This window comes from Lissotriton vulgaris, chromosome 9, assembly GCF_964263255.1.
Source record: "Lissotriton vulgaris chromosome 9, aLisVul1.2, whole genome shotgun sequence".
Classification (NCBI taxonomy): Eukaryota; Metazoa; Chordata; class Amphibia; order Caudata; family Salamandridae; genus Lissotriton; species Lissotriton vulgaris.
The window spans coordinates 1,243,781,671-1,244,935,103 of NC_141697.1; the positions used below are offsets into that span (position 1 = coordinate 1,243,781,671).

The 1,153,433-nt window shown below is 47.2% G+C and overlaps 4 protein-coding genes and 2 non-coding genes across 7 annotated transcripts; 2 read left to right on the top strand and 4 right to left on the bottom strand.

Annotated features, from left to right (window-relative positions):
• Positions 1–5,785: 5,785 nt before the first annotated feature.
• On the bottom strand, positions 5,786–6,715 carry LOC147693177 (olfactory receptor 5V1-like). Its single transcript, XM_086939581.1, has one exon. The coding sequence runs from the start codon at positions 6,713–6,715 to the stop codon at positions 5,786–5,788; it is 930 nt and encodes a 309-aa protein (XP_086795707.1).
• Positions 6,716–29,964: 23,249 nt separating this feature from the next.
• On the bottom strand, positions 29,965–30,071 carry LOC147693178 (U6 spliceosomal RNA). The gene has a single exon (XR_015300199.1). It is a non-coding gene; the product is annotated as a U6 spliceosomal RNA (small nuclear RNA).
• Positions 30,072–89,439: 59,368 nt separating this feature from the next.
• Positions 89,440–798,067, top strand: LOC147693179 (uncharacterized). Its single transcript, XM_086939582.1, is given in 45 exon segments — positions 89,440–89,558; positions 111,168–111,294; positions 121,537–121,647; positions 127,286–127,411; positions 127,697–127,792; positions 219,840–219,950; positions 235,251–235,376; positions 235,673–235,768; positions 249,790–249,900; positions 265,984–266,109; positions 266,395–266,493; positions 326,707–326,778; positions 334,111–334,859; positions 358,629–358,897; positions 359,966–360,161; positions 404,512–404,649; positions 425,376–425,502; positions 443,644–443,736; positions 448,855–448,941; positions 457,138–457,212; positions 464,590–464,697; positions 465,308–465,409; positions 513,154–513,919; positions 562,741–562,756; positions 572,976–573,102; positions 595,202–595,312; positions 601,341–601,457; positions 604,720–604,806; positions 636,875–636,985; positions 645,897–645,995; positions 652,437–653,118; positions 674,537–676,244; positions 676,407–677,048; positions 677,250–678,029; positions 679,525–680,276; positions 714,108–714,123; positions 748,065–748,191; positions 753,397–753,507; positions 774,243–774,359; positions 783,358–783,435; positions 789,958–790,041; positions 794,333–794,443; positions 795,215–795,316; positions 797,192–797,842; positions 797,845–798,067. Coding segments are annotated over 45 exon segments (10,653 nt in total). The 5' UTR covers positions 89,440–89,543; the 3' UTR covers positions 797,943–798,067.
• A 100,037-nt stretch (positions 798,068–898,104) lies between these two features.
• On the top strand, positions 898,105–899,034 carry LOC147693180 (olfactory receptor 1E16-like). Its single transcript, XM_086939583.1, has one exon. The coding sequence runs from the start codon at positions 898,105–898,107 to the stop codon at positions 899,032–899,034; it is 930 nt and encodes a 309-aa protein (XP_086795709.1).
• Positions 899,035–963,790: 64,756 nt separating this feature from the next.
• On the bottom strand, positions 963,791–1,096,195 carry LOC147693181 (uncharacterized). 2 transcript variants are annotated; one of them, XM_086939423.1, is made up of 6 exons: positions 1,095,995–1,096,195; positions 1,070,491–1,070,617; positions 1,062,691–1,062,801; positions 1,057,798–1,057,869; positions 995,160–995,255; positions 963,791–964,580 (listed from the first exon to the last, which is right to left on the bottom strand). In XM_086939423.1, exons 1-6 carry the CDS (start codon positions 1,096,037–1,096,039, stop codon positions 963,865–963,867), a joined length of 1,167 nt encoding a protein of 388 aa, XP_086795549.1. In that variant the 5' UTR covers positions 1,096,040–1,096,195; the 3' UTR covers positions 963,791–963,864. The 2 variants fall into 2 exon arrangements, with proteins under 2 accessions (XP_086795549.1, XP_086795550.1); XM_086939424.1 differs by having other exon boundaries at positions 1,057,798–1,057,866; positions 1,095,995–1,096,187.
• Positions 1,012,603–1,012,684, bottom strand: TRNAL-CAA (transfer RNA leucine (anticodon CAA)). Its single transcript has one exon. It is a non-coding gene; the product is annotated as a tRNA-Leu (tRNA).
• Positions 1,096,196–1,153,433: the final 57,238 nt, after the last annotated feature.

Consider the following 1,153,433-nt stretch of genomic DNA (forward strand, 5'->3'; position numbering starts at 1 on the left):
CCCTCGACTCCTCACAGTCCGGCTTCCGAGCCAAGCACAGCACTGAAACCGCCCTCATCGCAGTAACAGACGACATTCGAACTCTACTGGACAATGGAGACACAGTCGCCCTCATCCTCCTCGACCTCTCCGCAGCCTTCGACACGGTCTGTCATAGCACCCTTTTACAACGCCTCAGAAACGTCGGAATCCAAGGAAAAGCACTGGAATGGATCACCTCGTTCCTCACCGGAAGAACCCAGAGAGTCCGCCTTCCACCATTCAAGTCAGAGGCCACTGAAGTCATCTGCGGCGTACCACAAGGATCTTCCCTCAACCCCACCCTCTTCAACGTATACATGAGCCCCCTCGCGGCCATCGCACGCCAACATAACCTCAACATCATCTCCTACGCTGATGACACTCAACTGATCCTCTCACTCACCAAAGACCCTAACACCGCCAAAACCAACCTGCATGAAGGAATGAAAGAAGTAGCCGAATGGATGAAGCACAGCCGTCTGAAACTGAACTCAGACAAAACAGAAGTCCTCATCCTAGGCACCTCCCCCTCCGCCTGGGATGACTCTTGGTGGCCAGAGGCCCTTGGAAAAACACCCATCCCGACGGACCACGCACGGAACCTGGGCGTCATCCTGGATTCCTCACTCTCGATGAACAGACAAGTCAACGCCGTCTCTTCATCTTGCTTCAACATTCTTCGCATGCTCAAAAAAACATTTCGTTGGATCCCCACCGAAACTAGAAAAACAGTCACCCACGCTCTGGTCACGAGCCGTCTGGACTACGGAAACACCCTCTACGCGGGTACCACCGCAAAACTCCAGAAAAAACTCCAACGCATCCAGAACGCTTCAGCCAGGCTAATACTAGACATCCCGCGTAAAGATCACATCTCTGGACACCTGAAAAACCTCCACTGGCTCCCCGTCAATAAAAGGATTACTTTCCGGCTCCTAACCCACGCACACAAAGCGCTCTACGAAATAGGACCCGAATGCCTCAACACAAGACTGTCCTTCTACACCCCCTCCCGCCAGCTACGATCCGCCAACCAAGCCCTTGCCACTGTACCTCGCATCAACAAAACCACCATGGGAGGTAGATCCTTCTCCTACCTGGCAGCTAAAACCTGGAACTCACTTCCCACTCACCTTCGCCTTACTCAGAACCACCTAGCATTCAGAAAGCAACTTAAAACGTGGATATTTGACAAGTAATTCCCCACCCTTCTCCAAGCGCCTTGAGACCCTTTGGGTATGTAGCGCGCTATATAAATTTATTGACTTGACTTGACTTGACATGAACCGCATGACGGCAGCCATGGCAGGTGTGGGGGAGGGGATGGCCCGCATGACGGCAGCCATGGAGGCCAACACAGCTGCCATGATATCACAGCGCAACACGGCCCGCCGCCGCCACCGGCAGCTACTGATGCGGCTGACGGCTTACACTCGGTCGAACTCTGTGATCGGTAATGCCACGTCGCAGCTATCACGCCGGTCCCTGGCGCAGCAGCAGCAGCTCATTCAATGCTGCGAGTATGTGGCCAGGGTATTAGAGCACCTCACCACTGCCGTGATGGCACTTCATCCCGCTCTACCTGCCACTGTTGGGGGGGACGATGCCAGCGAGGGCACCTCAAGTGTGAGCAGCCACTCTGCCTCACACGTAGGGTCGTTGAGACGTAGCACCAGGCCCACTGCAGGGTCACGTGCGGTGGCTGAGGAGGAGCCGGAGGCGCACCTGACTTACATGTACTTGTACAGGCACAGGCTGAACATAAGCCTGCCCTGTGTATTGGACGCAGCAGTATGGGGCAATACTGTTTGCAATGGAAGGATGGCAACATGCACAATTATTGTGAATCAAACAATAATATTTAATATAGCATCACACATTGGCGTTCTGTCATTATTTCATTTTGCATGCAATTGTGATTTGTTGGGTGAGGGGAAAGGGTGCACTAGAAACTGTTCATTGTGATCTGGTTGCGGCGTCTGTGGCCTTCAGCTGGGTTCTCCCCACGTGCATGGCGTGCATGTGCAGGTGGCCGGTCGTCCCCTTCCGATTCACTGCCAGAGACGTCGACAGGTATCCGGCGCTTGGTAGCAATGTTGTGTAGTATTGCACACACAGCCACAATGCGGCAGCACACATCAGGACTGTAGTACATGGCCACACCTGTCTTGTGAAGTATGCGGAATCTGCTCTTCAGTAGCCCAAAAGTTCTCTCAATGTAATTCCTTGTGCGTATGTGTGATACGTTGTAACACCGTTGCTGTGGTGTAGCAGGGTTGAGGTATGGGGTGAGGAGGTATTCACGCAGGGCGTAGCCACTGTCACCTGAATGAGAGGAGCAGAGGGTGAGTGCCTGTGCAGCGCTGCTACTTCATCGCAGTGTGACATTGTGGGCAAAGTGTACTTACCAAGTAGGTTTCCTTCCCCGAAGTCTCCCCTGGCCAGTCGTGTGTGGAGGCCGCTGTGCCGGAATAGGAATGAGTCATGTGTACTCCCCGGGTACTGTGCCACTATGTCCGTGATGTATGTCTTAGCATTGCAGACCATCTGGATGTTGAGGGAGTGGTAGGACTTGTGATTGCGGTACATGTACTCCGTTGCAGCTGGTGGGCAGATGTGGATGTGGGTACAGTCAATGCATCCTATCATGTGTGGGAAATGCGCAACATTGTAGAATTGAAGCTTGGTCTCATCCAATTCCTGTTGGCTTGTTGGAAATTTGATGTGGTGGTGTAGCTGGGTCAGCATTGCGTCAAGGAAACTCCCTAGGCAGCGGGACATGGTGGGCTGGGATATCCCCCCAGCAGCCGCAACTATCCCCTGGAAGCTCCCGGAGGCCAGGAGGTGCAGGCTACACAATACCTGGACATGTGTTGGCACGGCATTGGTCCGTCTTGTTGGGTGCTGCATCAGGGGGTCAAGGTCCTGAATTAGCTTGATGATCATTGCCCCATTCAGGCGGTACTTTGCGTAAATTTGCTCTCTGGTTTGGCGCAGCAGGGTGACCCGCTGGCGGAATATCCTGGCCTGGATTCTGCGTCTCCTCCGTGCTTCTCGCTGTAGCCTTCGCCGCCTGACCACCATGTACATTCCTGGCATTGTGACACTCCTTATGCTGATGCTACTTCTCCTTAAGTGTGTTTGGTCAGGCCAGCACCAGTTGCTGATTGGCCAACGGTTTTTCAAATTTTTTTTTACTATGGGTTTGATGGTTACCACCTGCTTTGGGTTGTCCTTAAATTGCGCCTCGCAAAATGCGATTTTGTTTTTTTTCGCTAATTGCGATTTTTCATGAATCCCGATTGCGAGGAAATTGCGATTTCGCTATTATTTTCGCAGAATCCATGATTTCTCGCTATTTCCGATTCGCAACTGGTCTACTGCCGGGAATCTGCGAATATTTTAGCGATTTCGCAAATCTGTGTTAGCGAATTTGCAATGTTCGTGGTGAATACCGATTATGAGAATTGCGCCCGCGATAGCATTTTCGCAGCTATTGCGAGCGCAATTTAGCTTCATGAATCAGGCTGTATGTCTCTCTGTCTCTGTCTCTCTCTCTTCTCTCTCTTTCTCTCTCTCTCTCTCTCTCTCTCTCTCTCTCTCTCTCTCTCTCTCTCTCTCTCTCTGTCTCTCTCTCTCTCTGTCTCTGTCTCTGCCTCTCTCTCTCTCACTCTCTTTCTCTCTCTGGGAAAAGCAGGACTATTATGTTCACGTGGGCGGGTTCACCCAAAGTGAACACCGTTGGGAGGGGTGTTCGAATTCTGTCCCCTACTCATTCGGTCACGATGGTACGGACCGTGACGAGTAGGAGAAAATAATAAATATGCGGTGGCAGGTGTAGTGCCCTAGAATCAGTTAGCATTCTAGTGCTAACTCTGTATCTACACTTAACACCCACCCACCACTGATGTCACTGGTCGGGTGACACAGCCTAAATAAAAGAGGCAGAGCCCACGTGCTCTGGGCCAGTTACACCATACCTCCAGTGTGTCCTGTGTCTGCGTGTCACTGAGTGCAAGCCTGAGGGCCTAGGGCCCATCCAAAGACCCCACAGCAGGGAGAGCCGGTTTCACATGTAGGAAATATCACGTTGTAGCCTCCATTTATTTAGCAAGCACGAGGCCTGTTTCACATGTTCACCATTTGTTCCAGCCAACACCACAAACTTCAGAGGGGAAGGGGTGCAAACGCAAGAACTGCTCTGTTTTTAGTTCAAATGTAAACTTGCTGCGGTGGAGCAGTTTACTATTAGGGGCAAATTTTCTAAGACTTTCTGCTGTGTTTGCACCAAAAGAGAGACACAAACACAGCCAAAGTGTAGTTTTGGGAATTACTTGCATGCGCAAATGCTGGTTTGTAGTGGAAAGTACTCTAAAAGTAACGCAAAGTTGCAATTTGTGTTACTTTGTGCCCCTGTGTGTCAGGCATGCTATATTGTTTGCGTTGCATCTTCTTTTTCTAGGATATTCCACCTCCTGAGGGCAATGATAGCAGGTCTAAGGATTTATATTTCTGGGGTCACTGCTGCACGTACTGTAGTTTTTAAACAAAGCTCAAGCCACGATAGAGTCAGGGACTGCAACACCTACGTGTGGGCCCAATGTTATTTATTTTTGTAGCGTAAACACTATATTAATGACTTGGGACATTTCTCAGCCCAGAAGGTTGAAGGGCCTTCTAGTTGCATGTATTCTTATTTTTACTGCCCTCCAATTCCCACATGTAAATAAAACATGTTAGGGCATATTAGCAACAAATAGCGATAATTATCACTAAATGTGCTTAGCGCATTTTTTTTTATCGCCGACTATCGACGGATATTATCGCAGAGATAACATGCTATTAGCAACGTTTATCTCTAATGCGATAAAATATCCGGCGATAGCGGCTCAATGCGTCTATATCGCTGGAAATCCAGCGATATTCAGGCATTAACGCCAATGGGGACTTAACCTGAATATCCACCTCCCATTGGATATACAGGTTAAGTCATGGTCTGAGCAGGCGTTAGGTTCTAGCTTAGCGCGATTTTTTTATCGTTCGCCTGCCTTGCTAATAGGCGATAGCTGTGTTAGCGACTTCTTTCAGTCACTAACAGGTTGAGTACGCCCACTTTGCATGTCATTAGCGATAAATATCACTGACATGCAAAGCGGGCCCCAAACCTGTAGCTATCGCCTACAAGCTGTCGCTAACTGCTGTTAGTGACATCTTGCTAATAGGGTGATAAAAATATTGCTGCTTTAGCGGGAAAAAGTCCTGCTAAAGCGGCGATATCGCCCTTGATAATATGCCCCGTTATTCTTAAGATAAAGCTCTGGGCATAGAGTGTATTTACTACTGTTAGTATCTATCTGGCTCCTGAACCCTCTCCCACCTCCTTCAGGACACCTTGACTGTTTGACTTTGCTAACCCTAGACAGTCAAAGTCCATAGTGAACAACTTGGTTGTCTGATTGACACACACTATTGTTTGTTGTCCGTTGAGACCCGACGTAAGCGGAAGTAGCCACTAGGATACTACAGATTAACAGCGGGTGCTCCAGGAAGCTCAGAAAGGCCTCACTTCTGGGCCACCCCTACCCTCTCCCCGAAGAGCCTTCTTCAGGGCCACCCCTACCCTCTCCCCGAAGAGCCTGCTTCGGGGCCACCCCTACCCTCTCCCCGAAGAGCCTTCTTCAGGGCCACCCCTACCCTCTCCCCAAAGAGCCTTCTTCAGGGCCACACCTACCCTCTCCCCGAAGAGCCTTCTTCAGGGCCACCCCTACCCTCTCCCCTGGAGAGCCTTCTTCAGGGCCCCTTTCACCTCCTTGTTTCTCAGACAGTAGATCATGGGGTTCAGCATGGGGGTGGCGATGGTGTACATGACGGAAATTATGCTGTCTTTAGTCAGAGAGTAGCTAGACATAGGCCGGAAGTACATGAAGATGATGGTGCCGTAGAAGAGGACAACGACAGTGAGGTGTGACGAGCAGGTGGAGAAAGCCCTCAGCTTGCCTTGTGTGGAGCGGATGCTCATGACACTGCTGATGATCCGGGAGTAGGAATACAGAGTGATGAGAAAGCAGCCAAACCCAACAGCCCCACCGGACACAAAGGCAAACACCAGATTAATGGAGGTGTCCGTGCAGGAGAGCGCAAAGAGCGGAGGAAGGTCGCAGAAGAAGTGTGTGAGGACATTGGGGCCACAGAAGGATAGCCTGAAGGTGCAAAGCGTGTGGACGAAGGAGTAGAGGAAGCCCCCCACCCACGAGCCGCTGGCCAGTCGTAGGCAGGATCTCTTGCTCATTATGTTGGCGTAGTGGAGAGGGCTGCATATAGCAACGTAGCGGTCATAGGCCATGACAGCCAGGAGGAAGCTCTCTGTGCAGCCCAAGGAGATGAAGAAGGAGAGCTGGGCGATGCAGCCTTGGAACGAGATGGCCTTCCGCTGCGCCAGGAAGTCAACCAGCATCTTGGGGAGGGTGACTGAGGAGTAGCAGAGGTCCAGGAAGGAGAGGTTGCCCAGGAAGAAATACATGGGTGTGTGCAGTCGGGGATCCAGCCTTGTAATGGTGACAATGAGAAGGTTCCCACTCAAGGTGGTGAGGTAGACAGCCAGGAAGAGGGCGAACAAGCAACGCTGGACGGCAGGGTTGTTGGAAAAACCCAGGAGGATGAATTCAGTCACAGATGTCTGGTTCTTCATGGTCATTGCTTCACGTTCAGTATCTGGAAATGGAGAGAGGAAATTAGCCATATTATAGTGTCTGAGCTAACCCCATGGTAAAAGCAAACTCCTAGACATACCTGTTCTGTACTAACCCCGGGTGGATGCAAACTCATAACAACATCTGGTCTGAGTTAACCCCAGGTGTAAGCAGACACACCTGGTCTGAGCAAACCCCTCGGGTAAACAAACTCACAGAAACACCTGTTCTGAGCTAACCCCTGGTGGATGCAAGCTCATAACAACACCTGGTCGATTACGATGTAGGGTGTTTACATACTGGTATAGACGACCGGCTTGTCGGATATGGGATGGTAGATAGGTCGTATTTCTAAAATGCACAAAAAGTATCAAAAGTTAGGCGGTGGTATAATGTTAGCTTAGAATGCGCAAGTCACGTAAGGTTGGTCGTTCAAAGGTCTTACCGTGAACGGTGAAGATACGGGTGCTGGTATCCGAACCCAATGTAAGCAGCGTTGGAATGTTAGGAATCGGGTAGTCTCTTGTTTATGATCATGCCTTGTGATCACATGACTGGGAAGTAGGATAAAAGGTGGTCCTACCTTTAGCTCGATGCTTGATATCTGCCAGTGTTTGGATTTCTACCCTGGTTGTTGGCTGTATTTTTGCTGCTGGATCGAGTTCTTCCCTGCTGTTGGATTCCCTCATTCCCTTGGGCAGTGTCCCTCCCCCTTCTCACAGGCTCGTGAGAAGGCTTGCCGTTTTTCCCTTCTTTGATCCTTTCATCCCCTGTCTTAGTTAGAAGGGTGTCCTGGGTTCCCCTTCCGTCCCGTTTTGTTTACATTTTTATTTGCCTTCTTGGTATTCTTTTTGTACGTGTGTACGGGGGCCCCCGCTCACACGAGCGTTGCACTGTGTCATTTCTCTCGTCAGAGAAAGCAACGCGGAGTTTTAACGGAGCGCCGGCTTTCCCAGCGCGTCTTCGCTGGTGCCGCTCTCCGCTTCGTTTTTAGCGGAAGTGACGTTTTGGGTCACTCCGCGAAGGCAGCGCTGCGTTTAGATTAGACTCGGCGTGAGTTGCAATTGGGTCCGCTATTTTTTGTAGAAGAAACAAAGGGGTTTTTTAGGCGGTGTCCTTTTTTCCCCTTCTTGGCCATTATCCTTTTTGTTTGTTTTTCTTTGGCCTAGCGACGACAGCGTCCTCTCCTCCCCTGCAAGTTACATTACAATTATTGCAGGACCTGGAGTGCTGTGCCTATTTAACTCCTATTCTTTACGAAGCAAAGCCTGCACAGTAAAGCGGTAAGAGGGGATTGTGTGTAATCCAAGGCATGATCATGGAGGGTTGGTGAATTATCTGCCAGCAGTGATATATGAAGGGATTGTTTTGTTTTTCCTATTACAGTTTGGTGCAGAAGCGTAAAGCAGGAGGGAGCTGTCTTCTTTTCGTCGCCAAGGGTGGAAGACTTGGTGTCTTTTCAACATTACCACCCTCTTTTCGGGTCTCCTGGTGCCAACATAGTGTTTTGACCTGTGGGGGTCCACGGGGCTGGTAAAGGGGATTGGTGCATGCTACGTCCCTGCAGTGCTTGGGCCAGTGGGAATCTAACAGAATATCAAGCCCCCGTTATAATAGCACTGCCCGGACTAGCATGGATGACGATGGGAATGCCATGGGAGGGGGTACGGGTACTCCTACTATGCAGGATATTATGGGAGCGGTACATACACTCCAGGCTCAGATGCAAAAGCTGCAGCAGGAGAACATAGGGCTAAAGCAGGAACTGGTGGCCGTTAGAGCAAGGGAACAGGTCTCTAGCAGGGGAACGGCTCCGGTGTTACAACCAGCTACCTTTCAATATACAGGTGGGGCCAGAGCAAGTACGGCTAGTAGTAGCAACCCCATAGCAGTAACAGTGACGACTCCCGTGGCAGTTCCTTTGGCCCCGCCTGAGAGATTTTCAGGAGAACCTGATAAGTTTGGCACTTTTATGAACCAGTGTCAGCTGCACTTTATGTGCAGGACTAACGCCTTCCCCGATGACTCGGCTAAGATCGTTTTTATCCTGTCATACCTGGCTGGCAACGCGGCTCAATGGGCAATTCCTCTGGTAGAAAGCAATGATCGTGTGCTATATAATTATCAGGCATTTAAGGATTTAATGCGGGGTCTGTTTGCAAAGCATGCATTCATGCAGGCCAGCGATGCTGAGCTGTTAAAGCTGCGGCAGGGCAGGCAGGACTTATTGTCTTATATTGCCAACTTTAATCGATTGGTAGCCGAGACGCATTGGCCCATAGAGAAAAGAACATCTCTGTTTTATCAGGGTCTTTGTGAGGAGTTGAAAGATATCGTGTCACAAGTGGTTGATCCGCGTGAGGATTGCGCAGCATTTATTGATTTAGTAGTGAAATTGAATCACAGGGTAACGGAAAGACGTGGAGAACGTAACAGGATTCTGCCACCCCGTAGTAGTTATGTGAAACCAGAGGCGAAGGCGACGGGGGAGAGTAGATCAGCCCCTGAACCAATGGAAATTGGTGGAGTGCGGGGACCCCTGACGTCAGAGGAAAAGAAAAGAAGAAGAGAGTTAAATCTGTGTCTGTATTGTGGACAGGGGGGCCACTTCGCACGTGATTGCCCAGTGAAACCCTCAGGGGTAGGGTTCGGTAAGAAGGTGGCGTGCATATATGTGGACCAAGGCTCAGGTGTGGACGGAATAGAGCAGTTTGAGGTGGTAGGGGCCCTGGATCAAGCTTCAAGGCATTTTGTGATTAGTGCCCATTTGCTGCTTCCAACACAGACACGCATTCCGGTGTCAGTATTGTTAGATTCCGGGGCGACCGGAAACTTTATAGACATCTCGATGGCTGAAAAGTTGATGGTTCCTTGTCGCCTGAAGGAACAGCCTGAGCCAGTAAGGGCGATAGATGGGACAGAATTGACATCTGGGTGTATTACGAAACAGACCGTTCCACTTGGTTTGTTGTGTGAGATCGGACATGTGGAAAGTGTGGTATTTGATTTGATCGATGCCCCTTCATTTGGTTTGGTATTAGGGGTCCCGTGGCTGCAAAAGCATAACCCGAAGATTGATTGGGTTCAGAGATTGGTTACGTTGGACTCAGTACATTGCCTAAGGAATTGTTATGTGGTGGCAGCGGAACAGATCAATCCCTTGTCTTGTGCCCTGATTGAAAAGAGCGTTGTTCCTCCTCAGTATTCATCTTATGAGGAGGTGTTTGACAAAGTGTGTGCTCAAGGTCTTCCTCCGCATAGGTCATATGACTGCAAGATCGATTTAATACCCGGAGCACCGTTGCCATGCAGTCGGGTTTATGCGTTGTCTGAGCCTGAGGAGGCCCATTTGAAAACTTATATAGATGAAATGTTGCTCTTGGGTTATATTCGTCATTCTTCCTCGCCAGTGTCATCGGCTATATTTTTCATCCCGAAGAAAGAAGGCTCCTTGAGGGCATGTGTGGACTACAGAACGTTGAACTCGGCCACTGTCAAAAACCGGTACCCTCTTCCCCTCATCTCCGTATTGCTGGATCAGCTCCGCAAGGCGAAGGTGTTCACCAAGTTAGACTTGCGGGGCGCATACCATCTTATAAGGGTTCGGCCAGGAGATGAGTGGAAGACGGCGTTTAAAACAAAGTACGGCTTGTTTGAATATACGGTTATTCCGTTTGGGTTGTGCAATGCGCCAGCGGCGTTTCAGTTTTTTATTAACGAAGTCCTAGGCCAGTATTTGGATCAGACAGTTATTGTCTATTTGGATGATATCCTAATATAATCAGAGAAGGAGATTGATCATACCAGGCATGTGAAGCAGGTTTTGCAGTCATTAAAGGAACATCATTTATACGCTAAGTTGGAGAAGTGCCAGTTTGGGACCCCTGAGGTGGAGTTTTTAGGGTTTGTGATCTCTGCTGCAGGTATCCGAATGGACCCGAAAAAGATTCAGGCTATAGAGACATGGCCAGTACCGACAAATGTGAAGCAGATACAGGTGCTTTTGGGTTTCGCCAATTTCTACCGGCGATTTATACTGCATTTTTCTGACATTGTGGCCCCAATGACTCGCCTTTTGAGGAAGGGTGTTCTTTTTGATTGGACAGATGAGACTCAGGATGCCTTTCGTACGTTGTTAAGACAGTTTGTTACTGCACCGGTATTGGTGCATCCTGATCCTGCCCTGCCATACTTTGTGGAAACTGACGCATCCTTGTGTGCTGTGGGTGGGGTTTTATCCCAGCGAGATGAGGCCACAGGCCATATGCATCCAATTGCGTTCTTTTCTAAGACCTTATTGCCAGCCGAACGCAATTATACTGTGGCAGAACGCGAGCTGCTGGTGGTCAAACTAGCGTTTGAGGAATGGCGCCATTATTTATGGGGGGCCAGACATGTTATTACGATCTACACCGATCATAAAAACCTGGAATTCTTTCGTTCTGCTAGGGCATTGACTCCTCGTCAGATGAGATGGGTCTTATTCTTCAATGAATACGACTTCGTCATAACATACAGGCCTGCAGCCCAACAAGTGAAATCTGATGCCCTTTCCAGAATACACGTGGCGGGAAAGGAAGATGGCTCCGAGAAGGAGAGCAGGGCAATGATAGCCGAGGAAAGAATAATAGGAGCTCTGGTAGTGGAAGAATTTCCTGCTCTGGTGAAGGAACGTTTGAGCCAAGTAGATCTGGCACCTTGGTTGTCTCTACCCCTGGTATCGATGAAGGATGGACTTTTGTACCATGAAAGCAGGTTGTTTATACCCCCGGTGTTGAGGGATGAGGTGCTGGAATGGTGTCACTCCTCTGCCTTGACAGCTCATCCGGGAATAAGGAAGACTAAGGAAATATGTATGAGGTGGTTTTGGTGGGAGTCATTGATTAAGGATGTTCAAGGATTTGTGGGTGCTTGCGCTGTGTGTGCGATCAGCAAGCCCTCGCATTGTAAACCATCGGGTCTCTTACAGCCTTTGGAGGTACCCCCTTGTCCATGGCATACATTAAGCATGGATTTTGTAACTGATCTACCTTTGGCAGCAGGGTGCACCACCATTCTGGTGGTGGTAGACTTATTCACCAAAATGGCCCACTTTATACCGCTACCTAAACTCCCAACTGCGAAGGAGATGGCGGTGGTGTTTATGTCTTCGGTGGTGCGTTTACATGGATTGCCAGTGGTGGTTGTATCCGACAGGGGGGCGCAGTTTGTATCCCATTTTTGGACTGAGTTGTGTCAAGTGCTTAAAACCGAGATACGTTTATCTTCGGCTTACCACCCTCAGTCCGATGGTCAGACCGAGCGCACCAATCAGACGATGGAACAATATCTACGTTGTCTGATTGTGTCCTTATCCTGTGATTGGGTGACGGCTCTGCCCATTGCGGAATTCGCTTACAACAACAGTGTGCATTCCGCCTTGGGCATGACACCCTTTTACTGTTCTTTTGGGTACCATCCTAGAGCTGTAGCTATACAGCCCACGGGTCGCGTGCCAGCCATAGATGACGTGTGCAAGCGGTTGAGAGACATATGGAAGTTGGCCAAAGATAGTCTTCTTGTAGCGAAGACGGCGATGAAAGTCCAGGCGGATAAGCATCGTGTCGATGCTCCAGCTTATAGGACAGGGGACCAAGTGTGGCTGGCTTCACGCAACCTGAAGTTACAAGGTCCTCGCAAACTGCAGCCCAGATTCGTGGGCCCTTTTTCCATTTTACAGGTCATTAATCCTGTGGCGATGAAGCTTAGTTTACCCCCAGAATATGGAGTACACCCCGTGTTTCATACATCTTTACTGAAACCCTATGTGCCCTCTGCACAGGCGATACCACCGCCACCTCCTGTTATGGTGGATGGGCAGGAGGAATTTGAGGTGCAGGCTATCCTAGATTCGAAGCGGGTTAGGGGGCGCCTATTATACCTGGTGGACTGGAAAGGGTATACTAAAGAGGACAGGACATGGGAACCAGCCGGGGGGGTGCATGCTCCACGATTGGTCCGAATGTTCCACAGGCAACACCCCTCGAAACCCCGCCCTGTGGGGAGGATCATTGGGGGGGGGGGGTACTGTTAGGAATCGGGTAGTCCCTTATTTATGATCATGCCTTGTGATCACATGACTGGGAAGTAGGATAAAAGGTGGTCCTACCTTTAGCTCGATGCTTGATATCTGCCAGTGTTTGGATTTCTACCCTGGTTGTTGGCTGTCGTTTTGCTGCTGGATCGAGTTCTTCCCTGCTGTTTGAATCCCTCATTCCCTTGGGCAGTGTCCCTCCCCCTTCTCACGGGCTCGTGAGAAGGCTTGCCGTTTTTCCCTTCTTTGATCCTTTCATCCCCTGTCTTAGTTAGAAGGGTGTCCTGGGTTCCCCTTCCGTCCCGTTTTGTTTACATTTTTATCTGCCTTCTTGTTATTCTTTTTGTACGTGTGTACGGGGGCCCCCGCTCACACGAGCGTTGCACTGTGTCATTTCTCTCGTCAGAGAAAGCAACGCGGAGTTTTAACGGAGCGCCGGCTTTCCCAGCACGTCTTCGCTGGTGCCGCTCTCCGCTTCGTTTTTAGCGGAAGTGACGTTTTGGGTCACTCCGCGAAGGCAGCGCTGCGTTTAGATTAGACTCGGCGTGAGTTGCAATTGGGTCCGCTATTTTTTGTAGAAGAAACGAAGGTTTTTTTTAGGCGGTGTCCTTTTTTCCCCTTCTTGGCCATTATCCTTTTTGTTTGTTTTTCTTTGGCCTAGCGACGACAGCGTCCTCTCCTCCCCTGCAAGTTACATTACAATTATTGCAGGACCTGGAGTGCTGTGCCTATTTAACTCCTATTCTTTACGAAGCAAAGCCTGCACAGTAAAGCGGTAAGAGGGGATTGTGTGTAATCCAAGGCATGATCATGGAGGGTTGGTGAATTATCTGCCAGCAGTGATATATGAAGGGATTGTTTTGTTTTTCCTATTACAGTTTGGTGCAGAAGCGTAAAGCAGGAGGGAGCTGTCTTCTTTTCGTCGCCAAGGGTGGAAGACTTGGTGTCTTTTCAACATTACCGCCCTCTTTTCGGGTCTCCTGGTGCCCACATAGTGTTTTTACCTGTGGGGGTCCACGGGGCTGGTAAAGGGGATTGGTGCATGCTACGTCCCTGCAGTGCTTGGGCCAGTGGGAATCTAACATGGAAGACGCGGGTGCAAGGCGACTCGCGGAACTGCCGGATTTAACCTGGAAGTTCCGTTTGTCAATCATGGAAGTAAATGACGGACGTGTCGTGAAAGTATAATACCAACTTAAAATGGCGGATTCAAAGTAAGGGTCAGATACAAGGCGACTCGCTGAACTGCCGAAATTAACCCGGAAGTTCCGTTTGTCAGTCATGAATGTGAACGACGGATATGTAGTGAACGTATAATGCCATCATAAGATGGTAAACTCAAAATGAGGGTCATATGCGAATAGCGGGCCACATGTTTAAAAGGTGTGATAATTACAAAATCTCGGATCCGGGTCAAATAATTTGTACCGGAAAAGTATAAGTAACAATGTCAGGACAGTATAGGGTACAATTATCTACCCTCAAAGGCAATAGTCAATTCTTAGAAAAATATACAGATGGTGTAAAAATACGGTAATTTGAAAAGCAGCGACTCATGATGATCAATACATCCTATTAAACATCAGTTAAATGAAACAATTTAGATCCATACGGTCGTTAAGACCTTTTGGTTGGCAAGTGTTCAAATATGAAATCCAAAACACTTCTGTCCGCAAAAGGTGTTGGGAATTGTCTCGGCCTGGTAATATTGGAACAGTTTCCAGAATCAGAAAACGAAGTTGACTGGGAGTGTGGTTATTGTTATTAAAGTGATTTGCTAATGGTGATTTAAGGTTCTTTGTACGTATACTGCTCTTATGTTCAATTATACGCGTCTTGATTTTACGTTCCGTTTTTCCAACGTACGCAAGTCCACAACGACATTTGATCAAATATATGACATTTCGACTGTCGCATGTAGCACTTACACGCAAAGGGATGGTGGTGCCTTTACTAGGATGTTTCATTTCTTTGCCCTTGATTATGGCATTACTGTTTCCACAGTTTAGACAGGGGATGGTCCCCTTAAAAAGTTCTTGTCTGCCTGGTGTCTTTTTGTTACGGGTCCACAAATGATAAAATTACATATACTGTACTGAGAAGGGATATAAGACACTCTAAATGAGAGATAAAAATGCTCAATTTAAAATGCCTATTCCAAATATGTTTGCTTCATACCATTTGATGGTTTGATGATTGTATTACAGTTGTGTTTTTTTCCTCAACAGAATACTATGCCCCTGAAGAAGGGCACATTGCCCGAAATGCATTGGGAGTTCGATTGTTTATTTTGTTAAAAGGATTATAACATTGAAGAAAATATGATTTATTGACACAAGGAAATTTCTTGAATAAAACTTCATTGAAATGATTTGAAAATTTAAGGAAATATTTTTTTGGAGTGCTCTATGAGGACGTCGTTCCCTGTTGGAATAGCGCTATCATATTCTGTATTTGACTCCCACGACCCAGAAGGGAGATCTCATTCAGCACCAACACAAACTCAACTACTAGTACCAACCTCACATAAACTCGAGTGCGAGAATTCTGTCAATACAAAGTGTTCAAAACAGAAATCTTACCATTTGGTCCGCAAAATCTGTTCTCCCCTAAGCAGTGGTGGCCTGAAGATGCTGAAGCTCCCCCAAATACCATCCCTTCTGCCCGCAATCTGGGTGTTAAGTTTGATGATGCATTATCATTCAAGCAACAAGCCATTGGGGTGGCCAGTACATGCGTCTATATCATCAGAATGCTTAGAAAATTCTTCAACCTCCTCCCACTGTCAACTAGGAAAACGGTAGCGGTGGCACTCATTACATCAAGACTGGACTACTGCAACAGCCTGTATGCGGGAGCCAATAAGTCCGTGCTCCACAGGCTGCAGATGGTCCAGCATGCCAAAGCCCGCCTGGTCCTGGGTTGGTCCAGGAAATCATCTGCTTCAGCCGCACTACATGCCCTCCACTGGCTTCCCATTCATAAACGTATCCTTTTTAAAATCTTGATCATTACTTTCAGAGCCTATCACGCACAAGGACCCAGGTATCTCTCAAAAAATTTCAAACGCCACCTCCCCATCCGGAGTCTGAGATCCTCTGACCTGAATCTGCTAGTTGTCCCAAAATTCAGACTGGCCACCAAAGGTGGAAAATCCATTGCGGTGCTGGTTCCAGAGCATGGAACAAATTGCCTCCTTCGCTCCGGCAAATTTCATCAGAATCTCTTTTCAGGAAAGCCTTGAAGACCTGGGTCTTCACGCTTACCGATGCTGCCTGTAGAGCTTTAGTGTAGGGGATTTGTCCCTGGGAATTGCTCCAGCTAACCACCTTTTCCACTCTGGGTTGGTATCAAGCGCCAAGATGCTCCTTGGAGTGATAGAATGCGCTACAGAAGAGCTATTTTACATTACATTACATTACATTACATAACCATACCTGGCCTGAGCTAACCTTTGGGGTAAACAAACTCACAGACACACCTGGTCTGAGCTAACACCTGGTGGAAACAAACTCACAAACACACCTGGTCTGAGCTAACACCAGGTGGATGCAAACTCTAATCACACCTGGTGCATCATGAAGCCAAAGGGGCAAACAGCATGACGCAGGTGAGTGTAGTTTCAGAGCGAGGGCCCTTTGCATCTTTTATTTACTGACGACGTCACGGGCCAACACGCGTTTCACACAGGCTGTAGGGGCCGATATTCAATACAATGAGGGGGAGATTTACTAAGATTTTATGCTGTGTTTGCATCACAAAAGTGGTGACATAAATTGCCACAATTTTTTATCCGATTTACTTTCTAAACTTGTTTAGCACCGGAAATAATGTGAAAGTAACAACAAGCATCATTACTGACTGTCGAGGGCGTGTCCCAGGGGTGGTGCATGGGCAGTTCCATTCAACCACCAAAGGTTTCTGACGCTAAACCCTGTTTGCTAAATAAAGAAGACGGGTTTAGAGTCAGAAAACTGCGCCCTTTCGAAGTAGGTGCAAGGAAGAAGAAATGCTTTCATTTCGCCTTCCATCTCCGACGTTGTACGTGAGCTGCACTTTACAGCGCGCATGCAAAGAGGGAAAAGGGTTGAAGTTAGTCTAAGCATAGTATTTAGTACTGGAAGGTTGTCTTTTGAGTACAAACCTATGCTACACTCACAGAGACACCCTTGCACCATGGCACAAAGTTGTCTTCGTGGCTCGCAGCAGCTGATTTCAGCGCCGGTGCCAGGGAAAGGAGAGAGACACATTTCTGTAAATATGGGGCTCTCCTCCTTTCTCCTTTTCACGCAGCGCAGCGTTTGCATCTGCTACACTGCGCTGCGTGAATGTTGAATCAGACCCTAAGTGTCTGTGGAGGCACAGAAACTACAGGCCACGTTTACAAGGAGTTTACGCAACGCAGCAAGTGAAGCTTGTGCGCTGTGTTGCATGAATGGGAGCGAGAACAGCGCCATGTCTTCAAAGAAATGGCTCAGTTCTGCTCTCTTTCTGCACGGGTGCACTTGTGTTAGCCTTGCGCCAACGCAGGCACCCGTGTGCCATAGTGCAAGGGTGTCTGCGTTAAGGTCAGGATTTGCTTTTGTGGACGGAAGGAGAGCTTTCCTGCAAAAAACTATCTTTTGAGGCTGTTACTTTTTTGCATGTGCACTAAAACATGCAGTACACACGCAAAGAGGAGATAACGAGGAGAAATCAAGGGGCATATCATCAAGGGCCTTATCTCCACTTTTTACGCTTTAAAAGCCAGAAAAGCGGAGATAATGTTTTCGCCCTATCACCAAGAGGGTGCTAACATGCATAATCGCATGTTAGCACCCTTTTCCCCTACGCCTCCCTTTGCATCTCTAATGAGATGCAAAGTGGGCGTTCCTTCCCCAAATAACTGGAGAAATGTCGCTAAGCAACATTTCTCCAATTATCAATAGGCACGCTAACAAGCATAGCAATAAGAAAAGTAGAGCTAACCGCGGTTATCGCTACTTTCCTTACGCCTCCTTTTAGCTTGACTTAGCCAAGATACCCAATGGAAGGTGGATTTCATGGTTAAGTATGCCCTTCCCTATCAGCAACGTAGCGCCAAACGATGTGCAATTATTGCTGTAATCACAGCGATAATTGCACATTTGGCAGCTAACTCGTTGTTTTTATAGCTTTGGAGATAAGCGTTGCTGATAGTGCACTATCTCCGCGATAAAAAAAAGCGATAGCCGGCGATAATTATCCTAGCACTAAGTGCGCTTAGCGATAATTGTCACAGGTTGTTGCTGATATGCCCCGAAGATATTTCTCCTCACTACGCCAGCGTCCTAGAGGTGCACCACTCTGATGAGAACTCGTGTCTACAAGAATTAGTAGAGATGGCTTTACATCAGAATCCATGGCTGGATGCGCAGGTACGCCCATGCACCATCCATGGAACACCTACCCGAAGTGAAGCAATTCAAAGCATTGCAATGCGCTGCTTCATTGAACACCCATGGAACACCTACCAGAAGTAAAGTAATTCAAGGCGGTGCAATGCGCTGCGTCATCAACCACCCATGGAACACCTACCAGAAGTAAAGTAATTCAAGGCGGTGCAATGCGCTGCGTCATCAACCACCCATGGAACACCTACCAGAAGTAAAGTAATTCAAGGCGGTGCAATGCGCTGCGTCATTAACCACCCATGGAACACCTACCAGAAGTAAAGTAATTCAAGGCGGTGCAATGCGCTGCGTCATCAACCACCCATGGAACACCTACCAGAAGTAAAGTAATTCAAGGAGGTACAATGCGCTGCGTCATCAACCACCCATGGAACACCTACCAGAAGTAAAGTAATTCAAGGCGGTGCAATGCGCTGCATCATTGAACACCCATGGAACACCTACCAGAAGTAAAGTAATTCAAGGCGGTGCAATGCGCTGCGTCATCAACCACCCATGGAACACCTACCAGAAGTAAAGTAATTCAAGGAGGTACAATGCGCTGCATCATTGACCACCCATGGAACACCTACCAGAAGTAAAGTAATTCAAGGCGGTGCAATGCGCTGCGTCATTGAACACCCATGGAACACCTACCAGAAGTAACGCCATTCAAGGCGGTGAAATGCGATGCGTCATCGTCCACCCATGGAACACTTACCAGAAGTGAAGCCATTCAAGGAGGTGCAATGCGCTGCGTCATTGACCACCCATGGAACACCTACCAGACGTGAAGTAATTCAAGGCGGTGCAATGCGCTGCGTCATTGACCACCCATGGAACACCTACCAGAAGTAAAGTAATTCAAGGCGGTGCAATGCGCTGCATCATCGACCACCCATGGAACACCTACCAGAAGGAAAGCAATTCAAGGCAGTGCAATGCGCAGCATCATTGACCACCCATGGAACACCTACCAGAAGTGAAGTCATTCAAGGCGGTGTAATGCGCTGCGTCATTGACCACACATGGAACTCCTACCAGAAGTAAAGTAATTCAAGGTGGTGCAATGCGCTGCGTCATTGAACACCCATGGAACACCTACCAGAAGTAAAGTAATTCAAGGTGGTGCAATGCACTGCGTCATTGAACACCCATGGAACACCTACCAGAAGTAAAGTAATTCAAGGCGGTGCAATGCGCGGCGTCATTGAACACCCATGGAACACCTACCAGAAGTAACGCCATTCAAGGTGGTGAAATGCGATGCGTCATCGTCCACCCAAGGAACACTTACCAGAAGTGAAGACATTCAAGGAGGTGCAATGCGCTGCGTCATTGACCACCCATGGAACACCTACCAGAAGTAAAGTAATTCGAGGCGGTGCAATGCGCTGCGTCATTGACCACCCATGGAACACCTACCAGAAGGAAAGTTATTCAAGGCGGTGCAATGCACTGCATCATCGACCACCCATGGAACACCTACCAGAAGGAAAGCAATTCAAGGCGGTGCAATGTGCTGCATCATTGACCACCCATGGAACACCTACCAGAAGTGAAGTCATTCAAGGCGGTGTAATGCGCTGCGTCATTGACCACCCATGAAACACCTACCAGAAGTGAAGTAATTCAAGGCGGTGCAATGTGTAGCGTCATCGACCACCCATGGAACATCTACCAGAAGTGAAGTAATTCAAGGAGGTGCAATGCGCTGCGTCATTGACCACCCATGAAACACCTACCAGAAGTGAAGTAATTCAAGGCGGTGCAATGTGCTGCGTCATTGACCACCCATGGAACACCTACCAGAAGTGAAGCCATTCAAGGCGGTGGAATGCACTGAATCATCGACCACCCATGGAACACCTACCAGAAGGAAAGCAATGCAAGGCGGTGCAATGTGCTGCGTCATTAACCACCAATGGAACACCTACCAGAAGTGAAGCCATTCAAGGTGGTGCAATGCGCTGCGTCATTGACCACCCATGAAAAACCTACCCGAAGTGAAGCAATTCAAGGCGATGCAATGCACTGCATCATTGACCACCCATGGAACACCTACCAGAAGTGAAGCAATTCAAGGCAGTGCAATGCGCTGTGTCATTGACCACCCATGGAAGACCTACCAGAAGTAAAGTAATTCAAGGCGGTGCAATGCGCTGCGTCATTGAACACCCATGGAACACCTACCAGAAGTAAAGTAATTCAAGGCGGTGCAATGCGCTGCGTCATTGAACACCCATGGAACACTTACCAGAAGTGAAGCCATTCAAGGTGGTGCAATGCGCTGCGTCATTGACCACCCATGGAACACCTACCAGAAGTGAAGCCATTCAAGGTGGTGCAATGCGCTGCGTCATTGACCACCCATGGAACACCTACCAGAAGTGAAGCCATTCAAGGTGGTGCAATGCGCTGCGTCATGGACCACCCATGGAACACCTACTATAAGTGAAGCAATTCAAAGCGGTGCAATGCGCTGTGTCATTGACCACCCATGGAACTCCTACAGAAGTGAAGCCATTCAAGGCGGTGCAATGCGCTGCTTCATTGACCACCCATGGAACACCTACTAGAAGCAAAGTAATTCAAGGCGGTGCAATGCCCTGTGTCATTGACCACCCATGGAACACCGACCAGAAGTGAAGCAATTCAAGGCGGTGCAATGCACTGCGTCATTGACCACCCATGGAACACCTACCAGAAGTAAAGTAATTCAAAGCGGTGCAATGCGCTGTGTCATTGACCACCCATGGAACACCTACCAGAAGTGAAGCAATTCAAGGCGGTGCAATGCGCTGCGTCATTTACCACCAATGGAACACCTACCAGAAGTAAAGTAATTCAAGGCGGTGCAATGTGCTGCGTCATAGACCACCCATGGAACACCTACCAGAAGTGAAGCCAATCAAGGCAGTGCAATGCGCTGCGTCATTGACCACCCATGGATCACCTACTCGAAGTGAAGCAATTCAAGACGGTGCAATGTGCTGCGTCACCGACCACCCATGGAACATCTACCAGAAGTGAAGCAATTCAAGGCGGTGCAATGCGCTGCGTCATTGACCACCCATGGAACACCTACAAGAAGTGAAGCAATTCAATGTGGTGCAATGAGCTGCGTCATCGACCACCCATGGAACACCTACCAGAAGTAAAGTAATTCAAGGTGGCGCAATGCGCTGTGTCATTGACCACCAATGGAACACCTGCCAGAAGTTAATTAATTCAAGGCGGTGCAATGCGCTGCGTCATTGACAACCTATGGAACACCTACCAGAAGTGAATTAATTCAAAGCGGTGCAATGCGCTGCGTCATTGACCACCCTTGGAACACCTACCAGAAGTGAAGTAACTCAAGGCGGTACAATGTGCTGCGTCATTGACCACCCATGGAACACACACCAGAAGTGAAGCCATTCAAGGCGGTGCAATGCGCTGCGTCATTAATCACCAATGGAACACCTACCAGAGATGAAGCCATTCAAGGCGGTGCAATGCGCTGTGTTATTGACCACCCATGGAACACCTACCCGAAGTGAAACAATTCAAGGCGGTGCAATGCGCTGCATCATCGACCACCCATGGAACACCTACCAGAAGTGAAGTAATTCAAGGCGGTGCAATGCGCTGCATCATTGACCACCACAGCATAGTACCCTTCTGTACCTTGCAGACTCTGGATTGCCCTGTAACTCCTCCACAGCTCTGGGGGTTGCCACCGACGCACCCAGGGCCCCCCACCAAAGCCAAAATTCCTACCTACATCTGGTCGTCTGCAAGGCCTCCCCAAGGTCCAGCAGAAATAATTCCATGCCTACCCCTGAGAGGTTAACCCCGTCCGCCTCCCAGTATCCAGTGGACTTGGCATGAAGTAAACCATGTCTGATGAAGCCAAATCCCCTTTGCACTGTGAATATATGCATGGCGCTGTTCACCCTTCTACGTGCGATCTCCATGGCATTGTCTGAGCTGGCCCCCTGCCAAACTGCGCGAGACAAAAGTTCCGACCATCACAGCTCGCATGCCCCCACCTAAGTGCTCAAATGACACTTGGTGTCCCTCATCACTTGCAGCAGTCCTCTCCTTCCCAGTGTAGTTAGGTGATTCCCTCCCAGATGTATGACCAGAATGTGGGGTGGCGCGCTCCCCCTCCCAAGTCTCTGCTGTAGCTTCCTCATCAGCTGGTTCCAGCGCATAGCCGGGTAACCTAGCCACGTTATGTGAGAAGTTGGCCTGATATATGATGTTTCCAATTCTGGAACCACCTTGTATCAGTCCAAACAATCCCTTATGGTGTCTGGTTGTAAGTCAACCTTACAGATAAGCTATCCTAAGGGTAGCATGGACTAAGCAGCCTTAAAGGCTTAACTCAAGAGGTCGTGATAAGCGAGCTGTTTTACCAATCACAATCCTGTAATACCAAATGAAAGGACACCACACAAGTATATATTATAAAAATATATGTATTTATTTCGAAATTAATCCCCAGTACTCTTTATGAGCAAAGGGGCACAAGCATTAAATCAAAAGCACAGTATAACATACATAGTTTCACAATTATGGATGAGGGCGGGTGGCCACTCAAACCATATATTAAAAAAGTGGTATAAGAGATACCAATAAGCATGGGCGAATTTTGCGAATCTCGCGTTCGCGAATTTTGTGGATTTGCGAACTCGCAATCCGCAAAATCCGCAAATTCCCGCGAATTTGCGGATTTTTTTTTTTGTGTTCTCCCGTGTTTCTGCCAGTTTGCGAGGGTTTTTACAATTTCGCAATTTGCGAACTTACCTGTCGGGTCGCAAGTTTTGCGAACTTGTTGTTTCTACGTGTCCAGCCTGTTTGGGACACTCTTCTTCATCACTGCCACTCTCTGTCACCACTGCCACTCTCTGACTACTCATGCCACCCTCTGGCCCACCCATGCCACCCTCTGTTTCATCACCACACCCTCTGGTTGTCCAGTGTACATTATTTTCGGCAAAGCAAAGCACACCTTCCCTGCCTCAAGTGACCTGAATTAATTTGGGGCTGATTAATGTGTCACAGAATATTTTTTTAGCTGGCACCTGCTTCCTTAGTGCGCCCTGATTAGTGATCTTTTGCACTTGCTAAGTGCTTTCATTGTTGCAAAATTAGTTACAACACCTGCCCTGCCCCAACTGACAATAATGAATTAGGGGCTGATTAATGGATTTTAACTTCCAGCCTGGCTCCTGCTTGTCTCCCTTAGCTGTAATTCAGGACCTTTGTGGCATATGTGTAACTATTCTGAGGTTCAGAGCAGGGTCACATAATAGTTGCAACTGGCAACTGAACTCTGGAGGGGCCCCTCAGGAAGCACTACAGGAAATGGCTACTAATGATGAGCCTGAACTTTTGAACCTGGTAAGTAGTTTCAGTTTTGCTAAGATCGTATTTCTGCAATTTAGCACTTATTCGCGGGGCGCGAAGTTGTACTGGGAAGCCGCGAACTCACGCGAACAGTGCGAACAGTGCGAGCAGTGCGAGCAAAATCCGCTGCTCGCGGATTTGCGTATTTTGCGGGAGATTCGCGAATCTCGCGGATTGCGAATTTCCCGAAAATCCGCAAAATCCGCGAGCGAAACGGATTTTCCGCCCATGCTTAGATACCAATCGAACAGTGGTTAGGCCTAGGGCCTAGGGAATCGCTGGGAGCAGTCGGGACAAGCAATGCTGAAGTTGGGAAAAGCCCGCGGGATTCGGGTGCAGCACGTAAATTGCGGCTTGCACCAATGCAAAGTCAATGGTGCGTAAAAGTTACACAAATAGAGTTTAAGGATACTTCCGCTGAACCTAGAAGAACCAAACTTTAGACACAGACCCTAGAGGTGTGTACCTGTGTGGGAACACCGGCGTTGAAATGTTACCTCACCCACAGGAAGCGGGTGCGTAGGGTCGAAGTGGCGTCGGGTTTTGACACGCAGGCTCTTGGTGCTTGGAGCTGAAGATGCTGCAGGCGATGTGATGGAGAAGTGTCCGATCTGATCCAAGGGTGGATCAGAGTAGAAAAGTACCTGAAAGCAGAGGGGACAGAGTCTAGGTCACTCAGCAGTGACCAGGGTGGAACCAGGACGGAACCAGGCAATGTCGGGCGCAATCAGGTGGTTGTCGAGGAGCTTCTCTCTGCTGTCACGTGGGCTCTGGGGCATCTGCGACATCCAGGAGCGGGTCACCATCTGTCCCACGCAGGCTCTCACCGTTGGCGTAGTCGGCTTCAAGATTGGCGTAAACAACACTTGGCAAGAGCAGTCCACGCGGGACCGGAAGATTGCTTCTCACTCGGACCAGGAGGGACAGAGCGGTGGCTCCTTTTCAGAGGCCCTGGTGCAAGTCTGGAGCAACCAGAGTCGCAAGTCGGTTTTAGGTTTTCATTGGCACAGGGGCCACAAGCCAGCTGGCAAGTGACCGGGCCAACGCGTCGAGCCAAAGCAAGCAGAAGGGCCCCACACAGCACTCGTCGAGAGTAGAGGGGTGAGCTTCGGTGCAAGAGTGGCTCAGGGTTGGGGCTTCTCAAACCCCGGTGTACAGCTTTGAGGGTCACTTGTGGGCTGCACGGTCAGCGTCTCGTGGTCTTTTCAAGATGGCGTGCCCCACGCTTCCGGTCACCTCCACGGGTCTCAGCTCTGCAGGGACTGTGGATCGGGCTGTAACAAGGCAGACAAGCTTGATCTCGTTGATCTCTGTTGCTCGAGTTCCGGCGGGAACTGCAACAAAGCAGATGTTGAGGTGCTGGATGGTGCCTGTTTGCACAGGGTGGTCACTCCTTGACCACAAGGGAGATTCTTCAGTCTTCTATGTTGAAAAGGATGTCAAAGGGTCCAGAGTTTTGTTTCAAATGTTTCATCAGGATAATCTGAGTGCGTTGGCACTGCTCCCATTCTTATACCAATCTAGGGGGCTGGATTACCTGCTAGTTCCCCTCCTATGGGTGGGACCCAGGAAGGGGGTGGATACACCCCTTTCCTTTGATCCAGGCCGTGCTGGGACTGGGGCTGGTGTGCCCCAGAACCGGTTTGGCCGGATTATGCAAGGGGCAGCCTTGTGCTCCCCAGGCAGTGTCTGGTTTCTTTCAAACCTCCCTGCTACAATCCACTATCTCCTGTCTGGGGTGGTGTAACACCGCCCTGCAACAGGAAACCCTTTGTCCAGGCCTCCTCTGCTGAGTTTCGGTCAGCAGCAGGAGGTCAGACTTGTGTCTGTGGCAGAATCATCCATTTTGTGGATCTGAGGCTCTTTTAAAAGTCAACCGCGTTTCAGTAAAGTAACATGTCTTCTCCCTCTAGAGGGGTGGAATGCTATCCCCATTGACAGAACTGTCGAGGGGATAGTATTCCAATTTGTATGACACCTTACACGACATGTTTTGATAAAGCCAAACCAAAGTTGCTATATAACCGCGAGGATTATAAGGCACTTAATAGTATATGGTATGGCATTATCCCGGATCAGCTTAGGGAGTTGTTCCCGACAGCTGCAGACAGGCTCAGCTCATGCCAGAGCTCCATCTCACATTAAATCACGCACTCTGCCTCCAGGATTGATAAGGCCCTCCATAGGAGTGGCTCACAGGTTTATATGTGTCCAGATATAGGGTTAGATATAGGTATACTATATCTAAGCAAGGGGTGATTACACCCACTTGCCCCAGCTGAGTGATCAGCCAGTTGTGTCAATTTAAGAACCAGCCAGGGGTGGCAAAAGCTATGCTTCAGCCCCTGGTAGGCCTTGGTGACACCTATGCCCTGAGCACCTATAGTGCATGGTACAGGGGCTGACAAGGAGTCCATTTCCAATTGTGGTATGTACCTATAGCACATGTATTACGAATTTAGAGAGAGAACAGCAGGCTGGGGGTCTGATTAGCAGGCCCAAAGCCTCAGTAAGTCGAAAACCAGTGAAGCAAAAAGCAAAAATTGGGGCGACCATAGGATAGCAGACCCTACTCTCCTACACGTTATCTCGGTGGTGGAGAATCCACGCCTCCATTCTTTGTTTTCTGTCCACCGTGCCACTCTGACAATGCTTGACTGGCCCATTACCGTGGTAAATAAAGAGATGTTGTTTTGATAACCATGTTTATTGCCACATATACACACTATAAGTCTACATATGCACCACACACCACATCACAGCAATGGTATGTGGCCTTCAGGCCCAAAACTGTGTTCTCTTATATACAAATTGACTGTTGGACCCACGTGCTAGCAACCCTCTTCTCGTTAAGGCCTGATATATCGCTTATGGCACTCTGACTCCCAGCGCCCCACCTGTTTTATTTGCTCTGGCGACATCCCTGATAGGAAAGCTGTGGTCGCTGCCCCGATCCTGAATGAATGACTGCTGAATCTCTTACCCACCCCTGTCTGTCCGGACAATTTTAAACACACCTGCATGATGTGCTCGACTTGGAACTTTGTGACTGGGGACTTGTCCTCGTGCACCAGGAGGTACCCCGCCGTAGCAGGGCGGAGGCCCAAATGAGCCTGTACCAATACCTTAGGACAATACCTGGCATCCCCCAGCCCCTGTAGCAAGACCACTGTGCATTCACCTGCCTGATCTGTTTTGGACTGTCTAACCACTATTCTGAGGCAGGACGTGCTGATGGTAATATCCTTGAAATTCAAAGCCACCCCTGAGGTGTCCAGTTTTGATCGTGCCACTAGCTCCCCAATCCTAAAGGCCCCGAAAAAGGCCAGCGCGAAACAAGCCGAGAACAGTGTTGCCTCATACACTGAGCGGGTGGCCCTGGGCATGTTGTCCAGCATTCCCTGAAGGATCGTGTAACTGATGAGGGTCCTTTTGTCCTGTGCTCGAGACTCACTCCTAGCCCAGCCCTTGAGAGCCGCCCTGATTACAAAGGATCTGGTCGGGTCTTCCTGTACTCTGAACCCGGCATGGTGGCTGATTGCCGACAGGTGTGCCCAAGATCCAAGGGTGAGATTTCCCACCATCCTTGGCCCACAGGATGAACTTTTGCACTCTGAGATCCAGAGAAGACCCCTCGTCCTCCCATGCTCCCATTGTTGAACAAAATTTTTCTACACAGGTCCTGTATCGCTTCATCGTTCTTGGTGCCAGAGACAGCTCCCCCAAACTCCTCATCCGCCGTCCACTTCAGAAGATGCCATAAGTGTGGTGGGAAATGGGTCATCTCCTCTCTGGCTCTCGGCCACGCCTCCCGGAACCGGTGCCACTGAAAATGAGAGAGAGCATCAGCCACAACATTCTGAACACCCTGGATGTGACGAGCCCTGCATTCCACATTATTAAAAAAGGATGCCCTCACCAGCTCTCCCAACAGACACAACACTAGGGGGCAACTTGCTGAGTGAGAATTGATCGCTTGCACCACTGCTAAGTTGTCTGAGCAGAACAGAACCGTCCTTGCTGCCAACACCCCGGGCCAAAGGTGGAGAGCTATTACTATGAGGAAAAGTTCCAACACCATGATTTTTGAAGTGATCTTTTTCTTCTGCCAAGTGTTAGGCCACTTCTCGGCACACCACTCCCTGTCCAAGATCACCCTGAACCCTTCCCTTCCAGACGCATCGGTGAACAGTGAAAGTTCTGCGTTGTTAGCCCAGGGCGCGCGCCAGATGACAGACCCATTAAAGTTGTCCAAAAAGTCTGCCCACATTAACAAGTCCTCTCTCATGCCTCTTCTCAGTTTCACCATGTGGTGCTTTTTCCTGACTGACGCTGTAGCTCTGGCCAGCCTGCGCACAAAGACCCTCCCCGTGGGAATTACCTTACCAGCAAAGTTGAGTTTGCCCAGGAGGCTCTGAATGAAAGCCAGTGTGGCCTTGTCCTTCCCTACGGCTACCCGAATCTGTAGTCCCAGGTATCGGACTTTGTCTGCCGGCAACCTGGATTCCGCCAACACAGTGTCCAGTTCAATTCCTAGGAAAGTGAGCACCTGTGCAGGACCTTCTGTTTTCCCCGGTGCTAGTGGTGCCCCCAGATGATTCGCAAGGGACTTAAAGTCAGCGAGTGCCTCCATGCATTCCTGCGTGCCCTCCCGCCCAATGAACAGGAAATCATCCAAGTAGTGGGACACCCCTTCCACCCCAAAGGTGTCCTGTAACGCCCATTGCAAGAAGGAACTGAATGCCTCAAAGAAAGCACAGGAAACTGCGCACCCCATGGACATGCATTTGTCAAAATAGTACCAGCCATCTAGCCTTAAACCTAGCAGGTGTTGGCTGCTGGGGTGCACTGTAGCAAGCGAAACGCCAATTCAGTGTCCGTCTTAGCTAACCGTGCCCCCTTGCCCGCCCTCATGACTAAGTCCAGAGCCCCATCTATAGTACAATATGACACTGAGCTCGTTCCCTCCTGCAGGCCATCGTTGACAGAGTCTCCCCGGGTAAGATAGGTGATGGATAAGTCTGTATGACCCAGGCTCCTTCATAGGTACCAACCCCAGCGGGGAAACGACAAAGTTGTCCAGTGGTGGCTCCCTGAAGGGCCCTGCCACCCTCCCTAGCTCCAGTTCCTTCCCAACGTTTGCCTGCACTATTGCTGGTAGATCCCTGGCTGACTTCAGGTTGTCCGCCTCCTTACAAGATAGGGGCCCACGAAAGGGATCACAAAACCTTCTGAAAACCCTCCCAGCAGTAGTGCCCCCATCTACCTTATTGGGGTACCGTCGGCGGAGGGGGAGGATGTTGGTCAAGTTGATGGGTGACGGTGCTTTTAGGGAGTGGAGGTCCGTAAGGCAGTAATCGAGGGGGGTTCGCTGAGCTTTGTATGAAATCCAAGAGCCGTTGGGACGCAGAGGGGAGGGTCATCACTAGTCAGTGTCAGTCTATCTACATGTGTCAGTGCTGCCTCAGTTGTCCTGTTTACCGCTTGCTGCCTGCGTCTTGTCTTGTTTGGACTGACAAGAGGATGCAGGGTGACGTCCCATGCACTTGCTGCAGGCATGCTGAAACCTACATTTGATCCCCCAAGAACATGACCCTGCATTGTATAGGTTGCATGTTCCCAGAGATGCCCTCTTATAGCCCCCTCTGTGTCCTCTCCTACGCGCCCCACGAAAGGACTGCTTGAAACCCTTCGCGTTTGACTGTGAGGTCTCATCCCTGCCCTAGATTGCAGTACTGTACCTCTGAATGTACTTTGTTTTCTCTTGTACCTGCACCCATGTCCTTATTTCCTCTTGAATGCACCGTATTTTGTTTGCTCACATTTGTCACTTTACCTTATGTAACGGAACGTTTGCTTTTGTAACATGTTCACTTGTAATGAGCTAAGGAAGACCCGATGTCGAATCTCGCGACCCCCGCTGTAAACAAACACACGTGGCCTCTAACCCGCCCACGCACACCGTGGCCCTGCCCCCCACCGCTGCAGCACCGACGGGCCCGGAGGGAGGCGACGCGCTGTAACAGCCGCAACGCCCGGAGTGTAAGCATGTAAGATGAAGGCGTGGGGGGGGGCCTGTTTGTAAGGGCTCCGCAATGTGCAATGCCCCATGCGATCGTCCGCCGCGGGCGGGAAAGGAGCGACCACACACCAAGAATACCGCCGCCGCACCCCGCACCTCACTCCCCGGGCGCCCCAAGAGCATCACAGGGTCCCGGAGGTGGAGGAAAGTTTGTCACTGTACTGGGCCGTTGAGTTAACTGCCCACCCTGTCCTTCGCAGGACGTTATCAAAAAGGTGGGGGGAGCGCCTCTTTGCTGCCCCCTCCCCATCCAGGCTCCGGTTCCGGGACATGCGACCCGCCCGCCCCCCTCATTTAGAATGGCCCTCGAATTTACGTGTCATCCATGAGCAGTGGCCCTGCTAATCTTATCTTTTTCATTCCCAAACTTAACTATTTAAGGCACCAAGGGGATTCGAACCTGTGATTCTCGGTTTACGAGACCAATGCCTCACCTCTTGACAACCCGTGCCGCCGTTAACTTGGCATTAGTCTCATCCCCACACTTCCCATTCCAATATGGTGCCCATACTCTGGGACCCGGACCAGAACTAGTCACTTCCTGGAAACAGTAAGCGTCGGCACCGTACTTAAGGCAACGGCTGACTGTGAAGATTGCCGAACCCGGGGCAGTCTGCAGTGACTCTGGAGTTGAGCTAACTTCTGTGGACCCGCTGGCCTGACCATCTTAAACCCGCTCCGTTAACGAAGAAGATGGTAAAGAACATGGGGGTTTGGTTCGACACTGGCCTTACCTCCGAGAAACAGACCAGAGCTGTTGCTGCTGTGTGCTTTGGGCTTCTGCAAGGTTTAAGACATTTGCTTGGCTTTTTCCCTCCCGGAGTGCGCCAAACCATCCTGCAAGCCTCCTTTCTTGCGAGGCTTGATTATTGCAACGCTTTGTATCTGGGCGCCAATAAAGCAACTATTAAACGCCTCCAGAGGGTCCAGAATGCGGCAGCACGCATGCCAGTAGCGCTTCCTAGATGGCAGTCGGTTGCTCATGTGCTCCCTAAGTTGCACTAGCAGCCCATTGAAGCCCACAATCACTTTAAGATGCTGTGCATCGTGCACAAAATCCAGATGCTCCAAGCACCTATCGGGCTCTCTGGTTTATTGAAGCACTATATGCCCGGGCGTGCTCTGAGATCCGCCAACTGCGGGCTGGTCTGTGTCCCTCGAGTAAGAAAAGCTAGGGCGGGGGGGCGCTCGTTTGGCCTATTGGCGGCCAAACTTTGGAACTCCCTCCCAGCGAATATCCGAGTCATATCCAATCTTTTGACGTTTCGGAAGTCTGTTAAGACATGGTTGTTCCCTACCGTCTAACAAAGGACGCTTGTTGTAGCCGCCCGCTCCTCTCTGGTCTCTGGTTTGCGCTGGGAAGCCTCGTTGCTGTGGCAGCCATGCACATTATAAATCCTGTATAAATAAATAAATACATGTATCAACTCAGTCCGACGTATTCCGACTTTGTTACCGATGCCAGCATCCAGATGCTGACCTCCACCTGGTCTTTTTTCCTCTCCAAGAAATACAAAAATCAAGTGGATTCTAGAGGATTATACCTGTCCTGTACAGAAACATTTTTGGTAAGCGTGAACATGTCGCACCCTCTCAGGCCTCACCACCGACCTTGAGCCTGTATTAGAATGCATGCACACTTCCCCACCGTGACCCCTCTGAGCCCCGCACATTACAAATCCCCGTGCAACCCGCCCACACTAATCCACCCACCCCCCCTCCCAGAACACCCTTGGCAGCGCATCCCGCATACCTTCATATATGTAAGGTTGCCTGCCCGCATAGCTCACGGATCTCTAGACCATGACAAAGTTCACAGTTCACAAGATACCAATCACTGTCCGTTTTTTATCCTGAGCGTCAATTTGTCAATTAGCCACAGTGCCTCTCTATTTCCTACCAACCCAACCGTGGGCCATATTGTCAAGAAAGAGCGATACATTATCGCCGCTTTTATCGGCAGGAAACTGCCGGTAAAGTGGTGATAATGGGCTTGATAGTATGCCCTTGTGAATTCCCATAGCAGCCCTGGTTCTGGTGTTAACCTGGGCTTCTAAAGGAATTCACAAGGGCATATTATCAAGCCCATTATCACCACTTTACCGGCAGTTTCCTGCCGATGAAAGCGGCGATAATGTATAGCCCTTTCTTGATAATATGGCCCCCTCTTCTTGGAACTTGAACATGGGACCTGATTATTCACCTCTCCATGTAATTACATTTTACTCTACCTTCATGCCAACACTTGGTTATATCAATATGCGCACTGCTTGATAATGGGACTTGACTAATGACTTCTATCTTTGAAACACATTATATGTTATGGTTTTTCTCTCCTATATAAACTCTTTGTTCTATACACCTTTTCATTCTTGTATCTGGCCTTTTCTTCTTTACCACTCTTTCTTCATCACAACATTCATTCAATATTGCGTGTGCACTCTCTGACTGTTTTAAAACATATATGAACCCTCTATATATTACCTAATGATGACAAATATTTATCGATGTCTTATCTTCACACAACACCTCTCTGCCCCTCGTTATACAACATATGGAATGTATAATTATTCGCAATATGATTACAAATGTATAACCATGCCATAATCTCACATCATTCTTTTACAAATGTATACGCCATAATCTCTTGTCGTTGCTTTACGAATGTATTTGTCGATAACATTGCACTGTTCCATTCCCCCCGCCCTTCGCCCCATTGTTCCTTTCCTTAATTCTGGCCTTTTTCCCTCATTTTTGTTCCTCATTTCATTGTCTTTTCTCCTCATTCTTTGTCTTTTTCTTTCTAACCTTCCCTCCTACATGATTATCCTAATCCCTTCTTTCCGAACATGTCGCCAACTTCTTCTCTTGACTTTCTTTTTGTCCTTTGTCCTTCCTAAATTATGTATGGAATACATGCACCTTGACTTTTTTAAATGTACATTGATGCCACATTTTCATATAATTGCCGTTCATATGTGCTTGAGAACCTGTTGGTGCCCGGTGCACAGCACATTTTCGGTTATCTTTGTATGTTTTGTTTTTTGTTATTTGTTGTGGGTTCCTTTGTTCATTTTAACGTTGATGTGTACAGCCCTGAGGAAGCCCCAGGCCAGATGGCCATGTAAAGGGGACGCAACACGTGTTTGCTGTTGCTCCTCTTTTGCGATTTGACTCTTAGCCCTTGGAGCAAGTCACAAACACATACACATAAAAATCACCAAGGGGTATATGTATGATAGTTTGGTTTTGCGATTCTCTAATAGTGAATTTTAGAGTATCGCTATTTGAGAATCGCAAAATGAGATGTATGTAGGATTTGCAAAAAGATTTGCGAATCCTACATATTCCTTAATTGGGAATCGCAAGACATTCTCAATTTGCGATTAGCAATTAGGGAATTGCTAATTGAGAATGCAATTTCAAGGTTGCAAGGGTGTCAAAAGGATACCCTGTGGCACCCCTTAAATAAGCATGGGTGCACATGTGGCGCACATACATGCCCTTAGGGCATGTATGTCCGCCACATTGCACTTTGAAAAATGCAAATAAATGCATTTTTCAAAGTAATCACAAATTACCACCAACTTGAAGTTGGTGGTAATTTGCGATTTCTTAAGGCCAAATTGTACTTTTTCTGTGTTTCCTACATTGCATTTAAGGAATTGCAATTTGCGATTCCTTAAATGCAATCGCTAAATAGGGAATTGCAAATTCCTTATTTTGCAAGGCAGTTTTTCATTAATACATACCACTAAGCCTAATTGCGATCGCAAATGCTGAACTTCTGCGAAATTCGGCGTTTACAATCGTAATTTAGAATGATACATAGGGCCCTTACTCTTATACCTCATTTGGCTATTCAGAACATCTGAGTGCAGAGTTACTCCAAAGTGTAGACTGACACCTCTCCACCCCCTGGACAAGAGGATGAGGCAAACGAAAAAAAAAATAGTAAGTCCAGCACTACGCATGGCCAACCACTGGTTCTGCAACCGCCTCCCATTGAAATAGTTACAAACTTATAATAAAACCCCATAGGAAATGGTATTAAAATGAGTGTCATTATTTAAAATAGGTAAACAGATGCATAAATATAATTTAACGTTAAAAATAATGTTTAAATATTATACATATTTTAAATGTATTTATAACATATTTTAATAACCTTTTTTGCATTTAAAGTTAATGTAGTAATATATTTATTATCGTTTATTAAATTATAATTTGATTATTATTAGTTCATTCTGTACATCGCTTTTAATAATTATTCATTTATGGTAAAAATAAAGTACCTTAGGTGGGAATTTATTTATTTTTATTAAACTTATTTTTATTGCCTTTTCTTACCACACTGCAAATCATTGTATGAATAAACTGGAACAACATAGTCTGACAAAGTTCAAGCACACCATGTGACGCTGGTACGGTTCCAAAATAGTGCATATGAGAGTCCATATTCCCTTCAGCCAACCCCTGCCCCCCCACCCTCAAGTTCGTGGGGAATTTTTTTTTTATTTAAACTTCAGAAAAATAATTTTAATTTAATATATTTACATTAATTAAATATGTATTTCAGAATTAAGCTAATGATGTTGTAGCATGTTTTTTTATTAAGTACTGCTGTTAAAATAAAGATATCAAATACATTTACAGTGATATTTATTATAAAAATAATGGGCCATATTATCAAGAACGGCAATAAGATTATCGCCGCTTTAGCGGCAGGAAACTGCCGCTAAGGCAGCGATAAGGGGCTTGATATTATGTCCTTGTGAATTCCCATAAAAGCCCATGTTCTGGTGTGAAAATGGGCTTCTATGGAATTCTCTAGGGCATATTATCCGCGGCAGTTTCCTGCTGCTATAGCGGCGATAATCTTATCGCCGTTCTTGATAATATGGCCCGAGGTTTATGTTTTTTCGAGTTTGATAAACTTTTAAAATTTTCCCCATATTTTACCTTTGGAGATCTCCACCCTAACGGCTGAATCTCACTATGATAAAGTACATAGAAAACTACAAAAATGTAATAAACCTTCGATTTTGGCCATCGGTTTGTAATCCCTGTTCCTGCGACAAGCTTGAAGTTGTTGTGATGCGTTTCCTTATTGTGGCATTGGCTGAATGTTCCTACTATGAGCACCCACTCGCGACCCTGCGCCAGTAATATATTGTATGAAAATTCAGAAAGCTACACATATATTAAGAAAAATTCAAAACTGACCCCCATGAGCAAATACATTTAAGTGGAAATTAATAAACACATTTCGAAATGTATACAGAAATGAGGGAGCATGCACTCCCCTACACCTGACCAGGGCAGCAAAGAAGAGGCGAAATGATGTCAGACCAGGTGACCTGACTCAGGATTGGTGGAACGTGCATGACGTCACAAGGACACAAACACTAGACAGGTTCCGTTCCTGCCATTCTGCAAGGAACCTCGGACGCATCGCCGTCAGTGGATTGAAACGCGAATCTTGCCAGTTACGACAACCCGGGACCATTGTGTCTCTTCCAAATGGAAACTCCCTTGTATTACTTAGGCTATTCTTCCCTCATATACAGTCTATAAGCTCCGCCCCATCACCGGTCATCCATACCTCCAACTGCTCGCAAATTGAGGTTTTACACATCTGCCCTCGAGGCATTTTTTTGTTCTAAATACCAGGCAAACCTATTGTTTTAGTCCTGATGATGATCCCTAACAATTATGAGCTTGGGATCGAAACGCCGTCGACATATTGATTAGTGCCATTCGTTTCTATTGTACACATGATTCATGTGGTCACTATGTGGGTTAGCGTGCTTCACTGTATGGCCAAATCAAGCTCCCACTGCTCAAACTATTGCCTGTGTCCTTTTGTTTTGCATGCGTAAATGTTTACCCTTCCTTTTGTTTTCTTCCGGGTGCAGGATTGTGTCCCGTTATATTGCTCTTTTCTGTAATGTAACAAAATTACTTTTATTCTAAAAAATTGTAATTCTTTGTCTGGCTGGGCATCGAAATACTATAGTACCCATTAAAGTCCATACTGCATTTCTTCGTGTTTGTAAATGTTATGCTAAGGACCATTGTTCCAAAAAATAATCGATTCCCGGGGCCCTTAGTTACTCTTTGGGTTCCCTTGTTTGTTTAAAATAGATCTTCGAGCAGTAGCAAAGAGCGTGCTACTTACCCGTGAGGGTCTCAAGGCAATAAGGGGAGGGGGTCTCCCCTCATTGCCTTGAGACCCTCACGGGTAAGTCGTCCGCTCTGCAAGTACGCTGATTGATTGATTGATTGGTGCCCCATAGTTTTAATGGTAGAAGCTGCTACTCCACCTTAGATTATATTCTCATATCGAATAACCATGCTCATAGACTCAATTCGTTTCATGCGGACGATAAGCCACTAAGCGATCACTTTCCATTATGTCTCTCAGTTTTAATACCGTCTAGTAAGTTGCATAGTCAAGATATAACAGACCAGGTCTTATCTGACATCGCAATCAATAAGATAAATGACTATAGCTTACGCTGGTCGATGGCGGATCCTGCAGTGATCGCCGATAAGTGATAGAAAAGTGAAGGCCAGCTACTGACACCTGTCTGAGTAAGGTGGCTACTCCAGTTAATATCCTTTCCTCCTTTCATTTAATTTCAGAGGCCATATGAGAATCGTTATCTGTTTTACGAAAGAATTAAAGAAACCCTTGAGGCTGGTTCGACTCAAAGTGCTCCCGGGCCTATTCTAATTTAAAAAGGGAATTACACAAGGTTCCTCAAAATGTTGAAAATATAAGAAATATATTATATATATATATTAAAATATAAAAAGGGGAATATAGAGTGGACTTAAGGAAATAAAAGACACAATAAGAAATGAAGCCTGGGAATCTCTTCATGAAGCATCTATAAGGGGGGATAGTTTGGCTTTTGGGAGAACAGTAAAAGCACCTCACCTGAATTCCAGGGAATTCAAGGGCCGTCAGTGGAAGATGCTATATCCGAGAAGCAGTGGATCGACTTCTTCTCGGGGGTGTACCATGTAGATGGAAATTCTGTCATCCCCACCGGGAGTGCTCTCAGGGAAACCATCAATAACCCTGAGGCCTAGTATTCTGATCTTCAGTTAGACTGTTTTGAGGTGACACGCGCACTTTCTGCGAGTTCTGGGGGGAAGGCCCCAGGACCGAATGGGGTCCCCATACATTATTTAAATTTAATATTGAAATATGGGGGCCCATTAGTACTCAGGATTTAATGGCTAGCTGTTTCGCCCCCTTTCCAACAACTTGGGTAGAATCCACCATAGTTCCAATTTTTAAAAAGGGGGCCGTCAGGACCCGAAGTGTTATAGGCCAATCTCTTTACTAGATGCCTTGACTAAAGTGGCTGGACGCACAATATTGGAACATCTAAATGATTGGGGAGAGGAAAACAATGTTCTGTTCGACATACAATATGGTTTCCGGGCAGGACTATTGACAGTGGAACAGTGTCTTAATTTAGCTATTTTAGTTGGTAAATACACACAAGTGAAGAAAGGCAGGCTGTTTTTAGCTTTTGTTGTTCTTACTGCCGCCTTTGACTCTGTGAGACACGAGGGGCTGTCGGCTATCCTTGAGAAAATAGGGATAGATTGTGATGCCAAGGCGCGAGTACGCTTTGGCTTGGGTAGAGAACGCACGGCCTCATTTTCCATTAGGAAGGGGGTCAGGCAAGGTTGTGTCCTGGCCCCCTTTCTTTTTAACCTTTACATTAAAGGTTTATGTGAGGCACTACTTAAGGATAACCAAGACTTCCCACAAATAGCTGCGCGTCCCTTTCCTGCACTCCTCGATGAGGTTTTAATGTCCCAGACCCAAATAGGCCTACAACGAGTTTTAGACAGTTTCACTATGTTTATGGGCCACCTGGACCTTAAGGTGAATAGTTCAAAAACCCACATAAGGAGGTGTGGAACAGGGAGAAAAAAGTGTAGGGATATATTTTTAGAGGGTCAGAAAATAGAGCTCACTTAGGGCCAGATGTAGGTAAATGCATGTTTACGATTCCTTAATAGCGTTTTTAGGGAATCGCTATTAAGGAATCGCAAAAAGCCATGTAGGTAGGAATCGCAATATTTTTAGCAATTCCTAAATATTCCTTAATTGTGAATCGCAAATTACGATTCGAAATTAAGGAATACCTTCCCATTCATTCCTATGGGCCAAGAGGCCCATAGGAATGAATAGGAATTGCTCCCGCAATTTGCGAGTCACCAAGAGGAACTCACTAATTGTGGGAGGAATTTCAAGGGTGCCAGGGTTCCAAAAGGACACCCTGTTGCACCCCTGAAATGTGCATGTGTGCACATATGGAGCACATACATGCCCTAAGCAAAAAAGTGATTTTTTTAAAGGAAATCACTAATTACCACCAACTTGAAGTTGGTGGTAATTAGCGATTCCTTAATGCTAAAGCGCACTTTCTTTTGTGCTACTTACATTGCATTTAAGGAATCGCAATTTGCCTGTCCTTGGATCGCCCGTAAGTTAACCCATGTTGGCATAATTTTGTATGGAAATAAATCTGCTTCAATTTTCTCCACGAAAAAAGGTGTCTTGTCTGTTTATTTCATCAGGAGATTGCTGTATGTGTGATGGAGAGTGTGTTGGTACAGATATGGGCTGGACAGATGGGACAGCGATGGGAGGGGTAGGTGGGATGATGGGAGGGGTGGCTGTAACAGCAGTTGGAGGGGTGTGTGGTACAGTGGTGGGTGAGTAATACAGATATGGGCAGGTCAGGTGATACAGCAATGGGGGCGGGTGGTACTTCAAAGGGAGAGGCCACGTGGGGCAATGGGAGGAGTGGTTGGTACAGAAATGGTGGGGTAGTGGTACAGCGATGAGAGTGGTGAGTAGTACAGCAATGTAAGGGGCTGGGTGGTACAGTGATGGGAGGAGGCAGGTGGTACAATGTAAGGGTGTGGGTGGTACAGCAATGTGAGGAGGAAGGTGGTACAGTGATGGGAGGGCCCAGGTGGTGCAATGGGAGGGGTTGGGTGGTATAGCGATACAGTTGCCTTTTACCTTTTCCTCCCACTCCCTGCAGTGTGAACCTGTGCTCTGCCAATTGCACTCTCGCCACTGTAGTTGTTCACCTCTCTCATCTTTGGGTGGTGATGCCCCGGCTGGTCTTGTAGCTCCTGGAGGTGTGTCTAGCTCCACTGACCCTCCCACCCAAACACATCGGGATCTGGTTTGCCTTCTCCACACTGCTGAGCAGCGCACTGCTGGGCCTTGCCAACCACTGCCCGCCTTATTTCCATACTCATGCGCCGTGCCTGCAGGACTTGACTAGGCTCCACCTGCCCCTGTTCATTCTTGGCCTCCCTGTGGATGGTCATCTCGTCGGTTCCAGCCCTTTACAGCTGTCTGGAATCTGCTGTCACTAGTGGTCCTGTGTGTGAATCCCTGCAGGGTCACCACTAGGTTTCATCATTCTGAGGTCTGTTGCTTGAGCATAACATAACTGGGTCATAGTAACACATGTTCTTCATAGCGCTTTGAGGGGCATATTTACAGGCCCCTATTGCCACCAAAATTCACTTTCAGTAACGTTGTGATGGCGATATGGACTTTGGCTTATTTACAAGGCAGCATTAACCACTTAACGTGGCTTAACACTGCCTTGAAGATAAGGGTCCCTTTCACGCAATGCTTAGCGTGAAAGGGGAGGGCAGTGGGTGCTGCGGTGGGCTTTCCACCGCTACACCCATTGATTGTTCAGAAAAGGGGGTGGTGATGAACAGAGTGTCTGAATTAAGCAGACCACTCTTACCCAGTCCAAAGATCAGGGCTTGATCCATCACCGTTATTTATCTCACTGCCCCATCCCAGCTCAGAACCTGGCTATATGCAAATCAGTCTGTCCCTGGCCCAGTGCAACATGGGAACAGGGCAGACTAAACTACCAAGCCAATTCTTCACCAGAAAGGAGACAAGCTACCGGGGACCCCCCGGTAGCTTGTTTCCTTCCCAGTATAAGAATTGGCTTGGTAGTTTGGTCTGCCCTGTTCCCATGATGCACTGGGCCAGGGTCAGACTAATTTGCATATAGCCAAGTTCTGAGCTGGGATGAGCTGAAAAACGGTGATGGATCAAGCCCTGATCTTTAGACTGGGTAATAGTGGTCTTCTTAATTCAGACACTCTGTTCATCACCACCCCCTTTCCTGAATCATTTTTGTCCACCATAAGCGTGGAAGGGTATACTAAGATGTGAGTCCCTAGCTCATTGCACCATCAGGATTCAAGCAAGCCGGGCCGAAGACGGCTGAAATGCCAGAAACCGGTCCCCGGTAGCTTGTTTCCTTCCCAGTATAAGAATTGGCTTGGTAGTTTGGTCTGCCCTGTTCCCATGATGCACTGGGCCAGGGTCAGACTAATTTGCATATAGCCAAGTTCTGAGCTGGGATGGTGCAGTGAGCTGAATAACGGTGATGGATCAAGCCCTGATCTTTAGACTGGGTAATAGTGGTCTGCTTAATTCAGACACTCTGTTCATCACCACCCCCTTTCCTGAATCATTTTTGTCCACCATAAGCGTGGAAGGGTGTACTCAGATGTGAGTCCCTAGCTCATTGCACCATCAGGATTCAAGCAAGCCGGGCCGAAGACGGCTGAAATGCCAGAAACCGGTCCCCGGTAGCTTGTTTCCTTCCCAGTATAAGAATTGGCTTGGTAGTTTGGTCTGCCCTGTTCCCATGATGCACTGGGCCAGGGTCAGACTAATTTGCATATAGCCAAGTTCTGAGCTGGGATGGTGCAGTGAGCTGAATAACGGTGATGGATCAAGCCCTGATATTTAGACTGGGTAATAGTGGTCTGCTTAATTCAGACACTCTGTTCATCACCACCCAATTTCCTGAATCATTTTTGTCCACCATAAGCGTGGAAGGGTATACTCAGATGTGAGTCCCTAGCTCATTGCACCATCAGGATTCAAGCAAGCCGGGCCGAAGACGGCTGAAATGCCAGAAACCGGTCCCCGGTAGCTTGTTTCCTTCCCAGTATAAGAATTGGCTTGGTAGTTTGGTCTGCCCTGTTCCCATGATGCACTGGGCCAGGGTCAGACTAATTTGCATATAGCCAAGTTCTGAGCTGGGATGGTGCAGTGAGCTGAATAACGGTGATGGATCAAGCCCTGATCTTTAGACTGGGTAATAGTGGTCTTCTTAATTCAGACACTCTGTTCATCACCACCCCCTTTCCTGAATCATTTTTGTCCACCATAAGCGTGGAAGGGTATACTCAGATGTGAGTCCCTAGCTCATTGCACCATCAGGATTCAATCAAGCCGGGCCGAAGACGGCTGAAATGCCAGAAACCGGTCCCCGGTAGCTTGTTTCCTTCCCAGTATAAGAATTGGCTTGGTAGTTTGGTCTGTCCTGTTCCCATGATGCACTGGGCCAGGGTCAGACTAATTTGCATATAGCCAAGTTCTGAGCTGGGATGGTGCAGTGAGCTGAATAACGGTGATGGATCAAGCCCTGATCTTTAGACTGGGTAATAGTGGTCTACTTAATTCAGACACTCTGTTCATCACCACCCCCTTTCCTGAATCATTTTTGTCCACCATAAGCGTGGAAGGGTATACTCAGATGTGAGTCCCTAGCTCATTGCACCATCAGGATTCAAGCAAGCCGGGCCGAAGACGGCTGAAATGCCAGAAACCGGTCCCCGGTAGCTTGTTTCCTTCCCAGTATAAGAATTGGCTTGGTAGTTTGGTCTGCCCTGTTCCCATGATGCACTGGGCCAGGGTCAGACTAATTTGCATATAGCCAAGTTCTGAGCTGGGATGGTGCAGTGAGCTGAATAACGGTGATCGATCAAGCCCTGATCTTTAGACTGGGTAATAGTTGTCTGCTTAATTCAGACACTCTGTTCATCACCACCCCCTTTCCTGAATCACACCCATTGATTGTGGCGTTGCCCCCTTTTTACAAGGGCAGTATAAATAGGAGGCAGCGCAAACATTGGGGGTCGCTAGAGTGCGCCAACCAAGATGGCCGCACTTGCGGCTCGGGGCAAATCCATCTAATATCCTCCTCATCGTATGCCCCTCTAAACTGCACACTTAACTATAGGGGAGGCGGAATCCCTGTGCCACTATCCAGGGCGCAAATCCATACTGGAGCAGAAACGAGGCCCCTGGAGAAGACCTCGGTGAGATCCGGCCTGCTCAGTTTAAGATGGCTACAAAAAACAATTTGATGGACAGAATGTAGATCAATGTCTTACATTCACCCCAGTACAAGGATCTGGGCCTAAATCCATTGTTTTTTGCACTCCACACCACCCTGGGTCAGATAATGGCTTTATGCAAATCAGCTCTGGCCCTGTGCCCCATGGGAACAGTCCAGTCCGAACTACAACAGCCATATCTTTCCCAGACCGGAATCAAGCATCCGAGGACCGGACCGGTTTCGAGGTAACACCTCTCATCAGCCCGGCTAGCTTGACTCCAGTGGTGTGAAGGCTCTGGGACCCACGTCTGAGCTACCCCAGTACACTCAGGGAGAAAATTACAAAAAACAATTTGATGGACAGAATGTAGATCAATGTCTTACATTCACCCCAGTACAAGGATCTGGGCCTAAATCCATCGTTTTTTGCACTCCACACCACCCTGGGTCAGATAATGGCTTTATGCAAATCAGCTCTGGCCCTGTGCCCCATGGGAACAGTCCAGTCCGAACTACAACAGCCATATCTTTCCCAGACCGGAATCAAGCATCCGAGGACCGGACCGGTTTCGAGGTAACACCTCTCATCAGCCCGGCTAGCTTGACTCCAGTGGTGTGGAGGCTCTGGGACCCACGTCTGAGCTACCCCAGTACACTCAGGGAGAAAATTACAAAATACAATTTGATGGACAGAATATAGATCAATGTCTTACATTCACCCCAGTACAAGGATCTGGCCCTAAATCCATCGTTTTTTGCACTCCACACCACCCTGGGTCAGATAATGGCTTTATGCAAATCAGCTCTGGCCCTGTGCCCCATGGGAACAGTCCAGTCCGAACTACAACAGCCATATCTTTCCCAGACCGGAATCAAGCATCCGAGGACCGGACCGGTTTCGAGGTAACACCTCTCATCAGCCCGGCTAGCTTGACTCCAGTGGTGTGGAGGCTCTGGGACCCACGTCTGAGATACCCCAGTACACTCAGGGAGAAAATTACAAAAAACAATTTGATGGACAGAATGCAGATCAATGTCTTACATTCACCCCAGTACAAGGATCTGGGCCTAAATCCATCGTTTTTTGCACTCCACACCACCCTGGGTCAGATAATGGCTTTATGCAAATCAGCTCTGGCCCTGTGCCCCATGGGAACAGTCCAGTCCGAACTACAACAGCCATATCTTTCCCAGACCGGAATCAAGCATCCGAGGACCGCCGCCTCTGAGCCCACTGGCGCTGTGCCGAAAACCTGCTGCCTGCTGTACCTGCCTGGTGCCCTGGTTTCCTGCCTTAGCGTAGCCTGCCCTGAGGGCCCCACAGCGGTGGATGCTGAGCTTGTCCCTGCCTAAGTGCGAGCTGGGGTCGGTGCAAGACCTCGCTCCGCCATTGGCCCGCAGGGCCCAGAGGTGCCGACTGCCGTCTCCGCTCGGTGCTGTGACCATTGAGGAGTGAGCAGGGGCCTGGTCTGGGCTACCTTGGCTGCAAGGACGTGCGCCTGAGAATCTGGGCGCTCTGGGCTGCGCTGCTGGGAGACGGATTGCTTGGGCATCTGGCGGCATGCTGACCATCGTGAGGCTCGCTCCCCCCTCCACTACACACCTCTGCTGCCTGCTCTGGTCGCTCCGGGCGGCCCTAATGCTGCACTTCCTGGAACCTGAGGCGGTGAGCGCACACCTACGCTCCCCGCGGCCTGCGCCCTCTTCGCCCGCGCTATCCACCCGGTCTCTGCTAGCCACCACGGCCTCTTGGGCCTACCGAGATCCTGCATAGCTGTGTCCCCGGGGTCTGATTGGGGGGCCCGGCCTGTTCTGCCCTTACATCGCTTTCCTCTCTGTGCTGGGGAAGGGGAGAGGCCCATCTCCTGTACCTGCTCCTGAAGGCGGGGTGTCCCCTCACTAGCCGGAGGCTTCACTGACTACCCTGCTTGGTTGCATCTTGGCGCTCTTGGGGGGCTGAACCGCCACCAATGCTACTGACTGGTTATTGCTGACGGTCAACCCTGCACTGCGGTGGCTAGTTGGACCCTGTCACCTCTTTGCTGACCCGACGATTGGTGGCGCCCCCTCCCAGGAGCCGGCCTTCCTCCTTGGCTAGTACCGTGTTGCGGCTGCGTATTTTCCCGCTGTGATGGGGCGCATCCCCTGCCACTCCAAGCATTGGCCTCTCCATCCGCCCTTGCCCTAACTGCTGCCTTGGACTGGGCGCGGAGCAAAGGAACTCCTGGCTCTGGGCCTCTCTCGTCCCGCGTGGCACCCTCCTCATCTGACTGGCAGCCTGCGGCCGCCTGCGGGATCCCTGGTGTCCCCTACTCCATGCAGATGCACTGCTGGGCCCCCAGGACACGCTGGAAAGACTTCAGACATCGTCTAGCACGCACTCACTTTAGGAGGCCCATGGCTACCCGGTCGATACGTGGCATTAATATTCCATAAAATTACCCGCCGCCTGCTTCCTGCTGGGCCGAAGAGTCACCATGGGGAGGATTCATGGCAAACATCCCGAACTTAATTTCGAGGCCCGGAAGTCCACGAGAACACAGGCTGAAATGGAGGGCGAAGAGGCCGGCACCCCTGACCAACCCATGTCCACTGACAACCTGAAGGCCCTTCTCCTAGCCATACAATCCAGCCTGTCCTCTATAGAAGCCACAATGGACACCATGAATGCCCATAGAGACACTCTTACGCATAACAGCGACCAACACGGGGAGCGCATCAAGGAAATGGAGCAACGTGTATCTGACCTGGAGGACACTTCTACCACGACTGAGAAAAAAACATTGGACATGGAGAAAGACCTAAAGCGTATAGCTACAAAAAATGAGGACTTTGAATCGTGCTCAAGACGCAACAATCTGCGAATCCTAAGGGTGCCGGAGTTCACTGCCACGTGCAGGATGGAGGGGTATGTGGAGCGCATGCTCACTACCGCCTTTGGAAGAGAAGCATTTTGTTCGGTACTCATTATTGAGAGAGTGTATCGCTCACTGGCCCCTCGCCCTGTACCCGGCGGCTCTTTTTGCATCATCATTGCGCAGCTTCTTCACTATAGCGATCGCCACACCGCCCTGCAACTCACTAGGGACCACAAGTAGGTGTTCTTTGACAGCCTGGAGGTCTCATTATACCCAGACTTCACTATGGCTTTCCAGGAAGGGTGCATGAAGTTCCTTCCAGTGAAAAATAAACTCCAACAAATAAACATTGAATACAACATGCTTTTTACTGCACGCCTCAAAGTTATTCACCAAGGGAAACACTTTTTTACTACTTTTCAGCACGTCTACGACTTTATTAAAACCTTACCGAGGGACTCCGCAGGCTGAGCCTCTTTCTCCACCCGATCCCTTGATGGGGGTGAGGGGGGACACGTCGGATATAGAGTGATAGCTCTGCCCCTCCCTGAGGCATTTGCGTCTCTCTCTGTCTGGTTACTCCTGCGGCCTCGGCCCACTCCTGACCTATAGCCCGGAACATTGCGCCATGCATCATGGACTGATATATGGCCCCCTGTGGGGGGGTGATTTTAATGTTACCCTTGATCCGCCACTAGACCGCTCATAACCGCAGCCCCACCACTACTCCAACACGCACCACTCCCTTAACCACATCCTTAAAGACCACTGCCTTGTCGACGCCTGGCACGCCCTTCACCCACATGATAGAGAAGGCTCCTATTTCTCTACTGCCCACACCTCCTGGTCGTGAATAGATGGCTGGCTTCTCACTAGAGGGCTAACCCCATGGCTGTTGCGTGCTTCACACCTCTCTCGCACAGACTCTGACCACTCACCAGTGCTCATCACCCTTACACCCCCTCACGAAGCATCGCCTTTCCTGTCGTGGTGCTTGCCCCCGCAGACCATGTTAGACCCTGTCTTCAAGGCTGAACTTGAACAAGAGATCACTGGCTTCGTCCCCCATAATGATAACTCAGTCACGCAATACTCCATGGTCTGGGAGGCCTTTATGGTCACCGTGCGCGTACTCTGCAGCGCTAAAAGCGGAGGGGTCCAGAATGACATCCGCGCTACACTCCGCAAGTTAGAACTAGAACTCAAACAAAACAAGCATTGGAAATGCAATAGGTCTCGCATTAGGAAAGTTTGAGCAATTGGTATTGTAAATGACACTTTTTTTATTTATGTGTTGGTTTTGAAAATAGCAAAATTAATAGCTTTGTCAGTTACAATGTCAATAGTTTTAACTTTTGCAAATGTGACACCTATAGCATTTGTAATGCAATGTGTGTTGTCTTTACGTGACTTAGATGTATTGATATTGCAAATAACAATGGCTTTTCATTTTGTAAATAATTAATACTTAAATAAAATTTATTGGAATAAATCCTCCCTATGGTCTCAAGCGTGGTGGCCCACATCTCTCGGCGAATGCCCTCGACCTGTCGAGAAGGTCAAGAACCTTGGGATCATGATCGACGCGGATCTATCAGGAAAATCCCAAGTTAACAAGATCATTGGAAAATGCATCGGCACATTAAGAATTCTCAGAAAAATCATTGACCTGATACCGATCAAAGCCAGGAAAACCATTGTGCATGCTCTTATTACACCGCACCTGGACTACGGGAATGCCCTCCTTCTAGGCATCAACCAAAAACATCTTCACCAGCTGCAATGTGTACAAAATGCAGCAGCCCGTTTGGTATTGGGCCTTCCCAAAAGAACTTCTGCCAAAACTGCATTATCCAAACTGCACTGGCTCCCCGTAAAGGAGAGAATAAAATTCAAGAGCCTCTGCTATGCCCATAGGATAGCCCACAACAAGGGTCCCACCTACTTAAGGAGCCTCATGACCATACACCGCCCTACCCGACACCTGAGGTCCTCAGGAATGTCCCTTTTTAAACTCCCCCGCATCCACAGAGCAAAAATCGGTGGTCGCTCCTTTCGTTATCTAGGAGTGAAACACTGGAACGCTCTTCCTACTCATTTAAGAATGGAACCATCGGAAACTCTATTCAGAGCTAATTTGAAAACCCACCTGTTCCCTCAATAACTCCGCCTCGCTTTCTCCCTTTGACTTGATTCTCGGTTGAGATTCTTCAGCAATTAGCGCGGGGATACACAGTCGTGCAGCCATGCGCTCAATAAATGTTTTATTATTATTATTATTATTATTATAATGGCAATAGCTTAAACGTTTGTAAATTAATTTTGTGAAGATTATGTTCAGTGTATTTTATTGTGACTAAAATCCAAGAACATTGCATTTGCACCTGGTGGTGGGTGTGGTGGATGTGGTGGTGGATGTCATGGTGGATGTGGAGGTGATGGTGGATGTGGTGGATGTGGTGGTGGATGCGGTGGATGTGGTGGTGGATGTGGTGGTGGATGTGGTGGATGCGGTGGATGTGGTGGATGTGGTGGTGGATGTCATGGTGGATGTGGAGGTGATGGTGGATGTGGTGGATGTGGTGGTGGATGCGGTGGTGGTGGTGGATGCGGTGGATGTGGTGGTGGATGTGGTGGTGCATGTGGTGGTGCATGTGGTGGATGTGGTGGTGGATGTGGAGGTGATGGTAGATGTGGTGGATGTGGTGGTGGATGCGGTGGTGGTTGTGGTGGTGGATGTGGTGGTGGATGTGGTGGATGTGGTGGATGTGGGTGTGGTGGATGTGGGTGTGGTGGATGTGGTGGTGGATGTGGTGGTGGATGTGGTGGTGGTGGGTGTGGTGATTGTGGCGGTGGATGTGGCGGTGGATGTCATGGTGGATGTGGAGGTGATGGTGGATGTGGTGGTGGTGGTGGATGTGGTGGTGGATGTGGTGGTGGATGCGGTGGTGGATGCGGTGGATGTGGTGGCGGTGGATGTGGTGGTGGATGCAGTGGTGGTGGTGGATGCGGTGGTGGTGGTGGTGGATGGGGTGGTGGATGTGGCGGTGGATGTCATGGTGGATGTGGAGGTGATGGTGGATGTGGTGTTGGATGTGGTGGTGATGTTGGATGTGGTGGATGTGGTTGTGGTGGATGCGGTGGTGGTGGTGGTGGATGCGGTGGATGTGGTGGTGGATGTGGTGTTGATGGTGGATGTGGTGGTGTTCAGTGGGAATTTGCCGGACAATTTACATTAAGATGTTTTATACTTCATGGACATTTTCAGGGTTGTCTTTGCTTTGTTGTGAAAACTAAAGGGCAGACCGAAACGAAGATCTGAAACCATCTACCCTTGAACAACCAACATAGTACCATGGCACTCGTGTACTGCAATGCTTGCACCAAAATCTGCACAGAATGATCAATGCAAACACATTTGCACCGATTGCTGCAGAAGCCCGTTTTGTGCAGCCATCCATCTGTGAAAATATTATATTTGCACTTAGAAGGTCGCTGCAAAAAAAGCTCATGCAAAATTCACTGCACTTGTACAAAGTTTGCATAGTCTGGCCACACCCAGAAGTTTTTCGTTGTCCAGGCTGCAGTTACACGTGTGCTTACAAGCATCTTTTTGAGCGTGTACGTGTGTGTTTGAGAGAGAAAAACAGAGCGAGAGAGAGAGAGGGGCATAATATGAGAAAGAGAAAGAGTAAAAGAAGGGGAACAGCAGAGAGAGTAATGAAAGCTGAGAGCAAAAAATGTGCATGCAAAAGGGAGAACGAGAGTGCCACGGAGGCTAAGAGTAAATGTGTGTGTGTTTGAGCGTGCAAGTGAGAGAATACAAGGGACGAGTGATAGCTATGAAAAGCAGATAGAGCGTGCACTTGGGAGAATTAAAAAAAAAAGGATGCGGAAAGAGTGAATGAAAGAGAAAGAGTTAAAGAAGGGAACAGCAGAGAGTGTCGTGGAAGCTGACAGCAAAAAATGTGCGTGCAAAAGGGAGGACGAGAGTGCCACGGAGGCTAAGAGTAAATGTGTGTGTTTGAGGTACAAAGTTTACATAGTCTAGCCACACTCTGATGTTTTTCGTTGTCCGGGCTGCAGTTAGACGTGTGCTTACAAGCATCTTTCTGAGCGTGTATGTGTTTGAGAGAGAAAAACAGAGCGAGAGAGAGAGGGGCAAAATAGGAGAGAGAAACTGAGACAGCCGTGGAGACAGATAGGCTGCGGAAAGAGTGAATGAAAGAGAAAGCGTAAAAGAAGGAGAGCAGCAGAGAGTGTCATGAAAGCTAAGAGTAAATGTGTGTGTGTTTGAGAGTGCGAGAGAGAATACAAGAGACGAGTGAAATGTGCGTGCAAAAGGGACAAAGTGAAATTGCTGTGGGGAGGGGGAGGAGAAATGCGGGGGCCTTTGAAGTGAAGCTTCACTTGTGTGTGAGAGGTGTGGGAGGAGTGCGGCTCGGCTGAGCCAGAGCGCACGCTGGGGGAAGCTTTTGGGGAGGAGCTGCTGGGGAACAAATGGCAGATGGCTGGCGATTTGATGCTGTGCACGAGCATTTCACGGGCACAGCACCAAATCGACAGCTAGTTAAACCTCTGTTTAAGCCCCTTTATATCGAGCTCCCGCTCTCAATGCGCATGCGCATTGAGATAGGTCGCTCGACCTAAAAAAGCACAAATACAGACTGCACCCACTCCGGAGTTGAAGGTGCGCCTGAAAGACCTACGCACTGACTATCGGATACAGTCGAGAGGGAATGTAGGTTTAGAGGGAAAGATCACCAAGCTCGCCAATATGGGGAAGGGGAAAGATCTGGTAAAGAGCTCGCGTCTCTGGTCCGCCCACCTAGATTCTCCAACACCGTCCTTGAAATCGTGGATGAGGATGGTCAGCTGCACAGAAATACACCAGATATAGTTGCCGTCTTTCAGCGCTTCTACAAAACCCTGTACACTTCACATAGGATGCAACTCATAGATTTCCACTCCTTTCTTTGACGACACTGCTATAGCTTGGCTGGGGGACTCCTAGGGGGAATTTCTCCTCGCACATTAGGAGGATGAGGAGATCATAACCGCCATAATGCAACTACACTCTGGCAAGGCCAGGGGGCAGACGGCCTGCTGGTAGAATTCTATAAAACATACCGTGATATACGGATGTACCTTGTTACAACGCATGCTTTTACCTCGCATGCCTTTACAACGCAGGTTTTTCAACGCAAGTCGTTACAACGACTTGCGTTGGGGTGTGCTGGATAGTGAATAGTTTAATTTACTATTCCAACTCCAGTCCCCGTGGATAGTAGGGAAGGTGTTGGATAGTAAATTAAACTATTACCTATCCTAGAGCACCCCCCAGCGCAAGTCGTTGTAATGACTTGCGTTGAAAAACCTGCGTTGTACAGGTACTGCGTGGTAAAAGTTGTGTTGTGAAGGATGTTTCCTGTGATGTACTCATCCCTGTGTTGCTGCATGTCTTTGAGGAGGCCCGCAAAACTGGTATTTTGTCCTAAACAATGCGAGAACCGCTGATAATATCCCTGCTGAAGCCAGGTAACCCAACTACACAATGCAACTCATATACGCCCCTCTCCCTAATAATAAATGTTGATGCTAAAATCTTAGCAAAACTGATTGCGAATCGCATTAGCCCCTCATGACAGTCCTGGTCCTCCCTGACCAGGCGGGGTTTGTACCCAGCAGAGGGACATCCCGCAGCTTGCGCACCCTGTTTGCAGTCCACCAAGACATTGACCCTGACACGAACGCAGCGGCCGTCTTTCTCGACGCCACCAAGGCGTTCGATTCGCCTAGAATGGGATTACGTTGCTTTTGTTCTGCAACATATGGGATTCCCGCTCCTTTTTTAACTTGGATTAACTGATTATATACTGGCTCCTGATCCTCCCCTTTCACAATAGCCAGAGGCACTAGACAGGGTTGCCCTCTCTCACCCCTCCCTTTAGCCCTGGACATTGAACCCCTTGCTGCCAAAGTCCGACAGCATTTCCGGGACCATACCCTCATATATCCAGTGAGACAAATACCAATCTCCTTACACGTTGACGACTTCACCCTCTACCTTCCTAACCCTGAAAAAAGCCTCAACCCCTTCCTCAGACTGCTCATTCTCCTTGGTCACCTCTTTGGGTCAACATAAACTGGGGAAAGTCTCAAATCTTCCCCCTCACTAATGCCACTAAGCAGTTTACCCCCTCACATGGGGCCTCATTTATGAAAAGTGACGCATCGCTGCGTGTAAACAGTGATGCGTCACTTTTCACTGCGCACTCCTTGCGACACCAATGATGCGTCATATTTAATGTATGACGCATCATGTTGCAAGGACTTACAGATACGTCAGTATTACTGACGCATCTGTAAGCGCAAAAGTGACGCATTGCTGGAGAGTGTCACAAAAGTGACGCAACTCCAGCAATGCGTGCTTTCACATGGGGAAAGCCCCATGTGAAAGGGCTTGCGTCAGTCTTACGCCTGCTGTGAGGCAGGCGCAAGATTTTGACGCAACAGCCTCCTAAAAGTGACGCAGTGAAATCTCATAGATTTCACTGCGTCACTATTACACTATTACGAGGCTTTTTGCAGGGGAACGCCCCCTCTGCATACATTATACCTGACGCAGGTATAATGTTGCGCAGGGGTGTCAAAAGTGACGCATCTACCTAGATGCGTCACTTTTTAAATATGGCGCAACAAGGCGCATTTTGTACGCCGCTGGTGCGTCACAAAAAGTGACGCACCGGCGGCGCAAAATTGACGCAAGGCCTCATAAATAAGGGCCATGGTGCGCAGATACAATCACATACCTCGGCAGAGTCGCCACTTCAATGCGGGTGATTTGATGACAGCCAAGTACGGGAGAACGCTCGATCTCCTAACTGAGAAAATCACCAGACGGATTGCCTTCCCGCTCTCCCAGCTGGGAGGACCGGCCTCATTAAATGGGGATATACCCAAATCGCTTCATCTTTTCATTAATATTCCCTATGCCCCCCGCCGACACTTCTTTAAAGCCCTGAACCCTGCTGCCCCGTCACGGCAGACTTGACCTCCCCGTCACTCGGGGCTGGGGCTGCCGCCAGCTCCTCCGGTAACTTCCCATTCCCCCCCCCCCCCCCCCCCCCCCCCCCCCCCCCGTGAAGCGTTTCTTCCATGTGAGGCTACGACAGGATGTGAAGCCCTTACCCCGGGCTTCCCACAGGAACCTCCGATCACGTCTCCCTTACAGGCCCTCCTGCAACAAACTACCCCTAGACATGTAGTGTCGCTGCTTTACCGTCCTACTCAAAAGGACCGCACGTATGACCCCCCACAGCCAGGACACCTCTCCTCACGCACAGCTCCCTCTCGTACAGACACCTCTCCTCACGCACAACCCCCTCTCGTACAGACACCTCTGGCCACGCACAGCCCCCTCTCTTACAGACACCTCTCCTCACGCACAGCCCCCTCTCGTACAGACACCTCTCCTCACGCACAACCCCCTCTCGTACAGACACCTCTGGCCACGCACAGCCCCCTCTCTTACAGACACCTCTCCCCATGCACAGCCCCCTCTCTTACAGACACCTCTCCCCATGCACAGCCCCCTCTCTTACAGACACCTCTGGCCACGCACAGCCCCCTCTCTTCCAGACACCTCTCCTCACCAACAACCCCCTCTCGTACAGACACCTCTGGTCATGCTCAGCCCCCTCTCTTACAGACACCTCTCCCCATGCACAGCCCCCTCTCTTACAGACACCTCTGGCCACGCACAGCCCCCTCTCTTCCAGACACCTCTCCTCACGCACAACCCCCTCTCGTACAGACACCTCTGGTCATGCTCAGCCCCCTCTCTTACAGACACCTCTCCTCACGCACAACCCCCTCTCTTACAGACACCTCTCCTCGTGCACAGCCCCCTCTCTTACAGACACCTCTCCTCATGCACAGCCCCCTCTCTTACAGACACCTCTCCCCATGCACAGCCCCCTCTCCTACAGACACCTCTGGCCATGCACAGCCCCCTCTCTTACAGACACCTCTGGTCACGCACAGCCCCCTCTCGTACAGACACCTCTCCTCACGCACAACCCCCTCTCGTACAGACACCTCTGGTCATGCTCAGCCCCCTCTCTTACAGACACCTCTCCCCATGCACAGCCCCCTCTCTTACAGACACCTCTCCCCATGCACAGCCCCCTCTCTTACAGACACCTCTGGTCATGCACAGCCCCCTCTCGTACAGACACCTCTGGTCATGCTCAGCCCCCTCTCTTACAGACACCTCTCCTCATGCACAGCCCCCTCTCTTACAGACACCTCTCCCCATGCACAGCCCCCTCTCTTACAGACACCTCTGGTCATGCACAGCCCCCTCTCGTACAGACACCTCTGGTCATGCTCAGCCCCCTCTCTTACAGACACCTCTCCCCATGCACAGCCCCCTCTCTTACAGACACCTCTGGCCATGCACAACCCCCTCTCTTACAGACACCTCTCCCCATGCACAGCCCCCTCTCTTACAGACACCTCTGGTCATGCACAGCCCCCTCTCTTACAGACACCTCTCCTCATGCACAGCCCCCTCTCTTACAGACACCTCTCCCCATGCACAGTCCCCTCTCTTACAGACACCTCTCCTCATGCACAGCCCCCTCTCTTACAAACCCCTCTCCTCATGCACAGCCCCCTCTCTTACAGACACCTCTTGTCATGCACAGCCCCCTCTCTTACAGACACCTCTCCTCATGCACAGCCCCCTCTCTTACAGACACCTCTCCTCATGCACTGACCCCTCTCTTACAGACAGCTCTCCTCATGCACAGCCCCCTCTCTTACAGACACCTCTCCTCATGCACAGCCCCCTCTCTTACAGACACCTCTGGTCCTGCACAGCCCCCTCTCTTAGAGACACCTCTCCTCATGCACAGCCCCCTCTCCTACAGACACCTCTGGTCACGCACAGAACCCTCTCCTACAGACACCTCTGGCCATGCAAAGCCCCCTCTCTTACAGACACCTCTGGTCACACACAGCCCCCTCTCTTACAGACACCTCTGGTCATGCACAGACCCCCCTCTTACAGACACCTCTGGTCACGCACAGCCCCCTCTCGTACAGACACCTCTGGTCACGTACAGACCCCCCCTCTTACAGACACCTCTGGTCACGCACAGCCCCCTCTCTTACAGACGCCTCTCCTCATGCACAGCCCCCTCTCTTACAGACACCTCTGGTCACGCACAGCCCCCTCTCTTATAGACACCTCTACTCATGCACAGCCCCTTCTCTTACAGACACCTCTGGCCACGCACAGCCCCCTCTCTTACAGACACCTCTGGCCATGCGCAGCCCCCTCTCTTCCAGACACCTCTCCCCATGCACAGCCCCCTCTCTTACAGACACCTCTGGTCATGCACAGCCCCCTCTCTTACAGACACCTCTCCTCATGCACAGCCCCATCTCTTACAGACACCTCTGGCCATGCACAGACCCCTCTCTTACAGACACCTCTCCTCATGCTCAGCCCCCTCTCTTACAGACACCTCTGGTCACGCACAGCCCCCTCTCTTACAGACACCTCTCCTCATGCACAGCCCCTCTCTTACAGACACCTCTGCTCATGCACAGCCCCCTCTCTTACAGACACCTCTGGCCATGCACAGACCCCTCTCTTACAGACATCTCTGGCCACGCACAGCCCCCTCTCTTACAGACACCTCTGGCCATGCACAGACCCCTCTCTTACAGACACCTCTCCTCATGCACAGCCCCCTCTCTTACAGACACCTCTCCTCATGCTCAGCCCCTTCTCTTACAGACACCTCTCCTCATGCACAGCCCCCTCTCTTACAGACACCTCTCCTCGTGCACAGCCCCCTCTCTTACAGACACCTCTCCCCATGCACAGCCCCCTCTCCTACAGACACCTCTGGCCATGCACAGCCCCCTCTCTTACAGACACCTCTGGTCACGCACAGCCCCCTCTCGTACAGACACCTCTCCTCACGCACAACCCCCTCTCGTACAGACACCTCTGGTCATGCTCAGCCCCCTCTCTTACAGACACCTCTCCCCATGCACAGCCCCCTCTCTTACAGACACCTCTCCCCATGCACAGCCCCCTCTCTTACAGACACCTCTGGTCATGCACAGCCCCCTCTCGTACAGACACCTCTGGTCATGCTCAGCCCCCTCTCTTACAGACACCTCTCCTCATGCACAGCCCCCTCTCTTACAGACACCTCTCCCCATGCACAGCCCCCTCTCTTACAGACACCTCTGGTCATGCACAGCCCCCTCTCGTACAGACACCTCTGGTCATGCTCAGCCCCCTCTCTTACAGACACCTCTCCCCATGCACAGCCCCCTCTCTTACAGACACCTCTGGCCATGCACAACCCCCTCTCTTACAGACACCTCTCCCCATGCACAGCCCCCTCTCTTACAGACACCTCTGGTCATGCACAGCCCCCTCTCTTACAGACACCTCTCCTCATGCACAGCCCCCTCTCTTACAGACACCTCTCCCCATGCACAGTCCCCTCTCTTACAGACACCTCTCCTCATGCACAGCCCCCTCTCTTACAAACCCCTCTCCTCATGCACAGCCCCCTCTCTTACAGACACCTCTTGTCATGCACAGCCCCCTCTCTTACAGACACCTCTCCTCATGCACAGCCCCCTCTCTTACAGACACCTCTCCTCATGCACTGACCCCTCTCTTACAGACAGCTCTCCTCATGCACAGCCCCCTCTCTTACAGACACCTCTCCTCATGCACAGCCCCCTCTCTTACAGACACCTCTGGTCCTGCACAGCCCCCTCTCTTAGAGACACCTCTCCTCATGCACAGCCCCCTCTCCTACAGACACCTCTGGTCACGCACAGAACCCTCTCCTACAGACACCTCTGGCCATGCAAAGCCCCCTCTCTTACAGACACCTCTGGTCACACACAGCCCCCTCTCTTACAGACACCTCTGGTCATGCACAGACCCCCCTCTTACAGACACCTCTGGTCACGCACAGCCCCCTCTCGTACAGACACCTCTGGTCACGTACAGACCCCCCCTCTTACAGACACCTCTGGTCACGCACAGCCCCCTCTCTTACAGACGCCTCTCCTCATGCACAGCCCCCTCTCTTACAGACACCTCTGGTCACGCACAGCCCCCTCTCTTATAGACACCTCTACTCATGCACAGCCCCTTCTCTTACAGACACCTCTGGCCACGCACAGCCCCCTCTCTTACAGACACCTCTGGCCATGCGCAGCTCCCTCTCTTCCAGACACCTCTCCCCATGCACAGCCCCCTCTCTTACAGACACCTCTGGTCATGCACAGCCCCCTCTCTTACAGACACCTCTCCTCATGCACAGCCCCATCTCTTACAGACACCTCTGGCCATGCACAGACCCCTCTCTTACAGACACCTCTCCTCATGCTCAGCCCCCTCTCTTACAGACACCTCTGGTCACGCACAGCCCCCTCTCTTACAGACACCTCTCCTCATGCACAGCCCCTCTCTTACAGACACCTCTGCTCATGCACAGCCCCCTCTCTTACAGACACCTCTGGCCATGCACAGACCCCTCTCTTACAGACATCTCTGGCCACGCACAGCCCCCTCTCTTACAGACACCTCTGGCCATGCACAGACCCCTCTCTTACAGACACCTCTCCTCATGCACAGCCCCCTCTCTTACAGACACCTCTCCTCATGCTCAGCCCCTTCTCTTACAGACACCTCTCCTCATGCACAGCCCCCTCTCTTACAGACACCTCTCCTCGTGCACAGCCCCCTCTCTTACAGACACCTCTCCTCATGCACAGCCCCCTCTCTTACAGACACCTCTCCTCATGCACAGCCCCCTCTCTTACAGACACCTCTCCTCATGCACAGCCCCCTCTCTTACAGACACCTCTGGCCATGCACAGCTCCCTCTCTTCCAGACACCTCTCCCCATGCACAGCCCCCTCTCTTACAGACACCTCTGGTCATGCACAGCCCCCTCTCTTACAGACACCTCTCCTCATGCACAGCCCCCTCTCTTACAGACACCTCTCCTCATGCACAGCCCCCTCTCTTACAGACGCCTCCCCTCATGCACAGCCCCCTCTCTTACAGACACCTCTGCTCATGCACAGCCCCCTCTCTTACAGACACCTCTGGTCATGCACAGACCCCTCTCTTACAGACACCTCTCCTCATGCTCAGCCCCCTCTCTTACAGACACCTCTGGTCATGCACAGCCCCCTCTCTTACAGACACCTCTGGTCATGCACAGACCCCTCTCCTACAGACACCTCTGGTCATGCACAGCCCCTCTCTTACAGACACCTCTCCTCATGCACAGCCCCCTCTCTTACAGACACCTCTGGTCATGCACAGACCCCTCTCCTACAGACACTTCTGGTCCTGCACAGCCCCCTATCTTACAGACACCTCTCCCCATTCACACCCCCTCTCTTACAGACACCTCTCCTCATGCACAGCCCCCTCTCTTACAGACACCTCTCCTCATGCACAGCCCCCTCTCTTACAGACACCTCTGGCCATGCACAGACCCCTCTCTTACAGACACCTCTCCTCATGCTCAGCCCCCTCTCTTACAGACACCTCTGGTCATGCACAGCCCCCTCTCTTACAGACACCTCTGGTCATGCACAGACCCCGCTCCTACAGACACCTCTGGTCATGCACAGCCCCCTCTCTTACAGACACCTCTGGTCATGCACAGCCCCCTCTCGTACAGACACCTCTGGTCATGCTCAGCCCCCTCTCTTACAGACACCTCTCCCCATGCACAGCCCCCTCTCTTACAGACACCTCTGGCCATGCACAACCCCCTCTCTTACAGACACCTCTCCCCATGCACAGCCCCCTCTCTTACAGACACCTCTGGTCATGCACAGCCCCCTCTCTTACAGACACCTCTCCTCATGCACAGCCCCCTCTCTTACAGACACCTCTCCCCATGCACAGTCCCCTCTCTTACAGACACCTCTCCTCATGCACAGCCCCCTCTCTTACAAACCCCTCTCCTCATGCACAGCCCCCTCTCTTACAGACACCTCTTGTCATGCACAGCCCCCTCTCTTACAGACACCTCTCCTCATGCACAGCCCCCTCTCTTACAGACACCTCTCCTCATGCACTGACCCCTCTCTTACAGACAGCTCTCCTCATGCACAGCCCCCTCTCTTACAGACACCTCTCCTCATGCACAGCCCCCTCTCTTACAGACACCTCTGGTCCTGCACAGCCCCCTCTCTTAGAGACACCTCTCCTCATGCACAGCCCCCTCTCCTACAGACACCTCTGGTCACGCACAGACCCCTCTCCTACAGACACCTCTGGCCATGCAAAGCCCCCTCTCTTACAGACACCTCTGGTCACGCACACCCCCCTCTCGTACAGACACCTCTGGTCACGCACAGACCCCCCTCTTACAGACACCTCTGGTCACACACAGCCCCCTCTCTTACAGACACCTCTGGTCATGCACAGACCCCCCTCTTACAGACACCTCTGGTCACGCACAGCCCCCTCTCGTACAGACACCTCTGGTCACGTACAGACCCCCCCTCTTACAGACACCTCTGGTCACGCACAGCCCCCTCTCTTACAGACGCCTCTCCTCATGCACAGCCCCCTCTCTTACAGACACCTCTGGTCACGCACAGCCCCCTCTCTTATAGACACCTCTCCTCATGCACAGCCCCTTCTCTTACAGACACCTCTGGCCACGCACAGCCCCCTCTCTTACAGACACCTCTGGCCATGCGCAGCCCCCTCTCTTCCAGACACCTCTCCCCATGCACAGCCCCCTCTCTTACAGACACCTCTGGTCATGCACAGCCCCCTCTCTTACAGACACCTCTCCTCATGCACAGCCCCCTCTCTTACAGACACCTCTGGCCATGCACAGACCCCTCTCTTACAGACACCTCTCCTCATGCTCAGCCCCCTCTCTTACAGACACCTCTGGTCACGCACAGCCCCCTCTCTTACAGACACCTCTCCTCATGCACAGCCCCTCTCTTACAGACACCTCTGCTCATGCACAGCCCCCTCTCTTACAGACACCTCTGGCCATGCACAGACCCCTCTCTTACAGACGCCTCTGGCCACGCACAGCCCCCTCTCTTACAGACACCTCTGGCCATGCACAGACCCCTCTCTTACAGACACCTCTCCTCATGCACAGCCCCCTCTCTTACAGACACCTCTCCTCATGCTCAGCCCCTTCTCTTACAGACACCTCTCCTCATGCACAGCCCCCTCTCTTACAGACACCTCTCCTCGTGCACAGCCCCCTCTCTTACAGACACCTCTCCTCATGCACAGCCCCCTCTCTTACAGACACCTCTCCTCATGCACAGCCCCCTCTCTTACAGACACCTCTCCTCATGCACAGCCCCCTCTCTTACAGACACCTCTGGCCATGCACAGCTCCCTCTCTTCCAGACACCTCTCCCCATGCACAGCCCCCTCTCTTACAGACACCTCTGGTCATGCACAGCCCCCTCTCTTACAGACACCTCTCCTCATGCACAGCCCCCTCTCTTACAGACACCTCTCCTCATGCACAGCCCCCTCTCTTACAGACGCCTCCCCTCATGCACAGCCCCCTCTCTTACAGACACCTCTGCTCATGCACAGCCCCCTCTCTTACAGACACCTCTGGTCATGCACAGACCCCTCTCTTACAGACACCTCTCCTCATGCTCAGCCCCCTCTCTTACAGACACCTCTGGTCATGCACAGCCCCCTCTCTTACAGACACCTCTGGTCATGCACAGACCCCTCTCCTACAGACACCTCTGGTCATGCACAGCCCCTCTCTTACAGACACCTCTCCTCATGCACAGCCCCCTCTCTTACAGACACCTCTGGTCATGCACAGACCCCTCTCCTACAGACACTTCTGGTCCTGCACAGCCCCCTATCTTACAGACACCTCTCCCCATTCACACCCCCTCTCTTACAGACACCTCTCCTCATGCACAGCCCCCTCTCTTACAGACACCTCTCCTCATGCACAGCCCCCTCTCTTACAGACACCTCTGGCCATGCACAGACCCCTCTCTTACAGACACCTCTCCTCATGCTCAGCCCCCTCTCTTACAGACACCTCTGGTCATGCACAGCCCCCTCTCTTACAGACACCTCTGGTCATGCACAGACCCCGCTCCTACAGACACCTCTGGTCATGCACAGCCCCCTCTCTTACAGACACCTCTGGTCATGCACAGCCCCCTCTCTTACAGACACCTCTCCTCATGCACAGCCCCCTCTCTTACAGACACCTCTCCTCATGCTCAGCCCCCTCTCTTACAGACACCTCTCCTCATGCACAGCCCCCTCTCTTACAGACACCTCTGGTCATGCACAGCCCCCTCTCTTACAGACACCTCTCCTCATGCACAGCCCCCTCTCTTACAGACACCTCTCCTCTTTAGGGACCCCTCAGGCACACGTTGAACCCTCGATGTGCACAGACCTCACCTCACATGAAGTGTCTGCCTTCAGGGCCCACATGTGATTTTCAAGCTGCGGACGTACCTGTTAGAAAAGGAGAACTTGTGCAGATGTTCCTGCCAGGTGTGCTGGCCGCACAGGCCTCTGGGAAGGGCTGGCTGCAGACGTGGACAGATGTATTCTTGTGGCTTCAGGGTGCTGGTCCCGATGACCCCTTATATAATGGTGCTTTATTCCCGAGGCCCCCCCTGCTGCATCTGGGCCCCCCCTAAGGAGTCCACACTGATTGGTCACCAGGGGATGTTACCCTTCCTGGCACTGCAGGCAAGTCCTGTGCGGCCCTGCACTAATGAGTGAGCCCCAGTGTGCGGCGCTGCACCTGCTGTCACTCTGGAGGGGGGGGGGGGTGAGTGGCATGGATGTGTGTGGGTATGTATGTGTGTTTGTATAGATGTATGTATGTGTGTGTATGTATGTATAGATGTATGCATGTGTGTATGTATGTAAATATAGATGTATGTATGTGCTTAAGTATGTATATATAGATGTATGTATGTGCATAAGTATGTATATATAGATGTATGTATGTGTATATAAATTCACAAAAAAAACATAGGTTTCAGGGACGTTATAGTTAGTTGAACAGTTGACTCATATAAAACCAGAGAAATTTGCCTGTTATAGTTAGTTGAGCTAACTATAACTCGCGTGCCCGCAATGCACTGGTGATGGCGGCACATATTACATCACTCATGGCATAAACTAAAATATTTTAAACATTTATATATTTCTAACTGTAATAAACTTATTTATGATAAATATATTTTCTCAAAATCGCGTCGGGTGTGGCCTCCTTGCACGCTCGGTGCGCGATTGCCATGTGACCTTAAAAAAAAGCATTTGATTGCTTCATAACATTTCCCAATGACAGCCGGTGAGTAGTGGGGCCTGAGTGCGCAGGTGCGAACAAGCAAAGTTGCCCCGCGTAATGATGTGATCTCTGACCTTATTCAGTCACATCTGTCTCATTTTAAAGACCTGCTGGACCGTAGTGTAGGCCTGAGCCAGCGGGCAGCGCTGCCCTACAGACACCTGTTGAGCACAGTGCTGCAGGAGGGGTGGGGTGCATCAGCCAGAGTACGCAGGTACGAACAAGCGAAGTTGCTGTGCGTAATGATGTGATCTCTGACCTCATTCAGTCACATGTTTGTCTCATTTTAAGGACCTGCTGGACCGTACTGTAGGCCTGAACCAGCAGGCAGCGCTGCCCTACAGACACGTGGCATTGGCTTTTAGGGCACTGTAGTGAGCTCAATACTAAGTGTACATGCACACAGGCTTCCACCACTGCATTACACGCGAACATTATGCTTCTAGCATGCGCTCTGTTCCTTTGTATGTGAACGTTGGTATAACATATTATTATTTACCCTTGTGCATTCTCGTGCACTCCAACTCCTCTTTGAACCATGATTACCACTAACTGTTGGTAGATCGTACTTCAAAAACGAAGGATGCACTCAACTGGTGTTTTCTATTAAGCTTGAAATAAACCTTCATTTACCTCCACACGTTTCCACCATTAAATTATTTCTCCCTTTTCAGACACTGAATTAATTGACCCAAAATGGGGGTAGTGGGTGCTCAACTCGTAATGTTGCCCTGGGCATTCTGAGGCCTTCCATCATGGAATCAAGACACCGTCCCCGATCGGAAACCTGCTCTGCCACCCTAACAATAGTAACCCGGACTCGGAGCTTGCACCGGCATATCGTTGGACACACCGATGGTGGCAGGTGAGCAGTGAAGCCTCGGTGCGCAGGACCTACAATTGAGCACAGTGCGGAGGAAAGAGCTGTGGTTCAGCACCCTGGGTTCACAGGTGGAGGCATGCGATGTTCCTATAGCTAATAATGTAATCTCTGGCCTCATTCATATATTTCATTTTAAGGACTTGCTGGACCACACTCTTTCTCGCGGACCCCAGCGTCCTAGATAAAAGGTTGGCTTGAGGTGAACACTTAGGGCTGGGTGCAGTAGGCCGATGCTCTGTCTCCTCCTCCCTCTGTTCTTTTGACTCTCCCTCCCCTTCTCCCTCCCACCCACTCCCTCTCCCTCTCATTCTCACTATCTTCCTTTCATTCGGACTACCTTTCTTTTCCTCTTACACATGGCACACATACTTATGTTTCATTTTTGTCTTGCAGGTTTTGTACGCTGCTTCCAGAGGAGTCCCACCCACGTATTTCATGTTATACTGTTGTTTGTTCTAATAAACTTGCGTTTCCATTTATTTCTGTTGTTTTAATAAATGTTATTTTTTTCACCAATTAATAAGTGAGTGTATAGGTCTTCTTTTTCTGAGAACACTTGCCTGTAGTTTATTGTGAAATCGTCTGTTTATAGGAGGTTATGAGGGAAAACATTTGTAATTTTGAGGTGCACCTACCAAAAATAATCCAACTCACTATTACACAATGAAGCCTGGGTACTTCTACAACTGCAAGGGTTCTATGAGTGTATCACTTTATAACCCCATGAGAACTGCCCGTGTGATTAGAGAACCAATAAGGCACTTCCTAGGACCACCGAGGCTTCAGGGACTGCCAAGGCCCACCCTGCATATTTAAGTAAAGCCCCGGAGGGTGGCAATCCATCTTCGGTCATCTTCGGTCACCTCTCCCCGGGCTGGTCACCTGTCTGGTGGCCACCATCTTTCGGTCCCCCGCCGAGTCCAGCTAGCAAAGTGAGAAATCTAGGCGTCATCTTCGATGCTGGCCTCAATTTTATGGCACATGCGAATAAAACTGCGGCTTCAGCTCATATGAAATTGAGAATGATTAGGAAAATACTACCTTTCCTACCGAACACGGCCGGGAAAACACTGGTCAGCTCACTAGTCCTGTCCTCCTTGGACTATTGTAACGCTCTATTCTTAAATGCCCAAGTCCGAGTGACAAATAAGATGCAGTCAATCCAAAATGCAGCCGCACGAATGCTGGCTGGGATCCCCAAGTTCGCACCAGTTACAAACATCATTAGGGATCTCCATTGGCTCCCGATACGCAGCCGTATCAAATTCAAATCGCTGTGTATTGTTTACAAGTCACTCAATAATCAAGGTCCCCACTTTCTCAAACAGAATCTTCTCCATCATGTCCCAACCCGATCTCTTCGTTCCTCTATTCAGAACTTTTTGGCTGTGCCTTGCACTAGAACAGTCACCTGGGGCGACAGGCGTTTCCTGGTTGCCGCCCCTAGACTCTGGAACACCCTTCCTGCACATATCCGAGCAAGTCCCTCCCTGTTCACATTCCGTAAACAGCTAAAGACGTGGTTATTTGACCAATAGCCTTGTATATCTTCTTTACCCCAGTTGCTGATCCATCCCTTAACTAGCGCCGAGACGCCCACGGGTATTCGCCGCGCTCTACAAATGTCAATAAATAAATAAATAAATAAATAAATCCCCAGACTTCAGTTGGGCTGGAAGCCCCTCGAACAATTAGTAAACAATACCCGGGAAGGTGGCGATCCTCTAGGCTGCGAAACGTCTCTGTGCCCTACTGCGCCTAATTTACATGTGACATTAAGATCCCCAGTCCTACAGAGACCCCGCAATATAATATAATAGGATTGGCCCTGGAACATTACCCACCAGGGGCCTCATTTAAATGAACGGGTGAGGCCGCTTTTTTTTTCCCCTCCATTTTTACTATCCGGATCCGCTCTATCAAAGCGATACAAGGTTTTCCTCCTCTCGCTTCAACTAACCAAACAAGGATTTGCTATCACAGGGTGGAAGCCATACACGCCACCTCTAATAGCAAACACAAATGTCCCGCGGATGCACACCCCGGGACATTGTATGAGCTGCGCCTGGGAGGTGGCGCTGCCTAGGACCATGATACATGTGTTAGTATAAACGCATACTAACACTACTTACACACGTGTAGTACAGCGACCAGAGTGTAGTGAAGAGGCAGAGAAAGCCCAAAATCTAAAAATATAAATCCTACCAGAGGTCGGATGACACAGTTCAATGAGCCGACGACCCTGGGATAAGTAAAATCAGCTACAACAAGAGAACGGGTCTTCAGCATAACACAAGCAACTTTGAAATATTGGTGAGTGCTAACTTCTTTTTACCTTCTCTCGCTCGTCACCAAATTTATGGAGTGAAGAGGCAGACAGCAATGGATCTGCTAAGTAGAGTTATTGCAGGAAAAAAAGATACCTTAAACACCCACCAACAGGAGCAGACAGCAAGGCAACCGTCTTCTCCAGCACCGTGTACAAACTCTCCAAGGTTCCCCCCATGACAGCCGTACATCCCAACATTACATACTGACATTCTACTATGACTTACATTGGAATACTACACAGAGCACATGACTTTCCAGCAATGACCTCATGGTTTCATCCAGGAGTCTTCAGACCCATAGGGGTAAGTACTTCGCTTTCCACTCCCAGTATTATATAAACGCAAACTAACACTACTTCCAGGTATACTACAGCGGGTAGTATCCTACAGCGCCCAGAGCCCATCACTTTACAGCAATCAGCTCGGTTTGATCCCCAAGCCTTCACACCGGTAGGCGTGAGTACTTCGCTTCCCGCTTCCGGTATAGTATAAACCCACGGTAGGAGTCAGTAGTTCGCTTCCCACTCCCTGTATGGTATAAACACCTACTAACACTACTTGCACACGTATACTACAGCGCCCATAGCACATTCCTTTACAGCAGAGGTCTTCAAACTTTTGGATGCCGAGACCCCCCTGTAAACATTTTCAAGCGTAAGGACCCCCTCCTGACAAAAATTTCTAAACGTCTAGGTTATGAGGATGGTGAGGACCAAATTATGCGACAGGCTTGACTAAATTGTGTGAGTAGAAAATGTAAATAATGTTCTGTGATGCTGCGTATTTTGGGGTAGCATTGCTTTATTTAGAATTTTTTTAAACACAGTAATACTGAGGAAAGATTTCACCCCACCAGTACCAGTTTATAACCAAAATACAGCAATTAACATCAGAAAGATGTCTAGTCAACCTCTGTGAAGGGCCTCCCAATCCACAGGGATACGCGCTGCCGCATTAGAAGCTCACCTGACCATGGCCGGGAGCAGCAAGGGTGCATTCAAACCGTGGCGGTCTTGTGCAGAGTTAAGCAGTTTACCCATGCCCCTTTCCTCTCACCCCCTTCCTTCCACTTCCTTCCATCCCTCTCTTCTCTCCACTCCCGGCCCCGGATCCCTCTCTCACATTGCAGTCAGATGGTTATTAGCCCCAGGACACCTTTTGGTAACAGTAGCGCACTACAATGTAAATAATAAGCAGAAGCAGGGTATCCACTAGACCCGAAATTCGGGGGGGGGGGGGCTTAACACTCCCAGCCAGGGCTTGTCCAAGCACTGTTAGCATACGGTGCAACAGTCTTTCCACCTTCTCCATGAATTCCCTCACTACCACTCACCAACAATACACCTCATCTCTCTATAGCACCTGTCTGACAAACATTTCATTTTTTTATAGCGCTACTCATAGTTTACTCGCACTCAGTTCTGTGATGTGCATGGTACATCTTCTTTGTACCAGGCACTTTAACCTTCTGCACTGTGTGGGTGACAAGAGTGCCCATGTGACTGCACGGTGAGCAATGCAACAGTGTGAGAGTAGGGTAAAAGGAGTGACTGCAGGGTGAGTGGGGTGACCATATGAATTTGGGTTCAGCGGTAAGTGCAGAGTGGGACAAATTAGTGCATGGTTAGTGATGGCCTTGTTTGAGTTAGCTACAGATTGAGCAGTAAGGGGGGGACAGGTGAGTGAAGTGTCACATGAGTGCAGGGTAAGAAGTGTGCTCGTGTGACTGCAGGGTGAGGTACAGAGTGAACAATGCAAGCGAATTTTTAGTGCAGTGATCACTGTGAGAGCAGGGTGAGCGGGTGATTGGTGTGAGTGCATGGTGATTGGTGTGAGTGCAGGGTGAGCGAGTGAATAATGTGAGTGCATTGTGATCAGTGTGAGTGTATTGTGATCGCTGGGAGTGCAGGGTGAACGTGAAAGTGAAGGCGAGAATGGAAGTGAGTAGTCTAAAAGCAGGGTGCATTCCCAGAAACTTGAAGCGTAGGGTTTCAGATATAAGTTAAACTATTGCTATAATGGCATTAATCAGGGTTCGAGGGTGGAGGAAATAAAGAATGTGCTGATCCTGCAACAAACTTCCAGTCTAATGATTAGGGTTACCAGCTCATTATTTTGATGGCCCAGAAGTAAACAGTCACCTACAGCTGTATTTTTTTCACTTATCTGTGAATACTTAGAACAGCAAATATAAATAGAAAGCACTTTTAATTGTGTTCTAGGGATGCCTCAATGATCCATGACTAATAATTAAAGAGAATAAAGACAGAAAAGTCACATAACTAATTAATACATACTTTTTTATTTATAACTCAATTTAGTGTCAAGAGAAGGTCTCTGCAGGATCTTTAAACAACACATAGCAGGGATGTTTCTTTTGGCAACCCAACTTTATATTTCTTTTCATTAAATGCATTCTCACACTACAGCAGTAAGTGTAAAAATACAAATGTAAGGAATAGGCAGAGTGGGGGACCAGGGGGATCACATTTAATGAGTGTCTGCCGTCTTAAAAGCGATCATGATATAACTTAATTCCCAATGCAGGTGAGGCACTTTTTAGCTCTCAGATAACAGCGGTCGCTGCACAGCTGGAGTCAATGTGTGCCACTCATTTATTAACACTTCGCCCCCACGCATGCAGGCTGTGGATGGCTCCAATGCAGGATTCAATCAACAAGCATTAGTGGTACATAAACAGACTGTGATATCACTTCCTGAGTTTCCACTCATAGATCATGTGCACTTTTGTTTCACCCCAAACTCGATCTTCATTTAGAATGCAGAAATACATGCAGTCATTTCTTCTTTAAAAAACTATCCCCCGAAATCGCATTTCTTTGTCTGCTCCTAGCCATCCCCTCACCACCACTTCCTGCTGGTCAATTTAACTCCATCTCCCCTAAAGCATAGTTTAATGTGAGCGTATTTAGCTTCGGCGCCTCGCTATGCCTTCCCCACCCATCACTGCTTGTAAGGTGGCTGTTCTGTGTTTAAAAAAAAGAAAGGCGCTGCTCTTCAAACGCTTCAGCAGGTCTTTAAAGACCATTAGCATATTTACATGCCTTTGTTAACTGATTACCAAAGCTTCGTTTTTTTATGGTTCCAGTACCCCCTGGGCCCTGGAACCATAAAAAAACTAACCTTTGGTAATCAGTTAACAAAGGCATGTAAATATGCTAATGGTCTTTAAAGACCTGTGAAAAACTCGGGATGGAGATAAGACTCCAGACACTGCCCAGCCGAGGCCCCAGGAGCGCGAGCTGCACTGCAGCAGCCCGGGCTGAGACACAGGATGGGGGAGGAGGGGGGCTGAAGCCCTGGAGGCCAGGGCAGAAGTGACACTGTGAAGGCGCGACCCCCTTTGCATCACTCCACGGCCCCCCTGGGGGTCGCGCCCCACAGTTTGAAGACCCCTGCTTTACAGCAATCACCTCGGTTTGATCCCCAAGTCTTCATACCAGTAGGCGTGAGTACTTTGTTTCCCGCTTCCGGTATAGTATAAACGCACGATAGCGGTCAGTACTTCGCTTCCCACTCCCTGTATAGTATAAACACCTGCTAACACTACTTGCACATGTATGCTACAAATACCAGAACACATCACTTTACAGCAATGAGCTCACGGTTTAGGCTCTTGGTTTCATACCTGAGTATAGCAGTATCTTATCTCAGCACCATGTCACTCTGAGCAACACCGCACTTTCAGACTAATAGGAGTGACTACTTAGCTTCGCACTCCCCCACAGAGGTTACAGTGCTCCTACCCTCCTTTCCTACTTTTTTTGGCCTTTTTTTCCCCTTACTCGCTTCAACGGAATGACAAAATGGCAGCCAACACTTCCTAGTTGCAACCACTCGCAGAGCTCGCAACCAATAAGCAGCAAGCTCGTGCTCGTAACGCCTCCGCCAATCAGATGGCAGAATTCCCAAATATCGATATCTGTAAATTTCAATATTTCTCCAAAACTACTGATCGGATTTACACCGAATAAACAAAAGTGTGCTTTGCAGACCAAGACCCTTCTCCTTGCCAAATTTGGGGTAATTCCGTTCACCCGTTCGACCTGTAGCCTTGTCTAAAGTTTCCTATGGAAATTACCATGGAGAAAACATGTTTTGGGACCCCCCTTTTATCTCGGCCCCCCCTAAACCAATCACCCCCAAACTTTCAACATAGGAGCTGATATGAACAAAGAATTTGTTTTGAAAATGTCATGAAGATTCATCGAACGACGCCAAAGTTATAAGCAACACAAAAAATGCTCTTCCTATGGAAACTAGGTCCTAACTATAACTACCTACTGGAGACCGCCACTAGGTAATATAGATGATTGTGTTTGTGCGTATGCATATATGTGTTTATGCATGTAAAGATGTATGTATGTGCATATGGATTTATGCCTGTCTGTAATTATGTATGTATAGATATATGCATGAATGTATCTATGTATGTATTTATAGATGTATGTATTTGTGTATGTATCTATGTATGCATGTATGTATGTAGGCATGTTTGTATAGATGTATGTATTTGTGTTTGTGTATGTATCTATAAATGCATGTATGTATGTAGGCATGTTTGTATAGATGTATGTATGGGTGTATGTATGTTTGTGTGCATGCATGTCTGTATGCATGCATTCATACATGTCCGAACGTGAGTAGGTCACTTACACATCACAAAAGTAAATGTAAAGCAAATGAGCGCTGCCCAACAGAAAGTAGGAATTGGAATTTACACACACACACACCACACACAAAACATACACACACAGATACACAAAATCTCTCTTTTCTTTACCTCTCTCTCTCGCTCCCTGTCTCTGTGTCTCTGTCTGTCTCTCTCCCCCTCCTCTCTCTTGTTCTCTCTCTCTCTCTCTCTCTCTCTCTCTCTCTCTCTCTCTCTCTCTCTCTCTTTCTCTCTCTTTCTTCCTCTCTTTCCCTCTGTCTGCCTTTCTCTCTCTCTCAGTCTCTCTCTCTCTTTCACTCTCTCTCGCTGTCCCTCTCTCCCATCCTTTCTCTCTAGGTAAGCATGTCTGGTGTTCTGACATTATCCAGCAGACATACTTACTTACTGTACACAGAGATACAGCGGTATCATGCTAAAAACAGAAGACATGCTTACCGTACACAGAGATACATTCATGTCATGTTGAGAACACAGGACATGCTTACTGTACACAGAGATACGGAGGGCTGGTAGAAATGGGGTTTCTGGTTGATTAGGGTATGCCCCTAAGCCCAGCAGAACCCACCACTCTGGTCAGGGTAATACAGGGGCATATCAACAAGGCACCGCAATAAAATTATTGCCGCTTTAGCGTCCGTTTTCGTGGGTAAAGCGGCGATAATTTTATCGCACTATTAGCAAGGTCACGTGAATCCTTGCCTCAGCGCCCTTTCCCTTAATGCCCAGCTTTGCATCTCTAATGAGATGGAAAGTGGGCGTTCCTGACCAAAATAACGTGAGAAATGTCGCTAACCAACATTTCTCCAAATAACAAGCTGCACGCTAACCTGCATAGCGATAAGAAAAGTAGCGCTAACCGCGCTTAACACTACTTTCCTTATGCCTGCTTGCAATCTTACTTAGCCATTGTATCCAATGGGAGGTGGATATTATGGCTAAGTCTGCCCTGCCCTATCAACAAGCTATCGCCAAACGTTGTGCCATTATCGCTGGATTTACTGCAATAATCGCACATTTGGTAGCTTGCTCATGGAATTTATCGCTTTGGAGATGTGTTGCTGATAGCACGCTATCTCAGCGATAAAATCCAGCCAAAGCCGTTGATAAGTATCCTCGCACTAAGCGCTCTTTGCGATAATTATCGCCAGCCCTTGCTGATATGCCCCTAAGTTACGCACCAAAGATAACTTCTATTGACCTTCTGCTCGCTTGGCATTCAGCAGGCAGGCTTATCATCAGAGGCAATGTGTAAAGTGTTTACTCAACACACACACACCAGAAAAGATACTCTACACCATATTATATAAAAATAGACTGTATTGTATATTAAATATAGAACAGAAATAACATAAATCCTGAATACTGTGTATACTGTGTAACTCCTGAAATAGTACTTGTTATTCTGACAATGCAAGGCATAAAAAAACACAACATCACACAAAAAGAACGGGTTCGCTATAAGGCACACACCTGCATCTAGATTTCAGGTGAATGTACCTGGAGAGTTTACTGCCTCGGAAACCCTCAGGTTTTGAAAACTAAACCTCACGCACCTACCTAGTAGGCGACGTGCTTAGTCATAGGTTTCCCACCCTGGTCATCGAAAGTTTCCTGGGTGTTCTGCGACGCCTGATTACAGCAGAGCCGGTTGTTTTTGGGTGAGATTGTGATTGTGAGTGAGAAGTGCTCAAGTGAGATGTGCTTTTTAAATTGGCTCAAATACTCATTGTTTATTTAAACCTCAATTTTTGGTGAGAATATTTGTCAATGTTAGAAAGGTGGCGGATATATGAAGGATATTATTTTGAACCTCCTTATCCTGTGAATGGTCTACATATTTCAGCCATGTTCAAATGTGACCCCTTGGGGTCAAGCGGCTTTCGTCAGGGCCAATAGAAGCATGCATGCCCACTAAGACATGCAGCTGTTGTGTGGATTGTACTTACAACCCACTAGAAAACCTTCCAATAATGGACGGAATGCTGAACAAATCAAACATTTGACCCCAGCTACATATCTTGGATTTAATCCATTGTTTTTTTGCAAGCCACATCATTCCAGTTGCATATGGCTGGGTCTAAACTGGGGTGGCATGGTGATCAAAAGAACAATTGATTTAATCTAGATGTCTTGACTGGGGGTGAATGTTTGATTTGTTCAGCATTCCTTCCATCATTTGTGCGACTTTCGCTTTCTCGCCCTAAGTGTGCCGGGTAAGCCCAGACGTGGGTCCAGGGCTCACTGAGCCACTGGTTCCAAGCTAGCCTGGCTGATGATGGGTGATACCCCAAAGTGGTCCCAGGATGCTTACTTCCGGTCCAGGGAAGACATGGCTTGGCAGTTCAGGCTAGACTGTTCCCATGAGGCACAGGGTCAAAACTGATTTGCATATAGCTCTGTCTAAGCTGGGTAGCATGGTGAGCAAAAGGACATTGGATTTAACCCATATCTCTTTACGATGGGTGAATGATTTGTTCTGCATTCCATCCATCATTTGTGTGTCTTTTACTAGCTGAAACAAGCATATTTAGGAACCACACCATAGGGCACAGAGGCCCCTGTGTGCCTACTACACATATTATGGTGTCCTCCTTGAGTCCTCAAGCAGTTCTGCTTTCAGTTACGGCTCTGCACCTTCCGGGGGGGGGGGGTCATCTCCAGAGGTTTCATGTAAGAAAGTGCCACTTTTTAAATGGTTAGCCTTCACTTTTTGCCTGGTGTACGATGTGATTTTGAATTGAAAGTGCACCGGGCCTCTGCTAACCAGGTTCCCAGTGCAGATCTCTTTCCTAAAACTGTACCACGACTGACGCAACTTCAGCAACCCCTGTATGTCCCTAGTAAATAGCACCCCTGGTACTTAGGGCACTGGTACTAAAGAATGTCAATATGGCCACCCCAAAGACCCCTCACCAAGACAATGCAAACTGCCATGAAAGGCTGAGGGCCTCATTTACGAGACATGGCGCATCGCTGCGTGAAAGCAGCGATGCCCCACTTCTCAGTGCGTACTCCTTGCGACACCAATGATGCGTCATATTTATAATATGATGCATAATGCCGCAAGGAAGAACAGATACGTCAGTAAAACTGATGTATCTGCCAGCCCAAAAAGTGGCGCATTTCTGGAGTTGTGACGGAAGCCTGACGCAACTCCAGCAATGTTCCTTTCACATGGGGCCAGCCCCATGTGAAAGGGCCTGCGTCAGTCTTACACCTGCCGTGAGGCAGGCGTAATGTTTTGACGCATTGGCGTCCTAGAAGTGGCACAGCAAAATCGCATAGATTTCACTGCACCACTCCTACGACCCTTTCTTGCGTCAGAACGCCCCCCTGCATACATTATACCTGGCGCAGGTATAAGTGGTGCAGGGGTTTACAAAGTGACGCATCTACCTAGATGCATCACTTCGTAAATATGGCGCAACAAGGCACATTTTTTACACCACTGGTGCGTCACAAAAAGGTCACGCAACGGCGGCGTAAAAGTGACGCAGGGGCTCATAAATAAACCCCCTGTGTCTTGGTGCAGGGAATGTTTAGAGTTGACATGGCACACAGCCCTGTGTGTCATACCTCCATATACTGCATGAGGTAAAGGTGAGTCACCCCTACAGCAGGTCTTATAGCCCTAAGACATGGTGCACTATATCCCATGTGTGGCCATATCTGCGCTAGCAGAAATGACCCTGCAACCCCTGAGTGATTCTTGGATATTGTAAGTGCACAGGGAAGTCACAGAGAGTGCATGGGCCGGATACTTGTCATTACCACTTTCCCAGCTCCATGATGGATTCTCTGTACCCTAAGATGCTTGGCACTAAACATCTCATCTTAATAAACCGTCACTGATGCCAGTGTTGGGTTTATTTACAGATGCGCGCAAGAGACCCTTTAGAGGGTCCCCTGAAAACCTACCAAGCACTGGTGTGGTCTCTGACCAGTCTTACCCAGCCTGACACCAGCAGACATGTTTCTGAACCCATGGGGTGAGGGCCAGCGCTCTCAAAGACCCGGAATCAAGCCGGCTCTGGACAAAGGTGCTTCACACCTCCTCCAGGACAGGCAGGCCTTCCAAGGCTGAAAGCTTCAGATGTGATGTCACCTTCGAAATGTGACCCAGGCATCTCCAAATTGTGTAAGATGCCAACCCCCCTGTCCTGCTCCGCATTTGGTGGGAGGACAGATGAACAGATGGGAACATTCGTTAAATTAGGATGTGTGTCCTCATTCAGCTAGCACCTCCCCTAAGGTGGGGCAGGTGATGTGGAGCCCATGTTTTATTTCTCTCCATTTTATCAGGGCCAGGGTAGTGCCCCTTCCCACAGGAAGGGGTCTCTTAGAGGGTGTAGACACATTAAAGGTATGGAGCCCATTGGCTACTATCCATCACCCCCTACAATGCCCCCAAATTTAGTATTTAGCTGCCATCCGGGGGCCTTGAACCTCAGATTTGATGGACACAGACAGAAAAAGGACAAAAATTCCCATAAAAATGTTCGCCTATGATGGCGAAATGTGGAGCCCATCGCAACCCAAGGGCTGTCGATACCAGTGACCATCGTGCGAGAAAACATTATTTTCCAATGAGAATCTGATAAGGTTCAAAATCAATTGTGTGAACTCGTACAGTGCTGCATCCCTCACGGATGGAGTGGACGCAAGGCTCTTCTCAAGTGGGATGCACGGGTAGAGCGAGGTTACATCTAGAGTAACGAAACTACGGTCTTCTGTCCACTCAATGTCTTCAAGTTTATTGAGTAAATCTCTAGTGCTCCACATGAATGATGGGAGACTGTACTCACATGGCTGGAGAAAAATGTCTATGGGCCCGATTCACAGAACTAACTTAAGACAAAATCCTAAACTTACTACTTTTGGTATTCACAGAAGTTAGGATTTTGTCTTAAGTTTTTCTTAAGACAAACTTCAGACTTAAGACAAACTTAAGACAAAATCCTAACTTCTGTGAATACCAAAAGTAGTAAGTTTAGGATTTTGGCTTAAGTTAGTTCTGTGAATTGGGCCCTATGTATCTGAGACCCGCTCTGTTGGAGACCCAATCCCTGAAACGATGAGTTTACCCAGGGGAAAGCCCCGGTGTATGTCCATTTGGAAGTATCTAATACACTGTGCCTTGGTGTTAGGTTGTGCATGCAGTTGTATTCTATGTCAGCGATCAGGCCGAGCTCTCACCAATAAGCTACTCTGAGCCCAATCTTCCTTGTCACATCCATGAGTGCCTACCCAGGTAGTTTGACAATGGCCCAGTTGCATAGAATTCTCTGTCAATCTCATTTGTGTAGTCCTGGTCCCACATGTAGGAGAGTAGGGTCTGCTATCCTATGGTCCCCCCAAATTTTTGCTTTTTGCTTCACTGGTTTATGACTTAATGTGGCTGTGGGCCTACTAATCAGACCCACAGCCTGCTGTTCTCTCTCTAAATTAATCCCAATGCACTCAAGGTGCATTACGAATTGGATACTGGTTCACCTTATAGGCCCCTGTAACAGTGTACCATAGGTACCCAGGGCATAGGTGCATCCAAGGCCTACCAGGGGCTGCAGCATGTATTGTGCCACCCCTGGCCTGGCCTCCATATTTGACACAACTGGCTGACATAGTATACCTATATCTAACCTAACTGGACACATAGTAACCTATAAGTCACTCCTATGGCAGGCCTTAACAATCCTGGAGGCAGAGTGCTTGGTTTTATGTGAGATGGTGCTCTAGCATGAGCTGAGCCTGTCTGCAACTGTCGGGAACAACTCCCTTAGCTGTTCCGGGATATTGCCATACCATATACTCTTAAGTGCATTATAATCCTCGCGGTTATATGCTAACTTTGATTTGGCTTTATCAAAACATGTCGAGTAAGGTGTCATACGATTTGGAATACTATCCCCTCGACAGTCCTGTCGACATATACTCTTAAGTGCATTATAATCCTCGCGGTTATATGCTAACTTTGATTTGGCTTTATCAAAACATGTCGAGTAAGGTGTCATACGATTTGGAATACTATCCCCTCGACAGTCCTGTCGACGGGGATAGCATTCCACCCTTCTAGAGGGACACGACATGTACATAACCTGAACCCCGGTTAAAGTTAACCCGAGCCTCAGCATCACAAAATGGATGCTGCCACCACAGACACAAGTCTGACCTCCTGCTGCTGGGAGTCCTTCCAGCGAGGGAGGCTTGGACAAAGGGTTTCCTGCCTTGGGAGCTGCGAGCACCACCCCAGACAGGATTTTGTGTATTGGGTAGGACAGGGCTGAAAGGAATGAGACATGTCTGGGGCACACAAGGTGTCCCTGTGCATAAGCCAGTCCAAACCGGTCCTGGGACTTTCCAGCCCCAGTCCTGGCGAGGAGCTGGACAAAGGAAAGGGGGTGTAACCGCCCCCCTTCCTGGTTCCACCCAGAGGAGGGACCTAGCAGGTGATCCACCCCTCAGATTGGGAATAAGAGTGGGAGCAGTGCCATTGCACAGCAGATCATCCTGAAATCAACTTTAAACTAAGAAAATGCCGGACTTCGACATTCTGCTGCACAGAAGACTGAAGAGTATCTCTCTTGTGGCCAAGGAGTGGCCACCCTGTGAACACAGGCACCATCCAGCACCTCGATGTCTGCTTTGCCGCCGCCTCCTGCCGGAGCCCGAGCCCAGAGCCTGACTCCTAAACTTCTCACAGCCCAATCCACAGTCTCTGCAAAGAAGGGACCCGTTGAGGCACCGAGAGACGTGGGACCGGACATCTCAAAAGACCCCCAAGAAGCTGACTGCGCAGCATCCGAGGCACCCTCGATGCTGTGCTTTAGGATTTGAGAAGCCCCACAACTAAGCAGCCCCTGCACCGAAGATCAGCCCCCCAGCATCTCCACGATCTGCGTGGGGCCCTTTTGCATTGTGCCACTCGACGCGCCATCCCGGCCACTTGCCACGTGGTCAGCGGCCATCTTGGCGACAAAACCTACAATTTACACTGCGGGTCTGGTTGCTCCAGACTTGCCCTCGCTCCTGTAAAAAGGAGCACCCGCTCTGACCTTGCTGGTCCGAGTGATAAGCTTTTCCCACTTCCTGCATGGCTTGCATTAGCCAAGGCCTGTTTGCTCCAATCAAGTTGCAGACACCGCCATCAGCTAGAACCTTTGTGGGACAGCTTGTGATCGACTACTGGACGTCCTCGACCTCTTCGTGTCCACGTGGCTGCAGAGAGAAGCTACACCTCATCACCTATTTGCACCTAACATCGCCTGGTTCCAATTTGGTTCCACAGTAGTCACTGGCTAGTGACTTTGAACATTGTCCCCACTGCTTTCAGGTCTTCACCACTTCAGATCCGCCCTTGGATCCACAGGAACTCTTCACATCGAGCCGCCTGCAGCATCTTCAGCTCCTAGCACCATCGACCTGCGTGACGAAACCCGACACTACTTCGCACCTGTGCACCCGCTTCCTGTGGGTGAGGTAACTCAGCAACGCCAGTGTTCCAACACTGGTATACACCTCTAGTGTCTGTGTATAAAGTTTCATCCTTCTAAGTCACTCAGAAGGTTCCTTAAACACTAACTTTGTAACTTTTACGCACTATTGACATTACATTGGTGAATGTGTGCACTTTAAACGCTGCACCCGAGTCCCGCGGGCCTTTCCCGACTTAGTCACTGCTATTCCCAATCAGCTCCAGTGATTCCCAAGGCCCTAGGCCTACTTCCTTTCCGATTGGTGGTTCTTATACCACTATTTTAGTATATGGTTTAGGTGGCCCCTAGGGCTCATCCATATTGTGCAACTTTTGTGTATTTTAACTGTCTTTTGTTTTAACGCTTGTGCTTCTGTGCTCATAAAGAGTATAGGGGATATTTGTAGTTAATAAATATATATATGTTTTCAATATATATATCTGTGTGGTGTCCTTTCATATGGTATTCAAGGGGATTGTGTATGGTAAAACAGCTTGCTTCACATGCCTTACTGAGTTTAGCCTAAGACTGCTTTGTCCACGCTACCTCTAGGCTAGCTGGTCTATAAGGTTGACTTACAACCAATCATCACAAGGGTTGCTTGGCATGGTACAAGGTGATCACTAGAACTAGTGAGCATCATATACCAGGCCAACTTCTCACATTGGTGAGCAGCGGTTGGGATTTGAGATTGCTGTTGTTTTACCATTACAATCTTTGAGATTATCATTTGAAAGATCATACAGGTACCTGCTAGGTACATATTAAAACAAGACTAGTATACTTAAGTTCTACTAAACTTAGTTGTTGTAGAGGATAGGGAGTAGCACATCCTGACTACAACTACTAGATAGGTTTAGTAGGTAAACACCAGTGTAGGTAGATTGCAACACATCCACCCACACTAGAGCAATGTCTGGAGCAGAGGGGTCCACTGGAATTACTCCTGTTGAGAGTGACCCTCCAAGGGCACCATCCAAATTTGCTATGCTTAATTTTAAGGAATTGAGGCAGCTTTGTGCCTCAAGAGGTCTTAAGACGGGTCCAACCCCTACTACAGACCACCTTAGAGAGCTTTTAGACCAGTCTGAAGCTCTAAAGACCTCTAAAGCAGACCCCAGAGGGAATGCTGATGGAGGCTCTCCCACTGAAGATGACAATACTGACACCCCTGTCCCTGTAGTCCAGATAGATGAGGATGACCAAGTCACTGGAGGTACTCAGCCTGATGAGGAGGAGGAAGAAGAGGAGACAGAAGGGGAGAGTAGTGATTCTGATGATGGTAGACTTGGTCAGGTGCCAGCCAACAGGATCAGCCAGGCTAACTTAAGTGTATTTGGGACTGAGTCAGGGATAAACCCACTCAGACCCCCAAGTGGACTTAACCAGGAGCCCAGGAGGAGGAGGAATCACTCAGGTGAATCCAATACCTCCCAAGCTTCTAGAGGCTCTCATGGTCGCTCCAGAAGGGGGGTGACTAGCCATCAGAGAAGGGAATGAGGCCAAAATGAGAGAGGCTGAGCTTAGGATCCAGAAGAGGGAACTAGAGGTTGCCCTGGCCCAAGAGAAACTTGCTAGAGCAAGACAGCCTAGAGAGAGTGGGGTAGTACCCACTGGTGGCAGCATTATCCCTAAGGATAAAGACAGGTCTTTTGATAGCAGAAACCTGAGTAAGATTGTGCCCCCCTACAAAGCTGGGGATGACATCCACAAATGGATGACTGCACTTGAGAGCCTGCAAGGTACAGCAGATCCCTTAGGAGCAGTGGACAGCAATCTTGTGGCTCTCCTTTGAAGGTAGAGGCCGAGACAGACTCCTCACAGTTAGTGATGGGGATTCTAGAAACTACCTGGTCCTGAAGAGTGCTCTGATTGATGGGTTAGGCTTAACCACTGAACAGTACAGGTTAATGTTCAGAGACACCCAGAAGACACAGACTCAGGACTGGTCTGAATTTGTTGAAAGTGCCACTAAGGCTCTGGAGGGATGGTTGCTGGGAAGTAAGGTTACAGACTATACAGGATTTTATAATTTGATTATGAGAGAACAAATCTTAAATAATTGTCAGAACCAGCAGTTGCATCAACACCTGATTGACTCAGATCTGACCTCTCCCCAAGAATTGGGAAAGAAGGCAGAAAAATGGGTTAGAACCATGGTTAAGCAAAAGAACCAGAACCAGGACCAGGGTGGTGACCAGAAGAAAACAGACCAGAAGGGTGGGCAGCAGAAAGCTAAAGACCAGAAGTCTTCAACAGGGCCCCAAACTAATACTAAGGGTGGTCCCAAACTTCCAAGAAGAAGAAGAAAGAAGGTCAAAGAAAACTCTGGTGTAGTACATGTAAACACACCTCTCACTGGACAAGTGAGTATAAAATGTAAATGTAAATGTGTTTCGATTTATATAGCGCACTTTAACCCAGGGGCCTCAAGGCGCTTGCTTAGGGAACCCGTCCTGGTATTCCGCTGTGAGATACCCCGGCCGGGTATCCACAAGGTGAAAGCCAGGCATCCCGCCGCGAGGGGCCATAGTGGAGATTAAGCAAGCTATTGCCCAGAGTCGCAGAGTGTGACCCCGTGAGTCGAGTAGGCACCAGAGCGAGAATTGTCGACTCCGTGGAATTTTTGAGCCCGAGACGGGGAATCGAACCCTGGTCCACGGCCGATCTCAGCTTCTGGGTCTGCCGCCTCTAACCACTGAGCCACGCTTCTCCACTAAAAAGGGTGGAGCCCCCAGCACTGCAGCCCCTAAGGCACCTGCACCCACTAGTACAGTTAGCAGTGTTGGTCCACAAACCAAGGTGGTAGTGGGTATCACTTTGGGAACTGAGGGAGATTCTGGCCTAGCCAGAACCCCTACACAGGCTGTTCTGATTTGTGAGGGGGACATAGATTTGGCCCCTACTATAAGTCCCAGTAATCTGGGCAAGTACAGGCAGACGCCTTTGATTAATGACAAAGTGGCTCAAGCATACAGGGACACATGTGCCAGTGTCACTATGGTGACACCTAGCTTTGTGGACCCTGGTCAATACATATCAGGTGATAATTACCTGGTGACCAATGCCAGCAATGTCACCACTACACATAGTGTGGCAATTGTTAATTTCTCTTGGGGAGGGGTAACTGGCCTAAAAAGAGTTGTGGTTAGTGCTGATCTCCCTGTTGAATGTTTGTTGGGCAATGACCTGGAGAGCTCTCTATGGTCAGAAGTTGAGCACAGGACTCATGCAGAGATGTTAGAGATATCATCACATGTCCTTGCTGTGACCAGGTCACAGGCCAAAAAGTGCCTCTCTGAACCTCAGGTCTTGGATCCTGGAACAATGGACCAGGCACCTTCCAAGAAGAAGAACAGGAGGGTAAAGGCTGTGCCTTCCCAACTGCCTACAAGTGAGGATCAGCCTTCACAGGAAGCTGATCTTGAGACCCCTGAAGGAACTGTCCCTGAAGAACTTGAACCTGATCAGGTTGATTTTCTGGGGACAGGGGGACCTTCTAGGGCAGACTTGGGGCAGGCTCAGTTAACCTGTCCTTCCCTTGAACCCCTTAGACAGCAGGCTGCTGCTGAGGCTGCTGGAAATGCTCGAGGTACCCATAAAGTATATTGGGATGATGGGCTCCTTTATTTAGAGGGTAGAGACCCCAAGCCTGATACAGCCAGGAGGTTGGTTATACCTCTTCAATATAGGGGCTTCCTTCTTACCTTGGCCCATGATATTCCTTTAGCAGGACACTTAGGCCAGAACAAGACTAGGGACAGGCGTGTCCCTCACTTTCACTGGCCTCACATGTCTGAAGACACCAAGGAGTTTTGTCGCTCCTGTGTAACCTGTCAAGCCAGTGGTAAGACAGGTGGCACAACAAAGGCCCCCTTGATACTACTACCTGTGGTGGGGGTTCCCTTTGAAAGAGTGGGGATTGATATTGTAGGTCCAATGGATCCCCTACAGCATCTGGGCACAGATTTATCCTGGTGGTGGTGGACCATGCCACTAGGTACCCAGAGGCAATTCCCCTTAGGACCACAACAGCTCCTGTTGTGGCCAAGGCCCTACTTGGAGTTTTATCCAGAGTGGGGTTTCCTAAGGAGGTAGTATCTGATATATATGCCAACTTCATGTCAGGATACTTGACAGCTATGTGGAAGGAATGTGGTGTAAACTACAAGTTCACCACTCCTTATCATCCACAGTGTAATGGGCTTGTTGAAAGGTTTAACAAGACCCTAAAGGGTATGATCAAAGGATTACCAGAAAAGCTCAGGCGGAGATGGGACATCCTTCTACCATGCCTTTGTTTGCTTGCAGATAGGTCCCTCAAAAGGGGGTTGGCTTCAGCCCCTTTATTTTGGTGTTTGGGCACCCTGTAGGAGGACCCCTATGTCTGGTGAAGGAAGGATGGGAGTTACCTCTCAAAAAGCCTAAACAAGACCTAGTGGACTATGTACTTGGTCTCCGCTCCAGGATGGCTGAGTATATGGAAAAGGCATCTAAAAACCTGGAGCCTAGCCAAGAATTACAGAAAGCTTGGCATGACCAAAAGGTTGTCCTGACCGAGTATCAGCCTGGACAGAAGGTATGGGTGTTGGAGCCAGTGGCCCCAGCAGCACTCCAAGACAAATGGTCTGGACCCCATACAATTGTTGAGAAAAAGGGGAGGTTACCTATTAGGTGGACCTAGGAACTCCCAGGAGCCCCCACAGGGTGCTCCATGTCAACAGACTGAAGGCATATGTTGACAGGGCAGACATCGGCTTGCTCATGGCTACAGATGAGGGGCAGGAGGAAGAGAGTGGCCCTCTCCCAGACCTGTTAACTCAGAACCCTGAGGATGGATCAGTTGATGGTGTGGCCTTAGATGGCAGCATCACTGACCATCAGCAACATAACTGTAGACAAGTTTTGCAGTCATACAGACATATGTTCTCATTGACACCCAGTCAGACTAACTGGTGTACCCATGTGGTGGACACTGGTGACAGTCTTCCTGTAAAAAGCAAGATTTACAGGCAACCTGACCATGTCAGGGACTGTATAAAGATTGAGGTGCAAAAGATGCTGGAATTAGGTGTTATTGAGCCTTCAGAGAGCCCCTGGGCTAGCCCAGTGGTTCTTGTCCCCAAACCTCACACCAAAGATGGCAAGAGAGAGATGAGGTTCTGTGTGGATTACAGAGGACTCAGTGTTGTCACTAGGACAGATGCACACCCTATTCCAAGGGCAGATGAGCTCATTGACAAGTTGGCTTCTGCCAAATATTTGAGCACATTTGATTTGACAGCTGGCTACTGGCAAATCAGGTTAGCTGAGGAGTCTAAAGCCAAGACAGCATTTCCTACCCCAGGAGGACATTACCAATTTGTGGTGATGCCCTTTGGTTTGAAAAATGCACCTGCCACCTTCCAAAGGTTGGTGAATGAAGTCCTTACTGGGTTGGATGACTTTTGCGCAGCATATCTTGATGATATTGCTGTCTTCAGCTCCACCTGGGAGGATCACCTGGTCCACCCGAAGGAAGTGCTAGAGGCTCTGCAAAAGGCAGGCCTCACTATCAAGGCCACCAAGTGCCAGTTAGGGCAGAGTAAGGTTGTGTACTTGGGCCACCTTGTAGGTGGAGGCCAAGTTCAACCACTGGAGAGTAAGATCCAGACCATAAAGGACTGGTCCCCTCCAACTACCCAGACTCAGGTCAGAGCTTTCTTGGGCCTGACTGGGTACTACAGGAAGTTTGTTAAGAACTATGGATCCATTGTGACTCCTCTTAATGATCTGACTTCCAAGAAGATGCCCAAAAAGGTTCAGTGGAGAGTAAACTGTCAAAAGGCATTTGATGACCTGAAGAAGGCCATGTGCTCTGCACCTATCCTGAAGAGTCCTGACTACTCAAGAGAGTTCATTGTCCAAACAGATGCTTCTGAGTTGGGAGTGGGATCTGTGCTTTCACAACTTAATGTAGATGGTCAAGACCAGCCCATTGCTTTTATTAGCAGAAGGCTGACCCCCAGGGAGAAACGTTGGTCAGCTATTGAGAGGGAGGCCTTTGCTGTGGTGTGGGCCCTGAAGAAGTTGAGACCATACTTATTTGGCACTCACTTCAAGATTCAGACCGACCATAAGCCCCTCTTATGGCTTAATCAGATGAAGGGTGAAAACCCCAAACTACTCAGGTGGTCCATTTCCCTACAGGGGATGGACTTTACAGTGGATCACCGCCCAGGGACTGACCATGGCAACGCAGATGGTCTCTCCAGGTACTTCCTCTTAGAACATGAAGACACAACTGGTCAAGGTTAGTCTAATGTCCCTGCGTTTTTGGGGGGGGGGGTTGTGTAGGAGAGTAGGGTCTGCTATCCTATGGTCACCCCATTTCTTTTTCTTTTTGCTTCACTGGTTTATGACTTAATGTGGCTGTGGGCCTGCTAATCAGACCCACAGCCTGCTGTTCTCTCTCTAAATTAATGCCAATGCACTCTAGGTGCATTACGAATTGGATACTGGTTCACCTTATAGGCCCCTGTAACAGTGTACCATAGGTACCCAGGGCATAGGTGCATCCAAGGCCTACCAGGGGCTGCAGCATGTATTGTGTCACCCCTGGCCTGGCCTCCATATTTGACACAACTGGCTGATCACTCAGCTGGGGTAAGTTGGTGTAATCACCTCTTGCTTAGATATTGTATACCTATATCTAACTTAACTGGACACATAGTAACCTATAAGTCCCTCCTATGGTAGGCCTTAACAATCCTGGAGGCAGAGTGCTTGGTTTTATGTGAGATGGTGCTCTAGCATGAGCTGAGCCTGTCTGCAGCTGTCGGGAACAACTCCCTTAGCTGTTCCGGGATATTGCCATACCATATACTCTTAAGTGCATTATAATCCTCACGGTTATATGCTAACTTTGGTTTGGCTTTATCAAAACATGTCGAGTAAGGTGTCATACGATTTGGAATACTATCCCCTCGACAGTCCTGTCGACGGGGATAGCATTCCAGCTGAATAGAACAGAAAAACCCTGCCAAAGTAGATAGCTAGGTCCCTGGGAGGGGATCCTAAAAATAATGGGGGTGGTGACAAACAAGCTACATATCAGAGACAATAATACATCACATGGATTCAGTACATCTTTGTTATGAAAAATAGAATTTATTTATTAATAAATCAGTGGCTCAAACATGAGTCCATGTGCAAAATTCAAGGCAAATGTGAGGAGATAAATAAAACATTAAATATAAAACAGGTCAAAATTGATCTCCACAGAGAACAATCCAAGGTTCATGTCCCACACGCTTCCACAAACATTCATTCAACAGACACTCACTTTCACGCTATCTCACTGTGATCAAGCACTCATACATATTAGTTCATCGGGGTATGCATGGGCCTGCAGAGAAAGAATGTGTAGACTGCTAGGACTGGGGTAACATGGAGGCAAAGCACTAAGAGTAGAACGTTTTTGCTACAACTACATTAGAGGCCATCCATGTAGATCACGCCAACGCACGTTTCGATGCGGGCCTATTTAGGCTGCATCTTCATCAGGGCGACGTGGACCAGGGGGTGGGAACATGTACACTGTAAATAAGAAAGGAGTTTTAGTTGCAATCAGGTCTTACTAGTAGGTACATCTTAGATAATATTATCCTTCAATTTTTAGGGATACATTTAACAACTAACACATAATAACGGAACATTTTTCAATATAAAGACATAGATAAAGACTCCAGATACAAATAGTATAAAAACTAGTTCAAGGACATTCATATGTTAAAATACATTAAGTGTGTGTTTATGCTCTGAATATGAGGTCACTCTCAGTTTAGGGGTTCTTCCTCAATGAGAAGAGCACATGGGGCAGCACAAGGATGGGCCCCAACATATATATACTGTATAGACAGGGGACCAGTGTATTAGCAAACATACAATCAGGCACAGCAAGAGACAGTTCAGACTTTGTGGGAAAAAGGATATAAGTGCCTAGATTCGAGACCCCGCTTCGGGTCAGAGAATCAGGGCAGTGAGGGTATAAGAGGGTTGTCCAGATATCAAAGATAAGGCTGGTTGCTAGGGGCAGGTGACGCCCACGAGGGCATAAACATCTCAGATAGGGATGGCGGTGGCTAAAGAGAAAATGAGAAAACTTAGAGAGGACTTACCTCAATACACGAAGGTGGAAATTTAAGATGTGATGGGCTTCAAATACGTCACGCAATGCTCTCTGTGTAGAAGAATGGAGCATTCCCAAAGGGTGTCCCGATCAGGATATGAGAAGGGGTTCCAGGGTTTTCTATAGATGGGGATACAATATATAAAGTGAGGACACAGAGGTGGACCTCAGAGAGTTTTTGCGATTAGGTCAGGGGGAGGGGGGGGCCGGAAGGGGAAAAAACCACAGGTAGGGTAGGTGGGTTTACGTAGTAAGATATAGAATATCCTGGCGATGTTTTTCTTCTTTTGGGTAAGTAGTAGACTGGATCACATAGGTTTTAAAACAATGGGAGGGTGGAGAAACCCTTAGGCGGAAAAAGCACCTGGTAATGCAGATAATTTATTTATTTATTTATTTATTTATTTATTTATTTATTTTTGATATTTGTAAAGCGCATCGTTTACCCGTAGGCGTCTTGGCGCTAATAAACCATTTATCTGTGATTGACAACATAGGAGTATGATACTCATTGGGCAAATAGCCAGGTCTTTAAGAGCTTGCGGAATTGGAGAAGAGAGGGGCTGGCCCTGATGTTCGGGGGAAGCGTGTTCCAAAGCCTTGGGGCGGCCACTAGAAAGCGCCGGTCGCCCCAGGTGACAGTTTTCGTACGGGGAATGACCAGTTGGTTGAGGGTGGCTGATCGTAGAGCTCTATTCGGTTTGTAGATAATTATTTGTAGATAATGAAGAAAAAAAGAAGAACAGTTCAGTAGTGTAAAATATATATCAGGTCAGTGATAAGTGTGGAAATAGACAGGGCAGGTAACAAATTTACCTAAAGAAATCACCCCCTTAACTGAAGGGTCCCACTAAAGTAGGGACAGGTCCTTCGAAATATCAGACGGGAGAGGCATCAAATATATAATTAATTCGATATCAGGCCCCGATTAGACGAGAAGGTAAGCTCAGTCTTAGGGTAGCCGAAGGTGAAGGTGCACCCTGTCAAGATTGGAGAGATATGCGGATATTAGGCAAGCAGAGGGGATCGGTCAGATCACAGGTTAAAAAGACAAGCAGATAATCAGCATGTATGGAGGGCCAGTCAAGTCACAGGGGATATCATTCCACCCTTCTAGAGGGACACGGCATGTACATAACCTGAACCCAGGTTAAAGTTAACCAGAGCCTCAGCATTACAAAATGGATGCTGCCACCACAGACACAAGTCTGACCTCCTGCTGCTGGGAGTCCTTCCAGCGAGGGAGGCTTGGACAAAGGGTTTCCTGCCTTGGGAGGTGCGAGCACCACCCCAGACAGGATTTTGTGTATTGGGTAGGACAGGGCTGAATAGAATCAGACATGCCCGGGCACACAAGGTGTCCTCGTGCATAAGCCAGTCCAAACCGGTCCTGGTACTTTCCAGCCCCAGTCCTGGCGAGGAGCTGGACAAAGGAAAGGGGGTGTAACCGCCCCCCTTCCTGGTCCCACCCAGAGGAGGGACCTAGCCAGGTGATCCACCCCTCCGATTGGGAATAAGAGTGGGAGCAGTGCCAATGCACATCAGATCTTCCTGAAATCAACTTTAAACTAAGAAGACGACGGACTTCGACATTCTGCTGCACAGAAGACTGAAGAGCATCTCCCTTGTGGCCAAGGAGTGGCCACCCTGTGAACACAGGCACCATCCAGCACATCAACGTCTGCTTTGCCGCCGCCTCCTGCCAGAGCCTAACACCAGAGCCTGACGAGACCCAGACTCCCAGACTTCTCACAGCCCGATCCACAGTCCCTGCAACGAAGGGACCCATGGAGGCACCGAGAGACGTGGGACCGGACATCTCGAAAGACCCCCAAGAAGCTGACTGCGCAACACCCGAGGCACCCTCGACGTGTGCTTTGGGGTTTGAGAAGCCCCACAACCGAGCAGCCCTGGCACTGAAGATCAGCCCCCCAGCATCTCCACGATCTGTGTAGGGCCCTTTTGCATCGTGCCACTCGACGCGCCATCCCGGCCACTTGCCACGTGATCAGCGGCCATCTTGGCGACAAAACCTACAATTTACACTGCGGGTCTGGTTGCTCCAGACTTGCCCTCGCTCCTGTAAAAAGGAGCACCCGCTCTGACCTTGCTGGTCCGAGTGATAAGCTTTTCCCACTTCCTGCGTGGCTTGCATTAGCCAAGGCCTGTTTGCTCCAATCAAGTTGCAGACACCGCCATCAGCTAGAACCTTTGTGGTCCAGCTTGTGATTGACTCCTGGACATCCTCGACCTCTTCGTGTCCACGTGGCTGCAGAGAGAATCTACACCTCATCACCTGTTTGCACCCGACATCGCCTGGTTCCAATCTGGTTCCACAGTAGTCACTGGCTAGTGACTTTGAACATTGTCCCCTCTGCTTTCAGTTCTTCACCACTTCAGATCCACCCTTGAATCCACCGGAACTCTTCACATCGAGCCGCCTGCAGCATCTTCAGCTCCAAGCACCATCGACCTGCGTGACGAAACCCGACACTACTTCGCACCTGTGCACCCGCTTCGTGTGGGTGAGGTAACTCAGCTACGCCGGTGTTCCCACACTGGTATACACCTCTAGTGTCTGTGTCTAAAGTTTCATCCTTCTAGGTCACTCAGAAGGTTCCTTAAACACTAACTTTGTAACTTTTACGCACCATTGACATTGCATTGGTGAATGCGTGCACTTTAAACGCTGCACCCGAGTCCCGCGGGCCTTTCCCGACTTAGTCACTGCTAGTCTCGATCAGCTCCAGCGATTCCCAAGGCCCTAGGCCTACTTCCTTTTCAATTGGTGGTTCTTATACCACTATTTTAGTATATGGTTTAGGTGGCCCCTAGGGCTCATCCATATTGTGCAACTTTTGTGTATTTTAACTGTGTTTTGTTTTAACGCTTGTGCTTCTGTGCTCATAAAGAGTATAGGGGATATTTGTAGTTAATAAATATATATATATTTTCAATATATATCTGTGTGGTGTCCATTCATATGGTATTCAAGGGGGTTGTGTATGGTAATACAGCTGGCTTCACATGCCTTTCAGTGTTTAGCCTAAGACTGCTTTGTCCACGGTACCCCTAGGATAGCTGGTCTATAAGGTTGACTTACAACCAATCATCATAAGGGTTGCTTGGCATGGTACAAAGTGATCACTAGAACTAGTGAGCATCATATACCAGGTCAACTTCTCACACCACATAATAATAATGTTGCCCCTATATAAGCCTCTGTAGGACGCTGACTCCCTATATATTGCCCTAAAATGAGGTCCACTGCGCCGAGAGTCCAGCGAGGCCCAGCTTGCTTTACAGAGGCAAAAGCAGGTAATACTAGCGCTCTATGTGTGGTAGTGCGGGCGAGCACTCAGGCTTATCAGAGGCCAGTGCTAAGCATTTGTTGTACTCACAGAGTCAATAATTGAGACACACACTCAAGAATAAATTCAGGACCAATTTGCAAAAAGAATATTGATTTTTATATATTTTCAGACCAAGAACTTTGTTCCACCGTAAGTACTTTTAAGGTATGAATTTTTCAAGTTTCAAGTCTGTGTAATGATTTCACTCCCTCATTCCTCTGTTTATGGAACTCACCCCCTCATTCCTCTGTGTAGGGATCTCACTCCTCGTTCCTCTGTAGGGATCTCACTCCCTCATTCCTCTGTACGGATCTCACTCCCTCTCCTCTGTGTAGGGATCTCACTCCCTCGTTCCTCTGTAGGGATCTCACTCCCTCATTCCTCTGTAGGGATCTCACTCCCTCATTCCTCTGTGTAGGGATCTCACTCCCTCGTTCCTCCGTGTAGGGATCTCACTCCCTCGTTCCTCTGTGTAGGGATCTGACTCCCTCGTTTCTCTGTGTACGGATCTCACTCTCTCGTTCCTCTGTAGGGATCTCACTCCCTCGTTCCTCGGTGTACGGATCTCACTCCCTCATTCCTCTGTGAAGAGATCTCACTCCCTCATTCCTCTGTATAGGGATCTCACTCCCTCGTTCCTCTGTGTACGGATCTCACTATCTCGTTCCTCTGTGTACCGATCTCACTCCCTCATTCCTCCGTGTAGGGATCTCACTCCCTCGTTCCTCTGTGTATGGATCTCACTCCCTCGTTCCTCTGTGTAGTGATCTCACTCCCTCATTCCTCTGTGTAGGGATCTCACTCCCTCGTTTCTCTGTGTACGGATCTCACTCTCTCGTTCCTCTGTAGGGATCTCACTCCCTCGTTCCTCGGTGTACGGATCTCACTCCCTCATTCCTCTGTGAAGAGATCTCACTCCCTCATTCCTCTGTATAGGGATCTCACTCCCTCGTTCCTCTGTGTACGGATCTCACTATCTCGTTCCTCTGTGTACCGATCTCACTCCCTCATTCCTCCGTGTAGGGATCTCACTCCCTCGTTCCTCTGTGTATGGATCTCACTCCCTCGTTCCTCTGTGTAGTGATCTCACTCCCTCATTCCTCTGTGTAGGGATCTCACTCCCTCGTTTCTCTGTGTACGGATCTCACTATCTCGTTCCTCTGTAGGGATCTCACTCCCTCGTTCCTCTGTGTAGGGATCTCACTCCCTCATTCCTCTGTAGGGATCTCACTCCCTCGTTCCTCTGTATGGATCTCAGTCCCTCGTTCCTCCGTCCTCGGGAAGTGTCTGACTCTCGGCGCATGTGCACAGCGCACGGACCCGTGATCTTGGTGCCCGGATACGATGCTGTTGGTGCTTCGGGGGCTCCTCTGCTCCGGTCCTTGCACAGACTGAGCCCCCCCCCCCCCCCCTTTAATTTGCATCTTTGAATAAGACCTCCGGACAGGAGCCTGCCCAGGATCCCCCTCCCTCGAAACGGGATGCAGAATGCAGAGGTGAGCCCCCCCACCCCCTCCTCCCCCCATGTCATTCATTGCTGTGTTGCTTGGATAGCGCTTCGATTATATCAAAGTCTTTTCGGGGCGCCCTATGTGGTGGGAGAGCCCCCCCCCCCCCCCCCCCCCCCGGTCTATGAGGGTCCTGGACTCACCCTGTCGGGTCTGTACACCCCCCACCACCCTCCCTGTCTCTTGTCTGAAGTGAGCAGTCAGTCAGTGCTCGCTGGTTTAGGGGTCTCTGGGGGGGGGGGGGTGAAGTGGGGGTGAGGGGGTAGATAGGAGAGGTGAGAAGTAGAGAAGGGCGGGGTTGATTCAGGGGCATTCAGTCTCTCGCTGTCTTCATTCACCCGAGGCAGGTGCAGATGTGTTGGGGGGGCGGAGTGTGGGGGCGGGGCAGATTCCTCCCCAGGATGCACGTGGGCTCCTAGTATGAGTCCGTGTGTGGGCTTCTAGGATCACTAGGTGGGCTTGTATGGTGGGCGTGAAGGGTGACCTCGTGGTGGCTTTGAAGGATCACCTGGTGAGGTAGACGGGTCAGCTGGTCAGATACGTCATTGACTTGTAGGGTCACCTGCTAGTAGAGTTGGGTCAATTGCCTGTGTTCACATCTGGTTGGCTTGCAGCTTCTCATGGTGCACGTCTCGCGTCACCGGGTGGGACTGCGGTTGGACAGTTTGGAGATGCAGCTGTTCCCTGGTGGCCTCAGGTGGGCTGAAGGTGAGTCTCTGCAGGATGGACTCACCTCACCATGTAGGCACATCTGGTTGACTTGCAGCTTCTCATGGTGCATGTCTCGCGTCACCGGGTGGGACTGCGGTTGGACAGTTTGGAGATGCAGCTGTTCCCTGGTGGCCTCAGGTGGGCTGTGAAGGTGAGTCTCTGCAGGGTGGACTCACCTCACCCTGGTGACTGTCTGGCCAGGATGGCCAAACTAGACCCCTCACAGCAGCAAGGAGCGTCTGCGTGTGGTGGTGATGCAACTCAGGACAACACCTCCACATCTGTGCTGTGAGCAACGGGCAGCAGCGGCTGGAGCATATGAGGATCGGTGGCCACTGACTCCTTGCCATTCACAGTAACAAGGGTTGCAGGACTATATGTCCTTCATAGAGCTGGTGGCCAGTGGGCTACCTGTTAGTCATTGTGAATGTGGCCGCTGTACTCCCAGTTGTTCAAAGGGGTGAGGCCACTAGACTGTGTCATTTAAGGGGACAGTCACCCCATAATCCAAGTCATTTAAAGACACGGTGGCCACCGGATCCCACAACAATCAAAAGGATGGTGGCCACCAGATTCCACATCAATCAAAGAGATGGCGGCCACCGGATTCCACGTCAATCAAAGGGATGGTGGCCACCGGATTCCACGTCAATCGAAGGGATGGTGGCCACAGGATTCCATGTCAATCGAAGGGATGGTGGCCACCAGATTCCACGTCAATCAAAGGGATGGTGGCCACCGGATCCCACAACAATCAAAAGGATGGTGGCCACCAGATTCCACGTCAATCAAGGGGATGGTGGCCACCGGATTCCACGTCAATCGAAGGGATGGTGGCCACAGGATTCCATGTCAATCGAAGGGATGGTGGCCACCAGATTCCACGTCAATCAAAGGGATGGTGGCCACTGGATCCCACAACAATCAAAAGGATGGTGGCCACCAGATTCCACGTCAATCAAGGGGATGGTGGCCACCGGATTCCACGTCAATCGAAGGGATGGTGGCCACAGGATTCCATGTCAATCGAAGGGATGGTGGCCACCAGATTCCACGTCAATCAAAGGGATGGTGGCCACCGGATCCCACAACAATCAAAAGTATGGTGGCCACCAGATTCCACGTCAATCAAGGGGATGGTGGCCACCGGATTCCACGTCAATCGAAGGGATGGTGGCCACAGGATTCCATGTCAATCGAAGGGATGGTGGCCACCAGATTCCACGTCAATCAAAGGGATGGTGGCCACTGGATCCCACAACAATCAAAAGGATGGTGACCACCGGATTCCACGTCAATCGAAGGGATAATGATCACTGGACTCCTTGTGTTTTTTTTCTTTACAGGCGTTATGATGTCCCATTGGGGACGACACGCGTAGGCTGTTCGATCGATTGATTGTCTTGTTTGTTTTGTTTGAGAAGCATTTGGAAAAACAAGAAACATTTGCTAATAGAGGCCTGGAAAAGGAAGCTTGCATTGGGATTGGATCCTTATTGGTCTACAATGATTAATTGCTGTTGATTGATGTTATAAATGAATGCGCTGCTTCTTTGAAACAATATTTCATAAAGTAGAAACCCCTGACTACAGGACTTTAGATTTTACTTGGACTAAACTCTGCTACAGAAACCAAGTATCCTTCGACTATCCTAACTTTACTACTCCTAAACTGAGAAAAATCCTAGCTTTTAGACTTTTGGGAATTCACAGAAGGCATTTACGAGTCCTAAAGTTAGGACTCCTAACTTCTGTGAATACCGAAATTGTAGTAAGTTTAGGATTTTGTCTTCAGTTAGTTCTGTGAATCGGGCCCAAAGTGTAGAGTGTTTTGCTTGGACCGACCATCACAGGGACATGGCCTCATGTCCAGTGGGCGTACCTTCATATTAGGGAAGGCAACCAAATAAAGAACTGTACCTGCTCGTAATCTGATCAGGGCAGACGTGTTAAATAAGCGGCTAAGAGATGCATTCATGTTTGAAAGCCAAGGAATATAAGAAACGTTATCCAAGGTAAGACAGTCTAAAGTAATCGATTTCGTAAAACTTGTTTCCTCTTTAGACCATATGGAAAGCCATAGTAATAAAGGTTTTTAATAAAACCAGTTCCTCCCAATCCTGCAAATCAATCTCTTTATGAGCGATCAGGGATGACGCCAAAATAGGTCGACTTAACAGACGTTTTAGAAAATTGTTTTCCTCTACCTGAAGGGGGTTACTAGGGGTATAACCCCACAGTCCCTCCCAAAAAGTAATATCAGACACCCCTCTAGCCTTTTATATATCGACCATTTCCTTAACAGGTCGGCTACACAATTTATGGTAAAACCCCAAAATCCCACGACAGTTTCTGCTCATCTTGGATCTGGCTCTTAGGACCTGCGGGGACCAGGCTCCGTTGCTCGAGAATAAAATCCCCTGGTAGCAGAAGGAATCCCCACTAAGGAGTGTCTGCATTTTTGTGCTTTTTTCCTTCATGCCATTGTATAGGTTGTGGTTTTGTTAATCACCATTTTCTTGGCCGAAAGTCCACACATGCATTCATCAGCTTCTGCAGGCCATTGGGTGTCCTAGAGAATAAAACTGCAAAAAACACAGTTGATGGACAGAATGTAGAACAATGTCTTACATTCACCCCAGTACAAGGATCTGGGCCTAAATCCATCGGTTTTTTGCACTCCACACCACCCTGGGTTAGACACTGGCTATATGCAAATCAGCTCTGACCCTGTGCCTCATGGGAACAGTCCGATCCGAACTACCAAGCCATGTCTTTCCCAGACCGGAATCAAGCATCCAAGGACCGGTTTCTGGCTATCAGCCTTCATCAGCCTGGATAGCTTGACTCCAGTGGTGTGAAGCGCCTGGGACTCACGTCTGAGTATACCTAGCACACTCGGGGTGAAAATTGCAAAAAACACAGTTGATGGACAGAATGTAGAACAATGTCTTACATTCACCCCAGTACAAGGATCTGGGCCTAAATCCATCGTTTTTTTGCACTCCACACCACCCTGGGTTAGACACTGGCTATATGCAAATGTCGATTCTCCAATTAACATGAAGAGAGAATCTTGATTTCATTAAAGACATACGAAGGCTAACATTATGCAAATACTTTTATTTGCTGCCCCAACATGCAGCCCTTTAAAGAATATTACTACATCACAATAAAATAGAACGTTAACACATGACAACCAGGATGAACAGGCTCCTATCTTCCTCGTGGGCTGCGATGACACAGGAGTACAGTGAAGATTTCATCGAAACAATTATTCCTTAAGATTGTTATCTGAGAAGGAACAAAAAAATATCATATAGTGAAAGAGGTAAAAATCATGTTTTCAGATATAACAAGAAAACATTTTACATTAATCAACCCAAACCTCTCAGGGAGAGGAGGGTGGGATAATGTTAGCCTCCGTATGTCTTTAATGAAATCAAGATTCTCTCTTCATGTTAATTGGAGAATCGACATTTCATTACAAGACCGGAGGCTACCATTATGCATGTTTAAAGCCATGCAAAGCTGCACCGCTAACATGTTCTATTGGTCTCAAGTAGAACTTCGAGAAGGTACTTGCATTAGACCAATCTGCAGCTTTAAGTATTTCGGGCAGAGAACCTCCAGCCCAAAAGACTTTGCTAGCCATTGCACCTCTAGAAGAGTGAGCACCAAACCTAGATAGATCTACACCTGCTTCATGCATAATCAGGCGTATCCACCTTGCTAAGGTTGCTGATGATACTGGCCTAAAAGGTCTAACAAAAGATAAAAGAAGTTGATTACATCCAGGAGGTCTAGAAACTGAAATCTTATTTTCATAACACTTCATGCAATTAACAACACATAATTTTTCACATTCATGAAAGAAGGGATAGAAGATAGATTCTGACATCGTTTTCGTTCTTTTCCAAATATCGAAATGAACACCTTCAGAAGAATAAAATCTGTAGGAAAGATCAAGAGCTTTAATATCAGACACCCTCCTGAAGGATATTAAACACAATAGGGTTGCTAATTTCATTGAAATTCTCTTAAGAGAAAGTAACTGATTAACAGGCCAGGACATGAAAAGGTTAAAAATCAGATTAACATCCCAAAGAGATTCATAGCGAGCTCTAGGAGGTCTCCTAAGTCTAATGCCCTTCATGACCCTTTTGATTAGTGGATTACTACCGATAGCAAGGTTATTAATCAAACAATGACCTGAAGAGATAGCTGACCTGTAACAATTGATGGTTCTAAAAGAAAGACCTGACTCAAAAAGATGAGCGAGGTAATTAGCTACATATTGCAAAGGACATTGAACGGGATCCAGATCCCTTTCAAGGCACCAACCAGACCATTTGTTCCATATTCCTCTGTATCTCTTTCTGGTCCCAGGGGCCCATGATTCTTCCAGTAAGCTTTTAGCTTCTCCCGAAAGTTCAGAATATCTCCCTGAATCCCTGATATCCTCCAAACAAGAAGGTTCATTTTCCCCTCCAAGACTAAAGGATGTTCTTCTCCGTCTGGGCCTTGTAGAAGACCCGGACAACAAGGGATTAACCATGGGAAGTCTATCGCCAGTTCCATTACACTGGGGAACCATACTTGGGATTTCCAAAAAGGAGTCACCAGAATTATATTGCATGATTCGAGTCTCACTTTCCACAACAATCTCTGAATCATTGAGAAGGGAGGGAAGGCGTAACAGCCCTTCGTCCCTTCCCAAGGTTGGAGAAAGGCATCTACTCCTGACGCGTTCGGGTCTGGCCTCCAGCTGAAGTATTTCTGAACTTGGTTCGTTAACCGGCTGGCAAATAAATCTAATAGGATTGGGCCCCAAACTTCTTGAATTAGATGAAAGAATCTGGGATTCAGCATCCAATCGTTGGAATCGTGAAGGAAACGTGAATTCCAGTCTGCTCTCAGATTCAAGGAACCGGGAATGAAATCTGCTCTGAGGGTGATTTTGTGCTCCCAACAGAAATACCAAATTTTCTTTGCGATATCCGAGAGATTTTTGGATTTCGCGCCACCCAAACGATTTATGTAAGAGACGGCTGAAAAATTGTCCAAACGGATTAAAGTATTGGAGTTCTTCAGAAGTTCTTTGAAACTCATAAGGGCATTTAAAGCTGCCAACATTTCTAAAGAGTTTATGTGGAGGGATTGTTCTGAAAAAGATCATCTCCCACCGGTTTCTAAGTTGTTCAGACGAGCACCCCAACCACGGTTGCTCGCGTCTGATTCTAGGGTAAAATCTGGTACGTTTCCAAATATAGCTTTTCCATTCCAAGCTTGGAGGTTGTTTAACCACCAACGCAGGTCTTCCCGAGCATCCTCCGAAAGGGGAAGGGAATCTTCGTACCAGAGACCCTTCCTCAAGCCTTGAGCTTTCAATCTCTGCAAGCCCCTGTAATGAAGTGGGCCCGGAGAAATTGCTTGTATAGAAGACGAAAGGAGACCCAAAACCCTCGCTAGATCTTTCAGGCGGATAATATCTTTTGAAAGAACATAGGAGACGTGTTTCCTGATCTTGGTAACCTTCTGATGGGGGAGGATCAGGTTGGATAGAATAGTATTGACTTTGAAACCCAAGAATTCTATTTCTTGAGTTGGGGTTAAAATAGATTTTTCCAGATTTATGATAAAACCCAAGTCTCGAAGGAGGGTCATAGTGATATCTAAATGTTTTAAAATTTCTGTCTTGTCCTGAGACATGATGAGGATATCGTCTAAATAGATTATAAGACGAATCCCCCTTTCCCTTAGGTAACTGACCACCGGACGAAGAACCTTGGTGAAGCACCAAGGGGCAGAAGATAGACCGAAGGGGAGGCATTGGAACTGATAGAGAGTTCCTTTCCAAGTAAATCGGAGATATCTGCGACACTCTTCGTGCATGGGAATGGTGAAATAGGTATCTTTTAGATCCAATTTCACTTGCCAGTCTTTGGTCTGAAGAATGTCCCTCAAAAGATGGATACCTTCCATCTTGAAATGTCTGTAGATTAGAAAATTGTTTACATTTTTTAAATTTATAACAGGTCGCCAACCCTTGTCTTTCTTTTTGACTAGAAAGATAGAACTTAGAAAGCTTTTTGTTAACTCTGACAGTGGAATTTTTACAATAGCCCCTTTCTCTAACATTTGGGAGATCTCTGTCTCTATTAACTTCGAATTTTCCTCGTCTAAAACAAGTTCTCTGGGAGCTCTTTCCTGAAAGGGTCTTTCCCAAAATTCTATTTTGAATCCCACAACAGTTTCTAAAACCCATGGATCTTGAGTGACTCGAAGCCAATTCTTTTCGAAGTGTCTCAATCTTCCTGCCACTTGTAAGGGGATAGAAGGGGTTGTGCTTACCGTAGTTTCCTTGATTGGATGATCGAGGTCTGCCGCCACGGGATCTAGAGCCTCTTCCTCTTTGTGGATAGAAATTTGAGTTTCCACGGAAGCTTCTATAAGGGCGATAGCCTCTGTTGTCTTGATAAAATTGGGACCGAAATGAGGAGCGGCTGGCAGATTGTCCCCTTCTGTCAGCCCTTCCAAAAAGTGATCGAGTGCCGAAGACTCTACGCATATTTGATTGTGCCCTACTAAAGGCATTGAAAGTGGAGACATACTTCCCAAGTGTCTTAACGAAGTTATCTCCGAATAGGAGGCCTTTGGTGTTGGACATATCTTCACTGGCCGAGAGGTCAGCCAGTTTCGGGTTCATTCTAAGAAGAACAGCCTTTCTACGTTCGGAGATTAGATTTGCGTTAGCATTGCCAATAAGGCAAATAGCACGTTGTGACCATCCTCGATGTATTTCAATGTCTACAGGTGAGTCATTAGCTTTGGCTTCCTCAGTGATATCCAAAATTTTTGAAAGTGGACCCATTACATCCAGAAGCTTATCTTGTGCTTGTTTTAGGCACCTTTCGATTTCTTTTCTGGGATCCCTTCCTGATTTGAACAGAAAGGTGATTAGGTCAGGATCAAGGTTAGGAGTATTACAAATCTTGTCCTCGGAGGAGGGACGAGGGCATTCATTCCTTAAAAGATTGCGAGTATTAATATCAAGGGGTTTTCTAACCCACTATGATAGGTATTTGGCAACCTGATCCATAGGCCACCATTCAGTGCTATGGGGGTGGCGGATTGTATTGGGATTAAACATTTCCCTACCAAATGGGTCTTTGACTGAGGTGGAAGTAGAGGGAGTTTGTAGATCTTCATCAATATCCTCAAATGAATCTTGAGGGTCAAAAATAAATTCGTCAGAATTATCATAGTCTGTTGATTGAGTTTCGCAATAATCATCAAAATCATTTGTCCCGTAGAGGGTACCGCCTTCTATTGTGCCGCTAGGGACACCTCTTCTCCCTGCCTCAAGTAATCGAGGTCTGTCTATTGTGTCGCAAGGGGCACCAATCAATTTTGTGGCGCAAGGGCCACCATTCTCGTTTGTATTGTTGGTTTCAATACAATAATTTTTCTTTTGGAGTTTTTTTCCCTTTTTCTGCCCTGCAGAAGTTGAAGGAGATTCCCCATCCGAGAGCGAGAAGTAATTCTCTTCTGTAGGTGAAACTCTCTTCCTTTTTGCGAGAGCAGCGTCAACAGCTTCCATGATAGAGGATCTAAATTCCTCTCTAAGGAGGTCTTTAATATTTTCAAGTAAAGGTTCCTTAGGGGGAACATTTGTAACATTGATGCTGTCATCCATAATAATAATACTAGAAAGGGAATATTTTAGGCAGAATGGGTGTTAAATAAACCTTTCAAGGGTTAATTAAATGGGGAAATATCCTTTGTTGAGGATTTAATAAAAGGTATTCTTACGAGGGTGAATTCACTTATCTCAAAGAAAGTATTCTGCCGATTCTGCTGGGGCCAGTAGGTGGCGATCTTTGTTTAGTTTGGTTTCATCTATTAAAGTTGCGTTTTCGAAATAATTCAGATTCCAGCCTCGTCCTCTCCGTCTCCGTTACGCTCCTGAAAGGAAGGTAACCATGGAGAACAGGAGCGTCAGTAACGACACTGGGTCGCGCATAGAGGCGCGAGCGTGTCTCTCATTTGCTAACGCGTCTCCCAGCTATGTTGTTAGGGGGCGCGTGAGGCTCTTCAACGTAGGATTGCTCTCTGTCATCGCGTCTCCGCGTCTCCCAGCTAGTTGCTAGGGGACGCGTGAGGTTTCGAGGAAACAAAGGACATTGCGTAAGGGTAGAGCTTTCCTCGCGTCTCTACGTTACTAAGAGACGCGGGAAGTCAAAAAAAATATATATCGGCGATTCTGTTTCTTTGTTCAAAACCTCTATTTTCCCCTTTTTTTTTTTTTTTTTTAAACAAGGAGTGCGTGTTAAATCATTAGGGTTTTGTTAAATTTCAGACAAACATTTTTTATTTGCAGAGAAGCAATCTGATACTTACCATGAAATATTAACATATTACCAGGGACTACAAATTTAAATCGATTAATAAAAGGAAGACAGAGGTGATGAAGGCTAATCCCGACCATAAATTGGACTGGGAAATATTAGAATGAACTTGTTTAAAACGACATTAATACATTAATACCTACTCTTTAGACAACTGAAGAAATAAGTTAACTAGATAATCAATACTAGCAGGTATTATATAATTATTCAACTAATATTCAAGTAAAATACATTAAGACATCTATAATTAAGTCAAGATGGCATGCTAGAGAAGTTGTACTTATCTGTGTCAGAGCAGCGAACAAAATAGGAAGATAGGAGCCTGTTCATCCTGGTTGTCATGTGTTAACGTTCTATTTTATTGTGATGTAGTAATATTCTTTAAAGGGCTGCATGTTGGGGCAGCAAATAAAAGTATTTGCATAATGGTAGCCTCCGGTCTTGTAATGAAATCAGCTCTGACCCTGTGCCTCATGGGAACAGTCCGATCCGAACTACCAAGCCATGTCTTTCCCAGACCGGAATCAAGCATCCAAGGACCGGTTTCTGGCTATCAGCCTTCATCAGCCTGGATAGCTTGACTCCAGTGGTGTGGAGCGCCTGGGACTCACGTCTGAGTATACCTAGCACACTCGGGGTGAAAATTGCAAAAAACACAGTTGATGGACATAATGTAGAACAATGTCATACATTCACCCCAGTACAAGGATCTGGGCCTAAATCCATCGTTTTTTTGCACTCCACACCACCCTGGGTTAGACACTGGCTATATGCAAATCAGCTCTGACCCTGTGCCTCATGGGAACAGTCCAGTCCGAACTACCAAGCCATGTCTTTCCCAGACCGGAATCAAGCATCCAAGGAGCGGTTTCTGGCTATCAGCCTTCATCAGCCTGGATAGCTTGACTCCAGTGGTGTGGAGAGGCTGGGACTCACGTCTGAGCATCCCCAGCACACTCAGGGTGAAAATTGCAAAAAACACAGTTGATGGACATAATGTAGAACAATGTCATACATTCACCCCAGTACAAGGATCTGGGCCTAAATCCATCGTTTTTTTGCACTCCACACCACCCCGGGTTAGACACTGGCTATATGCAAATCAGCTCTGACCCTGTGCCTCATGGGAACAGTCCAGTCCGAAATACCAAGCCATGTCTTTCCCAGACCGGAATCAAGCATCCAAGGACCGGTTTCTGGCTATAAGCCTTCTTCAGCCTGGATAGCTTGACTCCAGTGGTGTGGAGCGCCTGGGACTCACGTCTGAGTATACCCAGCACACTCGGGGTGAAAATTGCAAAAAACACAGTTGATGGACAGAATGTAGAACAATGTCATACATTCACCCCAGTACAAGGATCTGGGCCTAAATCCATCGTTTTTCTGCACTCCACACCACCCTGGGTTAGACACTGGCTATATGCAAATCAGCTCTGACCCTGTGCCTCATGGGAACAGTCCAGTCCGAACTACCAAGCCATGTCTTTCCCAGACCGGAATCAAGCATCCAAGAACCGGTTTCTGGCTATCAGCCTTCATCAGCCTGGATAGATTGACTCCAGTGGTGTGGAGAGCCTGGGACTCACGTCTGAGTATACCCAGCACACTCGGGGTGAAAATTGCAAAAAACACAGTTGATGGACAGAATGTAGAACAATGTCATACATTCACCCCAGTACAAGGATCTGGGCCTAAATCCATCGTTTTTTTGCACTCCACACCACCCTGGGTTAGACACTGGCTATATGCAAATCAGCTCTGACCCTGTGCCTCATGGGAACAGTCCAGTCCGAACTACCAAGCCATGTCTTTCCCAGACCGGAATCAAGCATCCAAGGACCGGTTTCTGGCTATCAGCCTTCATCAGCCTGGATAGCTTGACTCCAGTGGTGTGGAGAGCCTGGGACTCACGTCTGAGTATACCCAGCACACTCAGGGTGAAAATTGCAAAAAACACAGTTGATGGACAGAATGTAGAACAATGTCATACATTCACCCCAGTATAAGGATCTGGGCCTAAATCCATCGTTTTTTGCACTCCACACCACCCTGGGCTAGACACTGGCTATATGCAAATCAGCTCTGACCCTGTGCCTCATGGGAACAGTCCAGTCCGAACTACCAAGCCATGTCTTTCCCAGACCGGAATCAAGCATCCAAGGACCGGTTTCTGGCTATCAGCCTTCATCAGCCTGGATAGCTTGACTCCAGTGGTGTGGAGAGCCTGGGACTCACGTCTGAGTATACCCAGCACACTCGGGGTGATAATTGCCCTGACACTGGAGTCAAGCTATCCGGGCTGATGAAGGCTGATAGCCAGATACCGGTCCTTGGATGCTTGATTCCGGTCTGGGAAAGACATGGCTTGGTAGTTCGGACTGGACTGTTCCCATGAGGCACAGGGTCAGAGCTGATTTGCATATAGCCAGTGTCTAACCCAGGGTGGTGTGGAGTGCAAAAAAACGATGGATTTAGGCCCAGATCCTTGTACTGGGGTGAATGTATGACATTGTTCTACATTCTGTCCATCAACTGTGTTTTTTGCAATTTTCACCCTGAGTGTGCTGGGTATACTCAGACGTGAGTCCCAGGCTCTCCACACCACTGGAGTCAAGCTATCCGGGCTGATGAAGGCTGATAGCCAGAAACCGGTCCTTGGATGCTTGATTCCGGTCTGGGAAAGACATGGCTTGGTAGTTCAGACTGGACTGTTCCCATGAGGCACAGGGTCAGAGCTGATTTGCATATAGCCAGTGTCTAACCCAGGGTGGTGTGGAGTGCAAAAAAACGATGGATTCAGGCCCAGATCCTTGTACTGGGGTGAATGTATGACATTGTTCTACATTCTGTCCATCAACTGTGTTTTTTGCAATTTTCACCATGAGTGTGCTGGGTATACTCAGACGTGAGTCCCAGGCTCTCCACACCACTGGAATCAAGCTATTCGGGCTGATGAAGGCTGATAGCCAGAAACCGGTCCTTGGATGCTTGATTCCGGTCTGGGAAAGACATGGCTTGGTAGTTCGGACTGGACTGTTCCCATGAGGCACAGGGTCAGAGCTGATTTGCATATAGCCAGTGTCTAACCCAGGGTGGTGTGGAGTGCAAATAAACGATGGATGTAGGCCCAGATCCTTGTACTGGGGTGAATGTATGACATTGTTCTACATTCTGTCCATCAACTGTGTTTTTTGCAATTTTCACCCTGAGTGTGCTGGATATACTCAGACGTGAGTCCCAGGCTCTCCACACCACTGGAGTCAAGCTATCCGGGCTGATGAAGGCTGATAGCCAGAAACCGGTCCTTGGATGCTTGATTCCGGTCTGGGAAAGACATGGCTTGGTAGTTCGGACTGGACTGTTCACATGAGGCACAGGGTCAGAGCTGATTTTGTTGCGTGCTTATCTAGGATCCTGATCGATACTGTGACCTTATGCCCCTATTCGGCTATAAATCCATTTATTCCCTATATTGGCATAACCGTTCAAGTGCGATATTCAGAAAGTCATCTCTGGCCTCACACGAACAGAGCCACATTCCAGAATAGTTCTCTGCCACTTCCTTTGCAACCAATTAGTGCAATGACAGAGCAGAAGTCACTATCTGATATTCCTAGATTAACACTCCGAGTTCTTCAACAAGATAAAAACTCAGCAAACCTGGAAATCCCCGCTTGCTGTGTTTTGATTAGTAATGGAACTCTAATGAGCAACTGATAGCTATCACTTCCTAGTGACATCTTTAATTGACGTCTTATGTCCAGCAAACTTACTTCAAACCAGGCACCTGTCAGATATAAATATTACTTAAGCAATTGCTGGTGTCCCCATTCCCGTTGTTAGCTGAAGCTAGCACCCTGTTGCTGCAGCCTGCTGCCCGTCGCCTGAAGCTGCTGATACCATTATCACTGCTAAAGCGCGAACGATGGTGTGGTGAAACTAGGAGCTGAACAGCCGTCCCTCTGCGAAGAAGCCCAGCAGATGCCAGCTGCCCGCGGACGCTGTCCCCCTCCTTCTCCTCGACGCGCTGAAGAGAGACGCTGTCTTTCTCCTGCAGAGAAATCCAGCTCCAGCGTTTCTAGTCTGCCCTCGCGGGTGACTGGGATACCGAGTTCCCCCTGAAGGAGATACCAGACCTCCATCATTCTATTCAGAGGTATGGTGTTGACTAAACCCTTAGAAGAGAATTCTTGAAGCAAACCTTGGCAAAACCAACTTAACTTAAAGCTACTTACTTACTCCCCTCCCACGTATTAGGCTTAGGTCAGGTACACTGGGGTAGGCGTAGTTAGGAGCACCAGTTGAGTATTTTAGCCTAATGTATATATGAATGTATATATGTTTTATTACTTTTAAACCATTGTATGGCTAAGAAACCATATCAATGCTTTTACAGTATTATCTTGCAATACTTCTCTTACTGTACGTACTTTTCATAATAACAAGTCTTGCAATTGTGGCAATACATTTCTCTTGTACGAGAAGAAAGACTGTTCAATAAATGTTAACCCTTTATTGACAAACGCCCGTCTCTCTATTCTCTACATATTGTGAAAGTAAACTGCACTAACCTGATTGAGTAAAATAACTGTCTATTGTTTCACACAACCCTAGAGATCGACTCTTGATCTGAGGAGCAAAGTTGTCATGTTGCATGGTTGTTGGAAAACTGAATCCCTTCTTGTCTGTGCCAGGGAAGCTGATCACTTCATATTCAGTCAATAAAGTTTCCAGTGACCTCTGAGCTAGTTGGTAACAAACCCAATTAAGTTTAGCATAGTCAGTAGAGGCCTGGAAGATCCGCACTTCTACGTCGATACTACTGTTTATGTTATTCCAATGCGCAGGGCCTAGTGGGAAACTAGGAACTACACTACAATTTGCATATAGCCAGTGTCTAACCCAGGGTGGTGTGGAGTGCAAAAAAACGATGGATTTAGGCCCAGATCCTTGTACTGGGGTGAATGTATGACATTGTTCTACACTCTGTCCATCAACAGTGTTTTTTGCAATTTTCACCCTGAGTGTGCTGGGTATACTCAGACGTGAGTCCCAGGCTCTCCACACCACTGGAGTCAAGCTATCCGGGCTGATGAAGGCTGATAGCCAGAAACCGGTCCTTGGATGCTTGATTCCGGTCTGGGAAAGACATGGCTTGGTAGTTCGGACTGGACTGTTCACATGAGGCACAGGGTCAGAGCTGATTGCATATAGCCAGTGTCTAACCCAGGGTGGTGTGGAGTGCAAAAAAACGATGGATTTAGGCCCAGATCCTTGTACTGGGGTGAATGTATGACATTGTTCTACATTCTGTCCATCAACTGTGTTTTTTGCAATTTTCACCCTGAGTGTGCTGGGTATACTCAGACGTGAGTCCCAGGCTCTCCACACCACTGGAGTCAAGCTATCCGGGCTGATGAAGGCTGATAGCCAGAAACCAGTCCTTTGATGCTTGATTCCGGTCTGGGAAAGACATGGCTTGGTAGTTCGGACTGGACTGTTCCCATGAGGCACAGGGTCAGAGCTGATTTGCATATAGCCAGTGTCTAACCCAGGGTGGTGTGGAGTGCAAAAAAACGATGGATTTAGGCCCAGATCCTTGTACTGGGGTGAATGTATGACATTGTTCTACATTCTGTCCATCAACTGTGTTTTTTGCAATTTTCACCCTGAGTGTGCTGGGTATACTCAGACGTGAGTCCCAGGCTCTCCACATCACTGGAGTCAAGCTATCCGGGCTGATGAAGGCTGATAGCCAGAAACCCGTCCTTGGATGCTTGATTCCGGTCTGGGAAAGACATGGCTTGGTAGTTCGGACTGGACTGTTCCCATGAGGCACAGGGTCAGAGCTGATTTGCATATAGCCAGTGTCTAACCCAGGGTGGTGTGGAGTGCAAAAAAACGATGGATTTAGGCCCAGATCCTTGTACTGGGGTGAATGTATGACATTGTTCTACATTCTGTCCATCAACTCTGTTTTTTGCAATTTTCACCCTGAGTGTGCTGGGTATACTCAGACGTGAGTCCCAGGCTCTCCACACCACTGGAGTCAAGCTATCCGGGCTGATGAAGGCTGATAGCCAGAAACCGGTCCTTGGATGCTTGATTCCAGTCTGGGAAAGACATGGCTTGGTAGTTCGGACTGGACTGTTCCCATGAGGCACAGGGTCAGAGCTGATTTGCATATAGCCAGTGTCTAACCCAGGGTGGTGTGGAGTGCAAAAAAAGATGGATTTAGGCCCAGATCCTTGTACTGGGGTGAATGTATGACATTGTTCTACATTCTGTCCATCAACTCTGTTTTTTGCTAGAGAATAAAACAGCATTGGTGTGTAACGGCACAGGAACGGGGCGTCAGGCGACGCTGGGCACATCAGCCTGCAGAGCATCGTCGACCCCATTAAAAAAGAGCGAAAACAAAAGGGGAGCCAGCACACAGCCCTGTCTAACTCCCCTCCGTACCCTAAAGGGGGAGAACATTCACCACAAGAACCACATCCAACCTTAGATGGTAAGTTCCATCCAGGTGTGCGAGGAAGCAAATGACCTCCCCCGGGCACCAAGGGAAGCTGACAGAGAATAGAATGGTCACCAGGTCAAACTGACAGCTAAAATCAGCAAAGCATAGGTAAAGGGACCCTGGTTTAGCCCTATTAGACCCTCCGATCAGCAACTCCAGGCTCACACAGTGCTTGGCCGCTCCCAGGCCCTTCCTGGATCCAAACAGTGCTTCTGATAAGATAAAGTTATCCTGTAATCTGATTAGTAATATCTTACTCACCAGATGTACGGATGAGTCTAGCAGGGAAATGAGGCGATAACATTTGGGATCTGACTTATCTCCCTTCTAGAACAAGCATTGAAAATGCAACAGGTCCCGCCTTTGATTTCGTTAAAGCCATTTGCTTTGGTAATGATATTGTACAGCAAAGCAAATGGCTTTAACTTAATAAAAGGTGAGACCTGTTACATTTCAATGCTTGTTATCTCTTCTCACTGAAACAGCCCATGTTCACAGGCACAATATTCCCCTTCAAAGCAGCCCCATGGCCATCTCTACACACCCACTACAGCTGGAGAAACACACGCGCACTCAAACAATATTTACAACAAATCAATGGGCAACCGTGAGCTAAATCTACGAAAAAATCTGTGAACGCTCAATAACTGTGGTGTAACATAAGTGTAATTATACATAAACGGTTACTGAATCCAGTGTGGACGTGTACTTTACATTCAGAGCAGCCGAGGGGAAGTGTCAAAACCTGTTCAAAACGCCGAATAAAAAAGTAATCCATCAAGTTTTGTGAGGCAGTGGGTGCTGCAGCCCTCTCCCCTTCCGCGGCCGGAACGAGCTCCTGTCTGTACATTCTCCCCAAGCTGAGGAGCTCCAGACCTGCAAAGGCTCTGCAGACACAAGAGCAGCTCTCTGCCTGGGGAGTATCCGCCCACCATCCCCTGCAGAGCGACTGCACTCACTGTAGTGACGTAGAGTCAGCAGTCTAGTGTTGCAGTATGGTGTAACCCACACTGAACACCCACCCACCACAGGCATCATCAGTCAGATGACCCTGCTAATAAAAAGGGCTGAGCGCACGTGCTCAGGGCCAGTTAACGAACTATCATCCCTGTGTCTGCGTCACCTCATTTACATTAGTATGTGGGCCTAGGGCCCAAACACCACACTCACCAACCGAACACACTGAAAGAACCCCTCTCAGACCTGGGAAGAAGCATTACCACACACAAAAACAACACCCACTCCTGCAGACCTGCAGAACCCCTGGGAGACCGCCTAGAGAGAGACACCCACAATCAGGGGCACCCATTCTTGCATCTGCAAAGTTCCTATCCCAATACACCTAGGGAATACCCACTCACACCGACAGAGCCCCTAACAGACACCTGCAGATCATCCACCCTCACACACCCCGAGTCACACTCTCCTCACCTCACAAATCTGCAATGCCCCATCCTCCCGTACATGCAGAGCATCATGGGAGCCACGTAAGCTGCATCCCTGCAGACACGAAGGGCACCCACCCTCACACATGCCATTGGCGCCCACTCTTAGGCCCAAGGAGAGACCACTTACTCAACCCCTCCCAGACCACGCCCTCCCAAACACCTGCAAAGCAACCAGAGACACACAGAAATTACACTCACACACTACAGGGACCACCCTCCTCCCACCTTTCCATAACTGCAAAGCACCCCTGGGTCACAAGACCAGCACCCTGACATCCCCGCAGAGACCCACCCCTCGCCCCAACGTCCAGGCACCCAGGCAATCCGGACACTCGCAGGGGCACTCTGGAAAAGGCAGGCTCACACTATATCGTGTCCCCAGGCACCTGTGCAGTGCACGACACACACCTGCAGGATGGATACATTCCTGTTTGCTTCAGTCGAAGCCCTGCACAAAAAGCTCTTGTACATGGCATAGGTTCACACTTCGATGGTGGAGTTGGACAGGAAGTCACTTGCCTGTGCATTGTAGTCACACACTGCAAATCACACTACTGAAGAAATAATGACACCATCAGGGTGCATCACGTACCTGCATAACCAGGTCAAAAAACAGCACTCCATCACTCACACCGACACAGCCATCACACACACACCTGTAAAGTTTGGTGGCACACCAGTGCAGTGTAGCCACATGTCTTCAATAATCTGACAGTGAAATCTCACACCTACTACCTAAACACTTCTGTACGCCTGTGCAATAATAACACACATGCGCAGTACAAGTAGTCTTGTCTCCGGGGGAGTCTCCTAGGCACCTGGCTGCCAATACAATATGCTGCAACAGTTATAGACCCAGCCAAAGTACTCCTGCAAAACGTGGTGGGCAGTCTACGCGTGAGCCCCTCCCTCTCATCACCTACCCACACAGTAGAGCTTCTTGTAAAGGTGTCCTTTGCGCTCCTGCTCCGACAGCCTGTTCAGCCAACATGCCTGCCAAGTATTACTCATCAGGCGTGACGCTAACGCATTTCAGTATGGTGTTCCCGCATCACCGCACTGAAATGCATTGTCATGCATGTTGCCACTGACCTCATAGCTGCCCACTTAACGCCAGGTGCTAGTGCGCGCTTGCTCTGAAAGCCATGTGTGCGCCCCGGCCGCAGCAGACTTCACTCAACGACGGCAGCAGCAGCTCAACAGTTAAAGAGCGGCTCTGCCTGTCTCAGACTCAGTGCTTGCTACAATGTTACGAACAAACTGCCCTGCTGCCTGAAATTCCGGCCTCACGTCCACCTGGAACAGGAAGTGAGGTCGGTGAGCAGAAGCGGTTGCCGGGGACTCAACTGGAGCAGTTGCAGCAGCTGTGTCGTCCGGTCCGCGCGGCGTCCCTTCTGAGACTGTCTGAGTCGAGTGTGCTCCTGCCTGCGCAGGAGGGGCAATAATTTATATTAAAGCCCGGCCTTGTTGTTGGACCGGCGGGACGTCGGCACAGCATGATCGACCTCACCTCACTCAGGGTCAGTCAGCACAGCTGTGACGCAGGCCAGTGAGTCCTGAGTCGCCCACACTGGCCGGTAATGTGTCAGTGATTTCTGAAATAATACAGCCTGCAGTGTGGCTGGGCTGTCTGTGTGTGCTTGCTTCAGTCAGCCTCGCCTGCCTGACTCGATTCCAACCCACCGTGCCGTGGTGCCTGCATGATAATTTGCCACCCATGGTCCTTTTGTCATAGAGCGCCAAGGGGAGCCAACACACTTACAGAGACAGCCATCTGGACTGGCCACGCTTGCCACCAGGCAGGCAGCGTCCTTATCGCTGTCATTAAATATGAGGCAGGGCGTGACACGCCACATACTCCAGGCATGGCGAGGGGAGCTGGCTGTGTCCTTTATGAGTTTTAAAATGTCATTCTCTCTCAGAGCCATTTGCATCTTGCTAAGAAGGCGAAAAGGAGTGCGCGGAGGTGCGGGCCAGGGGCCGTATGTTGCTCTGACACAAAGCCTGTTGCCAGCAGAATGGGCCAGTTGCCCCCTGTGACCTCCCATTGTGGCTGCTCGGGGGCAGCACAGTACGGCCATTCATGGCTCTCATTCCACGGCGTGTCGGGCTGCAGCTGGAGAGCGTGCTGTGGGACAACACTGATGCGGCCCTGTCTACCGCCGAAGCGGCGGCCAGCCCTGATGCATTCTGGGGCCGTGGTGAGCAGCCAGACTGTGTGAATCCTTGGCACGGGGCGTGTCCTGAACTTGGCCCTGTCTGTGCTCGGATTGCTCGCCTCAGACATGCAGGGGTCATGCCTCACTCATCTTATCTGGCCTGGCAGTGACATTGCATGCTTACTTAACCCCCGCCACCCCTTTAAAGTGTGACACGACGCCAAAGTACAGGCGATTGCTTAAATACCAAGCTGTAAAATTCCTTTATTAACGTTGATTATTGCACTGTGTAGGGGCCGCCCTGATTCACAAAGTTTTTTTTCACACAAGTAAGCATGTCTTGTTCGGAGTAGGTCACATGTGGGTCGGTAGGAAGTACGACTATCACATAAAAACTCTGTGAATCCGGCATCAGAATTCAAGAGTACACCGGGTCGAACTGAAAACCTAAAATCAGGCCTAGTAAAAAAAAAAGCACTTGCCTTGACACAGAGTTTTCTCTTTTTCTGCCGTCCCACTTGGACGGCCTGGCTAGGTTTGTTATCTTTATGGGGCCTTGTGTTTGGCCCCCCCATAAAGATAACAAACCTTTTGCAGCAGAAGGAAGTCAAGGCAGTCTGTCCAAGTGGGACGGACGAAAAAGAGTGAGACGTACGTCACCACAAGCTCTTTCCCAATGGCTGGCCACGGTTTAGCATAAATGGTGACGCCAGCCAATGGGAAAGAGGGGCGGGGCGTAAAGACCTCTAGTGAAAGCCCCTCAAAGTCATAAGATCTCGCCAGCGAGACTGCGCATGCGCAGTCATTGCAGGCAAAACCTAAAAAGGGCACAAATATGAGACAGCCCAGGAGGGAGGAATCGTACACTCACCAACCGCGTTAAACAAAACGCCTGTGTCAGAATGGGGCCCCATAGGTCCCTGGCTGCTTTACAAGTTGTCAACTGGTACCCCATCTGGGCCTGGTGCCTTCCCAGCTGCGCTATGATGTAGGTAATTGCCATATTCTGAAAGATGCCCCACATTGTGTTCATTGGTTCCTCTGGAACTGGACATGAGTTTCAAGCGAGTGAAAGTGATATGTAAGTTAGTTAGCCATAGTATTCTCCAATAAATGAGGGAAACTACTGAAATCTGTGTCAAACACATCCTGGTGGGTTTCTATAAATGTCTGTGATATTTATAAGTTTGCTATTGGAAAATGTTGGGTCCCTGGAGGAGTGGGGCTTCTCCTCCTACACAAACAACGCACAATTAGTAATGACCCAACTGAAAATTCAGTGCCTCTTAGGAATACCTGATTGCACTTAAAATACCTTAAATACATATCCTCTTAAGTGTTCAGTGGAACATTGATTATTAATTTCTCTGCATCGGTCTGCGATGTGGTCACCCAGGCCAGACCGCATGACCGGCATTCCGAAACTTTCAGAGTGGGTAGTGACCTTATATCACAAATGAATCCTGAGTGGTTGAGCTTCAGTTTGGCCGCCATGATGTTGTTACTTGATGGCAGAAGAAGGCTTAGTTAAGTGCTAGCAGGATCACATTGACAGTGGAGTTCACATGTATTTTCTTATCTTCACATTAGCCTACTGGCACTCACTGTATATATTACACATCTTGTGGCCTTACATTTTGCCTTAAAAATAAATAAATATTAATTGTGGTTAACTGTGTGCCAGTTAATGTATATGCTACAAGGGATTTATTTTTGTAGTATTATAGCTCAGTTGGGAGTCGTATTATTAGTATCTAACTCCAGTGTACCAATAAAGTATCACAAAATGTCAAAAATAGAAATTAATCTATGGAAGGAAAACGACATCATCTCCTTCTATGCTGCTTGTGCACAGGCACACAACCATTACCAATTAATTTCTTTTGGTTGTTGTTATTAACTGATTGGAGTTGATGTCCAAGTTGTGAACTGATGTGGTGAAGTTATATATACCCCTGTTCACTTCTTGTTTGCTTTTTATGTATGTCTCCCCATACTCTGAATTGCAATTTACTTTATTGAATTTATATAAAAATTTCTTTGAATAACATACTCTATATTTTCTCCGTGTTTCCTTTTCCTTCCATAGATTAATTTCTATTTTTGACATTTTGTGATACTTTATTGGTACACTGGAGTTAGATACTAATAATACGACTCCCAACTGAGCTATAATACTACAAAAATAAATCCCTTGTAGCATTTCTTTGACCTGAAAGAATCATTGCCCAAGCCTACACGGGTCTATTGGGTTTCCCCTGGTACAATCAAGTTAATGTATATAGCAGTAGTCTGCAACCTGTATAGAGAGACACCATTGTCTTTGTGTTGAACCTTTTCTCTGGCAGGTTCCAGTTGCCTTCCATGATGCGTCCGCCTGCTTCTCCGAAGAGGAATGGAAGCTCCTGCAGGACTGGCAGAAGGAACTGTGCAGGAACGTGATGAAGGAAATTCACCAGGCCTTGATCTCACTGGGTAAGGTTACTCCCTTGACGTATGCCTCAGGGTTTGAACTCTAGGAGGGTAGGTGGTTAGATTGCTGTTTCAGGAGACCAGGCTGTGCTTTTGATCTTCTGCTTTCGCAGAACCCTAAAATGAGCCGGTGAGTCCATTCACAGAGCACCTTACGACAAGCTTCCTCTCAGTGCTAAAACCATATTGTAGTTGTATCGATATTGTTTCGATCTTACAGATTCATTCTCCGAACACTTCTGATGTTAATGTGTGTGTATGGATCTAGAGCCCAACTTTAGAGGGTGTGTGGGAAATATGGAGGTGTGTTGTGTAAGAGCAGGGCGGATTCGAGAGGTTCATACAGCTCCGCGACTTGATGTCTGTGGATATATAGGATAAAGGAGCAGTGAATCTATGGACGTGTCTCGTATTAACTGTCCTAGTGGACCAAACAAAAGGCTGTACGGTGTAAAATATGAAATACAGACTAATCTTCCACCCAAATATCAATCAGATATTGTAGGGAATTGCACAAAAATGGTGTAAGAGGAAAGGCACTGGATTGGATCCGGTCCTTCCTGACAAACCGAACCTTCCAGATTACATCTTCACGAGCCGTTTCGGACACCCTGCCTGCATCCCATGGAGTGCCCCAAGGGTCTATTCTATTCTTAGCCCTCTGTTCTTTAATTTATATCTCAAACTCCTGGCCGACCTTGTTGAACAATCGGGTCTCACTCTTATGAACTATGCCGACGACTCCCAAATCATCTTTTCCATATCCGAATCTTGTCCTCACTCCCCTTCGTTACTCAAAGAAGGACTCCTAAACATCCTGCACTGGATGACAAAAAAACAGTTAAAACTAAACGGCGACAAGACGGAGATACTGGTCCTGGGAAAAGATCAAGATCTGTGGAATCCCGGTCACTGGCCTGACCAGATGGGCGCCCTTCCTACTCCGGTGACCCACACTCGAAATTTGGGCTTCATTCTGGACAATTCCCTATCCATGAACCAACAGGCCAGTAAAGTAACTGGCCTATGCCTCACCATAGTTAAATGGTTGAGGAAGATCCTCTGGATGCTGCCTTTGTCCACGCAAAAGACCGTAGTCAATGCCCTCATTACATCAAGGCTTGACTACGGCAACATTCTGTACTTGGGCGCAAACAAATCTGTAGTCGGCCGACTGCAGGTGGTGCAAAACGCAGCAGTTCGGCTTCTATGCAATATTCCCAAAAACTCCGGAGTCTCGAACCATCGTCGGAAACTCCATTGGCTCAGGATTGAAAACAGAATCCTCTTTAAAGCCCTGAACTATATGTTCAGAATTAAAGCAGGTACAGCACCTAAATATCTTCAAACCCTCGCCTACCTCTACACTCCCAAGCAAAACCTTCGGTCGCAGACGGCAGCCTTTTTCTGCGTTCCGAGATTCAAACGGGCGAAAACAGGTGGCAGATCCTTTGCCCATCTGGGACCCTCCCTTTGGAACACGCTCCCTCCCTTCATCCGGAAGGAAGAAAATTACATCAGGTTCAGAAAGCTTGTTAAGACCTAGCTATTTGAACAATAATACTCAACAGCCATTTCTTCTGTCCTCAAACTAGCTGTGTCTAGGCGCCGGGAAACCCTTTTTGGGTAGCTGTTGCGCCCTATAAATTGAAAAAATAAAATAAATAAATAAATAGGGTGAAGGATGTGAGAAAAGGCTCAATGGATTGCAGAATTTGTTGGGCAACATATACAAAGGAATATCACGTGTGCCCAATATCCTCCTATATCTCTTCATAAGTTAAAATATTTTAGAATTATGTTTGACTTACTGATGTTTGAATGATGTTATTGGGAGGAACAGCCACTAATTAAGTACAAAGGGCCCGATTCACAGAACTAACAAGACAAAATCCTAAACTTACTACTTTTGGTATTCACAGAAGTTATGATTTTGTCTTAAGTTTGTCTTAAGTTTGTCTTAGGACAGACTTAAGACAGACTTAAGTTAGGATTTTGTCTTAAGTTTGTCTTAAGACAGACTTAAGTTAGGATTTTGTCTTAAAACAGACTTAAGACAAACTTAAGACTAAATCCTAACTTAAGTCTGTCTTAAGTCTGTTTAAGACAAACTTAAGACAAAATCCTAACTTCTATGAATATCAAAAGTAGTAAGTTTTGGATTTTGTCTTAAGTTAGTTCTGTGAATCGGCCCCAAAGTCTTCACTGCGATCGAAGCTGAAGAGTAATCACTACTCAAGTCCCATTAAGAAAAAATACCATCTAATGTTGACTGAAAATCCCTCCTTGAACCAGACCTAGGAAGGGACCAAAAGAAGCATTTGCAATGCAATAGGTCTCGCATTCACTCAAGTTTGAGCTATTGGCATTGTAAATGACAATACCTTTTATTTATGTTTTGGGTTTTAAAACATAAATAAAAGGCAATGTCATTTAAAATACTAATAGCTTAAACTCTCGCAAATGCGAGACATATTGCATTGCACTAAAGGGCCTTCTTGACCGTTTGTTAGATTGTAAGTATCAGAGGATGAGACTGGCTTGCGACGTCTTCAAAGTAGTGATAAATAGTGAAGTCAAGATGTGTATGTGTTGTAAATTACACAGATACAAAGTGTGAAGTTAGAGTTACATATAATCCGAGCTATAAACACTAACAAGGCGCTCCAACATATTTCAGTCTGTAATTATACTGTCACGACTCAGGAGGAAGACCGGGAGGGGGGGCTATTTCCTGCCCTCTCTGTGATTTGAGTGTGCAGTGTGGCATTGCGTAATGTCATTGCAATTCTTGACGTAATAAAAACACTCCAGCTGTAGTAGAGCCCTGGATTCACCTCTTGGTTCACGGCAGGCTGTGCTCTATGGCAGGCATGGAGGGAGGGAGGGAGGGAGGGATGGTCTCGGCTGCAGCTCCGGCCTCGTACAGTGCCCCTCATATTACTAGTGAGCGAGAGGCGCTGAGGTGGTGATATTTTTTTGATAGTGGTGGTATTGGTATTGGTTGTGGTGGTGGTATTGGTGGTTGTTGTATTGGTGGTTGTTGTATTGGTGGTAAGGGTGGTGCTGGTATTGGTGGTGGTGGTGGCATTGGTGGCCTTGGTATTGGAGGTGGCGGTATTGGTGGTGATATTGGTATTAGTGGTGGTGGTACTGGTATTGGTGGTGGTATTGATACTGATGGTGGTTGTATTGGAACTGATGGTGGTGGTATTGGTGGTGGTATTTATTAGTGGTGGTGTTGCTGGTGGTATTGGTGGTGGTGGTGGTGGTATTAGTGGTGGTATTTTGGTGGTGGTACTAGTGGTGGTGGTATTGGTGGTGGTGGTATTGGTGTTGGTGTTATTGGTGGTGGTGGTAATAACTGTGGTATTGGTGGTGGTATTGGTGGTATTAGTGGTGGTGGTTGTGGTATTAGTGGTATTGATTGTGGTGGTATTGGTATTGGTGGTGGTGGTATTGGTAGTTGTATTGGTGGTGACATTGCTGGTGGTATTGGTGGTGGTGGTATTGGTGGTGGTGGTATTGGTGGTGATGGTGGTATTGGTGGTGGAGGTGGTATTGGTAGTGGTATTGGTGGTGGTGTTATTGGTGGTATTTGTGCTATTAGTGGTGGTGGTGGTATTGGTAGTGTTGGTGGTTGTGATATTGGTGGTGGTGGTATTGGTGGTGGTGGCATTGGTGGCATTGGTATTGGAGGTGTTGGTATTGGTGGTGATATTGGTATTGGTGGTGGTGGTACTGGTATTGGTGGTGGTGGTGTTGGTGGTGGTATTGGTGGTGGTATTGGTGGTGGTATTGGTACTGATGGTGGTGGTATTGGAACTGATGGTGGTGGTATTGGTGGTGGTATTTATTACTGATGGTGTTGGTGGTGGTATTAGTAGTGGTGGTACTAGTGGTGGTGGTATTGGTGTTGGTGTTATTCGTGGTGGTGGTAATAACTGTGGTATTGGTGGTGGTATTGGTATTGGTGGTGGTGGTGGTATTAGTGGTGGTGGTATTGGTAGTGGTATTGGTGGTGGCCTTGCTGGTGGTATTGGCGGTGGTGGTGGTATTGGCGGTGGGGATATTGTTGTTGGAGGTTGTATTGGTAGCAGTAGTGGTGGTGGTGTTATTGGTGGTATTGGTGCTATTGGTGGTGGTGCTATTGGTGGTGTTGGTGGTTGTGATATTTGTGGTGGTGGTGGTGGTGGTGGTGGTATTGGTGGTGGTTGTGTTATTTGTGGTGGTGGTATTGATATTGGTGTTGGTGTTGGTATCAGTGCTGGCATTGGTGTGCTGGTGGTCTTGGTGGTATTGGTGGTGGTGTATGTAGTATTGGTGGTGGTGGTGGTGGCGGTCATTGATGTTGGTGGTGGTTTTATTGGTGGTGGTGGTAGTATTGGTGGTGGTATGGATGGTGTTGGTGGTATTGTGGTGGTAGTATTGGTGGTGGTGGTATTGGTGGTGGTGGTATTGGTGGTGGTATTGATATTGGCGTTGGTGGTGGTGTTGGTATCGGTGGTGGTGTTGGTGGTATTGGTGGTGGTGGTGGAGGTGGCGGTCATTGATGTGATGGTGGTATTGGTGGTGGTGGTGGTATTGGTGGTGGTGATAGTATTGGTGGTGGTGGTATTGGTGGGGGTAGTATTGCTTGTATTGGTGGTGGTGGTGGTATTGGTGGTGGTGGTATTGGTGGTGGTAGTATTGGTGGTGGTGGTATTGGTGGTGGTGGTATTGGTGGTGGTAGTGGTGGTGGTATTGGTGGTGGTATTGGTGGTGGTAGTGGTAGTGGTGGTGGTGGTATTGCTGGTGGTGGTGAAATTGAAGGTTAGGGGTTTTGGTATATAGGAAGTGATGGTGCACAGCAAATTTACGTCAGTATATGTGGGTTTTAATAGTGCGTATGGTGCTACCTAGGAAGAGGAGACCCTTGTAACCCCTAATGTGTGTAGGGAAACCCTAAAACTAACAAGAATAGCTAAATCCTGTGCACACATACATAAATTCAATAGGAAATACAAATATCATTTGAAGCAATTTGTACAGAATTCTTAGGTGATGTCATAGTTTCTTTATTCTGATGGAAAACGCAACCAAGTTGTCGAAAGGCTGTAATGTCCCTATGCTAGTAATAATTCCAACCCGGTAGGGCACAAGTTAAAATCTACAGTTAAATCCAAGGTGATAAGAAGTAAGACGTCTGCGAAGTGGAGCCGTAATGTTGCGTGATCGGAATGCCGGTTATAATTCCAAACCGGCAGAAATCGATCTGGGTCAAAGTGTGCAAGTCCAAAGTCTTGTGAGTATCTGAAGTAAGTTAGAAACAGAACCAAACGCCAGTAGAATGCACGTGTTATTCAATACAGTATCCCAATAATCTGTGTGTGAGGAAGTTTCATCTATTCGTTAGATGGAGACCATGGAGGGAACCAGCCACGCCAGGACGTCCGCATTTTCTCTGCATCCAAACGGATATGGTGAACACTCACACATGTTCTACCTTTAATATACTGAAACAGGACAAATAGGTGAAACTTCCTCACACACAGATTATTGGTGGAGGTGGTGGTGGAGGTATTGCTGGTGTTGATGGTGTTGGTGGTGGTATTGGTATTGGCGGTGGTGGTGGTGGTGGTATTGGTGGTGGAATTGGTGGAGGTGGTAGTCTTGGTGGAGGTATTGATGGTGGTGGTATTGATAGTGGTATTGATGGTGGTGGTGTTGGTGGTACCTTTGGTGGTGGTGATGGTATTGGTGGTGGTAGTATTGGCGGCATTGGTGGTAGTATTGGTGGAGGTGATGGTGTTGGTGTTGTTGTTATTAATAAAACAGGCTTATGAAAACAACCTGTCAGGTGGCTTTAGTGCAGATGTTATGTAACACAGATGTGTTGTTGTCATTAGCACAGGATTATGTGCTACCTGGAATTCACATGATTTAAATCCCTTATCATTTCTAAATCCATTTTACTTGAAGGATTGAAACAGACACAAGATAATGCCGGGTTAAAGTGATTGAAAGCAGGCACCCGAGTTACGGGGGCGGCCGTGCTCCTTAAAAAAACACAAGCAGTTTCAGCTGAAGCAGCACATGTCCGGCCTGCAGTAAGAGAAACTCAATAAAGTAAATAGTGCTTACAGACTAAATAACAGGTTCTGTGTAACAACTGAAGTAAAGAGGCCAGTAGCCATGGGAGGTTACAAATGGAGACAAGGCCGTACTGAGGAGTGACTAACAATCCTATTAACAAATCAGAAGACAGCATTTACAAAAAACAATGACACAAGCCAATGAAAAATATGGGAGAAGAGTGGGAGCAGCTTCTCTCCCATACTCTACTACAGCAGTCTCGCAGAGCGAGCAGCGCATGCGCGCTGCCGCTAGGCTCGACCTTAAAAGGGAAGGAGAGGACTTCTCTTACATTTCAATATCTTTAATATTCTACAAATACATTTGATGCTTTAAATGATGTTCCTTCAGATGCAGTTTATTAACCTTTCCAGTTATTCTTCACATTTTTTTTTTTGAAGTGTGACAAAAACATTTTTACAGTTGTTTGCCGAAGAAGAAACGAGGGAGAAGAACATGTTGTTTGTACAAAAAAACATTCACTGTTATAAAGTCTTTAAGAGCGGCGGTGAGGGCAACGGAAATATTCATCCTTTCATTGTAACTCTAAGGAAGTGTCTGCGGATTGACTGCAGAGGGCATTGTGGGAGTTGTCCATGTGCCTGACCTCAACATGACTGATTGGCATAGTGAACAGGCACTATGCTGTTTGCGCGCATTTGATACAAGGAGTACCTGTCAGCTCATATCGGTAGCAAAGACTACAGAAAACGCAAGAAAATTAATTGTCGTTTGCAAAGGGTGCAGTTTTCAGGGCAATAATGATGCACTGCGAATTTCCAAGCACAAAATGTTTCTGCACCACCTGCCGGGACACGAGGGCCTAGACATGACCTGTTACACAGACGACTTATAATGAAATGTTGTGGTTTGTGACTATAAATGCTTGTGTTTTACTTCTACTATCCGAGCCCTCAGCACCCAACTGAGGCTCCTGTGCACGTTAAATGCATTTTCTTCATCTCACTCAGGTGGTTGTGACTGAGTTTGATTTTGGGTCTCAGAGGTTTTTCCGTTTCTACAAGTGTATCAATGGAACTATGCAACACATGGATCAGTGACCCCAGAGATTATAGGCATTAAGGGCCACAGACAGCATGAACTTCAGTGTCTCTGTGACCAAGCCAGTATATGCAGCAGTTGGCCCGAGGCTTGTGTGTTTTGCTGTTCACCCTAAGTTGGCCGGGTATGCCCAGAAGTGGGTCCCTTGCTCACTACGCCACCGGAGTCAAGCTATTCTGGCTGAAGACGGCTGATAGCCAGAAACCGGTCCTAGGATGCTTGATTCCGGTCCAGGAAAGACATGGCTTGCCAGTTCGGGCTGTACTGTTCCCATGAGGCACAGGGTCAAGACTGATTTGCATATGGCCATGTCTAAACTGGGGTGGCTTGGTGAGCAAAATAACGATGGATTAAACCCAGATCTGTGACTGGGGGTGAATGTTTTGCCTTTGTGCAGCATTCCGTCCATCATCTTGTGTGTTTTGCTGTTCACCCTATGTGGGAAGGGTATGCCCAGACGTGGGTCCCATGCTCACTAAGCCACTGGAGTCAAGCTATCCTGGCTGAAGATGGCTGATAGCCAGAAACCAGTCCTAGGATGCTTGATTCCGGTCCAGGAAAGACATGGCTTGGCAGATCGGGCTGGACTGATTTGCATATGGCCATGTCTGAACTGGGGTGGCTTGGTGAGCAAAATAATGATGGATTAAACCCAGATCTGTGACTGGGGGTTAATGTTTTGCCATTGTGCAACATTCCGTCCATCATCTTGTGTGTTTTGGGACAGATATGCAGAACTGGCCCCAGGCACTACATGTGTCTATGACTCCAGGCATATTTACAAGGGCTTTATCTCCGCTTTTCTGGCTTAAAAAGCCAAAAAAGTGGAGATAAAACTATCAACCCATTTACAAGGGGGTGCTAACATGCCTAATCGCATGTTTGTACCCTTTTTCCCAACACCTCCCTTTGCATCTCTAATGAGATGCAAAGTGGGCGTCACTGGGCGTACCCAAGATGAACAACCTTGCAAATATCGCTGATGTTCACATCACAATATTTACAAGGCTGCCCCAGCTTTTTAGCACACGTTAGTTTTTGGAGAAAACAGCTGTTTTCTCCCAAAACGGAATTCTGCTTAAATGCAGACTTGCCTATCCCTAACATTGGGGTGGATTACGCTGATACGAGGGTCGTACAGCAAGGTTATCGCCGTTTTGCAGGGAACATCGCTGGAAAGCCAGCAATGTTCCCTGCAAAAGGGCGATAGGCTCGCTATCTCTGGAGTTTTTATCGCCCTGGAGAAACGCGTTGTTAATGATGCGCTACCAGGATGATAAATTCCAGAGATAGCCTGCGATAATATATTTATCGCTAAGCACGGTCAGCGATAATTATCACTGGCCGTTGATAATATGCCCTTTCATTTGCCACAGACAATAACATGTATCGGTAATCTAGCCTGTTATATGTGTCTCTGCACCTTACTAGCGGTGTACAGGCTGTGATATTCATTAATACGCCAAGCTGTAGAGAGCATCATTGGCACCAAATAGTACATACATCACTGGCCAGAGACAACAATACATTTCATTGCCCCAGGCCATTAACGGATAAATGGAATGGGATAGTCCATAGCACCAGTGGTCTCAGAAACTTAAGAACATCAGTGACCGCGGAGGGTATGAGCACCAGTACTCCCCAAGTAGTAATTAGAAGCAATGGCCTTAGGCAGTAACGCATATCAGAGGCCACAGAAAGTACACACACCAATGGCCCCGATCCTCGTGAATATCAGTAGCTACAGACAGTGTGAGCGTCAGTATTTTCAAACCGTTGCCATCCGTAACCCCCAGGCAGGACATACACCAATGGCCCCAGAAAGTTTAAAATATCAGTGTGAACGGCAGTAGGTCCTGACAGTGAAAAGGTCAGTTGCCGCACCTAGTATGCCCATCAATGGCCCCTGGCAGAACATAGAAATATAGCCCCAGGCTCTGGAAGTTAGTGTTGTAGATTGTGTATACATTAATAATGATTAATGGACTTGTGAAGTGGGCACAGGGTGTCCTGGTGCTATACAGGACTTACGTACGTCAGTGGCATGAGGGAGGCAGTACGTCCAGCAGTGACCCCAGGCAGAAAGAAGCACAATGGCCCCATGCAGTAATGAGCAATAGTGGCCCCATGCAGTAATGAGCATTAGTTGCCCCATGCAGTAATGAGCATTAGTGGCCCCATGCAGTAAGGAGCATTAGTGGCCCCATGCTATAATGAGCAATAGTGGCCCCATGCAGTAATGAGCATTAGTGGCCCCATGCAGTAATGAGCATTAGTGGCCCCATGCAGTAATGAGCATTAGTGGCACTGTGTAGTAATGAGCTACAGCCACTGAATACATGACCAGCTTCAGGCCATACATGCTTTAGGCCTTGCATCCATCAGTGTCCCCAGGCAGTAAATATGCCAGCCACTTAAGGCAGTACCTACAACAAGGGTTCAGGCACTACATGCACCAGTGTGCTAAGGCATTAGAGACTGTTAGGGGTCACATGCAGTTCGTCTCATGCAGTAACAATCCTCATTGGCCATGCATTACATATCTCAGTGGGCTCCAGTTACCTAGTACTGTTCTATTTTTTAATCCATTCCTTAATTGTTGCACTGCCAGTCACTGTTTATAAGAAGCACTCTGTACACTGAATGCTCAGCTTCACACTACATAAAACTGCAAATAATTTCAAGTGCATGCCCCATGATTCCAACCTGCACATTCAGCAATAGGACTGGGAAGTAGGCCATTAATGGCCCTAGTAGTTGGAAGCCGTGCATACTCCACTGTCCCTAGACCGTACCCAGAATTTGCAGCCCCGTCCACCAGTGACCCTATATATTCAGTATCTCCCACAATAACAGGTTTCAGGTCCCTAGACCAAGGAACTGCATAGGTCATGGAGGTCATTGATGGTGTAGCATGCTGCCTCAAGTTGACACTTCTAGCCTTTCTTTCAGGTGTCTAAAGGCGTTTGCCTCAGTTCAGCTCTGTCAAGCCACGCCTTGCCCATTGATAGTTTACAGAATTTCACAAAGTCTACCAGCATGAATTTATTTGTTTGCGTTTGCTAACAGGTCCTCTCATTGCTACCACTGTCTCTTCATTAAGAGCAAAAGACAGAGATGAGGTGTGCCACATGGAGAACCAGGACTGTGGGAGCAAGCACAGGATAAACCAGCCACCAGGTGAGTAGGACATGAATTAACTGTGACCTATCCATAGCGCTTCGTCTGACGCCATCCGTCCTTCCGCCCACCCTTCCATGACAAACTCCTGAACTTTCCACAGAGCAGAATACTTCTCCATCTGTCTTACCCACTCTGCTGTATAAAAGTATACATTCTTACAGTCATGACATCCCCAGAGGTAAAAGCCACTTCACATCCCGCTTTGCCTCCTGTTTTGCACAGCCACCCTTATGTTTGTGGACTGATACTGCTGACTTATGAACTCTGCACACTGTGGCAATGCTGTCCAGTCCCTAGCATAAGTGTTGTTACCCCTAAAAACATGGCATGACAAAACATGTATCTGGGGTTATCCGAATATCTGCTTAATCGGCTGCAGGTTGTCCAGAACGCGGCAGCCAGAGCTATTCTTATGGTAAATCCCAGAGTGCACATGTCGCCCCTCCTGAAGGCCCGGCACTGGCTCCCTGTTAGAAAGAGGATCCCGTTTAAGGCTTTAGTGCTTACCTATCGAGCGTCCCATGGTACGGGTGCCCTTTATCTGAGAAGGAGTATCTAACGCTACCAGCCTCTACGGGTCTTAACCCCTTCGCCGCGGGGCTAATTCCCCTGCTACGCAGGGGGAGGAGGGCCGCGTGCTGCGGTGCTTGAGACGAGCTCAGCTCGTCATGACTCCGCCCAGTAGAATGGAATGCACAGCACCGCAGGGGAATTATCCCCGCGTGGGCGTTTCGCGGAGGTCATGACAAGCTCAGCTCAGCGAACCGTGCCTCATGACAAGCTGAGCTCGTCATGACTCCGCCCGTTAGAATGGAACGCCCAGCACCGCAGGGGAATTATCCCTGCGTGGGCGTTCCGCGGAGGTCATGACAAGCTCAGCTCAGTGAACCGTGCCTCATGACAAGCTGAGCTCGTCATGACTCCGCCCGTTAGAATTGGAACGCCCAGCACCGCAGGGGAATTATCCCCGCGTGGGCGTTTCGCGGAGGTCATGACAAGCTCAGCTCAGCGAACCGTGCCTCATGACAAGCTGAGCTCGTCATGACTCCGCCCGTTAGAATTGGAACACCCAGCACCGCAGGGGAATTATCCCCGCGTGGGCGTTTCGCGGAGGTCATGACAAGCTCAGCTCAGCGAACCGTGCCTCATGACAAGCTGAGCTCGTCATGACTCCGCCCGTTAGAATGGAACGCCCAGCACCGCAGGGGAATTATCCCCGCGTGGGCGTTCCGCGGAGGTCATGACAAGCTCAGCTTAGCGAACCGTGCCTCATGACAATCTGAGCTCGTCATGACTCCACCCGTTAGAATGGAACGCCCAGCACAGCAGGGGAATTATCCCCGCGTGGGCGTTCCGCGGAGGTCATGACGAGCTGAGCTCGTCATCAGCACAACGCAACCGTGCCTCATGACAAGCTGAGCTCGTCATGAGCATGTCAGAGGTTAAGGTCCTCAGGACAGTCCCTCATGTTCATTCCCAAGTTTGCCCGCTCTCGGATAGGGGGACGTTCCTTTCATGTTTTAGCAGCACGCCTCTGGAACAATTTGCCTTTGCTGCTTTTTAGGAGACAACTAAAACCATGGCTGTTTCAGCAATAGCACTCTGGTTGGTGGAGTGAAGCTTTCTGTTACAGTTTTGGTGGTTTAGCGCCGGGACACTCTATGTGAGTAGCTGTGTGCTTTATAAATACCCATTTTCATTTCATTTAATTTCATCCTGCTCATTTTCTTTCAAGGTAGTTGAGATATAGTATTGACATGAATATTATTTTTGTAGGAGAAAACTCACTCTACACTACAAAGCTTGAAATTAAGATGCTAGCCCTACGTGCCCAGCAGTCATTGTTCTATTCCCATGTAGCGACGATAGGTTTACAAGGGGTTTATGATCGGTCAAGATAGTAAACTATATCCCCTTCCAAAACATGTTCTGATCCACACACTGCAATTCTCTCCTTTGAAAAAGAACCTCCTGTTTTGCACGATCACCCCTATGTTTGTGGACTGACACACTGTGGCAATGCTGTCCCGCCCCTAGCATAAGTGTGGTTACCCCTAAAACATGGCATGACAAAACAAACTCCGAATTGGCATCATTCATTTTCCTGTATGGCCATAATATTTACTGCAGAAAAATACCCCAGTAGCCCAGCGAGTTAAATGTCAGCTGTGGACGGCTGCGCGTGTGGTGCCATCCACTGGGCTGACAAGGAAAGCATGACGTGTAGCCCGACGGCCACACTTTTAAAGCTTGCATGCAAACCTGCCTAAGGAGGGGCTCGTAGCCCACAGGGCAGCCGTCCTCTTCAGCCTGAACGGGTTCCTTTGCTGGGGTCTCTCCCCAGCATCTTCAGGCATAACCCCCCCTCAGGGGTGGAGGGGTCATTCTCAAGCCTGGGGATTCTGAATCTCCTAAGCCTGGCTGGTGGCTTGGGTGTGGCGCAGGGGTGCTGTCACTGCACTGCCATCTTGGACACAAGAGACATAAGCATTTTTAATTCGAAGTCTATACAGTTAAAGCACTCGTCACCTATATTTTATTATGCTTTTATCACATAACATAACATGCATATTTGTAAAGCGCATGTTCGCGCGGGAGCTTCTTGGCGCTAAATAACAGATGTTTATGTTACCCAACTCAAAGGTACTCCTTTTATCAACCTCAGAAGGATGAAAGGCTGAGTGGACCCGCCAGGAATAGAGCCTTTGACCTTGAGGTCAAGCGCAGGCCCCTACTCTGGACGCATTAGTCCAATTCGGTTGTTGAGGTTTTGGGGTCCGGTGTTGTTGAAGGCTTTGTAGGAATGTGTGGGCAGCTTGAAGGATATTCTTCTTTCGACGGGGAGTCAGTGGGGGTCGCGGAGGTGTTGGGTGATGTGGTCGTGTCGTAGAATGTTGAGGATAAGTCTTGTTGCGTTGTTCCGACAGTCTGGAGTTTGCTGAGGAGTTTTGTGTTGATTCTGGCATAGAGAGTGTTTCCGTAGTACAGTCTGCTGGTGACGAGTGCGTGGGTGATGGTTTTCCTGGAGTCGGGGGATCCACTTGAACGTCTTGCGAAGTATACAGAGGGTGTTGAAGCATGCGGAGGATGCGCCGTTGATCTGACGATTCATGGTGAGTGAAGAGTTGAGTATGATGCTGAGGTTGTGTGCGAAGTCCGCTGGGGTGGGTGGGTTTACGAGGGCAGGGGGCCACCAGGTGTTGTCCCATGCGAAGGGGGTGAAGCAGAGGATGAGGATTTCTGTTTTCTCATGTTGAGCTTCACGCAGCTGTTGCTCATCCAGGTGGCAACGGCTTTCATCCCTTCTTGGAAATTGCGCCTGTGATGTCGGGTACCTTGGTGAGGGAGAGGATGAGCTGGGTGTCATCAGCGTAGGAGACAATGTTGAGTCTGTGGTGTCTGACGATGTTGGGCCATGTAGACGCTGAAGAGTGAGGGCCTTAGGGAGGATCCTTAGGGTACTCCACATCTGATCTCTGTCGGATCTGAGGGGAAGGGCGGGAGCGTTATTCTCTGTATTCTGCCTGAGAGGAAAGATTGTATCCAGTCTAAGGCTATTTCTCGGATGCTGGCATCGTGGAACCTGGTGGCTAGTGTGCGGTGGGAGACGGTGTTGAAAGCTGCTAATTGGTCCAGAAAGATGAGGGCTGCCGTGTGGCCTTCTTCGAGGATGGCGCGGATATCGTCGGTGGCGGCGAGGAGGGCAGTCTTGGTGCTGTGGTTGCTGCGGAATACAGATTGGGAGGTGTCCAGGATAATGTTGCTTTCTATGAATGAGCTAGCTGGGTGTTTACGGCCTTTTTGATGACTTTGGTGGCGAAAGTGAGCAGAGAGATGGGCCTGAAGTTCTTGAGATCCATCAGGTCTGTGGACGTCCTCTTTAGGAGGGGGTTGACATCGACATGTTTCCAGTCATCGGGGAATGTGGCGGTCTTAAGGTAGCAGTTGATAGTTCAGCGTAGCTCGGGTTCGATGGCATTGGTTGCCCTGTGGAAGATATGCGGCGGGCAGGGGTCAGTAGGTGCTCCGGAGTGGATGCTCTTCACGGTCTTTAAGGTGTCTTCTGTCGTGAGAGGGCTCCAGGTGAGAAGGGTCTGTTGGATGGCATCGTTGGGGTGGGGGTAGAGGCAATGTCGTGGTCGTCGAAGTTGTAGTAGAGCGTCTTGATCTTGAGGTGAAAGAAGGAGCTGAGCTTATTGCAGAGGTCTTGGGAGGGATGGACGTTGGTTGTTTCGCTGTTGTGTTTGGCAAATTTCTGTATGGTGGTTCCTTGGAGTTGTGGGCATTGGAGAGGATTCTGTCTTGGATGAAGTTATTCTTTGCTGTTTTGATGAGTTGGTGGTGTTCTGTGATGACTGCTTAGGAGGCAGAGTGTGCTTCTGTGGTTTTGCTGTTTCTCCACTTCTTCCCTAGTCAATGGCAGAGCGCTTGGATTCGCAGAGATCCGTTGTGAACCAGTTGGCATTCTTGTTGTGTCATCTTGTGGTGTTCTGGAGGGGGGCGAGGGTGTTGGAGCAGTTGGTTATCAATTGGGGGAGGTTGCTTGTCGCTGTGTTGGCATCCGTCATAGTAAGGGGAGAAGTGCAGGTGAGTGCGGAGGTGAGGTGTTCTTCGGAGACTTTATTGCAGCTTCTGCGTGGGTGGAGGGACATGCACTTGTGTGCAGTGGGGTGGTTGGGCGGTCTTTCCTTAGGATCTTGTATCCGTCGGGGATGGCGGTTGTGATGTCGGGTGCTGAGCTGGCGTTGGTCCAGGCCTCTGTGAGGAAGGCGATGTCAGGTGTGTGAGTGTTGAGGAGGTCCCTGATTTTTGTATGTCTGTGCAGGAAGCATTCGTTGAGGAGGATGCAGCTCAGTGGCTTGTGTGCGGTGGTGTCTGGTGTGTTGGGGGTAGCTGCCTGGGTCCAGAGATGGGTGAAGGTGCAACAGCAATGTTGGCTGGAGATTGGGCCTTGGGTGTTGCTCGGCTTCACAGCTGGCAGTTGTTGTTGCGTCCGGGGTTGAGTGCATGGAGCGTGCTGGGGTCATGGCGGTGAGGGGGTCGGGGACCAGGGTCCCTGGCGCTGATCATGGATGGGCTTAGATGGGTTTGCCTTTAGCTGCACACTGCCACCATTAAGTAAGGATCAGGGAGGGTGAACAGCTAGGAGGCAGGTGGCAGGAACGGGAACAACACTCTGTGGAGAGGGGCCGCGGGGGCAACAGAGGCAGGGAACTCATGAGGGAAAAGGAGGCAAAGGAAAGGAAAGAGGCACTGAAAAGGAAAGCGGAGGGGAGAAAGGCAAATAGAAACAGAGGCAAGCAGAAAAAAGGCAAGGCAAAAAGAAGAAAGGCAACCAGAAAAAAAGATGACACTCATAGAGCGGCCTAGCAGAAGAGCAAGCTCTTTCACTAGTCACCAGGGATGAGGTGCAGGCTGGAGCCTGTGGGTGGAGGAGGGCCATGAACACCTACCTGGCAAGAAGCTCGAGCAGCGTTAAGGGCGGTCCCACAACGGGGGAGCTGCGTGGGGAGAGCAGTTGCTCTGACCAGGAGGTTCCTTCATTTGTGTAAACGCAAAGTGACTGTATTTATGTGTTGCATCAACATTACAATATTTTACTGCGCTGATACATGACTTTGGACTTGCTCCACAGATTTGCCACTTTTGGAAGCTGATAATTGTTCATGGAAAGGAGAGCCTCAGAAAGAAGAGCCCGTTTCCATTTCCATTGATTATCTTGGTGCAGAATTTAGGGATTGCGACGCTGAGCCAGACCACGGTAACGTGCTTATATTTCTGACTTCTAATCATTACTAGAGTGTCCTAGAGCTATGAGGTGTGAAGAGTCTCTTTATTTACTCGCTCATCCCCAAGACAATCCTCTGTTTGTCACAAAGAGGGCATAATATCTTCCCTGTGTCATTGTCAGTTCATGAAAATCCATTATTCTCAAGCACAACCCTGATTTCTAAACCAGGATGCTCTCTGTTCATGAATGTGCAATTCTACAATACATTTTTAAGTCTGTTGCTGTCTTATACTTTACTGCTTTTTTAAATCGCAGGATATGAAGTTGTTTCATATTGCGTAAAAGAAGAGGAGGACTTAGGCGGGAAGAATCCGGGCAGTCGCAGAATAAAACGCACCAGGAGTCCTATGAGTGAGTAGATAAAGCTTCACCTTAACCCCTTGCATGCTGATGACGGCCCCCGTCCGTCATGCATCACGGTGGGCGTGTGCAATGACGGCTGGGGGCCGTCATAAACCCACCCACTCTTTAGAAGTGCCGCACAGGCGCAGAATCGCGGCCGCACGCAAGGAGTTAAAGCACGAGAGTGTGTTGTTACAAGACCCCACTGCACACACCAGCATTGCAAGTGTCACTTTATTGCACTGGTAAGTAATTCCACTTTAAATGAAATTCCATTCCAGACCTTTCCTAAAGAAACTAAAACCCTTGGGTACTTCATCCACCCAGCTCACATGTTAGCATGATAACACCACACCCAACATTACCACTTCCATGTGTGCAGCATTTTGTGGGTGCACTGTTACCACTCCGTTCTGAGTTCCACACTGCAGATTAAGAGAGAAGCTGTCACATTGCATGTCTTCCCCTGTTCTTTGCTTCAAGAAGCAGATTGTGCAATGTGTGTGGGAGGTCCATCACAAAATGGAGTCCCTAGTCAGACATAAAGTCCCGTTTGTGTCCAAATCAGAATTAGTGTAGGGAGCAGAAGGAAGCCCTTAGTCATAACATAATATTATTATATGCCACAATGTTGGTAAAATACCACGCGCCTCAGTTATGAGGCCCCTTGCGCCATCGGAAAGTCATGTTTTGTGACGTTCCGTGGCGCAGAAGCCTGCGTGAAATTTATCAGGCAGCACTAAGCCACTTTTTTTGTCTTAAGGCTGCCAGTTATTACTGTTTGAAGTGGTGCAGACATTCTTTACACGTCGCCTCTAAGGTAAGCCTCACTGCTTTTGTGACACTCTACCAGAGGGTAAGCATAGGTTGATTTGGGATTTCTTGTGACTTAACCCTGACAAGAATTGTGGCTGCTGCTTGAGCAGGGCTTCACCCCTTCAGCCAGTACCCCAATTCCAACATCAGTGATAAAAGAACCGAGGTATAAAACACATGGACCCCAGAAAAAATGTGGAAGCTAGATTACAACAGTAACTAGTGTCCAGTATATGCAGTAAATAAATACAAGCACAAAATACAGTTACAGTAAGATACAGATGAATGCAATAAAGCCCTTAACCTGATGTAGGACAACAGTCAAATGGCCAGTGTTAACACAATAGAGTCCAGAGTTATGACTGGTGATCGTTTTGGAGCAAACTCCCATTTGTTCCCAAAACAGGATAACAAGTCAGTTTCATATTGTGCACAACGTGGGGGTTTGTTTCTGCGGTTTGTCTTGGGTAAAACCAGCCGTAAACTGCGGAAGAAAACTGAACAAAAGCATCTCCAATAAGATGCAAAGTGGGCGTTACTGTGCGTACCCCAGATGGACTACCTTGCAAATATTGCTGATGGTTACATCGCGATATTTACAAGCCAGCCCTCATGATTTTAGCACACATTAGATTTTGGCGAAAACTACAGTTTTCTCCAAAATCTAACGTCTTCTAAAATCCTGACTTAGCCTTCCCTACATAGGGGGTGGATTATGCTAATACAACCCTGTGGGTCATATCAGCAAGGTTATCGCCGTTTTGCAGGGATCATCGTTGAAAAACCAGCGATGTTCCCTGCAAAAGGGCGATAACCTTGCTATGTCTGGAATTTTTTCACCCTGGAGAAACGCGTTGTTAATAACGCGCTACCAGGGCGATAAATTCCAGAGATAGCCTGCGATAATATTATTGCATTATTGCAAGAATATTATTGCATTATTGCATTATGATTATTATCGCTAAGCATGGCCATCGATAATTATCGCTGGCCGTTGATAATATGCCCCTCTGTTCTATTGGAAATTAGTGGTTGCAGAATATGCATCCGATTTTGCAGCCCCTCGCCAGCTGTCCGTAATAAGTGAAATAATTTCTAGTGTGACCTCTGCACTGTTGAAAAGACCACGGTTGTAATGCCTGTAGTGCTAACGAGGATATGACTAGATGAGCTTAGAAAGATCTAGGCATGACCTCATCTGTGGGAATGATCGGAGGAATGAAGGAGGAGAGGCGATTGGCATTATTTACAGAGTCATTTAAATGTACTCATGCGCCTCTTACCCTTCCAGACTGCGAAATCTTACCCCTACTTTTACCTTCTCTGGTGCCCTAATTTACAGGCCAACAGGCCCACCTGCTGAATTTCTTTACGCACTCCCTGATGCAATTGCCTGACTGGCAGTGAATAAAGCTAACTTCACTCTTTTGGGAGATTTTAATGTCCATTTTGAAAATTTAGATAACCATGCAGCCTCTTACAGGACTGATCTCTAGAGCGGCACAAAGAGTTGACGCCCCACCCATGAGAAAGGACATTGAATTGACCCGGTCTTTAGTAATTCCCTGAATTTGCAGGTTAGGTTATGTTAGGTCTGCTAGCTATATGGCCAGATCATATTCTGATACCAATCACTCTACAAGGTCACGCAATCAATAACTTGCCAATACAGACTATGAGGACAGATCACAGTTGGAATAAATTACATTTTGAAGAGTGGAAAATTATCCTCAGTAACTCCAGACCTGAACTAGGTGATAGCATCTTCACTGCAATTCAAAAACGTACTGATTGGATTTAAAAACTCTTTGGAAAAGACCATTCCATTTAAAATACACAAAAGTGCATGACAGGACAGCCAATCTCCATAGTTTACTTCCCACATACTGAAAAAGTAAGAGATTGGAGAGCAGATGGAGAAAGCGGGAGTATAAAAAAGCGATAACAACGACCATTCTGAGATTAGAAATGCCCAAGCCTTCGATTACGCGTCCAAGATAGACAGGTGTTTTAATTTAGCAAGAGGAATCTTTAAAATAGTTAATTCACCCAGCAAAGACCGGCTAACATGCTACCTGAACCTAAGGTGAAACGTTGCCATGATCAAGCCAAACTCTTTTTAAAAGAAGGTCACTGACATTTACTTATCATTTTCTGATTAGGCCTGGACTCCAGAACATACTTTTTCCCCTCGGCAACCTGGGAGTCCCAGGGTGTATCTTCTGGCCTTCCCCCTATCAGTACAGAAGATCTAGCCGCACTATTTAGTTCGGTCAAATCTGGCTCCCCACTGGATCCCGCTCCCCCTTACATTATGGAACAGGGGGCAGAGCGTATCTCGCCAGTTTTGCCGGAACTGCTCAATCTTTAGAAAAATAAAGTAAATATTTATAAATTATTTGACACCTAAATGACAAAAATAGAATCAGTACAACTTGAGATATGCAATTAAAAAAATTTCAGGTATTTAAACACCTAAAAAGCACCACTCGCAGTTTCCTGGTTGTGCAAGACCAGGTGAAAGTCACGCTGACTGCGATGGAGCCTGGGTGGGAGACAGGGACATGGGTAGTCCCGCTGAGCATTCCGCCTAAGATAAGCACAATTAGTGTCTTGTGTATCCATGCTAATCAACAAACAACTTAACGGCCTCAATGCACCACAAAATATTGGATTTATTGTTGAGTGGGCATAGCTTGTTCATTCCAGAGGGTTGAGGGTAGGCAGTCAGTTCTTGGGGTTTCGTAAGTTCCTCATGGTAAAGCTTCCAGCAAAAGCCTCCAAGAGGTTGTGCAATCTAACTTGTTGTTTTCCTTAAGCCTGTTCCTTTCTTTTATTTTTGTGGGCCTGGTATTAGCCAAGATGTTTTGTTTTATAATCACGCCCTAAAAATGCACTGAAAAAAACAAAGGTTAAAGTGAAGTTATAGTAAGGAATTGGTATTATATTTTACTTTACTTTTTGTAAAACTTAGAAATACACTGAAAAAGCAAAGGTTAAAGTGATGTTACAGTTAGATGAATGTTTCAGTGTCAACATAACGTTTTGAAATGAAAAAACACAGAAATTCACCAGTTATAGTTAGCAGAACCAAAAGATGGGTGCACTACTTATTACATCACTTTAACCATTGTTTTTTTCAGTGAATGTCAGCCAACTTCAATCTCTGGCGTACCTCTCTGTGAGTGATGGACTCTACTCTTCCATAATTTACTACACACAAAAAAGTGCCCTTTGTAGTGTTTTAGTTAAAACATTCACAGACCCAAAAGTTGGGTGCCAAAGCCTGACATATTGGCTCCATTTACTTCTAGTCTTTGCCTTGTTTCATTTTGTTTTATTTTTGTATTTCCTTTTTCAGGCACTGTGTTGCCACAGTACAAGCAAAGAGTTACAAGAAAGGTCGTAGATACGGTCCAGAATCTTGAGCCAGGTAAGGCAGTCCAAGCAAAAATGAAATATTTTGCTCAATGCCTAAACTCATCAGAAAGCATGTGAAGCAGGACGAGGGTTCTATAAACATTCGGCTTAAAACCAGCCACTGCCAAGTTCTGGACATAGTGAGGTTTTGCCTTTTCTTGGTCTGTGGTGGTGACCAGCCTTCAGGAATACCTGAACTGCCACAATCAGGATGGGTGAATGGGCGTTCTGCTGGTATTCTGTGAATGTCTAAACCTGACCCCATGTGATCCTGTACATTAGTGGCCTTAGGTATCAAATTCAAAATGTTTTGTGTACTTTGGGTTTCAGTGATTCATTGGATGAACCGAAACAACTGTGTTTTTCACAATTTACTAATTTGTTTTGTGAGACCTGTGCTCTATAGCCAGTCCTGTACATTTTCATTTTAGCTTAGACGTTTATTTTTTTTTCTTTAATGATAGCTGCAGTGTTGTTTGTATTAAACTCCAATTTATTGTTTTCTGTAGATCTGTTGATGCTGTAACATTCTCATTATTATACTGTTTAGTAACATTCTTACTGCACTTTGTTCTTTTCTATTCTGCATTAACAGATGATCAAAGGATGACCAGAAAAAAGAAAGATGAAGACGCTATAAAATATCCTGCAAAAAGGTTGCCACAGAAAGCGGTTTCAGAGAGAATCAATATGATGGTTTTTCCGAGCTGTGATAAGGAAGAACAACTTAGAAATCTTATATGGGAAGAAACCTATCCGGAAAGCATCGAAGAGTCAACTTCTTATTGTGAAAGTAGTCTCAACTATCCAGGGCATGTCAATATAAACCAAAGAACAGGGGGATCAGACCCAGGAACAGGCAGATCAGAGCAAGGTACAGGCGGATCAGAGCAAGGCACAGGCGGATCAGAGCAATATATTAACTACAACAGCAATCTGCGGAACTCACCCTTGTGTAAAGATCTAGAAATCATTGAGCAAGATCAGAAAATATACATGTCTTCTACTAATAAAAATTACTGTGTGAAGGGGGACTATACAAGACATTTAAAAGCACATTCAAGAGAGAGGCCGTATGCATGTACTGAATGTAAGAAAAGATTTTTTCAGAAAACTCATCTTATTGTACACTGTCGAATACACTCAGGTGAAAAGCCATACATGTGCACCTTCTGTCACAAAAGATTTAATCGGAAAGATTATTTGAACGAACACATACGAATTCACACAGGGGAGAGACCCTATAAATGTACAGAATGTGAAAAAAGCTTCATACAAAAAAGTCATCTAGTTTATCATCAAAGAAAGCATACTGGAAGCTTTAAAAACAGCATCTTAAGAGACTGACCTACCAAAATAAAATAAAACTGAGAAGAACAGACCAAACAGACAGTAGAAATTGAAGAACCAGTATGGAAATCTCGTTTTAACGAACATTTTCCAGTAAGTGATTTTAAAAAGAAAAGTTTGTACTTGAATGAAATATTAAACCTGTAAACATAAGATAATTCACGAAATGGTGTATCATATTTATAAACAACAAACATCTGAAGACAAGCCATGCTTACTTGTCATTTGACTGTGCTTAACAAAGGTGGCAACATAAGAGGAGATATTAGAACATAGTCTGCTGGGAATACCCTGAGTATGTTCTGCTGAAAGAATGTGGTAAACTGTGGATACTAATGTAAATAACAAGGACCCCCTGTTAGGAAAATCAATTCGAGGTACAGGGAAATGAACAGTGTAAACAATATAGCATATTCATAACATGTATCAAGGGAGAAATCGTAAGAAAGACACCAAGCTAAGTAATTAGAAAATTAGGTTACATTTAATATATTAATAAATCAAAACAGTTAAAAACAATTCATAAAAATACATAATCTAAATCTGTTATACAAACAACAAATCTAACCAATTAATGTCCAATACATAAAAAGCCACAGAATCAATGTCTGTGGTATACCATCTAAAAAGGCCAGTAAAGACTTATTTTGAAATCCATATTTTAGATGGTATACCACGGACATTGATTCACAAAAGAAGACAAACAAATACTCTTCAAATACAATGTCTTGTGGTACTGATATTACTGTGGCTCCTGAAGAAGGCGTTCCGAAAAACGCCGAAACGCGCGTCGAACAGTATAACATTGTTTGCCACTAATAGAAGCTATGTTGGATGCTTCTTTTTTTATGTATTGTACATTAATTGGTTAGATTTGTTGTTTATATAACAGATTTAGATTATGTATTTTTATGAATTGTTTTTAACTGTTTTGATTTATTAATATATTAAATGTATATTAAATGTAACCTAATTTTCTAATTACTTAGCTTGGTGTCTTTCTTACGATTTCTCCCTTGAAACATGTTATTAATATGCTATATTCTTTACACTGTAAGCTGTGGATACAACGGTTTTACATGTTCTATTTTCTTTAGGGTGGCCACCTTTCCCAGGGGAAAATACCGGCAATTTATTCATGTTTAAGTAGACTGATGTATATAATTGTTTGTATTCTTTTTTAGGTTTCACCTGCAGTGCGCTTGCGAAATCTATTATATATTTTTTTAAATCTTATAGAGGGCTTAGAACCCACCCATTACTTACCTTTACTTACCGTTGGTTGGCTCCCACATTGGTCCTCAACGCTTTACTTACCATTGGCTGGGTCTCACGTGTGCCCTGAATGCTTTACTAACCATTGGCTGGCTTCCACGTGGGTCCTCGATGCTTTACTTACCATTGGTTGGCTCCAACATCACTTTATGTCCCGTTGGCTGGCTCCCATTTGAGTCCTTGGCGCTTTACTTACCATTGGCTGGCTCTCACGTGGGTCCTCCACGCTTTACTTACCATTGACTGTCTCCCATGTGGGTCCTTGATGCTTTACTTACCATTGGCTGGCTCTCACGTGGGTCCTCAATGCTTTACTTACCATTGACTGGCTCCCATGTGGGTCCTTGATGCTTTACTTACCATTGGCTGGCTCTCACTTGAGTCCTCAATGCTTTACTTACCACTGGCTGGCTCCCACGTGGGTCCTCGACGCTTTACTTACCATTGGCTGGCTCCCTCGTGGGTCCTCCATGCTTTACTTACCATTGGCTGACTCCCTCGTGGGTCCTCCATGCTTTACTTACCATTGGCTGACTCCCTCGTGGGTCCTCCATGCTTTACTTACCATTGGCTGGCTCCCTCGTGGGTCCTCCATGCTTTACTTACCATTGGCTGGCTCCCTCATGGGTCCTCCATGCTTTACTTACCATTGGTTGGCTGCCATGTGGGTCCTCGATGTTTTACTTACCATTGGCTGGCTCCCTCGTGGGTCCTCCGCGCTTTACTTACCAATGGCTGTCACGTCACGTCACTCTTGTTTCCTTCCTGGTTAGCGCTTCTGTTGTATCCTGTATTCATTACCAAAACTCTGTATCTAGGGGATGATACAATGCTCTGTAACACGTGCATCATCCGTGAAAAGTTATTACTGGAATTGCTTGGGTGGACAGTTGGAAGCCCTAGCTGGATTAACGCAGACACTGTGGTTGGGGTTTCGTGGCACCGTCTTACTTAAAGAAGATCCATACAATAATACTTTATCGTGTGTCCTTCCTCAACTTAACAGCCTACCCCTCGCCTCCGTTATCGTACCGTGGAGCCTTGACAAAATACTGCTTCTGGTGGCCAGTGTCCCTCCGCTGTATACATGCTTCTGGAGGTACTTTTTCAAATCAATCTTTTCCCCACTTTTCGAGGCGCTGTCAATCAAACAGCAATCGTGACAGCTGTTTTTTCTTCCAGTGCAGCTCTGATCATAACAGTGCTGAAATGTTAACGTAACCACAGAAACAGCCTTTCATGCTCATGTTTTCTGTTTTCTTGGAAACCGCTGCTCTGTGCTTTTTTTTTTTTTACAGTCCTGAACGTGCCACAGTTAAGAGGTTCTTTGCTGCGGCAAAGACGTGAGCGCTTAGATGAAGTCAGGCAGCGAGGTATTTGAGGCAGAGAACAAACATCGCCAGAGCAGTTCCTTCCTGGACCCATCAGCACCTCTACACCAGATAATGCTTCAAACCACCTATTCATAAAACATCTACGTGTTTAGGGCCCCACACAAACTGAGCACTGGAAATGCACATAGTGCTTTGTTTTTATTTACTTTACACCATCTTTAAAAAAAAACATTAACAAAGAGAAATAACTTGTTAATGTTTTTTTAATGTTTTATGTGTACTTTCAATGTGTCTCCATGAGGTTCTTCTTAGTTGTCAGCTATTTTCGTTGCCTCTTTTTCCCCCACCCCGATGTTTGTGTGTCTGTGCAACATTTAAAAAAAGAACATTGACAAACCCAATAGGTTTTGCATAGGAGAAACCTATTGGCTTTGCCACAGAGGCGGTTCTACCATGGGGGCGTTTGGGCGCCGCCCCCCCCAGCTTTCTCGCTGTGCGAGAAGAAGGCAGAAACAAATGGTAGTTATTTATTTATTTTTTGTTCAAATCTGTTTTTATTGTGAACACAGCGATAAGCCTACAACCCCTTATCGGGGCCGGCCGCGCAGAGAAAAGCCAGTAGGTATAATTAACCAGGGGAGGTGGAATCATTAACACAGCGCCCTGCCTACAACCCCCGGAGGGGGCCGGCCGCGTGGCTTAGGGGAGAATATAGCAAGAGGCGGCCATATGCTGGCAATGGGTCGTTGTGCGGGGGAGGCGTGTATGGGAAGGAGTGCAGTGGTGTCACATTTTCAAAGGCCCAACAGGGACCAAACTGCCCCAAAGAGGGGCGGAAGCCAGAGTGGCAAGCAGGAAAGAAGAAAAAGTCGGAAGAGGAGTGAGCAGTGGTGAGGTGGAGAGGGGTCAGGGAGGTGTGTCTGCGGTCGCCTATAGGAGATATAAAACGCAAACCAGCACTGGGGGAAGCGACTAAGAGCCTAGTCTGCTCGGGTCAGCAGGGATGAGGGCGTCCTCGAACAATTGCAGAGCGCGAAGCCTGGGAGGCATGTGGCGGGCATAGCTGATGGAGCACAGGTGACGCACGAGAGGTTCCCACACTGCCTTGAAGCGTACCCCCCTCGATTGTATCCGCGCCCTGAGCAGCTCCATGGTCAGGACCTGCCAGAGGCGCACGAACCAGGATGCTATCGGCGGCGCCTCAGCCCGCTTCCAGTACAGAGCAATGAGTTGCTTGGCAGCGCCTAACATGTGAAGGGTGAGGATCCAGTCGCTGCGCGTGAGGGCTCTAAGTGTGGGGGGTCGAATGCCCAGCAGGAGTGTGCAAACCTCTTCAGGGAGGGGAAAACCCAACACCTTCTTAATGTGACTAAGGACCTCCTTCCAAAAGACAGCCAGGATAGGGCACGACCACCAGATGTGTACGAAGTCACCAGTCGCAGTGCCACACCTCCAGCACAGCGGCGAGGAAGTGGGGAACATTTTGCTGAGTCTCAGGGGGGTGTAGTACCATTGCGTTAGCATCTTGTACGCGTTTTCCCTCTGCGGGATGCTGCAGTAGGATTTGGGGATGTCATTCCAGAGCCGAGTCCATTGAGATGGCGTGATATCAGTGCCAGTCGCCGTCTGCCACTGCCTCTGGTAGGGATGCGCGGGCGGAGTGGTGGGGTGTTGCAGGATGTTGTAAATTTGGGAGATAAGTCGTTTCAGTCCCCCGAGGGAGCGTGCCAACTTCTCAAATGGAGTATATGCCCTGGTAGCAGCCTGATACATGACGTCTCCCGAGATCCAGTGGCGCAGCTGCGCATACTGTAAGCTGGCGGTTAAAGGGAGGCTAAATTCTTCCCTGCAGTCCAGCCATGATTTAGGCGACCCACCAAGAAAGAGATCTCCTGCAACCCTGCAGTCTCCTTGTGTCCAGCTCTCGAAAGCTCGGGTCCGGGCAGCAGGGGGAAAGTGCGGGTTACCTGCAATGGGGGTGTGTGGAGAGGGGAACGTGGTTAGACCCTTGGACACTGCCACTCTGTCCCACACTTCAAGAACCGTCCTCGTGGGGACTGCCATATATGCGCTTCTGGAACGCGCCACCCGCGGTAACCAAGGCAGGTCCCATATGGTGCGCCCCGTGACCACTCGGTCCATGTGGGACCAGTGCTTGTCGCTTTCGCGTGCACCCCATTCTATCACGAACCGGAGGTGCGCCGCCCAATAGTAGTGGAGGAGATTCGGGCAGGCGAGACCACCCCTGTCTCTCGGTTCCATGAGGACTTTCTGCGAGAACCGGGGTCGCTTGCCCCCCCATATGAAGGACGTGAGGTCGCGTTGGAGGTTCCTGATGCAGTGGATCGGGATCGGGGTGGGGAGGCACTGGAAAACATAGAGAATGCGGGGGAGGACCGACATCTTGACCGCATTGAGCCGCCCCAACCAGGAAATCATCAAGGGTTTCCATTTCCGCAGGTCTGCCAGGACTTCCTTGCGGCAAGAGGCCCAGTTCCTGGAGGACCACGAGTCGAGGTGGGGTGTGAGGTCCAGACCCAGGTATTTAATGTGGTCATCCGCCCAACGGTAGGGCGTGACCCCCTTCAGGAAGGAGACCTCCTCCTCGGGGATGGTGAGGTTAAGCGCCCAAGATTTGGTGTGGTTAATTTTAAGGCCGGACGCCTGCTCAAACAGTGAGAGGGCTTTGTGCACCGCTGGGAGGGAGACCCGAGGGTTCGTAAGAGTAAGAATCAGATCGTCCGCGAACAGCGCTACCTTGTTAGTGCGTCCCCCGTGGGGGATACCGTGAATGTCAGGGGCGTGCCTAATCAGCTCCGCCAGCGGCTCGACCGCTAGGGCGAGCAGGAGCGTCGAGAGCGGGCATCCCTGCCTCGTGCCCCTGTGAATCGAAAGCGGCAATGTCAGTTGGCCGTTGACCCGAATTCTGGCCTGTGGCCCGAGGTAAGGAGCCATGCACCTGGAGATCATGTTAGGGCCAAGACCTAGTTATTGAGAACCGCCCGTAGGAAGGTCCAGTCGACCCGGTCGAAGGCCTTTTCTGCGTCCAGCGAGAGGAGGCAGGCCGGGATTTTCCAATGGTGCACCTTTCCCACTAAGTGCGCCAGCCTGCGGACATTGTCGGCTCCCTGGCGATCCCGTATAAAAGCCACCTGGTCCGGGTTCACCAATCCCGGCATGTGTGGGTCCAGCCGTTTGGCCAGGATCTTAGTGTAGATCTTGAGATCGGTGTTAAGGAGGGCGATGGGGCGATAGGAGGCACATAGGTCGGGATCCTTCCCAGGCTTGGGGATCAGGGCAATTTCCGCCAGGCCCATATCGGGGGACGGGCCAGTGGCGTCAGAGAATGTAAATGTAAATGTAAATGTGTTTCGATTTATATAGCGCAACACTTTAACCCAGGGGTCTCAAGGCGCTTGCTTAGGGAACCCGTCCTGGTATTCCCCTGTGAGATACCCCGGCCGGGTATCCACAAGGTGAAAGCCAGGCATCCCGCCGCGAGGGGCCGTAGTGGAGATTAAGCAAGCTATTGCCCAGAGTCGCAGAGTGTGACCCCGTGAGTCGAGTAGGCACCGGAGCGAGAATTGTCGACTCCGTGGAATTTTGAGCCCAAGACCCGCCGAGGCGGGGGATCGAACCCTGGTCCACGGCCGATCTCAGCTTCCGGGTCTGCCGCCTCTAACCAAGGAGCTGTAGAGCCGCAGCAGATGCGGGCCGAGCTGGGTCAGGAACAGGCGATAGAAGGCCAACGGCAGGCCGTCCGGCCCCGGGGTTTTCCCCACGGGGAGGTCTTTGACAGCTTCCGTTATTTCCTCCTCCAGCAGGGGACCCTCTAGCGTGGCTGCACACGCCGGGGATAGTGGAGACCCCTCAAAATCCACGAGCACGGCCTCCCGTGCCTCCGCAGAGGTGGGCTCCTCAGCATACAGAGAGGAGTAGTAATCGACAAATGCAGCCTGCTTGGCCTTCTCAGAGGTGGCACAGGTGCCATCCTGCCGCTTGACATTGGCGATGTGGGCCCTAGCGGCACGTGCCCGCAGCCTGCCGGCCAGTAGGCGACCAACCTTGTCCCCTCCCTCGTAATATCGTTGCTTGAGCGCTAGCAGGGAGTGCTCCGCCTTGTTGGTGCGCAGGGTGCGGAGTTGCCCCCTGAGATTGGCGAGAGTTCTCTTTGACGCCCGCGAAGGGGAGTCCCGGTCCCGGGCCTCTGCCAGTTTGATCTCAGCAGCCAGGTTGGTTTCCATCTTGAACGCTTCCTTCCTCCGCGCCACCGCCAGGGAGGTGATGTGGCCCCGAATGGTGGCCTTGAAGGCATCCCAGACCGTGTGAAAGGGCAGGTCAGGGGTGTTGTTAACGGCGAAATACGAGTCTATGGCGTCACGGATGCTGGCGACGTCATCCGGGTCCCGAAGGACCCTCGGCGGGAGCACCCATCTGCGTTCACGAGTGGCACGGGCCAGGGGATCCTGCAGCAAAAGCTCCACGTGAGCGTGGTCCGACAGGGAAATGTCGGATATAGCGGCAGCTAAGGAGTCTCGGGCCAATTCAAGGGAGGTGAAGAGATAGTCGATCCGGGAGTATGTCCGATGGGAGTGTGAATAGAAGGAGTAGTCTCGGGCACCCGGGTTGTGGTAGCGCCACACGTCCACGAGTCCCAGGTCGGTAGTAGTTATTTATTTATAACTACCATTTGTTTCTGCCTGACCTTCTCGCGCGGCGAGAAAGCAGTCAGCAGATTAGAACTTCTTCGTTATTCCTCGAGTTGAGCCTCAGGGTAGGGGGGAGTGGCTTGGGGGAGTGGCTTGCCCACTGTTGTGAATACGGACTGTTTGGACTGCCTGAGAGGCTGTCCAAACAGACAGTATTAGCAACAGTGGGCAAGCCGCTCCCGCAAGCCTCCTCCCACTCTCTGTTCTGCAGGATGCAGACTAGGAGGAATGACGTATTTAGGGCAACCGGCCGAACCAATCAGCGCCGGCTGCCATGGAGGGGAGGGAGGCTGCCTGCAGCCTTCAGTGACGAGAGCCCACAGGAGCGGGAGGGGTGACCAGGGAAACGATGCTGAGACTCAAAGGTAGGAGAAAGTATGATTTCTAATGACTGCAGCAGTTTATTTTAACGGTTGATTGGTGCGGATCTGTTTTTTTTTTGTCGTTCTGTCTCTTTACCCCATTTCAACAGTTTGCAAAGAAGTAGAAAAATGATCTAATTATGCTGCAAAGGTGCTGCTGCCTCGCTTAACGCGAAACATTTTACCAAATGCAAACACATTATAATTCAATAGAACTCCTTTACCGCGTTTTATTAGCGTCGCGCTTACCGGTGGAGAAGCCTTACTCTTTCTCTGAAACAGTAGATGGACTTTAAAAAAAAATTTAAATATCGGCCTGCGAGCAACTACCCAGATGCATGGTGGCGCTGTTAATTACGTATTTAAAAAACAAGCGTTTTCTGTGCGCCGGGGTTTGTAACAGGGATACGTTGCCCGGTGCTTTTAAGGCAGTAAGGCGCGCGAGGGTGCTGGTGGCGGCTAATGGTGTCAGTCCTGTCTCCAGTCCATTTCGCAGTCGCACTTTGTTAATGACTCTTAACATAACACGTGCGCATTGTTAATGGGCCACCTGAGGGGTACCCGGCACTGGAGAGCGACACACCACAAGTGTACATGGTCAGGGCATGTGCGTACATGTCAGAGGGAGCCCATGGAATGAGACCCGGGGGTACTCTGCACACTAAGGGACTAAGGCACACAGGTTCAGTAAACCGTGCGTCCTCAGGGACAGAGGCACGAGCCTCTCGGCTATTTCAGGGGCCAAGAAACAATAGCCCCTGAGTTTCTCAGGCGGAGGAGGCAGGGGGGTGTGGGAGGCTTCAGTGCTCTGACGCTCTCAGGGACCGAGGCAGAGGGACACTTTGCAAAGCCGGGAACTGAGAGATCCGTGGTGTGCACTCTCAGGGGCTGGGACATCGGAGTTAGTAACTTCCATCCTCAAGGGCTGAAACTGGGGGACTTTACACTCTTGGGGTGAGACCTGGAGGCACTCGGCGCTCGCAGGGGCTGAGAATGTGCGCTCTCGTCGACCGAGGTACGGATCTCTGCAATCTCAGGGACTGAGAGACAGGGGCCAACACACTCATTACTGACACGGGACCCCCAGAAGGGACTGTCCCGCGAGGCCTCGGTGCACTTTCCATATTCAGACCTGCGAGTGCTGCGCAGCCGTTTATTAGGAGATGTGCAGACTGGTGCATTTATAGGGCTTTGGGAATGGGAGAGTGAAAGGATCTATGCAAATGGAAGACCGGAAGATAGTCTGTGGGGATGGGACAAAAGCAGTGATAGTGACTGTGGTGACACAGTGAGTGCGTCGAAGATGGAGCAATAGAGACTTTAAGGATGGAGAGAGAGAAAGGGTATGTGAGGAAGAGAAGTGGAGGAAGGGACTGTGAGGCTGGGAAAGGTTGCGACACGAGGGTGGGAGAGAGCAGAGAGAGCTGTGGTGTTTTGAGAGTAGGTGAGTAAAAGGGGGTGAACTTGAGGAATAGATTTAGACGACCAGAAGTCACTAAAAGTTTGACTTAGCATAGTAAATGAGCACCACACAATATTAAACAAAAACACTGCAGCAGTAGAGCATGTGTGCAGTAACTTGTGTAACTGGTGCAGTGCTACCAGTGTCCATGAGTATGAGAGGTTTCATTTTACGCCCTACTACTTTCAAAGTTCACCAGCCGCCACTGTTTGCCAATGCTTGTTAACATAGCTTTTTCTCGGTTAGTGCTGTTGAACAAGAGTAAGACATGGCATGGTATTATATGGGTTAAAGTAGCACGCGCTGTGGCATGGACTTGTTTGGGCCGAAAGTAACACGCCTGGGGTAAGACTTTGTTAAGACGTGTAGTGGAATAAAAAATGTGTTAGCATTGGTGCCAAGAATTTTCAATTCTATTAAGGACACGGAGGCGAGGATTATGCTTTCCCTTACTTTACTGAAAATGTACAGCAGCCAATAAAAATGTTTTTAACATATAAATAATAACTACATTTCCCAAATGCCATGGTACTGCATCAATAGCCATAGAGACTAGCCCTATAAATGACACTCTTCCTACGAACACTTCCTCTTTCGTTGGCCAACGAGCATTGTCCATGAGTTAATTGTCATTGTCCAAGAAAAATAGAACTTGTCAAAAACAGCAAATAGTAATGTGGTAGACTCAAATGCAGACTCGGCAGGTGATGACTTTACAACACACCTTCCAAGAAGACCAACTTGGTCGTTTATTCGCCTTTCTGTTCTGAACCTGAAATAGAAACCGTACTCGTAATACCTGTGATAAACAATCATCTCGGGTGGGAAAAAACATGACAGTTATCAACAAGAAATGTACCTTTGGTGGGGTAATCCTCGCCTCCTTGTCCTTAATAGAATTGAAAATTCTTGGCGTGAATGCTAGCATATTTGTTATTCTATTACAGGACCGGAGGCTTCGAATTATGCTAGTTTAACGCTTATCTAGAACAACAGAAGCTACATCGCCCACAGAATTATAATAAAATGGTTTAAATGTAGAGCTAGACGACCAATCAGCTGCTCTCTTTATATCTTGTATACTGGTACCTAACATAAAGGATTTTGAAGTCACGGCGCCTCTTACGGTTTGCGCTTCAAACATTTAAGCGTCAATGCCTGCCTCTGTCATGACATATCTGAGCCACCTGGCAGTAGTAGCAGAGGTAACAGGCTTAAAAGGTTTTTGTAAAGCAATTAACAATCTTGAACAACTAACCGGTCGGGTACATTCCTAATAAGTTTACAGACATTTTACTACGCACAATTTATCATTCATTGGAAAAGAATTGTAATCAATAGACCGCGAAAAGGTCTTTGTCCGTGCAGAAATGACAAATGACCCCCCCCCCGGAGAGAATATTCCACGATCTAAATCCAAGACTCTAACACCAGAGACACGTCAGCATGCAGCTAAACAAAGAAGCATAGCTAGTTTAGCAGACAGTTGTTTCCTGGAGAGAAAATAATTTCTAGGTCAATTATCGAATACATTTAGAACCTTAGACACATCCCATAAAGAAGAATACTTAGCCTTAGGTGGGTTCGCCACGCATATTCCTATTAAAAGTTTACAAACCACCAGATGCATACCTACCGGCCTCTCGTCTTATCTGCGCATGTCCAGCTGAGATGGCGGCTCCGAAGTTGTTAACCGATCTATATGACAAGCCATCTGCAGCTTTCTTGGATATATTATTCACAATTTGTGGGAGGTCTGTCTCCACGGGATCCACATGCTTCTACAAGCACTAACCCAACCATGCTCGCCATGCTGAACAATATCGTTTTCTAGTAGAGGGAGCCAGGCCTGTTGGATGAAGCTTGACGCCTCTTTCAAAATTCCTGGCAACGACCCCTATTGCCGGAAAGCCTCCAGGCCATAAGGGACAGCTGCCCCGAGAGAACCAGAGAGTGCAATTCTCCCTGAGGGCCCTGGAGCACCCTCTGGGACCACAAAGAAGGTCTAGAGGGAAGTCACACATCAGTTCCAGTCGGGCCGGAAACCAGGGTTGGGCCTTCCATATTAGTACAATCTCCGCTCTCTGCAGAACAATTTGGTTCGCTACTCTGTGAATTAACACAAATGGAGGAAAGGCATAATTGAGTGTCTTCGACCAATCCTGCGTGAAGGCATCCATGGCTTTCACCAGAGGATCTTGTCTCCAACTGAAAAATGTCTCCAATTGGCGATTTAGCCTTGAGGCAAAGAGGTCTATGTGGTAAGGGCCCCAAATTGTTTGAGTCATTTGGAAGAGAGACGGATGGAGCATGCAGTGACTGTAATCCTTCAAGTGACGGGAGTTCCAATCCACTATTGTGTTGCCTCGCCCCGGAAGGTATTCCGCTATCACCGTTATTTGGTGAGCCAGGCAGTAATGCCTAAAGTCCTTGGCGATCTCCGCCAACATTGGGGATCTTGTCCCCCCAAGCTTGTTTATATATCTCACCGCAGAGATGTTTTCCATCCTCAGGAGGATGCAATAAGATACCTTCCTGGGCGAGAGAGTGTGAATCACTAATGATGCCGCCAGGACCTAGAGACAGATGATGTGTAACAATAACTCCTGGAGAGACAATCTGCCCCCTGAGGCAATCTCCCCACATTGTGCTCCCCAACCCGACCGTCTGGCATCGGATTCTATGACTACCGCCAGGAGAACCAAGAACTGCCTGGCCGTTCCTCGCATCCACGTGGGCTAGCCACCATTTGATTTCTTCTTGGACCCCGTCTATGAGTGGAACAAAGTCAATTGCTTCCTTCTTGAAAAGCATTAATAAACACAGGAAAGGCATGATTATTAGGCCTGGACAAAGCACTATGCTACACTCGCGTAGTGTGCGAAGTTTTCGCAACTTCGCACTACGCGAACTGCACGTAGCACAGTGTGAACACACGTAGCATAGCGTAGCATAGTGCAGCGGTCATTGTTTACTTGCTCGCGGTCCTGAACGTTAAGTTGGCGACTGCGAGCAAGTAAAATGACATCCTGGCGAGACTTTTTCCTCGTTCGCGATCAGCAACATCAAGTTGCCGATCGCGAGCGGGGAAAATAAACCTCCCTGCGAGATTCTCAACCCGGGGAGGTCTGGTTTCTCATTGTGATGAGAAACTACCAGTCCGCATTGAGAAAGCTGCTGCTCGAGGAAAATCCTCCTCGAGCGGCAGAAAACTACAGCTTGCACTGTGCAAGATGCAGTTTACAATGATTGCACAGTGCCAGATGCTTGTCCGCACTGTGCAATCATTGAAAACGGCATCTTGCACAGTGCGAACATGCTACTACGCAGTTCGCGTAGTGCTACGCGTAGTGCAAAGTGCACTTTGTGTAGCTTCGCGAAGCGCTACTTCGCAAACTACGCCCAGCCCTAATGATTATATGAAAAAGCATGAGACAGGTAAAGGATTTTGAAAAACAAAGTTGATACTAATCAACGTATTCTTCATTAAACCGTTTTTAGGTCTCGGCGTCAACGCGCGGAAGCGCGTCTCCGCCGAGATCTTTTGTCAGCGACTATCATTCCCAGGAGACAGTCCTGGCCACGCGCATCCTTCCAGGCGATTTGTAACTGGAACGCGCGCTGTGGCCAGGCGCTGTCTCCTGGGAAGCGCAAGCACCACACACGCATGCGCATACACACACACACGCGCCCATGCACGCACGCACATACATACATACAGAGACACCACCCCTGACTCATACACACACGCGCGCACACACACAAGTGCACCGAGGCCCCCCCTCCCCCTCCCCCTCCCCCGCCGTCACCGTCGCACACATACATAAACACACACACACGAGCATACACACACACAAGTGCACCAATCGCGCTCCAGCCTTTTGGAACTTACCTTACCTCAGCACGCGGCGCCCAACCTCCTGCTGGCGCGGCCCCGGGGCTCTACACCGCTCACAGGAGCCCCGGGCCGCGAGACGCTACGACTCCGCCTGCCTCCTCTTCCGGTGTGAACGTGGCCCCGCCCCCGTCACAGGCGACCGTGCCTGACTTCCGGGGCGGCCGCGAGTTCAATGAAATCGTGAGGGGTGACATTAACTGATGCGCCATCTTCCAACTCGGACACTCTATGCTCCGCCTCTCTAAAACGTTCCTGTGCTGGTCGAGTTTCGCCACCACCAACTCTAGCCTGCTGTTCATGGCGTCCATTTTAGTGTTGATTGAGGAAAGGCTTTGCCGCATCCCTACAAGAAGCTCTTTCCACCCCTCATCTCTTGTCTCCGGCGGGTCCTCATCTACACGTTCCCTCGAGCTGGAGCTGGGCGTTTTGCAGGTGTCAAACGATAATTTTGCTTGTTTAGGTTCCGTTCTTCCCATGGCTGTGTGGTAGTGGCGCCTTTTGTGACGTGTGAATCAGTGGTGTCTGTGGTCAGGGATTTGCACAGGTTTTCCAAAGCCTGCGCTCTCAAACGCCTTGCAGAACAACCAGTAGTTTATGTCCAGCAAACGTCCCCAGGGGGGGGGGGTGCTACCAGCTGCAGGACCCTTCGCGTAGCTATCTCTCCAGCAATTAACCGTGTTGTTCATACACGGACAGGAATGTGGGGGCCTGTATCCCCAACAGAGGAGTTTGCGTCTCTTACAGTTGTGAGATTGCTGTTGGTGTCCTATGCGGACACGAGGACGTAATTTGAGGCACACCACTAAGTAGTCTCTGTCGCCAATAGGGAGCCACTGCCCTTCGCGCTGTCCGCTTCACTCGTGGCACTATGCCGCCCGTGGTAGTGGCTCTAGTGGCAACTAACATACAACTCCCTTGCCGGTAATTGGAACAGATAGGAAAGCTGCGCTGCTGATGTCCGGTCCCAGGGGCCTGTAGCAGGTCCTTATTTCGTGCCACCACTCGCCATGCCCAACCCACTCGCGGTAGCTTGCCTCGCTTTATGGCTCTCTCCACACGCCTAGCGGCCGCCACTTCTCACCTCCTTTGCAGAGTAGGCCTCAGCTAGCTTCATGCTCCATCTACCAGTTCGGGCCGAATTTGCAATCGGCACCCTGGGCAGTTCTTTCAGGGCTTGCGGGTAGGTCTCTGTGCCCCACGGGGGCGTGGGGGGGAGAAACACCAACCTCAGCGAGCAGCTCCGACTTCACCCGATGGGCACACCAGGCCGCAGGTTGCCTCGTGGCACGGCCTACACCTCCTCGGGCTCGCGTGATGTTCCCAGGCGGGCGCTCCAGTCAATCCTCCCCTCACCTCGCCACCAGACTCCGCTGTTCGTCGCTTCCCTCCGCTATCTTTGATCGGCGTCAATGTCGGGGGACAGATGCAGCCCAGTATCCTGCTTCGATCGGTGATGTCGGGGGTCCAAGTTTTGCTGCCGGGATGGGGTTTATGATGCGTGTTTCTCGGAGTACAGCGGGAGCCTCACTACAGTGCGGCCATCACCTAGCGCCCCTCACTTCACGGAAGGTTGAAAGATGACACTTAGTATCACCGGTTCGTGCAACAGAAAGAGAAAAGACCATAGAAATCACTTAATTCGGTAGGTGAAAGTGATACACACCATGCCGATTTATCAGCCAACAGTGTCTATAAGTTTACGCTGTGTGCTGTCTGAGAGGGAGTACAAACTTCCACAGAGACCAAGCAGAGTGGTGAGTGCAGAGTGGTGAGTGGTGCAGAGTGGTGAGTGGTGCAGAGTGGTGAGTGCAGAGTGGTGAGTGCAGAGTGGTGAGTGCAGAGTGGTGAGTGCAGAGTGGTGAGTGCAGAGTGGTGAGTGCAGAGTGGTGAGGGCAGAGTGGTGAGGGCAGAGTGGTGAGGGCAGAGTGGTGGTGAGTGCAGAGTGGTGGTGAGTGCAGAGTGGTGGTGAGTGCAGAGTGGTGGTGAGTGCAGAGTGGTGGTGAGTGCAGAGTGGTGGTGAGGGCAGAGTGGTGAGGGCAGAGTGGTGAGGGCAGAGTGGTGAGTGCAGAGTGGTGGTGAGTGCAGAGTGGTGAGTGCAGAGTGGTGAGTGGTGAGTGCAGAGTGGTGGTGAGTGCAGAGTGGTGGTGAGTGCAGAGTGGTGGTGAGTGCAGAGTGGTGGTGAGGGCAGGGTGGTGAGGGCAGAGTGGTGAGGGCAGAGTGGTGAGGGCAGAGTGGTGAGTGCAGAGTGGTGGTGAGTGCAGAGTGGTGGTGAGGGCAGAGTGGTGGTGAGGGCAGAGTGGTGGTGAGTGCAGAGTGGTGAGTGCAGAGTGGTGAGTGCAGAGTGGTGGTGAGTGCAGAGTGGTGGTGAGTGCAGAGTGGTGGTGAGTGCAGAGTGGTGGTGAGTGCAGAGTGGTGGTGAGTGCAGAGTGGTGGTGAGTGCAGAGTGGTGAGTGCAGAGTGGTGGTGAGTGCAGAGTGGTGGTGAGGGCAAAGTGGTGGTGAGGGCAGAGTGGTGGTGAGGGCAGAGTGGTGAGGGCAGAGTGGTGAGGGCAGAGTGGTGAGGGCAGAGTGGTGAGGGCAGAGTGGTGAGGGCAGAGTGGTGAGGGCAGAGTGGTGGTGAGTGCAGAGTGGTGGTGAGTGCAGAGTGGTGGTGAGTGCAGAGTGGTGGTGAGTGCAGAGTGGTGAGTGGTGAGTGCAGAGTGGTGAGTGGTGAGTGCAGAGTGGTGGTGAGTGCAGAGTGGTGGTGAGTGCAGAGTGGTGAGTGCAGAGTGGTGAGGGCAGAGTTTTATTTTTGATTTAAAGAAAAAAAATGTCATGAGCAATGCCAATAGCTCTACCTTTAATGATGCCGAGACCATTGCATTGCAAATGCTTGTTTATAATGTATTGGGTACTCTTTTAACTATATAATTTGATATTTTAACAGTTTTTCTTTTATGATTTTCTGTACAAAAAATCGAATAAAGCTGGATTGATTTGATTTAATTTGAGTGAACTTGGTCTGAGTAAGAAAGACCCTTTTGCAGGTGTTGGATTTTCAGACGTTGAAAGGCCCGGTAATGTAACAGCCCCAGAAAGATTGCTTGTATGGAAGAGGCAAGAAGGCCTGTAGGGACATGACCTGTTTGGCTATAGTCATCTTCAATTCCTTCTTCAGATCTCTCAATTTGATGTTGGGCAACTGGGGGTGAGCTGTTGGAGAATTGATTAGAAAACCTAAGAACTCCAGTGATTGTGCTGGGACCAGAACAGATTTTGTCGTGTTTATCACAAAACCCAGATTCTCTAATAGGTACATTGTCATCTGCAGATGTTGGACTGCTAGGGAGACGGAGGGAGCCATTATCAGTATATCGTCCAGATAAATTATTAGATGAATATCCTGCTTCCGGAGATGTGCAGTCAACACCAAGGAGCCGACGAAAGACCGAAAGGCGGGCCCAAATATGCCAGCCATCTGCTTCGCCATTGGAACTGCAAGAAACGCCGGTGAGGGGGTAAGATAGGAACCGTTAGGTAGGCGTCCTTGAGATCTAGACAAACCATCCAGTCCTCTTGCCTCAAAATGTCTGCTAGAAGATGCATCATCTCCATTTTGAAATGCCTGTACCAGAAGAACTGGTAGAAATCTTCCAGGTTATAGAACTAGTCTGCGCCTCCCGCCTTTCTTCTGAACTAGGAAGACGTTGATGCAGAAAACCTCGGGTTTGTCGTCGCAATAAGCTATTGTGCATTTCTCCAGAAAATCTCCTATTTCTTGATACATAAAAATGTTGTCTTGTTGAAAAAAAGATAAAGGAGATGAGTAGGATTTTGCATAGGGGTTTGAAAGAAATCTGCAAAACCCTGTACCGTTTGCAAAACCCAAGCACCCTGAGTAATGACTGACCAATTGTCCCGGAAATGATGAATGCGACCCCCCCAAAGGACATAGAAATAGAGTTATTATTCTTACCTGATGTAACCTGGGGTTGGACGTTTCCCCTTTGTCCTCCACGGTGGTATCGGTGATGACTAAATCGTCTTGTGGGGTAGAACGTTCCGCCTCTGGTGCTGTCTTGGTACTCTCCTCTATCCCGACCTTATCCTCCTCTGGGAATGCCCTGATGGTATTGGTGGCCTGGCGAGCGGCCTCTGACTCGCTGGCCAGGCCAAAAAGGCCAGCTAGGAAGACCTTCTTAATGTTTGATTGGGCCTTGTCCATTGAGGTGAGGGTCCCGAAGTACTTGGAGATATCCTTGACAAACCTATCGCCCAAAAGTAGCCCCTCGGCCATGGGACCTGCCTCCGTAGAAGCCAGTTTGGTAAGGTTGTTGTCCATCCTCATGAGAAGGGTTTTCCTGTGCTCCGTAGAAATGCCACAGTATGCGTTTCCCAGGAAACAAATGGCGCTCTGTGTCCATCCTGTGAGGACATCTGGGTCTATCGGGGCACCTGTGTCTTTGGCTACTAAGGCCATTTCCAAGATCTTAGCTAAGGGGCCAGTGACGTCCATGAGCTTATCCTGGCAACCGTGCCACGCACGGTCAATGCCCTTTTTGGGGTCCTTTGTGAATTTTTTCAAAAAGGTTAACATGTTGGGGTCGATGTCAGGGTTGTCTGCCACCTTATCGGGACGTCCGCACGAGGACATTCAGACCTCAATCTATTACGCACCTCCTTGTCAAAATTCCTCCACAGATTTTGATGTAAGTAATCCGCTACCTCTGGTGGTGGAGCCCAGTCTGAGGATCTCGGGTGGACAATGTCCTGCGGGTTAAAATTGAAGGGGTTGTGGCTTGGAAAAATTAAGGAGTCAGCGGATTTAAGTGCGCCCTCTCAGCTTTCTTCTTCTTAGGGGATGCGGCATGCCCCGTAGAGTCTGTGTCGGTGTCCTGAGGTTTATTATATGATGATGGGATCGGGTCTGGATTTACAGAGTACTGATGGTCCCCAGAAGAAGATAGGGGTAACTTAGCCAGAGCTTGCACGTGCGGCCAGTTCGAGGACTTGGCTTTAGCTGCAACTTTTCCCCTTGAGGTGGCCGTGGCTGGCCCTACCGTCTCTTGGGGATGCATGCCTTTTGCAAAGCTTTCAAGTTACGCCGTGATGGGCTTGAGGGCAGCTGCTAGAGCTTTACTGACCGTCTGGGGAACCTCCTCCTCTACCGCCTGACGGATTGCTGAACTGATGCGTCCAAGGCACCAGCAAGATTGTCTTCGAGGAGAAGACCTTGCTTTTCTTGTAGTATCTGTATTTATCCTCCTCAAAATAGGCCCTGTCTTCCATTGCTTATTACATTTCAGAGATCTAGACAATTTTTTAGCCAAATCAAAAAATTCCAAAGGAAATTAGTTAAAAAGGAGCAACCCTTTGTGCCAAATTGATTTAACTGCTCCTCAGCCCCGCTGTAGTCACTATTGTTGCAGTTCACCAGAGGGCCTGAGGGAGCCAACCTTATATTCAGCCTGCATCCGGCTTGAGCCTTCCTTATTCTGCAGCCCAGGAAAGGCGCCTGTGCACACAGAGGCAACTGCAAACCGAGCTGTGTGCAATTCGGCTCTTGAAATTGGTGCGGAACAGGAGGAATTGTTTGCCCAAAAGTAGCCCAATCGTGCTACGCGACGTCCGGCTCCAATGCAAATTGCGGGCCCGATGAGGGCAGGTGCCGCAGACAGCAACACTGATGTGCGGTTGACTGGGGGACCAGCGCACAAGGAGTTAGGCACTCTGGTGGGGCGAGACGCGAGCGGACACCACCCAGTCGTGCTCGCCACCTGTAGGAGAGTAGGGTCTGCTATCCTAGGGTCACCCCAAATTTTTGCTTTTTGCTTCACTGGTTTTCGACTTAATGTGGCTGTGGGCCTGCTAATCAGACCCACAGCCTGCTGTTCTCTCTCTAAATTCACATACATGTACCATAGGTACATAACCCAATTGGAACTGGCCACCTTGTCAGCCCCTGTACTATGCACTATAGGTGCTCAGGACATAGGTGCCAACAAGGCCTACCAGGGGCTGCAGCATATCTTTTGCCACTCCTGGCTGGTACTTAAATCGACACAACTGGCTGATCACTCAGCTGGGGTAAGGTGGTGTAATCACCCCTTGCTTAGATATAGTATACCTATATCTAAACCTATATCTGGACACATATATACCTATAAGTCACTCCTATGGCAGGCCTTAACAATCCTGGAGGCAGAGTGCTTGGTTTTATGTGAGATGGTGCTCTAGCATGAGCTGAGCCTGTCTGCAGCTGTCGGGACCAATCCCCAAAGCTGTTCCGGGATAATGCCATACCATATACTCTTAAGTGCATTATAATCCATCGCGGTTATGTGCTAACTTTAGTTTGGCTTTATCAAAACATGTCGTGTTTGGTGTCATACGTTTTGGAATACTACCCCCCTCGCCAGTCCTGGTAACGGGGGTAGCATTCCACCCTTCTAGAGGGAGAAGACATGTTACTTTACTAAAACGCGGTTAATCCTAACCAGAGCCTCAGCATCACAAAATGGATGCTGCTGCCACAGACTTCCTGCTGCTGACCGAAACTTGGCAGAGGAGGCCTGGACAAAGGGTTTCCTGTCGAGGGGAGGTGTCACACCACCCCAGACAGGAGATAGTGGATTGTAGCAGGGAGGTTTGAAAGAAACTAGACACTGCCTGGAGAGCACAAGGCTTCCCCTTGCATAATCAGGTCAAACCGGTTCTGGGGCACACCAGCCCCAGTCCCAGCGCGACCCTGGACAAAGGAAAAGGGGTGTAACCACCCCCTTCCTGGGTCCCACCCATAGGAGGGACCTAGCAGGTAATCCAGCCCACCAGATTGTTATAAGAGTGGGAGCAGTGCCAACGCACATCAGATTATCCTGACTGAAACTTATGAAACGAAACTCTGGACCCTTCGACATCCTACTCGACATAGAAGACTGAAGAATCTCCCTTGTGGTCAAGGAGTGACCACCCTGTGCAAACAGGCACCATCCAGCACCTCGACGTTTGCTTTGTTGCAGTTCCCGCCAGAACTCGAGCGACAGAGATCGACAAGACCCAGCGTGCCTGCCTTCTAACAGCCCGATCCACAGTCCCTTCAGGGCTGAGACCCATGGAGGCGACCTGAAGCGTGGGGCCGGCCATCTTGGAAAGACCACGAGGCGCTGACCGTGCAGCTTCCGAGGCTCCCTCGAAGCTGTGCATTGGGGTTTGAGAAGCCCCAGCCCTGAGCTGCTTTTGCACCGAAGCTCATCCCTCTACACTCACCAAGTGCTGCGTGGGGCCCTTCTGCATCTTTTGGCTCAACGCGTTGGTCCGGTCGCTTGCCCGTTGGCTTGCGGCCCCTGTACCAACGAACCTTCAAATTTGACCTGCCAGTCCAGTTGCTCTGGACTGGCCCTCGCTCCCCTGAAAAGGAGCACCCGCTCTGACCTTGCTGGTCTGAGTAAGAAGCGATCTTCGAATCCTGAGTGGGTTGCGCTTGCCAAGGTTTTTTTGCTCCAATCCAGAAGCCGACACTGCCGACAGCGATAGCCTTCGTGGGACAGCTGGTGATCCACTCCTGGACATCCTTGGTGCCCCAGAGTCCACGTGGCAGCGGAGACAAGCTTCTCGACATCCACCTGATTGCGCCCGACATTGCCTGGTTCCTTCCTGGTTCCACCCTGGTCACTGCTGAGTGACCCAGACTCTGTACCCTCTGCTTTCAGGTACTCTACATCTTCGAACCACCCTTGGATCACACCGGACACTTCTCTTCTTGACGCCTGCAGCATCTTCATCTTCAGGCACCATCAACCTGCGTGACAAAACCCGACACTACTTTGCACCCGTGCACCCGCTTCCTGTGGGTGAGGTAACTCAGCAACGCCGGTGCTCCTGTACTGGTACATACCTCTAGTGTCTAGGTCTAAAGTTTTGTCCTGCTAGGTCAGTCGGAAGACTCTTAAAACAGTAACTCAATAACTTTTATGCACCATTGACTTTGCATTGGTGCATGTGTGTGCTTTAAGCACTGCACCCGATTCCCGCGGGCTTTTCCCAACTTCAGCATTGCTAGTCCCGATTGGTCCCAGCGATTCCCCAGGCCCTAGGCTTGACCACTGTTCGATTAGTGATACTTAAACCACTTTTTTAATATATGGTTCGCGTGGCCCCCCGGCCTCATCCATAATTGTGCAACTTTTATATGTTTAACTGTCTTTTGTTTAAATGCTTGTGCCTCTACACTCATAAAGAGTACAGAGGATTATTTTAGTAATAAATACATATATTTTTATAATATATAACTTGTGTGGTGTTGTACCGACCGGATTTTCCGCCTAGATGGGATCGGCTCCTAGGAGCCCCTCTAATCCAGCCGGAACGTAATCACCTCCTTCCTTAGAACGTATTTACAATGGGTATGGATACATGAATGTACATTTCGTACCTAAGGATGGGGAAATAGCAATAAACATGCATAGGTTTTCTACCATATCCTATTCATATCAGCTAGTCTCGCGGCCACTTAGACCCAGACTAATCTACCCTGGGGCAGATATAACACACAATCCGGCGTGTCTACACACGGGCCTGCAGTCCCAATGCTCTCATTAACACACGGTTCACAATCCGGCGAACCTACGCACCGTATCCCTCCGGTGCTCTCATTCACACACGGTTCACAATCCGGCGAACCTATGCACCGTATCCCTCCCGTGCTCTCATTAACGCCGTATACCAATGACGACCACTTTCCTATGGACACTTATCGGAGCAATCTCTCATTTGTCTACTTGGGATAAAACTATGATAATAGGAATTAGTATGATTTTCCGAATTATAATATGTACCTTCTGCTCCTGGCATCAAAGGTCCCCTCGCTTCCTATTTGTTTGGTCACTCCTTACCTGATCGGGATTTCACATCCGTTCATGCAAACAATGCTCAACTAGAAGAATAAGTTACCATGATTGAACAAGAATACAAGACACATGTCGGTTCACTGAGAACTGGGGTATTTATTTGTAATAAACATAAACACAATACTATGCAATGTATATTCTGCAAGGAAAAAAGTAAAGGTTAGAGTGCGCGCTTATTAAGGAAAGGGCGGAGGTCACCTGGTTAATATGAAGTCGGGGCTCGGCAGTCATCTAGGTTCCCTTCTTGTCTTGTCTCGGAATCACACCTCAGCCGTCACAGGTACACGTCTGCACCGCTAGGCTCAATCTCCTCTGCTTCCCTCCAAGTCACTGGAACCTTGCTCGTTATTAGCTACCGTCTCTCTCTCTCTCTGTCTCTGTGCGCTCCGCGCTATTTCTCCTTCAGTCTTTCTCAGAGAGTCTCGGTTTTAGAATCTTTCTCGGACTTCAAAGATGGCGACTGTCCGCCTCAGAAATAATTAATAGCAGAGATGCTAACGGCTAGCTGCCGCCTACGAACTAACTGACTCATTGCCTAACACTTTCGCTAATATCAAAGCCTGTCCCTTCATAGAAAGTTACGGCCAGAAACCTGCCGCCCACCAAATTCTTGTACCTCCCCGTACCAAGGACACGTTCCCAGCCGGCCGGCCTGAAGTTGTGTCTTCGGAGTGGAGAAAAATACAGTCTTTCGATAAGGGCCAGCCTGAACCGGTTCTCTCCAAGCGAACAACACCTTGAAACTAAAACATCACACTTGACCTAGAAAGCCTCTCAAGCTACCGGGCAGAGGGCAAGATGGAGTCTGTCCCGTTTAAGGCCTACAAGGCCCAAAATACGCATAACTCCATGGAAAATATCCTAACACTCTTGCAAAAGGATGGATCATCATTAATACTTATATATCTATCCCCTAGCTTAAGTTTATAAGCCCTGATCAAAAGAAAAGGGTACGAAAATACACTACTGTGCCTCATGAAGAGGTCCTACTTATAGTCCTAATCCCTATACTGCAAGGGTAGTAGACTGGAGTCATTCTCCATCATTCTCCCTCTAAAAAGGGCCGGAAAAAGTCGGTCATTACACTTCACCCTTGACTCCAGTCTATTAATCATATTCTATATAGAACTAACATCAGTAGAAGAATAATAAGAAACAAAATTAACTGATCTATGTCTCTTGCCAAATCTACAATATTGGAGTAAAGAAGGAATGCACTGAATAAAGCAGCAAATAGCTATCAAAACACAAATAGAAACAATAACACCCCCTAAAATCTGTCGTAAAGAATGCAAGTCAGGTAACCAATTAAAGAGCCAGTCGAACCAGCCCTGATCAATATGTTGTCTAACTTCTGCAGTCAAGTCGTGGAGTTTGTCAATATGGGCTTGGATTGATTTAGAGTGGTCGGATAAATTGAAACAGCAAAGACCTTCAAAGTCAGAACACTCATGTCCATGTTTTAACAGAAGATAATCAATCGCTGCGCGGTTTTGCAAAATAGCTCGACGTTCACCCTGGGCATCTAATAACAGGTCAGATAATACAGTAGAAGTCTGATTAATGGATTTAACCATCCAGCAGGCCATCTTGCCAATCGTTTTAGCATTATAAACTGCAAACGCCGGGACACCAATAATAGAAAAAGCTAAACCAAGGTATTCTGATTTAGAATAAAGGTGTACAGAGGAATCACAGTCTTCATGTAATGACATAGAGTCTCGTACCATACGGGAATGGGAACCAGGGTGTGAGGAAAACATCAATAAACTTAATCTGGTAATAGCACATGGACCTCCAGAAATATTAGCGGGAATATAGGGCCAGGAGGAGTTCCCGCACGAGAACAGCCACCCAGAGGGCAGCAACATTGCACGGTAATAACTAGGAGCAACTAATAGACGTTTACATGTCATATTGTTTTTGACGGAAACACATGAATTCGGAAGTCTTTGTAAACACAGCAATCGTTGATGAGCTGAAAAAGAAGTGGCAGCCTGCAGTTTTAATTTAATACATTCTGTAATGGCCTTGGGATCACATGTTAAAATGAAGCATAAATCACCCTGCGTAATATTATAGGTCGTGATTTGGGAATGAATAGGGGGATCAGAGTCAGGAATGATAGTACATAAAGGGCAAAATTCATGGGCCGCAAAATCGCCCAGAATAATATTGGGTCGGGCACTTGAGATATTGAAAATATGTCGCAAAGTTTCAGTGGATGCAGGGACAGCAACCAAGCAGGTCGCCAAGATATCAGTCACAGACCTCATGGGAGTGAGGCAGAAATGTGGAGATTTAGTTACTCTTTTCACCAGGGTTATCCAGAAGTTGGACGAAGAATCCCACGCAGCGAAGGAACGCGGAACTCGGGTTCTCCAATCAACCGAAGTCGGTGGGTTCTCTCCTCTCCCGGCGTAGCAGACCAAAAGGAGTCCAACGCCGGCACATCCTGCAGCAGCAGTCCAGAGAATGATCTGAAAGAATACAAACACAGGCCTTAATCATTCTCGTAAGTAACATTTATCAGCTGGGACAGCTTCCCAGCTATCTTTCCCTGGCCTCATCACCAGAACGGTGTTGTCATGACCGGTCGCAATAATATCAGCCTGTTCAGGGGGATGTTTAGGCGATTGCACCCATATTTTAGCTCCAGGAAGGTCAGATGACCCGAAGCCTTTTTATCCTCGCACAGTTAGCAAAGTCGGGGCAGTGCCTTTCTGAATCTCACCACTGAAGATAGGCATAATCAGCAACTGGGCAACACGGTCAGACTTTTTGATCGGTAAATCAATCTCACTGCTATTAAGCAAGAGAACTTTAATCTCTCCCTGATAATCGCTGTCAATTACTCCTCCGAGTACTTGAATACCTTTCAAGGCAAGGCCTGATCTAGGGGCAATCAGTCCAAAGCTACCGGCAGGTATACAGACACCAACGCCGGTTTCAACAATGATTCGATCTCTTCCTTTCAAATTTGCATGATTTAAAGCATGCAGGTCCAAGCCTGCGGAACCTGGGGTCGCTCTGCATGGAGCCAAAGCTCCGGGGGTAATTTCCCAGTACATAACAGTATTGGACGTAGAATTGGGCTTTGCATCAACATTTGGAGGAAACAAACGCATTAAAGGAGATTCAGCATGTAACAAAGGGCGATTATTTAATATCAATAATGCCTGAAACAAAAAGTCTCTCCAGTTTTTGTAATGTTCATCAGTCAATTTACGCAATTGTTCTTTTAGCAAACCATTCATCCTCTCAATCAGTCCCGAAGCCTGTGGATAATATGGAATGTGAAACACCCATTCGATGTTATTTTCCACACAGAATTCCTGCACCAATCTTCCACGAAAATGGGATGCATTATCAGATTGAATTTGGAATGGAACACCATAATACAAAATAAGCAATTCCAGAGTCTTAATGGTATTCACTTGGGTAGCTTGCTTGCAAGGGAAAGCGACCAATAGGCCACTATAAGTATCAACAGCTGTACAAACATACTGGCAGTTTTTGCTCATAGGGAGCGGGCCAATATAATCAATCTGCCAAATTTGAGCGGGCAATTTTCCTCGATGTAAATGGCCTCGAACAACATGAGGCACTTTTATCTTTCTAGAATGCTGACAAATGGGACAATGCAGAATTACATCTTTAATCAAATTTAAAGGAATATGAATTCCTCGGTCGGCAGCCCACCTGCTAGTGGCTTTCTCTCCAAAAGGTCCCGCTTTCTGGTGGGCCCATTTCGCCAATCCCGCCAAATCAGAATCTTGCATGTCCACCACTGCCTCAGCAATTTTAGATTTTTCATCTGCAATGTTATGAAAGAATTTGTCAAGGGAGTCTATCGGGGTGTGAGCATCCACGTGAAAGATTGTCACAGTACTCTGTGGGAGCAACTCCCAAATTTCTTGCCATAGTTCTTTTCCCCACAGTTCTTTTGAATGCAACTCCCAATTATGAGAATGCCATGTTGGTAACCATACCGCCAGTCCATTAGCAGTGGACCAGGAATCAGTGAAAATATGACATGTGCCAGGTAGTTCTTGTTTCAAAACTTGGTAAACTGCATACAATTCAGCATATTGACTACTTTTTCCATCACCAGTTGTACTCAATAATTTCTGCATAATCGGGTTATAGGACACTGCTTTCCAATGCCGTTTCTCACCAATGAACCTCGCTGAACCATCCGTAAACCACACATGTTTTCTATCCTCCGCGGACAGATCATCAAATGATTTACCCCATTTGACAGGAGATTCCTGTACTACAGGCACAGAACAATCACTTCCAGTCTCATTCGATGGCGCCTGCGCCACTCGCTCATGCAACACTGCCACACCTTTCGGACCCACACGTGCCCTGTCCTGAATGTACCATTTCCATTTAATCACACTCGCCTCTTGAGCATGTCCAATCCGATGGGATTTTGGCAAACCCAAAACCCACTGCATAATAGGAATCTCAGGTCTCAAAATCACAGCACGACCTAGGGTCAATTGCTCGGTATCCACCAGAGCCCAATAACATGCAAGTAATTGTTTTTCAAAAGGTGTATAACGCTCACCAGCCTCAGGTAACTTTTTAGTCCAAAAACCTAATGGTACTTTTTGTCTGCCCTGCTTTTGCCATAGACTCCAATTGGCATACGGACCTTCCACAGACACATTCAAATCCACATCGCCCTCGCCCACAGGCCACAAATCCAGGGCGTACTGAATCGCTTCTTTCGCCAAATTAAAAGCATTCTGTTGTGGTTCACCCCATTCAAACGCATTCTTTTTACGAGTGACTCGATATAACGGAGCCAAAATCTGACTCAAATGGGGAATATGCTGACGCCAAAAACCAAACAAGCCAATGAAACTCTGAGCCTCTTTTCTATTCCTTGGAACTGAAAAATCTAAAATTTTCCGCTTTACCTGTGGGATCACTTCTCTGTGACCTTCATGCCAATTTATGCCTAAAAATTTAACATTTTGGGATGGGCCTTGTAATTTATCAGGATTGATTTCCCAACCTTTTGCTCGTAAACAATCAAGGATCTGGTCTAAATGGGACTGGACCTGATCTTGCGTCTCACCTTGAATCAAAATGTCATCAATATAATGACACACCTGTATTTGTGGATTTACGGGCACCTCAGACAAATGCTCCGCCACCAGCCGGTGACAGATCGTAGGACTATGTACGTAACCTTGAGGAAGACTCCTAAACGTCATTTGACGTCCATTGCAGGTAAAACTGAATTGTTCCTGACACTCGGGGGCAATTGGAATCGAAAAGAAAGCGTTAGCAATATCAATGGACGCATACCATGTACCTGGATGCTTCTGAATTCTCTGAATCAAAGTAACAATGTCTGGCACTGCAACAGCTAAACGAGGTGTGTGTTTGTTCAATTCTCGATAATCAACAGTCATGCGCCAAGAATTATCACTTTTGCGCACGGGCCAAACGGGATTATTCCAAGCAGACGTGACCGGAGTTATAACTCCTGCGTCAACCAAATCCTGAATCGTGGCACTAATTTCTTCATGACCACCTGGAATACGATATTGTTTCTGAGAAACCACTTTTGTAGCTTGAGGAATTTTAATGGGGGGCATCCGTAAACGGCCAACCCGTACGGGTCTGGTCGAAATGTAATGTTTGGTTCCAAATTGATAACAACCATCATCCAAATGCAAAGTCATTCCTTTCAGAATATCAATTCCAATTATATACTCCAAAAGTGGTACGACTAACACAGAATATTCTTTACGGGGAATCCTACCAATTTTCATCTCAAGTGTAGTTTGCACTGCGGGGGTCTCTTTTCCACCTAAACCAGTAATTGTGAAGAATTGTCCTTTAAATTTCTTTGATTTACCATGAATTAAAGTGGCCTCCGCTCCTGTATCTACTAATGCTCGGGCCCTTTGGATATTACGATGTTTCCAAAAAATCTCAATATCTACATAGGGTCTGTTGTCTCTGTGAGCCCACCTGTGTACTGGAGCTTGACCTATTTCCTAGTCATTTTTACTGCGTTCTGTCAACCAAGACAAATCAGGATAAAGGCTCTCAGGTTTCTTGGGTATCAAAATGTCTTGTTAATATCCATCTCCATTACGAAATGGATTTTTGTCATTTTCATAGTACTGTGAATTACGATCAGAAAGCCTGTGACGATCCTCCCTTCTCCTCAGCTCAGGGGAATAATCTCTCTCATCTCTATTTCGGTTGGAAGCACGATCATCTCTCCCCCTTTCTTTTTCCCCCTCTCTCCCTCTCACATTGTCACGATGAGGGGACACATCACGTTCATAACGCCGATCACCACGGCGATCAGAATCCACACGACGCCTCTCATCACCACTGTCATCAGAACCACGGTCACAATCATTCTTCCGCACACGACGGGCACCCTCCTTCTGATCCAAACCACGCTTACGAAATATCTCCCACAAGCGATTATTAGGTTCGCCATCAATGTCCTCCCTTTTCACACCATCAGCCAAAAGTGCAAGAAACATATCGCGTCTAGAGAATTTATAATCCCCAGCAGTACGACCCTCAGGTCGAGATTGTCTCTCAGGTTTAAACCATTCACCTAACTCACCAAGCTGACGAACAGATTCAAGCACCGTAGACAAAGGATTGCCAGTTTGATTAATCAACAAAGTCATCATAACCTGCCTATAAGCAACAGGCGAAGAACGGATAATGCGATTACGCACAGAAGATGTTAAAAAGACCATCCAACAGTCTGTCAGAAGTACTGAGAAAAATCGCAGTCTTCATCACTTCCTCTTTCAAACGTTGCGACGCATCGCGCAAAGTGTACCACGGCTTGTCATTGACAGGCCAATCAGATTCAGTAGGGTATTTATGGTTACAGCCGTCAGTCGCAAGCTGGAGCAGACTAATCTGGCCAGCACCATTATAATTTCGAAAATGATCTTGTACAGTAGAATCGGAACTCAAAGAGCAAAACCGTAAACAATCAACAGCATCAAGCATAATACCGGCAGTGCCCAGTTCATAAAGGCGCACCATCCACGTAAGCAGAGCCTCACCGGGCCGTTGACGAAATCGTTGTAAAATGTCACTAACCTCCTGTTGAGTAAAATCCTCAATACAATCCAAAGCAATACCAGCTGGATTACCAGGTGCTTGTTGTAATTAGCGACGAAATACAGGATGAGCAGAAACCTCCGGAAGAGCTTCCGAAGAAGCCCGAGTCTTAGATTTAGAAGAACAATCAGGGCAAGACACATCACCAGAATGGGAAGAGCGACCACGGTCGCCAGGAACAATATCCTTGTCACAAGAAGCAGAGTTACAATCACGTCCAGAGCGAGAAGACTTGCGCTTGTCACCCTCCTCAGCCGAGGAGTCAGAAGCATTCGAATCCCAGATATTACCATCCCACTCGTCAGGGTTCCAATCCAGTCCGGCTTTCGCCACGACCAGACGCACTTTCCGTGTAGACACACGACCACGACGGTGTTTGTATTTATATCTCGCAATGCGAACAGCAGCCCTTTCGGCTATAGTTTGATAAGTCTCAAGTTTGTCGGCAAGCAATTTATTCTGACAGCGCAAAAGAGTATGCGCATTTTGTAGTTCAACACACTGTCCTTCCATATCCGCAAACTGCTTTCGCAACTGAACAAACCTCTCATGAAGAATTCTGTATGCATTGAGCACAATCCAACCTCTGCGTCCCAAAATAGGAAGCTCATCACCCTTCACTACTGGCGCTTTCTGCAAGCATGAAACCACATCAGCAGGCTCCGCCTGCTCCAAACAAGAAGACCAATTTTCACTCAAACCAGTAGAATCGGCCCACTCACGGGCCAAGGCCTCGTAAGGCGTTGACTCCCAGCCGGGAATCTAAATAGGCAATTTGAAAACAGATGTCGATTTTTTCGCAAACATGTCGACACACAAAAAATATATACACAATTATAAACAAAAATTATACGTACGAGCCGAGCGCAAACCAACAAGATTAAAACAATACAGCGCACACAGGCTTCGTAAACAGTTCGTGACGCCAGATGTACCGACCGGATTTTCCGCCTAGATGGGATCAGCTCCTAGGAGCCCCTCTAATCCAGCCGGAACGTAATCACCTCCTTCCTTAGAACGTATTTACAATGGGTATGGATACATGTATGTACATTTCGTACCTAAGGATGGGGAAATAGCAATAAACATGCATAGGTTTTCTACCATATCCTATTCATATCAGCTAGTCTCGCGGCCACTTAGACCCAGACTAATCTACCCGGGGCAGATATGACACACAATCCGGCGTGTCTACACACGGGCCTGCAGTCCCAATGCTCTCATTAACACACGGTTCACAATCCGGCGAACCTATGCACCGTATCCCTCCGGTGCTCTCATTAACGCCGTATACCAACGACGACCACTTTCCTATGGACACTTATGGGAGCAATCTCTCATTTGTCTACTTGGGATAAAACTATGATAATAGGAATTAGTATGATTTTCCGAATTATAATATGTACCTTCTGCTCCTGGCATCAAAGGTCCCCTCGCTTCCTATTTGTTTGGTCACTCCTTACCTGATCGGGATTTCACATCCGTTCATGCAAACAATGCTCAACTAGAAGAATAAGTTACCATGATTGAACAAGAATACAAGGCACATGTCGGTTCACTAAGAACTGGGGTATTTATTTGCAATAAACATAAACACAATACTATGCAATGTATATTCTGCAAGGAAAAAAGTAAAGGTTAGAGTGCGCGCTTATTAAGGAAAGGGCGGAGGTCACCTGGTTAATATGAAGTCGGGGCTCGGCAGTCATCTAGGTTCCCTTCTTGTCTCTGTGTCTTGGCTCGTCTCGGAATCACACCTCAGCCGTCACAGGTACACGTCTGCACCGCTAGGCTCAATCTCCTCTGCTTCCCTCCAAGTCACTGGAACCTTGCTTGTTATTAGCTACTGTCTCTCTCTCTCTCTCTACATTTGGCGACAGGATTTGAACCCGAAGGACGCTACAGCACTTTTCCTAAATTTCTGGAATGTACCTGGCGGCCTGTTCGTGGATTTCCTCCTGGATTATGGTTTTGTTTGGGTGTTGCTGGATTCCTCATTATATATCGACGTGTTCGGCTCTGTACTAACTTCAGTTCTACAACAGATGTGCCTTTCCTCTATTGGGCTATTTTGGGCTGATCCGTGCACCCCACGCACATGCATGGTCATGTGTGCGTTATCACCTGGTTGCTAAGCAACAGGAGTTGTTTTCAACGTGGCAACCCAGCAGCCAGCCGTCTGAAGTCACTGCGTTTCAGGCATTTGAAGTGGATCTTTTCCAGCAGGTTTCCGCCAGCTAAGGTCACATGTGCAGCGTCAAAAGCTACTGAAATAAGGTTCATTTTAACCAGCAAGGTTAGCGGTGAATATATTTATCATAAGTAGGTACAGGAACACAGCTAAACCATCTCTGGTGAGATTTGATTTTTTTTTTATATAAGCCCCTGCATTTTTGTGGCTTTGAATATCTATCATAAAAATATGTCAGTACCTGTCGGTGACCGGCACACCTTTCCTGAAGTACTTTCAGCCTTTGTGGTCCATCTTGGTACTGTGAGCACTTGTGCCATAATTTCAGTGCATTGGTGTATTTTGGTTTGTGTATCAATAAAGTTTTGCGTCATTTTATCAATGGCATCCACCACTTTTGCGCAAATTTCACCTTTGCAGCAACTACCTGGCAAACCGCCGGTCAAATGGGTAGTATGGTTGCTCAGCTTTAAGAACTACTTGGTGGCAGTAGGTGCAGATGAATTTGAACCAAAACGCAAGGGTGCAATATTATTTGGAAAAACCAAAGGAAATGATGGATCAGTTGACTGGGGGTGAGTGCTTGTATTGTCAACGCTCCGTCCATCATTTCCTTTGGTTTTTCTTTGTTCACCATAAGTTGGCAGGGCATGCTCAGACATGAGTCCCTTGCTCACTTTCCCACTGGATTCAAGCAAGCCGGGCTGAAGACGGCTGAAATGCCAGAAACCGGTCCTCTGTAGTTTGTTTCCGGTCCAGGGAAGGCATGGCTTGGCAGTTTGGGCTGGACTGTTCCCATGAGGCACAGGGTCAGACTGATTTGCATATGGCCATGTCTGAACTGGGGTGGCAGAGTGGGCTAAAGAACGGTGATGGATTAAACCCAGATCAGTTGACTGAGGGGTGAGTGCTTGTATTGTCAACGCTCCGTCCATCATTTCCTTTGGTTTTTCTTTGTTCACCATAAGTTGGCAGGGTATGCTCAGACATGAGTCCCTTGCTCACTTTGCCACTGGATTCAAGCAAGCTGGGCTGAAGACGGCTGAAATGCCAGAAACCGGTCCTCTGTAGCTTGTTTCCGGTCCAGGGAAGGCATGGCTTGGCAGTTCAGGCTGGACTGTTCCCATGAGGCACAGGGTCAGACTGATTTGCATATGGCCATGTCTGAACTGAGGTGGAAGAGTGGGCTAAAGAACGGTGATGGATTAAACCCAGATCAGTTGACTGGGGGTGAGTGCTTGAATTGTCAACGCTCCGTCCATCATTTCCTTTGGTTTTTCTTTGTTCGCCATAAGTTGGCAGGGTATGCTCAGACGTGAGTCCCTTGCTCACTTTGCCACTGGATTCAAGCAAGCCGGGCTGAAGACAGCTGAACTGCCAGAAACCGGTCTTCGGTAGCTTGTTTCCGGTCCAGGGAAACATGGCTTGGCAGTTCGGGCTGGACTGTTCCCATGAGGCACAGGGTCAGACTGATTTGCATATAGCCATGTCTGAACTGGGGTGGCAGAGTGGGCTAAAGAACGGTGACGGATTAAACCCAGATCAGTTGACTGGGGGTGAGTGCTTGTATTGTCAACGCTCCGTCCATCATTTCCTTTGGTTTTTCTTTGCAATATTATTTAGTCATTTGGGTCAGGAGAGTCAGGACATTTTTGACAATCTGCCCAGGATTGTAGCCCCATCTGCTGATGGCTGGAGACTGGGATAAATTTGCTGAAGCACTGGCCTGCTTAAAAGGAAGTTTTCAGAGTCACAAAGTATTCTAATTGAAAGATTGTACTTTTTAAAGAAAAAAAGGTCAATGGATGAATCTGGTGAAGACTACATTCCTGCGTGGCGTTCTTTGGCTGCAACTTGTGGTATTGGTGCACCACTTGACACATATTTACGTGATCAATTTGTTCACAGTTGTTATTGTAAGAAAACACAAGAAAGACTCTTGTCCTGCAGAGACCCTTCATTGACTGAAGTTTTGGATTTAGCAAATACCGTAGAACTGTGGTAAATAAAATTACCGGGACTATTTTTCTATACATTAAATGACAATAAGGATAGCTCAATGAAATTGAAAGGCAGAGTCCGTGGTATCTGAGTCATATGGGCTTTAATTAAGTGAACTCGAGTCACTGAGAATCGGGTTCCATCACCACTAAGGTTCAGGAAGGGATATCTAACGTTTTATTAACATCACACATTATATATAGTAAAACTGTACAATTGCAATGAATACAGTAGGCGTAACAAGTGAAGAGAGATAGATAAGAAAACATGGGCGTAAAAGAAGGTGTGTAAGGAGGCGTACACGTAGGCGTGCACTAGATGAGTCACAGAAGTGTCATAAGTGGATGGATGCAAAAAGAAAGTTTGCAGGGTCAGCAAAACCTTTACTATACATGCGCGCGCAACTGACGTGGTATTGACGTGTAACTGGAGAGAGCTGGGGGCTTGACTTTAGCACTAGTAGAGGAGTCTGGTGTCTGGGATGTCAGAACGACCTGCACCTATAGAATATCTGGTATCTTGTGTTTGGAGGATGTATTGTCTGAAGTAAAAGGTCTCTCGGGCAGAGGCCGTTCATTACTGAAATGCTGGTGCGTGCATATGGTTCTTCATGCAATGTACGGGGGCCATGGGCCTACCATGGCAACAGGTTCAGTAAATCACTTGCAAGGAGACAGAAAGGCTGGGCCCTTTGCTCTGCAGGCGGGAATATGTTTACCTATTTCACTAGACTGGAATGTGTTTTTGCGGAGGCTGAACAGATAACTGTAGGCAAAATACCGTCTTGGCAGGCAGGCCAGGCCGAGCCGGGCACCGCTCGGCTGGGCAGGAAGTAAGGTAGAGGTCAGGGATGCATACCTAAACTGCAGCTTTCTGAGACAGAAGAGGCTCGGAGCCTCAATTCAGGGACTGGCTCGGCTGAGCCAGAAAAACATGGAAAACGTGTGCTTTGCGATATTTAAAAGTGCACCATGTAAATGCATTGGAAACGTAGGCCTTAATGCGGAATCGATACTTTATACATGGAGGGCCCACTAACTGACATGCTAACATTAGACGGAAATGCAGAGGCATTATCATGACAGACACGGGAAGGGAATTACATAACATACATGGGGCACGAGTGCATGGATAGGGTGCGAGTGGGGGGTCACACTGACTACCTAAAAAATTCTATTTCCTCATTCCCTCCTTGGCCCCTACTGCGCCCTTTAGGATATATCTATTTTCATGAGACCATCTATTTGTTCGTATAACATCATTTGCTCGTCTTTTTTCATTCGGGCACGGGAACGTGAACGTGGATGGGGAATGCAAGCAGTGGCGCACAAGCCGCAAATCGCTGGCCCACATTGCAGACAGAGACAACAACTAAATAATATGAGCAGTATTATTCCTAGGAATGACAGTACTTTCCATCCCCAGGCTGATATCACACTCCAGAGCCAACCGGACCAAGTCCAGGTGCCAGGATTCTGGTGTATTTGATGAGCTATTTTATGGAGCCTTGTTATTGCTGCATACACTGATGGTGCGTTATTTGGAATAAACACACAACAACTGGATCCGATCACTCTACAAGCCCCGCCCCTATCTGCCAGGATGACGTCAAGGACAAGGTGGTTTTGAAGAACAACAAGTCTCATAGCAGACTGCTCTTCTGTCAGGTTACCTAAGGCAGATGTAGTTTCGTTCGCTACTGCTTCAAGAGTTCTTGTTAATCTACGTATTAATTTACTATTTTGAATGGGACCTATGAAGAAGAAGAATCCTTTATTGAAATCTGTATATTGCTCCAATGTTGTTTCAGTCTGATCGACAATTGGGGACTCGATCTCCCTCTTATGTCTTACGTGTACGAGATGGGGATCTCGATGATAATTGGATGGGGCTAGAAAAACTGGTGGCAATAGGAATGCGATATAACATGTTCCACCCCAATCTAATGGCAGACGTACATAAGCTGTCTGACCACAAATAAAATAAGAATGGCGGGAAGCTTTGAAAGAGAACTTTCCTTTATCACTGAATTCGACCACAGTATTACAGTCACTGTGTCCCAGATGCACTGAACCATTCTTTCTAACGCATAATTCACCTTTCACTGGTAAAACTGTTATAAACGGTAAGTCCGAATTAGTCTAGGACTGAACGTTCAGAATCATGAGGTTAAGGGTAAAATTTCCTAATCCATACACTTCATTTTCTAGATCGGTTCCTGTCCTTTGGGGAAGACCGTCTTTGTCTGGGAAACATACTTTATTCATGACTGTATTCAGGTTCCCCCATATCCAATTGCCCTGGGAAATTGCGGACTTACAGCCTGATTCATGTACGGGCCGTTTTGCGTGGCCCTAATAGCGAATCATAGCGACTCGCTATTGAGGACACGCAAAACGGCATTCATGTAGGAATTGCTAAATCAATAGCGATTCCTACATGTTCTCTATTTGCGAGTAGCAATTTGCTACTCGCAAAAAAAGGAATTTCTCCCCATTCATTCCTATGGGCCAAAAGGCCCATAGGAATGAATGGGGAGTATCCCTTATTTGCGAGTAGCAATTTGCTACTCGCAAATCAGATAGCGATTTTAAGGGTGCCAGGGGTGTCCAAAGGACACCCTGTAGCACCCCTAGAATGCACATTTGAACAGGTGTTGCGCACACACATGTCCAAAGGACATGTGTGTGTGCAACATGCAACTTAGAAAAATGCTTTTAAAAGCATTTTTCTATGTTTTTGCTATTTACCGAGAGGTCTGACCTCTCGGTAAATAGCGGCAAGAAATTGCGAATTCGCAAATTTAAATTTGATGTTGAATTGCATTTAAGGAATCTCTAATAGAGATTCCTTAAATGTCATTCCTCGCACATTTGCGACATCGCAATTAGCGATTTTTGCATTTGGGATGCTGAATCCCAAATGCAAAAATCGCTCTCGCAAAGGGCCGGATTCTCAGAATCCGGCCCTTTGCGAGCGCAAAAAAGCTTTATGAATCAGGCTGTTACTGTCTAATGAGGACATTAAAGTAAACCATGCCCCGCACGAACCATTGTGTGAAAACGGATAAGGAAAGAGGGGCAGAGCTCCCTTCATTTTCTGGTAAGGTGGGAGTCGGCCACATACCCAGCAATTCGTGACATTGCTGGTCTGATGAGAATGGTGTAACATATGGATAAAAGTGTTGTTGCGCAGTGCTAGTCGATAGGATAATTCGTGAGGTGGCAGGTCACTGAAAGTGTGCTCTACAGTGTCATTGAATGAGGAATGTACATGTGAACCAAGAGGAGGAAAGAAAACATGTAGTGTCAAGCTCATACATATAATCGATATACTCAGAAAAAACATAACAATCAAAGTGATAACACATCTGCTGTGTAGGTTTTTGCAATATTTGTCTCTCTTTTCATTTCGCCTATCTCTCTGACTATTTGGGTCTATCTCATACATGTCAGGAACCTGTCTAACCGCTTCACCCGAGGGGGACTTAAACAATTAAACGCTGCCTGACTTACTAGACCGAAGTTTGGCTTTATACTCCTGCTGCGGAGTTTTCTCTAACAGAGGGAGTTTAGTGTCATTATCAGAAAAGTTCTCAGAAACCTTCGGAAAACAGTCTTTGGAATCTTAGCCAAGTCCGTGGAAGCGTTTGACGTGATGGGCATGTATCCAGCCCTTACGTCCTTCCACCTTTATTGCTGTCCTCGTTGTTGGCAGAACAAGTTTCGGTGTCTTCCAACGCGGCTCCAGGGGGCTTGATCTGTCGAAATTTCTTACACATACGACGTCGCCAGGGACAATGGAGTGGTCCTTAACCTGGGTGTTGTCTGGAAAGGCGGCGGCAACCTGCGAACGACAAGAGAGTAGTGCAGACATCAAGGAAGCCAGGTAATCTGTCAGCATATTACTGTCAACGTCGGTTATTTTCCTAGGCATAGGTGTACCCCAAATATTCGGGGGTCTACCGAAGACAACCTCATAAGGAGATAGTCCGGTTCTGGAATGAGCTACCATACGCATATAAAAGAGGGCAACCGGCAAGGCTACCATCCAATCTACGCCTTTTTCTGCACAGATCTTTGCTAGTCGTGTTTTCAGAGTCTGATTGTGACGCTCTACGAGGCCAGCTGCCTCTGGATGTCGTACGCAATGGAATTTCCACTGGTACCCTAACAGGAGAGATACCTGTTTCATGAGTTCAGAAGAGAATTGCTGTCCATTATCTGAGTACACGACACGGGGCAAGCCGTATCGCGGGAAGAATTCACGGACCAACTGTTTGGCAGTGGTCACGGCAGTGTAATCTGGGACTGGGTACGCTTCTGTCCATCTGGATAGGGCACATACAACTACGAGGACATACTTGAATCCTCGACATCGGTCCATCTGGATATAATCCATCTGGAGGACTTCAAAAGGGTGGTCAGGAGGATGAAATCCACCTTGTTCCACGGGAATGCCTTTGCCTGGATTGAACTGACAACAGATCATACAGGTACGTACTTTCTGTTTTGCTGCTGCACGTAAATGTTTGTTGGACCAAATGTTCTGTATGCTGTCTAACATGGCTTTTTCTCCTAAGTGTGCTGGACTATGTGCTGTATTAATGATAACTTGAACCATAGAGTCGGGGAGAAACCATGTGGCTTTCCCCTTTGTCATCCATCCCTGATCTGTCTGGACCCCTCCTTGTTCAGTCCATTTCTTGATTTCGTCCGGAGTGGCCTGAGTCTGTATGTCGAGTACATCTTGTGTGGGATCCCTGACTGTCATGCAAGTCGTCAGTGGAGTTACTACAGTCTTCGTCGTGTCAGCTGGAATGTCTGTATGAGTCTGAGCTGTAAGCTTGGCTGTTCGATCTGCCAGGTCGTTACCCTGGGAAATGGTGTCAGTAACTTTTGTATGTGCTTTGCATTTCATAATGGCAATAGCTGTTGGCAAGTGTATTGCATCTAACAGAGCTTGAATGAGGGGACCATGCTGTATCTTGGCTCCATGAGAAGTCAAAAAACCTCTCTCTTGCCAGAGGACACCGAAGTCGTGAACGACTCAGAATGCGTACTGTGATTTACAGTGAAGAACGCAGCTTCGGAATCAATGGCAGTCAATAAAGAAGAAATGTCTGGGACCACTGGGTACTGGGGTATTATGCATTTGTTTAATTCTCGAAGGTCAATCACCAGTCTGTAGACCGGTGGTGCATTCGGGTCAGTTCGTTTAAGAATCGGAATGATAGGAGAATTACATACATTGGAGTCAGTTTCTACAACCACTCCTTGTGCAATCAGGTCGTCAATAATTTTCAGTAAGGCTACTACAGCCTCAGGTGGTAACTTGTATTGTCGGATTCGGGGCAGTAAAACTCCTTGTTTGAGAGTAACACGGTATGGTGTAATGTGCATGCAACCTACATCAGTCGGACCGTGCGCCCATAAATGCTGTGGTACATTCTGTAATCTTGGATCAAAATCTCTCAACACATAATGTCCTTTAAAATCACGTAAAAACAATCTCACTCCTTCCGGAGAACAACATATTACCGCTCCTAGTTCTTTCAACGTTTTTATACCAAGCAAGTTTTCTGGACATGATTTCGTAAGTAACAAGTCTGTGGTACGGGACAATGGACCAACTTCTAGGGAAACTGGTTTTGACACTTCGTTAACAATAGGCTTTCCTGAAAATTCCAGGGAAATATTTCGTGAGCCTGAGAGGGGTGCCCCTGGAACCTCGTCATGACTGATGGTAGTTGTGCTCGCCCCTGTGTCAATCAAAAATTTTCTGTCTTTCCCTAATACCTGATTATGTACATAGGGACCCTCTTGATCTACAGGAACCTCGATAAGGGGCAAGCCAACCTCCCTCTCTAGGCTGTTTCATGAATACTGTTGGTAATCCGGGTAATCTGACTGAGCATACTGGCACATTTGCTGTGTAACTTGTTGTGTGGCAGCTATGGGCTGGGGTACGGCTACTGTCTGTTGGGCGTTCTGAGGAGGTTGCGTGTTCTGCGGAAATATGTTCCTGTCTAGGAGGACGCGGCCTTTCTTTCGTCTTGCCTGTAGCTATATTGTGTTTCAGGACGGTACATTCATTTATATAGTGACCTGGCTGTTTACAATAGTTGCATGTCCCTTTTACAGGTGGCGCGCCTTTTTTCTGACCATCAGCTGCCGGAACAGTCTGGGCAACTAATACTTTCATTTTCGTGTCTTTCATGCGTCTCTTTTCGTGTTCCTGCTCCTCTCTAATTCGGTTCTGGTGATACTGTAACATTTGTAACATTTGGGAAGGGGTATTAGCTTGCCAGGTACTCTCAACTTTTAGTACTCTATTTTTAACTTGCGGTAAAGAATTCTCTACTAATTTGGTCACAAACAGATGTGGATACGATTCACTACTTGTTTTTAGGCCGCTATTTATAATGAAACATTTTTCGAATCTAGAATAGAAATCGCTAGTGTCTTCATCTTGCTTCTGTTTGCAGGCAGAAATAGCATCCCAATCTTCCTTTTTAGTTGTCAATAACCTCGGCAAGACCTGTATTAATAATTCTGGTAATGCTTTAGCTTTACTCCCGAGGCCAGTACCAGGGGTTCGTGTGTTTTCCTCTTCTTCTAGTTCTGTCCAACGAATCTTTTTCTCTCCCACTTCCCATTCTTTTTCTTTAAGTTTTTCGTAAATACCTGCAGGCAACAGGACTTTTAACATTTTAAGTATATCAGCATATGTATACTCTCCCATGCGGAGCATGTCCTTTAATTCACGGTGGAACCCTGCTGGATCTTTATCATGACAGGGCACTAATTTCTTCATTTCCAATAATTCCATTTTCGTCAAGGGTGTGTAAACGAATACTCGATGAAGTGTACCTCCATTATCTCTAACGGGATGAACCTCTCGTAATGGATTCTGTCTGTCTATGTAAAAAGTCTTCCTTTCTTGGTGTGGAACAGGAACGAAATGTGGAGTCAGGAAAGTCCTGTATTTGTGTCGCTGTTCTAGAATGACATTAATTAAATCGGTACCTAGGCCTCTCCATCTTCCTAAGAGTAACTCGTCTAATATATTATATAGGGGTCCTGGATCAGAATGCTGACTTTCGTACAATGTAATGAGATGTTGAATCATGTACATACCAGCTAATCGCTGTTCTTCCGGAGGAAGATTCAAAAATGTTTGCGCTACTACGTCATCTTTATACACGCTAGTATTGCCAGCCCATTGTACTGCTGACCGAGCTAGTTCCTGTTCATGCATGGTACTAAGTTCACTATAACCTACTCGTTGTTTCAGTACTTTGTCAGTGGCTTGGAATAGATGTTCAAGAGAACATTGTTCTGGTTTGGGAGAAAGAAAACGTTTCTTACCCTCTGGGCGTATAGGTCTGTCGAAGGGTCTCGCCCTACCTACGTAATTCATTTTATCCGGGTTCTCGATTTCTATATCATCGTCTTCTGAGACTTCATCATCCACTTTCTCGGCTTCTCTCTCTGCCCTTTCCCTCTCGTGTATGTTGAGGATTTCTTTACGAATCTTTCTGTACATAGCTTCTATACAATTCTGTCTACTATGTTTACCATCAGCTATATTGTCACTCCATTTTATCAGGACTTTCTTCTCGTCTTTATTTTTGCCAGGCTGGTCTTGTTCCCTTATCAAACAATTTATCAAAAACTGTAAGATCATATGTTGGATCTCCACTTTCCTGTGTGCCATGGCCTCGTGAATACTTTCTGGTCTCTCCCCCGTTCTAATAAAGTGATATATGTTGTCTAAATGTTCCTTCATGTCTGGTAGAATAGTCAAATAATTTGTAACACGTCGTACACGTAATGAATATACAATCATTTGATCTTCGCCTGGTACTGGATCATATATGCAATCAGTAAGGTACTGTCTAAGGGCTGCGTATGTAGCCACTTTTGGCGTGCGCTGTAATGCTAGTTCTCTTAGTGATGTTCGTTTTACTTGAGGCGGGGTGAGGGGGGGTCCTCCCGCTGCTCCTAAATTGTGATCGCCTAGACTTGCGTCGACCATTACTGGCTGTGCTGTCGCTGGTAGTGTAGCTACTGGTAACGTTGTTACTGGTATGGTAGGTTGATCCTGAACTACAGGTGCTGGGAGAAAAGGATTGGGAGGGGGATTGGTAACAGGAGGAACGATGGGGGAAGACTTATTATTAACAGGGTGCTGAGGAGGAGGATTAGTAGGTGGTACACGTACATTTACATACTCTGGAGCAGCGTCATCTAAATAGGAAGAAAGGAAAATGTCTGCTGCGGTCTGTTTATGACGGAGTTTAGTTGGAACCAGTGGGGGCGGTAAATTACTGGGTACTTCCGGGGTCGCCTTGGGTAGGCCCTCGGCGAGAAGGGGGTACATACCTTTAATAAGGGCATTTCTTTGTCGGTCTAATTGTTCTGCTCTAACTCGTTCACCTTCTTCTTGTAATTCCTTTTCTTGGGCTTTCTCTGATGATTCTCTATTTTTCTCTGCTTTCCTGAATTCTTTCTCTGTTCTTCTATGCGCTTCTTTACGCCACAATTCTATGGCATCTTTCTGGGATTGTCTGGCTTTCTTTTTCCACAGTGCTTCTTCTACTCTCATGATGCAATCAGCATCCCATGTCCCTGAGACAGGCCATCTATATTTCTCTTCCAGATCTTTGGTGTAGTCAACCCATAAATCTAAGTACAGTATGGCATCTAAGCCATGTTTATGGTACATAAAATGTCCGGGAGTATCCCTAGGCGGGACGGGAACTGCCTCCTCGAGTATCCCTTTCCTGGTTCCTATCTGACGTAATTTCGAAAACAGCGGCATATTTGAACTTACTTGAAGGTGAACACAATAAACACAGTAATAAATTGCAAACAATCATTCATACCACGGCATTAAACACATTAAAACATTTCGGACAGATACTACCTGGTACATAGAATAACACAATTCTGAAAATCTCGAAATACAACACTAGAATACTGGATTACTGGATGCACTGCTAAAACAGTACAGACATACCGGTCCCATAAAGAGACACGTCATACCGTATCCACCTAGGTGAACACGTCTGGACCGGGTCTGTGTACCCAGACCCGTCTGGACCGGGCACAAATAAATGAACCCGTCTATATGCGTTCCCAACAACGGTACTCACCGGGAAGCAGAACTGAAGGCCTCGGAAACTCGATACTGGACTGGACTGCTACGGCATCGGACTGCTACTGCTACTACTACGCATGCGCCTTGGAACAGGTGGGCCTCCGGATACCTCGGACCTTGCTCTCTCGGCTTGGGCTCTGGTCGGGACTCTCCGCATTCCTCACCGCCTCGTCTGGATGCCTGGTCGCAGTCTCCGTCTCCTCCGTGGGCCTGAGGGAGTTAGCAGGAAAACCCGCAAGTGTGCACAGAAAGGGGTCCGTCACGGCTGTAGAAGGGGTCAGGGGCCTGCGTTACATCGCCGGCGCATGGGGAAGGGGAGGGGTCCCTATTCGGGCACCAGATTATGTGGTAAATAAAATTACCGGGACTATTTTTCTATACATTAAATGACAATAAGGATAGCTCAATGAAAATGAAAGGCAGAGTCCGTGGTATCTGAGTCATACGGGCTTTAATTAAGTGAACTCGAGTCACTGAGAATGGGGTTCCATCACCACTAAGGTTCAGGAAGGGATATCTAACGTTTTATTAACATCACACATTATATATAGTAAAACTGTACAATTGCAATGAATACAGTAGGCGTAACAAGTGAAGAGAGAGAGATAAGAAAACATGGGCGTAAAAGAAGGCGTGTAAGGAGGCGTACACGTAGGCGTGCACTAGATGAGTCACAGAAGTGTCATAAGTGGGTGGATGCAAAAAGAAAGTTTGCAGGGTCAGCAAAACCTTTACCATACATGCGCGCGCAACTGACGTGGTATTGACGTGTAACTGGAGAGAGCTGGGGGCTTGACTTTAGCACTAGTAGAGGAGTCTGGTGTCTGGGATGTCAGAACGACCTGCACCTATAGCATATCTGATATCTTGTGTTTGGAGGATGTATTGTCTGAAGTAAAAGGTCTCTCGGGCAGAGGCCGTTCATTACTGAAATGCTGGTGCGTGCATATGGTTCTTCATGCAATGTACGGGGGCCATGGGCCTACCATGGCAACAGGTTCAGTAAATCACTTGCAAGGAGACAGAAAGGCAGGGCCCTTTGCTCTGCAGGCGGGAATATGTTTACCTATTTCACTAGACTGGAATGTGTTTTTGCGGAGGCTGAACAGATAACTGTAGGCAAAATACCGTCTTGGCAGGCAGGCCAGGCCGAGCCGGGCACCGCTCGGCTGGGCAGGAAGTAAGGTAGAGGTCAGGGATGCATACCTAAACTGCAGCTTTCTGAGACAGAAGAGGCTCGGAGCCTCAATTCAGGGACTGGCTCGACTGGGCCAGAAAAACATGGAAAACGTGTGCTTTGCGATATTTAAAAGTGCACCATGTAAATGCATTGGAAACGTAGGCCTTAATGCGGAATCGATACTTTATACATGGAGGGCCCACTAACTGACATGCTAACATTAGACGGAAATGCAGAGGCATTATCATGACAGACACAGGAAGGGAATTACATAACATACATGGGGCACGAGTGCATGGATAGGGTGCGAGTGGGGGGTCACACTGACTACCTAAAAAATTCTATTTCCTCAGAACGTGCCATGGTTTCTACACGGTTGATTTCTCAAGTAGTACCTGGTTCTTCAGTAGGTGAGGATGTGGTGGAGGATTCATTACATGTTGATCTTGTTTGTGTTAAGGGCAAGAGTGATAAGGTTGTAATGGCTAAGAATAGTCAGATTTGTTACAGGTGCGGATCGAGATCTCATCTGGGTAACTTTCCACGGTGTCCTGCTTTAGGCAAGAAAAGCCCCAAATGCAAGAAAGTGGGGCACTTTTTCAGTGTTTTTAGAATGGGTAAACATGCTATGGGGTCCACAGTATTGAAGTTGTGGAGAAGCATGTTCCTTTAAATTTAGCAGACATTGTGCTTAGTTTGGAGATTGAGTCTGATAGTGAAGTTAAAATCAAGGAAGCAGTGTGCCAGGTGAGGTGGGGAATGTACTCACAGTTAGCATGATGTGCGATTCTGACGCCCCCCATCACAATAATTTCAGACACACTATTTAAAAATCACTGGAGATCCACTGTAACACTGTTACCTCCTGATGTTCACCCCAAGCCTTATGGTGAGCAAGATATAGAGATGTTGGTATATTTTGAGCAAATGATTACGTGCTTGGGTAAGAGTGTTTGCACTAAAGTATATGTTGAAATCAAAGGGAGACATTTTTTGGTGGCGTGATTTGGCCAAACTTGGCATCATTCTTGTACCTGGTGCTGATCCGCCAATTAGACTGGCCGCAGTGTTTGTGTCACATGTCCAAGTTAATGAGCATCCCACTGTGGAGCATTTTCTCATGTTATATCCTGAAATATTTAACAACAGCATTGGCTGCATAAAAAAACGATATTCATTCTATAAAGTTTTAAAAAAAGCTTTGCCAGTTGCTCACAGGGTGTATCCAGTTCCTCTGAGTATAAGAAGGAAATTGAAGAATTTGCTTGGTCAGCTGGTTAAAGATGGCATCATCACGGAGGCTGACTCATCTGAATGGGTTAGCCCCATTGTGATTGTCCGAAAAAGGGATGAAGGCATTAGGCTCTGTGCTGACTTGCGCAGTTTAAACAAAAATATTATAAGGGAATGTCACCCCCTTCCCAGGGTTCAGGATCTCCTAGCCAACATAGGTGGAGCCAAGTGTTTTTACCTTCTGGATTTAAGATCTGCTTACCACCAGATTCCTTTAGCCGAGTTATTACAGGAGCTAACTACATTTGTTACACTGGTTGGCGCTTATAAATTTGCTAGGCTTTCATTTGGATTGGCCTCAGCAGGCAGCGTGTTCCAGAGGTTGATGGACACTATTTTAGATGGTATTTTTGTGGGTTCAAGCATTCCAGGATAATGGCCTCGTTTTTGCAGAAACTCGGGATGAGCATGATAGAGTGTGGCATGAAGTTTTGAGAAGATTGAAGAATTTTTTAATTTCCCTCAGCGAGAATAAGTGTAAATTGAATGTTACAAATTTTGATTATTTGGGTCATAACATCAGTCCAAAAGGTAGTTCTCCTAAATTCTCTTTAATCAAGGCCATTCAGGAAGCTGAACCTTCTCGTGATAAGGATACCCTTAGTTCTTTCCTGGGTCTGAGTGGGTATTACTCACGTTTTGTTAAAGGGTATTCTCATGCTGTTCAACCCATGAGGAATTTGTTAAAGAAATGTTTGAAGTTTATTTGGACTGATGATGTGAATGAAAGATCTTATAATTTCAGCTCCAGCCCTTTCAGCGTTCATGCCCGTCCGCAGAATGGTGATGTTACATTCTGTCATAGTTTCATTTATGTATTAGCCTTGTAAGACTGTTCCTTTAATAGCATGAGACATGTTATGTTTCTGATTACATTCCAAGTTCTGAACAGAGCTTTCCTCATGTAGCATTCTGTATCTTATGTCAGTTGAATCCTGATCTAGCTGTACAAGGATCTTATGCTGTGCTGTCAAATAAACTTCTTAAAACTCAACCTTTTCTCTGGATTACTACAAAATTTGGCGACGAGGACAACCTTACTCCAGCCATCTACAGCACAGGAGCGGAGTTTTGGACCCAATTTACTTATTTTTTACTTTTCTGGATTATTTTCAACTTCTCACTTTTTTTCCCCTCAATTTCATTTGGAAAAAAATTTTCTACATCATTTCCTTGTGAAGGATATTGTTCTTTGGAAACTGTTCTGTGCAATTTAAGAAATTTATCTTCATTTTTCCAGCGTTTCTACAGCAAGCATTTTTCAAGTTACTGTTGCCCAGTTACCTGCCTGTGGCTTAGTCTCTCCTCGAGCTTTGCTTCTCGAGCACACTCGGATTGACGTCATCTGTGTGCCGGTTTGACCTTATGCTTCATTGATTTCCGAAGCCTCCGTGTTTATTTGATTTACATCGACTTACAGTATCTGAATTGTGGAATTTTAATGCCTGCCTGCCTTTGAGACCGTCTCCGTGTGCAATCACCCCTTTGTTTTACCTATTTTCTTTCCCTTTCCCCGCGTTACACGAACGCGTTCTTTTTCAAACAAGGCTTCTCATTGGGGTTGATGACGCTGACGTGAGCACGTTCAGCCTATCATTTGCTTCAGGCCACTTACTCACCGGCAGCGTTGCTACGCGACCTCAGGTCTTGTAAACATTTACCCGCATCGGATCATTATCAACACGAAGCCTGCATTGCTACGCGACTTCAGATTTGGTAAACATTCACCGGCATCGGATCATTTTTCAACACGAAGCCTGCATTACTTTCATATTTACTCGCGTTTTATCCACATAAATGAAAAACTACAAGATGTATGTCATGTTACTAGTTTTCAAGAATCTGATATTTTAGCTGAAAGTTTCAATGGGGACAAAATTGATGTTGAAGGTTATTTCAAAGTTCCTTTAAGTTTTAAGGGAAGATCTGCCTATATTAAGTTGTATATTGCTGTTAAAGGCGTCAATGTTCTGGGTTGGCATGACCAATGGGAACTTGGCATCACCTTAAATCCACGTGCTAAAGATCCCATTTCTCTCTGTAGTGAGCAAGATATGTTAAATGCCATTTGTACTACTGAAGTTAAAAAAAATGATATTTCTTTCTTGACCAACAAATTTGATAAAGTTTTCTGTGACCAGTTGGGAAAATTTAAAAATTTTGCACATAAGATTGTGTTGAAGGAAGGCGCACTCCCAGTTAAACAGAAACTAAGAGGAGTTCCTCTCAATGTTAGAGAAGAGTTAAAGGAAATGTTGAACGATTTACTTAAGGATAACATTATTGAACCCATTGAGTCATCAGAATGGGTTTCGCCCATAGTCTTAGTAAGGAAACCTGATCAAAAATTGAGAGTCTGCATTGATTTGAGGGCACTTAATTCAAACATTGTTATAGATTGTCACCCTCTTCCAAATATCAATGAACTTGTTTCCCTTTTTGATGGTGCGCAGAATTTCTCCACATTAGATCTGAGATCTGCGTACCATCAAATTGAGCTCACTGAGGAATCTAAAAAATATACAGCGTTCATCACTCCTATGGGTCTTTTTCAATATAAAAGAATGCCTTTTGGTTTGGCATCTGCTGCCTCTGTTTTCCAACAGGTTATGTTCCAAATTTTTAGAGATCTTGATTCTTTTGTTAAATGTTTTCAAGACGACATTTTGATATGTTCTAAAGATGAGTTGGAGCATGTCACACACTTAAATGAAGTGTGTACTAGGCTGGAAAGGTCTGGTTTTACCCTCAAGGCACACAAATGTAAATTATTTTGCAAGTCTGTGGAATATTTGGTCCATACTTTGTCAGGGGAAGGTTTAATTCCCAAAAAATCCAATGTGGATGCCATTTTCAAAGCTCCTTCTCCAAGTAATAAAGAATAACTACTGTCATTCTCGGGCATGTGCGAGTATTACAGTAAATTTGTTGTGAATTTTGCCACCAAAATGGAACCATTAAGGAGACTACTAAGACAAAGTAATGAGTTTATTTGGGAAGAGGAGCAGGAAAAAGCTTTCACGGACATTAAGAATGATATTGTAAACTCGCCAACTCTGAAACCTTTTAGAATGGGTAAAAAATGTATTATCACCACTGATGCAAGTCTGTATGGTCTTGGATGTGTGTTGTCCCCGACTGATGGTGTCATGGAATGGAATGTTTCTTTTTCTTCCAGGACCTTGAGTGAGACAGAGCGCATGTATGCAGTCATTGAACGTGAATTGCTTTCTTGCGTTTGGGCTATTGAGCACTTTAGAATTTATATATGGGGAAGTAAATTTGTGTTGAGAACAGATCATAAGCCACTGGTGCATGTTTTATCGGTTGGTGGAGGTTGGAACTCCACGGCAAGGATTGCACGTCTTGCATCAAAATTACAGGAATACAACTTCACAGTGGAATATATTCCCGGGAAGAAAAATGTCACTGCTGACTTCTTGTCACGTTTACCTTGTGAGAGTACAGTTGACAAAATTAATTGTTTCAAGGAGGTTGATTTTGTGTTGGGTTTGTCAGATTTGGTTTCTCCTATGTACCAGGACATTACTGAGCAAGGATGGTTGAAATGTCAAGAAGAGGACGAAAAGTTGGTTTTGTTGAGGAAATATCTTCTTGAAGGTTGGCCTAATAAAACCAGTGTGAGAGATGATTTAATTCCATTTTATAATGTGGTAGATAAGTTATAGTGTGAGGGGGATTTGTTTTTCAAATCTGGTAAATGCATTCCACCGGTCGGAATATAAGAACTTATTCTTAAATTAGCTCACAAGACCCATCCTGGAATTTCAGCCATGAAGCGCTTAATAAGGTTAGATTTTTGGTGGCCAGGGATGGACAGGTTTGTTGACCGCACAGTTAGGGAGTGTAATGAGTGTTGTTCCAATGACAAAATGCTTAAAGTGTAGGTTCCACCGCTCAAAGCTGTGCAATGGCCAGAATTACCTTGGAATAAAATTGCGTTTGATATTTCAGGCCCTTTCAATATTTTACCGGAAGCCTCTCGTTTTGCGTTAGTCATGATAGATTATCATTCTAAGTGGCCAGAGGTAAAGTTTGTATCTAAAGTTACCTCTGAAGTAGTTATTTCCTTTTTCAAAGAGGTTTTTGCGAGAGAGGGATCTCCCTCTATTCTAGTATCTGACAATGGTGTGCAATTAGTTTCTTCCGAGATGCAAACATTTTTAAAGGGTTGTAATGTCAAACATATTCGGACATCTCTTTATGAACCACATGAGAACGGACAGGTTGAGCGCTTTAACCGGGTATTGAAGGGTTTTGTTGCAGATGCAGTTAAGGAGAAAAGTAATTGGTTAAGTGTGCTTAGAGAGAAGTTGTGGACTTATCGCATAACTCCTCATACTACCACGGAGGTTAGTCCTTTCAAACTACTTAAAGGTAGAGATCCTGCCTCAGCTATTTGCCCTTGGTGGTTTAAGGAGAAATGCAAAAATGTGGCAAAAGATGAAGTGGATATTGGAAGAGTTGCCAACAGGGTTAGTAGCAAGCAAAGCAAGTCAGCCTTGTGGTATAATAGAAGATGGAAAACCAAAGAGCATAATTTTGTGGTTGGTGATTGGGTCAGGATTTTAAAACCTTCCATGATCAGCAAGGGCATGAGTAAGTATGGCAGGCCTATGCAAGTGAAAAAGGTTTTCAGTAATTCTGTTATTACTCAGGATGGCAAAGTTTGGAATGTGAGTAAAGTTGCAAAATGCCCAATGCAAAATGTTGTACAATTTCAGCCTCATTTTGATTTAGATAAAGCTAAAACAGATAATAATTCTTTCCCTGATTCAGTGGCTTCAAGAATCAAAGATGATACACGAATCAGGAGAAGACCAATCTCCTTACAAGATTTTGTTTAAATTTCTTTTGTGTGTCTTTTCCCTTTAATGGGGGGGATGTGTTACATTCTGTCATAGTTTCATTGTATTAGCCTTGTAAGACTGTTCCTTTAATAGCATGAGACATGTTATGTTTCTGATTACATTCCAAGTTCTGAACAGAGCTTTCCTCATGTAGCATTCTGTATCTTGTCAGTTGAATCCTGATCTAGCTGTACAAGGATCTTATGCTGTGCTGTCAAATAAACTTCTTAAAACTCAACCTTTTCTCTGGATTACTACAGGTGATCACGGTATATGCCAGTCAAGTTGTATTGAGTGCTGTTTTGGCACAATTTAAGAAGGATGATTTCACACAAGGGGGCTTAGGGAGATTTAAGGATCAGCGTAGACTACCTCCCCACTCTTAAATAATATCAGAAGAAAAAGCCACGGGTCCAGGAGAATACTAAGAGGTCAAAGTTCTAACGTTGCCCACTAAACCAAACTGATGGGGGAATCCCTTATAGGACGGTTCCCCTCACACACCAAATGGTGTCATGCTTCATCATAGGGTAGCCTCCTTGCGTAAGGACCTAGTCTTTACGCAGGCTACAACCCCCTCTCTACGAGGAAGGAGCTCAGGGATGTTTTTAGTTATGGTAAGGCGGGTGTACCAAAACCCTATGTGAGTGTGGTGTGGTAAAGAAATGCAGTGCTAGTGTAAGTGTGGTTAAAACTGGCTACGGGGTTAGCATAGCAACAAATGTATTCTGCTACCCAGTGTCAGGATTAAAAAACAAATAGCTCTGTCACGCAGATATTGCTATTAGGAGTGTCTGTGTTAGTAAGAGACCAACATGTTTTGGGCTGCAGCCCTATTTAAGTGTTACGGCCTTCTTCAGGGTCAATTATTAAGCTACTGCAATGAAAGGTGAAGTGTGTTGCCTACACACTTGTGAATAAAACGATGTGCAATAAAAATGTTTATACTGAACCAGTTGAGTATCTTGTTCAGTATTTCTTTTCCATAACCACTGTTGGTTATAGAGTTCTTGACATCAGTCTTGGCATATTAGCCGAACGGTACGTACGACCAACTGCATATGTACAGTGTGTGGTCCGTCAAGGCGTCCGTCCAAGGAGCTGGAGCAATTTTAGAAGGGACAAGAATATACGATTGCTTTTGCTTTGTATGCTCTCAGTTATGCGGGGTCCAGCTATAGTACTATTGAGTGTGGAGAGCTTGCATTATCTTGGGCTGTTAGAGATTCAAAAAATGTATTTGGGGATGTCACTTTGATATGTGTTCAGATAATAAGCCCTTTTGCATCTTTTTAATGGTAATGGCACTGAAAGAGCCCCGCCTCGCCTGGTTAGGTTGCTTTCCAAGTCACAGGAGTATGATTTTTCAATTAAATATATTTCTGGGAGGGGGGGATGTATGAGCAGATTGCCTGTTCAGGCTTCCTGTTCAGGAGGATGTTGTGTCTGATGCTGGAGGGCAAGAATGTGTTGTAGCACTTGTGGATGATATTTTAGAAGGTAACTGGTGTTTTTATCACAAAGTATGGGTTGAAGCTGCACAAAAGGATTCTGTTTTGGGCTATGGTTAATTCTTTTTTGGTTAATGGTTGGCGGAAAGAAAGGAATGTGGAGGTGGCTTGGAGACCATTGTGCAAATTTCGGATGAGTTGAGTGTTGTGGGCGGTGTGGTATTACGAGCTGATCGGTGTGTGCCTCCTGTATCTTTAACAGAGGGATTTATTTAAGTGGCGCATGGTGGTCATTTAGGTGTCAGCAGTACGTGTAAAGCTTTTAAATTTGTATATGGAGGCTCAAGTGTCTATATTTGTTGAAGCTTGGACTATTTGTTTAATGTCAGATAAGCACTGGAATGTACATGAACACCTCTTGAACCTGTGCCTTTTCAAGCTGAGCCTTGGCAGAAGGTTGCATTAGACAAGTAGTGTGGCTCACTGGTTAGAGGCGGCAGACCCGAGAGCAGAGGACGGCCCGGGACCAGGGTTCGATTCCCGGCGCGGCAGGTTTCTGGACCAGGGTCAGCGGACTCGATAATTCTCTCGCCTCGGTGCCCACTCTGATCAGCGATCACACTCGTCAACTCTGGGCATTAGCTTGCCTCATCTTCCCTAACGGCCCCACCAGACCGCCGGGATGCCTGGTCTCACCCTGGAGATACCCATTAAGGGACCATCTCTCAGGGAAGCCAGGAAGGGTTTCGCAGCGGTCGAAGCGCCTTGGGACCCTACGGGTAAGTAGTGCGCTATATAAATGCCTATACATACATACATACATACATACTTTGCTGGGCCTTTTAAACTACTCCCGTCTGCTCGGAGGTACATGATAGTTTTGGTAGACTATTTTTCTAAATGGGTTTACCTGGAGTTCACGGCTCATCCTAACACTGAAGCAGTTGTACCCTTTTTAAGTCGCATTTTTTCAACGTAAGGGGCTCCTATGGAACTGGTGACAGACAATGGGACACATTTTGTGTCACAAAAAATGAAGTCCTTTATTTCAGAGCATCAAGGCTGCCCTATATTCCCTAACATTGAAGGTCTGGTGGAACGCATGAACAGATTCCTTACAGAGGGTCTTCAAACAGCATTAGTAAAGGTGTGGATGCAAAGTTCTTCCTGGAGAGGAAACTTTGGTTGTATTCAATAGCACCACATTCCACCGCGGGCGTTTGTCCTTATGCGCAGCTGCGGAAGACACTTCCAACATGTGAGTTCTGTTGTGGAGGTCAAGGATGGTGCTTGGGTGCTAGTTGAAGGGCCTTCCAGAGTGCAGAAGGGTGAATCCACGTCATCTAGACTTGGAGGGTGAATCCACGTCACATATGCCTGACGTGTCCAAGGGGTCGGTGCTATTACAGGAAGAAGAGTGGCGGAGAAAGAGATGTGGTTAAGATTTCGAGAGCTCAAGCTATGCAGATCTAGAAGGTGAAAGATACACAGGGGTGTCCAGGGTGTGATGTTGTGGGAGAGTGCACTGGCAGCAGGTGTGAGGGTATTAGTGTACTGGCAGCAGGTGTGAGGGTATTAGTTGGGTCAGGTGTGAGGGTATTAGCGCCGCCAGGAATGCTGCACTACTCCCCTTCCCCGCCCGGTAACGCCCTCCACTTCCCTCCCTCGGGCCCAGCAGAACCACTTCCTCTCTTCAACTCCCCTTTCTCCCAACACCCCTCACCTTTCCTGATGCCCGTTCCCTCGCAGCCACCTCTCCTAGCTGACAGGTCCTCCACAACCACCTCACCTCTCTTCCTCCCAAACCTCCTACATTCTCATGACGCCACACAGGCCTCCCCTCTCATTCTACCCAACTGCCGAGTTCCACACACCTCTCCCCCGAAATTTGTCCTTAATTCCTCTCCCTCTTGCAACACCAACATTGACAACTCTCCCTTAACCTCCGTTTCACTAACTCCCGCTCTCACCCACTACCCTTCCCCACTTATGAACCCCACACCCAAAATTACCTCCTTTCCTGCCACCTCTCCCTGCCTGCCACCACCCACTTCACCCCCCCTTGTTTCAATTGAGCCACCCAACCTTCCCCAACCCAACCTTCCGTGCTCTGCCCCATTCTCACTGGAAAACACACTAGGCTCTCTTATCACCTCCATCTCCCAGCTTACAGCTGCCATTTCACTTTTATGCTCTAAGATTGTCACCCCTTCTTGCACCGCTACTCCTTCCCAACCTCCCACGAGATGCACCTCGCCCCCTCACCCCAGTACAGCCAAGCTTAACCTATCATCGGGAAACTCTGTTAACTCACTCAAGCCCTTGAGCGCCACCCCTCCTCAACTGACATACCCTAGCAACCCCACTATCTACGCCATTCCGATCATCACCTCTGTCAGAACAAAGCATCCACCTAAACCCCCCCGAGCACCCCTTCATAAGTACAATATCCCGATCACCCTTCAGAGCCCTAGTGCCCCCGTCACCAAAACAGTCTTGACAGAGCTGCGCTGCATGCTTCACAACTGCAGATCTGCAGTAAAACACAAACTTGAAATCTCCGATACCATCACCCTTCATAATATTGACATGCTCTTCCTCACAGAGACCTGGTTCAAAGATACATCTCACTCTATATTTGATCTCCTATTACCCACAGGCTACTCTTTACTTAGGAATGACAGAACTGACAACACGGGGGGAGGTGTTGCAGTCATCTTTAGAAACACCCTCCAACTCAAGGCCTCTCCTAACAGCTCCTCCAAAACCTTTGAATGCCTTTCTCTTGAGCTTCAATTGCAACACCGTTCACCCCTCAGATTCCATGTCATTTACCGCCCGCCTCGTAGTGGCCCTTCGTTTATGGATGAACTCACCGACTTCATCAGCGACCAATACTCGCGAAGTGACAATCAGACCTTCGTGGGTGACTTCAATCTCCACTGGGGAGTACCGCAAGACTCCTCTGCGAACTCACTGGCCACTTTCCTATCTACTAACGATCTTATCCAACACTGCACAGAATCAACCCATTCTAAGGGTGCAATCCTGGACCTTGTTATATCTAAAGCAGGCATGCTTTCTACCACTACCCCAATTCATGTAGATTGGTCTGACCACCTCCTCATCCCATTCTCTCTTCAACTTTCACACTCTATAACTCTTGGCCAACCCAAGAGGGCCATCTCATGGTTCCGGGATGCAAAAAATATTGATGTCGGTCCCCTCTGTGAATCAGCTTTGCTATCCCTTCCAAGGCTCGACCCGAACCTAGATGTTGACAAACTCACCTCTCAAAGCCTCACAGTTCTTGCAGCTGAAATTGATAAAGTCGCTCCACTCAAAAGCAAAAGGTTAAGGCCCACTCCCTCAGCACCTTGGTTCAACAAATCCCTTTATGAGGAAAGGAAGCAGGTAAGATCCCTGGAGAAACAATGGAGGCAAGTGCCCTCCTCCGACAATCTGGCCAAGCTTCGCTCAGCAAGATCCAAGTACCACAAGCACATCTTCCTTGGGAAAGCGACACACTTCAAAACCCTCCTTGATTCCGCCAAAAATAGACCCAAAAAACTATTTGATCTCATCAAAATGCCTAACTGCTCTCCCCAACCTCCAAGGTGGATGATTCTACAGAGAGAGCAGCGGATTTTGCTATTTTCTTTGATGAAAAAGTGAAATCACTTGTGGATCAGGTCGCTCATCCTACCCCTCCAGAGGAGCGCAAATCCTTAGCCATTTGGCAGAGCTTTGACCCTATATCTGAAGATGCCCTTCTCAAGTGCATACGAGAAACGAAGCCATCCAACCATTCTCTTGACCCTATCCCCAGTGCCATTGCCTTTGACTTCTATACCCATTCCCTCTCCTATTGGACCACTCTGATCAACCTCTCCCTCTGGCAAGGCTCCCTTCCTGCCTCCTTCAAAACTGGGCAGGTCACCCCTCTTCTGAAAAAACCCACTGCTGATGCGAATGACCTCAACAACTTCCGCCCCATCACTAACCTTCCCTTTCTGGCGAAGATCACAGAAAGATGTGTAGCAAAACAACTCTCCTGTCATATCAAGGACAATGACCTTCTAGACCACTGTCAGTCCGGCTTCATCCAAAACTGCAGCACTGAAACAGCCCTACTGCAAGTGGTTGATGACGCGTTGAGGATACTCGATTCAGGGGGGTCCTGTCTGCTAATTCTCCTTGACCTTTCCGCAGCCTTTGACACTGTCAATCACAATACCCTCCTCAATATTCTTCAACAGAGAATGGGCATGGAGGGCACTGTGCTTAAATGGTTTGCATCCTTCCTTTCTGGCAGATCCCAAATGATCAAAATAGCGAACAGTCTTTCACCTCCTGTGGCGGTAGGTCAAGGTGTTCCCCAAGGCTCGATACTTGCTCCCACACTGTTCAATCTCTATTTAGAACCACTGGGAAATCTCCTAAGTAAATCCGGGATTCACTATCATCTTTATGCTGACGACACTCAACTCTACCTCAAGATTGCCTCTACTCATGATCTTTCCATCATAAGCTCCACTCTCGACTCCATTCAAAACTGGATGTCAACTCATCAACTGATTCTGAATCCCTCCAAAACTGAATTCCTCCTCTTCTCCTCCTCACTCTCTCCTCCCCCGGTTCAATCATGGATGGATCAGATGAATCTACTAAACAATAAACCCATCATTGTCGACAGCGCCAAATCCCTTGGTGTCATACTAGACAAAAAACTTAATCTAATTCCCCACATCAATTCCATTGCGAAATCAGCTCGATACCAACTGCGCCTTCTTTGGGGAATCCGTCGCTTCTTCGCGGAGCGGGACCTTATAACCCTGGTGCAAGCACTGGTCCTCTCCAGACTCGACTACTGCAATTCTCTTCTTACTGGCCTCCCCAAATCCCACGTGTCCCCACTTAAGTCTGTTTTCCACTCAGCAACTCGTTTCATTTATGGGGCCAAAAGAAGCGATCACATCACACCGATGTTATCTACCCTCCGCTGGCTTCCCTTGGAGGCTAGAGCTATCTACAAGACCGCTTGTATCACCCACAAAGCCCTGCACTCCTCTTCTCCCCGCTACCTGGCGAATAAACTGAAACTCTCTGGAGGCTCTAGACCTTCACGCAATGCCGAGAATCTACTGCTGGAACCTCCCACTTTCAAGAAGGAAAGAACGATGGCCCAATCATTTTCAGGCAACGCAGTGAGAATCTGGAACTCATTGCCGCCTCAGCTCCGGACCACAGCCTCCTCCCAGGCCTTTAAAAGGGACCTCAAAGCTCTCCTCCTCCAGAGACACCTCCAAAAGTAACTCTCTTCTGTCTGTAGGAAGATCTCCCACTACTGATAATTTCTACTTCTCATGTCCATGGAAGTGCCTTCCCAGTGTGTTCTTGCGGTTAGAGTGTTTGCCTTTTATTGCAGTATTATCCATGTACTTGTGTTTGGTACCCTCTTGCAACTTGCACTCACCACTTTGCCCCTGTAACACACGGTTTGCTTCCTCTCACAGGTTTTTTACCTTTGATTCTTGCACAAGTGCCACTTTTGCCTACGTAATCGGTTGTTCTTGTGCTTGAGTGTGTAACATATACTGCAGTATTATACCACAAATTATACTCTGTTTTCTCTTGTAGCCTGCACACTTGTCACTTTTCCCTCCGGAGCACTTTTTACTACCTCATGTATTTTTGGTAGCCCACATTTTTACTACCTCATGTATTTTGTTTGCTCACAAGTGTCACAATTACCTTGTCTACCTCATGTATTTTTGGTTTCTCACAATTTTTACTACCTCATGTATTCTTGGTTGCTCACAATTATCACTTTACCGTATGTAACATAACGAATGCCTCTGCAATCTGTTGCTCGTGTAACGTTCTCAGTTTGTATCTTTTCTGTTCCTATTGTGAAGCGCTCTGACACCTTCGGGTAAAGTCCGCGCTATATAAAATTGCATAAATAAAATAAAATAAATAAATAACTGGCAGCAGGTGTGAGGGTATTAGTGTACTGGCAGCAGGTGTGAGGGTATTAGTGCACTGACAGCAGGTTTGAGGGTACTAGTTGGGTCAGGTGTGAGGGTATTAGTGGGGTCAGGTGTGAGGGTATTAGTTGGGTCAGGTGTGAGGGTATTAGTGTACTGGCAGCAGGTGTGAGGGTATTAGTGGGGTCAGGTGTGAGGGTATTAGTTGGGTCAGGTGTGAGGGTATTAGTGCACTGGCAGCAGGTGTGAGGGTATTAGTAGGGTCAGATGTGAGGGTATTAGTGGGGTCAGGTGTGAGGGTATTAGTTGGGTCAGGTGTGAGGGTATTAGTGTACTGGCAGCAGGTGTGAGGGTATTAGTTGGGTCAGGTGTGAGGGTATTAGTTGGGTCAGGTGTGAGGGTATTAGTGCACTGGCAGCAGGTGTGAGGGTATTAGTTGGGTTAGCTCCTCCAGTGACTTCAAGTATTGATGCTGATGCACGCGGAGGTGCTGGGCATGGGTGCGCGTGCACATCCTATGCTGCTGTTTCGAGCATGCGCATTGCCCTGCCACGCATAAATCACATGGGCATGCGCAGTGTGCTGACACGGGCTGTTGACTACTGTCAGCTGCGTAGTGTGTTGTAGTCTCGCATCTGGTATACTGCGCACGCGCAATGTGCTGACACCTCCTAATGGTATTACGGCATGCGCAGTGTGCTGATAGGATCACTGGTGCACTGCACATGCTCCCTGTGCCGACACATATTCCGAGCGTGCGCAGTGTGCTGATAGGGTCATGGCGGGCATCATGCGCAGAGCGCACACATACTATCCGGTCTTCTGCGCATGCGTACTTCTTCTCGTCCACAGCAGGGCTCTGTCCTAGGGTTCACCCGTGGCTCTCTCTCGGGTCCGCCGCCGCCTCCTCCCGCCCCTCGCCGGACGCGCTCGGTCACCGCCGGACACCACTGGGAAGAGGCCGCAGCGGAGCGGGGGTCATGTCCCGGCGGGGCCCGGACGAGGTGAGTGAGTGAGTTCCACCCTGAGTGAGTGCCGCCCTGTGAGTGAGTGAGGGCCACCCTGAGTGAGTGCCGCCCTGTGAGTGAGTGAGGGAGTGAGTGCCACCCTGAGTGAGTGCCGCCCTGTGAGTGAGTGAGAGAGTTAGTGCCACCCTGAGAGTGAGGGAGTGAGTGCCACCCTGTGAGTGAGTGAGGGAGTGAGTGCCACCCTGAGTGAGTGCCGCCCTGTGAGTGAGTGAGAGAGTGAGTGCCACCCTGAGTGAGTGAGTGCCGCCCTGTGAGTGAGAGAGTGAGTGCCACCCTGAGTGAGTGCTGCCCTGTGAGTGAGTGAGTGCCACCCTGAGTAAGTGCCGCCCTGTGAGGGAGGGAGTGCCACCCTGAGTGAGTGCTGCCCTGTGAGTGAGTGAGGGAGTGAGTGCCACCCTGAGTGAGTGAGTGCCGCCCTGTGAGTGAGTGCCACCCTGTGAGTGAGTGAGGGCCACCCTGTGAGTGAGTGAGTGCCACCCTGTGAGTGAGTGAGTGAGTGAGGGAGTGAGTGCCACCCTGAGTGAGTGTCGCCCTGTGAGTGAGAGAGTGAGTGCCACCCTGAGTGAGTGCCACCCTGTGAGTGAGTGAGTGCCACCCTGAGTAAGTGCCGCCCTGTGAGGGAGGGAGCGCCACCCTGAGTGAGTCCCGCCCTGTGAGTGAGTGAGTGCCACCCTGAGTGAGTGAGTGCCACCCTGTGAGTGAGTGCCACTCTGAGTGAGTGCCACCCTGTGAGTGAGTGAGTGAGGGAGTGAGTGCCACCCTGAGTGAGTGCCGCCCTGTGAGTGAGTGAGAGTGAGTGCCACCCTGAGTGAGTGCCGCCCTGTGAGTGAGAGAGTGAGTGCCACCCTGAGTGAGTGCCGCCCTGTGAGTGAGTGAGTGCCACCATGAGTAAGTGCTGCCCTGTGAGGGAGGGAGTGCCACCCTGAGTGAGTGCCGCCCTGTGAGTGAGGGGGTGAGTGCCACCCTGAGTGAGTGAGTGCCACCCTGTGAGTGAGTGAGTGCCACCCTGAGTGAGTGCCGCCCTGTGAGTGAGCGAGGGAGTGAGTGCCACCCTGAGTGAGTGCCACCCTGAGTGAGTGCCGCCCTGTGAGTGAGTGAGAGAGTGAGTGCCACCCTGAGTGAGTGAGTGCCGCCCTGTGAGTGAGTGAGAGAGTGAGTGCCACCCTGAGTGAGTGCCACCCTGAGTGAGTGCTGCCCTGTGAGTGAGGGAGGGAGTGCCACCCTGAGTGAGTGAGTGCCGCCCTGTGAGTGAGTGAGGGCCACCCTGAGTGAGTGCCACCCTGTGAGTGAGAGAGTGAGTGACACCCTGAGTGAGTGTTGCCCTGTGAGTGCCACCCTGTAAGTTAGTGAGTGCCACTCTGTGAGTGAGTGAGTGCCGCCCTGTGAGTGAGTGCCGCCCTGTGAGTGAGTGCCGCCCTGTGGGTAAGTGAGTGCCGCCCTGTGGGTGGGTGAGTGCCGCCCTGTGGGTGAGTGAGTGCCGCCCTGTGGGTGAGTGAGTGCCGTCCTGTGGGTGAGTGAGTGCCGCCCTGTGGGTGAGTGAGTGCCGCCCTGTGGGTGAGTGAATGCCGCCCTGTGGGTGAGTGAGTGCTGCCCTGTGGGTAAGTGAGTGCCGCCCTTTGGGTGAGTGAGTGCCGCCCTTTGGGTGAGTGAGTGCCGCCATGTGGGTAAGTGAGTGCCGCCCTGTGGGTGGGTGAGTGCCGCCCTGTGGGTGAGTGAGTGCCGCCCTGTGGGTGAGTGAGTGCCGCCCTGTGGGTGAGTGAGTGCCGCCCTGTGGGTAAGTGAGTGCCGCCCTGTGGGTAAGTGAGTGCCGCACTGTGGGTGAGTGAATGCTGCCCTCTGTGTCTGCAGGTGGTGGGTGAGTGAGTGCCGCCCTGTGAGTGAGTGCCGCCCTGTGAGTGAGTGAGTGCCGCCCTGTGAGTGAGTGAGTGCCGCCCTGTGAGTGAGTGAGTGCCGCCCTGTGAGTGAGTGAGTGTTGCCCTGTGGGTGAGTGAGTGTTGCCCTGTGGGTGAGTGAGTGCCGCCCTGTGGGTGAGTGAGTGCCGCCCTGTGGGTGAGTGAGTGCCGCCCTGTGGGTGAGTGAGTGCTGCCCTGTGAGTGAGTGCTGCCCTGTGAGTGAGTGCCACCCTGTGAGTGAGTCCCACCCTGTGAGTGCCACCATGTGAGTGAGTGCCGCCCTGTGAGTGCCGCCCAGTGGGTGGGTGAGTGCTGCCCTGTGAGTGAGTGCTGCCCTGTGAGTGAGTGCCACCCTGTGAGTGAGTCCCACCCTGTGAGTGCCACCATGTGAGTGAGTGCCGCCCTGTGAGTGCCGCCCAGTGGGTGAGTGAGTGCTGCCCTGTGTGTCTGCAGGTGGTGGGTGAGTGAGTGCCGCCTTGTGAGTGAGTGCCGCCCTGTGTCTGCTGGTGGTGGGTGAGTGAGTGCCGCCCTGTGAGTGAGTGCCGCCCTGTGAGTGAGTGAGTGCCTCCATGTGAGTGACTGCCGCCCTGTGTGTCTGCAGGCAGAGGGTGAGTGAGTGCCGCCGTGTGAGTGAGTGCTGCCCTGTGAGTGAGTGCCTCCATGTGAGTGAGTGCCGCCCTGTGTATCTGCAGGCAGTGAGTGAGTGCTGCCCTGTGAGTGAGTGCTGCCCTGTGAGTGAGTGCCGCCCTGTGAGTGAGTGCTATCCTGAGTGCCACCCTGTGAGTGACTGAATGCCACCCTATGAGTGAGTGCCGCCCTGTGTGTGTACAGGCGGTGGGTGAGTGGATGCCGCCCTGTGAGTGCCGCCTGGTGAGTGAGTGCCACCCTGTGAGTGAGTGCCATCCTGTGTGTCTGCAGGCAGTGAGTGCCGCCCTGTGAGTGCTGCTCTGTGAGTGAGTGCCACCCTGTGAGTGAGTGCCGCCCAGTGTGTCTGCAGTGAGTGAGTGCCGCCCTGTGAGTGAGTGCCGCCCTGTGAGGGGGTGGTGTCCTGTGAGTGAGTGCCACGCTGAGTGCCTCCCTGTGTGTGTACAGGCAGTGGGGTAGTGGGTTCTGCCCTGTGAGTGAGTGCCGCCCTGTGTATCTGCAGGCAGTGAGTCAGTGCCCCCCTTTGAATGAGTGAGTGCCACCCTGTGAGTGCCGCCCTGTGTGTGTACAGGCGGTGGGTGAGTGAGTGCCGCCCTGTGAGTGAGTACCGCCCTGTGAGTGCCATCCTGTGAGTGAGTGCCGCCCTATGTGTCTGCAGGCACTGAGTGAGTGCCACCCTGTGATTGCCACTCTGTGAGTGCCACCCTGTGAGTGACCCTGTGTGTCTGCAGTTAGTGCCGCCCTGTGAGTGAGTGAGTGCTGCCCTGTGAGTGAGTGCTGCCCTGTGAGTGAGTGAGTGCCGCCCTGTGAGTGAGTGAGTGCCGCCCTGTGTATCTGCAGGCTGTGAGTGAGTGCTGCCTTGTGAGTGCCATCCTGTGAGTGAGTGCCGCCCTGTGTGTCGGCAGGCACTGAGTGAGTGCCGCCCTGTGAGCATCGCCCTGTGACTGCCGCTCTGTGAGTGCCACCCTGTGAATGATTTCTGCCCTGTGTGTCTGCAGGCTGTGAGTGAGTGCCGCCCTGTGAGTGAGTGCCGCCCTGTGAGTGCCACCCTGTGAGTGCCACCCTGTGAGTTCCACCCTGTATGTCTACAGGCGGTGGATGCCACCCTGTGAGTAAGTGCGGCCCGGTGTGTGTGTGTGCAGGCTGTGAGTGGGTGCCGCCCTGTGAGTGGATGCCGACCTGTTAGTGGGTGCCACCATGTGAGCAAGTGCCATTGTGTGAGTGCCATCCTGTGAGTGAGTGCCACCCTGTGAGTGAGTGCCGTCCTGTGTGTGTGCAGGCGGTGGGTGAGTGAGTGCTGCCCTGTGTGTGAGTGAGTGCCACCCTGTGTGTGAGTGAGTGCCACCCTGTGAGCGAGTGCTGCCCTGTATGTCTGAAGACGGTGGCCGCCCTGTGTGTCTGCAGGCGGTGGGTGAGAGAGTGCCATTCTGTGTGTCTGCAGGTGGTGGGTGAGTGAGTGCCGCCCTGTGTGTGAGTGCCATTCTGTGTGTGAGTGAGTGCCACCCTGTGAGAGAGTGCCGCCCTGTGTGTCTGCAGGCAGTGAGTGAGTGAGTGCTGCTCTGTATGTCTGAAGGCGGTGGTCGCCCTGTGTGTCTGCAGGCGGTGGGTGAGAGAGTGCCGCTCTGTGTGTCTGCAGGCAATGGGTGGGTGGGTGAGTGAGTGCCTCCCTGTGTGCAGGCAGTGGGTGAGTGCCACCCTGTGTGTGAGTGAGTGCCACCCTGTGAGCGAGTGCTGTCCTGTATGTCTGAAGGCGGTGGCCGCCCTGTGTGTCTGCAGGCGGTGGGTGAGAGAGTGCCGCTCTGTGTGTCTGCAGGCAATGGGTGGGTGGGTGAGTGAGTGCCTCCCTGTGTGCAGGCAGTGGGTGAGTGCCACCCTATCTGTCTGGAGGCGGTGGGTGGATAAGTGAGCGCCACCCTGTGTGTCTCAGGATATTGTAAATTCATTAGATAAAATACCATTCACCATTACTGCCGCTATTGGTTTACATTACTGCCGCTATTGGTTTAATATACATTTTTTGTACTGCCTGGATATACCCATCCTTGATTCCGACCCTGGACATGACAGGTAGTCGGATTTCCATCAACTGCCAAGATAGGCCAGTGTCATCATTTGGACATCCTTATACCAACTCCCCTGTTGATCCCAGACAAGAAAGAGGTATGGAGAAAGGGAACCATATAGGTGCAAATAACAGAAGTGTATGGCTCATTGATGGAAAGTGCAGTTCAAAGTGAGTGAAAGTTAGAAGGAATATGTAAGAGAAAAATATCTTTTAGTCTTATATCTCTTGCAATGCCATTAAAAAAATGTGAAAGTGGCTTTTAACAAATTGGCCACTTATGTTTCAAACCCTCCCACCCATGCACGGTTTAAAGACCCTCTGGTTAACTTTAATGGCACCCACGTTGTGCTATATGATTTCAGGGCAAAGGGCAGTGCACTAGGGAACAGATGCATCCATTAAATACAAGGTGTATGACCTTAAAGATAACATTAATAAATTCAGTAAAAAGCAAAAAAAAACAAATAGGCCACTTAACAGATAGCGGTCAACTAGTTTCAGCCAATGGAGCCTTACGCCCAGGCTTTCTTCAGGACCTACAAATGTAATGCTACTGCATATTCCTTCTTTAGTGTGAGTGTATATATACTCATTCGGAAACAAAGTTACCCCATTACCAGCAGGGTGCTCTTCACTCCTGCCAAGTATGAGGTCTAGGCCTCGCCTCACCTGGTTACTACTAAGGGATAGGAGACCCCGCCCTCTCCGTCGGTGCCTCGGGCTTTCCCTGAGAACGTGGGAGGTGACATTTTTTACATTTGATTAAATGTTTAAAGATTGTTGTTCCTCTTCATTCTCATTTTTCTCTTTTTTGACCACCAGATTTTTTATGATTAGATACAAGTGAATTGGGGATTGAATCTGTTTGATTGTTCGTTAAACTGTCCCTTGGACCCTCCTCCTGGTGTTTTTTTTTCGCTTAGCCCATATATATTGCCACGAGACCCTATCAAAGGCCTTCTCTGCATCCAGTAGGACCAGTGCCATAGGGTCTCCTGTAACATCCATACTGTCAAATAACGTGATCACTCTCTGGATACGATTGATAGTGGATCTCCCTGGCACAAAACCATGTTGGCATTTGGCAATTACTTTATAAATGATGGGTGCAATTCTATTAACCAGGACTTTCGAGTAAATCTTTGAGTCGGGGTTTATAAGAGTGTTAGGTAGATATGAGCCTAATTGTTCAGGAGGCTTGTTCTTTTATGGAAAAATAACTATTTTGGCGCAAGACCAAGAGCTTGGAGGCTGGCCACCCTTAAAAAATATGTATAATGAGGTCTTTAAAAATACTTCTGATTTGCTCTATAAAGGTGACATAAAATTCAGATGGGGTACAATCCATTCCGGTTGCTTTCCCTATTGCCAAACTTTTGATTGTCGTTATTAGTTCTTCCACGTTAAGTACATTCTCTAAGATTGCCTGATCTTCAGAATCACATTTTTCATTTACTACATTATCTAGATACCCTGCAATGTCTAATTGGCTACCTCCTACCTCTACAGTATATAAGATCCGATAAAATCCCCAATAAGCATCTCTTATAAGTTCAGGGTCAGTTATTTGACCTAACTGAGGATCACATATCTCTCGTCTCAGATTTGAAGAGGGCTGTTGCCTTGTACATACAGCAAGTTGGTGGCTGATTTGTTCATTTACCTCATAAGCCATTTCCTTTTGTGATAAAGCTTTTTTAATGGCTTTATCAGTAAAAGTGTTGGTAATTGCTGCCTTAGCGATTGCAACCTGACTGTGTTTTTGGCACTTCCTCTGCCCCGTTATCTGCTGTTGTCGCCCTTACCAATTTCTCTTCAGCCAGCCTTAGATTCTCATGAAGTACCTTCAAAGATTCCCTAGCCAGTTTTTTGGCATTTAATGAGAATCGTAGTGTTTCCTCACAAACTCCCGCTTTCAGGGCATCCCACACTACTTCAAATGACGTGCTCCCTAGATTGTCTGCAAAAAAGTTTGGGATCCACTCTCTCATGTGTGCACAATATTCATTATCTAAAAGATTTCCGTAACTGCCCAGCGACCAAATTTGTCTGCTTTAGATCGATTAAACACAGGCCCACTTCCTTTGGCTAGAATAGCTACCCCTAGTACCCTGTGTCGTTGCACATATCAACTTAAACCCAAGTGTTTTTAAAATGTGTGTTTGTGAACCCTCTATGTGTGTTTCTTGCAAGCAGACAATATTAGCGCCCAATGCTTGTAGACCTACCGCTACTTTTTGCCTCTTTTTTTATATCATTTAGACCGCAAATATTCATGGACATAACCCTTAACACTCCCATAGGGTTAAATTGTGCGTTCCAGATAACCCTCCATGCTCAATGCTTGGCGCAACCCATTCATCCCCAAATAGCCTGATATTATCAACATACCAGTTTAAACCAGAATAGTTTCTCCTATCCTTTTTGAATACCTGTCTGACACCCTTCCCCCCTCCCTCTCCCATCTCTCCACCAAATTTAGAGGTCACCTGGCCTAACTAAGGCTAGGGGTTTGTCATCCGAAGCAGCAGAGCCCCGCGCACCCGCCAGATCTTCCCCTTCCAATGTAACCACTTCTGTGTCTAACAAAAAAACAAACATATTTAACCGAGAGGAACAAAGATAACAAAAATTATTGAGATCCGTATCTGTGACAGTGCAGCTACACAATTCTCCTAGTCAGGCCAGGATGCAGAACATTATGAACATTGTGTTATTGCTACCACTACTTATTTCCGGTAACTTCCTCTAAGTATACTTTGGCCTCAATCTCTGAAACAAAACTGTGTGTGGTCCCCTTATATACAATCTTTAGTCTAGCAGGGTTCAGAAGGTACACATCAGCTCCAAGTTTTTGAAAAGGGGCAAAGAGCTGCCTTAATCTCCATCTGCGTTCGACTGTGGCATGTGCAAAGTCAGGTCTAGTGAAAAGGTTATTCCGTCAGAAGACTGTTTATTTATAGTTCTAGCCAAATCAGAAAGAGTTTGATGGAAGAGAAAATTTGCAAAGAACAAAAGAATGGCGCGGAGGTGTTGCTGCATTGATGAAGGACAGTTAGCCCAGGACAACGGGAATCTGTGCACTCGCTGAACTCCTTTATCCCAGTCCCAGGAGTGTAATTCTGGAAAAGCCCCTTTGAGAAGTGTGATCATAAAGCTTCTGGGGTCATCCCTTTCCATACCTTCCGAGATCTCTATATGGATCCCGGAAGCTGACCATAAAAGTGCACATAAAATACAAACCAGCACAAGTTGTTAAAACAATAAATTATCATTAGACATTTAAAAAGAGAATTAAACTATGAGTTATCAATAAAGAAGAACAGTAACATTTCATAATTACTAACAATTAAGTTGAAAATGTTTGTCTCCTACGCCACATGCTAAATAGGTATCGAGATACAGCAAACACAATGGGGGGATGAGTATCGTAAGTCAATATTCTACAAGCCTGGGGGAAATGCAGAAATTTGAGATTCTTACACATTGGGATCTGCCTACAATTTCTAATTGCGGAATAAGCTGGACAAAAAAACAAAACATATGGTACATTTTCAATTTTGTAGTCACAGGCAGGGCAAACTACAATGCTGGTTTTGGTCCATTTGGTTGTAAATGACCTAATGGGTAAAGTGCCATGCCTTAACTGGAGACACAACTTTCTGGCAAGAGGGGGTTCAATTACATCCATGAATTCCTCGATTTTAGAGTCCTATTTAACTAAGAGGAACTCAGACGTTAGCCTGTCCATCGTTGCAGAGCTCAGAAGTGTTCGTGATTTTTGCATACGTATCAGAGCACGAAGTTCTCGTTTTGGTATCCCGGGCAAAAGGTCTCTGGTTTTCCCCACAAGTCCGGGAGACCCAGCCGGAGACTATCTGCCCTAATATGCTCAAACCACGGTATCTTTTTGCTTTTCAAAGAAGTCCAGATCTCAGTTAGTTCTGTTCTGTATGCGGCCAATTCTAGCACTGACCACAGCCTCTTCCAGTACATAGTTGGTCTTGCACTCACAATTTCCTCTATTGGCTCCATCCCAAGGTCCATTCTTAGGGGGATCAAGGGTGTACTAGCAGGTAATCCAACTAGGTTTCTCATAAAAATTTCTTCCACCCTTGAGATGGTCGATATTTTTTGTAGGTCCCCAAAGCTCCGCCCCATAGATTACTGCAGTTCTAGCCTGGCGACAGTATATTTCCAAAGCCAGAGACACCGGCTTAAATGTTGACCTTTTGACTACTTTACTAATTCCCCCCGCAAGCTGTGATAGTTTTAGTTCAGATTTGGCAATCTGTGTGTTCCACTCAAAGTTCTCTGTAAGGGTAAGACCCAAGTAGACAAATGTCTCAACCCCCTCAAGGGGAATACTGTGTTGAATTAAGGTGTTTTTGGAAGTAAGGAATGAATTGTCATACGTCAATGGTACCGTTTGGAGAGGTGATAGAGCGATCCCTCCTGTAGGGCTTAGGCGTACCATAGCGATGAATGGCCATGAGGGGCACTGTGGTATTGTTAACCAGGCCCAATATGGGAAAGCGCCAGGATACCCTTTGGGTGACAGTGTTTTGCGCTATACAAAACTGGAATACATACATACATACATTCCATTCCTATTAACCCATGGGAAACCACCATGATTGATATTATGGGGCCAGTTGGTCCCAAGTGTAAATATATCCTTCCTGGATGAAGTTTTCACCGAAGATGGTTTACCTGTGCGCATCATCACTGGTAATGGAGTGCAATTTTTGTCAAATAAGGCAAAGAATTCTTTTCAAAGAATAGGGATTATTCATTGCACAACTTCTTTGTAATCGTAGTGGAAATTATGTTATTCAATAGGGTGCTCAAAGGCAGTATACAAATTGCAGGTGTGGAAAGTGTTGAAGGCTGTGTGGAAGTATAGGATTACTACCAATGACATGACGGATTGTTCTCCATTTGAGATTATGAGAGGCAGACTAGCTTGGACCAAAATAAATTCCTCTTTGTTAGTAGAGTCCGCAGACAAATGTATAAATAAGAATACGATAAAAGAGAGAATAAAGAGAACTCATATAATCAACAAGTGTAGATTTGATCTGAAGAAAGGGTCAAGAAGAGATCCTGTAGTTCGTAGTGGTATGCTGGTAAAGGTGAAAACAAGCATTTACAATGCAATGGTCTCGGCATTATTAAAGGTAGAGCTATTGGCATTGCTCATAACATTTTTTTTTAAAAATCATAAATAAATGGCATTGTCATTTACATTGCCAATAGCTTAATCGTTTGCATATGCCAGACCTATTGCATTAGCACACACACACAGGGGGCATGGGCAGGAGAGCTAGCACAACGAACGAGGGGGCAGGGTAGCAAGCACAGCGAAGGGGTAGGGGAGCAGGCACAGTGAGGGGGCAGTGGTAGGAGAGAAAGCCCAAGCAACGAGGGGCAGGGGCAGGAGAGCAAGCACAAGCAACAAGGGGGAAGGGGCAGGAGAGCAAGCACAACGAACGAGGGGGCAGGGGCAGGAGAGCAAGCACAGCCAGGGGGCAGGAGAGCAAGCACAGCCAGGGGGCAGGAGAGCAAGCACAGCCAGGGGGCAGGAAAGCAAGCACAGCCAGGGGGCAGGAAAGCAAGCACAGCCAGGGGGCAGAAGCTAAAAACTGTGTACGCTAGACAAATAACATAAGGGAACACTTTTTATCAGACAGCAAGTTAGTATCAACCCAGTTCAATTTCCATTGCAGCGCTCCCCGTGACTCAAGTCATGAGAAGCGTATCGTTTTTTTTTTATGGGGGGGGGGGGGGGGGGGGGGGTTGACCTCTCCTGAACCTGTCCAGATGATGCTGTAATTGCCCCTGATAAACACCAGGATGAGAAGCTTTGAGTGAACGCAAACTCTCTTCTCTGGAAAAAGAACACAGCGCAGGGCTGGGGGAGGAGTGGGCTTACAATGCTGTGCGATAAACCGACTCTGAACTGCATAAACAAATACAGTGTTTTAAAGGCAGCTGCTGCATGGGAGAGCACGGTCTGGGGCTGCACCAGGCCTCGCCTCGGCCCCCGTGGACCGATCCTCCTTGCCTGCAGAAGGGAAGAAACGGAAAGTCATTTGGCTAAAAGCAGCAGTAATAACCACATGACTCCAAGGAAAGGGAAAGGCCGCAGCCCAACAATGCACAGCCTTTTCTGGACATATTTTATTTACTGGCAGAGAAAGGAGTAACCAGGCCCCGCCCTTCAAACAGAAAACGAACTTGCCCCTATCGGCGAGGTGTGTTCAATTTAACAGGAAACTGGCGTCACCCTATGTTAGGATCATTTGCGTGCAGCACCCCGGCAAGAGCTGCATTCAGACAGACTAGATTTACCCTGTTGCGCTACATAATCACGGTATACCATTTATTTATATACACGTGCATCCTGTTTTTAAACAACTAAAAAACACACACAGCAGCCAAATAGCTGAATGTAAATGGTATCAAATTCCCTAGGTCCATGTGTGAGTAGGCCTGCCAATCCTAGTTTTCCGCTTTCCATTCCTGGACTTAGACGAAACAGGACTGCAAGACATGCCCTGCTCACACGAGGGTGTTAAGTTTTAACCAGGTAGACCCTTAAAACTACCCGACCTGGGTCATATCAGAGGTACGTTAAAGAGATGGTCGATGTAGTGACTATATGTTAATACTAATCTTGACAGTAGACCATAAAATAATTCAAATTAATTGCATCAAAATCATGAATTTAATTCATTCAATCAAATCATTAGTGCATGCTCTTACATTTCAGAGTATTCATATAACTACGTGCGATTTCTGCATAGTTTCATTATGTACAGTATAATACAGTGCTCTCAGTGCAGGAAGAGAGAAAGGTTTGAAGGGAATTGGTGGTGGTTGGGTCAGTGAGGGACAGGGTAAAGGTGATGTGATATAAACACAATTCAATTATGTACAGCGGAACCTTTACAGCCTAGTTTTAGGTCTATAGTTCCCTTTCCAATGCTTTACACATAGGGCAAAATTGATTGTTTTCTTCCAATCCTATGGTGTATGCTGGTGATTGTGTGGCGTGAATGTTTCGCTCACACGAGGGCCAGGGGAACTGGAGAGCTCGGAGGTAAGGCCATGAGTGCGCGCCCCTCGGGAGGCAAGCGCTTCAAAGGATGCCTTCTAGTCGCGTCACGCCCACCACAGAATAAAGCAGATATGGCGGGTTTCTTCGAGAGCAGTGGAGTGCTCGATGGAGGCAAGGCGCCCTTATCAGGGCGGCGCAGAGGCCGGGGGAGTCACATCCGCACAGGCCTCGCCCTGCCGCCGTACATGCTAGCCCCTGACAAGGGGGGCATGCTTCTTCAAGGCTGTAAGGCGGCCTGTGAAGAAGTACTACAGAGCTCTCGCCATGCAGCGTTCTTGTCACCAGACTGTACGCATGTCCGCCAACAGACATGCATACAGCCCTCTCCGTGCAGCCATCTCTACAAACAGCTGCACAGCCCTGCGAGAAGCTTGCACTGGTGTACACAGCACATAAACACCGGGCATTGCAAAACACAGCTCTTTCCGTGCAGACAACCTTACACAGCCCTAGGAACATTCTACAAACGGTGCACAGCTCTCACCGCACTACCATCCATGCACGCAGAGACAGGGCCACTCGGCCTGCACCCACTCTCCACACAGACCCAGACAGTGAGGAGAGCAGACCCTCCCGTCACCGGCGCGCACTGGGGGCATCTTACTGACCAGGCATAGTCCCTGGGGCAGGGCAGCAAGCACGAACAAACACTCACCTGAGAATGACTTCTTCCGGCGACGGTCGGGCTGAAATGGCTTCAGCAAAGCGCCGAGATTTTCCGATTCGGGGCGTGGTTTTCGTTCTCTCCTCTTCCCATTGGCTGGAAGGTAAAATTCCAGCCAATGGGAAGAGGAGAGAACGAAAACAAGAAAGAAGAGAAAAAACACGCCCCCGAATCTGGAAAAGACGGGGCTTGAACCGAGTGACGCCCCTCTCCTCCAATGGCTGGCCTCCGTTTAGGAAGCCAGCCAATGGAGAAGAGGGGCGGGTTCAAGCCCCCTACTAAGAAACATTAAATCTCAGAGCTCTGCCCACACTGCTAAGCAGTGCGACGCAGTCCTCGACCTAAAAACGTGGCGAATGAGTATGGGGGACAGTCAGTACATGGGACCTTTTGCTGTGAAGGACGGCTTAAAGAATTCGGTGAGACTCTTAAATGGCAAAGTGTGGAATCTTAGCAGAATTGCTGGTCTTAAACGGGAAAAAGAATTGTGTGAGAAAGAATGTACTAAACTTGATCATAGTTTTGATGATGGTGGAAGTGTTTTGGATGATCTGATGCGAAAAGAACAATTGGGGGACAGAATGCAGAACAATGTCATACATTCACCCTAGTACAGGGATCTGGGCCTGAATCCATCGTTTTTTTGCTCACCATGCCATTCCAGTTTGGACACAGCCATATGCAAATCAGTCTTGACTCCGTGCCCAATGGGAACAGTCCAGCCCGAACTGCCAGACCAGGTCCTATCTGGACTGGAATCAAGCATCCTAGCCCTCATCAGCCAGAATAGCTTGACCTCAGTGGCATGGAAAGCACAGGCTTGGCAGTTCGGGCTGGACTGTTCACACAAGAACAGGGTCAAGACTTATTTGCTTATGGCTGGGTCCAAATTGGGGTGGTGTGGTGAGCAAAAGAATGATGAATTAAACCCGGATCCGTGTAACTGGAGGTTAATGTTTGCATTGTCCAGCATTCCGCCCATCAATTATTTCTTTAGCATATGTCGCCCTTGGATGATCTGATGGCACCTGGACAAGCAAAGTGTCATGACACAAGTATCCGAAAGTAATGCAGAAAATACTTTGCCACGTTGTGGTGATGATCATGGTGTTCACAATCCTTGAGCAAGGTTATGCCCAATATTGTGGCGAACAAACACTCGCAAGAGACTGGGGTGGATGTCAAATTTTGTTGCTCGTATTAGGAATATGTTGTATATCTAATTCATATTCCGTTTTGTTTTTATTTATTTATTTTTTCCATTTTTTTTTTCATTTTCCTATGTCCTTTTTTTTCATTTTGTTTTGTTAAAGGGGGAAGATTGTTGTGTAGGTATATGTATTCTTGTTCCCGGCACAGACTGCTTATTCTATTGTAGAATGATTAAGTCTATGCCGTGATGTTGGGAGTTGCAGTTGATGGGCAGCTACCGATGTAACCAGTGATGCCTTTCTTTCTGGATTAAAGCTGTTTACACTCTTCCAGCTTCCTGTGTTTACTTAACAGGGAATATCTGCAGTTACATAACTCCTGTGAGATCCTGTCATTCCAGGACTATCTGGAGCTATATCCCTCTGCAATACTCAGACAGAGTGGGACTATCTGGAGTTACATAGTACTTGTGGTACCCAGCGGAACTATCTATTGTTGATTACCACCTGTGATACCTAGCCATGCCAGACTATTTGCAGCTGTCTCTCCTCTGGGATGCCATGTCTTGCAAGGACTATCTGGAGTTGCACACCGCCTGCGATACCTTGCCATACCGTAGCTATCTTGTGTTGATTACCCCCTGTGAAACAGCGATGCCAACTGTATTTGGAATTGGATGCTGTGTACAATAATCAGCCATGCTGGGCCTGTCTGGTTCTAGGTACTGCCTCCCATTACCAGCCACATTGGAAAGAACAAGAGTTGGATTACTGTACCTGGCGTTGTCTAGTCTGTCTGCAGTTAGGTTATCCCCTTACATACCCAACCATGCCAGGTCAGTCTGGAGTTAGATACCACTTGTGATACCCAGTACTTTCTGGACTACGCTGGGAGTATGCCTGCCGTGCTTAGACTGTCTAGAGTTCTCTTCCACCAGATGCAGCTCTCTGAGACGCCACTGCTGGAAACTGTTCGGCTTTCAGTTCAGCTGCTTCGCAAGCTACGCTCAATTGTCTGGAATACTCTCTGGATCCAACTCGGAGCCACCTCCATGGGCACTGAATTGCGACGCAACCTAATAGAAAGACCTGGCCTATTACCAAGCCCCCCTCCGCCCTTCAGTACATATGTGTCTCCTGTAAATCATTTGTGCTTAAATGGACTGTTTTGTTTTGTTTCAAGTGTTGTCTCACTTTCCCTCTGTCTCATTTCTCCTATTATCATATTTCACTATCAGTGGTGGGTTTTTTGTTAGGACTCCAGGGCTTCTCCCCCCTTGTTATACCAAGAGTGAATAATAATCCTTTATTCACTGTTGATATAATGGAGAAAATAATGCCCAGCCGCATCGTGAGTCAGCAAATGAAAATGTCTGATATCATGAAGGCGCCTGCACCATTTATTAGAGATTATCCAGGGCAGGTGAACCCCTCCGACATGGCCTGGGCCCTGGCACTCCGCGGTGCCTCCCAATCTGTGACGTGGCAAAGTGTCACAGCTAAAAGTAGCTACAGGCACTGCAGGCTTGAGGTCTGCTGTGCCTGTGGCTACACATTAGCCAGCCAGTCGCCCCACCCTTTCCCAACTCTGGAAAGGGTGGGGTGAATGAGCCAACGCTAAAACCTTGAATCTGCGACTACGCAGGTTTGAGGTTGTAGTTTCAAGCACCCGAATCAAAAGGAAGCAGAAGGTGTCCAAACAGGATCTGCACAGGCACATATATGGGTGAGTAAAAATGCTTTTAAATTGTGTGCGTGGACCCGTGAGTCCCTGTGTGGGCATGTCTGTGTGTATGTGTGAGTGTCAGTGAAGGAGGGATTCAAAGTGAGTGATAATTAGTGATGAGAAGAGTGAGTGCAATTTAGAAGGAGTATGAAGGAGAATAACAGTGAGTGCACTGAGTGTTACCATATGTGAGATTGAGTGAGTCAAGTCTGAGTGAGTCTTAGTGACTCAGAAAAAGTGAGAGAGTGAGTCGGTGTGAGAATGAGTGAGACTGTTTGATCAGACTGAGTGAGAATGATGGAGTCTGAGGAGTCAGAGTGAGATTGAGTCCGATTGAATGTGAACGAGGGAGTCCGAGTGATATTGAGTGAATCAGAGTGAGTATGGCTGAATGAGAATGAGTGAGATTGAGAATGGCTGAGACGGACTGTGAAAGAGTGAAACTGAGTCAGAGCAAGATTGAGTGAGTCAGAATGAGTGGGGCTCTGAGAGTAACTGAGAATGTGTGAGGCGTTGAAGGTCTTAGTGCGAATGAGTGAAACTGCAAGAGTCGCAAGGCTGATGAGGAGTAGGTAAACGTGGGTGCTAGAGCGAATGAAAGCAGATCTATGAGACAGAGTGAGAATGAGTGAGTGATTAAGGCTGAGCAAGTGAACTTACTCCCCCACCCTCCAAGACAGCGCAGAGCAGAACCTTCCGAAAAGAGATTGCTGCCTGTAATGCTCCATTACATGCAGTCAGTGGCCGATCAGCATGTCCAGTACAGTAAATGCATGATGGTGAAATGGTACTAATGCGAGTAAAGTAAAAACTAGGAAACCACTATTCCTAATGTATGAAACTCATTGAGTTTTATTTAGTGATTCCTAGAGCATAGCAAATAGACCTACCTCGTGAATATTAATGAGGTAGGTTGCATTTTGTGACCCACTATGATTCGCTGCCATCACAGGGATGGTGGCCTGCTTGCTTCAGCAGACCACCATGTCATGCTTTAAAATTAGCAATCTTTTTTTTTTCTTTTTCTAAACGCAACCCGTTTTCCTTGAAGGAAAGTGAAATGTATTTAAGAAGAAAAAATGAAACATTTAACTTTCGTTTTTTAAAAGAAGGCAGTGATCCTTTGTAAGGAATCCCTTAGGGACCCCTTCAGATTTGTGAATGGGTTACCACCGACTTTGAGTTGGCAGTTAAGTGTGAATGACCTGAGGCTGCATTTCAGTCCCAAAAGATTTGTAAATACCAATTGAATCAGTATTTGGAAGGGGCGCCCCTTTCAAATACAAATTCGCAAACCTAAACTACAATTCGGTAATGGGTTACCAAATGGCAGTTTGGGGTTTGTACATTTGGAAATGCCTTTTTGTGTTCACAAACGGCCTGATTCTGTGAATCGGACTGTTTGCGACCTCAAGAAGGCTTCGTACAACTAGCCCTATATTCAAAAAGTCATGAAATCTAGTCTGTTCTTCTATGTAATTGTCATATTCTGAGACGTGCCCCACATTGTGTTCATTGGTTCGCCTAGAACTGGACATTAGTTTCAAGCGAGTGAAGGTGAAATGTAAGTTAGTTATCCTAGTTTCCTCCAAAAAATGAGGGAAGCCACTGAAATCTGACTCAAATATATCCTGGTTCGTTTCAATAAATGTCTGTAATATTTGTACGTTTGCTATTGGAAAATGTTGTGATCGCTTATTTATTTATTTAAACAGTTGTATATAGCGCTTGCAAGACCCGAGGGTATCAGAGCGCTTTACAGAGGGAAAAGATCAAATAATATAATAATAAATTAAAACATAAAGGAAAGGTAAGACATGAGAACGAAAAGCAAGGTTCGATAAATAAAAATCAAAGATGTAGGAGGTAACAATAAGAACCAGATTGGGCATTGGATGACAGAGTAAGTGGGCAAGGCCAGAGTAGATGGGAGGGGGAAATAGGGGTCATGTGGGGATTAGGGAGAGAGAAAGGAGAGAAGAGAACATGAAGAGGAGTGAGGTGAGAACAGGAGAACTAGAGGAAGGAGAAAAGAGGTAGATGTGGGGAGCTAAGCGGGGTGGCCGGTCAGGTAAGAAGCGGAGAGGTAAAACAGTGACAAAAGAGCCAGGTAAGGAAACACCTGGGAGGTAAACAGGATTAAGGACCCCAATATTTGAGGAGAAGGTGCTGTTTGAGGTCTTTTTTAAAGCTGAAGTATGAGGGGTTGCAACGTAAATCTTTGGGGAGAGAGTTCCAAATGTTGGGAGAGTTACAGGAGAAAGAGCGCGCTTGAGTTGATTTCTTTTTAACCAAGGGAGGGACCAGCATTGGAGCTTCTCAATTCTCTGGAGCAGCCAGCTTTGTGGAGTTTTTGGGAGAGATACTGTGGGGTTTGAGGATGTAAGGCTTTGTGGGTAATGCAGGCGTTCTTGTAGATGGATCTGCCATCCAGGGGAAGCCATTGGAGATCTTTGAGGATGGGAGAGATATGATCCCGCCTCTTAGTATCAGAGATAAGCCTGGCTGAAAGGTTAAGGACTGACTTGATTGGGGCTAGGTGAACTTTAGTTGGGCCTAAGAGCAAAGCATTGCCGTAGTCGAGTCTGGAGAGTACTAATGATTGGACGACAGATTTGAAGTCAGCAGGGATGAAGGGTTTGATTTTTTTGAGGTGGAGAAGTGATAAGAGAGCTCCTTTGGCAGCGTTTTTTATGTGAGGGGAAAGGCTGATGTTTTGGTCGATGCTAGTTCCAAGAGATTTGACTGAGCTAGAGAAGGAGAGGGAGCAGTGGAGAGCATTAAGGTCAGATAGGCCAGTGTTGAATGGGGAGCCGGTTATTTTTGGGGGCAAAGAGAATTACTTCAGTTTTTTTAGGGTTGAGTTTCAGGTGGTTGTGATGGAACCATTGTTGAATCTTAGTTAGTGTGTCATTGAGGTGTAGAATGTCTGCTTGGGATTTCATTTTACAGTAAAGTTGTGTATCATCTGCATAGAGGTGGTAGTTGATGCCTGCTTTCTTAAGAATGAGGGTGAGGGGCTGCATTAATAGGTTAAATAGAGAGGGAGAGAGAATAGACCCCTGGGGAACACCCAGGGAGACCGGCATAGGTTTAGAGAGGCAACTGCTGATTTTGATTTGTTGGGATCTGTGCTGGAAGAAGGAAGTGAACCATTCGAGAACGGGGCCATTGAGGCCAAACCGAACTTTGAGAGTATCGAGAAGGGTAGAGTGGTTGACAGTATCGAAGGCAGCAGAAAGGTCAAGAAGGATGAGCAGGGAAGCCTCACCCTTGTCAAGGGATTGATGGATGTCATCAACGATGTTGAGCATTGCAGTTTCAGTGCTGCAACCCTTTCTGAAACCGGATTGCAATACATCCAGAAGGGAGAAAGAGTGAATGTGTTTGTCAAGTTGGTGTAGGACGCATTTATCAAGGGCTTTAGAGAGAAGAGGAAGATTAGAGATAGGGTGAAAGTTGTTTAGGTCGTTAGGGTCCGCTGAGGCATTTTTAAGGATGGGTGAGATTTGGCCCAACTGGAGGGAAACTGGGACACAACCCGTAGACAGGGAGACGTTGATGATTGTAGTTCAATAAGGCGTGATGATATGCTTTAGATCTTGAACCATATTGGCGGGAGTGGGTAAAGGGTATGAGAGGAGGGTTTGAGCTTGGAGATGATGTTGAGAACTTCTTGCTCTGTAACTGGGCTAAAAGGAAGCCAGGAAGCATTGTTTTTAGTTTGAGCGCTAGGGGGGCCAAGATCCTGGGGGGTGACCGTGAACGGGAGATGGGCAGGATCAGAAGGGTTGAGAGGATCAGAGGGGGTGAAGGAGAGAAAGGTGTTAAGGGAGGAAGGACGAGGAGGGGTGAGACACATTGCGGGGGGAGTGGGAGCAAAGGATGCGTCAATCTTTGCAATTTTTTCAGAGAAAAAATTTGCAATTACTTCGCAATTTTCGGAGGTGGCGGTCAACTTGGGGCTGGCAGAAGCGGATTGCTTTTTGATAATGTTGAATAATTCCCTGGATCTATTCTTGGCTCGGCATTAAACCAGGATTTGGAAGGGATGTTTTTTAGAGGTTTAAGTTTAGCTGGTGCAATTTGGTCAAGGATTTCGGTGATTGTTTTGTTGTAGTGTTCCATAAAATCGTTGGCATTTTGTGAGGGAGGAGGGAGTTGAAGTTTGGCTTTGAGTTTAGACTCAAGTACGCCTGGGGGAATAAGGTGGAGGTTTCTGGTTAATTTCTGAAGTTTAAGGTTTGTGGGGGGAGGGGGAGGAGTGAATCTGTTGATCGTGAAGAGGATGAGGTGATGGCTTGACCAGTCAATGGGGACAATGTGCGAGAGGGATGCTAAATCTTTGCTAGTGATGATGGCATCTAACGGGGATCCTTTGTCGTGAGTAGGAGAATGGCAAAGTTGGATCGAGTCGGTAACGTCAAGAAGGTCATTGAGGGTTGAAACCGAGGGGTCGGTTTTATTATTCCAGTGAATGTTGAAGTCACCGAGGAAAATGTTATTGGGGTAGGAAATCGAGGCTAGGGAAAGTAGTTCAGACAGTTCATCTACAATCGATATAGGGTCACCAGGGGGATGATAGATATTGTGTAGCCGGATAGGGGGGGCCCCATGAACAATAAGTTCGGCTACCAGGTATTCAAAGGTGGTTTGGTCGGAGTTCATGACAAGTGTGAGAGGGAGGTCATCCGTATAAATTATGGCTAGACCCCCCCCCCACCCCCCGATTTTCACAGGCCTATCTTTTCTGAGGATAGAATAACCAGGGGGGGAGAGCATGTCGAGTATAGATGAGGAGTGAGCCTTGAGCCAGGTTTCCTTAAGAAATGCGATGTCAATGGATTCACTGAGGGTAGTCTCCGAGATTTCAGTTGCATGACGTGCTGCCGATAGACAGTTGATGAGCATGCAGTTAAGGGGTTTGGGGTTGATGGAAGGAGTAGTATCAGAGTAGATAGTGGTGCGTTGCGGGAGAGGCCTAGGCAAACGAGGGGAGATGGAGGTGCGGCTGATTACCAGTATCACAGGAATAGAGGAGTGAGGAATATCTTTGTCCGCGGTAGCAGGAGATAGTGGGGGGGACATGGGTGAGCCAGCGGCGGAAGGAATGAGGTTTAACCCAGGGGACGCCAAAGAGGAGGGAAGAGGAATGTGAGAATCAACGGTCAGAGGGTAGGGGGGTAGGCATTCTTACGGACCCCTAGGTCCAGAGAAGCAGGGTTGGACGAGGTAAGAGGAGGGATGGGAAGGCAGTTACGGGGGAGTCCCTCATAGAGGGAGTCAGGAGGACTTAAGTGTTCAGCGGAACATTGATTTTTAACAGCTCGGAATAGGTCTGTGATGCAGTTACCCAGGCCAGACCGCATGACCGGCATTCCGAAACTTTCAGACTGGATAAGGACCGCATATCGCACATTAATCCTGATGGTTGAGCTTCATTCACGCCCTTACAATGATTCCAGATTTTCGTTGCCATGATATTGTTACTTAATGGCAGAAGAATACTTAGCAAATTATCACGCAGGATCACATTAACGGTTTAGGGAACATGCCTTTTCTTAACTTCATATTAGCCTCCATGGCACACACTGTATGTATTACACCATTGTCTTTGTGTTGAACCTTTTCTCTGGCAGGTTCCAGCTGCCTTCCACGATGCATCCGCCTGCTTCTCCGAAGAGGAGTGGAAGCTCCTGCAGGACTGGCAGAAGGAACTGTACAGGAACGTGATGAAGGAAATTCACCAGGCCTTGATGTCACTTGGTAAGGTTACTCCCTTGACTTATGGCTCAGGCTTTAAACTCTAGGAGGGTAGGTGGTTAGATTGCTGTTTCAGGAGACCAGGCAGTGCTTTTGATCTTCTGCTGTCGCAGTACCCTAAAGTGAGCCGGTGAGTCCATTCAAAGAGCACCTTACGGCAAGCTTCCTCTCAGTGCTAAAACCATATTGTAGTTGTATCGATATTGTTTTGATCTTACAAATTAATTCTCCCAACAATATTGATGTTTTTTCCAGTTTATCAAAGAAATGTTTATTTAGACCAGTAATACTCCAAGCACGGCCTGGGGCGAGTATGCGGCCCCTCTGACCACTACATGCTGCCCCCAGGGTTTTACTCAACTCAGCACCAACATTAAAAAAAGCTAAATAAGCAGCCAGTAATTATTTAAAGGTTAATTGCAGTTAAAGAAAAGAAGTAACTAGGGTGTACTGCACCCCTTAACTTTAGGAACACTTTCATTTTAAAGACAGCAAACTTGTAAAAATATGATTAGTCTCTTCAAAATTCAAAAAGTGTAGTTCATTCACCTGCAGAACCATTTTACCTGAGTTAATCAGATTATAACAGTGCATTCAGAAGTACTTTTTTTAAAGTGATAGTTTTCAAACATGAATTTAGAAACTTTCATGCTCCCTCCCCCTCCCCTAACCGTGACAACAATGCCATTAGTGAAGACATCCTAGCACAGGAGAAGGTTTTGTACAGCATGCATCCTGAGGTCATATTTTTTAGATCATCTTATATGTCATAATGAAGAAAAACGAGGAAAATTGAAATAAAACCGTTGCCCAGGATCACACAATTTGGTCAAGTGGTTTTCTGGTTCCACATTGTGCAGTTCAGCTCAGCTACTAGATGTACATGCTTCGCTTTCCCTAGACTCACTTTATGCCCCCAACCACCCCCAATACAACCCTGCTTGCATCAGTACCGCCCTCTGTCACACCAAAGACCAAACCTTTTGGCCCCCGGAAAAATGTTTGCAAGTACCCATGATTTAGTAAATACAATGTATCCCGAGCAAATTCAAACAGTGTACAGAACTATCAAATAAAGCATCATATTCCAAAATCGGTGTCAATCTTCTTCTTTAATATTCATCGTAGCATCTCTTTCACTGCTAGCCAACACGTGTTTCGTCTAATTATAGCAGTTTGTGCATTTAGACTTCATCAGGGCTAGAATGTGTAATAAAAGCAACAATTACAAACTAAATATTTCATATACCACATACTCAGAAAGTAATTCAGAGAAGACAAGATTGTTCTCAACCTCATAGAAAGCATTTCACCACAAATGACAGGAGCATCACATTTTCAATTGCACCTGTGTGTTAAAATAGTGGATTCGATCAACACACTCAAGTGGATACAACCTGTTCAAGTAACCAAAAAATTCACCGAAAGTGTATTTTTTTGTGTTATTCACAGAGAACGAGAAGTGCAAAGATAGATTCAATAGAACCCACAAAAAATCAAAATTAAGCAAAGAAATAAGTATAAAGTGAAAATTACCGTAATAGTAACGTGTCAAACTTAGCGCCTCAAAACCCTGAGTAAAAATCAACAGAGACCAAGGAATTATTGGTACAAATTGACGCTCACCAGCACTTATATTCCCGAGACTGGCAACACCACTGACTCTCTGTTCCAAGTGGCGCAATAATTTAGCTAAATTACAATACCTATTTATCGACAACACTAATAATGTTGTTTAGTAAACGATATGAGGGCTTTGTACTGCGGGAAACCTTATTTGAGACGTTTTCCGTAGTAAACTTGTATATGTTCTGCTGGACTCGAGATCAGGCTGAATAGGGCAATCACACTATTAGTGTTGTCGATAAATAGGTATCGTAATGTAATTTTTGGTTGAGGATTTAATATTCATGTTTTGATTTTACATATTGTGACAAGACTTTGCCCTGACGAGGGTTTCGTTTTTTCAGTAAATAAAGGTGCTACTTCTTCGTGGAACTGATCGATAACTTCCAATTTAGTGAGTATTGGATTCACGTTTTGGTTGTCTTTATCTAGTCTGATGAGGTAGATGTTCTGAAACTTTAATGTTGTTTGATGGTCAAATTGGATATCCTATGGTAATTAGGTGTTTTGACTGTTTTATTATACAGCTAAATTATTGCGCCACTTGGAACAGAGAGTCAGTGGTGTTGCCAGTCTCGGGAATATAAGTGCTGGTGAGCGTCAATTTGTACCAATAATTCCTTGGTCTCTGTTGATTTTTACTGAGGGTTTTGAGGCACTAAGTTTGACACGTTACTATTGCGGTAATTTTCACTTTATATTTATTTCTTTTCTTAATTTGGATTTTTTTGTGGGTTCTTTTGAATCTATCTTTGCACTTCTCGTTCTCTGTGAATAACACAAAAAAATACACTTTCTGTGAATTTTTTGGTTACTTGAACAGGTTGTATCCACTTGAGTGTGTTGATCGAATCCACTATTTTAACACACAGGTGCAATTGAAAATGTGATGCTCCTGTCATTTGTGGTGAAATGCTTTCTATGAGGTTGAGAACAATCTTGTCTTCTCTGAATTACTTTCTGAGTATGTCGTATATGAAATATTTGGTTTGTAATTGTTGCTTTTATTACACATTCTAGCCCTGATGAAGTCTAAATGCACAAACTGCTATAATTAGACGAAACACGTGTTGGCTAGCAGTGAAAGAGATGCTACGATGAATATTAAAGAAGAAGATTGACACCGATTTTGGAATATGATGCTTTATTTGATAGTTGTTCTGTACACTGTTTGAATTTGCTCGGGATACATTGTATTTATGCTGTTAATGTAGTTTTACTACATTATTTATGACGATAGACGTCCGGTTGTTCCCTGGTAGCAATCCTAATAAGTTTTATTCATTACTGTTGACAATAGAGCGCGAGCATATAACCTTCTATCTATCTGCTTTCATTGTACCCATGATTAAACCTCAAGTTCTTGAGCACATATCATATATAAATCAAGCACCATTTTTATAAGTACATTCACTTAAGTGATCTACATAAAATTATGAAATAAACATTACATTAAATAAAATCATATAAAAGCCAAAGTACCTTTAAAATACACCCATTCTGTGTGTCGTAATCATTACCATGATATAGAAATAATACCTGTAATCATAAAGTGCCTAAAAATCCCTTATCTATACACACATAAAAAGTTTTTGGACTGCCATCATAAGCCTTCCAATAGCACAAGCTATATCCAAGAAACGCATCCCGATGAAAAATTCCACAGCTTGTACACAGTTTTAATACCATATTTTTAAAAATGTAGGTGTAAAAAAATATTTTCCGTTCAGTCAGAACCTTTAAACCGTCCAATAATATGTGCAATTCCCCCCAGATTCAATCATGGCCGCTTTTATCTTATCATTGGTGTAGCAGGGGTAAATTCCGACCCTTAACCTTAACAATTCAAGCCAACGGTTGGGTAACACATCCATATACGAGAACCATTGAGTTAAACATGAAATAAACAGTTTTTTTCCCCTTGATGTACTGTCGATCGTAGTCTCGGGACAGTTCCTTGACTGATTCCCTGAGCTTACTCCTGGCATTCTCCATTTGTAAATTCTGCAACCACAACTTGACTCTCATATCCCTACAGGTTTTTTCGAAAAAACTCCCACCCCCCCTTTGCCCACTTCAATTCTCTTTGCTGTATTTAATTTCTACACCATTGGGATACCCTTTGCTACTCCCCAGTGCTCATGCACTGCTAGAATTTTGTTCCATGATACCATGTCAGTCTCCATTCTTAAGGTGTGGATCATAGAAGACCTGAGTAAGAACAAATCGTTGTTTTCAGACATTTCCCCGCATTGGCGTCCCACCCAATTTTACTTCATATACTTTACTACATATATATAACAGACATTTATTCAGCACATAACTGGGTAAAAGTTCAGTGCTAGAACCATTATGCAAAGCAAGATAGGACAAATGTAGGTGAAAGGTAGTTTTGCTACTTAGGCCTAGGTTGGGGTACATAACAAGGTTCTTTGTCATCCCCAGATGATGTTTAAGTAATGTCTAGAGATCAGCAAGCAAGATAATGTAAAGTCTCCTCGGCTCTGGGCTCTGCAGCCAGTGCAGATTAGCCTGGTCATCCTCGGAGCACACCACATCCAGGAATGCCTCAATAGTGTCCACCTTGGTGAAGACCTGCTCGTCCTCACATCTTTTCATCTTCAATCTGGCTGGGTGCCACAAGGATGCCTCGCGGTGGAGTGCCAAAACTGACTTCATAATCTGCTGCAGTTTTTTTTGTCCATTTGGGTTAGTTAGATTATGGTTCCGAAGCAGAGGACTTTTACTCTGCTCAGTGAGCACATTCAACCCTAGCTTGCAGTTTTCAACATGGCCTTCCTCTTGCTGGAGTCTCCCAGATTTCTGTTACATTTCCTTCCAGCTCTGTATTTGCTTTCGAACTCTGGGTCGGCAGTCAGTAGACTATATGTACTTGAACCCGAACAGGAGGTTGAGGGGTTAGAATGTCCAAGCCAATGAATTACTGGACTACAACCCGAAGGAAGGGTCCCTCTTTCGATTCTGGCACCTGGGCTATTATTCAGGATGGTTGTTATTGGTTATCTTCATGGTCTGTTTTAGAACCCTTAGTGTTTAGGATTAAACTAAGTGCCACTTGCTTCTGTCTCCTGGGCCTTTTAGCAGCTGCTCTGCTATTGTATTTATAATTTCAATAAAACTCATTTGGATGAATTCCACAAGCTTCTGGATTTGAATGATGAACAACTTTTATGTAGCGCACGGCTACTCGTAGGGTGTCCTGGCACTTGACAGAAAAGAACAGGCGGAAGAGTGGATGGACGGTCGGGTGCAGAACATTCTGTTAAAGTTTGAATAAGTAGGTCCTCAGGTATTTTTTAAAAGATGCTTCATATGTGATGGATCGCAGGTGGATCAGCATGTGGTTCCACAATTTTGCAGCCATGACCATGAAGGAGGAGCCCCCTCTGCGTCTTTTTCTAAAACAGGGACTGATACCAAGTGAGCATTGCTAGAGAGCAACGTCCTTTCAGGACAGTACTTGCTAATTCTATCCTTCAAATAACTGGGTGAGGTATTGTGAAGGGCTTGATAAGTCATTGTAAGTGCTTTGAACATGAAACGCTTACGGACCGGGGCTCATTAGAGTGTCTCACGAAAAAACAGAAACAGGGAAATGTTTGAGTAGCTTTTAGAGGAGACGGACTGCCATGTCCTGTTGACTTTGAAGTAGATAGTCCGGGATTCCCAGATACAGAACATTGACCGAGTCCAACCATGACAGGATCAGGGCCTTGGCCACTGTAACATGTGCCTCATGTGGAAGGAAGTTCAGAAATTTCCTGAGCAGTCTTAAGATCCAGATGCTGAACTTTACTACTGCTGCAGTTTCATCTTTGAAAGAAAGTTGGGTGTCAAACAGAATGCCCATATTTCTTGCCAGCTCCGTTGGGGAGGCGGAGGGGAGTTACTGCTGGGCCAGGCTTCTGTCCACCCTGGAAGGAGGTCCGACCCAAACATCAGATCTCAGTTTTGTCAGGGTTGCATTGCAGCTGGTTCTTCCGCAGCCAGCACATTTGCGCCTGCATGCAGGGTGAAAACCTATGTATGGCCATGACTGAATCTCCTTCGTATGTGAGCATCATTGGCACCAAATAGTACATATATCACTGGCCAGAGACAATGATACATTTCATTACCCCAGGCCATTAACGGATAAATGGAATGGGATAGTCCATAGAACCAGTGGTCCCAGAAACTTATGAACATCAGTGACGCGGACGGTATGAGCACCAGTACTCCCCAAGTAGTAATTAGAAGCAATGGCCTCAGGCAGTAACTCACATCAGAGGCCACAGAAAGTACACACACCAATGGCCCCCGATCGTCATGAATATCAGTAGCTACAGACAGTGTGAGCGTCAGTATTTTCAAACCGTTGCCATCCGTAACCCCCAGGCAGGACATACACCAATGGCCCCAGAAAGTTTAAAATATCAGTGTGAACGGCAGTAGGTCCTGACAGTGAAAAGTTCAGTTGCCGCACCTAGTATGCCCATCAATGGCCCCTGGCAGAACATAAAAATGTAGCCCAAGGCTCTGGAAGTTAGTGTTGTAGATTGTGTATACATTAATAATGATTAATGGACTTGTGAAGTGGGCACGGGGTGTCCTGGTGCTATACAGGACTTACATACGTGAGTGGCATGAGGGAGGCAGCACGTACAGCAATGACCCCAGTAAGAAAGAAGCACAATGGCCCCATGCAGTAATGAGCATTAGTGGCCCCATGCAGTAATGAGCAATAGTGGCCCCATGCAGTAATGAGCATTAGTGGCCCCATGCAGTAATGAGCATTAGTGGCACTATGTAGTAATGAGCTACAGCCACTGAATACATCCCCAGCTCCAGGCCATACATGCTTTAGGCCTTGCATCCATCAGTGTCCCCAGGCAGTAAATATGCCTGCCACTTCAGGCAGTACCTACAACAAGGCTTCAGGCACTACATGCACCAGTGGGGCCCAGGAAACTCAAACACCAGTGTTCTAACGCATTAGAGACTGTTAGGGGTCACATGCAGTTCGTCTCATGCAGTAGCAATCCTCATTGGTCATGCATTACATATCTCAGTGGGCTCCAGTTACCTAGTACTGTTCTATTTTTTAATCCATTCCTTAATTGTTGCACTGCCAGTCACTGTTTATAAGAAGCGCTCTGTACACTGAATGCTCAGCTTCACACTACATCAAACTGCAAATAATTTCAAGTGCATGCCCCATGATTCCAACCTGCACATTCAGCAATAGGACTGGGAAGTAAGTCATTAATGGCCCTAGTAGTTGGAAGCCATGCATACTCCACTGCCCCTCGACCGTACCCAGAATTTGCAGCCCTGTCCACCAGTGACCCTATATATTCAGTATCTCCCACAATAACAGGTTTCAGGTCCCTAGAGCAAGGAACTGCATAGGTCATGGAGGTCATTGATGGTGTAACATGCTGCCTCAAGTTGACACTTCTAGTCTTTCTTTCAGGTGTCTAAAGGCGTTTGCCTCAGTTCTGCTCTGTCAAGCCACGCCTTGCCCATTGATAGTTTACAGAATTTCACAAAGTCTACGAGCATGAATTTCTTTGTTTACGTTTGCTAACAGGTCCTCTCATTGCTACCACTGTCTCTTCATTAAGAGCAAAAGACAGAGATGAGGTGTGCCACATGGAGAACCAGGACTGTGGGAGCAAGCACAGGATAAACCAGCCACCAGGTGAGTAGGACATGAATTAACTGTGACCTATCCATAGCGCTTGAACATAACTTTATCCCAGGCAGTGCTTGTGTGCACACATTCACACACAGCGTCAATTCCGATCTCGTTCGGAAGGGCTCTGGATTGGATTTGGAATTGTCTGAACCGATCCGGAGCCCTTGTTCCTGACCGATTTGTTCCCAGTTCTGAACGACCAAGTACGATGTCTGGAAAGCCTTTCCGCTGACCGAATCAGTTCTGGAGGGGATATGGAGAGATTGAGCCCTCCGGAGCAGAATCGTACAGCTCTTTGGAGTAGGTTTTCCAAGCAAGCAAGTACGATGAAAGATTAGGACAGCTGTTACGGTTAGTTTGCCCTGATCGAAAAGGCTTCTGGAATCGGTCTTTGGGGGCCCGTAACAGGCCCCCTTCACTCGGGGCCCTTTAAATCAGGCCTGTGGGGGTACCCATGGGTCCCCCCTTTCAGGTCATGCACAGTCTGGCAGGTACCAAGTGGTTCCCCACCACAGGGTGCACTATTTTCCCCAACCGCCCCTTTCTTTAATGGGAGCCTGTGTATGCCTTCGGTACACAGGCTCCCATTGAAGTCAATGGGAGTCTGACGGGTTTGTATCCTGAATCATTCACATGCATCATACTTGTTTGGGCGGACTCCCCTGACCCGAGTCATCCGGAAAGCGCTCCAGACACGAGTCGTTCGGTTTGCTTTCCGTACGAAATCCGAATCGGCCCCACAGTCTTAAAAAGAGTCACAAAGGTACTTAAATTAAAATACACAAAAACTGATGTGCTCGGGTGTGTGGCCAGCTACCAGGGAAGATCACCGCTTTCTGAAGCGGCTCCCATAGCTAGCCACACTAAACCCCAAACACCAGTTCAAACATCCATCTGCCGACAGCGCCGGACATGACCACCGTGTCCTGCGCCCAGCGGGGATACCGCTGTTGTATTTCTGGGCCCCTGTAATACTCCTGCAGGGAGTTTTGCAGTGTGGCCTGTGCAATGGATTGAAGCAGCAGCCTGGCGTACAGTGGTGCGGCGGAGGCAGTGCACAGTGACAGCATGCTGCAGTGAAGACCATCGAGCCGCCGCCTGTTTGGATGTGACTGCTGAGTTGCCGGTGCACAGTGGTGTGGTGGACTGCTGAAGCCTCAGCCTAAGGGCTGCTGGTGCCCCAGGTGAGCGGACCACACTGAGATTTATTGGGGCTTGCCCGCCTGCCTCTGGGCCTGGAGAGGAGCCTGAAAGTGGTAAAGCCTTGCGCTCCTGATCCCAGTGGTGGTGATTCTTGCACCCAAATATGCAGTTGATAGCCTGTGCCTGCTAGGGGGCGAGCCCACGTGTGACGAGAGACAGGCCCTGGAGCGACCCTATGGACTTGGGTGGCCGTCGTTGCGCTTGTTGACTGGTTTTTGTGTTGGCCCCGGGGAATGAGGAACTTTAAGCACACTGTTGACTGTTTTGTTGGCGAACCAAGAGGAACTCACTCCTTACAGCACACCACACCTCGAAGCTGCAATGCACTGTCTGCCCCCTCCTGTCTGTGCATAGCACTACCAGTGACATTGCTATAATTGCCTGACCTCTCAAAGACTGCCCTAATTGACTGATGAAAGTACAAATGGGATACAATTGCCCAGAGTACTAGCACCTACCTGGTTTCTGTACGTTTTGCCTGTGTATGCCTTCGGTACACAGGCTCCCATTGAAGTCAATGGGAGTCTGACGGGTTTGTATCCTGAATCATTCACATGCATCATACTTGTTTGGGCGGACTCCCCTGACCCGAGTCGTCCGGAAAGCGCTCCAGACACGAGTCGTTCGGTTTGCTTTCCGTACGAAATCCGAATCGGCCCCACTGTCTTAAAAAGAGACACAAATGTACTTAAATTAAAATACACAAAAACTGATGTGCTCGGGTGTGTGGCCAGCTACCAGGGAAGATCACTGCTTTCTGAAGCGGCTCCCATAGCTAGCCACACTAAAACCCAAACACCAGTTCAAACATCCATCTGCCGACAGCGCCGGACATGACCACCGTGTCCTGCGCCCAGCGGGGTTACCGCTGTTGTATTTCTGGGCCCCTGTAATACTCCTGCAGGGAGTTTTGCAGTGTGGCCTGTGCAATGGATTGAAGCAGCAGCCTGGCGTACAGTGGTGCGGCGGAGGCAGTGCACAGTGACAGCATGCTGCAGTGAAGACCATCGAGCCGCCGCCTGTTTGGATGTGACTGCTGAGTTGCCGGTGCACAGTGGTGTGGTGGACTGCTGAAGCCTCAGCCTAAGGGCTGCTGGTGCCCCAGGTGAGCGGACCACACTGAGATTTATTGGGGCTTGCCCGCCTGCCTCTGGGCCTGGAGAGGAGCCTGAAAGTGGTAAAGCCTTGCGCTCCTGATCCCAGTGGCGGTGATTCTTGCACCCAAATATGCAGTTGATAGCCTGTGCCTGCTGGGGGGCGAGCCCACGTGTGACGAGAGACAGGCCCTGGAGCGACCCTATGGACTTGGGTGGCCGCCGTTGCGCTTGTTGACTGGTTTTTGTGTTGGCCCCGGGGAATGAGGAACTTTAAGCACACTGTTGACTGTTTTGTTGGCGAACCAAGAGGAACTCACTCCTTACAGCACACCACACCTCGAAGCTGCAATGCACTGTCTGCCCCCTCCTGTCTGTGCATAGCACTACCAGTGACATTGCTATAATTGCCTGACCTCTCAAAGACTGCCCTAATTGACTGATGAAAGTACAAATGGGATACAATTGCCCAGAGTACTAGCACCTACCTGGTTTCTGTACGTTTTGCTGACTATCCTACACAGCAATTGGGATATAGTTGGCGTTTGGCAAACGCTGTTATTGTGGCGCCCACGCAGTGGCCCGGCTGACCCGGTAGGGCTTCCCCCTGAATCCTAAGATGCACTGAAGGAGTAAGAGCCCCTCCTCTGGACTGATCACCACCGAGGGGGTGTAAATCCTGAAGCACACAACTACCACTGACTTCATCTCTTGTGGGTACAGGGTGGAGGAGGAAAACCCGATAACACCGCTTGAGGCTTATCAGTTGCTTCTTGGCAAGCGGCAGTGAGTACCAAGCCAGCCCCCTCCCATTCTTCTTCCACCATATTGCAATAGGTGCAAAAAGGAGCAATGGAGGATGGGTCCCCAGTGATGACAGATGGTAGAGGGGCTAATGCAGTACACCAAACTAAATTGAACAAGTTTACCCTAACTAAGAAGGCCACTAGTAAATTACCGTTAGAGGACCAGCAGCCGACTATGGCGCAGCCTTCCAACACTACAGAGGTCCCGCACTAAGGGGTATTATGGCAGCGACACAGGGGTATAGCACTTCCCTGGAAGTGAAAATAATGCAGTGTCCATCAAAATCACCCTGATGAGGGCGGATCTCTGCAACATGGGAGCGCAAGTCAAAAACACCGAGGACTTAGTTGTAACTCTTCAGGCGGAGACGAAGTTGTTAAAAACTCGAGTGATGGAATTGTGGGCTTCTACGACCTCCTTGGAACCCCACCTGGAAGACTATGAGGGCTGGTCCAGAAGGAACAACGCCCGCATATTAGTGGTTCCAGAACATTCGGAAGGCCTGGCAGTCGGACTGTTTCTAGAAGATCTTATACTCAATCTATTTCTCAGTTGAATGTGACCACAGAGTCCCCGGCACTCTGCCAAAACCAGGTGCGCCTCCGAGCCCAATCATAATGTGCTTTTTTAAGGATGTATGACGTTACAATGCATGCTTTTACCACGCATGCTGTTACAATGCCAGTTTTACAACGCAAACCTTTACAACGCATAGCGCTTTGGGATGCTGGATAGTGAATAGTTTAATTTACTATTCCAACTCCAGTCCCCGTGGACACTAGGGAAGGTGTTGGATAGTAAATTAAATCTATTCCCTATCCTTGAGCCCCCCCAGCGCAATGCGTTGTAATGGTTTTCGTTGTAAAACCCGCGTTGTAATAGCACTGCGTTGTAAAAGGTTTGTTGTAAAGGATGTTTCCCCTTTTTTAACTACCTGGACAGGGACGTCATCTTGCAGAATGCTTGTAGTGCTCCACCAGTCAAGTGTGACAATAACAGTAGAACATTCTTTCACTCTCAAAGTCGACCGACAATGTCAGTCCTTTTTCTAATGGTTGGACGGCTGGAGGAGGGTCGAAGGATCGGGACCAAGAGGGCAGACAGGGAGGCAATGATCAGATGCTGAGCCTGTCCATCAGACACATGATCCGCAGGTTTTGAAAACTTGTGACATCCCTGCGAACGCCTGTGGTTGGTGTCGAGATCGAGATGGCTCTGATCCTTCTTGTCTCCTGAGGAAGTGCTCTGAACTCGGAAACATGTGACATCCCTGCGAGCGCCTGTGGTTGGTATCTAGATGGCTCTGATCCTTCATGTCTCCTGAGGAAGTGCGCTGAACTCGGAAACATTTGACATCCCTGCGAGCGTCTGTAGTTGGTGTCGAGATGAAAATGTGTCTGATCCTTCATGTCTCCTGAGGAAGTCCGCTGAACTCTGAAACATGTGACATCCCCGCGAGCGCCTGTGGTTGGTATCTAGATGGCTCTGATTCTTCATGTCTCCTGAGGAAGTGCACTGAACTCGGAAACATGTGACATCCCCGGGAGCGCCTGTGGTTGGTGTTGGGATAGAGATGGCTCTGATCCTTCTTGTCTGTGAGGAAGTCCGCTGAACTCTGAAACATGTGACATCCCTGCGAGCGCCTGTGGTTGGTGTCGGGATAGAGATGGCTCTGATCCATGTCTCCTGAGGAAGTCCGCTGAGCTCTGCTGTTGAGACACTCTCGTCAGCAGTAACATTGCTAACTGTGATTAAGTGGGAAGTGACTGCGAAGGTTTGGGAGAAACCACAGTACCCTGAACTTTGTCAAATGTTTGGGGGTGACAGGCCCTCTGCAAGGTTGGGGGGGGGCGGTTAGTCTAAGTCCACCATGCAGGGAGGCACGTAGGAGGGGTTTGTGCTGGGGTTTCAGTTATGATGTTTCTTGCTGTTTTGTTGTTGTTTTTTTAACTTTGGTGAGTCCTTTCCTTCATGCAGCAGCGAGCAAGACCAGATGCTTCTTCATTTTCACCATAGCTTTCTCCTATCGCGGCCACTGCCGGATTCACTCCAAACATATGCTCCTCTTTAGGAACTGTGGTAAACTCTCTGCGTCTTCTGCTCCGAGCTGGGTCCCTTTGTACAGTGGGTGGGAGGCTGACCTCTGGTGCCGTCAATGCCTCTGGGGTATTTAAGCTCCATGGCCAAGACATTGGTGTCCCCTGCTTTTAAGATCCTTCCCTGAAATGTCAGTGAACTGGGGGACAAAATCAGACTGGATATAATTCTACAATACCTCAAGAGACACACATCTGAGATAGTTCTTCTTCAGGAGACGCACTTACAAGGTAATACCTGCTACGCATTAGACAGAGGCGGTTAAAAAATGGTCGCCCATGCAGGATCGACAAAGGAGTGCCTTTTCAGATATTAGTGTGTTTCGTCACACGCTTCTAGAGGGTGGGTTCCCACTGGGAGGTGACATTAATGCTGTTTAGGATGAGGAGGCTGACAGCTGGCCCTCTTGCCTGTCAACATCACAACGTGGGCCTCAGGTGGAATTCATGGGGGTGCATGGGCTGGTCGACGTGTAACGAGCCTTTAATCCCATGGCACAACAATAAACATTCCACTGGGGAGCCCATGGAAGTCTTTCGCATATTGACTACATACCAACCTCAGCTCGTCAACTCCCCTGTTTTAGAGATTTCTCCTGTGGCCAGTGGTATCGCCGATCACTCCCCAGTCTGCGCCTCCTACGGACTGACATATGGTGGCGGTATTTGTAGAGTAGGCTTAACCCCTGGTACCTCGAATCCGGGCGAGTCTTTGCAAGACTACGGAGAATTATTTTATGCAGAACGAAGGCTCACTGACTTACGTCTGTGGGAGACTTTTAAAATGGTTATAAGTGGTCAGGGTATAGCCTTGATTGCTGTATATAAAAAAGTGAAGAGCGCTAGAGTAGAGAAGATCGAGCGAGAGATCCATGAGATAGTCGCAGCTTGTAGAGGGCGCCTGCTGGGACCTCATTCACAACTTGTTCGTGAAACAGAGGGAATACAGGGAGGTGGCGACGGATGCAGCCAGGACCTTCTTTCGGGTACTCAACATCGCCTCTATGAGGGTGATCGGGCTGGGAAGTTTCTAGCTTGGCTGGGCAGGAGGGAGTCTAGGTCCAGATGGGTTCTTGAAATTCTAAATGAAGCCGAAGAACACGTTAGGGACTGACAGCTTGTGGCTGTAGTTTTTGTGGACTACTTTACCCGCGTCTATACTTCGGCTAACACGCCCAAACTTGAGGAATCATGGGAACTTCTAGCTGATATCCAAATGCCTGATCTAACACAGTCAGACAATGAATTCAAGAGTTGGGACCTGGCAGAGGCTGAGGTGGTGAAGGCCACCGGCGCTCTAACCTCTTGTAAAGCGGTGAGTCCCAACGGTATCCCCATAGAGGTGTGCAAACTTGCAGCTCCAGAACTGGCGCCCGCCTCCTATGCATGTTCTTGGAAAGCCATGAGGCTGGTTTGCTGTCGAGAGATCAAAGAGTGGCTACTGTAGTAGAGATCCACAAGGACGGCAGGAAGCCAGGGAAATGTGCCTCATACAGGCCCATTTAGTTACTGAATGCGGAAGTTAAAATACTCCCAAAACTCCTGATCAAACATTTGATTCAGGTGAATCGACCGCTGGTTCACCTGGATCAGTCTGGCATTATTCCAGGCAGGACTACGGTGCCTAACCTGTGTCTTTTGCATGGGGTCTTGGGCTGCGCGGACCGGATCTGGGAAGATGCCATTATACTGTCCCTGGGAGCGCATATGGCTTTCGACACAGGAGAGTGGCCCTTTATTTATGCCGTGTTGGAGAGGCTTGGGTGTTTGACCCTTCTTTCCGGTCCTGGATTTGGCTCTTATACTCCGATCTGCTCGCTAAGGTGGTGGTCATTGGGGGCATTTGTGCCCTGTTTTCATTGAGACTGGGTATGAGGGAGGGCTGTCCTTTTTCCCCCTTAATATTTGCCCTCTTGTGTTAGAACCATTGGCGGCCTGGGTGAGGACTGACTCAATCAATATCAACCAGTCGATCAATTTATTCGGAGACAATTAACCATCTAAAAAGCAATATGTAATACAGTAAAGATGTATAAAAGCATGGAAGATACCATTCATAAGACCAACTCAGAACGTCTGCCTAATTATTCAATAACAACTCAGAAATAAGAAAAAGTTTAAGATCAAAATGGAAGTGCCACAATATATCAATGATAAAAAGACGGGTGTGCAGCAGTTAATTGTTAAAATAAACAATAAAATGCAATCACATATGGTTAGATTGTTTCCCCACATTCTCGAGAGTTCCTATAACATAATTGGATGAAATTCAGCAAAATTAGAGCGGGATGGAGGACAAACCCTCATGTTGGGTCCGGCAATCGCTCCCCATCTACCCTAGTGAATATGCTTATGTCTTATCAATTATAAGAATATAGAAGTACAGTAGATGGTATGTACTTAAAACACATATCATTGCCCATCTTGTTACCATAAAAAATACCAAGTTTGCACACTATATATCGTTGCTGCGGGAGAACTAAAGAAATCTTTCTATCATAAGGCAGCCCACAAGAAAGATGTCAGCAAAAATCCAAGGAGGGCAGGGATTGGAGGTATAAGTACGCAGGTCGAGATTGTGTGAAGTGTGCACGTCTTATAATCGGTATGATGTAGCTCTTCCTCTGGTGATTGTAAAACTTGCTGAATAACACTACATGCATTGTATTCTGGGCCATCACGTCACTGAAGGGGACAATTATTTATTTATATTTATTTATTTATAAAAACATTTGTAAAGCGCGAAACGAAGGCCCGTGGGCATCTCGGCGCTAAGTAGCTGCAATGCTTAACCAACAAGGGGACTGAGAGTTCACTGATTAACAGCCAGGTTTTCAGGTTTTTGCGGAAAGACCAGAGGGAGGTGCTGGTCTTGATTGAGTGGGGCAGTGTGTTCCATAATTTTGGAGCGGCCACAAGGAATCTTCTGTCGCCCCAATTGACAGATTTAGTTCGGGGGATCACTAGTTCCAATGAACTGGCGGAGCGCAGTGTTCTGGACGGGCAGTAGGGGGTTAGGTTCTGAGTGAAGAAGACTGGTCTGGCGTTGTGTAAAGCTTTGTATACCAAGCACAGGGACTTGAACTTAATCCTCTTCTTCACCGGGAGCCAGTGAAGCTGTCTTATGGTGGGTGAAACCGGTTGGAATTTGGGGATTCGCCCTAGGAGCCTGGCGGCCGCGTTCTGGATAGCCTGCATTTTCGATAATACTCTCTCCTGGGCACCTAGAAACAGCGCGTTACAATAATCTAGGGTAGAGAGCACTAGGGAGCTTACCAAAGTTTTAGCGGTGTATTCCGGTAGAAAGGGCAGGATTTTTTTGATAAGCCTTAGTTTATGAAAGGCTGATGAGGATATTTGGTTGGCATGTGGTAGGAAGTTCAGACGGTTGTCGAACATGACTCCCAGGTTCCTCACCTTGTCAACTGGGTCTGGGGGGTGGCCCATGGATGAAGGCCACCAAAGGGGGGACCACTCCGAGGAGAGATTGCCAAAAATTACAACCTCCGATTTGTCGGAATTTAACTTCAAACAATTGTGTGACATCCGTTCCCTATTGCCGACATGCCCTGGTTGAACAAGATGGCTTTCTGAGGCCCATCATTTTTGACGGCAAGGACCAATTGGGTGTCATCAGCGTATGACGTGAGGCTCATCCCGTGTGCCCTGATGACATTGGCAAGGTCCGACACATAAATGTTAAATAGTGTCGGACTAAGGGATGAGCCTTGGGGGACTCCACATGGTAGTGACAGGGGGGGGGGAATTCAAAAGGTCCTACAGTGACGACCTGGGTTCTGTTAGCCAGGAAGGAGGCAAGAAGATTTTTAGCATTGCCTTGAATGCCTATGCTCTCGACACGGTCGACCAAGGTGGTATGGTCGACCGTGTCGAAGGCCGCCGATAGATCCAGTAATATCAGGACAGCGGTGCCTCCCGCATCCCGGATGGATCTGATGTCGTCCGCCGCTTTGACTAAGGCCGTCTCAGTTCCGTGGAAACGACGGAAGCCAAACTGCGATTCATCAAGGCATTTGTTTTCCTCGATAAAGGAAGAGAGTTGGGCATTCAAGATTTTCTCCACTATCTTCGCTAATAGTGGGAGACTGGCGATAGGACGGTAGCTTTTGGGTTCTTCTTTGTCAAGGGTGGGTTTTTTGAGAAGCGGCTTTATTAGAGTTTTCTTCAGTGTCTCGGGATAGATACCAGTGCTAAACATGGAATTGCAAATATTGGTTATAGTCGGTAGGACTGCATCCATGATTGGTCGCAGGACCTTCAGGGGACAAGGGTCAAGGGCCGAGCCGGATTTAATGGAGGATACAATGTTTAGCACCTGCGGACATGTCACCTCTCTGAACTGAGGGAGGATAGGTCCTTCAAGTTGAGTTGATGGCCTGTGGGGGAGGGTTACGTTATTGGAGAAAACCCGGTAAATATCGTCAACTTTACTGAAGAAGAACTTTGACAAAGCGTCACAGAGAGTTTGGGACGGGGGAGGTGTGAGGTTAACTGAGAGACTTGCTAGTTGTTTAGTGGTCTCATATAGGGATTTATTCGAGTTTTGTGCGCTTTCTATTTTGTTGCAGTAGCACTTTTTTTTTGCATCAAAAATAAGTTGTTTGTATTTTGCTACAGACTCCTTGTATAGGAGTTTGGCCTCGGGAGAGTAGTCCTTCCGCCAGTGTCTCTCTCTATTTCGACACTGTTGCTTTTGTGTACGCAGTTCCTCCGTGTACCACGGGGCCGAAGGGGTAGATCGGTTGCGTGACCGTTGTTTAACTGGGGCCAATTCTTTTGCTGCCGAGCTTACCCAGTTGTAAAATTGGGCAGTGGTTTTGTTAGGATCGGGAGATAGCGTGGGGAGGGTGTCATTAAGCAAGGTTTCCAACCTACCTACATCTGTCATCCCATGCCAGGTAGGGATGACGGGGATTGGGGTTGGGTTTGTTGACCAGGAGGTCGTCCACTTGTAACGATGCCAAGATGAGATGGTGATCCGACCAAATCAAGGGGAGTATTTTAGTGAGTTGGAGGCCCGTGGCGTTAGAAAAAATGCCGTCTAACGTGTGGCCTCCTTCGTGCGTAGGGGAATGAACCAGGGGAAGTAGGCCAAAGGTGGACATGTCTGCTAAGATTGTAGCCGTATCGGGATTGTCGGGCACATCAAAATGAAAATTAAAATCGCCTAGGATGGTAAAGGAGTTGTCCAGCGCGGATGTTTCCAAAAAAGACCTGTGAGCCCCCAGGAAATCGCTCCTGGGCCCCGGGGGTCGATAAAGGAGGATCCCTTTAAAGGTGTAAGAAGGGGACAGTTTGATAGCAAATTCTAAGGCTTCACAGGAAGTCTGCGGAATCATCGTGTACCTTACGGTATAAGTGTCTCGAGCAATAATGGCGATACCACCTTCTTTTTTTTTGGTTTGCCTATCCAGTCTGTAGGTGGTAAATCCTGCAGGAACGGCTATGACTAGATCCGGATCGGACGCTTGGCCCATCCATGTTTCTGTCATGAACATGATATCTATTTTATGGTCCTGGATTAGGTCATGGATGTCTTGGCTGTGTTTGCAAAGCGAGCGGACATTCGTAAGCGCTATGGTGTGAGATTCCGTAGGATAGTGCTTGGCACCCGGGAGTGATTTACGGGTGGACGGTAACATGGCGTGACAGCCTGGGCATTTTGCGGCTAGGTTTATAGACAGAGAGTCAGGGTGAGATATTAGACATGATTGACTGGTGATGGGGCGAAGAAGCTGTAGCTGGGCGGCCGAGTAACGGATAAGTGGGGAAGGAAGGGGCAGACCAGGGGGGGTGGCCCTAGGCCCGGGCCAGGCGGGACGGGCGCAGACGGGCTTGCCTTTGGCGCGCCTTCGGCGCGCCGCCTGCGCGGCCGGGCGAACCTGTTGTTAATATGCATAGTAGGGCGGGGCGGGAGGAGGGTGGGAGGGGCGCAGAGCAGACCGGCCAGCCTTCCCAACTAAAGATGGCGCCCAAAGTGATGCTGCTAGCTTCCCAGCGCCTCAAACAGCGTCGCTGTGGGAAGATAAGGTACCAGAGCCTCGGCAAATTAATCTCGCCTTGAGGTGGGGGGGCGGGACTGTAAAATAGCACCTATTAAAATATAGTACAGATTTTAAAAAACGAATTTAGTAAATCAATCGTTTTTTTTCACAACAGCAAAAAATAACAGAGCAAACCTCCGGCTTCTGCCTCAGAGGGAAAACATTGACAGATTCTGGGGGAGTGAAGGTAACGCCTTTAAATACCCTGGGAGGGCGGGAGGGGCGCAGAGCAAACCGGCCAGCCTTCCCAACTAAAGATGGCGCCCAAAGTGATGCTGCTAGCTTCCCAGCGCCTCAAACAGCGTCGCTGTGGGAAGATAAGGTACCAGAGCCATGGCGAATTAATCTCGCCTTGAGGTGGGGGGTGGGACTGTAAAATAGCACCTATTAAAATATAGTACAGATTTTAAAAAACGAATTTAGTAAATCAATCGTTTTTTTTCACAACAGCAAAAAATAACAGAGCAAACCTCCGGCTTCCGCCTCAGAGGGAAAACATTGACAGATTCTGGGGGAGTGAAGGTAACGCCTTTAAATACCCTGGGAGGGCGGGAGGGGCGCAGAGCAAACCGGCCAGCCTTCCCAACTAAAGATGGCGCCCAAAGTGATGCTGCTAGCTTCCCAGCGCCTCAAACAGCGTCGCTGTGGGAAGATAAGGTACCAGAGCCTTGGCGAATTAATCTCGCCTTGAGGTGGGGGGGGCGGGACTGTAAAATAGCACCTATTAAAATATAGTACAGATTTTAAAAAACGAATTTAGTAAATCAATCGTTTCTTTTCACAACAGCAAAAAATAACAGAGCAAACCTCCGGCATCCGCCGGAGGTTTGGTTAAGTCGTTCATTTTTGGGAAGCTGACCAATCAGTGAAAGGCGCCCAGTCTTAGAAGGGTCAAGACAAACCTATGTCTTGCATTTAAAACTGCTTTAAGATAAGTTTGCATTTCAAAAGTGGTTAAAACGATTTGATTTTTCAAAACATTGGGTTTAAAAATGTCAATTGTAAGTCTAAGATTGTCAGATGTGTCATCACTTTATTTTTTAAGAAATCTCTACTAATAAGATCTAGTGTTTCAGGCTTCTGGAAATACTCAGGGTGTCCCAGATCATTACAGAAGCTTAATACGCTGGTATTATCTCGATTTGAGACCATCCCTGATTATAACATGATTTACGTCAGTATATTCTGAGGTCTATCCTTTGCACCGGAGCAGGGTGGGCTGTAGCATAATCAGGCCTGTGATAAACGGAGCTCCACATTCGGCATGGCATACGTATCCTGGAGCGCTTTTGGGAGTGGCAAGAAGGTACCTGAAAAACCCATTTTCAACTAGTTGTACGTCACTGCATTTCTTGTATCCCCCCACTCCCGCCCCGTAAAGTGCAACACTAAGACATTTAGCTTTATAAATGGACATCATCAACTCTAGTGGATTAGACCCCAGTAGTCTGGCGAAGCCTGGGAGTGCCATAAAGGCTGCACTAAATTGCAGTTTCCTATTGGAAGTGGCCGTATTCCATATGTAGCCTTTAACAAATAAAATCCCCAAATAGGAAAAAGTATTAGTGAAGCCTATAGTTGTACCATCTATTTTTAGATCTCTGCAGTTAGCAGTGTTCCTCCCGCATTCCAGGTTTTTGATTGGTTCACTAAAGCCCAAGGTCCTGCATGTATTCCACAAAGTTTGTAATTAGGGACTGAAGAGCAAGTGGAGTATGTGCCAAAAGGACATCATCGTTGGTGTAAAGAAGAGCAGGTATTGGGCGAGTCACTACTTGCGGAAGATCTTTGGACGGTGCAGCAAGTACTGCGCCCACACTGCTTATGTATAGAGAGAACAGAAAGGGTGCTAGGACACAGCCCTGTATCACCCCCTCTCCACCCTAAATGCTTCAGTGCATCCGCCTCTAGTACCCTATCTGACCCTGGCTTTGCATCCTGAGTATAAGTCCCTCAGAAAGCTAATAATCGATGTGTCTTCCGCAGCTCCTTCATAATTGACCACAGTTTAGCATGTATAACGCAGTCAAAAGCCGAGGAAAGGTCAACAAAGGCTAAGTACATCTATCCCTCTATGATTTTAACGTACTTCCCAAGTAGCATGCTTAAATTGAGAATTAGTTCTACTGTTCCCACCCCGGAACGAAATGCATATTGTAGAGCTGAAAGGATATTATGTGTGTCTGCCCAATCTTCTAATCTGTTCAAAATGATGTGACCTGCAATCTTCACCAGGGAATCAAGTAGAGAAATCGGCCTATAACATGACGGGTTCAATCGATCTCCCTTTTTGTAAATAGGCCCAATAATTGATTTGGACCATGATGATAAAAACCCAGCTATATAGCATGCCCTGAGTACTAAAGTCAATAAGGGCCCCTTCGTACAGGTTTACAGGAATTGAGTCTGAGCCTGAGGCTTTAGCACCTTTCCAGCCAATATTGCATCATTAACTTCTTCCAAATTAACGGGGACCGTGGTGGTAATCTGTGGAGTATCTGCTAGAATCGTTTGACTCTGTCCTTGCTCTGGTGCAGGCGCCACATTAGGTAGAGAATAAATGCCAGTAAAGTGCTTTATCCAGTCGTCTTCCAAGATGGCCATCTCAATCCTGGGAGCCTCGTCTGCTATCAATGGTGCGGAGTTAATTACTCTCCAGAAAGATCTATTATCCTTACTTGCACACACTTCTGATAGAGATTATCAAGCCATCTCCTTTAACAGTGTCTTCCTCAAGTTTTCCTCCTTATAATCTATTCTACAAGTCTGGATCTCAAGGTCGCATCTGGGGGATTTGTGTAGAGCCTCCTTTAGCCGTTTATGGGCCCTAGTGCATGTCGTATTAAACCAACCCTTTTTCTCCTGTCTTGCTTTTTTATTTACGACTGAAAGGTTCTCATTCACCCCCTGTGTAATTGACAAAAAGGCTTTGCTAATGGCATTGGGCGCTATTGAGCCATCTAGGCAGGTCTTGAAAGCCTCTCTTTAGCTATCTATCAGTTGCTTAAGGAACCCTCCCGGAACAATCTGTTTCCATCGTAGGGTATTCCCTTTAAAATTTGCTAGCTCAATTTCCTCTACTTGTGAGATAATACTATTGGGCTCCTGCTTAAAAAATTGAGTTGACAATAATTCAATGCTCAAGGGAAAATGATCACTTAGTGAAATCAAATGAGCTAGAAAGTTAAATGTCCGAGCAGCTCGTCTATTAGGTAATAAAATTTGGTTAATAATGCTATGTGCCTTTCTCTCATTAAAAAAACACTTACCTAGGTCGTAAGGGGAGGAGATCTTATTTGCAAATGCCAAGTCAAATTTAAATAATAATTCATGTATCTTATCCCCATAAGCGTTATGATTAAAATGGGTTTGATCAACTCTCCTTCAGCTGTCTAACCACATATGTTTCTAGACTGTACATTACACAAACGTAAATTATAATCTCCTCCTCATAAAATAATGGTATACTTACTATTATTTGTATAAATATACTCCAAGTCATTGTTCAATTTCTATAGTGTATCTATGATGACTTGTGTGGGGATTATTATTATAAAAATTAATTAAAGCTAACCTGGCAGAACCAGACGAATCACATAATATTAATTGATAATAAGGATTCTGTGTTGCCAAAGAGATGTAAGTACATTGTAGGCTATTAGATGCATATGTGAACAGCTGTTTTTTCAACTGAGGTCCAAAATTTGCTCTACATACAATTCATCCATATGTATACGCCTTCGCGATTCCTTAATTTATGTAAACACATAAAAATATTTTTCAATTTTTAAAAAACAGTCTGAGAGCAGGGAATCATCTAGACCGGAAACTCACATCAATCTCTGTGACTTTGTGTCTGTCACTGAGATGAAAACATTGTAATGCCAGAATCAGAAGGGTTGAAGAGCTTTGGATGGCATTGCAATAAGCATCGCTTGTAAAGAACTACTTTTGTTCCAAAAGTGAATGTATTTATGTGTTGTATAAACATTAGAATAATTAACTGTATAAAAACATGACATTGGATTTCCTCCACAGATTTGCCACTTTTCGAAGCTGATAATTATTCATGGAAAGGAGAGCCTCAGAAAGAAGAGCCCGTTTCCATTTCCATTGATTATCTTGGTGCAGAATTGAGGGATTGCGACGCTGAGCAAGACCACGGTAACATGCTTATATTTCTGACTTATAATCATTACTAGAGTGTCCTAGGGCTGTGAGGTGTAAAGAGTCTCTTTATTCACTCGCTCATCCCCAAGACAATCCTCTGTTTGTCACAAAGAGGGCATAATATCTTCCCTGTGTCATTGTTAGCACGTTACAATTACATGAAAAACCTTTATTCTCAAGCACAACCCTGATTTCCAAACCAGGATGCTCTCTGTTCATGAATGTGCATTTCAGCAATACATTTTTAAGTCTGTTGCTATCTTATACTTTACTGCTTTTTTAAATCTCAGGATATGAAGTTGTTGCATTTCGCGTAAAAGAGGAGGAGGCCCTAGGCGGGAAGAATCCGAGCAGTCGCAGAATAAAACGCACCAGGAGTCCTATGAGTGAGTAGATAAAGCTTCACCTTAAAGCACGAGAGTGTGTTGTTACAAGACCCCACTGCACACACCAGCATTGCAAGTGTCACTTTATTGCAGTGGTAAGTAATTCCGCTTTAAATGAAATTCCATTCCAGACCTTTCCTAAAAAAACTAAAACCCTTGGGTACTTCATCCACCCAGCTCACATGTTAGCATGATAACACCACACCCAACATTACCACTTCCATGTGTGCAGTATTTTCTGGGTGCACTGTTACCACACCGTTCTGAGTTCCACACTGCAGAATAAGAGAGAAGCTGTCACATTGCATGTCTTCCTCTGTTCTTTGTCACAAAATGCAGAATGTGTAATGCGTATATAACGTGCTTAGGCAGCACAAGATATCGGTGCTTAAACCCTCAGATGAAGAGCACAAAACCTGCCCAAGTGGAGCAAGCCAAGCTTTCGACAGGGCAGTTCTTGAATAAGTGCTGCCTTGAGTGGGCCCACTGCCAAAATTATGGTGCATTAAAACCAACGCAGTGCTGACGACGATGCTGTTCACTATGTGAGCGAGAGAACTTCCTGAAATCCACAGAGGGTTTTGAGCTCCAATTCTGATGTCCACCTCTGCACAAGAGCTGTGAAAGGGGTCATTAAGCGCAGTCTTCAAGGCCTGTACACCCCTCTGCAACCCGTGTTGCAAGAGAGTATAACTGTAGCTCTGTAACCACAGACGGCAGATTGCTTGTGCATGTTGTTTTGGGCTCAAAAGTGATATACGCAAAGGCTATAGTTAATTTTACTCTGGAAGTGAACCTTAAGTGAATGGAAGTCTCTGCAGGTAAAAAAGATCCGATGACTGTTATGCAGGGGCTCGTCCTGTCATGAATCTTTTAGAATATTTACTTGAATTACCCAACCAACATCAAATTTGATCTGTTTCGAGAAATGCTTACTTTTGGGATATGTTTGCATAAAAGATCTCTGAGTTGGTTTGGTGATTTTATTATCACACTTATCACAAAGGACACCGCATGCCAGAAATACATCCCCGGAAGCCACAAAGGAGAAGGTACTTCTCCTACATGATTCCAGCCAACAATAAAATCCACCACTATGGCCACCCCACTCTGGGATTCAGTGCGCCTCGGACTGTTGGCAAAACAGCTGGGGTTTGACAAATGGGACCTCATCGGTCTCTCTAGAGTTGGAGACTTATGGGTGGGAGGGAAGATTATACCCTTTTCAGACCTTCAAAGAGACTATGAACTCGACCCAGCGGAGACATTTCGCTATATTCAGATACGAAACGCACTGCAAAGAGCCATTCCTGGCGGCACAGAGCTTCCGGCGTCCGCCCCTTTAGTGGATAGGCTTTTAGATGACTAATTGAAGGAAAGGGCAATATCACTGAAACACAGGAAAATACTAAACAATTCACCTGACACCCTGGTGATAAAAATACGTGCTAAATGGGTGGCCGACCTAAGTGACATAAGTGAAGAGGAATGGCTGGAAGCACTTGCATCCCTTCGAGAGGTGGCCATACGCTCCCGATTTAGACTAGTACAATTAAAGATCTTGCATAGGACATACTATACAAGCATGACACTAGCTAAGGTGGACATAATTGACTCACCACAGTGCCCCAGGAAGTGTGGTCAAGTGGGTACATTTTTGCATCTGTGGTGGGACTGCCCAGCGATACGGGAATATTGGAACAAAATTATTTCACAAATGCTGACACTGTGCTGGAGTGAAGTTGTGGCCTCTCCCCAATGGTGCCTTTTAAATATCTGAGAAATATATGACCTAACGGCAGGTGAAAGAATCTAGGCTCACTAGGTTAATGGAATAAAACGTAACATCGCAAGGAAATGGAGGGCGGAGGCGGGACCTACATATCGAGACTTGGAGGCAGATATGGACTGGTGTATGCAAGCTGAAAGGGTGGTCGACGAAGGAAGAGGTTGCCCACACAAGTGGTCAGAGGTCTGGGGAGATGGAAGAGAAGCAGAGGGATGATCTGCCTGCCTGTTAATGGAGTTTCCCCAACCGGGGGGTAGGGGCAATAGGGACAAAGGAATGTTAGATATGCACTTGATAAATGTGGCAATAAGCAAGAAGGGATGGGGGGCAAAACGTACAATATGGTAAAGATAATAGACGCCTGTCGTGATATATGTAAAAATTTAAAGTGTGCACTTGCACCGGTTTAAGTGTCGATTATGGTACTTGGTTTGCTGCCAATTTTCAATAAAATTATTTATTATTAAAATAAATCCACAAGGTAAACCATATACCTTCTATTTCCCTCACAGTAGACACAGGTCATGCGTAGGTCTTTCTGAACTCAAAGTTCAAAGTTCAAAATCAGCTTTATTCGACTTTTTTTGCAAAATCATAAAAGCACAAATATCACAACATATTAAATAGAACATTTAAAAAGTTTAAAAAAGACAATCGCCATATATTTACACAGTATATTTACACATTAAAAAACGATTGTGTCCAGCAACTGTCGAAACTTTCCTGTTAATTCATACAGGGCAAATCGAACGATACCCATACTACACATAGCTATCGCCATACGTTTTCAAAGGCTAAGGTTGAACCATGAGAAAACAGTTAATTTAATTTACTGAAAAAAAATTTCAATGAGAATTTCTTCATTAAAAACAAAAAGGTAAAAAGCAACAATTTACATACATTGTGGCGTACATTACCCCAATCCTAAAGTGTTCCTGAGATCAATCAAGTTTCTCAGGTAAGAGGAAAACGCTTTTACCACTAATGCTGTTTCAAGCTGCTTCAATTTAAGATAAGCTACTCTGGAACTCCTTATTCCCCATTTTTTAAGCATAGGCTTAAAGAACCTCTTCCTAGTGGTCACATAGTGTTTACAAAAAAGGATAGAGTGAATGTTAGATTGGACGGATGTGTCATCACATGAGCACTTACGTAACAGTTTTGACCAATCATTACAATTAGGAAAGGTTATAAAGCGATAAAATGTATCTGCCCGGAACCTCGTCAACAGCATTCTCGTGTAAGGACTAGCTTCCATCAGAAGGTATGGTTGTATGCCTACGCACTGATTTAGATTCTGATTTTCCAGGACTGTATGTTTGTCCTTTTCTACCAACCACCTTTTGTGGTAAAAAAACTCCAGAATACATTTTTTAAGTGTGCGTTTTGATACCTTTTCCAAACAACTAGGGTTATCGTAATATTCTTTATGCCCTATGTCAGAGGCAATGGTTGTAATAAAATTTAACCACTTAATGTTAGCAGCCCCATCTAGCGTCAGACACTCCATAACAATGTCTCTGTTTAGGGACGTTTCTGGGGTAGCCCAAATTTTGTGCCATAAGAGCAGAGGTAATGAATTAATCGTGTCCTCTACAAACGGTATCCCCAGTTCGCTGTGAATGAAAAAAGTAGACATGGATTTGGGGGCAGCCAGTAAATAACGAATAGAATAGTTTTCGGCTCATTGGATCTGATCAGCATTAACAATCCCCCAAATCCCAGCACCATAGGTACCAGTAGGGATACATTTCGCTTTATAAATTTGGATTAATTAATTCCTTCACTGGACACCCACCCAATTTCCTCGAAGTTTATCAAGGCACCATTCGCCCTGCTAATGGCCAGTTTTCTGGCGAAGACTGCCTCTTTCCAACTCCCCCTACTGTCAAAAGTGACTCCTAAATAGCAAAAGCTATCCGTATTTTTGATTTTGTCTCTCCCCAGATGGATTGCCTTGCTGTGTTTTCTGGAATTACTACATGTCGTAGAATAGGTTTTAGAGACATTAATCAGTAACCCACGGGCCTTCATGTATTCGGAGAATTCAGCTACAGCCCTTTGTAGGCCGATGACGGTACGAGACATTATTGCTGCGTCATCAGCGTACAAAAGGATAGGGATGGGTGTTCCTCCAACAGCGGGGTAATCAAACTGAAAGTTTCTAAGGTGTTGTCCCATGCTGTTGATGTATAGGGTGAAAAGAAAAGGTGCTAAAATGCACCCTTGATGCACACCACTTTTGATATTAAATTTCTCAGAGCAACCCCCCCCCCCTCTCCCATAGCATACCCTAGCCCCGCTTCCCTGTATAATTCTCTAATAAATGAAAGAAGCTGATGGTCTATACCCATATCTCTAAGCGTCTTCCATAGTGTGGAATGATCCACACAGTCAAACGCAGAGCTGAGGTCTCTAAATGTGATGAATAGACTTTCCTTCTTAGCTTGAGTATATTTTGCAGTCAACAACGCCAAATTTAGACCCTGTTCTATTGTACCCTTTCCACTGCGGAAACCGTATTGGAGATTTGTGATAATATTATTATCCTCTACCCAGACTTGGAGTCTATTCAGAATGATTCTACCCGCTACCTTCATCAAGGCATCCAAAAGGGATATAGGACGTTAGCAGACCGGATTGTTCCTATCCCCCTTTTTGAAGATGGGTACAACCACCGCTTCCGGCCAGGTAGAGATAAAACCTGCCGCGTTTGCACAATTTAGAACATTAGTTAATATGGGCGACCATAAAGATAGTTCCAAACAAAGGGTTGACCCAAAGGTACTGGGACCTGGGTATTAAGTAGTACAGAGAATGGGGTCCCAGACTAATTAGAACTTATATGCACAGAAGAGTTTATAAACTTTAGATACATATTACTCGTACCCTGAGTTGAAAGAGAAATGTTGTTTAATCACATCCTCTTAGTCTTACATTTCATGTACAATGAATAATCCACAATTATATTAGTGCCCATAAGAAAGAAAAGGGGGGGGGGGAAGGTTTGTGAGGGTAAGGTAGTGAGTGGACAGTTATAAAAGTTGCATGTGATATAACAGCAATCCGTAAGTTTAAATCACATAGGTGCTGTAATTAGTCACCCAATACATAAGTACAAACACATTCCATCCTATCCCAATTTTGTTACACAGTAGTTATACATCGTTGTAAGCTGGGTAGGGCGTAGGTATAACAGTCGACGTTTCGACCCCTGTTGTGTGTAGGTTGTTTGTACCTTACAGTGGGGTCTTCATCAGGACGTGAAGTGAGGGGGGGCACCAAAGGGGGAGTTTTGAAAGGGCCGGCGGGCTCCTCTTGAGGGTGAGCGTGGGATAATACCTATTCACTGTCCGTCAGTGGCAGTGTATGAAGGGTCAAACTCAGTGATCCCCGCTGGGTTGCCGATTCACGTGTCAATCGCACAGGAGAAGAATCATCCAGCGGCTAGGTCGGGAAAACATCCGTGGCCCAAACGAGGTAGCGTTTAGTTCAGCTTTATACAAGTCAATAGGGACGCCGTCCGGGCCCGGTGCTTTGCCAGAGGCACTATCCTGAATAGCCTTAGTAACCTCAGCATGCTCAAAGTTGACCCCCAGCGGGAAGGGATTTAATGACTCCTGGATATCCAGGGCATTCTCGTTCTCAAGAGCGGTCGAAATGTTTTTATATAGGCTAGTGAAATGGGCAACCCAGATATCCCCAGGTATAGCTACATCAATAATGTCTGTTTCCCTAACTGACAGAAAAGGGGCGTTACCGCTCTCCAGAAAGCTATATTATCTTTTTTTAAACAAGTATCATGGAGATTCTGACAGATTTCAGCTTTTAGCTCTTTTTTCCTTCTCGCTCTTTCAGCCCTGTACAATTTCCGAGTCTGTCTTACCAATGACATTGTTCTGGGGATTTCGTGTAAATCCCTTTTCAAATTCTGGTGCGCCTTAGTACAATTTTTGTCGAACCAACTCTTCGCTTTGTCGGTACGACTTTTGAAGTATCTAGTCAGCATTTTGTTAATTTCAGATGTAATTTTCCGAAGGCCTCAAGGACTTGTTCATTAGTTATAGACAGTGAAAGGCAAATTTTAAGCTGGTCGTAGGTTTTAATAACAGTTTGTGCAAAAAGTTTTTGTATCTACTTTTGCCCAGTTAATACGATAGCCGTTAGTACTAGCCAGATTTATTGAGGTGTTATGAATTACATCCAGGGTCGGCTCTCTTCCCTTTTATGCCAGACAGAAAGAGATAGGGTAGTGATCGCTGTGGACAGCATCTAGTGTTTCCCATGACAACACTAGGGACCGATATCTAGAGGATAGAAGGGTAAAGTCAATTAGAGAGTTGACCCCTCTCCCATTAAATGCTGGTTTAAAAGGCGCCGGTGGCAAACAATTTTCATTGATGTAGCCCAGATCAAACTCGTGTGTCAGGGAATTCAACAAATCCCCTAACCTAGAATGACTAAAATGGGTTGGTATGTCTTCCCTGTCCTCGGCCAGATGACAAGTGCCTGTAACATAACTGGTACAGAGACAACAGTTGAAATCACCAACCCATAAAAGGGCCAAATCCCCGTCACCATTCTTTTCTAGGTCCCGTAAACATTTTCTGAGACTCAAAGTACGCTCTTCCCATTGCGACACATGGGCGTTGTTATAAAAATGTATAATAGCAATGTTCTTAACACCCATCCATCTGACTATCACAATCTGGTAGCACTCTGCGAGATAAACTAAGTCGTTTTAATCCCTGATGCGATTGAAATATAGGTGCATAGGCCCCCTTTATTTCTACAATGGGTTTAATTTTGGCAGGGGTATTATAGGTTTGGTATCCAAGTAAATGAATATCATGGGCCGACCAGGTTTCCTGGAAACACAAAATATTGTGATTATTTATAATCTCACACCAATCTGAGCGATCCACCTTATCTTTAAGACCTGCCATATTCCAGGAAATGATCAGCTGGCCCTTTTCGGTGTTCCTAGCAATATAATCTATCTGACCCTCCCTTGCACAATTCTTCAATTCACCTTTTCCTCTGCCTGTTATGTCATTGATAGGGCCTAACTGTATATCATGCTCCTTCTCGTGCTCTTTAGTTGAGGTTGTAAGTCAATCGACCCCCTCTAAACCAGAAAGAGGGGCAAAGCGATTTGAGGTTACAATATTTAACCTGGGGGCCACTAAGTTCCTAGTGTATGGGTATCTTAGTCTTAAAGGCTTTTCTACTTTGGACCTTGGGTAAAAATAGCTGAGGTCTCGGGTGGATATTCCACCCTCATAGCCATCCGGGTACCAATCTCTTATATAGTTTCTCGCCCTGTAGTCCTTGAAGTTAATAATAATGATGTCCCCATGTAGATCCTTATGTCTTGGTGCCACCCAACCACATCTTCTGACATGAAGAATTTCGCCATTTATGTTACGAGGTAATGACCTATTTACTTGTAACCAATGCACTACCTTGTTCTTAAGATTCCGGTAGGCTTCAAATCTCCCCTCAGTTAACTCGGGGACTCCAGTCAGGACGATGACATATGGTACTGCTTCTGGTGGTAAGTCTTTGCAGTGTGGTTGTCCCTTTGAATTTAAGTCCTGGTGTAATCTTCCTATTCCTGGCCCTTGTTCATGCATGTGATTATTACTACCTTGTGATTTATCTCTTCCTTCCCTGTGTTTTGTTGGTTCGGGTGTTACCTTTGTAGTCTCTTTTACAGGGATTCTACCAAGTGCGAAGGGCAATTTTTCCGCGATGTTTGCAGATTTGGTTAACTTCTGTACATTTAGTGGACGGGTGGGGTAATGTCCGGCCTTTTTACTGACAGTTCCTTAATTAGGTTTGTATTGGTAATACCAATTTCTTGAATAGACCCCAATTGCTCCGCCATTCTTCTTACCCTCTCTATGAGTGGTAGCAGTAAGGATTTGACCAATTGCTCTATATTGGACATAAGTTCATGATGTACATTTACTGATGAGTTGTCTTTATCAGTTATATTCCTTGTGGGGCCAATATTTTCATTAGGACTTCTAGTTAATTTGGGAGTTTTTGCTCGGGTAGTTTTTTGATTCTTTCTGCCACGTTTCCTTTTAGTAGGGGGGGCAGGGGCAGATATTTTTACCTTGGGCTTCTTTTTAAGGGACTTACTAGGTGTCACTAAGATTTGCTCTTCCATAGAGGTATCCGTTTGAGATTCTGTGGTGATGTTTATATGGATTGTTTCCCTACTTTGCACTTGTGACTCTGTAAGATCTTGTAACTGTGGGGGAATACCAATATCACTTGAGCGATTAGTTCCAAGGGCATGATTCGATGGAGTGGTTACTAGCTGTATATGGCCAAGTGATGAACGTTTCTTTAGCAGTTCAGAGGACAAACGTCGCTCAGTGAACTCAATTTCGCGTTCTAAGACTGAGGCGCCCTACTGATGATATGGTCTAATGTCTCACTCACTGACCCTCCTGCCATGGATATTCTTCCTGTTTTTAACCAAGTGTCCATATTAGATGTTTTAGCTATATCTAACAATATATCGCAAAAATACTAAGTCCTACTTTCTAATCAGACAGCACACTGATAGGTACACAAGCTTGCTCAAGGATACGGTCTAGTGACAATAGATTGAAAACACCAAATAAAAGAGGGGTGGCCAAGCCTCGGCCAGCCCCGGACGGCCACAGCCGGCCCGCCCTTTGCCCGGGCTTCGCACGGCTCGTCCCGCGCGCGTCCCGCGGTGCACGGTAATGCTGCTGCCTTTAAACACCCGTGGAGGGCGTGGCGGGGAGGTGTCTCCCAGCCCAGGTGGCTTGTGGGCTGTGAAGTTCTGCCTCCCTCTCGGCCGCTGTTGTCCCCACCAACGAGTGTTTCCCGCGAAGCGGGAAATGCGAGAAGTAAATCAAAGTTCCTGCAGGGAGCGAGTTCTTCCTCCAGATCGTGGCCCCGGGTGAAGTCCAAAGGTAATCCGCTTTTCGCTGTGACTCTTTCCCACGGTGCGCGGTAATGTTGCTGCCTTTAAACACCTGTAGAGGGCGTGGCGGGGAGGTGTCTCCCAGCACAGGTGGCTTATGGGCTGTGAAGTTCTGCCTCCCTCTCGGCCGCTGTTGCCCCCACCAACGAGCGTTTCCCGCAAGCGGGAAACATGAGAAGTAAATCAAAATTCCTGCAGGGAGCGAGTTCTTTCTCCAGATCGTGGCCCCCGGTGAAGTCCAAAGGTAATCCGCTTTTCGCTGTGACTATTTCCCTTTCTGAAATCATCTAGTGGTATCTTCATTAGCCCTACAGGCATTAAAACCATGGTCTTTTCAACAGTGCAGAGGTCACACTAGAAATGATTTCACTTCTTACAGCCTGCTCACAAGGGGCTGCAAAAATCGGATGCATATTTTGCAACCACTAATTTCCATTCAAACAGAGTTCGCCAATGGTTAGGTGCGCAGTGTGTACCTAGTTATAAGTTTGTGATGATATTGTGCATCATTCAATCAAATAGAGGGTGCCCAAAGTGACCGTTTGTACAGTTTTCTCCAGCAGTTTATGGCAAGGTTTACCCAAGACAAGTTGCAAAAGCAAACACCCACGCTGTGCACAGTATGCACCTGACTTGTTATCCTGTTTTGGGACCAAATGGGAGTTTGCTCCAAAACGGATCACCAGTCCCGAAGACCTCTGGACTCCGTTTGTTAACACTGGCCATGTGACTGCTCCCCTACATAAGGATCACATTTTATTGCATTCATCTGTGGAAATCTAGTAATGTTTCCTACCATAGCTGTATTCAGTGCTTGCATTAAGTACATGTGCTCTAAAAGCATTGTTTCAAGGGTGGTTCACCACATCTCTATCGCGGGTAAGCTTGAGAGGGACTGTGGCATCCAGAATATCAGTGACTTAAGCAAATGCAATCGCATCATTCGATTGCAATTCAAGATGAAGGAACAAATGCATACATTTCTTGTACACTATCTATATCATTAAAAGCTGTGGGATACTGTGATCACCCCTGGGGGTGTTTTAGGAAACAGCAGTCTAGAGAAATAACTGAACGTTAGAAGTGAGTAAGCATTGTATTTACAAAGAAAAACCAAGACAGAACTACAAGTTCTTATCTTTCTATTTTATTGTTGAGAATACATTGTAAATTCTTTGAAAAATCGTAACCTCTGAACATCAGGCCTTTATTCCAGTTGGAGTACGATACACCACACAGGCTTATAAGCAGCCCCTTTGCATACAGCCCGGCAGGTGAGACTCACCATGGCTGTTGCCCAGCTCAGCACAGAAAAGACATCTGTGTTTGCAGGATTCCCCATGGAAGGGTGTGAATTCATTTAAGTGTTCATCAAGACTTGTAAGTTTTATTCATTTATATTGGAGGCTGTTGGTTACACTCGGCTGCATCTAGCTTCCACATCTTTTCTGATGGGTCAATAGAACAAAGGTGAGTTTCTTCAGTTGCCACAGCATCTGCCGAGGACATATTCGAAATCAGTGAGCCTGTTGTAGAGCCGTTGTCTGTTCCAACAGGAGCTGAAGCATCCATTGAAGGCTTTAGGAATGCCGTCATCAACATTGGTATACACTGAGGACACTGATACACGTGGGGTCCAGTTCGTACGTCTATGTCCCATGGCGCAATCGTTGGAAGGGTCAGACACATGTCCAATATGCATTCGTATTCACAGAATAGGCAGTGGATCATAGGCAAGATGCAGTCTACCAGACTGGTCTGAACGATAGAACCAATGCTCGCTTAGCTCCAGATGCAGAGGTGTGCCCAGTTGGAGTACCGTGCATTCACGGCAACCTCGCACCAGCAGTGCTTTTTCCATCTCTCTAAGAACTGGGCCGTCCATTGCGAAGCAGGAAAATTAAAACCAGGATACCCCCTATAAGTAGTAGGACCTGCAGAATCCCTCCAAAAACGCTTCACAATATAGAGTGTATGAATGCTGGAATGACTCCGAAGATCGTCTGAAAGGTGCTCAAAAGTCCAGAACTTAATAGTTTAAATAGGTACACAATCCCCCTCGTATCAGACATGCTAAAGATACAATGAACCATTTACCTGAAATAGAGTGGGAGGTTAGTTCAGACTAGTGACTATCTCAGATGATGACCTTGCAACCAGGAGATCAAAAGTCTTTTGGGCTGAGGTTAAGGCCACATCCTTCTGTAAAAGCATGGCTTTCAGTCTGCTCAGAGGATCAAACCGTATAAAGGAAATATTCAATGAAGGACATAGCGTTCCCTTCTTTAACTGTGTGGGTCGGTGGAAACAATACTTGCATACAACAAGTAACTCTGGAGCCTACAGTGACCAGATATGCGATGCTCGGAAGCATCCCACAACAACCATGATTATTCAGCATCAAGTAACTCCCATTCAAGAGCATATTGAACACCGGATGAATCACGGCAGCTGGGGAACCCTTCAAATGACAGGACAAGCTAGCTACCAAAGCATTACAGGCTCTGTGAAGCGAAATGTCTTTGCAAACATGAGATCTACTAAGGCACTTTCACAGTTTTAACCACTGAGAAAAATGTCAGTGTCCCCATTCCTGCATCTAAACCTGTACAGTAATTCCCAGCACTCGTATATGTATCCTGCTCCCAGAGCTTCATACCTGCCTACCTGGTGATACTGTAGACAGTATTGAAAGTGGGAAGTCGTGATTGGCAGTGTAATATAGCCATGGATTAACCATTCCATGGAATGTGATTCAGCCACGGTGAAAGGTAATTGGTCCAATTTTTCAATGTGCAACATAGTATATTTTACATCTCTTCATGCTATTACCATCTGTCTGTCCGTTATATTGTATACAGAAAACAGTTGTACTGTTGATGTAATGCAGGGCACGTGGCCAGAACGCAATTATTGTAGCGTCCAGCTCAATAATAGAATGGATCGCAATTGCTGTAAAATAGACAAATCTTGTTCCATTATTGTAGGAAGCTGGCTCTGTATACTATACCAAAGTGAGGTGTAGTGTGTACAGAGTCCAGTGGAACCCCAAAGGTGGGCAGAGGTAAAGTTAGATAGAACCTTACTCTCTAATAGTGGTAGTGTGGGCGAGCAGTAAGGCAGTATCAGAGGGCAGTGTTAAGCATTTCTTGTACACACTCAGTAAGCAAATGAATTCACACACTCAAAGACTGAAATTCAGACCAATTGTTTTGCATACAAATATTCTTTTAGTTATTTTATTTCCTAGAACTAAGCACGCCTATCACAGGTAAGTGATAAATACTTTGCAGTAAATATACAGTTGTAATGCACTTTGTTTTGACTTACAGTATTGTTTCAGAGAAATGCAATGCTTTTGGAAATACAGTACATATTCTTTGCATGGGCTTTTTAGAAAAATTACAGGTAAGTTAAATTTGAGATTACTTTTCTTACACAGTGTAGTATACCTGGATGCTATACTGGGACATTTCCTGTAAACAGGTAAGTAAAATCGTTTTTATTAGTCAGTACAATTTTAAAGAATTTCTTTAGGTTTTTCAACTCCACACTTAGAAAATTATATTTGAAAAACAGTCAATGTTATCCTATAGAGGAAAATAATGTTAACGGTTCAAAGGAAGTACTTTGTTGTGGGGGTTTTATTCTGGGTTTATACTCGAGGGGCACCCCAAGGTCAGGGATACACTCTTGTTGCACACTCAGCGGCACTAGGGCAGCCGGGTGCAGAGTGCTGAGGCCCAGCGGGGGACAGGGAGTCTCCGGTTGGTGGCTGCTGATGAGCAAAGCTCCTGGACTTAAGCTCAGGGCAAATGAGGAAACAAAGTAGTACAAAATATGCACCCTCATCTGCACTGGGGCTGCTGGTTGCAGAGTGCTGTTTTGGCATCGGAAGCCCTGTAGCTTTTAATAGGGACTCTCCGGTTTTCAAACATACTGCAGGCTGGGTCACGTAGGTCTTCTGGATGCGACCACCACTTCGAGAGGTAAGATGGGATGTTAGGAGTTGGCTAGGCACCGTCTGTTGGGCCACCCAAGTACGTGGGGCGTTGGGTGCAGGGGTGCGTTTTAGGGTTGGATCTTCTTATCAGCTCCTGGCCGTGGTTAGGGGGACCTTCCGGATTTAGGCTACAGGCGTTGCCTGGAGGCTTGAGGCAGGTCAGGGATCGCTGGATCTCGGGTCAGGGTCGCCGGGGAGACCTCCTCGTGGTGTTTGGCCTTTCGAGCTCGGGCCGTGGACTGCGGGTGCAGAGGGGGGCGGATTTGCGGTTTCCGGCCGGAGCCAGAGGTTGGAGATGAACAAATACTGTGTTCACAGGAGACACAGTCTTTGTAGTTGAAGGCATGCAGGTCCTGCAGGGATTTCGAAGTTGCTGGCTGCAGGACACACCGGGATTTTGCTGGAGCAGGTTTGAGGTTGAGACAGGCCGGTAAGGCTGGGGCCAAGTCGGTGGGCGTCTTCCTCTTGTTAGCTTCGGCACGGGTGTTCATTCTTTCTTCTTCTTTTCTTGTAGTTGGTTCTTGTCTGAGTTCTTGGTTCAGGGCTGCCCCGTAAATACTGTATTTTTGGGATGTTTTAGGGGTCTTGAGGTAAGTAGCCAATAGGCTACTGGCCTTAGAGTGACTACAACCTTGGTGTGCTCATCCCACGTGGGGGTGTGTGAGCACAATCCCTAATCCCAGCACCATGTAATCTTAATGGCAGCACTGCACTTACAAGAATGGACTTAGACACTGTAGGGGTACAGGGCTCATGCACCTGTACCCTCACCACAGGTATAGTGCACCCAGCTAGAGGGGTAACTGATGTATGCCAGGGAAGTGGTTTGTGGGCATGGCCAACAGGGATGTGTGCCATGTCGACTCTTCACTTTGTTCTGCACCAAGACACGCAGCATGCAAAGGCAGTGTGTGAGTGTCAGGGTACAGAACCTCTAAGGGTGGCACAATAAGTGCTACTAGGGGCTGGCCTGTATCCAGAGAGTGCCAATTGGGTGTACACGGTACAGGTTAGGGGAAAGAACACAGGCTCTGGCAACCTGATTGGCAGGGACCCAGGGCACATCAAGTCAAAGTGCATCAGAAATCTGGCAAAAAGTGTGTGTGGGGGGGGTACTGCAACAGAAACCCAGCTTCTCACAACATTTGCCTCAGTTCATATCTGTCAAGCCACGTCTTGCCCAGTGAAAAAACCCTGATGGTTCACAGAATTTCACAAAGTCTATGAACATGAATTTCTTTGTTTAATTTTGGTAACAGGTCCTCTCATTGCTACCACTGTCTCTTCATTAAGAGCAAACAACAGAGATGAGGTGTGCCACATGGAGAACCAGGACTGTGAGAGCAAGCACAGGATGAATCAGCTATCAAGTGAGTAAAACATTAATTAACTGTGACCTATCCATAGCGCTTGAATATAAGTTTATCCCAGGCAGTGCTTGTGTGTATAGACTCATACACAGTCTCATACACAGTCTTAAAAAGAGTCACAAAGGTACTTAAATCTAAATACACAAAGATGGATGTGCTCTGGGGTGTGGCCAGCTGCCAGGGAATATGGCTGCTTTTTGAAGCGGCTCCCATAGACAGCCACACTAATCCCCAAACATCAGTTCAAAAATCCATCTGCGATGGCGCTGGACATGACCACTGTGTCCTGTACCCAGAGGGGATACTGCTGTTGTGTTTCTGGGCCCCTCCTTTTGCCATTACTCAGGCAATACATCAGGGACTCAAGTCAATCTGAGTCGATATCAATGGCCATGAGGTCATCGAGCTGTTGCTGTAACATCATTCTAATGTTCTCTGTTTTTCGTGATGCAGGCTTCGGGACACACATAGCGGCACAAAGACCACAAATTGCAGGCCCAGACTGCACACAAAGGCAACAAGAAAAGATCATAGCTAAGACCATTCCAAGGAAAGTTTGTATCTTCCATCCCCATGTGGACTGTAGTCCCCAAAACCATCCCATCACAGACCAATCTCCCGTGTCCTGATGTATAGACTCGAAGATGGTATGTAACTTAGAGATAGCTTGGTATACTGTAGGGGCATTATCAGGAATGTAAACACAGCAACTAGACCCGATCAATTTACAGACTCCACCCCTATCTGCAAGGATAATGTCTAAAACTATCCGATGTTGTAAAGTCATAAGATGATCCGCCTGAAGCTCGGCTGTCACATTACTCAAGCTCCGGAAGTTTCATTTATGGTAGCCTCAACAACACTAGCTAGGTGTCTGATGTCTCGGCTATTGGCCATTGGGCCCCCGAAAGGAAGCAACCCTTTTATAAAGTCATCTGCCTCCTGTCCTGCTGTGTCCTTCTGGTCAAAGTCTCCCCTACCATGCCTCTTTTTGTAATGACTTGAAGGAGTGGTATATGTTGGGGGAAGAAGAAAAGCCACATAACATGTTCCCGAGAAGTAAGTAGGAAGCCATGTATAAGCTCTATCATGACAGATGAAATATGTGCCTTGTGATGGCACTAACGGTGAGCGAATCTGAGGTGTATAGACATAGGTATGAGAACAAATACTCCTTTCTGGCTTATTCTTGACATTCTGACCATTAATTTGTAAGCAAAAATTACCTCGATGAGGTACAGACCAGATTGGCGGAGAGCTCCTTAGTTTAGCCTTTTCTGTAAGGCTGGTAACATACCGTGTTATGTTCCATCCATCATATGCTCTCTTCTCATCTACAGGAATCTTGCTAATCTGAGCAATCTTAGCCATAGTCACAATTCCCTTAATCAAAGTACTATGACTAAAGTCTGCTCCACCACCATATGGACTGCCAGGAGGATATCGCAGCTGATTTTGGTAAAAATTAGAAAACATAGCCAGATAAGCCCAGGCGGAACCTTCATAGGAGAATGGAAAAACCAAAATATGGCATGACTCTCTCTGTATTATGAGGCATGAGCCCACAAACCCAACGATCAGTAGTATTCATTACTAATTGGTGTTGGTGTAATAACTGAATGAACGAATTGTTGAAGTATTCGGTCCTCCTAATCTGTTCATGTGCTGAAAGTGTATAGAACCGGTGTGGGGAGGCAGTAGCAGAAAAAGATACTGGGTCAGAGGTAGAAACAGGTAATGACTGTAGGACATAAACAATCCAACTTCCACACGCTAATAGAGTTCATAAGCATATCAAAATACATAAGGTTATTCCACATGGACTAATCATCAGTTTCTTAAATCACTGTTTCATATTTACAGTCTGATCATTAATTTCCACTTTAGCATCCATTGCTCTAAAGGCGATGCTCACGATAATCTTCCTAGATCACTTAGCTGTTGTTGTTAGCCATCCTATGACACTGCAAGTCCTGTGGAACCTAGGTCACTACTCAGGTCAAAGCTTAAGACTCCTACCGTACCCTGCAACTTGATGGATAGTGGAAGAAAAGACATAAACAAAATGTCTTTTCAAAAACAAAAAGATATAACCAGAAAAATCGCAAAAATTCAATTGTTCTTGACCATTCTCGGTCACAAGTTATATCGAGTCTTATTGGGGATCGTCTGGTCCTTAAACAAAGTTTCTGGATTAACAGTGTTCAAACGCAGATGTGTTGGGACGGCCTCCTGTAACACGTCGTCGTCTTCTTTCTCAGGGTTCGTGTGGTCCAGGCGTGCACTACTAAATGGTACAAATCTAGGCACTGTTTCACTTTCGTTGTCCACTATACCTTCACGAACCCATTGATCAAAAGGCAAGGGCAGGGGTATCTTTTTACAGTGCACGCCATTAACCCAGTTCTTTTTCCCAACAACCTTTACTGCCGTCCGTGTAGTTAGTAGCACTTGACGTGGCGGGCCCCAACGAGGTTCCAGATTCCGCTTCCGCTGAAAATTCTTTACGGCGATCCAGTCGCCAGGTTGGATGGAATGACCTGGGTCTGCGGAGGCCTCGGGCAAAGCGTTTTGAACCTGTTTGTGAAGAACACGTAATTTAGTGGTGAGGTCATGCAAGTATTCAATCAGCATTGGGTATGGAATATCAGAATACTTTTTAGGTCGAGGCACTCCCCAGACATTTGCTGGTCGCCCAAAGACGACTTCATACAGACTTAGACCTAAACGGGAATGAGAAGTAGTTCTTATAGACAGGAGTGCTAATGGTAAGGCATCAGGCCAGGCGAGACCTTGAGCTTGAGAGTACCATTATAACACTACCAATCCTGCTGCCTGAGGGTGGTTTGCCATATGGAATTTCTGTTTGATACCAAGATCTGCACATACTTTCTGCATGATCTCGCCCACAAATTCACTCCCATTGTCAGACCAGACAATGCGCGGCAAACCAAACCTCGGGGAAAAACTCCTTTAAAAGAACTTTAGCAGTAGATAGGGCAGTATTGTCCTTTACGGGGTAAGCCTCTATCCATCTGGAGAAGGCACAAACCACCACCAGAACATACTTGATGTTATTGCAACGATCCATATGAATGTAATCGATTTGCAATACCTCAAAAGGATACGTAGGGGGAACAAAATGACCTGCTGGAGTCGGGGTTCCCTTTCCTGGATTATGCATTAGAAAAACAATGCAGTGCTTCACTATGCTTTCTGCACATTTCGGAATTCCTTCATCCTGCCATACTGGAGCCAAGATTTTACAAATGCCCTTCGCACTAATATGGGCTGGACCATGCGCCATAGTAACTACAGGGAGTACATAGGCGTCTGGTAACAGCCATCGTTGATGCTCTGACAATTCCGTCCAACACCCAGTCGCGTCCAACGTTCCCGTACTTTCTCTCCACTTACTCAACTCTTTCTCAGTAGCCTCTTCTTGAATCATTCTTACACTTTCTATTGTGTCCTCACACATTCCTCCTTCTCTGATCCATCTTGCAGGGCCCACAACGTATATTCGACTCGTAACATTTCTCACTGTTTCTTTTGCTACCTCGTCTGCAAAAGCATTCCCACGACCCACATCATCGGTAATCGTTTTGTGAGCGCTGCACTTGATTATTACTTTTTGTTTAGGCAAAGCAAGTGAATCAAGAAGATCAGTCACCAACTGGCCATGCTGTATTTTAGTCCCATGGGAAGTAAAGAATCCTCTTTCCTTCCACAAGTGACCGAAACTATGAGCTACACCAAAAGCATATTGGCTATCGGTGTAGACGTTTGACGTTTACTCTCCTTCCTTTCGCCAAAATACATGCTCTCGTTAAAGCAATTAACTCAGCTGCTTGGGCTGAATTCTGTGCAATACGTGCTGTCTCCACTACAGTATGCAAAGTAGTAACAGCATAAGCTGCAGTTGTCTCTCCATTTGGAAGTTGAAACAAGATCCATCCACCCATAGGATCCCGTCCGGATCCACAAGTGGTGTATCTTTTAGATCTATTCTGCCTTTCGTTTCCTCCTCTGTTTGAAGAAAGCAATCATGCTGTTCCTGAATGCCTTTCTCATCCGGTATGGGCAGCAATGTCGCTGGGTTCAGAGTATTACACCGCTTGATATGTATATGACTAGCCAGAAGCGTTAGCTCATATCCAGACAATCGAGCACTCGTAAGGTGTTGTGTCTTAGTCCTATTCAAAAGAGAACCTACTTTATGTGGTACCATAACAACAAGGGTGTTGTCCAATACCAATCCAGCAGACTGACGAATAGAAATTGCTGCCGCTGCTGTAGCTCTGAGACAACTAGGCAATGCCTTGGCTACTGGATCCAACGTAGCCGAAAAATAGGCACATGGCCGTTGTTTGTCTCCAAATTGTTGTGTTAAAACTGACAATGCACAACCTTCTCTTTCATGCACATAGAGTGTAAAAGGCTTACTGTCATCCGGAGTACCTAACACAGGTGCAGAACACAAAGCATTTCGTAAATCAGAAAAACTCTTTTGGCATTCATCGGTCCAAGGGAGAGGTTGTGGCGTATCTTTCAACGTAAGCGCCAGCAAAGGCTTAGCTAACAAAGAAAAATTTGGAATCCATTGCCTACAATATGAGGTAATACCCAAAAAGGCATGTACCTCTCTCTGTGTGGTTGGCTCAGACATTTGTGCAATCGCTTGAATTTGTTCTGGGGTCAATCGTCTTCCCTCCTTCGACAAGAGATGACCTAAGTAGGTAACCTCTTGGCGACAATATTGCAACTTAGAAGGGGACACTTTATGATGTAAATCAGACAAATGACGCAACATAGAAACCGTCTCATCCTTACAAACATCCTCTGAATCAGCAGCAATCAGCAAATTGTCAACGTATTGTATCAAAGTAGCACCTGAAGGCAAATTGAACGTGTCAAGCTGAGATTTCAAAGCTTGACTGTAGATAGAGGGACTTTCACAATAACCTTGAGGAGCACGCTTGAACCGGAAACTTCGGCCTCCAAGAGAGAAGCCAAAAATATCTCTACTTTCCTCAGCAATAGGTATACTAAAGAAAGCATTCTTTAGATCGATAACAGAAAACCATGCCGCCGAGGCGGGTATCCTAGTGAGCAAAGCAGTGATATCTGGGACAACAGGAAACTGGGGGACAACAATCTTGTTGACCTCTCGAAGATCAATCACAAAACGATACACAGGTGGTTGAGAAGGATCGCTGCATTTAAGAACGGGGAGAACAGGACTGTTACAAACATTGCCTCTCGTTTCTTCAACCACGCCCTTCTGAACCAGATCATAGATAATAGCCATCAAGGCTCGCTCACCATCATTCGAAATCTTGTATTGCGAAATACGTGGCAGTTTAACATTAGGCATGATAGTAACCATATAAGGAGGAATCTGTAACAAACCAACATCGTTCGGACCTGTAGCCCAAAGCGTAGCAGGAAGAGACTGCAACTCGGGTGGAAAACTATCCTTCGATAGATATATGGGAGAAACCAATTTCTTACCCAAAGTAAGACGCACACCAGAGGGGCAACAGTACAACGTTGCATGAAGACGCTTCAACAGATCTAGACTCAACAAATTCTCTCCGCAACCAGTCGTTAAAATAAGTGGAGCTTCCAGATCGTAAGGACCAATCGAAAGAGGCAAAGGACAAGAAACTGGGTTAGCAACTGGGGCGCCAGAAAATCCTACAGAAACGTTCATTAAGCCAGACAAATGTGCCCCAGGGAGTTTTGAATGGATCATAGAACTTCTCATTGCACCAGTATCCAAAAGAAATGGCTCTGCAACACCCAAAGCAACTACCTCAACATAAGGTCCATTCTGATCCACTGGAACTGATACGACTCCCTTACTTTGTCAATGGCTGTCCTAACTGGAATGAAAATCCTGAACCTCACCCTCCACACAATAATCATCATTGTAATATTGCGCAGACTGAGCATTCTGCTGATCAAAATAATTCGACGAGTTCTGAGGGGGAGAGGAACGCTGCACCTGAGGCAACGCACCTCGCCTTCTACCCCTAGGTGCCGATTGAAAACCACCACGGCCTCGCTGTCCTTGAAATCCACCATTACGCTGCAATAAAACCGGACAACTATTCTTAAAATGGCCTTCTTCTTTACAATAGGCACACTGATTAGGACCCAGAAAAGGTCGCAGAACAAAAGGCTCATTTTTCTGCAGCAACCTTTGAGACTGAATAGGTTGCTGAAACTGACGCTGACCGGAACGAGGAGGATAAGCCTGCTGAAGAAGAACTTTCGTTTTTAAATCCTTCGTCTTCTTCTCAGCCTTATCTTTTTCCTCCTTGTCCCTATTCTCATAATATTGAGCAGTAGCCAATATTTAAGCAGATGAAGAAGTGTGGCTCACTGGTTAGAGCAGGCAGACCCTGAAGCAGAGGTCAGACCCGGGACCAGGGTTCGATTCCCGACGCGGCAGGGTGTTGAGCTCAAATGTCCACGGACTCGATAATTCTCGCTTCGGTGCCTGACCTAATCATGGGTTCACACTATGCAACTCTGGGCATTAAGCTTGCTTAATCTCCACAACGGCCCCCCTGCGGCGGGATGCCTGGCTTTCACCTTGGGGATGCCCTGTAGGGGCTATCTCACAGGGAAAAACCAGGACGGGTTCCCAAGGCAAGCGCGGAGATACCCCTTCGGGGGTCGATTCTGGCGCTATATAAGAAATGCAATAATAATAACAATAATAACAGCCCAAGAACTTTCAGAATCTTTTAACTTATGAGACAATTCAGGAAGCAAACTGAAAACAAATTTGTCCACAAATAATCGCTGTCCCCCTTCAGTACTCAAGTCCTGACCACTATGGTCAATAAACGTCTCTTCAAACCGATTAAAGAAATCGGAAACACTCTCATCCTTCTTCTGTTTGCACGCAGCCAACTTATCCCAGTTAACGCGCAAGGCAGGCATCATCGTCTTCATTAAAGTTACAAATCTACCAGGCAACTGTGTAATCAAATCATCTGGCTTAGCACCACCCACTTGCGCTGTATCTGCGGCAACTATATCAGCCCAAGTACCACCTAAAGCTTGGTCGTGGTCCTCTCTACGAATCCGAGCCCACAATGCTTGTGGAACTACAGCCAAATTCATAATACATGCATCAACAGTCTGGGACAACTCTTTATAATAACCAGCAGGATTTTTACGAGGGTCCGGCAAAGACTGCCTAAGTGCTAAAACTTCAGCTCGCTTCCAAGGAACATGTACCCATACACGCTGAAAATGAGCAGGGACAGTTTGAGCAGCACCTACTTGCGGATCTGCTTCCTTCCATACTGGAGGAACCTCTCTCATAGGATAATTCTTCGTTTTCTGTCTAACTGCAGGATCAGGTTCAGGAATAGTCCGCGAAGAATATAAAGACCTAAAAGTAACAAGTGTCTGTTTGGCATCCAGAACATCAGGACCCACTATAAGTCCCTTATCGAACTTATCCTGTATCTCCAACAGACCCTGAGGAGTTAGATCCAATTCCATATCCTCCCATCCTTTAACAAGTGCGTCACACATAACATTAAAAACATATCTTTGTGTAGGCGCATTCCATTGAAGAAAGGTACTCAATATATCGGGTACACTATATAATGGACCATTCATCATACACCTATGAGCAAGGGAGTCAAATACAACCCGTTCCTCGGAATCTGGGAGTTGACTACGGGATTGCCTTCAAGAAAAAGCAGTAGTTCTATTAAATGAACCAAAGAGGGGGGAGAAAAGACCAGAAACAGTATCAACTAACCTATTACGAATCGGAGAAGAAGTAGGGAGTACAACTGGAAATGAAGTATTAAGCAAAGGCAGAGAAGGGCTACCTGTTACAAGAGATACAAAAGGCAAAGGAGACTGAGGTACAGAGGTCTGTAGCAAAGGTTGTGCTGGTGGTATTACTGGAAGCGCCAAGGGTGCAGGAGCCATAGCTCCTGGCTGAACACAGGTTGCTGCGCAGGTGGCAATAATACAGGTGCATTAGCCCCTGGCGCATTAGGCGGAGGCAATTTCAACAAATGAGACATTAAGGGATCTTCATCAAGATCTTTACGTTGTGGGGGTAACACAGGATAGCACCTATCTATTGCCATCCGATGCTGTCTATCGGAGACCTCAATCGCTCGATCAGTCTCATTGTCTTTGAATTGCTGGGCAGCCTGTATAACCGTCATATCTTTCATTTTCCTATCTCTTTTTGCTTGTTTAATTTCTCTCTGTTTGGATTCCTTACGCCAAAGGCGGAAAGAGTCAAACATTGCCGGCCGGGCTTTTCTTTTAAACAAAATTGACTCCAAATTATCTAATATGTCCGGCTCAAAGCTACCATTTTGTGGCCACCGTAAGACACCATCTTTCTTTGTGTATCGGATCCATGCATCGTTAAAGGCAATAGGACCAACACCATGCTTGGAATAGATCTCATAAGTGGGAGTTCCGACCGAAGGAATCGGACATGACTCTTCAAGCCGGGAATCCCTAGAACAGCAAAAACAACAGAGTTTCCTAAATCTGCTCAGACCAGGCATTTTAGGCACACTGATCCCTTTACTAACTTCGAGGAGTGAAAGCAAAGAACACAGTACATAAGTACTCACCCCTCGGCTTCGACTATTGCAACAGGCGAATAACAAAAATCAAAAACAAAACAAAGAAGTGGGCGCCACCCACGAATACTTAACTAGATGGTCTTCTCACGCCAACGGAGGTCCGTCTAACGTCTCACGATACCAATCATCAACAGCGGGTCCAAGGCAGGGCGGTAGTCAGGGCAGCAGTCATCAGCAGCCGTCGGAAAGGAGTAGCAGCGCTACAAAAGACCTTCGGTCCACTTCGACATACAGGAGTCGCTTGGTGTGGCTCGCGAATCCTCCGAAATGTTCTTGCGGGGCTTCTTACAACCCTCGGGCTGAACCGCTACCACTGAAACCGCCCCACGTGGGGCGCCAGTTGGAGAACCGGGCCTTATGGGCCAGGCGGCGCAGGGCACGCCTAAATCACTGGATTCACTTGCCTTGTTACTAACAGAGACACGAGACACTCCGTTGAGCGTGGAAGCCAGGTTTATTAGCTGCAGCTAAGCACAGTTGTCCTAAAAGTTACACATGGAGTGAGTTCTAAGGAGACTGCCACTTCAATCCGCGGCGTACAATCTCTTATACAACACACAAAACGAACCAATGAGAAAAGTTGGAAAACAAGCTATCAGGTGTCTCAATATATGCCTCCTTCTCGGACCCCGTGTGCCACCCCTCCCAACAAATTAATCAGTGATGGTGTTCACAATCCCCTCTCACAGGTGGCAGGACATGCTTGTGTATCTCAAAAGATAGTTGTGTAATAGGAGCTTACAAGAAGAGAATAGCGAAGGCCAGTCGGATAAGATAGTGTAAGGGAAGAATAGGAGAGGGCAAATAGTCGGCTGAGACAGGGATCAATCGAACCAGACATGGATTAGCGAACTCGGCCAGACCCTGACATCGGGTTTCATGAACAAGGACAATAGAGTTACTTTTTAACTGAAAGGACACGTAGCAGCTGGAAAAGCAAAAGCACATCGTTCGCTGTGCTGCCTGAGTGAGGGCAACACAAAATGGCGACAAGACACAAAATGGCGGCTAGATACGGGATGAAATCTGAAAATCGCAGAACCTCACGGTGAGTACCAACGATAAGGGCGGAACACTACAATATGGGAGCCCAAATCAAAGAGACCGAGGACTCCATTGTCACTCTTCACGGGGAGACGAAAATGCTGAAAACTCGAGTGGCGGAATTGTGAGCTTCTACGGGCTCCTTGAAAGCCCGCCTGGAAGTCTACGAGGGCTGGTCCAGAAGGATCAACGTCCGCATAACAGGGGTTCCAAAACATTCGGATGGCCCAGCAGTCGACCTGTTTGTAGAAGATCTTCTACTCAAGCAACTTTCAGCCCCGTGGCCTCTCAAAGTATTTCTCAGTTGAATGTGCCAACACAGTTCCCAGCACTCCGGCAAAACCAGGTGCGCCCCCGTGCCTGATCATAGCACGCATCTTTAACTACCGGGACAGGGATGTCATCTTGCAGACTGCTCGTAGTGCTCCACCAGTCAAGTGTAACAATAAAACTAGAGCATTCGTTTCGGATTTCACTCTCAAAGTCGAGCGACCGTTCAGTCCTTTCTCGAATGGTTGGATGGCTGGAGGAGGGTCGGAGGATCTGGACCATGAGGGCAGACAGGGAGGTGATGATCAGATGCTGAGCCTATCCATCAGACACATGATCCGCAGGTTTAGAAACGTGTTCCATCCCTGCGAACACCTATGGTTGGTGTCGAGATAGATATGGCTCTGATCCTTCATGTTTGCTGAGGAAGTCCACTGAACTCTGCTGTTGGGACACTCCGAGCATTGATCTCGTCAGAGGTAACATTGCTAACTGTGATTAATTTGGAAGTGACTGTGTGAAAGTTTGACGGAAACCACAGTCTCCCGAAGTTTGTCAAGTGTTTGAGGGCGACAGGCGCTCTGCACAGTTGGGGTTGTGGGGCGGTTAGTCTAAGTCCACCATGCAGGGAGGCAGGTAGAAGGAGTTTGTGCTGGGGTTTTAGTTATGATGTTTCTTCTTGTTTTTTGTTTTTTTAATTTTGGTGAGTCCTTTGCTTCATGTAGCAGTGAACAAGATCAGATGCTTCTTCATTTTCACCATTGTTGTCTCCTATCGCGGGCACTGCCGGATGCACCCCAAACATATGCTCCCATCTAGGAACTGTGGTAAACTGTCTGCATCTTCTGCTCCGAGCTGGGTCCCTTTGTACAGTGGGTAGGAGGCTGACCTCTGAGGCCTTCAACTCCTCTGGGGTATTTAAGCCCCATGGCCAAGACATTGGTATTCCCTGCCTTTAAGATCCTTTCCTGAAACGTCAGTGGACTGGGGGACAAAATCAAACTGGATATAATGCTGCAGTACCTCAAGAGACACTCATCGGACATACTTCTCATTCAGGAGACGCACAAGGTAATACCTGCTACGCATTAGACAGAGGCGGTTACAGAATGGTCGTCCATGCAGTATAGACAAATGAGTGCCTTTTCAGATATTAGTGTGCTTCGGCACAAGCTTCCCGAGGGTGAGTTCCCTTTGGGAGGTGACTTAAATGCTGTTCAGGATGAGGAGGTGTAATAAGGATGTCCAGGAGTCTTCAAAAATTTAAGAGTTGCTTTATTTTCTATTTCAAGAGCACCCACAGCCAGACGCTCACGCCGCATACCAGGATCTCTGACAACTGAATAACGTTGTCAGAATCCTGGCATGCATCAGAACATAGAACATATGTTGAAAGGATACATGACATGTAACAAGCATCCTCGAGCCAAAATTCAAGTGCGAGGATGCAAATGATGTGGAACACTACAGGAGGCTGACAGCTGGCCCTCTTGCCTGTCAACATCACAACGTAGGCCTCACGTGGTATTCATGGGGGCTCATGGACTGGTCAACGTGCAGCGGGCCTTTAATCCTACGGCACAGCAATAAACATTCCACTGGGGAGCCCATGGGAGTCTTTCGCATATTGACTACATACTAACCTCAGCTCGTCAACTCCCCTGTTTTAGAGATTTCTCACGTGGCAAGGGGTATCGCCGATCACTCCCCAGTCTGCGCCTCCTATGGACTGACATATGGTGGTGGTATTTGTAGAGTTTAACCCCTGGTACCTCGAATCCGGGCGAGTTTTTGCAAGACTACGGAGAATTATTTTAAGCAGAACGAAGGCTCAGTGACTTGCGTCTGTGGGAGGCTTTTAAAATGGTTATAAGTGGTCAGGGTATAGCCTTGATTGCTGGATATAAAAAAGTGAAGAGCGCTAGTCTAGAGAAGATCGAGTGAGAGTTCCATGAGTTAGTCGCAGCTTGTAGAGGGCGCCTGCTGGGACCTCATTCACAACTTGTCCGTGAAACAGAGGGAATGCAGGGAGGTGGCGACGGATGCAGCCAGGACCTTCTTTCGGGTACTCAACATCACCTCTATGAGGGTGATTGGGCTGGGAAGTTTCTAGTTTGGCTGGACAGGAGGTAGTCTAGGTTCATTTGGGTTCTTGAAATCCTAAATGAAGCCGGAGAACACGTCAGGGACTGAAAGCCTGTGACCTTCGTTTTTGTGGACTATTTTACCAGTGTCTGTACTTCGGCTAACACGCCCACACTTGAGAAATCGTGGGAGCTTTTAGCTGATATCCAAATTGCCTGGTCTAACTCAGTAAGACAGGGAATTCAGGGGTCGGGACTTGTCAGAGGAGGAGGTGGCGAAGGCCACAGGCGCTCTAATCTCTTGTAAAGCGGTGAGTCCCAACGGTATTCCCATAGAACTCTGCAAACTTGCAGCCCCAGAACTGGTGCACCGCCTCCGACGCATGTTCTTGCAAAGTCAAGAAGCTGGTGTGCTGTCGAGAGATCAAAGAGTGGCTACTATAGTAGTGATCTGATAAGGACGGCACGACGCCAGGGAAATGTGCCTCATACAGGCCCATTTAGTTACTGAATGCGGAAGTTAAAATACTCTAAAAACTCCTTTGATTCAGGTGATTTGACCACTGGTTCACCCAGATCAGTCGAACATTAAGCCGTGCAGGAGTATGGTGCCTAACCTGTGTCTATTGCATGAGGTCTTGGGCTGCGCGGACCGGATCTAGGAAGATGCCATCATAATGTCCCTGGATGCGCATATGGCTTTCGACACAGTAGAGTTGCCCTTTATTTATGACGTGTTGGAGAGGCTTGGGTTTGGCCCTTGTTTCCTGTCCTGGATTTGGCTCTTATACTCCAATCCACTCGCCCATGTGGGGGTGAATCGGGCCACTTCTGCCCAGTTTTCATTGTGACGGGGAACGATGCAGGGCTATCCTCTTTCCCCCTCAATCTTCGCCCATATGTGTTAAAGCCACTGGCAGCCTGGGCGAGCGCCGACTCTATGATCAGGAGGCTGAGATGGACTGCGGAGTGAGATGATAGAAGCTCCCTCTACATGGATGATATTCTGCTATGTGTTGCTGATCACACGGATTCACTCAAAAGAATTATGTAAGTGTTCACATTATACTGAAGGTACTCTGGCTATACTATCGATTGGAATAAATCACTAATATTTGTACATAGCAGAGCAACTACAGTGTTGCCGACTGATTGTGATGCCCAGTAGTAACCAATGTTTTTCGATACTTGGGAATTTTTATCACGTGTGATCAGAGGGGCTTTTACGCACACAATCTAGAGGCACCGTTGGCTAGACTGAGAGTGGATGTCCGGCACTGGAGGGCGTTGCCTCTGTCTCTTTTGGTGAGGGCTGCCCTCTTCAAGATGATGGCCCTGCTCCAATTCCTGTATACGCTCCATACCACGCCATATCCTATTCCTGCAACCTATTTCCAGGCCATAGAGCGTAAAGTGTGTACCCTTTTTTGAGATGGGTTCCCGAACTTGTTGCCCTGCAGAAACTGACTCGGAGTTGGTATGATGGTGGTATAGCCCTTCTCGACATAGTATTACTGGGCGGCTGAACTGACGGCTGGGTCCATCTCCCGGAGGGGGAGCCGGATTATAGGATGAACCAGGGCAGTATGAGACCTGGTGGTCATCTTAGAACCATCTATGGAGGTTCATAGCCCTACAGCATCTACAAAAGTTCTCTAGCGCAGCTCACTTCAAGGTATAAGGTAGAGGGACAAAATCATGCAGGTCACCCCCTTGTGAGTAAAGGCAAAGTTAGGCACCTCGGCAACCTAAGGAGCGTTCAACAAATGAGACTTGATTGATCTGTCAAAGTTGGGTGATCTTTGGAGGCAGGGGGATGTGCTTCCTTTCTCGGAGTTACAAAGGGAGTTCAAGCTGTCTCCCACCGATACCTTCCGCTATTTACAGATCAGACTCTGCCTTCAGAAGGCAATTCCTAGTGGTACAGACCACCCAGAGTCCTCTCCACTTGAGTATCTGTTGTTAGATGAGTACATACTGAGACTCACCTATTGTAAGTAAAGCAATAACTCCCCTGATCCTCTGACCAAGCTGCTGATTACAGCATCAGACACTGACCACCGCCATTGTGGTTATTGTGACTTGGGTTGGCAGGGAGTGTCATTTGCAAGCCTGGGGATTCTGAATCTCCTGTACAGTGCAGCCTGGCTGGTGGCTTGGAGCGGTGCAGGGGTGCTGTCACTGCACTACTATCTTGGACAGGAGGGACATAAGCATTTTTAATTCGAAGTCTATACAGTTTAAGCAGACGTCACCAAGATTTTATTATGTTTTAAATCACATGTTTTTTTGTCTTTTTATTCTGGTTTATATTTAAATACATTATTTAGCTCTTCATATGTGTATCCCCAGGGACCATGACAACTGTAAGTGCTGCCCACACAATATGTTACCACTGGATATCTTTTATTGTTTTTAGATAGTGTTTCTGAAGCAGTGCAGTTCAAGAGTAAAACAAGCACTCTCCCATTTACTGTTAACTATTAACCATTTGATCTTTACATTTATAAACTTTCCATTTAATAATTCACACTGATTATGGCTGTTGTTTTCTAACTGAAGTACAATGTTTTGCTCTACATACGTATCTAATGTATATGGTCAAATCCAGGATTGATCCCTACATTGTTTACATTCTATTGCCATTTTTACATGTTTTTTTCTTATACCACTTTTTAGAAACCTTTTAAAAAATATTGATATGTGTTTAAACTGTTGAATATACATGGTTCAAATAACATCATTATGTATTTAATGTTGAACACTTTTTAAGGTTATTTATTAATACATTATCAATTGTAACTACTCCTTTTGATTACAAATGTATTTCTGGCAAGCAATAACAAAAAAAGATGGTAATTTTTCTTTTTCTCCAATGGGAGAAAATGGAGATGTGACCCATGTATTGAAAACCTACGAATGTTTCTTCTAGTTCTATTGCACATCATTAATCATGTGTCAAAGTGTAGCACATTAAATGGTCTATGGACACTTACAGCGTTGTCATGTGATCAAGGTCCGCTGAGGACTGAAACGCGTAATGGCCGACATTAAAATGCAACTTTAAGCATGCAATTACGGGTCCGTGTCTGCTTTGCTGAAAAGACCTCAGTGGGAGGCGAGAAGCAGCCTTTTTGATATATATATATATATATATATCTCAAATGAGATTTGCTCCGCAAATGAAGACACCCACGTAGCGGTAGTTTCCTCCTTTTATTGCAGGGCAGCTACAACAGACATGAATTCTCCTTCAAGCTGAAGATGAAAATCCATAGTGGGTGCCACTCTCAAGTCCCCTCACATAGCATTACCCTTCAGGTCGCTCTCCAGGTAAACCCAGGCCTGTTGCATTTTTCGTGCTGTTCTGCAAGGCCCGCTGCTCCGTCAAGCGTGTCTCAACTAGAACACACGGACCCGCCTCACAACGGTGGGGTGGTCTTCGTAATTGCGACATGCTTGACGGAGCAGCAGGCCTTGCAGGAACAGAATGGCCCAATGGGGCGGGACTCATTCCTTTACAACACCTGAAAAGGGTGTGGCTGCTCTCTTCCCACTTTGCATGCCAGGCCATGACTAAGGGAAACCTCTCCTGAAACGCGTAGGCGATTGGTGTTTTATTTGAACTCAGCTTCAAGGAGAATTCATGTCGCTCCTTTACATGATGGTTATGTCCTTATATCTGAGCGCCAGGATACCCGTAGGGTGGCAGTCTGCGCTATAGAAGAATGCTTACAATACAATATATGCCTTCGCAATTCCTTAATTTATGTAAACACAGAAAAAAAAATTTCAATTCTTAAAAAACTGTCTTGGGAGCAGCGGTCCTCCAGAACGGAACTCGCATCAATCTCTGTGACACTGAGATGAAAACATTGTAATGCCAGAATGAAAAGGGTTGAAAATCTTCGGGTGGCATTGCAACAAGCATCTCTTGTAAAAAGCTACTTTTGTTCCAAAAGGGAATATATTTATGTGTTGTATAAAAATGTGAATAATTAACTGTATAAAAACATGACATTGGATTTCCTCCACAGATTTGCCACTTTTCGAAGCTGATAATTATTCATGGAAAGGAGAGCCTCAGAAAGAAGAGCCCGTTTCCATTTCCATTGATTATCTTGGTGCAGAATTGAGGGATTGCGACGCTGAGCAAGACCACGGTAACATGCTTATATTTCTGACTTATAATCATTACTAGAGTGTCCTAGAGCTGTGAGGTGTAAAGAGTCTCTTTATTCACTCGCTCATCCCCAAGACAATCCTCTGTTTGTCACAAAGAGAGCATAATATCTTCCCAGTGTCATTGTCAGTTCATGAAAATCCATTATTCTCAAGCACAACCCTGATTTCCAAACCAGGATGCTCTCTGTTCATGAATGTGCATTTCAGCAATACATTTTTAAGTTTGTTGCTGTCTTATACTTCACCGCTTTTTTAAATCTCAGGATATGAAGTTGTTTCATTTCGCGTAAAAGAAGAGGAGGAGGCCCTAGGCGGAAGGAATCCGAGCAGTCGCAGAATAAAACGCACCAGGAGTCCTATGAGTGAGTAGATAATGCTACACCTTAAAGTACAAGAGTGTGTTGTTACAAGACCCCACTGCACACACCAGCATTGCAAGTGTCACTTTAATGCACTGGTAAGTAATTCCACTTTAAATGAAATTCCATTCCAGACCTTTCATAAAGAAACTAAAACCCTTGGGTACTTCATCCACCCAGCTCACATGTTAGCATGATAACACCACAAACAGCAAATACCACTTCCATGTGTGCAGTATTTTCTGGGTGCACTGTTACCACACCGTTCTGAGTTCCACACTGCAGAATAAGAGAGAAGCTGTCACATTGCATGTCTTCCCCTGTTCTTTGCTTCAAGAAGCAGATTGTGCAATGTGTGTGGGAGGTCCATCATAAAATGGAGCCGGAGTCAGACATAAAGTCCCGTTTGTGTCCAAATCAGAATTTTTTGTAGGGAGCAGAAGGAAGCCCTTAGTCATAACATAATATTACTATATGCCACAATGTTGGTAAAATACCAAAGTTTTACAAATAAAATCTCATTGCTCCCAACATAGTTGCTTCTGAACTCCTAAAAGGATACATATATTAAAAAGGTATTAAAGTGAACTCGGGACGTAACCTATAGGAGCTCTAAATGTGGTTGGTCACAGTAAAGCAAAGGTTTTAGTACAAAACCCCACGGTACACAACTATTTGGTGGTTACTTTAATTTCTAGCATCTAGGCCTGCTGCTCCTGCTATCTGCAGTCCCATATTCTCTGGCAAAACTGAAGTATTTCTAGTTATTTATCTGTGTTCGATTCAATTCACTTTGAAGAGCTTGGCTACCCAGTGGGCCCCCCAGCGCTACATGACCAACCGGCACTAATCCATCCCTAAATCTGAGTACTTAAATCCCATTGGGTCAGCCTCGATTGACAAACAACCAAGCCTTTATCATCTTCCTGACAGTTGGTTAGTTATCGGTAGGGACTGCCATAGCTTAGGAACCAGATAAGAAAAGAGCGGTCTCCACACCCCACAGATTTTTGAAATATTCATTAGTCTGGAGCTTTCAGACCTCAAGGCCCCCCCAGCAGTGTAAGGCTGAAATAGGGATTATAACAGCTGAGAGCTTCTTTTGTAAAATTCCCTCTGAAAGATGCAAAGGGGCTTAAATTGTACCTTTTGTTCTATCGGAAGTCAATGTCACCCTTCCAGCGAGCTCCATACTGGCTGATGTCTAGGAATGTTCAGTAGAAGGCGATCCGCTGCATTTTGTACTACCTGTAGCCTCGTGACTGCATAGCAAGGGGAACCTAGGTAGAGATAGTTACCATAGTCAAGGCGTGACATCACCAGAACCTGTACGAAAAACCTTGTAGATGGAAGAGAAAGAAGATATAGAATTTTCCTAAGCATTCCGAGTAATTGAGTTTCCCAGCTTGAGTTTTCATGGTGAGTGCGTTGTCTAGCCACCTAAGTATTTTATAGGTTTTTTGGGGCTAAGAGAATTTCCAAAGGAATCAGGCTAGCCAAACAAAGGCTGGTTGTTGAAGTTATCACCCACCATAATGATTTCAGTTTTGTCACCATCTAGTTTAAGACGACTTAGCCATCTATTCTGCCACTTCCGTCATGCAGGGGGCTAGTTGTTATACTTTTGAGCAGTTATCTGGAAAAATGTAGAAACCTATCTGAGTATCATCTGCATATGTGACTATTGAAAGAGTAAATGCTTGTACAATCTTCGCCAGGTGCGCATATGAAGATTGAAAAGATTTGCGCTCAATGACGAGTCCTGAGGGACTCCACATTTCAAGGGACATATATTCAAGTAGTATGTTTTGTCTAGTACTTGAAAACTCCTACTACCACCAGTAGTGCTGTTTCTGTGATATATGGTGGTTTAAAACCAGGTTGTGTGAGGTGGAGGGTCTCATTGGGTTCTAGAAATAGCAAAAGATGTTGGTTCACATGCTTCTCCAGTAACCTCCCAACTCCTGATAGTAGGGAAATAGGTCAGTAGTTTTCAGAAAGCAGCGGATCTAAGGTAGTTTTTTTAGCACAGGTTTTACCATTGCATGTTTCCAAGGGGAGGGACGACCCCGTTCTTTAAAAAAAGATTGAGCTGCTCTCGGAAAATTGGAGAGATACACTCTGCCCCCTGTTCCATAATGTAAGGCAGGCGGGATCCAGTGGTGAGCTGGATTTGGCCAAACTAAATAGTGCGGCTAGATCTTCTGTACTTATAGGGGTACGCCAAAAGATGCGCCCCTGGACTCCCAGGTTGCTAGGGGGAACTATTATGTTCTGGAGTCCAGGTCTAATAAAAAATTATAAGTAAATGTCAGTGACCTTCTTTTAAAGAGTTTGGCTAGATCATTGCAACACTCCACCATAGGTTCAGGTGGTTCAGGTAGCATGCTGGCAGGTCTTTGCTGGTTGAATGACTTAACTATTTGAAAGATTTCTCTGGCTGAATTAAAACCCTTGTCTATTATGGACGCATAATAGAAGGCTTGGGCCTTTCTAATCTCAGAATGGTAGCTTTTTTATCACTTTTTTGTACTCCTGCTTACTCTTGGAGTCATAAGACTTTCTCCATTTCCTCTAATATTTTACATTCTTTTTTTGGCAACAGTAGGTGGGAATTTAACCATGGAAACTGTCTGTCCTGTCAGGCACTTTTGTATATTTCAAATTGAATAGTGTGGTTTAAAGAGTTTTTAATCCAGTCGGTAACTTTTTATGTTACAGGGCTCGAAAAATCCATTCGCAATATCAAGCCAGATTTAATCAGGAAGAGCTATTTTTAGGGCCTACGCGCCTGTTCTGACGAATTGACAACATGTGTTCTGCTTGCTCACAAAGTGAATGAGCAATAAAGATGCCTATAAATCTTGTTACCTTATCACATTTCTCTGCTTTCACAGACAGAGGTCAAAAGTCAGTTTGTCTTCCTACATTTACTGTTCTATCTGTGACTAAAGTTTGAGGATTTTGTAAAGTAAACTGTGTAACATTAAGGATAAAACCAGTTACTCCAGTAATGGAACTTTCATAGATTCCCATAGCTCGTATCTTTCACCGTCGTCGGAATGGGAGCCTCTGTAAAATAGAAAATACCGTAGCAGTAGGTACAAAAGAAAAAAAAAAGGCCTAGGCCTCATCTCATTTTGTAGCATTTCCACTTCTTTTTGTAAAAGAGACCAACATAATACAACAACCAATCAGATTAGCCTCACCCAATAGAACCTTCCTGAGAGAGCCTCAGAGCCTGAGATTTTCTAGCACACGTTGTGCAAGGGAGTCTCCACTGAGCTCTGCTCAGATTTCTCTTAAAATTCTGTGTTTCATCTGTTTCATAAAAGAGGCTTTATGTGGAGGACAAACATAAAGACTGTGTTTATTGTTTGTACCCTGACCACAAGGCCACTGAATGCAAGATCTGTCTCACCTTCTCTTCAAAGACCTTGAGAGAACGTGAGGAGCGTTTACTCACCTGGTTGCAAAAGTTAAAGTCACGGAAAGACCCAGTATCTTGTGACAGTGATGATGCCTCTGCGACATCTTCGAGAAGATCTCAAAAAAGAGGTAGGTCTTCACCTTCAACTTCTGCTGACCCCCCCCTGCCAAAGCCTAACAAAAGACCTCAGATAGGTCTGACCGGCGCAGTCCAATCAAATCTCACTGAGGTCTAAAGGAGAGGGAAGGACTAGTTTCTGAGGCACATTCTATTAAGAAGGTCACCTCCACCCTCTGAGAAGCCAAAACTCTTTAAAAAAACAGCTTCTGTCCTGTCTGAGGGGAAATCTGACCAGAAAATCTGTCCGTCGACGATGACAACATCAGGTACGTCGAAGACAGCGTCAAAGATTCAACTGACGATGATTTCAGCTCCGTCGACAGGCTCGTCGGCGAGAGCTTCGTCGTCTCCAGTACCTTTGTCGACGACGACTTCGTCGACGCTGCATATATGGACCAACAGCAATATCTGCCGCAAACTAGATCTCAGGAACAGTCGCAGCAGGGCATGGTGGCCATGCCGTCTTCACTTATTGCTGATCTGCAATTCATGTTGTTGGATTATAGGAAAAGATTTCAATCTCAATCCTCCGGCCAACTGTCAGTGCAAGTGTCCCCACCTCCAACTCAATCTTCTGATCCTGTTTCTCCTCCGCTTCCACAAGCTCCGATACCGGAGCCAACGGAACTTCAACAAAATTTAGTCACAGTGCAAGATGACTCATCGTATGATGAACAGGGCACAGTCTCAGTCCCAGATCCAATAGGGAATGGGATGCCTACGTTATTCCGGATCCCTCTTCTCCATCTCCGGATCCAGTGGATTCTTCTCCAGCAGATATCAGAGGCTTCCACAATTTAATGGAAAGAGCTTCCAAACGTTTCGATCTTCCCATACCATCAGTACAGTCAGAATGTTTTCTTTATGATTTTAAAGAGCCTTATAAAAAGTCTGTCCATTCTATCCCAATTGTGGGCCATGTCTGGAATGAGGGGATAAAGGTAATGAAGTCTCCAGCTACCGTCATGCCTGTTCTTCCTCGACTGGAGAAAAAAACTAAGCTCCAGAGGATAGCCCTGCGTGTCTGGTTAGCCAACCGAAACAGGACTCTGTAATTTCTCAAGCGGCCCAAAGGAAGTCAAAGAATCCCTCGGCGCCCATTACCACACCACCGGATAAGCCGAGACAACATGGGGTGCCTCCTTTGCACATGGTGGAGGGTTAATAATTACACGGGGCTCCAGGGGGACAGGGTTTTCCGGGGTGATAACCAGGGGTGGGATTCCCACTGCTTGAGCGGCTGTCGGATCCAGCCCAAGTTCCCTCTCTGCATTTTCAATTTCAGTTGTCAACAACCCCACCGCAGAGGTTAGATAGGAAATGATAGACGTTGATTTCCTAGGGACTTTGGCCTTTACCCCCCCTGGTCTTGTGAGGTATGTAGTTTCCGCTTACCCATGGTGGAGTTCACATTAAAGAGGGGTGGCCCGGCCTCTTCTGGCCCCTGACTGCCACAGACGACCCGCCCTTTGCCCGGGCTTAGCCCTGCACACATCCGCGCGCGTCCCGCAGGACGGAAGTGACGATTTACTTTTACCAAGCTGTGGGCGGAAAGGGAGGGCTGCGGCATCACACTTTGCCCCCAATGGCTCCTGAGGCCTGTAGTCCGGCTTGCTGCTCGCCCCTGCACCCGGCGCTGCGTCTCCCGCGGAGCGGGAGGCGCGAGGTCTCTTTTAGCCGGTGCGGGCGGAAAGAGAGGGCTGCGGCGTCACACTTTGCCCCCAATGACTCCTGGGGCCTGTAGTCCGGCTTGCTGCTCGCCCCTGCATCCGGCGATACTTCATCTGGGACTTAAACCCAACAAGGACAAGTCAGTCCTCTGTCCTTCCAGGTCGGCCAAGTTTCCGCGGGCTATTTTGGACACAGCTTGTTGCAAAGCTTTTCCATCAGAAGAAAGACAGCAAAGACTGATTACCTCCGCCCGTCGATTGCAAACAAGATGGTCTCTGTCTATTTGCCTATACAAATCTCTTCTAGGATCAATCTCATCTTGCATTCCCTTAATTCCGCATTGCAGGCTTCGCATGCGCCCGCTCCAAGAGCAATTGGACTTGCAGTGGCGCCAAGCAGAAGGCTCTTTCGACGGCAAAGTAATCATCACTCCTCTTATGAAAGAGGCGGCCAGCTGGTGGATGATCAAAGACAATATCTCGAGTCTCACCTTCACAGTTACTCCAGCTGCTTTGATTCTTACCACGGACGCCTCTCTGGAAGGCTGGGGTGCGGTCTTGCAAGACCTTCAAGTGAGTGGCCGCTGGGTGCCCGAACAACGTCTTCTCCACATCAACCTGCTAGAGCTCAAAGCGATTCATCTAGCTTTACAGGCTTTCCTTCAGAGGATTCGAAAATCCACCATCCTGGTCCGTACAGACAACAAGACGGCGATGCATTATGTGAACAAGCAGGGTGGAACAAGGTCTCCTCTGCTGTCCAAGGAAGCACAAGAGATTTGGGAGTGGATTATCCATCAGCAAATTTAACTTTCGGCTGAACGTCTTCCGAGTGCCCTCAACAAGACAGCGGATATGCTGAGTCGTCTCAAATCTGTGAGCTACGAGTGGGAGTTGGACCAGCTCACTCTGGAAAGAGTTTTCAATCTTTGGGGCAGAATGTCCTAAGACCTGTTTGCCACTCCAGAGAACAGAACATGCTGGTTCTACGCAAGCAGGGACCGCCATCAGGGATCATTGGGGAATGCGCTTTTGATGGCCTGGTCAGGCGCCTTTGTTTACGCCTTTCCTCCAATTCCGCTAATCCCACGACTGCTCAGGAAGCTCAAAGCAGAACCCTGCAGAATGATTCTAGTGGCACCGGTGTGGCCTGCCAGTTTAGAGCTTCTCCTGCTCTCCCAGGATCATCCAATTCATCTGCGTCCAATTCTCTCTCTAGTAACGATGTCCCAGCCAATTCACAGGGCGGACCTTAAATTTCTCTCATGGAAGGTGGCCCTTCTTCTCGCTTTACCATCAGCCAGGAGGGTCGGTGAACTTCAGGCACTCACTATTAAGGATCCGTTCTTGCAGTTCAAAAAAGACACTCTCATCCTGAGGACAAATCCAAAATTGATCCCAAAGGTTCCTTCGTATTTTCATTTGAATAAACCAGTCATTCTGAAATCTTTTTTTCCTCGACCGACAACTCCAGCGGAGAGGGCTCTACATTCTTTGGATGTGCAACGGTGTTTAAAATTTTATATCCAACGCACCAAGGACTTCAGGAGATCTATTCAGCTATTTGTCGGTTTCAGAGCACCTCGCAGAGGTTTTCCTCTTTCAAAACAAGGGGTTGCACAATGGATTGCCAGCGCGATCCACTACTGTCACCAAGCGGCTGGTAAGCCCCTAGAAGGACGGGTCCGGGTGCACTCGACAAGATCAGTTTCATCTTCAGCTGCTCTTTTCGCTGGAGTGCCGATCAAAGACATTTGCAGGGCAGCTACATGGAGCAGTGCCCATACTTTCACGAGACATTACTGCTTGGACTCTTTCACGCGGGGCGATGCTGCTGTGGGACAGGCAGCCGTAAGGAATATCTTCCGGTGAGTGGTGACCTTTCCATTCTAACCCTCCTTACTGTTATTGGTTCGCACGTTTTGTATCTGATGATGTTTACTGACTGATGTTTGGTAACTTTCATTTCTCATGCGGATATAGACCCACGGTTTTACAATGTATTATTACACAAAATGTGTGCTTTTTTCGTAACTGCTAGCTATTCTGATACAAGCTATGGGGATCTATGAAAGTTCGAGTAAGAAAACAAGTTACTTACCTGTAACTTTGGTTCTCCAGTATTGGTAACTTTCATAGATTCCCATGCGCCCACCCTCATCCCCTGTGAAAGCTCAGCCTTCAGCTTATTCAGTTCTACTTTTCCACAATGGCTACGACAATCTGAGGCTCTGAGGTTCTCTCAGGAAGGTTCTATGGGGTGAGGCTAATCTGATTGGTTGTTGTATTATGTTGGTCTCTTTTACAAAAAGAGGTGGATATGCTACAAAATGATATGAGGCCTAGGCCTTTTTTTCTCTTTTGTACCTACTGCTATGGTATTTTTTATTTTACCGAAGCTCCCATTCCGACGACGGGGAAAGATACAAGCCATGGGAATCTATGAAATTTACCAATACTGGAGAACCAAAGTTACAGGTCAGTAACTTGTTTTCTTATTGGGTCAGGTACATTAGTTAGGTCGAGTAGTGTATTGAAGTTACTAGATCTGCAGGTCTAGTAACATTTTTATGAATTTCGAGCCCTGAGATGCTATCACCTAGTTCAGGTCGGGAGTTACTGAGGATAATTGTTCACGCCTCGAGATTTAATTCATTCCGACTGCGATCTGTCCCCGTAGTCTGTATTGGCCAGTTATCATTGTGTGACCTAGTATAGGGATTGGTATCAGATTATGATCTGACCATTTAATTAACAGTGGTTTAAGCATCTGCAAATTCAAGGAATGAGTAAGACCGAGACAATAAGATGTCCTTTCTCATGGGTGTGTGAGGTGAGTACGGCTAGGAGCAAAAGAGCACGGATCACTCTGAAATCAATTGAATGTAAACAAGGATCTTTCAAACTTACTTGCAGTGTTCGCAATTGTTCTGGTGAGTAGGACACCATGGTTTGGTGAAAACGACCAGGGTCCATTTTGGTAGGCTTGCCTTTGGCACACCAGTGTCTGTGGTCTTCATTTATGGAGGGCCAAGAAAACAACTAGAGCGCCCACCAAGATGGCATTTCTAGTTGTATCAAAGGAAGAAATAAGGTGCAGAGTGCAAATACAAATTGAAAGAGCTCCCTCATTTTCACTCTGCAGCCTCCCCCGCCTAAAATTCTCAATCGAAAAATGCACCCGTAAAAACACCAAATTCGGCTGCCGCAACACAGATCAATAAAAGGGTATGCGTTAGTTAGAGGGCACTTTTATAGCACTACATGTTATTTTAAACTGTTCCTAAACGCTTCTGAAAATACCAAATGGCTGTAGAACTATCAGATAGATAGTGGCATGGGAGTAATACAGCAAGGGACAACAGGAGAAGGAAAGGGCTTCACTAGATCTGTAAGAGCTCTCAGATATCTGCCTGTATAGGAAAAAGTAGTTTTGAATCTTCCTGCAGAGTTGGATATTAGAGGCTTCTTGAAATGTTTGAAGTCTCAGATGGTGCAGCTGGACCCTGAATCAGCATCCCCAGCTCCAACTTTAATCCTTCCACAGCATCTTGAGGAGGAGCATGCAGGTCACTTTTCTAGCATATAACGTGCTTAGCCAGCAGAAGATGTCCGTTCTAAACCCTTGGTTGAAGAGCACAAAACCTGCCCTAGTGGAGCAGGTCAGGCTTTCGACAGGCCAATTCTTGAACAAGTGCTGCCTTGAGTGAGTCCACAGCCAAAAGTAGGGTCCATTAAAACCTGCGCTGACGATGATGCTGTTCACTATGTGAGCGAGAGAACTTCCTGAAATCCAGAGGGTTTTGAGCTCCAATTCTGCTGTCCGCTTCTGCACAAGAGCTGTGAAAGGGGTCATTAAGCGCAGTCTTCAAAGCCTGTACACCCCTCTGCAACCCGTGTTGCAAGAGAGTATAACTGTAGCTCTCTAACCACAGAAGGCAGATTGCATGTGCATGTTGTTTTGGGCTCAAAAGTGATATACGCAAAGGCTATAGTTAATTTTACTCTGGAAGTGAACCTTAAGTGAATGGAAGTTTTGTCCTGACTCTCTTAGAATATTTACTTGAATTACTCACCCAACATCATCTTTCACCTGTTTTGAGAAATGCTATTTTTTAGATCTTTGTGCATGAAGGATCTCTGAGCTGGTTTGGCGATTTTATTATCACACATATCACAATCAGACACCGCATGCCCGAAATACATTCTCGGAAGCGACAAAAGAGAAGGTGCTTCCAATGATAAAATCCACAAGGTCAACAAATATACCTTCTATTTCCCTTGCAGTAGACACAGGTCATGTGTAGATCTTTCTGAACTCATCTAGTCATATCCTCATCAGCCCTACAGGCATTACAACCATGGTCTTTTCAACAGTGCAGAGGTCACACTAGAAAGTATTTCACTTCTCACAGCATGCTCACAAGGGGCTGCAAAAATCGGATGCATATTTTGCAACCACTAATTTCCATTCGAACAGAGTTCGCTAATTGTTAGGTGCGCAGTGTGTACCTAGTTATAAGTTTGTGATGATATTGTGCATCATTCAATCAAATAGAGGGTGCCCAAACTGACCTTTTGTACAGTTTTCTCCAGCAGTTTATGGCAGGTTTTACTCAAGACAAATTGCAAAAGCAAACACTCACGCTGTGCACAATATGCAACTGACTTGTTATCCTGTTTTGGGAACAAATGGGAGTTTGCTCCAAAACGGATCACCAGTCCAGAAGACCTCTGGACTCTGTGTGTTAGCACTGTCCATGTGACTGCTCCCCTACATAAGGATCACGTTTTATTGCATTCATCTGTGGAAATCTAGTAATGTTTCCTACCATAGCTGTATTCAGTGCGTGCATGAAGTACATGTGCTCTAAAGGCATTGTTTCAAGGGTGGTTCACCACATCTCTATCGAGGGCTAAGCTTGAGAGGGACTGTGGCATCCAGAATATCAGTGACTTAAACAAATGCAATCGCATCATTCGACTGCAATTCAAGATGAAGGAACAAATGCACACATTTCTTGTACACAATCTATATCATTAAATGCTGTGGGATACTGTGATCACCTCTCCCGGGGGTATTTCAGGAAACAGCAGTCTAGAGAACCTTCATGTCAACAAGGTTGTCTCCTCTGCTTTCTTTACTTTAAAGAAAATCAAGAAACTGCTGCCTTACCTCCCCACCTCAGCTGGGAAAACCCTAGTCACCACCTTGGTATTTTCCAAAATTGATCATGGAAATGCCCTTTTTCTCAACACCCAGAAACTTGTGCTGTCAAAGCTACAGTCTATACAGAATGCGGCCGCCAGAATTCTCTTAAACATTCCTCGCCGCCAGCCTACTACCCTCGCCATTCGCCAGCTTCATTGGCTCAGAGTAGAGAGCCGAATTAAATTCAAGGCCCTCTGCATTGCCTACAAGGCAGTGCATGGCATTGGACCCAAGTTTCTGACCGAGGCATTTCAGTTGTACACTCCCAAAACACTACTGAGATCTGCTAATACCTGCCTCCTATCTGTACCTCGCACCAGAACGGCAACCTGGGGAGACAGACGCTTCTTAGTGGCTGCACCAAAACTTTGGAACCTTCTGCCACAAAATATCAAAAATGCCCCCAACCTGATGAGCTTCCGGAAGCTCTTAAAGTGTATGTACTACTAGTGGTTGCCAGTAGACCTAGTTAGGACCATGTTTCTATAGTAAAAATGTTTTTTTACTTGCTTATCTCTTTGGCGCCATTTGACAAATCTTCCCGAAAGTTTTCCAAAAAAGTGCCCCGGTAATTCTTGTTGCACATGGAAAGTTTCAAGGCGATCCGTCAAGCGGGATCCGAGAAAAACAGAGGAGTCAAAAAAAGGGGTTTTCCAATGTTAATTACCCTAGAAATTGTAGTCGCAACTGCAGTTTAACCGCTGGACGGAATTACACCAAATTTGGCAGAAAAATAGCTCTTGGTACAAAAAGAACCCTTTTGATATCTGGTGTAAATCCGTTCAGTAGTTTCGGAGAGACAAAAAAAATGTTTTTAAATGTGTGTATATATCTATATATCTATGTATATATATATATTACCTACTGGCGGTCGCCAGTAGGTAGTTATAGTTAGGATTTTTTTTCAATGCAAAATCTCAAAATTCTATTTGGAATAACTTTGGCGCCGGTTGACAAATCTGCCTGAAAACTTCCTCAAATTTGCCTCGCGGAGCTCCGGTCCCTCCTTGAAAGTTTCGGGGGGGATCCGTCAAGCGGGGGCCGAGATAAAAGGGGGGTCCCAAAACGTGTTTTCCCCATGTTAATTTCCATAGGGCGGTCGAACTCACTTTTAGCCCGAACGGCTGAATGGATTTGCACCAAACTTGGCAAAATTGTAGGGACTGGTAGCCCGATGTGCCTTTGCTATGTCTCAAGATATGTGCTCCAGTGGATTTTGAGTAATTTAGGTTCAAAAAAATATATATATCTATGGCAGCGCTCCGGTATGCGCACTGGGGGCGTGCTACGCGACTTGCGCATGGAAAGCTGATTGGCTCACGGGTGTCTGTAAACATTCGAAACAGTCCGGAGCGGCCGCCATCTTGTGTCTCGGTAGGATCGAGACACAAGAGGTAGCCAAAACAAAGGGGGAAATGACCATAAGGGGGCAGGGTAGACCCCCCCTGACCCCCTAGGTTTGATGCGGGGGCTATAAAAGGACCCCGCGGGGGGAGCGCCCGGTACGCGCACCGGGGAGCGGACCGGGGAGCGTACCGGGGAGCGTACCATGTGGAAAAAAGAATGACAGGTTTTTTTTTTTAAATGAAGCCTTTTTTTTATAAATTGGAGGTAGTTCTGAAAAGAACGTTTTTTTTTTCTTCTTTTTGTTGTTTTATATTTTTTGTAATGTTTTTTGAACATTTTGTACTTTTTTTGGCTTTTCAAAACAGTTTTATTTTTTTTTGTATTTTTTTAGGGGAAGAAACAAAAAAAAGGGAATTGAAACTGGCTCAACTGGAGCAAAAAAGAAAAAAAGAAAAAAATTACTTCTTTTTGGGGCACTTGTGATTGTCACCTGCAAGGACGATGAGCTTTACGCTCTTTTCACCATAGGCGATAAGCTTGCCACATGCAGTACAAGTGATTTTAAAATCAGCAAATCGTTGCTGAATACAAGGCATCATCTCTGATGTTTCTGGTCCCGATGAAGTGGGTTCGTTTGTTTGGGAGGTTGTCCTTGATGACTGGGGGAGGTTACTGGCCAGTTCCCTGAGCTCTGCACGAGAATAGTTGTTAGGGTGCTTCCGGATCATATGTCGAATCATGGTATTGTTACCAAAGGAATACTTTTTGTTTGGGTTTCCCCTTGAGAGTTGTTCCTTACAGATTAGGCAAGTTACCTTGGCTGCATTCACTTTTTTCTTGCCCTCTGGGAGTGAAAAAAACTCCCATACAATGTGTGACTTGGGCTTGTCGGGGGTATTTTGTTCAGGCAGCCATCTTCTCCCATCCTCCTCTTCCTCTTCCTCCTCCTCCTCTTCTTGACCACCAATGTACTGTTGTGGTGGTCCTCTTGGTGGTGGTGGTGGTGCAGATGCTCCAGCTGATGCAGCTACAGTAGCCATTAGAAAGTACAAAATAGTTCTCTCTCTATTACTGAAACAGGTCTTCCTCAGTCAAAGGACAAAGTCAGAATAAGGAAAAAAGGTGGGGTCTTTCATCATTTGGAGAAAAAAAAAGGCCTGAACCAATGAGAAGTGTTATTTTCAGGTCACAAGACCAGGGATTTCATCATTATGAAAGTAAAACTGTTCTGCACCAATTAAAAGTGTTATTTTCAGGTCACATGACCAGGGATTTCATCATTATGAAAGTAAAACTGTTCTGCACCAATTAAAAGTGTTATTTTCAGGTCACATGACCGACGCGCTTACGCGATGGGCCTCCGAGCGCGCCCTGGGTCGCGTCGCGTAAGCGCGTCGGAAGTTTACTTTGCCCGATCGTATTCGCTCGAGTGCTTCTGGGTGCGCTTACGCCGTGCGTATCACGCGGACGTGGCTACGCGATACGTCACAATCATGTTTTCGTTCGCGACATTGGCGCTAACGAGACGCTCACCGGTTCGCGCACCGGGGCGCTTCAAACGACTACGCTCTCCGGGGCGCTCACCGGGGCGCGCCACGGGAGTGCTCCAGGGTCAAAAAAAAATAATTGTTTAAAATACAAATAAAATATAGGATTCATTAATTTAAAAAAATATTACATTTCATAGCTATAGACATTTGCTATTAACCAAATTTTGAACTTCAAAGAAGAAAACATAGGTTTGGGACCTTATATATAGTTAGGAATTAGCATTTAAAAAACCTATGAAATTCACTGAAAAAACCATAGGTTTCACACCAGTTATAGTTAGGAATTAGCATATAAAAAACCTATTAAATTCACTGAAAAAAACATAGGTTTCACACCAGTTATAGTTAGCTGCAAATTTTACTGACATAAAACCATTGAAATTCCACGTTATAGTTAGTTGGACTCACTATAACTTGCGCGTGTAATGCACTGCTGATGACGTCACATATTACATCACTCATGACATGGTCAGTGACATCACTCATGACACCATCTTTGTGACAGAGTGACAGACCTCCTTTCAGTGTAATGTAACCCTTGAAACACATATTCAAAAATAGAAATTAACATTTTCAAAAAAATTGAGATATCCATACCAGTTATAACAACCAATTCAGTAATACCACCATCTATATACAAATCCACTCATTCACCAACAGTTCTATATAGTCACTCCTACATATACTCACTCATCATATGTAGTGATACACCAATACATCCTGTTACACACCGACAGTCATCCAAAAGTTACTCACACACATACTCACACATGCAAATAAACTATTGAACATCCATTTATTTGCATTTACAACTATACACACACTACCACCTTACTTCTAAGGAAACTTACACATACTTACTCTCTTAAACAATCACTTATAGAAACACATACTTATTTAAACAGGAACTCTTACAATCTCACATATACTCACTTATAAACATCAATACTCACATATACTAGATTAAAACATATGTTGTTACTGATAATGACACTAGTGAGACAGTCATTCACTCACTAACACACACATATACACACTCATCCACCCATATAGTCCTGCACATATGCTGTCTTCAAAACATATACAAACAGTGAGTCAGTCATTGATGCATCTATGTGCAAAGTAATACCCCCACCAAACCATACAGACACTCATACTGATACTAAAAAAAAATCTAATAACCCATATACACACACATGTAGCTACTCACCAACCCATGTAGCCATTTATACACAACGTGAAACACTGATCCATATATTTAAATATTTTAACATTACTCGCTAATATATGTATTCACTAAGATACACTTAATATGCCAGTTAACCAATCAATTATCGGGACGCGGATCATCGCTGCGACTGGCCCGAACCACAGCAGAGGAGTCCCAGCGGTGTCGGAGGGCTGAGAGAGGCTCGGGACGTTGGTAGTTGCTACCCTGAAACCTTAACAGCCGGCACGGGACCAAAGCAGGACGAACACCGGACCCCTCCCCCCACTCCTGGTCAGAAGCAGATGCTGGCTGCTACTCCGGGACCGAAGGGGGTCGAGGCAACGACAACGGACCCCCTCCCATCGGCAGCAGAGGATGCTGGTTGCAGCACCGGGACCAGCGCGGGACGAGGCCACGACAACGGAAGCCCCCCCCCCTCCTCCCGCCCGCTCCGCAGCAGAGGAATCCTAGCGGACAGTCGGCACCGAGACCAAAGCGGGACGAACACCGGACCCCTCCCCCACTCACGATCAGTAACAGATGCTGATTGCTACCCCGGGACCGAAGGGGGTCGAGGCAACGACAAGGGAACCCCCCTCCTCCTCCTCCCGCCCGCTCCGCAGCAGAGGAATCTTAGCGGATTGGAGGGCGGAGAGGGGCTTGGGAATGCTGGTTGCTGCACCGGGAGCCCTACAGACCTCGCGGAGGAGGTCACGGGCGGCTGAGGACGCCCCACCCGCCTCCCTCCCTCCTATTCCGATGCAGACACAGGGGTGTCACTATCTCTCGCAGCGGACCCGCGAGAGCTAATCAACATAATTATCTCAAATAAGGTTTTTACATCAATTGGCCTGTACTCATTTTAAAACCCCATTGTTCAAAATGGCGGGGGTCTAAAAACTAAGGCAATAAATCACCTCCTGTGCCTCCAGATGCCCACGAGGCTCCTTCAAGATAAGACTCCCTCACAGCAATTTAGAAACTGGGCTAGCATGAAAGTGAAACTGCCCTCCCTGCTCACAAAGCAACTACAATAAACAGAGGACTACTGTCTCTCTTCTCCCCTATGTGGCGGCCATTTTTGTCCAGCCTCTCTCTCGGGTGGCCATCATGGACTAGTCATTGTCGCTGGGCTATTCAATCATTCTCACTATCTGAACTGACACTAAGAACTCACCACTTTAGACTAAGTTCAACTACCGTATTTTGGTACACACCTATCTGTATCATGTAACCGATTATTTGCATTTGTATTCTGTTCTTATATTTTATCAGAACTATACTTCCAATTGTATTCTGCACTACTTTGCACAGTTCTGCAACCTGCACCCATTTTTCACTTTTCTCTCCTGTAATTCACCGACTGCTACCTCATATATTTTGGTCGCTCACTAGTCTCCCTAGGGTCACTTTTGATCCATGTAACTTGTTGTTTGCAATGGTATCTTGCATACAACACATTTATGCAACCTGCACCCACGTCACTTTTCTCTCCTGTAATGCACCGATTGCTACTGTCAAACTCCACGCTGCAGGATCCGGTTGTTGCACATATAACTCCACCTCCCGACCTCACCAACACGCTGGCACTAACAACACAGCGTGTTCGAGGGATCGGGCGAGGGAAAAAAGAAACAGAAAAAGGAGGGGACGGAAGGGGACAGCAGGGAAGGGATGGCTGAAAGACAAGAAAACAAGCATACAAGTTATAAATGGTCACAGGGAAAACCTACTCTCGTTTCATTCTCTCTAAGTGTATTAAGGGATTCACCTTTCCTGAAGAAGTGCACTCCACCTCCTCCCTGTATATCGAATGTGAATAACTGCACCGCTAGTCCCTATGGAACATAAACACCAGTTACTCTCAGATAACCCAGAGAACAGATGTTCAATTCTCTCTAGTGGATTTGCACGTACCCCGCCTTGTGATAGTTCAGTACTCAAAATTAAACGTGTATATTTCCACCAACCAACGTGAATCCAAATCAAAAAAGTCAGTCTCTTAAAAGACAAGTTCTTCCTTCAGGAATGTACAAGTATAAACCTTAATGGATACGGCAAGACGTAGCTTCCTACTACAGTCTTCCGCTCTCAAACCAACAATCACCGTGTCCTCAATGAAGAATGCTCCAAACACGGCAAGGTGTAGGATTCCCCCACTACCTTCCGCTTTGGCAATTGACCCTGTAGACACTAGTGTCTTTCTTCGTAGCGGCAGTGAGCAGAAGGCTTGCCCCACTACACTCCGCTCTCCTTTTATATCACCACACGAAATCCTTTGCAGTACACAGCCATTTTTCACTTGCACTTTAGGAAGAATTATTCATTACAATTCCAACAACGCGTTAAATGTCATGCGTTGCTGAAGAACTCGCAGTACTTGTGCCGATCTGTCACAGTCCGCTCTTCCTCCGTTAAACTTTCCTCTCCTTCCTGCCACGGTATGTGGCAGACAACAGGAACGCCAGGGGAAAAAACGAACAGGATGCACAACCCACGCTCTACTCGGAAAGCTCCGAGTTAATCCAAACTACTGAGCGCGTTTCCTCTTTCACTCGCGCAGGAAGCGTTATGAAAGGGACAAAACCTCTCTCTGTAGAACCCAGGGAGAAGACAAGCAACAGCACACAACTAAGGGAACCAAAAGCACTGCCGTTAACAAAATCACGAACAGTGTAGAAAGGGGCCCACCCAGCCTTTATAGGACCACGCCCCCCTCTAAGGACTTCTGGGAGTTGTAGTCCCTATAGTTTAGGTAGGCGCCATGGCAGATCCTGACAGTATGTCCCCGTCCCTAGCGCCTTCTAGGGCCAGGTTTAGCAGGGAACCTCCTGTGGAAAGAACGCACCGCAGCAGGAGCATGCACATCAGAACTGAGCTCCCAGGAATCATCTTCTGCGGTATACCCCTTCCATGACACCAGGTATTTAAGAACACCCCTGCACCACTTGGAGTCCCTAATGCTCCTCACCTCGTATTCCATTCCCCCGTCACATAACACCGGCGGAGGGGCCGCTCTGCGAGATGTAAGCGCAGGCTTCAGCAACTGTACATGAAACACTGGGTGTATGCGCAATGATCCTGGCAGTTTCAGTTTGTATGTTACGGGATTCACCTGTTTCACAATGGGATAAGGGCCGATGTACCTTGGATGGAACACACTGCGCAACTTAAACTTAATGTTCTTTGTGGACAACCAGACCTTATCGCCCACCACATACTGACGACTCTCTATCCTGCGGCGATCCTCCCACTTCTTGTACACCTCCTTTGCCTTGTTCAAATGCACCTGCACCCCCTTATGTACCTTCCTCAACAGCAAGACCCTTTCTTTAACAGAAGGCTGGTCGTGGAGATCAGCGGGTATGTCAACCGGTAAGGTATTAGCATCAAAACCAAAATTAGCTTTGAAGGGTGACATCCCCGTAGAACTATGCCAAGCATTATTGTAGGCCAGTTCCGCCATCCACAAAAGATCTACCCAGGATTCATGAGCTTCTTTAGAGAAGCATCTCAAGTATTTCTTTAAGGTCTGGTTCAGACGTTCTGTTTGCCCGTCTGTTTGGGGGTGGAAGCTGGTAGACAGATTGGACTCAATATTCAAGGCGCGACACCACATGCGCCAGAACCGTGCAATAAACTGCGGCCCTCTATCTGACACAATCACCCTTGGAATACCGTGCAAACGGACAACATTGCTGGCTAACAGTTGTGCCGTTTGACTGGCATTTGGAAGAGTTTTACAAGGGATAAAATGTCCCATTTTGGTGAGACTATCTACAACTACCAAAACGGCTGAAAAACCCTTATCCAACGGAAGACCAGACACAAAATCCAGACTAATCTGCTGCCAAGGTTGACTGGGTGTAGGCATGGGAATCAGTTTCCCCGCTTTCTTAGTGGTTATTCCCTTGGCTCTAGCTCAAACATCACAACGAGCCACCCACATAGTAACATCCTTAATCAGGGTAGCCCACCAGAAATGCCTTTGGATGGTATCGAGGGTTTTACGAATACCAGGTTGTCCCACTAGCTCTCACTCATGACACCAGCAAAAAGCCTTTTTCTGCAAAGGTATTGAGGGCAAGAACAACTTTTCCTGAAAGAAGGGCAACCCGTCTCTCACCTTCCTCTCCACTACGCCATGAGCCCATGACCCCCAGCCTCCAGGATACTGATGACTTCTCACGTCATCCAAAAAGGTCTCTGCTCTCACCACACATAAAACTTTCCCTGTAGGAATGATGGCCTGTTTCTCTTCCACACATTCCGCTGGCATGGTTTGTCTAGATTTCTATTTTCAGACCCCGGGCGGAAAGTGACCACAAAGTTATACTCTGCAAAAAAGAGCATCCATCTCATTTGCCTTTGTGTTAAATGTCAGGCAGATGACATAAATTGCAAGTTTCTATGGTCAGTGTATACTGTGATGGTATGAAGAGCCCCCCATAGATATTGCCTCCATTCTTGAAAAGCCCTCTTTATAGACAGCAATTCTTTTTCTGCTATCGTATAATTGAGTTCAGCCGAACTCAATTTCTTTGACAGAAAGGCCACTGGGTGCAACTGCCCTGTACCTACATCTCTCTGAGATAACACCGCCCCGATAGCTTCATCCGAAGCATCAGCCTCTACCACAAAGGGATTGTATTGTAGCATATTGTAGCATACTTGTATAGCGCAACCTGTCACCACCAAGGGCATCCTGGCGCTTTTGACCCATGATCCAGCGAAAAGAGTAGCTCAACCTATCCTGGGAAAAAGGTGAGTTTTCAAAGCCTTTCTAAAGGCTAAAAGATCTTCAAGGCTTCTCAAGGATATTGGCAGAGAGTTCCAGAGTTTGGCCGCCGCTACTCTGAATGAGCGTCCGCCCATCCTCATTCTCTGGAAGCGCGGAACTACCAGTAGCCTGGACGACGAAGAGCGTAAAGCTCGAGATGGACAATACCAGGCAAACATTCGCCGCAAAGGAATTGGGCCCAGGCCATGAATAGCCCTGAACACGATACACGCTGCTTTGTAGCGCACCCGCAGATGGACCGGCAGCCAATGAAGTTCTCGCAGCGCTGCCGTGGAAGAACTATGGTAGGGGCGAGAGAGGGCAAGTTTGGCAGCGATGTTCTGCACCCTTTGCAGTTTGCCCAGAAGTGTTACCGGGGCCTCCAGAAGCAGTGCGTTACAATAGTCAAGTCGACTTAGGATGGTACAACGCACTACTTCTGGTCTGGCTGGCTCAGGGAGGAGGGGTAGAACCTTACGCAGCATACGGATCAGCATCATACAGGTGGAGGTGGTCTTATTTACATGTAGATCCAGCTGCAGGTTAGGCCCAAAAATAACGCCCAGATTGCGCGCCGATTGTGCGGCTGACACCGTCTCTGAAAAGGACGAAGGCCAAAAGTCAGCAGGAAGATCTCGAGGAACTCGATCGGTGGAGCAGTGCAAGACCTCTGTCTTGGTTCCGTTGAACTGTAGCGAGTTCAAACGGAGCCATTCCGCTGTCGCCTGCATGCACCGGTGAAAAGTCTCCAATGTGACTGCATCCTGTCCCTCCAGGGAAAAGACCAGCTGGGTATCATCCGCATAATTAAATGCGGAGATACCAAAGGATTTAATGAGCTGGACTAGAGGGCAGTGGTAGATATTAAAGAGTATGGGGCTGATGGCTGAGCCCTGGGGTACACCTTGTCCCACTCTCCGCTCCTCTGACCTGAAGGGGGGTAGCGAAACCCGTTGCTGACGGCAGTCCAAGTAGGAGATTAACCAATCCCTAGCCCTGTCTTTGACCCCGCATTCTTCCAGCTTAGAGATCAAGGTGGGATGGCTGACCGTGTCGAACGCGGCCGACATGTCGAGCAGCACCAAAAATGCTGCCCGCCCACTGTCGACTCGCGCCCGCAGATTGTCTAGCACGGTCACCAGCGCCGATTCCGTCCCATGCGCTGGGCGAAAGCCAAATTGCATCTCATCCAACCAGGTGTTCCCTTCTAAAAAGCCGGACAGAGTGCGGGTGACCAGTTTCTCCATGATTTTAACCGGAAAAGGGATGTTCTAGATTGGGATGGGACAGCACAGGAGCAGTAGTGAATGAAGACTTATGGGTTTGGAAAGCTTCCCCTGCTGCAGAGGTCCACTCAAAAGGCACTCCCTTCCTCAAAAGCCTTGTAATAGGCACAGCCAGTAATGAGAAATGCCAAATAAAGCGACGATAGTAATTCGCGAAACCCAGAAAACTCTGGACCTCTCTCACGTTTTTCGGAACTGGCCAGTTTCGCACAGCCTCCACCTTGCGCTCAGACATTTGCAACCCCAAAGGACTGATCATCACCCCCAGGAATTCTACACTGTACACTCCAAACTCGCATTTACTGAGTTTCACGAAGAGACTATGTTCTCTCAGCTTAGCCAGTACCTTGCATACCTGCTCCACATGACTGTCTTCCTCCATTGAGTACACCAAGATGTCATCGATGTAAACGACTACGAACAAGTCGATAAACTCCTTCAGAACATCATTGATCAGGAACTGAAAAGCCGCAGGGGCATTACACAGCCCAAACGGCATGACCAGATATTCGTATAGGCCATACCACAACTTGAATGCCGTCTTCCACTCATCCCCCTCACGAACCCTGACCAAGTGATAGGCACCCCGCAAGTCCAAGCGAGTATAGATCACAGCCTCCCTCACTTGATCAATCAAAACGGTAATGAGGGGGAGAGGGTATCGGTTGCGGATGGTGTTTCTATTCAAGACGCGGTAGTCTACACATGCCCTCAAATCACCATTGGCTTTTGCTATAAGGAAAAGGGGAGAGGCTGCAGGGGACCGTGAAGGTCTTATAAATCCTATGCTCTCATAATGATCAATGTACTCCTTTAAGTGAGCGGTTTCAGGGACAGACAAAGCATATACTCGACATGTAGGAATCACTGCCCCATCAACCAAATCAATTCGACAGTCATATGCCCTATGTGGCGGTAACTTCTCCGCTCTGCTTTCACTAAAGACATCCTGAAAGGCTTCGTAGTGTTTCGGAAGCTCCACCTCCTTCTCGGCGGCGGTAGCCACCATAAACTGTAAGGCTAGCACTGCTACCGGGGAAGACACATAAGGCACCAGATGTTCCTTGCAAAACCCTGAAGAGAAATGCACTGTGCGTGATTTCCAGTCGATGGACGGGTTATGGAAGGTGAACCAAGGCATCCCCAAAATAATCTTACTTGTATATCGACTTATCTGATTGTATACGTTTCCTCTTTGTATATCTCTATATTGTTGACGCACCTGTCTGACTTTGCGCACACACTGTACCTACACCACCTCAACTATCCCTACTCTTATACTACTGATGCTCCTGTGTGACTATACACCCTGCACTCACCAACCTCAACTATGCCTACCTTTCTGCTATCTCCAAAAGCATTTTAAGCACGCTTAAACAAGTATATGCTCCTTATTTTTGTACTTTTATATTATTGGCGAAACTGTTTGACTATGCACCTTGTACCGACACTACCTCACATGTGACCTACCTCATGTATTTTTGACCTACCTATGTAACTATGCACCTTGTACCTAACTACCTAAACTATTACATTCTATTACTCTATTACCCCCTTGTCCTGTAAAGCGCTCTGATATCTGCAAAGATCTTGTTCGCGCTATATAAAACTTTCAAAATAAATAAATAAATAAAATAAATTTTTTAAAAAACGTTCATTAAAACATTTATTCAAACATTTATTCTTCCATCGACCTTTACATATACATATATAAAAAATATTTATTTTTCAGAAAGATACACATTCACTGGATGGTGTCATCAGTGATGTCATGAGTGATGTCACTGACCATGTCATGAGTGATGTAATATGTGACGTCATCAGCAGTGCATTACACGCGCAAGTTATAGTGAGTCCAACTAACTATAAGGTGGAATTTCAATGGTTTTATGTCAGTAAAATTTGCAGCTAACTATAGCTGGTGTGAAACCTATGGTTTTTTCAGTGAATATATATATATATATATATATATATTCACTTAAAAACCCATAGGTTTCAGGCCTTATATAGTTAGGAATTAGCATTTAAAAAACCATTGAAATTGCTCCTATATAGTTAGTTGTACTAACTATATTTCGCGCACCCGCAATCCACTGCTGATGATGTCACAAATTACATCATTCATGACATGGCAACCAGAGTCCTAGGCTTCGGTACCACGGAGCAGACGTCTGAGTTTTGAACCCAGGTAGGCGTTTGGAAACAGCAGTGGGAAGTGTGCGCGACTTTGGGGAGGATATTTAATTCCCTTCACCCAGTCAGTCGTTTTGAAAGTGCACTATTAACATTTGCCATATACTATAGCGCATCGCAATATGTCCGCCGACAGAATGCGTAGCCGAGCTGAGGCAGCTTATTCCATGTTTTTGGATTCCCCGGCCGGGGGATCATCGAGCACCACACCCTCTAACCAGGAAACCGGCAATAACACCACCAAACCCTTGTTTAAAAAACTGGAGCGCACTACGGAACAATCAAAGTGGTGGGAACATCGGTCTCTTTCCCGTTACTTAGAGGTGGGGCATGTCCCGAAAGGATTGAGGATTACTATTGCGCCCAGCTATGAAAATCCGGATCCAGCTATGTTAACAGAGTGGGCTGAGGCAAACCTTAATTCCTCGAGAAAACTTTTGCACATTTTAGTGAAATACGCTGATAGCGATCGTATCAAACTACAAAAAGAAATCGACATCCTGGAAGAAGAAATTTCCAAAATAGAAGTCACTGATCAAATTACAAAAATGAGAACAGACATGATGAAACGTTTGACTAAAGAGGAGGAAGTCATCAAAAAAGAAAGGCTTTCAAGTTTGAACGAGATCGAGTTGATTATTTAAATGGCCAAGTGTTTACATTTGCTCGCAGACATCAGGCGGTCAAAGCGAAGGCACGTATAAATAAAACAAATCAACAGGCAAGTGGTCATACGTTATTACCAGCAACTTCATTTTCAAGCTTGAGCTCTGCTGTAGAGAGTGACCCAGAGTCAGACCCCACTCGTGATGCCAACTTGGGGTTTACAAAACTTTCCCTGGCCCAAGAAGTCGACTGTTTATGCCAGGACCGACGCGAGACACTAAGGTCGCACAAGACCTATGGGACAAAAAACAGCAGTCAAACCACAAACGCTGGCAACACAGGAAATGCCGTGCCCGGAACCTCAAGCGGCAACAATCCAACAAAGAGAGGCCATTGGAAACATTACCAGAAGAAAACAAAGAAAACAAACCCAAATCCGTGAACAATCTTTCTAACTTGAAGCTGACAACTGCGGAGACAGCTGTGCTAAATCTGGGACTCTCATATTGTCCACCGTGCAACATAAATTATGCTGACACACGCATGGATGTCTATAGATTTACCCTCAAGTTGAAACTTAAAAAGTTTTTCGAACAACATCCTAAGAAAAAACACTACCTCTGAGAAGGCACCAAGTCCTAACATGACCATTAGCCAAAGTCAGGCCACTTTTGAAACTATTTGGGAATTACAGAACGAGGATATTAGAGATGATGCAAAGGGAACACCACACACCTCCAACGTGCAACAGATTACACCATTCAATGCAAAATCAACCAGTCATGGTTCACGATAATTTGGTCACCTTTCAGGAAATTGTGGTACAAGACATTAAAAAAACTCTATACTGCCACCAATAAGAAAAAGTTTTATATATCTAAACAAAATAGGTGTTACGAACAACTAACTATGAAATTACAAAAAGATCATAATATTATCGTGAAACAAGCTGACAAGGGCGGCAATGTGGTTCTTTGGCCGAAAGATATGTATTTAAAGGAGGCGGAATCACAGCTGAATGACACCACCTGTTATCGAAGGAGTAACAATCTGGTTGTAAAAGCCATGTGGGTGGACCTATACCACAAATTGCAGGCCTGGAGAAGTGCAGTACTCCTTACACATGAGGAGTTCTGCTATTTGAAAAAAGAACATCCAGTCATTCCCTCGTTTTATTTAATCCCAAAAATTCACAAAAACATTGATACACCACCAGGCCGACCTATCATTTCGGCTATTGACAGCTCCTTGGAACATGTTTCCAAGTATGTAGACTTTTTTCTTCAAGGTCATGCTAAGTCTCTCAATTCCTATGTTAAAAACTCATATGATTTCCTCAGCAAAATTGAGCATTTTGTTTGGGAGGAAGACATGATTTTAATGACTTTGGATGTTTCATCCTTATATACTTCGATAATACATTGCGATGGTCTCAAGGCATTGGAACACTACCTGAATAAATGTCCTCCTTACTCGACGGCACATAACAAAATTTTATTGGACATGACCAAAATGTGCCTCGAACAAAACTTTTTCATCTTCAATGGCGTTATTTATCATCAGGTCAGAGGTGTGGCGATGGGGGCCTGTTTCTCACCTAGCTACGCGTGTTTACACGTTGGGCTATGGGAGGAACAGGTCCTAGTCGGCCAACACCACCATTTTATTTCCAAAAATATTGCATTGTACCTACGTTACATTGACAATGTATTTCTTGTTTGGAAGGGCAGTGCTTACAGTGCCAGAGCCTTTGTTGAAATGATCAATGTGAATACCATCAACTTGAATTTCACCTCAAACATGAGTTCCATCTCTATATGTTTTATGGATGTTGAGGTTTTTGTAGATGGCAATACTTTGGGTACTAGACTGTACAGGAAGGCCAGTGCTGGCAATACTATACTACATTAAAACAGTCAGCACCCGGCCTATTTGATTCGGAGCATTCCCTTTGGGGAAATGCTCCGGATCAAAATAATCTGTTCCAATGCCAGTCTCATAAAAGCAATCCAGCGTTCAAATTCGGTTAGCAGACAAGAAGCCTTAGTTCCAAAGGATAGAACCATTCTTGGAGATAACCAATTGGCAGTTGGGGCCCATACAGCTTCCCCACGAGTCATTCTGACTTATAATCGACAACATGGGGATCTTAGAAAAATTCTATATAAAAACTGGAATTTGGTACAAAGTGACCCTGTCATCGGGCATAAAGTGAGCAACAAACCGGTGCTCACTTTCCGCAAATCCCCCTCCATGTCCAAAGCATTGGTTAGTAACACCTTAGAACCGAGGGCTTCCAACACTTGGATGGCACTCAAGAAGGGCTTCAAGACTTGTCCGCAATGCAAAGCCTGCCGTTTCGGCAACAATAGGACATATTTCAAAAGCCCTTTTCGTGAAGATCCCACTGCTATTTCCAAGTGGCTAACCTGCAAAACCGAATTCGTCATTTATGTGTTGGAGTGTCCGTGTGGGCTGCAATACGTGGGCAGCACTAAACTGCCCGCCCACAAGCGGATACTCCAACACATACGTCTGATTTCGGGACACGATCAAAACTATCCGGTTGCCAGGCACTTTCAAGTCAAACATCAAGGCATACCTGATCAGCTCCAGTATTTTCTAATTGATTCAGTGGAGGCTTCGAGAAGAGGAAGAGACCGTGAGGCCAAACTCCGTCTTCTTGAAACCAGATATATACTGGAGCTCAATACAAAGAATCCAAATGAATTAAATGACAGGGAAGACCTTTACACCTGCATTTAGAATCTAACTGTATGCCCATAAGACCTGTCTGGATAGTATAGAACTCTACCCTAGTTACAGTCATTTCTTTTGTATTCAATACTTTGATAGAGAGGTGGCTCTTCTGTATCTTTTTTAAACCAATTTTTAATCCTTTTATTTATTGAATATTAGGAATCAGTTGTTTTATCTAAGAACTTTGCACTTTATATTGATAGTTTGCACAATCACTACTTTGCACTAGAGATGCTTTAGCAGGCACTGTTAAGGTGACAGGCCCACTTGGGCTCTATTTAGATTGTTGTTTGAATGATCCAAACAAATTGACAAGAATGTAGCATTTTTGATATTCATTTATCAACTTTTCACACCTAAACGCTGTTTCTCTGGGTATATGTATATAAAACTGTTTTTTCACAACAACAGAATTCATATATGATACATGTGTATATCCCGTTGATTTCCTCACATAGACACATTTGGTTGTCATGTTCAGTTAGGTATATCAACTTTATATTTTTATATTGTATAAATTTATATGTATCATGTGTATATGGTTTGAGGATATGATCCATAGTCTTAAATACTATCTACACTGACAAACAGTTTTTATTTTTTATTTCTAGGATGTGTCTAGTAAGGAGGTAACGGCGTTATGTTGCATAGTATTTTTACCTTGTCTATGAATTAACATGTTGCACTGTCACTTTAAATGGTCCGCGCTATGGCGAGCAGTTTGTCATGTGATCAAGCCTCCTTGGAGGCGAAACGCGTCATGGCCGCAGCGCTGGCATCAATTGAATAAATCACACTTGCACCAGCAATCTTTGGGTCGACTCTTCGGCACTTTGTGATTTGGCAGTTCATTTTCTGTGGCGTGTGATGAGCTTCATAAATAAATATATATATATATATATCCCTCCAAGAAGCAATCAGAGAGGTTAACAGCAAGCAGACACGTTTATTTGGAACCAAACAGTGGCTGCGAAGGCATTTCAGCCTACAGACTTCTTCAGCGCCCTGCACTGCGTTGAGTACTGTATCTTGTTAACCCAATCCTGCTGCTTTAGATGTGCATGCGTGCCCTGAATGCTCCTCCCCAACTCAAAACAATATACTACAGCACACCTGTTGCTCGTTGCGCAAATATCCCAACTACAACTCCCAGAGTACACCATGACTGTGTCTCCAGGTTGGTGGCATGGGGAGCAGAAAAACACATTGGTGTGGGCCAGCTGATACTCCGCAGGTAGGTGATACAGGGGTCCCCAAAGTAGTTTCCAAAAATCCATGGCCGCCCCACTGAGTCCCCTCAGACTGCTGCTACCAAAAGTGAAAAAGGACCGCAGTAAAGTAGGGGCCGTCATTACAATAATAAAACACCCTAATGGAGGTAAAATACCTCAGTTCTTCAGTCCTTGGTTTTTCACGGATGGGGGTCTCCGGACTTCTCGGTACCCCGAGTCACAAACGCTGTCAAACAACGTGGTGCCCTTATGTAGTCCGGGTCACTTATGCCGCAGGGCCATCTGTTCTGCGCCCCTGGCTGACGCAGCAAAATATGTCGTCACATCACTCCAAGAAGCAATCAGAGGTTAGAGGGGGTTAACAGCAAGGAGACACGTTTATTTGGAACCAAACAGTGGCGGCAAAGGCATTTCAGCCTACAGCCTTCTTCAGCGCCCTGCACTGCGTGGAGTCCTGTATCTTGTTGACCCAATCCTGCTGCTTTAGATGTGCATGCGTGCCCTGAATGCTCCTCTCCAACTCAAAAAATATACTACAGCACACCTGTTGCTCGTTGCGAAAATATCCCAACTACAACTCCCAGAGTACACCATGACTGTGTCTCCAGGTTGGTGGCATGGGGAGCAGAAAAACACATTGGTGTGGGCCAGCTGAAACTCCGCAGGTAGGTGATACAGGGGTCCCCAAAGTCGTTTCCAAAAATCCACGGCTGCCCCACTGAGTCCCCTCAGACTGCTGCTACCAAAAGTGAAAAAGGACCGCAGTAAAGTAGGGGCCGTCATTACAATAATAAAACACCCTAATGGAGGTTAAATATATATATATATATATATATATATATAGATGTTCCAGGCATGTGAGTTGTAGATCATATGCTTTGCATACTCCTGCCATCTAGTGTTGGGTCCAGATGTTTGCAAGTTGTTTTTCTTCGAAGAAGTCTTTCCAGTCAGAAGGTAAGGTGACTCCTTTCGGTGATAGTGCGCATGGGCATCAACTCCATTGTTAGTTTTTTTCTGCCATTGTGTTCAGAGGTGTATTGCTGCGCTCCGGTTGGAAAGCATTTCTTTGGGATTCTCTTGCGTCGGTCCACTTCGAAATCGATAGAATGGACTCCATTCAAATTCTGCCCTCTGTGCCACGCCAAGTATCGACGCATAGACTCTCAGGAAGTCTGCAACTTATGCTGGTCTCCAGAGCAAAATGAACAGGACTTCGACGCGTGCAGTTCGTTCTGATCGAAGAAAACGCTCCGTGATCATCGGGCTCGATGTCATGAGATTCAAAGTCAAAACGTTGGAATACATGCCAGACATCTTCTGCAAAGAAGATGTGCACGAATTCGATGTTCAGGGGTCGAGGAAGAACAATAGGAATTGTCTACATTACGGAATCGGACTCTGAGATGGAAGAAGACTTGCCAGAAGGTCAACGTCCCATGAGGACTGGGCGCCCCTTGACCCAAACTACAGTTCAGCTGAAACAAAAGGTCCCACCCGCCTTTGGGCCATGGTCAGCACCGAGAAGATGTTTCAGAAGCCCGCCCTCCGGCTTTGCACCGAAACATGGCACTAAGCCTTCCGGCTCGGGATCTAGTCGGCCAAAGTCTGGCACTGAGCCAAAAGCTTCTGGCTCGAAGCCAAAGAATGCGTCGGAGCTGAAAATATTGACACCAAAAATTCAAATCTCCTTCGACACCGAAAACTTCCGTACCGGAAACGGATTCCACCTCGGCACCGAAATCCTCGGTGCCGAAACCTAAAACTGGTCCTGCGAAGCTGCAGGACCAGATTTTTTGCACCCCAACACCGAAATCGGACCCAAAACAGTAGGAACTTTATATAAACCCAGATACAGGAAGTGTTCTTACTAAACCACATTCAAAAAGCAAGCCTGAGTTAGAGGACATTCTTTACTATATTCCTTTGAAGAGGAAGAATGTAGGTACTAACCCCTCCCCTCCTCTTCCTCTACCGCGTTCCCCTACACCAACTTCTCCACCATTGCAGCATTTGCTGATTACACCAACTAACTCTCCACCACCACCTCCTAATGATGATGGAGATGGGAGGGACAATATTTTACCAATTATCCCCTGGAATGATTATAACACAGATTCACCTACATATAACGACCCAAATCTTTACTCTGCAAAGCCTTCTCCTCCTGACAACAATGTAGGATATTCAGGATTACTTGCTAGAGCTGCGGAATATCATGGGGTACAGTTACACAAGGAATCTCTAGAGGAAGATTTCACATTTGAAACGCTCAGTAGCACATCATTGAATGGGTGAAAGCTATCGATGCCCTGAACGGAAATCCCTGACTAATTCGGTAAAATCACTTGGAATCACCCTTGACCACAAACTATCAATGACGAACCACATCAAGAACTCTGCTAAGAGCGCCTTCCTCAATCTGAAGCTCCTCAATCAAATCAAACGGCACATTCCGCAGAGAGATCTCAAACAAGCCACCCAATCACTGGTGCTGTCCAGACTGGACTATGGGATAACAACCCTCTCCGGCACAGCTTTCTCTCACCTAGCGCCACTCAAAACTACCCTCAATGCAGCTGCCAGAATGGTCTCCGGTGCAAAGAAATTCGACCACATATCTCCCGCACCCAGAGATCTAAAATGGCTACCAGTGGAAATGCGCGCTAGCTTCAGAACGGCCTGCCTTACACAAAAAGCCTTGCACACAGGGAAACCAGAATACTTAGCCTCTAAGCTCAAGAAAGCTGGTCAATCCAGAAGTCTCAGAAGTTCAAACTCCCTCCTACTCATCCCCCTGAAAACCCGGAAACAAAAAACTGCAGCCCGCTCTTTTTGCAGGCAACGCTCCTAACATTTGGAACTCCATTGTCGTGGACATCAGAACTACCCCTTCCTTTCCAGAATTCAGGAACCGACTAAAAATCCTCTACCTCAACTGTGCATTCCCGAACTCAATTACGTAACCAACACGCCTCTGCCTGGCAGCGACCTGTCATCACGTACCCACTCCCTCACACGTCCCCTCTCTCTAACCCGCAACTCGGGCTCTTCATCACTAAGAAAGAAGTCCAATAATAACTTTGACTATACATCAAGAGTACTATGAATCGAAAACGCCTCCGGACCGCTCTACCTCAACAGCAAACCCTGAACCTCTGACTACCTCAAAGTCGCCCCTCAGGCGCCAGACAATTTTTAATCTTTAAGCATGTATGAATCTATTTTTGCTTTATTGTTCTAGACCTGTCTTCTCCACATCCACTGTAAAGCGCTCCGATACCCTTGGGTCTGGCCAGCGTTATAGAAAACTTCTAAAATAAATGAGACTTGCTGATAATATCTTTAAAGATCCAGTGCGGCTCACATTCTCAGCCCCAGAATTGATTAAAAAAAATATAAGCCTGCTCCCTCAGATCCAGTCTTTATTAAACGCAGTCGCCACTAGACTCTTTGGTGGTCTCTAATGTCCGTAAACGGGCCAATTCACAGACTACAGGGGAGCTCTCCCTCCAGACAAAGAGTCAAAACTATTAGACGCCTCCAGTGAAAGAGTAGCCGCCCAAGCAGCAAATCATTGGTGCATTGCCAATACCGAGGTCTTGCTAGCCAGGTATGATAAGGCACACTGGGACGAAATAGAGCAATTGCTGAAGCACCTCCGAGATGAATACAAATCAAAAGCCAATGATTTAGTCTAGGAAGAACTCGTATCCAATTCCTCAACTAGCTGCGCTTTAGATGCTGCAGACACTGCAGCTAGAGCAATCAACACTAGTCTATTATTAAGGAGACATGCATGGTTAAGGATTTCAGGTTTCAAACCCGAAGTCCAACAATCTATTTTAAATACTCCCTTTGACAAGGAACATCTCTTCGGGCCCGAAGTTGATAAATCATTAGAAAAAATTAAAAATACACAGAATTAGCTAAGTCTTTGAGAGCTCTGCAGTCTCCTTCTAATCGGGGGTCCTTTTGTCGCTCCTTCTACCGTGGAGGGTCAAAAACCATGTCCTCAGACAATACTACCAGCTCCTACAAAGGCAAGAATCACTCGTCTACAAGGGGATTCTTTAGATGAGGATACAGAGGCAACAGCAGCATAGGTCGAGGCAGGGGCTCCACAACATGTAGTTCCCCCAACAAACAGTGACTTGCCTACACTTCCCCTCGAACATTTAACACCTGTCGGGGGGACATCTTTTATAATTCCTCCCCATTTGGCAATCTATCACCACAGGCAGATGGGTGTTGGGAATTATTCAACATGGTTATTGCCTGGAGCTTACCAACAATCCTCCCAACATTCCACCACGTTCTCACAAAATGTCACCAGAACATTTACATCTACTTCAGCGAGAGGTCCAATCGCTCCTGTCCAAAGGAGCCATAGAACCTGTGCCATTACAACATTGAGGAACAGATGTGTACTCCCTGTACTTTCTCATCCCCAAAAAGGACGGCTCCATGAGACCTATTCTAGACCTCAGAGAACTAATCCTCTACATACTTTCAGAGCATTTCCACATGGTAACACTTCAAAAAGTGCTCCCACTTCTACAACAGGGCGATTTTATGTCGACTTAAAAGACGCATATTTCCACATTCCAATTCACCCTGCTCCTCGCTAATACCTCAGATTCATCATAGCGGGTCAACATTACCAATTTGAAGTACTACTGGTTAGGGTCACCACAGCTCCCAGGGTGTTTACCAAATGTCTGGCAGTAGTCGCAGCACATCTGAGAAGACAACACATCCATGTCTTCCCATACCTGGACGACTGGCTCGTCAAAGCCAGCACTTACCACAAGTGTCTCCAACACACTCAAACCACTGTTCACTTACTTCACCAGCTAAGATTTTCAGTGAACGCTTTGAAGTCTCATCTACAGCCTTCCAACACACAGATTTACTTGGGAGCCACAATAGATGCTCCGAAAGCTGTAGCCTCTCCCAATACATCCAGGATTCACAGTATTCAGTCCCTTCTCACTCAATTTCAGCCCAAGCAATCATCACCAGCAAAAGTAGTCATGCAATTGCTAGGCTTGCATTATAATTGTTCCCCACGTAAGACTTCACATGTGTCCCCTTCAAGAATGCTTAGCAAGTCAGTGGAACCAGTCGCAGTGGACCAATCTAGTGTTGGTAGAAGGCCGCATCCATCGCTCTCTGCAGTGGTAGAACCCATAAAATGTATCCAAAGGGCGGCCCTTTCTCGCCCTTGTTCCATAGACAGTGCTGACAGCAGACGCATCACTCACTGGTTGGGGCGCTCACCTGCAGACTCGCACAATCCAAGGATTGTGGAGTCTAAAGTACAAGAGCTCCATATAAATCACCCAGAGCTACTAGCAGTGTTTATAGCGCTCAAAGCCTTCCAAACTCACCTAATTGGCAAACCTGTCCTAGTCCACACAGACAACATGACAGCCATGTATTATATACAAACACAGGGGGGAAGGACACTCTCTCCAACTGTCACACCTAGCACAGGCCATTTGGAAATGGGTCATACATCACAAAATGTACCTCCTAGCAGAGCATCTTCCAGGAGTAAACAATCAGATTACAGACCTTCTCAGCAGACAGAGATAGCAAATCCACGAGTGGGAACTTCATCCGCAGATTCTTCTTCCCTACTTTCAGGAATGGGGATTTCCTCACATAGACCTGTTTGCCACAGCTCAAAACGCAAAATGCCCATTGCCTCCAGGATCCCAGACCTGCTATTTAAAGGCACTGCCCTATGGATGAACTGCTCAGGGATATTTGCCTACGCTTTTCTGCTTTGCCCACTCATTCCGCTGGTAGTTCGGAAGCTCAGGCAATTATCCCTCAAACTCATTCTCATAGCTCCCACATGGGCACGTCTACCTTGGTTCACCACCCTGTTAGAGCTCTCAACTGTTCCACACCAAAAGCTACATCTCAACTCCAGTCTCCTCACGCAGAGCCAGGGAGAAATCAGGCATCCAAATCCCAAGGCCCTCAACCTAGCGACTTAGCTCCTGAAGTCATAGAGTTGTATTACTTACATTTGCCACCAGACTGTATGAATAGCCTAAAAGATGCTAGGAAGCCTACTACTAGGGTGGGTTATGCAGCGAAGTGGAAACAATTTGCTATATACTGTAACAATAACCATATCAATCCCCTGGATGCTTCAGTGCAAAACATCATCTGTTATCTCTTACACTTAGAGCAATCTGGATTAGCCTGTACACCCATTCGATTTATTCTGGCAGCAGTAGCTGCATATTTACAAAACAGACAACACTTATCTCTATTCAGAGTACCAATGATTAAAGCCTTTATGGAAGGACTAAAAAGAGTAATACCACCAAGAGCTCCACCTGCACCAGTTTGGAACTTGAACATAGACCTTACGAGGTTAATGGGTCCACCCTTTGAACCAATGCACAAGAGTCAACTACAAGTTCTCTCATGGAAAGTGCTTTTCTTATTGCAATTACTTCCTTAAGGAGAGTTGGTGAACTCCAGGCACTAACTATGCAAGAGCCTTTCTTTCAACTTCACAAAGACAAAGTGGTTCTTCGAACCAATCCCAAATTTCTTTCTAAAGTGGTTTCTGCTTTTCACATCAATCAATCCGTTGAGTTACCCGTATTCTTTACTCAACCTGATTCTGTAGCAGAACGGGCTCTAAACACACTAGATGCTAGAAGAGCTCTACTAGATTATATAGAAAGAACAAAAGATTTTCATTAAGTCAAAACAGCTCTTTGTTGCTTTTTCACAACCACACAAAGGCAATCCAATATCTAAATCAGGCATTACAAGATGGATCTCAAAATGTATCCAAACATGTTATGTGAAAGCGAAAAGAACATTGACACTACCCCCTAGAGCGCATTCCACCCACAAAATAGGGGCTACTATGGCCTTCTTAGGGAATATTTCCCTTGCTGACATCTGTAAGTCAGCAACATGGTCTACACCACACACATTCACTAAATACTATTGTGTAGATGTGTTAGCGAGTGAACAAGCTAATGTAGGCCAGTCAGTACTTAAAACACTTTTTTAAAACAACTAGAACAGCTACAGGTTAGCCACCGCTTTGGGAGTATACTGCTGTATAGTCTATGCAAAGCATATGATCTACAGCTCATGTGCCTTGAATTGATAATGTTACTTACTAACATAAGCATCTGTTCTTGGCATGTAGAGCTGTAGATTCACATTTGCTCACCCGCCTCCCGGGTACCTATACCTGTTGCAGTTTTCTTACTTTATATACATACGCATGGACATCTATTCTACTTTTACTAACTCCATTCCACCCTCTGCGGGAAAACATCTTACAATGGAGTCAATGCCCATGCGCACTATCACCGAAAGGAGGAGTCACCTTACACATCCGGACCCAACACTAGATGCCAGGAGTATTAAAAGCATGTGAATCTACAGCTCTACATGCCAAGAACAGGTGCTTACTGGGTAAGTAACATTATATATATTATCATGATATGTCATCCTGACATGAACTCAAGCTTTCCCCTCCAGTGGGTTGATTTTCTCAGTTTCATGAGACTGTCTCTTGAAAAAGTCTATTTGCCCCGTTATATCGCCCGGTGTTTCACTATATACTTCTTGTCATTGTTACCCTCTTTGTGATGGTTCGTTCTTCTTCAATTTCTTTTGATTTCTCATTCTTTTCTTCCCTCCTTCTATATATAGTCAACCCCCAACCAAGTTCATCGAAGCCGCCAGGTTGCTCTCCCCCCACTCCAGTAGCATGGCCGGGTCCGGTTTGTCAAAGCTGGGCGCTAGCAAGATGCGCAGCCCACGAGGGACGCGGCCCACCTCTTCATATTTACTGAGGGATTTATGCTCCCACCATTTGGTGCATTCTGACTTGCGAAGTTTTTCTAGTTCTTTAAACAACTGCTGCAAGTTTCTTTGTTGTGTGGTGTTGATATCACTATGTGATGGTGATCTGTCCACACGGTTAGTAGTCCCGATGAACATGGTGGATGCGGCTTCTTCCCGCAACTTATCGATTTCGTCATTATTCATGATGGCTTTGTGAGTTTGAAGTTTTAGGCAGATAACTTATAGCGTGTAGTGTCTGCCCCAATGCAATGTCGCTGCTGATTAACTACGCCGCCGTGATGTGGTGTGCATTTCACTCACCGCTCGTGTGTGGCAGAAGCTGCTCCCTGCTTCGCGTCCTCCGACCCAAATCAGTGAGATTTTTCCCGCCATCAACACTCACGAATGAAGTAACTGCAAACACGGGGACATCCGCTGTAATTCCCAAAAGAGATCCAAGCCAGGTGATTTGTAAAGCGGATGTCAGCTTTAGGCGAAGGGGTCCGTTACGGAAGCAAATCCTCTTCCGGAAACAAATGAGAGCACAGATTTCCCTCTCTCCAGATCTGCGTACGCGGTCAAAGCCTCCACGCCAACCACAGGAAGGAAAAACGGACCACCAATTCAGCAAGCATATTTTGTTTATTTCAGTTCACAAGCCATTTTCAGCGACGCGTTTCGAGCACGAGTGCCCTTGTTCACGCTGCAGTGAAAGAATAAAGCAATCACAAGCCATTTTTAAATGCAGTGCACCTGTGTGTGTTACCACCCCCTGGTGGTGACATCCCATATCACGTGAGTGATAATAGTGAAGAAAGACTATCGCTGTAAAATACATTTGTTCTGGGCACACTTAAAGAGGCTAATATATATATATATACACTACTATTATAAAGTAAGAACTGGGAACCTTTGAGGCGGGTAAACTCGGGAACCACAGCGCCAATCCAAACACCCAATACATCATTGGAATTGGCAGGGTCTGCAGAGTGACATAGTGTCACGGTTTGCGGCATTGCCGCGGCCGGCCATTTCCGCATACACACACGGGCGGCCGGAATACTCACTTCCGGTCGGAAGTAGAGTACCCGGTCTAGTCCCGGGCAGCAGAGCACAGAAGCACTTCCGGGGGAAAACGCTTAAACATCGCGTTTCCCGCCGGCTTGGTGCTTCGGATTCCGGATTACTTGCTGGGAATCACGCTGCCGAGACCTGCCTTCCAGAGACAAGCCGCGCTGGAGCGCTGCTCGGCTGTTACATCAGCCCCTCGTCGGAGTGATTCCCTTCACTCGTCTTGGACCTAGGAGGCAACCCGCGCTGGAGCGCAACCCTGCCTCACATCTGCGTCACTCAGACGCGTGTTCATTCCTTCTCCTGGGGGTTCCAGGAACGTGCCAGTTTATCAGTTTTCATTAACCATTATCGCGCAGGAGCGCCTAGAGGGTGTTAAAAGGACCTAAGTTGCTTTTTGAAGTTTGTACTAAGGTGTTCCACCGCGCAGGAGCGCCAAAGGGATACCACTCGTGGAGTGACTGGTGCCCAGTTACTGCTACTTGCGCAGGAGCGCACTCTTTTGTTTTAGCTTGGGAGAACGCGCAGGAGCGCATTATTTTAGTTTTGGACTTAACTGCAACTCGCAGGAGCGCGTTACCGTCGCTATTCACTTCCGGAGCTGCTCTCATCTGGGGTCTTTCATTCCGGAAGCATTGGTGTGTTCTCAGAGGGTGACAAGGTCTGTGTGTGTATGTGGGGGGTGGTTCCTTTCCGGGTCTGACTCTGTTTCTGAACTATCTCTTTTGGTTTCCAGTTGACACCCGGACGCCCCCGCCAGCTCCACACTATCCACTACCCCTACACCCTGGCTCCCATCCCTGCGTCCATCTCATCCCTGTTGGGTATCGCTTTCCACGAGGGTCAGGTGGGTACAGGGACGGGTGCTCTTGTCGTCTCTGCGGAATTGCGTCACAAGCCAAGGTAAGACTTGTGGGGCACCTGACAGAATCCGAAGCCCATGGTACTCATTCCGCCCAGACGACATGGACGACCCGGAGGTCACTCTGCAGGATATCGCAGTCATGCTGGCTGCCATGCAGACAGAGAACCTTGCCTTGCGCCATGACATAACGGCCCTACAGGGTCAAATGGCAGCCGGGGTCACCAGTCCTTGGGGTACTACTCCCAGCACTAGGGTTAGACAAGACGGCCTGTTGAGACCTCCAACGTTCACCTTTGGGGGGCCCTCTGCCGCCACCAACCAAGACACAGCCATCCAGGTCGTCACTCCCCATCCTGTGCAGTTGGCCCCTCCCGAACGTTTCTATGGTGAAAGCACGAAGTACGGAATATTTATTCATCAATGCCAACTGCATTTCATGGCAAGGATCGCGGCCTTTCCGGATGACGCTTCCAAGGTCGCCTACATACTATCTTACATGGGTGGAGATGCCGCTCAGTGGTCCATTTCCTTGGTCGAGAACGACGATCCCATGCTTAACCACCTACCGACGTTCAAGGAAGCCATGCGGTGTATGTTCGCTCGCCATACCTTCGTGCAGGCCGCAGACAACGAGCTGCTCAGCCTTAAACAAGGCAACCAGATTTGCTCCATTACATCACCATGTTCAACAGGCTTGTCATCGAGGCCCACTGGCCTGAGGATAAGAAGGTATCTGTGTTCTATCGGGGTTTACGGGATGACCTGAAGGACCTTATCTCGCAATATCCCAATCCGCCCGAGGCTATAGGCCCGTTCATTGACATGGTGGTAAAAATGAACTTCCGTCTACAAGAAAGAAAGACCGACAGGGGAAAAGGCAACGACAACCGTCTCTTGCCTATCGGGGACAAGGGCGCCGAGAAAGCCAAAGAGGACTCCAATCCCCAGGGAGAGACGTCTGAGCCCATGCAGATCGGAGGCTTGAGAGGACCCTTGACCAGTCAAGAAAGGGAAAAAAGGAGGAAGCAGAACCAGTGCCTATATTGCGGCAAAAGCGGACACTTTGTGCGGTAATGCCCCGCTAAGCCCTCTAAACCACGAGGCAGAAGGCCTTACGCATTGCCCATCAGCAAGGGAGACAAGACGGGAAACGAGACAACCCAGTAGACATGGGGATCCGTCCTCTGGGTTCTTCGTCTTGTACATCAGCGATCCCTGTGGTATACGACGGAAGTCATCACGTCGGCATGGACGTATCCTTACGGAATCTGGCAGGCAGAACCTGGGTGGTGACCGCCATGTTGGATTCAGGGGCGACGGGCTGTTTCATAGACACCGCATTTTCCAGTGCCTTGGGCATCGACACAGTAACGAAGGCCCAACCAGAACCCGTCAAGGCTGTTGATGGAACAGACCTAACTTCCGGCCCTATCAGACACCGAACAGAGAACATGACGATGACCTTCTCAAACAACCACACCGAGACCATCAGTTTCGACGTTATCGACGCCCCTCAATTTAAGGTGATCTTGGGTTTGCCGTGGTTGGTGAAGCACAATCCCCGCATAGATTGGGTGACCAGAACCATCCACCTTGAGTCGGGACACTGCTGCAGCACTTGTTATGCTAAGGACGACCTGCCAGGCCCTCGTTTCATACAGGCACACTCGTTGCCTGTAGTCGGTATGGGAATGGTTACCCAAGGAACCATACCGAAAGAATATCTGGACCTAGCGGGAGTGTTCGACAAGAAAGGTGCCAACACTCTTCTGCCGCACCGGGCGTTCGACTGCCGCATTGACCTGATTCCCGGCTCCACGTTGCCATGCAGCAGGATCTATTCGCTCACGGAAAAGGAAAACATCCACCTTCGCTCGTATCTGGACGAATACCTGGACAACGGGTTTATTCGTCACTCCAGATCACCGGTTTCCTCTCCTCTTTTCTTCGTGTCAAAGAAGGAAGGGGATCTGAGGACCTGCATAGACTTTCGCGCCATGAACACCATCACCATAAAAAATCGGTACCCGCTTCCGTCGATCCCAAATCTCTTGGACCAGGTCAAGAACGCCTCCATCTACACAAAACTGGACCTACGGGGTGCTTACCACCTTGTTAGAGTCCGGAAGGGTGACGAATGGAAGACCGCCTTCCGGACGAAGTTCGGCCTATTCGAATACCAGGTCATGCCTTTCGGACTCTGCAATGCCCCCGCCGCGTTCCAGTTCTTCATCGATGAAGTGTTGAGAGACTTCATCGACATCTTTTGTATCGTCTACATAGACGACATCCTGATCTACTCTCAGACCACCAGTGAGCACGTTCAACACGTACATTCCGTCCTGCAACAGTTGGAAAAACACCGCCTGTACGTGAAGCTGGAGAAGAGCGTTTTTCACGTCACATCTGTTGAGTTCCTGGGGCACATCATCACTCCGGCGGGCATACAAATGGACAACAAAAAAGTAGAAGCCATCCTGTCTTGGCCTACCCCGGAGTCCGTGAAGGGGGTCCAGAGGTTCCTCGGTTTTTCCAACTATTACCGACGTTTCATCACCGGATTCTCAGAGATGGTGGCCCCCATCACGCGCTTATTGCGCAAGGGGGTACGTTTTGGTTGGGACCAAAAAGCAGACGACGCCTTCCAAGAGCTAAAGAGACGGTTTACCGTAGCCCCAGTCCTGGTGCACCCCGACACCGAGCAACCCTTCATAGTAGAGGCAGACGCCTCTAGGGACGCCATAGGCGGAGTGCTCTCACAACGAAACATCGATACAGGACAACTGCATCATGTGGCTTTTTACTCCAAGAAACTCCAACCCGCTGAACGCAACTACACCATGTCTGATCGAGAACTCCTAGCCATCAAGACCGCGTTTGAGGAATGGCGTCACTTCCTGAAAGACTCAAAACACAAGGTGACCATCTACACAGACCACAGAAACTTGCAGTTCCTACGATCAGCACGTGCCCTCACGGCCCGACAGCTCCGATGGACCCTATTCTTCAACGAGTACGACTTCGTGATCACGTTCCGGCCAGGAAAAGACAACGCCAAGGCTGATGCGCTGTCGCGGCTGGCTGAATCCGATGAAGACGCCGAAGACCACGAGCCAGTCTCCATCTTACCGGAAAAACACTTCCAGGGCATAGTCGCTACTATGGTTTCCGTTGGCCAGGCAGAACCAGACAGGAAACGGTCCGATCCCGTTGTCCCGACAGGGGACGAAGAAGACGGGTCAAGCGGGAGCGGTTCACGGCACTTAGGAACCCAAACACATCTTCCAGGGGTACCCGAACAGAAGAAGGCCCTTTACTCGTGTCACGATCATGTCCTCTCCAGCCATCCTGGTTACCATAAAACGCTCGATCTCATGCGAAGGCTGTTTTGGTGGCCTACGATGGTGGCCGATACCAAGAAACACGTGACGAACTGCGCTGTTTGCCTACTCGGCAAGAACAGATCTGAACCATCAGTTGGCCTTTTGCAGTCCATTCCGGTTCCTCCTTTTCCATGGCATACCATCTCCATGGATTTCGTGGTTGAGCTCCCGCTCACCAAGACCGGTCACACCACAGTTCTCACTATAGTGGACCACCTCACCAAGATGGCTCATTTCGTTCCCTTAACGAAACTGCCCGCGGCGGCTGAACTGGCCTTGATCTTCGTACAGGAAGTGGTTCGCCTCCACGGCATCCCTTCTGTGGTCATAACGGATCGGGGGTCGCAATTTTTGTCCCGTTTCTGGAAGGAGGTATGCAGGATACTCGAGATGGACGTGCGCCTCTCCTCAGCGTACCACCCCCAGACCGATGGTCAAGCTGAACGAACAAACCACACCATGGAACAGTACCTCCGCTGTCGGTTGCTTACGGTCGAGAAAGAATGGTCCGAAGTACTATGGATGGCGGAGTATGCGTACAACAACAGCAAGCATTCGGCCATCAGCATGTCCCCCTTCTTTTGCCTCCATGGACGTCATCCCCGCACTTCAGTGTTGGAGGGGCCTCCGGATAGCCACCTGCCCACTGTGCGATCCTATCATGAGACACTACGCGACATCTGGCAACAGGCACGGTTCGAGCTGGCCAAGGCGAAGGACACCTACAAGGAGCATGCTGATGCTCACAGACCAAAGGAACCCGCTTATCGCAGGGGTGATGTAAATGTAAATGTACAGGAATTTATATAGCGCAAATCACCGAGCGGTTTCTAAGCGCTTGCTTAGGGAACCCGTCCTGGTATTCCCCTGTGAGATAACCCCGGCAGGGTATCCACAAGGTGAAAGCCAGGCATCCCGCCACGAGGGGCCATTGTAGAGATTAAGCAAGCTATTGCCCAGAGTTGCAGAGTGTGAACCCGTGAATCGAATAGGCACCGGCGCTGCTGTTACGTCAGCCACTCGTCGGAGTGATTCCCTTCACTCGTCTTGGACCTAGGAGGCAACCCGCGCTGGAGCGCAACCCTGCCTCACATCTGCGTCACTCAGACGCGTGTTCATTCCTTCTCCTGGGGGTTCCAGGAACGTGCCAGTTTATCAGTTTTCATTAACCCTTATCGCGCAGGAGCGCCTAGAGGGTGTTAAAAGGACCTAAGTTGCTTTTTGAAGTTTGTACTAAGGTGTTCCACCGCGCAGGAGCGCCAAAGGGATACCACTGGTGGAGTGACTGGTGCCCAGTTACTGCTACTTGCGCAGGAGCGCACTCTTTTGTTTTAGCTTGGGTGAACGCGCAGGAGCGCATTATTTTAGTTTTGGACTTAACTGCAACTCGCAGGAGCGCGTTACCGTCGCTATTCACTTCCGGAGCTGCTCTCATCTGGGGTCTTTCATTCCGGAAGCATTGGTGAGTTCTCAGAGGGTGACAAGGTCTGTGTGTGTATGTGGGGGGTGGTTCCTTTCCGGGTCTGACTCTGTTTCTGAACTATCTCTTTTGGTTTCCAGTTGACACCCGGACGCCCCCGCCAGCTCCACACTATCCACTACCCCTACACCCTGGCTCCCATCCCTGCGTCCATCTCATCCCTGTTGGGTATCGCTTTCCACGAGGGTCAGGTGGGTACAGGGACGGGTGCTCTTGTCGTCTCTGCGGAATTGCGTCACAAGCCAAGGTAAGACTTGTGGGGCACCTGACACATAGGCTATATAACCCCCAAAAATATACGTTCTTTAAAAAATATACCTAACTAAAAAAATAGTCCCTTGGAAGTAGCGCCGGCCGTGTGCACGAACGTGCTGACATCATCAAGAGCGCGAGGAGTACAGCCGTGGGTGGAAAAGTAAAGACGGCGTTCGGCGGGAGGAGCACGGAAGAGAGGTAAGGGACTTCCTGGAGCACGGAAAGGAGCAGACAATTTGTGACGGGTGTCAGTATTGCAGGGGGCCCTGAAGCAGCCTTTACGTCGGGGCAGCCTTTTGCTATCGAAAAACGTCGGGACGGGCTACAAATAAATGAATAAACAGGCAAAAAGAAGGCCCCTCGACAACTCAGAAAAATAAATAAAACAGGCCTGTGGTTACTCGGAATCGGTAAAAGTGTGCAGGAATCCAGGGACTGAGGCCCGGATTAACCCTCCTCCCCCCGGAGCTACGGAGACTCAAAGCAAGATGCAGACTTCAAAAGAATGGACAATATAATGAGTCGTATGCATCTAAACGAGTGAAAACTCCCGTTATCTTTTCATCATTGACTCGTGAGAAACGAAGAACCGATCAGTGTCAGTGCAAGGAAATCCACCAGCCCTAAGAGATGAACCACAAATGCGTTTTGAGAGCGATCGCAAGCAATAAACTGTCCTGGTTACAGAGGAGATCTGAGAAGGTAGCAAGGAACTCAACCTTCATGTTGCATCAGAAATAAATTGGCTTGCAGAAAAGCCCTCGTTGGCATGTTAAAGCAAATCAAAACAAATTCAAAATCTTCCGTTTTGTAGGCAAACAGCATAACAATACACATGTTTGGATCTGTGTGGATAAGTATAGTACCCTCTGCAATGAAGAGAAAAACGCAGCAAAGAACAGTACTAATACTATATAGTCAAAGTCCTAAATGACGTTTTTCCATGCCTCTGTCAAGTTCCATCCAACCATACATGTTTATGTAAGTTGCTGTACTGTGTGTTCTGTGTGAAAGAGCCTTTGCATTTCAGTTGCCTTTGCTGCCTCTGAAGCCCCCTTCACTTGCAGGGCATCTCCCTGTCACATCACTTGTGATGCTGTAATTGACAACAGAGCATAGCATTGTGCCATTGTACCCAGAGAGAACATCTCTGACAACATCCTGTTAAATTGTTCACTTTTCACGGCGTGTGTCAATGTGTTTGATCCCATAACAGGTAAGCACTGCAGCACTTACAGATGGACATGATACTTGGCCCCCGATACTGTGCTGTCTGAGCGAGGCTTGTAGTGGAGATGGCTTGGACAGTGTTGCTGCACTGCCTATACCTCCCTCCTGTCTATCGAGTGACGGGGCTGGCTGAAGGGCTGGGGGGTGGGGAGCATCTTAAAATGTAGCACCACATGAAATTGAGAGTTTCTATTTAGACATTTTATATACAGAGCTGTCTGCAAGAAAAGAAGCCATCTTTCAAATTTGCAGTGGAATCCGAACAATTCATGTATGACGGAAATTAATAATTTGCTACATCATGTGATCCCAAACGCTTAACCTACATTTTAAAATGAGTATGAGGAAATCTTATACCGGCTTCTGCCATAGAACAAACCATACGGGAGGAAAACGTGCGCACAATTTAATATTCACTCGCTATTATCAGGGCTAAATTTCAGAACAGCGAGGCCTGTCAACATAAGCAGCTGTGCGAGTCACTCGCATGAACGGGCCAATTTACAAACAGCTAAGGCATGCTTGGTAATTCATACAATCTAAGAAGTAGAGGCGCGGTTAAGGGACACATGACAACGCAAAACTTATCCGCTTCGTTTCCGTGGTAAACAAAGCATTTACAATTCAATTGGTCATTTAAAATGGCAATGCCTTTTATAAAAAAAAAGTATATTCATTTAGAATTCAATTAATCCAAACTAATATAATAAATAGAGAGCCTAAACCTTTGAGGCGGGTAATCTCAGGAACCACAGCACCAATCACAACACCCAATACAGAGTTGGAAAGGGCAGTTGCATCAGAAGGACATAGGCTATGCAGACGCCCACCATATACATTTAAAAGGTAAAAGAACCATGCCAGCAAAGTAGTCCCTTGTGGGCGTGTCTGCATTGTGCTGTGGCCGTGTGCTGGGGGAGTGACAAACGCTGGGGGCGTGTGGTACGTTCCGCCCTTCATGCCATGTCTCATATAGTGTGCTAATCCCACCCTGCTCCCTTTAAATACCCTACATCCCATAATCATAACCCACCCGTACTCCTTAAAATACCCCAACACCCTTAAACACTAACCCATCTTAACCCTATAAATGTACCCTGTACCCCAAAACCCAAACCTATCCCTAAACCATAAAAATAACCCGTACCCCAAAACCCAAACCTAGCCCTGAACCCTATAAATAGCCCTGTACCTCAAAACCCAAACCTACCCCTGAACCCTAAAAATACCCCTGTACCCCAAAACCCAAACCTAGCCCTGAACCCTAAAAATACCACTGTAGCCCAAAACACAAACCTACCCCTGAACCCTAAAATACCCCTATACCCCAAAACCCAAACCTACCCCTGTACCCCCAAACCTAGCCCTGAACCCTAAAAATACCCCTGTACCCCACAACTAGCCCAGAACCCTTAAAATACCCCTGAACCCCAAAACCCAAACTTATCCCTGAACCCTAAAATACCCCTATACCCCAAAGCCCAAACCTAGCCCTGAACCCTAAAAATACCCCTGTACCCCAAAACCCATACCTATCCCCAAACCCTAAAACTACCACTGTACCCCATAACCCAAAACTACATCTGAAACCTTAAAAGACCCAAACACCCCAAAACATATACCTCAGTACCCCAAAACATATACCCCTATACCCATACTTACCTTATCCAAACATTAAAAAAAACATGCTTTTACCATTCATGCATTTACAACGAATTACGTTGTAAATGTATGCGTGGTAAAAGCATATAAAATGTAATGCCATGCGTTATAATGCCATTGCGGAGTCATGGTACTTTCGTAATGAAAGTATGCAGAGTGATGGTATGCGGAAAGAAAGTTGAGGAATAATGGGTGTTTACCCTCCCCCGGTAAGTACATTGGTGGCACGGCGGCCCACATCTCTAGCAACATACTTATATTTTTTCACCACCCATTTGAAAAATGCACAGGTCTCTCTCATTGATAGCCAGCACCGACATACACTTTTAGACATACCTCCCGCCACGAATTCTAGAATTGCGAACGTTCGAGCTGGGGAGCTATGTTCGAATCTCGGCATCAGCTCAACATCCTATGATTCCAGGCAAATAGCTTTGTCTCCCCGTGCCTACCACAAATTAATGTGTTCTTCTGTAATGTAAATTGTGCTCATTCCATGTTCTCGGGTTCGCGCTATATAATATTGCAAGAAAAAAAAATAGTAGGGAAACTCGAGTTCACACACTACTGAACACGCACTCTTAAGTGCATCAGCAGTGCACTGTGAATCGGAGCGTATCACAGGCCTGTCACAGATAAGAAATGCTATCAAAACGAAATCCTACAAAACAATATACTACTGGCCGACAGCAATTCATACCCGGACAACGTCAGGACGGGCTGCTAGTATATATATATATATATATATATATATATATATATTTGTTACATGTTTTGTAGGTTAATATGCACCTTACTGGTTACTTGCTCCCTAACATATGGAAGCATTTGAAGCCAAATAAATTGCTTCGATTAAGGATTCCTGTGTGATGTTCTTCTGTTGTTCCTGGTGATGGAGTGGTAATAGCAAGGCTCTCTTCAGAAGCTTTCTTGAAAAAAATAAAAAGATATATATATTTCACCAATGATGTCCTGTACGAAGGGTGCTCTTTTCACAGCTGGTGCGCGTGACAGGGCTGGACAAGCCTTGTATAAAATCTTTCACCAAGTTTCAATAACACGCAGCACTCTCCCAGTTTGGCAGAATAACAATTTATTCAACCGTAAGCTGAGCCATTTTCCTCCTTCACCAACGCGTTTCATCCTGCTCGGTTTTTGTACTGTGATCAAGCCCAGCAGGGTGAAACGTGTTGGTGAAGGAGGAAAATGGCTCAGCTAAAGGTTGAATAAATCGTAATTCTGCCAAACTGGGAGAGTGCTGCGCGTTATTGAAACTTGGTGAAAGATATATATTCCATCCAACCCACCTCATGCCAACACAAGAAGAAGCACTGGGCCAGGGACGGACTGATTTGCATATAGCCAGGTTCTGAGCTGGGATGGGGCAGTGAGATAAATAACGGTGATGGATCAAGCCCTGATCTTTGGACTGGGTAAGAGTGGTCTGTTTAACTCAGACACTCTGTTCATCACCACCACCTTTTTGTAAATCGTTTTTGGCCACTATAGGTGTGGCAGGGTATACTCAGACATGAGTCCCTTTCTCACTGCTCCATCAGGATTCAAGCAAGCCGGGCCGAAGAAGGCTGAAATGCCAGAAACCGGTCCCCGGTAGCTTGTCTCCTTTCTGGTGAAGAATTGGCTTGGTAGTTTAGTCTGCCCTGTTCCCATGATGCACTGGGCCAGGGACAGACTGATTTGCATATAGCCAGGTTCTGAGCTGGGATGGGGCAGTGAGATAAATAACGGTGATGGATCAAGCCCTGATCTTTGGACTGGGTAAGAGTGGTCTGTTTAACTCAGACACTCAGTTCATCACCACCCCCTTTTCTAAAACACAAGAAGAAGGGCATGCACACTAGGTGAGTAAAATCCGAAGCAAATCTTTAATGCCATGGGTCTCCACAGCTTCGACTAGGCGAGATACGCGTTACGGCAGGAACAATACAATCAGCCATGTATAAAGCCAAATAAAGAACAAGAGAAGATGCCTTGTTATGCAAAGAATCAAGCAAAAGCAGAAAAAAGACACAAAATAACAAGTGTAGGATAGTGACAACATGTAGCAACCAACAGAATAAATTAAGAAGAATGCTATGTAAACACTGGCATCTGATCAAGAATGATTCATTGGTAATTTGGTACAAAGAAGACCCCAGATAACGTTCAGTCGTGCCAAATCTCTCATGCAATCTCTTGTAAGAAATACATTATCTTCAAGTAAATCAAAAACAAGTGTATCAATGTGGCTCAAGCAGGGTGACGGTTTCATAAAATGTACAAAATGTAAGACATGTTCCCACTGGCTACATTTGAACAAAAACCTCTAACACAAACATAGAACTATAACACAGTCATTTGTACTGATAAAAAAAGATTTTTAATTTGTTTTGATAAAAAGAGATTTAGACACATATACCTTGTATACAGATAATTTATATAGTTAAAAGTTTTTACTGATAAACAGAAATAAAACATATGTTCTTAAAATAATTAGAGGACAGCATTGTTATCCTGTTAGTGTTGGGTCGGCTGTAGTCAACGCGTTTCGACACACTATGGTGTCTTCATCAGGACCATATATTTTTCAGCCAATTATTTCAAAAAAGGATGAGCCCTAACTTTTCCTTAAATTCTATAGCTTCTAGGCTTGCTGATAGGAACCAGTCAGTGTCAGTATTGTCACACCTGGATCGGCTTTTAAGCCTTCGTGAAAAAGTTCGAAGAGTGAGGCACCTTTCGGTTTGTGAAATCTTAATATGTGGATTTCACTGCTCTCATCTCACTCTTTATCTCCTCATGTTTCTTCAGATTTATATTCTATTTAAAAGGGACCGGTCTCAGAACGTTTTAGATTCCATGGCGGTAATTAACGCGGCGTCTTTCTGTGATTGACAGGGGAAACACAGATGCTGTTTAGAGCGCGGTGATTGTGGCGAGGGTTTTCCTTATTTTCCTCCTAATATGTTTGTTATGGCAGACGATTTCGAGAGAGATGCTTTACTTGTTCCGTTTCTACTTGCAAATCACTGGATACGTAAATGGTTGAAGCGGCGTGCTCACAGCAAAGATAGGAGGGTTCTGAACAGCCTCTTCTGTTTCCGAGGTTCTTCCGCGTGTCTGCTGGTTTAAAACGTTTTAGCTTATAGCTCTAATTTGTCCACTAGAGAAAAGAAAATCAAGGGCCAATTCTCCTGTAAGACAGATTTTGCTGTCTACGTGCTTCAGTGCCCTTGTGGCCTGAGTTACGTGGGCAGCACAATCCTACCTGTTCATAGAAGAGTGTGCAACATCTGAGGGCAATAAAAAATGGTGACAAAACATATCCTGTAGCGCGACATTTTGACAAACACCACGGCAGAAATACACAAGGACTGACATATTTTGTAATTGCTGCTGTCCCACTGAATTCACGAGGTGGCAATCGTGAAAGAAATTTGAGACAATTGGAATCATGTTTTAACATTGAGCTGAATACAAAATTTCCAAATGGTCTCAATATGGAAGAAGATTTCCATACTGATTTATAATGCAATACCTTATTATATTTAAGCAGCTTCCCAGTATATTCTCTGTTTTTAACTTTTAACTAGTGTGTTTGTAGTTGGATATATAATGTTTTTATGTATGGGACACATGCACTTTAAGGAAAACAGAAAGCTAATGACGAATTTGGTTCTTCGTAAGCCCAATGGGGCAGGATCCCTGAAGCATAGCTTTGAAATTGGTAAAGAGGTTGTATGTTTGTTGCGTATTCTATATTCTATATATATGATTAAAATGCCAATGATTTGGTTATAGCAAGATGGTAGTTTTTGACCAAAGGCTATTTACAACTCCCCTTTGTAACGCCCACTTGGGCATAATTCGGGGTACTGTGCAATTTCACTTTAGAACCGCACCATAATATGGTTAACGTAATTTCAGAAACTGCGAAGAAGGGTGATAATCAATTCAGTAACTTCTTCTGAGGTATTTTTTTAATGTACTAATATACGCTATTTCAGCGACATTGCACTGTTAAATGCACAGAATTATGGCTGGTTAATTGTTTTTACATCTTGCGGTCGTCATGAATTTTATGATAAAACTACAAGTCTGTTTTTAGTATCACTTGATGAGTAGTTCACATGTGACACAAAATAGTGGTGATTTAAACAATGTTGAAAACTTTATTTCTTTGTTGCTGAACAAGCCTGCGGCGCAGGTGAAACCCGTACAGCCGCAACCGTCAAATAAAATAATTTCCACAGGAGACATGCGTCGCCATCCTTGTTTTATGAGGAATTGTTAAAAAAATATATATATATATATTTATATATATATATATATATATATATATATCAAAGTCCACAAGTAGCCATTACGAGGTGCACTCACTGTCAGCGTTTGTAGGGTCAGGGAAGGTCGCAGGCACAGCCAGCGTCTGCAGCGACCTGACGCGTTTCGGGCTCCGCCCTTCCTCAAAGGTTTTGCTGCTACACAGGAAGTACCAACACACAGTCTTTCACAGTATATCCCCTTTAATCAATTAGTGCAATCCAACTAAGGTGAATATAAACACACTGCATCATGGGACTGGAAGTCCTGTAAAATAACGCCCATGTGGGCTGCTGGCAATACTATGTAAATCATTAAAATTCATCCATCGTGGTTGTGCCGCTGACTTTCCCCCATTCAGCCGCTCGCCTGTTTGTCCCGCTGCTCTATCCAGGAGGACGGCTGCGGAGCCGCTTACATTAGCGGCGGTGCTCCTCACGACCGGGCCGGCCGTTCTACATCAAAGTCCACAAGTTGTCATTACGAGGTGCACTCACTGTCGGCGTTTGTAGGGTCAGGGAAGGTCGCAGGCACAGCCAGCGTCTGCAGCGACCTGACGCGTTTCGGGCTCTGCCCTTCCTCAACGGTTTTGCTGCTACACAGGAAGTACCAACACACAGTCTTTCACAGTATATCCCCTTTAACCACATGGCTGCTGGCAGTTTTCCCGTCCTGTGCTGAAAAATTCGGGATGTCAGTTATTCATGACGAGCTCAGCTCGTCATCAGCACACGACACCCGTGGGTGAAGACGAGCTGAGCTCGTCATCAGCATCGAAAGGGTTAATCAATTAGTGCAATCCAACTCAGGTGAGTATAAACACACTGCATCATGGGACTGGAAGTCCTGTAAAATAACACCCATGTGGGCTGCTGGCAATACTATGTAAATTATTAAAATTCATCCATCGTGGTTGTGCCGCTGACTTTCCCCCATTCAGCCGCTCGCCTGTTTGTCCCGCTGCTCTATCCAGGAGGACGGCTGCGGAGCCGCTTACATTGGCGGCGGTGCTCCTCACGACCGGGCCGGCCGTTCTACATCAAAGTCCACAAGTTGCCATTACGAGGTGCACTCACTGTCGGCGTTTGTAGGGTCAGGGAAGGTCGCAGGCACAGCCAGCGTCTGCAGCGACCTGACACGTTTCGGGCTCCGCCCTTCCTCAAAGGTTTTGCTGCTACACAGGAAGTACCAACACACAGTCTTTCACAGTATATCCCCTTTAATCAATTAGTGCAATCCAACTCAGGTGAGTATAAACACACTGCATCATGGGACTGGAAGTCCTGTAAAATAACGCCCATGTGGGCTGCTGGCAATACTATGTAAATTATTAAAATTCATCCATCGTGGTTGTGCCGCTGACTTTCCCCCATTCAGCCGCTCGCCTGTTTGTCCCGCTGCTCTATCCAGGAGGACGGCTGCGGAGCCGCTTACAATGGCGGCGGTGCTCCTCACGACCGGGCCCAATCCCATGATGCAGTGTGTTTATACTCACCTGAGTTGGATTGCACTAATTGATTAAAGGGGATATACTGTGAAAGACTATGTGTTGGTACTTCCTGTGTAGCAACAAAACCTTTGAGGAAGGGCGGAGCCCGAAACGCTGCAGACGCTGGCTGTGCCTGCGACCTTCCCTGACCCTACAAACGCCGACAGTGAGTGCACCTCGTAATGGCAACTTGTGGACTTTGATGTAGAACGGCCGGCCCGGTCGTGAGGAGCACCGACGCCAATGTAAGCGGCTCCGCAGCCGTCTTCCTGGATAGAGCAGCGGGACAAACAGGCGAGCGGCTGAATGGGGGAAAGTCAGCGGCACAACCACGATGGATGAATTTTAATAATTTACATAGTATTGCCAGCAGCCCACATGGGCGTTATTTTACAGGACTTCCAGTCCCATGATGCAGTGTGTTTATACTCACCTGAGTTGGATTGCACTAATTGATTAAAGGGGATATACTGTGAAAGACTGTGTGTTGGTACTGCCTGTGTAGCAGCAAAACCTTTGAGGAAGGGCGGAGCCCGAAATGCGTCAGGTCGCTGCAGACGCTGGCTGTGCCTGCGACCTTCCCTGACCCTACAAACGCCGACAGTGAGTGCACCTCGTAATGGCAACTTGTGGACTTTTATATATATATATATATATATATCAACAGCCGAAACGCGTCTCATTGTTTTGCTGCTGGGTGTGGAGTGACCAAAGAACCATTAAATCAGCCAATTTTACATCCTCGTGTGCGTGTTCCCTTTTCTGTGAGGAGTTGGGACGTTGTTTGGATATATATATATATATATATATATATATATATATATATAAAATCTCAAAACCTGGTCGGGTCCTTCCGGTGTCAGGTGGTGCGTCGGCCGGCGGAGCCCAAAGCCTGTTCGTAAGTATCAACACAATCCAAAAGGTAATGACGTACTCTCAGAAGTCAGGTCAGATGCTGAACAACAAGTATTTTATTCTTTAAACCGCTACGCCTTTCGACACCAACATGTGTCTTGATCATACGAATTAACAGTTCTACAAGGACGTGCATAAATAAACAATAAACATGGAAGAGGCACACATTGTAACCCACATCTGACGTCATGTTTGGCAGCCATATCGGAATGGGTAAATGCGCTTAAAAAGCATGTGAAACCCAATGTTTTACGATCGGCAGAAAATTATGAGCAAAACATCCTTGACATGTGTAAAAATAATAATAATAATTAATACCTAACACATTATTGTCAAAGATAATTATGCTGGATGATATAGCATGTACTTAAATGAAGAAACATACATTCTCAGTTTCTAAGCGGTCCAGTGCCTTGTACAGAATTACGTTACAGATCACAATGAGAAATCAGTATGTGACCGACGTGCAGAAATAACGACAACCATGCGCTCCATGTTAAGCTTCGCCAGCCGTCTGTAAAGTAATACACCTCCATGGCCCGTGCCAAAACTCCTGAAGTGAAATATTATGGCGATCTAGTGCCCCCGCAGTAAGGTCTTAGCCTAAACATGCAATTATGTAAAGTATTAAATAATTTTAAAAAATCTGAAATTTCAATCCCACTGCAAAACTTAAGTATATACAGTTGGGTAGGCGAGATACCTCGTCAAAAATAACATTTGTAGAACGCCAGTGCTAATGAGACCAACCACGGAAATTGCTACTAGGCGGACTAGTGCCTATGAATTCATCATTGAGTAAATCTAACTGTGGTTGCAGGAAGACAGAAAGATGGGCAAAATAAAGAAGCCAGTGGCGGTACGAATAAGCCTCTACTTCCTCAAAAAACAGAAGTGTCCACAACACAAAACTCTCTCATAATGAAACCTAAAGTGCTCAAGTGTGATTAAAACTCTCTTACCTCAATAGAAGTGCAGAAATGGTCCTGATGAAGAAAAGGGTAGAGAACCCGTGCTTTGCCTGCAAAAGTGAAGGGTCCCTTTCTTTGCTCCTGTGAAAAAAAAACAGAAAAGAGACACAATTAAAAACAATATACATTGAAACTAATTCTCAGATATACTAAAGAAACAATTCTAAGAAGTATATCATCACAGTCAAATAAAATGGAAGAAAAAATGCAAGAAAATACTTTAGTCTTCATGTAAATGAGTGGCTAATTCCTCATCCAGGTTATGCCCTCCTAGGAATCTATTTTCAAGTTCAATAATCCATTTGGACTCCTTTTTCCTAAGGGCTAGTTCCCTGTTGCCTCCCCTCTTGCCCAGATGTACCTGCTCAATGGCAAAAAATCTTAAAAGGGAGTTATTGGATTGATGTTTCTCTTGAAAGTGTCGGGCGATCGGATTAGGACAACATTGGTAATAGCTCACAAATGTTCCTGGATATGTTTCTTAACCATGCATGTAGTGCTCCCAATGTACCTAAGTCAACACGGACACTCAAGAACATATATGGCATAGTTGGTACTACATGTAAGGAACTTCAGAATGGTTTGCTGTGTCTCAACCCAGGTATCTCAAATTCCTTCACCATATGGCTTGATCTGCATGCTCTGCAGTGTTCACACGGGTAAAAACCTTTGAGGTTGTGTATATTCTTGTTCCGGGTTTCTGTGATATCCCCTCTCACCAGGATATCCCTGAGGCTTTTGCCCCTTCTGTATGTTATAAGGGTATACACCTGTTACAACGCATTTTTTACAACGCAATACTGTTACAACGCATCTATTACAACGCAGATACTGTTACAACTCATGTTTTTACAACGCATTTTTTTACAACGCAGGTACCTTTACAACGCATACCATTACAACGTAAGTATTGGTAAGTATATATTTATATTTTAAATGTTATCTGTTTGGGGTAAAGGGGTATTTTTAGGGTTTAGGGTCAGTTTTGGGTTTTAGGGTAAAGGGGTATTTTTAGGGTTCAGGGTCAGTTTTACGTTTTTGGGTAAAGGGGTATTTTTAGGGTTCTGGGTCAGTTTTCAGTTTTTGGGTAAAGGGGTATTTTTAGGGATCAGGGTCAGTTTTTAGTTTTTGGGTAAAGGGGTATTTTTAGGGTTCAGGGTCAGTTTTCAGTTTTTGGGTAAAGGGGTATTTTTAGGGTTTAGGGTCAGTTTTTAGTTTTTGGGTAAAGGGGTATTTTTAGGGTTTAGGGTCAGTTTTTAGTTTTTGGGTAAAGGGGTATTTTTAGGGGTCAGGGTCAGTTTTCAGTTTTTGGGTAAAGGGGTATTTTTAGGGTTAAGGGTCAGTTTTTAGTTTTTGGGTAAAGGGGTTTTTTAGGGTTCAGGGTCAGTTTTCAGTTTTTGGGTAAAGGGGTATTTTTAGGGTTCAGGGTCACTTTTTAGTTTTTGGGGTACAGGGGTACAGGGTAAAAATAAATTAAAATTAATTTTAAAATAAAATAATTAATTGAAATTAAATTAAATTAAATTACATTAAATTATTTTTGGGGTTGAGGGTCAGTTTTGAGTTTTTGGGGTACAGGGGTACAGGGTAAAAATAAAGTAAAATTAATTTTAAATTATTATAATATTTAATTAAATTAATTAATTGAAATTAAATTAAATTACTTTAATTTATTTTTGGGGTTGAGGGTCAGTTTTGAGTTTTTGGGGGTACAGGGGTACAGGGTAAAAATAAAGTAAATTTAATTTTAAATTAAATTAATTGATTGAAATTAAATTAAATTACATTAAATTATATTTTTGAAAATTAATTTACGATTATAATATTAATATTAATATATACTTACCAATACTTACGTTGTAATGGTCTGCGTTGTAAAGGTACCTGCGTTGTAAAAAAATGCGTTGTAAATACATGAGTTGTAACAGTATTCGCGTTGTAAAAGATGCGTTGTAACGGTATGCGTTGTTACAGTCCGCGTTGTAACATCATATATCCATAAGGGTATACACCTGTTACAACGCATCATATATCCTGTTATAAGTGGTCTATCATTTATACTTGGACCTATGATATTGTCCAATTTCAGGATCTTCCAATTCTCTGCTAGAACTTTGTGAACCCTTTTGGAATCATGGTTGAATGTGGTGATAACCCTAGACTCCATCTCATCCTTGTCATCTTTTTTAATGTACTCTAATGTACGGGAACTGGTAGTTTCTTTAACCTTATCCAAAGCTTTTTCCAATACCCACTCAGGATACCCCCGCTCTCTGAATCTGGCTAGCATCCTTTCTTGCTCTAGATTGTACATTTCATCAGTACTACAGTTTCTTTGTGCCCTCAGTAGCTCTCCAAAGGGAATGCTCCACTTGAGTGCTTCTGGATGAGCACTGAGGGCATGAAGGAGGCTGTTCCCTGCAGTTTCTTTCCTGTGAAGACTTGATACAAGAGTACTCTCCTGCCCTGTAATGATAGTATCAAGGAATTCTATCCTTTCCCTGCTCAATCTGGATGTCAATCTAATATTGTATGGGTTGATGTTTAATTTCATAATGAAATTGATTACTTCACTTTCAGTGCCCCCCCATACAATGAAAAGATTGTCGATGTACCTCATCCATACTTTCACTTGATCAAAATCAGATTGAAGAATTTCCTCCTTCCAAATATCTTCCTCCCACTTACCCAGAAAGAGGTTTGCAAAGCTCGGCGCAAAGCACGAACCCATCGCGGTGCCCCACACCTGCTTATAGAGATCCCCTTCGAACATGAAGATGTTGTTAGTGAGACATATCCTCATCATCTCAATAAGCATGTAAGTGTGTTCCAGGTAACCTATGTCCCTCCTCTCAAGGAATGTAAACAAGCCTCCATACCCTGGTCGTGGTCATTGATGTTTTATAAAAAACTCACGTCCAGGGTAATCAATATGAACCCATCTTCCCACTCGATGCCGTCTATTCTATTAAGGAAATCCTTAATATCCTTTATATAGGATGGTAAATAGGCCACATATTCTCTAAGAAAATGGTCTATATATTTCGATATGTTCTCATTCACACTCCCAAGTGATGACACAATGGGTCTCTCCGGAGGTCTTGTGGGGTCTTTGTGTATTTTAGGAAGTAGGTACAATATGGGTCATTTGGGATAATCTTTTTTGAGAAAGCAGTATTCTTGCCAGGTAATGAGCCCTGCCCCCTGCCAATAGGACAATTTATCCCAAGTACTGGTTATACTCAAGTTGTACTCGGTGGTGTTACTTCTGCAGTAAAAATTAACATCACTCAGTTGTTTCTGAGCTTCCTCAATGTACATTTCTCTACCCCATAAAACAATATTGCCCCCTTTATCAGAAGGTCTTATTACAATGTTTTTGTCCTCAGCCAGTGAAAGAATAAGGCCCCTTTGTTTTTTCGACAAATTGAACCTCACATTGTTACATCTTCCTGTTCTATGTTTATGCTTGGTAAGTTCTTTTGTTACCACCTCATGAAATGTATCTATAGAATCATATGTATTTCCATTTCAGTTAAAGATCTTGATGAAAGATTGATAATAGTTCTGTTTACCATTGTTCTATCCATTGTTCCTTGGCTTTCCTGTAGCCCCCTCGTCTGGTTCCCACTGGCTCTCTGCTTGTTACTCCTTTGTTTGAGTTTGTCGTTTTTGTTTGGAGCGCCCTTGCCTCTTCCTCTTCCTCATCCCTGACCTTGTCCTCGACCCCTCTTTGACGTTGACGGTGCTGATGTTGATTTCTCTGCTTGTCGCCGTGTCCTCAGCACCCAAAATTTGTCTAAAAAAGTCGCTGGTTTGGTTGTTATTTAAACATCTGAGGAAGTACTGGCTGTTTGGACTGAGATGCCTGCGTCCGAGTCACTTGCTGGTAAAGTATCTGGCAGTTCCTCGGAAATTAAGGATCAATCCGGTCTCACATCTTGGATAGTTTGTTATTTATACAAATGGTCATATTTCTGACTGTATGTTAAAATACGGCCACTCTCTTAATCAATGCAGTCCCTATGTTTTTTCCTCTGTTTACAAAATTTGATATCATCCTCATATTTCTTGAGTCCTCCCTTTTAATTCATCCTTAAATCTTTTGATGTTGTCTTGTTCAGAACTTGTTTTTAAATCATCCTCAATCTCCTCAAGTTCTTTGATGATTCTCTCCCTGTCTTCCCATGCATACTTGATAAGTATGCATAACATGTTCTTAGAGCTTGATGCTGCATTAGCCGCCCATTCTTCTAGCATGTTTGGGTTAGGGGATTCGTATGATCGTGTGATGTAAATCCTTAATCCACGTGGCACCATGCCTTTGTCTACATAATCTTGGAGGCAGTTAGCCTCCCACCATATGGACGATTCGTGTTTCTTCAATTTCTCAGTTTGGTATTGAGAACACTCCCCTCTGGTTTGTCTGCAACTGGTCCTGTAGTTCCACCTTTACCCGGTGCTCGAGCAAAGAGTGCCTGCGCCTCCTTTCGTCTTACACCTTCGTCTTCCATTGTATTAAAACTGTGTATGGAATGTTTTGTGTTTTGTGCACTGTGGGTATGCACGTCTCGGTAGATAGGGAAATATGCAGTATTAATCCCTCCGCTTCTCTTCTCATACTCGTGTTGGCGTCTGACCTCCCCGCCTAAGAGTAGGCGGTTCCTGATGCCACTTGTACTATTCAAAAGTTCGTGGGGTACCGACAGATACGTAAAGTTCAAAATGCAACGGCTCTTGCTTACAAGATTCAAAATCTCGTATCTGTCTCCCTGCTTCAGCCTGTATACAAGCAAGTAAATACCCGACCCCCGGATTCCCAGCACCAGTAATTGATTTTCCAGGATTTTGGAGGCCAATTTGTAAAGAACGGAAGGACTTGCGGCATGAGACAGTGTTTTAATTTAGCGCCATGACAGTAGGAACAAATGGTATGTGCTGTCTGACTACCATTTGAGATATCTGTGGAGAAATGACAATGTTTTTTAAATTTTTTGTTCTAAAGATTGGGGTGCACATAGCTGTGAACTTTGAGGTTTCTATTACGCACTGTCTATTTTGTTGGGCACTTGGAAGCACAGGGTAAGTAGAGATGAATAGGCACAACAGTAACACCGATAAATACAACCAGCACTTTAGTGGGCAATTTACGAGGACTATCTATTTTTAAATGTATACAGTCCCATGAATAGTTAACAGAAACTTGAGACTTTTCAAATAAGATATTGCACAGAATAAATATTTTTATAATAGTCTGGGCAGCTCTTGGAGGCAAGAAAGAAGCTTTCTCAAATTGTACTTATAAACTTTAGTGTTTTTAACTGAGCACGGGCGAAATTGAAATGGCTTTATTTATCGGTTCTTACAATGGTGTATGCTCTGATTTGGGAACATTGTACTAACAACAATGAGCCTAAATAGACACTTTTTACCCACATTTTTTAAAACTTTTCGCATCATCCTTGTGTACTGCCCAGTTGTTTGCAAAAGTTGGGGTTTTACTGTGAAGACCCGACACTGGTCTTGGGTATTTAACCAGAGGTCTTTTTAGTTTAAAACATCGAATTGTGCAGTCACGGGTTGTATTGCATTTATTTGATGCAGTAGTTGTGGAATGACATTATTTCAGGGTTTGTATGGACAATGTAAATATTTTGTATTGAAACATAAGATAGCTGCATCTGTAGGGCTCTTCTGTGTCTATGCATCATGTGCATTTTTGCACTTTATAAATGGTTAGCTCAGTACGGCGCACATTATGTATGAGAAAGGCCAGTGCCTCGGCCGAAGCGGGTCACATTGGCAGATTTACTGAAATAAACGGAGTGGATTAACAATTGGTATCCTGTGCTGTGTGGGTGCCTGTTTTTATTTTATGATCAGGCTATGGATGGAATAGATAGATAGATAGACTTGGAACCACTGAGGATCCGACAGTCCCCATGTTGAAATGTGATTTGCTGCCAACACTTTAACCAGGAAGTGTTGGCAGCCATATTGAATCTCGGCTTCAGCCAAGGCCTACAAAAAACTTTTAAAAAAACATTAGAGGGCAGAGTAGGAATACACTGGCCCCCTAACCCCGACTGGGAGAAAAGTCTTTTTTTTTCCTTTTAGCTTTTGCAGCGAAAATGTGACAGAGCCGCATACCCGTTAGGGGCCCCAAACCCCGGGTGGGACCCGGCTTTTTCAAAAGATTTAATTAGGGGAGTGTGACCGAGGACTATCTATGGCTCCAGAAGGGGGGCTGCATGGCCCCCCTCCTTTTCTCTGTATAGGGCCTGCTGCAGGAAGGTGGTGGTCCCCGTGGGAGAGGACGGCCCCAGAGGGGTGCATCGCTGCTCTCCTCCCAATATTTTAAAAGACTATGGTCCCAGCAAGGTTGTGGTCGTCTGGGCTGGGTCCCTGAGGTCCCCCAATTCAAATAATTTTTGCCGCTTGAGAGGGTGGTGCCTGGGGCCATGGGGTCTGAGAGACCTCTCCCTAATTACATTGTGGCATGTGAACCAAGTAGGTTGTGGTCCCCTGGGCCTTTGGGGGGGGGGTCAGAGAGGTTCCCCTGTTTATAAAGAAATAAGCCCTGGGGAGGTGGTGGTCCCCGGGGCAATAAAAAGCCCTTGGGGCGGGGGCAAGGGCTATTGCCCCTGGAGGCGGGGGCAAGTGCTACCTCCCTTATCAGAATGCCCCCAGGACCTATCCCACCTGGGGGCTGATATCTAATGAAGCGCTGTGGCTTTTTTGGGCCAGCAGGGTCCTTACTGGACCCTCCCCCAAGAGTCCTAGGGGTTCAGGGTATTTGTGCACTGTCCCTGTATTTTTTTTTCTTTACGTTCAGCGCGAGATCTGGAGGGGTCACAGAGCTTTCACTTCCCTTTATATACAAATTTTGATTTCGGTTAATATCTCTGAACTGATTTATACCGAATCACTAAAAGGCACTTCCCTGAACTGACATCTGCCATTCTGCCAAATGTGGTGTAATTCCATTCAGCAGTTCAGGCTGTTGATGTGTTTAAAGGTGCTATGGGAATTAACATGGGAAACACACCCACCCCACTTTTCAGCTCTTTTCATCCACTGGCCTGCCAATATGTTGTCCACATTTTTGTTCCGCTCACCACAGCATAGCACACCGGGTCAGCCACTTCAGTCATTGACTCACCTCTCTGTGAGTGATGGACTCTACTCTTGCATAATATACTACACCCCAAAAAGTTACCTTGTACAGTAACATTCACAGACCCAACAGTTGGCTACCAAAGCCTGACATATTGTATCCATTTACTTCTAGTCTTTTCCTTGTTTCATTTTGATTTATTTTTTTCTTTCCTTTTCAGGCACTGTGTTGCCACATTACAAGCAAGGAGTTACAAGAAAGGTCATAGATACGGTCCAGAATTTTGAGCCAGGTAAGGCAGTCCAAGCAAAAATGCAATATTTTGCTCAATGCCTAAACTCATCAGAAAACATGTCAAGCAGGGTTCTGTAAACATTCGGCTTAAAACCAGCCATTGCCAAGATGACTCAAAAAAAATTATGGTTTTGGGGCGTGGCCAAGATCGCGGGCTGAGAGGTCGCACTTGCCGAGAGCTCCCGGACCCCTGAATTCCTGCACCGCTTGTAACCGCTGATTCCCCCCCGGATCACGCGGCGACTGAGCCTGGTGCCCACGGTGGAGGTGTGGAGCGACTGCTGAGCCCGGTTTGCGCCGTCGGGGGTGAGATTCTGACCGGTGAAGCCCGGGTTGAGGTCCGCTAGATGGCCCGTGCGCGAGCCGGAAGCCGCGAGTCTCCCGACCCTCGGAGCATGACGGTGCGCTCGACCTCCTGTGTGTGAAGCCCGCAGCGGTGCATGAGCTGTCGGAGTGGGGGTCGGCAGCGGCTTCGCGAACGGCTCGGAGTTGTCCGACGGCGGTTGTAAGGAGCGGAGCTGAGCGGAGGTGAAGAGCGGAGGCGGAGTCGGCATCGCCCCACTACGCCGGCCCGTGGATTGAGGGGGCTCGCTTGGAGAGGCCGCTCCGGCCAGTTGTCTGTGTGGAGCAGTGAAACGGGGCTCCCGGGGCGGATCTCCCCCTGAAGCGGCGGGCCCCGGCGACCATCGCACCGTGAGTTTGCCCACCGGCCGGATTTTTGGATCCCGGATCAGAGACTGAGAGGGGTCCTCCATCTTGGGCGTTGGCCCCTCGATATTACAGAGCGGCCATTTTGTGGACTCCGGCCGGGCAGCTCGGCCTTCCTGGTGCTCTTTGTGTGGCGCTGCCCCCGGCTGGTGTATAGCTGCTTTCTTTGCTGGACAGTAAGCCTCAACGTCCTTTACTCAGCTGAAATGTCGAATGCTAGAGGACAGAGACGGGGCGATCGGACCTTGCCGGACATGCTGGGACGCGGCGCCCTACGCAGCGGAGGAACCCAACCCACCACGACCTCCCCAGCCCCGACCAGGGGTGCAGATGGTGGAGAACCCCCAGTGACGAGATCATTTCTCGAGTCGCTCTTTAGCTCCCTTCGGGAGGACTTTCAAACGCTCAAGCGTGAGGTGGCCGGGGAGGTCCGTGAAGTAAGGAGAGAGATGGACTCCCTGGGGGAACGTGTGAACACAGTGGAGGAAGCGGGCCACTCCAGGGATGAGGAGATCACCCATCTGCAGCAGGAGGTCCTGCGACTGCGGGAACAACAGATTGAGTTACAGGCCCACGCCGAGGACCTTGAAAATCGGTCCAGGCGGAATAACATACGGGTCCGCGGTGTGCCGTCCGGCGAGGAGGGTGAAGACGTGACTGCATACCTGGTGGCCCTCTTTCGTGCGATCCTGGGAGAGTCGGAGGACTTTCGGATCCGCATAGACTGAGCACATCGGGTGGGTCGCCCCCGCAGAGCTACGGCGCCCGCCCCGGACATTCTGGCCTTCCTCCCAGATTTTCCCCTGAAGGAGCGGATCCTCCGAGAAGCACGAGGGCAGCAATCTTTCCGATTCCGGGACCACCCTGTGACCCTGTTTCAGGACTTATCCACAGTCACGCTGCAGAAGAGGAAATCATTCAAGATCGCTACTGACTTCCTTCGGGAGCAAGGGACACAGTACTCTTGGGGGCACCCTTTCCGCCTGATATTCAGATGGAACGGTGTTTTGCATCAGCTCCGGTCCCTCCAGGATGTCTGCGCGGTGCTGGGCCTCACAGCGTCAGATACGGATACCCCGGCTCCGCGGCGGAGGCGAAGCACTCGTGACGGATGGCAGCAAGCTGGAGGGGGGGCCTCTCCTCCGTCGGAGCGTCCGGGCTCGCCCACGATCCGGGCGGACATGGCGGCCGCCATCCAGGAGGCCTCCAGAGTGGCGGCGAATGGCGAAGTGGCCCTGACGGCCTGAACTCACTCCGGGGGAGTCTACTCTAGCTTATTCCTTTTGCAGGTGCGGGGATCCGGGGGATGGGCTGGGAGGAATGGCGAGTGCTGGAGGTGGTGGCTGGACGTCCACTAGACTGATTTACCACGGCCTTGCCCGTTACGGGCCGGACTGGGACAATGTCTTTTTTGAAAAGTTTGAGAAGCGGGGAGTGGGGATGGGACAGGCGGGCAGATGTTTTGATTCTGGGGCCTAGGGGGGGGGGGCTAGTTGCGGGGGGTGGTGTAGATTTGGTTGTGTGGGGGCAGGGGGGGCTTTTCTAGTTGTGGGGTGTTGGGGTTCGGGGACTGTACTGTGCCAGTGGACGGTTCAAAGTTGCTCTGTTTTGAGGCTTCGAGTGGTGCCTTCTGTGTTTGCTTGCGGGGATTTGCTTCTTGATATGTGCTCCATTGATTCCCCTCCTTGATGGCTCTTAAGGTGCTTACTCTCAATGTGAAAGGGCTGAATAATCCGGTTAAGAGGCGGGCGGTGTTATCCTTGTTGGAAAACTCACAGGCGGATATCTGCCTGTTGCAGGAGACCCATTTGCTAGCTAAGGACTGCTCGAGGATGCGTACCCCTAAGTTCCCCACGCAGCTGTTCTCCTCTAGCGCCTCCAAGCCGGCAGGGGTGGCGATCTTGTTCTCTAGGGGGTTCAGGGGAGAGGTCGTGTGCAAGGTAGCAGAACAGAAAGGGAGACTTCTAGTATACCAGATCAAGATGGGGGTTTAGCACTGACTGTTGGCACCATCTACTGCCCCAATGATCATCAGGACCAATTCTTGCACAGGGCTTTGGAGGACGTGGCATCCACCTCTGATAGGCACATAGTGTTGGGGGGTGATTTGAACCTGGTTTTCGATGCGGCAATGGACAGGTCTGTGCAGCGGCTCCACCAGTTGGGTGAGCATTCGAGCTCGACTCGAACTCGACTTGAGGAGCTGGACTTGCATGACATGTGGCGCCACCTCCACCCCACCACCCGCGCATACTCCTACTTCTCACATGCTCATAGATCTTATGCGCGATTAGATCATCTCCTTGTGTCGGGCCCAATGCTCCTTTTGGCTTCGAGTGTAGACATGGGGGTCCTCTCTCTTTCCGACCACGCTCCGGTGGAGGGCGCTTTCACTCTGCCGCCGGTGGTTCGGCCGAGAGGGGTCTGGCGGCTCCGAGACACGCTATTGCACAGGCGGTCGGTGGTGGATCAGATCCGGGCGGCCATTTTGGATTTTCAGACCGTGAATGATAATGGGGATACTTCTCGTGCGACACAGTGGGCAGCCCTGAAGGCGGTGCTCCGAGGCGAATTTATAGCGATTTCCTCAGCCGAGAATAGGGACCGACAGCTCAAGAGAGATGAGCTCACCCAGCAGGTGAGGGAGCTGGAGCAGGTTCATCATAGGACAGGGGCCCCCAGGGTCTGGAGGCAGTTGAAGGCGGCACGGAAACTCCTGGCGGCCCTTGATACGGACCGGGCGGAGTATGCGATGCTTCGCCTGAAACACAAATATTACACAGGGGGCGATCGGTGTGGACGGCTTCTGGCTAACAAACTTAGGGTGCAACACCAGCAGCACCGAGTGAAGGAACTAGTGGACCCGACCGGAGGTAGGGTCACGGCTGATGAGCAAATAGCAGACGTCTTTCGCAGCTTTTATGCTGACCTCTACACCGGGGAGGCCCCTTCGGCCCAGGCTGAGGTGGACTATCTGGACTCGGTCCCGCTCCCGTCGTTGACACTGGATCAGGCTCAGTATCTGGAGCGTGACATCCGTATCGAGGAGGTGATCACGGCGATATCCCGGCTCAAATTGGGCAAGGCCCCGGGTCCGGATGGCTTTATCCCTCTGTTTTATAAAACCTTCTGTCAGGAACTGGCGCCTCTACTGACCCGCCTTTTCAACTCCTTTGCAGAGCCGGGAGCCATCCCCTCCGAATTTCTCCAGGCCACGGTTTCCGTGATTCCGAAGCCGGGTAAGGACAGGACCGCCTGTGGGTCCTACCGTCCCATCTCGCTGCTGAACACAGATTTGAAAGTGTTCACCAGTATATTAGCTGCACGTCTGGCGTTGCACCTCCCGGGCATGGTGGACTCGGACCAAGCGGGCTTCGTGCCCGGTAGGCAAACAGTAGATAACACAAAGAGGGTGACACACATCCTCGAGAAGGCTTCCAGGATCCCTGGGGAGAGGATGTTCCTGTCCATAGACGCGGAGAAGGCTTTCGACAGGGTGCACTGGCCCTACCTAGAGAAGGTCCTGGGCAAATTTGGGATTGGGGAGAAGTTCCGTCATCTGATCTTCAATTGTTACCGGTTCCCCTCTGCGGTGGTCCGGGTGAACGGAGGCAGCTCTCGACCCTTTCCCATTGAACGGGGTACGAGACAGGGGTGCCCACTCTCCCCTTTGCTCTTTGCCCTATACATGGAGCCATTTGCCCAGAGGGTTAGGCAGAACCCCGACATTGTCGGTGTCAAGATGGGTGAATTCCATCATGCGATCAGCCTCACAGCGGATGATGTCATTCTGACGCTAGATGACCCGCGGAGATCGCTGCCGGCCTGCGTAGAGGAACTGAACTTATTCGCCGACGTGGCGGGCTTCAAGGTGAACCTGGGGAAGTCAGCCGCCCTTGACATCTCGCTTACTCACGCCACTAGAGCGGAACTACAGAGGCTTTACCCTCTGAGCTGGTCCAGGGACCGGATCCCGTACTTGGGGATCCTGTTGGCGCCCTCCCTCCCGGAGATGGTCACGGCCAATTACGCGGCTTTGGGCGCGAAAATCAGGGACGAATTAGGCCGGTGGGATAAGGGTACGCTGTCGTTACTGGGTAGGGTGGCCGCGGTGAAGATGACCCTCCTGCCTCAGGTGCTTTACCTCTTCAGAGCGTTGCCGCTCCAGCCCCCCGCGGGGTGGCTTGCGGAGACACAGACTGCCATTGCGCGGTTCGTATGGCAGGGCCGCAGGCCGAGGATCAAGAGAAGCATCGCTATGCTGTCACCGGAATCCGGGGGGCTGGGGATACCGGACTTGCGGAAATATTTCCAGGCCGCTCAGCTCCGCTATCTAGTTGAATGGAGCCGGTGGGAGTCTGATAAGCACTGGCTGTTCCAGGACCAGGCGGTGGCGGGTAGGACGCTGCAGGAAGTACCATTCTTGAAGCGGGCCCATCGACCCCCCAACCTCTATGCGTCTCTGGTAACGCGGGTCCCGCTCCGGACGTGGGACTCGGTGGCTGCCAGATGCGAGCTTACCACCTTCCCCTCTCCCTTTACGCCGCTCATTGGCAACCCGGACTTCGGCCCCGGGATGGAGCAGGGTGCTTATGAGCGCTGGCGGGTGGCCCGCTGCTGCACTTTGTATCACTTGTACTGCCCTGAGGGAGTTGTCCCCTTCCTGGACTTGAGGAGGGATTATGGCCTCCCGGAAACGGAGCGCATGCGATACATACAGGCGCGTCACTGGGCATTACAACCGCAAGTGCGCGACGCGGCACACCGGGAAATCACGGCGTATGTGCGCTGGTTAATTACTCGCACGTCGGACGCTAAACTGATCTCAGACTTGTATAAAATGCTGCAGCCCCCCTCCTTTCATATTCACAACCCCGGTCGGGAACGGTGGGAGCGGGAACTCGGGCGCGTGTTGAGCCATAAGGAATGGGAACACATCTCCTTCCGCGCACGTCACTCGGCCTATCACACGGGTCTCACGGAGACCTTCACTAAAATCTCGACCTACTGGTACCGCACTCCGGAGAAACTGCACGAGATGGACAGGACAATACCAGGGACGTGCTGGCGCAACTGTGGCAATACTGGTACACTAACACACATACTGTGGGAATGTCCCCTGCTGGCTCCTTATTGGGAAGAGGTCTTGGGCGAGGTGGACAAATGCTTTGGGATAGAACTGCCGAGATTCCCTGCCTATGTTCTGCTAGGGTTGCCGAATGGGCTGATGTATCCCCTTAGGTCTAAGAGAGGTAGACAGATCGCGATTGCTCTGGGGTCAGCGGTGCAGAATATTCTCATACACTGGCGCACTACCACACTTCCCTCTGTAGTTGGTTGGCTGCACAGATTATGGCATGTCCTTGGAATGGAGAAGATGTCCTTAGTAGCCCTGGGGGATACTGATACCTTTGAGGAACTGTGGGAGCCCTTTCACAGCCTGTTATGTTCCGAGTTTCAGGAGATCACCTGCCCTAGATACCTTAGGTTGTTAAGGCTGACGCCGCCACCGAACCCGCCTGCTTGACCGGGTGGGGTCGGTACTGTATAGCGGGGATTATTGGAGAGTTGCATGTAGCGGAGACTGTAGACATTGGCACAGTACAGGGGGTGGGTTGGGGTATGGTAGTTGGGGGTTCTGTTTGGTTAGGTAGGTTTTTGGAGCGGGGATGCTTCTCCACCCTTCACCCCTTTTTCTTTTCCCCTTTCCCCCTCCCCCTTTCCCTTTTTTCTTTCGCTCTCTCTTTGTCCCCCCCCCTCCTGATTTTCTCTCTTCCCCCCCATCCCGTCCCTCCCTCCCTTTCTCCCCCCCCCCCTCCCCCTCGTTATTTGTACGTGACCACAGGTGCGAAAGCTATGCTCCCGAGTCGGGTGGAGCCTCTTGCAAAGTTGTAACTGCATTGTTGTACTTGCTGTATAATGCGCATTGATTGTGCGGTTCCTGTGGTTTACCTGTTCCTTGCCCCTTTGTGTCCTACCCCACCCTGCTTCAATAAAATACTTTAAACCCAAACAAATTATGGTTTTTAAGTCTCATACAAAGCAAGGTTGTGCCTTTTCTTGGTCTGTGGTGGTGCCCAGCCTTCAGGAATCCCTGAACTGTCACAATCAGGATGGGTGAATGGGCGTTCTGCTGGTATTCTGTGGATGTCTAAACCTGACCCCATGTGATCCTGCACATTAGCGGCCTAAGGTATCAAGCTAGAAATGTTTTGTGTACTTTGGGTTCCAGTGATTCATTGGATGAACCAAAATATTGTTTTTTTCATGATTTATTCATTTGTTTTGTGAGACCTTTGCTCTAAAGCTACTCCTGTACAATGTTATTTTAGCTTAGAGGTGAATTTTGTTTGTTATTTTCTATAACGATCAATCAATCAAACAGCATTTGTAAAGCGCACACTGTCACCTCTAGGGGTTTCTGGGATACCTGTGGTGCTGTTTGTATTAAACTCTGTTTTATTGTTACCTGTAGATCTGTTGGTGCTGCAACATTCTCATTCATCTACTGTTTAGTAAATATCTTACTGCGCTGTTATTTTTACCCTGCATCTTTTGAAAATGTGCGCTATAGTGTTTTCTTGAGTTCAATTCTAAAGACTAACTCATTCCAATTTAACAGATGATCAAAGGACGACCAGAAAAAAGAAAGACGAAGACGCTTTAAAATATCCTACAAAAAGACGGCCTCATAAAGTGGTTTCAGAGAGAATCAATATGATGGGTTTTCCGAGCTGTGATAAGGAAGCACAACTTAGAAATCTTATATGGGAAGAAACCTATCCGGAAAGCATCGAAGAGAAAACTTCTCACTGTGAAAGTAGTCTCAGCTATCCAGGGCATGTCAATGTACACCAAGGAACAGGGGGATCAGACCCAGGAACAGGCAGATCAGAGCAAGGCACAGGCGGATCAGAGCAAGGCACGGGCGGATCAGAGCAATATATTAACTGCAACAGCAATCTGCGTAACTCACCCTTGTGTAAAGATCTAGAAATCACTGAGCAAGATCAGAAAACATACATGTCTTCTACTGATAAAAATTCCCATGTGAAGGGAGATTTTAAAAAACAATTAAAAGCACATTCAAGAGAAAGACGTTTTGCATGTCCTGAATGTAAGAAAAGATTTTTTCAGAAAACCCGTCTTATCGTACACTGTCGAGTACACTCGGGTGAAAAGCCCTATGTGTGCACCTTCTGTCACAAAAGATTTAATCGGAAAGATTATTTGAGCGAACACATAAGAATTCACACGGGGGAGAGACCCTATAAATGTACAGAATGTGAAAAAAGCTTCATACAAAAAAGTCATCTTGTTTATCATCAAAGAAAACATACTGAAAGCTTTAAAAACAGCATCTTAAGAGACTGACCTACCAAAATAAAATAAAAGGGAGAAGAACAGACCAAACAGACATTAGAAATTGAAGAACCTGTATGGAAATCTCATTTTAACTGACATTTTCAAGCGAGTGATTGTAAAAAGAAAATTTGGTACTTAAATGAAACTTCTAAGCATAAAATAGTTCACTGCTAAACCTGCAGCTCTTGCTGTGGCTCCCCCTTACTTGTTGCTTCTGACCTCCTGCTTTTGGACTTTGTGCTGGATTTTGCTTTTGCTGGCTTTAGGACTCTGGGCACTTTACTACTGCTGACCAGTGCTAAAGTGTAAGTGCCCTGTGTCTAAACTGTATTGGAAATTGGTTTTCCCATGATTGGCATATTTTGTTTACTTGTAAGCCCCCAGTAAAGTGCTCTGTGTGTGCCCATGATCTTTAAATTAAGTTCTACTAGTAGGCCTGCAGCACTGATTGTGCTACCCTCATAAGTAGCCTTGCAAACCTGTCTCCTGCCTGCCACCGCACTGTCTGTGCAGTTTTAAATTGCCCTTTTGACCTGGCAAGTGCACACACTGCCAGGCTCAAACCTTCTCTTTTATTACATTTAAGTCACCCTAAGGTAGGCCCAAGGCAGCCCCGTGGGCAGGATGCTAAATTTGTTTTTCACTACTGCAAGGCATATTCCACCCGCAGGGTAAGATGGGGATTGTGTTGAAATATCTTTTAAGTGTAATTTCCTGTTGGGAGAAGATAGAAATTTGGAGTTTGGTATCTCTGGACTCACAATTTAAAAATACATCTTTGGTGAAGTTGATTTTTAAATTGTAGGTCTGAAAATGCCACTTCCATTCAGGGCCTCTGCCTGTCTGAATACACATCTGGGTCAGGGTGACAAGTTGGGCTCTTGTGCATTCACTCTGGACAGTTGCACGAAGGGAGCGGAGGTGTCCCCTGGATATCCTGGTGGCCCATCACCAGGCTGATGGCACTTCCTGGGTTAGAGTGGTGGGAGTAGTTGGCACTGACACCTGAATAGAGCTGCGCCTGTCCTCACACTCTGTAGTTTCTGGAGTCAGGGAAGGGCAGGGTCTTGTGCACTACAAAGACTTTCCTTAGAAGTGTGCCTACTTCAAAGGCTGAAATGGGTGTACGTATTGGACCACTGACACCATGTACTCAGGACACATCTGGCCTGCTGGTTTCTGCTTCTGTCCTCGGAGTGAAAGGACTGGACTTTGCTTTCTATATCCTCCTTCCCAAGGTTCTCCAAGAGCTTGATTTGAGCTTGCTCCCTGTTGGAAGTTTCCGGGCCATCAAAGACTTCACCTTCAATCACCTGGACTCTGCTGGTGTGAGTCCTACTCTGCCAAGTGGTGCCAAATCCAGTTCCTGGGTCCTTGGAAGGGAGTTCTGGTGAAACAAAGGAGAAAATCCACTCATTGACTCTAAGCGTCATTCAGAACCAGCCATCATCTCAAAACTCAACGCATTACCATTGCCTGCTACGGTGCCTTGTCCTTGCTCAACGCAACTTGCAATGCAGGCCTCCACTTTTCATCGCAGCACCTCCAAGAACTGCACCTGCATGAATTGGAGAATCAACGCATCGCGGCTTGACTTTCGACACATCATTGACGCGCATCCCTGGGCTCCAGTTTCTTTATCGACACCCACCACAGTAAGGAACCAAGGTATCATGCCCTCAAACGACGCATCACCTCTCCAGCATAGCAGTAACGAACCGAAGCATCACCTGCTTTTTCGACTCTTCACCTCCCCTGCAACACCCATAGTCTTTGAGTTTTGACACATCTAAGGTACTTTGCCCTGGTTAAGTACAACCATTAATTTCTGAGAACTAAACTTTATTTAAATTTTAAAAGTTCATATCTTGACATGTGTATGTTGGATTTTTGTCACTTAGGTCTTGTTTTAAATAGATAAATAATGATTATTTTTCTAAACTGGTGTGAAGCCCTTTTGTGTGTGGAGGGTCTCTCTCTCTTCCTCTCCCTCTTCTGTGTCAAGCTACCAAGGAGGTGATCAGAGGTCATCCTAGGTGTGTACCTTACTCATCCTGACTAGAGTGAGGGGGTGGCTGTAGATTACATGGAGGAACAAAGCCTGCATGGGGATTTTGTGGAAAATCTGGATCTGCCTAAGGTGGGAACACCCTCCAGGGCAAGCAACAGTGTTTCCTCTAAAGGTCAGTCACCAGAGGAGTTGTAAGGCAGGTGGAAAGAAAGAATTTCAAGTTGGAACTTGCCAAACTCAGAAGGGAAGCGGAGAAGAATTAATTGGCCATGGAGTAGAAACTAATTATTTTTAGCTCAAGAGCTGAGCTTGAAGCAGCAGGATTTTAAGACCAAGTTCAGCACAGATGGTCGCAGCATTTCTTTGGTGCACTCAGAAGGAAAGGTACACATACCCAAGGATGTGGTGACGGATTTTGTGGTAGGAGATGATATTGATTAGTGGTTTGAAGGCTATGAAGTAGCTTTAAGGATGCACAGGGTCCCTGAGAAAGATTGGGGAGCAGGTCTGTGGCGGCACATCACAGTGTAGGGGAGAGACCCCTTGTTGGCACTATCACCAGAAGACCAAATGAGGGACCCCACCATGAAGGAAGCCCTAGTTAGGAGGTATGGTCTCACACCAGAGAATTACAGGGTGAAGTTCAGCGAGGGTACTAAACTTGGTTCTCAAACTTGAGTTGTGTATGTTGATTCCTACTGCAGAGCACTGAATGGTTGGGTGAGGGGCAGTGAGGTAACAGACTGTCAGAGGCTGTACAATTTGATTGCATGTGAGCACTTATCTAGTCATTGTTTCCAGAGATGCACCAGCACTTGATTGAGAGTAAGCTAAATGGTCCTAGGAAGCTTGTCAGAACGCAGACCGCTGGCTCAGCACCAGGGTACGAAAGAAGTTATTTATGGGAGAATAACAAATGGTGGGCAGGATCCCCAAGGAGGGGGCAGATAAAAACAAAAGTAAGGAGTTCTCTCAAGGCCCCAAAATTAGTTCCAAGGGTAAGGGTTCCCAACAAACTGCAGAATAGAAGTGGTTCCCACCAGGAAAGCCTAGGGGTAAGGGACCCCTGAAGTGCTTTGAGTGTAATCAGGATGGGCACTTCAAGGGCAGTCCCAAGCGGGCACAGGCCTCCACCGGTGGGCTGTCACTGGGGATGGCGAGTGTAACACTTGGGAAGGAGTTGGTCCCAGTTGGGGAGCCATCTGAGATGACCCTAGTTTTCTTTGGTGACAGCAAGATGGTCTAGAAACCCCCCATGCCCAACAAGACTAGGAAGTATAGGCAGTAGTTGACCATCAGTGGGAGAAGGGTGGAGGCTCTGAGAGACACTGGAGCCAATATGACAACTGTCCACTGTCATCTGGTGTCTGAAGAGCAGGTAATTCCTAATGTGGTCCACCACGTTGTTGCTGTAGACAACAGCGAGCGTAGTTTCTGGTGGCTCAGGTTCCCTTTGAGTGCGTGGGGGGGGGGGTCTCGAGTTCCTTGAGGGTAGCTGTGAGTCCATTCATGCCTGTTGACTGTCTTCTGGGCAACGACCTGGAGCATACTGCCTGGAAGGAGGTGGAGCTCAAGTCACATTTGGAGATGTTGGGTCTGCCTGAGTGGGCGTGCGTGACCACATGGTCAGTGGCAGCCTGGGAGGGTGATCAGAAGGACCTTGAGCCTGAAAGAGGTTGTCCGGTACCTGCCAGGAAGAGAAGGGGCACGGAAACCCACTCCTGAAATTTCCACGATCTGGGAGGAGGCTGATCCTGAGGGGGATGCTCCGGAACCTACGGGGGAAGAGGTGGCTGAAATGGGGGACCTGCTTGAGCTAATCCATTGGCAGCAGGAAGGGGGCCCCACCAAGGAGAAATCCTGTGCAGCACAGGACAGACCGAGACCCAGGCAGCTGGTAACACCTCTGGATCTCACCTGACCTGTTTGGATAATGGCCTCCTATATAGCAAGCCTAATGTTGCTGAGCCTAGGGCAGCCCGTGTGTTGGTGGTACCTCGGTGCTTCAGAGCCTTCCGACTGGGCTGGCTCATGATGTGCCATTGGCAGATCATTAGAGGCAGGACAGGAACTTTTACAGGCTTATCCCCCACTTTTACTGGCCCCAAATGTGGATGCATTCAGATTCTCACTGCAGCTCCTGCTCTCACCAATCAGGTGAGCGACAAGACTTAGGGGGAGATGCAAGGACCACAGCAACTGTTCCCTGTCTTAGGCACCCCTTTCAAGCGGGTGGGCATTGGCATTGCTGGGACTCTGAACCCCAAGACAGCCATGGGTTCATTCTTGTCTTGGTGGACCATGCCACTGAAACACAAGTCTGTCCCTCTGAGGACTGTGTCTGCACCCACTGTGGCCAGGGCACTGATGGGATCTTTATTTGTGTGGGGTTCCCCAAAGAGGTGGTATCCGACTGGGGTACCAACTTCTTGTCTCTGTGCATAAAGGCCATGTGGAAGGCATGTGGTGTTACCTACAAGTTCACCACCCCCAAAGCAATGAGTTGGTTGAACGGTCCAACAGTACCCTGAAAGGTATGATTATGCGTCTTTCAGAACTCATGAGACGTAAGTGGGATGTCCTCTTACCATGCCTTCTATTCGCCTATAGGGAGGTATTACCACAGACTGGGGTAGGCTTCGGCCATTTTGAACCTCTGTATGGGCACCCTGTGAGGGGACCTCTCAGTCTGGTCAAGAAGGGATGGGAACAAACTTCTAGGAAGCCACCCTAAGATGTATTAAGTTACCTGCTGGCCTTCCAGGACGAGAGAGAGAAGAAAAAACACTTTACACATTGCCTCTGTGATAAGCCTGACTGCTCTGCCAAGCTATCAAGGGGGTGAGCAGGGGTTATCTTAGGTGTGTAATCTACTCATCCTGACTAGAGTAAGGGCCCTTACTCGGACAGGGTGCATACCACTGGCAACTAGAGGCCCGAATTCTAACAACTGTATACTAAATCGTTTACCATTACCTTATTTATAAACAACAGACATCTGCAGACAAGCGATGGTTATTTGCCATTTGACTGTCCTTAACAAAGGTGGCACCATAAGAGGAGACCTTAGAACACAGTTTGCTTGGTATGTTCTGCTGAGAGAATGTGGTCAGCTGCGGCCTATGACGTTTTTAAATGATCTATGTTACTTAGGCTTGACACCGTCGCCAGGGACAATACCGGGCATCTACTCATGTTTTATCACCCTACAAAGTCCTAGGCATAATTCTTTAGTAGAACTTTATATAAAACTGTCTGTATTCATTTTTAGGTTTCTTAAACACATTGATGGCCACATTTATTGTATTAAAAAAAATCTTTAAAAGGGTTTAGAACATGTCCTTTACTTACCATTGGCTGGCTCCTGCATCATTGTATTTACCTTTTGCTAGCTCCCATGTAGAACATAGAAACCGTCTCAGGGGTCTCCCTGATAAACCTTCAACAAAGAAGAGATTGGCACAGAACTGTAATATAAAATTCATATTTTAATAACCTCAGATGAGGTAGACTACGTCACACAGAACCCTCAGGAAACTGTATGAGGCAGTCTAAGGAGTACAGAAAACAGGGACCTTATATATGCTTAGGTTACATTAGTCAGCATAAAGCCAAGTGGAGGTCCTGGCATGTACCAGCATTCAAAATGACTAATATGGGCATGCAAGATCTGCTTGCTCAACAAAGTGGGAGGAGAGTCATTTCTCCTTGCATCAGCAAGAATAGCCTGACCGTTCTTAGGAGCAGGTGCATTCTGCTAGCTAGGCCCCTCTGAGCATGTGCAAGGCTCTGGAAGAGAGAAACAGCACATGGCGAGCACATGGCTACCTAAAATGGCTGCCAAGTACAAAATGGCTTTCAGCTCATGCTAACAAATCCCTGCAATCTTTAACATCCATGTGGGTCTACGTTGCTGCAATTGCCGTAGGCTGGCTCCTACATCACTCTTGTCTCCTTGCTGGTCAGCACCTCCTTCTCGCCTCTGATATCAGGCCATGGACAAAGTACTGCTTCTAATGGCCAGTGTCCTTTCAGTGGCTACATGCTTCTGGAGGTACTTTTTTAAAATTAATCCCTTCCCCCCCTTGGTGAGGCACTCTCAATCAAACAGTAATAATGCCGGCTGTTTTTTCTTCCAGTGCAGCTTCAATCATAACAGTGCTGCAATTCCGACGCAACTACACAACCAGGCTGTTCGAGGCATATGAGCTGTAGATTGTATAGTTGTGCATTAATCGCCATCTGATGTTGGGCTCGGATGTTTTCACTTTGTTTTTGTCCTGAAAGAAGTCTTCGTAGTCACAAGGTAGGTGACTCCTCCTTAGGATGATAGTGTGCTTGGGCATCGACTCCATCTTCAGATAGCTTTTTTCCTCCATTGGGTTCCGATGTGTATTGCTGCGCTCTGGTTCGGGATCGTATTCGAACCTTTCGACGCACAATCATTCTCCTCGACTGTATTGTTTCGATCACGGTTTTCCCCTTCGACGCGCATCGTTAAAATGCAGCAACTTCGATCGAGAGCTTCGACACGGGCCGCAAGGCCTACACGTGCCGACCACGCTAGAAGTCGATGGAACGGACTCCATTAAAAAAATTCCCCGGGTGTGGCGCTAAATTTCCACACACAGACCTACTCAAGGTTTGTAATCTGTGCCTATCCCCGGAGCACAAAGAAAGCAGCTGCGAAGCCTGACGATCATTCCAACTGAAGAAAGCGATTTGTGACCACCGGGCTCGACGTCACAAGATGAGACGCGGCACTAGCCCAATGCCAGACATCTTCGGAGAACAGAGTGACGCTCATCAGCACACCGCCGATCAAGAGGAAAAAATCTCTGTGTCTGAAGTTGATGACTCCGACATGGATGAAGACTCTCGCATCACTCCAGGTCAACAAACTGTGAGTAACAAGCTCCAAGACACTGAAAAAACCATAAAGGCTCCGGTACTACTTTCACCCCCGGGCCTAGAGAAAGACCTAAAACATGGTTCAGATGCCCCGCCCTCCAGCCCGGCTATGAAACCGAAAGACAAAGCCTCCGTCTTGGGATCAAGCCATCCCCACAGTACCGACACTCCATCTCCTGCACCAAAAACCAAATCCAAGCATGGAACCGACGCCCTGATACTGGCACTGAATTCATCTTCAGCACCAAAAGACTCCGTCCCGAAACCTCATAAACCAAAGATTTCAGAACCAGCAATAACTAAGCCCAAATCTTCGGAGCATAGACCCAAAGATAAGCCTTCAGATTCAAAAGTTAAAGACAAACCTTCAGAACCGAAAGTTCCAAAAGAAAACCTTCTGCGCATAAACAACATGCAGCAAAGGATTCGGAACCGAAAAAACAGACTACCCATAAAATACCCTCTGAAACACCCAAAGAGAAGGAGTTACCATCTAAAGAACTCCCTGTACAAGAACCAATAGATCCCAAGCAAAAGAAACTGCCTATTGATTCAACAACTGGACATCTTGTAGCAACCCCTCCTAAGAAATGAAAACAGGACATTTCAGAGGAACACCCTATTCCTCCCAAAAAGAGGAAGGGCTTGGGTACTAACCCCTCTCCCCCTCACATACCTCCCTCTCCTCCACCTATTGATCCTAACTTACTAATATCTCCAGATAACTCACCATCACCACATTTCTCCCCTGACCCACAGGGGGACAATGACACAGATGACGATACTAATACGGATGGAGACCGGGACGAGGATGGGGATAATGACCATCACACCATACCACAAGACCCAGATCCATGGGACTAAAAGACCCAGACAATACTAATGATCCGGACCTATATCCCTCCAGACCATCACCACCCGATGATAATATAGGATTTGCACCGCTTATCAAAAGGGCTGCTCTGTATCATGGGGTAGAATTACACACTGACCCACTAGAGGAGGATTTCCTCATGGAAACTTTCGCTCTATCCCAGAAATCAACTCATACATTGCCAATGTTAAAAGGCACGCTAAAGCATACTGATGAAGTATTGAAGGACCCAGTTAGAGCATGAATCCTCACCCCAAGAGTCGATAAAAAATATAAAGCTGCTCCTACAGACCCAGTTTATATTAGAGGTCAAGTCCCCCTGGACTCCCTTGTTGTATCTAATGCCCGCAAGCGAGCCAGTTCACAAGCCGCAGGCGACACCCCTCCTCCTGATTAGAAGTCAAAGCTCATAGACGCGTTAGACAAACAAATTGCGTCACAAACAGCTAATAGATGGCGTTTTGCCAATGATCGAGCCCTCCTGGCCCGATATGACAGAGCGCATTATGATGAACTGGAAAAGCTAATGCAGCATTTACCAGATCGATACAAGGGTAAAGCCAACGACCTCATTGAAGAGGGTAAATTAATTACAAACATCTCTATAAAATGTGCACTTGATGCCGCTGACACAGAATCCCGTGGCATTAACACCAGCATCTTGCTACGCCGCCATGCTTGGCTTCGAATCTCAGGATTCAAATAAGAAGTACAATCAGCGATACCAAACCAACCCTTTGACCAACAACATCTTTTTGGACCAAATGTAGGCTCTTCATTAGAAAGTAGAAAGATACAGAAACTGCCAAATCTATGGGAGCCCTACAACTACCCTCCAACAGAGGCTCCTCTCGTCGTCCCTTTTATAGGGGGGCCTCCAAAACAATTTCATCAAAGAATAGCTCCTCTACTTACAGAAAACAAATCCAACCTTCCTCCTCCCCGGGGTTCTATCATGGAGGATATAGAGGAAACAACAATAGGGGAAGAGGCAAAAATAATTCCACCGTCACTTCCCCTGCAAACTAGCAGTGACTTCCCTCCGCTTCCCCCTGACCATTCCACTCCTGTCGGGGGACGCCTATCAAAGTTCCTACATGTCTGGAATTTCATTACAACAGACAAGTGGCGAAGACAAATTATCCAGTATCGTAAATTGCCTGGAACTCACTGGTACTCCATCAAACATTCCTCCCAGAGAACACCCAATGTCCTCAGAACATCTCACTCTTCTCAAACAAGAGGTTCTTCCCCTGTTACAAAAACATGCAATAGAACCAGTCCCTTTGCCTCATTAAGACACAGGAGTGTATTCACTATACTTGCTAATACCAAAAAAGGATGTCTCTCTCAGACCAATACTGGACCTCAGGCCATTAAATCTATACATTCAGTCAGATCATTTTCATATGGTCACTCTCCAACAGGTACTCCCACTACTCCAACAAGGCAACTTTCTATCCACTCTACATTTAAAGGACACCTACTTTTACATTCCCATTCACCCCACTGACTGGAAATATCTTAGGTTTGTGATAAACGGACAACACTACCAATTCAAAGTCCTTCCATTCGGAGTAACCACAGCACCCAGACTCTTCACCAAGTGCCTCGCAGTAGTGGCATTTTTTTTAAGAAGACAACATATTCACATTTTTCCTTATCTGGACGACTGGCTCATAAAAGCCAAGTCAACACACACACAAAACGATACACTTGCTGCACGATTTGGTATTCACAGTCAACCTCTCCAACCTCTCCAAATCCCATCTCCAACCGCCACAACACAATAATATCTAGGAGCTACAGTAAACACTTCAAAAGCTCTAGCATATCCCAAGCCAGTCAGAATAAGCACCATGCAAGCCCTCATATCAAAATGTATGCCTCAACACTCATTACCAGCTCAAATGTTCATGCAGTTAATCGGGATGATGGCTTTGTGCATTCTGATAGTCCCTTACGCAAGACTCGAGATGTGTCCCTTACGGGAGTGTTTGGCACGTCAGTGGAACAAGGCTCAAGGTCAGCTAAAAGATCTGGTGTTGGTGGACAGCTGCACACATCGCTCTCTGCAGTGGTGGAAGACTCAAAACCTTTCCAGAGAGCAATCGTTCCTCGACCCGTTTCCACAGATAGTGCTCACAACAGATGCATCGTTCACCGGCTTGGAAGCTTATCTTCAAAATCATACTATTCAGGGCATATGGAACGCTCAACAAAACCAATTCCACATAAATTATCTGGAATTGCTAGCGATCTTCCTAGCACTAAAATCAATTCAACTCCACCTAGCAGGCAAAGCTGTTCTGATCTGTACAGACAACATGACAGCAATGTATTTCATACAAAAACTGGGGAGCCCTGCAGCTTTCACACCTGGCTCAAATCATATGGAGGTTGGCCATTCCGCAAAACATATAACTCCTTGCAGAACACCTCCCAGGAGTGCACAATCAGATTGCAGATCTGCTCACTCGTCAAAAACAGCAGATCCATGAATGGGAACTTCATCTTTAAGTTCTGCTTCCATTCTTTCAAATGTGGGGCTACCCAGAAGTAGACCTGTTTGCCACACATCAAAACGCAAAATGCCCAAGCTTCGCATCCAGGTATCCACACCCATTGTCCAAAGGCTATGTCCTATGGATGAACTAGTCCGACAAATTTGCTTACTCTTTTCCACCTCTCCCACTCATTCCGCTAGTGGTTCGGAAGCTCAAACAGCATTCTCTCAAAATTATCCTGGTGGCACCAACATAGGCCCGACAACCATGGTTCACAACCCTCTTGGAACTATCAGTAGTTCCTCATCAAAATGACCCCCTCGCAACCCTGGTATTCGCCCCAATTACGCATACTTAAGCTTGCTTGTAAGAAATTGGAGCGAGTGTGGCGGGCGGCCTATTGCCCACTAGCCAAGGTAGCTTACCGCCCGGCACAGCTGGAGTACTATGCCAGTATTAAACTGGCCAAATCTGAATACTTTGTCAGAAGAATTGAGAAGGCCAATAATAAGTCGCGAAATTTTTTCCATTGTCACGTGGAAGACACCTTGTTTGCGATTAAGTCTTTGAGATCCGGTGCCCCTGGCGATACATGCCCAGCCCGGGTGTTGGCTGCAGTGGCAGAATCAGTGACAATAGAGGTTTCGCAGATAATGGGCCTATCCTTTAAAACATCTAAGGTTCCCGAGGAATGGAAACAGGCAAAGCTTCTTCCCTTGCTGAAGAAGACGGGTGCTGATCCTGCTGTGCCGGGCAACTATAGACCTATTTCCCTGCTTCCAGCCATAGCGAAAATAGGAGAGAAACTTGCTTTTCGTCAGCTGAATGCCTTTGTGAATCTTCTGAGTCTCTCCACCCTGCCCAGTCCGGCTTTCGTGCAGCACATAGCACGAAGTCAGCTTTGGTGGAGATCACAGAGGCTATTAGGGAGTGTTTGGACAGTGGCGGCAGAGCGGTTCTAATTTTATTGGACCTCTCTGCCGCGTTTGACACTGTCCTGCACTCTCTCCTCCTGACTCGATTGGCTGAGATTGGTGTGCTGGGCTCAGCACTAGAATGGGTGAAATCTTTTTTGTCCGATAGGTCCCAGCAGGTTTGGATCCCACCTTTTTGTTCCTCGGCCAAGCCTCTTACTACCGGGGTACCCCAGGGGTCCACATTGAGCCCCTTGCTTTTTAATGTGTATCTTACCCCGCTTATAGTGATGGCTGAACAAATGGGGGCCAAAATTATAGCGTATGCAGATGATACGCAACTTTTATTTACATGGCCTGATACAGCACTTGACACTGAGGTCATTTGTTCCTGTCTTTCTTCGGTCTTTAATTGGTTAGCAGCGGCTCAGCTGAAATGCAACGAAGACAAAACAGAAACTTTGTTGTATGGACAATTTCCGCCTAATTTTAGAGAACTCTTGTGGCCTCCGGATTTTCCCCAGCCAAGCTCAGTTACCATCCCTGCAAGGAACTTGGGAGGTTTGGGGAGGATCTGAGGTTTGAGGCACACATAAAGAAACTTACAGGGGTGTGCTTCGGATCTCTCAAGGCTATGAGAAAGTTCTTTCCATATCTCCCATCTTCGGCAAGTGAGTCGGTCGCAAGGGCTTTAATACTATCACGGCTCGACTATGCCAACTCTCTTCTTCGTGGAACCCCAGCCTTCCTAGTCGCCAGATTACAGATCATCCAAAATGCGACGGCGAGACTTCTCTGCAATGTGCCCAGTAGAGAGAGTGTACGAATCCATCTGTAAGAACTACATTGGCTACCAGTAACTCAAAGGGTTACTTTTAAAATCCTAACACTAGCATTTAAAGCAGTCAATGATCTTGGGCCTTCGTATCTGAAGTAAAGATTCAGCCGCTACACCCCCACTCGATCTCTACGCTTAGCTGATTGTAATTTACTGAGTGTACCCCGCTTTCGGCGAGTGCGCCTTGGAGGCCAGTCAATTGCTGTCCTTGCGGCTTCGGCCTGGAAAACTCTGCCTTTGTTCTTAAGATCAATTCAGAATTTTGTACCTTTTAAGAAGGCACTGAAAACGCATCTTTTTAGGTTTGCTTATTAGACTTTTTAAATTTCTTCTGTTTTTTTCGGCCACCTGCTAGTTTTTTTCCTTTTGCGCCAGGATACTCTGGTAGTAACAGAGCGCGTTATAAAACAGCTAAAATAAATAAAAGCTACGCCTTTCACCCAACCGTCTCACTCAGAGCCATGGAGAGATAAGGCATCCAGACCCCAGTCAACTCAACCTTGCGATCTGGCTCCTGAAGTCTTATAGTTCGGTTACCTCAATCTCCCGCCAGACTACATGAACATCATTAAACAGGCTAGACGCCCTACCACTAAAGCTTGCTATGCCGCTAAGTGGAAAAGAGTTGTAATTTACTGTACAAATAACAAATTCAATGCACTAGATGCTTCTATTCAAAACATCTGCATCTATAACAGTGTAACCTTGCATATACATCCATAAGACTACATCTCGCTGCAACAGCAGCCTATCTCCAAAACAGACACCATTTGTCTTGCTTTAGAGTACCAGCTATCAAAGCATTTATGGTAGGACTCAAAAGAATAATCCCACCTACAGTTCCATCCTCATCAATATGGAACTTACCAGACTCATGAGCCCCCCATTTGAACCTCTGCATAAATGCACATTACAATTTCTCACCTGGAAAGTAGCTTTCCTGGTGGCAATAACCTCTCTCAGAAGAGTCAGTGAACTCCAGGCGTTAACCATAGAAGAACCATTTCTGCAAATTCATCATAACAAAGGGGTTCTTAGAACGAACGCAAAATGTCTACCTAAAGTAGTGTCTGCTTTCCAACGTAACCAGTCTGTAGAGCTCCCAGTATTTTCCCCGCTACCAGACTCAGTAGCAAAACGAGCTCTTCACACACTAGACGTAAAAAGAGAAATACTTTACTACATTGAAAGAACAAAATCCTTTAGAAAGACGAAACAACTTTTTGTAGCTTTCTCCCCACCTCATAAAGGAAACCCTATCTCAAAAACAGGGATTTAAGATGGCTTGTTAAATGCTAAACACATATTAAACATTTCCCTAGAGCTCACTCCACATGTAAACTAGGGGCATCTATGGCCTTATTAGGGAACATTCCTCTAGATGACATCTGCAAAGCAGCAACTTGGTCTACACCACACACGTTCACAAAGCACTATTGCGTAGACGTGCAAGCAAAGCAACAAGTTAGTGTGGGCCAGGCTGTATTAAGAACACTTTTTCAAACCACTGCAACAGATACAGGTAGCCACTGCTAAGGAGGTAACTGCTGTATAGTCTATGCACAAGTATACAATCTACAGCTCATATGCCTCGAACGGAAAATGCTACTTTCCAGTATGCATCTGTTCTTGGCATGTAGAGCTGTAGATTCGTATACGCCCACCCGCCTCCCCGGATACCTCCATCTGTTCCAGTACTATCTTACTTAGATACATTACACATGGACATCCTCTGCTATTTCTTACTAATTCCATCACAACCCTCCATGGCAAAGCAATCTGAAGATGGAGTTGATGCCCATGCGCATTATCATCCTAAGGAGGAGTCACCTACCTCGTGGCTGCAAAGACTTCTTCCAGGACAAATACAAAGTGCAAACATCCGAGCCCAACACCAGATGGTGATCTGTGCACAAGTAAACAAATCTACAGCTCTACGTGCTAAGGACAGATGCATACTGGTAAGTAGCATTTTCCTTAATGCTCATGTTCTCTGGTTTTTAGGAAACAGCAGCTCAGTGCTTTTTTTGTAATACAGTTCTAACATGCAACAGATATTCCAGTAAAGACAAAGACACAAGCGCTGAGATGACGTCAGATAATGTATGTGAGGCAGAGAACAAACATGTCACCAGAGCAGTTGCTTCTTGGACCCATCAGCACCTCTACACCAGATAATGCAGCAGAATAACTTATTTATAAAATATGTATGTGTTCAGAGCCCCCCACAAACTGAGCCCTGGAAAATGCTCATAGTGCTTTGTTTTTATTTATGATAAGTCATCTTTAAAAAAAACATTAACAAAGGTAAATAACTTGTGCAGAGCTACTTGGCTTTGTTCATGTTTAAAGAAAATGTTTTATGTGTACTTTCAATGTTTCCCTGTGTTTTCCCTATTAGTTGTGAGCTATTTTTGTTGCTGCTTCTTTCCCCCTCCCTAATTACTTATGTGTTGCTGTGCAACATGTAAAAAAACATAAACAAACCAAATAGATTATGCATAGCAAAGCCTATTGGCTTTGGCAATGCTTGCAACGTGGCTGTTGGACTTGGCATCTTTTGGCACGACTTTCCCAGTCTTTTTGCTTCTGACCTCGTGATTTGGACTGTGTGCTGCAGTTCGTTTTTGCTGATTTTAGGACTCTGGGGACTTTACCACTGCTGAACAGTGTTAAAGTGCAAGTGCTCCCTGTATAAATTGTATTAGGGATTGGTTTATCCATGATCGGCATATTTGATTTACTAGTACATCCCTAGTAAAGTGCGCTAGGTGTGCCCAGGGCCTGAAATCAAATTCTACTAGTGGGCCTGCAGCACTGATTGTGCCACCCACATGAGTAGCACTGCAAACCTGTCTCAGATTTGCCACTGCAGTGTCTGTGTGTGCAGTTTTGAACTGCCATTTCAAACTGGCAAGTGCATCCAGTTGCCAAGCCCAACCCTCCCCTTTTACTATTTGTAAGACATCCCTAAAGTAGGCCCAAGGCAGTCTCCTGGGCAGGGTACAGTCCATTTAAACGGTAGGCTATGTACTGGTGGGTTTTACACGTCCTAATAGTGAAATACTGTTAATGTCTTGTTTCCCTATTGCAAGAACTACCTCTCCCACAGGGTAATATGGGGATTGCCTTTAAATATCTTTTAAGCGTAAGTTCCCATTGGGAACTGATAAAAATTTGGAGTTTGGTGTCTCTGAACTCACAATTTAAAAGTATGTCTTTTGGTGAAGTTGATTTTTAAATTGTGTGTTTGAAAATGTCACTTTTAAGAAAGTGGACATTATCATGCCTAACCATTCTGTGCCTCTGCCGGCCTGTAGAATCCACGTCTGGGTAAGGATGGCAGTTGGGCTCTTGTGCATTCACTCTAGACAGTCACACAAAGGATGATGGGCCTTCGTGAGCTGAAGTGGTAGGAGTTGTCACTGACACCTGAATAGGGCTGTGCCAGTCCTCACACTGGAGAACAGGCCTTATGGGCCTGGCGGCGCAGGGCACGCTTTAATCCCCGAGTTCACCTGCCTTGTATAAAACAGAGACACGAGACACTCTGTTGAGCGTGGAAGCCAGGATTATTAGCTGCAGCTAAGCACAGTTATCCCAGAAGTTACACACGAGGTGGGTTCTAAGGAGACTGCCACTTCAATCCGTGGTGCACAGTCTTTTATAGCAACATATATACAGCATCTTACTCCTTACACATACAAAACGAACCAATGAGAAAAGTTGGAAAACAAGCTATCAGGTGTCTCAAATACGCCCCTCTCTCAGACCCCGTGTGCTACCCCTCCCAACAAATTAATCAGTGATGGTGTCAACAATCCCTTCTTGCAGGTGGCGGACGTATTTGTGTGCCTCAAAGGATAGTTGTGTAATAGGAGAATACAAGGAGAGAATAGCGAAGGTCAGTCGGATAAGATAGTACAAGGAAAGCAATAGGAGAAGGCAAATAGTCGGCCGAGACAGGGATCAATCGAGCCAGACATGGATTAACGAACTCAGTCAGGCCCTGACATCGGGTTTCGTGAACAAGGGCAATAGAGTTACTTTTTAACCTAAAGGACATGTAGCAGCTGGAAAAGCAAAAACACATTGTTCGCCGTGCTGCCTGAGTGAGGGCAACACAAAATGGCGGCAAGACACAAAATGGCGGCTAGATACGGGACGAAGTCAGAAATCGTAGAACCTCAGACCCTCCTTTTGCCATTACTCAGGTAAAACACCAAGGACTCAAGTTAATCTTAGTCGATGTCAATGGCCATGAGGTCATCGAACTGTTGCTGTAGCATCATTCTAATATTCTCTGTTTTCTGTGACACAGGCTTCGGGACACACATAGTGGCGCAAAGACCACAGATGGCAGGTCCACACTGTACACAGAGACAACAAGAGAAAATTATGGCCAAAATCATTCCAAGGAAAGTTCGTATCTTCCATCCCCATGTGGACAGTAGTACCCAAAACCATCCCATCACAGACCAATCTCCCGTGTCCTGATGTATAGACTCAGAGATGATATGTAACTTGGAGATAGCTTGGTATACTGTAGAGGCATTATCAGGAATGTAAACATAGCAACTAGACCCGATCAATTTACAGACTCCTCCACAATCTGCAAGGATAATATCGAAAACTATCCGATTTTGCAACGTCATAAGACGATCTGCCTGAAGTTCGGCTGTCAGATTACTCAAGGCTCCAGAAGTTGCATTTATGGTAGCCTCAACAACGCGAACTAATTGTCTGATGTCTCTGCTATTGGCCATTGGGCCCCAGAAAGGAAGCAACCCTTTAATAAAGTCACCTCCCTCCTGTCCTGCTGTGTCTTTCGAATCAATGACTCCCCTGGCATATCTTTTCCTAAAATGACCTGAAGGAGCAGTATATGTTGGAGGAATAAGAAAAGTCACATAACAGGTTCCTGAGAAATAAGTAGGAAGCCATGTATAGGCTCTATCATGACAGATAAAATATGTGCCTTGTGATGGCACTAGTGGTGAGGGAATCTGAGGTGTATAGACATAAGTATGAGAGCAGACACTCTTTTCCTGTTGATTTTTAACATTCTGGCCATTAATTTGAAAGCAGAAATTTCCTCGATGAGGTACAGAACAGATTGGCGGGGAGCTCCTTCGCTTAGCCTTATTGGTGAGGCTAATAACATAACGGGTTATATTCCAGGCATCATGTGCTCTTTTCTCATCTACGGGAATCCTACTAATCTGAGCAATTTTAGCCATAGCCACTATTCCCTTAATCAAGGAACTGTGACTGAAGTCTGCTCCACCACCATATGGACTACCAGGAAGATACCGTAGCTGATTCTGATAAATGTTAGAGAACAAAGCCAAATATGCCCAAGCGGAACCTTCATAGGAGAATGGAAAGACTAAATATGGCATACCTCTCTCTGTATTATGAGGCATGAGCCCACAGACACAACAATTAGTCGTATTCATCACCAGTTGGTGCTGATGCAATAACTGAATAAATTAATTATTGAAATATTTGGTTCTCCTAGTCTGTTCGTGTTCTGAGAGTGTATAAAACCGATGTGGAGAGGCAGTAGTAAGGAGAGATAAAGAGACAGAGGTTGGGACAGGTGATGGCTGTATAGCATAAACAACCCAATTTATACACGCTAATAAAGTACATAAACATATCAGAATACATAAGGTTATGCCACATGGACTAACCATCAATTTCTTGAATTTACTTTTCATGTTTACAGTCTGATCATTAATTTCCACTTTAACACCCATACTCTAAAGCGTTGCTCACAGCAATCTTCCTAGATCACTTAGCTGTGGTTGTTAGCCGTCCTATGACACTGCAAGTCCTGCAGACCTATGTCACTACTCAGGTCACAGCTTAAGACTCCTACTGTGACCCTTTAACTTGATGGATAGTGGAGGAAAAAAATTAATGTCTTTAAAAAAAGTATAATCAGGGGGGCGTGGCTAAGATGGCGGCCTGAGCGGACGTGCCTGGCGAGGCTCCCCGGCCCTGAACCCCGTATCGCCATTTAATAGCAAGCATTAACCCCTAAAATTCTTCGAGACCACGACCGGAGGTGCAGTACTGGCTCCGGTGCTCCCAGATCGCCGCTCTATGCGACACCGCCAGCGGAAGCTGTGAACGTTTGGCAGGGGCCCTCGCCGGCGGGAAGCGGAGTAATGGCGGCTGCTGAGGCCTGGCTTCTGGAGTGATTCCGGCGCCCCCTGGTCCCGGGCGGCAAGAACAGCAGGTTTCCTGATGGGGCCGAGAGCGCCGAACACATGCAGCAGCGACGGGGATGACAACTGGGCAGCTAAGCCTTCCGACGACCGAGGGGCGGCCCGAGCGGACTGCGGCGACGTCTGGTGGCAGTCGGGCGGGCTGCTGCGGCAATCGAGCCCCCGGCTCTGGGCCTGGTCTGCGTGAGGGCGGTGACCGGGCTCCAGCTCAAGAGCCTGGTGACACTGAGAGCTCATCTGTCGAGGGCCGGGGCGCCGGACCTGGTGAGCGGCGGTGAGCCCCCGGCGCCTGGAGAACCGGCGCGAGGACAGTGGAGGAAATGGAGGACCGGTGCCTTGGCCGTGAGGAGCCCCTGGGGCTGGCCGGAGATATGATATGATATAAAGGCTTTTATAACGCGCTCTATTACTAAGATAGTATCCTGGCGCGGTGCGCTCCGGCTGCTCCGTGCGAGGGGTGAGACTGTTGCCGTCCTGCACCTGGGGGCACTGGCCGGCCCACTGGACTCCTGCCGCGACTGGCCCCTCGACGCTCGGCTGCTGCACCTAAGGGCTCTGCGTACACGCTGTGCCCACAGTCCGCTCCCTGGACCCCACGCACGCCCTAATGGGCAAGCCACTTGAACCCTTTACATGCAGGGCACGTGGGCATAACAGTCACTCTTCTTCTGTGCCCCTCTGAGGAGAATACTGCTGCCCAGTGGCTCTCGCCACCCTGCACCCTCGACCAGACAGAGCTACGAGGTCTTTGGCCCATACCGTAGGATTACGGCGAATCTAGACCTGCGCTGACCGACTCCAGACCCTACCGGGCTGACAAAAGCGCGTGCTGACACCCCGGCGACCTTGCTGCGCTGTCCTCCGGACCCCCGATTGGGCTCCCATGCCTGACGGTCCTTGTCCCCGGTTCTGCGGAGGCGCTACCTACGGCCTCGTGGGAGAACCCCTGGGCACTCATCGGCTCTTGCGCACCGCCATCATGGCCAACACCTCCAGCCAAGATGACGAAACGGCTCCCATCACAAGGGCCTTCCTTGCCTCCCTCTTTAACACTTTGAGGGACGATTTCCAGACCCTGAAGCAGGAATTAGCGGGAGAACAGTGGGAACTGCGCCAGACATAGATGGTCTGGGGGAACACGTGGCGGCGGTGGTGGATGCGGACCAGACTCGCAGCATGGAGGTGGATAGGCTGCAGCAGGAGATAATCCGTCTTCAGGATCAACAAGTGGACTTACAGGCGCACTCGGAAGATCACGAGAACCGTTCCCAGAGAAACAACATACGGGTCCGGGGGGTTCCGTTGAAATCAGAGGGGAACAGCATCGTCACCTATCTACAGGAGCTATTCTGCGAGAAATCGGCGAGTTCGACATCCGTATTGACCGCGCGCACAGGGTCGGACCGGCGCGCCGCGCACAGGCCCCCCGCCGGACATACTGGCATTCCTCCCCGACTTCCCTCTGAAGGAACGCATCTTGAGGGAGGCCCGCTCGAAACAACCGATCACCTTCTGGGGAGATCCTGTGGCCCTCTTCCAGGGAATGTCTGACATAATATCGACAGACAGAATATCGAACTACAAAAATATCGGAACAAAAATATCGACATCAAAAATATCGGAATCCTATCTTCATAAAGGTAAGTACAAAAATATCGGAAAAAAAATATCGTAGTACAAAAATATCGGAATTAAAAATATCGTTTTTTTGAATGTATTAATAATAATGTAAAAATTTTAAAATACATATAATTTTACAAATATTAAATAAAAATATTTAAAAAAATTAAAACTAATACATATACATTTAAAATAAATAAAACACTTAATAATTTAATGTAATTTTATTTTTTTTAATGTTATTTAATTGATTTAATGTAATATTTTTTTGTTTTTACCCTGTACACCTGTACCCCAAAAACCCCAAACTGACCCCGAACCCTAAAAATATCCCTGTACCCCAAAAACCCAAAACTGACCCTGAACCCTAAAAAGTACCCCTTTACCCAAAAACTGAAAACTAAAAATACCCCTTTACCCAAAAAATGAAAACTGACCCTGAACCCTAAAAATACCCCTTTACCCATGAACTGAAAACTGACCCTTATCCCTAAAAATACCCCTTTACCCAAAAACTGAAAACTGACCCTGAACCCTAAAAATACCCCTTTACCCAAAAACTGAAAACTGACCCTGAACCCTAAAAATACCCCTTTACCCAAGAACTGAAAACTGACCCTGAACCCTAAACATATCCCTTTACCCAAAAACTGAAAACTGACCCTGAACCCTAAAAATACCCCTTTACCCAAAAACTGAAAACTGACCCTGAACCCTAAAAATACTCCTTTACCCAAAATTAATTAATATTATTTAATTACCAATTAATTATTAATTAACAATCACAATAAAGTACATATATTAGCACATTAGCTGTAATTAATTTAATTTAATTTAATAATTAATATTATTTTTCCCAATTAATTAATTAAGAATAACAAAAAATTATATATAAAAAATTACTATAATTAATGTAATTAACTAATTAATATGAATTAATTACCAACTAATTAATACTTAAAAATATGTACAAAATTATATTAATTAATGAACTAATTAATATAAATTAATTACCAATTAATTATTAATTAAAATATGTACAAACATATATTAATTAATTAATTATTATTAAATTACTGCCCACCCTATTCCCCTATAAACCCATAACCCGCTACAGAACATATTTATCAATTAATCAATTAATTAAAATTAATAAAAAATTATTTCTCAATTAATTAATAATTCCTACTAATTAATAATTAATTTAACATAATTAAATTACTTCCCACCCTATTCCCCTATAAACCCACAACCCGCTACAGTAGTAAAAGACAATATTTAATTAAATTACATTAAAAATAAATAATAGCACATAATAAATACAATATAATATACACTAAATTTATTGAAAAATTGATATTAGTAACATCGAAGTTATTTATTTCGATATTATTGACATCGATATTTAAAACTTCGATATTACTGATATCATACTAATATCGATATTAAGACTGTCGATATTACTTACCTTCGATATTTTGTCCCATCGATATTTAAACTTCGATATTATTGTATATCGATATTTAAAACTCGATATTTTGTCTGTGTACCCTTCCAGGATCTCTCCGCCATCACCCTGTAGAAGCGAAAAGCCTTCAGGGTAGCTATGGACTTCTTGAGAGACAAGCGAGTGCCATACACGTGGGGTCACCCGTTTCGCCTCATTTTCAAATGGAAAGGAACACTGCATCAGCTCAGATCGCTCCGAGACACGTGTGCGGTGCTGGACATTGACCTCCCGGAGGAAGCTGGTTCGAGGGGGACCTCTCCACATCGATCGCCGGATGGGACCACGAGTCGCCCTAAGGACGGCTGGCAGACTGTGCGACAAAGGCGATCTTCTAGGCCTCTTCCGAAGCCTGACCCCCTCATGGCTGCTCAGGAACGAGAGGCATCTGTGCAGGAGGTGGCAGACAACACGGCAGCCAAGCAGTAAGATGTTTCTGTTAAGGGGTTTGCTGTCATGTTACAGCTCCGTTTGGGGGGGGGGCGGGGGGCCGCTGAGTCGGCCGCTGCCATGTTCACCTCCACTTGGACACTCTACGGACCCAGACTCTGTCCTGATAGGCCCGAGACTATGAAAGGAGTTTGTTTTTCACACTCTACCACTGGCCCAGCCGAACTGATGACTGGACCTGGGACAATGTTCACTAGTTGGTTGCTCGCAGTTGGGGTTGGGAGGGGAAGGGGGGGGTGGGGAGAGAACGATGGGAGTTGGGGAGGGGCGTTGGAGTTGGGGGGGTACGGGGGAAGAAGGGGGGGGGTCGCCTTGTCCACAGAATTTTGAGTCCACCCTTGAGTCGCTCTGGCCAGCGCGCGCAGAACACAGCGCGATACGGCCGCCTGCAGCACGCCTCACTACTGCATGTCGAGTGCGGCACGCAGCCCGCCCGACTGACCGGTTAGAATGACACGCTCTTTGACTGCCCTCTCTCTCAACGTGAGAGGGCTCAACAACCCTATTAAGCGCAAGGCGGTCCTGTCCCTCCTAGAGCACTCGAAGGCTGACATCTGCCTCCTGCAGGAAACACACCTGTTACCCAAAGATCAACACAGACTCAACTCCCGATCCTTCCCATGGCAGTTTTTCTCGTCCGCAAACAAAAAGGTAGCCGGGGTGGCAATCCTAGTGGCCAAATCCTTTGAGGGGCAGGTCCTACAGAAAGAGGCTGAGATTAAGGGTTGGTTGCTGGTCCATCGGTTCTTAGTGGCGGGACAGACACTATTAGTGGGTACCATATATGCCCCCAACGAAGGCCAAGAGAACTTTTTGCATACTGCCCTAGAAGCTGCCACCGCCACCACGCATCCACATCTACTGCTCGGGAGTGACCTTAACCTAGTATTTCACAACATCGCGGACCGCTCCGGCCAGCGGTCTGGTCAGGTGGGGGCGCTCTCAGTGGCAGGGCGCGCTCACCTCTCAGACCTGGATCTGACCGACCTGTGGAGGCACTCACAGCCACAAGACACGGCATACACTTACTACTCCGCAGCTCACAAAACATATGCAAGACTTGATTACCTCCTGTGCTCCTCCCAACTGGTGCTGCAGGCACAAGATGTAGAGATTATCCCGGCCTCACTGTCCGATCACTCACCAGTGGTGGCGTCCTTTCTTATCCCGGCCTCACCCGGCCCACAGCGGCACTGGCGACTGCGAGATGGCCTTCTGCAGAATTCGACCACACTGGAACGGATTAAAACGGCGATGGCCCAGTTCCTCACTCACAACGCCAATGATGATACCACCAAAGCCGCCCAGTGGATAGCCCTTAAAGCGGTCCTCCGCGGTGAATTTATCTCCGTAGCCACGGCTAATAATAGGGAGCGCGCACAGAAGAGAGCCGAACTCACCCAACGGGTGGCGGAACTGGAACTGATGCACCAACGCACAGGGGCGGCCCGGGCGGGCCTCAGCTGTGCGCAGAGCGAAAAATGTTGGCGGCTTTAGACCAGGATGTGGCAGAATATGCCGCCATGCGCCACAGGCACGCATACTATACCGGGGGAGAACGCTGCGGGAAATTGTTAGCGAGCAGATTGCAGGAGCAGCGACAGAGGCAGCATGTCCGAACCCTCCAGCCTAACCACGGTGCCCCAATCACGGAGGACGTGGCCACTGCCCCGCCCTTTAGAGACTATTACACTAAATTATACGCGGCGGACCACCTCGACCTGCAGAACGGCCATGATTATCTGCAGGGAGCGACCCTACCATCCCTGAATGAAGCACAAAAGACGTTCCTCGACCGACCCATTGGTCTGGAAGGGGTAATTTCGGCGATTGCCCGCCTCAAGTTGGGGAAGTCGCCAGGCCCAGACGCATACACAGCGGCCTTTTATAAAACATTCTGCCCACAGGTGGCCCCGCTGCTGAGGGACCTCTTTAACACCTTCGACCAGCCTGGTGCCATCCCCCCGGATCTGCTAGAAGCAGCAATCTCGGTGATTCCCAAGCCCGGACGAGACCCCACCAGATGTGGCTCCTACAGGCCAATATCCCTGTTGAACCTCGACCTGAAGCTGTACATGGGCATCCTTGCTGGTAGACTGGCACCTTACATGCAGCAACTGGTGGAGCCCGACCAGGCGGGCTTCATCCCGCAACGGCAGTCCAGCGACAACACCAGGCGAGTCCTCCATCTTATAAAGGCTGGGTCACGGACGAGGCCGGGCTGCATGCTCCTCACTATTGATGCAGAGAAGGCATTCGATAGGGTGCACTGGCCATACCTAGATTTGGTGCTGCAGCGGTTCGGGATGGGAGAAACCCTCCGCAACCGTATATTTAACTGTTATCGCCAACCAAACGCAGCGGTCCGGGTTAATGGTCACACCTCTCCATGATTCCCAATCGGAAGGGGGACCAGACAGGGGTGCCCGCTTTCACCCCTCCTGTTCGCGCTCTATATGGAGCCGTTGGCACAACATGTTAGGCAACACCATCTCATCACAGGCATCCATTTCGGCGGGGACACACACACGATCAGTCTCTATGCCGACGACATATTACTTTCCCTGAACAATCCGCTACAATCCCTCCGAGCGCTCTTTATTGAGCTCCACATCTTTGCGTTAGCATCAGGTTTCAAGATAAATGTGGAGAAATCAGAGGCACTGAATATATCGCTGTCGCCAGACGTGTTGGCGGACGCCAAAGCTGAGTTTGACCTGCAGTGGTCGACATCTACCATTCCCTATCTGGGGGTCTTGTTGGCCCCAACGGTGCAAGCCACGGTTGATGCCAATTATGCTAGACTTAGCTCCCGTCTCCGCGACGATCTCAGGAGATGGAAACATCTCACCCTGTCATGGCTGGGTCGTATAGCGGCCGTCAAAATGACCTTGCTGCCACAGGCCCTTTATGTGTTTCAGACCCTCCCTCTCCGTCCTCCGGCAGGATGGCTCCAGAAGACACAATCAGACCTAGCGCGCTTTGTCTGGAACGGTCGCCTCCCACGATTTAAACATACGATCGCTATCGTCCCCCCCCCCGAACATGGCGGGGTAGGAGTGCTTGACCTCACTCTATACTTTCAGGCGACCCAGCTTCGCACTCTGGTGGAGTGGCACCAACTGGAATCTAGCAAACACTGGCTTTTTCAAGACCAGGCGGTGGCTGGTCGGACGCTCCAGGGTGTCCCGTTCTTGCCACGCTGCCATAGACCTCCCAACCTCTACGCCTTGCTAATCACCAGCACAGTTCTGAATGTGTGGGACAAGGTGGCCGTTAAGCAGGAGCTCACTTCCTTCCCCTCCCCGATGACGCCGCTCTTCGACAACCCCGACTTCTCCCCCGGCCTTGACCCCGGGGAGTTTGTGAAGTGGAGGACTACACTATGCAGGGATCTGGGACATATGTTTGACCTTGACGGCATTCTTCCCTTTCAGAAGGTGAGCGAGGACTACGGCATACCGGAAACGGATCGCTTGCCCTATCTGCAGGTTCGCCACTGGGTTTTACAACCGTCGGTCAGGCCCGGAGCACAGCGTTTTCTCACCCCGTACGAGAAGTGGCTACTGACACGCACTTCTGATAAAAAACTGATCTCAGATCTGTATCAACACTTACTCCTCACCAACATACACACATACAACGCAGGGAGGTTCAGGTGGGAGAGAGACCTGGGGAGACAACTCACATGCAAGGAATGGGAGGGGGTTTACTACAGAGCCAGACATTCAGCCTACCACACGGGCCTCACCGAAACTATGACCAAGGTGGCCACCTACTGGTACCACACACCTGAACGCTTACATCGATGGGACCCACGAGTTAGCGACCGCTGTTGGAGGGGGTGTGGGGAGCTTGGAACACTGGAGCACTTACTTTGGAGTTGCGACAGTCTACAGCCCTATTGGACCTCAATCCTAGATTTGATAGATGCACACTTAGATACTCAACCCCCCAGGTTCCCTGCTTATGTCCTGCTTGGCCTTCCTAATGCCTTGATGTACCCCTTGAAATCCAGGAGATGGAGACTTATTGCGATCGCACTAGGGGCAGCTGTGCAAAACATTGTAGCGCATTGGAGAGCTACTCAGCCTCCCTTACAAATAGGGTGGCTGCATAGACTATGGGTGGTCCTAGGGTTGGAGAAATTGTCACTGGCAAAGGCAGGGAAGGGAGAAGAATTTGCAGCACTTTAACGGCCATTCCTGACCCTGCTGACGGGAGAATTCCGTGAACTGAGCTGCCCCCGATACCTACGATTGCTGCGCCTCGCAGATACCCCGCTTACGGAACTTAAAGCGCAGCCACGTAAACGCAAGACTCCGGGCGGCCCTGCAACCTATGGAACCTACTAGTGAGGTGATGCCTTATAGGCTATTTCTTTGCTCCGTGAACAAGGAGGGGGGTGGTTGTGGGAGGAGGGTGGGGGGCAGAGGTTGGTCTTTCTTCTTTCTTTCCTTTCTTTTTTCCTCTTGTCGCATAACCACTACAGCATGCACCTGTTTTTTAGCCCTTAAGACGCGACTGGCCCGGATGGGTTGTAGGCGGCTTGCTGTGTTAACGCTCGCATTTGGAGCTTCTTTTAGCCGTGTTTACACTGTTGAATTGTTCTCAACCGCTTTGTGCCGCTGCAGGCACCGGTTGCTGTGCTTGATGAAATGTTTTCCTTTGCTGCTCAATAAAAAAGATTTAATACTAAAAAAGTATAATCAGAAAAATAGGAAAAAGAAAAGTTCAATTGTCTTTAATTACTCTTGGCTGTAAATTACATCGTCTGGTCCTTAAACAAAGCTTCTGGATTCGCTGTGTTCAAACGCAAATGTAATGGCACGGCTTCTTGTAACACGTCGTCGTCTTCTTTCTCAGAGTTCGTTTGTTCTAGGCGTGCACTTCTGAACGGTACAAATCTAGGTACTCTTTCACTTTCGCTATCACCTATGCCCTTACGAATCCATTGGTCAAAAGGTAAAGACATGGGTACCCTCTTACAGTGCACGCCATGGATCCAGTTTTTCTTTCCAACGACTTTTACTGCCGTACGTGTTGTCAGCAAAACTTGTCGCGGTGGTCCCCAACGAGGTTCCAGATTATTTTTCCGCTGAAAGTTTTTCACGCAGACCCAATCGCCAAGTTGGATGGAGTGACCTGGATCTGCGGAGGCCTCTGGCAAAGCGTTTTGAACCTGTTGATGAAGAACACGTAATTTAGTGGTGAGGTCATGCAAATAGTCAATCAGCATTGGGTATAGAATGTCAGAGTACTTCTTAGGTCGAGGGACTCCCCAGACATTTGCTGGGCGTCCAAAAACGACCTCATACGGACTAAGACCTAAACGAGAATGCACAGTATTTCTCGTGGACAGAAGTGCCAATGGTAGGGCGTCAGGCCAAGCGAGACCTGTGCTCGCCTGAATATTTGCCAATTTAAGCTTGAGAGTGCCATTATAGCATTCTACCAATCCTGCTGACTGAGGGTGGTTTGCCGCATGGAATTTCTGCCTAATACCGAGACCTGTACACACTTTCTGCATAATTCGGTCTACAAATTCACTCCCATTGTCAGACCAGACAATGCGCAGCAAACCAAATCTCGGGAAAAACTCCTTCAAAAGGACTTTGGCAGTAGACAAAGCAGTATTGTCCTTTAGGGGTAGGCCTCTATCCATCTGAAAAAGGCACATACCACCACCAGAACATACTTGAGGTTATTACAACGATCCATATGGATATAATCGATTTGTAATACCTCGAAAGGATATGTAGGAGGAGCAAAATGACCCGCTGGAGTTGGGGTTCCCTTTCCTGGATTATGCATTAAACAAACAATGCAAAGCTTCACCACATTTTCTGCACATTTTGGGATTCCTTCGTTCTGCCATACTGGAGCCAAAACCTTACATATGCCTTTTGCACTGATGTGGGCTGGACCATGCGCCATAGTAACTACAGGTAGTACATAGGCGTCTGGTAACAGCCATGGCTGATGTTCTGACAATTCCGTCCAACACCCAGTCGTGTCCAACATTCCCGTACTTTCTCTCCACTTACTCAGTTCTTTCTCAATAGCCTCTTCTTGAATCATTCTCACACTTTCTATTGTGTCCTCACACATTCCTCCTTCTCTGACCCATCTTGCCGGGCCCGCAACACACATGTGACTTGTAGCATCTCTCGCTGTCTCCTTTGCTACTTCATCTGCAAAAACATTCCCGCGACCCACATCATCAGTAATCTTTTTATGAGCACTACACTTGAATATTGCTATTTGTGTAGGCAAAGCAAGTGATTCGAGAAGGTCAGTCACCAACTGACCATGCTGTATTTTAGTCCCATGGGAAGTAAAGAATCCTCTTTCCTTCCACAAGCGACCGAAACTATGAGCCACACCGAAAGCATATTGGCTATCAGTGTAAACGTTCACTCTTTTTCCCTTTGCCAACACACATGCTCTCGTCAAGGCAATTAATTCAGCTGCTTGGGCTGAATTCTGTGTAATGCGTGCTGTCTCTACTACCGTATGCAAGGTAGTAACAGCATAAGCTGCAGTCGTCTCGCCATTTGGAAGCTTGAAGCAAGACCCATCCACCCACAGGATCCCATCCGGGTCCACAAGTGGTGTGTCTTTTAGATCTATTCTGCCTTTCGTTTCCTCCTCAACAATCATGCTGTTCTTGAATACCTTTCTCATCCGGGATGGGTAATAATGTTGCTGGGTTCAAAGTATTACACTGCTTGATGTGTATATGGCTAGCCAAGAGCGTCAGCTCATATCCAGACAATCGAGCACTCGTGAGGTGTTGTGTTTTTGTCCTATTCAAAAGAGTATCTACTGTATGTGGTACCATAACAACAAGAGTGTTATCCAATACCAATCCAGCAGATTGGCAAATAGAAATCGCTGCTGCCGCTGTAGCTCTGAGACAACTAGGCAATGCCTTGGCTACTGGATCCAACGTAGCCGAAAAATAGGCACATGGCCGTTGTTTGTCTCCAAATTGCTGTGTTAAAATTGACAACGCGCAACCTTCTCTTTCATGAACGTAAAGTGTGAAAGGCTAACTGTAATCTGGAGTACCTAACACAGGTGCAGAACACAAAGCAGTACGTAAATCAGAAAAACTCTTTTGGCATTCGTCAGTCCAAGGGAGAGGTTGTGGCGTATCTTTCAACGTAAGTGCCAACAAAGGTTTAGCCAGCAAAGAAAAATTCGGGATCCATTGTCTACAATAAGAGGTAATGCCCAGAAAGGCACGTACCTCCCTTTGTGTGGATGGCTCAGACATTTGTGCAATCACTTGAATTCGTTCTGTGGTCAACCGTCTTCCCTCCTTCGACAAGAGATGACCTAAATAGGTAACCTCTTGGCAGCAATATTGCAACTTAGAGGGGGACACCTTGTGATGCAGATCAGACAAATGACGCAACAAAGAAACAGTCTCATCCTTTTAGACATCCTCCAAATCAGCAGCAATCAACAAATCGTCAACGTATTGAATCAAAGTGGCACCTGGAGGTAAAATGAAAGCATCAAGCTGAGATTTCAAAGCCTGACTGTAAATGGAGGGACTTTCGCAATAACCTTGAGGAGCACGCTTGAACCGGAAACTTCGGCCTCCGAGAGAGAAGCCAAAAATATCCCTACTTTCCTCAGCAATAGGAATACTGAAGAAAGCATTCTTTAGATCAATAACAGAAAACCATGCAGCTGAGGCAGGTATCATAGTAAGCAAAGCAGTGATATCTGGGACAACAGGAAACTGGGGGACAACAATCTTGTTGACCTCCCGAAGATCAATCACAAAGCGATACACAGGAGGCTGAGAAGGATCGCTGCGTTTAAGAACAGGCAGAACAGGACTGTTACAAACATTGCCTCTCGATTCTTCGACCACACCCTTCTGAACCAGATCATAAATAATAGCCAACAAAGCTCGTTCACCATCATTAGAAATCTTGTACTGTGGAATATGTGGCAACTTCGCATCAGTCTTAATGGTAACCACATAAGGAGGAATCTGCAAAAAAACAACATCATTCGGACCTGTAGCCCAAAGTGTAGCAGGAAGAGATTGCAACTCAAGCGGAAATGTATCTTTCGATAGGTATGTAGGAGAAACCAATTTCTCAACCAAAGTAAGATGCACACCAGAGAGGGAACAATTCCAAATCGTAAGGACCAATCGAAAGAGGCAAAGGACAAGAAACTGGGTTAGCAACTGGGGCGCCAGAAAATCCTACAGAAACGTTTGTTAAGCCAGACAAAGGTGCCCCAGGGAGTTTTGAATGAATCAAAGAACTTCTCATTGCACCAGTATCCAAAAGAAATGGCTCTGCAACACCCAAAGCAATTACCTCAACATAAGGTCCATTCTGATCCACTGGAACTGATACGACTCCCTTACTTTGTCCATAGCTGTCCTAACTAGAATGAAAATCCTGAACCTCACTCTTAACACAATATTCGTCATTGTAATATTGCGCAGACTGAGTATTCTGCTGATCAAAATAATTCAAAGAATTCTGAGGGGGAAAAGAATGCTGTCCCTGAGGCAACGCACCTCGCCCTCTACCCCTAGGTGCTGATTGAAAACCACCACGGCCTCGCGGCCCTTGAAATCCACCATTACGCTGCAATAAAACCGGACAGCTATTCTTAAAATGGCCTTCCTCTTTACAATAGGCACACTGATTAGGACCAAGCAAAGGTCGTGCAGCAAAAGGGTCAGGTTTCTGTAACAACCTCTGAAGCTGAGGAGTTTGCTGAAACTGACGCTGGCCAGAGCGAGGGGGATAAGCCTGTTGAAGAAGAACCTTCATTTTTAATTCCTTAGTATTCTTCTCCATCTTATCTTTCTCTTCCTTGTCCCTATTCTCATAATACTGAGCAGTGACTAATATTTGGGCAGACGAAGATACGGCCCAAGAGCTTTCAGAATCTTTCAACTTATGGGATAATTCAGGAAGCAAATTAAATACAAATTTATCCACAAATAATCGCTGTCCACCTTCAGTACTCATATCCTGACTGCTATGATCAATAAATGTCTCTTCAAACCGAGTAAAGAAATCAGAGACACTCTCATCTTTCTTCTGTTGACACGCAGCTAACTTAACCCAGTTAACGCGTAAGGCAGGCATCATCATCTTCATTAAAGCGATGATTCTACCAGGCAACTGCGTAATCAAATCATCTAGCTTAGCACCACCCACTTGTGCTGCATCCGCGGCAACTATATCGCCCAACTACCTCCTAAAGCTTGATCGTGGTCCTCTCTACGAATCCGAGCCCACAACGCTTGTGGAACAACATTCCCCATTAGCATATCGATATCGGCCAAATTCATAATACACACATCAACAGTCTGGGACAGCTCTTTATAGTGTCCCGCTGGGTTTTTACGAGGGTCCGGCAAAGACTGTTTAAGTGCTAAAACTTCAGCTCGTTTCCAAGGGACATGTACCCATATACGCTGGAAATGAGCAGGGACACCTGGAACATTGTTTCCCGGTAGAACCGCGTCCCTCCATACTGGAGGGACTTCTCTCATAGGATAATTCTTCGTTCTCTGTCTAACTGCAGGATCAGGTTCAGAAATAGTCTGGGAAGAATATAAGGACCTAAAAGTAACAAGTGTCTTTAAAGCACCCTCAACTTCAGGACCCACAATAAGTCCTTTATCAAACCTATCCAATAGACCCTGAGGAGTTAAATCCAACTCCATATCCTCCCATCCTTTAACAAGTGCGTCACACATGACATTAAAAACGTATCTTTGCGTAGGCGCATTCCACTGGAGAAAGGTACTCAGTATATCCGATACACTATACAGTGGGCCATTCATCATCCATTTATGAGCGAGAGAGTCAAATACAATTCGTTCCTCAGAATCTGGAATTTGACTACGGGATTGCCTCCGAGAAAAAGCAGGAGTCCTATTAAACGACACAAAGAGGGGGGAGAAAAGACCAGAGACAGTATCAACTAACCGAGTACGAATCGGAGAAGAACTAGAGAGTAAAACGGGAGACGCAGTATTAAGCAAAGGAAGAGAAGGACTAGCCATTGCAAGAGAAACTGAAGGTGAAGGTGACTGAGTTACAGAAGTTGGTGGTAAAGGACGTGCAGGCGGCAATGCAGGAAAAGGCAATTACGGAGGAGCCGGGGCTCCTGGCTGAACAGCAGGTTGCTGCACAGTTGGCAATAATACGGGTGCATTAGCACCTGGCGCATAAGGCGGAGGTAATTTCAGTAAATGGGACATTAAGGGATCTTCATCAAGATCCTTACGCCGTGTAGAAGTAGGCAACACGGGATAGCACCTATCAATTGCCATTCGATGTTGTCTATCTGAGACCTCAATCGCTCGATCAATCTCATCATCGATGAACTGCTGAGCAGCCTGCATGACGTCATAGCTTTTATTTTCTTATCCCTTTTTGCTTGTTTAATTTCTCTCTGTTTGGCTTCCTTACACCAAAGGCGGAAAGAGTCAAACATTGCCGGCCGGGCTTTTCTCCTAAACAGAATTGCTTCCAAATTATCTAATATATCGGGCTCAAAGCTACCATTTTGTGGCCACCGTAAAACACCATCTTTCTTCGTGTATCGGATCCATTTCTCATTAAAGGCAATGGGGCCAACACCATGCTTGGAATAGAGCTCATAAGTGGGAGTTCCAACCGCAGGAATCGGACATGAATCCTCGAGCCGGGAATCCCTAGTACAGCAAAAGCAAAAAATCTCCCTAAATCCGCTCAGACCAGGCATTTTAAGCACCGATCCGTTTACTAACTTCAAGGAGGAAAGCAAAGAACACAGTACAAATGTACTCACCCCTCGGCTTCGGCTATTGCAACAGTCGAATAACCAAAGTCAAAAACAAAACAAAGTAGTGGGCGCTACCCACGAATACTTAACTAAATGGTCTTCTCACGCCAACAGAGGTCCGTCTAACGTCTCGCGATACCAGTCATCACCAAAGGGTCCAAGGCAGGGCGATAGTCAGAGCAGCAGTCATCAGCAGCTGTCGGAAAGGAGTAGCCGCGCTGCAAAAAACCTTCGGTCCACTTCGACATACAGGGGTCGCTTGACGTGGCTCGCTAATCCTCTAGAATTTTCTTGCGGGGCTTCTCACGACCCTCGGGCTGAACCGCTACCACTGAAACCGCCCCACGTTGGGCGCCAGTTGGAGAACCGGGCCTTATGGGCCTGGCGGCGCAGGGCACGCCTTAATCCCCGAGTTCACCTGCCTTGTATAAAACAGAGACACGAGACACTCCGTTGAGCGTGGAAGCCAGGTTTATTAGCTGCAGCTAAGCACAGCTATCCCAGAAGTTACACACGAGGTGGGTTCTAAGGAGACTGCCACTTCAATCCGTGGCGCACAGTCTTTTATAGCAACATATTTACAGCATCTTACTCCTTACACATACAAAACGAACCAATGAGAAAAGTTGGAAAACAAGCTATCGGGTGTCTCAAATACGCCCCTCTCTCAGACCCCGTGTGCTACCCCTCCCAACAAATTAATCAGTGATGGAGTCAACAATCCCTTCTTGCAGGTGGCAGGACGTATTTGTGTGCCTCAAAGGATAGTTGTGTAATAGGAGAATACAAGGAGAGAATAGCGAAGGCCAGTCGGATAAGATAGTACAAGGAAAGCAATAGGAGAAGGCAAATAGTCAGCTGAGACAGGGATCAATCGAGCCAGACATGGATTAACAAACTCAGTCAGGCCCTGACATCGGGTTTCGTGAACAAGGGCAATAGAGTTACTTTTTAACCAAAAGGACACGTAGCAGCTGGAAAAGCAAAAACACATCGTTCGCCGTGCTGCCTGAGTGAGGGCAACACAAAATGGCGGCAAGACACAAAATGGCGGCTAGATATGGGGCGAAGTCAGAAATCGTAGAACCTCAACACAAAGCTGTCTCTATCCCCCTGTAGTGTGTCTGGTGTTCAGTGAAAGGCTGTGTCATTTGCACTACACAGACTACCCTTTGAAGTTTGCCCACTTCAAAGGCAGAAAGGGGTATAAATATTGGACCTCTGACACTCTCAAATCAGAACACTTCTGGACTGAGGACATTCTGCCAGGAAGACGATCTGGATGCTGTAGGAGGGACTGATACTCTGTCTGTTGCTTTGTTTTGGTGCCCTGCTTCTTGCGTTCAGAGAGTGAAAGGACTCAACTTTGCTTTCTGTATCCTGCTTCCAAGGTTTTCCAAGGGCTTGTGTATGCTTGCCTCCTGTTAAGAGGGGATGTATGTCGTTACAACGCATACTTTTACTCCGCATACCATTACAACGCGGTATTTACAACGCATACCGCTACAACGCATAGCGCTTTGGGGTGCTGGATAGTGGTAAGTATAATTTACTATTCTAACTCCAGTCCCCGTGGACCCTAGGGAAGGTGTTGGATAGTAAATTAAACTTACCTCTTATCCTAGAGCGCCCCCCAGCGCAATGCGTTGTAACGGTATGCGTTGTAATGCCTGCGTTGTAGTGGTAGTGCGGAGTAAAAATTGCGTTGTAACAGGTGCATACCGTTAAGAAGTCATGGGCCATCAAAGACTTTACCTATGAGTCCCTGGACTCTTCTGCTGAGAGTCCTGACTTGCTAAGTGGTGCCAAATTTAGTCCCTGGGCCTTTGGAAGTGTAATCTGGTGAACTGAAGGAGAAAATCCATGCATCGAGTCCCAGTCTCTGTTTTAATCGATGCATGGCTTCGAACTTTGATGCATTGTTGCTGCCCGCACCCAAGTGTGGTTCCTGTTTGGTGCATCGACCATGGCTTTCACTGCAGTCCCCAGGTTTCCGTTGTAGCACATCAGAAGAACTGTTGCATCGTGAGTTTCGAGCACTCGCGTCACCAAAGTCTGTGACGTACTGCTTCAACTCCAATGCAGCACCTGCCTCATCCCTGTGGTATTGATGCAGTGCTTCTGGATTTTCGGCGCATTGACCATGGGCACTGTTTTTTCTCATCAACGTTGCCCAGCAGTAAGGAACCGAGGCCACGTGTCTAGAGGTCGATGCAACAACCTCCCCTTATAGTAAGAAACCGATGCATCACCTCCCAGCATAGTAAGGAGTTGACACATCACCTCCACTGAAAGTAAGGAACAAATGGATCACCTCCTCTGCATAGCAGTAAGGACCTGATCCATCACCTCCCATGGCTGTAAGGAACCAACGCATGATCTCCTCTGGGAGTAAGAAACGGCGCATTGCTTTGCTATTCCGGCACCTCATGTCCCCAGTGCCTGCTTTGTCTTTGAATTTTGACGGATCCAATATACTCGGTGCCACAAAAGAAACACATACTTAGATATCTATGGACTGAACGTATTTAACATTTCAAAAGTGATATCTTTACTTTTTTTATGTTGGATTTTTGTAGTTTTGGTCTTGTTGTATCCAGATAAATGTTGCCTATTTTTCTAAACTGGTGTGGACTTATTTTGTGGTGTTTTTAATGTGTGTACATACCAAGCTTTACACATTGCCTCTGAAATAAGCCTGACTGCTCGTTCCACGCTACCAAGTAGGAGGGTTATCTTATCTGTGTGACTCCCTTACCCTGACAAGAGTGAGGGTCCCTACTTGGAGAGGGCGCAATCCACTGTCAACTAGAGACCCCATTTCTACCAATTGCCTTTCAGTCTTTGTTTAATGATCAGTCGTGGTTCCTTAGGGCAGCTGTAGAACACGGTAAAGTGTTTTCTTACATTTACTCTTTAAAATATGTGCTGATAAGCAAAACATTTTTTAGGTGATTTGTTTTTAGGTCGAGCCTAGCGCAGCGGTGCTCTAGGAAAACAACCTCTTGGAATCACTCGTCTTTTCACACAATTGTGCGTGTATTTTTTTTGGTTTTTTTTTTTAACCATTTTTAGGTTTCGCCTGAGCCAGCGTATGTGCTGCTCTGCGAGACATTTAGTTAGTGGGTTTTTGAAGTGCTACCAGAGGCTTTTCCTGGCCTCAAGCTTGCGGTTACGCGCGTGTGCACGCTCGCAGCCGCCATCTGTCTTTCCTCAGTCACGCCTCATAAAGCCTTACAGTGCTCTCCCAAGCGCCTTGCTTTGTCCTCTCCCCCCCACAGAGCACGTCCCTGCGCTCACGTTCGCGGACACTCGCCCGCTCACTTTTATTTTCTTCTAGCGGCCTCGTCAGTTTCATTTTATTCCATACCGTCAGTTTCATTTTATTCCGTACCGTCAGTTTCATTTTCTTCCATGCTATTTGCCGTGCTTTCTCACGAGCGCGGCTGCTCTCTTTTATTTTCTTCGCGCAGCCGCGTCAATTTCATTTTCTTCTGTGCCATCAGTTTCATTTTCTTCTGTGCTATCTGCCGTACTTTCTCACGATTTTCCTGTACCACAAGAGAGATTAAATGTAAGCGAAGCACTGTGTAAAGTGAAGAACCTAAATAAAATGGCATTCCACACACTGTGTATCATTTCCTTTGGTTTGTTCTCAAGCAATAATAATATTCAGTATGTTGAGGTAAACATGTTATCTGGGGAAACGTGTCATTTTTACATTATACTTAGGGCTCCCGGTTTTCCGTTTCAACAGATTTTTACATATAAATACAGACGGAAAACAATGTTTCCTTTGTCTGTATTTATATGTAAAAACGGCAAAATACTAGTAAATTTTGCCGGGCTGCCCTGCTTCATCCCAGAGTTGAATTCAGTATCTGTTTGTCAAGTGTATTTCTGGGGCCTCAGGGGGCAGATTAATGGCGCGCAATGGCATTAGGCTCAAAGAGTGCCAGCCCCCCCCCCCCTCCCCCTCGTGTGTGTCAGCCCGGCTGAGGCAGTTTTCCTGGGCACACACACAGCAGCACCCGAGTACTCCACAGGTCTTTAACACCTTAGCTGCGTGTAAACATCCCTCCCCAGTGCTGCGCTGTCCATTGGAACCAGTGCTGAATGGACGTCCAATGGTTGTGCGCAGCACTGGGGAGGTAGCGCTGCTGACGACCATTGGCCGTCAGCAGCACTTAAGGGGTTAAAAGCCCATTTATTTGCTAACGAGGCTTTGTTGTGTTTTCTCACCCCTTCGTTTCTGCATCTCCGCTCTGCATATTGCCAGGAGAATCAGCCCCCCCAGTAGCTCCCACCCCGAAATTTGACTCTAGTTGAGCCTCTGTGTCGGGTAGTATGTGTCCGCGCTGCTTAGATTTGAAAGCGTTATCAGAAGCTTGGCACTGTTTGGCGATCATAGTCATCATTTTCAAAGGTGTTACAGATAAGTGAATAGAACTTAGGCTATAGACATTTGACATTAGCATAGGCACGCGACACAGAAGAAGGTCAGGAAAACACGCAACTCTGTAAACTGCACTAGATGTTAAAATCGGGTAGCACTCTTAAACTAGTGAGGCGCGGTTATGTAATAGTAAATAATCGAAGGCTCATTCAAAATCGAAAAGTTGGATAAACGTATAGAACACTTAACTAATGATAAAGAAACAGATTAATTGAATTATAAAATGCATTTTACACATTTTAAATGCAATACAACATTAGTACAAAACGTAACCTTAGTCTACCAAAACGTGTACAATAGGTTTAAAATAGCATCCTAATGTACACATTTTATTTTTCTCACGACTGTAAAGACACGCGTATTCAGTAGTGAAACATTCGGTTTCGATATGGCACACTGCTGGGTAGACATAAATCGAGTCGTAGAAGCCATACACCGGTAGAGAAGTTTACATGGTTCTGCCACTGCTGGGTTAACCCGATAAAGCAAGTTGTGCGCAAACTGCGTCCAGGCTGAGATGAGGCAGTGCCGGGCACCAGTAGCTGCTTCGAGATCGCCAGGCGAAAGGTGACCTGCGCACAGCTACGACGAGAGCTACATGGACGTCGGGAAGGAGATCTTGTGAAGGTAGTGAAGTTACGGAAGACTTGCTCAGGTACAGCTCGGCTGATCGTGTCGGGTTGCGTGAGCAGATGTATGAGCGCTAGTAGTTGCACGAGTTTCCACCAGGAGCCATAATCTCAGCTGCATCCTCCTTGAGCTGCCCTGTACCTCAGATGAAAGTAGTAGGAGCTCTTGCATAGGCATGCTCCTAGACAATGCATCAGGCACGAACACTAGCAAATTCAGTCCGCAGGCACCCACAGCCTCCACACCCTAAGGCACCCTGTACCCCCCATTACCATTGGAGTAGTGGTGACAATCAATCAATCAATCAATCACGGCATTTTGATAGCGCGCTACTCACCCGGAGGGTCTCATGGCGCTTGGGGGGGGGTCCGCTACTGCTCGAACAGCCAGGTCTTGAGTTGTTTCCTGAAGGAGAGGTGGTCTTGGGTCAGGCGGAGGTGGATGGGGAGGGAGTTCCACGTCTTGACCGCCAGGTAGGAGAAGGATATTCCTCCCGCTGTGGCTCTTCGGATGCGGGGAACGGCGGCGAGGGCGTGGCTGGGGGGTTGGGGTGTAGAAGGTCAGGCGGTCGTTGAGGTATCTGGGGCCTTGGTTGTGGAGAGATTTGTGTGCGTGGGTGAGGAGTCGGAACGTGATTCTCTTGTTAACGGGGAGCCAGTGCAGGTCTCTCAGGTGTCGGGAGATGTGACTGTGTCGGGGGATGACCAGGATGAGTCGTGCTGAGGCGTTCTGAATGCACTGGAGTCTTTTCTGAAGTTTGGCTGTGGTTCCGGCGTAGAGGGAGTTCCCGTAGTCCAGTCGGCTGGTGACGCGTGCCTGGGTGACCGTCTTCCTGGTTTCGGTGGGGATACACCGAAAGATCTTCCGTAGCATGCGTAGGATGTTGAAGCATGACGAGGAGACGGCGTTGACTTGTTTGGTCATCGAGAGGGAGGAGTCCAGGATGAAGCCCCGGTTGCGTGCGTGGTCTGTTGGTTTGGGTGCGCTGCCCAGGGCAGGGGGCCACCGGAGTCGTCCCAGGTGGAGGGTGATGATCCCAGGATGAGGACTTCCGTCTTCTTTGAGTTCAGTTTCAGGCTGCTGTTCATCATCGACTCGGCTACGTCTTTCATCCCTTCGTGTAGGTTGGTTCTGGCGGTTGCTGGGTCGTTGGTGAGGGAGAGGATCAGCTGGGTGCCGTCGGCGTAGGAGATGTTGAGGTTGTGTTGGCGTGTGATGGCCGCGAGGGGGCTCATGTAGATGTTGAACAGCGTGGGGCTGAGTGATGATCCCTGTGGTACGCCGCAGATGACTTTGGTGGCCTCTGATCTGAACGGGGGGAGGCAGACTCTCTGGGTTCTTCCGGCAAGGAAGGAGATGATCCATTCCATTGCCTTTTCCTGGATTCCGATGTTGCTGAGGCGCTGCATTAGGGTGCGGTGGCAGACCGTGTCGAACGCCGCCGAGAGGTCCAGGAGGATGAGTGCCGCTGTTTCCCTGTTGTCGAGCAGGGCTCTGATGTCGTCTGTGGCTGCGATGAGGGCGGTCTTGGTGCTGTGGTTGGCTCTGAAACCTGATTGTGAGTGGTCGAGGGATCCATTTGTCTCGAGGAAGGCGGCCAGCTGTCTGTTGACGGTCTTCTTGATGACTTTGGCAGGAAAAGGAAAGAGCGAGATGGGGCGGTAGTTTTTGAGGTCGGTAGGGTCCGCTGATGGTTTCTTCAGTAGGGCACTGAGTTCGGCGTGCTTCCAGCTCTCTGGGAAGGTGGCGGTGTTGAAGGAGGTGTTGATGATGTCCCGGAGATGGGGTGCGATGATGGTGTCGGCCTTGTTGAAGACGTGGTGAGGGCAGGGGTTGGTCGGTAATCCGGAGTGGATGGAGTTCATTGTGCGGATGGTGTCTTCAGTGTTGATCGGGGTCCAGGCGCGGAGGGTGGTGGCGGGGGGCGTTGGTGTGGTCCTAGGGTGCGTCGGCTGTGTGCTGAAACTGTTGTGTATATCTGCGATCTTGCTGTGGAAGAACGAGGCAAGCGAGTTGCAGAGGGCTTGCGATGGGGTGATGTCGTTGTTTCCGGCGCTAGGGTTCGAGAGCTCTTTGACGATGTTGAAGAGTTCCTTGCTGTTGTGGGCGTTGTCGTCTAGTCGTCTAGTCGTTCCTTGAATGCGGTTTTCTTGGTGGTATGGATCAGCTGGTGGTGTCTTCGAGTGGCGAGCTTGAGGGTGGTCATGTTGTCCGGTGTCTGGTCCCTGCGCCAAGCTTTCTCGAGGGCTCAGCAGTTCTTCTTAGAGCTCTTGAGTTCGTTGGTGAACCAGGATGCTTTCTTGTTGCCGGGTCTGACGGGGGGTCTTCAGTGGAGCGAGGCCGTCTGCGCAGTTGCTGATCCACCTTGCGAGGTTGTTGGCGGCTTGGTTGGGGTTCGCTGACCTGGCGGGAGGGTTCTGGCTCAGGGATGTGGCGAGCTGGTCGGTTGTGATCTTGTTCCTGCTTCTGCGGGGAACCTGTTGTGGGTGGTGGTGGAGCGTGGTCCTTCTGAAGCTGATGTGGACGCAGCTGTGGTCTGTCCAATGGAGTCCAGTGGCGGGCTGAAGGAGATGTCCTTGCTGGAGGAGAAGACGGGGTCAAGCGTGTGGCCGGCGTAGTGGGTGGGGTTGGTCACCAGTTGCTTGAGTCCAAGGTTGGCAAGGTTGTCCAGCAGGGTGGTGGTGTTGCGGTCGTTGTTGTTCTCTAGGTGGAAGTTGAGGTCCCCAAGGAGGATGTAGTCGGCGGAGGGGAGGGTGTGCGGGCTGATGAAGTCGGCGATGTCCTCGCTGAATTGTGTGCGTGGTCCCGGGTGTCTGTAGATGAGGGTGCCTCTGAGGGTGGTCTTGGGGCCGGTGTGTATCTAGAAGTGCAGGTGTTCGGCGGCTGTGAAGGTGTCGTCGGGGTTGGTCGTGATACGGATGGTGTTCTTGTGGACGATGGTGATGCCTCCTCCGGTCTGGTTGGCGCAGTCCCTCCGAGTGATCTTGTATCTGTCCGGGATAGCGATGGCGATGTCTGGTGCCGAGGAGGCGTTCATCCAGGTTTCTGTGAGGAAGGCGACGTCTGGGGATGTGGAGTCGAGGAGGTTCCAGAGTTCGATGGCGTATCTGTGGACGGAGCGGGTGTTGAGCAGGATGCACTTGAGGTGGTTGCTGCTGGTGCTCGGCTTGGCGGGTGCGGTGCAGGTCCGGATGCAGGAGAACTTGCAGGATTGGCAGGTGAAGGGTCCATAGGTGCGTCCTGGGTTGGCTCGGTGGCAGCCGGGGGTCTGGCCGGTGTTGAGTGTGTTGAGGGTGGCTGCGTTGAAGTTCCGGCGGGTGTGCTGGCATCTGCGGGGGCCAGGGGTTCTGGCACTTCGGCGCACATTCGGCGCGCACGCTGCGCGTACACATGCCCTCTGCCAGAAATGGAGAGTGGGGGTGGCGGGCGAGGAAGGAGCAGCTGGGAGGCGGGAGAGGGGTGGCGAGTGGGGGGGAGTGTGCGGAGATGCTGGAGGGAGCGGGGGTGGGGCCGCGGGGAGCAGCGGCAGGGAGCGGGTGGGACAGGGAACACGACGGACAGAGAAGATTTCACCACTTGGAGGCATCCTGCTCAGTGGACCCATCCTGCCAAAATGGGACAGCTGTAGGACCCATGGCCACCCACCCTGCCTGACGTCCAGCGGCCACCCTGCTCGTATTTGCAGAGATGGAGGTGGCAGCGGAGACTTGGCTGGGACCTTCCCTCCAAGACCATCTTATCCTTTTCCTTTGTTGTTTTGTTATGTATGTTCTCATTTGATTTAGCTCTCTCATGCCTGTTGTTTGTCGTCTGTTAATGTTTTGCCATTTTGACTGTTTCAGTCTTCTATCTGTATGTAAAAGAGAAGCTGTAGGGCTCTCTTCAATGTCTGCACTCCTTCACCCTCAACCCCCACATTATTTTGGGAAGTAGATGTAGAGGTAATACCGTTTATGAGACATTCTCCATGTGTGTCTCGGTATGGGGCTGTGTATTGTGGCAAAGGGCAAAGTCTCCCATGGGTCTTGCGTTGCTGGTCTTCTGAAGAATCCTTTCTAAATATAAAAATGGCTGCCCACGTGCAGCTCTCATTTAAGGTGTGTGTGTGTGTGTGCAGTTGATTATACCTATGTGCCTGGCTGTGGGGAGAGATGTATTTCACTTACCACATCAGCTATTAAAATCAGTACTGAGGACGTTTTAGCCGACCTGCCAGCACACTGCTGCTCCTCCTCTCTTTCCTCACTATTATCATGGGGTAGGGTAGCCTTGATGGATAGCGCAAGCATGCAATGATCCCTGGAGCAGGTAGACCAGATTAGTTGTGGACGAGCGGTTTCAGTTCCATTTCTCCGCAGGAATCTTGGAATGCATTTCTTTTGAAATTCAAATAGTGTTAGTTGCATAGTTATTCAAACTATTATAAGTATATTCAAATATTTATTTTACTCTGATGCCTATTGCTCCTATTCTATATGTCCTGGGTGTCAGTTGTAGAAATTCCAAAAGCGCAACACTCAAATTGCACTGGAAGCCAGTAAAAAGCGATTTGTGAGTTTAATTTGCCCATCTTGATTCAGATTGTGGTTGGTGGAACTTTCCCAAAGAGGGCACATATGTATACAGAAATGGTGCTGCTTAGAGGAAATTGCTGTACTTGTCAGTTTTTGTGTAGGAGGGAGATCGAGTACAGTTGAAACTGCATATACATATTTAGCTCCCTACCCATTCAGGAGCAAAGAACCCGAGTAGGCAGACAGCAGGCACACCATACCTTTAAATAACAAAGTAAAGTGTGCCAAGGCCCCACCCACCCTTCTCTACCCAAATAACTGAATAACATATCCACTACTAACACTACTTAATATTTTACTATACTAATGTTCAACACTAATCCTTTATGGGTTCCAGAGTGGCGTGCTACATGCCAGAAAAGCGTTTCAACATCCATCAGTGGGAACAAGTGCTATATGAATGCAAACCTTTCTTCCCCCTTTTATCCCTTAGCTATCCTTCTCTCTCCAAATAACTGACTCATATCCACAACTGAAATTACTTTAATATTTCACCATGTTAATTCACCACTAATCCTTTATGAGCTTCTGCGGCCTGCTGGCTTGTGGTGTCCCTTTTGCATTGTGATCAGGCCCAAGATACCTCAACAGCCGCCTCAACTTCTACACTCCCACACGCCAGCTTCGATCGACCAGCCACGCCCTCGTCGCCGTCCTCCGCATCCGAAGAGCCACCACAGGAGGAAGGTCCTTCTCCTTTCTGGCCGCCAAGACTTGGAACTCCCTTCCGACCCACCTCTGCCTGGCCCAAGACCACCTCGCCTTCAGGAAGCAGCTCAAGACCTGGCTGTTCGAGCAGTAGCGGACCCCCCCCCCCCCCAAGTGCCTGGAGACCCTCCGGGTGAGTAGTGCGCTCTATAAATGCATTGATTGATTGATTGTTGAGTTTGTTGCCATTTAGTTTGTTATTTCCTCGGCTCTTGTGTCTGTGTACAAGCAGTTGCACATGTGTTTTTGGGGACTGAAATAAATGTGGAAAAATACTAGCTGTAGCGTCATCTTTTGCTTGTGGCAAAAATAAATGCGGATAAATACAGAAAAAAAGCCCAAAAAATAAATATGGATAAATAAAGACGGAAATGGCAAAAAAATAAATGCCATAAAACCGGGAGCCCTAATTATACTGTTGAGTATTTCGTGCCATCGCTATTCCTTGTAACTGAAGATCAACTCCGATAAGCATGCCAAAAATGGCCCCAATAAAGTGATTTAATGGCCGAAACATACCAATTAGTGAAAAATGTCACAAACACATTTGGAAAGTTACAATTTCTATTTAACGTTCCACACAGTCGACATCTATTCTGCAAAGGAAGACTGCAAGCATGGGGTCTAAATGTTTGATAATCCAAAACACATGGATTCTTTCAATTAAACCTTTGCACACTTATCAACGGGCAGGTTAGAGAGGGGGCAAAAAATATTACGTTCTCATTTTAAACGTTCGGGGGCAGCTGGTGCGAATCTTATACCTGTACCAGTCTTACCCATGTCATCATTTTAAAGGTTATGTCACTTTCTCTAGTTCTTGACATTCTAATGATTGTAAAAAGGGATGCTAGCTAGGTGGTGGTCCACGGCAATTTCAACAGGGTTCAAACCACACCTTGCTTTCAGAGTCCATTTACATCACAGAGGAAATATTAGAATACTTCACTAATGTCAACTTTGAAACACTGCATTAAGGTGGGAGCCAGGGGTTTTGCTGCTGGAACACAGTGCATGCATCCGACTCACAGTTTAACACCCTCTGCCTTAGAATTATGAGAGAAATGGTTTATAAATGCGAGAAGTAACAAATAACCTTAATTCGAAATAAAGTATACCTGAAAACAGACTATGTACCAATGTGGTTCATATAAGCAATGCACAACATTAAATAAATGCTTACCACCCTCCACCCCCAAATAAAAATCAGCAACATTTTTAAATTGAGACGTTATGGTAATGCTTTTTGCTTTTAAGAAATGCTGCTCGGGCCCCCTTTCGACAATGAATTACAAAAAGCAGGCCTTCACGTGCACGCTTCCAGTCTGAGTCACAGAGGTCTCACACAGGCCTTATTTAGAGAGAAAATGCATTGTTATAGGTTCAGTGGCATGTTTAAACTTTTGCGAGAATGACCGTTCACATGTGATCACAAATGGTTTGGAGTGTGAATCAGACACTAATTCTTAATATGAGGGAGTGCCCTTTACTGAGACTACGGAATCCTCTAGTGCCCACCTTCAGAGGCCTTTTATTTTGGCACATAATACTGCACTTGGGATGTACAACTACTGCAGGGGAGGTATTTACCAGGCATTAGCATTCCCTCCTCGGTACCAGTTGCACAACTGCAAAACACTGTGTATTATCTGCGTACATATGTAATATGTGTGCGTGGGGCTGTGTGTATGTGTGCGTGCGTGCGTGCGTGTGTGTGCTTGCGTGCATGCGTGCGTGTGTGTGCTTGCGTGCATGCGTGCGTATGTGTGTGTGCGTATGTGTATGGGGGCGCCACTGCAACAATTAGCATCACCACAGCATCAGTCTGCACCACCACAGCAACACTCAGGGCCACCACAGCATCAATCAGGGGCAGCACAGCATCACTCGATGCCACCACTGCATAACTAGGGGCCAGCACAGCATCACTCAACAACACCACAGCATCACTCAGTGCTTTTTACACTTTTTAATTACAACTTCTCAGCATGCTGCACAGCAGAAAGACTTCTCTACAGCACAGCTTAGAAACACTGGCAAACTCAATAGCTCTACCTAAACACTTATAAGGCACCCACAATGCATGGCCAATAGGTCTTGTCTTTAGGACATTATAAGTGTTTAGTTATCCTGCACAATATCCTTCATTAAACAACATCAAATGTTGCATGGCTAATTACTTATAAGGTCCCAAAAGCGAGGCCTATTGGCTAAGACAGCATACGTGCGAAGACAGCATGCAATTGGGCAAAGGCAGGTGCGTGTCCCACCATTCCCAGGAAATGTATCCGCCCACGGCCTACGGCTTGCGATTACGTGCCGCGGCGCGCAGTGTGCCATCTAGTTCAGGTCAGATTTCAAAGGTTGTTTTTCGTTTAGCCTTCGCGCTGCCGCACATGCTTTAAGTTACATGCGCGGTCCGCTTTCACTTTCAGGATCGAGCTTGTTATGAGCTCGGAATCTCTTCATATGTCATTATACCATACCACTTTAGCCCACTGATTACTTTGCTCAGTACCTTAGTGGGGCAATATTTAAACACATGCTACTCTTAGTTGGGCCGTTCAGCATAGAACACAAATGGATTGCTAATTAATTTGATTAGGGCTCGTTCGGTTGTGAGCTGAGGAGGAGAGTCACTTCTCGGTGCCCCGTTCACTCCAGCGCACGGCCATCATATTAGGAGGGTGCTTACTAATGAGCTCGCGGCTTTTCAGCTTAGCAGGCCAGGAGCCGAGGTTCACTTTACACCTTTGTACAATTTGGAATAAAACGTTAGCTTGCAAGCACTTTTTTGTGTGTTTGGGGGACACTGGAATGATTACTCTAATGAATCCGTGGGAGAGTGCCCAAGTGGGGCTAAGAACAACCCCTAATCGTCGCGAACCAGGGAACAGCACTGTTGACGTGCCGTAGGGATGTGGCTTCACAGGGTGGTATACACAAAGGAATCTCTACCCACTGAGTTTGGCTGTTTGTGTCAGTCACGTGCTGGCTGCCACGACACAACTGCTGGCACTGGGCAACAGGCGTCTTATAGACTCCGGTCTGTGACACTGCTAGCGGTGCAGGGCTTGGCCCTCCCCAGGGTAACAGAGGGAGCCGTTGAAGGACCCTTAGGCCTGCATATTCTGCGCTTTGCCTCAGCCATTGCAGCCGGCCCCCTGGTAACCATCACCTGTATGACGCCGTGTGGGTCTGCGGAGGGGTTCACTTAAAGCATGTTGTTTAATGATCAGTCGTGGTTCCTTAGGGCAGCTGTAGAACACGGTAAAGTGTTTTCTTACATTTATTCTTTAAAATATGTGCTGATAAGCAAAGAATTTTTTTAGGTGATTTGTTTTTAGGTCGAGCCTAGCGCAGCGGTGCTCTAGGAAAACAACCTCTTGGAATCACTCGTCTTTTCACACAATTGTGCGTGTGTTTTTTTGGGGGTTTTTTTTAACCATTTTTAGGTTTCGCCTGAGCCAGCGTATGTGCTGCTCTGCGAGACATTTAGTTAGTGGGTTTTTAAAGTGCTACCAGAGGCTTTTCCTGGCCTCAAGCTTGCGGTTACGCGCGTGTGCACGCTCGCAGCCGCCATCTGTCTTTCCTCAGTCACGCCTCATAAAGCCTTATAGCGCTCTCCCAAGCGCCTCGCTTTGTCCTCTCCCCCCCACAGAGCGCGTCCCTGCGCTCACGTTCGCGGACACTCGCCCGCTCACTTTTATTTTCTTCTAGCGGCCTCGTCAGTTTCATTTTATTCCATACCGTCAGTTTCATTTTATTCCGTACCGTCAGTTTCATTTTCTTCCATGCTATTTGCCGTGCTTTCTCACGAGCGCGGCTGCTCTCTTTTATTTTCTTCGCGCAGCCGCGTCAATTTCATTTTCTTCTGTGCCATCAGTTTAATTTTCTTCTGTGCTATCTGCCGTACTTTCTCACAATTTCTTTTCATGAATCCCTCCTGTACCACAAGAGAGATTAAATGTAAGCAAAGCACTGTGTAAAGTGAAGAACCTAAATAAAATGGCATTCCACACACTGTGTATCATTTCCTTTGGTTTGTTCTCAAGCAATAATAATATTCAGTATGTTGAGGTAAACATGTTATCTGGGGAAACGTGTCATTTTTACATTATACTTAGGGCTCCCGGTTTTCCGTTTCAACAGATTTTTACATATAAATACAGACGGAAAACAATGTTTCCTTTGTCTGTATTTATATGTAAAAACGGCAAAATACTAGTAAATTTTGCCGGGCTGCCCTGCTTCATCCCAGAGTTGAATTCAGTATCTGTTTGTCAAGTGTATTTCTGGGGCCTCAGGGGGCAGATTAATGGCGCGCAATGCCATTAGGCTCAAAGAGTGCCAGCCCCCCCCTCCCCCTCGTGTGTGTCAGCCCGGCTGAGGCAGTTTTCCTGGGCACACACACAGCAGCACCCGAGTACTCCACAGGTCTTTAACACCTTAGCTGCGTGTAAACATCCCTCCCCAGTGCTGCGCTGTCCATTGGAACCAGTGCTAAATGGACGTCCAATGGTCGTGCGCAGCACTGGGGAGGTAGCGCTGCTGACGACCATTGGCCGTCAGCAGCACTTAAGGGGTTAAAAGACCATTTATTTGCTAACGAGGCTTTGTTGTGTTTTCTCACCTCTTCGTTTCTGCATCTCCGCTCTGCATATTGCCAGGAGAATCAGCCCCCCCAGTAGCTCCCACCCCGAAATTTGACTCTAGTTGAGCCTCTGTGTCGGGTAGTATGTGTCCGCGCTGCTTAGATTTGAAAGCGTTATCAGAAGCTTGGCACTGTTTGGCGATCATAGTCATCATTTTCAAAGGTGTTACAGATAAGTGAATAGAACTTAGGCTATAGACATTTGACATTAGCATAGGCACGCGACACAGAAGAAGGTCAGGAAAACACGCAACTCTGTAAACTGCACTAGATGTTAAAATCGGGTAGCACTCTTAAACTAGTGAGGCGCGGTTATGTAATAGTAAATAATCGAAGGCTCATTCAAAATCGAAAAGTTGGATAAACGTATAGAACACTTAACTAATGATAAAGAAACAGATTAATTGAATTATAAAATGCATTTTACACATTTTAAATGCAATACAACATTATTACAAAACGTAACCTTAGTCTACCAAAACGTGTACAATAGGTTTAAAATAGCATCCTAATGTACACATTTTATTTTTCTCACGACTGTAAAGACACGCGTATTCAGTAGTGAAACATTCGGTTTCGATATGGCACACTGCTGGGTAGACATAAATCGAGTCGTAGAAGCCATACACCGGTAGAGAAGTTTACATGGTTCTGCCACTGCTGGGTTAACCCGATAAAGCAAGTTGTGCGCAAACTGCGTCCAGGCTGAGATGAAGCAGTGCCGGGCACCAGTAGCTGCTTCGAGATCGCCAGGCGAAAGGTGACCTGCGCACAGCTACGACGAGAGCTACGTGGACGTCGGGAAGGAGATCTTGTGAAGGTAGTGAAGTTACGGAAGACTTGCTCAGGTACAGCTCGGCTGATCGTGTCGGGTTGCGTGAGCAGATGTATGAGCACTAGTAGTTGCACGAGTTTCCATCAGGAGCCATAATCTCAGCTGCATCCTCCTTGAGCTGCCCTGTACCTCAGATGAAAGTAGTAGGAGCTCTTGCATAGGCATGCTCCTAGACAATGCATCAGGCGCGAACACTAGCAAATTCAGTCCGCAGGCACCCACAGCCTCCACACCCTAAGGCACCCTGTACCCCCCATTACCATTGGAGTAGTGGTGACAATCAATCAATCAATCAATCACGGCATTTGTATAGCGCGCTACTCACCCGGAGGGTCTCAAGGCGCTTGGGGGGGGTCCGCTACTGCTCGAACAGCCAGGTCTTGAGTTGCTTCCTGAAGGAGAGGTGGTCTTGGGTCAGGCGGAGGTGGATGGGGAGGGAGTTCCACGTCTTGACCGCCAGGTAGGAGAAGGATATTCCTCCCGCTGTGGCTCTTCGGATGCGGGGAACGGCGGCGAGGGCGTGGCTGGTCGATCGTAGCTGGCGGGTTGGGGTGTAGAAGGTCAGGCGGTCGTTGAGGTATCTGGGGCCTTGGTTGTGGAGAGATTTGTGTGCGTAGGTGAGGAGTCGGAACGTTATTCTCTTGTTAACAGGGAGCCACTCCAGGTCTCTCAGGTGTCGGGAGATGTGACTGTGTCGGGGGATGTCCAGGATGAGTCGTGCTGAGGCGTTCTGAATGCACTGGAGTCTTTTCTGAAGTTTGGCTGTGGTTCCGGCGTAGAGGGAGTTCCCGTAGTCCAGTCGGCTGGTGACGCGTGCCTGGGTGACCGTCTTCCTGGTTTCGGTGGGGATACACCGAAAGATCTTCCGTAGCATGCGTAGGATGTTGAAGCATGACGAGGAGACGGCGTTGACTTGTCTGGTCATCGAGAGGGAGGAGTCCAGGATGAAGCCCCGGTTGCGTGCGTGGTCTGTTGGTTTGGGTGCGCTGCCCAGGGCAGGGGGCCACCGGAGTCGTCCCAGGTGGAGGGTGATGATCCCAGGATGAGGACTTCCGTCTTCTTTGAGTTCAGTTTCAGGCTGCTGTTCATCATCGACTCGGCTATGTCTTTCATCCCTTCGTGTAGGTTGGTTCTGGCGGTTGCTGGGTCGTTGGTGAGGGAGAGGATCAGCTGGGTGCCGTCGGCGTAGGAGATGTTGAGGTTGTGTTGGCGTGCGATGGCCGCGAGGGGGCTCATGCAGATGTTGAACAGCGTGGGGCTGAGTGATGATCCCTGTGGTACGCCGCAGATGACTTTGGTGGCCTCTGATCTGAACGGGGGGAGGCAGACTCTCTGGGTTCTTCCGGCAAGGAAGGAGATGATCCATTCCATTGCCTTTTCCTGGATTCCGATGTTGCTGAGGCGCTGCATTAGGGTGCGGTGGCAGACCGTGTCGAACGCCGCCAAGAGGTCCAGGAGGATGAGTGCCGCTGTTTCCCCGTTGTCGAGCAGGGCTCTGATGTCGTCTGTGGCTGCGATGAGGGCGGTCTTGGTGCTGTGGTTGGCTCTGAAACCTGATTGTGAGTGGTCGAGGGATCCATTTGTCTCGAGGAAGGCGGCCAGCTGTCTGTTGACGGTCTTCTTGATGACTTTGGCAGGAAAAGGAAAGAGCGAGATGGGGCGGTAGTTTTTGAGGTCGGTAGGGTCCGCTGATGGTTTCTTCAGTAGGGCACTGAGTTCGGCGTGCTTCCAGCTCTCTGGGAAGGTGGCGGTGTTGAAGGAGGTGTTGATGATGTCCCGGAGATGGGGTGCGATGATGGTGTCGGCCTTGTTGAAGACGTGGTGAGGGCAGGGGTTGGTCGGTAATCCGGAGTGGATGGAGTTCATTGTGCGGATGGTGTCTTCAGTGTTGATCGGGGTCCAGGCGCGGAGGGTGGTGGCGGGGGGCGTTGGTGTGGTCCTAGGGTGCGTCGGCTGTGTGCTGAAACTGTTGTGTATATCTGCGATCTTGCTGCGGAAGAACGAGGCAAGCGAATTGCAGAGGGCTTGCGATGGGGTGATGTCGTTGTTTCCGGCGCTAGGGTTCGAGAGCTCTTTGACGATGTTGAAGAGTTCCTTGCTGTTGTGGGCGTTGTCGTCTAGTCGTCTAGTCGTTCCTTGAATGCGGTTTTCTTGGTGGTATGGATCAGCTGGTGGTGTCTTCGAGTGGCGAGCTTGAGGGTGGTCATGTTGTCCGGTGTCTGGTCTCTGCGCCAAGCTTTCTCGAGGGCTCGGCAGTTCTTCTTAGAGCTCTTGAGTTCGTTGGTGAACCAGGATGCTTTCTTGTTGCCGGGTCTGACGGGGGGGGTCTTCAGTGGAGCGAGGCCGTCTGCGCAGTTGCTGATCCACCTTGCGAGGTTGTTGGCGGCTTGGTTGGGGTTCGCTGACCTGGCGGGAGGGTTCTGGCTCAGGGATGTGGCGAGCTGGTCGGTTGTGATCTTGTTCCTGCTTCTGCGGGGAACCTGTTGTGGGTGGTGGTGGAGCGTGGTCCTTCTGAAGCTGATGTGGACGCAGCTGTGGTCTGTCCAATGGAGTCCAGTGGCGGGCTGAAGGAGATGTCCTTGCTGGAGGAGAAGACGGGGTCAAGCGTGTGGCCGGCGTAGTGGGTGGGGTTGGTCACCAGTTGCTTGAGTCCAAGGTTGGCAAGGTTGTCCAGCAGGGTGGTGGTGTTGCGGTCGTTGTTGTTCTCTAGGTGGAAGTTGAGGTCCCCAAGGAGGATGTAGTCGGCGGAGGGGAGGGCGTGCGGGCTGATGAAGTCGGCGATGTCCTCGCTGAATTGTGTGCGTGGTCCCGGGTGTCTGTAGATGAGGGTGCCTCTGAGGGTGGTCTTGGGGCCGGTGTGTATCTAGAAGTGCAGGTGTTCGGCGGCTGTGAAGGTGTCGTCGGGGTTGGTCGTGATACGGATGGTGTTCTTGTGGACGATGGTGATGCCTCCTCCGGTCTGGTTGGCGCAGTCCCTCCGAGTGATCTTGTATCTGTCCGGGATAGCGATGGCGATGTCTGGTGCCGAGGAGGCGTTCATCCAGGTTTCTGTGAGGAAGGCGACGTCTGGGGATGTGGAGTCGAGGAGGTTCCAGAGTTCGATGGCGTGTCTGTGGACGGAGCGGGTGTTGAGCAGGATGCACTTGAGGTGGTTGCTGCTGGTGCTCGGCTTGGCGGGTGCGGTGCAGGTCCGGATGCAGGAGAACTTGCAGGATTGGCAGGTGAAGGGTCCATAGGTGCGTCCTGGGTTGGCTCGGTGGCAGCCGGGGGTCTGGCCGGTGTTGGGTGTGTTGAGGGTGGCTGCGTTGAAGTTCCGGCGGGTGTGCTGGCATCTGCGGGGGCCAGGGGTTCTGGCGCTTCGGCGCACATTCGGCGCGCACGCTGCGCGTACACATGCCCTCTGCCAGAAATGGAGAGTGGGGGTGGCGGGCGAGGAAGGAGTAGCTGGGAGGCGGGAGAGGGGTGGCGAGTGGGGGGGAGCGTGCGGAGATGCTGGAGGGAGCGGGGGTGGGGTCGCGGGGAGCAGCGGCAGGGAGCGGGTGGGACAGGGAACACGACGGACAGAGAAGATTTCACCACTTGGAGGCATCCTGCTCAGTGGACCCATCCTGCCAAAATGGGACAGCTGTAGGACCCATGGCCACCCACCCTACCTGACGTCCAGCGGCAGAGATGGAGGTGGCAGCGGAGACTTGGCTGGGACCTTCCCTCCAAGACCATCTTATCCTTTTCCTTTGTTGTTTTGTTATGTATGTTCTCATTTGATTTAGCTCTCTCATGCCTGTTGTTTGTCGTCTGTTAATGTTTTGCCATTTTGACTGTTTCAGTCTTCTATCTGTATGTAAAAGAGAAGCTGTAGGGCTCTCTTCAATGTCTGCACTCCTTCACCCTCAACCCCCACATTATTTTGGGAAGTAGATGTAGAGGTAATACCGTTTATGAGACATTCTCCATGTGTGTCTCGGTATGGGGCTGTGTATTGTGGCAAAGGGCAAAGTCTCCCATGGGTCTTGCGTTGCTGGTCTTCTGAAGAATCCCTTCTAAATATAAAAATGGCTGCCCACGTGCAGCTCTCATTTAAGGTGTGTGTGTGTGTGTGCAGTTGATTATACCTATGTGCCTGGCTGTGGGGAGAGATGTATTTCACTTACCACATCAGCTATTAAAATCAGTACTGAGGACGTTTTAGCCGACCTGCCAGCACACTGCTGCTCCTCCTCTCTTTCCTCACTATTATCATGGGGTAGGGTAGCCGTGATGGATAGCGCAAGCATGCAATGATCCCTGGAGCAGGTAGACCAGATTAGTTGTGGACGAGCGGTTTCAGTTCCATTTCTCCGCAGGAATCTTGGAATGCATTTCTTTTGAAATTCAAATAGTGTTAGTTGCATAGTTATTCAAACTATTATAAGTATATTCAAATATTTATTTTACTCTGATGCCTATTGCTCCTATTCTAGATGTCCTGGGTGTCAGTTGTAGAAATTCCAAAAGCGCAACACTCAAATTGCACTGGAAGCCAGTAAAAAGCGATTTGTGAGTTTAATTTGCCCATCTTGATTCAGATTGTGGTTGGTGGAACTTTCCCAAAGAGGGCACATATGTATACAGAAATGGTGCTGCTTAGAGGAAATTGCTGTACTTGTCAGTTTTTGTGTAGGAGGGAGATCGAGTACAGTTGAAACTGCATATACATATTTAGCTCCCAACCCATTCAGGAGCAAAGAACCCGAGTAGGCAGACAGCAGGCACACCATACCTTTAAATAACAAAGTAAAGTGTGCCAAGGCCCCACCCACCCTTCTCTACCCAAATAACTGAATAACATATCCACTACTAACACTACTTAATATTTTACTATACTAATGTTCAACACTAATCCTTTATGGGTTCCAGAGTGGCGTGCTACATGCCAGAAAAGCGTTTCAACATCCATCAGTGGGAACAAGTGCTATATGAATGCAAACCTTTCTTCCCCCTTTTATCCCTTAGCTATCCTTCTCTCTCCAAATAACTGACTCATATCCACAACTGAAATTACTTTAATATTTCACCATGTTAATTCACCACTAATCCTTTATGAGCTTCTGCGGCCTGCTGGCTTGTGGTGTCCCTTTTGCATTGTGATCAGGCCCAAGATACCTCAACAGCCGCCTCAACTTCTACACTCCCACACGCCAGCTTCGATCGACCAGCCACACCCTCGCCGCCGTCCCCCGCATCCGAAGAGCCACCACAGGAGGAAGGTCCTTCTCCTATCTGGCCGCCAAGACTTGGAACTCCCTTCCGACCCACCTCTGCCTGGCCCAAGACCACCTCGCCTTCAGGAAGCAGCTCAAGACCTGGCTGTTCGAGCAGTAGCGGACCCCCCCCCCCCCCCCCAAGCGCCTGGAGACCCTCCGGGTGAGTAGTGCGCTCTATAAATGCATTGATTGATTGATTGTTGAGTTTGTTGCCATTTAGTTTGTTATTTCCTCGGCTCTTGTGTCTGTGTACAAGCAGTTGCACATGTGTTTTTGGGGACTGAAATAAATGTGGAAAAATACTAGCTGTAGCGTCATCTTTTGCTTGTGGCAAAAATAAATGCAGATAAATACAGAAAAAAAGCCCAAAAAATAAATATGGATAAATAAAGACGGAAATGGCAAAAAAATAAATGCCATAAAACCTGGAGCCCTAATTATACTGTTGAGTATTTCGTGCCATCGCTATTCCTTGTAACTGAAGATCAACTCCGATAAGCATGCCAAAAATGGCCCCAATAAAGTGATTTAATGGCCGAAACATACCAATTAGTGAAAAATGTCACAAACACATTTGGAAAGTTACAATTTCTATTTAACGTTCCACACAGTCGACATCTATTCTGCAAAGGAAGACTGCAAGCATGGGGTCTAAATGTTTGATAATCCAAAACACATGGATTCTTTCAATTAAACCTTTGCACACTTATCAACGGGCAGGTTAGAGAGGGGGCAAAAAATATTACGTTCTCATTTTAAACGTTCGGGGGCAGCTGGTGCGAATCTTATACCTGTACCAGTCTTACCCATGTCATCATTTTAAAGGTTATGTCACTTTCTCTAGTTCTTGACATTCTAATGATTGTAAAAAGGGATGCTAGCTAGGTGGTGGTCCACGGCAATTTCAACAGGGTTCAAACCACACCTTGCTTTCAGAGTCCATTTACATCACAGAGGAAATATTAGAATACTTCACTAATGTCAACTTTGAAACACTGCATTAAGGTGGGAGCCAGGGGTTTTGCTGCTGGAACACAGTGCATGCATCCGACTCACAGTTTAACACCCTCTGCCTTAGAATTATGAGAGAAATGGTTTATAAATGCGAGAAGTAACAAATAACCTTAATTCGAAATAAAGTATACCTGAAAACAGACTATGGCTACTTCTAAAGTACCAATGTGGTTCATATAAGCAATGCACAACATTAAATAAATGCTTACCACCCTCCACCCCCAAATAAAAATCAGCAACATTTTTAAATTGAGACGTTATGGTAATGCTTTTTGCTTTTAAGAAATGCTGCTCGGGCCCCCTTTCGACAATGAATTACAAAAAGCAGGCCTTCACGTGCACGCTTCCAGTCTGAGTCACAGAGGTCTCACACAGGCCTTATTTAGAGAGAAAATGCATTGTTATAGGTTCAGTGGCATGTTTAAACTTTTGCGAGAATGACCGTTCACATGTGATCACAAATGGTTTGGAGTGTGAATCAGACACTAATTCTTAATATGAGGGAGTGCCCTTTACTGAGACTACGGAATCCTCTAGTGCCCACCTTCAGAGGCCTTTTATTTTGGCACATAATACTGCACTTGGGATGTACAACTACTGCAGGGGAGGTATTTACCAGGCATTAGCATTCCCTCCTCGGTACCAGTTGCACAACTGCAAAACACTGTGTATTATCTGCGTACATATGTAATATGTGTGCGTGGGGCTGTGTGTATGTGTGCGTGCGTGCGTGCATGTGTGTGCTTGCGTGCATGCGTGCGTGTGTGTGCTTGCGTGCATGCGTGCGTATGTGTGTGTGCGTATGTGTATGGGGGCGCCACTGCAACAATTAGCATCACCACAGCATCAGTATGCACCACCACAGCAACACTCAGGGCCACCACAGCATCAATCAGGGGCAGCACAGCATCACTCGATGCCACCACTGCATAACTAGGGGCCAGCACAGCATCACTCAACAACACCACAGCATCACTCAGTGCTTTTTACACTTTTTAATTACAACTTCTCAGCATGCTGCACAGCAGAAAGACTTCTCTACAGCACAGCTTAGAAACACTGGCAAACTCAATAGCTCTACCTAAACACTTATAAGGCACCCACAATGCATGGCCAATAGGTCTTGTCTTTAGGACATTATAAGTGTTTAGTTATCCTGCACAATATCCTTCATTAAACAACATCAAATGTTGCATGGCTAATTACTTATAAGGTCCCAAAAGCGAGGCCTATTGGCTAAGACAGCATACGTGCGAAGACAGCATGCAATTGGGCAAAGGCAGGTGCGTGTCCCACCATTCCCAGGAAATGTATCCGCCCACGGCCTACGGCTTGCGATTACGTGCCGCGGCGCGCAGTGTGCCATCTAGTTCAGGTCAGATTTCAAAGGTTGTTTTTCGTTTAGCCTTCGCGCTGCCGCACATGCTTTAAGTTACATGCGCGGTCCGCTTTCACTTTCAGGATCGAGCTTGTTATGAGCTCGGAATCTCTTCATATGTCATTATACCATACCACTTTAGCCCACTGATTACTTTGCTCAGTACCTTAGTGGGGCAATATTTAAACACATGCTACTCTTAGTTGGGCCGTTCAGCATAGAACACAAATGGATTGCTAATTAATTTGATTAGGGCTCGTTCGGTTGTGAGCTGAGGAGGAGAGTCACTTCTCGGTGCCCCGTTCACTCCAGCGCACGGCCATCATATTAGGAGGGTGCTTACTAATGAGCTCGCGGCTTTTCAGCTTAGCAGGCCAGGAGCCGAGGTTCACTTTACACCTTTGTACAATTTGGAATAAAACGTTAGCTTGCAAGCACTTTTTTGTGTGTTTGGGGGACACTGGAATGATTACTCTAATGAATCCGTGGGAGAGTGCCCAAGTGGGGCTAAGAACAACCCCTAATCGTCGCGAACCAGGGAACAGCACTGTTGACGTGCCGTAGGGATGTGGCTTCACAGGGTGGTATACACAAAGGAATCTCTACCCACTGAGTTTGGCTGTTTGTGTCAGTCACGTGCTGGCTGCCACGACACAACTGCTGGCACTGGGCAACAGGCGTCTTATAGACTCCGGTCTGTGACACTGCTAGCGGTGCAGGGCTTGGCCCTCCCCAGGGTAACAGAGGGAGCCGTTGAAGGACCCTTAGGCCTGCATATTCTGCGCTTTGCCTCAGCCATTGCAGCCGGCCCCCTGGTAACCATCACCTGTATGACGCCGTGTGGGTCTGCGGAGGGGTTCACTTAAAGCATGTTGTTTAATGATCAGTCGTGGTTCCTTAGGGCAGCTGTAGAACACGGTAAAGTGTTTTCTTACATTTATTCTTTAAAATATGTGCTGATAAGCAAAGAATTTTTTTAGGTGATTTGTTTTTAGGTCGAGCCTAGCGCAGCGGTGCTCTAGGAAAACAACCTCTTGGAATCACTCGTCTTTTCACACAATTGTGCGTGTGTTTTTTTGGGGGGTTTTTTTAACCATTTTTAGGTTTCGCCTGAGCCAGCGTATGTGCTGCTCTGCAAGACATTTAGTTAGTGAGTTTTTAAAGTGCTACCAGAGGCTTTTCCTGGCCTCAAGCTTGCGGTTACGCGCGTGTGCACGCTCGCAGCCGCCATCTGTCTTTCCTCAGTCACGCCTCATAAAGCCTTATAGCGCTCTCCCAAGCGCCTCGCTTTGTCCTCTCCCCCCCACAGAGCGCGTCCCTGCGCTCACGTTCGCGGACACTCGCCCGCTCACTTTTATTTTCTTCTAGCGGCCTCGTCAGTTTCATTTTATTCCATACCGTCAGTTTCATTTTATTCCGTACCGTCAGTTTCATTTTCTTCCATGCTATTTGCCGTGCTTTCTCACGAGCGCGGCTGCTCTCTTTTATTTTCTTCGCGCAGCCGCGTCAATTTCATTTTCTTCTGTGCCATCAGTTTCATTTTCTTCTGTGCTACCTGCCGTACTTTCTCACGATTTCTTTTCATGAATCCCTCCTGTACCACAAGAGAGATTAAATGTAAGCAAAGCACTGTGTAAAGTGAAGAACCTAAATAAAATGGCATTCCACACACTGTGTATCATTTCCTTTGGTTTGTTCTCAAGCAATAATAATATTCAGTATGTTGAGGTAAACATGTTATCTGGGGAAACGTGTCATTTTTACATTATACTTAGGGCTCCCGGTTTTCCGTTTCAACAGATTTTTACATATAAATACAGACGGAAAACAATGTTTCCTTTGTCTGTATTTATATGTAAAAACGGCAAAATACTAGTAAATTTTGCCGGGCTGCCCTGCTTCATCCCAGAGTTGAATTCAGTATCTGTTTGTCAAGTGTATTTCTGGGGCCTCAGGGGGCAGATTAATGGCGCGCAATGCCATTAGGCTCAAAGAGTGCCAGCCCCCCCCTCCCCCTCGTGTGTGTCAGCCCGGCTGAGGCAGTTTTCCTGGGCACACACACAGCAGCACCCGAGTACTCCACAGGTCTTTAACACCTTAGCTGCGTGTAAACATCCCTCCCCAGTGCTGCGCTGTCCATTGGAACCAGTGCTAAATGGACGTCCAATGGTCGTGCGCAGCACTGGGGAGGTAGCGCTGCTGACGACCATTGGCCGTCAGCAGCACTTAAGGGGTTAAAAGACCATTTATTTGCTAACGAGGCTTTGTTGTGTTTTCTCACCCCTTCGTTTCTGCATCTCCGCTCTGCATATTGCCAGGAGAATCAGCCCCCCCAGTAGCTCCCACCCCGAAATTTGACTCTAGTTGAGCCTCTGTGTCGGGTAGTATGTGTCCGCGCTGCTTAGATTTGAAAGCGTTATCAGAAGCTTGGCACTGTTTGGCGATCATAGTCATCATTTTCAAAGGTGTTACAGATAAGTGAATAGAACTTAGGCTATAGACATTTGACATTAGCATAGGCACGCGACACAGAAGAAGGTCAGGAAAACACGCAACTCTGTAAACTGCACTAGATGTTAAAATCGGGTAGCACTCTTAAACTAGTGAGGCGCGGTTATGTAATAGTAAATAATCGAAGGCTCATTCAAAATCGAAAAGTTGGATAAACGTATAGAACACTTAACTAATGATAAAGAAACAGATTAATTGAATTATAAAATGCATTTTACACATTTTAAATGCAATACAACATTAGTACAAAACGTAACCTTAGTCTACCAAAACGTGTACAATAGGTTTAAAATAGCATCCTAATGTACACATTTTATTTTTCTCACGACTGTAAAGACACGCGTATTCAGTAGTGAAACATTCGGTTTCGATATGGCACACTGCTGGGTAGACATAAATCGAGTCGTAGAAGCCATACACCGGTAGAGAAGTTTACATGGTTCTGCCACTGCTGGGTTAACCCGATAAAGCAAGTTGTGCGCAAACTGCGTCCAGGCTGAGATGAGGCAGTGCCGGGCACCAGTAGCTGCTTCGAGATCGCGAGGCGAAAGGTGACCTGCGCACAGCTACGACGAGAGCTACGTGGACGTCGGGAAGGAGATCTTGTGAAGGTAGTGAAGTTACGGAAGACTTGCTCAGGTACAGCTCGGCTGATCGTGTCGGGTTGCGTGAGCAGATGTATGAGCACTAGTAGTTGCACGAGTTTCCATCAGGAGCCATATTCTCAGCTGCATCCTCCTTGAGCTGCCCTGTACCTCAGATGAAAGTAGTAGGAGCTCTTGCATAGGCATGCTCCTAGACAATGCATCAGGCGCGAACACTAGCAAATTCAGTCCGCAGGCACCCACAGCCTCCACACCCTAAGGCACCCTGTACCCCCCATTACCATTGGAGTAGTGGTGACAATCAATCAATCAATCAATCACGGCATTTGTATAGCGCGCTACTCACCCGGAGGGTCTCAAGGCGCTTGGAGGGGGTACGCTACTGCTCGAACAGCCAGGTCTTGAGTTGCTTCCTGAAGGAGAGGTGGTCTTGGGTCAGGCGGAGGTGGATGGGGAGGGAGTTCCACGTCTTGACCGCCAGGTAGGAGAAGGATATTCCTCCCGCTGTGGCTCTTCGGATGCGGGGAACGGCGGCGAGGGCGTGGCTGGTCGATCGTAGCTGGCAGGTTGGGGTGTAGAAGGTCAGGCGGTCGTTGAGGTATCTGGGGCCTTGGTTGTGGAGAGATTTGTGTGCGTAGGTGAGGAGTCGGAACGTTATTCTCTTGTTAACAGGGAGCCACTCCAGGTCTCTCAGGTGTCGGGAGATGTGACTGTGTCGGGGGATGTCCAGGATGAGTCGTGCTGAGGCGTTCTGAATGCACTGGAGTCTTTTCTGAAGTTTGGCTGTGGTTCCGGCGTAGAGGGAGTTCCCGTAGTCCAGTCGGCTGGTGACGCGTGCCTGGGTGACCGTCTTCCTGGTTTCGGTGGGGATACACCGAAAGATCTTCCGTAGCATGCGTAGGATGTTGAAGCATGACGAGGAGACGGCGTTGACTTGTCTGGTCATCGAGAGGGAGGAGTCCAGGATGAAGCCCCGGTTGCGTGCGTGGTCTGTTGGTTTGGGTGCGCTGCCCAGGGCAGGGGGCCACCGGAGTCGTCCCAGGTGGAGGGTGATGATCCCAGGATGAGGACTTCCGTCTTCTTTGAGTTCAGTTTCAGGCTGCTGTTCATCATCGACTCGGCTATGTCTTTCATCCCTTCGTGTAGGTTGGTTCTGGCGGTTGCTGGGTCGTTGGTGAGGGAGAGGATCAGCTGGGTGCCGTCGGCGTAGGAGATGTTGAGGTTGTGTTGGCGTGCGATGGCCGCGAGGGGGCTCATGTAGATGTTGAACAGCGTGGGGCTGAGTGATGATCCCTGTGGTACGCCGCAGATGACTTTGGTGGCCTCTGATCTGAACGGGGGGAGGCAGACTCTCTGGGTTCTTCCGGCAAGGAAGGAGATGATCCATTCCATTGCCTTTTCCTGGATTCCGATGTTGCTGAGGCGCTGCATTAGGGTGCGGTGGCAGACCGTGTCGAACGCCGCCAAGAGGTCCAGGAGGATGAGTGCCGCTGTTTCCCCGTTGTCGAGCAGGGCTCTGATGTCGTCTGTGGCTGCGATGAGGGCGGTCTTGGTGCTGTGGTTGGCTCTGAAACCTGATTGTGAGTGGTCGAGGGATCCATTTGTCTCGAGGAAGGCGGCCAGCTGTCTGTTGACGGTCTTCTTGATGACTTTGGCAGGAAAAGGAAGGAGCGAGATGGGGCGGTCGTTTTTGAGGTCGGTGGGGTCCGCTGATGGTTTCTTCAGTAGGGCACTGAGTTCGGCGTGCTTCCAGCTCTCTGGGAAGGTGGCGGTGTCGAAGGAGGTGTTGATGATGTCCCGGAGATGGGGTGCGATGATGGTGTCGGCCTTGTTGAAGACGTGGTGAGGGCAGGGGTTGGTCGGTGATCCGGAGTGGATGGAGTTCATTGTGCGGATGGTGTCTTCAGTGTTGATCGGGGTCCAGGCGCGGAGGGTGGTGGCGGGGGGCGTTGGTGTGGTCCTAGGGTGCGTCGGCTGTGTGCTGAAACTGTTGTGTATATCTGCGATCTTGCTGTAGAAGAACGAGGCAAGTGAGTTGCAGAGGGCTTGCGATGGGGTGATGTCGTTGTTTCCGGCGCTAGGGTTCGAGAGCTCTTTGACGATGTTGAAGAGTTCCTTGCTGTTGTGGGCGTTGTCGTCTAGTCGTCTAGTCGTTCCTTGAATGCGGTTTTCTTGGTGGTATGGATCAGGTGGTGGTGTCTTCGAGTGGCGAGCTTGAGGGTGGTCATGTTGTCTGGTGTCTGGTCTCTGCGCCAAGCTTTCTCGAGGGCTCGGCAGTTCTTCTTAGAGCTCTTGAGTTCGTTGGTGAACCAGGATGCTTTCTTGTTGCCGGGTCTGACGGGGGGGGTCTTCAGTGGAGCGAGGCCGTCTGCGCAGTTGCTGATCCACCTTGCGAGGTTGTTGGTGGCTTGGTTGGGGTTCGCTGACCTGGCGGGAGGGTTCTGGCTCAGGGATGTGGCGAGCTGGTCGGTTGTGATCTTGTTCCTGCTTCTGCGGGGAACCTGTTGTGGGTGGTGGTGGAGCGTGGTCCTTCTGAAGCTGATGTGGACGCAGCTGTGGTCTGTCCAATGGAGTCCAGTGGCGGGCTGAAGGAGATGTCCTTGCTGGAGGAGAAGACGGGGTCAAGCGTGTGGCCGGCGTAGTGGGTGGGGATGGTCACCAGTTGCTTGAGTCCAAGGTTGGCAAGGTTGTCCAGCAGGGTGGTGGTGTTGCGGTCGTTGTTGTTCTCTAGGTGGAAGTTGAGGTCCCCAAGGAGGATGTAGTCGGCGGAGGGGAGGGCGTGCGGGCTGATGAAGTCGGCGATGTCCTCGCTGAATTGTGTGCGTGGTCCCGGGTGTCTGTAGATGAGGGTGCCTCTGAGGGTGGTCTTGGGGCCGGTGTGTATCTAGAAGTGCAGGTGTTCGGCGGCTGTGAAGATGTCGTCGGGGTTGGTCGTGATACGGATGGTGTTCTTGTGGACGATGGTGATGCCTCCTCCGGTCTGGTTGGCGCAGTCCCTCCGAGTGATCTTGTATCTGTCCGGGATAGCGATGGCGATGTCTGGTGCCGAGGAGGCGTTCATCCAGGTTTCTGTGAGGAAGGCGACGTCTGGGGATGTGGAGTCGAGGAGGTTCCAGAGTTCGATGGCGTGTCTGTGGACGGAGCGGGTGTTGAGCAGGATGCACTTGAGGTGGTTGCTGCTGGTGCTCGGCTTGGCGGGTGCGGTGCAGGTCCGGATGCAGGAGAGCTTGCAGGATTGGCAGGTGAAGGGTCCATAGGTGCGTCCTGGGTTGGCTCGGTGGCAGCCGGGGGTCTGGACGGTGTTGAGTGCATTGAGGGTAGCTGCGTTGAAGTTCCGGCGGGTGTGCTGGCATCTGCGGGGGCCAGGGGTTCTGGCGCTTCGGCGCACATTCGGCGCGCACGCTGCGCGTACGCATGCCCTCTGCCAGTAATGGAGAGTGGGGGTGGCGGGCGAGGAAGGAGCAGCTGGGAGGCGGGAGAGGGGTGGCGAGTGGGGGGGAGCGTGCGGAGATGCTGGAGGGAGCAGGGGTGGGGCCGCGGGGAGCAGCGGCAGGGAGTGGGTGGGACAGGGAACACGACGGACAGAGAAGATTTCACCACTTGGAGGCATCCTGCTCAGTGGACCCATCCTGCCAAAATGGGACAGCTGTAGGACCCATGGCCACCCACCCTGCCTGACGTCCAGCGGCCACCCTGCTCGTATTTGCAGAGATGGAGGAACAGCGGAGACTTGGCTGGGACCTTCCCTCCAAGACCATCTTATCCTTTTCCTTTGTTGTTTTGTTATGTATGTTCTCATTTGATTTAGCTCTCTCATGCCTGTTGTTTGTCGTCTGTTAATGTTTTGCCATTTTGACTGTTTCAGTCTTCTATCTGTATGTAAAAGAGAAGCTGTAGGGCTCTCTTCAATGTCTGCACTCCTTCACCCTCAACCCCCACATTATTTTGGGAAGTAGTTGTAGAGGTAATACCGTTTATGAGACATTCTCCATGTGTGTCTCGGTATGGGGCTGTGTATTGTGGCAAAGGGCAAAGTCTCCCATGGGTCTTGGGTTGCTGGTCTTCTGAAGAATCCCTTCTAAATATAAAAATGGCTGCCCACGTGCAGCTCTCATTTAAGGTGTGTGTGTGTGTGTGCAGTTGATTATACCTATGGGCCTGGCTGTGGGGAGAGATGTATTTCACTTACCACATCAGCTATTAAAATCAGTACTGAGGACGTTTTAGCCGACCTGCCAGCACACTGCTGCTCCTCCTCTCTTTCCTCACTATTATCATGGGGTAGGGTAGCCGTGATGGATAGCGCAAGCATGCAATGATCCCTGGAGCAGGTAGACCAGATTAGTTGTGGACGAGCGGTTTCAGTTCCATTTCTCCGCAGGAATCTTGGAATGCATTTCTTTTGAAATTCAAATTGTGTTAGTTGCATAGTTATTCAAACTATTATAAGTATATTCAAATATTTATTTTACTCTGATGCCTATTGCTCCTATTCTAGATGTCCTGGGTGTCAGTTGTAGAAATTCCAAAAGCGCAACACTCAAATTGCACTGGAAGCCAGTAAAAAGCGATTTGTGAGTTTAATTTGCCCATCTTGATTCAGATTGTGGTTGGTGGAACTTTCCCAAAGAGGGCACATATGTATACAGAAATGGTGCTGCTTAGAGGAAATTGCTGTACTTGTCAGTTTTTGTGTAGGAGGGAGATCGAGTACAGTTGAAACTGCATATACATATTTAGCTCCCAACCCATTCAGGAGCAAAGAACCCGAGTAGGCAGACAGCAGGCACACCATACCTTTAAATAACAAAGTAAAGTGTGCCAAGGCCCCACCCACCCTTCTCTACCCAAATAACTGAATAACATATCCACTACTAACACTACTTAATATTTTACTATACTAATGTTCAACACTAATCCTTTATGGGTTCCAGAGTGGCGTGCTACATGCCAGAAAAGCGCTTCAACATCCATCAGTGGGAACAAGTGCTATATGAATGCAAACCTTTCTTCCCCCTTTTATCCCTTAGCTATCCTTCTCTCTCCAAATAACTGACTCATATCCACAACTGAAATTACTTTAATATTTCACCATGTTAATTCACCACTAATCCTTTATGAGCTTCTGCGGCCTGCTGGCTTGTGGTGTCCCTTTTGCATTGTGATCAGGCCCAAGATACCTCAACAGGCGCCTCAACTTCTACACTCCCACACGCCAGCTTCGATCGACCAGCCACGCCCTCGCCGCCGTCCCCCGCATCCGAAGAGCCACCACAGGAGGAAGGTCCTTCTCCAATCTGGCCGCCAAGACTTGGAACTCCCTTCCGACCCACCTCCGCCTGGCCCAAGACCACCTCGCCTTCAGGAAGCAGCTCAAGACCTGGCTGTTCAAACAGTAGCGGACCCCCCCCCCCCAAGCGCCTGGAGACCCTCCGGGTGAGTAGTGCGCTCTATAAATGCATTGATTGATTGATTGTTGAGTTTGTTGCCATTTAGTTTGTTATTTCCTCGGCTCTTGTGTCTGTGTACAAGCAGTTGCACATGTGTTTTTGGGGACTGAAATAAATGTGGAAAAATACTAGCTGTAGCGTCATCTTTTGCTTGTGGCAAAAATAAATGCGGATAAATACAGAAAAAAAGCCCAAAAAATAAATATGGATAAATAAAGACGGAAATGGCAAAAAAATAAATGCCATAAAACCGGGAGCCCTAATTATACTGTTGAGTATTTCGTGCCATCACTATTCCTTGTAACTGAAGATCAACTCAGATAAGCATGCCAAAAATGGCCCCAATAAAGTGATTTTACAGGCCGAAACATACCAATTAGTGAAAAATGTCACAAACACATTTGGAAAGTTACAATTTCTATTTAACGTTCCACACAGTCGACATCTATTCTGCAAAGGAAGACTGCAAGCATGGGGTCTAAATGTTTGATAATCCAAAACACATGGATTCTTTCAATTAAACCTTTGCACACTTATCAACGGGCAGGTTAGAGAGGGGGCAAAAAATATTACGTTCTCATTTTAAACGTTCGGGGGCAGCTGGTGCGAATCTTATACCTGTACCAGTCTTACCCATGTCATCATTTTAAAGGTTATGTCACTTTCTCTAGTTCTTGACAGTCTAATTATTGTAAAAAGGGATGCTAGCTAGGTGGTGGTCCATGGCAATTTCAACAGGGTTCAAACCACACCTTGCTTTCAGAGTCCATTTACATCACAGAGGAAATATTAGAATACTTCACTAATGTCAACTTTGAAACACTGCATTAAGGTGGGAGCCAGGGGTTTTGCTGCTGGAACACAGTGCATGCATCCGACTCACAGTTTAACACCCTCTGCCTTAGAATTATGAGAGAAATGGTTTATAAATGCGAGAAGTAACAAATAACCTTAATTCGAAATAAAGTATACCTGAAAACAGACTATGGCTACTTCTAAAGTACCAATGTGGTTCATATAAGCAATGCACAACATTGAATAAATGCTTAGCACCCTCCACCCCCAAATAAAAATCAGCAACATTTTTAAATTGAGACGTTATGGTAATGCTTTTTGCTTTTAAGAAATGCTGCTCGGGCCCCCTTTCGACAATGAATTACAAAAAGCAGGCCTTCACGTGCACGCTTCCAGTCTGAGTCACAGAGGTCTCACACAGGCCTTATTTAGAGAGAAAATGCATTGTTATAGGTTCAGTGGCATGTTTAAACTTTTGCGAGAATGACCGTTCACATGTGATCACAAATGGTTTGGAGTGTGAATCAGACACTAATTCTTAATATGAGAGAGTGCCCTTTACTGAGACTACGGAATCCTCTAGTGCCCACCTTCAGAGGCCTTTTATTTTGGCACATAATACTGCACTTGGGTTGTACAACTACTGCAGGGGAGGTATTTACCAGGCATTAGCATTCCCTCCTCGGTACCAGTTGCACAACTGCAAAACACTGTGTATTATCTGCGTACATATGTAATATGTGTGCGTGGGGCTGTGTGTATGTGTGCGTGCGTGTGTGTGCTTGCGTGCATGCGTGCTTGCGTGCATGCGTGCGTATGTGTGTGTGCGTATGTGTATGGGGGCGCCACTGCAACAATTAGCATCACCACAGCATCAGTCTGCACCACCACAGCAACACTCAGGGCCACCACAGCATCAATCAGGGGCAGCACAGCATCACTCGATGCCACCACTGCATAACTAGGGGCCAGCACAGCATAACTCAGTGCTTTTTACACTTTTTAATTACAACTTCTCAGCATGCTGCACAGCAGAAAGACTTCTCTACAGCACAGCTTAGAAACACTGGCAAACTCAATAGCTCTACCTAAACACTTATAAGGCACCCACAATGCATGGCCAATAGGTCTTGTCTTTAGGACATTATAAGTGTTTAGTTATCCTGCACAATATCCTTCATTAAACAACATCAAATGTTGCATGGCTAATTACTTATAAGGTCCCAAAAGCGAGGCCTATTGGCTATGCCAATGCTTGTCCCTTTTGGGCTTTACGTGCGAAGACAGCACGCAATTGGGCAAAGGCAGGTGCGTGTCCCACCTTTCCCAGGAAATGTATCCGCCCACGGCCTACGGCTTGCGATTACGTGCCGCGGCGCGCAGTGTGCGATCTAGTTCAGGTCAGATTTCAAAGGTTGTTTTTCGTTTAGCCTTCGCGCTGCCGCACATGCTTTAAGTTACATGCGCGGTCCGCTTTCACTTTCAGGATCGAGCTTGTTATGAGCTCGGAATCTCTTCATATGTCATTATACCATACCATTTTAGCCCACTGATTACTTTGCTCAGTACCTTAGTGGGGCAATATTTAAACACCTGCTACTCTTAGTTGGGCCGTTCAGCATAGAACACAAATGGATTGCTAATTAATTTGATTAGGGCTCGTTCGGTTGTGAGCTGAGTAGGAGAGTCACTTCTCGGTGCCCCGTTCACTCCAGCGCACGGCCATCATATTAGGAGGGTGCTTACTAATGAGCTTGCGGCTTTTCAGCTTAGCAGGCCAGGAGCCGAGGTTCACTTTACACCTTTGTACAATTTGGGATAAAACGTTAGCTTGCAAGCACTTTTTTGTGTGTTTGGGGGACACTGGAAGGATTACTCTAATGAACCCGTGGGAGAGTGCCCAAGTGGGGCTAAGAACAACCCCTAATCGTCGCGAACCAGGGAACAGCACTGTTGACGTGCCATAGGGATGTGGCTTCACAGGGTGGTATACACAAAGGAATCTCTACCCACTGAGTTTGGCTGTTTGTGTCAGTCACGTGCTGGCTGCCACGACACAACTGCTGGCACTGGGCAACAGGCGTCTTATAGACTCCGGTCTGTGACGCTGCTAGCGGTGCAGGGCTTGGCCCTCCCCAGGGTAACAGAGGGAGCCGTTGAAGGACCCTTAGGCCTGCATATTCTGCGCTTTGCCTCAGCCATTGCAGCCGGCCCCCTGGTAACCATCACCTGTATGACGCCGTGTGGGTCTGCGGAGGGGTTCACTTAAAGCATGTGTGTGAACAGGGCTATATTACACTACTAATAGCGCTGTGACAGAAGACGGTCGGTCTTCGCTGAATGGGTGTACTAAAGACTCGTCTGCCCTTGGTCGGGCCATATATATCAGGGTTCACGAGGGAGCATGTATCAAGGTACTAACTGCGCACGCTCCAGAAGGCAGGCTTCATTGGAGGGAATGATTTACGCTATTTATGATGGCATGCTTTGCAGCATCCAGTTGTGCATCCTTCACAAGGGCATTTATTGAAGAAGGCAGGTCACCCATCCAGAACTAAGCAAGCCATGTGTGTTTGAAGTCAAGAAGTGTGTGCCTCACATTGCTCTTCTCAATCTCCTTCCTTGTGTCTCACGCTGCTCTTATCACTCTCTTTCCTTGTGCCTCATGCTGCGATTATCCTCACTCTCTGTCCTTCTACCTCACGCCGCTCTTCTCCTCACTCTACGGCCTTGCGTCCCACACTAGTGTTCCTCTCACTCTCCATCCTTGTGCCTCAATCTGCTCTTCCCCTCACTCTCCGTCCTTGCGCCTCATGCTGCTCGTCTCACTCCTTTTCTTTTGCTTCGTGCTGCTCTTCTCCTGACTTACCTTCTTTGTGACTCACGCTGCCCTTCTCCTCACTCTCCTTCCTTCTGCCTCACATTGCATTTCTTCTCAATCTACGTCCTTGTGTCCCAAGCTGCTCTTCTCCTCACTCTACGGCCTTGCGTCCCGCACTAGTGTTCCCCTCACTCTCCGTCCTTGTGCCTCAATCTGCTCTTCCCCTCATTCTCCGTCCTTGTGCCTCACGCTGCTCTTCTCTTCACTAACTAATATGGTTGTTTAGTTGTACATAATGCTTTCTTGGTCATATATACGGTAACAAGAATGCTTCTGACACTTCTTTAGTGTAACTTTTCAGCATGCCGCAGACTTCTGTACAGCACAGCTTAAAGACATAGGCAATATCTCTGGCTAAACACTTCTAAGGTGCCAAAGGCGAGACCTATTGGCTATGCAAATGCTTGTTTTAATGGTGGACAATAAATAATCAGGCATGGTATGATGATGAACAGTGGAATCACAATAGTCTACACTGACTACGTGCCCTGTTCTGTTAAATACAATGAAGACAGTTTTACGGTGGTGTTTCTCTGCTTCCGGGTGTTTTCCTTTCTGATCTTCTCAGAACGCCCAGACCCTCTTCCGGTAGCGGACGCAGCATCTGAGCATGCGCGTACCCAGTTCTTGCTATAATATTGCTGTTTCGAGCGTGCGCAGTGCGCTGAGACTTCCTGGGCATGCGCAATGAGATGACACTTCTCCCCTCTGTTCAGAGCTTGCATAATGTAATATTAAGTTGATCTCCAGCGTCTTACGCACGCGCATTGAGCCCACACTATCCTCCTGCTGACGTCCGGGGTGACTTGAGGAGTTTGGCACCAGCGCAGTCTGCTGCAGCTCCTCATGTCGGTGCCGCAATGACCATGCGCAATGTGCTATCCCAGGGAGGGCTAGTGTGCTGCGCATGCGTAGTGTTCTCATTTTCACGTGTTGTTCCGAGCGTACGCAGTGCGCAGGCTCTTATACCGCGGATGTTACGCATGCGTAGTGTGCTGACAAGGGCATTATGCCGGTGTTCCGGCATTGCGCAGTATGTTTTCGGCTCATGCCTGGAGTGCTGCGCACGCGTAGTGTACTGATAAGACTCGCACCAAGGTGTTCCGGCCTTGCGCAGTGTGCTGATTGCGTCATCGCTGGTATCCCGCGCATGCGCAGTGATCTGCACCTGGTTTCAGGTCTTCTGCGCATGCGCACTGTTCCTCGTCCACACCAGGGCTCTGTTCTAGGGTTCACCCGTGGCTCTCTCTAGGGTCCGCAGACGCCTCCTCCCCCCCCCCTCGCCGGCCCCGCTCGGTCACCGCCGGACACCACTGGGAAGAGGCCGCAGCGGAGCGGGGGTCATGTCCCGGCGGGGCCCGGACGAGGTGAGTGAGGGAGTGAGTGAGTGAGTGAGTCCCGTCCTGTGAGGGAGTGAGTGCCACCCTGAGTGAGTTAGTGCCGCCCTGTGAGGGAGTGTGGGAGTGAGTGAGTGCCACCCTGAGTGAGTGCCACCCTGAGTGAGTAAGTGCCGCCCTGTGAGTGAGTGCCACCCTGAGTGAGTGCCGCCCTGTGACTGAGTGAGTGCCGCCCTGTGAGTGAGTGCCGCCCTGTGAGTGAGTGAGTGCAGCCCTGTGAGTGAGTGCCGCCCTGTGAGTGAGTACCGCCCTGTGAGTGAGTGTAGAGTTGTGCTCTAGTCTTCGCGCATTGCGTCGTGACGCAACACGCAAAGACGCCCAGTCTGAGCGAGTGCGCATGCACGCAGAGGGAGACCACGCGTCGGAGCAGAGAGGACGCTCGGCGCTCTCCTGCGATCGAATATATTTAATAAAGCGACCTTCCCCTAAGCTCCTGAGTCTGCCTCCTCATTACTGCATGAAAACAGTACCATTATAGTGGTGACGAGGAGTGGGATTGCCCACAAGAAAAAATAAAGAAAGAACGGAGGAGCAGCACCAACAGGAGGGGAACACACCCCACATGAGCACACCTTGACAGGGGACGACGCAGGAAGATACAACGTCCATGAGGTCAAGGGAAGATCACGGGGAGAGCGCGGCAGAAGCGCAGAGAGGCGGAGAGCACCTACCGCATGCAGCAGTGTCAGAAGGCGGGAACCAAAGGGGTGAAGCACAGAGCAGATCGATAAAACCCCACAGAGGCCCTGGCGGAACTGGAAGACTGCAGAGAAGGGGGTGCAGGAGAACCCAGACCGAACCCGTTGCAAGGTGGGAACGCAAACGCGCCCGGCAGCCCCAGAAACCAGGGAGCAGAACCGGAAGAACAGGCCAGAATGAGCACGCAGACGTCGTCACTCACTGCGCCAGTCCCGTTCTTGCCCAAAAGAGGTGAACCCCAGATGAAGTGGGAAGACTGGAGGGAGTATTTCAAAAATTATCTTGAGGCCCCCGAAGATGAAAACGGGGAACCCTTCCCCAGTGCGAGGAGAAGAAGGATACTCTTGCACAATCTGGGCCCGGAGGGAATAAGAGTCTTCACAAACTTAGTGCTCACGACCAGACCACAAGCGGATGCTGACGTCTTCAAGCATGCCTTAGAAGATCTAGACAATCACCACCGCCCAGCAGTATGTGTCTCCATCGACCGCTACAATTTCCAGCAAAGGCAGCAAGAAGCAGGAGAATCCATTGATGATTATGTCGCTGCTCTACCCCGGTTAGCGATAACATGTAATTATGGGGCCCTGCATGACGAATTTATAAAAGACCAAATTGTCATGCACACCACCAACAAGACTGCAAGATAAACTATGGGCGCACGGAGAAGCGTCGCTGAAAGAAGTTATAGCCATGGTAAAGAAAGCGGAATTGTCGAAACGATGTGCCGAAGCAGCGAAAAGGGATTCCACCCTGAAGACCATGGTGAACAGGGTAGAAGATTTGGAACCTTCAGCAAGAAATAGAACGGCACCTGGAGAAAGTAAAGGGACTAACAGATGGGCAGAAAGAACTGGACAGACAAGGAAACAACCCATGGAAAGCAGGTCCACGTGCTACAGGTGCAGAAGCCTGAACCACACAGGCCAGGACAAACGCTGCCCGGCGTTCAGGGCGAAATGTATGTTCTGTGGCCTACTGGGCCACTATGAAAAAGTGTGTCGCAGGAAAATGAAGAGACCAGTAGTGAAGTATGTAACATTAGACCACACAGAAGGAGCAGAGGTCAAGCTGGATGACGATGACCATGTGTTGTGTATAGAGGAGCAGGTGCTGGGAATAGGGAGCAAGCGTTCCTGCAAACCTCAATGCGACATGGTAATAGGAGGTGTGAAAATCAAGATTGTGACAGACTCGGGGTCCCCGTTCCCCGTAATCCAAAGCTCTGTATGGGAGTAGGAGTTCGAGCCCAGGCTTGAACCACCAGACATACGGCCGGTGACATACTTGAACACACCCATCCCCATGGTAGGGTACGGGACTCTTAAAATTTGAATTCAGAGGAAGGACAGCAGAGTGCAAGCTGTATGTGGCAGAAAAAGGTCCATCGGTCTTAGGTTGGATGGATCAAGGTGACTTGGGGATAAAACTGGACCCGGGAGGAGACATTCAAGTATTGATGACAACCCCTGAGAGTTGGCCGGACCTGGAGAAATTAAAAAGGGACTTCCCGAAGGTGTTCGGAGGGAAGGTCAGCAAGCTAGAAAAGTTTACGCACACAATTCTGCTCAAGGAGAATTCCAACCCAGTGTCCCACAAAGCTAGAAATGTACTCCTAGCAGTGAAGGAGGCAGTACAACAAGAATTGCGTAGACTGGAAGAACAAGGAATAATCGAACCCATAGACAGTTCAGAGTGGCTGGCGCCCTTGGTTGTGGCAAGAAAACCAAATGGCAAGGTGCGTCTGTGCGTGGACCTCTGGGAACTTAATAAGTGCCCGAGCGTGGAAAAATTCCCGTTATGCTGGTCAAAGCGAGGGGAGTAAAGTGGTTCTCCACTATCGACCTTACGTCTGCCTATCACCAAATAGACCTACACCCCACAAGCCGGAAGCTCTCATCCTTCATAACGCCCTTTGGATGCTATCAATTTCGCAGGATGCCTTTTGGTCTTGCTTCAGCTGCAGCTGTGTTCCAAAAGCTAATGCATCACCTATTCAAGGACATTGAAGGCATCCAATACTTTCAGGATGATATTTTGGTAATGGGGAAAGACCGGAAGGACCATGACAGGAAATTGGACAAGGTGCTGGGTGTACTACAAGAAACAGGCCTGACAGCAGAATGGGAGAAATGTTGACTGGGAATGACATCAGTCACTTACCTTGGACACGAAATAGGAGAACACGGAATTACGCCAAAAAAAGAGAATGTAAAGGCAATCTGTGAGGCCAGGGCGCCAGACAGAAAAGAGGAGGTGAGAGCCTTCCTGGGGATGCCCGAGTATTATAGCAAGTTTGTCCAGCACTTCGCTACTAAAACACATCACCTGAGGCAGCTGATAAGAGACAAGACCGTGTTCAAGTGGAATGAGGAAGCGCAGAAAGACTTTGAAGAGTTGAAAAGGAACATGAGTCAAGCGGTGCCTTTACATGGATATGACCCCGTGGGACAGACCATACTGACGACAGATGGCAGTGAGAAGGGACTGGGAGCAGTCCTTGCGCAGGAGAGAGCAGACGGAACCGTGGAGACCCTCAGCTTTGCTTCAAGGTCTCTTATCACCCACAGAACAGAAATTTAGTGTGATTGAGAAAGAAATGCTAGCAGTGGTATGGGCCATGGGGAAGTTCCGGCAGTTCCTGTGGGGCATGAGATTTCGACTGCAGACAGACCACAAACCGCTAGTCAAAGTGCTAACCTCGAATGGACATGCGACCGCCACGCATTGCCTAGATGTCGTTGAAGCTACTGGAGCACCGGTATGACGTGGAGTATATACCGCGGACACACAACAAGGTGGCATACTACCTGAGTAGAGCCTCAGCCATGGAAGAAGCCCCAAACCTCTCCTCTGAGGATGAAGAAATGATGGCGATAACAGAGGATCCAGAAAGAGTAATCAGTAAACAAGAATGGGTCCTAGCATATGATGAGGATGAAGAGATCTGTGAGGTCAAAGAACACATAATCAAGGGCTGGCCCGAAAAGAAGAGAGTGAAGGAGGAACTCCGGAAATTCTATGAAGTCCGCGAGGAACTGTCTGTGAGTGACTCGGGCATCTTTCTATACCGAGGGGACAAAGTGGTGCCTCCTACGAGATTGATCCAGTTCCTGTTGACACAGTTACATGAAGGGCATCTCAGGATTGTCAAAGCCAAAATGAGAGTGAAGCAAATGTACTGGTGGCCTGGACTAGACATACAAGTGGAAAGGCATGTGAGAGACTGTGGCCAGTGCCAAGGAGCTGACAAAATACTGAAACCGCTAAGGCCAGCCATAGGGAAATTTGACCAGCCACGCGACCCCTGGGAAGATGTCTTGGTCGACATTTTAGGACCTGTTCTGGACAACCAAGGAGTGCCGAAGTATGTATGTGTCTTGGTGGACAAATACTCAAAGTGGCCGGAAATTCATATCCAAGAAGAAATGGACTCCGAAACTGTGATAAAGTTCCTCACGTCGGTTTTTCCTGAGAGCAGGGACCCCAAGGACAATCCTGAGCGACAATGGCCCGCAATTTACCTCTGAAAAATGGTGCAAGTATGCAGAAAGGAATGGGATCAAAACCAAACACACTTCCATACACCACCCCTCGAGCAACGGACAGGTGCAAAGATTCAATGGGGTCATCATGGGGTCCATCCAAGCTTCCATCATGAAAGGCAAGAATTGGGAAAAAGAGATACTGAAGATGATATGGGCCTACCAAATTACCCCCACCTCCACCGTGTACAGCCCATTCCAAATCCTGAGAGGCAGACACCCCTTCACTAAGGACAATGTGGTCCGGAGAGAAAAGACCATCACCAGCAAATGGTCTCCTGCAGTAGTACAACATAACTTAGATAGAGCTCAGAAAGTATATACCGACCATTATAACCGGAGAAGAAATGTGCAAGAGACTGCACTTGGAGAAGTGTGGCTCAGTGGTTAGAGGCGGCAGACCCGGAGGCTGAAAGCGGCCGTGGACCAGGGTTCGATTCCCGACGCGGCAGGGTCTCGGGCTCAAAAATTCCACGGACTCGATAATTCTCGCGCCGGTGCCTACTCAACTCACGGGGTCACACTCTGCGACTCTGGGCAATAGCTTGCTTAATCTCCACTACGGCCCCTTGCGGCGGGATGCCTGGCTTTCACCTTGTGGATACCCTGCCGGGGTATCTCACAAGGGAATACCAGGACGGGTTCCCTAAGCAAGCGCCCTGAGACCTTCGGGTGATTTGTGCGCTATATAAGTCAAATTACATTACATTTTTTACACTTGGAAGAGGGGAGTGGGTGAGAGTCAAACTGGCAGTGTTGAAAAGGAAGGGAGAAAGCAAATACAGCCCGCCTCTGCAAGTAGAAGAAGTATATGATAGAGCGGCGTTACTCAGCGATGGGAACGTGTGGTCCCAAGACCGTATGGCTAAAATCAACAATATCCTACAGTGGCCTGCAGAGGAAGAGAGAGCCCTACAAGATCAAGAGCCAAGAGACCGAGAAGGAGGTACACCAGCTGGGGAAGAGCGCCAGACGGAAGAATCTTGGGAGGACATGGAACACCCAGAAGGGCCCGTTGGAGAGGAAACACAGGGAGAAAGGTGTACACCAAAAAGAGCAGAGCAGAGTCAGCAGAGAGACAAGACTGTAAGCCCTGCAGAGAACTGCTCCAGAGAAGCCTCCACGCCGGTAAGACGCATCCGCACTGTTAGAGTGGTGGTCAGACCCAATCATTTCAGAGACTTTGAACTAGGGGGATGTTCAACCCCTGAGGACTTAGAGGACTCTTTTGTGTAAGTGTAAAAAGGGGAGATATGTAGAGTTGCGCTCTAGTCTTCGCGCGTTGCGTCGTGACACAACACGCAAAGACGCCCAGTCTGAGCGAGTGCGCATGCACGCAGAGGGAGACTGCGCGTCGGAGCAGAGAGGACGCTCGGTGTTTTCCCGCGATCGAATATATTTAATAAAGCGACCTTAACCTAAGCTCCTGAGTCTGCCTCCTCATTACTGCATGAAAACAGTACCATTATAGTGAGTGACACCCTGTGAGTGAGTGAGTGACGCCCTGTGAGTGAGTGAGTGCCGCCCTGTGAGTGAGTGTCGCCCTGTGAGTGAGTGGCGCCCTGTGAGTGAGTGAGTGCCGCCCTGTGAGTGAGTGACACCCTGTGAGTGAGTGCCGCCCCCTGTGAGTGAGTGCCGCCCCCTGTGAGTGAGTGCCGCCCCCTGTGAGTGAGTGCCGCCCCCTGTGAGTGAGTGCCGCCCTGTGAGTGAGTGCCACCCTGTGAGTGAGTGACACCCTGTGAGTGAGTGACACCCTGTGAGTGAGTGACACCCTGTGAGTGAGTGAGTGAGTGACACCCTAAGAATGAGTGCTGCCCCCCTGTGTATGAGTGAGTGCCACCTTGTGAGTGAGTGAGTGCCGCCCTGTGAGTGAGTGAGTGTCGCCCTGTGAGTGAGTGCCGCCCTGTGAGTGAGTGAGTGAGTGCCACCTTGTGAGTGAGTGAGTGCCGCCCTGTGAGTGAGTGAGTGCCGCCCTGTGAGTGAGTGAGTGCCACCCTGTGAGTGAGTGAGTGCTACCCTGTGAGTGAGTGCCGCCCTGTGAGTGAGAGACACCCTGTGAGTGAGTGAGTGAGTGCCGCCCTGTGAGTGAGTGCCGCCCTGTGAGTGAGTGCCGCTGAGTGAGTGAGTGCCGCCGAGTGAGTGCCGCCCTGTGAGTGAGTGAATGCCGCCCTGTGAGTGAGTGAATGCCGCCCTGTGAGTGAGTGAATGCCGCCCTGTGAGTGCCACCCTGTGAGTGAGTGCCGCCTACTGTGAGTGAGTGCCGCCCCCTGTGAGTGAGTGCCGCCCCCTGTGAGTGAGTGCCGCCCCCTGTGAGTGAGTGCCGCCCCCTGTGAGTGAGTGCCGCCCCCTGTGAGTGAGTGCTGCCCCCTGTGAGTGAGTGCCGGCCCCTGTGAGTGAGTGACACCCTGTGAGTGAGTGTCGCCCCCTGTTAGTGAGTGCCCCCTGTGAGTGAGTGAGTGCCGCCCTGTGGGTGAGTGCCCCCCTGTGAGTGAGTGAGTGCCGCCCTGTGAGTGAGTGAACCAATAGCGACCAGATGACTGGGTGACAGTTGCGCTGGGTTGCAGCCAATTTTATCAAACAATAATTTCAAAGGAGCTCAAAGGATAAGATGATGGTCATCTACCATCAACGAGACAGCATGTAAAAAGTTCTCTACTTTCTAAACAATTGCACAATTCTATCCTGAGCTTGATTCCAGAGTTCTATAAGTCCTTATAAAATCAAAGCAGAAAAGGAGATCTTCTTATGTCCATCATTTATTCATCTCAATATGTATCCAAACTTGATCCTAGCCAACACGTGTTTCATCTTTAAAGGTGTCAACCTCAGACTTCGTCAGGGCTAGAATATCATAAAACAAACAATCATTACATATGCACCTTTACACAGGTTTGAATTTCAATAAAAATACAAGTGAGCAATCCACCAAATCCAAACCTGACACCCTCATGAATATGAATATGCAGGTGAAACACCACACACAGGCAAGGAGTGAGTCAATGTCTAATAAAAACAAAATAAGGTGACACAAGCATTAGAAAAACAAGAAACCATCATCCAAGTGCAGTAGAGATATCACCACCAACCATAAAACACAAGTGAAGAAAAGTTCAAAGTGAAGGGAAAGTAAAATTTACAGACTCCTAAAGTTCAAATAATTTACACAAACTCGGTCAGGGTTCACGTTCAAGGCTAACCAATCTATTATCAAAAGGCTAGCAACACCACTAATGTATAGGGCATGCAAGGTATTCCTCGATGCGGTAGCAAATAAGGGACTACCAGAGAAAGGGACTCACATTGATATTTTGAACTCTTATTCTACCAATAGGACAAGGCGTTGTGTGTGATCAAACACAAGTATATCCAATCATCTCATGTCTAAAAAGGAAAATAACAGTCTAACTAACCATATCTCCTATCAGGGATACAAGATTATCTCAAACAGTGTCAATGTTCTGTAATCATTCACTTGTATGAGTCTTAATAGTAGGGAAAGAGTATGTAGTCTCTCACAGTATTCTTCGGTAACCAAGTTATTCAGTAACAGCCTATTGAGGGTAAAAACGAATAACATATATATGTATATGTAAAAACATAACTAATCCCATATTAAGTCACTTCATAATCATAAATACGATCACCATTAGCTAAAAACCGAGTCTAAACTCCATCCTCTTTAAATACTCAGCCGCCCCAAAAATATATATAGAGCGCGACAGGTCTAGCACTAAAAATGATTAATTATTATAGTGAGTTAAGAACGCCGTCTCAGAATGCCTACACGTATCATTTAAAAGTAACAAAACATTTACCGTCATTACTTTGGTTAACATAATCATATATTATTTCTCTAGAGGTCAATTCATTGTTATAAATTGCACCTATGTCCCGTGTACAGTTCGAAATGATTTTTTATATATAAACGCTGGTGCAATATCACCAGTAACGGAGAGTTTAGATTGGGCTAATCCTTACTGCTCACCTCTATCCATAGTAGCGTCCATTCGTGTAGAAAAGCGGCGTTTAGCAAACGCGCCATCTTGTTTCTGAACTTATATACCACTTATGTTGCACTACTTAGAAAGAGGACTAACGCCTCAAGATCGCAACTTCCGCCATATTAAGACGGGTTCAAATTATTCAAATCCCATAAAAGTATTCACCATATAAAAAGGTACCGATTCATTTTACCGTTATTACATATATTAATATAATAGTGTATTTATTTCTCTACTGTCAATTCACTATTATAACTTGCACCTGTGTTCCGTATAACGTTAACAAAAAATTCTGTTTAATTAGAAAAGCTGGCGCAATATCACCAATATCTGGAAGACTAGATTAGGCCAATCCTTAGAGCTCACCTCTATCCTCAATATCATCCATTCGTTTAAAAGAACGGCGTCTTACAATTCCGCCATCTTGTTTCCGAACTCATATAGTCTATGTTCTATATCACTCAGCTAGAAGACCAGCGGCTCAAGAAATCAACACCCGCCATATTAAGACGGGTTCGAATAAATCAAGTTCCATAATTGTGTTCACTATATAAAGTCCTATATTGTGAACGAACTAAGGCATGAGTTCGTATACCAAGCTCTATTTCAAGGAAGGTACCAGATTGAATTTCAAACCAAAAGAAAAAGGAGAAGTAAGAGAAAATAGAAATACACAAAAAAGTTTTTTTAAAGTCATGCAATTTAAACTATGGATCACATCACAGGCATCGTGTCTCCTTTGAATTTGGTTCACGAATGGACGCTACTATGGATAGAGGTGAGCAGTAAGGATTAGCCCAATCTAAACTCTCCGTTACTGGTGATATTGCACCAGCGTTTATATATAAAAAATCATCTCGAACTGTACACGGGACATAGGTGCAATTTATAACAATGAATTGACCTGTAGAGAAATAAATATATGATTATGTTAACCAAAGTAATGACGGTAAATGATTTGTTACTTTTAAATGATACGTGTAGGCATTCTGAGACGGCGTTCTTAACTCACTATAATAATTAATCATTTTTAGTGCTAGACCTGTCGCGCTCTATATATATTTTTGGGGCGGCTGAGTATTTAAAGAGGATGGAGTTTAGACTCCGGTTTTAGCTAATGGTGATCGTATTTATGATTATGAAGTGACTTAATATTGGATTAGTTATGTTTTTACATATACATATATATGTTATTCGTTTTTACCCTCAATAGGCTGTTACTGAATAACTTTGTTACCGAAGATTACTGTGAGAGACTACATACTCTTTCCCTACTATTCAGACTCATACAAGTGAATGATTACAGAACATTGACACTGTTTGAGATAATCTTTTATCCCTGATAGGAGATATGGTTAGTTAGACTGTTATTTTCCTTTTTAGACATGAGATGATTGGATATACTTGTGTTTGATCACACACAACACCTTGTCCTATTGGTAGAATAAGAGTTCAATAATATCAATAGGTGAGTCCCTTTCTCTGGTAGTCCCTTCTTCGCTACCGCATCGTGGAATAGCTTGCATGCCCTATACATTAGTGGTGTTGCTAGCCTTTTGATAATAGATTGGTTAGCCTTGAACGTGAACCCTCAGTTTGTGTAAATTATTTGAACTTTAGGAGCCTGTAAATTTTACTTTCCCTTCACTTTGAACGTTTCTTCACTTGTGTTTTATGGTTGGTGGTGATATCTCTACTTCACTTGAATGATGGTTTCTTGTTTTTCTAATGCTTTTGTCACCTTATTTTGTTTTTAATAGACATTGACTCATTCCTTGCCTGTGTGTGGTGTTTCACCTTCATATTCATGAGGGTGTCAGGTTTGGATTTGGTTGATTGCTCACTTGTATTTTTATTTAAATTCAAACCTATGTAAAGGTGCATATGTAATGATTGTTTGTTTTATGATATTCTAGCCCTGATGAAGTCTGAGGTTGACACCTTTAAAGACGAAACTCTTGTTGGCAAGGATCAAGTTTGGATACATATTGAGATGAATAAATGATGGACATAAGAAGATCTCCTTTTCTGCTTTGATTTTATAAGGACTTATAATACTCTGGAATCAAGCTCAGGATATTTTTGTGCACCTGTGAGTGAGTGCCGCCCTGTGAGCGAGTGAGTGCCGCCCTGTGAGCGAGTGAGTGCCGCCCTGTGAGCGCCGCCCTGTGAGTGAGTGAGTGCCGCCCTGAGTGAGTGCCGCCCTGTGAGTGAGTGCCACCCTCAGTGAGTGAGTGTGAGTGCCGCCCTGAGTGAGTGCCACCCTGTGAGTGAGTGCTACCCTGTGAGTAAGTGAGTGCCGCCATGTGTGCTGCCCTGTGAGTGAGTGAATGCTGCCCTGTGAGTGAGTGAGTGCTGCCCTGTGAGTGAGTGAGTGCTGCCCTGTGAGTGAGTGAGTGCCGCCCTGTGAGTGAGTGAGTGAATGCCACCCTGTGAGTTAGTGCCGCCCTGTGAGTGAGTGCCGCCCTGTGAGTGAGTGCCATCCTGTGAGTGAGTACCGCCCTGTGAGTGAGTGAGTGCCGCCGAGTGAGTGAGTGAGTTCCTCCCTGTGTGTGTGCAGGAGGTGAGTGAGTGCCACCCTGAGTGTGTGCAGGTGGTGAGTGAGCACCGCCTTCTGTGTCTGCAGGCGGTGGGTGGGTGAGTGCTGCCCTGTGTGTCTGCAGGCGGTGGGCGGGTGAGTGCTGCCCTGTGTCTGCAGGCGATGTGTGAGTGAGTGCCTCCCTGTGTGTGTGCAGGCTTTGAGTGAGTGCCGCCCTGAGTGTCTGCAGGTGGTGGGTGAATGAGTGCCTCCCTGTGTATGTGCAGGCGGTGAGTGAGTGCTGCCCTGTGGGTCTGCAGGCGGTGGGCGGGTGAGTGCCTCCCTGTGTGCAGGTAGTGAGTGAGTGCCGCCCTGAGTGTCTGCAGGCGGTGGGTGAGTGAGTGAGTGCTGCCCTGTGTGTCTGCAGGCGAGTGCTGCCCTGTGTGTCTGCAGGCGGTGGGCAGGTGAGTGCTGCCCTGTGTGTCTGCAGGCGGTGGGCGGGTGAGTGCTGCCCTGTGTCTGCAGGTGGTGGATGAGAGAGTGCCTCCCTGTGTGTGTGCAGGCGGTGAGTGAGTGCCGCCCTGAGGGTCTGCAGGCGGGTGAGTGCTGCCCTGTGTCTGCAGGAGGTGGGTGAGTGAGTGCCGCCCTGAGTGTCTGTAGGTGGTGGGTGAGTGAGTGCTGCCCTGTGTGTCTGCAGGCGGTGGGCAGGTGAGTGCTGCCTGTGTGTCTGCAGGCGGTGGGCGGGTGAGTGCTGCCCTCTGTGTCTGCAGGCGTGGGCGGGTGAGTGCTGCCCTGTGTGTGTGTGCAGGCGGTGGGCGAGTGATTGCTGTCCTGTGTCTGCAGGCGTTGGGCGGGTGAGTGCTGCCCTGTGTGTCTGCAGGCAGTGGGTGGGTGAGCCGCTGCCCTTGTTGGCCCCCTCACCCCACCTGCTCCTCTCCTTTCGGCAGGTGATTGCACCACAAGCTTCTTTACTGATTTGTGCATTTTTACCCAAGGTTCCAGAGGGCCTTACAGTGCATGGCATGTTGTTATAAGGGTGGTTGCAGAGGGGTTAAGATGACCAAATGTGGCTACATAGGGCTGAGGATGACTGCGTGGAAAATCATTACAGAAAAACAAAGAAAACAAGAAGTATACGCAGCAGAGAAAAGGGTGTAAGAGCTCGACGAAATGTTCGTACTTGGGTTCTGTGCCAGGGGGTGACTGAACGTATCCTCCATGGAGGGGTTAGCTGCAGTGTCTTAGCTAAAGTAATGTTGAAGTAGGAGGGCTTCCAGGTCCGTCCTGTTAGAACACATTCTTTCTTAAATATTGCCATCTCTTTATGCTGAAGCTTAAAGCTTTTTCTAATATCCACTACTCTGACCGCACTAGACTACTCACCTATATTAGACTTTCTTAGATGATGGGAATACATTCTGCAGCACACATGGAATGAGGAAAACGCCTCTTAGGTGTGTTTTTGTGCCAGAAAGTGCCCCTTCCTGCCTAGAAACAGCCATGCATGCAATGGAGGCATCCTCGCACCATGGTGCAAGTGTGTCTACGTTGGTGCTAGCCTGCCGAAATGGCACCAGCTCAGAGAGAAAGGATAGGAACGCACCATATTGCTGAAATGTGTTGCATTCCTGCCCTTTCACTTTGGCGTAGGGCGCAGCGCTGCCCTACGCCAGAGTCCCATAAATGAGGCCCCTAGTTTGCTCTCTAGGGGCTGGGTTATGGAAGTCAAGGTATGGGGGAGTGGAGTTTGATGGGTGGGCAGGAAGATGAGTGGTGTGCAGTGTTGGTGTGAGGAAGGAGATTACACTGTGTGAGAGAGGAGAATGCGTCGCAGTCTAATCTAGTAAACTGAGGTGATCTGTCATGTGACGTCAATAAGGGGGTCTTAGTAGTGGACGTTGAAGGAAATGTAAATGGATGGGAGTTGCTGTGCACTGATGTAATGTGGGTAGAAGTAGTAAACTAAGCAATACAAGGGGACTTATAAAGTGAGTGAATGAGGGGGATTTCTGCATAGTCGAGGCTAGGTAGCTTGAGGTGAGGGTGATTGTTCTGGTGTGCGGATTCAATAACAGATGCAGGGGTGTGGTTGTACAGGTGGGAATTCGGTATGGAAGGAGGGTTCTTGTGTAGTAGATCAAGGGGTGGGAAGGATGCAAGTTGGTATGAGCAGGGATCATCAGATGGTGGGGTGTAATGTGAAGGATTGTAGCAGGAGTGGGTAAGGGGGTGATGGTGTTGAAGGTACCAATTGATCTGTGTAGGTGTTTGTAATGTGGGAAGAGAGCAGAGTGTTGTAGGGTGGTTGTCATTGTGAAGGGGAAATGCTCTGTCTTTGTGTGTGTGTAAGGGGAGAGGAGTGGAGTGGACATGGGATGTTGCGGTATTATGAGATTGGTTGGTCTGTGTGTGATCTGGTAGGAGGGTGATGTGTCAGGGGGGTCTGGTTGGGGGGAGGTTTGCAGTTTCAGTGATATTCTGGAATGGTAGATGGGAGGGGGGATCAGTGCCAGCTAATCATGACGAGGAGTTGAGTGGTTGTGCATTTTTGGGGAAGAAAGAGGAAGTAGAGAACTAGAAGTATGTTTGGGAGAATGCAGTAGATGTTAGGAGGTATGCTTGAGAGGGTGTGAGCACCCTGTTGAGGATCGGTCTTTAAACCCTGTGTGGGGTTTAGTAGGGGGTTTTAAAATGTGAGTTGAGTTGAGTGTGGGGATCGAGTAATTTGTTAGGGGGAGAGGACGCAGAAGCTCACGATAAGACAGTGAGCATGACTGGGAATATATGGTCAAATAATGTAAGGCGTCCATCTGTGGGCTGGATCAGCATTGTACCATTATTGGAGCGGATTATGGCAATTGATCCACTAAATAGTGATGAGGGAGACATTTGAGGGTTGCAGCCATGAGGGTTATTAGTTGATGATGTAACATTGAGGTTAGTGTAGGAAATGTTGGTCTGAGACAGTCTTACAAGTAAAGATGAGGCATGTTTTAAGCTTTCCATATCAGCCACTAATGTATTGATCAGTGACGCATGTGTCTCGTAATTCTTTGCGTGTTATGTTTCAATCTTTCTACCATTTTTTTAGGAGATTCTGAGGATGTATAATCTTACATGACTTGAAACCATCTTGATAGATATTGTGAGTGATTTGGTGGTGGATTGGAGTGGCCGAAGGGGGAGTGACTCTGGGTCATGGAACGGTGAGGAGTGACAAGAGATTGCAGATTTGCATCAGCCCAGGGCTTGCTGCCATATTCGATAGGCCATTCAAGTTGTGGTTTGCACCGTCTGATGCGTGTAATGTAGTAATAAGTAGCATAGAAGGAAAGTAATTAAAAGTTTGTTTCAGAATTGAAGTGGATTTATATCTCGGTGGTGGTTCTGAACCAGGCTCTACGTGGAGGCTTCGCCTCCCTAAGTAGGAGAAGTTTTTCACCTTAAGTGCAGCTGTGTGCCTCATCATATAACACATTGCTGACAACATGAATCAGAACACTCAAAACCTCACAGTTCAGAGCACCAGCTTCCTTCAGAAGTGCACATTGTATATTAGGAACACCACCGGTTTCGGTGGGACTTGAAGACGATTCTTTGTACTGTACATTTATAATAATCTTTAGGTATTGAATTGATTTCTAGGCTTAGCAACAACACTGGTCAACCAAGACTGTATTATTCTGAAATATTCTGGTGTCTTAAGCAAATGCAAAAGAGTGTCTCTTCCAATTTATGACTGCCTACACCCAACATAAGGACACACTAAACCGTCTACCTGTCTACCTTAAAGAGCTTAGTATGATAATATATCAGCTCACGGTATAGGCTGGTTTCTACATTTATATTTAACAAAACTTTGGAGCACATCTGTGATGTATTTCTGTGAACTTTTATGGTTATTATCAACTGAAATAATGTGAACATACTGACTTACTACTGCCATCACATCAGACTCAGAAAGACTGGCAACGGTTGCAGGAAGTGATTGGAATAGGCTTTTTTCTTCTGTTTTTAGGCGCAAGCGTTGTCTCCTGGCCTGTACTGTTTAAAACATGACTGCCATTGTTGTCATGAGCGCGCCTCGGACCCCTCCCATGTTAGGCCAAGAAAGAATACCAACCGAGACAGCCCTGCTCGCCCCCTTAGTAGCTTGACACGAGCAGCCAGGCTTATCTCCAAGGCACAAGTGTTCAGTATGTGTAACTTCACCCACAGCAATTCTAAAGATGTCACCATAATTGGAAAAACACACACACACACACACACACACGCACACACACACACACACACCTTTTTTTTTCGTTCTTCAGGTGGGTTGGGCGGTTCTAATCCTCAACCACCGCTTCTAACCAACAGTTAGGCTGACTTTTAACCGTCCTCAACAGGTTAGGTACGTCGTATCACTAGATTCACACATGTTGCAAAATACAAGGAATACTGCCCTACTTAACAATGGGTTCCTGTACAGTACCACAGTGAAACAATGCAATATGTAGCGTCAAGATCATGTACTCAGTCAACACAAGATAATGCATCTCGGTTCGCTACCGGCATGCCCTGCTCAAGGAAGGAATATAACAATGCGTCACGCTGCAATTACGTACAGTACGATAGGAAAACAATGCAATGCGTATCACCACCAGCAAGCCCTGTGCACGGAAGGTATTAGGTAATGCGTCACATTGCAATTAAGTACGTGAAGTAAACAATCAATGCAGTGCGCTACACTATGATCCGGTATCCTGCAAGAGAAACATAACTTAGTACGTAGCGCACTAACCCCTGAGTTTAAGCACCTCTAGAGTCAGACGTTGTTCAATAGTTTGATAGTTCGTTAGCAAATATGCAAAGTGTTACACAACTGTTTTTAGAAGTGTGCAACTGGTTGCCCCCAACACGGATCAATGATGACACCCAAGTTCCACTCCGGACCCTGGTCCCTGTACTGCCCCGTCCGGGACCAGCACGGACCGAGATCTCGACTTGAGCAACACGGGCACACAGCTGCCAGCAGCGAGAGGCCGAGAGAGTGTCCCTTCGGGCCAGCACCCCGCCCCAAGCAACGATCCACTTTACCTGGTGGGGTGCGACCCCACTCTCCTCTCCTGCCGCAGTGTCTGTGCCTGACTCCAGAACCTTGTCACCACGGGCAAGGCGCGCTTGGTCTGATAGTTCAGCTCCTACGGGGATGCCGGTCCGGACCGCCAACGTTCAGCACGGTCCGGACCGCCAACGTTCAGCACAACCTCCTTCCACGAAGCCTTCCACACGACTCTGGTGCTACCTCATGTTGCCTTTGAGGGCCCGATCACTTGGTCCTCCTCCCCAGCGCTGTTGGGACTTCTTCGCTCCCTGGTGCTCACCGCTCCCCGGTACTCCTCACCAGCACCTTCGATGGCACCTTCGACACGCAACCCCGGCGCGTCCGAGACTCCCTTTTTTTTGTCTTCCGGCGCTCTAAACTAACGCCTGGGTCGCACCACAACACGCACACTGCGCGTCACCACACACCGATCCGCGTGTCGGACACTCACTCCTCCTTAGTGCCCACAATGTCCCGGTACTCTCCGCCAGTGCCTGGACTGCACTGGGACATGCACCCCCTGTGCGTCCCGAATCTCGGCTCTCTTCCATGATGCCCACACTCCACAGGCGCTCCAACACCTGCAGCCGCACCAAGACACACTCTCTGCACGTCAGAGTCTTGATTCGCTCCGGGTGCCCACGATCACCTTAGGCACCCCTTCGGAGGTCTCAGGATGCCACGACACGGTCCCACCACCACGCCACTTGAGACTTCCTGGAAACTTTTATGTTCCTGTGTTTCCGGACAAGGAGCCAGCTCACCTCGGGCCTGTGAGGTACAGGATGCAGCACACAGCAAAGTCCTGCTCAGGAAGACGGGAGACACGACCCACTGCAGCTCCCCTTAAGTCTCTCCTCGGTCAAGAGCTACAAACTGCCCACAAGCCCCAGATCACGAAGCAAGGGTCATGTGTCTCCCACAGCCTATTCAGCAACACTTCCTGAGGCAGAGGCTTTCTTCCCGTTCGCGGACAGGTCAAAGCCGCCAGAGGCTCGACCAGTCCACAGCGTCTTCAAAGCGCTCCCAGCACTTCTCTGAACGATACCGAGACCGTTCTCTGCGACATCATCAACATGACCAAAACCCAACCAAAGCCTTTCTCACCTCTCCCAGATCCAGGCAGGCAATTCACATTCTGCTGAGACACACAATACATTTTAAAGCACAAACTCTGTTATTTTCTCAAACAGCGGCTTCTGGACACACATCGACAAAACCATCTACCCAAAAAGGTGATTTATGACGCTGTGAGTTCAGACATTCCAAACTTCTCTGCTCTGTTCCATTTCCAATCCATGGGAAACTAGGCTAACAACACCACACCCAACCTTCCCCATTCTGTCTTATGGGCAGGATGGCTTTTCACCAGGGAAAATGAAATAGAGCATTTTCCACTGTCAGGGCCTAGCACCCACACTGGCACAGGTCCTGCCTTTTACCTACACTGCACCCTGCCTAGGGGTTACCCAGGACGTCCTACATGGGTGCCACATGTGTATGCAAAAGGGAAAGTAAGGCCTGACAAGTGGTAGCACTTGTCAGGACAACATGCTAATTTAGCATCATGCACACAGGCCCTACACTGAAGACCTGTGTTCCCCCTCTGCGCATTTCTTTAGTACTAGCCCTGGCACACACAGTGCTCATCACTTAGGGATCTTGCTAGTATAGCAAGCATACCAATCAGAGACAACCAAACACCATTAAAATTTATAAACGCAACATCTGTACTTTCACACTTATTAGCAGTGGCAAGTACCTACAGCAGGAGACAAAGGCAACAAATCAGTGGTAATCACGCCAAGCTATGCCAGGTCTAACAGATGTGGTTTGGAAGAATGCCACGGAACGTTCCTAGGCCTTTTGAATTGTGACATTCTCATATGATTCGTGAGGGGTGGGGAGACAAAAGCCCTCTTTAAAAGAGAATATCAGCTCCTCCTCTTTCCTTGCTTCATTCTTCCCTTGGTTGTGTGCTGCAGAGTGTAGTAGAAAGGTATGGACAACCCCTTTACAATTTGGCCCTCCTTTTTCATTCCCTGACAGGAAGCGCTCCGTCCCTCCCACCTTCCTGACAGATGTGCAGCTGCAAAGAGGTGTGGTTGTGAAATAGGACTCAATGTGCATTAAAAAAAAAAAAAGAATTTACCCTAAAAAGAGATGGGGGTTGCAGGATGGATTATAAACTGACATCTTCCTGTACTACGTGGGGCCCAAGGGAGAATGGACCTACCTGGCACTGACGTAAGCCCCCCATTTACCCTAACTCCTAGTTTTCTGCGTGGTTGCCCCATCAGGACCCCAGAGCCCTGCTCGATCCACTGTGCCATCAAAGACCATAACCCCATAGACCATGCTGAAATGAACCCAGAGGTAGCAGAGATTTTGCTAAACTGATTTTTGTCTGCGAGCACACGGAAGGTCACTGCAGCCTTGAACCGCAAACTGCAGTGGTTCTTATTTTCACACTGGAACTTTAAGCACTCCCCGCCAGTTGGCCTAGATGTGCAGGCACTTGGTGACAAATATATTCTCTCAGTTCTTGTGCCTGAGGTGCCCCTCTGTCTCCTTAGATCACTACTGCTATGTCTTGGCTCTTCTGCCCCATTTTGGATAGTGTTATTATGAGGCTTATGGTTGTTGAGAGGTCAAAGAAAAGTGCAGAGGCCTCCGCCTCATGGAGTGGACCCCAGTGGCATCAGGTCTCAAGAAGATGAGCATCTGCTCTTGTTCCAGGTGATAGAAATGGTGGACAGATGATTTCACAGACTCGGGAGTATGCAGACGCCGCATAGATTGCGGAAGACTGCAGGCAGTGGCAAGGTTTGTTTGCCAGGAATCTGCCCTCAGCCCCTCAACCAGTTCCCACAGTAAGATATAGGAGATCCTGCAGGACCAGAGAGAACAAAGCCAAGAGAAATAGAGCACAGTGAAGGGGCGGTAGGAGACATCTCCACGACTACGGCACGCTTACAAAGGACCAGAGAGAGCAAGGCCAAGAGAAATAGAGCAAAGAGAAGGGGCGGTAGGAGACATCTCCACGACTACGGCACGCTTACAAAGGACCAGAGAGAGCAAAGCCAAGAGAAATAGAGCAAAGAGAAGGGGCTGTAGGAGACATCTCCACGACTACGGCATGCTTATAAAGGACCAGAGAGAGCAAGGCCAAGAGAAATAGAGCAAAGAGAAGGGGCGGTAGGAGACATCTCCACGACTACGGCACGCTTACAAAGGACCAGAGAGAGCAAAGCCAAGAGAAATAGAGCAAAGTGAAGGGGCGGTAGGAGACATCTCCACGACTACGGCACGCTTACAAAGGACCAGAGAGAGCAAGGCCAAGAGAAATAGAGCAAAGAGAAGGGGCGGTAGAGACATCTCCACGACTACGGCACGCTTACAAAGGACCAGAGAGAGCAAAGCCAAGAGAAATAGAGCAAAGAGAAGGGGCTGTAGGAGACATCTCCACGACTACGGCACGCTTACAAGGGACCAGAGAGCAAGGCCAAGAGAAATAGAGCAAAGAGAAGGGGCTGTAGGAGACATCTCCACGACTACTGCACGCTTACAAAGGACCAGAGAGAGCAAGGCCAAGAGAAATAGAGCAAAGAGAAGGGGCGGTAGGAGACATCTCCACGACTACGGCACGCTTACAAAGAACCAGAGAGAGCAAGGCCAAGAGAAATAGAGCAAAGAGAAGGGGCGGTAGGAGACATCTCCACGACTACGGCACGCTTACAAAGGACCAGAGAGAGCAAGGCCAAGAGAAATAGAGCAAAGAGAAGGGGCGGTAGGAGACATCTCCACGACTACGGCACGCTTACAAAGGACCAGAGAGTGCAAGGCCAAGAGAAATAAAGCAAAGAGAAGGGGCGGTAGGAGACATCTCCACGACTACGGCACGCTTACAAAAACTCTTCTGACTTGGCCCGAAGGTCTTACCCTGGAGCTCAACTTTGTTGGCCATAATGTAATCCATGCTGTTTGAGTGGCCCACTGTTCCTCTGACCTGCCTTAGTGATACTCTCACCCTTACCCATTCAATCAGGTCAGTTTATCGCTTATTCACCCTTTAAGAGCCAACTGTCTGCCCTTGATCAGGGCTTTTCTCTACAGTACTACACCACCTGAGCGAAGCTCAGTACACCCAGCCTAGCCTGCACCTCTAACCATTGCCCCGGAACACGTTTCATCTCCCGAAATTTACAGAATATCTGCACCCTGTTGTGGGCTGCACAGCCCTTGAACAAACAGTATTATCTTACATGTGGATAAAGCTTTTTTCGGGACACATGGTTTCAGTATTTTTAGCATCTCTTAACGTCTTCCATCCCCATTGTGATTGGATCCGAATATTTTTCAGATGTCTTCCAGATAACCTTTGTTCTGGAAAAGAGTGCCCATTACGTAGACATTGTCACTTATACGTCCACCCAGAACCTCTGTGTCCAGTCTTCTGCCTCTGCGTTTCAGCTATACCTGGCTCATGATGGTGCATATAAAGTGGCGTCCAGCGGAGCGGGACTGAAACTGATAATTTTCAGGGTGTGTACAAGCTGACCCAGGTGCACACTCGTGTAAGTGTTGGCAACAATGTTATGTGGATTTTTCCCAGTTTGAGTGTTTTGTACACATTCAGTCGCACAGGGTAGCAAAAGCCACAAAGGCCTTCCTCTTGTCACACCTCTCATTTCAAGTTGATGAAAACTTGTGTAAATTGTAAGTTGTAAATGTCTGTTAATAGAGGATAAGGGTGTTGAAGGAGGTGGTATAGTGATCATTCAGGTCAACTACTCTATATTTCCTTATACGGGAGGGGTCCTAAGCCATTTATGTTTCTGTTCCAGGTCCAGCCTCCCTTCCACAATGCCGCAGCCTATTTCTCCGAACAGGAGTGGAAGCTTCTGCAGGACTGGCAGAAGGAACTTTACAGGAACGTGATGAAGGAAATTCACCAGGCCTTGATCTCGCTAGGTATTTCCATAATTTTGAAAATCGATAAAAGCGTTCCCTTGATCGTTAAGAGTTCACTGGTGTCGCTGTAGATCTGGCTAGTTGCAGTGAGAGACAATTTGCTTGTCCATTGCCATCTTCTCCATCGCACAGCATGTGTGAGTGCCTCAACTGGAGGTACTAGTGCTGTTGATGAGCAATGATATCTGTACACTGGGGACTGATTAGGTCTGGTAAGGATCCTGTACTATGGACTGTTCATTGTTTGGTGCTTGAAACATCCAGTAGGTTGCATGCTGTTGTATTGTAATTGCATTTATATAGCACTTGCTACCCCTGACGAGGCGCTGAAGCGCTTTTTTGGCGAGTAGCACGCTACTTTGGAACCCTTAAAGGATTAGTGTTGAATTAGAATAGTGAAATATGAAAGTAATGTGAGTGGTGGATGTTAGTCAGTTATTTGGAATCAGAAGGATAGAGGAGGAATAGAGGAGTAATAGAGGAGGGAAACAGGTTTGCCTTTATATAGCACTTGTTACCCTCTGATGGGGTGTTACAGTGCTTGTTTTGGCGAGTAGCCCGCTACTCCATAACCCATAAAGGATTAGTGAGCACAGCGACACCCAAGTGTAGGGCATTTCTGAATATCTGAGCTCTGTTGTATGTGTGAACGAAGACATTGTCTAATACACTGTATTCTATCTTTTGTGTATGTTGTTTTTAAGTGATGATGCAGTGCTCTCTGTGTGTGTTTGTGTGTGCGTGTGTGTGAGTTTGATATAATATATGTATTGCATTGTTCTGAATCAGTCTTCTCCAACAAGTCGCTCTCCAGCTGCCTGTAAGTAGCTCTCCTGCATTGCCAGCCCACAAACAGGAACCCGTTTCTTGGTTGAATACATGTATGTATGGAAAATTGTGTATTCAATACAAAAACGTGTGTATTTTCAGAATTCCTTAGCTGGTGTTTGGAGGCAAATAGTTGAATCTCCAAAATATATTTAAAGCTGATTTTTGAGTAATAAATCCCGTGGGGAGACCTTATTTATCATTACTTCAGTGCCAGAGGCATTGCACCTGTGGCTGCTTTGTTTTATTCATTCAGTGGCATTTCACATTGACAAACGTCTTACATTACTGCTACCAACCATGTCTGATGCATGGAGGTAATCCCTGCTAGTAATTTTATATATGGTAGCCACTGATGTAAACTTGTCTGATGTGGTGACTCTTGTTGCAAAACTGATATTAGTAGCTCTCAATGACTTTCACCGAACACAAATGACTCTTATTACACAAAGGTTGGGGACCCCTGTTCTGAATGGTTCTATGTTTGTTGTTTTATAGTGGGGAGTGCTGTTGTGGCGATACTGATTCCCATCACTATGGCATAGATGCGCTGTGTTGGATTCTTGGACAGTATTTTAAAAAAATACACTCCGGGGAGTCTCTGCTTGGCATAACAGCACTAGTTCTGTCAGATAAGTTATGGTAGATACAGTTCAAAATTAAAGTGACTTCAAATTACTTACAAGTATTAGAGTGTTTCCTATGTGTTGGGGCAACCAGAGTTTATGTCCTTGTCTTCTGGATTTTTGCGCGTCATCCGCAGAGAAAAACAAGTTATTAAGAGTGCTTGAAATGGATCCAAGCGGCCTCATGGGGGATGAGAAGGTGCCCCAAAGCTCACAACCCATGCTCCACCACCTAAAAGTATCCGTTCCACCCTCACACCCCCTAAACAACCTTTTCACTTTGCGCCCACATCCATACCAGGCATCGAACCCCCAACCCAGTCACACCCCTTCCCCCACCATCCTTCACAGTAGAACACTGCTAGCAACCTCCTAGTCCACGAAGCAGCCAAACTCCCCAGCAGCAACGACGACAACAACACCTTGAATCTGATCAGCACAGTAGGCAAGACCATAGGTTGTCGCCCAGGTCATTACATTACAGATAAGTAAATCAAGAGTTCATACATTGCCGCCACTACATCGGGATTCACTATATCGGAAGAGCTCTTACCTCGCAGCTTTTCAGATACGTTATTAATATGTTTGTATTTTTAGGTCGAGCAGACCTACGCTCAATGCGTGAGCATTGAGGGTGTCTGCTTCAGACCTATTGTGGCCCGTATTTAGGAATGTGGACAGCTACCAGACGCGCGCTTTGACGAGGTCAGATTTCACCTCGGGAGCGAGCGTCTGATAGCTGCGCATGCGCGAATGAAATCCCTTGCTCACACATACACACAGGCAGCCCCCACCCCTCTGCATGCACGCACGCACACACACACAGGCGCGCGCATGCACACGCAGGCATACGACACACATACAGGCACACATACAGGCACACTATCCCCTACCTCGCATTCTCTCTCAGTCACGCATGCACACACACATTCCCTAGCCAACACACGCGCGCACACACCCCCCCCCCCATCCCCCACCCCTCCCAGGCATACACACAGGCACGCACGCACTTCACTTTAGCCCTGGGCCCCACTCACGACTGCGCTCTTCCGGCGGGCTCCTCACGGCGCGGCGCGTCTCATCTCCTCTTTACAATCGGGGCTCCCTCAGGTCCGAGGAGCCCCGCAACAGGCGCCACACTCCTCCTTCTCCCCGGCCCCCTCCTGGGGACCCGGGCTGATTCGGACCGGCAGGGCGCTCCATGCGCCGTCAGCTCGCGGACCTAGGGAGGCGGGACTTCCGGTCGGCCGCGACCGGATTGGCCGGCCGGCTAAGAGCTTCCGGGTCGCCGCGGGCAGCGCGGCGGCACCCTACAACATGAACTTGTTCACTTTTTGTTGTCAGCATATCCGTTTCATGGGGAAAATATGGTAATTGTGCATTTGTTAAAATATAGTGACTATGTCAATGTAAAGCTACTGTCTGTAAAGGGGCGTGCCATTACACCATGGTTTCGTGATATACGTGCGAGAGGGTGCACTAAAATGCCCCATTGACACATACCACACCCAACTACTCTCCCGCACAGTAGATTTGCTACATTTGTGTTCTGTGTGAAGGTAGGATTTTTCACAATCCCTGTGATGTATCATAGATGGCAGTGTGAAGACGGTTCCAGCACCCACGGCATCACACAAGCTGCCTCGGTTGTTGCCCGGAAGTAGAGGGGGTTTCACGCACACAGACGAGACGAGGTCTCGATCAGGCGTGTCAGGGTTATTTTTCTCCTGTAGGCGTGAACAGGTGCCACCCATGCATCCGCAAGCAAAGCGGTGACTGCTGAGATCTCACTGCACGTTCACAATACGTGTTGCGCTCAGATTGTCAACCTTCCGAGGCAGATGAATAGTATCATTGTGTAGGCTGATGGTAGCAAACGTTATATGTTTACAGCGCTACGAAGTAGTTGCAATGGCTGAAAGCGCAAGAAAAGCTCCCACGTAGTTGTCTGTAGCACACCTCTACTCAGGCGTGTGTCTCTCTGCACGTTGGATTGTTGTTCCATGGCTGCGGGGGGGGGGGGGCGCCCCCCTTTGGAGGCGCCGGGCCTGGCTGCAGAGACTGGTTGAACGGCTGTGTTTGGCAGAACCCGAGCGCGGCCGCCTCCGGCTTGCACGCTGCCCTCTTCCGAGGCGTTAAGTGCTGCGTCCTTTGTCCGCCGCGCTGCTGAGGGGGCAGCGGGGCCGGCGGTGGGTGCGCTCGGCTCGGTGCTGAATAGAAGGGCGGGGGGCGCTGATGCAGGACTTCCACGGGGGCGGCGTGAGCGCCATGTATGGGCATCCTTCCCCTGGCACCTTTCCCGCGCACCGAGCACGACGGTGTATCCCCGTGCCACCTCCCCTCGGAGGCCTTTGTGTGGGCTCAGGGGAAGCGTCGATTCTATGCAGACCGCATTGAGCGTGGGAGGCTGTCAGCATGGCAGTGCATGCGTCCAATGACACACCCACAGCCGAGACCTGCTGTCCGTGCCTCTGCCTTCACTCAGTGCCCCATCATACGTTGCAAGCTGCTGGGGAGACTCCGCTTCCCAGTCGAGGACTTTCCTTCAATAATTTAGTGCATTCTGGGAGTTGTAGGCTTAGTGCACTTGGAGGAGCGCACGTGAAAACAATGATTGGTAACAGCAAAGCCCAGGACTGGAACTTGGTGTTCGTGGAAAGGAGAACCCAGTTTGGGAATCTTGGACTGTGGCTTTATGAGGGGCAAGTTGTGCCGGGTTCTACAAGTAACTGTTCTCGGGCTCTACAGCCATGTCCTCAACTTTTCAAGGAAAATCGCTGATAGATTTCTCAACAGCAGCTGTAAACGCCCTACAGCTAAACCATAGCAGCAACGCTGTGCCTGTAACATTGCACATGTTCTACTTAATCTGGCATCCCCTGAGAGCATTTGCGTTGTTCTGATGTTATTCCTATAACATAATGCTCCAGCTACTATCGTTCACAGTACGAAGGGTGTTTTTTGGTTGATGTCCTGTGTTGGGTTTGCACCGAATGTAACACTTTCCATTTGGATCAGAAAGTTCCATTTTTTTTCAGATCATTTTTTTCTCATGTCTACAAAATTGTTCGGAAGGTTATTTACACTTCAAATGGGCTCAAGATCATCGTTCTTGAATAATGATATTAATGTTATGTGAGTTACTGTTGGCCTGTCGCTAGCCTCTCTGATCCGTCTCTACTTTGCATATTCAGTTTGGGGGGATAGTTGGATCATTTGTAGGTTTTGTGGTGGTTATTGCTGAGTCTTTGAATTTAAAAGCACTACCCAACAGGGGAGACCGGAGGGGAATGCTGAATCTGTCCTGAAATCATGCTAATAATGCCATTGTACATTAGGGGACAGTTAATCTTGGAGTACCTCAAGTTTAACCAGTTGTCTTTCAATAGCGCCTACCAAATTGACAGTATAAGTGAAGCGAGGGAATCGTGAGGTAGGTTGGAGAGACGAGTACAAATATGTAATGTCTGTCAATTCCAGTTACAAGGCAATACAATTTGAACATTGTGAAAGGGGGTGTAGACTTTCTACATAAGCACAACATATTGTAGACAAGCATTTGCAATGCAATAGGTCTCGCATTTACACGAGTTTGAGCTATTGGCATTGTGAATGACATTGCCTTTTACTTATGTTTTAAAAAATAAGGCATAAATAAAAGGCATTTTCATTTGCAATGCCAATAGCTCAAACTCTGTAAATGCGAGACCTATTGCATTGCAAATGCTTGTTTTTATTTGTTTACATATTTGCATGTATACATTTATATCTTTATTTGTTATTACCATAAAATATATACATTATAGACATTCATTTGTATTTAAATATATGTATACAGCAATGTATTTTTTATTTTAAGTTTTGTAGTAGTGTATTTAACAACTCAGATACCTTTATCATTTCTGTTTTTTAAGGTGTGTATGTCTGTCTGTCTCTCTCTCTCGCTCTCTAAATAAATACAGAAAAAAGAAAATAAATATGGTCCGTCAAGGGAGTTAGGGGGGTGAGAAAAGAGGAGCTCATTGAGCTCCGGGGACCACCACATCCCGGGCCTTGATTGATGAAAAGGGAGGGGGCGCATGGGGGCCTCCTCCATGTGCTCTATAACCCCCAGAGACCACCACTTTCCCGGGGCTAAAGAAACATTGATGAGGGAAGATCGGACCTACCCCCCCAACCCCTGGAGACCACCACCTCCCTCGGGCTGTATGGGGGCCCCTGTGGACCCCCCGGTTCTGGGGACCACCACCACCCCAGGGCTAAATATTGTTAAAAAAATTGGGAGATGGGGCGTGCCCCCCAACCTGGACCACATTGGGCCCCATGGACCACCACCTCCATGGACCGGTCCTAAAGGGTAAAGTAGGGGAGCCATACATGGCCCTGGGGACAGCCACCCCTAGGGCCAGTACTGCTATGTCCCTGAATGGCCACCTCGGCACATAGCTGTTTGCTTTGACTTGGCAGGAGCTGGCAGCTCCTGCCAAACTAAAGCAAATGCTCCTGTTTCAGGTGGAGGGAGCTGTCAAAGTACTCCCACCTGCTGGAAGCGGAGGGAGGTTTAATCATTTTCCCTACCCGCAGACATTTGGGCAGGGATAGAGCTTAAAGTATTGCTCCTGCACACAGGGAGCTTCCTTTCCAGCAGCTCCCTGCGTGCAGTAGAAATGCCATATCTCGCAGGAGGTGGGAAGCCGGCTGAGACTGTGGGCGTCTTGAGGATCTCCCCGCGGTCCCAGAGGAATGGATAGAAGGGAGCAGAATGAGGAAGAATTAAAACAAAGAAGCAAGATAAAGGTGTGAAACTTGCAGAAAGAAGCAGAATAACAGTCCGCAACAAGCGGAAAGAGGCAAGAGAAAGGTCAGAAATGAGCAGAAAGAGGCAAAATAAAGGGCAGAAATGAGCAGAAAATGGCAAGAGAGGCCAGAAATGAGCAGAAAGAGGAAATATAAAGGTCCGAAATGAGCAGGAAGAGGTTAAATATCATAAATGAGCAGGAAGAGGTAAAATGGAGATCAGAAACGAGCGCAAGGCAGCAGAATAAAGGTCCGAAAGAAGAAGAATAAAGGTCGGCAATGGGCATAAAGAGGCATGAAAAAGGTCAGAAAGTAGCAGAAAGAGGAAAAATAAAGGTCTGAAAGTAGCAGTATTGGAAAAATAGAGATCAGAAAGAAGCAAGAAAAAGGTCAGAAATGAGCAGAAAGCAACAAAATAAAGGTGAAAAATTAGCAGAAAGAGGTAGAATAATTGACAGAAATGAGCTGAAATAGGCAAAATAAAGGTGAGAAAGTAGCAGAAAGAGGCAGAATAAATGTTAGGGGCATGCAGAAAGAGACAAAATAATGGGCAGAATGAGCATTAAGAGGCAAAATATAGGTTAGAAATTAGCAGGAAGTGGCAAAATGGAGGTCAGAAAAGAGCACCAAGATGTAGAATACAGGTGAGGAGCAAGCAGAAAGAAGCAACTTGGAGGACAGGAACGAGCAGAAAAGAGGCAGACAAACTAGGAGAAAATAAGCAGAGGAGGCACAAAACCGAAGACAGCAGAGAGTAGCGGATTACAGCAGAACCCTCGCAGGGGGAGCTAACATGCGGACCTGCTCTCTTGTACCCCCTACTTTTTTTTCTGCGCACCCACTCATAGACTCACACACACACTCATGTACCTACAAACAGACCCACTAAGACTTACACACCCACTCAAACACTCTCACGCATCCACTCACAAACACACTCACAGATCCACTCAGACTCGCACGCTGTCACAGACTCACTCAGACACTCATCCACCCACTCACAAATCCACTCCCACTCATGTTCCCATTCATAGACCCACTGATGTACCTACACACAGACCCACTCAGACTTATACATCCACTCAGACACGCACACACACACCCTCTCACTCATACACCCACACCCATGCACCTACCTATACAGTCACTCACACACCCATTCTCATATGTTACATGTTACAGTTAGGAAATACAATGTTTAAAAACTTTGAAATTCACTGAAAAAAACAAAGGCTACAGAGACGGTATAGTTAGGCTCAGACTTTACTCATACAAAACCATTGAAATTCAGCAGTTTTAGTTACCTGAGCTAACTATAACCTACGCCCCCGCAATGCACTGCTCATAACCTCGCATATTACTTCACTGATGACTTGGTCCGTAACTTCGCTAATGATATCATCGATGACCTCACTGATTACATCATCCACAGACCCACTCACACATCCATACGACCTCTCAGACACCCTCTTCCACACCCACTCACATACCCATTGAAAGACCCGTAAACTGACACACATTCACTCATACAGCCTTTCGCAATACCACTCACTTACCTATACAGCCACTCAGTCCCATACAGCTATTCACACAAAACCACTGCAACACAGCTACACACACTCATTCAGCCACTAACACACCCATACAGTCACTCACATACCCATTCACTCCCCCAACCAGCCACTCAATAAGCCATACAGCTAATAAAAGAGCTGCTCCTCTCTGATACCGCCACTCACACATTCATTCACTCATCCACAAAACTACTTACATACTTTACGATGCTGTCTCTATGTAGTGCGCTAAAATGAAGTACACTGTGCAGACAGTGCAGCAAGATCCAGATTCGTATTTGTGGTATTGTGGATGTGCAGTTAGGCTTATCAGAGGGTAGTGCTAAGCAGGGGCAATAAATGAAACACACTCAAGAATAAATCCGAGACCACTTTATAAAAATAACACAGATTTTTATGTATTTTTCAAACCAAGAAATTCTTTGTAGGTTATGAATTTTTCAAGTGCGCAAAATGAATTACTATTTTGCGCAATCATGCATCATTGAAGTCAATAAGAGAGAAGCGTATATAAAATCACAAAGTTGGATTTCAAGGTTCACCTTCGGAATTTAAGTAGGTAGCCAGACCATACCCAAAATTACACCAGCAGTTTCTTAGGAGCGTCCCAGATTGGGCTGGAAGCAGGGTGTTGAGGTAGTTGGTAGCAGTTGCGCTGTGAAGAAAGGGCCACCTGACAACACACTATACAAGGGTACTTAAAGGTAAGTCTGAGAGGTCCCACTCAAGGGAGCAGGTCGCAAGGGCCTCGGGACAGCAAGAGCACATCCGGTACCTAGGCTGGGCAGGCTGGGTGCAGAGCAGATGCTCAGCCGGGCAACGCATGTCAAGATATACTCACATTCAGGAGCAGGCAGCTTGAAGAGGCGATTCCATGTTAGCTGAGCCACTCGCGAAGTGGGTCTCGACGTCCCTCAGTGGGTGCTTGCTTTCTGGGCAGTTGGAGTCTGGTTTGGACTCTGCGTCTCAGTGAATGCTGCAGAGGATGCGGTATCCTGGTATTTGCGCTGCACAGCTTCGGTAGGTCTTGTTGTCCCCAAACTTGGTGGGGAGACAGATCTGACCTTCCGGAGCTGATGTTCCACTTTTTGTTCAGGTGCTGCTTTGGAGTCTCCAGGGGGGACCAGCAAGTTGGTAAACCTGGATTCTGCAGTTCGTTGCCTGCGGGCTGCAGGGGAGCAGTACCTCCACTCCAAGGGAGTTCTTTGGTCATTTGTTGAAGGCTGGAGGAGCTCTGGGGTACTTGGAGACCTCACAGTTGCAAGATGAGACAGCACACCACGATTTGTGGAGTCCTTAAGGCAACAGGCAGGGTGTTGGTGCCCGTTTTCAGTAGAGGGCTTCAGTCCTTGACTCAGCAGCTCTACTTTGTCCTTTTCTTCTTTGTATCTGTTGAATCTCAGTTCAGTGTCCAAGAATGCCACCTAAATACTAAATTTAGGAGCATTAAAGGGGCCGACTGGTAGGAGCCAATGGGCTATCTACATTAGGGTGTCTACACCCTCTGAGTGATCACCTCCTGTGGGAAGGGGCACCACCATGTCCCTAATTGGCTAATTACCTCACATAACAAGTTAGAGGCAAATGAAACGTGGGCTTCACTTCACCAGCCCCGCTTTAGGGATTGTGCTGGCGGAATGGGGACCCACCTCCTAATTTTACTGTCCTATACCTCATGCAGTGTATAGGGTCAAGGCACTCAGGGCTGTGTGCCATGTTGCCTCTTCGGTTTTCCCTGTTCCAAGACACGCAGCCTGCAATAGTAGTTTGCATGGTCTTGGTGAGGGGTCCCTATGGTGGCATAATTTGTGCTGCAACCCTAGTGGACCCTTTTCAGTCCCACTGCCCTAGGTACCAGGAGTACTATTTTCTAGGGACTTATAGGGGTTGCTGAAGTTGTGCCAATTGTGGTACCGTTTTATCGAAAGAACGTTGGTACTGGGAACCTGGTTAGCAAGGACCCAGTACACCTCAGTCAAAGTTGCATCAAAAAGTGTGGGGAGGGGACTTCAACAAGCTCCCAGTTTCTCACACATAAGTACAATTACTCGCACGCCCACACACTTATCTATACAGCCACTCACACAAATACTGTGCAAACAGCCATTCACACACCCGCTCGCTTATCCATACACCCAGTCAAACAGCTGCTCACTTTTCCATACATCCACTCTCACACACTCATCCACTCATTGAGCCTCTCGCACAGCCATCACCGTCACAGATACAGCCGCTCTCTCTCACACTCGCCAACCCAAACAGCCACTCAGTCACTCATGCACCCATACAGCAACTCACACCAACATATTCACCCATACAGCCACTCACACACCCACCTACACCAAAACAGCCAATCAGACACCCAATCCCACACTGATAGTGTCACAGTGCTCTGCAGATGACATATATTAGAAACAGTGTCACTAAGTAGTACAAAAAGAATAGTAATTTAGTATATATCTTTTACGAACCACGCTCCCTGGATAAGGTCATCAATGGCCAGGTCATGCGTGATGTACGATCTGAGGTCATTAGCGGTGCATTGCGGGGGCGTAAGTTATACTTAGCTCAGGCAACTATAACTGCTGAATTTCAATGGTTTTGTACGAGTGAAATGTGAGCCTAACTATAACGTCCCTGTAACCTTTGTTTGTTTTCCCCAGTGAATATATAAAAGAAGTTAAGCGGCACACAGGGAGTTTGTGTTCAAAAGTTATATATTGCTTCTTATGACAGAAAATACAATCGCAGACTTGTTTCGACCAGTGCACGATCACATCTAATAATTCCTTGTAATGTTTTCATTGATTTACTCTTCCTGTCCCAGAATAATGCACCGTGAGATTTGCTGTTTTTGAATGTTTATTTGATTGTAACTCTTATCATTGTGTTATTATTAACCCTAGCACTTTATCTTGTATGATTATATATCGGTTAGTAAATTGGATTTGCAGGAAAATAAAAAAAATAGGAGAAATAGGAGTGTGGAAATACGAGATCCAAAGACTTACACTGAATGAAATTAGATAAAGCATTTGCGGATATGTTGTGAAAAAGAATAAACTGATGTGCCCTTCTAACATGAGATGTAACTGTGTAAACAAGGACGGTTCTTTCCCACTTTGGGAACTAATGCATCAGAACATGAAACACATACAAAAAAGAATGGAATCCCGATGACTGTAAAAACACGGATCAACAATTGCAATAGACAAAGGAATATCACAATCTTGTGACTATTTCAGTAGCCTTTAACGTGAACTGATAGCATAGCAGAAACAAACACAATAGTAATCATTGTTTTAAGAAGTGCATTTCCCAGAAAGCCACCCCCAGCCTGGACAGGTAGAGTATATTAATGGAAACAGTTGTGCCTTTGATAATTTCTAAATAAACTGCAATTTATTAGGTGCAGATGAGCAGATATTTATGTCCAGAAGTTCATTGAAAATACAGAGACCTACATTATTGAAGAATATATAATCTAAGGTTAATTCACAGACAGTTCATGTCACAGTATGATGCTAAATGTTCTGCTCATTTCATGAATAAGTGTAGGGTTGTTTTATATACTGTGCCGGGTTGTACATAGAGCCCGGTTGAGCCTGCCTTACTATTGGCTAATGTATGGATATGATTCAATTCAAATTCATGGTCTGGAACCCTGTGACATACTTCATTTTGAGTGCTAAATTAGCTTGTGTTTACTTGTGTCTGCAGTCAACACTTTGGTATCTTTTGCAGAAGGTGTGAAGGCCGTGTCTATAGTTTCACACATTGAGACCCCACAGTAAGATTGGGGGACATCCCTTTCATGCCCCTCCTCTTTGCAATTAAAATTGATCCCCAAAAGGTATTTTGGCGGTTATGACTCCCATGCTGCCTTTAGTACACTGGGCCTTGCTTATTTGCATTCTCAATGCCTTTTGGTTTTGTGACTCATAGGCTTTGGAACTAGAAATGCTTTCCACGCATCAGCCCAGCAACATAGCACTTGACAGTAAAGTCTTTGTAGTGGTGTAAAGTACAGAGATGTAGCCTACCCAATATTTCTCAGTTTAGTGACCTCTGAAAAAGTGGAGATGCAAGGCTTCAATTTGCTGACACGCTTCTGCCACACGTTTTTAGGTCGAGGACCTAAAGGCTGCGCTTGCGCAGTCTCCGGTTGGAGAATTCATGTTTTTGAGTACGGGGCTTGAACCTGCCTCTCTCCTCCATCTCTCCTCCATTGGCTGGCTTCCTAAACGGAAGCCAGCCATTGGAGGAGACAGGCGTCACTCCAATCAAGACCCGTCTCTTTCGGATTTGGGGGCGTGTTTTTGGCGTTCTTTCCACCTGTGACGTCACCCGTCACTCAGAACGCCAAAGCACGCCCCCGAATCCGAAATTTGCCCCATTTTTCTTTTTTTAAAGCACTAACCCACACACCAACTTTTGAACACATAACAATTGCACTTATGTCATAACAAGAGAGCTAACTTGTTAATTTAAAATGCAAGTTAAACGCTTAAAACAAGGAAACATCTAAGATTCAGCGCGTCCTGGTGTTTGGTCGTTTTTCGCTGCAACATGGAAGGCTGACTCTACTTCCGGGTAACAGGACGTCATAAGGCTATAACGACCCCGGAACCACAACACCGAGCAGTGAAGTAAGAGAGGTTGATCGCACCTCGGAGCTGGGCGCCAGCGGATAGAGAGCCTTTTCTGCGCAGCTTCATTCAGTCCTTCAGCACCCACAAAAGCACTATGTCCAAGTAAGGGGTTTGAAGCCTCGTCTAAAAGGCGCTCTGAAAAAATCCACAAGCCAATCAGGTTAGTATACCAGTGAGGCGACAAAAATAAAGCCGAGCGCGCAGTGAATGTTGGGGAGGATGGCAGCCTGCGTGCATTGTTGGTAACACACATTGTAGGGCTCTGCTAGCTCCAAAAAGCTACCTGGCTGCGGCGTGATTCTGTGAAAAATACGAGCCCTGAGCCTACAGTTGTGGTGCAGTAGTGTGCTAAGATGCCAATCTATTAGAAACTCCAGGCAGGAAATGCAAGCTGCCTCTACTGGGAGAGACTCTGTCTCGATTTACCACACCTGAAGGTGCCGGCAGACGGAGGCGAACCCTGTGTGACAGTTGCATGAGTGTTTACAAAACGTTACTTCTCTTTTCATCGTTATTTTCCAATGTTTGCCATCTATAGCTGCCAAGTTTTCACTTTGTGCTGTTTCGCATTTATGGGTGTCTTTTTAACAATATAATGTGTCCAATTCTCGGAGTTGTCTGCGGTAGTTAAGGTGCACAGATATAGGCATTTACAAGGGCAAAGTCGTGCTTCAAACTCACAGAAATTTGATTGCTGAGACCTTTTCCGCATAAAAGAGCGTTATTCGTACGGAAATTCAACCAAAGCTTTCAAATGCCATCGGAATGCACCTTGCCTTGGTGCACTTTTTTGACACAGCCAGGGCGCACTTGAAGATATTTACTCTGAGACTGGGAGCCTATACATTGGGGGTCAAAGGGTGGTCAGCAGGGGGGAGTCACAGGAGCAGCGTCGGACAGGCAACCTACATATTTAATTTCCCCCCCAAACATTGCCCCCAAAGACATTGGCAGCAAGATACGTGATGGTAAACGTGTGGTTTATTTAAATGGTCACACACAGACTGCACCCGCTGCAGAACTCTTTGTGTACCCCCGAGGTTCTGGAGTGTAACAGCTGTAAGATAATTCCGGTTGTTCGCGCACTTGCTGTTGAGATCTAAATCCAGTCTATGCGCAAATTTGATTCAATTAGAGGGTTAATGTGCCTGCTGCAAAGTGCAGCGTATAACATCCAGGTCACAGACTTGTATGTAATGTAAATTGTTCATTGGGTTACTTCTATTGTTGCTGAGAACCCTGTGTTACGTGCAGGTCTCTAGTAAGATAGAATCCTTGTAATGTAGCTTAGTAAATCAGCATTAGTAGCCTCATGCAAACGGAAAGGCATAGGTTTAGAACCTTACTGTTTTTTCTCTATCATTCGTTTTTCTGAGATAGCTAAAAAGGGTTCCTTATGCTAGTAATAAAACACTTATGGGAAATTGCTGTATGAGTGGTTACTAGAGTGATTAATCATACAGATAGATATGTGTGACATTCCTATATTTCTTACATACAGAGGTTGGAAAAGGCTAAGCCCTGCCTCCAGATTATAGGTTTATCTCTTAAGTCGTTATAAGATGACAACTTTCTGTTTTTGTTCCTTCATTGGCATTGGCATGTAACTTGCTTCCAGCCAGGATGACACTCAAACAGGAGTGCTGATGCCCCTTTAATCGAGGCATGTGTGTTTTACTTTGCTGGAACTCAAAATAAAAGCTGCAGATGCTCCTCTGAAAGCAAAGCACATACAGTGCGTGCCCCAGTGAACGTGTGATGGTACTGGTAGATTCACCGGGTCACAGCATGTTTCACCGTCATTAAAACATCTTCTGTGGCTGGCTTTGTCAAACGTCATCTGTCACGCGTTGTAATATTTAAAGCATCTGTCATCTGTCATTGAAGCACGCAGTCTACAGCACGCAGGCTACAGCACGGTGTCATCGCAGGATGCGTTGTAATATTTATAACATCTTCCGCGGCTGGCTATGTCAAATGTCATCTGTCACGCAGCACGCGTTGTAATATTTAAAGCATCTGTCATCTGTCATCGCAGCACGCAGGCTAAAGCACGCAGCACGGTGTCCTCGCAGAACGCAGCACGCGTTGTAATATTTAAAACATCTTCCATGGCTGCATATGTCATCTGTCACACAGCATGCTTTGTACACGTTGTAATATTTAAAATATCTGTGATCTGTCATCGCAGGCTGCAGCACAGTGTCATGCAGGCTATGTAATCTATCATCTCAGCACGCAAAACATCTGTCATCGCGCAGGCTAAGTAATCTGTCATCTCACCCTGCTCTGTCACGCAGCATGCGTTGTAATATTTAAAACATCTGTCATCGCATCACGCACAGGCTATGTAATCTGCCATCACAGCACGCAGGCTACAGCACGCAGCACGGACGCGTTGTAAGTTGTAGCCTGCGTTCTAAAAGCATACGATGTAAAGCCTCCTGCGATGTTAAAGTTGCAATGGCACCATTTTACACGCTACAAAATTTACCACGATTTTTGCCTGCAGGTGTCTAGTGTCTAGTAGCAGTAGAAAATATTGTGCAAATAAATATTTCCTTTCAAACGATGCGTTTCATCTGTGAGCCTGTTCCGTGTCGGTATCACCTGTAGGCACACGCACCCCCCCAGGCACACGCACCCCTCCTACAACTAAGCCCCACCCGCCCCACTCACCGGGCTACAGGCTCCTTCACGCGGGGCTTCCCTCACTTGCATCGGCGGCCTCTGCTCCTCCTACGTGCCTACAGCGTCTCACAGCCTCCCCTGGGGCGGGACTTCCGCCTTCTGCCCTGAAGTGAAGTAGTGTGGCTCACTGGTTAGAGGCGGCAGACCCGAGAGCAGAGGACGGCCCGGGACCAGGGTTCGATTCCCGGCGCGGCAGGTTTCTGGACCAGGGTCAGCGGACTAGATAATTCTCTCGCCTCGGTGCCCACTCTGATCAGCGTTCACACTCGGCAACTCTGGGCATTAGCTTGCCTCATCTTCACTAACGGCCCCACCAGACCGCCGAGGATGCCTGGTCTCACCCTGGAGATACCCATTAAGGGACCATCTCTCAGGGAAGCCAGGAAGGGTTTCGCAGCGGTCGAAGCGCCTTGGGACCCTCCGGGTAAGTAGTGCGCTATATAAATGCCTATACATTCTCCTCCAGTGACTTTGTGGGCGCGTGCTTCCCACAGAAGGCGGAAGTCCCGCCCCAGGGGAGGCTGTGAACGCTGAAAGCACCTGTGTGTGTGGCTCTGTCTGTGTGTGTGGCTCTGTCAGTGTGTGTGTGGCTCTGTCAGTGTGTGTGTGGCTCTGTGTGTGTGTGTGGCTCTATCTGTGTGTGTGTGTGGCTCTATCTGTGTGTTTGTGGCTCTGTCTGTGTTTGTGTGGCTCTGTCTGTGTGTGTGTGGCTCTGTCTGTGTGTGTGGCTCTGTTTGTTTGTGTGTGGCTCTGTCTGTGTGTGTGTGGCTCTGTCTGTGTGTGTGGCTCTGTCTGTGTGTGTGTGGCTCTGTCTGTGTGTGTGTGGCTCTGTCTGTGTGTGTGTGTGTGGCTCTCTGTGTGTGTGTGGCTCTCTGTGTGTGTGTGGCTCTGTCTGTGTGTGTGTGGCTCTGTCTGTGTGTGTGGCTCTGTGTGGATAGCTTTTTTTGTTGGTGGCTCTATGTGTGGGTGGCTCTGTCTGTGTGTGAGTGGCTCTGTGTAGGTGGCTCTATGTGAATGACTGTGTGGGTGGCTCTGTGTGGGTGGCTCTGTATGTGTGTGGGTGGCTTTGTGTGTGTGGCTCTGTGTGGGTGTAAATGCAATATGTCATGCATTTGCGAGCGATTAAGCTATTGGCATTGTTAATAACAATGCCATTTATTTAACGATTAAGCTATTGGCAATGTAAATGCTGAGACCATTGCATTGTAAATGCTTGTTGCATTTGTCACCCCGAGTGGGACGGGTATGCTCAGATGTGAGTCCCGTGCTCTCCACACCACTGGAGTCAAGCTATCCTGGCTGAAGACGGCTGATAGCCAGAAACCGGTCCTAGGATGCTTAATTCCAGTCCAGGGAAGACATGGCTTGGCAGTTCGGGCTGGGCTGTTCCCATGACGCACAGGGTCAAGGCTGATATGCATATGGCCATGTCTGAACTGGGGTGGTGTGGAGTGCAAAAAAACGATGGATTTAGGCCCAGATCTCTGTACTGGGGTGAATGTATGACATTGTTCTGCATTCTGTCCATCAATTTGTTGTTTTTGCATCTGCCACAGAAGCATTAGCCAACGGAACTACTTTACAGGTAGGGGTTTAAGTTTGTTAAAGATGTCTTAATTGATTTTCGGAACCCATAAAACAAGCCTGCTTTACAAAGTAGCACATTGCAAGAGAGCACAGGTAGGGATTTTGCATCATGCTCAGAAAAGCAAGGATTTTGAAGAAACGTGTGCAGGTTTTGATCGGTTGTTTGAAAAGGAAGGTAGGGGGCCTCAAACTCCTGCCCCAAGCAAAGAGGTGGTATGGCTGTGAGCGATATGCCAATAATGTCAGAGAAATCAGGGTTCATGTGAGTAGAGAGGAGCATTACAATGCAAATGGCGTCTTGATAAGAAAATTAATGTGCTCTTTGTATGTTACTGACTGCATGCGTGCCTACTTTCAAAACAAGCAGGAAACCAAGTACCGTCCTGGGAATCGCTTGCTGAAAAATAAGAACATAAATGTGCTATTTGTTTGCTGCTGACTGCATGCGTGCCTACTTTCAAAACAAGCAGGAAGCCCGCGAGTGGTGCGCGCGAGAGCGGGAGCAGGAGGTGAGCCCGTGAGTGGCCCGTGCGTGCGCAGTCTGCTCAATTTCAAGCACTGCACACGTGCTTATGGCGCGCCCCTGCACACTCCTGCAAGGTGGATGCCACCACAAGCACAAGTGTGTGCTTGAAAATGAGCAGAGCGACGGCTAAAGGCCCTCCTATGCAGCGCATACGCGCTGCATAGGCAAGACCTACAAAGCAGGACAGTCCAGCTCAGAAACACACCAAGGTACAGAGCTTGTAGGCCCAGCATACTTGTGCTCGGCAGAGTAGGTCTGGAACTGTATTGCAAACACTGTAGCTGATCAGAAAGTTGGAACACTATCATGTGTGAACCCTCACAGAAGCTGCTGCTATACATTGGGGAAATAGAATATTTGCCGTTCTTCTGTTCAAATTGCTTTCTTTGGGTCCAGTCAGGGTTCACTTGTAACTGGTAACTTCCAAAAAAAGCCTCTTGCAGCTTGTGTCCCTGTAGCTGTCCAGGTCAGCCTACTGACCCTTGGCGTCCAGTTTTCACCCCTGACATGCAGGAAGCTTTCTCTCAAAGCTTGGAAGTCCTGACCAGGGTTGATGACCGCCACTGTCCCGGCAACCCTCTGGCGAACGGACCCCCCAGTCAGAGGCTATGCTGGCAGAGGGCAGGGAGGCTCACCGCTGTAATGCTAGAGCTTCACCAGAACCCAGTTAGAACGAATGATCTGCAAGTTTTGTGGGTCAGGAGTACCGCCGATCTCCAGCGGTGCTCTTCATCCTTCAAATGCAAAATGGAGCCCTAGGCCTGTCAACAAATGTATGCCACATGCTTAAAGACAGAATAATGTATTGTTATCACAGAGAAAAACTAGTAGAATTGTAAATGTTTGTTTGTCCTTATTAGGTCCACTTATTGCTACCACAGTGTTTTCCTTAAGAGCGAAAGAAAAGCAAGATCAGTGTCCCTTGAATAGCCAGGAATCCGAGAAAAGACATGGTGGGTATGCTTTTTAACGTTCCAATATTATTCGAGGTGGCCTGACATTAAAACATGGGCATATCATTAAAGAACCTATAATCATGCTCACACAAAGGTGTTTATAGTACTGTTTACTGCTCTCTGCCCTTCTCTTTTGCTAGTTACACTGCTCACTGTCGAATTATTCTGAAGGATCAGTCTGTGTGTCACCCAATGCAGAAAATCCTACAAATGATGGTGCTACATTTGAAATCCACCGAAAGTTGTAGAAGACCTCTAAACCGCGGCTGAGATTGCCAGAACAAAGTTCTTAAAATCTAATAAGCTTTGATCTTCACACCTGTAGAATTCTGCAAGCAGCCATTCTATTCTCTAAATCTATATGAATTTGAAGGCCTTCTGGTACCTGGGAAGTACATGCCTCATGTACCCTCTGAAATTTATTTGCCAAGAGACCCGATACTTAACTTGTGCATGCATTCCATTCCTGATCTTTGTATTTCTTCTAACCGTTTCCAAACCTTTGGAAATAAAATGGCCACTCAGAATCTCATTCCAGCTTATAATCCTTTTTAATTTCAAGAATCAGTCAAGTTGGTTATCTAAGCCAGGAACCAGTATATTCAGCAATCAATTTATATAACAATATTGAGTCCTTCAAATCATCAAAAAAGGCTTATGGCAGCACAGATAAATCTAATTGTAATGTGGTGCATGAGTGACATTTTGGAACATGATCTTAAGAGTTTGTGTCTGACATATCATGAGAATAACAGCAAATGGATTAACGCTCAATCATAATCCATGTGCTATCAGAATCTGAGGGCTCCGCACTCAGTACCTTCTCTTTGTAATTTTTAAACATCATGACACCCTAACTTCCTCTAACTGAATGAAAACCAGTATTCCCACGGAGCCAGATCTGTGGCATAATTGGACAAAATGGATGCGGTGTGTTCTCTTCTCATTACGTTCCAGGGGCTTCCTGGAGGTAGCATTTGTTAGGTTTTTACATGCAACGCTGTCTCCTCTGCTCAGATAGATTACAGTTCTCGCATGTGGTCGTTACACTGCTGGTATTTAACTAGGTTGACTGGTTGTTTCAGAATGTGAAGACAGACTCTTAGTTAGACTAATAATTCAGGTTTGCTTGAGGTTTGAGACAGACCGTCTTGAAGCACCACTGATCAGGTGTTTTGCGTTCAATTCAATATTATTGACATCTTTCTTTTTTAAATCCCTTCTACTAACAGCCATTAGGCCCCGCATCTGTGCATCTGGATGACGGTAAAGCCCAGTGCGTGACCTCCCAGACTCCATACTTAAACCCATTGAGGACACTGCTGCATGTCTCATACAGATCCTAAAGAAATATGACCACCCACACCTGATGCCAGTCCACATCATCTTCAAAACCAGCTGCATCACCTACTTTATAAACAGCACCACCGCTTGTTTGACTGGAAAGCTCACTACCTCCGGTGGCTCTCTGCACACCTGCAGACAGGACACCATCAGACTGGAGACTACGAACTGCAGACAAGAAAGACAAGCCAAATACTTCCCCCTGTATTCACCCAGGTTATGGAATGTGTAAGAAAGTCATCCTTTTTGTCATGATCACCCCCATTTTTGCGACTGATGCTGGTCGTTACTGACTCGCAAAGAGCCCTGGATTCTACTAACCAGGCCCAGGGCTCGGTCCTCTTAAGGTATATGGTCATTAGTATAATTCTAATTGGCCAAGACAGTCTTCCTGTATGTCCCAAGTATATGGTAGAGCATGTAGGTTTAGAGGCCCCAGTGGACTTAATGCATCTAAGTGTGCACTGCTGCGGTGTCCTGGGTCATTTTAAAAAAGATAAAGATTTCTAGAGTTAAAAGTACTTAAGTCCAGAACTACCTTTGTATAACTTATAAGTCACCCCTTAAGGTCTGCCTAGGTGCCCCAAGGGTAGGGGCCATTGATATAAAAAGCATGGGCAATATTAAGTATGTGTTATATGCCTTGGTAGGAAAAAACAGCCAACGTTGTTTTTCCCATTGTAACGCTGCTAACACCTTAGGCTAACATGGGATGGCTTTATTAAACATAATAAAGTCTAACTTTTGAATGGAACTAGTTAGCAATATCATTCAGAGTATCAAAATAAAGCTTACAACAAATCCAACAGTTTGCCATGGTTGCTGAAAAAAGTATTCCAGTCCACACAGAGGTTTTAGGATCTTATTCCTGCCTCACAGCACAGCATCCACAGTCAGGACAGCTCCAGATGCAACTGAAGCATCTTCTGCATTCTACATTGACACTCTAAAGGAACCTGGAAAGTAGTGTGTAAATAAACACAGTTCATGCATGGAATACAAAGTACAGAATACTGCACATCCCTCATTAACTCCTTTGCCGCGGGGCTAATTACCCTGCGACGCTCTGCTTGTCATGCAGCACTGTGGCGCTGTGCTCATGACGAGCTGAGCTCGTCATGACCATGCCCTCTCAATGGAACGCTCAGCACCACAGGGGAATTATCTCCGCGTGGGCGTTCCGCGGCGGTTATGACGAGCTGATCTCGTCATGAGCGTGGGAGGTGTTCTACAAAACAAGGAGAAAAGCAGAATGGAAGAAACCTAAGTAAAAATTAAAAAAAGCACATCAGAAAATGTAGAGCAATGGCTGTACTATCACCTTATGCACATTATCAAGTCAAGGAATCTTCCAGAAGGTTGTGCACCTTTAATTCTGGAGGACACTTTACCTTTTGGCGATCCAGAGTGATTTTGATCAGACCTTTGGACATGGTTGTCAAAACTTACAAGAAAATCCTCTTCATTGTCCTCCACTCTGGCTCTTGGGTTGCACCTATCAGGGCATTTGGCTTCTATCCTGACATTCCAAACTTTACCATCCTGGGTAATTACACTATTAGCTAAAACCGTCTGTATTTTCATGGCTTTCCAAAACTTGGCTGCCCCTTTACTGATGAACCCCGGTCTTCAGATCCTCTCCCAATCTCCCACTTTGAACTCATGTGGTCTTGCTGTCCACTTACTATAATACCAGTCTTTGACTTTAATTTGCTTTCTCCTCACTCGCAAATCAGTTTCTTTGACACCACAAGCTTCTCCTTCTCTTCTCCACTTTTCCTTCAATCACCAGGAGCACAAATTATATGCCGGATCCCACCCTTTTGCAATTTAAATGGGTAACATCGGTGATAGTGTGCGAAGTTATAAGATACACCCACAACCTTTCTCTATGGGAACTCTTCCAGTCACCTCCATGCTTTTATGCTTCAACCTTTACTTTATCAATCTTTATTTCGGCCATATGGCCATCAAAGATATACAATAAAATCATATACAACCATTATAAAATCATCCACAATAACAATCGATACATATTTATACAATGTAAAATCATTCCATTCTAGGAATTGAAAAATACTAGAGTTACATTTAAAATTATAGACTTAAAATTAAATGGGAGCCTGCGACTTCAGAATACGGGTGCGAGTGTGCCAGACATTGGTAAGAAATTTTGCTAATGCAAACACGATTGGACTTGAAAGATCGGTTTTTAGAATTCTGTACATCGGGAGGTACTCCCTACAACCAAGGTTTCTAATAAGTGGAAGGAGCCAATATTTCCTAGCTGCCTTGTAAGTTGGGCAAAACAGGACCACGTGTAGATCGCTTTCCTCAGCACAAGAGCATGCCGGGCACTGCTTGAAAGAGGGCGGAGTTGTCCAGGAGCTGGTAAAGGATCGCAGAGGCAATGTTCCATATCTCCATTGGAGAAAAAGCTTCCTGGCCAGCACGGGGGACATGGCTTCCAGAACCCTCTCCAGCCTATATGAGTCCTTGCTTAGCACAAGTCCTTGCTTCAACCACATTCTCCTTCGACACTCTGTTGAACGTCTCAACCTGACCGTTTTTGTGAGGTTCGTACAGTGAAGTCATCACATGTTTAATCCTACAATGTCTAACAAAAACTTCCATTTCCACCGCTGTGAGCTGCACACCATTGTCTTTGACTAACGTTGAGGGAATCCAGAATCTCTGAACCCTTGGCTAGTGCTACTGGACACTTCTCTCCCCAATGGAACCAACAAGGAACAATATCAAAGTTTGGAAACTTTCTACATAGTTTTGCTGAATGGCTCCTGGAGGAGACCATCTTGGCCCCGAAAGTCAAGCCACTGTCGTCATTGGCCTGACTATGCTGGTTTGTCCCACAGAAAGCTCTGGAGCTCGTTGAGGACAAAGACTTCCAGAGGCTCGCCGAGGCATCGCACTGCAGCAGCCTGTTGTAGGGTTCCCTTGATGGTCACGCTAGTTCACATCCGGCCTTCCTTTGTGGAGCTCACTTATAGTTTTATTTGTTGCTTTGGTTTTCCTCTCAGTTCTTACTTCTTCTGCGTCCTTTTTCTCTTCTCTATGGTGATGTTTGTGCTTAGCTCCTTCCCCTCCATGGAGGTTCTTCCAGTCTGATCCTTCCTTATGAACCAAGAAGGCCGACTTCTTCTCCTGGATGGTATGATAAATTTATTGTTACATCATGTTCTGTAAAATACAAGGCTTGGTTGTTGTCCGTTGTGTCCTTATACCTTCGAGACCGCATTCCTTCGTCCTCAAAAGTCTGTTAACCACACACTCACTCTACTTGTTTTGTTCCCTTGTTTTCCCTATTACCTTGTGGGTTGGTTCTGATTCTTTCTGGCTGACCTTTAGGGGGTTAATGAGGCAACATATCTTGAAGACGATTCTGGTTTTGTATATTCCTGTGGTGAATTCTGACAACAGTTGAAATGTAGATTAAATATAATTTAATCTCTGGCTTTCTTGAGTATAGTATTAGTAAATATTTTATCCAGCGAAGAAGCAAATTAAAAAGGTGAAGCCATACTTAAAACTTTAAACTAATGTGTTCTTGGACTCTGACAAACCAGTAAATGTTTTTATTGGTTATAAATTGTGTTCACATGTCATGTTGAAGCCAATGTTGAAAGTTCTACTTTGATCAATGAACATTATAAAGTTGGAAATTGCACATGGATACGCACTGTGTGTCCTGTGTTGAACAACCTATATTCACATGTTTTGTAATAATATCCTTGAGTTGTTTTTGTGTGACAGGGAATGAAATTACTTCGTTTCGAATAAAAGATGAGGAAGAAATAAACTGCTTTGACATTAGCAGCAAAAGTGTCTGCAATCCCTCAGGTGAGTGAAAGGGACTTACTTGCTTGGAATTGTTCTGACGGTCAGATGGTCTCCGGTCTGCGGTAAGAGGATGGGGAGGGTGATCCATGTTTTGGCGGCGAGGTGGGAGAATGATCTGCCGCCGCGGTCACTCTTCGGAAGCGGGGGGCGGTGGCGAGAGCACGGTCTGCGGAGCTGGCGGGTGTGGGTGTAGAGGCTGAGTCGGCTGTTGAGGTATGCTGCTTCGGTGTTGTGGAGTGCCTTGTGTGCAATATATATATATATATATATATATATATATATATATATATATATATATATATATATATATATATAAGCCCTGTGCGAAACGCGTCTGTCGAGGGTGCTGGGGGGTTTGGAAATAAAATAACCAAAGAACACTGACACTGGAGTGCTGGCCGTTTTTGTCCTGGAGTCGATTTCTAGGAGTGTGTTGCGATATATATATATATATATATATATATATATATATATATATATTGGTGAGACCACACTCCACACACTAAGGGACAGTACAAGTGCTCTGCCCTCTCCTTCAAATATGGACAAGTTACCATTAGTATTATATTGCAGCTTTATGTAGCACTTATCCCCCTATGTGGGGCCCTGAAGCGCTTGCCTATATGACTAGCACGCTACACATATGTGGTTGGAAGGATGTTGTCTTACTTTTGATCATATGTGGGAAGTGTTTACATGTCTTGGGTGATGACCACTCAGGTGCAGTTATTGTGTTATCGGACGTAGCACGTAGCAGTATGTTGGATGATGAAGCGTAAGAGGCGGATGCGTAGGGTTGTGGTTTTCAGCACACTGCTGGTTTTGAACATCTCTGCTGGTCTCCTGAGGTCTTTCTTATGATTTTGTCTGCTGAGCTGGTTGTTGCATTAAGTTGTCCAGTCTGCGTTTGTGTGAATAGTGGTGGTGCTGAACTCTCATATTTGAGAGATGTAAAGAGGCGAGGTGTATTAACATGTGGGACCTGCAGTGAATGAACTCTATTAAAGTCCTCCAAATTGTCTAGCCCTCTGTGACAGATATCTTCAATTATTCCGTGCCTGTTCATTTGAGAAGGTTGTGTTTTTGGGGCTGGTGATGGACAACCCCTGTAGCGGATATGTATTATATGAATGTAATAGTAAGGTGGTTTGATGGTAAGTGGTGGTATGTTTTGTATTTGCAGATTAACCTGGTGCAGGCGCGCAACACCCACTGGACTCACCGGGCTTCAGCCCCCCCCCCGTCGTGTGTGGCAGCCCGGGATGAGACAGATCCCGGGCACACACAGAGCCGCCCCGAACGTTTCACAGGTCTTTAAAAGACCATTTGAATGTTAATTAGGCCTTGCTGTTGTTTCGCCCCTTGTTGGAGGCCCTGCAGCTCCACTCTGCCTACTGATTAAATGTTCAGCCCCCCCATCGAAATTTTTTCTTAGCCATCCACCCTACCCCCCCCCCCCCCCCCACCCCCCGAAATTTGACTCTAGTTGCGCCTCTGACCTGGTGTACATATGAAGTTGCACCCTGTTTGAGAATCTATTTTTTTTCATACACAACACGATCAAAGGTGCAGAATCTACAATAGAGTGTCTGTGTATTCTATATGTGGGCTCAGCTCTTTGCAAAGTGTAAATCAAGACATAAAAAAACTGGACATTATACTTATTGAACCCTCTTGAGTTTAATTCGTGACCCAGATCAAATGTAAGCTGATTTGCTATACTTGCTGAGTCTTGCAGTAAACACGTGTACAATTTGTCTTCTGTCTGTGCTTTGATCGTGTCATGTGATTTTTAAAGCTCATGGAGCTCTTACACTTTAGCCAACAGGCATAACCTCTCTCTTAAGACTAATTTAAACTTCTTGCCAAACAAACAAGGTGTTTAGTGTTTTGTAGAATCGAGGGGATTAACTCAAGATGAGCTCATTTTAAGCTTTCTTTAGCCATGTCTGAAAAAAGTTGTCCTTGCCTTATTCAGATTGCTCTGCCATGGCTAATGACCCAAAGTCATAGATGACAGAAATAGGGGCAGTGCCTGCTTTTTAGGTCTCGGCTAAAAGACGCGCGTAAGCGCGTCTCCGCCGAGATCTTATGTCAGCGAGTAGCAGTCCCAGGAGACAGTCCTGGCCACGCGCATCCTTCCAGGCGATTTGTAACTGGAACGCGCGCTGTGGCCAGGCGCTGTCTCCTGGGAAGCGCAAGCACCACACACGCATGCGCATACACACACACACGCGCCCATGCACGCACGCACATACATACATACAGAGACACCACCCCTGACTCATACACACGCGCGCGCACACACACAAGTGCACCGAGGCCCCCCCTCCCCCTCCCCCGCCGTCACGCAAATACATACACACACACACACGACCATACACACACACAAGTGCACCAATCGCGCTCCAGACCCCCCTCCCCCTCTCCCGCCGTCACCGTCGCGCACATACATACACACACACACACACACGAGCATACACACACACAAGTGCACCAATCGCGCTCCAGAACTTACCTTACCTCAGCACGCGGCGCCCAACCTCCTGCTGGCGCGGCCCCGGGGCTCTACACCGCTCACAGGAGCCCCGGGCCGCGAGACGCTACGACTCCGCCTGCCTCCTCTTCCGGTGTGAACGTGGCCCCGCCCCCGTCACAGGCGACCGTGCCTGACTTCCGGGACGGCCGCGAGTTCAATGATGAAAGACGCTTTGTTTACATCACCCATTGATTGAACTCATGCAAGAAAATCGCTTGCCGTACTGCCAAATTCTGTCTCTCTCTCGTTGAACCCGCATCAACATTTTGGATTAAAGCATACAGTGAATTCCAACAGCCCTCAAGCCAACGTGCGATAGAATGTGAACGTTTATATTAATCGCTTGCCGTACTGCCAAATTCTGTCTCTCTCTCGTTGAACCCGCATCAACATTTTGGATTAAAGCATACAGTGAATTCCAACAGCCCTCAAGCCAACGTGCGATAGAATGTGAACGTTTATATTTTAACATATTCAGAAGGACGCGACCACAGAGTTAAAAACAAGCATTGGAAAAGCCAATAGGTCTCGTCTACATAAGGTATTGGGTTTGTCAATGCTTGGTGGTGGTGAGTGGTGAGTGCAGAGTGGTGAGTGCAGAGTGGTGAGTGCAGAGTGGTGAGTGCAGAGTGGTGAGGGCAGAGTGGTGAGGGCAGAGTGGTGAGGGCAGAGTGGTGAGGGCAGAGTGGTGAGTGCAGAGTGGTGAGTGCAGAGTGCAGAGTGGTGAGTGGTGAGTGCAGAGTGGTGAGTGCAGAGTGGTTGGTGAGTGCAGAGTGCAGAGTGGTGAGTGCAGAGTGGTGAGTGGTGAGTGCAGAGTGCAGAGTGGTGAGTGCAGAGTGGTGAGTGCAGAGTGGTGAGTGCAGAGTGGTGAGTGCAGAGTGCAGAGTGGTGAGTGCAGAGTGGTGAGTGGTGAGTGCAGAGTGGTGAGTGCAGAGTGGCGAGTGCAGAGTGGCGAGTGCAGAGTGGCGAGTGCAGAGTGGCGAGTGCAGAGTGGCGACTGCAGAGTGGCGAGTGCAGAGTGGCGAGTGGCGAGTGGTGAGTGCAGAGTGGTGAGTGCAGAGTGCAGAGTGGTGAGTGCAGAGTGCAGAGTGGTGAGTGCAGAGTGGTGAGTGCAGAGTGGTGAGTGCAGAGTGGTGAGTGGTGAGTGGTGAGTGCAGAGTGGTGAGTGCAGAGTGGTGAGTGCAGAGTGGTGAGTGGTGAGTGCAGAGTGGTGAGTGCAGAGTGGTGAGTGGTGAGTGCAGAGTGGTGAGTGCAGAGTGGTGAGTGCAGAGTGGTGAGTGCAGAGTGGTGAGTGCAGAGTGGTGAGTGCAGAGTGGTGAGTGCAGAGTGGTGAGTGCAGAGTGGTGAGTGCAGAGTGGTGAGTGGTGAGTGGTGAGTGCAGAGTGGTGAGTGCAGAGTGGTGAGTGCAGAGTGGTGAGTGCAGAGTGGTGAGTGCAGAGTGGTGAGTGCAGAGTGGTGAGTGCAGAGTGGTGAGTGCAGAGTGGTGAGTGCAGAGTGGTGAGTGCAGAGTGGTGAGTGCAGAGTGGTGAGTGCAGAGTGGTGAGTGGTGAGTGGTGAGTGCAGAGTGCAGAGTGGTGAGTGCAGAGTGGTGAGTGCAGAGTGGTGAGTGCAGAGTGGTGAGTGCAGAGTGGTGAGTGCAGAGTGGTGAGTGCAGAGTGGTGAGTGCAGAGTGCAGAGTGCAGAGTGGTGAGTGCAGAGTGGTGAGTGCAGAGTGGTGAGTGCAGAGTGGTGAGTGCAGAGTGGCGAGTGCAGAGTGGCGAGTGCAGAGTGGCGAGTGCAGAGTGGCGAGTGCAGAGTGGCGAGTGTGCAGAGTGGCGAGTGTGCAGAGTGGCGAGTGTGCAGAGTGGCGAGTGTGCAGAGTGGCGAGTGTGCAGAGTGGCGAGTGTGCAGAGTGGCGAGTGTGCAGAGTGGCGAGTGTGCAGAGTGGCGAGTGTGCAGAGTGGCGAGTGTGCAGAGTGGCGAGTGTGCAGAGTGAGTGTGCAGAGCAGTGAGTGCAGAGTGGTGAGTGTGCAAAGTGAGTGTGCAGAGCAGTGAGTGCAGAGCAAGTGTGCAGAGCATTGTGTGCTGTTGAGTGCAGAGTGCTGTGTATTGGCAATGTTAATGACAATGGCCATTTATTTTTGATTTAAAGAAAAAAAAAGAAATGTTAGATCTTATGTCAGCGAGTAGCAGTCCCAGGAGACAGTCCTGGCCACGCGCATCCTTCCAGGCGATTTGTAACTGGAGCGCGCGCTGTGGCCAGGCGCTGTCTCCTGGGAAGCGCAAGCACCACACACGCATGCGCATACACACACACGCGCGCCCATGCACGCACGCACATACATACATACAGAGACACCACCCCTGACTCATACACACGCGCGCGCACACACACAAGTGCACCGAGGCCCCCCCTCCCCCGCCGTCACGCAAATACATACACACACACACACGACCATACACACACACAAGTGCACCAATCGCGCTCCAGACCCCCCTCCCCCTCCCCCGCCGTCACCGTCGCGCACATACATACACACACACACACACGAGCATACACACACACAAGTGCAGCAATCGCGCTCCAGAACTTACCTTACCTCAGCACGCGGCGCCCAACCTCCTGCTGGCGCGGCCCCGGGGCTCTACACCGCTCACAGGAGCCCCGGGCCGCGAGACGCTACGACTCCGCCTGCCTCCTCTTCCGGTGTGAACGTGGCCCCGCCCCCGTCACAGGCGACCGTGCCTGACTTCCGGGACGGCCGCGAGTTCAATGATGAAAGACGCTTTGTTTACATCACCCATTGATTGAACTCATGCAAGAAAATCGCTTGCCGTACTGCCAAATTCTGTCTCTCTCTCGTTGAACCCGCATCAACATTTTGGATTAAAGCATACAGTGAATTCCAACAGCCCTCAAGCCAACGTGCGATAGAATGTGAACGTTTATATTAATCGCTTGCCGTACTGCCAAATTCTGTCTCTCTCTCGTTGAACCCGCATCAACATTTTGGCTTAAAGCATACAGTGAATTCCAACAGCCCTCAAGCCAACGTGCGATAGAATGTGAACGTTTATATTTTAACATATTCAGAAGGACGCGACCACAGAGTTAAAAACAAGCATTGGAAAAGCCAATAGGTCTCGTCTACATAAGGTATTGGGTTTGTCAATGCTTGGTGGTGGTGAGTGGTGAGTGCAGAGTGGTGAGTGCAGAGTGGTGAGTGCAGAGTGGTGAGGGCAGAGTGGTGAGGGCAGAGTGGTGAGTGCAGAGTGGTGAGTGCAGAGTGCAGAGTGGTGAGTGGTGAGTGCAGAGTGGTGAGTGGTGAGTGCAGAGTGGTGAGTGCAGAGTGGTGAGTGCAGAGTGGTGAGTGCAGAGTGGTGAGTGGTGAGTGCAGAGTGGTGAGTGCAGAGTGGTGAGTGCAGAGTGGTGAGTGCAGAGTGGTGAGTGCAGAGTGGTGAGTGCAGAGTGCAGAGTGGTGAGTGCAGAGTGGTGAGTGCAGAGTGGTGAGTGGTGAGTGCAGAGTGGTGAGTGGTGAGTGCAGAGTGGCGAGTGCAGAGTGGCGAGTGCAGAGTGGCGAGTGCAGAGTGGCGAGTGGCGAGTGCAGAGTGGCGAGTGGCGAGTGCAGAGTGGCGAGTGCAGAGTGGCGAGTGCAGAGTGGCGAGTGGCGAGTGCAGAGTGGCGAGTGCAGAGTGGCGAGTGCAGAGTGGCGAGTGCAGAGTGGTGAGTGCAGAGTGGTGAGTGCAGAGTGGTGAGTGCAGAGTGGTGAGTGCAGAGTGGTGAGTGGCGAGTGCAGAGTGCAGAGTGGTGAGTGGCGAGTGCAGAGTGGCGAGTGGCGAGTGCAGAGTGGCGAGTGCAGAGTGGCGAGTGCAGAGTGGCGAGTGGCGAGTGCAGAGTGGCGAGTGCAGAGTGGTGAGTGCAGAGTGGTGAGTGCAGAGTGGTGAGTGCAGAGTGGTGAGTGCAGAGTGGTGAGTGCAGAGTGGTGAGTGCAGAGTGGTGAGTGGTGAGTGCAGAGTGGTGAGTGCAGAGTGGTGAGTGCTGAGTGCAGAGTGGTGAGTGCAGAGTGGTGAGTGCAGAGTGGTGAGTGGTGAGTGGTGAGTGCAGAGTGGTGAGTGCAGAGTGGTGAGTGGTGAGTGGTGAGTGCAGAGTGGTGAGTGCAGAGTGGTGAGTGCAGAGTGGTGAGTGCAGAGTGCAGAGTGGTGAGTGCAGAGTGCAGAGTTGTGAGTGCAGAGTGGTGAGTGCAGAGTGGTGAGTGCAGAGTGGTGAGTGCAGAGTGGTGAGTGCAGAGTGGTGAGTGGTGAGTGCAGAGTGGTGAGTGCAGAGTGGTGAGTGCAGAGTGGTGAGTGCAGAGTGGTGAGTGCAGAGTGGTGAGTGGTGAGTGCAGAGTGGTGAGTGGTGAGTGCAGAGTGGTGAGTGCAGAGTGGTGAGTGCAGAGTGGTGAGTGCAGAGTGGTGAGTGGTGAGTGCAGAGTGGTGAGTGCAGAGTGGCGAGTGCAGAGTGGCGAGTGCAGAGTGGCGAGTGCAGAGTGGCGAGTGCAGAGTGGCGAGTGCAGAGTGGCGAGTGCAGAGTGGCGAGTGTGCAGAGTGGCGAGTGTGCAGAGTGGCGAGTGTGCAGAGTGGCGAGTGTGCAGAGTGGCGAGTGTGCAGAGTGGCGAGTGTGCAGAGTGGCGAGTGTGCAGAGTGGCGAGTGTGCAGAGTGGCGAGTGTGCAGAGTGTCGAGTGTGCAGAGTGTCGAGTGTGCAGAGTGTCGAGTGTGCAGAGTGTCGAGTGTGCAGAGTGTCGAGTGTGCAGAGTGTCGAGTGTGCAGAGTGTCGAGTGTGCAGAGTGGCGAGTGTGCAGAGCAGTGAGTGCAGAGTGGTGAGTGTGCAGAGTGAGTGTGCAGAGCAGTGAGTGCAGAGCAAGTGTGCAGAGCATTGTGTGCTGTTGAGTGCAGAGTGCTGTGTATTGGCAATGTTAATGACAATGGCCATTTATTTTTGATTTAAAGAAAAAAAAAGAAATGTCATGAGCAATGCCAATAGCTCTACCTTTAATGATGCCGAGACCATTGCATTGCAAATGCTTGTTCTTTCTCTCTCTCCCACATCAGAAATGGTTTCAGTTCGTCAACCTCCCTCCTTTTTTCAGGAACATCTTGCGTCATTTGTAACCACTGTCTGCATGTTCTACTTTAATCTAGAAACATCATTCTCCTGGACATCGGAAATTGATCTATTAAGGCTCCCAATGCTCTGTTTTTAAATATTTTTATAGGCAAATATGGACAGAAACCATCTATTTTCCAGCCTGTGTTTATTTATAAATATGGATACAAAGGTCAGTCAGGACTGCCATGCCAACAGCTAGGCGGACTGACAGGCACTGGAGTTAAAGAAAGAGAGCAGCTTTCCTAATGAGCTTCAAACAGGTGTAGATGGGTCCAAGGTTGGTACGAGAATGTGTGTGTTTTTCATTTAAGTGTATTGATTTCTCATCTATGGGTAGTCATAAATGTGAAACCTATCAGGCATTCATGTATGTGTATGTTTTATTGGTTAAATAAATATGGAAATATACTAGTTGATACGAAATGTCAAAGAATAAACACTATAAAATGTGAGCTTTATCTCCAACACCCCTTGTGGTGTTTATTAGCATACATATTGTGAGTATATAATTAGATTGTTTTTGTATGACAGGACATAAGATTACTGCACTCCGTGTAAAAGAGGAGGAAGAGACTGATAGCAGGGACGGTGTCCGCAGACCCTCAGGTGAGTGAATGGGGCATGGCTGTTTAGAATCAGAATATGTACATAAGGGTGAGACCCAGCTCCAAATTCCACCTGAGTACATTAGCTTTTTCTGCTCCCGTGGTTCGAGACCCTCAGTGACTAGAGCGTGAGAGTCGCCCCTGACAGGATGCTCCGTTTTCTCAACTATGGGGCTCTAACTTCATGTGTGCTTTAGACAGGACATAACGAGCCGGACGCACACCCCCTTCCTCCCCTAGCACTGAGCCCCTTTTTAGGTCTCTGCTAGGCAGCGCATGCCCTGTCTCTTCGAGACATGCTGTATCTAGAACATGGGCTTGAAGCACCTCCTATGTTTTCTGTTGGCTCCTGTTAATGCCCCTTTGTAAATGGCTGCTTCTGATTGGTTAGTATGGTTAATTCATTCCACCTTTTGCTGTTTCTGGCCATCCCAGCAGACTGCCTCTGTTACATGTGTTCTCCCTTTTCTTTTAATTTATGTTAGTTTTTGACACTATTTCCTTTTTTGTTTGCCTCAAGAGCTCCCTCCCGCCTGGGTAGCAGACAGCGCGCAAAGTAGGCTGTCGGGGCGAGTGGGACAGCTTTGCTAGCAAACACCGCTTAATCCGATGAGTAAATCGAAATTCACTTTTCATGTCTGCCGTTCTCATACAGCCGATGCACGCCGTGCTTCATCTTTTATCCTGGTGGCCTCGCTTTTCTTTTTAAATTCACACCCTCTCTTGCCACTCTGGGACCAAGGACCGGAGAAAGTTCTGCGTGTTACTGTGGTTAGACAAATGCCCACAAAGACGTATTCCAGCTTAACATGTTGACTGGTTTAAGTAAGAGACGTTTGTTTTTTGTGTTTGACCGTTTGCGGGTCGAACAGGGCTGACTAGTCAAGTTGGCGTCCAAACCTTCTTAATGCGAGTGCTGCACCCTAGAAGAATGAGCTGTTTGCGGCGATGGATGCTATGGTCGGTACTGGCAGTACTGCTTACTGGCACTCTGCCAGGAACCTCCCCCATAAAGCAGACTGTTCTTCCGCTGAGATGTAAGACCCTTCTTTACTCAAGTCAGTGCCCCTCTTTACTCTGCGACCCCCTTTTCCTAGTCCTGGTTCTGGGTGTGCCCTAAGTCCTAAAACCAGATATTGAGCACTCGGCACAGCTTGACGACCACCTGTGATGCTTTACACATATTTCCCATCAAAATACAAAATGTTCTGCATTCCATTTAACACGCTCCACCTTCCCTCGGCGCCCTCCCACTCACACGCACAGTTTTTCTAATTTTTTTCTTTATTGTAAACATAAAACTGAAACTAAGCAGAAACTCAGATATTGGGGCCTCCTCCTTTAAAAAAAAAAATACCCTCTGGACATGGCCCACCCGGGTGCTCTTTCTAAAAGAAGCACGGGAGCCTGCACTTTTTTGTTGTTAATTTTTCGGTGAAGTCGCTGATCTGGTTGTGATACTGGCTAAAAATGTAGTCTTTAAAAAAAATGCTTTTTTACCCTAGCAGGGTGCTAGGGGTACCCGAGACCCAAAATGACTGCCAACACTTCTTGGTTGAAGTGTTGACAGACAATCAAATATAACTGCATGGACTGTCGGATCCTCCTAGCATCCGCGTCTCTAGATATACAAATTAATTTTTTCTTTAAATAATTAAAAAACTACTGAACAGATTTACACCAAAAAACACACTTTCTGGACCAAGACCTAGCTTTCTGGCAAATTTGGTATAGTTCCGCCTAGCGGTTGGAGCTGAAGTAGTGTCTAAAATCTCTATGGGAGTGAATTTGGGAAATGCACTTTTTATCACCCCTCCTTTTTCTCGTCCCCTGCTTGGCGGATCACCCCAAACTTTTCCATGCGCAACATCAATCATCGGCAGACTATTGGGAAAATTTCATGAAAATTCATCAATCTGTGCAAAAGATATAGGCAAGTCAAAAAATGCTTTTCGTATGTAAACATGATTTGAACTTTACTACCTACTGGCATTTGCTTTGAACTTTGGCATTGTGTGGCGAATCCTCGTGAAATTTTCCAAACTAGTTCAATGCTCAATTCAGCTGCTGTCTCGAATGTTTTGGGGGTGATCTGTCAATCGATGGCAGAGAAAAAGGAGGTCCAAAAAAATGTGTCTTCCCCCTGTTCATTTCTTTAGGAAAGTTTAGACACAGCTACAGCCCAAACTGCTGAACGGATTTATACCAAATTTGGCAGGTAGGTAGATGTTGGTCCAGGAAAGTGTCTTTATTAGATATGGAGAACTTATTGGCTATTAACACTTCAAACCAGGAAGTGTTGGCAGTCATCTTGGGACTCTGCTTGAACCGAGTGCCTGAAAGAACATCTAAAAAAAAGAAAAGGGGGCAGGGTACAAATACCCTGACCCCTAGGCCTCATGGGGGGGTCGGGGGCACCCCCACACAGGGACCCTGCAGGGCCAAAAATGAGTTTATTTTATAATGAAGATAAAAAACGAAGCAGGGGCTCCCCCGATTCATTAGTAATCGCCCCCCAAGTGGGCCAGGTCCCATGCGCATTTTAATACCAAGCATGTGCAATGCAATAGGTCTCGCATTTGTGAAACTTAGAGCTAGTGGCTTTGTAAATGACAAAGTTTTTTACTTTCGTTTTTTTTGTGGAACCATCCTGTAAGAACAATAATAGCGATCAAAATGGAAGTCCTTTACAACGCCAATAGGTCTAACACACACAATTTTGAGAACTATTGCGTTTGCAATGCAAAATGGTCACGCATTTGTGTGTGTTAGAGCTATTGGCATGTTTCACTTATGTTTTTTTCTGTTGTAGTTTTTCGTCTTACCTGTAAAATGGGCGTACTTTAAAGTCCATACTGTAGAGTTTGCAGCTGAAGTACTGCAGGACTAGATACTCCTTGGACTGCTGCTTGCTGCCGCCTGTTGGAGCCATCACAATAGGGACAATCTGAGGAGAGCTTTACGGAGAGACAGAGTGACCAGCTTTGACTTCGATCAGATGCAGGCAATGTCAGCACTGGCGCAGCAAGCGGACACGGAAGCCAAAGCCTTAAACAGCAGGGACACTATTCACCCCAGCTGTAGTTGAACACATTCCCATCAGTAAGCACTGAATAATTTGCGCAGCTGAAAAAATACAAAAAGTAGGCGCATCCTGCCGCGGTGCTTTAAAAAAATGAAAAGTGTGGTGCGCTGCACTGCTTTTAAAGAAATATATTAGATTCTCAGATCAAGTTGTGCAAGCCGCGCTGCAGCTGCTATTGTTGAAGTGTGGCGTGTCGCGCTGCTGAAATTAAAATATAATATTTTGCGTGGCTGAAAAAAATACATAAAATAAAGCGTGGCATGCCTTGTTGCTTTAAAAAAAAGTGGTGTGCCCCACTGCATATAAATAAAAAGGTGAACCGCACATAAGAAAATACAGGTGCGTCCATCATTATTACAGCTGAAGCAAAAAAACATGAGGCGTTTTACAAAAAAAAAGCAGTTGCGGGAGAGCGTGTCCAAGAAAGTCATTTAAGAAAATAGTGCTCGCAGACTAATTAAAACATCCAGAGTAAGAGCACATGTAACGGGGCTGTCCTCTTGGGAGGTTACAACCAGAGAAAAGGAGGTTTAAAGGAAGAACTACTAAGCTTATTGACGAATCAAAAGCCATCTTTTACAAAGGACCGTAACGGGAGCCAATTAAAAAGGTGGGCGGAGCTTAAAGTTCAGACCTGAATAGAGCATGTCTCGAAGAGACCGCACAACCGCTCCATAGGCGAGACCTAAAAAAGGAGGGGGGCGCATGCCCCACCCCCTCTTGGGGCTTAATAATGCCCCAGGGACCACCACCTCCCCGGTGCTTCTTTATAAATGAATGCAGGGGCCGGCCCGTTCCTCCTCCCCAGCTTCCCCAGCACCTCCCTGGGGCTTATTTACTTTTAGATGGGGTGCCTCTCGACTGCCACCTCCCTGGGGCTGGTCCTGAAAAAATGCTTGGGAGGGCCGCACAAAACCCTCCCCGCAGCCCCGGGGGCTGCCACCTCCCGAGGCTTTTATTTCAATTAATGCAGGGAGCGACATGCCCCTCCTCACACAGCCCCAGGGTCGGCCACAGCCATGAGACAACAAAATTCATGAAAGGAGGGGTGCCACACAGCCCCCTCCTGGAGCTATAGATGGCCCTGGGGACTGCCGCCCCCAGGTCTGGCTCCTGCTATGTCCTAGGGTGCTTTACTGCTCCTGCCAATCCACAGCAATCGCTTCACTTCCAGCAAGCGAGAGCAGCAGTCCCCAACAATTGTAACTGGGTGGCCTTGGTCATACCAGGGCCCCCAGAAGAGACGTGGGACCCCTGGCAATGGGGTCCCTGGGGCCTAAATCGACCGGGGTGTAGGGTCCCTCTCCCCTTATTTGCTTAAAAAATGTTTTTAATAAGGTCGAACCCCAGGGATGAGTTGCCTGTGACTGAAATGAACCCGGCCTACCTCCCTTTTAAAAAAGGCCTGGCCCCGGGGATGGGGTTCCTGAGGCTGAAATCAGTCCAGGGACTGGGGGCCAAACGTTCCCCCTCCACTAATGAATTAAGAAAAAGTGCCTCAGGAAACACAACTGGTTGGCGGATGAAGTTCCCTTGGCTGCAGAGGGTCCTTGGGGGCCAACAGTCCCTCCTGTTATTTCCAGTGAGTCCCACACAGCGGTATTGCTGAGAGGTCTTAGTAGGCCACGCCCCTTTCTCTACTACTCTGCAAAAGTGCCTCCTGACGTACAACTGGTTGGGGGATGAAGTTCCCTTGGCTGCAGAGGGTCCTTGGGGACCAACAGTCCCTCCTGTTATTTCCCACACAGCGGTATTGCTGAGAGGTCTTAGGAGGCCAGGCCCCTTTCTCTACTACTCTGCAAAAGTGCCTCCTGACGTACAACTGGTTGGGGGATGAAGTTCCCTTGGATACTGAGGGACCTTTTGGGCAAACAGTCCCTCCTGTTACTTCCCGTAAGTCCCATACATCGGGATTCCTGAGAGCTGGTTGGAAGCCAGCCCCCATTCTCCTTCACTCTGCAAATGCAACAACAAGTTATAAAACCATAGAAATTCACTGAAAAAACAAAGGTTACAAGGACGTTATAGTTAGGGTCAGATGTCCCTCGTACAAAACCAGAGAAATTCGGCAGTTATAGTTACAAAGTTAACTATAACTTACCCCCTGCAATACAGTTCTTATGACCTCACATATTACATCACTCATGACATGGTCAGAGACCTCACTCATGACACCTCAAAAGCATAAACTTTAAAACAGGCAGCACCAGCTCTCGCTAAGCCACTGCCAGTTCCACTGGCTTTACGGCACACAAAGGGGAGCAACGGCAATGTCACTACTAAGTAAAATGTATCAAGCCAGGAAAGCCCACTTTGCATGGCTCAATAAATCCAGAGTAACGCAAAGCGTTACTTTGCCCCAGAGACATTCATTAATTTTGCTGCATTTCCAGATTTATCATTACAGGTAGACCTGGGAGTCTGTCAAAATGCTACGCTTCCCCAGGTAAGGAGTAAAATGAGGAGGAATATTTTTATTTTTCCTTTGCGTGCTTTTCCCTCAAAACCCATCTATCAAAGCTTCTAGTGTCTTAAAGCGATCACAAATCTCTAGTTTCAAGCCTTTTTTTGAGCACTAGGCATTAAAACGTGTCAAATGTCTATTGAAGATTTTCAGTGAAGAAAAACGTATATTAGAGGTGGCTCCTCCATTTGAGAGGAGGAGCCTCGCCCCACAAAGAAAAGCCCCAAGCCAGAGCTGAAAAATAAAATGGTAAAAAAGTTGATTTAATACCATTTTATTTTCAGCCACCAACCCGTCCCGAACTGAGCATCAGGACGGGACGGGCCATTGCTGCTGAGTGGCAGCAGGGAGCTGTGTGCTCAAGTTCAAAATGTGCATGTTTCTTTGGCCGGCCAACTTGCGACAGCCAGCCAGACATGCGCATTTTAAACCTCTCTAATCTTAAAACAGCTGGGATAGAGTAAGCAAAAGCCTCCAGTGCTCTTGTGAGTGCTAAAAGAGGCCACTCCCACCTATCCTGCTGCTGTTCTCCTGATGAGAGCAGCGCCAGGATTGGCTTGAGAGTTTGGAGCCTGCCTGACCATCGAGGAAGACATTGCACTTGCAGGTAGGTGACTTTAATAAAAAAATATATATTTATTTACCCACCACCCTCCGGACATGTCAGCTGCCACTAACGTGTATCCATTTGTAACTCCTTGGCTATGTCCTCTGAACAACTTGTCAGATTGTCCTGTTCAAGCTCCAAACCCCCAGCCTTAACCTCTGAAGAGTTCCCAGCACTAGACTAGAGGAAAGTAGTGATGACAGTTTAAATGGAAGTTTGGTGTCATCTAGCATGTCTTTCCTTTCTATTGTTATTCATAATTCACTGCCATAATAGTGGTATATATTCATTCTCTTTTGAAATCTATTTGCACTTTGGTTTGAATCTTAGATCAGTTGATGGGATCCTCAAGGCCCTGATGTACTATAGGAGCTCTGTTTGCTGTACTTCAATAAACCCTTCCAGTCAATTTCATTTACAGGAGTTTATTTGGATGCTAAAAAATTGGCAATAAGAATGATTAGACCTGGACATAAGCACCCAGTAACTCTGGTTAACTCTGTCTCTGATGTTGATTGGAAAAAAATATTTAAAGGGGGTTTTCAACGCAAGGGGGCAAAAGCAAACATTTTGTACAAGAAAATCAAGGTCAAAGAGGGTTTTACGCAGTGTACCCCATGGTGGGAACTTTCTAAAATTTTAACAAAAATCAAAGACAATGGAATTATTTAACCCGCTGATGTCCTTTGGGCGTTCTCCAGCTGTGCTGACTAAAACAAATCTGAAAAGTTACGATTTCTCATTGATTTAAGATCTGTCAACAATGCCATCTGGGTAGAGGATTTTGTATTGCTGAGCACATGGATTGGGCTATTGGTTTTAGAGACAGGTACAACATGGATTTACTTATGGTTGCTCCCCTTCTGGAATAGTGGCTAAAAGACAATGGAAGGGAATGCTACTCAGATGGATTTGTGTTGATTGAGAAGTGTTATTTGAAGCCCTTGAACGTGGGGCTCACAACCCATCCCATGACTTCCATTACAGTCTCCTTAGTTACAGCATGGTGGACTGTCAAAGGAACTGGATGCATTTGCCTTTATTTCAGCAGTTAGCTGCCTAAACCCAGATTTCGATAGGATGGAAACTCACTATGTATAAGTGCATTTTGTCCGATAGTTTTTAGTTTGCTCTCAGATCCAATACATTTGTCTCACAATTTTTTCTACAGTTGATTTTTAGTCTCCCTGCCTATCAAACAAAACAATCATATGTGGTGCAGCCTTTATTTCAGATCATCCGGTTATCGCTTCAGTCTTTTCACTGAACATCAGGCCGCAGGAAGAGAAGCACGTATTAAAGAACAGCAATTCTAAGAAAAGAGCCTCAGGTGAGCAGGAACATGACAGCTTTGATGCCATGATGGCTGCCAGTGGGTTGGTGAGGCAGAGAGAGAAGAGCAGGGAGATTACTTATACTGACCATTATCTTTACAAAATGACCATTCTTCAACATCAAAACCTCATTTGTCATTGCCCTGTGCCCCATTACATTTTCAAGGTGTAAATAATTAAATATCTGACCAATGTTTTAACTTAATTAAAATAATTTTAAAACATAATTTAAATTAATATATAAAATACAGTTGTACTGCTTATGTTAAAGTTAGGGAATCATTGATTTTAATTAATGTAACACATCACAGCTTAAATGAATCAACTAAATAGAAGTAAACATATTTACCATTATTTGGGGAATGTGCTAGGGGTTGAGTTAGGGTTATTATTAGACTTAAATTATTATGTCCTTGTTCTTCTTCCTTTTGAAGGGTGAAAGTGGTAGTGGCAGGGAGAGAGAGAAAGGCAGAGTGAATATGAGAGCGGGAAATAGAGGATAAGAGATTAGCATGGAGAGATTGTGAGAGAACATGAAAATGAGAGATTAATAAATGAATAGCTCATGGCATAGACATGCTCATTTTTTCTGTTTTTTCTTTAAAGCAACGGATAATTCGCATGTCACATCTGCTTCATCAGTGAATATTAGCAACGAAAGAGAATCACCCCATCAAGAGCAGCAAGAGCATCTGGGTGAAAGAACAGGTAGGAGTAATGAGACATTAACGAGAGCATTTTGATTATATTAATAAACATTCTACTGATTGCAGCTGCAAGAAGTCTTGGGTTATTGGGTATAACCGATAGGTGGTTTGAGTAATCCACAGTGGCATCTCTTTGACTCACTCGTCTCACCATTAACTTTTACAATGACAATGTCATGGCCAATGTATGTGGACTGGACTACAAATGTAACACATTTATGAGCTCATGGGTTGCCGATGACCGGGGAAGGTTCCCACTTTGGGCTAATCTCTGTTGTGCCCGGGTTAGCAATTGTTTTATCTGAACCAATCTCATCCTCCTCACCATTTACCACAGTATCATGGTAAAGTGATGATTGAAGCAAGTCCCAGATCTCTGTACTGGGGTGAATGCATGACATTGTTCTGCATTCTGTCCATCAACTGTGGTTTTTGCATTTGTCACCCCAAGTGGGATGGGTATGCTCAGACTTGAGTCCCATGCTCTCCACACCACTGGAGTCAAGCTATCCTGGCTGAAGACGGCTGATAGCCAGAAACCGGTCCTAGGATGCTTTTTTCGGGTTTAGGGAAGACCTGGCTTGGCAGTTTGGCCTGGACTGTTCCCATGAGGCACAAGGTCAAGGCTAATATGCATATGGCCATGTCTGAACTGGGGTGGTGTGGAGTGCAAAAAAACGATGGATTTAGGCCCAGATCTATGTACTGGGGTGAATATATGACATTGGTCTGCATTCTGTCCATCAACTGTGGTTTTTGCATAAAGCAAGTCAAGCAACCTAGGTGTGTTTGGTCGAACTAAAAAATTGCTAAAAAAACTTCACCATTGTACTTAGAACTGGTTGAACTCATCCTCATTTGGTTGACTCGTACCTACGTCTGCACGTCACATTTCTGTCCGAGGTTCAGCTCACCTCTCGTAGCTATCCCTCAACTAATACCCAAGCACACTCTTGTTCTCTTTCATGCTCTTTCTATCTGCTCTCTCACATCACACGTCTTATTTTTCACTCTTTCACTTTGTTACTCTCACTTTTTGTGTTTCGCTCTTGTTAATTCTCTTATTCTTTTTTGTCTTTCTCTCACTATTTCTTCTCTCTCTTGCTCTCTTGTTTTCTGTCTTGAGGGTGATAGTGCGCTTTAGAAATTCAAATAACATTCTCTTCACCTCTTTTTCTTGACAGCGCCTCCTTTCCTCCATATTCCACAATCTTGTTAGTCACTCCAGGAAATAAATAGCCCTTTGTACCTCCTGGCCCTCTTTAGTAGATATGTTGACCACAAAGTAGGGGGTAATTTCCAGTCCGAGTAGATGCACCCAACAGATAACACCACCTGTACTAGTAGCCAGAATAGGCCTTCGAGTGCCCGTGTTTCGGTACCTTGACAGTGTGTGTTTGCTAAGTGTTCGTACACTATCCAGTGCCTCCGTTTTAAGACTGAACTGGCGCAATGTCACGTCCATAACTGACTTTCTTTGAGTGCTATGACATTTATTGTGTGTAAATGCGATACAGTAATGTGCCCAATCTCCACATTATGAGAAGGGGATGTCGTTCGGGTATGGGTCCCATTCACATTTCACTTGCTTCTCCAGACATGATTTAAAGCAGGTAAAACATCATAAAGGAGTTTATAACCGTATATTTACCCTACATTACATACCCTACTGATGTCTCACTGCTAAAGCGGGACCCCCTTAGTGTATCCCACTTCTGTGGAATGAGAGCATCTCTCCCAACCCTCTGGACAAGGTCCCAGATTCTCTTACACTGCGTAGTCGTTACTAAAACATAGTTTGTTTCCTTGCGGGTTAGAGGAAGCTTGTAGGCTACATGATTCATATGTGTATTAAACATGTCATTTACCTCCTACCAAGGGATAAAACATGGCTTGTGCTGTCACAAGCCTCACCTGGAAGTCTATTGATGGCATTATTGATTAGCTACATGTCCCCACTTGGTGAGAGTCCTCCCAGGATGGTGACACTAGCTGTAACAGATGTCCTAGCCCACCCAGAGGGTTGCTAGCCTGATATCACTTGCTGTAACAGATGTCCTAGCCCACCCTGAGGGTTGCTAGCCTGATATCACTTGCTGTAACAGATGTCCTAGCCCACCCAGAGGGTTGCTAGCCCGATATCACTTGCTGTAACAGATGTCCTAGCCCACCCTGAGGGTTGCTAGCCCGATATCACTTGCAGTAACAGATGTCCTAGCCCACCCAGAGGGTTGCTAGCCCAATATCACTTGCTGTAACAGCTGTTCTAGCCCACTCAGAGGGTGCTAGCCTGATATCACTTGCTGTAACAGATGTCCTAGCCCACCCAGAGGGTTGCTAGCCCGATATCACTTGCTGTAACAGATGTCCTGAGGGTTGCTAGTCCGATATCACTTGCTGTAACAGATGTCCTAGCCCACCCAGAGGGTTGCTTGCCCGATATCACTTGCTGTAACAGATGTCCTAGCCCACCCAGAGGGTTGCTAGTCCGATATCACTTGCTGTAACAGATGTCCTAGCCCACCCAGAGGGTTGCTAGCCCGATATCACTTGCTGTAACAGATGTCCTAGCCCACCCAGAGGGTTGCTAGCCCGATATCACTTGCTGTAACAGATGTCCTAGCCCACCCAGAGGGTTGCTTGCCCGATATCACTTGCTGTAACAGCTGTCCTAGCCCACCCAGAGGGTTGCTTGCCGATATCACTTGCTGTAACAGCTGTCCTAGCCCACCCAGAGGGTTGCTAGCCCGATACGACTTGCTGTAACAGATGTCCTAGCCCACCCAGAGGGTTGCTAGCCCGATATCACTTGCTGTAACAGATGTCCTAGCCCACCCAGAGGGTTGCTAGCCCGATATCACTTGCTGTAACAGATGTCCTAGCCCACCCAGAGGGTTGCTAGCCCGATATCACTTGCTGTAACAGATTTCCTGGCCCACCCAGAGGGTTGCTAGCCCGATATCACTTGCTGTAACAGATGTCCTGGCCCACTAAGAGGGTTGCTAGCCCGATATCACTTGCTGTAACAGATGTCCAAGCCCACCCAGAGGGTTGCTAGCCCAATATCACTTGCTGTAACAGATGTCCTAGCCCTCCCCGAGGGTTGCTAGCCCGATATCACTTGCTATAACAGATGTCCTAGCCCATCCTGAGGGATGCTAGCCCGATATCACTTGCTGTAACAGATGTCCTAGCCCACCCAGAGGGTTGCTAGCCCGATATCACTTGCTGTAAAAGATGTCCTGGTCCACTAAGAGGGTTGCTAGCCCAATATCACGTGCTGTAACAGATGTCCAAGCCCACCCAGAGGGTTGCTAGCCCGATATCACTTGCTGTAACAGATGTCCTGGCCCACTAAGAGGGTTGCTAGCCCGATATCACTTGCTGTAACAGATGTCCAAGCCCACCTAGAGGGTTGCTAGCCCGATATCACTTGCAGTAACAGATGTCCTGAGGGTTGCTAGCCCGATATCACTTGCAGTAACAGATGTCCTGAGGGTTGCTAGCCCAATATCACTTGCTGTAACAGATGTCCTAGCCCACTCAGTGGGTTGCTAGCCCGATATCACTTGCTGTAACAGATGTCCTAGCCCACCCAGAGGGTTGCTAGCCAGATATCACTTGCTGTAACAGATGTCCAAGCCCACCCAGAGGGTCGCTAGCCCGATATCACTTGCTGTAAAAGATGTCCTAGCCCACCCAGAGGGTTGCTTGCCCGATATCACTTGCTGTAACAGATGTCCTAGCCCACTCAGAGGGTTGCTAGCCCGATATAATTGCTGTAACAGATGTCCTAGCCCACTCAGAGGGTTGCTAGCCCGATATCACTTGCTGCAACAGATGTCCTAGCCCACCCAGAGGGTTGCTAGCCCGATATCACTTGCTGTAAAAGATGTCCTGGTCCACTAAGAGGGTTGCTAGCCCGATATCACGTGCTGTAACAGATGTCCAAGCCCACCCAGAGGGTTGCTAGCCCGATATCACTTGCTGTAACAGATGTCCTAGCCCACCCAGAGGGTTGCTAGCCCGATATCACTTGCTGTAACAGATGTCCTGAGGGTTGCTAGCCCGATATCACTTGCTGTAACAGATGTCCCAGACCAACCAGAGGGTTGCTAGCCCGATATCACTTGCTGTAACAGATATCCTAGCCCACCCAGAGGGTTGCTTGCCCGATATCACTTGCTGTAACAGATGTCCTAGCCCACCCAGAGGGTTGCTAGTCCGATATCACTTGCTGTAACAGATGTCCTAGCCCACCCAGAGGGTTGCTAGCCCAATATCACTTGCTGTAACAGATGTCCTAGCCCACCCAGAGGGTTGCTAGCCCGATATCACTTGCTGTAACAGATGTCCTAGCCCACCCAGAGGGTTGCTAGCCCGATATCACTTGCTGTAACAGGTGTCCTAGCCCACCCAGAGGGTTGCTAGCCCGATATCACTTGCTGTAACAGATGTCCTAGCCCACCCAGAGGGTTGCTTGCCCGATATCACTTGCTGTAACAGCTGTCCTAGCCCACCCAGAGGGTTGCTTGCCCGATATCACTTGCTGTAACAGCTGTCCTAGCCCACCCAGAGGGTTGCTAGCCCGATATCACTTGCTGTAACAGATGTCCTAGCCCACCCAGAGGTTTGCTAGCCCGATATCACTTGCTGTAACAGATGTCCTAGCCCACCCAGAGGGTTGCTAGCCCGATATCACTTGCTGTAACAATGTCCTAGCCCACCCAGAGGGTTGCTAGCCCGATATCACTTGCTGTAACAGATTTCCTGGCCCACCCAGAGGGTTGCTAGCCCGATATCACTTGCTGTAAATGATGTCCTGGCCCACTAAGAGGGTTGCTAGCCCGATATCACTTGCTGTAACAGATGTCCAAGCCCACCCAGAGGGTTGCTAGCCCAATATCACTTGCTGTAACAGATGTCCTAGCCCTCCCCGAGGGTTGCTAGCCCGATATCACTTGCTGTAACAGATGTCCTAGCCCATCCTGAGGGATGCTAGCCCGATATCACTTGCAGTAACAGATGTCCTAGCCCACCCAGAGGGTTGCTAGCCCGATATCACTTGCTGTAACAGATGTCCTAGCCCACCCAGAGGGTTGCTAGCCCGATATCACTTGCTGTAAAAGATATCCTGGTCCACTAAGAGGGTTGCTAGCCCAATATCACGTGCTGTAACAGATGTCCAAGCCCACCTAGAGGGTTGCTAGCCCGATATCACTTGCTGTAACAGATGTCCTGGCCCACTAAGAGGGTTGCTAGCCCGATATCACTTGCAGTAACAGATGTCCTGAGGGTTGCTAGCCCAATATCACTTGCTGTAACAGATGTCCTGAGTGTTGCTAGCCCGATATCACTTGCAGTAACAGATGTCCTGAGGGTTGCTAGCCCAATATCACTTGCTGTAACAGATGTCCTAGCCCACTCAGTGGGTTGCTAGCCCGATATCACTTGCTGTAACAGATGTCCTAGCCCACCCAGAGGGTTGCTAGCCAGATATCACTTGCTGTAACAGATGTCCAAGCCCACCCAGAGGGTCGCTAGCCCGATATCACTTGCTGTAAAAGATGTCCTAGCCCACCCAGAGGGTTGCTTGCCCGATATCACTTGCGTTAACAGATGTCCTAGCCCACTCAGAGGGTTGCTAGCCCGATATCACTTGCTGTAACAGATGTCCTAGTCCACCCTGAGAGTTGCTAGCCCGATATCACTTGCTGTAACAGATGTCCTAGCCCACCCTGAGGGTTGCTAACCCGATATCACTTGCTGTAACATATGTCCTAGCCCACCCAGAGCGTTGCTAGCTCGATATCACTTGCTGTAACAGATGCCCTAGCCCACCCAGAGGGTTGCTAGCCCAATATCACTTGCAGTAACAGATGTCCTAGCCCACCCAGAGGGTTGCTAGCCCGATATCACTTGCTGTAACAGATGCCCTAGCCCACCCAAAGGGTTGCTAGCCCGATATCACTTGCTGTAACAGATGTCCTGAGGGTTACTAGCCCGATATCACTTGCTGTAACAGATGTCCTAGCCCACCCTGAGGGTTGCTAACCCGATATCACTTGCTGTAGCATATGTCCTAGCCCACCCAGAGCGTTGCTAGCTCGATATCACTTGCTGTAACAGATGGCCTAGCCCACCCAGAGGGTTGCTAGCCCAATATCACTTGCAGTAACAGATGTCCTAGCCCACCCAAAGGGTTGCTAGCCCGATATCACTTGCTGTAACAGATGTCCTAGCCCACCCAGAGGGTTGCTAGCCCGATATCACTTGCTGTAACAGATGTCCTAGCCCACTCAGAGGGTTGCTAGCCCGATATCACTTGCTGTAACAGATGTCCTAGCCCACCCAGAGGGTTGCTAGCCCGATATCACGTGCTGTAACAGATGTCCTAGCCCACCCTGAGGGTTGCTAGCCCGATATCACTTGTTGTAACAGATGTCCTGAGGGTTGCTAGCCCGATATCACTTGCTGTAACAGATGTCCCAGCCCACCCTGAGGGTTGCTAGCCCGATATCACTTGCTGTAACAGATGTCCAAGCCCACCCTGAGGGTTGCTAGCCCGATATCACTTGCTGTAACAGATGTCCTAGCCCACCCAGAGGGTTGCTAGCCCGATATCACTTGCTGTAACAGATGTCCTAGCCCACCCAGAGGGTTGCTAGCCCGATATCACTTGCTGTAACAGATGTCCTAGCCCACCCAGAGGGTTGCTAGCCCGATATCACTTGCTGTAACAGATTTCCTGGCCCACCCAGAGGGTTGCTAGCCCGATATCACTTGCTGTAACAGATGTCCTGGCCCACTAAGAGGGTTGCTAGCCCGATATGACTTGCTGTAACAGATGTCCAAGCCCACCCAGAGGGTTGCTAGCCCAATATCACTTGCTGTAACAGATGTCCTAGCCCTCCCCGAGGGTTGCTAGCCCGATATCACTTGCTGTAACAGATGTCCTAGCCCATCCTGAGGGATGCTAGCCCGATATCACTTGCAGTAACAGATGTCCTAGCCCACCCAGAGGGTTGCTAGCCCGATATCACTTGCTGTAACAGATGTCCTAGCCCACCCAGAGGGTTGCTAGCCCGATATCACTTGCTGTAAAAGATATCCTGGTCCACTAAGAGGGTTGCTAGCCCAATATCACGTGCTGTAACAGATGTCCAAGCCCACCTAGAGGGTTGCTAGCCCGATATCACTTGCTGTAACAGATGTCCTGGCCCACTAAGAGGGTTGCTAGCCCGATATCACTTGCAGTAACAGATGTCCTGAGGGTTGCTAGCCCAATATCACTTGCTGTAACAGATGTCCTGAGTGTTGCTAGCCCGATATCACTTGCAGTAACAGATGTCCTGAGGGTTGCTAGCCCAATATCACTTGCTGTAACAGATGTCCTAGCCCACTCAGTGGGTTGCTAGCCCGATATCACTTGCTGTAACAGATGTCCTAGCCCACCCAGAGGGTTGCTAGCCAGATATCACTTGCTGTAACAGATGTCCAAGCCCACCCAGAGGGTCGCTAGCCCGATATCACTTGCTGTAAAAGATGTCCTAGCCCACCCAGAGGGTTGCTTGCCCGATATCACTTGCTGTAACAGATGTCCTAGCCCACTCAGAGGGTTGCTAGCCCGATATCACTTGCTGTAACAGATGTCCTAGTCCACCCTGAGAGTTGCTAGCCCGATATCACTTGCTGTAACAGATGTCCTAGCCCACCCTGAGGGTTGCTAACCCGATATCACTTGCTGTAACATATGTCCTAGCCCACCCAGAGCGTTGCTAGCTCGATATCACTTGCTGTAACAGATGCCCTAGCCCACCCAGAGGGTTGCTAGCCCAATATCACTTGCAGTAACAGATGTCCTAGCCCACCCAGAGGGTTGCTAGCCCGATATCACTTGCTGTAACAGATGCCCTAGCCCACCCAAAGGGTTGCTAGCCCGATATCACTTGCTGTAACAGATGTCCTAGCCCACTCAGAGGGTTGCTAGCCCGATATCACTTGCTGTAACAGATGTCCTAGCCCACTCAGAGGGTTGCTAGCCCGATATCACTTGCTGTAACAGATGTCCTGAGGGTTGCTAACCCGATATCACTTGCTGTAACAGATGTCCTAGCCCACCTTGAGGGTTGCTAGCCCGATATCACTTGCTGTAACAGATATCCTAGCCCACCCTGAGGGTTACTAGCCCGATATCACTTGCTGTAACAGATGTCTTAGCCCACCCTGAGGGTTGCTAACCCGATATCACTTGCTGTAGCATATGTCCTAGCCCACCCAGAGCGTTGCTAGCTCGATATCACTTGCTGTAACAGATGGCCTAGCCCACCCAGAGGGTTGCTAGCCCAATATCACTTGCAGTAACAGATGTCCTAGCCCACCCAAAGGGTTGCTAGCCCGATATCACTTGCTGTAACAGATGTCCTAGCCCACCCAGAGGGTTGCTAGCCCGATATCACTTGCTGTAACAGATGTCCTAGCCCACTCAGAGGGTTGCTAGCCCGATATCACTTGCTGTAACAGATGTCCTAGCCCACCCAGAGGGTTGCTAGCCCGATATCACGTGGTGTAACAGATGTCCTAGCCCACCCTGAGGGTTGCTAGCCCGATATCACTTGCTGTAACAGATGTCCTAGCCCACCCTGAGGGTTGCTAGCCCCATATCACTTGCTGTAACAGATGTCCTAGCCCACCCTGAGGGTTGCTAGCCCGATATCACTTGCTGTAACAATATGTCCTGAGGGTTGCTAGCCCGATATCACTTGCTGTAACAGATGTTCCAGCCCACCCAGAGGGTTGCTAGCCCAATATCACTTGCTGTAACAGATGTCCTAGCTCACCCAGAGGGTTGCTAGCCCGATATCACTTGCTGTAACAGATGTCCCAGCCCACCCAGAGGGTTGCTAGCCCGATATCACTTGCTGTAACAGATGTCCTAGCCCACCCAGAGGGTTGCTAGCCCGATATCACTTGCTGTAACAGATGTCCTAGCCCACCCTGAGGGTTGCTAGCCCGATATCACTTGCTGTAACAGATGTCCTAGCCCACCCTGAGGGTTGCTAGCCCGATATCACTTGCTGTAACAGATGTCCTAGCCCACCCAGAGGGTTGCTAGCCCGATATCACTTGTTGTAACAGATGTCCTGAGGGTTGCTTGCCCGATATCACTTGCTGTAACAGATGTCCTAGCCCACCCAGAGGGTTGCTAGCCCGATATCACTTGCTGTAACAGATGTCCAAGCCCACCCTGAGGGTTGCTAGCCCGATATTACTTGCTGTAACAGATGTCCTAGCCCACCCAGAGGGTTGCTTGCCCGATATCACTTGCTGTAACAGATGTCCTAGCCCACCCAGAGGGTTGCTAGCCCGATATCACTTGCTGTAACAGATGTCCTAGCCCACCCTGAGGGTTGCTAGCCCGATATCATGTAAAGAACCTGACATGCAGGTCACTAACTTCCCCTTCCATCTCTGTCACTCAGTGCTGTCATTCAAACCCAGGGTCACTGGGGAGGAGTGGGGGAGGCGTCCCACTGTGATGCAGTCCTAATGGGGTGATGGGGGGGGGGGGCAGACTTCCCATGATCGCATGGTCCTACTTCGGTGGTGGGCGTGAGGCCTCCCAGAGTAACTCAGTCCCTCTGAAAAGATCGAAGTGCAGCCCCCGGCTTTCTTCTGCCAGAGGGCTTCCTTGTCCATGTCTTGGATGCCCTAAAACATGACCAAGTCGTGGCAGCGTGTGGGAACTTCCCATTTGAACCTTTGCTTGATGGAACATCCCATGAGGTGGAACTGTGGCAGCTCCTTCTCTCTCTCTCTCGAGGCAAAATCCATTAATAAATGATCAGTTGTTTGAGGTTCTAAGCACTTTGAGTAATATGTGCTATTATCTATTGTCATGCTGCTCCATTCACTGATCTCTGAAGGATGCAAGCTTAAGTTGGCCTTGCCTGAATTTAAGCTCATGACCCCTAGCTCACTGCAGATGTCGGTGCTAAACTTGCGAAACCACTTTGCTCTAACATCGAGCTGGCCAATCACGCAGAAAATCAGCCATCCAGGCAGCCCCTCCAGATCCAGTTAAAATGCCATACAATTGTCATTCCATAATTTTTTTTCTTCATCTATTTAAAAAGCCACTGAGTGGCCAGGCTGCTGTATGATATAATAACTAGGCCAGTGGTGACTAGATTGAACATTACTGCCGTATGGTGAGCGACAGCGTGTATCTGTGGGTGGAAGCTTACAGTGCGGTGTAACGGGAACATAACAGACACCATCGTTCACATAGTTCACCCATTGATTGCAGTCTGTTTAAAAACATCACTTCAATGCTTTGTTTTTCTGAGCAACTACAATACACCACTACATTCAGTTTAAAAAGCTATATTTGTGGCATGCTTAAACATCACAGAAATTATAGCACACCACTTATCATAATATTAACAGTTTTTCTCATTCTCTAAAAGCACAAAAACAATCAACAAGGCTCTTTAGAAGTTTCTTCTTATTTAATTTGTTTCCAACTCCAATCCATGCCAACGCGTTTCGCCGAGGTTACTGTTAACCCATCGGGGCTCCATTGTATGTGCATGGGCTCTGGCTCCATTGTATGTGCATGGGCTCTGGCTCCATTGTATGTGCATGGGCTCTGGCTCCATTGTATGTGCATGGGCTCTGGGTCCATTGTATGTGCATGGACTCTGGCTCCATTGTATGTGCATGGGCTCTGGCTCCATCGTATGTGCATGGGCTCCGGCTCCATTGTATGCGCATGGGCTCTGGCTCCATTGTATGTGCATGGGCTCCGGCTCCATTGTATGCGCATGGCCTCTGGCTTCATTGTATGTGCATGGGCTCTGGCTCCATTGTATGTGCATGGGCTCTGGCTCCATTGTAAGTGCATGGGCTCTGGCTCCATTGTAAGTGCATGGGCTCTGGCTCCATTGTATGTGAATGGGCTCTGGCTCCATTGTTTGTGCATGGGCTCTGGCTCCAATGTATGCGCATGGGCTCTGGCTCCATTGTATGTGCATGGGCTCCGGTTCCATTGTATGCGCATGGGCTCTGGCTCCATTGTATGTGCATGGGCTCTGGCTCCATTGTATGTGCATGGGCTCCGGTTCCATTGTATGCGCATGGGCTCTGGCTCCATTGTATGTGCATGGGCTCTGGCTCCATTGTATGTGCATGGGCTCTGGCTCCATTGTATGTGCATGGGCTCCGGCTCCATTGTATGCGCATGGGCTCTGGCTTCATTGTATGCGCATGGGCTCTGGCTTCATTGTATGTGCATGGGCTCTGGCTCCATTGTAAGTGCATGGGCTCTGGCTCCATTGTATGTGCATGGGCTTTGGCTCCATTGTATGTGCATGGGCTCTGGCTCCATTGTATGTGCATGGGCTCTGGCTCCATCGTATGTGCATGGGCTCCGGCTCCATTGTATGCGCATGGGCTCTGGCTCCATTGTATGTGCATGGGCTCCGGCTCCATTGTATGTGCATGGGCTCTGGCTTCATTGTATGTGCATGGGCTCTGGCTCCATTGTATGTGCATGGGCTCTGGCTCCATTGTAAGTGCATGGGCTCTGGCTCCATTATAAGTGCATGGGCTCTGGCTCCATTGTAAGTGCATGGGCTCTGGCTCCATTGTAAGTGCATGGGCTCTGGCTCCATTGTAAGTGCATGGGCTCTGGCTCCATTGTATGTGCATGGGCTCTGGCTCCATTGTATGTGCATGGGCTCTGGCTCCAATGTATGCGCATGGGCTCTGGCTCCATTATATGTGCATGGGCTCCGGTTCCATTGTATGCGCATGGGCTCTGGCTCCATTGTATGTGCATGGGCTCTGGCTCCATTGTATGTGCATGGGCTCCGGTTCCATTGTATGCGCATGGGCTCTGGCTACATTGTATGTGCATGGGCTCTGGCTCCATTGTATGTGCATGGGCTCTGGCTCCATTGTATGCGCATGGGCTCCGGCTCCATTGTAAGCGCATGGGCTCCGGCTCCATTGTAAGCGCATGGGCTCCGGCTCCATTGTATGTGCATGGGGTCTGGCTCCATTGTTAGATTGTTTTTCTCCATCATCAGGTTGAGACGTGTATCACGCACGTCCCTGACTTGACATCTTGGACATCATTGCTCCAGGTTTGTTCTCTCTACTCCTGTTGCAGAGAAGATTTCTACATCGACATTTGCTCTCTCTCCTTCCACAACGTGCTTTGGAGACTGTAATCAAGACCAGGTCCCTGGCCCTTGGTAAACTTCACCCTCCCTTATCATCCCCACAAACACCCCGCCACTCTGAGCTTCGCTACCGTCTGTAGCAACTCCAGACAATGAAGAGGGGTAGAGGGTGATGAAACTGACGCTCCATTGTATGTGCATGGGCTCTGGCTCCATTGTATGTGCATGTGCTCTGGCTCCATTGTAAGTGCATGGGCTCTGGCTCCATTGTATACGTATGGGCTCCGGCTTCATTGTGTGCGCATGGGCTCTATCTCCATTGTATGTGCATGTGCATGGGCTCTGGCTCCATTGTATGCGCATGGGCTCTGGCTCCATTGTATGCGCATGGGCTCTGGCTCCATTGTATGCGCATGGGCTCTGGCTCCATTGTATGTGCATGGGCTCTGGCTCCATTGTATGTGCATGGGCTCTATCTCCATTGTATACGTATGGGCTCTGGCTCCATTGTATACGTATGGGCTCTGGCTCCATTGTATGCGCATGGGCTCTGGCTCCATTGTATGCGCATGGGCTCTGGCTCCATTGTATGCGCATGGGCTCTGGCTCCATTGTATGCTCATGGGCTCCGGCTCCATTGTATGCACATGGGTTCTGGCTCCATTGGATGTGCCTGGGCTCCGGCTCCATTGTATACGTATGGGCTCTGGCTCCATTGTATGCGCATGGGCTCTGGCTCCATTGTATGCGCATGGGCTCTATCTCCATTGTATACGTATGGGCTCTGGCTCCATTGTATGCGCATGGGCTCTGGCTACATTGTATGCGCATGGGCTCTGGCTCCATTGTATGCGCATGGGCTCTGGCTCCATTGTATGCTCATGGGCTCCGGCTCCATTGTATGCGCATGGGTTCTGGCTCCATTGGATGTGCTTGGGCTCCGGCTCCATTGTATGCGCATGGGCTCTGGCTCCATTGTATGCGCATGGGCTCTGGCTCCATTGTATGCGCATGGGCTCTGGCTCCATTGTATGCGCATGGGCTCTGGCTCCATTGTATGCACATGGGCTCTATCTCCATTGTATACGTATGAGCTCTGGCTCCATTGTATGCGCATGGGCTCTGGCTCCATTGTATGCGCATGGGCTCTGGCTCCATTGTATGTGCATGGGCTCTGGCTCCATTGTATGTGCATGGGCTCTATCTCCATTGTATACGTATGAGCTCTGGCTCCATTGTATGCGCATGGGCTCTGGCTCCATTGTATGCGCATGGGCTCTGGCTCCATTGTATGCGCATGGGCTCTGGCTCCATTGTATGCGCATGGGCTCTGGCTCCATTGTATGCGCATGGGCTCTGGCTCCATTGTATGCTCATGGGCTCCGGCTCCATTGTATGCACATGGGCTCCGGCTCCATTGTATACGTATTTAGCTCCATTGTATGCGCATGGGCTCTGGCTCCATTGTATGCGCATGGGCTCTATCTCCATTGTATACGTACGGGCTCTGGCTCCATTGTATGCGCATGGGCTCTGGCTCCATTGTATGCGCATGGGCTCTGGCTCCATTGTATGCGCATGGGCTCTGGCTCCATTGTATGCGCATGGGCTCTGGCTCCATTGTATGCTCATAGGCTCCGGCTCCATTGTATGCGCATGGGTTCTGGCTCCATTGGATGTGTTTGGGTTCCGGCTCCATTGTATGCGCATGGGCTCTGGCTCCATTGTATGCGCATGGGCTCTGGCTCCATTGGATGCGCATGGGCTCTGGCTCCATTGTATGCGCATGGGCGTTGGATCCATTGTATGCTCATGGGCTCCGGCTCCATTGTATGTGCATGGGTTCTGGCTCCATTGTATGTGCATGGGTTCTGGCTCCATTGGATGTGCTTGGGCTCCGGCTCCATTGTATGTGCATTGGCTCTGGCTCCATTGTATGCGCATTGGCTCTGGCTCCATTGTATGCGCATGGGCTCCGGCTCCATTGTATGCTCATGGGCTCCGGCTCCATTGTATGCTCATGGGCTCCGGCTCCATTGTATGCTCATGGGCTCCGGCTCCATTGTATGCGCATGGGCTCCGGCTCGATTGTATGCGCATGGGCTCTGGCTCCATTGTATGCGCATGGGCTCTGGCTCCATTGTATGCTCATGGGCTCTGGCTCCATTGTATGTGCATTGGCTCTGGCTCCATTATATGCGCATGGGCTCCAGCTCCATTGTAAGCGCATGGGCTCCGGCTCCATTGTATGTGCATGGGATCTGGCTCCATTGTTAGATTGTTTTTCTCCATCATCAGGTTGAGACGTGTATCACGCACGTCCCTGACTTGACATCTTGGACATCATTGCTCCAGGTCTGTTCTCTCTACTCCTGTTGCAGAGAAGATTTCTACATCGACATTTGCTCTCTCTCCTTCCACAACGTGCTTTGGAGACTGTAATCAAGACCAGGTCCCTGGCCCTTGGTAAACTTCACCCTCCCTTATCATCCCCACAAACACCCCGCCACTCTGAGCTTCGCTACCGTCTGTAGCAACTCCAGACAATGAAGAGGGGTAGAGGGTGATGAAACTGACGCCCTGAAGAAAATGCCCTCAGTGCAACGTGCAATACGCTTGGGCTGACCTCCTCATGGTTTGTAACCTGGTCTCTTCCTAGAACACCACAACACTTTGTGCTCCATCTGCCTTGTGATCAGGTTCAAGAAGACCCTTCAGCAGCAAAGAGGTAGATACTGGCCCACCTCAAGATATAGCAATCCAGGAAGGGGACACCAGATATCTTTGGCAAAATAGACACAGCCAGAGTAGAAGTAAAAGTTGAGCTTCCGCCCTCAGATTCCTTGTACATCATAGCCCATATACCCCTAGACTCCTTAGTGGTCTCTCCCGCCCATAAGTGAGCCACTGCTCAAGCTACAGGAACCGCTCCCCGCCACACAAATAGAGCAAGCACGTCGACTCTGCTGGTACAAGGGTGGAATGTGGTGCTGCCACATTCTGCTGCATCTCCAGTGCAGCTGGCCTTCTCGCATACTCTGATGGGGCCCAATGGGAGGAAACGGGGAGCCTACTTCACCATCTCCATCACAAATACAAAAAGAGTGGGATGAAATTGTACAGGAGGACAAGCTGATATACAACGCCACCATACATTGTGCCCTAGACGCTGCTGATATGGTGGCCAAAGGAGTATATACCTCTGTCATTTTACACTGACACTCCTGGATTCCTATAGCTAACTTCAAGCCAGCAGTCCAGTAACATCTCATCAACCTGCCCTTTGACATAGAACACCTCTTTGGCCCGCAGGTTGATGAGATGTTGGAAAAGATAAATGACACAATGCCAAAATCAAGGGTGCCTTTCAAACCCAAACAGGTAGGGGCTCCTTTCGGAGACAGCAATGCAGAGGAGGAGTCTATAAAACCACTTCCCCTGACCAATGCTAGTCAGGCCTCTTCCAGCAGGGGATAGAGGGTATGTGTGGGGTACCTTTCAGGATTATAACTCCAAGGGAAGAGTTAAAGGAACTCCGCCCAAAGGAACCTCTACCTCCAAGCAGTGACTTAAACCATATACCCCCCTACACAACACCTGTTGGGGGAGGCTTCAGGGGGTTCTTTCCTGTTGGGGATCACCTCAGATCAGTTCGTTCTAGTAACCATCGAGCACAGCTACTTTCTTGAGCTCACCTCCACCCCACCAATCATCACACCCTGCATTCACCCTCAGCCCAGAACATCTTCACCTGCTAGAGGAAGATGCATATCCTAAAAGGGGCTATAGAACCAGCACCCCCACAGTACCAAGGCAGAGGAATTGACTCCCTATATTTCCTCAATCCGAAAAAGAACAGTTCTCTCAGAGCAATACTACACCTCAGGTCCCTCAACAAGTACATCCTCTCTGAACATTTCCACATGATCACCCTACAGGGTGTCCACTCACTAGATCTGAAGGATGCCTGCTTCCTCATAATCATCCATCCCACTCATCGCTGCCACCTTCGCTTCGTGGTAGGTGAGCAATTACTATCCATTCGAAGTGGTGCAATTTGGGGGTCCCCACACCCCCAATGGAGTGCCTACCCAAATGTGTGGCCATGGTAGCCCCCATCAGAGAAGGGGAGGGGTGCACTCATGCGTTTCCCTATCTCGTTGATTGGCTTATCAAGAGCACACGCCTGCAGCAGAGCTTAGCCCACACCCACGCCTCCATTTTCCTTCTCTACAGCTTGGGATTCACCATAAATACCTCCAAACCCCATCTTCAGAGCCAGCCCTCCCTAGGGTCCTTTCAGAATGCAGTCACCACCAAAGTCTACGACTAAACCCTTTCTCAAAACTTAGCAGCTCTTTGTTGTCTTTGCTAAATCTTAGAATAAAGGCAGTCCTGTGTCAAAGGCAGGCAGAGCCATGTGGTTCACCAAGTTCATCCAGATCTGCTACCTGAAAGCCAAAAGAATCCTGTGCTCCCCCACCAAAGGCACATTTTACACATTTGAAAGGGGCCGTTGTGGCTTTCCTTGGAATTGTAAGGCAACTACATAGTCCACTCCACACACCTTTACCAAACACTGTTGTCACACTAGCAGGCCAACAAGCTTGGGTTGGCCAGATCATCTTAAGGACATTGTTTCAAACATCTGCACCATCCACTGCCTGCCCCCAGCTTAGGGGAATACTGCCGTACAGTATATGCATCTACAGCCACATATGCTACAAGTGGAATATTTTACATATACTATAGGAATCTGTTCCTAGCGTGTAGTGCTGTAGATTAACATACGTCCACCTGCCTCTCTGGAAGCCAGTCGTTGTTTCAGATTTTTTCACACTTAACTCTCAATCCTTTATCCATAATCCTACGCATGGTCCCCGTACCGTTCTACTTACTGCTCCATTAGTATGCTAACCCGATGTGCAGAAAACCAATCTAACAATGAAGCTGGTGTCCATGCGCATTTCAATTTAAGGGAGCCGTCTCCATACCACATGACTCAAACTACTTCCTCGGAGAAACACAAGTTGCAAAGGTCCAAGCCCAGCAAGATGGCAGGAGTATGCAGTTCATGTGAATCTACAGTCCTAGATGCTATGAACAGATGCTTACAGGGTAAGCAACAAATTCCTTCTGCATGTCTTAGTTTGAAGGTATGACAGGCAGAAAGGTCTGTGTTTGAGGCATGTACGGCTGTACATACTCCTCAGCTAACAAGCTTCAGGTACCTGGAACCCGAACTATAGAGTCGATAGGACGTTTTGATCTTCAATACGTCCGTCAATCACTCGAATCTGCTTCCCGTAATTCTTTAACATTTTAAAAAATATAAAGCATAGCAAGAGCACGCAATACGGATCGTATCGCCAGGGAAGGCAATTTTAGAAGAAATAAAGGTATTGACGGTGTAGGCAAGCAGCAGATTAATAAATAAGCTGTCACTGTGACTTTAATCAAAAAAATCTTTATTCACAACACGTACGACTCTTAAGTGACTTTCAAGATACGATTGTTTGAAACGTATCCACGTCCACAATAGAACTCTTCTATCTCAAGACTACAGTTCTTTTATTACGGGCAATTGGGCATTGAAATCAGCAGACGACTATTCTAGGGTCTCCTCAAAAGAATTCTAAACAAACAGAAAAAATGTCTTGTCCTGAAGAAGGTGATGATCTAACATATATTCACCGAAACGCTGTGTCAACAGTTTTCCTACTCTATTTTAACAATTGTGTGTTTTTTAATTTGTATTTACTACTTTCTTCTTTTGGATTAGTTGGATTAAGAAATGTATACTACAAAGTGGCAACACAATTGAGGGTTTGTGACAAATAGATTGTTTTTATTTCTCTGTATTTTGACTTCAACTGTTTTTGAAATTTAATTATAACAAAAGATCTTTTTAATAAAAGAATATATAGTTTCTTATATGCTTTATTTTTGTAGTTGTATTGTAACACATAACAGCAACTGATAAAGGCCAAGTGCTCTCCAAATTATTTTAACTTACCTTGATAATAGTTCCTACTTTAAGTGCCTACAGCATGTGATCCGAATTGGAGTTTGCAGTTATACTTACCTTGCCTACTATTTAATCTGTCAGAAAGGGATTTTTTTCCTTTTTTTGATGTACATACTCCTACCATCTAGTATTGGGCTCAGATGTGTGCAAGTTGTTTTTTCTCAAAGAACTCCTTTGAGTCATGAGGTAGTGTGACTCCTCTTGCTGGTAATGTGCTTTGTCATCTATTCCATTGTTAGATTTCTTTCTTTACACCTTAGGGTTCCGACGCGTGCTGCCGTGCTATGGTTCGACACTGTTGTGGTGCTCTTTTCAGTCTACATGGTTTGTCCCCTCCATCGGTATTTTACTGAACATGTTTTCCAATTCTTGCTCATCTCAGGTCGACAGCTCAAGCTTCTTGGAGTAACTTTCGGGTTGACTTCGTCCCACATGGCCTTTGCCCTTCTGCTCCCCCTAACGTCTCCTGTCTGTATCTCTCCACCATGTCTCGATGGCAATAGAACAGATGTCATTTCGTTGCTGTCCTCGCTGCCACGTGAAGTACCCTCAGACTGACCTCAATCAGGTCTGCAATTTGTGTCTGTGTCCCAAACATGAGGTTTAATGCAAGGCCTGCCACATCTTCTGTTCCAAGAATACCCTCCGTGGCTGTCAGGCTTGATGTCCATAGATGGCGCTTGGGGGCAGAGACAGCACACCAGATCTCTTCGGCTCTGAGAACCTTGAGGGAGAACATCGCCCATGACCTTCGGCGATAGATGAGGCGGCCTTCTCTGCCGCTGACCGCTCCGGCTCAAATTTGGAGATTGAAGACTTGCCTCTAGCATAGCCTGTTGTAAGTACAGACTTCCCTCCCTTTTGCCACTGCTCGCTTTTTGAGCATAAGGATTGTCCTGCCGCTCTGAAGCCTCCGAGACAGGCTGCCGGGCAACCACTGACTTTGGGCAATGGTTGGTACTGACCACCACCTTCGAATGTAACGCCCGTTAAATGGCTAACTCCCAGGCTACTGGTGATGCCCCTCCACCAGACAACGAGAGTAAACACATCGATACAGTGGGCAAAAGGACGGCTGCACACTCTGCCAACCACTGGTGGGTTGCCAGTTCTGTCGTACCTCTCTGGGTGGGACCGTGCCCACTGGGATGAGATGGAGGAGCTCCTCCAACATCTCTTAGAGGAGCATAGAAATTGCGGTTACAATATCATTGGTGAGGGAAAGCAAATCTCTACCACCATACACTATGTCCTAGATGCAGCGGACACTGCTGTAAGGGGAATCAACTCCAGTGTCCTGCGCAGGCATGCTTGGCATCACATCTCTGTCATTATGCCGGAAGTCCAGCAAAATTTACTCAGCCTGCCGTTCAATGGTCCACTTCTTTTCGGCCCACAAGTTGACCAGATGCTAGAAAAAAATTAAAAAGGAGACACAGAAGGCTATGGGTGCTCTCCAAATCCCAGCTAATCACGGCTCCTTTCGCCACACTCCCTTTCGTTGAAGCCCGAAGTTTACCTTCCCAGTCCTCTCCTAGGGGTTACTTCAGAGGTTCCTACTGGGATACCAAATCCAGAAGTGATGTAAGAGTGGCTCTCCTAAAGAAGTTGTCAGCACCACAAAAGCCTAACGTAATCTGTCCTCAGCCCCAACCACATAACACCAACAACTGTTGGGGGCTGCCTCCAAAGGTTCTTTCCCGCTTAGCAGGACATCACCTTAGACCATATGGTGTTGGATATTATCCAACATGGTTATATTTTGGAGCTCACTTTCAGAGTTCCCAACCTTCCAACTTGTAAACAAAACCCTCTCCACAACACCAAAGTCTACTCAGGAAAGAGGTCCAAACTCTCCTTCACAAGGCGGCCATAGAACCTGTCCCCTATCATCAACAGGGTGTGGGAGTATACTCTACGTACTGCCTAATCCCCAAAAAGGAGAGAACCCTCCGACCAATTCTGGACCTCAGGCCCGAAAACGAATACAGTACAATAGAATCTGTCAAAGCACTCTCACATTGTTACTCGCCAGAATATCATCCTGCTACTACAACATTTTGTCTTCATGGCCACTCTCAAACTGAAGGGTGCTTATTTCCACATTCCAATCCACCCTGTACATTACGAATTCAAAGTGCTCCCCTTCGGGCTCACCACTGCACCCGTGTTTTACTATCAACGCCTCAAAATTCCTCTGCCGACCCGACCTGCGGGCAGTCCTCAACTCGAAGGTTGGCATGGCCTATCCATATGCTGCCAGGATACAGTCTTTTCAGACACTCATTCCTCTTTTCCAACCAGACCGACAAGTCATGGTCAGGGCAGTCATTTGCTCCTCGGCATAATGTCCTCCTGTTTTGCCATAGTACTCCATGCTAGATTACATACATGTCCATTGCAGGAGTGCTTAACGCACCAGTGGTCTCAAGAGGAGGGTCATTGCGAGGATCTAGTGTTGATCGGCCGTCACACTTGTCATGAAGGAACCAAATTTCCGATAGTCCGGACTATACGTTCGAGGCATGTGGGCTGCTGAATTCATATCTGTGCATAGATCGCCGCCTAGTGTTGGGTCCGGATGATTGCACATTGTTGTCCTGGAAGAGTCTTCGAAGTATCACGAGATAGGTGGCTCCTCCCCTGGACTACAGTGCGCATGGGCATCGCCTCCATCCTCAGATTGTTTTTTTCCGCCATTGGGTTCGGATGTGTTTCGGTTCCCTCTGTCGGAATCAATAGTTGTTTAACTTTCCTTACTTGAGACCAAAAGGTCTTTAGGATTCGCGTCGGTATTGTCCATCGTTCGGATTTGTTTATTCATCGGCTCCGAACACTTGCTGCCCTTCCGCGTGCTGTCGGCGCGGACGGGCCTACACGACGCTCCAGACTACTTCAACATGGAACAAACTCCGTTTAAAAGGTGCCCGGTGTGCACCTCAGAGTATTCACACCTCGACGTGCACCCAGTGTGCAACAAATGTTTGTCGCCGGACCACGATGAGGCCAGGTGTATGGCCTGCTCCAAGTTCCGGTGTAAGAAGACTCTCAAGCTTCGTCGGGCCGCAAGACTCCAGGCCCAGTTATCAGCGCCCCCGCCAGCCAACATCTTTGAAGAAGACGTTGATGACGACACCGTCCTACAAGTTTCGGACTCCAACCCGGCGTCAGAGGATGAAAACTGCGACGCGGGAGACGAGGAGTTTGAGGAAGTCGTCGAGGAGGTAGGGGACGACGACAGGGCCATTGCCACCGTGGAGGATAGCTCAGAGGAGGAGCATCCTCAGACTGACTCAGGGGTCAATCCCCATTATACGGCCCAGGTCGAGGGATCGCCTTCGGGCCTTACCCAAGACCTCAATACTCGTCCCACGGCCCCGCCTCCGGGCCCGGCCACGGACATTGGTGATGCGCCACTCCCGGTACACAAACCGAAAGTGAAACCATCAGGGTCCGCACCATCAGTATCGAAACCGAAAGTGCAAGTCCCACTGGTTGGATCAAAGGCTCCAAAGGCCTCGGCGCCGAAGAAAGACAAGATGGCCGCCGAGATCAAGAGCCACGCCAAAATGGCCGACCCGAAGACCCCGGTGTCGAAGCCGAAGGCAAAAACGCCCGACGCGGCTGCGTCGGCGCCGAAGCTGGTCGAAGCTCTGAAGAGCCGCGTTGACGCCAAGAAGGTCGATGACCCTAAGAGGGCCTCCAAGAAGCGTCAAGATGAGCCTAGGGCGCTGGCTGCACCGATCCCAGTCGACAAGGCCAAAGGAGGTGCTGTGTCGACGCCGAAGACTGCGCCTTTGGACGCCGAACCAACTCCGGACTCGGAGGACTCGCTCGAGCCAGTCCAGCCCTCCCCGTCCTTGACCAAAAAGGTCGTGGAGTCCCTTCAACGTATTCGGAAGGAAGACGTGGCTCTCGGCCCGAAAGATGTCGCGCCGAAGCCTCCACAGAAACCGGCGAAGGCGCAGCCGCCAATTCACTTCACGCTGCCGCCGAAGACGACGCCGAAGGCTTTCGCTCCTAGTCATGGGGCCGGGGTGCCCCTGAAGCTGGTGTCTACGCCTAAACCATCCTTGGTGGTGCCGAAGCCACGGCACCAACCACTGACGGACGAGGAGCGTCGAGAGGTTGTCATTGACGCCAACACAGGCAAGCTCTCTCTCCTTAAGAGGAAGATCACCCCGGAGCCGGTGTTGGAGCATTTTCATATTCCACTCAAAAAGAAGTCGGACTCTGCGGGTACTTCTGCCCCTATGGAGCCTGCGTCTCCACAAGGTCTGGGACTCTCACCCATTCACTCTAACGCTGGGGAGGGTGACGAGGACGAGGAGGAGGAGTACACTTATCCAGCGTACTCGGATCCAGAGGAGGTCAATGAGCCATGGTCTGCTGGAGGCGATCCTGAGGACCCTCAGACAGGACACGAGCCGCAGCTTTTTGCTGCAAAGACTTCACCAACAGAGGACTCTGCAGCATTTAACGCATTGATTGAGAGAGCTGCGGCCAACCATGATGTCGACCTCCACGCCGACCCCGTGGATGTCGATTTTTCTTTTTGACACTTTCTCAGTGGCTGAAAAGACCGTCAAGACATTGCCCATGCTCAAGGGTGTGCTAAAGCATGCAACAGAGGTTTTCAGGGAGCCCACCCGGGCAAGAGTCATCAATCCTCGCATTGATAAAAAATACAAGGCGGCGCCCACTGACCCAACATACATCAAGGGACAGTTGCCACTAGACTCTTTGGTTGTCTCCAACGCGCGTAAAAGAGCCAATTCACAGACCACGGGTGATGCTCCTCCCCCTGACAAAGAATCAAAGGTGTTTGAGGCATCAGGGAAACGTATTGCTGCGCAGGCAGCCAATATATGGCGCATATCAAACACGCAGGCGCTACTTGCACGCTACGATAGGGCGCACTATGACACCCTAGAAACACTTCTACAGCACTTGCCAGATCAGTATAAAGAGGGTGCAGAAATGCTGATTCAGGAGGGTAAACTCATTATCAATGCCTCCATCAAATGTGCTCTGGATGTGGCTGATACCGCCTCGCGAGCCATCAATACTAGTGTTCTGCTACGCAGGCATGCATGGCTCAGAATATCAGGCTTTAAACCAGACATTCAGACCACCATCCTCAACCAAACAGTAAATCCAGACCACCTGTTTGGCCCTGAAGTAGATGCCACACTCGAAAAGATGAAGAAGGACACTGACACCGCTAAATCTATGGGTGCCCTTCAGTCCCAGCAGTTTCGGGTGGTTCCTTTCGCCGCTCCAGTAACAGAGGCGCCTCAAGGGGCCAAGCGTCACAGTCCACACAATTCTATAAGACTAACACCCAATCCTCATATACCAACAAGGGTAGGGGTGGATACTGTGGCAACAACGTCAAGGGCAGAGGACGTGGGAATAACAGCTCCAGGTCCTCCACCGCCAGCAAACAGTGACGCCTTGTCACTGCCCCCCGACCACACAACACCGGTCGGGGGGAGACTCCAGCAGTTCCTGCCCGTGTGGAAGTCCATTACCACGGACAGGTGGGTCAAATCTCTTATTCAGTACGGTTATTGTCTGGAACTCACTTCCATCCCACCAAACATACCTCCAAAAAACCGTCCTATGTCCGGCGAGCACTTGCACTTGTTGCAGCAGGAAGTTCAAGTCATGCTGCAAAAAGGGGCAATAGAGCTCGTACCACTGCAAGAAAGGGGAACAGGGGTTTACTCCCTGTACTTTCTAATCCCAAAGAAGGACGGATCCCTCAGACCCATCCTAGACCTCAGACCACTCAACATGTACATTCTGTCAGAGCATTTTCATATGCTTACTCTGCAACAGGTTCTCCCACTGCTTCAGCAAGGGGACTTCCTAGCAACTCTAGACCTCAAGGATGCATATTTTCACATTCCCCTGCATCCTTCACACAGAAAGTATCTAAGGTTCACCATTCAAAACCAGCACTACCAGTTCAAGGTGCTGCCCTTTGGGGTCACCACGGCGCCAAGGGTCTTCACCAAGTGCCTGGCGACAGTGGCGGCGCATCTAAGACGTCAGAACATCCACGTATACCCCTATCTGGATGACTGGCTCATTCAAGCAAAGTCGCACGCACAGTGCGCCGACCACGTGTCCCAAACCATTCACCTTCTGCACGATCTGGGATTCTCACTGAATTACCCAAAGTCCCATCTCCAGCCCGCTCACATACGGCAGTATCTGGGCGCGACCATAGACACTCTGGCAGCCACAGCGCAGCCAAATTCAGTGAGGATCAACAGCATTCTGTCGCTGATTCAGAAATTCAGACCTCAACACTCACTTCCAGCACGAGTGTTCATGCAGTTGATAGGCATGATGGCCTCCTGCATCTCCATTGTCCTGCACGCGAGACTACATATGCGTCCGCTTCAGGAGTGCTTGGCACGTCAGTGGACTCAGGCTCACGGGCAGTTGAAAGACCTAGTGTTGGTGAGCGGTCGGGCATACAACTCTCTGCATTGGTGGAATCCACAAAACCTTTGCAAGGGCCGACCGTTCTAGGAGCCTGTGCCACAGATTATCCTGACGACGGACGCTTCTCTCCAGGGATGGGGAGCGCATGTACTCTACTACACAGTGCAGAGACTATGGACACTACAGCAAAGGAAGATGCACATCAATGTATTGGAACTGATGGCAATCTTCATGGCCTTGAAGGCGTTCAAAGTACATCTGTGCAACAAGGTCGTGTTGATCCGGACGGACAACATGACGGCCATGTACTACATTCAAAAACAGGGAGGGACACACTCTCCACAGCTGTCTCATCTGGCTCAGAGCATGTGGAAGTGGGCCATTCAGAGGAACATCTTCCTCATGGCAGAGCACCTCCCAGGCAAGGACAACCAGATGGCGGACCTGCTCAGCAGGCACAGCCACCAGATGCACGAGTGGGAGATACATCCATCAGTACTCCAGCCGTACTTTCAAACATGGGGTCATCCAGAAATAGACCTGTTCGCCACAAGGGAGAACGCAAAATGCCAAAGCTTCGCCGCCAGATTCCCACACCCGCAATCGCAGGGCAATGCGATATGGATGAACTGGTCCGGCAAATTTGCGTACGCTTTTCCCCCAGCTCCCCTGATACCGCTGGTGGCACGCAAGCTCAGGCAGCACTCGATGACCCTCATCCTGGTTGCTCCAACGTGGGCTCGCCAACCATGGTACACCACGTTTCCGGAACTGTCCGTGGTACCGCATCAAAGGCTTCGTCTCACACCCAGCCTTTTGACGCAGAGCCATGGCGAAATTCAGCACCCAGATCCGCAACAGCTCAACCTGGCGATCTGGCTCCTGAAGTCTTAGAGTTCGGCTACCTTAACCTTCCGCCGAATTGTATGGACATCATTCGGGAGGCACGAAAGCCCACTACTAGAGCCTGTTATGCGGCCAAATGGAAGCGGTTTGTCATTTACTGTGCAAACCACAACATCAATCCACTGGATGCTTCCATTCAAAACATCATCTGTTACCTGTTCCATCTGTACCAGTGTAATTTGGCATATACTTCCATCCGCATTCACCTGTCTGCGATGGCCGCATATCTCCAAAATAGACAGCACCTTTCACTTTTCAAGGTGCCTGCTATTAAGGCTTTTCTGGAAGGACTCAAAAGGGTCATTCCACCACGGACCCCTCCAGCTCCGGAATGGAACCTCAATGTGGTTCTTACAAGACTGATGGGTCCTCCCTTTTAGCCACTACATTCCTGCGAACTTCAGTTCTTGACTTGGAAGGTGGCTTTCCTAGTAGCAATTACTTCGCTATGGAGAGTTAGTGAGCTGCAAGCCCTCACGATCCAGGAGCCATTCTTCCAGGTTCATGCTAACAGAGTAGTGCTCCGCACTAACCCCAAATTTCTACCCAAGGTTGTGTCTCATTTCCACATAAACCAAACAATTGAGTTGCCAGTGTTTTTTCAAAATCCTGAGTCACTGGCGGAGCGGATGCTCCACACCCTTGACGTCAAGAGGGCCCTAATGTATTACATTGACAGGACCAAGGATTTTAGAAAAACTAAGCAGCTTTTTGTTGCCTTTGCGTCACACCACAAAGGTAACGCTATTTCCAAGGCTGGTATTGCTAGGTGGATCGTGAAATGTATTCAGATCTGTTATGCAAAAGCTAAGCGCACTCTTACAATTCCACCAAGAGCCCACTCCACCAGAAAGTTGGGGGCCTCTATGGCCTTCCTTGGAAACATTCCCTTAGAGGACATATGTAGAGCAGCCACATGGTCTACCACACATACATTTACAAAACATTACTGTGTAGACGTGCACTCTAAGCAGCAGGCAGCTGTAGGGCAGGCTGTTCTCAAGACACTTTTCCAAACTGCTGCAGCTGGCACGGGCGGCCGCCGCTAATGGAGGGACTGCTGTGTATTCTATGCACAGATATGAATTCAGCAGCCCACATGCCTCGAACTGCAAATGCTACTTACCAGTATGCATCTGTTCTTGGCATGTAGGGCTGCTGACATTCATATCGCCCGCCCTCCTCCCCGGCGCCTGTAGCAGCTGCAGTATTCAGGTATATGCTCATAGCATGGTCATCACTCACATAGTTCACTCCATCTCGGCCACAATGGCTAAAAACAATCTGAGGATGGAGGCGATGCCCATGCGCACTGTAGTCCAGGGGAGGAGCCACCTATCTCGTGATACTTCGAAGACTCTTCCAGGACAACAATGTGCAATCATCCGGACCCAACACTAGGCGGGGATCTATGCACAGATATGAATGTCAGCAGCCCTACATGCCAAGAACAGATGCATACTGGTAAGTAGCATTTGCATTACCAATATCCATTATATAATATAAACGAACAACAAAGTAGTCGGCAATGGAGAAGGTCGAATCGTTTATTCAAATCAATGCAAACCCTGACAGCGGAGACTCGGTCTACACGACCCTTCGGAGGTGCGCAGAGGAAACTGACTACATACAAATGATACAAAGCATATATACGTTTTCGCACATTCAGGTTTACACCTTACAAGGAAAAAATACAAGTTGTCAGTGAGCCAGCAGGAAGACCCATATAAGGCACCATTGATTGCTAGTAGCTAAACAAGAGCTGTTCCGGGGGCAGGTCAGTGTGATGCCCTCTTGTCTATCTAGAGCCCGGGGAGTACAGGAACGGGCTCTGCTAGAATGCACGCATCCCACGAAAGGGGCAGGTGTGACCTTGGGTTTTCCTGAGCTACACACTAAGGAAAAGAGAAGGAGGCTAAGCCTGGCAGCATGGTTTCGTACCAAGAGCTAACCCACGTGACTTCTGGGAAACAGTACATGAACAAAGGGAAACAAAACAGGATTGCTGCAGTCATGCCAATAGGTCGGAAATGGGCCTTCATGAAGCAATCGCAAAGCATACATATATTACATAATAACACATAATTATTCATTTGCATATGCGTTTATATGGTACATAGTGGGCCAATCATAAGTACATATAATTCTAGATCCCTACAGACGGCCCTTTGGCCAATATAACTATCTACTCAACAAACACGCCTTCATCAATTTGCATGAGATCGGTCACCTCCTTCTGTATCATCTGTTTCTCAATCTTTTCCTGTCTGGAAGTGGTTAGAGCAGACGTAATTCTAGTTGCACAAAAAAATGCAACATGCTGGACCACATTGGAGGCATATGCAACAAACAAAAATAATTCCAAAGGCCCCTGCTAAGATCAAAAATATCTTCCAACCCCAGGTAGTCAAGAGTCCCCAGAACTATCCACTAAGGGACCAAGTCCCGTTTTCTACATGAAGCTCAATGGCTAATCAATGTAATTTCTTAATAGCGAGGTGTATGGTAGAACCCGAATCGGGATTAAAAACGCAGCAAGAGCTGCCAATCACTTTACAAGCTCCTCCCCTATCCGCTAGGATGACGTCTAACACCATCCGATTTTGGAGAGAAACGAGTCTCGTGGCCTGAAGCTCAACAGTAAGATTGGTCAGGATCTCAGTTGTGGTTTGAACCACATTTTCTACTATCTAATCTATACTACTATTATAAAGAGAGAACACAAACCTTTTGGCCAGGTAAACTCGGGAACCACAGCGCCAATCCACACACCCAATACATCCTTGAAATTGTCAGGGTGTGTAGATGGACATAGGCTAGATAAAATTTAAATAAAACGTAAATTTAAAAATGTAACTTTAAAAACAAAGTAGTCCCTTGAAAGAAGCGCCGGCCGCAATGTAGCAATGACAGCAACGTGCGTGATGACGACAGGCGGGTAGGAGCGGTGACGAGCGGTGAGGAAGGAAACAAAGATGGCAGCGCCCATACCCAACGTGAGAGAATTGTAACAGTAGTGGAAGAAGGCAAGATTCCTGTAAAGAGCATCATGTCCCGCCTGATAGTGAAGAATCTACCGACCGGAGTAAGTGCTACTGGGATGGGGCCACTAGAGGGGAGAGGAGGGTCGGGTCGGGAATGAAAGGACTGAACGAGGCACAACTGAGAGAGGTACTGCACTGGTGACCAAAACGACCTTCGTTATTTAATATTCATTATTAACAATGACACACATGCTCCCTCGCAGCTATCAACTGACTGCAACAGCCCCAATTTCCAGAAGGTAAATGGCAGCTGGTGCTATGTTTTTTTTTTGCTTAGCCGACAGCGCTGTGCGTGTGGAAGAGACGCACTTGTGATCGGAAACATGAAACTACAAGCCCCAAGGTGCTTTGTGCTGGTGGGTAAAAACCGAGATTGAAAGTCTTTCCGTCCCCTGACTTGAAAGTTCCCAGCAATGCACAACTGTTAAAGGTTACTATGAGATAATGCGCTAAAACAGCAGCAGAAGTTTGAATAAAACCAATCCGCTGTACAACTTCAGCAAAGTCCGTGTTTTGTGTCACGTCACGACTCCTAGTAATCCCAAGAGTAAACTGACGCGTGAACTCTGAAGAATATCCTGCCTCCCGCGGCGTAGCACTCAGTCCCTGCTTCCTCGCTCGCTCACCCTGCAAGATAAAAACGTTTTGTTTCAGTGTAATGTATTCAGGAATGTTCGCTCGCGGCCAATCATAAATATGAAATGATCAAATGGTCCCTGGACCATCTCCACCTAAATGAATGCATCTGTCAGGCTTGCACACAGGACAAGTTTGGGCGAAGTAGATGTTGGAGCAATCCCGTCGCCGCACCGTAATTAAGAGATATCTTGATGCAAGCCACGGAAGCATGGGTGTTGGACACAGAGCGATTTAATAATATCAGCCTCACCCTCCGACGCCACGCGTGACACCTCGAGCCACCCTGGATGTTCGGCCAACAGCAGTTTGCATTCTTGGCTTTTAGTTTCACTTTTGGTCTTCTAAGTATAGACCACTCAGAATCAGCTTAAATAGTATCATTTTTTGCTTAAACCGAAAGTGGCTTTCAGTGTCGCTGTGGGTAACCACACAAGGGTACACACTGACCGTATATTCTACCATAGCAATTGTGTGTGCTAAGTGGGTATAACACACAGCACTATAGATCTGTAGAATGCATTACAACATATAGAGCCACAAGTGTATGCTGATAAAGAAGGTTCCAACATAGATAGTAAGCCTTTGCCAACCAATACACTGCACTACAACTCTGTGCAATGGTTGGTCATAGCAGCACGCAGCAATACAGGCGTGTGTGTGAAGTGTGCACACTAAAAATAAGGCACACTCAACTAGATTTTGCTGAGAATATTCATAACCATTAAGGATAATGGGGTAACCCAGTAACCCTCAGAACCTGGATATGTATGCAAAACAAAACAGTGGTTCTGTTGGGAGTCACGTATACTTAGTCTCAAATGTACTTAATACATGTAATGAAAATAACATTACTCATTAATGAAGGAAACACAAAAACACATAGACGGTACAATGAGTTCAGGGAATGAGTTCCTTTTTCTCTAGAGATGAATTAGTCAAAATGTATCTGGCTGTCCGACACAATAAAGCCTATAGGACTGTGAAGCAATTAGTGACTGATCGTGTTTAGTGACATGGCGCTCTACAAAAATAATCTATACTACTATTATAAAGAGAGAACTTGCACCTTTGAGCCAGGTAAACTCGGGAACCACAGCGCCAATCTACACACCCGATACACCGTTGAAATCGGCAGGGTGTGTAGATGGTCATAGGCTTTAAAAAAATTTTAAATAAACGTTATATAAAAAGTTAAATTTTTACAAAAAGTAGTTCCCCCAAAGTAGCGCCGGCCGCGACGTGCGTCGTCACATCAGGAGCAGGGGAGGAGCAGCGTCCCAGGAGCGGCGGACATGGCGCGCAGGGGAGGAGCGGAGGCCAGCGGCGGAGCGGAGAGGCGGACATGGCGTGGGGAGGAGCGGCGGCGGACAGGTGGTGAGTGGCAGAGCGGCGGAGCGGAGAAATATGGACCGGTGGTGTGAGCAGCAGAGGCAAGGTAAGAATCCGGGGCAGCCAGGGTCGGGGCGGGCGGGGGCACGGGCTGCTGGGAAATGTTAGGGCAGGCGGGGGTAGGGGAAGCCAGTATTTCAGGCTTGCGTGCTCTCCCGCCCCGGCCCCCGCCCGCCACAACATTGTCCGGGACATAGACAATGTCGTGGCGGGCGGGGGCCTGGGCGGGAGAGCACGCAAACCTGAAATGCAGCCCCCAGCCCCCTTCTACCCCAGGCAACGCTGGGGCGGGCTGCTAGTTCTAGATAAACGTCTTATATTCCGACTATTAAAAATCGGGCCCCAGAATGGGACCAAGCCCTTAGAGATGTCTTCGAATTGTTGCACCGAGGTATCTGTCTGATCAGTACTATCAGTATCAAAACTCCTAATAGTCCGATTAGATTCTATTCCTCTTCTGACCAATCGATGAGTTCTATGGTAATCAGAAGGGGCAATATACACAGGGGGATAGAGAAAGGACAGATACCATCGTCCTGCCCATCCCAGAGGGAGCCAAGTATAAGCATTTTCCCCACATACAAAATATACATTAGGGGGAGTGATCATCGGAGGAGTACTGTCAGTCTGCAAGGTATAAGTATAATTACAAGTGCTACTCCCCACCTTAACGTGACCTCGTCCCCTAATGCAAAATAGGGAGGTAGCATTGATTATTGGAATCGGAAGGGCTTTATCATTTGTAACATTACGTTCCTTAAAGTGCTGGAAATATAGAGTAGAATTAAAAAGTCCAAAATCCTGCATTTCTTCCTGCAACCAGGTATCGTTTATAGAATCAGTGTATACATTCATACAAGCATTCGGATCTAAGGAACCCTGGCCTCCATCCCCCTCCGCATCGAATCCTTGGTGTCGCTCTATATACTTCAGTATGGCCTCATAATCTTTCTCAGAGTATATTTGGGGATTTTCAACATAATGCGAATACATTAATGACAATAGTTGCCACCATGCTTCACAGCTAGCTAAATAGGACAGAGGGAGGGAAATGAATAACTCATGCTGATGCATGACTGATGGTAACAATCCACAAACCCAACAATTGGTCTTGTTCGTAGTACTGTGAGTCTGATGCAGCATTTCAATGAATACGATCTTAGAACAGGTTTCCCTATGTCTAGCCTTATGTGGGGGTAGAGAATAAAAGAGATGTTCTTCCGGAACAGGAGTGGTTTTCAATAATGCCTGCACTGGATGCTGAAACTCTAAATATACAAACACACACATCATGATTACAGTAATTATGAAAATACACACAACGAATGCCACCTTCACTCTGGTGGGCCATCCGGAAAACAGTTGCATGTCATTAATAGGGCGCCGGGGGCAAGTGGTCGTTCATCTTCCATCATAAATCGAGCAAAAGGAAACATACTCTCTATAAGTCCAAATCTATCTCGGTCCCTTGCTAAAAGTCCAAAACTAATCTTTGTATCCACAAAGAACGCACACCACCAGAGGGTTTTTTCTTCCCACCAAGGGATCTTCTCCCTGTGTCCGTTTAAGAGCCTTACAGGCAGACCCTTCTCATCTCATTTGAAAAAGCAAACTTGCAGATTCCAAAAGTACGATTGCGGCCCTCAACTCAGTCTTTCTTTCTGAACAGAGCCAAATTAACACAATGTTCCAGGCTCTCTGCGGGTTCAGTCCAGTGTCTCGCTCAGTACCCCAAATTACTCCACTCAAGATTTTTCAACCCAGAGTCTTGATCTAATTTCTTCCATTAGTGAGTGGGGTACCGCGCTGTTTTCGGGGCCGCAGATCGTATCGACAACGACCAGGCTGCTCCTGGTCGGAAAACAATTCGGTAGCATTAGTAGCAGATTCGGTCAATCCTTGTGACACCTCGGGACTGGCAACTGCTTCTGAATGAGCTGTCACACTTTTCCCTTCATTCAGCACTTCACTTGATTGCCCTATATCCTGTGCATCTGAAAAGGGCACAAAACCTTTCAGCCGCTCGTTTTCCTGGTTTTCACACTCCGAATCCGTTTTGTTGATCAGAAGGCAGGGGCAGCGGCAGGCGCTTCAGATGGGACACATGAATCCAATGTTTTCGGCCATGCACCTTCACCGCCGTCCTCGTAGCCAAGATGATCTGGTAGGGATCGGACCACCTGGGCTCCAAACTAGATTTCCGCTGATAATTCTTCACTAGAACCCATTGGCCGGGTTCTAAACGATGTCCAGGACCCTCCGGTAGTGGCTGCAATGTGTCCTATACCTGTTGATTAATAGAACGCAGATCTTTAGTCAAGGCATACAAATAATCTGTCATCAACGGTTAATCAATATCTCTAAAGGATCGGGGCCTAGGGACTCCAAACACATTGGCAGGGCGCCCAAAAATCACTTCATAAGGAGACAGTCCTGTTCGAGTGTGAGGGGTCGTTCTAAGGGACAATAAGGCCAACGGAAGAGCATCCGGCCACTTTAATTCAGTGCTCGCACAGATTTTGGTCATCTTCAATTTCAACGTACCATTATATTTCTCAAACAACCCTGCTGACTGTGGATGTCTAGCAGCGTGGATCTTCTGTCTTATCTTTAGGCCATCACAAACACTCTGTACCAACTGGGCATTAAAATGGGGCCCATTGTCCAACCAGATAATTTGGGGCAAACAAAAACGAGGAAAAAATTCCTTTATTAACACTTTGGCAGTAGCAACTGCCGTGGCATCTTTGGTGGGGTAGGCTTCAACCCATTTACTAAAGGCACACACCACCACCAGTACATATTTCAAATTGTTCACACGTTCCATCTGTATATAATCCATCTGTATGACTTCAAAAGGCAAGGAAGGCGGCGCAAAATTGCCGCTCAGAACAGGTTCTCTACCTCTAGGATTGTGCTGCAAACATACCGGACAATATTTGACAATGTGTGCGGCAGTTTTAGAAATGTTTGGATTATTCCATACTGGGTCTAGTACCGCACTATTTCCTTTCGCACTTGTATGGGCTGGACCATGGGCCATAGTTACTACTGCATATACTAAAGCATTAGGAAGCAACCATCGCTGTTTCTCAGATCGATGTATCCAACATTCATTCTTATCTAGTCTCCTGATCTCCTGTTCCCACCTTCGTATTTTTTCCATAGTTGCTTCTTTTTGCAATTCTTTTACACTCTCAATGGTATTGTCAAAAAGGGATGTTTCAATAGGCCATCGGGCAAAAGTACTGGGGAACATGGGGCTTCCTTTAGCTTGAGCCGTTTCTTTCGCTACTGAATCAGCAAAAGCATTTCCCTTCCCTGTAGAATCTACAACTTTCTTGTGGGCACTGCATTTAATAATGGCCACTTTTGCTGGTAATGTCAAAGCAAATAATAATCGATCAATTAGGGGGCCATGTTGGATTTTCTGTCCGTGCGTGGTACAGAAACCCCTCTCCCTCCACAGCCTCCCAAAGCTATGGGCAACGCCAAAGGCGTACTGGCTGTCTGTAAAAATATTTACCCTCAGTCCTTCACTTAATTCACATGCTCTCATCAAAGCTATTAGTTCAGCTGCCTGAGCTGAGTGGTGTGAAATCCTTGCGATTTCCACCACTGTTTTCAAAGTCGTAATGGCATATGCAGCTGTCGTAGTGCCATCTGGTAACTTAAAACAAGAACCGTCTACATACAATTCTCCCTCTGGTTCGAGTAAAGGGGTGTCAGTCAAATCCACACGTCCCTTCGTTTCCTCCTCTGTTCTAAATATACAATCATGCACATCATCTTTTTCATCATTCTCAGGGAGAGGTAACAATGTAGCTGGGTTCAAAGTAGCACATCTCTTGATGGTAATGTGTGGGGCAAACAGTGTCAGCTCATATCCTGTTAATCTAGCGCTCGTCAGGTGTTGGGTCTTTGTCCTATTCAAGAGGATGTCCACAGCATGCGGTACCATAACTGTGAGATCAGTATTTAGGACTATTCCTTCCGATTGTCGGATGGCCAATGCTACTGCAGCAGTGGCCCTCAAACAACTTGGGAGGGCTCGAGCAACAATGTCTAAAACTGAAGAGAAAAATGCACAGGGTCTCTGTTTTCCACCAAAAGTCTGAGTTAATACTGATAATGAACAACCGTCCACCTCGTGCACATAAAGTGAAAAAGGCTTCCGGTAATCTGGAGTTCCCAACACGGGTGCAGAACAAAGAGCAGACTTTAAAGATTCAAAGGCTTCTTGACATTCATCCGTCCAGGGCAAGGGTTCATGCACATCTTTGGGTGTCAAATGCAACAAGGGTTTAGAGAGGAGTGAATAGTTAGGTATCCATTGGCGACAGTAAGAAGTTATGCCAAGAAAAGCACGAACATCACGCTGAGTACGAGGTACAGACATGTTAGTTATAACAGATATTCATTCAGGAGTTAGTCGCATCCCCGCTTTCGACAGGAAATGGCCTAGGTAGGCCACTTCCTGTCGACAATATTGAAATTTAGAAAGCGACACTTTATTTCCTTTATCAGCCAAATGATGTAATAATTTTACCGTAGCCTCTTTGCATCCCTCTTTTGTATCAGAGGCCACCAAAATGTTGTCAACATATTGAATAATCGTATTCCCAGCAGGCAAAATCAATTCATTCAGAACTGCATTCAAGGCTTGACTATAAATACTGGGACTTTCAGTATAGCCTTGGGGGGCTCGTGTAAATCTAAAACTTCGGCCAGCCAATGAGAATACGAAGATATGCCTACTATCGGGATGCTGAAAAAGGCATTCTTCAGATCAATTACAGAAAAGTACTGGGCCGTAGGAGGAATCATGGTCAAAATAGCAGTTATATCGGGTACCACCGGATACTGTGGGACCACTATTTTATTAACCTCTCGGAGGTCAATCACAAAACGATATGTATTCTTATAATCTGGGGCACCATCAACTGGTGCTTTCTTCAAAATCGGTAAAATCGGGCTATTACACGTATTCGCTGCTGTCTCTTCCACCACCCCTTTTTGAATAAGGTCACGACAATGTGCAACAGAGCTTGTTCACCTTCTGGTGAAACTTTATACTGTGGAATGCGAGGCAGCTGTGCATTAGGTTTCAGGGTAATTGACACGGGGTTATTCTTAACAGACCAACATCAGTGTCTCCAGTAGCCCACAGTGTCTGAGGAATCGTAGAAAATTCGGGAGGAAGGCGTTCAGTTTTTGCAAAGTATTGTGCATCTGTCGGGGAAGGTTTCTGCAAGGTCAAATACACCCCATCTGGCGAACAATAAATTCGAGCATGTAACTTCTTTAAAATATCCAACCCCAAAAGGTTCTCACCGCAGTTGGATGTCAATAGGAATGGTGACTGTATAGAAATAGGACCAACAGTAAAAGGCAAGGGCTTAGATACGGGGCTTACCACAGGTATTCCAGAGAATCCTACTGATACATTATTTTGGCCAGACAGAGCAGCCCCTGGGACCATGGTATGAGCAACAGAACTATTCATTGCTCCAGTATCCAATAGGAATTTTCCCGATGCGCCCAACAGTGCCCCTTGTACATAAGGTCCCTCTTGGTCAACTGGTACTGTAATGTGGCCCCCTCTCTGTCCTTCGCTGTCCCATGCATAATCATGTCCATCATATCCGTCGTCTCTATAATTTTCATTATAGTACTGCCTGTTCTGTGGATTATCGAAATAATTTTTCCGAGAATCCTCCTCCTCCCGTCTCGTACTGTTACGATCCATATTTCCTCGACCCCGTCCTCGTCCCCTACTGGGACCATTCCTGGCCAATAACAGAGGACAATCCGCTCTCCAATGTCCCTCCAATTTACAATACAAACATTGATTAATACCGATATTCGGAGGACCTCCTCTTCCTCTGCCGGCTGTCACTCCCCTTTGGGAGAAACCACGGCCACCTCGTCCCATATTTTGTCCTCTACTAACCTGTTGCAACAGAACTCTGGTCTTTAAATCCTTCGCTTTCTTTTCAGTCTTTTCCTTACTCTCATTCTCTCTATGCTCATAGTATTGAGCCATACTGAGGATCAAGGACGGGGTGGCCGTAGTCCAAGTACTTTCTGCTGCTTGGAGGCGAGACGGAGCAGATTTGTGACGAATCTGTTCACGAACAATCGAATCCCTCCATCTGTGGACAAATCTTGTCCACTAAAATCTATAAACGTTTTCTCAAACTTGGTAAAGAAGTCTGACACACTTTCATCCTTTTTTTGCTTACAGGTCATTAATTTATATCAATCTGTTTTCTTAGGAGGGAGGAGGGTCTGCATAAATGTAATGATTTTATCTGGTACCGCTAAAATTTCATCGCTGGGTTTTTCGCCAGGTTTTCGTTCCTTATCCCAATTTTTCAGCTGATCCCAGGTTCCCCCTAACTTGGGGGCATGATCTGTATCATGTATCTACCTCCAGATATCAACCAGGATCAGAAGACCAAAGAATAACTCAATGTGGGGACGGTCATGATAGTGGAGTTAGCAGCCTCTGCCAATTCCTTATAGTAAGCTGTGGGATTCTTACGGGGATCAGGAAGCTGAGCTTTCAATGTAAGAACCTCACTTCGCTTCCAAGGGGTGTAAACCCATTGTTCCTGGAGCCTTGCGTCTACCCTTGCTCTAGTGACGGTGCTCCCAGCGTCTTTTATTTCAGGTAATTGGGGAAAGAAGAGAGGGTGTATCCTATGATCCCTCATAGGATTTTGCGTTCCCCAATCGGCACATTTCCGATGCATTCGTTCTCGATACTGTAACAGAATCGCTACATTCTGATACACTTCATCAGCCTGCAACTGGAACTTATGGGCTCGTTCTCTTATATCCCTCAATATTTGGTGAGCGATCCCTTCCTCAAAACACTGTTCCCATAGTGAAATTAATCGAATCGCCATATTTTCTAAAGCCAGTTGCTGAGCAACCGGTTCGAAATCTTTCATAGTACTCCAAATATCCTCCATTGTATAAATGGCATTCCGCATCCACTGGGATGCCTGATCTACTATTGTCTTTCTTTTCTCCATTCCTAGCGCGTATCTAGCAAAAATTTGTTGATCACTTAAATCGGATCTGAAGCGTTTAGGCGTGGTATCTAAAGTAGCCAAAGCTCGGGGATCTATAGAGCTTCGTGCCGGGGGAGAGAGAAATACCGGGTACAAAGGGGAGGAAACAACCGTATCCGGTTGTAACGAAATCAAAGGTGAGGTAGTTGGTCGGAGTGAGGGAGGGGACAATAGCGCACTTTGTATGGATCCATCAGATGGGGCCGTGGCTACTGTTCCGACTGGAGCCGTAATGGCCGCCGCGGCCCCTGGTCGATCTACTCGGGCCACCGGAACTGCTGGATATAAACCTTGTGGAGCATAAGGAGGAGGCGGACGGGCTTCTAATAAATCCTCCATCTCATCTCCAGAATCGGGTCGTGCCACATTACTTTTATCTGTTCCCAGTCGGAACTGTCTATCCATCTTTGCAATATTTTCCTCCACCTTTCCTTTATCATAAGTAGGCTGTTCGGAATTCGGTTTAAACCGATTATGCTCGAGAAAACCATACTGTCTAAAAATTAGCTGACCCGGTTGAAACCGAGTGTCACTGATTTTTCACATTCTAATACTGCTTGGCCACTTGAGGGAGCCAAAGCAGTACAAAGCTGAACTGTGCTGAAAAGGTTGCTCGTTAAAGTGAACGGAAACCTCCCAGCTGCCTGCATTGGTTCTTTTTGAGGGTTTTCCATTGTTTGTTTCCCCGTGTTGCACGATACATTTGTCTGATTGGGCTAAGGTGCACGGGTGGCCTGTTTGTGTGCAGGAGCTCGGGGTGGTTTAATGGGCTATCAGCATGCTAACTTCTGGAGGGGCCCCTTTTTATCTGGGGAGAAGAGCTACTTAGTCTTCGCCCGCAGGGGTCTCCACCCCCTTTCAGACAATTCTCAGGCGTGCAATACATACGCTCGAGGCGGCGGACTTCACCCTGGCAGGGGGCCCAGGGAGGAGCTGGGCTGGCCATGTCCTGCTCCTAAACACACAGCTTGACGGCAGCAGGTAGCGAGGCAGGGCTGGGAAACACAGAACTTGGGCGGGACAGCTGTTAGAGTGCGTCAGACCTCTCTTTGCATCTGAGCAGAAAACGCGCATTTTCAGTTATTGCTCAGAATGCCCATATGGCTCAAAGGGCTTCAGCGTCCTCCCCCTCCCCCCTCCCCCCTTGTCGTGTGCCTCAACCCGGTGAGTCAGCTTCCCGGTCACACACACAGCCTCGCCAGAGTACTTCACAGGTCTTTAAAAGACCATTTACGTCTGGACGAGGCTTTGTTGCTTTTTCACCCCTTCATCTCCAGAATCCTTCATCTCCATTCTGGAGATGAAGGGGTGAAAAAGCAACAAAGCCTCGTCCAGACGTAAATGGTCTTTTAAAGACCTGTGAAGTACTCGGGTGCAGCTGTGTGTGTGACTGGGAAGCGGACTCAGCCCCTGTCTCAGGCAGAGAGCCTATTCCTGGAAGAATTACACTCCCCACCTCCCCAAATTTGGCTATAGTTGCAGCTTTGAGAATTCCTCTAAAATTGTTATCCCTGCAGCTGCTTAGGCGTGCATTTTCCGTTATTGTTATCACTGCCAATATAATCCGTGTTTTATGTGCATATAGGAACCAGCCCTCGTTCTGACGAAAATGCTGCACCGGAGTCACGCTGGTGACAGCCTGGGGGCCTATGCTGCAAAATACCTTTTAGCAATTTAATCTGACCCAGGGCACATTTCCTGGAAGCCCATGGAGGAGTGAAGGAGATTAGCCACTGCGGAGGGAGAGGAATATTGTTTAAAAAAACAGGTGGGAAATACTTGCGACACCACCGCTCAGTAACTGATTTCCAGTTCCAACTGGATCGAGGGGATAGTGAAAATCATTCACCACTGAAAGGTCACCTGGCACGTTGTGTTCTAGGTGGCTGGAAACATGAAATTCAACCAGCACGTTATTTCACCCGATGCAAAAATAATGTACAATGTGGCGGTCTCCTTTAAAGGTTAGTAATTAGTATGGAGACTATGCCTCATCTGATTTACAAATCCTGTCCCACTCCCCTCAGGGCTAATCTCCACCATGTCAGATAAAGTGTTCTCTCTTTAGCCGCTTTTTTGTGTCCGGTTAATCACAGCCCGTGTGTCTCTTTTTGTCAGTTTTCATGTGGTGTTTAACCTGACAGTCATGAGGCATATATTGGATTCATATAAGACACCTCTTCCTTTGGTTTTAGTATCTTCAGTTATTTCTCTCCACCAGATTTTATGATTTACTTCGCAGTACTCCGTGTTGAAATCTGTGGTTAAGATTCTTAAGAGGAAGATGAATATTTCAGTATTGTTTTTATTAGGTTTATCACAGATTGTGTCTGCTGAAAAGTGTGCAGGTGCAACAGAAATGAAAGAAGAATTACTGGATTCACTGAAAATATCTCAGAGGCAGAATTTAATAGCAAAGTTTCAATGCTGGCACGGACTAGGGGCCTCATTTATGCGAAATGACGCATCGCTGCGTGACAGCAGTGATGCGTCACTTCTCAGTGCGCACTCCTTGCGACATACCTGATGCGTCATATTTAATGTATGACGCATCATGTCGCAAGGAGTTACAGATACGTCAGTATTTCTGACGTATCTGTGAGCGCAAAAGTGACGCAGTGCTGGAGTGTGTCACAAAAGTGATGCAACTCCAGAAATGCGTCCTTTCACATGGGGCAAGCCCCATGTGAAAGGTCCAGCGCCAGTCTTACTCCTGCTGTGAGGCAGGCACAAGATTTTGACGCAACGGCGTCCTAAAAGTCATGCAGTGAAATCTCATAAATTTCACTGCGTCACTTCTACGACCCTTCCTTGCGGCAATACGCCTCCCTTGCATACATTATACCTGGCGCAGGTATTCTGTGGCGCAGGGGTTTACAAAGTGAGGCATCTACCTAGATGCGTCACTTTGTAAATATGGCGCAACAAGGCGCATTTTTTACGCCACTGGTGCGTCACAAAAAGTGACACACTGGCGGCGTAAAAGTGACGCACAGCCTCGTAAATGAGGCCCTAGGATTCTAGGCACCCCTGGCAGCTCAGCAGTTGTTTAGTAGCCTGGACAGCCACCCCCAGAAATGCTGCCCAACTTGAGTTACTTAATCAGGAGGAGGCACTCTTCAATACCAAATACATGAAAGTGGGGAATATGCATGCTTTTAGGCAGATGTGTTCAAGTTTGAGATACTACATATACACAGAAGACCAATGTCTTCCTTGAAAGTTCGGTTAAAATAAATGCAATTTTTTGTTCAAGCCATTTGGTTCAACTGTAAATTGTATTTATATAGCTCTGACTATCCCTAGAATGGCATTGAAGCACTCTGCAGGAGCGAACAGCACGCTACTTCGGAGGATTAGAGTTCACTCAGAAGAAATAACAATGAATTACTGTGTTTCTAATGGGCAAGACAACTGACTGTGGCCAAAGAGGGCCTTAGTTGTTGGATAGCTTCCGGGCGAGGTCAGGGTGAAGTCATTGACATTTGGTGGAAATCTCTAACTGAGATATATTTGAATTTCGCACCCAAAGAAGGTCCCTTGCCAGTTGAATACTTTTTACACTTTTGCTAGTGAAAATTTCTCCCTCCATACATACTCACTTCTTTGGACCTCGATTGTTCCAGTGGAGCAAGGCTGCAGGCTGTAGTCGAAGAGCTCTCTAGAAGGCGAGATAACTTCTACACCAGGTCCAGCTGAATTGGATTTGCTGATGCAGAACAGCTCAGAGCAGGACAACCTAATTTTTGGGGCAGTGTCAAGGCAAAGTCGTCGGATCAGCTTGGCAGGAGGTCTTGAAGATCTGACTGTGATTTGGGCCTTCCCAGCCTGTGGTGGACACTCCTGTTTTAGCAGACACAGACTGTCAATCATTGGCTCATCTGCAGCATTACTGAGTCTTTGCTTCCATACTTGGTACTGGGTTGGAATTGCTGCTCGCAGTATGAGATATTTTGACCCCAGTAATGACTGATTTTCTGCACCGACAGTTCTGCACCCACACTAATTTCTAAACTAGATAGTGCGCTTAATCGGGTATCCCCGGCCACTATTTGCCCTACAGAACCCAGTGAACAAACTATAGAGAAGATATATTACCTTCCGTATACATATATAACTTCCATGTACCTATGTATCTTTATATTTTTCTTTACTCCTAATTCAGAATCTCCAATACACTAAACTATACCAATCTCATTATATTCTCTACCACTACTCTCTGACTCATCCCATAGCTCATTCAACAAATCTGTACAAGTTCTAGATCCCTTCCGTAAAGGTGAATTTTCTCTGGACTTTGATAAGTGCTGCTTCATTTTAGCCTGCTTCAATAACTCCGAGGGCATATACACCCAGTTCAATGCATTGTTCCAGCACCTGTCCCAGGGAATTACAATCTTCAGGTGCAGCAAATTGTGTACTGGCTGTTTTGACATGGTCTGCCTCAATTGGCAATGTGGAGAGGGCCTGTACACAGATGACAGTTTACATAGGAAGGAAAGCGCGAGTGTGCATGATCAATGACTCACTGAAGAAGTATTGTATCTTGTACTACAATAAGATTGACTTGTAAAATGTGTTTGGACCCCATAAATGCTGTAGTACACTGCCTATATACCAGTCCCTATCATTGCAGAAAGCAAGCAATAATAAAAGCAAAACGTTCCATAAACACCGGAAAAACACCATTAATGTTGTTTTTAACTGCACGAAAATGTGTAACCACTGATAACCACTGTTTTTTTAAGGTTTTGAAATCACTGGAATACACTGAAAAAACCCCACCAGAATTTACCAAAAATAGAAACTGAAAACAGGAAAGCCTAATCATAAGCTATAGCTTTCTGAGTAACAGTCTGTCCTGATTTAATCTTTCCCAATTTCTCCTACCTTATTCATCGTCGTTTTGCTTCTTTCAACCACAGGTTCAAGGAGTCAAACATCGACTGACGGCTCTTCTTCATAAACATCTTATTCTGGAGATAATTAATCTTTTTCTCATCGAATGATCCGGTTAAAGGCCATTGCAAATCCGTATTATCCCTGGTATATTTGTGCCATAGGGTATTGAACAGGATCGGGGTAAGACCATGTTTTACATACATATCGAAGCTAGGGATTCCCTCGGGAGGAGCGGGCTGTCTCTCTTCCAGCCGAGCTCCTCGCCGACAGCAGCACCCAAAACATATTTTGCTAAAACAAGGCATAATAATACAGTATTACAATTTTATGTTATAATTTTCAATCATTTCTTACACACGGGCGCGCCCTTTTCACTATTCACTTTCTCACACTCCTTCTATTTTCCAACCATATAAAGTGCTGTAAAGCAAGGTAGGGTTCAAAATGAGCTCAATACAAATTCAAATGCAAATGACATGTCTCCAAAACAAACAGAGCCCGTCGACTCCTGTTCGAGGAATCAATTCAAAAAGAATTCCAAAACCAACCAGAATTCCACCACAAAAGAACTGTCCGTAGACCGCTTCTAAGAATCACTTCGTAGGCGAACCATAAACTCACCCCTAGGTCATCACCTGGTCCTGTTCTGGTTGTGCCGGACTTCGGGACCTACGGCCCCAGAGCCCTAGCTTACCCAGTTGCTCCCAGGATTTTCCAAGAGTGGGCTCAGCCAAGCGAGCACTCCATACTCTGCGAAGGCACCAAGTATTCTTGTTCAAAATTCAAAACAAATCCATGAGGAGTCTACCCGTGCAGCCCCTGCGCCACAACATCAAAATCCCCTGATTCCCTTGTGGACCAGCTTCCCTGGCCACTACTTCGAAAAGCAGACTGCTGTTACCAAGCGAACACTTATTCCAAGCGTCGTTTTCAAATACAATCACAAAATTCACTCACCTGGTGCACTCAGGCCGATCACAAATTCTCCACTGCCGACTTCTAGACAGACCGACACAGCCTGTTCTTTTCTCGGGTTAAGCCCGTAGGACTCCGGCGTAGGGTCTTCAGCAGCTGGGAGGGATACTGGGCTCGAGGGCGGAACTTCCAAGTAACATACCGCAAAACGGGTGTTTTAAATCAAAATTCTGTTTGTCCACCCACTCGGCCAGAACTCCTCCCTGTCCCGTCTACTCCTGTTTACAAGAGGGGGGCGACCCTATCGTGAAGTCCCGGCGGAGTCGCCAACTGAAGGAACGAAATTTCCGATAGTCCGGACTATACTTACCAATAGCCCATATATAATATAAACGAACAACAAAGTAGTCGGCAATGGAGAAGGTCAAATCGTTTATTCAAATCAATGCAAACCCTGACAGGGGAGCCTCGGTCTACACGACCCTTCGGAGGTGCGCAGAGGAGACTGACTACATACAAATGATACAAAGCATATTTACGTTTTCGCACATTCAGGTTAACACCTTACAAGGAAAAAATACATGTTGTCAGTGAGCCAGCAGGAAGACCCATATAAGGCACCATTGATTGCTAGTAGCTAAACAGGAGCTGTTCCGGGGGCAGGTCAGTGTGATGCCCTCTTGTCTATCTAGAGCCCGGGGAGTACAGGAACGGGCTCTGCTAGAATGCATGCATCCCACAAGAGGGGCAGGTGTGACCTTGGGTTTCCCTGAGCTACACACTAAGGAAAAGAGAAGGAGGCTAAGCCTGGCAACATGGTTTCGTACCAAGAGCTAACCCACGTGACTTCTGGGAAACAGTACATGAACGAAAGGAAACGAAACCGGATGGCTGCAGTCATGCCAATAGGTCGGAAATGGGCCTTCATGAAGCAATCGCAAAGCATACATATACTACATAATAACACATGATTATTCATTTGCATATGCGGTTATATGGTACATAGTGGGCCAATCATAAGTACATATAATTCTAGATCCCTACAGTCACTCTCTTCACTGCAGTGGTGGCACACCAACAACTTGTTGCAGGGACGGACTTTTCTCTGCCCAGTTCCGCAGAGAACCGTTAAAACGGACTCCGCCCTTACAGGATGGGCTGCGCACTTACAGGATCTAACTGTCCAAGGCCAGTTGGACTCCAGCCACCAAGGTCTCTACAATAATTACCTGGTACTACTAGCTGCTCACCCTGCATTGAAAGCTTTCCTTCCCCACCTGATTGACAAAGTATTCCTCATCAAGACGGACAACATGACAGCCATGCATTATCTTCAAAAACAAGGGTGCACGTTCCCCAGCTTTCTCACGTGGCCCAGATCAATTGTCTGTGGGCTTTCGGACACAAGATCCATCTACTAGCGGAGAACCTCCCGGGAGTGGACAACAACTTTACCGACCTCCCCAACAGAATGCGTCAACAAGTGGAAACTCCACCCGCAAGTCCTCCTCCAGTACTTACACCATTGGGGCTTCCCAGAGATAGACCTATTCGCTACGGCAGAAAGCACCAAATGCCCAAGCTTTTCCTACAAGTTTCCACACCCATAGTCCAAGGGAAATTACTATGGGTGAGTTGGTCAGGGATATTTGCCTATGCTTTTCCTCCTCTTCCACTACTCCCTTTTGTGGGTTGGAGGCTTCGGCAGACATCTCTCACCCTCATTTTGGGAGCTCCTTTCTGGGCTCGTCCACCCTAGTTCACAGCTCTGCTCAGATGCACAGTAGTTCTGTACTAGAGCCTTCCCAACAGGCAGGACCTTCTCACGTAGAACCATGGAAAAATCAGGCACCCGAATCCTAGGTCTCTCAATCTTGTGATCTGGCTCTCGAGATCCTAGAGTTTGGGTACTTTAATCTTGAATGTATGTGCATACCACCTGTGCTTGTCATGCTGCCAAGTGAAAGAGATTCACATAATAATGTCACTCTAACCACACTGACCCTGTGGCAGCCAAATTGCATGATACTATCTGCTACCTTCTCCACTTGAAGATGTTGGGTTTGGACTTCATTTCTACACGGCTGCACCTAGCTGCTGTGCCCGCCTATCTTCAGATCAGACAACACATTTCACTCTTCAGAATGTGGGTCACCTAGGATTTCATGAGGGGTCTTAAGAGAGTCATTCCTCCTCGGGTACTATCGGCCCCCACCTGGAACCACAACATTGCCTTTACAAGACGGCTGGATCCCCCATTCCTGCCTCCTTCAGTTTCAGTCTTGGAAGGTGGTGGTTTGGCTGCTATCATTTCACTGAGGCGTGTCATTGAGCTTCAGGTCTTTATTCCAAGTCCACAGGGTTAGGTTTGTCCAGCGCACCGACCACAAATTCCTCCGGATGGAGGTCTCTCAGTTCCACCATAACAAATCCATTGAACTCCCTGTTTTCTTCCCCACAACTTGATTCGGTTGCGGAACAGGCTCTCCATACTTTGAATGTCAAGTAAGCCCTCATGTGCTACATTGACAAGACTAAGGGCCAGATGTAGGTAAATATCATTTACTGATTCTAAAATACCGAATTTTACCAATTCGGTATTTTAGAATTGGTAAATAATATGTAGCTAATGATTCAGTAAATTTTACCGAATTGGTAAAATTTGTTAAATACCGATTCGGTATTTACCGAATCGGTATTCCCCATTCAGTCCTAGGGGACTGGAGGCCCATAATACCGAATCGGTAATAGGGGGTAGACCTACAAGGGTGGCAGGGTGTCACATTGCCACCCTGTTGCACCCCTGTATAGTGCATGGGTGCACATGTGGTAGACATACATGCCCTAAGGGCATGTATGTCTGCCACACGGCACTGAATAAAAAGCAAAAAATTGCTTTTTGAAAGGTATTCAGAATTTACCACCAACTAATAGTTGGTGGTAAATAACAAATCCCTAAATGTAAAAAGCGCTTACTTGAGTGCTCTCTACATTAATGATTCGGTAATTTACCGAATCGGTATGTTAAGAATTCGGTAATTTACAGATTCCTTAAGTTACCGATTCGGTAAATTACCGAATCCTACAATTTGGCCACCTACATCTGAAAAGCGTAATTCCGGTCGGTAATTGCCAAAATTCGGCCGTTACCGACCGTAATTAGGCTTCCTACATCTGGCCCTTAACCTTTCAGAAACACACAACACTTTGTTGCTTTCTCGAAACCCCATAAATGGATGGCCCTATCCAAATCAGGCATTGCAAGATGAACAGTAAAGGGCATCTAAACATGTTATGCTAAAGCTAAGAGTACATTGCCTATTCCTCCGTTGCAGTAATCTTGCTGTCTCTTTTTGCGTGGACCTCTCTCTATACATCACTTTGTGTTTACAGTGTATCCTCACCCGCTGTGCAGCAGAACAATCGAACATGGAGTCGATCACCATGCACATTACAAGCAAGTGAGTGGAGAAGTCACACTACCTCCTAACTCGAAAGGCTTCTTCCAAAGAAAATAAACTTGCACACATCTGGGCCCAACACTAGAGGCAGCAGTATGCACAGCATGTGAATCGAAAGCAGTACATTCCTAGAACAGTTTACTGGGTTAGTAATAATTTCCTTTTCAAGCTAAATGTTCTATAGTGAACTGTACTGTTGTCTCCACCTACCTTCATCACACCTGACCATTCAGAGAAACGTTTTGGCAAGCACAGTTTGTATTAGGCATTGTTAGTGACTGCCTTTTTCTTCCTCGTTATCCCCGTCTCTCCATGATGTAGCATCTTTTTGCTCTTTGAAAGCAGGAGCAGTGATCGGCTCATTACTTCAGAAGGGCACAATCTTTGAAAGTGTTGGCAGTGATTATTATTATCTTTTAAATTAGAAATACCTACTTGTGGAGGGAAAAGGTACACATTCCTTAAAGGGACAGTCTCTCCTCAGAAGTAATGGGTAGTTGCACCTCTGACTCTAGAAAGCCTCGACAGGAGGATTGGTATTAGTGAAGTATGACTTATCTATGGCGATGCCTCAAGGTACCTTCCATCGTTGTGATCAAACAATCTAGGCACATTTGGCAAACTTGTGTCTCGTTTTATCTGCAACTCCTGGGACAAACAACAAATAATATTTTCTTTGCAGTAAAGGAAAGTATGTAAATAGTCCTAATTGTGTACTTCTTTATTTAACAGATAATGAAGATTTAAGGAGAGAAAAGATCGAAGGAGAATCTTTACAATCTATTAATACGGCAACATCATTGAAACCTTTAAGTGGAAAGGACAAAGTGACTGGCCTCCTGAACTCTGAAACCAGTGCAAACTCTGGACGGCAAACCTGGTCCGAAATTAATTGGGAACTTCAACAAGTAAACAATATCCATTCTGAAAAGGTTGCATGTAGTCCAACATATCTTGGTTTACAAGAAAGAATTCCCCAAGTATCGGTGCCTGGTGAGTGTACCGAAAGTGAGAGTCCCTTGAGAAATACAGTGTTTTATTCGAATAAGCAGGACGGTCAGCTAAACTGGACATGGTATACATGTACCGAATGTGGGAAAGGCTTCAGCAAGAACACGAATCTAAAATTACACATGAGAACACATACCGGAGAGAAGCCGTACCAGTGCCTTGAATGTAAGAAGTGCTTCAGTATGAAAAGCTCTCTCGATCGGCATCTGCGAACACACACGGGAGATCGACCATATAAGTGCAGTGAGTGTGATAAAAGCTTCAACGTAAAATCAAATCTAACTATGCATTTTAGAATCCATACAGGAGAGAGACCTTACCAGTGTGCGGATTGTGACCAAGCCTTCCCTAGAAAAGATCATCTTATTTTGCATCAGAGAACACACACAGGAGAAAGACCTTATGAATGTTTTGTATGTGGGAAACGCTTCAGTATGAAAGGAACCCTCTATAAACACCAGTCGACGCATGTATTTAAGGAAGCTTGAAAGGAACCCCTCCTCTGCTTCTTAAACTACTGACAACTACACTGTTCTGCCCTAGTTAAGAATGGGATTCAGTCTTGTCATTGCATATCTCAAAAAATGACTTTACCACTTCTGGCTATTTATTCATCATGGCTTAGAGTTTTCCATGAGGTGTCTTTTACTTGCATAATATCTTAGTTTCATGAGCCATCAATTAGTGTCTTCACTATTTCTATTTCCTGTCTTGCCTCCAGTCATATAAGTGTAGGGCAAACAAAACCTTTGTGTAGCTCTTGTGGAACCCAAGTGCAATCAGTACCTTTTCCACTCCACCTGTGTCTGACTCCAGAATCTAGGTGCTATCTCTCTCCTTTAAGGCATCAGAAGCCTGTGGATAGTTCTCACTTAATTTAGCGCTTTTCATTTAATTATTAAACTCTGGCCACTTGGCTATTCTGCCATTTCTTTCCTCTACGGAGTCTTTTTTAACTCAAGGTAAATTGTTTAATTACTCTAGATCGAATTAGGTGCAATATGCAAAAACCTAACCCTAAACGTGTGTGTGTAAGTCCATTTTCCATGTGCAATCTTGAAAGTAGGCCTGGGTAAAATTTAAATAATGCTGGCGTAATTTACATATTTTCAGAAATTTCACTTTAAACTTGCTACTCAGAATTCCTGATATAACACCATTAGGCAACTTAATTTATACACTATTTATGGTGCAGATTACAGGCAAACTTGCAATTTGCCGTAAAACTTTACCATAAACATGCAGGAACAACCGAAAGTGAGCGTCTGTTTTTGATTTTTCACATTGTTCGTCAAAAATTGACACGAGAACGCATTCCACATTAAAATAGTAGGTGAAATGACAAATTTGCATTTTCTGTAATTACGAATAATTTTATGTGATTGTGCCGAAATTTCTTGTAATTTCAGGAAAACAAATTAGCATGTTTAACACACCCTAGTTAAGAGTATAAGAATGCAAGTGCATCCTGCGTGGCGAGGTTTAAAAATTTTGCTGCAGTTAAAAAAGGGTGGTTTGGACACAAAACTACCCAAGTTACATCATTTTCCAATTAAATGAAGCACTGGTTTAGTAGAGGATGAAATACTGAGAATCTTATTTTATGTTAAGAGCACAGTGTAAAAAAATAGCACAGCTAGAAGTATGTAGTACATGAAAACACTGCATTAATATAGTTTAAATAAAACATTTGATGTTTTTATTTGAAAAAGATGTCTGTGCCTTGTATAGTTGAAACTCTTTAGAATGACCTTGAAATCAAGGCCCCAATCCAGCACTTCAGATAAGGATCCAGAGTCTAGACCCCTCTGAGTCTTCAGGGCTATCTCAATCGAGAGCCAGCACTTCAGATAATGATCCAGAGTCGAGACCGATACCCCTCTGAGTCTTCAGGGCTATCTCAATCGAGAGCCAGCACTTCAGATAATGATCCAGAGTCGAGACCGAGACCCCTCTGAGTCTTCATGGCTATCTCGATCCTGATCAAGAGCCAGCACTTCAGATAATGATCCAGCGTCGAGACCGAGACCCCTCTTAGTCTTCAGGGCTATCTCGATCCTTATCGAGAGCCAACACTTCAAATAAGAATCCAGAGTCGAGACCGAGACCCCTCTGAGTCTTCAGGGCCATCCCAATCCTGATCGAGAGCCAGCACTTCAGATAATGATCCAGCGTCGAGACCGAGACCCCTCTGAGTCTTCAAGGCTATCCCGATCATGCTCAAGAGCCAGCACTTCAGATAGTGATCCAGCGTCGAGACCGAGGCCCCTCTGAGTCTTCAGGACCATGTTGACTCTCGATCCTGAGAGCATATGACAACTCTGACCAGCGTTGTAAACAAAAAGGCATTTTTTGTATTAAATCTAATGCAATTTGTGTCACCATAATTTATTTCCTCATTACTTGTCTAGACACAGTTAATCACGGGAGGTATTTTCTCAATGGAATCATCACTGGTTACGGACTTCACGGGGCACTGATGAACATCGCCGTTGGATATGGTTGCTCCAGTACTTTACTCTCTTCACCTCAGGCCTTATGCCTAAAATGGCATCTATGGCTAGCCCTTCCTCTGCTGGGGCTAATCTGTCCTCCCCCATCTAACGTATTTGACTAGAAGGACCATTCTCCTTTGTAGAATTTCAAAAGCTATGACGGTGGTGATTGCTAGCACGACTGAGCACCTATTACACTGTAAAAATAACTGAAATGTGAGTAAACTCTGCTGTACCTATCCTTCTGGATTGTGGGAGGGTTGGTGCAGCGTTTGTGAACCACATCCTATGAGAGATTTCTATTGTACTCTTTATTTTGTCTAGTATTGAAGCAATGGTAATCAGCAGCAAATGGGCACTCAGCACTATATCTGGGAAATTATTTGAAAGAAAATCACTTAGAGCAGTGCTACCAGAAGAGAGGGTGCGGCTACCATACGCACCCCGATATGACCCGTCAAGACGAGTGGTAATACAAAACCAAATTCCCCCTGAGCACTCTGTAGTATGTCAAGCTTATCCACTATATTCAATAATCAAATGGCACAGTTGCAAATAGTATCAGTCCATCAATATAGAAATCCAATATCTCAGATCCTCGTGTTCTTGAAGCAGTTTTATTTCTTGTAAACTTTCAAAACGCAGCCTTAGAATTTTTTCAAATTCTCATAATAATCAGCAGCCAACAAGTGTTTCGTCGTGCTGGGTAAAGCACATAGACTTCATCGGGGCTGCAATCAAATTAGCAATATGTAAAATTTCCATATCCAAAATATGATATTTATCTGTCTCTTCACATCGCATTAGTTGGAAAAGAATCCCGTGCAGAAGAAACAATGGAATCAAAACCCCCAAAAAAGTCCAAGAATTATAAAAAATCACTAGATTCACGTGTCTGCAAAAGATTAATCCATCACCAGTACAAAAAGATAGGTGAAAAAATAGAAATATTTCAAAGTAAGTCACCTAGTGTCTCGCGTTCCTCTAAACCGTTACTGTTATTCTAGCGTTGGTTATTCCCATATGTAATCCTGAAATGTCGAATGGCCCTCATTATTCAACAGTATCTACCCAATACAATACACCAATTCCTTGTACAGCATGATTATTCAAAATAGAGAGCCCACTCCTAATAATCAGATTATCTCCAAACATATTGCCCAGGTATGAGTTAAATCAGTAAACAGTTTCTTCAAGTAACCACTCAATGCGATTGCCCCACAATATTGGCCCCATTAAATGCCACCATTATTAACATACATTTCATAGTATACTTCACACGTAAAGTACACGTGTCACGAAAAATAAAACGGTGAAATTACCGTATTATATTGGTCCACCGAAGTGTACAAATTTTATTATGAATCATTCAGTTCAGTCTTCACTCCCCTACAACTCCAGTAAAACATTTTTTATATAATAAATAGTCACTCTATTTGTACATCTACACTCAGTAAGCACATATCCTGAAAAAGCACTATCTACTCACCCAATTACTTCAGGTAGAAGCAGAATTTAATGCCAGTCACAATAAGAAAGCAAGTCGATATTTAATTTGTCATATTCGACGACCTGTAATAACATAAAACGGAGGTTAGTTTAATAACCTGTCCGTCCACTACCAAGTACTCCCAAAACCAATAATATTAAAGTCTATGCTCATAACGAAAATCATCCGCAGTAGTCTCACTCACCATATACGTTGTACTGTCGGGTCGTGTGAATCCGCATTCCCCTGGATAGCCGGCGTTCTACATAAGCTCCTATTTTGTATTCGTCTTATATCGTAAAAAGTATTGGCGCCATCTTGGAGTGTGCAAGAAGTCTACTTGCACTTGTCATACGACACATTCTTCATAATAAACATTTTCTAAATAATATTGGAAATAGATTCTCCATGTACCAAATTGTGTTACTGGTCATGGTTATAATTCTAAATCGTATATGTGTACAATTCACTGGGTGAAGGAGCATAACATCCTACCAATGGGCGTTAAAAATGGTGGATCACAGTTACTCCCTACCATTCCTGACACATCCCCACGGAAATGCCACCTCAGGTGTTTATGAAGGTGATGGTCACAGCCTACCTGCGGAGCCTGGGGATACCTGTCTTGCCATGCTTCAACAATTGTCTACTGAAGGTGGACTCACCTCAAACAGTTGTAAACCATCTACAGACGACTTCCGACCTGTTGACATCATTGAGATTATACATCAGTGTGCTGAAGTCATACTTGACTCCTTAACAATGGCCCCTCATCATTTGGAGTCATCTGGGATACAGTGCTTTTTTAGTCTGCTCTCTGCATCAACGAGTCCAGTAAATTAGGGCTATGGTTTTGATGCTGCAACTCTTGACCTGAGTCACAGTGAGATGCAACTCTGAGTCTTCTTGGCTTCCTGCGTGCTACTGGTAAACGATGCCGGTGGCACATATTGGCTTTGCTCTGAGATCTGAAGTATTAGTGGGCTCAGTACAATAGGTAAATGGTCCAATAGCAACAATTACAAATGAAAAAAAAACAACAGCATTCACAAGACCTTATTTGCATGAACTGCAAAAATGCATGTGGTCAGCACCAAGGGAACCTGTCAGATTCCATCCAAGTGTTGGAGGAGACTGTAAAAGTCCTGCTGTGGTGGCTGCTCAAGCACAATTGGGCTGGCGTCAGACCTAGCTCTTAACCCTCTAGAGCTAACAGTTGTGATTGGTGCATCATTGCTGAAAGAGGTCATCTGGGAGAGGTAGAGATCAGATGACTCTGGGACTCCAGCGAGACTCACCTCCACATCGACTTGCTGGAGGTGCAAGTGATTTGATTGGCATTGAAGGTGCTCCTCCCAACCATCAAGGGGGAAGCAGAGACAGATTTTCACAAACAACACGACTGATATGTGGTACTGCAACAAAGAGGGTGGTGTGAAGTCATGGGGCATGCGCCAGAAGTCTCTCTGCCTATGAACGTGGCAAAACGCCCGGGTCATCTCCCTTATCGCCCAAAACGATCTTTAAACGATTGGACAAGCAAAGTCAGCCGACTTTACCTAGTAGATCATGAATGGCAGTTACACTCTGAGGTGGCACAGGGGATTTTCAAACAAGTAGGAGAACCCTGCTCGATCTATTTCCCACTGTAGAGAACGCACAGCATCCAAGCTTTTGTACTTGGGAGTTCCCAAGGATTTCACACTTGAAGACTACAGTTTGCCTCTACTGGGGACAGGCCTCTAGTACACCTTCCCACCCTCCCACCCTCCCTTTATTGCCCAGAGTGCTAAAAAGATCAGAAAAGACCAGGCCTAAGACACCCTTGTGACATCTGACTGGGCGAGGATAGTGTGGTATCTGGAACTTCGGTCCGGGAGTATCTGTTTTCCAATTCATCTGCTTCTTTAAGAGAACCTTGTGTCGCAGCAGCAGTGCAGGGTCCTGCGCCAGAGTTTGCACAACTTACACCTTCATGCATGGAGAATGAACAGCAAGAGTTGATGCCATTGAATGTTCTTCACGAAGTGATTAGTGGCATCTTGGCAGCCAGGTGTCCCACCACCAAAATTTTATATGCAGGATGGTGGGAAAAGTTTGTTGTCTGGTGTTCTTCCCATGACATTCAAGCACAACGTGCCAAATTATTGACATGCTATTGGTTTGTTTTTAACCCAGGATGACCTTGCTGTGGCAACAGTTGAGGGTTATCTTTAGGCCTTTTTACTTATGCCAGATCAGCCATCCCTTTTCAAAATACCTGTTGTGATGCATGTTTTTTATTTATATGTTCGAGGCATGCGAGCTGTAGAACACAAGCTGTTCGAGGCATATGAGCTGCAGATCTCACACTGAGCATTAGATCGCCACCTGGTGTTGGGCTCGGATGATTTCATGTTGTCATCTTGGAAGAAGTGTTTGTAGTCACGAGATAGGAGACTCCTCCTTTGGACGACATTGCACATTGGCATCGACTCCATCCTTAGATTGATTTGCAGGATGGTGGGAAAAGTTTGTTGTCTGGTGTTCTTCCCATGACATTCAAGCACAACGTGCCAAATTATTGACATGCTATTGGTTTGTTTTTAACCCAGGATGACCTTGCTGTGGCAACAGTTGAGGGTTATCTTTAGGCCTTTTTACTTATGCCAGATCAGCCATCCCTTTTCAAAATACCTGTTGTGATGCATGTTTTTTATTTATATGTTCGAGGCATGCGAGCTGTAGAACACAAGCTGTTCGAGGCATATGAGCTGCAGATCTCACACTGAGCATTAGATCGCCACCTGGTGTTGGGCTCGGATGATTTCATGTTGTCATCTTGGAAGAAGTGTTTGTAGTCACGAGATAGGAGACTCCTCCTTTGGACGATATTGCACATTGGCATCGACTCCATCCTTAGATTGATTTTTTCCGCCACTGGGTTCGGGTGTAACTTTTCCGCTCCGGTTTGAAATCTACCTTTAATGGGAATTCGACGCGAAAAAACTTTACAAACAACTTCCGATATCAACAAACATCGACTCGACTGCAGCTGATCGATTCAGGTTGTCGACGCGGGCCGTTGGGCCTGTCCACGCCGTGAGGCCTACAACTCATGGAAAGGACGCCATTCAAAACATGCCCCGAGTGTGGAGCAAAGTTTCCACACAGTGACCATCACGAGGTCTGTAACCTGTGCTTATCACCAGAACACGACGAGTCAAGCTGTACAGCCTGTGCATCCTTTCGATCAAAAAAGACGATTCGACATCGTAGGGCCCGTCGACAGGACATGCAGAGATCGGCTCCATAACCAGTGGATATCTTCGACCAAGAAGGTCCGCTCGTCCCAGAAGAAGATTCAGACGATCTCCAAATCGTATCCGGGGTAGACGACTCAGATGACTCCATACCATCGGGTCAACGCGTGAGTACTACTGCCCCTGCCCCATACCCATCACCTAGATCGAAGACAAAGGTCAAACATCCGCTTCCGGGGCCCAGTCGCAACTGAATAATCACTTTGAAAACCCCGCCATCGAGCCCGGCTCCAAAGAAAATACTCAAGCCTTCCGGAAGCTCTGTACCGAGAAAACCGCACATGCCGATCCCACCAGCTCCCTCGGCACCGAAACCAAAACAAGCCCCGGTTCCGAAACCGTTGACTTCTAAAGACAAAACTATGAAGCCTGCTTCTGACGCCTCGTAGCCGACGAAACCAACTTCCACTCCGAAGCCAATATCTTCGGTACCGAAACCTACAAGGCCTGCTTCCGATGTGCTCAAGCCCTCGAAACAGCCTTCGGCTCCGAAGACAATACCCTGTCACAGCTCCTAAGGCTAAAGACCTACAGCAACCACGCCCGGAACCGAAAAAATTGCGCCGGCAACGGTTTCGCAAGGATAAGACCTTTTCCAACCTGATCCTCTACAAAAGAAGATCTACATTGATCCAAAGACAGGTCATGTAACCACTACACCACACAGGAAGAGGAAGACAGACACAGTACCTACACCTGCAGTGCCTGTCAAGAAGAAGGACTCTGCCACATCCCCTATGCACCCTTCTTCTCCTGTACTTCCTTCTCCTTAATCTCCCCTCCCTCCTAACATTTCACATCAAAATACTTCTGAAAACTCTCCTCCTAATTCTTCACCACATAAACCTCAAAATGATGATGAATATAGCATGGGGAGAGGGGTAGACCCAGATGAGCCTTTTCCCTACCCTAGTGATGCTACAAACTGGGAGTACCCAAACCCACAGGATGTGGCAGATATTCCTGACCCACACACGTACCCATCCAAACCATCTACCCCAGAAGATAATATTGGGTTTGGACACTTACTGAATAGGGCTGCCATCTATCATGGGGTCACCATGCATTCAGATATGGCAGAGGAAGACTTTTTATTAGATACTTTCGAACAATCACAAAAGTCTGTTAAAATTCTGCCTATAATTAAAGGGGTCATTAAACATGCTCAAGAAGTATTTAAAGATCCTGTACGTGCTAGGATTCTAAACCCAAGAATAGAAAAAAAGTACAGGCCTGCTCCTGGGGATCCTGCCTACATTAAAGGACAGCTACCCTTAGATTCCCTAGTCGTGTCAAATGCAGAAAAAGAGCAAACTCACAGACCTCAGGTGAAGCACCACCCCCTGATAAAGAATCTAAGGTGATAGATGCTTCAGGCAAAAGGATGGCTGCACAGGCTAGCAATTCATGGCTTATAGCTAACACACAAGCCCTCCTTGCAAGATATGACAGGGCTCACTATGATCAGTAAGAAACACTATTACAACATGTACCTGATCAATATAAAGAGCAGGCAAACAACCTTATACAAGAAGGCAAGCTAATTTCAAATGCCTCAATCAAGTGTGCACTTGATGTAGCAGACACTGCATCTAGAGCTATAAACACTAGTGTCCTAATTAGACGTCATGTGTGGCTACGCATTTCAGGATTTAAGCAGGAAGTGCAAACTACCATCTTAAATCAGCCATTCAACCAACATCAATTGTTTAGACCAGAGGTAGACACAGCGCTTGAGAAAGTAAAAAAGGACACCGATACAGCCAAATCTATGGGTGCTTTGCAATCCACCCAAGCTAGAGGCTCCTTTTGTCGCTCCTTCTATAGAGGAGGCTCCAAACAAACTGGAGCAGACAATTCAGTTTCCTTCAAATCTAATTCACAAACATCCTCCACTAAAGGATATTATCGAGGAGGCTATAGAGGCAACAACAATAAGGGAAGAGGTTGAGGAAATAACAATAATCAAACCTCTTCCACCACAAAACAGTGACTCTCCTCAGCTCCCCCAACAGCATTCCACTCCTGTGGGGGCAGACTAACACAGTTCCTACCTGTCTGGAATTCCATCACAACAGACAAGTGAGTAAGACAAATTATCCAGTATGGCTACTGCCACGAACTTACAGCTACCCCTCCACACATACCCCCCAGGCAGCGTCCAATGTCTGCAGAACATCTTACGCTGCTCAAACAAGAAGTTCTATCACTTCTTCAGAAAAACGCAATAGAAATCATTCCTTTACAACATCAAGAAACAGGAGTTTACTCGTATTTCCTAATACCCAAAAAGTACGGGACACTAAGACCAATTCTCGACCTCAGGCCCCTCAATCGCTGTATACACTCAGATCATTTTCATATGATCACTTTACAACAAGTGCTCCCATTGCTGCAACAAGGCGACTTCCTTACAACACTAGATCTAAAGGACGCCTACTTCCACAATCCTATACATCCTTCTCACAGGAAGTATCTGAGGTTTGTACTGGAAGGACAACATTATCAGTTCAAGGTCCTTCCATTCGGGGTCACAACTGCACCAAGAGTGTTCACAAAGTGCCTAGCAGTAGTAGCAGCACATCTCAGAAGGCAACACATCCATGTCTTCCCACATCTAGACGATTGGCTCATAAAAGCCAAGTCATTCAATCAATGTGTCCAACACACATCTCAGACAATTCAGACATTACACGACTTGGGGTTCACAATCAACTACACCAAGTTGCATCTGCAGCCCTCTCATGTACATCAATATCTAGGGGCTATAATAAACACGTCTACAGCTCTAGCGTATCCCAGTCCAGCAAGGTTACAGAGCATTCAAGCCTTAGTCATAAAGTTTCAACATCAACACTCTCACCCAGCCAGAGTGTTCATGAGACTAATAGGCATAATGGCATCTTGCATTTTTATTGTACCATATGCAAGACTGTAAATGCGTCCGTTACAAGAATGTCTAGCACAACAGTGGAACCAGGCTCAAGGGCAACTGACAGACCTGGTGTTGGTGGACAGCCGGACACATCGTTCTCTGCAGTGGTGGAACACCAAAAACTTGGCAAAAGAGCGGCCGTTCCTCGAACCTGTTCCACAAATAGTACTTCCAGCAGATGCATCTCTCACAGGATGGGGAGCCCATCTCCTACATCATACAACTCAAGGGCAATGGACCACTCAACAAAAAGCGCTCCATATCAACCACCTAGAGCTGCTAGCAATATTCCTAGCGTGCAAAACTTTTCAAGTACAAGTACAAAACAAAGCTAAATGAATCCAGACGGACAACATGACAGCCATGTACTATATACAAAAACAGGGGGGGAAACACTCTCTACAACTGTCCCAGCTTGCACAGAACATTTGGAGACGGGCCATTCCACAAAACATATATCTGTTAGAGGAACACCTTCCAGGGGTCCACAATCAGATAGCACATCTGTTAAGTCGGCCGACACAACAGATTCCAGATTGGGAACTACATCCGCAAGTTCTTCTACCATTCTTTCGCACGTGGGGTCATCCAAACGTAGATCTGTTCGCCACACACGAAAACGCAAAATGCCCAACCTTCGCTGCCAGGTTTCCACACCCTCTGTCCAAGGGCAATTTATTTATTTATTATGCAATTTGTATCGCGCAAACTAAACCCGAAGGTGCCAAGGCGCCTATCAAAAACAGATCAGAAAGTTTGCAGAGCACCACTACAGGTATGCGCGTGTAAAGAGGTGGGTCTTTAAAGCAGATCTAAAGGCTTGTAGGGTGGGGCGGGACCTTACTTCCAGAGGGAGAGCATTCCACCATTTTGGGGCCAGATTGGAAAAGGCCTTGCCTCCCCATCTTGTCTTCCTGACACGAGGCACAGAAAGAAGTTTATGTGAGGAACGAAGATTCCTGCCAGAGTTGTACTGAGACAGGATAGATCCAATGCCCGTAGGGCTGGTTTTAGCTAGGGCTTTGTATATGCAATGCGATATGGATGAACTGGTCCGGCAGATTTACGTACGCTTTTCCGCCACTAATAGTGAGCAAGCTACAACAACAGTCGCTCAAACTGATTTTAGTAGCTCCCACATGGGCTCGCCAACCGTGGTACACAACACTGCTAGAACTATCCCTAGTTCCACACCAAAAACTACATCTGACATCATCCATGCTAACGCAGAACCATGGAGACATCAGACATTCAGATCCAAGCCAACTGAATCTGGCAATCTGGCTCCTGAAGTCTTAGAGTTTGGTTATCTTAACCTACCAGCAGACTGTATGAATATCATTAAAGAAGCCAGAAGACCGACTACCAGAGCTTGTTATGCTGCTAAATGGAAAAGATTTGCCATCTACTGCAACAATAACCAAATTGATCACCTAGATGCTTCCATCCAAAATATCATTTGCTACCTTCTACATTTACAAAGATGTAACTTTGGCATATTCCTCTATACGCCTAAATCTTGCAGCAATTGCAGCATACTTACAAAATAGTCAACATATGTCTTTATTTAGAGTGCCTGCTAGTAAAGCATTTATGGAAGGATTAAACAGAATCATTCCTCCCAGGTTACCACCCTCTCCAGCGTGGAACCTAAATATTGTTCTTACCAGGCTCATGGGACCACCTTTTGAACCTTTACAGAAATGTGAACTGTAATTCCTCACATGGAAAACAGCTTTTCTTGTGGCTATTACCTTTCTTAGGAGAGTTAGTGAGATTCAAGCTTTCACTATACAAGAACCATTTTTACAATTGCACCGTAATAAAGTGGTTCTAAGACCAAATCCTTAATTCCTTCCAAAAGTCATTACTCCATTTCATTTAAACCAATCTGTGGAGTTACTGGTGTTTTTCCAAAACCCAGAGTCTGTGGCAGAAACGGCTCTCCACAACCTAGACGTTAAAAGAGATCTTCTCTATTACATTGATAGAACCAACGCATTTTGTAAAACAAAACAAGTGTTTGTAGCTTTCTCTCCACCACATAAAGGCAACCCCATCTCTAAAGCGGGAGTTGCAAGGTGGATTGTCAAATGCATTCAAATATGCTATCAAAAAGCAAAGCGTACACTAACAATTCCTCCTAGGGCGCACTCCACACACAAGCTAGGAGCTTCTATGACTTTCTTAGGAAACATTCCTCTAGAAGACATATGCAAAGCAGCGACATGGTCTACAACACATATTTTCACTAAACACTACTGTGTTGATGTGCAAGCCAAGCAGCAAGCTGCTGTAGGCCAAGCTGTCCTCAAAACTCTATTTCAAACTACTGCAACAGATACAGGCGACCACCGCTAGGGAAAATACTGCTACATAATCTATGCTCAATGTGAGATCTGCAGCTCATATGCCTCGAACGGAAAATGCTACTTACCAGTATGCATCTTTTCTTGGCATGTAGAGCTGCAGAGTATCACATGCCCACCCGCCTTCCCGGGACCTGTATATGTTCCAGTTCCATCTTTTTTTTTTTTTTTTTTATTTGTTTTTATTGCAGAATTAGAAACAAGACCTCCGTATAAGCCAGTCAGTACACTCACATCAGCACCAACCCAAAAGGCGACAGGTAAATTGTACACAGCCATTCAGCCCACATCCCGGAGGCTGGGCGGCGCATCAGGATCACCCTTCCCAGGGAGACGTTACCGTGTACTCCTTTCCCAGGTATTCGACCAGCTGCACCGTTCAGTATCTGCTTTTACCCCCCTAAACTCCCCCAAACTCCCCCCTTCCATACCCCAACCAGTGATCACAGAATTCACATGTAGATACCGTCAACTGCCCACATCCTATTTGATGCAGTTCCATCCCTGTCCCTCCAGGGTCCTCCTTCCGGGTCCCGCTAACACGACTACTCTTGAGCCTGCCTATCCTCCCGGGGACCCTCACTTCCTAGTTCAGTCCTGAGTACTGTTCCCTGCTATTGGTCTGTGATACTATGTCGGGTCACCCCCCTCACAACTCCCTCCCCCCTTCCCCTTTGACTGCTGCTAGTGCGGGTACTCTAAGTCCATACTAAGTCTTGGGTTCGCCACATATCAGGAATTATTCGTAATCGCTAAAAGTACATGGAATCTCCACTGACTATTGTTCCTCTTCGTCCTCTTCCACCATGTAGTCACGCAATGCCTGAACCACCATCTCCCAAGCTCTCGCCATTTCCAAACAGCTCTCCTTACCAAGCCTAGTAGCCTGCCGCAGTCTGATAATGCCCTCACAGCCTGACCATTTCAACAGTTCATTCATCCATCTTCTTACCGAAGGGCCTTCTCTAGACTTCCAGTGCCAAGTTATTTCTCTCTGCGCTAACATGAGTCCCAGATCGATAAATTTGCTAGTAATTTTCGTTTTTTTGGTGTGAGGGAACCAGAGCAATAAACATGCCGCCATATCAAAGTCCACCTCTCTATCTGTCACCGCATTCAAGAGTTCCCCCACCTCCGGCCAGTACGTCCCTAATTTCGGACATCCCCATAACAGGTGATCCAGATCCACTTCAGGCGCCAGACATCGCGGGCACATTGCATCAAGCACCCGGAAATATCGCTTGATCCTCTCCGGAGTCAGGTACGCCCTATGTACTATAAAGAAATGCACCTGTTGAAAACGTGCGTTTCTTGTACCTTTCCACGTCCGCCTCAAGTCTTGGCTCCAGACCGTGTCCGGTATAGGCTTGCCTATGCTATCCTCCCACCATGACTTCAAGGCCAGCAATGGTACGAGCCCCTCATTCAACATTCTCGTGTGAAGGCACGTTACCGCCTTAGTAGTGCCCGCGGCCATCACCACGTATTGACATGCCATGGTCACTTCCGGCTCTGCAAGCCCTACTCCCCAATGTTTTTGCATCGCCGTCACCACCGCCGCATGCAACAGAAAGGTGCCTTCCGGTAAGCCAAACTGCTCCTGCAATGTGTGATAGGGAACCAACGCTCCATCAACGTATAGATCCCCCACGATCTGTAAACCCAACTCCTCCCATTCCAGAAGCCGGGACCAATCGCCCCCGTGCGGCAGCGCAGTCAGCATCCCCAGCGGTATCTCCGGTGCATACGGCCGGTCTCTCCTCGCTCTTTTCAGACTCCTTTGCCAGCACATTTTAAGCGTTCTTTCCTCCACCGTTAGATCCCTTGAGTCCAGTTTTTGTTGCATGACTATATAAGATAGGATGCACTTCTGGATACCCGTGCCGCGGTCGCTCTCTGGACCCCTAAATTCTCTAGCGACATTCTGCGTAAGGATCTGCAGTTGCGCCGCTAGGTAATATAGTTTGAAATCGGGGACTGCCACCCCCCCCTCAACCTTGGGTCTAGTCAGGGTATCCAACGCCACTCGACGTCGGCCATGGCCCCATAGGAAGCTAGTCACCAGCATCCTCAGTTCCTTAAAGATCCGCTGAGGGATCCATATCGGCAGTGTCCTGAAGTAATAAAGCAGCCGCGGAAGCGCCACCATTTTCAGCAGTGCTACTCGGCCCAACACCGACAGGGAGGGAGGCCCAAAACGCCATGCTGCCCTTTAGTGCCCGAATTCAACGCCCTATATTTCCATCCAAGAGGTCTGCGGCCCCGTGATAAATGCGCACTCCTAGGTAGGTGAAGCCGGCGGGCTCCCACACTACCTCCATCGCCAGTGGGGGACAGGGCGTGCCCGCCCGCAATGGGAATATACAGGTCTTAGTCCAGTTCACCTTAAGGCCGGATAACCGACCGAATCCAGCCAGCATATCCTCTGCGCCTTCCAGGGATCTTTCAGCGTCCGCCAGGTACAACAGAAAATCATCAGCGTATAATGATATATAGTGCGATACTGGCCCCTGCGCTATCCCCCTGTACATGGTGCCCATCCTCGCCTGTGCCGCCAATGGCTCCATCGCCAATGCAAACAGCCGTGGAGACAACGAGCAGCCCTGTCTCGTCCCTCTACAAACAGGGTAGGCCGAAGACACCAGCCGCCCCAGGCGCACCCTTGCTCTTGCCGACGTGTAAAGCACCCTCGTCCATCTCCGGAATCCTTCCCCGATCCCGAACTTCAGCAGCACTTCGTCTAGATATTCCCACTCAAGGCTGTCGAAAGCTTTTTCGACATCAACCGCCAACACCACTGAGTCAATAGCCGAGGTCCCGGCCCCATCCAAAATCCCGACCAACCGTCGTATATTCATAGAGGTATTCCTAGTCGGGATAAATCCCGCTTGGTCTCTGTGCACTAGTGTGGTCATGTGCGGTAGTAACCTGGTGGCCAGAATACGACTCAAGATCTTATAGTCCACCGTCAGCATAGACAAGGGTCGATAAGACGTCGCATTCAACGCATCTTTGCCTGGTTTCAACAGTGGTACCACTAGTGCTTCTCTCATCGATTCCGGCAGGCAACCCAACTGCTTGGCCTCCGAATACACCTCCAGTAGTTTAGGTGCTAGGGTGTCCACAAATTTGGCATAAAATTCTATCGGCAGGCCGTCCACCCCTGGGGTTTTATTTCGAGCCATCTGTTTAATAGCTACTCTCACCTCCGCTAGCGTTATGGGACCTCCCAATTCCTTAGCCTCTTCGCTGTCCAGCACCGGTAATGGGATCAGGGCCAGGTGGTCGCCTATGTCAGACCCCCCCGCCTCCAGGTGACATTCATATAGGCCCCTATAATAGGACTGAAAACACACCAGAACTGCTGATTGCGAGTAGACTACTTCTCCCCCCTCTGCTCTTATACTCAAGACCCGGACCCCCCTAGGCTCTGGATCGGCCAGCCTGGCAAGGAGAGTGCCCAATTTATCTCGTTCCTCATGCACCTTGACGTTGTATAGCTTGTAGTCATAACACCACAGCCGTTCGGTCTCAATCGCCACTACCTCCTTAGCCTCCACCAATCTCTCCTGCAGATCCGGCCGTTCAGGCTTCTTTCGTTCCAGTCCCCGCAACTTCTCCTCCGCTTTCGCCAGATCATTTAAAACAGCCGTCCTCGCTGTCGAGAACCTGCCCATGCACACACCTCTCACCACCACTTTCATCGCATCCCACTCTACTGATCGCGACGAGGCAGAGCCCTCATTCTCCGCAAAGTAACGGTCAATGCCCTCCCGAACCGCATCACTGAACACCAGATCCTCCAACGTATCAGGCCTCAGCCGCCATGACGGGACTGCCGACCTAGCCTGTTGCCATTGCACTGACACCAATAAAGGATTATGATCTGATATGGTCCTAGTCAGATACTCAGTATGATTCACCACCGGCGCCAATGCGCCACTACACAGTACTGCATCCAGTCTAACATGTAATTCATGTATTGCAGAAAAGTAGGAGTAATCTCTTATCTCAGGATGCTGCTCCCTCCACACATCAAGCAGTCCCCACTTCTCCTGCCAGTCTTTCCTATGGGCCGCCAGCCTGCGTACCGGGGAGTCGAGTAATGGGGGATGCGACCTATCCAGTACCACATCAGTTATCGAGTTAAAGTCTCCCCCTATTAAAACAAGACCAGCAAGGAAGTAGGCCAGCGAACTCGTTAAGCGGTCAAAAAAACGGGCCTGATCGGAGTTGGGGGCATACACGCTACACAGGACCACCTCCCTACCATAAAGTCGTCCCTCGACAGCCACATATCTACCCTCAGGATCAACCCATTGTGTCGTGACTTGGAATGGCGTCCCCGCCCTTATCCATATTAAGGCCCCTCTGGCAAACGCCGAATATGTTGTGCCAAACACCTGACCCCGCCACCTACGTTGTAAGGCTCCACACTCTTTCTTAGTCAGATGAGTCTCTTGAAGCATTGCTATGTGCACTCCCCGCCTCACCAAGTATGCGTGCACCTTATGGCGTTTCACCATTGCCTGAAGTCCACGGACATTCCACGTAATACATTTCACATTAGGTAACGACCCCATTATATACGTTTCTATACAGTATCATCATCAAACAGTTGTTCCCCGCACCGCAGCAGTAACTTTTCCCTCCCCAGTCCCCCCAAAAAACACCCCGAACCCCACTCCCCAGGACAGGACCTAATAACCCAGCTTCAGCCCCGTTCCAAGCCATCAAAACCACACACTTACACTAATCTGCGGTCGTCGCCACAGACGGCCTTAAGAGCCCTAAGAGGGTGATAGAACCCCGGTCCAGGGTAGGCAGAGCTCCCACCCCGCGCCCTCCGTCCCACGCTGCCTTCACAACCCCATACCTGATAGTATACTAAAAGTCTGGAGAGTCTGACCCTGTTGGCACCCCGGAGTGACTAAGTTCACCGAAACATTACTCATTAAACAGTCCATCCGAGGTCTGTGGGGTGACTGCTGGTCCCCTCCCACTCCCTGTTTCCGATTCATCTCCTCCCGTTTTCTCTCCATCTTCTTCCGAGTCCGATCCCCCCGATGTTCTTTCCGGCTGTGACCCTGCGATGCTAGCCGTTGCAGCCAATGCCCCTTTCCTGTCCTCCGCCATCTTGGCGTCTCGCATGGCCCGCTGAAGTTTGTTCCGTGAGCGAATGCGCTGCGACTTCCTAATCCGGACCGGTTTCGGCCTTTCCCTCTCACTTCTGTTCGTACGGTCTGTTCCAGCACGGTACAGTTCAAGCCACGACCATGCTTCGTCCGGGGTTTGGAAAAAATGTGTCCTACCATCGAGGATGACCCGTAGTTTGGCAGGGAAGAGCAAGGAATACTGAATCCCCTCTTCCCTTAGTTCTTTTTTAATTGCTAGAAAGGACGCCCTGTTTTTCTGCACTTCCTGCGTATAATCCGGGAAGATCGTGACCTTGCTATTGTCCACTTGAAAGGGACCCTGAGTTCGTGCTCTTTGAATTAAAAGATCTCGGCCCTTGTAGTGCAGTAGTTTCACCACCATCGGTCGGGGTGGTCGGCCCTCCAGGGGTGGCCTAGCCGGGACCCTATGCGCTCTTTCCAAGGAGAAGAAAGGAGAAAGCCCCTCCGGTGCCACTACCGTTTTAAACCAGTCCTCCATGTATGCCACCGCATCATCCTTTTCAATCTTTTCCGGAAGGCCCACCACCCTCACGTTATTCCTCCTGTTACAACTCTCCGCATCCTCCGCCCTTCGCTCCAGAGTCGCCAGGCGACCAAGAATATCCGTCAGTTTGTGCTCTGCCGTGACCACTGCAGGTTTCAGCTCCTGGAGTAACTGGTCTTGTTCCTTCACTTTGTCCGAGAGCTTGGCATGGTCCGCTCTCGGTAGGCCCAGCCCCGTCGCAACCTGCGCTATATCATGGTGCAGCGACTCCTTTGTCGCGGTGATCGCCTCCAGGATAGCATCAAGTCGTAGGTTCAACCGCTGTTCCGGCGTAGAGCCCTCCTGTGGGGCTTGGGTACCGCCATTATGGGCCAAGGTAGTTGCGTCATCCTGTCCTTGAGGCACATTCAAAACCCCGCCAAGAGCGGCCATCTTGATCGCTGTAGCTACTTCACCCAGGACTTTACTTATGGCCTCGCCTCCACCGGTAGTCCTTCACAGCACACCACCAGTTGCCACGCGTTCCGAAAAACAATGTCTATACACAACAGGGCTCCGCACTCACCAACATAAATTGACCATGCCCCGTCCTCCTGTCCGTTGTCCCAGAGGGCACTTTCAGATTCCAATCACCACCGGGAGCCCACAGCTGCAAGCCACGTGTTCGTCAAAGCACTAGCAGGGACCCGGGCCCCCTCCAGATCCAGCTGCCCGGACCAGCAGCGCTTCCCCTTGCATGGAGGCGGGTGCCCCCTAGAGCCGATCGCGCCGGCTGTCCGACCCAAAATATCACGGCCGGGCAATTGCGCAGCTCCAGCATGTACTCCGCCTCCACTCCCATGGCGGCCCGGGCGGGCGGCGTCCGCCGATGCAGCAGATTCCCTGTGGCCCCCTCCGGCATGCAGGGCGCCTCACTCTCTCATCCGCTCTCAGATGCTGCTCCGTCCCCCGACGGTCAGGGCTCCCAGTTGTGCACGCATCGATCTCGGCATCACCACGGCACCAATGTCCTCTGCCCTCCCGCACCGCCGACTCCGTGAGCTGCCGGGTCCTCCTGCCCGTGTGGTTCCCTTCCGATGGCTCAGGCCAGCGCTCCTCCGTTGCGCTCCTCACCAGCTACAAGCGCCGCCGCCCACATTCAGCCCGGCCTATTCCAGTCTCCAGGTCGGGGAGCGGGAGGGGAGGGGAAGCCGCACTCACCACCGCCGAAGCACGATGTCTGCACCCCTTTCTGTCGGCACCGGAGCTGCCCCCAGTCGAGCCCCGACTCTCCTCGCTCCACCCGTCAGCCGCCGGATCAGCTTCGAGCGCGCTCCTTCTCTGACTCGCGCCGGAGCTTCACGCCGCCATCTTTTCTTTGTCCGCGGCTCGGCTCTTCCGGGGTCTGGGACTCGATCACTGCTCGTCTCCTGAGGTCCCGCTGGCAGCCAAAAGTCTCTGCTCCGCTCCACGATCGCCTCAGGTGGGAATTCGTGCCTGCAAAGGCGCTGCAGGCGGTAATTACAGGATTAATATCGGGACTCGGTGCGGAGCTGCACGCTCACACAGCCATCCCGGTCGGCGCTCAAACCACGCCCGCGTTCCAGTTCCATCTTAATTAGATATACACACATGGACATCTCTTTTTTCTTTCTACTAACTCCATCATTTCCCATCATGGCGAAAAACAATCTAAGGATGGAGCCGATGCCCATGCGCAATGTCGTCCAAAGGAGGAGTCACCTATCTCGTGACTACAAAGACTTCTTCCAAGACGACAACATGCAATCACCCGAGCCCAACACCAGGTGGCGATCTAATGTTCAGTGTGAGACTCTGCAGCTCTACATGCCAAGAACAGATGCATACTGGTAAGTAGCATTTTCCTTGTGTACTCCTGCCTTCAAGTGTTGGGTCTGGCTGTTTGCAAGTTGTTTTTCTTTAAAGAAGTCTTTCCAGTCACCAGGTAGGTAACTCCTCCTTTCGGAGATAGTGCGCATGGGCATTGACTCTATTGTTAGATTGTTTTTTTCTGCCATCAGGTTCGGACGTGTATTGCTGCGCTCCGGTTCGAAGCCGTTCCACAGGTTTCTCTCAGTGCGCAATCCACTCACCCTCGACTGTATTGTTATTCAATCGCATTTCCCATTCTCAGCTCATGGATCACTTAGAAGCTAATAAAGCATTGCACAGCTCCCAATCTGGCTTCCGGAAGAACTACTCGACCGAGACGGCCCTCTTGCGAGCGACAAAAACTCTGCGGATTGGAGCGGATGAAGGTCATACAATGGCTCTCATTATGCTGGACCTCAGCGCTGCGTTCGACACTGTGGCCCATTCCATCTTGCTACAGTGTCTGAGCAGTGCTGGGGTCACCAAGGCGGCATTGGGCTGGCTTAAAGCCTTCCTATCTGACCGCAGCTTTCAGGTTCAGAGAGGCATGTTTCTTTCAGACAGCATAGCCTTAGAACAGGGGGTGCCCCAGGGCTCTGCCCTGAGCCCCACCCTGTTCAACCTGTATATGGCTCCATTGGCGGATGTGGTCCAATCATACGGCATAGAATTAGTATCTTATGCCGATGATACTCAACTGCTCATCTCCCTATCACAGACACCCACTTTAGCAGCGGCCAATTTCAAAACCTGCATGCAGGAGCTTGCAGGCTGGATGAACCAACACTGCCTGAAGCTCAACGGCTCAAAAACTGAGGTTCTAGTGATAGGGGGAAAGGATACCAGTTGGACTCAGGAATGGTGGCCTCCTTGCCTTGGCCCTACACCTATCCCTGGCAGGGAGGCAAAAAATCTGGGGGTCTGGGTGGATCCCAAACTCTCTTTTGAGAACCACGTTAACAAAGTAGTAGGGAAATGCTTTGGGATAATGAAGACCTTAAACCGTACGCTGGACCTTCTGCCCTTGGAGGCGAGGCGCACCATGACCCAAGCATTAGTCACCTCCCGCATAGATTATGCTAACGTACTGCTACTAGGGACTACTGAGAAGAACATAAGACGGCTCCAGGTGTTACAAAACACGGCAGCACGACTAGTTCTCAGACTCCCCAAAAGAACGGCATCTAAACCCACTCTATCTGCCCTTCATTGGCTTCCTATAAAAAAAAGGATCCTATTTAAAGCACTTTTAATTTGCTATAGGATATCCGTTTTGAAAGCCCCTGAATATCTGAAGGACTTAGCCATCCCTTATCAGCCCAACAGAGCACTTCGCTCCATGGGCATGGGTCTTCTGAAAGTACCTCGTATTAAGAAGGCCAGAATGGGAGGACGCTCCTTCCGAGTGTTAGCAGCCAACCAATGGAACACTCTTCCTACCGCAATTAGACTGGCCAAGACTGAAACTATATTTAGGAAGCTTTTAAAAACACATTTGTTCACCCAGTAGACCTGTCACTGCCTTTCTGCCACTCTCTCCATAGCGCGGGGACACGCCGGGATGGCGTCACCAAGCGCTTTATAAGCCCCTTTATTATTATTATTATTTATTAATGTATCGGTTTTATAAAAACTCTTTAGATCGGGAAACTTTGTGGAAGACCGTTGGGCATGACCGCGTTGAAACATCTTGCAGTCGATTGAACGGACTCTATTTAAATTCTGTCCTCGGTGCCACTCTAAGCACCCGCGCACCGACTCGCACGAAGTGTGCAACTTAGGCCTCAGGGCACGATGAACAAGACTGCGATGCGTGCAATTCTTTCCGATCCAAAAAGACGCTCGTGACCGTCTGGCTCGACGTCGACCACGCGCAAGTAGCCGAGGAAGAAGAGCAGCCCATTTCCTTGTCAGAAGCCATCTCCGACATGGACAAAGAGATTCCCCAGGGTCAGCGTACCGTGAGTACTGAGTCATCCCTGCCCCAAACTCCAGTGCTGCCCAAGAAAAGGCCACGGGCCCACCTCTACCTTCAGCCAAGGTTGGCACCGAGAACATGTTTCAGATGCCCCGCCTTCTGGCCCTGCACCGAAACAAATATCAAAGCCTTCCCGCTCTGGATCGAGTCTACCCTATTCGGGCACCAAGTCGAAATCGACATCGAAACACAAACACGTTTCGGAGTCCACTCCTTCGGTACCGAAACTGAAACCGTCTTCGGATCAGAAAACTTCGCCGTCGAAAACCTCGGCTCCGTTAATATTGCCACCAAAAGATAAAACGGCTCCTACTCCATCAAAGGAGCCATGTTTCGACACCCCACCTTCAAACCCAGTTCCAAAACAAAGGGAACTGGTCATCAATCCCAAAACTGGCATATAAATTGTCCATAAAACCGACATCGGAAGCTGAGGACGTTTAACACATTCCTTTTAAGAGAATAAATGTTGGTACTAATCCCTCACCTCCTTCCCCACCTAACCCATACTTATTTGATAACACCCACACATTCACCACAAGCACCTGACAACCAGGATGATGGGGACGGGGTAGATGATAATTGTCCTGATCCATGGAACGATTATAATACAGATCCAAACACAAATAAAGATCCAGATTTATACCCTACGAAACACTCTCCACCTGATGAGAATATAGGGTATATAGATCTTATAAATAGGGCTGCTGAATATCATGGAGTTCAGCTTCATAAAGAATTAATTGAGGAGGATTTTCTCTTTGAGACACTAAGCTCTTCCCAAAGATCCACTCACACACTACCCATGCTTAAAGATATGCTAAAACATGCGGACAACATGTTTAAAGGTCCGGTCCGCGAACAATTTCTTACACCAAGGATGGATAAGAAGTATAAATCTGCACCATCAGACCCAGCTACATCAGATGTCAATTACCGTGGTATTCTTTAGTGGGTTCTAATGCCCATAAACTGGCAAAATCACAAACATCGAGGGACGCCCCTCCTCCTGACAAGCAATCCAAACTAACAGATGCCTCTGGAAAAAGTGTAGCTGCACAGGCAGCCAATCATTGGCGTATTGCCAATACCCAAGCTCTCTTAGATTGATACAACAGAATACACTATGATGAATTGAAACAATTGCTCTAATTTTTACCTGATAAGGCTAAGGTACATGACCTAGTTCAGGAAGGGAAGTTCATTTCAAACACATCTATTAGATGCGCTTTAGATGTAGCTGACACAGCGGCTCTTACAATCAACATCAGTGTCTTGCTACGAAGACACGCCTGGCTTAGAATTTCAGGGTTTAAACCCGAAGTACAGGCTTCTATTTTAAACGTACCTTTTGACAAGGAGCATCTCTTCTGGTACCCTCGTAGACCAGTCTTTAGGGAAGATGGAGGAGGACACAGATGTTGCAAAATCTATCCATGTGACTGGGAAGACTTCTTTGAAGAAAAACAACTTCCACACATCCGGACTCAACACTAGATAGCAGGAGTATATGTGATCAAGGCTGTTGTGATACAGCCGAAACGCGTCATGCTGGTGGAGAGGAGAGAATAAAGACACTTTATTTCACTTAATTTGGTGTTCGAGAGATCTGTACCTTGGGGAGAAGTATGGCATTGAGAGCTGAACTCACAGGATATTGCTTGTATGTATGTATATATATATATATATATATATATATATATATATATATATATATATATATATATATACACACACACACACACACACTTACAGGGACGTTCTAGTAATGCTCAAGTTTCACTCGTAAAAAAACAGTGAAATTCAGCAGTCATAGTTACCTGAGCTAACTATAACTCACGCCCCTGCAATGCACTGCTTATGACTTCACATATTACATCACTCATGACATGGTCGGTGACATCACTCATGACATCATCAAGTGACTGAGTGTTTTTAAAAAGTTTGATTGTTAAATATATATTCACAAAGGTTTGTTGGAGAATCAGTGGGTGTATGAGTGCCTTATGAATGATTCAATGGGTGTATGATTGACTATTTAAGTGAGTGATTAGGTGTCTCAGTAAATGTGTGGGTGAGTGACTGGTTGTGTGAATGTCTGTATTAGTCTGTCAGTTGGTGACTAAATGGCAGGATTGGTGTGTGAGTGGGTTACGTGAGTGGCTGTGTGAGTGTTTGTCTGAGTACCTGTATGGGTGTCTGAGTGGGTGGTGAGGGGGTGTGTGACTGCCTGCATGGATGAGTGAGTGGGTGAGTCAGTGTCTGTGTGGGTTAGTGAGTGTGTGTGTGAGGGGCTATATGGGTAAGTGAATGTGTCAATATAGGGGTAACTGGGTATGTGAAAGGCAATGATGAGGTATATGAGTGACTATGGGTGAGTGAGGTAATGTGAGAGTGGCTGTATGGTTGTGAATGCGTGCTTGTGTCAGTGACTGTTAGTGCTTGTGTCTGACTGTTAGTATTTGTACGAGTAAGTGAGTGGTTATGTTTTTATCTGTGTAGATGTGTATGTGTGATTGACTGTATGGGTGAGTGAGTAAGTGTGCGAGTAGCTCTATGGGAGACTGACTGAATGGCTCTATGAATGAATACGTCAGTGGCTCTATTTGTAAGTGGGTGTATGTGTAGATCTATGAATCAGAGAGGGTGTGTAAATACTGATATGAGTGAATGGGAATTTGAACAGTTATGTGGGAGCGGGTATATGAAAGTTTCTATGGGGGTGTGAGGGGGTGCATCAGTGATTATGTGAATGATGTCATCAGTGATGTCACTGACCATGTCATGAGTGATGAAATATGCATTGCGGGGTGTGAGGTATAGTTAGGTCAAGTAGCTAGCTCTGCTGAATTTCACTGGTTTTGTCGAGTGAAACTTGAGCCTAACTATAATGTCCAAGTAACCTTTTTTTCAATGAATTTCTATGATTTTGTTAAGCTCCATTTTCTAACTATAAAGTTCCTGTACCCTTAGTTTTTTTCAGTGAATGTCTAAGGTTTTTTAATTATATTTCCTAACTAGAACATCCCTGTAACCTTTATTTATTTATTTGAAAAGTTCTATAAGGCGCGAACATGACCCTTGCTGGTATCAGAGCGCTGTACAAAGAGGGGAATGCATGAATATACTCAGTGCAGTAGAGGTCAACACTGTCAAAACAACTAGGAGTAAACAATCGATGTCGGGGACCGGGTAGTGGGTCCGCTAGTTCCGTTTTCAGACAAGCCATAGAGTGCAAAGGAATTCCTGTTACATTCAGCCGAACAATCATAAAGTGACTCGGAACAACGTAGTAAAATAAATGACAAATCTGTAATCTGCTTAGCTAGTATAGTTTCAGAGGGGCCCTAGCATAAAATAACAATTTCACCAACTAGCATAAAATAAATCGAGAACATGTTAAAAAAAAAAAGTCAAATCTGTATCAGGGTGACTTGAGAAAGAGAACAAGTTGATGCAGTTAATGTTCACCACACCCCAGCGATTTATCACCAGGGGGGTGGGGGCATTGGAGGGATGCCGCAATTCTCCCATGCGCACCGTCTCCTCCCATATTCAGTCAGTCACTGCCTCAATTATGCTGCACTGCCTTAGAGCTTCAGGGAGCTGGAACGTCAGCGACATGCTATGTTGCTGGTGCTGTGCTTCTTTCCTGCATGCGTGACTGCATTGTGAGGGATATTGATAGGCTCGCAGTGTGTACAGTGTGCTTAAATGTGCCATTTAAAAGCGGTTTGATGAAACCTTAATCATCGCCATGCTGTGTCGTGAATTGTATATTCAGCCTCAAAAGCCAAATGAGTCTTTGGGTGATTTTGAGACCAGTACAAGGAAATTGGTGACAAAGTGCAGGTTTGTGCTAATAACAGAGGGATTGATCAGAGGTCATCTCATAGTTCAGCGTAATAACAAGAAGATGAAGAGCAACTTTGGGCAGCCAGTGAACCAAACTATAAAGGAGGCCATCAAGATAGCCATAGTGGTTGAAGTGCATAAAAGAAATACAAAGGATGGACAACAAATGCACTTTAGAGGTAGCATAGGAGGACAGTGACACAGAGTTGGTGGCATTAATAAGAAAGAAGCTGTGTGTTTCTAGCGCAGCACAAAACAAAGGAGGAACCACAAAGGCTATCCATGTGCCGAATGCCCCAGGCAAGAACATGACATGGTAGTGTTACAGGTGTGGCAGCAGCACTCACCTGGCAGTCTCAAAATATGTTTACGCCGCAGGCAAAGAGTGTTGTGTCTGTGATAAGAAGGGTCATTTTGCACACGTGTGCAAGGCAACCAACAAAAGTGTAGCTTCAATTGGAGAAGTGGAGGATACAGTGGAGAATAGGTTTCTTATGGTTCACTCTAGAGTGAGTGTATCGAATTCTGATGAGGATGTGAAAAGAACACGTCCCAAAGCTGACTTTGAAGTGCATGGAAGGAATGCCACTTTGATGGTTAATTCAGGCTCGCTCTACACCATCACTCCAAAATGTTTGTTCGACAAAATATGGCCTTGGAGAGCTTTATGTTCTACTTGTGAGAAGTTAGCCTGGCATATGTTGTCCACTAGTTCTAGTGGGCACCTTGCACCAGTCTAATCGACCCTTATTGATGATGGTTGTAAAGTCAACCTTATAGACAAGCTATCCTAGTGGTAGCATGGACCAGCAGTCATCAGGCTTAGACTTCAGAAAACAAATTAAGCAAGTTGTTTTACCAATTGTTATCCCTTGAGTACCAAATGAAAGGACACCACACAAGGTATATATCAAATATATATGTATTTATTCTAAACACAACCCCTCTGCACTCTTTATGAAGTCAGAGGTAAAAGTACAATAAAAGTTATTTCATTAGCATAGGGTAAGTTGCACAGTATACGTTTTGCCCTAGGGACCTCACAAACCATATACTAAAATAGTGGTATAAGAACCACGTCTGGAATAGAAAGTAGGCCTAGGGCTGATGGAATCGCTGAGGCTACTCTAAACAACCAAAGGTTAGGAAGTAGGAGGCCCACGGGAGACGCGTGCAGTGTCTAAACACAGTCGCGAGTTACCATTGACTTTCTATGGGAAACAAAGAAGTTACAAAGTTACTCTCTAAGGATACTTCCGGATGGACTACGATGAAACCTCTTAGACTAGGACACTTCGAGAATCAAGACCCACAGGAGCACCGGAGTACTCGTGTTACCTCACCCAGGGAAGCCGGGTGCATAGGTGCCTTTTGGTGTCTGGTTTCGTCACCGTTTTCAATGGAGAGCTGCAAAGAAGTGCTGCAGGCGACCAGAGGAAAACTGTCCGGGTGTATCCAAGAGTGGATCGAAGATCTGAAGAACCTGAAAGCAAAGGGGACAGAGTCTGGGTCACTAGCTAGTGACCAGGAAGGAACCAGGCTATGCCGGGTGATTTCAGGTGAAGAGGTGAAGTTTGTCTCTGCAGCCACGGGGTCCAGGAGGTGTCGACAACAACCAGCAGCTGGATTCGAGCTGTCCCACGAAGGATCTAGTTGACTGTGGTGTCGGTATCCAGGTTGGACCCAACAAGCCTTGGCAAACGCAATCCACGCAGGAGATGAAGATTGGCTTCGGTGCAGACCAGCAAGGTCTGTGGCGCTTCACTTTTGTAGGGAAGCTGGAGCAAGCCTGGAATAACCAGGAAAGCAAGTTAGATTTAAAAGAAAGTCTTCAGGGGGCTCACTAGCCAACGGACTAGGAACTGGGAAGATGCACCGAGCTGAAATGCAAGAGCGGGCCCCACGGGTCACTTGTGGAGTGTGGGGGCCTGATCTTCGGTGCAAGTGGTGCTCGGGGCTAGGGCTTCTCGTACCCCAATGCACAACTGCGAGATACCTCGGGAGTCGATGCAGTTAGCAAAATGCATGATGTCCAGGAGTTTCGGTCCCATGTCTCTCGTGTCCGCCACAGGTCTCAGCTTAGCTGGGATCGTTGAGCAGCGTCAGCGATGTCTGGAAGTCCGTGTCCTGTGTTGCAGATTCTTCGGGATCCGGTGGGAGCCTTGAAAATGCAGACCGGCAAAGTTGCTGTTGGTGCCTGTTTGCACAGGGTGGTCACTCCTTGACCACAAGGGAGATGTCTTCCAGTCGAAATGGAATGTCGAAGGTCCAGGATATGTCTTTCAAAGATTTGTCCAGGGTAATCTAAAGTCCTAGGGACAAAGCTCCTAAACTTATACTCAGTTTAGGGGTTGGACTACCTGAAAGGTCCCTCCTATGGGTGGACCTTGGGAAGGGGGTGGTTACACCCCTTTCCCTTTGTCCAGTTTCGCGTACACCCCTTTCCCTTTGTCCAGTTTCTCGCCAGAGCTGGGGCTGAGTGCCCCAGCAACTGGTTTGAACTGAGCTATGCAAGGAGCACCTTGTGTGTCCCAGGGAGTGTCTGGAAAGCATTCACTGAATGCAGCCCTCCCTACCCCTAATACACCAAAGACTGTCTGGGGAGGTGCCAGCACCTCCCTGGACAGAATACCTATTGTCCAGCAGCAGGAGGTCCTATGCTACAGCGAAACACATGGCTATGTGTCAAAAGAGCGACTGGAGAGCCATGTCTTACTATGGAATATGTATGGTCAACATGGACGAACGAGGAGTGAACAGACAACGTAGACAGACAAATTGAATCGAAATACAGACTCAAAACAAAAATGCCACTCGGGATGAACTTCGATGAAGAACTTTATGTACATTTAGATTAAAAACATTCTAATACATAGATTAACTGAACTGACATTTAATCATGGGGTACTAAACCCGGAACGAGTAATCACAGCAAGTATGCACCCGCAAAAGAGACACTGGGTACTATACCAAGGGGCTGTCTCATATGCGAAAAATGTTGACTTCAAACACCTTGGCGCGTAAAATGCGCGCATTAGCACTAAAGCAGAATATCATGATATGAAATAATGTGTAATATCATATATGTACACTGCATGTTAAAAATGTTATTAATATATATTTGTATGATGGAAACTACTAGTCCCATAATGCACCCTAACTGCCAAATGGGATAAATAGTAAACATAGAAAGAAGCTCACTTACCGTGAACAAAGCCTGTGTGAGGCTGAAACGCGTTGGTCCGAGCTGGAGAAGTAAAATAAACATGTGTTAAACTTTAAACCCTGAGTGCCGCATCCTTGGTGAAAAATTGCATGATTTGGGTCAGGATCAGGCCCCTTGCAGAGCACCCACAGTTGAGCGCGCGGAGTCGAAGGATCACTTTGGACAGAGATTACGAGTGACTCCAGTGCGCCCGTTTCTTGCTGCGTGAAAGAAATATCAGTGGAATTCATCGGAGGTTGAGCACCGTGAGACGGAGTGGGAGGACACCGCCGAATTGAGAGTCTTCCGAAGGTGAGTGGCAGCGACAGCCATATGAAACAAAGCAGCAATTGCACGATGTGTTCCCGCGAAGCCCGCAAGTGAATCTGGATCCGTAAACAATACGGCGGCTTTCAGGTGGCAAGCGAGAAGAGGGTTTAAGAGGCAAGAAAGCTATAAACTAACTCCTTAAAGCTCGGTTTTAAGAGCGATTGAAAATTAACATGCGATAAGTGGACACACATATTGAAATTATTGAAACCAGTGATAAGATGGAAGCACGAGCAGCAGAACGCACAGACAAGGCAAACAATATGTTTAAAAGCACGGATAATAAAGGAAAAGAAACGCCAAGTACAAAGAATGCGAGTGCACCACAACCAAATGTTCAACCAAGTCGAGAAACTTTATAAAAGGAAATAAATAAGAGTTATAGCATTGCAAAAATACATCGAAGTAAAGAGGATACCAAGGGGGCTCCGCATTTTCACAATGCCAACACACCCAGAAACCAAAAAGGAATTGATTGAGGACTGGGTGGAAAACAATACAGAATGTTCATTAAATATGATGCGTATCCTAATTAAGCACTCTAAGATGGATATAACAGATATCACGATTAAAATCAATGAATTGGAAGACAATATTAAACAACAAATTAATAAAGAGGAGGCATCAAAAATGAGAAAAGAAATGGATGACAGACTGAAAAAATATGAAACAGAGATAGAAGAACGAAAAGAAAGAAAATTTAAAAGGGGATAAAAAAGATTATGCATTTGGCAGGATTCTAACGTTTGCCAAACGATTTGATCATCTCATAAAGAACTTTCCAGCAAAGAACACAACAGGTATATCCCCCAGCACCAGCGGATCAGAAAGAAGTGAAACGGAAGGGTCTGACAGTGGAGCGAGTAACACTGGTCGTGATTTTTTAGAAGTGCGGCTTTGGAATCTAGACAAAACTTTGTTCAAAGGAAAGGGCCGCGCAAGAGGAACATTCCAGACCCGAGGAAGAGGGTCAAATCCAACACCCGCAAAACAAGGAAAAATAGAAAAGCCAAAAAAAAAAAGAGAATATCCCCTAAGAAATCAGAAGTAGAAAATCTGATAGTGAATCTATCCAAACATGTATTAACAGAAGAAGAAAGTTCGCTATTAAACAAAGCACTCTTCTTCTGTCCCGAAAAACACTTTAACCCAACTGAAGTAAGAATTGATCTATATAAGTACATACGTAAATTAAAATTAGTGAAAATCCATGCACGCCGACCAAAACAGAGTCCGGAAACAACAGATGGGGAACCAGCAGACAATCGATCGAATTGGCAAATTGTAGAAATTCCTGATCTCCAAAATATATTCGGCTTACTGTACGACCAAGGGACTCCGGAAATATCAGGAACTCAATTAATGGAATATCTGGATATCAGAACTGATCAAAGAGTCCAGAGCGGCTTGAAGAAAAAATCAAGATTCGGCCCAACCCTGTCACCAGGTAATAGAATTGGCATGTTTTCAGAAGCGATAACAGAGGAGATAGAGAAGCTAACAAACATCAGAAAAGAAAACAACAGAGAAAATCTAACAAGTAAAGAAAGAAATGCAATAAAGACACTAAATGAAGACATCAATCTGACCATCAAACCGGCGGACAAGGGGGGAAATATTGTCATGATGGACACGCAAGACTATGTGAAAGAGGCCAACCGGCAATTGGACAATCCTACGAATTACAGTAAATTACAAACAAATCCAATAAATCAAATGACACTGCAATTAAATGGATTGTTACATGACTGGCAAATGAAAAGATTACTGAATGAAGATAAGAAAAGATTCCTAACTAATGAATTTCCAGTGATTCCCCACGATCTATTTTCTGCCCAAGATCCATAAAACGCTAATTTATCCACCTGGCAGACCAAAAGTCTCATCATGTGGAAGTCTTTATGAAAACATATCACAATATGTAGATTTATTTTTGGCACCCATCGCAAAGAACATGAGTTCTTATATTAAAGACACTGGGGATTTTTTACGAATGTTAAAGGACATCACATGGAATGAGAACTATCTGTTGATTACTATTGATGCAGTGTTATTATATACTTCGATAAAACATGAAATTGGTCTAAATGCATATCACTATTTTTTAAAGCAACGAAACATTGGGGAGCTAAATCACACTGAAATGCTCATGAAGATGATCAAATTATGTCTTATCAACAATGTGTTCTTATTCCACCACCAACTGTACAAACAGGAATGCGGAACCGCGATGGGAATTTCATTCTCACCGAACTACGCAAACATCACAATGGGATGGTGGGAGAAAACCATTGTATGGAACCCTACAAATCAAATGGACCTGGACAGGATAATTTTATGGGTTCTATATATTGAGGATTTGTTTTTAATTTGGAATGGAACCAAAACTGAATTTGATTCATACTACTCAAAACTATGTGACAATGACGTGAGACTACAATTCACATATGCCAACAATAGGAGAGAAATTGACTTTTTAGATTTAAAAGTATATGTCGAGAACAACCAAATACAGACCTCACTTTTCCGCATGAAGACATCCACAAATAGCATATTGCATGGGACAAGTTTCCATCCGCAACCATTGCTTGCAAGCATACCGTATGGTGAATTTATTCGCATGAAAAGAAACTGTTCGATGGAAACAGATGCAGGGAAGAGAATTGTCGAAACAACCGAAAGATTGAGATCTTGTGGATACAGTGAAAGAATATTGGAGAAAAGTAAAAACAAAGTTGAACTTAAGACCAGATCAATGATACTAGCGACTCAAACGAAAAAAGAAGAATCACAGGGACCAACTTGTTTGGTGACCACTTATAGTAAAGAAAGTGCTATCATAAAAAGCAAAATAAAAAAGTACTGGCATCTCATATCAGGGGATCCTGATATAGGCAAAATGGTAGGAGATGGACCGATGATCAGCTACAAAAGAACCTCCTCTCTGAGGGATCAACTCGTCCATAGCCATTTTAAGGCAAATACATCTGGAAAGAAAAACAATTGGCTCACGGACCAGCAAAATGGTTTTTAAAAATGTAATGTTTGCAAAGCGTGCAAGATTGGCCAATATATAAAAGCTCTTTTGAAGAACCTGATGGGAAAGGTACCACCATTGCAGGAAGAATCACCTGTTCCTCTACACATGTGGTATGTCATACAATGCAAATGTGGGTCAAAATACATTGGAAGCACGACCTGCGCTTTGAAAAAACGAATTTTGGAACACATTAGGGCTGTAAAATACAATGATATGTCCTATGCTACAGCGAAACACATGGCTATGTGTCAAAAGAGTGACTGGAGAGCCATGTCTTACTATGGAATATGTATGGTCAACATGGACGAACGAGGAGGGAACAGACAACGTAGACTGAGATAAATTGAATCGAAATACATAATCAGACTCAAAACAAACATGCTGCGTGGGATGAACTTCGATGAAGAACATTATGTACATTTAGATTAAAAACATTCTAATACATAGATTAACTGAACTGACATTTAATCATGGGGTACTAAACCCGGAACGAGAGCAATCACACCAAGTATGCACTCGCAATAGAGACACTGGGTACTATACCACGAGACTGTCTCATATGCGAAAAATGTTGACTTCATACACCTTGGCGCGTAAAATGCAGCGCATTAGCACTAAAGCAGAATATCATGATATGAAATAATGTGTAATATCATATATGTACACTGCATATTAAAAATGTTATTAACATATATTTGTATGGTGGAAACTACTAGTTCCATAATGCACCCTAACTGCCAAATGGGATAAATAGTAAACATAGAAAAAAGCTCACTTACCGTGAACAAAGCCTGTGTGAGGCTGAAACGCGTTGGTCCGAGCTGGAGAAGTAAAATAAACATGTGCTGTTAAACCTTAAACCCTGAGTGCCGCATCCTTGGTGAAAAATTGATAGATAGATAGATAGATAGATAGATAGATAGATAGATAGATAGATAGATAGATAGATAGATAGATAGATAGATAGATAGATATATATACTGGACCCGATTCACAGAACTAACTTAAGACAAAATCCTGAACTTACTACTTTTGGTATTCACAGACGTTAGGATTTTGTCTTAAGTTTGTCTTAAGACAGACTTAAGACAAAATCCCAACTTAAATCTGTCTTAAGTCTGTCTTAAAACAAATTTAAGACAAAATCCTAACTTCTGTGAATACTAAAAGTAGTACGTTTAGGATTTTGTCTTAAGTTAGTTCTGTGAATCGGTCCCACTATATCTAAGTAAGGGGTGATTATACCACCTTACCCAGGCTGTGTGAACAGACCTGTGGTGTCAGTTTGGAGTGCCAGCCAGGGGTGGCATAATACATGCTGCAGCCCCTAGTATGCCTAGGGTGCACCTATGCACTGGGTACCTATGATACACTATACAGGGACTCACAAAGGTGACCCAATACCCAATCTGGTATGTACCTAAAGTACATGGCAACAATTTAGAGAGAGAACAGCTAGGCTGTGGGCCTGATTAGCAGGGCCACAGCCAGAGTAAATTCAAAAAACCAGAGAATCACAGCAAAAAGTGGGGGTAACCATAGGAAGCAGACCCTATTCTCCTACACTACTGATGTAATTTTAAAGGGGAATCATGGTGTCTGTATTGGGGTGATGGGTTATGTAGCTGTGAGGTTTGAGTTCCTAGACCGCCACACTCGGGGGGGGGGGAGGTGGGGAGTATATAGCTAGCGAAGGTCCACCGGTGGGGGGGGATGTATGTAGCCAGTGAAGGTCCACCGATTTTAGGCTGGTGCACCAATATGACTTGAATGTCATAGTAAAAACTCATGCTGTGGATCATGTCATAGTTGTTGAGGATTCACACTTGTCTGTTTTGTTGGATCAAGGTAAGCCAGTGTTCCAGAACAAATTGGGCCAGGCAAAGGGTTATCAACACAAAATAGTCTTGAAGAAGGATGCCATCCCAGTCAGACATTATGGGGGAGGTCAGATGGATTGTTGAGCAAATGATACAAGATGTGTTTATTGAACCGGTTGAGGCCACACAGTGGTTATCTCCATTGGTGATAACGAAGAAGGCTCATGGGTCACTGAGATTTTTCATGGATTTACGCAGCCTAAACCAAAACATAGTTATGGACTATTTTCCCCTACCTAACATTACAGAGTTGATATTTTTGTTGGCAGGGAAAAGTATTTCACCTAACTCTATCTCAAGAGTGCTTACCATCGGGTCATGTTACACCCTGATTCTAAGCATTTAACAGCCTTCATCACTACAGAGGGGGTGTTCCAATTTAATAGGTTGTTGTTAGGCTGGTCCTCTGCGACAATTGTTTTTCAGAGGATTATTTCTAATGTGTTGTCCAGTGTCAGCAGTGTAGTCTTTCAGGATGATATTTTGGTCTTTGGAGGCAGCATTGCTACTCACAATGGCACTTTAAGGGAGGTTTTTGTCTAGGTTGTTTTATGTAGGTCTCACGTTGCAGGAGGAGAAATGCAACTTTTTTGTACGAGATGTTGAATATCTAGGGTGCTTCCTTACTGGGATGGCGTGAGACTTGAGTGTACCTAATGAGAACCATTGTGAATTCCAAGATTCCTAATGATAAAGACAAATTGCGTTCCTTCATGGGACTCATGGATTACTACTCGTAGTTTGTGAGGGATTTTGCCATCTAAATCAAAGCTGGTGAGGCAGTAATTGAGAAAGGGGAGGACATTTGAGAAGGGAGAAACCTAGAAGGCGGCTTTTGAGTTAATCAGGAATGATATTTTCAGTGCTGAAATTCTGATCCTGTTTCAATGCAACCTGAAGACTTTTCTCACCTTGGCACAAGTGCTGCTAGCATTGGGGCTGTTCTTTCCCAGTTGCAGGGGAAGTTGGAGAGAACTGTGGTCTTTGCATTTCGTTTGTTGTCAGAAGCCAAAAGGAATTACTTAGTCATTGAGTGAGGCATTGGCTGCAGCATGGGCGACCAATTATTTTTGCACCTTCATTTGGGGAATGAGGATAACACTCAGTATAAATCACAAGCCGTTACTTAAGGTGTTGGGTCCCAATGGGACAAACAAATGTTCAGGGCATTTGGCTAGACTAGCAGGTAGGATACACAATTGTGATTGCATTATTGAATTTCTGCCCGGGTGGAAGACAAAAGTGGCACATTTCTCATCACGATTGCCCTACAAAGCTGCCAGTGAGTGTGACTTTGAAATGGAGGAGGTTGTAGAAGATGTGGAAGATGTGTGTTGGAGGATGTACATGGTAGTGTGTCGATGGACGAGTGGGTGAAAGCGATGAGTAAGGAAGAGGTACGTAAGGCAGTGACAAGAATGATCAGAGGAGGGCTGCGAAGAGAAAGCACTCATTCTGATGCCATTACGCCATGTCATAAGGTGGTTGAAGAGTTGTCCTTGAGTGGGAACAGGCTCATTGTAAGGGGTGAAAGGGTCCTACCTCCGGGTGCAGTGAGGAACAAGCTTTTGCACTTAGTGCATGAGAGTCGCATGGGACAGACATTTACCTGTAAGAGATTGTAGGACAGTTTTTGGAGTCCCGTGATGGATAGTAATGTCAAACAGTGGGTAGAAAGGCGCGAGAAATGCAAAAACTCAAAGAAAAGATTAAAGGTAGGAATGGGAGTCATTGGAGACCAGCAGCATGTGGCGGAAGCAGTGTCTGTGTGGGAGAAGATTAGCCTGGATTTTATAGGGCCTTTTGATTCCTTCCCTGACCAAGAGAGGTTTGCCACAGTCCTAGTGGATGCCAAGTCAAGGTGGTTTGAAGTGGTGTTCATGATGAGTGTGAGCACAAGGTCCACCATTGCTGTTTTAGAGTAAATACTCAGAAGAGAAAGGTATCCCTTCCAAGCTGGTCACAGACAATGGCACACAGCTCACTTACAATGAGATGAGGACATTTTTGGAAAGGGTTGCAGTGAAGCATCTCTGCACCTCTTTATATAACCATCAAGTGAATGGTCAAGTAGAGAGGGCAAACTGGTTGGTAAAAGGGACTATGGCGTTACGGCCTTATTATGAGTTTGGCAGTCTCAGAGCAGGCTGCCACGACAGTATCCCGCTCCAAGACCGCCAAACCCATAATGAGATCGCCCTCTGTATTCCGACTGGAATCCAGGTCTGGCTCTCCTGTGACAGCTAGCTTAAGGCGGTGCCTTGCCAAGGTTCATATGTGAACCTTAGCAAGGCATGACAATGGGAACGCCATTGCATGATTCTGCAGGGCATGGACTGTTAAGTCCATACCCTGCAGGAACTGGGGGTGCATGCACACAGGGGGGCACACCTTCTGCCCCCCTGCATGCATCCTTTTGGAGCAGAGGCAACGCTTGTTTCCTTACCGCCTCACATTTCATTGCGGCTGCACTGCCATGAAAACTGGCGTGAGGAAACTAGGATAGTGCCAATATCGACACATACCCCGGACCGCTCCTCCTCCAACTTTCCCAAATAACAGACACCACACTATGATTTGTTGGAGAAAGTTGTTGCATCTTTATTAGCATGTACATTATGCCAACATGTTGGGTTATCTTACGGGCGATCCAAGAGCAGGCCGCCTCTCGCGACCCGCCCACCTGATGAGCCATAACCCCCTTATTGTGTTAACCGCGGCCGTTGTCAGTTTTGGGGGAAGGTCTAACCCCTCCCCTTGGCGGACCTCTATTCCGCCCCTTACTGACGCCCCTCCCCCTCCGGGGGGCGGAGCGTTGTAGGCAACCCACGGTTGCTCAGGTCTACAACTGCCAGAAGGACTAACGAGGCGCCGTCACTCCTCCAGGATCCATCCCAGCGTGGATCTCCCTGGGGATAATTTGCTCTTGCACCCTTCCGGTGCTCCTGTAGAGGGTACCCTTCTGTACCTTCCTGCATTGGATCGCCCTGTAACTCCGCCTGCAACACAAAAGACAGTAATATTAGTAGCAACACGCCCCCCCCCTTACTGCCCAAAAGCAGGGTAAGCGGAAGGGCGGGCAAAAAGCGCACGGGCAGCCACCGTGCGAAGTCCACGGGGGAGGGGAGGGTTGAGGGTCAGCTCTCCACCGCATCCAGGAACAAAGAAGGCGCTTGACCCTCGCCATTGGGTCATATAGCCCATCTTGCCCTCCCCCTGGACGAAGGAAGTGACATCATAGGGGGACCATCTGGTCCCCCCAACACTAGACCGCTCATGGGTCTGAGCCATCCTCTGGCACTAAGGGTGGCCACCCTCGTAGGTGGCCACCTTTGGTGGCCCGGGGCAGCCAGTCATAGTGCCAATATCAGCACATACCCTGGACCGCTCCTCCTCCAACTTTCCCAAATAACAGATACTACACTATGATTTGTTGGAGAAAGTTGTTGCAGCTTTATTAGCATGTACATTATGCCAACATGTTGGGTTATCTTACGGGCGATCCAAGAGCAGGCCGCCTCTCGCAACCCGCCCACCTGATGAGCCATAACCCCCCGTGGTGTTAACCGCGGGGCGTGGTCAGTTTTGGGGGAAGGTCTAACCCCTCCCCTCGGCAGACCTCTATTCCGCCCCTTACTCACGCCCCTCCCCCTCCGGGGGGGCGGAGCGTTGTAGGCAACCCTCGGTTGCTCAGGTCTACACCCGCCCGAAAGACTAACGGGGCGCCGTCACTCCTCCAAGATCCATCCCAGCGTGGATCTCCCTGGGGATAATTTGTTCTCGCCCCTGGGTCATATAGCCCATCTTGCCCCTTCCCCTGGACGAAGGAAGTGACATCACAGGGGGACCATCTGGTCCCCCCAACACTAGACCGCTCATGGATCTGTGCCATCCTCTGGCACTAAGGTGGCCGCCCTCGTAGGTGGCCACCTTTGGTGGCCCGGGGCAGCCTGTCAATATGCTTGGTGGTGCCTTAGGGGCATGGCCGAGATGCATGCGCGATATAGAGCTCTGCACATTGTCCCCAGAGAATCCTGTTTGCATCGCTCTCCCTGGTCCACGAGCATGCAGGGCGCCCCAGTAGCTGTGCAGCCCCTAGTGTCGGGTGCCGCTGCACCTCTGGAATGCCGGCTTGGCTTCAGGACCATGGGCCGGGAGGCCTACATTGATCCCTTGATCTCGCCTGCTCCGAACAGTCCACCCATGACCGGCGCTACGTCCTGAGGTGTGCCCTGGGCTGCCATGCCAAAGCCAATGATTGACTCGGCATGGGTAGCCCAGATCTGCTGCCGCACCATGTGCCTCCTGGACCGGGCAGGAGGCATCCCGACACTGCTTGTCCCCTGCCGTGCTGGGGCCTATGCTGCACTAGACTGTGCAAGTCCCATGGAGACGCCGTAAGATGTGAACCACAGCCTAATGCCACAGGCTTGGAAGCATTAAAGGAACGCCCTGGCATCCAACACAGGGACCTGAATGCCCTCCCTTGCCCTTCTTTTCCCCCGGCACCATCCCCTGATGCGGTAGTGGGATGTGAGCGCACCGTGTGGTGCCCTGGGGCCGGCGCTGCCTACGCGAACAGGAATCTGGAAACGCTTTGGGCATAGGACCCAAGCCAGCACAGACTCTGACTGCGGCTATTCCCGGAATAAACTGAGTGCAGATTGTGGTCTGACTGTGGGACTGATAAGTGGCACACTTTCATGGCACACTACACAGGTACCGGGAGAGGCCTTCTACTAGAGCTATCATACCGGCAGCTGCTGCAGCATGCCCGGCCAACTCACAGAGGGCACCTTCACTCGTTAGGGCATGTCCCAAGTGGTTAACTTGTCCTTTTCCTAATCTTTGTGCCTTGACGGACCACTCTACTCACCTTCCAACAGCATTTAATGGAATGGGCGCCCCAGGAGCTGAGATAGTGAATGCTGGGACCACAGTAAAAACTGCAGGACGCCTCGATCCGCCATACTGCTTTATGCCCCACATAGGGCGCTCTGATTTAGCACCAGTTCTCCTAGCATAATCTCCAACAGCTGCTACTTTGACCCTGCTGCCCCCGATCATGCCACTTCTTTCAGGATGTTGGAGACCAAACCAGACAGGGCTCAGGCGCCGGACGGTGGCCCGCAAGGGACTGGAAAACGCCAGGCAGTCGGTGCTACAGTAGACTAGACACTGGCGGCCACACTATCTGACCACTCCTTCTGATTTGATGAGCTCCTCTAGGTTCTCCTAGATATTCCCTGCTGCTGTGCTGTGATTGTTGCTGGGCTCTGAGACCATGAAAGATCCTAATGTCCACAACTCGTCCTTGTTGGTCTTTTTACTTGCATAAGAAATGCCCCTTCCCTCCTTACGCCCCTGAATTACCTCTTGGGTGATGCCTGGTTGTGTTGCAACGAGTTCTCGACCGGAAGCTGCAGACTAGACTAGGGCGGGTATCACCTCTATCATTCAACCAATCTGGGGTTTTTAAAGCGGACTACTCACCACTGGCGGGGAGGGGAGGGTGCAGCCCTAGGTCAGTCGAAAAGCCAGGTCTTGAGGCTCTTCCTGAGGATGTGCAGGGTGGGGGAAGGTCTGATGTTGACTGGGAGCTTGTTTCAGGCCTTGGCTGTGACGTAGGAGAAGGCTCTTCTGCCTGCTCTGGTTCTGCGGATGCGCGGGATCTCTGCTAGGGCAAGGTCAACTGAGCGTAGGTTTCTTTTGGGTATGTGGAATGAGACTCTTTCGTTGAGGTATTTGGGTCCGATGTGGAGGGATTTGTATACGTGAGTGAGTAGTTTGAAAGTCACTCTCTACTTGACGGGGAGCCAGTGGAGGTCTCGCAGGTGCTGGGTCGTATGCTCATGTCAGGGGGTTCCGAGGATGTGTGTGGCTCCGGTGTTCTGGATGGTCTGGAGTTTGTGTAGCAGGGATTTGTTGATGCTGGCAAGGAGGGCGTTGCCGTAGTCCAATCTGCTGGTAATGAGTGCATGGGTGACGGTTTTTCTGACTTCGGGGGGATCCACTTGAAGGTCTTGCGGAGGAAGTTGAAGCAGGTGGAGGCAGCAGCGTTGATCTGGCGAGTCATGTTGAGGGAGGAGTCTAGGATGATGCCGAGGTTCCGGGCGTGGTCCGTCGGGGTGGGTGGATTTCCGAGACCAAAGGGCCACCAAATGTTGTCCCAGGCGGAGGGGGATGGTCCGAGGATGAGTACCTCTGTCTTCTCTGTGTTAAGCTTTAGGCAACTGTTGCTCATTCAGGGTGAAACGTCTTTCATTCCTTCCTGGAAGCTGAGCCTAGTGTCTTCGTAGTTCTTCGTGAGGGAGAAGATGAGCTGGGTGTCATCGGCTTAGGATACTATGCTGAGCCCATGCTGTCTGACGATGGCAGCGAGGGGGGCCATGTAGATGTTGAAGAGCGTGGGACTTAGTGAAGATCCTTGGGGTACTCTGCAGTTGATCTCTGTGGGTTCGGAGAGGAAGGGAGGGAGTCTGGTCCTTTGCGTTCTACTGGCGAGGAAGGAACAAAGCCAGTCAAGGGTGGTTCTCTGTATGCCGGCGTCTTGGAGTCTGACTGAAAGAGTGCAGAGAGAGACTGTGTCGAAGGCTGCAGAGAGGTCTAGCAGGATGAGAGCTGTGGTTTGGCCCTTGTCGAGTAGCATGCGGATGTCTGTAGCAGTGAGGAGGGCGGTTTCTGTGCTGTGGTTACTGTGGAACCCGGAGTGGGAGTAGTCGAGGATGGCGTCCTCTTCGATGAAGGTGGTAAGCTGGGCATTGATGAGTTTTTCAGTGACTTTGGCTGCGAAGGGGAGAAGAGAGTTGGGTCTGTAATTTTTCAGGTCCGTCGGGTCAGCCAAGGGTTCTTGAGGAGGGGCTTTACCTCTGCCCATTTCCATTTGTCAGGGTAGGTGCCGGATTCGAAGGAGGCGTTGATAGTGGGGCGTAGTTCGGGTGCTATGTTGGCAGCAGCTCTGTGGAAGCTGTGCGGTGGGCAGGAGTCCGTGGTGGCTCCTGAGTGTGTGCTCTTCATGGTCTTGGTGTTATCTTTGGTGGTGATCGGTGTCCAGGTGGAGATGGTGGTCGGGCTGTCATTGCAGGGGGGAGGGTGGTTTCTGGAGTTTGCTCTCTGAAGTTGTCGTAGAGGGTCTTGATTTTCAGGTGGAAATAGGAGCAAAGCTTTTTGCAGAGTTTCTGGGACGGCGTGACGTCCATGGATTAGCTGGGGGGTTTGGTAAATTGCTGCATGATGCTGAAGAGATCTTTTGAGTTGCGGGCGTTGGTGAGGATTTTGTTTTGGATGAAGGTTCTCTTGGTGGCTCTGATGAGTTGATGGTATTCTGTCAAGGCGCTCTTGTAGGTGTTCTGGTCTTCGTGGTTTTGCTGTTTCTCCAGCATTTTTCGAGACGTCTGTGGGAGTATCTGGCTTCTTGGAGGTTGGTGGTGAACTGTGCGGCCTTCCATGTGCATTGTCAGTCGGTGTGGCGGAGGGTTGCAAATTTGTCTGTGCAGCTAGAGATCCAGCAGTGTAGTTCCTTGGCTGCGGAGTTGACGTCAGTCATGGCGGAGGGGGGGTCGTGAATGAGGGTGGAGTTGAGGTGCTCCTCTGTGACCTTGCTCCAGTTCCTTTGTGACTGGAGCGGGGCAGGCTTGTGTTCGGTGGTGATGTTGAAGGAGAAGTGTACGGAGAAGTGGTCTGTCCCGGGGGTGACTGCGAAGTGTGGCTGAAGTGGACTTGGGTCCCTCCTACGAAGATCGGGATGAGGATGTGTCTTGCTTTGTAGGTGGGGGTGATGACGAGCTGCTTCAATCCGAGGTTGGGGAGGTTGTCCAGCAGTGCTGTCGAGTCGGGGTCACTGCTGTTGTCGAGGTGGAAGTTCAGGTCTCCAATGAGTATGTAATCTGTAGAGGCGATGGCGTGGGGGTGCAATGAGGTCGGCAATGGTGGTGGCGAAAGAGGCACGAGGCCCAGGGGGTCTGTTAGTGAGGGTCCGCAATATGTGGTTCTGATGCAATGTGGTTCTGGTGCAATGTGGTTCTGGGGCTAGTCTGGATCTGGAAGTGGAGGTGTTCGGTGTTGGAGAAGGAATCGCTCGAGCAGCTGCTGGAGAGTCGGAGGGAGCTCTTATGTGCGATGGCGAGTCCCCTCCTGGGCAGTGGGGGCGCTCCTTACTTTGGATCTTGTCTTCATCTGGAATGGTGGTGGGGATGTGGGGGGCGGAGGTGGCTTTTGTCCACGTTTCCGTGAAGAAGGCGACATCTGGCGAGAGGGTGTCGAGGAGGTCCCAGATCTCTACTGCGTGCCTGTGTAGAAAGCGCACGTTGAGGAGAATGCACTTGAGGGTTTTGGAGGTGCGGGTGTCCAGCGTGGGTGAGGCGGTTGTGGGGGTACTGTGGATGGTGAAGGATTGTTGGCAGGAGAGCTGGCCTGTGGATGGTGTTTGGCGTTGACCGCTGGCAGTTGTTGTTCCTTCCGGGGTTGAGTGCGAGGAGGGTAGCTGGGTCTTCGCAACAGATTGCCGGAGATCCAGAGTCCCGGGCGCTGGGCGCAGTTGGATCGCGGACAGGCAAAGACTGACTTGCCTTTGGCACGCCAAGCCGCCATTAAATAGGGAAGGGGGAGGGAAGCGCAACTGGGAGGCGGGAGTGGCCGTTGGCAGGGGAGGCTTATTTTCTGACTCGATTCTATGCACGTTCGAGAACTTGATGGATGATTAAGGGATCCCCTTGGGTCATTTCTTTCGCATGCATCTCTCACACATCAAGTACACAAGATATGGGGCAGGACACAAGATGGGTCTGAGACATACAGACTCTTTGAGACACTACTTGAACACGGCACCACCTTATGTGCCATTACAATACTTTACAATTCAATACAACAGAATAGTGCTTTCCCTCTCACAGCATTCAGGGCTTATTGGAATGGGGCACTCTCGACAACAATAACTGGCAAACAATGGGAGCTATATCAGGGAATCCCAAAAATGATCTCAGTGAACGCTAGGCTCCAGTACACCCAATTTAATTATCTCTACCATACATACCTCACCCCTACAGAATTGCTTCGATGTACCCTGGTTCCCAGGACATTTGCCACTGGTGTCGTGACACTGAGGCCTCCTTCATGCACATGGTGTGGCCGTGCCCACGGTTGGCGACAAACTGGGTGACAGTAGCCGAAACTTTAGCAGAGGCTACAGGCAGGGCGGATGCGCTGGACGGTCTGCACTTTCTGTTGGGGATTATCTCACGTACAGCAAAACGTAAGACCCTAAATAAATTCCTGGATTTGGCAATTGTGATTGCTCTGCGTAGGATAGCCACGTGCTGGAAATCGCACTTAGCCCCTTTCACTCAGTTTTGACTCATCGACCGACGCAGAGCCCTATTAGCCGAATTGGATATCTCTCATGGAACCATACAGGCCGCCTGATCACACCCAATCCCCCCGATTGGAAACCATACCTCACTGCAATTGAAGCTAAAATTACAGATACTCTTATATGACTACCGGATTTGCATTCGGCCATCACAAGAACAGGAAGGGACAGGCACAACAGGTCACTTGGAACCGTCCAGTCACCCTGCTACACTCTTCACCTTCTGCCCCCCAACAGCACCCCCCCAAAACATAATCATGATTCGTCAGCGCTTCTGCCCTCTTACATCACATTGTCACCCTGTACATACATAGCGTTGGTCCAAAGTAACCTACTTGAAAAATGATAGATACAGGACGAGAACACTGGCCCTCCCCTTCCTTTAGTTCTTTGAAATATTTTTTCACGTGCATCGCAGTGACTGCAATTTTTGCTCCGGATTGCTCAAATTATCGAATGTGTGACATAATATTGTACATTGTTTTATCGTATTCACGCTTTTATTACTGTTGCCTCTATATTATACACTGAACTGATACTACAGGCTTAAAAAAATACTTTATTTCGGCTGCATGCCATAATCGTTTTCCTCAGACACAACTCATGACCAATTAATATCAGATTAAAATATCATGTGGACCGCCAAAGCCGTAATAAGGCCATTAGGTATCAAGACAGGTTTGAGTACAGAATGTGTTGAAGGACATGCGGTGGGCGTATCGCACCGTGCCCAATGCTGCCACTGGTAAAACTCCCTTGAGATCATGAGAGGAAGGAAACCAGGGACAACGTTGGTTCCTTCATGGTTGAGAGACAGACGTGGTGAGGAGGTGGTAAGCACTGAGAGCTATGGTCAAATGGGAGGTGTGATTGCTGTGGGAGATTGGGTGAAGGTGATGCCTGGAGATGTGAGTTGAGGTCTGTTGAAGATTCAGGGTCCTTACAGAGTTAAGCTTGTGGGACGCAACTGGGTGAGGTCGGACAATGATCAAACATGAAACTTGAGTGTTGCGTTGTTTCAGAAGGGGGTGAGAGTCAAGTGTTGGGGTGGATGATGATGGTGATTTTTCAGCAAACTCAGCTGGTGCGGGACATGGTGCCAGAGAGGACCTTGTTTCCAGGACTGCTCATGGTTTGGGCCATGATCGTGTGGTGGCAGGGGAGAGGAGAGTTCACAAATCACCTGGGTAGTTAGGGGATTTTGTGTGTGGTTAGTCTGGTTGTCAGGTTCTGTTTTCCTTGTGCTTATGGGGTTCCTTCTTCGTCTCTGTATTGTTGGTGCTGTCTGTGTTTCTTGTTGTCCTTTTGGGAAGTTGTTTGTGAAGAGAAGGGGATGTTTTATAATGCTTTTCCTATGGTGTGTTCACTTGCATCTTTCAAGGGGACAGAATGAGAGCAGTTGAGATGTTTATGATATAGATAACATTCTAAAGTGGGTAAGGAGCACAGGAGAAGCTGTTTGTGTCTGGCTCCTGGCATAGGATTTCATCTGTGAATAAACCCGAAGTGTGTTCAACAGTGAGGCCTCCAGTCGTGTGTGGAAGAGGGGTGCAAAAGCCAGTCATCAAAATGGTTTCCTTAAAAACATTGATGTGTCCAAGAGCTGGCTTCTTGACAATCTCTCCCTTAATGCTATTAATAGCTTCTTCACAATCTTTGGACCAATCAAAACGAATGCCGTTCTTCAGCTGTGAACTTAAAGTTTGTACTGCACTAGCACAATTTAGGATAAACTTGGCGTAATACTACATCAGATCTAAAAATTACCTGACCTGATCCTTGTCACTTGCAGAGGGTGCTGAGATAATAGCGTTCGCCGATTCCAATTTGGGACTGATTTCATCACCTTATATAGTATGGCCCATTTAGGAACTGTGCACGCACCAAATTCGCACTTCTGCTGTTTAATTACTCTTTTTTTTTAACCTGGTCAGAACTTCTCTCAGCGTAATGTCATGACTTTGTCTGTCCCTCCTGTTCATTAATAAAGCATCTTGAAAGAACGTGACCAATTCACCCCCCTTAAGCACTTCTATCATACATCCCTGGAAGCAAGCAGCTGCTAAAGGCAGACCAAATGGTATTCTTACGAATTTGAATGCCCCCACAGGTGTGACAAAGGATGTGAGGGCTTTAGAATCTTTGTGGAGGAGCACTAAATGGTAAGCGGCTGAAAGATCCATCACACTCAAAATACGCCCATCCTCAAATAAGGCCGAAGCTTTGGTGATATTCAGCGAAGGTTGATGATCATCCCAGATACACTGATTGAGATCTGTCAGATCAACACACATTCATACTTTCGTGACATTGTCCTCCAGGAGTTAACACCACAGGGGAAAACCACTCTGAGGCTTCTATCTCCTCAATAACTAATTGGCACTCTCCTTACCTTTTGTGGCACAGGTGTCCCATTCTGTTTTAAGATAATCTTATGCTTCAATAGACTAAGCTCATTTCTGAACACTTCACGAACCTCTTTGACTAGTTCCTTATCATCCCCTACATTGGCAATAAAAAGAATTTGATCAGGGGAATTGTGATTGAATCTAATTCCTAAATCACTTTGACGTCACCCCCTAAAGATTATCCACACATTTGGCTACATAACTATTACGCACTCTCTCTCCCCTTGGAATGATCATGGCAGTGTAACTAGATTATTCTTCAAACCATCATACCCCTCCTGGTTAATATCGGGTGGCAATTTCCATGAATCTCTCGATTGTGCCATCAACGAGAGTAAATAGAGAACCAGAGCCAGCTAAAACCATCAGGTTTTTCCCACCAATGCCAGTGTCACCCTCAGGCATGCTGCTACTCACAGCATCCACTTGCGCATCAATATGCTTTATGCTAAAAGATAAGGGCACAGCATACAATATGGCTTTAGGACTCATTTCAGGAGTCTCAGTTTGGGTTGTTTGGTTGGTTAGGGCTTCCACACTTGAAACGTTTAAACGTGGAGTCTTTTGTAAGATTAGAATGAACCTCGGGCCCTTCATTCATTACTTTATACACAAGAGCCTCGTTGCCATCATTTGCATCCCCCTCTTCAGCTGGATGGAGAACGGTCTCTCTCTCTGTGATCTCTGGTGGATCAGGTCGCTCATCCTACCCCTCCAGAGGAGCGACTAGCCATTTGGCAGAACTTTGACCCCATCTCTGAAGATGCCCTCCTCAAGTGCATACGCGAAACAAAGCCCTCCAACCGTTCCCTTGACCCCATCCCTAGTGCCATTGCCATTGACTTCTACATCCATTGCCTTTCCTATTGGACCACTCTGGTCAACCTCTCCCTCTGTCAAGGCTCCCTTCCTGCCCCCTTCAAAACTGAGCAGGTCACCCCTCTGCTTAAAAAGCCCACTGCTGATGCGAATGACCTCAACAACTTCCGCCCTATCACTAACCAACCCTTTCTTGCGAAAATCACAGAAAGATGTGTTGCGAAACAACTCTCTCGTCATATCAAGGACAATGATCTTCTTGACCATCTTCAGTCCGGCTTCATTCAAAACTGCAGCACTGAAAAAGCCTTGCTGCAAGTGGTTGATGACGCGCTGCGGATACTCGATTCAGGGGGGGTCTTGTCTTCTGATTCTCCTTGACCTTTCTGCAGCCTTTGACACTGTCAATCACAACACTCTCCTCAACACTCTGCAACAGAGATTGGGCACGAAGGGCACTGTGCTTCAATGGTTTGCCTCCTTCCTCTCTGATAGATCCCAAATGATCAAAATAGCGGACATTCTTTCATCTCCTTTGGCGGTGGGTCAAGGTGTTCCTCAAGGCTCTATACTTGCACGCACATTGTTCAATCTCTATGTAGAACCACTGGGAAATCTCCTAAGTAAATCCGGGATCCACTATCATCTCTACGCAGAAGACACTCAAATCTACCTCAAGGTTGCCGCCACTCACGATCTCTCCGTCCTAAGCTCTACTCTGGACTCCATTCAAAACTGGATGTCAACTCATCAACTGATTCTGAATCCCTCCAAAACTGAATTCCTCCTCCTCCTCTCCTTCTCCGGTTCAATCATAGATGGACCAGATAAACCCATCATTGTCGACAGCGCAAAATCCCTTGGTGTCATACTCGACAAAAACCTCAATCTAATCTCCCACATCAACTCCATTGCAAAGTCTGCTCGATACCAACTGCGCCTTTGGGGAATTCGTCGCTTCTTCCCGGAGCAAGACCATAAAACCCTGGTGCAATTGCTGGTCTTCTCCAGTCTGAACTACTGCAATTCTCTTCTTACTGGCCTCCCCAAATCCCACCTGTCCCCCCTTAAATCTGTTCTCCATTCAACAGCTCGTTTCATTTATGAGGCCAAAAGGAGCGACCACATCACACCGATGTTATCCTCCCTTCGCTGGCTTCGCATCGAGGCTAGAGCTATCTACAAGACTGCCTGCATCACCCACAAAGCCTTGCACTCCTCCTCTCCTCGCTACCTGGCGAATAAACTGAAACTCTCTGGAGGTTCTAGACCATCTCGTAATGCGGAAAATTTACTGCTTGAACCTCCCACTTTCAAGAAGGAAAGATCGATGGCACAATCCTTTTCAGGCAACGCAGTGAGAATCTGGAACTCACTTCCGCCGCAGCTCCAGACCACCGCCTCCTCCCAGGCCTTCTAAACGGACCTCAAAAGTTATCCTCCTCCAAAGACACCTCCAAAAGTAATTCACGCCCTCTGTATTATCTGAAGAAAGACCTCCTATTACTGAAAATTCTATTCTCCATGACTATGGAAGTGCCTCCTTCCCTGTGTGTTCTTGTGGTTGGAGAGTCTGCCATTTATTGCAGTATTATCCTTCTACCTGTGTTTGGTTCTCTTTTGTAACATGCACACGCCACTTTTCTCATGTAACACACTGTTTGCTATCTCTCACATTTTGTTTGCTTTTGATACTTGCACAAGCGCCACCATTGCCTACGTAACGTTTGTTCTTGTGCTTGAGTGTCTGCCATTTATTGCAGTATTATACCTCTATTGTACTTTGTTTTCTCTTGTAACCTGCACACTTGTCACTTTGTCCTCCTGTGCACTTTTTGCTACCTCATGTATTTTGTTTGCTCACAATTGTCACTTTACCGTATGTAATTTAACCTTTGCTTTTGTAATCTGTTCACGTGTAATGTTCTCCTCATGTTTCAGTTCTGTTCCTTTTGTGAAGCGCTCTGACGCCTTCGGGTAAAGTCCGCGCTAAATTAAAACGCATAAATAAATAAATAAAAGATAAATGGGTAGTGTATCTCTATAGTAGTCTCTCTCTCTCTGTGTAGTGATCTCTCTTAGCCTCTAACCAGGGAGTAGTGTCTCTATAGTAGTGTCTTTCTCTGCAGTGACGTCACTCTCCTCCTCCTGCTGAGAGTGTCTCCCCCCGGGGCATGTGCAGCAGGCGCACGGACCCCCCCCTCTTAGTCCGTGAGTCGACGCTGCTCCGGTTCCGGACAGACTGAGCCTCAGTGAAAGAGACCCTCGGACGGGAATCTGCCCAAGATCACGCACTGAGACAGGATGCAGGATCCAGAGGTGAGCCCCCCTCCTCCGTCCTCGGGGTGCCTGCCCTCCAGCCCCCCGCCTCCCTCCCTGTTCTGGGTGCCTACCACCCCCCATGCTCCGCATCCCTTCATGTGATTCAGTTTGTCTGTAAAGCGCTTCTGCCGCCTCAGGGCCGTCGGAGCGCTACAATGGGAAGGAAGGGTCGGCGGTGTTAGTAGGGCCGGGGTTTGAGGTCAGCTCCTGTCGGGGTTGAGTCCCAGCCGTCTTAGACGAAGTCATGGTCTTGTTGAAGGTGAAGTGGGGGACCCTCAGGCTGGGGGGGTCCTCAGGGCGGGGGGACCCTCAGACTGAGGAGCTCTCGAGGGAGGGTTATCCAAAGCGTCAGACATTTCACTGCTCGAACAGGGGCTTTAGACCGAGAGTAATCCCACGGTGACCTCCTAGTGTCCCCCGGGGACCCCAAGTGCCCCTCGGTGACCTCCCAGTGTCCCCCGATGACCTCCCAGTGTCCCCCGATGACCTCCCAGTGTCCCCGGTGACCTCCCAGTGTCCCCCAATGACCCCCCAGTGTCCCCCGGTTACCCCCAGTGTCCTCCGTGACCTCCTAGTTTCCCCCGGTGACCCCCAGTGTCCCCCGGTGACCTGCCAGTGTCCCCCGATGACCTCCTAGTGTCCCCCAGTGGCCTCCCAGTGTCCCCCGGTCAACTCCCAGTGTCCCCAAGTGACCTCCCAGTGTCCCCCGGTGACGCCCTAGTGTCCACCGTGACCTCCTAGTGTCCACCGTGGCCCCCAGTGTCCCCAACGACCTCCTAGTGTCCACCGGTGACCCCCAGTGTCCCCTGGTGACCTCCCAGTGTCCCCCGATGACCTCCTAGTGTCCCTCCGTGACCTCCAGTGTCCCCCAGTGTCCCCCGGTGACCTCCTAGTGTCCCCCGGTGACCCCCAGTGTCCCCCAATGACCTCCCAGTGTCCCCCGATGACCTCCCAGTGTCCCCGATGACCTCCCAGTGTCCCCGGTGACCTCCCAGTGTCCCCCGATGATCCCCCAGTGTCCCCCGGTGATCCCTAGTGTCCTCCGTGACCTAGTGTCCTCCGTGACCTCCTAGTGTCCCCCAGTGACCTCCCAGTGTCCCCCGGTGACCTCCCAGTGTCCCCCTGTCACCTCCCAGTGTCCCCAAGTGACGTCCCAGTGTCCCCCGGTGATGCCCTAGTGTCCACCGTGACCTCCTAGTGTCCACCGTGACCCCCTAGTGTCCCCCGGTACCCCCTAGTGTCCCCCGGTGACCCCCTAGTGTCCCCAAGTGACCTCTAAGTGACCTCCCAGTGTCCTCTGGTGACCTCCTAGTGTCCCCCGGTGACCTCCTAGTGTCCCCCGGTGACCTCCCGGTTTTCTCCTGGTGACCTCCCAGTGGCCCCTGGTGACCACCCAGTGGCCCCCGGTGACCTCCCGTGTCACCTGGTGACCTCCTAGTGTCCCCTGGTGACCTCCTAGTGTCCCCTGGTGACCTCCTAGTGTCCCCCGATGACCTCCCTGTTTTCCCCCGGTGACCTCCCAGTGGCCCCCGATGACATCCTAGTGTCCCCTGGTGACCTCCCAGTGTCCCCTGGTGACCTCCAGTGTCCCCTGGTGACCTCCTATAGTGTCCCCTGGTGACCTCCTAGTGTCCCCCGATGACCTCCCTGTTTTCCCCCGGTGACCTCCCAGTGGCCCCCGGTGACCACCCAGTGGCCCCCGGTGACCCCCTAATGACCCCAGGTGATCCCCAGTGACCTCACTGAGTGTAATGCTACAGGGGTGCGCTACATGGTTTCATAGGAGTCACCGCCAGGGGGCGCCACTCATCTGGTCTCCCTGAACTTGGGGACAAGAGTCTTGAGGACGGAACCAGGTCTTCGCCCTCCTATAGGTTGATGCCATGCGAACATTGTTTTCATGACGCATGTATGTGTAACATTGGAGACAGTTTTGTGGCAAATATAAAAAGAAGAATCTCTTAGATATGCACACAAGTCTACCTTTCATCAAGTGTGTAATGCTATATCATACATACATATATCCACATTTATACTGATCAAACCAGAGGACTCAAATTTGAACCCAAAAAACAACCGCATGTAACAAAAAGATGAGACTTCAATCCATACAATGCATACAAAATGTATTAAAAAATATTATCACATAAAAAAATGACGACAAGACAATACAATCGCAATGATAAAATACATATGTTCAAATATATAAAAAAATATTTATTAAAGAAAAAACCTGAGAGAAAAAGCACTGTGTAAAATCATTAGACTCATCAAAGAGCAGTTATTCCCAGCAAGAATCAATACATAAACACCATCAGTCTATTATTTCATCATCAAATTAGACATTGGGTAGTTCCTGGCTATAACCAATTCTGAAAGAATGGACGTTGACGCGTTTCGGTGGTAAAGAATTATTGAGGACCGACCTTTATCAGGACTAAAACAATAACTTTCTCTCTCCGTATTGATTAAACATTATAAACCACTTTATATAGTGGTTTATTCCCCTTATCACTATAGATAAGGGGAATTTAGTAGAGGCACACTGACACCCCCTCCTCACGCTCTACAGCTCTTGTTTCCGCCTCGCCAGCCGCTTTGTTGATTCTAGGCGGCGGCGGCGGGCGCCATATTGGGTGTGGGCTGGGGCTGTGCTCTAGTCGCGCCGGCCTCCCGCCCTCCCAGAGTATTTAGTTTGTCAGAATTCGACGCTCGCTGCCATTGAGCTCTCCCTGGTGTGAGCGCTAGGGCTGCGAGCTAGTTCGTGTCAGAATCTTCATTGCTGCTTTTTAACAATTTGATACTCGTTTTTAACATCTTTTAAACTTCGTGCTGAAAACTGTTTGGGGGCATTTTTATTCACTATAGATAAGGGGAATTTAGTAGAGGCACACTGACACCCCCTCCTCATGCTCTACAGCTCTTGTTTCCGCCTCGCCAGCCGCTTTGTTGATTCTAGGCGGCGGCGGGCGCCATATTGGGTGTGGGCTGGGGCTGCGCTCTAGTCGCGCCGGCCTCCCGCCCTCCCAGAGTATTTAGTTTGTCAGAATTCGACGCTCGCTGCCATTGTGCTCTCCCTGGTGTGAGCGCTAGGGCTGCGAGCTAGTTTGTGTCAGAATCTTCATTGCTGCTTTTTAACAATTTGATACTCGTTTTTAACATCTTTTAAACTTCATGCTGAAAACTGTTTGGGGCATTTTTATTCACTGAATTTAGTAGAGGCACACTGACACCCCCTCCTCATGCTCTACAGCTCTTGTTTCCGCCTCGCCAGCCGCTTTGTTGATTCTAGGCGGCGGCGGGCGCCATATTGGGTGTGGGCTGGGGCTGCGCTCTAGTCGCGCCGGCCTCCCACCCTCCTCACGGCCTATAAATGAGCACCGTATCCAGACGGCGCAGCGGGCTGGCGCAGTGGGTGCGCGCCGAAGCCGCGCCAAAGCCAAGCCCGTCTGCGCCCGTCCGCGGCCGAACTCGGGCCAGGGCCATAACCCCTGGTCCCCGATTGCTGTACTCATCTCATTATTTAAAAGAGCTGAATCCTGGTAAGACACATCACGACTGTACTACTGCCTCTCTTACTACTGTGATGGGCACTCGCCCCCTCCCCGTGTCCAGGTTGTAGCTACCAACTCCCCCAATCTCATTTACTAGCCCATCTAGACCCTAATTATGTCCCGCCACATGCTCCAGATAACGCTCCTCCGCAGGGCTGTCGAGCCGCGCTCATTAATACGCGCTCACTCCCATGTCATAGTTTTCAGATTAATGAGTTCATTCTCGCCCTTGACCTGGATCTATTATTTGCCACTGAGACCTGGGCAGATGCCGGGTCAGGTCCGGACTTTTGCGACGCTACCCCTGATGGATATAGCGTCGCTAGACACGACAGGCCTATAGGAAGAGGTGGTGGCCTTGCAATTATTTACAAGGACAAATATCGTACCACACTCGACCCCATAAACTCTGCCAATTGTGAATCAGCTGCCTTTGCTATCAGCATTAACCCCAAGCAAGCTCTAAAGGGTATAATACTATACCGACCCCCTGGCCCCCGTAACTCTTTTCTCTCTACTTTCTCTGACCTGAATGATAACGTTATAGGTTCAGAAAAATATACGATACTGGGAGATTTTAACTTCCATTTGGAAGAGCAGGACAATTCTGATACTATTCAACTCATTACTGACCTTTCTAACCTAGGACTGCACCAATTAGTTAAGGGCATCACACATCAAGCTGGACACACCCTTGATGGTCTGTTCACTAATGATCCTGACATTTCTGTGCTGGACATCATTCCCATCACGTGGTCAGACCACAGGGCTATTATATTTCAGCTAGATATACGGACCGCGTACCCTTCACTTCCCAGGCCCCGAACTAGGGTGGGGACTCGTGCTTGGAAAAACGCAGACATCCCTCAGATGCTAGATTCCCTGGCCTCCTCCTGTCCTCAGGGAGGAAATACTCCTGCACTATCAGCCTCAGATTTCCAGGATTGGATCCGAAGTGCCGCCGACTTAGTGGCCCCTGAGAAACTCACGAGACCTAACAGAGCATCTCCTTCGGCCGCCTGGTACAATGAAGATCTTAGACTTCACCGCCAACACTGTAGGAATCTAGAAAGGCGCTGGAGGAAAGCTTACTGCCCCATAGCCAGACAAACTTATAAAGATGCCCTTATGATCTATAAAAAGGCGATTATTGCCCGTAAAACGGTTTTCTTCTTGGCGCAAATTGAGACCGCTGCTAACTCTGCTAGAGAGCTGTTCTCTGTTGTCACGACTCTGTCCACCCCCTCCACTGGCCCTGGAGTCGAGCCCTCACAGACCTTCTGTAATGAACTATCTACTTTTTTTACCACAAAGGTGGCAGATATATATGCATCATTTGAAGGGGATATCAAAACTGAACACAGAGGCGGTACTGTGAAAGAAGTACTTTCCCATCACAATCTTGATTCCTTTCCATGTTTTTCACCTGCCTCACATGATGATGTTATTAAACTCATTTCTACCATCAAGTCGGGCACCCCTCTGGACTCTTGACCTCCTTCTGTGATGCTAAAACTCACAGAAGTGATCTCACGCCCCCTCATGGAGATCTGCAATACTGCATTTCAGACAGGCCACTTTCCCAGTATATGGAAGAAGGCTGTTATAAAACCCCTTTTAAAAAAAACCTTCCCTAGACCCTACAGCTGTCGCCAGTTATAGACCCATTGCGTGTCTGCCCTTTCCTGCCAAAGTATGCAAATTCCTGATGAATAGACAGCTCTCAGAGTTCGTCGAGACCCACAAACTTCTCGACGAAACGCAGTTTGGTTTTAGGAAAGGGCATGGAACAGAGACCGCCTTGATAAAGGCCTCTGATGAGATCAGGGCGATCATGGATCAGGGAGGGGCGGCTGTCCTCATCCTTTTGGATCTGTCAGCGGCCTTTGACACGGTCGACCATGTCACTCTAGTCGACCGTGTCACAGCCCTGGGGATAAACGGTTTGGCCAGGGATCTCATCTCATCTTTCCTGGCAAACCGTACCCAGACAGTGAGGCTGGGAGACTTTTACTCTCCTATCTCTGCACTCCCTTGTGGAGTCCCACAGGGCTCCTCGCTAAGTCCTATGCTATTTAACATCTATGTAGCGGACTTAGCGAGGGTAATAAAGGCCCATGGGGTACGGCTTACATCCTACGCAGATGATACCCAGATGGTTCTGGGTATCCACAGGGACGGCCTCACTGTGGCAGCCAACTTCCAGAGAGCTATGCTTGAGGTCAGTACCTGGATGGCCTCGAATTGTCTTAGGCTCAACTCGGACAAGACCGAGATTATGACCTTCGGAAAACTCTCCCCTGAATGGTCCCCTAGCTGGTGGCCGGAAAAGCTCGGCCATCCACCTGTCCCAGTGGAAAAAGCCAGAAATCTGGGAGTGATTTTTGACAGCAAGCTGGCTTTTGACCTCCACACTAACAAGGTTGTTTCGTCAGCATTCTTTATTTCGAAAAAAATTAAGAAATTACTACCTTATCTCCCTTCCTCAGCTGGGAAGACTCTGGTCTCCACCTTAGTCTTCTCTAAAATAGACTATGGGAACGCTCTCTTTCTTCACACCCAGAAGCGTGTCATAACTAAGCTGCAATCCATCCAGAATGCGGCTGCCAGGATCCTTCTAAATATTCCTCGCCGCGAATCCACCACTCTTGGCATTCGTCAGCTCCACTGGTTGAGAGTTGAGAGCCGCATTAAATTTAAGGCCCTCTGCATTGCATATAAGGCAGTACATGGCATAGGACCTAGGTTTCTGACCGAAGCTTTTCAGCTGTATACTCCCAGAAGGCAATTAAGATCAGCCAACACCAGTCTCCTCCCTGTGCCACGCACAAGAACGGCTACCTGGGGAGACAGGCGCTTCCTTGTGGCCACTCCAAAACTTTGGAATCTTTTGCCACTGGCCATCAAAATTGCCCCGAACCTGATGAGCTACCGCAGGCTCTTAAAAACATGGTTGTTTAACCAGTAAGAGGATGGCTGACTCCAGTAGCTCTACAGCGCCGAGACACCCCAGGGTATTTGTTGCGCTATAAAAATTACGTAAATAAATAAATAAAATAAATAAATAAATAAATAGTTCATGTGGAAAAGAAGAGGATGGAATTGTAACCAATCCTTGTGAAATTTCTAAAGATTAACATGGTCCGTTAGATCCACTCCTGTTGAATCGAGTATGCAAATAAAATCCTTGGCCAATTCATATATGTTTTTATTGGTCCATAAGGACAAGCACAAAAACAATCATCCCTGCAATGCAGCCATGCTTGCACCATAATGCAAGGGTGCCTGCATTGGCGATAGCAGCCAATTGTGCGCCAGCGCAGAGGAAAGTACAGGTCTGCGTTGTATGGCTGTAAATACGATGCATCCCTGCACTTTCCTAATGACTCAGCTCGTGCAGCAAGACGGCTTGCAGTGCCGTGTTGCGTCATTTTCTTGAAACTATGCTCCAATGTTCTCGCAGTGTCTGCTGGAAACTCTGTCTTGTGTGTCCCAGAATATAGCTATTCATGAGCCACGAGGTGACCTCCACCGACACCTCGACAGGCGCCATGAGCAGGAGGCTGTGCTCTTCTACACTGCTTCATCCAACCCTGGCCCAGCAGTAAGTACTTGAGCCGCCATCGACAATTACCAAGAGGTGGTGAATCAACACCGCATGACATCAAAGCCTTTAAAAAAAAAATTAAAGTGACACTCCGGTGGCGCAAGGCGCTAGTAAATACTCCACATTGTTTCCCCTTTGACTTGCATTACACAGAGCAATATTTAGGGTTGAGGAAGTAGAGAAGAGTTGGGAAATACCAATATTTCTGTCCAAGAAATAGGGCATCAAATTTGAAATTTAAAATCGAGGCGTGATATGTGCGAAAGCACATGGTTTTACACAGTGTACCCGGTGTGTTTACATTTTAAGTTAAATAAATGGATAACCCTCAGTGAGATGCACTTGCATAAAAAATTTGCCCAGGAATAAAATTATTCTCTAAAGGCATCGTATAGTTTTATAACGCATTTCCTCCTTTATGGCGGCTGAGTAGGAAGCAATTTTCCTACATTTGTGTAAAATGTTCCATATTTCATAGATGTCTACATACATTTTCCTCGAACTAGAAATGCGATATGTTGCGCGTACCATGTTATGACTGTCAGGACAAACAACGCTCTTGCGCTTATTATCCCAATGATGCTGTTGAGCCTGCAAGCCCATCAAAGCACGTCAGAGGAGGACAATTCTTCCCTCCTTAGGACACTCAACAGGCAGTAATTTGGATCTTTAGTCATGAGATATAGTCTACAAACCTCTCCCTCATCCATGAAGTGAACATGTCCTTCAGATTGGGTTTACAAGCAGACAGTGACAGCATCCCCAGCCCCCAGCCCTCAGCCCTGCTCCTCTCCCTGGCTTCCTAATGTTTCCTTTGTGGCTGTCACCCAATTAGAAGGCTGCCCACTCAAGCCCTCATTACGCGTGGCTCATTAAATTCTGATATGTGCAGTAACTCCTCTTACTGCACTGAGGTACCGGGTTTTTATGGACCCGGCGGTGCCCGGGAGAACACCCAAAGACCTCGAGTCCTTCCTGTTTCGGACCACAGAAACACAGAGTCTTCGAGGTGATGTCAAAGATCGTATTTATTGGCTGCAGCCAGTAACAGGTGTCCTAGAAGTACAACAGCATGTATGTTCTAAGGAGACTGCTCAAATTTACAAAGCCAGCCTTCTCTTTTATACACAATAATAAGCTTCCTTATTTTACGTTTTGACCATATACATATTTTCACTACAAAGAAAAAGCAGAGTCATGATGACAAGCCCACATTTCAGTTTGTCCAGTCTATGATAAATTATCCGGCAAGGCCCAGAACTTCCATCAGATATCGACGGACCCCCAATAAAAACGGGCACCACCTCCTTGTAAAACAAGTCATAAAGAAGAAACGGGGACAGGTGTGTGTGAGATTAGCCATAGCTTGTATGCGATGAACGGTTTATGACATGTTGTGCTTTGATACTAATCTCATTCAGCCACTGGGAAAGGAACTGCCCGAACAGGTTTGGCTTGAGGCAGTGGAGTCAGCTCGCCCAGGTCACAGAGGAGTCAGCAAAGGTGTATGTTTCCTTTCAGATCGAATTCGGCCTTGGTCATTTGACTATGTAAGGGCAATCACAAAATGGATGCCTCTCACAAAATGGAACCCGAGGGTTCAAGACGAAAACTACGATTTCAAGGTGATTTCGTCACTCGATCATGACGCAAATGTTTGGGCATAGTATCTCAATAATTACCGATCTGCCAATACGAAAATCGTCATGATAAGATGATATTTTTGACACGAGTGTAGAGCTTTGGTACCACACAATAGAAGGGTCCAGAATTTTCAGTACCACAGCACCTACTGGAATTATACATTTTGTGGCTAACACTACATAAGCACCTTTCCAGGTATTTTTTGCCGGGTCAAACCTGCCACATTTTGCAGGGTGAATAATGCCTAGCATTTACTGGAACATGCGGATTTTGGAACAGTAAACACCAAAAACCTATGTTAACCCCCAAAAACGTGGAATATGGGCATTTACCGCATTCACCTGCTTCTCTGGCTACACATGGTTCAGGTGAACTTTAGTAGGTAGGTACTGCAGCAACAGGCAACCAAGACCCAGAGCTTGTAGGGATGCGCTCTGTCTCTCCAGCCTATACGTTTCTCTGTCCTTCAGATGGGCAGCCGGCCTTCAACAGGGCATCACTACACACGGCCCGGGGCTGTACCCGCTGGAGTCTCTCGCAGTGCGGAAGACGGTGAACCTGCAGTATGAGCACAGCTACCATTCATGCCCTTGAATCCAGGTCTTCAGTACAAACCTTCAATAAAGACAGAGAGCTGTACGTTCTCTTCCCTCTTGGTGTGAAAGAGCTTGGACATTGGCACTGATTACTTAAAGTGTCGTCTACCTGAGTAGTATCCACGGTTCAAGGGCTTGGCCGTGGCGAGGCTTCTTAGTGGGTGAAATGGTCCTCCCTGACATCAGCTTGACTTTCAGAGCATGCGTTTCAATCCCTGCAAGATCGACCGAGGTGTGCACACTGGGTATATAAGTACCAGTAAAACTGCTAATTGGTGTGTTTGGCGATGACCGACCCTGTGCTATTTAAAGTCGGGTTGTGGGTGGTACATAAGTAATGCTTTCTTCTTCACATATATTGACGTTTCTTTTCATAGAAGATAGGACGAGTGAGAGAAACAACCTCATGAAAAAGTAGTGTTCCGCGCTCTCACTCCCATTTTACTTTGCCACATTGCAGATTAAAAGTAATTCTTGTTGAAGAACATTCCATCTCAGTGTGATGCATGACCTGGCACCACCACAGAGCCCAGTTGACTGCCACTTGTCTTCTAAAAGAAATGCTAAACCATTCAAAAATAAGCAAAGGCTAAAACAATTTTGGTGGCGTAAATGAGACTTAGACTAATGTTGACTTGGAACGCAGCGTCAACCTTTCAAGAGTACGCGAACCACTGACATAAGCCAAAATGGTGTTTACTTGGACAAGCAATGGACATAGAGTTTATCTTTTAACAATGACCGTGCACCATTTCTATTTCAAAAGGAACCTGTAGATGAGGCGTTTCAAAGAATGTCCTCTTTTTATCTTGCAGGTACAAGGAACCTTCTGCGAAGCTTCGGACTATTTCTCCGAAGAGGAGTGGAAGCTGCTGCAGGACTGGCAGAAGGATCTATACAGGAACGTGATGAAGGAAATACACCAGGCCTTGGTCTCGCTTGGTAAAGTTACTCATTTACTGATACCTCAGGATTTCAAATAAATCTAGCAAATCCTGCAATTGCTATTGCAGGAGTTTTAGAAATGCTTTTGATTGGCTGCCTTTGCTGTGCACTGAGTGCGCTTTGCGGCAAGCTGGCCCAATGCACTTACATTGATTTATCTCAAGTCCTCCTTGAAGGCTCTCTATACAAATACGTGCAGAAGGACTTAGACCCCCGATTGACCATCAGTGCGCGTGATGCCTGAGGGTTTGTACCTGAGGAACAAGAGTGGAATGGGGCTGTGTGGTTCATGGAGCTCAAAGACGAGGTGGAGGGCGTTGGAGAATGGGGCCGTGATCGCGTGGATGTGCTTAGTGAAAACCACTGTTTGTGGCCAATGTAGGAGATGGGAATCAAAACATAGTTTGGTGTGCAGAAAATGAAACACAAAAGAGCAATTAAATATGACATAAAAATGTTGGATAACGGTTGAAGGATGGGTGAATCGGGTTATATAACAAAATATTGTGAACAGAAATATTGAGTGATACAAATATTGTGTCAAAATATAATGTTCTTATACTTAAAATGTAAATGAAAAAAACATTGCATCATAAATATCATGGAACGGAATATTGACCCAAAAAGATAAGGCTATAGTTTCAAAAAAGAATGATTGACTTTAAAGTAACATATTTAAATTAGTTAAACACAAATTAATATAAAAGAAGTCGTTTTAAGCAATAATTTATCTAATAAATGTAATGTACCTATTCAAATGTATTACCTAATTCAGTCTCCTTTTTCTTACAAAGAGCGTTTTTTGGTTTGCTAATAACTTTGGACCCATTGGACGAATATCCCTAAAGCTTTCCCCCCAAAAGGGTTCATCCACCTCATCTCCTCCCTGGAAAGTGTTGGGGTGATCTGTCAAACGGGGATAGAGTAAAAAGGGGGTTTAGGGGTCCCAAAACCCACATGCATTTTCTGTAGACAAGGCCACAGCAAAAACTGCTGAACGTAATTTCACCAAACTCAGCAGGAAGCGAGATCTTGGTCCTCAAATTGTGATTTTTGTGATTTGGTGTAAATCTGTTCAGGAGGTTTTGAGATATTTTGGGTAAAAAATAATTGTATATTTTGGCAGTTGGGACCGCGAGAGTCTCGAGAGACTCTTGCAGGAGCGCCAGTTCAAATATAAAGCATTCTAATTGGCCCAGTGAGTTTTTTTCCTTGCGCCATCTTACTCCTGCAGGAGTCAGACTCCCGCAAGTGCGAGCGCTCTTACTGGCTGCCACCAACATGAGCAAAATGTTGCTGGCAGCCATTACAGGTTTTGGAGGACTTATTCTGTGTCCTGAAGTAAAAAGAAAATAGAGAGATGGGGCAGGATAGAGCTACCCTGACCTACTAGGCCCCATGGGAGGGACCCAGAGGACCCTCCTGTCCCCGGGGCCAAAAAGAAAAAAAGGCAAAGAAAATGCTGCAATCCAGCGAGACTCTTCAGCCGCATTTATATATTATAAGACTAAACCTTGGGCAGTGTTCATACAGGGGAAGGGACTGCATGACCGCCCTCACGGAGCCTCCAGAGGGTCTAGGGAGCACACCCCGGGGCAGAACATATTATTGATGGGGAGGTGGTACGTGCGGGCCCCCTCCTCAAGCCATCGGAGGCCCTGGGGAGCCCACCCCGGCGACAAAATCCTTACAGAAGGGGAGAGAAGCCACGCCGCCTCCCTCCCTGTGCCTCGAGAGGCCCTGGGTAGCCCACCCATGAGGCCGAAATTAAAAAAAATGAGGAGCAGGGCTGTGCATCCCCCCTCCCAGAGCCTCTAAAGGCCCGGGGAGCACACCCCCAGGGCAGGCTCGTAAGCTATGTCCCTAGGAGTCCACCCCTGGCACATAGGGGTTTCCCTGCACGCCGAAGAACAGGTATGAAAACCTGTCTTTGCTCTCGCTTGGGGGGAGCATTTTCAAAACTCCTGCCAAGCGGGAGCAAAGACCAACTCCGCTCCCAGCGGATGGGATCTTCAGAAATGATCCCACCCGCTGGGAGCGGACGTTTGATCTGTTTACCTGCCCGCAGTGATGTGGGAGGGAAACAGATCAAAAGATGCCCGCCCCCAGGCAGAAGCATTATTAGCTGGGGGGTTGCATTTATGTATAGTATTTAGGTATTCCTTTACATAAAAAAAACAAGACATTCACTGAAAAAACAAAGGTTAAAGTAACGTTATAGTTAAGCTTGATACTCACCGAACTTACATTGAGAAATGAAGTTGATATCAGTAGAGAACTGAGTACTGTAAACAGTGTTTCCTCTATGGAGAGAGTTTACTTTATACCACACTGCTTGCAAACATTGAAACCTTCATGAGAAATACACCACAGAGGATTAAAAAGTGTCTACTCAGAACAGTGCACACTCTTTGCAACACTTGTCAAAAAAGACTCTATTTGCTAAAAAAGAACCAAGATCTGAAGGTGCTAAACATCATGCAACCCGCACCCTGCATACTGTGGTGAAAACGTTACATATAGCCCATCTTCTTATCCAAATCAACCGCATGTCCATATATTTGTCCCTGGTGCACACAGTCTTCTATGTTATGTAGAAATTGTCACGCTGACGGTTCTGTCTAATAACTCAAGTCTGCCTACAAACGTTAGAATCTATTATTAAGAATCTTACCCCTGTTGGAAACTTTTACTGCAGAACCAAAAACCTTGTCTGCGCCAGGCTTCGGTTTAAGTTTCTAGCAGCAGCACAAAACTCAAAATGTACAAATTGTGCTAGTTAAAAGCGATTAAAAATTAAATACAATGAGCAATGCAGGCAATACCTGGGAGCATTGCAGATTCGCACCAGGCTGCCGTTGAAGTAGGGGAATAGAGAGGAACTCTGGAGACTAGACTGCTGACCGCAAGAAAATGGTGGCCGCAGTAGTCTCCATAAAGGAGCGAGTGCAACTCCATCCTCACAAACTGCAAAGCCGGGGCAGATCAGGAACCAGAAAAGTGCATTGTGCAGCAGAAAGTACTGTTTCTCAAGTGATATTACTTGTAACTAAATTATTTGTTTTTAGCAGCAGTACACCCTCTAAATGTGTAAACTGAGAAAATTTGAGCAAAGTAGAACCCAATTAAAATGAAATATGGCAAGCAATGTGGGCAATACCTGGGGAGCGCCCATCTGCATGCAGAGGAAAGACCCCAATCTAGGGGGAAATTACTAATGTGAGAAAAGTGTTGTGGAAAATCAGACATTCAATCGAAAGCAGCAGAGGGGCTAGTAACACCCCTTCTGTAACCCAAGTTTCGAGAGGATACTGTACTCCAGGTCCTTTGGGGGTGGGGGGTAAATGTATTCTTCATATATTGCACAAAGGCAGGCATTACTAATCCAAACAGTTGGATCTTTAACAGGGGGTTCCATTGGGACTACATCAAAGCCAGCAGATAGTTTGTTAAAAAACAGTATAAATCTCGGCTTCCCATAAAGCTTTGCATTAGCTGGGTGAATATCTGTTATTCCATTTCATGCAAACTGCTTATTTCTGTTGGAAATAAATGATCCTCAGAGGAAAGCCCCAGAGGGGGAAGTTCAACTCAGGAAGCTGCATTTCCTTCACAAATCTCCATCTAACTAAAGAATAAATCTCTTTCTCACTCCCTCTCGTATAATACCCCTCAAACGCTTTCTGGTCTGACTTTTCGTATTTTCATCATTTCATCCATTTACTTTTCTTTGTTGTCTTCAGTTTTTGCAATTAACTGTGATACATACTTTTAAATATCAGTATCCGCAATGTGATCATGTGTTCACTTTTCTTCATATTCTTTGAATCTGGTGTATTTTTACATAGTCCAATAAAGATGAAAGTGGCACAAAAATAACAGTAGAAGTCTCTGTCGATGGAGGAACGCGGCAGACGAACACATGCTGTGAGGAATCCCCAGTCACTATACTTATTTATTTTAAAAGTTTTATATAGCGCTGGCTAGACCCGGAGGTATCAGAGTGCTTTACATGAGCATCAGATCATAGTTACAGGTTGCATCGTTACAAAGGTTACACAGTTCTTAGAGCATGGCACATAGTTACTTGTAAACAATAAGCACTAATACGTAAGGGGAGGTGAGAGATTCAGGGGGGGTTGGAGTAGGGGGAACTAGACAGATAATGAAGGTGGGAAAGAGGAGGGGAGGGTGACGGGGACACAAACCGGTAGACGAGTCAAGGCAACGTCCAAAGTCCAGTAAGCTGTAATCCCAGGGGAAGTGGTATCCCTTCCCTATCTCTATTGCGAGAGGCTCCCTTTACGCAGTGGACTCTCTCAGAGAGGTCTCTGAGACTCCAAGGCCTACATACTGGATCCTTCCCCAAAAAGGGGAGAGGGAGTGCTTTGGCAAGGGGTGCCATACCATACCTCAACTGTGAGTGCCTCCCTTGGCGCAGTGGACTCACTCAGCGGGTTCGCTTAGACTCCAGAGTATAAATATTTGATCTTTCCCCAACAAGGGGAGAAGGAGTGCTTAGTCAAAGGGCACAAAGGACAGGAGGTAGGCAGAGTAGCAGGCAAGCGGAGAGATTCAGGGGACAGAGGATAGGAGCTAGGGAAGAGACAATAAGGAGAGACGAAAAGAAGTCTGCCTAAAGACCGACTGGGTAGGTGACAAACCAGGAGGATACTGACTCTGAGGGAGCGTCTGAAGGTGAAGGCGGTCCAGTGGCGATGGGCAGTATGGGGCTTGCCCATTGGCCGGGCTCCGAAGTAGCGGACACAGTGAAGGTGGACTGTGCCCCCCGAGGAGTGGTCAGACCAGAAGTTGTGCTTTTGTTTTGGTGAAAGAGAGGAAAGAAAATATGGGATTAATAATTGTTGTTTGGAAAGTGTACATCCTGCAGGAATATAAGAAGTGTTACAAGAAAGCATGTGTGTCGCATTATAAGTGTGCACACGCAATGAAACCTTTTGACCTTTGACATGGGGTTCTTGTGATGCGGCAGCAAAGGGATGTGTGCTCCCTCTGAGCACAGATCTTACAGCACAGGGGACCCTTCATACAGCTGGATGTACATGCGTGTGTCAGTAAATGTGTGAAACTTTGCATGACCCTTTGAGCGTCACTTCACCACAATGTTAACAAATAAAACTGGTGCAATGCAGAAATGTTCAATTTGACTTTATTCTTTAAATCTTGGATACCTCACATGATTTCACGGGGACTCGTAAAAGGACCTGAATTCATGGTGAAACCCAATCCAGATGAGCTCTCCACACCTAGCATGGTATAGCCAAGATTTTTAAAGTCGTAGCAGTACATAATAACGTGCATTATCTTTGACATCACAGCAATTGGCATAACACACCCTTTGACTCCAATCACATGAAAACAAAGATAGTCAGTAAAAGTGGTAAAAGAATCTCAGATGACTACAAAATTATTTTTTTTAAAGCACTAAAGCCTTCCTAAACAAACATGCTTACAAATTACTCTAAATGTATTTCACATTGTAATTGCATTTATATAGCGCTTAGTACACATGATGAGGCGTCAAAGCGCTTCTTCTGCGAGTAGCACGCTACTCCGGAACCCAAAAGGATTAGTGGTGAATTAGAATAGTGAGATATTAAATTCATTTGAGCGGTGGATATGTTAGTCTGTTATTTGGATTGAGGAGGATAGTGGAAGAATATAAGAGGCCAGTCAGTCAGTCAAAACACTTTATTTCGATTATTTAAAATCATAAAAAGACAATCATGAACATATATACATATATATATATATACACACATTATTTACACAATTCAATCATAAGTTTTATGTACAAGAAATAAAAAGGATGTAATCACAATACATTCAGATGTCTGGTTTCATAAAATAGAGACAAAAACTATTTCATAAAATTTCAAACTAAAAAATGTGATTTACAAACAAAGAAATTCACTATAGACATGATACATATTTCATAGTATAATACACCTAACAGTCCATACTTATCAAAGATATAAAGTGCAAAGTGCAGGTGAGATTAAAAAGAAACGCATCAGTGAAAATTAACCTACATTAACCGCTCTACCTGATATATTCTTTTTACGGACCGCGGCCACTAAAAAATCTAGCGACACAAAACATGACCCGAGGACAGCTTAACCTTTGCAAATACAAGAGAGCTGGTCTAACTTGCATAAATCCAGCCTCCTTCAGGAGTGGCAACAGATATTTACCTCGCATTTCCTGATAAAATTCACAAAACATAATGAAATGCATCGTATCCTGAGCTGAGAAGTAATCGCATTTACAAGGTTGACTGTTTTCTGGTTTTCCCCAGGTTGGGAATTCCCCCAAGGTAAGGTGTATTAAGTTAAAACGAAACCTTGATAAGAGCTGTCTAGGAAAAGGACGATTAACTATATTCAGATAAGGCTCGATTGAGGGGGATGTTGATAGTAAAAAATTTGCTCTCACAGAAACTTTCTTAAGTTCCTGCTCCTCTCGTTCCACACTAAGCATGTTAAGAAAGTGTATCTTTATCCATCCAACGTCCTCTCTTCTGAAACAATTAGGGGTAGTATAGATCTCTGGACGACCTAGTTGTGTGAACTTTGTTTTCAGATACAAAAGCCAGGGGATCTTGTTCCCCCTGTCTAACGCAGTACAATCCGACAAAATTTGGTGATTTAAAGTTATTTCCTGGTTAAGCCAGGTCTTAGCCCAGCAAGTCAGAGGTGCCAGTCTAAGCCGGTCCGTCACGTATCCTAGTCCTAACTCAGTGTGAACTGAATAGGTGGGTGAGGATTGTGGCAGACCCAACAGTGATCTCAAAAACTTATTTTCACCAATTTGAACTTTTTCGTGGGAAGTATAGCCCCAGATACAAGAACCATAGGACGCTATAGCGAGGCATTTAGATTTGTAAATATGAAGAAGAGCCTCAATTGGTTTTGCCCCTAGTTTTTTTGCAAACCCCAGAACAGCCGAGGCAGATCTAATCAGAGCATTACTTTTATGGAGCTGCTGAGGTCTCCATGTCCCACTTTGGTCGAATAGAACCCCTAAATAAGTAAACATTGGGACCCTAGAGATAGCTATGTTCTTGCAGTGAAAAGTTTTCTTTGTTCGGGATCTACAATTTTTACCCACCACCATAACGTGACTTTTTGGTATTGACTTTTAAATCTAAGGACTCCATGAGCTCTCCAAATGAGTCCAATAACTTCTGGAGCCCATTTCCAGTCCTTGCCAGAAGGACCGCATCGTCCGCATATAGGAGAACTGGTATCAGGGAATCCCCTATATGCGGCATGTCCCTTGTCACTTGCTCTAGGCACCCCCCAGGGCATTAATATACAAGGTGAATAATAGAGGGGCCAAAATACAGCCCTGTCTCACGCCCCTCCTAGAGCTAAAGTAGTTTGTACATCTTCCCTCCTGGTTTACCCTCACTGTTGCAGACAAATCAGTATGTAAAACCGCTAGAAAATTAACTAGGGCAGGGTCAACACCAATGTCTTTTAATATAGACCACAATTTTGTTCGGTTGACTAAGTCAAATGCAGAGGAGAGGTCCATAAACCCTAGGTATAGGGACCCCTCCTTGGCTACTGTATATTTGCCTATCAGGAGCTGAAGATTCAAACACTGGTCCAGAGTACTTCTTTTTTCTCTGAATCCATATTGGAAGTCAGACAGGACCCCTCTGCCATCTAACCACTCCCTAAGTCTCCCCAATACAACCCTCCCAGGATCTTAACAGATGAATCTATCAGGGAGATGGGATGGTAGCAAGCAGGGTCCCCTCTATCACCCTTCTTAAACACCGGGACGATGACTGACGTCAACCAGGAATCAGGGACCCTACTTCCAGCTATGGCATTAAATAAATTCATTAGGATCCCTGCCCAAAAATGAGGGAAGTGGCCATAGAAATCAGCCGGGACCCCGTCGGGACCTGGGGCTTTATTTTTAGACATATCCGTATAGCCTTTTCTATCGCTGTCTTTTCAAAAGTAATAGGGATTCCAGATGGATTTGAAATAATTTCCTGGCCCAAGGAGCAAGAGTCCTGCTCATAGATCCCCTTGAAATGTGTCAACCATTTTTCGTCAGGGATAACACAGTCTAGTGCTGAATTGCTATCCTCAGAGAAAAAAGAGTGATTAACAGTAGTCCAAAATTTACTACTGTCACGTAGCACCTCCACGGAGAAGAGTTTTTCCCATGCCTCTTCCATGATTTCTGTTTTACGTTTCATAATTACCCTTTTATACTCCTTCCTTAGTGCACTAACTGCTCCTTTATTCCTTGGTTTACGTTTCAACTCCTCAAGTAGAGAGCTATGGGCTTGGGAACAGTTTTTATCAAACCATCTTACCACCTTTACAGATGGTTTCCCATTTTTAACTCTCAGATCTTCAGCAACCTGCTGGCAAATGGCAGTATAGGCGTCAATTACTGTTGTGCTATGGGCGGAAGAATCAAGACAGGTAGCCAAATGGGCATCGGTTTTCCTAAAAAAGTCCTCATAGAATACTTCAGGGACCACCTTTGACCACTTCAGCCTCCTGCCCTGGTCCTTAACTGTCAGGGGCCCGAGTTCCTTCATCAGTAAATCTTGTGATCCTATTCCTGCATCTGCCTCGAACTGCACCTCCAAGGTAACAGGGTTGTGGTCACTAAAAGCGGATGGTAATGCTTTATATGACAGAGTACTTGATAACACCCAATGTGATAAAAATATGTAATCAATGACAGAGCCTGACTCTGTGCCCTTAAAGGTAATGGTCCTAGCTCCCTTTTCATTTACCTCTGGCTCACTAAGGTTCATAGAGGCTAGAAGTTCCTCTAGGGCATATCCATGGATGCTATGCTCAAAGTGTGAAAGGGCCACCACCGGAGGCCCGAAATCATCCACTATATGGCATTGTAAGTCACATAAATGTGTATTAAAGTCTCCCATTAAAATAGTTTCAAAAATCGTAGTGTGTTTTGCTTTATGATCTGACAGGAAATTATCTAGAGTAGTAATGTGCTCATTCAGTAGCACTCCCTCTTTAGCATTATACAAATTTATCAAGAGAATTTTTGTCTGGTTGGGCAGCACCCACGTCACAATTTTTGAGTTTGTCTCCACCTTTGTAAAAGAACCCTTCAGTCTTAGTGAAATGAGGAGGACTAACCCACCTTTGGCTCTACCCACTCTCCCTGGGGTAGCAGGCACGACAAAGCTAATATACCCATTCAAAAAGCAATAATCTGCAGGGTCCCATGTTTCCTGCAGAGCTATAATATCAAAATCATTTATAAAATCCAACCAAATAGCATCATTCCATTTAGCCCTGATTCCCGCAATATTTCAACTCACAAATCGACACGTTGTATCATAGTTAACTTGTGGCAATGTGTCTAAGGATTCTGAGGGTCGTTGACTACCATCCGTTAGTCAGTCAATTTCCTCCAGATCTGACAATGGAGCAAAATGATTATGCAGAGGTATGTCTGCCCTCCCTATGATTCCAGGTTTGGGTTTGGTTGGGAGTAGATTTATTTTGTTAGTTACAAATGGGGTAATAGCTCCTCCCGTTTTGGGTTTGGGGTTAATAGTTAAGCCATTGGGAAGTACAGTGGGTGTCATGAGGTCACTGTCATCTGATGGTGTGTGTACAGGTAAAGAAAAATTTCTGCATTGTCTGTTTTTGGGGGGTAAAAAAAAAACAATGGTAGTGGTCTAATGCCAGGGGAGCCAAGCTTAGAGGCGTCCCAGAATAATCTGTGGGCTATGTTTGGTCTATCAAAATTCACCACCACACAGTCTCCTGGGATATTTTTGGGAACATGCCCCACCCATCTCACTCTTCTGGCTATGATGACATTAGAGGCTATATCAGGCCCCCCACTGCTATAACAAGCACACAGTTTTTTGGAAAGTGTTAATAGCTCTTGAGAAGATTCAGACCTACTTTCAGTGAATGCAGGAACCCCTGGGAATACTGCGACTAAGGGTGCAGCATCAGGTGGTAAATCTAGCTTTTTCCTAGAGTATATTCCCTGTTTCAGTTTTAATTCCCCATGTCTACCCTCTACATTTTCCAATCTTACATTTCCAGAAATTCCCCTAACAGTACTGTCCAAGGGGACATTATCCCCTGAGATGGAGGGCACAGTATTGACAATAGTAGGGCCATCGTCACATATCATCAGCGAATCACCTATCGACTCCCGGCCCCTAGGTGGGCTAGGGATACCCATTGGGAGGTTAGAGCCCCTTTTCGTGGACCTACCCTCCTTCTTTGACTGGAAATCAACCTGCTGCTCCTTATATTCGGTGATAAATTTTCCAATTTGATCACATTTTTTCCGCAGGCCATCTACACAGATATTTAGGGTATCTACAATATCTTTAGCTATGCCCACCAATAGAGGTTCCAGTCGAGATGTAAACATTTTCTCCACAAGGGCTTCAAGATTGTGCATAAGATGTGGGTCACTCCTTTGAGGTCTGGATATAGACTTTGAGGCTTTTGTACATTTCCTAGAGTTCTTTTGTTTCCTCGACTTCCGGGATTCCGGAGTCCTTAGGGGGTCGCCTTCAGCCCCCAACAAGTCTACCACAGTCTCATTCTCAGTTGGCCCACGTCCTGGTTCGGACCATCTCATAAAAGTTTTGATTACTATAGTCGGTTCCAAAGGTACAGTGGGCACGGGGGTAATGCTACTACTAACATGATTATGATCATTGGCAGGTGGAGTCAGACCCAGTACTATTTCAGCGTGTGCAATTTCTTTGGACAAAACACCTACGGCGGAAGTTAGATAGGAAATTATGCTTTCCGATTGTCTAGGTACTTTCGCTTTTTTACCTTCAGATTCGCCGTTGATTGGTTGCTTCCGCTTGCCCATTTTGAAGTGTTTCATAGGGGGGGGGCCCGACCAGACCCCAGCTGGCCCCTGGCGGCCACAGACGGCCCGCCCTTTGTCCGGGCTTCGTCCGGCGCGTCCCGCGTGCGTCCCGTGGCTGCGGGAGTCGTTCCTTTCTTATCAAGCGCCTCCAGGCGCGATGTTGCTGGCGTCAGGTGTGCGCCGCCGGGGCACCTGGGGGATGTAGTGCTGCCTGCCGTTCCCCTCACGGCGTTGTGTGGACTCTCCCCGGTGCGGCCGTTCCCCTCACGGCAGATGTCGAATGCTGGACGCTGGTAAGTTCTGTAAGGTGCCCCCCAGAGCGCTCGGCACTCCTTCCTTATCAAGCGCCTCCGGGCGCGATGTTGCTGGCGTCAGGTGTGCGCCGCCGGGGCACCTGGGGGATGTAGTCCTGCCTGCCGTTCCCCTCACGGCGTTGTGTGGACTCTCCCCAGTGCGGCCGTTCCCCTCACGGCAGATGTTGAATGCTGGACGCTGGTAAGTTCTGTAAGAGGCAAAGGTCTGCATTTATTTAGCACTTGCTACCCCTGATGAGGAGTTAAAGTGCTTTTTGGGGGGTAGCACAGTACTCCGGAACCCAAACAGGATTAGTAGGACATTAGTATAGAAAAATATGAAATTCATTTGAGCGGTGGACATGTTAGTCTAATCTTTGGATTGAAAAGGAATAGCGGAAGGATAGAAAAGGAAAGGGTGTAGAACGTTTATTTTTTTTGGGGGGGGGTTCATAACAGTAGGAGGGGGTTTGGATGAGGAAAGGGGAGCTGGAGGGGGAAGAGTCAGAGGGAAGGGTTCAGGAAGGCTTGTTTGGGAGATCTGAATAGTAAACGAGGGGAGAGGAGGGAAGAGTTTAGAAAGGTTACTGTCACATTAAATGTTGAAATCTAGATCCTCCCATCAGGCAAAAAAAACCTTCAGGCAGTCGAGGAATGGTGGTCTCAGAGAAGGTGTCTGTCAACAACCTGCAACAGGACACGGCTTAATGCTATTGGGAGGATATGCATCAGGGTCCCTGGGTACCACAAAGATGGATGGGCAAGGCATTAAATGCGTCAGGCGCCACTGACAGGGGGCCAAGCCAGTATATGTATCAATGGCACTGACAGAATCATGCAAGCCTGTCCGCATGCAGTAATGAGCATCAGTGGTCCCGGCATAAGGAGCACCAGTGGTCCTGGCATAATGAGCACCAGTGGTCCCGGCATAATGAGCACCAGTGGTCCCGGCATAATGAGCACCAGTGGTCCCGGCATAATGAGCACCAGTGGTCCCAGCATAATGAGCACCAGTGGTCCCGGCCGGCATAATGAGCACCAGTGTTCCCGGCATAATGAGCACCAGTGGTCCCGGCATAATGCGCATCAGTGGTCCCAGCATAATGTGCATCAATGGTCCCAGCATAATGCGCATCAGTGGTCCCAGCATAATGTGCATCAGTGGTCTCAGCATAAACAGCACCAGTGGTCCCAGCATAATGCGCATCGGTGGTCCCAGCATAACATGCACCAGTGGTCCCAGCATAATGAGCACCAGTGGTCCCAGCATAAAGCGCATCAGTGGTCTCAGCATAATCAGCATCAGTGGTCTCAGCATAATCCGCACCAGTGATCCCAGCATAATGTGCATCAGTGGCCCCGCATAATGCGCATCAGTGGTCCCAGCATAATGCGCATCAGTGGTCACAGCATAATGTGCATCAGTGGTCCCAGATTAATGAGCACCAGTGGTCCCAGCATAATGAACATCAGTTGTCCCAGCATAATCAGCACCAATGGTCCCAGGATAATGCGCATCAGTGGTCCCAGCATAATATGCACCAGTGGTCCCAGCATAATATGCACCAGTGGTCCCAGCATAATGAGCGCCAGTGGTCGCAGCATAATGCGCACCAATGGTCCCAGCATAATGAGCGCCAGTGGTCCCAGCATAATGCGCACCAATGGTCCCAGCATAATGAGCACCAGTGGTCCCAGCATAATGCGCATCAGTGGTCTCAGCATAATCAGCATCAGTGGTCTCAGCATAATCCGCACCAGTGGTCCCAGCATAATGTGCATCAGTGGTCCCAGCATAATGCGCATCAGTGGTCCCAGCATAATGCGCATCAGTGGTCTCAGCATAATCAGCCCCAGTGGTCCCAGAATAATGCGCATCAGTGGTCCCAGCATAATGCGCGTCAGTGTTCCCAGCATAATCCGCACAAGTGGTCCCAGAATAATGCGCATCAGTGGTCCCAGCATAATTCGCATCAGTGGTCCCAGCATAATGCGCATCAGTGGTCCCAGCATAATGAGCACCAGTGGTCCCAGAATAATGTGCATCATGGGTCCCTGCATAATGCGCATCAGTGGTCCCTGCATAATGCGCATCAGTGGTCCCAGCATAATCCGTACCAGTGGTCCCAGAATAATGCGCATCAGTGGTCCCAGCATAATGCGCATCAGTGGTCCCAGCATAATGCGCATCAGTGGTCCCAGCATAATGCACACCAGTGGTCCCAGCATAATGAGCACTAGTGGTCTCAGCATAATGAGCACCAGTGGTCCCAGCATAATGCGCATCAGTGGTCCTGGCATAATGCGCACCAGTGATCCCGGTATAATTAGCACCAGTGGTCCCAGAATAATGCGCATCAGTGGTCCCGGTATAATGAGCATCAATGGTCCCAGAATAATGTGCATCAGTGGTCTCAGCATAATCAGCATCAGTGGTCCCTGCATAATCCGCACCAGTGGTCCCAGCATAATGTGCATCAGTGGTCCCAGCATAATACGCATCCGTGGTCTCAGCATAATCAGCACCAGTGGTCCCAGAATAATGCGCATCTGTGGTCCCAGCATAATGCTCATCAGTGGTCTCAGCATAATCCGCACCAGTGGTCCCAGAATAATGCGCATCAGTGGTCCCAGCATAATGCGCATCAGTGGTCCCTGCATAATGCGCATCAGTGGTCCCAGCATAATGCACACCAGTGGTCCCCGCATAATGAGCACTAGTGGTCCCAGCATAATGAGCACCAGTGGTCCCAGAATAATGCGCATCAGTGGTCCCAGCATAATGCGCATCAGTTGTCTCTGCATAATGCGCATCAGTGGTCCCAGCATAATCCGCACCAGTGGTCCCAGAATAATGCGCAACAGTGGTCCCAGCATAATGCGCATCAGTGGTCCCAGCATAATGCGCATCAGTGGTCCCAGCATAATGCGCATCATTGGTCCCAGCATAATGAACACCAGTGGTCTCAGCATAATGAGCACCAGTGGTCCCAGCATAATGAGCACCAGTGGTCCCAGCATAATGCGCATCAGTGGTCCTGACATAATGCGCACCAGTGATCCCGGTATAATTAGCACCAGTGGTCCCAGAATAATGCGCATCAGTGGTCCCGGTATAATGAGCATCAATGGTCCCAGAATAATGTGCATCAGTGGTCTCAGCATAATCCGCATCAGTGATCCCAGCATAATCCGCACCAGTGGTCCTAGCATAATGTGCACCAGTGGTCCTAGCATAATGTGCATCAGTGGTCCCAGCATAATGCGCATCAGTGGTCCCAGCATAATACGCATCAGTGGTCTCAGCATAATCCGCACCAGTGGTCCCAGAATAATGCGCATCAGTGGTCCCAGCATAATGCGCATCAGTGGTCCCTGCATAATGCGCATCAGTGGTCCCAGCATAATGCACACCAGTGGTCCCCGCATAATAAGCACTAGTGGTCCCAGCATAATGAGCACCAGTGGTCCCAGAATAATGCGCATCAGTGGTCCCAGCATAATGCTCATCAGTTGTCTCTGCATAATGCGCATCAGTTCTCCCAGCATAATGCGCATCAGTGGTCCCAGCATAATGCGCATCAGTGGTCCCTGCATAATGCGCATCAGTGGTCCCAGCATAATCCGTACCAGTGGTCCCAGAATAATGCGCATCAGTGGTCCCAGCATAATGCGCATCAGTGGTCCCAGCATAATGCGCATCAGTGGTCCCAGCATAATGCACACCAGTGGTCCCAGCATAATGAGCACTAGTGGTCTCAGCATAATGAGCTCCAGTGGTCCCAGCATAATGCGCATCAGTGGTCCTGGCATAATGCGCACCAGTGATCCCGGTATAATGAGCACCAGTGGTCCCAGAATAATGCGCATCAGTGGTCCCAGAATAATGTGCATCAGTGGTCTCAGTATAATCAGCATCAGTGGTCCCAGCATAATCCGCACTAGTGGTCCCACCATAATGTGCATCAGTGGTCCCAGCATAATGCGCATCAGTGGTCCCAGCATAATGCGCATCAGTGGTCCCAGCATAATACGCATCAGTGGTCTCAGCATAATCGGCACCAGTGGTCCCAGAATAATGTGCATCAGTGGTCCCAGCATAATGCGCATCAGTGGTCTCAGCATAATCCGCACCAGTGGTCTCAGCATAATCCGCACCAGTGGTCCCAGAATAATGCACATCAGTGGGCCCAGCATAATGCACATCAGTGGTCCCAGCATAATGCTCACCAGTGGTCCCAGCATAATGAGCACAAGTGGTCCCAGCATAATGAGCACCAGTGGTCCCAGAATAATGTGCATTAGTTTTCCCAGCATAATGCGCATCAGTTGTCTCTGCATAATGCGCATCAGTGGTCCCAGCATAATCCGCACCAGTGGTCCCAGAATAATGCACATCAGTGGTCCCAGCATAATGCGCAACAGTGGTCCCAGCATAATGTGCATCAGTGGTCCCAGCATAATGAACACTAGTGTTCCCAGCATAATGAGCACCAGTGGTCCCAGCATAATGCGCATCAGATGTCCCAGCATAATGCACACCAGTGGTCCCAGCATAATGAGCACTAGTGGTCCCAGCATAATGAACACCAGTGGTCCCAGAATAATGCGCATCAGTGGTCCCAGCATAATGCGCATCAGTTGTCTCTGCATAATGCGCATCAGTGGTCCCAGCATAATCCGCACCAGTGGTCCCAGAATAATGCGCATCAGTGGTCCCAGCATAATGCGCACTAGTGGTCCCAGCATAATGCGCACCAGTGATCCCAGCATAATGCGCACCAGTGATCCCAGCATAATGCGCACCAGTGGCCCCAGCATAATGAGCACCAGTGGCCCCAGCATAATGAGCACCAGTGGCCCCAGCATAATGAGCACCAGTGGCCCCAGCATAATGCGCATCAGTGGTCCCAGCATAATGCACACCAGTGGTCCCAGCATAATGAGCACTAGTGGTCCCAGCATAATGCGCACCAGTGGTCCCAGCATAATGAGCACCAGTGGTCCCAGCATAATGAGCACCAGTGGTCCCAGCATAATGAGCACCAGTGGCCCCAGCATAATGAGCACCAGTGGCCCCAGCATAATGCGCATCAGTGGTCCAGCATAATGTGCATCAGTGGTCCCAGGATAATGAGCACTAGTGGTCCCAGCATAATACGCATCAGTGGTCCTCTCATAATGCGCACCAGTGATCCCGGTATAATGAGCACCAGAGGTCCCAGAATACTGCGCATCAGTGGTCCCGGAATAATGTGCATCAGTGGTCTCAGCTTAATGCTTGGATCCCACGCTTTTGATACAGTACCCCATCAGCTTCTGCTTACTCGGTTGACAGCCATTGGCATCACTGGTTCTGCTTTAAAATGGTTGACTTCATTTTTGAATAATCGTACGCAGCAGGTGTGGCTACCCATCTATTCTTCCTCGGCTAAACTCCTTTTGACCCGGGTGCCGCAGAGGTCCACTTTAAGTCCTCTGCTATTTAATATATACTTGACCCTCTCTGGCTGAGGGATTGGGCACTAAAATAATAGTCTATGCAGATGACACGCAGTTGCTATTCACTTGGCCTGGCACAGATCTGGACGCCTCATCGGTCCAGGCCTGTCTTTCCTCAGTCTTCAACTGGCTTGCCCTTGCCCAGCTAAAATGCAACGAAGACAAATCGGAAATCTTACTCTATGGGCAGTTTCCCCCTAACTTTAGAGAATCCCTGTGGCCGTCGGATTTACCACCCCCTAATTCCGATGGCAAACCTGCAATGAATCTAGGGGTTTGGTTTGGGGAAAACCTAAAATTCGATGAGCACATAAAAAAACGTACTTGCGGCTGCTTCGGAACTCTCAAAGCTCTTCGGAGATTTTTTCCTTTACTTCCGAGGACGGCCAAAGAAACAGTGGCAAGGGCACTCATTCTTTCCCGCCTCGATTACGCGAATGCTCTGTTCATTGGTATTCCGGCCTACCTAACCAAACGTCTTCAGATTATACAAAACGCATTGGCCAGACTTCTTTTTAACATCTCACGGAAGTCCAGTGTCCGTCAACACCTGCACGACCTGCATTGGCTCCCCGTTGCCCAACGGTTTCTGTTTAAATCCCTTACTTTCGTCCATAGAGCCATCCATGATCTGGGACCTTTCTATCTGCGGAAACTTTTCTCCCGGTACTCACCTAACCGTCCTCTCAGGTCAGCTTCCCAACACCTGTTGGTTTTCCCCCGCTTCATACGCACACACCTTGGTGGACACTCCATTGCTGTAAAGGCGGCTGTTGCTTGGAACACCCTCCCTCTGGCGCTTCGCGCCACTCAGAATTTCAACCTCTTTAAGTAAGCACTCAAAACCCACCTCTTTAACATCACGGTCTAGCTTCTCTCATTCTTCTGATGCCTATCTGTCTCTTGCGCGCCAGGATACTCCGGAGTAATTAAGCGCGCTACAAAACCACCCATAACATAACATAACACAGAACCCAAAAACTATAGGCCTGTTGCATGCCTGCCTATCCCATGAAAGATTATTGAAATAATAATTAATATCCTATTATCTCAATTCATTGATCACAATAAAATGTTGGATACCACTCAATTTGGGTTTAAGGAAGGGCCATGGGACAGAGACAGCCCTGATCAAGGCTTCTGATGAGATTAGGATGATATTAGATCAAGGTGATGTGGCGGTCCTCATTCTACTGGATTTTTCCGTAGCATTCGACACGGTCGATCATTCCATTCTAATCAACCGTGTCTCGGCCATGGGCATTAGAAAGAAGGCCAAAATGCTATTAACCTCCTTTCTCGCCAATCGCACTCAATCAGTCAAACTTGGTGAATCCTATTCTCCAATGTTTTCTCTCCCCTGTGGGGTGCCACAAGAATCCTCCATCAGTCCGACCTTATTTAATATCTACGTGTCGGACCTGGCCAGGATCATTAAAGATCTCGGGATGAGAATAACCTCATACACCGACGACACCTAATTGGTGTTGGCGGTACATAACGATGGAATACAAGTGGCGGCAAGCTTTCAGGTGGGAAAGCTAGCCATCAGCTCCTGGATGGCACGTAACTGCCTAAAGTTAAACTCCGATAAAACGGAGGTAATTACTTTTGGCAGTTTAACCCCTGGTTGGTCCTCTGTGTGGTGGCCAACCGATCTGGGACCTCCGCCTCAACCAGTCACTAAGGTCGGGAATCTTGAGGTTATGTTTGACGACAAGCTCTCGTTCATTCACCATGCGAATGCAGTTGTATCTTCATCCTTTAATATTCTTAGAATGATCAGGAAGCTTCTCCCTTTCCTTCCCCCTAGTTCAGGAAAGACTCTCATGTGCACGATGGTTATGGCGAAGATCAACTATTGTAATGGCCTCTTTCTGAACGCTCAGGAGAGAGTTTTAAATAAGCTGCAATTAGTTCAGAATTCAGCAGCAAGAATGCTTTCTGGCACGCCTAAATTTAAATCAATCTCTCCAGTCATTCGCCAACTACACTGGCTACCAATCAGAAGCCGAACCAAATTCAAGGCTTTATGTATAACATATGAAGCAATCAACAACTCTGGACCAGAGTTCTTGAAAAAGGCACTCTGCCTGTATATTTCCACCAGAACCCTCCGCCCTTCTTCTGCACGTTGCTTAACCATTCCACGCACAAAGAAATCATCATGGGGAGACAGATCATTCATAAAATAAATGCGCACCAGTGGTCCCAGTATAATGAGCACCAGTGGTCCCGCATAATGAGCACCAGTGGTCCCAGTATAATGAGCATCAGTGATCCCGGTATAATGAGCACCAGTGGTCCCAGTATAATGAGCATCAGTGGTCCCGGTATAATGAGCACCAGTGGTCCCGGCATAATGAGCACCAGTGGTCCCGGCATAATGCACATCAGTGGTCCCAGCATAATGTGCATCAATGGTCCAGCATAATGAGCACCAGTGGCCCCAGCATAATGAGCACCAGTGGTCCCGGCATAATGAGCACCAGTGGTCCCGGCATAATGCACATCAGTGGTCCCAGCATAATGTGCATCAATGGTCCCAGCATAATGAGCACCAGTGGCCCCAGCATAATGAGCACCAGTGGCCCCAGCATAATGAGCACCAGTGGTCCCAGCATAATGCGCATCAGTAGTCCCAGCATAATGAGCACCAGTGGCCCCAGCATAATGAGTACCAGTGGCCCCAGCATAATGAGTATCAGTGGCCCCAGCATAATGAGCACCAGTGGTCCCGGCATATGAGCACCAGTGGTCCCAGCATAATGAGCACCAGTGGTCCCGGCATATGAGCACCAGTGGTCCCAGTATAATGAGCACCAGTGGTCCCAGCATAAGGAGCACAAGTGGTCCCAGCATAATGAGCACCAATGGCCCCAGAATAATGAGCACCAGTGGTCCCAGCGTAATGAGCACCAGTGGGCCCGGCATATGAGCACCCGTGGTCCCAGCATAATGAGCACCAGTGGTCCCAGCATAATGAGCACCAGTGGTCCCGGCATATGAGCACCAGTGGTCCCAGCATAATGAGCACCAGTGGTCCCAGCATAATGAGCACCAGTGGTCCCGGCATATGAGCACCAGTGGTCCCAGCATAATGAGCACCAGTGGTCCCAGCATATGAGCACCAGTGGTCCCAGCATAATGAGCACCAGTAGTCCCAGCATAATGAGCACCAGTAGTCCCAGCATAATGAGCACCAGTGGTCCCAGCATAATGAGCACCCGTGGTCCCGGCATAATGAGCACCAGTGGTCCCGGCATATGAGCACCAGTGGTCCCAGCATAATGAGCACCAGTGGTCCCGGCATATGAGCACCAGTGGTCCCAGCATAATGAGCACCAGTGGTCCCGGCATATGAGCACCAGTGGTCCCGGCATATGAGCACCAGTGGTCCCGGCATATGAGCACCAGTGGTCCCAGCATAATGAGCACCAGTAGTCCCAGCATAATGAGCACCAGTGGTCCCAGCATAATGAGCACCCGTGGTCCCAGCATAATGAGCACCAGTGGTCCCGGCATATGAGCACCAGTGGTCCCAGCATAATGAGCACCAGTGGTCCCGGCATATGAGCACCAGTGGTACCAGCATAATGAGCACCAGTGGTCCCGGCATATGAGCACCAGTGGTCCCGGCATATGAGCACCAGTGGTCCCAGCATAATGAGCATTGATTGCCAGAGACACAAGATGAATCCATGTCCGTTGACAGCAAAATGCCTCCATGACCCCAGACATGTAATGCATCCATCCCACTAGACCCTATAGAACATCAGTGACCCAAGACAGTACATACACCAGTGATCCCAGACGGTGATAACACAGGATGCCTCAGACAGGGATAACACAGGGTGCCTCAGACAGGGATAACACAGGCTGCCTCAGACACGGATAACACAGGCTGCGTCAGACAGTGGTAACACAGGGGGCCTCAGACGGTGATAACACAGGGTGCCTCAGACAGTGGTAACACAGGCTGCCTCAGACAGGGGTAACACAGGGTGCCTCAGACAGGGGTAACACAGGGTACCTCAGACAGGGGTAACACAGGATGCCTCAGACAGGGGTAACACAGGCTGCGTCATACAGTGATAACACAGGCTGCCTCAGACAGTGGTAACACAGGGTACCTCAGACAGGGGTAACACAGGGTACCTCAGACAGGGGTAACACAGGGTGCCTTAGACGGTGATAACACAGGGTGCCATAGACAGTGATAACACAGGGTGCCTCAGACAGCGATAACACAGGCTGCCTCAGACAGTGATATCACAGGGTGCCTCAGACAGGGGTAACACAGGGTGCCTCAGAAAGGGATAATACAGGCTGCCTCAGACGGTGATAACACAGGGTACCTCAGACAGGGGTAACACTGGGTGCCTCAGACAGGGGTAACACAGGCTGCCTCAGACGGTGATAACACAGGCTGCCTCAGACAGTGATCACACAGGCTGCCTCAGACAGTGGTAACACAGGGTACCTCAGACAGGGGTAACACAGGGTGCCTCAGACAGTGATAACACAGGCTGCCTCAGACAGGGGTAACACAGGATGCCTCAGACAGGGGTAACACAGGATGCCTCAGACGGTGATAACACAGGCGTTTTCAGACAGTGATAACACAGGCTGCCTCAGACAGCGGTAACACAGGGTACCTCAGACAGGGGTAACACTGGGTGCCTCAGACAGTGGTAACACAGGGTACCTCAGACAGGGGTAACACATGGTTCCTCAGACAGTGGTAACACAGGGTACCTCAGACAGTGGTAACACAGGGTGCCTCAGACAGTGATAACACAGGGTACCTCATACAGGGGTAACACAGGGTTCCTCAGACAGTGGTAACACAGGGTACCTCATACAGGGATAACACAGGGTACCTCAGACAGTGGTAACACAGGGTACCTCAGACAGTGGTAACACAGGTGCCTCAGACAGTGATAACACAGGGTTCCTCAGACAGTGATAACACAGGCTGCCTCAGACAGTACATAAATCAGCAGCTTTAATCAGTAAACTCACCAATGCCCCACCAGTTGCCCCCAGGCAGTGTATACAGCAGGGTCCCCAGGCAGTAATGAGCATCAATAGCCCCAGGCTGCTGTTTCAGCACAGGGCACTGTAGCATTACAATTCACATCTTCAGGCACGGGCGAGGAAATGATGTGTCCAGACAGACCCAGTATAGCGTGAAGCACCGAGGCAAGGGTTTCCGCCGGGGTCCCCAGGCGCCCCATGTTGGCAGCTCAAGCGACTACGCCACATGCCCTGGTGCTTTGAGTGTGGTCCAGTGGAGATGCAGCTCAGTTCAGCTCCATCATCTCAATTGTGTCAAATGGTAAAATCCTGATAGTTGACATATTATATAAGGAAGTATGGGCATGAATTTCTCTGTTTACTTTTGATATCAGGTCCCCTCATCGCCACCACTGTCGGTTCATTAAGAGCGAAAGACAAGGATGAGCTGTGCTGCCTGGAGGTTCAGGACTGCGAGACCAACCACAAGATGTATCAGCCACCAAGTAAGTCAAACATCAATTAACAGTGAATTGACACATGTACCTTCCAGAGTGCTTTAAGCCCTGCTCAGAAGCATCCCCCGCCAACTGCAGTTTACCACCTCCTGCAAGCGCAGAAGAGTGCCCGCCCGATGATGGGCCCAGAATGCGGAAATCAGTGGAAAATGACCCATCAAAACCAGCTCTGTAGCTTATTCCCGAATCTGGATTCATAATTTAATAGTGAGCGGGTTTTTATGGGGTTTTCTGGCCAAACGTCACATTGCGCATAAAAAGCCCATTGTGGTGGTCTGCGTTGTACAGTCAATATTGTTACAGGTCAATATTAAAACTTTCATATTGTAATTCTATACCACATGAAGAATGTTGGAAAAAGACAGAATTAAGGTAAAAAGAGAACAAAACGGCAAAATAGGTTTAAAACAAAGGTCTCAAAAGCTTACAGTTTCACTGAGGGCCTTTCATTCTAGTTAAACATAAACTCACTGGATAATAATCATACAGGTCAGGAGTGGTTTCCAAAATCAGGAAACGAGGGCGGAGACTGAGTGTAGGACAAGATATGTTAGGATGGATGGATTTTCTCAACAAACACGACATTATATGTCTCCAGGAAACCTGGTGCATAGACCATGTTAATTTCGATGGGTTTGTCTCCTATAACTTACCTGCTTTGCGCTCTATAGCTGGCAGAGCCCGGGGGGGGGGGGCTGCTAATACTTATGTCAAATAATCTGGCTATTGAAGTTAAAATGTCTATAAATGTTGGATGTCATTCACAGGTACTCTGGCTACACCAAAAAAATGGCCGGGATGTTTTGTTAATTAGCTTCTATAATGATTTGTTTGATTGTACTCGCTACAAGGTAGTTACAGAACTGGAGAATGCAATCGATAAATTGGGTAATGAAGAAGATGTCATTTTTGATATAATTTGGGTGGGAGACTTTAACACGCAAATAAGCCCTTTGTCCTCGACTAAGGTCTGTGGGTTTAGGAATGATACAGGAGATGACTGCGTGCACTTCGCACACAGCCCTTATGGAGATATATTAGACACATTTCTGGCTAAATTTGACCTGGGTACAATGCAGTGCGCAAGAGATGGTTATGGGAAAGTGATCCCAACTTTTGAAGGTAGAAATGCTAATACCATTATTGATCATGTATTGGTTTCGGCAAATATTGTCCCTTTTTGCACCACACCATGGATCGAAGAACTTCTACTTAGTGATCATAACTGCATTTTCATGCCATTAGCCTTATGGGGAATAGTCTTCCAGTAACACAAACTACAATAGGCAATATAGCCCCGTGTAGACCAAATGGCGCCAGAATAAAATGGAAAGGGGTCAACCCAGATAAGTTGTTAAAAAATATTGTCTCCGCGTGTTATAATGAGATCTCTGAGAATTTGGATGTTAGTGTCGAACCAGGCGAGATTTTAACGAAGTTTTGTAAAATTAATGGAATTATTAATAGTATTCTGACTACGACATCGAATAAGAAACTTACCCGGAACAGAAGATGGTTTAATCATGCCTGCACCCTCTCATTGAATCAGCTAAAACAAGCACTGTCTAGTAGGAGCAGGGATAGGGTGCTTGTAAAGAATCTAAGACTGGCTTATAAATTACAATTAAAACAGAGAAAGAGAGAGCTCCGACAGGAGGCCTGGGATAAGTTAACTCTGGCTGCAGACACATCTAACAGTCAGCTGTTTTCGGAAACAGTCAATTCACCTTTCTTAAATAAAAAACGAGGAAGTCCATGAATTGACATCCTATGTCAGTAGTGAGGCATGGGTTGTGCATTTCTCTAGTATTTTTAACCCAGGAAATGTAACTTTAATGGATTCTAGGGAGCCAAGTATTTGGCCGATAATACCTCTAAATATCACATTAGCAGAGGTAGAACAAGGAATTAATAGCAGTAAGGGAGGGAAAGCCCCGGGCCCGGATGGCGTTCCAATAGATGTTTATAAAGCCATACCTGCTCTCTGGGGTCCCATAATAAATAGAGTTTTTAACGCCGCTGTAATGGAAGGAGCTCCTTCTACATGGGGCATATCTATTATTATTCCAATCTTTAAGAAGGGGGATAAATCTGAAGCCAAAAACTATCGTCTGATTTCCCTTCTAGATTCGTCTATCAAAGTTATGAATAGGGTCCTACTTGTCAGATTAGAGGAGTGGGCTAAGGACAACGGGATTTTAACACAGACCCAATATGGTTTTAGGAAAGGGCGGGAACCCTTGAACAGTGCATTAACCTGGAATTATTAATTGGAAAATACACACGTGCTAATCAAGGGTCCCTTTTCCTGTGTTTCGCTGACCTCAGCAGCGCATTTGGTTTAGTGGACCACGCCATACTTTGGCCGATTCTTCTAGGTCTTGGAACCGCAGAGTCTATTATTTTCTTTTTGGCATGGCTTTATGAAAAACTATTAACATCCGTGCGGTATGGCCAAAGGGGTGAGTGTACCCCTAAATTTAAGGTTAAATCAGGCATCCGGCAAGGCTGCGTCCTTGCTCCTTTGCTTTTTACACTTTTTATAAATGAAGTTGACGCAGCACTTAAACTTGTAAAGTCGGATGCAACTCAGGCGGAGGGTCTGGATGTGCCGGTTCTGCTTTACGCAGATGATGCAGTACTTTTATCTAGAACTCCTATAGACCTACAGAGGTTAATAGATAACTTGGTTGATTTTATCAAGGGTAAGGAAGTTGCAGATCAATAAGACTAAAACCTATACTATGGTCTGTGGCTCGAGGCCCGGGAGAACTAAATCCTTTTTTGTAGAAGGGCATAAAATACAAACTGTGGATAAGTTCTGTTACCTACTGATAACTTTCTCTGGCAATGGTAAATGATCGCAAGAGATGATAAACGTCCGGGCAAAAATGGTAAAAAGTGTACATGGGGTTTTTAGGTTTGCCGCAAAATAAGGTGACCGTCGCATTAAAGATATGATGCACATTTACCAATCGAGATGTACCTCTATCGCACTTTACGGTGCGGGGGTATGGGGCCAACATTATTATGGTGATTTGCAAACAGAGGAAAACATGTTTCTTAAAAAGCTGCTCTGTTTACTCACTTCGGCGTCCACTGAATTAATACACAGTGAAGTGGAGATTAATTATCTGACGGACCTCATTGGGCTCAGACCAATATTGATCTGGAGATCAATATGGCGGAAGGAGGAGACCACATTCAATAGAATGATTATTAAAGACTGTCTCCAACTAGATAATTGCCTCAAGATCCCATGGCTTAATTATTTAGTACAAACTGTTAAGGATTTATTTAAAATAAACATTCAGGAAAACCTCAACGGAATAATAGAACTGCCTAAAATAGAAGTGAAAAATACTTTTCTGAGGGAGAGAAAGTATGCACGTCAAAAAAGCATAGAGCAGTTAACAACTTGCCAGTTTCTATTACTCACACCTAGAAACTGAGGGATTCCAAACCTATTTGAGCCAGGTAACTAGAATGTCGCACCGGTTTGCCCTTACAAGAATGAGATTAGGCCTCGTCCATCACTTGGTAGCATTTCCTTGTGTAAAAAAGTATCCTGTTTCCCCTCGCCTTGTGATGGACGTACCAAACAAAGCACATTGCACTTTCTCCTTATATGTGATTTGCATCTGAACCTCCGTATTGCTTTTCTAAAACCCTTGTTTAAAAAATATTGTACATTAACTACGGACGCTGCTATGAGCTTGTTGTTTACAATGCGAGAGCCTGATATTTGTTTTTATACTGCAACTTTCATTCTGAGATCAATTAATGCAAGGAAAAGTATGCTGTTTTAAGTTGTATTATTATGACCGTATTCCATTAATTTAATGAATTGTACTGGTTTTTTAACATTGTTTTAAATGTGCTTTTATGGTTGTTTTATCTGAACCGAATAAAGCGTATTGAATCGAATCGAGTGTCGGACAAATAGCAACAGAGAATGGCTGTAGCGTGTGTGAAAGTTACAGATTTCTGTATTCATGCAGCAGGTGCCACCATGTCTGAATCTGAGGGGCTCTTCTAGATAAACAGCAAGGAACCCCTCAACACCAAACAGCCCCAGGATTCAGAAGTTACAGCAAGGTGGAAACCTTATAACACTCTCTCACCCACCAAGACTCGCATCTTCCTTAGCAGTAATGATCGGTAAAGTACAATTGTCAAATATAAACAAACTAAAAAGATTTGCACTTTAACAAGAAGCTCATCAAATAGGGAGTTCTCATGAAAAATCATAAAACCAATGAAAGCATTACAAAAGCCTCTATGCAGTCAATAAAACATTTTAAACAGGGTGCCTCTCACCATTAACTTTCATAATCTTTAATTATCAGATTTTAATTTAAGTCCTTGCCAAAGGGCGTATTCAAAAATATAAGCATAACTCCCTTCCTAGCCAAAGTGAATTTGCATAATGGAAAGTGTATCCCTCAAAGAGAACTACCCAGCCTTATCCTCTTTCCTAGTCTGAACTAGGTTTCAGCTGGCACTAAATGTCACTTTCAATGGATACATGCTCCTGTAGATCCAGCAGATCCTGCTTCTGCAGATCACACTCCTGCAGATCCTGCTTCAGATCCCGCTCCTGCAGATCCTGCTCACACAGATCCTGCTCACGCAGATCCCGATCCTGCAGATCCCACTCCTGTTGATCCTGCAAATCCTGATCTGGCAGATCCCGCTCCTGCAGATCCCACTCCTGCAGATCCCGCTCCTGCAGATCCCACTCTACAGATCCCGCTTCTGCAGATCTCACTCCTGCAGATCCTGATACTGCACATCCTGATCCCCCAGATCCCACTCTTGCAGATCCTGCTTCAGATCCCACTCCTGCAGATCCTGCTCACACAGATCCTGCTCACGCAGATCCCGATCCCGCAGATCCCGATCCCTCTGATCCCACTCCTGTTGATCCTCCAAATCCTGATCTGGCAGATCCCGCTCCTGCAGATCCCGCTCCTGCAGATCTCACTCCTGCAGATCCCGCTCCTGCAGATCCCACTCCTGCAGATCCCGCTCCTGCAGATCCCGCTCCTGCAGATCCCACTCCTGCAGATCCCGCTCCTGCAGATCCCACTCCTGCAGATCCCGCTCTGCAGATCCTGCTCTACAGATCCCACTCCTGCAGATCCCGCTCCTGCAGATCCTGCTGCAGATGCTGCTCCTGCAGATCCCACTCTTGCAGATCCCGCTCCTGCACCTGTAGATCCCCCTCCTACAGATCACGCACCCGCACCTGCAGATCACACTCCTGCAGATCCTGCTCCTGCAGATCCCTCTCCTGCAGATCCCGCTCCTGCAGATCCCACTCCTGCAGATCCCGCTCCTGCAGATCCCGCTCCTGCAGATCCCGCTCTGCAGATCCCGCTCTACAGATCCCGCTCCTGCAGATCCCGCTCCTGCAGATCCTGCTGCAGATGCCGCTCCTGCAGATCCCACTCTTGCAGATCCCGCTCCTGCACCTGTAGATCCCCCTCCTACAGATCACGCTCCCGCACCTGCAGATCACACTCCTGCAGATCCCGCTCCAGATCCCGCTCCTGCAGATCCCGCTCCAGATCCCACTCCTGCAGATCCTGCTCTACAGATCTCGCTCCTGCAGATCCCGCTCCTGCAGATCCCACTCCTGCAGATCCTGCTCCTGCAGATCCCCTCAATGAACCTCTCCAGTTTCCAGATTGACCGCTGTTGGTATGTCTCGGCGGCGCAATGGCGGGTGATCCCCCAGGTCAAAGGTCTGTGGTGATCGAGCCGGTGGAAGTTCAGCATTTGCAAACCTGGCGCTTCCTCCACTTCCTGAAGGGGCGGTGGAACCATGGGATTGGAAGGGCCAAGGAACCAATGAAGTCGAGCGTTTTTAAAGGATCCCAGTGTGTCTGGGTTACTGTCATTGGAGCATTCTAACATCAACAAAGCTGCATCACAGAAGCCCACCTCCTGTAACCTTTTTTTAAGTGAAGGCATTCTTGTACTTTTTACATTTGCCAATTCTCTCTTTTAGAAGCACTGTGCCAGTTTCTTAAAGATGATTTGGGTTCGACAAAAGAGGAGCCTGTTCCAGTCTTCATTGATCGTTTTGGTGCGGATATTGGGGACGGCGGCACTGAGCCCACTCCAGGTGAGATTCCTATATTCTGACTTCCAAATGCTGTATTCCAGGAGTAATCAACCGCTCGTCAGGGAATACATTCTGCAGAAGATTGCACTTTCTTAGGTTTTTATGTAGGCCACTGCAGGTGGCTCTGTGGCATCCACTGTCCTGGTGGCACCCACTGCCCTAGTGGCGCCCACTTCCCTGGTGGTGCCCTCTGCCCTGGTGGCGCCCACTGCCCTACCTTGGTGGCACCCACTGCCCTGGTGGGGCCCACTGCACTACCCTGGTGGCACCCACTGCCCTAGTGGGGCATAACATAACATAAGCGCCGGGACGCCTCTCTGCTGGGGCAGCTGTCGCGCTTTATCAAAACGCTACATAACATAACATACTGCAATGGCGGCACCCACTGCCCTGGTGGCACTCAATGCCCTGGGGGTGCCCACTGCCCTGGTGGCACCCACTGCCCTGCCTGCGCCCACTGCCCTGCCCTGGTGGCACTCAATGCCCTGGTGGCGCTCACTGCCCTGGTGGCGCCCTCTGCCCTGGTGGCGCCCACTGCCCTGCCTGCGCCCACTGCCCTGATGGCGCCCACTGCCCTGGTGGCACTCAATGCCCTGGGGGTGCCCTCTGCCCTGGTGGCGCCCACTGCCCTGGTGGCACTCAATGCCCTGGGGGTGCCCACTGCCCTGGTGGCGCCCACTGCCCTGGTGGTGCCCTCTGCCCTGGTGGCGCCCACTGCCCTGCCTGCGCCCACTGCCCTGATGGCGCCCACTGCCCTGGTGGCACTCAATGCCCTGGGGGTGCCCTCTACCCTGGTGGCGCCCACTGCCCTGGTGGCACTCAATGCCCTGGGGGTGCCCTCTGCCCTGGGGGTGCCCTCTGCCCTGGTAGTGCCCACTGCCCTGCCTGCGCCCACTGCCCTGGTGGCGTCCACTGCCCTGGTAGTCCAGGCAGGCTCTGTACCTTCAGGAGCTGCCGAGGTGTCAGCTCTTTGGGAGACAGAGAAGCTTTGGGGGACGGGCCACATGTTAGATGCGCGGGTTGAAAAAAATGTTTTAGTTTTCAAGAATGAACTCCAAAGCAGGACACGACAAGAAATCAATGACTCCCCACGCAAAGGATTATTCCTCCTGCAGAAGGTACTTTCGATCGATCTCCCATCATGCCTTGAATGGAGTCCAGGCAGGAAAACCCTGTGACAGGATCCTTCACAAAATACTAAGGCAGGATGACTGTCACTGCCGGTCCTGCAACATGCCGACCGTCAGAGGCAGGATGACTGTCACTGCCGGCCCTGCAGCAGGCAGACTGTCAGGTCAGTGGTTTACGATGGAGGAGTGAGCTAAGGTTCACTGCCACTGATCAAGCTCTTCTTCTGACTGACTAGAGAGGAGTGACTGCAGTTTTGGGGGCGGGGGGAGAGGGGGTGACTGCAGATTTGGAGGGAGAGGGGTGACAGGTTATGAGGGGCAGGGGTGACTGCAGGTTTTAAGGGGGAAGGGTGACTGCAGGTTTGGAGGGGAGGGGTGGCTGCAGGTTTGGAGAGTGAGGGGTGACTGCAGGTTTGGAGGAGGGGGTCAGTGTTGCTTTATGGCGGTGCTTCTCCCCCTCCAAACTCCAGTGACACCCTTAGGTTTGTATACTGAGAGATTCTGAGGCCTACATGTCAGAAGATCTACTGATACTTTCCAAGCAAGAAGGTTTAAAGTCCTCATCTGAACTAGAGGATGTTCGTCTCAATCTACATCTCTCAACAGACCCTCCAAGTTAGAAAGATAAAATGGAATTTCATGAGCAAGTTCCAAAATTATTAGAAACCATGCTTTTGAGACCCAGAAAGGAGTTATAATTAAGAGAGAACACTTCTCTTGTCTCACTTTCTGTAGGACCCTCTGAATCATCGCTAAGGGGAGGAACGAATAAGCGTTCATTTCCTTCCAGCTCGGGAGGAACGCGTTCAAAGCTAGGGCCCGCAGATCCGGCATCCAACTGTAATACTTCTTCAGTTGAAAAAACAGTCTGCTAGCAAAAAGGTTAATCTCCAGAAGACCCGAAAACGTAACTACTTTCCTGAAACAGTCCTTGTTTAATTTCTAATTGCGGGAATCGCTTAAATATCTTGAATTCCAGTCTGTAGTTACAATCACGTTTCCAGGCAAATACTCTGCCCTCAAACTTATTTTGTGTTCTATGCAAAATAAGTAAAGTTTATTGGTTAAATCTGATAGATCCAGGAATCTTGCTTCTCCTAATTGATTTATATCGGCCACCGCAGAAATATTGTCAATTTTCAATAATAGCGCTCTGCCTTTCAAACGATGTCTGAAACTCGTGAGAACATAAAGACGTGCTGTCAATTCCAAATAGTTTGTGATGCGACCTCTCTGTCTTTCACCACAATCCACCCCTTTCCTGTACACCCGCGCGTGCACCCCAATCAGTTAGACTCGCATCGGACTCCAGAATGAAGTCCAGTGAACATCCAAAGGCTTCCCAGCCATTCCAGGAATGTAAAGTCTCTAACCATCAAGCCAGTTCCACCTTCGCCTCCTGATCTATCTCCATACCATAATCCTGCCCGGAGGGCCCTTGCCTTTATCCTTTGCAATGCACGATAGTTTAAAGGACCAGGAAAAATAGCCTGAATTGAAAAAGGCAAAGGCCTAATAGTCTTGTTAGCTCCCTTAGCGTCAAAAACACCTTTTTGTATACATAGGGTATTTCTTTCGGCATCTTGGTCATTTTCTTTAGGGAAGAAGCAAACCATGTTGACTGTGTCTATTGTGAAGCCAAACTACTATAGAGAGTATAACGGGATAAGAATGGATTTCCACTCGCCCACAATAAACCCCGCGCTTTCCAGTAGGGATTTGACCATATCCAGGTTTTCATTACTTGAGATTGACATTGGGAAGACGGCTGAATCTGCAGGTAGTTGCGACCTCTAACTGATGGGGCGTGCGTATATGTATAAACCATGTGAATTTCCATTATTAAGATCGAATGAACCAATATATATTTTTTCATCAAAGCAAATTAACAAAGAAAATATTTGTATCCATAATTTAAACTATATGCATTTTGGCATGGGACAAATCAGTGTATTTGCCTTTTTTTGTGTGCTTTATTAGCTCCAACTTCATCTTGCAGCCGCTCCATCAAATGTGTATTTTAATCGGTACACCTTATAAAAATGGAAATTGGATATTTAATGCACCTGTATTGAGTAGTGCATATATTTCTATATGTTGTAGTAATATACTTATGATCTTTTTTATGACAGTGCAAGAGATGACTTCATTTTGCACAAAGGAGGAGGAAGAGAGCGACTGCCTATACAGTGACATGGAAAGTGTCCGCGGTCACTCAGGTGAGTAGCTTTATTTATATATGCATTCATAGTTGTCTCACGTTGTGCATAAATTCAGGGTACTATCAATCCAAATCAGGTGACAGATAGTGGGTGAGAAAAGCTAAGGTTTGGTGTCACTTTACACTTATGCCTTGAACGACTGGTTCAAGAGACCAGATGTCTGTGCGGCAGTTTTGTGCATTTTACATTTAAGGTGCGAGGACCTGGTCGGGGAAATAGATTGATCTTCAGAGTAACGTGAGATGGACCAGGGTCATGTGTTCAGGTATTTGCTTTTCAGGAGGTTTTTCCCGCAGTTCTTTTGAAGATGAGGATGGATGGTGTGTTCCTGATGCGCAGAGGATGGATTACGGTTTTTGTCGTGAGTAGAATCTGGGTAGCAGAGCTCCTTTTCTGAAGTGCGGGGGACAAGTATGAGTTTATTTCTGCTTTTACATTCTCTGGCTCGTCTAAAGACTTTTCATATTTTGCTAAGTAGTTTGGGCTGTTGAGCTGGAGGGCTTGCGAGCGAGGAAGGCCATTTTAAGGGGCACATCTAGCTTTGAAAGGAAAGCTGCTTAAGCATGCTACAGCAGGAGTGGGGTGCTCGCTTTGTTAGGGTTAGGAGGCAGGCTCCTGAATGTAGATCAAGTCCTTTAAAGGGGGTGAGGCTTTTACGGGGCTGGTGAGAGTACATAGCCATTGCCTAAATGAGGGGTGACTTAGGACTTGGGGAATCTTAGTTTTTTTTCGGGGTTCCATTTTAGGAAATGCAGCGACAGACAATTTTCAATGGCGGAAAGACAAGCGATGATCCGTTTGTGAAGAGAATCAGTAAAAGAGAAAAATGGAAAATAGATCTTGGAGCCATCAACATATAAATGCAAATTTAAACCAAAGGGAGACTTTCTAGAAAGTAAAGCGATATTTTAAAAAGTAAACGATGGAGCAGTACGAAGTCTTGTAAAACACTTTTGAGAATAGGATAGAAAGCAGATACGTCTTTCCAGGAACGAAAAAAGAGCGATTGATAAGCTAAGGACAGAAGTGTACTAGACATGTAATAGATAGGGATAAAATGATAATATAGAGTGATCCTTTAGGTTGAAAGCAGCTGAAAGATAAAGGAGAAAGAGAGAAGATTGATTTGGTTTTGATCATGTTTCGAGCATGAAGTAATGTTAGAGGTGGAAAGTAGATTAGACAGAAAGGAATAATCAGGATAAAAACCAGACTGATCAGAAGAAAGAAGGTTACTAGCCTGGTAAAAAGAAAAAAGTTGAGAAAAGATATGTTCCAATAACTTAGAAAGAAAGGGATGCACATAAATGTATGGGAGTTAGAGAGATCGCGAGGATCACGAGCAGGCGCTGTTTTAGGAGAGGAGAAGATCCACCCATGTGTTTTGACGCGTCCCCATATTTACAACGCTGGGAATGCGTCAGAAGTGGCCGCCTCCCCGCCAGAGGCACAACGAGGAGACATGTCTTTATATCTCTGCTCGTTGTTTCCTCTGTCTACATGCGCTGCATTCTGCAGAGACGAACAATGGTAGATTTGAAGGAAAGAACTAAAAAGTAAAGGAAAAATAAAAAGAGGAACCAGATAAGGCAGAAGCAGGGCATAGCCAGTTTCACCAAAGGGATCTGAGAAAGGCCAACATGAGGCGAAGAGGTCTTGGCCTGGACAGATAACGGGGGTCCAATTCCAAGATTGTACGAAAGTGAATTGTTAACTGACGTGGATGGGCGTCCACCACACGTACTAAATCCAGTTCGAGGCATGTGGGCTGCTGAATTCATATCTGTGCATAGATCGCCGCCTAGTGTTGGGTCCGGATGATTGCACATTGTTGTCCTGGAAGAGTCTTCGAAGTATCACGAGATAGGTGTCTCCTCCCCTGGACTACAGTGCGCATGGGCATCGGCTCGATCCCCAGATTGTTTTTTTCCGCCATTGGGTTCGGATGTGTGTCGGTTCCCTCTGTCGGAACCGATAGTTGTTAACTCTCTTCACTCGAGACCAAAAGGTCTTTAGGCTTGGCGCCGGTATCGTTTTCGTTCGGGTTTACTGTTTTCTCCAGCTCCGAACTCTCGCTGCCCTTCCGCGTGCTGTCGGCGCAGACGGGCCTACACGACGCTCCAGACATGGAACGGACTCCGTTTAAACGGTGCCCGGTTTGCAACGCGAAATACTCGCACCTCGACGTGCACCCAGTGTGCAACACTTGTCTGTCGCCGGACCACGACGAGGCCAGGTGCATGGCCTGCTCGAAGTTCCGGTGCAAGAAGACCCTCAAGATTCGTCGGGCTGCGAGACTCCAGGCCAAACTGTCTGCGCCCCCGCCGGACAACATCTTCGAGGAAGAAGTCGGAGACGACGATGTCCAGCAGGTTTTGGACTCTAGCCCTGCGTCCGAGGGGGAGGCCTACGACGCAGGGGACGAGGAGTTTGACGAAGCCGACGACGAGGTAGGGGACGACGATACGGCCATTGCCACCGTGGGGGATAGCTCTGAGGAGGAGCACCCCCGGACTGACTCAGGGGTCGACCCCCTTCCTGCGGCCCAGGTCGAGGGATCGCCTTCGGGCCTTACCCAAGACCATGTTATTAGTCCAGCAGCCCCGCCTACGAGCCCGGCCACGGACATTTTGGAGGTGCCACTCACATTTACAAAAACGAAAGTGAAGCCTTCGGGTTCAACAGCTCCGGCTTCGAAACCGAAAGTGAAAGCCGTACAGAAGGCTCTGGAGGCGTCAAAACCTAAAAAATCCAAAATGGCCGACATGGACAGTCCCGCCAAGATGGCCGACCCGAAAGCATCAGGGTCGGTGCCGAAGGCAAAGTCGTCCGACGCGGCTGCGTCGGCGCCGAAGATTGTCGCGGTCGACGACCCGAAGAAGGCTTCGAAGAAGCGTCAAGGCGATCCCAAAGCTCTGGCTTCCCCGGCCCCGGCCGTCGGAGCCAAGGACGGTGCCGCGTCGACTCCGAAGACGGTGCCTCTCGCCGACACCACTCCCAAATCAGGGAAATCAAGCGAGGCGGTCACTCCCTCTCCAGCCCTTTCGAAGAAGGTCCAGAAGTCCCTGCAACGGATTCGAAAGGCCGCGGTGCTTGCCGACCCTGAAGCTGGGGTGTCGAAGCCCGCGCAGAAGCCGTCCAAGGCACAAGCGCCTATCCGCTTCACCCTACCGCCGAAGTCGACGCCGAAGGCCTTCGCTTCGAATCAGGGGGCTGGGGTGCCCTCGAAAGAGGTGTCGACGCCCAAAGCGTCTCCGGTGGTGTCTAAACCTCGGCTCCAACCACTCGCGGAGGAAGAACGTCGTGAAGTCATCATCGACGCCAATACTGGGAAACTGTCCCTCCTCAAGAGAAAAATCACCACGGAGCCGGTGCTGGAACACTTTCGCATTCCTCTAAAAAACAAAAAGGACTCTGCGGGTACTTCAGCGCCTCTGACGCCGGCGTCCCCAAGTGACCTGCCGCGTTCCCCAACTCGCTCTACCGCGGGGGATGACAACGAGGAGGAGGTCGAGTACAACTATCCGGCGTACTCGGATCCGGAGGAGGAACATGAACCTTGGTCGGCCGGAGGCGACCCTGAGGACCCGGGTCAGGGTCAGGAACCGCATCTCTTTGCGGCAAAAACTTCGCCAACGGAGGACTCTGCTGCCTTCAACGCGCTAATCGAGAGAGCTGCGGCTAACCACGATGTCGAGCTGCACTCCGATCCTGTGGATGTGGACTTTTTATTTGACACTTTCTCTGTGGCCGAAAAGTCAATCAAAACTTTGCCAATGCTCAAGGGAGTGCTCAAGCACGCGCAGGAGGTCTTCAAGGAGCCCACTCGGGCACGTGTCATCAATCCACGCATTGATAAAAAATATAAGGCAGCGCCCTCGGATCCAACATATATCAAGGGACACTTGCCACTAGACTCTTTGGTTGTTTCCAACGCTCGCAAGAGGGCGAACTCACAGACAACTGGTGACGCTCCTCCCCCGGACAAAGAGTCGAAAATATTTGAGGCCTCAGGGAAACGTATTGCTGCACAGGCAGCTAACATTTGGCGCATCTCTAACACGCAGGCCCTACTTGCACGCTACGATAGGGCTCATTATGACACCCTAGAGGCACTACTGCAGCACTTGCCTGACCAGTACAAGGAGGCAGGGGAGATGTTAATTCAAGAGGGAAAGCTCATCACAAACGCTTCCATAAAATGTGCGCTAGATGTGGCTGATACGGCATCCAGGGCAATCAACACTAGTGTGTTGCTCAGAAGGCATGCATGGCTTAGGATTTCAGGGTTTAAACCTGATATACAAACAACCATCCTGAACCAGACGGTTAATCCTGACCATTTGTTCGGCCCTGAGGTGGATGCGACGCTTGAGAAAATGAAAAAAGATACAGACACTGCTAAGTCTATGGGGGCCCTTCAGTCTCAGCAGTTTCGGGGTGGCTCCTTTCGCCGCTCCAATACCAGAGGCACCTCAAGGGGTCAGGCATCGCAATCCACCCAGTACTACAAAGGCAATACCCAAACCTCGTACACCAACAAGGGTAGAGGTGGCTACAGAGGCAACAACATCAAAGGCAGGGGACGTGGAAACAACAGCTCCAGGTCCACCGCCGCCAACAAGCAGTGACGCCTTGTCACTGCCCCCCGACCACACAACACCGGTCGGGGGGAGACTCCAGCAGTTCCTGCCCGCGTGGAAATCCATCACCACGGACAGGTGGGTCAAGTCTCTTATCCAGTACGGGTACTGTCTGGAACTTACCTCCACTCCACCAAACATACCTCCAAGAAGCCGTCCTATGTCCGGCGAGCACTTGCTCTTGTTGCAGCAGGAAGTTCAGGTCATGCTGCAAAAAAGGCGCAATAGAGCTCGTCCCACTGCAGGAAAGGGGTACAGGAGTTTACTCTCTGTACTTTCTAATCCCCAAAAAGGACGGATCCCTCAGGCCCATCCTGGACCTCAGGCCCCTCAACTGGTATATTCTCTCGGAGCACTTCCATATGCTCACGTTACAGCAGGTACTCCCTCTGCTTCAACAGGGGGACTTCCTGGCTACATTGGATCTAAAAGACGCATACTTTCATATCCCCCTGCATCCTTCTCACAGGAAGTATCTCAGATTCACGATCCAAAACCAGCACTACCAGTTCAGGGTTCTGCCGTTCGGGGTCACCACAGCGCCAAGGGTCTTTACGAAGTGCCTGGCGACTGTGGCGGCGCATCTGCGACGCCAGAACGTCCACGTCTATCCTTACCTGGACGACTGGCTCATTCAAGCAAAAACAGAACAACAGGGCGCCGACCACGTGTCCCGCACCATTCATCTCCTGCACGATCTGGGATTCTCTCTGAACTACCCGAAATCCCATCTCCAGCCCGCCCATGTACGACAGTATCTGGGCGCGACTATAAACACTCTGGCAGCCACTGCGCAGCCAAATTCAGTGAGAATCGCCAGTATCCAAACGCTAATCCAACGATTCAGACCTCAACACTCGCTTCCAGCGAAGGTGTTCATGCAGTTGATAGGCATGATGGCCTCCTGCATCTCCATTGTCCCACACGCGAGGCTACATATGCGTCCGCTTCAGGAGTGCCTGGCACGTCAGTGGACTCAGGCTCATGGGCAACTGACAGACCTAGTGTTGGTGAGCGGTCGGGCTTACAACTCTCTGCATTGGTGGAATCCACAAAACCTTTGCAAGGGCCGACCATTCCAAGAGCCTGTGCCGCAGATTATCCTGACAACGGACGCTTCTCTCCAGGGATGGGGAGCACATGTACTCCACTACACGGTGCAGGGACTATGGACACTACAGCAAAGGAAGATGCACATCAATGTGTTGGAACTGATGGCAATCTTCATGGCCTTAAAGGCGTTCAAAGTACATCTGTGCAACAAGGTCGTGTTGATCCGGACAGACAACATGACAGCCATGTACTACATCCAGAAACAGGGAGGCACACACTCGCCGCAGCTGTCTCATCTGGCTCAGAGCATGTGGAAGTGGGCCATTCAGAGGAACATCTTCCTCATGGCGGAGCATCTCCCGGGCAAGGACAACCAGATGGCGGACCTGCTCAGCAGGCACAGCCATCAAATTCACGAGTGGGAGATACATCCATCCGTACTCCAACCGTACTTCCAAAGGTGGGGTCATCCAGAGATAGACCTGTTCGCCACAAAGGAGAACGCAAAATGCCAAAACTTCGCCGCCAGGTTCCCACACCCGCAATCACAGGGCAATGCGATGTGGATGAACTGGTCAGGCAGATTTGCGTACGCTTTTCCCCCAGCACCTCTGATACCGCTGGTGGCACGCAAGCTCAGGCAGCACTCGATGACTCTCATCCTGGTTGCTCCAACATGGGCTCGCCAACCGTGGTACACCACGTTTCTGGAACTCTCCGTGGTACCGCATCAAAGGCTTCATCTCACTCCCAGCCTTCTGACGCAGAGCCATGGCGACATTCAGCACCCAGACCCGCAACAGCTCAACCTGGCGATCTGGCTCCTGAAGTCCTAGAGTTTGGCTACCTCAATCTTCCTCCCGATTGCATGAACATCATTCGGGAGGCAAGAAAGCCCACTACTAGAGCTTGTTATGCGGCTAAATGGAAGAGGTTTGTCATTTACTGTGTTAACCACGATATTGACCCGCTAGATGCTTCCATTCAAAACATCATTGGTTACTTGTTCCACTTGTATCAATGCAATTTGGCGTACTCTTCCATCCGCATTCACCTGTCTGCTATGGCAGCATACCTCCAGAATAGGCAACACCTGTCACTTTTTAAGGTCCCTGCTATCAAGGCTTTTCTGGAAGGACTCAAAAGAGTCATTCCACCAAGGACCCCACCAGCTCCAGAATGGAACCTCAATGTGGTTCTTACAAGACTGATGGGTCCTCCCTTTGAGCCACTGCACTCTTGTGAGCTTCAGTTTCTGACTTGGAAGGTTGCTTTCTTAGTAGCAATTACTTCGCTACGGAGGGTTAGCGAGTTGCAGGCGCTCACCATCCAGGAACCTTTCTTCCAAGTACATGCTAACAGGGTTGTGCTCCGCACTAACCCTAAATTCTTACCCAAGGTTGTGTCTCAATTCCATATGAACCAGACAATTGAGTTGCCGGTGTTTTTCCAAAACCCAGAGACACTGGCGGAGCGGATGCTCCACACCCTTGACGTTAAAAGAGCCTTGATGTACTATGTGGACAGGACAAAAGATTTCCGCAAAACCAAGCAGCTTTTCGTTGCTTTTGCCTCACACCACAAGGGAAACGCTATCTCCAAAGCTGGGATCGCTAGGTGGATTGTGAAATGCATTCAGATCTGTTACGCTAAAGCTAAACGCACTCTCACTATCCCACCGAGAGCCCACTCCACCAGGAAGTTGGGGGCCTCTATGGCTTTCCTAGGTAACATTCCCTTAGAAGATATTTGTAGAGCAGCCACATGGTCTACCACACATACTTTCACTAAACATTACTACGTAGACGTGCACTCCAAACAGCAGGCAGCTGTTGGTCAGGCTGTTCTCAAGACGCTTTTTCAGACTGCTGCAGCTGGCACAGGCGGCCGCCGCTAATGGAGGGACTGCTATGTATTCTATGCACAGATATGAATTCAGCAGCCCACATGCCTCGAACTGCAAATGCTACTTACCAGTATGCATCTGTTCTTGGCATGTAGGGCTGCTGACATTCATATCGCCCACCCTCCTCCCCGGCGCCTGTAGCAGCTGCAGTCTTCATATATATATATATATGCTCATAGCATGGTCATCACTCACATTCTTCACTCCATCTCTGCCAATGGCTAAAAACAATCTGGGGATGGAGCCGATGCCCATGCGCACTGTAGTCCAGGGGAGGAGCCACCTATCTCGTGATACTTCGAAGACTCTTCCAGGACAACAATGTGCAATCATCCGGACCCAACACTAGGCGGCGATCTATGCACAGATATGAATGTCAGCAGCCCTACATGCCAAGAACAGATGCATACTGGTAAGTAGCATTTGCATTACCGTGTTAGGTCAGAGCAAAGGTCTCATAAATTTAGACCTGGGCTCTACGTCTGGCAGCTATGGCACTGAGCAGAAAGCCTAACTTAGAGAAAATGTGTAAAGCGTTTAGAAGAACCAAAACATTTAAAGTCAAAAACATAATACCTTAAAGGTCCAGGCCCATATCTATGAAGGTTTTGAGTCGCCCTTTGCAGACGCAAGGGGGTGCAGGGCGTTGCAAAGCCGAGACTCAAATTTACCAAGCCGCTATAGGCCCCCCTGCGTGGATTGGTAAATCTGATGTAATGCACGGCAGCACACGGCGCTGCCTTACGTTAAACTGCATGTGGGGGCGTTGCGTGGGTGGAGTGTGGGTGTGTCTGCGCATCCACCCACGCATTTCGATGCATTCCTAGATTTACCAACACTGTAGACCTGCGAATGCATCAGAAGTGTACGCCTCCCACCAGCGGCTGAACGAGGAGAAATATCTGTGCATCTCTCCTCGTTGTTTCCTCTGTCTGAGTGCGCTGCAATCTGCAAGACACTGGGAATGAGGAAAATGCCTCTGAGGATTGTTTTTGTGGAAAAAGGTGCCCTTTCCTTCACAAAAACAATCCTGCTTACCTCACAGGCACCCTTGCACCGTGGCCCAAGAGGCCTGCGATGGCACATTGTGCGCCAGCGCAGGGAGAGGACAGGAATGTGTCATATAATGGTAAATATGGCACGATCCCGCCCTTTCACGCATCGCAGTGCAGAAAGCCTTGCCGCATTGCATGAAATATTTATAAATTGCCCCACAATTTATAAAAATTGAGTAAGATTTAATGACCAAAATAAGACCAAAATGACAAAAATCCAAAAAGAGGAACCAGAGATATGAATCTTGACTGGGCGAATGTGCTAAAAGTATTGGGGCTAATCAAAGGAATTTCCTTGGTTGCTCAGTTTGACTTTGCTGGCTCAGAGCTTTTCCTGCCAAAATGTCTACAAACCACTTATTACACTGGGTAAACAAAACCCATGTGAAAACAGGTGGGAGTAGGGATAAAACCACATTGGAACAGATGTTTCCTCCTGCAGCAAGAGAAGAGGCATCTCATGGCTCTATGAAGGTAGGAGCATCACCGCCCGCCCCCCATTGCCTGGCCTGCATACACAACCAACAGGCCGGAGAGGACCTGGTTTGTGGGATCTCGAAGGACGACTGTTACCAGATATTGCTGAGGCCAGCAAAATGTTTATCTACTTGTATTATAAAACCAAGATACTAACTAGATGGTACCTCACACTGAGGCTACAAGGGATGGTGGGCAGCAGAGATATGTTGGAGAAGGTTCTTGGAGAGAGCCGCATACATGCACATGAGGTGGCCTTGTGACCAGGTGCAGATTTCCTGGAAGGAACTGCTGGATGTACCAGAAAAGTTTCCAAAGTAGCGCTATCCCTTGACCTTAAGGTGATACCAGTGGGCGATGCAGGAGAAAACCACATATGCCCCGTCACAACCCTAATGTGGAACCTGCTAACACATCTACTTGCAGCAAGAGTCCTGGTGTCCCAGGTGTGGAAGGACCCTGGCCCTCCCCAGCTGTCAGTCTGGTGGAAGAAGGCCTAGGACATGTACACACTCGAAACACTTTCTGCACTCATCGCAGATAAAATGAGCAAGTTAAAAAAAATATGGCTACCTTTCTAAACATTTTTCAAAAGAGACATAGGGGAAGCAGAAGCGACCGGGTTCTGCCCATAACTCTGCGGGTATCGGTGGCCGGCGCATTCTCACTCACAGTAGACAACAAGGTGGAGGATTGTCCCTGAACGCTGGAAGTCAGTGGGGCAACATGAAGAGGGGTAATAAGCAGATACTGGAGCAGCTTGATACCCCTCTCCAATAGCACAGCATTATGATGAAATGTTGTTGTAAATGTGTTTTGTCTTCAATAATGGTTGGAACCAGGCAATGGACTTTGGTGGCACCTATGAAGACATGATACTCCAAAGATTACCATGTCTGTAAAATGCAAAAATTAAAAATAAAGTTGTTAAAAAAAAGATGAGAAAGGAAAAAGGAGGACCAGTGTTAACACCTTAGGGGCTGCAAAGGCGAGCAGTTTTGCAGAGTTAGGAGGACGCCAAGGGTGAGGAGGTTTAATAGTGGGTTTTAAGGGTTTGACACCTTCCATGCTCATGACGAGCTGAGCTCGTCATGAGGCACGGTGCTCCGGTGCTCATGACGAGCTCAGCTCGTCATGAGCCGTGGAACGTTCACACGTGGGGATAATTCCGCTGCTGTGCTGAGCGTTCCACGGGAACGGGTGCAGCTGTGACGAGCTGAGCTCGTCATAAGCATGGGGGCGCTGTGCGCACCCACCGCCCCCCAGCACAGCGGGGGTATAACCCCCCGCAGCGAAGGGGTTAAGAGGGGCTTTAGAATCGAGATAGAAAGAGAAAATAGAAGGTACAAACGGGACAGGAGTTAATCAATCAAAGGAAAAGTGTTTTGGACTGAGGCTGCTAACTGATCTGAGGATAAGATCTCCTATGGGACACTGGATGTCTCTAGAAGAGCTCTTGATGATCACTGGATGTCTCCAGAAGAGCTCTTGATGGCCACTGGATGTCTCTAGAAGAGCTCTCAATGGACACTGGATGTCTCTAGAAGAGCTCTCGAGGGACAGTGGATGTCTCTAGAAGAGCTCTAGAGGGACACTGGATGTCTCGAAGAGCTCTTGATGGCCACTGGATGTCCTGGAAAAGCTCTTGAGGGACACTGGATGTCTCCAGAAGAGCTCTTGAGGGACTCTGTATGTCTCTAGAGTAGCTCTTGAGGGACACTGGATGTCTCTAGAAGAGCTCTCGAGGGACACTGGATGTCTCGAAGAGCTCTTGATGGCCACTGGATGTCCTAGAAAAGCTCTTAAGGGACACTGGATGTCTCTAGAAGAGCTCCCGAGGGACACTGGATGTCTGGAAGAGCTCTTGATGGCCACTGGATGTCCTAGAAAAGCTCTTGAGGGCCACTGGATGTCTCTAGAAGAGCGCTTGATGGCCACTGGCATCCCCCCCTTTGCCTACAGCGGACTGCTTGGTTGCACGCTCTGCTTTACCCAAATCCCCTGTAACCTGTGTGCTGGTATACCGCCCTCCCCATACCCCTTCCCAGTTTATTCCTGCTTTCCAGGAGCTGCTGGCCCCTCTAGTGGTCAATAACGCTACTGTACTTGTGCTTGGAGATTTTCATTTTTGGCCCAGTGATCCCGCAGACGACCTCACTTCTAAGGATTTTACCTCATTGCTATCAAGCTTAAATTTTATCCAACACGTCCGTGCCCCCACACATACCCGGGGTCACACTCTAGACCAAATATGGACCCTTAACCTACCCACTACCAACCTGTCCTTCGCTCCCTGCGTATGGTCCGACCATCACTTACTGTCCTTTTCCCTTGACCTGCGCTTGCAAAATGCCCCTCGTGGTTCTAAAACCCTTTGGGCCAGAAGTTGGAATCGAGTTGATATTCCTGCGTTCTGCGATTCCTTAACTGCCACCTGCCCTGATCTCACTGATATACCTCCTCAACTTCAGCTGGCCACTCTGGATAGTTGGCTAATCCATCTTCGTGATGAAAAGGCCCCTTTGAAGAAAGTCACCATCAACCACCATCACCATGCTAACAAGTGGTTTACTCCTGCTCTGAAAGCACTTAAATTAACGGTCCGTCAAGCTGAACGGGCTTGGAGGTCGAAATACTGCTCTGCCAGTAAAACTAACTATACCACCTTACTATCAGAGTATAAAAAAGCCATCCAAGAGGCCAGGAAAGATTATTTTTCTCAACGCATTCTGGCAGCAGAATGCCAGCCACGTGAAATTTTTGCAACTGTCCATGAGTTAGCCCTATCAGACAGGCCTTCACCTGTGATCATACCCTCCCAGTCACTGTGCAACTCACTGAACGAGTTTTTTATTGAGAAAGTTGCACAAATAAAAGCACGTATTCCTCCTCCATCAAACCCTTCTTCAGATTGTTCCTCGCCACAGAACACCCAGTGCCTCACTCACATTCCGGAGCTAACTAGTGAGTCTCTCCCCCCGCTCCTTAAGCGTGTAAAATCTGGGTCTCCTTCTGACACGTGTCCGGCCCGCATTCTGGCCCAGGTGTTCTTGGCCTGTCCTGCCCCCGCTCTCACTGTCTTAAATGACACCTTCTCTAAAGGCCTAGTCCCCACTGCATTTAAATCTGCCACCATCATCCCCATTTTAAAGAAGCCTGGGGCTGACCCTTCTTCCCTAGCTAACTACCGTCCCATATCCCTGCTCCCCTACTTGGGAAAGGTGGCCAGGCGCATGTCTCTCAAGTGCTGAGCTCCTTTATTGAGGACAGCAATTATCTGGCCCCATGTCAAGCTGGTTTCCGACCACGACATTCAACCGAGAAGGTGGTGATCTCGGTCATGGACCAACTTAGGGAGGGACTCGACACCAACACCCCCAAGATACTGGTCTTATTAGACTTATCCGCCGCCTTTGACACTGTGGACCATGACATTCTGTTATCACGTGTCAAGGCGGCGGGGATAGGGGGGTTGGCATTAGCCTGGGTCGAGTCTTTCCTGATGGACCGCACTCAGACAGTCCATCTAGGCACCTTCTCGGCTCCTCAGCGTAATGTCAACTGTGGTGTCCCCCAGGGGTCTGCTCTTTCCCCTTTACTATTTAATCTTTATGTTTTTCCACTGGTGTTTGCTTTACAGAATATGGAGGTCACTGTATATAATTATGCAGATGATCTACAACTCATTTTTGATCTTTCTTCCCCTTCAGGAGTTGGCAGTTTCCAGTCCGTCATGCTATTTATCCGAGACTGGATGAACATCAATCAGTTAAAACTTAATCCGGATAAAACATAACTTGTGGCGACGGGCGGGGCTGCCAACCCCTGGTCCCCCTCCTTCTGGCCCCCTTCACTTGGGTCCCCCCTCTCCCCTCTTCTTCAGTTAAAACTCTCGGGATTATGCTTAATAACCAACTAACTCTCCATTCACACATCAGCTCGGTGGTTTCTTCCTGTTTCTTTACACTACGAGTTATTCGGAAAGTTGCCAGATTTTTCTCCACCTCTGCACTAAAGCTGATCCTTATGGCCATGGTCCTACCAAAGATTGACTATGGCAACATCATCTATAATGGAGCTCCTGCCTATGCTTTGCAGCGCCTGCAGTTGGTACAGAACCAGGCTGCTCGCCTGGTTTTTGGCTTATCCAGGTCCCATCATTCAACCCCATTGCTTAGGAGCCTACACTGGCTCCCTATAAAACAGCGAGCCAGGTTCAAGTTAGGGTGTCTGACTTTTCAAGCAAGAGCGGGCACTGCCCCTGCCTTTATCAACTCGGCAATCTCTCCCTGTGTTCCCTCTAGGGACCTCCGCTCCTCTAGCCTGGCCTTATTAACTACGCCCGGTTCAAAAAGAAGCGGGCAGGGGGGCAGAAGTTTGCTGTACTTGCACCCACCTTTTGGAACGACCTCCCCCTAACTTTAAGACTCTCCTCCTCCTACATGGAGTTTCGGAGGTCACTAAAAACGTTACTATTCCAGCAGGCCTTTGGCACCTAGCTCTCCTCTTGCTCTCACTCAGTGACCTTACCAGCGCCATGAAACTGATTCAGTGTACGTGCGCTTTATAAGTATTTTTAAATTCAAATTCACTGGATGTCTCTAGAAGAGCTCTCAATGGACACTGGATGTCTCTAGAAGAGCTCTTGATGACCACTGGATGTCTCCAGAAGAGCTCCTGATGGCCACTGGATGTCTCTAGAAGAGCTCTCAATGGACACTGGATGTCTCTAGAAGAGCTCTCGAGGGACAGTGGATGTCTCTAGAAAAGCTCTAGAGGGACACTGGATGTCTCTAAGAGCTATTGATGGCCAATGGATGTCTCTAGAAGAGCTCTTGAGGGACACTTGTGGTTTGATGAGCCTTATATTTGATTCTTTTCCTTGAACATTGATTTCTGGCCTCCATTTTCATTGCTTTGACCCTTTTTCACAAAGCCCTCTATTTTATCAGAAAAGGCCTCAGAATTGGCAAAGATGGAGGTGGGAATTCACCGTCTGGGGGTGTCATCAGTTACAGGGAAGGCAGGTGGCGTAACTGCTTGGTATGTAGTGGTGACCCCCCCCCGCTTCATTGACCTGGGGCAGCACAAGAACTCTGCCTTTCCATCGCCTGTACTCATAGTATGAGACGTTTTTCATGCCGAGCAGTGTTTCCTGTACGCCCATATTAACCCTGCGTAGACTTCACTGTGCCCCAGTTCAGGATATATTTTTCTTAGACGACACAAGATTGCCTTGAAACCCACTCACTATGTATGCAAGAGGGAGTTTTCTCTTAGCACGAGACACTGGTCGGCTTTAGAGATTTGGGCTTGCCATTGGCTAGTTCTGAATTTCCTGAACCAGGCCGTTGACTCTCCAGCTGTGGTCGAGGCTGGACCACCACCGGCTGAAGCTTCTGAACAAGGTGAAGCCCCAGTGTTAAGGGCAGATCTGACAATGGCAACTTTATTGTCACCTCATCGTCTAGAACTCTCCTAGCTTTTATTTGTGTTTGATCATCCCCCACTTGTTCAGGTAGAGTGCAATTCTTTGAAAATAGGACAGGAAACAGACAGCACACTACACTATCTATTCAATTGAATGGACTTCCTATAGAGACCTATATTACATTTAACATGATGTCCTATATTCATGGACTATTGTAATTAAGAAGCTTATGGTGCAGTCTCTTCCTCCACCCCATGTGCTAATGACACATTAAGGCCCGCGTTTCCAAGTCGTAGGCAGTGGTTACACTTGGGCATGGGATAGTGTTTTTTTTGTCTCTCCCACATCAGAGATTGCCCTCCTTACGGTGCAGATGAAGTTCTTTCAGTCGTCTTACCTGCCAACAAGATTACGCCAGTTTTGACTTCAAAATTATCGTCGTCATTCCCATTTTCAAGAAACTATTACCAGGACGTTTCTCATACTTCACCCTTACCTCCTAAACACTATCTGGAGGAGTCAGATGACGATGGACTTTTTAGCCCAGCATTTGACCCTTATCAACTCCGGATTAAATATCAGGAAGATGACGATGAGGAAGGGTACTATGAGCCTTGTGAGTCTCTGCAAGGCCCTCAAGAGACTTGATTTCAGCAGGAACCTATTTTGCAAATGCCTATGGCTTTGATGCAAGATCTGACTGCTATGTTGAGAGATTATAATACCCACTTTCCACCAACAGCGCCTGTTTCAACACAACCTACTACGCCTACGGTTTTGCAGACTGCTGGTCCTTCTGCCCCTATCATTGTACCTCAGGAGGTTGTACCTTGGCAACACTTAGTTCAGGATGATGATGGAGAAACTGTGGCTGAAGACGGGGAGTTACCAAACTCAGCCACAACTGTGGATGAATGGGATGAATACCTGATTCCTACGCCAGCCTCACCAGTTTCTCAGGCAGTAGATTCCCCCCTGAAGATATTGAAGGTTTTCACGCAATTATGGAAAGGGCAGCAGTCCGGTTTCATCTTCCTGTGTCTGTGAAGCAAACAGATTGTTTCCTTTACGATTTTAAGGACCAGAGTAGGAAGTCCGTACGTTCTATCCCGATAATAGATCACATCTGGGAAGAAGGAACTAAGATAATGAAAACTCCATTTTCAGTGCCCGGGATTCTCCCTAGAATTGATAAAAAGTACAAAGCACCGGATAATGCTCCTGCCTGCCTGTCCGGACACCCTAGACCAGATTCTGTTATTTCACAGGCGGCCCAGCGTAAGTCTCGGAACCCATCCATTCCAGTAACAGCTCCGCCGGATAAGGATGGGAGGCGCCTGGATAACATTGGTATGCATTTCACCATCATGGCGGGTGCTTCAGTTCGTGCTACAAACTCTATTCTAGGGAGATATGACATCCAACTATGGTCGGACATTTCTCCATACCTCGATTGCCTACCTAATGATAAGAAGCAGGAGGCTAAGAAAATTCTTTTTGAAGGAGAAAGGGATGCATCAAAATTATTGATATTTCTATGGAACTAGCCTCCTTGGGCTTTCGTCAACTTGCTGGAGCAGCAGTCCTTAGACGTCAGGGATGGTTGAAATCTACCACCTTTCACCCTGAGGTCCAAACGAAAAGTTTGGACATGCCATTTGATGGTGATATGTTATTCGGGAAACATGTAGATGAGGCTTTGCAAGAGATCAAGAAAGATACTGATACTGCCAGAGCCCTTGGCACCTTACAATATCGGAAGACTCCTTTTTGGGGAGCTCGAGGCAGAGGATCATATTCCTTTCGTGGTGGCTATCAAAGATACCAAAACCAGGGCAATCAAGGGAGATATGGTTATCAACAGCAGCAACAGCAGCAGTCCTACAGAAACCCTCCAGCTGCTGCTTGTAGATAGCAGAATAGAAGACGTCAACCTCAAAGCAGGGACTCTGCTAGAAAACAGTGACGATTTTTTTAGCACCTACAGCAGAACTGCCACACCTTGTTTACAGGATGCCGAATGTATCCCGACTTCTCAACAATTGGAAAAGATTAACCACAGACAAGTGGATCTTGGATATTCTCAAATTTGGGCATACCCTGGAATTTGTTAGTTTCCCCCCTTCTCGTCCACCTTTAAAGAAACATCCTCTACATCTTGCTCTTCTCAGGAAGGAAGCAAAAACCGTGCTCTCAAAAGGAGCGATAGAAAGAGTGCCTCACTCTCAGTTGGGAAAAGGATTTTATTTCCGCTTTTTTCTAATAAAGAAAAAGTCAGGGGAATGGAGACCTATCCTGGATTTAAGAAAGCTGAACAAATATCTTCAAAAGAAATCCTTTTGCATGGTCACACTTCAAGAAATTCTTCAGCTCCTGGACCACGCAGATTTCATGACAACATTGGATGTTCAGGATGCGTACTTCCACATCCCCATTCACCCCAAACATCGGAAATGCCTTCGTTTCACTGTGACAGGCGCACACTTTCAATTCAAAGTCCTCTCCTTCGGCCTACGCTCAGCCCGAGAGTCTTTACGAACTTCCTGGCTCCCGTGGCAGCTCACCTCAGACTTCAAGGCATACAATTATTCCCTTATATGGACGACTGGCTAATAAAGGCTACTTCCTTGCGGCAGGCTTCTTGAGCAACGTCCACATGCCTACAGTTTTTTCAATCCCTTCCCTGTCCTTCTCAAATAATTAAATTTCTAGGGGTAGTGTTGGATACTACCCGAGACAAGGCATTCTTGTCCAAGGAAAGGCAAGCACGTCTCATTTCTCTGGCATCAGATCTCCTAAAAAGAAGGTTTGCTTCTGTGAGAATCATCAAATCATTCCTGGGAATACTATCATCAGCAATTCTGTTAGTACCTCACACCCGTCTAAGGATACGGCCGATACAAGAGGCACTGGACAGTCAGTGGCTGCGGATCTCGGGGTCGTTCGAGGACCGATTGGAAATAACTCCAGTTATGCGAGAAGCGCTGGTCTGGTGGCTGCGCTCCAAGAATGTCTCCATCTGCCTCACTTTTCTTCCTTCCGTGCCGGACTTCATCCTCACGACAGATGCCTCCCTAGAAGGGTGGGGTGCACACCTTCAAGATCTTTGCATAAGAGGAAGATGGTCCGTGGCTATGGCGAAAAAGCATATACATTTTCTGGAGCTTTGGGCCATTTTCCTGGCGCTGCAGTCTTTTCTTCCAAGGCTTCAAGGGTCAACTGTTTGTATCAGAACTGACAACACCACTTGCATACATTGTGTAACAAGCAAGGAGGTACCCGTTCTCACATTCTGTCTCAAGAAGCTCAAAGCATTTGGGAATGGCTGCTTTCTCACAGTATCATGATCAAGGTAGAGCATATGCCGGGGATTCACAACACTTTAGCGGACACTCTGAGCAAGACCTCGAAGTCCTGTCATGAATGGGAATTGGATCAAACAGTAGTGGAACACATATTTCGGATGTGGGGCAAACCAAATCTGGATCTCTTTGCCTCCAAGAACAATCGGAAATGCCCATTATTTGCCAGTTGGGAACGGGAGAAGTGCTCGTGGGGGAATGCCTTCATGATGAGATGGACAGGGATCTTTGCGAACGCATTTCCCCCCTTTCCGTTGATCCCAAGACTTCTATGCAAGCTCAAGATGGAACCCTGTTGCATGATTCATGGGTCAGCATTAGTTTACGGAGCTTCTCCTACTGTCCAAACGCAGACCATACCGCCTTCCTGCAACTATAACTGGTGTGAAACCTATGGTTTTTTCAGTGAATTTAATAGGTTTTTTAAATGCTAATTCCTAACTATAACTGGTGTGAAACTTATGGTTTTTTCAGTGAATATATATATATATATATATATATATATATATATATATATATATATATATATATATTCACTGAAAAAACCATAAGTTTCAGGCCTTATATAGTTTAGCATTTAAAAAACCATTGAAATTGCTCCTATATAGTTAGTTGTACTAACTATATTACATCATTCATGACATGGTCAGTGACATCACTGATGACATCACTGATAATCGCGGGGTACGCGCACGGTACGCGTACCCCGCGATTTAACCCCCTGAGAAGGGCTAGAGGGTTGGGGGTCTCTACCCTGCCCTTTTTTCTTGTTTTCCACTCTTGTTTTGGGCTCTCTTGTGCCTCAGTTCTCCTGAAAAACAAGATGGTGGCCGACACTTCCTGGTTTGGAATGTTGACAGTCGACTGCCAGCCAATCAGAAACTCGCTCGCGCACGTAAGGGTACGCGCACGTACGCGTACCGTACGCGTAAGGTGCGCATACGGTGAGCGCATATAGATATATAATTTGCTCAAATTTAATTTTCTCAACAACTACTGGAGGGATTTTCACCAAATATAGAAAAGGTACTTGCTTCTTAAACGCGCTTCACTGCCGGCGTGTAACAGGGCTTGCAGCACATTTGCATTTTAAAAATACCGATTTTTCTATCTTTGTTAAATTAATTTCTTTGCCCCTGATTTTAATGACCTTCATAGCGCCCACATACCTGCACCATAATTGTGCCCCCACCGCTTTGCAGAGCGGAGTAAAACGTGTGTTTATCGGCTACTCGTGGCGTCTTGCCGCCATCTTGGGTGTGATTGGGACCTCCTGTGTGCCACTCGTCTGAGCGCTCTAGTGCTTAGCCAGTAGATCAGGTGAGCCTCTATTTAATCCTCACCTCTCCCGCGCAGCGGTGACGCGCAGCGGGTGCGCCCGACTCGCGCCTGAGTCGAGCCAGAGTCTGCCCGTCTGCGCCCGTCAGCGCTTAGGAGGCGTGAGAGGCGGGAGACTCTGAGCGCTTATCGTCGTTTCTGTTCAATTCCGATTCTGGTATGTCGAGAGATTTCCTGTTGTCCTATCAAGGGCCTCTAGCCCATTGCAACAGTGTCTTACTCCCTCAGAATTGGCATGGCCCCGTTTGCTGTGCCCATTGTCACATGACACTAACTCCTGAGCCCCCAATGGAAAAACCCTTAGACTCCTTTATGGTACGGGGTGGTTTAATTAATGCGCGTTCCCTACCCAAGAATGCCCAGCATATTTATGACCTTATTACTGATTCGCACCTAGATTGGCTTTTGGTCACAGAAACATGGCTAAAGCCTTGGTGTAATCCTGACCTAGCCATAGCCCTCCCACATAATTTCTTTATCCAACGCTTGGATAGACCTGAACAACGGGGAGGAGGTCTTGCGATTATCTACTGTAACACTCTTAAGTGTTCCTCTCAAGAACTCACGGATATAAAGGGGGCAGAAGCATTAGCATTCTCCTTGGAGATTCACAAAACTTTTGTTTTTCTCTGGGGCCCTCATTTATCGCCCCCCGGGTTCATCTTCAAAGTTCTTGGAAACAGTAGGTGATGTTCTGAGTGATTTAGCACTCAGATTTTCCAACTTTTCAGTATTAGGTGACCTAAATCTGCACCTAGAGTCCCCAAATGAACCTGGAGTAAGCTGTTTTATGGATATAATGGAAGTGTTAGGACTTACACTTGTGAATCTACTAGATTGCATTTGTTCCAACTCCCCCAATCTGAGAGTCAAACCCCCTAGCCCTCAGACATGGACGGACCATTTTTTTATTCCTTTTAATATCGTATGGAATTTGAAATCCACCACTAATCCTACGATGTGCATGAACAAGCCCAAAACTAAATCTATCCCTGATTGGAAATCACTAGCCAGTAGACCTGATGTAATTGACAAGCTAAAAGATAGCATACCAATCCTAGTCGATCTTACTTCAACGGATAATCAGACCTTCTGTGACTGGATTGCTTGAGCGGGAATCTTGTTAAGGTCATCAAGATACAATAACTCGGGAGGAGCCTAGCCGGCGACTAAGATGGCCGCCTGAACCCTCAGCTCCGCTGATCCGTCTCCCTCTTGTCCGAGCCGCTAACAATCCTGGAGCTCACGGTGCACTCTCTCTGCGGCTTCGGACACGGGAGGCGGCGCTGCGCCCGACGGTGTGATTTCCGTCGCTCCACGCTCAGCAGAAGTGCAGAAACGTCCCAGTTTGTTCCCGGCGTGCCTGGATGGCGTCCAGTTCTTTGTCTCCGTGGAAGGCTGCCCCCGACGGAGTGGAGTATTGGCCGTAGACGGCGGATCGGAGCAGTTTGGCGGTTAATTGTGGCAACAACGAGCCATCCGCTACATTGTTGCATCTGCTTCCACAACACGCGGCACTGGAATCGCGGCAAGTAGCGATACATGGTATCCGTTCCTGGTCTCTTTGTTTGCCTTCATCTTCCGACGACTTCCCCGGGGGCCATCTTGAGCCGGGCGCTCTTCAGCTCGCTGTTGTGGGCACGGCAGGATCCTGCCGACATTGCTATCCCCCGCCTCATGCTACAGCCGGGAAAGTGCTATTATGGAGAATGCAGCTTTTGCCCCTGAGCTCCGGTCGTGCGAGTCGAGACGCCGTGGACATTCCGGGCAGCTGGGAAATGGTGCTGGCAGGGGGGCCCAAGTACTGACTCACGATCGGGAGCTCCACGGTCCTGGTACTGAGCCGTCCCTTTCTCCTGAACTGCCCCTGAGCCTAAGGGTCATTCACGACGCCCTGACCGCTTTGCGGGCAGATGTCCGTTCCACAGCTCGGGACCTGGGAGGTCGACTGGACACCGGTGGGCTCGCCCTACCCCCCGTTGATCGAGCCTGCGTCCGCCTGCGGGGCGCTTCGCCATATCCTGTGCTCGGTCGTGATGAACCGACTGGGCGGCTATGCACGGGGGAGCCGGTGGACCTGGACCTAGTGGCCGCCTCGACTTTGCCGGAGTCACGTGTGGGCAGTGTGGAAACTCCTATATTACCGCGTCGACTGGAGAAATGCAACTGGGGGCCATGTCCTGGACTTTCCGTGGGGACCGCTGGCGGCTCTGCCAACTGTGGTGAACCCATGTCGCCACCGTCTAGCTGGATTGTCGTGGGTGACTCGCTGCACTGCGCTGCTTCTCACTATACAGTTTGGGACTCCACGGCACTGGACTGGTCGGATGCTGGGGACAGGCACCTTCGATCGCTGCCGTGTGGACTAGCTGCCTTTGGTGGACTGCTGCCTTGCTATGGATCATCTGCCACGACGTCGGACCACTCTACGACGACCGAAATGGACTTTGGTGATCGATCCTTTACTCTGCAGTGGTCCCTTTGTTTGTTCCCACCTCCTACGGGACCTGTTGTGCAGCCGGACTGTGCCGTTCCACCGCACCGTAGGGGCCAAGGGTGAGGCTGCACCCTCTTGGGTTAGGACTGTCTCTCTTCTGCTGCTGGGACGCTGATGGACTGCCGGGGATTTAAACATTGGTATTGTATTGGTTTTGGAGTCGGGGTAAGGGTGGCCGGGGAATCGTATGTTCATCGGACTGAAAATGCTTAATAGGCCCTCCTCCGGTCCTATCTTTTCCTTTTCCTGGGAGTAATAGGGTATTACACTCTTCCTTTCTCCCTGGGTTCAACTGTGATTTTCTGTACCTTTTTCTCTTCTTTCTCTTACCTCTATATTTCGGGTTCTTCTGGGGCGACCGACACGTATCTTGGGGGGGGGGGTAGGCCATAGCCTCGGCATGCGTGTAGGGTGGGGGGTCCTCATTGATATGTTTTATTTCTATGGTGCCTTCTTTTTCTTTTTCCGTTCTTTCTTCTGTCTTTTTAGGGTCAGTGGTGGGGACTGGTGTTAGATGGGTAGTGGTTGAGTGGCACATCTCGCGGCCTATCCCTATCCTGATGTTGCAGTATCGTGCCGCCATTTTAGATGTGTTTAGTGCTAGTAGTCTCTCCTGCTCGCCGTTACTCATTCATCCTGCGATTGTCTGTACTGTGCACTGATCCGTCTTGACTTCTGTATCTCCTTACATATAAAATTATAAAATTAACCTCACTGTCTCCTGCCACTCGGAGCACGTAGATTTATTGTAACAAGGACCGTATGCTTTTTTGTGCTGCCGTGCTACCGAGTGGACGTATCCTTTGCTAACAAGCCTCAGAAGTGTGGTGGCCGGCCGGATGGTTGTAGGCCCGTATTTGTACTGTGTAAAGAGCTTAATAAAGGTTTTCAAAAATTTTTAAAAAAAAAAAAGATACAATAACTCTAAATCTAGTAAGATTAAAAAGAATGCCCCCTGGTTCTCAATGGCCTTAAAACTTGAATTAGGTGAAGTTAAAATACTGGAACGGAGGTGGCGTCGAAATTATGATGCCACCGCACGTAACATTTATATAGCAGCGAAACGGAAGTACCACGCAGGAATAAAATCCGCCAAAAAACCCACTATCTACAGGCCTTATCTAAGGCAGGCCAGGAACAAAAAGCAATCTTCAAGATTGTCAAGGATTTTATGAATCCTTCAGCTCTATCGCAAGAGATTCCTCCATCTCAAGATCTCTGTAATGCGATATCTGACTACTTTGATAATAAGATCCTGGCTATCACGAAGACTTTTCCATCAGGAGCAATTGCGACTGAGGATGTTGAACAGATAGTGGAGACGACAACTTCCCCCTGCTTTGATGAATTCGCCCCAGTATCTCTTGAGGATACTGCTAGGGCGATCTTGGCCAGCAAATCGGGATCTCCTTTTGATCCCTGTCCCCCCCCCCGGTGTTGCATCTTCTAGTTGAGATGGTTAATCCTATAATCAACAGGATTACTAATTCCTCTCTAACTACGGCAAGCATTCCTAATGACTGGAAGCTTGCAGCTGTCAAGCCTCTCCAAAAGAAGGCACTTGCCGATCCCACTACCCTTTCCAATCTGCGCCCTATTTCCTTGCTACCTGTCCTGTTTAAACTGACTGAAAAGTTTGTCAATAGCCAACTGACTAACTTTTTGGAGAAGAATAACATTCTCCATCCTAATCAGTCAGGATTCCGGTCAGAACATTCTAGCGAGACGGCTCTGCTTTTCACCGCAGAGACCTTACGGGCAGCAATGGATCAAGGAAAGAAGGCTGTCCTTATCCTACTTGACCTGTCGGCAGCCTTCGATACGGTCTCACATAACATCTTAGTGGACCAGTTGGCTGCCGCAGGGGTAGGAGGACAGGTCTTGGCATGGTGTAGGAATTTCCTTACCAATAGACGCCAAGTTACAGTGCTGGGCCCATATCAGTCTGAGGCCAAAGACGTCAGCTCAGGGGTCCCTCAGGGCTCTAGTTTGAGTCCTGCTCTTTTTAACCTGTATATGGTACCCCTTGTGAAACTGATCGCGTCATTCCAGATCAGTTCCATTTCATACGCTGACGACACTCAACTCATACTGGTGTTGGATAGGGAGCGGCCAGGTGCCGAAGAAAATCTCAAGGAATGCCTTGCAGCAACCTTTAAATGGATGGCTAACAACCATTTAAAGTGCAACGCCGGTAAAACAGAAATCCTACCAGTAGGGAGTCACAATTTGTTTTCCCCAAAAATGTGCTGGCCAGTGGAAGCAGAGGCACCTCCCAACACAATTGCTTCTGCCCGCAATTTGGGCATCAAATTTGACAAACAACTATCCTTTAAGCCCCAGGCTGTAGCAGTAGCAGGCATGTGCTTTCAGATCATAAAAGCACTGAGGAAGTTTTTCGATCTACTTCCGTTATCGGCAAGGAAAACAGTCGCAGTGGTCTTAATAAGTTCTAGGCTGGACTATTGTAACAGATTATATGTTGGAGCTAATAAAACTGTCCTCCACAGGTTACAAATGGTCCAAAATGCGGCAGCCCGCCTTGTTCTGCGTTGGCCTCGCAGGTCGTCAGCCTCAGCAGCACTTAACACTCTTCATTGGCTGCCAATAGGTAAAATAATTTTGTTTAAACTTCTTTTAATTACCTTCAGGGCATTTCACCAACGAGGCCCAAAATATATATGCAATGGGTTTAAAAGATATCATCCAACGCGCTGTCTGAGGTCTGCCAGCCAAAACTTACTCACTCTTCCCCGTTTCAAGTTGGCCACAAAAGGTGGCAAATCCCTCTTTGTGCTGGGCACTAAGGCCTGGAACAAGCTCCCTCTCTTTCTACGCTCATTTTCTCAAGAAGCCCCCTTCAGGAAGGCACTAAAAACTTGGATTTTCTCTCTGCCCGATGCTACATGTAGGACTTTGGTGTAATTGTGGTGTAGAATGCAGGACTTCCTTTTTCCTTCCAACTCTTCCACCCGAGTTGTGTGAGCGCCAAGATACTCCTTGGAGTGAAAGTTGCGCGATAGAAATATCTTTTACATTACATACCTGTCCCAACCATTTTGCCAAGTTTGGTGTAATTCCGTTCAGCCGTTCGAGCTGTAGCCTTGTCAGAATGTCCCTATGGAAATTAACATGGGGAAAACACGTTTTGGGACCCCACTTTTTTCTCGGCCCCCGCTTGTTGAATCCCCCCAAAACTGCCAGGGAAGGAGCGGAGCGCAGCAAGGCAAATTACAGGCAGATTACAGCGCCAGGATGCCCGTAGGGTTGCAGAAGCGCTCTACAAATGCTATAAATAAATAAAATAAATAAATCCCTCAATTGGCGCCAAAGTTATTCCCAATAGAATGTTCGGAATTTCCTATGGTAACTAGGTCCTAACTATATATACCTACTGGCGACCGCTCGTAGGATATATATATATATATATATATATATATATATATATATATATATATATATCTTTTATCCCACCAACTTGTGCCTGCAACCCTGATGCAATAAAAGTAGCGATACCTACCCGGTGTTTGGGCTCCTTCGTTTCGTGGCAGAAACTTTGTTGGATATATATATTTATTTATTTTGATACATATGTATATGATGCTTTCCCTTATTAGGGTTAGAATGTTGTATTGCATTTCTGTATTGGTTTTACGAGGTCTCTACTGTTTTTTCTTAGGATACCCACCATCCATTACACAAATGAGGATTATTTTCTGCTAACTGTTCTTATTCTAAGCATGTGAATCTATGAAAGATACCCCAATACTGGATAAGAAAACGAGTTACTTACCTCTACCTTCAGTTACCCACTATTGGTATCTTTCATGGATTCACATGCGGCCCACGCTCCTCCCGGAGAGGCTTACCTTACGCTATTGCATACTTACTGTCACGTGTGCTACGAAAATCTGAAGGTTTGCCTCTCTGTGGAGGGTTCTAAGAGGGTGCTGCAGCCTGATTGGCTGTGTTCCAAGTTTGGTTCTTTTTGCAAAAGGACTAAGATAAGCTAATGTAGTGACTTCGCTGTCCTTAGTAGCCTATTTATCATTTTTTTATGACTATTATGTATATGTTTTATTACACCGCAAGACTCCCACCTTGTCGGCGGGGATGATTCTAAGCATGTGATTCTATGAAAGATACCAATACTGGATAACTGAAGTTACAGGTAAGTAACTTGTTTTCTTTTGTTGATTTCACTAGGTAAAATTCACAAAATAGGCCACAAAAGTCAAACTATGGAAAGGTAGCACAGATTCACTTTCCGTGTGAACACCTGCTTTCCTACACAGGTCGGTCACCTTCCCGATGAATTCAGCGTAGCCATAGGTTGCATGAGATTATCGTGGCTCCTCATCATTACCAGTTTACAGACCAACCATTTGGTTTGTTCTCTACTGAGGGTCTTTGCTAAGATATTAGCTGATCCATTATCTACTCTGCTAAAGAGTTCATATTTTTCTTTTATCGGATGGTCGGCTCAAACGAGCATCTCTTTTTCCAAAGGCGCAAGAAAGTGGTTTATGAAACGGAGATGTTACTCTCTGAGAAGGCATAGGGACATTTCTACATCGTGTGAAGTTCTGCATGGACTTGGGTTGACTTTTCCTGGCCTCACGAAGGATACCAACACTTCAATTGCATTATTAAGTTCCGAAGCAGTTCCACTAACTGGGGAACTGATGTGTATCATTTTGTTCAGGTGGCGGCACATCTGAGCGGGGTATGAAAAGGTATATAAGATAAAAAGATATTTTAAGATCAGTAGGTACTTGAGAGCAGTCGGGAACCATCTGACCTACATATCTAGCAGCAGTGCCTGGTGTTTCAGTAGCTCTTGAAGACACACTTGCCTGTATGGGTGAAACACAGGGTCCCTTACCAGTATAGAGTGTCCAGGGTTGCCTCCCTCTGATTTCTCGGGCCGTAGACACAGGGTCCCTTACCAGTATAGAGTGTCCATGGTGCCTCTCTCTGATTTCTTGGGCCGTAGACACAGGGTCCCTTACCAGTCAGTATAGAGTGTCCATGGTGCCTCTCTCTGATTTCTTGGGCAACCAAGCCAGTGCAGGATGGGATTCAGCTCTTCTTGACCATCAACAATTTTCAGTTCATTGACGTGTTTAGCCACGGCGGTGAGGACTAAGGCCCAGTAATCACAATACATGGGTGGCAGTGAGTGTGAGATGACAGGTGGGCAGTAACTCGCCTCTGTTTGCTTTTATAATCCTGAACAGGGAAGCCCCTTCACCCTGTGCACATTGAGGTATATTCGTTTTCCTTCTGCTCTTTTCACAGTCAGAGTCCCATTGAGTTAGGTAAGAATAAACATCTGTTATTCAGCGCCAAGATACCCAAGAACGTGTGCTTTACAAATACACGTTATGTTATGTTACGTGTAATTTGCACTTGTCGTATCCCCACAGCTGCTTAGCAGCATTTCTTCGGGCTTTCCTACTGCAGTGACATGATGCTGACACAAGGCCAATACTGAACTAGTTTTGTGCCAAGAGAATGGGTCCTTTTTTTAGGTTTCGCAGACATAGCGTTGCAGCGCGCAAGCGCTGATCGCTCTGCAAGGCATGATGTAGTAGGGTATGTTTTAGAAGTGGAGAGAAAGCCCCGCCCATCTTTCTCATTGGCTGACGTCAAATCCATGGCAAATGCTAGCGTCAGATTAATAATGAGGCTTCTTAGTTCCTCTTGTTACTGCTCTGTCTCCTTTTGTGACCGCCCATCAGGACTGGATCGTTTACTTGCGACATTACACTGTCTCCTTCATTAGTCTGTAAGCACTATTTTTTTTCATCCTACTTTGGCAATGGCGACAGCTTGTTAATAACAGGCAATGGTTTTGTTACGACACTAAAGTAGCAGTACAAAACTTAAGGAAACGCTCCTAGCTAATCCTTAATGCCTTGCATGTGCACGTAGGCCAACGGCCGTCGTGAGTACTACCTCGGTAGTGCTATGCACGTCCGTTGGCCGACACACCCCGCCCACTCAATAGAACTCCTGCACCGCAGCAGAATTTGCGCCGCGGTTAAGGAGTTAACAAACTTTAAGAATGTTTGAACCCCAGACTTCCGCTAGGGCTGCAGAGCCCCTGTGGCGGTCTTGCGTGACTGCTCTCTGTGACAATCTCTCAGTTAATAAACATGGTTTCAGTACTGGCAGCACGGCGGCTCGTTTGTGCGCGTTCTTCTACATGAAATTCATATATCAGCAACGCATGTCTGTCTGCAGAGCCTGCAGTAAGGCTCGTGAAATGCCTGGTTAACAATGCTGCCGTGTTAAGCCTCAGGCTCCACACATTTTCCCTAAAAATGACATCGGCTTGTGAGCACAAAAGACGGCGTTTCGCTTCAGATTTTTGGAGGGAGGAAGGGTCCCCTTTTTCAAGAACATCAGTTTATCTCTGCACCGATTCCACTTGCGATTCGTTTTAACCTAGAAAGAGAATGGTTGTTTGTGTGTCTGCTGTGACTGCTATCTGGTGGTCAAATGAAGTAAAAGCAATGCAAGGTCTCGGATTTATGCAAGTATGTGTTATTAACCCTTTCACTGCTGCCAACGGCCGTCGCGAGCACTACCTTGGTAGTGCTGCGCACGTCCGTTGGCCGATGTGGCCCAACCCACACAATAGAACCCCCCCCGCACTGTGGCGAAATGATCTCCGCGGTAAACGGGTTAACATTGCAAATAACAATGCCTTTTATTTTTGTTTTAGTTTTTAAAACATAAATAAAAGGCATTGTCATTTACAATGCCAATAGCTTAAACTTGCGTAAATGCGAGACCTCTTGCATTGCAAATGCATATCATTGTTTGTGTTCCTTCTCCTGGTCTTTTTGCTGTACCTGGGACCTTTTATATACAGTTGAAAATCATGAAGAGGACTGGTTCCCCCTTCCCCAAGAATTGGCTTGTTTGGTTTGTCAAGCCAGCTACCATCTCCTCGCCAGTTCCTGTCCTCCTCTCAGTAGTCACTTACATGACCCACCCCGATGATGCTCTGCAGTGTAGTTCCTATATTCCCAATAGGCTCTGCGCATTGGAATGATATATCCTATAGAATTGACGTAGGACTGAGGTCAACTAGGCCTCTATCGAATATTTTAGACTTAATTGTGAGTGCCAGCTAGCTCAGAGGTCACTAGAAACTTTCTCAAATACACAAGAAGGGATTCGTTTTTGACAACTGCATAAACATGACAACTTTGATTCCCAAGAATAAACGCATCTTCAGAGTCGTGGAAACAATAGATAGATATTTTACTCAGTCAATCGTGCATGCTTCGTTTCACCAGAGTTGCAGAGAAATAGAGAGACGGGCGTTTTCAATAAAAGGATTTATTGAACAGTCTTCTTTCTCATGCAAGTAAAGTGAACTGCTACAATCGTAATACAGGCTGCAAAGTATAATGCGTACAGCGAGAAGAGTATTATAAAATAATACAGTAAAAACATTGTATGGTTTCTAAGCCATAAAAATACATACATAAATAACAATGGCTAAAAGTACTCAACTGAGCTTCTAAAATACGCCTACCCCGATGTACCTAACCTAGGTCTAGTACGAGGGAGGAAGTAAGTGTGGTGTAGCATAGGTTTAGTTTTCTTTGCCAAGAATCTATCCAATATTTCTCTTAGGGTCTAATCAGCTCCATACCTTAGTTAGAATGAAGGAGGTCTGGTATCTCTGTCTCGGACTCGATTTCCTAACACCCTGCAAGGCAAGCTTGGAAACACTGGAGCTGGATTCTCGGCAGGAGAAAGGCAGTGCCTGATCAGTGCATCAGCTGGAGGGTCGGCTTCCTTCGGCACTTGCTGTAGCGAGCTGCGTCGGGCAAGTAGATAGTCGAACTGCTCCAAACCACTGTGTGTTTGCTAGAGCAAGTGAAGGCATATTTATACCTTGAAGGTGCCTAGTTCGACGTAAAGTTGGGCATAATAACGTCAGAAAAGAACCCCAAGGGAATGGCAGTTCTTTGAAAACTCCATGAGTTCTTGGACAAATCAATATTCAAGCAAGGTGATGTCCCTAACGGCTTAAGCTGTTTTTCCAAGAACTCGTTGTGACTTTTTAGTATGGGTGGAAGTAGCCATGCCTGTATTTGGACTGCATGGGCTATGTCTAAATAAGGGTATGATTTCTATGCCTATATTAGGGCAATGTGAATTGTACCTGTATAAGGGCATGAATCGGGAACATTTTACTCAGGTCCTAAAACGCCATACAACAGCTCCACTTCAAAACGGCCTGAACAGGCAGCCCCACTGCCTGCGATACTCCCCTTCAAAACTCCCTGATCAGACAGCCCCACGCCCTGCAATGCTCCCCTTCAACCCCAACGCCCTGCGATGCTCCCCTTCAGCCTCCACGCCCTGCAATGCTCCCCTTCAACCCTCATGCCCTGCGATGCTCTCCTTCAACCCTCTTGCCCTGCGATGCTCTCCTTCAACCCTCATGCCCTGCGATGCTCCCCTTCAACCCCACGCCCTGCGATTCTCCCCTTCAACCCCCACGCCCTGCAATGCTCCCCCTCAACCCTCACGCCCCGCGATGCTCCACTTTAACCTCCACGCCCTGCGATGCTCCCCTTCAACCCCCATGCCCTGCGATGCTCCACTCAACCATCACACCCTGAAATGCTCCCCTTTAAAACTGCCTGACAATGCAGCCCCCACCCCCATGATGCTCCCCTTCAAAGCTGTCTAATCAGGCACCCTTATGCCCTGCAATGCTCCCCTTCAACAACCATGCCCTGCGATGCTCCCCTTCCACCCCACGCCCTGCGATGCTCCCCTTCAACCCCACGCCCTGCGATGCTCCCCTTCAACCCCACGCCCTGCGATGCTCCCCTTCAACCCCAAGCCCTGCGATGCTCCCCTTCAACCCTCACGCCCTGGAATGCTCTCCTTCAACCCTCATGCCCTGCAAAGCTCCCCTTCAACCCCCACGCCCTGCGATGCTCCCCTTCAAAACTGCCTGACCAGGCACCCTCACGCCCTGCACTATTTTTATCTTCTTCCTATTCCAATACCTGACAAAGCTCAGATGTACGTTTTGAATTTTTATTACAGTGGGGCCTAGTCACAAAGGTAAATTTACACGCGAGCAAATCTACGCACGTAAATTTACTCTTACACTTTTGAATACATTTATTATTCACTATCTGCAAGTGTAAATTTAGTCAAAAGTTTAAACTTGTATGTCAGTGAGTGGAGCCTAATTTACAACTGATCAGTTACTACAAATAACTTTAAGACTTTATTTCACAATTCTACACACCTGGCAGACTTCTGCCACTGGGGCAGAGATCGCCACCTTTGGCGCTAACATCTGTCGCAGGGGTGGATGTATTCCTATGGTAAACTACAGGGAAAGTCTAAAAGGTCATTAAGCTTTAAAACAATATTAAAAATAATCTTACATGAAATGTGTACATTTATTTCAAACTTCAAACAAATGAAATAAAATGTAGTATTTCTAATTTAATTGTAGATTAAATAATGAATTTTGATGTATTTAATTTCAAACATATATATTTGTCATAAACCATATTCAATCTACAGTAAAATCTTTACATTTATTTACTACACAAATTAATAGAAGTTATGTATGGTATGTAATTATTTAACATATATTTACAAATGAATGTGTGCCTTAAGTACACTCCTGATTACTAGCGCTAGACGAAGACCATTCCAACATTGAGAAATGTTTTGCAACCGGACAAGTTTAACACCATCACCGTGACTTTATAATATATTTTTTTCCGGCTAACATTACTCTGTCTAATTCTCCATACTTCAGTGAACCCCTAGATATCTCTTACTTTTGTTTGAATGCTGGAGGCCTGTCCCTTTGAGGCCAGATCACATGTCTGCAGATGAAGCGCTCGCCCATCTGAGATGTGGTCGAAAGGGTATGCGGGGGACGCAGCTCAGCTACTCACTGAAGCTGGACTGGTCCAACCGATCGGCATATCATTTCTGTCTGAGCAAGCAGCACTCTCTTACCTGCTGCAGGTTGTCCTTCTCTGGCATTTGTAAACAGTGGATATTCACATGAGCTGCATAATCTAGGAATTTAAAAAGATGTGTGCGCTCTGCACAGGCTTGGTATGTCTGATTGTTCCTCTTCTTGAACCGCCTTCCACCATCCTGTAGTTTCTCCCACTCGCCAGGTTGTTATGCAGGTTTTTTCTCAGGAATCTGTTCTTCTTCTGCAATTTATTTTTGTCTTTCGCATTATAAGGCAGTATTGCTATGTGAATGATTGTTTCTTTTTCAGGTTGTAGAGTTATCTCATCTGTTTTTACACTAAGCATAAAACCAGAGACGGAGAAACAAGACGACGAGAAGGATTTACAGAAGACGCGCAAACCCAAGACGTGGACCTCAGGTGGGTGGGATCAGTGTGATATTGATGCCAGGAAGGCAGCCAATGAGTCAGCGGGAGACAGAAGCTGACAAAGAATGGACATACACCATTACCTCTCAAATATTATCTCTGGTGACATTACCTTGACAAAAAGATCTCTTTAACACCATTACCTTATTTTCTATTAGACTGTGCACCGTTACCTTATCAAAAGATAAATACATTTTGTATATATTTATTTTAATTGAATGAAATGTATTTACATGGCTTCTCAGTTAATTTAGTTTAAATTCATATAAAAATATGTATACATTTTCATTACTAATGAATAATGTAAAAGTTATAATTGGGGAACAAGTAAACAAATTTTTATTTAATTCTTAAGGAAATAACTTGTAATTAAATACAAATAATTAAATATTTACTATACCTTGGGTTTAGAGTTAGTGTTGAGACAAAGTAGCCTATAGTTTATGGTTGTTCAAATCTCTTTATTCAAAATAAATAAATGTAAATAATGTAATACAGTAGTGTCGCAGTGCACAGCTCAATGGGGTTATGAAGTCTCTGGCATTAAATTATAACAAACAAAACAATTCCCACCCCAGTATCCCCCCTCCCGCCCCAAACGTACTCAGCGTTTTCTCCTGTAGTGGAAAGGAGTCAACAGCACAATACATATCATTAGGAGTCATTTCGTGATTGGGTAGTAGGGACAAACTCAGAGAGACGCAGTATGCGGAGATATTTAGGACAAGTTAGTCCCTGGAAGTCTTGCGAGAGGAGAGTCAGGTAGGGCCACCATAATTCTCCTAAGGATGCGCCCTGATTGGCGGGAGTTAATTTGAATTTTTTTCCATGCTATGTATGTACCACAAACGTTGGAGCTATCCCAGATGTGTAGGCGAATGCGTCGACCCCCAGTTTGCGACAATGTTCTGAACAGCTGCACCTAAAACCAATCCTATTTGTCTCCATCACTTAGATCTTAATGGATACATAAGTGGATTAGATAGTCACAGTATCGTATAAGAGGGAAATCGAGCAAGTTTTGTGTTAAAATGCAAGTCATAATGTCATCGATTACTTGAGTCCAGTAATTTAGAATTCGGGGGCAGTCCCATAATAGATGTACCAATGTACCCCAGGCTCCGTACTCCCTCCAGAAATCTCTGCTTCGCTCTGGGTTCCCTCAATATAAGCAAACTGGAGTGAAGTACCAATAGGTACCCACTCTAGTGAGTGTTTCATTAAGGACTCTATTACATGCAGTTTGTCTGGCTCTATAATATATCCCTCCCCATTCCTTTGCGGTCAGCTGCCTTCTGATTTCTGCTTCCCAATGAGTTGACATGCCTTATACACATACCTAGTGTTCTGGTTCAAGAGGGCAGATAATTCAGAAATAAGCTGTTGGTTGGAAGTCTTAGTGATCAGCCATTTCTCGTAGGGAGTGAGGTGTCTCTGAGTATCGGATCTATTGGCTGAGTGCAAGAGTCAATGGCGAAGCTACAAGTAATGTAGGCGTTCTGTCTCTGGAAGTACAAAGTCTGAGCGTAATTGATTAAATGTGCTCACCCCTTCTTCGCCAATCATGTGGCCTGCTGAGTGTCAGCCTGTCTGGCGCCACTTAGCAAATGTTCTCGAGCACAACCCTGGAGAGAAGTCTGGGTTGTCAAACTATGGCGTCTGAGGAGAAGGAAAGGAAGAAAGGAGGCGTTTGATACTGATTTGTTCCCAGACTTGCATAGTTGTCTTCGTGATAGGGAATAAGTATAAACTTTTAGGGCAATGTGTTTTCTTCAAAAAGGGATTTTCCACAGACAGGAACCCGCCATCGCTCTGTCCTGGAACAGCCAGTGTCTTTCGGATTCATCCATCCTCCATTCTACTAAATAGCGTAATTGAGCTGCTTGATAGTATAATTGGACTTTCGGAATACCTAAGCCCCCAGTGTGAGGCGGGAGAGAGCTATGCTCTCTTCTCATATGTGGTTTCTTCCCTAACCAAACAAACTGATGTAATTCCGCTTGCAATTTAGAGATCATCCCTCTCAGGGTGTCAGGGGGAGCGTTTGGAAGAGGTAGAGGACTTTAGGTAGAATAGTCATTTTAAGAGTTGCCGTTGTCCCAAGTAATAAATTATGATGATGCTCCAGCGGGATACACCATTTTTAATGTATCTGTGTAATGTATGGTAGTTGAGTGTGGAGGTTATCTGAGTGGAAGAGGCCAGCTGGATTCCGAGATATGAACTGTCGCTGTCGCCCTCTGTGCAGGGTATTGTGCCGCAAGCTACATCACCAGAGCAGAGGACAGCGACAGATTGAGCGCCTGGGACGTAGCCACGTTAACTCGGAACCCTGAAGCCAGTCCAAAAGTCTCTAATTCAGTCAGCCCGGGTAGGCTTGTCATTAGTCACCAGCACATTGTCCGCGTACAAACTAATAGTATGCTATGTCCCCCCTCCCCCGAAACAGCCCTGTGAACTTGGGGTTATCAGGAACTCTTTGAGCAAGAGCTCGATATATAGAGGGAATAACATAGGCGACAGTGGCACCCCGGGTCCTGTGCCTCTGCTGATAGGGAAGGGAGTGGAAACTTGGTCATTCCCTTAAATGTCGCCATGGGGTGTTGGCAACAAGTTCAGCACCCACGTCCTAAATCTCTCTCCAGATCAAAAGTGAACAGGACCTACTCCAGAAAAGGCCAATTAACTCCATCGAAGTGCCTTTTTGGCGTTGATCGCTAAAAGCATAATTTCTTCCGTCAATCTTGTAGCTTTCTCGATAATATGTGGTATGCGTTTAGTGTTGTCACTAGTTTGTCTCTAGGGAAGGAATCCCGCTTGATCTGGGTCAAGGATAGCTGCCATATGGGAGCTTAATCTACTGGCTAAAATGCTGGTAGATAACTTGAGATCCACACCTAAGGAAGAAATTGTTCGATATGAGCTGCACTTTGCCAGGTTTAGGGATGAGAACCACAGAGGCTGTCGGGAGATGGCCAAAATGACTTCCTCTAAGCAAATGTTGTCCTCCAGTGCGTTCGCCTTGTCAGGAGACAGGTGGGACGTTTGTGCATTGTAGAGATACGTGGCGCAGTCTGCGGGCTCAAGGTGTTGGACAGTGTAGAGCTCTGCGTAGAAATCCCTGAATGCATTTGCTATTCATTCATCATCAGTAATGTCCCTCTTGTCTGAGTACGGAGCGAGTACACTCCAGATGCTGGTTGGTGAACATGCAGCCTGTTGGCCAGAGGCGGCCGCACTTATCCCCTCCCACATGAAAGGAGTGATGGAAGCGGAGAGCTGCGTATTCAGCATTGTCAAGATCTATGCTAGCTAATTGTGAGCAAAGAGCCGTCAGTTTGACGCCAAACTCTCGGTGCACTGGTGGATGTGTTCTAGTTCTTTCTCCTGTTGGGATAGGGGGTCTCTTTTTTTCTTTTCACAGTTTATTATCTGCAGTGGAGATAGCAATGAGTTCACCTCTTATAACCGTTTTTTAAGGCTTTCCACAGCATAGCAATAGAGACCTCTGGGGTTTCATTCAGTTCTGGATAGTTGGTTATGGCCTGGTGGATCTGTTTCACCACTTCAGGGTGCAGCAGCATAGTTTCTCTCCTCCGCTAAGTCCGGGCTGGACGTTCCATCGGGGGAAGCGTCATTGTGAGCGATGCCGCTGCTTGATCTGACAATATAGCTGGGAGTATCTCTGTTTCAGAGGTTAGTGTGTATATATCTTTCATTCCTAGTAGGTAATCTAGCAGCTCATGAGTTTATGGGCGTGGGAGAAAAATTTGTATTGGCGTGTGTAACACTCTCCATAAATCCTGAAGCTCAAGATTGCTTAGCCACCTATACCCACTTAGCACCTGTCTGGCCATGTCTATGTGCAGTCCTGTCTAAATCATTATCGAAGACTAAATTAAGATCTCCACCTATCAGGAGCTTCTGTTCCGGTGTGGACATCACCTCGGTCAGTGCTGTGCGTTTAAAAGTTTCTTTCCCCTTGTTCGGGGCATAGATAGCGCCCACCATGAAAGGTGGGTCATTTAAAGTGAAATAAGTAAGGTACCACCTTTCAGTTCTGCGATCTTGGATCCGATTTTCCCCTTAAAGGTACGTGCTACTAGTATGGCTACATCTGCCGTTTTAGTGGACACAGAAGAGAAATATTGGCGGGGAAGGTATGCGATCGAAATCGATGACAGCCTTTTGAAAGGAAGTGTGTCTACCAGAGCAGGCATATGTCTCCCCTGAATTCTCCAGATAGGTCAAAACAGTCATGCATTTAACCGGGTTATTAAGGCCCTTCACATTTGGAGGAAGGACCCTGAAATATGTAACTGTAATTGTTCTACTTATTAGGCCTGAAAGCTGTAATAAGCATCATTGTGTTTGTGGTGGAACAGCCGGTAAGGTGTCCCTCAGACCCTATTAATATCATATATGTACTTTAGAGATTAGTGTAAGCCCAAACTAAGAATCCCCAAAAGGAAAATGGGCAAGAGTGCCAATGAGAGCATGAACGTACGATTAGGAAAATGAACTTACAGTCCCCAGTGTCTGGAGTAGAGGGGTCTAGCCAGTGGCCACAGTTTCCTGTCCCCCGACTCACCACCCAGCCAGCCATCCATCAATATGAATGTTGATAGTTACATGCCCAGCTATTTTAATAGGAGTCAGTCTTTGCCGGCGCCGTAGGGATCGACTCCAGCACCACCTGTTTTCCTTGATCGATCATCGCAGGGTCTGGGCGGGTACTCCCCATCCCCACGTCTACGCCAGCTAGGCTAGCGGCTCATTGAACAGGACTTCGATGGCAGTCTGTCAGCAGCTAAGTCTATGCCTAAAACACAACATGTCTCCTCCAGGGATCACAGTTGAAAAAGGTTACCATCCAAGTGAGCGATGAGGCGAAATGGATGCCCCACGAGTAGGACACCCCCATGTTCCGCAAGTGGGAGGTAGCCAGTTGGAAATCTTGTCTTTTCTGTAAAGTTATTGCTGCCAAATCCTGGTAGAGTGTTGATGTTTGGTCTTTGAAGTGGACAGGATGTCTCTACCGGACCCTGCACAATATATTTTCCTTTACCTGGAAATCGTGGATGCAAACTAAAATGTCAGTGGGATGAGCCGACTCTGATCGCGTTAGACCAGCTTTATGTGCCCGATCAATTTTTATCTCCAAGTCGGGAGGGGCCTCCAGTATGAATCGAAAGAGATCTGTGACATAACTGACGAGATGTTCGCTCTCCGATTTCGATGATATTACCCTGATTCGAATATTGTTTCGATGGGCTCTGTATTCGAGCGCTTTAGCATGGGACTGTAGATCAATTTGCTGGTCATGGAGGCGAATGATCTCTTGCTGTGGGATCTCTACATCTTCTTCCTGGCATTTCCTTGCTCCTCCAAAGTTGCTTCACGGTCTCCAAGGGAGTCAAGATCTCGCCGGTTCTCTTTCATATAATTGGAAAGGTCGTTAACAGGTCCGCAGCGGCAGGCCACGAAGCACTCCCCTTTCTGCCACACTCCAGGTGAGTAGTATAGGACAGTGGTGGCCAACACAGGTAAACACAGTGAGGCAGGACAGAGGCATGGCAGGGTGGGAGGAGGGGGAAGTCGACAGACGACGGAATAGGTATGACTAATAAAATAAATAACACCTATTCCGTCGTCTGTCGGCTTCCCCCCTGCTGCAGCCTTCACTGCCTCACCGAGCTTACCTGAGCTGGCCGCCGCCGCCGCCGGTATAGGATAATGGCGCCTCCAGCGATCCAGGCTCAGGAAAGAGTCTCCGCTGTCGGGAAGCAGCAAGCGCAGCCCGCAGTGGCACTGCAGTGTGGAGGGTACGGATCCTGGGTCGCAGTCCACCTGGCTTGCCCATGGCCGCTGCCGTAGATGGGAACGCAAACCAGTGTCAATCGGAGCCTCCTAAAGACTGCCTGCTCGCCTCCAAGCAGCTGCATGTGGTGGGGCCCAGCTCCAGGTCCCAGTGCTTGGCCACGGGCATCTCTTGTAGGCCTCACAGCCGCCAGTGGTTGTTCCCTAAGCAGACCAGGGGATCCAGCGGGTCAGGATTCAGGCTTACAGATGAGACTGTGCTCCCACTTCCCGTGTCTCAATACCACTTCAAAGCTTCGGTAGGGCAGTTGCATATCGTTATGTGGCTTAGGCCGGCGGCACGAATAGAGAGTCGGGGAAAGCCATCTTACCCTCTTCCATCTTGGCCACGCCCCCCAGGAGTGCAGTTTAAAATGGTTTAATAATAATATAAAATCAGATAAGGGATAGGGTTAACTTTAAGCCTTATGCCTGAGGGTCTTTACAAAGGTAAAAATGGGAAGAGAGTGGCAGACAAGGTAATGTCAGGTGTAGGAAGCTGGCTCTGTATATACTATACCAAAGTAAGGTATAGTGTGCACAGATTCCAGTGGATCCCCCGAGCTGTAGCAGAGGTTAAAGTAGATCATTCCGTACTCTCTTCTGTGGTAGTGTGGTTGAGCAGTCAGGCTTATCCGAGGGCAGTGTTAAGCATTTGTTGAACACACTCAGGCAAGAAATGATGTCACACACTCAAAGACTGACTCCAGACATATTGTTTGTATAAAAAGTTGTTATTTTGTTGTTTTATATCTAGCACCAAGATTTACTTAGTAGCAGGTAAGTTACACTCTTCATACAGTGTTACTTTTCAAAACACAGGGAACACTGTTTTGGTAGGAGCATTTAGATTACTTTGCAGTTGAGAAAACAATTGGTAAACTGTTCAAAAACAATTTAAATACTGTTAGATGACTTCGTTATATTCTAGTTTGGCATGAAACACACTCCTAACACAGTTTAAGCAACACAGGACAATGATAAACAGATGAACTCTGGTGAAGGCAGTAAGGGGCACATGCATCAAGGCCTCTTCCGTTCACAAACGGGCTGATTCGCAGAGCGTGCTGATTCACAGGATTGGCCCGTTTGCGAATGGAAAAAGGCCTTTTCCAATGCATGTCGGTTTTGTCATTTGCAACTGCGAATGCATTTAGGGAATCGCAATTTGTGATTCCCTAATGCTGATGCATGTGGCCTTTCCTAAATGCGACCTGTGCATCTAGGAAATGCTAATTACCATCAACTTCAAGTTGGTGGTAGAATGTGCATGCTTTGAAAAATGCACAAAAAATGCATTTTTCGAAGTACCATGTAGCACACACATGCCCTATGGGCATGTATGTGATTTACATGTGCACACTTACCTTTTTTGTGGGGTGCTTCTGGGGGGCCTTAAGCCTCCGGCACCCTTGCATTTGCATTCGCTATTTCCGATTACCAATTTGGTAATCTCAATTAACGTATGCAATGCCGGTCATTCCTATGGGCTGTTGTGCCCATAGAAATTAATGGAATCAAATTAGCTAATAGCGATTAGCAATTTTCGAATCACTATTAGCTATTGTTAAGGAATTGCCAATGTTTTGGCAATTCCTACATGCATAGGCAATTGCGATTACTAAATAGCGATTCCTTAATAATCGCTTATTTGGTAATCGCAAATTTTAATTTTGATGCCAGTTGCTGATAGCAGCAAAAGACTGGGGCAGCTAACAAAGGTGTCAGACCTTTGAAGCTCCTCCCTCTTCGAGGACCCTGCCCATCCTAGGGGAGGAGGCATGAAACCTCTGCCCAGGATGTCCTTTGTTCCAGACTCAGAGAGCTGAGGCTCTCTACCCAGGGATCCAGAAACCTGTCTGGTGGAGGCAGATGTCTAGGAGCAATACAGGAATCACATCAGGGTTGGTCGTCTTTCAGCGGGCATCTCTAAGATGCCCTCTGAGTGCATTTTTCATTAAACCCCTCACTGATATATTAGTGTGGGTTTAATGTGTTGGGAAGTTTGATACCAAACTTCCCAGATTTCAGTAAAGCCTTTATGGAGCTGTGGAGTTCATGTTGACAAACTCCCAGCCATAAACTCACTATGGCCCACTGCACTTACCATGTCTGTGTTTGGCACAGCCACGGTAGGGGAATTTTGCTCTTGCAGCTATGCCCTCCCCTGGGTATGGTGCACCCTGCTTTTAGGGCTGTAATGCCTGCTATAAGGGTGGCTTACCCATGCCACAGGCAGTGTTGATGGGCAGGACACACACAGATGTGTGTCATGTCGGCTCTTCAGTTTGGTCAGCACCAAAACACACAGCCTGCAATGGCAGGGTGGGTATGTTTTGGTGAGGGGTTTCAGAAGGTGGCACAATACATGCGGCAGTCCTCAGAGGCCCTCTCTGGTCACAAGCCCTTCGTACCAGGGGTACCTTTAACAAGGGGCTTACAGGTGGGCCAAAGGTGGGCCAGTTGTGGGTACAAAAGTACAGTTTTGGGAAAGAACACAGGTGCTGAGGCCTGGTTAGCAGGATCTCAGCACACACTCAGTCAAGTTGGCATCAGGTATTTGGCAAAATGTTAAGGGGTGACAATGCAAAAATGGGCCCTTTCCTACACCAGGAAAAAAATAGTATGAGGGAAAGGGGTGCTGAAAGATAGAGAAACAGACAGAGAGAGAGAGAGAGAGAGAGAGAGAGAGAGAGAGAGAGAGAGAGAGAAAGAGAGATAAAGGAGGAGAGAGGCAAAGAGAAAGAAAGAGGGAGTGTTAGAAATAAAGAAAGGGAGAAGAAGGAAGGAGCAAAGCAGAGAGAGGAAGAGAGAGAGAGAGGGAGATATGAAGAGAGATAAAGGAGGGGAGAAGCAAAAAAAATGAGGAATAGGAAAAGAGGGAGAGAGGGTTAGAAAGAAAGAAAGGGAGGGATAGAGAAAGGGAGTAGAAGGAAGGAGCAAAGCAGAGAGAGGAAGAGAGAGAGGTTAGTAAATTATTAGTTTGTGTAAAGCATACTTTTCTTTGTAATAATAACAAATGTATTTCTACCATTTCTTAAAGCAACATATGATCTTCATGCCACATCAACTGTGTCAGTGAATCTGAAAGATGAAAGAGAAGAACTGAAGGAGCAGGAAGAGCCTTTGGTGAAAAGCACAGGTAGGAGCAACAAGTCATTGAGAGGATTTGAATCACATGAATTAACTTGATTTATTCTGTGCTTCCCCTATGTAAAATCACAGACTTTCGAGAGGATGCATCTTTCTGCAGATGCCTCACTTTCCGAATATCCTCCCTGGTGTCAAACCGCTTTTGAAACCGTACCTCCCCAGTAGGGGCTCTCAAGTGCCGCAAGGTGGTGTCGTGCAGCTTCAGCCATGATCCTACCTGCCGGACATGACACCACCAGTGTATATTAGACACCAGCATGCATATTGGCCTCAGTTCCTTTTCTTCTGTGCATAATCAACAGATTCCGGAGCGCCTTCTCCGTGCTTCATCTTCAAACCCTTCCTCTCTTAGACTGTGACTGGTCAGATGTCTTTTCTGAAAGCATCAGGGTTCAAACTCTGCCTTAAGTTCCACACGCAGATGTCTTTCTTAGATCCACACAACATGCGCAGGTGGTATCTTGGATCCGACCATAGTGCCAGGTCCTGCAGTTGGTGCTCCCTGAAGCATCCGAAGGCCTTCAGGGAGTGTAGTCAAAGTTATTTTTGACGATGTCCAAAGAAACACGCCAAATTGCGCCCCTTTTACATGTACGTTTCTGGAAATTGAATGATCTCCCAAAGCATCTTGCCACAAAAAAGCACCCTGGGAAGGAGAGATCATCATTTTCCTTGACAAAATAATCCTTTTCCCGACACCTTTCAGAATTATGGCGCCATTTCCCAATGCTGGACAATCCCTCTGTGCTTAATTCGAAGCTGGAATTTATTTTTCCATCTGCTGACCTTACAGAGGTTGAGGCCCACTGCTAGGACATCTTGAACATCTTTAGGATGGGGTCCGTACTCTCTGGACAACTCTCCAGGGACTGACCCGGCCCTTCTAGACTGGCGACTCTGGCAGCTCCAATGCCTCCACATACAGGTCCTCACAGACTCTGGCCTTAACGTCTCAAAAGAAGTCACGGGCAGCATCATCTCCGGCACTTCTAGTGTGAATTTCACACTTATAGAAATGCAGTTGTTAGTAGTTGTGTTGGAACTGTCATTGGCAGAGGTGGCAGGGGCAATAGATGATGCAAGCTGCTGTGGCCTCTCGACAAAGGCCTTGGCACTTACTTTTTTTGTTTAGTTTTTTACAAACTAAGCACTGCCTGACACCATTGATCTTCAGGCACCTGCTTTCACCTTTGATTTTCCCTGATCACATGTGTTCCCTGAAGTTCCCCATCCAACCCCTGTTTATTGGTTCATGGTCTTGCAGTTTTGTTAATTACTCCACCTTTTGTCTTCATGAATACAGCTGTGTAGGCTTCAGAGTAATGGCGAGGAGTAGCCAAAGCATAGACTTCCGAACTACGACCTCGAGTTGATCAAAGAGGACTGAACATCCTCAGAATCAAGGGCCATTGTCCTCTGATATTTCACAGTAATTGTAAGGAGATAAGAACTTTATAAACAAGCATTTACAATGCAATGGTCTTAGCAGCATTAAAGGTAGAGCTATCGGCATTGCTCATTATTATTATTTTTTTTAAATCATAAATAAATGGCATTGTCATTTACATTGCCAATAGCTTCATCACGTGCATATGCAAGACCTATTGCATTAGCACCCACACACACAGTAAGTAGTAGAGTGAGAAGTCGGTAGTGAGTAGGAGAGAGTTATTAGTAAAGAGTATTAGAGAGCGCAACAGAGCTATGTGAATAATAACAGCTGTGAGCCCGTGCCAGAGGTGCATCATCAGAGCTGTGTGAATAATAACTGCGTCAGCCCCGTGCCTGAGGTGCATCATCAGAGCTGTGTGAATAATAACAGCTGTGAGCCCGTGCCAGAGGTGCATCATCAGAGCTGTGTGAATAATAACTGCGTCAGCCCCGTGCCTGAGGTGCATCATCAGAGCTGTGTGAATAATAACAGCTGTGAGCCCGTGCCAGAGGTGCATCATCAGAGCTGTGTGAATAATAACTGCGTCAGCCCCGTGCCTGATGTGCATCATCAGAGTTGTGTGAATAATAACAGCTGCGAGCACCTGCCTGAGGTGCATTATCAGAGCTGTGTGAATAACTGCGTCAGCCCCGTGCCCGAGGTGCATCATCAGAGCTGTGTGAATAACTGCGTCAGCCCCGTGCCCGAGGTGCATCATCAGAGCTGTGTGAATAACTGCGTCAGCCTCGTGCCCGAGGTGCATCATCAGAGCTGTGTGAATAACTGCGTCAGCCCCGCGCCCGAGGTGCATCATCAGAGCTGTGTGAATAACTGCGTCAGCCCCGCGCCAGAGGTGCATCATCAGAGCTGTGTGAATAACTGCGTCAGCCCCGTGCCCAAGGTGCATTATCAGAGCTGTGTGAATAACTGCGTCAGCCCCGCGCCCGAGGTGCATCATCAGAGCTGTATGAATAACTGCGTCAGCCCCGTGCCCGAGGTGCATCATCAGAGCTGTGTGAATAACTGCATCAGCCCCGTGCCCGAGGTGCATCATCAGAGCTGTGTGAATAACTGCGTCAGCCCCGTGCCCGAGGTGCATCATCAGAGCTGTGTGAATAACTATGTCAGCCCCGTGCCTGAGGTGCATCATCAGAGCTGTGTGAATAACTATGTCAGCCCCGTGCCCGAGGTGCATCATCAGAGCTGTGTGAATAAATGCGTCAGCCCCGTGCCCGAGGTGCATCATCAGAGCTGTGTGAATAACTGCGTCAGCCCCGTGCCCGTCTAAAGTTCTCTCTAGTTGTTAAAACTAGAGCACATAACAGTAGCTGTACTAATATTAAATCAGAGGTTTTGCGTTTACTCTTTTGAAAAGATTAGGAGGAAAGCAATTAAGCTGCTGTGGAATTTGTTTTGCCTTTAAACTCGGGTTCCTGACAAAGAAAAAAAGACCATCTGCAAGCCTTCATTTAGACAGCCACTGCAAGCCACTTCCTGATTTTGAATGATATCACTGGCAGATAAAGAGAATAAAAAGCAGTATACCTAGTTGATAAAAATATGTATGTAGTGCAGATTGATAAATCGGTTATCACAAAATAAATTAGCTCTTAAGTAAAAGGATACAATTATTTACTAGTCTGTTCATCTGATCCCTGGCCTTTTACTAGGCGAGTTATTCCTGGGCGACCTGCCTCCCTCCTTGGAGAGCTGTGCTGACGTCAGAGCAGCTATATCTGAAGGCCCTCTGTCCTCCCCGTTAGCCCCTGCGCCTGTGAGCTCCATGCCTGCCCGACATTCCGACGCGCGCCTTGGGATTGGGTCGTGCCTGTGAGCTGCCTACGTTACAAGCTCACGCGCGCGACCCAATCCCAAGGCGCGCGTCTGAATCGGCCTTTGCATAGACAATGCTGCTTGCGTGGCCAGCTCTTGTCTCCACTCCTTGTCGGGTCTTGTCGGCTGAGCCGACGACTATGGTTCTCTGGCGAGAACGCGCTTCGCGCTTTTCTAGCCGAGACCCAAAAAGGATCTTCACGCTCTTATCACTTACTAAGAATCATGAAAGAAGGCCGTATGGAAGGCTGCTTTCCATGCGCCCTTTGGAACTTATGAGTACAGAGTAATGCCCCTTGGGCTCTGCAATGCACCATCCATTTTTAAAATGGTTTATAGACACAGTTGCCTCTCAGATTCGTTATCAGGTAGCCATTATCTATTTAGATGGCATCCTGATTCTCTCGTCCACCTTAGCTCACCATGTTCAACGTGTCACTGAGGCGTTACGATTACGAGCCCACAATCTTGCATGTAAGACCGAGAAATGTCTCTTTGAGGTAACTAAGGTTGAATATCTTGGTTACATTCCTTCTGGAGATGGCCTTTCCATGGATGTTATGTGTATTTTTCTAGTGCCTATGAGGGTGTCCTGGCTCTTCTCAGGTGGGTGGGGCTGGCCTCAATGGGGCTTACTCAAAAAGTCAGATCTTCAGGCTCGTATGGAATTCAAGAAAAGAAGAGGCTCTTATGAGGTCAGTCCACGCTGTTGGAGAGTGTGAGGTCACGACCTCCTGTTCTGCTTTTGTGTATGCGTGGGATGTGCGCTACTGAACGTCCAGCTGAGAAGAGGTGCCTGAAAGGTAGGTGGCTGTGAAGGGAGGCTGGGCCCATGTCATGTTGTTCTTTGTAAGTGTGGGTGAGAAGCTTGAACTGCGCCCACGTATGTATCGGGAGCCAGTGAAGTGCCTTCAATTGTAGCATGGTGTGACTCCGGCATGGGAGAAGGAGGAACAGTCTTACTGCTGCGTTCTGGCCACTCTGAAGTCTTTTTGTCTGATGGTGATAAGGGCTAGGGTGACTTTCTTCTTGGTGTTGTTAGGTATCCACTTGAACATCTTGGTCAGCATCTTCAAGGTGTGGAAGCAAGACACGGCGACTGCGTTAGCTTGTGCGGGCATGTTCAGTTTGCTAGTGATAATGATCCTAAGGTTTGTTGCTTGTGTACTCGGGAGGTGAGGGTGTCATAGGGGTGTAAGCCACTAGGTAGTGTCCTGTGTCCAGCTTGAGGCAGTTGGACTTCATCCAGGTGGCCAATTCGGTCATGCACGACTTGTTGTTGGTCCTGGTGCTGGGTGTTTTGTCTGAGAGAGACAGCATCAGTTGTGCGTCTATCAGCATAGGGGAGTATGTTAATGTTGTGTGCATGGAGGGCGCTTTCCAGCAGGGTCCTTTAGATGTTGAAGAGGGTGAGGCTGAGCGAGGAGCCCTTCGGGACTCTGCAAATGAGTTCCTGGGATTGTGAGGCGAATGGTGGCAAGTTTACTGCTTGGATTCTTCAAGGTGAGAAAGCTGCAGATCCATTCGAGGGCGAGTCCTTGCATGCCCACCTCGTGCATTCGTCTGATCAGGATGGGACGAGAATGGTCAATGGTCTGATCAGGATGGGACGAGAATGGTCAATGGGACAGGCTGCAGAACGAGACCTTTCTGCAGCCTGTGCCAAAGGCTGCAGAAAGGTCTAGTAGGATGAGGGTTGCAGTCTCTCCTCTGTCGAGGATCCTCCTGATGTCGTCTGTAGCTGCAATGAGCGCTCTCTCTCAACTGTGGTTTGGTCGGACGCCTTATCAAGAGTTCTAGCGGGTGTCCAGTGATGTGTCAGTGTGGCAAAGGTCATGCCTGCCACTTTCCCGGCAGTATTCCAAGGTCCTTATGAAAAGGATCTCCAACTGCCTGGCAGAGATGTCTATGGCTCCAGGGGAGCTGCAGCCACTGTGGCTCTTCTGAAAATAGTGAAAGTTTGTGAAGCGGCTTTCATGGTTTAGGCGGCTGTTGAGCAAACTTTTCTTTCCAAAAACAAACTTGAAGATTAGGAATTTGTTTTTGAAAAACAAAATACTAATGACTCTGGGAGTTTCTACCCATGCTGGGAAGGTTATTTCTATTATTTTTTCAGTTTAGAACCACCAGGATTTTCATGGTGGCCCCAAACAGAAAATACATCTGCCCTAAATAGAATGGGGTCAGGCTCTTACACCTAAGTCACCAACTTCATTTGGAAGTTGGTGTTAGGTTTCTGCCAGTGAAGTAAGCGGGGGATCTTCTTGTGGAAATATGATTGTCCTCCTGACTCTATACAGAGGAGGCGCAGACCATCAGTTTGGCAGACAGGGTACAGTGCCACGTTTGTTGTGCATTATCCTTCTGTTAAACTCAAATCAAGGCCCAACGCTTTTCAAGTCCAAGGTGAACAGGGAATTGTGTGTGGATGCGGTGAATGGTAGATATCTTACTTTTCATCTTGTTAGCCATATGGGCCATCTCCACACTATTTAGAAACCTTTGTGTCTGTGGAGGCAGATGCAGTGATGTGCTCAGCAGACGAAAGGGGTTGACATCCGTAAGTTCCGGGAGAAGCAATATTCTTTCTAATAAGAAGCACCCATTTTGGAAGGAACGTGCACACATTTATAAATGTGACTTAAAAGGGTAGCGATCTTCTTTGTAAGATGTGGTACTGCAGGACTGGATTGATATTAGTAAGGGTTTAATCAATCAGTAAATTTGTAGAGCGTTACTTGTCACTCATGAGGCTGTCCAGGCGCTGTTTCAGGGTTGACACATCTATCCCTCCCTCAAACGAGCGTCCACGTCCACGGTCAACAACAAGGCTCGAAAGAAGCCTCCTTACCTGGTTCACGCAGGAGGAATACTTTCACTCCTCACTGATGCTGAATTTGTAAGTGCCGAGTTCATTGTTTTGTATCTCACTGAATCGTAAAGAGATCCTGGTCCCGCCATCGGTGGGGATCTGGATCCCTGCAATTGTTGCTTGCAGCGCTCTGACGCCTATTACGAGGTAGAGTGGTGCTATATAAAAATGTGAAATAAATGACTTTCAGCGAATGGCTTTATTTCAAGTTATTGCATAAACCATGGTTAATGTTTTTTTTTTATTAGAGTGTTTCCTGTGAATAACTACTTATATATGTCTTAATTTTTCAGAAAATGAAGATTTAAGCACAGAAGGAAGTGGAGTTGAATACTTAAACTGTATTAATACAACAGCACCTTTGAAAGCTTCATCCAGAATAGGTGAACATAGTATCATTAGGGACCCGGAACCGAGAACAACCTCTGAAAGGCAACCCTGGTCTGGAATGAGTTGGGGTCTTGAACAATTAAACAACACTTACTGTGAAAGGGCTGTCAGCAGTCAGACATACTTTGGTGTACATTTGTCATCAATATCTGGAGAATGCACTAACACCGATATTCCTGTGAGTAGTGAAATGCCTTGTACAGGTCAGCAAAGCAGTCATCTGAACGAGACATCGTATACCTGTACTGAATGTGGGAAAGGCTTCAACAAGTCAAATCTTAAAAGACACATGAGAATTCACACCGGAGAGAAGCCATATCAATGCCTCCAATGTAGGAAGTGCTTCAGTTTGAAAAGCTCTCTCGATCGGCATCAGAGAACACATACGGGTGATCGACCGTATCAGTGCAGCGAATGTTATAAAACCTTTAATACAAAGTACAATCTAACAATGCATTATAGGCTCCATACTGGAGAGAGGCCGTTTCGCTGCACGGATTGTGACCAAACGTTCCATCGAAAAGACCATCTTATTCTGCACCGTAGAACACACATGAAAGGCAGTAGGCTTGTGGGAAACATATGAAAGGTATGCTCTGTAAACACCAGACTATGCGTATAATTAAGGGGGGTGTGAAAGGAAATGCTATTTTGCTTCTTGCAATGTTAATTACAATTACCTAACCCCCATTCAGATCGAACTCCATTGGCTCCCCCTGCCGGGCCACAGTAACTTCAAAATCTGCGGCATCATTTGCAAAGCCATCATGACTACCATCCCCGCCTGCTGACACGGTCCCCATCTCTGGCGGGTCTCAGCACACCTACATCCTGGGCACCATCAGATGAGAAACTAAGAAGTGCTGCCTTTGAAACCTGGGGACCGAGGTTTGAATCCTTGCCTCCGTGCAAGACCGGACATCAAGTGATTCTGGGAATGTTGTTGGAAGACATTTGTCTGAAGCTTGTGATTGGGCAGTGGAAGGAGGCAGGACCCGGGTTGCAATGGGATAGAAAAAAGCCTGGTCAGCAAAATAAAAGTGGCCCGCATTAGTGAATTCAAGAGCTAAAAAAGTGGCCCATATTAGCAAATTTGGGATGTTCGGAACCTGTAAAGACATGCATGCTGTGCAGGTGTTTTGCAAGGCATGGGTGACTGCAGGCATGTGTGCTTGCTGCAGGCAGTGCTTGTGGTAATATCAGAGAAACCAACAGAAAAAACTGGCCCAGCAGAACATTAACAGCTAAAAACAGGTCAAGACACTGACCTGTCAGCCCAGCCCTTCGGGCACTGCCTGATTGCCCGATAGGCCAGTCCAACCCAGGTTATGACTCTTGGTAGAGTGTTGCTGGGGGTGGGGGTGGGCAGCGCACCTGTTCACGGAGTGGAAGGGAGGTAAGGAGGGCAGGACGTGTTCTGTGCTTGGAGGCTTGTGGGACAGCAGCTATCCCAAATATTGTCGGGCTGGGAACCTAGGGCCAGCTCATCAGGTATGGAACCGTGCTTGTGTATGTGTGGAGGGTGTAAATTAATGTATGGATTTCTTAAAATCAATTGCAATGTAACTGTCATAAATATCATAAAACATGAACTCAAAAAATATACACGTTCATCTGTGTCACTGTTAAAGTTGTGACTTAGGTTAACGTTAACATTAAAATAAAGAGAAATAAGGAGGAATACAATTTCTAAAACTATATTGTTATAGATAAATAACTGTTTACTATGTTAAACAATTTAATTTGGCAACCAATAGAGCTATTAAATAAATATTCCTTCACTGTAAGTAAGTAAGTAAGTAAAACTTTATTGTTCAGTTAATTAAAACCATAACAAATTTTCTTTACACTTGTGTCGTAATGTTAAAATCTTTTAAATTAGTTAAGAATACTTGTTCAAAATTTACATCAAGATAAAATTCAAATACTCGTTAAAGGACAAAAGAATGAGGTTTCAGAAAATCACACTACAGTATTAGAGGTATTACTCAGTCGTCAAGCGTTTTTCAAAGGCAAGCAAAAACTTTACAATCTTACAATTGATTTGTGTATCCGTAGAGTCCAAGCAGCCTATAATGGCTGTCCTACAGGTACGTAATCCTTTAGTCAGAAAGTGATTCTTTAAAAGAAGAGATCGCTCTTGATTCAGCTTTGTACAATGACAAATAATGTGGATTATATCCTCTTTTTTATAATCACAGAGCCGACAGGCGATGGATCCCGTGTGTTTCCAGGCTGGTGCATCAGCCAGCGTTGGATATTTTCCGAATCTTAGAGCCATCAACCTTTTTTTAGTAAAAACAGAGTATGTAGAGTCCAAGTAGGGCGCCGGAGTAAGACGTTTATAGCTGTTAATTGCAACCCAAGAATGAGAGCGATGGGAAAAGATCTCCTTGTCAATAAGTAGAGAATGTAGTTTGGCGGCTTTGTTTATTACCTGTTTAAATGAGTTAACTGGCAGGTTTTTATTCCATAGCTGGGTGGTGCGTGTTAATTCCAGAGCTTTGGTCAGGAATTTGTTTGCCTCTGATTTGGTTCCCTTTTCAACTTCTTGCCACAAAAATGTGTTTAAGTTGTTATCAGTGGCTTTCATTTTAATGCAGTACCAGGTTTTAATGCACGTGTATAGTCTTCCCACTGATTCGTTCATGAGACCAAATTCTAGGCGCATTTGCGCTGGTGAAGCTGTACGGGGAAGTTGAAAAACTTTCTTATAAATTTTAGTAATCAAAGTATTTAACAAAGCACCGTCCTTGCCATGCATTGCTGCACTTGCATATGTTAAGGTGGGAAGGGCTTTAGCTGCAATTACCGTTAGTAGTGGTTTAAACGATGGGCCTTCTAGTTTATTATACAAAGAGCTAAATGCAAAGATCAAGGCTCCGGTTCGTTGCGTAAGGTAATGTTTTTGCGCTTTTAGAGTCATCTTTTCGTCAACAAAATGTCCCAAGTATTTATAATTTGAGACCCTTTCAAGCCTTTTACCATCTATGCAAATATTATAGTCTGTTGAGCGCCGATTAGAAATTAACATTGTTTTGGTTTTAGACAAGTTCAAAGTCAGTTTGTTTGCAGACAAAAAAAGCGAAAGTTCTGATAGTAGTCTGGTCATACCGACTCTTGTTAGGCTCATTAGTACAATGTCGTCCGCGTATGCAAGATGTGAGAGTTGCAGGTTACCTAATCTCGGGGGATGAGCGTTGCAGGTGTTTAGTTTGCCGGAAAGGTCCGAAAGAAATAGATTGAACAAGTGAGGCGCCAAAACGCATCCTTGTTTTAATCCGGTTCTTGTTGACACTTTTCTTGACAATCGCGAACCGTCGCCTAGCTTTACTTGTGTCCATGTGCCGGTGTAAAATAGCAACAGGCCCCTTAGTAAGCTCTCTGGTATGTCCCATGATCTTAATTTAGCCCATAGTAGGTTCCGGTCCACACTATCGAATGCGGCTTGCAGATCAATAAAACATAAGTTCAGCTCCTGCTTGTTGCGCTGACATTTATCAGCTATCAAGCTTATTGATAGAATGTTTGAAATAGTTCCGATGCCTGCTCTGAACCCCGTTTGATTGAGTGGAATCAAGTCTCTGTCGCCTGACCAAGTAACCAGGTCTGTTAATAAGAGAGATGCGAAGTATTTTGCTTCCACGTCCTGCAGTGTTATTAGTCGATAGTTAAGTGGGTTGGTTCTATCACCTCCTTTGTATATGGGCGTTATTATGGAGCCATGCCAACTATTAGGAACTTGACTGAGTATTTGAACGTCAGCATAGAGGTTCTCTAAAAGGGGGCTCCAGTATTCAGGTGCGTGTTTATATACCGCTTGGGGAATACCGTTTGGCCCCGGGGCCCCGTTACTCTTCCCCTTACTAATTACGTTTGTAATCTCTTCCGTAGAGTAGATTCTAGATGATGTATTCGAAGTAGGCACATTGTTTAGATTGGTTGGCGACTGTTGTGTACTGTTTTTCACCTCACTTATCTTTTTAATTTGATGTTGCGCGTAGGGTTGATTCGCTGGAATGTTTAATAGGTTTCCTTTAAATTTTTGCTGAAGGAAAATTACCCATTTGGTTTCCTGCACGTTTGATGTAAGAATATTCAGCGGTCTGGTTAATTGATTTATAATTCTCCAAAATGTAATTGCGTTCGAGGTTTTAGCGCTCTGGAGCAACTTAGTCCAGAATTTTTCCTTGGTAGCTTTTTTGTGCTCCCAAACGTTCTTTTTATAGCGCTTCCGTAGAGCCAAGAAGACGTCCATTTGACTAGAGTCTTTATTATATATTTGCAGATTTTTGTGTGTTTTTCTCAGTTCCTTCCTCAAGTCTCTCAAATCTTTTGGCAATGTGTTGTTTGTGTTCGTTCCTTTGTCCTTCGAAACTGGAGACTTCATTTTCGTTTTTAGGCTCTCTAAAAAGAGAGACCATGCTTCTATGGCATTCGTGGAAGTGTCACTTAAGTTGTTCATCGTGTCCACTATTGTCGTGAACCATTCAGATTTGTTTGGATTACACCAGTTAATTCGTTTCTGGTTTGATAAACTTAGGTTGCCTTCCACAGTTTGTGAAGATTGAAATCTTTCTACACACAGATTGAATTTAATGTGTTGCATTGCGCGGTCGCTCATGGGCGAGTATTCAATATAAAAGTTGTTTAATAAAGGAAATAGCGAAAGACTTGCAATTGTATAGTCCAGAGTTGATTGGGAATGCGGGCCGTAGAAGGTTTTTTGGGGGGTCGATCCTCGTTTGTCCTGCCGTTAAGGACTCGCATGCCTAGATATTCTAACTCTGTCACCAATTTTATTCCTATTCGGTCGATTTTACTCCTGACGCCGCCTTGAGTCTGTTCTGGGACGCTCCAGTGCATGTTGTCCGCCGTTAGGATGTCGTCCTCCTCCAGGGAGTATATCAGGTTGGAGTTAAAATCTCCGGTTAGTATAATGTTCCACGCTGGCTCAGTGCTACGAAAGTCTGTTATTACCTCACATAATAGAGTATTTTTTGTATTTTTCACTCGAGTTTTTGGTTGCGTGTAGTAATTGATCAGAATGGTTGTCATCTTGTTATTTGCATTCAGTCCTGATAATTTAACTATTTGGATGCTTGGGTCTGGAGATTCAAGTTGCTCTGATTTAATTTGTAGAGCAGAAGTTATGTAAACTGAGAGGCCTCCAATCGCTCTACCGTAGGATTTACATTTCTCTGCTGCTACATGATGGTGTATAAAGCCTGCCAGTGCGATTTCTTCTTGCTGCCAGGTTTCCTGTAAAGCAATTATATCGCAATCCACCCATTCTTCTAGGGCTATTCCGTCCTCTAGTAGTTTTTTCGCTCCGGCGATATTCCACTGTTTATTGTTGACTGCCCTGAAGCAAGGATGCAGATATTGTTTAGCTAAGCTAGCAAATTTGACACAAATGTTTGACTGTCCTTCGTTCTCTTTTCATAAGCAACATATTTTATGTTCTGTAAAGCGTGTACCTTTGTTGTATCTTGTGTATTTATCTATGCATCTTCCCTGGTGCTCTGGTCCTTGCTGTTCAGCCAGGGAGAATGTTCTGTGTGGGATGCTGCAGCGGTGGTGATGCGATGGAATGTGTGGAATGCTGGAGTGGTGGTGATGCGTTGGAATGTGTGGAATGCTGGAGTGGTGGTGATGCTTTGGAATTTGCGGAATGCTGGAGTGGTGGTGGTGGATGGAATGTGTAGAATGCTGGAGTGGTGGTGATGCGTTGGAATGTGTGGAATGCTGGAGTGGTGGTGATGCTTTGGAATTTGCGGAATGCTGGAGTGGTGGTGGTGGATGCAATGTGTAGAATGCTGGAGTGGTGGTGATGCATGGAATGTGTGGAATGCTGGAGTGGTGGTGATGGGTTGGAATGTCTGGAATGCTGGAGTAGTGGTGATGTATTTGAATGTGTTTAATGCTGGAGTGGTGGTGATGCGGGAATGTGTGAAAGGCTGTGGTGGTGGTGGTTTGATGAATGTGTGGAATGCTAGAGCGGTGGTGATGCATTGGAATGTGTGTAATGCTGGAGTGGTGGTGATACTTGGAATGTCTGGAATGCTGGAGCGGTGGTGATGCATGGAAAGTGTGGAATGATGGAGCGGTGGTGGTGCAATGGAATGTGTGGAATGCTGGAGTGGTGGTGATGCATGGAATGTGTGGAATGCTGGAGCGGTGGTGGTGCGTTGGAATGTGTGGAATGCGGGAGCGGTGGTGATGCATGGAATGTGTGGAATGATGGAGCGGTGGTGGTGCAATGGAATGTGTGGGATGCTGGAGTGGTAGTGATAGAATGGAATGCTTGGGTGTCTGTGAGGTGAGGAGTGTCAGTAAAGTATGGGCTGAGCCGCAGGGAGGATGCTCCTGGTAGGGCTGTTCTAAGAGCTATGCTCCCGACTATCACATTATGTAAAGCGTGCAACTTATTTGAGAGGATAGCCTGGTGCTGATGAGAAGTGGATGCTGCCCGAAGTGCAGCCTAAGTAAACAGCCTGGTATTCAGTGTTTTCGTTAATGTAAATCTCCCCCACTAACGTGACAGGGGTTGGATTCCATTAAAGACACGAAGGCGAAGATTATGACTTAGATTCTTTACTTATAGCTCTAGCAGCAAAGTCAAACATAACATAACATGGATGCAAAATTATAAGCAAAAGTGTGAAGGAGGTCAGCTGCCTAGATCAGCTGTGACCTCATGTGTGATCCACCAATCAGTGAACAGTCTCTGGTATAATTATCCCTGCTGAGCAGCAGCTCTCCTCTTCTTTGCCATAAAAGAAGAGCAATCCAAGCAGACCATCTTAGACATGCCTCGACTGGTAACATAAACGATAAACTTGAAACATTCCAGAGTAGAAAGGTATCCATTCAAAAAGGCCGCCATCGAAGACAACGTGGGATCCGCCAACTGCATCAAAGCTGGAAGATAAAAGTATTGATAACTATTCAGGAGGGTGGAGTGGGATAATCTTTGCCTCCGTGTCTTTAATAGAATCCAAACCTCCTCTCACGTTAGCGGGGGAGAATAAAATTCGATTACAAGACCGGAGGCTCAAGTATGACAAGTTTAAAGCTGTGAAAGAACATTAGAAGAAACATGATCAATTGGTTTAAAATAGAATGTTCTGAAAGTGGACTCCCTCGACCAATCTGCTGGTTTAAGGATATCTCCCAGACGGCTGCTGAAATAAAGGCTTTAGAGGCCGTAGCTCCTCTGACTGAATGGGTGCCAAACAATGCCCGACTCTGCCATGATCCCTCTAACCCACCTGGCCAAAGTGGAAGGAGACACGGGAATAAGGGATCTTGAAAGATATCAGCAGTTGGGAAACTGCTGAAGGGCGAAAAGCAGAAGTTTGGGATTCATAAAAATGAAGGCAAGAGACCACACATAACTACTTACAAACTTAGAACAGAACAAATCTCTGTTTTGATCTTCAGAGGAGGAACTGAATTGTCTGAGATAGAATTAGAATTGATTTCTTTTGATTTAATATACACCCTAGATTCTAGAGAAGAGATACTGCCCACACTGTCTGTGTTTTTATTAATTTCCTGGAGTTGGCCATTATTAACATATCGTCCAGGTATATAATTAATCAGACTTCTTGAAGATGTAACAAGGTTACCACTGGCTTCTAGAGTTTGGAGAAACAGTAGGGGGCTGGAGACAGGACGGAAGATAATGAGAGGAATTGGAACTTGCGGTCTTGCCAAGTGAAAATGAATTGTAAGTAACGAGAATGTAAATGATGAATGGGAACGGATCGATCAGCATCCTTGAGATCTATTATGATCACCCAATCGTTCTGCTGAAGACAGTCTCTTAGGCAGTGTATCCCTCCATCTTGAAATGCCTGTACAAAACAAAACCGTTCTGCGATCTGAGGTTTATTACTGGTCAAAACCCTTTGTCTGCTTTCTTTACTAGGAAGAGATTGCTGAGGAACCTCTGGTAGTGGATGGGACTTCTTGAATTGCTCCCTTGGATTACAAATCTGGAACCTCCTGAGATATTAGATTGGTTTCTTGGGAACTGAAGTTCATTGGACAAGGAGGGGACCAGTTGGATTGGAGTGGTACCTCTGAATTGTTCGTAAAACCCACAGGTCTGAAGTAAAGTGTCTCCAGTTGTTGAGAAATAGAGTGGTTCTGCCACTCATCTTTCTGGGGGGAAAAAGATGTAAAACAACATGACCTTCCTGTATTTGCACGCGATTCTACTCTGCCCCATTGGAAACTGCTTCTGTAGTTGTTTCTTTTTTTGTGGATAGAAAGGAGCATATCCTGTTCTTGTCCTTGAACCCAGGTGTGTGCCAACCTCTGGGTACATAAAATGATGGTCTGTATGAGCAATGTTGAGAAATGCCCGAAGAGCAAGCTCTTCCTCATCCGGCTCTCTGACAACCGCAAGGGGTAACGACTTTCTTGGGATTTTGTTGTGCCTTGACCACAGAGGTGAAGGTTTGTACGTAAGCAGATATGTCCTTGACGAAGTGATCACCAAAGAGATGACTTTCTGCTTCAGAACCAAGTTCCTTCTGTGACATGTCCGCCAGCGTAGGGTCTATTCTCATGAGGATAGTTTCCTCCTCTCTGCAGATATAGCAGCATTAGCTTTGCCCAAAAGAGAGATAGCCAGTTGTCTCCAACCTCTGAGAATAGGCAAATTGACAGGAGTGCCCGTAAGCGCAGCATCTTCCGATATTTCTAAAATTTGAGTCAAATAACCCAGGATATCTAATAATTTATCCTGGCAGCCTCTAAGCACTTTATCAATCCCTTTTTGGAATCTTTACCTTTTTTAGAAAGGAATGCGACCATAGCTGGGTCAATGTCAAGAGTAGATGCCAATTTATGTGTGAGAATAGGGTTGGGACGCTCTGTATGCAGTTTATTGCGATTTGGTTCTTCCATAGGCTTTCAAATCCACTAGCAGGTTGACAAGCCCCTTGCGGCACTATTGCGCCGCTGTGGCGTCACTTTTTGTGATGCAGCGGCGGCGTAAACAATGGGCCACATTACTGCAATTTACAACGTGACGCATCTAGGGAGCTGCGTAACCTTTTAAAGCCCTGCACCACATTATACCTGCGTCAGGTATAATGTATGCAGGGTGGGCGTTCGGAGGCTGGAAAGCCTCGTAGAAGTGACGCAGTGAAACTGCAAGATTTCACTTCAGCCTCTTCTAGGACGCCACTGCGTCAAACCCTCACGCCAGTGACGCAGTGTATTAGGAATAGTCCTCTCCATGCATTGCTGGAGTGGCATTGTGCTTGCGACACAACTCCAGCAATGTGTGACTTTTGTGCCAACAAATGCATCAAACTTTCGGAGGCATCTGTCAGTCCCTGCGCCATGGTGCGCCGTATTGTAAATATGGTGCACAATGGCGCAATGAGTAATTATATCTGGGTCAAAATAAGGGGACCATGAGGGCCTCAGACAGACATGAGGGAACATTGTCTAGGACCTGTGGCGGGATTAGATCCCCGGCATTATCATCATCTGTATCATTTGTATGGGCAGAGCAAGAATGATCAGACTCTGACTGGTCATCTGTGGTGTGTATAGGGTCAGGTCAGAGAAAGACCCCTTTCTCCTTTTAGAGGGGAACAATCATAGGAAGACAAGGAAAAGGATATAAAAGACCCTTGGGACTGAGGCGCCTAAGCCATTCGCTTTTTAGAAGAGGTGTGTAGCTGTTTTGCAGATTGCGACCCCCTTCCCTGAGTCACTTCAGAGTCTTGTTTCGGATAAGGGGGTACATATTTTATTAGCTTTTGAAAGGAGTTGACAATTGAGTGACTTAATATGTCCTACATCGATGCTGAAACAGTGGACGGCATGACATCCTGCCCCGTAACTGGTTGATCACAGGCAGACTCCTGCCTAGGAGGCCCTTCCTGGCAATCATCTTCCACAGAGGCGTCAGAGTCATTAGGCTCTGAATTTCGTGAAGGTTTAAAATAGCGAGCCTTTTAAGACCGCTCTTATCTACGCCATCCATTTTACTTGAGTAGAAAACAGGGTGAAAAAAACGGAACATTAAATATAAACAACATTATTGATGTAGAAAAGCGCAAATATATTTAAAGAAATAAGAAATTCTTTGGGGTATATTCTCAAAGACACATCGCAGATTTAGCGGCACTTTTCCGCCACAATAGATTTATCACCCTATTCACAAGCCTGCGCTAACAGCAGACATTGTACCAAATGAACACACCACACACTTCCAATACACAATCATACAACTCACAACTGGGAACGCACACAAAAAAATCACATACAACATGCCAAACAACATGCCCACCTACCAGACACAACAACACAAGTAACTGTAGTAACAGCAGCCAGACCTGTAGACAAATCATCCACAAAGGTTTGGCACCTTTGCCACACAATTGCAGAATGTGGGGAGATGTGGGAACAAAGAATGTGTGAAGGAGGCAAGTCACCCATGAATAAGAATGTACACAATGCCAAGTGTGGCGGTGATGTGCTGGACAGCCTTAAGTATGCAGAGCACTGACATGTCCATGTGGACATATACTGCTGGTGTTTGTAGTGTTGTGGACAGTGGACGCAATCATGTTACCTCAGGCCACGACATCATCGCAGGCTGCACACTTGCTCAGCTCTTCCGGTGGGAGTAACTCAGTGCACCACAAGTCATCGCCACGTGGAGGTAGGTCTGTGCCGGACGCAGTGCCTCAGGTGCCACTACCTCAGTGCACCGCAAGTCATCGTCTTGTGGGGCTAACCCACAAGCCCGCCTCCAGCAGCCAACAGCATGTCCTCGGTAACGCCACTGGAGCCCTTCACAGTCACTGGACCACCCCAATCCCAGGCAGGTTACTGGAAAGCCTGGGTGGAACGTCTGGAGACGTACTCCGAAGCGCACGACATCCCAGCGCCGGCAGGCCACGCGTAGGCGTGTGGGGAGTGTGAAGAAATGGCCCAGGGCTCTGGGCTTGGTTCAGTTCTGGGCTCTAGGCGTGGTTCAGTTCCGGGCTCAGGGCGTGGTTCAGTTCCGGGCTCAATGCATGGTTCCGTTCCGGGCTGGCCACAAAAGTGACTATGGCATGTGTCTCTGTTTTAGTGTCGGCACACTCGGGCCTTAATCAACAATGTTGCAATGCAGCATGCACCCGGAGGGCGGGCTTTCCCGAATGGATCGATAAAAGAGCGCAAGACTGCTCGGGGTCTTGGCTTATACATGTCAACTGTTGTGTGTGTATCTTCATTGCAGCAGCATAAGCCTCAGGTGCCACTACCTCAGTGCACCACAAGTCATCGTCTTGTTCCACCCAGGCAGGCCGCTGGAAAGCCTGGGTGGAACGCCTGGAGAGGTACTCCGAAGCGCACGACATCCCAGCGTCGCGGCGGTGGACCACGCGTAGGCGTTTGAGGAGTGTGAAGAAATGGCCCGGGGCCATGGCGTGGTTCAGTTCAAGGCTCAGGGCGACAATGTTGCAATGCAGCATGCACCCGGAGGGCGGGCTTGCTCGAATGGATAGATAAAAGAGCGCAAGACCACTCGGGGTCTTGGCTCATACATGCCAACTGTTGTGTGTGTATCTTCATTGCTGCAGCAAAGGCCACAGGCCTAGGCTCAATCGCAGCGCAATTTCAGCCAGGCCTGAACTCTTCAACTGTGTCCACCCTATCCTTACCATAGGCCTACACACATGTGTCCGCCCACCTTCAACGCCCCCACATCACAGTGTTGTCAGGCTTGCGGACATGCGCAGACAGGCATGACAATGGTGTGCTGTAGGAGTGCAAGTGATGCAACCGCACACAAGTAAATAAAATAGGCTCGGAGGGAGGGAGGAGGAGCTGTGAGGCTATGTAATACACATTGATCCTGCACGTTTGCCAGAAGCAATACATGGCAAACATGAATCCTAAAGTCGCACAAATCACACGCCACACAACTTGCAAGTCTGCCAACACAACATGCAGAACCAGGTGCGTGGACATCACAGGTGGTAAGCTCCTGTACAGCCCAGACCTTGTGTGCAAAGATGATCATTGTGTGTTGCACAACATATGTGTATGCACTAATGCCCCATGGATACGAGTGCCAGATGCTCTGGACGATGATGATGAAGATGATGCCGGTGGGCCACACCCCACTGCAGCCGCAGCAGGAATAGCCCGCAGGAACACCATCATTGACAATTTCTTCACATGAGCACGTCACATTGGGACAGTCCTTAGCAACCATGGGACAATACAAAATGACCACATGAACAGCACGTGCTAGTAAATTCATTGCAACACACATTCCATGTGTGCATGGCAGTCCTCTGCATTAGCACATCACTCTGACAAGTGTAAGTGCAACATTAAGTGCTTACAATCTCGCAAATAGATGGTGGAGATGTCGCCTCTGTGCAAAGAGGCTGTTTAGGGTGCCATGTATTCGAAATACCATTTCAGGGTGTCAAATGTAGTACGTAATCCCACTCATCAGTGTATCACATGTACAAAAACATGAAATTAAGGCTGTCATTGGTGTTCAAAAAAAGACAACAGGGTGTCATTTGGGGTCAGATATGAAATTGCGGGTGTCATTTGGGGTCAAATATGAACCACACTGATGCAGAGATGCACCCTGTGACTCAAGCCCCACAACATGAGCAACATGGACGTAAGGGGATGGCGTCAGGGGTTGTTTGTGTGCATGGATGTGTCAGAGTGTGACCTGCTCCTTTACGGATGTGGTCCACACTGAGCCACCTCAGTGTCGTGGCGTGCACCATGTCATGATAATTGGATTGCAGCCATGCCAACCGTCATGCAGTGTCACTTGCATTGTCAGTGTGGCCCATGACCCGCGCTGCCGCTCCCTTGAAAAAGCCTGGAAAAAAGACCCAACCACCAGCACCAAGGACGACTTCAAAAGCGCCACCCGCACTCACCACCAACTGATCCGAAAAGCCAAGAAAACAGCATTCAAGGATCGACTTGACAACAACGCCCACAACAGCAAGGAACTTTTCAACATCGTCAAGGAATTCTCCAATCCCTCGACCAACTCAAACAACATCACCCCCTCTCAAACCCTCTGTGACTCCCTAGCCTCTTTTTTCCACAACAAGATTGCAGACATCCACAACAGCTTTGACAACCAACCCGGAAACCAACCCACCCTACCATTTGCTGACCATCTTCCCCCCGTGAACACCCTTAACGCCTGGAACCCAATCTCCACTGAGGACACCATCCGCCTGATGAATTCCATCCACTCAGGATCCCCCACAGACCCATGCCCTCACCACATCTTCAACAAAGCAGACTCCGTCATAGCACCGCACCTCCGAGACGTCATCAACTGCTCCTTCAACTCCGCTACCTTCCCAGAAGTCTGGAAACACGCTGAACTCACCGCCCTTCTGAAAAAACCAACAGCGGACCCCACCGAACTCAAAAATTACCGCCCCATCTCGCTTCTTCCATTCCCGGCCAAAGTCATCGAGAAAGCCGTCAACAACCAGCTCGCCGCCTTCCTCGAAGCCAACAAATCCCTCGACCCCTCACAATCTGGATTCCGAGCAAAACACAGCACTGAGACCGCCCTCATCGCAGCAACAGACGACATTCGAACTCTACTGGACAATGGAGACACAGTCGCCCTCATCCTCCTCGACCTCTCTGCAGCATTCGACACAGTCTGCCACAGCACCCTTCTACAGCGCCTCAGAAACATCGGAATACAAGGAAAAGCACTTGAATGGATCACCTCCTTCCTCTCCGGAAGAACACAGAGAGTCCGCCTCCCACCATTCAAGTCCGAAGCCACGGAAGTCATCTGTGGCGTACCACAAGGATCCTCACTCAGCCCCACCCTCTTCAACGTTTACATGAGCCCCCTCGCGGCCATCGCACGCCAACACAACCTCAACATCATCTCCTACGCGGACGACACCCAACTGATCCTTTCACTCACCAAAGACCCCAACACCGCCAAAACTAACCTACACGAAGGAATGAAAGAAGTTGCCGAATGGATGAAACAAAGCCGCCTGAAACTGAACTCAGACAAAACAGAAGTCCTCATCTTAGGTACATCCCCCTCTGCTTGGGACGACTCCTGGTGGCCGGAAGCCCTCGGAAAAGCACCCATCCCGACAGACCACGCACGGAACCTTGGCGTCATCCTGGATTCTTCACTCTCAATGAACAGACAAGTCAACGCCGTATCCTCTTCCTGCTTCAACATTCTTCGCATGCTCAGAAAAACATTTCGCTGGATCCCCTCCGAAACAAGGAAAACAGTCACCCACGCTCTGGTCACGAGCCGACTGGACTACGGAAACACCCTCTACGCAGGTACCACCGCTAAACTCCAGAAGAAACTCCAACGAATCCAAAACGCCTCAGCCAGGCTCATACTAGACATCCCACGCAACGAACACATCTCTGGTCACCTCAAAGACCTCCACTGGCTACCCGTCAATAAAAGGATCACCTTCCGACTGCTTACCCACGCACACAAATCACTCTACGACATCGGACCAGATTGCCTCAACTCTCGACTGTCCTTCTACACCCCCTCCCGACAACTATGTTCTTCCAGCCAAGCCCTCGCCACCGTACCTCGCATCAACAAGACCACCATGGGAGGCAGATCCTTTTCATACCTGGCTGCTAAAACATGGAACTCACTCCCCGCTCACCTTCGCCTCACCCAGAACCACCTAGCGTTCAGAAAGCAGCTTAAAACGTGGATATTTGACAAATAATCCTCCTCCCCTTCTTAAGCGCCTTGAAACCCTCTGGGTATGTAGTGCGCTATACAAATTTTATGACTTGACTTGACTTGACTTGGGTTCAGCACATGAGCATGGGTTTGTTGTGAGATTAGTGATGTGTGGGGAGGGCCCCCTCTGGGCACATTGTTAACGGGGGTCTACTTGCTGTTTCCATGTGTGCTGCAGTGTGCCAAGGAGATCAGGGACATGATCCAGAGTCATTGTGGGTGTGCACTGTGCTATACTTAATTGTGCATGTGTGCCATTGTGCCCATCTACCCCCGTCCCCCAGTCCCTGGTCATTACTCACCCTGTTGCTGTTGGGTCAGGTCATGTTGAGCAGTGTCCGGTCCCCCAACTCCTGCCACCGTCTCCCCACTGATGACTGTGGACACCATTTCCTCCATCTCGTCCAGCTCCTGCTGGGCGCTGGACTCCCACCTCCAGTCTGCATTGCTGCCTTCTGGTTGTTAGCGAGATTTCAGCTTGGTTTTGTGCTTCACATCATTCCAGCGCTTCTTGGCACTTCACTCCGCCTGCATTCACCTTGGCCAAGATGGACGGCCATATTGCATTTTTAGTTGCCAGTGACAAAGTGGAGGTGATGAACAGTTGTTGGTTGTGTTCTGTCAGCTCCGTAATCAGGTTCTTGTTTTCCTACAGACTGAATTGCGGGTTCTTCTTCTTCTTCTTCTCCTTTCCCTTCTCCTTCCCCGAGGTCCCTGGCAGGTCCTCAGGGGGGGTTCGTGGGTTCTGGTTAGCCTCTGCAGTTTCTCCAACTTCCTCCATGGTGCTTCTCAGTTGTTTGGATTTTGTTTTTATATATTTTTTGTTGTTGAAGCTTTTATGGTGAATTTTCCTGCTTGACGTGGGAATAGCAAGCCTGGCGCTGCTTATCGCTGATATTTTTATCGCTGTTGGGCCCATCGCAACTTTTTTCACTTTCGGGTTTCCTTTTTTATCATTGTCCCTGTAATTTTAACGCGGACATTTGACGCGTTTTTGGGGAACTATCGCCTGTTCGGCGTTAGTTTCCCATGATGGACAGCGTTATGTAAAGTTGGATAATTATCGCACGGCCTTGAAAATATCCCCCTTTGTGTCTCAAGTTGAAGGGATATGAAGAGAAAAAGTGCTCTGAGGCAGACTCACTGCACACGTAAGGAGAGGGTTAATTTATCCAGTAATGGCCCAGTTCAGAGATACAGATATATTTAGGAAGAGAGACTTCACCTGCAGGTCAGCCGTGTCTTCCCAGTCAGTACACCGGAGATGAAGATTTTCTTGAGAATCTTGTGGGTTTGGAACCAGGAAGAGGTCATTCAGTTGACTTGGCTGGTCTTCAGTAGTTTATTGTCAACCACGATTCCAAGGTTCCTGGCTTGGCTGGATAGGATAGGTATGGCTTCCCGGATCAGATGGCCACCAGACATGCACTTAAAGAACTTTGCTTGTGTGCTGGGAGAGGGAGAGAGAGGATGAGTTGTGTGCTATTGGTGTATAAAGTGACATTGATTCCGTAGGTTCTTACAATGTTGGCAAGTGAGGCCATGTAGATATTGGAGAGTGCGAGGCTGAGCGATGATCCCTAGGGGACTCAGCAGATCAGCGTGGTCGTGGTAGGCTACCTTTCTGCGTGCATCCTGTGAGGAAGAAGCTGATCAAACCATGGGCTTTTTCTCAAAATCCTGACTTGTGGAGGCTGTGGATTAGGATCGGGTGGGTAATCAAAGGCCGCTGAGAGGTCAAGGAAGACGAAGGCGGCAGTGTTGCCTACGTACATGATGGTCCGGATATCATCAGTAGTGGTGACAAGGGCTGTTTCACGTGCTGTGGTTTGATTTGAAGCCTCAGGAGGTGGTTGTCATTCAGGTGGTATGCTAGTGGTATGCTAGTCTCTAGTTGATGCGTTTCTCATCAGAGTGATCTAAAGTTATCTGCTGGGGTTGTGTCTGCTGTGCAGTTCTTCAATAATGTCAGGATGGTGGTTTGTTTCCATATGTCCAGAAAAGGTGACCGTGGTTAGTGAGTTGTTGAGGATCAGGATGAGGGCGTTGTAGATAGACTCGAGTCCTCTAGCAAAGGGGAAGTGCATGCAGGAATAAGATGGGACTTGGGTGGATGGATTGCATGGCAGGGGCAGTTGGGTGATGGTGGGCCATCAAGTCAGGGGTTCCTGGAATGCGGGTGAAGGAGCTCTGTGAGAGTAGAGGGGTTGAGTTTTTGGAGTGCAAAGTTTGTGGTACATACCGCATATCTTGTCATAGGGCCACTCACCTGAATTTCCAGGACTTCAGCAAAACAAATATCTTCCTCCCCTTAATAATAATAATAATCCACATTTGTAAAGCACAAACAATCACCCGTAATGGTCTCTAGGCGCTGGGGGCCGCCGGGAAGATTAAGCAAGCTACTGCCCAGAGTCACATGGTGCTGGGCTAATCTGCCGCTGCCCCGGGGATTGAACCGTGAACCCTGTGCTCTGAAGTCAGCTGCCCAGGCCGCTGCACCACACCTCTCCCTGGGTCAATCCTTAGAATCAGAAGAGATGAGCGGTACCGATGACTAACCTTGGGGAAAGAAGGGATGCGGTGGAGAGTGGGAGAGAGGGAGTGATGGTTGTGGTGTACCTGGAGGTCTCAAGAAAATAATGGTGGATGGCTATACTTCTGAGCAGGACCCCTCAAGTTCTAGTGGGAAGGTTCAGTCCTTTAGCCAGGAGAGGTACTCTGCAACAAGAACACAGTCACTTCTGACAATCATACATGAATTCTTAACTATCAATCTGATGTGTGAGTCCTTAATGAAACATATCAAACTAGAATTCCTATAAAAATTCAAGTCCATGTGAAGGGCCTTTGAGCAAACCCTTGTGCGGAATCCTGAGCGCGCGTCCCTCAGCCTCTGCTCAGATGAATCTGAGATCTTTATCTTTCCTTATCCTTGTGTTACTGTACACAAGGAGCCCTTTCCTTTTAGCCAAGGCTTTCATATTCAAACTCAAATTGCTTGAAGAAGTAAGGGGTTAACAAAACGAGAAGGACCCAGTTAGTGCACTGACCAGAGGTCCATGTAATGGGCTGGGGTTGCTGGAGAGTTCAACTGCAGTGAGAGAAGGATGGTCCTTGTTAAGGCTATGGGGGCACAGAGGCCCCAACTTGATGACCAAGTGCCAGGGTTTACGATTGTCAGAAGCTATCACAAAAGGACGAAGTTCCAAGGTAAAGGTACCAAGATATCCTGGGACCAAGAAGCAGAAAACCCTCTACTTGAGCCACCCATAACCATTCAATCACCAGCACCAATTCATCCTCCTATGCCTCCACTTACACCACGCTCATACACACCTCCCGCTCTACCACCACCACACCCGCACACATACACACCTCCCGCTCCACTACCATCACACCCATACACACCTCCTGCTCCACCACCACCACACCCACCCATACACACCTCCTGCTCCACCACCACCACGCCCACCCATACAAACCTCCCGCTCCACTACCACCACACCCATACACACCTCCTGCTCCACCACCACCACACCCACCCATACACACCTCCTGCTCCACCACCACCACGCCCACCCATACAAACCTCCCGCTCCACTACCACCACACCCATACACACCTCCTGCTCCACCACCACCACACCCACCCATACACACCTCCTGCTCCACCACCACCACACCCATACACACCTTATGCTCCACCACCACCACACCCACCCATACACACCTCCCGCTCCACTACCACCACACCCATACACACCTCCTGCTCCACCACCACCACACCCACCCATACACACCTCCCGCTCCACTACCACCACACCCATACACACCTCCTGCTCCACTACCACCACACCCATACACACCTCCTGCTCCTCCACCACCACACCCACCCATACACACCTCCCGCTCCACTACCACCACACCCATACACACCTCCTGCTCCACCACCACCACACCCACCCATAGACACCTCCCGCTCCACTACCACCACACCCATACACGCCTCCTGCTCCACCACCACCACACCCACCCATACACACCTCCTGCTCCACTACCACCACACCCATACACACCTCCTGCTCCACCACCACCACACCCACTCATACACACCTCCCGCTCCACTACCACCACACCCATACACACCTCCTGCTCCACCACCACCAGACCCACCCATACACACCTCCCGCTCCACTACCACCACACTCATACACACCTCCTGCTCCACCACCACCACACCCACCCATACACACCTCCTGCTCCACCACCACCACGCCCACCCATACAAACCTCCCGCTCCACTACCACCACACCCATACACACCTCCTGCTCCACCACCACCACACCCACCCATACACACCTCCTGCTCCACCACCACCACACCCATACACACCTTATGCTCCACCACCACCACACCCACCCATACACACCTCCCGCTCCACTACCACCACACCCATACACACCTCCTGCTCCACCACCACCACACCCACCCATACACACCTCCTGCTCCACCACCACCACACCCACTCATACACACCTCCCGCTCCACTACCACCACACCCATACACACCTCCTGCTCCACCACCACCAGACCCACCCATACACACCTCCCGCTCCACTACCACCACACTCATACACACCTCCTGCTCCACCACCATGCCCATACACACCTCAAGCTCCACCACCAGAGTCTCCTGACAGTTCAGTGAACTCATACTCAGATCCAAGCAGACGCTACTGGGGGGCAGGCCCCTATGACCAACCTCCAGACAGGGGATGGTGATGGTTATAATGCCTATTCCACAGATGAGGTCGATCTGGTGCCATGCCTAGCGAAGCCCTTCCTGGTGGATTATACCCCTGTGTACCATGCCGTGATTTAGAGGAAGGCTCGCCATCATAAAGTTGACATACATTTCCTGTATTAGGAGAATGACTCACTGGTGGAAGCAATCTCCAAGACTAAACACAACGTTCAGACCCTCTCCATGCTCAAGGACAAGTTAAAATCAGCCCCAGACAATTTCAAGGGCACTATCAGGGTGCAGGTGGTCAGGGTACCTCCTGAGAAGGTCAAAGCTTCTCCCAGCGACCATCTCTACATGGGGGGGTTCGGTTCCAAGGCTCCTTCTTGGTGCAGACAGCACAGAAATGAGCCTCAACTCAAGCCATGGGTGACGTCCCCCTCCCTCCAAGATAAGGAACGTAAGTGCACAACGCCGCCTCCAAGCATGTTGGGGCCGCCGCCCAATGGCGTATTGCCAGTTTGGTTGGCTTGCTGTTGTGTTATGGCAGGAATCATTGGACTACGTGCAGTAGCTGGTACACCACCGCCCTGAGACCTACAGGAAAAGGGCTGGCGTTAGTAGCTGAGGGAAGATTCTCTAACTGAATATCCACTCTGCTCTCAGTGCTGCAGATACTGCCTACCGTAGTGTACTCACTGCAATGCATGGCTATGAATCTCTGACTTCAAACCGGAGGTCCAACGCCGCTTCAACTTCCCGTTCTAAGGGAAACACCTCTACAGACCACAAGCGAATCAATGTTGAAAGGATCAAAAAGGACAGCAAGTTTGCAAACTTCATGGGTACACTCTAGTCTGCCATTCCGATGGGGGCAGTTTATAGACAGTAACTCAAAAGAGGGACAAAAAGCACAAAACCCAAACTATCCAATGCCAGCATTAGGCTTTTCATGAGTCACAGGCACACATTGGATACACCAGCTGCAGCTACTCGGGTACCAAAAGCAAAGGCACAGGTAGAGGCAGCTTTAGCTACAGAGACTCCGGGGCCGATTCACAGAACTAACTTAAAACAAAATCCTAAACTTACTACTTTTGGTATTCACAGAAGTTAGGATTTTGTCTTAAGTTTGTCTTAAGACAGACTTAAGACAAAATCCTAAATTAAGTCTGTCTTAAGTCTGTCTTAAGTCTGTCTTTAGTCTGTCTTAAGTTTGTCTTAAGACAATCTTAAGGCAAAATCCTAACTTCTGTGAATAACAAAAGTAGTAAGTTTAGGATTTTGTCTTAAGTTAGTTCTGTGAATCGGGCCCAACACTCTCAACACTGACTGACCCACACTCCCCTCCCCCGATCACACAACACTTGTTGGGGAGGCTAAAGGATTTCAAGCCTTACAAGGAGGAAACCACCTCGGATTAATGATTTGTAGCAGTAGTTCATTTGGACTTCTGCATAGAATTCCACACCCTCCCAACATACCCCCTGTTATAGTGTTGACGGTCTAGTAGTTGGGGTGGGAGGAGCTAGGTGGGCTGAGGGGAAGAGGTGGGGTCAGGAACAGGAAAGGGCAGTTAGTGTAGGGACGGGGACCGAGCAGAAGGTAAAATAAAGAGCTCGTGAAATAGTAAGTCTGAGTCCCTGTGTATCTGTGGGTTGGGACACGACAGCTGGCGACGAAGGTGGGATGAAAAAAGAACCCACCCACAAACGCCCCGTCCCGCAGCGTGGAGTGAGCTCCGCTGTAACGAAGCCCCTGTGGCGCCAGTAACGAGCCCCCAGGAGTGGCCAGATCTCCCCTCACAAGGTGAAGAGGGTCGAGGAAGAAAACGACGGTCCAGCGGACGATCGCTGATGTGCCCTGAAAGAGCGCTAAGGTGGAGCGCCTGAAACGCGGCAGAGAGGAGAAAAAAAAAAGCGCCAAAACGCTGACCGCTGAGCGCGCTGAAGAGCCTGCAGCGCGCTATTCCCGGCGGGAGCCGGAGACGCCCTGAGACTGCCCAGGTGAGCCTGCACCGCCGCGAAGGCGGAAAGAGGCGAAGAAAAGCCCCACGCACGCGCGACCCCACCGAAGCCAGCGCTTCATCAGCCAGTGGCAGCCGAGTTCAAACAGACGGCAGGGGCTGCGTGAGACCAGCACAAGACAGACGACGCTCACCTCAGCACAACGCGAAAGTGCCCAGCTCAAGCGTGAGTCTTCTACCGCCGAATGCATGTGTGTCCAGAGTGAGGGAAGGACCTCGTGGGCTGCAGAGGGAGGCGGCCATCTTAAGGTCAGGCGGCCTAAGGGACAGACCCTATTTGATTGAAAGGCGGCCATCTTTGAGTCAGGCGAAAGGTGAAAACAAGCACTGGCACATCCAAATTGACATTTTGTGGCCTGATAACCCCGCATCCATTGCCAGACAAGTGCCAAACAAGCAGTGGCAGTGGCAGAGAGCAACAGTGAAGGTAAACATTGGTGACCGCAACCAGCGTCAAGGGCAAGCCGAGAAATACCACTGCCAGAATGTCCAACCCTCCCGCGCAAGACGCCCAAAGCCCTGCCCAGAAAAAGGAGGTCAAAGGCACGCATCTGCGTGCGCCGGAACCTTTGATAATTACCACTGGAAGTAGCATGGGCCTGAAATGGCAGGAATGGGTGGAGGACTTTGAGGACTATATCAAGGGCTCCAGAATTGAGACAGACGAGGACAAGATAATAACCCTTCGCAATCTCGGAGGGCGCGAGCTCAGCAAGATAGTGCGAGAGATCCCAACCAACGACGGTGACACCTACATCAAAGTAAAGGACATACTGAACAATCGTTTCCTGCACAAAAGAAACGTTGACTATGAGAGACACAAGTTTCACCAACAGCACCAGGACAAGGATGAGCCACTAACGTCCTTCATACACCGACTAAGGCGTCAGTCACAGTACTGCGACTTCACAAACTTCTCCCCAGATGCGGCCATCAAGTCTCAAATTATCTCGGGATGCCACTCCGAGTCGCTGAGACGAAGACTACTAAGGAAGCCACAAGAGTTGGCGGAAATCGAGGAGAACTCACGAATATATGATCAAGCCGAAGAAAATGCAGCGGAGATCGAAGTTAAACCCAGCACTAGCCGAGAACATGCCAACCGCGTCTCCGATCGACGACATGGCCGACAGGATTACCGAGGCAACCCACGTGACAGATCACGCCGATCCAAATTCTCACCCAGACGCCGAACAGATTACCGGCCAAGAGACTCAGAAAGGAGAGACCGACGACCCGAACGCACAAGACGGTGCTACAGGTGCGGGTATGATTACCCCCACATTGACTCGTGCCCTGCCATGGGCCAACGCTGCCGAAAGTGCGGACGATCTAATCACTTCGAGGTCATGTGTAGCGAGTATCACCGAGAACAACGTAGCGGTGCTGATCGACGCACCAGCCAGCCAAGGTCTTCAAGGACAGAAACCAAGCGGCACCACGCCAGAGCCGTTCAGAATGAACCTGCTCACTCCCCAGCGTCGTCTCACTCCAGTCGTGAGTCCAGACGGTCCAGATGGGATCGCCGATCCCCCTCGAGAGAGTCCAGATCCTCCTCATCCAGGCGATCGGGCTACACCACCGAGTATGTCAACATCGCTGACAACGATCAGCTCAAACGTTACCCCCGGCTCGACATCATGGTGGGCAATCATGCAGCGAAGTTCGTCATGGACAGCGGTGCCTCTCTCAATTACATCTCTGTTGCTGAGCACGAGCGCATGGTTCCCAAGCCCCACCTGCGCTTTGCACCCGTTCGAGTATACACATGGATGGCGAGAAAACCACTCCCATGCCTGGGGAAGTTCGACACCACCCTCACACACGGCGATATCACCATTCCCGCCGTCATTCACGTTATTAAGGGACCTGATGCCGACTGCCTGCTAAGTCTTCCGACTGCGGAGCGCCTACGCCTCGTTCACATTCTTTTCAACATAAACGACAGCTCCAACTACGCTGTGAAGTACCCAGCCCTCTTCAAGGGCCTAGGCAAACTAAAAGGCCGACAAGTACACCTGCACATCAACGAGCGAGTCAAGCCCATTGCTCAACATCCACGGCGAGTGCCGTTTCACCTGCAATCCGCGGTGGCTCAAGAGCTGCAAGACCTTCTGGATGCCGACATCATAGAACGCACCGAAGGACCCACTCCCTGGGTGTCCCCGGTAGTTGTCGTGCCAAAAAAAGGGACCCCCGAGAAAGTCCGTCTATGTGTAGACATGCGCCTTCCGAACACAGCAATCGAAAGGGAGAGACACCCCGGCCCACACCTGAGCGATATGATTACAGCCCTCAATGGAGCCACGGTCTTTTCCAAGCTAGACCTCAACAAGGGCTATCACCAGCTCGAGCTAGATGACAGCTCTCGCTCCATCACCACGTTCGCCACACACCTCGGCCTCTTCCGATACAAACGCCTCAGTTTTGGTGTGTCCTCAGCAGCTGAAATTTTCCAAGAGACAATTCGACTTATCATCCACCACATTCCAAATTCTCTCAACTACAGCGATGACATTCTGGTGTATGGCGCCAACCTCCGAGAACACGACATCGCCCTTGACCGCGTCTGCAGGGCTCTGCTAGACGCAAACCTGACCCTTAATAAGGACAAGTGCGAGTTTCATCAATCGACACTGAAATTCTTTGGACACATTTTCTCATCCAGCGGCATGAAACCAGATCCCGACAAGGTGGCTGTGCTCAACAATACCAAGAGCCCTGAGGATGTAAACGATCTACGCTCCTTCCTTGGGATGGCGAGCTACTGTGCTCGCTACATCCGTGACTACGCCACAATAAGTCATCCTCTGAGGCTCCTCACGAAATCCAACCAGCCTTTTGAGTGGACCTCAGACTGCGAGCGTGCCTTCAGAGACATCAAACGGGCGGTTGAGTCGTCTGACTGTTTGTCTTACTTCAACCCCAAACGCAAAACTGAGATCACCGTGGACGCTAGTCCCGTAGGCCTGGGTGCGATCCTGGCCCAATATGACGACGAATCTGACCAACGGAGGATAATCGCCTACGCCAGCCGCAGCCTCACGGACCCGGAAAGGAAGTACTCTCAGCCTGAGAAGGAGAGCCTGGCGGTCGTATGGGCGTGTGAGCACTTCCACATCTTCATCTATGGGAAGCACTTCACGCTCATTACTGACCATCAGGCACTCGTGACAATATACGGCAACCCGAAGAGCAAGATGCCCCCCAGGATCGAGCGATGGGGCCTCCGGCTGCAGGAATACACCTTTACAATCATTCACAAACCGGGGAAGGGTGACAACCCTGCTGATTACATGTCTCCCCACCCCCGAGACTCTCCAGCACCGACTTCATCCATAGCAGAGGAATACATCCACTTCGTCTCAAACCATGCTCGCCCCCCAGCCATACCAATGGACACCATCCGCGAAGCAACCAACAAAGACGCCGTTCTGCAGATCGTGATGAAGCGAATACTGTCCAACAGGTGGAGGCATCATCCGCAAGATGATGAGGAAAACCCCGATGTCAGAAGTGAACTCCAAACGTTCCGACACGTCGCTGACGAACTTTCAATTACTGAAGATGGCCTTCTTCTAAGAGACCACCGGATAGTCATCCCGGCCACCCTCAGACAAGGCGTAGTTGATCTAGCTCATGAAGGTCATCGTGGGGTCGTCTCCACCAAGAGGGCGCTCCGAGAGCGTGTCTGGTTCCCTGCTCTAGACCAGATAGTCGAAGCCACCCTGAAGGACTGTCATCCCTGTCAGCTAACTGGTCCCAACACGCCGCCGGCACCGCTCCAAATGACCCCGCTACCTGACGGTGTATGGCAAGAAGTTGCAATGGATTTCTACGGGCCCCTGCAGTCAGGGAAATATGTGATCGCCATTGTAGATGAATATTCCCGGTTTCCAGTGGCTCAATTCATCCCGTCCACCAATGCCACCTGCACCCTCAAAGTACTTGAGGAAGTCTTTGCAACCTGGGGTGTTCCCAGAATCATCAAAACGGACAATGGGCCCCCATTCAACGGGCACGAATTCAGTGACTTTGCGAAACAGATGGACTTCCAACACCGCAAGGTCACCCCGCTCTGGCCACAAGCCAATGGAACTGTTGAACGCTTCATGTCCACCATCAAGAAAACCTTCCAACAGGCCACTGCCGAGAAGAAGGACCTGCAAGCAGCATTGAATGAAGTCCTCTGCGCATACCGAACCACTCCTCACTCCACGACGGGTGTCTGCCCTGCCACTCTCATGCTCGGGAGGACACCAAGAACTCGGATCCCTACCTGGGAAGGCGCACTGAGGAGACCCCTCTCAGACCATCAGATCAAAGACATGGCTGCAACAGATCGATATCACAAGGAGAAGATGAAGGAACATGCTGACTTCAAACGGAGGGCCCGATCCCCTTCCCTCAAGGAGGGCGACAGAGTCCTTGTTAAACAGGAACAGCGCCAGAAAACCGACTGTCGCTTCAAAAATGAACCTCTTACAGTTGTGCAGCAGAAAGGCACAATGGTGACCGCGGAGTCAGAGAACAGGCGGGTCACCCGGAACGCATCCCACTTTAAGAAGTGCCCTCCTGAGAAACGTGACTGCACGCCCCCTGCCTCCGTGCCGGAGAACTCTAACCACCCAGAAACAGGCACACCTGACTCTGCACCCTGCATGGAACCAGAACCCGTGGCCGAGACCGCTGTGTCCACCCCGAGTCGCCCGCGACGCCAGGTACAGCCTCCAAAGAGACTGATTGTTGAAATGGACTAATTTCACTTTGCTGTTTTGTTAAGAAAGGGGGAGATGTTATAGTGTTGACGGTCTAGTAGTTGGGGTGGGAGGAGCTAGGTGGGCTGAGGGGAAGAGGTGGGGTCAGGAACAGGAAAGGGCAGTTAGTGTAGGGACGGGGACCGAGCAGAAGGTAAAATAAAGAGCTCGTGAAATAGTAAGTCTGAGTCCCTGTGTATCTGTGGGTTGGGACACGACACCCCCCACCAACACATCCACAGTCAAGACCACCTCATTCTTCTAGAGGGTCAAGTGCTTGTCCAAAAAGGCCCAATCCAGCTCCTGCCACCACACCACAGGCCAACAGCATCTACTCGCTGTATTTCTCATCCCACAGAAGGATGGCTCCTGCGGCCCGTCTCAGGCCTTAAGTCTACTAAAGCCTACATCCTGTTGGAGCACTTTCACATGCCAACATTGCAGGACTTCATCCCTCTGCTCCACCAAGGGGACTTCCTGACAGCACTAGGCCGGAAGGACACCGACTTCCTCACCCCAACCCACCTGCCCATTACCAGCACCTGCGGTCTGTGCTAAATGAACAACACTAATAATTCAAGCCCAGCTCGTCTTGAGTTAGGGTTCAATGCTGTGAACAGGGAAAGCATATCACAAGCAGCAGAGGGTGGTGGCATTTCAGCACCTTCTGCCTCTTTTCCAGTCCACCTGCTGTAAGAACTGCAGTTCAACCCTTGGGTACAAGGGCATCCTGCATAGAAATGGTGCCTTGTGCCAGGCTACACATGCGCCCTCTTCAACCGTGCGTCACAAGGCAATGATCACACGTATAAGGTCATTGGGAGGGTCTAGTGTTGATGAAGGCCGCACTCCGTGCTCTCTGCAATGGTGGAAGCGCAACAGCCGGTTGACTGCAGTCCTTCATGGAACCACTTCTGCAGAAGACCTTTACCACCGATGCATCACACATTGGGTGGGACGCACATCTCGGAAACATGGCTGTGCAAAGTGCTTGGACGCCTCAGAATTAGGGTGCACACATCAACTGCCTCAAGTGGCTGCCAAATGCCCAGCCCTCAAAGCATTCTGCAAGCTGGTTCTGGTGAAGGTGGTCCTCACAACAGCAGTGGACAACATGATGGCCATGTATTACCTACAGAACTGGGGTATTCAACCCCCAGCTGTCTGTGTTAGCACAGGAGATCGGGAACTGGCAATCTGCATGAGGATCTTCCTGTTAGCAGAGCACCCACCTGGGATGGACAGGACTTTGCAGATCTTTAAAGCAGGCGGCCTCCACAAGTCCACGAGTGGGAACTCCACCCACAAGTCCTACACAGATATTGCCAAAAGCTGGGAACCCCAGATACAGGCCTCACGTGCCTCCGAAAACGCAAAAGGCTTGGCTTTGCCTTCAGGTCCACAGTCATTGGGCCATGCACTATGGATGAAATGGTCAGGATTATGTGTTTATTCTTTTTCCTCCTCTCCTGCTCATCCTGTTCGCGGTGAGAAACACGAGGCAGGTATCCAAGACCCTCATCCTGGTGGCCCCAAGATGAGCCAGATAGCTGTGGTACTCAGGGGCGTATTTATGAGGAAGTGGCGGAACGCGACATTGCTTCCAGTTGTGACACTTTTAGTTGATCCCCGTGTTGATTACATATTTCATTAGCACAGAAGGAACAAATAAAAGAAGGCTAGGTGACATATTTGGGGTACAACCAAGTAGCGTACACCTCTATGAATTTTACAATGTTTAGATTTTTTACAAACCTATCAAAACAATGTCCCAATATGGTCCGTTTGGGACATTGAGAAACGTATCGAGCTGTAGAAAAAGCATTTATATAGAAAGCCACGCTATGTTACCGTTACAATTTTCTAATTTTAGGAATGTTTTCCCGTTGCTTAGCAGTTTCATGTATGGAGGACTACTTGAGCTTTTATTTGATGCCATGATGAACTCTGGGAGTTGTAGTCTTGGGCTGCTTCCAGCAAACTGGTCAAATGTGTCCTCTAACTACGTTTTTTCTGGAAAAAGCTAGGGACTGAAAACAAGGAGTCCCGCCAGCACATAACAGTGTTTTTAGGATAAACCTCTGATGCATTACATTTTATGAGAGGAGTATATGAGGGGCTGTTTTTTACTTCTATGTGCTTCCCTGATGTCTTACTGTGTTATAAAGGCCATCAGAATTATTTATTGACCATGCCAGAGGAATTAGTTATTAACCTTCTCAATGCCAGTTAAGCACCTTTAACAGTATAAATAAATAAATAAGAATACGGACTGCTTTTCATCTTTCGCCAAAGCATAAATATAAGTCAATCTTTAAAAACAGCAAAAAGTTATGAAAACGCCCAAACGAGATATTGCCAGTCAAATCAATCAATCAGATGGTTTGTAAAGTGCGAGCTACTCACCCAGAACGGGTCTCAAGGCGCTGAGGGCAGGGGGATGCAGGGGGGTTTCACAGCTCCTGCAGGTTCACTGAGTTCTATCGAAGAGCCAGGTCTTGAGGTCTTTTAGGAACTTGGGGAGTGAAGCAGTCTGTCGTAGGTGGGGAGGGAGTGAGTGCCATGCCTTGGGTGCTAGGAGGGAGAAGGAGCGCCTTTCTTTTCTGATTTTCTTGAACGGAGGTAGGGTTGCGACGAAGAGCTGGGCTGAACTAAAAGAGCACAGGGGAGTATGGAACACGAGGCGGTGGTTCAGGTTGGAGGGTCCGGCGTTGTGGAGGGCCTTTGTGTGCATGGGTGAAAAGCTTGAAAGTGATTCTGTTCTCGACGGGAGCCAATGTAGGGTCGGTAGGTGTTGGCTGATGTGGCAGTGGCGTGGTAGGTTGAGGACTAGTCTGGTGGCAGCGTTCTGGACGTTCTAGAGTTTGTGGGAGAGGTTCTTGTTGATACAGGCATAGAGTGCATTGCTGTAGTCCACTCTGCTACTGATGGGGGCGTGGGTGACCGTTTTCCTGTGTTTGGGGGAGGGATGAACTTGAAGGTCTGGCAGAGGGTGTGGAAGCAGGAGGAGGTGACGGCGTTGATCTGGCGGTTCATTTTGAGTTCGGAGTCCAGGATGATCCAGAGGTTGCCTGCGTGGTCCGTGGGTGTCCCCGACGGCGGGGGCCACCCGGTGTCGTTCCAGGCATCGGGGTGTGGGCCCAAGATGACTTTCTCTATTTTGTCCGTGATGAGCTGGAGGCAGCTGCTCTTCATCCATCTGGCGACGGCTTCCATTCCGTCTTGAAAGTTGCGTTTGGTGATGTTGGGATCGTTGGATAGGGAGAGGGTGTCGTCTGCGTATGATGTGATATTGAGTCCGTGTGCTCTTGACGATGGCTGCGAGCGGGGCCATGTAGATGTTGAAAAGGGTCGGGCTGATGGAGGATACTTGTGGGACTCCGCATATGGTTGGAGTCCGTTCTGAGAGGAATGAGGGAGTCTGACTCCTTGCGCTCTGCCGGCGAGGAACAAGAGGATCCAGTTGAGGGCCTTGTCCCGGATTTCTGCGTTGTGTAGTCTGCGGGCTAGGATGTGGTGGGAGACAGTGTCGGAGGCTGCAGAGAGGTCGAGGAGGATGAGGGCCAAAGTCTCCCCTCGGTTGAGGAGGGCGCTGATGTCCTCTGTTGCTACGAGGAGTGCGGTTTCGGTACTGTGGGTCTTTCAGAATCCTGATTGGGAGGGGTCGAATGACTTTGGCCGGATAAGGGAGTAGGGAGATCCGTCTGTAATTCTTGAGGTCTGTGGGGTCCGCTGAAGGTTTTGTTCAGGAGAGGGTTGATCTCGGCATGTTTCCAGTCGTCGGGAAAGAAGGTGGCCTTGACGGAGTGGTTGATGATACGTTGAAGTTCAAGGGCGATAATGTCATCGACTTTGTGGTAGATTTGGTGGGGGCAAGGGTCCGCCAGAGTGGGTGGTCTTCATTGTCCTCAGAGTGATTTTGATGCGGAGGGCGGTCCAGCCATTAAGTGTCGGTTGCCTGCTGCTGGGAGCAGTTGGAGAGTGTTCCTCGTGGGGGTTGTTGACGTCGAAGTTGTCATAGATGGTCTCGATTTTTTTGATGAAGTAACAAAATGACTTTATTTAGTGATGGGCGTGCTTATGTATGCCTGAAACGGAGCATGTCATTATAGTGTTTTGAACATTTGTTTTATGTTTGCTACATTGACACTCTTAGTTTTACTAGGTTCCGTTTAAAAGCGTGGGTTATCATTTCTGTTTCCTCAAATGCAGTGTGTCTTGCTTTTGGGAAGGTTTGCTGACAAATCAGTCAATGTCTGCGTGCCCAGATGACCTGTGCACGCTGGTCACAATAACATATTAGTGTTTATGGCTATGGTACATAGCTCTTTCCTTTTAAACAGACAACAAAGTATTCAATTGAGTGCCGCCACTGTACACTTGTCGTTTTGCTAATCTTGTGTTGGTCAGTGCTTAAATGTTCCTTTTGATGGCTGTGAAAGGAGATCACTACGCTATAAAAGAGCATATTAGCATAACTGTTTAGATCGCTTTCGGTGCTAACACTAGCTTGTGTGTTCTTGGCCCGTAAACATTGCATGACCGATTGCAATTAAATTTTATTTAGTTTAAGACAATTGCGTCCCTCTCTTTCTTCCTTTCTGTCTAGTCTGTGCAGCTCTCACCCCTATCTATTCACCATATCACACAATTCCACTACACAAATATGCTTCACAACACAGAATTTCACCCCACATAATTCCAAACCAACTAGCATAATTCCAGTCCACACCACATACACCAGCTCCACTCCAAACCACAATACATGGGTAAAATACATTGTGTCATTCACAACTTCAATAGCTCTAGCTCTCACCAATGCCAGGCCTATTGCATTGCAAATGCTTGTTTAAGCTTGAGCCCTGTGACCATTCTGGTTTCAAGATCCAGGGAGCTCTGGTAAAGAGTAGGCACTCTGCAGCACACATGGGCAGTGCCAAGGTCAGCCATTCACCCAGGCCCAGAGGCTGGCACCCAGGCCGGGAGGCTGGTACCCAAGCTGAGGGGCTGTCACCCACGCTGAGGGGCTGGCACCCACGCTGAAGGGCTGGCACCCATGCTGAGGGGCTGTCACCCATGCTGAGGGGCTGACACCCAGGCTGGGAGGCTGGTACCCATGCTGAGGGGCTGGCACCCACGCTGAGGGGCTGGCACCCACGCTGAGGGGCTGGCACCCACGCTGAAGGGCTGGCACCCATGCTGAGGGGCTGTCACCCACGCTGAGGGGCTGGCACCCACGCTGAGGGGCTGGCACCCACGCTGAGGGGCTGGCACCCATGCTGAGGGGCTGGCACCCACGCTGAGGGGCTGACACCCAGGCTGGGAGGCTGGTACCCATGCTGAGGGGCTGGCACCCACGCTGAGGGGCTGGCACCCACGCTGAAGGGCTGGCACCCATGCTGAGGGGCTGTCACCCACGCTGAGGGGCTGGCACCCACGCTGAGGGGCTGGCACCCACGCTGAGGGGCTGGCACCCACGCTGAAGGGCTGGCACCCACGCTGAGGGGCTGGCACCCACGCTGAAGGGCTGGCACCCACGCTGAGGGTCTGTCACCCACGCTGAGGGGCTGGCACCCACGCTGAAGGGCTGGCACCCACGCTGAGGGGCTGGCACCCACGCTGAAGGGCTGGCACCCACGCTGAGGGGCTGGCACCCACGCTGAGGGGCTGGCACCCACGCTGAGGGGCTGGCACCCACGCTGAAGGGCTGGCACCCACGCTGAGGGGCTGGCACCCATGCTGAGGGGCTGGCACCCACGCTGAGGGGCTGGCACCCACGCTGAAGGGCTGGCACCCATGCTGAGGGGCTGTCACCCACGCTGAGGGGCTGGCACCCACGCTGAGGGGCTGGCACCCACGCTGAAGGGCTGGCACCCACGCTGAGGGGCTGTCACCCACGCTGAGGGGCTGGCACCCACGCTGAAGGGCTGGCACCCATGCTGAGGGGCTGGCACCCATGCTGAGGGGCTGGCACCCACGCTGAAGGGCTGGCACCCACGCTGAGGGGCTGGCGCCCACGCTGAGGGGCTGGCACCCACGCTGAAGGACTGGCACCCACGCTGAGGGGCTGGCACCCATGCTGAGGGGCTGACACCCAGGCCGGGAGGCTGGTACCCATGCTGAGGGGCTGTCACCCACGCTGAGGGGCTGGCACCCACGCTGAGGGGCTGGCACCCACGCTGAAGGGCTGGCACCCATGCTGAGGGGCTGTCACCCACGCTGAGGGGCTGACACCCAGGCTGGGAGGCTGGTACCCAAGCTGAGGGGCTGGCACCCACGCTGAGGGGCTGGCACCCACGCTGAGGGGCTGGCACCCACGCTGAAGGGCTGGCACCCATGCTGAGGGGCTGTCACCCACGCTGAGGGGCTGGCACCCACGCTGAGGGGCTGGCACCCACGCTGAGGGGCTGGCACCCATGCTGAGGGGCTGGCACCCACGCTGAGGGGCTGGCACCCACGCTGAAGGGCTGGCACCCACGCTGAGGGGCTGGCACCCACGCTGAAGGGCTGGCACCCATGCTGAGGGGCTGTCACCCACGCTGAGGGGCTGGCACCCACGCTGAAGGGCTGGCACCCACGCTGAGGGGCTGGCACCCACGCTGAAGGGCTGGCACCCACGCTGAGGGGCTGGCACCCACGCTGAAGGGCTAGCACCCATGCTGAGGGGCTGGCACCCATGCTGAGGGGCTGTCACCCACGCTGAGGGGCTGACACCCAGGCTGGGAGGCTGGTACCCATGCTGAGGGGCTGGCACCCACGCTGAAGGGCTGGCACCCATGCTGAGGGGCTGTCACCCACGCTGAGGGGCTGGCACCCACGCTGAGGGGCTGGCACCCACGCTGAGGGGCTGGCACCCACGCTGAGGGGCTGGCACCCATGCTGAGGGGCTGGCACCCACGCTGAGGGGCTGACACCCAGGCTGGGAGGCTGGTACCCATGCTGAGGGGCTGGCACCCACGCTGAGGGGCTGGCACCCACGCTGAAGGGCTGGCACCCATGCTGAGGGGCTGTCACCCACGCTGAGGGGCTGGCACCCACGCTGAGGGGCTGGCACCCACGCTGAGGGGCTGGCACCCACGCTGAGGGGCTGGCACCCACGCTGAAGGGCTGGCACCCATGCTGAGGGGCTGGCACCCACGCTGAAGGGCTGGCACCCACGCTGAGGGGCTGTCACCCACGCTGAGGGGCTGGCACCCACGCTGAAGGGCTGGCACCCACGCTGAGGGGCTGGCACCCACGCTGAAGGGCTGGCACCCACGCTGAGGGGCTGGCACCCACGCTGAGGGGCTGGCACCCACGCTGAGGGGCTGGCACCCACGCTGAAGGGCTGGCACCCACGCTGAGGGGCTGGCACCCATGCTGAGGGGCTGGCACCCACGCTGAGGGGCTGGCACCCACGCTGAAGGGCTGGCACCCACGCTGAGGGGCTGGCACCCACGCTGAAGGGCTGGCACCCATGCTGAGGGGCTGTCACCCACGCTGAGGGGCTGACACCCAGGCTGGGAGGCTGGTACCCAGGCTGAGGGGCTGGCACCCACGCTGAGGGGCTGGCACCCACGCTGAGGGGCTGGCACCCACGCTGAAGGGCTGGCACCCATGCTGAGGGGCTGGCACCCACGCTGAGGGGCTGGCACCCACGCTGAGGGGCTGGCACCCATGCTGAGGGGCTGGCACCCACGCTGAGGGGCTGGCACCCACGCTGAAGGGCTGGCACCAACGCTGAGGGGCTGGCACCCACGCTGAAGGGCTGGCACCCATGCTAAGGGGCTGTCACCCATGCTGAGGGGCTGTCACCCACGCTGAGGGGCTGGCACCCACGCTGAAGGGCTGGCACCCACGCTGAGGGGCTGGCACCCACGCTGAAGGGCTGGCACCCACGCTGAGGGGCTGGCACCCACGCTGAAGGGCTGGCACCCATGCTGAGGGGCTGGCACCCACGCTGAAGGGCTGGCACCCACGCTGAGGGGCTGGCACCCACGCTGAAGGGCTGGCACCCATGCTGAGGGGCTGGCACCCACGCTGAGGGGCTGGCACCCATGCTGAGGGGCTGACACCCAGGCCGGGAGGCTGGTACCCATGCTGAGGGGCTGGCACCCATGCTGAGGGGCTGGCACCCATGCTGAAGGGCTGGCACCCATGCTGAGGGGCTGGCACCCACGCTGAGGGGCTGGCACCCAGGCCGAGCACCGAGCCCTGAAATGCCTGCTGCTGCTTTGTCGGAGGTCCTGCTCCAGACCCTTCCCCTGCCTGTTATTGGGTCATTACCATGCTGGCCCCAGCATTGCTTTACTACAGAAGGAGATGTCGGAGAAGACGAGAAAGCGCTCTGATTAAATTAATTCCTTCATCTGTTCGAGCTCTGCCAAGTGCCACAGTGCGTGACGATCTTGGGTCCTTGTGAGGATGCGAGGAAATTCCTCAAATGCGTTTGTATAACCCGAGTAAGAGCACTCCCGAGCACTCATTGTCAGTGAAATTGCTCTCCCACCCTCGCAGCTCCACCATCAAGTCCGAAGTGTTGTTGTTCGAGGCCCTCCTCCACCCTCAGGTCATACTTGCGCCTCATCCCTGGTGGTCCAGTGGACCTCTGACTCTTCTCTTGTTCCGCTTTCTGCTCCCTTTTGTCCTCTCCTTTCTGTTCCGTTTCTTCGTTTTTCACCTTTTATTTTGTCACCCTTTTACTCTCTTTCCATCACTCCACTCATAATCACTTTATCTTTTTGCTATCATCTTCCTTTTTCCTACTTCTGCGCTGTTTTTCGCTCCCTTTTTGTGCACCTCCCACCCTTTTTCCCGCCACTGCTGCTCCCGCGGCCCTTCCCCCCCAGTGTGACCAGTCCAAGCCAGTTTCTCCTCCCCACCTCCGAGCTGTCCAGCCCTTTCCGACCCCTACTCAATGGCGGCTGAGCTGCTGGCGCGCCAAAGGCAAGCCTGTCTGCGCCCGTCAGCAACCCGAATGCAACCAGCTCCAGGAACCCTGGACCTCCGACCCACCAACTCTACAACCCAGTGACACTCCACGCACTTAACCCAGGTCGCAAGAACAACTGCAAACTAGCATCACCAGCCGACACCCACGGACCCTTCAGCTGTCACCTTTGCCGGCACACCTGCAGCACCACCAAGACCACGGATCCAGCACAACCCGCCTGTAAGAACACAAACACAATGAAGACCCTGCAATGCAACTTTCCCAATGACCGATCCCTTCACAAACACGCCACTGAAATGTGGGACCTCCTCGACAGCACCACCCCAGACGTCGCTTTCTTCACCGAATCCCAGACCAACACCACCTCGGGACCGGACAGCGCCATCACCATTCCCCAAGGATAAAAGATCTCCCGGAAGGACCGCCCCACCAGCCCTGGAGGGGGAATCGCCATCGTCCACAAATCCACCCTCCAGCTGAGCACACTCCCCGACGAGCCCACAGACCTGATGGAACACCTACACTCGGATCGAACGAGGAACCGTTGTCATCTACCGACCCCCCAGATCCCAAGGACCATTCACCAACTCCATCATGGACATCATCTTCCCGCAGGACATCGCGTACACCAACTACACCTTACTTGGAGAACTCTACTTCCACCTCGACAACCAACTAGACCCCAAAACCACATCCCTCCTGGAAAGCTTCCACAACATAGGACTCCGCCAGATTGTGACCGAACCCACGCACTCAGCAGGATACACCCTCGACCCCCTCTGCAAAACAGGAAACTCCACCACTTTCAGCCACACCACCAAACTCCCGTGGACAGACCATCGATGCATCCACTTCACCTTTAGAAAACCCACCATTCACAGAACCAAGCACCTGCTCCCACGCAGAAACTGAACCAAAATCACAGACGACCAGCTCACCTCCTCACTTGGCAACTCCACCCCAACCATCGCGGAAGACAACGACCCTAACCTCATGAGGAAATATAAATTTTATGGTCAAGAAATGTTCGCTAACGTGTACCCCACCGTCTCCATGTACCAGCTTAAAGTGCATGTAACTTCCCTCCTGTACCAGCTATGAAGACGCAATTACATTTGCGTCCAACGTTAACATGTCCTCTTTCAGACCCACCCTGAACGGGTTGAATATTCCGTTTCTAAGTATGCCTTGCCAACGTCTTTTTGTGGTGTACTTTACACGTTTTCCAGCCCAGGCGAAGTAGGCCCTGAATTCTGCCATCGAGCCTTTTCCTGCCTTCAGACTCTGAAATGCCTCAGCCTGGGCCGGCCTCTGTACCCGTGACCTCTGCCTTACTCCCTGCGCGGCTCACGGCGCTTAGCTCAGCCTGTTGCCTGCCAAGACTGTATTCAACCTTCGAATTATCTGTTCCGCTCCTCAAAAATACATTCCTGCCTACTAGTTTAAGTAAACATCCTTCCAGCTGCAGAGCAAAGGGCCCGGCCTCACTGTCTCCGTCCGAGTAATTCATAGTCTCTGTTACCATGGTAGGCCCATGCCCCCTCGCATCTCATGCAGACACCGAGACGCTTATACACGCACTCACAGTCAGTATAGAATAGCCTCTGTTCGAGAGACCTTTTCCTTCCAGATAATATGGTTCCCAAACATCAGATATCAGATATGATATAGGTACAAGTTGATCTGACATGCCAGACTTCTGTCTTTTCCGCTAGAGTAAATGTCAAGTCCCCTGCACCCTCCAACTTTACGTCAATCACACGTCATGCAGCTGCGCGCGCATCCAGATCTCAGATTTCTGCTGACATTGCAAGATTCTGTTTTGTATCCACCCCTTTTGTGACACTTACATGTGACGTTTCTAGCACACTCCTCTATGTTCACGCCTAGTTTACGCCTTCTGATTACGTATTGCTAACACGTGTGTATCCTTATCTTGTTTCTCTCAGCTGTTACGCCTTCTGCATTGACTTCTATTGTGTATATTAAGTATAAAAGTAATGTAATGTCAATAAAGTATGCTCTATCCCTTCCTGCACCCCAGTGGTGTCAGGAACCGGATATCCGGTACCAGAACCATTCCTTTTTAAGGAATAAAACCCCTAAGAACTCTAACACCACGGACTCTGCGTCTTTCTTTCCGATTGAGTTATTTTTGTTTAAGTACTTACCTGCATAGAAATTAGGACGGTAAATCAAATATTTACCACATTATTTTGGCGCCCGAATAGGGACCCCTCCCCCACGACACGCGCCGGTTGGTGCATTGCAGCCTTGGCCCCCTGCCACAGTCGAGACGGACACAACGCGTACCCGCAGGATTTCCTGCATCTCCCTCAGGCCTACGGAGGTGACGGAGACTGCGATCAGCACCCAGACGAGGCGGTGAGGAGTGCGGAGGATCCCGACCAGAGCCTAGCCGAAAGAAGCAAGGTCCGAGGTGTCAAGAGGCCCACCAGTTCCGAAGTATTCACGTATCGAGTCGAGTCGAGTCCAGTCCGGTCCAGTCCAGTCGAGTTTTCCGAGGCCTTCTGTTCCGTGCTTCCCGGTGAGTACCATTGCTGGGGACGCATCTAGACGGGTGCATTATTATGTATCCGGTAAAGACGGGTTTGGGTACGCAAACACGGTCTGCACTGTTTTAGACAGTGTATCTGTGCTGTTTAGCAGTACATCTAGCATCCAAGTTCTTGCACTGTTCTCAACAGTGTATCTGTGCTGTTTAGCAGTACATCAAGGGTAGTCATATGTGTTCAAAATGTTTCATGTGATTAATGTCGTGGTATGAGTGACTGTTTTGTGTACATTACCGTGTTTTTGTGTAACTAGCTGTGTTCAGAAGTAAGTAACAAGTATCGAGTATCCAGCACTAAGTAACAAGATGCCGTTTTTCAATAAGTTAAGACAGATAGGAACTAGGAAAGGGATGTTAGAGGAAGAAATTCCTATCCCCCCTAGGGACACTCCTGGAAATTTTATGTACCATAAGCATGGCTTAGATGCCATACTGTACCTAGATTTATGGGTCGATTATACTAAGCACTTAGAAGAAAGGCACAGATGGCCCGTTACAGGAACATGGGATGCAGAGTGCATCATGAAAGTAGAAGAAGCACTATGGAAAAAGAAAGCCAGACAATCTCAGAAAGACGCCATAGAATTTTAGCGTAAAGAATCACATAAACGTGCCGAAAAAGCACTCCGAAGAGAAGACAGACATAGAGAAGAGTCGGATAAAGTCCGAGAAAACGAATTAGTTAATGAAGGGATCAGAGTAAAAGCAGAACAAGTAGACCGCATGCGAAATAACCTTGTAAATGGCATGTACTTAGTGACCGAGGGTTCGCCTGAAGCCACTTCAGAAATACCGAAAGATCTGCCGCCACCATTGGTTCCAACTAAAGTAAATCACAGGACTACAAAGGACATATTCCTTGCTTCCTATCTAGATGATGTAGCTCCCGCTTACACCAATCCACCTGCCCAGGTACCGCCTGCTGACGGTGACGGAGGTGGCAACCCACTCCAAGACAATGTCCCGCCCTTACCACAACAAAGTTCACCCGCCCGAAATCCTGTTCCACCTGTTCCTCCACCACTTCCCACACCTAAGATAAATACCCTGAATCCGTTTGGGCCTGACCCTGGAAAAACACCAGTTCAGTTACTTACACAGTCCCCACAGACAGGTCATGCTCAAGCCTCCGCCTCTGGAGGTGCGACAGGAGGTTACCAGACCCCGCCACAACAACATAGGTTAAACATAAGGGACATATTAAAGAACCGTACACCCCGAACCTCAAATTTCGACATGCTTAAAGAACCTCTTCCAGTTTGCAGATACGATCCAGTACCCGGTAAAGACGATAGGATGTTATTAGCATCTCTACGCTTACGAAAAGTTACAGATTACTTAGTGTTGTTCCCAGGAATGACTGAACACCTAGATAGAATATACCATTTTATCCAGACTGGGGAAGATCCTGACTGTATTAAAGAAGCCCTGGCTCACCAGAAAGCTGACACTCAAGGTTGTATATTACGCTTCTTCATAAACTGTCTAATAAGAGAACGAGACAGGCCTGGGGTAGACCAGGACGAGATGGATGCACTAAACAAATGGGGCCAGAACATAGCCGAGGGAAAACACGATAAACAGAATTGTATAGCAAGTATGTACAAAAAGATCAGGAAAGAAGTAATAGAGATACACGAAAGAAAGAAACAAGAAAGGGAAGCAGATAACAACCGGCTTGATTCCTCCGAGGAGGACGACCCAGAGGAATCCGAACAACAGCATAAAGAAATGATAGCGTACGTGGGTAAGGGAAATTACCTTAGGAAAGGTATTCGCCCAGAAAACAAGAGAGTTTTTCTTTCCGGCATATCAAAACGGAATTCTTCTGAATATCTGTTTCAAGATACCGATAAAATGCTTCAAGAACGAATGGGGTACCATGTACTCAATTCTATGGATGAACAAGAACTAGCCCGGTCAGCAGTACTATGGGCTGACAATCCTAGCGTATACAATGATGATACCGTAGCACAGACATTTCTGAACCTTTCCCCAGACGAACAGAAATTAGCTGGTATATACATGATTCAGCATCTTCTCACGTTATACAGAAACCAACATTCGGACCCAGGTCCCTTACCTGATACATTAGAAGCACTACTTATGAATAGATGGAGAGGCTTAAGTACCAAGTTGATTCAAATAATTCTAGAGCAACGGCACAGATATAACGCTTTCTTAGGCCCACAACATGTTTCAGCCCCGCCCCCAGAAAGAAAAATGTTTCATTTGGAGCATTTTGACAGGCAGAATCCTTTACGAGAAGTACACCCAGTTATGGGTGCCGATAATACCCTGAAACGCGTGTATGTGTACACACCTTTGACAAAGTTAGAATTATTAGAGATGAAGAAACTAGTACCCTGTCACGATAAAGACCCTGCAGGTTTTCACCGAGAACTTAAGGATATGTTACTCATGAGAGATTACACATATACGGATATTATGAAATTGTTAAAAGTACTGTTGCCCACTGGCATCTATGAGAAACTCAAAGAAAAAGAGTGGGAGGTGGGAGATAAAAAGATTATATGGGCTGAAATAGAAGACGAGGAAAAAATTCGTACTCCAGGGCTAGGCCTTGGGGAGAAAGCTAAAGCATTACCAGGTTTGATAGTACAGGTTTTGCCAAGATTATTGACAACTAAAAAGGAAGACTGGGACGCGATCTCAGCCTGTAAACAGAAACACGATGAAGATACTAGTGACTTCTATTCAAGATTCGAGAAATGTTTCATTATTAATAGTGGCCTGAAACCAAGTAGCGAGTCATACCCACACCTTTTTGTAAGTAAATTAGTAGAAAATTCCCTAACACAGGTTAAGAATCGTGTATATAAAGTCGAAAGTACATGGCAAGCAAATACGCCATCCCAGATGTTACAAATGTTACAATATCATCAGAACAGAATTAGAGAAGAACAAGAACATGAACAAAGACGTATGAAAGACACGAAAATGAAAATACTAGTTGCCCAGTCAGTCCCAGCTGACGGTCAGAAAAAGGGTGGGACGCAGACAAATAATTCAGCAGCTCCCGTTAAAGGGACATGCAACTATTGCAAGCAGCCAGGCCACTACGTAAATGAATGTCCAGTCCTGAAACACAATATAGCGACAGGTAAAACTAAAGAAAGATCGCGTCAGCCTAGACAAGACCAGGTCCAGCCACAGACTTCACAGAACACACAGCCTATGCATGCTTCATCACACACCGCCCAGACCGTAGCGGTATCACAGCCACAGCCCATTGCCGCGACTCAGCAAGTTTCACAGCAAATGTACCAGTATGCCCAATCTGACTATCCCGATTATCAGCGATACACATGAAACAGCCTAGAGAGGGAGGTTGGCTTGCCCCTTATCGAGATTCCTGTAGATCAAGAGGGTCCTTACGTACATAGTCAGGTATTGGGAAAAGACAGAAAGTTTTTAATAGACACAGGGGCAAGCCGCACAACAATCAGCCATGATGAAGTCCCAGGGGCACCCCTCTCAGGCTCACAGAATGTCTCCCTTGGTTTTTCAGGAAAGCCTATTGTAAATGAAGTATCAGAACCCGTTCCCCTAGCAGTAGGTCCATTATCACGTGTTACAGACTTGTTACTCACGAAATCATGTCCAGAAAACTTGTTAGGAATAAAGACGCTGAAGGCTCTAGGAGCTGTGATATGTTGTTCTCCAGAAGGAGTGAGACTTTTTCTGCGTGACTTCAAGGGTCACTATGTATTACGAGATTTTGATGTCAGATTGAAAAATGTACCGGAACACCTGTGGGCACAAGGCCCAACCGATGTAGGTTGCATGCACATTACACCATACCGTGTTACACTCAACCCAGGAGTTGTTTTACCCCGAATAAGACAATACAAGTTACCACCCGATGCTGTCGTGGCTTTACTGGAAATCATTGAAGAGCTTATTGCCCAAGGAGTGGTCGTAGAAACCGACTCCAATATCTGTAATTCCCCTATCATTCCGATTCTTAAACGTACTGATCCCAATGCACCGCCAGTATATCGGCTGGTGATTGATTTACGAGAACTGAATAAATGCATTGTTCCACAGTACCCTGTGGTTCCCGACATCTCATCCTTATTGAATGCTATTGATTCAGAAGCGACGTTCTTTACTGTAATTGACCTCAAGAACGCCTTCTTCAGTGTGCCTATCGATCCAGAGAGCCAATATCTCTTCGGATTCAGTTTAAATGGACGAAGTTTCAAATTTTCACGCGCACCTCAAGGATTCACAGAAAGCCCCAGCATCTTTAGCCAAGCACTGAAAAGACAACTCGATTGTATCCAAATGCCAGTTAACACTGCCTTATTGCAGTACGTCGATGATCTGCTGATCACCGCACGAAGCGAACCCGAATGTGAACAAGCATCATTGACAGTTTTACATTTTCTGGCCGACAAGGGACACAAGGTGTCTCCTTCGAAGCTACAATTCTGTGTTCAGCAAGTTGTGTACTTGGGTCACTTGCTGTCCAAAGTGGGGAGACAGCTCACTCCTGACCGCATCCAGTTAATTGTAAATATGCCACAACCCCAGACACAAAAGGAAGTGCGGGCCTTTATAGGCCTCACCTCGTACTGCAGACAATGGATTCCCCAGTATGCATTTCTAGCTAAACCACTCATTCAGTTGACAACACAGGAGGCAGCGACTTCGACTGCCCTTCCTTGGACTCAGGAACATACACAGGCTTTTGAGGAATTAAAGAGAGTTTTATGTCAAGCACCAGTTCTAGCGACACCATGTTACAGCAAACCTTTTACACTTTTTGTTACAGAACGTGATGGTACAGCGTTGTCTGTCCTCACTCAAGATCAAGCAGGTTCACATAAGCCTTGCGCTTATTTTTCGAGTACATTGGATTCAGTAGCCCAGGCACTCCCTGCGTGCTTAAAGTCAGTTGCAGCGACAGCCTTAGCAATCAGACAGAGCGACTCAATTGTATTAGGACATCCATTGACAGTACAAGTTCCACATTCTGTAGAGGTCCTTCTAAACCGAACCCAGACTCAACACTTGACTATAGCACGATTGACAGGTTATGAATTGACGCTATTCCAGCCCCACATAGAAATCAGACGCTGTAGCATCCTAAATCCCGCAACATTGTTACCTTCAATTATAACAGATCCAGCTCCGCATGATTGTATAGAGATCATTAATACAGTAACAAAGCCCCGACGAGACTTAACAGATGTTCCACTGACCAACCCAGACCTGACACTTTACGTGGACGGTTCATGTATGAGAACAAGTACAGGAGAGTTAGTGGCCGCGTACGCAGTAACTACTGAAACCGAAGTCAAAGAAACACATCGTATTAACACACTGTCCGCTCAAGCAGCAGAGCTCATCGCTCTGACCCGAGCCTGTATACTAGCCAAGAACAGAAATGTTAACATATACACTGATTCCCGTTATGCTTTCGGAGTCGTACACGACTTCGGGGTGTTATGGCAAGAACGAGGTTTCTTGACCTCTCATGGTGCCAAGATTCAACACGGTCCCCTCATTCAAGCACTGTTAGAAGCAATACATCTGCCTTCGGGCATATCCATCATGAAGTGTAAAGCACATACTAAAGTTACAGACTCTATTTCCCAGGGTAACGACCTGGCAGACCAAACAGCAAAACATACAGCACTGACTCACACCCAGACAACTGATGTAACAAAGATTATAGTACCGACACATTGTATGACTGTTAAGGATCCCACACTAGATGTAATCGATATTCAGACACATGCCACTTCAGATGAAATCAAGAAATGGACTGAACTAGGAGGGATCCAGACAGATCAGGGATGGGTGACGAAGGGAAAAACTACATGGTTTCTCCCCGACTCTATGGTTCAAGTCATAATAAATACCGCACATAGTCCAGCCCACCTAGGAGAAAAAGCTATGTTAGACAGTTTACAGAATCTCTGGTACAACAAACATTTACGAGCAGCAGCAAAACAGAAAGTGCGTACTTGCATGATCTGTTGTCAGTTCAATCCAGGTAAAAGCGTCCCTGTAGAGCAAGGTGGATTTCATCCTCCCGATCACCCTTTTGAAGTCCTCCAGATGGATTATATCCAGATGGACAGATGTCGAGGATTCAAGTATGTCCTCGTAGTGGTTTGTGCACTTTCCCGTTGGACCGAAGCATATCCAGTCCCAGATTACACTGCTCCGACCACTGCCAGGCAGCTGGTTCGAGAATTCTTCCCACGGTACGGCTTGCCTCGTATCGTGTACTCAGATAACAGAACAGCCCTTCTCGTCCGAGCTCATGAAGCAGGTTTCACTCCTGCTAGGATACCAGTGGAAATTCCATTGCGTCCGACATCCCGAGGCAGCTGGCCTTGTAGAAAGACATAACCAGACACTGAAAACACGACTCGCGAAAATATGTAAAGAGAAAGGGGTCGACTGGATAGTCGCCCTGCCAGTTGCACTATTCTATATGAGAATGGTCCCCCATTCGAGATCAGGACTATCCCCGTATGAGGTGGTCTTTGGCAGACCACCAAATATGTGGGGGACGCCCATGCCGAAGAAAATAACCGATGTTGATTGTAATATGCTGACAGATTACCTTGCCTCCTTGATGTCTGCACTCCAATCATGTCGTTCACAGGTTGCCGCAGCCTTTCCCGACAACACTGATGTAAAGCCACACGATGTCCGTCCAGGTGACACTGTGCTGATCCGCAACTTCGATAGGAGGAGTCCGCTGGAGCCCCGCTGGCAGGAGCCGAAGCTCGTCCTACTGACCACGAGGACCGCCATCAAGGTTGAGGGCCGAAAGGGGTGGATCCATACGAGTCATATAAAAAAATGCAATGAACTTTTACCAGAAACTGACTCCTCCACCCCCTCAAAGGACTGCCCAGAATCTAGTGACTTTAAAGTTCCCAAGAGAGAGAAAACTCCGCAAGAGGAGTATAAAACGAAATTACGATCTAGTAAGTCAGACAGTTTAATTGTTTAAGTCCTCCCCTAGGTGAATCGGTTAAATTAGTTTCTGACATGTATCCCCTAGATCGAGATAGAGAGAGAGAGAGACAACTCAAGAAACGTACATATTGTAAATCACTCCGTAGTCACTGTATAGTGACATTATTGGTTTTGTTTTTTCTAAGCCTTCTGATTATCGCTGCTAGTATATTGCTGCCTGTATATTACCCTATCTTCAAGCATACACAATCTGCTTACAATGTCTCTGCCGAACATTCTTTTAGTGAATTACCCTTACATGAGTTATCTTACAGACTTGCGCTGCGCAACAATACATTCATTAGTATGTTACATCACTCCCATCAGACTAACAATGCTACCAACTGTTGGATATGTGGCCGACTCCCTCCCTACCAGAAATACAAGGGAGTTCTGCCTCTTTTTCCGTACCCGTTCACTCACAATGGCTCCTGTGGTGCATGGTTCAGATTAATTAATTCTTTAGATTCCGATATTGCTATTTTCGAAGGAAATTGGGTTTGGGGAAACCTGAACTTAGTTCTGCTTAACGCCTGCTACCCTGACAAGAAGGGACTTCCCACTAGGACAGGAACTGATCTAGAAAATGAAGTATATGGATTAGGTAATTACACAATTAACCTCATGATTCTTACTGTTGAATCCGAAGCTGCACCAGTTCTCCCTGCTATGTCAGTATTACCAGTCACTGGTGATTTATGTCTCAGAAAGAAGGGTTCAGTACACTTAGGTCATAGTAAATGTACTACTGTGGTCGAATTCAGTGATCAGGGCAGGTCTACATTTCGAGCTACTCGTCATTCCTATTTTGTTTGTGGCCATACCGCATACATACGCTTACCTCCAGATTGGGATGGTACCTGTTACATTGCCTTCCTTCTGCCCCCTGTTTTCCTAGCCCCTCCGGATTATCACAGAAATACAAATCTAGTAAACAGTAGACTCAGAAGAGATCTCCCGATTGTCGACTATACTGAAACGGCATGGGAGCAATATACAGACTTTAATAAAGGTTTCTTCCCCTACTTAGGTGCTGTTTTTAATAGTAAACTGATACGCAAATTAACTAGAACCCTCGAAGCAGTAGTGAATGAAACTACTTCCGCTCTAGGCAACTTAACAGAGGAGCAGTCCGCCATGCGGGTTGTTGTTCTTCAGAATCGTCTCGTTATTGACGTCATCTTGGCAGATAGAGGCGGACTTGTAAGGTCATCGGGTCAAGTTGCTGTGTTTTCATTCCAGAAAACGCGCCAACTGTGTATAAAGCTATCACACGTCTTCATAAAATTGCAAGTTTGATACATCAGAATCCAGGCACCTGGACTTGGTCCGGTTGGTTCTGGACAACGTTGACTGCTTGGGGATGGAAGATCCTATCCTTCCTAGGCATTGGTCTTCTCATAGTATTCAGTTGTTGCCTATGTCTACAATGTGGGCCAGCGATTTGCGGTCTGTGCGCCACATCATGTATTCCGCATTCCAGTTTTCATGCAAAACGCGAAAAGAAGAAAGAAGAGCAAATGATGTTACGTGAACAGACTGATCGGTTCATGAGGATCGATATATCATGAAGGGTCCGTAGGGAACAAGGAGGGAATGAGGAAATATAAATTTTATGGTCAAGAAATGTTCCCTAACGTGTACCCCACCGTCTCCATGTACCAGCTTAAAGTGCATGTAACTTCCCTCCTGTACCAGCTATGAAGACGCAATTACATTTGCGTCCAACGTTAACATGTCCTCTTTCAGACCCACCCTGAACGGGTTGAATATTCCGTTTCTAAGTATGCCTTGCCAACGTCTTTTTGTGGTGTACTTTACACGTTTTCCAGCCCAGGCGAAGTAGGCCCTGAATTCTGCCATCGAGCCATTTCCTGCCTTCAGACTCTGAAATGCCTCAGCCTGGGCCTGCCTCTGTACCCGTGACCTCTGCCTTACTCCCTGCGCGGCTCACGGCGCTTAGCTCAGCCTGTTGCCTGCCAAGACTGTATTCAACCTTCGAATTATCTGTTCCGCTCCTCAAAAATACATTCCTGCCTACTAGTTTAAGTAAACATCCTTCCAGCTGCAGAGCAAAGGGCCCGGCCTCACTGTCTCCGTCCGAGTAATTCATAGTCTCTGTTACCATGGTAGGCCCATGCCCCCTCGCATCTCATGCAGACACCGAGACACCGAGACGCTTATACACGCACTCACAGTCAGTATAGAATAGCCTCTGTTCGAGAGACCTTTTCCTTCCAGATAATATGGTTCCCAAACATCAGATATCAGATATGATATAGGTACAAGTTGATCTGACATGCCAGACTTCTGTCTTTTCCGCTAGAGTAAATGTCAAGTCCCCTGCACCCTCCAACTTTACGTCAATCACACGTCATGCAGCTGCGCGCGCATCCAGATCTCAGATTTCTGCTGACATTGCAAGATTCTGTTTTGTATCCACCCCTTTTGTGAAACTTACATGTGACGTTTCTAGCACACTCCTCTATGTTCACGCCTAGTTTACGCCTTCTGATTACGTATTGCTAACACGTGTGTATCCTTATCTTGTTTCTCTCAGCTGTTACGCCTTCTGCATTGACTTCTATTGTGTATATTAAGTATACAAGTAATGTAATGTCAATAAAGTATGCTCTATCCCTTCCTGCACCCCAGTGGTGTCAGGAACCCGATATCCGGTACCAGAACCATTCCTTTTTAAGGAATAAAACCCCTAAGAACTCTAACACCACGGACTCTGCGTCTTTCTTTCCGATTGAGTTATTTTTGTTTAAGTACTTACCTGCATAGAAATTAGGACGGTAAATCAAATATTTACCACACTCAGCCCAAACAACATACACACCAAGAAAGCCAGATGGTTTACCTCTTAACTTCGAGAGTCCAGACGCACATGCCGCTGCCTCGAAAAAGCCTGTAGAAACTCCAAATCCACAGAAGCCCACAACTACTTCAGAGCCACCACCAACTCATCCGAAATATGAGAAAAACAGCAATCAAAGACAGAATCTTCACATGCGCACAACAACAAAGAACTCTTCAGCATCATCAAGGAGTTGGCCCAACCCACCAGTGAGTCTACAGACATCCCTCCCTCACAAGACCTCTGCGACAAACTCAGCACCTTCTTCCACCACAAAATCAAGAACCTATACGACAACTTTGACGAAGACAGCCAATACACTGAACCCTCACCAACCACCCCTGACACCCTGAAGCCAACGACTGACAGCTAGACAGCCCTCACCACAGAAGACACACTGAAGACGATTAAGTCAATCCACTTCGGGGCCCCCACAGACCCCTGCCCCCACCACATCAACAGAGCCGCCCACACCATCACACCAATACTTCTCAAAACCATCAACCGCTCCCAAGTGAATGCCTACTTCCCCAATGACTGGAAGCACGCAGAGATCAACCCCCTCCTGATGAAACCCTTGGTGGACCCCCCCGAACTCAAAAACTACAAACCCATCTCCCTGCTCCCGTTCCCAGCGAAAGTCATCGAGAAAGTCATCAACAGCCATCTGGCCACCTTCATCGAAGAACACAACATCCTTGACTCCTCCCAATCCGGTTTCACAAAAAACCATAGCACAGACACCACCCTCCTTGCTGCAACAAATGACATCCGCTCCCTTCTGGACAGAGGAGAGACGGTAGCTCTCAGCGGCCTTCGACACAGTCTCTCACCGCACCCTAACATGCAGACTTCATGACGCATGGATCCGGGACAAGACACTCAACTGGATCCAATCTTTCCTCTACAGCAGAACGCAGCGGGTCAGACTCCCTCCTTTCCTCTTTGACCCTACACCAACCCCACACTGTTCAATGTCTACATGGCTCCTCTTGCCCCCATTGTCAGAACCCACAGACTCAACATTGTTTCATACGCAGACGGCATCCAACTCATCCTCTCTCTCCAACGAACCCAACGCAGCCAAGCACAACTTTTAAGAAGGCATGGAAGCCGTCACCAAATGGATGAAAAGCAGCTGCCTACAACTAAACACCAACAAAACAGAAGTACTCGTCATGGGCCCACACCTGATGCCTGGAACGACACCTGGTGGCCCTTGGAAGCCCACCCTCCCCCACGGACCACGCACGCAACCTGGGAATCATCCTGGACTCCGAACTCAAAATGGGCCACCAGATCAACTCCATCGCATCCTCCTGTTACCACACCCTCTGCCTCCTACGCAAGACCCTCAAATGGATCACCCTCGAACACAGAAAGACCGTCACACGTCCTCGTCACCAGAAGACTTGACTATGGCAACGCACTCTATGCTGGAATCAACAAAAACCTCACCCGCAAGCTACAAAACATCCAGAACGCCGCCGCAAGACTGGTCCTCAACCTGCCAAGACACTGCCACATCTTCCAGCATCTGCGCACACTCCACTGGCTCCCCATCGAAGCTGGAGTCACCTTCAAGATGCTAACCCACGCTCACAAGGCCCTCCACGACACCGGACCAGCATTACTGAACAGCCGACTCCAATTCCACGCACCCCAAAGGACCCTAGCCCAGCTCTCCTACGCCGAGGTCCCCCGCACCAGAAAGACCAGATCGGGAGGCCGTTCCTTCCTCGCGGCCAGAGCCTGGAACGACCTTCGCTCCACCTCAGACTGACAACATCGCTCCCCATCTTCACAAGAAACCTCAATACCTGGCTCTTCAACAGACCCCCCTCCTTGATGGACTGGAACCTGCCCCTCCCCTCCTCACCAGCGCCTTAAGACCCTTAAGGGTGAGTAGTCGCGCTCAACAAACCTATGATTGATGATATGCGTGGCACATAACAGGGCTGCTCCAGGAAGCGGGTCTCTTTCTAGTTATCTCACTTTCTGACAGTCACTGACACTAATGTGTCTACCTGATAATTCTCGCCTCGGTGCCTATTCTAATCATAGAGTCTCACTCTGCAACTCTGGGCAATAGCTTGCTTAATCTCCACAACGGCCCCCACAACGCTAAGGATGCCTGGCCTCCACCTTGGGGGCAGCGTTAGAAGTGGGCGGGGACGGAAGGGCACGGCGTGCCCTTACTTCTCAAAATTATGTTAGTCCGTTCCCCTACTTCTTAGTTTTGAAAGAGCGTACCGGGGACTGTAAAATTGCCATACTTTAAAGTACACCTTGTTTTCTTTTTCACGCATGAGTGGTGCAACGTGAATATTCAGAAGGCCTCTGCACTGCGCCCGACCTCCTTCCCTTCCCCGCTGGGTCTAATGGGCCTGCAAAGTGAGACTGAAAGGGCCATCAGTGTAGCATAGTGCGAAAACGGCTACTCTGATGGCCCTGCGGCTGCTGTGAGCCCGTGGTCACGGATCTATGACAGAATTTCGACTACAAAAATATCGACCTACAAGAATATCGAGTCAACAATATCGGGGGCAAAAATATCGACATCCTATCTACAACATGGTAAGTACAAAAATATCGAAAAAATAATATCGTTCTAAAAAATATCGATGTTAAAAATATCGATTTTTTTTTAATATATATAAATGTAAAAGTAAGTATATAACACTAATAAATAAAATATACATATTTAAAAGTATCTAATAATGTTTAAAATTAATAAATAAAACATATATATTAATAATACATTAATTAAATATATACAGTAAAGATATAATATATATGTACTGAACAATAAGTATTAATAACTAATTTACTAATTTCTAAATTAATGAAATATATTCTAATTTACTAATACATGTACAAACATAAAACAATAACATACATAAAATGTAAGTAATATAAAAAATAAAATAAACATGTGATATTTTAACAATTAATTATTTAAAGCGTTTGATAGCATAGGGATAAAATTACTATTCCCACTCCAGAGAGTGCAACAGTCGAGAAAACTGACCCTGAACCCAAAAACAACCCCTTTACCCACGAACTGAAAACTGACCCTGAACCCTAAAAATACCCCTTTACCCAAAAACTGAAAACTGACCCTGAACCCTAAAAATACCCCTTTACCCAAAAACTGAAAACTGACCCTGAACCCTAAAAATACCCCTTTACCCAAAAACTGAAACTGACCCTGAACCCTAAAAATACCCCTTTACCCAAGAACTGAAAACTGACCCTGAACCCTAAAAATACCCCTTTCCCCATGAACTGAAAACTGACCCTGAACCCTAAAAATACCCCTTTACCCATGAACTGAAAACTGACCCTGAACCCTAAAAATACCCCTTTACCCATGAACTGAAAACTGACCCTGAACCCTAAAAATACCCCTTTACCCAAAAACTGAAAACTGACCCTGAACCCTAAAAATACCCCTTTACCCATGAACTGAAAACTGACCCTGAACACTAAAAATACCCCTTTACCCATGAACTGAAAACTGACCCAGAACCCTAAAAATACCCCTTTACCCAAAAACAGAAAACTGACCCTGAACCCTAAAAATACCCCTTTACCCATGAACTGAAAACTGACCCTGAACCCTAAAAATACCCCTTTACCCAAAAACTGAAAACTGACCCTGAACCCTAAAAATACCCCTTTACCCAAAAACTGAAAACTGCCCCTAAACACTCAAAATACCCCTTTAACCAAAAACCCAAAAATGACCCTGAACCCTAAAAATACTCCTTAACCCAAAGTTAAATAATATTATTTAATTAGCAATTAATAATTAATTAACAATAACAATAAAGAAAATATATTAGCACATAAGCTGTAATTAATATAATTTAATAATTAATATCATTTTTCCCCAATTAATTAATTATCAGTAACTAAAAATTATATATATAAATAAATTAATCTAATAATGTAATTAACTAACTAATATTATTTAATTACCAATTAATTACTAATTTAAAATATGTACCAAATTATATTAATTAATTAACTAATTAATATTAATTATTTGCCAATTAATTAGTTATAAATATTTAAAAACATATATTAATTAATTAATTATTATTAAATTACTCCCCACCCTATTCCCCTATAAACCCACATCCCGCTACAGAAAATATATATCAATTAATCAATTAATTATTTCCCAATTAATCAATATTAATTAGCAAATAATTATAATTAATTAATTAATCCTACTAATTATTAATCAATTTACCATAATTAAATTACTTCCCACCCTATTCCCCTATAAACCCACAACCCGCTCCGGTACTAAAACATCAAATTTCCTTATAAATTTCTATATTATTATAGAAAATGTATACACATATAATAGTAATTATTTTAAATACTTAAATTAAACATATAACACATACATAATAAAAAACTATAAAATAATACAAATATCGATATTAGTGTCATCGAAATTATTAACATCGATATATATGCTATCGATATTACTAACTTCGATATTACTTACATCGATATTAAGTATTTCGATATTACTTACCTTGGGTCGATATTCTGTCCTACGATATTCTTGCCTTCGATATTATGCTCCTTCGATATTTCAGACTCGATATTATGGTAGGTCGATATTTCCAACTCGATATTTTGACTGTCTACCCGTGATCACACCTCATTTGTGAGGACGCTGCCAGCAAATTTACATGCCAATTTAAAGCTGCTATTAGTTGGGTTTTGTGGCAGTGATATTCACAGTGTTTACCTGCTGAAGCAACGTTCATCAATGCCTACCAGACTGTTTCCCGGCAATCTCGGCCCGGAGGTGCACCGGGGCCGTTCTCACGCCACTTCTAGTTCTGTTGACAGTTGTCCTCCCCATACAGGCCCCGGTGTAACACACACCATTCCAAAGATGTTTGAGAAACCCAAGGGCAAGAGTGGTTTTGCACCCATAACCAAACGAGTAAGCTCATATTTGGAAGCAGTATTTACACCACCTCCTGACCCATGTGCACATGATTTGGCAGATTTAATAATTGCATGTACTAACAGATTCCCCCCCCTGCAAAGCCCCATTGATAATGACGCAGACAAATCTTTTCCAACTCAAGCAATGACAGCCCCGGCGTTTGACCCCAGTATTTAGGAGTCTGTTAGTGATTTAAGAAAATATTCCAATGTTCTGAAGTCTATGATTGGTGACCTTATGGGGATGATGAAGGGCAGGAGCAGTGATGGGGCAGGAGCAGTGATGGGGCAGGAGAGGCGACAGGGCAGGAGAGGAGACGTGGAAGGAGAGGCAATAGGGCAGGAGAGGTGACCGGGCACAAGAAGTGACGGGCAGGTGACATGACAGGCAGGTGATGTGACGGGCAGGTGAGGTGATGGGCAGGAGAGGTGACGGGGCAGGAGAGGTGACGGGGCAGGAGAGGTGACGGGGCTTGAGCTAGAGCAGTAACAGGGTGTGAGCGGTGAAAGGACAGCAGCGGTGAAAGGACAGGAGAAGTGAACGGGGCAAGAGCAGTGAACGGGGCAGCAGAAATGAACGGGGCAGCAGAAATGAACGGGGCAGGAGCAGTGAACGGGGCAGGAGCAGTAAACGGGGCAGGAGCAGTAAACGGGGCAGGAGCAGTGAACGGGGCAGGAGCAGTGATAGGGCAGGAGCAGCGACAGGGCAGGAGAAGCAACAGGGCAGGAGAGGAGACGTGGAAGGAGAGGCAACAGGGCAGGAGAGGTGACCGGGCACAAGAAGTGACGGGCAGGTGACATGACAGGCAGGTGATGTGACGGGCAGGTGATGTGACAGGCAGGTGAGGTGATGGGCAGGAGAGGTGACGGGGCAGGAGAGGTGACGGGGCAGGAGAGGTGACGGGGCAGGAGAGGTGATGGGCAGGAGAGGTGACGGGGCAGGAGCAGTGAACAGGACAGGAGCAGTGAACAGGACAGGAGCAGTGAACAGGACAGGAGCAGTGAACGGGGCAGGAGCAGTGAACAGGGCAGGAGCGGTGAGCGGGGTAGGAGCGGTGACCAGGGCAGGAGCGGTGAGCGGGGCAGGAGCGGTGAACAGGGCAGGAGCGGTGAACAGGGCAGAAGAGGTGACGGGGCATGAGCTAGAGCAGTAACCGGGTGTGAGCGGTGAAAGGACAGCAGCGGTGAAAGGACAGGAGAAGTGAACGGGGCAGGAGCAGTGAACGGGGTAGCAGAAATGAACGGGGCAGCAGAAATGAACGGGGCAGGAGAGTGAGCGGGGCAGGAGCAGTAAACGGGGCAGGAGCAGTGAACGGGGCAGGAGCAGTGATAGGGCAGGAGCAGCGACAGGGCAGGAGAAGTGACAGGGCAGGAGAGGAGACGTGGAAGGAGAGGCAACAGGGCAGGAGAGGTGACCGGGCACAAAAAGTGACGGGCAGGTGACATGACAGGCAGGTGATGGGATGGGCAGGTGATGGGATGGGCAGGAGAGGTGACGGGGCAGGAGAGGTGACGGGGCAGAAGAGGTGACGGGGCAGGAGAGGTGACGGGCAGGAGAGGTGACGGGGCAGGAGAGGTGACGGGGCAGGAGAGGTGACGGGGCAGAAGAGGTGACGGGGCATGAGCTAGAGCAGTAACCGGGTGTGAGCGGTGAAAAGACAGGAGCGGAGAAAGAACAGGAGCAATGAAAGGACAGGAGCAGTGAACGAGGCAGGAGCAGTGAACGAGGCAGGAGGTGCGAACGGGGCAGGAGCAGCAAACGGGACAGGAGCAGTGAAGGCGGCAGGAGCAGTGTCGGAGCAGGAGCAGTGATGGGGCAGGAGAGGCGACAGGGCAGGAGAGGAGACGTGGAAGGAGAGGCAATAGGGCAGGAGAGGTGACTGGGCAGGTGACATGACAGGCAGGTGACATGACAGGCAGGTGACATGATGGGCAGGAGAGGTGATGGGCAGGTGAGGTGACGGGGCAGGAGAGGTGACGGGGCAGGAGAGGTGACGGGGCAGGAGAGGTGACGGGGCAGGAGAGGTGACGAGGCAGGAGAGGTGACGGGGCATGAGCTAGAGCAGTAACCGGATGTGAGCGGTGAAAGGACAGGAGCGGTGAAAGGACAGGAGCGGTGAACGGGGCAGGAGCAGTGAACGGGGCAGGAGCAGTGAACGGGGCAGGAGCAGTGAGCAGGGCAGGAGCAGTGATGGGGCAGGAGAGGTGACAGGGCAGGAGAGGAGACGTGGAAGGAGAGGCAACAGGGCAGGAGAGGTGACCGGGCACAAGAAGTGACAGGCAGGTGACATGACAGGCAGGGGATGTGACGGGCAGGTGAGGTGATGGGCAGGAGAGGTGACAGGGCAGGAGAGGTGACAGGGCAGGAGAGGTGACGGGGCAGGAGAGGTGACGGGGCAGGAGAGGTGACGGGGCAGGAGAGGTGACGGGGCAGGAGAGGTGATGGGCAGGAGAGGTGACGGGGCAGGAGAGGTGACGGGCAGGAGAGGTGATGGGGCAGGAGCAGTGAACAGGACAGGAGCAGTGAACAGGACAGGAGCAGTGAACAGGACAGGAGCAGTGAACGGGGCAGGAGTGGTGAGCGGGGCAGGAGCGGTGAGCGGGGCAGGAGCGGTGAACAGGGCAGGAGCGGTGAGCGGGGCAGGAGCGGTGAACAGGGCAGGAGCAGTGACGGGCAGGAGAAGTGACGGGCCAGTAGAAGTGACGGGCCAGGAGAAGGGAGGGGTCGGGGGAATTGACGAAGCAGGAGTGTTGATTGAGCATGAGCAGTAGTACTGACTGGACAGGAGCAGTGAAAGGGCAGGAGTAGGCGTTTCCCAGGGCGACTAGAAGGGTAGGGGTCCAGTTTAGTTTGGGGGGACCGGTTTTGTACACGTGCAAGAGTTTTAAAAACACTGCAAAGTTATTTGTATATTCAGCAGGTTTCGGTCAACAATACAAGTGCCAAGATAACTTTGGTGATCCGTGTACCTGCTGGAGGGAGATGGGAGCATGTTTTGTCTAGTGGCTGTTTTACTCATCTAAGGTAGCGCAGAGGGGTAATATGCCTGCTGCAAAGAACATGTACCATGCATATCAAAGAGCAATATGTTATGTGTATAGTTCAGTGGGTACTGCTTTGTGTTCACTTCCCGAATGAAAGGACACTTAAATACATATGGCCTGGCAGTTCGGGTGGACTGTTCACATTGGGCGCAGGATCAAGACTGATTTGCATATGGCTGGGTCCAAACTGGAATGGCATGGTGAGCAAAAAACGATGGATTTAAGCCCCGATCTCTGAACTGGGGTGAATGTATGACCTTGTTCTGCATTCTGTCCATCAATTGTTCTTTTTGCATTTGTCACCCCGAGTGGAACAGGTATGCTCAGACATGAGTCCTGTGCTCTCCATGCCAATGGAATCAAGCTATCCTGGCTGATGAGGGCTGAAAGCCTGAAACCGGTCCTAGGATGCTTGTTTCCAGTCCAGGGAGGACCTGGCCTGGCAGTTCGGGCTACACTGTTCTCATTGGGCACAGGATCAAGACTGATTTGCATATGGCTGGGTCCAAACTGGAATCGCATGTGAGCAAATAAACAATGGATTTAGGCCCATCTCTCTGCACTGGGGTGAATGTATGATATTGCTCTGCATTCTGTCCACCAGTTGTTCTTTTTACTATATTATGATTGAGCAGCCAGCTGGCTGACATGAATATGAAGGGGCCTTTGAGGTTTCTGTGAGTCTAGATTCTCCTGAAGAGTCCCTTTCTCTTCTGAGCCCTGCTTAACACATGTGTATACGTTCATCAATGCCTACCAGACTGTTTCCCGGCAATCTCGGCCCGGAGGTGCACCGGGGCCGTTCTCACGCCACTTCTAGTTCTGTTGACAGTTGTCCTCCCCATACAGGCCCCGGTGTAACACACACCATTCCAAAGATGTTTGAGAAACCCAAGGGCAAGAGTGGTTTTGCACCCATAACCAAACGAGTAAGCTCATATTTGGAAGCAGTATTTACACCACCTCCTGACCCATGTGCACATGATTTGGCAGATTTAATAATTGCATGTACTAACAGATTCGCCCCCCTGCAAAGCCCCATTGATAATGACGCAGACAAATCTTTTCCAACTCAAGCAATGACAGCCCCGGCGTTTGACCCCAGTATTTAGCAGTCTGTTAGTGATTTAAGAAAATATTCCAATGTTCTGAAGTCTATGATTGGTGACCTTATGGGGATGATGAAGGGCAGGAGCAGTGATGGGGCAGGAGCAGTGATGGGGCAGGAGCAGTGATGGGGCAGGAGAGGTGACAGGGCAGGAGAGGAGACGTGGAAGGAGAGGCAATAGGGCAGGAGAGGTGACCGGGCACAAGAAGTGACGGGCAGGTGACATGACAGGCAGGTGATGTGACGGGCAGGTGAGGTGATGGGCAGGAGAGGTGACGGGGCAGGAGAGGTGACGGGGCAGGAGAGGTGACGGGGCTTGAGCTAGAGCAGTAACAGGGTGTGAGCGGTGAAAGGACAGCAGCGGTGAAAGGACAGGAGAAGTGAACGGGGCAAGAGCAGTGAACGGGGCAGCAGAAATGAACGGGGTAGCAGAAATGAACGGGGCAGGAGCAGTGAACGGGGCAGGAGCAGTAAACGGGGCAGGAGCAGTAAACGGGGCAGGAGCAGTGAACGGGGCAGGAGCAGTGATAGGGCAGGAGCAGCGACAGGGCAGGAGAAGCAACAGGGCAGGAGAGGAGACGTGAAAGGAGAGGCAACAGGGCAGGAGAGGTGACCGGGCACAAGAAGTGACGGGCAGGTGACATGACAGGCAGGTGATGTGACGGGCAGGTGATGTGACGGGCAGGTGAGGTGATGGGCAGGAGAGGTGACGGGGCAGGAGAGGTGACGGGGCAGGAGAGGTGACGGGGCAGGAGAGGTGACGGGGCAGGAGAGGTGACGGGGCAGGAGAGGTGATGGGCAGGAGAGGTGACGGGGCAGGAGCAGTGAACAGGACAGGAGCAGTGAACAGGACAGGAGCAGTGAACAGGACAGGAGCAGTGAACGGGGCAGGAGCAGTGAACAGGGCAGGAGCGGTGAGCGGGGTAGGAGCGGTGAACAGGGCAGGAGCGGTGAGCGGGGCAGGAGCGGTGAACAGGGCAGGAGCGGTGAACAGGGCAGAAGAGGTGACGGGGCATGAGCTAGAGCAGTAACCGGGTGTGAGCGGTGAAAGGACAGCAGCGGTGAAAGGACAGGAGAAGTGAACGGGGCAGGAGCAGTGAACGGGGTAGCAGAAATGAACGGGGCAGCAGAAATGAACGGGGCAGGAGAGTGAACGGGGCAGGAGCAGTAAACGGGGCAGGAGCAGTGAACGGGGCAGGAGCAGTGATATGGCAGGAGCAGCGACAGGCCAGGAGAAGTGACAGGGCAGGAGAGGAGACGTGGAAGGAGAGGCAACAGGGCAGGAGAGGTGACCGGGCACAAGAAGGGACGGGCAGGTGACATGACAGGCAGGTGATGGGATGGGCAGGTGAGGTGATGGGCAGGAGAGGTGACGGGGCAGGAGAGGTGACGGGGCAGGAGAGGTGACGGGGCAGAAGAGGTGACGGGGCAGGAGAGGTGACGGGCAGGAGAGGTGACGGGGCAGGAGAGGTGACGGGGCAGGAGAGGTGTCGGGGCAGAAGAGGTGACGGGGCATGAGCTAGAGCAGTAACCGGGTGTGAGCGGTGAAAAGACAGGAGCGGAGAAAGGACAGGAGCAATGAAAGGACAGGAGCAGTGAACGAGGCAGGAGCAGTGAACAAGGCAGGAGGTGCGAACGGGGCAGGAGCAGCAAACGGGGCAGGAGCAGTGAAGGCGGCAGGAGCAGTGTCGGAGCAGGAGCAGTGATGGGGCAGGAGAGGCGACAGGGCAGGAGAGGAGACGTGGAAGGAGAGGCAATAGGGCAGGAGAGGTGACTGGGCAGGTGACATGACAGGCAGGTGACATGACAGGCAGGTGACATGACAGGCAGGTGACATGATGGGCAGGAGAGGTGATGGGCAGGTGAGGTGACGGGGCAGGAGAGGTGACGGGGCAGGAGAGGTGACGGGGCAGGAGAGGTGACGGGGCAGGAGAGGTGACGAGGCAGGAGAGGTGACGGGGCATGAGCTAGAGCAGTAACCGGATGTGAGCGGTGAAAGGACAGGAGCCGTGAAAGGACAGGAGCGGTGAACGGGGCAGGAGCAGTGAACGGGGCAGGAGCAGTGAACGGGGCAGGAGCAGTGAACAGGGCAGGAGCAGTGATGGGGCAGGAGAGGTGACAGGGCAGGAGAGGAGACGTGGAAGGAGAGGCAACAGGGCAGGAGAGGTGACCGGCCACAAGAAGTGACAGGCAGGTGACATGACAGGCAGGGGATGTGACGGGCAGGTGAGGTGATGGGCAGGAGAGGTGACAGGGCAGGAGAGGTGACAGGGCAGGAGAGGTGACGGGGCAGGAGAGGTGACGGGGCAGGAGAGGTGACGGGGCAGGAGAGGTGACGGGGCAGGAGAGGTGATGGGCAGGAGAGGTGACGGGGCAGGAGAGGTGACGGGCAGGAGAGGTGATGGGGCAGGAGCAGTGAACAGGACAGGAGCAGTGAACAGGACAGGAGCAGTGAACGGGGCAGGAGCGGTGAGCGGGGCAGGAGCGGTGAGCGGGGCAGGAGCGGTGAACAGGGCAGGAGCGGTGAGCGGGGCAGGAGCGGTGAACAGGGCAGGAGCAGTGACGGGCAGGAGAAGTGACGGGCCAGTAGAAGTGACGGGCCAGGAGAAGGGAGGGATCGGGGGAATTGACGAAGCAGGAGTGTTGATCGAGCATGAGCAGTAGTACTGACTGGACTGGAGCAGTGAAAGGGCAGGAGTAGGCGTTTCCCAGGGCGACTAGAAGGGTAGGGGGCCAGTTTAGTTTGGGGGGACCGGTTTTGTACAAGTGCAAGAGTTTTAAAAACACTGCAAAGTTATTTGTATATTCAGCAGGTTTCGGTCAACAATACAAGTGCCAAGATAACTTTGGTGATCAATGTACCTGCTGGAGGGAGATGGGAGCGTGTTTTGTCTAGTGGCTATTTTACTCATCTAAGGTAGTGCAGAGGGGTAATATGCCTGCTGCAAAGAACATGTACCATGCATATCAAAGAGCAATATGTTATGTGTATAGTTCAGTGGGTACTGCTTTGTGTTCACTTCCCGAATGAAAGGACACTTAAATACATATGGCCTGGCAGTTCGGGCTGGACTGTTCACATTGGGCGCAGGATCAAGACTGATTTGCATATGGCTGGGTCCAAACTGGAATGGCATGGTGAGCAAAAAACGATGGATTTAAGCCCCGATCTCTGAACTGGGGTGAATGTATGACCTTGTTCTGCATTCTGTCCATCAATTGTTCTTTTTGCATTTGTCACCCCGAGTGGAACAGGTATGCTCAGACATGAGTCCTGTGCTCTCCATGCCAATGGAATCAAGCTATCCTGGCTGATGAGGGCTGAAAGCCTGAAACCGGTCCTAGGATGCTTGTTTCCAGTCCAGGGAGGACCTGGCCTGGCAGTTCGGGCTACACTGTTCTCATTGGGCACAGGATCAAGACTGATTTGCATATGGCTGGGTCCAAACTGGAATCGCATGTGAGCAAATAAACAATGGATTTAGGTCCATCTCACTGCACTGGGGTGAATGTATGATATTGCTCTGCATGCTGTCCACCAGTTGTTCTTTTTACTATATTATGATTGAGCAGCTGGCTGGCTGACATGAATATGAAGGAGCCTTTGAGGTTTCTGTGAGTCTAGATTCTCCTGAAGAGTCCCTTTCTCTTCTGAGCCCTGCTTAACACATGTGTATAGGAGGAGCCCTGCATTCATGACCTCAATGTTTGAGACAAAAAATAATCATGGATTTCTGAACAATGAGAGTAAAAGCATTAAGGTAACATGTTGTTCCTGCTTATATTTCACATGCTTTACATAAACCTATATTCCCTATGAGTGTTTGCTTTTTCCTGAATTAAACCTCAAATAAACATATCCATTTTTTTAATTAAATAACGTTATAAGCTGTAACTGGTCAGTGAAATGCTAAACGTACAAAAAATTGGTATGTTTTGCTATTTCTAGCCACACCCATGACTCCGCCCACTGATTCAATCTTCGGTTGTTCCCGCCCCCTGATTCTCCACCCACAGTTCCCCTACTTTTTTTTCCCACTTCGACCACTGCTTGGGGGTGCCCAGGAGTGGACGCCTCACAAGGAAAGCCAGGATGGGTTCCACAGCGGTATTCGTACAAGCGCCTTGAGACCCTTGCGGGTGAGTAGTACGCTATACAAGTATCAAATTACAATTTACAATTCTGTGATCTCACTCTCAGCCCTCCCAGGGACTAGTGTCTCTCTCAGCCTCTACCCAGAGAGTAGTGTCTCTCTTTCTGTAGTGATCTGGCTCTCTGTCCTCCTGGAGTGCTTGTGTCTCTCTGTCGTGATGTCACTATGTGTCTCCCCAGGGAGTAGTGGCTCTCTCTGTAGGGATCTCTCTCAGCCCTCCCAGGGAGTAGTGTCTCTCTCCGTAGGGATCTCTCTCAGCCCTCCCAGGGAGTAGTGTCTCTCTGTAGGGATCTCTCCATCAGTCTTCCTCTTGGAGTGGTGTCTTTCTGTGGTAATCTGTCTCAGCCTCTAACCAGGGCGTAGTCTCTCTCTCTCTCTCCATTGATGTCACTCTCTCAGCCCTCCCCAGGGAGTAGTGTCTCTATAGTAGTGTCTCTCTCTGCAGTGACGTCACTCTCCTCTCCTCCGTGAAGTGTCTCCCCCCGGGGCATGTGCAGCAGGCGCACGGACCCCCCCATCTTTGTTCGACTGAGTCTGGAATCCGGGTCAGTGAATGAGACTCTCGGACGGGAATCTGCCCAAGATCACGCACTGAGACAGGATGCAGGATCCAGAGGTGAGCCCCGCACCCCCCTCCGTAGCCTTCCTGTGCTAGTGTGCTGGGTGCCTGCTGCCCCCCACCCCCCTTCCGCGTTCCCATTCTGGGTGCCTGTCTATCCCGCCCTACCCCCACCTCCTGCTGCGCGTCCCTTCATGTGATTCAGTTTGTCTGTATAGCGCTTCTGCCGCCTCAGGGCCGTCGGAGCGCTACAATGGGAAGGAAGGGTCGGCGGTGTTAATAGGGCCGGGGCTTGAGGTAGGCTCCTGTCGGGGTTGAGTCCCAGCCGTCTTAGATGAGGTCATGTTCTTGTTGAAGGTGAAGGGGGGGTCCTCATGGGGAGGGGGGGGGGGCGGGCAGACTGAGGGGCTCTCGAGGGAGGGTTATCCCCAAAGCCAGTTGAAATAGAAAATGAAAAGTGCAGGTACTCTGTAGCAAAGGACCTGCTTGTTTCTGAGAAGTGCTGGTACTATCCATTTAAAGTTATTTTTTTATTATAAAAGTTTTATATAGCGCTGGCTCGACCCGTATCAGAGCGCTTTACATACACACAGTAAACAGCAGAAGGGCATTACATTACATAGCAGGCCGGTAGTAAGGAAGCAAACCAACCCAGCCTGGGAGATAAATATTCTGTGCAGCGGAGGGGGAGAGACCAAAAAAAGAAAAAGGTGAGAATGACATTGTCCGGTCCCCACAGTCCTTGAATGTCCAGAGAGAGAGGAGTCAACTCGGATATTGAGGTCAAGGTAAGTTGACGTTGGTCATGAAAGTATTTGTTGAGGAGATGGAGTTTCAGGTCCTTTTGAAACAGGAGAAGGAGGGGCTGCATCTGCGGACTCACAATTTTTACTACCTCATGTATTCTTGGTTGCTCACAATTATCACTTTACCGTATGTAACGTAACGAATGCCTCTGCAATCTGTTGCTCGTGTAACGTTCTCAGTTTGTATCTTTTCTGTTCCTATTGTGAAGCGCTCTGACACCTTCGGGTAAAGTCCGCGCTATATAAAATTGCATAAATAAATAAATAAAATACTCCAGGGAGAGCGTTCCACATCCTTGGAGCGTTGCCCGAGAACGATCGGTATTGGGTGGTTTTCTTTTTCACTTTTGGAGGAATAAGGAGGAGTGAGTTGGAGCTTCTCAGTGTTCTGGACTGACCTGCTCTTACCAGTTTGTAGTTCAGGTAGTTGGGGCCGGAGAGTGGAGGGTTTTGTGTGTGATGCAGGCCGGCTTGTAAATACACCTCCCTTCCATGGGAAGCCAGTTGAGGGAGTTGAGAGCTGGAGTGATGTGTTCAAATCTTTTAACTCCAGATACGAGTCGAGCGGACATGTTCAGCACTGCCCTTAGAGGAGCTAGGTGAGCTTTTGGAGTCCCTGTAAGGATGGCGTTCCCGTAGTCGAATTTAGAGAGAACTAGGGATTGGATTACTGTTTTGAGGTCAACGTGGGGTAGAAAAGGTTTCAATTTCTTGAGGTGTTTTAGAGCGAAAAGAGCACTTTTTGCAGTTTTTGATGTGGGCCTCCATTGATAAGGTCTTGTCAAGGGTGATGCCTAGAGACTTAACTGAGCCGGATAGAACGAGGGAGCAGTTTAGGGCAACCAGATTCTTGAGCCACTCTTGGATTGGGCGATGGTTACTTTTTGGAGAGAAAAGGATTAGTTTTGTTTTGTCAGGGTTGAGCTTTAAGTGGTTAATTGGAACCAAGTTTGGATCTCGGTTAGGGTGGTATTAAGGAGTAGAATGTCGCTGGGAGACTTGAAATAGATTTGGGTGTCGTCCGCGTAAAGGTGGTAATTCACTCCAGCTTTTTTCAATATGATTGTGAGGGGCTCCATGAAGAGATTAAAGAGGGGCGGGGAGAGGATCGAGCCTTGCGGACCCCAAGTGTGACTTTAGTTGGCTTTGAGAGACAGGAGTTAATTTTAATTTGTTGCAAGCGGTGTTGAAGGAAGGAGGTAAACCATTTTAGAACTGTGCCATTTATGCCGGAACGTTTCAACAGGGTCTCCAGAAGGGAAGTGAGTAATCCCCGGTGACCCCCCTAGTGTCCGCCAATGACCTCCCTGTGTCCCCTGGTGACCCCCCAGTGTCTGCCGGTGACCTCCTAGTGACCCCCGGTGACTCCCCTAGTGTCCGCCAATGACCTCCCAGTGTCCCCGGTGACCTCCCAGTGTCCCCCGGTGACCTCCCAGTGTTCCCGGTCACCTCCCAGTGTCCCCTGGTGACCTCCTAGTGTCCCCCGGTGACCTCCTAGTGTCCCCGGTGATCCCCCTAGTGTCCGCCGGTGACCTCCCAGTGTCCCCTGGTGACCTCCGAGTGTCCCACGGTGACCTCCGAGTGTCCCTCGGTGACCTCCCAGTGTCCCCCGGTGACCCCCAGTGTCCCCCGGTGACCTAGTGTCTGCCAGTGACCTCCTAGTGTTCCCCGGTGACCTCCTAGTGTCGCCCGGTGACCTCCCAGTGTCCCCCGGTGACCTCCCGGTGTCCTCCCAGTGTCCCCCGGTGTCCTCCCAGTGTCTCCCGGTGACCTCCAAGTGTCCTCCTAGTGTCCCCCGGTGACCTCCAGTGTCCCCCGGTGACCTCCTAGTGTCCGCCAGTGACCTCCCAGTGTCCCCCGGTGACCTCCCAGAGTCCCCCGGTGACCTCCCAGTGTCCCCCGGTGACCTCCCAGTGTCCCCCGGTGACCTCCCAGTGTCCCCCGGTGACCTCCCAGTGACCCCCGGTGACCTCCCAGTGTCCCCCAGTGAACTCCCAGTGTCCCCCGGTGACCTCAGTGACCTCCCAGTGTCCCCCGGTGACCTCCCAGTGTCCCCCAGTGACCCCTAGTTTCTCCCGGTGACCTCCCATTGTCCCCTGGTGACCTCCCATTGTCCCCCGGTGACCTCCCATTGTCCCCCGGTGACCTCCCAGTGTCCCCTGGTTACCGCCTAATGTCCTCCAGTGACCTCCTAGTGTCCCCCGGTGACCTCCCAGTGTCCTCTGGTGACCCCCTAGTGTCCACCGGTAACCCCCTAGTGTCCCTCAGTGACCCCGTAGTGTCCCCCGGTGACCCCCTAGTGTCCTCACGGTGACCTCCCAGTTTCCCCCGTTGATCTCCCAGTCTCCCCCGGTGACCTCCCAGAGTCCCCCGGTGACCTCCCAGAGTCCCCCGGTGACCTCCCAGAGTCCCCCGGTAACCTCCCAGAGTCCCCGATGTCCTCCGGTGACCTCCCAGTGTCCCCCGGTGACCTCCCAGTGTCCCCCGGTGACCTCCTAGTGTCCGCTAGTGGCCTGGTAGGGTCAGATGCGGCTCCTGGGTTCGCACTCTTTGGCTAGTATGGTCAGTTGGTCGGCTGGAAAAGTTACCCGCTGGACTAGTAGGAAGGCTAGTAAGGTAAACTAATAACCCTCAAGGGTCAATTAGGGATGTAGTACGGTGAGTAAGACATACGTAAAAAAGAACATTCACCAAAGCAGCATAGACCTAAGCCCACCTTGCTGGCCTTTAGGATCAACTAGTTTTTTTTTGTTGCATATTTATATAGCGCGAACTCGACCCGAAGGTATTGGAGCGCTTTACATGAGCACCGTATTTACATTACACATTCAGGCCTGGTGAGATTAAGTGATTTGCCCAGAATCACAGGATGTGGACGCGGCCCGAGGCTCGAACCCTGGTCTCCAGCACCAAAGCCGGCAGTCTAGCCTAAGGACCGAGGGTCAGTTGGGCAGCCAGTGGGTTTAAATGGAAAACTAGGGGAGGGACAGTGGGTAGTGAAGGAGGGTCACCGGGTTGGCTGGATAGTAAACTTACATAGTTGGCTTGCAAAGTCATACCTTCACATTGCATGCGCGCTTCAAGTCAAACAGTGACCGGTGAATACTGACCCACCGCTGTCCGCCCATCCTCCACCATATACGAGGAGGGGGTCGTTAATGCGCCGCAGTTCCACAAAGCACAAATGGCTTGTTGGCGAAAGATACGCCCTCCTGTTCCAAGGGAACGTCCCAGCCACTTGGAGGGTCACTGTTTTAAGTTGACGCATACATGAAATGACGTCAGTGTCTTCTAATGAATGTAATCGGTGGTGGATTATCACATTACCCACTTGGGTGAAAAGAATCCAGACCCACTTAAGTTTCCTCCCCCTCCCAGAAGATTAGGTATGTATAGCTCCTGATTAAGTGCCAGGTGATGGTCTCTCTACACAATTAAGACGTGAAACATGTCGACCACAGCTGCAGATCTATTACGTCTCAGTCTCTCACTCTAAGCCTCATTTACAATATATTGATTCACGGCAGCGCAGCACAGCTGGAATTCCTGCTGCGCTGCCGTGCGTCAAAAGAAAAGTACAGGAATGCGCCGTATCCACAAGATACCGCGCATTCCCGTTCTCCCCTGCACCGGCGCACAAACAGCAGCTGTGCGCCAACGCGGACACCAAGCGTCATGTTGCAAGGGTGAGTGCATTGCGGGGATGATTGTTTTTGTGCAGAAAGGAACACCTTCCTGCATAAAACAATAAATTATGGCATTTTCCTCTTTTTATAGAAAGAGGAAAAAACGAAGAGAAAGAAAAATATTTCTCCTTATTGTGCCACTCGGATTCCGACGCATCCCAGCGTTACAAAATGTTGTAAATCTGGAATGTGTCAGGTTCCGTGGATGTTGCGTGGGAACACCCACAGCTACACCCATAGAACGCCCGCAGCAAAAACCATGGAACGCCCCTTTCACGCAGAGTAATGCGTGAAAAGGTCCCATATTTGTAAGGCCATGGTGACTTTCCGTGGTCTTGTAAATATGTGTAAGCCCATTGGGCTGTTGGTGCGTCAGAAATAGTGACGTACCAACGGCGCAATGAGCTTGTAAATGAGGCCCTCGGTTTTTTACCTCGGCATAGAACTGGAACCTTATTAAATTGATAACCGGACGAGGTCTATAGTCGATCTTTAGCTCACATTTCTCCAATGTTCTTACACACTCTTACCCCCTGTCACCTACTTGTGATGAGAAGATCTCTGATAGAGTGCTCTCTCGTGGGGCCTGGTGGGCATTGCAGCGCCAGTCCAACGAGGCGTACGCCAATGATGAATAAATGCCACCTTAGAGCGGGTGAGGGCACTTGCTCATTTAAACGCATGCTCCTAATGACTACTTACAGACTCCACTGTGACTCTGCCATTGTCAGTGTGGAACAGTATACCCCCAGATAACGACACATAATCCATACACAACACAGGACCAGGATACCTGAACAGCTGCATACACTTTCACCAGACTTCTACACTCTGCCTCACTCTCACGCACACCCACTCCCTGCCTCCTCAAAACAAAACTGGAGGTCACTCATTCTTGTATATCACATCTAAGACATGGAACGACCTTCCTCAATACATCAAGTCGCCTTCTCACTTCTCGAGTCGGCAAGAAGCTGTAGCCCAAGCGCCTGGGTACCCTCTCTGGTGGTTACTGCGCTATACAAATCTATATAACACAGAGAGGCATTTTTCTTGCTAACCTTTCCACTGTACTTGACCCCTTGCCATAAGCCAGAATGGTGTTTATTTTGGCAGACAGGGGTATACAGTTTATCTTTTTACTTTTACTGTGAATGAATTAATCAATGAATGAGAACTTATAAAGCACTTGGCTACTGAAACGGAGTACGCCAGAAATGGAGACAGCCAAAGGTTACGTTGCTACATCATCCTTAGCATGGCACAGAGACTGCTCTTCAGTGCTTTGCATAAAGGGAGATGCTCTTCAAATTATGGGGTAGCAAATGTCATCCCTTGCAAGCCAGCACTGACAAAGAGTGGCCCTGTCAGGTTAGTAGATACTACAAGCTACTAACCTTCCGGAACAATCCAGCAGGGGTGATGTTAGATACTCACCTCCCTCATGCACAGATACCTAGCAGGACAGATAACCCAATCCCCTGTAAGTCTGTCCACAGGGAAAAAGGGATAGGGAGATAATAACAAACTCTTGTGAAAAGTACGAGAGGACCTCTCCTGCACGCCTGTCCTGCAAAAAATGCACAGGAATTTATATAGCGCAAATCACCAATCGGTTTCTAAGCGCTTGCTTAGGAAACCCGTCCTGGTATTCCCCTGTGAGATAACCCCGGCAGGGTATCCGCAAGGTGAAAGCCAGGCATCCCGCCGCTAGGGGCCGTTGTGGAGATTAAGCAAGCTATTGCCCAGAGTTGCAGAGTGTGAACCCGTGAATCGAGTAGGCACCGGAGCGAGAATTGTCGAGTCCATGGACATTTTAGGACTCAAGACCCCGCCGAGCCGGGAATTGAACCCTTGTCCCGGGCTGACCTCTGCTTCCAGGTTTGCCTCCTCTAACCAGTGAGCCACACTTCTCCACTGAATGGGCACACACCACAACAGAAGTTCCTATGTGTGGAAAAAGAACAGTGATTAACCAGAGAACAACCCGGTACCTACAAACTGAACACTATACATGTCAATCAATCAATCACGCGTTTGTTAAGCGCTACTAGTCACCCATGAGGGTGTCAAGGCACTGGTTTCACAGGTTTCAGTCCACCAAGGAGGGGGGTCTGTCAAAGTGTTGTATATGAATTTAGGACCCTAGTGTAAATTTCCTGATTCATGCCCATATATAGGTATAAATCACCCTATCCTTATATAGGCATAGAAATCATAACCATATTTAGACTTAGCCTATGCAGTCCAAATACGGCATGGGTACTTCCACTAGTTCCGAAAATCCACATCGATTTCTTGGAAAAACCCGCCTTCAGCAGTCAGGGACTTCCCCTTGCTTGAATATTGATTTATCCAAGAAATCATGGAGTTTTCAAAGGACTGAGTCTTTGATGACGTTATTATGTCCAACCTTACGTCAAACTCGGCACCTTCAAGGTATAAATATGCCCACACTTGCTCAGGCAAACACACGGTGGTTTTGGAGCAGTTCGACTATCTACCTACACGACACAGCTCGCCGAAGAAGGGGCCGAAGGAAGCTGATCCTCCCGCTGACGCACTGAGAGAGACGTTGTCTTTTCTCCTGCCGAGAAATCTAGCTCCAATGTTTCCCTTTGAGAATTCTTGGAATAGAATTCTTGGCAAAGAATACTAAAACTAAGCTACACCTCACTTACTTCTTCCCTTGTACTAGACTTAGGTTACGTACTTTTTAGAAGCACCAGTTGAGTACTTTTAGTCATTATTTATTAATGTATTTATTTATCTATGGCTTAGAAACCATACCATGCTATTACAATATTACTTTGTAATACGCTTTTTACTATACACACTTTACTTCATGCTAAGTATTGCGATTGTAGCAGTTCATTTCTTTTGCATGAGAAAGAAGACTGTTCAATAAATACCTTTGAATGAAAACGCCCGTCACTCTATTTCTCTGCAATTCTGGTGAAACGAAGCATGCACGATTGACTGAGTGAAATAGCTATCTATTGTTTCCGCGACTCTAGAGATATATATCTTAGTCTTGGGAAATAAAGTTGTCATGTTTATGCGGTTGTCAGAAACTAATCCCTTCTTGTTTATTCGAGAAAGTTTCTAGTGACCTCTGAGCTAGCTGGCACTCACTATTAAGTTAAGTATAATCGATAGAGACCTAGTAGACCTCCGTCCTACGTCACATCTATAGTATATACTATTCCAATGCGCAGAGCCTGTTGGGAATATAGGAACTACACTATATGGCGCCCAACTTTTGGTAAGGCGATAATTTAACGCTAGATACTAGAGTAACTCAGTTGTGATTTTCACACAGATCCCTTTTTCCCGTAAAAATACTCCAATAGACGTCTGGAGTGGGTTAAAGGATAAAATATCTGCCACAAACTGAGTAGGGTGAAAATCCTATATATTAGTTTTTGGTTTGTTCAAAGTTTAAGGATACAGTGTTCCAAAATATTGTGCACCTAATCTTAGTCTTCTTGAAACTTGTTCTACAAACTTTCAGTCAACAAAATAATGAATAGTGACGAAGAATTAGCTAGAGCTGCTCAAGCAGTTTTAGACGACACAAGTCTCCAACAAAACGACGATGATGCTATAATCATCCCGGCAAATGTAAGAAAAACAATAACTTACAAATTCATAAATAATGGAGTATCATCGAGAGGTGGTAAAGTAATATTCGTCATAGAGGCACATGAATATCGGCAGACAGAGGTATTCTACTCATGGATTCAGTTTCCTGCAGCAAATGCAGTAACACATGAGTTCCACTACTACAAAGTAGAGGAACCTCCAGCGGAATACGTTCCTTTCGAGGACGTTGAAATTCCACTAACTTACCAAGAGCATCAGCTCTGGTTTAAAGGCGCCCTGCAACATCAAAATCACATTACCAGGCTCGGTCCACTAGGTAGACCAGGAGCAACATGGCCGGTACTAGCCAGCTATAGACCACATCCTGACATTGAAAACATGACAGGTCCAGAACTGTTAGCCCAGCTGAAACAGTTAATTAAAATACTTAGACAGTTGGTACAATATGTCATGTGGACTTTAACAGTCCAACCTGCTGTAAGAATTCCACAGCACACCCCTCACCAGGGGAACACAAACAAAATTACACCACAGACTATACAATCAGTCATTGGTAAATTGCCCGCAAAACTGGAACAAATTCCGTTCTGGTTAGCTCAAAAAATTACTCAAATAGAGGCAGTATTTCCTGATAGTTCACCTCATGAGAAACACAGAAATCTGACAATCTGTTTACCAATGGGGATCACACCACACGTGGAAGACTGTGACACTTGGGGTACAGTCTTTGCTTCAATCTACACAAAAACACATGGTGTTCCGTCTATGGCGGTAATACCAGACGTCCTGAGACAGATTCAAAATTAATATGGACCAGAACCTGCTTTAAATCTTGGTATGAAATTACTAAAAGATTTCAAACAGGTCTCGGCTATACTATTAGCTAACATTAAAGGTGAAGCAGCATCCGTGGCAATTCGCCAAGAATTAAAAGAAACAGGTATAACAGAGCAACCATATGAACTTGCAAGAATAATTGAAAAATCCTATGAAGAACTAGGTAGAGATAGTTTGGGTGGGAAACCATTAAACCCCAACTAACGGAAAATCCTGAAAAGTTTTTATTAAAAATAATCTCACTACTCCTATAAAGAAGTGGGAGAACACTAAACAGACACTTCCTAAAGAGAAGCATTCTCAGTCCAGAGGAAGGTCTCCTCAACCGGAACCCTCTGAAAAGAAGTATAACCTCAGAAATAGGGATAATTTGAGAAAACCTGATAGATATCAAGATACTGATACACGTTCCTCTCGTACCTTTCAGGCATCCTCGCAGAAATCCGAAAGAAGAGGACGATCAGAACAAAAAGAACGCGTGAAGTCCAAAGATGACCAGCACGTTCCAAAAAATAAGAAAACTTAATTCACAAAGAAGAAGGTAGCAAGTATAAAGATCAGAAATGCCGAGGATCTTGAGGACACAACTCAAGAACGGGGAGTGGGCCCAAACAATGCTAGACAGTGCAGCAGAAGTGACCATACCTCGCAAGATCCTGAAGGATCATCTGGAGACAGTGGACTTGAATGAATGCATTCAATTTGAAACTGCAGACACCAGGGTTAGTGTACCTCATAAGTTATACGAAGTAACACTCCGGATGGAAGGGGACATAACTAGAAAAATAAAAGCACTCTTTTGGGAGTAGCTATCTAAGGGTTATGACCACTGTTCCCACCAAGCCGCGCGCGTGGGCGGGCGCGCACGATGGTCTCCTAGAGCGCGCAGTGTCCTGAATTCAGCGCGCACTCTATGAAACCCTACAAGACCATTCGCGCCGCCGCTTTTAAAACGCGAGCGGCGCGAAATCCAGGCTGGAGGCAGAGGAAGAACATGATGTTGCAGGCGCGCAAAGCCCTTTGTGGTCAAAGGGCTTCTGCTTCAACCATCCCCCCCACCTCGCCCCTGTCGTGTGTGGACCCCCCACCCGGGCTGAGACAGCTTCCCAGCCGCACCCGAGCACTTCATGGGTCTTTGAAAGACCATTTGCACGTTAATGAGGCTTTGATGAGTTTCACTCCTTCTTAGGGCCCCTGCAGCTCGACACCTCCTACTGCTGGAAAAATTAGCCCCCCTCCCACCCACTCTAATTGCTTGATTGGTCGGCCTTTCTAGAAACATGCTCTGTTGTCAGCATTAGGAAAATAGCTGAGAGGGGGCATGGAGGTAAAGTTTCCTGCACTCCGCACGTAACTCCAGCGGGTCATTTCTTTGAGGCAAAAACATTCTTTTCCCTGTGTTGCCCTCTCCCCTCCCATCCCTCTCAATTCCCTACAGGTTCCCTTCCTCTGGCCATGCTTGTAGCTTTTCCCTATCTCAATGCGTGTTTGTTCAGCCTTTCTTGAAACACGCTCTGCTGGCAGCATTGGAACAAAGGTGAGCGGCGGGGGTGGGGAGGCTAAGTTTGCTGATGATCCTGCACATAACTTTTTTCACAGGAATACGTGCCTCTGTGCTCCATGAATCAGTCACAATGAAGGCTGTGGAGCATACTTCTTATCTGCGTGCCTTCTAGAGGAGGGACTGTGTTGCGCCTGAAAGGAAGCTACTGATTACACTCTCATTCAATCCCTGGCCCCTGCGCTGCGACTTCTAGAAAGTATTTTACTGTTGATAATGCGCTTAGCGAAGTGGTCAACCGTCCCTGTATTTCTTTCTGTGCACATACACGATTTTCCCATTGGAATGCTTGTTTTCACTTTTATTTGTTAATATTTCCATATAGATACAAAAGGTTTAGAAAAATTAGTTTTTTGTCCAGGCCCGTTCCTTCTCTTTACACCCTACTCCATAACAAAAGAATAGTCATGCTTTTGGCATCTGTGAGCTACAGGGCAGTAAGCAACCGAGAGTCTGAAGAGCAGGTGGAAAAGAGGAGTAGAGAAAAGATCGCTGTTATCCATGTAAACGATGTGAAAGGTGATGGTGTACAAACTCTAAAATGATTTTAATGAGATCCCAATGAGCAGTGTACACATCATTGTAGATATGCAGAGGTCACATGTTTCCACTGTGGTTATTAAATACACCTTGCCTGCGCTTTCCTGCCAGTTCTAAACATTGTTTTAATGGCAGCAGGAAACAGGGCGTTAATGCAGTGAATGGAAAGGGTGGAGGACAGTCATGACAGTGCAAGGCCCGTTTTCAGGACAGCTTTCGTTTATGTGATATTTATATTCTTGAACAAATATGACTAGTTACTTAAATGCTGCATTTTTTGCCGACTAGACACACCTCAGAGCAATTTCACCAGCATTTTAAAATCAGCATTTCATCTATGGGGGCGACTCACAAAAGCATTTGAGTAAAAGTGCAGGGGTACTCTTGCGAGCTTCTGTGAACTGGCCCAATCTAAAATACGAGAATATTTGGACCGTGTTCATATACATTTAGGAACAATAGAAAAGGCGGTCCCTGTTTTCTACTTTGGAGGGAAGGAATTTAGACGTTTCAGGGCAGTCACAAACGCATGTAACAGTTCCTCAAAAAGTATTTGCGTAGTAGCACTTCCCATACTCCCTAGTGAATCGACACCAATATGCCTAAAATCTTAACACAATCTTGCATGTTGTCCTTTTAATACATTATTATTATCTCAAAGGGCCAAAGTAAAGTAGTTTAAAAAGTCCATTCATCTAAGTGCGTGAGGTGGCATCAAATTTACAGGTCCCTCTCGCGGCCTGCATGACTCCGGGGGTATACGCGGGGGGCCGGGGGTAATTAAATACAATAAAAACAAATAAACTAAAACTAAACTTACCAGGATGAGGCATCTCCTCAGCCGGTCCCGCGTCACATCACGTCTCCGAGTCCAAGTGACAAATCGTAGGACTGGATGCGACTGGGGGCGATATCCTACCATTTGACAGGGCATGGGGCGACTGTATGTCACGCACCGAGCAGGAGCCTATCTGAAGATTCCTGTACGACACTAGGCATGCGCAGCATGTCTAATGTAATGTCAATGGAGTGGTCGTGCTAAATAAAAAGCGCCCCTCGCAACAAAGGTAGGGATGGATGTTATTACAGAAAGTGAGTGATGCCCCCATCTATATGCCACACTTACTAAAGTCAAAAATGATCCATAAATAAGTGAACAAGAAGCACACACTCCATCCATGCAAGGTAAATGCCTGTAAATTGATACTTGTATAGCGCACTACTCACCCGCAAGGGTCTCGAGGCGCTTCTACAAATACCGCTGTGGAACCCATGCTGGCTTTCCCTGTGAGGTGTCCACTCCTGGGCACCCCCAAGGTGGAGGCCAGGCATCCTTAGAGTTGTGGGGGCCATTGTGGAGATTAAGCAAGCTATTGCCCAGAGTTGCAGAGTGGGACTCCATGCTTGGAATAGGCACCAAGGCGAGAATTATCATGTCCGTGGAATTTTGAGCCCAAGACCCGCCAAGGCGGGGAATTGAACTCTGGTCCCGGGCTAGACCTCCGCATCAGGGTCTGCCGCTCTAACCATTGAGCCACACTTCTCCACAGACACCCTAACCCCAAAATGTACAAAGAAGGGAAGGGACAGACTGCTTGGCTACAGCACCGGCTCTGTGAAGCAGAATTTTCAGCACAGACATCTCATCACTGTACCCCCCCCCCAGCAGTTATTAAATATAATAGATTTATCAATCCAAATAACTGACTAACATAGAACCACTCAAATTACGTTCCTATTTCACTATACGAATTCAAAATTAATCCTTATGGGTTCCAGAGTAGCGGTTAAATACAAACCTCTTTCCCTTTCTTATCCCGCCACCTACCCTTTTCAATCCAAATAACTGAATAACATTTCCACCACTCGAATTACTTCATATTTCACTATACTAATTTTCAACACTAATACTTTACGGGTTCCGGAGTAGCGTGCTAATTGCCAGAAAAGTGCTTCAACATCCTTTAGGGGTAACAGGTGCCATATGAATGCAAACCTTTCTTCCCCTTCTAGCCCTCCGCTACCTTTCTCACTCCAAATAACTGACTAATATGTGTGGAAATGCACAGTCTTTTCAGTTTTTAAGCAAACGTTTGGAGGGATATTTGGCGCTGCACACACACACGGTCTGGTTCCTGGTGCACATAGCCATGGCTGCAGCGCACAGAGACCCTACACTGCCGCACACAGAGGAAAAAAATTAGAGGGAACATTGGTTATGACATTCTTCTTGCTGAACAAGACTGGCCACCTGAATTTGTCAGGGAGTGTCCACATGGCGAAGAGATAATTATCAATGTCTCTTCTAAGCTTGAAAATCAGCTTCCATAACGTTGAAAATTTCAAAAGTAAAGTAACTGCTTCATTGCATAATATTCAGCAATTCAGTATGTACATATCTGTCGTAAATGCATCCCCTATGCATTTCGAGCTAGAGCTCTTCGTCGGGGGGAATATCTGTGGGAAGAGTGAAGATGATGCAGAGGGATGTAGCGCAAGTGCGGAGCTCAAAGCAAATTATTATGTATGCATGCAGTTATGGATAGAATAACACAGTGCAAGGAAAAAATTGGAATAGTTGAGTGATGAGATAATACATGCCGTGAATTAGGGCTGTGGGCATACTGGTGTTGGTGGATCTCATGCCGATTGCGGTGAGGTAATTGTAAAACAGGAACTAATACAGTGGTGAGCTAGAAAGAAAAAAGAAAAAAAAAGAAGAACACGAGTGCCTCAAACATGCAGGGAAACGGGTTACACTTCACCCTGAATTGTGAAAAAGGCTAGCGAGATAAATTGTGTAGCGATGTCCAACAAAAGTTTTCAAGGCTGGACCTCTGTCTCCTTTCTTTCTTTCTGCTCCTTCACTCGTTTTTCTCCCCTTTCTATCTTTCACCTTTCTGCACCTCTGCTCTTTTGCGCCTTATTTCTGCCCATTCTCGCTTTCTCTCCCTCTGCTCCTTCACTCGTTTTTTTCTCCCTCGTTTTTTTTCTCCTTTCTATCTTTCACCTTTCTGCACCTCTGCTCTTTTGTGCCTTATTTCTGCCCATTTTCCCTTTCTCTCCCTCTGCTCCTTCACTCGTTTTCACTCGTTTTTTTACCCTTTCTATCTTTCACCTTTCTGCTCTTTTCTGCATCTCTGCTCTTTTGTGCATTATTTCTGTTTATTTTCCCTTTTTTCTTTATCCCTTCTTTCCTCCCTTTACCTTTCCCCGCCGCTGCTGCCCCCGCGGCCCACCCCCCCCCCCCACCCACCCCCAGCACGACCGGCCCAATCCAGCTCCCCTCCCGCCTCCCAGCTGTCCAGCCCTCCCCGACCCCTACTTAATGGCGGCCACTGCGGGGACAGGCGAGCAAGACCACTGACTCATTGTCAGTGAAATTGCTCTCCCACCCTCGCAGCTCCACCATTAAGTGAGGTGCCCCTGCCCCTGCACTCTTCAGTGTTGGTGATCGAGGCCCTCCTCCACCCGCAGGTTTCCCTGCGCCTCATCCCTGGTGGTCCAGTGGACCGCTGTCTCCTTTCTTTCTTTCTGCTCCTTCACTCGTTTTTCTCCCCTTTCTATCTTTCACCTTTCTGCACCTCTGCGCCTTATTTCTGCCCATTCTACCTTTCTCTCCCTCTGCTCCTTCACTCGTTTTCACTCGTTTTTTTCCCCTTTCTATCTTTCACCTTTCTGCACCTCTGCTCTTTTGTGCCTTATTTCTGCCCATTTTCCCTTTCTCTCCCTCTGCTCCTTCACCCGTTTTCTCTCGTTTTTTTACCCTTTCTATCTTTCACCTTTCTGCTCTTTTCTGCATCTCTGCTCTTTTGTGCCTTATTTCTGCTTATTTTCCCTTTTTTCTTTATCCCTTCTTTCCTCCCTTTACCTTTCCCCACCGCTGCTGCCCCCGCGGCCCCTCCCCCCCCCCGCATGACCCGGCCCAATCCAGCTCCCCTCCCCGCCTCCCAGTTGTCCAGCCCTCCCCGACCCCTACTTAATGGCGGCCACTGCTGCGCGCGCCCCTGGTGCACCGAAAGGCGCGTTAAAGGCAAGCACGTCTGCGCCCGTCTGCGACCCGTCCGCAACCAGCACCAGGAACCCTGGACCTCCGCCCAGCCAACGCTACGACCCAGCAGCACTCCACGCACTCAACCCAGGCTGCAACAACAACTGCAAGCTAGCATAACCAGCCGACACCCATGGACCCTTCATCTGTCACCGCTGCCGGCACACCTGCAGCACCGCCAAGAACAGGGATCTAGCACAACCCGCCCACAAGCACACAACCGAACCGAAGACCCTGTAATGCATCCTCCTCAACGTCCGATCCCTCCACAAACACGCAAAAGAAATCTGGGACCTCCTCGACAGCACCACCCCAGACGTAGCATTCTTCACCGAAACCTGGACCAACACCACCTCGGGACCGGACATCGCCATCGCCATCCCCCAAGGATACAAGATCTCCAGGAAGGACCGCCCCATCCACCCAGGAGGAGGAATCGCCATCGTCCACAAATCCAGCCTCCGCCTGAGCACACTCCCTGACGAGTCCACAGAACTGATGGAACACCTTCACTTCAAGATACTGGCCAGCCCCACCGCCGCCCTCCGAGGAACCCTCATCTACCGACCCCCTGGACCCCGCGGATCCTTCGCCAACTCCATCACGGACATTATCTCCCCGCAGGCCATCGCATCCACCAACTACACCCTGCTGGGAGACCTCAACTTCCACCTCGACAATCAACTGGACCCCAACACCACATCCCTCCTGGACAACCTCCACAACATTGGACTCCGCCAGATCGTGACCGAGCCCACGCACTCAGCAGGACACACCCTCGACCCATCTTCACTACAGGAAACTCCATCACCTTCAGCCACACCACCAAACTCCCATGGACCGACCATCGTTGCGTCCACTTCACCTTCAGAACACCCACCATCCACAGACACCCGCACCTGCTTCCACAAAGAAACTGGACCAAAATCACCGATGACCAGCTCACCTCCTCACTCAACAACTCCACCCCAACCACTTTCTCAATTATGTGGACACAGCGACAATTTTGCCGTCTCCCCCAGGGAATCAAGAATAGTCCAGGGTTATTTTCAGCCGGAGTAACAGAGTTACTACAGATGTTGGATGATGAGGCATTATCTTATGTTGATGACATCCATCTTACGGACGACGACTTGGAAGTACACTTGAAAAGAGTGAACACCATAATACTTGGGTTCGCTTCTGAAGGGTACAAATTCAATTTTAAGAAATCACGAATTGTCCACCATAACGTACTATTCTTAGGATACGAACTTTCAAGTGAAGGCAAAAGCCTGGCAGCAAACTTTCTAGAGAAATATGCGCTGCTCCAACCTCCTAAGACGCTGAAAAACTTGCAGTCAATCCTAGGCTTCCTGAATTTTGGAAGAACTTACGTTCTAAACTACGCAGAAAAGGTTAAACCTCTCTACGAACTAATCAAACCTGATTTCAAACCAACTAATTGGACTGAAATACACATAGAAATTTTGCGTTCAGTGCAAACAGACATGTTAGTAAAAACACAATTACAAACACTGGACAACGTGCGCAACTTGGGATCCGAATCATCCCGGGAAGATGCGGATTCACATACCTAACCTTTAATGAAGGTGAAAAGGTACCAATAGCTTACAAATCACACTTGTACACACAAGCTGAAATGAAATTCACTTCTACAGAAAAGATTCTGACAGCGGTTCAAACTGCAGTAGCAAAAGAGAGAGCCCTGGCACAGGGTAAATGCATACTGAATGTTACACCTCTACCTGCTTTAGAAGCAGTGACAAAAGCGAGCATTCCAAATGCAAAAGCTCTACATCCGAGATGGATACAATGGGTTAACTCTCTTGCTGCAACAGACGTTGAATACGTCTTTGACCCCGACTTGAAAACACAAGAATTTCTACAATACGAACACGAATGTCCTCTGCCAACTGAGATTCTGCCTCTAGAACAGTACGGCTGTATGATCTATACAGACGGATCAGCACAGCCCGCAATTGGGGGTAAACAAGCCTATAGTGCTGCGTGCACGATTGTTAAAGGTCGCTGGCCCCAAGATAAATTTTGACCTATGGTCACTAAAACTCAATCACTTGGAGACTGTATAGCTCAGCGAGCTGAACTACAGGCTTTCAAGATGGCGCTTGAAAATACTGATCGCGAATTCCCCACACTCATAGTGTGCGATTCGTATTACTGCGTTCAGTCTTACAATGAATATCTGCAGAACTGGGTTCGAAACGGTTTCAAAGATGCAAAAGGTGGCACAATTAAGCATAAAATGCTTTGGGAACAGGTGAAAGAACTACAAAAGACTCACGTGATCCATACACTGAGTCATCAGCGTGATGGCGTTCACGTTGCAGGGAATTCATTGGCTGATGAAGCCACAAAGGCAGCTGTGCAAACGGCTTCCATAGCTACAATCACTTGTTCAAAAAGAGTAATACACGGTGAAACATTGCTAGCAGTAAAAGCCTCAATGAAAGGTAGCTATGCAGCATTACCTCTTAACTATCCACTCATGTATACATACATAATTGATGCAAACTCCTTCCCTTTTGCTCGAATATCTGGAGTGGGGGATAGAGTAATTCCAAACAGGAACCTGAGAGCGGCTTTGGTTCACGAAGCACACATGGGAGAGGGTCTGACACACCAAGGGATCTTAGAATCTCTAATAGAATTAGGAGAGATGTACTGGTGGCCAGGAATGAGCGTCCAAGTTTACGAATTTGTAATTAATTGCGATGTCTGTTACAGAGATCACAGCTTTGAAAACTAACAGATACCTGACTACAGTGTAGCCAGCCCATTTCAGACACCATTGTTAGACAGCATTAGACTATCTACGTGCAAACCTCACAATGGACGAATGTGGTCCCACAACTACTAGGACAAGATTCATTTGGATGTGGCCCCAGCGCTCGGCTGGCGCGCGAACTGTTATAAAAGATTTGCGAGTCTTTATCAGCACATACGCAATCGGCATGCTACATTCTGACCAGGGTCCTACGTTTAGCTCTCGAGCCTACAAAGAGGCCATGGCCAGCTTGGGCGTTGCATTGCGGTACTCCAATCCATTCCATCCTGAGGGAAATGCGGTAGTGGAAAGAAAAAAACGTGACGTAAAGCAATCTATAACAGCTAGGGTATTAGGATCGGGTGACGGGTAGATCAAACATCTAATAAATGTCCAACGTAGTCTTAATAATCTGCCAAGAAATTCTCTGGGTGGAATCACTCCATATGAATTACCGTTTGGTACTAGAATGTTCATCGAATACCTCGATTGTCAAACTTCAGAGGTGAAACAAAAACCCTTTGATATCAAAGACCGTTTGGCTGTTTTGCGGGACTTAAATGAAACTAGAAGTCTGAGCAACATAACACAAAAGCCAAAGACCACTGAAGAAAAACCACCTGTCAAAGCAAGGCCTGTCTGGATACCAAAGATTGGGGATCTAGTCAGAGAAAAGATCGCGGACAAGAAGGAATTTGGGCCTTCTTACAGAACACCAGTACCTGTACTAGCAATCCGCGGATCAAGAACAGTGTTACTGCCACCCCTTGCTGGAAGAAAGGAGAACAGGTCCGTATCCATCGACCTGGTAAAACCACATCATATGGCTGATAATAAGTAGTAGACCCAGTGGACTCCCAAGATGTAGCAGACAACCAAATCTTGCTACAATCCAAGAGGTTCAAACTGAAAGACTCATCACCTTTGATACACCTGCAGTAAGAAAAGAAGGACTATGCAACAAAGCAATGGAATTTGTACCTCTTGAGACCCAAATAACAGTTTGTCAAGAAACTTCTGTCTATAATGATATAGCCTCCGACTATACAAATATGACAAAGGAAGAAGCAGCTCCGACGATTTCGAACAATCCTGATGCTATTCCAACAATTGACAGAACTGCCTCTGGCTATTTCATCAACTTTGATGCATGTTCTGAGGATCCCAGTGAACCTGAAACTACGCCAGCAAATAGAACTTTAAACGAAAAAATAACAGAACTCTTTCATCAACTTGAAAAAACATACCTGGTTTTACAATGGGTTGAATTTTGGATTATGTTAGGTGTACTTTTTCTCCTACGTTTGCTCATTCTTGTTTTAAGTTTGGGAAAGATGATAGATGGAAAATATAGTACAATGGACACAGCAAATAAGAACATCAACTTGCTCCTGAAACCTCCGAAATCATCTCATCATGAGCGAAGAGACATGTCATCAGGGAACATCACAGCTGTTCCTATACCTGGTGGTATAGCATGGGATACAACTGATTATGCCATTTATGGCCTGGTGGAACTGTTGAAGATTCCACACCAGTTTAAAGTTTCTTTGAGTGACTTTTTCTCACCCTGCCCATTTTCTGATGATTGGGACTTTGAAACTGTTAATAACATGATGACAGATTTAGAAATGTCAGCTAAATTCACAGAACATGAATACTTAGAAGGTTCATCAGATTATGAACAAATGTATTGTTTTAATCATTATGGCCACCATTATTTGCTCAAATCTGCAAACCCTAGAAATGTTTTTACTTATAATCAATGGGAACATTGTCCGACGCCGCCAAAGGGCAGCTCAAAAACATTTTATGAAAAGTTTCCATACTTCTCAGGTTTTAATGTGACAAATCCAGAGACGTTTTATTTAAAAAATGTAAATAAGACAGGAATGAAAAACATGTTGACCAATACTAAAAAAATGTATTCTGCGAACTTTTATGCTCAGCTATCTACATTAGGTTTTAACTTTTGGAAAGACAACTTTGAGATGAAAACTGTCTGGGGCACAAAAGATTGGCAGGTGCAAGGTTTAGAAGCCTTATTCAGAGCTTGCATTATCCCATAACAAATAATGTTTTTAAATGATACAATTCAACAAACATCTTGTCTTGGCTTGGCTAAGATAAAAGATTTGAATGAATGAATGAATGAATGAATGAAGGGAGTTTTATACCGCGCAACTTAGCCCAAGGGCATCAAGGTGCCAGACAGGTCATCCAATCTGTAATTCTCCAATGTGTAACATTACGGATATGCCTCAATGAAAAATCCAAGTATGTAATGCTTTACAAAACAGCTCAAGGGAAGATTGCCCTGCAAGTTCAGGGGGGAGCGAGTTCCATAGCCTGGGTGCAACCATGGAGAAAGCTCTACCTCCCCATGTCGTTCTTACAAATCTGGGAACCACAAGGAGATTTTTGTTGGAGGAGCGAAGAGCTCTACTGGGGGAGTAGGAGAGAATGAGGGACCTGATTCCCTCTGGACCGGTACCGTAAAAAGCCCCATGAGCGTGACAAAGGATCTTAAAAGAGATCCTGGACTAAATGGGAAGCCAGGGCAGGTTTCCTCCAGCCAACGAGGTTGAGGCGAGCCTGGGGCGATTAAGGACCATCTTTGCCGCCGCATTCTGGACCATCTGCAAACGATGGATAAGGCTCTTATTTATACCCACATAAAGGGCGTTGCAGCAGTCCAGCCTTGAGGAAACTAATGCCACCGTGGCTTGTTTTCGAGCATCGGGGGAAAGATAATGAGCGATCTTTCTAAGGACCCTGATAATACCGCAGCAGGTGGAAACAGTCTTGCTGACCTGACGGTCAAAAGAAAGCGAGATTTCCATTAGCACCCCTAGGTTCCTGGCAGACTGACAGGGACGGGGGCAATCCCCAAGTGAGGCCGGCCACCAGTCATTTGACCAGATCTCCTGATTGCCCCCGAAAATCACGACCTCCGTTTTCTCCCCATTTAACTTCAGGAAGTTCTGTATCATCCATTGAGATACAGCCTCCATACAATTCCTGAAGTGCAGGGCAGAATCCCTCACGGGCTCACATTATTTGGGTGCCGTTCGCGTACAACAACACCTCGAGCCCAAAATATCTAACTACCCTGGCAAGTGGAGCCACATAGATGTTAAACAATGTGGGGCTTAATGAGGAGCCCTGAGGGACCCCACAATGCACAGGTTTCGGGGGAGAGAGAAACTCGCCCAACTTCACCCTTTGTTCCCTTTGATTAAGAAAGGAGGCCAGAAGGCTCAGAGCAGGGCCTCCGACCCCTATCTCCCTGAGACGAGTAACCAGGATGGATGGAGACAGGGTATCGAAGGCCGCCGTAAGGTCAAGCAGGACCAGAAGGGTAGTATAGCCCTTATCGACCTTGGAGCGGATGTTATTGACCACTACGGTGTGGGCGGATTCGGTGCTGTGAGATCTCCTAAAGCCATGTTGCGAAGCATCTAGGAGGATGGAGTCATCAAGAAAAGTGCTGAGCTGCTGATTAAGATGCGATTCCAATATTTTTGCAGGGGCAGGAAGAAGTGAAATAGGCCGGAAATGTTTCAAAATCCCTGGGTCCAGAGTGGGCTTAACGACCGCCATCTTCCATGACAGAGGAAAAACTCCCTCCAAGATTGCAGTATTCATAACCGCCATAAGGGGGGGAATAACCACTTCCCGGCAGGCCTTCAAGACCTTAAGCGGGCAAGGGTCTAAGGGGGGGTCCAGATTTGGTGTTGTCAAGCAGCTGATTAATCCGCTCGGGGGTAAGGAGGGGGAAGTACAGGAGGCTAGTAGGAGGTCCGTCAGACAGACACCCCACTGTAGGAAGGGCGGGGGTAGAAGAAAATCCCAACTCAAGGTTCAGGGATTCAAGGGTGTCGTAGATATCCACAATTTTTTAATGGAAAAATATCGAAATTTTATCACACAACTCCTGAGTTTCCACTATGGGGTCGGCTGACTGAGGGGAGGAGAGGGCGTCTATGATCTTAAAAAGGTCTCTAGGGGAGTTAAGAGAAGCAGTCATATTAGCAAAGTGAGCCCTCTTTTCCTCCATGATGGCTAGCTTATATTCTTTTTGGAGAAGTTTGTGTTGTTCCTTCTCCGAGGGATCAAACCGAGCCCACCAAAGCCTCTCCTGTTTACGGCACCCTTGCCTCAGCAACCTAAGTCTGTCCGAAAACCAGGGGGCCGCGGGGCTCTTTCTTGCAGAGTAATGCTGTTTAGCGGGGGCCAAGATGTCCAAAGCCCCAGAGATGGTACTTGCCGTCCATACTTAAGCCCACACCTGATAGTAATAGCACTACAGATGAGGAGGTAGACGTAAAACAGATTTTACAACACAACAGAACTAATCCTGATTGGAAAAAATTGTTGATCTAGCCAACAGACACAAATAACTGTCAAGATAGATTCCCACAGACAACATCCAGGGATAGTAACAACTTACAGTGTAGGAAAACTATGCCTTGAGTGGCTACAGAAATCCACACTTCCAGAAATCAAACTACACTTATCTTTACTTGAAGAAGGCGTTGATTTACGGGACTTCTTACTTGGACCTCATAAACCGCGTCAAAAACGTTTCATATATGCCGGTATATACGCTGCTTACAATGAAGCATGGAAAGTAACGCAAATGGAAACTGCAGAAAGAATACGAGAAATTGATTGTATTAATTTAGAGAAAGCTCTCTCTGTAGTGGACAATGGGTTAACGACTCTGTCCTCCAGAATGTATTCTTTGGACAGCATTGTATCTTCTGCCATTGACATGATAGAGCAGGACTTGCTAATGTTACAACATGGCTAGTCTCAATTACGTTCTATAATGCTGTTAGGCTGGACGTTACCAAATCTCCGTTCAGGCTACGTGCCATGGCGTCTAATCAACACCACGTCATTGTTTTCTGTATTTAACTTTACAGATAAACAAATCTCGTTGGCACAAAGAGGAGCAGACTATACGGTGCTGAGCATTGAAAAACTGGAAAGATTACCATTAACTGTTTCTGAGAAACCCGTCATTGAATGGATAATACATGGCACCATCTCGATACCAGTGACCATTTTCTAGTTCCAGTATTGCTTAAGACATATACTGGCAGACATGTATGAAAGGTTGGGTAAAGAATACATTAAGTCAACCTGGAATTTATCAAAAATAACAAAAACCTAGGCAACTTTAGGGTCCTGAAATACACTATTCATATGTTTTCATTTGCTACTGCACCTAGGTGCAACACTTTAGACGACCATTTATAACCACATAAATAAGCCTTTTTTTCTGTTATTTTACCTAGTAAAGAGTGCTGTCCACACTTGAGAAATATTTCCTTTGCGCTACCATGCGCCAGTTCTTTGCTTGATTCCTAGGTAAGGATTCATAGTCGGCTTCAAAAGTATCTTTCAGCATGTCCACTTAATGTTCTTGTCACATTGGGATGCCTGTGTGGATTTATATCTTCTCTGTCTTATTCTTTTTTGCACAAATGTATCTTTAGGTATATTTTTTTCTCCTTCATTCATTATTTTTTAAGCAGCTGGACTCAACAGTCCTGGTGGTTTGATCTTCTTATCTCTTATATTCCTTGAGCACAAACCAGCTTTCTTTATTTAATGCCTCCACTTCGAAGCATCTTTTGCTATCTGCTGCAGTGTACTGTGCTGTGCAACATGTTTTGTACAGTTGTCATTTTTATACTGTTCTTTTTTAGAATCTTCAAGTGGTTCTCCAGAAGAAGGCGTGTGAAACGCCGAAACGCGCGTAGAGATTTCCATTTAACCCCTTTACTGCTAAGGCTATTTTCTATCTTTTCATTGAATTTCCATTGAAATCAATGGAAAGTCCATGACGAGTTACCCTTGTCATTAGCGGCGAAGAGGTTAACCCACTTTGTTGTATTTTTTTTAACCAAAGCCTGTATCGATTTTTATTATTTGTTCATTGTATGTGTATTATATTTGCATCAATTTATGCCTTTTCACGAGAGTGAGCAACCGATGATGAGAAGTGGGTACACTGGCATTTGCTAGCCAGATAACCCCATTGGTGGTTCTACCGTGAGGTGCTCACTCTCTTTCTCCACAATTTTTGTGGGATGGGTGATGGTATCTTGGCAGTTTTTACTTTACCTTGTCTGTACTGTGACAAAGAGCGACACTTGCGCAGGAACTAAAGAGCCTTGATACAACAAGGATAGGGGTAGTGACAAGGTTATGTACACACCCATATAGATCCTGCAGCCGAGCTGAAAAATAGGAGTGTCTTGAGGGACAGGCCTTTTCTGTTTTGGTACATTTTGAGTGGGGGGCGGCCTGCACCTCTGTTCCCCCTAAGACTCCAAGGAGTTGATATTAATTTACACGGAGCCTGTGAGGGTTCCTCAAATAACCTTTCTTGCCACCTGCACGGTTCACCAGCAGCGGTGATAGATCCAGTTTTTAGGCAGCTATCCAGTGGTAGCTACTTAATGTTGAACGAAAGCAGGTTTTGTGGCATGTTGCCAGGAAAAGCCTATTTAGTTAGTATTTCAGCCAGGGTCACTTGTTGTATGCAAGTATTGTTTCCAAAAAGCAAGACAGACAGGGAGTCGGCGTTATGGCCTTCACTGAATATCGCTTCTATACGAATTGATACATTAAGCAGAACGAAAACCATTCTTTTGCAAAAAACTGTGCCACTGACCTCGTCCAGAGAGACGTATGATCTGCAAGTTGCAAGGACTTCTGCAGAGATACATACCTTATTATCAACAAACTGCCCAATACATTTCGTAGAAATATTAGGTCGTATCTTAAGCATGTCTGATACGAGTGGTATTGCACATGTATTTAAGACGATTTTTTCGGGACTGTTAGCACTCTTTGAAGCAATCCTCGGCATTTTTCCAAATTTCGTGCACTCTGTGTTTGACGGCCTGCCTCTTATTTTGGGACTTGTAACAGGAATTCTATTTTTGTTCCTTCTGCTCCGATAGTCCAGTCACCAACGATACCCAGACTACCATGGAGAACACGCTCCTAGCCATGTGGTACCATGACCGAATTACACAGATTCTTGGCTTGGCTCGTTTAAGAGATCTGAATACCACTTGGTTCCTTTCATTCAGACCAATCTGGCAAGATTGCATCTTACCTGTTCTACGATGCCTGCTTTGCGGAGAAGAATGCTTGTTAGACGTTTGTCTTACACTTCCATCAGCACTGCCAACAGATGTTGACGCTTTGCTAGGTCCGGTAACGACTCATGCATCGTGTTGCCCCCAACGGCTACCAATCCTGATGACGGCATTCGTTGAGGTCTCACCGGCAAGTCCAACTGAGGATGAGACACGTGGAACAACAGGCACACAGGTATAATCTACTGTGAACATTGCTAATGCGTATGACGCTGACTGCGATGCTTCTCATCTGTGCACAATTGTTCTACTTAATGAAGTAGTTCCACTTTCACCTACTGTGGTAGACGATTTCTTTGCCAGCTTAGATGATTTGATGTTTTCTCCCGACAGCGAGAATAACTTTTGAAATCTGCACACAGCGTTCCTTGAACTCTGAATTTGGCCTTCACTTTTCAAAAACAAACCTTCTCAATTGGGAACTCTATTTTTCTACAAACTGATTCGACTTTTTTCCAAAATAGAACTTTTTCTTTTGGCACAGAGTAATCTGCTTAAAGTAGAACTATTCTTAGAGAACAAGAAATTCTTTTTGAACACTTCCTAGAGACAATATTTGGCCTTGTCCTCAAATTAAAACAGTTTAAATATTTTGCTATGGGATGGTCTCAAACATATTTTCTGTAACTAAGAGCCATTTCATCAATGTAATTTCATGATTCATTAGGCTTGATACTTTCATGCTATATATCATATATGTAAACTCTTTTCTCAAATGCGTACAGTTGTGCTCATTTCGTGTACAGCCTTTTCAAATGCAAATTTGTATTTTGGGGGGAATTGTAAACACATACTTTAGATATGTTTTCCTGCTTATAATTTAGTAATGTTGAACTTAATAAAGTGGAGTGGGTGTTGTATATGAATTTAGGACCCTAGTGTAATTTTCCGGATTCATGCCCATATATAGGTATAAATCACCCTATCCTTATATAGGCATAGAAATCATAACCATATTTAGACTTAGCCTATGCAGTCCAAATACGGCATGGCTACTTCCACTAGTTCCGAAAATCCACAACGATTTCTTGGAAAAACCCGCCTTCAGCAGTCAGGGACTTCCCCTTGCTTGATTTATCCAAGAAACATGGATTTTTAAAAGAACTGAGTCTTTGATGACGTTATTATATCCAACCTTACGTCAAACTCGGCACCTTCAAGGTATAAATATGCCCACACTTGCTCAGGCAAACACACAGTGGTTTTGGAGCAGTTCGACTATCTACCTACACGACACAGCTTGCTGAAGCAAGTGCTGAAGGAAGCTGACCCTCCCGCTGACGCACTGAGAGAGACGCTGTCTTTTCTCCTACCGAGAAATCCAGCTCCAGTGTTTCCAGGCTACCCTTGCAGGTTGCTGGGAAATCGAGTCCTGAGAGAGAGAGATACCAGGCCTCTTCATTCTAAACCAAGGTACGGAGTTGATTAGACCCGTAGAGAATTCTTGGAATAGATTCTTGGCAAAGAATACTAAAACTAAGCTACACCTCCCTTACTTCTTCCCTTGTACTAGACTTAGGTTAGGTACACTGGGGTAGGCGTATTTTTGAAGCACCAGTTAAGTACTTTTAGTCATTATTTATTAATGTATGTATTTTATGTATTTATCTATGGCTTAGAAACCATATTTATTTTATTTATTTATTTACAAGCTTATATAGCGCTGGAATCGACTCCTTCAGGAGTATCTCTGCGCTTTTGGGCCAGTCAACAAATACAGAGAAGAACACTAATAAGGATTAGATCTCATTTTTAAATAAGACAGTTTTGAGAAGTTTTCTAAACTGTATGTGAGAGGTGCAGATCCTGAGATTTAAGGGGAGTCGATTCCATAGCTTGGGTCCCGCTACGGACAGTGCTTTGCCTCCGTGTCTGGTCTTTTTGACACGAGGAACCACCAGTTGGTGGCTTGTGCTGGATCTAAGTGGCCTGGACGGGATGTAGGGAATGAATTTCTGTTGCAGGTAGGTAGGGCCTTGTCCATTTATGTTTTTATGTATTATACAGCAGATTTTAAATTTTACTCGCTGTCGTATGGAAAGCCAGTGGAGTTTTTGTAAAAGAGGTTTGGATGCTGTTCTTGGAGGGGCATTCAGAACCAGGCGCGCCGCTGTGTTCTGGACTACCTGAAGTCTGGCCAACACTCCCTCGTTGGCAGATAGGAGCAGGCCGTTGCAGTAGTCAATACGACTTAGAACCAGGGCTTGCACTAAGGTCTTCCTAAACGTGTCAGGCAGCAGAGGGAAAATTTTTCGTAGCATGCTGATGACATGAAAACATGAACCTGCAACAGTGTTAGTGTGTTGCTTTAATGACAAATCCTGATCGAGGCGGATCCCCAGGTTTTTCACGACCTGTTTAGGTTCTGGGACCGCACCAAGATCAGAAGGCCACCAGTCTGGAGCCCATAGAAGCTTGGCTTCGCCAAATAGCATGAGTTCTGTTTTGCTAACGTTGCACTGCAGATAGTTAGTGGACATCCACTGTGCAACGGCCTTCATACCAGCAGAAAAGGAGTTTTTTATTTCAGTAGTGAGAGTTTCAAAAGGGAAGAGGAGCTGCGTGTCGTCCGCGTAGGATAAGTATTGCGATTGTAGCAGTTCATTTCTTATGCTTGAGAAAGAAGACTGTTCAATAAATACCTTTTATTGAAAACGCCCGCCTCTCTATTTCTCTGCACTTCTGGTGAAACGAAGCATGCACGATTGACTGAGTGAAATAGCTATCTATTGTTTCCGTGACTCTAGAGATGTATTTCTTATTCTTGGGAAATAAAGTTGTCATGTTTATGCGGTTGTCAGAAACTAATCCCTTGTTTATTCGAGAACGTTTCTAGTGACCTCTGAGCTAGCTGGCACTCACTATTAAGTTTAGTGTTTTCAATAGAGACCTAGTAGACCTCAATCCTACGTCAAATCTATAGTATATACTATTCCAATGTGCAGAGCCTATTGGGAATATAGGAACTACACTACAAAAGAGCTATGTTTTGAGGACCTTCGTGAAGATGGGGAGAGATGTTGTCTGTCTGAGGTGGAGCTGGAGGGCGTTCAGGCTCTGGCCACGACGAAGGAGAAGGAGCGGCCGCCTGATCTGGTCTTTCTGGTGCGGGGGACCACAGCATAGGAGAGCAAGGCTGATCATAGGGTCCTTTGGGGTGCGTGGAATTTGAGTCATCTGTTCAGGTATGCTGGTCCAATGCTGTGGAGGGCCTTGTGAGCGTGGTTGGGCATCTTGAAGGTGATTCTAGCTTTGATGGGGAGCCAGTGGAGTGTGCGAAGGTGTTGGGAGATGTGGCAGTGTCTTGGCAGGTTGAGGACCAGTCTTGTGGCGGCGTTCTGGATGTTCTGTAGCTTGCATGTGAGGTTTTTGTTTATTCCGGCGTAGAGTGCGTTGCCGTAGTCGAGTCTGCTGGTGACCAGGGCGTGAGTGATAGTCCTTCTGTGTTCGAGGGGGATCCATTTGAAGGTCTTGCGTAGGAGTCGGAGGATGTGGAAGCAGGAGGATGAGACGGCGTTGATCTGGCGGTCCATTTTGAGTTCGGAGTCCAGGATGATTCCCAGGTTGCGTGCGTGGTCCGTGGTTGTGGGCAGACTTCCGAGGGCGGAGCGCCACCAGGTGTCGTTCCAGGCGTCGGGTGTGGGCCCATGATGAGTACTTTTGTTTTGTCCGTTTTTAGTTGAAGGCAGCTATTTTTCATCCATTTTGCGACGGCTTCAATGCCTTCTCGTAAATTGTGTCTGGCCGTGCTGGGTTTGTTGGTTAGGGAGAGGATGAGTTGGGTTTGGTTTGCATATGACACAATATTGAGTCCGTAGGTTCTGATGATGGGGGCGAGCGGAGAGAGGAAGGAGCGGATCCAGTCGAGGGCCTTGTCTTGAATCCCTGCATTGTGGAGTCCGCGTATTAGGGTGTAGTGAGAGACTGTGTCGAATGCTGATGAGAGGTCGAGGAGGATGAGGGCTGCTGTTTCTCCTTTGTCCAGTAGGGTGCGGATGTCGTCTGTTGAGGCTAGGAGTGCGGTTTCCGTGGTGTGGTTTTTTCTGAAGCCGGATTGGGAGGAGTCGAGGATGTTGTGCTCTTCGATGAATTTGACAAGTTGGCTGTTGATGGCTTTCTCGATTACTTTCGCTGGGAAGGGGAGCAGGGAGATGGGTCTGTAGTTTTTGAGGTCGGTGGGGTCCACCGAGGGTTTGTTGAGGAGGGGGTTGATCTCTGCATGTTTCCAGTCATCGGAGAACGATGCGGTTGCCAGGGAGTGGTTGATAGCGTGGGAGGTATGGGTGCGATGGTGTTGGTGGCTCTGTTGAAAATGTGGTGGGGGCAGGGGCCTGTCGGGGCCCCAGAGTGGATGGAATTCAAAGCCTTCAGTGTGTCTACGGTGGTGAGGGCTGTCCAGTTGTCGATCGTTGGCTTCATGATGTCGGGGTGGTTGGTGGGGGTTCAGTGTGTTGGTTGTCTTCATAGAAGTTGTCGTAGATGCTCTTGATTTTGTGGCGGAAAAAGTTGCTGAGTTTGTCGTAGAGGTCTTGTGAGCTTTGGATGTTGGTGGACTTGCTAGTAGGTTGGGCGAACTCCTTGATGATTTTGAAGAGTTCTTTGCTGTTGTGTGCATGGGTGGAGATTCTGTCTTAGATCACTTTTGTCCTAGTTTTTCTGATGAGTTGGTGGTGAACTTTGGTGGCGGCTCTGAAGTTGTTGTGGGCTTCTGTGGATTTGGGGTTCCTGCAGTCCTTTTCGAGGCGGCAGCAAGTGTGTCTGAACTCTTGAAGTTTGGTGGTAAACCATCTAGCTTTCTTGGCGTGGGTGGTGGTGTTTTTTTTCTTGAGGGGGACTAAGGTGTTGGCATTATCGGTGATCCATCTGTGCAGGGTTTGGGCTGCGGCGTTGGGGGGAGTCATTTTCTGCGACAGTCAGGGTGGAGTTGCTGAGTGATGAGGTTAGCTGGTCGCCGGTGATTCTGGTCCAATTTCTTCGTGGGTGGTGGTGCTGGTGTCTGTGGATGGTGGGTGTTCTGAAGGTGAAGTGGACGCATCGATGGTCAGTCCATGGGAGTTTGGTGATGTAGCTGAAGGTGATGGAGTTTCCTGTTGTGAAGAGGGGGTCGAGGGTGTGTTCTGCTGAGTGCATGGGTTCTGTCACGATCTGGCGGAGTCCAATGTTCTGAAGGTTGTCCTGGAGGGATGTGGTGCTGGTGTCCCGTTGGTTGTCGAGGTTCAAGTTGAAGTCTCTCAGCAGGGTGTAGTTGGTGGATGCGATGGCCTGCGAGGAGATGATGTCCGTGATGGATTCGGCAAAAGGTCCGCGGGGTCCAGGGGGTCGGTATGCAATCAGTATTCGCCACTCACTCCAATACTGTCCCTCTGGCCTTGGAAGGATCAGACATACAAGTCCCAGTCACTGTCACACCAGAAAGGATGTCTGCGAAAGTAAATTCTCTGCGCCAGGTGGAGGGAATCAGAAGATCACACAGAACCTGTGTGTGATACCCGATACCAAAGTACAGGGAATTTGTCGCAACCCTTGTGCATGAACTGGTGTAGAAATAAACAAAGAGCACTGCACCGCAGCTCTCCGTGCGTGAGTGAACATAATAAAATGGCCGGAAAGTTGAACTCCTTGTGCGAAACAAAGTATCAAGAAAAACAAACCTAGAAACAAAATTATAGTGGACACTTCACTGCAGCTCTCCATGCGTGTGAACGAAAGGAGGGAAGAACAGTAATGTTCTGAGGTGAAACACACTGTAGACTAACGGATCCGGCCAGAGTCCGTAACAGTACTTGCCTAGAGGAAGGGCCCACCTCACGAGAATCCGGAACTGAAGGAGCAGAGCAAGGGGTGGTCCTCACAGCACCACTCGGTGAAGAGTAGATCAAGAATGAAGGAAGCAGGAGAGAAGTGTGGGCGTATCCAGCAACACCTCTTTGGCGGAACGAAGAACAATTGGAAACCAACGAACAATGGCAGGCAGGGGGAGTAGTCGATTAACAAGCACCGGCCTGCAAGCTTGTCGGGGTAGAAATACACTTAGCTCCTCCACACGCTGGAGACAGGGCCGGACTGGCCATAGCGGGCACTGGGCGTTTCCCCGGTAGGCCGCTAGGGTGGGGGCTGGTTTTGGGTCCCTGGGGCCGTTTTGTTACCGGGGTCAGCAATACCGGCCCCCTGTAACAAAATCAGCCGAAACCGGCCCTCGCAAACTGCTCGTCTGCACTCCCCCTCACCCCAGGGTGAGTGGCTGAGCAGTTTGCCAGGACCGGTTTCTGTTGGCTGGAGAAGCCCAGAACCCAGCAGAGAAGCCTCTTGGGACTTGTAGTCCCCAGACCCACATTCATCCAGTATCCAAACACACCCTCGCCGCCTACAATAGAATGAACTGACAGGGGTGTGTGGTGCAGGAAAGCAACCAAAGTGCGTGATAACCATGACAGGCCCCAAACCAGCCTTTTAAAAAATGTGGCACTCTAGCTTGGAGCGATGGCCAGGACCTAAGAATGCGGATTGGATGATAATGATGAATCCTGTTAATCAAATACTGTGGGCCCAGTTTGTAGAAGGACCGATGCACAAAAACCAATGCCTTATAAAGAATCTTTTTCCTGCTAGGGAGCCAGTGTAATTCACAGTAACAGATTCCCGTCTGTGAATGCCACGGATAAGGAATGCTGCAGCATTTTGTACTGTTTGCAGTTCTTCAATCCATTCATCAGTGATACCGAAGATTATTATGCCCCCTAAGTCTAACCTGGCAGTTATTAATGCATGGACAACTGTCCTGCAGGCTGTTAGTGGAAGGAGATCCAGAAATGTTCGAATTGAACGTCAAAACTGTTGCGGTTACAGAAACGGTCTGAGGGTGAATGAAGGAGATCATTTGTTGCTGTTACAGAAAGGGTCTGAGAGTGAAGTAGAGCATCGTTGCGGTTACAGAAATGGCAAGAGGGTGAAGAAGAGCATCCGTTGCTGTTACAGAAAGGATCTGAGAGTCAAGGAGAGCACCCGTTGCTGTTACAGATAGGGTCTGAGAGTGAAGGAGAGCATCCGTTGCTGTTACAGAAAGAGTCTGAGAGTGAAGGAGAGCATCCGTTGCTGTTACAGAAAGGGTCTGAGAGTAAAGGAGAGCATCCATTGCTGTTACAGAAAGGATCTGAGAGTGAAGGAGCTCATCCGTTGCCGTTACAGAAAGGGTCCGAGAGTGAAGGAGAGCATCCGTTGCTGTTACAGAAAGGGTCTGAGAGTGAAGGAACTCATCCGTTGCTGTTACAGAAAGGGTCTGAGAGTGAAGGAGAGCATCTGTTGCTGTTACAGAAAGGGTCTGAGAGTGGAGGAGCTCATCCATTGCTGTTACAGAAAGGGCCTGAGAGTGAAGGAGAGCATCCGTTGCTGTTACAGAAAGGGTCCGAGAGTGAAGGAGAGCATCCATTGCTGTTACAGAAAGGGTCTGAGAGTGAAGTAGAGCATCCGTTGCGTTACAGAAAGAGTCTGAGAGTGAAGGAGAGCATCCGTTGCTGTTACAGAAAGGGTCTGAGAGTGAAGTAGAGCATCGTTGCGGTTACAGAAATGGTCTGAGAGTGAAGGAGAGCATCCGTTGCTGTTACAGAAAGGATCTGAGAGTCAAGGAGAGCACCCGTTGCTGTTACAGATAGGGTCTGAGAGTGAAGGAGAGCATCCGTTGCTGTTACAGAAAGAGTCTGAGAGTGAAGGAGAGCATCCGTTGCTGTTACAGAAAGGGTCTGAGAGTAAAGGAGAGCATCCATTGCTGTTACAGAAAGGATCTGAGAGTGAAGGAGCTCATCCGTTGCCGTTACAGAAAGAGTCTGAGAGTGAAGGAGAGCATCCGTTGCTGTTACAGAAAGGGTCTGAGAGAGAAGTAGAGCATCCGTTTCTGTTACAGAAAGGGTCTGAGGGTGAAGGAGAGCATCCGTTGAGGTTACAGAAAGGGTCTGAGAGTGAAGGAACTCATCCGTTGCTGTTACAGAAAGGGTCCGAGAGTGAAGGAGAGCATCCGTTGCTGTTACAGAAAAGGGTCCGAGAGTGAAGGAGAGCATCCGTTGCTGTTACAGAAAGGGTCTGAGAGTGAAGTAGAGCATCCGTTGCCGTTACAGAAAGAGTCTGAGAGTGAACGAGAGCATCCGTTGCGGTTACAGGAAGGGTCTGAGGGTGAAGGATAGCATCCGTTGCTTTTACAGAAAGGGTCTGAGAGTGAAGGAGCTCATCCGTTGCTGTTACAGAAAGGGTCCGAGAGTGAAGGAGAGCATCTGTTGCTGTTACAGAAAGGGTCTGAGAGTGAAGGAGCTCATCCGTTGCTGTTACAGAAAGGGTCAGAGAGTGAAGGAGAGCATCCGTTGCTGTTACAGAAAGGGTCCGAGAGTGAAGGAGCTCATCCGTTGCTGTTACAGAAAGGGTCAGAGAGTGAAGGAGAGCATCCGTTGCTGTTACAGAAATGGTCCGAGAGTGAAGGAGAGCATCCGTTGCTGTTACAGAAAGGGTTGGAGAATGAAGGATAGCATCCGTTGCTTTTACAGAAAGGTTCTGAGAGTGAAGGAGAGCATCCGTTGCTTTTACAGAAAGGGCCTGAGAGTGAAGGAGAGCATCCGTTGCTGTTACAGAAAGGGTCTGAGAGTGAAGAAGAGCATCCGTTGCTGTTACAGAAAGGGTCTGAGAGTGAAGGAGAGCACCTGTTGCTGTTACAGGAAGGGTCTGTGAGTGAAGGAGAGCATCTGTTGCTGTTACAGAAAGGGTCTGAGAGTGAAGGCGAGCATCCGATGCTGTTACAGAAAGGGTCTTAGAGTGAATAAGAGCTTGTCCTCAATCTCGACTCCGAGGTTCTTAGCTACTGAAGTTGATGGAGGGGGAGAAGGAAACCCCTCTTTCTCTAATTTTAAAAGGAGCATGTAGATAATGCATTGTAAAGAGTATCCCCTTTTTTCTTGCAGCTACAAGGAACCTTTTGCAATGCTTCGGACTATTTCTCTGAAGATGAATGGAAGGTTCTGCAGGACTGGCAGAAGGATCTATACAGCACTGTGATGAAGGAAATTCACCAGGCCTTGATCTCACTCGGTAAGGTTACTCCATTGATTGATATTTCAGGATTTGAAATCAAAGAAGTAAGTTCCTGGACTACTCTTTCAAGAAAGAGCTCTTGATCACCGGCCTTTGGTGCAGCCTGATGTGCTGTGAGGGCCCGGTGTGTCAGGTCCCAGTGGCATAACATAGGCCCCTTCAGCCCCTGTGGTGTGGCCCCCCCAGTCTCCAGGGGCCCCCTCAGCACAGTACACTGGCCTACAAGCTCCTGAGTCAGTGTGGCGGGTGCCCCTCGATGTAGTTTGCAGGGGGGCCCCTCAAATTTCAAATTTTGTTACACTAGTGGCAGGCCGCCTGTTTGCTTCAATCATGTTAAAATTGCATTGCTTTTACTAAAGTCATTTATGAACAATTTCAATATAAACACATTGGGATGGATTTAGAAGACAGATTTGTCAGCATTGTGCGTGGTATCGGAGGAGAGGAGCAGGGCTGTCAGTGGTCCCCGCAGCTCACAGGTGAGGCGGAGGGCATCACATGGGCACAGGTGGGAAGTCATCCTGTGCACATAGTGCACAATGCAGGAACTTCCATCAAAGAACAATTAAATAAAGTATCCTGAGAATGATGGACAACGGTCGAAGTACCGGTGAACCACAAAGAGCATCTCATGCCTCCAACCCTGTAACGTGATGGCGGATCGAGCCCTGAGTCTGGAAACCTTTAGAATCGTCTCTTAGAAACGTATGACACCAACAAACTCAAGGTGTTGACTGATTGTCCCTTGAAACCAGGATCAGTGGAATAGGCTGCACTGGGGTGAGAGGTTTCCTCATTTTTTATTTTACAGATTTTTTATATAGCGCAAACTAGACCCGAAGGTATCGGGTATCAGAGCGCTTTACATAGCACTAGTTGCGTTACATGAGGACACATTCAAATTTATTTTTGTTAGGCACGGGGAGATTAAGTGATTTGCCCAGAATCACAGGATGTTAAGCGTCGTTGCCGAGACTCAAACCCAGTTCCCCAGATTCGAGGTCGACCGCCCTAGCCGTTAGGCCAACTCCTCTCCTCTCTCATTACTCAGGATTTCTGCAGTTAGACATCACACACTTCAGCCCGATTCAAGCATTGTGTTGATATTGTGCATACCTCATTGAGTATCCAGTTTACTTACAATGTCTCACTCCTGAGACACTTTTACAGAATCTCTGCCGGAGTATTTAATTCAAAGTCCTTCATTATGTTAGAAATAATCTTCTGAGGAAAGCCACTTCAGAGCAGGTTAAGCTCAAGATACCACATTACACTCATAAATCCCTACCCTAACTAACAAATAAATCTCTCTTTCTGATGGAGATTTCTGACCGCAGATTCCCCACCTTTTGAATACTTCACAGGCATCACACTTGATCCTTACACTTTTTCAGCAGTAGCTCTGTGTGCCGGGACAGGGGCGGCTCTAGGCTCATGGTGGCCCTGGGCAGGGAGCGTAGGTAGGGGGCCCCGAAGAGTGGGTCCGGGCGGAGCGCGGAGGCCAGTAAAGAGGGGGGTGGGGGGGAGGGGTGTTTGGAAGTGGAACAGAGCCGGAGGCCGCCAAATCCTTGCCAGGGGCCGCCACACAAATATGTATCCATCCTCAGAGGATTATTATATTAAGGACATATATTGGCGTGGTGTCCCCCGGGGGTTTGGTGGCCCTGTGCAGGTGCACAGCTTGCACATGCCTAGAGCCGCCCCTGGCCGGGAGGGGAGGTGGTGCTGTGCGGCTCCGGACTGACACTGGTCATCTCCGTAAATGACGTGCGGCGCAGATGTCAGTCCCTTTCTTTCTGCGCCACCAGACGCGGGTCTGCAGCCGCCTGTTGTCTCCAAGACAAATTTCACCTGAAAAATGCCTGTGTGCCAGGGGGATGTCACCTCCCAAGACAATAGTCTTCAAACCCTATAAGGACTGTTGCAAACAAATGCCCCTGACAGATTCTCATCAGGTTTGCCTGTCACAACTCTAATGCCTGCAGTGACTGTGCATCGATGAACCAGAAGGCCATATAGGACCATGTGGTGAAGCTCCATGTCACCAAGCACCACAAAACTCTTTGTCGAGTGGATCCAAGCCCAAAGATCGGCCTCGTCCCATTCCTGGTCCGGAATTCACCTTAGTCGATCCCGAGGTTGTTGTCATGCTCCAAATCTTCAATTTAGGTCAAAGAAAAAATAAATAAAAATCGAAGCAGCGCTCAGCCCTTTTCCACCGCTCTCATACTCCTAAGCAGGCACGAGAGCATCACCACCCATCCCAATCTTGCTCCTGAAGCCGGGCAACTTCAGAACCAATCGCGCAACTTGCCCCGGCAGAACCTGAGAATCTGGGGCCACCTGCAACATCGAGCGGATTAAAGAGTTTTTCATGGCCACAAATCAACTCTTTGGATCCCTTCCAACTCCCTGTGACCCACCTTCAGGCGCCAAGAAGCTGAGAGAGCCTCCATTTTGGGACAACTCCAGTGGGTTTGCCCTCTAAGCCACTTGGACCCTCTAAAATCTCCACCAGGGCTCTTACGGCACCTGTTCTGACTCCACCAGCTACACAAGATCTCAGAACATCAACACAGATGCCAACTCCATCGACACCGGAGGACAAGGTGCTCTCGGAGTTGTTGCAACTACAACCTCGCCTGAGCCGGCGTTAAGTTTCCTTCAAACCATTCAATCTTGTTTATTTATTTTAATTGGAATATCCAGGATTAGGCAGGCACTGTGAATAGTAAAAGGACAGCAATTTATAAGGAAAATGGACCATGATTAACTATCCACACCTAACATGGAATGAGATCCCTGCGGTTGTCTGATGTGAGAGCACAACCGGCTTCTCGATTTGTTACACAGACGAGTGCTTATAACTTATAGAAATTGTAGCATTGCATAATAATAAGGATGACAGTTGACATTATGTGACAGACGTGAATATCTCACTAACCAGGCATGCTAGCAAATTACAGTAAATGGGTATCACATGATGCCGCCCACAATGTGAAAGCAGATCACCACCCCGCAGACGAAAATACCCTTGAGGCATTCGGAGCAATGGTTGTCTTAGGGAAGGTATCTGTCAATAGCCTCTAACCGGACATGGATCAATAATATTGGCAGTCTAAGCATCAGTGTCCCTGGGTACCACATGGATTGATGACCAAGAGGTTAAAAGCATCAAGGGCCACAGACGGAGTCTTAGTATATGTATTAATGGCCACATTACCATCAACTGACATACAGGACCATGCAAAACTGGCCGCGGGTAGTAATGAACATTAATGGTCCCCGCATAATTAACATCGGTTTTAGAAAAAGGTATTATATGTTGTGGTGTGGGCACCATATTGAAAAAAGTTACCTTCAAAACATGGAAAAGGACGAAAGACTCTAAAAAAGAAAGACTATAGGCTCCCTTGCTGTAGTTTTTTTAAGACTGTCACATAGAGTTTCCATCATCAGATGGACCAGAGGCCTGTAAACCATATTCAATCAGATCCATACGAGTTCTTCACAAGAAATCATGACCGTGAAAGAATGAAAGGGACTGATTCATGACATTTTGGCTCTAATGGATCTGTAGCTTCTGAAAAGTACCACACAAAGGCTTTTGTAGAAAATATCCCATCTTCCAAAATGTTTTTGCTTCACTATTTAACAGGGTGTATCCCCAGAGTAGTGGCTGTGGAGAGGTTTTGAAGTAACAGCAATGAGAAAATGTAACCTCTACAAGAAAGAATCCTCCAGTATATGAATGGTTCAAACCCAGTATTCATACAAATAGAAAACATGACGGCAGCAACGACCATCCATAGCTGTCGACAGGACATAAGCTAAGGGCCCCACAAAGTTATGATCGTATGAGCATACGTTGCCCCATTCGGCAATAAGTTCAGTGACCTCCGATAATTTGAGCATCGTCCGCCCAATCAACATCGACGACCCAGACAAGGATATTGCGCAGCGTCTCCCGGCAATTATAAGGATCAATTCTTTTGTGAAATACAATTCATCAATAGCTCCAGGAAGTAATGATTATCAGGCAATGCATCCGTAAATGACCAAGTGCAGTACGTACACGTGTTCCTCAGAGATGTCATGGCCTTAGAGGGCATGAGTATCAGTGGCCCGGGCAGTAATGAGCATCAACGGCCTCGGGGCCAGATCTACGACCTGCCAAATAGTGCGGCGCAAATTGCGTCGCATATATGACTCGCATTTGCGAGGCGCTATTTGGCATGTACAACAGTGTGTTTAACACTGTTTGCGATTCCCAATGGGATCGCAAATTGCAAGGCTCATGAATATTAATGAGCCTCTCGCAATTTGCGCGCCCATTAGGAATGACAGCCCTAGGGATGGTGGCCTGCTGGGGACCCCTTCCCATTTTCAACTCCATTATTGAAGAGGGTGGTAATTTCCAAGTGTTTTGCGACCGCAATTGTTGTCGCAAAACATTGGTACGTGGCTTTGCAGTCACTATTGGGACGGGAACACCCCTTCCTAATATCGAGTCGCAAAACCTATTTACTGAGTCGCAAATAATTTGCGACTTGCTAATTTTGCTTTGTACATGGCCCATGAGGTTTTTGCATGCGCAACTGGGTCGCAAACCCGTTAGTGCATGCAAAAACAGGTTGTACATCTGGCCCACAGTCTCTTATGAATACCTGTGACTCCATGAAGTGCATACATAAGTGGCTTCAAGGCACATTTGCATCAGATACTCCAGGCAGTACATACATCAGCAGTCACAGCCCTCATGTGCATCTTTGGATTTAGGCAGTTCAAACACCATTGACCCCAGGCAGGGGAGCACACGTTGCTTCAGGCAGTGCGTACATCAGCAGTTCAAACCCATAAACCCACCAAGGCAGTGGATACAAAAACAATGGGCCTCAAACAGTGCACAGGCCAGTCTCCCCAGGCAGGAACGAGCATCTGTGGCCATATGCAGGACATGTATAAATGTCCACAGGCAGTTTACGAGCATCAAGGGCCCCAGGAAAGGCAGCACACTGGCCATGGTGGTCAACGGTTGTTTAATATGGCGCAGCAAGTTTACAATTCCAGTCTTTGCCGAAGGAGTTGCTCTTAAATTCAGCTCCATCATCTCACATGCTGACAAATGATAACATTGTAATAGTTGGCAAAATGGCATAAGGAACTGTGGGCGTTCTTTTCTCTGTTTCCTTTTGGTTCCAGGTCCCCTCATCGCCACCACTGTCAGCTCATTAAGAGCGAAAGACAAGGATGAGCTGTGCTGCCTGGAGGTTCAGGACTGCGAGACCGACCACAAGCGGAACCGGCCATCGAGTGAGTAGAGCAACACTTAACTGCGAACCGACATATCTGTTTTACACTGCACACATGTGCATGCACACACCACACACAAGCAGACATGCATGCAGAAAGACAGTGCAAACATGTGCTTGCATACACCACACACAGGCAGACATGCATGCAGAAAGACAGTGCAAACCTATGCATGCATGCACCACACACAGGCAGACATGCATGCAGAAAGACAGTGCAAACATGTGCTTGCATACACCACACACAGGCAGACATGCATGCAGAAAGACAGTGCAAACATGTGCTTGCATACACCACACACCGGCAGACATGCATGCAGAAAGACAGTGCAAACATGTGCTTGCATACACCACACACAGGCAGACATGCATACAGAAAGACAGTGCAAACATGTGCTTGCATACACCACACACAGGCAGACATGCATACAGAAAGACAGTGAAAACATGTGCTTGCATACACCACACACAGGCAGACATGCATGCAGAAAGATAAATGCACACCAATTCACAAATGCAGACAAACAAAATGCAATCACAAATTATTATTTTTTTTAATTCGAGCACTACGTGTCACTTTACAAAGTACAAAAAAAACCTTATACATGTCATATTATTATACATCATAAATACAACATATCGGAAAAAGAGAAAACACTATCCCGTCTAAAATTCCTAGAAACCTGGATTATCAAACCATGGTACATTAATTAGTGTAAGCCAATTTTTCCCATAAATAAGTGTAATAAATTACTCACTAGTGCATATTAGGCAGCATCCTCTGATCGATTCTCGAACCATTTTTTTCTCCCATCAATAACTCAGCTTTATATTATTACCGGCAATAGAAAGAATTCCTTCCACCCATCAGCATTAGGAGGAAACCATTAAAGCGCAGGTACAAATAGAGCATACTAATGACTAAATATTCAAATACCACTCTATAAACCCCAACAGTCTAAATTAATCTTAGCTAGTTGCATCAAGGTTATAAAAAGAACTAGACGATTAGCGGCATATAAATGACTAAAGTGCAAGAGTCAAGTACCAGAAACCGTACTATCTGATTCCAATTAAAATTGATTAATTTATAAAATGAGAGGAGAAAGTTGCCCATGTAGCCCTAAATCTTACCTCGGTACCTATCATCTTCACATAAGCCTCCTCAAATCTATATGTCTTGCACATTTTATTAATCCAGTGACCACTCGTTGGGTGCATATTTGTTCCCAGTTCTATAAAATAACACACTGTTATAGATATAAATATAAAATCCTGCTGACATTTTTTATATCATTTTACCTCCCCGGAAGAACCAAATACAACCAGCATACACGTTGGAGCAATTGGTATAGACATACAATGAGTAATAATTATAAAAACATCTTTCCAGAATGGCTGCAAATGAATGCACTCACAAAATAGAGCACGCCAGTCTACCAGGTCAAAGGACTTTTCGGCGTCCATCATGAGTATTGCGGCTTTGATCTGGTTAACTGAAAAAAAGTCAATAACTTGTATTAAATAATAAGTATTAGTGCCATTAGCCTCCCAGGAAGAAAACCATTTTGAAATGTATGATCCACCTGTTGGGCACTTGAAGCAATTTTCATCGGCCAAACTTTCATAAATATTTTGTAATCTGTGTTTAACAGACTAATAGGGCGATAAGAATTGGGATCTCGCAGATCTTTGTCCTTTTTAAGAAAAATAATCACCAATGATTCCTAAAATCTCTTAGGAATACAAATCCCGCCTTTTATTTGGTTGCAAAGATTGGTAAAAAATGAAGTAATTCATCCTGGAACGCCTGATACACCTCTACTGGGATCCCGTAACCGCCACTAGCCTTAGCATTAGCCTTCCTTTTCAGTACTCCCACCATTTCTATTGGTTCTTTAAGGCTGTTAAGCTTCCTAGTATATTCCGCAGATAATTGAGGCAGTTCCAAAATTTCTAAATATTAATTCAATTCTTGTTCTTCTATTGCCTGCGTTTCTGTATAAATTTAAAAATATATTGAGAACGAAAACCACAATTTTGTTCTTGTCCTCTTCTAACTGACCAGTGATTGTATCTTTAAGTTGATTTAACATTTGGCCACTTTTCTGGCTTTCCGTGGTCCAAGCCAAAAATCTTCCAATATGCAGATTTTCTTCATAGTCTCTTTGTTGGTATGATTTGCTCCCTGTAATCTCTTCTAACACCCAAAAACTATTTAGTTTCTTCCTTGGCTTTTAATAATTCTTGCTGCTGTGTCGTCAAAATATGCTCCCCTATTTGAGTTAGATTTACTTCTTGTCTGACTTTATCCACTGCGGCCTGGAAGCCCACAACATTCTGCAAACGCTGTTTACTTGACCTAGCTCTGTAGGAAATGACTTGCCCCATTAAGGCGGCTTTAAATGCCTGTCAAATCATGAAGACCGGAGTGATGTTTTTATTGAGTTGGAATGATTCCTTGATAAAAGTTCTAGTTTCCCTTAGCCAAGTGATGTCCTCTAACAAAGATTTATGAAACTGCCACCTCGATTTCTTTTTTGGTGCTGTCCATGGAGTAGACGAAACTACAGAATGGTATGAAAAAGAATGAGCTAATATCTCTGTCTAACCATTAGCTAACAATTTATCCAACAAAAAACAAAAATCCAACTGTGTTGCTGCCCTATGGCTAGAAAAACAGCAAGTAAACTGGGAGAAAACTGGATGCCCAACCCTCCATGGATCTATTAACGCAAAATCTGTTTTCATAGTAGTTATTAACTTTGCCGTTTTAGCGTTTTATTGCCGTTTTGCTTTGTTGGAATTTATAAGTGTCAAATTTTGAATATAATTAAAATCACCCCAATAATCAATACACCTTCTGATTCCATGGCTATATCATAATTTGCTCCAGTGAAATGGTCTCATCATCAATGTGTCCATAGTAGTTCACCAAATTTCCACGGTCTCCTCAATCTTTACCTTAATCCACAGCCAGCTCCCCCTCCTATCCTGCACTACTTCCTTGCCAATCAATTGCATTTGTTAATAAAATCCCTACCTCCCCGCCTGAACCGCTACATTTGCCGACGAGAAGTATGCGAGTGCATATTTTTTGGGGAGGCATATCTTGGGGGTATTGGTCCTAAACTGAGTTTCTTGCAGAACTATTACTTCAGGGGCAAAAGATGCTATCCATTTAAGACAAGTACTATTTTTACGTGGATTCAGCAGACCATGCACATTTTACGTTGTGTGTCATTTAATTTGTTCTCTATATCATAAATCATAGATCTGGACCAACCTTTCCTGTAACTTCTACCCTTCTCTTTTTTTTTCTCCCCTTTTACCCTACCAAAATAACTTCCCCAAAGATATCTCCAAAATATATCTTGCGTAATATGCTCTTGACCTTCTAGTTTTTAACAGCCCCCCCCCACCACCCTTCCTGCCCCAACCCTTCCCTCCGACCCTATTCACTTGGGCTGAGGGACCCCCCACCTGCCAGCCCCACACCTTCCCTCCACCAGTTGGTGCCATTGTTGGGTACCTGGACCCAAGACATAATGGAGAGATTGTACAAATTCTTTTAAAAAAACTCTTAAATCCCCAGTTATTTTTTGGCTACTTTTGACAAAAATATATTCACATCTTCTACCGATGTAAAACAAAATGAAATTGTCAATTTAACAGTACTTTAAGTTTGGCTTGTTAGACCACAGATGCTTAGCCCCCTAACAGCTTAAATTCTTAAATCGGGCCCGGAAACGCTTTACGGCGGTGTGCTGTCGCAAGAGCTAGATCTGAAAAGACTCATGTGGGCCGTATCAGCAATAGAAAAGGGTTTTTGTCAGACTGCAGTGGTCAAAATCTGTTCTTTGATGCCAAATCCTGTGAAATTCACTATCGTCCGTGGATACTTGACGTCTGTTGCTCGCTGGGCTGGGACCTTGGGCGCTGTCATGAACGATAAATCATTCGGTGCTGTTGGCAATATACATTTCTTTTTTTTTTTTTCTTTTTTCCAAAAACCTTTATTGCACCTGTAAGTTACACAGCGGAACGCCTACAACCCATTGGGCTGGCCGCTATAGCAATTCGTCAGTTACATTGCAGCATCACAAAGTCTTTATTCGAATAGCCGCCTTAATACACAGTTAGATAGCTGCGGCGAAGATGAGGTGCAGCACATGCATCAGTGTCACAGTTGTTATTGGTTTTTGATTTTCCATTTTTAGGAACAACAACAAATCAACTTAAACGTTAGGAATAGTGATGTGGCCGTGTGTTGGGCTATACAAACCGAGTTGCAAGTATCTCACTAGAATGTATCACGCTAGTCCCTCTCCCATTTACGCTAAGGGCCCCTGGGGGCCATGTGTATGCACGAGTACATACCCCTCGTAACTGGTGTTTCACGTATTCCCCCCCGTCTCTCCCCCTATTAACGTAGTAAAGAAGTCATTCACATTGTCCCTGGCTTTCCCTCCCCCAACAATTCACCTACAGTATCAGCCCACTTTGACTTGGTTGGCATTTCTGCCGCTCCCCAGCGTTGTGCGATATCCCGTTTAGCTACCATCAGTCCCGCTGTAGCCCAGAGTTGCCCATGTCTAGAGAGGTCAGTAGGCTCCCATACGTTTAAGAGGCACCTCTTCGGTTCAGGTAATAGCGACAGTTCTAGTGTTTGTGAGATTGTCCGTAGTATTTGTCTCCAGTATTCCTGAATCCGGGGGCAGTCCCATATGGTGTGGAAAAACGTGCCCTCCTCCCCGCACCCGCGAAGGCAGTAAGGATGTTGTACCCTGTTAATACGATGTAGCATAGTCCTAGTGTAATACACCCTGTGTAGTATTTTCAGTTGTACTAGCCTTAAACGTGCAGAAATGCCCACTTCCTTAGGCGACCCAAGTGCCTCATTCCACTCATGTTCGTCCATTTCACTAGTGTCTCCCTCCCATTTTGCTTTTAATGATAGTGTTGGATCCGATAAGTTGTTGAGTAATTTACGATATGTAAGCGACGTTGCGCGTTCAATCATAAAATCAGTGAGAAGGTGGTCTTCCAGCGGGGAAGACTCTGGCAAGTCTGTGTCTGGGGGCAGCGCCGTGAGCAATGCATGTTGTATCTGGATATACCTATAGAGCTCTCTCTCGCCAAGTTCGTATAATTCTCTCAGTCGATCGAAGGGAATCGCCCCGTTCCTCTCCCAGAGATCACCCACCGTGGATATCCCTATGGTGTCCCAGTGTGAGAATCCCTTACTATTTCTCAGGTTGCCTAAAATTCGAGAGTCCCACAGTGGGGTCATTTTGGTGATCCTCCTCTTCCAACCTAGAGCAGCCGTCGCTGTATGCCAAAGCTTCACCGTTAGTTTGGTGGGTCCGATTAAGGCGCGAATTTTGCGTTGATCGTACAATGGGCCCAGTAGGCTATTAGTGCCCAACTGTGCCCTGTCGGCCTGAAATGCTGGCTCGGCCTGTGAGGCATGAATCCACTGATTGATGGGTTTAAGGTGTGCCGCCCAGTAATACAGTGTTAAGTTAGGTAAGGTGATACCACCGTCGTACCAACCTCTGTGCAATTTGGATTGTGCAATGTGTGCCGGGAGGTTCCCCCACATGAGGTTAGATATCAACGCTGCAACCTTTTGGAAAAACCAAGGGGCTACTGGGTAAGGTGTATTTTCAAGGACATATAAAAATCGAGGCAAGGCCATCATTTTGTAAAGTGCAGCTCTTCCCAGGAGCGTTAGCGGGAGTCCCGACCAAAATGCAATATTTTGTTTGAGTCTGTCTAAGTGGGGCTTCAGATTTTTGTCAATAAACTCCATGGGGTCCCTTGTAACCTGAATGCCCAAGTATTTAAATGACGAACCCGCTATCTTCAGAGGACACCCCGCGTCGAGGGTCGGGACCTGCCCCGTCAGAACATACAGCTCCGATTTACTCCAATTTAACGTATACCCGGATATCCTTCCGTGCGTATCACAGAGGTGCAGTAGGGCTGGCACTCCGCTTTCTGGGTTTGTTAAATAGATCAGCATGTCGTCTGCATATAGAGACAGCCTGTGCTCCCATCCTTCCCTCCAGCATATGCCCTTGAGTAGGGGCGAGGTCCTTATAAGAGTGGCAAGGGGTTCCAAGGAAATCGCGAACAGTTGGGGCGATAGGGGGCATCCCTGTCTCGTGCCCCTCCCTAGTCGGAACACTCGCGAGATATGTCCGTTAGCCACCACCTGAGCCACCGGGTCAGCGTATAATAGTTTAACCCATGCAATAAAGCGGGGCCCGAATCCCAAGTGCGACAGTGCCTCAAATAAGTACGTCCATTCCACAAGATCAAATGCCATCTTAGCATCAAGGGCTAATATCACTGCCTGTGTGGTGATCGAGTCCGCCCTAGCCAACACTCCGTGCAACCTGCGCAGATTTAACGCTGTGTTTCTGTGTGGCATAAATCCGGACTGATCCAGGTGTATAATTGACGGTAAGTGAGGCAGGATTCTCATTGCTAGGTGTTTGGCCAGAATTGTGGCCTCTGCATTAAGCAATGATATGGGGCGATAAGAGGAGCATTCCTCAGGCGGTTTGCCTGGCTTAGATATGGCCACTATAGTCGCCGCTCTTTGGTCCGGTGGAAGTGCACCCCTTTCCAGACATTCCTTAAACATCCCCAGCAGATGTTTACTGAGGGTCTCAGGCACTGCTTGATACCATTCAATAGGTATGCCATTAGGTCCCATTGCTTTACCCGGGTTCAAGGCACGAAAAGCCAGTTGGATTTCATCAGCGGTGATGTTCGCTTCCAACTCACTCGACACTTCCGAGGATTTTCATTTGGAATGTAAAGGATTGTAACAATAAGTCTTCAAAAAAGCTGTTATGTACTATATCTGTTGGGAGCATTTCGGTGCAAATGTATGCAGACTCTGGTTCACCATATACCATTATTGATGAGGTAATGTGGAAATCCCTATTTGCTGCACGTTTGGGTGATAAACCCCTAGAATCCTATATTCAACCAGAAGGATTCTCTGGAGAGAAAATAGACATGGTTGGATACAGATCCTTAGTTTTTAAGTTTAAGAATAGACAGACCACCAGCAAATTGTATGTTGCTAAGAAATAACCTGCAGCTTTTGGCTGGATGGACCAGGGTAAATTAGATATAATTCTCAACCCTAACAGCACAGAACCTGTCATGGTGCTTAATAAGGATGATTTGTTTTGTGAGGAATTGTTGAAGAAGTTCCCCAAAATCTTTAATGAGAACATAGGGAATCGTAATGATTTTGAACATCGTATTGTTTGGAAGTCTAATACTTGCCTTAGCTCCTTCCATGCTCATGACGAGCTAAGCTGGTCATGAGGCACCGTGCTCATGACGAGCTGAGCTTGTCATGAGCGGTGGAACGCTCACATGCGGGGATAATTCCCCTGCTGTGCTGAACGTTCCACGAAAACGGGTGTGGCCGTGACAAGCTCAGCTCGTCATGAGCACACGAGCACTGTGCTTCATGACGAGCTGAGCTCCGGGGCGCTGTGCACCCCCACCTCCACTGAACCCCAGTACAGCAGGGGAATTGCCCCTGCTGCGAAGGGTTTAAAATACACAAGGTCAGACACATTCCTGTTCTTCTTAGGGATGATGTCGAAAAAAAACTGGATACATTTGTTAAAGCTGACATCATAGAACCCATCAAATCTGCAGAGTGGATTTCTCCAGTTGTGGTGGCTAGACGTAGTAACAGCAAATTGACATTATGTATTGTTCTTAGGCATTTAAACAATAATATTGTAGTAGACACATTTTCCCTTCCAAAGATCTCTGAAATGCTGTCCCTGGTGAAAAATGCTGAGTGGTTTTCGTCAATTGACCTTTCTGCCGCTTACCATCAGATTTCCCTTGCTGATGAAAGTTTGGTGTAGTCTCTACGGTGACTATTTTTCAGAGGTTGACGTACCATTTATTTGGCCAAATTAAAAGCGTCAGGTGTTTTCAAGACGATATTCTTGTTTTTGGTGCAGATAAAAATGAGCATGACAACATTTTGAATGAAGTACTTACCATCCAAGAGCCCAAAGGGTTAACAGTTGAACATTCCAAGTATAAGTTTGCTGTCAAATCCATCACGTACTTAGGTCATACTCTCAGTAGAGAGGGCATTTCCCCCAAATCCTCTTTGATTGAAGCCATTCGTGATGCACCCAACCCCAAGAGCAAGGAGGAAGCCTGGTCCTTTCTAGGACTTGCAGAAGTCTATTCTAGATTTGTGAAACATTTTTCTTCAAAAATGTTCCACATTAGACAGCTTCTCAAGAATAGAGTCAAATTCTTGTGGGACGCAGTATGTCAGTTGGAATTTGACATTATAAAGCGTGCAATTGTTGAAGCTCCTGCTTTCAAGGGATTTGGCCCAGATTTAGATAATATTGGCACCGTGGATGCTAGCATCAAGGGTTTAGGGGGTGTTTTATCCCAAATAAGGGCTGATGGCAAAGAGAATATTGTTGGCTATGCTTCCCATGCCTTATCTCCTTCTGAAGAAAAAAAATCTGTTATTGAAAAGGAGATTGGCGTGTGCAAGGGCTATGGTCCATTTTCGATCTTTTGTGTGGGGGAAGTCCTGTGTTATACATACTGATCACAAACCCTTGGTCAAATTACTCACAACAGAAGGAATCTTGAAAGCTTCGACTAGAATCGCAAGATTGTCCTTGCGGTTGCAAGACTATAACTCAACCCAGTCTCCTTACCCCCGAACAGACGCGACATCCTACTCCCGCCCACGGGCGCTACAGATGTTCAATCCCTGACTGACCACTATCTCAACGCCATGACCTCAATAATCAATGAGGCTGCTCCTATGCAGCTAAAAAGAGTCTCCGCTAAAATCTCCAATCCATGGTACGACGGGAGTCTCAATGAAGATAGACGAGCCATGCGAATGGCAGAGCGCACCTGGAGGGCAGCTCCCTCTGCACTGCACCTGAAAACCTTGAAGAAAAAGAGAAACACCTACTTCAGGAAAATAAAGCGCTCTAAAGCAAACTTCTTCAGCCTCCAGCTCGACCAAGCAAAAAACCGCCCAAGAAAACTGTTTGAGTTAATCAGAACACAAGCCAAGGAACAACCCCAACCTCTCAGTACCTTGCACGAAGCACCCTCCTGTGAAGACTTCGCCGCCTTCTTTACCCAAAAAACTGACAACATAAAGAATGATCTCCGCGCTGACGCTGACACCACACTCAACTGCATAACACCCACCGGACCTAAAAACAATGCTACATGGTCAACCTTTGAAACCTACTCCGAAGAAGAAATAGGCAAACTGCTCAGCACCCTGAAACCTTCCAATCACCTCACATATCCCCTCCCTGCTAACGCTGTCAAAGATTTCACCCCACTACTCCTTCCACTCCGGACTAAGATTATCAACAGCTCGCTCCAAGAAGGATCCATCCCTGACTCCCTTAAAGTTGGACAAGTCACACCTCTGCTAAAGAAACCTACTGCCGACCCATCCGACCTAAACAACTACCGTCCCATTACCAATATTCCCACTCTCGCCAAATTATTGGAAAAATGCGCTCAACTACAGCTGACTAAACACATTGATCTGTTTGATCTCCTCAACCCTCATCAATCAGGCTTCAGAGCAGGTCACAGCACCGAAACTGCTATGACTCACATAATTGACGACGCCCTTCAAATCCTAGATCAAGGGGATACCTGCCTCCTTATCCTTCTTGATCTCTCTTCAGCATTCAACACCGTTAAACATGAGAAACTACTCGATCTGTTGAACACAAGAATGGGTCTTTCCGGGACGGTTCTCAAGTGGTTCACCTCCTTTCTACACAACAGGTCGCAGAAATTCAAGAGTAACAACCTGATGTCCTCTCCAATACCTGTGTCGTTAGGCGTCCCCCAAGGATCCTCCCTATCGCCAACCCTGTTCAACCTAGTTATGGAACCTCTCACCACCTTGCTTCAAGCATCCAATGTACTTTTTCACATGTACGCAGATGACACCCAACTATATCTCAAATTACAATCCCCCAATGACATCCTACTCCTGAACTCTACGATCAGAAGCACCCAATCCTGGCTTGCTGATAATCATCTCAAACTCAATGCTCTGAAAACAGAATTCCTGCTGATCTCACCTCCAGCGAAGATCTCTACCACTCAAACCTGGCTTAAACAGCTAACTGCACTCAATGTCCAACCCACCATAGTGGATTCAGCGAAATCCCTAGGCATAACTCTCGACTCCAATCTCCACATGCAGCATCATATCAGCAAGGCTACTAAGGGAGCGAACTTCCAAATCAATACCCTAAGGAAAATTAAACCCTTCCTACCAGCCAAATACTTCCAAACTGCAGTACAAGCACTAGTCATCCCGCGAATTGAATACGGCAGCACCGCCCTCTGCGGTCTCCCCTTAACCACTACTGCACCCCTAAGAGCCTCTCTAAACGCTGCAGCGAGACTCATCACTGGATCAAAAAAGCACTCTCATCTCCCCTGACCTGAAATCACTAGACTGGCTGCCTTTTGAAGCCAGAATACATCTGAAAATCGCTTGCATGACACACAAGGCTCTACACCTGAGCTCTCCCGGATACCTCTCTCAGAAGCTGTCAATCTCTGGCGGCTCTAGAAACACCAGAGGCACAAACAATCTTCTGCTAAAACCTCGAAGATTCCGGAAGGAAAAAACTTATAAACGCTTTTTCTCAGGAATGGCACCCAGGATCTGGAACTCACTCCCTCCTGAAACTAGGCTCATCTCCTCCACTACACTTTGTAAGAAAGAAGTGAAAGCTATTTTTATGGCCAAATACACTTGACCTATGAGCATGGATCTAGAAAGACTCTACACAGACCTGTATTATTATGTTCGAACTCTATTTCTATGTATTTCACCTATATTATTGACGCTACTGACTATCTATGCACACTTTGAACTGTAATATTTTTATTATTGATTTGCTGTACTAATTTGCTCCCACACGTACCTACCCTTCCCACTTATTATGTTTAAATTCACTCTCTTGTTGGTATTCCCGGCTTTGTAAAGCGCTCTGATATCTGCAAAGATCTTGTTCGCGCTATATAAAACTTTCAAAATAAATAAATAAATAAATAGCGTTTGGACCTCGATCTGTGCTAGTACTTCTCTGGCCATCTCGGGTGTAATCACACGTTCAGGGGTGTACACCTGTTCAAAGTGGGTCGCGAGCAGTTCAGCAATACGTCCCGGGTTCGTATGTACGCCCCCGTGTTCATCCTTCAAACGTTGGATTCCCTTAGAATTCCCTTTCCTTTTGTCAAGCCACGCCAGCATTCTCCCGGCCTTTTCGCCCACCTCATAGATCCTATTGTAAGTGTCGGTTAGGCGCCCTTTTACTTGGACACGCAAGTGATCGTTGTATAGCTGTTGTTGAAGAGCAAGTGCGTGTAGGGTGGATGGAGTGGGGTGTTGTTCGTGTGCTGTTGTCAGGTCTTGCAAAGCTAATTCCAGATTAACTAGTTCCTGAGACTGCTCTCTTTTATGTCCCGTGATGGAGTTTATGGCTTGTCCTCTCAAGACCGTTTTGTAAGCCTCCCATAGTATCTCGGAGGAGCGCACTGAATGGACGTTTTCATTAAAATACTGTATCGTCAGTTTCCTAATGGCCTTGCGAAGCTGGGGAATCTTGAGATAAGTGGCGTGTATGGGGTATATGCGTTTGCGCGATCGTTCCTGAGAGGAAAGCGTTAGGGTAAGTGGGGAGTGGTCCGAGATCCCTCGGGGTGGATTGCAATTGTATCTACATGTCGGAGACCATCCCCCAGGGTCAGGAAGTGGTCGATTCTAGATAGACTGCCATGTACTGCGGAGTGAAACGTGTATTGCTTCGCACCGAGGTGGAGGTGTCTCCAAATATCGATCAATCCCATGGCTGTTAGGAACCGTTGGAGGTGGGGGACCCCTCCCGTGGGGACCGGTGTTGGAAATCTGTTGAGTTGTGTATCCAGAATTGCATTGAAGTCCCCCCCCAAGGATGATTAGAAAAATCAAAAAGACATGATACAGACAAACAATTATCTGTATCATGTCTTTTTGATTTTTGATTTTTTGAATGTTTATGTATTGATGGTGTAAAAGTGTTACAGGGGTGTTGTTTTTCGGATATAATGAAATGCTATGAAAAGAATATATGTAAATAAGTAAAAGTGATGAAATTAAAATTGTGCCCGCTTAGGATTATTTGGATAGGTGTGGTATAAGAGTGTCAAATGAACCTATCTGGCCATCTTGTTTACTAAGTTAGAGTGGTCTAGGCCAGGTAGTGATAGGACCCAGGCTTTTTTTGGTTTCACTCCCCTCAAGATCTCAGCAGTTTTTGGTGAGCCCAGTACACCGACCACCATGCGGTCTCCGATTCGCGAGCTACCTTGTTAATTGCATATTTGCTGCGTGCTCTGGTGGGAGGAAGCCACGTCCCGGACTAGCAGTCAGTCATTGGGGCTCCGCTGACCCGCCAGTCAAAATGCAATCACAATAGATGTTCATAAAAAGAAAACCACCCACAGAAACCCACAAAGTCAGACACACAAACATACAAAAGCAAACCGACTCAGCAGATGTGCATGTAGAAACACTCAACCACACACAAATACACACAAACACACAATCACATTACAGATACATTCGAAAAAGGAAACACACACAGATGAAAATTATGCAAAGGAAACCACAGAAAAGATGACCCTAAACAGTGAAACCCACAGAAACTCTCACGTGTTGTTGCTGACAGCATATACAGGAAAGTGTAGATTTTACTCTTCTAGTTCTAGACATCCTCACCATTACAATTTGGACCCTCACTAAGAGCGGCCTTGAACTGTATCTGCAGAGTAGATACTTCTCAGGGTACTCAACCCTTGGCCTTCCTACTCATGCTCAATCGAGGAGCTCAAAAACTCTACTGGTGCATGCCCAAACCCGGCTCTGCAGCATTGCCCTCACCAGGGGCGCAGCTTCAGGGGGAGTGTTTGGGGTGTTATACAGCCGAATAAATGTCTTTTCAGATGAATAGTTGGGAATAGGTGCTTTCAGTAGGGTATGTTTAGGTGTCTGTTGGATTTTACCTGGTAGTTTTGCATGCACACACTGACCAAAACACACACCCACTCTTTTATCTCGGTTTTAACCCCTTCACTGCGGCGGCTATTCCGCCGCAGTGCTAAGGGGGAGGTGGGGCGGCGCGGCGCTCCCGTGCTCATGACGGAACTGCTCCATCACGAGCCTCGGGTGGGCTGTGCTTGTGACGGAAAGCTTCCGTCACGGCCCCGCCCGCCTAATAGAACGCGCCGCGCAGGCGTGGCGAGCGGGCCGTGACGGAACCGTTCGGTCACCAGCACAGCCCACCCGAGGCTCGTGACGGAACGGTTCCGTCACGAGCATACAAGGGGTTAATATCCCTAAAAGATATTGATTATTTTACATATTATTGTGTTTCTCTCACTTAGTACTCCTACTAATGTTTATCTTTTGGTTTTTGTAACGCGCATGGATGCCCGAGGGCTTCCCCGCACTGGTGAGTGCAGGACTGAGAGCTGAGCCCACTAGTGTATTCGAAGGGGAACAGCCAGGTCTTGAGTTTTTCTCTAAAGGATAGTTCATTTTGCAGTGATCTTCGGAACCAAGTGTGCGAATGATCTTCTTCCCCATCTTGTCCTTTTGACTCTGGTCGGACTGAGGGGCTGTTGTTCAGGATCTTAAACGTCTGGTTGGCGCGTACGCAGGTACCAGATTTCTTCGTTTTACTGGACCTTTGTTATTTATGGCCTTGTGCGCGATGCAGAGGGAATTGAACCTAATTCTTGCCTCACTCTGCAGCCAATGGAGCTGTTTAAAGGTTTCTCTTGAGGAAGCATATCTTGGAACCTTTAGCAGGAGCCTTGCTGCTGCATTTTGCACCACCGGAAGTCTCTTTAATACCTATTTAGGCGAGCCTATATAAAGAGAGTCGCCATAGTCCAGGAGCGAGACTATGAGAGACTGAATAACGGTTTTCCTTAAATGATCTGGGATCAGTACTAGAATCTTCCTCCTCATTCTAAGTAGCCGGAAACCAGTTACGGACAATTTATTTACTTGTCCATCCATTGCTAGGGAGCAGTTCAGCCATACTCATAGATTTTTTTATAGAGGATCTGGGATGAGGAGGATTGCCCATCCCGTTTGGCCAGCTATTCAGAGGTCTAGGTATGGCCTTGCTTCCTAGTATCAATAATTCTGTCTTGTCTCCGTCTAGTTTTAATTGACAGCTGGACATCCATTGAGCCACTTTATCCGAGCAGGGGATCAATTATTGATTTCCTACATTGGGTCCATTTGACAGAGGGACAACCATCTGCATAAGAGACCACGAAATGCCAAATGCCTGCACTATGGTGGCAAGCTGCCAAACATGTATGTTAAATATCGTAAGGCTGAGTGACGAACCCCGCAGCACACCACATTTAGTTGACAGGGTCTGAGAGGCGGTCTTTTTCCATGACTTGATAAGATGTGGTGTCCAGAAAGGAAATCAACCAATCCAACGCTTTATCCTGAATTCCTACTTCCCTTAATCTGTCTTTTAAGATGGCATGATCAGCGGTGTCAAATGCCACGCTCAGATCGAGCAGTCGTAGAGCGGCGGAACCTCCGTTGTCTAATAGCGCTTTGAGCTCCTCAGTGACCACCAGAAGTGGTGCTTCTGTCCTATCATGCGCAAGAAAGCCCATCTGGGTAGGGCGGAGAATGTTGTGGTCTTCCCAAAAATTGGCTAATGACCCCCTGACCTGTACGTCCAGAGGGTCTTCCTCTAACAAAGTTCTATTGCCATTAATATGCCTTGGGATAGAGCGAGCACTGACCATTCTCAGTTTCCATGTAACTGCTTGGTGCTCAGGAGTTGCAAGAGATATATCCTTGTTTGTGGGCAGCCTGAAGCCGCACTGACGGCAAACTCCTCTGGTGTCAGGTGTGTTGTTAACTGTCAGTAAGGGAGCACATAAGGGATGTGCGGAGGTCTGAACGCTAGTAGCTGCTTTGGGATGTACTTGTACTGACCTGAGCTGGGAGCAGCAGGGTTACTGGACCCGCTCGGCCGCAGACTGGCTTGACTTTGGCGCGCCTGTGGTGCGCCTGCTGCACGCGTCTGCTGCGCGCCCGATCCGCAGCTGACATTTAAAGAGTAATTGGTGTTGGCAACTAGAACGCCAACCTCCCTCTTCTGCATGCAGCTCTATGGTTGGGGAGGCAAGATGCCTCTCTGGTTGAGTGATACCAAAGGGGGTGGTGATGGACGGAGCATCTGAACCAATCAAACACTCACACCCAGTCAACAGATCTGGGTTTAATCCATCACCGTTCTTTAGCCCACTCTGGTTCAGTGAGCTGCAGTTAATAAGGGTCCCACCTTCTAAAACGTAAGATTTCCCTTCAAATCCAATGCGTTGGTACATTTGGTGCAAATGAAAAGATAAAGAGCTTAAAATAGTGGAAGTATCACAGCGGGTTAGCAAGAGGCAGAGCTTCAAGTACAGGACTCCCCCTGGTGCTAATCTGCCTTCCTCTCCCTTTCCACTGCCTCTAAAGCGCCTCATGCACACACTTGTCGTATAATGTATGTTCACATGATATGCCAGCATGATTGTTGGGATATATGAAGCCCCCCCCCCAGTCTTACTGCCAAGCTCCGCCCCTGCCCTGGCCTGCAGCTTACCCCTCCTCCGAGCAGGGGGTGAGCTGCAGCAGGGGAATGCCTGGGGAAGGGCCCGGCTTTGGGATCAGACCCCTTCGAACCGGCCTGCAAGTTACTCCCCATTCTGTGCTCATTATTTGTAGTGATTGGAAACTGCCAAACAAGCATTGGCCACATTGATCCCCTTTCTGTGGCCTGTGCAGTGGGTTCCATGTTCATGCAGCAGGTGCCACCCTGTCTGAATCTGGGGGGCTCCTCTGGGGTCTTCAGGGCTCAGAAGGAAGGCAACAAACATCGTACAAGCGCGGCTGGCATATAGTTCCAGTGAAATATACAAACCTTATAATGAAGGCGCCCAGTTTTCCGTTTTTACTGATTTTTAAAGATAAATCCAGACAGAAAACAATGTGTTTCCTGTCTGGATTTATTTTTAAAAGCAGAAAAAGACTGAAAATCGTGCTTTTCACGAGAGACTCTCCGGGCTGTCATTCACATATTCCAGGCAAAAGCGATGCAGATCGGCAGCATGGGGGGCTACAAAACAGGATCTAATATGTGCCTGTCGGGGTTGTGTTTTGTTGTTTAGTGTTATGTGGCTGCTTAATTGACTCAAATCTAACAGGCGACCATGTATGAGTGCACGTCTAAGAGTGAAATTAATGTGGAAATATACCATTTTACGATTCCATTTATTGTGAAAACACATACTAAATATGAATAAATGCCAATAAGATGGCCATAAAATTAATATGGGAAATATAGACGGGAAGGTTAAAAAACATAAATACCATAAAACGAGGTGCCCTACTTACAATTCACTCTACATCTTCTACCAATACTCACATCTTTCTTAGAATAAAGGATCAGTGATATATAACGGACAAATATAAAACACAGAAATTATCGGCAGCTTAACAAGTCAATGAAATAAGTAGTTCCCGTGTAAAAGTATTACATCAATTATAGCATTTTAATAATTTGGTCTAGCTGAGACTGAAAAAACACCTCCATGCAGTCAGTAAAACCTAGTAAATTGGGGGCCTTTCACAATTAACCTTCAAAATTTAAATAATCAGATTTTAATTCAATACCATGCCAAAGGGCTTATTCAAACATATACGCATAACTTCCTTCCTAGCCACAGTGAATTTGCGTAATGGGAAGTGTATCCCTCAGAGAACCACCCAACCTCACCCCGAGTCTAGACCAGGCTTCAGCTCTCGCTGCGTGACTGCTGTGATTAAGCCTTCATCTGGCACTAAACGTCCCTTCCAATGGATCTCGCAGATCCTGCAGATCCGGCCCCTCGCAGATCTCGCTCCTGCAGATCCCGCTCCTGCAGGTCCCACTTCTGTAGATCCCACAAGTGCAGATCCCGCTCTTACAGATCCCACACCTGCAAATCCCCCTCCTGCACCTGTAGATCCCCCTCCTACAGATCCCGCTCCCGCACCTGTAGATCTCCCTCCTACAGATCCCGCTCCCGCACCTGCAGATCCCGCTCCTGCAGATCCCACTTCTGTAGATCCCCCTAGTGCAGATCCAGCTCCTGCAGGTCCCACTTCTGTAGATCCCACAAGTGCAGATCCCGCTCTTACAGATCCCACACCTGCAGATCCCCCTCCTGCACCTGTAGATCCCCCTCCTACAGATCCTGCTCCCGCACCTGTAGATCTCCCTCCTACAGATCCCGCTCCCGCACCTGCAGATCCTGCTCCTGGAGATCCCTCTTCTGCAGATCCCCCCTTACAGATCACGCTCCCGCACCTGCAGATCACGCTCCTGCAGATCCCGCTCCTGCAGATCCCACTCCTGCAGATCCCGCTCCTGCAGATCCCCCTCCTACAGATCACGCTCCCGCAGATCCTGCTCCTGCAGATCCTGCTCCCACACCTGTAGATCCCCCTCCTACAGATCACGCTCCCACTCCTGCAGATCCCGCTCCCGCACCTGCAGATCCCGCTCCTGCAGATCCCGCTCTTGCACCTGTAGATCCCCCTCCTACAGATCACACTCCCGCACCTGCAGATCCCGCTCCTGGAGATCCCACTCTTGCACCTGTAGATCCCCCTCCTACAGATCACGCTCCCACTCCTGCAGATCCTGCTGCAGATCCCGCTCCTGCGCCTGTAGATCCCCCTCCTACAGATCACGCTCCCACTCCTGCAGATCCTGCTGCAGATTCCACTCCTGCAGATCCTACTGCAGATCCCGCTCCTTCAGATCCCCTCAATGAACCTCTCCAATTTCCAGATTGACAGCTGTTGGTATGTCCCGGCGGCGCAATGGCGGGTGAGCCCCCAGATCAAAGTCTGTGGTGACCGAGCCGGTGGAAGTTCCGCCTTTGCAAACCTGGCACTTCCTCCACTTCCCGAAGGGGCGGCGGAGCCACGGGATTGGAAGGGCCGGAGAACCAATGATGTAGAGCGGCTTTAAAGGATCCCAGTGTGTCTGGGATACTGTCATTGGAGCAATCTAACACCAACAAAGCTGCATCACTGAAGCCCACCTCCTGTAACCTTTTTAGGTCTCGTAACTTATCAATGCGCGCAAGCGCATTGAGCGGAGCGAGAATTCAAGTGCTCGAAATCCTCGTCAAACCAAGGGCTTCTTGCGCTGCGGTTTTCATGAAGTTCACGTGAATCACGTGACCAAACAAGCACGAGCATTCACGGCCGCACAGCACATCAAAGGGCTTCGCCCAGCGTGCGCTCTGCGGCTTCTCCTCCCCTAATTAATCATGGCTGGCCGGCCGGCCGTACTTTCAGTTTCCCGGCCGCTCTGCATTATCAGGTACGTGTTGGTGACGCATTATTTCACTTTGTCTCCGTGCGTGCATTTATTTTTTTTCCTTCTAGTGTCTTCGGTGCCCCTGCTTTCACTACCGTGCGTGTCCGATTTATTTTAGAAGCTGTAGACATTCATTTAAATTTTCAGAATGTTTAGTTGTTTGGCATGTGTTTTTTCCGTCTGGCCTGTGTCACTTCCAACCTTTTAAATAACAAACACATCTTCCTTCCTTGCTTCCTCCTTTTCTAAGCACACTGCAGGCTCATCTTGTTTTGTTGTTGGAAGTTTTATGTAGCGCGTACTCGACCGGAAGGTTAAAATCGGAGCGCTTTACATCAGCACCAGCTGCATTGCAGACGGACACATCTGTTATTAGGCACAGGGAAAATAAGTAAATTGCCCAGAATGACAGAATGTTTGAACTGCTGCCAAGACTCGAACCCAGTAATTATCTTCAAAGTCGCCACTCTAGCCCCTAAATCCTGTAACTCACAGATATTCATTGCCCCTCCCACCCCCGTTACAGCCCTGAGGCTGACTTCTCTCAAAAACAGTATCATAGTCGTGCAAGCGTGAAATTCGGTTTGAATTCGCCCTTTGGCAACAATATCTCCCTGCAATGGAGAGTGGGGAGGCAGGGACAGGCGAGCAGCTGAAGATCACGGCCCTCACTGCCCATCATCAACCACATGTCATAACTCTTAGCGATAAGGGCAGGGGGGCTCTTGGTACGATTCTCGCAGATTTGTTTAAGATTGCCACGGCCTAGCACTTCCGCACCGTATGAGTCATTTAAGTCAGCCCATGACGTTGAGGGCAGGCAGCAGCAGCACCAGGCCCAGGCCTAATTAGTTATTAAAAGGCAGGCAGAGCAGTGTCCCAGCCGCCCGGCTCACCACGAGTAACGGGAGCAAGTAATTAAGTAGTAGCCGGCACGCGTAGCTATGCCATGCCTATGCCATGCCCATTTACAAACCAAGCTGCTTTTTTTGTCGGGGAGCGTGGTGGCGTGATGGTCATCACCGTGGTGGTAACTCCGGCTCCACAAGATTTGAAGATGATAATGCGCTGCCTGCCCAGTCTAGTAGCCCCCGCCGGACCATACACTTATACACAGGATGCAGCTCAAAATCGGTAGATTACTTTTGACTAAACGAGTGTTATCAGAGAGAACAATATTCAGCAAACAAATTGGCAGCGGGACTAAAGGTTGCATACATCTAGTGATAACTACTTCTTGACTGCCTCATACTTTCTTAAAGAAAGAGCCTTCCAGAGCGCGTTCAGCCCAGTCTTTCGCCACTGCTCATATAACAAGGATGATTCATGGTTAGGACCTTGTACAGCCAATCCATAGTTCCATGCCCAGGATTGCGCACTGAAGCAGGTGTCTATGCCCCAAACGAATGATAAATAAATAAACACATAAACCAGCCTGCGGCGCAGTTGAAGGAGTGTGATGGTTAGTAGTCATGTTGTTACTATCATTGGCAGCATGGCAGGGGTAATGTGTGTTGCAACCAGCAGTGGCATTATTACGAGAGCCCCGGCACTTATTATTTTACAAATTAGCCGTGCCCCTCTGCGACCTTCTTTACTATTAAAGAAAGACGAGTGCTGTCGCTAGGAGCTTAGGAGGTATTAACTCGAGCTCACTAATAGACTAACTTGGACGATGTTGAGAAAATAGTCCTCCGCATTCGCACTCATCTGATACCCAGTTTTACTGTTTTCTCTGCTGATAATGCACCTCGATGGAGCACAGTGATGTTTTGGTGAGCATGCGTGAAGATCATGTCTTTTTTAAACATTACATTGGTGTTAATTTGTGCAGGGTTCTCGTTCACTAACACTTCTGCCCATGTTTCTTTTGCTTGCTTGCATATACACTTTTAACGTGCATTTTTCTTCCTCTTTTTCAGCTATACTTTATTTGTATGGCTATTTTAAGTCGTTAAGCAAAGAAAACAAGCACTGGCGTTGCCAATAGGTTTCGCATTTGGAAAGTTGGAGCTATTGGTTTTGTAAATGACATTTTATATTTATATATTGTTATTGACAATGCCAATAACGATATATAAATATAAAATGTCATTTACAAAACCAATATCTCTAACTTTCCTACTGCGAGACCTATTGGCAACGCCAGTGCTTGTTTTAAGTGAAGGCCTTTTTGTACTTTTTACATTTTACAATTCTCTTGTTTTAGAAGCACTGTGCCAGTTTCTTAAAGATGATTTGGATTCGACAAAAGAGGAGCCTGTTCCAGTCTTCATTGATCGTTTTGGTGTGGAAATTGGGGACGGCGGCACTGAGCCCACTCCAGGTGAGATTCTTAGATTTGTGACTTCTACAAACGCTGAATTCCAGCAGTGGGCGACATCTGCTCAGGAAATAGATTCTGCAGAAGCTTTCAGTTTCTTAGGTTCTTATGTAGACTACTGCAGGTGGCTCAGTGGCGCCCACTGTCCTGGCCTGGTGGCACCCACTGCCCTGGTGACACCCACTGCCCTGCCCTGCCGGCACCCACTGCCCTGCCCTGGTGGCGCCCACTGCCCTGGTGGCACCCGCTGTCCTGACTGCACCAACTGCCCTGGTGGTGCCTACTGCCCTGGAGCAAACCACTTCCCTGTCCTAGTGGCGCCCACTGCCCTGGTGGTGCCCACTGCCCTGGTGGCACCCACTGCCCTGGTGGTGCCATCTGCCCTGGGGGCGCCCACTGCCCTGGTGGCATCCACTGCCCTGGTGGCGCCCCCTTTCCTGGTGGCACCCACTGTCCTGTCCTGGTGGCATCACCTGCCCTGCCCTGGTGGCGCCCACTGCCCTGCCCTGTCCTAGTGGCACCCACTGCCCTGCCCTGGTGGCGCCCACTGCCCTGCCCTGTCCTAGTGGCACCCACTGCCCTGCCCTGGTGGCGCCCACTGCCCTGGTGGTGCCATCTGCCCTGGGGGCGCCCACTGCCCTGGTGGCACCCACTGGCCTGATGGCGCCCACTGCCCTGGTAGTCCAGGCAGGCTCCGGACATTCAGAGGAGCTGCCGGGGTGGCAGCTCTTTGGAAGGCAGTGAAGCTTTGGGGGTCGCGCCCCATGTTAGATGCGAAAGGTCGACAACATTTTTTCGTTTTCAAGAATGAACTCAAAAGAAGGACAGGGCAAAGGAATCAACGACTCCCAACGCAAAGGAATCTTTCTCCCTGCAGAAGGTGCTTGCGATCGAGCTCCCGTCATGCCGTGCATGGAGTCCAGGCAGGAAAACCCTGTGACGGGATCCTGCACAAAATACTGAGGCAGGGTGACTGTCACTGTCATTGGTTTGGGATGGAGGAGTGAGCTACGGTTCACTGGCACTGATAGAGCCCTTCGGACTCTGACTAGAGAGGGGTGACTGCAGGTTTTGGAGGGGGGGGCTGACTGCAGGTTTGGGGGGGCTTACTGCGGGTTCGGAGGTGGAGAGGGTCACTGCTGCTTTATGGCAGTGCTCCCCCGCTTCCAAACGCCAGTGACACCCTAGTTTTGTATACTGAGAGATTCTTTCTCAGCTCAGATCGGTTATAAAAGGGTTCCAGGAGTTTTACTCTGCTCTGAATTTTCAGAGGGAACATTCTGTCTCATACTCTTCTTAATTGTGCACCATGCATCAACATAAAAACCGGTTGCAAACGGGTAGATTTGCAGATTCTGCCACTTGGTGACCAGTATTTTTGCATTTGGGATGCATCATCCCAAATACAAAAATCGCAATTTAAGGAATCGCAAAATTTGTGATTAGTTTTGTGATTGAATTTAAATTGCGATTGCATTTAAGGAATCGCAAATTACGATTTCACAAATAGGAATCGCAAATGACCGTCAATCTAAAGTTGATGGTAATTTGCGATTTCACTAAAGTGCATTTTTCAAAGTCCCATGTTACAAACACACATGCCCTTGGGGCATGGGTGTGTGCAACATGCGGGTAAATTGAAATTTCAGGGGTGCAACAGGGTGTCCTTTTGGACCCTCCAGGCCCACAGGAATGAATAGGAAACAATTCCTTAATTGCGATTCCCAATTTGCGGGTTTCAATTAAGGAATGTGTAGAAATTGCAAATCTTTTTGCAATTCCTACATGCATAGGCAATAGCGATTCTTTAATTGCGATTCCTTTAAAAACACATTTAAAGAATCGCTATTGACTATTTTGATGCATTTGCACCTTAATGCCTTATGTATTTGCCATAATTCGGTTACCATTACTGTGCATTTCTTGTCAACGCAAGAGCCCTTAACAACTGATATAACTGTTGTAAGAAAAATGCTACTTACCAGTATGCATCTGTTCTTGGCATGTAGAGCTGCAGAGTTCTACGCTTTGCATTAGATCGCCAACCGGTGTTGGGCTCGGATGATTGCATATTGTTGTTGGAAGAAGTCTTTGTAGTCACGAGATAGGTGACTCCTTCTTTGGACGATAGTGCGCATGGGCATCAGCTCCATCCTTAGATTGTTTTTCGCCATGATGGGAAATGATGGAGTTAGTAGAAAGATAGAAAAAGGATGTCCATGCGTGTATATCTAATTAAGATAAAAACTGGAACAGATACAGGTCCCGGGGAGGTGGGTGGGCGTGTAGAACTCTGCAGCTCTAGATGCCAAGAACAGATGCATACTGGCAAGTAGCATTTTCCGTTCAAGGCATATGAGCTGTAGATTCTGCACTTTGCATTGATTGTGCAGCAGTGTCTCCCCTAGAGGTGGTCACCTGTATCAGTTGCAGTAGTTTGAAACAGAGTTTTGAGAACAGCCTGGCCTACTGCAGCTTGCTGCTTAGCCAGCACATCAACACAATAGTGTTTAGTGAAGGTGTGTGTTGTAGACCATGTTGCTGCCTTGCAAATGTCTTCTAGGGGAATGTTCCCTAAGAAAGCCATGGAGGCTCCTAGTTTGCGTGTAGACTGGGCTCTAGAAGGAACTGTTAAAGTGCGTTTTGCTTTTTGGTAGCATATTTGTATACATTTAACAATTCACCTTGCAAATCCTGCTTTGGAGATGGGGTTGCCTTTATGTGGTGGAGAGAAAGCTACAGATAGTTGTTTTGTCTTTCTAAATGATTTTGTTCTATCAATGTAATATAGAAGGGCTCTTTTGACATCTAGGGCCCGATGTAGGTAATTTTATTTTACCACTTCTTAAATACCGAATCATACCGATTCGGTATTTAAGAAGTGGTAAAATGGAGGAGGGGGATGTAGGTATTACAGAATCGGTAAATACTGAATCGTTGAGATTCGGTATTTACGGATTCTGTAAATACCGATTCGGTAATGCCCATTGATTCCTATGGGCATTGAAGCCCATAGGAATCAATGGGCATTACCGAATCGGTATTTACCGATTCGGTTAATACCGATTGCAGCAAGGGTGCAGGGGGTGTCACTTTGACACCCTCTAGCACCCCAAATACAGGCATGTGTGCCATGTGGCACACAGACATGCCCTAAGGGCATGTCTGTCTGTCACATGGCATAGGTGTGCATGCACACATGTGCATGCACACCTGGATTGGATTGGGTGGTAAAATGCCGAATCTGAAAGGCCTTTGGGACTCAGAAGAGTCCCACCTACATCTAAAAGTTACAGAATCGGTAAAAATACTGATTCGGTAAATTTACCGAATCGGTAAAATAGGCCCCCTACATTCCAAAAACCTATTTACGGGTCGGTAACGGCCGAATCGGCCGTTACCGGACGGTAAATGGCCACCTACATCGGGCCCTTAGTGTAGGTAGAGCTCTCTCTGCTACCGAATCGGGATTCTGAAAAAACACAGATAATTCTACCGATTGGTTTAGATGAAAAGGAGTAATTACTTTAGGAAGGAATGATTAGTTCTTAGAACCACTTTGTTACGGTGTAGTTGTAAGAATGGTTCTTGTATAGTGAAAGCTTGTATCTCACTTACTCTTCTAAGAGAGGTAATAGCAATGAGGAAGGCTGTTTTCCATGTGAGGAATTGCAATACACATATGTGTAAAGGCTCAAATCTGGGTCCCATTAGCCTGGTAAGAACAAGGTTTAGGATCCACACAGGAGTCGGTGGTAACCTAGGAGGAATTATTCTTTTTAATCCTTCCATGAAAGTTTTAATTGCTGGTACCCTGAACAATGACATATGTTGTCTGTTTTGTAGGTATGCTGCAATGGCTGCAAGGTGTAATCGTATAGATGAATAAGCTAGATTACACCTTTGTAAATGAAGCAGGTAACAGATAATATTTTGGATGGAAGCATCCAATGGATCAATTTGGTTATTATTACAGTAAATGGCAAATCTCATCCATTTAGCTTCATAGCAAGCTCTAGTTGTAGGTCTTCTGGCTTCTTTAATAATATGCATACAGTCTGGTGGCAGGTTAAGATAACCAAACTATAAGACTTCAGGAGCCAGATCGCCAGATTCAGTTGGTTTGGATCTGGATGTCTGATGTCTACATGGTTCTGAGTTATCATTGATGGTGTTAGAGATAGCTTTTGGTGTGGAACTACAGAAAGTTCCAACAGCGTGGTGAACCACGGTTGACTTGCCCACGTGGGAGCTACTAGTATCATTTTGAGAGACTGCTGTCTGAGTTTGTGTACTACTAGTGGGATGAGTGGGATTGGCGGAAAAGCGTACGCAAATCTCCCTGACCAATTCATCCATATTGCATTGCCCTTGGACAACAGGTGTGGAAGCCTGGTGGCGAAGGCTGGGCATTTTGCCTTTTCGTGTGTGGCAAACATGTCTATGTCTGGATGACCCCATTTGTGAAAGAACGGTTGAAGAACTTGTGGATGTAGTTCCCATTCGTGAATTTGTTGTGTCTGTCGACTAAACAGATCTGCTATCTGATTGTAAACTCCTGGAAGGTGTTCTGCAAGCAGATGTATGTTTTGTGGAATGGCCCTCCTCCAAATATTTTGTGCAATTTGAGACAGTTGCAGGGAATGTGTGTCTCCTTGTTTTTGTATATAGTACATGGCTGTCATGTTGTCCGTCCGGATTAATACAGCTTTGTTTTGTATGTGTCCTTGAAAGGACTTTAGTGCTAGGAAAATTGCTCGCAATTCCATGTGATTGATATGAAACACCTTTTGTTGAGTTGTCCACCTCCCCTGAGTTGTGTGGTGGAGCAGATGTGCTCCCCATCCTGTTAGGGATGCATCTGCCATCAGTACTATTTATGGAACTGGCTCTAGGAACGTCCGCCTTTGGATACATTTTTGGTGTTCCACCATTGCAGAGAGCGATGTGTCCGGCTGTCCGCCAACACCAGGTCTGTCAGTTGCCCTTGAGCCTGGTTCCACTGTTGTGCTAGACATTCTTGTAACAGACGCATCTGCAGTCTTGCATATAGCACAATAAAAATGCAAGATGCTATCATGCCTATTAGTCTCATGAACATTCTGGCTAGGAGAGAGTGTCATTGTTGAAATTTTGTGACTAAGGTTTGAATGCTCTGTAACCTTGCTGGACTGGGATACGCTAGAGCTGTAGACATGTTTATTGTAGCCCCTAGGTATTGATGTACATGAGAGGGCTGCAGGTGCGACTTGGTGTAGTTGATTGTGAATCCCAAGTTGTGCAGTGTTTGAATGGTGTGCGTTGTGTGTTGGACACACTGATTGAATGACTTGGCTGTTATGACCCAGTCGTCTAGATATGGGAAGACATGGATGTGTTGTCTTCTGAGATGTGCTGCTACTTCTGCTAGGCACTTTGTGAACACTCTCGGTGCAGTTGTGACCCCGAATGGAAGGACCTTGAACTGATAATGTTGTCCTTCCAGTACGAACCTGAGATACTTCCTGTGAGAAGGATGTATAGGAATGTGGAAGTAGGCGTCCTTTAGATCTAGTGTTGTAAGGAAATCCCCCTGTTGCAGCAGTGGGAGCACTTTTTGCAAAGTGATCATATGAAAATGATCTGAGTGTATACAGCGATTGAGGGGCCTGAGGTCGAGAATTGGTCTTAGTGACCAGTCCTTTTTGGGTATTAGAAAGTACAGCGAGTAAACCCCTGTTCCTTGATGTTGTAAAGGGACTATTTGTATTGCGTTCTTTTGAAGAAGTGATAGAACTTCTTGTTTGATCAGCGTAAGATGTTCTGCAGACATTGGACGCTGCCTGGGTGGTATGTGTGGAGGTACAGCACCTGTCCGTTCGAGGCAATAACCATACTGGATAATCTGTCTTACACACTTGTCTGTTGTTATAGCATTCCAGACAGGTAGGAACTGTATTAGTCTGCCCCCCACAGGAGTGGAATGCTGTTGGGGGAGCAGAGGCAACTTACTTGTTTGTGGTGGAAGAGGTTTGATCGTTGTTATTTCCTCGACCTCTTCCCTTATTATTGTTGCCTCTATATCCTCCTCTATAATAACCTTTACTAGAGGATGTTTGTGTGTTCGCTTTGAAGGAAGCTGAATTGTCTGCTCCAGCTTGTTTGGAGCCTCCTCTATAAAAGGAGCGACGAAAGGAGCCTCTAGCTTGGGTGGATTGCAAAGCTCCCATAGATTTGGCTGTATCTGTGTCTTTTTCATTTTTTCCAGTGCTATGTCTACCTCTGGACCAAACAATTGATGTTGGTTGAATGGCTGATTTAAGATGGTAGTTTGTACTTCCTGCTTAAATCCTGAGATGCGTAGCCACGCATGACGTCTAAGTAGGACACTAGTGTTTATAGCTCTAGATGCTGTGTCTGCTACAGTGAGACCGCACTTAATTGAGGCATTAGAAATTAATTTGCCTTCCTGTATGAGGTCATTTGCCTGCACTCTGTATTGATTAGGAAGATGTTGTAATAGTGTTTCTAACTGATCATAATGAGCCCTGTCATATCTTGCAAGGAGGGCTTGTGTGTTAGCTATACGCCTTGTACTGCTAGGGCCTGGGCAGCTATCCTTTTGCCTGAAGCATCTATGACCTTAGACTCTTCATCAGGGGGTGGTGCCTCTCTGATGTCAGTGAGTTTGCTCTTTTCCTAGCATTTGACACGACTAGGGAATCTAATGGTAGCGGTCCTTTAATGTAGGCAGGATCTGCAGGAGCGGGTCTGTATTGTTTCTTTATTCTAGGGTTTAAAATCCTAGCACGTACGGGATCTTTAAATACCTCAGGGCATGTTTAATAACACATTTGATCATAGGTAGGTTCTGAACAGTTCTTTGTGATTGTTCAAAGGTATCTAATAATAAATCCTCTTCTGTCTCATCTGAATGCATTGTGACTTTATGATATCTGGCTGCCCTGTTTAATAGGCGCCCAAAACCAATATTGTCCTCTAGTGCAAAACGTTTAGATGGGTATGTATGTGGGTCAGGAATATCTGGCACATCTTGTGGGTTTGGGTACTCCCAGTGTGGATCATCACTAGGGTAGGGGAAAGGCTCATCTGGGTCTACCCCGCTTCTCATGCTGTATTCATCGTCATTTTAAGGTGTATGTGAAGAATGATGAGGAGAAATATCTGGTGAATTTACAGGTGAGATATTGAGAGGAGTAGGAGATGAAGGAGAGGGAAGTATAGGAGAAGAAGGGTGCATAGGGGATGTGGCACCATCCTTCTTCTTGACAGGCACTGCAGGTGTAGGTACTGTGTCTGACTTCCTCTTCCTCTGTGGTGTAGTGGATACATGACCTGTCTTTGGATCAATGTAGATCTTCTTTTGTAGAGGATCAGGTTGGAAAAGTTCCTCTTCCTGTGGAACCGTTGACGGCGCCGATTTCTTCGGTTCCGGGCGTGGTTTTTCCTTGTCCTTAGCCTTAGGAGCTGTAATAGGGTTCTTTGGCTTTTGTTTCGACATCGAAGGTATTGTTTTCGGTGCTTAAGGCTGTTTCAAGGGCTTGATGGCGTCGGAAACAGGCTTTGTTGGTTTCGGTACCAAAGGTATTGGCTTCGGGGTCGAAGTTGGTTTCGTCGGCTTCGAGGCGTCCGAAACGGGCTTCATGTTTTTGTCTTTTGAAGTGGACGGTTTCGGAACCGGGGCTTCTTTCGGTCTCGGTGCCGAGGGGACTGGTAAGATCGGCACATGTGGTTTGCTTGGTGAGGAGCTACCGGAAGGCTTAATTAATTTCTTCGGAGCCGGGCTTGATGGCGGGACTTTATAAGTGTCTTTTCGGTTGCGACCGGGCCCCATGGGCGGAGTGTTGACCCGTGCCTTCGATTTTGATGGGGATGGGTATGGGGCAGTAGTACTCACACGTTGACCCGAAGGTATGGAGTCATCGGAGTCGTCTGCCTCGGACATGATTTGTAGAACGTCTGAATCCTCCTCTGGAAAGAGCGGAACCTCTTTTTCGTCGAAGATATCCACGGGTTCCGGCGCCGTTCTTTGCATGTCATATCGACGGGCCCTCCGATCTCGGATAATCTTTTTGGATCAAAAAGATGCACAGGCTGTGCAGCTTGACTCGTCGTGTTCTGGTGATAAGCACAGGTTACAGACCTTGTGGTGGTCACTGTGTGGAAACTTTGCTCCACACTCTGGGCATTTTTTAAATGGCGTCCTTTCCATGAGGTGTAGGCCTCACGGTGTGCATAGGCCCAACGGCCCGCGTCGACGACCGGAAACGAGTAGATGAGTCGAGTCGATGTTGTTGTTGAGCTCGAAGTTGTTTATAAAGTTTTTTCGCATTGAACTACCGTTCAAGGTAGATTTTGAACCAGAGCGGAAAAGTTACATCCAAACCAAGTGGGGGGAACAAACAATCTGAGGATGGAGCCGATGCCCATGCACACTATCGTCCAAGGGAGGAGTCACCTATTTCGTGGCTACAAAGACTTCTTCTAAGACGACAACAACATGCAATCATCCGAGCCCAACAACAGGTGACGATCTAATGCAAAGTGTAGAATCTGCAGCTCATATGCCTCAAACATATTGTTATTTGATAGATTTAAAGTCATTACAACACTTTATTCAATGATACTTGTTGAAGCTGTCTTCTGGTGGTGATCTGCGTCGATGGTATATTGTATATTGGATGGTGAGTTCTGACCCCTGGTATCTACTACCCTGAGCCCCGTGCAGACTGCGGACATTTCTAACCCCTGACTGTAGAGCTGCGCCTACGGACCTGTGGTGTACACACTGTCTCTTTATCCAGCCCCTCCTTCTTCGCACCACCCTGTGTTGCTCTTGTGAGGGGCATCATTGTTTCATTGACCTGTTGTCAGCACCTTAAAGTGGCATAGGTGACACCTCTTCACAAGAAATCCCCTCTTTTAGTTAACGTGAATTTGAGTGATGCGTTGTGTGATATGGGATACATTATAACCGTACATTATTCTTTTTAAATGGCAGGATACGAGGTTGTATCGTTCTCCATTAAAGGTGATGCTCCAGGCAGCAGGAGAGTCAGACGCAGCCGGAGTCCTGCAGGTGAGTAGGCCCTGCTTCACCTACTTCGAACTAGAGTGCATTATTACCAAACTATGCAGCGCCCACTGCTATTGTAGTTCCTTCTGTTTGCGAAGCATCGAAAACTCAGCTCCTCACCAGAAACACAGGAGGTCCCTGTTGTATCAGAGCAGCAGGGAAGCCCAATGTCTCTCTTTGGAGCCCACAAGTATTTCAAGTGAAAACCACCAGAGCCAAGTGAAAGACAATGATTGCAGATGATGTTGAAAATGAAAAACCACACAACCAGTCACTTTTTCATGTTTTTTATTCTAGAAAACATTTTAAGAGGCTTTTGTTGTGCAAGGTCCATATACCAATATGGCACAAAAGCAAACAGTGTGTGGAGAGACTGGGGAATTCCCATTGTGACAATCCCACTGTTGCCCCGCTCCCCACAGCTTGCATCATTGTTCCTCTGGTGAACTGCTGCTTCCTCTGTCTAGGCTGAAGACTCCTAGGGGCCTTCACAGGAGGCAGGTATGAATGTGTCCAAGGCTGAAGACTTCTAGGGGCCTTCACGAGAGGCAGGTATGAATGTGTCCAAGGCTGAAGACTTCTAGAGGCCTTTACTGGAGGCAGCTATGAATGTGTCCAAGGCTGAAGACTTCTTGCGGCCTTCACAAGAGGCAGATATGAATGTGTCCACGGCTGAAGTCTTCTTGCGGCCTTCACAAAGGCAGGTATGAATGTGTCCACGGCTGACGTCTTCTAGAGGCCTTTACTGGAGGCAGCTATGAATGTGTCCAAGGCTGAAGACTTCTTGCGGCCTTCACAAGAGGCAGGTATGAATGTGTCCACGGCTGAAGTCTTCTAGAGGCCTTTACTGGAGGCAGGTATGAATGTGTCCACGGCTTAAGACTTCTTGCGGCCTTCACAAGAGGCAGGTATGAATGTGTCCATGGCTTAAGTCTTCTAGAGGCCTTTACTGGAGGCAGGTATGAATGTGTCCACGGCTGAAGACTTCTAGGGGTCGTCGCAGGAGGCAGGTATGAATGTGTCCACGGCGGAAGTCTTCTTGCGGCCTTCACAAAGGCAGGTATGAATGTGTCCACGGCTGAAGACTCCTAGGGGCCTTCACAAAGGCAGGTATGAATATGTCCAAGGCTGAAGACTTCTAGGGGCCTTCATGAGAGGCAGGTATGAATGTGTCCACGGCTGAAGTCTTCTAGAGGCCTTTACTGGAGGCAGCTATGAATGTGTCCACGGCTGAAGACTTCTAGGGGCCTTAATGAGAGGCAGGTATGAATGTGTCCACGGCTGAAGACTTCTAGGGGCCTTAATGAGAGGCAGGTATGAATGTGTTCACGGCGGAAGTCTTCTTGCGGCCTTCACAAGAGGCAGGTATGAATGTGTTCACGGCGGAAGTCTTCTAGAGGCCTTTACTGGGGGCAGGTATGAATGTGTTCACGGCGGAAGTCTTCTAGAGGCCTTTACTGGAGGCAGGTATGAATGTGTCCACGGCTGAAGACTTCTAGGGGCCTTCATGACAGGCAGGTATGAATGTGTCCAAGGCTGAAGACTTCTAGAGGCCTTCATGACAGGCAGGTATGAATGTGTCCAAGGCTGAAGACTTCTAGGGGCCTTAATGAGAGGCAGGTATGAATGTGTCCACGGTTGAAGACTTCTAGAGTCCTTCACGAGAGACAGGTATGAATGTGTCCAGGGCGGAAGTCTTCTAGAGGCCTTTACTGGAGGCAGGTATGAATGTGTCCACGGCTGAAGACTTCTAGGGGCCTTCATGACAGGCAGGTATGAATGTGTCCAAGGCTGAAGACTTCTAGAGGCCTTCATGACAGGCAGGTATGAATGTGTCCAAGGCTGAAGACTTCCAGAGGCCTTCACAAGAGGCAGGTATGAATGTGTCCACGGTTGAAGTCTTCTAGAGGCCTTTACTGGAGGCAGGTATGAATGTGTCCACGGCTGAAGACTTCTAGGGGGCTTCACGGAGGCCGGTATGAATATGTCCACGGCTGAAGACTTCTAGGGGCCTTCGCAGGAGGCAGGTATGAATGTGTCCACAGCTGAAGACTTCTAGGGGCCTTCGCAGGAGGCAGGTATGAAAGTGTCCAAGGCTGAAGACTTCTTGCGACCTTCACAAGAGGCAGGTATGAATGTGTCCACGGTTGAAGACTTCTTGCGGCCTTCACAAGAGGCAGGTATGAATGTGTCCACGGTTTAAGCCTTCTAGAGGCCTTTACTGGAGGCAGCTATGAATGTGTTCCAGGCTGAAGACTTCTAGGGGGCTTCACTGGAGGCAGGTATGAATGTGTTCCAGGCTAAAGACTTCTAGAGGCCTTCATGGAGGCCGGTACGAATGTGTCCACGGCTGAAGTCTTCTAGAGGCCTTTGTGGGAGGCTGGGCGGGGTACATGGACTTCATCCCCTTTCCTTACTCTCCAGTGCTTGGTAACTTCTTTGAGCAAGCCTTGTGGTGCCTCCTTTCAACATTACGCTGCAGCCACCAGCTCAGTTGTTAGCAGGACTTGCGTCATTTCATGAGGATGCGATGAGGAAGCGGCAGATGCTGATTAGATAGACGCCTTTCACGGCTGAGGAGGACCAGGATTAGACAACATCTCCACATCCTATTAAAATAAAGTTTGTGTCGCAGGACGATGCTGATAATGATGAAACTCACCCACATTATGCTGATCACAGACTCTCTCACTAGTTTCGTTCTAGTTCCACGCTGACAAAGTTATAACAGTAGAGGTGATCTGCCCTATGCCTCCCACGAGTCGGTTTTAAGTTGATTTCTTAACGTTAATCTGGGGCTGGGTTCAAAGCCTCGCACAGCTTTACCCTCTGCAGGGGAAAAGCCACAAGTGTTGCATTCAACACCGGTAGCACAACCACCTAACAAACCCCTTCAGCCGTCTGTCATCATTCCTTCCATAACCGACTATGCCGGCACCTCCCGTGTCGCTGCCACTTTCAGCCTCCCCAAGGCCTAATGTTCATGCACAAATACAGGTTTCTTGATCATACAAAAGCCACCAACCCACTCTGCTGACCTTTACCAATAGCAGGGCTACTGGTATTATGTGGCGTGGAGAACTAAAATATTAGTATTATTATTATTATTATTATTGGACATTTATTAAGCGCCTGGTTACGCCACTGGCGTGTCCCCGCGCTATGACAAGTGGAGTGACTGTCCCCCCTCCTCCCAACCAAGCTATCTACTGAAAAAGATGAGTTTTAAGTTTTTTTCTGAACTGGATTTCGGAGGGTTCAAGTCGAAGTTCCAGTGGCAAATTATTCCAGCATTTGGGAGCAAGGTATCTGAAGGACCTGCCTCCCATACGAGCTTTAGATATTCTAGGTACTTTTAACAGCCCGGTCTGCGAGGACCGGAGACTGCGTGTAGGCTCGTAGTAGGCTACTAGGCTCTGGAGCGGGAGAGGTGCCTTGCCATTCAGAATACGGTGGCAGGTGGCAAGGGCCTTGAACTTCACTCTCCTCTCGATGGGGAGCCAATGGAGCGCTCGCAAGGCTGGCTTGGCGGATGATCTCCTGGGGAGTCTGAGGACCAACCGCGCTGCCGCGTTTTGAAGAACCTGCAGGCGACCGATGACCCTGCCTGTGGCCCCAGATAGAGTAGGTTCCCATAATCAAGTCGGGAGGTGACCAAGGCATGCACCAGCGTCTGACGAGCTGAGATGGGAAGCAGGTCTAAGACTTTCCTGAGGGCTCTCAGAACACTGAAGCATACCCCCGCCACCCGACCGACATGTGGGCCAAAGGTGAGGTCCTTATCGAGCCACACGCCCAGATTCCTGGCCTCACGGCAGGGAGCGGGGACTTCCCCCAAACAAGGTGGCCACCACGCAGACGACCACGCAGACGGTGCAATGTTATCTTAAGTAAGTGGCAACTTATGTGACAAATTTCTTGTCAATATTATTTGTATCTGTGAGACGGAAACAACATTTTGGTGAAATATGCAAATGCAGCTCAATATGTGGCAAATGTAGTGTATCTATATTTACATGATAAACGCTGCAGCCACAGAAATTCCTAAATCTACTAGAATCGGCATTGCCCATTGCTTTGTAAACAATTTGTTCAAAAAAAGTAAACAAAGACTAGGCATTCTAATTCCAATCTTGCACCTTGAAGGACCGAACTTTTCAGGATAACTTCTCCAAATAATAGCGACAACGTATAGCATGCTCCTATAGCAGCACCTCGTTTATTATACCGCTACAATCCCTCAAAGGCCATTTTGGATCCTATAAGATTGGTCATGCAGCCCCTCTTTTTATATATACAAATGCATTTGTATAAATACAGATGACCCCTGCAATGACTTTACCAGGAAGGTGCACACTCTAGTCTATTAAGTCGTTTATTTGAGCCACCCAGCTTGTGTGGCCCCTAGGGGTATGGGACTCACCGTAGTGTGTGACCTTAGGGGTATGGGACTCCTCTTGGTGTGGGCCCTTAGGGGTATGGGTCTTACCATGTTGTGTGCCCCTAGGGGTATGGGTCTCACCGTGGTGTGTGACCCTAGGGGTATAGGACTCACCTTGGTGTGTGTCCCTAGGGGTAATGGGACTCACCGTGGTGTGTGCTCCTCGGGGTATGGGACTCACGGTGGTGTGTGGACCCTAGGGGTATGGGACTCACCTTGGTGTGTGCTCCTAGGGGTATGGGACCCACCTTGGTGAGTGCCCCTCTAGTGGTATGGGACTCACCATTGTGTGCCCCCCTAGGGGTATGGGACTCACCGTTGTGTGCCCCCCTAGGGGTATGGGACTCACCGTTGTGTTCCCCCCTAGGGGTATGGGACTCACCGTGATGTGTGCCCGTAGGGGTATGGGACTCACCTTGGTGTGTACCCCTAGGGGTATGGGACTCACCTCTGTGTGTGACCCTAGGGGTATGGGACTCACCGTGATGTGCTCCCCTAGGGGTATGGGACTCATCGTGGTGTGTGCCCGTCGGCGTATGGGACTCACCGTGGTGTGCACCCCCAGGGGTATGGGTCTCACCGTGGTGTGTGCCCCTAGGGGTATGGGACTCACCGTGGTGTGTGCCCCTAGGGGTATGGGACTCACCGTGGTGTGTGCCCCTAGGGGTATGGGACTCACCGTGGTGTGTGACCCTAGGGGTATGGGGCTCACCTTGGTGTGTGCCCTTAGGGGTATGGGACTCACCGTGGTGTGTGCCCTAGGGGTATGGGACTCACCGTGGTGTGTGCCCCTAGGGGTATGGGACTCACCGTGGTGTGTGACCCTAGGGGTATGGGGCTCACCTTGGTGTGTGCCCTTAGGGGTATGGGGCTCACCTTGGTCGGTGCCCTAGGGGTATGGGACTCACCGTGGTGTGTGACCCTAGGGGTATGGGACTCACCGTGGTGTGTGACCCTAGGGGTATGGGGCTCACCTTGGTGTGTGCCCTTAGGGGTATGGGGCTCACCTTGGTGTGTGCCCTTAGGGGTATGGGGCTCACCTTGGTGTGTGCCCTAGGGGTATGGGACTCACCGTGGTGTGTGACCCTAGGGGTATGGGGCTCACCTTGGTGTGTGCCCTTAGGGGTATGGGTCTTAACATGTTGTGTGACCCTAGGGGTATGGGTCTTAACATGTTGTGTGCCCCTAGGGGTATGGGACTCACTGTGGTGTGTGCCCCTAGGGGTATGGGACTCACAATGGTGTGCCCCCCCTAAGGGTACTGTACTCACCTTTGTCTTTCCCCCAAGAGTACTGTACTCGCCTTTCTGTGTGGCCCTTTGGGATATGGGACTCACTTTTGTGTGTGGCCCCTAGGGGTATGGGACTCACCTTTGTGTGTGGCCCCTAAGGGCACTCCATTTATTAAGGCCCCTCTCTTGGTTGCCATGTTGCTTAACAGGTTCGATGCTGACTAAACCCACCAGATTCCCTTGATCCCAGGTACTAAAAGAACTCCAGTTTACCATTCGCAGTGGGAAACACAGACCGGGGGTGCCCTTAAATCTCTACTGAACGTACCCCAAAAGAGCCCGTGCTAGGAAATTAGCTCCATCAGTCGGCGACACCCCCTAAGCGCCTCCTGTGTATATAGTGTCATGCATTATGCATTAATCTTTAGTAGTCAGTACATAAGTCTGGGGAGATAGCTGAAGCTCCACGGTGGCCAGACCAAGAACTGACAGGGCGTTCACGCATGTAGGAAGGGTTATAGTTTCCATTATTAAGATCGAATAAACTAATGTCGTTCTGCTCTGTCATTCTCCACTATTCACAATTACTTCATTGAACTAAATTATCAAAGAAACCTTTCTACCTTTAATTTTCACTTCATTCTAAGATGCTTTTTGGCATGGCAGACCAGCGCGTTTGTACTTTTGTATTTCTGTATTTTATTCTGCTGACATCTCATCTTGTGGGCACTGCATAACTTTTGTGCTGTCATAAAAACAATTGGAAATGGATACATAATGCTGCTGTGTGGACCTGTACTCTATACTCATGTTTGTTGTAATTAATACTTAGATTGTTTTTTTTTATGACAGGGCAAGAGATTACGTCATTTTCTATAAAGGAGGAAGAGACAGAGTGTTTGGACAGTGGCATGGACAGGGTCCGCGCTCCCTCAGGCGAGTCCCTTCATTGTTACTCGCAGGTTCTTGCAGGATGTGTGAACACTGGCTAGTCAGTAATATGAAAGCAACTATCAATGTTATTCGGAAACAGCAGTCTCTAAGTCATCGTTTAACGAGCGGCTTTAATAAGCTCTTTGTATTCTAACATATGATGTACAATGGGAAGAGGAGCTGGATGACACAATCTTATAGTCAGCATATTTCTGAAGGACGTCACTAATGCTGAGCAGTTTTACTCTGGGCCAGATGTACGACCAGAAAAATTACGCCTCGCTAATTGCGACTCATTTGCAAGGTGTCATTTGCCATGTACAACAGTGTGTTTAACACTGTTTGCGATTCCCAATGGGGTCGAAAATTGCAAGGCTCATTTCTATTAATGGGCCTCTCGCAGTTTGCGAGCCCATTGAGAATGACAGCCCTCCCAGGGATGGTGGCCTGCTGGGCTCAGCAGACCACCATTGCTGGGACGGCTTTTAAATAAAGCAGTTTTTTAAATATAGCCCGTTTTCCTTAACCCCTTGGCTGCGGGGCCGATTCCCCCGCCGTGCCGGGGGGAGGGGGGGCGCACGCAGCGCCCCGGTGCTCATAACGAGCTCAGCTCGTCATGACCACGCCCGCTCGTTAGAATGCCCAGCACAGCAGGGGAATTAGCCCTGCACCTGACATTCTAACGGTCATGACGAGCTGAGCTCATCATGAGCACACGAGAACCGTGGCTCATGACGAGCTGAGCTCATCATGAGCGTCGGAGGAGTTAAAAGAAAAGGGGATGAATTTAAAAAAAAATGTAAATGTGTTTGTTTAATTTTTTAATGGCAGGCAGTGGTCCCTGGGACCACTGCCTGCAAAAAATATTTTTAGAAACAGTCACAAAGTCGAAGGGGCCCCCTGGGGACCCCTTCCAAATTGCAACTACATTACCACCCTCTTGAAGAGGGTTGTCATTTGCGAGTGTTTTGCGACCGCAATTCGGGTCACAAAACATTCATACATTGATTTGCGGACGCGATTAGGATGGGAACGCCCTAAGTAATTTCGGCTCGCAGTTCCTAAATAGAGAGTTGCAAATAAATTGCGACTCGCTATTTAGGAATTGTAAATGGCCCTGGGCCATTTTGCATGCACAAACGGGTCGCAAACCCATTTGCGCATGCAATTTAGGGTCGTACATCTGGCCCTAAATGTCTTATTCATGTGACTGTAAGCAAGAGTCGAGTGAAACGACTCTTGGGCCTTTTTAATGTATGCGTTAAGAAATGGTTTATTTTGATAGGTCGCAGTGTATGTTTTGCACTGATACAGCCAGGCTACAATGATCGGCCTGAAGACACGTTTGCACTGTAGTGGATCGCACAATAGGTGCAGTAGTCCACTAATGGCATTTAACTTCCTGGGAAAATGTTGGCCCATATACTACAGACATTTACTAGGGGTGTTAAATATACCTATTTGGGGCGTTAAATATACCTATTAGGAGTATGCTAATACAGCTATGTTTAACCCTTTCCATGCGGCCGGGATTCCCCTGGTGTGCTGTAAACAGCACGAACAGGGGCGGGCCGTGACGAACCCCAGCCGTCATCAGCACACGAGCACCGTAGTGCATGACGGCTGGGGTTCGTCATCAGCATGGAAGGGGTTAAAGGGGGAGAACAGGTACTTTACTACTGGTTATCAGGGGTAAAGTGCACATAGTTCTAAAGTCGGCAAAAATATAGGTCCTGCAATAGGTGAAACATCAGGGAGGACCAGGGAGAAAAGGCAGATTTCCTACAGATACCAACTCATCAGTTTCCTTATCAGCTTCGGTAGCAGTCCCACCAAAGGCAGAACAGATGTGTATGAATTTGCTCGGTCAGGGGTACATGTGAGTGGGGTATAAAAGGGATGGAACCTCATGATCAATAGATACTGGAGAAGAGTCGGCCACAGTTTCCTGCATAATCAGCAGCGCTGTCTGGTGTTTCATGCGGATTGACATAGGTGTGGCAGCGAGCATTGCCTTGTGGCGCGTTCTGCCATGTATCTCTGACATGTGATTGCGACAACGTTTTGACTGGAATGAAAAGCGAAAGAAATTAACCCATGTCAGCATTCTGTCCAAAAAGACAGAAATTAAGTGCCATCACAAATACAGGCTTCCTTGCCAGTAAGGTGTCCAAGGGTACCCCCACCGATTTATTAGAAACAAAGCCAGTCCAGATGGGTTCCAGCTTTCTTTTCAACCTGCAAATTCACAGCTCACTCACATGTCAATCAAGAATATGACGCAGCGATCACAGTACAGCATGGGTCTTATTCCAACAGGTATTACAACAGTTTTTGCAGCACCACTGTGGGTTTTACTGATGCGATGACATAAAGCTGACACAATACCAGTACAGAACTGGTTTTCTGCCCAGAGTATTGATTCCCTTTTCTTTTTTGTGTTTTTACTACTGGCCTTTTTGCTCTGACTGAGGACCTTTATTGTGCAGATGAAAACCATGAATATCACTGGTACCCCCATGCCCAAGCATTGGTTTATCTAGCCAGCCACCAGCTCCTTGCCTGTTCCTGTAACTCTTCCCCGCATTCTCTTACCAGGCCCACTTCCATGTCTCTCACCCCCATATACATTACTTTACCTGGCCAGACCAGTTGAACTCACTCACTATTTTAAGGTTTCATCTACATGAAATCTCTTTTAACAAAAAAAAAAGATCTTAAAAGGGACTTAGAGCCTGCCCATTACTTACCTTTACTCACCATTAGTTGGCCCATACGTCACTCATTTCCTTTTTTTCTTTGGTCAGGGCCTTTAGTTTCCTGCTCAGCTTCACGTCTACATTCTTGCTGTGGAGCTTGGCCCAAGTACTGTTTCCGGCAGCCAGTGTCCTTCCACTAGTCGCACACTTGTAACATACTTTTTTTTAAACTTTCCAGCATCCGCATTCTGTTAGTTGCTTACCACCACCACCTCACTTTTCCATCCAGCATAGCTTGTTTTATATAGCGCAAAGGCGACCGGAAGAATTTGAAACGTTTTACATAAGTGCCAGTTACATTACTCAAGGACACAGTTTTTACAGGCACAGGGAGATAAAGTGATTTGCCAAGAATCACAGGATGTTGAGCCAGCGCCTGGACGCAAACCCGGTTCCCCAGCTCCAAAGTCAGCAGCTCTAGCCGTAAAGCCACAGACGGTCCATGGTCAGTGTTCCACCTAGCTACACTTTGACATGCTGGTAACCGCAAAGGGCATTTTTTCAAGAATATAAACGGCATATTAAGTATAGGGAAAATAACTATTTTATCTTGTTTGTATGTGCATAGCTTAAAGTAATAAAAAACATTATGACGCGGTATGGCCACGTCACATTAAGCGATGCAGCACAACAGGTGTCACTGCTGTGCAACATTAAAAAAAAAAAAAAAATGATGAAGCCAATAGGTCTCACATAGGCGAAACCTATTGCCTTTGCCAATGCTTGTTATCGTCTTTCTGTCCAGATAACAGACCACGGTCAGATGTACATTTTATGCTTTGGCTTGTTCTGCTGTGAACATTGATTGCCAATTCTTCCCATCATTGCAGTTCTGATGGCTTCTTTATTAGCAGGGAGACTCCAGTGATTCTTTGCTGTGCTGCTTTCTCCGTTCCTGCTGATATCACGAGTACTAGAAAGAGGCCGTTCCAATCCTGAGCAATGCTCTCAACAACAAACAGTTCTTCACTGTTAGAGGCTCTTTTGTATATCAGTCTTGTGCAGGCTAGTGTTACTCAGTACCTTCAGTGAACCCCTAGATCTCTCTTACTCTTGTTTAAATACCGTAGCATGTCCCTTTAAAGCCAGATCACGTCTACCTCTGTCTGCATATGAAGCACACGCCCGGGGGAGATGTGTCCGAAAGGGTCTGCGGGGGATGCGGCTCAGCAACGGGGTTCAGCTACCCATTTGTAATCCTGGTTCTACTGATTTGCACTTGATTCTCTTTCTTGTCCCACTTGACTAGTTTGTTTTTCTTCTCTGGCGTTTACAGCCAGTGGACATTAACTGAAGATTGGTACATTCGCCATAGGTGGCTGCATGATCGAAGATAGAAAAAGATGTGTGCGCGCTCTGCTTGGGCTTGTTATGTCTCAGGTTTTCGTTTGGTTGTAGCTCCTTCCACCATCTAATAGTTTCTCCCACTCACCAGTTTTTTCTCAGTCTCCCTGTTTCCGATCTGTTGTCTCTTTGCAATGAGTCTTTCCCGTTATAAGGAAGTATTGTTGTAAGAATTATTGTTTCTATTTCAGGTTGTCCAGCTATCTCATCTGTTTTTACACTAAGCATAGAACCAGAGGAGGAGAAACGAGAGGAAGAGAAGCATTTACAGAAGACGCGCAAACCCAAGGCGTGGACCTCAGGTGGGTGGGATCAGTGTGATACTGATGCCAAGAAGGTAGCCCATGAGTCAGCTGGAGACAGAAGCAGACGGAGAATGGGCGTATACTATTACCCCTCCAATTTTACCTCTGGTGACCATTACCATGACAAAGTGACCTCTTCAACACCTTATTTCATTTGCCCCTAAACTGTGCACCATTGCCTGGTGAAAAGATACATACTATGTATTTATTTTAATTGAATTAATTATATTTGAAATGCTCCACAATTCATTTTGTTTACTTTGATTTAACTAATATAAAAATAATTATGCATTTTCATTACTAAGGAATAATGTAGGAGTTACAATTTGGGGAAAGTAAATTTAATTTAATTTAAGAAAATTAAATGGTAGTTCAATACTAATAATTACATATTCTTCATACCTTTGCTGTAAAGATAGGATTAAGGCAAAGAACACTCCATAATTGAATTAAAATTGTTTAATAATAAAACAAAACAAGTATTTAATAGTAATACGGAGTAGGGTCAGTGTTGGCCATCACTAATGAGGAAAAGAGACAAGGTCAAAGTGGGAAGGAAGAGCAGACGAGCTAATGCCTGAGTAAGGATTAGAATGAGAGAGAGGAGCGCTGAAAGACAGAGGTTAAAAGAAGAAAGGTGAGAGAGGAAGGGAGAACGAGGGGGCTAGGCAGAGAGAGGTGCTATAGCAAATGAATACTAGTTAATGGTAACAGCATACTGTTATTTTTCTAATCATAACAAATGCATTTGCATCATTTTCTTTAAAGCACCAGATGAGCCACAGGCCACCTCTACTGTATCAATGATTCTGAAAGAAGGAAGAGAATCCTTCCTGCCGAACCAGCGCGAGCCTCTGGAGATGGGCACAGGTAGGAGGAATGGGACATCAATGAGGGGATTTTGTTCATATGAATCACCTCGAAGGTTATCAGTTCAACTCAGTCTGCTCTTCCCTCATAAAAGTACATGTTTTCTGGTGAATACTGATTTCTGCAGATTCCTCACCTTAAGAATATCCTCTTGGGTGTCAAACGTCTCTCGGAAACGCGCAGTAGTGGCTCTCAAGTGCTGTACGGTGGCGTCATGCTGGTCTCATTTCCTGTTTTTTGTGTATCGTTCAACAAGATCTGGAGTACCTTCTCTGTGCTTCATCGTCAACATTTTCCATGGCTTCAATAGTAAGGGAGTCAAATCTCTCCTCAGAAAGTTTCAAATCTGGTCTTAATATCCACAATCAAATGTCTTTATCGAAGCCATACAACGTGTGAGGTGGTATCATGGACCCAATCGTGAAACAGAGTCCTGTGATTTGTTTTCCCTGACTCATCCAAAGGCCATCAGGGAGTGAGCGGCCAAGTTATATTTGGTCAAAGCCCAAAGGGATACATCAAAGCTATAGGTACATTTCCAGAAAAGGAATGAATTCCCAAGACTTCCCACAAAAAAGCACCATATGAAACAGAAATCCTCCTCTTCCTTGAGGAAAGGATCCCGTTCACACAACTGTTTGGAGTTACGAGGCCATTTCCTAACGCCAGGCAGCTCCACAGACCTGATTTCGAAGATGCAGATTATAGAGCTGGGATTTCCTGATCCTTTCGTGGATCCTGCACAGGTTTAGGCGCCTTGAAAGAACATGTAGGACATCTTTAGGATGGAGCCTGGTGCCCCCTGGGCCATTCCCCAAGGACAGACCTACCCCTTCTAGCCTAGTGACCCTGGCAGCTCCTACTATACACCTCCAAAGGCTCTAGCCTTGACGCCTACAAAGAAGTCAAAGATTGCATCATGACCTGTCTGCCTGGCGCCTTTCTCCTTAAATGACTGTGCTTAAAGCTTACCCATTAATTCTACTTTCTCAGACATGTTTGCCCTGCTGTAGCAGCATTCCCTATTCCCACATCATAATAGATGCTCTCTTCCTATGTTCCAGTTCTCCATTATATGTGTAGGAAGCTGGGTCTTATCGTATAAGAATCCAGGGGTTCGCTTATTAGTGGACAGGGCTTGCTATGCCATCCCAAAGTGCTTTGTTAAGGAGTAGTGTGGGAAGAGATCTGGCATGCAGCAACCGAGTGAGCTTCTGTCAAAACTGCAAATGACACCAGGCAAAAGGTGGGGGTGACCATGTAAAAAAGGGGCACTATCCTACAATGAACCTGTCTTTCAAAAGCAAAAGAGGCCCTTGGCTTTTCACAAACACTGGTGAATATGGAATTGTGTATGAATGCGGGAAAGGTCTGCTTTACACATAAGTGGACATCTTAATTTGATCTTGTTAGCCCCACGGACCAGCTCCATGTTATTTAGTCATCCTGTGCTCTATGTATGCAGGAGCAGTGACCAGCTCAGTAGCAGAGAGGGTATGACATTTGTATGTTTTGAGGGAAGATTGCTTCACCTATTTTGTGAGCCCGCACACATGTAAACCATTGATTCATCCACCTCTGCCTCAAACAAGCTTCCACATCCACGGTCAACAACAAGGCTCGAAAGACGCCTCCTCACTCGGTTCACGCAGGTGGAGTGCTTTCACTCCTCACTGATGCAGCATTTGTAAGTTCCGAGTTCATAGTTTTGTAGCTCACTGAACTGTAAAGGTAGAGTGGTGCTATATAAAAATGTGAAATAAATGCGTTTCAGCGAATGGCTTTATTTCAAGTCATGGCATAAACCATGATTAATAATGTATGTTAGAGGGTTTCCTGTGAATAATTGTACCTATATATGTCTTAATTTAACAGATAATGACGATTTAAGCACAGAAAGGAGTGAAGGTGAATACTTAGACTGTATTAACTCAACAGCACCTTTGAAAGCTTCATCCAGAAAAGCAAAACTAAGCATTATTCGGGACCCTGAACTGAGAATGACCTCTGAAAGGCGACCCTGGTCTGGAATCAATTGGGGTCTTGAACAGTTAAGCGGTGTTCATTGTGAAAGGGCTGTCGGCAGTCAGACATATTTTGGTTTACATCCTGTACCAATATCTGGTGAACCCACTAAAAGTGATGCTCCTACAAGAAACGAAATGCTTTGTACAGGTCAGCAGAGCAGTCATTTGAACGAGACATGGTATACGTGTACTGAATGTGGGAAAGGCTTCCACAAGAACGCAAATCTTAAAACACACATGAGGACACATACCGGAGAGAAGCCGTACCAGTGCCTCGAATGTATGAAATGCTTCAGTATGAAAAGCTCTCTCGATCGGCATCAGAGAACACATACCGGTGATCGACCGTATCAATGCAGCGAATGTGATAAAACCTTCAATGTAAAGTCCAATCTAACAATGCATTATAGACTCCATACTGGAGAGAGGCCGTTTCACTGCTCGGATTGTGACCAATCGTTCCATCGAAAAGACCATCTTATTCTTCACCAGAAAACACACATGAGAGACGGTATGAATATTTTGCTTGTGGGAAATGCCTCAGTATGAAAAGCAAACTCTGTCAACACCAAACTACATGTTTATTTCAGGAGGTTTAAAAGGTAACTGTATTTTGCTTCTGCAACTCAGAGAACTACACCCCATCATAAGATTACCTGTGTCCCGTTCTGATGGAACTCCGTTTACCCCTTGGTGGCTCACACCAGTTTGAAAACCAGCTGCATCATTTACAAAGTCATCACGACCAGCATCCCCGCATACCTTACAGACACATTCACCATCTCTGGTGGTTTCCAGCACAACTGCAGCCCGGACACCACCAGACTACAGCTAAGAAGTGTAAAAAATGGCCTTTTCCATCTATGCACTCAGCATCTGGGACATCATCCCCATATCCACCAGGACCACTCCAACGCTGATCCAGTTTAGGAAAGAGCTGAAGACACGCTTGTATAAAGAACATTACATCTAATTGCAGTAGTAGTCCATTCTGTTCCCAAAACCCAACTACCCGTCCTATCAATAAGTGACTGTAAATTAGTCTTTGACTTGGCTGCCTTTTGGCTGGGCGCTCTCTCTACAAATACTGCATTTATACATACATACATACATACGTACATACTTGGCTAGCAATGAGACTCTTGTCACTGCTCGTTTACCTCAATAGTCTGATTTATGTTTCTTACTCTTTATCGTGGCATAAACAACATGTAGCAAGGTCTTGTCTTCTAAGATAATAACTCAAGCTTATGTTTGGCTGTTTCTGTATGGTCAGATGATTAGTTTCTGTAGTATTCCTATTTCCTTTGCCATGTTCCAATATGACTGCCCTGATTTAGATGGTTTCAGGGCAATCAGAGGTAAGGGGAAAGAATGAGTGTTTTAACACTGCTCTCTCAGTCCCCCCCCCCATACTGCTGGACCCCACAATTAATTACCAAGTGCTCCCCAGTAGCACTTGACTCTCAGTAGTAACCAGGCAGAGCAGATGAAGTCTGGAAGAAGAGGTGATGAGGGTTATTCACACAGTAAGAACCAACAATACCCATTAATAACCCAGTCCTTGATTCATAAAGTGCATTTTGTATACAATGCCATTCACAAACTTCTATCTCGGCTACCTTTTCTGAGCGGAATTCTCCGCCATGGTGGCAGAGTTCTTCGCACACCTACTTAGGTGTTTTGGCAGTATATGTGGGAGGGGCTAACTTGTTTGGTGGGCAAATGGGGAATCATTTCTAGTAAATGGGAGGGGGGCAGGTAAATATAAGGAGGGGCTTAAGATGGAATACACTAATACAAACACACACTCACAAAGAGTAAGACCACTGCCATCCACAATATACAGTTTTAATATTACAACAGCTCTAAAAGTGTCAAAACAAACTCAAACATCTTCAAGGCAGCTTTGGAGTAGGGAATTATTTAAATTAATTAAATTAGTTTCTCATTTAAATGATTATGATAGAGCATACATTTAAATAATTCAAGTTTCAGGTTTTAATTTTAGGATTCCACATTCACTCTTTTAAGGGGGTGGAGACATGCAAGTCTCCACCTCGATGTAAAAATCCAATCGGAAATGGTGAATAGCAAAAAAGTAGAATGTTTATGATGATAGCAAAAAAGCGGAGAGTTACACCAAGGTGTTAAGCGTAAGTATACGTGCAAGCAAATATATACACTATATATTGAACTATATATTGAACTTTGGGGGGAAGGGCCTCAATGTCCAGTCTTTTACTTTGTATGAAAACAGAAAAGTAGTTTTGTGCACATGAAACTACATTCTATGAATAAAATAAGGATACATAATGGAGACAAGAACTCTCTAGACAATTCCTAACCAGAGACTTGAGTGTAAACCAGTCGGTGTAGGAAAGCTGGGCTGGTCGTAGGGTCCTTTGGGGTGCGTGGAATTTGAGTTGACTGTTCAGGTATGCTGGTCGGGTGTCGTGGAGGGCCTTGTGAGAATGGGTTAGCATCTTGGACGGAGTTGATCTGGTGGTCCATTTTGAGCTCTGAGTCCAGGATGATTTGTTACGTGCTTGGTCCATGGGGGTGGGAGGGCTTCGTAGGGCGGAGGGACACCAAGTGTCTTTCCAGGCCTCGGGGTTTGGGCCCATGATGAGTACTTCCGTTTTGTTGGTGTTTAGTTGTAGGCATCTGTTTTTCATCCATTTTGGCGACGGGTTCCATCCCTTCTCGAAAGTTGTGTCTGGAGGTGTTGGGTTCGTTGGATAGGGAGAGGATGAGTTGAGCGTCATCTGCGTATGAAACAATGTTGTGTCCAAAGGTTCTGACGATGGGGGCGAGCTGAGCCATGTAGAAGTTGAAGAGCATCGGGCTGAGGGAGGACCCCTGGGGGTCTCAAGCAGGTGGTAGGTGTAGGGTCCGAGGGGAAAGGGGGGAGTCTGACCCGCTGCATTCTGTCGGAGAGTAAGGAGTGGATCCAGTTGAGGGCCTTGTCTTGGATCCCTGCGTGGTGGAGTCTGCATATTAGGGTGCGGTGAGAGACTGTGTCGAACGCCGCTGAGAGGTCAAGGAGGATGAGGGCTGCTGGTTCTCCTTTGCCCAGTAAGGTACGAATGTCGTCTGTTGCAGCGAGGAGGGCGGTTTCTGTACTGTGTTTTTTTCTGAAGCCTGATTGGGAGTAGTCGAGGATGTTGTGCACTTCAATGAATATGGCAAATAAAGCTGTTGATGGCTTTCTTGATGACTTTCTCTGGGAATGGGAGCAGGGAGATAGGTCTGTTGTTTTTGAGGTCGGTGGAGTCCGCCGAGGGTTTCTTCAGGAGGGGGTTGATCTCAGCATGTTTCCAGTCGTCAGGGAACGAGGCGGTTGCCAGGGAGTGGTTGATGGTGTGGCAGAGCATGGGTGCGATGGTGTCGGCGGCTCTTCGACAGACGCCCTCCTTGATGTACTGGAACCTGCGACCCACCCATCAGCGCCTTGAGACCCTTAAGGGTGAGTAGTCGCGCTTAACAAACACCTGATTGATTGCTTGGAAGGTAATAGACAGCTGTGTCCAGAAGTATTGTTGAGAATACAGGACCAGCACATCAGGTATGGGACTGTGATTCCAGATGTGTGTGTGTGTGGGTAGAATTTATTAGATGGATTTGTTAAAATCAATTACAATTTAAATGTTATTAATAACAGAACATGAACACACAAAACAATCTTACAAACTCACCTGATTCACTGGCAAAATTGTGACTTAAGTTAGCGTTAGAGTAAAAAACAAAAATAGAAATTGGACAAAAACAATTTCTAGAAACAGATTGTTTGCCATGTTAAGGAATTTGATTAGGCAACCAATAAAGCTGTTAAATGTACCTTTAAAACTGGCCAGGGTACCCATCTTCACTCTTCCAGTGTTGGCTGACCTGAAGAAAGTACACAATTTTTTTGGGGTTATATAACAAATTTGGGCATAAACATACATTCAACTGTTTCACCTTTGTCTTTACATAAAGCAATATAGTTTTGATCTTTGGTCAGTTTCTTGTTCTATTTGTAAAACTGGAATGTAAAATAATTGTGTTGAATCATCGATGAATTGATGACTGCAAGTAATGTTTGTTAATATTGTTTCTTTGTGAATTAATGTTTTTCAAGCTAAGTTCCTCTGCATTCTAAAAGTAATCAATGAGTGCAATGTTATCCTGTAGGGACAAACATGTAAGGCTGCAGTGCGATGTGGAGGATCGAAGGTTAAATATTTGGCGAACACTCTTGACGAACAGTTTATCAAGTCCGTGAATGAACTGTGTGCAGCACCAGCGGACAATAGAGTGAACTGGGAATGGGATTTGGTCCAATTGGTCTTCCTCCAAATTTCCTAGAAAAAAGCACTGGAAGGTTTAGTGGCGCCGGAAGGTTTAGTGGCACCAGAAGGTTTAGTGGCGCCGGAAGGTTTAGTGGGAAGTTTTTGCATTCGGGAGGGAGGGAAGGATTCCAGGGTGTTTTAGGTGTGGGCAATGCACTGTACTTGTAGTGACCCTATCGAGGCACATCATTAGCAGTCACCCCTGGTGTTCGAGTGCTGATGTGTTGTAAACATATCCTGGCAGCCTGCTTCGAGGATTTAATTTAGTAGAAAAGTTTTACATTGTGGAACGAAAAAGACTGAAAAATAATGAATTTAAATAAACTAAAATGCTTAAAGAATGCCGCAAAATATGCTATTGTGCTTGGAAAGAATTCAATTTTTATGACCCAAACGTTTGTGACCCAAGCTGTGATATTTTGGTTGCAAGTGCCTTTATTCCATAGTTTTCTTCCTGAACGCTAATGAATACAGTAAATCTTTGCTTTGAAACCGATATACTGAAATAATAAAATTCCCTTCTGCTCTTTCTCCCCAACATTAGGGATAGGTTTCTACAATTGGTTTGTGTGCTTTGATTTTAATTAATGGTAAAGCAGGAATTTAGAAATAATCTAACACATGACAATCACACATTGTTCTTTGTATTTAATTACTTGTATGCGCTGCATTAGGTTTTGTATTTTTGATGTGTGGTTGTGTGTTGAAAATTAGCCTAATAATGTAATTTTTGGATAGTGATTTGTGGAAAGTGTTGGCTTCTAAATAATTGTAACATCAAATCTTGTTTGATCAGCATTCAGATTGTATAGGGTTTATAGGTTACAAAAACAGTAAATGTAATTGCTCAACGATTTTTGTAATAGAACTGACACTGTTTGAACAATATGTGGCATTTGTGCTCTCATTACTGGCTCTACTGACAATCCTGAGTTGGCTGGTTCTACCTTTACCAGAACAGAAGACCTCTGGGTTACAGCTTTCGACCTCATTATCAATCTTACAACATCGCAGAAAAATAAAATAATTTTCCTAAAACCTTTTTTGTGTTATCTTGATATGACAGCTGTCTAAACTGTACTGAGCTCGAGGATTGTACTATGAAATATTGTCCCCCAAAAATGCCATGGTACAATAACATCAAGGACAAAACATCGAAAGGTAAGTGCATGGAGGGAAGTATCGATTTACTATTTCTAACGCCACATCTACGTACCCTGAGATATGAGGGCATGATTGGAAATTCTATGTGGAGATAGATGTAGAAAATCTAGACTTATCTACCTGTCAATATTTTATATTCAAGATTCTCTCGTGGTTATTGTGCCCCACTGATACTGTGGTTTCGATATTCAGGACGCACACCAAGCTCGAGTGATTTTATGATATTTTTCCATTTTGTGAAAAAACCTTCAGTGTTAATAAAGCATCACTGGGCCATCTCTCACATGCTTTTTTTATTTTAATTTAATTTTTTATTGTTGCAAATGCATTTATGAATAATTTTAAAGCATATGCGCAAATCCAAGGACCACTGATAGCCAGTATTATAATAGAAACACAAAAAATAGTATACAAAACATCTGAAACGTATAAAGAACATAATATTAATGAAAAACCCCAAATAATCATTACAAATCAGAGAGGCATATGTGAACCTGTGTGGCATAAAGGAAGGACAGCAGAGGGTGATGGAAAGGATCCGAGATGTGTACATAAAATACATGAATTAACTGGCAGAATTAGTGAGGTTATATATCCAGAATTAAAAATGTGGCAACAAGTGCTCTTTTTACCCTTCACCACCTCAAAAAAATTAAACCTTTTATTCCAGCTGATGACTTCAAAATCGTTGTACAATCACTTGTCCTTTCCAAGATTGACTATGGCAATGCCACTCTTGCTGGAACTCCTAAAGTCCACCTTGCGCCAATCAAATCTGTTCTCAACCTGGCTGGCAGACTTATTTCTGATTGTAAAAAGTTTGACCATATCTCCCCTGTCCTCAAAAACCTAAACTGGCTTCCAATTGAAGGACGATCCACATACAAGATTGCTTGTATCACGCACAAAGCCCTTCACTAAAACACCCCTTCTTTTCTTTCAAGCAAACTTCAAAAAGCAGGGTGCTCCAGGTCCCTGAGGAGAACTAACTCCCTTACGCTGATCCCTCCTAAACTAAAACGTAAAAAGACCCAATCTTGTGCATTCTCTGGTACTGCTCCGACGATTTGGAATTCTCTCCGCAAAGACCTTCGCTGCAACCCCTCTTACCCTCTCTTCAAAAAAAAGACTCAAAGTACTTCTCCTCAACAAGCACTGGGGTTCCTAATGCTTTTGACTCTGACCCCGCTCATTACCGCCCCACTATGATTCACTTTTTACCCACCCCCTCTCCCTCCTTCCATTCTCTCACTCCCCTTTTCCACACACCCTTCGCTCCCTAATGTCAACTCCCTTTTATCCCTCTTATTATTCCGTTGTTTCTCTGCCCCCCTCTAGCATTTAATTTCAATGTTTTACCTTTGTGTATTTTTCTGCACATTGTAAATTTATTTATCATTTCTTAATATGTCTACCTACCTTGTAAAGCGCTCTGATACTCTTGGGTCCAGCAGCGCTATATAAAACTTCCTAAATAAATAAATAAGTATATTTACATATATTGCTTAGCGACTGCCAGTGCCCACTAACTTTCAGGGAAGTGTCCTGAAAGCATCAGTTTTTGAAATATTGTTTTTAGGTTTCTTGCAATGGGATTATATGAACAGCAACAAGTCACTCCCCCAGATTAATGTCTCTTGGACATCTCTTTAGTTTTACAATGTCTTTATTTTTATACAAAACCCTTTAACTCTTTCCTCCCCCCCCCCCCCCCCCCCCCCCCCTCAGCCCACCCGGACCTGGTAGCGGCTGCAAAATCGTGAGAGGGACAGTACGGAAAGGAAGCCTGCTTCCCCGATCTCTCGTACTAGCTAGTGATTATGTGTTGTTGCTCTGTCTGAGTCTGACAAGCGGAGGAGGCGAAAGTAGTTGGGACAGGTCAGTTCACAGAATTCTGTTGTCAAAAGGGCCAAGAAGGGTTTCCAGAGTTTGGGGAATGACGGGCTTTGATCCATCAATGTGAGAGCGATACGCTCCATCCCCATTATGTACCAGAGCCTCTGTAGCCAGCCCTGGGCTGTCAGAATAGTTTGACTGCCCGAGTGCATGAGGACGTTCTGCAGGGCTGCTAGCTGTGCTTGTCCTATCTGCCTACCTCTGCGAGACCGCAGGGGGAAGGTAAGTGCGTTAGGGAGTCGTAGATGGATATAAACCGGGAATATGGGACGATCCGTGTCTAGATGTCTATCAATGTCTTTAAGAACCTGGGTCCAGTATGTGGCTAGTGTCGGGCAATCCCATAATATGTGTGTCAACGTGCCTGGGGTGCCACAGTGACCCTAACAGTTTAGTGACTTAGATGGAGCGAATGTATGCAGCCTACTAGGGGTGAGGTAGCAATATATTATGCTTTTAGTAGCTGTTTCGACCCCAGGAGTGTTACAGGCTGAGTGCCGGGCACGGTAGTGGATCTCATCCCATTCCTTTACTGTTAACTCCCTCCCAATCTCCGACTCCCACCGCCACAGGCCCGGTGATTTCACTGGAGGGCGTTCAGGTGCCAATAGCTTGTATTGCAGCCATCGCTCATATTGAGTTAGAAGACGTTGGGCGCCTGGTCTGACAGTGGGTTGCATCACCCAGTGGCGTATCTGGGTTTAGTGTCACCTCTCACTTTCGGAAACGTCGAGATCCTGATGGAGGGAGTCGAACAGAACGGGGCCCTCTGTGTCAAACAGGAGTCCCACCGATCTACACCACTGTTGAGTCCAGCGGGAAAAATCTGGGTCTAAGGGAGCCGGAGTGAAATCGGGGTTCCCTACTATGGGAGTCATGGGAGAGGGAAAGGACGTAAGCAGTCTGTGGAACGACACCTTATCCTAAACCACTAGTGCGGGCCCAGTGATGGACGAAATGTATATGTTGTGAGGGTGTGCTTCCTTTGGGAGAAAGGAGATCCTCCATAAGGGCTGGCCTGCTAGTGCCTTTTCCATAAATAACCAGTGTTTTTTTCGGACTCAGCCCCTGACGACTCAACGAAGGCTCTTAACTGCGAAGCCTGAAAGTAAAGAACAAGGTCCGCGACCCCCAAACCACCCTCCAAGGAAGGCCTGTAAACCAATTCCCTTTTCAGTCTGGGACGCTTATCGGCCCAGATGAAGTGGTTTAAATCGGTTTGAAGTGCACGGTTTGAGCCCAGGGGAGGGTCTAGTGGTAATGTTTTGAAAAGTTATAAAATTTTGGGAAGAATTGCCATTTTTACTGCAGCTATCCTCCCTAGCCAGGAGAGAGTGAGTTGCAGCCAGAGTCGTAGATCGGCACGTATCTGCTGGAATAGTGTGCGATAATTGAGGTTCACAGTCTTGGATATCGTGGAGGCCATCAGTATCCCTAGGTATCGAATATGAGAAGTGGGCCATTGGAGGGGGAAGGCTTGCTGAAGTGAGTTTAACACCTGTTGCGGCATTGTTAGGTTTAGGGCTTGCAATTTTTGGATATTTCTTTTAAACCCTGCAGCTCGTCCAAATACCCTCAACTCATTGAGGAAAGCAGGCATGGATGTAGCTGGAGTCTCCAACGTGATACCAAAGTGGATGATGGACGGAGCGTTGGAGAAAATCAAACACTCACCCCCAGTCAACTGATCTGGGTTTAATCCATCATCATTCTTTAGCCCACTCAGCCACCCCAGTTTAGACATGACCATATGCAAATCAGTCTGACCCTGTGCCTCATGAGAACAGTCCATCCCGAGTCTCCAGCGTGGCTATTGCGTAATCGGCATATTAGCTTATAGTATGGGATTCACAGCCAAATTTGATTTCCTTGATATCTGGGTGAGAGTGTACTCTATGAGTCATGGGCTCCATGTATGGGGCAAAAAGTAACAGTGACAGCGGGCACCCTTGTCTGGTGCCTCTGTTAATTGTGCGCAGGGTGGCAGAATTGCCATTCACTCGAATCACTGCTGTGGGTCCGTCATATATATTAGTGATCCACCACATGAATCGTTCCCCCGTGTCGAAGTGCACTAAGGTGGCCTCTCAATATATCCAGGGTACTCGGTCGAACGCTTTTTCTGCGTCGACTGAAAGGAGAACGCGTTCTTGGCCATGTCTCTGGGCCTTGTCTATCAGATGGTGTACTCTTTGTGTATTGTCCCCTCACTGACGCTGTGGGACAAACCCTGCCTGGTATGGGTTGATCCATCCCGGAAGCAAGGAGTTAAGACACGCTGCCAAGATACCTGTGAGTATTTTAAAATCGACATTCAGAAGAGAGATCGGCCTGTATGAGGACCATTGGGTTTTATCTTTCCCTGGTTTAGGGATCACTGTGATGGAGGCCCTTTTCATCGAGAGAGGGAGGGCTCTCACATGCTTTGAGTGATTTTAGTTTTATCTAATTTTAAGGTCCTTTAATAATGAACATCAACATGATTAGACTTATAGCCAGTGCCAGTGGGGTTGTGTCTTATTCCTTGTTTCCTTTGGCTTCAATCGGGAGCATGCCTAAGTAAATGTTTGTAGCATGTTTGGCTGTAGATAAACACGCTCTATATAGAACTCCGAGTGTTGGGCTTGAGCATTACAACTGGATTGTCTTTAAAGCCGTTTTGAGTCACAGAATTTGCAGTGACTCCTTCCTCAGGGGCGTCACTTATGAGGGATTGGCAGACGGCAGCACACATGGAAAGAAGCAAAAACGAAGGAGATATACAAATATTTCTCCTCATCAAGCTTGCTGTGGAGAGGCGTGAAGCTTTGCCGCTGCCCCAGGTTTAGATGATCAAGTAGATCTGTGGCAGCGTCAAAACCCATGGGTGTTGCTTGGGAACGCCCACCGCAAAGCCTATGGGACGCCTCGACACAGAGTGAGGCCGCAACACCTATGGGACGCCTCGACACAGAGTAAGGCCGCAACGCCTATGGGACGCCACGACACAGAGTGAGGCAAGGCAGCGACTTGCGCGGATTGGTCTTACTCCTTATCTATGAGACCATTCAAAGCCACGCAGAGTCACCTTGCGTCGCCTCATGGATATGATTGAGAGGCCGGCGCCAAAGCAATGTTAAAAAAAAGTGACGCTTCGGCAGTGCAAGCCTCTCATGAATAAGAGTGCGCACAGGTACAGACTCCAACCCAGATTGTTTTTTCTGCCATCGGGTTCAGATGCGCCCAGCAACGGCTTCTTTCAGCTTAACGCCGCTTTGTATATATGGTACCCTTTCACGCGGGTATCTGAGTGAAAGGGGCAGGCAGTGGGTGTTGCTGTGTGCATTCCACCGCAACACCCACAGCTTTCTGACGCTGAACCAGATTTATATGGATGTATAAATCAGAGGCCGTGACAAAAACCTAATTCCATTCAAAATTAGGAAAATTCACGAATATGCAGACGATGAGCAGCTCTACTTAAAAGGATTTCTCCTTGTTGCGCCAATCTTTCATTTCATTTCATTTTTAATTTTTTGCAGGACACATAGAAGTATCAAATTGCCATTATTGATTGTTCATGTGCAGGAAGCGGCACCTTCCTTTACATAAACGACCATCCCCGCAACGCAGGCGCCCATGCACTATGGTAGGGCGTCAGTGTTGGCGCTAGGCAGCAATTTTTAGCATCAGCTGAAGGGAAAACACAGGAGTGCGCTGTATTCTTGTAGATACGTCACATCCCTGTGTTTTTTAAATAATGCAGCGAGGCGCCGCAAACGTTTCCGCAGCGCTGCGCCATTTCCTTGTACATAGGCCCCTTTGTTTCCTCAACTATTCATGCATGAGGATCCCTGGTGTTTCGCAGCCAACATATGCGCGTGAAACGCATCATAATTCCGATCTGCCTGAGGTCACTGAGCACAGGAGAATCTTTTGCCCATTCACAGTAAAGGCCAAAGACTGTGAAGCGTGGAGAACCTTTGGACGTGGGGCTCAGATTGGTTTCTACAGTCGAGGCACCGAGATGCAGTGATCACTTGCCTCTGTCGCCAGCAGCTGCCTGCAGGGGTCGTGATGCCCCACAGGCCCTGCTCGCATCCAGAGAGGCGTCACTTCCGGCCTGGAGCAGAGGTCGGAAGCAATCCCCGGGTACAATTGCGTCACATCATTTTAAAATGACCAGTGACGTCTGCCTCACATGTGCCAGGGCAGGTGTTTTTCGGGGGCACCTTTGTGCACTCGAGAGGATGATGGTTACATTTTTATCCTGAGATTTGTGTTAAAGCTCCCTTGGCAAACGCCTGACAGGCTGCCACCTCGAACAATATAGCATCTTCCACAGCCATCAAACAAAACTAAAACCATGAATTTACGGTGACGTTTGTTTTTGTCTTCAGTTTAAGTTTGAGATAACTTCGATATTTCTCTAAATGTCCCATTTCCAATCATTGTTCGTTTGCTGTTTTCACGCAGCGACTTGAGGTCATCACCGTGAGACAACCCTCTCTACTCAGAACAGACCAGAGTCAAGGTAGGTTTACTCCTGGGACTTGCTAAGCAGCTGCGGTGCGACTACATACACAGAAGTTTTGTTTAATTAGTAATAAAGTTTCAGCTCTGGTTTGAAACACACTAATGAGTCTGCGGCTGGTCACAGGTGTGTTTCCAGAAGCCTGTAATGAAACCTCAGGGACTGATGCACACAGACCTCTGATCCTCCTGTACTCGGCGGTGCCTGGAGACTCCGCATCTCAACCTCTGTCTGCCCTCTGGGGTCGGAGGCAGGAGGGAGCCAGGCCTGCCTCTCATTAGCTGCCTTTGAGTTTGTTGCAGCGGGGGACCCAGACCATGAGCTAACTGCAGGGAGATGGGTTACTCTGACCTTGAGTGACACAGGCCTGAGGCCGAGAGCTAACCCACCCCTGGTACCTGCAGACCTGGGGGTGCTGGTGTCTCACGATGTTCTGCATCAATCACACACATCTGCACTGGTTCCAATATCTTCATTTGATCATTGGCCGAGCTATCAACTGGTTCACAACACTCAGCTACGTCATGGTGGCCGCCAAGCCCTCAGATCACACTCCCCGTCCTAGTGCTTGGGCCACCCCTCAGCCCTCAGTCCAACCTGCCCATCACTCAGACCACCCTGCACAACCTATTCCACTCCACCTAGCTTTTTGGCTACCCCACACACCCCTCAGGCCACCAAACACAGCACTCCTGTTACTCTACCCTGTGCTTGGGTCACCCAACTCAGCTCTCATACCACCTTACCCAGGTTTCTGGCCAGCGACTCGCCCTCAGACCACCCCACTGACGTTCACACCCAGAACCACGGCTAACCCATCCAGTGCTTGGCTCATCCACCCCAGCACTGTGGCCACCTGGCTCAGTGTTCGGGCCACCCTACCTAGCCCTCGTCCATCCCACCCCGCATTCGGGCCTCGCCACCCACCCATCAGCCCACCCTAACCAACTTCTGGCCACCCAACCTAGACCTCTGACCGCACCCACGAGCCCAGCCTCAAGGTTACGACAATCCGCCTTCGAACCTCCCTTCCTAGAACTCTCACATATGCTGTATTCGATTTCATTTAAAATCATAAAAGCAGAATAGAGTTAACCAGTGATGTGCTTAAAATCATTAAAGAGCTATGCAAATGTAAAATACTTCATTAGTGTCATTTGTTTAAGATGTCGAACTAGACAGTACAACAAATTACTTAGGGGCACATGCATCAACGAAAATACTGATCGCAAACGGGCAGATTCGCAGAATCTGCCCCTTTGCGACTGGTATTTTTAGGTCGAGCTATTTATAGCTCTGAACTATTGTAGTTAAAACAAACTCTTTGACCAAGAGGATTCCAAGCCGGATTCCTCCCAATGCTTGTTGTCTACTGAATCGTGACGCTTCGCCAGGCCCACGCTTGGCCTCACTCACACCCCATGCTGGTTCCCTCCCACTCGCTTGCTCCCCTGCTCCCCCGCCTCCCAACCCCCATCCGCCTCGCACACCACATCAAAGGCGGCTGCTCCCCTTCCACCCCCCCCCCCCCACAGCAATGCCGAGAGCTTGTTTCTCTTTTCAGACCGACCTGACGTTCTTCTCCTAACCGAGACCTGGCTGAATGAGGACTCGTCCCCCGACATCTTGGCTGCCATTCCTCCGGGGTATTACATACTTCAAGTCAATCGGCCTGCTGACAAAGCAGGAGGCGGTGTAGCTGCCATTATCAAACTTCCCCTCAGGTTCACTTCCCTTTCTCTACTCACTATTCCCCAGGTGGACTGCCTGGCTATTAGATTTGAATCTTCTGTATCCCCCCTAATCTGTGTCTTGGTATACCGTTCCCCCCAATCCATGCCCAATTTTTCTTCTCACTTTGGTGACTTGCTTTCCCAGCTTACAATTAATAATTCCAAACTCTTGGTCCTGGGTGATTTCAACTACTGGCCGTCAGACGCCCACGAAAGCCCTCAATCCCTGGCTTTTACTGACTTATTAACTGGGCTCAATGGTCTTCAACACGTTCACATACCCACTCACTCCAAGGGCCATATCCTAGACCAGGTGTGGACCTATAATCTTGATATCAAGTCACTCATGATCACACCTTGCCACTGGTCAGACCATCACTTAATTTCCTTCCTCCTCCTGGTCCCTCCTCCGCCCCCTCATAGCCGAGGCCCTAGCCTCTTGGCTCGAAACTGGAACAAAGCAGACCTTGACTTATTCCTTACCTCTTTAACATCTTCAGTTCTGCCCAGCTCTGGTCCTATCTACTCCCAAGAAGCTGCACTCGTCATATGGCTAGAATCCGCCAGTAACAAGGTCGCCCCCCTCAAGCTAATCAGAACTAAGCGCCCCCACGACGCACATCGCTGGTTCTCTGACAACCTTAAATCTTTAAAACTTGGTCTCCGCCAAGCCGAGCGTCGCTGGCGTAGAAGTTATGATCCCTCAGAGAAACCACCTTTTCTAAAATTACTGGGAGAATATAAACGAGCAATCTCAGCCGCCAAAACCACCTACTTCTCCACCAAAATCCTCAACTCCGCGCAAAAATCTAAAGACATCTTCGCCATTGTAGAAGAACTCTCACATCCGGATAGGGTGACCATCAAACCCCTTCCATCTCAGGCACTTTGTGATTCCCTCAACTGCTTCTTCATAGAAAAAATTAGCAAAATCAAAAACAGTATCTCCTCCACACCCCCGACTACACCCCTCACTGAGGCTGCTCCCTCCACCAACCCTCACTCTCTGACTCAGTTCCCCCCTTATCAGAAGACGTATTCATCGCCTTGCTTAACAAAGTTTCCTCTGGCTCCCCCACAGATTGCTGCCCTCCCGCGATTCTTCGGGCTGCTTTCTCAGCCTGCCCCACCCCTCCTCTGGCCCTCCTGAACAGTTCCCTTCTGCTCGGTGAGGTCCCTAGCCAGTTTAAGAACGCGAAGGTAGTACCCATTCTAAAGAAACCCACTGCCGACCCTACGGTTATGGGCAACTTCCGTCCCATCTCCCTTCTTCCCTACCTAAGCAAAGTACTTGAGACGTATGTAACTAGTATCCTCAGTTCCTTTATTGAGGACTCCAACTTCTTGGACCCCCAGCAGGACGGGTTCAGACTCGCCCATTCGACAGAGGCGGTCATTCTCTCTGTAATGGAGGAACTCCGTAGAGGCGCCGATTCTAACACCCACCAAGCCTTGATTCTCTTGGATCTGTCGGAGGCCTTTGACACGGTCGACCACACCATCTTGGTCGACCGTGTCAAAGAGGCTGGTATCGGAGGGACGGCCCTTGATTGGGTCCGCTCATTCCTGATGAACCGCCACCAATCTGTCCGACTTTCCCATTTTTCGTCTGACAGGATGAAACTCACCTGCGGTGTGCCACAGGGTTCGTCTCTGTCCCCACTTTTTAATTTGTACCTCACCCCCCTGATCCGCTCCCTCCGGGGAAGGAATGTCACTGCATTTAACTATGCAGATGCAATTCAGCTCATTTTCAATCTTGACTCCTCGCAGGATGCGGCTCAGGATTTCCAGTCTACCCTCTGTCATATCAGCAATTGGATGGGCACTCACCATCTCAAACTCAATCCCGACAAGACGGAGCTTGTTCTTGTCGGAGGTCCATCCAACCCCTAGAACTCCACCTTCTGGCCCCCTGCCCTTGGCCCCTCCCCTTGCCCTGCTGACAAGGTAAAAAGCTTGGGGGTCTATATTTCACATGATCTTTCTATGCAACACCAGGTCAGTGCTACAGTGTCTTCCTGCTTCCTCCAGCTCAGAAAAATTCGTAAAATAGCCCATTTTCTGACCACCGAAGCTCTCACCCTGACGCTGCTGGCATTAGTCATCTCTCGGGTTGACTATGCCAATGCCTTGTACGCAGGTATCCCACAATACCAAATCAAAAGACTACAGCTGATACAGAATCAGGCAGCCCGCCTGATTTACCACCAACCAAAACATCATCACGTCCTTCCTCTACTTAAAGCCCTTCACTGGCTTCCTGTATCAGAGCGTTGTAAATTCAAACTAGGCTGTTTGACCCACAAATCCCTGGCCGGCATCGGCCCCTCCTTCATCTCGTCGCTTCTGCACCCGTACGTCCCTTCTAGACCCCTCCGATCTTCCCACCACGCTCTCCTTCAGATGCCCAGGTTTAGGCGCAAAAAGCACGGAGGCCTCAGATTCTCTTTTCTAGCCCCCTCACTCTGGAACTCTCTCCCACTAGAACTTAGACTCTCCTCCTCTTATCCTCACTTCAGGTCTCTCCTAAAAACTCACCTTTTCCGCTGTGCTCACACATAAGCTCCCTCTCCCTCCCTCCTTTGTCTCTTCTGGATTTAGTGAACAGCGCCAAGAAACCGTCCGGTGTATGTTGCGCTTTATAAATCTTTTTTACATTACATTACACGTGTGACCGATTGTTTCATTTTCTGCGCAGGAACTATGAACAGCTATTCACACAGCATAGACTGGATTCCCGGTGGCCACACTTCCTCTGCTGTTTTGCTTGTTCTTCTCCCCCTCTCCAGCTCCCCTGGTTCAGTTTGCCTGCTTCTCCTTGGATTTTCGCAGGCCTGATGAAAGATTTGCGTACTTGTCTATTTAATACCCGAGAACTTCCAACTGCCTACCCCCACCCTACATACACACTCCGAGGAATGCTGACTGGATTGACAGTCGTAAATTGAAATTATGGCGGAGCCGAGTCACATGTTATCCATGTTCCATTATGCGCACTATTTTGTTTCTTGTTTGCCTCCGCTTGGGCGTCAGAAAAGCGCACACTTCACGGACGCTGTGCTTCATGTTTCGGTTGGTATTTGCATTGTTGGTTTAATTATTGTTTTACTTTAGAGGCTGTGCACCTTTAATCGACGTGCCCACTTTCATTTTCATTATAGCGTCCTGTTTCCTGCTTGAAGCAGCCTGCCCACCCTGTGCCGTCTCTTCTTTCACCCCGTCCCCACAACCCCAACTCAGATCGCTGCTTGAATTTAAAGTGATTTGCCCAAAATCACAGGACACTGCATTCATTTTCAACATCGCGTCTTGTTTCCTGCTCGTGGCAGCCTGCCCAGCCTGTGCCATCTCTCCCTACCCCTTAACCCTTCACCCTGCCCCCACTACCTCTCGAGATCGCTGCTTGTATTTTAAGTGATTTACCCAAAATCAAAGGATGTTGAGCAGATGCAGAGACTTGAATTCCCAAGTCTGCAGCTCTGACCATACGCCCTTCACAGCATGTTTGTTGCTGTTTCATTGCTGTTTTTTTAAATGTTGACAGATGGAGTAATTTATAAGCTCAAATGCTGTTCCAGTGCCATCTCTCCTCACCTTCACCATCACGTCTTGTTTCCTGCCCACCCTGTGCCGTCGCTTTCCATCCCTTCACCCCGCACCCACCACCCCTCCGAGATCACTGCCTGCATTTATTGTGATTTGCCCAAAATCACAGAACACCCCTTTCATTTTCACCATTGTGTCTTGTTTCCTGCTTGTGGCAGCCTGCTCGCCCTGTGCCACCTCTCCCTACCCCTTCAACCCGCCACCACCAACCCTCTGAGATAACTGCTTGTATTTTGAGTGATTTGCCCAAAATCACAGGATGTTGAGCTGACGCTAAGACGCGACGTCCCGAGACAGCAGCGGTGACTGCATGCCCTTCACCACATGTTTGATGTCATTTTTTAAATGTTGCCAGATGAAGTCATTTATAAGCCCAAATGCTGTTCCAGTCAAATTGCGGGCTGTCTTTTCCCAACCCTTCCACGGTTTCATTTTCACCATCATGTCTTGTTTCCTGCTCACCCAGTGCTGTCTCTCCCTACCCCTTCACCCCGCCCCCATCACAACTCCGAGATCATTGCATTTATTGTAAGTGATTTGCCCAAAATCACAGGACACCACTTGTTTTAGGTCGAGCCTGACCCATCGCTTGTGCTGGTCTGTGCGCCAGACCTTATGTAAGAAGGGCTTCAGAAAATGCAACCCCAAAAGCTGCTGGCGACAGCTTCCAGTGCATGTGCTCGGGCGCGCGCTTGAGCAGATGTGGCATATGGCATTCCTCCTGTTCATTAAGCCTCCTGTGCTCCGTGCATTCCCCCCTCCCTTTTAGCCCATCCCTTTGAAGTCTGCTCGCATTTCCCTCCTACCCCTTCTGGGTCCTTGGCTCCTCGCAATCCCCACTCCCTTCTCGGCCAGCCCTTTCATCCCCTGCTGCCTTCTCCCTTTTTCGTTAGTTGCATTCACACTAGGAAGTCGATTTTAGGTGAAGGTTTATATGGCAAATGCTGTTTGTCGACAATAAGCTGCACGATGGATAACTTAATCACCATCTTTTAATTGTATTTTAACTAAATTGCCTTCTACTAAGGGACTTCAAACTAGTCTTGTACCCTGTACTAGAACACTTGAAAATGTGCGTTCATCTGAGTCCAGTCGGCTCCCGCTCAGTTCTAATTTACTGACATTTGCTGGGATGGTTGGGGTAAACATGGGACTGTCCTGGATACCGGCTCACCCTGCACGTTTCCTTCACACAGATCATCATACTAAATACATTTAAAAAAGATTTGATATAAAACTATTTTTCACAATAAGTGTGAAAAGGAAACAAAGAGGGAGCACACTCCTACCCTCTCAGCTGGTTCGCCCCTTTGCATTCTGGTACATGCAGTTCGTATGATTCAGGACAAAGTTCGTAAGTATTTCACCAAGGTTGGTGCAAGTAGGTACTTGGTATAAGATATCTCTAGACACGAGACACGACGCGTGTTTCTGGATAATATCCTTCATCAGTAGAGATCAGTTTGGGGTGGCTTTGAAGGTTGCCAAACAACACTAACAGGCTTCGTTGCCTCTCGGGCGCAGGTGCATCACCAATAGCTCGTCAGCTACGGAGGCTCACGGGAGCCCTTTAACAGGAAACAAAGAGGGAGCACACTCCTACCCTCTCAGCCGTATTGCCCCTTTGCATTCTGGTACATGCAGTTCGTATGATTCAGGACAATGTTCGTAAGTATTTCACCAAGGTTGGTGCAAGTAGGTACTTGGTGTAAGGTATCTCTAGACACGACTCGTGTTTCTGGATAAAATCCTTCATCAGTAGAGATCAGTTTGGGGTGGCACAATAAGTGTGTCACAAATTGCAACGTGACATGATTGAAATTGTGCACTAGTGGGGTTCTGTTGTTTATAATAACTCAATGGCCCATTCAACAGACTAGTATGTGTTAAAATGACAAGTCTCATCTCTCTTTCTTTCTTTTTCTTTCTCACACTTCTTTTTTTATCTTCTTTCTCTAAATACACTTTTCCCTAATCCCATCCCTCCCTCGCATTCATCTTTTCTTATTTCTACATCCCTTCCACCCCATTCCTCACTCGCTACTCCCATTCCTTCATTCATTTATTTCTATACTGTCACTCCCTCCTTTGACCCTCACTTTGGCATTCCCCTCTTTTCCTCCTTGCTACCACATTTCATCCCCTTCTTCTTACTCTCCTTTCCCAACCATTCCTTCATTCTTTGCATTCTGTTAACCTGTCCTCCCTCTCTTTTTTCACTTCTTTCCTATATTCCTCTGTATTCTTTTTCTTTACTTCACCCCCCCTCCTTCTGCCTCATTCCTGCAGCCTTTCACTGTCCCTTCTCTTCTATTTACCGCACTGTCCTTCACAGTGCTTAATTTGCGCCAGTATTTTCCGGTGCTCAGCACCGGCACTTAAACATCAACACTGGTGCTTGTAGTGTGTACTCAATCCAATTAGAGCACTTTTCATCAGCACCAGTTAAGGACACACTCATTTTTATAGGCACTGGAGATCTACGGCCAGATTCATCAATGTGAAGTTTTGCGAGCCTGAAATAGCGATTCATAAGGAATCGCTATTCCAGACTCGCAAAACGGGATTCATGTAGGATTCGCAATATTTTTTGCGAGTCCTACTGATTCCTTATTTGCGATTAGCTAATTGCTAATCGCAAATAAGGAATGACTCCCCATGCATTCCTATGGGCCTAAAGGCCCATAGGAATGCATGGGGAGTCATTCCTTATTTGCGATTAGCAATTAGCTAATCGCAAATGAGATTGCGATTTCAAGGGTGCAGGGGTGTCCAAAGGACACCCTGTTGCACCCCTGAAATGTTAAATTACACAGATGTTACACACACACATGTCCAAAGGACATGTGTGTGTGTAACATGCAACTTAGAAAAATGCTTTTAAAAGCATTTTTGTAAGTTTTCGCTATTTACCACGAGGTTTGACCTCGCGGTAAATAGTGGCCGAAATTTGCGAATTCGCAATTTTAAAATATTTCAAGAATAGCATTTAAGGAATCTCTAATAGAGATTCCTTAAATGCTATTCCTCGCAAATTTGCGAGTTTCTAAATAGCGATTTTTGCATTTGGGATGATGAATCCCAAATGCAAAAATTGCACTCGCAAAGGGCCAGATTCTCAGAATCTGGCCCTTTGCGAGCGCAAAAAAGATTGATGAATCAGGCGGTAAGTGATTTGCCCAGAACCACAGAATGTTGAGCCGAAGTTGGCAGCTCTGGCCATTACGCCACATCCTCTCCCATTCATGGTTAGTAGTAGGTTCTGTTTTAGGTGGAGCTAACAGGAGAAATGGGCTGGTGCAAGCTGCCTCTTGACGAGAGGAACACCACCACATCACTCAGGGGCACCACCACATCACTCGGTGACACTACCACATCACTTAGGGACACCACCACATCACTCTGAAACACCACCACATCACTCAAGGGCACCACCACATCACTCAGGGGCACCACCACATCACTCAGGGGCACCACCACATCACTCAGGGGCACCACTCAGGGGCACCACCACATCACTCAGAGACACCACCACATCACTCAGGGACACCATCACATCACTCAGGGACACCACCACATCACTCAGGGACACCATCACATCACTCGGGACACCACCACATCACTCGGGGACACCACCACATCACATAGTGACACCACCACATCACCCAGGGGCACCACCACATCACTCAGGGGCACCACCACATCACTCAGGGACACTACCACATCATCAGGGACACAACCACATCACTCAGGAACACCACCACATCACTCAGGAACACCGCCACATCACTCAGGAGCACCACCACATCACTCTGGTGCACCACCACATCACTCAAGGACACCACCACATCACTCAGGAACACCATACCATCACATCGCTCAGGAAGACCCACACATCACTCGGGGACACCACCAAATCACTCAGGAACACCACCACATCACTCAGGAACACCACCACATCACTCAGGAACACCACCACATAACTCAGGGGCACCACCACATCAATCAGGGGCACCACTCAGGGGCACCACCACATCACTCAGGGACACCACAACATCACCCGGGGACACCACCACATCACTCAGGGACACCACCACATCACTCAGGGACACCACCACATCACTCAGGAACACCACCACATCACTCAGGGACACCACTACACCACTCAGGGACACCACCACATCACTCGGGAACACCACCACATCACTCGGGAACACCACCACATCACTCGGGGACACCACCACATCACTCGGGGACACCACTGCATCACTCTGGGACACCACCACATCACTCTGGGACACCACCACATCACTCTGGGACGCCACCACATCACTCTGGGACGCCACCACATCACTCTGGGACGCCACCACATCACTCAGCCCAACCTTATCATCACTCAGCACCACAACAGCACTGTCCTTGCTTGCTACAAACAAGCATTGCCATAGCCAATAGGACTCACATTAGGAAAGTTTAAGCTATTGGCTTTGTGAATAACAATGCTATTAATTTAGATATTTTCAAAGCCAACACATATTTAAAAAATGTGTCATTTACAATACCAATAGCTCACATTTTCCTAATGCGAGACCTATTGCATTGCAAATGCTTGTTGCATTTGGAATGAATCAACCCAAATGCAAATGCAAATTCACAATTTAGGTAATCGCAAAATATGTGATTACTTAAATTGTGAATGCATTTAGGGAATCGCAAATTGCGATTTCCTAACTGCAATGCATAATGCAATTTCAAATTGCGAATTCGCAATTAGGGATCGCATATCACCGTCAATGTGAACTTCATGGTAATTTGCAAAAACTTAGAAAAATACACTAAAGTGCATTTTTCAAAGTTTCATGTTACACACACACAGGCCATTGGGGCATGTATGTACGCAACATGTGGTAACATCTCAATTGGTATCTGCAAATTGCGCATGCAATTCCCATTCATTCCTATGGGAAGCCATTCCTTAATTGCATTTCGCAATTTGCGAGTCGCCATTAAGGAATTTGTAGGAATCACAATTTTTTTTGCGATTCCTACATGCATAGGGATTTGCGAATCCTAAATAGCGATTTCTTCAAATTCGCTATTTAGGATTCGCAAATCCTGACTTTGATGCATGTGGGCCTAAGAGTCTAAGGCGGCCAGCCCAGACCAGCAGGTAGAACATGTAATGCATTCAAATGGGGCCTTGCACACATGGTCGGAACTTTGTGAAAACGGTCGGGTTGAACCACGTCAGATATAAAAATTAAGTGCTAATGCAGTGCCCTTATGACTATCAGAGCGTTTTCGAGCTAGACAAAGAGCGTGTCCATTAAGAGGCTGTGGGCCTCATTTATTAGAAGTGACACATTGCTGCGTGGAAGCAGCGATGAGTCACTTCTCAGTGCGCCATCCTTGCGACATGATGGATGCGTCATATTTACTGTATGACGCATCATGTTGCAAGGAGTTACAGATACGTCAGTATTTCTGACGTATCTGCAGGCGCAAAAGTGACGCATTGTTGGAGTGTGTCCCAAAATAGACACAACTCCAGCAATGTGTCCTTTCACATAGGTCAAGGCCCATGTGAAAGGGCCAGTGTCAGTCTTACGCCTGATGTGAAGCAGGCGTACGTTTTTGACGCATTTGCACCCTAGAAGTGACAAAGTAAAATCTTGTAGATTTCACTGCATCACTTCTACTGGACTTACTTACGAGGGAACGCCCCCTCCTCCCCCTGCATACATTATACCTGACGCAGGTATAATGTAGCGCAGGGAATTACAAAGTGACGCATCTGCTTAGATGCGTCACTTTGTAAATAGGGTGCACCAGGAGGCATGTTTTACGCCGCTGATGCATCACAAAAAGTGATGCAACGGAAGTGCAAAACTGTTGCAAGGCCTCATAAATACGGCCCTATGTTTCTATGTGAGTTCTGTCTTTGGTTTAGGAGACAGCTTATTAGGCTGGGGGCTTTCTGTTTGTTGAGTACGCCTCTCTACATTTTTTTTTAGGTCTCGCCTGCCAATGTGCTTGCGCATTGCTGGCGAGAGATATAGAGGGCAAACCAAGGTCTGAAACCATCACGGATTTTGGACAGTTCGTGTGGTGCACTCGGGCGGAACGTGCGTCCACATCAAAGCCACCAGCCTCCCTCCCACAGGCATCTGAAGCTTTCCCCAGCGTGCGCTCAGCCTCAGGCTGTTTCACTTTCACAGCCGCGAGGCCGTGCTTCAAAGGGATCCTCTCCCCTGCCTCCTGCTTCACACTTTAAAGGAATGCTCATCCCGCCACCCACAGCAATGCCAAGAGCTTGTCATCCGATGCCTCTGCCAGCATGCTCCGTTTCCTGCTTGTTTTAAATAATCCCTCCTTGGATATTTCTATGGTCCCAGTCCTCCAACTACTTGCAACAGACTACATTGTGGCAGCACCATTTCACTCCATACCGCAGCAAAATGTAAAGAAGTCCAAATTAAACAAACGCACTGTATTTCAGGTGCCTGTCATTTCACACCTGCTGCTTCTGAAAATGCGATCTGTGTGAGCGCAAAAACTTTCCTTCAGCCCATGCTAACCCCGATGCATCGGCTAAATAGCAGGCACGTTTACACACAAAACTTGAAACAGTACTGTCCATGACAATATAACTTTTCACTCATGGGGCTGTTTTCGGATGTATACGTTTGATCTGCAAAATTTACGAACCCTATGGACGGGTAAACGGCCCCCACCCATTGAAACACAGCAGCAGGCCTGGCGAGGCTGGACAGCCTGGGTTTAATCAGCTGCATTCCTTCCCTCTGGTTCCAAACTTGCAGATAGAAGTCTCCAGGCACCTCTGCGATGGCCTCTCGGGCGAACTCACACGCCACCTGGGTACAATCTCATGCACACTCACAAGCCTCCTAGACAGAATCTGATGCGCTCATACTCTGCCTAGACACAATCATTCGCATGCACACTCACACTATGCCTAGACACAATCTGATGCACACTTCACCTACACACACAATGCACACTCACACTGTGCCTAGACACAATCTGATGCACACTTCACCTACACACACAATGCAGACTCACACTGTGCCTAGACACAATCTGATGCACACTTCACCTACACACACAATGCACACTCACACTGTGCCTAGACACAATCTGATGCACACTTCACCTACACACAATGCACACTCACACTGTGCCTAGACACAATCTAATGCACACTTCACCAACACACACAATGCACACTCACTGTCTGTACACATTCTAATGCACACACCTACACACAGTGCAAACTCACACTCCACCTTCACAGTCTCATGCACTCACACTTCGCCTAGACACTCTCACAGTGCACACCCCCCCCACCCAGACAGTCTCATGAACTCTCACACGTCGCCTGGAAAAATTTTGATGTACACACACTCCTCTGAGGCACACTCCGCCTAGACACAATCTCATGCACACTGACACTTCCCCTTGACACACTCACACTTTGCCTAACACAATCTCATGCACACTGACACTTCCCCTGGACTCACTCACACTTCGCCTAACTCCACCCTCCAACTCCACCATCCAACTCCACCCTTCAACTCCACCCTCCAACTCCACCCTCAAACTCCACCGTCCAGCTCCAACTCCACCCTCCAACTCCAACTCCACCCTCCAACTCCAACTCCACCCTCCAACTCTAACTCCACCCTCTAACTCCAACTCCACCCTCCAACTCCAACTCCACCCTCCAACTCCACCCTCCAACTCCACCCTAAAACTCCACCCTCCAACTCCAACTCCACCCTCCACCCTCCAACTCCACCCTCCAACTCCACCCTCCAACTCAAACTCCACCCTCCAACTCAAACTCCACCCTCCAACTCCACCCTACAACCCCACCTTCCAACGTCATCCTCCAACTCAAACTCCACCCTCCACCTCCACCCTCCAAATCCACCCTCCAACTCAAACTCAACCCTCTCCACCCTCCAACTCCACACTCCAACTCCACCCTCCAACTCCACCCTCCAAATCCACCCTCTATCACTCAGGAACACCACCACATCACTCAGGGACACCACCACATCACTCAGGGACACCACCACATCCCTCTGGGGCACCGCCACATCCCTCTGGGACACCGCCACATCACTCTGGGACACCACCACATCACTCTGGGACACCACCACATCACTCTAATACACCAGCACATCACTCTAATACACCACCACATCACTCAGCCCAACCACATCATCAGCACTGTCCTTGCTTGCTATCAACAAGCATTCCCATAGCCAATAGGACTCGCATTAGGAAAGTGCAAGCTATTGGCTTTGTGAATAACAATGCTATTAATTTATATATTTTCAAAGCTAACACAAATTGTCATTTACAATACCAATAGCTCACACTTTCTTATTGAGAGACCTATTGCATTGCAAATGCTTGTTGCTGATCTGTAACTAGCGAGGGCAGAAATACCTCTTGTGCGTTTGCATTTCAGTCATTTTGTCTTGTATGACTGCTGTCTTTGTGCTGCGTATTACCTCTTTTTGTGACTCAAACCGACTAGTTCGTTGAAAACACCTCTTTGCAAGTCTTGTTGTTATTCCTAGACTTTATCTGAAGTGAGCAGTGAGCCTGGGAAAGCAAAATGCCCATAGTATACCAACTAAATTCATCTTTCTCCTTTTTATAGCTCCTGTGCTGCTCAACTCAGACCCCCAGATGCATCAAGCATCCATTTTGCGATTCCTTATTAGCGAAAAATAAGGAATAGCAAAATGCTATGCGAGAAGAACTCGCTCAAAAATTTGCGAATTCTTAAAATTCCTTAATTGCGACTCGAATTAGGAATTAAGGAATACCTCCCCATTCATTCCTAGGCCCATAGGAATGAATGGGAAGACATTCTCAATTTGCGAATCGCAAATTAGCGAATCGCAAATTGAGAATGCGATTTCAAGGGTACAGGGGTGTCCAAAGGACACCATGTTACACCCCTGAAATTGATCTGTGCACATGTGTTGCGCACACACATGCCCAAAAGTGCATTTTTCAAAGTTTTTGCAAATTACTATGAAGTTCAACTTCATGGTAATTTGCCACTCCTATTAGAGAAATCGCTAATTTTTTAACTTTGATGAATTGCATTTAAGGAATCTCAATTTGAGATTCCTTAAATTCAAGTAATTGCAATTTAGTGAATTCTTAATTTGCGATTTTTGCATTTGGGATGATGCATCCCAAATGCAAAAATACCGGTTGCAAAGGGGCAGATTCTGAGAATCTGCCCCTTTGCGAGCGGATTTTACCTTGATGCATCTGGGCCAGAAACTTCACTGCCTTACATGCTAGCTGGACTGTTGATCCTCCTAGTGATTTTATCACGGCGGATCTGCATGTTCTTATTTGCTGTTGCCGCCATGTCGGCCGTAATAGATTTTTCCGAAGAGGTAAAAGTGACGGACATATACATAGTAGGTGAAGTAACGACTCACTACTGTTTCCACAAAGACGCACTCCTCAGTGGGTCAAGTGTGTTGCCATTTTGGTGTGAGATCTTTAGACGGATAAACTCCCGTCCTCAGTAACATCAGTTTGTGCTTTTTAAAATCTGAGAAATGTTCCAGCAGATATTGTTGAGGTTTTAAAGCTTTGTATGTTGGCATTGGCATCCCCACCCACGCATGACTGTTGTTCACCAGGGCTGCTTTGTCTGTTATTGATGATCGCAGACTAATAGCTTTATTAGTCATTGGTTTGAATTCAGAGTAGGCGGGTATTGTGTGCCATGCCTCACCTAATTTTAGAGATACAAGTGACTGGAGTAGCACAGAGTAAACTGAGGGGCATATTATCAAGCCTGTGCGCTAAAATTATCGCCGCTTTATCGGCCGAAAACGGCCGATAAAGCGGCGATAATGGGCTTGATAATATGCTCTATCGAATTCCAATCGAAGCACATGTTACATGTGAAGACATCTAACATGGGCTTCGATTGGAATTCCACAGAGCATATTATCAAGCCCATTATCGCCGCTTTATCGGCCGTTTTCGGCCGATAAAGCGGCGATAATTTTAGCGCACAGGCTTGATAATATGCCCCTGAGTTCTTTAGTCCGGATGGTTTTTTCGATTTCCAGCCATCAATGGTGGGCGAAGGAGTTTGCCTCGGCTGCCCTCATTCTCCGGTAGAATTTTATTAGGGCACCTTGTCTTAATGGGGTCTGGTTTTTTAATTCGAACTTCAGCCTGATATATGCTTGTGATATGTGTTGTGGGATCGAAAATAGTTTCTTGAATAGCTTAGATTGAAAGGTGTTCAAGCCTGGTGCATCTTTTGTTTTGAGCAATTCCTATCCATTATTTATTTTATTTATTTATTTATTTGAAAGGTTTTATATAGCTCTGGCTAGACCCGGAGGTATCATAGAGCTTTACATGAGTATCAGACCATAGTTTGGAAACTCTGGAAATCCTTACCCCTCCACCTACGTGCGGAACTCAACTTGCTGTCCCTTCAGGAAAAAGCTTAAAACTCAGCTGTTTAACGACTAGAATAGGCTCCCTCTGCCTTCTCACACACGTTTGTCCGCAGCGCTGGGGCGCCTCAGGGTAGCTACTGCGCTTTACAAATGCTCTTTTCATTTCATTTCATAGTTGCAGGTTACATCGTTACAAAGGTTACACAGTTATTAGAACATAGCTACATAGTTACATGTTAGGTCGAGATAAATCCATTCAAGATTGAGGGCATGAATTTTGCTGCTACAACCTTCGGACAGGGGTTTGTTGAGCAATCTCTGAGGTTTTTTTTTGCAAGATTTTAAATGCAAATAGCAGATGGTTAGCTTTTACTTGCCTTAAGGCCACGTGTTGCTTGTAATTGAGGTGACAATCAAGATGTACCCCCAGATATTTATAAGTTGCGACCTCTTCCAAGATATTACTGTTTGCAGACCAGTTGAATCTGGGTTGTCTTTTGTGGGGACTCGAAAAGCGCAGGACTTTCGTTTTTTGGTACTTGGGTTCCAGTTGTGCGGTTGTTGTATAGTTTACTAGCTGGGTTATCAGCCGCTGTAAGCCTAGAGGGGTTTTACTGAGCAAGACGATATAGAACTCATTTGGCATGATTCAATGTTGGGGATCAACCAATGTGCCTCAGACCCTAATCATTTCAATTAAAGTGCAGCCGCAAATGTAAGGAGAGCCAAAACCTCTTACACGTCAATTAATAATTTCATCGGCTTAATTTTGAGTGAAGTGTTAGTATCAGCCCCTGGTCCAATTCCGATTGCACACGATCTTGGGGGGCACATTTACTAATATTTTGTGCTGTGTTTGCACACGCACACTGGTGCAAAATGTTTATTTGGGAATTACTTTCCTCAAATTTGTTTTGGCTGAAAGATGCCTGGAAATAACACAACTGCAAAAACAGCAAGGTGATACTTGGAATGCTAGAATTAATCTCAGCCACTGGCATTCATTCGGGCTTCGTCCCAATCCATCATTTTTCACCCACCATGCCACCTCAGTTTGGACCCAGTGAGCAATGTTGGGTAAGATGCCTTTCAGGTAACGTGTACTCCAACGAGACCACACAGGGACAGTCCGTGGAACACCAAATCCTCGTTCATAAATGAATTGTGCACTCACGGATCACTAGAACAGAATGCTCGTTTTAAAATGCCTTAAAACTAGAAACCTAATCTAGTGCTTGTGATATGAGTTGTTACCTCAATGAAGATAAATAAAGGCAGCAAGGAGGTTTATGAGTACAGTGAAGAGTAGAAATAACTGTGTATTCTATAGCACTAACACCCTCATGTACTCCTTCTAGTTGCTGTAATAAATCTACCACATTATTAGCACATTCATAATAAAATAATAAAAAGCATAATACATACCCTGGGGATCTGTGATGCCTGGAGAATCTGGCACCCCCAGAACACACAATTGACACACATATGCAGCACACCAAACAAATGCACGTTGGGCTATATTTTCATGCCTGCACTTGACTGTCACAACGTCAGAGACATCACTATCCTCACTAGGGGTATATCTGACCACACGCCCTTGCTTCTGGTAGTGGGAGACCCCCCCCCCACCGGACATACTGAGCCCGATGTGGAGGATGAATGCGTAGTTCCTCCAGGACAAGGACTTTAAAACAACTGTAGGTAAGGAACTCAACAAATACTTTCTCACTAACCAAGACTCAGTCTTCTCTCCAGGCACCTTGAGGAAAGCAGGTAAGGTCACCATCCACGGCTTTGCCAATGGTCAACTCAAGTGTAAGCGGCTAGGCCAGAACTCCCATATCACTCTCCTGGAGGCCCAGGCTACTCTCCTTGAAAGCCAAATGTCAGAACGGAGAGATGAGCCGCAAGACAGACGGCTGGCATTCCTACAAGATGAGATCAAACAAGCCTCCATGGAAGCCGCTGAACTATTATGAAGATCCTCCGTAGCTAGGGTGTATGGGTGAGGGGACAAAAATGGGAACATTTTACACCAACTGGCCACATACCCATGGCTAATCGCATAATTCCGGAGATTAATGATGTAGATGATGTGGTTCATTCCTCGCCCGCGGCGATGGCCTAAAGTTTCGCCACCTACTATTCTGGGCTTTACTCTAGCCTTTTCATCCCAGAACGGGTCCACCAAGAGTGTGTTCATCTCCCCGCCTTAGCAAGATTCAAAAAGCCGACCTTGACTTTCCCATTACCTGCGAAGAAATTAACAAGGCCATCTCACGTACCGCGTCCGGCAAAACTCCAGGCCCTTACGGGCTTCCACAGGAATGCTATGCAGCTTATCGGGAAACACTTATCCCCCATCTCTTGGATGTATATGCAGAGGTTGTCCAAAATGGCTCGTTTCGACCAGAAATGGACACCGCCACCAAAGTGGTGATCCCTAAATCCCAACCCCCCTCAGTGCAATGCTGCAACTACCGCCCTATTTCTCACATTAACGCAGAAGTTAAAATATTTGCATCGGTTCTAGCTAACCGGCTGCGATCCCATCTTGCCAAACTGGTGCACCCCAACCAATGCGGATTCATGCCGTCTCAAGGCACTAGGAGACGCCTTCACCTTGCCTTAGCAAACCGCCAGCTACGGACCCCTTACTTAGCATTTCTTCTCATTGATTTTGAGGTTTCCAATTCTGTGGACTGGCGGTACCTAGAGGACGTACTGATTGAGATGGGCACGGGGCAACACTTTTGTACTTTAGTCAAAGTACTATACACCAGACCACAAGCATGGGTACTTGTCAACGGGGCAATATCAGGGTTGTTCCCCATTAAGAGAGGGACAAGGCAAGGATGTCCCCTCTCACCGCTCTTATTCACCCTGGCGATGGAACCCATAGCATGTCTCCTTAGATCTAACGCCAGAATTAGGGGATGGCCAGGTTCGGACGAGGACAAATTCGCCCTGTATGCGGACGACGTTCTGCTCTTTTTGGCTTAGTCGGCCCAGATCGGATTCAACTGCCTTTGTAGTGTAGTTCCTATATTCCCAATAGGCTCTGCGCATTGGAATAATATACTCAGCAGTGTAGACGTAGGACTGAGGTCGACTAGGTCTCTACTGACTATATTAGACTTAAGGTTTGCCAGCTAGCTCAGAGGTCACTAGAAACTTTCTCGAATAAACAAGGAGGAGTTTAACCTCCCTGGATAGACAAGAAGGGATTAGCTTCAGACAACCATATAACATGACAACTTTGCTCCCTCAGAATAAGAGTGTATCTCTAGAGTCGTGTGAAAACAATAGACAACGATTTCACTCAGTCAAGTGTGGGTACTTAGTTTCACCAGAGTGCAGAGAACAGAGAGACAGGCGTTTTCAATAAAAGGTATAATTTATTGAGCAGTCTTCCTTCTCATGCAAGAGAAATGAATTGCCACAATTGCAATACTTAATGTAAAGTAAAGTGCGTACAGTAAAAGGAGTATTATGAAATAATACTGTAAAAGCATTCATATAGTTTCTTAGCCATAAGATACTTAAAATGGATAAAATCTATACATACATATATACATTGACTAACGTACTCAACTGGTGCTTCTAAAGTACGCCTACCCTGGTGTACCTGACCTAAGCCTAATACGTGGGAAGGAGTAAGTAAGTAGCAGTTTAAGTTAAGTTGGTTATGCCAAGAATCTGAATCAAGAATTCTCTTTAAGGGTTTAGTCAGCTCCGTACCTTGGTATTAGAAAGCAGCAGGTCTGGTATCTCTCTGTCAGGACTCGATATCCCAGCAACCCGCAAGGGTAGGCTGGAAACGCGGGAGCTGGATTTTCTCGTCTGGAGAAAAAGACAGCGTCTTTCTCAGCGCGTCAAGAGGAGGGGCAGCGTCCTTGGGCTCTCGCATCAGCTGGGCTCTCGGGCAAGTAGATAACTGCTCTGCTCCAAAATAACCACCGTGTGTTTGCTTAAGGCAACGCTGGTATATTTATACCTGAAAGGTGCCGGGTTTGACGTAAGGTTGGACATAAGACGTCAATAAAGATGTCACTAAGAACTGGCCGTTCTTACAGTGCTCGCAGGAGTTCTATGACAAATCAAAACAAAAGCAGATGGGGATTTCCCAGGTTGCTGGAGGTTTGGTGTGTTTAGAGAACTCGTTGTGCTTTCTAGGAGTCCGGGGAAGTAGCCTTGCTTAATGTGACTGCATGGGCTACAGCTAGTTATGGATATAATTCTTATGCCATTATAGGGACATTATTTATTTATTTATTTATTTAAAACATTTATAGAGCGCAACTGTCGCCTGGCAGGCATCCTGGCGCTAGAGTAGCTTACTCCTAAGATAGAAAAACAGTGGGAGAAAGATAACTGGTGAGGGGGGAAGCTAGGGGAAAAGCCAAGTTTTTATTAGTTTTCGAAACGGAAGGAGCTGTGAAGTGTGGCGAATGTCAGCAGGCAGACTGTTCCAGAGCTTTGCAGCCGCCACTCGGAATGATCTTCCTCCAATCCTGGCTCTCTTGAATCTGGGCACTATTACAAGTCGAGCGGTAGCGGATCGAAGGGCTCTGGTAGGGGTGTACCAGCTGAACAGCCGTTGTAAGGGGATAGGTCCTAGCCCGTGGAGTGCCTTAAAGACCAGACACAGAGACTTGAAGGCAATTCGTTGCTTCAGGGGAAGCCAGTGCAGCTCGGCTATAACCGGATAAAGGCATAAAATAGGAATATCGATTTAGGTTCCTAGATAAAAACACAATACCCACTCCACGATTTAATGTCCATCATTACTACAACTAAGCAATAGTAAACATTTAAAGGTGCATGTGTATTCCAACCCACCCCAAAATACATTTTTTGCATTTGAAATGGTGTATGCGAAATACACGAAAGACTATTGGTACTGTACGCTTATTAAGCAGTGTAATCATTCAGTAAAAAAGGATGCATATATATTAGCTGAATGATTTGCGAAAATTACACATGAAATGTCTCTTAATACAGAAAAAAAAGGTCGAGACCATTCCATCACATATAAATACAGTTGCTGTAAATGTGCTAGAGGCTGAGGTAATGTATTGTCTCTAGAGTCACTAAAAATAGAAGCTCTGTTCTTTAAGAATAGTTCTACTTTAAGCAGAGTACATGTGCCAGAAAAAAAGGTAAATATTTTAGAAGTTGAAAAAAAAAAAATTTCGCTTTCAGGGGAAAAAATAGTTCCAAACGTGTTCAGTAGCTTTTGTTATCAAAGTTGAAGGCCGAATTCAGAGTTCAGAGGAACGCTGTGTGCTCGTCGCTTAAAAGTTATTCTCTCTGTTCAGGGGAGAACATAATTTCAGATAGATGTGCAAAAAAGCAGTCTACAGCTTCAGGTGAAAGTTCGACTAAGTTTGAAAATGCCGCAACAGTGCAGTCGTGAGAATGATTGCTATCATCAATGTCAGGATCAGCAATGCTCACAGAAGGTCGTACCTGGGTGATGTTGCTCTCATCTCGTACTTCACTCCCACCTAATCGTAGTGGTGAAGTCTCAACGAATGCCGTCATCAGAATCGGTAACCGCTGGGGACAACACGATGCATGAGCCGTTACAGGACTTAGCAAAGTATCGATATCCATTGGTACTGCTGATTGTAGTGCAAGACAGGTGTCCAACACACATTCTTCTCCGCATAGCATACATCGAAGCACAAGTAAGATGTAATTTTGCCAGATTGGTCTGAATGAAAGAAACCAGGTCATATTCAGATCTCTTAGCCGGGCTAGGCCAGGCTTCCATCTGGAGAACAACAACGACCGCAACACCAGCACCCTGCTCGACAACCTCGCCAACCTGGGACTCAAGCAACTGGTGTCCACCCCCACCCACCTCGCCGGACACACACTCGACGCAGTCTTCTCTTCCAGCACAGACATCGACTTCAGCCACGCCACAGAGCTTCAATGGACGGACCACAGCTGCGTCCACTTCACCTTCAAGAGAACGACGACCCACCACCACCAACAACAGGCCGCCCGCAGAAGCTGGAACAAGATCACAGCAGACCAGCTCGCCACCTCCCTGAGCCAGCACCCTCCTGCCAGCTCAGCGGACCCCAGCCAGGCCGCCGACAACCTCACGAAGTGGATCAGCAACTGCGCGGACGAACTCGCCCCACTGAGGACCCCGCCTAGCAGACCCGGCAGCAAGAAGGCTCCATGGTTCACCGACGAACTCAAGAGCTCCAAGAAGAACTGCCGAGCCCTCGAGAAAGTCTGGAGAAGGGAACCGACACCGGACAACAGGACCTCCTTCAAGCTTGCCACCCGAAAACACCACCAGCTGATCCGCGCCGCCAAGAAAACAGCATTCAAGGACAGGTTGGACAACAACGCACACAACTGCAAGGAACTCTTCAACATCGTGAAAGAGCTTTCCAACCCCAGCGCAGGAAATAACGACATCACCCCATCGCAAGACCTCTGCAACTCCCTCGCTTCATACTTCCACAACAAGATCGCGGACATACACAACAGCTTCAACAACCAACCAACGCACACCATGACCGAACAACCACCCCCCACCACCACCCTCCACGCCTGGACCCCGATCAGCACCGAAGACACCATCCGCACGATGAACTCCATCCACTCCGGATCACCGACCGACCCCTGCCCTCACCACGTCTTCAACAAGGCCAACGCTGTCATCGCACCCCACCTGCGAGACATCATCAACACATCCTTCGACACCACCATCTTCCCTGAGAGCTGGAAACACGCCGAACTCAGCGCTCTACTCAAGAAACCAACAGCGGACCCCACCGACCTCAAGAACTACCGCCCCATCTCGCTCCTCCCGTTTCCAGCCAAAGTCATCGAGAAGACCGTCAACAAGCAGATGGCCGCCTTCCTCGAGACGAACGGATCCCTCGACCCCTCACAGTCCGGCTTCCGAGCCAATCACAGCACCGAGACCGCCCTCATCGCCGCCACCGATGACATCCGAGCCCTGATGGACAATGGAGAAACAGCGGCCCTCATCCTCCTGGACCTCTCTGCGGCATTCGACCCGGTCTGCCACCGCACCCTAGTACGGCGCCTCAGCAACATCGGAATCCAGGACAAGGCGCTGGAATGGATCATCTCCTTCCTCGACGGAAGAACACAGAGAGTCCGCCTACCACCGTACAAGTCAGAGGCCTCCGAAGTCATCTGCGGCGTCCCTCAAGGATCATCTCTGAGCCCCACCCTCTTCAACGTCTACATGAGCCCCCTCGCGGCCATCGTACGCAAACACAACCTCAGCATAATCTCCTACGCCGACGACACCCAGCTGATCCTCTCCCTGACCAACGACCCCACCGCCGCCAGAGCCAACCTGCACGAAGGGATGAAAGAGGTAGCCGAGTGGATGACGACCAGCCGCCTGAAACTGAACTCGGACAAGACGGAGGTCCTCATCCTGGGCCCCTCACCCTCCGCCTGGGACGACTCCTGGTGGCCTCCCGCCCTGGGCACCGCACCCAAACCGACAGACCATGCACGCAACCTGGGCTTCATCCTGGACTCCTCCCTCTCCATGACCAGGCAAGTCAACAACGTCTCCTCGGCGTGCTTCAACATCCTACGCATGCTACGGAAGATCTTCTGGTGGATCCCCACCGAGACCAGGAAGACCGTCACCCAGGCCCTCGTCACCAGCCGACTGGACTACGGCAACGCCCTCTACGCCGGTACCACCGCCAAGCTCCAGAAGAGACTCCAGCGGATCCAGAACGCCTCAGCCAGACTCATCCTCGACATCCCACGAACCAGTCACATCTCCGGACATCTGAGAGACCTTCACTGGCTCCCCGTCAACAAAAGAATCACCTTCCGCCTCCTCACCCACGCACACAAAGCCCTACACGACCAAGGCCCGAGCTACCTCAACAGCCGAGTCAACTTCTACGCTCCCAAACGCCACCTCCGATCAGCCAACCACGCCCTCGCCGCCGTCCCCCGCATCCAAAGAGCGACTACAGGAGGAAGGTCCTTCTCCTACCTGGCTGCCAAGACCTGGAACTCCCTCCCGACCGACCTGCGCCTGACCCAAGACCACCTCTCCTTCAGGAAGAAGCTGAAGACCTGGCTGTTCGAGCAGTAGCGGCATCCCCCCCCCCCCCCCCCCCCCAGCGCCTTGAGACCCTACGGGTATGTAGCGCGCTTTACAAGTGTCACTGATTGATTGATTGATTGATAATCCAAGGACTTTAGTTATGCGGTCCCGATAGCGTATAGCTAGGATCGTTTCTTCCATCGTAGCTGGAGTCTTGTCTGCAACTTGGCTTGCCATATCGGAGCAGAAGGATCAAAAATAGAATACCTGCTACGAGTCCCAAAAGTAATGGTAGGCCGCCAAAGACAGAATGGACAAAATTGGGAAATATGCCCTGGACTGCTTCGAAGAGTGTCAACAGTCCCGAAAAAATTGTCTTAAATACATGTGCGATGCCACTGGTATCTGACATGTTTAGGATTTGGCTTAGCATTTCTACGAAATGCACGGGGCAATTAGTTGATAAAAGTGTATGTATCTCTGCTGTTGTCCTTGCAACTTGCAGATCATACGTTTCTTTTGATGACGTTAAAGGCACGGTTGTCTGTAAAAGAACAGACTTCATTCTGCTTAAAGTATCAATTCGTATAGAAGAGATATTCAAAGAAGGCCAAATCGTCGTCTCCGTATCAGGAGAGCCGTTTGGATACAATACTTGCATACAGCAAGTGAACATGGAACTAACACTTACGAGATAGGCTTTCCCTGGCACCATGCCACAACAGCTGTGGTCCGTTATTAGAACGTAACTCCTGTTAGAAAGTTGTGTAAAGAATGGCTCTATTTGTGTTGCAGGTGTGCCGTGCTGGTGGCATGAAAGCTTATTTGAAGTCCCCTCAAAGGGCCCCATGCAAGTTAATACCTTGGCACAGAAGTATACCGCTCAGTGATCTTTTACAATTGTTACCACTAAGAAATACATTCTGTTTCTTTTCACTATAACATGTGTGTGTGTAAGGCAATTTCCATGATGACTTAATGTACCCTTTACCCAACCTTTCATACTGGCCCGCTGGTATATACTCTTGACAGTATTTAAATTGGAAAGTTGTTATCGGAATTTTAATTATTCCGTGTATTATCCATTCAATGACAGGTCTTTCTGACATTGTAAATGGTAATCTCTCAAGTTTTTCAATGCTCAGAATTGTATAGTCTGCTCCTTTCTGTGCCAAACTGATTTGTTTATCTGTAAGGTTAAAGATAGAGAACAATGACGTTGTGTTGATTAAACGCCAAGGCACATAGCCTGAACGCAGATTTTGCAACGTCCAGCCAAGCTGTACAATAGAACGTAATTGGGACTGACCGTGTTGTGACATTAGTACGTCCTGCTCTATTTTATCAATGGCAGATGATACAATACTATCCAGTGAATATATTCTGGAGGACAGAGTCATTAACCCATTGTCCACAACAGAAAGTGATTTTTCCAAATTTATACGATCAATTTCTCGTATTTTTTCTGCTGTTTCAATTTGCATTACTTTCCATGCTTCGTTGTACGCAGCGTATATACCGGCCGCTATGAAACGTTTTTGACGCTGTTTGCGTGGTCCCATTATGAAATCACGCAAGTCAGCACCGTCTTTAAGTAAAGTCAAGTGTTGCTTAATTTCAGCCAGTGTGGATTTCTCTAGCCACTCAAGGCATAGTTTCCCTACAATGTATGTTGTAACTATCCCTGGATGTTGTCTCTGGGTTTATCTAGGGTCTGGCCTGGTCATTTTGAATCCCTGTTGTTTGTTCAGGAATCTATCTTGACAGTTATTAGTGTCTGTGGGCCAGATCAACCATTTTTTCCAATCAGGATGTGTTCTGTTTTGGTGTAAAATATGGGATACGTCTATCTCAACGTCTGTGTGCTATTATAGTCAAGTGTTGGTTTAGGAATAGACAGTTTATTTAAGTCTTTAATTTTGGCTAGGCCAAGACAGGTTGTTTGTTGAATGGTGTCATTCAGGAATATAGTTTGTTCTGGGATCATGCAGGCTCTAAATAATGATTCTAAACCTTGGACCTGTCAATCTTTTGTACCCCAGATGGTTTTCGTTTCAATGTTGTTTTTCCAGAATTCAAAACCAAATGTAGTCATTTTTTCATAAAATGTTTCTGAATAGATTAATTTAGTGTTTGTCAGCATTGTTTTTACCCCTGTCTTATTTAACAGTTTGAAGTAAAACGTTTCTGCATCACTTGTGTCAAACCCTGAGAAGTACGGGAATTTATCATAAAATGTTTTCGAACTGCTTTTGGGTGGAGTTGCACAATGTTCCCATTGATTATAGTTAAAAACAATTCTAGGTTGTGCAGATTTATGCAAGTAGTGATGTGCATATTGATTGTAGCAGTACATCTGTTCATAATTCGATGAACCCTGTAAGTAATCATGTTCTGTAAATTTTGCTGACATTACTAAATCAGACATCATATTATTTATACTTTCAAAGTCACAATCATCAGAGAATGTACTTGATTTTACAAAGTCACTTAATGAAACCTTGAACTGATGTGGATATTTCAAGAGTTCAACCAGGCCATAGATTTCGTAATCCGTTTTGTCCCAAGCTACCCCGCCGGGTATTGGAATGGCTGTGACATTCACTGATGAAAGTTCTCGTTTCTCGATGTGAGATGACTTGTGTGGCTTCAGGACCAAGTTGATGTTCTGACTTGCTGTGTCCATTGTACTGTATTTTCCCTCAATGAATTTTCCCAGGCAAAGGACCATGATGAGCCAAAGCAGGAGGAAAAGTACACCTAACACAACCCAAAATTCAATCCATGGAGAAATCAGATATGATTCTTTGAGTTGATGAAAGAGTTCAGTTACTTTCTCTTTAAAACTTTTTGTTGCTGGCGTTTCTTCAGGTTCGCTTGGATCTTCAGAAAAGTTATCGAAATTGATGAAGTAGCCAGATGTAGTTCTGTCAATTGTTGGAATTGCTCCCGAATTTCCCTTTGCTTTTTCATTTTTTCTTTCATTAGCATAGTCTGAGGCTACATCGTTGTAGACAGGTGTTTCTTGACGAACTGTTGTAATTTGGGTTTCCAGAGGCACAGGTTCCATGGCATTGTTGCATAGTCCTTTATTCACTGTAGGTTTATCGAATGTGATTAGTCTCTCAGTTTGAACCTCTTGGATTGTAGCAAATTTTGGAATTCTGCTACTTCTTGGGAGACCACTGGGCCTACTACTTATTATTGGCCACATGATTGTGGTTTTACCAGGTCGATGGATATAACTCGGTTCTCCTTTTTACCAGCAAGGGGCGGTAGTACAACTAATCTTGTTCCTTTGACAGCTAAGACAGGTACTGCTTTTCTGTAAGAAGGTCCAAATTCCTTCTTCACCGCGATCTTTTCTCTGACCAGATCCCCAATCTTTGAAATCCAGACAGGCCTTGCTGGGACAGGTGGTGTATCTTCAGTGGCTGTCGGCTGTTGCTTTAACTTTATGTTGCTCAGGGCTTTTCTTGTTTCATTTAAGTCCTGTAAGACAGCCAAACGATCTTTGATATCAAAGCATTTCTTTTCTACCACTGAAGTCTGACTATCTAAGTCCTGAATATGCATTCTAGTACCGAACAATAGTTCGTACGGACTGAAACCTTTTAGAGAATTTCTTGGCAGATTATTAAGACTACGTTGGACACTTGTTAAATGTTGGACCCACCCATCACCCGAACCTAATACCCTTGCCGTTATAGATTGCTTTATGTCCCGGTTTTTTCTATCCACAATCCCATTTCCCTCAGGATGGAAGGGACAAGAGTACCGCAATGCAATGCCCATGCTGGTCATGGCCTCCTTATAAGCTCAAGAGCTAAAAGCAGGACCCTGGTCAGAATGCAGCATGCCAATTGCGTATGTGCCGATACAGACTGGCAAATCTTTTATAACAGTTCTGGCGTCAGCCGAGCGCTGGGGCCACATCCAAATGAATCTCGTACAGGAATCCACTGCAACCATGATAGATTTATAGTTACCATCCCTTTCTAAGGGACCACAGTGGTCCAGGTAAACACATGCTAATGGTTTATCCGAGATTAGAAGGGGCGTCTGTGCTGGTCGTTTCACTGTTGATACTTTCATTCTTTGGCATATTTCTCATTCTAGAACATATTTCTTAGTTTGTATTCTCATGCGCGGCCACCAATATCTCTGTTTCAATAATAATATTGTGGCAGAAACACCAGCATGTGCAGAAGCGAGCCCTTCGTGTGCCGCTGTATTTAGTCCTAACCTGTGTTCCATGGTTGGAATTGCCCTATCCCCCACTCCAGGGATTCGAGCAAAAGGAACATTATTCGCATCAGTTATGTATGAGTACTTTACTGGAAAGCCTTTCGGGAGTGTTTTTCTGTTATGTTTTACTGACGCACTGACAGCTTGCATTATATCGCTGTCTATTTTTGTTTTTGACCGGGTGATAGCAGCTACGGAAGCCGTTTGCACAGCTGCCTTCGCTGCTTCATCAGCCAATGAATTCCCCGCTACGTGAACGCCATCACGTTGATGACTCAGTGTATGTATCACGTGAGTCTTTTGTAGTCCTTTCTGTATGAGAACTACTTGTTCCCAAAGCGTTTTATGCTTGATTGTGCCACCTTTTGCATCTTTGAAACCGTTTTGAACCCAGTTCTGCAAGTATTCATTATAAGACTGAACGCAGTAATATGAATCGCACACTATTAGTGTGGGAAATTCGTGATCTGTATTTTCAAGCGCCATCTTAAATGCTAGTAGTTCAGCTCGCTGAGCTGTACAATCTCCTAGAGATTGCGTTTTAGTGACCAGTGGTCTAAATTTGCCTTTGTGCCAACGACCTTTAACAATCGCGCACGCAGGACTGTAAGCTTGTTTACCCCCAACTGCGGGTTGTGCTGATCCTTCTGTATATATTATACAGCCGTAGTGCTCTAGAGGCAGGATTTTGGTTGGCAGAGGACATTCATATTCATATTGTAGAAATTCTTGTGTTTTTAAATTAGGATCAAATTCGTATACTACGTCTGTTGCAGCAAGAGAATTAACCCATTGGATCCATTTCGGATGTAGTGCTTTAGCATTTGGAATGCTTGCTTTTGTTACCGCTGTATTTAGTCCTAACCTGTGTTCCATGGTTGGAATTGCCCTATCCCCCACTCCAGGGATTCGAGCAAAAGGAACATTATTCGCATCAGTTATGTATTAGTACTTTACTGGAAAGCCTTTCGGGAGTGTTTTTCTGTTATGTTTTACTGACGCACTGACAGCTTGCATTATATCGCTGTCTATTTTTGTTTTTGACCGGGTGATAGCAGCGACGGAAGCCGTTTGCACAGCTGCCTTTGCTGCTTCATCAGCCAACGAATTCCCCGCTACGTGAACGCCATCACGTTGATGACTCAGTGTATGTATCACGTGAGTCTTTTGTAGTCCTTTCTGTATGAGAACTACTTGTTCCCAAAGCGTTTTATGCTTGATTGTGCCACCTTTTGCATCTTTGAAACCGTTTTGAACCCAGTTCTGCAAGTATTCATTATAAGACTGAACCCAGTAATATGAATCGCACACTATTAGTGTGGGAAATTCGTGATCTGTATTTTCAAGCGCCATCTTAAATGCTAGTAGTTCAGCTCGCTGAGCTGTACAATCTCCTAGAGATTGCGTTTTAGTGACCAGTGGTCTAAATTTGCCTTTGTGCCAACGACCTTTAACAATCGCGCACGCAGCACTGTAAGCTTGTTTACCCCCAACTGCGGGTTGTGCTGATCCTTCTGTATATATTATACAGCCGTAGTGCTCTAGAGGCAGGATTTTGGTTGGCAGAGGACATTCATATTCATATTGTAGAAATTCTTGTGTTTTTAAATTAGGATCAAATTTGTATACTACGTCTGTTGCAGCAAGAGAATTAACCCATTGGATCCATTTCGGATGTAGTGCTTTAGCATTTGGAATGCTTGCTTTTGTTACCGCTTCTAGGGCTGGTACCGGTGTAACGATTATTATTTGTTTACCTTGTGCTAGGGCTCTTTCTTTTGCTACAGCAGTCTGAACGGCAGTTAAAAAGTTTTCAGTTGAACTGAATTTCATTTCAGCTTTTGTGTACAAATGTGATTTATAAGCTATTGGTACCATTTTTCCCTCATTAGAGGTCAGGTACGTGAATCCGCATCTTCCTGGGATGACTCGGATTACAAGGTTGCGTGTGTTGTCGCGAGTTTCTAATTTTGTTTTAGCTAACATGTCAGTTTGGAATGATCTCAAAATTTCTGTGTGTTTCTGAGTCCAATTAATTGGTTTAAAATCAGGTTTTATTAATTCATAGAGAGGTTTAACCCTCTCTGCATAATTTAGAATGTAAATTCTTCCGAAATTCAGGAAACCTAGTATTGATTGTAAGCTCCTCAGCGTTTTTGGTGCTTGGACTACAGCGCACTTCTCTAAGAAGTTGTCTGCTAGGCTTTTGCCTTCACTTGATAATTCATATCCTAAAAACAGGACAGTTAGATGGGCAATTTGTGACTTTTTAAAGTTACATTTGTAACCCTCTGCTGTGAACCCAAGTATTATGGTGTTCACTCTTTTCAAGTGAGTATCCAGGTCATCATCCGTGAGATAGATATCATCGACATAAGATAATGCCTCATCATCATATATTTGTAGTGACTCTGTTACCCTGGATGAGAATAATCCTGGGCTATTCTTGAATCCCTGTGGGAGTCAACAGAAATTTTTCTGTGACCCCATTATTGAGAAAGCGGTCAAATACCTGCTTTCAGGTGCAATGTTTTGACAAAAGAATCCATTAGAGGTGTCTAACGTTGTTTTGTATTTTTTGCGCAAAATGTTATTCATTAGTGCTGCACTGTGTGAGTTTTGTACTGCAAATGTTTTGCAACATGAGTTAAGGTGTCTGTAGTCCAAGACTAGACGATATGAATTGTCTGGCTTGGAGACAGGAAACAAAGGATTGGTCATTTGAGAGGTGCATGTTTCAATCACCCCTTGGTATTTAAGTTGATCTAAGATCTCCCTGACTTGCTTTTTAGCTTCTTGCTTAATTGGGTACTGCCTTTGTGCAGTGGGTTGACATTTTAACTGGATTTTGTGAGGAGGGGAGTCCTCATCCCATCCTACATGATTTTTATATAATGCAGGTGCTTGGGCTACTGCCCATTTTCTTGCATATGTGTATTTTTTATGAATTGGGATATGATTAGAGAAGGCAGGCATAATCATTTCTTCGCCATGTGGGCATTCCCTGACAAACTCTGGTGGCCAGTCTTTCTCAGCTAACAGAATGTCATAGCCTTTTCAAATTTTTTCCCAAAACAGACTTTTTATTTTCCTGGTTTTATCTCCCTCTATACGTAATATTATTTCATATAGTTTGTGGGGCACACTAACTTGTGTGTCTGCAGTTTCCACTTGAATGTACTCATTCGTGTCCACTGTCTCCAGAAGATTCATCAGGGTCTTGTGATCTATGGTCACTTCTGCTCCGCCGTCTAGCATTGTCTGAGCCCACTCTCCATTTTTCAGCTGTGTCCTCAGTATCCTCGGCATGTTTGATTATTTTAATACTGGCTACCTTCTTTTTTGGAAATTGTAATTTTTTTACTTTGAGCAGGTTCCTTGTCTTTGGAATTGACGTGCTATTCCCTGTGTTCTGACCGTCCTCTTCTTTCCGATTTCTGCGAGGAAGTCTGAAAAGATCGAGAAGGACGTGTATCAATATCTTTATCTATCAGGTTTTTTCAAATTATCCCTATTTCTAAGGTTGTATCTTTTCTCAGAGGGCTCCCTCTGGGGAGACTTGTGTCCTTGATCCGGAGATCTTTCTCTCCGCCGAGGAGACCTTCCTCTGGACTGGAATCTTTTTTCTTTGGGAGTGGATTGTTTATTTTTAATAAATGCCTTTTCAGGATTTTCAGTTAATTGGGGTTTTACCGGTTTCCCGCCCAAACTATCTCTACCTAGTTCTTCATAGGATTTTTCTATGATTCTGGCAAGTTCAATTGGTTGGTCTGTTATATCTGTTTCTTTCAATTTCTGGAGATTAGTTATATTCCTCGTTGCCAATTGAACTAACTCTCTATATGCCTTTGTTAATTCTTTCATTTTAACTAAGACTTCTTCCTTTGACATTTTATCAATGTCGGGGTGTGGTGTGTAGCAGGCTAGAACCGGCCACGTTGCTCCTGGTATCCCTAGTGGACCGAGCCTGGTGATGTGATTATTATGTTTTAGGGCGCCTTTAAACCAGAGCAGGTGCTCTTGGTAATTTAATGTGATTTCAATATCCTCGAAAGGAGTGTATTCCTCCGGAGGTTCCTCTATTTTGTAATAGTGGAACTCGTGTGTTACAGCGTTTGCTGATGGAAAGTTTATCCATGAGTAGAATACCTCTGTCTGCCGATATTCATGGGCCTCTACCACGAATATGACTGTACAACCTTGTGATGTCAGTCCATTTTCTATAAGTTTTATAGTTATAGTTCTTCTCATATTTGCTGGAATGAGTATAACATTCCAGTCAGTCTGTTGGAGAGTTGTGTCATCTGCTGTGAGTTGAGCTGCTATTCTAGCTCTCTCCGCTTCATCGTCACCTTCCACCAATTTACTGACAGAAAGTTTTTTGTTGCAGATCAAGTTTCAACGAAAACAAAGATTAGGTGCACAATATTTTGAAACACTGTATCCTTCACCGTTGAATAAACTAAAAACTATACATAGGAATCTCTTCCTACTAAGTTCCGGCGGATTTTAACCTTTCACCCAGACGTCTATTGGAGTATTTACGGGAAAAAGGGTCTGTGTGAAAAAGCATGACTGAGTTACTCTAACGTTTTGCGTTAGTTTTATCGCCTTACCAAACGTTGGGCGCCATGTAGTGTAGTTCCTATATTCCCAATAGGCTCTGCGCATTGGAATAATATAATCAGCAGTGTAGACGTAGGACTGAGGTCGACTAGGTCTCTACTGACTATATTAGACTTAAGGTTTGCCAGCTAGCTCAGAGGTCACTAGAAACTTTCTCGAATAAACGAGGAGGAGTTTAACCTCCCTGGATAGACAAGAAGGGATTAGCTTCTGACAACCATATACCATGACAACTTTGCTCCCTCAGAATAAAAGTGTATCTCTAGAGTCGTCTGAAAACAATAGGCAGCTATTTCACTCAGTCAATTGTGCGTACTTAGTTTCACCAGAGTGCAGAGAAGAGAGAGACTGGCGTTTTCAATAAAAGGTATAATTTATTGAGCAGTCTTCCTTCTCATGCAAGAGAAATGAATTGCCACAATTGCAATACTTAAAGTAAAGTGCGTACAGTAAAAGGAGTATCATGAAATAATACTGTAAAACCATTGATATGGTTTCTTAGCCATAAGATACTCAAAATGGATAAAATCTATACATACATATAAACATTGACTAACGTACTCAACTGGTGCTTCTAAAGTATGCCTACCCCGGTGTACCTGACCTAAGCCTAATACGTGGGAAGGAGTAAGTAAGTAGCAGTTTAAGTTAAGTTGGTTATGCCAAGAATCTGAATCAGGAATTCTCTTTAAGGGTTTAGTCAGCTCCGTACCTTGGTATTAGAAAGGAGGAGGTCTGGTATCTCTCTGTCAGGACTCGATATTCCAGCAACCCGGAAGGGTAGGCTGGAAACGCGGGAGCTGGATTTTCTCGGCTGGAGAAAAAGACAGCGTCTTTTTCAGTGCGTCAAGAGGGAGGGGCAGCGTCCGTGAGCTCTCGCATCAGCTGGGCTCTCGGGCAAGTAGATAACTGCTCTGCTCCAAAACCACCACCGTGTGTTTGCTTAAGGCAACGCTGGTATATTTATACCTGAAAGGTGCCGGGTTTGACGTAAGGTTGGACATAAGACGTCAATAAAGAGGTCACTAAGAACTGGCCATTCTTACAGTGCTTGCAGGAGTTCTATGACAAATCAAAACAAAAGCAAATGGGGATTTCCCAGGTTGCTGGAGGTTTGGTGTGTTTAGAGAACTCGTTGTGCTTTCTAGGAGTCTGGGGAAGTAGCCTTGCTTAATGTGACTGCATGGGCTACAGCTAGATATGGATATAATTCTTATGCCATTATAGGGACTGTTAGATCTGTCTGCCCTTTGGGTGGTCCCTCCTAATTATTTATTTTGTCCCCTTACTGCCTCCTAACCTTTGCTTTTCATGTCCACTAAAATGTTTATGGTGTTGTCCGTGGGGCTAGGTGCTGCCTCAACCCTCTTTATTTTTCTTTTCTTTGACTCTGGTGCCACCCCCCACATTGCGAAAACAGAGTCACAAAATGGAGTCCTACCAACTGCCAAATGCTACCTCAGGGACTAGGTCCATTGGGTAATGTGAGGGGTTGCAGAACCTTCTGGTCCACTCCAGGCCCTCTGGACCTGGGCTATAAATATTGGAATGTTGGGCGTCCATTTTAGATCTGACAGAGGGAGAGATTATCCTGGCTGGAGTGAAGGCTGTGGGGCGAGGAGGTTGGCGCTGTGTGGGGTCTGATTGCCTCTAGGGGCTGCAATTCCCACACCTGACGCTGTCCCTCTCCTTTTGTCCTGGCCAAGCGAGGAAATCGACGACTGTAACCCCGGACGTGGAAGGGATGCTTGACTTCCTTCAATGGGGACAGTTAGAACATGGACTGAAGGAGAATTGTAAGGTGAGAGTGCTGGTGGCTGCATTCTGTATTAAGTCAATACACCAACAGAGTAGCCCCAGCCTAGCTGACGCCTTCTCTCCCGGCAGTAGCGTTACCTCAAGGCATTGCCGGAGTCTACTTACCGTGAGGAAGAAACTTGCCCGTCTTTCTTTCCCCCGTCCTGGCTGTGGGCCCCCTATGCTAGTGTGCCCTCACTGTTGTAGTTGTGGAGGTTCCCGTGGACGTCTAGGGTGCGGGGCTCAGGAATTAGAGTTCTCCCTGGCTGCTTGTCAGATCCCCAGACGCTTCAGCAGGAGGGGGAAAAATGTGGACGGGCCCCTTCGTAATTCGGAACCTGCTGGGAGAGGGAAGGTTCCCCTGTGCTGGCGCTGACTAGAGGAGCTCCCAGAGCAGAAGGCGGGTCCGGAAGAAGGCAGCGAGTTAGGCAGTCGCTCTCCTTGTGGTGGGAGGAGAGAGACTCGGAAGCAGCGCAGGAGGCGAACGGGGTTGAGCGCCTCGCCTCAGTGGAAGTACTACCCTCAGAGACCTGCCGCTTCCCCCTTTGGAACGGAGCCTTAAATTTCAAAGTGAAAGTCACGAGGAAATTCCCTTCACAACGCGGCCGTCCGAGAGCGGCTGTTTCCGAGACAAAAAGCGACCCGAGAGGGCAGTAAGCAGAGATTCGGGCTGTGGGGCTAGGAAGGGTAATCTGAGTTAATAAATTCCTACTCTGAGCCTGGTATGAAAAGCTGTTTATCCAGGCTGAAAGATTGCATGGTCAAACAGAGAAGTGGTAATTAACAAGACGGTCAGTCCCCGTACTTTGTCATGAGGCAGTGATACCAAGGCTAATTGTAGAACTGAGCTATTGAGAAATAGTCAACCGAAAGCAGCTTATTCACAAGAATAGAACTAAATTTCACTTGTATAGATGCATGATTAGACTGCCAAACTATAAGGAAGGTGTAAGTGGAATCAGAGAAATGTGTTGTAAAGCAGTCTAACTTCCATCTCAGATTTTTCTTTGGCACTAGCCTACCGTATGATTTGTGCTCTGCTTGATTATTGTTAAAAGGTGAATTAGTGTTAAAAATCTTAATGCTTGATGTTAGACAATATTCTATGTGAAAGAGATAGATTAGGGGGAAAATACTGACTCATAACCCATCTATGGAATGATATGTTTAAATGAGATTCTTTGGCAACACATGCTTTGATGTTTTGATTTCTCCACAGCGGCTAGGAGTATTGTATGTGGAGTGAGAGAACTAAAAGAAAAAGGCACTTAGAAATAAACCTAATGAGGAAAAGATAAACTTTTCTACTTTTCTAGAAAAACTGGTGTGGTGTCATTTTTGCGTGGATGGACGCTCAGTTACTGTAAGGGTGTGAAGCAAGCTTAACACCTTTGCCTTTGGGATAGACCTTCCTGCTCTGTGCCAGGCTACCCTTTGTGACCTAGTGTCCCTAGGTCCAACAGGGACATTATTGATTATAACCGGATAAAGGCATAAAATAGGAATATCGATTTAGGTTCCTAGATAAAATCACAATACCTTAGGGCGTTGCATCTTTTTGGACGAGCCTCCGGCCTACACTTACATCCCATTAAGTCAGTCCTAGTTCCTCTCCACCTCTCTCTCTCAAGTGCTTCGATTGGCTATCCACAATACCTATTAGGAGGCAATCCTTTAAATACCTCAGAATCTGAGTGGCCCTGTTGCCCGATCTTGAATGGTCACTTAACATGGCTTCACTGATCCCTGGCCGACCTCCACAGATGGCAGACGTCACCGTTGAACCCTATGGGGAGAGTCGCTTTCTTCAAAATGATGATACTCCACAGGTTTTTATTCATAATTCACAACACGCCATTCCACATCCCATGAACCTGGTTCAAGGAGTTATATAGCCTGAACACTAAATTCCTTTGGAGCGGCCAAAGACCTCGATTGGCCCTTTCCCAGTGCCAGATCCCCTCCTTCGATGGTTGAATGGGCATGACTAATCTATACCTGTACTATTTGGCAACCCGCCTACTCACAATACATGATTGGTTCAACAGTGGCTGGTCAGACCCAGCATACAAGATAGAACTGAATATCTTGGGCTTACCCAAGATCCAGGAGATGGTGTACGGGGGACCTATCTCCAGACTCTTACCTACGGTGACACCGGAGTTCTTTTGGCCCGGCACGCCTCTCTGCGCCACACCCAATGGTCGAATAAACTAACCCAGTACACACCACTCTGGCAGGGATCCTGGCTCCGGGAAGTCAGCAGCTTAAACTGATTCAAAGCCTGGGATCTTATTGGCATCTCGCAACTTGGTGACATATGGGGAGGGGATCACATGCGCACTTTTCAAGGCCTACAAGCCCAATATTCCCTACACTCCTCTCAGTTTTATAGATACCTGCAGCTGCAACATGCACTCCACACCCACATATCCAACGGCACCACGCTACCAGAATATAGCCTACCCGAGGGTCAAACCATGACAGGTAACCTGGGGAAGGGAGGGATCTCCCGTATTTACTGAACTCTCACAAACAATACTCCCAACACGTTGCACCGACTTAGGCACAAAAGGGAGGGTTGGATTGGACCTCTGGAGGAAGAGGACTGGAGAGACGCATTGATGGCAAGCAAAACGGTAACCATCTCCGCTAGGCTCCCCCTGGTTCAACTGCATTATTTACATACTGCATACCTCACACCAAAGCGCCTTCACAGTGCAGGGTTTAGACCAACTGCATCATGCACACGCTGTAGCCAAGAACAAGCAGACTTTTACAACATGGTATGGTCCTGCCCTGTCTTCACAAGCTACTGGAACTCAATAGAGAGCGAAGTTACGGATATTCTAGGCTGAGAGTTTCCGAAGAGGCCACTAACCGCGCTCCTGGGAATTACAGACGGGTTGGATGGATCCAGATCCGATAAATTATTTCTAAACACAGCTCTCATAGTGGCCAAGAGATATTTTTGCTAACTGGCTAAATACGGATTCCCCTAACATAGCGAAATGGTGAAGAGGGGTGGACTGGTGTGCAGCACAGGAGAAACCCATGTATGCTGCAAAAGGGTGCCCTGCCAAGTATCGCAAAGTATGGGGCAAATAGTTGGAATTACAGTATGCCTTCTTCAGGGACTGTGTATCGAGTGCAAGGTCGTACGTTGTTTTCCCTTCATAATTATGTACTCCAGGGGGCGGATTTACAAAAAAAGTGCCGCAGCACAACACCGCAAGCCCTTTGGCTGCGCCACACTGCTGCACTTTCAGAGCACAGGAATGCAACATATTTACAATGATATGTTGCATTCCTGTGCTCTCCCTTGCGCTGGTGCAAACTGCAGCCATGCGCTGGCGCAGGCACCCTTTCACCATGATGCAAGGATGCCTGCGTGGTGGGGGAGATTGCTTTTGTGAAGGCAGGGGCCCCTTCCTGCACCAAAGCAATCACTGCAGGAATTTTCATCTTTCAATGCGTGCTGTAGAATGCAGCACGCATTGAAAGAGGAAAAAACGAGGAGAAATGAAAACATTTCTCCTCGTTTCGCTTGGCAACGCTACCCCTATAGTGGCGCAGCAAACTGACGCATTTCCAGGTTTACAATTTCTCATAAATCTGGAAATGCATCAGTGGAGATGGGTGCTGCGTGGGAACAGCAAAGTGTTGCGTGAACAGGGACGATATTTACAAGCAAAGGTTAAGTCACGCAGGGTGATAGTGCCTGACGCCAATCAGGCTGCACACTGGAATAATCCATTTAGTATGGGCCTTGTGTACCTTGGGCAAAAGAAGAAACCCTTCGGCATGGAGCTTCCCCTACACGCTATTTCCCAATCCCGCTCTCTTTCGAGCCTAGTGCCCGTGAAAATCCCTACCTCCTCTTCTGGCAACTATCATTCTTTCCAGTCGCATCGCTACATATGTCCTCCCTTAGGCCTTCTCCCAACTCGATGGTGTTGTTTGCTCACTGCTCCTTGGAAGAGATGCCAGGAGCTCACAATGTTGCTGTCAGTGAAGGGCACTCACGCCTTTATAACAAAAGCGTTTTGTTCGAGATGAGAATCATTGTCCAAAAGAAGAAAAAAAAAAAGAGAAAGAAACACGCACAATAACACGGCGGCTAGTGGTGGCTGCATCATTCCGTAATGTGTGCATGATGAAGCATGCACATGCCTGAGCCACCACGCATGTGCACAAAATGACACTATCCCAAGATGGATTGGTAAATAACAATAGGAAATTTAACTTGCATGAAAGCACTTTTTGAATTGTGGCATGGCCTGGCAGCAAATGGGAGCTGCAAAACACAAGATGATGGACAGAATGTTGCACAATGGCAAAACATTCACCCCCAGTCACAGATCTGGGTTTAATCCATCGTTATTTTGCTCACCAAGCCACCCCAGCAAATGGGAGCTACCCGGCTGTCAAAACAAAAAGAAAAAAAAAACTATTTAAAGGACTATGGGGTGGCGAGCTAAGGATAAGTGGCTGGAGGAAGCGAGGATGAATGGAGTATCTGGGAGTAGAGGCAAAGGTGCAACAGAGGCACTTGATGCGGGCCCCGAGTGGGAGGAAGATGAAAAAAGAAAAGCCAGGAAGGGGTTGGGAAATCGATAAATGAGCCCATGGGAGGGTGAGTGAGCCAGACAGAGAATGTACAAGTCAAACAAACTACCTACACTTCAGGAAAGCGCTGAAGAGTATGGGACATATTTATGGCAGTCATGCAACGTGCTGCACTGCGCAGTAGGAAAAGGGCAGGAGTATGCCGTATTTTTGAAAAAATACAGCGCAATTCTGCCATTGTACCTGCACTGGCGTAGTTTTGGCTGCCTAGTGCCAACACAGGCATTCTTGCACCATGGTGCAAGGTTGCCTGTGTGATTTAAGGAGGATTGTTTGCATCATCCATGGATATTGCATGAGAACACCCACAAAACACCCATGGAACACCCACGCTCCACCCATGGAACACCTCCCTGGCTCAGAGTAATGCAATGATTTGTGCTGCGTTACATTACTCTGGATTTACAAAGCCACTCAGGGCCAAGCTAGGGGGCCTGGCGTGGCTTCATAAATCGCACTTTGGGCTTGCATCGCACATGAACCACATTGCACATACCCCTATGTTCTTACGGAAAGTGTTTGACCAGGAAATCTGATCACTAACCACCCTCTCAGCGACCTCCATAACCACTCTCCCCACAGGGATTAGTGAGGTAGATGACAGTTAGGCCATCAGGCCCATTGAAACTGACCGTCGAAGTACACAAACAATTCACCATCTGATTGTTCACCACAAGTAAATGGTGGAATCAAACTCTCGAACACCTGCTCATCCACAGATCATGAAACAGAACCATAAGTGGACAGGATCAACCATTTAATCAACAAAACACTGTGGTCCCCAGGACTGAGGGAGTAGTGAAGAAAGTATTATCAACATTCGTAGTGTGTTGCAAAACACCTCAATTCTAATCAGAGCCTCTGTGCAAGTCAAGAGTTTAGATGTAGTGAGATGTTCTCTCTGCACCTTTAACCCAATGTGCTCCAGGCCGGTGTGCTAATGGCCACATGCAACACCCCGCGTGTGTGAATTACGGCGAGTATTGTTTGCTTGAATTGGAGACACATGGAGTGAATATGACGCTCAGAGATGGTTCCAAGTACCAGATTCACGAAGGAAGATTCGGCCCAGGGAAGAGTTAACAGTAGGAAACCTTCTAAGCCTCAGGGGACTCCAAGCTGAGTCCCCTTTGGGTTCTGCACTCAATAAATCCACTGCACTATCGCAGGTGTTGTGCTCGGTACAGGCAGGGCCAGGACAGATCTTCAGCAATCTCTGGTACAGGAGAGAGTTCTTCAGGCACCTAATTACATCACTCTGCACAAGAGTCAGCAGATCCTCAGGTGAGTGCTCAGCTTGAGTCGACCAGACCGTGTCCACGCTGTGGTCCAGGGCGCTGAGGTCAGCTCTTCAACCAGGTGCTTGGAAGTCTCCAAGCGATGCTCTAAAGCCAAGACTTTCCTTTCACCAATGCAGTTTGGATTCTCCAGCAGACTGTAGGAAACTTCATAAAAGAAAAATCAACTCTCAAATATTGTCTAAAAATCACTGTCCAATATTGTCAAAGTGAAACGTTCATTGTATAACTTTGTATTCGGTTTCTCAATTTGAGTCCTATTTGCAGTGTCAGCTGCTTCAGAATTATTCGCTCTCTGTGTTTGTTTCTCTCTGCACTGACCCTGCTAACACCCTCACCTGTTCTAATATCATTTATAAAGTTTTGGGCCACGTCTATCCCAGAATGCAGCACTCAGGGCCGGTCCTAGGATATGTGGGGCCCCGGGCAGGATAGGAAAACGTGAGGCCCCTAAGCAGAGACCACGCAGAACGGATCGGGCCGGCTAAAGAAAGGTGTTTTTTTTGTGGGTTTTTTTATAATTAAAATTAAACCAAACTGCACACCCTTGACTGGGTTTTGTCAATGGTTGTTAGCTGTTTAAGCTAAATGATCAACAACAATAAATTGTTTTCCTTTCACCTTGTTGCGTTGATCAATAAGTAGCTCTTTCACACACATTTGCATAGAATCACAACTGGAATGCAGGACTAATGCTCTTTGTCCTCTGTAGAGAGGCCATATTTTGAATGATCATGTAATCTGAGCACCTTTTTGACCCACAGACAGGCATAATGTGAAAGTTGTACTGCCTTCATCCTCAACTCCGAAGTGCTCAACTGTAGCCTGTTATAAACACCTGGAGGTGACAGTACAAAAGGTGCATCATCCAAGAGTAATATGCTGTGAAATAAAATACAGTAACACACATGGTGAAAATAGCTAGCACTCTTGAGGAAAGCAAGATTAATTAAAGCATGTGAAATATAAACCGGAACATAATCACTGCATTGTTTTACCCTAACATCAGGACCACTGGAATGATGTGGCAGGGTGAGTAAATTATGCGGCATGAAAATGCAAATTATGCGGCATAACCTGGCACATTTTGAAATATTATTACTTCATTTTTTTGCCATTTTTAAATTGGTAACACTGTTTGGGAACCGGTTGCACCCCATTAGTACCAATTTAACACCCAAATTTAGCCGTGAGAAATAGGAAGTTGACTATTCCAGCTTTTCAACGGGCTTTCCCACATGCGCAAGACGTGTTGCTGCGTTTTTAGTAACTTTTGGACTGTTTGAGATAGAAAGCAATTTTCTTGTTAAAATCTGTAGATTATGCAGCAGATGATGGATTATGTGGCAAATGCGTCAAATGCATAATTGGGCAGAAATCGCTGCACAATCGCATTATTCCAGTGGCCCTGCCTAAGATGCAGCATCAGACTGGGAAAGAATATAGGCCCCAGTACCAAAATAAAAGGGGCCCCAATTAGTGTGTTAGTTAGCTAGAAAAGTGTCTCATGTTTGCAAACTAGGGCAGTTTTAAACTTATAAAGACTTGCTGTATAATTTTTTGTAAGTTATGGAAGACTGCACTGATTTTAGTTTTCGGCAGGCAATAAAAGCTTTAATATCATGAAAATCAACAGTAAAAACTGGCTCACCTGACCATAAAGCAGGTCAACAACTAGCCAAAAAAACAGCCAACATACTGACCTGACAGCAGGGCTTTAAGTGGGATGAAAAAACTAGGGGTGTCTTTCACAGGGGCATGGCTAATTTAGTTAAGGGAGTGGCTTAAAAACATGTAAGTTATATACATCTGTACTTAGTATAGTGCGCCGCCAAACTGGTATTTTGCTGCTTCTGTCATTGCTTCAAGATAAATATTACAACTAGTAAAATTACACCTATAACACGCCAGTACTATTGGCTTTGTCAGTGATAATCAGTTGCATATGATAAATAAGCAACATCTATGGCTTCCTTGTTTATAATATCGAAAATGCTCCAGTTCTGACATGATGAGACTGTGAAAGAACTATAACGAGTGTTGTTGAAGTTGCATTAAAGGCAGCAGAGAGTTGCGCTGCTGCAGAGTTAAGATTTGTGTTTTCACTCTGAGGGTGACTGCAAAAATGGAGAGCGGCCCGTCTCATCACCTGCTTTTCTGAACTTTCATTTGTTTTGCACACACTAGAATAATGTTTTTTTGCAGGAAAAGTTAAGGCCCCTTTTCAATGTCCATGTTAATTTAATACCAGGTCTAAGACTCGAGTAACCCTGCAGACGTTAAACTCTTCTCCATCCACTTTTGCATGCCGATACTGCTCCTCTGCATGCACCTCTTGTCCTTGTCTCGTGTCCATACCCACACCTATCTGCTCTAAATCCCCCCCCCCCATCCCATTCACTCCCTGCTCCCTTTCCACTTGTCCTAGGTGAGGAGTTTCCATTGTGATGCGCCGTCATTCTTTTGCTCTGCGCCCAGCAGGATATTCTGCCTTTCATTCACACAGGGGCAGGGCGCACTTCCCTGGCAAGGGCACTTTAATTAACTTTCTAATCACTGTCATCGACATGCAGATGCAGCCATTAGGCCCACGGAGACACGACTGCAGGGGAGAGTGATAAAAAAAAGAAGAAATGTAATCTCTTGGGGGGCCCCCTGGGCCTCGGAACTCTGGAGTCCTTAACTGCGCGAGGCCCCAAGGCTGCCAGCAGGCGCTGGGGCCCTGGGCGGCTGCCCATGCTGCCCATGCCTAGCGCCGGCCCTGGCAGCACTGGTCATCGGTAAAAGTTATAAATAGAGTGAGCCCTAAAGACAACACTTTGAGCTGGGGCTCGGTCTTTGCCAGTCTTGATGTGCCCTTTAGACCTTACAATGACCTTCAGACCTGGGGCCTTACAATGACCTTTAGACCAAGGGTCTTGCCAATGACCTGTAGATCCAGGGTCTTTCCAATGACCCTTAAACCCCGGGTCTTGCCAATGACCTACAGGACTGGGACCTTGCCAGTGCCCTTTAGAATTACTACTCTTATGCCAATTATGAAATAATAATAGTTTATGTTGTTGCTGTTTTGTTATTATTACTACTACTACTGCTCTTACACAGTACATATACACCATGTGTCTGGTCCAAAGAACTGAAACGTTTCTCTCAGATTTATTATTTTTTGCAGAAAGAGTATAGTGCAGCGCAGAGGAAATGACGTGATGCTGCCGCCATCCCCTGCGCTGGAGCTCCTCGAGGCTGCTTGTGTGACATACAACCTTTACACGCGGTGCGTGTGCGCGCGCCCTGCCTAGCATAGCCTTGCACTGGCAGCATACCCTTCCAGTAATGAATCCTGTGCCCAGTCACATTCAGACACATTCACACACTGAAGCAGATTAGTGAAGGCTTTGCAGTGGTGCAAATGGTGCTTTGTGATTCACGGCGTAAGGGCATGTTCCACGAGCCTGTCAGACCTTGCTTGGCATCAAAGCATAATGTACTTGTTTGAGGCAGAGGCAAAGTCTGAGAAATGTTTCAATTTCTCCTCATTTTTAACGTGTTGCTCGTGTGCTGCACCCTTCATAACACATTCATTGTGTGAAAAGTTATTGTCTCGGCATCGGATTTGTGCTGGGGTCATACCTCCCAGTACAAACCATATGCCAGACGTTGTACACACAACCTTGCACTATGGCACAAAGGAGGGTGTGTGGTGCTCGGCAGCCTGAAGCAGCGCAGATGAGGGGAGCAGTTAAAGGCCAAAGTTAGCAAATGTAGCTCAGCAAAGCTTCGTGCCCCAGGGGAAAACTGTGAAGAAACTGGTGCAAGTACTGCCTTGTGCTATAATAAATGAACCCCGGTATGTGTGCCCCCTTTTTACCCCAGCGCCTTGAGACCCTCACGGGTAAGTAGTGCGCTCTACAAATTCTTGATTGATTGATGTGTGCTGTGCCGCACACATGCAATGTGAACAGATTAGTGCCTGCTTCAAGGACTCGTTCGTTTTTTATACAAAGCACAGTCTGGCTATCTTGGTAGATCAGGTTTTGCTCTAACATCTATGGGTGACCCTCTGATCTGCCCAAGGAACTCCCCCTGACCACCTCCATATCGAAGCAGCGAAAAGCACAGTTTGTGCTGGGTCGGCTTCTTTCCAGTGGATATCTTTTATGCTTGAAAATAAATAGCAATGCAAGATTTTCTACTTCATTGCATCAGTTTGCACCAGGCAAATCCTTAGTAATTCTGACTTTTGCTACATGCGGGGTATTTGGGGCAATGAAGACAACAGAACCAAAAGGCTCTTGGAAATGTCACACATAGTTGCATCGACATTTTGAAAATGCCGCACATAATCAATCTGAAACCTTGGCAACTTGAGCTGCTCACTTGGCACCACTGAGGAGCCCCGCTCACCTGGCAGCACGGAGCCTGGGAGAGCCCCCGAGTGGCTGCGGTTCCGTGATACCGGCGGCTCCCTTTGCTGGTTTCCGGTGCTTGGTTTCCTTCTCTGCACGCTCGGCCCGGACCTGCCCAGCTCCAGGCCCTCCCAGCGGTGGTGTCCCGGGCCCTCTCCCCCTGTCCTGCCCAGCCCAGCCCCGGGCCCTCCTCTGCGGCCCTGCCCAGCCCAGCCCAGCCCAGCCCCAGGCCCTCCCAGCGGTCGTGTCCCGGCCGCGGGCCCTCCCCAGCGGTCCTGCCCCAGCGATGTCCTCTTCCCTCAGCCCTGCACACATTTCACTTCCGGGTTGCAGCGAACGTCCTGTCGCAGGGCAGGCCGCGGAGCACGCACGTGCGTAACCTGGTGACCAATTAGTGTCAGGGTTGGCAGTTTAAGCCGGCCCGCGCTGCGCCACCAAATAAAACGCCGTCCAATCATGGTGAAGCAGCCATACTCGTCATAACCCAGCAGCACATCTATTGACTGCTGAGCGCGCCCGGCCACGCGTGCACCTGAAGCCTCAGGTAAAAGGGCCGCGTTGATACCACAGGGCGCCAGAAGAGGTCACTGCACTCAAAGGCTGCCCAGCTGTTGCGCGTGACGATACTTGTACTTGTGGTGAAGCAGAACATTGACATAAAATGCGTCAGCATAACGCGAGATGTGTGACACTGGGCAGGGTCAGGAGTGAGGAAGAAAGGCTGGGCAGGGTGTGGAGGCCAGGATGTCCTTGGGGAGTCAGGGGGTGACACTTGCTCTAACCCTTATGTGGTGATTGCACATCCATTGCCACAGTCATACAAACGGAGACCAGGTGCAGCTGATCCCGTCCCTTCCCAGCCCCACCGACAGACCTGAGAGGCTCCAGACCCCAGTCACTCCAGAGAGCTTTGAGGTCAGCGCCATCACTATCCCCCCCCCCCCCTCAGTGTCCAGTGCATCTTCCTATGTATAACTGCAACAGTTTTTATTTATTTGAGAATTCATCTGTATTAAATAATAAATTAAGCCCCACTACAAAAGGAAATTGTGTTTTGCCATTAACAAAAACAAAGGCTACATTTTAGTTAATAAAAAATTGCTAAAGTGAGATTTGCTGCAAGAGGTTAAAATCCCTTCAAAATCCAGGAGGCTTCAGTCTTCTCGCGCTCGTTCCGTCTTTGAGGATATCAGAATGTGGATTGGAGGGGTCGTGCTGTGGGCCAGGGCTCGAGTCGAGGGTAGACACGGGTAGATGCTGTCTACCCACTATTTTCAGAGGGCAGACGCCGTCTACCCTGAGGCAAAGCTGCCTGCTTTCAGCAGAGCGCCATTTCATTTCCTACCTCTCTCAGAATGCACAGAAATAGGCTGAACTCGTCCAGATATCAATCTCTGACACTGGGACACTTCCAGCAGTGCCTGCACGTTGTATGCTTTTGTTCCGGGGGGCAACGTGCAGACGGGGAAGGGCCGTTTGGGACTGCAGCTTGTTTTGTTGGAGTATTCTGGCTGCCCCCTACCAGGAGCCTCACACCTGATGCAATGGTGGGAAACAAAGGCTCACAGCTTATCACGTCACAGGTAGTTAATGCATTTGACTTTGTTCATTCCCTGTATCTAACAAATATGCACACACCGTACGAATGTCAGATGTGTTGGTCATCCCAGTATTTACACAAATAGCAATATTGTTTAATTTCTTTTATAGCGCTTTGCCTCTACTCATCCCAATGCAGAGTGTCAGAGCGCTTTACATCACATGTACAGATTATACATTGACAATTAATCATAGGTGGGTTCATCAGTATAACGGATATGTTACATAAGACAGCGAGGGTTAACAGGTGTATGAGCCACGTGTCCTTCATACCTCACTTTTTATATTAGAAGGATTACGATTTATGAACTACGAGTAACATAATGATCTCTGTCTTGAAAGCAGTGACCCGCTTACCCATTCACATAAAATAAAAATCTGCCATCTTTGTCTTACATGATGCTAATATGTCCTCCTCCAGAGTTATTTTACAATTGTTATTATTCCCTGAGATCTAGCTGGCACACAAAGATCTCTGCAGCACATGGCTTAACCCTATAAGATATTTTAAAATACAGACATTGCAACCAATTAAGTAGGTCAGGGTTACTACCACATTTCTCCTTAATGCCAATTTTTTTGAGGCAGGGTTTAAAAAATAAATACAGAAGTTGAGGCCCGGAATTTGCATCAATATTTTGGCACAACCCCAATGCAACATCTAATTTGTTAAATATTGTAATACACTCAGTTGCACTCATGATAGACCTGCTTAACACAAGTGAGGTCTTAAGATCGTAAGTCACTTCCTTTGAGGTCATGGGTTGTGATGCCACTTCCTGTGATGCCACATGTGATGTTGTGCTGTGATGTCACTTCCTGTGATGTCACACACGCTGATGTCACTTTCTGAGATGTCACACCCATTTTGCCTAACCTGGTTAGTCTCCCCACTTCTTTTTAGGTCTCGCCTGTCGATGCGCATGCGCATCGAGCAAGGCGAGAGTATTGCGAGTTATCCACTCTTTGGCAACACTGCAAGGAATCGTGGCGATTCCTTGCAGTGCCCGTGACTTTTAAGGTCAATGCGCATGCGCATTAAGCTTATGCGCATGCGCATTGACCTTAAAAGTCACGGGCGCGTGCATGTCCGTCTGTTTACCCGCTCCGCCCCCTCCCGCCGTGTCGCCTTGCCTACTCTCTCTCCCCTCTCCGCCCCCGTTCCGCCCCCTCCCCTTCCCGCCGTGTCGCATTTCTCCTCCCCCCTCCCCTCTCTTCCCTCCGGCTTCTTTTTTTTTGTGTTTATTTTACTCGCCCCTCTCCCCTCTCCGCCCCCGTTCCGCCCCCTCCCCTTCCCGCCGTGTCGCATTTCTCCTCCCCCCTCCCCTCTCTTCCCTCCGGCTTCTTTTTTAGCTGTTTAGTCCCGTCGAGGGGAAGTGACAGCCATTTTTTACTCTCTCCGGATCTTGTCGGAGAACGTGTTGGCGAGGACCTCACCTGGAACCTTTCAGAGAGCTAACAGGCGGAAGGTTATGTTTTGTGTCTTTGAGTTTTCAAGTCCCCCGCCTCAGTGGTGTTTTCTTTGTACACCTGGGTTTGAAAGCTATTTTGTTTGTGGTCCCCCACTCCATTCATTTTCCTCAGTGTTCAAGTGGTTCGCTTGTTTCTGCTTGCGCATTTCTTCCTTTTTGTTTGCAAATACTTTTTGGGCTTGTATCAGAGCAGCGTGTCACCTTCGGCTATTGATTTTTTTTGACTCTGCTAAGTGCGCCCTCTGCTAAGTGGCTCTCTGCTTAGTGCCTCTCTGCTTAGTGCGCGCTCATCAGCTCGTGCGATCTCCTGGCACTGCCCCGGCGCTCTTTCTCCCGCCTTGTTTTAAATGCTGTTTTTTTGTAGGGTTGGTCCCTGACAAAGCCGTTTATCTGGTTCAGCAGGATCTGCAAATCTTGGCCCCTTCAATAAAGCAACATTCGTCATGCCCACGACCCAGACTGAAGCCCACTGAAAGGCTGCGTTTATCAACCAACTGTAACGATGTTGGGTCAGATCGTGGGTTGTTCAACATCCTTTTGCTCACACCGTCATCCCCCACAAGACCCCCCGCTTGAGACCCATTCTCTCAGTACTGCAGTCTCACAAGGGCGCATCATCCCCGCTCCCACCTCTGCCCCTGTACCCTTTTCTTTGTTTCATTGCAGCAGTGGAAGGTTGTTCTTGTATACCTGTCCCTTCCTGTTAGTGTTGCCACTTCAGGTTTGTGCTTCCTTTGCCGAGTTGTGTTAATAAGGCCTGGTATTTTCTGACCCATTCCAGGACTCTGTTGTTCAGGCTACCTCAAAACATCTCCATTTGTGCATACTTGGAGGCTTCAAAACCTGGTTTGACAAGGCTGACCTATATTTTTTGCACCGACCACAGTGGCAGGGACTAGGAGCTACAAAGTCGTTGGGTGTGATCATCATGTTCACGTATTCAACCTCTCTTTTCCATTTTCGCTACAAACTATTAGACCAACAAAATGCTTAATTAGTGTCAGAGCTCCCGTAGGTCTGTTGAGGCAGGAGTATAAAAGGGTGATCGAGGGGCAGCATGAATTTGACTAATTAATCAGTACATGACTAGTAATTATTAAACCAAGCAGCATTGGGTCTACCTGACCGCACCCTCAACCCCTCACTCACCCTCACCCACCCTCACCCTCACCCACCCTCACCCACCCTCACTCTCACTCACCCTCACTCACCCTCACTCTCACTCACCCTCACCCTCACTCTCACTCACTCACCCTCACTCACCCTCACTCACTCTCACTCACTCTCACTCACTCTCACTCACTCTCACTCACTCTCACTCACTCTCACTCACTCTCACTCACCCACCCTCACTCTCACCCACCCTCACTCTCACCCACCCTCACTCTCACTCTCACTCACTCTCACTCTCACTCACTCACTCTCACTCTCACTCTCACTCACTCTCACTCACTCTCACTCACCCTCACTCACCCTCACTCTCACTCACTCTCACTCACCCTCACTCACCCTCACTCACCCTCACTCACCCTCACTCACCCTCACTCACCCTCACTCACCCTCACCCTCACCCTCACCCTCACTCTCACTCACTCTCACTCACTCACCCTCACTCACCCTCACTCACCCTCACTCACCCTCACTCACCCTCACTCACCCTCACTCACCCTCACTCACCCTCACTCACCCTCACTCACCCTCAACCCCTCACCCTCACACAGTGCAATAGGTCTCGGAGCATTTGAGTTAGAGCTTTTAGAAATGTTTATGGCTTTTTTTTTTAATTCTTTAGCATTGGCTACAGGGAACAAAAATGCTAAAGATTTACAAAAAAACCCATAAACAATTCTAAAAGCACTAACTCTAATGCTGCGAGACCTATTGCATTTCTAATGCTTGTTTAGGATTTGATACCTGGGCAAACTACCAGAAAACGAAAGTAGAAGAGCATTCTGGAGTTCTCTAAGGCACACATCTGTCAAAGCCGATCCAGGCCACAGATGCTATATCCACAGCTGTGATGGAGAGAACATTCAGACCAGAGGTGGGGGAGAAGCCGCATCTCTCTGCAGCTTCCAACGCCACTAGCCGCATTAAACACTCTGGAAAGGATGGATTTAGGGCTCTTTCTTAACCTGACCAGAGTCCTTACTCTCAGAGCATATTCCGTTTTCTGTTTTGTTGTCCTGTATTTCTCTCCCAAACTGCCTCGCAGGACCCCAGGTCTTCTCTCTTGGTGAGGACCCTTTGGCACTCAGGCCTGTCATTTTCAGGGCTTCCGAGGGATCACAGTTTATTGTGTGATGTCATTGTCTACGACCTTCTGCATTAAGCCAACATCTGTCTCAGTAGACTACCTCTAAATAACACGTTTAAGGTTGATCTCTTACTCACGATGACGTGAGGCGTCCAGGATCCCAGGGACATTTCAGCGCACGTGACCAGAGAGTTGAGGCCTCCAGAGGGGTCCCAGGGCTGTGAGCCTGATGGACCCTGACCTGCCAACCCCGCCTCCCTCACTTTGGGGAGGCATATTCTGGGCATTCCCAGCTCCAGAGGAACGCAGCCTGGTGTGGGTGAAGCGCTCCCTGGGGCGAGGCTTGGGGTGATGGGTATGGAAATGTGTGAATTAAGACTTAAACTGAAGCTAGAACCTAACAATAAATCACCGTTTTCAGCCATCAGTGGCGAGCCTCTATGTCCAATGAGTGACCATAACCCAAGAGTGTGTCTGCCACCCACAATTCTTTGCAGCATCTGAGATGGAGGAAGCTGCAGTGCTGGTGTTTGAGGGCGTTGGTTCAGTCCCTTTCTGACACCTGTGGTCCAGAGACACTGTGAGTTTTAGAGACAAGTCAAAAGTCACCGCCTCCTGTACTTTCTTTGTTGACCTAACTCTCTTCAGAAATAAATTAATCTGGTTATGAAGATCAATAATCAGCCGTTCCACACTGCTCTCCCTTCACTTAGGGGACCAGTCACACCCTCTGAATACACACCCAAGAGTTCTTCCTGTTTCTGTTCTACAGAACTGTGTCCAGACACTGTCAGCCCCATGCTCCTGACAGGTACAGCAGGCACTTGTCTCCCTCGATATTCTCACTGCGGCCCTACATAGCAATTATGAAGATGTACTCCCTCCTTTTTTATCCAATTTTAAAATACAGATTAATCTTTTGAATTATTTGTTATACAATTAACTCGCAGTAACAAGGCCACAAGCATAAAACATAATCCAGGTACAAAAATTTACACTCACGTATTACTTTGAAAGTTGGTCAATGACATATTGAGTTCACAGCTTGGCAGCACGGGGTGCACAGGTCAGTGTGCAATCCAGGCCACACACAAGGTCTGTGAAATGAAGACAGCTCGGAAGCCTGGCTAGATGCAGACAGTTCCAGTACAAGCAGGACATCTTTGGTGAAAAAGCAGATAAATATTCCTTCTCCTGTTATTTCACTCTGGCGTTGAATCTTTTTGACGCACAGGAGGAGCCTGTGATCTCCTTCCCGCTCCTAGAATTTAAGGGGCATATTATCAACGGCCAGCGATAATTATCGCTGGCCGTGCTTAGCGATAATAATATTATCACAGGCTATCTCTGGAATTTATCGCCCTGGTAGCGCGTTATTAACAACGCGTTTCTCCAGGGCAATAAAAATTCCAGCGATAGCGAGGTTATCTCCCTTTTGCAGGGAACATCGCTGGTGTTCCAGCGATGTTCCCTGCAAAACAGCGATAACCTTGCTGATACGACTCACAGGGTTGTATCAGCATAATCCACCCCCTATGTTAGGGAAGGCTAAATCAGGATTTTAGCAGATGTTAGATTTTGGCGAAAACCGGTTTTCCCCAAATTCTAACGTCTGCTAAAATCATGTGGGCTGCCTTGTAAATATTGCGAGGTGAACATCAGCGATATTTGCACAGTAGTCCATCCGGGGTATGCCCAGTAATGCCCCATTTGCATCTCATTGGAGATGCAAAGGGAGGCGTTGGGAAAAAGGGTGCTAACATGTGATTATGCATGTTAGCACCCTCTTGTAAATAGGGCGCTGGTTTTATATCCGCTTTTTTGGCTTTGTAAGCCAGAAAAGCAGAAATAAAGCCCCTGTAAATATGCCCCTAAATCTTTTTTAAAAAGCACTAGCTGTATTGTTAGTTTTCAGAGAGATATCAAGTATTGTAGATTGAAGGAAAGATGAGTGATAATAGCCACGTTGGGTACCCCGAGAGGGGTTCAGAAATATTTAACCTGTCATTTAGACCATGGTATCCGCCGTTTGCTGACTCTATTTAGCATGGATCTTCTACCGTTAAACGATTTAACAGCAAATCGGTCCCTGCTATGAAAATAGTTACAATTGTAATATGTGTAACTTGGGCATTCAGAACCTCAAACGTACTCTGGGGCATATTACCAAGCAATAGCGATAATTATCGCTATTGCTTGGTTAGAGACAAAAATGTACTGCTGAGCTGCGGCGATTTTTATCGCAAATAAACCTTGGTATTACCAAGGTTTATCGCAAATGCGATAAAAATCGGCCCCAATGCATGAATATTGCTGAAAAGTCCGCGATATTCATGCATTACCGAGCTAATGCTCTTAGCCATGTTATCCACCTCCCATTGGATAACATGGCTAAGAACTGCTCAGAGCAGGTGTTAGCGCGAATGTCTCCAAAAGTTGGTAATAGGAGATAGCGATGTTAGCGACTGTTTCCAGTCGCTAACATCTTGGCACGCCCACTTTGCATGTCATTAGTGATAAATATCACTGACATGCAAAGTGGGGCCCAAGATGGTCGCTATCTCCTACTAGCTGTCGCTAACTGGTGTTAGCGACAGCTAGGTAATAGGGAGATAATTTTAGCTCCGCTTTCTTGGCTTTTAAAGCCCAAAAAGCGGAGATAAACCCCCTTGATAATATGCCCCTAGGTTTGTTTGCTCAGCCGTGTTACCGGTTCGTCTTCAGTGGCTTCGACCAATGTTTATACAGAATAACATCAAAAGTGTAGCGCCAGCTTGCGAGTTTCTCTTCTATCCAAATAATGAAATAGTATGTACTAAATTATGACATTTTTTAAAAGGAGTTTTTGAACTTGTTTTAGTCCTTATTACACCATCACTCGAGAGGCAAGAGATTATCACCGAAGGCCCTCCCTTCAGTGGTGTATACTATTTCTTATAGGAGGACCCCGCTGCAGGAGGTAGGACACCCACACTTGACTCCTGCTTACATCTTGGGACCCAGGGCACCTGTCATGACCAGGCATTTAAGTATCAGGCCTTTTGTAGATTCTTATTACTCTCTGGAATACATTTTGCACTCATCTATTGCTGCTAGGGGGGAGTGAAGTTTTAGTTACGAATGCTTCCGATCTTTCTCTTTTAAAATAATTTGCACATAAATCTATACTGCTGCATGGTCGCTCTGTGCACAAAATTTGAATATCTATGAAGTTGCTATTGTATGGAAGTTCAATATTAACAAATTGCATATGTACTTGACTCAATTTATTTGTTGCGGTAAAGGTTTTAAATATGTAATCACAATTTGTCTATTCCGTTATAATCGTGATCGCCCCTATTTATATTCAGTTTCATTTAGTGTCCTATTCCCCCTCTGGTATATTTTCGTACACAACTCTTTGCTGCTGAAGGGGGAATCTAGATTTAGTCATAAAGGATATTGATCTCTTCTTCTATGGAATAATTGGCACAGAAACCTCTGCTGCAACACGGTTATGATTCTTTTTTTGTAATGAAACCATAACTTTTATTAATAATATTGAAGTTTCATAATAACAAATTGTCTTTGTATTTAATTTAATTAATTTACTACGGTAAAGAATGTGAATATGTAACTGTAATTTGACTATTTTGTTACAATTGTCACTATTTTCTATATATTCTGTCTTATTTTTTAATGTAGACCTCATTATAGATCCTAATCTTAATAAAGGAATTGAATTGAATTACAAGCAACAATTATAATTATACATCATCATTTAAGTCCCTCTGATATGCACTGCAATATTCAGGACAAGGTACCCAGATATCCTTGGACCTACTTTGGTCTAGTGAGTTTCAGTACTGGACTAACACCAGAGGGTGTCTTCTATCGGTTCCTTCACCCTCTGAGATGGTTCCACCCACCACCCAAGCACCATCCGACTGAAAAGTGCAAAATGCTCCAATGAATCTAGTTGATACGACCCTGGATTATAGGACTGGGATGGGACCCGATGATGAAGCATGCCACTAATAGAGTGAGCGAGCGTATTAAAAAACAAATACCTTGTTTGTCTGTCTATAGGCGGCATCACTGTGCTATACAGCTGGTAGCACAGGTGATTCCGGGATACAGGATTCCACTGTGTGGATTTGTGATATTATGGAGATAGTATCCTGAGAACCCTTCAAGGAAGCTCTTTCGCCCTCCCAGACCATACCTGGCACATCTGGGCTTATAATGTCTATTTGCACGTAGAAGGAGTGCCACTGAAGGATGTTAGCAGTAAATACTTTAGGAGACTTCAGGGTGTCAACAAGGGTTGGATGGTCGATGGCGAAGAAGGCAGCATAGAGGTCCAGCAACGTCAGGAGGCAAACATCCTCTTTATCTGCCTTCAGGAGCATATCACAGTGATCTGTAGAGTGCAGGGCTCGAAAAATCATAACATCTTTACTAGACATGCAGGTCTAGTAACTTAAATAATCTACTCGACCTATCTGTAATTTACTTAACCCGTGAACTGGTCTCAAATTGTGTGATCGTAGGCAAATATTTTGTTTTATAGAGCCGCCGTTTTCGTTTTTATCACATAAGAGAGTGCCTTCAAATATGCACGTTCACTATTTCTGCTGTCTAAAAAAACGTTCTATTTCCTAGACTAAATGTTTGCTCCATGTATAACATGACTCAAGCCCATATATAGGGGACACATGATTCTAAGCCTGCCTCTTAGTTCACTAATAGCACTGTCATCTGGACAGGAGCAGTAATAATCCCCACTTCATGTTTAAAAATAAATTTTTATGAATATATTTTTTGCCATTTACAGATAGTATATTTTCCATTGAAATGGCCACAAAAGGTTCCCACTAACATGTAGTTTTACTGATAATAGCGCATAAATAAGTTTTGGAAATTGGGTTTCAGGAAAAATATTTTTAAATGCACATCACCAAGTAAAATTTTCTAATTTCTTTTGATCCTATAAAAATATTTTTTTCACCACAGAATTACAAAATGGGTCTTCATAACTGCTGAAATATATTTGTAATGTTGGAATAGTTCACTTCGCTATTTCAGTGTTGTGTTGGAAAACCCCTCACATCTTACACCTTTCATTTAACATCCTTTGCACAGTTCAATTGTCACACAGTTCACTTTACAAAATCCTCTAACTTAAGTCACACAAAGAAAAAATGAAATGTAATGAGATAAGCTTACTTTTGACCCCTCTCTCTGAAAGCCAGCAAATGTGACAAGATAGCAAGATTTTATGGCATTTTCATTGCTCTTTAACTTTGTGAGCAATAAAGATACCTTTAAATCTTGTTATCTTGTCACATTTGCTCTGCTTTTAGAGACAGTCTGTCTTCCCTGAAGTTAGATGATTCTCAACTCGCCAGACATGGTGAGTAGTCCCTAAAAATAGGTTGTCCTGAATAAACCTTGCTCAAAATGCGAGTGGGCGAGTGGATTTTCGAGCCCTGGAGTGGCTGACAGCATGCTGCAACAGCTTGGGGGTCATGAAAAAAATAGTTAGCATTGATATCATCTTGAGTTGAGCATAGACTGCTTTTTTGTTCATTTTGTTGATAAATGGGTAGGTGAGTAATGGGCTGGTAGTCTGCAAAGTTATCAGTATCTACATTGGGTTTTCTCAGGAATAAGAAAGTTTGGCCTGCCTTGCCGGATCCTGGGAGAATGCCTTGAGTGAGGAATGTGATGGCTGCTTTATGTATCTTACTCCTTGGTGTTGCAGTCTTTGCTGAGTATAGAAGCTGTGGGCTGCTATATGTATCTCATTCACTGACATTATGCCATATGTTGTGTAAGTAAACAGTAGCGCTGACATTGTACCGTATGATGAGTAAGTAAACCTTATCACTGACTGGGAGAAGTTGGCCTGGCATATGCTGTAAACTAGTTACAGCGGGCACCTTGCACCAGTCCAAACAGCCACTTAGAGGTGAAAGGTTAAAGACAACCTTATTTGAAAGCTATCCTAGTGGTAGCAGTGGAGAGCAGCCTTCAGGCTAAGTCTTGAAGGAATGTAAAGCAGCTTGTTTTAACAGTCTATAATCTCTTGAATGGCCAAATGAAAGGAGAACCACACGAGGTATATATATATAAAATATGTGTATTTATTGCTAAACACACCCTACTAGTCTCTTTATGAGGCTAGAGGTCAAAGCACATATGTTACACTTAATATATCACAGTAAATTAGCACAATATACATTAAGCCGGAGGGGCGAACCAAACCATATATTAAGAAAGTGGTATAAGAACCACAACTTGACTAACACAACACCTATAGCCTGTAGAATCGCTGGAACCACAACGAATCACCCAAGGTAGTGACACAGGGGTCCCACGGGCGACGCATGTAGTGTGAGAACACAGCAGTGAATCGCCGTTATCTTCTATGGGGAAAGTCACGGTTGGAAATGTAAAGATTAAGGGCACTTAGGAGAGGACTTGGAGTAAACCCCTTTAGGCTTAAGGGGTTCTAGGGCCAACACCCACGGCATCACCAGAGTACTCGAGTTAACTCACCCAGGGAAGCCGAGTGCATAGGTGTCTTTTAGTGTCAGGAATCGTCATTGATTTCAATGGCAATCTGCTGCAAAGTGCTGCTGCCGTCGAGAAGAAAAGTGTCCAGTGTGATCCAAGCCTGGATCGAAGATGTGAGGAACCTGAAAGCAGAGAGGTTAGAGTCTGGGCCACTTGCCAGTGACCAGGGTCACGATAGACAAATGCCCACCGATGTCGGGTGCTTCAGGTGCGAGGAGAGGAAACTTGACTGTTCAGTCACGAGGACCAGGGGGCGTTGGCGATGACCAGGAGCGGGATTTGAGCGGTCTCACCAAGGATGTCGAGTGCTGCGGTGTCGGTGCCCGGATTGGACCCAACAAGCCTTGGCAACAGCAACCCACGTAGGAAGAGGAAAGATGATTCGTGTGGACCAGCAAGGTCCGGGGGACTCACTAAGTGGTGGTCGCGCCGATTGTGCGCCGAAGGCACGCCAAAGGCAAGCCCGTCTGCGCCCGTCCACGCCTGGACCGCGCCTAGCGCCAGGACCCATGGCCTCCGTCGATGCAAGACCACCCGACGGACCTACGACGCCGCCACCCTCAACGCACTCAAATGCCGGCCGGAACCCTGCCTGCTACTGAGCCACCCCGAAACGCACCCACAGACCATTCACCTGCAAAGCCTGCCGCTTCCCTGCCTCTGAACATGCACCGCACCCGCCAAGCCGAGCACCAGCAAGAACCACCTCGAGTGCATCCTGCTCAACACCCGCTCCGTCCACAGGCACGCCGTGGAACTCTAGAACCTTCTCGACACAACATCACCAGACGTCGCCTTCCTCACGGAAACCTGGATGAACGCCTCCTCAGCCCCCGACATCGCCATCGCCATCCCGGACGGGTACAACATCACCAGGAGGGACCGCGTCAACCAGACTGGAGGAGGCATCGCCATCGTACACAAGAACACCATCCGCATCACGACCAACTCCGACGACACCCTCATCGCCGCTGAACACCTCCACTTCCAGATACACATCGACCCCAAGATGACCCTCAGAGGCACCCTCATCTAGAGACCCCCAGGACCACGCACACAATTCAGCGAAGACATTGCAGACTTCATCAGCCCGCACGCCCTCCCCTCCGCCGACTACATCCTCCTAGGGGACTTCAACTTCCACCTGGAGAACAACAACGACACCAACACCACCACCCTGCTGGACAACCTCAACAACCTCGGACTCAAGCAACTGGTGAACACCCCCACCCACTACCCCGGCCACACGCTCGACCCCGTCTTCTCCTCCAGCAAACACATCTCCTTCAGCCACTCCACCGGACTTCATTGGACGGACCACAGCTGCGTCCACTTCAGCTTCAGAAGATCCACGACTCACCACCACCCGCAACAGGCTCCTCGCAGGAGCTGGAACAAGATCACCGACGACCAGCTCACCACCTGCCTCAGCCAGAACCCTCCCGCCAGCACAACAGACCCCAACAAAGCAGCCAGCAACCTCACACAGTGTATCACCATCTGCGCAGACTACCTCACACCACTGAAGACCCATCCCAGCAGACCCGGCAGCAAGAAAGCCTCCTGGTTCACCGATGAACTCAAGAACTCCAAGAAGAACTGCCGCACCCTCGAGAAAGCCTGGAGCAACAACCAGACCACAGACAACATGACTGCCCTCAAGCACGCCACCCGCAAACACCACCACCTGATCCGCACCCCCAAGAAGACAGCATTCAAGGAACGACTGGACAACAATGCTCACAACAGCAAGGAACTCTTGAACATCGTCAAAGAGCTCTCCAACCCCAGCACCGGAAACAACGACATCACTCCTTCACAAGACCTCTGCGACTCCCTCGCCTCGTTCTTCCACAGCAAGATCGCCGACATACACAACAGCTTCGACGCACAGACCACACACCCTACCACCGAGCCAACGCCTCCCACCATCACCCTCTGCACCTGGACTCCGGTCAGCACCGAAGACACCACCCGTATGATGAACACCGTCCAAGCCGGATCACCAACCGACCCCTGCCCCCACCACGTCTTCAACAAAACCGACTCCGGGGGCGTGGCTTGCAGCCGACGAAAATGGCCGCTTGCTAGGAGAGCTCCGAGGTTGAAGTGACCCTCCGGAGAAAATCCGACCATTTATCCTGACAGTTTCTGGGAGGTGACGGCTCCAGTGACCGTCCGTGACCGAGCGACAGCGCCGACAGCAAGTCCGGGAAAAATCTGCGGCCCAGATCCGATACTACACGAGACCGGAGGAAGTGGGCCTACCATCGCAAAAGAAGCCGGGGCCTCAAGTGCTCCGCAGGCCTGGAGACCCGCTGGGGCGAAGAGCAACAGGAACACCGCTCAACACCAAGCAGAGAGTTGGGCACGGCAGGCAAGCAGAATCGTCCCACGCAGCCCCTTGGAAAGATGGGACCATAAGTTGGGAGCGCGAAATAGGTCCCGCAGCGCGGGACAGTAATTGGGAGCGGAGAGGCGAACCGCGGGCCCGGACCGGGCGCCGGTAGAAAAACACAGTGAGGCACCCACGCCGGTGTGGAGTACAAACACACCCGCGGCCGGCATTGGAACAGCCCCCAATCCACACGGCGTATCCCGGCAGTCACCAGAAAAAGGCGTAGACCGGAGACAGCAGCCGGGGCCCTGGGTACCTACGCACAGTGGGCTCCGAAATCGGTGGCATAACTGCGGCGCAATCCACATAAAAAAAAACCAGCCGACCCAATACGCCATATTCATGGTGGAGACCGCACAACTATATCCAGACAACTGCAAGGTGGGTTCAGGTGAACTCAGTGTAAAGACCGGAAACGACCCGCAATCTTCACGTGCGCCAGGCGCTAAGGAGGCTCTAGGGGCCCTCTCATACAAGACCCCTGACAACGTCTGACTGCCCACGCCATTAGCTCGGGACTATACCACGCATAAGCGAGAAAGAGGCGACGCATTGCAAAAGCTCCAAGCCCCACCTGCGTGAATTGTGAATAGCGACGCATCTTCCCACCACAGCCGACCCAGTGTGCCGGGATGTCTGGCAGGGGCCCAAGAAACCTCACAACGCAGGCCAAACTGGACAAATATGCTTATAATAAAGGCTTTCCCCCATTGCAAGAAGGGAGGACCTCGTCAAGCGGAGCCCAAGGTGGAGGAACACCCAAAAAAGTCACACGGGAGGACATAATAGCGGCACTGGCCGAAGTGCAAACTACTGTGGGCTCCATTTCTACAGACGTCTCCTTACTTCGTGCAGACTTTCCAAAAATCACCGCCAGAGTGACGGAGGTGGAACGAACCACAAAATCACTAGTGGGCGACACTGCAACATTACAAAGACGGTCTCCCGACTTGAGACAGAGAACAAAATGCTGGCCTAGAAGCTAGACGACCAAGAAGGATGCGCACGACGCAATAATGTGTGCTTTTTAGGTATTCCGGAAAGTGAAGGCACCCAGGCAATGGACTTATTCGTGGAAGACCTAATAAAAACTAGGCTGCAGCCCAAGGGGCTTTCCACATTCTTCTCAGTGGAAAGGGCGCACAGGGTGCCAGGTGGCAAGGCTAAGCCGGGAGCGCCCCCGAGACCGGTGCTTGCGCGCCTCTTCAACTTCAGGGACAGGGATGTCATTCTCCAGACTGCACAGATCTCCCCACAAATCCGAATCCAGAACTCATCGATCTCCTTCTTCCCTGACTACACTGCTGCGGTGTCAAAACGACGCCGAAGCTTTCTGGAAGTCAAAAAAGTCTTGCTGTCCCGTGAAATTCCCTACTCCATGCTGTTTCCGGCAAGACTTAGAGTGGTAGCTGAGGGGAAGACGTGGTTCTTCGAATCTCCAGAGGAAACATACGACAGGCTGGAGAAAGAAGGATGGACACCCTCGTAATGGAAGAGACCGCGGCCGCCACGCAGATGAAGCAGAGATAAGTAGCCCTGAACTCTTCACTCCCACCGAAGAGGACTCACAGAACCCGGATCAGGGAGGCTCTGGCCTGAAATGAATCAGATGGAACGAGTAAGGACTTTCACCTACGGGCCTGCAGATGCAGAAGGACATTGTTAGAAGCCGGCTCTGGACATGGGGCGGAAACGGGCCCGCCGCAGAAGAGGGTCACGTTCACCTCGGACTTCGTAACCCCTACACGCAAGTACACTGTTGGGACATGGGTTAGAGCACTCTGCTGAGTTGGGGTGGCGGACAGTTCTGAGACCGCCGGGCAGGGAGGTAGGGAGGGGGGAGGCGTTAAGGGATGGGGGAGTTAGTAATACAGAGTTTTCTGTTTTTGTTCGATTATTGCAACACAGGCACCGTTTCTTCATCACCCACTTAGGCACGTCGGCCTGGCCGAAGCGGCCAGCTGGGAATCCTCGGTCACGATCACCTCGACGGGACACTCACACCATAAGCACACTGCTAGACACGCGGAAACGCGTTCTACACTCCCACATACCTCGTACCTCGGTTCACAATTTAATTCCGGTGACGCTAATGCATCAGCTTACCGATGACCATGGCTAATCATGATAACTCTTCACCAGCCCCCCTCGCAGCCATCGCACGCCAACACAACCTCAACATCATCTCCTACTCCGACGACACCCAGCTGATCCTCTCCCTCACTAACGACCCCACCACCGCCAGAACCAACCTACAAGAAGGGATGAAAGACGTCGCCTGAAACTGAACTCAGACAAGACGGAAGTCCTCATCCTGGGATCATCGCCCTCCGCCTGGGACGACTCCTGGTGGCCCCTGCCCTGGGCACCGCTCCCAAGCCAACGGACCACGCACGTAACCTGGGCTTCATCCTGGACTCCTCCCTCTCAATGACCAGACAAGTCAACGCAGTCTCGTCGTCATGCTTCAACACCCTGCGTATGCTCCAAAAGATCTTCCGGTGGATCCCCACCGAAACCAGGAAGACGGTCACCCAGGCACTCATCACCAGCCGACTGGACTACGGGAACACCCTCTACGCCGGTACCACAGCCAAACTTCAGAAAATACTCCAACGCATCCAGAATGCCTCAGCACGACTCATCCTGGACATCCCCCGACACAGCCACATCTCTGGACACCTGAGAGACCTGCACTGGCTCCCCGTCAGCAAGAGGATCACGTTCAGACTCCTCACCCACACACACAAGGCTCTCCACGACCGGGGCCCCAGGTACCTCAACAACCGCCTGACCTTCTACACTCTCACCCGCCAGCTACGTTCCACCAACCTCGCCCTCGCCGCCGTTCCACGCATCCGCAGAGCCACCACCGGAGGAAGATCCTTCTCCTACCTGGCAGCCAAGACATGGAACTCCCTCCCCATCCACCTCCGACTAACCCAGGACCACCTTTCATTCAGGAAGCAACTCAAGACCTGGCTCTTCGAGCAGTAGCAGACCACCCCCCCCCCCCCCCACCATCCCCCCCCCCCCCAAGCGCCTTGAGACCCCTCCGGGTGAGTAGCGCGCTTTACAAATGCTATGATTGATTGATTGGAGAGTCAGGGCACATCTGATGCAACCAGGCAAGCCCAAGGAAAGTCAAAGTTGCCTTCTCAGGGACCCACCAGTCAACGGACCAGGGATCGCAAAGGTACCTCGAGCGTAAACTCAAAGGGCCAGCTCACGGAACACTTGTGAAGTGTAGGCCAGCAATCTTCGGTGGAAAAGGTGCTCAGGGTCTGGGCTACAAGTAACCCAATGCACAGCCTCAAAGAACATGGAGAAGCTAATGCACTTGCAAATGTGCACAGTGTCCAAGGGTTCAGGTTCCATGCTACCCACGAAGGCTACGGGTCTCAGCTCTGCTGGGGACTCGGTTCAGCCTCTGGGAAGTATGGAAACCCACCTCCTGTGTTGTAAATACTTCGGAGTCCGGCGGGAGCTTCAGAGATGCAAACCGGTCAGATGCGTCTTCAGTGCCTGCCACGCAGGGGAGTAACTCTTTACTCCAAGGGAGATTCTTCAGTCATCTAGTCGTGTAGATCGTCAACTAGGGATTTCTGTAGCAGAGTTTTGTCCAGGTGTAATCTAAAGTCCTGTAGCCAGGGGTTTCTTTCTTATACCCAAGGAAGGGGATTGACATACTCTGGGGACCCACCTATGGGAGGGTCAGGAAAGAGGGGTGGCTGCACCCATTTCCTTTGTCCAGTTTCGCACCAGAGCAGGGGCTGGCAGCCCTTGCAACCGGTTAGAACTGGGCTATGCACAGGGACACCAAATGTGTCCCCAGTGCAGAATTCAAAGCACTCTTGGAGTGCACCCACCCAGCCCCAATGCACTAAAGCCTGTCTGGGAGGTGATGACACCTCCCTGTGACAGGAAACCTATTGTCCAGGCCTCCCCTGCCGGAGTGGCATCCATGTGATGCCAGGGTTCTTTTAAACTGGTACTGGGTGTACCGGTGTGTACATGTCTCTCCCTCTAGAAGGGTGGAATCATATCCCCGCCGCCAGGACTGGCGGGGGGGTTTAGGATTCCAAAGTGTTTGACACAGAACACAACATGTTTACTTGCAGCCATTCCAAAGTTAGCATTTACAGTAAGGGTATAATGCACTTAAGAGTATATGGTCTGGCTGCATCACAGAACAACCCCGGAGAATAGATTCCGAAGGCTGCAGAGGGGCCCTGCTCATGCATGGGCACTCTCTCACACAAACCCAGCACCCTGTCTTCCGGATCGATAAGGCCTGCTATAGGGGTGACTGATAGGTTTATATGTGTAGTGATTTAAGGTAGATATAGGTAACCTATATCTAAGTAAGGGGTGCATGCACTACCTTACCCAGGCTGCAGTAGCAGACCTATGGTGTCATTTTGGAAGGCTTCCCAGGGGTGGCACAATACATGCTGCAGCCCCTGGCAGGCCTCTGGGGGTACCTATGCCCTGGGTACATAGTATATCATATACTAGGGACTCACAAGGGTAACCCAGAATCCAATATGAAGTGTACCTAAGGTACATGCAATCAATTTAGAGAGGAAGCGGCTAGGCTAGGGTCCTGGATAGCAGGGCCCCAGCCAGACTAAAGTCGAAAAACAGTGAAACATCAGCAAAAAGTGGTTGGTGACCATAAGAAGTAGATCCTACTCTCCTACACCGCCCCCTCCTCAAACGCAGGGACATTAAACTAACCAGTGGAAATATATGGAGAGTCCATCTGCATTGGCATGGTTACTCCCAGGTCTATGTTTCACTGTATAGTCCATCCCCTGTAGGGAAATGGACCACCTCAAAAGGTTGGGGTTTTCACCCTTCATCTGTTTTAGCCATAAGAGGGGCTTATGGTCTGTCTGAACAGTGAAGTGAGTGCCAAACAAGTAAGGCCTCATATTCTTCAGAGCCCAAACCACAGCAAAGGCCTCCCTCTCAATAGCTGACCAACGTTTCTCTCTGGGGTCAGCCTTCTGCTAATAAAATATACTGGCTGGACCTGACCTTCTTCATTCAATTGTGATAACACAGCCCCCACTCCCTACTCAGAAGCATCTGTTTGAACAATGAATTCTCTGGAGTAGTTAGGACTTTGCCGAATGGGAGCAGTACACATGGCCTGCTTCAGGTCATCAAATGCCTTTTCACAGCTAACTGTCCACTGAACTTTGTTTGGCATTCTCTTGGAAGTTAAGTCTTTTAGGGGGGTCACAATGGACCCATACCCCTTGACGAATCTTTTATAATACCCAGTCAGGCCCAAGAAAGCTCTGACCATAGCCTGGGTGGTTGGGTCAACCCAGTCCATGATGATCTGGATTTTCCTCTGCAATGGTTGAACCTGACCACCACCCACAAGATGGCCCAGGTACACAACCTGCCTCTACCCTATCTGACACTTAGTAGCCTTGATAGATAGGCCTGATTTCTACAGGACATCCAAAACATTTCTCAAGCGGACCAGGTGATTCTCCCAGGTGGAGCTAAAGGCAGCAATATCATCTAGATATGCTGCACTATAGACTTCCAGGCCTGTTAGGACTTTATTCACCAACCTTTGAAAAGTGGCAGGTCCATTCTTCAAACCAAAGGGCATCACCACAAATTGGTAGTGCCCACTAGGGGTAGAAAATGCTGTCTTGGGCTTTGCATCATCAGCTAGTCTGATCTGCCAGTAGCCAGCTGTCAGATCAAATGTGCTCAGAAACTTGGCTGAGGTCAAAGTGTCTATAAGCTCATCTGCTCTGGGTATTGGACGGGCATCAGTCCTAGTGACTGAATTGAGACCCCTGTAGTCTACACAAATCCTCATCTCTCTCTTACCACCCTGGGTGTGAGGTTTAGGCACCAAGACTACTGGACTAGCCAAGGCGCTATCTGAGGGTTCAATAACTCCCAAATCCAACATCTTCTGGCCTTCAGTCCTGATACAGTCCCTGACATGGTCAGGTTGCCTGTAAATCTTATGTTTAACAGGCAGACTGTCCCCAGTGTCCGCTTCATGAGTGCACCAGGTGGTCTGACTTGGAGTCAGAGAGAACATATGTCTGAACTGACTGAGCACCTGTCTGCAATCAGCTTGCTACTAGGCAGTGAGGCTGCCTGGCAAGGCTACACCATTCACTGACCCATCATCAGGGTTCTGTGAGAGCAGGTCAGGGAGCGGATCACTCTGTTCCTCCTGTCCCCCATCAGTAGCCATGAGCAAGCCCATGTCTGCCCTGTCAACATATGGTTTCAGTCTGTTGACATGAAGCAACCTATGGGGGCTCCTGGGAGTTCCAAGGTCTACCAAATAGGTAACCTCTCCCTTCTGTTCAACAATTGTATGGGGACCACTCCACTTGTCCTGGAGGGCTGCTGGGGCCACTGACTCAAACACCCACACCTTCTGTCCTGGTTGGTAAACAGTCAGCACAGCCTTTTGGTCATGCCAGGCCTATTGCAATTCCTGTGTCTTCAGACATGTGGGGCCAATGAAAGTGAGGACCAATCCTGTCCCAAGTTTTGTTTTGGCCCAAGTGACCTGCTTTGGGAATATCATGGGCTAGTGTTAAAAGGAAGCGCCTAATCTTCAGAGGTATAACCAACCTCCAGGCTGTACCAGGCTTGGGGGTCTCTACTCTCTGAGTACAGGAGTCCATCATCCCAATAGATCCTATGGGTACCACTAGCATTCCCAGCAGCCTCAGCAGCAGCTTGCTGTCTGAGGGGTTCAAGAGAGGGACAGCTCAGCTGATCCTGGCTCAGATCTGCCCTGGAAGGGCCCTCTGTCCCCAAGAACTTAACCTGATCAGGCTCAAGCTCATCAGGGACAGTTCCTTCTTCAGGACTAAGATCATCTCCCTCAAGAGACTGATCTGTATTCTGAGTCAGGGGGAAAGGCACTGCAGGCTGCAGCACCCGCCGCAATGGTAAAAATGCAGGGTTTGCATTTCCCTGCACTTAGTGGCAGGCACCATGCGGTGCCTGCCACATAGTGCAGGAAAATGTAGGGGGCACCATTGGTGCCCCCCAAGTGCAGTAGGAAAGTGCCCCTGCTGAAGGGGGGCTCGCAACGGGCCACCAAAGTCAATCTCCGCCAGCCTTTGAATGGCGGGTGAACCGCCGTTCTAGGCTGCGGAGATTAAGCATCCTAATATGGCTGACGGTGCCTGTTAGGCAGTGCCACCAATCTAGGTATGCTTTGCGGGTCCACCAGGCAATTTGAACGAGTGCCTGTGGCGGGCCCGTGGCAGACAGAATTCCAGTCCGCCGATCGTAATGAGCCCCTTAGTCACTTTTTGGGAAGTCGAAAATCTCTAGCAGGTCAAGGCTGTAGCCGAAGACAGTTCCAGAGGTCAGAAACCCCTTATGGTGAAGGACTGCTGAACAGGATTTGCTGTTGAGGAGAAGACCGTAATGGGAGCAGCCGCAAAGCCAGGCTGACCGGCAATGCACCTATGGCAGATCGACAAGCAGGTTGATCCTAGTCTACCCTAGTACCTCGATGCAGTTTTCAGCCAAAAATATTTCCCTTCTTTTTAAATGTAGCTATCTGGGCATCTTTAGCACCACAAATAAGAGTGCAGCACTGGTGGGACACCCAATGTGGTTTTAGGACTCACGTAGCCTGGGACCAGGTGCAGGTTCAATATGGTGGGAGCCTTTTATGTCCCTGTGGCTCTGAACAGGAGGCTAGCAAACTAGCCCTTGAAGTCACACTGGTAGTACTGAGTTCAGGTGAAGATGCAGAGCTCAAACGACAGAGCTGGCCTCTGAGGGTTCAAGGCAGCAAAGCAGTCATTCCAGGTGTAGCAAACTAGTCTTGTGGAGTACACAGCAGGCCATAGCAGCAGGCAGTCCTCTGAGAGTCCTTCTGCAGGGCCAGAAAGCGAACTGAAATTGCGCTTGAGGGCCCTATATTTATACCGGATGCCTTTTTAGGTCTCGCACCTGGCAAATTCACCGGCTCTGCTTCCCAGGAGACAGGAGATGGGCACGCGCAGCCTCAGGAATCGGATCAGGTCGCGCACCCATTGCTCCTGTGAACAGCATGCCGGAATCGTATCAGGACGAGCGCACAGACACGCGCACACACACACACACGCCCACACACACGCACACGCACACACACCCTCCCTAACTCACCGGGCTCATTCCGCTGCTACAGGCTCAGCAGCATCACCTCACACGCTGTTGGTATTTTTTTTTTACATAACGCACATTTACCAAAATCACATAGTTGCTGTAAAATTGACGAGACATTTCTTTTACGGCTCGGGTTAAGCTTTCGTCATCCGTCAAGTACTACGTAAGCTGCGACCTAGCTTTCACTTTCTCTAGTCTCTTTCGGCGTCCCCCATTAATTTGAGCAGAAATACAGGCGAACACAACAGCAACCGACTGCGCTCGCGCTTAGGGAGGTGGTACGTGCTGGTCACGTGACACTGTCGTCAGCACGCTGCAGTTTCCTGTTCCGAGGCCAGTCGCTTCCGCAGACAGTATCCGTAGGACTCTACACGAGTGATCGGCAACATGGTAAGCGTTAACCCAGTGGAAAATCGGAACAGGGAGCTGTGTTATAAGACCCTTACAGCGCTAGCAGTGGACTCTCACACTGGCCGGATGCTCGGAAGTTCTTGGCTGTCTATAATGTGTCTCTGGTAAAAGCTTTACCTCTATCCTGTGATGCTACTGGTAGCTGCTGAATCACGGTGTACCGGCCGCCATGGATTTGCAAACAAAAAGGGCCATGGAGCAGTACGTCGATGGGTGGTCTGCTTTCCGTGCGACTCTAGTGGCAGACCCAAGGGAACACATAGAGCCAAGATAAAGTCTGAGACTGCGATACTTGGGTCGCTGTGCAGTTTAGTTTTGCACTTTAATATTTACCAGCTCTAGTCCAGTAAACTGAAAAAAAGTACTCTGAGATACCATAAACTGGGGGTTAAGGTGTGGCAGCTGAACGGGGTTTAAATCAATAGAGACAGTCAAGTGGCGTCCTACAGTCAACGTACACATTCTTGTTTTTCATACTCGGCTGCAAAGAAATTGGCAACTATGGATGGAGTTAAGAGATCTGTGTTCCCACAGTTTTGAATCGGAATAAAGTAGTATAGAGGTTTAATGTGCCTCCGGCAAAGTGTGGTACTGAAAATTCTGGACCCGTGTTTTAAACATCGTCGTATCATGACGATTTTGGTGCCAGCAGACCGATAATGATTTGAATACTATGCATAAGCATTTTCGTCATGATCGGGTGACGAAATCACCCGGAAATCAGAGTTTCCGTCCTGAACCCTCGGGTTCAATTTTGTGAACGGCAGCCATTTTGTGATTGCCCTCACATAGCCAAATGACTAAGGCCAAAAACGAATCTAAAGGACACGTATACCTTTGCTGACTCCTCTGTGACCTGGGCAAGCTGACTCCACTGCCTGAAGCCAAACCTGTTCGGCCAGTTCCTTTCCCAGTGGCCGAATAAGATTAGTATCAAGGCACAACATATCATAAACCTTTCACCGTACAAAAACCATGCCTAATCTTACACACACCTGTCCCTGTTTCCTACTTTATGACTTGCTTTAGGAGGAGGAGGTACCGATTTTATTGGCGGTCCGTCGATATCTGATGAAAATGCTGGGCCTTGTCGGGTAATTGATTGTGGGCTGGACAAACTGAAATATGGACTTGTCATCAGGACTGCTTTTCCTTTGTAGTGAAAATATGTGAATGGTGAACTGTAAAACAAGGAATGTTTGCCTGAAGCATATTATTTTGTATAAAAAGAGAAGGCTGGCTTTGTAAGTTTGAGCAGTCTCCTGAGAATATACACCGTGTTGTACTTCTAGGATACCTGTTACTGGTTGCAGCCAATAAATTCGATCTTTGACTTCACCAAGAAGACTCTGTGTTTCTGTAGTCTGAAACAGGAAGGACTCGAAGTCTTCGGGTGTGTTCCCTGGCACCGCTGGGTTCTTAAAAACCCAGTACTTCAGTTGGCGCCCAACATGGGGCGATTTCAGCAGTACCGGTCCAAGCCAGAGGTTCGTGAGGAGCTTCGTGTGAAAATTCTGGAGGAAAGCCGCCACTTCATCGACCCCTGTATGTCGACGTGGTCTGAAAGTCTTTGCTGCGAGGTTCCCCGCTTTCCGACGGCTACGAAGGACTGCTGCCCTGACTATCGCCCTGTTTTGGACCCTTGATGATTGGTAGAGCGAAACGATAGACGAGTCTTCTGGTGACGTCATCGATACCTCAGTTAAGTATAAGTGGAGCGTCTCCCAATCCTTAGTTTGGTTCTTAGTTTGGTATCACCTTGGGATCGCTTTCATTTGGAACTTGCAAGTGCCAAAGCTGAGGTACTTGTGTATTCACGAGACTATCATATTCGATAATCCTTTGAAGTTTGAAGCTAGACTAGAGAGCGAAGATGCCTGGTCTTAGCAGACTTGGAAATTTGTTTTGTCTTGGTTGTAATAGGGATTCCCGATTGGAGGACTCGTGTCCGGTTCCTCAGATTGGAACTCCAACCTATGAACTTTATGTGAAACATGGCGTAGGCCCCATCGCATATAATGAAGTATGGATCCGATACACCAGAAAAGATGGTGTTTTAAAATGGCCCCAATATGGTAGTTTTGACGCAGAGATTTTGGATAATCTAGAGGTTAAACTTTTTAAGAAGAAAGCCCGGCCGGCAATGTTTGACTCTTTTCGCATATGGCGCAAAGAAGCCAAACAGAAAGAAATTAAATTAGCGAAGAAAAATAAACGAGAATGAGGTATGTCAATGGTACAAGCTGCTGTTGCGTTTAGGGATAATGAAGAAGAGCAAGAGAGCGAACAGATGCTTAGAGTAAAAAAGTTAGCGGTAGATAGATGCTACCCAGTTTTGCCGCCTAAAGAGCAGGAAGATAAGAAAGAGCTTGCGAAAGATCCTTTAATGTCGCATTTACTGAGTTCGCCACCCCCTTATGCACAGAGTGCTACGGCACCACCGCCACCAGTTGTGACTGTGCAACTTCCGATTGTTGTGCCACCTGCGATTCCCCCACAGCCAGCTCCTCTTCTGTTGGCTACTGTTCCTTTGGCGCAGCCTCCTCAGGGGCCGCCAACTTTGCCTTCTCCTTTGTCTGCTATTCCTACGCCTGCTTCTAATACTCCTTCTGCTCCGACTTTGGATTCTTCCACTATTGTTCCGTCTTCCCATATTGTTCCATCTTCTCCTTCTACTAGACAGCGAATGACTGCTGCTTTTTCTGGTTTCCTTTCTCCTTTGTTGGGACAGTTGGGTATGTCTCCAGTTGATGAGCGTAGACAATCGCGTAGTCAATTGCCTGACAGTGATGAGAGTGTAGTTTTGGATCATATGGCACGTAGATGGGTTACGTATACCTCCCAGTATGATCTTGAAGGTATTATGGATGTTTTCCGGCAATGGGAAGCACCAAAGCAACGGTACGTTTTTGAAATTATGTGTGTGTTCCTCCATGAACAATGGATTGACGAAGTGGGTAAAGCTCCTGAAGAGCTGTATCGAGTGCGTTCTGAATTTGCGAAAGGGACCATTGTGAGTCTCTTCGACATTGAGAGAGCAGTTGAGGGATTGTTTGAGCCTGATTCATCAGTTAGGAGAAAAGCGCGTCAATACCCGATGCGTGAGGTTCCTCCAGTTTGGAGACCTCACCGGACGCGCAGCGGACGGGCGCAGCGGGCGCGCCGTCAGCGCGCCAAAGGCAAGCCCGTCTGGGCCCGTCCGGGCCCAGACGGCCTCAGGCCTAGACACTATGCCCAACTTGCAGAAACGTATCTCTTACACCCAAGAGACACTGCTTGCCTGGAACCCAAAAAAACATCCCCAGTGCAAATACATCCTCAAGGAAGACGCCCCCTTTGCAGGGTGTATCCTCTGTAATAAACCTGAGGAAACGGAACCTCACCAAGGACTTCGGCTTGGCCTCCTGAATTGCAGATCTTTAGTAAAACACGCCCACGAAACCAACATCCTCGTCGGATGTTGGACATATTGTTTCTGACTGAAACATGGCTGACCCCACACAGCGACTTCGACACGGTCAATGCAACACCCCCCGGCTACCAAATTTGCTGCCTGAATAGACCAGTCGGTAGAGGTGGCGGCCTGGCCATACTCTACAAAGACCATCTTAAATGTAGAATTGAATGTGGTACCGTCAAAGACTGTGAAAACTGCAATTTCACCATCCACATCTCTCCATCAACCTCCCTCTCGGGACTGTTAGTGTACCGTCCTCCAGGCTCTCTAGGAGAATTCACCAGTACTCTAATGGATCACATCTCACTTAAGACTATTTCAGTCTCTAACTTTCTCCTCCTAGGGGACCTTAATATGCACTTTCTGGACCCTGCGGACAATGCAGCAGCCAACTTACTGGCCGATCTCACTACAGCCGATCTCCACCTTCGAAATTCTAAGGCCACCCATGAGAAAGGACAACTCCTGGATCCTATCTTCACCAACATCAAGAACCTAAATGCCCAGGACCCCACCCCTCTACCTTGGACAGACCATATGCTGATCCCTATGCACTGGTCACTCAAAACGACACCAGCACTCAGACAGAAAACAAGGATACGAACTAGGCGATGGCACAAGTTAGTACCAGAGGAATGGGAAGCTAAACTACGTGAAACCGCTGGCCCCCTATCCACAGACCCGAACACCGCGGACAGAGAATTCAACGATTGGCTAGCCCATCCCCTAGACAGTCTCATCCCACTTACCAGTTCGTTAAAACACGTTAAAAGAATGAACCCCGCTCCCTGGTACACACCCTCCCTCAACGCCCTCAAGAAGGAATGTAAAAAGTCAGAACGCACTTGGAGGAAAAACAAGTCAACAGCAGAGAAAAGTGCTTATCAATCCTCCATGAAAGCGTACAAGCGAGCCTTACACGACGCAAAAAGCACCTTCTACGAGGAAAAAATAAAAAGCTCCTCCTGTTCAGCCAAGGAGACCTTCTCCATCCTCAAAGAGCTCCTCCATGTCCCGGACCCCCCGCAAAAACCCATGGACCCCAAAGCAGCGGAGGAAAAATGCGTCAAGCTGGCCACCTTCTTCGACGAAAAAATCAAAAAAATCCTCACTTCCCTTCCTGCCGCTAACCCGGACCCCATAGAGAGAGCTAAGGAGCCGCCGCCCTAACCCGACAAGCCTTATCTAGCGTCGCTTGGCCCAGTTACAGAAGAGGAAGTAATGGCTACACTCACATCAACCAAGAGCGGAGCCCCTAGCGACCCAGTCCCCATACGGTTCGTCAAAAACATCTCTCAGACCATAGTCACCCAATTGACAGCCCTCATTAACATCTCGTTGACACAGGGAGAGGTCCCTGCAAACTGGAAGGAGGCCGTCGTAAAAGGGCTTCTCAAAAAACCATCCCTAGACCCGGCAGATCTTTCCAACTATAGACCTATCTCACTCCTCCCCTGGATAGGTAAGGTCGCCGAAAAACTTGCGAACAAAAATCTGTCACACTTCCTGGAGTCAAACCAACTCCTCAATAACTCACAGACAGGCTTTAGACCAGGCCAGGGAACGGACACTGCGCTCCTCGCAGCAGTAGAAAAGACCAGGGAAATTATCGATACAGGAGGATCAGTGGCAGTGGTCCTCCTAGACCTGAGTGCGGCCTTTGACACGGTCAGTCACCAGGTCTCAACCCAACGTCTCGATAACATCGGGGTAAAAGACAGGGCGTTGAAATGGCTCTCGTCTTTCCTCTCCCAACGCTCCTTCCAAGTATGGGAAGGTGAAAGCCGATCCCCCTCCATCCCCCTCCAGTGTGGTGTGCCACAGGGCTCATCCTTGAGCCCCACGTTGTTCAACGTGTATATGGCCCCACTGGAGGAACTGGTCTCTCCCTTTGGAGTCACTATCGTCAGCTACGCCGACGATACACAACTGGTGGTGACACTTTCCCACCCCAAGCTAGAGCCCTCTAATCTCCACGACTGCCTCGCCAACGTACATCAGTGGATGAGTGACTCTGCCCTGAAATTAAACGGCTCCAAAACAGAAATCCTGCTCCTAGGGCATAAAACCACGAACCTCCCCCCTAACATCTGGCCCGCCTGCATGGGTGAACCCCCCACCCCCAAGACGGAGGTCAAGAGTCTTGGAGTGTGGCTGGAGACTGATCTCCCCTTCAGGACACAGGCAAGAAAGACGGCCGGCACATGCTATGGTCTACTTAGATCTTGCAGGAAGGTAATCCCTCTACTGCCTTTCCAGTCGCGTCTCCTGCTGATCCAAGGCCTAATTTTATCCAGGCTGGACTACAGCAACGCCATTTACCTGGGATCTCCAGAATCCACCCTCCAAACTCTGCAAAAAGCTCAAAATGCCGCAGCCCGACTCCTAACGAACACCCCGGCCAGAACATCTGCCAAGCCCGCACTGAGGAAGCTGCATTGGCTCCCCATCAGGGAAAGGGTAACTTTCAAGGCCCTCTGTCTGGCCCACAAGGTACTGCACAACACTGGCCCCCCAATCCTAAACAACTGGATTACACCCTACAGACCCACGAGAGCGCTTCGTTCCGAACATGGAAACCTCATCACGATCCCCAAGGTAAAGAAGGCCCGTATAGGCGGCCACCGCTTTTCGGTCAACACGGGAAAAAAATGGAACGCACTCCCCCTGAGCCTCAGAGCAGAACCAAACCTCCTGCGGTTCAGGAAATCTCTCAAAACCCTACTCTTCCCCTGAGCCATCATCACTCCTGACTATCTCCCCCTGTGAGTAAGAGGTTCAGCGCTGGGATACCCTATGTGTGACTACGCGCTCTAGAAAAACCATAAATAAATAAATAAAAATGGAAATGTTGCTGCGCACTTTCAGCGGGTGTGGGTGCATGTTCCTTGGAAGAGTGCTGAAGTTTTAGCACTTAAGCAGACTTTACCTGATCCGCGCAAAAATCCGGCGGGATATTATAAAGAGCTCACTCAAACTGTGGGTTCATGCATCATGAATTTAGCGGACATAGATATGTTGTTTGGTAACGTTGTTCCACAGCCTATCTGGAATGTGATTCGACATACGGACCATGATCATGAATTGGGTGATACGTGGGTTAATATTGTTGCAGCAAATGATAGACAAGTTGGAGGTGCTAAGCCTGAAGATCTAATTACTCAACTCCCTGGTAGAATTATTACCTATATGAAGACCTTGATGCCCGAAGTGCGTGTTAATTGGGACAAGTTGTCTGTGTGTAAGCAGAAGAAAGATGAGACTGTGTCTGACTTTTTCACGCGGTTTGAAGAAACTTTTGTAGATCATAGTGGTCAGGATATGGCTACCGAGGGTGGTCAGTGATTGTTTGTTGACAAATTTGTACATAATTTGCTTCCTGAATTGTGTAATAAGTTGAAGGATTCTGAAAGTGCCTGGGCTGTTTCCACGTCAGCACAGATTTTGGCTACTGCCCAGTACTATGAAAATTGGCGCAAAGATGAGGTAGAAAAAGCGGATAAGAAGACTAAGGAATTAAAAACGAAAGTTCTTCTACAGCAAGCTTATCCGCCCCGTACTAATAGTCAGCGCGATTATCAGCAACCTCAGCAATGTTCGAGAAACTCGCAAAGAAATGAGCCTTCTCAACAACGTTTTTCGTATGGACCCAATCAGTGTGCGTATTGCAAAGAAGAGGGACATTTTAAGAGTAGTTGTCCGGTTTTGTTACAGCGCAACAAATGGGTTTGGTGCGAGAGGTCGTGGTGCTCCACAAACGCCTAGAGGTAGGGGACGCGGTGCGTTCTCGCAAAACACACGTTTTTTGCCACCAAAGAACTCAATTAATAGTTTTGACCAGCAGAATAATGCGTCTGGTAGGACGGCTCAGTACTATGCTGATGACTACTATGCAGAAGAAGAGAATATGGAAGGTAATGATTGCTAGGACAGCCATGGACAAAGAGAGGGAGTTGTTTCAGTTCCAGTAGATCAGAGTGGACCTTATGTTGAGGTGACTACATCAGGTGTATCAGAGCCTTTTCTGTTGGATACTGGTGCTACAAAGAGTTCTATTTTGCACTCAAAACTCCCTGGCGCACCTTTGTCTGGCGAAATGAATGTTTCAGTAGGTTTTTCTGGCACCCCGGTTTGAAACCCGATTTCTAGTCCTATGTCCCTTTCTGTTGGACCTTGTGAATTGGAAGCACCCCTTATTCTTACAACAGGTTGTGGTGAGAACTTGTTAGGATTGGATCTGTTGAAAAGATTGTATGCGACTTTGTACTGTTCTCCTTCGGGAGTACAACTTACACTGGGTAAGAGAGTGGTTTCTCCAATGTACTTGTCAAAGGATAAACTTCCGACAAAATTGTCTTCTCTTCCGGATATTCTTTGGGCTACTGGTCCTAATGATGTGGGTCTCTTGGAAATACCGCCATATGTTGTGACATTGAAAGCCAATGTTAGAATGCCGCGCATTCCCCAATACAAGATCTCTAGCGAAGGGGAAAAGGCGTTGTTAGCGATCATTTATGATCTGATTGAAAAAGATGTAATTGAAGAGACAAGAGGCAACATTTGCAATAGTCCTGTTCTGCCTGTTTTGAAGCGTACTGACCCTTCCCAGCCACCTGTTTACAGGTTTGTGATTGATCTTAGAGAGGTAAATAAAATAGTTGTGCCACAGTTTCCAGTTGTCCCTGATATCACTGCCCTATTGACTATGATTCCAGCTTCAGCCACTTGGTTCTCGGTGATTGACTTGAAGAATGCTTTCTTCAGCATCCCGATTGCCGAGGAGAGCAGGGATATTTTTGGCTTCAGTTTAGGAGGCCGAAGCTTCCGCTTCAAACGAGCTCCTCAAGGCTACTGTGAAAGTCCATCAATATATAGTCAGGCTTTAAAAACACAGCTTGATATGATTGTTTTACCTGATGGCGCTACCATTATTCAGTACATCGATGATTTACTAGTCGCTGCGGATACTGAGGAGATTTGTAAAGAAGCCACCTTGTCGTTGTTGCGCCATTTGTCTGATTTGCATCACAAAGTGTCTCTTTCAAAATTGCAATATTGTCGACAAGAAGTGACCTACTTAGGTCATCTCTTATCGAAGGAGGGAATGAAACTGACCCCAGAAAGAATTCAGGCAATTGCAAAATTGAGCGTGCCAAGGACTCAGAGAGAAGTGCGTGCTTTCTTGGGCATTACATCATATTGCAGACAATGGATACCAAATTTTTCCTTGTTGTCCAAACCTTTGGTGGCATTAACTTGTAAAGATACACCGAATCCCCTTCCGTGGTCTGAAGATTGTCAGAAAAGTTTTTCCGAATTGCGTGATGCATTGTGTTCGGCTCCTTTGTTGGGTACCCCCGACTACAGTAAGCCCTTTACACTGTATGTCCATGAGAAAGAAGGTTGTGCATTGTCAGTGCTGACACAGTCTTTCGGGAACAAACAGCGTCCATGCGCATATTTTTCGTCCACTTTGGATCCGGTAGCTAAGGCGTTGCCGAGTTGCTTGAGAGCCACAGCGGCAGCAGCTGTTTCTATTTGACAGTCTGCTGGTTTGGTGATGAATAATACGCTGATCGTGATGGTTCCGCATGCAGTAGACACTTTGTTAAATAGAACCAAGACACAGCACTTAACTAGTGCTCGATTGTCAGGTTACGAGTTGACACTGTTAGCGAGTCATGTGCACATAAAGAGGTGCAATACGTTGAACCCAGCTACGTTATTGCCGATTTCAGTAGAGACAGGCGATGTTGAAAAGCATGATTGTTGTCTCAGGAAAGAAGAAGAAACGAAAGGGAGGATAGATCTTAGGGATACTCCTCTTTCAGAGTGTGATGGTACTTTGTGGGTGGATGGTTCATGCTTCAAGCTGCCAAACGGTGATACAACTACGGCATATGCTGTTACGACTTTGCATACGATTGTTGAAGCTGCACGTATCCCACACAATTCAGCACAAGCAGCGGAGTTGATTGCACTTACAAGAGCGTGTGTGTTGGCGAAAGAAAAACAAGTGAATGTGTACACTGACAGTCAGTATGCATTTGGTGTGGCTCATAGTTTTGGACGATTGTGGAAAGAACGTGGGTTCCTGACTTCGCATGGAGCTAAGATACAACATGGTCAGTTGGTGAATGAGCTTCTTGAGTCACTTACTTTGCCGTTGCAAGTTGCGATTGTGAAATGCAGTGCGCACAAAAAGGTTACTGATGATGTTGGTCGCGGAAATGCGTTTGCGGATGAAGTCGCAAAAGAAACTGCAAGGAATGTGATGAGTTGAATGTATGTTGCAGGCCCTGCAAGATGGATTGGTGACGTTGGAATGTGTGAAGATACGATTGAGAGTGTGAAGTCTATTCAAGCTGAAGCTTCAGAGAAAGAGTTGAATGAATGGAGAGAAAGTAAGGGTAGATTGGATGCAAATGGTTGTTGGGTTGAGTTGTCAGAACATCAGCAATGGTTGTTACCCGATGCGTATGTGCTTGCAGTAGTGACAATGGCCCATGGAATGGCTCATATCAGTGTGAAAGGGATTTGTAAGTTGTTAGCTCCAGTATGGCAAAACGCTGGATTTCCCAAGTGTGCAGAGAATGTGGTCAAGAATTGCATGGTGTGTCTGAAATACAACCCTGGTAGGGGAATCCCAACTCCAGCTGGTCATTTTGCGCCTCCAACGTACCCGTTCGAGGTTTTGCAGCTAGATTTCAACCACATGGAAAGGTGCAACAATTTGAAATACGTCCTCGATGTTGTTTGTGCCTTTTCAAGATGGGTAGAAGCATATCCCTTAAAAGACAACACTGCCTTATCTACAGCTAAAGCCCTTGTAAAAGAATTCTTCCCTAGATTTGGAATGCCGAGAATGGTCTGGAGTGATAATGGGAGTGAATTTGTGGGTCGAGTGATGAAGAAAGTATGTGAAGGGCTAGGAATCCAACAAAAATTCCACACTGCAAATCACCCCAATCAGCTGGACTAGTAGAGTGCTTAAATGGCCTGACGCTCTGCCCTTAGCACTCCTATCAACAAGAATGACTGTGCATTCGCGAGTGGGACTTAGTCCCTACGAAATTGTGTTCGGCCGCCCGGCCAACATATGGGGAGTGCCAAGGCCAACAAAATTTAGTGAGCTCGAACACCCTGTACTGCTCGATTATTTGTATGAATTGACGGTTAAATTGCGTGTTTTACACCAACAGGTGCACGATACTCTGCCTCAGGTCTCTGAAGCTCCAGGACATCCTATTGATCCTGGATCATGGGTGCTGGTCAAAAACTTCCAGCGGACAAAGAATGAACAGCCCGGTTGGACCGGCCCCCACCTCGTCCTTCTCTCAACAAGATCAGCTGTTCGAGTGGAAGGGAAAAAGAACTGGATCCACGGCGTACACTGTAAGAGGGTCCCTTTGCCTCTGCCGTACGACCGGTGGGTCCAGGAGGGTATCGCTGACTCTGAGACTGATTAGGCGACATTATTAAGGAGAAGGGGGTACTCTCTGACCTGCAATACGGTTTCAGGGAGAAACGAGGTACAATAGAGCAGTGCTTGAACCTCCACATGCTGATCAGTAAATATACCATGGCAAAGGAGGGTCACTTATACTTGGCCTTTATGGACCTTTCCTCGGCCTTTGACTTGGTCAACAGGGCCAAGCTATGGGCCATACTGGCTGGTATTGGGATTGATCCCCCTCTGGTAGATTTCCTGGCCGCACTCCACGCAGACCTATCAGCTACTATTAGAACTAACCGTGATGGCAATACCACCAGACTATTTAGTTCCAGAAGAGGTGTTAGGCAGGGCTGTATCTTAACCCCACTCCTGTTTACCATCTATATCAACTCCCTAGATAAAGCCCTGGAGGGGTCTACACCTGATATCCCTCATGTGGGGGGGTCCGCAGTTCCCGTACTCCTCTACGCGGACGATGCGGTGCTTCTAGCCCGCACAGGGGTGGGGTTACAGAGGCTCCTTAACGCATTTGGTCACTTTATGTCCTTGTTAGACCTCGTGGTCAACAACAAAAAATCACATATTATGCTGGCAGGGAAGCGACCAAGGCCAAAAAAGTTGAAATCCTTTAGCTGCTGCGGAGAGGGGATCTCGAGGGTACCAGTGTTCACTTACCTGGGTGTGATATTCGAAGAGAAGGGCTCCTGGACCCCACAGGTGGATGCGAAATCTTTAGCTGTCACCAGATCCACCTCTGCACTTTTGAGTTTTGCCAAGCGTCTTGGGTCTCGACCGATGGAGGCATTATTGAAGGTTTATAAAACCAAATGTTTATCTATAGCCTCCTACGGAGCCCCACTGTGGGGCCACTCACACTGTGGCAAACTACAAACAGCAGAAAATCTTTTTCTTAGGTCCTTATTGGGCGTTCCACAATCCACACCAGTCCTATCAATACACACTGAATTAGGGCTGGGATATCTCACTGACTTGCTCCAACTAGCGCCCCTCGTGTGTTGGACCAAAACTTGGCTGAACAAGGACATCACTCTGAACCACACAAGTCTCAGGGACTGCATGTCCTTGGATAACGCCTCAAAAATCCTGTGGTTGGAATACATAAAGGGGGAGATGGGCAGACTCGGCAGACCAAATCTTTTCAGCCACCCAAACACTATACTCAAGGAAGACTTGAAATGGATTAAAGAAAACTTTATGAGGAGGGCAGTTCAAACACGGGAGGAGAAAGAATTAATTAAACCAAGAGTCAGAGCTAACTTTCTACTCCTGACTTCGCCCCAAATTGAATCTTATCTAAAAATCGTGAGCAGACCATTCCATCGTCACTTGCTTATCAGATTTAGGTTCAATTTAATCCAATACTCCCTGGGTGATTTTCCTGTGTGGGGCGTTTCTGATGAGTTTACCCCGTGTAGCTGTGATAACTTTTCTGAGCAAACCCTCATGCATTTTGTTATGTTTTGTAGCCACTACAAAGTGAGTAGATTGAGGTTATTGGCACCCAATTTAAGAGATGCAGGTTTCGTCCAGGTACGGCCTGCTTTACTTTATCTCCAGTTATTAGGTAGTACCAGGACAATTCTCGGGGTTGCTAGCTTCCTGGTCGCTGCCATGCGTACAAGGACCAGGATGCTATCCCCGAGACAACTGGAAGAGTGATTTTATCACCGTTTCCCTGCTATTGATTTTTTAACCTTTTTTAACTTTTTGCACTGTGTATGATTTATACTGACATGAACCCTCATATGTATGTACAGTGGACACCTTGACAGATTTGAACCCCTGATTGTTTGCTTTTTTAACTTCCATGAATTTTACTAAAATGTTTGCTTTTGTAACATTCATGAATCTTATCAAATTGTAATCAACTTTTAAATATATGCTGTTTTGTTGCTTTTATGATCTTAAATGTAATCGAATAAAGCTTGTTTTGACTTGACTTGACTCTGAGACTGAGACTGTGCCTCGTTTTCTGCCTTTTAGCGATGCACGTGTAAAAGGAACAATTTCTGAACGAGAAAGTGACAATCGCTTGCAAGAAGCGGTGCCACCGTCAATTCGACTGAACACTACCGAACCTGAACTCTTGTTTCAAAACCAGACAGTACCTGGAAAAAGCCGTTATAATCTGAGTCCGAGAACTATGGACAAAATAATTTTTTTTCTATTTTTGAAAGTGCAGCTCTCTCATCTGAGAAACTTTCTTATTTTTGTTTTTCGAACCGCCGTCCGGGTTCAGCTGCTAGGGTCGCGGTTGCCGAAGTCTTTGGAGTGCAGCTGAAGACGTTAGGTCGACAGTTCTGGTCGGTCTAAGGGAGTTGCCCTGGACTGACAGAAGCATTCCTTAGCATAAAACACCCTACCGCCGCGGGCAGCAATTATAGAGGATGGAGTTTTTCAAGATGGAGAGACCTGCCAAACAGATGGACTTTAAAGCCAGAAAGTGTATATTGATGACAAAGAAACGATTTTTGATATTATGTATTTTCATGTTGCTTAGTGTAATGACGTTTTTAATAGGATATGTTTTATTCTCTTTTCAAGTAACATTTGCACCCACTACACAGCCCATATCTCCTTCTACTGTTTCCTCGCATTCTTTTCATCCTCTGCCTGAACATGAGTCCACTAGAAAATTAGAGTTTATCAATAACTCCTTCATTCAGCTTTTACACCAACACCAATTGGTAGTGAACACAACTAATTGTTGGGTGTGTGGTCTTATGCCGCATACGACAGATAAGGGCATCCCATACTTGGTCTTACCATTTAGCTACAATGGTTCTTTGTGGGCATTTCAGACGATGTTCATATATGCCATCGAACCATACCCCCCACGCTCCACGAGAAGTAACTCGAGCAACAAGGCATTGGTAATGGGAATCATAAATATGAGCAGAGACATTGACTCGTATAAAACGATCCCCAGAGATGAGTTACAAGCTTACGCTAGATGGAACATAGCAGGATATGGAGTTACTCTGAGTGAGAACCAGCAAGCAACGAGATCCTCCCCGATTTGGATTGTACCCCATCAGGGTCACCTATGTCTGCAAGGTAATGGCAAACATCCCAGAGCTCAGTAAGGTGTCTGCGCTGAAACATATGTTTTTGCATCTCGGACTTCCCCTTCGTTCCTGGCAGCTAAGGGTACCTATTTAATCTGCCATGATAGAGCCTATACATGGTTGCCCCTGACTTCTCGGGCACATGTTTCGTTTTGTTCCTGTTGCCTCCCACCTACAGGGACGCGGCAGATTACCATAAGACAAGGATAGTTAGAGGTGTCATCAGTAAAGAAGACACTGCAGGACAAGAATTTGGAGATTTCGTAAAGGGTTTTCTGCCGTTCTGGGGGCCTATGGTTAACAGCAGGAACATAAGGCAATTGACAAGGGTGGTTGAATCCACTGTAGTTGAAACCGCCGGTGCCCTTAGTAATTTGACTGCTGAGCTCCAGTCCGACCGCCTTATGACTCTTCAGAACAGGGTCGCATTAGACGTCATACTTGCAGACCGAGGTGGGGTATGTAAAGTGATCCAATCAAGTTGCTGCGTTTTCATTCCAGATAACGCTCCGACAGTCTACCAGGCCATTTCCAAACTGCATAAGATCTCTGAATCTATTCACGTGGATAAAGGAGATTGGTCGTTGATGGGATGGTTCTGGGAACTGATATCCGCCTGGGGTTGGAAAATTCTGATGGTCGTTGGGGTGATCTTAGCCATTCTTTTCCTGTTCTGTCTGTGTGTACAGTGTGCTCCTGCAATATGTGGCCTCTGTGCTCCATCGTGTGTAAGGAAACCTGTATCAAGAGACGAGCTAAGTAATAGGATGATGCTACAGCAACATCTCAATGACTTTATGAATATAGACCTAGACTCAGATTAGCGTGAGCATAGGTTATTTGCCTATGCAAGGGCAAAAGGAGGGTCTGTGGTACTGAAAATTCTGGACCCGTGTTTTAAACATCGTCGTATCATGACGATTTTGGTGCCAGCAGACCGATAATGATTTGAATACTATGCATAAGCATTTTCGTCATGATCGGGTGATGAAATCACCCGGAAATCAGAGTTTCCGTCCTGAACCCTCGGGTTCCATTTTGTGAACGGCAGCCATTTTGTGATTGCACTCACATAGCCAAATGACTAAGGCCAAAAACGAATCTAAAGGACACGTATACCTTTGCTGACTCCTCTGTGACCTGGGCAAGCTGACTCCACTGCCTGAAGCCAAACCTGTTCGGCCAGTTCCTTTCCCAGTGGCAGAATAAGATTAGTATCAAGGCACAACATATCAAAAACCTTTCACCGCACACAAACCATGCCTAATCTTACACACACCTGTCCCTGTTTCCTACTTTATGACTTGCTTTACGAGGATTTTATTGGGGGTCAGTCGATGTCTGATGAAAATGCTGGGCCTTGCCGGGTAATTGATTGTGGGCTGGACGAACTGAAATATGGACTTGTCATCATGACTCTGCTTTTCCTTTGTAGTGAAAATATGTGAATAGTCAACTGTAAAACAAGGAATGTTTGCCTGAAGCATATTATTTTGTATAAAAAGAGAAGGCTGGCTTTGTAAGTTTGAGCAGTCTCCTGAGAATATACACTGTGTTGTACTTCTAGGATACCTATTACTGGTTGCAGCCAATAAATTTGATCTTGACTTCACCAAGAAGACTCTGTGTTTCTGTAGTCTGAAACAGGAAGGACTCGAAGTCTTCGGGTGTGTTCCCTGGCACCGCTGGGTTCTTAAGAACCCAGTACTTCAAAAGCACAAGGTGTAACAAGGAGATATGATTTTTATTTTATGTAGGTAGCTCAGTGGGTTACTGCTTTTGTTACAGATAACTTAGTCATTACAATCCTCCTACTGTAGCACATTGAGATATGAATCGACACCACAGTTGCATGCAAACTACAAGGTTAAGGTTTAATACCTTATTGTTTTTCCCCTCAATCTTTTGTTATTCTAAGGTTGTTAAAAAAGGGCTCGTTTTGGTAGTGATACACTCTTTTTTTTAGTGCAGACAGCCACTGTGTTAAGTTTTAAATCCTGACTGTTTTTCCAGACCAATCACTCTTTATCATATACTACCTACTGGTATTTATACTGTGTGTGATGTAAAGCTCCCTGGCACCATACATTGGGATGAGTAGTTATTAAAAACACACTAGCAAGTGCTATTCACTTCATTATTAATGTGATTACTGATACAAACAGATACATTTCTTACATAAAAGGGTTTAAAAAAGTAAAAAACCTGCCTGCAAATTTTGTTTTCTTAACACTTGTTAAATGATAATCCGTAATACTTTTTGCTACCCTTCATTGTGTTGGTATCTCTATGTTATTTGGCTTAGGATAGATCCCAGCCAGGATGTGACTGCACTAAAAGTATGACTGGTGGGCCTTTAAGAAAGGCCTTTGTGTTGTGAGTAAAAATAAGAACCCCCTCCTGACCTCCTACAGGTTGTTGCTTTAAACCAGGTTTCTCCCGACAAGTGGACTGGGACCTGCAGGTAGCTCTCTGGCTACCTAGAACTAGTTGTCCTGTGTGCAGCTCAATTTACACAAGTAGAGGCTTTTGCTAGGTTGAATGAATATCTGTATCAAAAAAGTTTAGTCTGTGTTTTTGAGACGAAAATGTGTGTATATTCAAAACTTAAAAACTGATGTTTTCAGAGCAATAGTTGATTTTCCCATTTTTTAAGCTGATATTTGAGTGATAAATAATGAGTTATTGCTGAGACTTGTTACTATTTTGTTATTTAAGTTCGAAATCACCCCTCACCCGCACCCTCACAACCCCACACCCTCCCCCTCAAACCCCCTCACCCCCCCACACCCTCGCTCCCCTCACCCTCACACACCCCCTCACACTCCCTCACACTCACACCCCCACACTCACACACCCTCACCAGCATAGCATAACAAAACATAGCATAGCATAACAAAACACAGCATAGCATAAAAAACAAAGCATAGGATAGCAAAACAAAACATAGCATAACAAAACAAAATATAGCATAGCAAAACACAACACAACAAAGCATAGCATAGCATAACAAAACACAACAAAGCATAGCATAGCATAACAAAGCACAGCATAGCAAAACATAGCATAACAAAACAAAGCATAGCCTAACATAACAAAGCATAGCAAAACATAGCATAGTATAACAAAACATAGCATAGCATAACAGAACAAAACATAGCAGAACAAAACATAGCATAGTATAACATAGCATAACATAACAAAACATAGCATGACATAGCAAAACATAGCATAACATACTAAAACATAGCAAAACATAAAACAAAGCATAGCATATCAAAACATAGCATAACAAAACAGCAAAACATAGCATAACATAGCAAAACATAAAACAAAGCATAGCATAAAAAACATAGCATAACAAAGCATAGCATAGCATAACAAAACACAACAAAACATAGCATATAAAACAAAACATAGTATTGCAAAGCACAGCATAGCATAACAAAACACAACAAGACATAGCATAACAAAACATAGCAAAACAGAACAAAACATAGCATAGCATAACAAAACACAACAAAACATAGCATATATAAGAAAACATAGCATTGCAAAGCATAGCATAACAAAACACAACAAAACATAGCATAACAAAACACAACATAGCATAGCATAACAAAACAAAGCTTAGCATAGCACAACAAAACATAGCATAACAAAACATAGCATAGCATAAAACACAACAAAGCATAGCATAACAAAACATAGCATAGCATAACAAAACATAGCATAGCATAAAACACAACAAAGCATAGCATAACAAAACATAGCATAGCATAACAAAACAAAGCATGGGATAGCAAAACTAAAAATAGCATAGCATAACAAAACAAAGCATAGGATAACAAAACAAAACATAGCACAGCATAAGAAAACATAGCATAACAAAACACAACAACACATAGCATAATAAAACACAACAAAACATAGCATAGCTTAACAAAACACAACAAAACATAGCATAACGAAACAAACATATAATAGCATAGCAAAACATAGCATACCAAACACAACAAAACATAGCATAGCATAGCATAACAAAACAAAACATTGCATAATAAAGCATATCATAGCAAAACATAGCATAGCATAACAAAACACAGCATAGCATAGAATAACAATTCAATGCATAGGTTAGCAAAACATAGCATAGCATAACAAAACAAAACATAGGATAGCAAAGAAAACATAGCATAGCATACAGCATCACTCCGCACTACCACAGCATCGCTCAGGGGCACCACAACATCACTATGCGCTACCACAGCATCACTGAACGCCACAGCATCACTTGTTCGCCATCACAACATCACTCAGAGCCACCACAGCATCAATCTGTGCAACCATTCAACAACACCTGGTTCAAATATGTTCTCTCAATGTTTCAAGCTTTATTACAAATGTAACAAAACGATGTTAATATTTCACCGCTGTTCTTGGATTTTCGTCACAATAAAATACACTGAACATAATCTTCACAAAGTTATTTACAAAACTTTAAGCTATTGCCATTATAAATTACAATAACTTTTATTTAAGTATTAATTATTGAAAAAAAATTAAAAGCCATTGTTTGTAATATCAATACATGTAATTCACGTAAATACAAAACATATTGCATTACAAATGCTATAGGTGTCACATTTGCGAAAGTTATAACTATTGGCATTGTAAATGACAAAGCTATTAATTTCGCTATTTTCAAAAACAGAACAAAAATAAAAAATGTGTCATTTACAATACCAATAGCTCAAACTTTCCTATGCGAGACCTATTGCATTGCAAATGCTTGTTTGAAGTTGGGAGACGTTTCTAGAGGTGTCCCTTTGACTCTCCTGCCCTGGCTCCAAGCTGGCTGCAGAGACAACATGGAGGCGACAAGCCCTTTTTGTGAAGGCACAGCACTGCCTATTCAGTTACAAGTGACATTGTGCCCATCTCTGTCCCACCATCCTGTCAGCAGACGGCCCATTCAGACATACCAAATCCCTCTATTGTGTGACTGTCTGGGAGGAATTCACAAAGTCTGTCAGTTACACCCAGTCATGTGACACAGAGGAGGCTGCAGGCATCAAATGACGAAGGACAGGAAAATGCTAACTTCCTAAAGATTAAAGTGTCATTTAAAATCCGACTTTTCCATTTAATTGTATTTTTAATTATGGGCTGGATAGGCCTCACAGTAGTGAAAAACGAATTTAGGAGTTTTCACTACCAGGGCCGGACTGGGAACCAAAACTGGCCCTGGCAAAGTGCTCGGCCGCCCCCCGGCCCCCCCCCCCCTCCCCACTCGGGGGGGGGTTGGAGGTGCCGCCGAGCGCTTTGCAGGGGCCGGTTTTCGTCCGATTTTGTTGCAGGGCCGATTTTGCAGCTATGCTGCAAAACCGGCCCTGTAACAAAATCGGCCCCCAGTGGCTCAAAACCGGCCTCTACCCTTGCAGCGCACCGGGGGATTGCCTGGTGCCCGCTATGGCCAGTCCGGGCCTGTTCACTACCAGGACATGTAAAACATAAAAGTACATGTCCATCTCTTTAATTACAATGCACCTTGCCCTATGGGCTACCTAAGACCTACCTTAGGGGTGGTGTATATGTAATAAATTGGGAATATAAAGCCTGGAAAAGGGGTTATATTGTCAAGTCGATTCGAATTGGCAGTTTGACATTGCATTCAGGCTGCAGTGGCTGGCCTGGGGCATGTTTCAAGGGGCTACTTGAGTGGTAAATGGTATACCACTCTACAACTGACTTATAAGTTAATTACATATGCCAATCAGGTGTAAACCAATTGAAACATTTTTCGGGGAGTGACACAATCACTTTAACACTGGTTAACAGTGATAAAGTGCACAGAGTCATAAATAAGGCCAACAAAAAAGAATATCAGAAACAATTGGAGGCCAACAAAAATCCATTCAGCAAAACAAAATGGTGAGGAAAGGCAAAGAAATTGGGGGTGACCCTGAAGCGAGGGCCAGGTTCAACACTTCTTCATCAGGGGGGTTTGGTCCTCTCACTACAATGTTGTGCAGTATGGTATGGCAAACATGAGCATCATTTTACAGGACTGCAGTCGCAAATCAAATAGGGTATTGGGGGGCGGCCCCCCCGCTTTTACCTGCAGCTGTCGTGGGGCAGCAAAGGCAGGTATCGCCAGCACCACAAACATTCCCCCGCTCTAACATTCGGCCGCCGCTGGCGGCAAACGCAGGGGGGTCCCACGGGCGGCATGAAGCCTAGCTACCCTGCTGCAGGACTGTACTTTTCCATCTGTGAAACCCAGGCAAATAAATCTTGACTCAAGGTCCCAAGAGTTCTTTCTATGAAGAATGTGCAATGTGCAGCATTGTACAAATCTCTGCTGGAGTCTTGGGGTTACCCAAAGGCATCATGAGCCATGGTCTGAACGCATAGGCATGCCTGTGATGAGTGGTGAGTTACAGGCTAGTTATCCTGCACACCAACAATCATTTGTTATACTTCAGTGCACAACTAGGTCCAGATTTACTATGCACTTGCGATGGCCTTGCGTCAAGGCAATGCAAGTGCTGAAGTGATATTTACAAAACCAAGCAAATCAAGATTTGCATGGTTTTGCATCACTTTTGAGCGTTCCCATGCATACACCCATGTATATTGATGCAACCCCAGATTTATTAAAAGTCAGAATGGTGCCCCTACCCAGATAGGCCTAACGAGGAGAAATATCTTCATTTCTCCCTGTTACTTCCTCTTTCCACGTGTGCTGCTCTTTGACGGGACAGGAATGCACCATGGTGCGTAAATATGGTGCTCTCCGGCCCTTTCACTTTGGAATAGTGCAGTGCAGAGAGGTGCCTTGCTGCTCTGACCTACGCCAAAGCCCAAAAATGAAGGCATTACTTTACTCTGTGAATTACAAGCCAGGCTGGGCTTCAGTCACACTTACACTCAGGAAAAGCCTTGTGAATTAGCTTGTTAGCATTTTACTTCACTAATAAGAGCATTTTTTGGCTGATACTAAATTCATCACCACAAAAATTTTATTACTGTGTTTAACTGATTTTCAAATATGTATATGTTTCAGACCACGATGAACGCGGGGAATAAAACAGCTGTTGCTGTGTTCATCCTAGTTGGATTTTCCGTCCCGCCACAAGTGCAAGGTGTCCTGTTTGCTGCATTCCTTCTGGTTTACTTCATAACCCTGTTGGGGAACTTGCTCATTGCTTCCCTCATCACAGTCAGTCCAAACCTGCACACCCCAATGTACTTCTTCCTGTTCCATGTATCCTGCCTGGACATTGGCTCATCTTCAGTTACTGTCCCCCGGTTGTTGCTGGGTCTAGTGACATCTCAGAAACGCATTGCCTTCAGTGAGTGCATTGCACAAGTGTTTGGTTTCCTTTTCCTGGGTTCCACAGAGGTGTTCATCCTATGTGCCATGTGCTATGATCGCTATGTTGCCATCTGCCTCCCTTTAAATTACGCAGTAGTCATGAGCCGGAGGTTATGTGTGTCGCTGCTCACCATCTCTGGGGTGGCTGGCTTCACCTACTCTTTCGTGTTCACCATGCAACTTTCCCAGTTACCCTTCTGTGGTGAAATTGTGATCGACCATTTTGTGTGTGAGATCCCAGCTCTGCTAAAGGTGGCATGCGCTGACACCTCACCCAATGAGATTGTGATCTTCGCGCTGGTTGGGACCCTTGCTCCCTTCACCTTGCTGGTCATCGTCATGTCCTACGCCCACATTGTCAGGGTCATCCTGAAGATGCCATCAGCGGAGGGCAGGAGCAAAGCCTTCTCGACCAGCTCGGCGCATCTTGTTGTGGTTCTCCTATTCTACGCCTCGGGGGTTGGCACCTACATGAAGCCTTTGCACAGCTCGCTGGGGTATGAGAAACTACTGTCACTGTGTTACACAGTTTTTGTCCCAATGTTGAACCCAATGATCTACAGTCTGAGGAATGAGGAAGTGAGGAAGGCTGTGAAGAAGGCAGTGCACCAGGCAGAAAAATAAACCTAGATATGCCACACAATGCGCTTGGTTCATCTTCCGTTTTGTGACTCATCGACTCACATCCAAGGTTCATTCTACCACTTACTGCACTAAGAAAGAATATACAAGTCTACTCTGTGTGGGAGTAAACCTGCTTGCGCAACCTAAAATCCACTGGATTACTAAACGAACTTGTGTGTACAACCTGCCACTATGTCTTATACTCTTCCTTTCCCATCCCATGCATGCATTTTATACTTCTGTAACACTTTGATTGATAGATCTTATAACATCCTATATTTAAAATCAATTAACCACTAAGTACCTTATAATTAAAAAAAAACTGTGGACTAATGTGTAGGGGCAGATCTTTCCCTCCAGGTTTTAGAGACATTGTCTCAGTGTGCTTCACAGTCACAAACTGTATCCTCACTCTGGGTCCGATTCACAGAACTAACTTAAGACAAAATCCTAAACTTACTACTTTTGGAATTCACAGAAGTTAGGATTTTGTCTTAAGTTTGTCTTAAGACAGACTTAAGACAGACTTAAGTTAGGATTTTGTCTTAAGTCTGTCTTAAGTCTGTCTTAAGACAAACGTAAGACAAAATCGTAACTTCTGTGAATACCAAAAGTAGTAAGTTTAGGATTTTGTCTTAAGTTAGTTCTGTGAATCGGGCCCTATATGTGCTTCTCTGTCCTCGTCCTTTTTAGGTCTCACCCGTGACAGCGCATGCGCTGTCTCAACTGTGAGATCTTTTGTTAACTAAACCAGAGAGAGAGCTTCAAGCCCACCCATTACTTACCATTGGTTGGGTTCATCGTCACTCTCCTTTCTTTTCTTTTCATTGGTCAGCAGCAGCTGGTTTCATGTTGCAGGACTTGCTACAGACGCCTTTAGGAGGATTGAGGGTTCATCCTCACACCAGAGCACTTTAGGGAATCAGCTACATGTGCTTCACAACTCCCTTCCCATTTTGTTTGCTACAGTTCCTTACACAGAGAAGCTCACACCGAACACCCCGCAGCGGCTGGTGCGGCTGAGATCGCACCATGTGAAGTCATACAAACAGTCAAAGTTCCAGCTTTGTGGCCACACTTCTCACTCCTCACCAAGCAGAGAAGTAATCCAAAAGTGATCAAAGGTTTCCCCTTTCAATGTCCTTGCAACAACGACTTGAGCCCTGGTGAATGTAAGGAAGCCTGGATTTGCCGAGTTAAGGATGCAGGCATATGGAAACATGGAAGCTCAGAAATATGTAACTTTAACAAAATTGACTGTTCTGACTGCTAAATAATACTGTTTATACTGTAGATATTAGACTTTTACTTTAGATAACTGGACTTATACTTTAGATAAGTGGATTTATACTGTACTTTAGATTAGTGATGTATACTGCAGGTAAGTGGATTTATATTGTGGACACATGTACTTATACTGTAAATAATTAGAAAAAAACTGCAGATAAGTGGAATTAAACTGTACTGTAGATAAGTGGATATATGCTGTAGGTACAAAAACATATACTGTAGATAAGTGGATATATGCAATGTAAATTGATACTTGTATAGCGCACTACTCACCTGCAAGGATCTGAAGGCGCTTGTACGAATACCGCTGTGGAACCCATCCTGGCTTTCCCTGTGAGGCGTCCACTCCTGGGCACCCCCAAGGTGGAGGCCAGGCATCCTTAGAGTTGTGGGGGGCCGTTGTGAAGATTAAGCAAGCAGATTAGGGTAGGAACATCATAGAGCATAGTCGGTCAGACAAAATGATTGGTACAAGTAGGTGCACAGTCTCAAATAAATCCAAAGTAAATGTTCAGGTGTATCGCTTTTACTTCCTTCTTGAAAAATGCAGTGGAGGAGATAAGTCTGGTTTCAGGGGGGAGTGCGTTCCAGATCCTGGGTGCCATTCTTGAGAAGGAGCGTTTATAAGTTTTTTCCTTCCGGAATCTTCGAGGTTTCAGGAGAAGATTTTTTGTGCTTCTAGTGGCTCTTGAGCCCCCTGAGATAGAGAGCTTCTGAGTGAGGTACAGCCATGTGTGTCATGCAGGCGATTTTCAGATGGATTCTGGCTTCAAAAGGCAGCCAGCTCTGGGATTTAAAGTCAGGCGAAATGTGTGAGCATTTTTTTGATCCAGTGATGAGTCTCGCTGCAGCGTTCAGGGAGGCTCTTAGGGGTGCGATTGTTGATAGGGGGAGTCCGCAGAGGGCAACGCTTCCGTAGTCTATCCGAGGAATGACTAGGGCTTGTACTGCAGTTTGGAAGTCCTTAGCTGGGAGGAAGGGTTTAAGTTTCCTCAAAGTATTGATTTGGAGATTAGCTCCCTTAGTTGCTTTGCTGATGTGATGTTGCATATTGAGATGGTTGCGATCAGCCTATGGAATCATAAAATCGATGTTTATTAATACAAATCCATGAATTGAATAAACCAGTAAGCAAACTAGGGATTATGCAGAGTCGTCTAAATTGATTATGAGTGTATAGGACATGATATATGCTAAGTGGTTATTTATTCCCTACACCTTTCCAGGATTGATTCAGTCCCTGTGTATATACATGTTGATCTAATGGGAATGTGGGGATTCATTTTTGCAGGCCCCTTCTTTAGTAGGGCTTCCCTGCACAGATGCACCCACATGTGTCTAACCCTTTTTAATGCTTGTTTGTTTTTTATGGGTCTGGGACTCTGTAATCTCTCGTCGGAAAATGAATATAGGTCAATAAGATTGTTTGCCTCCATTCTACAATGTGATATTCTTTAAAAGGGGAAGCTATTACAGAGGAAACCATGTTGCCGGCCCTTTTGTTGGTGGGGCATCCCTGCAGACATGTTCCAGCATGGATGATTTTTGTTGTTTGTCAATTGTGGGTTTGTGTATTGAGATGGCACATCAGTGTTTTGTTACTGGATAAAATAGATTTGTAATGTGTAATAGGTACTTCTTCCATTCTTGGAGTATCATTGTTGTATTGAGTTGAAACTCACCTTGTACATGTCACAGGTGCCTTTGAGGTTAAAGATTATGGGTCAGATTCACAAAGGTAAACTTACATTTTTCTGTAAGTTTAAGATTTTTTGCATGTCACAAAGCAATTTTACGAGGAGTATCTTTAGACCTGCTGAGTCTCTACACTTTTGGTGGAGACTCTGCACATTAAACGATAGGCACTTGTAAAGATACTGCTCGTACAATTGCTTTCAGAATTGCAAACAATTGTAAGTTTACACAAAAGAGTAGGTTTACCTTTGTGAATTAGGGCGTGTGTTTGCAAGATGTAGGGAGTTCATGTGACCACATAGATGTCTCTTCTCTATTTGTGGGAGTAATGTGCTTACACAAGGGAGAGACAATGTTAACATGGCAAAATACTTCCTGTGTGATGCATATAGCTGCCCTGGAAAGAACTTTTGGCATAATAACTATTATTTCACGCAATGTGAACTATACTATGTGAAAGGGTGAAATGCTTCATATTTACAAAGATATGGATAAATTCTGTTCACTCCTTCCGCTATCAATGTGTGCTCCCTAGTGGCAGTGCAGGCACTGTAGCACCAGGATTGTTTTGTGCATGAAGGCACACCTTCCTGCACAAAACCCAGTAAAAAGAAGCATTTTTTCTTTCTATGTGTGATAAAAAAAAGATGTTTCCCATTAGGACGCCCTCTTCGGACTTGACGCCATCCCAGGTTCGCAAACCTTTGTAAATCTGGAATTGGGTCAGATCCATGGGTGGAGACACTGGAATTTCCATGCTCCACCGTGGAACACCCACGCTCCACCGTGGAACACCCACGCTCCACCCATGGAACGCCCACGCTCCACCCATGGAACGCCCACGCTCCACCCACGGAACACCTACGCTCCACTCATGGAACACCCACACTGCACCCGTGGAACACCCATGCTCCACCCATGGAACACCCACCCTACACCTGTGGAACACCCACACTGCACCCGTGGAACACCCATGGAATGCCCATGCTCCACCCATGGAACACCCACGCTCCACCCATGGAACACCCACGCTCCACCCATAGAACACCCACGCTCCACCCATGGAACACCCACACTCCACCCATGGAACGCCCATGCTCCATTCATGGAACGCCCACGCTCCACCCATGGAACGCCCATGCTCCACCCATGGAACACCCCGCTCCACCCATGGAACGCCCAATCTCCACCCACGGAACACCCCTGGAACGCCCACGCTCCACCCATGGAACACCCACGCTCCACCCATGGAACGCCCATGCTCCACCCATGGAACACCCACGCTCCACCCATGGAACGCCCACGCTCCACCTATGGAACGCCCACGCTCCACCCACGGAACACCTACGCTCCACCCATGGAATGCCCACGCTCCACCCACGGAACACCTACGCTCCACCCATGGAATGCCCACACTACACCCACGGAACACCCACGCTCCACCCATGAAACACCCACACTACACCCGTGGAACACCAACGCTGCACCCGTGAAACACTCATGCTTCGCCCATGGAACACCCACGCTCCATCCATGGAACGCCCACACTCCACCCATGGAACGCCCACGCTCCACCCATGAAACGCTCACGCTCCACCCATGGAATACCCACGCTCCACCCATGGAACACCCACGCTCCACCCATGGAACGCCCAAGCCCCACCCACAGAACACCCACGCTCCACCCACGAAACACCCATGGAACGCCCACGCTCCACCCATGGAACGCCCACGCTCCACCCATGGAACACCCACGCTCCACCCATGGAACACCCACATTCCACCCATGGAACACCCACACTCCACCCATGGAACACCCAAGCTCCACCCATGGAACGCCCACGCTCCACCCATGGAACACCCACGCTCCACCCATGGAACGCCCACGCTCCACCCATGGAACGCCCAAGCTCCACCCACAGAACACCCACGCTCCACCCACAGAACACCCATGGAACGCCCACGCTCCACCCATGGAACGCCCACGCTCCACCCATGGAAAACCCACGCTCCACCCATGGAACACCCACATTCCACCCATGGAACACCCACACTCCACCCATGGAACACCCAAGCTCCACCCATGGAACGCCCACGCTCCACCCATGGAACACCCACGCTCCACCCATGGAACGCCCACGCTCCACCCATGGAACGCCCACACTCCACCCACGGAACACCTACGCTCTACCCATGGAACGCCCATGCTCCACCCATGGAACACCCACACTCCACCCATGGAACACCCACACTCCACCCATGGAACGCTCACGCTCCACCCATGGAACGCTCACGCTCCACCCATGGAACACCCACGCTCCACCCATGGAACACCCACGCTCCACCCATGGAACACCCACGCTCCACCCATGGAACGCCCACGCTCCACCCATGGAATGCCCACGCTCCACCCATGGAACACCCACGCTTCACCCATAGAGCGCCCACGCTCCACCCATGGAACACCCTCGCTCCACCCATGGAACACCTACCTGTTCCAAATTTAACTTAATGCAGCTCCAGCTGCTGTGCTGAATTACATTTGTTTACAAAGCCCGGAGCTAATCGACCCTAGTATGGCTTTGTAAATATTACCAAAGCTTTTGGGTTGTCCTTGCATCACCTTGAGCTATGAGGTGGCCAGCATTACTGGAGTCAAAGTGCTTTTTTAAAAATTTCAGTCATGCTGCATAACAGCTGTGCTGCGGTATACCATGGCTGAATAATATTGACAAAGTCAATAGATCTTGCATAGACAAGACTTATTGGTTGTGCCAATGCTTTAATCTTTCTGTAACATTCCCCTCTTCTCATCTGCTTGTCTTCCTGTCTTATTTGACCTGGTGCCTGATGCTCTGTTCAAGTTTGTGTTTCTCCTTCTTCTAATATGCACGATTCCCTGTTCAAGACATACGTTTCCCCCAGTGTCAGTGTCCGTATGTTCCTCGATTCTAGACCCGCTGTATGAGACGTCTCATGGCAGAGAGAGAGAGCGACAGCTTCCTTCTGGTAAACAACGGGATGAATGGGGGAGAGTGGCTTGTCCCGTTCTACCCCCTGGGAGCTTCAGGAAGTCGGCGTGGTCCTGTAGGGGTGCCAGTAGGTTTCTTGGAAGGGTGTTAGCGAGTTTTCTGGGTGAGCCGTTCCTTATTATTATTTTATTATTATTATTTGGGAATTCATACAGTGCCATAGCTACTCAAAGAGTGTCCGGGCCCTTTACATTAAGATCTAAACCCAACAAATTAAGGTGCTAACTCAAAGAGGCAGGTCTTGACCAATGATCCCTCTAATTTTTTCCTCTGTGTGAGGCAGTGTGGGGTCTCTGTGCGCTGCAGCCATGGCTATGTGCGCCAGGAACCAGACAGCGTGTGTGGGTGCAATGCCAAATATCACTGCAAACTTTTGCTTAACTCCATCCATGCTGCTGTCGAGCTCAGCTCGTCATGGAGTACAGTGGAGCTGCAGTCATGACCAGCTGAGCTCGTCACGGCCGTTGGAACGTTCGCACGCGGGGCTAATTTCCCCGCTGTGCTGAACGTTCCAAAAACGGGTGCGGCCGTGACGAGCTGAGCTCGTCACCAGCATGGGGGCGCTGCGCGCGGCCCTCTTCCCCCCCGCACAGGAGGTAAAAAACCCCTGCAGCGAAGGGGTTAAACAAGTGAAAAGACTGTGCATTTCCATACATACAGCGCCATGTTAAGGGTCTTAAGGCAGGTTTGCAATTTAGATACACACGCTATGACATGAATTGGTTACACAGGCAAGTAGACTTCGAGTTTAGAAAAGCACAAGACTCCAGTGGTGGCGCCATCATAAACGTTTACTGCTGTAGGTGTAATGTTACTTGTTGTATTGTATATCTGGACGCACAGACAGAAAGAGGCAACAAAATACCAGCCGGGCGGAACACTAGGCTAACCAGAGAGATTTCTAACTTACGTGATACCTAAAAGAAATGCAGCAAGTCCAAAAGAACGACGTGAGCTTTACACATCATCTTTATTGGACTTTGGGCAGCCAACTTCAACTAGGCCCAGCCAGGCCGCCTTTCACACTGGTGGCGCCCTGTGCGAAAATGCTTGTTGGCGCCCGCAATGGCCACCTCTAACACGGATTCCATCACTAGCACCCTTTAACAGCGCCCCTCAAGTCCCCAGAATCACTGTCTCTCTGATTCATTTAGTTTTATAGCGCCACTCATATCAGTGTAAGGTGTCAGAGCACTTTACATAATACACACCTTGGACAGAGACAATCATAGGTGTGTAAATCAGTGTATTGGAAGTGTTTCATCAGACAGGACTACAGGGTGTAGTGTAGGAGTGACATGTCGTCGATACTAGTAGGCAATATAGTTTAAGAGTGCTTATTCTGGAAAAGCACAAATTCAGAATTTAACGTGTAACACCACAGTTAGAAGTTCTCTTTAAAAAACAAGAATTGTTTTTTTACCCAAATGAACCCTTTTGGCAAGATTAGGATAATGAAAGACTGCTCGAACATAACACTTGAAGTTAACCCTCTGCTGTTCGATGACAGTTAACAACTCAATGCTCTATATTAGGATTTTGACTTCCAAACCACAAGTAACAAAATGAGCTCCCTTACAGGAGCAGTGGCCCACTGACCTATTTACAGGACATGCACTTTGTTAGCTGCATAGTACACATTCTTAGCGGCAGGCATTTTAACCCACTGAGCGACCTTTGGATGAGTCAAAACTTCCACTAGACAAACCTCCGGTCTCTTTGCAGGAAGACAAATAATCACTGGAGTTACCTAGACATTTTAATTGATGCCTGAAAGTTGCTGGAGGCCAGGAACACGCAGGTGCTGTAACATTTGTTATATACTTGCAAAAAATGACGCCTCCACCCCAAGTCAGCGCCCGGTGCGGTGGCGCCGATCTGGAGACGGCCCGGGGCACAGCTTTCAGCCAAAGGGTTTGTCTGCATGGAGAAACGTCTGCCATTCCCTGCACCCAACTCTTCACACGAGGGCACCGCCCTCATTACATGTATGTCAGCTGCATGTAGCAGACAGGCCTGGACTGGCCGTTGCGGGCACCGAGCTATCCCCCGGTGCGCCGCAAGGGTGGGGGCTGGCCGAGCACTTTGCCAGGGCCGGTTTTGGTTTCCAGTCCGGCCCTGGTAGCAGAGCCCGGCAGCGACCTTGGCCTCTCTCCATGCACAGCTCACAATCTAGCAGCCAACTACTGCTGTGTATAACTTTTAGGAGGCTTGGCTGCAGCAGGCCCAAGAGCCCGATGTGTGCTTTACACAAAGCCGCGAAGGAGTCAAAGGTTGCACAAGAGCCCTCTGATCTCTCTGCAGCAGGAGCATGAATAAATACTGTGTTATCTTAAACGTAGCCACGGATTCACCGAGGGCTGGTCTGTCATTCCGGTTGCTCCGTCTGGTCTCTGGAACTGGAGCCCTCTGGGGGTCACTCGCTGCAGACAGGTGATCTGACAGTGTTGTGATGTACTGGGGGCAAAACTGGGCCATCTGCAGCTGTAGAGTGTAGTAAGGGTGAGAGGCCATGGCGTGGGCGCCTTCAGAGCGGTGCCCTGCCTTTAGACACACCTGCCTGCTCTCAGCCTCACCATGACTTGTAAGAGGTCATCAGGGAATCCCCTCGACCAGGGGAGGGGAGTGCTGTCGAGGAGGCCATGGAGGTTTTATTTATTTATTTATGCATTTTTATATAGCGCGGACTTTACCCGAAGGTGTCAGAGCGCTTCACAAAAGGAACAGAAATGAAACATAATGAGAAACAATACAAAAGAACAGATTACAAAAGCATATGTTACGTTACATAAGGTAATAGTGACAATTGTGAGCAAACAAAATACATGAGGTAGTAAAAATTGTGAGCAACCAAAAACATGAGGTAGTAAAAAGTGCACAAGAGGAAAAAGTGACAAGTGTGCAGTTACAAGAGAAAACAAAGTATAAATTGAGGTATAATAATGCAATAAGTATATAATAACTCAGGCACAAGAACAAGCGTTACGTAGGCAAAGGTGGCACTTGTGCAAGTATCAAAGGTAAAAACATGTGAGAGGTAGCAAACCGTGTGTTACAGGGGCAAAGTGGCGTGTGCATGTTACAAAAGGGCACCAAACACAAGTACATGGAGAATACTGCAAAAAGGCAGACACTCCAACCCCAGGAATACACTGGGAATGCACTTCCATGGTCATGAAAAGTAGAATTTATCAGTAGTGGGAAGTCTTCCTCCAAATAACATGAGGACGTGAATTACTTTTGGAGGTGTCTCTGGAGGAGGAGAAATTTGAGGTCCCTTTTGAAGGCCTGGGAGGAGGTGGTGGTCCGGAGCTGAGGCGGAAAGGAGTTCCAGATTCTCACTGTGTTGCCTGAAAAGGATTGGGCCATTGTTCTTTCCTTCTTGAAAGTGGGAGGTTCAAGCAGTAGATTCTCCGCATTGCGTGAAGGTCTAGAGCCTCCAGAGAGTTTCAGTTTATTGGCCAGGTATCGAGGAGAGGAGGAGTGCAAGGCTTTGTGGGTGATACAAGCGGTCTTGTAGATAGCTCTAGCCTCGAAGGGAAGCCAGCGGAGGGTGGATAACATTGGTGTGATCGCTTCTTTTGGCCCCATAAATGAAGCGAGCTGCTGAATGGAAGACAGACTTAAGTGGGGACAGGTGAGATTTGGGGAGGCCAGTAAGAAGAGAATTGCAGTAGTCTAGTCTGGAGAGGACCAGAGATTGCACCAGGGTTATAAGGTCCTGCTCCGGGAAAAAGCGTCGGATTCCCCAAAGAAGGCGCAGTTGGTAACGAGCAGATTTTGCAATAGAATTGATGTGAAGAGTTAGATTGAGTTTTTTGTCTAGAATGACACCAAGGGATTTTGCGCTGTCGACAATGATGGGTTTATTGTTTAGTAGATTCATCTGATCCATCCATGATTGAACCGGGGGAGGAGAGAGTGAGGAGGAGAAGAGGAGGAATTCAGTTTTGGAGGGATTCAGAATCAGTTGATGAGTTGACATCCAGTTTTGGATGGAGTCCAGAGTAGAGCTTAGGATGGAGAGATCATGAGTGGAGGCAACCTTGAGGTAGAGTTGAGTGTCGTCTGCATAGAGATGATAGAGAATCCCGGATTTGTTTAGGAGGTTTCCCAGTGGTTCTAAGTAGAGATTGAACAATGTGGGTGCAAGTATAGAGCCTTGGGGAACACCTTGACCTACCGCCACAGGAGAAGAAAGACTGTTCGCTATTTTGATCATTTGGGATCTATCTGAGAGGAAGGAAGCAAACCATTTAAGCACAGTGCCCTCCATGCCCATTCTCTGTTGAAGGATATTGAGGAGGGTGTTGTGATTGACAGTGTCAAAGGCTGCAGAAAGGTCAAGGAGAATTAGAAGACAGGACCCCCCGAATCGAGTATCCGCAGCGAGTCATCAACCACTTGCAGTAGGGCTGTTTCAGTGCTGCAGTTTTGGATGAAGCCGGACTGACAGTTGTCAAGAAGATCATTGTCCTTGATATGACGAGAGAGTTGTTTTGCTACACATCTTTCTGTGATCTTCGCAAGAAAGGGAAGGTTAGTGATGGGGTGGAAATTGTTGAGGTCCTTCGCATCAGCAGTGGGCTTTTTAAGCAGAGGGGTGACCTGCCCAGTTTTGAAGGAGACAGGAAGGGAGCCTTGCCAGAGGGAGAGGTTGATCAGAGTGGTCCAATAGGAAAGGGAATGGGTATAGAAGTCAAATGCAATGGCACTGGGGATAGGGTCAAGAGAATGGTTGGAGGGCTTTGTTTCGCGTATGCACTTGAGAAGGGCATCTTCAGATATGGGGTCAAAGCTCTGCCAAATGGCTAAGGATTTGCGCTCCTCTGGAGGTGTAGGATGAGCGACCTGATCCACAAGTGATTTCACTTTTTCATCGAAGAAAATAGCGAAATCCGCTGCTCTCTTAGTGGAATCCTCCACCTCGGAGGAAGGGGGAGAGCAGCCCGGAATCTTGATGAGATCGAATAGTTTTTTGGGTCTATTTTTGGCGGAGTCAGGGAGGGTTTTGAAGTGCGCCGCTTTCTCAAGGAAGATATGCTTGTGGTACTTGGCTCTTGCTGTGTGAAGCATGGCTAAATTGTCTGTGGAGGGCACTTGCCTCCATTGCTTCTCCAGGAATCTTAGCTGCTTCCTTTCCTCATAAAGGGATTTGTTGAACCAAGGTGCTGAGGGAGTGGGCCTTATCCGTTTGCTTTTGAGTGGAGTGACGTTGTTAATTTTAGCTGCAAGAACTGTGAGGCATTGGGAGGTGAGATCATCAACAGCTATGTTCGGGTCTAGCTTTGGAAGTGATAGCAAAGCTGATTCACAGAGGGGACAACATCAATATTTTTGGCATCCCGGAACCAGGAGATGGCCCTCTTGGGTTGGCCAAGAGTTATAGAGTGCGAGAGTTGAAGAGAGAATGGGATGAGGTGGTGGTCAGACCAATCTACATGGATTGGGGTAGAGGTAGAAAGCATGCCTGCTTTAGAAATAACAAGGTCCAGGATTGCGCCCTTAGAGTGGATTGGTTCAATGCAGTGTTGGATAAGATCGTTTGTAGAGAGGAAGGTGGCCAGAGAGTACGCAGAGGAGTCTTGCGGTACGCCCCAGTGGAGGTTGAAGTCACCCACAAAGGTCTGATTGTCACTTTGTGTGTATTGGTCACTGATGAAGTCAGTGAGATCTTCTATAAACGAAGGGCCACTATGAGGCAGGCGGTAAATGATATGGAATCTGAGGGGTGAGCGGTGTTTCAATTGAAGCTCAAGAGAAAGCCATTCAAAGGTGAGGGAGGAACTGATTGGAGAAGCCTTAAGTTGGAGGGCATTTCTAAAGATGACTGCAACACCTCCCCCCGTATTGTCAGTTCTGTCATTCCTAAATATGGAATAACCTGTGGGTAATAGGAGATCAAACATAGAGTGAGAGGTATCTTTGAACCAGGTCTCTGTGAGGAAGAGCATGTCAAGTTTGTGAAGGGTGATGTATCGGAGATTTCAAGTTTGTGTTTTACTGCAGATCTGCAGTTGTGAAGCATACAGCGCAGCTCTGTCAAGACTGTTTTGGTGACGGGGGCACTTGGGCTCTGAAGGGTGATCGGGATATTGTACCTATGTGGGGGTGCTCTGGAGGGTTTAGGTGGATGCTTTGTTCTGACAGATGTGATGGTCGGAATAGTGTAGATAGTGGGGTTGCTAGGGTATGTCTGTTGAAGAAGGGTGGCGTTCAAGGGCTTGTGTGAGTTAACGACGTTTGCAGACGAGAGGTTGAGCTTGGCTGTATTGGGGTGAAGGGGCGAGGAGCATCTCATGGGAAGTTGGGAGGGAGTAGAGGTGCATGGATGGGTGGAGACCTAAGAGCATAAAAGTGAAATGGCAGCTGTAAGCTGGGAGATGGAGGTGATCAGAGAGCCTAGTGTATTTTCCAGTGAGAATGAGGCAGAGCATGGAAGGTTGGGTGGCTCGATTGAGACAAGGGGGGGTGGAATTGGTGGTGGAAGGCAGGGAGAGGTGGGGGGACAGGAGGTAAGTTGGGGAGAGGTGGGGGGACAGGAGGTAAGTTGGGTTGTGGGGTTCACAGGTGGAGTAAGTGAATTGGGCGTTAAGGGAGAGTTGTCATTGTTGGTTTTGCAAGAGGGAGAGGAGTTAAGGACAAATTTAGAGGGAGAAAGGTGCGGAACACGGCGGTAGGGAGGTAGGAGGGGGGAGGCCTGAGTGGCGTCATGGGAATGTAGGAGGTTTGGGAGGAAACGAGGTGCAGTGGTTGTGGAGGTCCTGTCAGTTAGGAGAGGTGGCAGTGAGGGAACGGTCATCTGGCAGAGTGAGGGGGGTTGAGAGAAAGGGAAGTTGAGGAAGGGAAGTGGTCCAGCTGGGCCCGAGGGAGGGAGATGGAAGGGGTTACTAGGAGGGGAAAGGGGGTAGTGCAGCAGTACTAGAGGAGTAGGAGGGAGGAGAGAGATGCAGTGGGAATGTGGCGAAAACGGGATGAATAGCGAGGGGATGAAGGGGTGGAGAGGAGGGATGGAAGGAGGGATAAGGGGAGCATAGGGAAAGTTAATTGGGGGAGAGGGTTGGAGGAGAGGTGGACTAAGAAGGGGGATGATAGGGAGAAGTATCGCGGAGGAGAAGAGATTGGAGTATCGTGATAGTACAGATGGGACGAGAAGCGTATTAGCTAGTGGTAAGGCTGAGGTAATGTGTGAGGGGACATACTGTGAGGGGGGAGGAATAGGAGATGAGGTAAGTTGGGGCGGGGAGGGAAGAGGGCCGACCTGTGCTTCTCGAGAGTGCAGCCAATTGGAGTGGGGTGGGGTCGGCGGAGGAGAAAGGGAGTAATGGGTGGAGCTGGAAGGAGAGACAGGGGGAAACCCGGTTGCAGAGGAGGGGAGTAAGGAGGGGAAGAGGTGGTCAAAGAGCGAGAGGCAGGAGTCTTTGCCTTGGATCATGACAGTACCGTTGTTATAGAGTGAGATGGTGAGGTAGCCATTGAAGCACTCAGAAGGGGACATTTTTAGTTGTTTCCCATAAGGGATAGAGGAGGAGACGATGAGGGAATTGTAAAAACTGTTGGACCAAGAGGGGGTGTCGCGAGTGAAGAAAATGAAATTGTTTTTGAGCCTCCCAAGACAACCATTGTAAAATTGATCAACAAAAAGGGAGTCCGGGAAATGTTCAATAGTGTTATGCTTCCGTCGTTTTATTGTAGCTTTAGACTGGTCACACGTGCACACGTGCCTGCTCTCAGCCTCGCCATTACTTGTAAGAGGTCATCGGGGAACCCCCGACCAGGGGAGGGGAGACGGTCGAGGAGGCCATGGAGGTTGCTTCATTTATTAATTCTGCGGGCTGCAGAAGCAGTTCTTTGTTGTGGCATGAATTTGAAATGAAAACATCCTGGTGCTGCTCAGCCTGCACTGCCCGGAAGCTGAATTGGTGATTTGGAGCTGTGTTTACAAAGGTCGCTGTGAATTGTGGTGCATTTCCGGCTACGATGAAGCAGCTGTTCTCTTTCCGCATGATAGCGTGTTCCATAATACCATTTTTTCCCACTTTCCTGCTTAAGATATTGATGTTTTGCAAGCACGTCTTTATAAAACATGTTGTTAAGCCATTCTGCTCATGGAGCCAAACACAGTGTTGTACAAATTACCATAAATAAGTGGCAACAACTTTAAAATATTTATGTTTGAATGCATTCATGAATATAATACAAACTTTAGTTGTACACACTACTAAGTAAGCAGACATCATTTGCTGTTAAACTTGAAAGGCACTCTGGGCCCTGACGAAAGGGCATTCTAGGCGGATATCCGCCCCCTCAGCCTATGCCTTAGCCCAGGCCAGGCCCCCCAGTGATTGTTGATGTCACCTGACAACACTAGAGCTCTCCTTCAACACGTGCCCTGAGTCCAGGAGAGGCTGAGCAGAGGGTGTTTAGGGCAGGCTGCCTGCCTCTCACATGAGCCGAGCAGTGCCGCTGAACCGCCAGCGTCCTGACTGGGCAGACAGACTGACTTGGCTACTGTACAGCAGCTGAGTGTATGCAGCCGGCTGAGCCAGCGAGTGTGACAGACACAGAGACATCAGCAGCTGCATTATTTCCCCCCCACCTAGTCACATCAGTGTAGTGTTGTGATTTTACTAGACATAAGGTGTTATTAAATTAAGGCTACCACAATAACGTCGCACTGAGGAGGGTTTAAATATCCCTGTTAAAAGTACTTGACTGTACCAATGATGCAACGCATATTCCCAAAACTACCATTCGTTTACTAGGTCAGTTCTCTTGGATTTCTGGTGATGTGCAGCAGGTTTAGGATTTTTTTTAGAGTTTCCTGTTGCTCAAATGGGTGTCATTTCTGATATTTATATGTTTTCCTCGTCTTTACTGCTTGATTTTGCTTGCGAAAAAGTGTCACTCGTAGTGGTTCAAATGTAACTTATAATTACACTGATTTTCAGAAAGTGTCACACATAGCAGCCTGAAACCTTGGCAGCTATGGCTCTGTTTCATCCCAGAGCGCACACGCATCTGCCCTCGCCAGCCACAGCAGAGACCTGCACCGCTGGTGAGGGGCTGGTGACAGAGGTGGGAGCCAACGCCTATTCACGTCTTTTGTTTCGCACTGCTGCATTTCTTTCTTGATGGGCCGTGGCTGCGGGCTGTTTGTAACCATTTGTGAAAATATTTGTTAATTGCAGCACCGCCATGCGCTGCAATTAACAAACATACTTTCACAATGGCTGACAATCAGCCCCCAGCCGCGCTCCATTAAGAGAAGAAAAGCAGCAAGTTCAAAAGCATGACGGTTCTGCAATTAAAAAATATTTTCACAAATGGTTACGAACAGCCCGCAGCCACGGCCCATCAGGAAATAAGTGCAAGGAGCCACTTGACAATGAATGTGCCCCCAAACAGGAAATTACAGTTTTCCCGCCGCTTGCGTTTTAAAAGCGGTGGCGCGCAAGCTCCTACAGGATGTGTGCGTGCTTCCCTCGGGACACTGCGCGCTTAGGGGTCAGTGAGGTGCGCGCGCACACGCCTTGCAGTGAACACTGCTTGAGACGTTTCTGGAAGATCAGAATGCCACTAGTGGCACCAGGCTGTAATGGGCGAGCGTTCCACTCCCGGGCAGCCAGGTAGGAGTCGGAGCTGCCACCCCACTTTTCCTTCTGAATCACGTGATTACCACCAGCAGGGAGTAGGAAGACCAAAGAGACCTGACCGGTTGATACAGGATAAATCTGTTGGACAAGTACTAAGGGCCTTTACGGTAAAAGGTCAATGAGTTAGAACTAAGCCAGTGCACCTCACATGTTCTTTAATGGGCAGCCCGTGCAGGTCTTTTAAAGCTGGCTGGATGTGAGCTCCCCTGGGGAGACGCAGCAAGAGCCTAGCAGCAGCGTTCTGCACCAGTTGCAGTCACCTCAGGGGGTGGGCAGGCAAACCCCAGTAGAGTGACTTGGCATAGTCCAACCTGCAGGTGATCAAGGCCTGGATCAGTATTTTCAGCTGATGGAGAGGAAGAAGATACATGAATTGTTTAGCATTTTTAATACGCTAAAGCAAGTGCCTACTACTTCCGCCACCTAGGGAGCAAAATAAGCAGTGTTCTCAAATTTCACTCCCACATTACATGCTACAGTAGCCGGGGAGAAAGGGTGTGATGGTGGGTCAGCCTTTGGCAAAATGCTATGTGCCAGGTTGTGTGGGGGCAACCCGAAGAACAAGATTTCTGTCTTGCCGGAATTACATTGGAGGCGGCTGGCACGAATCCATTGGAACACGGCACATGCCTTGAAATTACTCAATGCATTGGGAGTTTTTTGGTCTAGAGTGAGGAGCATTTGGGTATTGTTGCCGTAAGAAACAATTTGTATACCAAACAAATCTATAAGAGTCTCAGGCCAAGAGATGGTTTGATTCTAAATGCTCCAGGGCCCATCAAAATTTGATAAAATCACTGAAGATTGTGCCCCAGGATAAGGCCCTTACAGCTAGTCTTAGGAAAGAATATAAATTAACCATACAGATGCGAAAAAATGAAATGAAAACGGAGGCATGGGATGCTCAAATGACTGCAGAGGTCCTCAAGGATAGCTCAAAGTTCTGGGCTATTGTCAATAGCCCATTGCTTACGGGGGAGGAAAATGGTCTACTTGACATTAATATCCCAGAGGATGAGTGGTTGACTCACTTCGAAGGTATTTATGCAAGTAATGAGGCGTTTGAACCCTTTAAGGCACCTGCGAGTGATTCTCCTTTACCTGCGTTAGTTTTTAATGAAAAGGATGTCAAGAGGCCAATAAAAGAATCTGCTAGTAATAAGGCTCCTGGACCAGACGGCGTCCCTGCAGATCTCTATAAGGGTAACGTTGAACTCTGGACCAACATTTTAACTAAGGTTTTTAATGCTAGCGCTGTTCAGGGCATCCCGGAATCATGGTCCCAATCGATTATTATTCCTGTTTTTAAAAAAGGGCAGAGAGGTGACCCGAGGTGTTACAGACCTATTTCTTTAATAGATTCTGCTGTCAAAATTTTAGGCAAAGTAATCCTGAATAAGGTCTCAGACTGGGTCACAGAAAAAGGGATCCTTTCGGATCTCCAATACGGTTTTAGAACTGGAAGAAGCACAGTGTATCAGAGGCTAAATCTGTATTTACTAATTAATAAGTACACCATAGCTACTAAAGGATCTATGTATCTGGGCTTCATGGACTTATCCACGGCCTTTGATTTGGTGAACAGATCAAGGCTGGGGACCATTTTGCTAGATCTGGGGTTAGACCCCTGCTTGGTTTACTTTTTAGCTGACCTGCATCAGGATCTGTTTGCGGCAGTTAGGGTGACCCATGAGGGCAAATGCACACAACACTTTAGATCGGGCAGAGGGTGCATCCTGGCCCCTTTACTTTTTACTCTATACATCAATAATATAGATAAAACACTATGCAATGCCAGTCTGGACGTTCCGCGTGTAGGAAACAGCTCCATCCCGGTTCTCCTATACGCGGACGATGCCGTATTATTAACCCGCACCCCACTAGGCCTACAAAGACTATTGAACTCCTTTGGGGAATTCATGAGTTCTCTTGACCTGGTAGTTAATATTGCTAAATCACACGTCCTGACTATGGGACCACGTAAAAATAAGGTTAGCACCTTTCATTGTAAAGGGGCAGAGGTCACAAGAGTTAAGGTTTTTACTTACCTTGGGGTCCTGTTTGATGATAGATGCTCGTGGGTCCCTCAGTTTTTAGCTAAAAGAAATAGTGTAGCCAGGTCCTCATCTGCCATTTTAAGTTTTGCTCGTCGAAAGGGTGGTAAGACATGTGAGGCTATTCTTGCAATCTATAAGGCAAAATGCTTAGCAATAGCGATATATGGTGCAGCAATATGGGGGTACAAGCAAGCAGATGGGGCACAGAAGGTCGAAAATAAATTTTTCCGCACACTCCTCTCTATCTCCCAATCATCCCTAACCTTTGCAGTACACCAGGAGCTGGGGATGGGATATGTCTCCGACTTGATGAGTATGGCTCCATTAATTTGTTGGATAAAAACGTGGCTGAACCCCGAACTTACTCTTAATCGACAGATTTTAAAAGACTGCGTCCTTTTGGATAGAGCAATTGATATACCTTGGCTCTCCTATATTAAGGCTATGTTTTCCAAACTAGGGCGCCCTGAAATTTATGTAAAACCGGAAGGAATCACCAAAGGTGATATTAGTTGGGTAAAAGTACACTTCCAGAGTTTGAGGGCTCAGGAACGTGAGAGCGAGGAACTAAAAAAAACCCTGGTTAGGGCTCATTTTTTATTAATTACATCCCATCTATTGAGCCTTACCTAAAGCTAGTAAATAAGCCGTTCCATCGCTGGTTATTGACAAGATTTCGTTTTAATCTGATTCATTTTACACTGGGGAATTTTCAGGGCTGGAGTAACCAGAGGATGCAGCACTTTGTGAGTGCGATCACAGTTCACTTCAAGATACGGTTCACTTTACATTATTCTGTGATATGTACTAGGTATTAGAAATAAGTTTATTCTCCCACTTTTATGGGGAAAGGGGTTTCTATAGGTCAAACCTGCTTTAATGTATCTGCAATTACTAGATAACCCATGGAATATTTTTAAAGTTGCTCATTTTTTTGTAGCTGCTGCCCGGAGGAGAAAAATAAGATGTCCAGTAATGTTTGTAACATGAATTTTATCGTTTTTTTTAATGTAAATTAAAATAGCATATGGATTTAGTTTAACATGAGATTGTTTTTAAAAATGTTGTGTCACCCAATTTGTATTTTAATGTTTTGTGTATTTTGTGATGAACTTTTATGATTTTAACTAATCGAATAAAGTGGTTTGACTGACTGACTGACTATAAGAGTCTCCGGGGGGTCATATACACATTAAACAATGTGGGGCTCAATGCATAACCTTGAACTCCAAAATCCAATGGTGAGGTCTAGTCTCGTCGGGCAGAAAGGGGAAGAATCTGTCTAAGCGCTTTTAGCAGGCCAAAGCAGACACTAAATTGTTTTATTAGTTTGCGATACCATTTGGAGGTTTTCGATATGCAGGGATGCGCCAGTTATTGTAAATCTGCCCCTTACAGGTAATTCAACATAAGCCGATCAGGTATACACCAATCACTAGCATGTTTAAGGAGAGCACACATGCTTTAGCACTGACTGGCAGTGGAAAGCGCTCAGAGACCCAAAGCCAACAAAAAGACACAGCAAGAAGCGGAAGGAAAAAGGCAAAAAGATGGAGAAAGAGCACCCTAAAGATGACAGGTCTAACAGTCAGCCTGCCACCAGAGACAAGTGTCTGACACCGAGGGGTGAAAGCCTTTGCTCTCAGGAGGTCAGAAACAGATCCTGCTCTAGAAGAGTGTGATAACACCCCCCACAGGATGACCTGATGATTAGCATTCCAAGACAGCGAAGCTTCAAAGAAGCTACTGCCTTTGAAATGCGATTCTGGCTTCCCCAACAGGAGAGAAAGCTGACCTCATTTGTCCAGAGCCCTTTGCCACCTAGACAGGCGGGAAAATGAGCTAATCAGGTAGGCGTGCCCACTCCCTGGCTAGTAACACTCCTAAACCGGCCTATAATGAGGTGGACACAACATTTCAGAGTTAGCCATCTTCGAGTTGGCAAACTTAGGGACTCTGGGACAGGGTTAGGCCCACTTACCATAGGAAGTGGTCATATAGAGGGCGTGGTGACCCCAAGAGCAAGTAGCCCATTAGTTACAACCCCTCACTACCCTAATGCCCTTAAATTGAGTATTTAGAGGACCCCTGATACCAGATCTTCAGATTCTGACGGATCAAGAGAAGGAGTGGACAAAGAAAAGTCCTGTCACCAGAACCAACAAGCAACGACTGGCTTGGTACCAACCCGGCCAGACTGACTGCTGCCCCCAACAATCGTGGAAAAGCAGACTCGTCCTGTCACTGTGCAGTATCTTAGAAACCCAGATAGCTGCCAGTGCTTCGCCAGTTGCCTGAAGAAACTCCCTTGAAGTAGAGGAGCTACTCCCCTGCAGCTGCAGGCACCAAAGATGCAAGGTGAGGTCCACCAAGTTGCAACCCCCGGCCAGCCGACGTAGCAGGTCACCAGGAAAAGGACCTTGTGCTCCTTAAGGTGAAACTGTCTCTCCACTGAGTGGGAGGACACCAGGATCAACCGGAGCCGCACAGGAACAATACACGGGCACCAGACCCCTTGCAGTACCCAAGGCTTGTTGTCTCCAGTCAGGACACCAATGCTGAGGAAGACCGACCTACACATCGAGGGACCTTAGGGACAGTGAGTCCAACATTGTGAGTGGCCCAGCTGTCCTGTTTACCCCTCCTGCAGAAAACAGAGACAGAGAAGTGAGTCTGTGACCGCCACCACCTCATGCCTCAAAGCATGTGTGCACCTGTACTCCCAAGCCCAAGTCCAAGAGAGGTGATTATACCAACGGGGTCCTCACTGGGGTCCCGGTACCCTCAAGAGCCAAGCCACTCATGGATTTGCCTATACTGGACTTCCAGTCGCTACCTGCAGCCTCTTTCTGTATGCCCCCTCCAACCCCGAGAGACTCCTGCACAGGATTCGAAAACCAAAAGACACCACTGCACCGAGCCCCACAGCTCGAGGAGAAGTAGATCAAGGGTGTCGCTGTAGATCTCAAGGGCCGAGCCCCTCGTTGGGTTCCCCTGGACTGACCCCTCAGTCCAGGGGGATTCTGTGACAGAAACATTCTCCCATTGAAGTGAATTGGACGACTGACGCCAAGGCACACCTTTGCACCCGGCTGCCCCAGAGCCTACCGAGGTTCCCTGTTGGTGTGGCCTTGGACCCTGCCCCTTACTCACCTTAAGTCCTGAAGAACAGTCCCGTAAGTTGCTGCTAAAGAGCCCAAATGCAATACAATGTTTTTCTCTATAAGGTAACATTACTGATCCGAAATGCATTGGGTCTATTTCTGAAAACTGTGAAAATTAATAACTTGAAAAGCTTTTTTTTTTTTAACCTGCAGCTCCCTGTGGCTGTGACGGTGTGTCTCCACAGGATATGCTGCATTTTATATTTTTATGTAAATTTTATGAATACCCCCGCAAACGCTATTTGGTAGACCTTTTAAAGAAACTTAATTTTATTCGTATCAGACCAGCTTTATTGTATTTCCAACTTTTGCATAGTGACAGTATCCTTCAAGTAACTGAATTTTTAAAACTGTCTATCAGGATGAGAAATTGTTTGGACCAATGATGGAATCTTTGTTAATTTGATTATACCTACTAATGAATTTGTTATGTATGAAAATTTGCTGTACCCTGCACTTTGCACTTTCTGCTCAGGTTTTATAATTGTGTGTTTCAATGTTTTAAATTGTCTATAATGTCAATGCACTTTTATGGTTTGAATCAAAACCGAATAAAGTCTTTTTGAATAAAAAAAAAATTAGAATTAATAACTTGAAAAGTACCTCTCCGATTTCGATGATCTTGGTATCTACATTTATGTAAAAAATATGTGTTACTTTTATAAATTGGTGTTGCATGTCTTTGTAGAGTATGTGTCTCATTTACTGCCTTTGTGTGTGTGATAAATGTTTAATACTGCCCTCTGATATGCCTAACTGCTCGCCCACACTACCTTAAAAGGGAGCATTGGGGTGCCATTTTTGCATCTATAACTCTTTTAGGGTTTGCCAGGACTCTTTACACAGGGGACCACATTTTGGTCCACTATATTTCCAGCTTCCTACACTTATTCATTGTGTTTGCACTAGCAACAGGTCCTCTGTGCAACTGATTCTTCTATGGGCAGGGTTTGGACTGCTGTTCTACTACTCATCATCTGAAACTTCTTCATCATGTTTCTGTTCCTACACAGGGTTGACACACGTCATATTAAGAAAAGGAAGGGACTAGCCAAGCACAAACTGCATAGTATACACAGACTTTATAGTAAACAAATTATTTACCTGTGCTACAACCATTTGAACTATTTGGGCCAAAGGTTCTTGGGTTTTGTCGTTTATTTTCTACATATCATTTGTTCTGTTTTGGTTACTATTTCAGGTCGTTGTGAGAATAAATGGTAGGACAATGACAAATAACATGACGTGTATTTGTAAAGCGCACGTTCACCCACAGCGCAGAATAACAGATTACGCGCCAACTCAATGGTACTCATTTTATTGACCTCAGAAGGACGAAAGGCTGAGTAGACCGACAGGATTTGAACCTGGGACCAAGAGGTCAAAAACAGGCCCCTACAGAGGACGCATTAGCCCAATGAGCCACCAGACCCAGCATGAATAGTATGTGCCTCTCTGTCTTTAATAAAATTAGGATTTTCCAGCACTATACCTTTTCACTGAGGAACAGAATATCTGACTTGCCTATTCCCTGGATTTTTAAAGAATATATTTTCAGCAGAAAAGAATAAAAAAAATGCTTAAGAACAGTGTTAAATTGGAGACTCCTCCACAGACGGGTAGTTTCCAACACTTCAAAATGGAGGGTGTTCAGCTTTAAAGAGATCTGCTCTTATAATTTAGATTGGATGATGAGATGGGTTTGAGTCATCTTCATAAATGGAAGTACATTTGATTGAATTTGATGTAGCACAAGGAGCTAGACCCCTAACTTCCCTTGCTCCAACCTCCAACAACTCTGAAAAGACTACAATCCATTTTAGGATTTGAGAATTTTGGCAGAACTTACATTTTGGATTACGCAGAAAGGGAAAATCCATTCTACGACTTAATTAGACCTAACTTTTCAGTGCAACACTGGACCATACTGATATTTTACGTTCTGTACAAGCTAATATGCTAGCTCCAAGGCATTTACACACGTGTCAACACAACTAACCTGGTGATCTGCATCGCCACTGGACCAACAGGGTACACCTGTATCAATTTCAATGAAGGTGAAACTGTACCTACAGAGTATAAATTGCATTTTTACACGAACGCTGAAATGTGTTTTGGACCCACTGAGAAAATTCACACAGCTCTACGGACTGCTGTAATGAGAGAGAGAGCCCTGGCTCAGGGAAAGCAAATAACTGTTACCCCAGTACCGACCCTAGAGGCTGTTACGAATGCAAGCTTTCCGAATTCCAAGGCTCTACATCCAAGAAGGATTCAATGGGCTAACTCTCTCACTGCAGCAGATGTAGACTATAGATTTGATGTTACATTACAAACACAAGTATTCCTGCAGTACGAACAAGAATATCCTCGGCTGAATTAAATTATGCCTCTGGATCAATATGAATGTATCCTTTATATCATGGGTACTCACAAAGATTTCCCCGTGTGGTACTGAAAATTCTGGACCCGTGTTATAAACATCGTCGTATCATGACGATTTTGGTATCAGCAGACCGAGAATGATTAGAATACTATGCACAAGCATTTTCGTCATATTCGGGTGACGAAATCACCCTGAAATCAGAGTTTCCGTCCTGAACCCTCGGGTTCCATTTTGTGAACGGCAGCCATTTTGTGATTGCCCTCACATAGGCCAATGACTAAGGCCAAGCGAGTCTTAAGGACACGTACACCTTCAGCTAACTTCTGTGTGACCTGGGCAAGCTGACTCCACTGCCCGAAGCCAAACCTGTTCGACCAGTTCCTTTCCCAGTAGCTGATCAAGATTAAGCACCAAGGCACAGGACATCCTAAACCTTTATTGCACACAACAATGTCTTCTCTTACTCACACCTGTCTCTGCTCCTTTCTTTATGGCCTGTTTATGATGGGGATGTGCCCGTTTTTATTATGGGTTTGTGCAGCTTGTGAAAGAAGGATTGTTGGGTTTTGCATGCTTGCAAAAGCTAGGACTGCCCCTTACTTTTGTACTGAGTCATGTAACGCTAAAAACATATAAAAGGCCTCTGTCCTCTGTGTTCCTGAGACTGCCTCATTAAATTGCAAAGGCAGTTGGGTGATGTAGCCTCACTTAATTAAGTTTAATAAAGATGTCTTTTCATATTTCAGCTTCTGTGCCAAGTTCTTCTTTTTATAGTAAGTATTCCCTGAGAATTAAAAATCACAGTACTTCAAATGGCGCAGCCAACGCGGGCTTCATCAGAGAAGTGACTTTCTGTGGGAGTGATCTTGCCAGGAGACTGAAATCTACTGAGGAAGACAGAACAGGATTCTACTAAGAAGGTACTCTGTGCACAGGGATTCTGGAGATTCTTTGATTCTGCAGCCCAGTATATTTCTGATCTTCCTGATTTTGATCCTCCACATGATGTCACTCCTGACTGAGAACCTTTTTGGCGTGAATATTATAAAAAGACCGTTAGGTCATGTAGAACTTGACAGTTAGAATTTGGATAACGTTTTGATTAGTAAAAGTAAGAGTCAAGTATAAGTGGGTCGCTCCCAGTCATTTGTTCTTTGGTTCTGTGGTTCTTTGCTTAGTTTGTTTGGTCCTTAGTTCTATTTGAAGATTGCAATTTTCAACAAGCATTGGAAATGCAATAGGTCTCGCATTAGAAAAGTTGGAGTTATTGGTCTTGTAAATGACAAATATTTTATTTATATTTTGTTTTTTAAAATGGCTAAATTGATAGCTTTGTCATTTACAATGCCAATAGTTATAACTTTAGCGAATGTGACACTTATAGCATTTGGAATGCAACATGTTTTGTATTTACGTGACTTCAATGGCAGCTCTGGTCGTTAGGCCACATCTCTAGAGAGCAGGAGAGTGCAGCAGGGGAGAGAAGCGCAGCAGGGGAGAGAAGCACAGCAATACAATAGGTCTTGCATTTGGAAAGTTTGAGCTATTGGTATTGTAAAGGACACATTTTTTATTTATGTGTTTTTTTTGAAAATAGCGAAATTAATAGCTTTGTTCTTTACAATGCCAATAGTTTTATCTTTCGCAAATGTAACACCTATGTGTTGTAGCACTGAGGGTGAGTGGGGGTGAGTGAGGGTGAGTGAGGGGGTGAGGTTGGGGGATATATCAGGGATGAGAAGTAGAAAGAGAGGAGAGGCACACTGTGGGAAATAGAAGAGCGAGGGCAGCTAAGATCTCTGGTGGCACTTATTTTAGTGAAAATGATCTATTTCCCGCTGCTACGACCAAGGTGTATTCGCCCAGTTAAATGCAATTCACTTGAATGGGTTTTAGAGTTTGGGTAGTTTATCACAACAAGACGGAGGGCATTGCTGTGGGGAGGGGGGGGAGGAGAAATGCGACACGGCCACAGCAGGGGGAGGAGCGGGGAGAGCGGCGATGAGGGAGAGACATGGCCTGGCGGCCGTGAATAGTGTGAAGCAGCAGGGGCCTTTGAAGTGAAGCTAAGCTGCACTTCAAAGGTGTGGGAGGAGTGCGGCAGAGGCAGAGCGCACGCTGGGGGAATCTTGTGGGGCGGAGAGGGAAGAGCTGCTGGGGAACAGATGGCTGGCGATTTGATGCTGTGCACGTGCATTTTAGGTCAATGCGCTTGCGCATTGACCTAAAAGCGCACGGGCATAGCATCAAATCGCCAGTTTAGTTAAACCTCTGTTTAAGCCCCTATAGTCTCGCTCCGCTTAATGCGCATTGAGAGGCGAGACCTAAAAAGTATTTTTTTTTTTGTGTAGGGGGGGGGGGGAGGGGGGGGGGGGCAAAAAAGCAGACTTTGCCACAGTAATCTCTGGAACTGACGTGTGCTACTTTATGTGCGGGTGTGTTCTTTGTGAAAAAGAAGAGTGCAGTCACTCACAGTTAGCCAATATCTGGAGTGAGCTGACCCACTGCCCCATGCACTACTGCGCAGTAGTGCATAGAGACAAAAGGTGTATTATGCAATATATGTTATACATATTATTTTAGTAACATCGGTCTTAGATAACGAAACATTTTTTAAAAAACGGTTGTATTAACAGTGGATGACAGCATTTTGCCATCTGACAGATCTCACACACACTGATGCTTACTTTCCACAAAATAAAACTACAAACCTATTAGTAATGTCCCCATAAAAGGACATCCCAATAAACGGCTAAAATAACCCACAATGGTCGATGAACGTACATTCTCTCAAGGCAGCCACAGAGCCTCCATTTTCTGATAGCCCTGGGGTTTTTCTGCCTTACAGTCAACAGCTGACTTGCACCTTGCAAGGGTACTACAGATAAAGGTTGCACACCAGTAGAGAATGGATGTAATATTTGAAAAATCACAATAAACGGATGCATTTATTTAATCAAAGCCCATTTACAACTGCGGTCCCTCTATCTGCACCGGCAGGTTTCCCCAACTATATTTCACTCTTGTGTGTTAGTGCTGCACATCAAACCAAAACCTATTGAGTTTGCAAGTGCTTGTTAGGCGGGCACAGCATTCTGAAGAGGACTCAATATTATGCAGAGTCAGCAGACACTACAGTAGCAGGGTACTGCCTCTTTTCTAGACCCATGGTGCGTTACTGACATTATAAAATCATTGCATCATCACGAGACAGAAATTGATATCGGTGTGATTAACAACTTAAATGTAACATTGGAAGAAACAGCTTCCGCAGACACCAGTTTCAACAGACCGGTCCACGATGCAAATGGAAAACTAGAGATTAGGAAAGAGGTTTCACGGGAGCTGGTGGAGAGAAAAAAAACCTCCCCCATTCAAACTCAGACAGACATAGGATGTCGAAAAGCAAATTTCCAGACCTTAAGATTGCCTAATAAATAGAAGTGTCAGAAGTGAGATAGTAGGAAATTAACACGTGCCTTCTACATCAGCTGAGGAAACGGCCGGCGGTACGAGTCATACAGATCAAGGACTTTTACTGCACAGTAAGAGAAAATAGAAGACGGGGCTACTTCCTCCGAGAAATAACAGATAATTTGAGCTGAAAAGGTTTCAAATATGGTTTGTTCTTAGCACACAGGGTATACAAGTCCTCTTACAAAATCAGATTTAACCAGCATATCTCCACAGAAACTTTTGGTAGTCATCAATCGATAATAGAGATTGGAGGTTGCTAAATGGAAGTAAAGTGAGAAGGGAGTGAGGCGCAGTGGTTCAATGGCCTTTGCTAGTTTGTCAGATGTAAAGAGGTGAAGCCAGCAACTCAGTCAAAAAAATAAATAAGCCGTAGCCGGCATCGGGCCAAGATCACAGTCTGAGAAGGGGGGGGGGAGGAGAAATGCGACACGGCGGGCAGGGGAGGGGGCGGAGCGGGTAAAAAAAAAAAACAAGACGGAGGGAAGGCAGAGAAGGGGAGGGGGAGGAGAAATGCGACACGGCGGGCAGGGGAGGGGGCGGAGCGGGGAGAGAGTGTGAAAGCAGCAGGGGCCTGGAGTGCGGCTGAGGGAACAGACGGCGAGTGCATTTTTTTCTCGATAAAAAAAAAAAGACTGGATCATTAGCAGGTGTGCATAGCAATCTTTCGGCTTAGTGGGCGCTCACAATCGTCCCCTCTACCTTCTTGTATGAAAAAAAACGAGTAGGGAAGTGAGATATGCAACTCAGAATTCAGGAAACTTTAAAGAACAAACTAAATCTCCTACCAAAGCAAAAGATCAGGGTTCAATCCAGTACAAAAAGGAATTCAGAGATGCCCTAAAAATAAATTGGAGCTAGCTGTTATACCGCTTCGTTAGCTAGGATTGCAGAGGTTCCTATCCCGGTTGCAAATGAATAGGAGGAAAGGGAGGGAACGAGGAATCAGTCTTTTGTCTGCAGCATAAAAATGCAAACAGATTCAAGGACACGGAATCGGAAATGTTACTGTAACACGATTGCTCCAAGGACCCATTGTTGGGTAACGCTCTGTTCTTGCAGCATAGGCATGATGAATCACAAAATAAAACGGGTCGCAAACATGGTTGTTTTCGAACAATCCACCGAGCTATTTCACAAACCCTTTTCAGTAGTTTACGTCTTTCTTCCGTAGAAAAACAAATCCTGGAATTATATAGCCTACTCCCCATCCTAAAAACCAATAACTATGACGCCTGTACCGCAGCATCGTTTTGATCGTTTAATATCTATATAGGTATAAACCACCCAACGATTACTTAAATATTTTACAGAGCGCGTTTTGGGTTGGTACATTTAGAAGGAAATCTGATTTTAGTGTTCTGGCGACCAGATGCAATCCAAAGTATGTTTCCTTTGGTGTCCAGCTAAGAATACTTAGCCCACAGCTCGCACTGTACATAGCCTCTGGACAGATTCGCTTTGAAGAGCAGACCTACTTCGAATGTAAGCTAACAGTAATCAATCGGCATTTATCACGAGAATCTCCCTTGGGCTCTGGTAAAATGTACTTACGTTGGTTTGCATGTGTACGTTAAGTTATAGCATTGGCTTAATGTGTACGACAGCACGAAACCTTTGGTATTTTCTTCCACTGATGACACATTGGGAATTACGTCACCTCTCACATGCAAAGAGCATTGGGAGGGGGCGGAAACTACTCCAAAGAGCATTGCTGGTGGGTTGAGCCAAAGCAGCACTGGCTGTACGAGAAGCGTGTATCACGGAAGATGCTTCCCGTTACTGCAAAGCAATAGAACGGAAGTAACGACGAACAGAAGATCCATTTTTAACGCTTCCTATTACACACACTTCTTGGGAACACATTCTATTCGGTGGTGTACGGAACCATGTCTTTGTGAGATTTTTTTGCACGGTTTTCAAAACATAAAACAGCGTGTTCACATTCTGAGAAGGGGGGGGAGAAATGCGACACGGCGGGCAGGGGAGGGGGCGGAGCGGGTAAAAAAAAAAACAAGACGGAGGGAAGGCAGAGAAGGGGAGGGGGGAGGAGAAATGCGACACGGCGGGCAGGGGAGGGGGCAGAGCGGGGAGAGGGTGTGAAAGCAGCAGGGGCCTGGAGTGCGGCTGAGGGAACTGAAGAAATGCGACACGGCAGGCAGGGGAGGGGGCGGAGCGGGGGTGTGGGAGGAGTGGGCCTGAGGGAAAATACATGCAAGGCAGGCGGCTGGGGGCATGTGCACGCACTTTTAAGCTCAATGCGCATGTGCATTGAGCTTGAATGTCACGGGCACTGCAAGGAATCGCCACGATTCCTTGCAAGTTGGTTAAAGACTGTTTAAGCCCCCATAGTCTCGCAAGCTCGATGCGCATGCGCATCGACAGGCGAGACCTAAAAACCGAGGGTCTTGCATATTTATGAGTGTATCGATAGAGATAGCCCCTTGAAGGTTGAAGCTAGATTAGTGAGCTACAAGATGCCTGATCTTAGCAAATTTGAATATTTGTGTTGGCCAACTTTGTATACGTTTGGATTAGCCGGCTTCCCCTAAAGGGAATATCTAAATAGGTTAGATTTGAAAACATATTTCTTCCTTGGTGATTTTGTATCCCCAGGGAATTAAAATATGACATAATATAAAACAAGGATCCTTTGTTCTGCGCAGTTTTATGAATGAAGATATGCAGAACGATTTTGTTTGGTGTTCTGCTAGCCAAAGCTAATGAATTGAGCGCATTTTCGCTTCTTGGACATACATCAGTCTGTTGGGCTGTTTTTGCAGTCTTTTGGAACACTATTGAGAAGTGTTTTCTTGTAAATATGACTTACAACTAGTATTCGCAAATGGTTTGGTTTAAGTACAGTCTGTGGGCTGTCCTGCGTTTTCGTCCTGAGTGTTGATTTGTGGGTTCAATGTGTGTTTGAATGTCTATGTGGCTTTTCTCATTAGTGTAACTTCGGTATGTGAATAGCGTCGGCGCCATTTATGAAACAAATGCCTAAAACAATATTGTGTGTCCTGAATGTTTGAACATTTTCTGTTTCTGTCTGAAATGAGCTCAATGTGTGGTTGTGGGTTTCTTGATGTTTTCAGTCTGTTAAGTAAAATGTTAGAATAATTATTATTAGGTGGAAATTAAATGAGAATGCAGCAATTTGCCATGCGACATGCTAAAATCGCTATATGTTGCTATTTAATCTATAGACTAAGCAAAAACGCATATGTGCAAAATGTTAAATGCTTAAAATACATAAAGTTAAAATTTGCATTCACTAGGAATATGAAAGGCCTCAAAAATAAATTGTGTTTTTTTTCTTCAGAAAAAAGAATTTATAGCATTTTTTTGTACCTACATGCATTGTACTACATGGAAAAGGCAAACACTTCAGCTAAAGTGAATTTTTTGCAACATTTAAATGCATCTTATTGCACACACATGTTAAAACTTGAAATGTCTGTTTTCAGTAAGACTGACAGCGTGCTCAGATGTGCAGGGCTCTGACTGCCGTTAAGGAAGCAGATGTTGTTTTTCAAAGGCCATCGATGACATTGGAATGTTTATTTAGCCAGGGTTTAGCCGTTAGTTAATGACGGTTTGAATTTTGCATTTCAGAATAGTGTTTTACAAGGTTACAAAAATAAGGTTCATTATTTTGTATCACAGGAAGACATTTCAATTGTGGTTTTCCTCTCTGTAAGCATTTTTTTAAGCGTTCTTGGTTCTCCTGCTAAATAAGAAAATCCTTTTATAAAAGTGGCGCAAAAATCTGTCTTGTTTTAAGTTAGGCTTCTGTGCTTAGGCTCATAAATGAATGCATCTAAAGATGATAGGTGAGGGATGCAGCTTACATTTATATGTGGAATTATCATAAAAACAGATAATTGGTTTCATTGAAAGAAATTATTAATTATGGAAAAATTATTTGAAAAAAAATAAGTGCTACAAAATTCGTTTTTCACTATTTATGAAGCTTAATGCTCATACTATGACATCTTAGTATTATAATTTGATTTACGTTGTGTTACACTGCATAATGAGGACATTAGCAATATGGAATTTTTACTTAGCGCAGGCGTACAAAAGTCATTTTGCTAAGTATTTACATGGGATATGTCTGCTTAAAAATCTCTGTAATTTGTAAAGAACATTCTGAGGATGATTAATATGTATAACAAGTATAGGACATTTATTTTTAAGTGCCCCAAAAATTAAAGTCGAATTTGGGTACAATAGTCCATTTAAAAAAGTATCTTTGCCATTTAAAATAGCTTTAAAGTTCATTAGGCCTCAGTAAATGCATACATTTAGGGATAATTCAAATTCGCAGGTTGTCCCCATTTGGGTTTACTTTTAAATGGCCCAGTGAGATCCAATTAGGGTTGCTGAAATACGTACTATTCCAACAAGCATTTGTTCTAAAAACTGGTATGTGTGTTATTAGATTCTGTGAATCATTCACAGTAAAGGTAGTAGGCCTTCTGTCTTAGTCAGCCTCAGAATGAGCAGACACTAGGCTAGGAGAACAGGCTGCTCAAGTTGCGCTGAGATGCTACCTTTAGTTTTCCTGTAAACAATGGAAGAGGCTGTCATGTTGACATTTGTGACCTTTTAAATTCAAGCCTTGTCTCTGTGGAATGCAGTAGGACCTTGCTAAACAGGCCTCTGAAAGGTTGGATTTCTGGTTTCTCCACAAGAACATCAACAAAACTAAAGAACTGAATTCCAAAGGGACAATATAAAAAAACGGTTTCATTGAAAATCTCAACATCATGACATTTGTATTTCTGCTCTAAGAAATAATGTCTGCTAGTTGCTATTATTGACAGAAAATGATTGACATTTTGAAGGCTACATGAATAATAGAGAACGATTTGCCAATTAAGAATTATTCTTTACAGTGGAGATTGTGGCACAAGGCTAACATGGGGTGTCAGTGAAAGGATTTTACTTTTGGAAAATTAAAAGGGCTTCATGTTACAAGGTGACTGACAAGATGGTAACAGTTAAGTAATGGAAATTTATTTTTGGGTCTGTTAAAATGTATCATGTTTTGTCTTCCGATTAATAGTTATAATTGATATTCGTTTGATTATGAAAAAGTGTTCCTCTTTTGTGTGTTGTGTATATTTTTTTTTGCTTTTGACTACAGATCATTCGTGGATCATTCTGAGTGATTTTAAGACTGACAAGACACGTGAGTTTGGTTGGTTGAAAACAGATGTGTTTTTGTGTAATTTCTTTGAAAAGAAATGTTTGTGCATTTTACGTATTCTTGCATTTTATCCTTTTATGAATTGTTCCTACTGGTCCCGTGTGTCAGAAGTGATGCACTGTAAGTTGCATTTGACAGCCAAATCTCCACTACTTGTTGATCTGCTGTCAAAAAGGAGGGTTAGGATTTTAAACCTGACAAATTAAGAAGGCCCGAATGGCCCGAATATTGGGTTTTGGGACATGGTATTGTGCGTCACCGCTCATTTACATATGTTATTGTTTTGTCTATGCTTTTTGTGCTTGATGCTTGATATACAGCAAGTATATCTGATGGCTTGACTTTTTTTTTTTTTTTTTTTTTTTTTTAAATTATATTTTTATTGCAGAGTTATAAACAGCAGGAAAAAGTAAACAGCCAGTGCACTTGTGGGCTCCCCCCGTCCAACGACAGTTCACAGTTGTACACAGCCATTCAGCCCGCATCCCGGAGGCCGGGCGGCATATCAGATCGCTCGAGAGGAACACAACACAGTGTACGTCCCATTGGGACCCTGGCGGAAGGTCGTTTTACGTATCTGCTTTTACCCCCCCACCCGCAACAACATTCCCGTCAGCCATCTCCGTGGAATCAACGTAATTGCCCCCGTCGGGGCCTACTCTAGGCTATTCGGGCCTTCGTGCCAGGCCGTCCCACCCAATCAGTCTGCCCGCCACTCAATACCCCCTGTCCCAGTAGTTCCAAGGCCTCCACCAGCAACCCTCCAATGGCTTCCGGCCCTCCCCAAGCCCCTCTACAACTAACCCCCCCAACGCCCCCCCCCCCTGGCAACTGCTAAGGTGTGTGCTTCGCTCTACTGAACTGGATGGTTCCACTACAGTGCGTAGTGAGATTCTTCTGTGTTCGCCCCGCGGTGTCCAGCGGCCTAGTTCTCGCCGTCCACATCCTCAACCAAAGCATCACGCAGAGCCTGTACCACTAACTCCCATGCACGCGCCGCATCCAGAGCTTTCTCATTCCCCAACTTCACTGCTTGCTTCATCCGGAGCACGCTCTCGCAGTCAGACCATCGCAGCAACTCATTCTTCCATCTACGCAGTGAGGGACCCCCCCTGGCCTTCCAGTGCCACGATATTTCCCTTTGAGCCAATATCAGGCCCAGATCTATGAATTTACTTGTCACCTTGGTGTGCTTAGTATGCGGGAACCAGAGCAATAGACACGCCGCCATGTCGAATTCTACCTCCCTGTCAGTCACTTCGTTCAGGAGTTCCCCTACCTCCGCCCAATAAGTTCCCAGTTGTGGACACCCCCAAAACAAGTGGTCCATGTCCGCCCCAAGGGACGAGCACCGGGGGCAACAGGCATCCGGCACCCGAAAGTGCCGCTGTAGTTTCTCTGGAGTTAAATAGGCCCTATGGAGCACATAAAAATGGACCTGCTGAAAGCGCGCGTTCCTGGTGCCCTTCCACGTGCGTCGCAGGATATGGCCCCATGCCGTATCCGGTATAGGCCGGCCAACGCTCCCCTCCCATTTAGCTTTGAGCCCATGGAGTGGTTCCAGCCCTTCGTTCAGCATCCTATTATGGAGGCACGTCACAGCTTTGAATGTACCAGCTGCCATCACCACATATTGGCATGCCATAGTCGTCGCGGGCTCCAGGAGCCCCTCTTTCCAGTGCTTTTGCATGGCAGCCACTACAGCCGCGTGTAGTAGGAAGCCCCTCTCAGGCAGTCCGAACTGGTCCCGGAGCACGTCGAACGGCGCCAACGCCCCATCTATATACAAGTCACCCACCACCTGCAACCCCGCGTCCTCCCAGTCCATCAACGGGGACCAATCCCCTCCGTGCGGCAAAGCCGTCAACATCCCGATCGGGATCTCCGGGGCATAAGGCCGCGATGCCCTCGCTCTCCGAAGGCTCCTCTGCCAGCACAGCCGGAGCGTCCGCTCCTCCATGGTGAGGGCCCGTAACTCGAGCCGTTGCTGCATAATGATGTACGACAGCACGTGGCGCTGTATCCCCCGACCCCGGTCTTCCTCCGGCCCCCGGAACACCCTGGCTACGTTCTGCGTAAGGACCTGCAACTGCGCCGCTAGATAATACAGCTCAAGGTCGGGCACGGCCATGCCCCCCTCCATCTTGGGGCGAAGTAGCGTGCTCAAGGCTAGTCTGCGACGGCCATGCCCCCACAGAAAGCCAATAATCAGTGACCGTAGTTCCCTAAACACCCCCTGGGGAATCCAGACAGGTAGCGTTCGGAAATAATAAAGGAAGCGGGGGAGCGCCACCATTTTCAACAATGCTATCCTGCCCAGGACTGTCAGCGGGAGGGTCGACCAAAAAGACAAGCTACCCCGCAGTGACCGGACACAACGGCCAATGTTACCCTCCAAAAGGTCAGCAGCCGAGTGGTAAATGCGGACACCCAAGTAGGTGATGCAAGAGGGTTCCCATGTCACACCCAAGTCGCTGCTAGGGGCTGGCGATCCCGCTCTCAGCGGAAACACGCAGGTCTTTGCCCAATTGACCTTAAGGCCCGACAGTCGGCCGAACTCGGACAGCAGATCCATCGCTCCAACCAGTGCCCCCGAAGCGTCAGCTAGGTACAGGAGCAGGTCATCTGCATAGAGCGATATATAATGCCATTGCCCATCACTCACTATTCCCGCGTATCGGTCGCCTGACCTCGCATGGACCGCCAAGGGTTCCATCGCCAGGGCAAACAACAGAGGGGAGAGAGAGCATCCCTGTCGTGTTCCCCTGCCCACCGGATACGCGGCAGATACCAAGCCGCCCAATCGAACTCTCGCCGTCGCCGAGGTATACAAGACCCTCGTCCACCTTCGAAACCCATCGCCCATGCCGAACCGCTCCAGCACTCCATCCAAGAAAGGCCATTCCAAACTGTCGAAGGCCTTCTCGACATCCACGGACAGAACCACCGGCGTTCCCTCCCCATCCAAGATGGCGTCCATTATTCCCACCAGGCGGCGGATATTCATCGCCGTGCTCCTCGTGGGTATAAACCCGGCTTGATCCCTGTGCACCAGGCCCGTCATGTGCGGGGCCAATCTAGTGGCCAGGATGCGACTCAGGATCTTATAGTCCACCGTCAGCATGGACAGCGGGCGATAAGACCTCACGTCCGCGGCATCCCGGCCAGGCTTGAGGAGTGGTACTATCAAGGCCTCCCGCATGGAGCCCGGCAATGCCCCCTTCTCGAAGGCCTCCGTATACACCACCAGCAGCCTGGGCGCCAGAGCGTCTACATAGTGCTGATAGAACTCGACTGGGAGTCCGTCCACCCCGGGCGTCTTGTTACGGGCCATATGTTTGATAGCCATTCGAATTTCCGTAAGCGTGATCGGGCTACCCAGGTCCTTCGCGTCGTCCTCGTCCAAGACCGGAAGCGGCCTCTCCCCCAGGTACTCCACGATGTCCTGAACCCCCACTCCCAACTGACTCCGGTACAATTCCTCATAGTAACCCCTAAAGCGGTCCAACACAGCTGCCTGGGAGTACACCATCTCTCCCTGCGCGTTAGTAATGCTGAGGATCGGGCAACCCCTAAGTTCCGGGCTAGCTAATCTGGCTAAGAGGGTACCCACCTTGTCCCTTTCTGCGTGTGCCCTGATAATGTACTGCCTATAGTCATAACATCTCAAACGTTCCGTCTCCGTGGCTACCACTTCCTTCGCCTCCAATAACTGGGCCTGTAAACCTGGCCTAGTTGGCCTGCGGCGCTCCAAGTCCCTCAAAGTTTCCTCCGCTTTCATTAAGTCATTCAGCACAGTCGTTCGAGCATTCGAGAACCTGCCCAAGCACACCCCTCTTACCACCACTTTCATTGCATCCCATTCAGTAGACCTACTCGTCGCCGTTCCTTCATTCACACCGAAATAACTATCAATGCCCTGCCGCATCGTCGAACACAGAATCCTCTAGCGTCTCCGGACGAAGCCGCCATGTTGGTATTACTGAGCGCTCCCTCTGCCATTGAATATGCACCAACAGGGGGTTATGATCTGATATCGTCCTAGCAAGGTACTCAGCATGGGTGATCAATGGGGCTAGGGAGCTCCCGCAAAGCACCGAATCAATCCTGACATGTAAATCATGGAGAGCGGAATAAAAGGAGTAATCCCTGGTTCCCCTGTGCCTCTCCCTCCAGACATCCAGCAACCCCCATCGTTCTTGCCAGTCCTTCCTGTGCGCGGCCAGCCTGCGCACAGGGGAGTCTACTAGGGGGGGATGGGACCTATCCAGAGCCACATCGGTAATCGAGTTGAAGTCCCCCCCTAGCACTATCGGACCCGCCAGGAAAGAAGCCAAGGACCCCGAGAGGCCATCAAAGTATCGGCCTTGGTCAGTGTTCGGTGCATAAACACAACAGAAAACCACATCCCGTCCATACAATCTCCCCTCCACCGCTACAAACCTGCCATCCGGATCTATCACCTGATTCAGCACCTGAAAGGGTATCCCCGCCCTCACCCAGATCAAGACCCCCCTGGCATACGCTGAGTAAGTGGTGCCAAAAACCTGGCCCCGCCATCTTTTCTGCAAGGCAGCGCACTCTTTTTTGGTGAGGTGAGTCTCCTGGAGCATAGCTATCTGAACCCCCCTGCGTACCAGGTATGCATGTACTTTGTGACGTTTCACCATAGTCCGCAGCCCCCGGACATTCCACGTTAGGCATTTCAAATTAGGTAATGTCCCCATTCCAATTCCGTACAGTCCGAGTCAAACAACAACGGTCCATGACCCCCCCAATGCAGTTGCCCCCCCCCAAACAACCCCAAAACTGAAACATTCCCCAAACCCCACTCCCCAGGACAGAGCACACGAACCCAATGGCCACCCCCATCCAAACCTTGATCCAACTTCTCGCACACTTACCCTGTGGTCTCCACCACAGTCGACCTTAAGGGCCTAGGGGGGGTGAGTCGCCGCCGACCCCAGCTAGCGGAGCCCGCGTCCCGCCCTCCATCCCCTCCGATACACTCAGCTCCCCCACCCGGCAACCCGCCCTCCAGCAACAGGATATCACCCTACCATGAAGTCCCGATCTAGTCCCAAGTCTATCTCAGCCGCAGAAAATATTATCCGAAATCTGTGGGGTCACTGTCGGCCCCTTCTGGCTCTCTGCCTCCGAAAGTTCCTCTCCTGTTCTGCTGCCTTCTCCTCCCGAGTCCGTTTCGGCCCGTTCACTGTTCTGTTGCGACCCTGTAATGGCCGCCGTCGCCGCGAGTGCATCCCTCTTCTCCGCCGCCATTTGAGCCTCCCGCTTCTCCCGCTGGCGCCTGTTGCGGGACCTGATGCGTTGTGACTGCCGCACCCGGGGCTGCTTGGGCTGGTCTCGCCGGCTTTGGTGCGTCCTATCCGTCCCTGCTCTGTACGACTCAAGCCATTGCCAAACTTCGTCCGGAGTCTGGAAAAAGTGTGTGGTGCCATCCATGATAATCCGCAGCTTGGCCGGGTAGAGCAAGGAGTACTGAATGCCTTCCTCCCTGAGCTCCTTCTTCACAGCAAGGAACGATGCCCTGTCCTTCTGGACCGCCTGCGTGTAGTCCGGAAAGATCGTTACCTTGCTGTTCTCCACCTCATAAGGGCCCGACATCCTGGCCCGCTGGATGAGGAGGTCTCGGTCCTCGTAGTGGAGGAGCCGCACCACCATTGGTCGGGGGGGGCGGCCAAGCCCCGGCGGGCGAGCGGGCACCCGGTGAGCCCGCTCCAGAGTGAAAAATGGAGTAAGCCCCTCCGGTGCCACCACAGTGCGGAACCAGTTCTCCATGTAGGCCACCGCATCCTCCCCCTCAATCCGTTCCGGCAGGCCTATGACCCGCACGTTGTTCCGCCTATTGCGGCCTTCGGCATCCTCCGCCCTCCGCTCTAGAGTGTCCAGTCGGGCCAAAATGTCTGTAATCCTGTGCTCCGCGGTCACCACCGATGGCTTCAGGTCCAGCAACAGTTGGTCATGATCCTTGACCCGATCCGCCAGCTTCGCGTGATCCGCGCGTAGCAGCCCCAGGCCCGTGGCCACTTGGGCAATGTCATTGTGCAACGCCTCCTTAGTGGAGGTGATCGCCTCAAGGATGGCATCCAAGCGCCGGTTCAGCCGCTGTTCCTGGTCAAGCTCCGGGGAGGGACACTCTTTCAGCTGGGTCGATGTCGTCGCGTCCCCCTCGCGGCTCCCGGGCATCGGCCCTCCGATCGCCGCCATGTCAGGGCGCTGCGTCACAAGTCCGGCCACCCGTACTGCGGGTTCCCCCGTGGGTCCGTGCCGGGCACCGGGCAGTGCTATGTCACCGCCAATGGTCTCAGGAGCAATGACCAGGCGGACGAGCTCCGTTCCGTCACCCCCACTGGGCCTGTGGGGGGAGGATGAGTCGTAGGGCGGTGGTCGACGAGAACCCCTGATCTCCTGGGTGAATCGGGCAGCGTCCCCCGGTCTCAGGGCTTCGCGCCGCCAATCCCAGTGCGTTGGGCAGCCGGGTGCAGGGTCCCTCACTGCTCGGCGACAGCCGGACTCAGGGCTGAAGTCCGGGACCGTCCGACCTCCTCGCCGCCATTTTCTTCACACCCCGGACTACACCTCGGCCGCCTCTTCCTCGATCTCCTCGGGGCCAGCAGTCCCCCAGCGATTCACCGCTTACGTCCAGCTGTCCCCTTACACTTCAGAGGGCAGGAACGTCGTCTCCGGGTCGCCTAGGGTCCCGAAAAACAGGAGAATTAGCGGGATTCCGCGCGGAGCTGCGAGCTCACGCCGCCATCCCGATCGGCGTCCAAGCCACGCCCCCCATCTGATGGCTTGACATGTGCGTTATGCATGTTTTTGTTTTATGTTGCTGCTTTTGATATAATTACAAGTTTACCTGTGTTGTGAAGGGATATACATGACGATGTGTATCGCTACACTACAGCGGGGTTGATTTGCTAAATTTCACAAATATGATATTTTCATTTTTGTTAACAAGACACAGACAACACTTCACCAGTGTATGTCAAATTTGGCTATAAATAGTATTCAAACAAATAAAAGAAATATACAGGATCAAAATGTGTCACTTGCTCCCCTTAAAGGAACAGGCAGCCCTAAAATTATGTATCCTGATTGGACGTAAGGATAAAATTATAGATCTGTGACTCTTGTACATGGTGACCTTATTTCTATATTACATTACTCAGTTTTGTTCTGCTTCCTGAGTAGTGTATGGCTTTGTACCATAAAAAAAAAACAGGTTTCATTTTTTTCCCTGAAGAAAGAACTGGAACATTAGCTAAGGTTACCGAATATGGTGTAGCGGCCAGCGGTAGAGTTACATTTTTAAACTATTGTGATTTTTTGTGTATCACTCACACTCTTGGTATTGTGTCACAGGCTTGACTATCACCCAAGTAATTTCTTGTTCTTCCTATACATTTTTCTTTTGTCACTACTCCCCTCACCAATGTCGCATCATGCCTAGTTATTGGGGATTTTAGCTGTGACCTAGTCCCATTTCTCTCTTCCATATTTCTTTCACTAGTCAGCTTTTTTTTAATTATTATTGTTGATGTATTGTTCAGGTTCACACTTCCAAATTGTTGTAATGTACCAGAGACCCCCATATTATGTATAATTCCCTTTTGTATGACCAAACTGTTTTTTAAGAATTTTCTTTAGGCCTACTTTGATGTTTCCCAGTCTAACTGTCAGGGTAGTGACGGACTGGTTAACTGACTCAATATTATAGTAAGATAAGTTTTCCGCCTCAATAGGAGACACCTTACGTTTTCTTGAATATGACAAATTCAATGCCTATTCTAATTTGGTTTTAAGTTCCTTTTTCTGCTGCTTTAATTTTTGATGGACCAGATGTATTTTAAATAATGGAAATACCAGGACTCTCTAGTTCTTGTCTTTTGTTTCCACATCTTGATCATTAACTTTTGTATTGCATAGTCCACCTGATGCACAATTATTAAAGGGAGGTATCTACATGTCTCTGATAAATGTATCATGCGATCTCTCTTTTGAGGTGTTCTAGATAAGGAATTTAGGAACACCTATATGTAATCATTGAGAAAAAATGTGTTTGCCCCATTAGACAATGCAACCATATGTGAAGACATCCATTTAGATAAACTTCTCGTGTAGTTATCTACCCTTAGATGATGGAGGATATGCTCTCACACGGAAACCCAATTGAAAAACCTAGAGACACTGTTTTGCCTACTGCCTTTATGTTTGTATTGCTTTTTGAGAATGACAGTGTATTCTAGACCAAAATTGTCCCATGGCGTGTGGCCACTCCTTTGAAGATCGCAGGCCACCTGTTTACAGTCCCCTTGTTATACAATGAACTGTTTAAAGCATCGCACTTGTTTCATCAGAAGGCGTTCAACATCAGTAAAGAAGGAGAAACTGGTTTTGCCACAAAACAAGAATTGCAGTGCAAAAGAGCGCTTGTTATGTGCTGGTTAACCTCTGACAGTGTGCAGTCCCTTGAGCCCCTTGGCCTGAGTTTTTGGCCACACACCCCCTTTTCCTTTGCTCCAATGGAAGTGCAGTGCACCGGCGGATCCAAGATTGACAAAAGGCACTACATTCTGGTGCCCATGAAAGAGCAGCCTGAGCGTCCTCTGACACTAAGGGCCAGATGTAGGTAATTTTTATTTTCCGACCTCTTAAATACCGAGTCATACCGACTCGGTATTTCAGAGGTCGGAAAATAAAAATACCGAGATGTAGGTAATTGCAGATGTGCAATTACCGAATCGGAAACAGTCGGTAATTTCCGATGCGGTAAATACCGACCAGTTGATGCCCATGCATTCCTATGGGCTTTGAAGCCCATAGGAATGAACGGGCATTTACCGGTCGGTATTTACCACATCGGTAAATACCGATAGCCACAAGGGTGCAGGGGGTGTCACTTTGACACCCTCTGGCACCCCCAAAAGAGGCTCGGGTGCCATGTGGCAGGCATACCTGCCCTAAGGGCAGGTCTGCCTGTCATATGGCATAGGTGTGCATGCACACATGTGCATGCACACCTGAAACGGTATTTTACCATCAAGTATTATTTGATGGTAAAATACCGATTTTGTACTGCTTGTGGGACTCAGAAGAGTCCCACCTACATACCAATTTACCGGTAGCCATAATGTTACCGACTCGGTATTTTACATACTCGGTAAATTTACCTATCGGTAAATTTACCGAGTCTGTAAATTACAGGGACCTACATGTCAAATTGCTTTTACCGGGTGGTAACGGCCGAATTCGGCCGTTACCACCCGGTAAAAGCCTACCTACATCTGGCCCTAAATGATGTGTTGGAGCCTGAGAATGGTCCCGGGTCTGCACGAGATGGTCTGTGCCCTTGATCAATGGAGAGCACACTACCTGTAGTGCCTGCCGCAAAGTAGAGATACTTGTGCACTGCCTTGAGACATTGAGACTTTTGAATGAGCTATGAGTGTTTGCCAGGAGGGCACTCCAACGGATGAATAAAGGCTTGAATGAAGAGGCCCATGCGGAAGAAAACAACAAAAGAACATTTGATGGACAATAGAAGCTTGCCAGAGAGGCTTTTTGAACAGACTCTGGGCATAGTTGGTTCCACAAAAGGTTTCCGTGTGATTGTATAGACTAGGTGTTAGGAGACTGATTGTTTTGCTGGCATTGTTTTATAGTACTATTCTGTTTAGTAAAAGCAGAATAAAGTCCATTTTCTGTGGAATAGTACCCCCTTTTCACCTCAGAGCATTGATGAGGGTCACCACTGTTTCACCTCAACATACAAAAATTACTGAAATGCATAGGAGCCCTAAAAACGTTACTAGATAATTTTAGGATTTGCTTTTTGCTTAGGGTTGTGAAAAATTATTATTTCATTTGTAATAGTGGTCACTATTTTCTCCTGTTGTCTATATGTTCTTAATAACGTGTTCTCTAGTGTTTTTTTTTTAACATGACGTTGTCATTTATGGGTGGGATTGTTTTTCTCTACTCAATTGACTTCTGCACCCACTTTCTAACCTATGTCTTTTCCTACTACTGCTTCTTTGCATTATTTTCACCCTTTTCCTGAACATGAGTAGGTTAGAAGATCAGAATTCGTAAACAATTCTTTTGTACAGCTTCTGCATCAACACCAGTTAGTAGTAAACATCACTAATTGTTGGGTGTGTGATCTTATGTCACCTACTACAGATAGAGGTATTCCCTATTTTGTCCTGCCATATGTTGCCTTTGTGCTACTACATGTGTAAGGAGACGTGTCCCGAGAGAGTTGCTAAGTAATAGGATTATGCTTCAGCAACATCTCAATGACTTTATGAATATAGACCTGGACTCAGATTAGCGTGAATATAGGTTATTGCCTATGTAAGGGCAAAAGGAGGGTCTGTGGTACTGAAAATTCTGGACCCGTGTTATAAACATCGTCGTATCATGACGATTTTGGTATCAGCAGACCGAGAATGATTAGAATACTATGATATTTGATATTTTGATGGTGTATTTCTAAAGCGCGGCGTTCGCTCCGGAGGGAGCATCATGGCGCTGAAAGTCCCTAGAGCCAGGTCGAAGAGTGGAAAGGGGGAGATTAGATGGCAGCTTTGGTCCAGTCTTCGGGAAGGTTGAAAATCCACGTTTTGAGAAGTTTTCTAAAAGGCTTCTCCAGAGTCTGTTGTCTTAGGTGCTTGGGCATGCTATTCCAGGCTTTGATGGCCAGGGAGCTTAGACTTTTCCCCCCTTTAGACTTCAGGTTGAACCTGGCGGAGGACATGAGATTTTCATGGGCGGAGCGCAGAGAGCAACTCGGGTTGTAGTGTGGGAAACGTCTGGTTAAATATTTAGGGCCTGTCTTGTTAAAGGCCCGAAAGGCAACGATGAGTATCTTAAAAAGTATTCTCTTGTGCAGAGGTAGCCAGTGTAGGGTCTTTAGAGCTGCGGAGATTGAAGATTTGCGGGGTAGTTTTAGGACAAGGCGGGCGGCGGTGTGTAGGACGCTTTGGAGTTTGGAAAGAGTGGACTTCTTGGTCCCAGCCAGGAGGCCGTTACAGTAGTCCACACACGAGATTATGAGGGCCACTGTTACCGTTTTTCTGGCCTCAAGGGGGAGAAAGTCAAAAAACTTTCTCAGAGATTTGATTATGCCGAAGCATCTGCCAGCCACGGTCATGACGTATTGGTCAAATGAAAGATCAGAGTCAAAAAGTACCCCGAGGTTTCTAGCAGTGGTGACGGTCTGGGGGGGGGAAAACAGAGTTATCCGGCCACCAAAGGGCTGGACTGAAGGAGGTGTTCTTTACGATGGGGAGGATCTCTGTTTTACTAGAGTTGCACCGGAGGTGGTTGGAGTCCATCCATTGGAATACAGCAGTTAGGCAGTTTTTGAGATTGAGTTCTGCGTTGTTGGAGTTGTCGTCTAGTGGTACGATCAACTGAGTATCATCGGCATACGAGGTGACAGGTATGCCGAATGATTCAATAAGGGTGAGGAGAGGGATAAGGTAAATATTAAAAAGAAGGGGACTTAGGATGGATCCTTGAGGTACACCAGAGGAGACCTTTTTCTCCTTGGATTGAAAAGGGCCCAGGGCGACCGTTTGGAACCTGTCGCTGAGGAAAGATCTGATCCATGATAGGGCTGTGTCAGAGATGCCAATGTCCATTAATCTGTTGATCAGGATGGTGTGGGATATGGTGTCGAACGCTGCCGTGAGATCGAGAAGTATCAGAATGGCTTTCTTCCTCTGGTCTTGCAACGTTTTGATGGTGTCAGTCAATTCGATAAGAGCAGTTTCCGTTGAATGTTTAGGCCGGAACCCGGATTGCTGAGGATGAAGTATGTTGTGGGTTTCCAGGTAGGATTTTAGTTCTTTGTAGACTAGCTGTTCGGTTATTTTACCCAAAGCTGGTAGAAGGGTGATTGGACGGAGGTTAGTCAAGTCCACTGGGGATTTATTAGCTTTCTTCATGAGTGGTTTGACTACACCCTTTTTCCATAAGCGAGGAACAGATCCAGAACTGAGAGACAGGTTGACTATGTCATTGATGGTAGGGTTTATCTCATCAATGATTTGGTGGAGTATCTTGGGGGGGCAGGGGTCGGAGGGGGAGCCGGATTTGCAGGATAGAATTGCATCTCTGGTTTGGGCTAGAGTGACCGGGGTGAAATTTTTAAGACTGCCAACTGTCGAGCAAAGTTGGACGGGATGGGGGGTGCAAGGGGGGATGGGGAGGGGGGAAGTTCTTTTGGATGGAGGCTATTTTTTCGTCAAAGTAGACTGAGATTTTGTCGCATAGATCTTGGGATGGGGGAATTTCGGGTTGGAGAGCCTTGGGTTGAGTGAAAGTTTTTACTATCGAGAATAAAGTTTTTTGTTTTTGACTGGCTTCTGTGATAGCTTTTACGTAAAACGTTCTCTTTGCTGCTTTAATGTTGGCGAGGTAGTTTTTCCTCTGATGGATATAAGCGAGGCGGTCGTCGTTGTCATAGGTTCGACGCCATTTACGCTCAGCTTTCCTGCAAAGTAGGTGAGCGGATGCTAAGTCATGGGTGAACCAGGGAGCGTTGTTTTTAGTTTTCTTCTGAATTTTATCAGGGCGATTGGTCGGGCTCCGTTTCGTGATTTCTTGTGTGATCCAGTTATGAAAGAGTCCGGCATCACTTTCAATTTTTCCGGACAGAGGAGGGAAGTGGGCTTGTAGAATGGGATTAAGAATGAGGTTTTCCTGGACGGTTTTCCAGTTGACCGAGCATTTTCGTCATTTTCGGGTGACGAAATCACCCTGAAATCAGAGTTTCCGTCCTGAAACCTCGGGTTCCATTTTGTGAACAGCAGCCATTTTGTGATTGCCCTCACATAGGCCAATGACTAAGGCCAAGCGAGTCTTAAGGACACGTACACCTTCAGCTGACTTCTGTGTGACCTGGGCACGCTGACTCCACTGCCCGAAGCCAAACCTGTTCGACCAGTTCCTTTCCCAGTAGCTGATCAAGATTAAGCACCAAGGCACAGGACATCCTAACCCTTTATTGCACACAACAATGTCTTATCTTACTCACACCTGTCTCTGCTCCTTTCTTTATGGCCTGTTTACGATGGGGATGTGCCCGTTTTTATTATGGGTTTGTGCAGCTTGTGAAAGAAGGATTATTAGGTTTTGCATGCTTGAAAAAGCTAGGACTGCCCCTTACTTTTGTACTGAGTCATGTAACACTAAAACCATGTAAAAGGCCTCTGTCCTGTGTGTTCCTGAGACTGCCTCATTCAAATGCTAAGGCAGTTGGGTGTCGTAGCCTCACTTAATTAAGTTTATAAAAAGGTGTCTTTTCATATTTCAGCTTCTGTGCCAAGTTCTTCTTTTATTAGTAAGTATTCCCTGAGAATTAAAAATCACAGTACTACACCCGGGGGCCGCTAAGTACTGTCTGTGGCATGCTTGAGGGCCGCACCAATGCCAACAATGGGAGGGTTGGAGTGATGAAATGTGAGCGTAAGGGGACGCAAAGCAGATGCATGGTGTGGACAACAAACCGAGCCTTCTGTCTCCCACCTATGCTCTATTCTCATGCAACAAGAATTAAAGTCAAAGCATTAACTTATGATGAAATCATGAGAGTGAAAGAGATACTCATCTGGTGGTTGAACTGCAAAATGTGAAACCAGAAAACCTGGTATCCGTCCTGGCTTCCCCACTTGATGCAATTGTGTGATCCTAGGCAATTTGTTCATTTCACTTTGCCTCCTTTCTTCATTAACACATATGGGAGCCCCTTAAAATACATGAGTTCAGGAATAGGATATGTACGGTACAAAACCTTCTCGGGGTTTGATTTAATAAACTATAATGGTGCTTCAATTATGTAACAACCAAGGCTACACACAAGGTGCAACTGACGAACGAATTCCCTCTAGGTTCACTAATAGCATTATTTTCAGAATGAGGGTGGCAAGAAAGTTTCCAAGATCATGTTTAAAAATTGTCACTGCTAATAAATGCCTCCCAATGTAGTGACAATCTGAATTACTAAGGTAAAACTCTCATGCATTTAATAAAATACATTTGTTTGCAGAGAGTTTAAAACTACAGGTGTCTTTAAAACTAAAGGTGTTCCTAAAGATAAGTTGTCTAGGGCACTTTATTTTCTTCCTTATGGTTACTTTAGCTAATGTGTAAATAAAATATGCCCATTTGTTTTGCAGCTTTCTGAATTTCCTGCTCAGTTTAGTAAATAGTGCTGCCGTTCTCCAGGGGGGGGCGCAATTAAAGGTCAAGAGGGCCACATGCGTCCCCCGGACCATACTTTGAGTATCCCTGCTTTATACTGATGGATCTGCTTAACCTGCCATAGGATTAAACCAGCAATAATCTGCAGCATGCACAATTGTCAAAGGGTGTATGCAGTATGAAAAGTTTCTTCATAAAAAAACACACACACAGTCCCTAAGGGACTGTGCAGCACAGCTGGTAGAACTAAAACCCCTGCTACTGGCACTACAATATACAGATCAGGTATTTCCCACACTTACCTGTGTGATTCATTTTACTGGGTCTAGTCTTACAATGAATACCTTCACAACTGGGGCCAAAGTAGATTTCGAGATTCCAAGGGTTGTACAATCAAGCACAGGATGCTTTGTTAAAAAGTGGCGAAGTTGAAAGGCCTGCCACAGGCTCGTGTTATTCATACATTGAGTCAACAACGTGCTGGCATTCATGTTGAAGGGAATTTAATGTTGGATGAAGACGCCAAGACAACAGTATGTAGTGCTGCCATTGCTACAATCACTCGTTCTAGTACCAGGATAGGTGGATCAACTATGATAGCTGTCAATGCCACGTGCAACAGCTCAGCACTGCAGAAAGGCTTTCCACTCAAGTACTCCTACAAGTTAGATGGACACAACATTCTGTATGCTCAGATTCCAAGATTGTGGGATAGAGTTATACCAAACACAGATCGTAGATTGGGATTGATACTAGCTGCACATGAGGGTCTGGGTTCAGCTCACAGAGGTAGCACTGCTACAGTTTGACTACTGAAGCACCGCTATTGGTGGCCAGGTCTCACTAAACAGACCAAATAATTTGTCCTCAAATACATCTTCTGCCAGCAGATAAAAACATGTCCACTGCAAACACCTTTATTGATCTCAGACAAACCTTTCGCATGTGTCAGTTTGGCCCACTGGGCCCCTTACACTCTGACGGGCTTACAAGTACATCTTGGTGGCAGTGGATTCATGCTCTAGATTCCAATGGGGTTGGCCCCAGCGCTAGGCTGACACCCGACCTGGTATAAAGGATTTGCAAGTCTTTATCAGGACATACACAATTGGCACTCTATATTACGGCCAGGTTCTGGCGTTTAGCTCTCGTGCTTACAAAGAAGCCATGGGAAGTTTGGGTGTGGCCTTGCTGTACTCATCCCCCCCACTATCCCAAGGGAAATTTGGTCATTGAGAGGAAAAACTGTGACTTAAAGCAATCCTTAACAGCTAGCGTACTAGGCTCGGATGGCAGTTGGGTCAATCACCTATAGGGGTCCAGAGGGCACTTAATAACATGCAAAGAAAATCCCTGGGGGAGATTGTACACCCTATGAGCTCCTGTTTGGGGTGAGAATGTGGGTGTCAGACCTCAATAGTGTCAGCATAGTGGCGGCAGAAACTCCATTTGACATCAATGATCGTTTGGATGTTTTACATGACTTGGAGAGAATTTAGAGCTTTACAGAGCAAAGTCCAAGTGAAATGCGCCGCTGCTGGGGAAGTGAAGGATTTATCGGCAGGACCTGCCTGAGTCCCTAAGATTGGGGACCTACTCAGAGAAAAAGTAGTGAACAAGATGGGCCATATTTACAGAGCGCCTGTACCTGTCCTGGCTGTTGAAGGTACTAGAACTGTACTTCTTCCGCCTCTTGCCAGTCAACGAGACAAAAGGTGTGTAACCACCTATCTGATCAAACCACACTATGTGGTTGATTCTCAACAGTAGGCCGCGTGAGCTCCTAGGTAGCCGCTGCACTCCTCTAGCTACTGTACAGGAAGTTCAGCTGGAACCTTTACTAATGACTGAAGACTCGTTCCAAAGAGAGGCTGTCAACGAAAATGAGGTGATGCTCCTCCCCATTGAAACAACTAGAACTGTATAGTCAACAAGAGACTGGCAATGAAGTCGCATTACACCTCCTGTGCTACAGTCCTTGGAGTTGCTTTTGACTACTCCCACAACGAGAAAGTTAATCACAAAACTTTACAGGACAATAAGAGCAGAGAAGACCACTGGGCCAGATAGGAGTTTTGCTAGATGGAATGATAGGTTGACCACCACTATGACAATTGCGGAATGGGAACATGCCTGCAACCTTACCAGCAAGCTTACACCGAATGGAAACCTCAGTCATACATTTCAAGTATTTACATCAGACATATCACACGCTCCTTCGCTTACACAAATATGATTTGCGAGACTCTAGTAGCTGTAAGCGATATGGCCACTTGGAAGCTGATTTTATGCATCTTGCTTGGGATTGTGAGAGGGTGGCTCGATTCTGGAGGAAGGTGGTACAACAAATATGGAAAATGTCTGGGTCGGAATTGCAATATACTCCACTGGTATACCTGTTGTGTTATGTTCCTCATGTGAAAGGGGCACTGGGAAAATTCAAATGAACTGTGCTATTGATGGCCAAACGTCGAGTCGCTATCAAGTAGGAAGGAGTACAAGCACCAAAAACTGACCACTGGCTTAAAGACTTGATATACTGCAAAGAAAATATTGAATTATATGCAAAAGAACTCCCGACGACGTCCAAGCCAAAAGATATATGGGAGCCCTTGTGTCAATTTTTGCAGCAACAAGCCATGGCTAATTCACAATCTGGAGCAGATTAATTCCATGTGTGGAACGATTTATCATTCCAAATGTACACTGGAGACTTTGATATGATATATAATGCTTGTATCCCCCTGTGTTGATCAATCACACATTGTTCTTTTTTTTTAATTGGTTTTATACATAAGCTGCCTTGCATGGTAGCGATGCTGCTTAACTTTGCTTGAAAATCAATAAAAATAAATTTAAAAACTGTACAGTCAACAAGTACAGAAATGTTTATTTGAAAAATTGACATCTATGTCAAAATGCCACAGATCGAGTCATCTCTCAGTTCTACAAAACCTGCTGGGCTGCCAAAAATAGACCGGATGGCGTCTGGCTACTTTGTGCATTACGACGACTTTTCATCGAATCCAAGTGAACCTGAATTGCCAACACCACCACTCCCTTTCAAGCTACAAGTTTATTCTATCTTTGGCTAAAAAAGACATACCTGGTTGCTCCCTGGATACATCTCTCGGTTACAATTGAATTACTTTTCCCGGTACTATGGATTGGTAACTTTCTTTTTTCTACTTCTGAATGGACATTATCTCCCAAAACGCTCTGCAGTCCAACATATGAACTTGGTACTAAAACCACATGCATCATTGCACCGTGAACTGAGGGACCTGTCCCTGGTAAACACTACAGCAGTTCCAGTTCCTGATGAAATAGTCTGGGACAACGGATTGTATGATATGTATGATCCTACTGACCTTTTGCAAACTCCATATTTGTTAAAAAAAATTATTTTAATGATATCTTCACCTCTAGTACATTCTCTGATGATTGGGACATTGAAACTGATTAATTTGCTTTCAGATCTAGAGCAAAATGCACCATTTTCTAATGATGAATTGTATGATGGTTCAATACATTTTGGCAGTATGTTCTGTTATCAACATTATGGTCACCATTTTCTACACAAAGCTAGTATCCCAAGTGCTGTTTACAATTACACCCAATGGGAACACAGCCCAATACCACCAAAAGGTAGTTAACATTTATTTACAAGAACGTTTGCATATTTTTCTGTGTTTTACACATCATACCCGGCCTCTTAATACTATAGTCTTGCACCTACTACACATGCAAATAAGAATATGCTCACAACGACCAAGCTGATTTAGTATGCTTCCTTTATTTCCCAACTGTCTGTTCAAGGTTTCGACTTTTGGAAAGAGACAATAGACACAAAATCTGTCTGGGGAACAAGAGATTGGCAGGTTCAGGGACAAGAGGCCTTATACACAGCATGACTCATACCACATCAAATGATTTTCCTGAAAAAAGCAGTGCAACAGACTTCCTGTCTTGGTTTAGCTAATGCAAAAGATTTGAACATACCTTGCATCCCACATTTGCACATTTTGAACATTGGGAACAATACACGAAGTATAGTGAGGATACATTAGATGCCATGCTCTGCAGTGGATCATACAATACATCAGACCCTGATGAGCATGGTTGGTTGGTTTGGCCTCTAGACACAAATAAATGCCAGTCTAGATTCCTGGGTAACTCAGGAGGGTTTAAGATCAACAGGCCTAACCTACCCTACCTACAAACAGAACACGCAGGGGTCGTGACATCATATAGTGTTGGGAAGTTATGCCTCGATTGGCTATAGACCTCAAGCCATTCCCAAGTGAAACAACACTTGTCCCTTCTTTCTAATGACCTCGATCTCAGGCATTTTCTATTGGGTCACAGAAACCCATGTCAAAAGCACTTCTTGTATGGAATATACGACAAGATATGGAAGATTTCTCAGCAGGAAGCTGCAGAGAGGTTGCGCTAGATCGACAGGGTAAATATGGAAAAGGCTTTGGCTGTGGTTGACAACAATATGACAACATTATCATCTAAAATGTATTTACTGGGCAACATAGTGTCTTCTGCCATCGACATAATTCAGCAGAACATGTTTATTTTTCAACATGGACAGTCACAATTATGTTCCATCGTAATACTGAGCTGTATGATACAAACACTACGTTCTGGCCGCGTGCTGTGGCGTTACATCAACACTACCAGTCTGTTTTCTGAATATGATCTGACGGAAGGACAGATAACTATGGCTCGCCGAGATGTGAAATAAACCATGTAAAATTAGACCAATTACCTTTTACTGTGGCAGAGACACCATCCACACAGTGGATTATCAATGGATATATCACCCGAACAGTCATGAATTACCAATTCCAATATTGTCTCCAATACCAACAGGTAGGCAGACACAGAGCGCTAGGGGAAGGTTATATGCATAAGTCAATTGTACACAAGTAATTTCCACCTGCCCACAAAATTAGGGGGGCAGCGCTGTGGCCTACGATAAATGTTTTCAAAATACGCTTTGATTCCGTTAGCAGACTGAAAGCCAAATTTTTTCAACAGGATTTGCCCTTAACTTCGGCCAGAGAGACATTTTTGGAAGCTAGTCCATTGTATCCTTAACATTTCTGATACTAAAGGAACAGAGCTTTTTTGTTTAATACATATTAGCTCTGGACTGGTTAGCACCTTTCAGACAATCTTCAGAGTTATTCCATCCTTTATATATTCCGTGCTGGAAAGCGTTTTTGGGGGGGTCACGCTTGTCCTTCTACATTTGGTGGGAATCCTGATTTAAAATGTTCTGCTCCGCAATGGACGTCCCAGTTTGGTTCGGAATGGAGCCAGCACTGCTTGTGCAACGATGCCATGAGCACATGGCTCACACGTTTGGTACACTTCGACTTCGAGAACTGGATAAGCACTAGTTCTTGTCCTTCAGGCCTATTTGGCTTAACTGCATACAACCTGTATTTTACTGCCTGCTTTATAGACACCAATGCGTATTAGACATATGCCTAGGATAACAACTGGTTCAGCCATTGGACATTGATGTACTGCTGGGCACGTTAACGGCCCATGGATATTGTTGTCTCCAGAGTCTTCCATTGCTGATGAATGCATTTCTTGAGCCAACCTGGGATGCTTCGACTACTAGTAACTTGGACAACAGCTCTACAATACACATACAGGGTGCAGTCTCTCCCTCGGCAGTTGGGGGGGGGGGGGACTGGATGGAATCACCTTTGCTCTGTAAATCTGTTTTGAGGTGTGCCTCTGGGATCGTCGTCTGTGGTCATGGACAACAACAATGTTGAATCTCATAGCTGTCAAGGTTTCAGATTGCTATGTGTGACATTTTCATAATTTCGGTGTAATTATGAGTGACATTTCAACGACCATGAGTGACACTTTCATGCGAGCGAAATGAAGCAATTTAAACAAGTGCGATTTACCACCCTTTAACAGTGACCCTCAAGTCTCCATTACCACTCTCTTACATGCTTTTGTTTTGTTTTATAGCGCTACTCTTACCATTGTAGGGTGTCAGAGCACTTTACATCACACAGAAACAATGAATCCCAAGTGTATAAATCAGTGTATAGCAATGTTACGTAAGAGGTGTAGGAAAGGAGTTATAGGGCATTCATACTGGGTATAGTTTGAGTGCTTGATTGTGAGAAGCGCAAACTCAGAATTTAAAATGTACCAATGTGGCTGGGGGTTGTCTTTACTAATAATAAGTGATTTCTACTCAAATGAACCATTTTTGCATTATTAGGATAATTAAAAACTGTTAGAGAAATCAACTCTAACCTAGACCTTAAAGTTTCCACACAGCTCTCTGATGAGGGTTAATAGTTCACTGTTCAATATTAAGATTTTAATTTATAAATTGCAACTAATAAATGGATCTCTCTGACAAAAGCAGTAACCCACTGAACTATTTACATTATATGCATTTCTGTGATCTGCATGGTGCACGTGCTTTGCAGCAGGCATATTAACCCTCTGCGCTACTTTGAAAGTCAAAACTTCTACTAGAGAAAACTCAATCGATCCCCAGTAAGGTCCGTTAGTCACCAGAGTTTTCTGGAAATTTTGTATTTTTGCCTAAAACTTGCTAGGGGCAGGAAACCTGCCATTGGAATGTGGCAGACACATTGACGGGCATGGGATACTAGATGACACGAGGTCAGTGCCCGTCACGAAGGCCAGTAAATGTGCAAAAGGAGGAGGGTACATTACCACCGATCCGGGAGAAGGCCTGGGTGGCCTGTGGGGATGAGTCTGCAATACCATATGGAACTGGTCACATCAAAAGGGGCATTCAGGTGAGCGTAGACAAGCTGTGCACACCGATCATGTCTGACAACGTCGGTGCGTAAACCTGTCTTTACCAAACATTGCTCCATTTGTGTAATTTGGACTGGGGGGCTGGGTTGTTTAAATGACAACTCTGTGCACTGTAGTGTATGTGTTACTGTGCTGAACCCCTTTGGATCTGTACCCCAATGAGGGAGTCTGCATCTTGAGTTTTCAGCTCAATGCTATTTCCCCTACTACCCAGTCTGATACCGCAGAGCTCCTCTCCCATCTTTTCAAAGAATGCCCTACTGGCCGATGCCCCATCCTTCTACCAATGCCAGCGCTCCTTGGAGCCCATCTGAAGTCAGAGAGGCTAAGGGTGACTTCCATAGTGGAGTTTACTGTTGGCTCTCACACCTTCGATACCCTCCATCTTTCTTTCACCAGCCAAGTGTCTCACTGACTCGTACAAAGGAATACTATTAGTGGAAAAATAAAATGCTTGTCATCTTTTCATAAATAGCCCTCCCGAATCTCATTTCAGGGCTCACTTTCAAGTTATCAAATCATGTTGGCCTTTATTCAGACCAGAACTGAGTTATATTGATTTATTGCATTGGTATGAAGAGTTCTATTGGACTTGCAAGATTGCAGGGCTGCGAAATCTACCCAGCCTGAACTTTGACACCCCTATGAATGGTGCTTCTCTTGGCGTTAGTCTTGATATTTGTAGGGGTAGGGTCATGTGTCTTTGCTCTTCGTCAAAGGAAGGTGCAGTGTGTTTTCGAGCCTGTGTGTAAATGCTCCTTGTCACTCTGCTCCCTGTTTGTGACCCTCGCGCAAATGGCATTGATTGAAAGCAAGTGCTTATGTGCCTTTTCTCATTGCCGCGGAATGATTAAGTGTTTGTAGATATGCCGCCCTACAACGACTGATGCACCATCTATATGCCAGCGCCCGTCCCCCCATATGCATACAGCGGAGGTCAAGTGCCTCTCTCTGCGATCCCTGCTCCTTGGCATCCATCTGAAGGCAGCACTTCCCCTCATTTTATCAAATTACACACTTATCCAAGGATTAAGCACACTGACTCACTTACTTTTTTTGCGAGTGGAGCAGCAATTCGATTTCGGCCACCTCGTGGCCTCAACGACTCCCGCAGCAAAAGCCAGCCGCCCGGGCATGATTCAGACGGACTCTCAGTCTGAGCAGTAGATGAGAGTTCCAGCGACTGCTGCGGTCTGTAGGGTTCGGTCGGCTACGGCTGGTCGCGGCAGCGGTGATCTGCCTTTTAATTTTATTTCAATCAAATTATTGACCTCAGAGCTGCGCACTGCCATTACCAGTGCAGCCTTCCCCCCACAACCACTTGCGCGAGAGTGACGCCGCTCTCACCAACATCATCTATCAGGAACCCCGCCATGAGCGGGTAATATACCATTGTTACATTGTAGCTGCTCTAAAACTAGAGCTGCAGAGCACCTCAGCCAGTCCCTAAGCCTGCAGGGAACAGCGCGCATAGCGCACTGCTGAATTCAGTTTATGTCTAAGTCTGCATAGGTTATTGGTGCATGATTGGCGCTAAGGCTTGACAGCCAAGGAGGCTCTATGAATTTATGCGTGACTTTCCATTTCAGTGCGGTGATACAGACCACCACACTGAAATGCGTTAGTCTAACGCCTGATGTGTGATACTTGGCAGGGCTGCAATCTGCAGCTCGGAACACATGAAATAATTGGCCCTTTTCCGTATGGGAACAATTCGGCGTGTTTTTATAAACAAAATACATCCAAAACAATTTTGATTTATTTTTATTTTTCTAGGCACCATGACTTTCGGAGTGCTTAGGATTTCAGAAAGTATCATCACTTTAAGGCTTTTATGAATAATTTAAAGGAAAGCTTGCTTTTAGACGATGTTAAGCGTTGTTGTTACCTTTTATGCAATTTTTATGATATGCTGATATACTGGATTTTTAGATAGCTTTTATATATATCGACCCTTAGGATGAGGAGTGAGTGTTCTATTTTCCGAGTTAGGCCCATGTAGCGAAGCAGCATATTTGTTACATTGTCCTAGAAAATAAAATTTCAGCTATGAACTTTTGCACTCATTTGCATACATGATGATGTTGGATTCGTTTCTCTGAAACTACTTTGTTGACACGTCCAGCTTCACACAACATTATCATGATGCCTTGAACATCATGTATTAGCCTCTCAACGCATTATGTACAAAAGTCATATATCTATCTCCACAAGGGGACATCGTTATTTACATATCCATAACATCACTAATCTGGCGCGTACATCGCAAAGGCTGCTTTTTATTATAAATAATAGGAATCCCGATAGTTTGGAAGAGGAAGCACTTCTGCGGACACTGAAGGTCCTTGCATGCTGAGAAACCACCACACACAGGGCTGACATTCCGCGAGGGGTGTCCAACTTGAGAACAAGATGGGATCCTTCACTCTATCTCATCAGTAATGCACAGAAAAGTCACTTCCTGGGGCCCGGGACTGGGCTGGCAATACTTGGCAAGGCAGGGCTCGCAGATGGCAGAGTCAAGGTGCTATTGCAAACCTGAAGGAGTCTTTGTTGCCTATGAGATTTCAGAACATAGGGCAAGATAGCAAGCATTTGGAGTCAATCTGAGTTCAAGTGAGATAGGTTCAGACCTTTCCTCAGCAGGGCAGATGGCAGCAGGCAGCAAGCAGCAGAGCAGAAAAGCAGTTCTTCAAGAGCAGCAGCGCCGGTCCTTCTGGCTGCACAGCAGTCCTTTTTCCTAGCAGAGTTCTTCACAGGTCCAGTACTGTACTATCTTGGTGGGGTCAGAGACCCAGTGCTTTATACCCAGTTGTGCCTTTGAAGTGGGGGTCACTGCCTTTGAAGTGGGGGTGAAAGCCAGGCATCCGGCCGCGAGGGGATGTAGTGGAGATTAAGCAAGCTATTGCCCAGAGTCGCAGAGTGTGAACCCGTGAGTTGAGTAGGCACCGGAACGAGAATTATCGAGTCCTTGGAATTTTTGAGCCCAAGGCCCAGCAAAGCAGGGAATTGAACCCTGGACTGATCTCAGCTTCCGGGTCTGCCGCCTCTAACCCCTGAGCCACACTTCTCCTCAAGGGACGAGAAGGATGATTTAGATGGGCCAAATCCATCAGATATTTAGTGTCAGATCCCGATTGGACCCTGAACATATAGCACAGTGTTCTGAACCTAACACGGTTCGACAGTCAGCCAATGTAAGTCACGCAAAATCCCAGAGACCGAGGTGAACTTGGATAGGCAATAGGGAAGCCTTGCCACTGCATTCTGCACCAATTACAGTCTATGGATGGAGGATGTATCTGCTCCCAGATACAGGACGTTACTGTAATCTAGACTTGAAATCACAGGAGCTTGGATCACCGTTCTTGAGCTGAGAGGGGAATCAGCCATAGAATAATCTTTTTAACCACTTCAAGACTGCAAAGCAGGTAGATGTCACCTTGGCCACTTGTTGTTTCATAGATAGTGATTCATCCACGATGAACCCCAGGTTCTTAAAACTAGTAACAAGCGCGAGAAGAGCTCCCAGTTCGGGGGGCCAATGCTGAGGCCCCCAGAGATTGGGCCTTTTGCCTAAGATCATGACTTCAGTTTTATCACCATTAAGTTTGAGCAGGTTATTCTGCATCCAGAAGGAGATTTTGCTCAAGCCCAAACTGAGGTCTCATGACCATGCAACCAAGAGAGGGAAACCATAATCTAAGTATCTTTCGCGTAAGATAAGGGAGACAGTCCCTCATTTTCGAACACCTCAGCTAAAGGGCGGACATATACATTAACTAGCAGCGGGCTCAACACTGAGCCCTGTGGAAATCCACGGGGGAAGCGTGAGAGTTTGAACTGGCTGATAGAGAGGAGACCTGGAAGGTAGGGTCCTTAAGAAAGGAGCGAAGCCATTCCAAGGCTAATTCGTCCAGGCCCAATGTCTGCAATTCCCCTGGAGAATATGGTGGGACACCATGTCGAAGGAAGCCCTAAAATCCAGCAGGATGAGTGCCGCAGTTCCACCCTCATCCAAGAGGTGCCTTAGAATTTCTGTGACCCCCAGAAGGGTGGATTCAGTAGAGAAGCTAGCTCTGAACCCAGATTGGAAGGGATGAAGAAAATACTGGGTTTCCAAAAAGGAGGACACTTGGCAATTAACGTGCTTCTCCAGAATTTTTGATAAAATGGGGAGCAGAGAGATGGGGCGGAAGTTAGAGGGGTTGGAAGGATCCAAATTCACTTTCATTAAGAGAGGGAGGACCATTGCATGTTTCCATCTTTGGAGGACTAACCCCTACTTCAGAGAGGCATTAAGAGCTCCATTACCATCGATAGTATGGAAGGATCCAACTGACCCAACACATGGAGAAGTAGAGGGTAGAGGTGGAACCTGTTTGTTGGAGAATGCAGTTAAAGGAATTTGTACCCAAGGGGGCCCATGTGCCAAATTTAAGTGGGGTGTTGATGCTATGTGTGAATTTGCTGCGAAAGTAAGCCTAGGCTTCTGGCTAATATTGGGTTAGTCCACTTCCTCTAACAATACATCCTGCGATCATTTGCTCAACAGCTGAGGGTGTATGTTAGCAACTCTGTCTCTAAAGAAGAGAGTTAGTTCTTCACATTGACTGTGAGAGAGGGTTAGAGAGGTCGCCGATTTCCCGGAGCCAGATAGTTCACTATTTTAAAGAGAGTTTTAGCACAATTTTGAGCCTTTAAAACTCAGCATGGGCAGCTCAATCAGTGCTGAAGGCCCACTAGTAGCATTTAATTGGCAGGCTTTGGGTATATGGTACACACTTTAGAGTAGACTTACAAATTAATAGAATTTGCCTATTGTGTTTACACCAGTGTTACCATGTGTAGGGGAGAAGCAGATTCACTTTAGCACCGGTCCGCAGTGGTAAAGTGCTCTGAATCTTAAGGCCAATAAAAAGATACAGCAAAAAAAGGAGGTAAGCAGGTAAAAAAAGTCCCTGTGTGACCTGTCACCCCAAGGATGACAGGGTTGACAGGGCCTCTTTGCCTTTCTAATTCCTCAAAGTTACTTATTGACAGCCCTATGACCAAAGGTTGGCACGATGTATGTGAAGCTTCACTTTAAACAATATTTATCTGTTTTTAAGTATTTAACCAGATGAAATTAATTGTACGTTTGGTTGTCCATTAATAATGTTCGGGCCAGATGTACGACCCTTTCATTTAGCGCTTCGCAATCAGCAAGTTGCAAATTGCGAGGCGCTAAATGAAATGTAAAACAGCGTTATTACACCGTTTAGCGATAACCAAAGGGGTTGCAAATTGCGAGCCCACTGGGAAAGCCAGCCCTCCCAGGGATGGTGGCTTGCTGGGCTCAGCAGACCACCATGCCTGGTACGGCTTTTTAATAAAGCAGCTTTTTTTTTTATGCATCCTGCTTTCCTTATAGGAAAACGGGATGAATTGCGATCACACTCGGCAACTCTGGGCATTAGCTTGCCTCATCTTCACTAACGGCCCCACCAGACCGCCGGGGATGCCTGGTCTCACCCTGGAGATACCCATTAAGGGACCATCTCTCAGGGAAGCCAGGAAGGGTTTCGCAGCGGTCGAAGCGCCTTGGGACCCTACGGGTAAGTAGTGCGCTATATAAATGCCAATACATTTACATTTACATAAAAAAAAAAAAAAATGAAACGTTTTGTTTCATGTTTTAAGTGCAGGCAGTGGTTCCTGGGACCACTAACTGCCCTTAAAAAATATTTTTAGAGACAGTCACAAAGTCGAATGGGTCCCCTCAGGACCCCTTCCAAATTGTGACTGCATTACCACCCTCTTGAAGAAAGTGGTAATATGCGAGTGTTTTGTAACCACAATTGGGGTCACAAAACATTCACACATAGCATGGCGGACGCAATTAGGGAGGGAACGCCTCTTCCTGATTGCGACTCGCAATTCCTAAATAGCGAGTTGCAAATACATTTGCAACTTGCTATTTAGGAATTGTACATGGCCAACAGTAATTTTGCATGCGCAATTGTGTTCGCAAACCCGTTTGCGCATGCAAAACACGTCGTACATCTGGTCCTTAATTCTGTACTTTCAAGTATGTAATTTTGAAAGGAATTGAAAATAAATACTACTACTACAAGTGTTGCTACTACTACAAGCACTACTACTACTGCTACTACGACTATTACAACTACTGCTACTACTAATATTACAAGTACTATTAATATTACGAATACTGCTACTACCTATATACTGGTTTTGATATCTCAGGTTCTTCAACTAATCCAAATTTTACCACAATTTATCAAAGGGCTTAGGTTTAAATGCAACTCCTGGTTTAAAAAACCCCATATATTGAGCGTATACAGTTTTATTTTTCTGGAAACTCTCCGCTTTCACTCATTTCAGCTTACGCGCCGGGGTGGATCTAGGAACATCAGAAGAGCAGCGATGTAGACAAGTGAGGTCAGTGAAATGTTTCTAAGCTTTGAGATGATCTGAGCCCATCTCAATGTTCAATTCATCAGGCTGCAGAATGTGTACAACGGCAACGAGGAAAGAGAAGAATGTTCCATGAATATAATGTGGTGCTTAAAATAATCTTAGCCGAAAATAAGAAATGCACCCACTGCAACGCAAACAAGGCAGGCAGTGCTTAGAAACTCCTGAAGTACATAAATGGGGACATTCCCCGGAGCAGAATGGAGATTAAACATGGAATCTTGAGGAGTTGATGCAGAATTCTGGATGTTAAGTAGTAATGAAAAAGCAACAACTGTTTTTCAAAAGTAAGGCCATTCACTGTGCTATGAAACTTGTGAATCAAGAGGCCAGAGAACTCTTATGGACACAGATTTACTTCTGTTCCGTTACAATATAAGTGCACATCAAAAGAAAATGATAATAAACTGTAGTCACTCTTTAGAATTTGTAAATGTCACATGCCTCATATGCTCTAATGGAGTCGCCACATTCCAGTGGCATGATGACTTAAAGTTGAAGTTAAGAATTTTGTATAGCGCTCTATCACCGTGCGGTTTCTTGGCGCTTAGGACGGAAAGCTCCGGGTGGGGCCAGATGACTTACATCTTCTTGGAACAACATAAGAGCTGTAGTGTCTTTGTGAAGCTACTTGTAGGTCCCACAACCTCTGAATCCTTGAATGACTCATTTCACACTACAGCAAGACTATAGTGTGGCCTAGACCTATGATGCTACAGGCCTAAAAGTACAATTCCAGTGATACTGCGATTTACTTTTCGTCCTGCTGTAAGATGTTGGCAAAGTCGGTAGGTGCTTGCGAGTACTTCTGACGACTGCAAACATGTCAAGGATCCTTTCGAGGTTGTCAGAGACCTTCCTCCAAGTACATTATAAACCTCACTCCAGGATGAGCCAAATGCCTTTATTGCAACAAAGGGCTTCATGTCCAGTGCCTAGGGTTATTCCACTGGCCTACCCCTCCCTAGTACTGATACATCGGGGGTGCGGAATTACCAGGGATTACAAGGCGATCTCGGAGGTTTCACAGAGTGATCAGGAATGAGCAAAGGTACCAGGAATCCAGTGTTTGATGCCGCATCCCACCCTGGAGTTTTACCTCTGGATTTCACTTGCTTTTAGCAGCCAGAATCTCTAGGTGAAACTTGAAAACCTGTAATTCCGATAGGGCTGTTAACGCAAGTTAATGGCTCTGTTGGAAGCTCTTAATGGCCCCAAACCTTCTCATTTCAGCTTTACTGGTCATCCTCAACTTCACAGCCAAGCCCTGTTCCTCGCCACTTTCTCTCAGTAGAGCTCAGGCTGTCTCGCTCGACAGCTTAAGATCAGCTCCTGCACTTGTAAAGGTACCGTGCACTTTATGTAAATTACTTGCTGATATTGTTAAGAATATTTTGTAGAGTCAACATGTACTTTCCCGCTTTGAATGCCTCATTAAAACAACCTGGAACATTCATTAATTTTACACAACTGGTTTTATTCAAAGTCCAAAGTATCCTGCATGACTAAATCACACATACTTGTATTTACATTAAGTACTAATGCATTATAATTTTGAGACATCACATGAATCCATAAGGTAATATCTATGTAAATTCACAAGGATTGCTCATGTCAATCTTTCATCGCCTACACAGCACGATGAAAAAGAAAAGTATCACCCAGCATGTCATGGCAGGGCATGAACCAGGACCATAAAGAAATGTGATTTATAGGAATGAAGTAATATCAGGTCACCTCATTCCAGAAATGGTTGCAAGTCTTTGATAATCTGTACTACTTTGAAGGGTCCAATGCAGGACTCTGCGTGCAGCAACCAACTCCCTGAGCAGATCCACAACCCGGAAAGATTTGGTCCTCTTAATCCAGAAATCATTCAAGTGGAAGGAACGGTGTTGCCCAGATGCGTTGTAAGCGAGGATCTGGAAGGATGTAACTGCCACCTGCAGGACAACAGACACATGGGGCCATGCCTCACGCCTCCGATATGACAGATTGTGAACCACAGAGCAACCACTAGGGGTGCAACTGAGCCTTATAGAAGCCGTTTGCATGACTCTCGCCCAGCGCAGCCGCAGGTTGGCATCAGTTTCTAGAGGTTCTTGTAGTAAGGTGTGGGCTTGGAATGTCTCTTGCAATCATGCCAGCATTTTCATGTGGTTATAAAAGAAAGGCAACTTGGAAGCAATGTTTAAAGATGGTGGTTCAGGAATAGCAAATCAACGTTAATTATTACATAAAATATATTATTCCTCTCTGAAGATCGGGTGATCCTTTTAGGGTCAAGTTGCTGCGGTTGATAAACTTATTTTGGATCCAGTAAAGCGTAGCTCTTCTTTGAAGAGGTTATGGTCCTTCTGTGATGTCTCAAATGTTCTGGTTTTTATACCCATTAGATTTGCTGCTAGCACGGAGTTGTTTGAACCGGTTAATTCACATTTACATGGGACAAACACTGTTTTCATTCAGAGGCTATGTGTTCATGGCCCTTTGCAACATTCATTGTTCCCTCCAGTTAAAGGAATTTACTAAAAAGATTTTACATCTCTAGATGAATTAAATTTGCAATGACACCAATGGTCCTCATATTTGAATCATGGAATGTTATAGTTTTCTCTGGCCCTAATCTCTCAAATTAAAAGCAGACGTTTTTCTTACAGTGCTTCTTTAACAGGCAGCTGGTGGGGATTGGTTTTCTTCTTTACAGGCGCTCGTGTCTAAAAAGAGTGATTCTCTTTCAAAACTTAATTCCACATTTTGTTACTATTTACAATATTTAAAAATATGATGAATCTCTGTGATAGGAAGAAGTCAGCAAACCTAAGTTCGATAAACATTGCAAGGGGCACCATAAGGCTACCCTTAGCAAGTATGGGGTCAGGACCCCAAATAAACAGTGTTCAGATATTTACAGTTAATACATGAATGTACCGATTCTATCTTAAAGCTGCCCCTGTATATCTATATATTTGGTGTGAAGCTATTCCTGTGCACAATGACACTCCATCGGATACACATGCCGAAATTGGAGTCTGTAGGAGGTGTTTTCAACAAAGAGCAAGCCTTCCTATTCATAATAACGTTTGTGTAAACCCTGAGCTTCTCGTAGGCGCCATTTGGGTTCTCTACGGAATCATGTTGTGGATAAAAAAAACTTGGGCTCCTGACTAGAGGAGGGAAGCATATCTTGGTGTCTCTCTGCACCGTTTTTAGCATGCTGTAATCCTTTGCATTTACTCACCGACAGCCCACTCCCCCAACTTGTACTTTCATCCCTTGACCACCTTGCTCCTATCTCCCAGGCATACCTTAGTTGTAATCCTTTTATACTTATTCTCCACCTTCCTGCCATACCTCAACAAGAAACATACACATTTGCATTTTTTCTACCAAATGAATTTTTGCACCAGAAATTAAAATAAAGAAAATATATAATTGTTGGCCATGTTTTCCATGTTGTTATGTTTTGGGTCTAATCTGTCGCTCCCCATCCAACATCAGTCCTTCACTTTCCTTCCATATGTTATGTTTTGGCTCTAACCCATCCCCCTCATCCCCATCCAACATCAGTCCTTCACTTTCCTTCCACAAGATTTTCCTTCTTGACCTCCCAACTGTGAACGATAGACACATGGGTGCTCACGCGTATTGCATTCCAGTCACTATGTAAGGCACTTCCCTGCCCTTGGGACAGACGCAGGCTGTCCAACTACCATCAATATATTAAATGAAAAGTAGTATATGAAGAGGAACGTTGTATGTGGAATGGCTTATTTGTGTCTCAATATCATATTCAGTAAAACGGCTGTAGTAAGACCCTGCCAGGATGTCCCCAGCTCTTGTCAAGATCTTTATGGAAGTTTTGTCTGTTATTTATTGATCTCTCTTTTCTACATTGAGGGAAACCAACTGCAGGGATTCTTGAAAGACCTACAACTGGGAGAAAGGAACGACGAATGACCCTCAGCAGAGTCAAAACCATAATAAACCAAGTGTATGAAACCAGCGAAAGAGAATCAGTAGTTATCATATTACAAGAGAATACTGAAAAAGAACGTTTCTAGTATCCTTTACAAGAGAGGTGAAGAGGGCAGTCACTTGTACTAGGGTCTGAGTTTTTGCAAATGTTGGCACTTAAAATCACAAAGTGCAGTAGCAGCGCTCAATGCAGCTTATATTTTTGTACATCTTTGAACCGTGCACGAGAATACATTTCTCTTTCTACACTTGCGCCAACTTTTCTCTTTGTTTCATATCCTTTCAAACCAGTTCTCTCTAAATAGGCTATATTTTTTATAAGGATTCATTTAGTACACGGGTATTCCCAGGGCAGCAGAGATTATGACAACAAAAAACTGTGGGATTGGGAAGGGGTACAATAATTTAACAATTAAGAGAATGAGCAAGAGCAGCGACCCGGAGGAGAAGCATGATGCCAGCTGAGAACAGAGGAGCGACTATCACTAGCAGGGTTTTAAGGCGGTGGATTTGTATGGTTGTTGGAAGACAAGGTTTGGCGATAGAGATTTCCAACCAGGTTAGAGTTTGTGCTATATGTGTGCCAATGAACTACTTGAAAACATGTGGGTTTTCCAATACAGAATTTGTAAATTCTAAGCTTTTGTTTGCGGGTGGATGGAGGTCTGAATGTCGAGTGTCTACTGAGAACACAGCACGTATGTCTTTTATAAACCACTGTAAAAGGGAAGGACTTTCAACTATCAGGTTCATTGTTTTAAGACTACAAGCTTGTGTTCTCTGGAGCCTAGTGGGCCTCCTCATTCACTGATTTTCATGGGCGAGAGTGCTTTGTATTGATCAAAATGGAACACAGCATCTTCCTGCTCAAGCCCATAATTCATTTAATCTTGTGTGTAGTTGTTTATACTATGGAATTACTGGGATCACAGTTGTGTGCCTCGGCTAATTACACTCTCAGTTCTCATCATTTTCAATGATGTGATGAGAGTCATTTTCATGGTGTGATGTTGCCGCTTGAGGCTGTGATAAACCAGCCATTTTCATTGGACTATTTGTGACCTACTTGGAGTCATAACGCTCTGGTAACGTGTGCTCCGGTATAATCATCTGACTTGATGTACTTAACATAATTCCTATTGCTATTTGCTCAATTCATATGAATGATTCTTCCTCCACAAAATTATAACACCTCGTATAAAGCACACAGAGACGATTCAATCAACAGAAATGCTCCATAAATAGACATCATTATTGTTACTTTTTGTATTATTATATTTTCCAGTACCATTTGCTCTAACTCAGTTTTTTCAGTGTTGTTTGAATTATTGTTCCTGCCTGTCCATGTCTTTCTTTGGGAGTGGATCCTCTCCAGTGTGTTTTCTTTTATGTTGGTTAAAACTATCTTTCCAAGTGAAGCTTTTGCCACATTCAGTGCAGCTGTACGGTTTCTCTCCAGTGTGCATTCTGATATGTCTAGTCAAGTTATCTTTACGACTGAATCGTTTATGACAGAAAGGACATGCGCATGGCTTTTCACCGGTGTGTGTTCTATAATGCTTGATAAGATTTGCCTTGTGAAAGAATACTTTCTCGCAATCAGCACATCCATATGGCCGGACTCCAGAATGTGCTCCCATGCGTCTCATAAGGTCGCCCGTTAGACTGTAGCTTTTCTCAAGTTCAGTGGTTGAGGGGGCCGTCTGAGTTTGCTCTGTGCTTGGAAGACCTTGAAGAATCTGCGAATTCTTGTGACTGTTTACACGCTCATATTTCTGTGATGTGCCCAGTTTAGACTTCCCTTGATATAAATTGAAGTGTTCGGGATTGCTGAAGTCATCTTCACGCTTAACGGTCTTCTCTCCATGTGGTTCCCAATAACCATCTGAGTGCTGCTGGCTCTGGGTGTTTGCTCCCCTTTGCAAGCTTTGCAGGAACTTAATGTTGGTTTTTCCCAAGGAAAGTTTACGGGATGGTTTCAGGCTGGTAGGACGAATAAAGTCTGACAATCTTTTTGGCTTTTTCATGCCTCCAGTAATTGCTAGAATGAAATAATAGTTATTAGCATTACTCTTAAAAGTAAATAAACAAAGAGAATATTTTCTTTCACAGTCTAGACTATTACATATATTCCAAGCAATTAGCCTGGGTTAAAAAAACATGTCTGTTCAGCTTTCTGTTGCAGAACTGCAGATCACTGATGCTTGTGTTAAAGTTACCCATTCAAAATATTCAAACCTTGTTTGTTCACATCCATTTCACTGAGAACAAGCACATTGAGGAAAAACAATATAATTCTGTGTACACAGAGCACAAGACTGTTGACTGAAGCTGTAGTAATGACTGATGTGGAGTTCAGCCATAGCTCTGCAGAGATAGCAGGGATTTAGGGAGCAGCTCTCAAGTGGACATCCTCCTTCCTGTCCGGAAGAACACAACAGGTTAGACTCCCACTGTTCACTTCAGAACCTAAGGCCATCATCTGCGGGGTCCCTCATGGCTCCTCATTCAGCTCCATGCTCTTCAACTTATACAGGAGTCCACTAGCAAGCATCGTTAGGACCCACAGTCTCAACATCATCTCATATGCCGATGACACCCAACGTATCTCAGAGGATATTAACACCACCAAAAGTAACTTCAAACCACGCATGTCCAACATAGCCAACTGGATTGAGGTTAATTGCCTCAAACTCAACTCAAACAACACAGACGTTCTAATCTTCTGCAACAAGAGCTCACCACAGGACTCCACCTGGTGGCCCATAGAACCCGGCCCCACTCACTCACCCTGCCAAATCTGGGCATCATCTTGGACACAAACCTCACTAGGAGACATCAAATCAACTCTGTCACCTCAGTCTGCTTTCACATTCTCTACATGCTTAAAATAATCTTTAAATGGCTCCCCCGAGACTCCAGAAAGACCGACACCCAGACTGTCATCACAAGCAGTCTAAACAATGGCAACATGCTCTACTACAGCAGCTCCGCCTACCTGATCCACAAGCTACAAATTATCCAAAACACCGCCGCCGTCCTATCTCCAACTTGCCCCTCCTCTCGAAAGCCCTTGAAAAATGTGTCCTTCTTCAGCTTCACAGACACATTGAACTTTTTAACTTACTTGACCCCCTTCAATCAGGCTTCAGGAAAGGCTGCAGCACCGAAACCGCCATGCTTAACATTATAGATGACATTCACCACTCCCTCGACAATGGCGAATCTAGCCTATTGATCCTCCTCGATCTCTCCGCAGCTTTCGATACCGTTAACCACTCTGTCCTTCTCAAAGTCCTTAAAGAACGATTCGGCCTTAATGGCATGACTCATAATTGGTTTGTCTCATACCAGCAACACCGCGCTCAGCAAATTAAAATCCACAATTGCCTTTCGAACCCCTCCCCCATCTCTCTAGGAGTTCCACAAGGATCCATACTATCTCCCTCTCTCTTTAACATCTTCATGGAACCTGTCACCCTCATTCTCAAACAAGCAGGGATTAACTATCACCTCTACACTGACGATACACAACTCTACCATAAGATAAAAAGCCATGCTGACATCCTCCACTTCAACAACACCCTCATCAAAATTCAAGCCTGGTTCCTCTCGAACCATCTCAAACTTAACCCAAAAAAAACTGAAATTATTATTTTCTCCCAAAAAACAACCAGCTCCCCATTCAAAAGTGGATCACAGACCTTAACGCCCTCAACTGCTCCTTGTCCCTAGCCACCTCAGTGAAATCCTTGAGAATCTCCCTTGACAACCGCCTAACTCTCAAGGTACACATCAACAATTCTGCCAAAGGAGCCCTCTTTACCCTCCGTAACCTTAAGAAAATTAAGCCCTTCATCCCCATTGATGACTTTAAACTGGCACTCCAATCGCTTGCTCTATCGCGCATTGATTATGGCAATGCCATCCACACCGGAATTCCCAAAACCCACCTGGCACCTCTTCAATCTGTGCTCAACCTCGCGGCTCGGCTTATCACGGACTGCAAACGATTTGACCACATCTCTCCCGCCCTTAAATCCCTTAAATGGCTCCCCATTGAAGGTAGATCCACATATAAAACCGCCTGCATTACGCACAAAATCCTCCACCAAAACACACCGACATACCTCTCCAACAAACCGACCAAATCAGGCTGCACGCGATCACTGAGAAGCACCAACACCCTCCTACTTATCCCCCCCCCTTCAGAAAAAGAATTCCACTCGGTCACGCTCCTTTTCAGGCAATGCCCCACTTATTTGGAATGCCCTCCCAAAAGACCTCCGCTGTAACCAGTCCTACCCCAGCTTCAAAAAAGAACTCATACTTCTTCTCCTTAATAAATACTGGGGTTTCTAATCCCTCCCTGGTAGCCTCGCCCCTCTGCATCACCCCACCTAGCTGCTCCGCATATGACTTGTGACCACCCGCCTGGCCAACTCCATTCCTTCTATCTGATCACCTTACCTCCCCTAATCTTGACCCTCAGTTCTCTTGCATGTTTTTTGTATACTTAAGTGAGGCTTCCCGCCAAACTGTGACCGCTATTTTGTATTAATCATAGTGTCTAGCAATTGTTTTTTACTTTTTTATCTAGATGTCATGTATCCTATGTGGACTTGCTCTTTTATTATTCCATTGTCTGTGCTTATTCACACTGTACCTGTATGGAAACACCTTGTAAAGCGCTCTGATACTCCTGGGTCCAGCCAGCGCTATATAAAACCTCTTAAATAAATAAAATAAAATAAAATAGTATTCAACCTTCCTCGCTGCACGCAAATCACACCTCACCTCTGAGAACTACACTGGCTCCCTACTCAGAAACGCTGCCAGTGTAAGATACTCACCCACACCTATCTCAACTACCGCCTTCACTTCAACCAGCATACCATGAACCTACGCTCTGCATCACTCACGCTCCCCCTCGTAACCTGTCTCCACAGAAGCATGACAGGGAGCCGATCTTTCTCCTACCTGCAAGCCAAGTACTGGAACAACCTCCCCCCAGCACATCAGCACAACCACCTCGCGCATGAAATTTCACAAAAAACTCAAACCCTGACTCTTCACCTGATCCTCCTTGCCACTCTTGCCACAACCACACATCTGCATCGAACCTACTCAGCAGCTAGATACCCTCACGGGTGACAAGCTCGCTCGCCACGAATCCACATTACTTTGCATAGTTGGTCTTACTTTTTGTGTAACTGCAGATGATGGGTTTCATATTTTCACTTTAACTTAAGAGGAGATGCTTTATTCGTTCTACATAATTTTAAAACTTTAAAATCAAGTGCATTGTTGTTAGAAATGGGATTTTTGGTAGGCTAGGGCATGTGCCAAAGCCACACAGAAACTACAACTCTAGTCAGAATAAGGGAGTTACACTCCTACAATAACCCCTGCTAACTTCCTTGGTAGCTTGGGCTGATCTTAGAGACAGTGTGTAAAGCATTTGCACGTAACCAACAGTAATACAGTATAAGCACACAAAAGGACCCCACACCAGTTTAGAAAAATATCCACTATTTTTTAAACAAGACCATATACGATATAAACTCATAATACAGTACTTAAAAATCTTCGGTTATCAAAACATGCTTGAAAAACAGTTCCTTGATGTCGATAGCTCTGTCCGGGGCTATCACGGCGTCATGAGCAAACAAATCAAAACAGTTCTGGCTGACTGCGGTGTCGCGGGCCAGCTATAGTGTTGGGAAGACCCGCAAACAGTACCTTTTAGAAACGTAGGGCGTCGGCGACCTCTCGTTGAGCTTCCGAAAGCACCGCGTCTGCAGGCGTCGGTTCCGGAGGTCGGTGCAGTAGTCGTCGGGGCCCTTGAAGTCACATGCGATGCAGATCGAACTCCTCTCTGTTGAAGTCAGGAGCGCAGGCGTCGGCGGGTGTCGGGTGCTGCGGTGCGGCATGCGGTGCGGTGTGCGGTGCCCTCAGGTCGCGGTGAGAGCAGTGGCTCGGTGGTGACATCAGATTGAGTCGTCGCTGAGAACAGGTTTGCAGTGCGAAGTGAATGCGGTACTCGCCGCGTTGCTGCCAGGTCGCGGTGCAAGCAGCAGCTCCTTTGTTGCTGAAGCGCTGTCGTCGGCTGATGAACTGGAGTTGATTGCGTCGGTAGGCCAAGGCTGCGGTGCGGATGAGGGCGGTGCGTCGTGATCTTTACGATTGGTGCCCTCAAACCGCAGTGCGAAGTGAATGCGGTGCTCATCGCGTTGCTGTCAGGTCGTGGTGCAAGCAGCAGCGCCGTCATTGCTGAAGCGCTGTCATCGGCTGACGAACTGGAGTCGATGACGCCGGCGTCGGTAGGCCCAGGCTGCGGTGCGGGATGAGGGCGGTGCGTCATGAACTTTGAACCACGGTGCAAAAAGCGGCATCTATTTTGGCGTGGATCGTGGTTGTTGGGGATACCAAGGTCTCGTCGTGAAGCGAGGTGGTGCGGAGTGCAGTGCCCACAGGTCTAGGTGCGAGCAGCGGCTCGGTGGTGGCGTCAGCAGGTGTCGTTGGTGAGACCAGGGTCATGGTGTGGTGTGGTGTTGCGGCGGTGCCCTCTGCGGTGCCTTCAGGACACGGAGTCGGCAGTGGCATCAACATGGCTGCCATAGGCCCCTGTTACTGCAGTGCGGTCTTGTCAAGGCGCATTCTAGTTGCCAGGAGCTGGCAGGGACTCCAAACAATGTTGCCATTCCCGCCTGCCTTGCCTGCCCACAGTTAGAATAGGGAAGCTCCTAGCACCTTCTAGAATAAGGGCGGAGCTTAGTTTTGCCGCCTTAGAGGGTGGTCACCTGACCTGGGCCTATATAAGCAAGGGAGGGAAAACTTTCCAGTCAGTTGGGGCATCACTGACATGGGGAACCCACGCAGGAGTTTTAGGCGGGAGGGCCTAGTTAGGAACCTATGCTACTGGGAGTGACAGGATTTAGGTGCTGCCTCTTAAGCTGGGTGAGGTGTCCTAGGCCAGCCCCCTGATACCCCCCCCCCCCCTCTTCAACTTCAAGAAACCAACAACTAAGGGCACAGAACCATCCAAGCGCCGAGAAGTCTACTTTCCTATGACCAGAGACTGCTGGGGGATCGACCAGGTACTGGACTGTGCTGCCCTGCATACCCCCTGCCTGCAGTGGGCCCTCCTGGCCCCACTGGTCACCCCCTGACTGAACTGTTTTGTTACCCATCCTGCCTGCAGTCCTTGCTAAGCCGTGTGGAAAGCGCTATAATCTGCTCTCTTTGTGCCCCAGCGCTGTTCTGACTGAGCAAGTGGCATTCCTGACTGGAATCCTTCATCAGCGCGGTAGCCTGACCTCCCTCCCTCTCAAGCGCTGGGTCAGAGACTGCCGCCTGTCAAGTCCTGCTATCGAAGTACCCCTCAAGCGCTTGACCGCCCTCACGCTGAAGCCCCCGCGTGAGCGCTGACTGAAACTGCCCCTTAGCGCTTTGGGATCTGAGCGCTCTGGCCTGGGGTGACTCACCGCTGCGGCCTGGAGCCGTTGAAGCCCTCCGGTAGCGCCTAGAAGTCCCTTCTGGTGGCCGCGGCGTTAGCGCCAGAATTGCATCCCCTCCTCGGCGGCCCCCGTGTGCCAGGAGAGGGCCGCCGCCTCAAGTACACCAGGCCGCGCTAGGCCTGAAGCCTCTCCCTGCCTGCAGCACGTGACGGGGGACTCCGGCCTCGTCATTGGCCACGCCCCGCCAAGCCGCGCAGCCATTGGCTGCCCAGATCGAGCCTTCAGCATCGAGGCCCGGCCCCCGGGGAAGCGTCGACTCTTCGCGGAGGGGGCAGTGGAGCCCTGGAGCCCCCCTCCGACCTGCCGCCCCGAGCGTCGGTGCCCCACAGCTGTCCGCTTTCCCGGCGCCGGGTCGAGTGAGGCCATGGGAGGGACGAAGCCCCTCTTGCCTGCCGCAGCACCTCCGCAATGGCCCTGATCGGGCCAAAGAACACAAGGTAACCCCCGGGGAGGAGGGCGGTAGGCCGGGTAAGGCCCGAGGTCGCCCCTCCCCCGGGGTGAACTGAGACTGGGCCCCGCTGGCCCCCTTAATGTGCCTCAAGAATCTGGGAGGCCCTGAATGGGAGTCTAGGTGATGCGGGCAGAATAACTGGGCCTGCCTGAAGACAGGCGTACTTCAAATTAACCTTACATGCCTGCTAATGGTATTGGGGATTTGTGCCGGGTACTGATTTTCCTTGCAGAGGCGGGCTTCAATGATTCCCGGAGGGATTAAACTCTGACGCTCCATTGGTGGTTGATGTTTAGTGGCAGTCCACGCCACCTGTTTGGTTTATGCTTACTTAACTTTACTCAGGGCTGCTTATGAGATGCTCTTTTCCCTGTACTGACTTTCTTGCAGGGGTGGGCTTCTACAGTTCCTGAAGGGGCCGAACTATGACATGTATTGATCCATTCCAGTGTTATTTTGATGGTCTGACTAGGTTGCAAGGCTGACGATATTTACAAGAGGAAATGCGTGTGTGCTGTGTAGTTACTTAACACCTAAGCTTTCGGGTGCCTACCTGCTTGTGCCAGGCTACCCCCAGGGAACTGGTGACCCCAGTTCCTACATTGGTGCCAAGCGGTGGGGTTCAGGACCTGTGACTATACAGCACCCTCCAGTGAGACGGAGTGTGCCGCAATCAGACTGGACACCTATCGTGCCTGCAAGCATAGGTAATTGCCTCCACTGTCTAGCCTGTGTGTAGAAACCTGTTTGACCCAGAATTGTTACCTACGTCCTAGTAGCTTTCCTTTATTCATCTGGGTCCCCACATGGCAAAATAGAGTTCCAGCTGGCCAACCTGGAAGAGTACACAGGGGCACAGCCTTGGGAATTTTGTCAGGGGATGGGGGTGCCGGTTGGGCGGAGAGCCGCAAAGGAGGAGCTCCGTACCGCTTTGAGGGCAGGGGTAAGGGCCCACCCAGAGGGGAGAGGGGATGGGGAACAGGAGGGTCAGGTCACACAAGGGGAGGCGGGCGCTCCAGAAGGACTAGACCTACTGAACACTGTGATGAGTGGAAATGTGTTGCCAGAGAGATGTTCTGGTACAGGCAGTAGTGTATCTAGGAGGAGTGCGTCGTCAAAGGTGTATGAGGACAGGAGGAAGGAGAGGCGATTGAGATTGGAGCTTGCTAAGCTAGAGCACGAGAGGGAGAGAGAAAGGGCAGATAGAGAGTTTGCTATGGAGGAGAGGGGGATGGAGCACGAGCTTCAGCTCAAGGAGTAGGAGCTGAAAGCTTTACAATTAAGTGCGTCAGGAACTCCTAATGGTGGCAGCGTACCCGAGGTTCGGAGGAGTGATCCTGAAGGGAGTGGTGCAGGGATCTTCCGACCCAGCGAGGCGGGGGAGGTGAGGAGAAGCCCAGCTAGGTCCCAGGAAAGTGAGAGGGTTGTAGGGCCTCACATCCCATCTACAGGAGGGAGTGAGATGGGGAGGTGTCCCGAGGTGCCCCAACCGCAGTCACAGGGCCTGGAGAGTTCCATAAGGGGACCCCAGGTTGGGAGCCTAGGCTGTCCTGTTGTGCCTGCCAGTAAAGAGGATCCCCTCGTGTCAGGAGAACCCGGAGCATCCGTAATCGGAGCTCCAGTGGTTCGGGGTTCTGACCAGTCGCAGGGTTTAGATCCTGGACTGGGGGTTCAGGTTCAGGAGTTGTCTGACCTGGAGGGTGGGGTGCCTGTAATCCAGGTCCCTATCAGTTTGACTTCCAGGGGTACTTCTCCCGGTGGGAGGGTGCGGAACTCTGGAAGGGGGTGCGGAGGGAGGAAGGTCTCTCCTCCGTCACCGGCTCAACCACAAGGCGCAGATCCCGGGTTGGGTGGCCAGGTTGTGGGTTTGCCGGACCTGGCGGGTGGGACATCTGTAATCAGAGTCCCCCTGGATGTGACTCTCAGGGGTACGTCTCCGGTTAGGAGGGTGCGGAACTCTGGGAGGGGGTGCAGGGGGAGGGAGGACTCGCCCCTGTCACCAGTTCAACCGTAGGGTCTAGACTTTAGGTTGGGGAGTGAGTGGTCTTCTGAGGGTGTCCCGCTTAGGAGGAATGGGCGGAACCCCAGAAGGAGAGGTAGGGGGAGGTGAGCCTCGCCCCTGGTGGCTGGTCTGCCTGAGGGTTCGGACTCCAGGTGGAAGGACCAGTGGCCGTTTGGAGCTGCAAGGAGGAGAAGGAGAGTGGTCAAATGGTACTACGGGCCTGGGGCTACTGCCGCCCACTCTGCGAGAGAGTTAGGGCCAGAGACTTTTGGACTGTCTAGAGGCCAGTCCTGGCCACATCCCACTAGGGAACATCAGTGGGGGGGTTTGATTGGTGAAGAGCTGGCAAATGCCATTGGAGTTACAGGCCTGCGTCCACCTTTTTCCGCCCAAAGCAGGGAAGCCCATCAATGTGATGATTGGTCTACCCTGGCTTTTGGCTGGTGGAGAGTTGTGTTGGACTTGGCCCTTTTCCCGGAAATGTTTTGCTTTTTGCGTCCCCTAATTCAGGATGTCCCCCCTTTATAATGTAATTGTATAGGCCCAGCGAGTTTGTAATGCCCTGTGTATTATTAAAATCAATGTTAGGTACAGGTGCTCTAACTTCAACATGGCTGCCATAGGCCCCTGTTACTGCAGTGTGGTCTTGTCAAGGCGCATTATAGTTGCCAGGAGCTGGCAGGCTCTCCAAACAATGTTGCCATTCCCGCCTGCCTTGCCTGCCCACAGTTAGAGTAGGGAAGCTCCTGGCACCTTCTAGAATAAGGGCGGAGCTTAGTTTTGCCGCCTTAGAGGGTGGTCACCTGACCTGGGCCTATATAAGCAAGGGAGGGAAAACTTTCCAGTCAGTTGGGGCATCACTGACCTGGGGAACCCACGCAGGAGTTTCAGGCGGGAGGGCCTAGTTAGGAACCTATGCTACTGGGAGTGACAGGATTTAGGTGCTGCCTCTTAAGCTGGGTGAGGTGTCCTAGGCTAGCCCCCTGAGCTGGCCCAGTGGTAGGGAACCCCAGGGTCCATCTGCAGTGACTGAGGAAAAAACTCATCAAGCCTTCAACTCAACCCCCCCCTCTTCAACTTCAAGAAACCAACAACTAAGGGCGCAGAACCATCCTAGCGCCGAGAAGTCTACTTTCCTATGACCAGAGACTGCTGGGGGATCGACCAGGTACTGGGCTGTGCTGCCCTGCGTACCCCCTGCCTGCAGTGGGCCCTCCTGGCCCCACTGGCCTCCCCCTGGCTGAACTGTTTTGTTACCCATCCTGCCTGCAGTCCTTGCTAAGCCGTGTGGAAAGCGCTATAATCTGCTCTCTTTGTGCCCCAGCGCTGTTCTGACTGAGCAAGTGGCATTCCTGACTGGAATCCTTCATCAGCGCGGTAGCCTGACCTGCCTCCCTCTCAAGCGCTGTGTCAGAGACTGCCGCCTGTCAAGTCCTGCTATCGAAGTACCCTCAAGCGCTTGACCGCCCTCACGCTGAAGCCCCCGCGTGAGCGCTGACTGAAACTGCCCCCTAGCGCTTTGGGATCTGAGCGCTCTGGCCTGGGGTGTTTCACCGCTGCGGCCCGGAGCCGTTGAAGCCCTCCGGTAGAGCCTAGAAGTCCCTTCTGGTGGCCGCGGCGTTAGCGCCAGAATTGCATCCCCTCCTCGGCGGCCCCCGTGTGCCAGGAGAGGGCCGCCGCCTCAAGTACACCAGGCCGCGCTAGGCCTAAAGCCTCTCCCTGCCTGCAGCATGTGACGGGGGACTCCGGCCTCGTCATTGGCTTCGCCCCCGCCAAGCCGCGCAGCCATTGGCTGCCCAGATCGAGCCTTCTGCATCGAGGCCCGGCCACCGGGGAAGCGTCGACTCTTCGCGGAGGGGGCCGTGGAGCCCTGGAGCCCCCCTCCGACCTGCCGCCCCGAGCGCCGGTGCCCCACAGCTGTCCGCTTTCCCAGGGCCGGGCCGAGTGAGGCCACGGGAGGGACAAAGCCCCTCTTGCCTGCCGCAGCACCTCTGCAAGGGCCCTGATCGGGCCGAAGAACAGAAGGTAACCCCCGGGGAGGAGGGCGGTAGGCCGGGTAAGGCCCGAAGTCGCCCCTCCCCCGGGGTGAACTGAGACTGGGCCCCGCTGGCCCCCTTAATGTGCCTCAAGAATCTGGGAGGCCCTGAATGGGAGTCTAGGTGACGCGGGCAGAATAACTGGGCCTGCCTGAAGACAGGCTTACTTCGAATTAACCGTACATGCCTGCTAATGGTATTGGGGATTTGTGCCGGGTACTGATTTTCCTTGCAGAGGCGGGCTTCAATGATTCCCGGAGGGATTAAACTCTGACGCTCCATTGGTGGTTGATGTTTAGTGGCAGTCCACGCCACCTGTTTGGTTTATGCTTACTTTACTGTACTCAGGGCTGCTTATGAGATGCTCTTTTCCCTGTACTGACTTTCTTGCAGGGGTGGGCTTCTACAGTTCCTGAAGGGGCCGAACTATGACATGTATTGATCCATTCCAGTGTTATTTTGATGGTCTGACTAGGTTGCAAGGCTGACGATATTTACAAGAGGAAATGCTAGTGTGTGCTATGTAGTTACTTAACACCTAAGCGTTCGGATGCCTACCTGCTTGTGCCAGGCTACCCCCGGGGAACTGGCGACCCCAGTTCCTACAGGCCCCAATATTTATATCCCAAAATCCTTTGATCTCTTAGGCAGACAGTGTCTGTGCCCAGCCAGAACCATTTCTGCCTTCTCAGGTGTGACTTCATGGCTGGAGGTGGAGACGGCAAGGTGAGAGGCAGACCAGGCCCTTTGAGGTGCAAGGAAAACTCCTTCCCCTTCCCCAATTGCAGCAAAGGTCTATTCAGCCCTTTACTGACCCACCTAGACTATCTGGAGCCACTCCTGCTCCCCAGCGTTCTGTCATCCAAAACCCAGAGAGGCAATCCACATTCCAGCAGAGGCACACAAGATGAGCAAGAAAATACCTACTTTCAAAAAGTGGTATTTCCGAACACAGAATGTAAAATGTTATGTTATGTTATGTTATAATTGTTTTTTATATAGCGCACGGCTACTCAAAAAGAGTGTCCCTTCACTAAAAGATGTATCTTTAGATTCTGAGTTCACGCATACTAAGGTTTATTTTCTTACCCAATTCCCCGGGCCAGTTATGTTCATAAGATGTTATAAACAAAGTACCCATTCTGTCCTATGGGGAACAGGTAGCCTTGCAATAGTGAAAAACGAAATTGGCCGTAATTCACTATCAGGACATGCCACACACACCAGGGTATGTCCTACCTTTCACATACACTGCACCCTGCCCACAGGGGTACCTTGGGCCTACCTTAGGGGTGGCTGACATGTAAGAAAAGGGAAGGTTAGGGACTGGCAAGTGTGTGCACTGGCTAAGTCGACATGGCAGTTACAAACTGCGCGCAGGCAAGGCATGCACTATAGCCGTATGTGCTGCACATGTTGTGGGAGTGAGAGATCTTGCACTACAGTTGTATGCTGCACATTGTTCTTGCAGTAAGATTCTCCCACCCCTGCTGCTGCCTGTGTAACCTCTGCCCTAAAGGCAAAGCATGCACTACAGCGGTGGGTGCTGCACTTGTTCTGGCAGTAAGAGATTTTGCACTGCAGTCGTGTGTGCTGCACTTGTTCTAGGAGTGAGAGATCCTCACACTGCTTCTGTTTCCTGTGCTACACCTGTCCTAAAGGTGAAGCATGCACTATAGCCATGTGTGCTGCACTTGTGAGAGTGAGAGATCTTGCCCTACAGTTGCTGCACTTGTTTTTGCAGTGAGGGATTCTTTCACCCCTGCTGCTGCCTGTGAAACCTCTGCCCTAAAGGCAAGGTATGCACTACAGAGGTGTGTGCTGCACTTCAGTTCTGAGAGTGAGTGATCCTTGCACTGCTGTTGAAGCCTGTGCTACACCCGTCCTAAAGGAAAGCCATGCACAACTGTTGTGTGTGCTGCACTCGTTCTGACAGTGGGCCTTGAACTGCTTCTGCTGCTGCCTATTCTACACCTGCCATAAAGGGGAGCCATGCACTACAGCCATGTGTGCTGCACTTATTCTGGTAGCGAGAGATCTTTGCACTTCAGCCGTGTGTGCTGCACGTGTTCTGGGAGTGAGAGATCTTTGCACTTCAGCCATGTATGCTGCACTTGTTCTGGTAGCGAGAGATTTTGCACTTCAGCTGTGTGTGCAGCACTTATTCCTAGAATGAGAGATCCCCTCACTTTTGCTGCCGCCTGTGCTACACCTGTCCTAAAGGCGAGGCATGCACTACAGCCGTGTGTGCTGCACTTGTTCTAGAAGCGAGAGATATTTGCACTGCAGCAGTGTGCTGCACTTGTTGTAGGAGTGAAAGATCTTTGACCTTCAGCTGTGTGTGCTGCACTTGTTCTGGGAGTGAGAGATCGTTGCACTTCAGAAGTGTGTGCTGCACTTGTTCTGGTAGCAAGAGAACTTTGCACTTCAGCTGTGTGCTGCTCTTGTTCTGGTAGCGAGACATCTTTGCACTACAGCTGTGTGCTGCGCTTGATCTGGTAGCGAGATATCTTTGCACTACAGTTGTGTGCTGCACTTGTTCTGGTAGAGAGAGATCTTTGAACAACAGCGGTGTGCTGCATTTATTCTAGGAGTGAGAGATCTTTGCACGTCAGCTGTGTGTGTTGCACTTGTTCTGGGAGTGAGAGATCCTTGCACTTCAGCCGTGTGTGCTGCACTTGTTCTGGTAGCGAGAGATAGTTGCACTAAAGCTATGTGCTGCAATTGTTCTAGTAGCGAGAAATCTTTGCACTACAGCCGTGCGTGGTGCTCTTTTCCTGGTACCGAGAGATCTCTGCACTACAGCTGTGTGCTGCGCTTGTTCTGATAGTGAGAGATCTTTGCAATACAGTTGTGTGCTGCACTTGTTCTAGGAGTGAGAGATCATCTAACTTTTGCTGCCACCGGTGCTACACCTGTCCAAATGTGAGGCATGTACTACATCCGTGTGTGCTGCACTTGTTCTAGTAGCGAGAGATTTTTGCACTACAGCTGTGTGCTGCACTTGTTCTGGTAATAATAATAATAATACCGATGTTTGTAGAGCGCGAACAGCTACCTCTGGGTGAGGTGCCCCGGCGCTAACGAGTCTTTCAGCAGCGAAGCGAGTAGCCAGGAGGAAATTCAGTATTATTGCATAAAAAGCCAAGTTTTTAAGAGCTTCCTAAAGCTAGCTTCTGTCGTGGCAGATTGGATGGCAGGGGGCAAGGTGTTCCAAAGTTTCGCCGTGCCAGCCGAGAAGGACCTGCCTCCAAGTCTGGCTTTCCTCACACTCGGGATAGTTAGCTTGAGCATAGAGTTAGATCGCAGCTCTCGCTTTTGGTGGTAACGGGGGAGTCGAAGTTTTAAATAGTTGGGGCAGGTACCTTTTAGCGCTCTGAACGCCAAGGTTAGTACCTTAAATTTAATTCTGCTTACCATCGGGAGCAAATGTAACTCGTGCAGATGCGGAGAGACATGATGCCGAAGGGGAACGCGTTTTATCAATCTCGCAGCCGCATTCTGCACGATCTGTAGACGTTGCACCAAATATTTGGGCAGACCCAGGTAAAGGCCATTTGAGTAGTCTAGTCGAGATGTAATTGTCGCGTGAACAAACATTTTGCGACACTCGACTGGTAGAAGAGGCAGGAATTTTGGAAGATTTCTAAGTTTATGCAGGCAGCCAGCGGTAAGCTGTTGTATGTGCGGCAGGAAAGAAAGATTCTCATCCCATCTTACTCCCAGATTTTTTGCATGGGTTCCGGGAGATGGGGCTGGGCCCATTTCAGGCGGCCACCACAAGTCCGGAGGGGGATGTTTGTGTTTTCTAAAGAATAACACCTCCGTTTTGCTAGCATTCATTTTAAGTTTATTTGTGTTCATCCATTTAGCCACGTCTCGAAGACAGCCCCTGATTTTACTAAAAGCTGCCTCTGACGTGTCTTTATAGGGGGAGACCAATTGCGTGTCATCAGCATACGAAATTGCCTTGACCCCCCATTTAGCAATCAGAGTGAAAAGTGGGGCTAGATAAACATTAAACAGCAAAGGGCTGAGTGCCGACCCCTGCGGGACACCACACCAGAGGCGTTTGGGTTTAGAAGAGAAGGTGCCCAGCGCCACTTTCTGGGACCGATCTGTGAGGTAGGAGTGGAGCCAACTCAGTGCCTTGTCTCCTAGGCCTATGTCCTTCAGCCGCATCAGCAGTCTGCTATGATCCACCGTATCAAAAGCAGCTGATAGATCCAGGAGCACCAGCATAGCTGATGCTCCTGAATCTAAGGACCACCTGATCGACTCGGCAACCTCAATGAGGGCCGTCTCGGTGCTGAAACCGGCCCTAAAGCCAGACTGAGTTTCATGTAAGGCGCCTTTTTCTTCAATGAAGCTGTTTAGCTGACGTTGGATCAGCTTTTCGAGCATTTTTCCAGGGGCTGCTAGAAGGGAAATGGGTTGGAGATTGCTCAGGTCATCCGGCGCGCCATGAGGTTTTTTTTTTTCAACGGGAGGAGCGTGGCCTGTTTCCAGCAATCCGGGAACGTACCAGTTTCAATGGACGTGTTCCATATATGTAAAAGGGGAACTACGATTGCATCCGACATCAGTTTCCAGAGTTTAGGTGGGCATGGATCATCAGGTGCCCCATATTTACATTTTAGTATTTCTTTCAGTGCTTCAGTGAGGGTGATAGGATGAAATTGATTTAAGGAGGTATCGGGTGACTCAGTATCTCCCAGCTCATCCATAGCTGTAGGCTCGGAGTCCGTAAAAGTATCGTACACTTTTATTATTTTAGTGTCAAAGAAATCTGGAGATGGTTTCACAGAGTCTTAGGGATGGGATGATTTCAGTCTCAATGGCTCTAGGTTTAAAGAAAGATTGGACAATCTTAAAAACTTCTTTACTTGATTGTTCCGCCTGCTGGATGGAAGTCGCAAAGAAGATTTTTTTGGCTTTTTTTATGGATAGGTGGAGGGCATGAAGGGCTTTTTTATAGCTGGTTTTGGCTGAATCACAGTAATTTGCTCGCCAAAGGCGCTTCAACTTTTTGCATTTACTTTTCTCGGCCATCAGCTATGGGGAGAACCACGGTGAGGAGGGCGATTCTCTGCGCGACGTTGCGATTCTGGCCGGAGCGAGGGAATCCACTAAGTTGCCAATCCAACAATTCAGTGATACTGCATCGGAATTTACATAAGAGGTTAAAGGTAGGGGATTTTCTATAAGCGCCGGGCATAGGATGTCCGCTGATAAATTGTCCCATTTTCTCCGCACATAGGAGCGTTTCCCTGTAATCGGAGATTGAGAGGAGAGCTAGATTGACAGAGTAATTAAAAAATGATCCGTCCAAAGCAGTGGTATCGGAGATTTAGCTTTTGTATTCGGTATGTTGGAAAAGAAAAGGTCCAGCATGTGCCCCGCCCGATGCGTGGGGCCCGAAATGACTTGAGTTAGATTGGCCGCTTGCAGGGTTGTGATGAGGTGAGTAGCCTGTGGACAATCTGGATTGTCGGCATGAATATTAAAATCACCGCTACGATATAATGCGGGTGGGCTAGAGAGTTTAGGACTATAAAGTCCATAAGCTCACACAGGGATGACGCCGGGCAGTCCGGGGTCTATAGATAATTAGACCTGTTAGAGACAGTAGGGGGGTGATTTGGAGGCAGAAGTGTAACGCCTCTATACCTGGAAATGTAGTAGGAGTGGAGGACAACAATGTGTATTTATCATTGTAGATGATAGCCACTCCGCCACCCCTTCTGCCTTCCTTTCTATTAGAGAAGCTAAGTTTAAAGCCGGGAGGGATTGCTAGCGAAATGGATGCCATGTTATCTTCATTGAGCCATGTCTCTGTAAGGCACAATGCAAAAACAACAGGTGATGGACCGAATGTGGATCAATGTCACACACTCACCCCAGTCCAAATATCTGGGCCCAAATCCATCGTTTTTTTGCACTCCACACCACCCTGGGTTAGACAATGGCGATATGCAAATCAGCTCTGACCCTGTGCCCCATGGGAACAGTCCAGTCCGAACTACAAAAGCCATGTCCTTCCCAGAACGGAATCGAGCATCCGAGGACCGGACCGGTTTCGAGGTAACACCTCTCATCAGCCCGGCTAGCTTGACTCCAGTGGTGTGGAGTGCCTGGGACCCACGTCTGGGCATCCCCAGCGCACTTAGGGCGGAATATGCAAAAACAACAGGTGATGGACCGAATGTGGACCAATGTCACACACTCACCCCAGTCCAAAGATCTGGGCCCAAATCCATCGTTTTTTTGCACTCCACACCACCCTGGGTTAGACAATGGCGATATGCAAATCAGCTCTGACCCTGTGCCCCATGGGAACAGTCCAGTCCGAACTACAAAAGCCATGTCCTTCCCAGAACGGAATCAAGCATCCGAGGACCGGACCGGTTTCGAGGTAACACCTCTCATCCGCCCGGCTAGCTTGACTCCAGTGGTGTGGAGTGCCTGGGACCCACGTCTGGGCATCCCCAGCGCACTTAGGGCGGAATATGCAAAAACAACAGGTGATGGACCGAATGTGGATCAATGTCACACACTCACCCCAGTCCAAAGATCTGGGCCCAAATCCATCGTTTTTTTGCACTCCACACCACCCTGGGTTAGACAATGGCGATATGCAAATCAGCTCTGACCCTGTGCCCCATGGGAACAGTCCAGTCCGAACTACAAAAGCCATGTCCTTCCCAGAACGGAATCAAGCATCCGAGGACCGGACCGGTTTCGAGGTAACACCTCTCATCAGCCCGGCTAGCTTGACTCCAGTGGTGTGGAGTGCCTGGGACCCACGTCTGGGCATCCCCAGCGCACTTAAGGCGGAATATGCAAAAACAACAGGTGATGGACCGAATGTGGATCAATGTCACACACTCACCCCAGTCCAAAGATCTGGGCCCAAATCCATCGTTTTTTTGCACTCCACACCACCCTGGGTTAGACAATGGCGATATGCAAATCAGCTCTGACCCTGTGCCCCATGGGAACAGTCCAGTCCGAACTACAAAAGCCATGTCCTTCCCAGAACGGAATCAAGCATCCGAGGACCGGACCGGTTTCGAGGTAACACCTCTCATCCGCCCGGCTAGCTTGACTCCAGTGGTGTGGAGTGCCTGGGACCCACGTCTGGGCATCCCCAGCGCACTTAGGGCGGAATATGCAAAAACAACAGGTGATGGACCGAATGTGGATCAATGTCACACACTCACCCCAGTCCAAAGATCTGGGCCCAAATCCATCGTTTTTTTGCACTCCACACCACCCTGGGTTAGACAATGGCGATATGCAAATCAGCTCTGACCCTGTGCCCCATGGGAACAGTCCAGTCCGAACTACAAAAGCCATGTCCTTCCCAGAACGGAATCAAGCATCCGAGGACCGGACCGGTTTCGAGGTAACACCTCTCATCAGCCCGGCTAGCTTGACTCTGTAAGGCACAAGGCGTCCCATTAAGAGTCCGCTATCAGCAAGCATAAATCATCAGCATGCTTGGGGAGGGATCTGCAATTATGTAACCCGATCCTAAAGTGAGTAGTGGAAGTGTTGAGTGATAGTCGGCTTGCTGTTTTAAGAGGTGTGACTATTTGGGGAGAGACGTCGCCGAGTGACTTATGGCAACGTGGGCAGTAGGGGGGTAGATCCAGAGTCGTCTGATTGAGCTCAGGTGACTGGCAAGGAGTGGCGACGTTCAACGACCGTAGCTCAGCACTGGTCCAGACTATCCTTTGATTGTGTGAACGGACACAGGCAGCATGGCTGGCACTGGGCGCGATCCGGTCCGGACGGGCGCAGACGGGCTTGCCTTAGGCGCGCAGCCGGCGCGCCCACTGCGCCCGTCCGCTGCGCTTCCGGTGGAAGCACATGTTTTTATAATGGAAAGGGGGGCGTGGCCTGAAGGTGGTGGGCGTGGCCGCAGTCTTCCCCTCAACCAGCGCCGGTGTGTCAAATCCCTCGTGAATCGCTGAGTCGGCTCGTTGGGAAAGTGCACGTAATAGCAGCAGTAAGTTTGTTTAAAAGCACACAATTATAGTATCACAAAGCTAAAACCTCAGTTTAAAAATCTCCCGGTGAGAGATATTTGCACTACTTCTGTGTGTGCTACACTTGTTCTGTAGTGAGAGATATTTACACTACGGCTGTGTGCTGCATTTGTTCTGGGAGGGAGCAATCATTGCACTTCAGTCCTGTGTGCTGCACTTGTTCTGGGAAGGAGCAATCATTGCACTTCAGTCATGTGTGCTGCACTTGTTCTGGTAGCAAAAGATCTTTGCACTACTGCTGTGTGTGCTGCACTTGTTCTGGGAAGGAGCAATCATTGCACTTCAGTCATGTGTGCTGCACTTGTTCTGGTAGCAAAAGATCTTTGCACTACTTCCGTATGTGCTGCATTTGTTCTGGTAGCAAGAGATCTTGGCACTATAGCTGTGTGCTGCACTTGTTCTGGGAGTGAGAGATCCTTGCACTTCAGCCGTGTGAGCTGCACTTGTTCTGGGAGTGAAACATCTTTGCACTACAGCCGTGTGTGCTGCACGTGTTCTGGTAGCGAGAGATCTTTGCACTACAGCCGTGTATGCTGCACGTGTTCTGGTAGCGAGAGATCTTTGCACTACAGCTGTGTGTGCTGCACTTGTTCTGGTAGTGAGAGATCTTTGCACTACAGCTGTGTGCTGCACTTGTTCTGGGAGGGAGCAATCTTTGCACTTCAGTTGTGTGCGCTGCACTTTTTCTGGGAGTGGAAGATCTTTGCACTACAGTTGTGTGCTGCACTTGTTCTGGTAGAGAGAGATCTTTGCACGTCAGCCGTGTGTGCAGCACGTGCTCTGGGAGTGAGAGATCCTCTCACTTTTGCTCCCGCCTGTGCTACACCTGTCCTACACCTCTCCTAAAAGGTGAGGCATGCGCTACAGCGGTGGGTTCTGCACTACAGTTCTGGTAGTGATTGATCCTTGCACCATTGCTGCAGCCTTCATTTTAATTTTTTTCTACCTTGCTACCCCAGCCCTAAAGGCGGGGCATACACTACAGCGGTGTGTATTTTTCCAGTTAATAAGAACTGACCAAAAATAACTCCTTCTGAATCAGCAGGCCCAACTATAAGGATCACTCTATATGCTGACAACATAATTTTATATATGGCTGGCCCGGCGAAGTCAATAGGAATAGCAGAGTTACTAGCAGAAGAATTGGGAGCGCAGTCAGGCTACCCAATAACAAAGAAAACACAGAGGTCATGCATGGGAAGTAAGACATTGGGCCAAAAGTTAAAAAAGGAGATCAAATACTAGGGGGTTCTAATAACAAAAAGAGAAAAACTAGAAGAAAAAAACACAGGAGAAACAGATACACTGCTAAGAAAGTGGGAAACTACCCCTAACGTTATTTAGCAGAACAAACCTGATTAAAATAATTCTCACCAAATTAACTTTCCTATTAAACTCTACCCCCTTACCTTTCCAAGGCTCAGTCTCGTAAAAATATAGGGAAATATAAGTAAATTCATATGGTCTTAAAAGAGAGTGAGATTACCCTGGAAAATCTCAGGATGAAGCTAAAAAAGGAGAAGTATGCACTGGTTGACTTACAGCTCTACAGACTCGCTTTTAAATGTAAAACCAGCAGAAAACTGCTGTCCCAGCCCAACCAGTCATGGCTATGCTGAGAGACCACAGCCAAGAAAAGCTCCTATAAGAATTTGGAGCAGCAAGTCTTATAAAGTTTTAAAGGCTAGCTTAAATATATGGGCCAAAATGTTGAATAAACTCAGTCTTCCATTTAAAAAAAAAAGTGTAAATTAAAACTTGGGGTGATCTAAGGAATGAGTCGATTTTGATCAGTTCAGACACAATCCCGGAGAAACAAGAGGGAATCTCTTCCGCTCCGGTCTTGGTTCAGATCGCAAACATGGGCTGCAGACGTCAATTTTGAGTATGAAAAAAAGATCAGGCAGCTCGGATACCAAAGAAGGAAGTAGGAGTTCGGGATTGGAAACTAGTTAAAGTTGCCGGAGCCATCAGCATATGGGAAGGGTATTTGCCAACGCGGGAGCTAGAAGACCTCTGGTACGCATCCTTGACTCTCATTTATTCTAGTGTAAAATCTGCTGCTTCTAGGGAAAATCAACTCTTCACTCTCTACAGATATAAGTGGACTCCGCAGAAGCTGGCTACATTTTCAAATCCCCAAACGCAAGAAATACGACTCGCAAGACGTGAATAACGAGCATATGTTTGTCAGTTGCCCAGCTGTTAGACCATTTGGGGAAGATGTGAGTAAAATCATATCAGGCCAATGTGGGCAAGACATCAAGGTAAGCCAGACTTTAACCATGTTCAGGACTAATCCCATAGCGAATGTGTTTCTTGCTTCTTGCCAGGAGAGTGATCTGAAGAAATGGACACACTGCAACAGTCTAAAGATCTTAGATTGGCTAATTCCTTAAAATATGTATGCAGAATGGGTATGGAATGCGACCCAAAAAGCCAGAGAAAGAATTGGTAGTATGGCTAGAAAGCAAGCATGCTGGGAATCCAATGATTACACCAACTATAGTTGCTGAAAACCACTCTCCTCTCTTATTATAAATCAAAAATAAATATGGGTATCGGATACAGGGAGGGGTCTGAGTAAAAATCGAAAGTAGCTTGGTCAGACAGGGATATGAGACTAAAGGAAAGAAAAACGAGAATTAGCCCCAGTGTGCCAGGGCCAGCAAGTTCCAAAGCTTACTACTACTTTCTGTATGTTGTCAGGGTTTACCAATATTGTGCCAGAACCAGCATTTTACCAGGAATGACTATTATTTTGCCAGGGTGAGCATGTTGCCAGGGACTACTACCATTGTGCAAGGACCAGTATATTGCCAGGAACTACCACCATGTGCCAGGCCGACATGTTGCCAAGAATTACCACCAATGAGCCAAGGCTAGGCGGTTGCTAAAGATTACCACTGCTGTGCGTGGCCAACATTTTGCCAGGGTTACCAGTGCTGTGCCTTGCCATGCATTTTACCAGAAATTACCACCATTGTGCTATAACCAGCATATTGCCAGGGATTATCACCACTGTGAAAGGGCCAATGTTTTACCAGAAATTACCATCATTGTACACTAATGCCTGCGTGTTGTTAGAGAACAACTGTGGCAGGTCCAAACTTCTGTGGGGTAGGGTGGTGAACAGTGGCCACAGCAGTCACTTCACCTGCTCACTGCACTTATGTGCACACACAAACACACACACACACACACATTTACACCAAAGTGCTCATTCACACACAAACGGGTGTGCACACACATATTTGCATACACTATCATACGTGTGCACATACAAACACAAAGGAAGACATGCATTTGCACACACACATAAAACATACTTCAGACTCGCATATACACAAAGACACAGTCAGACCCACAGACAGGCACACACACACTTACACATATACACACACATTCATACAAACAGAGATGCCCAGGTGCAATCGTTGATTTACACAGTGCATAAGGATTATGTTACTTACCCGTAAGCATCTGTTCTTGGCATGGAGAGCTGTCGATTCACATGCTTTGCATACTCTTGCCATCTAGTGTTGGGTGCGGATGTATGCAAGTTGTTTTTCTTCGAAGAAGTCTTTCCAGTCACCTGGTAAGGTGACTCCTCACTTCGGTGATAGTGCGCATGGCCATCGACTCCATTGTTAGATTGTTTTCCCTCTGAGGGTGAGAATGGAGTAAGTGTGTGTAGTAAAGAGATGTCCATGTGTAGATAGTGTAAATAATGAGAACTGCAACAACTACAGGTGCCCGGGGAGGCTGGTGGGTGCATGTGAATCTACAGCTCTACATGCCAAGAACAGATGCTTACTGGGTAAGTAAAATGATCAGTTCGAGGCATGTGTACTGTAGATACACATGCTTTGCAACAACTATATAGCAGTATTCTCCCAAAGGGATGGCTAACAAATAGATGTATTTGTTGTCTGAAAAAGTGTCTTTAGCACTGCTTGCCCTACATTGGCTTGTTGGCGTGCCAGCACATGCACACAATATTGTTTGGTTGTGTGATGTAGACCGTGTAGCTGCTTTACAAATGTCAGCTATAATAATGTTACCTAAAAAGGCCACAGATGCCCCTATTTTGCGAGTGGAATGCACTCTAATAAAGTTATTTTAACTTTTGAGTTGTAAGTTTGAATGCACTAAACAATCCATCTTGAAATGCTAGCTTTAGAGATAGGATTGCTTTTGTAAGGTGGTTCACATGAAACGAACATTTGCTTTGATTTATGAAAATCTTTTGTCCTTTCAATATAGTACAATAAAGCTCTTCTGACATCAAGTGTATGAAGAGCCCCTTCTGCTACTGAATGAGGTTGAGGAAAGAACACAGGTAACTCAACTGATAGGTTGATATGAAAAGCAGAAACTACTTTGGGAAGGAATCTGGGATTGGTGCGAAAAACTACCTTATCTTTATGTAGTTGAAAGAAGGGTTCTTCTAAGGTTAATGCCTGTAGCTCACCAACTCTCCTTAATGAAGTGAGTGCAATGAGAAAGGAAACCTTCCATGAAAGAAAATGCAAATGACAATTGTGTAATGATTCAAATGGTGGACCCATAAGCCTTGTAAGCACAATGTTAAGATCCATAGTGGTGCTGGAGGGATTCTTCATGGTATTTCTCTTTTTAAGCCCTCCATAAAGGCTTTAATGACAGAACCTTTAAATAAGGATACAAGCTGTCTATTCTGAAAATAGGTAGCTACTCCTGAAAGATGCAAATGAACAGATGTGTAAGCTAGCCCACACTGCTGTAAGTGTAGAAGGTAACAGACAATGTTCTGAACAGAAGCATCTAGGATAATAATTTTGTTGTTGTTACAGTAGATAACAAATCGTTTCCACTTTGCTGCCTAGCAAGCTCTGGTGATAGGTTTGCTTGCTTCTCTCAGAATAGTCATACAGTCTGATGGCAAATTTAAATGTCAAAACTCTATGACTTTAGGAGCCAAATCGCTAAGTTGAGCTCCTCAGGATTTGGATGCTTGATTTTTCCATGGTTCTGATTGAAAAGACGGGGGTGAGATGTAGCTTTTGATGTGCCACTACTGACAGTTCTAAAAGGGTGGTGTACTACGGCTGACGGGCCCATGTGGGAGCTACCAACGTCAGAGAGAGGGATGTTTGCCTGAGTTTCCAAACCAGAAACGGAAGGAGTGGGAGAGGTGGCAAAGCGTAGGCAAATATCCCTGACCAAGTCATCCATAGGGCACTGCCTTTGGATAGAGGGTGTGGGAACCTGGAGGCGAAGTTTGCGCATTGTCTACTGTGGCAAACAGATCTTTTTGCGGGTATACCCACTGTTGAAAGTATGGGAGGAGAACTTGGGGATAAAGTTACCATTCTTGTATTTGCTGCCTCCATCTGCTGAGGAGGTCGACAATTTGATTGATCACTCCTGGAAGGTGTTATGCCAGAAGGTGAATTTTGTGATGGATTGCCCATTTCCAAATCGTCTGAGACAGGAGTGAGAGTTGGAGAGTGTGTCCCTCCCTGTTTTTGTACATAGTACATCACTGACATGTTGTCAGTATGGAGCAGGCCAACTTTGCCTGTGTGATGAAACTGAAAAGCTTTCAGGGCTAGAAATACTGCTAGAAGCTCTAGATAGTTGATGTGGAGACACCTGTGTTTGTAGTCCCAGAGACCCTGATTAGTGTAATGATGGAGATGTGCCCCCCAACCTGTGAGAGATGTGTCTACTGTTAGCACAATTTGTGGAACAGGGTCGGTGAAAGGTCGGCTTTTTGATAAATTATATGGGTTGTACCACTACAGAGAGTGATGGGTGAGACTGTCTACCAACACTAGATCTGTTAATTGACCCTGTGACGTATTCCACTGACTGCTAAGAATTCTTGTAGCAGACGCATGTGTAGTCTTACATGAGGCACTATTGCAATGCATGACGCCATGCTTCTTAGTAGGCGCATGAAACTCCTGGCTGGCAAGGATTGGTTGATTTGGAATTGCAGCAATAGAGTCTGAATAGTGCAAATTCTGGCTGCATTGGGAAAGGCTAGAGCCGAGTGAGTGCTGAGAGTGGCTCCTAGATAGGATTTTATCTGTGAGAGGTGTAGGTGAGACTTTTGCATTGTCAATCAATCAATCAATCAATCAATCAATCAAGGGTTTGTAAAGCGCTACCTACTCACCCGGAGGGGGTCTCAAGGCACTGATAGAGGGGCGAGCAGATCCGGGCGGATCACAGAGTTCAATCAAAGGGACAGGTCTTGAGCTCCTTCGGGAACTTGGGGAGCAATGCCGTCTGTCTGAGGTGTAGAGGGAGGGAGTTCCACGCCTTGGCTGCGAGGAGGGAGAAGTTCTGCTTTTCTTGATCCGAGGTACTGCTGTGAGGGAGAGCTGTGCCGAGTGGAGAGAGCGCCGCAGAGCGTGGAACATGAGGCAGTGGTTCAGGTTTGCGGGTCCGGTGTTGTGGAGGGCCCTGTGCGCGTGGGTGAGAAGTTTGAAGGTGATTCTCTTCTCGACAGGGAGTCAGTGTAGGGTCCGTAGGTGCTGGCTGATGTGGCAGTGGCGTGGTAGGTTGAGGACGGTGTTCTGGAAGTTTCAGAGCTGCAGTGTCAGCTGCATCTAGAGCACAGCTGACTGAGGAGTTCAAGATGAGTTTACCCTCTTCAACCAACTGTTGTGACTTGGTTTTGTGTTCTTCTGGAAGGTATTGGAGCAGCTGCTCCATTTCATCCCAGTGTGCCCGGTCGTACCTGGCTAGTAGGCCCTGTGTGTTCGCGATGCGCCAATGGTTAGCGGCTTCAACAGCCACTTGTTTTCCTGATCTATCAATGAGCTTAGATGCTTTATCTGGGGGAGGTGCATCGCTAAAGGTTTGTGCATTAGCTTCTTTGCAACCATTGGACACTACTAGGGAGTCGAGAGGTAATTGTCCCTTGATAAACACATGATCCGATGGTGAGTATTTATATTATTTTAATCTACTCTTGGAGTTAAAATACGTGCCCGTACAGGGTCTTTAAAGATATCCTCTGCATGCCTTTAGCAAAGACACACAATTAATGGACGGAATACAGAACAAATCAAAACATTGACCCCAGTCAAGAGATCTGGGTTAAATCCAATATTATTTTGCTCACCATGCCACCCCAGTTTAGACCTGGCCATATGCAAATCAGTCTTGACCCTGTGCCTCATGGGAACAGTCCAGCCTGAACTGCAAAGCCAGGTCCTCCCCGGACCGGAAACAAGCATCCTAGGACCGGTGTCGGGGTTTCTACACTCCATCAACTGTTCTTTCATCATGCCTTTAAGCATGGAGAGTGATTGACTGGAACTGTGTGAGGGTTCAAGTGTTTCAAATAAAAATCCTTCTTTAAGGACTCCTTATGTAAGGTCACCCCATTATACTCTGCTGCTCCAGCAACGTTGTTGATAAGTCATTATCGTTGCAGGATAAAGGTCTGGGTCATTATCTCCTGGAGGGTCAATGGTGTAGTCATTCCATGGGTCTACAGGCAAGCGAGTGTCCTTATCAATATGATCCCCATCTGGATCTATATGTGAAGATCCCTGAGGTGTTATACATAGGAATCCTCAATTATTAAGTGGGGAGAAGATGGTGGAGAGGTTTGTGGGGCAGTATAAGCAGGCCTAGTAGCCATGTCCTTCTTCTTCTTCTTCTTCTTCAAGGGAATCATGTAGGCAGGGTCCTCTGAAGGAAGTTTGCGTTTTGATGGAGTTTTAGTAGAAATATGTCCTGTATCAGGTTTAATAGAAATCTTTTTCTGCTTAGGATCGAATTTGGCCTTAAGAATGTCTAAAATTGGATCTGGAGGCTCAGGGAGGCTGTCCTTGGATTTCAGCATCAAAATCGACTTGTCCTTGGGAGTGGAAGTTTTGGTTCTGAATATATTTTTATTTCCGAGCAGAAGGTTTCGGCTCTGAACTAGATTTGTACTTTGATACTGATGGTTTTGGATCCGAAGATTATTTCGTCAACTCAGTACTGAGCCGCAAGGCTTGATCGTCTGTTTCGGTGCCGAGCCGGTGAGTCACAAACAATGTCTTGGAGCCGACCTTGGCTAGAAGGCAGAAGTGGTGCCGAAACCGTAAGCACTTAATATGAGACCTCTCTGAAAACTAATGACATAAGTCCCTCACTGAACTATGTTGACAGGATGATTTTTGCTTTGCACGCAGCATCCATACCAATATGGGACATTGGATGTATTAACATTTCATCTCACCGGACTGATTCAGATGTACATTCCTTTTTCAAAATGTGTCTAATGACTTTTCTCACACCATATGCTCCCATTCTGAATTATTGATATTATGTGATGTTTTCTTGTACTAATGACTATGTATTATTTGACCTGTTTTCGCACAATTGGCATGAGCTGCCAAAGGGTCCCATCAGGCACTGACACATACTGGTTAATGTCTTGATAAGCCATTGATACACACTTCACCCTGTCTGCTACAAGGTTCCTAACATTTTCCTTTCTTTCCGCCCAGTAACTACCTACTTAGCGATTAACTCTTTCCTATGTCCAGTAACCTACTATTTTGTGATCGCGTCTATCAATTGGGATCATAGCCATTTACCTTGGTAAACACTTTCTCTTCACGTCCCCGTGAGTTGTCCCTTTTCTTCATGCACATTACCCTTTGAGGTATGTGTATTACAATTTTTTGTTTCGCAATAGTTGCGCCCCTTATATATTTTTGGGAAATTATTGCCCCCTTTGAAAGTTTCCCTGAGCTTCGGGTTTTTTGGTCACCTTGGTCCTCATTTCCGCTGTTTTAGCCGTTGGACTGTTATAATTTGTCAATCCTACCGTTTAGCGTTAATTTTATTATTCTTCCAACGTTTGAGCTCTCTTGTCTTATTTATCTTTTACGTCTGGGTAGCATTTTTGAAAATGTCTTTAATCCCACTGGCCCTCGCATACATGGGTGGTCACCGGTAGTAACTCTTCTAATTTACACGGACACTGGTTGAAGTGTTTTGAGCGTTCTAGTTGCTCATTGCGTCATGCCCATAAAAAGGGAGTGGAGAGTATGGTTATTTGTTCCCGCATCCGGTAACCGACTTATCCGTCACATCTGTAGCTTTGGCCCACAGGTGAGCCTACGATTTTGCCTCGGCTCTAATGTTTCAACAAACATTGTAGGGTGCGACCTTTTGATTGTATTTTCTTTTACCAACTCCAGCCATTGCTTCATGAGGACGTCTTTATCCGCACGTCCTCCGCCATTCTTAATTTTCATTTTGGAAACGGACTCAACTTTCCGTTCTCTTCTTAACTACCCGATTAGGACCGGGTTGGAAGTATCACCGGTCCCCCGGTGAGTATTTCCCAGACGAATCTCCTAACCGGGAGATTACTTTATCTCTGCTTTAAGTTTGCCGTTAGCAGTCCGGGTCTTTAATTTTTATTTTAACCTAAGGTTGTATATTTGTGTTTCCTTTTACTTTAGACAAAGTATCTCCACACGTTTAATCAGGTAGATTCCCTCCTTTGGATTCATAAACGCTACATTGACCCTACTCTTGGCGCCCTTTTTACTCTTTCTCCAGCGTGAAGTTTGTTTGCGTTGCTCTTGTATTGTTTGTTTATCCCGACATAAACCGAGCGGAGTCCAGTTACTAAGGAGTCAATTGTGTGACAACTCTAGGGGTGTTTTGTTGTTCTTTTGCCGTTGGTTTATACGCTATAACGCATGATGTGCCAATACGGGGAGTACAACACGGGCTTATGGTTTTTATACTAATTTTGGATATCATTGAGTTATGAACGCACATGTCTATATGCATTTCGGCACACTAATGAATGACTATCGATCTAAATCGGGATGAATGGAGACTCATGGTGACCTTAAATGTTTTGTGAGATATATCAAGATCATTGTGTTCCGACGATGTGTTTTGCTAGGATGTACTCAAAAAAACGTTTCACTTGGTGTCTTCATGCTTCGCATCGTCCCCACGTACTCTGTTTTAGGTGAAGCACGCAATGAATTAGCAAGGTCAATTTTCACTGTAACTCATGGCAAACTCATGAGGTGACAAAATAACGGTACTACCCGTCCGGAGACATGCATTTTCCGGTGTTTTACCCCTTCTTTTCCCCTTCCCGCTCTACATTACAGGTGGAATATAAAATGACGCTACTATACTGTGAGCTCCATGTACACTGCTTTTTTCTCTTACCCCCCTTTTTTCCCCTACCCGTTCTTTATTACAGGTGATTATTCCAACAAGTATCATTATTCAAGGGTTTAGTGTTCAGTTTCAAATGATCTGGCTTATTGCCTTTTGTGTATTCTGTCAGGCTCTAATATGCACCCAGAATTTTTGATATACGGAGTACATCTCACCCACCTCACTGCACTCACTTAATATGGTTGTGTCTTTAACAATGTTGACGGATATACTTAGGAGAGATACTTGTTTCTTCGGTCATTTAGTGATGTGAATTCTGTGCATTCTATTGTCACTTCATACACTGGTACTCTATTCCTCTGTGTTCCAGCATGCCTTTAGAGCTTTAATAATGTAATTAGCGGCTCCCTTTTTCCTCCTTTATTTTTATTTTTTCTTCCTTGGGTTTCCACGTCACCGGTGTCCTTTCTAGACACCGTGAGTTAACTGTGTGTTAGGTTATTTATGTTTTGCGATTGAAACTGTCTTTTCCTTTTCCCAGCCCTGAAGAGTCACGGCTAAGGCTGTTGACGAAACACATGTCGGCTGGACTTGTGTTTTTCTGTGGTAACTCTCCTTGACAGGGGACACCACTGGTGAATAAACAAACACCTTATAAAAATCTCTTGTGGTGATCAAAATCCCTTCTTGCGTAAACATTTGTGATACTATTCACGAGAAATTATTATTATTGTGTGCTCTGGTTTTTATTTCAGTTTTTGGAAGAAGGGGCACTGTGTCTTGTTCTCCCTTAAAGAGGTTGTGGTTTTCCTCTGACCAAGATGCACCAAGCCTGATACTCTTTCATTCTATTCATCAATCTTTTGCCTACCTTACCGTGACCAGTTGAGCGCCACCCTTTCTGAACACTATTAAACCTCTTCGCTGACTTTACTCATAAGCATTTTGGAAGAGGTTTTAGGGGGCAGGTGGTCTTTGGTACTCACGGCACCTTGTCCCGGAGGCACATCTTCAGACTCCAGGTCGATCTCCAGCTCAGGATCGGAGAAAGTCTCTTCTTCTACTGCGGCAGAAGCTTCGATCTATCCTTTCTCAGATTCTTCCCAAAGATATGTGGAGTGTGTTGAATGCTTTGACGTTGCATTTCGCGTCATTGAGCCAGACTATCGCGGAGTCTCCATGGACCGAAACAATTTACAAGCGTCGCAGTCATCATCCTTGTGCTCCCCACTGAAAGAGGCACAAGTTGCAAACCTGATGTAGGTCGTGCGTGGATACTTGGTGTGGCACATAGGACAGAATTGAAATGGAGTATATTCAATTGGCAGAAGGCTGGCCCGACACGGCACGACCAACAGCCGCCCACGAGGTTTTTGATCGAAGGTGGAGAAATTGTTGACCAATTCGATATGAGAAGAACAAGGGAACACGTACGAAAACAATACCGTTTAGGGTACAGTGGATTGCACATCGAGGGGAACCCGAAGAATGGTTCCGAACCGGAGCACAGCAATATACATCCAAACCTGATGGCGGAAAAAAACAATCTAACAATGGAGTCGATGCCCAAGAGCACTATCACTGAAAGGAGGAGTAACCTTAACTCGTGACTGGAAAGACTTCTTCGAAGAAAAACAACTTGCAAACATCTGGACACAACATTAGATGGCAGGAGTATGCAAAGCATGTGCATCTACAGCATACATGCCTCGAACACCTTTTTACACCTTACCTTTCTTCCCAAATCCTGATGCTTTTTCCCCCTCTCACGCCTTTGTGTACTCTTACCTCTTAGTGCTGCCACAAAAGCCTGTGCCTCACGTAGCATGGGAGAGGTGGAAGTAAGGGGGTGTGGATGGAGCTGGGGGGTTTTGAGTGACTGATGGTGGACGGGGAAGCGAAAGCGGGGAGCAATTAGATTGAAGGGGAATGTGGGATGGGGGGATGGAATAGGGCAGAAGTGCAGGGTGGGGGAGCAGCTGCAAGTAATCGGAGGCCCAAAGGGATACAGACCGAAGTGAATGTGTGGGGGAGGGAGTTTGAGGGGTGCATCTGATGTTCTGTGGAGGTAGGGACATGCCAGTTGAGGCCCTTGCAGAAGGATTTGCAAGTGCATCTCCACAGGCAAGGAGAGGCAATGCAGGCATTGCTGCACGTGGACTCCTTGCTATGACAGCAGAAAGCTATACTTTTCAGGTCACATATCAACAGGTTGTGCGGAATGCCTAACAACATGGTGGCAGCCCTTTGATATGATAACCCCAATAAGCCTCATCTCAGTGCTGCCTCTATGCAGCAGCCTTGAGGCAAAACCTAGAATGGAAGCAAGTGTGTACATGAACTCTTAGAGCTGACACTTTAAAGACATAACTCTTGATTCAGCACAGATAATTATCATAACTCACCTGTGGCAGGGCCGCTCTCTACTCGCTTATGTTCCTGATGGTCAATAAAATAGGGCTCTTTTTCTTCTTTTATGTGAAATGAAACAATTTTGTTCCCTATTTATAAATGAAAAAGGTAAATGTTAGTATAAAAATGTATATTTCTTTTACAGAAAGTGTGTGAGCGTATTTTTGTGTGTATGTGTATGCACCTGCGTGTCACACTTTGGAACCTATAAACTTACACATAAGTAAATCTACATGTGTCAATTTACTCTTACACTTTATAGTAAATGAATTACTTCTGGCAATTCATCATTTACAAGTATCAGTTGACTACAAAGTGTAGACGTCCGTGTCTCCATCCTCTGAATTCCAGGTGTGGAGCGTAATATACTACTGTAAAGTTATTATTAGTCACTTTACACAGAGGCATAGATCTCCACCAAGGGATTGGAGATCTTCCTCTGGTAAAGTATAGAGAAAAGTGAAAACATTTTATAAACTTAAAAAATAGTGATAATATTTTTATGATAAAAATGAATTAAACTTAATTTTATATATTTAGATGTAGAAGAAATAAAAATACCCTCTGGTAAAGTATAGCGAAAAGTGAAAACATTTTATAAACTTAAAAAATAGTGATAACATTGTTATGATAAAAATTAATGAAACTTAATTTTATATATTTAGATGTAGAAGAAATAAAAATACGAAAGCAATATTAAATTAATTCTGAGTTACACATTAAATATAATTACATTAAATTAAAATATCTTTAAATATTTATTTAAAAAACATAAAGTAAAATGTTTATATTTATGTGTAAAAATTACTAAAAGGTATATATAGAATTAATTTATATTAACTATTTTTAGAAAAATAGGTAAATGTATTTATAAATAAAACAAGCATTTTTAATGCAATAGGTCTCGCATTTATTAGAGTTTGTAAATGACAATGCCTTTTATTTATGTGTTGTTTTTAAAAGAGATAACTAAAAGGCATTGTCATTTACAATGCCAATAGCTTAAACTCTCGCAAATGTGAGACCTATTGCATTGCACATGCGTGCTTTAAAAATAAATAAAAAGAGTTAGGAGAGAGTCTGTCCTGCCTGCAACAGCAGGGAGGACAAAAATATTCGAGAAAATAGTGCTCGGAGGTTGTGAATAAAGCCTACCGAGCAACAGTACACGTAACGGGGTGTCGCCATGGGAGTTTACAAATGAGACAAGGAAGTTGTGGCGTCCTTGGTTTATGGAGTAATGTAATCTGGAATGCCTAGGTGTTCTTATCAATTGTAAAGTTTGGAAAGTCAAATAACAACAGCAATATTCAGCTTATGATATGTGTTGAAGTAATTCATAGGTGAGCAGCTGAGGTGTGTACACTGTAGTTTTCTTTAGTTGCATGTGTACACTATCACCCACATTATACTGAATACTCTAACCTCAAAGTTGTTTATTAAAGGTACTAATTATAAAAATACCACACCTGATCCACACCCCCATGCAAATTTTAAACGAATACAAAACTACTCGTAGAGAAAAAAAAAACTACTGCCAATGTCAAGCTGAGGGGCAGCCATCAATCACCAAACAAGACATGCTCTACGTGATAAGAAGGTGTCCAGGAGACACGTCCTCTATGATGGAAACGTCGCTGCTTGACATGGTGAACTTAAAAGTTATAAAAGTTTTTTGTCACAGGGATAAAAGTAAATGTAAGTTCCAAGTGCGGTTCATAAAATAATACAGAACTTTACTAAGGTGAGGGGCATCAGAACATGCTGTGATGGGTGCAGTTTGGACATAGCGTGCGACAAGTGCCATGAACCTCTTCTGTACTAAGACAGCAAGATAAGTGGACTGGAAGAGAGCGCGCACTTGAGGCGTCGAAACCCGTGTTAGGAAGTAGGAAAGAATGATGTTTAAGGGGTGTTGGTGAGTTGGAATGGCACCTGGGGAGGCGGTGGCGGCAGCTCATAGGAATGCACTGATAAGCAGCAGAGGGGTGAAAGGAAGGATGATGCATGCGCAGTAAGATACAAGTGGATTATCACTGCACACTGGAGCCCTGTAAACTCACACAGTCTGATAATCATCTACAAATCAATGCAATTTTTAACCAAACCTAGATGCAGTGTGGTGGCCTCACACATGTCTGCCGTGGGCTGTGCGCTGCCGCAGAACGCCTCCTCTCTGTCTTTTGTATCCACCTACATGCACTCGGGCGAGACTGCACCTGCCCAAACACACGAGCCATCGCTGCGTGTGTAAAAGGCCGCTCTCATGAGATGGGCGCAAATCACGTAATACAAACCCTGCCATCTAGCCATCCAAACTATCTAACTATTGTAACAACTAACCATCCACCTCCCTCCTCCCCTAAATTGCCCCTCACATAACCAATGCCAAACACGAACTCTCCGCACTCCAGGTTTCGCCCGACTAAACCTCTTGTGTGTCCTTCAAACATCAACGCCGAGCAGGAAACCGTACACAGGGACACCCGCGAGTGGTGTGCGCGCGCGTGCCACTGCGAGACAAATGAGTTCAATTATCTCCCCCGTGTCTGGGCACGATAATTGAAAACATATGGGCTTTGGTGTGCGTAACAGACACCAATAGGCGACTGCCTATGGCCTATTGCGTGGTCTGTTACAAAAAACTTTACACACACAGTCCATGCGGCCGCGATTCTGCGCCTGTGCGGCAGAATCGCGAGTGGGCGGGTTTATGACGGCCCCCAGCCATCATCATCACACGAGCACCGTAGTGCATGACAGCTGGGGGCCGTCATGAGCATGGAAGGGGTTAAAAAAAAAAAGAGTATAAAACTATTTTATAACAATATTGTAATTCATAACAATTTAATAAAATGTATTTATTTTTTATTAACTTCTTTTGAATGAGTACAAAATTTAAATTACGTAGCAGTAATTCATGTAATTTTGCGAATTTCACAAAATTTCTGAAACAACGCCATAAATATTGCAGGTCATTCACAGTCATTTTAAGTGAATGCATGGGTACAACAGAACGCGAGAGGCTGTTTGCAATCCTTTTTCTTTTTTTGCACAATCCTTTTGTGTATAATGCTTGCTTGTGTCAAATATTGAAGCATGGACGCATTTTAAACTCAAATCAATCAATCAATCAATAAATAAATGAATTTATTCTGAAGTATGATTACAACCATAAAAGCACATACAACACTACCTCAGAATCTATAATGCATAAAAACAAATCAAACTGTAATTATGAAGTTAAAACATAACAATATGTGTTAAAATAATTTTAGGACAGCATAGACCTACGAGCTCATGCAGCACATTTTAATAGAAAAAAAATCCATCATTAGGTAGGGTCATAAGAATTCTATGGGCAGGCCTGCATTGTCAGTACTTTAAAAATAATAGTCGGGCGCGGCCTATGACGGGCCGGGCGCCCCGGTCACGTGGTGCGGGTGTAGGCGGTGTCGGGCCTCGCACGGCCTAGCGCGGCCTACCTTGGATTCCGGCGGCCCTCTCCTGACACCGGGGGCCGCCGCCTAGGACCACACAGCAGCCGGGCCCACGCAGGGAGAAGCTCCAAGGTCGCGTCAGCGATGGCGAGGCCCCGATTCCCTCCGAGGCCCCGAGGATGATAGAGGCACCCCACTCGTGGGGTGCCGGGCCGCGATGGTGAGTTCTTGTCAGGGGTCTCACGGTGACAACAACGCTTCCCAGCACAGCCGGTCCACAAATCACAGCGCTTAGATGCAGATAGCAGGTCAACAGGCTACAGCGCTTGGGGGAGGCTTCCTCAATAGCGCTTCTCAGGACATAGCGCTCAGGGGCAGCAGCGCTGTAACAGGCACAGATGACAGGGATCCAGCGCTTCTCCAAGGGCACAGAGGGATGTGCTGGAGAGGCACTACAATTCGAGGGGGCCAGTCAGGCAGTCCAATTAATGAGGCCCCTCAGGATTCCACGTGAGGAGAAAAGCGCTTCAGGGCACAGCAATTCAGGCGGATCAGTCAGGGGGAGTTAGGCAGAACAGAGCAGGGACCCAGGTAAGGCAGAAAGGGGCGCAGAGTGGACACAGCCCTATACCTGATCGATCCCCAGTAGTCCTTGCAGTGAGGTTTGTTCTTGGTGCTTGGTGGTTCCTGCACCCTTGACAGATTCAGTCTCTTGGTTTCTTGAGGGGGGGGGGTTGAGTTGAAGGTTTTCCTCAGCAGGTCACTTCAGGTGGTCCCTGGGTTCCCCTCCCGCCGGGCCAGATCAGTGGGCTAGTTCAGTGTTCCTCACACAGCTTGGTGGGCAGCGCCTAAACCTTGTCACCCCCAGTGGTATAGGTTCCTGACTAGGCCCTCCCGCCTAAGTCTCCTGCATAGGGTCCCCCAGGTAAGTGATGCCCCAACTGACTAGAAAGTTTCTCTCTCTTTTCTTTTATAGTGGCAGTTGGTGACCACTCCCCTATTCCGGAAGGTTCCAGGAGCTTCCTCACTCTAGCTATGGGCAGGCAGGCAGGCTGGCATTGCTACAATGTTTAGGGATTCCAGCCAGCTCCTGGCTACTAAATAAAGAGGGGACTTTTTCGCAATCGTAAACTTCCCTAGAACTGATTCAGGATAAGGCACTTTTCAATTGTTCCCACTTTGTGCCTGAACCCATTTTGACAGGAATATAACACAGACTCATTATCGGCCCATTCTCTAACTCTGTCATAAATTGTTTTCCCCAGAATTTTAACAGTGGTGTCAATTAAGGAGATAGGGTGGCAGCAATTTAGGTGTGATCTATCGCCTTTTTAACAAACATTTGCAATGCAATAGGTCTCGCATTAGGAAAGTTTGAGCTATTGGTATTGTAAATGACACATTTTTAAGTTTCGCCCGGCGTCCGCTGCGCAGCAGCGTTCGCGCAGGCGAAATCTTTTGTCAAGAGTATGGTGCTTTGTCACGGCTCTCACTTCCATTGGCTACCTCCATAAATGGAGGCTAGCCATTGGAAGTGTGGTCTGCCTGTCATCGTTCGAGGCGATTCGTGGGCGTTTCGGTGATGTTTTTCTCATCCTGCCTCTTTTCTGACGTCATGTGGCGGTAGTCGAGTACTTTTTTTTTTTTTTGGTCCCGTGATGTTTTCGTCATTTTGGAAAAGCCTTTGGCCGAAGTGGTTGTCTCATGTTGTCTTTGGCTTTGCGTTTTTGTTTGTCTTTTGCTGTTGTCTGTACATGCCCGTGTTGTTAATGTTTCTGTTTGCACAGTATGGTCCTAACACGTTTTTTTTTTTCAGAGTATGCGCTTGTGTTTGGCTCGTGGCTTCAGTCTTCTCTTGTGGCCGCATGTTCATGCCCGTGTCCGCTGGGCTACTCACACTGTTTTGTTGTGTCGCGTAGCTCTGCGTGTAGGCATCGACTCATGATCCAGGTCGTGGTTTCAAGCCCCACCTTCTGCGGTGGGGATTTGGTGCACGTGGTGTGGCCGAGGAAGGGAACTGGTGTCCCATGTGGGGACCGTGCAGCGAGGAGCACAGGGATGGTGTGTCGCTTCCCTAACAGGCGTCACATCACTGATGGTAGCCGCTTTAGGTCGTTTTCTCCGAGGTTATGGGGAGGCTTGCCCGGGCGGCCCGAGCGTAGATGGCACGAGGTAGTGCTCCGCCGTCTTCATAGGGGACGACGCACGTGGTCGGTGTGGCGTTCCACCCTCTCATCAAAGCGACCCCGCCCCTCACCCTAAGATGCAGCGATGGCGCAACGTTGTACTGGAAGTAGGGAAGCGTGTGGCCTGAAGGGCAAGTCGTGCAATGGATGGGGTCTGGTGTAGGCAGACCCTTTGGACAGCCAATGTAGAACGGCGACTTCGCAGATTGCATTGATAAAAGACCAGCCTGACATGTGTGCAATAACGTGAATAGTGCAACGTGGGGGTTGTAGTGCAAGTACTGCAACATGTGGGCTGAGTAAGTAGTGCAACAATCCGGCTGCAGCTTTAGGTTAGAGGCCGGTGAGCTGTAGTGTAAACAGAGGCGCGTGGATAGAGCTGCAGTAGCACATCTGCGAGCTATAATGCAAGTGAGAACACACAGCACGTGTGTTGTGGCATCAAAACAACTTCCTTTAGGCAAGTAGAATGTCTGTGGGCTGCAGTGCGAGCAGCGCAGCCTGTGGTTGTAGTGTAAGTAGTGTAAAGATGCAATGAGCGGTGAGGAGCCCAGCAGATGGCAGACACAGCTCTCTCTGACTGTATTTCTGAGAGCTGTTAATCCGATTGCCAAGGCGCCGCCAGTCGTGTGGAGGTGTGCTCCCTGGCACGCAGCGATCAGTACGGCCACTGACTGGATATGGACCGCGCCACCCGAACCCTACTACTGCCCCCTCCAGACAGGCTTCGGGAGAGGCCGGCTCCGGGCGGATGGCGCCTGCAGAGGCTGCGAGAAGTCGACGTAAAGGGCCCCAGGCACTCCTCGTCTGTGGGACGAGGTGCGCTCCCCACAGCCTGAAATATTGATGGCGGGCGCCACAGGCTGGGCCGTTTCATGTCCCATACACCGCAGAACACAACTTGTGGCCGGGGGAGCAGGATTAATTGGCTGTTAGTACAAACACTTTCCGAAATACCACAGAAAATGCGGGGTGTGTGAGCTGCGGCTAATTGAGCGCGGCTCTGCGGGGTGTTGGATGTAGGTCACGCGCAGATACCTTTAAACAGGGTAGGAGATGCCAGTTTGTGTTCAGTGATAGTCAGAGGCCGTGCAGTGCTGAGGCCCCACGGATGTGCGCCATGGACTCATCTGCGCACCCCACGCAGGGGACACTTTTACTCACCAATGAGTTTTTACCTGCTGGGATCCCACGTCTTTCAGACACGTTCACTTTACCCAAGGCGCCACATGATTGAAACACATGGATAACTAGCATGGCAAACAGGTGTGACACACCAAGGTCACACGTGAACTCCGCGCTGCGCCTCCGACGACATAGGTGCTCACAGACGCTTGTGGTGGGCGGGGCTGCGGGGGCTGGGTGTGGAGCAGCAAAGCTTGATCCTGCATTTCGGAGGCGGTTACACACACGGGGTTGCATGTCGGGGCGTCAAAGCAAGGCCTCCTGCCTCACAGGCACCAGTTTGTGACAGAGTGTAATGAAGGGGGCTGCACACAGGGCCGTGATTGAGTGTGTGTGTGTGTGTGTGTGTGGGGGGGGGGGGGGGGGTACTCTTCACACATAAGCACTAGAGCACGACGCTAGTCGGATCTGTGTGTGATTGTAGTGTGGGACAGTGGGAGGCAAGGAGTGTGCACACATACACCTGGGACTGATGCCACGACCCGAAGGTGGCTGCACCCTGGAGGTTTTTTGAAGAGTATGTCTGGGAGTATGTGCTAGGGAGTGCAGAGTGCTAGGGAGTGCAGAGTGCTAGGGAGTGCAGAGTGCTAGGGAGTGCTAAGGAGTGCTAGGGAGTACAGAGTGACTGCAGAGTGCTAGGGAGTGCAGAGTGACTGCAGAGTGCTATAGAGTGCTAGGGAGTGCAGAGTGCTAGGGAGTGCAGAGTGACTGCAGAGTGCTAGGGAGTGCTGAGTGCTAGGGAGTGCAGAGTGCTAGGGAGTGCAGAGTGCTGGGGAGTGCAGAGTGCTGGGGAGTGCAGAGTGCTAGGGAGTGCAGAGTGCTAGGGAGTGCAGAGTGACTAGGGAGTGCTAGGGAGTGCATAGTGACTGCAGAGATTAAGCTAATGGCAATGTAAATGACAATGCCATTTATTTATCTGTTTTCAAAACCAACACATAAATACAAATGTTGTCATTTACAATGCCAATATCTCTAACTTTTCCAAAGGCGAAACCATTGCATTGTAAATGCTTGTTTATTTATGTTTTGTTTTTAAAAATAGCGAAATTAATAGCTTTATCATTTATAATGCCAATAGTTATAACTTTCGCAAATGTGACACCTATAGCATTTGTAATGCAATATGTGTTGTATTTACGTGACTTACATGTATTGATATTACAAATAACAATGGCTTTTAATTTTTTTAAACCCTTTAAGTGCTGCGCACGTTCAGCGGCCGACGGCACACTACCTCCGTCGTGCTGCCGTCGGCCGTTGAACGTTCGAACTGCACCTGCGCAATGGAACGTCCAGCACTGGAGCTGGACGTTCCATAGCCGTTAAGGTGTTAATAATGAATACTTAAATAAAAGTTATTGTAATTTAAAATGGCAATAGCTTAAACTTTTGTAAATAACTTATGTGAAGATTATATTCAGTGTATTTTATTGTGACGAAAATCCAAGAACAGAAGTGAAATATTAACATCTTTTTGTTACATTTGTAATAAAGCTTGAGAGCTTGAGAGAACATATTTGAACCAGTTGTTGTTGAATGGTTGCACAGATTGATGCTGTGGTGGCGAACGAGTGATGCTGTGGCGTTCAGTGATGCTGTTGTAGCGCATAGTGATGTTGTGGTGCCCCTGAGTGGTGCTAAGTGATGCTGTATTCTATGCTATGTTTTGTTTTGCTATCCTAGGTTTTGCTTTGTTATGCTATGCTATGTTTTGCTATCCTATGCTTTGATTTGTTATGCTATGCTGTGTTTTGTTATGCTATGCTTTGCTATGAAATGCTTTATGATATGCTATGTTTTGTTATGATCTGCTATGTTTTGTTGTGCTTTATTATGCTATGCTTTGTTTTGTTTTGCTATGCTATATTTTTTATGCTATGCTATGTTTTGTTGTGTTTGGTATGCAATGCTATGTTTTGCTATGCTATTATATGTTTTGTTTTGCTATGCTATGCTTTGTTGTGTTTTGCTATGTTATGTTATGCTATGTGTTGTGTTGTGTTATGCTATGTTTTGTTATGTTATGCTACGTTTTGTTATGCTATGCTATGTTTTGTTGTGTTTTGTTATGCTATGTTTTGTTATCTTATGCTATGTTTTGTTCTGCTATGTTTTGTTGTGTTTTGTTATACTATGCTATGTTTTGTTTTGCTATGCTTTATGTTATGCTATGCTATGCTATGTTTTGTTATGCTATGCTATGTTTTTTGTTATGCTATGCTATGCTTTGTTGTGCTTTGCTATCCTATGCTTTGTTTTGTTATGCTATGCTATGTTTTGCTATCCTATGCTTTTTTTTGTTTTGCTATGCTATGCTGTGTTTTTGTTATGTTATGCTATGCTATGCTTTGTTATGCTATGCTGGTGAGGGTGAGTGAGTGTGAGAGGGGGTGAGGGTGTGTGAGTGTGAGAGGGGGCGAGGGTGTGTGAGGGTGAGGGTGTGTGAGGGTGAGGGTGTGTGAGGGTGAGGGTGTGTGAGGGGTAAGGGGGTGTGAGGGTGAGGGGGTGTGAGGGTAAGGGGGTGTGAGGGTAAGGGGTATGAGGGTGGGTGAGGTGGTGTGAGGGTAAGGGTGGGTGAGGGGGTGCGTGAGGGTGATGGGGTGCGTGAGGGTGAGGGGGTGTGTGGGTGAGGGGGTGTGAGGGTGAGTGAGGGTGAGGGGGTGTGAGGGTGCGAGGGTGAGTGAGGGTGCTGACATTCTTATCTGGGCATAGATCGCCGCCTAGTGTTGGGTCCGGATGATTGCACATTGTTGTCCTGGAAGAGTCTTCGAAGTATCACAAGATAGGTGGCTCCTCCCCTGGACTACAGTGCGTATGGGCATCCTCTCCATCCTCAGATTGTTTTTAATGGCAGAGATGGAGTGTAATACAGTAAGAGATGACCATGCCTGAGAATGATTCTGAGTGCTACAGCTGCGACAGGCACCGGGGAGGAGGGCGGGCGATATGAATGTCAGCAGCCCTACATGCCAAGAACAGATACATACTGGTATAGCATATTCCGTTCGAGGCATGTGGGCTGCTGAATTCATATCTGTGCATAGAATAAATAGCAGTTACCTCCTTAGCGGCGGTTGCCCGTGACAGAATCTGGATTGGGGAAGAAAACTGGCAGTTCAATGTTTTGATTAATGTGGAACTGTGACACCACTTTAGGCATGAATTTAGGGTTGGTACGTAGCACAACCCTATTAGCATGAATTTGTATTAAAGTCTCTTGAATAGTTAGGGCTTGAAGCTCACTAACTCTTCGCAGCGATGTGATGGCTACCAGAAAAGCCACTTTCCATGTGAGAAACTGTATTTCACAAGAGTGAAGGGGTTCAAAGGGTGGTCCCATTAGTCTGGTGAGAACCACGTTTAGATTCCAGACAGGTGAAGGAGGGTGCCTGGGAAGGATCACTCTTTTGAGTCCTTCCAGAAAGGCTTTAACCCCTTCGCTGCTCATGACGAGCTCAGCTCAGCTCGTCATGAGGCACGGTTGAGCTGTGCTGATGACGAGCTGAGCTCGTCATGTACAATGGGATTTACTCATAGCTCAGCACCCGGGGGGGGGGGGAGGGGGGACCTCTAGCAGCCAAGGTGTTAATGGCAGGCACCCTGAAAAGGGAGAGATGCTGCCTGTTTTGAAGATATGCCGCAATGGCGGCCAGGTGTATCCTGACGGAACTATATGCCAGATTGCATCTGTAGAGATGCAACAAATAGCATATGATGTTTTGCGTGGACGCATCCAGCGGATCAATGTCATTATTGGAATAGTAAATGACAAACCGTGTCCATTTGGCCGCATAACATGCCCTAGTTGTAGGTCGCCTTGCCTCCTTGATGATGTTCATACAGTCAGGGGGTAGGTTGAGGTAGCCAAACTCTATGACCTCAGGAGCCATATTGCAAGGGTCAACTGTTGTGGATCTGGGTGCTGAATGTCTCCATGGCTCTGAGTGAGGAGACTGGGCGTGAGGCGCAGCCTTTCGTGGGGCACCACTGAAAGTTCCAGGAACGTGGTGTACCAGGCCTGCCGTGCCCACGTTGGAGCAACCAGGATGAGCGTCATGAGTGTTGTCGCAGTTTGCGTGCCACTAGCGGTATGAGTGGTGCTGGAGGAAAAGCGGACGCAAATCTGCCTGACCAGTTCATCCATATCGCATTGTCCTGAGACTGCGGGTGTGGGAACCTGGCGGCGAAGCTTTGGCATTTTGCGTTTTCCTGTGTGGCGAAGAGGTCGATCTCTGGATGACCCCACTGCTGGAAATATGGTTGGAGCACTGAGGGGTGTATCTCGTGCATCTGATGGCTGTGCCTGCTGAGCAGGTCCGCCATCTGATTGTCCTTGCCTGGGAGGTGTTCCGCCATGAGGAACATGTTTCTTTGAATGGCCCACTTCCACATGCTCTGTGCTAGATGAGACAATTGTGGAGAGTGTGTCCCTCCCTGCTTCTGGATGTAATACATGGCAGTCATGTTGTCCGTCCGGATCAGCACGACTTTGTTGCAGAGGTGTAATTTGAACGCCTTCATCGCCATGAAGATCGCCATGAGCTCCAGCAGGTTGATGCGCATCTTTTGCTGTTGTGTCATCCATAGTCCCTGCACTGTATAATGGAGGACATGCGCTCCCCAGCCTTGGAGAGACGAGTCCATCGTCAGCACTACATGTGGCACAGGCTCCTGGAACGGTCGTCCCCTGCAAAGGTTTTGTGTGTTCCACCAATGCAGAGAGTTGTAAGCCCGACCGGTCACCAACACTAGGTCTTTTAGATGTCCACAAGCCTGGTTCCACTGTTTTGCTAAGCACTCCTGGAGGGGACGTATGTGTGGGACTATGAAGATGCAGGAAGCCATCATACTTATCAGTTGCATGAACACTTGCGCTGAGAGCAGGTGTTGGGGTCTGAATTTCTGAATCAGCAATTGCATGCTGGTGACTCTGGCTGAGTTTGGCTGCGCTGTCGCAGTGATAGTGTTTATTGTTGCCCCTAGGTACTGTTGTACATGTGCGGGCTGAAGGTGTGATTTTGGGTAATTTAGTGAAAATCCTAGACTGTGTAGGAGGTGAATTGTGCGGGACATGTGGCTGGCACATTGCTGGGCCGACTTTGCTTGGACAAGCCAGTCGTCCAGGTAAGGATAGACATGGATGTGTTGTCTCCGAAGGTGTGCAGCTACTATCGCTAAGCACTTGGTGAACACCCTGGGGGCTGTAGTGACCCCGAAAGGCAGAACCTTGAACTGGTAATGCTGGTTGTTGACTGTGAACCTGAGATACTTTCTGTGACCTGGGTGAATGGGAATGTGAAAATAGGCATCCTTCAGGTCCAGTGCTGCTAGGACGTCCCCTTGCCTGGGCAATGGTAGAACTTGCTGCAAAGTTAACATATGGAAGTGTTCTGACAGGATGTACTGGTTTAGGGGTCTGAGGTCTAGAATGGGCCGCAGGGAACCGTCCTTTTTTGGGATCAAGAAGTACAGTGAGTACACTCCTGTACCTTGCTGTTCTATAGGCACGAGTTCTATGGCTCCTTTTTGCAGCATGCTGAGTACTTCTTGCTGCAATAATTGCATGTGCTCTGCGGACATAGGACGGTGCCTTGGGGGTATGTTGGGAGGAGTGGAGGATAGTTCCAGACAATAGCCGTATAGGATAAGTTGTCTCACCCACCTGTCTGTGGTAATGCCTTCCCAGGCTGGCAGGAACTGCTGGAGTCTTCCCCCGACCGGTGTTATATGGTCGGGGGTCAGTGACAAGGCGTCACTGTTTATTGGTGGTGGAGGATCTGGCATTGTTATTTCCACGTCCTCTGCCTTTGGTGCTGTTCCCACGATATCCACCCCTGTTATTCTTGTTGTAGGTGGTCTGGGTGCTCCCTTTATTATACTGGGCTTGCTGTAATGCCTGACCTCTAGAAGCTCCCCTGTTACCGGATAGACAAAAGGAACTGCCCCTGAACTGCTGTGACTGCAGAGCCCCCATGGATTTTGCCGTCTCAGTGTCTTTTTTAATTTTCTCAAGGGTAGTGTCTACATCAGGCCAAAGAGAAAGTCAGGGTTAACTGGCTGATTGAGCAAAGTTGTTTGGATTTCTGGTTTGAAACCAGAGATGCAGAGCCAGGCATGACGTCTCAGCATTACGCTAGTGTTGATGGCTCTAGCTGCTGTGTCTGCTGCATCGAGTGCACACTTGAAGGATGCATTTGAAATTAACTTTCCTTCCTGAATGAGCATTTCTGCTCCCTCTTTGTAAGCATCAGACTGGTGTTGCAACAGCTGTTCTAGCGTGTCGTAGTGAGCCCTATCATATCTGGCTAATAGAGCCTGTGTGTTGGAGATCCTCTAAATATTAGCCGCTTGAGCTGCCACCCGTTTACCAGAAGCCTCTAAGATTTTGGATTCTTTGTCCGGAGGAGGAGCATCACCACTTGTCTGAGAGTTTGCTCTCTTGCGAGCATTAGCCACTACCAGGGAGTCCAATGGAAGTTGGCCTTTGATGTACATAGGGTCCACAGGCGCAGGCTTATACTTTCTTTCAATTCTTGGGTTTATAACCCTTGCCCTGGTGGGTTCCTTGAAAATGTCAGTAGCATATTTGAGGACACCCTTTAGCATGGGCAGTGTTTTCACCGATCTTTCTGAGCTGGAGAAAGTCCTCCTCCACTGGCTCTGTGTGCATGTCAACATCATGGTTGAGGGCTGCTCTTTCAATTAAGGCATTAAAAGCTGCTGTGTCTTCAGTAGGCGAGGTTTTGACACTATAAGACTGAGTGTCGGGTGTAGTGTGGGGATCATCAGGGTCAGCAGGGTCAGTCCAGTGTTGAGACTCCCCTTGATCAGCGTCAGCATTGTAAATGAATCCCATATGACTATAATCATCTCCCACTTCCTCGTCGCTGCGTGTGGGAGAATCGGCACCATGGTGTGTACAGGACTGAACATGTTCAAAGAGAACAGGTGAGGTTGCAGACTCCTTTTTCTTTTTGAGGGGGATTTTATATGACTCCAAAGGATGCTCTGGTGCGATTTTCCTTTTGTGAATGGTGAGTCTGCCCGAATCCGAGTCGATGTAGAGCTTCGACTGATTGTCATACGAGGGTGCCAGGAACATTACCTCCTCCGGAATGGACTGTGATTTAGAAGGTCCCGATACCTTTTTGGAGGGTTCGGCGCTCCTTTGTGGCTCGAGCGTCTTGGGTCGAGCGGTTGGGGGCAGTCCGTATTTAATTGGTGGTGGAAGCACCGGTGATGAACCGACCGCTTTAGGGATTGGTGTCGTCTTCGATCTGATTGGCTTCGACGTATCACCAGCATGCTTGCGGCCTTGCGTCGACTCGAGCTGATGGCGCGCAGAAGGTACGTCCTTGGTTTTCGACGCAACATGCTCCTTCGGGTCGGACTTTGTCTTCGACTCGCGGGCTTTACTGAATAGCGTCTTAGAGGCTGCAAGCGTCGGTTCGACAGTCTTTTTAGACTGGAGTCCTTTGGCAGTGTCGCCATGTTTGGACGTCGAGGGCGTCAGGCTGACGTGCTTGACCGTCGAGACTGGCTTCGGCGCCCTGCTCATGGGGTCGGCGCTGCCAAGAGGCCCCGAAGGGTCGATGAAGCTGGTAGACTTGACTGGAGCAGAGGAGCTCGAGGGCGTCGATCCGAGGACTGACTTCACAAGTTTCGGTTTCGTTTTTGCCTCTGTTGGTTTCGGTTTCAATTTTTGTGGCTTGACCGATGGCTCTGTAGACGTATTCTTAGCCGGGTCTTGACGCGGGGCTGAAGAATGTAACTTAGGATCTCGGCTAAGGCCTTCCGGCCATGCCTCGACCTGAGCCTTAGAGAGGACCGTGTCAATATTAGGCCCCACGATTGTGGGTGTGCCTTGCTCATCACTTGAGTCGTCACCGACGGCCTCTGCGTCGTCTCCTACCTCGACGACGTCTTCTTCATGGACGTAGTCTTCATCGTCGTCCATACCGAAGGTAGAATCTCGCTCCGACTCGGGGTCTGACTTCTGGTCAGGAACTTCTTCATTGACGCCTTCATCGTCATCGGCCTCGAAGATGTTCTCCGGGTCAGGTGTGGCTTTTTGCGCTGACTGTCGTGTGGCGCCTCAAACTCGAAGCGTCTTCTTCGACCGGAACTTTGAACAGGCCATACAGCTGGCCTCGTCGTGGTCCGGGGATAAACATTTATTGCACACTGGGTGCACATCAATGTGAGGGTACTTAGAGTTGCAGATGGGGCATCTCTTGAACGGGCTCCGTTCCATCGCCGTTGAAGTTGGGGCCTGGTGTCGAAAAGGCAAACGGCCTTCGACGTCCTGTTTGAAGAACTGGATGAAGTATAGGCACCGAACGAGACAATACCGACGCCCCGAAGGCCTTTTGGCCTTGCGCAAATAGTATTATGTTGATTCCGAACTTGAGTCAAGACAGTACATCCGAACCCAATGGCGGAAAAAAACAATCTGAGGATGGAGAGGATGCCCATGCGCACTGTAGTCCAGGGGAGGAGCCACCTATCTCATGATACTTCGAAGACTCTTCCAGGACAACAATGTGCAATCATCCGGACCCAACACTAGGCGGCGATCTATGCACAGATATGAATTCAGCAGCCCACATGCCTCGAACATTGGGTTACTCCCATACAGACAGACCTCAGCAAAGATAAAAATAGGTTTGTCTGGACCCCAAAAGGCGCTGATGTATGATTAAACCAGACTGTTAGAGGTGAAAAACGCGCCTCACGCTGCTGTCAAAGTGACAGCAGTCCCCAGAGTGCAAAAAAGAGGGCCGTGCCGCTGGATACTGCATTGTGGAGGCCAGCCACGGTCCCAGAGGGGGGCCTGACTATTAGCTAATGGCAGGCGAGGGTGCCTTTGGACATGCCTCTGTGAGGGGTTATGATGGAAGGGTAGTGCAGGGCACCAAAGGGGCTGACGGTAATACCTGAAGTGCATTGGAAATGATAACCATGCTTTACCGAGGAGCCCTTTGGATCAGCGCATGTGTGGGCTTTGCCTGGGGTCCGTGGGAGAAGAATGTATACACTGCCAGCTGAGAGGGCGGCAGAGTCCCTTGGGTGGCAGGCTCGTTGTAAGGATGGCGGAACTTCTCCGCAGCTGTAGTTCACATGCGCTTAATAAAGTTCCCTGTGGAACTTCGTCATTGTAATGTGCTTCGGTCTCTTCGCGCCATTGGATTTCTGGGCCGCTCCCTTTCGCCCTCTGGGGTCTATAAAATGAAGGGCTTCAGTTTCACAATACCACTACGTAAGTGCCAAGATACCCTTTGTGGCGCGAGGTGCTAAAAGGTGTCTTGTGTTTCTCTCATTACTTTGGAGGGGGCTATGCAGTCTGACTGGATTTGTAGAGGACAGTGCACAAACATGACGCTCCAAGCTCGCCAGCTTCTCCATCCAAGAAAACGCACACCGGCTCACCAAGCAGGGCAGAGAGAAACTCTGCTCCTCCTGAGGCCCTGGTGCTTTGTTCTCCGCCTGGCGCAAGGTGCACTGAATGCTTGTGCTTTTGCATCTCAGCAATGTACCAGAGGTGCTTTCGTTCTGCTGCTGCCTACATCAGGGGAATAAAGGGGGAATCATTATTAGTGAGTGAGCAGTACATGATTTTCTGCCTTAATAGGATGGACGGGACAGGCGGGGCATGCACACGTACATCAGAGGATGGATGGGAGTGGTGGGGCAAGTACATGGACAATGAAGGAAAAGCTGGGGCAAGCACACGCTTAATGGACAATGGGTGGGAGGGGCTGGCACAAGCGAGCAGACAACAAAGAGTGGGTGGGAGGAGTGGGTGCAGTGGGCAAGCGAGCAGGTGGGAGCTGGGGGTAGCAGGGAGACCATAGAGGATGGGCTGGAGTGGCAAAGTTAAGCAAACTAACAAGTACATGGACAACGCAGGGTACCCGGGTGGGATGGGTTGTTGAGGAAAACAGAGGGGAAAGAAATACACTAGGGAGGCAGCTGAAAAACGCACAAACTCTTGCAAAATAGTGCCTTTTAAAAGTTAGCAGTGGAAGAACAGGAAGAATTTCACAAACAGAGGAGGAGTAAGGCCTATGGATTTAGGTTCACATACAAAAAATTTGTGTTGCAAGTCACTTTAATTCAAGCCAGATAATCACAAGTAAAATGCTAGCGACAAAAAGCAAAGCAGGCATGGAGAATATACCAGCCGTGCATATGTCGCCACAAGTCACATGCTTCCAGCCAATAATTAAATACAATAATATGCAGTCCACTAATACACCTAGTACACATCATTTGAAATCTGTTGCAAAGCATAGATGCTGTTTGGTAATCACAGCAACCTTACTTTTATCCCTCATCTCACTCCCTTTATAGCGGCCTAGTCAAAGCAGTCAAAAACAGTTCAATTGCCAAAACAGGCCCGCTTCATAACAATTGCAGTTATTTGCATCTGTTAGTAACCCCGGAAGTAGACAAGATTAGCTACTAACAGTACAGCAGCACCCTGAGCCCACCAGCTCTCTAAAATCCGTCCTTGTGTGGAAATTGTCTGAATGTTTTATTCTGAATTGTATAATTGCCCTTTATCTCCGTGAAGTAAAGATTTACTCAGATAAAATGAACCATGTTCATACAAAAGCGTGTCCCGCTGCGAGCAGGATTTGAACCTGCGCGGGTAAAGCCCGTTGGATTTTGACTCCAACTCCTTAACCACTCGGCCTTCGCAACGCCTTGAGAACAGAGTCACTGTTGTTATATACGTGCTGGAAGACACACAGTGATATCCCGTATTGCTGTATATGTTCATTGACTTGAATTAATCCTGCTGGCTTGTAGACTTTAATTTCGATTTTGTGCATTGTTTGTGTACCCTACCTGTTTGCATTGCACCTGCACTTTGTTTAATTGGTATGAAAAGACTGCCGATTAAGTATTGACTGGTTTGCACCAAGGTGATTTAGACTGATAAAAGAATTTGTTCGGAACATACTTTGTGCGGATCTGAAAGTTTTTTGTATTTAGTTACATCAATGGAGCTGGATAATTCACTTAGTACCATGAGAGTGAACCACGACTGCAGCTGACAGAACGCATTAGCTGGTGATCTGAAATCCCTGCAGTTTAAACTAGATGCCCCGCGGGCAGGAAGTCACCGAGAAATCCCTGATTGCAGGGGCACATGACGTGGACACCCTGCTCTGGTGGGCGAGAATGAGTTCAAACGCCGTGCTGCTCGGCAGCTTCTTGGCGCTATGCACAAGTTACAGAAAGAGCGGCGACTTTGCCGATGTCTTCTGAAGTGCGCCCCACCCACTCAAACCCCCTCATTTCACATGCTTGCAGACAGCATTGACTTTGACCATCGGCGGCCTATGAATCAGATATGTGTGTGAAAAGCTCTCTGCCCTCGTGCCAAGTTTGTGAGCTGTCCGGTCATGCCTTCTTACCGTTTCTCCCTGAGCCCAGTCAGACTGCGAAAAAAGATACTCTTCCACAGAAATTACACTGCTGGCTTGTAATCTTCAATGAACTGTGCCTAATTTAGTAGTTGCATACACACTTTTCAGCATGATTAAGGCAGATTCGTTAAACGCTGTTATTATGGTGGACGGTGGAATCGTGGGCAGCGCAACAGTTCAAGCTTCCCTTTTTTTCTCAGACGTAATCACAAACAAGAGCTCATACTGTTTGAAGTCCCTCATTACCCTTCTCCGTATTGGTATAAAGATTGCTAATAATACATATCAAGTATTTCTTTGCTATTGCATTCTGGGACCTGTTGTTTTAAGTTTCATTATCATTATTGTGAAGCCTCTGACGCCTTCGGGTAAAGTCCGCGCTATAGAAAAACGCATTAAATAAATAAGAAATGACCTGTCCTCGGGCTCGGGTCGTGCGCAGCTGATATTAGACCCGGGTCCTTGCCCGTACTCTCTTTCCGTGGCGGGCGGTCACGCGCGCTCTCTCTCTCAGTGCGTAGGAAGGACGCACTGGCCCTTGTTCTCTTTCGCAGCTGTATAGGAGGCCAAGAGGGGGCACGCGCCGGCAGTCAGTCAGACAGACGGACGGACCGAGCGCCATGGAGCTGCCGCTGCTGCTCACCGCCTGCCTCCTGCTGCTTGGCGGGCCCGCGCTGACCTCTCTGGTGAGTGCGAGGAAAGAGGGGGGGGGGTGTCTCTGTATGTGTGTGTGTGTGTGCGTGTATGTGCGCTCGTGTGTCTGTGTGTGTTCGTGTGTGTGTGTGCGTGCTTGTGCGAAAAGCAGGGGCTGTGGCTGTGTGTGTGTATGCGAGAAGTGCATGAGGCTTCCAAGGAGAAAAAGTGGAGACAGGAGATGGTGAACGCGCGCGCAACCTGATCCGATTCAGTCAGGCTGCGCGTGCCAGTCTCTTGTCTCCTCTTTTAGTCCTTGTAAGCAGAACCGCCAACAATAGGCTCGCTTTGCGACAGCAGGGCTTCGCCCTGCATCGCAGTGCGAGACCTAAAAATTAGCACAGTAATTGATGTACCCAATGATACAGGAAGTGAGGAATATGCAAGATTGATAAACACTTTCGTAAGGAGAGGTGCACAAAAGGTAATATTACTCTTCATCAATTCGATGGGGACACCATCAGACCCTGGTGTCTTACCTACCACAATTTGATTTAATAGCTTGCTCCACTTCTGTCAAGGTTTCCTGATACTGTTTAACAAGTCAAAGATCCATATCAAAGATTGTAGTCACTGGTGGTGCAGTATATGTTTTGCAAAAGCGCTCCTCCCATCATTCACTAGAAATATGACACAAGATGATACTGAGGAGTCTGTTTATGTGCTTCAGTTTGGATATAACGAGCCAAAAAGATCTGCTGTTTTTCGACACTGACGCCTGTACTAGTGTCTCCCATTTGCTCAAAATGACCTCCTGCCACCTTTTGCAGGTAATTTCTTTATATTGCTTGCGCATTTTGTCCACTTGGTCTGAATGCCTAGGCTTTGGAGCCAAAGCTACCCTTAATGCCCTATTAGCCATTGAGCGCTTCGTAGTAAACCATCCATGGGGGTTCTGCAAAGGTCATACAGGCTTTAATAGAGCAGTCCTAATTCTACTGCATAATGTGACATGGGCATTCACCGCTAATCCCTTACTGGCCTCTATAGTTAAACATTGGTCCACCAACATCTGATTTGCTCTAGTTATAGTCTTAAAAAAAATGATCAGGGCCCACTTATCTCCATGCCAGGCTCATGCTATCTGCTGACAGTTGTGAATCAGGGGCTCCCACTTCTACCTGAGCCTGTCTTACAGACTAATAAATAATGAGATCTTAATAGGATTACGATCACTAAACGTGAAAGGGAACACTGAGCCATGGGCAAGGAAGTCCCCTAAACTCCTGGAAACAAAAATGTTTCAATTATTGAGGAACGACCTCTACCATGGAAAGTGGGAATTATGCACTCCCTCTGCCCAACAACCTCTAAAACATTAACCAGGTCAAGCGGGGTAAGAAATTACGCTAGCCCTATGCCATGCACATTACTATTGGCAATCAAGTCACCACAAATCAACCTACCACATGTTATGTTCAGCCGAGGGAGGCATGCATTAAAACGGCCCAACAAACAGAGATATGCGGTATGCCCTGAGTGTGCCAAATAATCCAATTAAATTGAACAACGGCGGAAACTTCATGTTTGGAATCCGAATGAAATCGTTTTTATACAAATTCACAATAAGCAAGCTCACCCCAATACACTATTGCTTGAAAATTACTATCTGCAGGCTCCAATACTCTAATATTTCCGCCTAGGGCAACTCTTATCCATATTTCCAAACACCTTGAGACACGCCCACTTCGTGACGGAGTGGCTGGGACACTAAAACATTGAAATCCATCCCCTAATGAAGGAGATCTAGCCTAAGTTTCCTGAAATAGGATATCAAAGCTCCTTACTAGGTTTAGCCACTCAGATATATAAAATTTTGCCCATAGACCAACCACATTCCAAGTTAATATTTTAAGAAGGAATCCATGTCCGTCTGTGGCAGGAATTACTGGGTCAGTTACAGAAATGGATGCCATAGAATCAACATTCAGCGTGCCACTGGGCATGCCTCATGGGAGAGATACTGGGATCCCAGGGTTTTGCCCTACATGGAGTTCCCCTAATACAGGGGTATCTGACCCCCCCCGCCCCTCCCCCCAAGTTCTTTTCCTGTCATTAACCCCCCTTGCATTAAAGTAACTGGGTATGACAAATCACTGGCAGTAAAAGTGCAGGGCGGCTCAAATAGGTCATGATGGAGTCAGTCCATATTTCCCAGGGCCACTAAGTGCTGAGAACATGTGAGCACAGGGTATATTGAAAAGTGGTTTTGTGGCACCCAATTCTCTAGTAAGTAGGCGGGGGGCTTATAGTAATACATTACGTTTTTATAATGTGTGCATTATGGTCTATTTTGTATACTTTTTTATACAGGATTGTATAGCTTTTAAGATATTTATTTATCGAAATAAAGCTTTATGAACTGAACTGAATACCGAAGAGGTAAGGTGACAACCTAGGGTTCTGTTAAGCTACCATATTCTTTTGTACTTAGGATTTGCCTAACACAAGCAGGATTCCAGAAATTGACAACATCACAATCCCGTTATGGTTTTTATGATTGACCAAGCCATCCCACCCTTCTCACCATTATGATCTTGGTTTTGAAGCCCCATACATTAAAATGTTTATCAGTCCAATGAGCAACTTTGTTTCCTAGCTGTGCCCAAGTCTCCAACAGAGGGGGCACCCCAGCCAAAAATAAAACATACGGCCAGGCCTCAGGGGGAAGGTTTAATATGTCAGTACTTCGCAAGGGCTCCATGTTCCCAGTATCCTAAAGGGTTGAATGTGAAAGTTCCAAGCCAGTCTGAGCTGGGACTGATTGAGTGTTGATACCTTGAGCTGCAGGCTTCTCAGTACTCATACCATCACAGCTCGTCGCTGAGATAAGCCTCCCAGTATCCGTCTTCCTCACATTCGTTGTGGAAATACATTGTCGTAAAATGTCTATATTTACTTGTGGTGTAAAAATTACTAAACATGCATAGAATTAATGTAAATTAATTATGTTTAGAAAAACAGGTAAATGTATTTATGAATTAAAAAGATTATAAAATTATTTTATAACAATATTTTAATTAATAAATAATTTAATAAAATGTATATATATTTTTTTTTTACTTGTTTTGAATAAGCCTGTTCAAAATTAAAATTATGTGGCAGTAATTCATGTCATTTTGAGAATTTCACATTAAGCTTCTTACACAATTTCTGAAATTACGCCATACTATGTAATTGCACACCATTCACAGTAAATTACAGCGAACACATGGGAACAACAGAACGCTAGAGAGAGGCTGTTGTTTGCAATCTTTTTCTTTTTTTCCATATTCTCTTTGTGTTCAATGCTCACTCGTGTCAAACACTGATGCAAGGACACATTTTGCACTCAATTTTAGCACTAAGGGCCTCATTACGATGACGGTGGGACCCTCACTGTCAGGCCGTCGGTGGCGGTCGCACTACCATGGGACCGTGGAGATCTGCCCGCCGCATTACAATGGCGGGCGGATGATGGGTGGTCAGGGAGATTGACCGCCACGGATCCGATGGGCTTAAGGAGCCCGTCCGAGGAACTGTAATCCTTATGGCAGGCACCACCACAATTGTAGTGATTGCATTCCCTCCGACGGGCTAACCAGGCAGGCGGAAATGGACTTGGGGGCCCCTAGCAAGGCCTCCGTCGCCCCTGGGCCTCTGCCATGGGCCCTGGGGGGCACCTATGGTGCCACTCTACATATTACTGCACCATGTAACAGGCACCGCATGGTGCCTGCCACATAGTGCAGGGATATGTGAGATGTGTGTATATTTTGCACTGTGGTGTGTGCCGAAGCATATGCTGCAATACAAATATACACATTGCGACCGCCTTGTACCGATGGCGGGACCTCCAACAGCTAGTCAGGCGGTCCCCTTCCCGATATGACTTTTGTCCAACCGCCATCATAAGGAGCCCCTAACTGACAGATTCACATTTTGTGTAATTTGGCCAACTGTTTGTGTAATTACATGCAAGCAAATAATAAAAATTCCACTCTCCACTAATTTTAACATTATTTCCAATGGGGTTCTATTTTAAGACTTAGGGGCCTATTAGGATGGCGGACTGACTTACGTCCGCCCCCCTAGCGGTGCAGGTCCCGCACCAGCAATTAGGTTGCCACCGCCACGGTGGCATCCCCCATCCTTGTGGCGGGCGGTACACACAGCACCAACCGCCACAATGCTGTGGCTGCACACTGTGCATTCGCATGCACAACGTGGCAGGCACCGCGGGGTGCCTGCCACGTGTGCACGCAAATGCAGGGGGCTACCATAGGTACCCCACATGTACCCCCCTCAACATCCTGGGGGCCTGCAATGGGCCCCCAACTGCGAAGTCTGCATGCCTTTCCGTGGCGGCAATATGGATGGCGGTATCTACACCGCCATCATATTCAAACCTTTTCCTCCCGGTCGACTCATCGACTGGGCGGAAAAGTGGCGGACGGTCTTCCCGTCCACCACGGTACCCCTGCCAACATAACCAGGCGGGAGTAAATTGCATGCGGGCGGTGGATAATGGTGGGCAGATCCACCCCGCCATACGGGCGGTGGCGATCCACCCGCCATTATAATAGACCCCATAGTCTTTTTTTTATGGAATTGTGTTACAGTATGAGTGGTTGGCCATGTGTGGTATTGAACTTATTCCAGGGCTGGGCTGTGGTACATTTACCGCTGTTTTGGGTCCTCTTAGGCTTGTAGTAACTTTAGCAGTGCAGTATGTGTATAGGAATGGGTTACTCATTTGTGTGTGGGAGTATGTCCTTCACTAACCCCTGACCTGCTACTTGTTTAACCCTTCCTTTCCTCTTTGTAGGAAGGCCAGGGCTTTAAGTGGGCTGGGTCTCTCCGGTGCTGGGCGCCAGCAGTTCTTAAGAGCAGGTGCCGAAACTAGTCCATATCGGGCTCTCAATTTTTACCTTCACGGTGGGAAAAAAAGCATAACTCTGCGATAGCACCATCCATCACTGCTTTTGATGTAGCTTCAAAAACACTAATTTTTCAGTATTATATAGCGCAAACGTGAATCCCAGTTACATAACACAAGCACACATTCATGGTTTGAATCACAGGATGTTGAGCCCACATGAGGCTCAAACCTGCTTTCTCAGCTCAAAAGTCGGCAGCTCTAGCCTTACGCCACAACCTTGCCCACAAGAATGGAAGCATTTTCAATATTATATACAATAGTGAAAGTTGTTGCTTATTGCAATTTACAACCATTGACAATAGTTCTGGCTCGTTGTATGTGTAATGTTACTTGTGTTAAATAGCTGGATAAATGGACAGAAACAGCAAAATAGCAGTGGGGCGGCACACTATGCTAAGTACAGACTTTTTGCTTAAGTGTTTTAGGCCACCCCCTTAATTACATCGGCCACCCCCCTATGAGAGACCCCGTTTTTTTCTTCCCACTTAAAGCCCGGTCTAAGGCTACCACAACCTAAAGGAAGATGGGAGTGAGAGATAGACATCAGACATCTCCGCCATCATTCTGGGAGGAGGCTTGGCATGGAGTGTTCGAGGCTTAACTATCGGCTTTGAAATGCAGGAAATGTGTTGCTTTTTAGGTTTCGCCTCGCTGAAGGCTGCGCTCTGCGCAGCTTTTCGGCGCAGGCGAAATCTATTGTTTACTATAAGGGCTACAGGAACGTCCCCCGGCTCCCATTGGCTAGCTCCATAAATAGAGGCTAGCCATTGGGAGCCGGATCTGTCCGTCAAGGCCGGACCAGATTCGGGGGCGTTCCCGCAATTATTTCGCTCTCCACCCACTTCCGATCATCATCGCGGGGTAGGTGTGTGCATTTTTTTTTTTACTACGCCAATGCTGGTTTGAAATTCTCTGTGTTAAATGCCTCTTTTCGTGGGCCTAGATCGTACTATAAAAACATGAAAATTAAAACAAATATTGTAAAGAAGTGCTTGAATTAACTGATATTGCCCTTCCCGGGAGAAACGAGAAGCGAGTCACAGGGAAAAGCGAGGGAACTTGTAGAGGATCCCTGCGGCGTGAGGCGCTGCCGTGCTCTGCCAGGAGGAGCAGGAGGAGGAGGCTGTGGTGTTGGAGGCTGGGCGGCCATGACTCCCTGACGCCAGCCAGACCAGATCAATCCAGAGAGGAGGAGGGACTCGGAGCGCCTGCATGTGTGTGTGTGGGGAGGAGAGGGGAGCTAGCATTGGAGGAGAGGGCACCGGAGAGCGGCGGCTGGAGGGGGGTACGCCACACCGGGACACGCGCGGTAAGCCCCCGCCTTTATTCACTCCTCGTACTGCTCATTATACACCCGTCCTGGCCCACACATGGGGCACAAGACTTTTGGGAAGGTCTTAGCCGGCATGATGGCGCCACTCCGGGGGAGAGTGAAGGACCGGCAAGGGGGTCCATATGTCTCCCCATTCTCGAGTCTCTGCTTCCCCTCACCCCGGGGCTTGAGCAGGGGCGGGGTGTGCGGTGCTCCGGCGGCCTCGGCTCCTCTGCTGGAGCAAAGAAACAAACAAGGCACAAAGAAAGTTACAAGTTTTCATAGAGCGTCGCTATGGGCCCGGGGCATCGTGATAGCGATGGCGCCATCCCTCAAGTAGTTTTGCTTTCATTCTGCGGCTCTACCAGGTGATCAGCTACCGTTCGCTGTGGTGCCTCAGTTTGTGTGATTTTTATCGCAGACGCTGCAGAGGTTTTACAGCAACAAAGAGTGGGCCATTGACTTAAGCGGAGCCAATCGCTGTATGAAGCAGCCAAGAGGTGTAGTACTTCCCAACACTTTATGAGGCCTATTCGCTGTTTTCAGATATCTAAAGTGCTTTAAGGACCAGCGCAGGCCTTAGTTTTGAAAGCAGTTACCATGCACGTTACTTGCAGTGAATATGCGTCCATGGAGGGAAGATAAAAGAACAAGGAAAGTGGCTAGGACAGCGTCTCTTTAAAGGTAGAGTTTTGTCTCTTTCTCCCATCGCTCCGCAACGAGATGGTTTAAGGCGCTATATGCTTGTTTCCCCTTGTGTGCAGCAGTTTTAGTGCTGGGCTGGATCCTGCGTGGAGGGAGGGAGCCAGGGAGCACGTTAGCAGCAGGAAGTGCCCTTCTTGGAGCATGCCTTTGAATGAATGGCAGTTGTTTCTTGCGTCCGCCAAGTTCTTTAAATTTGTATGACTGACCGTGGATCCGGTTTGTATCTAGGGGGTGCAGGAACCAGACCACATCTGTTTGACACCTCTCAATCTGTGCATTCAAAAAAGCTCATGGGTTTCCATTTGAACTGCCTTGAGCCAGTATAGTTTTTTTAATTAAGACGTTTAATGAACAGCAAAGCAAAAAGGGCTAATGCAATTGACTGATAATGAACATTGACACTACAAAAAATGAGGCTGCAGTGCATCTGTCAGATCCCTTTAAAACCCAAAGCATCTCCTGCCCTCTCCCCTCCTGCCCACTGCGTTGGCAATAAAACGATAAACCGTATTGACACAAGGACGAGCGTATCGCTCTCGGTGTTATTGGAGGAAAGGGTGAAAGTGCCACCCGGCAGCCGTTGTGTTGACACCTACCTATTTTTGTTTCCCCTTGCTGGTGGCGTGTGTTGGAGGAGGGTCTGCCCTGACAGCTCGCGTGGACCGCCGGTGCCTCGACAGGGCCCTGCGCGCATCCTTCTCGTTATCCCGCAGCCCCAAGAGGATCACTTCCAGGCGGGATTAGGTTACCCCAGAGGCAGGGATTTGCCCTTGTACTGCCTGTTGACCCCTCCAGCCCTCTGGTGTGTAATACTCGTTTTAGTAGACTTTCGCTCTTGCCTGGCATCATTAATCGTTCTGCCTATTACATTTACATCGTTCTGTGCATTTAAGCTTCAGGGAGTCGGCTCCCCAAATCCAAAAAGTGGATGCTTTGGAGTTCTACTGACAGGGGCAGAAGATAACGTCCGGGTGCATTTCTGTAGCGTTTAAATTAAATAACCGGAACATAGCGCTTTTGCACGGTGACATTCTAGCACCGTATACTGCTTATACCTTCGGGAGCGATCCTAGTTTAAGAAGAAATACTAGTCACTCCCTTAATTCCCCGTTTTCATTGGTGACAGATCCATCATACTGATTTGCTCCTAGTTGCTCATTTGGTCGTTCTTGGCTTTCTTACTCTTCCTCAGTGCCCTGTAATTAGTAGCATAAAAAAAGTGCTCCTATCTCTTTGTTTCACTTTCTCCCCTTTTAGACGTTTGATAATAGTTGGCACCTGTCCCACATAATCTGTTATTGGCATGGCATTGCACCTCTTCTCACGATTTTCAAACCTCTTTGGATTTTCTTTGCTGGAAGTTGATTTTACATATGTAAAATAAAGATGCCTCCACTTCAGTGAGTTGTAGGCAGGGAATTATGCAGCAGGGAGCACTAAATTACATATCAGGGTTGATTAATTTATGCTGCAAGAAAAGGGAAGTTATAGGGCATAAATGGCGGATTTGTTGCTAGTATTACTTCATTATTGTTCAATTTTTACACATAGTGATAATGTCTGGGCAAAAAGTTAATCTCAGTATCAGTTAAACAGGCAAACACTGAAATAAGCAACTGAAAGATGACCAGTTAACCATTGCATAGCACCGTCCCCCAGCTCACAAACGCATGCTGCCACGTTTTAAACACCTTTTAATCCATTTGAGCTAGAAACACTTTTTTTTGTTGGTAAAATCCGTACATAAGATTGTGTGGCAGATCCATAATTATATAATAATAGCCACAAAATTGCATAATCCCAGTAGCCAAGTGTGTAGGTGAACAGTATTGGCGAGACAGAATGACTGTACTGAATTACTTGCACATCCTCGAGAATGACTGGAGTGCCTGTTGCCTAGTAGAAGTATATGCAAGGCAGTGAGTGACCAATCAATTTATCGGGGTTTGAAAAGTGCAACTACTCACTGTGAGGGTCTCAAGTCGCTGGGGGTGAGGGATGAGGCCTAGTTGAGTGCTGGGGTAAATCTGTATTTGTAAATCATCCGAAGAGCCAGGTCTTGAGGTCCTTATTGAACTGGGACTATGTGGGACACTGCCGCGGGGGGGGGGGGGAGATTATTAGTAAATCTCAATTTGTGATTCGTTATTAAGGAATATTAAGGAATCGCTAATATTTTAGAGATTCCTACCTACATTCAATTTTGCGAGTCCTTATTAGTAAATCGGTAAAATTCGCTATTAAGGATTCGCAAATTTGATTTTACCTACATCTGGCCCCTAGTCTTTTTGTAGCACATACTTAGGATAGAAGTATATATCAATAAGACAACGCCTTTTACTCCAATATAAGAACATGGATGGGATTCATGGATGAAGCAGCGCTAACCTGGTGCACCCAGAGGATACCCAACGTTTGTTTCACCAATAGCTGAATTCAAAAGCGTTAAACCTTAAGTTTACTCTACAATATGAAAAGAAGAGTATCAACTTCTTTGATCTGTGTATTAGGGAAGATGAGCGACTATTCTTGAGAGGCCTCTTTAAGATGATTAAGGTGGAGCACTTTATTAAAATATAGGAAGCGATCATCCTTCTGATTTATGGGATAATTAGCGTTATAGCCAGTTTTGGTAGATGTGAGAAATTGGCTCTATATATACTGGACCAAAGTAAGGTACAGTGTGTATAGAGTCCACAAATCCCAAAGGTATAACAGAGGTTAAAGTCAGGGCTGACCTTACTCTCAAAAGTGGTAGCTTGGTCGAGCAGTAAAGCAGTACCAGAGGGCATTGTAAAGCATTTGTTGTACACACTCAGTCAGCAAAGGTTTCACACACTTAAGGACTTAACTCCAGGCCAATGTTTTTTTTTTATCAAAAGATATAGTGGTTTTATTTTTAGAACCAACAGGTATCAAAATATAGTTTTCTCAATTATGAGTGATCTCAGGTAATTACTTTGCAGCAAAGCAATAACTTTGTAAACACAATAGGTACAGGGGTTGCAGTAGGCAACACAATTCTACGCACAATTTAACATTGAGCTCAATGGTTTTTTCTACAAAAATGCAGTTGATTACTTTGTAGATTACTTTTGTAATTCCAGGACTGGATCCTAGATTCAGTCCTGGGGTCTAAGCTGAAAACAGTTTAGTAATAATGTTTTGGTTATTGCAATGATTTTTAAGGAATATAAAGGTATTTTTAAAGTTCACACTTAGAAACTTTTCAGTGAAAATCTAGCAATGTTATGTAAATGTAAATGTAGGTGTACTTATATAGCGCAACCTGTCACCCAAAGGGCATCCTGGCGCTTGCCTAGGGAACCCGTCCTGGTATTCCCCTGTGAGAGGCCCCGGCAGGGTATCCACAAGGTGAAAGCCAGGCATCCCGCCGCGAGGGGCCGTTGTGGAGATTAAGCAAGCTATTGCCCAGAGTCGCAGAGCGTGAACCCGTGAGTCGAGAAGGCACCGGAGCGAGAATTATCGAGACCGTGGAATTTTTAGCCCAAGACCCGCCGAGGCGGGGAATTGAAACCTGGTCCAGGGCCGATCTCAGCTTCCGGGTCTGCCGCCTCTAACCCCTGAGCCACACTTCTCCACATGTTATCCAATGGGAGAAAATTCAGGTTACAGGTAAAGTACGTTCTCGTCACTTTTGTAATCCAGTACTGGGCTCTCTACTTAAGACAGGTCAGAAATTACGTTTCAGTAGTCGGTACGATTTTTGAGGAATATTTCAAGTTTTCAAAAGTAGACAGAAGAAATTTCAAGGAAAAATCAGAAAATGGATTCCTATGGAGAAAATTCAGGTTACTAGCAAACCCGGTTAGGATTACTTTTGCGGTTCAGTACTGGGCTACAAGGTACAGAACTGGCTTCTCTCTTGATCACAGGTGAGTACTTCGGAATTCGGTATTCAGCTGATATTATAGGAATATTTTAGAGTTTCAAAACTTCACACTTAGAAGATTTTTCGAGTCAAACCAGTCAATGTTATCCTATGGCAGGTAAGTGAGTTATAGGTTTCCAGGTGAGTACTCAAATGGTGAAGTTAAGGTTCTGGGCATAGACTCAGGGTCCCCCAGGGTCAGGTAGGTACAGTTGGTACACGCTCAGCGGCACAGGGGCAGCCTGGTGCATAGGTAGTTAGGCCCAATGTTATGCAATGAGAGGCAGGGGGCCTGCGGTTGGTGGCTGCTGGCTAGCAGGCCACGCGGCTGTGGGAGCTGGGCTCCTGGTCACTTGCTCAGGGCAAATGGGGCAGTAGATTGGGACAAAGGTTGCACTGCCAGAGGCACTCGGGCGGCTGGGTGCAGGGTGCTTTTGAGCCATCGGGCGCTCAATGTTATTCAATGGAAAAGGTAAAAAGGGAACAAAGGCTGCAGACTCTTGGACGGAGATTCTTCAGGTGCAACCACCACTTCGAGAGGTAAGTTGGGATCTTGGAGCACAGGTAGGTACCCCAAAGGAGCGCGCAGGGGGTTGCAGGGCGCCGGGTGCATGGGTGTCTTTGGCTGTCGGAAAAGCTTACCCTCGGCTGGTTGCATTTGGGGGGGGGGGGGCGGGGGAGGGGGGGGGAGGGCCTGGTTCTGAGTCTGCTGGCGGCGTCTGGGTCGTCGAGGAGGGTCTTTGGGCATTGGACTTCGGGTCCCAGTCGCCGGGGGGACGTCCTCGTGGTCTTGGATCACTTGGGCATGGGCAGGGCTCGGCAGGTGCAGAGTCGGCTGGTCTGGAGCTTCCTGGTTGGCACCAGGGGTGTGGTTGCAGCAGAGCCTCAGCTGATGGGAGTCCCAATCTTCGAAAGGGTCAAGGCAGGCAGGTCCTCTGGGTGTCCCAAGGTTGCTGTCTGCAGGAGTCGCCAGGATTAGGCCAGGGTCGACAGGCCGGTAGGGCTGGGGCCAAGTCAGTTGTTGTTGTCCTGTTAGCAGCTGCACGGCGGGTCTTCTTCTTGATCTTCTTTCTTCTTTTCTTATCGGGATCTGAGGAAGGAAGGTTCAGGGAGCCCCTAAATACTGAATTTGGGGGTGTTACAGGAAGGGACCAATAGGTCCCTGTCCTTGGGTGGGTACACCCCCTAGTCTGCTCCTCTCCGGTGGGAGGGGGGCAGGAGCCTAGCTGTGATTGGGCAGGGCTCCCCATCTTAAAGATGGCCAGAGCCCGGGGTCATGCTTCACCACGCCTCTCCCACCTGAGGGGTGGGGTTGGCACAGGCTGGCAGCACATGGTCTGGAGAAGCTCACAGAGGCGGCATGCCTTTGAAGCTTCCCCCTGCCCATCCTGGGGGAGGAGACCTAGCACCTCGCCCAGGATGTGCATTATTGCAGGCCTAGGAGAGCGGGGGGCTCTCCACCCAGGGGTCCAGCAACATGTCTGCTGTGTGGCAGCCTCTGCAGCCACTCAGGCCAGACGTGGATTGTAGGTTAGGTTTTCAGGGGGCATCTCTAAGCTGCCCTCTGGTGCACTTTACATTAAATCCCACACGGGAATCAGTGCGGGTTTAATGTGCTGAGAAGTTTGGTACCAAACTTGTCAGTCTTCAGTGTAGCCATTATGGTGCTTTGGAGTTCGTAGTGACAACCTCCCAGCACCATATACTCTTAATGGTATCACTGCGCTTACAGTGCCCAGGAATGGTCCTGGGTACTGTTGGGGCACAGGGCTCATGCACCTGTGCCCACACCTCTAGCATAGGGCACCCAGCTAGAGGGGTGACTGAAGCATGCCAGGGCAATGGGTTCCGTGGGCATGGCCCATGTCGACTCCCTGTTTAGTTCCGTTACTTAGACACTCAGCCTGCAAAGGCAGTGTGTGCGTGTCAGGGTACAGGGCCCCTAAGGGTGGCACAATAAGTGCTGCAGCCCTCAGGGTCTTCTCTGGTCACCATGCCCTCGATGCCTAGGGTACCATTTACTAGGGGCTGATAGGTGGCCAGAGATGCCAATTGGGTTATAGTTTCAATACAGTTTTTTGGGAAGGAACACAGGACCTGGGTACCTGGTTGGCAGAAACCCAGGGCACACTCAGTCAAAGCACATCAGCAGTTCAGAAAAAAGTGGGGGCATACCAAGGCAAGAAAGATGGCACTTTCTCACAACCCCAAACGAAAGATGATGAGACTAACCTTGCCCTAGGGAGTCTTCATTGTCTAAGTGGAAGAACCTGTAAAGTCCATCTGCATTGGCATGGGCAGTCCCTGGTCGGTGTTCCACTTCAAAGTCTATTCCCAGTAGGGAGATGGACCATCTCGATAGTTTGGGATTTTCCCCTTTCATCTGCATTAGCCATCTGAGAGGTCTGTGGTCAGTTTGAACCAGGTAGTGAGTTCCAAACAAGTAGGGCCTCAACGTACATACAGGGGCAGATTTGCTGTCTTTGTGGCATCGATGAGGAGCGAGAGAGCCAAGATGTTTGCTGTTGTACCCATTTGTTTACGGAATCCTGTCTGGGTGATGGGGATTACTGCATTTTCTTCTGACCATTCCAGGAGCTCCGCTAAAAGAAGACCAGCATAGTATTTGGCCTCGTAAGTATCTGTAATTGTTAGGGTCCTTTACGTTGCCTTTCTTATGTATTGGTGCTATTATGGAGCCTTTCCATGATGCTGTATCAGTTGCGGTGTCTGTTATCTGTTTGAAGAGTGGCAGTAAGGCCGCTGCCCAGTATTCCGGATTTTGTTTGTACAGTACCTGGCGCCCCCTCCGCCTTCCCCTTCGCGACCCTGCTTATGATTTGTTTTTCGGTTGGATCAAATGGAGTATTGACCAGTTGTGGTGTCCAAGCTCGAATTTTTACATCCTTGTCCGGCGGCTAGTTATTGCAAACTGTAGCGCTGTGTTGAAATGTGCCTGCAGATAATTGGTTCAGGCTTCCTCGGTTAGGTAAGAATTAACGATTGGGCTTCTAGAATTCTGAAGTGTATTGACGGTCTTCCAAAATCTTCCGCTTGTGTTGGTTCCTTTGGCGTCATGAAGGAGTTTCGCCCTGCTTCCCTTTTTACAAGCCAAATTATCCTCTTTTTTTACTCTGTTTTAAGTTTTGCGATTCCTTTTGAATCGCGATGTCAGGTCCGTCGCAGTGTAATTTCCGCAGTAATTTGTTAATATTTATTTTGAGGAGCTTTATCTTGATGTTTTGGTTTAAGGCCTTGTCGCAGCTGCCAGCTTTTTCAGTTCGCTTTTTTTTACTTTTACAGCTTCGATGCTCCAGCTTTGTGTCTCTTGGCTTTCCTTGTATGTGCATGTCCCAGGCTGCTCGTAAATTGCTCCCAGGTGCTTAGATGATCGGGCTGGTTTGTGATGCTCTTTTCCCACCGATTTTTTGCGTCAATTGTGAAGCCTTCCAGGTCTGTTGTGTTGTATTTAATTCTTTTCTGTGCCAACGACAGTGAACATCCCAGGTTTATCGCCGGCGTGGATAGCACGGCCCATGGAAGTCAAAGCCAAATTCTTGCGGCTGATGGTCGCTGGCTGACATTGTGCCTATTCAGAAATCCGTGACTTTCCTGAGGAGTTGGAGAGATACGAATGTGAAGTCTAAGGTTGAGCTGGCGGTTGAATTGTGGAAAGTAGCTGACGGGGGCTGTCATTTGTAAAGCGTCCGTTTAAGGCTGCCAGATTGAGGTGTTCTAGATCCTTTACGCTGGCCCTTGCAGCCGATTTTGTTTGTCCCATTTACTTGTCGCTTGCTCTGGTATGTCCCATGCCAGGAACTGATCTTCCAGAAATGTGTCCCTTATTTGAGGCCCTCCTAGGAACATATTGAAATCCCCTGTAACTATGAGGTTGGGAGTATCTGCTTCTGCCAATGTTTTTTAAATTTCTTTTATCAAGAGGTTCATTCCGTTTTTTTCCCCCGGGAATGCAAGTATACATTCATCAATCTTAGTTTTTGTTTAAGTTCTTTTCCCCTCACTTCCAGTTCTACTGTGAGTGTACAATTGTTTCCTGTCTGTTTCGCATTTGTGTACTTAGATTCGTTGAAGCTCTTTATGGCTGTGTATATTGTTAGGCCACCTTTTAGGTGGCCGTATTTGGCATTTCTTGTCGCTGGGAGATGATATGAATTGAAGCCCTGGATTTGATGTGGTTGGTCTAGCCAAGTCTCCTGGAGGGCTATTATGTTGAATTCTTGGAGGTAGAAAAAGAGCTGTTACTCAGACCTTCCCCGTCCTTCCAACCATTACCCTTTACTTGACCTCTTTCTTACTATAGCTTTTCATATCATTACCTCTAATTGGAAACAAGCTGCAAATGTTACCTATCAATCCTGGTGGAATGCAATTTGTTTTAATCATCGTTTAGACACTAATTATGTATCTCCCATCTCCTTGGCTATTAAACGTGACCTACTTTGGCTCCCTTTGGTAACATATCTCTTTCCTTCTACTTCAGTCCCTACCTCTCCTGCTCCAGACACAGTTGAAGTCCGCAAACCCCCATGACTTCCTCCGTCATTGTTTATTCCTACTTGTATTTGATTATTGTTATTATAGTATTCATATATATTGTATTTTTGCTTCATGTATTCCCACCTATATATGTTCACGCTTTTTAGGTTTTGCCTGGGGCACGGAGCTTTAGCTCCGCCACCAGGAGAAATCTTTAGTTTTCAGTATGGGGGGACTTGAATCCGCCCCTTCTTCCATTGGCTAGCTCCATAAATGGAGGCTAGCCATTGGGAGAGGGCTCTGTCCGTCAATGCCGGACCAGATTCGGGGGCGTTCCCGAGAATTTTTCGCTTTTGGCTACGTCACCCTACGTCAGCCGAAAGCCAATTCTCGGGAACGCCCCCGAACCCCATTGCGCCTTATTTGTGCCTGCATAGCGCTGGACGCGCTTATATTTCTCCCCCGAGCGCTTCATAGCGCTTTTCTGCCCTAGCGAGTGCCCACCTCGCTTATTTGTTATTTAATTGCCCAGGGACCTTGCCGCTATTGTTTCTTTCACCTCGAGGGAGCCCACCCCTCAGTGAATTCACTCCCCGCCTGCAGTAGCTGAGGTGGGCCGCCGCGCTGCTGCCGGCGACGACCCGGAAGCTGAGGGGGCGACCCGGAAGTCCCGCCCCCCCAGCGCGGACAAGGAGAAGCAGCTGCACCCACCGGCAGGGCTCCATGGTGGAAGAGGAGCCCTGCCGCAGCCCGTGAGAGCACCCGGCCCCAAGAAGCGGGACCGGGTGAGGAAGAGCTGCCGCCTCTGTTGCCTGCTTGTTATAGGTTATAATGACGGTAACTCTCAAGTTTGGTATCTCTGCCTATGTATCGAGAGGTTAGTGTGGAGGCGAAATATTCCACATTCGTATAAGTGCTTCAACTAATGTTAAAAAACTCAATTACAAAATGGTCTATTTAAATTCGAATTGGGAAGAAGGTTTCTTTTGACGACTTTGATAAATGCGTAGGGGTTGCAAGTAAGCTATCTTCAGTTTCGTGCGTATATTTTCTTTATGTAGCACGTACTCGGCCCAAGGGGATTGGAGGGCTTTCCATCAGCACCAGTTACATCGCAGTACGTCACATTCAATTAAAATCTCGCTTCTAACTAGCTGCTTGTTTTATGCCACATGCAAAAGTGTGAGTAAACGAAAATTCAATGTAAGTGCAGCCCTACTGGCTGGCACGTTACAGGCTGGCACTGCTTCCTCCCCGTAGATCTAATCCAAGGAGTATCACTATCGTATTCCCAGCTCTCCCATGCAGCTATTCATTGCAGTATTCAGAAGATAGATGTATATCTAGGCATGTTTCTCTTTCTTGAGCACATGTGATTCAAGTGTGTGCGTACTTATACATCTGGGTATTGTTTCTGTGTCCATGCACTTTACAAAACTCACCCTTATAAGCTTTATCACTGTTTATTTGCTTGACACCTTACCTAAATCTTTCAATTCTATGTCTCAAGTCAAGTGACATCTGTGTCACTAAACTGTTATTCAAGTCGGATTTGTCCAAGTTTTCATCCTAGTTTTGTGACTATAGCATTAAGGAAATAATTAAGTGATGGAAGCCACACTACGCATGTATTTCAAATTTTACAAAATTGTGATTCGAGCGGAGCAAGTGAATGATTAACTTCAACCAGAACTAGTGTAGATAATATATTTTTGTAGTGGTGATTTTGATTACAATCCTGGGGCTCGATCTGCAAAAAGCAGGAGCAAAATCAGATTTCAAAAAACCTAATGCTTTAGATTTTTGTTTTGGTCAGCCCTGTTTGGTGCTTTAATGTGGAAATGATTAACATAAATAATGATACGTTCAAAACGTAGGAAACAAAAATAGGCCAGTGGGATGGTACACACCATAACAGTCCATACATAAAACAGTATCTTGTGACCCTGTTTTCGGGCCTCAGTTGCCTGCTTGTGACCCGGTTTTCGGGCCTCTGTTGCCTGCTTGTGACCCGGTTTTCGTGCCTCTGTTGCCTGCTTGTGCCTCGGTTTTCGTGCCTCTGTTGCCTGCTTGTGCCCCGGTTTTCGTGCCTCTGTTGCCTGCTCGTGACCCGGTTTTCGTGCCTCTGTTGCCTGCTTGTGACCCGGTTTTCGTGCCTCTGTTGCCTGCTTGTGACCCGCTTTTCGTGCCTCTGTTGCTTGCTTGTGACCCGGTTTTAGTGCCTCTGTTGCCTGCTTGTGACCCGGTTTTAGTGCCTCTGTTGCCTGCTTGCTTTAACCTTCCTGCTTTCTTTCACTTTAACCATCTGTCTTGTATCAATGCTGGCATCCCTTGTCGCGTTTTCTGATAACACTGCATTTGTCTTGCTTCCCTTTCATTCTTGACTTTGCTTGTTCTGGTGCCCCCTCTGCACACTTTGACTCACTCATCCATCCTTGATTATCGTTTTCAAAGCACTCCTCATTAAGACAAACGGACCGTATCCTGTTACTTAACAGGGTGTAATGCGATATGCCTACATCATTGTAACTTCGCACTACCAATTAAGTAGACTACTTTTGGTCAATTGTATCACACCGTTAATCACACAATTAAACATTTGTGAGAGATTAAGCTATTGGCAATGTAAATGACAATGCCATTTATTTATCTGTTTCCTAAACAAACACATAAATAAAAACTTTATCATTTACAATGCCAATATCTCAAACCTTTGCAAAGGCAAAACCATTGCATTGAAAATGCTTGTTCATGCTTGTAATGCCTATTTTTATGAAGTTTTTACTTTAATGTTTATTTCTACCACCTGCTTATTGTAATTATTCTCTTTCCTTCCCCTTCCCCTCCTTTTCCCTTTATTTCTCAATAAATCAAACTTTAAAAAAAAGAAAAAAAAAAAAGAAAAAGAGCTGAATATCGTCTCTTTTGTTCCCTAGACCATTTATGTTCCAAGAACATATCCTTAGTTGTTGTTGTGTTGCAGTATTTTGTTGAGTATTTTGTCAGCACTTTGGGGCCCTTGTATTGATTGTCCTCGCTATCCAATTCCAGTCATCTTGTCCAAGTGGCCCTTGCTCATGCCGGTCGGTCTGAGAGGTCATCCTGGACACTGAGAGGCTTCTGGCTCTCTTTAAGACACTTTCAGTTTTTGCTGGAAATTGTTTGGTTGTTGGGTTTTGGGCTTGTCGCTCATTGTATGCCTGGCGTAGTGGTTCGTTTTTCCATTCTTTTTAGGCGTATCCCCCAGGATAGAAAGTGTGATTCTAAATCCATTATTCTAGTTACTGTTTCGTTCCTTGCCCATGTTGTTTTTGTAACCTCCAGATCTGGAAGATGGTTTCAGTGGGTGAATTCCACTGCCTCTAGGTCTTTAGTGCTAATATCACTCAGACTACTGAAGGTTGATAGTAGGTGTAAGATATTTCCTCGGTTGACGGTATCACCTCTACCTCTTGACTTATATTCAGGAATGAACAGTATTATGCCACTGTCGGCTTCCCACTGCCCGACCTCCCGTTTTTTGCGGTTTTCTGTGCCCATTTCAGTCTGTGAGCTGTTGTGTCTTTTATCAGGTTTAGGGTCCTCCCCCTATCCTTTCCGGTTTATCATGTTGAGCATTGCTCTAGGATCTTGTTTCGGATCATGTTTCGGGGGGAGCGCTTGCTTCCGTCTGCAGATAGTCCCCCCCCCCTTGGTTTTGGCTGGGCGGGGCTCTCCCTTTGTGTCGACTTTACCATCTTCTTAGCCGGGGATGTTTTGATAGTCGTGAGCGGGCTTTCTGTTTCGTCTACTACTACTTCTTCTTCTGGGGGCGTAGTTGTCCTTTTGAACAATGTTTAGGTCTCGCGACCTATCAATGCGCGCAAGCGCATTGAGCGGAGCGAGAATTCAAGTGCTCAAAATGCTCGTGAAACCAAGGGTTTCATTCCTGCGGTTTTGTTTGAGTTCATGTGAATCACGTGACCAAACAAGCACGCGCATCAGCCTCCCTCCCTCCCTCGTAATTGCATTTTTTCACGGCCGCACAGCACATCAAAGGGCTTCTCCCAGCGTGTGCTGTGCGGCTTCTCCTCCCCTAATTAATCATGGCTGGCTTTCAGTTTCCCGGCCGCTCTTGTTTAAATAAACGGAGGTCTGCCTTTGCAATCGTAATCTCCTTTTAATCGCACAATTCGGTAAAATTGACCCCACCGGACGTAGCTCTCATAAAAAAACATGATTATGTAACCGAAAACTCCGATGGATTTTTTTTTTTGGTCGGATTCTTTTCTAAAGTATGCGCCTGATGTGACTCCACTTGCTATGCTTTTCTATGGAATATTTTCAATGCAAGACTTCGTCTTTTACTGACGTTATTAAATAGTTGTCCAAATACAGCTTTTTTGGGAAGTGATTTTTTTTTTTATTGTAAGTTGAGACAGAAAAAAACCTTACTCTGGCTTGAGATAGATGTTGCTTTAAAAGGTTTTCAAGCTGACCGTAAACGTTAACTCGCTGAGACGCTTGATCAGAAAATCCAGACCAGTCTTCATATTTTGGTATTTGTGCTCTTGATTATAGTTTGGCTGGAGGTTACAGACAGGAATCGGTGGGAAGATCCTGCTCCAGCCCGCAGGCACCAACAGCCATTTTTGCTTAGACTGGATTTCTCTCCTTAACGTGAAACCCAAGACTTGACTTTATCTGATTATGTCAGAGAAAGGTCCCGAGGCACCACTCCCTCAACTGCATTCCCCAGCCGACACCGGAACGAGTGCTGCTCAGTTATTGTACAAGTGGCGTTTAACATCATGTTCACATGAGGTTCTCTAAAATCTCATAAAATTACTTATCTTGCGATTTGCATCCTGTGTGTCCGATCCCATTGGCCACCCACGCGGCTGTCAAACCGCTTGCACTGACCTTTCTGCCTTCGGTGACCTCTAATCAGCTGTAGCAATTGAGGTACGGGATTAGCCCAACCAGTGGTAATCTGTTGCAGGAGAGACTTTGGCAAAGCGTAGGTTCAAGAACAAGTGAAAGACTACAGAGGCTTTGATAGTAACCGTGCGATACTGAGTCTGCTATATGTTAGTCGATGACTTGTGTATTAATTCACAAAGCACTCCTCTAAACTTCCTTCTGACTTATCGTGACATTTTGTGCCTTGGCTTTCTAAGTCGTGTTCTTTATTTACACCCAAGTTCAGCAGATGCAAGCATTGTAATGAGAACACTACGTGCGCCCCAGCACCATTTCATGTTTAACCCTTAACTGATGCTGCTTGTTTAGCGAGCATGTGACCTTTCCGCTCAGAGGGCTGCCTGACTTCGAAAGAATGCACGCCCTTTGAAAAATATGAACATTGTATTGTAAACTATCCTATTACGTATTTGCTCTGGCAGCATATCCTCATCAATAGTTCACGTGCTGTTTCCCCCCCGACTGAATTTTGTCTTGGAGGCCTAGTTGTACACAGTGTTATGGTAGACGCTAAACAATGTGGCTGATTGACCCTGTCAATTTTATGCTATCATTCATTTCTGACCTCTAGTTTGGTGCCATGCAATCCATGTCATCACTCTACCCACAACCAACCTAGTGATTATCTGCCATTATTTGATTGAACGATCTGTAGAGATGTACACAAGGTCTCTGCGGTCCTAAAGAATGAAGTAACCACCGGGCGAAACACGTGTCAGCTGTTTTTCTATTAGTAAAGCTAAGCCGACTGGTTCAATGCCAAATAGATATTTAAGTATTAACATGATGCAGTAGACTTTGAAGTTTCTCCAGCCGTGGACTGGGAGTTAGGGGAGCTGTTATTGTGCTGGTGTAGCTTGCTTGCATACTTTCAGCTTGGCTATTACACATGGTTTTAGAGGGAGGTTTGCATTTAAAGGAGTTTCATCAGGCCAATTGTCAATTGAGTTATGGTGCAGATACTATCGAGATCCAAAGGAGTATTTATGTCCCTTTCTTTATCAATGCTTTCAACCCATACCTTTTGCACATCTCAAAAATTGAACGCATTGTAAAACATGGAAGTTTAAAAGCATGGTTGCTCTCATCTGGTTCTGGTCATGCTATAAATAAAGTCAATCGGGTTTGGCATTTGGGTAATAAGTGGCAGTCTCATGGTTCCTCAGGGAGTGTGATTTCCTGCAACTGCCTTTGGGATTTAGCTGCTTAACGTAATTTGCTGTGATATCCAGCCATTCTCCCTGTCATTGCATCTGCTAGAGTGAATGATGTACTTCGTGAAGCAGGTGTTTGGGAGGGGAATAGTGGTGGAGGCTGTGTGATGCCATTAATCTACAACATTCCAGTTTCTCCTTTGCTTTGTTTGGATGTACTCCCTCTTTCATCGGAGTTAGTGCTTCTAGATGGCCCCAGATTTCTTCTCTCCACTGGAGTCATTTTGTTAAAGTCCTCATTATAAAAAATAAAAAAAATTGAATTTTTTTTTCCAGGAGGGTGGAGTGTTGGCTGTGGTTAAGAATCCGGAATTCATCCTGGACACATTATTAGTAGAGTTTGTCTTGCTGGTGCACATCATTATGTGAAGCTTCTTCCATTCAATGCATGTTGCGCCTGTATATTGTGGCCATGTTGCAAGTTCTATCCTCACCAGCAGTTATTCAGTTAAAAGACTGATCATAAATATATAATCTGTTTAATGAAAGATGTTGCCAGGTTCCTTAAGGTCCGACTAAGACGTCAACACATTTGAGCAGTGTGTGTAAAACAATAAAATATGGGATTTTGCCCTGAGTAGAACCCAGCATGGTACCTACCAGGGTATTCCATGGTCTTCGACCCTTTGACACAAAATGCCAGGCGCTGGAAGTTTAGGGCCACAGGTATGTAGGTGTCATTTTGCAATTTCCTAATAGAATTTTTTTTGATTCACTATTAGGAAATCACAAACCCCTATGTACTAAAATTTGTGTGACACATTTAGCGATTCTTAATGAAATAGCAATTGGCCTACCTCATTAATATTCATGAGTTGGGTCACAATTTGCATCCCATTGGAAATCGCTAAAAATACAGTGATGTGGCATGCTGGGGACATCAGACCACCATGCCTGTGTTTGCTGTTAAATAAAGCAGTGTTTTTATTTAAAAATATGATGCGTTTCAAAAACAACAAGCACTGGCATTGCCAATAGGTTTCGCCGTAGGAAAGTTGGAGCTATTGGTTTTGTAAATGACAAAGCCCTTTATGTTTTTAAAATGAAAATAAAAATAAAAGGCATTGTTATTTGCAATTGTAATAGCTCCAACTTTCCTACTGCGAGACCTATTGGCAACGCCAGTGCTTGTTTTATATTGGCTATCTTTTTTCTTCCTTTCCTTTTTAGGTCTCGCCTGTCGATGCGCATGCGCATCGAGCAAGCGAGACTATAGGGGCTCATCAACTCTTTATCTAACTGCAAGGAATCGTGGCGATTCCTTGCAGTGCCCGTGACTTTTAAGGTCAATGCGCATGCGCATTAAGCTTATGCGCATGCGCATTGACCTTAAAAGTCACGGGCGCGTGCACGTCCGTGTTTGTTTACCCGCTCCGCCCCCTCCCGCCGTGTCGCCTTGCCTACTCTCTCTCTCCCCTCTCCGCCCCCGTTCCGCCCCCTCCCCTTCGTGTCGCATTTCTCCTCCCCCCTCCCCTCTCTTCCCTCCGGCTTCTTTTTTTTTGTTGGTACTATACAGTTTGCGTGGATTTACCCATGTAAACCCGGGGTCTGGGGTATAGATTGAGCAGACGTCCGATAATTTGAGTACTGCTGATGTCTGCCTCGTATCGCTGTTCCCCTTTTGTTTTCCTGTTGTTGAAGGCTTCGCCTCCCCTACTCCTCCTACTCTCCTCCCACTCTCCTCCCGTCTGTTCCCGTGGGGCGAAGGTGAGTGCCACGGTGCTGTTTTCTCCGATGTTCCTGCTTTCCCGCATGCAGTCTGCTGACCTGGAGACAACTCGCTCGCCCAGTTCTGGCTGCTGCCTCGCTGCCCCCCTATGCTGGCCGTCTAATCAGAGGTACTCCGCTGTGATCCCGTCTTCTGTGACCTAAGAGTCCTTCCCTCTTTCGCCTCTCTTTGTAAACTTCTATCTCGTTCCCTGCATTCTTTCCATCCTCTTCCATTTGCCCTTCTCTTCTCCCTCTCCCTATCTCTAACGCTTTCTCCCCCTCGTCTCCTCCCTTGGCATGCCGTCCTGTAAATGTATATCTCCTTCTCCGCCCCCTCCCGCCGTGTCGCATTTCTCTTTCTCCTCCCCCTCCCCTCTCTTCCTTCCGTCTAACGCCGTGTCGCACCTCTCCCCTCTCCGCCCCCTCCCCGCTCCGCCCCCTCCCCTTCCCTCCGTGTTGCATTTCTCCTCTCCCCTCTCCGCCCCCTCCCCTGCCCGCCGTGTTACGGTGAAAGGCTTGTTTATCAGTGTCTTCAGCCTCCCTCTTCTTCCCTCTTTCGCCTCTCTTTGTAAACTTCTATCTCGTTCCCTGCATTCTTTCCATCCTCTTCCATTTGCCCTTCTCTTCTCCCTCTCCCTATCTCTAACGCTTTCTCCCCCTCGTCTCCTCCCTTGGCATGCCGTCCTGTAAATGTATATCTCCTTTCGTAATGGCTTGTCTTATTTCTGTCCTCTAATTTCTTTCCAACTCCGTCACCTCTTTCTCATTTCTTATACTATTTTTTTTAATGTTATCTTTGTCTGACCCGTACCCTCAACTCATACTGTGACTGCATGTTTGTGATCCGGAGGCTAGATGTGCAGGAAATCAGCCACGCAGTGAGGTGAAACAGGAGAGAATTGTGCTTTCCCTTAGGTCACTTTTCAGCGCTAGCAGCCTGTCGCACACTGTGTGCATCCGAGGCTGATGAATAGCTTCATGGTCGCAGAGGTACTTTGGCTCCATTCAATGAGCCAGAGAGACAAAAGTGGACAGAACAGGCATGGGCAAATAATAAACCTGGAGCTCATGCTTGCCGCTCGCAGCTTTCCACCTGCCTTATGGTGGAGGGTTCAGCGTCACCCTAAAGTTATGCAGGCCCTATTTCAGAAATCTTCCTACTTTGGTCGGAATGTGTGTCCGGTTCCCTCCGTGCACCTGCACTTCTCCGATAGTTAGAATCGTTATTTCTCACGAGGGCCACAGACCTCACACTAGGCTGACTGCCCTGTAATATGTATCACGTCACTAGCCATGATCTAATCCCGAATATTCAACCTTGTGGTGCACAGCAGCTCAGGCTCATGAATATTGTAGGCTTAAAATGTAATTTTATTGGCTGCAGGGATCTTGAGCTCTGTCTGTCTCTGCAAGTGGAGGGCTCGGTTTCCAGCTACTGGAAATGAACTACCCGGTGGCCAGGCAGAGGTGATACATCAATTTAATAATCCTTGATAACTTTGAAGCCCTTTGAGCCCACTGGGGGATGCGCGTCTGAAGCCAAATGCCACCTGCATCAAGTCCAAAAGCACAACGTGTAAAACACACGCTGTGCTTTTGGACTTGATGCATTTCTTTTCTCAACTGCGGACTGACTATGGGCCTTAGTGAAAGTATTTATGTTAATCACAGCGCATGACTGCTGCGATTAACAGGAATACTTTCACAAATGCCCCACAATCAGCCCACCGCCGCGCTCCATTAGAAAAGAAACGCAGCGAGTGCAAAAGCAGGGCGTGTGTTTTACATGTCATGCTTTTACATTTGATGTATGTCTTTTCTTAATGGAGCGCGGCGGTGGGCTGATTGTGGGGCATTTGTGAAAGTATTCCTGTTAATCGCAGCAGTCAAGCGCTGTGATTAACATAAATACTTTCACAAAGGCCCATAAACATCCCGCTACCATGCTCCATTAGAAAACAAATGCAGCGAGGGCAGGGGTATCTTGCTGCTGAACGCCCACAGAGGCTACCGATCTGCTTTCAAAATACACTTTCATGCTGTGAAATCACGTTTTGTGCGCTCCTCTTGCCCCGTGTTAACCCCTCACCCACCCTCAACCCCTCACCCTCAACCCCTCACTCACCCTCACTCACCCTCACCCTCAACCCCTCAGCCTCACCCTCACTCACCCTCAACCCCTCACCCTCACTCACCCTCAACCTCATGCTAAAGATTTACAAAAAAACCCATAAACAATTCTAAAAGCACTAACTCTAATGCTGCGAGACCTATTGCATTTCTAATGCTTGTTTGTTTTTGGGGTCTTTTGTTTTCTACCCTGAGTTCTTCCTTGCTTGGTTTCTCGATGGTTTCATTATGGGAATTTGTTGCTGTGTCTAATGCTAGCCCTTGCATATGTCCGGGGTATTTGTTTGTTTGCGCCAGGGCTTCACTCCTTTGATTGGCGGGAAGTTGCCTTAAGGATTTCCCTGTGACCCCTGCGTAGGTGTCATTAGCCGGTTTGTTGACTTCTGGGCCAATTGGGCTATTTGGCTCCAGTTCTCCTCTTTGGCTATTAGGCGCAGTTGATGGGTTCTGTGAATTTACAGTAGCTGACTGATCTCTAGCGTGTCAGGGGTTTTGATTTAGGCCCTCTTTCACAAGATCAGGGTTGTTTATGGTTGTATTTTCCGTTGTCAGTTTTAGATCCACCAAGATGCCTCCCAGGAGTTGAGGGATTGTATTAAGTTTATCCCCTATGGAATAGCATGCACAACTCGGCAGCTCTATTTTAGTTTCCGCTTGCACCCCCTTTATCATACAATTCATATCTGCCAACTTGTTGTCAATTGTTGCTAAGTGTATTGCCAAGCCGTTTAGGAGGGATAGTTGGATGTTCATTTTTTCCGAGTGGTACTGCATGGCCTTTATTGTTAATTGAAGATTGTTTAGCAAAGATGACCATAGGACTTCAGCGCTTTTTGGGTGATCATCCGTTGGTGGAATCCTCTCAGAGTCTCGTTTGCTCTCCAATGTGGAGTCGTCGGCCTGTGTGGTAGCTGGTGAGTGAGATGCTACCAACCTCTCACACTCTTCTGTTAGCTGGGAGCTATCTTCAGTGTTTGAGGCATCTGGTTGATTATGTGCCTGGATTGTGTCAGATAATCTAGTTTTTTCTGTGAGTTCGATTGCTTCTGTTTGCTCCCTTCCTGTGTTTTTTCTGGCTCAATACCCCACCCCATGTGGACTGGGTCAGGTATTCCGATTTTTTCTGTGGGTTTGGTTGCTTCAGTTAGCTCTCTTTCCGGCATTTTTGCTGTCTCTCTGTCCCACCCCATGTGGGCATGTTTTTGGTCTAACTGACTCCCCAGTATAATGTCTTGGTCCCGATCTGTGGCCCCAGCCGCCTTCGCGGTGCAAGCGTTGCCTCCTGAGTTGGGTTTTATTTTGTTTGTTTGTTCCTGCTCCTTTGGAGGCTCCATATCTGACTGAGTTGGAGTTTTTGGCTCACTAGCTCCTAGTGGATCTGTTTTGCTTTCGACTTTAGAATCATTGCTGCTGTTCTCAGACCCTGTGGCATTGGCTTGCGGCTGCGTGATTATCTGTATTACAATGTTTGGCTCAAGGGGGTAACCCTTATTGTTGCTAATATATGTGTTCATATCGTTGTCCACCCTGCTGTTGTCATTGTTAAGACTTACCGTTTGTGCACTGCATTCCTTGGGTGTGTGCAAATTCCACATTCTTCCACATTTTTTGTCTTCCGCACCTTCTGTGTGGGTGCTTTGCGAGCACCCTTCCGGTTCCATTGGCGAGGGCAGCCCCTTAAGATTGCTATTTGAGGTGCTTAGGAAAGAGCCAGATTCTTTCAGAGATGAAAAGATGGAGTACATGTTTAGCTGAGAGCTCTTTCTTTCTGTTTTGCTGGTATCAAAGCCAATCCTTTCAATACTTTCTGGCGTCAAGTCTAGTAATAGGGGCTCTTCTTGTTCTGTCAGTAAGGTGTCTGTATCGTTTTTTAGTTTGCGCTTGTTGACCCTGCGCCGTTTGGCCGGGACGCCGTCTGTTGCTTTCCTGATTTTGCCTGACCTCATTACATGCTTGGCACTGTTCTTGTTGTGGGTCTTTTGGGACTTTGGGTCTTCTGAGTCGCAGCCGGCGGGATTGTGGTTACTTAATTGTGCTGGGTTTGCGTTTATGATATTGCGATGTCTTATTGAAAATCCTCTGCCTGCCTTTAGCTCTTTGAATCGCCGGTTTGCACACCTCCTAAATGCTATATAGCCTTGAGTTGCCTTAAGATGCCTGCGTTGTTTTGGTTTTAAAGGGGTTTTTTTTTTTGTGGTTTTTTTTGCACCAGTTTTCCTTGGTTGTTCCTTGGCTGCACCTTGATTGTTTGTTTTGTTTAGTTTATTGGTTTTCTTGTTTTCCTGATTTAGTGATACTTGTTGAGATGATTAATGTCAGCTAATCGTTGCTCTTTGTTCTTGTATGGTTGTAGGTTTTTAGAATGGATTGATCGGTTAGCTGCTGTTCAGTTTGTTCGGTTTGCTCAAATTGCACTGATCGGATTGATTGTGTATGATATGACTGGCTGGTATGATATGGCTGATGTCCCTGATAACCCTGGCTGTAGATTTTCCCCTTCTGTGGGATGAGAGGTAAGGGTTGGCTGGTGAATGTCCCAGAGGTGGACTATGCCCCCCGGCTCCCCAGCCCCTTGGCCCGGCCCCTGTTGAAGACCCCCCTCCTTTACACCACCTTTTGTGGGACTTTTTGTGGCCTTTTGCGGTCTTAATTGGAGGCACCCCAGTCTCTAAGAGCGGAAGGACAGAAGGACAGAAGGGCAGATCTTCCCCAGCGCCTCGCGGCCTGCGCCTCTCACCTTCTGCCTTCAGCCTTTTGTCTCTGCTCCTTTGCACGACACTCCAGCTCTCCCCCTCTCAGTAGTAGAGCCAGTGGTGGATTGTTAGCTGCGGTGCTGCTGTGTTGTTGGAGGGGTACAAAAGGGGGTGGTGATGGACGGAGCATCTGAATCAATCAAACACTCACACCCAGTCAAAAGATCTGGGTTTAATCCATCACCGTTCTTTAGCCCACTCTGCCACCCCAGTTCAGACATGGCTATATGCAAATCAGTCTGACCCTGTGCCTCATGGGAACAGTCCAGACCGAACTGCCAAGCCATGACTTCCCTGGACCGGAAACAAGGTTCCGAGACCGGTTTCTGGCATTCCAGCCGTCTTCAGCCCGGCTTGCTTGAATCCAGTGGCAAAGTGAGCAAGGGACTCACGTCTGAGCATACCCTGCCACACTGTTTCCGGTCCAGGGAAGGCATGGCTTGGCAGTTCGGGCTGGACTGTTCCCATGAGGCACAGGGTCAGACTGATTTGCATATAGCCATGTCTGAACTGGGGTGGCAGAGTGGGCTAAAGAACGGTGATGGATTAAACCCAGATCTTTTGACTGGGTGTGAGTGTTTGATTGGTTCAGATGCTCCGTCCATTACCACCCCCTTTTGTACCGTGTTGTTGGAGGAGCAGAGGAGCAGAGCAGAGCAGAGGAGCAGAGGCGAGGGGGAGCAGAGGGACAGCTTCTCCAGGTATTCTCCGATCTCCGCTCAACCCCGCTTCGCGCTCGACTCCACGCTTGCCTCCTCGCTCTGCTGCTGAGCCGGGCTGAGGGCTCCGTGATCGTGATCGTGCTGAACTCTGCTGCTCGACGCCACTGCTGGCTGGACACAGAGCAGAGGGGCAGAACGGAGGAAAATACCGGAGAACAGACCGGAGGGACAGACTGCCTATCTCAGCTACAGAACCACGGGGCGAAGCAGTTGGGGGGACTGCGGGGTACTGTTTTGCCGCCGCTTTCTCGCCGCTTCGCAGCCTCCTCGCCCAGTGCTGCTCCGACGGTCACCGGATGCCTGCAAAACACGGACTGGACTGGACTCGATACTCAAAAACTAACTGTGACAAAGAGTTGAACTCCGCAAGTTCAAACTAAGGGATTCCCATCAGTACTCTGCTCTCCAGGATAGGGTAAGTGCCACTCCATCTATCTTGGAGAGCCCTTCGTGCCACTGGTTCCAAAACCCACACCTGTTGTCCAGGTTGAAATTTGGATGGATGGGGTGTTGAAGCTGTCGTGAATGTCGGCGATATTGCGATGGAAGAAGGTGGCCAGTGAGTCGCACAGAACTTGCGAGGGCGGTACGTCGTTGGTGTTGGCACTGGGGTTGGAGAGTTCCTTCACTATGATGAAAACTTCTATGCTGTCGTGTGCATTGTTGTCCAGGCGGGCTTTGAAGGAAGATCTCTTGGCTGTTCTGATGAGGTGGTGATGTCTGCGGATGGCGTCCTTGTGGGCTACGTGGCTGTCTGGTGTGCGGTCGTGGAGCTATTTCTTCTCCAACTTCCGGCATGTACGTTTGGAGGTCTGGAGCTCTTCGGTGAACCAGGCGGCTTTCTTGCTGGAGTGGTTGGTGGATGGTTTCTTGAGCGGGGCGAGGGTGTTGGCGCAGTCGTCGATCCACTGTCCAAAGTTTTGTGCGTCGGCGTCTGTGTCGGTGGGCCGATTTTGGGCGAGGTTGGAGGTCAGCTGGTCTTCGGTGACTTTGCTCCAGCAGCGGCGGGGGAGCTGTTCGGTGCGGTGGTGCGTGGTTGGTTTCTTGAAGGTGAAGTGGATGCAGCGGTGGTCGGTCTAGTGGAGTTCGGTGGTGTGGTTGAAGGCGATGTGGGTGCTTGTGGAGAAGACGGGGTCGAGCGTGTGGCCGGCGGCGTGGGTGTGTTAGGTGACGAGTTGTCGGAGGCCGAGGTTGGCGATCAGGGTGGCGGAGTGGTGTCATTGCTGTGCTCGAGGTGGAAGTTCAGGTCTCCGAGGAGGATGTAGTCCGTAGAGGCGAGTGCGTTGGTGCTGGCGAGGTCGGCATTGGAGTTGCTGAAAGGGGCCCGGGGTCCGGGGGGGTCTGTAGACGAGTGTTAATCGGAGGGTGGTGTTTGGGTCAGTGTGGATCCGGAAGTGAAGGTGTTTGGCGGTGTTGAGGCAGTCGTCTGCAAGAGTGTGGACCGGGAGGGGAGACTTGTGGACAATGGCTATTCCTCCTCCCATTTCGTTGGTGCGGTCTCTGCAGGAGATCTTGTAGCCGTCCGGGATGGTTATGGCGATGTCAGGTGCCGAGGAGTCGTTCCACCAGGTCGTCGTCAGGAAAGCAACATCTGGGGCGGAGGTGTCGAGTAGGTCCCAGAGCTCGACCGCGTGTTTGCGTGCGGAGCGGGTGTTAAGGAGTATGCAGCGGAGGTGGTTGGGTCTGGTCCTTGGAGGTTTGGTGGCTCGGTCGCAGGTGAAGTTGCAGGTGTGGCAGGAGAAGGGTCCGTGGGTGGGTTTCGGGGCGGCCTTGAAGCAGCGGTGGTCTCGCCGGTGTTGAGAGTGAGGAGGGTGTTGGTGTCGTATCAGAGTCTGGCGTCTTGGCGTGTGCGGGGTCCAGGGGTTCTGGCGCTGGGCGCGGACGGGCTTGCCTTTGACGCTGGGCCGCACAGCGGCCGCCATTCAAGTCGGGAGTGAGGGAGGAGCAGCTGGGAGACGGGAGCGGAGAGGGGACGTGGCCGCAGGGGGCAGCGGCGGGAAAAGGGTTTACAGAAGCGAAAAGGGGGGGGGGGGGTTGCGCTGGTGGGAACTAGCGAAAAAACGGGACACAAGATTCTTGGATGCCTTGTCCATGTACTCAGCCATTCTGGACCTTAGGCCAAGCACACAGTCCACAATATCTTGCTTGGGTTCTTGGAGAGGCCTCTCCCAACCCTCTTTCACCAGACAAAGAGGTCCCCTTACAGGAGTTCAAAGGGTGAAAACCCCACTCCCTTCTGTGGCACTTCCCTATAAGCGAAAAGTAAGCATGGCAACAGGACATCCCATCTCCTTTTGAGTTTTTCAGGGAGTCCCATGATCATACCTTTCAATGTCTTGTTGAACCTTTCCACAAGACCATTGGTTTGTGGGTGGTATGGGGTAGTAAACTTGTACTGCACCACACACTCCTTCCACATGTGTTTCAGGTAAGCAGACATGAAGTTGGTAGCTCTGTCTGAAACCACCTCCTTAGGAAACCCTACCCTGGTGAAGACACCCAGGAGGGTCTTGGCTACTGCAGGAGCAGTAGTAACCCTAAGGGGAATTGCTTCAGGTTACCTAGCAGCATGATCCACTACTACTAGAATGAATTTGTTCCCTGGGGCTGTGGGAGGCTCAAGTGGACCCTTAATGTCCACACCTACCCTTTCAAAAGGGTACCCCCACCACTGGCAGTGGTATCAGGGGGGGCTTTGGTTTGCCACCTGTCTTGCCACTGGCCTGACAGGTAATACAGGAGCTCACAAACTCCTTCACCTTCTGTTTCATCTGGGGCCAGAAGAAGTAGCTAACTAGCCTTTCCCAAATTTTGGTTTGCCCCAGGTGTCCAGCTAGGGGGATGTCATGAGCTAAAGTTAGGAGGAACTCCCTGTACTTCTGTGGCACTACCACCCTCCTGGTAGCTCCAGCATCGGGGTTTCTTGTCTCAGCATACAGTAATCCCTCTTCCCAATAAGCTCTGTGGGTACCACTGCCATCTCCCTCTGCTTCTGCAGCAGCTTGCTGCCTCAGGCTTTTAAGAGTGGGGCAGTCTCGCTGACCCTGGCACAGCTCCTCCCTAGTGGGTCCCCCTGGGCCCAGGAGTCCAGCCTGGTAAGGCTCAAGCTCCATGGGATCAGTTCCCTCTAGGGTTTCCAAGTCCTCTCCCTGAGGAGAGGGGTCCTGAGAGGCTTTCTGTGTAGAAGTCCCCCAGTCTTCTTGCTTTTTCTCTTGGTTGGCTGGGCCATAATTTCAGGTTCCAACCTCACTTGTTCACCCTTCCTTTTGATCTGTGCTCTGGTTTGGACACACACCAGTCTAGGGATACCCAGCATGGCTGCATGGGTTACTTGCTCAACTTCAGCCCGGGCTGAGGTTTCCAGGTCATTTCCAAACAGACAGTCAGCTGGCAATTGACGAGAGACCACTACCAGTTTCAGGCCAGTAACCTCCCCCACCCTAATGTCACCATAGCCAGAGGGCGTTGGGTGGTAATGCTGTCAGCATTGGTGACTGGGTAAGTTTTCCCAACCCAGTATTGCTCTGGGGAAACCAGCTTTTCCTTTACCATAGTGATGCTGGCACCTGTATCCCTAAGGGCTTCAACTCTAGTTACATTAATGGATGGGTATTGCAGATACTTGTTACAGTTGGGTGGCTAATCAGCTACATTGGCAACCTCCATTTCCCCCAAGGAGACTAGACTAGTTGAGTGTATTACCAGATTTGCTCTGGATACTCCTCTGATCCCATCTGTAGATTTACTGTCCCTGGAGTAGCTGTATTGGGTGCCTTAGTGGCTTTATTGTAGGGGCAGTTTTTGTCTACAGTTAAATGTCCCAACGTTTTACAGTTGTTACAATAGGCTTTGTTAGGATCAAAGTTCTTCCCCCTATAGGGCTGAGGCACATAGGGAGTAGTTTGGGACCCACCCACCTGGACAGGTTTTTGGGGCCCTTTGGAAGACTCCGACATTATATCTTGGGAATTCTCACCACCTTTCCCCTGGGGAAGTTTTTGAACCACCTTCTTTTGGTCACCCCCATGGCTGTCCTTGTCACCCTAGTCTGTACCCAATGGTCTGCCTTCTTTCCCAATTCTTGGGGAGAAATTAGACCTAGGTCCACCAAATGCTGATGCAACTTTTCATGTGTGCAATTACTCAAAATGTGTTCCTTCATAAACAAATTATAAAGTCCAGTGAAATCATGGACATTGTGTCAATTTAACCAACCATCCAGTGTCTTTACTGAGTAGTCTACAAAATCTATCCAGGATTGGGTCTGGGTTTTGTGAGCCCCCCTGAACCTAATTCTGTACTCCTCAGTAGTGAATCCAAATCCCTCAGAGTTTTCTTCATGAGGTCATAAGACCCTGCATCTGGCCCAGAGAGGGTCAGAAGCCTTTCTCTATAGTTACCAGAGAACAGTTCCCACAGGAGTTCCCCCCAGAGAGGTTTCTTTAGTCTTCTGATATCACAAGCCCTCTCAAAGTCTGTGAACCACTTGGTGATATCATCCCCTTCCTCAAACTTAGGGACAATCCCTTTGGGGATTTTAGGATCATAAGATTGCTTTTTATCCTTATTAATTGGTATTGCTGCCACCAGATATGGGGTCTAAGCCCACCTCTTTCCTATAGTGACTTTTAATTTTTCTGGAATTCTAATGGGACTTAATCAAGGCATTATCAGACTTTTAGTATTTTGGAAAACCCAATGTCAGAATTCTAAAGGCAATTTGTGAGTTCTGTCGTGTGATCAGGAGGTAACCAAGTAGACCAACAAATGCAAGTTTGTATCCCACCGCTGATCCACCAATGTGAGAAAGTGGCTCTGTATATACTGGACCAGAATAAGGTACAGTGTGTATAGAGTCCACAAACCCCAGAAGTATAACAGAGGTTAAAGCCAGGTTTGACCTTACTCTCTAAAGTGGTAGCTTGGTCGAGCAGTAAGGCAGTACCAGAGGACAGCATAAAGCATTTGTTGTAAACACTCAGTCAGCAAAAGATTTCACACACTCAAGGACTGAACTCCAGGCCAATTGTTTTTATATCAAAAAGAGATAGTTGTTTTATTTCTAGAACCAACAGGTATCAAAACATATGCTGTTCTCAATATGAGAGGTCTCAGATGAGTACTTTACAGAAAGGCAATAAACTTTGTAAAGACAATAGGTACAGGGGTTGCAGTAGGCAACATAATTCTACACACAATTTAGCCTTGAGCTCAATGGATTTCCTAATATAAACATAGTTGATTTCTTTGTAGATTACTTTGGTAATTCCAGGACTGGCTTCTAGGTTTAGTCCTGGGTCTAAGCTGAAAACAGTTTTGCAAAAACGTTTTAGGTATTGTAGTGATTTTTCAGGAATAAAAAGCTATTTTAAAAGTTCACACTTAGAAACTTTTCAACAGGAATCTGGCAATGTTATCCAATGGGAGAAAATTCAGGTTGCAGGTAAAGTACGATCTCGTTACTTTTGTAATCCAGTACTGGTCTCCTTGCGCCAGCACTGGGGTCTCAACTCAAAACAGGTAAGTAATTACGTTTCAGTATTTCGCATGATTTTTAAAGAATATTTCTAGTTTTCAAAAGTAGACAGAAGAAATTTCATAGAAAATCAGACAATGGTTTCGTATGGAGAAAATACAAGTTACTAGTAAACCCGGTAAGGATTACTTTTGCGGTTCAGTACTGGGCTACAAGGTGCAGTATTGGCTTCTTTTCCTGATCACAGGTGAGTACTTCGGAATTCGGGTGATTTTATATGATTGTTGCGTGTTTATCTAGTTTCCTGATCGATACTGTGACCTTATGCCCCTATTCGGCTATAAACCCATTTATTCCCTATATTGGCATAACCGTTCAAGTGCGATTTTCTGAAAAGTCATCTCTGGCCTCACACGAACAGAGCCACATTCCAGCATAGTTCTCTCTGCCACTTCCTTTGCGACCAATTAGTGCAATGACAGAGCAGTAGTCACTATCTGATATTCCTAGATAACACTCCGAGTTCTTCAACAAGATAAAAACTTAGCAAACCTGGAAATCCCCGCTTGCTATGTTTTGATTAGTAATGGAACTCTAATGAGCAACTGATAACTATCACTTCCTAGTGACATCTTTAATTGACGTCTTATGTCCAGCAAACTTGCGTCAAACCCGGCACCTGTCAGGTATAAATATTACCAACGTTGCCTTAAGCAAAGAGAGCTGTAAGCTGTGAGCTGTGAGCTGCAAGACCCCGTGTTGGTAAATCTAGCACTCTGTCGCTGCAGCCTGCTATCCTGTGGTGGTGAAGCTGCTGATACCATTATCGCCGCTACAGGGCGAACTATGGTGCAGTACGCTTAAGGAGCTGAACAGCCGTCCCTCTGCGAAGACATCCAGCAGATTCCAGCTGCCCGCTGACGCTGTCCCCCCTCCTTCCTCGACGCGCTGAAGAGAAGCCGCTGCCTTTCTCGTGCAGAGAAATCCAGTCCCGGCGCTTCCGGTTTACCTTCGCGGGTGACTGGGATATCGAGAGAGACCCCTGAAGGAGATACCAATCCTCCATCATTCTATTCAGAGGTATGGTGTTGACTAAACCCTTAGACGAGACTTCTTGAAACAAACCTTGGCAAAACCAACTTAACTTAAGCTACTTACTTACTCCCCTTTTCACGTGTTAGGCTTAGGTCAGGCACACTGGGGTAGGCTTAGTTAGAAGCACCAGTTGAGTATGTTAGCCTAATGTATATATGACTGTATATATGTTTTATTACTTTTAAACCATTGTATGGCTAAGAAACCATATCAATGCTTTTACAGTTCTATTTCGCAATACTTATCTTACTGTACGTACTTTTTATAATAACAATTATTGCAATTGTGGCAATACATTTCTCTTGTACGAGAAGAAAGACTGTGCAATAAATGTTAACCCTTTATTGACAAACGCCCTTCTCTCTATTCTCTACATCTCGTGAAAGTAAACTGCACTAGACTGACTGAGTGAAATACATGTCTATTGTTTCACACGACCCTAGAGATTGACTCTTGATCTGAGGAGCAAAGTTGTCATGTTGCACGGTTGTTGGAAAACTGAATCCCTTCTTGTCTGTGCCAAGGAAGCTGATCACTTCCTATGCAGAGAAGAAAGTTTCCAGTGACCTCTGAGCTAGTTGGTAACACAACCCAATTAAGTTTAGCATAGTCAGTGGAGGCCTGGAATATCCGCAGTTCCACGTCGATACTACTGTTTATGTTATTCCAATGCGCAGGGCCTAGTGGGAAACTAGGAACTACACTACATGATTATTTATAGTTTCCAAAACTTCACATTTAGAAGATTTTTCGAGTCAAACCAGTCAATGTTATCCAATGGCAGATAAGTGAGTTATCGGTTTCCAGGTAAGTACTTGGCTGGGGAAGTTAGGGGTCTGGGCATAGACTCAGGGATCCCCCAGGGTCAGGTAAGTACAGTTGGCTCACCACCAGCGGCACAGGGGCGGCCGGGTGCAGAGGTAGTTAGGCCCAATGTTATCCAATGAGGGGAAGGGGGCCTCCGGTTGGTGGCTGCTGGGTAGCAGGCCACGGGGCTGTGGGAGCTGGGCTCCTGGTCACTTGCTCAGGGCAAATGGGGAAGTAGGATAGGGTACAGGTTGCACTGCCAGGGGCACTCGGGCGGCTGGATGAAGGGTGCTTTTGAGCCGTCGGGCGCTCAATGTTATTCAATGAGGAACTTGAAAAGGGAATGAAGGCTGCAGGCTCTGGGACTAAGGATCTTCTGGAGCGACCAACACTTCGAGGGGTAAGTTGGGGTCTTGGAACATAGGTAGGCAACCAGGAGTTGGGCACAGGGGGCCGTGGGGAGCCGGGTGCAGGGGTGTCTATTGAGGTTGGGAAATCTTACCCCCTGCTGGTGGCGGTCGGAGGGGTCCTCTGTCCTGAGGCTGCAGGCGTCGTCGGGGTCGTGGAGGAGGGTCTTTGGGCACTGGACTTAGGGTCCCAGTTGCCGGGGGGGACGTCCTCGTGGTCCTGGATCACTCAGGCACGGGCTCGACGGGTGCAGAGTGGGTTGATCCAGAGCTTCCTGGCTGGCACCAGGGTTGTTGTTGCAGCAGAGCCTCTGCTGATGGGAGTCCCAGGCTTTAAGAGGGTCAAGGCAGGCAGGTCCTCTGGGTGTCTCAAGGTTGCTGTTCGCAGGAGTCGCCAGGATTAGGCAGGAGCAGGTTCCAGGATCGACAGGCCGGTAGGGCTGGGGCCAAGTCAGTTGTTGTCGTCCTGTTGTTAACAGCTGCACAGCGGGTCTTCTTTCTCTTGATCTTCTTTCTTCTTTTCTTATCGGGATCTCCCGAAGAAAGGTTCAGGGAGCCCCAAAATACTGAATTTAGGGGCGTTACAGGTAGGGCAAGGACAGGGACCAATAGGTCCCTGTCCGGGGTGGGTAGCCTGCTCCTCTCCTGTGGGAGAGCTCCCAATCTTCAAGATGGCCAGAGCCCGGGGTCGTGCTTCACATCGTCTCCCCCACCTGAGGGGTGGGGTTGGCATACGCTGGCACCCCCCCCCCCTTCCTGACGTAGTTCTTCCCGCCAGTCTTCTCGCCAGAGTGGGGTCAGAACTGGTGGGGGGCATTTGCTGGGGGCAGCAAATGGTCTGGAGAAGCTCACAGAGGCGGCATACTTTTGAAGCTTCCCTCTGCCCATACTGGGGGAGGAGACCTAGCACCTCACCCAGGTGCATTGTGCATTGTTGCAGGCCCAGGAGAGCGGGGGACATTCCACCCAGGGGTCGAGCAACATGTCAGATGTGTGGCAGCCTCTGCAACCACTCAGCCCAGACATGGATTGTAGGTTAGGTTTTCAGGGGGCATCTCTAAGATGCCCTCTGGTGCACATTACATTAAATCCCACACTGGAATCAGTGCGGGTTTAATGTGCTTAGAAGTTTAGTACCAAACTGGTCAGTCTTCAGTGTAGCCATTATGGTGTTGTGGAGTTCGTAGTGACAACCTCCCAGCACCATATACTCTTTGTGGCATCACTGCGCTTACAGTGCCCAAGAATGGCCCTGGGTACTGTAGGGGCACAGGGCTCATGCACCTGTGCCCACACCTCTGGCATAGGGCACCCAGCTAGAGGGTGACTGAAGTATGCCAGGGCAGTGGGTTCTGTGGGCATGGCACGGCGACGTGCCATGTTGACTCTCTGTTTAGTTCTGTTACTTAGACACTCAGCCTGCAAAGGCAGTGTGTGGGTGTCAGAGTACAGGGCCCCTGAGGGTGGCACAATAAAGGCTGCAGCCCTCAGGGGTCTTCTCTGGTCACCATGCCCTGGGTGCCTGTGGTACCATTTACTAGGGGCTGATAGGTGGCCAGAGATGCCAATTGGGTTTTAGTTTAAACACAGTTTTAGGGAAGGAACACAGGCCCTGGGTACCTGGTTGGCAGGAACCCAGGGCACACTCAGTCAAAGCACATCAGCAGTTCAGAAAAAAGTGGGGGCATACCAATGCAAGAAAGATGGCACTTTCTCACAGTAGATATCGAGCAAATCGTAGCAAGAAAGCTAAATGCAAGTCGGTATCCTCACAGACTTGTGCACAAAATCTTTGAAGAGAGCCTAGTATAATGACTGAGAACGTTTTCTAATGGTGAAAGACGTTCCACTGAAAAGAAAACATTTTGGGCCCGATTACGAGTTTTGGTGGTCCTAGAGTGGGCAGCACGCTACTGTCCCTCTCCAGGACACCGAAACTCACTGCTGCCAGCCAAATTACAACTCATTTTGTGGTCTGACGGGCGAGCGGCAGCGCTGTTCAAGGCTCACTGTGAGTTTTAAACAGCACTGCCGCGGGATCGCCAGTGCAGGTTGCTGCACAGGAAGGAATGCACCATGTTGTGCATTCATTTCAGTGCCGGAACTGGGGTGCAAATCTGCAGTGGGGCACAACATGTGCCCCCTGCATGCACCGCCCGGTTCCCAGGCGGTTGCAGCGGAGCAATGGCAGTCCGACCACCAAAGTCTGGACCACCACCACCACTCCCCCCAAGTCTGGAGGTCCTCAGACTGCCAGACTCGTAATCAGGGCCTTCGTGTTATCACTTTTGGAACAAAAACAAATTAAGACAATATATCTTACAAATGTGGAATCTAATTGTTGGAGGAGATGCTTGTATTGCTAAATTTTGGGCTAGCACCATGCAAGGCCTTGAAAATAAGGCAACCAACTTTAAATGCACATCTTTGTGGGATAGGAAGCCAGTGTAACTTTTTCAGAGACATGTTGCCATCTGAGTTGCTGGGATATAAGCCTGGCTGCCTGGTTCTCTACCATCTGCAGTCTTTTAGTGAGATACAGCGGGATCCGAAGTATAGAGAATTGGCATAATGCAGGTGTGATGTGACCATGGCTAGGACCATCTGGATTAAGGCTTCCCGACAGGTGTGTGAGAAAACATGGGCACACATTTGGACAAGAGTGGATAAATCATCTATTTGCTCACACAAAAGTCTAAAGTACTTACTAGATATGGCACCCCACCTCTGTCACACTGAAGCCGATGTAATGTTCAACAGTTCAGATCTTTGCTTGAAGGGATGCAGTAAGAGGGTCCCTTTTCTTCCCTTTATGATGATCTTTCACAGACATAAGGACTGTAAGGACATTTTATCACAAGACCAATCTCAAACACTGAATTGCCTCTTAAACTATTTGCTCTAAGAAAGAAAGACAGCACGCAATTGGGCAAAGGAGGGTACATGTCCCGCCTTTGCTCCGCCCAGGGTCTATTGCTTGCAGTTACCCGCATGAGCGACATCTGTTTTGAATTATCGTGCCCAGACACGGGCGAGATAATTGAAAACAGATCGCTCGCTGTGGCGCGCGCGCACCACTCATTTTAACTGAGTCTACCTGAAACAACATTTTTATTTGCGGAATAGGTTTCTAATGTGAACGGTAGGTAACAAACATTTAAGAGTGCGAATGATGGATGTTTCTACCAAGAAGACAATATGCCTTTCAAATGGCACAATCAAAAGATACTGCAAAAAAGGTTCACTGCGGCGTTTGTCTATTTCACCGAAGTTTAAAGACTGTTAAATGGGACATTAGTGCGCCATGCCTGACAATTAAAGCTTAAGGGAACACTCATTCCCCTTCCATAGCAAGCTGTAACGAGATACAGATGTTATGTCACAGCTCTGTTGGCCGGTCCTCAACGCCAGTGATCAATCGCAGCCGTCCACCTCAGACACCTGTACGGTTCGCACTGGAACACTGCGGGTGCAGTAGTTACAGGATGGCATTTCTGTACTCTGATTCACCGGGTTGCGGTTCGAATCAGTCAGGCGCATTCAGAGAATACACAGCGATAAAAAGGGCTGTGCGACGGGCTCAGTGAATGCCTCAGAGCTTGTTTGAAAGTACCACCTGAACAGGTTGTGGCAGTCAAAAATAGCGCAGGAGTGCGCCATGCCAGCAGAGTTGAAAACACACTGATGCTCATCTATTAAAGAAGGCGCTTATTCTTTGCTTCCATATTAAACCCTAGATACGAAACATCACCGCGTTAGTTCGTTTTTCATAGCTGCTAAAGAGGTCAACAAGGAATGAGATACAATTATAATTGTATTTGTCAATAACTTGTACCAGCTGATCTTTTAATAATCTTTTGAACATTGAGTAATAAGATTTTAAATCATGGGACTCACTAACCATGTTGAAATGTGAAAGGTGCAACATCTTTTTTACTACAGAAACACGTGTAGTTCATTCCATACAGCGATCAAGCAAGTGCTTAAGTAAACAAGCACTGGCACAGCCAACAGGTTTTGCCTTTGGGACCTTATAAGTGTTTGGTTATCCAGCACAACATCCTTGGTGCACCAACATCAACTGTTGCATGGCTAAACACTTATAAGGTCCCAAAGGCGAGACCTATTGGCTATGCCAATGCTTGTTTCTTGCTGCTTGCAGTCAAGATAAGTACACTTTATTACATTAGTGTTTTATTTTAATTTGGGTTGCATTTATTGCGGTGCTTGTTTCTTATTATTGTCGTTTTCTTTATATCTCATACCTGAGGTCAGCCTTCTCCAGCAGATTTCTTCATTAACACATGTGTGTAGGGTGTTTCTCCAGGTCAGCGCTCGCCCCGTTTTCTTTTCTATGGAGTTAACCATTTAATTGCTGGTTTTCTGGTGCTGCGCACTTTGCTAACATTGAAATTGAAAGCTCCCCTTTACCTTATGACAATAATGACGACGGGGAAGCTTTCACAAATGATTTGAATAACGTTATTAATTTCTCAGTGGAACAAGCCGGTGCAGCTTGCATGAATAAAAATGTCTAAGAACATTGAGAAATCAGCGATTGATATGATTTCCAAAACCTTTTGGCTCATTCTGTGGGGTAAAGCAGAAAATGTAAAATGTCTTCTTCTTTACCCACCAAACCAAACATCTGGCGCTGTGGACTCTCTCAGAGGGATCACTGAGACTCCAGAGTATAAGTAATTGGATCTTTCCCCAACAAGGGGAGGAGTGCTTAGTTAGCGGGCACAAGGGACAGGGGGCTAGGCGGCGTAGCGGGCAAGGGGAGAGATTAAGGGGAGGGGGATTGGAGCAGAGGAAGTAGACAAAGAATGAAAGAGGGAAAGCGGTAGGGGAGAGTGACGGAGAGCATGAAAGAGGGGGGGGGAGTGAAGGGGGCACAAACCGGTAAAAGGGTAAAAACCGCATCCAAGGTCCGGTAAGCTGTGATCCCAGGGGAAGTGGTATCATTCCCACATCTCCGCTGTGGGAGGCTCCCTTACGCAGTTGACTCTCTCAGAGGGGTCTCAGAGACTCCAAGGCCTACCTACTGGATCCTTCTCCAACAAGGGAAGAGGGAGTGCTTTGGTAAGGGGCGTCATACCATGCAGATCCAAAATGTGATTGAGAAATCACTGAAAGGCGCGCTTATTTTACATGAAACTACCAAGTTTCTTCAAAGATTTCGTGATGTCTAATCATGATTGGAATGAATATCAACTATTCTTTTGCTAAGTAATTTCCTTTTGGAATGAAATAAATTCTACACGATGAGCTCAGGAAAGTTTTGAGTATTTTCATTTGAAATAAGACTGAAGCATCACGAAATTTTTGAAGAAACTTGGTAGTTTCATGTAAAATAAGCGCGCCTTTCAGTGATTTCTCAATCACATTTTGGATCTACTACGTAAGGCACTAACAGGCATAGTGCGACAAGGCAACGCGCCCAAAAATGTTTTTCTAAATTAGATACACACTCACAAAGGAGTGCACGGAGATACAATAACCAGCGTCATACCATGCCTCAGATGTGAGTGGTTCCCTTGATGCTGTGGACTCTCTCAGAGGGGTCACTGAGACTCCAGAGTAAGAATATTATATCTTTCCCCAACATGGGGAGAAGGAGTGCTTAGTCAAAGGGCAACAAGGGACAGGGGGCTAGGTTTTAGTTTTCGGAACCTGAACGCTTGAAGCCGAAAAGGTGGGATCTCGACTCAGTGTGGTACCGGAAGGCTTTCCATGTGCTTTCAGTGCTGAGCCCAAGGGCGGGGCAGTCGAAGCTGAGTCTCGGTGGCGACAATGGCCAGATGGGAATTGCGGCCCAGAAGCCTATTGTTTTTTTGTGACTGGAGATTTTAGGGTGAGCAGGTGTGGGGTTTGGGTACTTACAGCACCTTGACCAGGCGGAACATCATGCGACTCCAGATTGATCCATAAGTAGGAGTCCTAATCTCCAAGCAAAAATGCTCCCTTTTCTTTGGCCACAGAGGCCTCAAGATCTTCCGGTTCGTTATCTTCCTGCCCGAATATATCAGACATGTGCTCGACCTCTCGTCTTTGTGTTTCTTCGCACCGTGTCTGATGGTCCCGCAGGGTCTTTTTTGATCAAAATGACCAACAGGCCTCAAAATCTTCTCTGTGCACGGGGCACAAGCATAGATTGCAGACCTAGTGAAGGTCGGTCCGAGGGTACTAGGAATGGAACTGGGGGCTGAATATGAACAGAGTGCGTTCCATCAGCAAAGTATCATCGTTGGAGTTGAATGGATGTGAAGTAGCCCAGATGGGTGAGGCCTGAAGGCTGCGAGCGAGATGTGCAGACTAGAACAATGAAAGTCTTCTGAATTTCGATATGCGAGGAAGGGAAAATGCGCGCAGAACAATACTGACGAAGGTAAAGTGGATTACGCACCAAAAGGATCCCAAAAACGGTCCTGAACCAGAGCGTCGTAATACACAATTGAACCTGTTGGCGGAAAGAAAACAATCTAACAGTGGAGTCGATGCCCACGTGCACAATTACCATGAGGAGTCACCTTACTTCGGGACTCGGAAAACTTCTTTAAAGAAAAACAACTTGCAAACATGTGGACCCAAAACTTGATGGCAGGAGTATGCAAAGCAAGCGATCTACAGCGACAGATGCCTCGAACACAATGTTTTACAAAAAAAAACAAAATACTGAAAAACCAAAAACAAATTCCACACAAAATAAAAACTTGAAACTGAAATTCTAGGTTAGTAGGACTAATGGGAGATTATTGCATGCAGTCATACAAGAAAGAGGTTGGATGTTTCATGTTGTGTCAAAGATGCCAGCAAAATCTTGTCCCCTTGAAAATTCCATTAAAAATACACATTGCAGCTACTTAAATTCCATTGTCAGTTGAAGAAAATCATGGCAAAAGGAAAATAAAGCAAGAAGGAAACTTTATTGCTGTAATTTACCATCACATGCTTATTAACAACAGTTGCACACTTGTGACTTGTTTACGAGAGATTACAGACTCACCTCAGACAGAAAGGTCACAGCAAGACAGCTGTACATAGCTGAAAAGTTATCTTTCCTCTCCTAGTCAGAGCACTAACCTGAGTTGTGGTCCATACTGCTCTTTGCGACTTCTTCACCAAGATGATCAATGAAAATCGGAGCTGCCTCTTCTTTCCGCAGCCAGTATTAAGATAATAAAAAAAATGGAGAGCATGTTAACAGCAGATTAATATATTGGATATTAAACACAATGTGAGTTTTCACCAATACAAAAATGTTATCTTACACCACTGGAATCCATCCCTAGCATCCATAGGCCCAGTGGAACCCATCCCCAGGGCATTGCACAGCCCCTCCTCTCGACCAGATCCCATCCCCGGGGACCAATTTAATAAAGAAAGGTTGGGGAAGTGTGGCCCCCGACCCTCATTAGGCCTGGGGACCCCATCCCCCCATGGACGAGTAATTAATAAAGGGAGGGACCCGAGGCCCACCTCCCTGAGCCTAATTAGGCCAGAGGACCGCATCCACTGGGGCCGAAATAAATTCAAGAGGAGAGGCCTGCACAGGCCCCTCCCTCAGGCTTGTAGGACCCTAGGATCCACTCCCACAGAGCCGTATCTTTTTTTAAACGGGAGTGCAACCCCTCCCTGAGCCAATTTTGCCTCCTGTGACCCATTCCCCGGGGCTGGCTGTTTTTAAAGGGCAAGCGCATCTATGTTGGCCACAGGGGTCCCCCACCCCCCAGGGCCAGCATCAGTTGTAGCTGGGTACCTCCCCTTAATAAATATATTGGGCCCCTAGGATGGATCACTGGGATGGGTCCTTGGGGCGAAATATGGCTTAAGGAGGGGTACCACGTGCCCCCCTGCCCTTAAATATATCTGACCCGAGGGATCGGGTCCCCAGGCCCTAAAATGGGCTGGGGAGGTGGGCCAGGGTATCCCTAACCTGTCAGGACAGGGGATTAAGTCCCCGAGTCCATGAGAACATTTTACTCATGTTGCTGGCAGCCAATCAAAAGCACTTGCTCTCGAGAGTCTGACCTTAATTTCTAAAAAAACTACTGAACGGATTTACACCACATCACAAAAGCACTGCGGACCACAATCGAGCTTCTTGCCAAATTTGGTGTCATCCCGTTCAGAAGTTTTTGCTGTAGCCCTGCCTTAAGAAGTCGTCAAAAAACGAATGGGGAAATTTGCCTTTAGGACCCACCCTTTTTTCTCAGCCCCCAATCAATCAATCAATCAATCAGCGTACTTGTAAAGCGTGCTACTTACCCGTGAGAGTCCCAAGTCGCTGAGGGGAGGGGGGGTACTGATTAACTTGAAGCTTTCCAGGAAGTAGCTGAAGTGAATGTGGACTTTCTGGAATGTTTCAGGAAGATTCAGCAAACAGCGCCAAAGATATTAGCAAACCAAAAAAAAACGCCATGTCTTTGGAAAGCAATCCTCACTAGAACTACCCAGTGGCAACCGCCACTGGGTAATATGTAAAATATATTCACTGAAAAAAGACAAAGGTTACAGGGGTGTTATAATTAGGCTCAGATTTCACTCGTACAAAACCAGTGAAATTCAGCAGTTAGCTGAGCTAACTATAACTTACGCCCCAGGCTCTAATAACTGTGTAACCTTTGTAACGATGTAACCTGCAATTATGGTCTGATACTCATGTAAAGCGCTTTGATACCTCCGGGTTTAGCCAGGTCTAGCCAGCGCTATATAAAACCTTTAAAATAAAAATTAATAAAAATAAACGCACTGCTTATGACCTCACATATTACATCACTCATGGCATGGTCAGTGACATCACTGATAATATCAGCCACAGAACCACTCACACACCTACTCACCCCCATGTGGTCCCTGGGGCTATGGGGGGCCAGACAGCCCCCCACTGTAACTATTTGCTGCAGGGAGGTGGCGCTCTCCGGGGCTGCAGGGGGGAGAGTGGAGTCCCCAGGGGAACCGCCTCATCGGCCATGTGCGGTGTAGGGTTGGCTATAGGCCAGGCCTGGTTGCCAACTCCCCACTGTGCACTGTGTTGACCTCAGGGCCTGGCTGCAGGCCAAACCTTGTTTCCAAACCCCCACTGCGCACGGTTAAAGGCCGTGTGCAGTATAGGGTTAGCTGCATCCCGGGATTGGCTGCAGACTCTGCGTCCAACCACGATATGCACGACCGAACACCCTGCGGAGCGTGGGGTTGGATGCATGCAAGGGGTTGGATTAACCTATGGTAATTAAATATTGCTTTACGTTAAAGAAAAGGTTAAAGTAACATTATAGTTAGGTGAAATGTTTCGTTTTAAACTCTAAAAACCACCAGTTATAGTTGGAGCTATAGCAAGGAACTATAACTTGTGTCCTAAGGTGATTATAAGTCGTGCCCTCACCATGCATGAAAATTACCCTAAATCACACTTCACTCAAGCCCTCTCCTTTGACTTCATTGATAATGTCACTGTGCATAGCGGGGGCGTGAGTAATAGTCACCTTCGGGCACTGGTGAATTTCAGTGCTTTTTAGAGTACCAGTTTAACACCCAACTATAGCAATAAGCATCGGAAAGGTGATCAGCCAGCCTTTCCAAAGGGCTTTCCACTGCCCGGCGACGCATGTTGTTGCATTTTTTTAAACTTTAAACCATTTGGGCTAGAAACAAAACTTGTTTTTTTATTAAAATCTGCAGATTATTCAGCAGATGATGGATTATGAGACAAATGCAGCAGGTTTATAACTATGCAAAAAAACTCAGCAGCCACGCAGTTGCATAATTCCAGTGTCCCCGACCATAACTCACACCCCCATCAGAAACTGCTCATGACATCATATGGCATCATCATGACATGTTAAATGACATCATTTTTATGACCTCTCAAGTGAGATTATTGATGGCATCAGTAATGACAGCATCCAGAGTCCTTTTGCCATGTAGAGCGGGATTAGCCGAAGAAACCATGACCTGTCACAAGCCTACACTGGGCAGGCTCTTCAGCTGTGCACAATAGGAGATAGCTGAAGGCACTGGTTTCGGCCAGGCCCAATGGCCAATTATCCACTAGATATCACATTACACTCTGGACAATGGGGGATGGACCTACAGCAAGGCCCTGAGACAACCCTCCACAAGTCGCCCACCCTACTGCACATGGCCTTTGGTCAAGTGCAGCAATGGTTTGGTCACCACCTAGCCTCTGGCCAAAGCCCGCCAGGTGACCAATCCCACTACTCGCAGCCTTCATCCTTGTGCAGCAGTGGTTAGCCTTAGGGTCTGACCTATGGCAAGGCCAGGCATCCAGACTTTATGGGCCACCAATGTCCACTAAAACGTTTTGGCAAGTTCAAGAGGAGCAGTCTGGGGTTTTTCATCGTCAACTTTTTGAATAATCTTAAGCAGGCCTCGACTTTGAGGCAATAAGTAGTGGTGTGGTGGGGTAGAAAACATATACTGTGTCCAGAGAGCTTTAGATAATCTGCTGAGAAATGCATTACTGAACTGCACACTCTATGATATAATATATGGCATTAAAATGTATGTCTTGGACTTCCAAACGAGCTCCAATTCAAGTAAGGTTTCACAGCATCAAAAGGGCCTGTTTCTTAGTAGTACTGCCTTATCTACTATTCTCAGAGAATAGCAGTTGCAAGTGAGAGATAAAGCTCTTTTTCAATTTACATTCATGTCCAACTAAGCAGGGAAAGAGGTTCCATTACCATCATCTCAATCTCAACAAGAGGAATAACTGATCTTCCCAAGGGAGGCTCTGGAGACAGGAAAGAACTCTAAAGACTCCATAGTTTGGGCATTTTTACACATGCCGCTTGTGAGAAGAAACATGAATGCCGGAAGGGCTGTGTGCAAACATTGAAACAAAAATTCAATAGACAAAGAGGTGTATATACTTTAGGGAGATCAATGATATGAAGGCACCCCAAGGTGAAGCATAAGCAGCAGGTTGAGAAATTCCTTCATGACCAATTCCAAAACAGTATACAAGAGAACCAGAAAATGTCCTTGCAGCGGTGCTGTTGCAAACTGAAAACCAACCCCCTTCTTCCCTCCCAGCATCTTTACCTGCTTCCAGAGCACAACTAGTGTGTTCTACGGCTAACAAAATCCTAGGATTGGGAATCAGAAGATGAAAAAGCACTTCAAAACATATTGTCAATTTAAAAAGTGGTGGTTTGTCATCAAAGTTTCTACAAAGTTCCAGTAAGACACACACAACTCAAAAAAAGCTTCTCTAGTTAGGCCTACCATAGGCTTTGTGGGGCTGTCCATGTGGGTTGGGTGTAGGGCTGGGCAGTAGGTCAAATACTGCAGCCAACTTGAGATGTGCACAGCTGAAGCCCATGTACAGCACGGTTGGGAGCCCACATTGGGTCGGGCACAGGGACTGACGAAAGGCCAGGCCATGTCACACTGCTCACGGCCGAAAGAGATGTGCAGTGGGGGTGACCACCCATGCTAGACTGGTCCTCATCCAGGCCCTGTGGCCATTCGCTGCTGCTAATGGACTTTGACCCTATGCAGTTAGTGCTGGCTATGTATGACAGGTTGGGTCAGGGCCTGGCCAACCTATTCTGCACATGGCTGGTTTGCCATCGTTGCAGGTTCTACGCAGGGCTAGGCCCTGGTACCAGGCTATGCAGGCAACCTAAGCTGCCCACGACATTGGGCCTTTGGCAGGAGGTCTTGGCCCAAAATGGCTGGTTGGTGCATTTGGGTGCTCATGTAGGTTGGATCTTGGATGCAATAGGTCATAAAGAAAATCCCTAAAACTCATTGAAAAATCACAATTGAAGGGAAGATATTGTTAGCTTTGGTTAAAATAGGTTAAAATATATGCATAAATCCTTTGATATCTACTTAAAAAGGACAGTTAAAGAACAGTTATGTTTATGAATTATAACCATAAATGACAGACATTTGACAGTGTTGCCATAACTCACACTAGAGCCTGCTAATACCATTCTCACTGACCTGGGGGGGCGTTAACGCTAGGTCTTCTCTCGGTCGCCATGTTGTTTGTAGTAAATAATTCTTCCTTTTCTTTTGCTCTTAATGAAATGACAGTGGTAGCAATCAGAGGACCTGGTAATGAAAGAACATTCATAATAATGAATCCATAGCTGGTGAATAACAGTCATCAAAGCTGATATTTTACCATGTGACACATGTTGTGTGACAGAACTGACCTTCACCCTAGCACAGTTCATTAAGTGCCAGAAACATGCAGATTTCCAAACAATGGAATACGTTAAGATATAAATGCAGAGATAGACACCGTGCTCAACCAATTCCTGCAAAATGTGCAAAAACCATGCAGGATAAACACATAGAGGCACAGAGACTACCCTTAACAACAACAGATCAAAATAAATGAGTGCACAGATGGACCCGGAAAGGCCAGTTCAAAGAGAAATTCAATTGAGGCCAAGGAGCACTGCATGACTCCATTGAAGACTCCCAATTTATAGCAGAGAAAGTAGAAGCCATCGGACCCTGGAACGGCATGTTTGAGCCTCCTCTCAGATTTCAGAGGCAGTTTTGCATGCAGTTTCATATAAAAATCTGTTTTTAACATAGTAGATTTGGCTGGTAGCAGAAACCCCTTATCCTGCTCACACTTCATCAACACAACATATTGCTCCTGCTCCTACACAAGGCTGCTGATGAACCGCACATAACTACAATCATTGATGCTGGGAGGCAGGACTGGAAGGATAAAGCGCCTTTTATGGTTCATCTGTAACTTTTAGTCCATAGGCTATTCCTCATCATCAAAGCATGGGCACAGAGGAGGAAGGAGTAGGATAAATATCCCCTAGTCTTTGTCATCATGAGTATGAGGGTACCTAAGATGTAGGAGTGGAAAAGTAACCTTAATGGTGACTCCACGATTCCTAGTCAGTAGGCTCTCTCCAATTATTAACACCATCTTCTCACCCCTCAAACACCAGCCAAAAGATACACACTGACTGTCTCCTTTTCGCTGTTTCACTACTGACAGCGTTAGCTGCCTGTGGCCCTCATATATATATGTTAAAGTAACCAGTACTTTAACATATACTTTCTGTATGCTTTGGGTCTGCTCCTTGCTCATAATTTGATGGCTTCCTTCTCTATCTCACTTCCCTGCTTCTGGGTCGAAGGTTTTGTGACTTGAAGCTATTAAATATATGACAATAACTTTTTTTTATATCCTCACTTGAATGTTGTATAAAAGTAATCACTTATGTGTTCAACCCCAATTGGTAGTGAACCCTTGAAAAATAAGCACATAAATGAGGTTATTCAAAACATAAGCATTAAATGAAAGATAATTTATAAGCACAGGAATATCTTTTTTTCTCAAAAGTACACCATGTTTAATGTAGGTGAAATTAAAAAGGGTACATTCAGATACAACAAAACACCATGATAGAGGATATACAAAACAACCTGCAAATTTGAATATAAACATCTATTCCACACAAAAATGATTATCAAGGGTTCACTACCAATTGGGGTTGAACACATAAATTATTACTTTTATACAACATTCAAGTGAGAATATTGAAAAAATCCCTTATCTGCAACTTTTACTCATTGATAAAATATAAATAGCAAAAATGAGTTAAAGGTCACAACATATCAACAGCTGCAACATACATAAACATTATTTAGCGTCTACAACATATTAATAATTACGCCATGTTCAAAGACTTTTCAGGGAAGTTTATCCAAGTATTGGAAATATATGGATAAAAAGGAAACTGATTTAATGATAGCTAGTAATTTTAAACATATTTCATTAAACTGGAAAAGTACATAGGATAACGCCATTAGAGCAGTTCAAATGGGGTTTTCTACAACCATAGACTAGACAGATGATATGTAACTCTAGTAAACTTAGCTACCAAAAGGGATTTATTGTGGTTACCATTAACTTCTTTCACCACTACAGCATCATTTTATTTCAAAACACAATAGAAATGTACAAAGTCCCAACGCCACTATGAAGTATGCAGTCTTATTGTTTTGTAAACAATGATTTTTTTAATGAAAAATATTCTCAAACAGATAATATGCCTAAGACATTTTATAGATCTTAGATAAAATGTTTTACACTTCTATATTTCCATTATTTCTTTTCATCTGTTTTACTTTTACAATATTATGGTTAGGACCTAATTAGTACTAGTAATGTTATTTTCACATATGAGTTGTATACATGTGACTGTATTATTAAAAACTTTTTTTATAAAGCTCAAACTAAAAGAGAGAACAGTGAAGAAAAAATCTAGAATTTGAAAGAGTGATGAGGTGCATTGAGTGAGCAGTAAACTGCTACGAAAGGGAGACAACAAGAAAAGTAGAGAGAGAAGAACAAGTTACTTACCTTCGGTAACGCTTTTACTGGTGGATACAGTATCTGCCTATGGATTCCTCACCTTGTGAATATCCCCTGCGCCAGCAACATTCGGAAACTTTTGTAGCTCTCCATGCAGACGAGGACATACGTCACAGAGGCACGACCCAGCTCGCGACCTCGCTGACGTCACTGGATCCATAATAGATCCTCGCCGGCGTGATGACGTCAGTTCCGCCCTTTTTTCCGTGCCCCCGTTGCACAAGGACGGATTGAGATGAATAAGTATAGTATACACAGTACACAGTATTCAAACAAACACACACAGTGTGAAATCAATGCAAAAAGTAAAAACAATTAAACATTTCCATTGAAAGATATAATCATAAAATCAACAGTTTGCAGGTATAGAAGAGTGGACAAAGGGGAGGCAGTGGGTCAGTGAGGAATTCACAGGCAGATACTGTATCCACCAGAAAAAGCGTTACCGAAGGTAAGTAACTTGTTCTTCTGATGGATACATCTGCCAGTGGATTCCTCACCTTGTGAATAGAATCCCACAGCATTCCCCACTTCCGGAGGAGGGTGTCCACTCCTCTATATCAAGAAATCCTGAAGGACAGAACGTGAAAAATGGCCATCCCTCCTCACTTCGGAATCTAGATTGCCTCCTTCTGGTGATAGTTCCAAACCACTTGCCTCTCTTAGGTCTTCAAAAAAGTCCTCTGACTCTTTAAGTTCTCCTTCTTCCATCTCATCCTCCTTATAACGCTGCTCCTCCAGCAATCTTTGTGCCTCCCGTCTGGACCTTATCTTCGGGGCCAACGAAGTCGCACACGGATCCAACGGAGTCGGAATCAGCATCGAACCCAGATCCAGGGGCACATTCGAAGTCGACCGAGGTCGAGCTGACGGCGCCGGAGATGGAGGAATCGACATCGGTGTCAATGCCAAGATGGAGCCGAAGGCATAAATGGCATGAAGTTTGCTGGAGCATACGCTTGAGGTACTCCCAAATTGAATGCCATGGGACCCGAAGGTGCACCAGAGGGCTACATTGGCCTCGCAAAGACACCGTACATCGCATTAGGATAATGCGCCGGGTCTTGCCACGGACCAAGAAAAGGAGGGTACTCGCCTGGAATGCGCTCAGGCATAGCCGTCACCAGACTCGGGCCTGCCGGCGCAGACGTTGGATCCACTGGAGTCGATGGCCTTTCAGGTACTGGTACCTCTTCTACTGGAGCCGGAGAATGCTCTCTAGATGGAGAAGGATTCGGCGCTGGTGAAGCCACAGGAGAAGATACTTTCACCGGGGAAGGAGGAGATACATAGTCCTTTCGATGTCGATGAGCTTTCGAAGACGACGACTGAGCCTCTTTATCCAAACGGCGTCAAGAACCATACTTCTTCTTTTTCTTATGCTTCTTGGATTTTGAAGCATGACTCTACGTCGACGTCGAGCCCGATATCGACCTCGACCTGTTCTTCGATCTCCTCCGACCTCTCTTTTCTTTACGCATCTGCACCATAAACAGCTTGGCTTCCCTTTCTTTCAAAGCCTTCGAGTTAATTTTCCTGCAGGAAGGACACTCCTCGACGTCGCGGTCCGATGATAAACACCATACGCAATCGTCGTGAGGATCTGTTATGGACATGTGTCCACCACACTCCCTGCATGGCTTGAATCCTGATTTTCTCGACGACATCCTTGAAAAGAGTAAAATATAGAACAGGATACAAACTGGAAAACACAAAGTAACAAGCTACGGAGAGTCCCAAAAACCTTTGGCGTCAACGGCATGGAAAAAATGGAACTGACGTCATCACGCCGACGAGGCTCTTTTATGGATCCAGTGACGTAAGCGAGGTCGCGAGCGGGGTCGTGCCACTGCGACATCGTCTACGTCCTCGTGGAGAGCTACAAAAGTTTCCGAATGTTGCTGGCACAGGGGATATTCACAAGGTGAGGAATCCACTGGCAGATGTATCCATCAGAAATAGAAAGAGGGAGAAACAAGCCTCAAGTGTTTCTTAAAACAGAAACAGCCATTAGATGTAAGAAAGTACAATACCAATCAGAGGTTTTTTTTCACAAATCAGAAACTAAAACAGTCTTATTTTAGCCTCTGTAATACAGTTGCATGGTGCCTCATTTCTTACTTTTACTCATACTACTTTCATCACTAACACTTGTAAACCATTCCTTTTGTTTCGTCACAAGTGAAAGTAAAGTAATAGGTTTTCCAAATACCTCTTTAAGAAAGGTACAGGTGTGGGCCAGGTACACTCAAAACAAGCAGTGGCAGAGCCAATAGATTTCGCCTATGTAAGATCTATTGGCTTTGTAAATGTTTTTTAGACATTTTGCACAGCAGTGACCACGCTGCTTTGCAACATGGCCGAAAGTAAAGAAATTAGCACTGACGTGCTCAAGAGTGGCTGGTTCATGTCGCTATTTTTTTTCTTGACTTGACGCCATTTTGCACAGCAGCATGTGCTGCTGTGAAACATCTCTAATAATAAAAATTGCACGGGGGAAACCTATTGGATTTGTCAATGCTCGTTTTAATTAGTGATTAACACTGCATGAGAATTCAAAAGCACAGCACATTGAGCTACAGTATGTTGACTCTGATAGGTCACTGGTTTGTTTGAGACTACTATAGATGAATCTGACCAGTACCAAGTCGTCTCTTATGCCCCACGGGTCCCCCGAAGAGTCACTTTATCGGAGATCTTTTAGGAGGAATGCCAGATGGTGCCTGCGGGTGTGTAGGTCCTAAGAAGAGGGGGAAAGGTGTGTGCTACGGGAATTAAAAACTGTCCAGGGGATTAAAAGGGTGGGTAATACCCATAGTAAAATAGAACCCGGTGGGTAGAGTTTGTTACCCCAACAGGCTTAATGTGCCTGGGTGTAATAAGTCGGTCAACATGTATCGCGCCACAGGGGTCATTGGGGCTTCTTCAGGACCAGAAACAGCACAAAGTGGTGAAGTGCACGTGAATTGAGAATAAAAACAAATACCAGCACGCCCATGCACAGGGGACTAGTTCTCCCCTTGGACGCATGCGCATTTTGAGCTTGCACCTATGCCTGCGTGCATCCAACCAGCACAACATGGCGTCCTGGAAGGAGGAGCCACCTCTGGCACCTATTACCTACACTATTTAGTCAGTGCCTTGCCTTATTTGGTTTACTTTAGGCAGGCACATGGACAGAGTGGGTGCACTGGACTCAGCACCCGTAAAAGTTTGTAAGTAAGGAGCGTCTGTGTTTTTATGAGACTGGGCATACCGAGCATTGATGGCTCAGGAATCTGGCAGCCCCGTAAGTTAGTGTGTCTGTCTGCTCATGACTGTTTCCTATATTGTTTCCTCCTTTAGCCCGACAAGGTGCAGGTGTCAATTGCTTCTAGCCATTGGAGCATTTCTCCTGATAGTGATGGGTAAGGATTGAATCATTATTTTTTAATGTGAGTCTCGTGATATATCAAGTGTTTCGGGATCTGTACCTGGCATCTCTGGGATAGCAGTGTATTACGGTTACGTAAGTCCCATACTGCCTTGACACTCGGGTCCTCCCTACACGACATGGAGGGGGTTCACCATAACTTGCCACACATTTCACTAGTTGTCTATGTGGGCACGAATTAATGAAGTTTAGGCTTCCCCATATTGTGGCAATTTACCCTTTGGGTACCTTTGGCAGTCGCCGGCAGGGGAGTCCAAGTGATGAGCAGTCTCTTGGTGTTCTCCATGTCCGGCTTCGCCGGTGGACAGATCTTGGATTCTACATAGGGTCTGCGGTCCACCTTATCTCTGGTGTCTTTTGATTGTGGTATGATGTGCACACAATTGTGGCACACGATTTTCAATCAAGTTAGACTGATGCACATGCTTTGTGTTCTATCTTGTCTTTTTCTCCTAGGTTCTGATCCGGAGCGGGTTTAACTATTTGCCACACTGTAGGTTCAGACAGTTTGCTGGCCTGCCCTGATTTATTCTGAGGGTATTTGTTTTTATTCTCAATTCACATGCACTTCACCACTTTGTGTTGTTTCTGGTCCTGAAGAAGCTCCAATGACCCCTGTGGCAACAAGGGCGCGAAACATGTTGACCGACTTACTACACCCAGGCACATTAAGCCTGTTTGAGTAACACACTCTACCCACTGGGTTCTATTTTATTATGGGTATTACCCCTTTTTTTAGCCCTTGGACAGTTTTTAATTCTCGTAGCACGCACCTTTCCCCCTAGGACCCACACCCCACACACCTGCAGGCACCAACCGGCATTCCATCCTAAAAGAACTCCGATAAAGTGACCCTTCAGGGGACCCGTGGGGCATTGCAGCACCGGCCCGACGAGGAGCAAATGCCCAATGATGAAGCATGACATCCTTCGGGGTGTGTGAGGGCAACAGGAGGCAAGACCTGTTCTCCCCCCCCACCCCCCCCAACTAGTGGGTCTCCATTACACCAAGACTTCTTTTCCTTCCTTATCTTTCTCTTGCGGAAACACCTGCAGGCTATAGGCTTTACATTGGGATGCCTGAATGGGAAGCAGACTAGGCAGAGAACCACATGCTAAGGTCAATGCTAGTGGAGTGGTGTGGCTCACTGGTTAGAGGTGGCAGACCCGGGAGCAGAGGATGGCCCGGGACCAGGGTTCAATTCCTGACGCGGCAGGGTCGTGGACCAGGGTCAGCGGACTCGATAATTCTCACCTCGGTGCCTACTCTAACCAGGGATCACACTCGGCAACTCTGGGCATTAGCTTGCCTCATCTCCACAACGGCCCCCCACATACGCCGGGGATGCCTGGTTTCACCTTGGAGATACCCAGTAGGGACCATCTCACAGGGAAAGCCAGGGCAGGTTCCCCAGCGGTCTATTGCGCAGAGATATTCCTTCGGGAGTCGATTCTAGCACGTTAGAAACCCATAATTAAATTAAATTAAATTAAATTAAATTAAATGCTGCACTGCAGGGACGGACAGTGGAAGCAGGAACAAGCAGGAGTCAATGACCAATCATAAGGAAGGAAAGGTAAGTGACGTGTTAGGCAACCAATGGTAAGTAATGGGCAGGCTCTAAGCCCGTTTTTGTAAACTCTAGATTTCGCTGACAGTGCATGCGAGCTGGAGATGAAACCTAGAAAGAATATGTAGCTTATGATGCAGTATTTGTAAGTGGTACCGATATGCAAAGCTCTGAATGAATGACTCCCAAAACAGTCTCTAACCCAAAACTATGAGGAAGAGTTCACACACTGAAAGAGCAAGAGCTAGGAATAAGAGCAATACCCTTTTAATTGTTCAGGAGCAATGAAACACATAACATTCAAACCCATTTTAAAAATTCATAATCAAAAACAGACTTGCCCTATATAACAATCATAGTAACCACAAAAAGAATGTTTTTTACCCAGTGAGATCAAAGCTTGGTGAATTTCCTTCATGATGTTTCGGTAAAGTTCTTTCTGCCAATCCTGTAAAAGCTTCCATTCCTCTTCAGGAAAATAGGCAGAGGCATTGGGGAACATAACCTGGGCCTAGAACAGAAAATACCACATTGATAATCAGTTTCTGGAAGAATACGTTTTAAGCCTTTTCTTGGAGCAAAGAAGAGTGGGACTAATTGTGCTGCCAAAAAGTTCTGTGAATGAGGTGGCGTAGGCTAAGCGAATACTATTCAGAATATAACACCCAAGTATGCTCTCCCATGAGGATAATGCCCCTCTTTTTAGAGAATGGGTGAACGGTTACTCAAGGTATTGGAAGTTGCTTGCCTCTGTTATGAGTAGTTATAAGATCTATTGAGTATGTCCTCCTATTTGGTTACGGATATTTTATATGTAATTTCAGCCTTTGGATAGAGTATATAAAGATTATATGAGTCCAGGTCAATTCATGCCTTTTTCTTTTTTATTCTTCTATTGTATTTGTTCACAACTCAATTTTTCATCAAACTCCATGGTTTTACAAAGGTTGGTTGTTAATTTTTGACAACCGACATGTGTTTGGCCCTCTAGAGGTCATTTGGCCTAGGGCTTTCTCAAGGCTCTTATACAGTCGCTGCCGGCATAGCTCAGGGGTGGCAGGGCAGGCGCGGGTTGGGGGGGGGTGGGGGGGGCAGGTGGGACCGGGTGTTATTTTTCTGATGATGGGCGGCAGCGAGATGAAGGTGTCTGATACAGACCAGTTTGAGTTGGGTTCTGGCTTCGTAAGGAAGACAGTTCAGGGACTTCAGGTGTGGTGGGATGTGGTCAAATTTTCTCGAACCTGTTAAGAGTCTTGCAGCTTCGTTGTGGCAGGCTTTTAGGGGAGAAGTTGAGATCTTGGGCAGACCAGAGAGGGTTGCGCAACCGTATTCGATCCTAGAGATACCTAATGCCTGTACTGCCGTTTTGAGGTCAAACGTGTCAATGAAAAGTTTTAGTTTTCTAAGGTAGCTCAGGTGAAACCTGGCGGTTTTGGCCAGTGTGTTGAAGCAGACTCACATGTTCAGGTTCTTGTCCAGTGTGATTCCAAGTGATTTGGCTGAGTCCACTATGATCGGGGGCTGTTCAGCGCAGAGATCGATTTGGTCAGTGGAGCTTGTGGGAGGGGAAATTTGTAAGAATTCAATTTGTTGCGCATTAGGTTTGGGCTGGTTGTAGCGAGCCATTGTACAGTCAACTTTAAAGCCTCATTCATTGTTTTGATCTCTTCTGGGGATGAAACTTTGATGAAGATCTGTGTGTCATTTGCATACATATAGAAAGAGATGTTGGCGTTACGCAGAATTTCAGGTAAAGATTCCAGATAGAGGTTAAAGAGAGTTGGGATGAGAGTTGAGCCATACGGGACTTCGATCGTAATCGGGGAAGTAGAGGGTAGATTTTGATTAACTAAGAATCTTTGAGAACGGTTCTGTAAGAGGGATTTAAACCATTTGAGAACAGTTCCCTCTAAACCCATCCTGTTTTGAGCCGGTCAAGTAACTTCTCATGGTTAACTGTGTCGAATGCAGATGAAAGGTCCAGAAGAATTTAGAGAGACACGTTTTGTCATGGTCTAGGGCTTGAAGGGCATCATCCACTATACGGAGAATAGAAGTTTCAGTACTGTGATCTGACCTGAAACCAGATTCGCAATCGTCTAGCAGATTGAATTCGGCTGTGTGTTGGCTAAATTGTTGTTGCACACATTTCCCGAGCACTTTCGCTGGTAGAGGAATATTAGATATGGGTCTGAAATTGTCTGGTTCAGCCAGGTTCAAAGTGTTTTTTTTAACCCTTTCAATGCTGATGACGAGCTCAGCTCGTCATCACCCACGGGTGGCGTGTGCTGATGACGAGCTGAGCTCGTCATGTATCGCGGTAAAACGAAAAAAGCCGCACAGCGCAAAAATGACGGCAGCAGCGATGCGGTTAATAGGGATGACTTGACCAGCTTTTAGAGAATCTGGCATAGAACCTTGCGTTAGGGAAATGTTGATTATTGTGGTCCTTATGGGTAGGATAAATTGGTTGTTTGTGGGTAGAGATTTGGAGAGGAGCGGGTCATTAAAGTGATTGTTTGGTTTTATGTCGAGTCATTTGCTGTGATTATTTCCAAGAGGTGGTCTATGAACAGGTCATTCTTGCCCGGAATGTAGTAGAGGGTAAGCAGTTTACACAATTGGTTAGAGTCTTTGCTTATGGAAAGAGTGAGGTATTTGCAGGAGTCAAGAGGATCAGAGTGAATTTGGGTAATGGGGAGGTCCGAGTGGTAGATGCAAGTGATACCACCCACTTTTTTAATTTGTGTTCCTGATCGGGGGTGTATTTCGAATTCTCTGTAGTTGCTTTACTGTACACAGAGGTGAGCACGGAAACTGTTTTACTCGGAGAGGTGGCTGAAAGGCCTTTTGGGGGGTAAGCGACAGGCTTTGGCTGACCTGTATGGATGCGGGATGGGGACGAAGAGTGGGTGATGAGTTTGCAGGTGTTGCATTTTTGAGAGGTTGAGAGAGCGGGTGTGTAAAACTCTAATAGACTTAGGGGAGATACTGCTCTGTGCACTTTGCTGCAATGACAACATGTTAGGGAGATAAGCGCCAGTCTAACTCTAAGTTATTGTAATTTTATGTTTCTCACTTCTCAAAAGCAGTTGGGCGATTCTCCTCCACCATAGCGGAGGAGCTGCCCCTGCTCTTATAGTCTTTTAAGCTTCATTGTTGTAACATGTTGTATGTACTGACATCTCGAGGATGCTTTCAACAGGAAAGTCAGAAAAGAAATGTATTTGGTGAAGTCGTTTAACAACAAATCCAGGGTTAAATCCTTTGTATCTGAATTACGCTGACACTGTGAGCAATGATGGTCACTCACAACCGCTGTGCATGGCTGATGGCAGAGTTTTTTTTATTGGACAATGTCACCAGTTATGTAATTAATTATGTTATTTTAGATGCTTGCAGAGATGTATTTAATGATGTTTACCTTGTGAGCTATGGTGTGCTTTTTACCAAACCAATAACTGGCAAATTTCTGTGGTTTGTAGGTTTTGTAACAATTTAACCATATTTTAAGTGTTTTTTTCAGTGAACTTTCTCGAAACACATGTTATGTTCTTAAAAGCAAAGCTAACTATAATTGCACTTCAACATTTCAGGTTTTTTTCTGTGAGTTTATATTTACTGAAAAAACTACAGTTACAGCAAAGTTTTGGTTAAGATTGATAACACCATCACGTTTGATCGAAAAAATCTAACGCACATGATCTCACCCCTGATGAAACAGATGCAATTACAAACTGCATAAACGGTCTTTCATGGCAAACTGCTTATCTGATAAACCTTGTGTGACGCCTTTTAAGTGCTTACAAGAGAGAGTCCTCATACAGTGCCACGAGCACCATCTTCACCCTTTGACAGACAGGGCCATGACATCTCCCCCCCCCAACAGACAGAGTCATGATATCTTCACCCCTGACAGACAAGTCAATTACATCTGTCCCCCCCGCCCCCCTGACAGACAGGGCCATGACCTCTTCACCCATTGACAGACAGGGAGGGCCATGACATCTCCGCCCCTGACAGACAGGGCCATGACATCCCCCCCGCCACCCTGACAGACAGGGCCATGACATCCCCCCACCCTGACAGACAGGGCCACGACATCATTCCCCCCTGACAGACAGGGCCATGACTTGTTTACCCCTGACAGTCAGGGCCATGAATTATTTACCCCTGACAGTCAGGGCCATGAATTCTTTACCCCTGACAGCCAGGGCCATGACTTCTTTACCCCTGACAGATAGGGCCATGACTTCTTTACCCCTGACAGATAGGGCCATGACTTCTTTACCCCTGACAGACAGGGCCATGACTTCTTTACCCCTGACAGACAGGGCCATGACTTCTTTACCCCTGACAGACAGGGCCATGACTTCTTTACCCCTGACAGACAGGGCCTTGACTTCTTTACCCCTGACAGACAGGGCCTTGACTTCTTTACCCCTGACAGACAGGGCCATGACTTCTGTAAAGATAGTTGGAAACCGTGATCTTGATTTAAAGTATTTAATAACGAGAACACTGGCACAGCAGTGAAACGCCTCCGCTCCCTTCTCTCAGCTCTCCATCCACAACTCCACAATCTAGAACTAAACTGATGTGGAAGCGTGGAGCGAGAGTAGAAGGCAGTGGAGCGAGACACAGAATGCATTGACAGATAAATAATAAACATAACACATCTCCCCCTTATAAAATAAAACAAAATAATTAAGATACATCATCACAAACATAATCCAACATCCAATTAGGCTTATAACAAATGCATTTGTCACAACGTGGTAAGTCTACATTAATGTTGCATTGTTCCCCACAAGATGGTAATCCCTGTTCCCCGCCAGATGGCAAATTAAAATCATCGCATCCGCCGGAAACAACAACACAATTGTTAACATTGGAAGAATCAGCTTCATCAATAACACAATCAGGAATGCTGTTACAATTTTCATCAGGATTTGTAGGAACACTATTCTCTGTGATAATGTCCCACTCAGCGTGAGGATTAGAAGAACGAATAGTCCTAAGAGGGAAAAATGTACTAGACCAACTTGAAGAGGGGCAAAAAATGGCCACGCTCTTAAGATTCCAAACTTTACCATCAGACAATTGTACAGCATTTTTAAGAACTTTGTTAAATCTTAAGGGTTTGAAGTAAGTCTTTCACCTTTACTTGCTCTCCAGGGTTTCTTGACCCTGACCCATGAACCAACCTTGATATAAACATCTTTGGTATTATGCTTTTGGTTGAACTCTTTTTGGTACTTGCTACATTTGTTAACAATCCTTAACCTAATGACTTCAACAGGGACAGTGCTGGAAGCAGCTTCTAATAACCACTCAGGATTACACTTAGTTCTTGCACCACGACCTCTCATGACTTCAAAACGAGAAACTTCCAATGTATCATGAGGTCTGGTTCTATACATCCACAGGGTTTTTAAAATGTGTACTTCCCAATCAGAATCATTCTGGACAGCCATTTGAATATAATTCTTTAAAACTCTATTACATCTTTTGATCATGCCATTACCAGAAGGATTGTAAAGGGAAGTGGTCCTGTGTTTAATACCAGTTCTTTTAAAATATTCTTGGGTCATATTAGACATGAATTGGACTCTATTGTCTGAAATAATTTAAACAGGTAAACCTTCTTCAATAAAGCTCCTGTCAAGGAACTTCAAAATGTCTTCTGAAGTAATTTTGTCCACAACTTTAATGACAGGCCACCTTCAGAAAGTGTCAATGAGTGCTATGACATACTTCTTCTCCAAGTCGATGGGACCCACAATATTATTATTATTAATAATAATCGATTCTTGGTATAGCGCATGGCTACCCTTAGGCATCGGAGCGCTGGTTTGCTTTCAGATCACATTCATATACTACTGCAGTTTCTGGAAAAGCCACGTCTTTAGTTGTTTCCTGAAAGAGAGGTGGTGGGTTGTGGATCTAAGCTGCAGGGGCATCAATGGCAATAGTGTGCCACGGTTTGGTGGGAACAAGAGACTCACCTAACTGGGCCTCAAAGTAACTAAAGATTTATCAGAATTGCAGCAAGGCAAACAATCACGTACCACTCTCTCAATTAGGACATCAATGCCGGGCCGCCAGAACCATTGCTTGACTCTTTGCTTGGTTTTAACAATGCCACTGTGCTCCTCATGACAATGTTTAACATATTTCATTCTCAAGAAAAGAGGAGGAATAACTTTATCACCTCTGAAAATAGATCCATTAGTGAGAGAAACTTCATGTCTGACTTCCCAAAAGGCTCTACAAACCTAAGGAAGTTTGCTTTTGCAAGGCCAACCCTAATTAATAAAAAACAATCTATTGTTGTAAAATGGAATCAAGTCTATAACCATTTGACCATTCTTTCTCATCAAAATTAGATAAACCTTGATTGTGAACCAAAGCGACTTGTTCAACGTCCAAATCGGAAAGGTCTCATTCATACATCTCAATGGGCAATCTAGACAAAAAGTCGGCAATTACGTTCTTTTTGCCAGGAACATACACAATCTGATAATTATAGTCTTACAACCGCAAGGACAATCTTGCGATTCTAGTCGAAGCTTTCAAGATTCCTTCTGTTGCGAGTAATTTGACCAAGGGTTTGTGATCAGTATGTATAACACAGGACTTCCCCCACACAAAAGATCGAAAATGGTCCATAGCCCATGCACAAGCCAATCTCCTTTTCAATAACAGAATTTTTTTCTTCAGAAGGAGATAAGGCACGGGAAGCATAGCCAACCATATTCTCTTTGCCATATTTGGGATAGAACACCCCCTAAACCCTTGATGCTAGCATCCACGGTGCCAATATTATCTAAATCTGGGTCAAATCCCTTGAAAGCAGGAGCTTCAACAATTGCACGCTTTATAATGTCAAATTCCAACTGACATACTGCGTCCCACAAGGATTTGACTCTATTCTTGAGAAGCTGTCTAATGTGGAACATTTTTGAAGAAAAATGTTTCACGAATCTAGAATAGACTTCTGCAAGTCCTAGAAAGGACCAGACTTCCTCCTTTTCTTGGGGTTGGGTGCATCACGAATGGCTTCAATCAAAGAGGATTTGGGGGAAATGCCCTCTCTACTGAGAGTATGACCTAAGTATGTGATGGATTTGACAGCAAACTTATACTTGGAATGTTCAACTGTTAACCCTTTGGACTCTTGGATGGTAAGTACTTCATTCAAAATGTTGTCATGCTCATTTTTATCTGCACCAAAAACAAGAATATTGTCTTGAAAACACCCGACGTTTTTAATTTGGCCAAATAAATGGTACGTCAACCTCTGAAAAATAGTCACCGCAGAGACTACACCAAACTTTCATCAGCAAGGGAAATCTGATGGTAAGCGGCAGAAAGGTCAATTGACGAAAACCACTCAGCATTTTTCACCAGGGACAGCATTTCAGAGATCTTTGGAAGGGACAATGTGTCTACTACAATATTATTCAGGGATCGAAAAATCTGAAAAATTGTTCTAGTCCTGCAGGTCTAGTACTTTAAAAAAACTCCTCGACCTAACAGTAACCTACTTGACCTCTGTCTCTGAAAGTGGAGCAAATGTGACAAGGTAACAAGATTTAAAGGCATCTTTATTGCTCATTTGCTTTGTGAGCAATAAAAAAGGCCTTTAAACTTGTTATCTTGTCACATTTGCTCCGTTTTCAAACACTGAGGACAAAGTTAGTATGTTTTCCTACTCGCCAGAAAGGGCGAGTAGGACCTAAAAATAGCTCGACCTCATAAAATTTACCTCGCAAATGCAAGTGGTCGAGTGGATTTGTCGGGCCCTGTTATTGTTTAAATGCCTAAGAACAATACATAATGTCAATTTGCTGTTACTACGTCTAGCCACCACAACTGGAGAAATCCACTCTGCAGATTTGATGGGTTCTATGATGTCAGCTTTAACAAATTTATCCAGCTCTTTTTCGACATCATCCCTAAGAAGAACAGGAATGTGTCTGACCTTGTGTATTTTAACCCCTTCGCAGCAGGGGTAATTCCCCTGCTGTACTGGGGTTCAGTGGAGGTGGGGGCGCACAGCGCCCTGGAGCTCAGCTCGCCGTGAAGCACAGTGCTCGTGTGCTCATGACGAGCTGAGCTCGTCACGGCCACACCCGTTTTCGTGGAACGTTCAGCACAGCAGGGGAATTATCCCCGCATGTGAGCGTTCCACGGCTCATGACAAGCTCAGCTCGTCATGAGTACGGTGCCTCATGACCAGCTTAGCTCGTCATGAGCATGGAAGGAGCTAAGCAAGTATTAGACTTCCAAACAATACGATGTTCAAAATCATTAAGATTCCCTATGTTCTCATTAAAGACTTTGGGGAACTTCTTCAACAATTCCTCACAAAACAAATAATCCTCATTAAGCACCATGACAGGTTCTGTGCTGTTAGGGTTGAGAATTATATCTAATTTACCCTGGTCCATCCAGCCAAAAGCTGCAGGTTATTTCTTAGCAACATACAATTTGCTGGTGGTCTGTCTATTCTTAAACTTAAAAACTAAGGATCTGTATCCAACCATGTCTATTTTCTCTCCAGAGAATCCTTCTGGTTGAATATTGGATTCTAGGGGTTTATCACCCAAACGTGCAGCAAATAGGGATTTCCACATTACCTCATCAATAATGGTATATGGTGAACCAGAGTCTGCATACATTTGCACCGAAATGCCCCCAACAGACATAGTACATAACAGCTTTTTTGAAGACTTATTGTTACAATCCTTTACATTCCAAATGAAAAAGTCTTTGGGGTTCAAGTTTGGAGAACTACTATTAGAATCATTGATGGCAAGTTTCTTGATACTACGCTCACCATCACTCGAGTCATAGTCAGCTTCATCCAAAAACTTGATTTTTCTACTACCACGCTTCCTCTTACAAGCTTTGGTAAAGTGACCCACTATACCACAGTTGGAACACCGTTGCCTTAAGGCAGGACATGTTTTACTGGATGCTAGATGTGTAGGACTATCACAACGATAACATCTAAAATTGGTATTGTGAATAAAATCTTTCTTTTTAGTAGTGTCAGTTATATGTTTAACTGGACTATTTGTTTTGGGAGTAGACACCTTGGCTTTAATCTTGCTAACAACTTATTCTGAAGTCTCAGCGATAGCAGCATCTTGTTTAAGTAACTTAGCGCTGCGACTAGACATTTCGGCTTTTCTAACCATACTCAGAATATCTTTTAACTCAATATCCGCATTTATCCACAACCTATCTTGTACAGCAGGGTCTTTGTTATGCCTGACCACTTGGTCTCTGATAAACTGATCAACTAAATGATCAAACTTACAATCAGCAGCAAGTTTTCTTAAGGCTGATACATATTCATCTACAGTTTCATTAGCTTCTTGCTTCCTGTGGAAAAATTGAAACCTTACAACGCCAATACAAACTTTTGGTGCAAAGTAAGTGTCAAAATCATTCATTAAAGCATGAAATGCACTGGCATCACACCCCCTAAAGCCTTAGTCATTCCTTCACAAGCCTTTGATCCTCCTGGGCCAACAGAATGCAATAGGAGTTTCTTTTTCCTATCAGGTGTCATGTTACCGTGTAGTGTAGTTCCTAGTTTCCCACTAGGCCCTGCGCATTGGAATAACATAAACAGTAGTATCGACGTGGAACTGCGGATATTCCAGGCCTCCACTGACTATGCTAAACTTAATTGGGTTGTGTTACCAACTAGCTCAGAGGTCACTGGAAACTTTCTTCTCTGCATAGGAAGTGATCAGCTTCCTTGGCACAGACAAGAAGGGATTCAGTTTTCCAACAACCGTGCAACATGACAACTTTGCTCCTCAGATCAAGAGTCGATCTCTAGGGTCGTGTGAAACAATAGACATAGATTTCACTCAGTCAGTCTAGTGCAGTTTACTTTCACGGTATGTAGAGAATAGAGAGACGGGCGTTTGTCAATAAAGGGTTAACATTTATTGAACAGTCTTTCTTCTCGTACAAGAGAAATGTATTGCCACAATTGCAATAACTGTTATTATAAAAAGTACGTACAGTAAGATAAGTATTGCGAAATAGAACTGTAAAAGCATTGATATGGTTTCTTAGCCATACAATGGTTTAAAAGTAATAAAACATATATACAGTCATATATACATTAGGCTAACATACTCAACTGGTGCTTCTAACTAAGCCTACCCCAGTGTGCCTGACCTAAGCCTAACACGTGAAAAGGGGAGTAAGTAAGTAGCTTAAGTTAAGTTGGTTTTGCCAAGGTTTGTTTCAAGAATTCTCGTCTAAGGGTTTAGTCAACACCATACCTCTGAATAGAATGATGGAGGATTGGTATCTCCTTCAGGGGTCTCTCTCGATATCCCAGTCACCCGCGAGGGTAAACCGGAAGCGCCGGGACTGGATTTCTCTGCACGAGAAATGCAGCGGCTTCTCTTCAGCGCGTCGAGGAAGGAGGCGGGGGACAGCGTCCGCGGGCAGCTGGGCTGGATGTCTTCGCAGAGGACGGCTGTTTCAGCTCCTTAAGCGTACTGCACCATAGTTCGCGCTGTAGCGGCGATAATGGTAATCAGCAGCTTCACCACCACAGGATAGCAGGCTGCAGCGACAGAGTGCTAGTTTTTACCAACACGGGGTCTTGCAGGCAGCTGGCATCAGCAACAGGTTCTCGCTCATTGCTTAAGGCAACATTGGTAATATTTATACCTGACAGGTGCCGGGTTTGACGCAAGTTTGCTGGACATAAGACGTCAATTAAAGATGTCACTAGGAAGTGATAGTTATCAGTTGCTCATTAGAGTTCCATTACTAATCAAAACATAGCAAGCGGGGATTTCCAGGTTTGCTAAGTTTTTATCTTGTTGAAGAACTCGGAGTGTTATCTAGGAATATCAGATAGTGACTGCTGCTCTGTCATTGCACTAATTGGTCGCAAAGGAAGTAGCAGAGAGTCATGCTGGAATGTGGCTCTGTTCGTGTGAGGCCAGAGATGACTTTTCAGAAAATCGCACTTGAACGGTTATGCCAATATAGGGAATAAATGGATTTATAGCCGAATAGGGGCATAAGGTCACAGTATCGATCAGGAACCTAGATTAACACGCAACACCCACTCCACGGGTAATGTCCATCAAAATTACTAAAACTAAGCAATTAGATGCATGTGTAACATTGCCCACCCCAAAATACATAAATGCATTCGAAATAGGCGTACTTGTAATACATGGAATTTAGGTACTGTACGTTTTTTAAAAGCATAGTAATCATTCAAAAATTATTGCATATGAAATCAATGAACGATTATGCATATAGAATTACACATGAAGTATCTCTGACAGAAGAAATGCGAGATAAATCATCACATAAAAATGCATTGTAATAACATGTGTGCTAGAGGCTGGTGTAATGTTGTTATGTCTCTAGATGTGATTAGAAATAGAAGTGTGAAGCTTCTGTTCTCTAAGAATAGTTTTTACGTTAAGCAAAGAATTGTTCGTGCCAAAAAAGGTCAATATTAGAAAAATTGTCCAATTCAAAGAAAATAGATTTCCAAAGCTCCTGGCAGTTTTTGTTGATCAAAACTGAAGGCCGAATTCAGAGTTCATGGGAACGCTGTGTGTCGGAAAGCTTCTAAAAAGTTATTGTTTCTCTATGGGTGAGAACATCGTATCAGACAGGCTCTCAAAGAATTGGTCTACAAATTCAGGTGATAGTTCAACCAAATTAGATAGCGCTGTAACTTGGCAGGTGTGAGAATGATTGCTGTCATCATATTCGGGAGCAGCAATGCTCACAGAACGTTGTACCTGGATGATGTTGCTTTTGTCACTCGCTCCACTGTTACCACTTGGCTGTAGTACAGGAGTCTCCACAAATGCCGTCATCAGGATTGGTAGCCGCTGGGGACAACACAATGCGTGAGCCGTTATTGGACTGAGCAAAGTATCGACGTCCATTGGTACTGCTGATGGAAGTGAAAGACAGATGTCCAACACGCATTCATCTCCGCAAAGCATACACCGTAGCACAGGTAAAATGCAATTTTGCCATATCGGTCTGAATGAAAGGAACCAGGTCATGTTTAGATCTCTCAGCCTGGCCAATCCGAGGACGTCAGTTATCCTGTCCCTGTAGCGCATTGCTAGGATTGTCTCTTCCATTCCCATGGGAGCTATGTCTGAGCCGAGGCTTGCCATAACGTAGCAGGAGGGTCAAAAATAGAATCCCTGCGATGAGTCCCAAAAATAATGGTATGCCGCCAAAAATGGAGTGCACAAAATTAGGAAAGATTCCCAAAATTGCCTGGAAGGGTGTTAGCAGTCCCGTAAAGACTGTCTTAAATATGCCTGGGATGCTTGTTGCACTAGACATGTTAAGGAGTTGGCTGAACATTTCTACGAAATGCACGGGGCAATTTGTTGATAAAAGGTCATGGACTTCAGTAGCCGTCCTTGCGACTAGAAGATCATACGTCTCTTTAGATGACGTTATAGGAACTGTTGTCTGTAAAAGCACAGATTTCACTTTGCTTAATGTATCAATTCGTATAGAATAGAGATTCAGACGAGGCCAGAGGGGAGTCACTATGTCTGGAGGCCCGCTCGGGAACAATGCTTGCATACAACATTTGACCATTGACGTAACTTGTACTAGATAACTTGTCCCTGGCGCGAGGCCACAACACCTGTGATCCGTTCTAAGAATGTAACTCCCGTTCGAAAGTTGCATAAAGAAGGGCTCTATCTGAGTTGCAGGTGTGACTAGCTGGTGGCATGAAAGGTTGTTTGAATTTCCATCACATGCTCCGTGTAAATTAATACCCTGACACAAAAGTATACCGCTTAGTGAGTGTTTACAGTTGTCACCACTAAGAAATACATTTTTGTCGCTGTCACTATAGCAAGAATGAGTGTATGGTAATTTCCATTCGGATTTTACATATCCTTTACCCAATTGTTCATACTGGCCAGCAGGTATGTACTCAAGGCACTTTTTAAATCGGAAAGTTGTTATCGGAATTGTGATAATTCCGTGTATTATCCATTCAATGACAGGACTCTCTGACATTGTCAATGGTAATCTCTCGAGTCTTTCGATGCTCAGGATTGTATAGTCTGCTCCTTTCTGTGCCAAACTGATCTGTTTATCAGTAAGGTTAAAAACTGGAAAATAATGACGTTGTGTTGATTAAACGCCAAGGCACATAGCCTGAACGAAGATTTTGCAGCGTCCAGCCTAGTTCTATAATAGAGCGTAATTGAGACTGGCCATGTTGTAACATTAGCAAATCTCTGTCTATCACATCAAAGGCAGAGGATACAATATTGTCCAACGAATATATTCTGGAAGACAGAGTCGTTAACCCATTGTCTACCACAGAAAGTGATTTCTCCAAATTAATACGATCAATTTCTCGTATTTTGTCAGCAGTTTCAATTTGCTTTACTTTCCAAGCCTCGTTGTAAGCAGCATAGATGCTGGTCGCTATGAAACGCTTTTGACGCTGTTTGCGTGGTCCAAGAATGAAATCGCGCAAATCAGCACCATCTTTTAATAAAGACAAGTGTTGCTTAATTTCAGCCAGTGTGGATGTAGTTAGCCATTCTAGGCAGAGTTTCCCTACACTGTATGTTGTTATAATCCCTGGATGTTGTCTCTGGGAGTATCTAGGGTCTAATCTGGTCATTTTTAAACCCTGTGTTTTATTCAGGAACCTATCTTGACAGCTATTTTTGTCTGTAGGCCAGATTAACCATTTTTTCCAATCAGGATGTGTTCTGTTGAAATGTAAAATTTGTGACACGTCTAATTCAATATCTGCGGTTGTATTCTCAGGTATTGGCTTTGGTATAGACAGTGTTTTAAGGTCTTTGTTCTTAGCTAGGCCAAGACAAGATGTTTGATGTATTGTGTCATTTAAAAATAACATTTGTTCTGGTATCATGCAGGTTCTAAATAGTGCTTCTATGCCTTGCACCTGCCAATCTTTTGTACCCCAAATCGTTTTCGTTTCAATATTATTTTTCCAATAATCAAAACCAAATGTCATCATTTTGTCATAAAATGCTTCTGAAAATATCAATTTAGAATTTGTCAGCATTGTTTTCATTCCTGTTTTCTCTAACAGTTTATAATAAAACGTTTCTGCATCACTGGTGTTAAACCCTGAGAAGTATTTGAATTTCTCAAAGAATGCTTTAGAACTGCTTTTAGGTGGTGTAGAACAATGTTCCCATTGGTTATACATAAAAACATTTCTAGGCTGTGCAGATTTATGCAAGTAATGATCCCCATAGTGGGTATAACAGAATAACTGCTCATAACTAGATGAACCTTGTAAATAATCATGATCTGTGAATATAGCTGACATTACTAAATCAGACATCATGTCATTAATACTGTTAAAGTCCCAATCATCAGAGAATGTACTAGGAGTCACAAAGTCACTTAAGGAAACCTTCAGTTGATGAGGATACTTCAGGATTTCGACCGGACCATATATCTCATAGTCTGTTTTCTCCCATACTACCCCACCAGGTATTGGAATTGCTGTGACATTTACTGTTGACAGTTCTCTTTTCTTCACATGGGATGATCTGTGTGGTTTCAGGACTAGGTTGATGTTCTGACTTGCTGTGTCCATTCAATTGTAATGAACTTCCCTAAAATTAAAACTAAAATTAGGCATAGTAGGAGTATGAATACCCCTGAGATAATCCAATGCTCAATCAACGGTGAATCCAGATATAATTCTTTGATTTGTTGAAGGAGTCCTGTTGTATTTTCTTTAGAATACTTTTTTGTTTCTGGCATCACTTCGGGGTCGTTCAGATCTTCAGAGAAGTTGTCGAAGTTGATGAAATAACCAGAGGCAGTTCTGTCAATTGATGGGATTGTTCTTTCAATCTGTCTCTCGGTAGCACTTTCTGATGCTACATCATTGTAGACTGGTGTTGTTTCTTGACGAACTGTTTCAATCTGTGTTTCAAGAGGCACGAGTTCCATGGCATTATTGCATAGTCCTTCATTGTGCACTGCAGGCTGATCGAATGTGATTAGTCTTTCAGTTTGAACCTCTTGGATTGTTGCAAGTTTGGGTATTCTGTTGTTTCTTGGGAGTCCACTGGGCCTACTGTTGATTATAGGCCACATGCTTGTGGTTTTACCAGATCGATGGACACGACTCTGTTCTCCTTTTTACCAGCAAGGGGCGGTAGCACAACTGATCTTGTTCCGGTGACTGCTAAGACAGGTACTGCTTTTCTGTAAGAAGGCCCAAATTCCTTCTTAACCGCGATATTTTCTCTGACTAGATCCCCAATCTTTGGAATCCAGACAGGCCTTGCTGGGGCTGTTGCGGGTGGTGCCTCGTCAGTGGTACTTGGCTGTTGCTTTAACTTTATGTTGCTTAATGATTTTCTTGTTTCATTCAGTTCCTGTAAAACAGCCAAACGGTCTTTTACATCAAAGTGCTTTGTTTCTTCTTGTACCACTGACATCTGACTATCGAGGTCCTGAACGCGCATTCTAATTCCGAACAATAGTTCGTATGGGCTGAAACGTTTTAGAGAATTTCTTGGCATGTTGTTAAGACTAGTCTGGACACTTATTAAATGTTTGACCCACCCAGCGCCTGAACCTAATACCTTCGCTGTTATAGATTGCTTTATGTCACGGTTTTTTCTTTCTACCACACTATTCCCTTCGGGATGCGACGGACAAGAATACCGCAACCCAATTCCCATGCTGGCCATGGCCTCCTTATAGGCTCGAGAGCTGAAAGCAGGACCCTGGTCTGAATGGAACGTGGTAATTGCGTATGTGCCGATAAAGACTCGCAAATCTTTTATAACAGTTCTAGGCGTCAGCCGAGTGCTGGAGGACTCATTTTTTAAAAAGTGCTTTTCGTCTTAACTAATTAATAGGACGCAGGTTGGGGTGCAGGCAGCGTTACGCTCTTTCTGACTGGTAGCCGGTAGCAAGGTTCGCTACTGCGATCCCTATTGCAGTTTTCACAGTTGTTTGCATATATTTGGTGTTCTACACTCATTCCCGGCCACCAGTATACTGATTGTAATTCAGTCAGAGAAACCTTAATTGTTTGGTGTCTCAGACCCAAACCCATATGTGCATCTGCTATTAAAAATATTCTCCTGTTCGTGTTTGGAATTACTCTATCCCCCACTCCAGGGATTCGAGCAAACGGAACGGAGTTTGCATCGATTATGTATGCATAATTGAGTGGATAGTTTACGGGTAGTGCTGCACAGTCGCCTTTTACGGTCGTTTTTACTGCCAGCATGGTTTCCCCGTCTATGTATTTATCTGTACGCTTTTTTGTGGCTACGGAAGCCGGGTTAGTTGCTTCCGCGGTGGCTGTTTTAGCCAATGAATTCCCTGCAACGTGAACGCCATCACGTTGAAGACTCTGTGCGTGAATCACGTGAGTCTTTTGTAGTTCTTTGTGTAAAAGAGCTACCTCGTTCCAGAGCTTTTTATGCTTTATTGTGGCACCTGTGTCATCTTTGTAGTCGTTTTCGATCCAACCCTGCAGTTTATTGTTGTAAGAGTTGACGCAAAAATGAGAATCGCACACTATAAGTGTGGCGAATTCGCGTTCTGCATTTTCGAGCGCCATCTTTAAACATCTGATTTCAGTTCTTTGAGCCGAACAGTACTTTACTGATTCAGTTTTGGTTATTTTCGGTTTGATTTTACCGCACATGCCAACGACATTTAATGATCGCACATGCTGCATCGTAGGATTTTCTCTCTACGTTGAAATGCTGTACAGAGCTATCTGTATAGATTATACAGGCATATAGTGGGAGAGGCAGAATTTCGATTGGCAGAGGATATTCTTCTTCATACTCTAAATCATTCAGTTCTTCGTATTGCGGGGCGAAATAGTATTTCACGTCTTCCGCTCCTAGAGAATCTATGCACTGTATCCATTTTGGATCCAGTGACACTGTAGGCAGGTTTACTGGGCTGAATAGCGCTTCGAAGGCGGATTCCGCTGTGAGGATGTTAATCCTTTTGCCGTGTGCTAGTTCTCGTTCATTTGCTAGTGCGATTTGCACTGCGTTCACAGTTCTTTCTGTGTGACTGAATGTTTTTTCTGCTTGTGTGTACAAGTGAGATTTAATTGAAATTGGTACCTTTTCTCCCTCAGTAGAGGTTAGGTATGTGAATCCGCATCTTCCTGGGATGACTCGAATTACAAGATCGATCGTGTTGTCACGTGTATCTAATTTTGTTTTTGCTAACATGTCTGTTTGCAATGATCTCAAAATTTCTGTGTGTTTTTGAGTCCAATTGATTTGTTTTAAATCAGGTTTAATTAGTTCGTAGAGAGGTTTAACCCTTTCTGCGTAATTTAGGATGTAAGTTCTTCCGAAATTCAGAAAACCTAGTATGGATTGTAAATTCTTCAGCGTTTTTGGAGCTTGGAGTACAGCGCACTTCTCTAAGAAGTTGTCCGCTAGGCTTTTCCCTTCACTTGATAATTCGTACCCTAAGAATAGTACTGTCAGATGGGCAATTCTGGACTTTTTAAAGTTGAATTTGTAACCCTCTGCTGCGAACCCAAGTATAATGGTGTTCACTCTTTTCAAGTGAGTATCCAAGTCATCATCTGTGAGATAGATATCATCTACGTAAGATAATGCTTCATCATCATAGATTTGTAGTAACTCTGTTACCCTAGCTGAGAATAGTCCTGGGCTGTTCTTGAACCCCTGTGGGAGTCGACAGAATTTTTTCTGCGACCCAAATGCGGAGAAAGCGGTCAAATATCTGCTTTCTGGTGCAATGTTTTGACAAAAGAAACCATTAGATATGTCTAATGTCGTTTTATATTTTTTCCTAACTATGTTATTCATTAGGGCTGCACTATGCGAGTTTTGTACTGCAAAGGTTTTGCAACATGTATTAAGATGTCTGTAGTCCAAAACTAGACGATATGAATTGTCTGGCTTGGAGACAGGAAACAAAGGATTGTTCATTTGAGAGGTGCATGTTTCAATCACCCCCTGGTACTCAAGTTGATCTAAGATCTCCCTGACTTGTTTTTTAGCTTCTTGCTTTATGGGATACTGCCGTTGGGCAGTTGGTTCACTTTTTAGCTGGATTTTGTGAGGCGGTGAATCCTCATCCCATCCTACATGATTTTTATACAATGCAGGTGTCTGGGCTACTGCCCATTTCCTTGCATATGTGTATTTTTTGTGAATCGGTATGTGATTCGAGAAGGCAGGCATAATCACTTCTTCGCCACGAGGGCACTCCCTGACAAACTCCGGGGGCCAATCTTTTTCAGCTAACAGAATATCATATCCTTTTGAGAGTTTATCCCAAAATAGACCCTTAATTTTCCTAGTCTTATCACCCTCTATACGCAATGTCATTTCGTATATTTTATGGGGCTCGCTAAGTCTGGCGTCGGCAGTTTCAACCTGAATGTATTCATTCGTGTCCACTGTCTCCAGATGACTCATCAAGTTCTTGCGCGCTATACTGATTTCTGCTGCACTGTCCAACATTGTCAATGCCCACTCCCCGTTTTTCAACTGTGTCCTCAGTATTCTCGGCATGGTTGATTACTCTAATACTGGCTACCTTCTTTTTCTGAAATTGAGATTTCTTATTTTGAGCAGGTTCCTTGTCTTTGGACTTGGTGTGCTCTCCTGGGTCTGACCGTCCTCTTCTTTCCGAATTCTGTGGAAAAGATCGAGAGGGACGTGTATCAATACTTTGATATCTATCAGGTTTTTTTATATTATCCCTATTTCTGAGGTTATATCTTTTCTCAGAGGGCTCCCTCTGGGGAGACTGGCGTTCTCGAGTCGGAGTTCTTTCCCTCCGTCGAGGAGACCTTCCTCTGGACTGGAAAACTTTTTCCTTGGGAGTGGATTGTTTATTTCCATCCCAGTTCTTTTTAGGAGTATTTAAATTATTTTTAATAAATAATTTTACAGGATTTTCGAGCAGTTGGGGCTTTACTGGTTTTCCACCCAAGCTGTCTCTACCTAATTCTTCATAGCATTTTTCTATGATTTTTGCAAGCTCAACAGGATCTTTTATATCTGTTTCCCTCAACTTCTGGCGAATCGCCACAGATGCTGCTTCTCCCTTTATGTTGGCTAATAATATAGCCGTGACCTGCTTGAAGTCTTTCAGTAATTTCATACCCAGATTTAAAGCGGGCTCTGGACCGAATTCATTTTGAATCTGTTTTAGCACTTCTGGTATTACCGCCATGGACGGAACACCGTGTGTTTTTGTGTAAATGGAAGCAAAGACTGTACCCCAAGTGTCACAGTCCTCCACGTGTGGTGCGATTCCCATAGGAAGGCAGATGGTCAAGATTCTGTGTTTCTCAATAGGGGTAGTATCAGGAAATACTGCCTCTATCTGAGTGATTTTCTGGGCTAACCAGAAAGGAATTTGTTCCCGTTTTACGGGTGTTTTACCAAGACATGATTGTATGTTCTGTGGTGTAATTTTATTTGTGTTTCCCTGATGAGGGGTTAGCTGTGGTGTATTAACAGCTGGCTGGATTGTAGCAATCCGCATTACATATTGGACTAATTGCCTATGTATTTTTATTAATGTGTTTAGCTGTACTAACAGCTCTTCTCTTGACATTCTTACAATGTCAGGATGTGGTGTGTAGCTGGCTAGAACCGGCCACGTTGCTCCTGGTCTCCCTAGAGGACCGAGCCTAGTTATGTGATTATTGTGTTTTAGGGCGCCATTAAACCAGAGCAGGTGCTCTTGAAATTTAAGTGGGATTTCAATCTCCTCGAAAGGAGCGTACTCTCCCGAAGGTTCCTCTATTTTGTAATAGTGAAACTCTTGTGTTGCAGCGTTTGCTGCTGGAAAGTTTATCCATGAATAGAATACCTCTGTCTGCCGATACTCGTGAGCCTCTATCACGAAAATTACTGTACCACCCTGAGGTGTCAGTCCGTTTTCTATAAGTTTTAAAGTTATAGATTTTCTTAACTGGACCGGGATGATAATAGCATCCGGGTCTGCTTGTAGGAGACTCGTGTCTTCCTCCATTAGCTGGGATGCCAGTCTAACTGCTTCCCTTTCTTCTTCACTGTCTGTCATTTAAAAAAAAATGCAAGCTTTTCAGAGTAGGTCTCCAAGGTGACAAAGATTAGGTGCACAATATTTTGGAACACTGTATCCTTCAACGTTGAATAAACCGGAGCTTTACATAGGAATCTCTTCCTACTAAGGTCGGGCGGATTTTAACCTTTCACCCACTCCAGACGTCTATTGGAGTTTTTCCGGGAGAAAGGGGTCTGTGAAATATGCACGACTGAGTTACTCTACAAGTCTTGCGTTAGTTTATCGCCTTACCAAACGTTGGGCGCCATGTAGTGTAGTTCCTAGTTTCCCACTAGGCCCTGCGCATTGGAATAACATAAACAGTAGTATCGACGTGGAACTGCGGATATTCCAGGCCTCCACTGACTATGCTAAACTTAATTGGGTTGTGTTACCAACTAGCTCAGAGGTCACTGGAAACTTTCTTCTCTGCATAGGAAGTGATCAGCTTCCTTGGCACAGACAAGAAGGGATTCAGTTTTCCAACAACCGTGCAACATGACAACTTTGCTCCTCAGATCAAGAGTCGATCTCTAGGGTCGTGTGAAACAATAGACATAGATTTCACTCAGTCAGTCTAGTGCAGTTTACTTTCACGGTATGTAGAGAATAGAGAGACGGGCGTTTGTCAATAAAGGGTTAACATTTATTGAACAGTCTTTCTTCTCGTACAAGAGAAATGTATTGCCACAATTGCAATAACTGTTATTATAAAAAGTACGTACAGTAAGATAAGTATTGCGAAATAGAACTGTAAAAGCATTGATATGGTTTCTTAGCCATACAATGGTTTAAAAGTAATAAAACATATATACAGTCATATATACATTAGGCTAACATACTCAACTGGTGCTTCTAACTAAGCCTACCCCAGTGTGCCTGACCTAAGCCTAACACGTGAAAAGGGGAGTAAGTAAGTAGCTTAAGTTAAGTTGGTTTTGCCAAGGTTTGTTTCAAGAATTCTCGTCTAAGGGTTTAGTCAACACCATACCTCTGAATAGAATGATGGAGGATTGGTATCTCCTTCAGGGGTCTCTCTCGATATCCCAGTCACCCGCGAGGGTAAACCGGAAGCGCCGGGACTGGATTTCTCTGCACGAGAAATGCAGCGGCTTCTCTTCAGCGCGTCGAGGAAGGAGGCGGGGGACAGCGTCCGCGGGCAGCTGGGCTGGATGTCTTCGCAGAGGACGGCTGTTTCAGCTCCTTAAGCGTACTGCACCATAGTTCGCGCTGTAGCGGCGATAATGGTAATCAGCAGCTTCACCACCACAGGATAGCAGGCTGCAGCGACAGAGTGCTAGTTTTTACCAACACGGGGTCTTGCAGGCAGCTGGCATCAGCAACAGGTTCTCGCTCATTGCTTAAGGCAACGTTGGTAATATTTATACCTGACAGGTGCCGGGTTTGACGCAAGTTTGCTGGACATAAGACGTCAATTAAAGATGTCACTAGGAAGTGATAGTTATCAGTTGCTCATTAGAGTTCCATTACTAATCAAAACATAGCAAGCGGGGATTTCCAGGTTTGCTAAGTTTTTATCTTGTTGAAGAACTCGGAGTGTTATCTAGGAATATCAGATAGTGACTGCTGCTCTGTCATTGCACTAATTGGTCGCAAAGGAAGTAGCAGAGAGTCATGCTGGAATGTGGCTCTGTTCGTGTGAGGCCAGAGATGACTTTTCAGAAAATCGCACTTGAACGGTTATGCCAATATAGGGAATAAATGGATTTATAGCCGAATAGGGGCATAAGGTCACAGTATCGATCAGGAACCTAGATTAACACGCAACAACCGTCCTCACCGATTGTGTCTATAAAGTTAAGGAAATAGGCTTTCCATTCTAACCACTTCATACATGGTTCAGATCCAGCAGGCCAGAACGTTTGAGGAGGTTGAATCGTGAAATTCTGACTTGTCAAACTGAAAGTCCGTGAAGGTAGGTTTCAAATGGAAATCTGCAAATGCTGAATTTCAGAATAATAATAATAATAATGAAGGTGTGCATGTCACCGCGCTGAATTTAGAAAATGTATCTCTCATATTACTCTTATAAAAACGAGAGTATATTTAAGGTGTGCACATCACCGTTGGATGAACAGTAAAGATGCACTAATGACCGTGAACAGAAGAAGCAAAAGTGCTTGATTGTCAATTAGGTGTGTGCATCACCGTGTATATCAATAGTATTTGAATTATAGCTGTAATAGAATGCGCCAATAATCATCAAATAAGCGTGCAGAAGGCTGCGCAATCAATGATCAATTTGTGTGCACATTAAACAATTAAGTGTGCGCATCACTGAGTATTACAATTAACGTTGGTGCCTGACAAAATGGCAGCACGTAAAGGGCACGGTGCGTGACCTCAAGCGTAACAGTGTAATAGTGAAGACTGAACGCCAATGTGAGGAATGAAGATGCAGCATGGAAGGTGAACTCTGCTGTGGATTCTGAGTTTGACGATGCACGCAAGGTAAGGCGCTCGCGAGTAAGCAGTTGGAATTTAAAAGTAAATAATGGTAAAGAAGAGAGTCAAATGTTCAAAAATCAATTAACAGGCAAATACGGCCAGTAGTATGTTGGCCAGCACATCGCCGTGGGCAGGAAAACCACACACATTCACTGACGCTTCTCAATAGCTAGACGCATTCAATGCTTCTTCTGGAAAGCTATAGTATGAAAACTTCTGGGCATGAAGTAGTAGGCAGTGTAGGCTCCACCTCGTCGCCAATTGTGAAGATGGTCGGAAACATTAATCTTGATTTAAAGTATTTAATAACGAGAACACTGGCACAGCAGAGAAAAGCCTCTGCTCTCTTCTCTCCAGCCACAACTCCACAATCTAGAACTAAATTTGTATTTTTGTATTTGTAGTTGAATTTATAGGGCACACAGCTACCCACTGGGGGTCTCCCGCGCCAATAGAAAAGTGCTTACAAATCACAGTTATTATTGAGGGAAAAGCAAGGTTTTGAGGTCTCTGCGGAATTTCAACAAAGATGGTTCGAGTTTCAATGTCACCGGGAGAGAGTTCCACAGTCTGGGGGCAATGCAGGAGAAGGAGCGACAACCCATAGTCGTCAGTTTAAAACGCAGAACCAGGAAGTTACCTTGGGATGAAGATCTGAGAAGACGAGATGGGGAGTATTGTTGAACAAGAGACTGTAAGTAGGTTGGAGCTGACCCTTGTTTGATCTTATGCATAAAGCAAAGAGCTTTAAATTTGACTATTTTCGATACAGAGCCATTGAAGGTCCTTGAGAAAGGGGGAGATAGAAGATTTCCACGGAACCTTACAAAGGAGGTAGGCTGCCGAGTTCTGGACATGCTGAAGTTTCCTCTGAATCTCGAAGGTGACTCCCAGGTAAAGCACATTGCCGTAGTCCAGGCGAGAGGTGATTAGAGCCTGGACCACCGAACGTCTCGTCGAGACTGGGAGCATCCATAAGATCTTCCGGAGCCACCCCAGGAAGGAAAAACAGGTGGCTGCCACCTTGACCACTTGGTGACGTATGGAGAGTGAATCATCCAGAACGAATCCTAGGTTGCGGACCTGCGTCACTGGAAGGGGTGGAGGGCCCATTTCTGACGGCCAATGAGCGGGGCTCCAAAGGTGCGTGTGCTTGCCCAGAATGACAACCTCCGTCTTATCTCTGTTCAGTTTCAGGAGGTTTGCCTGCATCCACTCTGCCACTCGGCTAAGTCCTAGTTTGAGAGCAGATGGATTATTTGCTTCCACCTAGGTGAGGGAGAAGAGAATCTGGGTGTCGTCAGCGTATGAGTAAAGGGAAAGACCTGCGTCTTCCACTATGGTAGCTAGGGGCCTCACGTAGATATTAAAGAGCATAGGGCTCAGAGAGGACCCCTGCGGCACCCCACACGCAGATGAACGAATAGAGGAAAAACCAGAAGAAACAACCTGAAATGTCCGGTGGCTTAGAAAAGAGGCCAACCAAGCGAGAGCAGGGCCAGTCACCCCGGCCGCTTTTAACGCTCTCAAAAGAATGGAGTGTGAGACCGTGTCAAATGCGGCGCTTAAGTCTAAAAGAATAAGCGCCAAGGTCTCACCATGATCCAGGCGAGTGCGTAAGTTCTCAGTGACCCCCAAGAGGGTGGTTTCAGTGGAGAAGTGGGAGCGGAACCCTGATTGGGACGGGTGTAGAAATCCAGTAGTCTCCACATGAGAAGTGAGGTGTAGGGTAATATGCCTCTCCAAGATCTTTGAGAACATGGGCAGCAGGGAGATCGGCCGGAAGTTGGCAAGCGTCTTGGGATCTGCGCCAGGTTTTTTTAAAAGCGGAACCACCAAAGCTCTTTTCCATTCGTCCAGGACAATGGATTCCCGCAGTGAGGTGTTCAAAAGCTCTTGAATAACTGAAAGAACATCAGGAGATAGCTGGCGAAGGATGTCCATGGGGATTGGATCCAAAGGGGAGCCTAAATTTACTTTCGCCATACAGGCGGAAAACGAGTTTGAATCGAACAATGGCCACTCCGAGATCTGCGTAACTAAAACTAAACTGATGTGGAAGCGTGGAGTGAGAGTAGAAGGCAGTGGAGCGAGACACAGAATGCATTGACAGATAAATAATAAACATAACAACTTATTTACCCCTGACATACAGGGACATTACTTTTTTACCCCTGACAGACAGGGCCATGACATCTTAGGGCCATGACTTATTTACCCCTGACAGACAGGACCATGACTTCTTCACCTCTGATAGACACGGCCATGACATCTTAGGGCCATGACTTCTTTACCCCTGACAGACAGGGCCATGACATCTTAGGGCCATGACTTCTTTACCCCTGACAGACAGGGCCATGACTTCTTCACCCCTGACAGACAGGGCCATGACTTCTTTACCCCTGACAGACAGGGCCATGACTTCTTTACCCCTGACAGACAGGGCCATGACTTCTTTACCCCTGACAGACAGGGCCATGACTTCTTCACCCCTGACAGACAGGGCCATGACTTCTTCACCCCTGACAGACAGGGCCATGACTTCTTCACCCCTGACAGACAGGGCCATGACTTCTTCACCCTTGAAAGACAGGGTCATGACTTCTTTACCCCTGACAGACAGGGTCATGACTTCTTTACCCCTGACAGACAGGGTCATGACTTCTTTACCCCTTACAGACAGGGTCATGACTTCTTCACCCCTGACAGACAGGGCCATGACTTCTTTACCCCTGACAGACAGGGCCATGACTTCTTCACCCCTGACAGACAGGACCATGACTTCTTCACCCCTAACAGACAGGGCCATGACTTCTTTACCCCTGACAGACAGTGCCATGAAGTATTCACCCCTGACAGACAGGGCCATGACTTCTTCAACCCTGACTGACAGGGCCATGACAGGGCCATTACTTCTTTGAACCGAGGAGCAGAGGCACTGAGGAGCAGGGGCCCTGGGAGGCTAAAGGGCCAAATGCAATATGTATTCATCTCTTCATCTATCTGACACCTGGTCTGACCCCTTAACGCCCGCACTTGGTTCATAATAAGACAATGTGAAAAGGACGGGGGGGGGGAGAGGGGATGTGACACCTGTGGTTCAGGCAGCTCCATTTAAACTCCATCCGTTCTTCCACTGACACAAACCCCACAAGTGCCGGCGGTGCCTGTTCACAGAGCAAGCAAGATTTCGACCACGCAAAGCACGGATGTTCCCCAGGACCCCCGCCCATGACTCATTCCGGTAAACTGAGCGCCAGCAGAGCTGCCCCGAGGCCGCTGCACTCACCGCCTGCGGGTCCTGCCGGGACATGTCTTTCCGGTGATTCTGCATCGAGTCCTTCCCAGGGGTGTCCTGAAGGTGAGAGTCAAAGCTGGGGTTCAGCGCGGGGCCCAGTGAGGGGGCGCGGGTAGGTGAGAGTGATGACCCGGGGCAAGAGCGGCTCCCTGCAGGTAAACAAAGAACCGTGTGCGCGGCGTCAGACTGCGCATGCGCGGAGGGGGATACTGCCAGAGTTAATGTGGGTGAGCAGGAAACACTGCTCCTACAGACATGCGCACAATGGGAAACACGGCTCAAGCAGACATGCGCACACGGAGCGCACTGAGAAACACGGCTCTAGCAGACATGCGCACACGCAGCTTTTGCGCTCAAGCAGACATGCGCACAATGAGAAAAACTGCGCTAGCAGACATGCGCAGCGAGAAACACTGTTCTAGGAAACATGTGTTTTGAATAGTGTCTACTACACATGCGCAGAAGGAGAAAAAGAGCTTAAGGAGCAGAAGTGCTCAAAATGAAGCCTTCAGCAGACATGCGCAGATTGGGAAACACTGCTTCAGCAGTCATGCGCAGAACTGATAATGTGCTGAAGCGGACATGCGCAGAGCAGAAAATAACAAGGCTCAGCGTCACGGCTGCAGCACGCGCGCAGATCCGGAAATACAACCAGAAAGATGACTGAAAACCAGGCCCCGCGCCTCGAAAACACGGCGAGGGGCCCCCGGACCAAGCAGAGGCCCCCGCGGAGAGTACCACGGGAGCACACCGGACCCAGCAGAGGCCCCCGCGGGGAGAACCACGGGAGCAGCGCAGGCCTGGCGGGCGTCAGCGCTTTAAAAAGAGAAAAGAGTCACGCACCGGGGGAATTAAGAAAGCAACATGCGGAAGAATGTGAAGCTGGTGGGTCGGACGGCGGCGCCGGAGAAGGGAGCGTGGGGGCAAGAAGCAGTCCCCCACTCCTGGGGCAGAAACACTGGAGCCAGGAGCGGTGCTGCTGCATCTTAAAAGGGGTTTACTCGAAGGAAAACAATTATCCAGTGCATGGACCCGCGGACATGGCCGGCTGCTCAGGAGAAGGACCCGAGGTTCTGATCTGTCTCCAGGCAACGAGAGATGGAACCAGAAACAAAGAAAACATCCATAGGAAAGATAGAAGAAACAAGCAGCCAGAGATGGAACCAGAAACAAAGAAAACATCCATAGTAAAGAGAAAAGAATCCAGATCTGGACTGAGGAAAAAAGAAAGAATCCATAATAAAGAGAGAAGAAAGAGGCAACCAGAGATGGAACCAGGAACAAAGAAAGAATCTATAATAAAGGGAGAAGAAACAAGCAACCAGAGATGGACCGAGGAACACAGAAAGACTCCATAGTAAAGATAGAAGAAACAAGCAACCAGAGATGGACCGAGGAACAAAGAAAGAATCCATAGAACAAAGAAAGAATCCATAATAAAGAGAGAAGAAACAAGCATCCATAGATGGAACAAAGAAAGAATCCATAATAAAGAGAGAAGAAAGAAGCAACCAGAGATGGAACGAGAACAAAGAAAGACTCCATAATAAAGAGAGAAGAAAGAAACCCCCAGAGATGGACAGAGGAACAAAGAAAGAATCCTTAGAACAAAGAAAGAATCCATAATACAGAGAGAAGAAAGAAGGAACCAGAGATGGACCGAGGAACAAATAAAGAATCCATAGAACAAAGAAAGAATCCATAATAAGGAGTGAAGAAACAAGCAACCAGAGATGGACCGAGGAACAAAGAAAAAATCTATAGTAAAGATAGAAGAAACAAGCAACCAGAGATGGACAGAGGAACAAAGAAAGAATCCATAGAACAAAGAAAGAATCCATAAGAAAGAGAGAAGAAACAAGCTTACAGAGATGGAACAAAGAAAGAATCCATAATAAAGAGAGAAGAAAGAAGCAACCAGAGATGGAACGAGAACAAAGAAAGAATCCATAATAAAGAGAGAAGAAAGAAGCACCCAGAGATGGACCGAGGAACAAAGAAAGAATCCATAATGAAGAGAGAAGAAACAAGCAACCAGAGATGGACAGATGAACAAAGAAAGAATCCATGATAAAGAGAGAAGAAACAAGCATCCAGAGATGGAACAAAGAAAGAATCCATAATAAAGAGAGAAGAAAGAAGCAACCAGAGATGGACCGAGGAACAAAGAAAGAATCCATAGAACAAAGATAGAATTCATAATGAAGAGAGAAGAAGCAACCAGAGATGGACTGAGGAACAAAGAAAAAATCCATAATAAAGAGAGAAGAAAGAAGCAACCAGAGCTGGACCTAGGAACAAAGAATCCATAGAACAAAGAAAGAATCCATAATAAAGAGAGAAGAAAGAAGCAGGCAGAGATGGAACAAAGAAAGAATCGGTAATCAAGAGAGAAGAAAGAAGCAACCAGAGATGGAGCGAGACCAAAGAAAGAATCCATAAGAAAGAGAAAAGAAAGAAGCACACAGAGATGGACAGAGGAACAAAGAAAGAATCCATAATAGAGTGAAGAAAGAAGTAACCAGAGACGGACTGAAGAACAAAGAAATAAACCATAAAACAAAGAAAGAATCCATAATAGAGAGAAGAAAGAAGCAACCAGAGCTGGACCGAGGAACAAAGAAAGAATCCAGAGTAAATATAGAAGAAACAAGCAACCAGAGATGGACCAAGGAACAAAAAAAAATCCATAGAACAAAGAAATAATCCATAAAAAAAGAGAGAAGAAACAAGCATCCAAAGATGGAACAAAGAAAGAATCCATGATCAAGAGAGAAGAAAGAAGCAACCAGAGATGGAACGAGAACAAAGAATCCATAATAAAGAGAGAAGAAAGAAGCACCCAGAGATGGACCGAGGAACAAAGAAAGAATCCATAATGAAGAGAGAAGAAACAAGCAACCAGAGATGGACAGAGGAACAAAGAAAGAATCCATAGAACAAAGAAAGAATCTATGATAAAGAGAGAAGAAAGAAGCAGCCAGAGCTGGACAGGGGAACAAAGAAAGAATCCATAGTAAAGATAGAAGAAACAAGCAACTAGAGATGGACCGAGGAACAAAGAAAGAATCCATAGAACAAAGAAAGAATTCATAATAAAGAGAGAAGAAACAAGCATCCAGAGATGGGACAAAGAAAGAATCCATAATAAAGAGAGAAGAAAGAAGCAACCAGAGATGGAACGAGAACAAAGAAAGAATCCATAATAAAGAGAGGAGAGAAGCACTCAAAGATGGACTGAGGAACAAAGAAAGACTCCATAGAACAAAGAAAGAATCCATAATAAAGAGATAAGAAACAAGCATTCAGAGATGGAACCAGGAACAAGGAAAGAATCTAGAACAAAGATCGAAGAAACAAGCAACCAGAGCTGGACTGAGGAACAAAGAAAGAATCCATAATAAAGAGAGAAGAAACAAGCAGGCAGAGATGGAACAAAGAAACAATCCGTAATAAAGAGAGATGAAAGAAGCAACCAGAGATGGAACGAGACCAAAGAAAGAATCCATAAGAAAGAGAAAAGAAAGAAGCACACAGAGATGGACCGAGGAACAAAGAAAGAATCCATAACAGAGAGAAGAAAGAAGTAACAAGAGATGGACTGAGGAACAAAGAAAGAATCCATAGAACAAAGAAAGAATCCATAATAGAGAGAAGAAAGAAGCAACCAGAGCTGGACCGAGGAACAAAGAAAGAATACATAGAAGAAAGAAAGAATCCATAATAAAGAGAGAAGAAAGAAGCAACCAGAGATGGACCGGGAAACAAAGAAAGAATCCATAGAACAAAGAAATAATCCATAATAAAGAGAGAAGAAAGAAGCAACCAGAACTGGACCGAGGAACAAAGAAAAAATCCATAGAACAAAGAAAGAATCCAAAATAAAGAGGGAAGAAACAAGCATCCAGAGATGGAACAAAGAAAGAATCCATAATAAAGAGAGAAGAAAGAAGCACCCAGAGATGGACAGAGGAACAAAGAAAGAATCCATAATAAAGAGAGAAGAAAGAAGCAACCTGCGATGGACCGAGGAACAAAGAAAGAATCCATAGAACAAAGAAAGAATCCATGATAAATTGATGAATAAGCAATCAGAGATGGAACCACGAACAAAGAAAAAATCCAGAACAAAGATAGAAGAAACAAGCAATCAGAGCTGGACTGAGGAACAAAGAAAGAATCCATAGTAAAGGGAGAAGAAACAAGCAACCAGAGATGGACAGAGGAACCCAGAAAGAATCCATAGTAAAGAGAGAAGAAACAAGCAACCAGAGATTGAACGAGAAACAAAGAAAGAATCCATAATAAAGATAAAAGAAACAAGCAACCAGAGATGGACCGAGGAACAAAAAAAGAATCCGTAGTAAAGATAAAAGAAACAAGCAACCAGAGATGGAACGAAGCACAAAGAAAGAATACATAATACAGATAAAAGAAACAAGCAACCAGAGATGGAACGAGGAACAAAGAAAGAATCCATAATAAAGATAAAAGAAACAAGCAACCAGAGATGGAACGAGGAACAAATAAAGAATCCATAATAAAGATAAAAGAAACAAGCAACCAGAGATGGAAAGAGGAACAAAAAAATAATAATCCATAATAAAGTTAAAAGAAACAAGCAAACAGAGATGGACCGAGGAACAAAGAAAGAATCCATAGAACAAAGAAAGAATTCATAATGAAGAGAGAAGAAAGAAGCAACCTGAGATGGACAGAGAAACACAGAAAGAATCCATAGAACAAAGAAAGAATTCATAATAAAGAGAGAAGAAGCAACCAGAGATGGACGGACGAACAAAGAAAGAATCCATAATAAAGAGAGAAGAAAGAAGCAACCAGAGAGGGACCGAGGAACAAAGAAAGAATCCATAGAACAAAGAAAGAATCCATAATAAAGAGAGAAGAAACAAGCATCCAGAGATGGAACAAAGAAAGAATCCATAATAAAGAGAGAAGAAAGAAGCACCCAGAGATGGACAGAGGAACAAAGAAAGAATCCATAATGAAGAGAGAAGAAACAAGCTACCAGAGATGGACAGAGGAACAAAGAAAGAATACATGATAAAGAGAGAAGAAACAAGCATCCAGAGATGGAACAAAGAAAGAATCCATAATAAAGAGAGAAGAAAGAAGCAAAGAGAGAAGAAATAAGCAACCAGAGATGGAACGAGAACAAAGAAAGAATCCATAATAAAGAGAGAAGAAAGAAGCACCCAGAGATGGACCGAGGAACAAAGAAAGAATCCATAATACAGAGATAAGAAAGAAGCAACCTGAGATGGACCGAGGAACAAAGAAAGAATCCATAGAACAAATAAAGAATCCATAATAAAGAGATAAGAAACAAGCAACCAGAGATGGAACCAGGAACAAAGAAAGAATCCATAATAAAGGGAGAAGAAACAAGCAACCAGAGCTGGACTGAGGAACAAAGAAAGAATCCATAATAAAGAGAGAAGAAAGAGGCAACCAGAGATGGAACCAGAAACAAAGAAAGAATCCATAATAAAGGGAGAAGAAACAAGCAACCAGAGATGGACCGAGGAACACAGAAAGAATCCATAGTAAAGATAGAAGAAACAAGCAACCAGAGATGGACCGAGGAACAAAGAAAGAATCCATATTAAAGATAAAAGAAACAAGCAACCAGAGATGGAACGAAGCACAAAGAAAGAATACATAATACAGATAAAAGAAACAAGCAACCAGAGATGGAACGAGGAACAAAGAAAGAATCCATAATAAAGATAAAAGAAACAAGCAACCAGAGATGGAACGAGGAACAAAGAAAGAATCCATAATAAAGATAAAAGAAACAAGCAAACAGAAATGGACCGAGGAACAAAGAAAGAATCCATAGAAAAAAGAAAGAATTCATAATGAAGAGAGAAGAAAGAAGCAACCAGAGATGGACAGAGGAACAAAGAAAGAATCCATAGAACAAAGAAATAATTCATAATAAAGAGAGAAGAAGCAACCAGAGATGGACGGACGAACAAAGAAAGAATCCATAATAAAGAGAGAAGAAAGAAGCAACCAGAGCTGGACCTAGGAACAAAGAATCCATAGAACAAAGAAAGAATCCATAATAAAGAGAGAAGAAAAAAGCAGGCAGAGATGGAACAAAGAAAGAATCCGTAATAAAGAGAGACAAAGGAAACAACCAGAGGTGGAACAAAGAAAGAATCCATAATAAAGAGAGAAGAAAGAAGCAACCAGAGATTGAACGAGAGCAAAGAAAGACTCCATAATAAAGAGAGACGAAGGAAGCCCCCAGAGATGGACCGAGGAACAAAGAAAGAATCCATAGAACAAAGAAAGAATCCATAATACAGAGAGAAGAAAGAAGCAACCAGAGATGGACCGAGGAACAAATAAAGAATCCATAGAATAAAGAAAGAATCCATAATAAAGAGATAAGAAACAAGCATTCAGAGATGGAACCAGGAACAAGGAAAGAATCTAGAACAAAGATAGAAGAAACAAGCAACCAGAGCTGGACTGAGGAACAAAGAAAGAATCCATAATAAAGAGAGAAGAAACAAGCAGGCAGAGATGGAACAAAGAAACAATCCGTAATAAAGAGAGATGAAAGAAGCAACCAGAGATGGAACGAGACCAAAGAAAGAATCCATAAGAAAGAGAAAAGAAAGAAGTAACAAGAGATGGACTGAGGAACAAAGAAAGAATCCATAGAACAAAGAAAGAATCCATAATAGAGAGAAGAAAGAAGCAACCAGAGCTGGACCGAGGATCAAAGAAAGAATACATAGAAGAAAGAAAGAATCCATAATAAAGAGAGAAGAAAGAAGCAACCAGAGATGGACCTGGAAACAAAGAAAGAATCCATAGAACAAAGAAAGAATCCATAATAAAGAGAGAAGAAAGAAGCAACCAGAACTGGACCGAGGAACAAAGAAAAAATCTATAGTAAAGATAGAAGAAACATGCAACCAGAGATGGACCGAGGAACAAAGAAAGAATCCATAGAACAAAGAAAGAATCCATAATAAAGAGGGAAGAAACAAGCATCCAGAGATGGAACAAAGAAAGAATCCATAATAAAGAGAGAAGAAAGAAGCACCCAGAGATGGACCGAGGAACAAAGAAAGAATCCATAATAAAGAGAGAAGAAAGAAGCAACCTGCGATGGACCGAGGAACAAAGAAAGAATCCATAGAACAAAGAAAGAATCCATGATTAATTGATAAATAAGCAATCAGAGATGGAACCACGAACAAAGAAAGAATCCAGAACAAAGATAGAAGAAACAAACAATCAGAGCTGGACTGAGGAACAAAGAAAGAATCCATAGTAAAGGGAGAAGAAACAAGCAACCAGAGATGGACCGAGGAACACAGAAAGAATCCATTGTAAAGAGAGAAGAAACAAGCAACCAGAGATTGAACGAGAAACAAAGAAAGAATCCATAATAAAGATAAAAGAAACAAGCAACCAGAGATGGACCGAGGAACAAAAAAAGAATCTGTAGTAAAGATAAAAGAAACAAGCAACCAGAGATGGAACGAAGCACAAAGAAAGAATACATAATACAGATAAAAGAAACAAGCAACCAGAGATGGAACGAGGAACAAAGAAAGAATCCATAATAAAGATAAAAGAAACAAGCAACCAGAGATGGAACGAGGAACAAATAAAGAATCCATAATAAAGATAAAAGAAACAACCAACCAGAGATGGAAAGTGGAACAAAAAAATAATAATCCATAATAAAGTTAAAAGAAACAAGCAAACAGAGATGGACCGAGGAACAAAGAAAGAATCCATAGAACAAAGAAAGAATTCATAATAAAGAGAGAAGAAGCAACCAGAGATGGACGGATGAACAAAGAAAGAATCCATAGAACAAAGAAAGAATTCATAATAAAGAGAGAAGAAGCAACCAGAGATGGACGGATGAACAAAGAAAGACTCCATAATAAAGAGAGAAGAAAGAAGCAACCAGAGAGGGACCGAGGAACAAAGAAAGAATCCATAGAACAAAGAAAGAATCCATAATAAAGAGAGAAGAAACAAGCATCCAGAGATGGAACAAAGAAAGAATCCATAATAAAGAGAGAAGAAAGAAGCACCCAGAGATGGACCGAGGAACAAAGAAAGAATCCATAATGAAGAGAGAAGAAACAAGCTACCAGAGATGGACAGAGGAACAAAGAAAGAATACATGATAAAGAGAGAAGAAACAAGCATCCAGAGATGGAACAAAGAAAGAATCCATAATAAAGAGAGAAGAAACAAGCAACCAGAGATGGAACGAGAAGAAAGAAAGAATCCATAATAAAGAGAGAAGAAAGAAGCACCCAGAGATGGACCGAGGAACAAAGAAAGAATCCATAATACAGAGATAAGAAAGAAGCAACCTGAGATGGACCGAGGAACAAAGAAAGAATCCATAGAACAAAGAAAGAATCCATAATAAAGAGATAAGAAACAAGCAACCAGAGATGGAACCAGGAACAAAGAAAGAATCCATAATAAAGGGAGAAGAGACAAGCAACCAGAGCTGGACTGAGGAACAAAGAAAGAATCCATAATAAAGAGAGAAGAAAGAGGCAACCAGAGATGGAACCAGGAACAAAGAAAGAATCCATAATAAAGGGAGAAGAAACAAGCAACCAGAGATGGACCGAGGAACACAGAAAGAATCCATAGTAAAGATAGAAGAAACAAACAACCAGAGATGGACCGAGGAACAAAGAAAGAATCCATAATAAAGATAAAAGAAACAAGCAACCAGAGATGGACCGAGGAACAAAAAAGAATCCGTAGTAAAGATAAAAGAAACTAGCAACCAGAGATGGAACGAAGCACAAAGAAAGAATACATAATACAGATAAAAGAAACAAGCAACCAGAGATGGAACGAGGAACAAAGAAAGAATCCATAATAAAGATAAAAGAAACAAGCAACCAGAGATGGAACGAGGAACAAAGAAGGAATCCATAATAAAGATAAACGAAACAAGCAACCAGAGATGGAAAGAGGAACAAAGAAATACTCCATAATAAAGATAAAAGTAACAAGCAAACAGAGATGGACCGAGGAACAAAGAAAGAATCCATAGAAAAAAGAAAGAATTCATAATGAAGAGAGAAGAAAGAAGCAACCTGAGATGGACAGAGGAACAAAGAAAGAATCCATAGAACAAAGAAAGAATTCATAATAAAGAGAGAAGAAGCAACCAGAGATGGACGGACGAACAAAGAAAGAATCCATAATAAAGAGAGAAGAAAGAAGCAACCAGAGCTGGACCTAGGAACAAAGAAAAAATCTATAGTAAAGATAGAAGAAACATGCAACCAGAGATGGACCGAGGAACAAAGAAAGAATCCATAGAACAAAGAAAGAATCCATAATAAAGAGAGAAGAAAGAAGCAACCAGAACTGGACCGAGGAACAAAGAAAAAATCTATAGTAAAGATAGAAGAAACATGCAACCAGAGATGGACCGAGGAACAAAGAAAGAATCCATAGAACAAAGAAAGAATCCATAATAAAGAGGGAAGAAACAAGCATCCAGAGATGGAACAAAGAAAGAATCCATAATAAAGAGAGAAGAAAGAAGCACCCAGAGATGGACCGAGGAACAAAGAAAGAATCCATAATAAAGAGAGAAGAAAGAAGCAACCTGCGATGGACCGAGGAACAAAGAAAGAATCCATAGAACAAAGAAAGAATCCATGATTAATTGATAAATAAGCAATCAGAGATGGAACCACGAACAAAGAAAAAATCCAGAACAAAGATAGAAGAAACAAACAATCAGAGCTGGACTGAGGAACAAAGAAAGAATCCATAGTAAAGGGAGAAGAAACAAGCAACCAGAGATGGACCGAGGAACACAGAAAGAATCCATTGTAAAGAGAGAAGAAACAAGCAACCAGAGATTGAACGAGAAACAAAGAAAGAATCCATAATAAAGATAAAAGAAACAAGCAACCAGAGATGGACCGAGGAACAAAAAAAGAATCTGTAGTAAAGATAAAAGAAACAAGCAACCAGAGATGGAACGAAGCACAAAGAAAGAATACATAATACAGATAAAAGAAACAAGCAACCAGAGATGGAACGAGGAACAAAGAAAGAATCCATAATAAAGATAAAAGAAACAAGCAACCAGAGATGGAACGAGGAACAAATAAAGAATCCATAATAAAGATAAAAGAAACAAGCAACCAGAGATGGAAAGAGGAACAAAAAAATAATAATCCATAATAAAGTTAAAAGAAACAAGCAAACAGAGATGGACCGAGGAACAAAGAAAGAATCCATAGAACAAAGAAAGAATTCATAATAAAGAGAGAAGAAGCAACCAGAGATGGACGGATGAACAAAGAAAGAATCCATAGAACAAAGAAAGAATTCATAATAAAGAGAGAAGAAGCAACCAGAGATGGACGGATGAACAAAGAAAGACTCCATAATAAAGAGAGAAGAAAGAAGCAACCAGAGAGGGACCGAGGAACAAAGAAAGAATCCATAGAACAAAGAAAGAATCCATAATAAAGAGAGAAGAAACAAGCATCCAGAGATGGAACAAAGAAAGAATCCATAATAAAGAGAGAAGAAAGAAGCACCCAGAGATGGACCGAGGAACAAAGAAAGAATCCATAATGAAGAGAGAAGAAACAAGCTACCAGAGATGGACAGAGGAACAAAGAAAGAATACATGATAAAGAGAGAAGAAACAAGCTACCAGAGATGGACAGAGGAACAAAGAAAGAATACATGATAAAGAGAGAAGAAAGAAGCAACCAGAGATGGAACGAGAACAAAGAAAGAATCCATAATAAAGAGAGAAGAAAGAAGCACCCAGAGATGGACCGAGGAACAAAGAAAGAATCCATAATACAGAGATAAGAAAGAAGCAACCTGAGATGGACCGAGGAACAAAGAAAGAATCCATAGAACAAAGAAAGAATCCATAATAAAGAGATAAGAAACAAGCAACCAGAGATGGAACCAGGAACAAAGAAAGAATCCATAATAAAGGGAGAAGAGACAAGCAACCAGAGCTGGACTGAGGAACAAAGAAAGAATCCATAATAAAGAGAGAAGAAAGAGGCAACCAGAGATGGAACCAGGAACAAAGAAAGAATCCATAATAAAGGGAGAAGAAACAAGCAACCAGAGATGGACCGAGGAACACAGAAAGAATCCATAGTAAAGATAGAAGAAACAAACAACCAGAGATGGACCGAGGAACAAAGAAAGAATCCATAATAAAGATAAAAGAAACAAGCAACCAGAGATGGACCGAGGAACAAAAAAGAATCCGTAGTAAAGATAAAAGAAACTAGCAACCAGAGATGGAACGAAGCACAAAGAAAGAATACATAATACAGATAAAAGAAACAAGCAACCAGAGATGGAACGAGGAACAAAGAAAGAATCCATAATAAAGATAAAAGAAACAAGCAACCAGAGATGGAACGAGGAACAAAGAAGGAATCCATAATAAAGATAAAAGAAACAAGCAACCAGAGATGGACCGAGGAACAAAGAAAGAATCCATAGAAAAAAGAAAGAATTCATAATGAAGAGAGAAGAAAGAAGCAACCTGAGATGGACAGAGGAACAAAGAAAGAATCCATAGAACAAAGAAAGAATTCATAATAAAGAGAGAAGAAGCAACCAGAGATGGACGGACGAACAAAGAAAGAATCCATAATAAAGAGAGAAGAAAGAAGCAACCAGAGCTGGACCTAGGAACAAAGAATCCATAGAACAAAGAAAGAATCCATAATAAAGAGAGAAGAAACAAGCAGGCAGAGATGGTACAAAGAAAGAATCCGTAATAAAGAGAGAAGAAAGAAGCAACCAGAGGTGGAACAAAGAAAGAATCCATAATAAAGAGAGAAGAAAGAAGCAACCAGAGATTGAACGAGAACAAAGAAAGACTCCATAATAGAGAGAGACGAAGGAAGCCCCCAGAGATGGACCGAGGAGCAAAGAAAGAATCCATAGAACAAAGAAAGAATCCATAATACAGAGAGAAGAAAGAAGCAACCAGAGATGGACCGAGGAACAAATAAAGAATCCATAGAATAAAGAAAGAATCCATAATAAGGAGAGAAGAAACAAGCAACCAGAGATGGACCGAGGAACAAAGAAAGAATACATAGAAGAAAGAAATAATCCATAATAAAGAGAGAAGAAAGAAGCAACCAGAGATGGACCGAGGAACAAAGAAAGAATCCATAGAATAAAGAAAGAATCCATAATAAAGAGAGAAGAAAGAAGCAACCAGAGCTGGACCGAGGAACAAAGAAAGAATCCATAGTAAAGATAGAAGAAAGAAGCAACCAGAGAGGGACCGAGGAACAAAGAAAGAATCCATAATGAAGAGAGAAGAAACAAGCAACCAGAGATGGACCAAGGAACAAAGAAAGAATCCATAGAACAAAAAAGAAACCATAATAAGGCGTGAAGAAAGAAGCAACCAGAGCTGAACCGAGGAACAAAGAAAGAATCCATAGAACAAAGAAAGAATCCATAATAAAGAGAGAAGAAACAAGCATCCAGAGATGGAACAAAGAAAGGATCCATAATAAAGAGAGAAGAAAGAAGCACCCAGAGATGGACCGAGGAACAAAGAAAGAATCCATAATGAAGAGAGAAGAAACAAGCAACCAGAGATGGAACGAGGAACAAAGAAAGAATCCATAATAAAGATAAAAGAAACAAGCAACCAGAGATGGAAAGAGGAACAAAGAAATACTCCATAATAAAGATAAAAGAAACAAGCAAACAGAGATGGACCGAGGAACAAAGAAAGAATCCATAGAACAAAGAAAGAATTCATAATGAAGAGAGAAGAAAGAAGCAACCTGAGATGGACAGAGCAACAAAGAAAGAATCCATAGAACAAAGAAAGAATTCATAATAAAGAGAGAAGAAGCAACCAGAGATGGACCGAGGAACAAAGAATCCATAGAACAAAGAAAGAATCCATAATAAAGAGAGAAGAAACAAGCAGGCAGAGATGGAACAAAGAAAGAATCCGTAATAAAGAGAGAAGAAAGAAGCAACCAGAGCTGGACCTAGGAACAAAGAATCCATAGAACAAAGAAAGAATCCATAATAAAGAGAGAAGAAACAAGCAGGCAGAGATGGAACAAAGAAAGAATCCGTAATAAAGAGAGAAGAAAGAAGCAACCAGAGATGGAACGAGACCAAAGAAAGAATCCATAAGAAAGAGAAAAGAAAGAAGCACACAGAGATGGACCGAGGAACAAAAAAAGAATCCATAGAACAAAGAAAGAATCCATAATAGAGAGAAGAAAGAAGTAACCAGAGATGGACTGAGGAACAAAGAAAGAATCCATAGAACAAAGAAAGAATCCATAATAGAGAGAAGAAAGATCCAACCAGAGCTGGACCGAGGAACAAAGAAAGAATACATAGAAGAAAGAAAGAATCCATAATAAAGAGAGAAGAAAGAAGCAACCAGAACTGGACAGAGGAACAAAGAAAAAATCTATAGTAAAGATAGAAGAAACATGCAACCAGAGATGGACCGAGGAACAAAGAAAGAATCCATAGAACAAAGAAAGAATCCATAATAAAGAGAGAAGAAACAAGCATCCAGAGATGGAACAAAGAAAGAATCCATAATAAAGAGAGAAGAAAGAAGCACCCAGAGATGGACCGAGGAACAAAGAAAGAATCCATAATACAGAGAGAAGAAAGAAGCAACCTGCGATGGACCGAGGAACAAAGAAAGAATCCATAGAACAAAGAAAGAATCCATGATAAATTGATAAACAAGCAATCAGAGATGGAACCAGGAACAAAGAAAAAATCCAGAACAAAGATAGAAGAAACAAGAAACCAGAGCTGGACTGAGGAACAAAGAAAGAATCCATAATAAAGAGAGAAGAAAGAGGCAACCAGAGATGGAACCAGGAACAAAGAAAGAATCCATAATAAAGGGAGAAGAAACAAGCAACCAGAGATGGACCGAGGAACACAGAAAGAATCCATAGTAAAGATAGAAGAAACAAGCAACCAGAGATGGACCGAGGAACAAAGAAAGAATCCATAATAAATATAAAAGAAACAAGCAACCAGAGATGGAACGAGGAACAAAGAAAGAATCCATAATACAGATAAAAGAAACAAGCAAACAGAGATGGACCGAGGAACAAAGAAAGAATCCATAGAACAAAGAAAGAATTCATAATGAAGAGAGAAGAAAGAAGCAACCTGAGATGGAAAGAGGAACAAAGAAAGAATCAATAGAACAAAGAAAGAATTCATAATAAAGAGAGAAGAAGCAACCAGAGATGGACGGACGAACAAAGAAAGAATCCATAATAAAGAGAGAAGAAAGAAGCAACCAGAGCTGGACCTAGGAACAAAGAATGCATAGAACAAAGAAAGAATCCACGATAAACTGAGAAGAAACAAGCAGGCAGAGATGGAACAAAGAAAGAATCCGTAATAAAGAGAGAAGAAAGAAGCAACCAGAGGTGGAACAAAGAAAGAATCCATAATAAAGAGAGAAGAAAGAAGCAACCAGAGATTGAACGAGAACAAAGAAAGAATCCATAGAACAAAGAAAGAATCCATAATACAGAGAGAAGAAAGAAGCAACCAGAGATGGACCGAGGAACAAATAAAGAATCCATAGAATAAAGAAAGAATCCATAATAAGGAGAGAAGAAACAAGCAACCAGAGATGGACCGAGGAACAAAGAAAGAATACATAGAAGAAAGAAATAATCCATAATAAAGAGAGAAGAAAGAAGCAACCAGAGATGGACCGAGGAACAAAGAAAGAATCCATAGAATAAAGAAAGAATCCATAATAAAGAGAGAAGAAAGAAGCAACAAGAGCTGGGCCGAGGAACAAAGAAAGAATCCATAGTAAAGAGAGAAGAAACAAGCAACCAGAGATGGACAAAGGAACAAAGAAAGAATCCATAGAACAAAGAAAGAATCCATAATAAGGAGTGAAGAAAGAAGCAACCAGAGCTGGACCGAGGAACAAAGAAAGAATCCATAGAACAAAGAAAGAATCCATAATAAAGAGAGAAGAAACAAGCATCCAGAGATGGAACAAAGAAAGGATCCATAATAAAGAGAGAAGAAAGAAGCACCCAGAGATGGACCGAGGAACAAAGAAAGAATCCATAATACAGAGAGAAGAAAGAAGCAACCTGAGATGGACCGAGGAACAAAGAAAGAATCCATAGAACAAAGAAAGAATCCATAATAAAGAGATAAGAAACAAGCAACCAGAGATGGAACCAGGAACAAAGAAAGAATCCATAATAAAGGTAGAAGAAACAAGCAACCAGAGCTGGACTGAGGAACAAAGAAAGAATCCATAATAAAGAGAGAAGAAAGAGGCAACCAGAGATGGAACCAGGAACAAAGAAAGAATCCATAATAAAGATAACAGAAACAAGCAGCCAGAGATGGAACGAGGAACAAAGAAAGAATCCATAATAAAGATAACAGAAACAAGCAACCAGAGATGGAACCAGGAACAAAGAAAGAATCCATAGTAAAGAGAGAAGAAAGAAGCAACCAGAGCTGGAACGAGGGACAAAGAAAGAATCCAGAACAAAGAGAGAAGAAACACTGCGGTGATCCAGTGAACAGAGCATGCACGATACTACACCCAGGACATATATATATATATAAATATATGCTTTTTTGCAGATTTATATAGCGCAAACTTGACCCGAAGGTATTGGAGCGTTTACATGAGCACTGTTGTGTTGGGCACCAGACTGATGCCCAACACTGAGGTGGGTACTGTACGGGGCCTAGGGCACTTTTATTAAAGATAGGACACAGGGTGTGTGCTGATTCTGGGCTCGCCTCCGTAGCCAGAGAGGGGTACGTCTGCGCGCACCCAACTTTTATTCAAACTATGTCACATGACCTCCACGTTAGTTACGTGCCCGTTACGTGACGGGCACGATACAACATTCCTCCCCAACAAACATCAAAATAATATCAGCCTGAGACCCCAACGCTGGACCAATTGTCAAACAATGCACTTCCGGCCCAGCAACATTCAATACAGAATAAGGACGTCTTAAGTGAGATAGTCCTTCAATCGGCATGATGGTTCCGGATTTCTCCGCAGGCGATACTGGGACAGGCCCCTACTTGGAAGCCCGGCACCTTCTGCCTCAGATGTGGGCTCACAGCCACCAGCCTCGGAATGATCAGGAAGGACCTCCAGCCCCGCACTGCGGACACCATTTTGCCGAGGGGTATTGAAGCCGCCAGATTCACCACCGTCCTCCAGTGGGGCCATCTCTGTCACTTCCTCTTGACCTTCTCCGACCCCGACAGGGTACCATAATCGACTTCAGTCTGAGATAGGGGCGACACTGGCACTTCCGAGTGATACTTCTTAAAGTGTGATACATTTCAGGCTACAGTTTCTCTACCACGGGTTGCAATGATCCGAGTTCCTTTGACATTAGCCACAGTCCAAGGCATCTTTTCATAGGGCAACTGAAACTTGCCAGTGGCTAAGCGATCCCTGAGTAGCACCAAGTCTCCTTTTCCAAACTGTCGAGGCCTGGCCTTCCTCCACTGACTGACCTGAGTGTAATCCTCCTGATGTCGGGGATCGATCCTGGTGTCATTAGGTGTCTTCGGCTGCCACTGTGGGTGATGAGGTATGGAATCCGTGACCACCCTGCCATTGAGCAGATGAGCAGGTGCGACACCCGTGGTGGTGTGGGGCATCTGACGGTAGCTTCTGAGGAAGGTAAAGATAGCCAGCTCTATTGACTGTCTCTTGTCGTGAGCAATTCGGATTACTTTATTTAGTGTCCTCCTGAATCTCTCCGCTTCACCATTGGCCTGGGGGCCATCTGGGAGTGAATTGGCGGTGGCGTATGCCAAGATTGTTGAGGTATGTGGCCAGTTCCTGCCCTTGGAAGGGAGGCCCGTTGTCTGTTCGCAGCTCCTGTATGAGACCATGTGCAGCCATGATCTTTTCAATCTTCGGGATCACTTCAGTGGCACTAGGAGAAGTTATGATTTCAGCCTCAGGATACTTTGATTGTTCATCAATGGCCGCAAATGTATGACGGCCATCAGGAAGACTGCCAAAGTCTAAGCTGATGCAGGACCACGGAGACCTCGGCCGAGGTTCCGCAATGACGGGAGCAGGACGTGGCATTTCTCCTGTCACTTGACATGACGAGCAAGAACGCACAGTAGCCTCCACCAGTTCGTCCATCAGTGGGAACCACACTTAAGTTCCGAGACAGGACTTAGTCTTTACCATGCCTTGGTGCCCTATGTGGGCAAGCTGAACGCACCTACCGGTAAGCACCCCGTAGTGTCTTCGGTGAGATCATCTCTGACGTGGTATAGGCTCTCCATGATCCGCTCAGCCGGTATTGTCAATATCTTCTATTCTTTAGCCTTATGCCAATTGCCACTCTGGAGAGCCAACTTGGCTCTTTGCAGACAATCATCCTTGGATGTCGCTTCTGTGAGGTCCTCAATGGAGAGGGGGAGAGGACATGAGCGGGCCGCAATGCACCTGACGCACTCTTCCGTGTCGGCCACTTCCTCCATTTCCTTGGCTGTAGCTGCTCTGGGGTGCCGAGGCAGGTAATCCGCAGGATTGCGGGACCCAGGTTGATATTCTACCTTACAGTTATAATTTTGAAGCTGCAACATCCACTTCTCAATCCTGGGAGGTGGCTTGGTGGATGTGCCTGAAAACAGAGCCACAAGGGGTTTGTGGTCTGTGGCCACTACGAATGGCTTACCATAGACATTCAGGTGAAAGTGACGACACCCCCAATAAATAGCGATGGCTTCTTTCTCTATTTGAGAGTATCTCTGTTCTTTTTTGGTAAGGGACCGGCTTGCAAAGGCCACAGGGACCCAGTCTTTCTCCTGTCGTTGTCTTTGCAGCACTAGGGCCCCTAAGCCCATAAGACCCGCATCTACCGCTATCTGGTTCATTTTCCTTGGGTCAAAGAAGGCAAGTGTTGTCGCCTCTGAGAGCGTATTCTTGATTTCCTTGAAGGCCTTGGCTTGGTCCGGATCCCACTTCCAAGGGACCGAGTCTTTGGTGAGTTCTGGCAGCGGTAGTGTGAAGGTGGTTTGGTCACGAATGAACCTGCCTCAATAGTTCACCATACCGAGGAAACTGCGGACTTCTGTCACACTTTCAGGAGCTGCAGTGTCTTTGATGTCTCAGACCTTTTCTGGATCTGGGTTGACTCCCTCCGTGGAAAAAGTGTAGCCAAAGAATTGTAGCTTTTCTTCAGAAACTCACACTTTTCCCGGTGTAGGTAAGTCCGGCATCCCACAACCGACGAAGCACTTGAGTGAGGCGAGAGATGTGTTCTGGAAGTGATTTCGCATGAACCATGATGTCGTCACTGACGTTGATAACACCTGGGATGTCCATGATCAGTTCATGTATGATGTTCTGAAATCCTCACCGCGCCAGGCTGCTTGGGCTTCCGAGTGACTACAATAGGAGAGACCGAGAGTGTGGGCCCGTCACTCTCTCAATGATTCCAGCGGCCTCCAGCTTCTTGAGTTCCTCCTTTACTTGGGGTCGCAGATGAAAAGCTATCCGCCGGTGTCGTAGCGCTATGGGCTGGACCGTCGGGTCGATGTTTAGATGAATCCCCCTGCCCTTGAATCTCCCAATTCCCTCAAAGACCTCCGATAACTCATCTAATAAGTGTTGAATCGACTCATGGTGTACACTGAACGCAAACGGCACCACTCCTAAGTCTTCCGCAGCAAGGCACCCTAGCAGCATACCTTGCCATCTTCCGTAACGTACACATTAGTGGTGATCACGTTGTCTCCATGAGAGATGGATGTTTTGAAGCAACCCTTTATTTTTAGGGGCTTGTCTTGGCCATACGCGAATACCGTTATCGCTGACGGGCACAGCTTGGGTGCTGGACACAGAGTTCGGTGGAGGGCTGAAGCCATGATGTTGATTGTGGCCCCAGTGTCCACTACAGCCAGGACGTCCTGGGACCCGACGCGAATGTTGCACTGCGGTAGCCGTCGCGCTTCCCGTGTGGTGGTGCCAATCATGTTTACTTTGTGGACTACCCGCTCTTACTCCTCATCGTCATCCGTGTCACTGGGTGTCTTTTCACCCTCGGGTAGTGCATTGACCACATGCCACGATTTGCGATACCTTTTGGACCTGCATACCTTCTCGAAATGGTTAAATCGCCCGCATCCCGAGCACCTCTTTCCTTTGGCTGGGCACTCTGCTGCTGGGTGTGGAGGCCCGCCAGAGTATCCACATGTTTTTGCTGGTCCCGCCGTCGCTGTCTCGGGCCCTTTCTTGCTCCACCTCGTCGTGGTCCATGTGTGCTGCACGTGCCTTGGATAACTCCTTGGTGCACCCTTGGGTCAGTATGTCTGTGAGGGATTTGCCGAATCCTCTAGGATTCGTTCACGGAGTTTGGTGGAGGCACAACCCTGAATCACTTGCCCCCTTATCTCTTTCATCTCGTCTTGGAACCCGCACGTGGGTGCAAGGTTTTTGAGTCTTGCATGGTACGTTTCCAACGACTCTTCGGGGAGTTGGCGCGCTTGCCTAAATATAAATCTTTCATAGTCCTGATTTGCCATTGGCTCAAAGTGTCCATTTAAGGCATTTATCAATGTGTGGTGATTCTTTGGCGTGGCTTCTACGAGCGTCTTAGTGATATTGTGTATGTCTTTGCCCCCAAGGTGTAGCAACATCGCTTTTTTCTGGTCCTTATGAACTTTGGTGGCCTCAAAGAAGATTAGCAGGCGGCCTACCCAATCTTTCCACTTGGGTGCAAAAGATAAGGGCGACCCTTCCACTATGAAAGGCTCTATGGGCGGTATTGTGGACATGGCTGATGCTTTGGACCATGTGAGGTTGGACTCGGTGGGCGCCCTGCCCTTTTCTGTCGCAGCGGCGCGGTGCTAGCAGCTTTTAGCTGCCTGGCCATGGCGAGGCGTGCACTCTGGGATGGTGCAAGGTGTCCCTTCTTCTCTCCCTGGTGGGACGTCTGCCTCCACTTTTAGCTTGCATTCCCTGCTCTGCCCGGTTGATGGGCCTGAGCTGGGGCCCTTGACTGTACTGTATGCTTTCCTGCAAGCCTTGTGTCATCCCTCCAGCTGTGCTCCCCTTGGCCTGGTGAGGGCTTTGGCTTCCACTCGGCCTGTGTGAAGGCTCTATTGTTCACTAGGCCTGTGTTAAGGCCCCATCTTTCACCAGGCCTGTGTTGAGGCCTTAATTTTCTCCCTCGTGGTGCAGCGTTCCTACTCTCCAATGCCCAGTCACAGGGGGCACTCAGGAGCGCAGGCTTGCCGAGTGCTCTGCCCAGGCCATGCGCGTCTTGCCGACGGGCGGGGCGGAAGTTTCCCCGACGAGCGCTCACACTGGGTAGCGTCACCATGCAGCCGTGCGCGGCCGCGGTAGGCTGCACACACGGCGGGAGGTTCCTCGGGAAGCAGCACAAGGGCGGGCTCACCTTCTAGGCCTCACCGGGCCACACAGTCAGCTTCCGTCCCCGCACTTGACGTCTAGTCTCCGCTCCAGCCACTGGACCGCAAGGCTCTGCAATGCGCACTTCAGGGCACGAGCGCCACAAGCAGGTGGACCCACACGCGGCCGTCACGCCGAACGGTGCGAGGACATGACCACCCTCGTCGCCAATTGGTGTGTTGGGCACCAGACTGATGCCCAACGTTGAGGTTGGTACTGTACGGGGCCTAGGGCACTTTTATTAAAGACAGGAGACAGGGTGTGTGTTGCTACTGGGCTCGCCTCCGTAGCCAGAGAGGTGTACGTCTGCGCGCACCCAACTTTTATTCAAACTATGTCACATGACGTTCATGTTAGTTACGTGCCCGTTACGTCACGGGCATGATACAACAAGCCCCAGTTATGTTACACAAGGACACATTCATTATTTGGTAGGCACAGGAAGATTAAGTGATTTGCTTAGAATCACAGAATGCTGAGCCTACGCCGAGACTCGAACTAGGTTCCGCCACTCTAGTCGGCAGCTCAAACCGTAAGGCTACATGCTCTCCCTTATTGTGCTCCCCTCTGTCTCTGATCCTCTGGCACTTCTTCCTGAAGTCCCTCAGTTCACTCAATTAAGTCTGTGTTGAGTTCAACAAAAAACAGTTTACATTTTCTGCACTTCAGAACAAAAAAAATATCCCTTCTGGAGTGAGAGACTGCTCCTTGAAGTCTTATAGAGGACCAGGGGGAAGCCGGCGAATGACACACCCACTCAGTGGTGGGAAGGGAAAAGTGACCCTTTTCTTTATATAACCCTCATCCATTCGAGTACTGTCATGCTTCATCATTGGGTTCACCCCAACTCCTAAAGGTCAGGGTGGGCTCTACCATATTTCAGGGAGCTCTTATGAAGAGAATGTGTAAGGGGGTGTAACTTCCGAGATACAATTCCTCACCCACTTCAAAAAAATCCTTTTATTGGTAGGGTAGGAGGGAAGGTTAAAAACTAGAACACTATGAGTTTGTAAGGATGTGATGGTCCTATGACCCTATAAAACCATGTTTCATTCCTGTTCTACTGGTCTGTGTGAGGTCCTGGGCTATTGTCAGGGTGGGTTAGTAAAAAGGTCACTTCCCCATTGATGTGACTATTGTGTGGTTTCTCTTATGGTCATGCAAATTGCATGCACACAAATAATAAAATATATCTATACTTGCCGCTGTAGGGACTTACCTGTAAAAGAGGATATATATAATCTAGAGCGTCAGATGTATAGAAAATCATGCATTACAGACAACAAATTAAGTACATTGGGGTCGTCTATACCGAGTGGTCTCAACAGTGCATACAATCCTGCATGTTAACAAAGGTATTTGTAATAAATCATCTCATTGCTTGAGATCACATACATATTAATAGAAGTATCGAACTGGACATATCTCTGATGCATTGTACAGCTGGAAACATTATTATTGTATTATATCGCTGCTTGGTTATAAATTACATAACATAATCAGTTTATATTATCTATCTGCTTTTTCACAAATACATACCAAACCTTTTTGTGGGGTTGTGATAATCTTTCATGCATGAAATAGTATACTGTGCGCTATCACCAGGTGGAGGTAAGTGTAGTATAGCGTAAGTTGAGGGAGCCACTCACCTAAGGGAAGTGGGACAAACGTTCCTACACGGGCGTGAGAGGGCAGCCCTATAGTCAAACTCTATAAGTAAGCAGGGTAACAACCGGGATATTAAGTAAAGAAATGCCCCATCGGAGGCGCATTACGCTCAAGAAAGCATTAATTGATTTTTCAGCATCTCACAACAAATAAAAACAAGCATTTGCAATGCAATTGGTTTCACATTTGCGTGCTTGATGTATTGGTATTGTACATGGCAATGCCTTTTATTTATATGTTTTGAAAACCTGCAAGGGGTGCGTAAGAACTTATTTTGTCTATGAGAAGCACGGCTGGCAGTAACTGCTCCTGTTCTGGTAAGCAAGGACTATGAGTACAAAGGTCGTATTTAAGCACTACTTGCAGGTCTTGCACATAAAAGGGATTGTCAGGTTTTCCACCGATTAGAACAATGTGACCAGTTGAATGAAAGAAGCATTCCTGGAAGAGGTTAATTGTAGTCTGGGTGTGCTAAAAGTAAATGGACGTTGATTTTAATATGCTTAGTACAAAAATAAAAAGACATTGGTAACCTTTGTGAAGTAGTGGTGGTGGTGGTTAAAAAAAAATAACTGGGCTACTTACAAAGTATGCTGAAATAGGAATTAATTAAATAGAGGCTAATGCTTAACAAACAGTATCCAATGGAGGATACAGTTTCGTTTGAGGTCTTCCAAGTAAATTATATGCAAAAACATGGCTAATGAACCTTAAACCGGCGTCGGTTAACATCACACAAAACCCTCAATGTCTCCAACTCACAACGTTATCAATGTGGGCTGGACCAGTGACAAATGAAAAAAAGCATTTGCAATGCAATAGGTCTCACATTAGTGAAAGTTTAAGCTATTGGCGTTACAAATGATAATGTTGTTTAGATAATTTTTGTTAAAAAATATCCTAACAGTAGCATAAGTAATAAAAGAAATTCGATAAAGCAAGGAAAGGGTGCAGTACCACAGGCTGTTACTAGGTGTCCCTATGGAGTTGTAAAGGGACCTCTATTAGCTGAATAAGGTACTGCATCCTTAATGCAATATCATTTCCAACGCCAATAGCTCAAACTTTCACTAATGCGAGACCTATTGCATTGCAAAGGCTTGTTTAAATTGGGAAGTGTGATCAAAAGATCTGAATTTGTCCTGTGACAGAAATATAACAAAAGGCCAAAAGCAACAGTACAGACAATATATTAACATGAAAACAAAGCACAATAAACATGTCCCTGATGACTTTAAAACAAAAAAGTGCTAAAACAAATATAAGCAAGTGCACGGCATTCATATAAAATGTGTGTTTCTAGGGAAGAAGCTCTTCTATTTTTCTGTACCTATCTTCCCTGGTGGTGCCATCAGCGCCTGCAGTTAAAGTGTGCCACTCAACTGGAGTCCTGTTTTCTGTGCAACTACCCTGCAGGAGGGCTGGTTTGCTGCCATTCAGTGCTCTATGCACTAGTTTACACATAAAAACACCATACAATGGCATTTTGAAAAACAAATGGTGCTTATGAAATGCGTCTATTGAGTGTGTTCATATCCCTGATGCACTCTGAATTCCCATTACAGTGAGGAACCCTTGTTTTTAACTTAAATGAACCGTGTGGTAAACTGTGCCAAGGTGTGCTGGCACAAATGATGCCACAGGGCCCTAGTCCTTGTCTTGTACAACTCCACAGCAGCAGGGTGGTGTGCCAGTCCGGGTGCTCGCTTGAAATCGACAGCTACAACTAGCGCCTTAGCCTCCTCTTCCAGGCACTCCGTCATTTGAATGGGCCTGCAGGCCCATATTGCAGTATTTCACTCAAATGGGGGTGGTTGGGAATGGATTATGGAGGCGGTCGGCCCAGAAAAGCACAGGGTTTATAAATGACTCTCTGACAATGGACATGTAGCCCGGATCTCTTCTCGTAGTAAACTACAGCATCAGCTGTGCTGTTTTGAAGGAACACAACGCGCACCAATTTCCTTCTTTGCCTTAGGTGAATGTACAATGTAAAATAAACTGTTTAACAATAACATTACAACTGCCAGTTACAGCGCTTAGAAATGGCAGGAGTGCAGATTGAAGCGCTGTAAAAGCAACCTATTGACATTAACAAAATGCTACTGAGGCAATGCCCCACACACAAACAACCTGTGTGAGAAGTAAACAAGCAAACAAAGTATTGTCCCAGAGTAACCAGAACCTGATTATATGGATCAGTAAGTCACCAGTCCCAATAAACATCCAAATATAATAGTTCTCATCAAAGTTTCTTTAATTTTCTTGCTTCCTTGTTTATTTTATTACAAGTACAGGAATTTTGAAGCAATGGTCAAAAACATCATGAACATGTAGCCAGGGCAGCCAACACGTGTTACTTAATTCTGATGGCACTGACGACGGCGGGAGTACTCTCCTGATTCTGACCATAGATGACCTTATACTTCTGGACCAAAGATCTCTAGTCCTCCTATTAAGATACCCAATGCTATTATTTATAGAAGTTGGATTTGTCGCCAATGAAATAGATACTCCACTTATTAGACCCAACTTATGGGACCACACACAGGTTTTACCTGAAATGTGGTGACGATATTTCTTAAAGAATACGATTAATGCCCTGATGAAGTCGTTGGGTGAATCTTACCGAGATGAAACACGTGTTGGCTGCCCTGGCTACATGTTCATGATGTTTTTGACAATTGCTTCCAAATTCCTGTACTTGTTTGCTTCGTGTCCTCTGAGGTTTTCCACGGAGGAGTTTCTTGGCACGTGGGTGACCGTTTCTTATGATTTTTTGTCACATTATTCTGTATTGGTTTGCGCAGGATTTAACCCAGCCACGCCTCGCATTTTGTTGAGAAGTAAACAAGGCACCAGATTACTGCTCCCCCTCACGCGATCTGTGCGTTATTTTACTGTTTATGGACGGGGTGGGCTCAGTGCAGGTACCAGAGCACACGTGGCTGCGGTACTGCGCTTACAAAGCGGTGCACAAGTGCGCCTGTTCACAAGGGCTGCACATTATTTTGCCGCTAAAGGAAGGGCTGCACGTTATTTTATTGTTTATGAACAGGGTGGGCTTGGTGCGTGCACCGGAGCACACATGGCGGCGTGTACGGCGCTCACATAGCGGTGCACGACTGTACCTACGATCTGTACGTTATTCTATGTTGAGCAGCAGGATTTCCTGCGCTCAGAGGGAGAGGCAGGGGAGACCCCAAGAGGCACGCCTCTGAACACGAGGTGCATCGCGCTGCCACAGTAAAAAAATCAAGAAATTAATGTCACTTGCAAAGAGCGGTTTAAGCAATTTTGCTCAGTGGAAAGCACAGTCAAAGCAGCAAATGAGGATCGAATGGTGCACGTGCAATGTAACATGGGTATGCGAAATGGTTATAAAAAAAAGAATTTGCAATGCAATAGGACTCGCATTTATGCAAAACCTATTGAAATGCATCATGGACAACGGGAGGGGGGAAGCACGGACAACGGGAGAGTGGGCAGGGGAGAAGGGGGCGAGAAGGCACGGACAAAGTAAGGCTCACAGTCTAAATAACACATACCGTATTGTGTAACACTCAAAGTAAAGAGGCCAGTAGCCATGGGAGGGTACATATGACGACGTGGTCATAATAAGGAGGGACTAACAAGCCTCATAATCAATCAGAAGTCAGCATTTACGAAAGACAATGACGAGTCAATTAAAAAAATGGGCGGAGAGTGGGCCGAGCTTCCACTCCATACTCCATTACTGCATGCCTCTTAGAGCGAGCAGCGCATCCGTGCTGCTGCTTTAGGCTCGACCTAAAAAACATACTTCATCAAGGGTCCCATCCCTTCTAAATACCTATCTTAGGCTCAGATCCGCTGCTTGCGGTGAAGGTATGACTGACTCGGGAATTGCAGTAGTCCTGTCTGGAGAGGACCAGCGATTGCACCAGGGTTTTAAGGTTCTGCTCCGGGAAAAAGTGACGAATTCCCCAAAGAAGACGCAGTTGGTATCGAGCAGACTTTGCAATGGAATTGATGTGGGAGATTAGATTGAGTTTTTTGTCGAATGTGACACCAAGGGATTTTGCGCTGTCGACAATGGTGGGTTTATTGTTAAGTAGATTCATCTGATCCATCCATGATTGAACTGGGGGAGGAGAGAGTGAGGAGGAGAGGAGGAGGAATTCAGTTTTGAAGGGATTCAGAATCAGTTGATGAGTTGACATCCAGTTTTGAATGGAGTCGAGAGTAGAGCTTAGGACGGAGAGATCGTGAGTGGAGGCAACCTTGAGGTAGATTTGAGTGTTGTCTGCATAGAGATGATAGTGGATCCCGGATTTACTTAGGAGAATTCCCAGTGGTTCTAGGTAGATATTGAACAATGTGGGTGCAAGTATAGAGCCTTGAGGAACACCTTGACCTACCGCCAAAGGAGAAGAAAGACTGTTCACTATTTTGATCATTTGGGATCTGTCTGAGAGGAAGGAGGCAAACCATTTAAGCACAGTGCCCTCCATGCCCATTCTCTGTTGAAGAGTGTTGAGGAGGGTGTTGTGATTGACAGTGTCAAAGGCTGCAGAAAGGTCTAAGAGAATTAGAAGACAGGACCCCCCCGAATCGAGTATCCCAGTGCTGCAGTTTTGGATGAAGCCGGACTGACAGTTGTCAAGAAGATCATTTTCCTTGATATGACGAGAGAGTTGTTTCGCTACACATCTTTCCGTGATCTTCGCAAGAAAGGGTAGATTAGTGATGGGGCTGAAGTTGTTGAGGTCATTCGCATCAGCAGTGGGTTTTTTAAGCAGAGGGGTGACCTGCCCAGTTTTGAAGGAGATAGGAAGGGAGCCCAAAGTGGTCCAATAGGAAAGGGGATGGGTATAGAAGTCAATGGCAATGGCACTGGGGATGGGGTCCAGAGAATGGTTGGAGGGCTTTGTTTTGCGGATGCACTTGAGGAGGGCATCTTCAGATATGGGGTCAAAGTTCTGCCAAATGGCTGAGGATTTGCGCTCCTCTGGAGGGGTAGGATAAGCGACCTGATCCACAAGTGATTTCACTTTTCATCAAAGAATATAGCGAAATCCGCTGCTTTCTTTGTAGAATCCTCCAACTTGGAGGTTGGGGGAGATCATTTAGGAATCTTGATGAGATCGTATAGTTTTTTGAGTCTATTTTTGGCTGAGTCAAGGAGGGTTCTGAAGTGCAACGCTTTTTCAAGGGAGATGTGCTTGTGGTACTTGGATCTTGCTGAGTGAAGCGTGGCTAAATTATCTGTGGAGGGCACTTGCCTCCATTGTTTCTCCAGGAATCTTAGCTGCTTCCTTTCTTCATGGAGGGATTTGTTGAACCAAGGTGCTGAGGGAGTGGGCCTTATCTTTTTGCTTTTGAGTGGAGCAACGTTATTGATTTCAGCTGCAAGGACTGTGAGGCATTGGGAGGTGAGTTCGTCAACATCTAGGTTCGGGTCTAGCCTTGGAAGTGATAGCAACGCTGATTCACAGAGGAACCGGTGTCAATATTTTTAGTGTCACGGAACCAGGAGGTAGCCCTCTTAGGTTGGCCAAGAGTAATAGAGTGTGCTTGGTTAAGAGAGAATGGGATGAGGAGGTGGTCAGACCAGTCTACGTGAATAGGGGTAGCGATAGAAAGCATGCCTGCTTTAGAGATAACGAGGTCCAGGATTGAGCCCTTAGAGTGTGTTGATTCTGTGCAGTGATGGATAGGATCGTTTGCAGAGAGGAAGGTGGCCAGTGAGTTCTCAGAAGAGTCATGCAGTAAGCCCCATTGGAGATTGAAGTCACCCACGAGTGTCTGATTGTCACTTCACGAGTATTGGTCGCTGATGAAGTCAGTGAGTTCCTCCATAAACGAAGGGCCACTACCAGGCGGGAGATAAATGACATGGAATCTGAGGGGTGAGCGGTGGTGCAATTGAAGCTCAAGAGAAAGGCATTCAAAAGTGTGGAAGGAGCTGATAGGAGACGCCTTAAGTTGAAGGGAGTTTCTAAAGATGACTGCTACACCTCCCCCCAATGTTGTCAGTTCTGTCATTCCTAAATATAGAATAGCCTGTGGGTAATAGGTATCGTTGAACCAGGTCTCTGTGAGGAAGATCATGTCATTATTGTGAAAGGTGATGGTATCGGAGATTTCAAGTTTGTGTTTTACTGCAGATCTGCAGTTGTGGAGCAGACAGTGCAGCTCTGTCAAGACTGTTTTGGTGACGGTGGCACTTGGGCTCTGAAGAGTGATCGGGATATTGTACTTATGCAGGAGTGCTTGGGAGGGTTTAGGTGGATGCCTGGTTCTGACAGAGGAGATTGTCGGAATAGTGTAGATCAGGCGTCTCCAACCTTTTCTGTAGTGAGAGCTACTTCTGATCAGTGAAAATCATAGTAAGCTACTAAAGGTTAAACAACTCGCAGTTTTTTGCGAGAGAACTCTCAAAGCCCAGCGTCATTGACGTGAAGGCTGTCTCACACCTCATCATCCACTGCTCTGTGTCCCATACATGATAACTGCACCTTGGTGTTTATCAGTCAAGACATGGAAACACTTCCCATACAGGATCAGAAACCTAAGAAAACACTTGCAACCACCCACACTACACACGCCATAGCTTGCTCTCCATATAGGTAATTACTTCAGTGACATACAATGGGTTGGTAAGCACTATGAAAATGCTGCAACAAAATTCCTCTCTTTTTTTCGTTATCAAATAAATAAGGTGAGAAAAGCTGTGCTACAAATGAATACATATGATTTTCCTTCATGTCTGGGACGTTGCAGACTATTAAACTATTAAAACAATAAATGTCTGTTTTTTGAAAGGTTGGAAACCTAGTTTCATTTATTTTCAAATGGCAATGCATGCATGCTGGTCATGTAATGGTTACATTGCAGTGAACTCGGTGAATTAAAGTACCTGCTGCATAAATGTGCATATGTGTTAATGCGCCTGCTGCAGAGGTAGGTATGCAACCTTCAAACCCAGTTTGAAAGGTCAAGAAGAGGTTAGTGCGCTTGCTGCAGAGCTCCAGATGTAACTCGCAGGGTACCAGTTCTTGCTGCAGTATGATCGTTGGATAGGGTAACGCAGGGCACCTCTCTACCTGCAGATCATAGTTTCCTAGAATATACATTAGAGATCAATGCACCTCTTTCACTAATCTACGTTAACCTATTGCTCAATAGTTCCAATGAAAGTAAGATAGATCAGGGGATTAAAGCACCTGTTACGAAGCGCTGCAGGTCACAGCCTCCATTAATTACATCACAATCGAGATCTGTGAGGCATTCTGCAGGACAGAGGCTACAATCCTGAGAAGAGCGCTCGGGTCAGTCTTACAAATTTTGCTCATGGGGCAGAGCACCTGCTGCGGCTGTCAGGAACAGTGTCTTGAGACTTTTCCTGTTGTTCTAATCTGCATGATCGGATGACGCATTTCAAGGTTACAAAGAGTGGCTGTAGGCCTGGTCCCAAGCTTTGATTGTCCTTCTCTGAAAGCACTGCTAATTAGTTTTCTGTTTGTGATTACACCCGCTTCCTGCCTCCTCTATGCCCATCTCCCTGTGACGGAAGCGTTTCACTCCAACTTTTTTTTTTGTCGGAGGAAGTGTTGCTTGTATAGCTACGCACGTTCAAAGGAAAGGGTCCTAAATGCACTGAGCTGCATTAACATACTATGGAGCTACTGGAGTTCGCTTACCAATCTACTGCTGTGGTCCGCTACGCGCAGGAGAGAAGGCAGCTGCTGCGATTCTTGGAAGGGGCAGAGCAGATCAATAGTGCTTGCGCCACCTGCATTACAGCTGTCCGGGGTTCTGTCCTGATTATCTGCGCCCATGTCTTGCAGGATATACAGTGCGGTACCAGCCTGGAAATGGCAGGTCACGTGGTAACTGCTTGTTCGGGAGTTCAGGAAGAACGTCATGTTCTTCTGCCCATCCCACTCCAGCTAAGCTCTGTTTCAGCCAATCTGAGCTTCTGGATTGGGAGAGGGCGGGCAAGCACTCAAAGGCCTACAAAGAGAAGGAAAGGATAATAAATAAACGCCAGAGCTCAGGGTGAGGCCATAATTATTAAATGCCGGCGCAAGCTACTCCCAGGGGGCCGACGAGTTACCGGTAGCTCGCGATCGACCGGTTGGCGACCCCTGGTGTAGATAGTAGGGTTACTAGGGGATGCAATTTGAAGAAGGGTGGCGTTCAAGGGCTTGTGTGAGTTAACGAAGTTTGCGGACGACAGGTTGAGCTTGGCTGTATTGGGGTGAGTGGGCGAGGTGCATCTTGTGGGAAGTTGGGAAGAAGTAGAGGTGCATGGAAAGATGGAAATCTTGGAGCTTAAAAGTGAAATGGCAGCTACAAGCTGGGAGATGGAGGTGATAAGAGAGCCTAGCTTATTTTCCAGAGAGTGTAAGGCAGAGCACTGAAGGTTGGGTGGCTCAATGGAAACAGGAGGGGGTGGAATTGGTGGTGAAAGGCAGGGAGAGCAGGTGAGTTGGGGTATGGGGTTCAAGAGTGGGGAGGGGTGGAGTTGAGAGCGGGAGTTGATGAATCCGAGGTGAAGGGAGAGTTGTCTTTGTTGGCGTTGCAAGAGGGGGAGGAATTAAGGACATATTTAGGGGGAGATGTGTGCGGAACAAGGTGGTAAGGTGGAAGGAGAGGGGAGAACTGTGTGGAGTCATGGGAATGTAGGAGGTTTGGGAGGAAAAGAGGCAAGGTGGTAGTAGAGGTCCTGTCAGCTAGGAGAGGTGGCTGTGAGGGAACGGGCATCTGGCAGAGTGAAGGGGGTTGAGAGAAAGGGAAGTTGAGGAAAGGAAGTGGTTCTGCTGGGCAAGATGGAGGGAGATGGAAAGGGTTACCAAAGGGGGAAAAGGGGTAGCATAGCACAGCATTGCTGGAGGAGTGGGAGGGAGGAGAGACATGCAATGGGTTTGTGGAGAAATTGTGGTGAATAACGAGGGGAGATGGGGGTAGAAAAGAGGGGGGAGGGAGGAATAAGGGGAGCATAGGGAAAGTTAACTGGGGGAGAAGGTTGGAGGAGAGGTGGACTAAAAAGGGGAGTGACAGGAAGGAATATGCGGGAGGAGAAGAGATTGGAGTACCGGGATGGTGCAGAATGGACGGGTGGCGTATTAGCTAGAGCACAGCTTTCCAAACTTTTCATGTTGGTGACACACCCTTTTGTGAAAAAAAATTCAGGGACACAGTAACACGAGGAAGCGCAGCGAGTGAGCCTGAACCACCTATGGTGGGTTCGGGCCCCACACCCCTCACACATCACACACACACACCCCACCCCACACACAATCCCACACACATCCTTCCCCACAGACACACCACCCAACACACACATCTCCCACACACACACACATAACCCCACACACACTCACCCCCCCACACACTCAACCCCACACCCCCCCCACACACTACCACACACACTACCACATACACACCCCACACACCCCCCACACACATATCCCACACACCCCCCACACACATCCCACACACACACCACACACACACACACCCCACACACCCAACACACTCCCCACACACCCAACACACTCCCCACACACAGAGACTTGAGGGGCACTGTTAAAGGGTACCAGTGAGGGAATCAGTGGCGGAGGTGACCTTTCCCTCCATCTGTCTCCCTCCATCTGTCCCCCTCCGACTGTCGCCCTCCCTCGCTCTCTGTCTCAATCCCTCTCTGTCTCACTCCTTCTCTGTCTCCCTCCCTCTCTGTCTCACTCCCTCTCTGTCTTCCTCCCTCTCTGTCTTCCTCCCTCTCTGTCTTCCTCCCTCTCTGTCTTCCTCCCTCTGTCTCACTCCCTCTCCTTCCGACTGTCTCCCTCCCTCTGTCTCCCTCCCTCTCTGTCTCACTCCCTCTGACTGTCTCCCTCTCTCCCTCCCTCTCTGTCTCACTCCCTCTCTGTCTCCCTCCCTCCCTCTCCCTCCGACCGTCTCCCTCCCTCTGTCTACCTCCCTCCCTCTCTGTCTCACTCCCTCTCTGTCTGGTATGAACAGCATATATATTTATTTACCGACATTGCACGAGTGTTTATGTGGTCAAGCTGATAATTGCGGACAACATAAGTTACTTTCAGAAACTCAAGGACAAATATTTGGAAAATGTTGGACTTGGCCCTTCTGGCAGGTTCACCCCTGAACTTTTTGCCTAGTGATTTCTGGTCTTTGCGCACTTTGACACTGTGGCGCAGTGTAAAGTGCGTGCTCTCCCTGAGTGCGTGTGTGAGGTTGGCCTGCTCTCCCATAGGAATGCATGGGGAATGTCTGTGTCCCTGGTAGGTCCTGATGCGTGAGGCGTGCATGGTCAAGTTTGGTATGTGCGAACTCGGGAGAGTGAATGCTTCGCAACGATGTATGTGACATGGTTGTGTCTGGTGCGGAAGCGCCACTTCTAAACATGACTGTGTATGTGCTGTGAAGGTGCTGGCGTGTGATTGGCTGGAGCTGGCTGGGATGCCAGGCTCCAGGAAGTCTGTGTGGGTCTGCCCCGGTGGTGAATGGAGAGATTAGCATGCTGATGTGAGGGAGGGGCTGCGCCTGTGTCCTGAATGGGGCTGGGTTTTCCCCACACAATGCTGGCTCCGCCCCCTGTGGTGCGACTGATGACCCTAGCCTGCCTGATGAATGAAAGGGGTGGTTGAGCCATCAACAGTGCTCACAGACCAGCTGCGACTGGTTCTGCCCCCACCCTGCACCTACAGACAAGGGAAAAGGTGTATAAAAGAGGGGCTGTGACCCCATGAAGATGTTCTTGTTCTGCAACTTGAATCTGCCAGGGGCATGCTGCTGCTTGGGCCCAGGGGGAAGGCTTGCCTCCCCTGGGCCCTCCCCAGCCCCTGGACTCCTGAAGAGCTTTGCTGGACTTTGGTCCCTTATAGCGCTTGGGAGCGCTGTTTATTCCCCTCTAGTGCTGTGCTTGGACTTTTTGCTGGAGGCCCTTTGTCCTGCTGGTGGCGCTAGGAGCGCTTGACTGGTGGCTTCTGGCACCTGAAAGCGCTTGTGTGCTGTCCCTGGCGCATTGGAGCGCTTTGTGTCCCGCTAGCGCTGAGAGCGCTTTGTTTTCCGAGGCCGGTGCCCATCCGGCGTTTGTTTGCACGCATTTTGCGTGAGGATCGGCGCGGGAGCCCACTCCGCTGTTTTTGCCGACTTCCGCCATCCACAGCCGGTGCCCACCCGGCGTTGCCAGAGATTGGGGAGCTTGTCCCCGTTATCCTTTCACTTCGAGGGTGCTCACCCCTCTTAAATGCCCCCGAGAATCACCGCCGCGGCCCGAGCGCCGCAAAACAGGAAGCCAGGCACTACGGTGCCTGACGCGGGGCGGGACTTCCGGTTTTGGAGGGAAGTCCCGCCTGCCGCCGCGCACCGATTGGCTGCTCGCTGCCACGGGGGAAAAAGGAAACAAACAGCCGGCCGAGAGATGTCGTCTCGTGGCCCGGGGCTCCAGTGAATTATGGAGAGCCCCGGGGCCGCCAGCAGCGCCGCAGCCAGCGAGAGGAGTCCCCGCCACAGCAGATCCGGTGAGTGAGGGTGCTTGCAAAGGGGAGGAGGGGGGCGTCGGGACACATTGCCGGTGTCCGCCCCCCACCCTCTCAGTAGCACAAAGTCCTGGGCATTTCCAAGAGCCTGAGAGGCTCCAAAAACTGCCGCATTGTATGTTTGAGCCTGGAAGGCTCTGGGGCATATTTATTCCTCGAGTCCCCAGGAGGGGGACTCCACCGATTGCCCCACATTTGCTTCAGAGCCCGGAGAGGCTCCAGAGACGGCCGCAGTTTGTGGTTGAGCCTGGGAGGCTCAAGGGGGCATTTATTCATTCCGAGTCCCCAGAGGGGCGACTCCAACGTTGGTGCCACAATTGTTTAGAGCCCTGAGAGGCTCCAACGTTGTCCTCACCAGCATTGCTCCACAGTTGCCCAGCACTTTGTGGGCAACTGCCACGTTTAGGACCCTGACTCTGAGACACAGGGCGTCCTAGCCCCAACAAGGCCAGTTGGCCGAGGGAAAGTCACAGTTGGTGACTAATGTGAATTTTGCTATTGCTACGTTTAGGTTCTGGCGCAAGTGGCGCAACCTGGACTTTGTGAGTTCTGCGCTAAAGGTGATTTATGCGCTAACTGAGGTTTAGATGCTGTTATGATCTATGTCCTATTGCTTTTGGGTGCTAGGAAATGTACAATGTGTAGTATGTTTTGCGCACCCTGTGTTCTGCACCTCTGAATGTGTTGTTGATGCATCATGTGCCTTGTTCCTTACACCGCTGAACGTATGTTGATGCGTCATGTGTTCCTTACACCGCTGAATGTGTTGTTGATACATCATGTGTTTTGTCCCCAGGTCTATACCCCTAAATGTATGTTGATATTTAGTTGGTTGTTCTTGCTAGTGCAGGTGGTGCTAGTAAGGTCCTGGTTCCCTGCGTGACCTGTTCCTAGGGTGGTTAGGATTGCGTAGGTGGTACTTACCTGATTACCAGTAGTTACTTGTATTGAGCTACAGTGATTTTCTGTTATATTCTAAGTGCTATTCCAAGGGCGTGGTACTGAGCTCGCCCCCTGACCAGAGTCCCAGGACCAGTGGACTCTATTGTGCCTGCCCTGACAAATTGCTGGGACTTGTCTGATCTCTCTTGGGCCCCTGGGGCCTCGCTAAAATGTGCCTCGCTCATTCCCCTTGGCAGCTCGTGCACGGCAGCCCGTCCAAGCCTCGAGCCGCGCCGCTCTACACTGAGCCGCGCCGCTTCGCTGGGTCGCCTGCATCCTGCCTTCCCCTCCTCTTCTGAGCCGCACACATTGGTCGCCCCAGAGAAACGCTTGTACCTTGCCGGTGGCCCGCTCAAGCCTCGAGCCGCACCACTCTCCCCTGAGTCGTGCCGCTTCGCTGGGCCGCCCGCTCAAGTTTACTAAGAAGGTCACTCGCATTATCCTTGCAACCAGGTCGGGAGGTACTGTCCGTTAGGCTCTATGTTTAAGTTCTAGGCCTACAAGTATTGTGTTCTAAAAGTGCTGATTCCTGACAGTGGTCCAGGTGGCCCTGTCCTGTAAATATCCCTTGTAAATTCTGCCCGTGCCTCTGGCACAATGTAAAGTGTGTGTTTTATCTAATGTATGTTTATTGGAATACAAAGGCTATTTTTATATATACCCTTGTGTGGAGTTTCCTTTGTGGTGGGCCTTGGGTGTTGTTGCTGGGGTGCGTGCGCAAATACTTAACTCATATCGCCTCCAAGTTTAGCCTTGCTGCTCGCGCCACGTTACCTAGAGGGCGAGTAGGGGTTATCTTGGTGTGTAACTCCCTTGCCCTGACCTTAGGAATGGTGATCCCTGACTGACCTCGACGCGAGTCTTGGCCAGCCAGGGTCCCATTTCTAACATTGGCGGCAAGCGGTGAGGATAAGGATTTGTGTTTGCGATGTACCACAGTGGCAACGGGCCACACTACAAAACTCTGCATTTTAGATAATCACATTTTGGGGATTATTGTATGGAGTTTGCTAAAAATGTCATTTCTGTGGAAATGTGTTTCTTGTGCACTTTGAGTTAGGTGTCCCTAGCTCGGGAGGGTAGATCATCCCCCTAAGTGCAGTGTGTTTTCTGGATTCACCATGAGGGTGGGATCCAGTGGTGGCAGCATAAGTGTGTTCAGTGCATGTGTCCCCCGTCCCTGCCCTGGAGTTATGGTACCTGTGTCACGTGTGGTCAGGTTGAGAAATCAGGGGTGGTAGAAACTGCCTTACCAGTCTGGGGAGGGGTGTGTGTGGATGAATGATGTGTGGCACTGGACGTGTGTGTGAGTTCTCTGGATTGGGAGCTTGCTGAATGCTTGTGTACTCTTGTTTTGCTCAGATACCTAAGTTCCGTATGTTAAACTTTTCCCAAGAACGTCTGCAGACAGTGGAGCCGGCTTTTGATTTCTGTGGTCTATTTAGAGACAGATGTTTGGAGTTGGTAATGTTTTGGGAGGAGAGAGGCATAGGGGATGGAGTGATTCCAAAAGGAGTGGCTGAGGTGTCTTCCAGCCCAGTGTGGTGGAAGAGGTTAAGTGTAGCCCAGCTAAGTCTCGGTGTAGGGGCTCACGTCCTGTCTCAAGAGGAGAAGGAGTGGGTGGGACTGCATGTCTCCATGTGCCCGAAACCCATTGTCAGGGCCTGGACTGTTTCTGAAGGGAACGTCAGGTCGGGGGCCTAGGCTGTACCAATAGGTCATTTGAGGAAGATCTCCCAGTGTGTTTGAAGAATGTAGAACATCAGTGAACATGATTTCATGGGTGGGCCTGAAGCTCATGGGAGTTTCCAGTGCCCTGTGCCATTGTGTTAATTGTTGGGGAGTGACCCTAAGGAAAGGTTCTGGTCTTCCAGCCCAGTGTGGTGGAAGTGGCTCAGAGGAGCACAAGCCTGGTCTTCGTAGTCTGAGTGTTTTGTTCTTAGGAACACCAGGTGAGGGAGCCTAGCATGTCCGTATGGAGCGTCCTTGTAGGGAGATCTCCCAGTGTGGAGAGAACGTGGAGCGCCTGTAAGCAGGGCTCTAGTAGTTCTGTTATCTGGCAGCACCGCTCCAATTGGGAGGGTGCAGAAGTCCAGATGGAGGGGTGCGAGGGGGATAGGTTCCCCAGTGGAGTAACCAGGGGGTCAGGGGCCAACCAGAAGGGTTGTGTTGCCAAGGAGTGACCAGGGTGATGCCACTTCTGTCCTGAGTGTCAGGCAGACTTGTACAAGACACATTAGTTATGTGTCACCCTCAAGGAAGTCCTGGTGCGCCAGGCATCTGACCAAAGGGGTACGTCCCTCGGTTGGGGAGCCAGTAGCCGGTGTTTCCGGATCTGGACGTAAGGGCAACTGTATGTAGTGTCCTGAAGGAACTCCTGCCTGAAGAGAAGGAACCGGGTAAGCTGTATGGGGGATTGACCGCAGTGGTTGCCTTGCTGCTGAAGGAGGAGTGAATTCGAATCCCAGGTGGTAGACCAGTTAAGGGAGCTGTGACTCTGTCATGACCAGCCTGGTGTCCTGTAGGCACCGCACTGAGCCGCGTCTGCCTTTGGCCGCACAGCCTATGCCGCTCACCGTCCCCGTCCCCGTCTCGACGCGGTCCGTGAGCCGCCGCCTGCGCCGCATCTGGCAACCCGCAAAGTGCAACGCCTCACTACACCGATCTTGTGCTGGTCTGACCGTGGTCACTGCTGCTGAGGGAGTAAAGGTCCCGAACTGGTGGGAGAGTTGTGTTCTGGAGGGTGCTTCAGAAGTAGAGGTAGGGTGGGGCACTCTTGCCCGTGACCTCTGGTCAGCCTGAGGGTGCGGACCCTAGGTTGAAGAATCAGTGGTAGTTTGGAACTACACTGAGAAAGGGAGTGGAGAATGGCTATGTAGGCCAGGGGTTACCACCCCCCACTCTGTGGATTGGTAGGGACCAGTGGTATCTGGGTGGCCTAGGGCCTGGTCCTAGCCGTGGACAACTAAGGAGTACCAGTGGGGTAGCCTAGTTGGTCCTGTTTTTTTTTTAAGTATGTGCTTGTCTTATGGATCAACGTGGCGTAGAACCGGAGGGTGTCCCTGCAGTGAGGGCCCGCGTCCGTGTTCTATCGCCCCAAGCAGGGAAGTCCATCAGGGTGGTGATTGTTCTCCCCTGCGTTTTGGCTGGAAGGGGGTCGTGTTGGACTTGGCCCTTCTGGCAGGTTCACCCCTGAACTTTTTGCCTAGTGATTTCTGGTCTTTGCGCACTTTGACACTGTGGCGCAGTGTAAAGTGCGTGCTCTCCCTGAGTGCGTGTGTGAGGTTGGCCTGCTCTCCCATAGGAATGCATGGGGAATGTCTGTGTCCCTGGTAGGTCCTGATGCGTGAGGCGTGCATGGTCAAGTTTGGTATGTGCGAACTCGGGAGAGTGAATGCTTCGCAACGATGTATGTGACATGGTTGTGTCTGGTGCGGAAGCGCCACTTCTAAACATGACTGTGTATGTGCTGTGAAGGTGCTGGCGTGTGATTGGCTGGAGCTGGCTGGGATGCCAGGCTCCAGGAAGTCTGTGTGGGTCTGCCCCGGTGGTGAATGGAGAGATTAGCATGCTGATGTGAGGGAGGGGCTGCGCCTGTGTCCTGAATGGGGCTGGGTTTTCCCCACACAATGCTGGCTCCGCCCCCTGTGGTGCGACTGATGACCCTAGCCTGCCTGATGAATGAAAGGGGTGGTTGAGCCATCAACAGTGCTCACAGACCAGCTGCGACTGGTTCTGCCCTCACCCTGCACCTACAGACAAGGGAAAAGGTGTATAAAAGAGGGGCTGTGACCCCATGAAGATGTTCTTGTTCTGCAACTTGAATCTGCCAGGGGCATGCTGCTGCTTGGGCCCAGGGGGAAGGCTTGCCTCCCCTGGGCCCTCCCCAGCCCCTGGACTCCTGAAGAGCTTTGCTGGACTTTGGTCGTTTAGTGCGCTTGGGAGCGCTGTTTATTCCCCTCTAGTGCTGTGCTTGGACTTTTTGCTGGACTTGTGTTCCCCTGAGGCGCCTGGAGGCCCTTTGTCCTGCTGGTGGCGCTAGGAGCGCTTGACTGGTGGCTTCTGGCGCCTGAAAGCGCTTGTGTGCTGTCCCTGGCGCATTGGAGCGCTTTGTGTCCCGCTAGCGCTGAGAGCGCTTTGTTTTCCGAGGCCGGTGCCCATCCGGCGTTTGTTTGCACGCATTTTGCGTGAGGATCGGCGCGGGAGCCCACTCCGCTGTTTTTGCCGACTTCCGCCATCCACAGCCGGTGCCCACCCGGCGTTGCCAGAGATTGGGGAGCTTGTCCCCGTTATCCTTTCACTTCGAGGGTGCTCACCCCTCTTAAATGCCCCCGAGAATCACCGCCGCGGCCCGAGCGCCGCAAAACAGGAAGCCAGGCACTACGGTGCCTGACGCGGGCGGGACTTCCGGTTTTGGAGGGAAGTCCCGCCTGCCGCCGCGCACCGATTGGCTGCTCGCTGCCACGGGGGAAAAAGGAAACAAACAGCCGGCCGAGAGATGTCGTCTCGTGGCCCGGGGCTCCAGTGAATTATGGAGAGCCCCGGGGCCGCCAGCAGCGCCGCAGCCAGCGAGAGGAGTCCCCGCCACAGCAGATCCGGTGAGTGAGGGTGCTTGCAAAGGGGAAGAGGGGGGCGTCGGGACACATTGCCGGTGTCCGCCCCCCACCCTCTCAGTAGCACAAAGTCCTGGGCATTTCCAAGAGCCTGAGAGGCTCCAAAAACTGCCGCATTGTATGTTTGAGCCTGGAAGGCTCTGGGGCATATTTATTCCTCGAGTCCCCAGGAGGGGGACTCCACCGATTGCCCCACATTTGCTTCAGAGCCCGGAGAGGCTCCAGAGACGGCCGCAGTTTGTGGTTGAGCCTGGGAGGCTCAAGGGGGCATTTATTCATTCCGAGTCCCCAGAGGGGCGACTCCAACGTTGGTGCCACAATTGTTTAGAGCCCTGAGAGGCTCCAACGTTGTCCTCACCAGCATTGCTCCACAGTTGCCCAGCACTTTGTGGGCAACTGCCACGTTTAGGACCCTGACTCTGAGACACAGGGCGTCCTAGCCCCAACAAGGCCAGTTGGCCGAGGGAAAGTCACAGTTGGTGACTAATGTGAATTTTGCTATTGCTACGTTTAGGTTCTGGCGCAAGTGGCGCAACCTGGACTTTGTGAGTTCTGCGCTAAAGGTGATTTATGCGCTAACTGAGGTTTAGATGCTGTTATGATCTATGTCCTATTGCTTTTGGGTGCTAGGAAATGTACAATGTGTAGTATGTTTTGCGCACCCTGTGTTCTGCACCTCTGAATGTGTTGTTGATGCATCATGTGCCTTGTTCCTTACACCGCTGAACGTATGTTGATGCGTCATGTGTTCCTTACACCGCTGAATGTGTTGTTGATACATCATGTGTTTTGTCCCCAGGTCTATACCCCTAAATGTATGTTGATATTTAGTTGGTTGTTCTTGCTAGTGCAGGTGGTGCTAGTAAGGTCCTGGTTCCCTGCGTGACCTGTTCCTAGGGTGGTTAGGATTGCGTAGGTGGTACTTACCTGATTACCAGTAGTTACTTGTATTGAGCTACAGTGATTTTCTGTTATATTCTAAGTGCTATTCCAAGGGCGTGGTACTGAGCTCGCCCCCTGACCAGAGTCCCAGGACCAGTGGACTCTATTGTGCCTGCCCTGACAAATTGCTGGGACTTGTCTGATCTCTCTTGGGCCCCTGGGGCCTCGCTAAAATGTGCCTCGCTCATTCCCCTTGGCAGCTCGTGCACGGCAGCCCGTCCAAGCCTCGAGCCGCGCCGCTCTACACTGAGCCGCGCCGCTTCGCTGGGTCGCCTGCATCCTGCCTTCCCCTCCTCTTCTGAGCCGCACACATTGGTCGCCCCAGAGAAACGCTTGTACCTTGCCGGTGGCCCGCTCAAGCCTCGAGCCGCACCACTCTCCCCTGAGTCGTGCCGCTTCGCTGGGCCGCCCGCTCAAGTTTACTAAGAAGGTCACTCGCATTATCCTTGCAACCAGGTCGGGAGGTACTGTCCGTTAGGCTCTATGTTTAAGTTCTAGGCCTACAAGTATTGTGTTCTAAAAGTGCTGATTCCTGACAGTGGTCCAGGTGGCCCTGTCCTGTAAATATCCCTTGTAAATTCTGCCCGTGCCTCTGGCACAATGTAAAGTGTGTGTTTTATCTAATGTATGTTTATTGGAATACAAAGGCTATTTTTATATATACCCTTGTGTGGAGTTTCCTTTGTGGTGGGCCTTGGGTGTTGTTGCTGGGGTGCGTGCGCAAATACTTAACTCATATCGCCTCCAAGTTTAGCCTTGCTGCTCGCGCCACGTTACCTAGAGGGCGAGTAGGGGTTATCTTGGTGTGTAACTCCCTTGCCCTGACCTTAGGAATGGTGATCCCTGACTGACCTCGACACGAGTCTTGGCCAGCCAGGGTCCCATTTCTAACAGAAAAAAACATTAATTTACTAAAAATGAAAAGTTGTTAGTTGGCGACAAAAAAGGATGTATAATTAAGAAAAATGACAAGGTATTTTTTTAAGGATAATAATTTACTAAACATGGCAAACTGATATTTTGGAACAAAATTAGTGTGCTTAAATATATTTCAAGATGATAGTCAATTAATAATTTGAGGACACAGTGATGATATTGAATAATCGGTCAATTGCTGAATGATCTGCCTTACTGCTGAGACGGTTGTTTCATCGATAAAGTGGAGCCATCTTATGTTCTATATTGGTAGATTTTACTAGCTTGTTAAGAACACACAGAACAGCTGCCTGAGAACAGATTCTCTTCCAGCAGTGTCCTCCGTCTCTGGTCTCTCAACCAGCAAGATTGAGCTAATCTGATAGACATCTCTGCTAACTGCTGAAAAGTGTGAAATCAGTAACGTTTCATGCTTTCATCAAATAAAGCAGATAATCTATCAAAAGAGGCAGGCGGTAAAACTGAATGCAAGAGGAGCGAAAAACGAACATGAAGTTTTCCGGGTGTTGGCAGTTTCACACTGCACACACACATTATGTCAACTACTGAAGAAAGCTGTTTTTGAATATTTTAAAATTGCAAAGACAATTCTTGTTGTAAAAGGCACCATTTGGTCCATTTGTTTTCCTTTGTCGAGTGGGTGTGTGATGGGATGTAGACAGGCGCCCAACACCCTTTGGCCTCAAAGGGCTTCAGCCCCCCTCTCTCCCCCTACTCCCCCCTCGTGTGGCAGCCCGGGATGAGACACTTCCCAGGCCCGCTCACGGCCGCACCCGAGCACTTCACAGTTCGTTAAAGACCTTTTGCATGTTAATGGGGCTTTGTTGTTGCTTGCCCCTTAAGAGCCCCTGCAGCTCCACTCTGCCGATGCGACACACCTACATGTGGGTCGCGACACAGTAATGTGTCGCGCCACATAGTTTGGAAAGCTGTGAGCTAGAGGTAAGGCTGTAGTGATGCAGGGGGCATACTGTGAGGGGGAGAAATAGGAGAAAAGGTCTTAGGGGAGGGGGAGGGAAGAGGGCCGACCAGTGCTTCTCGAGAGTGCAGCCAATTGGAGTGTAGGGGGGTCAGGGGAGGAGAAAGGGAGTAATGAGTGGAGCTAGAGGGAGAGTCAGGGTAAAACCCGGTCGCAGAGGAGGGGAGTAGGGAGGGGAAGAGGTGGTCAAAGAGCGAGAGACAGGTGTCTTTGCCTTGGATCATGACAGTACCGTGGTTATAGAGTGAGATAGTGAGGTAGCCCTTGATAAACGCAGAGGGGGAAATTTTTAGTTGTTTCCCATGAGGGATGTAGGAGGAGGAGGTGACGTTAAGGGAATTGTATAAGCTGGTGGACCAAGAGGGGGTCTCGTGAGGGAAGAAATTTAAATCACTTTTGAGCCTCCCAAAGCGACCATTGTAAAATTGATCAACAAAGAGGGAATCCGGGAAACGTTCAATAGTGTTACGCTTCAAACGTTTTATTACAGCTTTAGTCTGGTTGGGAGGATAATTGATTTTGTAGCAATTAATTCCAGCCTTAACTCGAGTGGTGGCCATGTTGGGAAAGTGAGGCGGAGGAGGGTGGGCGAGATATGAGAAGGGTGTTACTGAGAAAGCGGTGGTGAAGAGAAGTAAAAGGGCATAAAGGGGCACATATTCCAGACATTGGGTGAAGATAACAGAACTAATGTGCCATCCGGGAAGTGAGGTGGGTATTTGTTGGGCCCTTCATCTAGGAATACATGATGCCACCTGGCACTAGATAATATTTACAAGGGAATTGTAAATATAGGATAGGACTAACTTGACCACTTTCAGAACCTTCACAAAGCAAATATAGTTGAAGTAGAACAGAATATAAACGAACACCCAGTGACCATTGGTGAACACTGTACTTAACACCAACTTAACTTGCAGCTTTGTGTAAATAAATCCAGCGGGCAAATTACTCCGCTTTGCGACACACTCCCGGGCACTGGAATGGCAGCAGTTAGACAAGGCAAGCACTCTGCCTAGTGTTGACACCTTTCCAATAGAAGTTTACTTGTTGTTTCAAGAGTCTGCAAATGCCTGGACGTGATACCAAATAGAACTGAAAACAAAATCGTATTTATTCATTTGTATCATGCTAATTTCTGTATTTGTTTACTTTCAGTATTAGTCATGGATCAGCTCCAAAACACATTTAAAGTACTTTCTATTTATATTTGTTTTTTCAAATATGTACAGATAAATGTGAAAGTATTTGTCTGGTGATTTTGCTTATTTTTGTACCCACTGAAATAATATCTGCCCTGCTTTCATATGTTAGGGTGCAATAAAGTGCATTGGCATGGGCAGAGCTTTAAGTGGGATGAAAAAACTGGGGAGGGGGTCTCTCAAGGGGGTGTGGCCAATGTAATTAAGGGCAAGGCTTAAAACACGTAAGCTAAAAGTTTGTGCTAAGCATAGTGTGCCGCCCGACCGCTATTTTGTTGTTTCTGTCATTGAATCCAGATATATGATACAACAAGTAACATCATACTTACAAAAAGTCAGGACTATTGGCTTTGTGAATGGTTGTTAGTTGCTTAAGGTAAATAAGCAGCAACTGTAGCTTGTATATAATATTGAAACAAAAATGTGCAATGCAATAGGTCTCGCATTAGGAACGTTTGAGCTACTGGTATTGTAAATGACACATTTTTTATTCATGTGTTGGTTTTGAAAATAGCAAAATTAATAGCTTTATCATTTACAATGCCAATAGTTTTAACTTTCGCAAATGTGACACCTATAGCATTTGTAATGCAATATGTGTTGTATTTACGTGATTTAGATGTATTGATATTACAAATAACAATGGCTTTTATTTTTTTTAAATAATTAATACTTAAATAAAAGTTATTGTAATTTATAATGGCAATAGCTTAAACTTTTGTAAATAACTTTTGTGAAGATTATGTTCAGTGTATTTTATTGTGACGAAAATGCAAGCACAGAAGTGAAATATTAACATCTTTTTGTGACATTTGTAATAAAACTTGAAACATTGAGAGAACATATTTGAACCAGTTGTTGTGGAATGGTTGCACAGATTGATGCTGTGGTGACGCTGAGTGTTGTGGTGGTGACGAGTGATGCTGTGGCGTTCAGTGATGTTGTGGTGGCGGCGAGTGATGCTGTGGCATTCAGTAATGTTGTGGTGGCGTCTAGTGATGCTGTGGCGTTCAGTGATGATGTGGTAGCGCATAGTTATGTTCTGGTGCCCCTGACTGATTATGTGGTGCTCCTGACTGATGTTGTGGTGCCCCTGACTGATGTTGTTGTGCCCCTGAGTGATGCTGAGTGATGATGGGGTGCCCCTGAGTGATGATGTGGTGCCCCTGAGTGATGATGTGGTGCCCCTGAGTGATGTTGTGGTGCCCCTGAGTGATGGTGTGGTGCCCCTGAGTGATGTTGTGGTGCCCCTGAGTGATGTTGTGGTGCCCCTGAGTGATGATGTGGTGCCCCTGAGTGATGATGTGGTGCCCATGAGTGATGCTGTGGTGCCCCTGAGTGATGCTGTGGTGCCCCTGAGTGATGCTGTGGTGGCCCTGAGTGATGCTGTGGTGGCCCTGAGTGATGCTGTGGTGGCCCTGAGTGATGCTGTGGTGGTGCTGAGTGGTGCTGTTGTGGCCCTGAGTGATGCTGTGGTGGGCCTGAGTGATGCTGTGGTGGTGCTGAGTGGTGCTGTGGTGGTGCTGAGTGGTGCTGTGGTGACCCTGAGTGGTGCTGTGGTGGCCCTGAGTGATGCTGTGGTGGCCCTGAGTGATGCTGTGGTGGTGCTGAGTGATGCTGTGGTGATACGATAGATAGAGTGAGGGCAATAGATAGATATATAGAGTGTGGGCAATAGATAGATAGATACATAGAGTGAGGGCAATAGATAGATATATAGAGTGAGGGCAATAGATAGATAGGAGTGAGGGCAATAGATAGATAGGAGTGAGGGCGATAGATAGAGTGAGGGCAATAGATAGAGTGAGGGCAATAGATAGATAGAGTGAGGGCAACAGATAGATAGAGTGAGGGCAACAGATAGATAGGAGAGAGTGAGGGCAATAGATAGGATAGAGTGAGGGCAATAGATAGAGTGAGGGCGATAGATAGAGTGAGGGCGATAGATAGATAGAGTGAGGGCACTAGATAGATAGAGTGAGGGCAATAGATATATAGATAGAGTGAGGGCGATCGATAGATAGTGGGATGAAGTGTGAAGGGGTGTGAGGAAAAGGGAGATACGTCTGGGGTAGGGGTGGACGCGTGTGATATGGGAGAGGTGAGGGGATGGAGGGATGAGGTGCGTAACTGAAATAGAGGCGAGAGGACAACGTAGAAACCGTAAAACGCAGAGGGAGAGGGGGCAGAAATATGAAAAAAATCGCAAAGAGGGATATGGAAAGAGGAGAAAGCGGATAATGATGACATAATAACTAGAGGAAGTTAACAACTATGATTGACTTTCTAAGTCTTGCAAAAATTCATTTGGTTAGCACAACTTGAAATGATAGCTAGCCTTGAAAATGCAAAGTAATTTAGTGAAAAATGTGTCAGCTGGATTGTATATTGATTTTTCTACTGTGCCCCATATATGTTAAGAATAAAAAACTGGACTCTTTTGGGGAAGTGTAGAGTTGTGTCTGGTAGGTGAAGTGAGTTTGATAAGATTTTAGATGCCCTTACAACTTGCTTTTAATGAGATTGTAATCCATTATTTTGTATAACAGACATTTGCACACAGGGTACAATGCATTAAAATGAGCATATACAAAACTGCAAACACATTCAAATTATAGTGAGAAGAAAGGAATATTACAAAATTCACCCTGAACTTCAAATTTGTGCATGCTGATCACCTAAAGTCGAACAGTAAAAACACAATAGTTAAAGCCTTCAATATAGGGAATACCCGAGTAGAGAAAATTATAAACGTGCAACAGAACAGAAAGTGTGGCAGGAAAAAATTCTGTATCATACACATGGCAAAATGAAGCAAAAAGTGTCCTACATCACTGAGCTTTCACCATAGAAAGCCTTAGTTATATACTGCTTGCTCAGGTTCAGAGGAAGGCTATGACTTCCATGGCTCTGCTTCTTAGCACACTGCTGATAATCTATCAATCATGTTCATTCCCATGCCGTTACTGGCGACAGTCGCCAGAGAATGAAATTAAAATATAAAAGCAGGTAGAACGCCTCACTGGTGAAGGAAAGGACAGTGGGGGAAATGTATATTTAGAGGAGACAAATACAAGACACAAACATGAAGAGCGTCTCAGGGAAACGTCAGAGAGAAATTACATTAACACTAAAAACACGGATGAACCGCTAAGGATGAGAGGAGGTGGGGGCACTAAACACATACACGAGACAAGAGGAAATACAGAGATTAAAGCACGCGTCTCAGGGAAACGTCAGAGAGAAATTACATTAACACTAAAAACACGGATGAACCGCTAAGGATGAGAGGAGGTGGAGGGCACTAAACACAGTTACTCGTTTTCCGCAGGAAAGACAAGGGGCCCACGGCAGATGTTCTGTCAAACGTCGTCGATAATTAAAATAAAGATCGTTTTTGAGCCTTGAGATCTGCCATCCCAATGAAGATGCATGGATTAGGAAGGCATTTATGCAAAAGAGTTCTTTCGGAGGCTGTTTACATGCAAGCTTTTCTCTCATTGTGGCTTTGGGGTAGCATCTGCTTTTAAGCACTAGAACAAATACGTGTGAGGAGCTTTACCACCGCTTGCCTCCACCGGGATGCACTGCCGAGAGGCCCTGCTATTAATCTTTATTTGGCGCTGTTGTGATCGAGGCGGCACAGATGCTGCCTGTGTAATCTACAGGAACATTAGAAATAAAAGACCCCAAGGGATGCAAGGCGTCTGAATGTCGGCAGCGCCAACTCAGCATTTCATTCTTCAAAGCGGAACACATTGAATAATTGTAACAAAAAGATTAAACAGGGTGTAGTGGGGTGAGTGAGAAAAGGAGTGAGACTTAAAGCTAAGCCCATAGAGAAGGGAGAGAAGGTTGGAATGATAGAGGCTGGAGAAAAGATTTAGAGAAGCACAGAGACAGAGAAAGGAAGGAAAGAAAGAAAGACAAGCGTTGGCGGCCGCGAAATCAAACAAGAGGGGGAAATGCACTGAACAGGAACAGGCACTCTCGGAAGCATCTGGTGAGCCAGGGGGCGGGAGAGCTGGAGGCATTCCTTTGTAGTCTGTGGTTTGTGACGTGCCTGGTGTGGTAGGGAGCGGAGGAGCGGAAGGGATTCCTTTGATGTCTGAAGCTTCTGATGCCTGGCTCGGGGAGCAAATGAGTGCGAGGCTGATGGGTTTGACGTGCACGCGCGTCTCACACGAGTGCATCACATGAACTGGACCTAATCCGCACTTGGTAGAGATTTTGTTTTGCCTACTATATACTTGCCTATTAATCCCTGCTGGATATATTAGGCGAGACCTAAAAAGCTTCCACATAAAGCCCTGGTGGAAACACCACGACAATATTGCTGCTCCTTAGTTCCAAAAAGAGAAGAGAAATCCAGAGAGAAACTGACTCTCTTTAAAGTATTTCCCTTCCCCTATAACGCTCGAAGAAAACGGACCTCCTGTGCCACGGCACAAAACAGAACCCGATAGAGACCTGTTTCGAGGCCTCTGTAAAAAACCTGCTTAGACCCGTTGAGACCCCGCCCACTTAAAGCCCTGGCCATGGGGGTGAGACGTTTTATGAGGATTTTTACCTTCTGGGCAAAAAAGTGTTTTGTATTGGTATCTGAGCCTTCCATTTAAATGTTTTTGAAGCAGATTAGAGATATTTTAGGGCCTCTCATTGACCAAAAGGGTGTAATTTCGTCACACTAAATCTCACACATTTGGCAGTTGAGTGTCATTTATAAGTGCACTGAAACCATGGAAATGTCACACAGTCTGAAACCTTGGCAGCTATGTGTATGGCGCTTTCTTCCACCGCTCTGCTTCTCTCAAACCCCCAGAAGCTGGGGCCTGGCTGCAGTGAGACTCGGCCTCCAGGCAGTGTCACTGTGTATGCAGCCTTCTCGCACCTCTCCCAGGGACCTGGATACAGCGACACACAGCCTCCAGGCAGGGCCGCTACATAAGGGCGCTATGATAGTGCCCTTCCACTTCTGGTGCTTTGCAGCAGTTTTGGGATCTTTTTTAGAGTTTACCGTTGCTCAATGGATGTCATTTCTGATATTTATATATGTTTCCCTATTCTTCATTGCTCTATTCTGCCTGCAAGACATTGTCCCTCATAGCCGTTGAATGACACTCATATTTAGACTGAAATAATAAAAATGTCACACATACGCAATCGGAAACCTTGGCAGCTGAGCTATACCGTAAGCGAGACACACACTCAATAAAGACATCCGAAACCAATTCATAAAAATAACACACAAGTTATCACTTTTTGTAGCATATGAAAAAACACATGTATTTGTGGCTTTGAAACTGTAATGTTATCCTATGGGACAGAAACATATACTGCATACGGCCACTTAGCAAGGACCTACGGGATGTTCTTCAGGCCTTAAGGTAAGTAGGGGGCAAGGTCCAAGGCAGCACCCACAGGTCACCTTAGTCGGCCCTGGGGCGTGGGGGTGCAGCTGGGCTGGACTGGGAGCTCCAAGCAGCCCTGGCAATGCTGTGGGACCAGCCTATAGGGAGAGTGGGTGGGGGGCACAAGTGTGAAGCACAGCTGATCTGGGGACTGGGGGCTGATATTGCAGCACGGCTGCAACACCGGACACAATAACAAAACCACCCTCCATTGCTGCAAAACCACCCGCCACCCGCCCCGCCTCCCGGGAAAACGCCCGCTGCCCAGCACGCGCTGCGGTCTGTATATGCTCCTCGGCGTGGGGGGTCCCATAAAAGTCAATGTGAAACGGTCCTGATGAAAAGAGGCTGAAGCAAGTACTGGCGGGCCAGTCTTTTATTTTTTAAAAAACATTTATCATTTTCAAGCGAAACAAACAAGGTTGCATACAAGTCACATTTGGTACAAAACAAGGAGCATATTTCCAAGTAGCTATAGAACAACAGCCGTTCACGGCGGGTGCGACGTACTGGGGCAGTTGTTTCAGTGCAGGGCATTTCCAGGCAGTGTAAGTATGAGTTAGAGGACATAAAGACAGAGGGGCCGCTGCATTTCTGGCACGCACGTATGGCAGTGTGAAAGCCAGGTATGGGAGCAAGAAAGGTGTGGCCCGCTTGAGCTAGGACGCAGTGTCTCGAAAAAATAGACCTGGTAGCAAGATGTGTTGTGTCCAAAGCTTGTGTGCTTGGGCGTGTTTGTAGTTGGAGTTGTTGCATCAACGTGGGCAGCCGCCCATGTAAAGAACGGGGCCCAGATGTCTTTGGGTTGTGATGCAGTGGGCAAGGACTGGTGGGCCAGTTAATTCCCACCCACAGGAAGGCTCTTGAGGGTCTCTGGCACTTAGGGGCACCGTTGGTTCACAAGTACTAGGGCTGGGGGGGCTCGTGTGCAGTGGTGCTTTGTCCAGCAAGGTCCCGCAGTGGTAGGCTCTCCGGCTCTCGGTTTCCTGCAGAAAGAGGCTGCAGGCGGGGACGGAAGGACCAGTCCGGCCAAACCCAAGGGGAGGGTGGAGGGGGGGGGGGGAGGGGGGAGTCACTCTCCATATATCAGTGACCTGGTGAAGAGGGGAAACACGGCAGCAGGGCCACTCTCGGGGGTGGCCTGGTGGGTCCTGATGCCCCTCGATAGTAGATCTCTCTTTGTACTGTTGGAGTCGAGACTGGACAACCAACAAGCCTTGGTTGCTGCAAGGGTTCTGGTACCCCAGTTATAGGTGCAGGGAAACTCCGGGAGGGGGTCATCATCTCAGGACGTAAAGTGTCAGGGATGACCTCCTGGGTTCCAAGCGATCTTCTCCTGGGCTTGTTGCTCCCTCTGTGGGCCCAAGGGCCACCGGGACAGAGTACCGTGAGCAATGCCAGCAGATGCAGGGAACCAGCTTCTCTGCTCCAAGGGAGATATTGCTGGCAAGATGAAGTCGTGAGTCACTCCACCACTGCTTTGGGAGGTGACACTGCTTTCTGGACGAGCTGGGTTTGTGTCATTATTTGGCGTCCAGCAGCGAGGCAGAGTTTTTTGGCAAGTGGGGGTGAAATCCTCAGTTCTCCCGTCATAGGCTCTTCTTCTTTGTCCGTCATTCTTCTTCAAGCAGACACATCTGATTTCCTGGTGTCAGGGGCAGCTAAGTACTCAATTTAGAGGCGTTAAGGAGAGTAAAGGGTAGTAGCGAATGGGCTACTTTCCCCTGGGCTCACTACACCCCCTAGAAGACCTCTTCCGGTGGGAGTGGGCACTACCCTGTCTAAGAGTTCCTAATTGCACAGCGCAAGATGATGGAATCCTTTCTTTTGTGTTCACTTCAGGCTGCCCAACCTAGAGGTGCGTCCAGCCTGGCAGCGCAACACTCCTCTTGACTATCTAATTTCCCACCTGTCATGGTGCCAATGGGCCTCAGGGCGGAGGTGGCATCCTCCCGGACTGGGGCAAATCGGGCTCGCTTATAAAACGCGGCAGAGGTTTGATGCCTCTGGCCTGGATATGCTGATTCAATAGCTTTCTAGCTGGAAGAGCTGTAAACACCTCCTGCCAGAGCAGACTTTCTTTCTGGCCACTCAAAGTTAGGCTCTCACCTCCTAGGGGGTCAGAAACTCATCTGTGGTGGCTGGCTGGACACAACCAGTCGGCCAGCACTTAAAGGATGAGTAGAACCCCTACGGTACCCTCTGGGTGCATGTATTAGAAGATCCATCACTGGAATCAGTGTGAGTTGATAAAATGAGGTGTTTGATACCAAAGACCTTTGGTTTCAGTGAAGCCATTGTGGGGATGGGGAACTCCTATTGACCAGCGCCCAGTTCATACCTTAAGATGGCTTCCCTGTTCACTTGCAATATCCAGTAATAGAAGCAGACATCGCAAGGGCGTACCTGCTCATACAGATATGTCCTCACATAAAAAAAGAATGCACCTTGCCTTAGGCTTGCTGTAGGGGTGACTTACATTTATGAAATGCTGTGACTTTGGTATTGGGTGGCATAAGATACGTGGCAGTCATTAAAGACCCTCTTTAGAACCCATGCCCTTGATATCAGGAGTACCACTTACTAGGGACTTACAGTGTGCTTAAGTCCTGTGCCAATTGTAATAAAATCAGACATACCTTATTTTAAGGAAAGAGCGTTGGCATTGACGTCTGGTTTGCAGGTCTCAGTGCACTCTCAGAGTTGAAAACCAGCACCTAGTAGCTAAAAGGGGGTAAAAAGTGGAGAGGGGGTACTTCACAATAACCCAGTTCACTACGGCAGGTATGATGCTTCAACTATTTCAGAAATGGAACTGTGAGAAGTTGGCCTGATATGCAGTGCTCACTATTCTAGTGATCACTATGTATCATTCCAAACGACCCTTATTGATGATTGGTTGTAAGTCATCCTTATAGACCAGCTATCCTAGTAGCATGGGTACGAGCAGTCTTCGGGCTAAACTCTAGAAGGCGTGTTAAGCCAGCTGTTATACCATCACATATACCCCTTGAACACCAAGTGAAAGGACACCACACAAGTTGTTATGAAAATAAAAGGATATTTATTTATAACAAGTCTACCCTGAACTCTTTATGAGTCAGGGAGCTAAGCACATAGCAAAACTCTTAAGAAAATACTTTAAGTTGCACAATTTACCCAAATGCCCGAGGGGCACGAAAAACCATATACTACAAAAGTGGAATGCGAAATACTAGCAGGTAAGTAACAAGATCCAGAGGCTTCAGGATCGCTAGGACTACACTACTGAACCTTTAGGTTAGGAGCAGGAGGCCTAGGGAGATCGGGTGCAGAGTGTGCACTCTCACGCGGGATGCGGGACAAAGTCTATGGATACTAGTATCTCGTAAAGTTACAGTTATCGGACGAATCTGACTAGTTAGGCTGAAAACGAAAAAGGATCTGGACACTTAGATAGTGAACCTACGTTGGATCACCGAAATGCTCAGGTTATCTAGCCCAGGGGCTGCGGCTGCATAGGGTTCAAAAGACGTCGGGAATCCTCGTTACAGTCTATGGAGCCTGAAAGAAGAAGTTGCTGGCAGGCGACCAGTGATGATGTCCGGAGTGATCCAAGCCTGGATCGATGATGGAGATGACCTGAAAGCAGAGGGGACTCAGTTCTTAATCACTAGCCAGTGATTAGGTGGGCACCAGGATGGCACCGGATTAAGTCACCTCGACCAGGTGAGTGGGCGACGCTGGGCTCTGCAGTCTCTCGGACCAGGAGGTGTTGTCGGCGACCAGGATGGAGGTGCGAGCTGTCCCACGAAGGTGTCTGCTGTCGGCGCTGCTGAAACCAGGATTGGAACAACAAGCCTTGGCAAAGGTAAGCCCACGCGGTGAAGTCAAGATGGCGTCTGGAGTGGACCAGGAGGGTCCGGGGTGCTCCTCTGTTGGAGGGGAGCAAGGGGCAGTCTGGAGCAACCAGACCAGCGATGGAAGTGTCGTGGTTCGTCGTCAGGAGGGCTACAAGCCAGCAGGCAAGTGGCCGGACAACGCGGTGAGCAGCAAAGAGCAGAAGGGCCCCACGCAGATCTCGTGTATGCTGGGGGGCTGGACTTCGGTGCTGGAGCTGCTCAGGGTTAGGGCTTCTCAAACCCCAAAGCACTCACTCGAGGATCCCTCGGCGGTCGTGCTGGATAAGCGTCATGCAGTTTTGAAGATGGCCGGTCCCTTCAGGTCTCGTCACACCCACGAATCTCAGCTGGGCTGATGATGTAGGTAGAGGTCAGAGGTGCCAGGGAATCCGGGTCTCGTCGAGCTGGGCAGTCTGGATCCGGAGGATGGACTTGCAGCAAACCGCATGCGCTTAGATGGTGCCCGCTGGTGCAGGGTGGCTACTCCTTAGCCACAAGGGAGAGTCTTCAGAAATGTTCAAGAGTTCTTTCGTGGAAAGTAGTCAAGATTCAGAATTATCTAATTTGGGAAGGGGGCCCGCTCCTACCTTTATACTAAAGAAAGGGGCTGGCACGCGACTAGGTCCTGCCCATGGGTGGGACCAGGAAGGGGGGTGGTTACACCCCTCTCCCCTGTCCATACTTTCCCCAGCTCAGGGGCTGGTGTGCCCCTGGAACTGGTTCAAGCCGGCATATGCACAGTGAGCACCGGAGTGCCACTTGCAGTCACCTTCCTCTCAGCCCTGCCTACCTGGGATACACAAAACCCTGTCTGGGATGGTGCTAGCACCGCCCCTGACAGGAAACCCTTTGTCCAAGCTCTCCTCGCTGGAAGGACTCCCAGCAGCAGGAGGTGAGACTTGTGTCTGTGGTGTCAGCATCCATTTTGTGATGCTGAGGCTCGAGTTAACTTTAACCGGGGTTCACAGTGACATACATGTCGTGTCCCTCTAGAAGGGTGGAATGCTAACCCCGTCGCCAGAATTGGCGAGGGGTTAGTATTCCAATTCGTATGACACCTTACTCGACATGTTTTGATAAAGCGATACCAGAGTTGGTAAATAACCGCGAGGATTATAATGCACTTAAGAGTATATGGTACGCGTTATCATGGAACAGCTATTAGGACTTGGTTCCGCAAGCTGCAAACGGGCTCAGCTCATGCCAGAGCATCATCTCACATAATTCCAAGCACTCTGCCTTCAGGATTGTTAAGGCCTGCCATAGGAGTGACTGATAGGAATGCATGTGTCCATTTTACGGTTAGATATAGGTATACTATATCTAAAGCAAAGGGTGATTACACCACCTTGCCCCAGCTGGCGTGCAGCCAGTTGTGTCAGATTTAGATGGCCAGCCAGGGGTGGCATAATACATGCTGCAGCCCCTGGTAGGCCCTGGGTACACCTATGCCCTGGATACCTAAGGTATACTGTACAGGGACTGAAAAGGTGACCCAGTACCAATTGGTAAATGCACCTAAGGTACATGTGAGTCAATTTAGAGAGAGAACAGCTAGGCTGTGGGTCTGATTAGCAGGCCCACAGCCAGGGAAATTCGTAAACCAGTGAAGCAAAAAGCAAAAATCTGGGGTGATCATAGGATTGCAGACCCTACTCTCCTACAGGAACAGACTGCATTGGCAGCTTTCAGTGTTCTAGGATGGTCTCTCAGACAAGAACCATTCAGAAATCTAACAAGATCAGCCTTATGAAGAGGAAATTATTTGATATATGGCCATGGTATCGTACCAATGCTGTGACATTCACACAATCATGTTCTGGTTCATCATCATAATTGTCTTCATCTATTTCTTCATCACTTTCTGGAGCAGGAAGCAGCATTGCAGGATTCAGAAAGTTACTTCTGGGCAAGGATGTTTTCAGCTACCAGTATGATTTACTCACACCTGGGCAGGCGGCTGTCTGTCATGTGCTGAGTTCTACTTCAAGTCAGACAAAATTTATCCTGAATGAGAAACAAACACAATGAGGGACATATGTACAAGGAAATGGCGTGGCGATGCAGCAAAGTTTGCAGTGCTGCACTGCCTCATTTCTAAAACGCAGGGATGCACCGTATTTACAAGAACTCGGAGCACCCCAGCATTTTCCCTAGTGCTTGCGCTAAAAATAGCTGCCTAGTGCCAATACAGACACCCATGCACCAGAGTGCAATGGTGCCTGCGTTGCATTCTGCAGCACACATAAAAGTAGCAAATCACCATGATTTAATTATTGTTTATGTGCAGGAAGGGACACCTTCCTACACAAAAATAATCATAAATGGTGTTTTGCTCTTGCATAGAAAAATGAGGAGAAATAAAAGTATTTCTCTTTGTTGCACCAATCTAATGCCCGCTTTTGCATAGAGTTAGTTTTTGGTGCTGCGTCAATCCTTGTAAATCTTGGTCAGCATTAAAAAGCAATGGGTGCTGCGTCAGTGGCGGCTCGCAGAGGTAACGCTGTGTGGCGGTGAGGCGGGGCCGGGCTGGGTGGGGGGGGGCATGGGGGTAGTGGAGTCCAAGATACGACAGCAGATATTTATTTACGTTTCACTTTGCCATCGTTGTTGAACTCCACTACCCCCAGCTCCGCCTCATTGCCCCACAGCGTTACCTCTGCGAGCCGCCACTGTGTTGCGGTGGAACACCCACAGCAAAACCCATTGCACGCCCCTTTCATGCAGATACCTGTGTGAAAGGGGACGATATTTACAAATCGGCGTTTAGCTATGCTAAGTGGTTTAACACTGCTTTGTAATTATGCTGCAGGGCATGGCACTACTGGAATGTCGAAAAAAGTGACGTTCCAGTGGCGCAATTCCCTTGTACAAATGCCCATTAGTGCATGACCCATAACCAGAGCCACTGGAATTATGTGGTTGTGCAGCCGCAGCTTCTTTCGCATAATTAGAGATTTGCTGCACTTGCCAGATAATACATCATCTGTCGCATAATCTACAGATTTCAATTAAAAAAGTTTGTTTTGTGGCTCAAACAGTTTAATTAGTTACTAACAATGTGACGACGCGTGTTACTGCACAGTAGAAGACCCTTTGCAATGTTGGACTGATCACCTTTCTGTTGCTCTACTGATATATTTGGAACATAAACTGGTACTAATAGGGGGCAACCAATGCCCACAAAACATTACTTAGTTTAAAAATGATGAAAAGATGAAGTAATACTATTACAAAATGTGCCGCATTATGCCGGCAAATTTGCCTGTTCTTGCCGCATAATTTACTCAACCCTGCTGGATAATTTGGCCCTGTCCTGACGCATTATTCCAGTGGCCATTCCCTGCCCATAACAATCCTTTTCTTTGATCAATTGAAATGCAAATAGTTACATCCGCTTTCAGACAACCAGGAATATCCTGGGTCCAGCGCAGCAGATAGATGTGCAACTGGCTTCATAACCCCTTCCCCATGCTTTTGGGTCAATACAGACAATGCACATCCGCATTTCTCATGGCAAGGAGGTAGAACTCCCTATCGTAATCAGGCATTTCAAGGGTTGGGCGCATTACATAATTGTATCTAGTTTACAGTCTTCTTTTGTCTTTCATGCCACACGCATGCCATCAATATATTGCACCAGGACTGAGTTACAGGACAGCTGTAGGTTCAACAAATCTTGTTTTAGGATCTGACTAAAAATCTACAGAATGTCAGTACTCCCCAGTGGAATTCAATAACAAACAAAACACTTCATTTTGGAACTGAAATGCAAAATGAAATTGACTTTCCTCATGCTAAGGAATGGAGAAGAACGCTTTGCATAATTCCATGTACACCATTCTGCATCTGCAGGTATCTGAAACAATAGCACAGAAACTACAACTGCAATACATGTTGCTATTTCCGTCCAAGTTAAAGGTCTTATACCAGGGGAGATCCCTCTTCTTCCACTCTCTGCAAGAGGCCTGGACATGGTTGGAAGAGTGGCCTGGGACCCTGCCTCGTTGCATGACTGGCACTGTGTGCCAAACACTCTGACCACCGGGCGCCACATCGGAGACTGGTCAATGGCTGCAGCGAAGACAGTCATAGGGCTACCTCGTCTGGACTGAGGACCCTAGATCAGATGAAAGGTCAGAGGAAAGACAGACACTGGTCGACGGACACAGAGGTAGATGACCACCAGGAGCCAAAACTATCCAAGGAATGCCCCCCCTTGGGGCTTTTGAGGTCAGGCTTGGGGGTGCGGATTTCTCCGCAGGGCTGGAGAGTGCTCACCCTTTGGCGCTGGAGCAAGATCCACTGACCTGCTTCTAGAGATTCAGACTTTAAACCAACAGCATCTGACACAGGAAGTGGCAACTGAATATCCGAGGAGCACTACGGTAACCTCACGGCAAAAGGATGCTACGACCCCCAAGAAAACAAACCTAACTTTGAACACTCTGTCTACGTTGACTGCTCTCTCTTCTCTACTGTTTCTTTCTCTTTCTTCTCCTCCCCCCACCCCATTCTCTTTCCCTCCCTTTTCCCTGAGTTTTCTCTGTCCCTTATTTCTTCCCCTCTCTTTAGGTTTATTCTTTGGAGTTGACCTGTACTCTATTTGAACAGCAAGGATGGAGAGGATGACATAGCGCCCATATTGGGCCTGCAACGTGTTTCCCTTGCACACTACTGAGGTATGCACCCGTGGGGGGGGGGGGGGGATGGGAGGGTGATCGATTTATGGTTACAAATGTTTTCTTTGAATTGTTTAAATTTTTTCCATTGGTGGTACGGACTCATT

Bases quoted from the DNA above. Each gene is read 5' to 3' on its own strand.
- LOC147693180 (XM_086939583.1), top strand. From the start codon at position 898,105: ATGAACGCGGGGAATAAAACAGCTGTTGCTGTGTTCATCCTAGTTGGA.
- LOC147693181 (XM_086939423.1), bottom strand. From the start codon at position 1,096,039: ATGCAGAATCACCGGAAAGACATGTCCCGGCAGGACCCGCAGGCG. The intron at 995,256-1,057,797 runs GTTAGTGCTCTG...ATTTATAAATAG, and splicing joins CAGTATGGACCACAACTCAG to GGAACAAAATTGTTTCATTT. The intron at 964,581-995,159 runs GTGAGTTATGAT...ATTTCATTCTAG, and splicing joins AGAGAGCGGCCCTGCCACAG to CAATTACTGGAGGCATGAAA.
- LOC147693177 (XM_086939581.1), bottom strand. From the start codon at position 6,715: ATGACCATGAAGAACCAGACATCTGTGACTGAATTCATCCTCCTGGGT.